The sequence below is a fragment of the Hyperolius riggenbachi genome, chromosome 1 (assembly GCF_040937935.1).
Source record: "Hyperolius riggenbachi isolate aHypRig1 chromosome 1, aHypRig1.pri, whole genome shotgun sequence".
NCBI classification, from domain to species: domain Eukaryota; kingdom Metazoa; phylum Chordata; class Amphibia; order Anura; family Hyperoliidae; genus Hyperolius; species Hyperolius riggenbachi.
The window spans coordinates 601,214,786-602,315,289 of NC_090646.1; the positions used below are offsets into that span (position 1 = coordinate 601,214,786).

The 1,100,504-nt window shown below is 43.9% G+C and overlaps 3 protein-coding genes across 5 annotated transcripts; 2 read left to right on the plus strand and 1 right to left on the minus strand.

Moving 5' to 3' along the window:
* Positions 1-52,754: 52,754 nt before the first annotated feature.
* Positions 52,755-590,490, plus strand: HCN1 (hyperpolarization activated cyclic nucleotide gated potassium channel 1). 2 transcript variants are annotated; one of them, XM_068249552.1, is made up of 8 exons: positions 52,755-53,232; positions 216,767-217,190; positions 362,298-362,459; positions 451,795-452,013; positions 526,848-526,994; positions 555,033-555,273; positions 561,084-561,248; positions 589,366-590,490. In XM_068249552.1, the coding sequence occupies exons 1-8, from the start codon at positions 52,889-52,891 to the stop codon at positions 590,262-590,264; spliced, it is 2,601 nt and encodes an 866-aa protein (XP_068105653.1). In that variant the 5' UTR covers positions 52,755-52,888; the 3' UTR covers positions 590,265-590,490. The 2 variants fall into 2 exon arrangements, with proteins under 2 accessions (XP_068105653.1, XP_068105661.1); XM_068249560.1 differs by lacking the exon at positions 52,755-53,232 and adding an exon at positions 189,500-189,745 and having other exon boundaries at positions 589,366-590,489.
* LOC137528276 (uncharacterized) lies at positions 184,059-190,345 on the minus strand. 2 transcript variants are annotated; one of them, XM_068249577.1, is made up of 2 exons: positions 188,875-190,345; positions 184,059-184,496 (listed from the first exon to the last, which is right to left on the minus strand). In XM_068249577.1, exons 1-2 carry the CDS (start codon positions 189,860-189,862, stop codon positions 184,444-184,446), a joined length of 1,041 nt encoding a protein of 346 aa, XP_068105678.1. In that variant the 5' UTR covers positions 189,863-190,345; the 3' UTR covers positions 184,059-184,443. The 2 variants fall into 2 exon arrangements, with proteins under 2 accessions (XP_068105678.1, XP_068105673.1); XM_068249572.1 differs by having other exon boundaries at positions 184,059-185,503.
* Positions 590,491-831,445: 240,955 nt separating the features above from the next.
* Positions 831,446-852,963, plus strand: MRPS30 (mitochondrial ribosomal protein S30). The gene is made up of 5 exons (XM_068249583.1): positions 831,446-832,097; positions 839,110-839,255; positions 843,550-843,655; positions 847,355-847,531; positions 852,594-852,963. The coding sequence occupies exons 1-5, from the start codon at positions 831,551-831,553 to the stop codon at positions 852,854-852,856; spliced, it is 1,239 nt and encodes a 412-aa protein (XP_068105684.1). The 5' UTR covers positions 831,446-831,550; the 3' UTR covers positions 852,857-852,963.
* Positions 852,964-1,100,504: the final 247,541 nt, after the last annotated feature.

A 1,100,504-nucleotide genomic window follows, 5' to 3' on the forward strand; every position in this document is an offset into this window, starting at 1 on the left:
ACAGCTGCGTCAGAAGGATTCTCCCCCCCCCCCCCCCCCCCAGGACTAGTCCTGGGCTGGGTATACCCCCTTCATCAGTTCCTCTGTGGCACAGCATGTGTAAGAGGCAGCTAATAAAGATGCAGCCAGTAGCAATCTGTGTTACAGTTACTGCCGGAGCTGTGAAGTCTTTTACTATTTGTCAATCAGCTGATGTTTCTGCAGAACATTAGAAGGGCTGATCTGACAACCCCCTTGATGCCCCAGCAGACACCGTCCCTCAGGATGCAGGCTGGTACCTGCCATTGCCTGATCTGCCCTTACAATCCATTTTCTGCTTCATCTATGTCACTTAGCCACATGTTAAAGAAACAAGAAACCTTCCTGCAAGCAATTCCTTATGTTGTAGGCTGCGTATTCCATCCGGTTAGTCACACGCCGCTGACCTTGCCGCCTAGACCTTTGCAACGCTATAGCTTGCCTTGTAATGCGAGGTAAATGAAGGCAATTGCTCTGTTAATTGAAGCTGGATAGAGTACAGACCGGTGCTGACTGGCTGCTGCTGCTTATGGATTCCTCTGTCATTGCAGCAGGGGGAGGAGGGGGACACAAGGCAACCTAAAATGACTCACAGATATCCCTCACATGTATCAGATGGAAAAGGCTGACACTGGCAGCATCTGCATTGCGCTGGCTGCAAGCTCTATACAACAGGCATTACAAAAGACTTGTGTTCACCTTTGCTTTATGGAGAACAAGGCACAAGCTCAATGCCGCAGGTGCTTATCCAAACAAAGGCAAAGCACCTAATGCACCCGGAATACAGGTGGAGCTCCGAAAATTAGAAGTTCATTAATTTCAGTAATTCAACTCAAAAGGTGAAACTGATATATGGAATAGACTCATCACATGCAAAGCGAGCTATTTCAAGCCTTTATTTGTTCTAATGTTGATGATTATGGCTCACAGCTTATGAAAACCCCAAAATCAAAATCTCAGATCGTTAGAATATTGTGAAAAGGTTCAATATTCCAGCCTCAAAGCAGGGCCGGATTTACCATAAGGCACTGTAGGCATGTGTCTACAGGCACCTGATGATGAAGGCACTGTAGGCGTGTGCCTACAGGCGCATGATGATGAAGGCACTGTAGGCGTGTGCCTACAGGCGCATGATGATGAAAAGGCGGCTCACTCCCCTCCTTGAGTGTCTCCTACCTTACCATCCCAAGTGGACCATAAATGAGTGGTTACTCATCTATCTCTCTGCATTCCACTAACAAGTTCTCCCTTTAGTCAGGAGCACCTCTAGCTACTTTTACCTAGGTAGCCAGAGGTACACTCAGTATTATGGGACACCTGTGGCTACATAACCCAGGCAAGGGAAGGGAGAAGTGACAGCTGGGCCAGCCAGCACACTTGCCGTGCAGTTCGGCGGGGTTTGTAGGTTCATGGAGGGCGAAGTCTAAGGTGCCAGGACAGCTGTGCCTATAGGCTCCTGTGATGCAAATCTGGGCCTGGCTCAAAGTGTTGAAATCAGAATCATTTTATTTAGCAAAGAACAACGCGAGTTGTACCTGGAATTATTTTTGGCACATACAGGGTTGGTGATTGTACAAAAAAATTACATGCAGAAAAATGTACATACAGCAGAGATAACCATACAGTAGCATGTGCATAGAATAGAATTATACACACCGCATAGAACATAGTGTAATATATAGTATACATACAGTGAAGAGCATAGTGGGAGAAGGACCAGAGGGGGCACTCTAATCAGCTAATTAATCTAAAACACCTGCAAAGGGTTCCCATTTCATTTATTAGTTTCACCTTTTAACCTGCTTGGCGGTATGGACAAGCTCAGCTCGACCATGACCGCTGGAGGGCGCCGCTCAGGTTTTCACAATTTTTTTTTAAAAACACGCAGCAAGCTCAAAAAAACGATCTTTTTATTTAATAAAAGTGTTTAACATAATAACCCTACCTAAACCACCACATCCCCGCCGCTCTAATCTAACTAAATACCCCTAAACTCCCCGGGGGGGGGCAATCCGTGTGAGGCAGAGCTATGAGCCGCAGCTCTGCTTCTCAGCGCGTCTATCAGCCCGGATTGCCGCCTCTACCCTTCCCATCTCAGTCTTCCTTCACTGAGAGGAGCGGGGGAGAGGCGGAGATCCGCCGCTGACAGACACGTGTGAGGCAGGACTGCAGCTCATAGCTCTGCCTCACACGGAAGCGCACAGGGCAGCAAAATCCATGACCAAGAAGTTGTGGATTTTGCAGGGGAGAGGGAGGGAGGAGTTAGGGAGGATTTAGATCGTTTAGAACGTCGGGAATGTGGCAGTTTAGCTCGGGCTATTATGTTAAACACTTTTAACAAAAAAGATGCTTTTTTTTTTTAAACTTCAGTGTCTCTTGAAGTTAATCTTAATCTGCTAAATACCTTTCCTTGCATGAATAAAACCTCTCAGTGTTTTTCCGCAGAGACATACAGTACATGATTTTTATCCAACTAATTTTGCATTTTAAGGGTCGGTGAACCTTTGGCAGCTACCCTGCTGAAAATGGTCCCAAATGAGGGGCAAATCAATAATGCAATAAGCAATTACAGCAGATTATTGGTTTTGCCTCCTTTCCTGTACATTGCAAATACATGGCAAGTCCTGAGTGCTGGCAGGCCTAGACCTTGTCCTTGTCCCTGCTTTCTGCTGCAGATCAGTGAAGCCTCCCTCATGACCTGCAGAAAATGTATTACTGTTACACGTGTTAGTTCATGGTAGTGTATGAAGGACACACCACTCAATACCATCTTGGAATGAAGAAGCAAGGAGAAGTGTGTTGGTATGATGAGGACATTTTCACAGTTGCTTCTTGACCTGCATTCAAGTTCCTCAGGAGACATGTTAGGTGATCCAGTACTCCCATCTCTTTAACCACTTCAGCCTACAGTGTTGTTCACCTTATGCATCCGAGCAACTTTCATCTCCCAGTCATTCACCAATAACTTTATCACTACTTATCACAATGAAATGATCTATATCTTGTTTTTTTTCTGCTACTAATTAGGCTTTCTTTGGGTGGTACATTTTGCTAAGAATTATTTTATTCTAAATCCATTTTAACAGGAAGATTAAGAAAGAAATTCACTATTTCTCAGTTTTTGGCCATTATAGTTTGAATACATGCTACCGTAATTAAAACCTATGTTTTTTATTTTCCCATTTGTCCCGGTTATTACACCATTTAAATTATGTCCCTATCACAATTTATGGCACCGATATTTTATTTGGAAATAAAGGTGCATTTTTTCAATTTGCGTCCATCACTATTTATAAGCTTATAATTTTCTTGACATGCATATTCAAAAAGTTCAGACCGATTTATTTATTTTTTATTGTAATTAAAAAAAAAATGTATTAAAAATTTTATTTGGGTAATTTTTGGCGTGGGAGGTAAACAGCTAATTTTAAATGTAATTTAATGTATTTATTTAATAAAAAATGTATGTAGGTGTAGTATTACTATTTGGCCACATGATGGCCAAAGTCAAAAAGTCCTGGAAGCAAACGATCTTGCTTCCAGGAAGCATTAGGAGGACGGGAAACTTTTTTTTCTGCAGAAAGACCGGGACCTCTGATAAAAGGCCGTCGGTTTTTCTGCGGAGGACTTAGATCAATGAATGAGAATTATATTCCCATGCATTGATCTCAGTGCTAACAGCAGGTGGCACGCGCACTGGCAGCAGTACAGTCTATCTGGACGGATATATTCGTCCAGATAGGCTTAAGTGGTTAAATGGAACCTTAACTGAGAGGGATAATTATTATTATTATTATTTAGTATTTATATAGCGCCAACATATTACGCAGCGCTGTACAGTGTATATATATATATATATATATCTTGTCACTAACTGTCCCTCAAAGGAGCTCACAATCTAATCCCTACCATTGCCATATGTCTATATTATGTAGTGAACGTACTGTAGTCTAGGGCCAATTTTAGGGGGAGCCAATTAACTTATCCGTATGTTTTTGGAATGTGGGAGGAAACCGGAGTGCCCGGAGGAAACCCACGCAGACATGGAGAGAACATACAAACTCTTTGCAGATAGTGCCCTGGCTGGGATTCGAACCAGGGACCCAGCGCTGCAAGGCGAGAGAGCAAACCACTACGCCACCGTGCTTGTTTTTAAGGATGTTTCCTTTAAAACAATACCGGTTGCTTGGTAGTCCTGCTGATCTCTTTGGCTGCAGTAGCTAATCCGGTCAGAGCACCTGATCTGCATGCTTGTTCAGGGGCTGTGACTGAAAGTATTAGAGACACCGGATCAGCAGGAGAGTCAGGCAACTGGTATTATTTTTAAATGAAAAATCCATATGCTTCTAAGTTTAGGTTCCCTTTAAGAACTTGCCATAGTTTATTGTGATCCACACACACATTGTCAGACAAGACAAGATACATAACATATCACACTTTTCTCCTCAAAGCACTTCAGGGCTGCAGCCACTTAAGGCGTGCTCCATGGGCAACCAGGATCATTAGGGAACCTTGCCCAAAGAATCCTTACTGTTTTAGGTACTGGCCCGAGCAAGGATTCAAACTCTGGTCAAAGCAACAGACTTAACCAGTACAATATTCAGCTGTCCAGTCAAAGGCTTTGGTATAGTCAATGAAGCAGAGGTAGATGTTTATCTGAAACTCCCTAGCTTTCTCATAATCCACCAAAGGTTGGCAATTCTCTGGTTCTCCTGCCTCTTCGAAAACCAGCAAGCTCACTGTTTTACAGTAATACAAATATACTAGCCAACCCGCGTCGTAGCATACGCCGCATCTATCTATCTAATAGAGTATGTGCCTCAACCTTGAAGCAAGAAGAAGTAGGCTTTCCATGAGAAAATGTATGCGTACTCAAACACCAAGTTTAACCCTAGCAAGTCTGGCTTTGCAAATCCGGCCTAATTGGCTATTCATGAGGCAATGCTCATGCAAATATGCATTTGCTTTCGCATGCCAAACTATGCAGGGTCAAAAAACCAATACTGCAAAGTGCTCTCTCGCTGCCTGGGAACCACAGCGGCACCCCGGAGTGGGAGGCTGGGTGGCGCAGCCGCTCCCCCCCCCCCCCCTCACAAACGTTGCCAGCGCTGGGGAGAGCCGTCCGCAACCACCTCCTAATATTAAAAACAGCCACTTACCTTAACGTCCATTGGGTTCTGCTACATGTGCATTAATTTTCTCATGGAAAGCATTTTGTGCAGTTTGTATCCTTTGGAGGCAGGTGGTGGATGGCTTGCTCCGGTGGTGTGAACCCTGGAGTGAGTGCGCCTGTCCTCCCCCCTCCCCCTCTGGAGTGCTGTATGTGAGCCAGCCCTGAGCTCTAAAGCTCGGGGTGACCCATGCTTCTCTCCTTTCTCATGTGGTGCCCCCAAATTAATGCGCATGTAGCAGAACGCAATGGACGTTAAGGTAAGTGCCTGTTTTTAATATTGGGAGGTGGGTGCAGACGGCTCTCCCCGGCGCTGGCCACACTTGGGGGGGGTCGTCCACGCCACCCAGCCTCCCCCTCCGGGGTGCCGCTGTGGTTTCCAGGCAGTGAGAGAGCCTGGGACCCTGCGGTCCCCCCAGTTGTATAAAAAGGGGGCATTGGGAATCCTCCCCGTGGCTAGTGTTGGGCGAACACCTGGATGTTCGGGTTCGGGAAAGTTCGCCGAACATGGCCGCGATGTTCGGCATGTTCGGGCCGAACCCCGAACTCCCCGAACATCCCGCTTTTGGGGGCCCTATGGGGTCGCAGGCATAAGGGGGGCGCATGCCCCGATCGCGGGGGGGGGGGGGTCGGAAATTCCCCCCACCCCCTCCGCTAGCGCTCCCCCCTCTGCCCGCTTCTCCATACAAAAGTTTAAGGAAGTAAAACAGTACCGGTGGTAGTGGGTGGCTGGCAGTGGGCGGCACTGTGAAGTGAGTGACTGAGGAGGAGGAGTCCGGAGAGTGACGCGTTGAGGGAGGCCGGGCAGCGGGCGGTTCAGCAGTAGTACCGTACTACTGCTGAACCGCCCGCTGCCCGGCCTCCCTCAACGCGTCACTCTCCGGACTCCTCCTCCTCAGTCACTCACTTCACAGTGCCACCCACTGCCAGCCACCCACTACCACCGGTACTGTTTTACTTCCTTAAACTTTTGTATGGGGAAGCGGGCAGAGGGGGGAGCGCTAGCGGAGGGGGTGGGGGGAATTTCCGACCCCCCCCCCGCGATCGGGGCATGCTCCCCCCTTATGCCTGCGACCCCATAGGGGGGCAGTATTCGGCCCTGTTCGGCTGGCCATTCAGCAGTTCGGGTGAACCCCGAACAGTTTGGCCGAACACCACCAGGTGTTCGGCCGAACTCGAACATCACCCGAACAGGGTGATGTTCTGCAGAACCCGAACAGTGGCGAACACTGTTCGCCCAACACTACCCGTGGCGCTCCTGGAGGCCTGGAGCACACCAAAAACTGCTAGCAGACCCGCAAAATGCTAGCAGATTTTGAAACGCTTTTTCTTATTTTTCTGTAGCATTTCACCTAGCATTTTGCGGTTTTGTAAAGCGTTTTTGGTGTAGTAGATTTCATATATTGTTACAGTAAAGCTGTTACTGAACAGCTTCTGTAACAAAAACGCCTGCAAAACCGCTCTGAACTGCCGTTTTTCAGAGCGGTTTGCGTTTTTCCTATACTTTACATTGGAGGCAGAAACGCTTCCGCAATCCAAAAAATGCCTCACCTCGGGAGTATGCGTTTCAGCAAAACGTCTCCCGCTCTGGTGTGCACCAGCCCATTGAAATACATTACCCAAGCGTATCCGCAGCCGCAAGTGGATCACAAAACGCTGCCGAACCGCTCTGGTGTGCACTAAGCCGGATAGTGCTAATGTAGCATGTAGCAGGGTGACTGCTTTGTGGTATTGGTTTGTGCATGCATTTGCATGAGCATTGCCTCATGAATAGCCAATTAGGCCAGATTTGCAATGTCAGACTTGCTAGGGTAAGGCCTCTTTTCCATGGACTGTGAATAGGCAGTGAAATGGCTCTCAAACTCTCACAACTGCTCACTGCTGCCTGGTAACTGCTCGCTGCTGCCTGGTAACTGCTTGCTGCTGCCTGGTAACTGCTTGCTGCTGCCTGGTAACTGCTTGCTGCTGCCTGGTAACTGCTTGCTGCTGCCTGGTAACTGCTTGCTGCTGCCTGGTAACTGCTTGCTGCTGCCTGGTAACTGCTTGTTGCTGCCTGGTAACTGCTTGTTGCTGCCTGGTAACTGCTTGTTGCTGCCTGGTATCTGCTTGCTGCTGCCTGATAACTGCTTGTTGCTGCCTGGTATCTGCTCACTGCTGCCTGGTAACTGCTTGCTGCTGCCTGGTAACTGCTCACTGCTGCCTGGTAACTGCTTGCTGCTGCCTGGTATCTGCTCACTGCTGCCTGGTATCTGCTCACTGCTGCCTGGTAACTGCTTGCTGCTGCCTGGTAACTGCTTGTTGCTGCCTGGTAACTGCTTGTTGCTGCCTGGTATCTGCTCACTGCTGACTGATAACTGCTTGCTGCTGCCTGGTAACTGCTTGTTGCTGCCTGGTATCTGCTCACTGCTGCCTGGTAACTGCTTGCTGAGCACACAGCTCAACAGTCCGTGGAAAAGAGGCCTTAAACTTGGTGTTTGAGCATGCATAAATTTTCTCATGCAAAGTACTTCTTCTTCTTGTTTGAAGGTTGAGGCACTTAGTCTATTATATATATAGATGGCTCAGTCAGCACAGCATCTTCAGTTTCCATATCTCTCTAAAGAGCAACTCTAGCTGATATCCACATATCCACTTCCCCATGATAAATCTTTACCTTTTCTTGAATAGATCATCATGGGGGTCTGTGTGGCTAACATTGTGGTGGAACCTCTTCCACAGTGTGGTGTCAGCACCTAGGTCCTGACATCACACTGTGGGAGATTTGTTGCATTGTGGGAAATACCAGCTGTTTCCAAGTGCCAAAAAGCAGCATCTCTTTCCACAGAGATTACCTGGTAAAGATGTCGCCATGTGATAAATATCAGAATGTAAATCAGGGAGAGGAAACATTTTCCAATAGGCAAACAATGACTAAATCATTTATATACTATTATTGTCAAAATTAAGCATTTTTTAAATTACGTTACTTTCACTACAGTTCCTCTTTAAAGGGTAACTCAATAGGCATGCCAGAAAAATAAACAATGTTGTCATCAGCAGTAAGCTACGTACACACCAGCAATTATTGTTGCCTGGCAAGGTTGGCAGTTTGATCTCTGGTTCTTCTGCCTCTTCGAAAACCAGCAAGCTCACTTCCTGTTTTACAGTAGTACAAATATATGGTTCAGCCAGCACGGCATCTTCAGTTTCCATATCTCTCTAAAGAGCAACTGTAGCTGATGTCCCCTTTCCCATGATAAATCTTTACCTTTTCTTGAATAGATCATACGATGGGTCTGTATGGCTAATATTGTGGTGGAACCTCTTCCACAGTGTGATGTCAGTACCTAGGTCCTGACAATGGCCTCAATTCACTAAGCTTATCTCCTGTCTTTAATAACGTTTCTAGAGTTATCACCATGGTGATGAGGCATGTAGTATTCAGGAAACATTTTACCTCAAGCAAACCTAAAGTTAACTCTTCTGTCTTCAAGTTAACTCTTCAATCCTTAAAATAACTCCAGAATTCTAACAGGCTGTTAATTAACTGCATGTGAAAATAACTACAGAGGAGGCAACTTAACTACAGAGGAGGTAATTTAACTACAGAGGAGGTAACTTAAAGAGAAACTCTGACCAAGAATTGAACTTTATCCCAATCAGTAGCTGATACCCCCTTTTACACGAGAAATATATTCCTTTTCACAAACAGACCATCAGGGGGCGCTATGTGGCTGATATTGTGGTGAAACGTACTCCTGGCAGTTTCCTGTCTGTGAACCTTGCTGCATTGTGGGAAATAGCTGCTTACAGCTGTTTCCAAATGCCAAAACAGCAAGCAGCAGCTACATCACTTGCCAGCAGTAAAAATGTCACCATGTAATAAATGTCAGAATGTAAATCAGGAATTTAAAAGATTTTACAATGGGCAAACTCTGACTAAATCATTTATACATAATTATTGTAAAAATGAAGCACTTTTTTTATTACATTATTTTCCCTGGAGTTCCTCTTTAAGGAATGAAGAGATAAGACAACTCTCTCACTGGCCCATATGCCATTAACTTTTTCTCCTGACTTTTCTTCTAGGTGATATTTTTACAACTTGTCATAAAACGCCTTTTAAGTCACCAACAAGCAAGAAAATAGTTATCGGAGATAACTCAGGTGAAAAAATGAATTGCATATAGGCTAGGGATGCTCATTCGGATTCCGCGGAAATGCAATTTCCGAAATTCTGCTCGGAAATTGCATTTCCGCATCAGAATGCGGAAATTGGTAATGCAAGTGCCGTAGTCGGATTTCCGCCGGAAATCGTGGAAATTGGTAGCGGAAAGCGGAATCGGTAATTGGTACATGACGGAATGCGGATTTACCGCGGAATCGGAAATTGGCATTCCGACCATCTGTGTGGAGGTAAGTTTTCTCTTGCCTTATTATCTCCAGCATGATCTTAGTGACTTGAGGCCATTAATATCCTGTCTGTGAACCTTGTTATAGTGTAATGCTGGGTACACACGATGAGATATCCCGTTCGATTCCCGGGATCGAACGGATCGATTCGATTATTTCAAACATGTTCGACTGGATTTCGATCGTTTTTTTCATGATAGGTATGCAAAATCGACGGAAAAAATGATCGAAATCCAATCGAACATGTTTGAAATAATCGAATCGATCCGCAAATCGAGCGGGAAATCTCATCGTGTGTACCCAGCATAAGAAATAACAGCTGTTTCCAACTGCCAAGCATGCAATATCTCCATATGTATATCTATAAAAAAAAAAAAAAAAACAACCGTTTAGCCTAGTGCATTGCTAGGGGGTGTGGTTATAAATAATGGCAGTTGGTGGTGTCTGTTTTTTCATGTCTGCCAGTAGTAAAGATGATTACATACATACTGATTGTGGATCAAACAACATGAACTAATAATATTGTCAATATCAATAATTTCTTGATTTCTCTTCTAGTTTTTAACTTCTCACTTTGCAATGTATTCATTTATTTTTTTCCACCTTTTTGCTAAAGTTCCTCTTAAGGACAGATGTCATTTTAAAAACTGATTGTCCTTTTAACTCATTCCAGGTTGGTAAGAAGTAGTCGGAGGGAGTAACCAGGATTAGCGGGATGGGCACTCTGGCAAGTGTAGGATGCCATTATCTGGAAAGCCACACAAGATGCTCTATAGGCAAAACAGACACAACAAATGCAAATCTAGCACATAAATAATAAACCCAGCACAAGTGTTACCATGTTTGATGCAAATGAAATGTGTTGCATTTTAATGCGGTCAGCACATTTTATCAAAGTGGAGCAAAGTGTCTGCAAACCTCCGCCTGGTCCTGAACGATCCTCATACATTGAATGATGGGAAATGCCTGACAGCCTTCACAAATCAGCTTGTGTTTACTGAACACAGAATGCTGGATTCACCCAGACTTCACTCTCGCCTCCCTTCCTGCTCATCAATAAAACGAAACAGTATTTATAAGGGCTGTTTGTCATCATCTGCCGCCATCTTCTGCTAATTAATCCTCCTGTTCTAAAAAGATCTGCCCAAATCTAAGCTTTGTATTCTTTCCATGTTAGATTGTTTGTGTACTTAATAAAACCTAAGATGTGGGCAGGAGAAAAAAATTACACATACCTGGGGCTTCCTCCAGCCCCCTCCAGGCTGACTGGTCCCTCACCATCCTCCTCCGCCTCCTGGATCTTCCAAAATTTACCCCGGTAAGTCCTCTGTGCTGGGGTTTACTACACATGCGCCCACATCGCGCTCCTGTCGCCGGCAGTGTACTGCGCCTGCAGACGGCGCATGCGCACACTGGGCACATCTTGGGGGTTGGAACACCACTCCGGTGGTCTTCCTGCTGAGCGGCTTGTGAAAGGTCGCCAGACCCGAAAAAGCAGGCTGTAGGTGCTACACAGCTTTTTATGAATCTTCAATAAAGGATAGTGTTTTATTTGGACGTGGTGCAGACCCTTATCCTTTTGCGCAGACTGGCCCCGAATGGAGGGCTTTCCGGGGCCAATTACGGAGAATCTAAACAGTGCTTGAGGACGGCGAGGGAGCGATCAGCTTTTTTTCTGCACCATCTCAGGTACACTTTAAGGTACCCACTAATGCAGGGGTGTCAAACTCTATCACATAAGGGGGCAACATCTAAAACACTGTCTAAGTCGCAGGCCAAATCGTTAAGATTTAACATTTATTGAACAATCTCAAACTAAGTGGTGTAATTCTATAGAGACCGTGGGGGGCTTGCTCCTCCCCCTTCTGCAGAGTAGTACAATGGAGCAGTTTAATATTTACCTTCTCCAGCGCTGCTTCGGATCTCCTCTGACCTTCCTGACAGCCACACACTCTATGCTGAATACCTCTGGCTCCTGTGGTATGTCACGTGATGTGATCGGGAGAAGGAGGTATGGGCGCAGTGTCGGACTGGGAGGTGGAAAAACTGAGGGAGTCCATCTGCTGGCCAAGCAGCAGACGCTGTGTTATCACTTCCAATAGAAATCTGCAGCAAGTCTTCACTGTGAGCTGCAACACATGATTACTGCTGCTTGGCCAGCAAGTGGATTTCCTCTACTTTCCAACAGCCCAGCCCGACATTGCCAACAAGCACAGAGCGTGCGACTGCCAGGAAGGACAGAAGAGACACAACGCATCGTTCGAGCAGGTAAATATTACACTGCTCAGCTGCACCACTCTGCTATGTGGGGGGGAGGTGGTGGGGAGAAGGTTTTCTCCTCTGGATGGGAAGGCATGTGCGGTCTTTGTTTTGCTGCTTACAATGGTAGACATTGAAAGCTCTCAAGGGCCACATAAAATGACCTTTTGTTTGGCACCTGTGCACTATTGGTACAATTTTCAGCAAAGGCTTTCCTGAATGATCAGATAAATGCGACCGTAATTAAAATGTCATAATAGATCGATTGTTTCACCATCAACAAATCAATCTGTACTCACATCCATCCCTCACAACAGTTTGTAAAGGTGCCCATTAATGGTACAATCTCTAAAATGTTTGAACATATGCTAAATCAGATCAGCTGCAGTTAGTGATGACAAGCGATTATTCAATCAATCATTTATTTGATTCGAATTTTGTCTTAGTTTTATAGGATTGCTTATCATTTTTCCCCTCTGTTGATGGGCCTGAACAATCGCTTCTGATCGATCGCAACGATCGGATTAGTCGGTCAATTATTTGGGAAATTGGGTGATTAACTTGTTGCCGAGCGCTCCACGCCAATTGGCAAGGACGCGGCAGTAGCCCCAGGACCGCTCAACAGCAATTGACGTGAAGTCCTGGGGCGGGGTTTTGTAGGAGAATTTTTTTTGACGGAGCTCCACTACATCATCAATCTCCCAGCGGCGATCACTGCTAGGAGACAGTTAGACGGCGAAACCGCTGTCTATTTACATTGTACAGCGCTGAAATCTACAGCAGCGCTGTACTGGGGACAGCCGTTTCACTTGGCTGTCCCCTGGGGAGACTCACAGAGCAATCCCTTCTCATAGGCTTATGCCTATGAGAGAGGATCGCTGGGATTGGCTAGCAGAGGGTGGGAGGAAGGGGTTGAAAAAGAAATAAAAAAAACAAAAAAACAAAATTTAATAAAACACACACACACAAATAAACAAACAAACAAACAAACATTGATCACCCATAGTCCTGAAACAGTTAAATGTCACCATAAAAAAAGTTTTTCCAGTCGACTAATTTATTTTGGAATGATCACTATTAGAATTGTTTACAGTGATTTGGGGCATCAGTGAGGTTTATTTTCTGGCATTTTGATTGCATTTATCTAATTGCTCGGGCAATTCTTGGGGACCCTCATAATTTATCTACATATATAATTTTGTGTGTGTGAGTGTGTGTGTGCGTGCGTGCGTGCGTGTGTGTGTGTGTGTAGATTTCACCCATTCACGCCAATGACATTTTTTTTAAAAGGCTGCCATTCTCACAATAATAAAGCCAGAGTCCCCAAACTTGAAGCAGTTGGTCACTTGGGGACCGAGGTTACAAATCCAGGAAAAATGGTCGGAGCATAAAACAGCCAATCAAATTTGAGGCATTCATATTAAATGGCAAAATATATACTGTAGCCATTCTCACATGTAACGATCGGTGTAACACAGAAAGGGTCATATTACCGGTGAACTGCAGTATCACCGAGAATACAGAATATACCCGATTATTGGTGATCCGCAGTATCACCGATAATCAGATATATATTCTAACCTCTGGACACCTGAGAAGTGTTTAGTGCAAACAGTAATATGCAGAGGGCTGGGCCTCAGAGTAATGAGGAGTCCTGCTCAATTCCTTCTCGACTTTCCCGGAAGGAGTCAGGCAGAGAGAGGGAACGAGAGTGACACTCAAGGGGGAGTGTCACTACCAGGACTGGGAACCGCCTCAACTGTAAGGTCGGTTCTCGAGGTCGGACAGGCCAGGTCGTACACACACGGACAGATAAAGTGCATATTCAGAAGGCAGAGGCGGAGTCTAAAGAATAGGCAGGGTGCGGCAACAGGGTATCAGAGTTATCGAGGTACAAAATCAGAAGGCAGATGCAGAGTCTAAAGACGAGCCAGGGTTCGGCAACAGAGTATCAGAATGACAAAGTACAGGATCAGAGTTCAGGAGAATGGTCAGGCAGGCAGAAGGTCATAACTGATAATCACAATCAAACTAGTACTTTAAACTATCAACAATAACTAGCTAAGTGTAGGATTACAGCTCCAGCTGGTCCCGGCACACTTTCGGATCTGACTCAGGTCTGCGTGCTACCACGTAGTGATCGCAACGCCAGACAACCAGCAACTGAACAGCCAGCAGTATATATACCAGAACACTCTCCAGGCCCCTCCCTAAGTGCTGGACCAATGAGAGTTGTTGAAAATGTCAGCTGACCAGCCTGGTCAGCTGACTCACTTCTGGCTGTCATATAAGCTCTGCCTCTGTGCGCGCGTGCGTGTCACTCTGCATCTTGGTGGACTATTAATAATAATATAATATATAATAATATAATAATAATAATAATATATATAATAAAATAATAATAATATAATAATAATAATCCGAACATTTGTATAGCGCTTTTCTCCTGTCGGACTCAAAGCGCTCAAGAGCTGCAGCCACAGGGACGCGCTCAAGAGGCCACCCTGCAGTGTTAGGGAGTCTTGCCTTGAACTCCTTACTGAATAGATACTTGACCTAGCCAGGATTCGAACCCTGGTCTCCCATGTCAAAGGCAGAGCCCTTAACCAGTACACTATCCAGCCACTCCCAGCCACACCAGTACTGTCTTGCAATGTATCCAGCGAACCGAGCGTGGGAGCCGCCGCACCGCTCACTACACCAGCGGCGGCTTCCCCACGCTCAGCCCCCTTGTCAGGGACACTGCCATGCGGCAAGTCCGCCGCCTCCAATGCGGATTCCGCCGCTCCCAATGCGGATTCCGCCGCTCCCAATGCGGATTCCGCCGCTCTGCCTATGTGGCATGCGGCGGTTTTTCCGCGTTGAGACGCCATGCTGGACGCGGAAACAGCCGCCTTACCCTGAGAAGCGGCGGCTTTTCCGCGTTTCTCCACAGTACAGAGGAGTGGACTCCGGACAACTCCTCCCAGGTTTCTCGGGATGTAAGGCATGAAACTCCTTCCTTAACTCGTCCGCATGCATTGCGAGTCCCCGGTACCCATTGTCTCTCCTTAAAGGGGAACTTCAGCCTAAACAAACATACTGTCATCAAGTTACATTAGTTATGTTAATTAGAATAGATAGGTCATATAATCTCTTACCCACCCTGTTTTAAAAGAACAGGCCAATGTTTGTGATTCATGGGGTCTGCCATCTTTGTCATGGGGGCAGCCATCTTTTTGGTTGAAAGGAGGTGACAGAGAGCATGAGACAAAGTTCCAACTGTCCTGTGTCCTGATTACCCCTCCCAGCTGCACACACTAGGCTTCAAATGTCAAATTCAAAATGTAAAAAAAAAAAAAAATTCCACCAAAACAGCAGAACGAGAACAACAACATCAGAAATCCCATCATGCTTTGCACAGCATCAGGGGTAAAAAGCCCGGGCAGTTTTCTTCTGTGCAGCTAAAAATGAGGCTTGTATAAGAGAAACAAAGTTCTGATGCTGTGAAACTGTTAAAGAAATACCAGGCCTTTTCAGTGCTGCTGAGTCGATTTTTAGTCCGGAGGTTCACTTTAATGCCATACCCTCTCCAATGCACCAGATATTGTACCGAGTTCTGGACAATGTGTGAATCTAATATTTTCTCTACCTTGTACTCAGGTTTATCATCCACCATCACAGGAGGAGGAGGAGTGGGACCCACATGGACTGCAGGTTTAAGCAGGGACACGTGGAAAGATCTTACGCCCCGCATGCTGGCCGGAAGATCTACAGCATAAGTGATGTTGTTGATCTTTCTGGCTACCGGAAAAGGACCGACAAACCTGGGACCCAGTTTGTCTGAGGGCTGTTTCAGGGTCAAGTGACGTGTGGATACCCAAACCAAGTCTCCTGGTTGGAATCTCCACTCCAAAGACCGTTTCTTGTCAGCTTGACCCTTCTGACTCAGAAACGCCTTTTCCAAACTGTCTCTCTTTGCCAGGCCTCCAGAGCTAGAAACGGAGTGGGGGCCACTGGCAATGGTGAGAATCTGGGCAATCTTCCAGACACTACCTGGAATGGAGAAAATCCGGTGGGCAGAAATTTGACCCAGTCATTCTGCGCCTCTGCAACGTAGCATCTCAAAAACTGCTCCAATGACTGGTTGACCCTCTCCGTCTGACCATTGGTCTGTGGGTGGTAGCCCGATGAAAACGACAGCTTCATGCCCATTTGGTGGCAGAATGCCCTCCAGAATCTAGACACGAATTGGACTCCCCGATCGGACGGACACTATGTTTTCCGGAATGCCGTGCAGCCGGAACACGTGTATGATAAACAAATCGGTCAATTCCTGGGCTGAGGGGAGTCCTTTCAAGGGCACAAAATGGGCCATCTTGCTGAAGCGGTCGACTACCACCCAAATGACCGACATGCCTTCAGACCTGGGCAGTTCCCCCACAAAATCCATGGACAGGTGGGTCCATGGCTCACTCGGGGTGGGCAAAGGCTGCAACCTTCCCACAGGTGCCAGCTGGGAGGGTTTACTTTTGGCACATACCGCACACTCTCTGGCACATACCGCACACTCTCTGACATATTCCCTGCAGTCTGTTGCCATAGAAGGCCACCAAGCACACCTGGCAACCAGATCCTGCGTTCTGGCAGCTCCAGGGTGACCAGCATTCTTATGGGCATGAAACATTTGTAGAACCTGTAGACGAAACGGTAATGGGATAAACATAACCCCCTCAGGTTTTCCCTCAGGGACATCCTGCTGAAAGGGACCCAAAACCTCTGTCCAATCCTCCCAGGTCTCTGTGGCTGCTAACACTAACCTCTGCGGGATGATGGACTCAGGAGCGGGGGGCTGTGCTGTCTCTGGTTCGAAACATCTGGACAGGGCATCTGCCTTGATGTTTTTGCTGCCTGGAGTGTACGTGATTATAAATCTGAACCTTGTAAAAAACAAAGACCAACGGGCCTGACGGGGACTCAGCCTCTTAGCCCTCTCGATGTATTCTAAATTATTGTGATCAGTGTAAACCGTGATCGTATGTTCTGCCCCTTCTAACCAATGGCGCCATTCTTCAAATGCCAATTTAATGGCCAGCAGTTCCCGATTGCCTATATCGTAGTTTTTCTCCGCCAGTAAAAACCAAAGGGAAAAATAAGCGCATGGATGTAATCTGCCCTGCAACCCTGACCGTTGAGACAGCACCGCCCCCACCCCAACCTCCGAGGCATCAACCTCCACAATAAAGGGGTAAGCCGTGTCTACATGTCTCAAAATGGGCGCTGAGCAAAACAATTTTTTCAGATGAGAAAAGGCTGCAACAGCCTCAGAGGACCAGTGGTTGGTATCTGCCCCCTTTTTTTGTGAGACTGGTAAGGGGGGCAATTATTGTGGAGTACCCCTTTATGAACCTCCTATAGTAGTTCGCAAAACCCAAAAATCTCTGCAAAGCCTTCAACCCCACTGGCTGTGGCCATTCCAAGACAGCTGTGACCTTGGCAGGATCCATCGACAGGCCTGAGGTGGAAATCACATACCCTAAAAACGTGACGGTGGTCACCTCAAAAATACACTTCTCCACCTTGGCATAAAGCATATTTTGTCTCAGCCTGTCTAACACAAATTTAACGTGTATCCTGTGCTCAGAGAGGTTGTTGGAATAGATCAATATATCGTCGAGGTATACCAGCACGAATTTACCCAGCACCTCCCTGAAAACCTAATTGATTAATTCTTGGAAGACGGCTGGCGCATTGCACAACCCGAAGGGCATCACTAAGTACTCGTAATGCCCGTCGGGTGTGTTGAAGGCCGTCTTCCATTCGTCGCCCTTTCTAATGCGGATCAGGTTGTATGCACCCCTCAGATCTAACTTTGAGAAGATCTTAGCGTTTGTGACCTGCGTGAACAAATCGTCTATCAATGGTAACGGATAACGATTCTTTACCGTGATTTTATTCAGGCCACGGTAATCGATGCAAGGTTGGAGACCTCCGTCTTTTTTCTTAACAAAAAAGAAGCCGGCCCCTGCAGGTGAATCGGGAAGGGCGAATGAACCCTTTGGCTAGATTGTCGCGGATGTACTCCTGCATAGCCACTTTCTCTGGTCCAGACAAGTTATACAGGTGACCCCGGGGGGGGGGGCATACAACCGGCACGGAGATCGATGGGGCAATCGAAAGGGCAATGAGGAGGTAACTTATCAGCCGCCTTGGGACAGAATACATCCGAAAATTATGAATATTGCTCGGGAACACCCTCCACATGAATCTTAGTCTGCCCTAATGTCACTTTCCCTAGACACTGCTGGGAACAGAAATCTGACCAACTGGTTAATTGTCCTGCAGCCCAACTGATCTGTGGCGAATGGAGCTGCATCCAGGGCATACCTAAGACAATCGTGGAGGTAGTCATTTGTAATACAAAAAAACTTAAACTTTCCTTATGCAGTACCCCAACAAGGACTTCCACCTCTGGTGTCTGAGACAGCGGACGGTCCCTTTGTAGCGGGGAGTCGTCCACGGCAGTAACCTGAATAGGTGGTTTTACTGGGGTGAGTGGAACGCCCAACTTCTCTGCAAACTCGGAACTCATAAAATTAGCCGCTGAGCCTGAATCAACAAAGGCCTCTGTGGCTTCAGATTTGTCCCCCCACGTAATCGTACATGGAAGGAGCAAACGTTTTTCTTTTAAGGGTATGAGTCGGGCGCCCCTAGGGTGCTACCCTCTACAACTCCTAGGCGGTAGCGTTTCCCGGCTTATTAGGACAGTTTTGTACCCTATGCCCTCCTTCAGCGCAGTACAGACAGAGTTGCTCAGTCATTCTCCGTCTTCGCTCCACCTGGGTCAATTTTGACCGACCGATTTGCATCGGCTCAGGAGGAGGCAAGACCGGAGAAGATGAGGCAGAGGAGGATGGCGTTACCAGGGGTGCAGCGGGAGGTGCTGCGTAAGATGTGTACCTGACACGATGACTACCCCTGGTCTGTCTCTGATGGCGCAGCCTGCGGTCGATACGAATGGCCGATGAGATGGCCTCATCGACCGTCTTAGGCTCGGGCTGGCTCAACATTAAGTCGGAAACTTCATCCGACAACCCGGACAAAAAACAGTCCAAGAGGGCATAGGTGTCCCACCTGGCAGTAACTGACCACCTTCTAAATTCAGCCGCATAGTCTTCGACTGGACCTTTGCCCTTCAGCAAAAGCTTGAGCTTCCGCTCAGAGGTTGCGGCAAGGTCTGGGTCGTCGTAGATGACTGCCATGGCTTTAAAGAATTCCTCTACAGAGGTAAGAGCTGTGTCTCCGGGAGGTAGGCTATACGCCCAGGTCTGGGAATCGCCGGACAATAAAGTTTTAATAAATGTGATTCTCTGGGTCTCAGTACCAGAGGATCGGGGTCTCAATTCAAAATAGGATAACACTCTACTCCTAAAATTGCGGAAGTCAGATCTGTGGCCTGAGAACCTCTCGAATACGGGCATCCGTATATCAACGCTAGGAGGGGATCGCACCTCATCCACTGAAGTCTGGAGGGTTCGTACAGAGCCTGACAAAGCCTCAATCAATGCTTGCAAGTCCGCCGCCTCCAATGTGGATTCCGCCGCTCCCAATGCGGATTCCGCCGCTCTGCCTATGCGGTATGCAGCGGTTTTTCCGCGTTGAGATGCCATGCTGGACGTGGAAACAGCCGCCTTACCCTGAGAAGCGGCGGCTTTTCCGCGTTTCTTCACACCACAGTAATAAAGCTAGAGTCCCCAAACTTGGCACAGTTGGTCATTGAGGTGGCTTAGGGAAAATTAGGGAAAGTGGGTGGAGCATAAAACAGTCAATCAAATTTCAGCAATTAATTTTCAATGGGAAAATGTAAACCACAGCCATTCTTAGACTGTTAAACACAGGGTTTTAAATAGGGATGGGACGAATCCACAATTTCTTCGAATCCGGATCCGAATCTAAAAAGGTTCTCGAATATCTCGAACCTTTCGAATCCCGAATCTAACGAATCCTGCACATAAGAATTGTGCGATCCGTGGTATAGTTGCCCGCAGTATAGGTACCCAGGCATAGGTAGCGAGGTAAAGGTGCCTTCAGTATAGCTAGCTAGGTATGAGTGCCTTCAATATTGGTAGCTTTCAGTATAGGTAGCAAGGTATAGGGGCCTGCAGTATAGGTAGCAAGGTATATGGGACTTCAGTATAGGTAGCAGGGTATATGGGCCTTCAGTATAGGTAGCAGGGTATATGGGCCTTCAGTATAGGTAGCGGGGTATATGGGCCTTTAGTATAGGTAGCAGGGTATATGGGCCTTTAGTATAGGTAGCAGGGTATATGGGCCTTCAGTATAGGTAGCAGGGTATATGGGCCTTCAGTATAGGTAGCAGGGTATATGGGCCTTCAGTATAGGTAGCAGGGTATATGGGCCTTCAGTATAGGTAACAGGGTATATGGGCCTTCAGTATAGGTGGGTAGCAGGGTATAGAGGCCTTCAGTATCGGTAGCAAGGTACATGTGCCTTCAGTATCGGTAGCAAGGTATAGGGGCCTTTAGTATAGGTAGCACAGTACATGTGCTTTCAGTATTGGTAGGTAACTAGGTATAGGGGCCTTCAGTATAGGTAGCAGGGTATATGTGCCCTCAGTATAGGTAGGTAGCTAGATATAGGGGCCTTCAGTATAGGTAATAAGGTACATGTGCCTTCAGTATAGGTAGCAGGGTATAGGGCCTTAAGTATAGGTAGGTGGTAGGTAGGTAGGTATAGGGGCCTTTAGGTAGGTAGGTAGGTAAAGGGACCTTCAGTATAGGTAGCAGGGTATAGGGCCTTAATTATAGGTAGGTATGTAGGTAGGTAGGTATAGGGGCCTTTAGGTAGGTAAAGGGGCCTTCAGTATAGGTAGCAGGGTATAGGGCCTTAAGTATAGGTAGGTATGTAGGTAGGTAGGTATAGGGGCCTTTAGGTAGGTAGGTAGGTAGGTAAAGGGACCTTCAGTATAGGTAGGAGGGTATAGGGCTTTAAGTATAGGTAGGTATGTAGGTAGGCAGGTATAGGTGCCTTTAGGTAGGTAGGTACGTATAGGGGTCCTGTAGGTAGGTGGGTAGGTAGGTAGGTATTGAGGCCTGTAGGTAGGTATAGTGGACTTTAGGTAGGTAGGTAGGTAGGTATAGGGGCCTTTAGGTAGGTAGGTAGGTATAGGGGCCTTTAGGTAGGTAGGTAGGTATAGGGGCCTTTAGGTAGGTACGTGGGGGGGGGGGGCTGTAGGTAGGTGGGTAGGTAGGTATTGAGGCCTGTAGGTAGGTATAGTGGCCTTTAGGTAGGTAGGTATAGGGGCCTTTAGGTAGGTAGGTATAGGGGGCCTGTAGGTAGGTAGGTAGGTAGGTATAGCGGCCTGTAGGTAGGTAGGTAAGTATAGTGGCTGGTAGGTAGGTAGGTATAGTGGCCTGTAGGTAGGTATAGGGGCCTTTAGGTAGGTAGGTATAGGGGGCCTGTAGGTAGGTAGGTAGGTATAGCGGCCTGTAGGTAGGTAGGTAAGGATAGTGGCCGGTAGGTAGGTAGGTATAGTGGCCTGTAGGTAGGTATAGTGGCCTGTAGGTAGGTAGGTATAGTGTCCGGTAGGTAGGTAGGTAGAACCCCCCCCCCCCCCCCCCGTGCCTCCTCTGCTCACCCCCAACCCCCCACGACCTCCACCGTCCCTCGTGCCTCCTCCGCTCACCCCTGCATAATTATTTACTCACCTTTCCCGTGGAGCGCAGAGCGGCAGACCTCTTCGTTACTTCCCTGTCCCCTCTAGTGGACCGGCTTTTACTGATGTATATTATTAAAAAGAAAAGTACCCCTCACTCATAGAGCCCAATTGCTCTATTGGTTCTTTGTAGCAATTGGGCTCTATGAGTGAGGGGTACTTTTCTTTTTAATAATATACATTTAGCTATACCCCTGAGTGGAGAACCTTTATTATATTGAGGTGAATGCTCGCTAAATAGATTAAGTTACGGCTTTTACTGATGACGTCATTGTAAAAGCCGTCACTAGAGGGAACCAGGAAATCAGCGAGAGGTCTGCCGCTCTGCGCTCCGCTATGGATAGGTGAGTTGATACAGTATGCGGGCGGGCGGAGGAGGCGCGGGGGGGTCGGAGGAGGACGAGTGCGAGCGGCGGATGTGCGGCAATGCAGCGTCGGGATTCGGCGGATTCGTATAGTGGAAAATGGCGTCGGGATTCAAATCCACGAATCTCGAATATTTCCCAATATTCGAGGGATTCGTGGATTCGCCGGATTCGTCGTCCCATCCCTAGTTTTAAAACTTGGCAAACCTGCCAACCTGCCCGCTTCCTCGGGTCAATACAAAGTACTTAAGTTATAGCAGTCGGGAATGAGGGCGCCTTTATTAAGGGCCACAGGTAATAGAGGCACCCACACTCTTGACTGCTACAACTTCGGCACTTTGTATTGACCTAAGGAAGCGGGCCAGCACCCGTGAAACGCATTGTCTTTTGTGCATCAATAAATATTGTATCTACCTCATGCGGTTTGTTTTTTGATGGAGGTAGGATCAAAATACTACTGTCAGAAATCCTGTGCTTACCAACTCAGTTGCGGCTGCCACCACTGGCAGCGCATCTGGGACTTCCGGTGCAGCTGCCCACAGTGGCCGCATGATACTCAGACTGTAAATGAGGGTGGACGCATGCGCTGGCAACGTCGCTCCTCTTACACGCAGGACTCCACCTCCTGCGGGGGTGTGTTCTCCTGCTTACTCGGGCTATTTAAGCTCTGTTCTGACACTTGCTCACTGCCTGCTCTAACAAATGCTACATATCGTGCGTTACAACTGTCGATTAATCTGCCACAAGACCAGCGCATTCAACTCGGCTGATTACTGTAACAATTTCCAGTATAAAAAATAGATAGGAAGTTCTTTAGAGGAAATAAAAACGTATACATTAACGTTTCTTTGGGGTGTTTCACAATGTTGGCGATTCCGCAGCGTTTTCCGGTGGCCAGTGATCAACAAATAGCTAGTGCAATGGCTCCCTATGGGAGAGGTCACACTGCAGTGTTCAGGATAACAAAAATGCTGCATATCAGTGCTTTGGGAGAGACTGATGCAATTTTAATAAGTCCTGCACATTGCATTTTTTTCTGCGTTGTCTCCTTGCGTTCCTGCCTCCCATTAAAAATCACGTCTGAATCGCATCTGAATCAGATTGCAATTTGCAGTGTAAAATAAGCCTTAGGCAGGGAACACACTTGACTTTCAGTTTTCCGCGCGTTTTTCTGCATACTTTTTCTGCACACTAAGGCCCCGTTCACAGCAGTTGATGTAATTGATAGAGAAAACTGCCAAAATGTGCTGAGTCATCATGCAGAATGTCAGTTTTTTTTCTGCGCGCGAACAACTCAGTAAGTGTGTACTAGCACATTGATTATCATGAGTTCTCAGTTCTTCTGTGCAGAAAATGCGCACGAAAACAGCCAAGTGTGTTCCCTGCCTTAATTATATTTGTAAGTAGCAGCCAAGCCTGGAGGCGGAGCTCCAGCAGCTGATGTCATTTGACCAAGGCTGCTGATGGGGCATTGTGATGTCATCGTGATGTCATAATGCTGCCATAGTGACAGCCAAGCCTAGAGCTCCAGCAGCTGATGTCACCTGACCAAGGTTGCTGGTGGGGTATTGTGATGTCACAATGCTGCTCACTGCTATAAATATCCTGCTGGATAATCAGCCCCTCAGACCCTGGTTTTCACTCAGAGAGTGAAGGCGATTTTTCTTGAGCTCTAGCTTGCTTTATTATATAAAACTCTCAGTTCTTCTACCACCACCTAAGAAGAACTCAACCCTCTGCCAGAAATGGTGGGGGGTCTTGACCCTCCCCCGAGGAGGCGTCTATATACCAAAATGGTTATCCCTCTACCGACCATCCGTGAGGGAACCATTCTCGTCCTTAACACCCAAGTGGGATATCTACCTTCCCTGAAGCGGCGTGTTTTGGACAAAGACTTAAAACCTCTAGAGACCATCATAGAGGAAGAGGAGATTGCACCAGCAAATCTCCAGTTGGACAAAATACCTCCCCCTGAAGAGGTAGTCCAACCATCAGACATCCAGGAGATCCCTGAGCCAGTTGTTCAACAGGCAGATGGCCACCTGCCGGACATCCAGGAGGATCCCCTGGAAGACAGACGGGAGCCAGAAGCTGCACCCCAGCCCAGCGGACAGTCCACTGAGAAGACACCTAAACCAGTGGGCAGATGTCGCCGGTTTCTGGGACGTGTTAGGAAGTTTCTGGCCAGACTGTGCTGTTGCACAACCCGTCGCAAAAGATCTAATGATTCAGTGGCTGCAGGTAAGAATTATGTATATTAAGGGATATAGGGTATCTGAATGAGAGTAATTGATTAAGTTTAGTTATGGATGATTTTGGGGATCTATTCTCTTTTTTAGGGTGTTTCACAACGTTGGCGATTCCGTTCCGTTTGCACGGCGATTGCTGGTTGCCAGTAATCAACAAATAGCTAGTGCAATGGCTCCCTATGGGAGAACGGTCACACTTTAGTGTTCAGGATAACAAAAATGCTGCATATCAGTGCTTTAGGAGCAATTGAGAAAAATCACAGAAAAATCGCAAAAAAAAAAAACAACAACAATTTTTCAATGATTTTAGGAGTGAAAAAGCTGTAAGTGCTCTTTTACACTATATGCGGTTTTGCTATTATCTGATTGTGACCTGACCTTGAGGTAATTTTAATAAGTCCTGCACATTGCATCATTTTTTGCGATGTCTACTTGCGTTCCTGCCTCCTGTTAAAAATCGCGTTTGAATCGCATCTGAATCACATTGCAATTTCGCAGTGTAAAAGAAGCCTTAATTATATTTGTAAGTAGCAGCCAAGCCTGGAGGCGGAGCTCCAGCAGCTGATGTCACCTGACCAAGGCTGCTGATGGGGCATTGTGATGTCATCATGATGTCATAATGCTGCTCACTGCTATAAACATCCTGCTGGATAATCAGCCCCTCAGACCCTGGTTTTCACTCGAAGAGTGAAGGCGATTTTTCTTGAGCTCTAGCTTGCTTTATTGTATAAAACTTTCAGTTCTTCTAACAACACCTAAGAAGAACTCAACCCTCTGCCAGAAATGGTGGGGGGTCTTGACCCTCCCCCGAGGAGGCGTCTATTTACCAAAATGGTTATTCCTCTACCGACCATCCGTGAGGGAACCATACTTGTCCTTAACACCCAAGTGGGATATCTACCTTCCCTGAAGCGGCGTGTTTTGGACAAAGACTTAAAACCTCTAGAGACCATCACAGAGGAAGAGGAGATTACACCCGCAAATCTCCAGTTGGACTATATGCCTCACCCTGAAGAGGCAGTCCAACCATCAGACATCCAGGAGATCCCTGAGCCACTTGTCCAACAGGCAGATGGCCACCTGCCGGACATCCAGGAGGATCCCCTGGAAGACAGACGGGAGCCGGAAGCTGCACCCCAGCCCAGCGGACAGTCCACTGAGAAGACACCTAAACCAGTGGGCAGATGTCGCCGGTTTCTGGGACATGTTAGAAAGTTTCTGGCCAGACTGTGCTGTTGCACAACCCGTCGCAAAAAATCTAATGATTCAGTGGCTGCAGGTAAGGATTATGTATATTAAGGTATATAGGGTATCTGAATGAGATTCACTGATAAAGTTTAGTTACACTAGCTTTTAGGGAACTATTCTCCTAATTCAGACATATCTCCCGATGTTAGCTGAAGTATAATTCTGGATGCAGGTAAATAGTGAGAATGTAGATGACAGGTGTATTGTTTACTATTCAGAAGTATGGGTCAGTAGGCTGGAGCTAGTGAGCTCATGCAAGTACATAAGTCCAGCAAGCGGAAGACCATGAAATCAAGTCAAGCCAATTAAATATGGTCTCATTGCACAATTTAAACCTTCTGCTACTTTTTGAAAGTTTACATTAATTAGTATACAAATATTTTTTTCTAATTTTGTTCACTTTTAAAATTATCCTTAAAAGGAACGAAAAACCAGGAAATGTTAAATTACTCCCCCCCCCCCAACGGTTGGTTCATAGTGAAATGTGCCATGAAGGGGAGGGGCGAGGGATGCAATGCTGCTCCTATGGACCCTGTACAATATGGGAATGCGTGATTTTCTCCACAGACAGACCGCATCTCCCAAATTTTGTAGCGCCTGAGTGTTGCATGAACCGCAATGCATGATGGGAGATGTATGATGTGGATGTAAGTACAGAGATTTTCTCTCATCCAAGGACTACATCTCCTGGTATACATTGCCGCGCTTGCGAGACACTGCCATGAACTGCAAAATTTGGCAGATGCGGTTTGCCATAGTATAACCTGTCAGAAGAATCATGTTATAGATACACACATAATGAAATGAAAGCAGAGGAATCTAATGCGTTATGTCTTTCTTTCTCCAGCAGAAATCCCTCAGCTATCCACCAGTGACACAGATAGTGTTGAAGACAGTGACCTGCCCCCTCTGACACTTCAGAGCTTCACCCTACACCGTTATCTTGGAGTAGGATCTTTCGGCAATGTGGTCCTGGTTTCACACCCGGCCAGTGACCAGAAAATGGCACTAAAGGTGGTGAGAAAAGCAAGGGAGCTGAAATGCAGCAACCCCACCGTGGAGCGCAACATCTTGAAAATGGTTGGGAACAACCGTTTCATGGCTCACGCCTTTGCTGCGTTCCAATCAGAGGTAAGTATCCTGACCCCATCAACTCAGCTTGTCGGAGAGTTAGGCGTAAAAAGCTCAACTACTGTTCAACGACACTTTAAGCTAAAAAAACAGATATTTACCTAAGAGGAGAAAGGCCTCCGCACGTCCTCCTCCAGACACTGCGACTGCCCGGGACCCTCCTGAAGATCATGATCATGCTCCTCTGCATGCACGGCCATGCTGCAACCACGCAACTACGGCCACACCTGCTTAGTAGCATGGAGCCACTCGTGTAGCGCAGGCGCAGTATGGCTACATTCCTGCATGAAAAGGAGCATGATCCTGATTAGAAGTCTGACAACCTCTTGTCAGATTTCTTTTGAAGGCTCCATGCACTGCAACAGTGGGGGCCAGGAGGACATATGAAGCCTCTGCAGGATTCAGAGGCTTCCTTCCTCTTAGGAAGTGTCTGTTTTTAACCTTAGCTTTGCCTAAGGTACACTTCAGTACAAGTGACACCATGCTCTCCTGCAACCTGTTGCTATGACAAGGGAATGCGGTTTGGAAGAAGATAATTGGCGGTAAGATTTGAAGCCTGTGATGACCATTTTATGGACTCACAGGAAGAAAAATGCCTGTACTGTAACTGGTATTGTTCTCTCTCCTCTACAGGACTACATATTCTATCTAATGGAGTACCTCAACGGTGGAAACCTGAAACGACTCATGCAGAGCCACTCTCTGCAAGGAGAGGCGGGCAAATTTGTGGCTGCAGAGATCCTCTGTGGCCTGCAGTTCCTGCACAGCAAGGGCATCGTGCACAGGTAACACATGGCTGTCTTATGGAATTATGGTTCTCTAGCTGCTAATAGCTCTTACTCACATCTCACTCTCTTTCTCTTCACAGGGATCTGAAACCAGAGAATGTACTTATGGACAATAATGGGCACATCAGAATTACCGATTTTGGCTGCTCTGTAACGGGTGTGTTCGGATCCCAGATGGCGAATGGATGCGCTGGGAGTTACTTCTACATGGCCCCTGAGGTAAGAAATGAACATTTCTATCTGCAGAATGGATTTCAAGTCAAGTGAAGAAAGGTTAGAATTTCTGTCAAGTCTTCATTTTTTATGTGTCTTGATTAAGGAGAGACCCGCTCACTTCTAGGACTCAAACAGAATTAAAAGCCTGACAGATGCTCTAACCATTTGACTGTCTATAGAAGGCTAAACAGATTGTCCTCGAGATGATCACTGTAAGTAGAGTTCAGCAGGAGCAGTGAGACTCTGTAAAGCGGGCATTGTAGAGTCTTGAACTCTTGCAGAATGATCTTTGTATTTTGGCTGTGTTTGCTGTTTGTGGGGATGGCCAGGCCTAGGAGAACTCAAGGAGAAGCATGTGATAGATTTGTAAGGCTCTGGTTTGCTGGTCATGATCATGCGTTAAACCAGGAAGTCATCACAGCAAATCAGAACGTTACAAATCTATAACCTGATCAAACTGATCACATGCTTCTCCATGAGTTCTGCTAGGCAGGGCCATCCCTAGCGTTGTCATCATAACTGTGCACAATGCACTGACCCTTCTTCCTATCTCCACAGGTCATGAAGAGAGACTCGCACAACGGCATGGCGGACCTTTTCTCTTATGGCATCTTAGTCTTTGAGATGTTTTTTGGACGCCACCCATTTCGGTTCAGAACCAAAGAAGAGCTGATCAAGGCCGTGTGCAGCTCCAAACCCAGCTTCCCAGCAGATGCCGATCCAGATCTAGTAGACTTACTAAAACGAGTAAGTAAATAGATTTGTTTTATTTAGATTATACAAGGAAAAGGTTGTGTTATATTTCTGACACTAATGCTCTATTTTTTTTCCTCCCCAGCTCCTATGCACAGACCCTGTCAAGCGTCAGGCGCGTGTGCGTGACCTCCGTGGCCACTCCTTCTTCAGGCAAATCAACTGGAAGGAGATGGAGGCAGGAGTCACCCCCTCTCCAGTTGTGGTGAAGCATGTAAGTACACGAATAGTACCCCAGCAGTAATACTGCTGTAATTATTATACACTTCTATAGAGCTGACATTTTCTGCAGCACTTTACTAAGAACATCAAACAATTCATGGAGTTAAAGCTGCCCATACATGAATCGACTTTCCATCTAGCTATTATGTGATTGACTTTATTGGGCGATCAACAATGTGTTTAATCAAAAGTTGATTAAATAGAGGCCCACACACATTGCAAGCAAGATCCTAAGGCCTCGTTCAGACTATACGCGCTGCCGTGCGCATTTTGGCAGCGCGTATAGTGTGCGACACGCAAGAACGGTAGAAGGGCATAGACAGCCCTTCTACCGTTCCCATCATATGCGCTGCGTGGCAGCGCGATTGCGCTATCGCGTACTGCACGCATTTTTGGGAATCGCAGCGCAGATCCCATTCATTGTAAGGCCTCGTTCACATCTGCTGCGCTGAAAAACGCGTGAAAGCGTGTGGTGAAAAACGCATGCGCTTGTGCGCGCTTTAGTGCGCGTTTCTGTGTGTTGCGCTGCGCTTCCTTAAAGCACGTTTTGCTTGTTGTACCAGCAGCAGTTGTCAATAAAACTTTGTTTTTGTATGTAAATGTATTTTTTTCTCCAATTAGGGGTAAAAAACACATGCGCTTCTATGCGCTTGTACGCGCTTCTATGCGCTAAAAAAGCGCACCCATTCACTTGCATTGATGTGCGCTTTCCAGCTCAACGCACAGAAATGCATGCAACCCTACGTTTCTGTAACGCTGCTCAGCGCAGCGCATAGATGTGAACCAGCTACATTTAGTTACATGGGAAAATAAATACCTTGCTGATCGCACAGGGCAGTGCGCTGTAAAAAGCGCACAGAAACAGCCCTGATGTGAACGAGGCCTAATGAATGGGATCTGCAGCGCAGCGCATAGGAGCGCAGATGGCGTGCGATTGGACGCGTTGCATTCCGATCGCACAGCCATCTGCGCTAATGATGTGAACGAGGCCTAAGTGATTCTCCTTCACAAATCAATCAGTAGGATGTCTGTGCCTCCAGCCTCTGAATCCAAAAATCGATTCTGTGCCAATCAAAATCATGAGAACTGTTGCCAATTCCTTTAGGATTAACCAATATTTTCCATCCTGCCCAATCGAGTAAATTGGTGGATTTGATTAAATATTGGCCAATCTTCTTTGCTCAAGCAGAATAAAAAATAATCAATTCTCCCCAGGTCAGATAAAATGTCAAATGGAATGGTCAATCAAGCAGAAGCATTGAGTAATATATGAGCGCCTTAAAGTGAATATATTACTTTCTACCGATCTTCTTCTGTATAATGTTATAATTATCTTTCATCTAAATCTCTCCTGGGGTGAAAATTCTGAGTAGGAAACCAATGAACTTATCAGTATGTTTTTGAGATGTGGGAGGAAACTGGAATGTCCAGAGGAAACCCACAAATACTCCATGTGGTGGGTAGGGATGTTCTTGCCTAGGAAGAAATCATGGAGAAGCATGTGATCAGTTTGATCAGCTGGCAGCTTTGTAAGGCTCTAATTTGCTGGTCATGATCATGTGTTAAACCAGGAAGTCATCACACCAAAGCAGAACCTTACAAATCTATCGGGTGATCAAACTGATCACATGCTTCTCCGTAAGTTCTCCTAGGCAGAAGCAGAGCCATCCCTAGTGGTGGGAAATTATAGTGAGCTAGAAAAGAATTTGCCAATGACCGTGTTAATGTGTTTTTCTCTTTGCAGCTCCCAGAGACGCCAAACAGCATCGATATAGATGAGCTTGTGCCGCCCACAGATGCCAGGAGATGCCTCTCAGAACAGCAGCAAAAGCTGTTCAGCGGCTTCAACTTTGTCAGCCGCAGATGGAGGGACATGCAGAAGCAATAAAAGTTTCCCAGATCCATCTACCACACAGAGAAGGACGTTATGTTATATTTAAGCAAAAATATACAAAAAATAAAAGGTTCCAGAAACCAAGTGTGTAGTGAGAAGTGTCATTGCTGCCATGTCATAGTAGTAGTGTTGTGTCATGTTATTCCATCAGGAGAAGCAGAAATAGGAGGAACGCTAAAAGGCGGCCCTTCTAAAGGGTCTCTCCACCCAGAACTTGATGTCTCCGGTGATCTCTTCCTGGTAGAAAAATTCCATATTCCAGATGTGGCCTTACTAGAGAGTTAAACAGGGGCAATATTATGCTAGCATCTCAAGTTTTTATTTCCCTTTTAATGCATCCCAAAATGTTGTTCGCTTTAGCTGCAGCGGCTTGGCATTGAGTGTGATTATTTAACTTGTTGTCGATGAGTACTCCTAAGTCCTTCTCCAAGTTTGATGTCCCCAACTGTATCCCATTTATTTTGTATGGTGCTAGACCATTGGTACGACCAAAATGCATGACTTTACATTTTTCAACATTGAATTTCATCTGCCATGTATGTGCCCATATAGCCATCCTATCCAGATCCTGTTGCAATATGAAACTATCTTCCAGAGAGTTGATGATTCTGCACAATTTTGTATCATCTGCAAAAATAGCAACATTGCTCACTACTGAATCTACTAGGTCATTAATAAATACATTGAAGAGCACTGGACCCAGTACAGACCCCTGTGGGACCCCACTGCTAACAGTCTCCCATTTTGTGTATGATCAATTGACCACAACTCTTTGTTTTCTGTCCATTAGCCAGTTTCCTATCCATGCACACAAACTCTTCCCCAGTCCTTGCATCCTCAACTTTTGCACCAGACTTTTGTGGGGAACAGTGTCGACTGCCTTTGCAAAGTCCAAGTATATCACATGTACAGCATTCCCAATATCCACATTAGCGTTCACTACCTCATAAAAGCTGAGCATGTTAGTCAAACAGGATCTGTCTTTAGTAAACCCATGTTGATGCTGAGAAATAAGATTATTTTCTACTATGTAGTCATGTATAGTATCTCTTAGTAACCCCTCAAATAGTTTGCATACAACTGATGTTAAGCTTACAGGTCTATAATTTCCTGGATCTGATTTTTTGCCCTTCTTAAAGTGAACCTTAAGTGTCCCAAAAAAAATGAGTTTTACTCACCTGGGGCTTACCTCAGCCCCCTGCAGCTGATCGGTGCCCACGACGAGTCGCTCTGATGCTCCGGGTCCCGCTGGCGGCCACTTCCGGTTTCGCCGTCAGGACCCGTCAGGCTGGGGAACGCGGCTGATACTACGCGTTCCCAGCCAAAATAGCACCCCTATGCGGCCATATGTCCGCATAGGCACCCGTATGCGGACATATGGCCGCATAGGGGTGCTATTTTGGCTGGGAACGCGTAGTATCAGCCGCGTTCCCCAGCCTGACGGGTCCTGACGGCGAAACCGGAAGTGGCCGCCAGCGGGACCCGGAGCATCAGAGCGACTCGTCGTGGGCACCGATCAGCTGCAGGGGGCTGAGGTAAGCCCCAGGTGAGTAAAACTCATTTTTTTTGGGACACTTAAGGTTCACTTTAAATAATGGGAAAACGTGGGCTGTACACCAATCCACTGAGACTCTGCCAGTTGCAAGAGAGTCACAAAAGATAAGATAAAGGGGTTTAGCTATAACTGAACTTAATTCCCTTAGAACCCGAGGATGCATGCCAACCGGGCCAGGTGCCTTGTCTATTTTTAATTTATTTAGTCCTGCCTATACTTCTTCCTGCGCTAAGTATTTAATATTACAGTTGGAAGATTGAGACTCTTCTGCCTCTGTAATTTGCAACAGAGATGTTTCCATTGTGAAGACAGAAGCAAAGAAAGCATTTAATAACTCCGCCTTACCCCCCCCCCCCCCCCCCCACCAATCCTTTAGGAGTCCAATACAGTCCACCTTTCTTTTTTTGGAGTTGATGTACTTGTAAAACTTTTTTGGGTTAGATTTGATATCCCTAGTGTTTCGATTTTCAGCTTCAATCTTTGCCAGCCTAATTTATTTTTTACAATTTCTATTGCGCTCCTTATAAATGTTTAACGCAACCTCGGTCCCTTCCTGTTTTAGGACCTCTCTAACCTTTTGTTTCATCCATAGAGGTCTTTTTGTATTCCCAGATATTTTGTTTCCATACGGGATATACATACTACAATATTGATTGAGAGTAAGTTTAAAAGCTTGCCATTTTCCTTCAGTGTCCTCCCCTTGTAGTACATTATCCCAGGTCACCAAATTTGCCTGTTTTTTTCTTTCTGTCCTAGATGAATTGTAAATGCTTCTGCAAGTGTCTGTCTGCATAGTGGTTTTCACGGCTTGGTTCGCACTGCCTCCCAATTATTACTGGTATCCAATCAATCTATAACCACTACAGCAAAATACAATCAGCTGGATCACAGCGCTGTGGAAACATCACCCTTTATTTGGAAGCCTGGTTCACACCAACTCTCTGCAGTGATTGCTGGTTATTCAGCATAGGGCTGTTAGAAATTTCATTAGGTGCATGTGCGGCCCTGGAGAAGCAGTTTGATTGGTTGCAACCTATATTAACATTCCAGTCTGGATATCCAGATTCCTAGACAAGTCGCGTGACCTTGTATTACATGATTAGGATTTAGTGGGCATTCTCTAAGCGGTTCTGGGGTTTTTTTGTGGGGGGTTGAGAGGCAGGACTGTGGATACAATTATATGTGCTACATAGTTTTTAGTGCTATTTTAAGTACTCAAGCCTCTCACTAGATTCATACATCGATATTTGGAACATTGTAAGTGCACTACCTTTTAAATTATTAATAAAACGGAATTACGCTATGTTGAGCCTTGTTTGAGTCTGGTCTGTGCTAGGTCAGCATATGGATCTGGTGAGAGGCTTGAGTACTTACTTGGTGAAGGCACACTGGGTGCTATAGCTACGACCTGGGGAGCACTGGTGGCGTTACATGTCAAATGATTATACAGTATTACACTATTGCTGTACACCTCTTTTTTTGCATATGTGGAACACTGAAGACTTTGGTAGGCCAAGTGCAGGACATGTGTTACCTGGCAAGGCCACAAACGTGTTTGCTGATCTTATCTGGTCAGCCATCTGATCTGGTGAGCGTATATCATTATTGTATGAAGGATTTATGAAGAGTATCCTACCTAAAGGAGCCTGAAGGGACTCTGAGAATACTGTATATTGGAGACTTTTATTTTGGTTCTATGTGGATTTTATAATTTTTATGGATGGAACTATCTCTCCCATAGTGTGAAACATGCCCTCAGATGTGATTGTAGTGTGAACCACTAAACCCCCCCCCCCTTTTTTTTCTATCTGGCTGTTGTTGAGCAACCTGCTTATTCTGTAAATCTATTAATTGTATAAATGAAGCACACACTTTAGTGGCACGTGGCAATCCAACCAGGATGGAGAACTACATAAGAACTGTATATTTATCTTTGCTTTAGAGTGTTTTGAGAAGCGCACGGTCCCCCCTTGGGTTTTATAAAGGATCAACATGATAGCCAGGCAACTGGTATTGCTTAAAAATAAATAAATATGGCCGCCTCCACATACCTCGCGCTACTGTTTTTCCTTTAAACAAGATGAGAGTTGTGCCCTTTTCAGCCACCCCAAGTCTGATGTATGAGGGGAACTTATGGCAGAATTTCCATCCTGATATTAACTGGATGAGATTCAGCTTATTAGAGTTACAGACAAATACGCAGCTGTGGTCCAGGTATGGCTCATGGGGTCTGTCACAGGTATATTATGAGCCACAACGGCCATGACCAGATCTCACACAAACCAGAGCGGGCAGAGTCTTGCAGAGTGCCAGTCAGAAGAAACTAACACCACTGCGGTGGGAAGAGCTGTATACCAGAGAGGGTACTAAGTGGATTAGAACCCTCGTGATGTAAGTGTAACCTTTGTGAATTTGGCTGTTTCCATTGGAATAAAGTGGATATGCTTATGATACCCACTGAGAGTACCCCTCTTTGATCTCTTTGCACTGTGAGTGCTCACACAGATTGTGACAGTGTTACGGAGGGACCTCTGATGAGGACTGTGCTTATGATCCTAAATACCAGCGCTGTGGCATATTATTACATAAGATCTCACACAAGGACCACAAGGATCCTGTGGCTTTTACTTCCCTGCCAATAACTGACAAGAAGTGCCACTGTGGGTGTGACAAGTACTGCAGAAATCAGCCAATCACAAATACAGCTGCCAGCTATGGCAAGCATACACAAAGTCCAAAAGTCCATGTAAATATACCATAGTCTCTATTCCTATACACATGTCCACAGAAAATGTGAACAAACCATACAGTGCATGTAACACTTCATTATTCACACTGAAAAGGGGGGCATGGAGGCATAGATGGGGGCAGGATGGAAACCGAACACGGAGACAGGGCAAAAGGGGACAAGGAGCCATAGAAGGGGCCAAGGAGGACAGGGACATGGGAAAAGGCTAAAGGGGGACAGGTTGGCATAGAAGGGGACAGAAGGACATGGGAAAGGGCAGAGGGGGACAAGAGGCATAGACTGAGACAGGAGGACACCGGGCAGAGCAAAGGGGGATAAGAAGGCATAGGCAGGGGGAAAGGAGGATGCAGGATGACAGAAGAGACACAGGGGCCAGAGGAGACAGAAGGATACAAGGGGACGGAGGAGAACACAAGCAAAGGAGGAGACACAGGAACAGAGGAGGACACAGGTGGGACAGAGACGGACACAAGAGGTACAAGGGGGAAATAATTTTGTAACCTTCCTGGCGGTAAGCCCGAGCTGAGCTCTGGCTATGCCGCCGGAAGGCACCGCTCAGGCCCCGCTGGGCCGATTTGCATAATTTTTTTTTGCTACACGCAGCTAGCACTTTGCTAGCTGCGTGTGCAATCCGATCGCCACCGCTACCCGCCGATCCGCCGCTATCCGTCGCGCCGCAGCCACCCCCCCCAGACCCCGTGCGCTGCCTGGCCAATCAGTGCCAGGCAGCGCTGTGGGGTGGATTGTAGTCCCCTTTGATGTCACGACGTCGATGACGTCATCCGGCCCGTCGCCATGGCTCCAGGAGATCCCGTTCTTTGAACGGGATCTCCTGATCTCCGATCGCCTCGGCTGCGGCTATCATGTAGCGAGACCTGGTCTCGCTACATGAAAAAAAAAACAAAAAAACACGGCTTTGCTGCCCCCTGGCGGATTTTGATAAACCGCCAGGAGGGTTAAAGTGAGAAGATCCACAAGACATCCCTGCACGATGGACCACAAGGTTGGTTTTTTTTTACCCTGGTTTTTGTCCTTTAAACCTAGGTGTGTCTTATGGTCTGGAGCGTCTTATGGTCCAATATATATGGTCATCTCTATTCCTATACACGTCTGCAGAAAATGTGTCCAAACTATACAGTTTATGTAACACTTCATTATTCAAACTTATTCCACACACATCAGCTGAAATGTGACATCAGGCTAAATAGAGCGCACTGACTGCTGTAACCATAGAAAAATCACAAAGCATGGCAGCTGACATATTATACAGTAGCTACAGATTCTCTCATCTGCAGCGCTGACAGGGTCATGTTCCATGCATTGCTAATGAGTGAGGCCACTGAGGACTCGGTCACACTTGGTGTCTGCCTGAGGGGGACACTACTCAGCATCACGCCTGAAATGCCGCACACAGGCCTTTACACTGGCTTTCATGCTACTTGTTCACACCAGTTCAGAGCAATCTGGTGGGGAAGGGAAACAATGTCACACACTATTACGTGAACAAACCATGAGTCATTTTGGTGTCGCTTTAATGTTTCTTAAAGCTTCACATACAAAGTTATTGGAGTCACTGGTGATTGACCCTATTCCAACCTTATGTCGGACTATGTCCAACACTGGCCTTTTCCAGTATTGGCCCAATGTCAGACAATAGTCCAATATAGGAAACATGGCTGCAGGTAGGTGGCTCTGTTGCCAGATAAAATCCGGTACAGCGTTAGTCTCTTAAGATCAGTTTTGGACTAAGCCTGACACTTTGATCACTGCCAGCTCCATCCAGAGCCGGGACAAGGTCCTCCAGCACCCAAGGCTGAGACACCAAAGTGCGCCCCTCCATCTCTGCCACCCCAGCCGTCACACACTGATTGCTATTAGACTAAGAGGGCCACAGGGCCCACAACACCTTAATATCTAGTTATCTGGCTTGCAGTCACTGCCATGTATCCCCTTTACTTATTTCTTTCTGCTTCAAACACAATTAGGAATGAAAGCTGAATGAATTCTGTGCCCCCTCCTACACGGCGCCCTGAGGCTGGAGCCTCTCCAGCCTATGCTTTGGCCCGGCCCTGCAGATCGTTACAACTACTAATCTTATACTTGTTTCTAAGATTCTAAGCATTTTTAGGGTGCCTCCTACAGTCTTTTCTAGTATAGTCCAAACCTTCGGGGTTAAGTATTGTACACTTCATGTTTCAATATCTCGAGGTGAGCGACCGACCATCACCTCCATAGCAGACCAGGGTTACCGAGCGGAGACTGTTGAACTTCCCGCAGGCTCTGACGGTGGTTGCAGGAGTGCAACCCACCCTTGTGAATATAATTCACTACTCTTTCCTATTCATTTATTCCTCTGATACTGCACCATTGTGGTCCTGGTCTCTTTCATTGCAGAATCCTGGTGGTTGGAGGTACTGTATAATCACCAAGAAGTTGTCCACACAGTCTTCAACTGCACTGTTAATGGCACAGGCATCAAACCTGGTACAGCTGGTAATTGGATGACTGGGGTTCAAATTCAGAAAAGGGGTCGGAGCCACAAACAGCCAATCAGATTTGTTAAATTTCAATAGAAAAATACAAATTATTGATGTCAAGAAACCCAAAGTTCATAAACTTTGTCATTGAGTGACTGTGTGTCAAGGTTAGGAAAAGTAGATGGAGCCAACAACAACCAACTACATACCCGGGCAATGCCGGGTCATCTGTAAACTGCAGATTTTCTTACACTATTAATCACCGGATTTTCAAACTTTGCTCAGATGGTCACTGGGTGACGGGAATTCATATTCAGGAAAGTTGGTGGAACCTACAACAGCCAATCAAAATTTACCTATTGATTTTCAATGGGAATTTTTAAATTGCTGCCATTCTTACACTGTTAATGGTGAAGGCCTCAAACCTGGTCCAGTCGGTCATTGGGTGACTGGCGTTCAAATTCACTAAAGGTAGCAGAGCGACAAACAGCCAATCACATTTCTTTGCTTGATAAACTGCTTTCGTTCTCACATTATTGATGCCAGGAAGACCAAAGCTCACAAACGTAGTCATTGAGTGGCTACTGCAGCCAAACAGATCAGCTGAGCTGCCAGGCAACTGGCATTGTTTAAAAGAAAATAAATAGGTCAGCCTCTTCTCACTTCAGTTGTTCTTTAACAGATTTTGCTTGTGTTCTAAAATACAAACCAGTCACTTCCATTCTTTGCATTGCACAAATGAGCCAGGAGAAGCCTCTACATGCATACTTAGTGATTGTGGATGGCACCATCACTTCAACAGAGAAATACTACTGATTTTAGTGAGTCAGTTTAACCCTGTGGAAACAGATTGGATAGCTTCAGTGCTTGTTCACACTGCAGGTGTTTTCAGCTTTTTTTCGCCTGCGTGCGGTTTTTAAAAAGGCTCCCCAGCCGCATGGACAATGAATGCCTATGAGAAGGTTCATATCAGCGCGGGTTGTATGCTGTCCGTTCAGTAAAGTGGTGCGTGTACCATTTTTGAGGCGATTCGGCCTCAATGGAAGGTTGTAACGAATGGGGAATTATCTCCGTGGTCAGCGCACAAGATATGTGCTGACACTGCGGAAATCCTCCACAAGCGTTTAAATAACAGAACCCAGCTTTGGTGCAATGCACCTGTAGAGAGGAATTCCCACCGGCAGATGGAGCTGTGGAGTGCAGAGGAATAAACCCTCTGCACTGCCACAGATGCCAGAGGGAAATTGTACGAGGTGAAGCAGTACAGGGCAAGATAGCCCCTAGAGAGAGAGAGTAAGCACAGAGACAGAATGTATGTATGTCCACCAATCTAGTCGCCACCTGGCGACGGTGAACACACAACAGCGAAGACCAAGTGGGAAAGCAATCGCAAGAATGGCGATTGCTAATAGTGACACAAGACTGAGTAAAGATAGGGCATAGGAAAAATAAAGACAGAACCGATAACAAACTGTAATCCAACACAAAGGAGCAGACAAGACTAACTACATGCGGTCACCAAACGTTAAGCGCAATAGTGACAAAGCGCGTGTACTGCACTGCACAAAAAGCACAACAGCGACAAAGCGTACCAACCCTGACTGACCAATGAAACATGAAACAAATAGACAACGCGAACGCTTGCTAGTCGGTTACCTCACCGAGACAACAGCAAGCGTTTGTTTCAGACAAGACAGATGGAAGGAGTAACCCATAGCAACCGCAGCTCTGGCTACTCTCCTAGACAGAGTACAGAAGGAACCACCGCCTCTACCGCTAGGGTGGCTGCGATCCAGACAGACATATGGATGGAGTAACCAGTAGCAACCGCTGCTCTGGCTACACTCCTAAGACAGAATACAGAGAGATCCACCGCCTCTAACGCTAGGGCGAATGCGATCCAAACAGACAGAGCGATTTCCTGTCAGCCGCCGCTGGCGACAGAACAATCGCAACAGATAAGACAGAACAAGGCAATACAGGTAATAAATGACCTGACTATGCTAGAAGGAATGCTAGAGCACTCCCCAGGATAACTACTCTAAGATAATATTAGCAAACAATTTGCAGAGGGCTGAGACTTAAGGTAAGTCTAGCAGGACCAAACCTTTTTGACCAGCAGGGAATTCTGGGTGGAAATGGTATTTATACTGCAAGCCTTCAAAGGAAGCAGCTAAGCAATTTGCATGACAAGTGGATGCAAATCCTTCACCAGAACAGCAACTCTGAAAGTTGCAGAGTGAAGACAGGTCTCCTTTCCAGGGACCTGCAGCATTCAGACCTGAAAAATGGTCAAGAAGCTACCTGCCTGTGCAGACAGCAGAGCAGATCATTACAAAGGTATAAAAGAAATGCAAAACGCTCAAAAAATCACTTTGTATAGCGATTGCGTCAGGGAGTGACTTACAAAACCGCTTGGAAAAAACGCTTAGAAAACCACTAAGCACAAAAACGAATCGCCCACCCAAGTGACGGGAATCGGGAAAAAAAGACGCCTCTAAAACAGCCCAAAGCAGACGGACATGCGAGTCGAACGCAGTGTGAATAAGGCCTAAAAGCAGATTATTTAAGTAAAAAGTATTACAAACTGCAACTTGTTTACTTTCAGTGTAAACACAGTTTAACAACTTGAACATTCAGGGGTTGGCATGAATGTATCTTTTAAATGGTGTAAAATAAATAATACATGCACATTGCATTGTTAATCAGAGCCTTATTTTAAGACATTTAAGCACACTTAAAGGACACCTGACCTGAACTATATACTTTTTAAATCAGGCACAGTGATATGCTCAGATGAAGGATACATACCTCTGTGCGCTCTTAGCTTCCCAGCCTACGCTTCCTGGACCCCATAATCTCTAGCAGAAACAGGAAGGCTTCTGTCTGCTCTGGACCACTCTTGTCCCTTTAACACCCCTCTCCGCCCCTCTAAGTGCACTCCCAAGTGTCCTGAGCTAGCACCTTGCCAATAACAAAGTGACAAGAAACTTCCGGGGTTGACGCCATTTTCAATATGGATGTGCCGGATTTCAGAATGGAGGGATTGAACGGGGCACCTGAGGGACCTCAGAGTAAGGGACAATGGATGTAGTTTTCAGGGCGGAGTATTACTGCATGTGCTGCATATGTTTATTTTACAGGTTGCTTTTCAGGTCAGTTGTCCTTTAAGTTTAGGTACAGTAAAAGTTAAATTGTATGTTTACTATAGCATTCTCCTCATAGTTAAAATAGAAAGGCTTGAAGGTTTATTTCAAAGACTTCTTTGGATTCTTTAATTACAGTGATTCCATAGGGAGACCTGCACTGGTTTCTTTTTCATGGCAGATTCATGTATATCCACCCAATAGGGTACCTGGACTGACATGTCATGATAGGATTAACATGTGTATGTATGTATGTACAGTGCCATTCCCTTCTATAGACTGTGTTTATTTTATTTTTATCACTGAAAGGGTTAAACATTTAGGTATGCAAATGACAGTTTCTCTCTAGTTGGGACCTAGATATAGTGTAACCCTCACTGATGATAACTAATTAAAGGCCATAAATCTATTCTCTGGCAGAGAACAACTCTTTTCTTGCAGTGGAAGCAACACTCACTGAACTTCAACCACCTGCAAATTAGGTCTTGTAAGAATTTTTAATGTCTGAAATATTGGCAAGAAGTCTTTAATACAAGTGCTAGCATATTTATAGTGTCTAATGTCTGTTTTGCATAAGCTGGCATCTTCCTCGTCTCAAATGTCCTCCCACAAGAAATGAGTGGCAATTTCCTTAGTTCTGCTTTGCACCAGAATGCCATCAGTAGCAGAATTATACACTATTATGATACATTTATAGACTTGTTCACCGGTTCCCACGGCTCCCCAGGAAAATGAGACACATTTGGGTGCATGTTTTTCCACATCAGTATGCATTTTTTAGTGCGCTTGTGGTTCAATGTTAATCTACTACACGGGGTTTCCATAGAAAAATGCAGACAGTGGTGTGTTTAAAAAAGGCGTAAATGTGAATGTTAAAGGGATACTGAACAGGTTTTAAAAACAAAATTTGCACTTACTTGGGGCTTCCTCCAGCCCACCGTAGGCCACGAGGTCTCCAGGCGTCCTCCTGGCTCCTTTCCTGGTCCCGCAGGCAGCTCCGTTAATCAGCGACTTCAGCCTGAAGTCACCAGTACGCGTCCCTGACTATGTGCATGCGCGGTTCAGAATTAGGGATAGCATCCTTTTAAACAGTTGCCGACTGCTCCACGCCAATTGGCGTGAGCAGTGTGGCAGCCCCAGGACCGCTCCACGCCGATTGGCGTGAACAGCCATCCATGGCGCTAGCAGATCGCGCGCACGCTGCGCGTGCATCTCCTACTTGGAAGGCAGAGCTCCGCTCCGCCTTCAGTCGCCCAGCTCGGTAGACTGTGACGCCATAACCGCTGTCTAATTACTTTGTACAGCGCTGCGATCTGCAGCAGCACTGTACTGGGGACAGCCGTGTGACACGGCTGTCCCCTCCAGAGTGTCAGCGGTGATCCGCTGTCATAGGCTGAAGCCTATGACAGCCGATCACAATGATTGGCTAGCAGGGGGAGGGAGGGAGGGTTTAGAGAAAACAAATCAAAAACAAAAAAAACAACCACATTTAAAATTAATAAAACTATTTGTGAAAAAAAAATATTATTGTGCGGGGATCAGACCCCACCAACAGGAAGCTCTGTTGGTGGGGGGAAAAGGGGGGTGGAATCACTTGTGTGCTGTGTTGTGCAGCCCTGCAGCTTGGCCTTAAAGCTGCAGTGGCCATTTTAACAAAAAATGTCCTGGTCACTAGGGGGGTCCTCAAGTGGTTAATATGTGTTTGCAGATGAAAGTACATACACTTGTGACCCACAAAGGGTCAACATTCACTGAAACTCATAAGAGCAAACTCTATTTGCCCCACCTGGAAAGAGGTAATGGGTCCCATAATTTATAGAATGTACCAGAGGTATGTTGAATAATAGGAGTTATTTATACAGATATAATAAATCTTTGAGATAATTTGAGGCCAGTTCAAAGTGTCTGAGAGCCAACTGGAGGAAGAATGAAGCGTAGCTGCTCTGTTTTCCCTGGAGGATAATGTTGGGATAGGAAGGTTCAAAAGGACATTAGAAGGTAGTGGATCAATATGAGTCTGACATAAGTTACTACCCAGGTCCTCCATATGTTTCTAGCTACTGGACATTTCCACCAAAGCGTGCCACACATCTCCTATTTCATCCCATCCTCTAAAGCATCTGGGGCTCCTGGAGAGGTAGGTTTTAGTTAATTTATCAGCCATTAGCAGGGCTGGTGCTACAATTAAGGCAAGTGGGGCAATTGCTCCCAAGCCCGAGTCCATATGGGGCCCCCCAAGCATCTCCCATTAAAGAGACTCTGTAAGAAAAAAAACATCCCCTGGGGGTACTCGCCTCGGGAGGGGGAAGCCTTAGGGTCCCAAATGAGGCTTCCCCAATCCCTGTAGCTGCAGGCAGTCCAGTGCTGGCTCCCGCGAAGCATCCCAGAATCCTCCTCCGACAAGCGCCGATTTATTTACCTTGCCGGGATCCAGTGCAGACGCAGTAGCAGCTCTTTCTTCGGGTAAGGCATAAATAGCCGAACCAGATCATATCCACTCTACTACGCAGGTGCAAAAGAACTCGCGCCTGCGCAGTAGAGCAGATCGTCTGGGTTTGGCTATTTCCGCCTTATCCCGAAGGGAGATCCGCCAGTACACCTGTGCTGGATCCCGGGAGGTAAATATTTATCGCCACACTTCGGGGGCTGCAGCTGGACAACGGAGGGACAGAGAAGAACGGGGGAAGCCTCGTTAGGATCCAGAGGCTTCCCCCTCACAAGGTAAATACCCCCCATGAGACTTTTTCTTCATTACAGGATTTCTTTAAAACATGCAATATGTCTGGCCAGTACCGCAGCTTGTGGTGGAGGTGAAACAGCAGTGGCTGGCAGGGCCTCCCTGAGTGCTGCCCCTTGCACACCCATATGCAGAGCAGTGTACATTCTTATTACTGCACCACCGGAGGAGTAAGGCTACCAAATGGGAAAGAGGGGGGGGGAGGGGTTAGGGCACAGCTTGCCATCTATACTGTGAGGGGGGCTACCTTATGCTGGGGGGGGGCATTATTGGCAATCTATACTAGAAGGGAACCTACCTAAGACTGTGGAGCACAGTTGCTCATTTATACTTGTGAGGGCGAGGCAACAAGTAGCACAAGTCAGAAGGTCAGAGGGAGAACGGGGGATGTATTCTGCAGCTGTCGGTGGGGGGGGGGGGGGGCTTGTTCAGTCAGGGGGTCCCCAAGTTACTATTGCACCATTGTGGTAGTTGGATGTAAAGGACTGCACCCTAAAAGGAAAAAACTCAGAGACAACAGGAGCCCAAATGGTGCAGTACGTCACGAAAATACAGAAGGGGATGGGTGGTGGTTGATACTCACAAAGGTGGGTTGCAGAAGGGCAACCGACCACAGCAGTCAGGTAGAGATGTATAACCCCGACTCCACTCGAGTATCCAGGTCAAATGGAAATGGTCACACTCTTGTAAAAAGTACACATACTCTGATGATCTATTTACAGTGTTCCCCAACCATGTCCTCAAGGCCCACCAACAGTGCATGTTTTGTGGAAATCCACGCAGGTAGTTAATCAGCTCTGCTGAGACACTAATTACCCCACCTGTGCATGTTTGTGGTTTTCTGCAAAACATATACTGTTGGTGGGCCTTGAGGACAGGGTTGAGGAACACTGATCTATAAGGTAGTGGCACCACTGAATGGGGTCAGATGTGGGTGGTACCCCTCCCAAAGGGTTTTTTGTTTTGGCACTAGGGGAAGAGGCGCCCAGTGGAAATAAAATATGTTAAAAACAAATGAAACTGAAAAGTGTCAGGTGGCTTACCTTAAGGAAGACCAATTCATATATAAAATGAATGGGAATTTATTATAAAACACAGGCAACGCATTTCATGGGATTCTGCCCACTTCCTCAGGCCAAATAAACGTGCCAGTAGATCCTGTTAGCCGCATAAAGAGTGCCTATCTATGTAGCTAACAGGATCTATATAATACATAATAAATAATAAATTATTATAAATTCCCATTCATGTTATATATGAATTGGTCTTCATTGAGGTAAGCCACCTCACACTTTTTAGTTTCATTTGTTTTTAACATATTTTATTTCCACTGGGCGCCTCTTCCCCTTTGTCTTGTACTATTGCACCGGGTCCCCATTGGAGCTAGAACTGGCCCTGGGCATTAGATGAGTACGATGTAAGAGTTTATTGAAGTTTTGATCAAGGGGACATTCATGAAACACTTAGAAGACCCGACCAAGATTATTTTCTCATGATTTGCTCACTAGGCTCAGTTGCATATCTATTTCCTATTTTTTCTGTGATGGAGTCTTTTCTTCAAAGTTTGTGAGAGTTTAACAGATCATAGATTACTGATATTGACTTTGTAAATAGGTTGGAAAATATAATTCATTTTCTGAGTTTAGTAATGTCATCTGAACTGGTTCTGAGTTTTAAAGTTTTAATGTAAATTGAAATCTGGAAAATTCTCTTAGCAAGATACTTTTTTGATCTCTCAAGGATTGCACTGAGATAAACCTCCAACCAGGAAGCAATGCTGAAATCTTATATTTTCCTTTAAAGTGAACCTAAAGTGAAATTAGGAAAAAAAGTTAGATAGTTAACTTAGTAGAAGAAAGTCTTTGGAAAGTCCTGAGGCTTCCTCCACCATCCTCGCTGCCACTGATCCAGGTTTGGCATCCTCTAAGCAACTCAGACTAGGGCTTGTTGGATTTGCTTCAGTAGCAACCTGGTTGTCTAGCAGCCATCCTGTTCCTCCTCGCGGCTTTCTGGCTTCCCCCGTGCAAGCAAGCTGGCGATGCCAAAACCCGCTAGAAGCCCAGCGAGAAGGTACAGGGAGGCTGCTAGATGTCGCTGGAGGCTCGGTAGGTATTTTACAGCCAGCACCCCAAAAAAAGCCCTCCCAAAAAGGTCCTTGTTACCCCTCATGCATGCCGGTTAGTTGAGACTTCCAGTTGCCTGAGTTCCGGATAATGGGAACTCTGCTGTACTAACTACAAGGTGTAAAACGCTCTCTAATATTGAGCCAAAGGTTCTTATACATGCAACTGGAAGAATTCTGCTATATAAAACACTGTATAACTATGGTAAATGGCACTGTTGCTTTTAATTCAAATGTGTCTGTAACCTTTAGATTGATGATTTACCTGTATATCTTTTGTATGTTTTTACCAGTTGGCACAGGCCAACTGCTGCCTGCTATGTGTGCTTGCCTTGCCAGTTGCTTGAGAAGTCAAGCAACCAGCATTAAAAATAACACTAACCTCCCCCCAATGGATTATTTGCACAGCGGTGTGCAGCAGAAACTACTGTAACCCGATTTAAACGTTAGCACCGGGCCCCGGCTGAGAGGAATCCATCGGACACTGACTCTGAAATTATCAAACATTTATTTGCGACCTAACAGTGGTCACTGGTAGCTTCAATCAACCCGTAACACTTCAACAACACAATACACCTTCCTTGCACATCACTGGTCAAAATACACAATCTCCTAGTCTTCACAGTCGATGCATCGGTAAATGCTGCGGAATAAAAAGGTTAAGTTACATACAAATTATATACAAAATTTGAGCTACAAAGGTCTTCTTGTACAATAATCAATCACCTTACAGTATGTTTACATCACAGTACCACTGTTGGGATGTGGGCTGGGGATGGTCTACTGAGCAATTTCAGTTCCTAAACAGTTCTCAGTCCCTTGCAACCAAGTCCAAGCTATATTGCTTAACAAAACCTTGGGGGGCCTCATGACAGTTCTTAAAGATGGTACTGTATAGTTGCAGTTTGTTGGTTGATCCCAAAAAGAATGCTCACCTTGCTTAAAGATCTTTTAGACTCTTTACCCTTGATAATCTACCACAAACCCACTTTACACTTAACTCTCCTGTCTGGATAGGGCCTCCCAAAATAACAAACAAAATAAAATATAAATCAAATAAACAAAAAGGTTAGGAAAATAAAAGTAAACAAAATAAAAGATAAAGTGACCAATGCATCCAGCTATGCCACCCGAATCACTCTCCCACAATAGAACTCTCTTTTAGTGCACTATTACTTTTAGGCTAAATAAGCTCTAATTTAGAGTTGTTGCAAAACTTGTACTCCAAGTAAGTTAACTCTGTATCTTGGAGAGTTGTCAGTTCACTTTTTACTATAGCACACTTTTAGTATCACAAGACACAATGCAACTCCTCCTCTTTCACTTATCTTCTTTAATACTGACAGGTTCTCTTCACTCTCACGGCCTTAGTAATTTCCGGTTTCTTTAGGACTGTGTACTTAAGTAATATGCATAAATCACACTTTGGTTCACTTCTTTTATCAAACTCTCAGTAACACTTCAAAACATAGCACAGAAGAGTACATGAACTTTAACTCTTGACTTGAAATGGACTTGACAGGAACAATGTCTCTATAACAGGACTTAATGCAAGCGGTAGGCTGTGTCAGCTTTGCGCAGTACTTATGGAGGCTGTTAATATCTCTTAGTGACAGCAAGGCCTTTACTCTCAATACACTTTATATAAGCGGCAAAAAATGTCTTCACTTTAGCTGGGCAGCTCTATCTTGCATCAACAACTGTATCATCAACACAAGGTCTCTGTATCTTTAAAGCTTTTGCACACAAACAGTCTCTAGTAACAGCACTTTGAACAGAACTGGCCTCTTCAGGTTCTGGGTTGCTATATTTCTATCTCAGCAAGCCTCCGCTGAACACTGGCTACTAACTGAACACACACTGTGACTTGAAGTTGGCTCTCAGGCCTAATACTCATCTGACTGCCGGGGTCCTCTCTGTCCAAACTAGCTCGGATGGACTCTGTGCACGATACCTCTGGTCTCCGGTCACTGTCTTGCCGGGTTGCCTCTGCCTTACTTGCTCCACTGTAGTCACTGCGTGGCCGCCGGGTCCCCTCTTAGTCTCCGGTGTGACTGCTGCGGCCTTCCTCCAATCGTGGCCTCCTTTCCCGCTCCTTACCGCTGCTCCTGTCTCCTATGTTCCGTTCAGCTCTCCTCGCTCTCTGGCGCATTCTGGCTAACTTCAGCCAGTTCCCTCCGGCTACACCCTTCTAGCTCTGCCCCTCCGTGCCTGCGCTGTAGCTTCCGACAGGCCGCACGGGGCTTCTGGATAGTTCCACTTCTCTGTGTGCTTTGGTCGCTTAGCAACAGTCTATGCGACCATTACAACGCCTCCTCTCCTCTCCCATGGGCCGTTTTGGTTCCACAGACAAGCATCTAAAACGAGACTTAGCCTTAGATAGTAAAGTTACCTCACACATAGAAATACATTAGCAAACCTTTTGGGACCCTTTTTTAGAGGGTTACACTACTTACGAATCCCCTGGCACCATCGTTTTCACTCCCAGCTGCTGTTCGGTGTTCTCCGTGCATGGCCCCAATATATCATGTGACCCAGTGTGGGAAAGGTGACATGCAGGGGAGCCATACAAGGACAGCAGGGAGCGTCAAGAAGTGAAAAGAACTATGCATAAGTAGTTACTGCTGCACACCGCTGCGCAAAGTTAATAAGGATCACCCCCATTGTGTCCCACCGGGCATGCCAGTTAGTTGACACTGCCGGATGCCTGAGTTCCAGTTACCAGGATTCTACTGTACATATAAAAAACGGACTTATGTGTGTGCGTGCCGCCATCACTCGAAAAAACGCCTTGACCGATTTTACGAAATTTGGTATACAGATCCCTTACTTCCTGGAAAGATATGTTTGTGGGTTTCATGCCCCCCCTCCCCATACACACACACACACAACTGGGTGGAAAGTGGAACCACAAATCAGCCAATCAGATTTCACCCATTGACATCAATGGGAAAATTTTAAAGTCCCCAACCCCGGTGACCAAGTTTAAAAATTCAGGGAAAGTGGGCAGAGCATAAAACAACAGCTTCAACTCCACCTTTCTGAATGAATTTTCAATTGTATTGTTGCATATTCTCAGCGGTTGGTTGTTTGCTATGTAAACGAATGTTAACATTTCTGCCATTCTTACACTGTTAATGGCAGACAGAGGCCTCAAATCTGGTACAGTCGGTCATTGGATGACTGGAGTTCAAATTCAGAAAAGGGGGAAATGCCATAAATAACCAATCAGATTTGTTTAATTTATTTCAATAGGAAAATTGAAACTGCTTCCATTCTTACATTATTGATGGTGATGACCCCAAAGCTCACACACTTGGTAACTGAGTGATTTTGTGTCAAGGTTAGAAAAAGTGGGCGGAAATAAAAAAAATAAAAAAAACATCATTTTTATTACAAAAAACCCACAAATAAATATTTACAAAAAACAAACAAACACCCCAGCAGCGATCAGAGCCCACCAACAGAAATCGCTGTTGGTGGGCAGAAAAGGGGGGGGGGGAAATCACTGCTATGCTGAGTTGTACGGCCCTGCAGCGAGCCCTTAAAGCTGCAGTGGCCTAGTTTGTAGAAAATAGCCTGGTCCTTGGGGGTTGTTTAAGCCTGTGGTCCTTAAGTGGTTAACCACTTAACGACCGCCTAATGCCGATAGGCTTCGGCAGGTCTTAATTGGTATTACACGGAAGGTGTCTCCGTGAACAGACTGCGAGCCGCTGATCGCAGCTCGCACGCGAAATGTAAACACGCGGGAAAGAAATCCCCGCTGTTTACATCATACGCCTCTGATTGGCCGGGCATCGCCGGCATCTGATAGGCTGAAGCCTATCCTAGGAGGCGCAGGACGGATATCCGTCCGGCGCATTACATAGCCTGCGAGAGAGGGAGGTATGGAGAGGGAGGGCGGAAATCGCTGCGGAGGGGGGCTTTGAGGAGCCCCCCCCCCCCGCAAAACGCAGATGGCCGGCGGCGATCAGACCCCCCCAGCAGGACATCCCCCTAGTGGGGAGAAAAGGGGGGAAGCCTGGTAGCCCTCACAATCTTATTTCACCATAGTCATAGTCTAATGTCCTAACCATATTATTATTATTACGCATTTATAGAGTACTGACACCTCCTGCAGCACATTACAGAGTACATAGTCATGTCACTGACTGTCCTTTAGAGGAGCTCACACTCTAATCCTACCATAGTCATAGTGTAATGTCCTACCATATTATTATTATGTATTTATATAGCACTGACATCTTCTGCAGCACATTACATAGTACATAGTCATGTGACTGACTGTCCTCACAGGAGTTCACAATCTAATATTACCATAGGCATGGTCTAAAGTCCTACCATAATATTATTTTTTGTATTTATATGGCATTTACATCTTCTGCAGCACTATACAGAGTACATAGTCATGCCACTAACTGTACTCAGAGGAGCTTATCAGTCTGTTTTAAAGATGCAGGGGGAAAATATAATTACAACAGTCCATCGTATCCTCAGCTTATGTCCACTTATGTCAGGCCTGGATTTAAATCACAGGAGCCTTTAGGCACAGATGTCCTGGCGCCTTAGATTTCACCTTCCACGAATCTACAAACCTCCACCAAATTGCTCCACAAGTGTGCTGGTTGTCCCAGCTGTCATTTCTCCATTACTTCCCTTGCCTATCATAGGTAGCTACAGGTGCGCCTTAGTATTAGGTAACCAGAAGTACCCTCAATATTAAGCAGCTAGAGCTGCCACCAAGTATTAGGTAGCTAGAGGAACCTCAGTATTAAGTTGCTAGAGGTGCCCCTTACTCAAGGGAGATCTCGTCAGTGGAATGCTGAGAGCTGGGTGCAGGATCCAGGATTTTCAAGGGGGGAATTCCTGAAAGGCCTCCCTCAGCCACGCACAATACAGTATAATAATATGGTAGGACATCATGCTGGGTACACATAATGCAAGTTTCTGTACAAATGACCGGATCTGACAATTATTTCCTAAATTAGTCTGCTCCCGATCGACAACGGGATCGATCAGGAGCAGTTTAGATACAGATAATAATGAAGACAGCCGACATTGCTAATGAAAAGGAGAGTGAAGCATTCGCACAACAGGGCACAGGGCTGTGTTCCTACCTGACTCTGTTAAGTTCCCCAGAGTTGCTTCATGCTCTGTACACACACTGCTACTCCATGCTCTGTACACACACTGCTGCTCCATGCTCTGTACACACTGCTGCTTCATGCTCTGTACACACGCTGCTGCTCCATGCTCTGTACAGACACTGCTGCTCCATGCTCTGTACACATGCTGCTGCTTTATGCTCTGTACACACGCTGCTGCTCCATGCTCTTTACACATGCTACTGGTCTATGCTCTGTACACACACTGCTACTCCATGCTCTGTACACACACTGCTGCTCCATGCTCTGCACACACACTGCTGCTTCATGCTCTGTACAAACACTGCTGCTCCATGCTCTGTACACACTGCTGCTGTTTCATGCCCTGTACACACACTGCTGCTCCATGCTCTGTACACACACACTGCTGCTCCATGCTCTGTACACACGCTGCTCCATGCTCTGTACACACGATGCTGCTCCATGCTCTGTACACACACTGATGCTCCATGCTCTGTACACATGCTGCTGCTCCATGCTCTGTACACACGCTGCTGCTTCATGCTCTGTACATACACTGCTGCTCCATGCTCTGTACACACACTGCTGCTCCATGCTCTGTACACACACTGCTGCTCCATGCTCTGTACACACACTGCTGCTCCATGCTCTGTACACACACTGCTGCTCCATGCTCTGTACACACACTGCTGCTCCATGCTCTGTACACACACTGCTGGACCATGCTCTGTACACACAATGCTGCTTCATGCTCTGTACACATGCTGCTGCTCCATGCTCTGTACACATGCTCCATGCTCTGTACACACACTGCTGCCCCATGCTCTATACACATACTGCTGCTCCATGCTCTGTACACACACTGCTGCCCCATGCTCTGTACACACACTGCTGCCCCATGCTCTGTACATAAACTGCTGCCCCATGCTCTGTACACATGCTGCTGAACCATGCTCTGTACACATGCTGCTGCTCCATGCTCTGTACACACACTGCTGGACCATGCTCTGTACACATGCTGCTGCTCCATGTTCTGTACACATGCTGCTGCTCCATGCTCTGTACACACGCTGCTGCTCCATGCTCTGTACACACACTGCTGGACCATGCTCTGTACACACGCTGCTGCTCCATGCTCTGTACACACACTGCTGCTCCATGCTCTGTACACACACTGCTGCTCCATGCTCTGTACACACACTGCTGCTCCATGCTCTGTACACACACTGCTGGACCATGCTCTGTACACATGCTGTTGCTCCATGCTCTGTACACACACTGCTGCTCCATGCTCTGTACCCACACTGCTGCTCCATGCTCTGTACACACACTGCTGGACCATGCTCTGTACACATGCTGTTGCTCCATGCTCTGTACACATGCTGTTGCTCCATGCTCTGTACACACACTGCTGCTCCATGCTCTGTACACATGCTGTTGCTCCATGCTCTGTACACACACTGCTGCTCCATGCTCTGTACACACACTGCTGCTCCATGCTCTGTACACATGCTGCTGCTCCATGCTCTGTACACACACTGCTGCTCCATGCTCTGTACACATGCTGTTGCTCCATGCTCTGTACACACACTGCTGCTCCATGCTCTGTACACACACTGCTGCTCCATGCTCTGTACACATGCTGTTGCTCCATGCTCTGTACACACACTGCTGGACCATCCAAAGACAACTGTAGTATGGAAAGAAAGGGGGTAGTGCTGTGAGCTGCAGGATATTCTGGTGTCTCACCTTGTGCCTGTCCCCAGACACTGCAGCAGCCCTGGTCTGAGGGGGATTCTGGGCAGCTGTAATCCCCCCCTGCATTGGCCTATGGGGTGAGTAACCTCTCATTAGGACTCTGCACAGGGAAGCAGGCGCTGGGGGAGGTTAGTGAGCCGCCTTTCCATCATCAGGCACCTGTAGACATGTGCTTACAGTGCCTTATGGTAAATCCGGCCCTGACTGATGTAATCAAACATATGCTGCCGCAGCCGTGGATACTCCATTTAGCGTTGTGATTTACATATATATCTATATATAGATGGGGGGGGGGGGGCAGTCCGCACAGGTTTGCTTGAGGCAGCAAAAAGTCTACAACCTGCCCTAGATGTAGACTACCTTCTAAATACATAAAACTGACAGTATACAGTACTGTGGATATTGCTGTGCTACTGCTAATTGTACAAATATGGGGGGGGGGGGGGGTAACAGAAAGCCACTACTTTCCCTATAGCGCTGCACAGGCACACGCTCACATTTTGGGATACCCGGGGAGAAGCAGCAGCTGTGCTTTTTCAAGGTCTGCTCTCAATGTCACCCAGGTAGAGTCACACGGCAGTGGGGAAGGACGCAGTGCCCCGCTTGCTCCATCAGATGGCGCCAGCGAGCAGCAGACGCAGCGCTCCCTCCGTGTCTCTGGGCTCCCTAGCACATCAGCTGCAGCAGAGGAGAGAGGCTGAGCTCCTGAAGGGCATCAGATGAGAGGAGCAGAGGTGTAGAGCGGCAGTCTGCTTCCCTCTCTACATCTTCCTCCGCGCCGAGGCTGCTCTCCTGAGCATGGAAAGCAAATTCAACTCGTCCACCAACAGCAGGGACGAAGGGAACAACGTCTTCCAGGGCAAAGCGGAGAAAAGTCTGACGGCCAGCAGCTCCAGCGTCAAGGAGCATGGCAACTCCGTGTGCTTCAAGGCGGAGGGCGAGGAGCCCGCGGTCGGCTTCGAGGATGCGGACGGGGCCGGCCGGCCATACGGCTTCATGCAGAGACAGTTCAGCTCGCTGCTGCAGCCCGGGGTCAATAAATTCTCCCTCCGCATGTTCGGCAGCCAGAAGGCGGTGGAGAAGGAGCAGGAACGGGTTAAGACTGCAGGCGTGTGGATCATACATCCCTATAGTGACTTCAGGTAAACGGCTAATCTGCGGATCCAGGGCCGGCTAATCCCTCCTATAAATGGGTGGCAGATGCCACAAGTTGCGTGCAATTACTTTGGAAGTGCATGACGGCCAGGCTGTCGCCTTGTGCAATGGGCTGGCGGCTGGGGTGGCCGCTACATTGTTTCCCTCCTCCTCCAGCACATCACACACACACACTCAAGTTTTACTTAAAGGACCATTATCACGAAAAAATTAGGCAGTCAAAAATCTGACAAAACTGACAGGTTTTGGGCCAGTCTATCTCCTCGTGGGGGATTCTCAGGGTTTTCTTTCATTTTAACAGCATTTCTTGAACAGCAGTTGCCAAGTTTAACTGACAAAATTGTGTGGAAGTGAGTAGGGAGGCTGGCTGGTATCTGAGGGCCCTTTTTCATTGGCGAAATTGATGCGATGCATCTACGCATCACTTTCGCCGGTGCCCACGTCACCTCCGCATCTCCCGATGCGGAAGTCAGTTGAAGAGATGGGACGCGGATGCTGCCGTGCCAGAATCTGCAGCATGCTGCAGATTCTCGGATCGCTCCGCACAACATGCACGCAGTGGAAACTATTCCATTGCCATGCATGTGTTTCAGCATACCCACGGTGCAATGCGGCTATGTAACCGCATCGCACCGCTTCTAGTGGAAAAGGCGCCCTTACTATTTTGGCATTTATACTGCTGTTCAGGAAATGCTGTTGAAATCAAAGAAAACACTGAGACTCCCCCATGAAAAGATGGACTTGCCCAAAACCTGTCGGTTCTGTCAGATTTTAACTGCCTACTTTTTTCGCGATAGTGGTCCTTTAATAGAACATCAGGATGTCACACAGAAGGGAATGGGAATGGCACGTAAACTAAAGGGCACCTGAAGGGATAGGGGTATGGAGGCTGCCATATTTATTTCCTTTTAAATAATACCAGTTGCCTGGCTTGTCCTGGTGAATACTTTAAACCAAACAAGTATATGCAGAAGAGATGCTTCTGACAAGATTAGCCCTATGCTTGTTTCAGGTGTATGATTCAGACACTACTGCAGCCAAAGATCAGTAGGATAGTCAGGCAACTGGTATTGTTTTAAAAGGAACAAATATGGCAGCCTCCATATCCCTTTCACGACAGGTTCCCTTTAATCAAAGCTGCAAAGCTTGTCTATAGGATGATAGGTTTCTTGGCGTTCTGTATTAGAATGTTTGCGGTTGCTCTGAGTTCTGTATGTTTGCGGTTTCTCAGTGTTCTAGTAGAATGTTTGCAGTTTCTCTGCGTTGTGTATTACAGTATTTGCATTTTCTCTGTGGCCTGTATTGGAATGGTTGTGGTTTCTCAGCGTGCTGTTTTGTGGTTTCTTGGTGTTCTGTATGCTTCCGGTTTCTCCTCATTTTGTTTTACAATGTTTTGCGGTTCCTCTGCGTTCTGTATTAGAATGTTTCTGGTTCCTCTGCGTTCTGTATTAGAATGTTTGTGGTTCCTTTGCGTTTGTGGTTCCTTTGCATTCTGTATTAGAATGTTTGTGTTTCCTCTGCATTCTGTATTAGAATGTTTGCAGTTTCTCAGCATTCTGTATTAGAATGTTTGCGGTTTCTCAGCATTCTGTATTAGAATGTTTGCGGTTTCACAGCATTCTGTATTAGAATGTTTGCGGTTTCTCAGCATTCTGTATTAGAATGTTGGCGGTTTCTCTGCGTTCTATTAGAATGTTTTTGATTTCTTAGCATTCTGTATTATGTTTGTTAGCACCCTGTATTAGAATATTTGTGGTTTCTTAGCGTTCTCTTATTAGGATGTTTGCGCTTTCTCAGCGTTCTGTGTTGGGATGTGGCGTTTGGAGGGATGCAGCCTGTTGTAGAGCGTGGCACGTTGTGTCTGATCCCTGCTGGGCCTGTACTGGGGATCTGCACAGAGATAAGCCAGGAGCGCACAACGTCTCATCACTTTTATGAACGACCCATATCTGCAGTTTGTGATTTATAGGCTTGACGTAGCAACAATGACCTTGAAACTAGACCATGCTGGCTGTAAGATTCATGCAAAAAGGCCGTGCGTATGATGGGGTGCTATATTATTCATAGTGGCAGTGGGAATGCTCGCAAACACCTGTGCAACTGTCTTGTCTGAAATACATAGCTTCTGACTAGCGCTGCAAAAGTCATTTATTTAATACAAGACATTCCTTGCAGTCTATATTAGTAATCCCATTTCTGTCTTATTTATTCATCTTTCGTTTTCACATTTTGCTATCGATTTATCATCTATTTCTTTGTGTATGTTTCTGTTTGTTTAATTTTCTCATAATTATGCCTCTACCTAGCTATCTATATTTCTTTCTCTTTGCACGCAGTTTCATATTGCTATATCATTTCTCTGTATTTTAAATGTATACATCTTTTATCAGACTGCAGCTTACAGAAGCTCGGGTGACCCAAAACCACTAGGAATTTATAGGGGTATAAAAGAGACTGAAAAGCCCTCCTACTAAAAGGCAATGCTCAGTGTAGTTTTCCTTCTTAAAACAGAAGGTGTTTGCAGCAATTCAGCTTTAAAGGACAACTGACGTGAGAGGGATATGGAGGCTGCCATATTTATTTCCTTTTAAACAATACCGGTTGCCTGGCAGCCCTGTTGATCTATTTGTCTGCAGTAGTGTCTGAATCACGCCAGAAACAAACATGCAGCTAATCCAGTCAGATCTGACTATAATGTCAGAAATACCTGATCTGCTGCAGGCTTGTTCAGGGTCTATGGCTAAAAGTATTAGAGGCAGAGGATCAGCAGGACTGCCAGGTAATGTGCGTTGTTTTAAAGGAAGTACATATGGCAGCCTCCATATCCTTCAGTTGCCCTTTAATTGAGTGATTGTGTTCTCCCACAATGCATTACTACTGAATATGCAAATTATCTCTTATCAGACTGCATGATCTCTCACTCTGTCTGCATTAAAATCTGTCTGTGCCCTATCTATCTATCTATCTATCTATCTATCTATCTATCTATCTATCTATCTATCTATCTATCTGTTGTCATTCTCTCTTATCTATCAGTCTGTGTCTTGCTATATAACTCTGGGCTGGAGGCTGGCCTAGTACATGTCAGAGTTGGAGCGGGTCCCACTGGCTCTGTACAGTTAATAGTGTTTGAGGAGGACATGGCAGTTGTAAGTTGTGGAGGGGAATAGACAGAGTGCTGGTTAGAATGCTGATCTCCAGTGGAGGGAAGGGATGTCGCTGTCCTTGGTGCTGAAAGCAGGATCTCAGCTGTACAGTCTCTGCAATGGGCTCTGTCAGTTCAGCCTCTGAATATAGGCTGGCTGCTGGTGTGACTGTTAGCTTGAAATGTAACAGTTGTGATGCCAGGAAAAAGCTGTTATATTGTGGAAGGCAGAATCCGTATCTCAGAGCCAAGACGGCTGAGGCAGGGATCACACTTGAGCGGGATTGCGTGCATTTTGCCGTGATGCGAAAACACACACAATGCTTTCCTGTAGATATTCATGGTCTAGTGTTACAATGTGCACTTTCCACATGCAGGTAAAGAAACACTGGCTATTGCCGACAGTTAGCTGCTGTCGGCTCGGCTGACATGTGCGGAAAATACAAAGAATTGTCTACAAAAAAAGTGACCATTTTCCCCGGCATGAAGTGTGACACCCCCCCCCCCCCCCACACCTACAGCTGAACCATGCAGGCTAGATGTATTTATGGATATTTTGGCTTTTGCAGACACTGAGGGTGTTTCTGAAACAAACTGTCTGTATCAAATGCTGCAACAAGAAGATGAGCATGGGCAGATATTCTATTATAAACTAATAAGAGATCATAGCATTCTGTTTCTTCTTCACAAACCACTTTGCATCCAGACCTTGTTTCCCCCGAATGGACCAGAGCAGATTTGACATTTTAGCTATGTCCTTATTTAATCAGCAATAACTTTATACCTACTTACGACACCTAAATGATATATCTATCTACCTATCTCTCTCATACACTCACGCACGCACGCACGCACGCACGCACGCACGCACACACACACACACACACACACACACACACACACACTAGCATTTTTACACAAGAACAATTTTGTTTTCTATGCATTTTAATAGGGAAAATAGAAAAAAAATAAAAATAAGTTATTTCTCAGTTTTTACAGTTCCAGTTTAAAAAGAAAAAGCGCTACTGTAGATAAAAAAAAACTAATTTCATTTGGCTGTTTCTTCCGTTTATCACAAAACTTTAATGATGTTCCTATTACGATTTATGATGATGATATTTGATTCTGAAATAAGTCAGTTTTTGCTACATCGTGTACATTTCACTTTGAAGTAAGAAAATAAAGTTATTGTAATAGTAAAAATTAGGGAGAAAATCTATCTGATTGGTGCAGGGGACATATATTCACTTTCACCATATAGTGCTGGGGGATGCACAGGAGTGGGCCACCATATAGTGCTGGGGACATGCACAGGAGCGGGTCACCATATAGTGCTGGGGACATGCACAGGACTGGACCACCATATAGTGCTGGGGACATGCACAGGAGCGGGTCACCATATAGTGCTGGGGACATGCACAGGAGCGGGTCACCATATAGTGCTGGGGGCATGCACAGGAGCGGGTCACCATATAGTGCTGGGGGATGCACAGGAGCGGGTCACCATATAGTGCTGGGGACATGCACAGGAGCGGGTCACCATATAGTGCTGGGGACATGCACAGGAGCGGGTCACCATATAGTGCTGGGGACATGCACAGGAGCGGGTCACCATATAGTGCTGGGGGCATGCACAGGAGCGGGTCACCATATAGTGCTGGGGACATGCACAGGAGCGGGTCACCATATAGTGCTGGGGACATGCACAGGAGCGGGTCACCATATAGTGCTGGGGACATGCACAGGAGCGGGTCACCATATAGTGCTGGGGGCATGCACAGGAGCGGGTCACCATATAGTGCTGGGGACATGCACAGGAGCGGGTCACCATATAGTGCTGGGGACATGCACAGGAGCGGGTCACCATATAGTGCTGGGGGCATGCACAGGAGCGGGTCACCATATAGTGCTGGGGACATGCACAGGAGCGGGTCACCATATAGTGCTGGGGACATGCACAGGAGCGGGTCACCATATAGTGCTGGGGGCATGCACAGGAGCGGGTCACCATATAGTGCTGGGGACATGCACAGGAGCGGGTCACCATATAGTGCTGGGGACATGCACAGGAGCAGGTCACCATATAGTGCTGGGGGCATGCACAGGAGCGGGTCACCATATAGTGCTGGGGACATGCACAGGAGCGGGTCACCATATAGTGCTGGGGACATGCACAGGAGCGGGTCACCATATAGTGCTGGGGGCATGCACAGGAGCGGGTCACCATATAGTGCTGGGGACATGCACAGGAGCGGGTCACCATATAGTGCTGGGGACATGCACAGGAGCGGGTCACCATATAGTGCTGGGGGCATGCACAGGAGCGGGTCACCATATAGTGCTGGGGACATGCACAGGAGCGGGTCACCATATAGTGCTGGGGACATGCACAGGAGCAGGTCACCATATAGTGCTGAGGGCATGCACAGGAGCGGGCCTGATCGTGCACAGCTGTGCATCGGCTACAAGATGTCTGTCTACATCCTGATGGCTTGCCTGTAGTCACAGAGGGCATAGATATACTGTAGCTGAGGCTAAAGCGGTTAATGCTGTTTTATCTGAATCCGCTTTTTATGCATAGCTCACAACTTTCTCTGTTTTGGAAGCAAATCCCCTGTTCCTCTATTTTTTTTTTTTTTTTCAGTGTTCCTCTTTTTGATCTAATGTACAGATCTGCATAAATAAGTGTATTTACCTACAAAAAAAGCAGTTATACTGTGCTAAATTTCTCTAAACACTCCTATAAAGGAAGAAACGATGTGAGTTGAGAAGTGAAAATGTGTCTTTGCCCATATATTCTTTATGGTATGTCTGATGGGAGGTTTGGTAAAAGTGTCACTGTAGGTGTGATGGGGGTGTGGCTGAAAGTGTGGCATGGGTGTGGCTTCTGCAAAGTACATTTGCACTAAAAAGTGTTCCTCTTTCTCCTTTACTTTAAAGTGGACCTGAACACTTGCAGAGAACAGAAGGAATACAGAGAAATGCATCCTGTATGTATTTAGAGAGTTTTGCCTGTCGAATCCTCCCTCATCTGTAATTTGATCCCTCATCTGTGTCAGCTGGCTGCCTTGACAGTGCAGCTGATTTGTAAACGCAGGATGTTAACCCTATGTCTGCTTTCATAAGAGCAGGAAGTACACTGCAGGTTTATTGCAGGATTTGTATTAGCTGTAACAAAGAATTTTTTTTTCTTTAAAATTTATTACGCTGTTGTTTATCTTTTAGAGCAGAGAGAAAGTTCTGAGTTCAGGTCCTCTTTAATGTTAGTTCACACTAGATTCGCAGCCAGAACATTTTGGGTAAGACTGGAGCAGCCTAATAAATATATAAAATGGACTCTGGCTTTATTATTGCCGCAAACACAAGCCCATTTTTCCCTTATACAAGTTTTACTGATACTGCAGCAGATATTCCGACCTGCACAATTGTTTACGGATAGCGGGTGCTTTACCATGTATCTGATCTATGGTACACTTCCTCTGTGCAGACACTGTGAGTACCTCAACGGACCACCAGAGTGGGCACAGCACATGGGATATGCTGCCCGCTCCAGCTGGCTCTGGCCCTATGGGAACTGATCCTTAGTGCACATTTAATAAAGCAATACAAAATGTTATTCTTGTGTATGAAGATCAGTAACGCATGGCAACCAGGCCCTCATGGCCTACAGTGATTGGCTCTGCAACTTGGTTGCTTTGACTGTGAATGATTCATCAAATAGTGACTTCTGGGGAAGTCTCTTGTATTGCTCCTTTTTTTTTTATTCAATTGTCTCGATAAATAAATTCTAAAGCGTCCTAATTTTCGACATTTGCTTACACGGCATACAAAATTGTGGAGTGTTCAGTGATTCTCATTATAAACTGACAATAGTAATAATAATCTCTGCTAGGGTGTGGAATAGTAAGGTAGTTTCATAACCAGGGCTGTGGAGGCGGTACAAAAATAATAATTCGACTCCTCAGCTTATGAAACCTCCGACTCCAGGGATCCAAAAAATGCTCAGATTCCTCGACTTTGACTCCACAACCATTGCAGGGCTATGAAGTGGGTTAAAAAAAATCATCCGACTCCAACTCCACAGTTTATGAAACCTTCAACTCCGATTCCGACTGCAGGTACCCCAAATTGCTCCGACTCCTTGACTCCACAGCCCAGTTCATATCTCTGGTATTTCATCATATTTGTTGGATAACAATTGCCAGGTGGGTAGAGACATATGTAGTGTGTGTTTTTTTGTCTGTTTCTTAGATGGAGTTCTGTAATCATATTCCTATCTGATTCCTTAGTCTTGCAGATAATGGACAAATCTGAGAAAACAATCTAATCGATACATGATTTATTCATTCCAAGCTTGGGTTGTGATTAACTGCATAAAGAACAACAAATAACATTTGTAAATCGCTTTTCTCCCGTGGGACTCAAGCGCATAAGCATGGCTCAGACCAGTATTTGCTTGATTGTTAAATTGTGGAACAGAGGAAGAATTCTATAAGTCTGCAAATGCCAGGCTAAACATGTGGCTTCTCAGTCTGGATTTGAATAACTCAAGGGATGGGGCTGTCTTTACTGGGTGTGGTAGGGAATTCCAAAGGGTAGGGGCAGCATTACAGAAAACTCTAGCACCAAAGGGTTGCACTCTGGGAGTGACTAAGTTTATGCATCCTGCTGATCTGTGGTTGTGAGAGGTGTGGTGCAATGTCAGCAAGTCCTTTATGTATCCAGGGTCCAAATGGTTTAAGGAATTGAATGTCCTATCTTGAAGATCATTCTCCATTTCACAGGTAGCCAGTAAAGAAATGTATTTAAAAAATGCAAGGTGTACTAACTTGGTATTGGGTCTTCTTACTCTGGTGACCTGACATTTGGGTGACTTTTAGCGGTCTGAACGCCATTTTCGCCCCTACGTGGCTTTATTGAATAGAGCGGGAAGTGGCAGAAGCAAGTTGCTTACATCACGCCACCCAGCACAGCTGAGTACTTGAAGCTGTCATATGTCTCAGGTTACATACAAATCAATGTGACACAAATGTTCTATTTTAAAATCGCTGTGATGTGACCAAAATCCCCAGTGTAGCTCAAGACGAAAAATCCACCTTAACGGAGCTTAGCAAATCCTCTTACAAACATGACAGTTATGGGAAATCTCAACTTTTTGGGGGTTAAATGATCCATCCCTGTGTCTCAACTGCCCTGGCTGCGCACATGCTCAGTACAAAAAAGCCAGGGACACACAACCATTCAGTTGATGACGCAGGGACACTTGCATTTTATTGTATAGGATACTTTCAATCAACAAGATTGTAATATGCAAATTAGAGGAGTCAGAGTCGGTGGAATCTTAACTTGAGGAGTCAGAGGATTTTTGTACCGACTCCACAGCCCTGCCCATGATACAGTGCAGTGTCTATGGTATCTGCACTCAGCTGCATAGGTTACACACTGGGGAATAATGAAAGAGAAACAAATCGCTGTAGAAAGAGCTCCCACCAGCTGCATGGCATTACTAGTACAAATTTGTTACATTGCTTAAAGAGACACTGTAACATCAAAAAGTTCCCCTGGGGGGTACTCACCTCGGGAGGGGGAAGCCCCACGGTACCAATGAGGCTTCCCACGCCGTCCTTTGTCACACAGGGGTCTCGCTGCAGCCCTCCGAACAGCGGCCTGACAGATCCGACAGCATGTTTATTATTTACCTTTGCAGGCTCCAACGGGGGAGCTGTTGCGGCTTTCAGCTCCGAAGTAGACGGAAATACCTGATCTCCGTCGGGTCCGCTCTACTGCGCAGGCGCCGGACACTTGCGCCTGCACAGTAGAGCAGACCCGACGACGATCGGGTATTTCCATCTATTTAGGAGCCGAGAGCCGCCACAGCGCCTGCGCAGGAGCCAGGAAGGTGAATAATGTTCGGAGGGCTGCAGCGAGACCCCCATGGGACGGAGGACGGCGTGGGACGCCTCATTGGGACCCTGAGGCTTCCCCCTCCCGAGGTGAGTACCCCCCCAGGGGAACTTTTTGATGTTACAGGTTTTCTTTAAAGTTATGTGGATAAGGACCTTACAAAGTAAACTTGGGGGGCCTACAGGGATGTACCAGAAACCCATATAAAGCATCAAACTTTGAGCTTAATGCAGTATTAAACTCTGACATAATATTCAATAAAAATGTGTTTTCCTTCTTTTTATATCTCCTACAGTTATCATATTTGCTTTTGTGTCTTAAAGGGAACCTAAACTGAGAAGGATATGGATTTTTCCTTTTAAAATAATACCAGTTGCCTGAATCGCCTGCTGATCCTGTGTCTCTAATACTTTTAGCCACAGCCCCTGAACAAGCATGCAGATCAGGTGCTCTGACTGAAGTCAGACTGGATTAGCTGCATGCTTGTTTCAGGGTGTGATTCAGCCACTATTGCAGCCACAGAGATTAGCTGGACTGCCAGGCAACTGGTATTGTTTAACAGGAAACATCCATATCACTCTCAGTTAAGGTTCCCTTTAAGTATTACTATTCATTCAGAAATTACAGGTTCCCAAAGTACAGTTTTATTTGCTCTGAAAGCTGCCATTGCATCTATTCATAACTGGTGTATTTATATTGTAATGTACCCAGCAATGATTTCTGAGCAGTGTATGCGTTCTGGACACATTAGAAGTAGTTTCTGCACTGCCAGGGAATGTTTACATTCCTCTCTGCTACAATTAAGTAAACACAAGATAATGTTATCACCAGTTTGGATGCGGATCTCACCGCAGGGAGCATTCTATTGAAAAAGTAAGTCCTGTGCTTTATTTTGAATGCTGCTCTGCTAAAAAAAATAGTGGTAGTATATTATATGCTGTAAATAATCTTTTAGAACAAAGAAGAAATGCTGGGTTGTATAACACTTTAATGGAAATAAGCCTGTTAAAGTTAGTACGTATTACCACAACGCCACATCAGTTAGACGCTGGAATTAGTCGCTAATTGTAATATATCGGAAATATACCTATCCTGCACCTATCTTAACCTCTTGAGGAACATGGGCTTTACCCCCCCCCCCCCCCCCCCCCAAAGACCAGGCTATTTTTGTTAAAAAAAGGCCACTGCAGCTTTAAGACCAAGCTGCACGACCGCACAACACAGCACACCAGTGATTCCTCCCCCCTTTTCTCCCCACCAACAGAGCTCTCTGTTGGTGGGGTCTGATCGCCCGCCTCCCCCCCCCAGTGTTTGTTTGTTTTGTTTAAATGTTGTCATTTTATTAATAAAACTACCTATTTTTTTCTTTTACGTTTTACCCTCCCTCCCACCCCACAGCCAGCCAATAACGGCGATCGGCTGTCATAGGCTTCTGCCTATGACAGCCGATTGCTCTCTAGTGTCCCATGGGGACAGCCGTGTCACATGGCTGTCCCCAATACAGCGCTGCTGCCGATCGCAGCGCTGTACAATGTAATTAGACGGTGATTCCGCCGTCTAGCAGTCTCCCGAGCGGCTCGGAGACTGCTCCGCCCACTAACAGGAGATGCGCGCGCAGCGTGCGATGTCCTTTACTGCTAGCCCCAAGGACTTTACGCCATTTGGCGTCAGCTGGTCCTGGGGCTGCCGCCGCGGCCACGCCCATTGGCATGACGCGGTCGGCAAGCGGTTAACCTTAACCCTCCAGATTAAGTGCCGAAACTTAATCCCCCCACCTAATGCCTAACCCTAAAACCCCCTAGAGGTGCTGAACCCTAACCCGCCCCCACCTTATGCCTAACCCTAACCACCCTGTAAATGCTTAACCTTAACCTTACCTACTTAAAACTGCCCAACACTAATGTGTAACTCGGAAAGCCCAAACTACCGATAGTTGTAACAGATGGTCTACAAGCATTAAAATTCTATGTAATAGCAGATTGTTTACTACTTGCGTCGGGAGCCCAAATCACCACCTGGGCGCCCAATTGCCAAAATGTATTACAGGCTTGTATGAGAAGCCTACCGGTTGCAGCGCCGAAGCGACCTGATCCAGCCTGGCACACTGCTTTGTAAAGTTGTTTTTTCCTGTTCTTTGCTTTTTATTTAGTATGTTTTCTTGCAGTACTGGGAAGCCAATTTCCTCCTAGTTTCCCCGTAACATCCTGGTCTCCTATAAACAAGCATCATTTATTGCTGTAATGACGAGGCATGCATTATAAACCATGTTGGTGTGACTTCTCCTGCCCTCTCTATCGCACATTGTACAGGTCGGCTCTGCTGCCTCCATAATCATCCCTTCCTAATAAACACAATCTCAGCTTTCTCTCTGCTGGGAGGAAGCGCTGTGTGCAGAGTGCTGTCACACTTCCTGGAGGTGACCGATCCTGCTCAATCAGCCCAGATGACCTTAATATACGCTATACCGCAGGAAGCAGCCGGACGTTTCTCGTGGCGGGGATTTAATGGCCGTACTGTCCTCTTCATTTGAACTTTGGCTTCTCATTGGTGTCGGTAGTAAAAAATAATGAGCATGAGCTAAAAAAGAAAAAAAAAGTCACTGTGTGACTGCGAGGAGGGGGCAGGAGCAGACACGGTGGGTTTCATGCCTGGGCTTCGTTGCTATTCATACAATATTCATACTCCAATCTAAAACCAACAATTCCTGATGGATTTGGTAATAGAGTTTAGTCTAAAGAGGAACTTTAGCGAAAAGGGGAAAAAATAAATCCATGCATTGCAAAGTGAGAAGTTAAAACATAGATCAAGAAATGATTGATATTCACCATGTAATTTGTTCATTTTGTTTGGTCCACAATCGGCCTGTGTGTCTTCATCTTTACTACTGGCAGACAACCAACAGCCGTTATCTATAACCACACCCCCTGACAATGCGATAGGCTAAAAGCTTTTTTTGTTTTAATAGATATTATATATAATAAAGATATTATATATATATATAATAGATAGTGATTAAAAAACAAAAATCTACTTACCGGGGGCTTCCTTCAGCCCCTGGCAGCCGTCCTGTGCCCTCGCCACAGCTCTGGTGGCTCTTGGTCTCCTCTGGTGCGCTTCAGTGTGCAGCTCATGAAGTCGCACTGACATCATCCGGACTGTACTGCGCAGGTGCAGAGCTAATGTGCTATGTGAAGTACAGTCCGGATGAAGTCAGCGTAACTCCTTGAACTGCCCGCTCAAGCGCAGTAAACATCTTTTACCGGATGGAACCCTGGGCAATTGGCGAAGAGTGGAGCCGCGGCAAAGGGTACAGGATGGTTGCAAGGGGCTGGTGGAAGCCCGAGGTAAGTAGATTTTTGTTTTTTATTCACCTCGGACCTTCCCTTTAAGGGTAAATTTTAAATAGCAGCCGTGACAATTCTGCCTTGCTGAACTGAAAAACAAACTGAAGTAATAATGACTCTTTGAACTTTCCAGCACTAAAACCTTATCAGAAGCCTCTTCACACTCAGAGAAAGCTATTTTGGCCTCTATTTACTTTTCAGGAAACTGACTGAATTCCACAAGCAGTTCAACAAATTTATTTGAATAAACAACACTTGCTGTACAGGAAAACAGAAAGGCCTGGGGCTCACCAGAGTGCTTTTAGCAGCAATGCATGCTTTCTAGGAATGGCCGGGGATTCCAAAAGTGTTTTGCTGCTGAAAGTGAATGGCCATGATTCTACTGGAGCCTTTGCCCTGTATGCAACAGTTTTAAACCTGTTTCATAATAAAAAGCAGGGCCCAAAATCACTTTCCATTAAATCATTTTACAGATCGCTCCGTTTTTTTTTAAAGCAAAACCACTGTCAAAAATGCTAGCGTTTTGCAATTGCTTGTGGATCCCAGGCCCAAAGGGACTTCAGACAATTTCTTAGAAGGGCTAGTACTGTTTGTATCTATCTCATCTTGTTGCATGTCACTTCAGGTGTGCCTTAAAACATGACTGTTCACAAGCTATATTTAGAGATCAAAATTGTTCTGCCATTACAAAGTTCTGATTTACTTTTTTTTTTTTTTTTTTTTAAGTTTTACTTTTTTTCTTTGTTGAGTTCTTTTGATGTTTCCAGAATCACCCAATTACTCTGGAATTAGGTGCAGCTCTATTTGCTATATGTAAATTCCTTCAGCTCTACGGGGTAACATTATATTTTATTTCTGTCTGCAGTGGAATTGAAACTCTTACTAAGCAATCAAGGAACGCAGGTCTCCTCAGTACCCCTGGGTTGTATAATATAATTTTGACACAACTGCATCATATAATTTAATCTCTGGATAATTGCATATTTCTAGGCTCGGCTGTAATTGAACCATTTCTTTCCAGAATAAATGCTATTTACCTTGTGAACAGCTTCACTGGGAGAGATGCAAATGGTTACCTTCCATTTCCTTCTGAACTGCAGCTTATAGTAGCTTTGTAAGGTTTTTTACTTCTTTTTAACAGTACTTTGTCTTTTTCTTAAAAAAACAAACAAACTCAACTTACTTTACTTTTCTCCAACTGTATAAGCAGACAGAGGCGCCAAAAGGATAAAATATTCTAAAAGGTTTAAAATGATAGGAGGCAGAGGTGAGCTTACCTCCTCCAAGCAGACACACACGAGTATTGTGTATATTCAAAACAACAAACATGTATTTATATACTCCAGAAAGTGCTTCGCGTTTCGCGGGCATCTCCCGCTTCATCAGGCAATAGCAACGGAGCATACAACTCAAATGGGTCTAGTGCAAAGCTCAGCGCTTTTTGAGTTTTATGCTCCGTTTCTATTGCCTCATGAAGCGGAAGATGCCTGCGAAACGAATTGCACTTGCACTTTCTGGAGTATATTGATACATTTTTATTGTTTTGAATATACATAACACTTGTGTGTGTCTGCTTGGAGGAGGTAGGTCCACCTCTGCCTCCTCATTTTAAACGTTTTACAATATTTTATCCTTTTGGCGCCTGTCTGCTTATACAGTTCCTGAATCCACCCTTGGTGGAGGGGTGTTGCTCCTTATTTCCTATCTACAGAGAGGGACTTCTTAATCCTGAGTGGGGACAGGTCTAATCTCCTCACCTACTGATATAGTAGCTGTACATTGCTATAGAATCACAACGCTGCTCACAAGGAGGCTGCCGCCTCAAAAATTGTTGAAAGCATGTATCCAGACTGGACAAAATCTGAAACGTGTATAGAGGATTCCCTCGCTGCAATCTTGCTTAGGGGTATCCCATGGATAGGTAAGGGCTGTCGTGGTGTCCTGACAGACCTACCCTTTCTTTCCCTGGAAGTATTAGATATGTGGGATAAATGTTTTTACAACTTACAGTTATCCTCATCCAATGGACCCTTATGCCCTCTATTTGGCAACCCTTCTTTCCCTTCTGGTTTGACGAATCAAAAAGTTCTGACTTGGTTTAGGAAAGCATGGCCTCAACTACTGCATATATGCCCAGCCCCAGCTTAGCACTGGCGGAAGGTTTTCACCCTCACACATAAACTATCCATCTCCTCCTGGTTGCAGGAGTGTAACTACAAAATCTTATCTAACTGGTATTTATGTCCAGTGGCTTTGGCACAGATCTACCCATCTGTTTCTGATGTTTGCTGGTGCTTTCTGATGGACAAGGGCTCCCAGAAGCATATATTATTGGGACTGTGGAAAAGTACAACCCTTTTGGCAATTGATTTCAATTTGCTACCAAAGGACTTTGCTTTCTCTTATCGACGAACCCTGGAAGCAGCTTTGTTGTCCATGTTCCCAGGTTCCATTCCAAGATCTAAACAATCCCTCCTGAGGCATTTGTGTCGGCCGCCAGAGCTACTATAGCACGACTATGGAAATCCACGAGGCTTCCTTCTTTAGCGTTGTGGTTGGTGGCAATGGATGAAATCTTTTATATGGAACAGTTTTTGTTTCCTCCGACAGTAATAAGATGGATAAGTTCACAGAATTGTGGTTCAGTTGGGTTGAGTTTAAGGAGTCTGATGATTTCATGGGACTTCTTGCTCAGCCCTAAATATGACTCGTAGACGAGGTGCTTTGCTTAATTGTTATTCCTCCTTTCCTTCCCTATTTGATGCTCTGTTGTGAGACCCTACAGGAATGACAGGGGCTCAGGGATCTGAGCAGTGAGAACATTATTACATGAGAGACTCTTACTACCATTTGGCCTCAGTGACTTGGTGTAACGCATGTTTGCTGGTATAATAGTTCACTAAGGTTTCAATTTTGGGATTCTGGTTATATTTGGTATGCATTTTTTCTGTTGCGTCTGGTAGGGCTGCTGTTGAGTTTACGTTGATTTACTGTATTCCACTTAATGGACTAAGTTTCATGTTTAATAATGCTCTACAATGTTGTGGATACCTGATATTTTTTCATAAATCTGGGTTTACGAGTGGTATGCTTGTATCTTGGGTTCATACTACAAGTTACTGTATGGTTTTCGCATTTACAAAGCTGTTTCACCTGTTTTCCTCTGTTTTCACCTTATCTATGGTACTTTTTTTAAGCTCCCAAATAGCAAATATATAATATTATTAAGGTAAGAAAAGTAATACTGCTAACACCTGGTCTTTCTGTAAGTATTTTAGATGTTCAGATGATTTTAATAAAGTCCTTAATGGTTCTTCATTAAATTGTGTGACACCTGGGCCTTGGGGTTGGGAGGATTTTTTGGTTGATGTGGTTTTCTAGTATTTAGCTCTACTATGAGCCTTTGATAAAGATGTATGGCTTGACCTAGGATACCACGTATAGGGGTACGGCGGGTGGGTTGAGGGCAGAGCCGGGACAAGGTCCTCTAGCACCCAAGGCTGAGACACCAGAGTGCGCCCCTCCATCCCTCCCACCCCAGCCGTCACACACTGATTGCTATTAGACTAAAAGGCGCCCGAGGGCCCCCAGCATCTTAATCTCTAGTTATCTGGCTTGTAGTCACTGCTATGTATTCCCTTTTCTTATTTCTCTCTGCTTCAAACACAATAGGGAAATGATAGCTGAGTGAGTTGTGCGCCTCTCCTCACCCTGTGCCCTGAGGTTGGAGCCTCTCTCGCCTCTGCCTCAGCCCGGCCCTGGTTGATGGAAGGGGGAGTTACTGTTAAAACATTTTTTTTGCCAACTTTTGCCTGTCAATTTATAGCACCGATGGATAACATTGTGTATTTGTGATGTATTCTTGATAGATGATTCTTTTTATTATCCTGTATACGCTTTTTTTCTAGCCTTGTGGCCGAACTGGCGTTATATGTACACTTCTCTTTACAGCAGATGTGAGAGTTGACACAATGTGGAAGTTCATTCAATCTATGTATGCTTTCTATGATTGTATCTACTGTCCTTTATAGATCCTTTACATGAATATGGTTATTCGCTGTATGGTGGTTACACTTTTTCGCAAATAAAGAGAATTTAAAAAAAAAATACTGAAATGAAGTTAATCAGGAACAACTTACTTTGAGTGATTATTGTGCTTGTAAATGTGCTGATAGGTTATTTTTATCAATTAGGTGATAAATAATTTATGAGTTTTGTGAATAGAGCACATTGTGGGATTTTTATTTTGCTGTTTCATTTTGTGCAGTGTTGTTTGTATTTGATACGTACTGATTGCTTGTATCATCTCATGGTTGTTTCAATACCGCTATATGGAAATGTCCACGTTGATATGTATCATTGATGTTTTTTCTTTTATTTTGTGTACGTTAATCTTTCTAATAAATAGATTTAAGGGAAATGCAACGCTGCCAAAATTATGATATTGCACGTTAGACAACTTGTTACAATGCATACAGTGAAGCTAACAGTACCACTGAAAGTATGCTTCACTGCTACTGTGAACGCACAGGTTACCCTGTAACAGAACTCAGCGCATCACTAACAATGTGCTAGCCCCATAGGAATATTATTGCATCGATTTGTGATGCGATGATATTGTCTGTTGCAACCAGGGCTGTGGAGTCGGGACAAAAATCATCCGACACCATCTCCTCAGTTTATGAAACCACCGACTCCAACTCTGACTCCAAGTACCCAAAATTGCTCCGACTCCTCGACTCGGACTCCAGCTCCACAGCTCTGGTTGCACCGCAAGGGGCACAGCGTGCAAGGAGTCTAAGGGCTAGTACACACTGCAGAGCTTTTCCGGCAGGCATACATGAAACAAAGTCGCCTTAGTTAAAATTACAGATAATCTACTACCGAATTATATATTTACCGATCTTTTCCCATGACTAAACCTAACCCTACTCTCACACAGAACCCTCCCTTTACCGATGCCTAACGCAGAACCCTCTCTCTACTGATCCCTAACACAGAACCGTCCCTCTACCTATGCCTAACCCCTGGTGTTGCCTAACCTTTAACCATCCCCCTGGTGGCGCCTAACCCGCCCCCTCCCCCCTGCCGCAAAAATGCAATATGTGACATTGAGAGTAAAGTTGGGTGCAGGGAGGCACCTGATAAAATAGCGGGCGTGGAGTTTTCCTGCTATGCAAATTGTGGCTATGATGGCGGAAAGACTTGTGCCCCCTATTTTATCTGCGCCCAATTTTCCTCTCTTTGCCACAAATCTTGGCTTTTATAACAGGAGCCCACGGCGTAGCCCCTTTTTTCCTAGGCAACTGTGGTGCCTTTTTTCCTGTTTTGCTTTTCAGTGCTTTACTGATCGTCTGCTACTGCAACAGAATTGGAAATATTTTTAATAACCTTAAATAACAAATATTTATAAATCCAGAACTGTTTCTCAGATAATTGTCATAATAAATAATAGCATATACTGTAATAGCAGCTCTTGGCTTGTATTCTCTCTGCAGTACACACTATCCAGAAAGTCTGTCTTCCTGCATGAGCTCTGGCTACTTATTTTCGACAGTGAGACTAATGCGATGACAGGGCAACAAACTTTGACAATCACATCTGACAATATCTATATTCTATATACACAGAATACAGATGGGCAACCTGAAACGTGGTTTACCATTAAGCTTTGCAGTGTATGGATGTAAATTGAAGGAATTGCTTCAGCCAATGTGGAGTTTGACTATTAAGAAAAGCTTAAGTTTCCCAGCAACAAATGAAAACTACTTTTAAAAAAATACAATTTACATATCATTGTAGCAAGCAAGAGGGCTGATTCGCTAAATGTTAACACGCTCATCGTTAAGTTAATTTTACCACCGTACGCTATGCGCGGTCCTGTCAGCTGTCACTAGCGCATCCACTACTAGGTTAATTAACGTATCAGACTACAAACACATCACGCGGCACTTCTAAGGATCACGCGTAACTTCAGAGCACACGCTATGCTCACAGGAAGGTGCGTAGTGTGCGCTTGTTAAAATGAACTGCTGCAAGGGAAATTGGGCATCATGGAGCAGAACTGGATCATTAACAAGGTAAACCATAGGTGCCCAGGGCCTGGTGAGTGTCTGTGGGGCCTGGCCAGCACCCCTTTTGACTCCATCTCTGCCCTTAGAGTGCACACATGGCAGATTAGAGAAAAAAACAAAACAGAAATTTACCTAAGAAAAGGGAGTCTTCTGGACCGAACACAATGACCAGGAGATAAAGAACAAGGCCAATTACGGGAGTATGGAGGCTGACGCCGGTGCACAGGGGGTGCGGTAAAAGTCTCTGTACAACTTTCCAAACACACAGCAGGCGTCTTTTTAAAGTATTTTAAGCGTTAAAGTATCCTTTAAAGCGGGATTGTCACCATAAAAATCAAATTTCAGCAGCAACTGGTCTGAGTGTATTATGTGATAAAGATGCTAATCCTGCATTCAAAACTTTTTCTGCTGTTATGGTTTGGAGTTATCACATACCTTAGAAGCACTGGACCTAAGCCATTGCCAAACAGTTGCATGCTGGGGGTTCTTTTTATCTATAATATATTCCTCCTCTTCGCTTTATTTCCCCGTTTAGCTGCCTAGCTGGAGCACGATCCTCTGCTCACTTGTGTTTACAATCAAGGCTAAGGAGACTGAGTGGATTGAAGGAGAAAATAAAAAAAGTTAAGGGAAGACATGACATCAGTATTTAGCCTCAAGCTGTAGGCAAAAGACATGGTTTCCATCAGGAACAGAATTCTCTTCCTTTACTATATAATTTAATATATAATTCACTGAAATCAAACTTGGACATTACACTACATGTTAGATAATGAAGAAAACCGAGAGCCCAATATGGTGCAGTATGTTAGGATGATTTGAGTAAATGGTTGTGAGAAAGTGAGAAAAGTTTATACTCACAAACATGGGTTACCATTCAGGCAACCACTATAAAGGCAGGTGAGGAGATTAGGCCTGTCCTCACTCAGGGCTAAGATGTCGCTCTCTGTAGTAATGAAACAAAGGGGTAGTACCCCCCTCCACCAGGAGTGGACACAGTGTATTTGATTGTTAAACATAGGCGCCAGCAGGATAAAAATTCATAAAATATTTAAAATTGCTTGGAGGAAGTGGTAGGCTTGCCTCCCAAAAGCAGACAAGACATCCTGTTTTTTTGTATATAAATTAACACAAGCCCGCTTCATCAGGCAATTTTTGCCTGATGAAGCGGGCTTGACCTGCGAAACGCATTGCATTTCTGTCTGGGGTACCGTATAATAAATGTTAATTTATATACAAAAAAACAGGATGTCTTGTCTGCTTTTGGGAGGCAACCCCACCACTTGCTCCAAACAATTTTAAATATTTTATGAATTTTTATCCTGCTGGTGCCTCTGTTCAACAATCAATTACACTACATGTGTTATGTAAGTAGATAAAGTTGGCTGATGGTGTAATGGTTAAGGGCTCTGCCTCTGACACCGGAGACCAGGGTTCGAATCTCGGCTCTGCCTGTTCAGTAAGCCAGCACTAACTCAGTAGGAGACCTTTGGCAAGTCTCCCTTACACTGCTACTGCCAATAGAGCGTGCCCTAGTGGCTGCTGCTCTACTCTGGCGCTTTGAGTCCGCAAGGAGAAAAGCGCAATATAAATGTTATTTGTCTGTCTTGTACTTATATGTGTGTTTTTCCCCCTGACATAGTATGGCTAATCCTTCTGCTTTAAGTATCTCTCTTCTGTGCTCCCGGCCGCCTCGAGTTCTCTTTTAGAAAAAGATGGGTGGTTAGCAGGTGGGGGGAGTACAAAGCTGCTATTTTGTGCATGGTCTCATTTCGCTTTATTCAGTCTCAGGCATAGATAAGCAGCTCAGTAAGCGGTTGGTTCCAATCCTAGGCAGGGTGGGAAAGGCCTTGTGGCAGCTCACTTTTACACTGCGATGTTTCTTGTTCCAGTGTAGAAAAAAAGAGCAAATGTATTCTACGCTGAGATGAAATCTGCTGCTGGAGCCTCTAGTTTTGTGGTGACATTTAGCAGCAAATGTCACGCTGCCCGCACGTTTGCTGTACTCGCCGGCACAAACACTAAGGCTCGGTCTGTCCAGGGTCCCTGTGGGTTGTACGCTCTCTATTGCATACACACAACAAACCCCAAGACAAACAATGACCTTGCAGAGCCTGCACAGTGCATCCAGCTATTTCTGTTACCGCTGCGGCAGGGCGGGAAAGCAAGAGGTTTGGGGTGGAAGAATTGGATAATCATGTTTTCAGTGCATAGCTGAGTATCGATTATATGACTGCATTATGTTTGCTTTCATAACACCACCGAGAAATGTAAGATGCTGGAGATATTCAGTGTCCTCTACAGCAGAATAACAGATGGGTGTAAATAAGAACGCTCGGATCAGACTACAGCTTCCGGCTGTCACCTTTTGCAGTCAGTGATTGAACAAACAGAAGTGGACAAAGTTGCTGTTAGCCTTCCACTAAGAAAGGATGAAGCCACAGTTGCCTCTGAAATAACTGACAAAAGTAATTAGTAGTGGTGATCATAACGAGTAGCTACGAGTCCTTAGCTACTCAGAATCAAAATTAAAATGAGATGGGGCTGCCCGCGGCTGAGGGGGATTTGCCCAATGCGTCTGCCTTAGATGATGCGCTCCATTCGAGTCCTACGTTCCACGTCACTCCCATGCTTCCGTCTTCAACCAGGTCACATTTGTGTTACTTTAGCTGGAAACAGTAAATTCGGGCGCCTGAGGCTAGTGGACAAATCGGGCGCCGCCATTCACTCCTATAATAAATATCGTTTAATGGGCGCCCGATAGGAAAAAAGGGCGCCGGAGAAAATTAACGTTTTAAAAGCGGCGCCCGGAGACTTAATGTTTTATTACTGTTTCTCATGATTACACATTATTTAATGATTTATACATTTTTAAATTTTATTTTTAAACGAAAAACAGTACAATATTTTTTTTCAAACATTATTTTTGAACGAAAAACAGTACATTTCTTTTTTTTATAACATTATTTTTAAACAAAAAAACCAACAGGGGGGTCTTAAGTTTAGGCACCAACAGGGGGGTCTTAGGTTTAGGCACCAACAGGGGGTCTTAGGTTTAGGCACCAAAAGGGGGGTCTTAGGTTTAGGCACCAACAGGGGGGTCTTAGGTTTAGGCACCAACAGGGGGTCTTAGGTTTAGGCACCAACAGGGGGGTCTTAGGTTTAGGCACCAACAGGGGGGTCTTAGGTTTAGGCACTAACAGGGGGGTCTTAGGTTTAGGCACCAACAGGGGGGTCTTAGGTTTAGGCACTAACAGGGGGGTCTAGGGGTTAGGGGTAGGTACAGGGAGGGTTACTTAGGCACCAACAGGGGGGGTCTTAGGTTTAGGCATCAACAGGGGGGTCTAGGGGTTAGGGGTAGGTACAGAGAGGGTTACTTAGTAATTTTTTTTTTTAAACGTTATTATACGGTTCACTATTTAAACGAAAGATTTACGTTTTTACAATTGCCGATTTAATGCACATTATTTAATGATTTATAACTTTAAAAACCATTAATTTTAAACGGAAAACAGTACAATATTTTTTTAAACGTTATCCATGCTTATCGTTAAAAACCTGGCGCCCTTTTTTCCCAGCGCCCCTTTTTAACGTACGCACTTTAGCTTGCCTTTAAAGTGGACCTGAACTCTTGCACTGGAGAGAAGGAAAACACAGAGAAATCCACCCTGTGTCCCTGTTGTGTGTTTATAATGAACAGCCTGTCTAAGGGCATGTACACACTGGCTGCATTGCGCTGCGTTTTTAAAATCGCAGTCACAGTGACTGCTGAGCTTTGCATTTTAGAAGGGTGGGAAAAATGCAATGCATGCGATTTTTCATTGCGTTATTTAGGTAAATAATCAGGAAACCAGGAAAATATAGCCTCAACAAAATCGCAATTTCATCGCAAACGCAAAAAATTGCAAGTAGAATTTTGATGTATTATTATTATTTATTAGATTTATATAGCGCCAACATATTACGCAGCGCTGTACAATAAATAAATTTCAAAACGCAGTTGCATCGCACTGTGTTTGCAATTGGCAATTTTCAGTGTGTACAGGCCCCAATTCTCCCTTCTCTGCAAGTAATGAGCCAGTGTAATTTGAGCTGTCAGCTGTCTGCTGAGTGGACCAAGTTGTGAGCTAATGTGTAAGCACAGGAGGTTAACCTTGTCTGTGCTCCCAGCAAACCAGTAGGTAACTCCACTGCGGCATCTATTAGGCTTAGTTCACATCTAAAATCGAAATAGCTGACGGCCGGGGTTTTTCGATTTTTTTTTTTTGCACGTTTTTTTTCTCCTCCCGTCACTTAGCTGCGCGCTGTGATTTTTTTAGGGAAGTGGAATTTTATTTTTTCAAATGCCTGGACTTATTTAAGTAGCTTTATAAGCTGTAACAAGGATATTTTTTTTATTTTAAAAGTTATTATGCTGTTGCTTATCTTTTATTTATTTAATATTCATGTCAAAGGAGTATATCAATATGATTTATTAAATTATGGGCTTCTAAATAGTGATGGACGCAAATTGAAAAAATGCACCTTTATTTCCAAATAAAATATTGTCGCCATACATTGTGATAGGGACATAATTTTAACGGTGTAATACCCGGGACATATGGGCAAATACAATACGTGAGTTTTAATTATGGAGGCATGTATTATTTTAAAACTAATGGCTGAAAACTGAGAAATAATGAATTTTTTCCGTTTTTTCTTATTCTTCCTGTTAAAATGCATTTACAGTAAAGTGGCTCTTAGCAAAATGTACCACCCAAAGAAAGCCTAATTGGTGGCGGAAAAAACAAGATCGTGTCACTTCATTGTGATGAGTAGTAGCGATAAAGTTATTTTAAAATGAATAGGAGGTGAAAGTTGCTCAGATGTAAAAAATTTTCAACCCTGTAGGCTGAAGTGGTTAATGCATGGTAATTGCTGATGTCCTTTAATATGGTAGTACACTTCAGTAATGCCAGCCAGTGTACTGCTGTAAATAAAGTAGTCTGGCACCTGCATGGCTGTTCTGGGTTAGTAAGCTTCACATGCTGTCTCTGCCAGGCTGTTGGACTGTAAGCTCCCCTTCAGCAGAAACTATTTGTCTCTGGAAAGTGCTGCAGCAAGTGATGGTCATGTATGAATAAATGTCATGAAAACGATCAGTGTTTCCATAGCAACATCCCACGTCTTAAATGCAGTTACAATGTGGCTACATTGTTTTGTTTCAATGCCATCGTCACCTCTGCTGGTTGCTTTTTATTGCTTATGTTAGAAAACAATCATCAACATAAAACACATTCTTATGAACAGTTAAAGGGTCAGACCACTGAAGACAGTTATTTCATGTTTGTACAGACGCTGGCAGGCTGAAACACTGAGCAGATTCATGGCAAAGACTCTGTTGTTATTATTGCATATTTATATAGTGCTGCTATCTTCTACAGCAACTCTACTAAGTGCATGTAGTCTAAGTGTCACTAACTCTTCTTCTGGTCATGTCACTAAGTGTCCCTCTAGTCATGTCATTGTGTCCCTCTAGTCATGTCACTGTGTCCCTCTAGTCATGTCACTGTGTCCCTCTAGTCATGTCACTGTGTCCCTCTAGTCATGTCACTGTGTCCCTCTAGTCATGTAACTAACTGTCCCTCTGGTCATGTCACTAAGTGTCCCTCTGGTCATGTCACTAAGTGTCCCTCTGGTCATGTCACTAAGTGTCCCTCTGGTCATGTCACTAAGTGTCCCTCTGGTCGTGTCACTAAGTGTCCCTCTGGTCGTGTCACTAAGTGTCCCTCTGGTCATGTCACTAACTGTCCCTCTGGTCATGTCACTAAGTGTCCCTCTGGTCATGTCACTAAGTGTCACTCTGGTCCTGTCACTAAGTGTCCCTCTGGTCGTGTCACTAAGTGTCCCTCTAGTCATGTCACTAACTGTCCCTCTGGTCATGTCACTAACTGTCCCTCTGGTCATGTCACTAAGTGTCCCTCTGGTCATGTCACTAAGTGTCCCTCTGGTCGTGTCACTAAGTGTCCCTCTAGTCATGTCACTAACTGTCCCTCTGGTCATGTCACTAACTGTCCCTCTGGTCATGTCACTAAGTGTCCCTCTGGTCATGTCACTAAGTGTCCCTCTGGTCATGTCACTAAGTGTCCCTCTGGTCGTGTCACTAAGTGTCCCTCTAGTCATGTGACTAACTGTCCCTCTGGTCATGTCACTAACTGTCCCTCTGGTCATGTCACTAAATGTCCCTCTAGTCATGTCACAAAGAGTCCCTCTGGTTATGTCACTAACTGTCCCTCTGGTCATGTCACTAAGTGTCCCTCTAGTCATGTCACTAAGTGTCCCTCTAGTCATGTCACTAAGTGTCCTTCTGGTTATGTCACTAACTCTCCTTCTGGTCATGTCACTAAGTGTACCTCTAGTCATGTCACTAAGTGTCCCTCTAGTCATGTCACAAAGTGTCCCTGTGGTCCTGTCACTAAGTGTCCCTGTGATCACGTCACTAAGTGTCCCTTGCCCGTGCTGTCCCCCGGTAGCTTTGGGATCAGTGAACGGAAACATTGTTTCCGATCTGTGTCCTCAGCTGAAAAACCGAAGCGCTCTTACTAGAGGCTTCAGTCTTTCTGCAAATAAAATTTTCCGCGTCCTCCTTGTGCTTCCGGTGATTGAGAAGCACAAGGAGAAAAAAATCAACTCAAGGTGGCCAAATAGTAAAACTACATCTACATATTTTTTACATTACAATTTACACATATAATAACATAAAAAATTAACTGTTTATTTCCCACACCAAAATATTACCCAAATAAAATGTTTAATGGAAAAAAATTCCAAACATTTTTACAAATAAATAACTGCAAAGTGGTGTGTGCATAATTATTCGGCCCCCTTTGATTTGAGTGCAGTCAGTTGCCTATAGACATTGCCTGATGAGTGCTAATGACTAAATAGAGTGCACCTGTGTGTAATCTAATGTCAGTACAAATACAGCTGCTCTGTGAGGGCCTCAGAGGTTGTCTAAGAGAATATTGGGAGCAACAACACCGTGAAGTCCAAAGAACACACAAGACAGGTCAATGATCAAGTTATTGAGAAATTTAAAGCAGGCTTAGGCTACAAAAAGATTTCCAAAGCCTTGAACATCCCACGGAGCACTGTTCAAGCGATCATTCAGAAATGGAAGGAGTATGGCACAACTGTAAACCTACCAAGACAAGGCCATCCACCTAAACTCACAGGCCGAATAAGGAGAGCGCTGATCAGAAATGCAGTCAAGAGGCCCCTGGTGACTCTGGACGAGCTGCAGAGTTCTACAGCTCAGGTGGGGGAATCTGTCTATAGGACAACTATTAGTCATGCACTGTACAAAGTTGGCCTTTATGGAAGAGTGGCAAGAAGAAAGGCAATGTTAACAGAAAGCATAAGAAGTCCCGTTTGCAGTTTGCCACAAGCCATGTGGGGGACACAGCAACCATGTGGAAGAAGGTGCTCTGGTCAAATGAGACCAAAATGGAACTTTTTGGCCAAAATGCAAAACGCTATGTGTGGCGGAAAACTAACACTGCACATCACTCTGAACACACCATCCCCACTGTCAAATATGGTGTTGGCAGCATCATGCTCGGGGGGGGGGGGGGGTGCATCTCTTCAGCAGGGACAGGGAAGCTGGTCAGAGTTGATGGGAAGATGGATGGAGCCAAATACAGGGCAAACTTGGAAGAAAACCTCTTGGAGACTGCAAAAGACTTGAGACTGGGGCGGAGGTTCACCTTCCAGCAGGACAATGACCCTAAACATAAAGCCAGGGCAACAATGGAATGGTTTAAAACAAAACATATCTATGTGTTAGAATGGCCCAGTCAAAGTCCAGATCTAAATCCAATCGAGAATCTGTGGCAAGATCTGAAAACTGCTGTTCACAAACGCTGTCCATCTAATCTGACTGAGCTGGAGCTGTTTTGCAAAGAAGAATGGGCAAGGATTTCAGTCTCTAGATGTGCAAAGCTGGTAGAGACGTACCCTAACAGACTGGCAGCTGTAATTGCAGCAAAAGGTGGTTCTATAAAGGATTGACTCAGGGGGCCGAATAATTACGCACACCCCACTTTGCAGTTATTTATTTGTAAAAAATGTTTGGAATCATGTATGATTTTCGATCCACTTCTCACATGTACACCACTTTGTATTGGTCTTTCACGTGGAATTCCAATAAAATTGATGCATGTTTGTGGCAGTAATGTGACAAAATGTGGAAAACTTCAAGGGGGCCGAATACTTTTGCAACCCACTGTAAATGATTTTGTCAGTTTTTTCCAATTGTAAAATCTTTCCTCTCCCTGATTTACATTCTGACATTTATCACATGGTGACATTTTTATTGCTGGAAGGTGATGTCACTGGAAGGAGATGCTGCTTGCTTTTTTTGCAGTTGTACACAGCTGTTATTTCCCACAATTTTCAAGGCTCCCACAGTGGGATGTCAGGACCTCAGATCTGTGAGGCGCTGACATCACACTGTGAGAGGAGTTTCACCACAATATCAGCCATGCAGAGCCCCCTGATGATCTGTTTGGGAAAAAGAGTAGATTTCTCATGGAAAGGGGGGTATCCTCTACTGATTGGGATGAAGTATTCTTGGTTACGGTTTCTCTTTAAAAAAAAAAAAAAAATACTTGCCCATTGTAAAATCTTTCCTCAACTTGATTGACATTCTTAAATTTATCACAGCTGGCGATATATTTACTGCTGGCATGGTGCATCACTGCAGAATGTTTGTGTGTAAGAAAGTGAGCAGAAACCACATCTGGTCTCCCAGAGTGCACTGGGAGGAGACTGCTTCGTGACATCATAGTCTAGGCTAAAGATCACTGGGAGTGTGGAGTTACATACTAGGCCTGAACGATTTTAGGAAAAGATTGAATTGCACGATTTCTCTCAAATAGCGATTTTGATTCGATTCACGATTTTCTTTAAATCAAGCTTTAGTACTAAATGTACAATGTACAGTAACATAGGATCCTGATGAATCCTAATGTGCTGGTTTCACTCTTAAGGCGGACCCAAACCAAACATTTTTTTAATTCCAAATATTTAGTTGCACCACTCTGACACATACAAAGATACATAAACACTCCTTCAAACCTATGAGCATTTCAGTGCATGCTTTTCACTCTTCTCTTTGCATAACTAGGGTTATAGAGGTGGCAGCCTTTAGCAATTTCGCCTTTGCCGGACACCATCTACTCCACCAGTCTGCCGGATTCTGTCCCGGCAATATGAAAGGAAGGGAGGGGTTCCTCCAATAAATGTAAAATATTTTACTGTATATTCATCATGCAGCTGAGAAAAAGCTGCTATTTATCATTATAATTTAGAAAATAGATTTTATTCCTGAAATCTTGTATTTTTAATTTGGGTCCACTTTACTGACTGACTGAAGCTTGACTGACAGGCTCAAATCCTAGTTGCCCAGCTGATGAAAGTTTGGTGTAATAACAGCTCGCCCTGCCTGGCCCCACCATGTATGTTAATACATGTGATTGTAATACTTCCAGGGTGATATAATTATTGCATGCACAGCCAGTGTATGGGGTCGGGGTCTGTGATATTGCTGCCGAGGGCTGAACACTATGGACTGGACTTTAGGAGGGCGGGTCTGCGTATTCTATGCGACTATTGCACAGAGCAATGCAATAATACATGTATCAAGGCAGCGTTGGCAGAGCCTTCTGTGATGTCGCTGGGGTTCTGCAATGTCGGCTGAGGCAGTGAACAAGGACAATAAAATGTGCAGCGGACTCGGAGCCTGTGGACAGTGTATGAGGGGGGCAGATACATAGCAGCACGCAGCGCACAGCTTCTGACGGCGGCATTAGGTGGAGCTGTAATGTACAGAACAGCCCAGCAGCCAGCTTCTTCCATCCATTGGATTTCCTCCCGTATGATGGCGAGGTGGTAGGCGGAGCCGCATGAACCAGCGCAGTGGGCGGCAGGCAGTGGGGAAAACCGCGGCTACTGACGATCACTACATCGTCTTAACAGGAACCGCGGTCTCGGTTTAACACCACCAGTTCATCCCTATTACAAACCAATATTATATACGGCAAGTTATAGATATAGGAAGTGTTTCTGATGCTGAAACCAAGATAGCTAATGTAAAATTAGGTATCCTGGATAATGTATTATACATTATCCTATATGTTGAGGCGGTGCCTTTTTAAGGGGGTGATCTTAGTTTTCAAACAGGTAAACGAGCGGTGAGCTGTAAGGAGATAAAAAAAATTTAGGAGCCTTTATTATAGGATCTGGTGGAACTGAGCTGGAGGGCTTTCCCTTGTCTCCTGTTATTGTCTTACAACCCTGTAATGCCTGATTGGGCTCTCGCTCAGCTCACTCCAATTGTCTGATGATTGGTAACTATAATAACGAGTGTGGCCGACCAGCCAGGCAGGCACATAATACAAGATTAGCTTGATGAAAATTATGGACCTTGTACAGGTAGGCTGTGTTTTATAAGCCAGTTTTTACAGCAAATGTTTCACGTCTGATTTGTAGATTTGTGGGTTTTGGTTGTGGATTTTAGCCATTTGTATTAGACTTCTACTTGCTTCTGTTTTCCCTACACTGGCATGTGTCTTTTCAGTGAGATCCTGACAGTAAGACTCAGTTCCCATTTGTGTAGAAAACGTACCCGTCTCCTCAATGCAAAAATGTTAAAAATAGGAACAGCTTCCACTAGCTAAAAAAATAGAGCCACTAGTTAAACAAAATGAAAAACAGCAGATGCATTGCTCCAACTCCTCAGTTTATGAAACCACCGACTCTGACTCCAGGTACCCAAAATTGCTCTGAATCTGACTCCTCGACTCCAACTCCTTAGTCAAATTTTTACAAAGGCTATGGATTTGGTTTAAAAATCATCTGACGCCTCAGTTTATTGAAACCACCGACTCTAACTCCAGATACCCAAAATTGCTCCAACCCCTTAGTCTAATACTTACCAGGGCTGTGGAGTTGGTACAAAAATCATCCAACTCTGACTCCTCAGTTTATAAAACTTCCGACCCCAGGTACCAAAATTACTCCGACTTCACAGCCAACATGTCTGCCCGTGAACGCGATATGATAGCAGAGCGTATCTGAACTGAACTGTGCCGTTCTGTGCCAAACGGATCCGTTGCAAATTGGAACCAAGCCTAAGTGGTAAGCCAGTCTGCAATCTCTATTCTGAGCATTAACCGCTGTATTTACCAACCATAAAAAAAAAAAACAAGAATTATTTGATTGTCACTACTGTGTTTTTATGTAATCACTGCTGTGAGAGATCATTGTCAATCCCACCCCATCTCTCATCCATGGTGGGATTGACACATGATATGGGGGTGCCTACCAGCACTTAGTACACCCCTTATATGTGTTGTTGGCAAGCTCAGTCGGCATGGATTTGCCATGTTGGATGACCTTTTAAACTATTTTTTGAGATGAGTGTATGAAGATTAAAATATTTTTCTAGTATGTGACTATTGAGTGGCGATTTTAATATTGGTGAAGGTTGGTCCACTTGGGATCCCTCTTGTTATAAACCTCCATCAATAGTGGACAATTGGATTTCTGGCCGGGAGTTGAAGTGAGAAATAGTTGCATTACAAATAAGAGCTGTGATCCATCATCCTGCAGCAGCACTAATGATAAGAGGTGGGATGCAGTGAGGACTGCAGAGCAGGTACAGCAGTCACAATGCCTGCTATACAGTATTCCACATGTCTTTACAATGAAAGCCACTGCAGGAGAGCACAGGTCCTCCATTACTTTCATGTTTGCCATGTAGCTAATTAATGATGTGAAGAGGTATTAGATCTCAGTTTAATTACAGCTGTAAAGGTGACACATAGTCAAGCGTAAAGAAAGAGGTAATCAGAATGGATTCTGAAGCGGTGAGAGAGAGAGAGACGGAGATAAAAAGGAAGCAAGCATGGGGGGGGGGGGGGGGGAGATCTATTACATTAAAGCGGGCCTGAACTCAGAACTGCCTCCATGCTCTAAAAGATAAGCAACAGCATAATGGCCTTTAAAGAAAAACATTTCTTTGTTACAGCTAAAAGAAATCCTGCAATAAATATACAGTGTGTCTGCGTCCTGCTTTCATGGAAGCAGATATAGGGTTAACATCCTGTGTTTACCAAGTAGCTGCTCTGCCGAGGCAGATGGGATTCCTGAGCTGAAACAGCTGAGAGATCAAATTACAGTTGACTCCGACTCCTTAGTGTATGGAGTTGGTACAAAAATCATCTGACTCGCGACTCCTCAGTTTATGAAACTCCGGCTCCAGGTACCCAAAAATTGTCCCGTCATCTTCACTCCGACTCCACAGCCTTGGTGATGAGGACATCCTCGGGACTGTGTATGGAGGACAGAGGAGGCTAAGAAGTTAGGTCTGCAGACGCCGCTCAGAAAACTTGGGTCAGCAGAAGCCATGACTCTGGCCAGCAGAATATCCTCTTCTTGTTTGCCTCCTCATTTCTTTTAGCAGATGGGACTTGGCATTACTTATTGCTGATAGAGTAGAGAAAAATACATTTTGTAGGCCGCACAGCCCAGATCTCTCTCTTAGGATACACCAGGTAGGAGGACAAGTTTATTCTTTTGATGCACTCTGTGGAGTGAGAAGATGATCGTACTTACCAAAACTGTATTTACTGTACATTCCTTTCCTATGACTGTTTTGAGTTTGATCATCTTTGGCATTCACACCATTCTGCTCAACAAGCTCTTCGACAAGTTGCTAATGATCTCCTAACAGATGCACCAAAAATGTCATTTCTATATACTAATTAGTTTTGATCTGCCCTCAGTATTTGGCACTTTAGACCTTTCTCTGCTCCTATGCCTAGTCTAATCTGTAGAATTTAGTGGCCTTAACGAGGAACTTTAACCCATCCCAATCAGTAGCCGAGACCCCCTTCCTTACAAGAAATCTTTACATTTCAAATAGATCTGTCTGTGTGGCTGATATTGTGGTGAAACCCCTCCCACAGTGTGATGTCAGGGCCTTTGCCCTGACAGTTTCCTGGGTGCGATTCTCGTTGCTAGAAATTTATGGGAAATAACAGCTTTTTCCAAGGCTAGCAGTACCTCCCTCTGTGTATGTATGAGATATATATATATATATATATATATATATATATATATATATATATATATATATATATATATATATATATATATATATATATGTATGTATACATATATATATATACATACATACATACATACATACATACATACATACATACATACATACATACATACATACATACAGTTCTGTTGGAGGTCAGCAGCTCCCACTAGCAAAACTCCAATGAGTAGAGTGTGCACGCAATTGGGGGTGCCCAATTCCCCTAAAGCATAAACAAAAGTCCAGAGGATTGCAGCACACAAGCTCTAGTCTATTGAGCAAAGAAAATAAAGCTTACAGCAGCTCACAGCAACGTTTCGGTTGGTCCACAACCTTTTTCAATGCTGATATATGCACATCACATGATTCTTTTTATACATGCCCACATAGGAAGTGACATCATACAATCACATAACCTTCCAACCAGGAAGTAAACATGAATGCAAATTAATGCAATAAATTAAGTTCATAATGCACTTATCTGAGTGCAGATTCATCAATACATAAGCAGTCATATCCAATCCCGTCAGGTACAGAATCCAAAGAAGTTTCGATACCTGTGAAAGTTACAAAAACAGATGTAGATCAAAATCTCGGTTGATTTTTGTACCAAATCCACAGCCCTGGTAAGAATTGGACTAAGGAGTCGGAGTCCAGGAGTCTGTGCAGTTTTGGGTACCTGGAGTCGGAGTCGGTGTTTTCATAAACTGAGGAGTTGGAGCCTCCATCTTAGACTATTTGTATTTTATAAGTGGCTGCTCCCTAAAAATAGGGTAAGTTGCGTGATGTGTAAGCTCCCCTTGGAAAAGGTTTAGAGCCCCCAGTTCATGCATCCAATGAGATATGAAGCATGGAATGCCTGCTTGCAGTGCTACCCGTGGAACTAGGATAGTGTAGGGACCAATCAGAGTGGAAGAGTCTTAAAGTCGTCTTGGGGCTGATGGGCTGAATCTAATTGCTTCCGTTTTTTGAGAACCTATACTTCTTACTTTAAACAATACTAGCAGTACTTTTTGTCTGTGCGCAAAATTATTTTGTGTATGATTTTGTTTGGTCAAAAGTTAATATGGCTATGCCATAGCAGAATGCAAAGACCAGGGATCTCCAACCATCTCTAGTGGGCAGGGCCAGATTTACCATAAGACAGTGTAGGCTCGTGCCTTCAGGTGCGTGATGATGGAAAGGCGGCTCATTCCCCACTTTGACTACGGGCTGGTGTTCTGGAGTGTTTTTAAAAATGCTAGCGGTTTGAAAAGTGCTTGGCTAATGTATTTCATTGGGCTGGTGCACACCAGAGCGGTTCGTTTTTTCCACAAACGCAAACTCGGGGGCTGCAGCATTTTTTAGATTTAGGAGGCGTTTCTGCCTCAATGTTAAAGTATAGGAAAGTGGAAAACCGCTTTGAAAAATGCTAGATCAGAGCGGTTTTCCAGGCGTTTTTGTTACAGAAGCTGTTCAGTAACAGCTTTACTGTAACAACATATGAAATTTGCTACACAAAAAATGCTCTAAAAAACGCTAGGCATGTTTAGAAAACCTCTCTAAACATGCCTAGAATCGCTCTGAAAATCTGTTTCACAAACCTCTAGCGTTTTGCAGATCTGCTAGAGGTTTTTGGTGTGCACTGGCCCTGCCTCAGTTTTAACTTTCCTGGCGGTACGCAGTTTCGGTGGATGCGTCCGCGCGAGTAATTTTTAGAATAAAACTTGTAAATCTTGTAGCTAGCACTAGGCTAGCTACCTGTGTCCCCTAAGTCCCCCCACACCTCTCTGATCCCCCGATCGCCAGCGCTTATATTTACCTCCCCAATCAGCTTCAGTCATCACTATGGCGACGATCGGACATGATGTCTGACGTCATTGACGTCATGCCCAGTCCCGATCCTCCCCATTGCAAAGCCTGGAGGTGATTGGAGAGGCTGCGCTATCTTGGGATCCGGGGGGCGGGGGGGGGGGGGGTGGTACGTATAACGGTGGCGATCGGGGGGATCGGAGCAGAGCAGAGGGACTTGGGGGACACAGGTAGCTAGCCTAGCTTACAAGGTTTACTGTGTTCATTGAACATTATCTGCTGTTAACAATGTTGATCATAGTCTAATAAATAAATACGTTTTATGCTAATTTTATGGAACTGTATGCAGCATGGAAATGAACCAATCAGTTGCAGCAGCTGATCATTTTGTCTGTCTCAACCCAAAAAAAAAAAATCTATATATTTAATAGAGTAAGTGCCTCAACCTTCAAACAAGAAGAAGAAGTAGCGCCCTGCCCCCAGGGCCGGTCCAAGCAAGAAGAAGGGGCTGGTCCAAGCAAGAAGAAGAAGTAGTGTCATAGCAAACCAAGGGCAAAGAGGGATAATTTGCATATTCAGTAGCAGTGCATTGTGGGTAATCACAAATGTTCACTTATAGCTGAATTATTGCAGATTTCCTTCTGTTTTAAAAAGGCAAACTACACCAATACAGTGTGTGGCATTGCAGGAAGTGACGACAGTGGAACGCACGATGGAACACGGAAGAGGTGAGTCATCCCCGCCCGCTGCCTCTTACTAATAGTGGCGGCTGCTACTGTGCTTAAGCAGGAGGGGGAGCGCACATGGGGGACCCAGGTGTGGGGGGGTTCCTGCTGAGCTTAAGCTGGAGGGGGAGTGCACATGGGGGACCCAGGTGAGGGGGGGTTTCCTGCTGAGCTTAAGCTGGAGGTAGAGCACACATGGGGGACCCAGGTGAAGGGGGGGGGGGGGGTGTTCCTGCTGAGCTTAAGCTGGAGGGCGAGCACACATGGGGGACCCAGGTGAGGGGGGGTTCCTGCTGAGCTTAAACTGGAGGTAGAGCACACATGGGGGACCCAGTTGAGGGGGGGGGTCCAACCCCCCTCCACACCGCTGTGCCCAATACCCCCTTCCTGCCCTCTACCCTCTTATGCGGCGTATGCTACGCCGCGGGTCGGCTAGTATATATATATTGCACCAACTTGAAATGAACCCTCTCTGGTGGCCACTAATGATCCAATCTTTTTGATCCAATCTTACCATTTCTATGTAATATAAGGGACTGCCTAAATTATCAATTTAATGTATTCACACAATTTACGCTTCTACTACATAGACTTGATAAAATTGGATTAAAAATATTGTATCATTAGTGGTCACCTTTATGATTCAATCTTTTTCATCCAATTTTACCAAATCTATGTAGTATAAGGGTAAATTAAGTAAATATATTGAATGAATAATTTAGGCAGTTCCCTTTATATTACATAGAAATGGTAAGATTGGATGGAAAAGATTGGATCGTTAGTGGCCACCATAGGATTTACCACTGTCATGTGGTTCATATCAGGTCAATGTCAGTATTGCTGAGCTATCCATCCCATCCTGCAGCCACCATGTCCCATCCATGAGCATGCAGTAACTGTGACTTCCCACCCATAATAAGTGTTGCCACAGCAACTTGTGCTTAGGAAACAGGGACCCTGTAATGGATAAAAAAAGTGGCCCTTTACTCCTTCACAACCAACAGTTACACCTCTGCAGATGGCCATTTTCTTAATATTAAAATGTATTGAATTTTGACCTATAGGTTTAGTTATCCTTTAACCCTTTAGCAGTCAAATAAAGTATCTCCCACTCTGCAGGGTATGCAGTGTGGTGGCAGCATGGAGCTGTTATAGTTACCTGTCTGGCCAGCTGGATCCTCCACCGCAGCGGCGCTAATATCCCGACATGTCTTCTCGCTTCTCATCACATGATATGACGTGAGCAGTATCCAGGAAACCATATCTGTGTTAAAACACCACCCAGTGGTGGAAGAGTCTTATCCATCACCCCTCTTCCACCAGCGGGCAGCGCTGTAACGCTGACACAGCCTCCTGGATCTCCTTCACGTCATATTGTGATTGGATGTGATGAGGACCCAGAAGACCTGTCAGAAGTTCAAAGCCGCCGGTGGAGGGAGAGAAGAGGCCATCGGGAGCAGGTAACTAGAACTGCTCCCTGCCGCCCGCTCGTTTGGACACACTGGGCAACCAAACAAGATATGCCAACATAGGTTTACGTTGCATCAACAACTTTCCAATAAATCATTTTGTTTGAAGATGTTAATAGGGATCCTGAGATGTTATTAGGGATCCTGAGATGTTAATAGGGATCCTGAGATGAGCAGGATATGGAGGCTGACATGTTTATTTCCTTTTAAATAATGCACATTACCTGGCTGTCCTGCTTATCCTCTGTCTCTAATACTTTGTCATAGACCCCAAACAAGCATGCAGATCAGATGTCTATGACAAATCAGACAAGATTAGCTGCATGCTTGTTTCAGGTGTGTGATTTAGGCCATTCTAAGCAGAAAGATTAGCAGGACAGCCAGGCAACTGGCATTGTTTAAAAAAAAAATATGGCAGCTTCCATAGGTCTCACACCTTAGGTTCTTTTTAAACATCATCCAGTCTTACTGTTGGATAACTGGCTGTTGTGATTCAATAAACAATTGATTTGTATGCAACTTCCACCAAGGAACTAATGAGTCATAATTTGGACATAGTTCTCTAAAGTTTATTGGGATCAGCCAACTTTTCTGTAGTTTGTAATAAAATCAAATCCCTTTCTCCACGTCTGATGCTAAAAGGGCTGCTAATATGCAAATCAACCTCCAAACAACAGATGCTGCCCTTCAGAACGAGAGTATTAATAATTATTTTGTAGCAGAGCCATATGTAGCGTATATTGTAGACAAGAGTTGTTCCATTTGCATCGGGATGATAGGAGAATAGTTACTGTAGATGCAGACAATGCAGATGATACCTTGGCTTCTGAGAGTGACACTTAACCACTTGACAACCCCAAACTGTTTTTGTTAAGCTGGGCTGTGCAGGCTCTTCAGCCTCCTGCAAAGCCCAGCTATGGAGCCCAGCGATCGGACTCACCTCCTTTTTTTGTCCCTAAGGGGACATGCCAGCGGAGGTGTCCAATCACTGTGGCCGTTTTTTTTTGTTTTTTTTTAAGCCTCTATGAGGCTGTTTCTCCCTCCCTCCTCCCCTCCGTGATCAGAGGCTGGAGATCGCCGATCTTGTACAGCGCTGCCAGGGACCGCATGCGCGCGGCAGTTCCCTGGGAAACTGCAGCCCCAGGACTTGACGCCGAACAGCAGCTGATATATATCATTTCTGACAAAATCTTGTCAGAAGTGGAAGGAATCCATGTAAAAAGAAAATGGTGAGCCTCTGAGAGGAACTGAGGGTCGAGGAGTGTGAAATATTCATTTGCAGGTGCACCATGTATTTATTTTAAATACATTTACTTGGTTCAGATTTACTTTAAAGTGGACCTGAACTCAGAACTTCCTTTCTTCTCTAAAAGGTAAGCAACCTTTAGGCTGGGTGCACACATAGCAGAAATGCTAGCGGTGCGGAAAACGCAGTGTTTTTACCGCTAATGGAAGTCTATGGGCAGCAGGAGAAAACGCATATAAAAAACGCATATTCGTTTTCTATGTGTTTTCAAACCTGCGTTTTTAAAAACGCTGGTTATGTTGCATAATATACATGAATGCATAAAAAACGCTCATAATGAAAGTCAATGGGTACGCGATGGTATGCGGTTTTTCATGTGTTTTCCGTGCGTTTCATGTGCGGTTTTACCCCAAAAGATTTTCTTTTTGCTGTATTTCCGCTTCCTGTTGTCTTCCAAGTGATTTTCATAAATGGAAATATAAAAATGCATGGAAAACGCATATGCATTTTGTATATGCAAACGCATTAAAATGCACGCAAATCGCATCACAAACGCACTAAAACGCACACAACATTAATACAAAACATGACATAAAATGCAGCCTTTTATGCTTTATGTAGGCTCCCAGCCTTAAAGAGACTCCGTAACAAAAATTGCATCCTGTTTTTTATCATCCTACAAGTTCCAAAAGCTATTCTAATGTGTTCTGGCTTACTGCAGCATGTTCTACTATCACCATCTCTGTAATAAATCAACTTATCTCTCTCTTGTCAGACTTGTCAGCCTGTGTCTGGAAGGCTGCCAAGTTCTTCAGTGTTGTGGTTCTGTGATGCATCTCCCCCTCCAGGCCCCTCTCTGCACACTGCCTGTGGGTTATTTAGATTTGGGCAGCTTCTCTCTTCTCTCTTATCTTTTACAAGCTGGATAAATCCTCCTCTGAGCTGGCTGGGCTTTCACATACTGAGGAATTACATACAGGCAGAGCTGTCTGCACTCTGCAGGAAGAAACAGCCTGACACTTCAGTGGAAGATAGCTGCAGGGGGAAACAAACACACAAATGATCTCTTGAGATTCAAAAGGAAGAGTGTATACAGCCTGCTTGTGTATTGAAGTATTTTCTATGTGTGGACATACTGTACATCAACCTACTTCCTGTTTTGGTGGCCATTTTGTTTGTTTATAAACAAACTTTTTAAAACTGTTTTTAACCACTTTTAATGCGGCGAGGAGCGGCGAAATTGTGACAGATGGTAATAGGAGATGTCCCCTAACGCACTGGTATGTTTACGTTTGTGCAATTTTAACAATACAGATTCTCTTTAAAGAAAATCATTTCTTTGTTACAGCTGATACAGATCCTGCAATAAATCTTTCTTGGAAGCAAACATATTGTTAACATCCTGTGTTTTCAAATGAGCTTATGGCCCAGTGCACACCACAACCGCTAGCAGATTGTCAAAACGCTAGCGGTTTTTGGAGCTGATTTCAGAGCGATTCTAGGCATGTTTAGAGAGGTTTTCTAAACATGCCTAGCGTTTTTGGGAGCGTTTTTGTGTAGCAGATTACAAATACTGTTACAGTAAAAGCTGTTACTGAACAGCTTCTGTAAGAAAAACGCCTGAAAAACTGCTCTGATGTAGTGTTTTCCACAGCGCTTTACGTTTTCCTATACTTTACATTGAGGACGAAACGCTTCTGAAAACTGCAAACGTGCAGCAGGAGGCACGTTTGCGGTTTGGAAAAAACCTCAAACCGCTGGTGTGCACCATCCCATTGAAATACATTAGCCAAGCGTTTTCACTGGCGGATGTGGCTGGCGGATCGATGCTAAAGCCGCTCAGTGTGCACTGGGCCTATCTGCCATGGCAGTCAGGTGACACAGGGAGAAATCAAATTACAGTTGTGATTAGTCACAGATGAGGTGGAATTAGACTGGCTAAACTCTCTAAATACATACAGGGTGCATTTCTCTCTGTTTTCCCTCTGTCCTGTGCAAGGGGGTCCACTTTAAGAAGACGTCAGGACGGAGAGAAGTGCATTATATAACTCGTGTTCTGTCTCTGGCAGCTGATGTCATTTTAATTTGAGATGTCATGTGTGACTGCAGTCAAGCTGAACCTCAGCATCTTGCAGGGAATTACTACTGTGATTCCAGGACAAGCACTGATGTCTGAGGTCAAGGTGAGGAGAGACTTATCTCCACCGCCTCTTGAAATATCCTCTGTCACTAACGACTTTGCAGATCAAAGATGGCTGCCACAGAGCATGTCTGCGCCTGACCATAATCACTGCAAGTCATTTCAGTAATTACTTTTTTTGAACCATTTCCAGTCTTGGGGCCTTTGAAAGACAAGCGAGTGTATGATCGCCTCCTAATTCAGCTAAAGCTGGACAGGATGGGAGCTGCTTGCATGTCTTACAGCTGCGGACAACCACCAGCCAGCTGGATTTGGGATTCATTTCATAGGCTGGGATGGATTTTTTTTTAAGGTGTTTGGTATTATTTCCTGGTAAATTAAAGCCAGCTTTGGTATTGGCTGCTTTTGTATGACAGCAGCACAAACATGTTTGCTTGGATGGTGTGAGCATGCTTGTTTACACCAGTCATTTTCTCAAATGATGTGCAGTGCTCTGACCTTCCAATGGACATTGAGGCTGGGTGCACACATGGCTGTGCGTGAAAGTGCGAGTTTTTTTGTCATGTGCGTTTTTTTGTGTGTGCGTTTTTGGTACGTTTGCGCTTTTTCCGCACATGCGTTTTTCAAGCGTTTTGCGTGCGTTTTTATGCATTTGCGGTTCGCATATACTAAACGCTTTGTATGCGTTTTCCATGCGTTTTTATAGTTCGTTTTATGCAAATCACTAGGAAGACAACAGAAAGCGGAAATAATCACAAAACAATAAAAAAAAATGCATATAAAAACGCATGAAAAACCATACAAAACGCAATACATTGCTTTCTTATTGGCTGTCATTATGTGGGTTTTTGAAAATTATGCAACCCAAAAAAAACCAGCATTTTTAAAAACGCATGTTTGAAAATGCATACAAAACGCATATGCCTTTTTTTATATGCTTTTTTTTATTTGGCCCATTGACCTACATTAGCGGCATTCAGCAAAGAGTGTTCCTAGCCTGAATGTTGACAGAAGGGGAAGGTTTAGAAGAGAGGTGTGGCCTATAGTCTTTGTGACTGAGTCACAGGTATAAGATGTTGGCCATTATATCAGATGTGCAGGGCTGTGGTGTTGGTACAAAAATCATCCGACTCCTCAGTTTATGAAACAGACTGACTCCAGGTACCCAAAATTCCTCCGACTCCTCGACTCCTTAAGCTGGCCATACACTAGGCCGATTCCTCGCCGATCGAAAGCAGATTCGATCACTGTGATCGAATCTGCTGTCACATCGTTCACGATACACGCTAAATTTCGATCTATTTCGTCCCGAAATAGATTGATCCCGTTGATTGCTCCGTGTAGGAAATTATTGCCGATCGCCCGCGGGTAGGGAGCCCGTCGCTAGCGGCGTTCGAGTGCCCGACAACCGATGCAATACAGCTGCAATACATTACCTGCTCCGCCGGCGCGACTCCCCAGGTCTCCGCTGTCTTCTCCGCTGTGGTCTGGTCTCCGGGTCCGGCATGCTTCACTGAACTTCCTGCCGGGACAGGAAGTTTAAACAGTAGAGGGCGCTCTACTGTTTAAACTTTCCCCAGACAGGAAGAAGTGAAGCATACCGGACTCGGAGACCAGAACAGAGCGGAGAAGAAGACAGCAGAGACCTGGGGAGTCGCGCCGGCGGAGCAGGTAATGTATGCGGGGGGGGGGGGGAGCGGCGGCAGCACCACCACCACCACAGATTGTGAACGGTTTCAGTCTGAAATCGATTCACAATCTGTTTGCAGTAAAGGCAGCCATACGATCCCTCTCTGATCAGATTCGATCAGAGAGGGATCTGTCTGTTGGTCGAATCTGATGGCGAATCGACCAGTGTATGGCTACCTTAACCACTTGAGGACCACAGTCTTTTCGCCCCTTAAAGGAATACTTAAGTCAAAAAAAAAAAATGACATTTACTCACCTGGGGCATCCCTCAGCACCCCGAAGCTGGATGGTGCCCTCGCAGCCCCGCTCCGATCGTCCTGTCCCCGCCGGCGGCTACTTCCGGTTCGGCGACAGCCGCCGACAGGCTGGGAACGCGGCTGATTTTCCGCGTTCCCAGCCGCTGCTATCACTCTCTATGCTGCTATAGCGTATATATATACGCTATAGCAGCATAGAGAGTGATAGCAGCGGCTGGGAACGCGGAAAATCAGCCGCGTTCCCAGCCTGTCGGCGGCTGTCGCCGAACCGGAAGTAGCCGCCGGCGGGGACAGGACGATCGGAGCGGGGCTGCGAGGGCACCATCCAGCTTCGGGGTGCTGAGGGATGCCCCAGGTGAGTAAATGTCATTTTTTTTTTTTTGACTTAAGTATTCCTTTAAGGGGCGAAAAGACTGTATATATATATATATATACGCTATAGCAGCATAGAGAGTGATAGCAGCGGCTGGGAACGCGGAAAATCAGCCGCGTTCCCAGCCTGTCGGCGGCTGTCGCCGAACCGGAAGTAGCCGCCGGCGGGGACAGGATGATCGGAGCGGGGCTGCGAGGGCACCATCCAGCTTCGGGGTGCTGAGGGATGCCCCAGGTGAGTAAATGTCATTTTTTTTTTTTGACTTAAGTATTCCTTTAAGGACCAGAGCCTTTTTTTCCATTCAGACCACTGCAGCTTTCATGGTTTATTGCTCGGTCATACAACCTACCACCTAAATGAATTTTACCTCCTTTTCTTGTCACTAATACAGCTTTCTTTTGGTGCTATTTGATTGCTGCTGCGATTTTTAGTTTTTATTATATTCATCAAAAAAGACATGAATTTTGTCAAAAAAATGATTTTTTTAACTTTCTGTGATGACATTTTTCAAATAAAGTAAAATTTCGTATACATTTGAGCGCAAAAGTTATTCTGCTACATGTCTTTGATAAAAAAAAAAACATTCAGTGTATATTTATTGGATTGGGTAAAAGTTATAGCGTTTACAAACTATGGTGCCAAAAGTGAATTTTCCCATTTTGAAGCATCTCTGCCCTTTCTAACCACCTGTCATGTTTCATGAGGTGCTAAAATTACAGGATAGTATAAATACCCCCCAAATGACCCCATTTTGGAAAGAAGACATCCCAAAGTATTCAGTGAGAGGCATGGTGAGTTCATAGAAGATTTTATTTCTTGTCACAAGTTAGCGGAAAATGACACTTTGTGACAAAAAAAAGGTTTCCATTTCTTCTAACTTGCGACAAAAAAAATGAAATCTGCCACTGACTCACTATGCTCCTCTCTGAATACCTTGTAGTGTCTACTTTCCAAAATGGGGTCATTTGTGGGGTGTGTTCACTGTCCTGACATTTTGGGGGGTGCCTAATTGTAAGCACCCCTGTAAAGCCTAAAGATGCTCATTGGACTTTGGGCCCCTCAGCGCAGTTAGGCTGCAAAAAAGTGCCACACATGTGGTATTGCCGTACTCAGGAGAAGTAGTATAATGTGTTTTGGGGTGTATTTTTACACATACCCATGCTGGGTGGGAGAAATATCTCCGTAAATGACAATTTTTTATTTGTTTTACACACAATTGTCATTTACAGAGATATTTCTCCAACTTAGCATTGGTATGTATAAAAATACACCCCAAAACACATTATACTACTTCCCCTGAGTACGACGATACCACATGTGTGGCACTTTTTTGCACCCTAACTGCGCTAAGGGGCCCAAAGTCCAATGAGTACCTTTAGGATTTCACAGGTCATTTTGCGGCATTTGGTTTCAAGACTACTCCTCACGGTTTAGGGCCCCTAAAATGCCAGGGCAGTATAGGAACCCCACAAATGACCCCATTTTAGAAAGAAGACACCCCAAGGTATTCCGTTAGGTGTATGGTGAGTTCATAGAAGATTTTTTTTTTGTCACAAGTTAGCGGAAATTGATTTTAATTGTGTTTTTTCACAAAGTGTCATTTTCCGCTAACTTGTGACAAAAAATAAAATCTTTTATGAACTCACCATACTCCTAACGGAATACCTTTGGGTGTCTTCTTTCTAAAATGGGGTCATTTGTGGGGTTCCTATACTGCCCTGGCATTTTAGGGGCCCTAAACCGTGAGGAGTAGTCTTGAAACCAAATGTCGCAAAATGACCTGTGAAATCCTAAAGGTACTCATTGGACTTTGGGCCCCTTAGCGCACTTAGGGTGCAAAAAAGTTCCACACATGTGGTACCGCCGTACTCAGGAGAAATAGTATAATGTGTTTTGTGGTGTATTTTTACACATACAGATACTGGGTGGGAGAAATATCTCTGTAAATGACAATTGTTTGATTTTTTTTTTACACACAATTGTCCATTTACAGAGAGATTTCTCCCACCCAGCATGGGTATGTATAAAAATACACCCCAAAACACATTATACTACTTCTCCTGAGTACGGCGATACCACATGTGTGACACTTTTTTGCAGCCTAGGTGCGCTAAGGGGCCTAACGTCCTATTCACAGGTCATTTTGAGGCATTTTGATTCTAGACTACTCCTCACGGTTTAGGGCCCCTAAAATGCCAGGGCAGTATAGGAACCCTACAAGTGACCCCATTTTTTAAAGAAGACACCCCAAGGTATTGTGTTAGGAGTATGGTGAGTTCATAGAAGATTTTTTTTTGTCACAACTTAGCGGAAAATGACACTTTGTGAATTTTTTTTTATACAAATCAATTTCCGCTAACTTGTGACAAAAAATAAAATCTTCTATGAACTCATCATACACCTAACAGAATACCTTGGGGTGTCTTCTTTCTAAAATGGGGTCACTTGTGGGGTTCCTATACTGCCCTGGCATTTTAGGGGCCCTAAACCGTGAAGAGTAGTCTGCAAACCAAATGCCGCAAAATGACCGTTGAAATCCTAAAGGTACTCATTGGACTTTGGGCCCCTTAGCGCAGTTAGGGTGCAAAAAAGTGTCACACATGTGGTATCGCCGTACTCAGGAGAAGTAGTATAATGTGTTTTGTGGTGTATTTTTACATATAACCATGCTGGGTGGGAGAAATATCTCTGTAAATGACACATTTTAGATTTTTTTTACACACAATTGTCATTTACAGGGAGAGTTCTCCCACCCAGCATGGGTATGTGTAAAAATACACCACAAAACACATTATACTACTTCTCCTGAGTACGGCGATACCACATGTGTGACACTTTTTTGCAGCCTAGGTGCGCTAAGGGGCCCAAAGTCCTATTCACAGGTCATTTTGAGGCATTTATTTTTCTAGACTACTCCTCACGGTTTAGGGCCCCTAAAATGCCAGGTCAGTATAGAAACCCCACAAATGACCCCATTTTAGAAAGAAGACACCCCAAGGTATTCCGTTAGGTGTATGGTGAGTTCATAGAAGATTTTATTTTTTGTCACAAGTTAGTGAAAAATGACACTTTGTGAAAAAATCAATAAAAATCAATTTCCGCTAACTGTTGACAAAAATTAAAATTTTCTATGAACTCTTCATACACCTAACAGAATACCTTGGTTTTTTTTTTTCTAAAATGGGGTCACTTGTAGGGTTCCTATACTGCCCTGGCATTTTACAGGCCCAAAACCGTGAGTAGTCTGGAAACCAAATTTCTCAAAATGACTGTTCAGGGGTATAAGCATCTGCAAATTTTGATGACAGGTGGTCTATGAGGGGGCAAATTCTGTGGAACCGGTCATAAGCAGGGTGACCTGTTAGATGACAGGTTGTATTGCGCCTGATCTGATGGATAGGAGTGCTAGGGGGGTGACAGGAGGTGATTGATGGGTGTCTCAGGGGGTGGTTAGAGGGGAAAATAGATGCAATCAATGCACTGGGGAGGTGATCGGAAGGGGGTCTGAGGGGGGTTTTAGGGTTTGGCCGAGTGATCAAGAGCCCACACGGGGCAAATTAGGGCCTGATCTGATGGGTAGGTGTGCTAGTTGGTGACAGGGGGTGATTGATGGGTGGCAGTGACAGGGGGTGATTGATGGGTGATTGATGGGTGATTGATGGGTGATTGATGGGCGATTGATGGGTGATTGATGGGCGATTGATGGGCGATTGATGGGTGATTGATGGGTGATTGATGGGTGATTGACAGGTGATCAGTGGGTTATTACAGGGAAGAACAGATGTAAATAATGCACTGGCGAATTGATAAGGGGGGGTCTGAGGGCAATCTGAGCGTGTGGGTGGGTGATTGGGTGCCCGCAAGGAGCAGATTAGGGTCTAATCTGATGGGTAACAGTGACAGGTGGTGATAGGGGGTGATTGATGGGTAATTAGTGGGTTATTACAGGGAAGAACAGTTGTAAATAATGCACTGACGAATTGATAAGTGGGGGTCTGAGGGCAATCTGAGCGTGTAGGCGGGTGATTGGGTGCCCGCAAGGGGCAGATTAGGGTCTGATCTGATGGGTAACAGTGACAGGTGGTGATAGGGGGTGATTGATGGGTAATTAGTGGATGTTTAGGGTAGAGAACAGATGTAAACACTGCACTTGGGAGGTGATCTGACGTCGGATCTGCGGGCGATCTATTGGTGTGGGTGGGTGATCAGATTGCCCGCAAGCGGCAGGTTAGGGGCTGATTGATGGGTGGTAGTGACAGGGGGTGATTGATGGGTGGCAGTGACAGGGGGTGATTGATGGGTGATTGACAGGTGATTGACAGGTGATCAGTGGGTTATTACAGGGAAGAACAGATGTAAATATTGCACTGGCGAATTGATAAGGGGGGGTCTGAGGGCAATCTGAGCGTGTGGGTGGGTGATTGGGTGCCCGCAAGGGGCAGATTAGGGTCTGATCTGATGGGTAACAGTGAAAGGTGGTGATAGGGGGTGATTGATGGGTGATTAATGGGTAATTAGTGGGTGTTTAGGGTAGAGAACAGATGTAAACACTGCACTTGGGAGGTGATCTGATGTCGGATCTGCGGGCGATCTATTGGTGTGGGTGGGTGGGTGATCAGATTGCCCGCAAGGGGCAGGTTAGGGGCTGATTGATCGGTGGCAGTGACAGGAGGTGATTGATGGGTGATTGACAGGTGATTGACAGGTGATTGGAGGGGTGATTGGCAGGTGATCAGGGGGGATAGATGCATACAGTACACAGGGGGGGTGGCCTGGGGAGAATCTGAGGGGTGGGGGGGTGATCAGGAGGGAGCAAAGGGCAGTTTAGAGATAAAAAAATAAATTGCGTTGACAGGGAGTGATTGATGGGTGATTAGGGGGGTGATTGGGTGCTAACAGTGGTCTGGGGGTGGGCAGGGGGGGAGGGTCTGAGGGGTGCTGTGGGCGATCAGGGGGCAGGGGGGGGGGAAATCAGTGTGCTTGGGTGCAGACTAGGGTGGCTGCAGCCTCCCCTGGTGGTCCCTCGGACACTGGGACCACCAGGGCAGGAGGCAGCCAGTTTAATAGGCTTTGTATACATTACAAAGCCTATTATACTTCTTCCATGCGGCGATCTGAACGGCCGGCGGGTTACAGCGCGAGGGGGGCGGAGCCAGTCGCCGGCTGCTGATCGCGTCACGAATGACGCGATCGCCGCATAACCACGCCTGCCGCCGCCTCCGCCGATGGGCGTATTGCGGTCGTTTAGGCCCAGTCTTTGCCGCCGCCCATCGGCTGGGGGCGGTCGGCAAGTGGTTAAGTCTAATATTTACCAGGACTTTGGAGTTGGTACAAAAATCAACTGACTCCGACTCCTCAATTTATAAAAACTCCATCTCCAGATACCCAAAATTACTCGGACTCCTCGAATGCAGGGATATCATTGAGTGTAAAGAAATTGATGATTTAAAAATCAGCTGAAGTGAGAGGGAAAATGAGTCTGCCATATTTTTTTCGTTTTTAAACAATGCACATTGTGTGGCTGCTCTGCTAATCCTCTAATACTTTTCGCCATAGACCATGAACAAGCATGCAGATCAGATGTTTGACTCACGTTTGGCTAGATTTGCCACATGCTTGTTTCAGGTGTGTGATTCAGACACTACTGCAGCCATCAGCAGGATCAGCAGGAATGCCAGGCAACTGGTATTATTTAAAAGGCATTAAACATGATAGCCTCCACATTCCTCTCAGTTGTTCTTTAAAGGACAAATATGAAAAATTTTAAAATTAAAACACATACTTATAAAATGTACATTTTTCCCAGAGTAAAATGAACTACAAATTACTTTTTTTTTATTTTGCTGTCACTTGCAGTAGGTAATAAAAAGCTGACAGATCTGATAGATTTTGGACTAGTTCATCTCCTCATAGGGGGCTCTCTGTATAACCTTTATTTTTTACACAAGCACCCCTAGAAAAGATCTATACAGAGAAGTCATCTAGCTTCCCTACTCATTGCACATCATTTTGTCAGTTGGACTAAGCAGCTGCAGGTCAGTAAGTGCTTTTGTAAATCCTACTAATATTATAAATGGGAAAGTTTGGATGTTTGTTACTCGATCGCGCAAAAAACGGCTGAACAGATTTGAATGAAATTTGGCACATATAGTACATAACCTGGAATAACATATAGGATATTTTTTGTTCCCATAACCAAAAAGTGGGTGGAGACAAACACACATTTTACTGACAAACTTAAACTGCAGCCATTCTTACACTTTTCATGGCAGGGTTCTCAAACTTTGCACAGTTGGTCACTGGGTGACTGAAATTAATATTCAGAAATGTGTGTGGAGCCTACAAAAGCCAAGCAAAATTCACCTATTGATTTTCAAGGGAAAAGGTCAATGCTGCCATTATTGCACTGTGTATGGCACAAGCCCCAAACCGGGTACAGTTAGTCATTGGGTGACTGGGGTTCAAATTCATAAAAGTGGGTGGAGCCACAGCCAATCAATTTGTTTCATTTCAATGCAAATACTTGATTCCAAAGACCGCAAAGCTTGCAAACTTGGTCATTGAGCAATTGTGTGTTAGGGTTAGAAAAAGCGGGCACTGCCAACACCAGCCAAATACATACCTGGGCATCTCCGGGCCTTTAGCTAGTACAGAAATAACTGAGAAAACCGTGTGAGGGGGTGGGCTAATCCAAAATGTGACGGATTTGTTTCACTATTCTCCATACTCCAGTTTAAAATGGCCGTTATCCCATTAAAACAGCTTCCTGGTCAGCACACTGTTAAACTGTAATATGTTCCACTTGATCCATATAGAAACATGGACATTACCTTGCTCATCCATTGTCCTTTCAGTTATAACTGCCAGCAGCTGATATACAGTATAACTTCCAGCAGCTGATATATTTCAGTTCTGACAAAATCTTGTCAGAAATGGAAGTAATCATTGTAATGTACATCATGTGTTTATTTTAAATTATTTTACTCTGTTTAGATTCACTTTTAGAAGAAATTAATTTTATTTCTTTTCAGAAGATAGGAATTCTATTATGTATTTTCTATATGTAAATGTAAAAAGACATAGAACCTCATTGCTCTGTCCTGTCCGCGTACTACATCTGCAGTGCCTTGTTTGTACCTTCCCTTAGGCCCCGTTCACACTTGCGTTTCTGTAAAGAACGGACCGGATGACAGGACCGGAACCGGACCGGATCCGGTCCGTTTGCATATGTATTGATACGGCTGCGATCCGGATCCGTTTGGTAAAAGAGATACAAACTATATAAATATTGTTGGGGTCTGGGAGGTCAGCAGAAGGTGCACCTGTAGAATCAGGTCCTCCGCTGTGTAGGGCCTCACCTCCACGTCCGACATATACTGCCAAACCGCTCCAGCACAAGTCACTGCTGCTCCACTCCAGAAATGCTGGGCCCATGTGTCCCCATCCAAAATGGCCGCTAGAATACGCATAGGAAGTGGGGTAGAACGTCAGGTTTTTATAGCCAGTGTGTTCTGTGCTTTCCGTTTCCCATTGGTTTCTATGCACGGATGGTGCAGTCAGGCTCCGGTCCGGGTGCGTCGGCCGGATGATCCGGACCCAAAAATAGAGCATGTTGGAAAAGTGTCCGGAGTTCGGATCCGATCCGGCTCCGCTCCGCTCCGTACGGAACGGACGCGTGTGAACGTCCGCATAGACTTTGCATTGCTATGCGGAACGTCCGTTCCGTTTGTACAGTATACGGTCCGGATCCGATCAGGCGAATCCGGACAGTGAACGCTAATGTGAACCGGGCCTTATAGTAAACCAATGCAAGGAAAAAGTGGGTTGGGAGCAATGATGGTTTTTTTCCTATGTTAAAATGGGAACAAATATTATTATAAAATTCAACTAGCAAGGATGTTTTATACATTTTTCCCTGATCCATATGGAAATGCTTTTGTGAGCGCATGGGCAGCACCTTCTTTCATAGTCTGTAATCAGTATTTTTTTTTTTCTCTTTTTTTTACTCAACTGTGGGACATTGATGCCTACAGCAGCATTGGCAAATTAGGCCCAGTATGTAGTAATGATCTGATCTGTGGCTAATATTGAAGTTTTGAATTAATAAGTGCACATCCTCCTGTTTAATTTAAAGTTTTCAATTACTGGAACAGCGGTGATCATTTTATACAATAACTTTCACTTGGAAGGCTTGGAATAATTTTTGCAGCACTAATGCTTAATAATTGTGGCATGTCAGTCAGTGCAGCTGTTATTGTTGTGGTTTATTGGCACGCTTAATGAGAGGCTTGCGTCAGGTGAAATAAAGGAGTTTAATGAACCTCTTCGCAACAATTACATGTTGACTTGCACGCTTTACTCGCTTGTAATCATATTCATTGATAAATATGTAAACATTTGAAGAATTAATTGGAATACATTTTTAAACCGGGTTTGATTTATTGTGGAGCGATAGATTCTACACATACTTAAAGCAAACCTGAACTAAAAATTAAAAAAGTCAAAATAAACATACAGCTGTCATACTTTGGGTAAATATTCATGGTGGAAATAAAAGTTGCCAATTGCTTATTGGGGTATGCTACAGACCACCTCATATTCATGAAGCTGCATAACTGCAATTACTATAGCAGATTGAAAAAGCTGCAAGTAAAAAATGAGGTCATAATTATGGGCGACTTCAACTTTCCAGACATTGACTGGAGTATTGAGGCTACCCATTCTGGTAAAAGCAGCAGATTTCTGGCAGCACTACAGGACAATTACTTGACTCAAATGGTAACGGAACCAACTAGGGGAATGCGTTACTGGATCTGATCATTTCTAATAGACCAGATAATGTATCAAATGTGCAGGTTCAAGAACATTTGGGAAATAGTGATCACAACATGATAACGTTTGATCTGGTGACTGATAGGCCACGGGGCAGCGGGACCACTAAAACTATGAATTTTAGAAAAGCAAAGTTCAATCAAATTAGGCAGGCACTAAGTTTGGTGAACTGGGATAATGTACTACAAGGGGAAGACACTGAAGGGAAATGGCAAGCTTTTAAACTTATTCTCAATCAATATTGTAGTATGTATATCCCATATGGAAACAAAATGTCTAGGAATAAAAAAAGGCCTCTATGGATGAATAGAAAGGTTAGGGATAAAATGAAGAGGAAAAGGAATGCCTATAAGGTCCTAAAACAGGAGGGGACCGAGGCTGCACTAAGCAAATATAAGGAGTGCAATAAAAATTGTAAAAAAGAAATTAGGCTGGCAAAGATCGAACCTGAAAATCAAATCGCTAGGGATATCAAATCTAACCCAAAAAAGTTTTACAAGTACATCAACTCTAAAAAAAAAAAGGTTAACTGTATAGGACTCCTAAAGGATGAGGGTGGGAACTCAATGGTGGATGACCAAGGTAAGGCAGAGTTATTAAATGCTTTCTTTGCTTCTGTTTTCACAAAGGAAACAGCACTGTTGCAAATTACAGAGGCAGAAGAGTCTCAATCTTCTAACTGTAATATTAAATACTTAACGCAGGAAGAAGTGAAGGCAAGACGAAATAAATTAAAAATAGACAAGGCACCTGGCCCGGATGGCATGCATCCTCGGGTCCTAAGGGAATTAAGTTCAGTTATAGCTAAACCCCTTTATCTTATCTTTTGTGACTCTTGCAACTGGCAGAGTCCCAGTGGATTGGCGTACAGCCCACGTTTTCCCATTATTTAAGAAGGGCAAAAAATCAGATCCAGGAAATTAAGTTGTATGCAAACTATTTGAGGGGTTACTAAGAGATACTATACATGACTTCATAGTAGAAAATAATCTTATTTCTCAGCATCAACATGGGTTTACTAAAGACAGGTCCTGTTTGACTAACATGCTCAGCTTTTATGAGGTAGTGAATGCTAATATGGATATTGGGAATGCTGTAGATGTGATATACTTGGACTTTGCAAAGGCCTTCGACACTGTTCCCCACAGAAGTCTGGTGCAAAAGTTGAGGATGCAAGGACTGGGGAAGAGTTTGTGTGCATGGATAGGGAACTGGCTAATGGACAGAAAACAAAGAGTTGTGGTCAATGGATCGTACTCAAAATAGGAGACTTAGCAGCGGGATCCCACAGGGGTCTGTACTGGGTCCAGTGCTCTTCAATTTATTTATTAATGACCTAGTAGATGCAGTAGTGAGCAATGTTGCTATTTTTGCAGATGATACAAAATTGTGCAGAATCATCAACTCTCAGGAAGATCGTGTCATATTGCAACAGGATCTGGATAGGATGGCTATATGGGCACATACATGGCAGTCAATGTTGACAAATGTAAAGTCATGCATTTTGGTCGTACCAATGGTCTAGCACCATACAAAATAAATGGGATACAGTTGGGGACATCAAACTTGGAGAAGGACTTAGGAGTACTCATCGACAACAAGTTAAATAATCGTACTCAATGCCAAGCCGCTGCAGCTAAAGCGAACAAAATTTTGGGATGCATTAAAAGGGAAATAAAAACTCGAGATGCTAGCATAATATTGCCCCTGTTTAACTCTCTAGTAAGGCCACATCTGGAATATGGAATTCAGTTCTGGGCACCACATTACAAAAAAGATATTGCAGTTTTAGAGCAGGTGCAGAGACGAGCTACAAAATTGATACGTGGGATGGAAGGTCTCGCTTACCAAGAAAGGTTAGATAAACTGGGCTTATTTAGTCTAGAGAAAAGACGCCTTAGAGGAGATCTAATTAACATGTATAAATACATCAGAGGGCAATATAATAGCTTGGCGGATGAGCTTTTTGTCCCTAGGCCTTCTCAAAGGACTAGAGACCAAGATCTGCACATGGAGGAAAAACGTTTTAGCCATTTATTTAGGAAAGGGTTCTTTACAGTAAGCGTGATTAAGATGTGGAATGCATTGCCACAGGAAGTCATTATGGCAAACTCTATACCTGCATTTAAAGGGGGCTTAGATGCTTTCCTTGGGTTGAAAGACATCCATGGCTACAATTACTAGGTAATGCCCAATGATGTTGATCCAGGGATTTTATCTGATTACCATCTGGAGTCAGGAAGGAATTTTTCCCTTTTGGGGCTAATTGGACCATGCCTTGTGGTTTTTTTTTTTGCCTTCCTCTGGATCAACAGGGATATGTGAGGGAGCAGGCTGGAGTTGTACTTTGTACTGGTTGAACTCGATGGACGTATGTCTTTTTTCAACCAATATAACTATGTAACTATGTAACTTGCCTCTCGCCGAGTCTACTCATCAATCTCTATCTCCTCTCCTGCTTCTGTTTGTCCACTGTGATCAATGGAATTCTCCGTCCTCCATTTTGAAAATGGCCATTACCCCATTACAGCTTCCAGGTCAGCACACTGCTAAACTGTAACATCACCCACTTGAACCATAGGGAAACATGGACATTACCTTGCTCATCAGTTGCCCTTTCAGTTATAATTTACTACTTGTTGACCGCTCTACGCCAGGCACGGCCGCAGCCCCAGGACCACTCCACGCCGATCGGCATAAATTGCTAGGGGCGGGGATTGCAGGGGATCTTACTTTTTACTATTTAGCCAAGTTAAATGTATGGTTTGATTAACTAGTAATAAAGGTGGCCACTCATGATGCAATTTTTTATATAATTTTTCAATGTAAGAAACTGACCAGTGTATTGTATACGTATGTTCACTCTGTCTCCAGTTTATTTTCCACCAGGGCTGATCAAAAAATATTGAAAAAAATCTGAGAATTCCATCACATTTCTTAATAAAAAAGAAGTAAAAATCGATACTTAATTCTTCTATAAAACAGATTGTTTTTAATGGAAAAAACAGAAGATCGAATATTTTGTTTGTCGTGTGTGGCCACCTTGATGCAAACCTGAGGACAAACTCAGGTGAAAAATTTAATTTTTACCTAAGGGGAATGCTGTCCACCTCATCCCTTTAAATACTATGTTATACAGGTTCTGGGGCTAACCACACATAATCTGTGACTAAACTGCATCTAACTAGCCACACGGTATGTATAATTCATATGTGCTGGTATTTAAAGGGATGAGGTGGCAACCCTGGCCATGCTGGACACAAGCTAGCAAGGCTACACCTCATAGTAGCATGGAGCCTTTTGTGCATGACTATGGCTTACTACGCAGGTGCAGCCGTACTCGCGTATGCGCAGTGCGGCTGTGCTCGCATCTAAAGAAGAGCGCAGCCCTGATCTACCTTTCAGACAAGCCCTTGTCGACAACAGGGGAAAGGAGGATGGCATGGGAAGCCTCTATAGGATCCAGAGGCTTTGACGAAAGTATTTACTTTTTTAAAGTGAACCTGCAAAACTAAAAATCTACTCAGCAGCACTAAAAAGGCTTGGTGGTTAACAGTTTCACAGCATCAGAACTTTTTTTTTCTTACCAAAGCCTAATTTTTAGCTGCACAGAAGCTAAGCTCCGCCCCATCAAAGAAAACTGCGCAGGCATTTTCCCCCTGATGCTGTGCAAAGCATGATGGAATTTCTGATGTGGATCTCGTTGCCTAGCAGCTGGGAGGAGTGTTCAGGACAGTTGGAACTGTGTCTCATTGTCCCTGTCACCTCCTTTCAACCAAAAAGATGGCTGCCCCGTGAAAAAGATGGCTGCCCCCATGAAATCACAAACATTTGCCTGTTCTTTTAAAACAGGGTTGGTAAGATTATATTACCTATCTATTTTAATTAACATAACTAATGTAACTTAATGACAGTATGTTTGTTTAGGCTGAAGTTCCTCGTTAATGTACTTCTTTGTGGCTTATAAATATGAAATGACATTGATGAATTGTTGCTATTTCCCGCTGTATCCAGTTGGTGGTATGCTGTCTGACTGTGTTAAAGGGGAACTGAAGAGAGAGGTATATGGAGGCTGTCATGTTTATTTCCTTTTAATCAATACCAGTTGCCTGGCAGCCCTGCTGGTCTATTTCTCTGCAGTAGTATCTGATTAAAACCAGAAACAAGCATGCAGCTAGTCTTGTCAGATCAGACTTATAAGTCTGAACCACTTAAACACCTGATCTGCTGCATGCTTGTTTAGGGGCTATGGCTAATAGTATTAGAGGCAGAGGATCAGCAGGGCTGCCAGGCAACTGGTATTGTCTAAAAGGAAATAAACATGACAGCCTCCATATACCTCTCTCTTCAGTTCCCCTTTAAAGAACAATCACTTTGTAGCATAAGCCAGTCCTCAGACTGGAATGGACAGAGTAGAGAGGGTGGGGTTAGCGAATCATTTCTTGTTGGTATCAGTAGAAGGCAATATGATCTCACTACAATTTAATTAGAGGATACGTCTAAGTAAAATTGCAGTGGAATTTCTGGCCTTTTCCAGCTCATGCCAGCACAGCTGCACTTGCGCAGTAGAAAAGCAGGGTCCGGCTTACTGCATAGGCATGGCCATACTTGCGTAGTACTCGGGCCTGAAGGGGAGCATGGTCCTAATATTCTTTCTGACAAGCCCTTGTCTGTATTCTTTGGGGATCCGTGCTGGGCAGTGGGGGGACCGGAGGATGAGAAGAAGCCACTAAGGTTCCAAAGGCTTCCCTCTTCTTAGGCAGGTATGTTTTTTTTTAATCCTGAGATTCACCTTGATTACACTTTAACCACTTCATGCCCCTCCATTAAGTTGTTAAAATGGGCATGCGGCACACATGCACGGGAGCGCACAAGCATTTCAGCAAAATGGAATTGTTCAGTTTGCAGGAAGTGTTTAAAGGACATCCGAGGTGACACGTGACTTAATGAGGTAGACGTTTGTATGTACAGTGCCAAGCACACAAATAACTATGCAGTGTTCTTTTTTTTATTTCCTCTGCTTGAAAGAGTTAAAAATCAGGTGTGCAAGTGACAGTTTCTGTCTGGGTCGGCACCAGGTCTCAATATAGAGTAACCCTCACTGATAAGAAATTGCAGCGATAAACCACTTTTCCTGGCTGTGAATGGCTTCTGAGAGCAGGAAAGAGATAAAAGGGTAAATAGTTTATAGAATAGTTTATAGTGTTTAGTTCTGGTACACTTCAATGCATGTGTCATTGAAAAGAGGCCATAAAACAGTAAAAACTTAAAAAGTAGATTTAAGTTTAAAATAAAACAATGGGTCAACTATAATTATCACTTTTTTGAAAAAGGAGGATAGATACAATTGTTTATTTCATTTGTTTATTTTCATTTCAGATGTCCTTTAAGAATACCAGAGCCGAAGACACTTGGAGAAACGGGGGGAGCAAGCATGTATGGGAAGTTGTGCTGATGCCCACCGTTCCCCCCCGTTCACCTCCGTCCCCCTCCTTTCCTTCCTAAATGCCCCCCGGCAGCCACTTGCTACATCGTCCTACATCGCGGGGCCGGGACGTCACAATTACATCATGTGCAGTGCACTCCCATTCCAGATCCGGCTAACCTGGAAGAGGCTGCCAGGTGCATTTAGGGAGGGAAGGACAGGGTGGGAGCAGAACGGGGGGAGCGATGGGCATCAGCACAGCTACCACTACATGCCTGCTCTACCCGTTTCTCCAAGTATCTTCAGCTCGGCTATCCTTTAAGTGATGGCTAACATGGTACAATATTCATTTTTCAGTGGAAATAGCTCTGTGTTCCTGATTAGGCTTTGATGTAATCAGAATATTTTAAGAGCGGGGATGTAGATTCTTAGAAATGTCCATTTGTGACGGGGTCTGTAATTATCACTAATGAAAAGCAAAGAAGCACTAAACTTCCCCATATTCCGTGGACACACACAATGAATAGCGTAGATGTAATGAGAGCCTGCATTAAGTCCTAAGCCCAGAGAGCTGCTTGGAAATGTCTTCATTTAGCATTCCACCTACTCATAGCTGTGTGATCAGGCTCTTCCTTGTCTGCCTGCTGTATGTGACATTATCACTCAGCAAGAAGGAGTAGCAGATGCTTCATCTTCTGGCATGGAGATAGCACAGGAGGACATCATGGTCGAGGATACCACCCCTCTTATGCTGAAGGCTGCAGGAATCCCCAACTGCCATTATCTATAAACACACCCAACAACAATCTAATATATACTGTGTATACGCGCAGAGGGAGACACTGCTTGCTTGGCAGTTGGAAACAGCCATTTTTTTCCATAATGCAATGAGGTTCACAAACAGGAATCTGTCAGAGCCATGGCACTGACATCACACTGTGGGAGGGGTTTCACCTCAATGGGCCTGATTCACAAAGCGGTGCAAACTTTTTCGTGGACTTTTGCGTGCGCAATTTGCTGCAAATTGCGCGCGCAAAAGTCTGTGAAAAAGTTTGCACCGCTTTGTGAATCAGGCCCAATATCAGCTTCCCCTATTCTCTGTTTGAGAAAAATTTGCAATTTCTTGTGGAGGATATCGGCAACTGGTTGGGATAAAGTTAATCTTGACTTAAAGTTCCTCTTTAAAGTGTTACTACAGACACAGAGAACGACTGATACAGCTTTCAGTGAGACTAAGCTTTTATCAAATATCCAGTTATTATTATTACATGTTTATATAGCACTCACATTTTCCTTTCACGCCACTGTAACCTTTTACACAGTGGACCTTTGTAGTACAAAGGATGTGAATGCATAAACACTGGTTCAAAAAATAAACAAACGACATGTTCACTTGATTAGTGAAGAAAAATCACCAGGATGTCACTTGCAGTGTGCGTGCTACTAGTTGATATACTATCGATCGACTGCACAGTTTTCAATTGCTCAATCTCTTGATAGAAAATCGAAAAATATATTTTCACCCTTTGCAAACCAGGAATCTACCCCCCCCCCCCCAAAAAAAAAGCTGCTCCGCAAAGCAGCTAATTTATAAACACAGGATGTTAACCCTATGTCTGCTTTCATGAAAGCAGGAAGTAGACTCACTACAGACTCATTGAGGGAGTTGTACCAGCTGTAACACAGAAATGTTTTTCTTTTAAGATTATTATGCTGTTGCTTATCTTTTACACCATAGGGGAAGTTCTAAGTTCAGGTCCGCTTTAAACAATTTCTGTTTAAATTTGTGTCCCTGTATAACCCCAATCATGGTGCTTTTTTTGTTTTTGTTTTTAAACTCCAAATGAAGTTCTATCACCTTCAGTAGTATTCCTTTTTGAATTGCACATCATTGACAGCATGGGATATGGAGCCACATTTTTTCAATAACTATGTACGCGATCGCTGTCCTGAATTTAGGTAGCAGCGCTATAAATATCCTGGGGGATGTTAACTGTCCAGTGCTTTTTCCATCCATGAGGTCATCAGTGCGAAACATTCTAGCGGGTTATTGTCTGTGGCAGAGAGTTCTTCCCCGCATTCTCTGCCAACTGTTATCTCTCTGGTAACGCGGACAACAACATAGCGACTGCTCATCCTCTGCTGGTACTTAATGGCGTGTCTTCCAAGAAAGATTACAGACTGGAATATGCTAAATGAAGGAATAATTGCTCCGTCTACTTTGCTATGATAATCTCTTGTATCGAGGCTTCCCAGATTTCAAAGTATGGTTTATCAGGAACAGTAATGGGATTTCATAGTCTGGACTTTCCCAGTATATGGAGGCGGATTAGGCCTTAAAGGATTTTCCAGGATCTGCTTCAAAGCATGAGATAACCAAAGTCTATCCAACTTGTAAGAACAATAAGGTGGGAAAGCCCTTACAAGGGAATGCGTAGTGCTTTTCAAATATTTTTGTTTTTTATATTGATTGGGGTCTATTTCTAACAATGGTAACCAGCCAACGAAAACCAGCACTTTTCTGTTAATCAGTTGATCTCCATACTTATAAAGGGGATGATCATTAGGGATGAGCGCACACAGTTTTACAAATAGTGAAACTGTACTTGCGTGAGTGGGGGGCCGGGACAGAGAGGCTTGCCTGTCTCACCAGCTCCAGCCACTACATTGCACACTGCTTTTCTTCTCCATCTGCCCGATACTTCTGCTTTAGCAGAGGAGGTTGCCACTGTGAAGATGGAAGTGTCAGGAGGATGGAGTGCAGAGCAGTGGCTGGAGTCGGTGAGACAGGTATGTTCTCATGAAACTGTGCTCCTTTGTTCCTAATGTGCAATTTATCGAATGAGTTAAGAAAAATACAATAGATTGGTAATCTATAAGTTATCTCATATCGGGAGAGGGTAGGGGTCAACGATCCAAACCATATATTGTACTCAAAAACAAGAAGAGGCTCCCCCTCATTTATTTCAGATCTATAATAAATATTCAATAATGCAGCTAATACCAATATGCCAAACTTAATAGCCAACAATTTAAAAACAAGTAAAACCAAGGCAAACACTGCCCAGGCCCTTGGATCCCATGAATGAAGTAAATAAAAAAAATGGCAAAGTCACTTGCAATGGCTGGTCTCCAAGCAGGCTGGATCAATGTAAAGTTCCACCACAACCACAGAGTACCGTATCTAATAAGATGAAAATGTGGTGTTGGGGTGTTGATTCAGCACCCAAACGGAATCAGAAATGCATATAATTAGTACATTAACTTCAGCAGCAATGGTGCTATTTCATAATACAAAAGAAAAAAGTGCATGATACAAAAATCAAATATATATATATATATATATATATATATATATATATATATATATCTCACTAGATACAAAATGGTGCTAGATATAGTCATATCTATAATAATTCATTTGCTTCGATACTTAGTCAGCTTAATCCAATATAAATAGTGACCGGAATATGAGAAATAAACCAGAAAGCAATTGGAAAAAACAAAAACATCTACATGCATCAAGTACAGAAGTGACTGTTGAGAAAAAGAAAACCAACAAAGGCCCATAAGAGTGACAGAGAATGTAGCTGAAACCGTGTACCAAAGAAAGACCAGTGATCCAAGACGCTGCGAGATAGAGAAGTAACCAAGTGCCTTACCAGAGATGAGAACTGGAGAGCGGGACCCGGGCGGTGTTGCCAGCACTGCTGGGCCCGTCCTACTAGTTACGCCGAAACTGCATCAGGGAGCCACCTTTGTCCCTAATGATCATTTTAGGTGATTTCATTTTTCTAATGCCTGGTACATACCCATTTGCCACTTCTGTTGTGGATTATTACTTTATAGGCCTATTTTTTCCCCACTGGTGAATGGTCTTTTCAACTTCAACATATAGGTAAGGACTGTAAAAACAAAACAAAAAAATAAATAAAAATAAATCTCCCCTTTTCAATATGTTTACATATGCAGTACCTAAAGTTTTGTTGAAAACTCATAACATTTATGAGTACATTTTATAATGCAATTTTGTTATTAAAAATTCCATTCACACTGCAGACAGTTATGCTTTTCCAGGCTTGGCAATAGGTTTATTTTTATTTTATTATTATTATTTTAAATAGAGTGCCAACATATTCCGTAGTGCTGTACAACGTGAAAATCATACAAAAATGGGGAGCATAGATGCAAGAGCAGTTCAACATACTGCACAATCAGGACAACAAGTGACACAAGTACCGATGCATACAATCCATGTGTAGTTTGAATAATATCACCAATACTGATAGGTCTTCTTTTGATAAATTTCACAGAAACAGGAAACAAATGGGGCAGGTCCCTGCCTTTGTCTACTGGGGAGTAGACAAAGGGGTTAGAAGATAAGGCAGTGAGCTTTAAATTCTAGCTACCGTATATTATAAGCTTGTCTGAAAAGGTATGTCTTGAGGGTACAATTGTCAATTTCTAGACATGGAGCATGGTGTATAGGTATTGATAAAGAGTTCAAAATGAGAGGTGACACTTGGGAGAAGTCCTAGATGTGAAAGGAGGTGACCAAGCTGGATAACAAGAGGGTCTCTTGGGATTGTTCCGGGATGGATGATATCTAGAGATTAATAAGGAAATGTATGGGGATTATAGCCTATATCGAGCTTTGTATGACAAGCAGCAGAATTCAGCAGGGACTGGAAAGGTGCCAGTCTGTGTTTTGGTAGGCAACATAGTAGGGTGATACAGTAATCAAGATGGGACATGATTAGAGCATATACAAGCATTTTAGCAGCCTTTTATGTAAGGAAGGGACATAATCTGGAGATATTTTGAGATGGAAGTAGCAAGAAGTTGTTAAGAAGTTGTGGTTGAAATGAGAGCTGAGTGCAGAGTTACTCTTAGACAACGAGCTTTAGGAGTTGATGGTATTGGGGTATTTTCTACGTTAAGGCCAGGTTTTACATTAGCGGTGAGTGGAACGTATACTGTACAAACAGGTCGGTATGCGAATGGATCCAATGTTAAACCAATGGATCCATTCGCATCCATCTGCTTGTACGGATCCGTTGTCCGTTCCGCTTAATGTACAAAAAAATGCAGCAGGACCTAATTTCCCGGACCGTTTTACCCAGCGGACCGGAAACGGAAAGTTTTGCGGCTACAGTTTTGCGGCTACCGTTTTCTGGACCGGAAACGGAAAGTTTTGCGGAACAAATAGAAAACGGACACTGGCTGTAAAAACTGACAGTTTTTACCTGATCCTGATGGCCGGATCCGTATGGCCAGTTCCGTGAAAAAACACAAATGTGAACTGGGCCTAACTGTAGCTATAGGTGGGGAGTAAAGAGAGATGGTGGAAATATCACAATCTCTGTTTTGTTCATGTTAAATTTGAGGAAACAGGATAACATGAATGCAGAAACCGCAGACAGACAGTAAAAGACTCAAGATAATATTGTAGAGAGGTCAGGAGCAGAGAGATAAATTTTTGTGTCATCGGCGTAGAGGTGATACTGGAAACGAAAAGAGGGTATTAATTGTCCCAGGCCATAAGTATAAATGGAGAAGAGAAGAGGTCCTAGAATGGACGTATGTCTTTTTTCAACCAAAATAACTATGTAGAACTATGTAGAACGTAGGCTTGTGGTACATCAACAGATAAAGAGCTTGGAGAGGAGTTAGTGTTGGAATAGGAGACAGTGAAAGAGTATCCAGGCAGGTAGGAGCTAATCCAAAAATGTACTAGGCCCTTGACACCCAGTGATGAGAGTGCTTGAAGAAGCAGAGAGTGATTGACAGTGTTAGGCAGAGGAAAGTTCGGCAAGTGTTAATGCAGTAAATTGGCCTTTGGACTTTGCAATTTTGCAACTGTGGTGAGGACTGTTTTAGGCCTCTTACACACTACATGTGATTCCGATTTTTTTTTTTTATTTGGTCCGATTTTTGATTCCGATTAAAAAAAGTACTGCATGCTGCTATGTTTTTTAATCGGCATCAAAAATCGTATCGTATAAAAAAATTGGAACCACATGTAGTGTGCCAGAGACCTCAGTGGAATGGTGAAATCAGAAGCCAGACTGGAGGGGGTCTAACAAGAAGTTAGTAGACAGGGCATCAGACAGTTCTGAATAGATGTGTCGTTCCAGCAGTTTAGAAGCAAAGGGAAGAAGTGAGACTGAACGGTAATTGGAGAGGGATGTAGAGTCCAAAGAAGTTTTTTTTTTTGATTACTGGTCTTATGATTGCTTGTTTAAGGCTGCTTTCACAGTGGGACGTTACAGCCGCACGTTAGAGCAGCCTGTAATGAAAAATCAATGGCCTGTTCACAGTGCCCACGTTGCGTTATTGGAAAGTGCAGCATGCTGTGCGTTCTAAGCGGCTTTAGCCGCGTTAGACTGTTTGCACATGCTCAGTAATTTGTTTTTTTTTTATATATTTTTGTGCAGGAGAGGAGGAGGGGAGAGTCCGCTATTGTCGGCAGCCACATGGCTTATTAATATTCACTGCACTGCAGTGTTTTCTTCATGGAGCGGCCGCTTATTGGCTGGCGGGACCACGTGATGCATAGTGTTCCGATCACGTGGCCTCCGCAGTCCATACTGCGCACCAAGAGCTGCATAACGCGGCTCACTCTGGCGTCCTCCTTCACCACCACCAGGCGTTGCGTTAGGGGCACGTTCGTAACATCCCTTAAAACTAAGTATTACTGTTTGCATCACACCACACGTATACTGTGCTTCTGTTACGATCCTTTATTATTATTTTTTTTACAGACTACGCACTGCAACATGTCACTGTGAACGCAGGGAGTCTGAAGCAAATCTTAAAAAAAAAAAAGATAGATACTCACTTAAGGCTCTGAGTCCTAATGAGCCTTCCCTTTCCTCTCCTGGTCCCCTCCTGCTGCTGCAGGCTCCTTTGTTCAAATCTTCTGCCGCGGGAGGCTTCAGAAGACTTCGGGAGACCGAGAGCTCCTGAAGCTTGCCGGCTCCGCACTGCGCATGCACGAGAGTGTGCTTGCGCATGCACAGTACGGAGAGGCCCGTCTTCAGGAGTACTTGAACTACCAAAGTCTTCTGAAACGTCCCACAGCCGAAGAGAGCAGTATCTGACCCATCGGTTGAAGTCTGCTGACGGGTAGCTAGCAGTGGAACGTGGGGACCAAGAGCAGAATGGGAAGACTCTGTAGGACCCTTCCCTCTTAGGTAACTACCTGTTTTTGGGGGTTTTTTAGATTTGCTTCAGACTGCCTTTGATGCTTCCCGTGAAGATGCTGTAGGTGCTTCTCACTGATTAAAATAGCAAACTGTGTCTGAGAATTGCAAACCTCTCTCCAACGATTATATTTGTAATTGTACGCTAATGACCCTTTAACAAACCATTTATTGTGAACAATTTCTCCTTTTCCAGACATGGTCAGTTTGATTTTTCCATTTTATCTGCAGGACTTCTTTGCTTTTGTGATGCAAACAGATAAAGATCACCCTCATCTGACGTGTAATGGAACAATGGTCAGAGCAATAGGGAGGCTTCCATTGGACAATTCTTTCAAAACGTACCACGAATGACATGATGAAAGTTAAAAATAACAGAAGTGCTGTCACGGCGATACCTTTAATGAGTTGCTGAAAATAAATACATTGAGAATGTTAGTGCACTGTGATCCCTTTAGTGGCAGCATTTGTCTTACTGGTTTACAATAACTTGTAGCTATTAAAAGAATAAATGCTATTCTGCCGGCCAGCGTGGTGCAGGTCTGTTAAACAAATAGATCAATAAATAATGAGAGACTATGAAAACAACTAAAAGCATGAGCACAGTAAATGACCTGAGAGCAAACGGAGTGCTAATAATTGTAATAAACAGTAACTGGCGGCAATGCTGTACTTTAGAATTGTTACTATGCGTGAGTTACTATGATGAGATAAACATAGGTAACCTATAGGACTAGTCCCACAAAGAAATTGGCCTCAATTCACTAAGATCATGCTGGAGATAATAAGGCAAGAGAAAACTTACCTCCACACAGTGAGAGAGTTATCTTATCTCTTCATTCCTTACGCTACCTCTCCTGTAGTTAATTTACCTCCTCTGTAGTTAAGTTACCTCCTCTGTAGTTATTTTCACATGCAGTTAATGAACAGCCTGTCTTTAACTCTGGAGTTATTTTAAGGATTGAAAAGTTAACTTAAAGACAGAAGAGTTAACATTAGGCTTGCCTGAGGTCAAATGGTTCCTGAATACTACATGCCTTATCACCATGGTAACAACTCTAGAAGAGTTATTAAAGACAGAAGATAAGCTTAGTGAATTGAGGCCATCGTCTGAAGTACGCTTTTTGTTTTCCTGTACAGCAAGAGTGAGGCCTGGAACCCACTAGCAATCTCTGCAGTGCTTCACAATCACCACAGTGCTGTGTGCAGCGATTCCTTGGGCATTTTTTAATAAAACTTAATTATACTCACTAGGCGGCCTTCTTCTGTCCATAGCCCCGTCCCCTAAAGGAAGAGGTCATAGGTGCTTCTCTATGACCAATCGGAGAATTGCCTGTGATCACTTCCTTAAAGAGAATCTGTACTGTCCGATTTGTACAATAAAAAAACATACCAATGGAGTCACTGTGATCTCCTGGATCCCTCTTTGCCGTTTCTGCCTCTCCCCGCCGCAATCGAGTTACAATATACTACTAGTTTTTATTACATAGTGAATTATCTGCACGCCAGTCTGGGATTCTCACAGTTTCTCAGCATGTGACAGGCAGCTCCTTCCCCCTTCAGCCTCACAAACTGCATCAGAGCAGAGAATGAGGAGTCAACAAAGCACACAGAGCCTGCAGGGGGCATGCATAACGTGTATTCATTACAACAGAGGCAACCCATTCCTCTCTGGGTCGACAAAGCTGGACAAAGAAAAGATTAGATATATTACAGAGAAAGTGCACCTAGAAAAGGCTGCAGTAATCCAGACCACATTAGAACAGGTATAGGAACTTATAGGATAGAAGAAATAAGGCTAAACATTTTGTTACAGAGTCTCTTTAACCTCCTTGCCGGTTATCCCGAACTCAGTTCGGGGTAACCTGCGCAGGAGGATTGCTCAGGCCCCGCTGGCCCAATTTGCATAATTTTTTTTTTTGTTACAAGCAGTTTCACTTTGCACTGACTTTTTTATTTTGAATCAACCAAATCAAGCCATCTATGGGGAGGTAAGTCTACCACTACCTCCCTTTTTAAAGGGATACTGTAGGGGGGTCGGGGGAAAATGAGCTGAACTTACCCGGGGCTTCTAATGGTCCCCCGCAGACATCCTGTGTTGGCGCAGCCACTCCCCAATGCTCCGGCCCCGCCTCCGGTTCACTTCTGGAATTTCTGACTTTAAAGTCAGAAAACCACTGCGCCTGCGTTGCCGTGTCCTCGCTCCCGCTGATGTCTCCAGGAGTGTACTGCGCAGGCACAGACCTTACTGGGCCTGCGCTGTGCGCTCTTGATGACATCAGCGGGATCGAGGACACGGCAATGCAGGCGCAGTGGTTTTCTGACTTTAAAGTCAGAAATTCCAGAAGTGAACTGGAGGCGGGGCCGGAGCATCGGTGAGCGGCTGCGCGGGCACAGGATGTCTGCGGGGGACCATTAGAAGCCCCGGGTAAGTTCAGCTCATTTTCCCCCGACTCCCCTACAGTATCCCTTTAAACTGCTTTTAGTGTATATTAATCTTCTTACTGTTTCTGTTGTACTACTATTCCATATCTGACTCCAGCTTTGCCATATTTCAGCTACACACAGTTATGCAGCCTGCACCGAGGCAGGGGGTCACACTTACCGGCTTTCGTACGCGCTTTCTGCACAGAAAAACTGACTTCAACTGAGAACTCATGTTACTCAATGAGCTAGGTCACACTTTAATGTAGATTTCGCATGCAGAAAAAAAACTGACATCTTGCGCAATTTGTCAGTTTTCTCTATAAATTACATTAGCTGTTGTAAGGTAGAGGTCACATTTGTCTTTCAGTTTTCTGAAAAGTGTAGAAACTGAAAGACAAGTGTGACCCCTGGCTGTGGAGGCATCAGTGTTTGGCTGTGGAGGCATCCTGCACCGGAGCAGTGCTTTTCAGTACTGATAGATTTGGGCGCAGCCAGCGCCGCCATAGACTGTAATAGGAATCACTCTATAGCGGCGCTCAGTGAGTAACATCTGCTCCGTCAGAAGACGAAGCTGAAGTTGCTTAAAAAAAAACAATAATTCGGCCTCCAGTAATCACTGGAAGCCGAATTATTTCATTCCCCCACTATCCATGGCGGCTTGAAGGGGGAATAGTAATTAATACGGGCCGGACTTGTGCAGAAGCAGGATCAGCCTTATACCGGCTGTATCCTGCGCCCAAGTCTACCGGCGCCGATTTCAAATGTACGCTCCTGCACCGCCTCAGTGTTTGGCTGTGGAGGCAGCCTGTAGTGCTTCAGTGTTTGGCTGTGGAGGCAACCTGCAGTGCCTCAGTGTTTGGCTGTGGAGGCAGCCTGTAGTGCTTCAGTGTTTGGCTGTGGAGGCAGCCTGCAGTGCCTCAGTGTTTGGCTGTGGAGGCAACCTGCAGTGCCTCAGTGTTTGGCTGTGGAGGCAGCCTGTAGTGCTTCAGTGTTTGGCTGTGGAGGCAGTCTGCAGTGCCTCAGTGTTTGGCTGTGGAGGCAGTCTGCAGTGCCTCAGTGTTTGGCTGTGGAGGCAGCCTGCAGTGCCTCAGTGTTTGGCTGGGGAGGCAGCCTGCAGTGCCTCAGTGTTTGGCTGTGGAGGCAGCCTGCAGTGCCTCAGTGTTTGGCTGTGGAGGCAGCCTGCAGTGCCTCAGTGTTTGGCTGTGGAGGCAGCCTGCAGTGCCTCAGTGTTTGGCTGTGAAAGCAGCCTGCAGTGCCTCAGTGTTTGGCTGTGAAAGCAGCCTGCAGTGCTCAGTGTTTGGCTGTGGAGGCAGCCTGCAGTGCCTCAGTGTTTGGCTGTGGAGGCAGCCTGCAGTGCCTCAGTGTTTGGCTGGGGAGGCAGCCTGCAGTGCCTCAGTGTTTGGCTGGGGAGGCAGCCTGCAGTGCCTCAGTGTTTGGCTGGGGAGGCAGCCTGCAGTGCTTCAGTGTTTGGCTGTGGAAGCAGCGTGCAGTGCTTCAGTGTTTGGCTGTGGAGGCAGCCTGCAGTGCCTCAGTGTTTGGCTGTGGAGGCAGCCTGCAGTGCCTCAGTGTTTGGCTGTGGAGGCAGCCTGCAGTGCCTCAGTGTTTGGCTGGGGAGGCAGCCTGCAGTGCCTCAGTGTTTGGCTGGGGAGGCAGCCTGCAGTGCCTCAGTGTTTGGCTGGGGAGGCAGCCTGCAGTGCCTCAGTGTTTGGCTGGGGAGGCAGCCTGCAGTGCTTCAGTGTTTGGCTGTGGAAGCAGCGTGCAGTGCTTCAGTGTTTGGCTGTGGAGGCAGCCTGCAGTGCCTCAGTGTTTGGCTGTGGAGGCAGCCTGCAGTGCCTCAGTGTTTGGCTGTGGAGGCAGCCTGCAGTGCCTCAGTGTTTGGCTGGGGAGGCAGCCTGCAGTGCCTCAGTGTTTGGCTGTGGAGGCAGCCTGCAGTGCCTCAGTGTTTGGCTGGGGAGGCAGCCTGCAGTGCCTCAGTGTTTGGCTGTGGAGGCAGCCTGCAGTGCCTCAGTGTTTGGCTGTGGAGGCAGCCTGCAGTGCCTCAGTGTTTGGCTGTGGAGGCAGCCTGCAGTGCCTCAGTGTTTGGCTGTGAAAGCAGCCTGCAGTGCTCAGTGTTTGGCTGTGGAGGCAGCCTGCAGTGCCTCAGTGTTTGGCTGTGGAGGCAGCCTGCAGTGCCTCAGTGTTTGGCTGGGGAGGCAGCCTGCAGTGCCTCAGTGTTTGGCTGGGGAGGCAGCCTGCAGTGCCTCAGTGTTTGGCTGGGGAGGCAGCCTGCAGTGCTTCAGTGTTTGGCTGTGGAAGCAGCGTGCAGTGCTTCAGTGTTTGGCTGTGGAGGCAGCCTGCAGTGCCTCAGTGTTTGGCTGTGGAGGCAGCCTGCAGTGCCTCAGTGTTTGGCTGTGGAGGCAGCCTGCAGTGCCTCAGTGTTTGGCTGGGGAGGCAGCCTGCAGTGCCTCAGTGTTTGGCTGGGGAGGCAGCCTGCAGTGCCTCAGTGTTTGGCTGGGGAGGCAGCCTGCAGTGCTTCAGTGTTTGGCTGTGGAAGCAGCGTGCAGTGCTTCAGTGTTTGGCTGTGGAGGCAGCCTGCAGTGCCTCAGTGTTTGGCTGTGGAGGCAGCCTGCAGTGCCTCAGTGTTTGGCTGTGGAGGCAGCCTGCAGTGCCTCAGTGTTTGGCTGGGGAGGCAGCCTGTAGTGCTTCAGTGTTTGGCTGTGGAGGCAGTCTGCAGTGCCTCAGTGTTTGGCTGTGGAGGCAGCCTGCAGTGCCTCAGTGTTTGGCTGTGGAAGCAGCGTGCAGTGCTTCAGTGTTTGGCTGTGGAGGCAGCCTGTAGTGCTTCAGTGTTTGGCTGTGGAGGCAGTCTGCAGTGCCTCAGTGTTTGGCTGTGGAGGCAGCCTGCAGTGCCTCAGTGTTTGGCTGTGGAGGCAGCCTGCAGTGCCTCAGTGTTTGGCTGTGAAAGCAGCCTGCAGTGCTCAGTGTTTGGCTGTGGAGGCAGCCTGCAGTGCCTCAGTGTTTGGATGTGGAAGCAGCCTGCAGTGCCTCAGTGTTTGGCTGTAGATGCCTCAGTGTTTGGCTGTGGAGGCAGCCTGCAGTGCCTCAGTGTTTGGCTGGGGAGGCAGCCTGCAGTGCCTCAGTGTTTGGCTGGGGAGGCAGCCTGCAGTGCCTCAGTGTTTGGCTGTGGAGGCAGCCTGCAGTGCCTCAGTGTTTGGCTGTGGAAGCAGCGTGCAGTGCTTCAGTGTTTGGCTGTGGAGGCAGTCTGCAGTGCCTCAGTGTTTGGCTGTGGAGGCAGCCTGCAGTGCCTCAGTGTTTGGCTGTGGAGGCAGCCTGCAGTGCTCAGTGTTTGGCTGTGGAGGCAGCCTGCAGTGCCTCAGTGTTTGGATGTGGAAGCAGCCTGCAGTGCCTCAGTGTTTGGCTGTAGATGCCTCAGTGTTTGGCTGTGGAGGCAGTCTGCAGTGCCTCAGTGTTTGGCTGTGGAGGCAGCCTGCAGTGCCTCAGTGTTTGGCTGTGGAGGCAGCCTGCAGTGCCTCAGTGTTTGGCTGTGAAAGCAGCCTGCAGTGCCTCAGTGTTTGGCTGTGGAGGCAGCCTGCAGTGCCTCAGTGTTTGGCTGTGGAGGCAGCCTGCAGTGCCTCAGTGTTTGGCTGGGGAGGCAGCCTGCAGTGCCTCAGTGTTTGGCTGGGGAGGCAGCCTGCAGTGCCTCAGTGTTTGGCTGTGGAGGCAGCCTGCAGTGCCTCAGTGTTTGGCTGTGGAGGCAGCCTGCAGTGCCTCAGTGTTTGGCTGGGGAGGCAGCCTGCAGTGCCTCAGTGTTTGGCTGGGGAGGCAGCCTGCAGTGCCTCAGTGTTTGGCTGGGGAGGCAGCCTGCAGTGCCTCAGTGTTTGGCTGTGGAAGCAGCGTGCAGTGCTTCAGTGTTTGGCTGTGGAGGCCTCAGTGCTTGGCTGTGGAGGCAGCCTGCAGTGCCTCAGTGTTTGGCTGTGGAGGCAGCCTGCAGTGCCTCAGTGTTTGGCTGTGGAGGCACCCTGCAGTGCTTCAGTGTTTGGCTGTGGAAGCAGCCTGCAGTGCTTAAGTGTTTGGCTGTGAAGGCAACCTGCAGTGCTTCAGTGGTTGGCTGTGGAGGCAGCCTGCAGTGCTTCAGTGTTTGGCTGTGGATGCAGTCTGCAGTGTCTCAGTGTTTGGCTGTAGATGCCTCAGTGCTTGGCTGTGGAGGCAGTCGGCACTGCCTCAGTGTTTGGCTGTGGAGGCAACCTGCAGTGCCTCAGTGTTTGGCTGTGGAGGCAACCTGCAGTGCCTCAGTGTTTAGCTGTGAAGGCAGCCTGCAGTGCTTCAGTGTTTGGCTGCGGAGGCAGCCTGCAGTGCCTCAGTGTTTGGCTGTGGAGGCAACCTGCAGTGCCTCAGTGTTTAGCTGTGAAGGCAGCCTGCAGTGCTTCAGTGTTTGGCTGTGGAGGCAGCCTGCAGTGCTTCAGTGTTTGGCTGTGGAGGCAGCCTGCAGTGCCTCAGTGTTTGGCTGTGGAGGCAGCCTGCAGTGCCTCAGTGTTTGGCTGTGGAAGCAGCCTGCAAAGCCTCAGTCTATGGCTGTGGAGGCAGCCTGCAGTGCCTCAGTGTTTGGCTGTGGAGGCAACCTGGTGTGAGGCTGGCACATGAGCACATTTTACACAGTAAGTTCGGGGCTTTACTCTGGTTGCAGCTGGTGCTGCGGCCATGTGGGAACGAGCAGGTTTGACACGGTTTCCAGATGGATTAATTATCTTCCAGGTCATCAGCAATGCTAGCGCATGTTACATGTGTGCGTAGTGAGTGCTTGTGTCTGCATTATACATAACACCACCATTTAACGCACCAGCTGTGAGCTATAAAAAGCAGATGTACATTCATTTATAGACCACACTCCAATCAACAAGTAGGATTTTCTTTAAAAAAATATCCAGAGATATTTACTAGAACATTAGTAGCAAAGAAAATATTCTCAAATTTTTATTTTCCGTTATATAGTGTTTTTTATAACATTGCATCATTCTCTAATATTTGCAGTTTACACACTACTCAGCATTCTAACTGATTTTACAGAGCAGACCAGTGAACTATTGACCTGTCCTCTACAGAGAAAAAGAAAATACAGTGGCTGACAGTTGAGATAACAAGCTTCAGAAGAAAGAGCTCTATGCAACTTTGAAAGCCTTGGAGCTGAATGGCTCTTTTACATAGATAACAACTGTAGTTTCTTAACTCTATAGATCTGGAAGAGCGTGCAAAGGACCGGCAGTACAAGAATCACAGTCCCAAAGTAGATGAGCAGCAGGGCAAAGAGATAGATAGGCAAATCACTGCCTCATGAAGTTAGAAACTGTGTGCTCATGATGAAAAATCAGATTGCTTTGCATGGATCATGAAGAAGAGATGACAGACGATCAGGCTCTGCAGTTACTTAATTTATTCCGTATCAAAAAATGGGTGCAAAAAGTTGTAACAGATTTGCAATATTAGTGGTAGATATGTGAATTGTGCATCAGTGGACCAGTCTCGGAAGAAGCACCGCCGTGCAATACGGCTGTAAGGCTGCCCGTTTTTGTTGCCCTGCACCCACCGCCTGCTGCCTCTGTCCTGGTAGGATCTTACAATGCTTATTTCTTAGCTGTACTACATATATAAATCATATCCTATTTTTTTTTCGCTTCAGTGTCTCTTTAAGAAGCCATCACGATTATTACAGATTACAGCAAAGACATTTGTCACTCTCACTTTTTAACATATCTTTTGTAAACCAGTCTGGGCTAAATAGCTTTTTGAATGAGTAATTCTCTCTTGGAGGTGACAATCTGTACCCATACAAGTTCCTTCTTGTTTCTCATTTTTTGCCGAAGTGAATCATTAGCACAGTGATGATCGGATGCTGGCGGCTCCTTACTGAGTGATACTTGATAAAATGATGAATATGATTGCGTGGAAGTGTGAATACGTTTCCCGCCGTCGCTCAGTTAATACAATGCTGAATACGGCGCATTCATCTCCATTTCCTACACGCCAGTTATGAAAGTTTATGAAGACTGCCAGACATTAAAATGATACGAAACAGAAATGAGCAGCATGGTTGCGAATCCCAGCCAGGGCACTATCTGCACGGAGTTTCTATGTTCTACCTGTGTCTGCATAGGTATCCTCCAGGCACTCCGTTTTTTTCCAACATCCCCAAAAATATACAGATAATTTAATCTGATTCAAATTGAAAGAGAAACTCCTACAAAAATTGAACTTTATCCCAATCAGTAGCTGATACCCCCTTTTACATGAGAAATCTATTCCTTTTCACAAACAGACCATCAGGGGCGCTGTATGACTGATATAGTGGTAAAACCTCTCCCACAAGTAACCCCTCCCACAAGAAAAGTTCAAACTTTTGGCAGTTTCCTGTCTGTGAACCTTGTTGCATTGTGGGAAATAGCTGTTTACAGATGTTTCCAACTGCCAAAAACCATACAGCAGCTACATCACCTGCCAGCAGTAAAATGTTCACTGGAGTTTCTCTTTAAAGAAAACCTGAACTGAAAATAAAAGTCAAAATAAGCATACACAAGTCATACTTACCTTCCATGTAGTCTACTCCTCAGTGTCTTTCTCTTGTCCCGCGTCCTATTTGTTCACTATGATCAAGGGAATTTTCCGTCCTCCATTTTGAAAATAGCCATTACCCCATAACAGCTTTCTGGTCAGCACAGAGTTAAACTGTAACATCGCCCACTTGAGCCATAGGGAAACATGAACATTACCTGGTACATCCGTTTTCCTCTCAGCTATAACTGACAGCAACTGATATTTTACTGACGGCAACTGATATATTTCAGATCTGACAAAATATTGTCAGAACTGGATGGGAGTATTGTCAGAAGAAAATGGTGAGCTTCTGAGAGGAACTGATGGTAAGGTAACTCTGTAATGTTCACTTGAAGTTACCTCATGTGTTTATTTTAAATATTTTTACTCAGTACAGGTTCTCTTTAAGACAGGGCTCATACTTGAGAAAATCCAATGTTTTGCCCTATACAAAAATGCACACGGAAGCACATGTCATGCTATGATGCTGTATTACGGTGGCGTATGCGATTCTGCATGGCTTTAAGAAAAAAAAAATACAACCTGCACTGCTTTCCTGCTTGATGCATTTTCTATTTCTCATTGCAATCAATGGCTACTGTACAAAACCGCATGCCTTAAAACACACCCTAACATACACATGTAAGGCAAGATTCTTGGGGAATTTTCTGTGATTCCTGCAGATGCAAGTGTGATCCCTACCTTAAAGAGACTCAGAGATGAAATAAGATAATAGATTTATACCTCCCTGGGGCGTCCTCCAGCTCCATCCGTATGGATCGCTCTCACGTCGCCATCCTCAGCCTTCAAAGTCCACAATGACATCGGCACCACTCACAGAAGTAGTAATTAAGCTCTTTTATTGCATCAAAATGGTGGCATGTACAATGACAGACGCTGTTTCCGGCCTAGCCCTTTCTCAAATTGCAGTAACCACACTAGGCCCGAAACAGCGTCTGTCATTGTACATGCCACCATTTTGATGCAAGAAAAAGAGCTTAACCTCCCTGGCGGTAAGCCCGAGCTAAGCTCGGGCTATGCCGCGCAGGGGGAGATCTCAGCCCCTGGTGGGGCGATTTGTGCGCTGTAAATTGCTGTGCGCGCAGCCAGCACTTTGCTAGCCGCGCGCACAGCTTGATCGCCGCCGCTCTGCGGCGATCGGCCGCACGCAGCGGCTGAAGAGGGCCCCCGCCAGAGCCCTGCGCTGCCCGGATCAATGAGTTCCGGGCAGCGCTATGGGCTGGATCGGGTGTGCCTGACGTCAGGACGTCGGCTGACGTCCATGACTTCATCCCGATCGTCGCCATGGCGACAGGAGAAGCCAAACAGGGGAACGCGTTATATACGCGTTCCCCTGTTTGCTATAGATGCCGGCGACGATCGGACTAGAGGGCCACATGCGCCCTCTAGTGGTGTTTCATGTAGCTACCACTCTGGTAGCTTTACATGAAACCAAAAAAAAAAAATTAAAAAAAAAAGGATTTTTTTAAATTAGGAAAAAAAAAATTAACCGCCAAGGAGGTTAATTACTACTTCTGTGAGTGGTGCCGATCTCATTGTGGACTTTGATGGCAGAGCGTCTCTATGGACACTGAGACGAAGATTGTGGTACACTAACTTCTACATCTTGTGGTGCTCCTCCTGAATACTTTTTTACTGCCATCCTCAGCCTTCTCTGTTGCTGATACCTTGTCCCGTAGCTTCAGGCAGTCAAGGCCAGTCGACGCAAGCGCCGTGCGCTCCCTCCGTACTGCGCATGCGTAAGGCAGGCGCCAGAGAGACGGAGGGAGTCACTGTGCATGTGTAAAACTGGCCGCGACTGGCCAAAGTTACGGGACCCAGAACCGGCGACAAAGATGCGTAAGGATGGCGGCGTGGGAACGATCCATGTGGATGGGGCTGGAGGAAGCCCCAGGTAAGTAAAAATCTATTAAGTTACTTCATCTTTGAGTCTCTTTAAGGCTAGGTTCACCGTGCGACATTGCGTTGTGATGTGACGTTAAAGTCACAACGCTGCATTACGATGCAATGCAAAAAAAAGTGGTCACGCACATTAACACCACGTTACCGTGGCATACAGTAGGTAATGAAAAGTATTCTTCTCTGTATCTGTTTAACATCTGCGTTTAGAGGTAACGCACTGCAGCAGTGCGTTACCATAACCCATCATTTACAACGCAACTTTAACGTCGCACTGTGAATGTCACATAGGGGTTAACATTGTAGTGCGATAACTTGCGTTATAATGACTTTATAACGCAGGACAATGACGTCCAGTGTTGGACTGGGAAGTGAAAAAACTGGGGAAATCCACTTGCTGGCCAGGCAGCAGTAATCAGGTGTTGCTGCTCACAGTGAAGACTTGCTGCAGGTTTCTATTGGGAGTGATAACACAGGGTTACTGCTGCTTGGCCAACAAGGGAATTTCCTCTCCTTTCCCACCTCCCAGTCCGACACTGATGACATCCCACTGTGATAGTAGCCTAAAGAACAACTAAAAGGAGAGGGATATGGAAGCTGCCATATTTATTTTCTTTTAAGCCAGTTGACTGCCTATCCTGCTGATCCTCTGCCTCTAAGGGCTCGTTCCCACTATCGCGAATCTGCATGCGTCCAACGCATGCAGATCCGCACATGTAATGCAAGTGGATGGGCCTGTTTCCACTGTAGCGTTGTTGAGGTGCGTTTTTTTCAGCGTGAAAAAAACGCACAAAAGAGCCAACGATTTCGCCTGCGTCGGGAATCCGTGCGAATCGCCGCTAATGTATTTAATAGTAAAAACGCATGCGTTTGTTACATGCGTTTTTACCCGCGATTTCGCGTGCGATTTCGCACCTTTTTCAATTTTATTTAGCCCTGGCAGTGTCATGGTTAATTTCGCATGGCACCCTGCCATGCGAAATCGCATGCGAAATCGCGGGTAAAAACGCATGCGGAAACTCATCCGCATGCGTTTTTACAAGCGTCGGAATGCGGCCGAAATCGCGTCGCAACAGTGGGAACGAGCCCTAATACTTACTTACAGCCATAGACCCTGAACAAGCCTGCAGCAGATCAGGTGTTTCTGACATTGTTAGATCTGACAAGCTTTGCCTCATGCTTGCTTCTGTTGCTGTTCAGACACTACTGCAGCCAAATAGATCAGCAGGGCTGCCAGGCAACTGGTATAGTTTAAGAGGAAATAAACACGTCAGCCTCCATATACCTCTCACTTCAACTGTCCTGTAAACAGAAGAAAACCACACCTGCCGTGAAACACAGAGGGGACTTGTTAATGTCTAAGTGGCTTGCTGTGTCAAGCATGGGGTATCTGGGGTCTGCAGGGAACAATACAATCTCAAGACTCTCAGGTAATTCTGGAGTGAAATATATTGCCCAATGTCAGAAAGCTCTGTCACTCATAGGCCATAAATTCTCCAGTAAGGCCTGGAACCCACTGAAAACCGCAAACGCAAAACGCAACCGCTAGCGTTTTGTCTGAGCGGTTTGCAAGCGGATTCATGCGCGTTTTTGGTCGTGTTTTGCAACATTGTATTTTTTTCCCCAGCGGGTGCCTAGCGTTTTGCGTTTTGCGTTTTTATCCTGATTGGTCCTGTGAATTATTTTTCATTTTGTTACAGTGTGCTGAACCGCAAAACGCTAGCAAAACCGCTCAGTTTAGGTTTTGCTGAGCGTTTCTGCTAGCGTTTCAATACTTTACATTGAAGCGCTAACGCTCCCAAAATGCTGCAGGTCCTGCGTTTGCGTTTCTGGGAAACGCAAACGCTCCTGTGGAAGTTGCCCCATCCATTAACATTAGCCCAGCGTTTTGGCAAACTGCTAGCGTATCGCAGTGCTGCCAAAACGCTGCCAAAAGCGCTCCTGTGGGTTCCAGCCCTAAGAGAATGTCCCAAAACACGCACCAAAAACCACCTAAGAATTTTGGACTGACGAGATGGTGGCTTGATTTCTGTACAACATCTATGGGAAGAACTGAAACATGTAGTGTAGATAATGAAATGCTTCCATTCTCAGATGACACAACTGGAGCGCTTTTTTTCAGGGAAAAATGGGCCAGACTACATACTGTATTTGACAGGTGCAGAGGTCTCACTGAGGGGTACAGGATAATTGGCTCCAAAGGTTGTGCAACATAATAAACATCTGTAAAGTAAAGATGTATAAAGGAAAATGGCATTTTTTTTTATTAGCTGGATCCATTATTCAGCATACCCATTTTTACCGTAGTTATCCTGGTTTCACCATCAGAAATGCTTCTTATAACTATATACTGGTAGTCCCCGGTTAACGAACGAGATAGGGGCTGTAGGTTCGTTCTTAACCTGAATCTGTTCTTAAGTCTGAACACTGCCATCTCTGTCCCCTGTACGTCCTCTCATCCCCCCCCCCCCCCCCGCTTATACAAGTTTTTAAAGGACAACTGTTGTAAGAAAAATATGGAGGCTGCCATATTTATTTCATTTTAAACAATACCAGTTGCCTGGCAGCCCTTCTGTTTTATTTGGCTGCAGTAGTGTTTAAGTAACGCTAGAAACTAGCATGCAGCTAATCTTGTCAGATCTGAGAATAATGTCAGAAACACTTGATCTGCATATGCTTGTTGATGGTCTATAGCTAGTAGTATTAGAGGCAGAGGGTCAGCAGGACAGCCAGGCAACTGGTATAGCTTAAAAGGAAATAAATATGGCAGCCTCCATATCCCTCTTGCTACAGTTGTCCTTTAAAAGCCATTTTTTCTTTGAATTTTTCAAAATCGATTTTCACAAAAGTCCAATTTGAATTATTTTTTTTCGGCTTGTTCCCATGGAAACACAGAATCCATGTCATTCGTATTGGCGGGTCGTTCGTAAGTCTGGGACTACCTGTATTGCTTTAGAACTCCTCCCACATGTTTAGCCTAGGCTATGATGTCATGCAGCCTTTAGCCCCAGAGCAGTCTGAAAGCTCAGCAGACGTTACTGCTCACTAAATACGTATGGCAAAAAATCCACCTTGCCAGCAGTAAAGGTGCCAGCACCACTAATAAAGAATGTGAATCAGGATGAAGGAAGATTTTAAATATATGAATATTGTAAAAAATAAGTGATTTTATTTATTACGTTATATTCAGCAAAGTGCCAACTTTTTTTGCTATAAAAAGAAAGTAATAAAATAAAACACCGGCAAATTTTAATTAGGTTTGGTATTATATGTACCCATACGTATCTCATCATCATCACACTTGCTGATCTCAAAACGCTAGCGATTTTGCTTGCGTTTTGCTCTTGCGTTTTTTGGCGATTAATGGCAAAAAAAATCACCATTCACACTTGCCGATTTTTTAGAGATCGCATTTTGCGCTTCTATAGCACTAAAACGCGATCGCCGGGAAATCACCTGAAAATGGTGCAGGCTACGCGTTTGCGCAAATCGCCCAAATGAGAACGGCCCATAGACTTTTATTACCCTAGCGCTTTGAAAAGAAATCACCGGCAAAACGCTCAAGTGTGAATGGGCCCTTAAGGAGGATTAGGTCACATTGGATGCAAATTTTGCTTTAAGTGCTTTTATAAGAAATGTACAGTGATTTTTGTTTTCTTTTAAAAAATGTAAGCATTCTACTTTGTTTTGTATCAGAAACGGGTACCGCAGACATTCAGTGTATTACTAAAAACAGTAGCATGTAGCGTCCAGGGCTTGCTGCCACCGGCTTGGATGCACATGCAGGGTTCGCCGCAAGCATCCTGCACATAAAAAAAACAAAAACAAAAAAAACAAAAAAAAAACTTTAGGCTAATTTCACACCAGGACGTTGCGTTAGAGGGGGCGTTAAGGTCGCATAACGTCCCCCTAACTCAACGCCTGGTGGTGCTGGATCTGGACGTCAGAGTGAGCCGCGTTGTGCAGCTCACTCTGGCGTCAGTGATGCCGTGATGCGCACTCTTGTGCGCATGCGACATCACGTGGTCCCGCCGGCCAATCGCCGCACAGAGCGGCTGCTCCAGGAAGTAAACACTGCACGTCATAACGTGCAGTGCATATTAATTAGCCATGTGCCTGGCCGCTCTCCGCTCCTCCCCAACATTACTGAGCATGTGCAAGCAGTCTAACGCGGCTCAGCCGCGTCCAAAGTACTGCATGCAGTACGTTGCCTTGTGACGCAGCGTTACAATGTAACGCAACGTCCGCACTGTGAACAGCCCCATTGATTTTTCATTACTGTGCGGTGGGCTGCGTTACAGGCTGCTCTAACGTGCGCCTGTAACGTCCCACTGTGAAACCAGCCTTAAAGTTACACTGAAGTGAAAAATAAGTATGATCTAATGAATTGTTTGTGTAGTACGGATAATTAATAGAACATTAGTAGCAAAAAAAAGACTCATATTTTTATTTTCAGTGATATAGCTGTTTTTTTTTAATAACATTGCATTATTCTCTAATATTTGCAGTTTACAAATTACACTCTGTATTTTAAATGATGAAACAGAGCAGAGCTAATGGCCCTTTGAACTTCCTGGCAGAAAAACCTTAAACAGTGAGAGACACGTTGAGATAAGTGCTTCAGGGCCCTTTCACATTGAGGCAGTAAATTCACCCCACCCCATCGCAGCCTAATGTAAGTCTATGGTGGAGTTCACATTCCCCATGTTGCGGTACACTGCGCCAGAAGTGCCCTATCTAACACGCTTCAATACCTATGTTACCGCGCCTGCTGCGTTACACTGGAACTCATATAGGTCTATGGTAACGTGCGTACAATTAAAAAATCTGCTGCAGTTTTCAGTGTCGTACACGCGTGGAAGCGTATTTTGATTGCCGAACAGGAAGTGAGCGTCACTTCCTGTTTTTCCGGATGCCAGACGGGATTTAAAGAGACACTGAAGCGAAAAAAAAAATATGATATAATGAATTGGTTGTGTACTATGAATAATTACTAGAAGATTAGCAGCAAAGAAAATATTCTCATACTTTTATTTTCAGGTATATAGTGTTTTTTCTAACATTGCATCATTCTATAATATGTGCAGATTACACAACACTCAGCATTCAAAATGAGTCTTTCAGAGAAGTCTGTGAAGTAATGAACTCTCCTCTAGCAGAGGAAAAGTAAACAGTTCAATTACAGTTGAGATAATAAAAGTCAGATAACAGCCCTCTCCAGGACTAACTTAGTCAGAGAGCTTAATAGATTTTTTGCATAGAGATAACAACTGGAGTTTCTCAACTCTTCCTGTACTGGAAACAATTAGACTGATGTATCTGATCTTAATGTTTTATTTCTTAGCTGTACTACACATACAAATCATAATATCATAATTTTTTTTCGCTTCAGTGTCTCTTAACATGTACTAATGCAGTAATCCCCGTAGGCCTGTTTTGTGCAGTCTGCAGTGTGAAGACGGCCTCAGAAAATAGCATTGCTCCCTGACTTAGGCCTCTTTTCCACGGACTGTTGAACTGTGTGCTCAGGAAGCAGTTACCAGACAGCAGTGAGAGTTCGAGAGGCATTTCGCTGCCTATCAGCAGTCAGTGGAAAAGAGGCCTAAATTTAGTTAGAGACCTCAGAGAAGATCATTTGCATAGATAACTGACGGGAAGATCCACGGAGTTGTTTAAAAAAAATAAAAATACGAATCCACTTACCTGGGGCTTCCTCCAGCCCGTGGCAGGCAGGACGTGCCCTCGACGCCGCTCCAGAGGCTCCCGGTCTTCTCCGGTGACTCACCCGACCTGGCCAGGCCGGCTTCCTGGTCGGGCTTCTCCTTGCGCTCCAACGTGCGTCTCACGCGGTCGCGCTGATGTCATCGGACGTCCTACGGACTGTACTGCTCAGGCACAGAACTACTGAGCCTGCGCAGAACAGCCCGGAGGATGTCCAATGACGTCAGCGCGACCGCGTGAGACGCACGTTGGAGTGCACAAGAGCCCGACCTGGAAGCCGGCCAGGTCGGGTGAGCCACTGGAGAAGACCGGGAGCGGCGTTGAGGGCACGTCCTGCCTGCCACGGGCTGGAGGAAGCTCCAGGTAAGTGGATTAGTATTTTTATTTCTCCGTGAACCTCCCTTTAACTCTTCCTGTACTGGGAACAATATGAGACTCATATCTGTGCTTCTAGTGTTCTATTTTTTTAGCTGTACTACACATACAAATTCTTATATCATAAGTTTATTTTCACTTCAGATTCCCTTTAAGGTTGCATATAGATGAAGGGCATTTTGAGCATACTGTTAGTTTTGTCAAACATTAGCTGGGTGCTGATAAAAAAAAAATGGAAAGATTATTTTAAAAACATTAAAATTGCAGAAATATTTGTGCTGCATCCATTTGGTTTTATTTTTTAAGAAATTCTTTTATTTATGAAAGTGAATTTCACCTTTAGGCTGGTTTCACAGTGGGACGTTAAAGTCCCACGTTACAGCAGCCAGTAATGCAACCTAACTCACAGCACTGTAAAATCAATGGGCTGTTTCACAGTGCACACGTTGCGCTACATAGTAACGCAGCACGTTTAAACAAAGTGCTGCATGCTGTACGTTATACTGGGCTAAGCCACGTTAGACTATTTGCACATTCTCAGTAATGTTGGAGGAGGAGGTCTCCCCTCCTCCTCTGTGGCCAGCCACATGGCTAATTAATATTCACTGCACTGAGGAGACTTGTGGTGGGACTGTAGTGTTGTCCGGATCATGAACGAATCGTTCATTTGATCCGGATCTTTTTTGTGAGTTGAATCATCCGGATCATCACAATGAAAGATTCGGTTCACAGTGGATGTCTGTCTGGAAGAAACAGGAACATACAGAATGTACAGTGCAGGGAAAGTCCTGTCCTGCTAGTCATTTCACCCAGTCTGCTTCGCTAGTAAAATGATTCAAATGATTCGGTTCAAAGATCCGGATATTTTCAATGATCCGATTCAAATGATCCGAATCCTTAAAAAGATCTGGACTTCCTATCACTAGGCTGCTTTGAGAGCTGCATAACGCAGCTCAATCTGACGTCCAACTTCAACACCTCCATGAGTTGCGTTAGGGGCACGTTATGCGACCATAACGTCCCCTAAAACGCAACGTCTTAGTGGTAAAGTAGCCTTAAAGTATACCTGAGACAAAATACAATGTTCTCCCCAGACTATTGTACCCGGGTTCTCTACCCGGTTAATTTTGGTGAGCACCCGGCTGTCATCGGCTCGCCTCCTCCTCATCCTCCTCCTATACTGTACGCAGAGAGGCTGCATTCCTCCATCATGCCCCACCTGGCTACCTTTTCATGCCACCCGGCTGGAAAAAATTCCGGGGAGAACACAGAAACAATTAAAAATATTCATACTTACCTAGGACTTCTTGCAGCCTCCTTTAGGCGGTGGGCTCCCTTGCCGTCCTCCCGGCCCTCCCGTCTCTTTGCTCAATCTCCCCAGTCATGTGCGTGGCCATGCCCATGGACACCCCCCCATTGTGCACCCCCCATTTCGCCCTTTGGCATGGCCACAAACACCCCCATTGCGCTCCCACTGCCATGAGCATTATGTGCAGTAGCAGAATGGTCCCGGCAATGGGAGCACGTCAGCGGCACTTGCGGCCAGCCCCACCCATGCACAGTGCGGCGCGACTGAGGCAATTGAGCAAAGAAGCCGGGCTGGCCAAGAGGAGCGGAGCATCCCAGGAGGACGGCGGGGGAGCTCACAGCCTAAAGCGGGCTGAAGAAAGCCACAGGTAAGTATGAATGCTTTTAGCTGTTTTGTTTCAGGTACACTTTAAAGCAGTTGGAACAGCTTAATAAGCCAAATAACAATTAAATCGAATGAAAAGCAACAAAGGGTAAACAAATGTACTTTTCGTTTAGGGGTCTGATTTCTTTTTGCGATTGTTGTGCTGAACTATTTATAGGAACTCTCTCTTCATGAGGAGATTTCTGTTCTTCCTTCAGGGCTTCAGTGAATGCATCCAGCAATGTTTCTTTGCTGTATATATGCCCTTTGGCTTTATTCTTGTTCATCAACTCTATCCTATATAATGAGTCACACATATAGCCATAAGGCTTTAAAATGGAGACCTTTTCACCCTGATCACTCCAGTAATGTCTGTAATAGGTTGTTATTGGAGACGTAGCGGTAACAGATAGCAGAAGAGGATATACTGTATATTATCTGCACTGGCAAGACAAAGATGTACCCAATATGGCTAAAACCATGTACTAAAATGTACCAGCAACGTGACTAAAAGCTATCTATACATATATACTTGTATATGCACGAGATGTCAACCCTATCCATAATTTAAGCATAACTATCACAAGTGTAATAAAATGCAGTTAACGGCTCATTTCATTTTTTTTATACATCTCTCCAGGCGTAATTCTAAAAATATCATCTAATAGCTTCAGTAATCAGTGTTCAGATGTTATCTTTCTGTGTGAAATGCAGGTAAAAACCTTGTCTTGAAATTTTAATTACGGTACATACTTAAAAGCATTAGGTATAAGTGAGTCATTTTTTTTAGGGTTTGTAGGTGTAGCTTCTGTTGATGCCTTCATTGCATCATCTCCACTGGTCAGATTTCAGGGGGGAAGGCACAGACTGATTCTGTCTGAGCAGACTGTAGGACAGGAAGGGGGGGGGGGGGGGGGGGCGTGTCTAGGGTACATGTAGAAAAGGTGTGGGGTAATTTGGGCGAGGGGTAAAGCGGAGTGTTGGTGCTCTCTGCACTAACTGTTCCCCTACCTAATTTTTAATATATCTCCCACTGTAAAGCCTATACCTTGTAACGCATACGCTCCCTGCTTTTCGTAATTCGGGTGCCAGCAAATTACACAGTGAGCACCGCTATAGCATAATTCATATTACAGCATATGGGAGCGAAAATCATCAGGCACAGCACCCAAATTACCTGTTTCGCAGTGTCTAGGCTCCTAACCAGGTACTTTACAAGTGTTTTATTTGACATTTGCTAATCAAAGAGCTTATAGAAACAAAAGTATAAAAAAAAAACAAAAAAAAAAAAAAAAACAGGCAGGCTACACAAAAAAAAATAAAAATGCATTAAATGAGAATCAGACTATTGATTAACTTGGTGTGCCAGATTGAATACTTTTTTGTGTGTGTGAAACAACACAATGGGCTCGATTCACAAAGCGGTGCTAACCCAGTTAGCATGCCTAAAAGACTTTAGGCATGATAACCATTGCACCATGCTGGTGAAAAGCCAGTTTAGGCGTGATAAGTTTAGGTGTGATAAGTTTAGGTGTGATAAGTTTAGGCATGCTAAGTTTAGATAAGTTTAGATAAGTTTAGATCGCTTGCAAAGTCCCGCACGCAAAGCAGCGCCATTAAACTTTATACGAAGTGCACCAGTCTTTGCTAGAGTAAAACTTTTGATCAGCTGTGCACTGCGGTGCTAACGCAGTTGGCGCTTAAACTTAGCATGCCTAAACTTATCACACCTAAACTTATCATGCCTAAACTTATCACACCTAAACTTATCACACCTAAACTTATCATGCCTAAACTGAGTTTAGGCATGATAAAGGGCTTTTCACCAGGGTGCTAACTGTTAGCACCGCTTTGTGAATCGAGCCCAATGGGCCTGATTCACAAAGCGGTGCTAACAGTTAGCACGCTGGTGAAAAGCCGTTTATCATGCCTAAACTCAGTTTAGGCATGATAAGTTTAGGTGTGATAAGTTTAGGTGTGATAAGTTTTGGCATGATAAGTTTAGGTGTGATAAGTTTAGGCGTGATAAGTTTAAGCACCAACTGCGTTAGCACTGCAGTGCACAGCTGATCAAAAGTTTTGTGCTAGCAAAGTCTGGTGCACTTCGCATAGAGTTTAATGGCGCTGCTTTGCGTGCGGGACTTTGCACGCTATCTACACTTATCTAAACTTAGCATGCCTAAACTTATCACACCTAAACTTATCATGCCTTAACTGGCTTTTCACCAGCGTGGTACAATGGTTATCATGCCTAAAGTCTCTAACTGGGTTAGCACCGCTTTGTGAATCAAGCCCAAAGAAATGATCTAGGGTGAAACTGAAGCCTAATGCTGGGCATACACGGATGCAATTATGCGCCGGATCGATTCCCTTTCGTCCCCGCCGGCGCTCCTTATCAGCCGCTCGATTCCCCGCTATTGTCCGCCGGCGGGGATCGAGCGGGGAATCTATCCGGTAGGTCATCGGACCTGTCGGATATTATCAATCGAGCCATCAGCTGCTCGATTGATAAGGAAAAGAAACTCCGTGTATGTCCAGCATAATGCTGGGCATACACGGATGCAATTATGCGCCGGATCCAGCCGCTGGCTCGATGCCGACGCATCCACGCGCGCGGATCGATTCCCGCTCGTCCCCGCCGGCGCTCCTTATCAGCCGCTCGATTCCCCGCTATTGTCAGTGTATGCCCAGCATAAGGCCTGGGACCCACTAGCAGTGTATGCCCAGCATAAGGCCTGGGACCCACTAGCAGCACTTTTCTAAGCGTTGCTAAGCGATATTTGAAAATCTCTTGCAAATGCAATTCTATGGAGGATTTTTTAAAAAACACATCCCTCAGCTGGGATCACCACACACATAGCATTGCATTAGCAAGAGCAAGAGCTTATCACATCACAAGTGCTTACAAAAGGCTTGGGAAATTGCTGTTAGTGGGATACAGGCCTATTGCTAGGTGCACGTGATACAATTTTCTGACAGATTTACTGTCTGATTATTTCCTACATGTCTGATCTGATTTCCAAATGATTTTTCATTCAGTTCTATGGAAAATGGTTTAAAAAATCAAATTATTGGAAATAATCCATATGGCAGTAAATCTGTCAGGAAATTGCATCGTGTGTACCTAGCATAACTGTTGATTGGAGAAGCATGCAATCTATTGTATAGGAAGGCGCCTTTGGTGCGTTCCCATATGAAAATGCAATGGTCCTCCCCACTTATTTTCATAAACTGCGAACTGCCAAAATGGTGTAAAAGACCGCGTCTATGTTAGGCATCGCGTTTGGCCATCCATACATTCAGGACGCAAGCGCACCCGATCTCACGCCATCCGTGTTGCTGTGTGTTGCGCTGCTGATCCCATTTATTACAATGAATGGGATCAGCAATGCACTTTGGCAAAAATGCGCACGGCAGCATTATAGTGTGAACGAGGCCTAAATGTGTATGGAAGCTGGATGGCATTTTAGTATAGATAGTTTCCTGGCAGTGCTTTTGTAAAGAATAAAGGAAATACTGAGAATCCCCCATAAGATGATGAACTACTGCAAAATCTTCAATATACAACGTTTTTGTCTCGCACACACTAAAAGATTCCATTTCAGTTCATACAGGGAGTGCTGAAGCTGAAAAAAGGGGATGACGCCACTTGTTACACATCTGCATATGAAGAAGCTAGCACATCCGAGAATTATCTTTATTGTTACCTTGCAAATAAGCCAACGTTTTGTAGCCACGCAGGGCCCCTTTATCAAGGCACATGTTGCTCTAGGCAACAATCTGTGCTGCTTCAGGGTAAACCCAATAGGTTAAGTGGGGGGACTCTGCTCCTCTTAAAGAACAAGGGACACCCATGCTAACCAAGAAATAAAAAATACATATATAAGTAGATAAATACTAGTTCTACTTACATAGCAGATGTATTGTGCTATCCATGTAATGATTCCTGTGAATTTTATAAAGGAAAAGCAGAAAATCCTATTCTAGGCAGTGGCCATCTTGCTAAGCTAACACTGACATCATATCCTCCCTGACTCTTGATTTTCCCCCTCCCTTCTCTTGCTCATTGTGTATTCATTAGCTGCCCTCCTCCCAGAGTCTTCAGACACTCCCACTGAGGTGTATACTAGGAACTGCAATGTCTTTTTTTTTTTTTCTCTTCTCCTCCAATCGCTGAGTCACCTCAGTTTTGCTTGTAAACACAAGTGAGCAGAGGATCACGTTTCCGATAGGCTAGGCAGGGAAATACATGGAAGAGGAGGAATATATTATAGATAAAAAGAACCCTCAGCATTCAGCTGTTTGGCACTGACTACTAAAGGGCCAGTGCTCATTAAGTATGTGATAACCACAAACCATAACAGTAGAAAAAGTTTTTTTCAAGTTTTGAATGCAGGATTAGCATCTTTATCACTTAATACACTGACCAATTGCTGTTGAAATTTGACTTTTATGGTGACAATACCACTTTAACACTCACTGATGTGATATGCATCCAACAAGAGGCTACAGCTGATTTTACTCCAAAATCTGTCAGATAAGTTGGATTTTTACTACCAACTGTAAAGCAGAGTACACACATCAGATAGAAAAAACTTTGCAAATGAAGCTGCCGCAGAGGTTTGTCAGGAAGGTTTGAAAGACTGATCTTTCTAAAGATGCTGTACACAGGGATTACACACAGGGATTAAGGGATACCCGAAGGTGACATGTGACATGATGAGATAGATGTGTATGTACAGTGCCAAGCACACAGATAACTAGGCTATGTTCCTTTTTTTTTTCTTTTCTCTGCCTGAAAGAGTTAAATGTCAGGTATATTAATGGCTGACTTAGTCAGGATGTGACTACAGTGTGAACCTCACTGATAAGAAATTCCAACTATGAAACACTTTCCTAGCAGAAAATGACTTCTGAGAGCAGGAAAGAGATAAAAGGGGTCAATAATTATCGTTTGTTTTCTTATCAGCGACTATTGTAATCAGTTCCTCAAGTTAGGCAACAGTTCTAAACTTACTACTGAAGAAGAAATGCTGTGTTTAACTGTTTTAGCTATGACTAGGACCATGTTGGTTCAAAACTTGTAAGCTGTTGGTGAGTGCTGATGCTTTTACTGGATATGTCCATAATAAAGTCTGTTGTTTGGACATTTTGGGTCAAGTCCTGATCCTTTTCTTTGTTGTACAGTCCTGGCCAAAAGTTTTGAGACTGTCAAAAATATGAGTTTTCACAAAGTTTGCTGCTAAACTGCTTTTAGATATTTGTTTCAGTTGTTTGTGATGTACTGAATATGATTATAAGCACGTCATACTTTTCAAAGGCTTTTTTTTGACAATTACATAAGATTTAGGCAAAGAGTCAGTATTTGCAGTACTGGCCCTTCTTTTTCAGGACCTCTGCAATTCGACTGGGCTTGCTCTCAATCAACTTCTGGGCCAAATCCTGACTGATAGCAACCCATTCTTTCATAATCACTTCTTTCAGTTTCTCAGAATTAGTTGGTTTTTGTTTGTGCACCCTCCTCTTGAGGAATGATCACAAGTTCTCAATGGGATTAAGATCTGGGGAGTTTCCAGGCAATGGACCCAAAATGTCATCGTTTTGGTCCCCAAGTCACTTAGTTATCACTTTGCCTTATGACACGGTGCTCCATCGTGCTGGAAAATGCATTGTTCTTCACCAAACTGTTGTTGGATTGTTGGAAGAAGTTGCTGTTGGAGGATGTTTTGGTACCATTTAGGGATGCTCATTCGGATTTCGCGAAATTGAAATTTCCGAATTTCCGATCGGAAATTGGAAAACTGAACTCGGAAATCGGATTTTAGGTAATTCGGTAATTTTAGGTCAATCACAGAATTCAAAATCAATGGACCAATCAGAGAATGCAGAAACAACTCAAAAGTATTTGGCCAATCAGAGAATGCAAAAAATGTCAAAAAATACCCTCACTGATCGGAAATCGGATTTCTGTAGAAATGCTGCATTACCACAACTCGGTAATTTTAGCCCAATCACAGAACTCGGAAGCATTGGACCAATCAGAGAATGCAGAGTCAACTCGGAAGTATTTGGCCAATCAGAGAATGTAAAAAATGACCAAAAAACCCACTACTCGGAAATCCGAACTCGGAAATCGGAAACCGATCGGAAATCCGTGTAATCAGCATTGGCGGAAATCGACATTTCCGACCATCCCTAGTATCATTCTTTATTCATGGCTGTGTTTTTTGGCAAAATTGTGAGTGAGCCTACTCCCTTGGATGAGAAGCAACCCCACATATGAATGGTCACAGGAAGATGTTTTTTCTGTTGGCATGACACAGGACCGATGGTAGCGCTCACCTTTACTTCTTCTCACTAGCCTTTTTCCAGATGCCCCAAACAATCGGAAAGGGGCTCCATCAGAGAATATGACTTTGCCCCAGTCCTCAGCAGTCAATTCACCATACTTTCTGCAGAAGATCAATCTGTCCCTGATATTTTTGGGGGAGAGAAGTGGCTTCTTTGCTGCCCTTCTTGACACCAGTCCATCTTCCAGAAGTCTTAACCTCACTGTGCGTGCAGATGTGCTCACACCTGCCTGCTGCCATTCCTGAGCAACCTCTCCACTGGATGCAATCCGATCCCGCAGCTGAATCCTCTTTAGGAGACGATCTTGGTGCTTGCTAGACTTTCCTGGACGCCCTGAAGCCTTCTTAACAAGAATTGAACCTCTTTCCTTGAAGTTCTTGATGATCCTATAAATTGTTGCTTTAGATGCAATCTTAGTAGCCACAATATCTTTGCCTGTGAAGCCATTTTTTTGCAACGCAATTATGGCTGCATGCGTTTCTTTGCTGGTCACAATGGTTAACAATGGAAGATCAATGATTTCAAGCATCACCCTCCTTTTAACATGTCAAGTCTGCCATTCTAACACAATCAGCCTGACATAATGATCTCCAGCCTTATGCTTGTCAATATTCTCACCTGAGTTAACAAGACGATTACTGAAATCATCTCAGCAGGTCCTTTAATGACCGTAATGAAAAGCAGTGGAAATGTTTCCGACTCCTCGACTCTGACTCCTTAGTCTAATACATACCAGGGTTGTGGATTTGGTAAAAAAAATCATCTGACTCCCGACTATGACTCCTCAGTTTATGAAACCACCGACTCCGACTCCAGGTACCCAAAATTGCTCCAACTCCACAGCCCTGCTCATCACTGCTCCTGATTGTGCAGAATGTTCAGCATCTCATGTATCTATGCTCCCCACTATTTCTTTTGTATTGTATGCAGCGCTACGGAATATGTTGGTGCTATATAAATACAAAATAATAATGCTACACCAGAGGCCAGTCAGGAGTATGTGGAATTTGGCGTAGTAAGCAGGAATGTGGATTCATGAAATTCACATGAGGGTTTACAGTAAACACTGTGATACCTGCAAACAATGTAGCCTCTTATTAAATGCCCATCTAGATGAGAGTCTTAATGAAGGCTGACACTCACTATCCTGGAGATGGCTGATTTGTAGAGTCAGGCGGGATAGAGCAGGTTGTGCTTGTGATGGCATTGGATGTGAGTGCCATCTCCTGTCTGCTGTGGCAGAGAACACAGCACAGCCTCCCTGGCAGTCGCTGCAGCTGCTCACCATTCTTTGAAGAATGAGGTCAGTGGCAGCTTCTTTAACACTTGTGTGGGCTGAGCTTCCCAGATTAATTAAATGACCTGTACTCTGATAGTGGCTGGTGTCTAATTAATCCTTTTACTGCTTCATGAAAACAGATGAGATGATAAAATATATCACATCTAACCATACAAAATGCACGACAGGCTAACCGCGGAAAGAAAAATGTATATGCAGATTTGTCGGCAAATGCTCTGGTTTTATTGGTTGATTGCTTTTCTTGCTATTGTGTTGATATGTGTAGTGTTGATTCACTTGTTGGATTCACAGTAGATTCAGGCAGTCTGGAGCAATAAGATGTTCAAGGCCGGATTTATAGTGTTTGTGCCCCTAGGCCAAGTATGTTGTGGCTCCCCTTTCTTGTACAGCAGCGCCTCTCCCATTCCATGTGCAGCCCCCACTTCCATCTGTGATATCCATGTGCTGTACAGTAGGGCTGAACAGTTTGGCGGTTTTAAACTGAGACCTGTTAAGACGATCTATTGATAGTCAGTAGCTGCGGTTTTCCCCACCGCCTGCCGCCAACTGTGCTGGTTCATGCAGCTCCGCCTACCACCTCGTCATCATACGGGAGAAAATGCAATGGACGGGAGAAGCTGGCTGCTGGGCTGTTCTGTACACTACAGCTCCACCTACTGGCGCCGTCAGAAGCTGTGCACTGCTTTCTGCTCTGTATCCGCCCCCCGCCGCCCTCATACACTGTCCACAGGCTCCGTGTCCGCTGCACATTTTATTGTCCTTGTTCACTGCCCCAGCCGACATTGCAGAACCCCAGCGACATCACAGAAGGCTCTGCCACCGCTGCCTTGATACATGTATTATTGCATTGCTCTGTGCAATAATCGCATAGAACACGCAGACTAGCTCCGCCCCCCGCCCTCATTAAGTCCAGTCCATAGTGTTCAGCCCTTGCCAGCAATATCACAGACCCCGACCCCATACACTGGCTGTGCATGCAATAATTATATCACCCTGAAAGTATTACAATCACATGTATTAAAATACATGGCGGGGCCAGGCAGGGCGAGCTGTTATTACACCAAACTTTCATCAGCTGGGCCACTAGGATTAGAGCCTGTCATCAAGCTTCAGCCAGTCATTAAGCCTGAAACCAGCACATTAGGATTCATCAGGATCCTATGTTACTGTACATTGTAAATTTAGTACTAAAGCTTGATTTAAAGAAAATCGTGAATCGAATCAATATCGCAATTTCTGACAGAAATCGTACAATTCAATCTTTTCCTAAAATCGTTCAGGCCTACTGTACAGCAGCCCTTATCTTTCATGAACAGCTCCCCTGAGCATTAGTTTCACTTTGTAATGTGTTGCTCCCCATTTTTAGCCTCCTCTTTCATATGTAATGACCCCTCTTTCATGCCCAGGTGCTCCCTTGGGCTGCAGCCGCCCAAGATCCAGATCTTTGTGGCCTTCCAAGAAATCCGGCCTTCAAGATGTTTAGAGAGTCCTAGTTCAGCAGCACCAAAAATGCCATAATTAACTACATAAGTAAACTGACAACGCTATTTAAACTGAATCAGTTTCAAACGTGACAAGTACCCAGTAAGTGAGCACGTCGATTAGAGCGCAGAAGACTTGGGTGCAGCCGGCGCCACCATAGACCATAATAGGAATTACGGATATAGCAGCGTATAGTGAGTAACTTCGACGTCGTCAGAAGATTGAGCTGAAGTTACTTGTCGCCAGCAACTGATGGAAGCAGAATTACATAATTTCCCACCATCTACTTGGACCTGGAGTGGGAATAGTAATTAACGCTGCCGGGACTTGTGCAGGAGCAGGATAAGCCATATACCGGCTGTGTCTTGCGTCCAAGTCTCCCTGAGGCTATTTCTCTCGTACACCCAAGTAAGGACTTATTCACATCATCCAATATTCAGGCTGGATTCACAGTGGTCAGTTGCAGAATGCATGCGTTGTGAGTGTGAACTGCAATGAAGATTGAAATAGACTTGAATACAAAGCCTGCATGCAGTGAGTTAGAATTACATGATCAGTTACGTGACCAGGCCTATAGAATTGTATGGGCAGTGAATGGACATGCTGAATTATTCTGCACCACAACTGAGGACTGTAAACTAGCTGTAATGAATGGTAGCGAGGCAGCTGCGGCGAACAGCGCTACCGCCGCAACTGCCTCTGCCTCTCGGCCTGTAAGTGTTCCCGCACCTCGGGCGGCTCGCGCACCGAGGACGGACAGCTCTGTGACACATAGGGTCGCATTAGCGCGTGCTCATAGACAGAACCTTTATGCGGGAAGGAGGCGAGTCAGCTGACCTGCAGGTCGGCTGACGTCAGAGGGCACGCTCGCCATTGCTGATTGGTTTATCTCGGGCGGCGTGCCTCGGGGATGCCTCAGCGTACTTAAGCACAGCAGGTTCATTCACAACTTGTCTGCTGTTGCGAATACTTCGTGTTAGCGCTCAGACCTTTGATAATTATAATTCATTGAATACTGTATTATTATCTGTGTATGACTCTGGCTCGTTCTGACTACTCCTTTGCTCAACGCTTCTGTACTTCTGCCCATCTGATCTAGTTGCCGACTCTGCCTGTTTATCTTTCTGCTTCTGCCTCCTGATTCTGTACTTTGTCTGCCTGTCTGTTGCCAACCCGATTTGTCTGACCACTCTACTCTCACCAGTGAGCCCTTGTCACTGGTGAGGAGCTCATTGTACTGTATTGCCCACCAGCTCCTCTGGTGAGGTGACTCTGACATCTATCAGTACTTCTACTCTCACCAGTGAGCCCTTGTCACTGGTGAGGAGCTCATTTTACTGTAGTGCCCACCAGCTCCTCTGGTGAGGTGACTCTGATATCTATCAGTATTATTGTTGCATCTCTACTCTCACCAGTGAGCCCTTGTCACTGGTGAGGAGCTCATTGTTCTGAAGTGCCCACCAGCTCCTCTGGTGAGGTAACTCTAAGATTTACCAGTACTACTGTTGCACCAAACACCTACCTGTACTTTAGCTATCACATAAGTTGTCTGATATACTTGTATTATAGGTGATACTGCAGATCACCAATAGTCAGAACTCTGTTACTTGCTGACACATATTGTTACACTAGCCCTCATTTTCAATCATTGAATGATCTGATAAATATGTTTGGTTCATCAGGAGTGAATTCTTCCATGGGAAAACTCCTAAGCGCACTTTGGCGCATGCAATCCCATGCAATCTCTGCTCCCAGGACTTCGCGCCAGTTGGCGTGGAGTGGTTGGTAAGAAGTTATAAAAAAAATTACAATCTGTTCGTTAAATAAAAAAATTGAAATAGTTTTTTTTTTTTTTTTTTATAGAATTCATTTAAAATTTGTTCAGTGTGTGTCTATTGTAAAATCTTTCCTCACCCTGATTTACATTCTGAAGTATATTGCAGGTAGGGTTGCTCAAATCGGGAACCGGGAGATACCCGGATAGTTGCTATCCAGATATCTCCCAGTAAACCTGTGCGGGGTGGGCGGGGTCAATCTTACCTGTCTGACGTCATCTTCGTCCGTCCCTTGGCACCTCCCACGATGCGCTCCACGCACGTCACGTGATTACAAACACTTCCTCCTTCAACCTGGAAGGAGGAAGTGTTTGTAATCACATGACCGCCGCTTGGACCGCATCGTTGGAGGCACCGAGGGACGGACCGAAGAAGATGTCAGACAGGTAAGATTGACCCCCCCGCCCACCCCGCACAGGGAACTGGGAGATATCCGGATAAAACTATCCGGATATCTCCTGAATCCAGATTTGAGCAGCCCTGATTGCAGGTGCCGACTTCTTTAGTCCTGTCAGGTGCAGCTCTCTGGAATTTCTGTTTCTCTGAATTCCAAAGCCAATAAAAATAATGCCTGATCTCCCAGAATGCTCTGGGATGAGAATTTCACATAGCTAAACAGCCTAGGCTAAGCATGACGAAATATACAGTAAAAGTGGGTGTCCTGAATAATTTACTGCATTCTACTATATGTCACTACAGTGCCTCTTTAAATTACATTGCATCTCTTCAAATGACATCTAAACATTCCAAAACAAAGTGCTGGATAGAAGATCAATTAGTGCAAACTGTAACAACTAAATATTCACAAGTTTTTGTGATTTTAAAAAAAATGGCTCACGGACTGCCTCGGAGAAACGTTTGTGAAAAAGAGCTTGCAGGAAAAACATGGTCATAAAATATAACGGCACACCGACATTACCCTCCTTAGTGGTAATCTTGAGTCAGGCTCGGGACGGAAATCCGAAGCTCAGAGCGGTAACCCCGAGCTGGATCCATGGAAGGTGAGTAATGTGCAGGGCTGCTGCAGATCTATCTAGCAGTATGATTTTTAGGGTCTAAAAGCTTGTGAAAAAATTGCACCGCCTTCAGAACCTAAAAAGGGTGTAACTGCAAAATATAGCCACAGGGCTCTCCAGTGAAATTCTGATAGGCCCCCTAATAATGTGGTGAGTCATATAACAGGTGCGGCCCCGGGACTCCCTCCACCCATAAATAGTGTGATCACAGTAACACCTGCAATGGGTGGGAGAGACCTGTATCAGAGGGAGCATGATAAGTTAGGACATCCCACAACCCTGGGTCACCATGTGACTACAAGGACTGCACACCCAGCCGTTATGCCTCCCTCCAAATATTGGGAGACCGGAAGTAGGGACTCCTTTCAGAGTAAACACATTTAGGTAAAATATTTGCCTTCAGTTTTGCAGACTACAAAGTCTTTATAAGGTATGTAGAGACAAATGTCCACTTGTAGATGTCCACAGTGACCACTATTACACAGAGAGAGATCCAGAAAAAGGGCCATAATTGTGAAGTTTATAAGCTTTGTAATTGGCTACACTGAAAGAGGAACTGTAACCCAGGACTGTACTTGATTCCAATCAGTAGTTGATACCCCCTTTCCCACAAATCTTTACCTTTTCTAGAGTAGGTCTGTTGACATGCAGAATTATTCTTCAACGCAACTGAGCACTGTGAACTAGTCATGAGATGCAACAATGGAAGGGTGTATGCAGAGGCATAACTACAGGGGGAGCTGTCCCTGTACCCGCAGGGGGGCCCAGAGCTGTGAGGGTGCCCCACTTACTAACCTTCCCTTCCTCCAATAAAAGGGGTCCTTCCTATGATCAGGGGGCTACTTGTTATGGATGTGAAGATTTCAATGTCCACACTTGTTTTGTTGCCCTCGCAAGATGGCTATAAGGGTCACCAAGGGGAAGCGAGGGAAGGGGTGTGGCCATTGAGGGGGGGCCCTTTTGCTGGGGGTCTCGGACCATGATTTGTAGTTACACCACTGGGTGTATGCTACCATTACTGGGAACTGTGCTTATCGGGGTTATCAGTTAGGATCTCCTCTTTTGGATAAGTAAAAACAGGTTTACACTTGTATGCGTGGAACCTGCACACATTTTTGCACATTTTCTTTCAGACACCACATGCGTCATTTGCAAAAATACATTTGCGTTTTTCCACAGCAGCGCAATCGGAAAATAGAGAGAAAGCAGTCATTGTTCCAAAAAGTGCTGCAGGCTGTTCGAAAAATTTCTGCACACGCAACTCGAGTAAAAAAATTGTATTTACTGTGAGCTGCCGTGAACCACCCATTGGTTAACATTGGGTGTGCGGCGGTTCATGTTTTTTGATACGGACCAATGTATGCAAAATTTACCGAGTGTGAACCCTGCCTAGTGCGCAAAACATCTGATAGAGAGTGCATTGAACTATAACTGTAGTAGGCATGCTTCATATGCACTAATCTACATAAGTGTCATTTGAAAAAGTAGGACTCTAAATATTGTTGGTAGTGTAATTTCCTGAACTGTGTGCAGCAGCGTCTGAAGCTGCTCCTTGTGTATCACATGTATTGATAAACCACAGAAGCAGGAGGAGGTCAATACTCTGCAGAGAGCCAACACATCACTGCAGTTTGAAAAATATTCTCAAGGACAGGGACAAAGGCAGTGACGACCGCTAGTGATTTTCCTTGTTTGCTGGCGTACATTGTTCATGGCTGAGCTGGAAGGAATCTCTCATGGGGACGTGACAACTCGGGTAAAGTAGCACAGATCTTTTCATTGCAATTATTTGGGTAAAGTTACCTTTTAGAACAGGGATGTCAAACCGGTCCTACGAGGGCCGAGATCCTCACACATTTTTGACACAGCTCAAATGAATTGATGGGTCTGAATCAGGAAAGGTGTGGTCCATCAGGTAGAACAGATTCCTTTCTTTCTCAGTCCATCCTAAACACTGGCATGGATCTGGCCCTCCAGGCCTGGAGTTCAACACGTGTTTTAGAACCTGATAGGAATTTGAGGTGCCGGTAAGTGTGAGAGAAAGTGGTAATGGAATTGGAGTGAATAGTTGGGAACCTATTTATACACAAAAATTGTTGAAGGGCCACTGGGTCATTTTAACGGTCCTTAAAGAAAACCTGAACTGAAAATTAAATGTCAAAATAAGCATACACAAGTCATACTTACCTTCCATGTAGTCTACTCCTCAGTGTCTTTCTCCTGTCCCGCGTCCTATTTGTTCACTGTGATCAAGGGAATTTTCCGTCCTCCATTTTGAAAATGGCCATTACCCATAACAGCTTTCTGGTCAGCACACAGTTAAACTGCAACATCGCCCACTTGAGCCATAGGGAAACATGGACATTACCTGGTACATCAGTTTTCCTCTCAGCTATAACTGACAGCAACTGATATTTTACTGACAGCAACTGATATATTTCAGATCTGACAAAATATTGTCAGAACTGGAAGGGATTATTGTCAGAAGAAAATGGTGAGCTTCTGAGAGGAACTGATGGCAAGGTAACTATGTAATGTTCATTTGAAGTTACCTCATGTGTTTATTTAAAATATTTTTACTCAGTACAGGTTCTCTTTAAAGCACACCTGAAGTGAGAGACATGGAGGCTGCCATTTTTATTACTTTTTATGCAATACCGGTTGCCTGGCAGTCCTGCTAATCCTCTGTCTCTAAGGGCTCGTTTCCACTATTGCGGTGCGGAATCGCCTGGATTCCACCGCTGATGAAATCGCATGCTGATGCGATTTTAACCATGTCACTGCCTGTGTGAATTTACATTGGTGCCTATGCGAATTCGCGGCAAAAAACGCATGGGGAAAACGCATGTGATTAAATACATTGCATGCGATTCGCATGCATTCCACTCGCAGGCGAATTCTGCGGCTCTTTTGTGTGTTTTTTCACCGCTGAAAAAAACGCACCTCAACAACGCTACAGTGGAAACGGGCCCATCCACTTGCATTACATGTGCGAATCCGCATGCGTTGGACGCATGCGGATTCGCGATAGTGGAAACGAGCCCTAATTTATTGAGCCATAGCCTCTGAACAAGCATATGCAGCAGATCAGGTGTCTCTGACATTTTTGACAGATCTGACAAGATGACAAGATTAAATGCATTCTTGCTTCTGGTTTTATTCAGACACTACTGCAGTCAAGTAGATCAGCAGGGCTGCCAGGCAACTGGTATTGTTTAAAAGGAAATAAATATGGTATTCTCCATATTCTTCTCCTTTAAAGTGGATCCGAGATAAACTTTTACTCATTGCATAATTGTGTTCCTTTCATATAGTTTATAGGGCATTCCTCAAGCCAAATACTTTTTTTTTTTTTTTCAATACTCTGATTCCCTATACACTAAAAAAGTCTCGCTCACAGCTTTTCACAGTGCCTTGGCACCGTAGAACGGGCTTATGGGAGCTCAGTCTGGGCAGGAGGAGGAGGAGGTTACTAGCCAGAGATTTCAGAGGCAGAGGGGAGGAGGGAGGAGGAGGAGAGGGGACTGAATTTGTCACATTACACTCAGGCAAGCTGATAGCATCTCCAGCCCTCAGCCTGTGATAATGTGACAAACAGACGATGGCTGCCCTCATTGTATCACAGGAATAAATAATCATAAACTTTTAAAGCTGTTTGCAGCTAGATATGCTGTATAAAGCAGGTATATATATATATAGACAAGTTACTTGTTATAGTTTGTTTTTCATCTTGGATCCACTTTAACGAGAACATGAGGTGGAATGATATCGCAAAATAAACATACCTACTGGAAACCGCATTCCTCACTGAGAAGATTGAGCCTCTTCTTGAAGTCCCACGTTGCTCTGTTCCGCCACCGGAAAGTAGTTTCACTTTATGGATATAAACAAAAATGGCCATGACCCCGGGATTCACAACACTGCACACACAGGTCTGTGCTCTCCTCCACGAGCACAGAGAGGAGGGAAAGGGGCTGCGTGAAAGGTGGGGGAGAGCCAATAGGATGGCCTGAGGGGAGGGGAGTTACGCAGGAGTGCCTCTTCTGCTAAGCACACTACTTCCCCTCGAGGATTGCCAACAAGGTCCTTGTTGCTAAGATCTAGGGGGGTCTGCGGGGTGCAGGGGGCGCAGAGAGTGGTGCGGAGGGGACACAGAGGCATGTCTTTTAGATGGGAACATGCCTCTGTGTTCCATATGTGCCCATTGTATCTGCCTTGGGTGCACGTTAAAGTGCCAAAGTCAGTAACCCTTCATCCACTCGCATGCAAATGTTCATACATTGCTGTGTTCAGCTGGTCAATAAGATGCAAGTAATTTTGGCTTGCATAGAAACATCCTGCAAATTGCTTGCAGCTTGGAACATGGCCAAGGAAATTTACTTCCTGCCCTTTTTATTTTGGCCCATATCCAAGCTGCATACAATTTTCATGAAGTTTGTACACAAGGGGCTCGATTCACAAAGCGGTGCTAACCCAGTTAGAGACTTTGGGCCTGATTCACAAAGCGGTGCTAACAGTTAGCACCCTGGTGAAAAGCCCTTTATCATGCCTAAACTCAGTTTAGGCATGATAAGTTTAGGTGTGATAAGTTTAGGTGTGATAAGTTTAGGCATGATAAGTTTAGGTGTGATAAGTTTAGGCATGATAAGTTTAAGCACCAACTGCGTTAGCACCGTAGTGCACAGCTGATCAAAAGTTTTGCGCTAGCAAAGTCTGGTGCACTTCGCATAGAGTTTAATGGCGCTGCTTTGCGTGCGGGACTTTGTACGCTATCTACACTTATCTAAACTTAGCATGCCTAAACTTATCACACCTAAACTTATCACACCTAAACTTATCACACCTAAACTGGCTTTTCACCAGTGTGGTGCAAAGGTTATCATGCCTAAAGTCTTTTAGGTGTGATAACTGGGTTAGCACCGCTTTGTGAATCGAGCCCTTTAGGCGTGATAACCATTGCACCACGCTGGTGAAAAGCCAGTTTAGGCGTGATAAGTTTAGGCGTGATAAGTTTAGGTGAAAAGCCCTTTATCATGCCTAAACTCAGTTTAGGCATGATAAGTTTAGGTGTGATAAGTTTAGGTGTGATAAGTTTAGCCGTGATAAGTTTAAGGTGTGATAAGTTTAGGCATGATAAGTTTAAGCACCAACTGCGTTAGCACCGCAGTGCACAGCTGATCAAAAGTTTTGCGCTAGCAAAGTCTGGTGCACTTCGCATAGAGTTTAATGTCGCTGCTTTGCGTGCGGGACTTTGCGCGCGATCTAAACTTATCTAAACTTAGCATGCCTAAACTTATCACACCTAAACTTATCACACCTAAACTTATCACGCCTAAACTGGCTTTTCACCAGCGTGGTGCAATGGTTATCACGCCTAAAGGGCCTGATTCACAAAGCGGTGCTAACAGTTATCACGCTGGTGAAAAGTCCTTTATCATGCCTAAACTCAGTTTAGGCATGATAAGTTTAGGTGTGATAAGTTTAGGTGTGATAAGTTTAGGCATGTTAAGTTTAGGTGTGATAAGTTTAGGCGTGATAAGTTTAAGCACCAACTGGGTTAGCACCGCAGTGCACAGCTCATCAAAAGTTTTGCGCTAGCAAAGTCTGGTGCATCTCGCATAGGGCTCGATTCACAAAGCGGTGCTAACCCAGTTAGCATGCCTAAAAGACTTTAGGCATGATAACCATTGCACCATGCTGGTGAAAAGCCAGTTCAGGCGTGATAAGTTTAGGCATGATAAGTTTAGGTGTGATAAGTTTAGGCATGCTAAGTTTAGATAAGTTTAGATCGCTTGCAAAGTCCCGCACGCAAAGCAGCGCCATTAAACTTTATACAAAGTGCACCAGTCTTTGCTAGCGTAAAACTTTTGATCAGCTGTGCACTGCGGTGCTAACGCAGTTGGCGCTTAAACTTATCACACCTAAACTTATCACACCTAAACTTATCATGCCTAAACTTATCACACCTAAACTTATCACACCTAAACTTATCATGCCTAAAGTGAGTTTAGGCATGATAAAGGGCTTTTCACCAGGGTGCTAACTGTTAGCACCGCTTTGTGAATCGAGCCCATAGAGTTTAATGGCGCTGCTTTGCGTGCGGGACTTTGCGTGCGATCTAAACTTATTTAAACTTAGCATGCCTAAACTTATCACACCTAAACTTATCACACCTAAACTTATCACGCCTAAACTGGCTTTTCACCAGCATGGTGCAATGGTTATCATGCCTAAAGTCTTTTAGGCATGCTAACTGGGTTAGCACCGCTTTGTGAATCGAGCCCCAAGTCTCTAACTGGGTTAGCACCGCTTTGTGAATCAAGCCCATCATGCCTAAACTTATCACACCTAAACTTATCATGCCTAAACTTATCACACCTAAACTTATCATGCCCAAACTTATCACACCTAAACTTATCATGCCTAAACTGAGTTTAGGCGTGATAAAGTGTTTTTCACCAGCGTGCTAACTGTTAGCACCGCTTTGTGAATCAGGCCCCAGCTGTGAATGGTGTAGTGCTGTGTATAGCTATGAACAACGGGCAGGGTGTGCATGGTAAATACTTTTATTCTTTTCCTGTAACAAAAAAATAAAAAGATAATCAATCCAGACAAGCCTTTCTCACGCACGCCCATAAGACTTTCCACGCAACTATATCGTTTCACACAGAGAACATCGTATGCTCAAAGAGAACAGAGTCTGAAAACGAGAGATAAGGGTAAACACTTCCCAGCATTCCTCCTGTGGGAACACTCCGAACAACGTATAGATCCAGCGAGGGTCTTGTGTGCCGACAGTTTAGCCCCACAACCACATCAGTAGCCTGAAATTGAATCCACATCACAGAGTGGCCACAAGGATGAGCTTGGATGACAGATGGAAGACGTGATGTTAGCACTACGGACTAGAGGTTCACCTTTATAGATTTCTGCAGGCTGATGGAGGGAATCCTGAACGGCAAAGAGTCCCACAGGGACCAGCCGTTATGTGAAAAGCATTGCCTGACAATTAGTATTTTGTATTTATTGCCGTAATGGTGACTTCTGGGAGAACTATGCAACTATGACTGCGGAATGACATATTTCTGGTCAATGACATCCAGGGGAGTCGTTATTTGTGATGGAACCCTCACCAGTGAACTCCCAAAAATCCATCTAGCTGTCTGGCACCTTTTTGAACCTGTGACAAATGCTTCAGTGCAATATACTACGGCAGCATTTACAATTATCCAAACTGGTGCTAGTCTACTTTAGGGGACCTTGCAGAAAACCTTATAGAGAACCTTCGCCCTCTTAGAGCTCAGAGTGTAGTAATTGGCCGAATACTGTGGGCGTAGTTTACTACGGCCTATCTGAAACCTAGCAGTTCGAGATGGTACTGTCCACCTAATCATGTTAGTGGAATTTCCGTATGAGGTTTCCTGCTGGGTCCCTTAAAGTAGACACACACTTTAAAATTAGCATGCGAAAATGCTTTAGTTTATATAATGGCCCTTATTCAACTTTTTCTCCTAGGAGATAATTTTTCATCTTCTGTTTAAAATAACTTTCCAGCACTCTAGTTACAAAAATAGGTAAAAAGTACTATCAAAATTTATTCTGAGTATTTTCTTGCTTGTTGGTGGCTTAATAGGCATTTTAATGATTAGATATGAAAACCTCACCTAGGTGAAAACTTTGTTGTGATAGACCTGCCTTGTTTTACACATTGTATAGCATATTATTTACTTTGCATATGTTGCAGTTATTTAATAAATGTTATCCTACCATGATGGTATTTTTTGGAATGATCTGCATGTGCTGGTTGCACTTGCACTTTATTTGGATAAACTTTCTCTGCTGGATAAACTTTGCACTCTGCATAAATGTTCAATTTGTTCAGTATAGATTTGCATTTGATTTTTATTTAATTTTTTTAAGTTACTAATCCATGAATTTTTGACCCCCATGAATTGTTATGCTATATTTAGCTTTTATGCCAGTGCTTAAAAAAACATGTAATCGCCCCTAATGTGAACAAGTCCCACCTGCTTTGAAAGTGGAGAACACTTTATTTTAGTGAAGTAGAGCAGAAAGCGCTTCATGTGTGTTTTTTTTATTATTTTTTTTTGTTTTGTTTACAGCAGATTGCTACTTAAAAAGTAATCTATGGCGGATATCACTGCAGGAATAAAAATCCACCAAAATGAACAAGGTTTCGTCTGACTACTAACGTCATTACGGGTTGCAATCAAGGCACTGATGGCCACCTATAACCAAAGGGCTGCATCGCACACCTGAAACAAGCATGCAGCTAATCTAGTTAGACTTCAAGAGACTCTGATGTCTCCTTAAAACGATCTTTCTATTTAAAGAATGTGCTTAACATCTTTGCCCTAACTAAACCACTGCATTCCCGCCACTGAAATCTATCTTAATCCCCCCCAAACTCGCCCTCCCTCTCCCCTGCAACATACACGACTTTCTTGGTCATGGATTTTGCTGCTGTTGAAGGCAGAGCTATGAGCTACAGCTCTGCCTCTATGCCCGTCTATCAGCGGCAGATCTCTGCCTCTCCCCCGCCCCTCTCAGTGAAGGAAGACTGAGAGGGGCGGGGGAGAGGCGGCGATCCGGGCTGACAGATGCGCTGAGAGGCAGAGCTGCGGCTCATAGCTCTGCCTCTCACGGAAGTGCTGCCTGGATTGCCCCTCCACCCCCCTCCGGGGAGTTAGGGGGGATTTAGTTAGTGTACAGCGGCGGGAATGCGGCGGTTTAGTTAGGGCAAAGATGTTAAACACATTTTTTAAATAAAAAGATTGGTTTCAGGAGACTTCAGAGTCTCTTTAAACCAGGCTATTAAGTTTCAGTTGTATTTTGTGTATTTCCTATTGAACAAAAATTAGTTCCCGGAACACACTGGCTGTTATAAATGGTGATACCTCAAATAATAAGGGAGCATAGGTCTGGGATGATCAAAAAAATCAACAAAAAAAGGGGAATCCAGGCCTTGCTTCAAGTCACTAAAATATTTAGTATTTAATAGAAAAATATTGCATATTACAAATAGCTGGGTTCGCACAAACACACATGCAGTCAGTCCATCATGCGTGATTGACTACATGTGTGTTTGTGTGAACCCAGCCGGCTGTTATTTACATCAAGTATGGAGAGTGATTTTTATGATCTTTATTGATGCGGTTTGTGATATGCAATATTTTTCTATTGAATAATAAAGATTTTGGTGACTTGAAGTAGGGCCTGGATTCCCCCTTTTGTTTATTGTATTTCCCAGGGACTGACTACGGTATGGTGATTACTGTCAGTTGCCCTAATTTTGAGAAAAAACGACTTTTACTTTTTATATTACAGATCCTATTTGATTATTGATTTTTAAGTTACAGTCTGGTCCTTGTACTATTGTTGTTTCTACTGTAGCACCGTTGGGTCTCTCCTGACTACCCTTGTAACTAGTTTTCCAGCTCCAGTTAAAATAAGGGCCCGTTACCACTATCGCGAATTCGCATGCGTTTGCCGCATGTAAATTCGCATAGCCAGTACAAGTGGATGGGGCGGTTTCCACTTGTCAGGATTCCTTTGCATTTTTCTGTGCAGAAAAAATCTGCACGGCAGAGCCATCAGAATTTGCATACCGCTATGCGAATCGCATACAATGTATTTCATAGGGAATTCGCATGCGGTATTGGTATGCAAATTTTCATGCGAATTCGCATATGATTTCGCATGGAATCAATGGAAAAGCACACAGGCACTGCCATGGTTACATTCGCATACATCTTCATCCATGTGAAATCATATGCATATTCGCATGAAAATTCGCATTTTATCACATGCGAAATTCGGGCCCTAATTGTTAATAATAATAAATATTTTTTGTATAGCAACTCTCTATTAAGCTTGGAACACACATCCAATCTTGATTGGCTGTCAATTTTAACACTTCCATGTAGTATGCGGTCCAGCAGATGTGTAATACTTTGAATAGATAGTGTAGGTAAGCTCTCAGCAATGGGGCCCCACAGCACAGGGGCCCAGCAGTCCCAGGCCACATAGTTTTTTCTATTGGCCATAATAGCAATGTTTGATTTTGACAGCCTGCTGAACAATTAGGCCATGTTCACAGTGGTAGGTTGTGGCATAACGGCGGCTTTGTAACGCGTTTTGTTGTTCGGCAATGCACCTCCAATAGCGATGTTCAGAGTGCAGCGGGTGAGTTGTGGTATAATTGCAGTGCTTTATCACAAACCATACGTATTAACAGCAAAGTACACTTTTCATTTACTGTATCCAACGCAACGTGGCCGTAACATGCGGTGCAACTTTTTAGTACCTTTACTTTCCTGTTATACATGGAACGCAACCCAACATCCCACTGTGAACGTGGCGTTAGGGGTCTTTAACACTTGTTGTTGTGTAAAAGGCATATGATTTTTCGCATGCAAGATTCTGCATTTGCAATTTTTTGCATAATTTTTTTGTAACAAACATTGAAACGCATTTTTTTTTTTACGCATTTGCATGTGAAAGTTTACAGAATATCAATTAAGCTATTTTACATGAAAATATATATTACTAACTGAAAAATTGCATATGAATTTTCACGCAAAACTGAGGCTAGGCTCACAGTGGGACGTTGCGGTGCTGCGTTATAAAGTACTCCTGGGTCACGGCTTGGCTTCGTATTGGAGGAAGCTAACAGAGGCAGAGCTCGGGGTGGGGGGGTTGTCCTGCCATGGCGGTGGTGAGGAGGAGACTGATTGACAGCCTCACATAAATAAAGCAGGCTAGCGACGAGCAGATTGACGTTAGCCTTACAACCTTTTAAGGGGGGACAGGAGAGCGCAGAGGGGGCTGGCAGCGGAGATAGAATGACAGAGGCATGTCATTATGCACACGACATGCCCCTGGGTCCTATTAGGATTACAATATGCCACCTCGGGTTCTCTTTAAAATGCATTCCTCTTTGTCTCCTTTAAGATGCATGATGTGTGTTTTACGTGCGCGTTTGTAAATTATGCTGCAAGTTATGCGTTTTCAGAAATGCATAATGTGCAATGCACATGTGTGTTTTTACATGTGACCCATAGATTTTCATTAACGCCAAAAAACAGTAGTGTTTTCTACAACGCTAGCATTTCTGGCTAGTGTGTTTCCTGCCTTAAGCTGTTTTTCCACATCATGCAAATCCGTACAGTTTTCCCCACCGGAAAAACAACGATGCGATTTTAAAAAGCAATCATAGTTCTGCATTTTCCTTCCTTGATTGAGGCCAACATATTGAAAATCGCAAAACGCGAAATGCAAAATGTTTTGCGATAGTGTAGAGAGAAAAGACGCCTTAGAGGAGATCTAATTAACATGTATAAATACATTAGAGGGCAATATAATAGCTTGGCGGATGAGCTTTTTGTCCCTAGGCCTTCTCAAAGGACTAGAGGACATGAGCTGCGCATGGAGGAAAAACGTTTTAGCCATTTATTTAGGAAAGGGTTCTTTACAGTAAGAGTGGTTAAGATGTGGAATGCATTGCCACAGGAAGTCGTTATGGCAAACTCTATACCTGCATTTAAAGGGGGCTTAGATGCTTTCCTTACGTTGAAAGACATCCATGGCTACAATTACTAGGTTATGCCTAATGATGTTGATCCAGGGATTTTATCTGATTGCCATCTGGAGTCAGGAAGGAATTTTTCCCATTTGGGGCTAATTGGACCATGCCTGGTGGGGTTTTTTTCGCCTTCCTCTGGATCAACAGGGGTATGTGGGGGACGGGCTGGAGTTGTACTTTGTACTGGTTGAACTCGATGGACGTATGTCTTTTTTCAGCCAAAATAACTATGTAACTATGTAACTATGTGTTTTGTGCTTTTTAGTGTGAAAAAGCCCACACACAGGCCACTGACAGGCGCTGAAGTCACCGCCTGTCAGCTGCTCTCCTGCCAGGCACATGTTGGCACTCCGTACTGGCGCTAGACAGGAGGGGGTATATTACTGTTATTCCAGAAAATAAGGGGCTTGTAATTATTGATAGGGTAGAAACAGATAAAATAAACCTTTATTTCCAACATAATATATTGTCGCCATATGTTGTACTAGGAACATAATTTAAATGTTGTGATTGCCGGGACAACTGGGCATGTGTGGGTCTTTTCTATAGTAGAATTGTTTATTTTAAAACCATCGTGGATGGAATTGGAGAAATTGTGTATTTTTTTCATTTTTCCTCTTGTATTTCCCTATAAAATGCATAGAAAATAAAGTAATTACTGAAAGCAATATCACCCCCAAAAAGCCTAATTTGTGGTGAAAAAAAACAAGATATAGATAGTTTAGGGGCTCGATTCACAAAGCGGTGCTAACCCAGTTAGAGACTTTAGGCATGATAACCATTGCACCACTCTGGTGAAAAGCCAGTTTAGGTGTGATAAGTTTAGGTGTGATAAGTTTAGGTGTGATAAGTTTAGGCATGCTAAGTTTAGATAAGTTTAGATCGCTTGCAAAGTCCCGCACGCAAAGCAGCGCCATTAAACTTTATACAAAGTGCACCAGTCTTTGCTAGCGTAAAACTTTTGATCAGCTGTGCACTGCGGTGCTAACGCAGTTGGCGCTTAAACTTAGCATGCCTAAACTTATCACACCTAAACTTATCACACCTAAACTTATCATGCCTAAACTGAGTTTAGGCATGATAAAGGGCTTTTCACCAGCGTGCTAACTGTTAGCACCGCTTTGTGAATCAAGCCCGAGGTGTGATAAGTAGTGATGATGTTATTGGCAAATGAATGGAAGGGGTGCTACAGGGGAAAATTGCTGGCGTCTTGAAGGTGAAGACAACCCACAGGCTGTTAAGTGGTTAAGGGCCCTTTTTGCTGATGGTTATTGGCAAAAGTGTCAATAGTGGGGAAACAGGCAGACTCATCTACATGTGGTGATCATTGATGCTTATCGTTACTGCTATCAATTCACATATAACAGAACTTTTGTGACAATCAGCCGATCGCTATCGCTACAAATCATGCCCTAATGTTACAGTATATATGCCCTTTAAAAATGTAAGACCCCTTCATCAATTATTAGCCACTTAACAAGCTGGTGTATTGACTTTCCTTTCCTGATTACAGGAGATTTCCCCTATCAACAGGAAGTGTTCTCCTGACCATATAGAATGTAACTGTTACTGGATATCTACATAGAGAGCAGCACGCCATTAACATACCATCTAACACCCCCCCAGGGGGACATCTATATTGGCATTTGTACATAGTCTGAATCCTTTATTGCACCATACATTATTCATAGCGCCTCATCCTTTACGTAGACATGTGGATTAATTTGCAGGGTACTTATGTAAATTTTCTGTCCATTAAAATTAATGCATAGTGGAAAAAAGGTTTTTGTTTTTTTTCTGGGTTAATTTAACAAATCTCATTCAGTCTAAATGAGTGGTTATATTAATATTTAATTATAAATATAAGAAGAAAAAAAACAACAACAACTTCACAGTTATTGCGTCTTTGGTCCGGCCTGTCAGTTTTCATGTTTGTAGACGTCATGGGATGATGGATTTGTTCTGTCTGCAATACTGATTACTGTGGCCTATAATGGCTGGTAAACACAACCAAGGCCTGGTGCACACCGAGCGGTTTTTGAAGCGATCCGCAAACCGCTTCCGCCTGTGAAAACGCTTGGCTAATGTGTTTCAATGGGATGGTGCACACCGGCGGTTTGCGATTTTTAGCAAAGCGCAAATGTGGGTCCTGCAGCACTTTTGCGGTTTGCAGAAGCGTTTCTGCCTCAATGTAAAGTATAGGAAAAGCTCAAACCGCTCTGAAAAAACTACATCAGAGCGGTTTTCCAGGCGTTTTTGTTACAGTAGCTGTTCAGTAACAGCTTTTACTGTAACAATATTTGTAATCTGCTACACAAAAACGCTCCCAAAAACGCTAGGCATGTTTAGAAATAGTCTCTAAACATGCCTAGAATCGCTCTGAAATGTGCTCCAAAAACCTCTAGCGTTTTGAGTATCTGCTAGTGGTTTTAGTGTGCACTGGGCCTAAAATAAATAAATACAAAAAGCTGTTGAGCCCAATTAACCTGAGCTGAGCTCGGGCTATCCCGCACAGGAGGATTGCTTAGGCCCTGCTGGGCCGATTTACATAATTTTTTTTTGTTGCACACAGATCACCGCTGATTCCTCGCCGCGTTAGAGGCTGCCCCCCCGAGACCCCTGTGCAGCCTGGCCAATCAGTGCCAGGCAGCGCTGAGGGGTGGATCGGGACTCCCTCTGACGTCGCGACGTCTGTGACGTCATCGCGCCCGTCGCCATGGCGACGGGAGAAGCCCTGATGGAAATCCCGTTCAGAACAGGATTTCCTGATGGGCTTGATCGCCGCAGGCGATCGGAAGGGGAGGGGGGGATGCCGCTGCGCAGCGGCTATCATGTAGCTAGCGCTAGGCTAGCTACATGATTTTAAAAAAAAATATTTTTTTTTTTAAAAACTGCTACGCTGCCTCCCTGGCAGTTTTAATTGACCGCCAGGGAGGTTAAACCCAACACTTGTTAAAGCAGTAGGATTAGCCATACTATGCCAGGGAAAAAACACATATATAAGTAGAAAAATACTTGATCTACTTACATAACACATGTATTGTACTGTCCACGTTTTGATTTCAGTGAATGTTATATAGTAGAAGAGAATATATAGTAGAAGAGAATATATAGAAGAAGAGAATTCTGTTCCTGATGGGGGCCATGTCTTTTGCCCACAGTTTAGGCTAACTCGTGATGTCATTTCTGCCCTTTAGTTTTTTTCTTTTGTCCTCCACCTCAGCCTTGCTTGTAAACACAAGTGAGCAGAGATGTGTTTCAGATAAGCAGCTGGCAGGGAAATAAAGGGAAGAGGAGGAATATATTATAGATAAAAAGAACCCCCAGCATGCAACTGTTTGGCACTGACTACTAAAGGGCCAGTGCTCCTTAAGTATGTGATAACTCCAAACCTTAACAGCAGAAACCGTTATGAAAGTTTTGAATGCAGGATTAGCATCTTTATCACTTAATACACTCAGACCAGTTGCTGTTGAAATTAGATTTTTATGGTGACACTCCCGCATTAAGGGCTGGGACCCACTAGGGCGATTTTTGGCAGTGTTTTTGGGTCGCCGACAATTGCCAGGGATTCCAACAAAATGATTTTCAGATGTATTTAATTCTAGGGGAACCCACTAGTGCAATTGCGATTAGGTAATGGTTAATGATTTGCATGTGTAGTACTGCTAAGAAATAAAACCTGATTAGCACAGTCAGAAATGAGTATCCTATTGTTTTCCAGTACAGGAAGAGTTAAGAAACTTCCGTTGTTATCTATGCAAAGGAGCTTCTGTGAATTCTGAGAATTTATAAAGTCTTTTGAAGCACTTATCTCAACTGTCTCTTATTGTTTCTTCTTTGTTTATGTTTTTTCTGCAGAGAAAAGTTCAAAGGGTCACTAGCCTGCTCTGTGAAATCATCTGAAATGCTGCGTGTATTGTGGAAACTGCAGTTATTAGAGAATGATGCAATGTTATAAAAAAGACGATATACCTGAAAATTAAAAATATGACACCATTTTTTTTGCTACTAATGTTCTATTAATTATCCATATTACACAACCAATTCATTATATCATAAGGTTTTTTTTTTCGCTTCAGTGTCACATTCAGCATTTTAAGCACATTTAAAGGGGAACTGAAGAGAGAGGTATATGGAGGCTGTCATGTTTATTTACTTTTAATCAAAACCAGTTGCCTGGCAGCCCTGCTGGTCTATTTCTCTGCAGTAGTATCTGATTAAAACCAGAAACAAGCATGCAGCTAGTCTTGTCAGATCAGACTTATAAGTCTGAACCACTGAAACACCTGATCTGCTGAATGCTTGTTCAGGGGCTATGGCTAATAGTATTAGAGGCAGAGGATCAGCAGGGCTGCCAGGCAACTGGTATTGTCTAAAAGGAAATAAACATGACAGCCTCCATATACCTCTCTCTTCAGTTCCCCTTTAAGCTCAGTGCTGTGTACAACTAGCGCTGCAAAATCACTTTGAAAAGCGATTTTGCAGTGAATGGGTGCCGAGCGTTTCAAATTTTAACTAGAGTCCCGGTCTCCGGCTTTCAGTCATTGCCACGCCGCCTAGCAAAAGAGGTCACAGGTGCTTCTCTGATTGGTTTAAGAAAAGCACCTATGACCTCTTCCATTCGGGGGCAGGGCTACAGACAGAATCCGGACATCGGGACACCTGGTATGTATAATAAAGTTTAATTTAACCTCCCTGGCGTTCTGATTTTAAGCGGCGCTCGGCCGCGGGAGGGGTTTTTCTTGTTATTTTTCTTTTTAGCATGTAGCTAGCCTAGCGCTAGCTACATGCTTCCCCCCTCCCTGCGGCGTCCGCCCAGCCCCTCCGATCACCGCCGGCGCATAATCCCAACAGGAAATCCCGTAGTACGTTCGGGGTTGCTGCTGTGTACTGTTTTATAATGTCTAGACAGGCCATGTTTGAGATAGCCGTTTGTGATGTTCCTCCTATGTTGTCCCCATCTGGTCCGAAGTTGTTGGGTGGTGTGGCCTATGTATTGTAGTCTGTAAGGGCGCGTTATTAGATAAATTATAAAGTTGCTTGAGCAGTCCATGTCCTGGTTGATTTTTTTCTACCTACCCTGACCCTGGCAATTCCCATAGGCTTCCATTGCACCCAACCTGCGCAATCGCGTTACCTTTGAGAAAAAAGGCAGGGGATCGGGACTTTGCATTTGCACTCTAGTCCATGCGCATTGTGATCCCGACTGACAGTGTACACGCATCTTACTAGTAACATAGGATTTCAACCTCCGATTTTTTGTTTTCTTGCATACTGGAATTTTCTGCAGTTTGAACAGAGCTTTAACCCTGGTACACACGTTCAATTATGATTGGCCAATCACTGACCAATTTTACCATCTTTATGTAGTATGAGGGCTAACGGATATTGAATGCTGTGAGCAAATTGTGTAGGCAAAATCTCATACTACATGGAGAGATTGGTTAGTGCCGGGGGGGATGGGATGTGGAGTTTCTGGCATTGATGAATTACAGGCGAGTGGGTAAGCTATTAACTCTGAGGCTTCATTCACACCTAAAAAGCAAGCGTATTGTGTTTTTGTGCGCTTTTTTCCCTTTCTCAGTGCTCCACTGCGCGCTGCGTTTCTGGTAAAATCGCTTTTCTAAGCGCTTTTCCAGAGCGGTTTTGTAATTCACTCCCTGGCGCAAGTCAGGAAGTGAACTCTATGACATGGAAAACAATAAAATGGTACAGGCAGCACTTTGCTGAGCGGATTGCAAACGAACCGCTCAGCTGTGACTCTGTCATAGGGAGTCATTGCACAAGCGTTTTTAGCACTGGCGTAACAATAGGGCCTGCAGCCCCTGCCCCCCTCCGGGCCCGCTTGGGGCTATTTTGGGGGGCTGGAGGGGATGCGGGCAGCGGCAGATACATACCTTCCGTGCGCTCCAGCGTGAATGTTCTTCTCTCTAGCCTCTGACGTGACTTCCTGTATAAACAGGAAGTCGTGTCAGACACTAGAGGAAGAAACGTCCATGCCGGAGCGCACGATGTATCTGCCGCTGCCCACCACCTGCATACACAAACTATGCGAGGGGAGAGGCCGAGGTGAGGGGGGGGCATCCCCCCTCGCCGCCGAAGTGCAGCATGGCTTACCCCTCATGCTGCATCCCCTCCAGCCCCCCAAAATGGCCCCAAGCGGGCCCCGAGGGGGGAGCACGCTTATTATTTCTGCAGGGGGGCCTGGTGGGACCTTGTTACGCCCCTGGTTTTTAGAGCGATTTTGAAAATCGCCTGCACTTGAAGAAAAAGGGCAAAGTGTGAACGAGTCCTGAGAGCCATCGATCCTGCAACATTAAGACGGGGCCTTATATTGCAGGTTCTGCCTTTTTCATTGGAAATGCTCTTTAAAGTGGACCCGAACTCAGAACTTTCTCTTTGCTCTAAAAATACGCAACAGCATAATAACTTTTAAAGGAAAACATTTATTTTTAACAGCTGATACAAATCCTGCAATACTTCTGCAGTGTGTCTACTTCCTGCTTTCATGGAAGCAGATATATCGTTAACATCCTATGTTATTAGCTCTCTGCCGTGGCAGTCAGCTGACACAGCTGACGGATCAAATTACACTTGTGCTTAGTCACAGATGAGGGGGGGATTAGACCGGCGAAACTCTCTAAATACATACAGGGTACATTTCCCTAGGTTTTCCTTCTGTCCTGTGCAAGAGTTCAGGTCCTCTTTAATCAGTATTATTCATATGGTACACATGTTTTTTCACCATTGGAGGATGAATTGGATGATCAGTACAACATAAGTTCACCATCTTTCTGAACCTCTTCATTCTATTGAAATGGGTTGACTTCAAATCAGCTTGATAAAACAATGTCTTACATACACTAACCGAAATAGGTACCAGGGAAAAGCATACAAAACACACTTGTCACTTGGACATGCCCTATGGGTACTGAATCAGGTATGATACACCTGATATATACTGGAAATAAATATTGGTAAAAAAGCACCAACGTGTACTGGTGCTTTATGCAGTAACACTATCTATATAGACGTAGTAGTACTGTGCTGTGGGGGTCCTGGCTGATCCCCCTCCACTGAAACAAAAATGTCAGTGGGGTGTAGCTATCCCACGCCAATACTACAGTGTATACTGCCTAGGGTGGTATGGACCTAAGTGTGGTCGCAGGTGTGATATTATGAATCACTTCAGCAATCACCTCAAGGTATAAGTCCTATGCACACCCTATAAGGGAGGCTAAATTACAAAAGTGCTATAAAACGTGCATAGTGCTGTACATAAAGAACCCTGAGGGGGATCAGCCAGGACCCCCACAGCACAGTACTACTACGTCTATATAGATAGTGTTACTGCATAAAGCACCAGTACACGTTGGTGCTTTTTTACCAATATTTATTTCCAGTATATATCAGGTGTATCATACCTGATTCAGTACCCATAGGGCATGTCCAAGTGACAAGTGTGTTTTAAAACAATGTCTTGACTGGAAGCTTAAGAAGTAAATGAATAAACAAGCAAGCGGTAGTTTAGGTGCTCCGTCCTCTGACATGAAGAACATTCTCCGACTGTGTTAGCCTTGTCTTATGCGGCTGTTAATGGGAATGCGTAGTCTTTTTATAGTCTCTATGAGATATGTACGTGCTGCAATTAGTTTAATGTGAATAATTCATCAATATGTATTAATGTTTAAATACATTTCTATTCATAGCTTTCAAAGAGATCATGCCAGGATAGAAATGTGGAGGCTGGCATTGCTGACCTGGTTTTAAAGAAGCAGGTTCCAGGGCTGTCGTCCTTCATTTCCTAAGCCTTGTATACATGCCTGACTTAAGTCGGCTGAGGCTGCCAATAATGACTGCCTCAGCTGACAATGTGACGTGTATATGGCAGCCGGCGACCCCCCTACCCCAAGCGATCCGCCGGGTGGATCTACTCAACCTCAGTGGCGCCGATACCATTGTGCGCGCTGCTCTCCCACCCGCCAAGTGATGTCACGCACGCGCCAATGATGTCACCCGAGGGGATCAGGTCCTGACAGGCAACATCAGTCAAAGGTGTGTAAGCACCACTACAGTTACTGAATTGGAAGGAGCATGTTGAGTGTCTCAACCATTCACTGGCTGTGTGATTGTTCCAAGTCAGTGACAAAGCGTACCTGAGGAAAAAGAGTGGAGTAAAAACAGTTACAGTACAGTTACATTACTTACCTATGTGGAGGGAAGCATCAGAATAGACCAGAGGCTTCCCATGTCCTCCTCACCCCCACCGTTGCCACGCTCGTCCCCCAGAACATATCTAACAGGAACTTGCTGATTATGCTCCGTGCAACACACACAAGCAATAGAACACAGCAGTACATGCATCTAGCTACATTTAAGTGGTCAGCCAATCAGGATGCACTGTCATACACCCTTTACCTGCCATACCACATCTAGCAGCCATTAGCATTCAGGTGGGAGGCTTCAGTTTGACGCCATCGCAAGATTGCGTCGCTAGCAGGACCGCCCCGTGCAGGCATCTCTCCCACAGGGATCCCTCCCTAACAGCTCACCTGTCCGCCATGTCCTAGAGCTGAAAGAAAACGTTTAAAAACACACGATTGGTTCGCACGATGGCCAGGGGCCCCGGACCTCTCTCACTGGCCGGGGCCCCAAGGCCAGCATGCGATACCTGGAGGGGAGTGCAGGTGGGCCTGGACCTCTTACACCCAGGCTCTGGACCTCTCACATCCAGAAAACCCACCAACACTGCCTTCATACTGAATGCTAAATTCAACACACACAAGCAATAGAACACAGCAATACATGCATCCAGCTACATTTAAGTGGTCAGCAGGTGCTCGTCAGCCAATCAGGACCAGAGCCTGGGTGTGAGAGGTCCAGGCCCACCTGCACTCCCCTCCAGGAATCGCATGCTGGCCTTGGGGCCCCGGCCAGTGAGAGAGGTCCGGGGCCCCTGGCCATCGTGTGAACCAATCGTGTGTTTTTAAACGTTTTCTTTCAGCTCTAGGACATGGCAGACAGGTGAGCGGTTAGGGAGGCCCCTGTAGGATGCTGTCAGCATAACCCCTGGCGTGAAGTTAGTTGGCCAGTGGCACTTGCAATCCTGCATGTCTCCGCAGAGAATTCCATCCCTATTGGTTAGCTGATTTAAGGTCAGAGGTCATGCCGGGCATCATGGGATATGGCATGGGTTTGAATTCACGGTCTGAAAGAGGGCTTAGCTGATCTTTTTATTTTGTCTGCGGTTTGCACTATGCAGATCTGGACTGAAAGTACTGATTAATTTTTTTTTACTCAACAAGGGTGGAATTACACTTTAAGTGTTGGATGGCTGCTCTTAGGTTATGTAGACAGTAAAGGGGGTCGAAGCCAATTTAATCATTCTATTGCACCAATATGTCCAGTCAGTATATTCTCAATCTATTTTGGGCAACTTATTGATTGAAAGTGTGATCGGATATGGTGGAAAACCTCTGTGTGAAAGGGCGAGGTAGGAGCGCCAGGGGACTGATGGCTTCATAGCATCATATTGCTTGAAGCTCAACCAATGCTCAACAGATTTACCCTGAAATCTGACGAGAATAAACGTGCAGTGTGTGGTGCAGGAATCGATCACTATCTGATCCATTTCTGATCAAAGAGAAATTGATTGGCATCTCTGGCCCATAATCGACCTGTATATACCTCGATTAAATCACGCCGGAAGTAAGAGGAATATGAAGCCTAAACATATTGATTACCTTTTAAACTATGCAGATTAGCTGGCTGTCCTGCTGATCCTCTGCCTCTAATACTTTTAGCCACAGGCCCTGAACAAGCATGCAGCAGATCAGGTGCATGTACATTTGATTAAGGCGCTAATTGAGAAGGGTGTAGGAAATTGCCATTAGTAGAATATACCGATAATCTACTACTTCATTTATATAGTGTTGGAAATTTTTACCAATATTTTGCTATTACATAACCTATCCCTACTCTAACACAGAACCCCCCTAGTGGTGCCTAACCTTAAAGTGTACCCAAGGCAACGTTCTTGAACTGCTAACCGGGGAGGCTGCGGGGGAACGCAGAGACCGGGAGGAGAACAGGAAGGCTCTATTGTACCCAGAGCCTTCCCTCTCATTAGGGCAGTATCGTTTTTTATATTTTTATTTTCCCTTCAGACTCCCTTTAAAGCAGATCTGAGATGAAAAACTAACTATAACAAGTAATTTGTCTATATATCTTATCTAAAGTTTAGATGTTTACACAGCAAATCTTGCTGCAAACAGCTTTAATAGAATATGATTATTTCTTCCTGTGATACAATGAGAGCGGCCATTTTGTTTGTAAACATTACACACAGGCAAGCTTATCTGCATCTAAAGCACTCAGCCTGTGAAAAAAAACCTAATCCCCCCTCCTCCTCCCTGCCTCTGAAATCTCCGACTAGTAATACCTCCCCCTCCTCCTGCCCAGACTGAGCTCCCATGAGCCTTTGCTACTGTCTGAAAATGCCAAGGCTCTCTGAAAAGATGTGGGCGAGGCTTGTTTAGTTTATCAGGCATTAGAGTATTAAAACAAAAACAAAAAATAATTTGGCTTGAGGAATGCCCTATAAACTATAGGAAAGAAACACACAGGGCCGGTTTAAGCAACAATGGGGCCCAGGGCAAAATAAACCTGGGGGGCTCCCCCAACGGATACCCGGGAACAAAAATCGGCATTAAGGGACCTTTTTTGCAGCTGGTATAGTCAGGGTGTGAAGCCCCAATCGTTTGGAGCTCCACATTCTGGCTACCCCAGCCTGCATGGGGGACAAGGGGTTAAAAAGTTTCAGGAGGGGGGACCCCACATAATTTTTTTTTTTTTTTTTTAATTCCCACACTCTAAACATAAAAAAAATTGGGAAAATAGGAAAAAATGCTAGGGATCTTCATGCAGCCATATTGCGGCTGTATAGCGATCCCTGGCCAAAGCGCTGCGGCTGCGTATGGACCCCCAGGAAACCTAATCAGGAAATGTATTGCTCTTTCTTTTGATGCATGTAAAATTACACTACCGTTAAGTTTGCTACTAAAAGTGACATTTACCACATTTAAAAGTATACTTTTTTCCTTCGAAACTTTAAAATCGATTTTCTCAAAAACTATAAGGTCGTTTTGAAAAATTGTTTTTTCCTCTTATTCCCAATGATCTCCTTAAAGAGAACCCGAGGTGGGATTTAATTATGCTAGTGGGGCACAGAGGCTGGTTGTGCAAACTAACACCAGCCTCTGTTGCCCCATGGTGTGCCTCCAGGACCCCCTGCGCGCCGCTATACCCCCCGCAGTGCTAGCGACACGCAGCCTGTCGCCAGCACAATGTTTACCTATGCCTGTCTGTTAGTGCCGCTCCCCCGCCTCCTCTGTATCAGCGATACCCGCCCGCGTCCCTTCCCTCCCGCTGATTGGAGGGAAGTGACGCGGGTGGGTAGCGCCGATACGGAGGAGGCGGGGGAGCGGCGCTAACAGACAGGCATAGGTAAACATTGTGCTGGCGACAGGCTGCGTGTCGCTAGCACTGCGGGGGGTATAGCGGCGCGCAGGGGGGTCCTGGAGGCACACCATGGGGCAACAGAGGCTGGTGTTAGTGTGCACAACCAGCCTCTGTGCCCCACTAGCATAATTAAATCCCACCTCGGGTTCTCTTTAAGGAGATCATTGGGAATAAGAGGAAAAAACTATTTTTCAAAAAGACCTTATAGTTTTTGAGAAAATCGATTTTAAAGTTTCGAAGGAAAAAAGTATACTTTTAAATGCGGTAACATAATTAAATCCCACCTCGGGTTCTCTTTAACATCTCCTGCAAATGTAGGGTTTATAGCATTTAAGGTGGATTTGCTTTTAACCATTAAAGTCGGCAGGTTTTTAAATGTATATTTCCTTTCCTTTGAAACTTTAAAATCGATTTTCTCAAAAACTATAAGGTCGCTTTGAATTTTTTTTCCCTCTTGTAGCCACTGGGGGCCCCTACAAGCTCTGGGGCCCTGGGGCAATTGCCCCCTTTGCCTCTATGGTAGCACCGGCCCTGGAAACACAATTATGCAATGAGTAAAAGTTCATCTCGGATCCACTTTAAAAGGAAATAAATATGGCGTCCTCCATGTCCCTCTCACTTCAGGTTCCCTTTTAGCACTGGCCATCTATGTGGACAGGGAAAGCAGCATTGGGAAATCTTCATGCATCTGCAGCCTTCCTTGTCCTGGATAGATGTGGCCTGTTCTAAATTCCTCCCACACCTCAGCAAAGCACATCTGAGTGTGCAGAAGAACGCAGCCTATCATTATGCAGGAGGCGGCTACGTCTGATCCAAGGCAATAATACACTACTTGGGCTCTTCTGCAGGATCCAGTGTTGTGTGCGCCGGGGGTGCATGTTCTGTGTCTATCACAGGCCGTAGTTATCAGTCATACGAATGCCGGATGTGACACTAGGCAGAGTTATTTACAGCGGTATGATGTGTCTGGTTAGATGCATGAAGGTCCCTGAGACATCTGCAGTCCTCCTCCCGCCCACTTGGCAGCATTCTGTTTATTACTAAGTAACAAGTGTGTGCGTTTTATGCGATTCTTATGTTTATGTGATTGGGGAGCGTAGCCAAGTGCTAAGTGCCTCTAGGAACACAGGCGGGAAGTGCGCGGACTGCAGAGAGAGAGAGAGAGGTTTCCAGATTATCGTGTCTTTGGGCAGATAGGCCCGTTACTCAGCAGATGATTTGACTTGGTGCCATGTCTGCAGGAGTTATCTTTAAAAACACATTTATGTTGCTATTTCTGAACAGTGCGTTTAAGCTGCAAACACTGCTGCAGTTTTTACACTCTAATAAACTGTCTTAATCTGAAGCTTCACAAACACAAGGAGCTTCTTACATTGCTGAACAAATCCTAACGTGCTAAAGATTAAAGAGGCACTGTAGTGACAGAGTAGAATACAGTCAATTCTTCAGGATACCTGTTTTTATGGTAATTTTCCTGGCTTTAGCATCAGAAGCACTTCCTTTATCTATATTTGCTGTATATTGAATGTAGCCCCGCCCTCCCAGTGATGTAACAGCCTAGGCTGATTAGTTGTATGGAAGGTGAGCACTGGTTAGAGCTATTGGTTGGGATTGGAGGTGGATTAGGAGGGTTGGGAGGATACGGCAGGTGGAAGTTATCTTTAGTTGTTATGGTTCAGTTGGTTAGGATTAGACCCCGTTTACACTTAGGCCCCTTTTACACTTAATCAGTTGGTATGCGTTAGTGTGCGTTAGTGCGCTTTTTTTCCATAGCAGTGCATTGGGAAGAAGATTTCAGTTAAAACGCGTTAAGTGTAAAAGAGGCCATAGGAAAACATGGGTATTACTTTGAAAATCTGTTTTCTTTCCGTTTTAACTGAGAGCAACTGATTAAGTGTAAAAGGGCCCTTAGGCTTAACATTTACTGTAGGTGTCAGTAGGGATGTTTGTTTGCTGCTGGCAAACCCATGCCATATCCCATGATGCCCGGCATGACCTCTGACCTTAAATCAGCTAACCAATAGGGATGGAATTCTCTGCGGAGACATGCAGGATTGCAAGTGCCACTGGCCAACTAACTTCAGGCCAGGGGTTATGCTGGCACAGAGGTTTTCCACCATATCCGATCAAACTTTCAATCAATAAGTTGCCCAAAATAGATTGAGAATATACTGACTAGACATATTGGTGCAATAGAATGATCAAATTGGCTTCGACCCCCTTTACTGTCTACATAACCTAAGAGCAGCCATCCAACACTTAAAGGGTAATTCCACCTTTGTTGAGTAAAAAAAAAATTAATCAGTACTTTCAGTCCAGATCTGCATAGTGCAAACCGCAGACAAAATAAAAAGATCAGTTAGACCCGGTTCACATTAGCGGTGGCCGTCCGGAATCGCCGTGCCGGAGCCGGACCGCTTGCAGAACGGACGGAACGGACGCACGGCATGGCAATGAAAGCCTATGCGTCCGTTCACATGCGTCCGTTCTGCCGGACCGGAGCCGGACCGGATCCGGGCCGGATCCGGACTCCGGCGTCCGTTCCAACATGCGCTATTTTTGGGTCCGGCTCCTCCGGCAGCCGTATCCGGGGCGGAGCCGGACTGCACCATCCGGCCAATACAAAGCAATGAGAACCGGAGAGCGCACAACACACTGGCTAAAAATCCGGATGTTCTACCCCACTTCCTATGCGGATTGTTGCGGCGATTTTGGATGGGGACACATGGGCAAGCATTTTGGAGTGGAGCAGCAGTGACTTTACACGAGCTGGAGATGTTGGCAGCATGTCGGAGGTGGAGGTGAGTGCTAAACAGCAGAGGGCCTGATTCCACAGGTCCCCCTTCTGCTGACCTCCCAGACCCCAACATTTTATTTGGTTTGTACTTAACTTTTGCCAAACGGATCCGGATCGCATCCTGATGAACACCTGATGCAACCTGTCCGGATCGGATCCGGATCAGAACCGTACGGTTCCGATCCGGTCCGGATCCGGTTAGGTCATCCGGTTCGTTTGGCAGACAACCGCAAGTGTGAATCGGGCCTTAGCCCTCTTTCAGACCGTGAATTCACCGCCTGTCAGCTGCTGTCCTGCACTGGCCGGGTGTTTGTTAGCGCTCAGTACCGGCACTGGACAGGAAGTCCCCAATAGTTACATCTGTGCATGGCCGCAGCTTGCTCAGATGCGACATGCTGCGATTCTCTGCCGCCAGGTAATGCCATTGCTTCTTAATGATTGACACATGTGGTGTTATAACTGCTGCCATTCGGCTGCATTTAAATTGCACTCGAATGGCTTTTGTGGGCTGCAGCCCTAGGGCTGAACTGCCAAACAAGCACGCAGTTCAGCCTCCCATCTGAAAGAGGCCTAAAAGGGTTTATCAGTTAGAAGCAATTCCGAGCAGTTCTGTTTTTAAACCTCTGAAAAAAAAATGCAAAAAAACAAAACCAAAAACAGACAATCAGAGGTACAACAATATGTTCATTTAACTTTATTCATACAGTTTTCGGGTTCACGGGTCATTTTCTTCTGCCACGGCCAATTTTAGACCAGTGTGTGTATATAACTTAAAGCAGCAGGGACAGCCCATATTATCCCAGGAAAAAAAACACATTAATAAGTTGATAAATACTTGTTCTACTTACATGACATATGTATTGTACTGTCCACGTTTTGATTTCACTAAATTTTATTTAGTAAATAAAGAGAAAACTGTTCCAGGCAGCTTCCATCTTTACTGCCTCTGACTGAAGCCAATTCTGATGTAATTTCCTCCCTTACTACTATTTTTTCTTCTCCTAGAAACTGCGCTGTCAAATCCAGCTTGCTTTGTAAACAAATGTGAGCACAGCATAGTTCGTATTTCAGCAGCTTCTGCAGAGGGGCGAGGTGTCTTTCCCTTCTCAGCCTCATGTCACACTGAACTGCCCTCAGCCAGTCAGTGAGGAGCAGGAATGTGGGAGGGGAGATAACAAGCTTCCCTCTCCCCGGCAATGTACCAGAAAGGAGCCAGGCTGATTGAGATAAGATTAATTACTGCAGAAACATTTTTTATTATAATGGAATGCTTGCAATGCAGGGTCGGGATGTAGACTACATAATTAACACAGAACAGTGGGTAAATGGAATTTGATGTTGTGGCTGACAATCCCACTTTAAGTCTGCTTCAGCAGTGAGATAAGTCAAACATCATGATAACCCTTTTAGTTTTAATTCCAGTCCGGATACTGAAAATGCCTCTATTACTTTGGTCATATATAGCTTATTGGTCAGTTGCGCTACAGCCTTAGTGGGTTAACAAAATGTTACATATGAAAGGCACTGTATGATCACCTAGGTTGATGTAATTAGCCAGTGCTGCACATAACGGGAGACCATTACTTACATTCCCAAGTCTAGAGAGATCATAGCAACACCATGACCTCCTGAGGAGGCAATCCATCAACCCCATCAATGAGAGGAACTGAGAGCAGAGATACTGTATGGAAATCACTCCGGGAAATCATTCACTTAATGAGATGAAGGCCTGTTTGTCTACAATGTCACCTTTTATTCCATCCGTCTGTATTTTATTGCAGTTCACCTCCATTTTTTCATTTTTACGACTAGCCCAATGTCATTTTTTTTTTTACATCACAACTGTGGAAACTGTTTTTTATACCATTTTTCTTATCTATGTAAATGTTTGTATGGGGACACAGAGGCATGTCATGAGGCAGAGAACATGCCTCTGTGTCTCATCTGCCCCCCCCCCCCCCCCCCCCAAGAACCACCTTAGGTTCTCTTTAAGCTTTGTAGAGACGCTAGAATGTCTGTGGCTGAGGCAGCCAGTCAAGGTCCGCTCTGCTGAGAATCTATGGCAATACATGTAGTCTATGCGCTGTGTACAGATGTACAGTTAGATGAACATATTAAGTTTACATCTGGTACATCATAGTGGATAGAAAAGACTCATTTATATCCATATGAGCACCTCCACCTTTCTTCTCATGCTGATGCCTTGTACACCCTCAGCATTGTGTCCTCCCCTCCAGCCTCCTCTCTGCCTGCCTGGATCAAATTACATCTCTTTTCACAGTGTGTAAGGAGAGGAGAGACAGGAGAACAGCTGCAGCCTGTCTTATCCTGTCTGCTATAATTGCTATAATATAGTATTTCTAAATGCTATAATTCTTATCTCGGATGTTTGCCTACCTGGATTATATTATATCTCTTTCCACAGTGGCTGTGGGCTGGAAGCACAACATGGGGGTGGAGTCATGACATCAATCCTCCAGCGCCCTTTGCACCCATGGCTTGGAAAGAAAACAAATTTCATACAGGGCGTGATTTCATGGCCATTATGTGTGATTTAATATATCTTGGCGATTTGTTAGGGATAAGCAAACTGTCATTTATACAGTACAGGTATAGGTACTCTTTAACAGCAAAAAATCCGATACTTACCTTGGGAAAGGGAAGCCTCTGGATCTGTCCTGTTTCCCTCTCCCTCGCCGCTCCAGTGCTGTGTCCTCCCAAAGCTTGAGCCTGCGCACCCGTACAAGAACAAGCACAATAGCTTCAGTGGAAAAAGCCAAGCCCAATTGGGTTTGATATGTTTCTTACTGCGGGTTTCCTTTTAAAAAAAAATGAAAAAATATGGATGTGCAAAAAAAATAAATAAAAAAAAAATGACCATGATGATGAGTGATCTGTTTTACCACCGGGGTTGGGCAGATATTGTAGCCCTCAGTATTGATCTTGTGCAGTGCCTCCCACATCTACATTTACTGAATGAGTCAACTAAAAAGAATGAAGAAAAATGGTTCAAGTGAGTTCTTTCTCCATTGGCCAGAAAAAAAGCAACAACATTGGCCCAGCACCATTGTGGTGAATGAATCATAAGAATTGCTATTCACACGAGTCAGGGCCCGTTTCCACTGTTGCAACACGATTTCGCCGGCATCCCGACGCTTGTAAAAACGCATGCGGATGCGTTTCCGCATGCGTTTTTACCCGCGATTTCGCATGGCAGGGTGCCATGCGAAATTAACCATGACACTACCAGGGCAAAATAACATTAAAAAAGGTGCGAAATCGCGGGTAAAAACGCATGTAACAAACGCATGCGTTTTTACTATTAACCACTTGAGGACCCACCCTTTACCCCCCCTTAAGGACCAGCGCTGTTTTAGGTGATCTGTGCTGGGTGGGCTCTGCAGCCCCCAGCACAGATCAGAGGGCACTCAGAGCGATCAGATCGCCCCCCTTTTTTCCCCACTAGGGGGATGATGTGCAGGGGGGGTCTGATCACTCCTCCTGGCTGGCATTTTGCGGGGGGGGCACCTCAAAGCCCCCCTCCGCTGCGAAATTCCCCCCCTCCCTCTCCTACCTGCCACCCCCGGGAGATCTGGGCTGCACAGGACGCTATCCGTCCTGTGCAGCCAGTGACAGGACGTCCCCTGTCACATGGCGGCAATCCCCGGCCGCTGATTGGCCGGGGATCGCCGATCTGCCTTACGGCGCTGCTGCGCAGCAGCGCCGTACAAATGTAAACAAAGCGGATTATTTCCGCTTGTGTTTACATTTAGCCTGCGAGCCGCCATCGGCGGCCCGCAGGCTATTCACGGAGCCCCCCGCCGTGAATTGACAGGAAGCAGCCGCTCGTACGAGCGGCTGCTTCCTGATTAATTAGGCTGCAGCTGCCACTTTGCCGACGCACGGTATAAGCGTGCGGTCGGCAAGTGGTTAAATACATTAGCGGCGATTCGCACGGATTCCCGACGCAGGCGAATTCTGTGGGTCCCGTCCTGCAGATTTGGCCCGCCGCCAAATCGCTCCCGCACGCCGCACATGTGGAAACAGCCCCGGCCACTTCAGTGTAACAAGCGAATCCGCATCTCGTCGCCGCATGCGGATTCGCTATGGTGGAAACGAGGCCTCAAACACCAGCCCTTAACTGACAACTGCTGTAATTGAATTGGGCCTAATTTATTTGTTAATGACTGTTAAATCTTAATAAAAGGCATGGGATGTTATCATTTGATTATTCCTATCGAGGCACACGCAGTCAGCTATTAAACCGCTGTGCGTTACATAAGGAGATTACTGTTCCTATTCTTAGCCGCAAGACTAATTATCACGCCGGTTATGTAAACAAGATTCACAGACTGAACGCTCCACCCACTGCTTTGAGATGTTCCTTCCCCTTTCTGACCTGCGTCTAGTGAAAGAAGGTGTGTGGGTGAAGAGATGTGTAATATTTGTTCATAGTGGAATTATTATCCATCTACTTGGATACCTGAATCACATGTCTAGTTATTGTACTGGCACGATGAAGACCTACAGATTTTCCATGCACTGGTCTAGCTCAGGCACTATAGGCCCAAGTGTGAGTTTTACATCAGGGCTGAGCTCTTGGTAACCGAATTTCGAGGTTGGCATCGGAATTTGGCAGTTCGAATACACACTCGAAAATTTGGCAGTTCCGAGTACCGAATTCGGTTTTCCATTGAAGTCAATAGTGCCAAATTCCATGGTTAATTGTAAAGCCCCTTTGGTGATGATAGAATGTACATGCTATCATCACCAAAGTTGCCTTGTATGTTAAGCAGATAAGTAGGAACATGGTAGGGTCCAAAGTCCTGATGTAGTCACATCCTTTGCATTCCCTGTTGTTGCACCACTACTACCATTTTCATTCACATTTTATTACAATTGCTCATCAATCCAGGTCCAGACCAAAGCTCCGTTATAAGGGTAACTGTGTCAAATGCATTAGTAAAGGAATGCTGCACCACAGTCAGTCTTTAGACTGATAGTTTAGTGTGCCACTTCCACCACACCCTTCAAGGATCGACTCACCCAGATTCCATTGGGCTGCCACGTCCTGCTTGTCTCAAAGGATATGCACTCCTGTAGCTTTAAGTTCCTGAATCATGGTACAGTTTAAACAAATACGCTGGCATGTCCTGATGGCGTGTCATGTGACGCCCTGTGACCATGGAGACCCGAGGCAGGAAGCAGCGGTAAGTGAGTGTTAACCCTCGATTTCCTTCTGCTCGTGACTCTGCAGGGAGGGAGGGATTAGAGGAATCTGGCCTCCCAGCGGCGGGCCTGATTTACAGCGCACCGGCCCGTGGGCCGTAGTTTGCCCAGTGCTGTACTAAATGCACTGATTACGGTTTCTTTTTTTCTTTATGACTGTTGTACATATACTCCTTTGAATAACATGCCAGGCTTTGTATGCTGCTGTTTTCCTTCTTATGATGAGTGCCTAAGAATGCTCTTCTTGATGCGAGCTTATGGCAATTGGCAAATACTGTACGCCTAATGCATGGCCTTCTGAAGTATGAACACTGTATCACATAGCTCCCAACTGTCCCTTTTTTTGGAGGGACAGCCCTTCTTTGGGAACCAGATCCCCCTGTCCCTCTTTCTCCCTCATTTGTCCCTCTTTCAGGACAGATATACTGGTCTTTGTAAATACAGTATATGTATTTGCTACTGAAAAATGTTTTTAATTGACTTCAAATGTTATACTTTTTCTTTAAATTGATATGTTTTTTACTTTCAAATGTTAATATGAAAGAAAACTAATGATGAGACAAATAGACCAGAGTGGTTTAACACTCCTGGCGGTAACCCCCGAGCTACACTCGGGGTAGCCGCCGCAGAGGATCACATGGCCTCGGGAGGATTTTTTAAAAATAAACTCTGCTGTATATGCTTAGGCTAGCACTTGGCAAGCTAACTATGTCCTCCAAGTTTCGCCGCTCTCCACCGATCCCTCCCGATCGCCGCCGTTATACGTATCCCCCAGGGATCCCGCAATGGCGCAGCCTCCCAATCAGCTCCAGGCTTCGTTATTGGGGGGATCGGGACTGCACATGACGTCAAAGATGTCCAATCGTCGCCATAGCGACGAGTGAAGCTGAATGGTGAAGCTGTGGCTCTCGCGGGATCGCGGAGGGGTAAATATTGCCGGCGGCGATCAGGGAGTTTAGTTAGGTGCGGCGGGGCTTGGGGGATATAGTTAGCTAGCGAAGTGCTAGCTAGAACATAAAAAGCACATTTTATTTAAAAAAATCCTCCCGCGGACGCAGCCTCTGAAACTGCGTACCGCCAGGGAGGTTAAATGATGAACAACATATTTTGCTTCTGAATTCCTTGTGGTATGCGTCACTAAGGGCGTGACTGGGCGTGATTATAGGTGTCAGAAATGGTCCAGGATATCTGCGCCAGGATGAATATTTGAATCCGCAGCAGTTCACAACAGTTGAGGGTAGCCCCTCCCTCAACTAATAGTATAACAAATGGGGAAAAATACCTGACCTGCGCTTGTGGGAATGTTACCCACTGAGGGTAGGAACACACTAGGCAGAATCGCATATGCGGTTTCCATAGCACATAGTGAAAAAACGCATATGCGATTCTCCCTAGTGTATTCCTACCCTGAAGGAAAATGCTAGAGCATAACAACCAATTATCTATTCCATAAACCTAATAATGACAATATACTGCATATTCAATAAAGGGTAGGATAGCAATGATTATAGGTGTGGCAGGGGCGTGTCTTAAAGTGTCCCTCTTTCTCTACTCACAAAGTTCGGAGGTTGTGTGTATCATATTGCATGCTGGTCTTCTCTTAGGCTGGGAAAACGCAGCAAAAACGCACATAATGCAAGTCAATGGGCCGCATGAAAACACGCATATACTTGCGTTCTGCAATGTGCATTTTTAAAAACACTGGTTTTGTTGCATATTTTTCAAAAATGTATCCAAAACGCGCTTAATGAAAGTCAATGGTGACGCAGAGGTGTTGCGTTTTAGTACGTTTTGTATGCGTTTTGCATGCATTTTTATTATATGCGGGTTTTCTTTTAAGTTTGATATATTTCTGCTTCATGTTGACTTCCTAGTGATTTACATAAGACTCATTTAAAAAACGTACTAAAAATGTACAAACGCACATGCAGTAAAAACGCGACCTTTTCCTCACTGCCATGTGTGCACCCAGCCTCATGCTTCAATAAGCTTTGCATGTTTTCAAACCCAACCCCCCCCCCAAAAAAAAAAATATTTGCTGTATGTCTGTTGTAAATTTTAATAATTAAAACTTACAGCCCACATGAACTCAAAAACATTAAAAAGAAGCAAAAACAGTCAATTCAGCCAGTTCTGGCAAGTTCAGTCCTCCGCTCAATACTCTACTTGTAAACTCTGTATTAAAGGGAACCTAAACTGAGAAGGAAATAGATTTTTCCTTTTAAAATAATACCAGTTGCCTGACTTTCCAGCTGATCCTGTGTCTCTAATACTTTTAGCCACAGCCCCTGAACAAGCATGCAGATCAGGTGCTCTGACTGAAGTCAGACTGGATTAGTTGCATGCTTGTTTCAGGTGTGTGATTCAACCACTACTAAAGCCAAACAGATCAGCAGGGCTGACAAGCAACTGGTATTGTTCAAAAGGAAACTTCCATATCCCTCTCAGTTAAGGTTTCCTTTAAAGTGGCATGAGACTCAGCATTTCCTCTTTGCTCTCAAAGATTATTTACAGCATAAAATCTACTACTACAAACAAATTGTAGCAGAACAGCATTCAAACAGTAAAACACAGCACTTCAGTGGAAAGCTCCTTGCTTCAGTAGACAGCTTCTGGCCGCATCCGAAGAGGTGATATTATTAACTTTTGTTTACATTCCTTTGTCAGATACATTTAGTAAACATTAGCAAACTGCCGAAACTGAGCTGAGAAGAAGATAGAGCTGAGAAGTGATCACTAGATAGATGTTTATATATAAATACAGCAGCTATGCAATAAAATGCAATGGCAGCTTTCAGGGCAGATAAACTGTACTTTGGGAACTTATTTGTGGACTGACAATATTACTTGTGTACCAAAGCAAATATGATAACTGTAAGGGTAATAAAAAGTAGGAAAACACATTTTTATGGAATGTTATGTCAGAGTTTTATCCCACTGTAAATATGGCATGGTTATATCTCTTTCTATATAAAATAAAAACAATGTGGCTGGAGGAATCTTTGCTTGTGTAAAATTGAGTTTTACGTTTTCTGTTCCTCTGACAAGTGACAATGAATTGGTCACACGGTCTATTCTCTCCACCTCTGCAGAGTGACACATGACGGGGGCCACACACAGCAGATTATTGCATAACTACCTCATCCTAGCGCCTGTATTCCAGTGTGGGTATTTCTGTCCTATGACAGCTTGACAGCGCAGTCCGACTTTATTATGCAGCAACTCTGTCATATTAATGCTAACCTTGAAGCTTGAAAATAAAGTCATTAAAAGACTTTATAAAGGAGCTTTTACACACAGGATGGAACTGCCAATCCCCCCTGAATGGCAATCATTAGGTGCTAAATATGTTTTTCATTACAAAACCTTATTAGTAATTACGTGTCTCATTGTAGATGGAAGCAGACATTTGCTTTGCTTATTGTGCTTTTCACATTGACTGTTACCTAATTGGCTGTTTATAAGGGACGGCACAATAGAAAAAAGTTTGTTGTTTGTCACATCGCGCTTATTCAAGTGCACCGTGCAAAAAGGAATAATGGCATGGAAAGCAAAAGGCCAACGCACTCAACAATGCCGCCAATACAAGGGCTGCTGCTCTATGTGATTTGCAGAGGCGCTTCTGTCCTCCTTTGACTTTAGCTTAGACTACTGTTGATTAAATGCTTGCACTATTGAATGTCACCGGAATGGGCATTGATTTGGAATACCAGTTGTCCTTTAAACATTTTTGGCTTTCAAAAGTTTTCAACTGTAAAAGTTTCTTTTTTTCCCAGGCAGATGTTTTAACTCATCCGTATAACAAGTCCGGAGCAGGGTCTTTTCTGGCAATTTTGGTGCCCCAAAAATACACTTTTCGTCTCCCCATCTTGTGAATAGTTAGATTGTTGCCTGCATTAAAGGATACCGGAGCCCAAAACTTTGGAGAAAGTGGGGGAGCAGGCATATACTACTACCTGTCCTTATGCCCACTGCTCCCCCCATTCTCCTATCTGCCCCCCCCCCCCCCCCCGTAGCTCAACTAAAAGCCCCTCGGGATCCTCTTCCGGTCGTCCGGAACTTACTGGGCAGGAATCGGCCCAGGCTTGGTGAGTCCTGCAGAGCATGACCATGGCCGAGAGCACATTGCGCATGCATATGACCTTATACGCATGTGCAGTGCACTCCCAGCCATGGTCACACGCCTTAGGACAGGCGGAGCCCGTCTGGTGCCTGCGCAGTAAGTCCCGATGCGGTCTACCGGAAGAGGATCCCGAGGGGCTTTTAGGTGAGCTGCGAGGGGCAGTTAGGAGAATGGGGGGAGCGGTGGGCATAAGGACAGGTAGTAGTATATGCTGACTCCCCCCATTTCTCCAAAGTTTTTTGGGGGCTCTGGTATCCTATACAGTAAACATGAAGCAAAAATAAATGTATGGGATAATGAATCTTATGTGTACAGCTAAGGAATAGAACATTAATAGCAAAGAAAAGAGTCTCATATTTTTTTCAGTACAGGAAGAATTAAAAAAAACCTTCAGTTATCTATTTAAGAGAGCTTCTCTGAGCTATTCCACCCACTGAAGCACTTAAACAGCCAAGAAACAATGAGAGACGGCTTGAGATAAGGTTTTACTGGAGGAAAGCTCAAAGGGTCATTATTTCTGCTTTGTTCTATATAGTGTGGTTTCAAAACTGCAACTGTGACGGTATGATAAGATGTTATAATAATAATAATTAAAAAAGCTATACAACTGTTGTTAGTTTATTTTGCCTCGGGTGTCCTTTAAGTGAACCCGAGCTGAAAATAAACTGTTGAGATAAACAATTGTATTTATCCTCCTACTCCTAAAAAATTACCTTTTTTAGATATCCAATGGTTTTATTTTATATTTAAACAATTACAAAGTAGATTGAATGTTTTGTTGTCTCTGCTCACTGGCAACCTATTAAAGTGTAGCTGAGATGGGCACACTAAAAGATTTTATACATACCCGGAGCTTTCCCCAGCCCCATGAGCATCAATGCATCCCTCACCGTAGTCCTGGTGCCTCCATTCTCCTGGTATGGGTCCTGGTAATTTGTCTCAGTTGTGCCAGTTGGCTTTTCTGTGCATACGTGGCCCTTCTGCCAAATTATAGACTGATTCGAGGCGAACGGAGGCACTCTGGAGGACGGTGAGGGATGCATCTGTGCTCATGGGGCTGGAGGAAGCCCCTGGTATGTATAAAATCTTTTAGTGTGTCCATCTCAGCAGTGGCGTAGCTTTGGAGCTGTGGGCCCCGATGCACGTTTTACATGGGCCCCCCCAAGCACTGTATACATAACAATTTATATCGCGCACCAAAACCTGCCAAGGACAACTACAGTGTCAGAGGTGCAAGAAGGGGATGGGGGACAGCTTGTTAATGATTACCACTATTCAAAGTGTCTATAGAAGTGATTATTACCAGCACAGGACCAATAGAGAGCTAATACTGCATTTGAGGGAGGGCCCCTTGGGGCCCCTCTGGCCCAAGGGCCCCGATGCGGTTGCTACCGCTGCAACCCCTATTGCTACGCCCCTGCATCTCAGGTTTCCTTTAAGTGTCCTTAAAGAGGACCTCCAGTCTGATGGCTAAAAACATGTAGCATTGCTGTAAGAAAATATATCCACACAGAGACAAGCGCTACACCTATAAACCTTCATATATTGGAGCTGCCCCTTCAATGTTTACAATGTACAATGTCTAAAAGAAGGTGGAGCCTACACAATATTCATAAAATAGTGTAAAATATGAGTCCCCAGTCTGTAAAGTTATATTCCTGCGGCTTGATTGTAAGAAAGTGGTATGATATTAATCCAACGATTTCCTCCAGATGACACACTATCCACCACCACACCACCAGGAAACAGACTCACCAGATCCTAAGACCTCAAAAGAGGTCTAACAGCGCGTAGGGACACTTAGGGCCGTCCCCCACCTCCTCTGGCTATCGTCTGCCTTTACCTCCGACCCGTTGTCTCATATAAACACGTACATCAGCATATATAATCCTCAGAAGGAAGAAAAAGCTGACATAGTATAACACTGTAAAACTTTTATTAAAAGATAAAAACAAATTGCACTCACAATCCGTAGACTCAATGAATGGGCTCAGAGTTTTTTGTCACGGGCTCTCCCCCGTTTAAGTTGGGCTCCGGCTGCCTTGGGACTTTAAGAGGCACATATACAAAATAAATACAAACTAAAGGAACACACACAACAACCATATGTGGATTAAAAATTGGCCGGAGGCGTTATTTATTGCGGTTTTAATAAATGTAAATATTTATATTATTCGTTTAAATAAACCAATATAACTTTAATGAAACTTTTAACAAGAATATCATCCAACAAATCATCAATCATAAATCATCATAAAACTTAAAGGTCAAAACTTAGCCCGCCCACCACCGTGGGCAACTTTTACCGCCAATAAAGACAGTAGCCTCCGACAGTTCAAAATCCGAAAAAAGAGGGCGGGTGGGAGGGAATCGCAGCTTGTCCTGACTGAAAGTGAGGAGAAATTGACAGCATCACTCAGGCTGTGAGAGACAGTCACTGCTCATTGGCTGCCGATTCCCCACTCCCTCTGACAGCTGCCAATCAGGACAGATTAACTGTCAAACTTCTGCCCAGAGATGACAGCCTCAGTAACATCCCAGGACCCTGAAAGAAAAGGAGGGAAAGCCAGTACCACAGAAACACAAACATAGATCAATACATGACTAGAATAAAGCTGAACTGAATATATATTTTGTATGGCCACAAAGTCCCAAGAGGCCCTCACTCAATGCTATCGTTCAGGCCTTACATGGGACTTTAAGAGGCACATATACAAAATAAATACAAACTAAAAGAACACACACAACAACCATATGTGGATTAAAAATTGGCCGGAGGCGTTATTTATTGCGGTTTTAATAAATGTAAATATTTATATTATTCGTTTAAATAAACCAATATAACTTTAATGAAACTTTTAACAAGAATATCATCCAACAAATCATCAATCATAAATCATCATAAAACTTAAAGGTCAAAACTTAGCCCGCCCACCACCGTGGGCAACTTTTACCGCCACACGACAGGCTAAAGCCTGTCACCCCAGCCCACGGCCTTCTCAACCATACCTTGGAGCTCCATGTTGAAAATGTCAAGGCCTATCGGGGACAGGTGGACTAGATCTCCTCGGTACAACCCACGGACTCCACCCTCCAACTCTGTGTGCCTAAAGGAAAAACCACCCACTCTGGTTAAAAATTTGCAAAGAGCCCAATTGACCCGCTTCCTAATTTTCTCCATAAAACGTTTTTTGGGGGAAAACCAGATCAAGCGAGGGACTATTTCTGAAAAAACCAAAATAGTATGCGGAAAAGACTCGTGCAGCTGGGTAAAATCCCTGCGCATCCTGGCCAAGAGAGTTAAAGTCTTAACCTTACCCAAATCGTTGCCACCTAAGTGAACGATTAAAATATCGGGAACTGGCCATTCCTCCAGAAGACAGGCTAATTTAGACATCAGAGCATCCCACCTCATACCCCTACATCCTTTCCAATAGATTTGAAAAATATCAAGGTTTAGGTCCAAATTGTCTTTATAAGGTCTCATCTTAGCCCTCCTCCGAGCCCAAAAGACGAAGGAGTGGCCGATGATCCACACCACTCGTTTCAAACCTAGGAAAGAGATACAGGTAATTAAATAACCAATGAAGGCCGAACATAAAGGAGATACCTATTGGAATCCCAGCGACCTATTTTCCTAATAACAGATTCAGATAAACCTAACCTAGCAGCCTCGGTCGCGGCTCCAATCCTAAAGGAATGGCTGGAAAAATTGAAACTCTGCAAACCCAAGGTGCTCATGCCTTTGCTGAGAACAGCTCTGAACTGAAACATCGAAAGAGCTGATCCATCAGCATGTGCTAAAAAAGAAGGAGACAACGAACGAACCGCGGAAAATGCGCTAACCGAGCGAACCGGGCATGAAAGTGAACCGTCTAAACGAAACAAGGAAATCCACGCCCCGCGACCCAACCGATCCGTTTTAGATTTTCTTATATAAATTTGGACCGACTTATCCGAACAAGATACGTCCTGAGATCGCAGACCCGAATGCTTTGATTTAGAAGTCGATACCATTTCCGATATTCGCAAAGCGCCGAAAAAGGCTAACGAAAATGCAGCACGAAAAAGACGGATTTCATACTCCGAAGCGCAAATTAAGGGAAGTATTTGCAACAAATCCCCTAATAATTCAAAGGAAATCGGTCTACGGCCATCCGAAACAGAAAGGCCTGTGCGGAAGCCTTTCATCATCTGCCTTACCAAGCCATAGTCCGTGCAAGGAGGCGAATGATGCAGCTTCCTAAAAAAGGAAATACCACATAGCTTCTTCTGCAAGCATGAGACAGAGACCCCTAAAGAAACTTTTGCACAAATAAAAGACACTATCAGTTCAACCTCATCAGCAAAGGGAGACCTGCGGAACAACTCTGCATGATTGCACCACTCCTGCCATGCAGCTGAGTAATCAGCCCATGTTTTAGCAGAGAGTGAGCTACGCACAGAAGCTGTCACCAAGTCCCAATTAATGTCCATAAGTGGGCCGGGCACTGAATCCCCTCTTCGTCTGCTGCTGGAGCCAAAACCTTGAAGACAGACAGGTTCTGCCGAGACAAAGCGTCAGCAATAAGGTTGGACTTACCCGGTAAATGCGTGGCCTTCAACCACACATTAAATTTGAGACATAGCAGGACTAACTGACGAAGAATCTGCAAAACCGGGAGAGACTTGGAAGAGAGGCAATTCACTGCATAGACAACACCCTTATTGTCCGATTGAAGCAGGATGCGTTTATTAGCGAATGCCTCTCCCCAAATAGAAAATGCCACTAATACAGGGAACAGTTCAAGCAGGACAATGTTCTTAACTAGCCCGTGCTCGAACCAAGATGGCGGCCATCTCTCCGCACTCCAGTGACCACTCCAATATGCACCATAGCCAATCGACCCGGCTGCATCCGTGAACAGTTCCATATGCTCATCCTTGACAAAGTCCTCTTGCCACATGGACTTGCCATTGTAGTTAAGCAAGAAACTATACCAGACCAGTAAGTCTTCTTTCACCTCCCTAGTCAGGCGCACATGCCACAGCGGATTCTTTAAACCAGATAATAAACGCGCTGTCCGCCGAGAAAAAACCCTCCCCATGGGCATAACCCGACTCGCAAAAGCCAAACGGCCAAGGAGCTCCTGTAACTCCTTGACCGTCGCTTTCGATTTGCTTAATAACCGATTAAGCAAAGATTTAAGCAGAGAAATTTTTTCTGGAGGTAAACGGAACTCCATTGACACAGTGTCAATGGTAATCCCCAGGAATACCAATTCGGTCGTCGGTAAGACTGATTTTTCTTCAGCCAGTGGAACACCAATTCTGTCAGCAATGCGACGAAAAGTGATAAACAGTTGATAGGCCTCGTCCGTACTAGGGGCTCCGACGAAAAGGAAATCATCCAAGTAGTGCAATGCCGAACCGAGATGACATTCTTGTTGCACTACCCACTCCAAAAATGAAGCAAAAATTTCAAAGTAACAGCACGAGAGGGCACAGCCCATGGGGAGACACATATCATAGTAAAAGAATCCATTGAACTGAAAACCAAGGGAGTTATAACCCCCTGGCCAGATCGGAAGCAAACGAAAGGCTGATTTAATATCAGCTTTCGCGAGCAAAGCACCTCTACCAAAACCTCTGATCACGGATACAGCCTGGTCGAAAGACAAATAAGAGACCGATCTTAGATGAGCATCAATTGAGTCATTTAGAGAGTCACCCTTGGGAAAAGATAAATGGTGAATTAGGCGCCATTCGCCTGGATCCTTTTTTGGTACAATTCCCAAGGGTGACAGTCTAAAGTCAGGAAATGGCGGTGCTACGAAAGGGCCTGCTACCCTGCCAGCTCCAATCTCCTTGTCAATCTTTTCTTGAACTATATGAGACAAAGTATTAATTGATTTCAGGTTGTTGACCCAGGAACAACCTGAGCCAGTAAAATGAGGGATATAAAAACCGGATGAAAAACCGTTAGCCAGAAATCGACTGATCTCCGGATTTGGAAAGCGTTCTAGCCACGGCATTAGCTCGGGAACCCTCACTGGAGTCCGAGCTTCTGAGAAAGGACTCCTTAGTGGAGCCCTGAACAGCCGCAGAGACTTTCTTGTAACAACGAGCCGCCGAATGCAGGCCGCCGCAGTTCACGCATTCATGTTTGTAGCGGCAATTAGCCGCAAATTTGCATTGTGACTCATTGAACGCATGACAAAAACCTTTTTTAAAGGTAACAGTACCCGAACTACTACTTGAAGGAGCCGGTTTAGAAGATTGTGAGCGCTGGGGTAGCATGAGGCTTAACCAGAGTGTGACATCCTTCGAGCCCCAACGCATGGAGGGATAGATTGACAGCTTCTGACGAAATGCATCATCATATTGAAACCAAGCTATCCCTCCAAATTGGCGTTGGGCCTCGAATATTGCATCCAAATGCTGAAACAACCCAGCAGCCAACTCAGGCTGCCTTTCAACAATAACACTAGACAAAATTAAAAAGGCTTGCAGCCAGTTATTAAACGATCTCGTAACAGGCCTGCGCCTGTCCTCCTCTTCCTTCTTATCTTTCAAAAGGTAATCCTTGCTGAAAGGCAATAATGATAAAAGATCTACATATTCTCCTCTCCAGATCTTCTCCTTCACAGTCTGGGGCAAATGATAACCCAAAGGTGACGGAACATAAGGAAAAGATTCTTTATATAAAAGTTCCGAAACCCCGGATCTAAGAACTGGAAGAGAAACATCAGCCACAGGCAATGAAGGAGCAGAGACAGGAGGAGAGACAACAGCATTAGAGCATTGAGTGCCTGGAGGAACCCAGACCGCAGCAGGTGAAGCAGCATAACCAGGAGCAGACAGTCTTTCAACCACCTGCTTCAAACAATCAACTAAAACATTGAACCTCTCATTCAAACCCCCGCTTTCACCCCTGCTCTCACCGTGTCTAGTAGTTTGGACTGGAGCATCGGCTTCCCCATCAGAGGAACTGGAATCCCCGTCACCAGCAACGGCATTCGCTGCGGAAGCAGGCTGACGTCCGTCCTGGTTGCCTGCAGCAGGAGTAGCTGCTGGCCCTTGGAACGATCCAGGATCCGGGCTGTATGTGGCAGTAGGGGCCCCTGATAAGCAGGCGGCCCGTGGAGGATCCCCAGAGGAAAGTCCCTGAAGCTGTTGCAGCAGAAGGTGGAAAGAGGATCCTGCATCCAGAGCCCTAGGTTCAGCAGCATTGGCAGCGCTTGAATGCTGCACAGGAGGAGAAGAGATGGGTGGTGGATTGAAGATGGGAGCCCCAGGAGGAGTGACCGCAGAGGTGGATGGGAGCGACGGGTCAGCGATGCAGGAAGAGAGGAGGGGGGAGCAGGTAGCAGGAGCAGAGGGACGCAAACAGTCCATAGATAGCTGCTGAGGAAGCAGATTCCGGGCAGTGCCAGCAGGGACAGATCCTGGAGCACAGGCAGGCCTTGGATCACTGGCAAGATGGCCCCTGACAGTCACGTGACCACGCCCACTTCCGCCCTTAGCAGAGCGGCTGCTTCCTGTGTGGGCAGTGTGCTTAGATTTCCTTCCCTGCACATCAGGGGAATAGGGCTTCCTAGGCTTCTTGCTCCTCTTAGCTGGCGGCGCTTCTAAACAGCCTGTCCCCACTCCGGCAGATGCAGAGAGCTGGTCCAGATGATGATCCTTCCTGGAGCGGCCAGCAGATGGAATGGGAGGCTGATCCAATGGAGAAGAGGCAGAAAGGACCACGGGTGTCACATCCACAGCACCAGGGGAGAGTTGATGGCTGGAAGTATCTGAAGTAGAAGGCAGGTCAGTGGAAACTGAAGGGGGTGATATTGGGAAAAAAGAATCCAGCATCTTGCGGAGCTGCTCCTCTCCCCCCTCAGATCTAGCCACAGCAGCCAGCCTTGTGAAGATTTGATCCATTGTAGAATCCAAAGGATTAGTCAGGAAAACCCGGTAAATTTAAAAATTAAATAAATAAATTTGCAAAGAAAAGAAATAAAATAAGAGAAACGAAATAAAATTAAATAATTAGTGAAAATTAGGGTTCTGTGAAACTGAGGCACAGAGAGAACTGTCAGCACATCTGAATCGCAGCTTGTCCTGACTGAAAGTGAGGAGAAATTGACAGCATCACTCAGGCTGTGAGAGACAGTCACTGCTCATTGGCTGCCGATTCCCCACTCCCTCTGACAGCTGCCAATCAGGACAGATTAACTGTCAAACTTCTGCCCAGAGATGACAGCCTCAGTAACATCCCAGGACCCTGAAAGAAAAGGAGGGAAAGCCAGTACCACAGAAACACAAACATAGATCAATACATGACTAGAATAAAGCTGAACTGAATATATATTTTGTATGGCCACAAAGTCCCAAGAGGCCCTCACTCAATGCTATCGTTCAGGCCTTACATTCTGTGTCCTCCCATGTTATATTGTGTATAACCTAAGGTTAGGGTTAGGTTATACACAATGGCCTCAATTCACAAAGCTTAACTCCTGTCTTTAATAACTCCTCTGAGCTGTTTTACAGTTATTACAATTACATCACCATGGTGATAACTGTAAAACAGCTCAGAAGAGTTATTAAAGACAGGAGTTAGGCCTCTTGCACACTGCAAGCAAATCAGATTCAGATTCAGATTTTTAATCTGTTTTTACATCCGATTCCGATTCAGATTTTTAATCTTAACTGCATGCTGCGTTTTTTGATCCGTTTTTCTGTTGAATGTATTCAAGGAAAATCGGAAACGGAATCGGAATCGGAAACGGAATCGGAATCGGAATCGGAAAACGGATTTGCAGTGTGCAGGGAGCCTTAAGCTTTGTGAATTGAGGCCAATAAGGGGATTGTTTCTTCCTCTGTGGGGTGTGGGGTATGTTTATTTATTATAACTCACAAAATTTTTTAGTTTGAATATAGTTTGACTATAAATTTTCAATCACAGATTTAGGGTTTATTTAGGACCCAGGAATACGCGGGTCCGAAGTGAAGGGTCACATAGGGGAGTAAGAGGGAGGGGGTTTAAATATGCACTTGAAATAGAAATATGAATATCCTTTATGGGAACTGATAGTAGGGAATGAATAAAAGGACACTGGGTGTGGGAAATATATGTTGTACAATTATATATGCAGTAATTGTTAAGTAATGTCCTCTTATCTGTAAACGAGAACTTCCCCTTTAAGTGGGCTGCGGGGATTTATCTGAAAATAATAGGAGTAAAGCCAAATTTTTCCCCATTAGGAATTAGAATGGTGCGGGAGATTGTGCCTCCTGTGATGGTCCTGAGGAGGTTTAATTAATTTTTATTGAGTAGTGTAATTCCTGTCCTTATAGATCGGCGAAGTACTCAGTGTATATAGAAACAGGAACAGCCAGGCTGGAACGCATTGCGTGACACACGCTGGAGCGTGGAGCGCATGATGGTCCCAATATGGCAGGTATGCATAGCGTGAGTTACGCTGAGATGTGAAGCGCACGATTGGCCGCTTGGGTGAGACGCATAGCGCGTATCACACCGAGGTATGGAACGCATGGGGTCACGAGGGCGGATAGATGCGCACAGCGCAGACAGGGGGAGGAGGAAGGTACATAAGCTCTCACGAATGCGCCAAGCCCCAGCTCCTGATGAGTCTTTATGACGAAACATGTCGGGCGGTGCTTAGGCGCGGAAGTGAGAGCCAAGGATTCAGTGTGGAGCGTCTGGTTGGCGTCCTGAACAGCGGTGGGGGAGGCTATTGTGCACACAGCACCATCCACGGCACGGGAGGACACAGAAAGGCAGCCGGAGCCCAACTTAAATGGGGGAGAGCCCGTGACAAAAAACTCTGAGCCCATTCATTGAGTCTACGGATTGTGAGTGCAATTTGTTTTTATCTTTTAATAAAAGTTTTACAGTGTTATACTATGTCAGCTTTTTCTTCCTTCTGAGGATTATATATGTTGATGTACGTGTTTATATGAGACAACGGGTCGGAGGTAAAGGCAGACGATAGCCAGAGGAGGTGGGGGACGGCCCTAAGTGTCCCTACGCGCTGTTAGACCTCTTTTGAGGTCTTAGGATCTGGTGAGTCTGTTTCCTGGTGGTGTGGTGGTGGATAGTGTGTCATCTGGAGGAAATCGTTGGATTAATATCATACCACTTTCTTACAATCAAGCCGCAGGAATATAACTTTACAGACTGGGGACTCATATTTTACACTATTTTATGAATATTGTGTAGGCTCCACCTTCTTTTAGACATTGTACATTGCTGTAAGAAAAAGTTATATTTAACTGCATCACTCCACTTCCAGGGCCTGGCCCCGCTCCCCACTCCACGAAGAAAAACGCCCAGCTATTTACTGCAGTAAGTAACCATGGAGAGGGGGAGGCGGAGCCAGGCGCTGGAAGTGGAGTGATGCAGGGTCTTCAGGAAGGCTTCGTGGGACATCACACCACAGGTAAATACAATTTGTCACTTGACAGGAAACTTGACAGGGAGCCTATTGGCTGGATAATGTAATGGTTAAGGGCTCTGCCTCTGACACAGGAGACCAGGGTTCAAATCTCAGCTCTGCCTGTTCAGTAAGCCAGCACCTATTCAGTAGGAGACCTTGGGCAAGTCTCCCTAACACTGCTACTGCCTATAGAGCGCGTCCTAGTGGCTACAGCTCTGGCGCTTTGAGTCCGCCAGGAGAAAAGCGCGATATAAATGTTCTGTGTTTGTTTGTTTTGTTTGTATAGGGCCAATTAAAGTGCGGGGATCATGTCCTTTAAAGTGATTGGACCCGCAGTGACTCAGGGCAGGTCGAGTGGAGTTCTCATGCCTGCCAATGAGCAGGCATGAGTTTGTAGCGCTTGCTATGCTACTCTGATAAGGCACACTAACTCTGATAGGGCATGCTATTGGTTATAATGAATCAACCTTCATGTCATATATTGCCTCGAGTATACTTTAAATCATCTCCCTGCATTGTATTATTGACGGCTGAAGATCTTTTTTAAAGCACAACGGAGTTGAGCCTTTATGATTTAATCTAGGAAAGCCCCCTCTCTTTAAGGTCTGACCTATGGGTTACCCTAGAAAGGCCCAGATGTTCAGTAATTGGGCGGTCGGGGAGCAGAGCAGTAACAGGTCAGAAAGACGCGATCAGCTGCGGAAAAAAAATATCGCCATGCAAAACACAATTCCCTAGTGGAGTAGAGGGTGACTAGCTGCCGAGGCGCAGAGCTGTAACTCAGAGGGGGAGAGCAAAGCTCATATAAAAGGGGTCAAAACACGCAGTGAACAGCTAAAGATCAAAAAACAGCAGCATAGTCACATAAAGTCCCAATCGGGTCAGAGAAGGGAAATATGGAGAATATGCCAAATCAAATCTCCTAAAGAATAGTTATGTACACGGATGTGGCTTGGAGAAACCCTCCACTTGTTCTAAAACAATCTCGGTTTTCCAAGATATAAGTTGAAACAGACACAATTATACTTAGTGCTGGTTGGGGCAGAGGTGGCACTTATGGGTACATTGAAAGCATGGGGGAACAGAGGTGGCACAAGAGGTCACAAAGTAGGCACAGGGGACAGAGATGGTGCAGTGTTTTGGACAGATTCAGGTCAAGAATGAAAGTACAGTCCCTATCTCATTCGTTACCCGGGGGACAACCTGTACACATACAGTGAATTATCTCATACGTTTATTTTCAGCTCAGGTTTGCTTTAAGAACAGAGAGTGTAATGCAGCGTGAATACAGAACAGAGACTATTGAAGAATATAGCCTTGGAATGTGAAGCACTTGTGTACATGACTTGCAGTGCCTGGCATAGCATTATCGTCTTGGCATCCTTGTCTCAGCATGGATTGTTGCCAGGTTTTGGGACTGGATGTGTTTTGCCAATGGTCAAATAAAGTTGATTAGCAGATGGTTTTTAAACCCTGTCACCCTGATTTCAGCAACACGGGATAATGAAAACATACAGTGTGTGTATGTATGTATATATATATATATATATATAGAGAGAGAGAGAGAGAGAGAGAGAGAGAGAGAGAGAGAGAGAGAGAGAGAGAGAGAGAGAGAGAGAGAGACCAAATTATGTGACCACATAGCAGCTGTTCCATGTCTAAGAACAAGACAGATCATCGTACATTCCTCTGCTTATGTATTTGCAAGGCTCAAGAAGCCCTAGTACCTATGATACTTAAAGAGAACCAGGGACGAAGCACCCTCATGTATTTTACTACATTTATCAGTGGAAACATGACAGTAAACACCTACCATGCTTTTAGTTTCATTCTTATCTGCTTAATTAGTTTGTTATCAGCTGTGATAAGAATCCCCAACTGGCTCAGTCTGGGTTTGACCTGGAATTATAGCTGAGTCAATCTTCTGTGGAGTCTTTTCAAGCCAAAGCCTGCCACCTCCTGGCTCAGATTTCCTGCTTTGCATACTGAGAGCTCTGATGACATGGGAGGGGCTGCATCTGCTGAGAGAGAATCTCTGAAACAGACAAGTGTGGCTGCAATATGATCTGTGTGCTCTGTGTGCACTCTGCATAGATAATGATGATGACTGCAGTTTCATTCCTATGAGAGACACTTCCTACAGGCAGCTGCACATCATACCAAAATGAAAGCACACAGATGAAAGGCTGCAGCAGCCTTTCTCATAAAGCCTAGACAGCACATCCAGAACAACGCATAACCCGGAAGCAGAAAGGATATGAGCTGGCGGACATATTGGGTTTTTCCTGGAGCAATAATGGATAAAAAACACTAAAAAAGGCACACCAGTGCAGCGAAATTATCAGGTAGAGCATTTATTCTTTACAAGCTATCGACTGATATGTTTATTTTGTGTGAAACGTTCATCTCTGGTTCCCTTTAAAGAGAGCCCGAGGTGGGCTCTCTTCATTTACTGCATATAAAATTCCCTGAAAGCAAAATGTGGACAGTACAATACATATGTTTTGTAAGTAGAACAGGTACTTATCTACTTACATACTGTAATATGACACTACGTTTGACAATTATCTGTGTCACTTTCAACCCTTATTTAATGCACTGTATGCAGACAGGATCATCTCATAAGCAAGATGGGGAGGGGGGTGTTACTGGCGACTGGGGATCCCCCTCAGACTGGGACTGTTGCAGTGTCTGGGGACACCAGAATGTCTGCAGGCATCCTGCAGCTCGATGCGCCGTGCTGCTTCCTGCACTATGTACTGCCACGCCCCCTGTCTTTACTGGATACAGTTGACTTTTGATGTAGCAGCAGTGTGTGTCAAGAGCATGGAACAGCTCTTTGGAACTTGACAGAGTACAGAGCCAGGTATGAGCACAGCCCCTGCTGTGTGCTAGTAAAGAAGGAAGTTGGGATCTTGTAGAAGGCTTCACTTCCCAGTTCATTACAGATGTTGGCTGTCCTCATTATTATCTGTATTCACTGAATATGCTGCAGAGGCCAGTGAATACAGATAATGTTTACAATTAGCCAACTTCTGTAGTGATAGGAGAAGAAGCACTGAGGGAGGGCTGGATGGATAATCCAGCCGAATACTTCCTGGTCTCTGGCTGCTCATGTGGTTGCCCTCATTATTTCAATTGCCTCTATTTCTCACTGAAGTGTGTGTCTCGCTCTCCGCCATGTCTTTTAACCCCGCTCTCCCTGGTATATCCTCTCTCCTCTTTACCCCTTGTCTCTCCTCTACAGTGTGATATGTCTGTGTGTTATCTCAGTATGACCCTGAACAATAGAATATCGCAATCCTGGTCAGGTATCTGTGTTGCCTTCTATTCCCTCTGTCCTGTGCCTCTATCCTCTCCTACTCTGTCCTGTGTCTCTATCTCTCCTACTCTGTCCTGTGTGTGACTCTCTCTGTCTCCTCCATTCTGGTCTCTCACTCTTCCCCTCTTCTCTCTATCTCCGCCACTCTCTTCTTCCCCACAGACACACTGACACTCACACATGTTTCCTACCGTTTACGGTCTTTCATTTTCCTCTCTCTACTTTTCCCCCCACTATCTTCTATCTCTTTCTCCCACTCTCCTGTCTCACCATCTCTCTCCCACCTCCTTCCCCCTAAAAAAAAAAATGAACATTCTAACTACTATTATGTAATTATATAGCACTGACAAGTTCTGAAGCTTTTTACATGTCACTCATGACTGTCCTCGGAGGGGTTCACAATCTAATACTACCATAGTCATAGCCTAATGTCCTACCATATTATTATGTATTTATATACAGTGGTGTGAAAAACTATTTGCCCCCATCCTGATTTCTTATTCTTTTGCATGTTTGTCACACTTAAATGTTTCTGCTCATCAAAAACCGTTAACTATTAGTCAAAGATAACATAATTGAACACAAAATGCAGTTTTAAATGATGGTTTTTATTATTTAGTGAGAAAAAAACCTCAAAACCTACATGGCCCTGTGTGAAAAAGTGATTGCCCCCCTTGTTAAAAAATAACTTAACTGTGGTTTATCACACCTGAGTTCAATTTCTGTAGTCAGCCCCAGGCCTGATTACTGCCACACCTGTTTCAATCAAGAAATCACTTAAATAGGAGATATCTGACACAGAGAAGTAGACCAAAAGCACCTCAAAAGCTAGACATCATGCCAAGATCCAAAGAAATCCAGGAACAAATGAGAACAAAAGTACTGTAATTGAGATCTATCAGTCTGGTAAAGGTTATAAAGCCATTTCTAAAGCTTTGGGACTCCAACGAACAACAGTGAGAGCCATTATCCACAAATGGCAAAAACATGGAACAGTGAAGAACCTTCCTAGGAGTGGCCGGCCGACCAAAATTACCCCAAGAGCGCAGAGAAAACTCATCCGAGAGGCCGCAAAAGACCCCAGGACAACATCTAAAGAGCTGCAGCCCCTCACTTGCCTCAATTAAGGTCAGTGTTCACGACTCCACCATAAGAAACGGCCTGCATGGCAGATATCAAGGCGCAAACCAGTTTTAAGCAAAAAAAAAACATTAAGACTTGTCTCAATTTTGCTAAGAAACATCTCAATGATTGCCAAGACTTTTTGGAAAATACCTTGTGCACCGATGAGACAAAAGTTGAACTTTTTGGAAGGTGCGTGTCCCATTACATCTGGCGTAGAAGTAACACAGCATTTCAGCAAAAGAACATCATACCAACAGTAAAATATGGTGGTGGTAGTGTGATGGTCTGGGGTTGTTTTGCTGCTTCAGGACCTGGAAGGCTTGGTGTGATAGATGGAACCATGAATTCTACTGTCTACCAAAAAATCCTGAAGGAGAATGTCCGGCCATCTGTTCATCAACTCAAGCTGAAGCGATCTTGGGTGCTGCAGCAGGACAATGACCCAAAACACACCAGCAAATCCACCTCTGAATGGCTGAAGAAAAACAAAATGAAGACTTTGGAGTGGCCTAGTCAAAGTCCTGACCTGAATCCTTTTGAGATGTTGTGGCATAACCTTAAAAAGGCGGTTCATGCTAGAAAACCCTCAAATAAAGCTGAATTACAACAATTCTGCAAAGATGAGTGGGCCAAAATTCCTCCAGAGCACTGTATAAGACTCGTTGCAAGTTATCGCAAACGCTTGATTGCAGTTATTGCTGCTAAAGGTGGCCCAACCAGTTATTAGGTTCAGGGGGCAATTTCTTTTTCACACAGGGCCATGTAGGTTTTGAGGTTTTTTTCTCACTAAATAATAAAAACCATCATTCAAAACTGCATTTTGTGTTCAATTATGTTATCTTTGACTAATAGTTAACGGTTTTTGATGAGCAGAAACATTTAAGTGTGACAAACATGCAAAAGAATAAGAAATCAGGAAGGGGGCAAATAGTTTTTCACACCACTGTAGTACTTCTGTGCAGCACTTTACATTTACATAGTCCTGTCACTGACTGTCCTCAGTGGAGCTCACAATCTAATAATAATGTTCTACCTTATTATTATTATGGTACATAGTCCTGTCACTGACCATCCTCAGTGGAGCTCACAATCTAATACTACCATAGTCATAGTCTAATGTTCTACCATATTATTATTATGGTACATAGTCCTGTCACTGACTGTCCTCAGTGGAGCTCACAATCTAATACTACCATAGTCATAGCCTAATGTCCTACCATATTATTATGTATTTATATAGTACTTCTGCAGCACTTCACATTTACATAGTCCTGTCACTGACTGTCTTCAATGGAGCTCACAATCTAATACTACCATGGTCATAGTCTAATGTTCTACCATATTGTTATTATGGTACAGACTGACCGTCCTCAGTGGAGTTCACAATCTAATACTACCATAGTCATACTTTAAAGTCCCACCATATAACTATATTGTGCGTGGCTGAAAAAGACCTTTCAGGAATCCCCCCACCCCCCTTGAAACTGGGTTTGCCCCTACATCTACCTGATTGTTTCTATGGCCTCAGTTATTGAGTAAATTCTGGTAAAGTTGCCGTACGCTAACTGCTAGTGTTGCTGCAGTAATGCAAAAGACCATAGCAACGCAACGGTTTTGACTGTAACAAAGATCCTATTTTACGAAGAAAATATCCAAAACTGGACAAATATTGCATCAGATAAATATTGTGAACAGAGCTGTTTAGAAGCTGCTTGCTGACTGCTGACTGCTGATCTTGCTGTAGCCCTGTGACTAATATCCTTGTTTATATAATGTCAGTACTGTGTGGCAGAGCTCAAACTTGCATACATTTTGCACATTTGTATTTTTCTTTTTTTTAGTGTTTAATGTGTGATTTATGTTGAATTCAGAAAAATCGCAGAAAATTTACGTTTTGAACAGAATTTTTTTTTCCATGTAAATTAACTTCATAGTGTGTCCTGGAAAATACAATACAACCTGTCTCATACAAACGCATATAAAAATCGCAAAAAAATGCACACAAACTTTTGTTCAAGAAAGAATAGAACAATTGCAAATGAAAAATCGCAAGCCATATGCAAACGCTCCCTGAAGGTGCCTTTAACAATCCAATTTCCCGAATGATCGCAAACTATCAATTATGCTCGCCAATGGAGGAGCAATTGATAAGCAATTCAAACAGACTAAAACAATTGTTCTGACATTTGGATCGATAAAACGATCATCCATCAAAAGGATTTATACTTACCTGGTGCTTCCTCCAGTCCCCTGGTCCTATAGTCTCCTTCATTGTCCATCTTGTTACATCTGTACCGCTGCTGTCACACTCTGTTAAGTCCCCAACTGAACCAGCCAGGGACTACTGTGCATGCGCGCCCTCAAGCCTCCTTAGTCATGCTCCTGAGCCTGTGCAGTAACTGGACAGGCATACGCAGAATGCTCCAAGCCATAGGAAGCGCGCAGCTAGGTCTGTGCATGCGCAGTAGTCAGCAACTACAGGAGAAAGGAGGGGACCGGTTGGACACAAAAGGAGCCAACGGACTACAGATTGCTGGCGGAAGGTTGCTATATTGTCCAGGGCTGTGGAGTCGGAGTCGTGGAGTCGGAGCAATTTTGGGTGCCTGGAGTCGGAGTCGGGAAAAAATGCACCGACTCCGTCTCCTAATGAATTTGTAACTGTAATTAAAATAGAAAATATGATAAAATTTTCTATTTCTCACATAATAGTCATTAAAAATAATGTATATATACAGTATATATACAGTAATAGCAGGCATGGGCTTCCGAATTCCGCGGAAGCTAAAATTCCGAAATTCCGCCGGAATTGGGGTTTCCGCATGGTTTAGCGGAATTCGGAAATTGCAATCCGGAATTCTGGCAAAATCGGAATCGGAATGAATTGACCAATCAGGAGATGCGGAATGAGTTGACCAATCATAATCAGCTGAAAGTTACCGCGCTAAAATAACGGTTTCAACATTTTTTTAATCCAAATTTACAAAATACAAATCAACTTTATTAACAATAGACTGTTATCAACAGTATTGATGATCATCTTAAATTTCAGATACAAAAACGATATTTCAAATGAGTGATTGAGTAATTCCTCCTAAATTTACGGAAATCCATTTAAAAATTACGGAAATCTGTTTAAAAATACGGAAAGTGCACATGGCGGAATACCGCGGAATTCCGCGGAATGTAGCGGAATTCCACCGGAATGTAGCGGAAGCAGAATTTTGTTATGGCGGTATGCGGAATTACCGCGGAATCGGAAATTGGCTCTTCCGACCATGCCTGAGTAATAGCTGTGCTCAGTCCACAAAAATGAAATAAACCAATCAAAATTAGTTACTTGTGCTGCTTCAATAAAGCAGTCCCCGTATATACATATCTGATTGTGACTGTATATATGATGTGTACACAGGAATGTCTTATATATACTAAATAACATCTATGCTTTAAGTATAAAGCCTGATGTGTAGCCGTGTCACTAATAGAGATGGTCAATGAGATGTAAATAATTCTGCGTTGATTCTGATTTATGCAAATGTTGGCACTGTCATTGCTCATGAAATCAAATAATTTGATATGTTATTAAAATTTGGTTTGGTGACTACAAATTAAAGGGTACCTGAGACAGATGAAAAGTAAAGTTTTATACATACCTGGGGCTTCCTCCAGCCCCCTTCAGGCCAATCAGTCCCTCTCTGTCCTCCGCCACCTGGATCTTCTGCTATGAGTCCTGGTAATTCAGCCAGTCAGCACAGTCCAGCCACGTGCCGCTCCTACAGCCAGGAGCGTTCTGCACCTGCGTAATAGTGCTGCGCAGGTGTAGTACGCTCCCGGCGGCGGATTGTGTGCATGCGCACTACACCAGACTGGCTCAAGTACCTGGACTCATAGCAGAAGATCCAGGTGGCGGAGGAGGACAGCGAGGGACTGATTAGCCTGAAGGGGGCTGGAGGAAGCCCCAAGTATGTACAAAACTTTAATTTCATCTATCTCAGGTTTACTTTGTTACACAGTAGTACTATACTCTACATATGCACTCCCCACAGAGCTTCAGGGAATCCACTGAGAATGTTGTGCACATTGAACACAGAGGAGTTGTCTATCACCCATAAACCTGGTTCAGATTGTACATGAATAATGTGTAATAGAGGAAGAATCTCCTCATTCTCCTGCAGAGTACCTGCACATCACTCTTACATGTACCCACAGTCAAGTTGCCTAGGGCCTGATCCATGTTCAGAATGTGCATGACGAATGTGTAATAGAGGAAGAATCTCCTCATTCCCCCGCAGAGTACCTGCACATCACTCTTACATGTACCCAGAGTTACATTGCCTAGGGCCTGATCCATGTTCAGATTGTGCATGAAGAATGTGTAATAGAGGAGAGGAAGAATCTCCTTATTCCCCTGCAGAGAACCTGCACATCATTCTTACATGTACCCACACTTACATTGCCTAGGGCCTAATAGATGTTCTTTGTTCCGGTTTGTACCTTTTACAAGTACTCTTACCAAGGACTAGTTTTAGTCTAAAGGGAATAAATATAGTAGTCTACATATCCTTCTCACTTCAGTTGTCTTGTAAAATTCCTAAGCGTTGGCAGTTAAGAGACGAATTTCACGTTACATACTTTTAAATCAACAAAATTGTAATATGCAAATTAGTGGAGTCGGAGTCGGTGGAATCCTAAACTGAGGAGTCGGATTCGGTGGATTTTTGGACCGACTCCACAGCCCTGATATTTTCTCAGGTTCACTTTAATGAGCACCTTAAAGAGACACTGAAGTCTAATTTTTTTTACCTTATTTTCTTATTCATTCTTCTTCAGCAGTAAACTCTAAGCTGAATTGCCGCATCCCCGGGCAGTATGAGTTATTTATAGCCATGAAATTGACCTGCAAAGTTCTACGACTTTGCAGGTCGTATATTTTGCTGCCTGGTAGAGGCAGAGTTTTGCACTGTAGCTATGCCTCCAGTCGGAGCAGTGCTTTTCAGCGCTGCTAGATTTGGGCGCAGCCGGCGCCTCCATAGACTACAATAGGAATCACTCCTATTGCAGCGCTCAGTGAGTAACATCGGGTCCGTCAGAAGACGGATCCGAGGTTGCCTAAAAAACACAATAATTCGGCCTCCAGCAATCGCTGGAAGCCAAATTATTTCATTCCCCCACTATCCATGTCGGCCTGAAGGGGGAAAAGTAATTAAAACGGCCCGGACTTGTGCAGAAGCAGGATCAGCCATATACCGCTAAATCCTGCGCCCAAGTCTACCGGCGCCGATTTCAAATGTACTCCCTCCAGTCCAGTCAATCTCCACCGACCTCCGCCTCTTCCGCCCCCTCAGTGAAAGAAGACTGAGAGGGGAGGGGAGAGGCGGAGAGTGACTGGAGTAGAGGCAGAGCTATGGCACAAAGCTCTGCCTCTACCAGGAAGCACAATGATGTGAGCCTTGGAAGATTGCAGGGCAATTTCAGGGCTAAAAATAACTCATTCTGCTACAGGGATGCAGTGATTCAGCTTAGAATTTAATACTGATGAAGGATGAATAAGAAAATAGGGTAAAAAAGGAGACTTCAGTGTCTCTTACCAATATTTGTAGACATGATGCTTGTTTCAGCCTGGATACTTTAGTTTTTTTCCCCCTTTATTGTTCCAAGACAGCAAAGCTGCACAGCAGTCTCAGGAAACAGGAATTTTAATCAGATATGAAACTGCCTGTCTTCCTCCTCTTCATCATTTTTGCCTGAAGATGTGGCAAGTTGTTATTTGAAAATTAACATCTCCCTGTCTGAAATTGTGCAGAGAAATTGCAGCCACTCCTTGCATAATGTATTGCATGTGGAGTGTGCATTCTGCAGAGTCCCAGGCACGCTAACCAGTCTTCTGAGATGCAATCAGATTTGTAAAATCACTTTACACCGGGTACACAGAAAACTTGCCTAGCAGTGATAATCACCACTCTGTACTCTGCTGAAAGCATTTTAATTACTGGCAATGTCACAGTTACCGTACTCAACTGGAAATAAAATTCCTGCAGAATGACCTCTTCAATCAGCAGTCCTCTGCATTTGTGTTCTTTTACAGACCAAGAAATGTTTCCATTGGTTTGTGGTCTTTTCTCAGTGTTCTGCAATTATTACTCTGGTGCTCAAATTAAACACAGTGATCTGCTGTCAAACAGAGAATTCTGTGAAATAAAAACATTAGACAGGTTATTATCTTTTACAGGCCTACTATCGCAAAACATTGTAAAATGTAAAATACTGTAAACATAAACAAAAAAGAAGTACATTTTTTCCAGAGTAAAATGAGCCATAAATGACTTTTCTCCTATGTTGCTGTCACTTCCAGTAGGTAGTAGAAATCTGACCAAACCGACAGGTTTTGAACTAGTCCATCTCTTCAAGGGGGAATCTCAGCAAGGCTTTTATTCTTTACAAAGACAATTCCTGAAAAGGCCTAATACAATAATGCTGGCCAGCCACCCTGCTCGCTGCTCACTATTCTGGCAGTTGGACGGAGCAACTGCCATTCACTAAGTGCTTTTGAAACTACAGAAAATCCTGAGAATCCCCCATTAGGAGATGGGCTAGTCCAAAACCTGTCATTTCTGTCAGATTTCTACTACCTACTGTAAGTGACAGCAACAAAGGAGAAAAGTCATTATGGCTCATTTTACTCTGAATTTACTTCTTATTTGTATGTGTTTACGTGAATTTTAAATTTTAGCGATAGTGGTCCTTTAACTGTTCTATATCTAACCGCATTGTTCTTTAGTTTGCTGTGAAATTGAATTATTTCTTGTGTGGATGGGCTGGGACTGAGTTTGAATTCGTGCCCGCCCCTTCCTGTTTTATTATGCTGCTCCCATTGGCCAGCTGTTGCCATCTTTGGTCATGGGATACTCCTGACAGGATTAGAAGGCTCTGTTCTTCAAATGTGATTTTCCTGTGAAATAGATTCCAGGGCCAAATGTGGCGGAAGTATTTATGCTTGTTACCGGTAGCCAACAATCATTTTTCTTGGTCCTCTTGCCAATGCAGTTTCTAGGTTAAATTTCTTCCAGGGCGAGTGTCAAAAAATGCGCCCCCCCCCCCCCTTACAGGTGGTGTTTACAATTCCAAATCTGGCTTAGAGGCCTGCCAGTGGCATTGAGTCCTGCACTCAGTGGGGCCCTCTAGCTGAGGGGTTGTTGTTGGAAGACCTGCAAGTGCCACTTGGGGGGGGGGGGGGGGTCTCTAGCTAAGGGAGGTTTGCCTGGCTGTCAGTGCCACTGTCTGTAACCACCACTGAGTGGGGGGGGGTCTCTGACTGAGGGGGTCTCGGGTCGTAGTTACAATATCACCACAGGCCCCCTCATCCAGACCCCCACTCAGTGCAGGGGCACTGACAGGCGAGCAAACCTCCCTTAACAAGAGAGCCCCCCCCCAGCCCCCCAAGTGGCACTTGCAGGTCCTCCAACACCCCCTCAGCCAGAGAGACCCCCACCCCCCCAAAAGTAATTGTGGCAGCCACCCTAGCACCCCAGGGCCCTGACGCTTGGCCTCAGCCAGATCAGGGAGTTGCACACAAATTCATTATTTATTTGAAATAATACTGCAGGGCAGAGAGCACCCCCCTCCTCCTCCCTGATACCGGACACTTCGAGCAGTCCTGCATCGGAGGACAGAGGCAGAGGGAAAAGTCAGGTGACAGTAGCAGCAGGTCACTTACTGTCTGTGACCACCTGCTGAAGAGGCGCCGATGATGATCCGGGCCCGGGGGAAAGCACGCCAGACGGGTCACCAGGCAGCACGCAGGGCGGGTCACCAGGCAGGGGAACACAGATGCATCACCGTGAAGACAGCCAGGACTCCTCCATCGGTGCTCTGCCTGGCCTGCAATACCGCTAGACGCCAAGTGTCACCATGCGGTGACGTCAGAGCGGAAGGAGAATGCCGCAGGGCGCCCAGAAGGAGTGTGGGAACTGGGAAGGATGGTGATGATCGCGCTGGCATACTTTCATTCGCCTGTACCGCGCATCACCTGTCCTGCTCACTCAGCGGCTCCCTAAGTCAGTGTCTTCTTGCCGGTGCCCCCCTTCCTGTCCTGCCAGTCTGCGCTCAGTGCGGTCGCCCGGCCCGCACGGTGGTAAAAACGGCCCTGCCTCTTGCCAGCAATGAAACGTGGCAGATAGAGGTAGGGTAAATGTTTTCAGGGGCACCAACAGTCATTCTTGCATTCATCAACTACTTTGCAATTGCTTTATTGTGCATGTGTGTGTGTGTGTATGTATATATATATATATATATATAGATAGATAGATAGATAGATAGATAGATAGATAGATAGATAGATAGATAGATAGATAGATACATACATACATACATACATACATACATAGATAGATACATAGATAGATAGATAGATAGATAGATAGATACATAGATAGATAGATAGATAGATAGATAGATAGATAGATAGATAGATAGATAGATAGATAGATAGATAGATACATAGATAGATAGATAGATACATAGATAGATAGATAGATAGATACATAGATAGATAGATACATAGATAGATAGATAGATACATAGATACATAGATCGATAGATACATAGATCGATAGATACATATATAGATATATGTATATATATATAGATAGATAGATAGATAGATAGATAGATAGATAGATAGATAGATAGATAGATAGATAGATAGATACCACCAAAAACGGCACCTCAGGATCAGGGGTGTATATATATATAAATATATATATATATATACGCATCTTTGTGTTTACCAGTGCTGTAAATAATTGCATGCGCCCTTTGCCGCCCATTAGTGCAATGATTGGTGAATGGGAATGTGTTCCGAAAGCTAATTAAAATGTCGGATGAATTAATTATGACTGTTTCAGCAAGCAGCAGTGATCATTCATCAAAATTGAAGGTAAAAACAAAAAAAACTCCCTTCCTGTGTACTGTTCTAAATGCAGGATAAGGTGTGGGGACATCTAGTGGATAAACAGTAAAAATTACATTTTAAATACATTAAAAAATACATTTCCAATAGTTACTTACCCCCTCTACCCTTTACCTCATAGTTAACAAATTAATACCTGTAAAAAAACAAAATCAAAGTGACCGCATTTAACAGCTTTAAGTTCCAGGTCGTAGATTCTACGTCCTAATTAGTCCCCTTGTATGTTCTAGGACGTAACCGTGCACATGACCGCGCGTGCATGTGACCGTGCATGCTCGTGCACAGTCACGTGAATGATCCTGTGAATGATTGTTGCTGTTAGCCAGCAACAATCATTCAATAAAGTTAGGGGGAAAAAAAAGTTGTAAAAGTAAAAAAAAATTTTTTTTTTACCTTTTCAGCCGCGCGGACGTGAGCTTCACGTCCGCAGCGGCAAGTGCTAGAGCCGCAGGGACGCGCTAGTCACGTCCCTGCAGTTTGGGTGGTCTGCAGGCGATCGTGCGGGCAGATGCCCGCGATCGCGCTGCTGGTGCTAGCAGAGGGGATTGGCTGCAGGGGACAAAAGTCCCCTGTGCCAATCCGAGGATGTCCGCCGAGAATAAACACTGTTTTTGTTAAAAAACAGTGTTTATTCTGTAAATGGAGCCGCCGCGCTATCTCCCGCCGCGATTTCCGCCGGTTTCCGCCGCCCGATCGTTAAATTTATGAATGGAAACAATGTTTCCATTCATAACTTCCCCGCCGCTGCTGTGATCGGAGGCTTCCGATGGAAGCCTACGTCACTTCCCTGGTTACAATGTAGTGATACATTGTATCCCCATTAGCGTACATTGTACGCTAATGGGATTTTTGCTCAGTAGGGACATCTTGTGGCCAAATAGTATAACACACCTACTAACCTTGGGGAATAAAAATAAATGGTTATTTATGTCAAGAGGACATAAAATGAATAAATATTGGGCTAAAAATTAGTGATGGATGTAAAACTGAAAAAGTGCACCTTTATTTTCAAATAAAATATTGTCACCATACATTAAACTAGGGGTATAATTTTAACATTTAAATAACGAAGACAAATGGCCAAATAAAATGTGTGGATTTTAGTTATGGTAGCATTAATTATTTTAAAACTGTAATGGCTGAAAACTGAAAAATAATGCATTTTTTTATTTTTTTTATTATTATTCCCATTATAATACAGTTAAATTAAAATAATTCTTAGCATAATTTACCACCCAAAGAAAGCCTAATTGCTGGCGGAAAAAACAAGGTATAGATCATTTTGCTGCGATAAGTACTGATAAAGCTATTGGGGAATGAAAGGGAGTAGCGCTGACAGGTGAAAATTCCTCTCGTCCATAAAGTGAAAAATCCCTGCGGGCTGAAATGGTTGGGCCCAATAACATAAGTATTTTTTTTAAAAATTCCCCATTAATTTTTAACTCAAACTTAGCCTACGAACCCATTATGAACCCATTATTAACCCCTGCAATACCTATGCCTTTTTATAAATGTTTAATGACTGCCTCCAGCTAGGGCGAAAGTTTCAGGCCCCAATGCTCTGCAGATGTAACGCTCTGCCGTTGCCTAGTGATGCATCTGTATATGCCCCCTGAACTGTCGCCCTATCGATCGCCACAGACGCACAGACTGGGGAGAACGGTCCACCACATGCTCAGCTAGAAGTAAAATATGGCATATGGGGTATCATTGTAATCGGGAAGGGCCAAATAATTTTGTTTGTAAATGTTTTATAACTATGGGACGTGAGATGTGAAACTTAGGTTGGGGGAAAAATGAAAAAAAAATGTTTTTCTGCATTTACGCCTAATTTTTCCCCATAAATGGAGTATAAAACAAAATAGTTTGGGGAGAAAAATATTACCCAAAGAAAGCCTAGATTGTACTGAAAAAAACAAGATATGTATTACTAACATGGCATAGATAATTAAAAAGTTACTGCTGTATCAAAACAACACAGCTAAAGTGTCAAAAACGCCAGGAACTTTAAGTTGGAAAAACCGTGGAATGTGAAAGGGTTAAAAAAAATAAAAAAAAATACATAAATAGTTACCTTAGGGACTTAGCTTTTCTTAATATGTATGTGATGAGAGTATATTACTGTTATTTTTGCAAATAAGGGCTTGTACCTATTGATATAGTATAAACCAGTGGATCTCAGACTAAGGCCCGCGGGCCGAATGCGGCCCGCCGTGGCTTTTTCACTGGCCCCCCAAACAGAAAATGTATAACTTATAGATGCTGCCCACTGCACCTTTAAATAGTGGCCGCCATATAGAATAGCAGTGCTGGCACCACCCATCCACATACAGTGTAGAAGCCAGCAAACAGTAATTCACTGGTTTCCAATCCAATTCTGCATCAGGTGACACAGCTGTCCAATTGGACGGCAGGTTGTCGCTTGAGTAACCTTCACTGTCTGGTGCACAAAGACAATCTTTGGGTGCCGCATGACTGAATGCCTGCTGCTGGGAGTTCTCCTCCAGGCGTGATTGGGGGAATCAATACCTAGATTCAATGTACTGTTTTCTACATCATTTTATGTATGTTCCGACCCCCCAGCAGTTTGAAGTATGTTGTTCCGGGCCTTGACTGAAAAAGTTTGGGGACTCCTGGTATAAACAAACATAGTGGAAAAATACATCTTTATTTCCAAATAAAATATTGTCCGCATACATTGTACTAGGGATATGATTTAAATGTTGGAATAACCAGGACAAATGGGCAAATAACATTTATGGGTTTTATCCACAGTAGAACATTTTTAAATTATTTTCTTCTTATTCTCTTTAAAATGCATACAAAATAAAATCGTTCTTGGCAAACACTACCACCCAAAGAAAGCATTGTTTGTCCCGCAAAAACAATATATAGATCATTTAGGTGTGATAAATAACTAAAAACTTATTGCTGAATGAATGGGAGGAGCCATTGTGAAAATTGCTCTGGTTTGTAATGGGAAATAACCAGCGGTGGGGAAGTGGTTAAAAGACCACTATCACGAAAAAATTGAAATAATTAAAATACATCTGTACACACACGAACTTTTAAGAAATACCTTTCTCCCAGATTAAACTCCCGAATAAATTACTTTTCTCCTGCTATCCTTTACAGTAGGCAGTAAAAATCTGACAAGTCTTGGACTGGTCATCTCCTCATGTATCTTTTTTAATTTATTCCTTACGAAAGCATTCCCTTGGAGGAATGTTTTCAAAGATGCTGGCCAGCCTTCCAACAAATTTGCACACTATTGTGGCAGTTCGACCAAGCAGCAGCCGTTCAGTATGTGTATTTGAAAACCCTGAGATTACCCCATGAGGAGATGGACTAGTCTAAACCTGTCAGATTTTTCTAGTTTGCCATTAGGAACAGAGGAAAAAGTGAGTGTGGAGGAAAATATGTCTGTACTACATACAGTAAACTGAAAACGTGTTGCCTGCCGCTGACCATGCAGTATTGGCCCGTTGTCATTTTTGGACGCCTCCCACTTATGTAGTAATAGTTTGCTGAATGTGGTGTTCTATTTTCTTTGATGCCGACCTTGACTTCCCTGCGTCTTTCTGTGACCTTGAATATTGACAGTAATTTTGTTAATTCTGTGCTAATTTCCACAGATAATTACTGCAGTACAGTGATTCATAATGCCAGATTCATGACTAATGGCTTTCTGGTGTTCTGTGACGTACTGTAAGCTGTAAGCTGTGCCTTGTCCTAGAGGCAGGGACACTGGGAGGCAACTCCCTGCAGATACTGGAGTGAAATCAATGGCACTAGAATCTAAAGCCTAACATTGCTAGGATGAACACAGATCTGTCCTTGGGAAATGGCACGGAGGTAAAGTAAAAGCAAAAATAAACTTGTGAGACAGTGAGTTGTATGTGTCGTACAGCTGAGAAATAAAATTAAAAAAAACCCTCTGTGCAGTAGTGCCCTGGCTGGGATTTGAACCAGTGTCCCAGCACTGCAAGGCAAGGAAGGTAACCACTACACCATGCTGCCCATTTGTAGAGTTACAGAGGTGATATCACATTAGTGTGCGATAGGTGATCTGACTGAGCGCCTGAGGGGAAATTGGAACTAGGTGTGTATTCAGATTAGAACTGCATAGTGTATTCACATCATAACTGTGAAAACAAAATGTTGGGACCAGTGTATTGTTTTCATGGTTTCTCTGAATCATTTCTCCACAGATTGACATATTTGAAAATTATAGCAGCCTACAGGCTGTAATGGTTGTTGTATCAGAATATTAGCATTCCTGTGTGTCAGTGATACATTATTATTTATTGGATACTCTTTAGCAGCAGGACTTGGGCTCCTCCCTCCAGGTGGCTTGTTGGTCCAAATGCTGTGTAACCCTGTCCAAAGACAATAGTTGTTATTAGTTACTAGCTGGTCACCCGGCGTTGCCCGAGTATGTAATTGGCTAGTGTTGGCTCTGTCCACTTTTTCTAATCCTAACACACGATTACTCATTGATGACCTAGTTTGTGAGCTTTGCGGTCTATGGCATCAATAATTGGCATTGAAATGAAATAAATCTAATTGGCTGTGGCTCCACTCCTTTGAAAATCAATAGGTGAATTTTGATTAGCTTTTGTAGGCTCCACCCACTTTTCTGAATATTAATCCCAGTCACCCAGTGACCAACTGTGTAAAGTTTAAGAACCCTGCCATTGACAGACAGTGTAAGAATGGCTGCAGTTTACATTCTGGCAGTTAAATTTGTATTTTTCTCCACCCACTGATGTCCTAATATTTCCTGGGTATGTATTTGGCTGCTGTTGGCTGTGGCCACTTTTTCTAACCCTAACACACAATTGTCAATAGTCAATGACCAAGTTTGTAAGATTTGTGTTTTTTGGCATGAATAATTTTCATTGAAATGAAACGCATCTGATTCGCTGTTTGTGGCCCCACCCCTTTTCTAAATATTTAACCCCTGTCACTCAATGATCAACTGTACCAGGTTTGATGCTTGTGCCACTAACAGTGCAAAAATGGCAGCCATTAAATATTTGCCTTGAAAATCAATAGGTGAATTGTGATTGGTTTTTGTAGGCTCCACCCACTTTTCTGAATATTAATCCCAGTCACCCAGTGACCAACTGTGCAAAGTTTTAGAACCCTACAATTAATAGTGTAAGAATGGCTGCAGTTTACATTTTCCCAGTGAAATTTGTGTTTGTCTCTGCCCATTGATGACTCGGCATTGCCCAGGTATGTATTTGGCTGGTGTTGGCTCCGCCCACTTTTTCTAACCCTAACACAAAATGACTTAACCTATTTTGGTTCCTGGACGTAGTTTCTACGTCCAGGAACCATGCGCGCTACCGCGCGCCCCCGCGGCCGATCGCGCGCGTGCACGCGCACTCCCGGCCGCGGATTCGGTAGCCAGGGAATCAATGTATCGGTCTATGGTGCCCGATCATTGATTCCTCTCCCCCGCTAAAAAAAGCGACAGCTTCTCTCGGAAGCTGCGCCTTTTCTGGCCGTTTCCTCTGCGATGAGTCACTCTAAGCGTGTGTTACGCTTAGTGACGTCATGTAAACAAACTCATGGCCGCCATCTTGTGGCCAAAAAGTAATACTACACCTGTAAAAAAAAAAAATTTAAAATTAACACACATTTACATTATCAATCTATTGTTTACCTCCCACCCTCCCAAAACTACCCAAATAAAATGTTTACAATAAAAAAAAAAACCATTACAATAAAAAAAAAACAAAACATGTAAATATTTACCTAAGGGTCTAAACTTTTTAAATATCAATGTAAAGATGAAATATTTCTATATTTTTTTTATTTTAAACTTGTAAATAGTGATAGATGCAAAACGGAAAAAATGCACCTTTATTTCCAAATAAAATATTGTCGCCATACATTGTGATAGGGACATAATTTTAATAGTGTTATAACCGGGACATATGGGCAAATACAATACGTGAGTTTTAATTATGGAGGCATGTATTATTTTATAACTATAATGGCTGAAAACTGAGAAATAATGAATTTTTTCCGTTTTTTCTTATTCTTCCTGTTAAAATGCATGTACAGTAAAGTGGCTCCTAGCAAAATGTACCCCCCAAAGAAAGCCTAATTGGTGGCGGAAAAAACAAGATATAGATCAGTGCATTGTGATAAGTAGTGATAAAGTTATAGGCTAATGAATGGGAGGTGAACATTTCTCACGTGAAAACGACGGAACCTGAATGGGTTAATGACCAAGTTTTTGAGCTTTGCAGTCTTTAGCATCAATAATTTGCATTGAAATAAAATAAATCTGATTGGCTGTGGCTCCACCCCTTTTATGAATTTGAATCCCAATCACCCAATGGCCAACTGTACCAGGTACAGGTGATTAACAGTGCAAGAATGGCATCAATTAAATATTCCCCTTAAAGATTAATAGGTGGATTTTGATTGGCTTTTGTAGGCTCCACCCACTTTTCTGAATATTAATCTGTCACACAGTGACCAACTGTGCAAAGTTTGAGAACCCTACCATTAATAGTGTAAGAATTACTGCAGTTTACATTTTCTCAGTGAAATTTGTATTTGTCTCCGCCTACTGATGACCCACCATTGCCCGATTATGTATTTGGCTGGTGTAGGGTGCGCCCACTTTTCCTAACCCTAACACACAATTACTCAATTACTCAATGACCAAGTTTGTGAGCTTTGCAGTCTTTGGCATCAATAACCTGCATTAAAATGAAACAAACCAGATTGGCTGTTTGGGGCTCCACCCCCTTATAAACATTTAAACCCTAGTCACGCAATGATCAACTGTACCAGGTTTGAGGCTTGTGCTATTAACAGGGCAAGAATGGCAGCAATGAAATATTCCCCTCAAAAATCAATAGGTCATTTTTGATTGTTTTTTGTAGGCTCCACCCACTTTTCTGAATATTAACCCCAGTCACCCAGTAACCAACTGTGCAAAGTTTGAGAACCCTACCATTAACAGTGTAAGAATGGCTGCTGTTTACATTTTCCCAGTAAAATTTGTATTTGTCTCCGCCCACTTATGACCCTGCGTTGCCCGCTTATGTATTTGGCTGGTGTTGGCTGTGCCCACTTTCCTAACCCTAACACACAATTAATCAATTACTCAATTACCAAGTTTGTGAGCTTTGCAGTGTTTGGCAACAATAATTTGCATTGGAATGAAACAAATCTGATTGGCTATTTGTGGCTCCACCCCCTTTCTGAAATTTAACCCCAGTCACTCAATGATCAACTATACCAGGTTTGAGGCTTGTGCCATTAACAGTGCAAGAATGGCAGAAATGTAAATATTCCCCTTGAAAATCAATAGGCGAATTTTAATTGGCTTTTATAGGCTCCAACCACTTTTCTGAATAATAATCCTAGTCACCCAACAACCAACTGTGCAAAGTTTGAGAACCCTACCATTAACAGTGTAAGAAAAACAAAAGTTTGCTTTCTTAAAACAGGAAGAATTTGCAATAATTCAGGTATGAGTGAGCTTGAGATGTCTCCCAGTGCATCACTGCTGAATATATGCAAATTAACCATTGTTACCCTTAGAAGCTAAACACTCCTCCAGAACCGCTGGAATGCAATGATGTGTCACCTTGTTAATTTGTACAGAGCCATAATAATTCAACATGCATACAGACTGTTTAGATTGTTTGATCCTCATCAGTGCATGACATAGATTAATTTGGCTCTATGCAGTAGGGCTTGTAACACCGAGAGGTACAGACTAACCAGCAAACTCATGGTGACCCAGAACTCATTTGAGTGTGTAAGGGACTACAATGGTCCTAAAAGCCCCCTTACCCTTACTAAGATGTTAAGAAAAACAAAAGTTTGCTTTCTTAAAACAGAAAGAATTTGCGATAATTCAGGTTGGAGTGAGCTTGAGATGTCTCCCAGTGCATCACTGCTGAATATATGCAAATTAACCATTGTACCCTTAGAAGCTAAACACACCTCCAGTGTAACAGTGTAAGAATGGCTGCAGTTTACATTTTCCAGTGAAATTTGTATTTGTCTCTTTTTGGTTATAGGAATAAAAAGTATCCTATACTTTATTCCAGGTAGTGTACTATGTGTGTGCCAAATTTCATTCAAATCCGTTTAGCCGTTTTTGCTTGATCGAGTAACAAACATCCAAACATCCGAACTTTCCCATTTATTATATTAGTAGGATTATTCACATATCGAGACCAATATGAATGATCAGTGCTTAAAGAGAAACTCCGACCAAGAAATGAACTTTATCCCAATCAGTAGCTGATACCCCCTTTTACATGAGAAATCTATTCCTTTTCACAAACAGACCATCAGGGGGCGCTATATAGCTGATATTGTGGTGAAACCCCTCCCACAAGAAACAAGAAAAGTACGTACTCTTGGCAGTTTCCTGTCTGTGAACCTTGCGGCATTGTGGGAAATAGCTGTTTACAGCTGTTTACAGCTGTTTCCAACTGCCAAAACAGCAAGCAGCAGCTACATCACTTGCCAGCAGTAAAAATGTCACCATGTAATAAATGTCAGAATGTAAATCAGGGATTTAAAAGATTTTACAATGGGCAAACACTGACTAAATCATCTATACATAATTATTGTAAAAATGAAGCACTTTTTTATTACATTATTTTCACTGGAGTTCCTCTTTAAAGCATAGCTCCTGAGTGGGCACATTAGCCCATATATGGTGGTGTTATCCTGTTTTCTGCTTTATTGGGCACTGTTATTGAGACAACCGTGTTCCCATATCCATTATGCTAGTGTACATAATGCTGGTTGCAATATATTGTGCAATGGGTGCTAGGTAAGTTAAAGTTAAAGAGCACCTCCGGACAAAAAAAAATGCTCTATGCTCATCACATCACATGGACATTGGGGTGGAGTTATCATATTAATCCCCCACCATCCTTTGCACTTATGGTTTGGAAAGAAAAAAAAATCACCATGGCCCAATTTCACACTGGGGGCGGCGATTTCAAGACCATATGTGGAGAACGAACCCTGGGGTTGAGAAAATTACTCTTTATTATGTGTCATTTTATATACCTTGGCAACGTATTGGGTTTAAAGGAAACTGTAATTTATAATTGAGGTACTCTTAAGTACCAGCGGTCTCTGCCCTCTTAAGGACCAGAGACCTCTGGTACAATAAACTGCGGAATAACTATGAATACCGACACACATACCCGCCGCAATCGCCATCCACGTCGCACGCTGGGAACTTCAGCCACCCACTCTGCCATCTCTATGATGGCAGAGTTCCTGTGAGCCAGTTAGGAGCCACTTTCATTGGCTCCTGACCCTGCCTATCAGTGTAAGCCAATGGGAGTGGCTTACGTTGATAGGGTCAGGAGCCAATAAAATTGGCTCCTGATATGCTCACAGGGCTCTGCCATTAGAGATGGCAGAGTGAGTGAGCTGCAGTGGGGAGACAGTGGCGTGATCATCGGGAGCGGCGAGAACTCGCAGCGATGGTGTATTGAAATCTACACCTGTGCAGCTAGATAGCCATCAAAACAGGGCATAGATTTCAATTAGCGCGGTCCTTAAAGAGAAACTCAGAGAAACTCCAACCAAGAATTGAACTTTATCCCAATCATTAGCTGTGCCCTTTTACATGAGAAATCTATTCCTTTTCACAAACAGACCATCAGGGGGCGCTGTATGGCTGATATTGTGGTGAAACCCCTCCCACAAGAAACTCTGAGTACGTACTCCTGGCAGTTTCCTGTCTGTAAACCTTGTTGCATTGTGGGAAATAGCTGTTTACAACTGTTTCCAACTGCCCAAAAAAACATGCAGCAGCTACATCACCTGCCAGCAGTAAAAATGTCACCTTGTAATGTCAGAATGTAAATCAGGGATTTATAAGATTTTACAATGGGCAAACACTGACTAAATCATTTATACATTATTATTGTAAAAATTAAGCACTTTTTTTTATTACATTATTTTCACTGGAGTTCCTCTTTAATTAGTTAAGTACTGGTACAACTGCCACACACTGCCTGCACACAGAAATCTTACTACAGTTTCAAGAGTATGGCCCAACGTATATTATCACTCATACTCCAGTTTCAGTAACAGTTGTGTTGTGAGGAAACCAGACAAATGTCAGTGTCGATCTCCCTCGTCTACATGCCGTTTGAAGCAGCTCTTTGGAACTCCACACATTAGTTAAAGCCGGGGTGTTTGTCAATTGCACAAGCGCCGCAGTCGTTTGAATTTTCGAAAACGCCGTGTGCAGCGTCTAGTGTCAGCGGCACTTGTGGTTTCGTACCCCCGCCAGGGGCTCAAAACATGATGCAGCAATGAAACCAATGCCATCTGTGAAACTAGATGCCGGCAACCAGCCCTGAAGGATTTTTGTTGATCCCAAATAGACTGATTTATTTCTCAACGCAACTGTTAATGAAACGCTACAACACCTTGTCATTTTCAACTGTAAGGCCGACAAAAGTGGTTGCCTTATGCGTGCTATGAAAACAGATCAATAAATTTGCCATTTACTGATCAATACTCCAAGGTATACCAGATAATTATTCTACTGCTTTCCATATAGGGTAGCACTAAGAAAGGCAATGGTCCCCCCGGCATATTTCTTGCATCAGGCGGTCCAAAGCTTCAAGCTGCTACTTCACAACAAACAACAAGAATAAGAGGGGGTAAAAAACCTACACGCGTTATTGTCAAAGTATTTTTTTGTACGGTTTAATGAGATACTGAGCTGAAACAACATCCAGTAATTTTCACTCTTCACAAAGACACTGTAAATGTTGAAGGATGAGCTGGGGGATTGTGATTGCTGGAGAAAATGATTCATTATAATGCATTCATGCAGAATACTGCGTTTGTTCTCCTTATTTTCATGCAAATTAAAAGAGGAAATACACAACGTGAGCTCTTCCTTTTAATTATTTGCTATTTTGATTTTTTTTTCTTTTTTGCAGGTTTTACTGGGACCTCATAATGCTGATTATGATGGTGGGGAACCTCGTCATTATACCTGTCGGAATAACCTTCTTCACGGAACAGACAACCACGCCGTGGATTATATTCAACGTGGCGTCCGACACTGTTTTTTTATTTGACTTGTTCATGAATTTTAGAACTGGGATTGTCATTGAAGACAACTCTGAGATCATCCTAGACCCAAAAGTCATCAAGATGAATTATTTAAAGAGCTGGTTTGTTGTTGACTTCATCTCCTCGATCCCAGTGGATTATATCTTTCTCATTGTCGAGAAAGGCATGGATTCCGAGGTGTACAAGACCGCCAGAGCTCTCCGCATTGTGAGATTTACAAAAATCCTCAGTTTATTGCGCTTGCTGCGACTTTCCAGATTAATTAGATACATTCATCAGTGGGAAGAGGTAAGTGAAGCAAAGTGAAGGCTCTATATTTAAAAAAAATTCTGTTTAGCTGTTATATTCAGTGACTTGCCTACGCTACGCAATTTGCCTAGCAACATTGACTGGCCTATGCGACGCAACTTGCCTAGCAACATTGACTTGCCTAGCAACATTGACTTGCCTGTGCTACGCAACATGCCTAACAACATTGACTTACCACACTATGCAACTTGCCTAGCAACATTGGCTTGCCTACGCTACGCAACATGCCTAGCAACATTGACTGGCCTACGCTATGCAACTTGCCTAGCAACATTGACTGGCCTATACGACGCAACTTGCCTAGCAACATTGACTTGCCTGTGCTACGCAACATGCCTAGCAACATTGACTTGCCTACGCTACGCAACATGCCTAGCAACATTGACTTGCCACACTATGCAACTTGCCTAGCAACATTGGCTTGCCTACGCTACGCAACTTGCCTAGCAACATTGACTTGCCTACGCTACGTAACTTGCCTAGCAACATTGACTTGCCTACGCTATGCAACTTGCCTAGCAACATTGACTGGCCTACGCTATGCAACTTGCCTAGCAACATTGATTGGCCTAGGTTATGCAGCTTGCCTAGAAACATTGACTTGCTTCCGCTACGCAAAGTGAACAAGGTTTTTTTTTTGTTTTTTTTTGTGTGTGCCAATGACTGAATGTTTAGCTGCAGAAACAACCACTGATCATGAACATATCTCTCACCGTACACCAGAAATTAATAAAAAAACTAAATAAATTGATGCTCCAAAGTGTGTTAAAGCAGCTGGACAGCCGTACTATCCCGGGCTGGGGGAACTCCTATGTAAGAATTGTATGTACAGTAAGTGGAAACGAAAACTGTTTCAGGCATTTTTACTGTATCTGACTGAAGCCAAACCTGATGTCATTTTCTCCCATACTCTGTTTTTTGCTTTGTAAACACATGCTTTGTAAACACTGGCTTGCTTTGTAATCACATGTTAGCACAGCATAGATCGTAGTTCAACAGCTTCACACTGTACTGGCCTCAGCCAATCAGTGAGGAGCAGCAATGTGGGAGGGGAGATGACAAGCTTCCAACTTCTCGGCAATGTACCCAATAGAGCCAGTCTGACTGAGATTAGATTCATTATGGCAGAAACATAAATGATTATATTGGAATGCTTGCAATGCAGAGCCAGGATGTAGACTGCATAATAAAAACAGAACAGTGGGTAAATGGAATTTGATTTTATTGCTGACAATCCCACTTTAATAGTTTGATATTATTTTTTGTCGGGAGACATGGGAAGATGAGCAGTACCCAGGCTATAGATAACAATGACAAATTGATTTCCAGTGTAGAATTAAATATCCTTAGACCTTAGTTTGCTTTAAGCATAACTCTAACAACCCCCTAAATCTTATTTTATAGAGTTAGGGTTAGAACCAATTTCTGTTTTTAGAGATGTCAAGGTTTCCCTTAAAGAGAACCCGAGGTGGGAATTACTAATACTATTGGGGCACAGAGGCTGGTTGTGCACACTAAGACCAGCCTCTGTTGCCCCATCGTATGCCTCCATGTCCCCCCCTGCTCGCCGCTATAGACCCCGCAGTGCTGGCGACACGCAGCGTGTCGCCAGCACAATGTTTACCTTAGCGCTGTCTATCAGCGCCGCTCCCCCACCTCCTCCGCATCGACGCACCCGCCCGTGTCCCTTCCCTCCCGCTGATAGGAGGGAAGTGACGCGGGCGGGTAGCGGCGATGCGGAGGAGGCGGGGGAGCGGCGCTGATAGACAGCGCTAAGGTAAACATTGTGTTGGCGACGCGCTGCGTGTCGCCAGCACTGCGGGGTCTATAGCAGCGAGCAGGGGGGACATGGAGGCATACGATGGGGCAACAGAGGCTGGTCTTAGTGTGCACAACCAGCCTCTGTGCCCCAATAGTATTAGTAATTCCCACCTCGGGTTCTCTTTGAAGTTTTGAGTTAAGCTGACCACACACTATTCAGTTACCATTTAGATTTTGTTTTTGAACGATATTATAATCTTTATTACGATTGATACAACATTTAATTATTTTATGACTCACTAAATACCAACATTGCGGATCAGTATTTAGACCGATTTTAGCCCTAAATATCAATCAATCTATCTATCACAAATGTATGTTTTGTCTAATCTTATATCTTATTGGGCCCCATAAAATGAAATTGTACACTGCAAGGCCAGCTTTAATGGGATTGATGCACAAAACTTTTGATGAATTATCTATTTTATCTCGTGATTTTTCTCTCCTCAGCCCTCTTTTCAAATCCGATCAATAAAATGACGGTGTAGTTGTAGGCTCAGTTTCCACTTTCCAGATCACATGCGGCCAGCGGGAGTGGACAGTGTAGTGTCAGCTCCAGAGGTCCGCTGTGGGCAGATGGACACAGAGACATGTTCTCTGCCTCACACTGCTCTGTGCCCACCCCATGCCGTGCTATAGCCCCTGAAATTAGTGACAATATTTGTTAAAACGCCCACTAGGGGCGTTCCTGCAGGCTTTCCAGAGCTGCCATAGGGCAGCTCTCTATCTCTGGCTGCGCCCCCTGCCGCTCCCCCTCCTCCCTGCATGCTGGGAGAGAATCAGTCTCTCCTTCCAGCGTCGTGACCCGAGAGGTCACAAAAGTGAATCCAGAGGAAAGCAGGGCAACAGAGGGGGGCGGAGAGCGGGGGGGGGGGGGGGGGGATGGCGGCTACCTGATCCGCCCAGCCCCCCTAAGAGATTGATTTTAGTTGAGGATTTTGAATTTACTGGATGTGCCAATGGCCTATTCTTTTTGTAAACATTTTGTACTAAATAGGTGTCTCTCTTTCTCACATCAAAACATTAGCAGATATGCCTGGTGTCCCCAGTACTCTGTACACTACATATGTCCCAGTTTCTTATATTCTACTAACGAATGAGAAAATGACAGAAAAATCTCAGGCCCACAGCCACAGGCCACTCCCCTAGCAGTTATGTCATTGTGCCGCAATGCTATTGCAACCTATATACAGTAGAGTCCCGGTTATCCGGAACTCAACCAACCAGCACAAATGGACATCAGTACTCACAGTGGTGCAGGCCAGCTTCTTAGCCTGTTTGTGGGCTCTGCTGTGCTTAAAGAACACCTGTAACAAAAAAAAGTTCCCCTGGGGGGTACTTACCTCGGGAGGGGGAAGCCTCAGGGTCCCAATGAGGCTTCCCCCTCCCCTGTAGCTGCAGGCAATCCAGCGCTGGCTCCCCCAAAGTGTCCCGGAATCCTCCCTCAACAAGCCTGACAAGCGCTGATGAGCACTGATTTATTTACTTTTTCTTGCTCCAGCGGGGCGCTGCTGCAGCTATCTGCACGGAGATAGGCGAAAATAGCCGATCTCTGTCGGGTCCGCTCTACTGCGCAGGCGACTTGCGCCTTCACAGTAGAGCGGCCCGACATCGATCGGCTATTTCTGCCTATCTCCGAGCGGAGAGCTGATACAGCGCCTGCGCTGAAGCCGGGAAGGTAAATATTTACATCCCCGCTGTTCAGGGAGCTTTATCGCCGCTGCCGTGGGACCAAGGAGGACGGGGGAATACTCAATAGGATCCGGAGGCTTCCCCCTCCCCAGGCGAGTACACCCCAGGGGAGGTTTTTCTCATTACAGATTTTCTTTAAGGAACACCTGTAACAAACAAAATCGCCCCTGGGGGGTACTTACCTTGGGAGGGGGAAGCCTCTGGATCCCAATGACGTTTTCCCTTGTCCTTCTCAGCACCCCTGAGCTAACGTTGGCAGCCCCAAAAATCCACCAACAAGCTGGTCAGCGGTGCATGCATGCATAGTAGTCATCAGGCTCCAGGACCATAACAATCTTGTGACAAGCCTTGCGGCTTTCGTTCGGGTTCCAGCCGAAATGGCCAAGCCTGATCGGATCTGCTCTACTGCGCAGGCGGTGTTCCCATCAGGATTGACTATTTCCGCCGGAGCCCATTGGAAAACTGATATTGTGCCTGCGCGAGGCTCATCACAGGCATGTTACGGTCCTGGACGGTTTGAGGGTCTCAGCGCAGGATCGAGAGGACAGAGGGCGGAGGAAGCCTTCTTAGGATCCAAAGGCTTCCCCATCCTGAGGTAAGAGCCCCTCCAGGGGCTCTTTCTTTTTTCATTACAGGTTTTCTTTAAAGACTCGGTTGCATTGCTCCCCCTAGGTTAATATACTTTCATTTACTGTATTTTAAAATTGAATACAGAGATCATGGACATGGTATGTATATAGAGTGATATATAGTACTGTGTTAGCTGGGCCTATAATACAGAGATCATGGTATGTATATAGAGTGGGATATAGTACTGTATTAGCCAGGCCTATAATTCAGAGATCATGGTATGTATATAGAGTGGGGTATAGTGCTGTATTAGCTGGGCCTATAATACAGAGATCATGGTATGTGTATAGAGTGGGGTATAGTACTGTATTAGCTGGGCCTATAATACAGAGATCATGGTATGTATATAGAGTGGTGTATAGTAATGTATTAGCTGGGCCTATAATACAGAGGTCATGGTATGTATATAGAGTGGGGTATAGTCAGGGCCGGCCCGCTCATGAGGCGGGGTGAAACATTTGCCTCAGGCGGCAAACTTCTAGGGGCGGCACCCGCCCGGGGGGGCTGGCCGCCAAGCTGGAGGGGTAGCGGGCAGGTCGGGGGTATTGGGCCTAGCGGTGGGGAGGGGGGTCGGACCCCTCCTCCCTCGCCTGGGTCCCCCGATCTGCGCTCCCCTCCAGCTGTAATTAGGAAGCAGCCGCTTGCAGATCGTAAGAGGCAACGGGCGGGGAGGACTCACCTTTTCCGCGTTCCAGCGAACGCTCCACTGACGTCATTTCCTGCATCGCCGCCCACTGTATTGTAAGTGGACGGTGATGCAGGAAGTGACGTCAGTGGAGCGCACGATGGAACGCGGATAAGGTGAGTCTTCCCCACCCATGCCTCTTACGATCTGCAAGCGGCTGCTTCCTAATTACAGCTGGAGGGGAGCGCAGATCGGGGGACCCAGGCGAGGGAGGGGGGGGGGTCCGACCCCCCTCCCCACCGCTAGGCCCAATACCCCCGACCTGCCAGCTACCCCTCCTGCTCGGCGCCCCCCCCCCCCCCCCCCGCACCCACGGACGGGGGGGGGGCAGCAGAAATTTTCTCCTAAATTTGCCTCAGGCGGCAAAAAGTCTAGGGCCAGCCCTGGGTATAGTGCTGTATTAGCTGGGCCTATAATACAAAGATCATGGTGTGTATATATAGTGGGGTATAGTACTGTATTAGCCAGGCCTATAATACAAAGATCATGGTGTGTATATATAGTGGGGTATAGTACTGTATTAGCTGGGCCTATAATACAGAGATCATGGTATGTATATAGAGTGGTGTATAGTACTGTATTAGCTGGGCGTATAATAGAGAGATCATGGTATGTATATAGAGTGGGGTATAGTACTGTATTAGCTGGGCCTATAATACAGAGTGCATGGTATGTATATAGAGTGGGGTACAGTGCTGTATTAGCTGGGCCTATAATACAGAGATCATCATGGTGTGTATATAGAGTGGGGCATAGTGCTGTATTAGCCGGGCCTATAATACAGAGATCATGGTATGTATATAGAGTGGGGTATAGTGCTGTATTAGCTAGGCCAGGGGTCAGGAACCTTTTTGTCTTAGAGAGCCATAAACGCCACATATTTTAAAATGTAATTCCGTGAGAGCCATACAATATGTTTCAAACTGAGACAGTAGGGCTCACATCCCTGTTGCTATGGTGATGTGTATACAGTTGATCCTCCGGGCAGCGGAAGTGCCAGACATGTCTTCAGCTTCTCTTGGGTTTCAGCAACATCAGCAATTTCCCCGAGAGCCAGACAGGAGAAATACCGACTAACAGCTTGTACAATTAGATAGCTGACTTGGGGGTTGATTCACTTTGTAGGACGAGATCCCTGCACTCTGGCCCAATAGGCTGCCTGTCAAAGGTCCAGAGTGGGACAATTGGAGCAGCTGTTAGTTTTGGTGGGAACGTGAGTAAGTTAGTAGAGCATGCTACAGCAGTAGTGTGCCTACTTTGAAAATGTTACTTGCGCTGCCACACTAAACTGCGCTGCTTGAGCGGTGTAACTTAGTTAATCACCCCCTACTGATTTGTATGTGAGCCAGATGTAGCCATCAAAAGAGCCACATCTGGCTCCCGAGCCATATGTTCCCTACCCCGGAGCTAGGCCTATAATACAGAGATCATGGCATATATATATATATATATATATATATATATATATATATATATATAGAGTGGGGTATAGTACTGTATTAGCTGGGCCTATAATACAGAGATAATGGTGTGTATATAGAGTGGGGTATAGTACTGTATTAGCTGGGCCTATAATACAGAGATCATGGTATGTACTGTATATAGAGTGGTGTATAGTACTGTATTAGCTGGGCCTATAATACAGAGGTCCTGGTATGTATATAGAGTGGTGTATATTGCTGTATTAGCCAGGCCTATAATACAGAGGTCCTGGTATGTATATAAAGTGGGGTATAGTACTGTATTAGCTGGTCCTATAATACAGAGGTCATGGTATGTATATAGAGTGGGGTATAGTACTGTATTAGGCGGGCCTATAATACAGAGATCATGGTATGCATATAGAGTGGGGTATAGTACTGTATTAGCTGGGCCTATAATACAGAGGTCATGGTATGCATATAGAGTGGGGTATAGTACTGTATTAGCTGGTCCTATAATACAGAGGTCATGGTATGCATATAGAGTGGGGTATAGTACTGTATTAGCTGGGCCTATAATACAGAGGTCATGGTATGTATATAGAGTGGGGTATAGTGCTGTATTAGCCGGGCCTATAATACAGAGGTCATGGTATGTATATAGAGTGGGCTATAGTACTGTATTATCTGGGCCTATAATACAGAGATCATGGTATGTATATAGATTGGGGTATAGTACTGTATTAGGCGGGCCTATAATACAGAGATCATGGTATGTATATAGAGTGGGCTATAGTACTGTATTAGCCGGGCCTATAATACAGAGTGCATGGTATGTATATAGAGTGGGCTATAGTACTGTATTATCTGGGCCTATAATACAGAGATCATGGTATGTATATAGATTGGGGTATAGTACTGTATTAGCTGGGCCTATAATACAGAGATCATGGTATGTATATAGAGTGGTGTATAGTACTGTATTAGCTGGGCCTATAATACAGAGATCATGGTATGTATATAGAGTGGGGTATAGTGCTGTATTAGCTGGGCCTATAATACAGAGATCATGGTATATATATATATATATAGAGTGGGGTATAGTACTGTATTAGCTGGGTCTATAATACAGAGGTCCTGGTATGTATATAGAGTGGGGTATAGTACTGTATTAGCTGGGCCTATAATACAGAGGTCATGGTATGTATATAGAGTGGGGTATAGTGCTGTATTAGCTAGGCCTATAATACAGAGATCATGGTGTATATATATATATATATAGAGTGGGGTATAGTACTGTATTAGGCGGGCCTATAATACAGAGGTCCTGGTATGTATATAGAGTGGTGTATAGTACTGTATTAGCTGGGCCTATAATACAGAGATCATGGTATGTATATAGAGTGGGGTATAGTACTGTATTAGCTGGGCCTATAATACAGAGATCATGGTATGTATATAGAGTGGGGTATAGTACTGTATTAGCTGGGCCTATAATACAGAGATCATGGTATGTATATAGAGTGGTGTATAGTACTGTATTAGCTGGGCCTATAATACAGAGATCATGGTATGCATATATAGAGTGGGGTATAGTACTGTATTAGCTGGGCCTATAATACAGAGATCATGGTATGTATATAGAGTGGGGTATAGTACTGTATTAGCTGGGCCTGTAATACAGAGATCATGGTATGTATATAGAGTGGGGTATAGCACTGTATTAGCTGGGCCTATAATACAGAGGTCATGGTATGTATATAGAGTGGGGTATAGTACTGTATTAGCTGGGCCTATAATACAGAGATCATGGTATGTATATAGAGTGGGGTATAGTACTGTATTAGCTGGGCCTACAATACAGAGATCATGGTATGTATATAGAGTGGGGTATAGTGCTGTATTAGCTGGGCCTGTAATACAGAGGTCATGGTATGTATATAGAGTGGGGTATAGTACTGTATTAGCTAGGCCTATAATACAGAGATCATGGTATATATATATATATATATAGAGTGGGGTATAGTACTGTATTAGCTGGGCCTATAATACAGAGATCATGGTATGTATATAGAGTTAGGTATAGTACTGTATTAGCTGGGTCTATAATACAGAGGTCCTGGTATGTATATAGAGTGGGGTATAGTACTGTATTAGCTGGGCCTATAATACAGAGATCATGGTGTGTATATAGAGTGGGGTATAGTGCTGTATTAGCTGTGCCTATAATACAGAGGTCATGGTATGTATATAGAGTGGGGTATAGTGCTGTATTAGCTAGGCCTATAATACAGAGATCATGGTATATATATATATATATAGAGTGGGGTATAGTACTGTATTAGCTGGGTCTATAATACAGAGGTCCTGGTATGTATATAGAGTGGGGTATAGTGCTGTATTAGCTGGGCCTATAATATAGACTTCATGGTATGTATATACTGTAGAGTTGGTTCTAGCAATTACCACCAACAGTACGTGTTTTGCAGAAAACCACAAACATTCAGGACTTGTTCACATTATAGGTGTTTCTATAAAATTATAAGCGCAGGCATTTTTCAAAATCATCCTGAAAGCGCTTGTGCAATGATTCTCTATGAGAGAGTTCATATCAGAGCGGTTCGTTTGCGATTTGCTTTGAAAAGCGGTGCTTGGACCATATTTGAGTCAATTTGCCACAATGGAAGGTATAGGAAAAACGCAAAACGCTCACAAAATTGATTTGGCAAGCGATTGCATGAGCGTTTAAAAAAAAAAAAAAATACATTGTATTTATTTTTTCCGGATTTTTTACCGGATCAAAAGATGGAAGTGCTCTGCAAAAGCGCTTTCAATAACGGCTATAAAAAATGAGCGAAAAAATGAGCGCAGAAAATCGCCAGAAAACGCACCACGGACGGACACGTGAGCCGATCGCAATCTGAACAAGGCCTCACAGGTGAGGTAATTAGTGTCGCAGCAGAGCTGATTACCTACCTTTTTGGATTTCCCAAAACATGCACTGTTGGTGGGCCTTGCGGACAGGGTTGGGGAACACTGGGATATAGTCCTGTATCAGACTAATTTTAACATTGAGTCTCATGCAACCAGAAAGCACACTTATTCAGCATCAGCTAATCTCTGTCAGCGGTGGATAACTGAGACTTTATTGTATTACTTGCTTGTGTGTTTTTTTTATTTTATTTTTACGTTAAATATGTTATTAATTAAAGACAAGGTTTTCCCATTTTAAATGATGAACATTTGTCCCGGGACCTGATGCACATAGTTTAGTACATCTGCAGCCCAGATTCCATATGGCTATATTGGTGTATTTTGTCACATAGAGCTCTCTTATGCTTCCTCTGACACAGCACCATCCATTACTGCAGTGACTCGGGGACTGTGCTAACAAGGATGTGTCTGCCATAATTAACACTGGGATCATCACCAAGCCTAAGCACAGCACACTAGATTGTTGTGCTGATTAATGTATCTCTTCATGGGTGAAGCATACTCTCAAAATCATACACTTCCTTCTTTCACACATGCAGCACATTTTATTGTATTGCTTAACCCCCTTGCCGTTCCAGTTATGTCGGCAAGGGGGCGGCGCAACCCTTTTTTTTTAACTTTTTTTTATTTTTTAAATCATGTAGCTAGCCTAGCGCTAGCTACATGATAGCCGCTTAGCAGCGGCATCCCCCCACCCACTCCGATCGCCTCTGGCGATCTGCGCAAACAGGAAATCCCATTCAGAACGGAATTTCCTGCTTGGCTTCCCCCGTCGCTGTGGCAACGATCGCGATTACGTCACCAACGTCATGGACGTCAGAGGGAGTCCCGATCCACCCCTCAGTGCTGCTAGGCACTGATTGGCCAGGCTGCGCAAGGGGTCTGGGGGCGGCGCGGTGGGTAGCGGCTATCGCGTACTACACGCAGCTAGAAAAGTGCTAGCTGCGTGTAGAAAAAAAATTTGCGAAAATTGGCCCAGCAGGGCCAGAGCAATCCTCCTGCGCAGGTTACCCCGAGCTCAGCTCGGGATAACCGGCAAGGAGGTTAAAGAGGAACTGTCGTGAAAATCTTAAAATTTGAAACGCATAATAATAAGAAGTACATTTCTCCCAGAGTAAAATGGGCCATAAATTACTCTTCTTCTATGTTGCTGTTACTTACAGTAGGTATTTGAAATCTGACATTACCGACAGGTCCATTTCTTCATGGGGGATTCTCAGCATGGCCTTTATTCTTTATAAATACATGCTCTAAAATGATTAATACAAAGATTATGGCCAGCCTCCCTGCTCACTGCACACTATTTTGGCAGTTGGATGGAGCAACTGCCAATCACTAAGTGTTTTTAAAAATAATGAAAACCCTGAGAACCCCCCTATGAGAAGATGGGTTAGTCCAAAATCTGTCGGTAATGTCAGATTTCTACTACCTACTGTAAGTGACAGCAACATAAGAGAAAAGTAATTTATGGCTCATTTTACTATGGAAGAAATGTACCGTATATTCCGGCGTATAAGACGACCCCCCAACTTTTCCAGTTAAAATATAGAGTTTGGGATATACTCGCCGTATAAGACAACCCCTCTTCCAATGCACACCAAATTAAAATAAAAATTAAAAAATCATGTACTGGTGCTGTGTATGAACAGATACTGGTGCTGTACTGTATGTATTACCCAGTATATAACAGTATATAGTCAATTGACTTGTTGCATTGGTCAACTCTCTTTAAGTAGACTGGTCAGCTCTCCTTGTCTACCTGTTTATCAGAGCGGTATGGAAGAATAGATTGCGCTCCCTCAGCAAGGAGATCTGAGAGGCGGTAACAGGATAGGGAGTATCACCCAGCATCAATGACACCCGGCGTATAAGACGACCCCCAACTTTTCAGAAGATTTTCAAGGGTTAAAAAGTAGTTTTATACGCAGGAATATACAGTACTTCTTGTTTGTATGTATTTTAAATTGTTGGATTTTTGTGACAGTTCCTCTTTAATGTATTGGGGGTGGAGCATACTCTCACACTGATGGACTTCTTTCCTTCACACATTCAGCACATTTTATTGTATCTCTACATGTATTGGGGGGTGGAGCATACTCTCACATTTATACACGTCTTGCCTTCACACATTCAGCTCATTTTATTGTATCTCTTCATGTATTGGGGGTGGAGCATACTCTCACATTCATACACTTCTTTCCTTCACACATTCAGCTCATTTTATTGTAACTCTTCATGTATTGGGGGTGGAGCATACTCTCACATTCATACACTTCTTTCCTTCACACATTCAGCTCATTTTATTGTAACTCTTCATGTATTGGGGGTGGAGCATACTCTCACATTTATACACGTCTTTCCCTCACACATTCAGCTCATTTTATTGTATCTCTTCATGTATTGGGGGTGGAGCATACTCTCACATTTATACACGTCTTTCCCTCACACATTCAGCTCATTTTATTGTATCTCTTCATGTATTGGGGGTGGAGCATACTCTCACATTTATACACGTCTTTCCCTCACACATTCAGCTCATTTTATTGTATCTCTTCATGTATTGGGGGTGGAGCATACTCTCACATTTATACACGTCTTTCCCTCACACATTCAGCTCATTTTATTGTATCTCTTCATGTATTGGGGGTGGAGCATACTCTCACATTGATACACGTCTTTCCCTCACACATTCAGCTCATTTTATTGTAACTCTTCATGTATTGGGGGTGGAGCATACTCTCACATTTATACACGTCTTTCCCTCACACATTCAGCTCATTTTATTGTATCTCTTCATGTATTGGGGGTGGAGCATACTCTCACATTCATACACTTCTTTCCTTCACACATTCAGCTCATTTTATTGTAACTCTTCATGTATTGGGGGTGGAGCATACTCTCACATTCATACACTTCTTTCCTTCACACATTCAGCTCATTTTATTGTAACTCTTCATGTATTGGGGGTGGAGCATACTCTCACATTTATACACGTCTTTCCCTCACACATTCAGCTCATTTTATTGTATCTCTTCATGTATTGGGGGTGGAGCATACTCTCACATTTATACACGTCTTTCCCTCACACATTCAGCTCATTTTATTGTATCTCTTCATGTATTGGGGGTGGAGCATACTCTCACATTTATACACGTCTTTCCCTCACACATTCAGCTCATTTTATTGTATCTCTTCATGTATTGGGGGTGGAGCATACTCTCACATTTATACACGTCTTTCCCTCACACATTCAGCTCATTTTATTGTATCTCTTCATGTATTGGGGGTGGAGCATACTCTCACATTGATACACGTCTTTCCCTCACACATTCAGCTCATTTTATTGTAACTCTTCATGTATTGGGGGTGGAGCATACTCTCACATTTATACACGTCTTTCCCTCACACATTCAGCTCATTTTATTGTATCTCTTCATGTATTGGGGGTGGAGCATACTCTCACATTTATACACGTCTTTCCCTCACACATTCAGCTCATTTTATTGTGTCTCTTCATGTATTGGGGGTGGAGCATACTCTCACATTTATACATGTCTTTCCCTCACACATTCAGCTCATTTTATTGTATTTCTTCATGTATTGGGGGTGGAGCATACTCTCACATTTATACACGTCTTTCCCTCACACATTTAGCTCATTTTTTTTGTATCTCTTCATGTATTGGGGGTGGAGCATACTCTCACATTGATACACGTCTTTCCCTCACACATTCAGCTCATTTTATTGTAACTCTTCATGTATTGGGGGTGGAGCATACTCTCACATTTATACACGTCTTTCCCTCACACATTCAGCTTATTTTATTGTATCTCTTCATGTATTGGGGGTGGAGCATACTCTCACATTTATACACGTCTTTCCCTCACACATTCACCTCATTTTATTGTATCTCTTCATGTATTGGGGGTGAAGCATACTCTCTCACTGATACACTTCTTTCCTTCACACATTCAGCACATTTTATTGTATCTCTTCATGTATTGGGGGTGGAGCATACTCTCACATTCATACACTTCTTTCCTTCACACATTCAGCTCATTTTATTGTAACTCTTCAATAATATTGGGGGTGGAGCATACTCTCACATTGATACACATCTTTCCCTCATACATCCAGCACATGTTATTGTATCTCTTCATGTATTGGGGGGTGGAGCATACTCTCACACTGATACACTTATTTTCTTCACACATTCAGCACATTTTACATCTGCAGCAAAATAACTGTTTAAAATTCAAGCGATATTACAACTAAAATAGTAATTCAAAATGTTATACTTCTATATAAATTAACTCCAGCCCTCAGAGCCATTAAATTTGGCCCTCACGTGGTTTCCCCACTTTGCATTATGTTTGGCCCACTCTAGACCACCAGGGAGGTTATGTTGGAGGTGAGGCCCTATAACACCAGGGAAGCCATATGGGTAATGTAGGGGGGAATCACTAAACACTAGGGAACTGTATAGGGAAGGATCACTAGACACCAGGGAACTGTATAAGGGAGGGGGGTGGCCAGTTGATATTGAAGTTGGCCCGCAACTTGGTCCCAGTGTACAATTTCAGCCCACTTTGTATTGGAGATTGATACCCCTGCTCCAAAAACCAAAAATCGAAAAGACTACCAATACAAATTTGATATTTGTTTGACGTTCCACCTGCCAGTTTTTTATTGTAAGTAAAAAACTCTGCTAGTGTAATAAAGATAAATCTGTAGTGAACAATATAATTTGAAGGGACACTCAGATGAAAAATTGTAAAACTTTATTTACTTATGTGCACATCCCTACTTTTGCCTTTTGCCCCAATGTAAAATGGACTGTAAACAACTGTTTTTTCCTATGTAGTTGTCAATTAAAGTTAGTTTTTTGTTTTTAAAGCGCTAGTGCCATAATACCCTATGGGCCCGTTCTCACTTGGGCGATTTGCGTTAATCGCCGGCGATTAACGCAAATCGCCAAATGCACATTTGTATCCTGCACCATTTTCAGGTGATTTCCCAGCGATCGCGTTTAGTGCTATAGAAGCGCTAATCGCAATCGCGAAGAATCGACAACTGTGAATGGCGATTTTTTCGGGTTAATCGCCATAAATCGCCAGAGCAAAACGCTAGCAAAAGCGCTAGTGTTTTTCAAGTGTGAATGGGGCCTTAATGGCAGTGTGGATGTACAGATGGAATGTCCCATGTCTCCTACCACTCTCCGTTTGGGGAGTGAATGGGGCAGGAATGAGTAGAGAATGGGAGGGCACAGGACATAAGCCTGCCTCTTGTCTGAAAACTTGACTTTAGAAAAAAGTCAAATTTTGCAAGCAGTGATTACAGGGACTGGGGGGAATGAGGAAAGGAATGGACAATGCACGGAGGTATGTGGATCCAACATGAACTGTGCGTATCTTAGTTAGGTTTTCCTTGGGTCAGGTATACTTTAAGGGGAATTTATCTATATAGCACTACTACCTTCCATGGATCTCTGCAAAGTACAATACAGACAATCATTTAATAAACACATTTGTTATCTGGTCAATAAGTGACTGTAATATTTAGCACTAAAGCACAAAGTTTTCTGCTTTCAAAATAAGTAGTGTAAAAAAAAGCCACATTTATATAAAATATATATATATATATATATATATATATATATATATATATATATATATATATATATATATATATATATATATATATATAAATTTGTCATATTAGTGCATCACAAACTTTAGCACTGAAGGATATCATTGCCATTGACGTCAAACGCTCAACACGGCAACGTTTGTTGTTTATTTGGTGCGTTAACAGGCCCGGAAGCTGCATTAACAATAAATAAATAAGTAAACCATCCAACTGAAAAATAAATAACACTGCAGCATGCTAAGCAGGAATGCAAAATTGTAAGCCTGGGTAATAAATAAAATATTAAAACATATTTAATATCCTTTTTTAATTTGCCAAGCTCAGCCAGCAATTCACATTTTTAATATGGCATACATGAGAAATCACCCGACTTGACCTTGATATATTTATTGCTGGAGGTAAAATGATGTCTATGGAGGATGCCATAAGGCCTGGGAATAGTTAATTATGTTTGTTGCAGAGTCTGGCTTTATTTTGCCCACAGAAACAATTTTTACGCTGTAAATTTCATTTAGTTTGACTGTTTTAACATAAATATGTAATGTGCTATTTTAGCTCCTGCGTGACGCATTTCTAGATGAAAAGAGACCTTCATATTGGAATGATGTTTTTGAGTTATTGCATTTTACGCGTGTCAGTGGTTTTTTTATTTTGCAGAGCAGTGTACGACCTATAGCTGGTAATGTTCTATTCTGTTGTGCTGTAGGAACGTATTGTGTAACACTTTGCTGTGTAAGATTTTATTTTACAAAGGGAAGCGATATTTTGTTGTTGAAAATTTAGCATTGCACCAACAGTTTTCAGATTGGCTTAGATTATGAATGTGGACTGAGGATGGAGGAGGGAGGTTTTTTAATACACATTTATGTACCAAAACACATTTTTTTGCAGTGCTTTAAAGTAGCGGGGTCAGCCATACTATGCCAGGAAAAAACACACGCATGTATAAGTAGATAACTGCTTGCTCTACTTACGTAACAGATGTATTGTATTGTTCACATTTGGATTTCAGTGAATTTTATATAGTAGATTAAAAAAATTCTGTTCCTAGCATTTACCATCTTGATTCTCTCAAACTGACATCTTGTGGCCAGATAGTAAAGTTACACCTACTGACTATAGGGAATACACGTTTTTTAATATGTATGTCAAGAGGGCATGTTATTATTAAATTATGGGTTAAAAATTAGTGATGGATGTAAAAATGAAAAAATGCACCTTTATTTCCACATAAAATATTATCACCATACATTATACTAGGGATATAATTTTAATGTTGCAATAACCGGGCCAAATGGCCAAATAAAATGTGTGGATTTTAATTATGGTAGCATGTATTATTTTAAAATTATAATGGCTGAAAACTGAGAAATAATGATTTTTTTTCTTAAAATTCCCATTATAATGCATTTAGAATAAAATAATTCTTAGAATAATTTACCACCCAAAGAAAGCCTAATTGGTGGCGGCAAAAAACAAGGCATAGATCATTTTGTTGTGATAAGTAATGATAAAGTTATTAGAGAATGAAAGGGAGGAGGGCTGAAATGTGAAAATTCTACTTGTCCATAAGGTGAAAAATACCCGCGGGCTGAAATGGTTAAAGAGTTTATCACATAATTCACATCGCTTAAAGAGACACTGAAGCGAAAAAAAAATGATATTATGATTTGTATGTGCAGTACAGCTAAGAAATAAAACATTAAGATCAGATACATCAGTCTAATTGTTTCCAGTACAGGAAGAGTTAAGAAACTCCAGTTGTTATCTCTATGCAAACAAGCCATTAACCACCCTGGCGTTCTATTAAGATCGCCAGGGCGGCTGCGGGAGGGTTTTTTTTAAATAAAAAAAAAAACTATTTCATGCAGCCAACTGAAAGTTGGCTGCATGAAAGCCCACTAGAGGGCGCTCCGGAGGCGTTCTTCTGATCGCCTCCGGCGCCCAGAATAAACAAGGAAGGCCGCAATGAGCGGCCTTCCTTGTTTTGCTTACATCGTCGCCATAGCGACGAGCGGAGTGACGTCATGGACGTCAGCCGACGTCCTGACGTCAGCCGCCTCCGATCCAGCCCTTAGCGCTGGCCGGAACTTTTTGTTCCGGCTACGCTGGGCTCAGGCGGCTGGGGGGACCCTCTTTCGCCGCTGCTCGCGGCGGATCGCCGCAGGGCGGCGGCGATCGGGCAGCACACGCGGCTGGCAAAGTGCCGGCTGCGTGTGCTGCTCTTTATTTGATGAAAATCGGCCCAGCAGGGCCTGAGCGGCAGCCTCCGGCGGTGATGGACGAGCCGAGCTCGTCCATACCGCCCGGCTGGTTAAGCTCTACAAAGTCGTGGAGAGGGCTGTTATCTGACTTTTATTATCTCAACTGTTATTGAACTATTTACTTTTTCTCTGCCAGAGGAGAGGTCATTAGTTCACAGACTGCTCTGAAACAATCATTTTGAATGCTGAGTGTTGTGTAATCTGCACATATTATAGAATGATGCAATGTTAGAAAAAACACTATATACCTGAAAATAAAAATATGAGAATATTTTCTTTGCCGCTAATCTTCTAGTAATTATTCATAGTACACAACCAATTCACTATATCATATTTTTTTTTTCGCTTCAGTGTCTCTTTAAGCCTCATACACAAACTATAAAGTACTTTATGAAGGCAGACACCTTATCCTGCTTGCAGGGAGTCACTGTATCCTGCACCACACCATTGTCTCTCCTCCTCTTTCCATTGAACAGTACACGCTGCACAGCTATAGCCAAGGCGCATGTCTGTATAGCGTGATTCTTAAGAGCTTCAGATACTGTGTTTGTATACACACCTTATCTCTCCATCTCTGGGCCCTAAAACCTAAAGTTCCTAACACAGTCCGGGGTTAATTTAGAGCATTATCCAGTTACCCTAAGTGGACCTGACAGATGCAGAGCCTCAAAATGCATAGTATAGCTTCACTTTCAGCTCATCCCCAGAACTACGATACTTGGATTTTGCGTACTGCACAAATCCAAGTCCCGGTGATTAACCACTTAACGACCGCCTAATGCCCATAGGCATCGGCGGGTCGTTAGTGGTATAGCATGGAAACGGCCGCTCGATCGAGCGGCCTTTCCATGCCAGTTCACGGAGACTGCCTCTCCTGGTCCTTAAGTGGTTAAATACATACACAACAGACAGAGTAAGCAATAAACGGTTACAAAAATGAATTCTCTTGTAAACGTGTGTGTCCAAAAAAGGTCATATGATCCAGCACCCGGGACAATTGTGTTTTTAAATTGTTTGCACATAGACAGAGCCATGCTGTCCCCCTTATTTTCCATCACCCACAAAACATAAAACCATGCATCCAACTGCCAAAATGGTATGGTATTGAGTAAGGAGACTGACCATCGTCTTTGTATAGATCCTTTCCTGGCAATTCTTTCATAGAAAATATAGGAAATAATGGGAATTCATCATGAGGAGATGGACTATTCCAAAATCTGTCAGATATACCTGCTTTTTATTACCTAATATAAGTGAAAGCAACATAGGAAAAATATAAAGAAAAAAGAAGATGGGCTGGGGCATTTGGTTCCAACAGAGGAGCAGCCTTTCTAAAAAAGGAAACATTGAGAGCTATGCTGTTAGCAGGAAGGTGTGGTTCCATGTGTCAGACCAATCACTTGTCCCTTACATGTCCATGTGACTAAAGGGGAGTGTTTCAGGCTGACTGGTTGCAAGCAGCCAATTGTCAGTCTCTGGGGATCTATGATTTGGTTCTGAAAGTTGTTTTTTTTTAATTATTTTTCAAAAACGACAGTGTTTTGTTTTTTAAATAAAACATTTTAGTGCGGAAAAAACATTTCCTTTTTATGGCTATAACAATGGTCCTGAATGGATGTTTTAAGTGATCACTGTGCAGTATAGCGCATAAAATCCAATTCCCAACTAACATCAACCAGCCGAATCAATACCTACACATAATGCATCTCTTACTGGTGTCTGCTGCCTGATATTGTTTCACTCTGGTGGTATTGACTTTACACCGCTATACGTTTGAAGTCAGGAATTAGGAGCTTGTTCTGTATTAAGCCCTTTAATGCCCCCGCAGCAGGCTGAGTTCTCTGTGCTTGTGTGAGATATTTAAATTGCAGAGCCATGAAACACAAGACCTGCGAGTGTAACTGGGCCAGCATTGATCCAGACTGTGTGCAGATACCTAGAAACACCACATCTACCTGCCTGATCATTAAAGAGGAACAATAGTGAAAATAATGTAAGACGTTTTTAATCAGGATGATACCATTTATTGGCATTTTTTAAACAATATTTATTTGTAAATGTTTAAGCCATTGTTTGCCCATTGTACAATCTTTTCCCACCCTGATGTACATTCTTAAATGTTTCACATCTTTAGTCCTGTCAGGTGCAGCGGAATGTTTGTTTCTAAAAATTCCCATGTCAGTGAAAATGTCTGGTCTCCCAGAATGCTCTAGGGGACAATTTCGCAAATCTTAACAGCCGAGGATAAACGTCACTGGGAGAGCAGGGCTACACACCAATTTACAGCAATATATACCGTATATGCTCGCATATAAGCTGACCCGCATATAAACCGAGGTATCCACTTTTTCCTCAGGAACCAGGAAAAAGTTAATGACTCACGTATAAGTCCCCTCCACAGTAGGCAGATGTGCCCCCAGTTAGGCCTGAAAGATAAATCGAATTTAAATCGAAATCGCGATCACCAAGATCACAATTTTAGAATCGTCAAAGCGGCGAATATCGCGATCACGTCATTTCCACAAGAGGAAGTTTGAAGAAGCGCCTTCAAACTTTCCCAAAGTCCCAGTGCCCGCAGCATTGGACATACCATCCATCCTCTATCGCCCTCTGCCGCCTCTTGTGCTTGGCAAAACTTCGGTTTCCTGTATGTCACATGATATACAGGAAGTATGCCGTGCATTAGAGCCTGCAGGAGGCAAAGTGGATAGACTGGCATCTCTGGACTCGTGCTTGAAACTATGTCCACAACTGATGCAACTTGGGGGACAGAGGAGGCACAGAGAGACAGCGTGGGCACAGAGAGAGGCACAGAGAGAAACAGAGTGGGCACAGAGACACAAAGGAGGCAAGAGAGAGACCCAGAGAAGGCATGAAGCGGCAAAGGGGGCACAATGAGAGACGGGGACAGAGGGGGAACAGACAGGCACAAAGGGGGGGAACAAAGCTTGATTTGAAGGAAATCGTGAATAAAATCGAAATCGTAATTCTGGACAGAAATCGCTCAATTCAATTTTTTCCTAAAATCGTTCAGGCCTACCCCCAGTACAAGTCAGCCCCCCTCCCCATAGCCAGATGTGCCCCAAGGATGATACAGCTGCGTCTCAAGACACCACTAGATGGATTCATAGACATGAGACACAGTGCTTGCCACACAGAAAGAACACCTGATCATTGCACGGATGACACATTGCTTGCACGCTCCGCTCCACAAGCCAGGAAACACATGTAGTCTTGAGCAGTACACACCACACACCATGTTATTATTATTATTTATTGTATTTATAAAGACATATTACGCAGCATGTTGCAGATGATGGGGGCACGGACACAGTCGGGCACAAGCTAGTAAGAGCAGGATCATTAGTGCACAATCCTTACGCTCCTCTGCCAGTAACAAAACCTGCTCCACCATCTGTTTTGCTCCACTGACTCACATATAAGCCGAGGGGGTAACTTTTCAGCACATTTTTGTGCTGAAATATTAGGCTTATACGCGAGTATATAAAGTAGATATAGAAAGTATTTGTGATGCTGAAACCAGGAAAATTACTTTAAAATTGGGTATCTTGAATAATTTACTACATTCTATGACACACGCGTATCTCACACACATAGTCTGTAACATCGCCCCGCACCCGCCAGCCGCTAGTGAAAATGAGCCCTAAACAAGCTAATGGTTACTCTGAGACCTTGCTTCAAACATAATGCTAAAATCACAGGGGAGTGGGTTTAAAATAATTAAAACAATTAAAAAGGAGGGCAACTAAACAGTACTTACTTACCTAAGGGCCGGAGCACACCTGTGCATTATAAAAAAAAATGCACAAAAACACATAATTGAAAGCGTGTGAGTTGGAGTGTATTGAATGCATTGGAGAGCATTTGTAAAATGCTTTCTATGCGCTATGTGATGTCCTTGCCTATCGTACACTGACATGTGTTACAGAATTCAGCAATGCAATGCACAAGTGTGCGCAACCTCTAATGGATATACCGATACACATAATATAGCTAAAAGGAGGAGGTGCCCCAAAAATATATTTTAAAAAAACTGAGAACAATTTAAAGTATGGCTTACATTAATGCAGGACAACGATGTATGAGAAATATGAATATAGTTTATTGAACCCTATAAGGATGACTTGTTTCGTAGGTACACCCTGCTTCTTCGGGTCAATAAAGTGTCTGTAGCTGAGCCCAAAACAGCTTGGAGCACCTATTGCTAACTTATGGTCTACACCAGGTATATCGGTAGGGTCTTGGATTATTGGAGGTACTCCAAGACATGGAAATTTGTGCACTGCACCAAACATTATAATTATCAGCATATCCCCTCCCCCTAAAAAAACATAATTAGGTGGCGTGTTGCCTCCAGTCTGTATTATTAGGCATAATTCCCTCCTTGAACATAGGGAAAGTGTCCCTCAAGCAAATAATTATATAGCATTTCCTCCTTCTAATTAAAAGGAGGACACCTCCTCCTTTTAATTATATTCTGTATATCTGTATATCCACTAGAGCTTGAGCACACTTGTGTAGTGCATTGCTGAATTCTGCAACACATGTCTTTTACCTAAGTCATAATTATGCCGAGCCCCTATTTAAATATTTTATAGGCAGGATGGCCCTTTTTGTGGGTGCCTGAGGGGATCTATTTATTGCCTCTGTAGGATTAGGACAACACTGCTAACATTCAGGTCACATGTCATGCATGTATAACGCTAGCCATACAATTAGTGAACACACCAACAAAAAATTGCCAGCAGTATTGTTTCTCGAATACGCATTGAATCTCCAGTTTGCACTCTAGGGTCGTAGACCATCAGCACTGTCTAAACTTTAAAAAAAACCAAAAAAATGCTACCATTGACTTGCATTAAAATTGCTGTAAAATCGCTGTGGATTGGTGCAATTTTACTGTGATTTTTTCCCATTGTGAGTCAATGGGAGCGTTTTTTTTTTTAAATGCTCAGAAAGCGCTGATGGTCAGAAAAGCACTCAAAGTGCTCAAAATGTGTCTGCAGCCTTATGACTGGTTCACACGGGTTTGTTGTGGTGGTAAACGCAACATTTTTGTCGGGGTGACGAAAGCAACGTTTAGTGATCAAACTGATTGACTGCTGTTCCAGCTTTTTGCGTTGTTTGTGTAAACACCGCAGTAGATTCTGTCGCTACAAGTAGCGGCCATGGAGGCTGCGCGGGAGCGGTTCTGTGCTCCACCAGGGGGCGCAAGACGTGATTAAACGGCAAAAACTGATGCTGAACGCTTTTCTGCTCAGTAAGAGGAAAGCATTTTCTTCGGCTAAATGAGTTGCCACAAGCCGTCCCGCCGGTCGCCCGTGTGAACTAAGCCTTATGAATAGGCCCCTTTAGCTCAGATTTATTAAATTGCATGCTAAAAGCAAAAAACAATGGGTCTCTTTGAAGTGGACCTGAACTCTTGCACAAGACAGAAGGAAAACATAGAGAAATGCACCCTGTATGTATTTAGAGAGTTTAGCCTGTCTAATTCCCATTTATCTGTGACTAATCACAAGTGTAAACACAAAGTTAATCCTACGTCTGCTTCCATGAAAGCAGGAAGTAGACATATTGCAGCTTTATTGCAGGATTTGTATCAGCTGTAACAAAGAAATGCTTTTCTTTAAAGGGAACCAGAGGCCCCCGAAAGAAGATTTTATACATACCTGGGGCTTCCTCCAGCCCCATACGCACGGATCGCTCCCACGCTGCTCTCCTCCGCTTCCTGTATCCGGCGATACCGGGTCCCTTATTTTCGGCCAGTCGGCGGCAGCACGCGGACAATTGTCCGCATCACAGGGGCTCCCGTCATACCCGTACGCGTGCAGCTGCATACTGCGCAGCCGCACGCGTAAGGGTATGGAGGGAGCCCCTGCTCATGCGGACATTTGGCCGCGTCCGCCGGAAGTGACGGGACCCGGTACCGGCGATCCAGGAAGCGGAGGATGGCGGCGTGGGAGCGATGCAGGCTTATGGGGCTGGAAGAAGCCCCAGGTATGTATAAAATCTTTTTTTTTTTTAGGATTCCGGCGTCTCTGGTTCCCTTTATAGATTATGCTGTTGCTTATCTTTAAGAGCAGAGAGGAAGTTCTGAGTTCAGGTCTGCTTTAGCTGAATCCTTTATTAACTTCTCAGAGATGTTAGCAGGAAACACCAGCAGAGATGAACCCAAATAAACATGCCGTCCTGCAGGGAGCCGAGATTACTGCTGGGTGAAGCCAGGTTCTTGTGTGGGAGGTAGTCTGCAGGGAGGATGCTGCCAGCTTGGTAGTTCTGGGGGTGGGGGGGGAGGTGGGGGAATATGCGGCACCTGTTGGATATCACCCAGGCTCAGCTTGGGGGCTGAGCAAACTTGATTTAATTCTTCTGTAATGACTTTTATTGCTTTTATCACCATGAAGTAAAAGTTTCCCACGATGTAACTTTGTTAGCGAGTTAATGCATTTAGCTCTTGTATTTGTAGTTCAGTGTTTGCTATACAGTGTGTTATACTGAGCGCAACACTATGGGCTGGTGCACACCAGAGCGGTTCTGAAGCGTTTTTTAAAGCGCTTGCAGGGGGAAAACCGCTTGGCTAATGAAAGTGAATGGGCTGGTGCACACCAGAGCCCCTCGTTTTTTCCAAAAATGTAAACTCGGGGGCTGCAGCATTTTTTAGATTTCTGAGGCGTTTTTGCCTCAATGTTAAAGTATAGGAAAGTGGAAAACCGCTGTGAAAAACGCTAGATCCAAGCGGTTTCCCAGGCATTTTTGTTACAGAAGCTGTTTGGTAACAGCTTTTACTGTAACAATATTTGTAATCTGCTACACAAAAAATGCTACAAAAAACACTAGGCATGTTTAGAAAACGTCTCTAAACATGCCTAGAATCGCTGTGATATCTGCTTCAAAGACCTCTAGCGTTTTTCAGATCTGCTAGAGCAGGGGTCTCAAACTCGTGGCCCGCGGGCCATTTGCGGCCCTCGATACGATATTTTGTGGCCCGCGCCGGCAAAAGCTTCCTTATAGTTCGCTTCAGTGCTCCCAAGTAATCTGCCACATTCCCGCCGCTAAACGAGGGCTGCAGAGCGGGGATACGGCGGATTACTTGTAATGGAACCACTGAAGCGAACTATAAGGTAAAATAGGCAAAATAGTTCGCTTCAGTTAGAATTTGATTTTGAAATAAAAAACAATGAAAGGGGGGGAGGGGGGTGGCTGCTGATTGATTGATTCCCTTATGCGGCCCAGCCTCATCCTGACTTTGCCTCCTGTGGCCCCCAGGTAAATTGAGTTTGAGACCCCTGTGCTAGAGGTTTTTGGTGTGCACTGGCCCAAAGTCAAACGTCGGAATACATCCACAACTGCAGTACAGCTAGAAAAAAAAGTTATTTGAGGCCCCTTTTACACTTACCTTGCAAGTGTGCATTGCTTTACCCTGTTTTAATGACAATGCGAGGCATTACACTTAACGCATTGCAGTGGAAGTTCCCCATCAGCCACTAAGCTACCGCAAAGTCAACAGCTACCGCAAAAACACCATTAACCCCCCCCCCCCTCCTTCCCAACACGCGTTGTTGACCTCCGTCTTTTTTGGGCAGTGTAATCTAAAATACTAACAATTTCATCAAGGTTGCTCAAAGTCAAAATCGACTATTGTGAGCATCACTAGTCAAAATCAAAATCCGTTTTATCTTGCTAAGCACGACTGGGCTGTGCCCGGAATTGGATTTGGCACAGTGGAAGTGATACATCGGAAGTAAAAAACAGTACAGATTAATAGTAGAAACATGAATATACAAAAGATAAGACAGAAGCAGTATTACAACCTACAGCAAAACAGCAACAGTGCAACCACATCCTTGGTCAGATAGCAGTCAGCAGACAGTTTCGGCCAGTTTGGGGGGGGGGGGGGCATGAATGGAGTTCAAGAGTCTAACGGCTGCAGCAAGTGAAGTGTGGTCCGATGTTAGTCGAGGAGCAGGAATGCAGACATCAAACCAACATACGTTGATTCCGGTGATACCTTTACATGTGCTAACTGTACATGGTTTGTTGAAAGCTTTCGAAACATTAAGTTACTTCTTCAGGCATCTGGATCAGAACCGTACAATCTTGAACGGTGCAATGATTGTATAGTTCTGATCCAGGTCTGTATAATGCCTGCAATAAACCATGTACAGTTAGTCTATAAAGGTATCACCGAAATCAACGCTTGTTGGTTTGATGTTTGCATAACGGCTGCAGAGAAAAAGTGTTCCTCCGCCTAGGGATTCTGGCAGGGATACCCCGGAACCTCCAACCCGATTTGAGCCGATTGAAGAAGCTATGGCCTGGGTGGGAGTGGTCACCAGCAATTTTTGTTGCTCTAGAGCGCAGCCTGGTGTGGTAGATGAGGTCTAACGGGGGAAGGCTTTTCCCGGTAAATCTCTCCACTGAGCTGCTGACCCTTTGAATTTATTATCTGTTGGTCGCGGAAGAGCCAGCATACCAGACCAGGATGGTTGCGCAAAGGACCGCCTGGATGGTGGCGGATTAGAAGGAACTCAGGAGATCCTGAGCCATACCAAACTTCTTAAAGAGGTATTCCAGTGAAAATAATGTAATTAAAAAAAGTGCTTCATTTTTACAATGATTGTGTATAAATGATTTAGTCAGTGTTTGCCCATTGTAAAAAAGCTTTCCTCTCCCTGATTAGCATTCTGACATTTATCACATGGTGACGTTTTTACTGCTGGCAGGTGATGTCACTAGAAGTAGCTGCTGCTCTCTTTTTTTGGCAGTTGGAAACAGCTGTAAGCAGCTATTTCCCACAATGCAACGAGGTTCACAGACAAGAAACTGCCAGGACCATGGTCCTCACAGTTTCCTGTGGGAGTGTTCTCACCACAATATCAGTCATACAGAGCCCCCTGATGATCCGTTTGTGAAAAGGAATAGATTTCTTATGTAAAAGGGGGTATCAGCTACTGATTGGGATGAAGTTCAATTCTTGATCACGGTTTCTCTTTAAGTTGGCGAAGGAAGAAGAGTCTTTGTTGCGCCTTCTTCTGAGTTGAGATGGTGTTGGCCCTCCAGGTCAGGTCATCAGAGATGGTTGTGCCCAAGAGGCGGACGCTGGGTACCCTTACGACTTTGGAGCCATCTATTTAAATTGGGGGTGGGTTAGTGGCATGTTTTTTGAAGTCTATAACCATCTCAATTTTTTTGGTTGTGTTTAGGACTAGCCTGTTCGCTCCATACCAGTTACAGACTCTATCTACCTCCAGGCAGTCACACTGCACGCGTTTGTGTCCGTTTTTAAGGTACGCGTTTTGTGTGCGTTTTGCGAGGGCCAGAAAAATCAATGCAAAGGTATGGCCCTCGTTCACATATACGCGTGGCAAACGTATGCGTGGCAGAAACGCATAGTTGGATGCATTTCTGTGCGTCGCGCACAGAAACGCATTATAATGAAAGTCAATGGGCGCGCACTAAAAACGCATGGCATGCGTTTTTGTATGCGTATTCGGAGGTGCGTTTCTCGTCGGAAGTGTAGCTGACTCTTCCAGGTATGATCAAAAACGCATAAGGAAAAACCGCATACAAACGCATTACAAAAACGCGTACAAACGCGTACAAACGCATGCGTTTTTCCAGTGCGTTTACTACATGCGTTCTGCACGTTTTCCACACGCACATAAGGGGTTTAAACCTGCTCATTGTTCTTACTGACAAGGCCAACAAGTGTGTTTTGACACAAGGCTTTGTGTGAGTAAAAGTTTGCTTTAAAGTGGTGAGACAGTCAGTCAGACATCAGGCCTTTCAGCTGGCCACACATCATCGCATTTTGACAGTTTTGAAGGTTAACGCATACTACTGAAGTCCCAGTGTCCTGCAGGCCATAGGCCTTGCAAAATTGACTGATGACTTGTTACTTTTACAAGCATGAGAAACACCAAGGGCTGTTTTGCTGGCATTTCACAGGTTTCTCTCAGGCCAGTGAGAGGAGGCAAGCAGACGGTGCTGAATGTGATATGATGTTTTCAAATGCACTGCAGACGGAAATTAGAAAGACAGTTCACATCAGTTCAGACCGCCCAGTGTTACATTTTCACTGCAGCTTACGCATTAGCAAAGCTTGATGTCTATATATTGCAAGAAGGAGCAGCTGAGATATCTGTTCCTCATTACCATCAGAGACCGTTATATCTGTACCACCGGGCAGTGGGTAAGTTTAGGCATGGACGTCCTTACATGTTGCAGTTACTGAGTAGTGCCAACTCCCTGATGGTCATAACAGTATAACCCCCAATATTTGAAACATAGCAATAGGGGTACACCATAAAGTTATATGGAAGTTGCAGAAATAATGGGTGTGATCAGTCTGGCTGCATTTAAGGGGTGTGTTTAAATCACATGACTGTGGTTTCTTCATAACTTTTCTTCTTAGCTGGACACACAGTACATGGAACTCTGTAAAGCTAAAATACATGACGGGAGGTCTGTGGAGCTGGGGCCGTCTGTGGTGGTCACTGTGAGGATGGCACACACAGGTAAGTTGGGGCATACTATAAGAGCCACCAGGAAGCTTGAACGCGCTAGGGGCCGTGGGGGCTTAGATGAGCCTATAGGGGAAGACTAAGAAACTCGGACACAGTATGGGGCGCACTGGAAAGCTGTCACATATCATGGGAACGCTAGGAAGCTGTAAAAACAGAGGGAGTCTAAAGGTGGCCCCACACGATACAATAAAATGATCCGATTTTATGGCAATTCGATAAAAACGATCGGATCTCCCAAAAAAATCGAAAGCTTTTTTTTCATTTGACTGAAAAATCCGATCAGATTTCCCGTTTTCTTCGATTTTAATTGATCCAGAATGCCAGATATTTTTCTTCAATCTTTCTAAAGATTGTATGGTGTGTGTTAGATTGTCAATTTATTAATATACACACCCTAGCAATTTTGTCTCAGTTTCCAATCATTTTTATCATAATTAGGGAAAAATTTAACATACGTGTGTGGTACATTGGTCTGATTTTTTTAAATGTTACAATCAGTCAGAAAAATTGATTGCAATTCTTAAATTGAACAGAAATTTAAAAAATGGTATGGTGTGTGGCCACCTTTAAGGGGCCCATACACTCAGCCGATTTTTTGGCCGATCGATCAAAATCGATCGATTGATCGATTGCAAATCGGTTGGCCAATCGACCGATCGATGGCTGATTTCAATGGATTTCCATCGAACTGGCAGGGTGGAAAATCCAGGTCGATCTGTTGAGATGGCTTATCATTTTGCATTGGCCCTAATGGAAATCTGATGGCAAAAAAAAATGCCATCAGATTGAATTTCAATAGATTTCAAGCTGAAATCTATTGGAATTCTATTCTAGTAAAAAAAATGTTCTAAAAACACATCAGATAGATAAGAAATCCATCTGATGATCTATCTGCTGCTAATCTGACGAGTGTATGGGCTCCTTTAGGCTGGGTTCACACTAATCCACAGCAATGCAAATACCATGTTAACCTTTGTGACTGTCCAATTGTTCTTATAAACAGAGGGAGTCTAAAGGTGGCCCCACACGATACAATAAAATGATCCGATTTTATGGCAATTCGATAAAAACGATCGGATCTCCCATAGCATACTATTTATGACAAGTCCATATCCCGCCCAGTGTCCACAAAAGTCACGCAGGGGTGGATTGTGTGTTCTTGTGTCCACAGTGAACACAGCGGACAAGTCAGAACATGTCTAAAAAGATCCTATAGTTAACAATTGCTCCCGTCAACATGTCCGTTTGTCTGGTGTGGTCGGATATAAAAAATGGTAAGATTTTCAGCCTGGTATTAACATAGCCTAAGAATATGGGACACAGTTTACAGGATGCAGGGAAGCCAGTACATACACTGAGAAGTAATAACACATTATGGCTTGGGTAACAAAAATGAAGGAACAGGAAAACAGACTAATGCTATATGACCACACAGCATCATGCACCTGCGACACACATTTTTGTGCATTTCCTGTGAGTTCGAATATCGCCTTATGTTGAGGGAAGGGATGTACCTTGACCTCTTCCCAACCGTTGAGCAGTGTATCTACGCCCCTATATACGTCACTTAACAACCAGGGGCGTAGATGCACATACCTTTCTATTTACTTGTGGCATGGGACCTCCTGCAGCAGAGTAGTGATTGGTAAATGGGAACATGTGTTCCCAAAGCCAACCAAAGTACCTGCAGTGATGATCACCCGCATTAGCAAGATGCCGTTAGTCTTTAACAAAATTAAAGTACAACAACACTCTTACATATTACTTCCTGTGTACTGTACAGTACATAGGAATAAAATGTGGCAACATCTGGTGGCAAAAACATAAAAACACAGTATATTACAATAAAAAAGAAATAAATCGCCAATTATTTATTAACCCATTATTCCCTCCTCCCCATAGTCACCATCATAAAAGACTGATAAAAGTGACAGCATTAAAAAAAAAAAACATAAATGGTTACCTTAGGGACTCAGCTTTTTTTAATATGTATTTCCTGAGGGTATATTGCTGTTATCTTTGCAAATAAGGGCTTGTTATAATTGAAATAGTATACAGAAACTCAAAGCAGAAAAAAATACACATTTATTTCCAAATAAAATATTGTTGCCAGACATTGTACTATGGAAACAATTTAAACATTGTGATAACAGGGAGAAATCGACAAAATGTGTGGGTTTAATCTATAGTAGCACATTTTATTTAAGACTTTAATAGCTGAAAACTAAGAATTAATGCATTTTTTCATTTTTTTTCTCCTTATTCCCTTCAAAATACAATGCATATAAAATAAAATCTTAGCAAAATGTACCACCGCAAAAAAGCCTAATCAGCGGCGAAAAAACAGTGAATAGGTGATTTCGGTGTGATAAGTAATAATAAATTGATTGGTAAATGAATGGGAGGAGCGTGAAATGTGAATAGTTAATACACAATGTTGCCAGTGCAGGCAGTCACCAGTACATTGGTTTTGGAGAGGGTGCCATGAAGGACAAGAAGGTCCCGGCAAACAAGGCTGTTGTTGGAAGGACATACCTGTCCTTGTTAATAAATGGAGGGAACCCCCTTTAACATAAATACTGTGAGACTAACACATGGAAGTACGCTGGCCGTGACTCATTGAGTTTACGTTTCCCCTCTGCATTTGCTCTGTCTGTCATCTGACGCTCAGGCGTGATTTGGGTTTCCGTTTATATTGACATGTTTACTCACCAAGCTGAAAAGTAAAAAATGACTTGACAGCTTTCATTCCTGAGCCGTAATCCTGGCATGCAGAGTGCCGAGTGCAATGTATAAGCAATGCACAACTTATTGTTCTTACATGAGCTAATTAACATGATTAACCTGAGTCCTAAAAAGCAGCTGAAACCTTAGACTTCTTCTGCATAAGTGTGACAGATGAAGTCATTCTTATTTCTTCACATTCTTCCAACTGCAGTAATTGGTATTTATTAGTCATTGCCTGTAAAGCTAGCTTCATATCCATGCCAGAAACACATCGGGTGCATGTGTGTAATATTAATGGTGTGCCTACACTGCATATTCTCCCTATATGTTTTCTGACATCCCTATTCCATAATGCCAATGACATCACATCTTGACTTATTTAACCCTGGTGTTCAATTTCCCCAGGATTTCTGTGCAAAAAGTGAGCCAATTAATTTTCATAACCTATTTTTCCTGTAACATGCCAAAATGTGTCCAGCAAGGGTCTAGTATACAGTGCAGGAGTATTGACGTGTTTGCACGCCAAGACTGTTCGCTGCATGTTTTGTATTGACGTGTATATCCATCAATACCGCTAGGGAGGTTAAAGTGGCAGTACAGGTTTTTGTTTTGTGTTTTTTAGAAAATTATAATATTTTCTGGCTTGTGTGCAAGGATAGGGAGCTAGCTAATGGACAAAAAGCAAAGAGTTGTGGTCAATGGATCATATTAAACAAAATCTGTAATTTAAAAAACCTCAAAAAACAGCCCCTGGGGGGTACTTACTCGGGAGAGGGAAGCCTCTGGATCCTAATGCCTGCGGGATCCAGCGCCGGCAGCCCCTGAACACCACGTGCCGCAAAATTTACAATCTGCGCAGCCACAGTATCCGCTTTCCGTTCGGGCTCAGGTGGAAACAGCCAAGCTCGATCAGATCCGCTCAACTGCGCAGGTGACTTGCACAACTTGTCAGGGGGTTTGCAGGGCTGTGGAGTGAAAAATCATCCGACTTCTCAGTTTATGAAACCTCCGACTCCAGGTACCCAAAATTGCTTCGACTCCGACTCCTTATGGTACCCATACATGGTTCAATTTTTCCGATTAGATAATTCAGTTCGATTATTCCACTAGATCGAATATAAAGATTTTTCAAACATGTCCAATCAGATTTTTATTGAAAAAAACGGGATATTCGTTCATTTTTCTTGATCGAAAAAAATTTTGGTCGAATAAATAGGAACATTTAATGTTTTTATTGTACCCTGTATGTCCCTATTAGTCTAATTTTTACAAAGGCCATGGATTTGGTTAAAAAAATCATCCGAATCCGACTCCTCGAAAATACAATGTATTTTTGCAAAAATGTTCTCGAAATTGAAAATGGCATTTTCGATAAATCAATTTGGCAATAATGTGCGAGCAACACTTGTTAGCACAATATTATTCAGTATGTACCAAAATGAATATAAAGCACAGCTGTATACTGTCCTGGAGAACTCACAATACAATAATATATAAGAAATAATAATTAACTAAATACAAAATAATTTACACCTGAAATTATAAAAATAGCAACAATTTAATAATAGGTACTTAAAACCTTTTTTGGATCTGGTGCATCGGCCAAAAGAAAGTGAAACATAACGTCACCTACAGAACTCATATGATTTTTCTTGTCTGGACTGACATGGCACATTGAGAAGTATTTTTAGAAGCGTTAGGTTGCAGTTGGATGCCTGAAAACTCACATAGGAACACAGGCTTTTCTGACCATGGTAAAGGCTCTGGAGCGGTCATCTTCTCATGACCTTTGGTGGGATTGCTTGATCCACTCTCCTGAAATTAGATTTGAAGTTCAGGCAGGTCATGGAACAAATCTGGGCTTAGTCCTGCCACAGATACTGTTTAAAGATCAGCCGTGGTGGGCAGCATTCTCACACTCTTATCAGCTCTGTGGCTGTACATTTACCTGTAGGCAATTTTTTTTGTAGCTTTCAATCGTTTACATGCTGTTATTTATTTTCAGATTCTTACTTGTAATGCTAGATACACACCATACAATTTTCTGGGAGATTTACCTGCCAGATCGATTATTTCCAACATGTCCGATCTGAATTTCGATCACTTTTCTGATAAATTTTCGATCAGAAAATTGTATGGTGTGTACCTAGCATTGGTGTTGAATGAAGTCGGATTTTGTACCGATTTAAGTGGTTAGTGTTGCCATCAAAATAGCTAGGTATGTTAGCGTGTACCTGAGATGGGCTTGATTCATCAATCTGCACTGTAGCTTAATGAGAGGAGCACTGGCTCAGCGCACGCTATGCTACAGTAACGCAGCGTGCCCTGGTAACGTACGCACGCTACTTGTACCTAATGACCGCTCCACTCATCCCGCCCTGAGCCCCTTCGGGTTCAGGGGCTTTCTAGGATGTGATCCCAGTGGCCAGTCGTGCTCTACTGCTACATGGGCGTCCTATAGTTCGCCCAAGAGCATTCTGGGCCTGTAAAGTACTACTGCACAGAGCGCTCACGGCTGTGGAGGCGTGATGCATGCGCAGAAGAACCCAACCGGCCAGGTTAGCAGAAGTCATAACGGGATAACAGACCGGCCTGGGAGGACCGGGAAGGAGCCCATGCACCACAAGGGTCTGGAGGAAACCCCAGGTAAGTATAAATACAGCACTATTCCCATGTAAAGGGAATAGTGGGAACAAGTAAAAAACAAAAATTCAAAAAGCCCTTGTAGTTTTTGAGAACATTGATTTTAAATATTCAAAGGAAAAATAATTTTTAAACTCTGTAAAATGACATTTTGCTGTGGTACACTTTAAAGGGAGCTTAAAGTGACACTAAGGTGGCCAGTTTGACTTCCCTGGGTCCTCTTCCAGCTCTCTGTAGTTGTCCTGGTCACTCTCCTTCATTCCGCTTTTCTCCCTTCAGCTGCTGCGTCCCTCCAAACTTTGACCGACTCATCCAGTCGCAGGCTACTGCCAGAGCCGGGACAAGGTCCTCCAGCACCCAAGGCTGAGACACCAAAGTGCGCCCCTCCATCCCTGCCACCCCAGCCATCACACACTGATTGCTATTAGACTAAGAGGCACACGAGGGCCCCCAACACCTTAATCTCTAGTTATATGGCTTGTAGTCACTTCCATGTATCTCCTTTTCTTATTTCTTTGTGCTTCAAACACAATTAGGAATGACAGCTGAATGAATTCTGCGCCCCCTCCTACACTGCGCCCTGAGGCTGGAGCCTCTCCAGCCTATGCCTCGGCCCGGCCCTGGCTACTGCACATGTGTGGCCTGGACTGCGCTCCCTTTCCCGGGAGCATTTGTGGCTATGCAGTTGCAATTCTTTTGCACTGTGCAGATGCACATTCCCGGCCACGGGGGTGGGGTGGGGGGGCACAAACAAGGTGCATGCAGCCTGGGGCCAGGAGAGGGAACAGGACGACTACAGATACCTGGAAGAAGCTCGCTGCAAACCAGAGCGCCGCAGCACTAACTTTGAGAAACACTGATCTAGGTAACAGCTGAGTGTTTGGAGTTAGGAATTTTAGCTATTCAAGACAGGAATCTTTTCATTGCATTGATCTATGTTCAGTGTATTATGTGCTATGAATAAAAAGCTGCTCCTCTTATATATCCTATCGCCGTGGAAGAGTTCTGTCTAAAATATTAACGTGAACCCGAGATGAGAGTGATATTGAGACTGCCATGTTTATTTGTCAGCCTCCATATCACTACACTTTAGGCCAACCCTGTTAAAGTGTACCTTAATTCTTCCCAGGACACAAGGAAAACTGAGAAATGCACCATGTGTGTTTGTAGAGAGAAGAGCCTGTCTAATTCCCCCTCATCTGTGACTAATCACAAATGTAATTTGATCTCGCAGCTGTGTCAGCACAGGAATGTGTCGGTCCTCAGCAGACACAGCTAATATTTTAACAGAGGATGTTAACTCTGTCTGCTTCCATGAAAGCAGAAAGTAGACACACAGCAGATTTATTGCAGGAGTTCTGTAAGCTGTAAATGTTTTTTTCTTTAAATGTTATTATGCTGTTGCTTATCTTTTAGAGAAGCAGATGTGTGCGCATCTCCTGCTTGGTAGGCGGTAGCTCCGTTCCTCCTTCAGTCTCCCAGCGGCAATCACCGCTCGGAGACTGTTAGACGGCAACGCCGTCCAATTACCATGTACAGCGCTGCGCTCTCAGACAGCGCTGTACTGGGAACAGCCATGTGACACGCTGTCCCCCTGGGGGACACAGAAGCGATCGGCGGTGATAGGCTGGCGAGGGGAGGGAGGGTGAGACTGGGAGAAAAAAATAAGAGGACATTTATTAGAAAAAAATAAAAATATTTGTAACAAAAAAAAAAAAAAATACTGGGGGAGCGATCAGACCCCACCAACAGAGAGACCTTAAAGCTGCAGTGGCCTATTAACAGAAAAATGGCCTGGTCTTTAGGGGGTTTAACACTGTGGTCCTCAAGAGGTTAAAGAAGTCTACCACCTGTTGGGAGTACATCCAATGTACAAACCATATCTATCTGGATATTTCGCAGTGACTGTAATTATAAATATAGGCATGCGTATGTGTTCTGTGGTCATTACATAGAGGAGATGCTGCTGACACCTGGCAGACATAATTACTAACATTTAGCAGCAATTATCAGTGTATACAGGGAAGACACAGTTGGGTTCCCCAGCAGTAATCCTGCCAGGCCTTTGTACAGCAGGGGGAGGAGACAGGGATTTCTGAATGCCACTGCTGTACTACAAGATCCTTATTGAATTGAACATGAAAGATAGAATTCTCAGCTTGATTATTTTAAGTAGCTTCATAGAGATTCTTCATGCAATTTTTACTGTGGCTTAAGAAATTTACATTCACATTTGCCAAAGGAAGCTTATGGAAACTGAGCTGCAGCGGGGATGACAGACTCTATTACAACAGCCGCTTCATCACCGGCTGCTCTGTGCAATACAGTCAATTCACTTATTCTATGGTTGGGAAAAAAGCCCAAAACAGTTATACAAGGTCTAACTGCTTAAAGCAAATCTGAACTGAAAATTAAAAGTCAGAATAAACATACAGACGTCATATTTACCTCCTACGTAATCTACTAATTAATCTCTTTCTCCTCTCCTGCATCCTGTTTGTCCGCTGTGATCAATGGAATTTTCCGTCCTCCATTTTGAAAATGGCCATTACCCCATAACAGCTTCCAGGTCAACACACTATTAAACTATAACATCCCCTACTTGAGCCATAAGGAAGCATGGACATTACCTTGCTCATCAGGTGTCCTTTCAGTTGTAACTGACAGCAACTGATATATAACTGGCAACAACTCATATAATTCAGTTCTGCCAAAAATCTTGTCAGAACTGGAAGGAATCGTTGTTAGAAGAAAATGGTGAGCTTTTTAGAGGAACTGACAGCGATGTATGTACATAATATTCATTTGTAGGTACATCATGTGTTTATTTTAAATCATTTTAATCGGTTCAGGCCCCTTTAAAATTATTTAAAATAAACACACAATGTACCTGCAAATGAATATGACATACTAGCTTCACTATTAGTTCCTCTTAGAAGCTCACCATTTTCTTCTATAAATGATTCCTTCCAGTTCTGACCAGATTTTGTAAAAACTGAAATTTATCAATTGCTGTCAGCTGTATATCAGTTGCTGTCAGTTATACAGTAACTGAAATGATAACTCGTGTGCAAGGTAATGTCCATGTTTCCCTATGGCTCAAATGAGAGTTTTTACAGTTAAACAGTTTGCTGGCCTGGAAGCTGTTAGGGGGTAATGGCCATTTTTAAAATGGAAGAGGGAGAATTCCATTGATCACAGTGGATGTGGGAGAGAGGACAGAGATTGATGAGTAGACTGTGGGAGGAAAGTATGACGTGTGTAGGTTTAGTTTGACTTTTAATTTTAAGTGCAGGTTTGCTTTAAAGTGTACTTGAAGCAAAACTGAAGCTGCACAAAAAATGTGTGATACACCTATGAAGAGGGATTGCTCTGGATCCCATAGAGGCTTCCCAGTCCACACTCCATCACCTCGTTTCTGCGCCGTCCTTCGGGAGGCCTCTTCAGTCTTCAGAAATACTCACTTCCCCGAGTACTTCTGAAGAAAGCGCATTCGTGCTGCACATGCACAACCCCAGACTCAAGTGTGTTCAGTACGGATGCACTTGTCTTCTGATGTACTGAAGGACACAGGTACTTCTGAAGACTGCCTGAGGAGGGGCGAGAATGTATTCCAACAAGCTGGAACACCACACCGGCACGGAACCAGGACCAGGAAGGCTCTTTGAGATCCAGAGCCTTCCCTCTCCATAGAAAGACTAAGTCTTTTGAAAAATCATGAAAATCGTGAAGACCTGTACACACTGCGATGCGATTTTTCTGTTTTTATGAACACTTTGCGATTTAAAAATTGCATGTGATTTTAAAAAAATGCAGCACAAGCGCAGCAGTGTGTACAGGCCCTTAGTGACAAGACAATATACTCTGTACAGCGCTGCGTAATTTGTTGGCGCTATATAAATACTTAAATAAAATAAATTAAAAAAAAGATGCATCATGGGAAAGGGAGTATTGGCTACTGATTGGGAGGAAGTTCATTCCTTGGTGACAGTTCCTCTTTAAGTACCAGCCGCTAGTCATCACTTTACCCTCCTGTTGCAGTTGTCTTTCATAATCACAGGGAGGGGTAATGCTCAGAATCCTTTGTTTTTAGTAATATAGGCAGAGTGCTCTGTAGTGCTCCACAACCTTGGTGAGGTGCTTTGCTGAGCAGGGATTGATATAGTGCGATATATGAACAGTATACTCCAGTTCAAATGTGCTATTAACCCCCAGATCCTGTTGCAGACCAGCTCTCCTTCATCTAGCTCCTAAAATTTGCTGTAAGATGCATGTTTCCCTTCACAGATGCATTTATTGTGTTCTACTTTCCCCAGAAACTCTGCTGTGTTGTATAAAAGGAGCACATGCTCTTTGGAGATATTCTGTTCGGCGTAACCTTTGGCAGGCACTTTCTATCTCATTTTTCCCTGCTGCAACAATATTTTCTTGTTTTGTACGAGTTGTCCAACACATCAGGAAAGCAAGCCAAGGGTGTATTTAGTTCAATAAAAGCAGCATGGAACTTGTGTGAGTGTTCGCCTCCTATTTTCTAAAGGCTATGTCAGAGGCATTATTCACAGGTCACCGAACACATTCCGTCTCCACAACATCTCCGCCAACAGTCAGAGCTGCTGTTCGGCATGCTGGGTAATTTAGTGAGACGAAGAGAACTCAGCCATCACTCGTGTACTTTTAAACTCTAAAAAAAAAAAAATGTTGAAACCTTTGAAGCGTTGAGCTTTCAAAAAATAGTTTTAATTTCGAGGGAAATTCATAGATTGTTTTTATTGTTTCAAGAAGGAGAAAACTGGGAGCATTTTAAAGAGACACTGAAGCGAAAAAAAAATTATGATATTATGATTTGTATGTGTAGTACAGATAAGAAATAAAACATTAAGATCAGATACATCAGTCTAATTGTTTCCAGTACAGGAAGTGTTAAGAAACTCCAGTTGTTATCTCTATGCAAAAAAGCCATTAAGCTCTACAACTTTGAAAGTCGCGGAGAGGGCTGTTTTCTGACTTTTATTATCTCAACTGTTCCTGAACTATTTACTTTTTCTCTGCCAGAGGAGAGGTCATTAGTTCACAGACTGCACTGAAAGAATCATTTTGAATGCTGAGTGTTGTGTAATCTGCACATATTATAGAATGATGCAATGTTAGAAAAACACTATATACCTGAAAATAAAAATATGAGAATATTTTCTTTGCTGCTAATCTTCTTGTAATTATTCATAATACACAACCAATTCATTATATCATATATATTTTTTTCGCTTCAGTGTCTCTTTAAAGTGTTATTGTGGTGGACAAACCCCCACAGCCATCAGGATAGGTGACTATTAACAGCTTATAAAACTAAAGTGGTGGGCAGAATACCTTCATGGGATTAATGTGCTTGGAACTGCAGAGCAGTTTTCACCATGCCCTGACTGGATTTAGCTGGTGGGATGGTCAATCAAAAGTCCCCATTTGGTGAGTCAAACCACTTACTATGCTACTTGGCAAGATATACTCTGTGCTGTGTCTTGCTCATAAGGGGCAGGACTATCCATCTCCGAGGAAGGATTGGTGCACCGTAAATAGTATTCAGTGCATAGGCACCAAATTCTTTACTGTAGTGATGTCACTGCTTGTACTTATGGTAGACTGTCACTCAAAAGGAATGCGTTACAGAAATTTGACTTCTGCTAAATCTAACATGTAGCTTAATTAACAGAAACCTGTAATGCGAGTAAATGGAGGATGCCACTGCTAATGTCTATGTAAAGAACTGCTGCTTCCTTGTATGTAGCACTGATTCTTAGCTGCTAATATTCTCTGGTTTGTATTCAATTGACTTTTTCTCTTATTTTCTCATAGATCATTTTTCATCTTCTGTTCAAAAATAACTTTTCAGCACTCCACAATTGAAACAGGATCAAAAACCTAATGAAAAAGTACTTTAAAAAGTATTCTGAGTATGTTCTTGCTTGCCGGCGGCTTAACCCATTCAGGTTCCGTCGTTTTCACTTGAGAAATGTTCACCTTCCATTCATTAGCTTATAACTTTATCACTACTTATCACAATGCAATGATCTATATCTTGTTTTTTCCGCCACCAAATAGGCTTTCTTTGGGGGGTACATTTTGCTAAGAGCCACTTTACTGTAAATGCATTTTAACAGGAAGAATAAGAAAAAAACGGAAAAAATCATTATTTCTCAGTTTTCAGCCATTATAGTTTTAAAATAATACATGCCTCCATAATTAAAACCCACGTATTGTATTTGCCCATTTGTCCCGGTTATTACACCATTAAAATTATGTCCCTATCACAATGTATGGCGACAATATTTCATTTGGAAATAAAGGTGCATTTTTTCCGTTTTGCATCTATCACTATTTACAAGTTTAAAATAAAAAAAATATAGAAATATTTCATCTTTACATTGATATTTAAAAAGTTTAGACCCTTAGGTAAATATTTACATGTTTTTTTTTTTATTGTAATGTTTTTTTTTTTATATTAAACATTTTATTTGGGTATTTTTGGGAGGGTGGGATGTAAAGTATAGTTTTATAATGTAATTGTATGTTATGTTTAATTTTTTTTAATTTTAGTTGTAGTTTTACTTTGTAGTTTGTTTACATGACGTCACTCTAAGCGTAACACACGCTTAGAGTGACTCATCTGGGGGGGGGGGGGGGGGGAATGGCCAGAAAAAGCACAGCTTCCGAGAGAAGCTGTCGCTTTTTCAGCGGGGGAGAGGAATCATCGATTGGGCACCATAACCCGATACACTGATTGCCTGGCTACCGAATCCGCGGCCGGGAGTGCACGCGCGCGATCGGCCGTGGGAGCGCGCGGTAGTGCGCATGGTTCCTGGACGTAGTTTCTACGTCCAGGAACCAAAATAGGTTAAAGAGAATCTGTACTCTAAAATTCTTACAATAAAAAGCATACCATTCTATTCATTATGTTCTCCTGGGCCCCTCTGTGCTGTTTCTGCCACTCCCTGCTGCAATCCTGGCTTGTAATTGCCGTTTTTATCCGGTGTTTACAAACAAAAGACAGAGCAAGTGATACGCTGAGAGTAAGCTCAGTGTGTGAGTCATACAGAGTGTGCAGGGGGCCTGGAGGGGGTGTGTATAGCTTCTGCCAATGACAAGCAATGCCAATCAATTGTACAATCCACATAGGACTCGACCCTCTAGGGATGATTCAACTAATTTTTATTGCATACATAAGCGGTGATATAGCACACAAAAAAAGCACAACGTTTCGGGCAGAGGCCCTTTCTCAAGTGCTTAAGTCATCTGGTAAAACCACTGTGAAATATATAGACTCAAATTAACACGCCACACCCAATGGATTGGGGGGCGGGCACAATCTTATACATACATTAACCCTTCCAGGGCCAGAGAGCAGCATAAACATTAGTGGAAAACATCTATAGAAAACATCTGAGACTGAAGTCTTCGTTAAGGCCAAAAGGTGACTGTGTCACCAGCTTCTCCATCCACCAAGCCACTCGTCTAAGTAAAATGGTTCTGTGGTCACTACCCTCATGGGCATTTTATACAATACACCACCCCAATCTTTCAAAGGAATTGACATGCCCTGACGGGGATGACTTATCGCTGAACCTCTGATGATACTTTTGCAATGCTGGCAATGTAAACAGGGGTAAGTACCCACCCTAGGGGGTCCCAAGAACCTTTGTGTGGGCCCTCTAGATCTACCAATGTCAGCCCAGATCAAATGATCTCTAATTGTACTTACCCCTTCTATAGACAAATCTAGGTGGCATCCTGCATACGGAGGTCAGCTGGGGATCAGCTTCAATCACCGGCCAGAACTTCAAAATCGTGTCTCGCAGGACAGAAGACTCTCTACAGAAAGTAGTCACAAAATTAACATCCAATGTACTGTCCTGCTTTTCCCTATTATATACTCGCAGTGTTTCTCGTGACATCCCTCCCACCTCGGCTGCAATTTCTTCACATCTTTTTTCATTGTAGCCACGTTTTATAAAATCTTGTGAGAGGAGTCTTTTCATTATGTCATTACTTGAGTTTAACCTTTCCCATACCTACTTTAGGTTTGGTGATGATTTTTTTCTGCAGCCCCTTGTATACCCATGGGGGCCCCGTATGCCCCTACAGTTGCTAATATTGTTATGTCTGATTTTGAGAAAACTCATTTTTTGGGTACTGGGGCCCCTGTGGGTATCCGAGGGTACTGTAGGTTCATTGATGACCTATTTTTCGGTTGGTCAGGCATGGAGGAGGAGTTGTCAGTTTTTTGATACAATTAATGACAAACATGCCACTTTTAAATTAAAGATGGACTACCATGCGTGCTTCATACATTTTTTAGATGTAGAGGTGAGGAAGAAAAATGCTCAGTTTGAGACCGATTTATACACAAAAGAAACTGATACAAATTCTTATCTTTTGGCTGGTAGCTGCCATCCCAAACCATTGATTAATGGGCTCCCTAAGAATACGTCAGAGCCCGGAGGATCACATCCTCCGATGAATTGTATTGGAAGCAGGCATGACTCCTCTCACAAGATTTTATAAAACGTGGCTACAATGAAAAAAGATGTGAGGAAATAGCAGCCGAGGTGGGAGAGATGTCACGAGAAACACTGCGAGTATATAATAGGGAAAAGCAGGACAGTACATTGGATGTTAATTTTGTGACTACTTTCTGTAGAGAGTCTTCTGTCCTGCGAGACACGATTTTGAAGTTCTGGCCGGTGATTGAAGCTGATCCCCAGCTGACCTCCGTATGCAGGATGCCACCTGGATTTGTCTATAGAAGGGGTAAGTCCATTAGAGATCATTTGATCCGGGCTGACAATGGTAGATCTAGAGGGCCCACACAAAGGTTCTTGGGACCCCCTAGGGTGGGTACTTACCCCTGTTTACATTGCCAGCATTGCAATAGTATCATCAGAGGTTCAGCGATAAGTCATCCCCGTCAGGGCATGTCAATTCCTTTGAAAGATTAAGCCACATGCGACACAAAAGGGGTGGTGTATTGTATAAAATGCCCATGTGGTTTGGCCTATGTAGGCCAGAACAAGAGAGATATCAAAACAAGGTTGAACGAACACAGGAGCAATATACAGAACCCCAGTAAATTCAAATCTAAGAGTGGGGAGGAAGACAGCAATCGTGAATCCCCCTTAGCTAGACACTTTAAAGAAATTAATCATAGTGTGACTCAGCTTAGGTGGCTCATCTTAGAGGTGGTGCGATTCCATGAGGGTAGTGACCACAGAACCATTTTACTTAGACAAGAGGCTGGGTGGATGGAGAAGCTGGGGACACAGTCTCCTTTTGGCCTTAACGAAGACTTCAGTCTCAGATGTTTTCTATAGATGTTTTCCACTAATGTTTATGCTGCTCTCTGGCCCTGGAAGGGTTAATGTATGTATAAGGTTGTGCCCGCCCCCCAATCCATTGGGTGTAGCGTGTTAATTTGAGTCTATATATTTCACAGTGGTTTGGGTGCTATATCACCGCTTATGTACGAAATAAAAATTAGTTGAATCATCCCTGGAGGGTCGAGTCCTATGTGGATTGTACGATTGATTGGAACTTTATTGAGGGGTTTGATGGACCTCTCACCGCACTGGACTCCCCATAAAAATTGAACCATTTCTGTGGCCGGCTGGTACCATTTTACATTGCAATGACAAGCAGTGCTGCACATTCCACACATTCCAGCCTCAGCCGACAGAGGAGAGAAGATTAGATCATATCACAGAGATAACACAGCCACTGTACAAACAGGAAAGGCTGCAGTTAGACAGAGCACATTAGAACAGGTATAGGAAGTTATAGGATAGCAGAAATAAGGATGAAAATTTGGTACAGAGTCTCTTTAAATTACATTTTATTTATAGGGTGTGAAAATATCTCCTAGCAAAAAACTTGCCCATGTGCAATTAACTTTTTCTCCTATGAGATAGGTTTTCTCTTTTGACTAAAGAAACAAAGAGGAAAGAAAACGTCCGGGCACCTTCCGTCTTTAAAATTTGCAATGTCCACATCCTTCAGAGTTACATACCATGAGTGATCAATATGGTGGCTGTGAGGTGGAGGTGGGGATGCCGGGCATCAGTAGGGGCTTGCGACGGCCGTTTCGCGTCTTGCTAGACGCTTGGTCTGTGGTCCCGTTACTGTGGCAATGCGCAGACATCCGGTATATGCGGCGGTAAACCCCGCCCCTTCCGGGTGTCGCGTATGCCAAAGCTGTGAAGACCAATGGGAGAGGTTGCTGAGCACGGGATGCACGTTATTGAACAACAAAGGACTACATTACCCATAAGCCCATGCATGGTGGAATACGAGAGAAGGGCGGTATGCCTCCGCCCAGTCTCTTTCCACCAATGGATGACAGAGCACTCAGCCTGACCTATCCAATACGCAATGGCTTAGGAAGCCTGCATATATTTTCGCGGGGCAAATAAGAAGAAACGTAGTGTAATGGGGATGTATTGCATATTCCACAACCATCCCCATTAATGTTCAACAAACATCCCGGATCAGCACACCTCATAGTGATGTGTGTTGGGTGGCAAAAAGTGACAATTGCTGTGACTTCATAGATAAATAAGCACAAACGTTTAAAAACACACAAGACCTGGGGAGATTCAGACTCAACTGCAGTCACAAAGCTGCTTAGGCTACAATACACCACTACTGAAATTACATCGGTACATTTCGTAAACGGATATGTAAACTATTATAACCATAATACTAATATGGGGGACGTGGGAATGAATTAGGGGAATACTGACAGGAGCCACATTAAGGGATCCCCAATTCCATCAAATCAGCCACATATTTCAGAAACACAATATGCCATACAAAAGGTCACCCACAAGAGACAGCGGTCTAAATATACATTGTAAATATAAATAGAAATGAATCCAAAACCTCAATTGATCTCAATCATGGATCTAGCATACATGCCAATTCTATTTTCTCATTCATGTGGTACCACACCGGTCGTCTGGGGAAGGCTGGGACAAGGTCCTCCGCCAATTTTCTTGGCAAGAGACCCCCCACAGCTCCCCCATTTAACAGTGCTTTGAGGCCTGACTGGTATTGGTTGGTTGGATCACAAGGAAGCGGACAATAGGTGTCTCTGTCCCCAAGTTGCCTTTCGGCTTCTGTCTTGTATTGTTGGACGGTCATTATTACCAAATTGCCACCCTTGTCCGCATTCCTGATGATCAACCTGTCATTCTTCCTCAACCAGTCCAGCGCCTGTTTCTCCCGTTTGCTCAAGTTGGGGATGGTCTGTTCGTGAATTTGGGCTTTCAGAGTGGTGTTCAGAAGAGCACCTACCTTGGGGAATTACCTGACCAGAAGTGAATTTGTGTCACCTAAACGGACAACTTGGTTAGATCGTTACTCCACCAGAGGGAATTTTAGATGTGGATTTTGCAAGTATTGTCCAAAAATGCTCACACAGAAAGTTGTTGATGTTGGAGGGGTTGAATTTCGAAATAAGGGGCTATATACCTGCCAGACTGATCATGTGGTTTATGTGTTGTTTTGCCCATGCAAAAGATATTACATAGGTCAAACAACTAGACCTGTAAAAAACGTATCGGTGAACACATTAGTGTCATTAAAGCTGGGAAGAGTTGTACCAGATTGGTTCTGCACATGAAGGAGGCACATGGAGGTGTATGTCATGGGTTGAGATTTGCGATCCTGGAAAAAGTTGAAGCCCCCAGGAGAGGGGGGGACAGGGAGAAACTACTCCTCAGAAGGGAAACATGTATAATATTACGTACGGAAGCCATGGGACCAGCAGGCCTGAATGAGAAAATAGAATTGGCATGTATGCTAGATCCATGATTGAGATCAATTGAGGTTTTGGATTCATTTCTATTTATATTTACAATGTATATTTAGACCGCTGTCTCTTGTGGGTGACCTTTTGTATGGCATATTGTGTTTCTGAAATATGTGGCTGATTTGATGGAATTGGGGATCCCTTAATGTGGCTCCTGTCAGTATTCCCCTAATTCATTCCCACGTCCCCCATATTAGTATTATGGTTATAATAGTTTACATATCCGTTTACGAAATGTACCGATGTAATTTCAGTAGTGGTGTATTATAGCCTAAGCAGCTTTGTGACTGCAGTTGAGTCTGAATCTCCCCAGGTCTTGTGTGTTTTTAAACGTTTGTGCTTATTTATCTATGAAGTCACAGCAATTGTCACTTTTTGCCACCCAACACACATCACTATGAGGTGTGCTGATCCGGGATGTTTGTTGAACATTAATGGGGATGGTTGTGGAATATGCAATACATCCCCATTACACTACGTTTCTTCTTATTTGCCCCGCGAAAATATATGCAGGCTTCCTAAGCCATTGCGTATTGGATAGGTCAGGCTGAGTGCTCTGTCATCCATTGGTGGAAAGAGACTGGGCGGAGGCATACCGCCCTTCTCTCGTATTCCACCATGCATGGGCTTATGGGTAATGTAGTCCTTTGTTGTTCAATAACGTGCATCCCGTGCTCAGCAACCTCTCCCATTGGTCTTCACAGCTTTGGCATACGCGACACCCGGAAGGGGCGGGGTTTACCGCCGCATATACCGGATGTCTGCGCATTGCCACAGTAACGGGAGCACAGCGTGACCAAGCGTCTAGCAAGACGCGAAACGGCCGTCGCAAGCCCCTACTGATGCCCGGCATCCCCACCTCCACCTCACAGCCACCATATTGATCACTCGTGGTATGTAACTCTGATGGATGTGGACATTGCACAATAAATTTTAAAGACGGAAGGTGCCCGGACGTTTTCTTTCCTCTTTGTTTCTTCAGTTCCAGTATTTGTTATTTCTACTTGTTCCGAAGTGCACACGCCTGAGCAAGTCATACATAAGGAGTTACTGGAAGGAAGGTGAGAAGAGTTTTTGTTTGCCTGTCATTTTCTGTCACTGACTACTGCTAAGCATATGGTAGGGAGTGCCACTCACAAAACGCTGTATCTACATGTTACATCAAGTGTGCTTCTTTTTCTCTTTTGACTAACCTTTTTACTCGATGGATGTATGTCTTTTTGCAACCCAATTAACTAAGTAACTTTTCAGCACTTTGCGATTAAAAATGTTGGTAAAAAGGTACTATCAAAATTATTGTTAGTACTTTCTGCTTGCTTGTGTTTTAACCACTTCCTTCCCCATGAAGTGAAAATAAGTCTCTACACTCTCCTCCCTACAAAATATCCAATAACACTGTTTATTTATCTCTGACCTGATAACATCACTACAGAGTTGAAAAGGAATTACAGCAACCCCTCTCCTCCTCCCAGGGAATTCAATGGCAGAGTTAATTAAAAGTAAAAAAGTGCAAAATACACATTCCAGGAGCACACAGTAGCAGAATGTATACAGTATATTACCTAATTGTTACATCTAATACGTTATCAAAACAAATTAACTGTTTAAATAAACAGGAGGGATAGACAAATAAAATATGTCTGTTTAATTTACAATAGAACTGTTTACATTTAAGCTGTAATGTATGAAAGTGGATATATTGTGTGTTTTTTCGCTTTTTTCCTTATTTTCCTTTTAAAATGCATGGAAATAAGGTAATTACTAAAAACAAACACAAAAAGCCTAATTTCTCCTGAAAACAAATATAGATCATTTGTTGTGATAATTATTGATAAAGTTATTGCCAAAGTAATCAGGGCTGAGCTGAACGGGGAAAATGACCAGGGTAGGGAAGTTATATAGGAGAGAACAGAGGCGCCAAAAGGGTAAAAAGGGTTTTAAATGAGCTTAAAAGCCAAAAATTTGGTAATTAGAGGAGGCAGTGGTGGACTTACCTCCTCCAAGCAGACACAACACGACTGTACATTCAGTCTATTTATTAATGAACTCCAGATAAAACAAAGCAACGCGTTTCACGGGTCAGTGCCCGCTTCCTCAGGCAATAGAAAAAGGAGTTACAGCATCTAGAAAAACAAACAACACTCGGCACCTCACAGAGACATAATTCTGCATCAACTTGGAATTATTTGCGTCTCATTGACCATCCAGTTGCCACCAGGGCATCTCTGTACACAATTGGAAAAGGTACCCAAAATGAACTCGAGCAATAAATTGCAAAGCCGGATGTCTGAATTCTCCATGGACAAGAGCACTGTGGGAATTTGAAAAACGAATTTCCAAAGATAATTGTATCAAATCACAGTAATTAACCACTTTTGGTTCTAGGGCGTAACTCTCATGTCCAAATTAGCTACACTACAGTTTCCTGGACACGTGACTTATGGCTAGCGCTAAAAGCCACCACCGCGCTTGTTCACATGTTGTCCCTACCCCCCCCCCCCATTCGCTTGTGCATGTGCTCGTGCACGGATCCCATTGTGAATCATTGCTGCTAGCAGCAGTCATTTACATAAAGTTATGGGGGGGATTTTTTAATTCAAGTGACAGTGTAACATTAAAAATGTGTGTGTGTTAAGTTTTAACCCCTATTAAACTAATTAACCCCTTGGGTCACCTATACCTGGCCTTAAGATTCGTGGACACCTGTAATGGCTGCCACCCATATTGTTTGGATGGAATCACTACGGCGACAGCTTGGGGACCCAACGTTGTATAGATACATAGAAATATAGCTGCCTATCAATGCATCTATACAGCACTGGAGTCCCCAATCTGTGCGCCCCAGCGATCGCATGCAATCACTACAGAGGTACAGGCTGGCAATAATGGTATGCTACATGCCCAACTAGTGATAAAATATGGCATGTATGGTATCGTTTTAACTCTGACAAGACAAATAATGTTTTTTGAAGTGTTTTTAAACTGTGGCACTTGTCCTGTAAAAAGCTAGGAAGGGGGAAACATGAAAAAATGTGTAATTTTTGTGTTTACACCTAATTTTCCTCGATAAATTGCCTGTGAAATTAAATCATATGAAAAAATAGTACCCAAAGAAAAGCTAGAATGTCCTGAAAAAAAAATGATATATGTATCAATTTGATGGCATTGGTAATAAAAAGTGATAGCTGTATCAAAAGCAACACAGCTGAAACACTGAGACCGTCATGAACCTTAAAGGACCTCTGTCATGAAAATCTTAAAATGTAAAATATTTGTAAACCTATACAATTCAGAAGTACGTTTCTTCTAGAGGAAAATGAGCCATAAATTACTTTTCTCCTATGTTGCTGTCACTTACGGCTGGTAGTAGAAATCTGACAGAACCGACAGGTTTTTGACTAGCCCATCACCTCACGGGGGGTTCACAGGGATTTCTTTTTTTTCAAAATGGACTTAGTGAATGGCAGTTGCTCCGTTCAACACCAAAAAAGTGTATGGTGAGCAGGGAGGCTGGTCAGCATCTTTGTATAAATCTTTTCCAGGGAGTGTCTTTATAAAATACAAAGGCTATGCTGAGAATCCCCTATGGACAGATAGACTAGACCAAAACCTGTCGGTAATGTCAGATTTCTACTGTAAATGCCAGCAACATAGGAGAGAAGTAATTTATGGCACATTTTACTCAGGAAGAAACATACTTATTTGTATGTGTTTTAAATTTTAAGATCGACAGTTGCTCTTTAAAGGAGTCATCAGGGAAAGCGACTTATGTAAAACACACATGCCTGCGTGTAACTAACCTTTTTGTCTGCTGGATCGCATTCTCCGTTTCCCTTTAGAAACGTATTCATTTGCCGTAGTATGCTCTGGTCAGGGACCCGACCTCGAGGTCGGGTTCCCCAACAACTTGGAACTCCTTTGGTAACGCAGGTGCAGTACTACTTTCCTAGCTAGTGCAGTGAGTTCCTAATGCGTGCATCCGTATGTTCACGTACGGCTGCGCACGCATACTGGAGCCGCCGGAGGAGGGATTGAGCTTGCTTCGTCACTTTCAAGCCAAACCTTTCGCTTCAGCCGCCGCCCAAAAACACTCCCACTGCCTTCAGCCTGCCTGCGCGTCTCATACACGGATGAACTGTGCTGGGAGCGTGCACGAGGCTAGACAGAGACTGAAGGGAGCGGGAGTGTTTTGTGGGCGGTGGCTGAAGCGGAAGGTTTGGCTTGCGAGTGACGAAGGCAAGCTCAAACCCTCCTCCGGTGCTTTAGTACGCAGACATACTTTAAAGTATGGAAGAACGCATTTCGGGCCAACTTCCTCCTGCTTTCCATATAAAGGAAAGGGGAAGTTTGGCTAATGAAAAGGCTTAATCACTTTTGGGGCAGACTTGAGCAAAAAAAAATATGCGATCCTGCTCGTTTATTACTGGGGCACAGCGGCAGGTAGTCCTTAGAAATCGCTATATGTTTGCCTGATAACTCCTTTAAGGGGTAAAAACCCAGGAACCTGAAATGGTTAACACGATTGCTTGTTTTTCAGTTCTGGGTTTTGTTGGTCAGCAAAACCATTATTCCTGCTTTATTGATTGATTGATTTATTTTTTTGCCTCCATCTTAGGACCCACCACATAGAGACTTCTGCCTTATCATTTCCTTGTGCTTTTAGAGCTTCCATTCCTCCCCAGACTGCAAAGATTACTACAAATTTATTTTAAGAGTGGAGCAGAGACTGCGGGACTCTCGCTCCTGACATGGGTAGTTGTTAGAACACTTTCTTATCTCCTGGGTTGATTATAGAGGCTGGGTGTCAAGCTTTGACTTGTGTGAAACTCTCAGTACTGCTAGAGAAGAAAGGTTATCTTCCCCAGAATTGTCCTGGTTTTCTGCCTTGCTTCAAATAATGATGTGCAGCAGTACTTTCACAGTGTTATTGAAGAATGTGTTTTTTTCCCTTTAGCTTTTGACTCTGAATCCCTTTGTTAAGGGAAAACGGAAGACTTTGAAAGGCGGATATTAAATATAAGTGTTAAGTGTGTTAAAATGTACACTTCAAACCACAATTTAAATAATGACTAATTCACTGTTGTGTCAGAAATGCAGACATGTCCTTTCAGTGGGAGTGAAATGATCAGAAGGTGAATGCTTTTTCTTTACCTTTTAGTGTAATTATTGTCATTATTACATGAGCAATAAAGCTTGGTAATTTTATATTTGCAGCACACAGAATTATGGTTCTGAAGCCAGCACTGTATGCTTGTATGACCCTTATAAAATTATAATGAAAGCATGCAGAAAGGTCCAATGCTGTCTTTCAGTAAATTATTTTTTTCAAATTTAATAATGGTACAGTACAGCAGGAGACTTGGCAGCGCTTCCAAACAGTCTCCTGCTGTACAAAACTCATGCAAGTATACTTATGGCTAGCTGCCTCCATGTGCATCAATTTGCATTCAAATTATAGATTAGGACTAGTACATGATTTGCATCTGATTTGCATTCAAGGCATGTATTTAGCCCTGTGGGGCTCTGCATGCCTCTGTTGGTCTACAATTCAGTTGCAGCCTATGAGCGCTGTCATTTGTTTGTTGTCTGTTTATAATGGTACAGACCAATAAGAAGACAAAGCAACTGTCTGTAGGAAAACAGATTGGTGAAAATAAGTACCGTATTTTTTGGACTATAAGACGCTCCTGACCATAAGACACACCTAGGTTTAGAGGACAAAAACCAGGTAAAAAAAAAAAAAATTACTAAACCTGGTGCATCCATGGTGCAGGGGCATTCTTGTGGATATTCTCCTCTCCACCCCCCCTATTATTATGCCCCCCTATCCACTCTGTGCCTTCTTTGAACTTTTTGTGTCATTCTCTGCTCCTCCTGGGTCCTCCTTTGCACGACATATGACCTCCTTTGTCCCCCTGTATCTCCTCTGTCTCCCTGATGACTGCCTCTGTCCCTGTGTCCTCCTTTGCTCCTTGTCCTACTTTGTCACTGTGTCCTTCTCTGTCTCTTAAGTCCCCTTTGTCCTTCTTTGCCACCATCTCATTCTCTGTGCCCGTGTCTCTGGTGTCCTCCTGTGTCTTATCTGCCTTCCTGTGACCTCCTGTGTCCCCTGTCTGGTTTACCCAGTGTGCCATCTGCTGCCCTGTGCCCTCCTGTGACCCCTCTGTGCCATCTGCCCTCCTGTGTGTTTCCCTTCTGTGCCATCAACCCCCTGTGCCCCCTCTGTCAGGTATCCCATGTGCCATCTGCTCCCATCTCCTCCTGTGTCCCCAGTGTCCTACTTTGACACATCACCTGCCCCTCCCCCCTTCTGGTAAATTTTATGTACCGTACTTGGCATGATAAAGGATGTCCCAGATGTAGACACCCGGGACCTCCATGCAGCCATCCCATCCCCCCTCACTGCCTCTCCAGCTGATCTGGAGTCTTGTCAGGCCAGACATGCTGGAATGGAAAGTACAGTACCAATTAGAGTCCTCATCACCGCAGCCACACAGCACCAGAATAATTACTGCTCCCTAAATAGGACATCCAGGGACTCCCTGTCATTGATGTGATGACGAGGACCTGGTTTGTCCTCCCCTAGCTCCAAGTCCAAGTAGAGGTCAGGTCACTCACCACACCACGATCGCAGCTGGGCTTAGGACTAGCATCTGGATAAACCGCAGGTTACTAAGAAGGAGCCCCGCAGCCAATCACGGGGGAGCTGATGTTCTCGGAGGCGGGACCATGGCTTCGCCAGTGGGCCAATCACTGCACTCGCTGCTACTGAGCAAGTGCAGTGATTGGCCCAATGATGGAGCCATGGTCCCGCCTCCGAGACAATCGGCTCCCCCGTGATTGGCTTGCAGCGCTCCACCCGATTGGCCGCATGGCAGGAACAGCTAGAGCCACGGCGATGGGGACTGGATGGCGCATGGAGGTCCCGGAGACCTCGTTAATTGGCTTGCAGCGCTGCCCGATTGGCTGCATGGACCCTGGAGGCCGCGTCACAGGGCAGGATCAGCTAGAGCCACGTCGATGGGGACTGGATGGCACATGGAGGTCCCGGAGACCCCGTTAATTGGCTTGCAGCGCTAACCGATTGGCCGCATGGATCCTGGAGGCCGCGTCACAGGGCAGGATCAGCTGGTGCTGCGGGGAAGGGGACTGCACATGGAGGTCCCGGAGACCTCAATTGGCTTGCAGCGCTGCCCGATTGGCCGCATGGATCCTGGAGGCCACGTCACAGGGCAGGATCAGCTGGTGCTGCGGGGAAGGGGACTGCACATGGAGGTCCCGGAGACCTCGTTAATTGGCTTGGAGCGCAGCCCGATTGGCCGCATGGACCCTGGAGGGCGCGTCACAGGGCAGGTTTAGCTGGTGTTGCGGGGAAGGGGACGGCACATGGAGGTCCTGGAGGCGTCATTGATCGCACAAAATACCGGTATGTACCATATCAGAAGGGGACAGGGGGGGGGGGGGGGGGGGCAGGCAGTGAGAAAAAGGTGGAGACTAGGGACACAGGAGGAAAGATGGCACACGGGGACACCAAGGGGGGACTCCAGTGACATGTAACCATAAAGTAGGACAGAGCTGGGGGGTACCTTCGGACTATAAGACGCACTGACTTTTCCCCCCTACATTTGGGGGAGAAAAAGTGCGTCTTATAGTCCGAAAATTACGGTATGTCGCTACTATACCATTGTTCTGCCAATCCTGCTAGAAAAGGAACATACAAATAGTTAGTTTTTAATAGAAAAACATACAAACAGGATGCAACCCAACCCACTTTATTAGGTCCACTTTGCTAGTACCAGATTGGACCCCCTTTTACCTTCAGAACTGCTTTAATTGTTTGGCTCACAGATTCAACAAGGAAGCATTTTTCAGAGATTTTGATCCATATTCATCCATAATGCAAATCTTCCCATTCTACCACATCAAAGTGCTCTATTGGATTAAGATCTGGTGCCCGGGGAGGCCATTGGAGTACAGTGAACTCATGGTCATGCTCAAGAAACAGTTTGAGATGATGTGAGCTCTATGACACGGTGTTGGAAGTAGCCATCAGAGGAATGGGGCACTGTGGTCATAAAGAGATAAACAGAATCATAAAGAGATAGACATAATCAGCAACCAGGCCCAGATTTACCTCACTGGAGCCTATAGGCACAGATATCCTGGCACCTTAGACTTCACCCTCCATGAACCTACAAACACCCGCCACTGCAAATGTGCTGCCTGGCCCAGCTGTCACTTCTCCCTTACTTCCCTTACCCGTCATAGGTAGCTAAAGGTGTCCCTTAGCATTAGGTAGCCAGAGGTACCCTCAGTATTGAGTAGCTGGTGGTGCTCCCGAGTGAAGGGAGATCTCCTCAGTGGAATGCTGAGAGCTGGGTGGGTAACCTCTCATTTACGCTCTGCTCAGGACTCTGCGGGGATGAAGGCACTAGGGTAGGGGAGTGAGCACGTGCCTACAGTGCCTTATGATAAATCCGGCCCTTTCAGCAACAATAGGCTTTGGGGTTTAAACTACATTTAAATTAACTTAAATGGGTTTGGTTGGCATTCTGCGATCATTGGGGGAGTAGCACTGAAATACAATGATCACTGTCACGCAGAGCCAGAACACTAGAGAACAGGGGTATCCTTCACCTAATCCACCAGCACAGTCCACACATACAAACAAACAGGAGTCAGACACGGTATTCTAAGCATGCTTGTAACCTTATAACTGTGCTGGTGGTGACCCCCCAAGAAAGACTAATATCATCACTGCTACTTACTAATTAAAGGGGAACATTGGCAACATGTGCAATTATTTCCTGTACTTTTAAAGAGGAACTTAGTGAAAAAGGGGGGGAAAAATGAATAGATTGCAAAGTGAGAAGTTAAAAAATAGAAGAGAGTTTGCGAAATAATTGATCTTCACCATGTAATTTGTTTACCGGTATAGTTTGATCCACAATGAGCCTGCATGTAATCATCTTTACTGCAAGCAGACATGAAAATAAAACAGCACTAACTGCCATTATCTAAAACCACACCCCCTAACAATGTGACTGGCTAAAAGGTTGTTTTTGTTATAGATCTGCATAGGCACAGAGGGAGTAACTGGTTGCCTGCTAGTTAGAAACCATTATTGTCCACAATGCAACAAGGCTCCCACAGTGTGATGTCAAGACTTGGGTCCTGACATCCCTCTGTAGGATGAAGCTCAATGCTTGGTTACAGTTCCTCATTAAGTGCAGAGAGAGTGACTTGGAGTTCTTCTTTAGTTGTATATAGTAGTGATCCCAACTGCCTTTCTCTGGGCATAGCTCCCAGTACAGGTTAGGTATAAAACACCATATGTTCTCTCAATACCTGAACTGTTACCAAGGCTTATAAAAAAATGCTTGATAGTGGTGCCTTGAGGTGTCTGCTTGTACCTGTCTTTCTTAATAATGATGCCTCTGCCTGCTGCCCTGGAGCCACAGAAGCTGGGCCTTTGCTGTGTGCATTTGTCAACATGGCCACAATCCAGCGGAAAATATAAATGTATCAGTTGTAGAGCTGGTGAGGAGCTTACTGTAATCGCTAGCTGCTGGAAAGTGACTTTTGTAGCTACAACCCCTTGTCAGAGAGCAGGGATGCTGCAACCTGCTGTACAAGGATGACTAAGTGTGGGAGATTACTAGCACCAACATACTGCAGGCCTGTGTGTTATGTAATAACTGCTAATCCAGCTCTGCAGTGTGCTTGTATTGTATATTAATTGGGGGGGCACTTGTTTACAATTAGAGATATCTTGACTTAACATCTCCCTCTTTAACCAGTTCACCCCCAAGGGTTTTTATCCTAACAGACCAGAGCAATTTTCAGTTGTCAGCGCTCCTCCCTCTTATTCCCTAATAACTTTATTACTACTTATCACAAGAAAATGATCTATACCTCGTTTTTTTCGCCACCAATTAGGCTTTCTGTGGATAGTACATTTTGCTAAGAATTTTTTTATTCTAAATGCATTTTAATGAGAAAAACAGAAAAAAAAGAAAAAAATCATTATTTCTCAGTGTTCAGCCTTTATAGTTTTAAAATTAAACATTCTCCTGTGGATAAAACAAACACGTTTTATTTGCCCAGTGGTCCCGATAATTAAACCGTTTAGATTATGTCCCTACCACAATGTATGGCGACAGTATATTATTTTGAAATATAAGTGGTTATTTTTCTGTTTGTTCTGGCCATAATTACAAGCCCCTATGTAATAAATTAAAATTAGTTTTCCCCCATAAAATATAGAATAAAAAAAGCTGAGTCCCTAAGGCAACTATTTATTTATTTTTTTTAAGCTGATTTTTTTTTTTTTACAAGTGTTTTTTTTGGGGGGAGGGTTGGAAGTGTAATTTTATTAATGATGTGTATATACTTGAAAATGTATGTATTTTGTAGGTGTAATATACTTTTTGGCCACAAGATGGCGCTAGTGAACACTCATAGGACGTGTTCACTTTTTTTTTTTTACACTTTATTAAACTGTTACATTTCCTATTTATGTGAATGGACGTAGCCGCTGTTCGCGGTCACGTCCATTCACTCCAGGCACTGCGATTGGGTAGAGGACTGTTCGGTCCTCTTCCCCAATCGCCCAGCACGGGATCCCGACGGTAATGGCGGCGGTAGCGGCGGACACACGGCGGTAGCAGCGGCGGGAATGCGCGACGTATTAAAACGTCATGTTGCTGTTAATAGCGGTAAGCATGACGTTTTAATACGTTAGGATGGCGGTAAATGGTTAAAATTTGAATTCCACAAGAATAAAGTTTAGGAAGGAAGAAATAATAACTATTTAATCAAGCTAAAGCTGGCCACTAACGGTCCAATTTCTAGCGAAAAATCGTTCGAGCAATCAGAAATTCTGATCGGATTGGTTGTAAATAATCTCCATTGGTGGACACAATCGATTATGAACGAGTGAAAAAAATGTCGCCCGAATGAATTTTCGTCGAACGAAAATTTGGATTTTCTTGGTGGTCGTGATAGATGGGAAGCAATGATTGGTTAGTTGATGGTGTAGTGAACGATTTTTCGTCCGATCAGAATTTCTGATCGCTTGAACGATTTTTCGCTAGAAATTGGACCTTTAGTGGCCAGCTTAAGCATTTAGTATGGAATGATGAAAGCAGACCTAAACGGACATTACTAAATAAAGTAATAGGAATGTAGATTGGAAAGTAGAATTGGAAACCAACCTACTGTAATTTTCGGACCATAAGATGCTCCTGACCATAAGAAGCACCTAGCTGTAGAGGAAGAAAAATCAGGGAAAGAAAATGTACAAAACCTGGTGCGTCCATGGTGCAGGGGCGTCCAATTATTATGTCCTCCTTGTACCTCTTGTGTCCCCCTTGTTTTTTATGTCTCTTTTGTGTCCCCTGTTAAGATGTAGTAATCCGCACCACCTTCAGTAGTAATTCTTCATTTATTGGTATAAAAAAACATACAAGTAAAATAAAGAACTGTAGGGCAACTGCCTGACTGTTCAGGGGTAAAGGCATCTGCAAATTTTGATGACAGGTGGTCTATGAGGGGGCGAATTTTGTGGAACCGGTCATAAGCAGGGTGGCCTTTTAGATGACAGGTTGTATTGGGCCTGATCTGATGGACTTGTGACAAAAAATAAAATCTTCTATGAACTCACCATACTCCTAACAGAATACCTTGGGGTGTCTTCTTTCTAAAATGGGGTCATTAGTGGGGTTCCTATACTGCCCTGGCATTTTAGGGGCCCTAAACCGTGAGGAGTAGTCTTGAAACAAAAATGACCTGTGAAATCCTAAAGGTACTCATTGGACTTTGGGCCCCTTAGCGCAGTTAGGGTGCAAAAAAGTGCCACACATGTGGTATCGCCGTACTCAGGAGAAGTAGTATAATGTGTTTTGGGGTGTATTTGTCATTTACAGAGATATTTCTCCCACCCAACATGGGTATGTGTAAAAACACACCCCAAAACACATTATACTACTTCTCCTGAGTAAGGCAATACCACATGTGTGGCACTTTTTTGCAGCCTAACTGCGCTAAGGGGCCCAAAGTCCAATGAGCACCTTTAGGCTTTACAAGGGTGCTTACAATTAGACACCCCCCAAAATGCAAGGACAGTAAACACACCCCAAAAATTACCCCATTTTGGAAAGTAGACACTTCAAGGTATTCAGATAGGAGCATAGTGAGTCCGTGGCAGATTTCATTTTTTTTGTCGCAAGTTAGCAGAAATGGAAACCTTTTTTTTTCTTTTTTGTCCCAAAGTGTCATTTTCCGCTAACTTGTGACAAAAAATAAAATCTTCTATGAACTCACCATGCCTCTCAGTGAATACTTTGGGATGTCTTCTTTCCAAAATGGGGTCATTTGGGGGGTATTTATACTATCCTGGAATTCTAGCCCCTCATGAAACATGACAGGTGGTCAGAAAAGTCATAGATGCTTCAAAATGGGAAAATTCACTTTTTGCAGCATAGTTTGTAAACGCTATAACTTTTACCCAAACCAATCAATATAGGCTGAATGTTTTTTGTTTTTATTAAAAACATGTTTGTCCACATTTTTCGTGCTGCATGTTTACAGAAATTTTACTTTATTTGAAAAATGTCAGCACAGAAATTAAAAAAAATCATGTTTTTGACAAAATTCATGTCTTTTTTGATGAATATAATAAAAAGTAAAAATCGCAGCAGCAACCAAATAGCACCAAAAGAAAGCTTTATTAGTGACAAGAAAAGGAGGTAAAATTCATTTAGGTGGTAGGTTATATGAGCGTGCAATAAACCGTGAAAGCTGAAGTGGTCTGAATGGAAAAAAAGGGTCTGGTCCTTAACCAGCTGAGCGGTCTGGACGAGCTCAGCTCGTCCAACACCGCCAGCGGCTGCCGCTCAGGCCCTGCTGGGCCGATTTTGATGAAATAAAAAGCAGCACACGCAGCCGGCACTTTGCCAGCCGCGTGTGCTGCCTGATCGCCGCCGCTCTGCGGCGATTCGCCGCGAGCAGCGGCGAAAGAGGGCCCCCCTAGCCGCCTGAGCCCAGCGTAGCCGGAACAAAAAGTTCCGGCCAGCGCTAAGGGCTGGATCGGAGGCGGCTGACGTCACGACGTCGGCTGACGTCGATGACGTCACTCCGCTCGTCGCTATGGCGACGATATAAGCAAAACAAGGAAGGCCGCTCATTGCGGCCTTCCTTGTTTATTCTGGGCGCCGGAGGCGATCGGAAGATCGCCTCCGGAGCGCCCTCTAGTGGGCTTTCATGCAGCCAACTTTCAGTTGGCTGCATGAAATAGTTTTTTTTTTATTTAAAAAAAACCCTCCCGCAGCCACCCTGGCGATTTAATCAGAACGCCAGGGTGGTTAAAGAGAACCAGAGACGAAGCACCCTCATGTATTTTATTACATTTATCAGTGGGAACATGACAGTAAACACCTACCCTGCTTTTAGTTTTATTCTTCTCAGTCTAATCTATCTGTTATCAACTGTGATAAGAATACACCGACTATTCAGTCGAGGTTTGACCTGGAATCATTATAGCTGAGTCACTCTTCTGTGGAGTCTTTTCAAGCCCAAGCCTGCCCCCTCCTGGCTCAGATATCCTTACTCAGAGCTGTTGACATGGGAGGGGCTGCTGCTGCCGAGAAAGAAGCTCTGAAACAGTGTATCTGTGTGCAGTGTGCAGCCTGTCATTATCTACTGTATGCAGTTTCATTTCTATGAGAGACACTTCCTACAGGCAGCCACACAGCATACCAGAATAATAGTTGAAAGCAGACAGATGAAAGGCTGCAGCAGCCCTGCTTGTCTATAGTCTCAGAGGCTAGACAGCACATCCAGAACAACTCATAACCCGGAAGCAGAACAGGTATGAGCCGGCGGCCATATTGGATATTTCCTGGAGCAATAATGGATAAAAAAACACTCAAAAAGGCACACCAGAGTGGTTAAATTATCAGGTAGAGCATTTATTCTTTACAAGCTATCAACTGATATGTTTATTTTGTGTGAATCGTTCATCTCTGGTTCCCTTTAACCACTTGAGGACCCACCCTTTACCCCCCCTTAAGGACCAGCGCTAGTTTGATTGATCTGTGCTGGGTGGGCTCTGCAGCCCCCAGCACAGATCAGGGTGCAGGCAGGGAGATCAGATTGCCCCCCTTTTTTCCCCCCTATGGGGATGATGTGCTGGGGGGGTCTGATCTCTGCTGCCTGCGAGTGGCTGGCGGGGGGGGCACCTCAAAGCCCCCCTCCGCGGCGAAATGCTCCCCCTCCCTCTCCTACCTGGCCCCCTTTGGTAAGCCGGGCTGCACAGGACGCTATCCGTCCTGTGCAGCCAGTGACAGGCTGTCTCCTGTCACATGGCGGCGATCCCCGGCCGCTGATTGGCCGGGGATCGCCGATCTGCCTTACGGCGCTGCTGCGCAGCAGCGCCGTACAAATGTAAACAAAGCGGATTATTTCCGCTTGTGTTTACATCTAGCCTGCGAGCCGCCATCGGTGGCCCGCAGGCTATTCACGGAGCCCCCCGCCGTGATTTGACAGGAAGCAGCCGCTCGTACGAGCGGCTGCTTCCTGATTAATTAGGCTGCAGCTGGCGACGCAGTACTGCGTCGCTGGTCCTGCAGCTGCCACTTTGCCGACGCACGTTATGAGTGTGCGGTCGGCAAGTGGTTAAGGGGGGTAAAGCCCACGGTCCTCAAGTGTTTAATCCATCTCTGGCCCTTAGTCGTGCAAGCTAATCAGTCTCCTTCTACTGTAGAAAGTCCACTTTCTTTGGAAAATGGCTACACACATGTCATTACTTGTAATGGTATCAAAATACTGCTGCCTTGCACCATCAATGTATCAGCCATCCATGCACCAGTACATAAGCACTTAGCAGAGATAGCAGGAAAGTTTTCAGTATCCTCAGTTGTGTAGAGGAACTCTATCCTAAGTGCATCTATTTAATTCCTTCTGGCAAAGTTTCAGCAGCCACTATTTTATATATGTGGATGAATCCCATCAGCGGGAGCAGCTGTACCGAGGCAAGCTCATATCCATTGGTTTCAATTAAAAGAATCTCTTGACACAAGTGCCACTTCCAGCCCCTTGTACTGCCTTTAGCTTCTGCTATTCCAGATCATTCAGTTTTAAGATATTATTTTAAAAGGACAACTGTAGTGAGAAGAATATGGAGTCTTCCATATTTATTTCCTTTTAAGAAATACCAGATGCCTCCTCTGCTAGTCTTCTGCCTCTAATACTTTTAGCCATAGACCCTGAACAAACATGCAGCAGATCAGGTGTTTCTAACATTATCAGATCTGACAAGATTAGATGCATGCTTGTTTCTGGTGTGATTCAGACAGCCAAATAGATCAGCAGGGCTGCCAAGGCAACTGGTATTACATAAAACATATGGCAGCCTCCAGATGCCTCTCCCTTCAGTTGTCCTTTAAGTTGGTTGTCAATCCCAAGACACCAATTTAGATGTGTGTAGAAGTATAAATCTGCTGGGAAAGGCAGTCACATTGATACAGAAATGCAAATCGTATGTATTTTTTTTTACATTATGAATCTTTAAATTAATTGTTTTTAAAATGACCCCATTGTTGTTATCGCTACAAACATACACCCTCCAGCAGAACTTTAGATGACGCCAACTCATATTCACAACTCCTTCCCCCATGGTGACTCCACCGGCCAGGAGGCCTATTTGCCGGAGGTCAAACAACAAATTTGGACATCATGACCTTTTTCCCTTACCACCAATCACCATGACTTGTCTCCCCACACACATAATAAGTGTGGTCAACTCAACAGCTGCTCTGGAGGTATGCCCTCTAGTGGAGGGAGGAAGTGAAAGAAGTTGAGCCCCTTTGTGGCTGTAGGAGCTGCTTCCACAGAAGTTTGTGCAGATCAATTTGTATGAGTTTTTATTTGATTTAATTTTGTTTTTGGTAGGAAGTGAGGAGACGTCCTTTTGATCTCGCTGCTATTCTTTCTTTTTGCCTGCGTCTTTGCTTTTTTTTTTTCTTCCAAATTAGCTGTCTATATACCTTTCCATTTCAATTATCATCCAATTATGAATTTCCAAAACTGGCAGAAGCTCAAATTAATTATTTGCGAGTCTGGAATTGATAATTTTTGGGGGGAGTACACAGCCTAAAAAAATGCTGCAGAAGTGATTAGCTACACAGAGAAGGCACTTGTGAATCATTTTCCATACCTGGACTAATCCACTGACAAAGACATTTGGACTCTCCTGTGCATTCTCCTGTGTACCGGGACCGTATCCAATAATTGTGGCTGGCATGTGCATGTTTTACAAATAAGTAGCCTACAATAAACTTTGCTATTAACCCCTGCATTGCACAAAGCTGAACTGAAGAAACTGCATTTTTCTTAGGAATAGTAGAGTTCCTCTAGGTTATATTTTTGTCCTACAGCTCATGTGACCATGGGGCTTGCCTCACGTAAATTGCCTCCCCTTAGGCCTGGGAACCACTTGCAGCGCTTTAGTAGCGTTTTCTAATCAGTGACGCCCAACATGCTATAAGAGGGGTTCCACTGCAGCGCTTGACTATCGGGTTGCAACATTTTTATCACAATGAAGAGTGCAGGGCCATTGCTCCAGGAATTGCGGTAAAGTCGCAAACTACTGCAAAGCACCACCAGTAGTGTTGGGCGAACACCTGGATGTTCGGGTTCGCGAACGTTCGCCGAACATGGCCGCGATGTTTGGGTGTTCGCGCCGAACTCCGAACATAATGGAAGTCAATGGGGAACCGAACTTTCGTGCTTTGTAAAGCCTCCTTACATGCTACATACCCCAAATGTACAGGGTATGTGCACCTTGGGAGTGGGTACAAGAGGAAAATTTTTTTTAGCAAAAAGAGCTTATAGTTTTTGAGAAAATCGATTTTAAAGTTTCAAAGGGAAAACTGTCTTTAACTACTTGCCGACCGCCTACTTCATATTGGCGGCGGCAAAGTGGCAGCCCCAGGACCACGTAACGCAGAATGGCGTCAGGTCCTGGGGCACTCTTTGGCCGGGGATCGCGCGCTGGGATGCGCGCGCATCCGCCGGCAATAGGCTCCGCCCACCCACGACGTCAACCCGCCGGCCAATCGGAAGCGCCGGCGGGTTGTTAACCCGACGATCGCCGGATAGGAAGCGTATAATACGCTTTGTAATGTTTACAAAGTGTATTATACAGGCTGCCTCCTGCCCTGGTGGTCCCAGTGTCCGAGGGACCACCAGGGCAGGCTGCAGCCACCCTAGTCTGCACCCAAACACACTGATCTGCCCCCCCCTGCCCCCTGATCGCCCACAGTACCCCTCAGACCCCCCCCCTGCCCACCCCCCAGACCACCGTTTGCGCACAATCACCCCCCTAATCACCCATCAATCACTCCCTGTCACTATCTGTCAACGCTATTTTTTTTTAGTCCCTAAACTGCCCCATGCTCCCTCCTGATCACCCCCCCACCCCTCAGATTCTCCCCAGACCCCCCCAGACCCTCCCCCCCCCCCTGTGTACTGTATGCATCTATCCCCCCTGATCACCTGTCAATCACCTGTCAATCACCTGTCAATCACCTGTCATTCACCCGTCAATCACCCCCTGTCACTGCCACCCATCAATCAGCCCCTAACCTGCCCCTTGCGGGCAATCTAATCACCCACCCACACCAATAGATCGCCCGCAGATCCGACATCAGATCACCTCCCAAATCCATCGTTTACATCTATTCTCTCCTCTAAACACCCACTAATTACCCATCAATCACCCATCAATCACCCCCTATCACCACCTGTCACTGTTACCCATCAGATTAGACCCTTGCGGGCACCCAATCACCTGCCCACACGCTCAGATTGCCCTCAAACCCCCCCTTATCGATTCGCCAGTGCATTATTTACATCCGTTCTTCCCTGTAATACCCACTGATCACCTGTCAATCACCCCCTGTCACTGCCACCCATCAATCACCCCCTGTCACTGCCACCCATCAATCAGCCCCTAACCTGCCCCTTGCGGGCAATCTGATCACCCACCCACACCAATAGATCGCCCGCAGATCCGACATCAGATCACCTCCCAAGTGCAGTGTTTACATCTCTTCTCTCCTCTAAACACCCACTAATTACCCATCAATCACCCCCTATCACTGTTACCCATCAGATTAGACCCTAATCTGCCCCTTGCGGGCACCCAATCACCCGCCCACACCTCAGAACGCCCTCAGACCCCAGCCCTGATCACCTCGCTAGTGCATTGCTTGCATCTATTTCCCCCCTCTAATCACACCTTGAGACACCCATAAATCACCTCCTGTCACCCCCTAGCACACCTACCCATCAGATCAGGCCCTAATTTGCCCCGTATGGGCTCCTGATCACTCGGCCAAACCCTCAGATCCCCCTCAGACCCCCTTCCGATCACCTCCCCAGTGCATTGATTGCATCTATTTTCCCCTCTAACCGCCCCCTGAGACACCCATCAATCACCTCCTGTCACCCCCCTAGCACTCCTATCCATCAGATCAGGCCCAATACATCCTGTCATCTAAGAGGCCACCCTGCTTATGACCGTTTCCACAAAATTTGCCCCCTCATAGACCACCTGTCATCAAAATTTGCAGATGCTTATACCCCTGAACAGTCATTTTTAGAAATTTGGTTTCCAGACTACTCACAGTTTTGGGCCCGTAAAATGCCAGGGCAGTATAGGAACCCCACAAGTGACCCCATTTTAGAAAGAAGACACCCCAAGGTATTCTGTTAGGTGTATGATGAGTTCATAGAAGATTTTATTTTTTGTCAAAAGTTAGCGGAAATTGGATTTTTATTGTTTTTTTCACAAAGTGTCATTTTTCACTAACTTGTGACAAAAAATAAAATCTTCTATGAACTCACCATACCCCTAACGGAATACCTTGGGGTGTCTTCTTTCTAAAATGGGGTCACTTGTGGGGTTCCTATACTGCCCTGGCATTTTAGGGGCCCTAAACCGTGGGGAGTAGTCTAGAAAACAAATGCCTCAAAATGACCTGTGAATAGGACGTTGGGCCCCTTAGCGCACCTAGGCTGCAAAAAAGTGTCACACATGTAGTATCGCCATACTCAGGAGAAGTAGTATAATGTGTTTTGTGGTGTATTTTTACACATACCCATGCTGGGTGGGAGAAATCTCTCTGTAAATGGACAATTGTGTGTAAAAAAAATCAAAAATGTGTCATTTACAGAGATATTCACTTTTGGCACCATAGTTTGTAAACGCTATAACTTTTACCCAATCCAATAAATATACACTGAATGTTTTTTTTTTTATCAAAGACATGTAGCAGAATAACTTTCGCGCTCAAATGTATAGTCAAATGTATAGGAAATTTTACTTTATTTGAAAAATGTCAGCACAGAAAGTTAAAAAAGTCATTTTTTTGACAAAATTCATGTCTATTTTGATGAATATAATAAAAAGTAAAACTCGCAGCAGCAATCAAATAGCACCGAAAGAAAGCTGTATTAGTGACAAGAAAAGGAGGTAAAATTCATTTAGGTGGTAGGTTGTATGACTGAGCAATAAACCGTGAAAGCTGCAGTGGTCCGAATGGAAAAAAAGGCTCTGGTCCTTAAGGGGTTTTATGACTGCAGTTCTTAAGTGGTTAAAATGCGGGAAATGTCTGTTTTCTTTGCACAGGTAGCATGCATTTTGCCGCCATGCAGTCATAAATGTAATAAAGATAAGAGGTTCCATAAACAGGGACCGGCAACGCTAACCCAGCAGCAGCACACGTGATGGAACAGGAGGAGGCGCAGGAGGAGAAGGCCACGCTTTGAGACATAACAACCCAGGCCTTGCATGAGGACAAGAAGCGTGCGGATAGCATGCTTTTTGCCGCCATGCAGTCATAAATGTAATAAAGATAAGAGGTTCCATAAACAGGCACCGGAAACGCTAACCCAGCAGCAGCACACGTGATGGAACAGGAGGAGGCGCAGGAGGAGAAGGCCACGCTTTGAGACACAACAACCCAGGCCTTGCATGAGGACAAGAAGCGTGCGGATAGCATGCTTTTTGCCGCCATGCAGTCATAAATGTAATAAAGATAAGAGGTTCCATAAACAGGGACCGGCAACGCTAACCCAGCAGCAGCACACATGATGGAACAGGAGGAGGCGCAGGAGGAGAAGGCCACGCTTTGAGACACAACAACCCAGGCCTTGCATGAGGACAAGAAGCGTGCGGATAGCATGCATTTTGCCGTCATGCAGTCATAAATGTAATAAAGATAAGAGGTTCCATAAACAGGGACCGGCAATGCTAACCCAGCAGCAGCACATGTGATGGAACAGGAGGAGGCGCAGGAGGAGAAGGCCACGCTTTGAGACACAACAACCCAGGCCTTGCATGAGGACAAGAAGCGTGCGGATAGCATGCTTTTTGCCGCCATGCAGTCATAGATGTAATAAGGATAAGAGGTTCCATAAACAGGGACCGGCAACGCTAACCCATCACAGATGGTCATTGTTCATGTTACTTGGTTGGGGTCCAGGAGTGTTGCATAGTCGTTTCCAATCCAGGATTGATTCATTTTAATTTGAGTCAGACAGTCTGCATTTTCTGTGGAGAGGCTGATACGCCGATCTGTGACGATGCCTCCGGCAGCACTGAAACAGCGTTCCGACATAACGCTGGCTGCCGGGCAAGCCAGCACCTCTATTGCGTACATTGCCAGTTCGTGCCAGGTGTCTAGCTTCGATACCCAATAGTTGAAGGGTGCAGATGGATTGTTCAACACAGCTACGCCATCTGACATGTAGTCCTTGACCATCTTCTCCAGGCGATCGGTGTTGGAGGTGGATCTGCACGCTTGCTGTTCTGTGGGCTGCTGCATGGGTGTCAGAAAATTTTCCCACTCCAAGGACACTGTCGATACCATTCCCTTTTGGGCACTAGCTGCGGCTTGTGTTGTTTGCTGCCCTCCTGGTCGTCCTGGGTTTGCGGAAGTCAGTCTGTCGGCGTACAACTGGCTAGAGGAGGGGGAGGATGTCAATCTCCTCTCTAAAGTCTCCACAAGGGCCTGCTGGTATTCTTCCATTTTGACCTGTCTGACTCTTTCTTCAAGCAGTTTTGGAACATTGTGTTTGTACCGTGGATCCAGAAGGGTATAAACCCAGTAATTGGTGTTGTCCAGAATGCGCACAATGCGTGGGTCGCGTTCAATGCAGTCTAGCATGAATTGAGCCATGTGTGCCAGAGTCCTGCCAGAATCCTCATCATCCTCTTGTGTGAGCGTTGTGATAGTTGTTGTGATGCATCATAGTCGTCACCTTCTTCCTGGTCTGCTTCTGCTGACCATTCGCGCTGAATTGTGGAAGTCCAACGTGCACCGCTCTGGCCCTCGTCAGTGGTGGCATGAAATTCCTGCTCCAACTCCAGCTGTTCCTCCTCCTCTTCTTCGTCATAGCTGCTGGGGCCAGCAGATGGCCTGATGTTGGTACCATCACGCCGATCGTTTTCTCCTTCAGATTCCCCCAGTTGCATCATGACAGCTGTTTCCTTGATTTTCAACATTGACTTTTTCAGTAAACACAGCAGTGGTATGGTAATGCTGACTGAAGAGTTGTCACTGCTCACAAGCAACGTGGATTGCTCAAAATTTTGGAGGACTTGGCAGAGGTCCAACATGTTGGCCCAATCGGATCCACAGAAGCTTGGCAGCTGTCCGGATGCGCCTCGGTACTGCGCCGTCATGTACTAGACCACTGCACTCTTCTGCTCGCAAAAGCGGGCTAGCATGTGCAGCGTAGAATTCCAGCGCGTAGGGACATCACACAGCAAGCGATGGTGGGGGAGATTGAAGCGCTCCTGCATCTTGGCGAGTGCCCCCGAAGCAGTACTGGAATTTCTACAATGTTTGGCCACTCGTCGCACCTTCAACAGAAGATCGGCCACGCCTGGGTATATCCTCAGGAACCGCTGAACTACTAGGTTCATCACGTGCGCCAGGCAAGCGCGAATGAGATTACTCTCATTATCACACACAACCATGCCCGGTTTCAGGTCCAGCGGTGCCAGCCACAAATCCGTCTGTTCCTTTATTCCCCTCCAAATTTCCTCCCCTGTGTGCTGCTTATCCCCAAGGCAGATCAGCTTCAGCAACGCTTGCTGACGCATGCCAACAGCTGTGCTGCACTGCTTCCACGATCCTACTGCTGCTGGGTTAGCGTTTCCGGATGAGGTACAGCTTTGAGATGCGTTGGAGGAGAAGGAGTCAGAGAGGTAGGTGCTGCTGTTGTTATCCAGTGGGAGGGACGGCGGTGCAGCTGTTTGCGGCGTGGGCAACACCCGCGCCGTAGCAGGTGAGGAATCGCTGCCAGGCTCCACAAGGTTCACCCAGTGCGCGGTAAGGGAGATGTATCGACCCTGGCCGAACGCACTCGTCCAGGTGTCAGTGGTGAGGTGAACCTTGCAGGCAACGGCATTCTTCAAGCTTCGGGTTATTTTGCTGACCCCGTGCTCATGCAATTCAGGCACTGCAGAGCGCGCAAAGTGGTAGCGGCTGGGAACCACGTAACGTGGGATGGCCACTGACATCATGCCCTTGAAGCTGTTTGTCTCCACCACTCGATATGGCAGCATTTCGCAGGCCAGAAGCTTGGCTATGCTGGCTGTTACTGCCACGGCCCGGGGGTCATTTGCTGGCAATTTCCTCTTGCGCTCAAGCATCTCCGAGACAGACAACTGAACCGTAGGGCTGCACACTGAACGGTTGTTGGTTGTTGTGTTTGATGACTGGGAGACCTCAAGAGCACTATTCCGGAAAGTGACAGTGTCAGCGTCGTCTGATGTTTGTGAATGTTGTTGTGAACCACGCAATGGCTGGGCTACTGCTGCTGCTGAGGAGGGTCTGGTGGTGAGTCTGGTGACCCCAAGGGAGGCAGTGTTGCTGCTGGTACCCTGTCCTGGCGGCCACAGAGTGGGATGTTTGGATACCATGTGGCGGGTCATGCTGGTGGTGGAGAGGTTGTTAATATGTTTCCCCCTGCTCAGGCGGGTCTTGCACACCTTGCAAATCACCATGGTACCATCCTCACTGCAGTCTTCAAAGAAAGGCCAGACTTTGGAGCACCTGCCTTGCTGGCGATTTCTGTTTGCGCCTCTTTTTTGTCTCACTTGAACTTCCACGCTTGTGGTGCCTGAAATTTCGCGCCGCCTACCTTGTGGCACAAGTCGAACTCGTGCAGCAGTGGGTTCTTCAACAGATTCATCTGTGCTGCTGCTACGACGGCGATGTTCTCCTTCACATACAAAATCTGGGTCTCTGTCAACATTGTCCATACCCTCCTCCTCCTCTTCCATCTCCTCAAACTCGTCATATGTGATTGTGGGCCGCCGCCGTGGAGTAGAGCTCCCCACAACAACCTCTGCGCAGCACACTCCAACGTCGTCTTCAAGATCTTCTCGGCCGACCTCCTGCAATTGAAACCCCTCCTGCCCAACTTGCTCTGGGATTTGGGTTTCCGAGTCCTACCTCGGACTCGCCTTGCATTTCAGTGCGCGGTGCATTTCCCACAGTCAATGGTTGTGAATCCGGGCACAACATTTCTGGCAGTTCCATTGACCTTTGAAAGGTGGAAGTTTGTTGGGCTGGGAATAGCTCCTGCGAATACCCCATTGTGTCCTCAGGAAATTCTTCGGACTGGTTATTTGGCAGTTGTGTGCGTGGTGTCGCTGCCGGTTGTGTCTGGTTTGTGCCCACTGGCTCCTTGTTGTAACTGGCTGAGGACTCAGACCTTGTGCGTGATGTGCTGGTGCTGCTTAACCCACTGCTGGACGCTTGAGTGGTCATCCAATTAATTATCTGGTCCTGTTATTTTGGATTTGTGAGGGTTGATTTCCTGGACAACATGGGCGGTATTGAGTGGGTTTTCTTCGGTGCTCCACTGTGGCCTGTACGTGAACCGTCAGGGGAAACACCTCTTCCCTTGCCCCTTCCTCTTTCACAGGATTTCTTCTTCATTTCACTTATCCGTAAAAGTACACGCTGACTGGCAGCAGTACAGTGGCAGTACAGAAATGCTATACAGTGGTGGGTGAGCGGTGTACTACTATTCCCAGCAGCGACACAGAGCACAATGCTATACAATGCTATACAGTGGTGGGTGAGCGGTGTACTACTATTCCCAGCAGCGACACAGAGCACAATGCTGTACAGTGGTGGGTGAGCGGTGTACTACTATTCCCAGCAGCGACACAGAGCACAATGCTATACAGTGGTGGGTGAGCGGTGTACTACTATTCCCAGCAGCGACACAGAGCACAATGCTATACAGTGGTGGGTGAGCGATGTACTACTGTTCCCAGCAGAGACACAGAGTGGCAGTAAACACAATGCTATACAGTGGTGGGTGAGCGGTGTACTACTGTTCCCAGCAGCGACACAGAGTGGCAGTAAACACAATGCTATATAGTGTGGGTGAGCGGTGTACTACTATTCCCAGCAGCGACACAGAGCACAATGCTATACAGGGTGAGCGGTGTACTACTGTTCCCAGCAGACACACAGAGTGGCAGTAAACACAATGCTATACAGTGGTGGGTGAGCGATGTACTACTGTTCCCAGCAGAGACACAGAGTGGCAGTAAACACAATGCTATACAGTGGTGGGTGAGCTGTGTACTACTGTTCCCAGCAGCGACACAGAGTGGCAGTAAACACAATGCTATATAGTGTGGGTGAGCGGTGTACTACTATTCCCAGCAGCGACACAGAGCACAATGCTATACAGGGTGAGCGGTGTACTACTGTTCCCAGCAGAGACACAGAGTGGCAGTAAACACAATGCTATACAGTGGTGGGTGAGCGGTGTACTACTATTCCCAGCAGCGACACAGAGCACAATGCTATACAGTGGTGGGTGAGCGGTGTACTACTGTTCCCAGCAGAGACACAGAGTGGCAGTAAACACAATGCTATACAGTGGTGGGTGAGCGATGTACTACTGTTCCCAGCAGCGACACAGAGTGGCAGTAAACACAATGCTATATAGTGTGGCTGAGCGGTGTACTACTATTCCCAGCAGCGACACAGAGCACAATGCTATACAGGGTGAGCGGTGTACTACTGTTCCCAGCAGAGACACAGAGTGGCAGTAAACACAATGCTATTCAGTGGTGGGTGAGCGGTGTACTACTGTTCCCAGCAGCGACACAGAGTGGCAGTAAACACAATGCTATATAGTGTGGGTGAGCGGTGTACTACTATTCCCAGCAGCGACACAGAGCACAATGCTATACAGGGTGAGCGGTGTACTACTGTTCCAAGCAGACACACAGAGTGGCAGTAAACACAATGCTATATAGTGTGGCTGGGCGGTGTACTACTATTCCCAGCAGCGACACAGAGCACAATGCTATACAGGGTGAGCGGTGTACTACTGTTCCCAGCAGAGACACAGAGTGGCAGTAAACACAATGCTATATAGTGTGGGTGAGCGGTGTACTACTATTCCCAGCAGCGACACAGAGCACAATGCTATACAGGGTGAGCGGTGTACTACTATTCCCAGCAGCGACACAGAGCACAATGCTATACAGGGTGAGCGGTGTACTACTGTTCCCAGCAGACACACAGAGTGGCAGTAAACACAATGCTATATAGTGTGGCTGAGCGGTGTACTACTGTTCCCAGCAGCGACACAGAGTGGCAGTAAACACAATGCTATATAGTGTGGGTGAGCGGTGTACTACTATTCCCAGCAGCGACACAGAGCACAATGCTATACAGGGTGAGTGGTGTACTACTGTTCCCAGCAGACACACAGAGTGGCAGTAAACACAATGCTATATAGTGTGGCTGAGCGGTGTACTACTATTCCCAGCAGCGACACAGAGCACAATGCTATACAGGGTGAGCGGTGTACTACTGTTCCCAGCAGACACACAGAGTGGCAGTAAACTTAATGCTATATAGTGTGGCTGAGCGGTGTACTACTGTTCCCAGCAGCGACACAGAGTGGCAGTAAACACAATGCTATATAGTGTGGCTGAGCGGTGTACTACTATTCCCAGCAGCGACACAGAGCACAATGCTATACAGGGTGAGTGGTGTACTACTGTTCCCAGCAGACACACAGAGTGGCAGTAAACACAATGCTATATAGTGTGGCTGAGCGGTGTACTACTATTCCCAGCAGCGACACAGAGCACAATGCTATACAGGGTGAGCGGTGTACTACTGTTCCCAGCAGACACACAGAGTGGCAGTAAACACAATGCTATATAGTGTGGGTGAGCAATGTACTACTATTCCCAGCAGCGACACAGAGCACAATGCTATACAGGGTGAGCGGTGTACTACTGTTCCCAGCAGACACACAGAGTGGCAGTAAACACAATGCTATATAGTGTGGCTGAGCGGTGTACTACTATTCCCAGCAGCGACACAGAGCACAATGCTATACAGGGTGAGCGGTGTACTACTGTTCCCAGCAGACACACAGAGTGGCAGTAAACACAATGCTATATAGTGTGGCTGAGCGGTGTACTACTATTCCCAGCAGCGACACAGAGCACAATGCTATACAGGGTGAGCGGTGTACTACTGTTCCCAGCAAACACACAGAGTGGCAGTAAACACAATGCTATATAGTGTGGCTGAGCGGTGTGCTACTATTCCCAGCAGCGACACAATGACCCTGGCTAGCCTGGCTGGAGAGAGAACTACCCTGCCTGCCTACCCAAAGCTAAACCCACAGACAAATGGCGGAGAAATGACGTGGATCGGCTATTTATTTACCCGAACCACGTGACCCGTTAGGCCAATCAGAGCGCGTTCGGGTCCGAACCACGTGACCCGTTCGGCCAATCACAGCGCTAGCCGAACGCTCGGGTAACGTTCGTCCATGCGCTCTTAGTTTGGCCATATGGCCGAACAGTTTGGCCGAACACCATCAGGTGTTCGGCCGAACTCGAACATCACCCGAACAGGGTGATGTTCTGCAGAACCCGAACAGTGGCGAACACTGTTCGCCCAACACTAACCACCAGTGGATCCCAGGACTTCTACACTTTAATGGAAAGTATTATAATGATATTTTGCATTTGCTTAACTCAAGACCAAGTGATAACTTTCAGATGATTTTCTAAGTTTCATTGAAAACAAGACTGGATTGGATCAATAGAATTTGCTTTAAATAAGTTGCATTGTACAGCCAATCAATCTCCATCTGCAAGATTTTATAGCAGGTGTCTCAAACTCAATTTACCTGGGGGCCGCAGGAGGCAAAGTCAGGATGAGGCTGGGCCCCCCACCCCCGTCCCTTGCATTGATTTTTATTTCAAAATCAAATTCACACTGAAGCGAACTATTTTGCCTATTTTACCTTATAGTTCGCTTCAGTGCTCCCATTACAAGTAATCCGCCGTGTCCCCTCCGCAAAATGAGGGCTGCAGAGCCCCCAAATCGCCCAAGGGGCAATCCGCCGGCAGTTCCTGGAAGGGGCAGAGCTTTCAGCTTCAGCTCTGCCCCTCCTGACGTCAATCGCGGCGCATCGCTGCCTCTGCCCGCCCCTCTCACTCTTTCTTCACAGAGAGGGGCGGGGAGAGGCGGCGATCCATGCAGCGATTGACGTCAGGAGGGGCAGAGCTGAAGCTGAAAGCTCTGCCCCTTCCAGGAAATGCCGGCGGATTGCCCCCCGGGCGATTTGGGGGCTCTGCAGCCCTCGTTTAGCGGCGGGGATGCAGCGGATTACTTGGGAGCACTGAAGCGACCTATAAGGAAGCTTTTGCTGGCGCGGGCCACAAAATATTGTATCGAGGGCCGCAAATGGCCCGCGGGCCGCGAATTTGAGACCCCTATCTTATAGGGAGAAAAGGGGAGGGCACGTTACAGACTGCTAATAAACGAACAGCACTAGAATGTATGTGATGTTCACAGTCTGGAGAAGTTAGCTATGTTACAATAATAATAATTTAGCTTAAAACTGGAATAGCTTTCAGATCCATTTGTGCACAGATCATGGCGCCACCCCAGCGAAATGTTGATGGGGCCCCCAATGTTGACACCCTTCCCTTGCCTATCTTTGGTGCCCTTCACAGCCTTGGAGCCCATCTTACAAGGGTCATAAAACAAGTGTGTCAATCATGATCTTCACACCCATAACAAGTGTGGCCATAAAAACACCTGCCCTGACCTATAGTCTCCTGTATCGGAGGAAGACAAAGTTAGTAGTTGTGGCTCCAAAAACAGCTCTGGGCCCCCTGCGATCACAGGGAATGCTTCCCTCTAGTTTGCCTCTCTTTGAGCAGCCTGTAATAAAAAATGATTTTTTTTAACTTTTTAATTTCTAGCGAAATTTTAATTTTAATTTCTAGTGAAAAATCGTTAGAGCGATCAGAAATTCTGATCAGAAGTGAAATATTGTAATACATTGTTCACCACACCATCAACGAACCAATCTTTGCTTCCTATCTATCACAACCAACAAGAAAATCCAAATTTTGGTTCGACGAAAATTCATTCGGGCGACATTTTTTTCACTCATTCATAATCGATTGTGTCCACCAATGGAGATTATTTACAACCTATCCGATCAGAATTTCTGATCGCTCGAATGATTTTTCGCAAGAAATTGGACCGTTAGTGGCCTCCTTTAGATAGGTTTGTGATTGTATACCCGACCTTCGAGTACACTTTCTGAAAGGTTTTATATAGATAACGTGAAGAACAGAGAAGGTGAGATAGCTCATAAGTTTTATAATCAAGCCCTTTATTTTGCATATTTGCATATGTAGATGTACACCGCTGGTGAGTTGGGCACAGGGTGAGCTGAATGAAGGCTCACCCTGCTGCTGCTTAAATTCAAGGCTACGTTAAAGAGAATCTGAAGCGAGTATAAAACACGCTTCTTCTCCTATATTCAGCAGGGGCATGTGTGCCCCTGCTAAACCGCCGCTATCCCACCGCACAACGGGGTTCCTTACCCCCCCAAATCCCCTCCGTTCTCCCAGGGGATCTCTTCCCGGTGAGGCAGGGCTAATGGCCGCAGCCCTGCCTCACGCGTCTGTCATCGCGTATCTCCACCTCTCGCCCGCCCCTCTCAGTCTTCCCTCACTGAGAGGGGCGGGGAGAGGCGGAGATCCGCTGCTGATAGACGCCGCTGAGAGGCAGGACTGCGTCTATTAGCCCTGCCTCTAGGAGCAGCAAAATCTACGACCAAGTTGGTCGTAGATTTTGCAGGTGGGGATTTGGGAGGTAAGGGACCCCCGTTCTGCCGCGGGATAGCAGCCCCTGCTAAATATAAGAGAAGAAGCGAGTTTTTTTACTCGCTTCAGTGTCTCTTTAAATAAATACTATTCCCCCTTTGAGTCATAGCAGCACAGTGGGAGAAGTCATTTGAGGTTCAGAGATTGCCGGAACCCGAATTACCCATGGGCGGGCCGGGGACTGTAGCATTGCTGCTGTAGTGACGCCCAGCTCAGGCGTCACATGGCCGGGGCACACCGCCAAATCCACCTGCATCGATTGTTTCTATTGTGATTAACCCTCATCCGCGGTGGCTTTCTTCAGATCACTCTTGTTCTTTTTTTTAACTTACGCTGCAGTTCCAGTAATCATGTTGTATCCGCTATTGGTCACATATATGTTACACCACAAAGATGTTCTTATGTAACAGCATGGCCTCTTAAAAGTGAGATTTTGCCGACAGCATCTTGCTGCAACCCCAACAGTTATGTTTGCAGTCCAAGTAAAGAGATTTGTTTAATCTGGCCTATTTTTAAAGCAGTATTGCCATGTGACGTGGGGAATTATTGTCGGAGAACTAGATAAACACATTACAGTAATTAACCCTCTTGGCAAAATACTGCTACTGGAATTCCCTAAAAAAGACTTCCTGCCATCTTAATCCCTTCAACTTAAAAGAAAACCGGATATTTTGAAAGTCTCTCCTTGCAGGTTTACACCTGTAGCACTGTGGCAAAACGTGGAATGTTGAAGGCTGCATAATATGCTGGCTTATTTAACTGACTGGGGAAGCTGGCAGAACCAGTGCGAGTTATTGATAAGGTTGGGTATTTGGTGTTTGGTTTGGACGTGATCTGTAGGCACCTGTTGAAGAAACAGGGCCGGTTCAAGTAACAATTGGGCCCTAGGGCAAAATTAGCCTGGGGGCCCCCCAACAAACAAACAAACAAACAAACACAGAACATTTATATTGCGCTTTTCTCCTGGCGGACTCGAAGCGCCAGAGCTGTAGCCACTAGGACGCGCTCTATAGGCGGTAGCAGTGTTAGGGAGACTTGCCCAAGTTCTCCTACTGAATAGGTGCTGGCTTACTGAACAGGCAGAGCCGAGATTCGAACCCTGGTCTCCTGTGTCAGAGGCAGAGCCCTTAACCATTACACTATCCAGCCACTACACACTATCCAGCCACAACAGACAACCCCCGACCAAAAAGCGCCATTAGAGGCCCTTTGTTGCAGCCAAATTTCCCTCCTGGGCCCCTGAGCTGGCTGCTGACCCTCCTCCAATCACCTCCCAAACTAACAGACTCTGCACAGTCCCTGGGGAGCAACAGTTAAGATGGGGGAGGGAAACCTTGGGGGCCCCTACAGGCTCTGGGGCTTTGGGGCAATTGCCCATTTTTTCCTATGGTAGCTCCGGCCCTGTGGAGAAACTGCTATCAGCTGTGGTCACTGGTTTTGCGGAAAGCGGAACCCTGGCTAGAGTAGGGAGGATTTGTCACTGGAAGCTAACGTTGATGGAAACAAATAAGGTGACTATCAGTTATGTCTATCTATTGTTTATGACAATGTTTCACTGTTTAATTATGTCTTTATGAATTTTTTTTTAACAAAGTGAATGACCTGGTTCATGACCTTTTTCACCCTATGGCCTATTATTGTTATTATTGATCTCCATTAAAAATCCTATTGAGCCCCTGAAATAACTATATAAGTATTACGGGATGTGGGGATAGTATTTAATTAATCTAACTACTAAGTGGAAGCTCCATCCCCCTCACCACGTACAATTGAAATACTAAGTTGCATGGAATTTTCTCAGGGTTCCTTTTGAGCTGCATGACTCAGATCAATCCATTGCTTAGGAATGTTAAGGGTAGGTTAGGGGGAGATTAGCTTAATATGGTCTATGTAGAAAAAGTTGAAAATTTGCAGCACTCACCGATCCAGCAGATCTTTAGTGGTTAGTCTTTACTCTCACCACCACTTTCACCACTTCTACTGTAAGATTAGGAAGGAAGTAAATTAATTCTTATGCCAAGATGAAAGACGTGCACCACTAAAGTGGACTCCACGTGATCAAACATACCTCATGCGAAATGGCCGTTGTGACCGTCTACTAGTGCCTCGCCCCAACCCTTGTTGTTCTCACTATGGTACACATCACGGTATACAGCATCTACCTGTAAGCCATTATCTAGATGGAATACTGCATTATATGTGACTGTGCGAATTACGAATAAACAAGCTCCTTTTGCAATTTACTCCAGTGGTGCTCGTCTTTCATCTTGGCAGAAGGAGATAAGCTAAGGGTTAGGCATCAAGAAGGTATCAGCAATGGAGGAGGAGGCAGGTATTCTAACTCTTCTTTACTCTGAGCCAATTTTATTAATGAGGACAGTACTACAAATTGAGGTGCCCACTTATGATCCAATTAGTGTATATAAAGCACAAGAATAAAAATACCCTAATTGGTCAGGGAGAGAAATAGGTACCCACCAGTAGTGGGATCAGGAGCTGTGGAAGAGGAATGGTGAGGGGCTCAACTCTAAGGAATAATGGCCAAGGTGATATTAAAGTATAACATAACTTTTTTTTTTTTACCACATTAACCACTTAAGCCTATCCGGATATACTGTATACGTCCAGTGTAGTTGTGAAGAGTGCACCCTCAGTTTGTTACTAAATGAGGCACATGTGGTATCATTATAAACGTGGAGTTGTAGAATTTTTTTTGTGTGTCTTAAAGCTTGGACACACGTCACATAAAAAATGGGTAGGGACAAACTCAATCCAACATAAAGTAATTTTCAAAATTATGATCAAACTTGGGAAAGTCTTAGCAAAACTAAGAGACATAGGTGGTAACATTTTAACCCTGATAAGTTGTAGAATGCAGTTTAGAAAGTTTTAGGGTTGAGGCCCATGTCTTGTCTATTGTTTTTAGTCACAAACTGAATCAAAAGCAATTTTGCATATTCTGTACCAAAATAAAAGACCTGTAAAATAAAAACAAAGTTACAGAATATAAGAGAAAAAAACATGTATTGTTACCTTAGGAACTTTGCTTTTTAAATATGTATACCATGAGGGTATACTACTGTTATTTTTGCAAATATGGTCTCGTAATCAGCAATGGTATACAATAAGACATCAAAAACACAAAATAGAAAAAGGCACCTTTATTTCCAGATACAATATTATCACCATACATTGCGCTAGGAGCATAATCTAAATGTAATAACTAGGATGGATAAGCAAATAACATTTGTGGGTTTAACTTATACTTAGCACTGTTTATTGTGAAGCTATAATGGATGTAAATGGAGAAATCGTGTTTTTTTTTTCTATTTTTTACCTTAATTTCCCTTTAAAATGCATAGAAAATAAGGTATTTACTAAACAAAATTTTCATACACTAAAAGCCTAATTTGTCCTGAAAAACAATATGTAGATCATTTACCTGTGATAAGGAGTAATGAAGTTATTGGCGTATGAATGGGAGCAGCGTTGATATGCGAAAATTGCTCTTGTTCTGAAGTGGTTAAAAACAATCCTAAAAACAATAAAACCAGCATGAGACTATTTGATTAGAGAAATACAAGGTCAATCCTCTCACTGGAGAATGGCCAAGCTAACACCTAACAAACCCATGAATCTATAACTAAGGTCTCTTTCATAAGAGCAGCTGGAAGGGTGAATTCACCACCTGTTGGCTACCCCTGTGCACCGTCTGAGTGCTTTTTAGTGCCCGGAACCAGTGGTAGAAAGGGGCCTCCTCCCCATGGAGTCACATGTGAGCGTGGCCACAGCTGTGCTCAGACCCTACATGTCGCATTTCTCTGCTGCCGGGTAACACCACCACGCCAAGCACTGACCAGCATGGTGTTACAAGCGCTACCATTCGCCAGCATTTTAATTGTTTGTTTAATTAAGTGTCGCACGGGTCAGCAGTCGAGAGGCTGAACTATCCGACAAGCGCCGAACAGTGCAGCAAAAGTACATAGAGTGTCTGCTTATCCCTGAATAAAATATAACAAAACAAATTGATTAATGTCACCGTAAAAATTGCCTAATGGAGTTCAGGAGAGTAGAAACCTTTTTTTTCCTTTCTTGTAACCCTTTCTTTACCTTGGTAACTTCCTTTGACTCTTTCTTGTTTTTCTTGTATGTTGTTAGCAGCAAAATACACAGACATTAGCCCATATGCAATTCATTTTTTCTCTTGAGATTTGTCCTATGTGATATTTTACTCAGAATAGTGTTTATGGTACATTTTCACCAACGTTTGGGTGCTTTTTCAGTTGTATTATATTGTAAAGTGCTGAAAAGTTATCTTAAGGAGAATACGAAAATTATCCCCCAGGAGAGAACTCAGGAGGAAAAGTTAATTGCATATGCGCCATTATCATTTCTGCGTTTGACAATGTAGATATACTATAGTAAAAATGATGCTGTTTGGATACAAAACTGTAAAATACTAACTCTAGACCCTTTCTTTATTACTAAGATCGCTACTGCTATTTCTGATGTTTTGAATTAATAAAAGTTTGAAACTAAAATTTGCCTAGAAAATCCTCTCCATAGCCAGGCTTACAGGTCAAGTTGTAGACCATCTAATTAGTCCCTTCACTTTACTAAGTAACATGAGGTTCCCCTCATCTTACATCCATGAATAGAGGGCCTGTTCCTGGAGATGGAAGCAGGTCAGCACTACATGCTTGATAGGTTTTGAAATGTTCAGCTAATCTAATTGTAGTGCTCTTCTCATTGTCCTCTGAGTCTTCTGACCCTAAACCCTGAGGCATCATATTATTTTAACATTTGAATGATCACAGCTGAGTGGTTGTGGAAGAGAATGCTATACAATAATGCAGGAATTCTGCTTCGATGTAACACGAGTCCATGGTTCAATGTCTTGGAAAGGTATATCACATTCTGTGCATCACAATAAGAGGTCGATATGGCAGGAATGGTTTTTCATCTTCACAATTACCTGTTATATAATGCTTTCCAGGTTCTCCAGATGGATGCAGCCTTGGGTTTCCTATCTCTATATGGGCCTGACCACAAGCAATCTGCTTTATTAACCTACCTTTGGTGGCTTTAGTAACAGTGGTGTCATGTATATCTTGAAAGGCCAACTCTCAAGCACAAGCTAAGCAACTTATTGCATGGAGCTTGGTATATGGGGGAGAGCAATTATTTATACATCAGGGAGAAAAGCATAGAAAGTCTAACATTCCAGTTCAGGACTTTATAGTCTACCGACACCTCAGGGAGGCAAGAAACACCTCACCTCCACCTCAGGAAGACAGAAGGACTTTTAAAGATGGTGAGACACATTTGGTACAGAAAAAAATTTGTTACAACGAAGAATGAGAGGAGCTTACAGTTTTTCCATCTGCAACAGTCATCATTAAACGGGGATGAGGTCTTCAGCTCTATTATTGACATAATGTTCTCTTTCAACATCTTTAATCAGACATTTTTAAGACAGTACATACCTTCAGCTAAAGAACTCAACCTATCCACATCTGTCTCTTGATTGTCCTCTAGGACAGTGTTTCTCAACATTTTATTAGTGTGTACCCCTTTTAAAACCCTGTACTCATCGAGTACCCCCTAGCATAGTAAACATGATCACAAGCACCCCTTGACAAATATATATTTAATCGTAGTACATGATAATTGGTTCTAAACAATGTGCAAGCATTTATTATTGCTTTTAATTAGCTAAAATACTAATTTGGTGTTGTTTAAATAAGAATTATAATTTTCTAAATCTCTAAATTTGTTATTCTTGGTTAAGTATATCAAGCCCGAGTACCCCCTGGAACCATCAGAAGTACCCCCTGGGGTACGCGTACCGCATGTTGAGAACCTATGCTCTAGGACACCAAAAGGTCCGCAGATCCTCAGTGTAACATTGAAGGTCCATGTATGGCTGCCTGCAGGCACATTTGTAATCATTTTTTTTTCTGTTTTCTTAGTATACTGAGAACTTCTTTAGGCTATTACAAGTTGTTTAGTAGTGATAAGAACATTGATAGAGCATTGATGGAGTAAGTTATAAAATCGGATCAAATTCCAATTATATAAGGACTGATCGGTTTGGCATTTTGGACCATAATCAACCCATGTATCGCTAGTTTTAGTGACATGACTGTGTACTCGGAAAAGTACTATGGAAGATTATTGTGCTACTGTATATAAACAAATTATAGTAACGATCTCATGACTGGCCAATTCAAAAAATACAGATTAGTCACCTAAAAAGTTTATTATGTGCTTCTTATCATGGTGGCGTAGTGTTTAGCTCTATCCCCTTGCAGCGCGGAGTCCCCGATTCGTATCCCAGCCAGGGCATTATCTGCTCAGACATTATATGTTCTCCCAATGTCTGCGTGGGTCTCCTCCAGGCAATCTGGTTTCCTCCCATATTCCCAAAACATACAGATAGGTTAATTGGCTTCCCCCTAAATTGGCCCTAGACTACAATTGACATATGGCTCTGAGGGACAATTAGTGACAAGACTATACACTCTGTACAGCGCTCTATCAATGCTAAATAATAATAATAAAGGTTTAATCTATAGCAATACTAGTGCCAGACAAAAATGTTTACTTTTCAAGCTGTCACACTAAACCGAAGGGCAAACCACTTATGATAAGTACTTCTGCCATTCATAATAACAGGAAATAACAGTAGGAGCACAAAGCCTGACATAATGTAAGTTTAATGGTGACTTTTCTCCGAAGTAGAGTTACCTTTCGCACTTGATATTTTAAAAGGTTGAGAACAGTTTATTTGTAGGACATAAAATACGAGTGCTTTAAGTTCTCACATTATACAGAAAGAAGCATTGCAATACATTACAAGGCATATAGGAATAATTAAGAATAGAACTGGAATACCATTCAGTAATACAGTCTCGTATTAGAGAATTATCTGTAAACGAACACCCAGTAAGGGAAACTGATCTCCCTGGAACATTATGTACACATCGTTCTGCCTCTTAACCTCCTCCTGCGAGAGTTTCCTTTAAAGTAAACAAGACACATGGGTACAAGATTTTGCACATGCTTTACCTGCCACAACACATTCTCTCCCACCAACCAACACTCTCCAGCCGTTAGTATATTTACCCTCCCTGGCGATAACCCTGAGTTAGGCTCGGGGTGGGAAAAAAAACCTGGGGCGGTAATCCAGAGCCTGAATCGGGTAGCCGCTGAGAGGTTTGAGCAGAGCCTAAAGCGCAGCGGGCATTTTTACCCACCTCCCCCAGGATCCAAATGCCAGCAGCCATTCTCCTTCCTGTCCTCTGAGGCTCTGGATCCCTCTGGTGGGATTGCTGTCTGTCCTCATGACGATGATCTCACTACAGGGTTACAATGCCACCTGGAGGACAGAGGGAGAACTGCAGCACTGGATCACAGGAAGGTGAGTAAGTGCTGGGCTGCCGCAAATCTCTCTGTGGTGTGATTTTTTTTTTCCTGGTTTTAGGGTCTAAAAGCATGCAAATCCTTTAGATTGTAAGCTCACCAAGGCCATGTGAACAGTAGCTAATTATTTTACGATTGACCGATATTTTCCATCCTTCTCAATTGAGTAAATTGGAAGATTCAGAATGGAACATATTAGATTCTCACCCGATCTGATAAACTTATGAATCAAATGGTCGATCAAGCAGGAAAATTAAAGAGAATCTGTACTCTAATATTCTTACAATAAAAAGCATACCATTCTATTCATTATTTTCTCCTGTGCCCCTCTGTGCTGTTTCTGCCACTCTCTGCTGCAATCCTGGCTTGTAATTAACAGTTTTAGGCAGTGTTTACAAACAAACTAACCAGCTTCTAATAGGCTCAGCTAAGCATAGTGTGTGAGTCATTCAGAGTGTGCAGGGGGCCTGCAGAGGGTGTGTATCGCTTCTACCAATCACAAGCAGCCCTGCACATTCCACACAATCAAGCCTTAGCCCGACAAACAGGACAGAGGAAAGATACATTGATTTATTACAGAGACAGTGCAGTTAGGAAAGACTGCAGTAAGCCAGAGCAGATTAGAACAGGCATAGGAACTTATAGGATAGAAGAACTAAGGCTGAAAAATTTGTTACAGAGTCTCTTTAAGTAACATACGTTAGGCAGGTCTCAGTTTGCTCATTACTATAAAACCAAAGGGTTTATTTATAAAACTGTAAACCGGAAACTCTACAAGGTTGTTAATTATAAATATTGCCATTTATTGTTCATCATATTTATAAAAGGCCCTGGGCAGGAGTATCGTAGTTTCTGCCTTTGTTCTCCACTTTTCAGTTTATTTCAGTTTATTTATTGAAAGATGACCACATTTGTTTTTGTGAAGAAGTGGAATTATCTTTTCACCACTTTGATGGTGTTAAAGGAAGTGGGCAGATTTCTCAAACATTCACGTTTGACATTCATCTTTACCATCTGGTGACACGTCCGTGAGATTTCTCTGTTCTACTTTCACATGGCTTGCCAGGGGCAGACATACACCTATATGAATGATTAGTGTAAGAATCTATACGTTGGTTGCTATTGGCAACAACACTACACCTTCGTTCGGCACCATATCACAGGAAGTGTGATAACTTGACTCTCATCACAGCATACAGCATAGGAGATAAGACTTCGTAGACGTCGTCAAAGTTCAAGAGTTTATTTGTAAAACAAATATACAGATATGTTCAGTAGCAATATCTAACCTCGGCAAAGCAAACAGTCCGTAGAATCTTATGCGTTCCTTGCAAACTTGATTTATCCCTAATAGCTAGATCAGGCCTCCTTACATCTATGCTAATTGCATTTAGGCATATGTACAGCATACAGATCATGTAGAATGAAAGTAGAAACAGGAGTGAAAGTCATCAGTCAGAAGTAGCCCCCTCAGGAGCCCACTTTGGCTCTTATACTGACATCTAAAGAGTTAAATGTTACAACATCTGAGCAGGGACGAATCAATAACTCATCGCCTGCTATTGGCTGATAAGAACCCTTGATATCATGACAAGCACAGTCTTTACTGCACATGCCCTGGAAAATTCCATGTTCCAGTAAACTGTCCCTTAATCTGAGAACAGTGGTTTACCTTTAGGAAATATAAAAACACTCGATGTTTACAGAAAAAGACTGCCTCTATGTCTGCACATCAGAGGACAGATACAATTCTCTGGCCTTGTATAAGCAGAAACACACTGTTCTGCAGTGATCCTAGAAATCCTCCTTAAAGGGAGATTCTGCACATCTAGTCTTTTAACTAAACTCAGTTCAAGTAACTGAGGCCTACGAATTCAAGCATATAATACTCAAAATCTAACAATTAGGATACATGGTTAAAATCCTTTTGTGAAGATGGCAACACTACACACACACACACACACACACACACACACACACACACACACACACACACACACACACACACACACACGGTCCTGACCAGCTCCTTGGCCGAGAACCATCTAGTGTACGCACAAGGCTTCACTTGCTGTAGATGACATGTAAATATTTACCTTTTGGCTCCAGTGGAGGCGCAGTATCCGCTCCTTCCCACAGAGATAGGCAAAAATAGCCGATCTCCGTTGGGCCTATCTCCGTCAGAAGAGCCGCAACAGCGCCCCCGCTGGAGCCTGGAAAGGTAAATATTGAACAGGCTGTCGGCCCGCTGTTCGGAGGGCTGCAGCGAGACCCCCGTGGGACAGATGAGGACGGTGGAAGCCTCATTAGGATCCGGAGGCTTCCCCCTCCCAAGGTGAATACCCCCAAGGGGATGTTTTTCTTCTTACAGTGTCTCTTTAAAACAAAAGTAATTTGCAATAATTCAGCTTTAAGTGAACATCTGTGGTTACCCACAATGTACCACTACTGAATATGCAAATAATCTCTTTATGCCCCTGAAACCAGGTTTACACCCAGAACCGCTGGTGTATAACAAGCCTATAGCTTTAAATTGTACAGAGCCACACCAACCCAACATGCAGACAGCATGAGGAGTGATAACTGCTTGGTGTCAAGCCATTTATGAGACATAAGTAATAGGTAGAAAATATATGCTGCATTAACACAGTGCCTATAGAATTCAACCTAAGTTTGCATACTTTTAGGCTATTTTGGATCCACCTATAATTATCCCGTCCCACTCGCATTGGGCCCCCTACATTTATTTTGCACAGGGACCCACTATTAGCTTTGTCTACCACTGGCTTGTTAACAGTTTTCCAGCAGGATTCTGTTCTAGTCGGCTCTGCAGGCCGTGTAGGTCTAAATTTAGAAGGCCAGCATAGAGGGCATTGCAATAGTCCAGCCGTGATGTGATGAAGGCATGAATTAGGGTTGAAAGATCCTCTGAAGGAATGAGGTGCTTAATTTTTGCAATACTCCTTAAGCCTCATCTACACGGTACAATTTTCCGTCAGATCGGATCTATTAGACAGATCTATTCGATAATTTCCAACCGGTCCAATCGGATTGCGTTAGATTTTGCAATGGATTTTGGGTACTTAATGCAAAATCTATTGCAAAATTGATCTGAAACAATTTGGACGTCTACAAACAATGCAATTTCTTATCAGATCATCGGTCGATCCGATGGAAAATTGTACCGTATAGATTATTATTATTATTATTTAGTATTTATATAACACCGACATATTACGCAGCGCTGTACAATGTATATATATATATATTGTCTTGTCACTAACTGTCCCTCAAAGGAGCTCACAATCTAATCCCTACCATTGCCATATGTCTATATTATGTAGTGTAAATACTGTAGTCTAGGGCCAATTTTTAGGGGGAGCCAATTAACTTATCTGTATGTTTTTGGAATGTGGGAGGAAACCGGAGTGCCCGGAGGAAACCCACGCAGACACGGAGAGAACATACAAACTCTTTGCAGATAGTGCCCTGGCTGGGATTTGAACCAGGGACCCAGCACTGAAAGGCGAGAGAGCTAACCACTACACCACCGTGCTGAGGCTTTAGGTGAAAAAAGGAATGTTTCACCACAGCTGAAATGTGATAATTGATTAAATGAGGAAAGTTGTGCTTATCTTAAATACCAGTAAATAACTAGTGAAGTACTGTATAATTACTTTGACTTGCTATTGTACATCCCTACTACAAAGACATAGGCGCTTCTGCTATAGTCAAACTGCTCTTTCTATGTGGATTAATGATATAAGAAAACCTATTAGCACCTTATAGTGGAGGACTAGCTAATGCTGACCCCTGTAGGTAGTGAGTGTTGATTGGCCATGGGAACACAGGGCCATTTCCATGTTTGAAATATCACAGGAAGTTAGGGGAATATAACAAATTAACAGCAGCGATGTTTGTGACGCACTTTCTCCTGCAGGGAAGTGACTGCTGTGACTGCTTACATTCTTCAGAAGCTCCAGTCTGAGAAATGAGGCACATGGTATTGTGTTTATTTGGGTCAAAACATCAATCAACCTGCTATAAAGATGTTATGGAGCCAATCATGGATTGGGATTCTCAGCTCCACCTACAGGCTTAAAAAGGTGTAGATTAAATAAGCATGCATAGCATTTCATAATTTTCTAACTACAAATAATTTTGAACATAAAATAAATGAGTTAAAAAGTACTTGACGTTTCTTTTAAAAGATGCATTTAGAAGAGCGTGTACCCCCTGCTGGCCATCCCCCCAGCTTGGTTCTGTAGCATGTCATTTATCAACATCAAAGTGCCGTACTTTGTCCCAGCCCTATTTATCATACACAGACAAAGCAATCAGAGCTGTTATCAGGGCTGTCAAGGCTGAGAGGGAGCATCCAAAGCAATCATTATTGTTAGGATGTGATAACTGTTTTAATTGTAATTGCGCTGCAAAAATAGCCTGGGGGCATCCTCAGCATCATTACTGTGCTCTTATTACTTAATTCAAAGTCTTCCCTGACTGCGGATAATTTATACATGCTGCCATAATTTATGCCTCCTGCTAGAACTGCGCTCGGAGGAAATACGGCCATTTTTTCTGATGCTTGCCAAAGCTTGGAGTATGTACCAGTTCTGTCTTATGTACCATACTAATGGCTTGAAATACCAAAATTTGCTCCAATCCAACACGCAATTGTTCCTTTACAATCTGCAACCTAAAAAAGGGTGCTAAGCACTCATAACAGTCATAAACAAAGTCTCCTGCGAGTTTATGCAATAAATTCACCAAAATCACGACAATGTTCGCCAGTCCTGTTTTTAAAATCTTATTCCTGGAGAATATATAGAGAGCCGTTCACAGGAGGATCTCGGTAACTCCTTAAAAACAGGTAATCAGATATGGTGTAGTATTGCTTTAAAGTGGACCTGCACAGGACAGAAGGAAAACATAGAGAAATGCACCTTGTATGTATTTAGAGTTTAGTCTGTATAATTCATCATCATGTGTGACTAATCACTACTGTAATTTGATCAATTTAGCTGTGTCAGCTGGTTGCCTCGGCAGAGCTGCTAATTTGTAAACAAAGGATGTTAACCATTTGTCTGCTTCTATGAAAGCAAGAAGTAGACACACTGAATTTATTGCAGGATTTATATCGACTATAACCAAGAAATGTTTTTCTTAAAAAGTTATTATATACATAGTTATTAGGGTTGAAAAAAGACATACATTCATCGCGTTCAACCAGAAAATAAAGTACAACTCCAGCCTGCTCCCTCACATATCCCTGTTGATGCAGAGGAAGGCGAAAAATCCTTACAAGGCATGGTCCAATTATGCTGCTGCTTATCTTTAAGAGCAGAGAGGAAGGTCTGAGTTCAGGTCCAGCACAGTTCCGGGGGAGACCAGGGGGGTCCGGTAGTGCATGGGGCTCCAGCAACGCTCAGGGGCCCTAGGGCATTTGCCCCCTTTATCGTAATGGTACCACCAGCCCTGCCCTACATACCCCCCACCCTCTTACCTAAACCATCCATATCAGTACACAACTGGCGCCTGAGCAGAGATGCCTTCATTCTGACTTTGATATAAAGGCCAAAGTGTATGAAATAGTGAGAGTCGCACTGCAGCAAGGACATTACATTGTGAGATCCTTTAGGGACAGGGGCTGATGGGAATGGTCTTGTGTACTCTGTAAAGTGATGCACACTATGATGTCATCGCTATATAAATAGAAAAATAAATAATGACCTCCGCTTTGCTTTGCTCTAGATTTTATAAGCAAGGCCCAGCAAATATCCTGCGCTATAAGCCATGTGGAATGATGGAATGCTTTACTCTGTGCCCCTTTCTTAAAAAAAAAATGGTTGCCTTTAGTAGCGCCCTTTTTCTATATAAGAGTAAATGCATCAGTGGTAAATAGGCAGTGGATGGAATATGTAGAGGGTTAGAGACTCTGCCATGCTGTCCAGCCTTCATAGCTGCACTTTTGAGATCTTGCCGAGCGTGACCTCTCTGTCCTCTTGTCAGATCAATTTGTATGCCAGCCTGGCCAGGAATCCCCATGCCACCTGCTCACACACTATATTTATATCCGTCTGCCCGCCCACACATTGATCAATTATACATTGCCTCCATTTTCCTGAGTCACTGGGATTGGCATCATCTCCGTTCGTCATTAAGGGCAAATGTGTCATGTCTCTTTTTTGCTGTGAAGTGTTTTGTCTTTATTTTCTCTGTCACGGTAGATCTGAAACGCTTCGAGACTGGAGAAAAGGGAGTTAATGCTTTCTAGGTATACAAACAAAATCTGTTGTATTTTTTATGCCTTAGCAATAAAAGGAACACACAAAACAAACACTGTCAGAAATATTCTTATTCAAATAGTAATCTGGTCATTTTTAAAGTAAACCCGAGGTGACAATAAACTGATGAGATCAACAATTGTATTTAACCTCCTACTCCTAAAAATGGCTTTTTTTACATCACACAGTTTTATTTTTATATTTAAGCATTTACAAAGTAGATTGATTGATTTATTGTCTCTGCTCAGTGGAAGTCGATTAAGAGTCCCAGAGTTAAAATACATGAACCATTTACCTTTTTCTATAGCCCTCTGTTCTCAGAAGTTGTATTCTGCCCGGAAAACTTTTATGGCTGTAATTAGCTTATCAGTGAGTTTACTATACTCCTGACAAGGTACTGACAAGACAGAAGCTGTCACTTCTATGCCTAAAAATTAACTCTTTCAGGCAGCAAAATAAAACAAGTAAAACAGCCTGGTTATTAATGTTTTGCACTGTACGTACACATGTTTATCTCATCATGTCACATGTCGCCTCGGGTACACTTTAAAGGAGGGGTCCATTACTTTTACGTTTTCTGGACATTGAAGAAGAATTACATTCTTAATTTATACCTTTAAAAAAAAATGTAGTGACATGTAGTAGAATGCAGTAAATTATTTAGGATACCCACTTTTATGGTTGTTTTCTTGGTTTCAGCATTAGAAACCGTTCCTATTTTCATATATTGCTGTAAATTGAATGTAGCTCTGCCCTTCTAGTATGTCATAGGTATGCAGAATTCTCCTCCCTGAGCATTCTGGGAGACTAGGTATGATTTCTACTGGTTTCAGAACACCGTGTAAACAAAGGGTACCTGAAGTGACCTGTGCCACAATGAGGACATGTTTGAACTTGCCTGAGTACTTTTTTAATTTTTAAATATTTATCTGCTGCAGTGTAGCTTTCCTGACAACTAAACAGAAAACTTCGGTGTGGCTGTGCAAACACTGCTGATAGCAGGATAATGAAGAAACATGTATAAATGGAGAGGGGGAAAGAAAGCCCTCATGACAAGCACCACTTGAAAAATACAAAAATATGTATATATATATATATATATATATATATATATATATATATATATATATATATATATATATATATATATATATATATATATGGATAATGAAGAAAGGTTCAAGGGGTTATCATTTGACTTTGTGGGAGCTGAAAGAACAGTAAGAATGTAACTGTGATGTTAAACATGAACCAAGAAATTCACTGAGATTTTTAGCCTAGGAAAGTCCTATTTATGATTAGTCTTACTGATACAATGACTTATTTAAAGTTACATGTACAGATTACATGGGGACTGGCCAACGTTACCACTTCCATGTAGTATGAGAGCTTACCTACACAATCTGTAGACAGTATTTAATAGCTAGGCCCTCATACTACACTACATGGAGGTGGTAACATTGGCCAGTGATCAGCCAATCACATTTTTTATTATTTAATATTTTATAGCAGGGGGCTCACAATGTAATCCCTGCCATAGTCATATGTCTATGTATGTATCTTTTAGTGTATGTATCGTAGTCTAGGGCCAATTTGGGGATGCCACTTAATTTATCTGTGTATTTCTTGAAAATGCAATGAAAATCGGAGGAAACCAGAGTGCTTGGAGGAAACCCACACAGACATGGGAAGAACATACAAACTCAGTGCAGAAAGTGTCCTGGCTGGGATTCGAACCAGGGACCCAGCGCTGCAAGGCAAGAGCGCTGACCACTATGCCACTGTGCTTCTCACTGATGTTTGCACCAGGCTTTACTGTCCCTAAATTGCCACCACCTTTTACTGAGGGGAGGTGGAGGAGTCTGTGCTCCCGTGTGAAAGCAATAGGCTGCTGTTTGATTTGCATGGGGGGGGGGGGAGGGCAGATGGTGCACTGCAAAGAATGGCCTCACACATGCGAATCCCTATAGCCGTGCGTTGATTAAGGGCCTGTACACACTGCTGCGCTTGCGTTGCGTTTTTAAAAACGCAAGGTCTTTTGAAAAAGAATGAAAATCGTGATGACTTGTACACACTGGTGCGATGCGTTTTTAAAAAAACGCAAACGCAGTGCCTGCTGCGCTTTTTTAAGCGCAGCGCATGAAAAACGCATTAAAAACGCATGCGCTTGCGTTTTTGCCTGCGTTTTTCAGTGTGTACAGGCCCTAAGGAAACATGTCAGCATGTCCGCTATCTGATGCTTGCCTATGGTTTTTTGGGACATGTCCATAAATAAAGGAAACATTCTACTGACATGTGCTTCTTGGGCCCGGTTCACATTAGCGTTTGCCAACGGAACCGGCCGTACGGTTCCGTGGCGTTCCGCTGAGCGGATGGAAAAATGCTGCAGGACCCATTTTTCCAGACCGTTTTGCTCAGCGGAACGGACGGTTTTGCAGCTACATAGTAACAAATAGAAAACTGATAGTTTACAGCACACTGGCTGTAAAACTGACAGTTTTTCCTGATCCTGATGGCCGGATCCTTACGGCCGGCTCCGCAGAAAAACGCTAATATGAACCGGGCCTTACTGTAACATTTACCCACAAAAATACATAATAAAAAACCAGTATTGTTTATTTTGTACATGAAGACAACTTCGTTTGTATCTCTAAAGCAGTGTCAAGGTGACCATACATCAGACGATGTATGAGCAGATTGACCAAGAAACAGATCTGTGGTGTATGGGCAGGCAACCGATCTCTATATGATCAGATTCAGAGCGGAGAGAGATCCGCCAGCTGCCCATACACTGTAGACTGATTCCTGATCAATTTCAGCATGAAATCTCTTGGGAATTGGCCTTGTGAACCCACATCCGACACTGCCTTCCCCCCCGGTGTCTGGTGCAGTATACTTTACATGTGTGCCGCTGGCACTGGGCTCCATCCGCAATCCGCATACATGCGCCGCACGTGGTTGTTGTCGTAACATGGGAGCGTGTGTGATGTCACACTTGTGCCCACATATGCAGGATGGAGCCCAGAGCCAGCGGCGGACACAGACGGGTAACATATACTGCATCGGGCAACAGGGGAGGGGGCACATTTTACATTAGAGGGGACAGCGCTGGAGGTTTCGGCACTTGTCATAATTGCCACACATCCGATCGAGCATTTCAGCCCTACATCTCGCAGCATGACCCATCGATAAATGCAACCAATTTCGGACTGAAATTGGTGGCATCGTTGATCAAGCATGCTCTTGGCGGTACCGATTTTCATCCGATATTTATCGAATTGAATGGTTGATCAGCCGCCAAGTTGCCTGATGTGTGGCCACCTCTACTTGAGTCGTTTGTAAGTAGGGGACTATCTGTACTTAAAGGACAACTGTAGTGGAAGTTATATGGAGGCTGCCATATTTATTTCCTTCTAAGCAAAACTGGTTGCCTGGCAGCCCTGCTGGTCTATCTGACTGCAGTAGTGTTTGAATCACACCAGAAACAAGCATGCAGCTAATCCTGTCAGATCTGACAATATTGTCAGAAACGCCTGATCTGCTGCATGCTTGTTCAGGGTCTATGGCTAAAAGTATTAGAGGCTGAGGATCAGCAGGATGCCAGGAAACTGGTATTGTTTACAATGAAATAAATGTGGCAGCCGCCATATTCCTCTCACTACAGTTGTCCTTTAAAGAAAATCTGTAACATCAAAACGTCCCCGGGGGGGGGGGGGGGGGGTACTCGGGTGGGGGAAGCCTCAGGATCCTAATGAGGCTTCCCACGCCGTCCTCCGTCCCTCGGGGGTCTCGCTGCAGCCCTCCGTACAGCGGCGACATCAATATTTACCTTCCTGGCTCCTGCGCAGGCGCTCTGGCGGCTCCGAAGTAAGTAAGTCTCCGGTGCCTGCGCAGTAGCGCAGTAGAGCAGACCCGACTGAGATTGGGTATTTCCGTCTACTTCGGAGCCGAAAGCGGCCACAGCGCCCCCGCTGGAGCCTGCAAAGGTAAATATTGAACCAACAGTCAGGTCTGTCGGCGGCTGTACGGAGGGTTGCAGCGAGACCCCCGTGGGACAGAGGAGGATGGGGAAGCCTCATTAGGATCTCTAATACAGAGGCTTCCCCCACCCGAGGTGAGTACCCCCCAGGGGATCTTTTTGATGTTACAGGTTCTCTTTAATACTTCCGCTCCCATCTGTGTGCATGGATACATCTAGAATTGTTTGGTTAATTCCTGGAAGGGTGTTTGTTGTTTGAACTTGCAGTGTCATAGCAATCCTCTAATGAAATGTTATTAGTTCCACTTTGAAATTCATTCACTAGAACAACGAGAACATACAATTAAGAGCATATTGTTTAAACACTTATCTCCCATTACAATCACATAGTGCACATATCCAATTACTTCTGCTTCCATTAAGTAGCGATGTGTCATGTGTATAGTTAGCAGGCATCAGTTTCCAGGGACATCTTATTAGCAAGCAGGTAAGCCGAGGCCCCACAGGAGAAATACTCACTATAGGGTCAGAAAGCAGGTGTGTCTTTATGTATAGGAGTGCAGCTGACTGGAGGGGTCTGCCAAGGTAGGATGATGGTGGCTGAGTGAGCATGGCCTAATCTCAATAAGCAAACACAAAAGGATTGCTCACTCCCAGAAAGCACTCTGCCACTTATATAGTCTGCAGACTGCCAGTCAGCCAATAAGAAGTGCGGATACATTACACCTAGTCTGCAGTATTTAATTGAGCAGAGGCTGAGCCATTCAGCCAATTGTTGGAGAGGGCTTCAGTCGCATATAAACAAGGGCTATATGACCAGCAGGGGGAACCAGCCTGCAGGAAACTCCCTCTCATCTGCCCCCCTCCTAACTAAACTGCATAAGGAGCTGCAAATGAAGTTTAAAATATACAAACACTAGTGCACATGACAGGAGGGGCCCCCGAGCACTGCAACTGCTTGGGACCCCCAAACTAACACAATAGGGGAGTGCAGGTGAGCCCCGGAGCTGACACCACCAGGAACTCGCCCCCACCACTCCTTCAACTTACCAAACACAAAAGGATTGCTCACTCCCAGACAACACTTTGCCACTTATATAGTCTCCAGTCTGCCAGTCAGCCAATAAGAAGTGCAGATACATTACACCTAGTCTGCAGTACTTAATTGAGCAGAGGCTGAGCTATTCAGCCAATCGTTGGAGAGGGTTCATCTCAATAAGTATGGTAGAATGAGAATAGTTTACTGCGTTGTAGCTTCTGGGTGAGCAGCCCCTGCAGTTCCTTGGGGCCCATGGCTGTGGGTGCCCATAACACTTACGCCCCTCCCTCCCTCTGACACATACCTCTTCCCTATAGAGCAGTTGCTGCTTTGGCCAAACTAGTTATGGGTGAGTCAGGGTATCTGCTCTGTTAAGGTCTGTACTCATCTTGCGATTTTTCCGACAACCAGCAATTTTTTGAGCGACCAGCTGTCGTTTTTGTGATCGCACAACATGATTACAGGCGTGCGATCACGCAAACGTTGTTTAGCATTGTATGGTGATAACGACTGTCACTGCGGATTTGATCTTTAAGATCTGCGACTACCGCACAAAGTACCACGATTGCTTGAAGTCTTGTTGGCAACTGTCGTGGGCCATTCTCATACTCGCCAGCTGGATGGATCGGGGAGCTCACGTTGTGCTGGGACGTCGCTGTGATCAATCTTCCTTAGTCATGAGGTGAGGTGAGGATTCCTTAGTCATGAGGTGAGGTGGTGTTTGGGGGGGGGGGGGGAGGGAAGCGGTAATACGGGGTATCATGGTGGCTGCACTGCTTTAGGTAGTCATATGGTGAGCCAAGGTGGCTGCACTGTTACATGTTGGGGTGTCATGGTGGCTGCACTGTTATGGGTTGGGGTGTCATGGTGGCTGCACTGTTACATGTTGGGGTGTCATGGTGGCTGCACTGTTACATGTTGGGGTGTCATGGTGGCTGCACTGTTATATGTTGGGGTGTCATGGTGGCTGCACTGTTATTGGTTGGGGTGTCATGGTGGCTGCACTGTTACATGTTAGGATGTCATGGTGGCTGCACTGTTATAGGTTGGGATGTCATGGTGGCTGCACTGTTACATGTTGGGGTGTCGTGGCTGCACTGTTATATGTTGGGATGTCATGGTGGCTGCACTGTTATAGGTTGGGATGTCATGGTGGCTGCACTGTTACATGTTGGGGTGTCATGGTGGCTGCACTGTTATATGTTGGGGTGTCATGGTGGCTGCACTGTTATAGGTTGGGGTGTCATGGTGGCTGCACTGTTATAGGTCGGGGTGTCATGGTGGCTGCACTGTTATATGTTGGGGTGTCATGGTGGCTCCACTGTTATAGGTTGGGGTGTCATGGTGGCTGCACTGTTATATGTTGGGATGTCATGGTGGCTGCACTGTTATAGGTTGGGGTGTCATGCTGGCTGCACTGTTACATGTTGGGGTGTCATGGTGGCTGCACTGTTATATGTTGGGATGTCATGGTGGCTGCACTGTTATATGTTGGGATGTCATGGTGGCTGCACTGTTATATGTTGGGATGTCATGATGGCTGCACTGTTATGGGTTGGGGTGTCATGGTGGCTGCACTGTTATAGGTTGGGGTGTCATGGTGGCTGCACTGTTATAGGTTGGGGTGTCATGGTGGCTGCACTGTTACATGTTGGGGTGTCATGGTGGCTGCACTGTTATATGTTGGGATGTCATGGTGGCTGCACTGTTATATGTTGGGATGTCATGGTGGCTGCACTGTTATATGTTGGGATGTCATGGTGGCTGCACTGTTATGGGTTGGGGTGTCATGCTGGCTGCACTGTTACATGTTGGGGTGTCATGGTGACTGCACTGTTATATGTTGGGATGTCATGGTGGCTGCACTGTTATATGTTGGGATGTCATGGTGGCTGCACTGTTATATGTTAGGATGTCATGGTGGCTGCACTGTTATATGTTGGGATGTTATGATGGCTGCACTGTTATGGGTTGGGGTGTCATGGTGGCTGCACTGTTATAGGTTGGAGTGTCATGGTGGCTGCACTGTTATAGGTTGGGGTGTCATGGTGGCTGCACTGTTATAGGTTGGGGTGTCATGGTGGCTGCACTGTTACATGTTGGGGTGTCATGGTGGCTGCACTGTTATATGTTGGGATGTCATGGTGGCTGCACTGTTATAGGTTGGGGTGTCATGGTGGCTGCACTGTTATAGGTTGGGGTGTCATGGTGGCTGCACTGTTACATGTTGGGGTGTCATGGTGGCTGCACTGTTATAGGTTGGGGTGTCATGGTGGCTGTACTGTTACATGTTGGGGTGTCATGGTGGCTGCACTGTTATATGTTGGGATGTCATGGTGGCTGCACTGTTATAGGTTGGGATATCATGGTGGCTGCACTGTTATATGTTGGGGTGTCATGGTGGCTGTACTGTTATATGTTGGGATGTCATGGTGGCTGCACTGTTATAGGTTGGGGTGTCATGGTGGCTGCACTGTTACATGTTGGGGTGTCATGGTGGCTGTACTGTTACATGTTGGGGTGTCATGGAAGCTGTACTGTTATAGGTTGGGGTGTCATGGAGGCTGTACTGTTATAGGTTGGGGTGTCATGGTGGCTGTACTGTTACATGTTGGGGTGTCATGGAGGTTGTACTGTTATAGGCTGGGGTGTCATGGTGGCTGCACTGTTATAGGTTGGGGTGTCATAGAGGCTGCACTGTTATAGGTTGGGGTGTCATGGTGGCTGCACTGTTACATGTTGGGGTGTCATGGTGGCTGCACTGTTATAGGTTGGGGTGTCATGGTGGCAGTACTGTTATAGGTTGGGGTGTCATGGTGGCTGCACTGTTATATGTTGGGATGTCATGGTGGCTGCACTGTTATAGGTTGGGGTGTCATGGTGGCTGTACTGTTACAGGTTGGGGTGTCATGGTGGCTGCACTGTTATAGGTTGGGGTGTCATGGTGGCTGTACTGTTATAGGTTGGGGTATCATGGTGATTGCACTGTTATAGGTTGGGGTGTCATGGTGGCTGCACTGTTATATGTTGGGATGTCATGGTGGCTGTACTGTTACATGTTGGGGTGTCATGGTGGCTGCACTGTTACATGTTGGGGTGTCATGGTGGCTGTACTGTTATAGGTTGGGGTGTTATGGTGGCTGCACTGGTATATGTTGGGATGTCATGGTGGCTGCACTGTTATAGGTTGGGGTGTCATGGTGGCTGCACTGTTATATGTTGGGGTGTTATGATGGCTGCACTGTTATGGGTTGGGGTGTCATGGTGGCTGCACTGTTATAGGTTGGGGTGTCATGGTGGCTGCACTGTTATAGGTTGGGGTGTCATGGTGGCTGCACTGTTATAGGTTGGGGTGTCATGGTGGCTGCACTGTTACATGTTGGGTTGTCATGGTGGCTGCACTGTTATATGTTGGGATGTCATGGTGGCTGCACTGTTATAGGTTGGGGTGTCATGGTGGCTGCACTGTTACATGTTGGGGTGTCATGGTGGCTGTACTGTTATAGGTTGGGGTGTTATGGTGGCTGCACTGTTATATGTTGGGATGTCATGGTGGCTGCACTGTTACATGTTGGGGTGTCATGGTGGCTGCACTGTTATAGGTCGGGATGTCATGGTGGCTGCACTGTTATAGGTTGGGGTGTCTTGGTGATTGCACTGTTATAGGTTGGGGTGTCATGGTGGCTGCACTGTTACATGTTGGGGTGTCATGGTGGCTGTACTGTTACATGTCGGGGTGTCATGGAGGCTGTACTGTTACATGTTGGGGTGTCATGGAGGTTGTACTGTTATAGGTTGGGGTGTCATGGTGGCTGCACTGTTATAGGTTGGGGTGTCATGGTGGCTGCACTGTTATATGTTGGGATGTCATGGTGGCTGCACTGTTACAGGTTGGGGTGTCATGGTGGCTGTACTGTTATAGGTTGGGGTGTCATGGTGGCTGCACTGTTATAGGTTGGGGTGTCATGGTGGCTGTACTGTTATAGGTTGGGGTATCATGGTGATTGCACTGTTATAGGTTGGGGTGTCATGGTGGCTGCACTGTTATATGTTGGGATGTCTTGGTGGCTGCACTGTTACATGTTGGGGTGTCATGGTGGCTGCACTGTTACATGTTGGGGTGTCATGGTGGCTGTACTGTTATAGGTTGGGGTGTTATGGTGGCTGCACTGTTATATGTTGGGATGTCATGGTGGCTGCACTGTTACATGTTGGGGTGTCATGGTGGCTGCACTGTTATAGGTCGGGATGTCATGGTGGCTGCACTGTTATATGTTGGGGTGTCATGGTGGCTGCACTGTTATAGGTTGGGGTGTCATGGTGGCTGCACTGTTATAGGTTGGGGTGTCATGGTGGCTGCACTGTTACATGTTGGGGTGTCTTGGTGGCTGTACTGTTATAGGTTGCGGTGTTATGGTGGCTGCACTGTTATATGTTGGGATGTCATGGTGGCTGCACTGTTATAGGTTGGGGTGTCATGGTGGCTGCACTGTTATAGGATGGGGTATCATGGTGGCTGCACTGTTATATGTTAGGATGTCATGGTGGCTGCACTGTTATAGGATGGGATATCATGGTGACTGCACTGTTACAGTTTGCTGTGTCATGGTGGCTGCACTGTTATAGGTTGGGGTGTCATGGTGGCTGTGCTGTTACAGTTTGCTGTGTCATGGTGGCTGCACTGTTATAGGTTGGGGTGTCATGGTGGCTGTTCTGAGGGACACTAAGGGCACAGGGGGGCATAGAAGGGGTACATGGGACAGAGGTGGCCAGAGTGTTTCAACTTATGGACAGATTCAGGTTAAGAACAATCCTACAGTCCCTCTCTCATTCGATAACTGGGGGCTACCTGTAGCTAGTCACACATTCTGTGATGAGATGATAATAGTAGTTCGTTATGGAGTGTCTTCTCATTTGTTGTCATTTCATGATTAGCAGAACTAAAATCTAACATTAACAATAAGTACTCAAGACTGTCATATTAGCAGCTAACAGCCGCTGCTAGGTATCATGGGAAATGTATTCCTGTGTCCAAAAGGCCATTACTACAAAAGGCAATACAGGCTGTTGCCTACAAACCGGTTACGTTCCAGGAGTTTGTTTGTAAGTTGACCCCTGTGTTAAACATGGCGAAATATGGATAAATCATTTGCTTTCTGACAACTCTAGATGTGGACATACTGTATAGTATAAACTAAAACCAAACCAAACTTTTTGGGTTGTTTTCAATGTGCTTTTAAAGCGTGTTCAGCAACTTATAACAGTTGATACAATACTGTAACATTTAATAACAAAAATAAGTATTAAAAAAAGAGTATGTTATATTTTGTAGATGAAGAAAACGTTGTATCTCTGAAACATTGTAACTTGTGTCATTTGTAAGTAGGGGGCTGTCTGCATTAGGCAGAGCAGGATTATCCAGCAGGCAACCTAGGCAGGTGCTTGTGGCATGGTTGGTGTCAAGGCCCACCTTCTCTGTCTGCTCTCTACTTCTATTTGGGGCCACTAGGGGGACCCAAATCTACTACCTTGACTAACCCCATTACATCCTATTACGTCTCTGGTATAAGGGCAATATCAATCTCTTCTAGCCCAACTATATTTCAGCATTAAAAGAAACCTGAAGTGAGAGGGATATAGAAGCTGCCATAATTATTTCCTTTAAGACAATACCAGTTGCCTGGCATCCCGACGATCTTACTGCCTTCAGTAGGCTCTGAACCTCACACCTGAAACAAGCATGTCTAATCTAGTCAGACTTCAGTCAGACACACCTGATCTGCATGCTTGTTCAGGGTCTATGGCTATAAGTTTTAGAGGCAATGGGTTAGCCAGACAGCCAGGCAATGAATCTGCACTCTTTAAAATTAAATAATCATGTCTGCCTCCTTATCCCTGTCACTGCAGGTTCCCTTTAAAGAGGAGCTGTCAGCCATACTATCTCAGAAAAAACACATATATAAGTAGATAAATACTTGTTCAACTTACATAACATATGTATTGCGCTGTCCACGTTTTGATTTTAGTGATTTTTCTATGGTTAAAAAAAGAGAAAATCCTTCTTAGGATTCTCCCTTTTAATTGTGTCTATCTTGAAGCCAATCCTGATGTTATATCTTCCCTTACTCTACTCTGCCTTATTGTGTATGCATTTCCTGCCCCCCTCCCAGTCTTCAGGCACTCCCACCAAGCACTGCAATAGAAGGTGCATTGTCTCAGCATGATAATTATTGGCCAATCAGGGAGGAACAGAGGTGTGGCAGGGCAAAACGGGGGATAGAGGCTCCAGCCAATCAGGCTGCGTTAGTTAAGTCTGAGAGGAAAGTAAAGAAGAAGAAAAAATAAAAGACTACCCAGCATGCCCTGTAATTTCATTTGTGCGGTAATGTACCAAATAAGAGTCAGGCAAACTGGGGAATGATCATTTATCTACAAGAAAAGTAATAGGGATTTTTAAGTTTTGGATTGCTCGGTTAGCATCATTATTACTTGTTTACCAGATAAAAATAAAGAATTGTTTTTTTATTTTATGCCCGACAGTTACACTTTGACAGGGTATTGGCAGAGCAGGCATATAAAGTACACACATGCATGAGAAGCATAATGCAGCTACACTGTGACGGCAGTGACGGCTAACCTTGGCACTCCAGTTGAGACAAAACTACAAATTCCATCATGCCTCTGCCTCCCTGAGTTATGCTTAGAGCTGTCAAAGTATTGCAATGCCTCATGGGACTTGTAGTTCCACCACAACTGGAGGCCCAAGGTTAGCCATCACTGCTGTGACAATATCACTGCACACAAGCAGTCATCTCTAGACTTCACTTTGAACTATGGATGTTGTAACTGTTCAGTAAGAACAAGAAGAAGACATCAGAGACTGAGCTGCAGTAATGCATATCATCAGCAGGTAACAAGAGCTCTGGAGATTTAGTGACTGCATTACTTGCACAGACGCTTGTTGTATCAGGTGCTGGAGTGAGGCTGTACCCGGGGCCTGGCAAGGTGCCCATCTCACAGGGAGATTTGCCAGCTTTACTGCTTTGCTGGTTTAAAGCTGTATGAAGGTTATATGAGCCTATGCTGTAAGTGAACTTGTAACCTCCAGTAATGGAAGCATGCTGGCATTTACCCTACACACAGCAGCACATGTGTACAGATTGCCTGGCACTCCTCCAGGTCTGCTCACCTCTTTCCTAGACACACTGGCCAGACTCCTTTCTGGATACAGTGGTCATATTTCTTCCTAGACATACCGATCTGCAGTGCTAGGTGACCGGGAGAGAGGAAACTGTGACGGATCAAACACATAGGGAGTTTCCTGTGTTTACCATGTCAGGTGTCTACATAGGCTCCTCCACCTTATGCCAAGACAGCTGCTTCCCAAGGGGGAGGCTGGACATTTGAGAGGGGGTTGATGCATAAGGAATACCTAACATAACCCTATTCTAGTAAAAGCCCTCCCTCCCTCTACCGATGCCTAACCCTAACCGATTCTTCTGCTGCAAAATGCCTAACACTAACTGACCCCCCTTCCAACCGATGCCTAACCCTAACTGCCCCCCCCCCCCCCCCCTGCAGCAAGCATTTGCCAGGCAGCAGCGAGCAGTTACCAGGCAGCAGCAAGCAGTTGTGAGAGTTTGAGAGACATTTCACTGCCTATCAACTGCCCGTGGAAAATTTGTGATCTACGGTACAGTTTAATCAGTTATTCTGCTTTTTTTTTAAGTTTTTAAACATAAAATAAAGCAGTTGGATATCTATCAGTTTTTTTGCATTTGTTAGCGAATTCAGTTTTAGTCAAAATATATTGCAATTAATTGTGCGGGACATGGAACAAAAAAGCAGAACGGTCATCTGATTTTTAAACACGGAAAAAATGCACTCAGTGCTGGAACCCACTAAAGCAATTTTTTTGAGCGTTTAGGGGTCGTGAGAAATCGCTAGCGATTTCCCTAAACGCTCTGCCAATGTGTAAATGGATGGTGCAAATTCCACAAAAGCGATTGCGATTAGCAAAATTGCAAACGCAGGACATACGGCATTTTGTTACCATTTACGCTTTAATGTAAAGTATATAATCGCTGGCGTAATCGCTCATCAAAAATTGCACGGAGCGATTTTGCTAGCGTTTTGAAGTTAATGTACACTGTAACAAAATTAAAATTAATAGAAAGAACCAATCAGACTTTTAAAACGCTAATCGCTAATCACTACACAACCGCTGGCAAATTGATACACTTTTTAAAATCGCTCCCTAAAACGCTCAAGGAATCGCTTACAAACTGCTCATACGAAACGCTAGCGATTGCGATTAGTGATTGCGTTTTGCAGTGGGTTACAGGCCTGACAGAATAGTGACAAACAAAACAATGACCAGAGCAAACACCTGCAAAATGAATAGGTGTGCTCCCTGCTTGAGTTGTGTGATGCACAGGCTTACATGAATTGATTCGACTTCTTCACCCACTCTCAGGCCTCTTTTCCACAGGCAGATGATAGGCAGTGAAATGCCTCTCAAACTCTCACAACTGCTTGCTGCTGCCAGGTAACTGCTCACTGCTCATATGCGAGTATATAAGGTAAGTACATCAGGAACCAAATGTGTTTACAAAATTTGTAGTGCAATCCTTTAAAGGGCTCCTTTCCACTGAAAAACGCACCTGTGTGGTGACATCATTGAGCGCAGCCACAAGAGTGCAGAACGAACATACTGTGCATGCGTGGCGCAGTATGTCCAGGTCATAGGTTATCTGGGTCGCCCTGTCAGAACAGTGCTTAAAGCTGGACAACGGTGAGGAACAGTAAGTATCTACTACTAACACCCCACACAGGACATATGGGCATTTGAGTCCTTCAGCTCTGGTATCCTCAGGTAGAGATGCATATGTTGCTTTTGATATCTGATTTAGGAGATCAGTTGGCAGCCTTCGAAGCTGATAAAACGGAGCTGAGACAATTGACTGGGTGTATTTATGTATAACGACAGCCACACAACACTGTGCCTCGTGTCCATGGGAAGGTTTTCAGATGTCGCTTTAGCGTCTCTAGCGTTAATCCGTTTTAGTGTTCAGTCACAATTCCGTCATCTGATGGACAGAACGGCTAAGCAGCAGCTCCACAGCCGACATATGCTCTGGGGATCTCTGACACATTGGCTTTATCGCAGTATCTTTGTGATTAGACACATTCTTAATGTCCGTAGCCCCCTCTCCCCCCTCCTCGCTTGCTTGGACTCTCGTTATTCTGTTAATTATTACTATGGAATGACTGTGTTGATCAAAATCAATGAATGAAAATTTGCAGCCCGTTTTTTTTCTGAGCTGAGCTGAGCATATTGTGACCTAGATTGATGAAGAGGTGTGAAAAGTCACACCACAAATAACCTCGGAGCCGTCGTCTTCCTGCTCGCTAATGCTCAGGCCGCATTAATGTACTCACAGTTGTAAGCCTTTCACCGCTGCACAAGCTAGAAAAGCAACGGTGATTTGTATACCGCCATCATCGTCCGTAACGCTGTACAAACATGGCTACAGAAAAACACAGACATTGGTACATAATGCAGAAGCAGCGGACACTATAATAGTAGTGGCCCATACTCACGGGCTACAAATGTCGCCGCAACACGCGGCACGCGCGTGTTGCAGCGACAGGTCGCCCGTAAGTATGCGGCGTTGCACGGGCGCGCACCCCGAACTGTTGCTCGTCGCTGATGTCGCCGGGCGATTGAACCGCTCAATCGCCTGGCGACAGTCGCCGCTGCAACTGTCGCTAGTCCGCGTGAGTACGCGGAACTAGCGACAGCAACAAGACAAGTAATGCATTGGGCTTCCGGCGGGGGGAGGCGCAACAGCGACAGCTTCCGCTGCATCAGTTGCCAGGTCCCTCCGCCGTGTGTATGCGGAGGGACCTGGCGACGAGCTGTCGCCGGCCTGTTGCGCACACGCTTACGTGTGCTGGCGACAGGCCAAAAAGTTGCCCGTGAATATGGGCCATAACCGCGTCAAATGTATAGTGACTAAATAAATGCACAGCTTCTTGTGAGCCCTTGTGAGCTTACAATGTAAAGAAATAGGCAAGCTAAGGTGGGGTAAGGTTTACACCCAGGGTTGTTGTTGTCAGTCAGTGAGCTAGATTCAGAAAGGAGCGCAGCTTGTCCAGAGGTTAAAAGTGGAATGTCCTAAGTTAAGCCTGGTACACACATGCAATTTTGATTGGCCAAGTGATTCGCTAATTTTACGACTTGCATTACCTACACAATCTGTTCATAGTATTCAAAGTCAAAGGGCCGGTGCTCGTTGTCAAATGGATGGGCAGCGATGGTACCGTCATTTACCACCGCTTACCATCGCTTGCACAAATGCCACGTTTCGGGCCCTTATTTGTCAGTATATTACAAAAATGCTATCTGTATCAGCCTGGGAGCACACATAACATAGCATGAAAGGCTGCGGTTTAGGTCATGTTTTATTGTTAATGTTGTGTGCGTTTTTTGGTTCATTTGTGATGCGTTTTTCAAGCGTTTTGCGTACACTTTAATGGGTTATCGGTTCGCATATACAAAATGCATATGTGTTTTTCATGCGTTTTTATATTGTGCACATCACTAGGAAGACAACAGGAAGCAAAAATACAGCAAAACAAATATATATATATATATTTGGGAAAAACGCATGAAAATCGCTTACCATTACGTTCCCATTGACTTTCATTATGTGCGTTTTTGATGCATCTATGAATATTATGCAACAAAACAGCGTTTTTAAAATGCATATGCGTTTTTTTCCTGCTGCCCATAGACTTCCATTAGCATCAAAAATGCAGCGTTTTACGCAACGCTAGCGTTTCTGCTATGTGTGCACCCGGCCTCAGGTCATTCATCCGTCTTTCATGAACTGCAATAATCCATCTAATACCAAATGAATTACGGCATGAGGTAAAAATCTTAGTGAATAGTCATGTCGTTTTTTAGTTAATTACAAAAACTATTACCACATGTGTAAAAATCTTAGTGTATTTGGGGGAAAAAAACATCTGTTTGTATTGAATGAGTGTGTTGGTGAATTTAGGCCATAATATAAAGTAAAAACCGATTTGGAACTTGTGTTTTATGGTTTCCGTCCTCTGTGCCATGTACTCTGGAAGACCTGGGTGGGTCCTCTCATCTTTCTCAGTGTTTCTTGTTTCTATTTGTTAATCACTGGATGTTTAGTTTGTGGTTTCTACAAATTGTAAAGTGCTGCAGAATATGTTGGCACTATATAATTAAAGAACCACAATAATTACAACACACTATGCTACATAAAAGCTGATGATTGGTCGCTGCTGGTTATTTGACGTCACAGATCTTTACGCTGTTATTTACAGGAAATTATAGCCTTGCTTTAATGTTGTTACATGTACGTATAAAATGTGGCGTCAACTTAACGTAAATATTACTAGTATCTGTGTGTGTAGTTTGTCAGTATATACCGTATATACTTGCATATAAGCTGAGGTACCCACTTTTCCATCAGAAACCAGGAATTGACTCCCACCCCTCCCCAGTATAACCACCCTGCACAGCAGTAGCCAGATGTGTCCCCCAGTAAAAGTCACCCCCCCTCACATAGCCAGATGGGCCCCAAAGATGATACAGCTGCACAAAGGAAGAATCCCCAAACATTGCACCGCTGACACATTGCTTGCACACTCCGTTCCACAAGCCAAGGGACACAGGTCCTCTTGAGCAGCATACTCTACACACCATGTTGCAGTGGATGAGGGGCATGGACACCGCAGGGAGTCAGCGGGCAATAGCAGGATAACTAGTGCAAGATCCGTACGCACTTCTGCCAGTAACAAATCCTGCTCCACCATCCGTTCTGCTCCACTAACTCGCATATAAGCCGAAGGGGTAACTTTTAAAGAGACACTGAAGCGAAAAAAAAGTTATGATATAATGATTTGTATGTGTAGTACAGCTCAGAAAGAAAACATTAGGAGCAGAGACTTTAGTATAATGTTTCCAGTACAGGAAGAGTTAAGACTTTCAAAGTCGCAGAGAGCTCTAAGTTCTGAAGGTTGTAATCTGAGCTTTCAGTCAAGGATTTTCTTTTTCTCTGCTAGAGGACAGGTCAATAGTTCACAGCCCGTTTTGTAAAAAAAACATTTTGAATGCTCAGTGTTGTGTAAAATGCACATATTAGAGAATGATGCAATGTTAGAGAAAAGACACTATATAACTGAAAATAAAAATATGAGAATATTTTCTTTGCTACTAATCTTCTAGTAATTATCCATACTACACAACCAATTAATTATATCATAATTTTTTTTTTTTTGCTTCAGTATCTCTTTAAGCACATTTTTATGTTTAGATATTAGGCTTATACGTGAGTATATAAGGTAAGCACATCAGGAACCAAATGTGTTCACAAAATTCGTAGCGCAATTCTTTAAAGGGCCCCTTTCCACTGAAAATTGTGTTTACGACGGCAAACACACTGGGTTGCAATCAAGATTTTCCTATTGTACATCAAACATTTTCTTCTGTGAAATTTTCATTTCATCCAGTAGTGTAACTATAAACCCTGCGCCCCCTGCGGTAGTAAGAGGGCTATGTGGTTATGGGTTGTAGATATTAGTACGTCGCCTGTGAGTTGGGCGTAGGGTGAGTCGAATGACTGCTCACCCTGCTGCATCATTAATTACTATTCCCCCTCCAAGTCATTGCAACTTAGAGAGAGAAGTAATTTGCCGGAACCCCGACTTACCCTTGAGCTGGGTGCGGACTATAGCATTAGTGCTAAAGCAGCACCCAGCTCAGGCTTTACAACCTGCTTCGGATGATGGGAGTCTGCTCTTTTGCGTTCTTTTGCAGAATAAGCACAGCGGATCAGTGTAATATTTACCTGCTGGGTCAGGTCTCTTCTTCTTCTCAGGAGCGGTACACTTTATGTTGTATACGCAGCTCCCAGTGCATGTCACAAGATCGGGAACTGGAGGATGGCAGCATAGAGTGTACAGCTGCCAGGAAAAAAGGAGACCAGACACAACACTGGAGCAGGTTCATATCACGTGCTTATTCTGGTGGGGAGCAGGTACGGGGATGATTCAAAGGTGTGTGACTCACCATGTGTAGTGAAGGAGGGATGGCAGGGGGCCCATGACAATTTTCAAAGGGGCTTAGTGAAGTTGATGTTACGCCCCTGGTGTGATCATCATTTTCATAGTGTAGAAAGGGAGGGTGAGTAGACGCGTACGAGAGGAATCAGCGCGGGAGACTTGAGCGCCGGATACAGCCGGTATATGGCTGATCCTGCTGCTGCACATGTCCCGGCTGTGTTAAATACTATTCCCCCTCCAGGCCGCCATGGATGGTGGGGAATTATTGTGTTTTAAAAGTAACTTCAGCTCTGTCTTCTGACGGTACCAAAGTTACTACCTGTGTGCCCACGTCTCCTGCGCTGGATTCACGGTGTTTGGAACCCTGTAAAGAGAAAACACGGACACAACGGGAGCCCCATTAGTGCAATACGTCACACAAGGGTCTAAATTAGCAATGTAAGGAAAAGTGTTACTCCCAAAGGGAGGTTACGAGAGTGGCAACCAACCACTAGAAACAGGTGTAGATGCATAACACGACTCTACTCAGGTATCTAGGAAAAACTGGTTGCAGTTGCACTCCTCATATAAAAACAACCATTGGGTCCTGATGATGGCTGAGCCCCAAAGGGCCAGGGGACACCCCTACAAAGGAGGGTGAACAAACACCAAAGGGAGGAGAAGAGGCACCCACGGGTATGATAAAATTAAGTTAAAATCAATTAAATGAGAAAAAGGTTTACGTGGCTTACCTCAATGAAGGCTAAATTCATAAAAACATGACATTTATTATGCAGTGGCAATGCATTTTGTGGGTTTGTGCCCACTTCCTCAGGCCAATTGAAGTGCCAAAGGGTGCTTTCAGCATAATTTCAGGGTGCTCCAAATTAGGCTGCCCTTCGACATTTCAATTTGCATCTTCATGGTGTGATTGCATTTGTGTTTTTCTGACTGTTCTTACAGAAAAAGCCCAAAGAGGCATCATCTACTGCATTTGTGTTTGTGGAAAATTCCAATGGCATTAGTGGAAAAGTGGCCCTATGATGACCATTTATAGTCACGGTGCCCTTGTGACCACAGAATCATCACTGCATGCGCTCTGAAGATTGTAGTGGAAAGCATGCAGTAGAAAAGGTCCTTTAGGAAGATTTTATCTCAGTCTTTAGTTCCTCTCAAGTCCTAATTTCTTCAGACTGCTGGTCCTTTCACACTCGTTACACCAGACTTCCAACAATATCCCAAACCAAGCAATGTATGCCACCAATGGAACAAAGAACATTAATTATTCTGAACTCCGTCACACGCGCATTAATAGGCTTTTGCGTACTCAACATAGAAATGCCACTTCACTGTTTCTCATTCGCTATTGTTCCAAGATTCCTCTTGTAATACAGATCAGTGTGACAAATGCAGTATTTTCAGCAATGAAAGCTGTGGCTAAATATATCGGGGTACCCTCCCCAGTGGGTTTTCCATTATGCATCACTCCTCCCCAATAATTGCCACATAAAATACAAGTTTTTCCCTTTGCTTCAATCAACGGAATGGAGTTTCAATTGATTCTGCTTTATATAATTGTCTGCAGACTCAGATGCTTAAGCAATATTTCAAATCTAAGTTATTGTAGTGTTAGGATGCCTCTCACATCGCTCTGTAGAAAGTCAGACCTCCGCTCTCACAGATGAATAATCTCTCTCAGAGGTGTAACTAGGTATCATGAAAATAGGGCGCATGCGGCTTCTGGACAAATCGGGCGCCGCCATGGACTTTGATTGAAAATATTGGCAAGCTGGCACCAAAAGGGAAATTCGGGCGCCAGGCAATGCCCAATAATTTTAATATACCGTAGCTTTAAAAGTCCTAAGCTTTGACACTGTGGAAATGCTGTTTGTTATATACTTTCAATTAACAAAATTGTTGTATGTAAATTAGAGGAGTCTGAGTCGGTAGTAACATAAACAGAGGACTTCAAGTTGGATGATTTTTATATCGAATCCACAGCCCGGTCTATAATCGCATTATTTAGAATTTAAATAGTGCCAAGATATTCAGCAGCACTATACAGAGTACATAGTCTTGTCACTTAACTGTTCCTTCAGAGGAGTTCACAATCTAATCCCTACCATAGTCATATGTCGTCGTATGTATCGTGTATTGTATGTAGTCTAGGGCCAATTTAGGGGAAGCCAATTTACTTCTATGTATGTTATTGGGATGTGTGAGGAAACCAGAGTGTCTGTAGGAAACCCACATAGACACAGGAGAACATACAAACTCCATGAAGATAGTGCCCTGAATGGGATCCCATCCAGGGACCCAGTGCTGCACGGTGAGAGTGCTAACCACTATGCCACCATGCTAGTTTAGGTGCATGGCTTTAGCTCAAAGACTTTTATGCTGCTAGAAGGTCAAAGGCATAGATAAGTGAGATGCAAATCATTCTTGCATTCAAATTGTATGCATCCTACAAATGGGCCAATAAAAACAGAAAATGCATGTGATTGGTCCAACTCAATGGAAATACAGGGGAATGTGAGGCACCCAGAAAGGTATAACATGATTAAAACGATAACATTAAGGTAAGATGCTGCTTCATAAAGTTGAGTGTCTAAGCCTGCAAGCTCAAAAAATTATTTTATTGCACAAGAAATACAACGCGTTTTGTGGGCTACTATCCCACTTCCTCAGTAACATGCCTGATTAGCAGTTCTATGGAGCTCGGAGCACCCAATTCAATGCAATACATACAATTTTCATAATGTTTTCACCAGAGTTGGAATTATTTGTATCTCATTGGCATGGCAGCTGTTATATAAAAGCTGCAGAGATGCACATTTAGATTCAGTATAGATTTCCCTACACATAGAAGTGTTCTTTGTATCTCCTGCCTGTGCGTCTATCTGTATTCTCTGCCTCCATCGCTCACTAATCCTCATAAATCTCATCCTCTCCATATTCCGCCTGTGTCAGACGGGCACAGCATTGCTAGGTTTGCTTAAAGAAGATTCTGTTCTTCCGGCGCAGATATTGGTGTAGTATTGCAAACCTTGTGTATTGTTGTTTTATATCCAGTATGAGTCACGTCTCTTCACAGTTCTGAATGGCTAGCGCTGCCTCATTGATGGGGCCTGCACTGTACAAGTAGCCTCTCCTCTACATTAGCTGGAATGGCTCACTAGTCCAGTGTTTCTCAACATTTTATTGATATGTACCCCTTTTAAAACCCTGTACACACCAAAGTACCCCCTGGCATAGTAAACATTATCACAAGTACCCCTTGACAAATATATATTTAATCGTGGTACATTATAATTGGTTCTAAACAATTTCCAAGCATTTACTATTGCTTTTAATTAGCTAAAATACTGATTTGGTGTTGTTTAAATAAGACTTATCATTTTCTAAAACTCTAAATTTGTTATTCTTGGTTAAGTATATCAAGCCCGAGTACCCCCTGGACCCATCAGAAGTACCCCCTGGGGTACGCGTACCGCATGTTGAGAACCTATGCACTAGTCTACCTGATTTCACAGGGAAGGGGGGGTTATGGTGACAGAATCTTTTCAAGAGGAACTTTAACCCAGGATTGAACTTCATCCAGTTAATCAGTAGCAAAAAAACCCCCCAAAAAACCCTTTCCTGTCAGAATGCTTTATCTTCTCCCGAATAGATCATCAGGGACGTCTGTCTGGCTGATATTGAGGTGAAACCCCTCCCACTGAGTGATGTCATTGTGAAGGCTATGATAGTTTCCTGTCTATTAACCTCGTTGCATTGTAGGAGATAATGGGCCCGATCCAATTAACATTTTCTCCTTAGTTTTCTCCTAGGTGAAATGTTCACATATTATCAATAAAATCCCTTTTAAGCCACCAGCAAGAAAGAATACATTCAAAACAATTTTGACAGTACTTTTTCACCAACTTTTTTGTACTTTTTCAGTTGCAGATGCTGAAAAGTTATGTTAAACAGAGGATCAAATATGATCTCCTATGAGAAAACTTAGAAGAAAAAGTGAATTGGATCAGGCCCAATGGCTGTTGCCAACTGTCAAGCAAGCAGCATCTCCTTCTGTTAATGTATATCAGGGGTAAACCCAGGATTGTCAAGGGGAGGGGGTGGAATCCCTGAAAGGCCTCCCTCAGTCACGCACAATACAGTATAATAATATGTTAGGACATCGTGCTGGGTACACACAATGCAATTTCCCATCCGACTGACAGGATCTGACATTTATTTCTGAGATGTCCGATCTGCTCCTGATTGACAACAGGATTGATCAGGAGCAGTTTGGATACAGATAGTAATGAGGACAGCCAACAGTGGTAATGAAGGGGAAAGTGAAGCATTCACACAGCAGGGCACAGGGCTGTGCTCATACCTGAATCTGTGCTCTGTTATTTCCCCAGAGCTGCTCCATGTTCTGTACACACGTTGCTGGTCCATCCAGGATTGCCACCTCATCCCTTTTAATACCAGCACTTATGACTTATACATGCCTTGTGGCTAAGCACTGAATATGTGTGAGTAGCCATAGAACCTGTATAAAGTAGATGTGTTGGTATTTAGAGGGATGAGGTGGCAGCCCTGGCTACATCCAAAGTCAACTGTAGCAGGGAAAGAAAGGGGGCAGTGCTGTGAGCTGCAGGATACCTGCAGATATTCTGGTGTCTCATCTTGTACCTGTCCCCACACACTGCACCGGCCTGGTCTGAGGGGGATGCCGGGCAGCTGTAATCTCCCCCTGCTTTGCTTATATACATTTATAAAAAAAAAACTACTTTTTTTTTAGTCTATCACATTTTAGCCTATCATAATAGAAAAATTGCTAATTGTTCATGTTTCAGCCTTCCTAATTTTCACATGACAAGTGCCACAGTTAAAAAAAAAAACTAAAAATACATGATTTGGCTTCTCCCGATTAAAATGATCTGATACATGCCATATTTCATCATTAGGCATTTAGCCTACTATTATCACTAGTCTGTGCATCTGTAGTGACTGGATGCGATTGCTATGGCACATGGTTAAGAAAGACAATGCTGTACAGACATTGCTAGGCAGCAGCATAGCGATGCATCTATACAGCATTTGGTCCCTAAACCGAATTGTATATGATTGCTACAGGGAGCAGCCATTACAAGTGTTCATGGATCTTAAAGGGGTTCAGTGGACTGTCTAAATAAACATAAAATGTCACTTACCTGGGGCTTCTATCGGCCCCCTGCAGCTGTAATATCCCGTGCTGTCCTCCTCCAATGCTCCGTTCCCCGTCCCGGTGTAATATTCGTCTAACAAGATGAATAATGCTCTCTCCCGTGCGTCATTGGGAGCTTACTGCGCAGGCGCAGCACAACATTTTCTTGCACTGCGCCTGCGCAGTAAGCTTCCGATGACATGCGCAGGAGCGTAGCCGCAGTCTAATCAGATGGCTGATTGGACCGGCAGTGGGGAATGGAGGCTTGTAGTAGGACGGCGTGGGACATGACAGCTGCAGGGGGCCGATAGAAGCCCCAGGTAAGTGTCGTTTTTTGTTTATTTAGACAGTCCAGAGACCTCCTTTAAGGCCAAGTTTAGGTGACACAAGTGGTAACTTAGGTAATGGGACACTTTCACTTTAAGTGTTTTAAACTTTTAGTTTTTTTAGCGTAGTGTTAAAGTGTACCAATTGCACACAACACAAAGCAATTGGATACTTATACTTCCAGGTTGATTAAATCACAACCAATATGATTGCTTGTGGGGAAAAAACATTCCCATTTGGATTTTAATCAGGTAGGTTTTCTCTCCTCCAAAAAGGGAACATTTTAAAATAAAATTTTGAATACCCACCTGAAAACAGAACACTACTAGCAGGAGGTGATCAAGTAAAGATAAAATAAAAAATGTTTAAAACAAAGTTACTTGTAGGCTTACCTTCACAGAACTGTTTTAATTTCACAGTTTATTTAGACAGCATAATGGACAATGCATTTCAAGGCACGCCAAGCTTTCTGCAGCTGTGACACAAGCATGGTCACTGACCTGCAGAAGTAGTGTGTACACCGCAAAATGTGTTGTCCAGTGTGCTATCTGAATAAACTGTGAAACTTGAACAGTTGTCTTTTGTGAAGGTAAGCCAAATGGTTTTTAGTTATTTTTTCATGTATTTGAGATGATTAGACATTTTAAAAATGATTCCACCTGTGTATGATTTAGAAATAATTTGTGGCTGGAGTTGGCATTTAAGGCTAACCTTACAGTGATTCAAAGTATGTGTTCACTGGAAATACACTGTAATTGTAAGTCTTAAACAGGCTTATGTAATGCGGCAAAACATAATGTGCATGGTGCAGTAACCCGTATCAGACAGTAAATTATAATCTTCCGATTTATGCTGTAAATTAATGAACAGTAAAATCCTCTTGCCTGTTATGGATTACTGCACATAGCAGATCATCATCGCCCTATAGCCTGCCCCATCAAGCAGGCCGCTTAGCCTTTGACAGTGGTGTCTTTGTGCATCGTACATCTCTTTGTTTAATACATCATACTAATTTAACCACTTAAACCCCCGCGGTACGAATTTCTCCGTCCCTTTTTTCCCCCCTAAAAAACCAGGGACGGAGAAATCCGTACCTTCCGCGCTCCCGCCGCTGTCCGCGCTCCCGCCGCTCGTGCGCGCGCACCCACCGCTCGTGCACGCCGCCGCCTGCTCGCACGGAGATCAATGAACGGGAAAATCTATTCCCGTTCGTTGATCTAAGCCCCCGCAATGATCACGCTGCTTCTATTAGAAACAGCGCGATCATAGTGATTCACCCAGCCTCCTACTGCTTCCTGTAAGCGTCCGGAAGGACGCTTACAGGTCGCATGTAAACAAACACACTGTGGCCATCTTGTGGCCAAATAGTAAACTACACCCTAAAAGCATTTTACATAAACAAACATTACATTTACACAACAAATTAACCAATTACCTCCCACACTCCCCAATTTTTTTATTTTTTTTTTGTAATTAAAAAAAAAAATACAATAAAAAAAATAAAAATAAATAGTTACCTTAGGGACTGAACTTTTTAAATATTTATGTCAAGAGGGTATAACACTGTTACTGCGGGCTTGTAATTAGGGATGGATGCAAAACTGAAAAAAATGTACCTTTATTTCCAAATAAAATATTGTCGCCAAACATTGTGATAGGGACATAATTTAAATGGTTTTATAACCAGGACAAATGGTTAAATACATTTCATGGGTTTTAATTACAGTAGCATGCTTTATTTAAAAACTATAATGGCCGAAAACTGAAAAGTAATAATTTTTTCCCACATTTTTTCCTATTTTCCCATTAAAACACATTTAGAATAAAATAATTCTTGGCATAATGTCCCACCTAAAGAAAGCCTAATTGGTGGCGAAAAAAACAAGATATAATTCATTTCATTGGGATAAGTAATAATAAAGTTATAGACGAATTAATGGAAGGAGCGCTGAAAGGTGAAAATTGCTCTGGTGTTCAAGGGGTAAAACCCCTCAGTGGTGAAGTGGTTAAACAACATACTTTAGTAACTGGTTGCTGTCGACTGCGGCATTCTCAAATCACACATTGCAATTGCCTCCTTCACCACTTTAAGGATGTGTCAATATTTCAGAAATGCTTTATAGCTCTTAAAGGACACTTGAAGTGAGAGGTGTAGGAAGGCTGCCATATTTACAGTATTTCCTTTTAAACAACACCAGTTGCCAGGCGTCTTGCTGATCTTTCTGGCATCAGTATTAAATCACACACCTGAGACAAGATTATGGCAAATGCAGTCAAACTTCAGATTTACATGCCTTTTCATGGTCTATGACTACAATTATTAAAGGCAGTGGATAAGAAGGGCAGCCAGGCACTCTGCATTATTTAAAAGGAAATAAATATGGCAGCCTCTACATCCCTCCCACTTCAGGTGTGCTTTAACAGTGAATTTATAGGAAGAAGAAGCAGCAAATCTTTTATACTGTTTGGGATACTATCGGTGAAATGTAAACAGTTGTCTTCTGTTAGGTGGACCCCATCAGAGCCCTATTGTAGCTATAACCAGCCAGCCCTGTTACCTATTCATGCTACTCTGTTGTAGATTTTCTGGTGTGCTTGGGATCATTGTCCTGTTGCTATACAGTAGAAAAAAGTCTGTGAGTGGCACTCCTTGTGTGATTATATGAGCTGGTGCGAGTGTGTAGAGGCTAAAAAATATCTCACCAATTTTGCTGCTGTCTGTTGTCGTCCTCATCCTTTAAACGTGTGCCATCAGATCAGTATGAAGAAGAAAGATCCATGGAAGCCTCATATTTGGTATGGTATACAGAGGAGTCCATGGCCAACCTAATGACTGCAAGGTGCCCAGGTCCTGAGGCTGCAAGACAAGCCTAAGGGATCTTTCACATTGGCGCTGTGGTATGTGGCATTTTGCCGCAGCCTAACGCTAGTGCAATAAAAGTCTATGGGGTAGTTCACATTGCCTGCGGTGTGTGTGCTGCGCTACCCTAACACGAGCACATACTTTTGTTACCGTACGACTCCTGCAGCGACATGCTGCGGACCGGAAGTTATGTAATTCTATGGCGACGGGCATGTTTTTAATCGACCGCTGCAAGTTTTACGCGTTGCGTATGCCCAGAAGCATATTTTGACAATACACTTCCGCACACGTCATGAATTCGGCCACAGGAAGTGAGTGCTAGAGAGCGTCACTTCCTGTAAGACCTGCTGCCAGACAGGGGTTACCGCATATCAACGTGGTAAGCGGCAACGGCTTGTTTTTGACTGTCAATGTGTATTGTGAAACTGGCCTCAATCTCCGCCCCACCCCCCTTAAATATGTGAATCAGGGATTCATTGTGACTAGCGATGGTCAATTAGATGATGCAGGAGTATGAAAATTTTGTATCCAAATTTATGCAGCTTGAAAATGGACCAATCGAGTTTTACCTCGGCAGGATTTAAAGTGGACCCAAATTAAAAATACAAGATTTCAGAAATAAAATCTATTTTCTGAATTATAATAATAAATAGCAGCCTTTTTTCAGCTGCATGATGACAAATATAAAATATTTTACATTTATTGGAGGAACCCCTCCCTTCCTTTCAAATTGCCGGGATTTTTCCGGCAAACTGGTGGAGTAGATGGTGTCTGGCAATGGAGGAATTGCTAATGGCTGCCCCCAGTATAACCCTAGTTATGAAAAGAGAAGGGTGAAAAGCATGCATTGAAATGATCATAGGTTTGAAGGAGTGTTTACTTATATTTGTATGTGTCAGAGTGGTGCAACTAAATATTTTTAATTAAAAAAATGTTTGGTTTGGGTCCGCTTTAATTGGTCCATTTTCAAGCTGAAATGATTTGCATCTCATAGACCATCCCTAATTGTGGCAATGCTGAAACCTGATATCTAATGTTGATGTGTAGCTCTCCTGGCCATCCAGTGGCAGCAGATGGAACAGTAAATACACACTGCAGGCATCTTGTTGTCATCTCTATACAGGAAGTGCATTCATATTGTTTTTTTCAGCAACGCCTGCTGGAAATGGCAGCAGTTACCTACAAGTAAATCGTACTACGTCTTTATTGAGCTTTACACCTATACAACTGCAGCATGTCTTTTTCACATTTTGCCTAGAGTACCTTCCCGCCATCTAGGCTGCTCTACCATTTCATTTTATTCCAAAGATGTTTCTGTTTTTTAACATATTCATTATTGCAGCTTTGTGGGAATCCCAGCCATGAGTGCAGCCTGCAGTCTTCTCTGAGCGGTGGGACACATTCATTTCAGATCTAGCAGCGCCTCGTTCAGCAGGCTGGCCTGTCAGTTACTGAAGACACTCTTTTGGCAGTCAGCTGTAAGCTTCCTTCAGAAGTCATGTTTGTATGGCTCTGGGAGGCAGACAGAGAACAAGAGGCTGTGATGAAAGCGAGCATGATAAAAGTATGGCGTGCAAAAGCTGTACAGCATCATTTTCTGCATAGTAGCTATAAAATGCATCTGTCATCGTGATGTAGATATTGTGTGATGGATTTAAAGAGGAACTTTAGCAAAAAGAGGGGGAAATATAAATCAATACATTGCAAAGTGAGAAGATAAAAACTAGGAGATCAATTAATTATTGATATCCACCATGTCATTTGTTCATGTTGTTTGATCCACAATCAGCCTGCATGTCATCTTTACTACTGGCAGACATGAAAATAAAACAGGGCACCAGCTGCCAATATCTATAACCACACCCACCAAAAATGTGATAGGCTAAAAGGTTGTTTTCTTTATAGATATACATATGCAAAGAGGTAGAAACTGGTTGCTTGGCAGTTGGAAACAGCCATTATTTCCCACAATGCAACAAGGCTCACAGACAGGAAACTGTCAAGACCTAGGTGCTGGCATCCCACTGTTGGAGGGGTTCCACCACAATATCAGCCATACAGACCCCCTGATGATCTATTCAAGAAAAGGTAAAGATTTCTCATGGGAAAGGGGGTACCAGCAACTGGTTACAGTTCCTCTTTCAACTGGCAATATAAAAGATAAAGCAGTGTGATCTATCAAACGTTGCTGCTGACATCTTTATACATGTTCACAGCCTACCTATACTGTAATCTATCCTAGCCTAGGAGAACAGACTTTAAAACAATAATTAGAGCATCTGAGGTTATTTTTTTAATCTGCCTCCAACAAAAGTTACTGATCTGGACAGAAACATAGACAGTGACCCTCTCTGCGGTTGCTGTCCACTGTTGGAGCAATGGGAAATTTGTATGCACTGTAAGATGTCAGCTGAAATAGACACCCTCTCTACTGCCACTGTCTGTTCCGGATGCCCTGAAAGTCACCTATGCTAATATGCCTTTGGGTCTGTGAGGACATTTCATAAGTAATGAAGACCGTTATCGATTGTTCTGTAGACCATCTAGCAACATTGTGAAATTTCCAAAGGTGACTACTAAGAAAGGCTTTACGCTTTAAAAGCCTGTCCTCTTTTTTTTTTCTGCATCCAGCCTTCCAATTTAACACGATGCAAAGTCCTGGACCAGGTGCGTAACTAGGAATTGCTCACTTGTAGCCCATCTTCCTCTACACCTCTTATCATACCCTTTCCTGTACAATGCCCTCCCCCCACACCTATTACTATGCCCTTTCCTGTACACTGCCCTCCCCCCATGCCCCTCTCATCATGCCCTTTCCTGTACACTGCCCTCCCCCACACCTCTTATCATACCCTTTCCTGTACACTGCCCTCCCCCACACCTCTTATCATGCCCTTTCCTGTACACTGCCCTCCCCCCGTGCCCCTCTCATCGTACCCTCCCTTTCCTGTACACTGCCCTCCCCCCATGCCCCTCTCATCATACCCTTTCCTGTACACTGCCCTCCCCCACACCTCTTATCATACCCTTTCCTGTACACTGCCCTCCCCCACACCTCTTATCATGCCCTTTCCTGTACACTGCCCTCCCCCCATGCCCCTCTCATCGTACCCTCCCTTTCCTGTACACTGCCCTCCCCCCATGCCCCTCTCATCAGGCCCTTTGCTGTACATTGCCTTCCCCCCATGCCCCTCTCATCATACCCTTTCCTGTACACTGCCCTCCCCCCATGCCCCTCTCATCGTACCCTTTCCTGTACACTGCCCTCCCCCCATGCCCCTCTCATCATACCCTTTCCTGTACATTGCCTTCCCCCACACCTCTCATCATGCCTTTTCCTGTACATTGCCTTCCCCCACACCTCTCATCATGCCTTTTCCTGTTCACTGCCCTCCCCCCATGCCCCTCTCATTATGCCCTTTCCTGTACACTGCCCTTCCCCCACACCGCTCATCATGTCCTCACTACACCGCACCCCCACCACACTCATCATGCCCTTTCCTGTACACTCTCCTCCCACCATGCACCTCTCATCATCGACTCATTAGTCTGCACCCTGACCACACTCATCATGCCCTTTCCTGTACACTCTCTTCACTCCGTGCACCACTCATCATACACTCACTTGTCTGCCCCCCACCACACTCATCATGCCCTTTCCTGTACACTGCCCCCCCCCCTATCACTCTCATCATACACTAATTAGTCTGCACCCCGGCCACACTCATCATGCCCTTTCCTGTACACTGCCCTCCCTCCGTTCACCTCTCATCATGCACTCACTTGTCGTCACCCCCACTACACTCATCATGCCCTTTCCTGTACACTACCCTCCCTCCCCTGCACCTCTCATCATACACTCATTAGTCTGCACCCCCACCACACTCATCATGCCCTTTCCTGTACACTGCCCCCCCCCCCCCGTCACTCTCATCATACAATAATTAGTCTGCACCCCAACCACAATCATCATGCCCTTTCCTGTACACTCTCCTCCCTCCCTGCACCACTCATTATACCCTCACTGCGCCACACCCCGACCACACTCATCATGTCTTTTCTTGTACACTGCACTCCCCCCTGCAACTCTCATCATGTCCTCACTGCGCCTCACCCCACCACACTTATCATGCCCACACTTGTAGTCCACCCCCCTCCACTGCAATTAATATGCCAACACCTGTACATGTCCTCCCCCCACCCATACACCTCTCATCATGCCCTCACCTGTACATGGTCTCCCCCCATACACCTTTCATCATGCGCTCATCTGTATACTGACACATACACACACAAACACACACACATACACACACAAACACACACACACACACAGCGCTCTGGCCCTCCTCTGTCACATCTGGGTAGGAGCGTGGCTTCTGGGAAGGGGCGTGCCTCTGATGGGGGGAGGGGCTTGCCTTTTAAAGCAACAGACTTTTTCTCTCACTCTGCTTTCAGCAGGGAGTTGGTTGTTTGCAATTTTACCACTGAAGTTGAGGACCTCTCTAGGTAAGATATAATATGATTTCACAAGTCCAAAACTTATAATACAAGTGCAATTTAAAGAGAGAGAAAATACTGATTACAAGTATGAGGAAGCAGAGAGAGAAAGAAAATCACTTAAAATTAATGTCTACCACTCAAAATCTATTCATGCCGGTATCATTTTATTATTTCATCAAGAAGCGTAGTAAAACAGCAATGAAGGCGCCTAATACAACCACTGAAAACACACATCAGTAATGGGAAATAGAAATCACAACTGAATTATATTTGTAATTCCTGCCACAGTAACTCAATAGCATCGGGAAATCTTGTACAATGACTAGGGTCAGGCAAAACAAATACTTTCAAGTAAATTAAGTCAAAATAAACTTATGAGATTTTTATTTATTTATTTAAGTACAGTATATTCTCTCGTAAGACTACTTTTTAACCCTTGAAAATTGTCTGAACAGTCAGGGGTCGTCTTATACGCCGGGTGTCATTGATGCCGGGTGATACACCCTATCCTGTTACCGACAGACGCACATGTGCGAGATCTGAGAGGCAGAGAAGGAGGTAAATAGGATACAAGGGTGGGCCAGAAGGGTGACAGAGGCGTGTTTTATGGGCACAGCGCAATCTATTCTTCCATACTGCTCTGATAGACAGGGAGAGCTGACCAATCCACTTAGGGAGAGGGAGAGTTGACCAATCCAACCAGTCAATTGACTATATACTGGGTAACGCATACAGTACAGCACCAGTATCTGTTCATACATAGCACCAGTATATGATGTTTTTTTAAATTTTTATTCGGTGTGCGTGGAAAGAGGGGGTAGTCGTATACGGCGAGTATATCCCAAACTCTATATTTTAACTGGAAAAGTTGGCGGGTCGTCTTATACGCCCAGTCGTCTTATACGCCAGAATATACGGTATTTATATAGCGCCGACATATGCAGCGCTGTACAGAGTATATGGTCTTGTCACTAACTGTCCCTCAGAGGGGCTCACAATCTAATCTCTACCATAGTCATATATATATGTAGGTATAGTGTAGTGCATGTATCGTAGTCTAGGGCAAAATTAGGGAGACGCCAATTAACTTATCTATATGCTTTTGGGATGTGGGAGGAAAGCAGAGTGCCCGGAGGAAACCCACACAGACACGAGGAGAACATACAAACTCCTTGCAGATGTTGACCTGGCTGGGATTCGAACCGGGGACCCAGCGATGCAAGGCGAGATCGCTAACCAAAATGCCACCGTGCTAAATATTTGTATCTGTAAGCCTAATCCTACATAGAACTTTCCTAAAGCTTCATATTCTTTTGGGGGTTTCAGGATTGAAAATATCAAAATTTGAAGCCTGAGCCATGTTTAAAGGGAACCTGAAGTGAGAGGTATATGGTGGCTGCCATATTTATTTCCTTTTACCCAATGCTAGTTGCCTGTGTCTGCAAAAGTATCTGAATCACACACCGGAAACAAGCATTTGGCTAATCTAGTCAGACATTAGTCAGAAACATCTGATTTGCATTCTTGTTCAGGGTCAATGGCTAAAAGTATTAGAGGCAGATGATTAACAGGACAGCTAAGCTATTTGCATAAAAGGAAATACATATGTCAGCTTCTATATTTCTCTCACTTTAGAAGTACTTTAACATCACACTTACATGCCTGCTGTGCATTCAGTTTTCTGAAAGAGAAATGATGACCTATTGAACTTTTTTCACTATCCTGCAGTCAAGAATGTTTGCACAGAACCCTATGCTAAAGTGAGGCGTGTTCCATTTTCTGTTGCATTCTTTTTAAAATAAATAAATGAATAAATAGTACTCCACAGGTCTCTCTAATAATCTTTATCCTGATCCTAGAACCCTTCATAAGAGTTATCAATGCAATTTGGCTAAAAGAGTCCAAAGAATATAAAATGGCCACTTTAGTGGATGGCATACTATTATCTGTCGCGTCCCCTCGAGTCTCTCTTCCTAACATATTAAAATAATTCTCTTAATATAGCATGGTCCCAGATTACAAAGTAAACATGTCTGAGTTACTAAATGTCTTTTTGTTCAAAAGAACCACTGTAATTCATAATCTCAATCATCACATGCCCTTTTCATGGAACCACACAGGCTTAACGTACCTGGGAATATCGTTACACTTCCTCCCACCCAGAGGCGTAGCTGTGGGTGGGCAAGGGGGGACATATGTCCCCGGGCGCAGCACTGTGAGGGCGCTCAGCACAGCTGCTGCATCTTCACGTGCGTAAGAGGTGGCTCGCTGGCTGCTTGAAGTCCCCCTGCTTGTCTCCCTACCTCTGCAAAGGAGTGATGAAACGTTACAGCAGCGTAAAAAGCAGGTAAATCTGTTTATACAAACAGGAGGAGGGGGAGCAAATCTTGCTATATAAACAGGAGGAAGTGGGGCACATTTGGCTATCTAAAGGGGGCACATCTGGTTATTTGGCTGGATGGTGTAATGGTTAAGGGCTCTGCCTCTGACACAGGAGACCAGGGTTCGAATCTCGGCTCTGCCTGTTCAGTAAGCCAGCATGTATTCAGTAGAAGACCTTAGGCAAGTCTCTTTAACAATGCTACTGCCTATAGAGTGCGTCCTAGTGGCTGCAGCTCTGGTGCTTTGAGTCCGCCAGGAGAAAAGCGCGATATAAATGTTGTTTGTCTTGTCTATTTAAAGGGGGCCACATCTGGCTATCTAAATGGGGGAGAGGGGCACATCTGTCTATGTGGCTATCTAAACAGCATTTGTCCATCTGTCTCCACCCATGACCACACCCACATTCTGATGTGTGTCCACACCCATTTGGTCCGGGGAGGGGAGCTACGCCTCTGCTCCCACCATTAGAAAAATGTACTTCAGAGTAGGAATATTGACATAGTCTGATTGTGTATGGTAGAGTCTGCTACTATGGTAGCTAGATTGTGCGCCCAGTGAATGGAGTAGTGGACAATCCCATCTGTGTGCAAAACGTGCATAAGTTCTACGTCAAAAACTTCTTGCATATTAAATTAAGATTTATTTTTCGAAAAAGTAATCAATAATGGAGGCTTGAACCAGTCAACACTAGAAATGTATAAAGTAGCAATAAGACAAGTGGTATTATTAGACCAGGCATGTATTGGGCCTTATCGAGAGATAGATAGATAGATAGATAGATAGATAGATAGATAGATAGATAGATAGATAGATAGATAGATAGATAGATAGATAGATAGAGTGATTGATGAGGTCATGCACTGATTCTCATGCAACATGTGGTCATGCTACAAACTCCATCAGGTTATGTAAAAGGGATGGGGGAGAGTGAACATTATACCTGCAATTAGGCTTTAAAAGCCACTGTCGGTGAAAAATGCACTGTAGAGTTCTACTTTAAGTACACAGCAGAAGAACTTTTAAACTTGGCACTGTTTCCTTGGAAGATTGTGGTTTGGACTGAGCAGTGAAGTCTTTTGTAGCACTTCAGTTATGGCTCCAGCAATGTCTTTCAAACTTTTCTTTGCATGTCATTGATTGATGCTGTTTTTAGTGCAGAGCTTATTGATTGCTGCGTTGCTCAAAAACACTGCTCAAAAACAATTACCAGGCTTTTCAGATATGCCGGCTAGTAAAAATAACAATACGTTCATGTCAAAATAAACTGCCAGGGCTGGAACTTTTCTTGTACACACTTAAAATTGAAACCAAGCTTCCCATTGTGACCTGAGAAGACCAGAGGCACCTCAAGCAGCACTATTCAAGAGAGCAACTATATTGTGGAAGCGCTTCTGGTCTTATAAGCCAAACTGCTGTAGTCAGTTTTGTTAAGAGACAATTTCTCATTGGCTGCTGTCTTCTAGTGTAAAGGTACCCATATATCATATGGTGAATGGGCAAATCAACCAAGAGACAGATCTCTCTCTGATCAAATGTGATTGTAGAGAGATCTGTAGACCATACCCCACAGGCCTATTCCTGATCAACTTCATGCTGGCTCGACGACTCCCCCCCCCCCCCCCCCCATGTAAGAGGTGCATCATAAATTATTTGTTCGTGTCCGCCGCTGGGCCCCAGGTGCCACCCTCCATCCGCATACACATGCCCCATGTGGTTGGTGGTATATACATGGGTGTGTGTGTGTGTGTGATGTAATTGTGTGGGATTGTGCTACCTTCCTCCAGGATAATTTAACCACTTTGTCCTCCTTGAAGTAGTTCTACGTCAAGGACATGTGCGCTCCCGTGGCTGTTCGCGTGGGTGCATGCGCGCTCCCGGTCCGCAGTTCGTTAGCCCAGGAATCAATGAAACGGATCATGGTGCCCGATCACTGAATCCTCTCCCCCGCAGAAAAAGCGAAAGCTTCTCTTGGAAGCTTCGCTTTTTCTGACTCCTATGTCCCTCTAAGCGTACATTGTACGCTTAGAGTAAACAAATGTCATGTAAACAAACTACATCTAAATGAAAAAAAAAAAAATGTACATATATTTACCCCAAACAAATACTATTTACAGCCCACCCTCCCAAAAATACCCACATAAAATGTTTCATAATTTAAAAAAAATTACAATAAAAAAAACACAAATATTTACCTAAGGGTCTAAACTTTTTAAATATCTATGTAAAGATGAAATATTTCTATTTTATATATATATATATATATATATATATATATATATATATATGTATGTATGTATATATATATATATGTATATATATGTATATATATATATATATATATATATATATATATATATATATATATATATATATATATATATATATATATATATTTATTTATATTTATAAGCTTGTAAATAGTGGTGGATGCAAAACGAAAAAAAATACTCTTATTTCTGTAGGCACTGTGTAAATGTAGCACACATTTCATACTTGTGTATAATTGGGCCACAAGCAAATAACACTGTTCCTCCTGGGTTCTGAGAGAAATACACAGAGGAGAGCCTACAGAATAATCATTATTATTATTATATATAGATTTGAGGGCTTGCTTGAATGTGTTGAAGGATGGAGCACGTCTAATAGGTGGTGGAAAGGTGTTCCGGAGGGTGGGGGCGGCTCTTGAGAAATCCTGCAGGCGCATGGGAGTGGGAAATGCATGGGGCGGTGAGGCAAAGGTCATTGGAGGACCGGAGGGGACGACCTGGTGTATACCAGTGAACAAGCTACGAGATGTAGGTAGGGCAGGTTTTGTGCACAGATTTATATGCTGGGCATAGAATCTTGAAACTTATTCTGAATCATGCCCTAACTGTGGTGCTATGCAACTGATTTGCACCTTGGGTTTGCTCACCATGGCCTAGGGCACACCAAAGCGTTTTTAGGAACGCTTGCGGCTGAGGAAACGCTTGGGTAATGTATCACAATGGGCTGGTGCACACCAGAGCGGGTCGGTTTTAGCTGAAACGCAAACTCCCGGGCTGCAGCATTTTTGGGATTTCGAGGCGTTTCTGCCTCCAATGTTAAGTATAGGAAAAAGCTTGATAAAACGCTAGATCAGAGCGGTTTTCCAGGTGTTTTTGTTACAGTAGCTGTTCAGTAACAGCTTTACTGTAACAATATCTGTAATCTGCTACACAAAAACGCTTCACTTTAAGTAAAAAATGCTACACAAAACCGCAAAACGCTACAAAACGCGTTATGATAAGGAAAAAAATGCTTCAAAAACCGCTAGCGGTTTGCGGATCTGCTAGTGGTTTTTGGTGTGCACTAGGCCTGAGACAGTGTTTGCATTGGTAGTTTTTTTATTCTCTTATTTTTCCCTAATGCTAACCACTACATTTCCTGAGCCTAACAGTTACCTCCCCCTTTTAAAATCATATGTAAGCCTAGCCAGTCTTCTTTTAGGATGCATAAGCCCAACCTCCCCTCTTTAAAACAAAAGCATATTATAACTGAACTGAATAACGTTTCAATGTAACTGAAAAAACAACTGTCACTCTGTCTTCCTCCAGCCTCTACCTTTCACCACCTTATCATCTGTGCCCTGTCCTCCACCACTCTGCCCCCTAATTAAATTAGATAGAACTCAAAGCAGTGAGGCATCAATATGGGAATGAGAGATACAGAGGGTGTGACCACAGCTGTACCTAAGGGCCCTTCTTCAACTGCCAAATCGGTGAGATTGTCCAACTCCTCAACCGCTGCATAAGTCAAAGACACCAGAGAATCAACCAGTCACCACCAGAGAAGGGGCAGGAGAACATACGTGAAATCAAAAAAAGACAAAGTCTTGATTTAAAGAGACACTTAAGCCAGAAAAAAAATGAGTTTAACTCACCTGGGGCTTTTACCAGCCCCCTGCAGCAGTCCTGTGCCCTCGCAGCCACTCACTAATCCTCTGGTCCCCCGCTGCCAGCTAGTTTCGTTTTTGCCGACAGGCCCGTCAGGACTGGCCACGCGTAGCTTTTTCCGCATTCCCGACTGTAATTAGCGCTATTGCGGGCCGCATTACGCATGCATAGATATGCGGCAACGCGTATGTTTGTACGCGTTGCAGCCCGCAATAGCGCTAATTACAGTCGGGAATGTGGAAAAAGCTACGCGTGGCCAGTCCTGACGGGCCTGTCGGCAAAAACGAAACTAGCTGGCAGCGTGGGACCAGAGGATTAGTGAGTGACTGTGAGGCCACAGGACTGCTGCAGGGGGCTGGTAGAAGCCCCAGGTGAGTAAAACTCATTTTTTACTGGCTTAAGGTTCACTTTAAAGGCTATAAAAACTCATTTTTTTTATTGTATCACAGTATAAATGCACAACATTTTGGCACGCAGGCAGGGCCGCCATCAGAAATTTTGGGGCCCCTCACACATCATCAGGCCTGGGCCCCCCCTCCCTCCCGAGCCCACCCACCAGCCCCTGTGCCCGTCCAATAGCCACCCCACCCTCATAGCGGCGAAAAATGTGCATGGCTCCGACACCAAAGAAAGCAGCGTGCACAGCATGACGCAGTGAAAAAGTGTCCCCCTCAGTGTCACCTTAGTTTGTGCAACAGTGAGGTTAGTGTTAGGTGTAGCGATGGGAAGGCTTGTGTTAGGTGTAGTGGCAGTGAAGCTAGTGTTAGGAATAGTAGCAGGGATGGGCTATTCCCTGCTCATCTCCCATTAACAATCACACAGATCAGAGCAGAAGTAGTACTGGGGCTTATGCCTTCCAGTGTTAGATCGCTGATATCCTCCCACTGCAGCCACTAGGCCTCAGTCTTGGTCTGAGTTTCATGTGATGTGCAGAGGCGCTTGGGATGAGAGAAAGGCTTACATCTAGTGGATGCAATGGAAGAGCATCCGTGACCCGACGCCACTGGAAGAGGCAAGGCCCAGCATTACTACTGCTGCGCTGATTTGTAGGTCTGTGGTAGGTAGTAGCCAAGGGAGCAAAAGATGGAGGCACTGGTGAAGGTGGAAAGGAACAAATCCAGGTGCCCAGGCCTGTTGGGGATCAGATGAGCATCCTTCACAGAAAAAAATAAAAAAAATAAAACAGACATCTGTCCAAGTTCCAGCAGGAGAAAAAATACATACATTAAATAAGAAAGGGACAGAGGCAGAGAGAGAGAGAGAAAGGGAGGTGGAGTGTGTGAGAGAGAGAGAGAGAAAGGGAGAGGGGGAGTGTGTGAGAGAGAGAGAGAGAGAGAGAGAAAGGGAGAGGGGGAGTGTGTGTGTGAGAGAGAGAGAGAAAGGGAGAGGGGGAGTGTGAGAGAGAGGGGGAGAGAGAGAGAGGGGGAGTGTGTGTGTGAGAGAGAGAGAGAAAGGGAGAGGGGGAGTGTGTGTGTGTGAGAGAGAGAGAGAGAAAGAGAAAGGGAGAGGGGGAGTGTGTGAGAGAGAGGAAGAGAGAGAGAGGGGGAGTGTGTGTGTGTGTGAGAGAGAGAGAAAGGGAGAGGGGGAGTGTGTGTGTGAGAGAGAGAGAGAAAGGGAGAGGGGGAGTGTGAGAGAGAGGGGGAGAGAGAGAGGGGGAGTGTGTGTGTGAGAGAGAGAGAGAAAGGGAGAGGGGGAGTGTGTGTGTGTGAGAGAGAGAGAAAGAGAAAGGGAGAGGGGGAGTGTGTGAGAGAGAGGGGGAGAGAGAGAGGGGGAGTGTGTGTGTGTGTGAGAGAGAGAGAAAGGGAGAGGGGGAGTGTGAGAGAGAGGGGGGGAGAGAGAAAGAGAGAGAGAGGGGGAGTGTGAGAGGGGGAGAGAGTACCTTACCACACAAAATGCTTCTCCCTTATACAAGTACAAGTAGTGGCTCAGCTCAGGCCCCTCTCTCCTGTTTGTACACCAGTGTAGCTCTTCTCTCCATCCATAGCTGGCTTCACTCGTTTTCTCCCCCTCCCTCCAGTGGCTGATAACGTCATCTGTCTGCCGGGCTGCATTCCTCTCTCGTCTGGCTATACACACCACAGCTGCAGGAGCACACTATCTGCATGTGCTGATGGCTGGTCTCCCCTCCTCCCTGCTGTCACTTCTGATCTGCTCGCTGGATGCTGGAGGATGAGGGGAGACTGTGGTGCAGGCTGCACTGCATAGAGCTCTCCTGTCCTGTGCAGTGCAGAGGTCGGCAGCTAGTGTGGTCTATGCAGCAATCAGCAGGCAGGCACACAGGACACTGTCACTAGTGGAATTGTCAGGCATGGCAGAGACTTCGGTGATACCTGGCTACACTGGGATTTCAGCAGCGCCTCTTTTTAAAATGTTGCTCCACCCCCCTCTGTGATTGGCTGGCATTATCACATGCTGCAGCAGCCGCCCGTAGCATCAGCATGAATAATCATCACACATGAGACGTGACAAGCTGGGAGCAGGGGGCGTGTAGTAGAGTTGCAGTAAATGAACAGGTGGCCCGCCCCTCCCCCCTGGGAGCTCCTGGCGGCAGGGCCCATCACTCTTGTATCGGCTGTACTCCCCTGATGGCGGGGCTGCACGCAGGCCTTTATCAAATGCTAAGCTCCTGACAAAGGCCTGCGTGCCGAAACGCTGTGCATTTATACTGTGATACAATAAAAATGTGAGCTTTTATAGCCTTTAAATCCAGGTCGAGACCCAACCCTTCTTCTGCCACAGTAGCTCTTCACTGTTGCTATAGTGCTGGTGAAGATCTCTTCTGTATATTGACTTTGTATAGTGTTATTCATTAAATTCTATGCACAGAGGGAAATATTGCTTGCTTGGCAGTTGGAAAAAGCGGTTATTTCCCACAATGCAATGAGGTTCACAGACAGCAAACTGTCAGGACCTCACACTGTGGGAGGGGCTTCCCCACAATATCAGCCACACAGACCCCCTTCCTGATGATCTATTTGAGAAAAGGTAAAGATTTCTCATGGGAATGGGGGTGTCCGCTACTGATTGGGATGAAGTTGAATCCTTGGTTACAGTTCTCTTTAGTACTGGTAAAATTTCCATGTGCCGACAGAGTACAAGAATTTTACCCCTGCTTTGTGGATCAGGCCCATTGTAACTAAAAGTTTAGCAGAGTTTTCCACAACACAGAGGGAACACTCTTTCACTTTTGCACATAATTAATTAAAAATAAAAAGTATGCGAAAGGCAAGTTGTAAAAGTATGTTTGAAGGTTGAAACAATTGAATAAATCTAATTAAGAAGCTTCCAGTGCTGCGCGCAGTGTAATGTACTGTATAACAGCCTAATGAAGCCTGGATTACATTACAGCAATTACTACTGTAAAATCCCCCGAATGTCTGCACTTAGTGCCTGCTGCTAGTGCAAGCTGCGAGCTGTCAGCCACCGCAACACAGCAATGAAAAGGAAACCTTTTATTTACTAAGAATTAGGTTATGCCACGCTCAGCCCACCTTGTACTCTGCACAGAATAATGTAAAATGCATGTTTTCTTTGCCCTGTGTACAAACACTTGATCTATACTTGTTTGGATTATAATCAATACTGTCTTTAGGTTTAAAGCAAACCTGGACATTAAAGGAATACTGTAGGGGGATCGGGGGAAAATGAGTTGAATTTACCCGGGGCTTCTAATGGTCCCCCGCAGACATCCTGTGCCCACGCAGCCACTATCCGATGCTCTGGCCCCGCCTCTGGTTCACTTCTGGAATTTCTGACTTTAAAGTCTGAAAACCACTGCGCCTGCGTTGCCGTGTCCTCAATCCCGCTAATGTCACCAGGAGCGTACTGCGCAGACACAGACCATACTGGGCCTGCGCAGTATGCTCCTGGTGACATTAGCGGGAGCGAGGACACGGCAACGCAGGCGCAGTGGTTTTCAGACTTTAAAGTCTGAAATTCCACAAGTGAACCGGAGGCGGGGCCGGAGCATCGGTGAGTGGCTGCGCGGGCACAGGATGTCTGCGGAGGACCATTACAAGCCCCGGGTAAGTTCAACTCTTTTTCCCTCGACCCCCCCCCCTACAGTATTCCCTTAAATTTAAAAACAGACTATGCTACCTGCTCTGCGGGCTGAGTTGATCAGTCGTTGAAAGCCGCTGCCGTTCACCGCTCCTGTGCCCTGCAGTCTTCCAGTTTCGGTTTTGTGGACGCTGGAAGAGCTGCTCTCAAAGAGCAGTGTGCGGGGAGGCAGGAGAACACCGGGGGGGGGGCGCAGGGAGAGAGAAAGGGAGAAAAAGAGAGCTGCCAGATGGAAGCTTTGGAAAGCCTGTAGGAATGACCCTAGTGGGCATTTTGAGCAGGGACTCCCTCTCCTCCCATTACCCTCTGGAATAGCGACAATCATTGTCGCTAATTTCGTAAGGGGGGGGGGGGGGCGTTGGCAGAGAGCAGCTTTTGTGTGTGTATGTGTGTGTGTGTGTGGGGGGGGGGGGAAATAAAGGTATGTCTTGCAGCAAGGAACATGCCTCAGTGTCCCATCTGCCCCCCACCGCATGCCTAGGGTACACTTTAAGTACAGTTTAGAAACATTTTTGAACATAATGGTTCAAAATGGGGCTCTGGTTAATACACTGATTTATTAGCACTGATTCACAGGGCGGGTTCTAGACTTTTTGCCGCCTGAAACAATACATTGTGAAGACTCCTCCCCCAGAGAGGAGAGACACATCAGGCTGTGCCACTATGCTAACCTCCCTCTGTTTCCTCCAAAACCGCATCTCCTCACTGCTGGCCCTCAGCATCTGATCCCCAGGATGCCGGGTATGTGCTGCACCGGTGATGCTCAGAAGATTAGCAATGGGATCACCAGCCACACGTGAAGTCCTGCTTCCTCTCTAACTACAGTGGTGCCTCATGTGACCCGGCAGCATGTAATATGTCACATGAGGCAATGCTGTAGCCATGGATACAGGACACTGGATGGACAGATCCCATCGTTGGAACGCTGAGAGCACGTGAGTGAAGTAGCGCCACGTATTTAGGGAAGGGAAGACAGGGAGTGTGAGTAGAGGGACATTTGGAGAGGGAAGCTGCTTCTTGCCACCCTCTTAAGTATTGCCCCCCTGAAGCACATGATTCACATTACTTCATAGAAGAACCATCCTTGCTGATTCATTTCAAAGCCCCATTTATTGTGGTCATAGGAGGGCTGATGTGCATTGGGGCAAGTGGGCATACTAGGTGGGCAAAGGCAACAGACTTGGGGGAGGTGTTTACATTCCCTTACAGTATTGCTTCCTGTGTGCAGTGCAGGGGTTACACTGGTGGCTTTATTATACTGGTGGATTCCAGCACAATGTGCAGTACTCTTTCTTTATAGGGTGATCTCTGGGTCCCTATGGACGCAAAGTGATTATTGATCGGAGGAAGTGTTTACCCACTACTGCTATCTTCTGGTAAAATTGCTCTTTAAGTTCCCTATAATTATAGTTCAAGAGTTGGCACTGCCAATTGGTAAGAATCTCTTTTACTGTATCAATACATCTGGTAAAGATACAGGCATTCAGGCCCCCCCCCCCCCCCGTTTGTCATGTACCTCACAGGAGCCTATAGGCACAGATGTCCTGGCACCTCAGACTTCACCCTCCATGAACCTACAAACACCTGCCGAACCGCACTGCAAGTGTGCTTGCTGTACCAGCTATCACTTCTCCTTTACTTTCCTTGCCCGTCATAGGTAGCTACAGGTGTCCCTTAGCATTAAGTAGCCAGAAGTGCCCTCCATATTATCTAGAAGTGCCTCCAAGTGTTAGGTAGCTAGATATTCCCCAGAACATTAATTGGGGACAGTGTAACAAATAGGGCAATGGGGGAGCATGATAGAGATATAGGTGCAGGCCTTTGTGGCCTTTCTAGGAATCCAGCCCTGGACATATAAGTAATGCTGTCACACCCACCTTTTCCGACAAGCATATTCTCTAGCTTAGGCCATGCACCCACTAAATAACCTAATTACGCACTGCCTGTACATACAGTATACTGTATAAACACAGAACATTTATATCGCGCTTTTCTCCTGGCGGACTCAAAGCGCCAGAGCTGCAGCCACTAGGACGCGCTCTATAGGCAGTAGCAGTGTTAGGGAGACTTGCCCAAGGTCTCCTACTGAATAGGTGCTGGCTTACGGAACAGGCAGAGCCGAGATTCGAACCCAGGTCTCCTGTGTCAGAGGCAGAGCACTTAACCATTACACTATCCAGCTGCTGTATACTTCCCCACCTCTTGTTTCCACCCCATTTAATTGCTTGCACTCTGTTAGACATTTATACATTTTAGTCATCATGTTAAATCAAATTTTAATCAGCAGTGCTGTATTTTGTATCAGTGTTCATATTTGATGTATATCATTGTCTGTATCATTATGTATCCCTTGTTTATTTTTTTACATTGTTCAGCGCCACGGAATATGTTGGCGGTTTATAAATAATATTAATAATAATGGGCATGGAGGTATGCAAGGAACAGTAAAAGGCATAGGGATGGCATACATATGAAATTGCCGCCAGGAGACTTAGGCACAGGATATAGCTGATATATGGCTTATCCTGCTCCTGCACAAGTCTTGGCGGCGTTAATTACTATTCCCCCTCCAGGTCCACATGGATAGTGGAGAGTGCTGTAATTCTGCTTCCAGCTATTGCTGGCGGCCGAATTAAAGGGTTTTAAAAGTAACTTCAGCTTTGTCTTCTAACTGCGCCGAAGTTACTCACCGTGCGCCAATATAGCCGTAATTCTTATTACTCTCTACGGTGGCGCTGCCTGCGCCCAAATCTCCTGCGCTGTTATTACAGCGCTCGATAGGGATGCCATTTCACTATCAGACATCACTACATCAGGGTTTCTCGTATACACTTATGGGCTTGATTTAGCATATTATGGCTGGTTTAGCATATTTATGTCATTACACTTATCCTCTCATCCAGCAGCGAGGTCCGCAGTTGCTGAAAGGCCACAGGGAGCCGATGTCCCTGCAGCTCTGCAAGCCTATTTTGCTGCTGCTAACCCTTGTGTTGTCTTTTATTATATAATGCTATGGAATATATCATACTGAGAAGCACCTTCCACAGACCTTATGATATTTCCATGTGATTGGAGCTGAATTTATGCTGCAGTCAGCTGGATCTGCTGAGAGGCCCGGATCATGTGCCCCGCTGAGAGGCCCAGATCACGTGCCCCATACACGGTCCTCCACCGACAAGGTGAATAAAGTATATGCTTTCTATAATTACATTTGTTTTCATTAGACGTAGTGAGGCGTCGAGCGCATGAAATAATAGCAACATCACATTTTGAGTGACTCACGGCTTATACTGAAGGAAGTGTGTTATTAGTAACCTCGCAGTCGGCGCGGTTTCTGTGTTCAGCTTCTCTCGCTATTTTCTAGTTTTCACATTTTATTTATTGTGAATGGCTCCCACCTACCCACTTCTCAGTGGGAGCTTCAGACTCGCTTAGGATGATGCAGCGGTAGATCAAGGCACCGACGCGGCGCTCCTACAAAGGCCGTATGCTGCTGTCAGGATGATGTCACAGGCGGATCCTAGATTCTCTCTGTTACTAGTGGAACATGGGTGCTTCCCCGAGGAGCCTAAAGATAAGTACACACTTGCAATTATTGTTGCCCATCTGGGATCCGAAAACCGTCTCTTGGTTGACAGATCGTGGAACGATGCTTTACTAAAACATTGCTAGTCTATAGGCTAGCGATGCGATCTGTTACTGAGGAGGAGGGCGGAAGGATGATGATCTGCACACTACTGAGCAGGCTAATAGCATAGTGAAGTCTAAGGCTCCCTGCACCATGCAAATCCGTTTTCAGATTCCGCTTCCGATTTTCAATTCCGATTTTCCCTGAATGCAATCAACAGAAAAACGGAGTCAAAAACGCAGCATGCAGTAACGATTAAAAGTTGGAATCGGATGTAAAAAACGATTAAAAATCGGAATTGGAAAAGCATGCAGTGTGCAGGGAGCCTAAGACTGCACTGTAATAACAATAATATTTCTATAGCGCTTTTCTCCCTGGGGACTCAAAGTGCTGTGACCCTGCATTATGCAGTCTCAAAGGCTCGGGAAAAGAGGTGAGTTTTTAGCCTTTTTTTAAAGCTTTCCAGAGAAGGAGCCTCTCGTACTGATTGTGGAAGTGAGTTCCATAGAGTAGGGGCTGCATAGGAAAAGGCCCGAGCACCAAATGTTAAAGGGAACCTGAACTGAGTAAAATTATTTAAAATAAACACATGAGGTAACTTCAAATGAACATTAAATAGTTACCTTGCCATCAGTTCCTCTCAGAAGCTCATAATTTTCTTCTGACAATGATCCTTTCCAGTTCTGACAACATTTTGTCAGAACTGAAATATAGCAGTTGCTTTCCGTTATATAGCAGTTGCTGTCAGTTATATACAAGCTGCTGTCAGTTATAGCTGAGAGGACAACTGATGTGCCATGTTTCCCTATGGCTCAAGTGGTTGATATTACAGTTTAACAGTGTGCTGACCAGAAAGCTGTTATGGGGTAATGGCCATTTTCAAAATGGAGGACAGAGAATTCCATTGATGACAGTGGACAAACAGGACACGGGAGAGGAGAAAGAGATTGATGAGTAGACTTCGCAGGAGGTAAGAGTCTGTATGTTTATTTTGACTTTTAATTTTCAGTTCAGGTTTTCTTTAAGTGTGTCCTGGGAATAACCAGCTTCATCTTGTTGGCAGAGCGGAGGGTGCGTGGAGGGGCATAAAGTTCCAATAGATCCGCTATGTATTTGGGTCCCATAAGATTTAGAGCCTTGAATGTCAGCAGGCAGATCTTAAAATGGATTCTCCATTTTACAGACAACCAGTGAAGAGTTTGAAGTACTGGGGTGATGTGTGATCTCTGGGGAGCATTGGCTAGGAGTCTGGCTGCAGCATTCTGTACTAGTTGAAAGGGGCGCAGAACCTTATCTGTAGATCTGATGAACAGGGCAATAGCAGTGTTGCTCTGGGAGACATCTCAAGCTCACTCCAACCTGAATTATCGCAAATTCTTTCTGTTTTAGGAAAGCGAACTTTTGTTTTTCAGTAGTAGTCTAGGCGGGAGGATACAAATGCATGAAGCAGGGCAGGTAGGTCTTCAGCTGGGATAAAAGCATAGTGAAGTCAAACACTACACTGTAATAGCATAGTGAAGTTGAACACTACACTGTTATAGCATAGTGAAGTCTAACACTACACTGTAATAGCATAGTGAAGTTGAACACTAGAACACTACACTGTAATAGCATAGTGAAGTCTAACACTACACTGTTATAGCATAGTGAAGTTGAACACTACACTGTAATAGCATAGTGAAGTTGAACACTACACTGTAATAGCATAGTGAAGTTGAACACTACACTGTAATAGCATAGTGAAGTTGAACACTACACTGTAATAGCATAGTGAAGTCGAACACTGCACTGTAACCCACAAGAATCTGCACAGATATGGACACTACTGCAGAGGACCGCAGTGGTCTGCCGGCAAAACCGCAACTAGCTGGCAGCGGAGGAATGGAGGATCTTGGAGGACCGGCGCGGGACAGGACGGCTGCAGGGGGCTGGCAGAAGCTCCAGGTAAGTGAAACTCTGTTTTTTATTATTTTCAGTTCCACTTTAAACAATCCCAAAGAGCCCAAGTACAAGTACCCCATGTGGTATTCAGGCTGGGCTGATCATTAGGAAATAATGATCAGATACAATATTTGGAAATGGTTCATACATGATTATGGAGTACTCCTAAAAATGGATGTGTGTCCAGGGGTGTATTAGATTACCCACAGAAAGAGGTACTTGGCAAACATGCATACCCTATGCCATGCACCTACCCTGCCTTGCCTCACTTATGTTGCCTACACTTTACCTCCAGTAGTGTCCGCTCAGATGGTACACTATGGTCCGTCTGGAGCCCGGGGCAGATGTGTTAACCCAGTAGGCTGCAATACTCCGCCCCCTTTACATTGCCCCCTCGCCTATTCTATGACCCTGTGGCAGAGTGCGCTGACAGGGTCATATGCATAGCACAGTCCACGGCACGCCCCTCTCCCAGTAACATACTGCCTGCTGGACAGGAAGTACATCACTGGGATTTACAGATTTACCCGTCGTATTCCCGCCATTCTGCACATGCTCGCCGCACCGCCTCCGCCAACATGTTTAAGATCCCTGCATCACCCATTCACTTACATGTCTTCCACTGCCACATTGCCATGGAAGTCTGACGGTAACACGTTGTTGACTTTGCGGCGGCTCAGCGTCAGAATGGGCATTTCCGGCGCAATGCAGGAAGTGTGCTAGGCCCCATTGCCTTGCATTCCAGGGCAACACAACGCAGATTTCCAAAGCAAGAGTAACGCAGCCTTAATGTTGTTCAAGTAATGCAGATTGCCGATCTTACAAGAGCCTGTTGCACAAACTGTTGCATATATTTGCCTAGTGGCCTATATATCCTTGTCGGGATCCATTTAGCCTCCTAATGCGTACGTCTCCTGCACAGTAAAATAAAGGGAAGTATTTTCATCCATTTTTAAGTATCATTACATAGAGCCACTTGATTAGTATGTACATAGATAATGTAATAAATGGGGGGGATTAATCTTACAGGCTAATAGCACAACGGAGTTGAACACTGCAATGTAACCCACAAGAATCTGAACAGATAGGAAAGGTTATTGCTATGCAGAGCGACCCTGACCCGGTCTTCATTCCTGCAGTACAGAAACCAGTTACCCAGAGGGGGATGTGTCATGTGAACGGTCATTAAATAATGGATCCATTTTCCACATGCTTATGTCCCTTGGGCGTTGGCAATTACAAACATGAGCCAATGTGTTGCTTTAGTTAGAAAAATACAAACCAGAAGTTTAAAAAAAAAAAAACTTGTGATAATTTATGTGTTGTAGGGATAATGAATAGAACATTAGTAGCAAAGGAAAGAGTCTCATGCGTACAGACAAGTAATTTTGATGTACCGCGTGCGCGCGCATGACATGCCCACCACTACACCTTCCGGTGCAACGGATTGGACGTGCACGCACGGTGCCCGCAAACACCCACCACCGGACCACTATCACTGGTAACCCGATGACGAGCCCTCAGACGCCCACGGACACCCATGCGTTCCAGCCACCGCACTTGCCCAGGTAACTGACCGTGACAGTGGGTCCCAGGGGGACAGCTGTGTCACACGGCTGTCCCCAGTACAGCGCTGCCGTACATCACAGCGCTGCCGTACATCACAGCGCTGTACAGTGTAAATAGACGGCAGTTTTGCCGTTTAACAGTCTCTTAGTAGCGATCGCCGCTGGGAGACAGATGATGGAGCGTCGTCATTCCTGCAAAACCATGCCCCAGGACTTCACGCTAATTGGCGTTGAGCGGTCCTGGGGCTGCTGCCGCGTCCACGCCAGTCGGCGTGAAGCGGTCGTTAAATAGTTGAGCAATCCTGAGGAGCCTAGGCAGAGTATAAGTACCCCAATGTGGTATTCATGCTGGGCTAGTCTCTAGAGAACAAATGATCAATCGGATGCAAACAATCTTATATTCCTAAGTGAATATTTAGAAATCGTCCATACGTGATTATGGAGTACTCCTAAAAATGAATGTGTGTCCAGGGGTGTTTGAGAATACCCACAGATGGGGTTATGGGTAAACACTGACATGCATACCCTATGCCATGCACCTACCCAGCCCTGCCTTGCCTAACTCATGTTGCCCACATTTTACCTCTAGTGAAGGGATTGCCTTGTCTCTGCGCCGATAAGGCCAGACAGCTGTCAGGGTGTGTAGTTTAGCCCATAGTCCTATCCTCTTCTGACTGTAAGGACTCACTGGTAGGGATAGTCAATGAGATGCAAATAATTGAACCAATCAGATCTTGCTGAGGTAAAATTCAATTGGCCCACTTTCCCACTGCAAACATTTTCATACAGAATTTGCATAATCCTACATCAACTCTAAATACTTCTCATTGAAGATCCCTACTCACTGGTCAATTTTTTTCTGACCTGGGAGTTAAACTCGTGACCTCATTCTTGGCAGTCAGAGGCAGTACCTCTGTATCTTCTCACCTGACTCTCACTGATCTTTTTTATGGCAGCAGCAGCCCTACTGAGTTAAAATGGGTGCATAGTAATAGGTAATTGATGAATGGAAGACGAAAACTGCAACATCTGGACCATGTTGTCACTTTTATTAATGTGGTGGACTAAAAAAAAAAAAAAAAAAAAAAAAAAAGCAAACCACTTTTCATAGCATTGCTAATAGTAGTAAAATATTGCAATCCTTGCCTGGATCATACTGGAATGTAGTGGAATTGCTGAAATGTAAGTACAGTAAATTAGCAGCTGTGTGACTAGTGGCTACAGTCATCTTCTACCGTGTGCATTTCTGCATTATTTGGTTTTGCGTATTTGTATGTGTTTGCGCTTTTCATGTGTTTGCTTTTTGCATTTTTAAATAATTGTTCTTTTTGTATGAGAAATATACAGGATCATATATTTTTTGTGAAAACCAAAGCGTTTATTTACTGCATGCAATTCACATACAGTTTGCTGGAATATCGAAGAAGTTGTGCGTTTTTAAAACAGTACATTGCAAATCATAGAAAGCTAAGATTTGTAATGCGGCCCCTGGTCTTGCATTGAGCTCTATTCACTAAGGCCAGGTCGGTAAAATCCTTTTGGTCGGTAAAATACCGAATTCTGTTAATTCTCTAAATCTTGTCCGAATGGGTAAATCTTTGTGAATTGCAATGTCTTGACATCTCCAGAGGCATTTACTGCACAAGTCGGTAATTTACCTCAATAGTCGGTTAATTTTCAGTGCGGTTATAGGTTTACTGAATTGTAATTTGGGAAGGTGATTGGTAAAATCTGCTGATTTCAGCATTACCGAATGCGGCAATGCTTTGTGAATAGAGCCCATTAAGTGCAATTTCTTGTGTGCTTTTCCACTATGTGTGAAAACAAGTGTGTTCCCAGCCTTAACCACATACCCTGAGCAAGCAAGCAGATCTGGTGCTCTGACTTAAAGTAAACCAGAGACGTTAAAGTCTAAAGATGTGATACTTACCCGGGGCTTCCTCCTGACCAATAAGCTTGTCTGAGTCCCATGCCGTCCTCCCACGGTCTGCCGTTCAGCCGCAAACAGGCCCGATAACAGGCTCAGTCGGGTCCAGTCTGGGTCTACTGCACATGCGCGGGAGGTCCTGACTGAGCCTGTTACTGAGGCTGATTGCAGCTGAACGGCAGACCATGGGGGGGGGGGGGGGGGCAGCATGGGACTCAGACGAGCTTATGGGGCTGGAGGAGGCCTCTAGTAAGTATCAAATGTTTAGACTTTAACATCTCTGGTTTACTTTAAAGCTGAATTCTCACCTGACGAGTCAATTCAATTCGACCAGGGCAATGGATCCCTTGACAACGAGCGCTTCCCAATCCATCTTCCTGCGGGCGGGTACAAGTGACGGAACATGACGGGTGCGAACAGAAAGTCAATCGATCACAGTACTTTACAAAGAGTCATCGGGGATCTTAAAGATGCGATCCCCCATGACAGTCGTTATAGCTGCACATTGCCAAATGTTGCTTGCGTAATCGCACACCTGTACCTACGTCGCAAGATCACGGAAAGAAAAATTGCCAGTCGTCAGAAAAATCGCATAGTGGGTACGGGCCTTTAATGAATTGTACAACTGAAGCGGCATGCTTGTTTCAGGTCAGTGAGTCAGAAACTTGTTAGAAAGATCAGCAGGGCTTCCATGCAACTGGGATTGTTTATAAGGAAATAAACATGGCAGCCTCCATCTCCCTCTCACTTCAAGTGTCCTTTAAAGAGTACCTTTTTCTTCACTCAGACAATGTACAACAAATCTAGATTTCTGCTAGGTTAATCTGGCATTTCATTATTTGTATAATGTATAATAATGTAGATACAGTATGTAATAACCTTGGACTAAAACTAGCAAGTTTGATCAGACTGGAGGATGACAATGGCTGAGTTTTACATGACCATAATTTGCATTCATGAATACTTGATGGTTCCAGAAGCGACCATAAAACTCTGGTCACTGGAAACAAAGCATTTAGCAACATCTGTGCATGGAGGAGTGCCTGTCTCTATAAAGGAATATGTGGGTATTTATCCACATTAGAAAACATTTCTGATGCTAGCTGCAGGTCAGGCTGTGCACCAGATGCCTCTGCAAGATTTCTGAGATATAACATTCTAAAAATAAGAAGCGACAAGTGATCAATTTGCCTGAAATGCAGCTCCCTACGGTCAGAGTTCTGTATATATAATCACAGTAGGCACAAGATGGAAATACAGCCAATGTAAGTCCCTGGTGCACACGCTGCGCTCCACAGACCACTGCTGTGCTGCGGGTCTGTGCCAGATGGTCTTCAGCAGTGACCTGTGACATGGACCTCTGGCCAAATTATTATTATTTATTTTTTTCAGTACACATTTATATGGCCATGACAGTTTCTTCACGCATTACAGAGAGCATTACATTCGTCGTATCACACTGTCCCTCATGGGGCTCAGAACCTAATGTCCCCTTCTAATTGTAGGACTGTGTCAGCCTACCAGAAATGCTTTAGGCTTTTAGGTTGTGGGATGAAACTAGAGTATTATTATTATTATTATTGATTTTAAATAGCATCAGCATCTTCCATGGCGCTGTACAACAGCCTACAGGGTATACCAATACATGATGAACAATACAACAGTTGATACAAGACAATGGTGGATTACCGTTGATGCAGTGAACAAATCAACTGCAGATTGTTGCACAGGGATGGGAGGTTTGGGCACACCTATTACACAGCATTGTGAGACAAAAGGGTAAGAGAGCCCTGGCCAAAAGACCGTATGTAAAGGGAAGCTGTGTATGAGATGGTAGAAATGGTGATCAGTGGCCGAAGCATAGCTCCCAACTGTCCTTCTTTTTGACCCACATCCCTCTGTTCCTCAATCCTCCTAATTTGTCCCGCTTTAAAGTGTACCAGAGACAAACTATATTCAAAGATTTACACATACCTGGGGCTTCCTCCAGCCCCATCCACACGGATCACTCCCACGCTGCAGTCCTCAGTTTTCTCTTTCTTCTGTACCGGGTCCCGTAACTTTAGCCAGTCGCGACCAGTCTGAGCAGCAGAGAATAGTACTGCGCCTGCGCAGAGACGGAGGGAGAGAACTGCACTTGCGCAGACTGGCCGCGGCTGGCTGAAGTTACGGGATCTGGTACAGAAGACAGAGAAGACTGAGGATGGCTGCGTGGGAGCGTTCCGTGCAGATGGGGCTGGAGGAAGCCCCAGGTATGTATAACATTTTGAATATAGATAGTCTCTGGTTTCCTTTAAAGACTGATACGCAGATCTGTGTTCATTTATGTATTTTTCTTTGACTGTGAACTTCATTCCTATTAATTAAATTAATAGTTTTTCTTCCTTCTAACATTTGAAAATAAACTTTTGATTCTCAACTCTTTGTGATATGCATGGTGAGGGGTGTGGTTAGAGGTGTGGCAGGGCGTGTCTTAAAGTGCCCCTCCTCCTTATCTCAAAAAATTGGGACGTATGCCAAAGTGTCCTAGGTAGGAGAGTATACTTGCCGGAAGAGGTGATTTTTTTTTAATTGCGCCTAAAAAGGGTAAGTGTGGGTGAGTGGTGGATGTGTTGAGGGAGAGTGTTCCAGAGGAAGGAAGAGGATCGAGAAAAGACTTGTAAGTGGGAGTAACAAGAGGTAACCAGAGAATATTGTTAGTAGAGCAGAGATTGTGTGTAGGATTTATATGAGGAGCTATGTTGTAAAGTGCTTTGTAGGCAAGCATCAGGATTTTGAATTGTATCCTTTGTGTAACTGGCAGCCAGTAAAGAGACTGACAGAGTGGGGTAGGGCTGGAGAAGTAGGAGGACAGGTGGATGAGCTGTGACTGGCAGCCAGTAAAGAGACTGACAGAGTGGGGTAGGGCTGGAGAAGCTGGAGGACAGGTGGATGAGCTGTGACTGGCAGCCAGTAAAGAGACTGACAGAGTGGGGTAGGGCTGGAGAAGCTGGAGGACAGGTGGATGAGCTGTGACTGGCAGCCAGTAAAGAGACTGACAGAGTGGGGTAGGGCTGGAGAAGTAGGAGGACAGGTGGATGAGCTGTGACTGGCAGCCAGTAAAGAGACTGACAGAGTGGGGTAGGGCTGGAGAAGTAGGAGGACAGGTGGATGAGCTGTGACTGGCAGCCAGTAAAGAGACTGACAGAGTGGGGTAGGGCTGGAGAAGTAGGAGGACAGGTGGATGAGCTGTAACTGGCAGCCAGTAAAGAGACTGACAGAGTGGGGTAGGGCTGGAGAAGTAGGAGGACAGGTGGATGAGCTGTAACTGGCAGCCAGTAAAGAGACTGACATAGTGGGGTAGGGCTGGAGAAGCTGGAGGACAGGTGGATGAGCTGTGACTGGCAGCCAGTAAAGAGACTGACAGAGTGGGGTAGGGCTGGAGAAGCTGGAGGACAGGTGGATGAGCTGTAACTGGCAGCCAGTAAAGAGACTGACAGAGTGGGGTAGGGCTGGAGAAGTAGGAGGACAGGTGGATGAGCTGTAACTGGCAGCCAGTAAAGAGACTGACATAGTGGGGTAGGGCTGGAGAAGTAGGAGGACAGGTGGATGAGCTGTGACTGGCAGCCAGTAAAGAGACTGACATAGTGGGGTAGGGCTGGAGAAGTAGGAGGACAGGTGGATGAGCTGTGACTGGCAGCCAGTAAAGAGACTGACAGAGTGGGGTAGGGCTGGAGAAGCTGGAGGACAGGTGGATGAGCTGTGACTGGCAGCCAGTAAAGAGACTGACAGAGTGGGGTAGGGCTGGAGAAGCTGGAGGACAGGTGGATGAGCTGTGACTGGCAGCCAGTAAAGAGACTGACATAGTGGGGTAGGGCTAGAGAAGCTGGAGGACAGGTGGATGAGCTGTGACTGGCAGCCAGTAAAGAGACTGACAGAGTGGGGTAGGGCTGGAGAAGTAGGAGGACAGGTGGATGAGCTGTGACTGGCAGCCAGTAAAGAGACTGACAGAGTGGGGTAGGGCTGGAGAAGCTGGAGGACAGGTGGATGAGCTGTGACTGGCAGCCAGTAAAGAGACTGACAGAGTGGGGTAGGGCTGGAGAAGCTGGAGGACAGGTGGATGAGCTGTGACTGGCAGCCAGTAAAGAGACTGACAGAGTGGGGTAGGGCTGGAGAAGTAGGAGGACAGGTGGATGAGCTGTGACTGGCAGCCAGTAAAGAGACTGACAGAGTGGGGTAGGGCTGGAGAAGTAGGAGGACAGGTGGATGAGCTGTGACTGGCAGCCAGTAAAGAGACTGACAGAGTGGGGTAGGGCTGGAGAAGTAGGAGGACAGGTGGATGAGCTGTAACTGGCAGCCAGTAAAGAGACTGACAGAGTGGGGTAGGGCTGGAGAAGCTGGAGGACAGGTGGATGAGCTGTAACTGGCAGCCAGTAAAGAGACTGACAGAGTGGGGTAGGGCTGGAGAAGTAGGAGGACAGGTGGATGAGCTGTGACTGGCAGCCAGTAAAGAGACTGACAGAGTGGGGTAGGGCTGGAGAAGTAGGAGGACAGGTGGATGAGCTGTGACTGGCAGCCAGTAAAGAGACTGACAGAGTGGGGTAGGGCTGGAGAAGTAGGAGGACAGGTGGATGAGCTGTGACTGGCAGCCAGTAAAGAGACTGACAGAGTGGGGTAGGGCTGGAGAAGTAGGAGGACAGGTGGATGAGCTGTAACTGGCAGCCAGTAAAGAGACTGACAGAGTGGGGTAGGGCTGGAGAAGTAGGAGGACAGGTGGATGAGCTGTGACTGGCAGCCAGTAAAGAGACTGACAGAGTGGGGTGGGGCTGGAGAAGTAGGAGGACAGGTGGATGAGTCGTGCATGATGTACAGTAGTGACCTAAACACTGGGAGGCCACAGAGCAGAGAGTTGCAATAGTCTAGTTGTGAAATAATTAGGGCATCAGAGTACACTGAGCAGTTTCATATCACGGGAAAGCATGCAAACATGAAAGTGCGGTGAAGAGGCAGGAAAGTTGCATTCGGGAAGGGTGACAGGACATCCTCCTACAGGAAGCCATGTCCTGTTTTTAATGATAGTTTCCTCCCTCTCCAGAAATTACAAACATTTGTTAACATCTACCCCAGGTGACATGGGATAAACGTGTGTGTACAGTGCCAAACATGAATAGCTAGGCTGTGTTTGTTTGTTCTTTCTTTTCCTGCCTGAAAGAGTTCTTCCTTCAGGCATGCAAGTGACAGTTTCTGTATTGTCGTGCCTTTGTCGGATTATAGCATAACCCTCACTGATATGAAATAACAGCCATAAAACTTCGAGAGCAGGTGATATACTGTATAAAAAAAGGTCAATAGTTCTTGTATTTTAGCTCTGGGACACTGAGGGCTCGTTCACACTAACAGCGTTTTTGCCCTTTTTTCAAGCACAGGCCATTTTCAAAATTGCCCTCAAAACGCTTGTGCAATGATTCCCTATGAGAGAGTTCACATCTGAGCGGTTCATTTCCGATCCGCTCAGCAAAGCGCTGCCTGTACCATTATTGAGGCAATTTTGGAAGGTATAGGAAAAATGCAAAACGCTCACAAAATTGCTTTGTGCGGCGATTGCGTTCGCGCTTTTAAGTATAAATACATTGTGTTTATTATTTTCCGGGTCAAAGAGTTCAATTCCTGACTTACGTCAGGGAGTGATAAAACGCAATTGCTCTGAAAAAGCGGTTATTAAAAGCGCTTTAGAAAAACCGCAGCGCCAACTCGAGTGCCGGGAGGATAAAAAAAAATGTGCCCACAAAATTGAAAATCACTGGGGTCAACGATTTCGATTTTAGATGTGAATGAGGCCTGAATAGACTGCAGTTGAGCAGAGACAATAAAACTTTAAATCTACTTTGTAAAACCATGAAACCTGTTATTAAATCGAGAGAGAATCAAGTTCGTTTAAGTATACCCGATCAATGAAATGTGGCGGATATTACGTTGAACTGACCAACTTAAGTTGTCCATACATCAGACAATGTATGGGGAGATCGTACAAGAGACAGATCTCTCTCTGATAGAATCTGATCAGAGAGAGATCTGTTGCCTGCCCATATACAGCAGGCCAGCTCACGATCAATTTCAGCTTAACATCTCTTGTGAATCGGTCTTGTGACGCCGAATCCGCCACCTTGCCATCCTGACGCTGTCCTCCCCAATATAAAATGTGCTCTCAGGTACCCTGTGCAGTATAATTTACCTGTCGGTGTCCGCCGCCGGCTTAGTGCTCCATCCTCCCTCCAGCCGACATATACTTGGGTGCATGGATAATAATAATAATTGGATGGTTGCTTGGCCGCCAAGTCACCTGATGTATGGCCATCTTTAGTCAATCGTGCAGGATGGAAGATATTGGTCGATCACACAGGAATCGGCTACGGCTTACATATCATTCAATCGACACTGAATCGATTTTTGCATTCAGAGTATGGAGGCACAACATCATTTAGATTGATAAGTGATAGTGAATCTCATAGGATATCACTTGTAATGTGTGGGCCACTAATCGCTCAACTTTCCATCAACCACTCTGAAGTTGATCGCCTAATAAAGTCGATCACTTCGTCAATTGAATCAAAATTGTTAGTTGTATTGCTACCTTTACTCTGACAAAAGCTCCATAACGAACCTTCCTCTTATACACAGCTCAGATACTGCACTTGCTGAAAAAAATACTAATTTGGTTGGTACATTTCTCAGATGAATGTCAATATTTTAATAATGGAAATTATTTTTTCACCCTTTTTTTTTTTGCAGATTTTCCACATGACCTATGACCTTGCCAGTGCCGTGGTGAGAATATTTAACCTCATCGGGATGATGCTGCTTCTTTGCCACTGGGATGGCTGCCTGCAGTTCCTGGTTCCGCTGCTCCAGGAGTTCCCGAGTGACTGCTGGGTGTCCTTAAATAATATGGTTGTAAGTACTTATTCCAAGAAAATGTAACACAGTGCTCATTGCCAGTCTGGATTTATATACCAGTGCTGAACCTTCTTTCCAATCAATACCTGCCTGCTAGACAGCCCTGGCCTACACAATCTGCTCATAGTATTCAATATCTGTTCACCCTCATACTACATGAAGGTGGTAAAATTGGTCAGTGATTGGCAAATCATAATTGAAAGTGTATTTATTAACACTTTTTTAAATAAATACCTTTAGTGGGTTCAGCCATTCAGATATTCCATTTGCAAAGTATGGTGGACAATCAGGTAAGAAAGCCCAGAACTGCATGTATGCTCGAAGGAACCCTCTGTGTGATTGATAAATGAAATGGAAGTCTGTCCGGTTTACTTTGCTGGGAGGAGGTGACCCTCCCATGTAACTAGTGTGAAGGTATATATCCAGCAGTGGCTGGATAGTGTAATGGTTAAGGGCTCTGCCTCTGACACAGGAGACCAGGGTTCAAATCTCAGCTCTGCCTGTTCAGTAAGCCAGCACCTATTCAGTAGGAGACCTTGGGCAAGACTCCCTAACGCTGCTACTGCCTATAGAGCGCGTCCTAGTGGCTGCAGCTCTGGCGCTTTGAGTCCGCCAGGAGAAAAGCGCGATATAAATGTTCTGTGTTTGTTGTTTGTATATGATGTCAGCACAGCTGGAGTATTTCCCTTATGGGAGCTTGGGAAACGGGGAATATCTTGTCACTAGCCTGGGACTTTGCTAGTGGTTACCTCCTTGGCGGTTATCACGTGTAAGGCTTGGGGTGGAAAAAAAAAGCCAGGAGTGGTAACCCCGAGCGTGACTCGTGGTAGCCACCGGCAAGACTGTGCAGAACATAGCGCGCAACAGGCGTTTTCACTCACCTCCCGGGGCATCCCACCATTGTTCTTCCTGTCCTCGGGGTCTCTGTATCCCTTGAATGAGATCACCATCTGTCGTCATGACGACAGACGGCGATCTTACTAAAGGGTTACAGCGCCAACTGGAGGACAGAGGGAGAACTGCAGAGCTGGATCTCAGGGAGGTGAGTAAGTCCTGGTGCTACTGCAGATCTCTCTGCGGTGTGATTTTTTTTCCCCTAGGTTTAAGGGTCTAAAAGCCTGCAAAAAAATTACACCCCTTTTAGATACTAAAATCCAAAAAAAGAATAAGACTGCCAGGGGGTTAAAGAGGGACTTTACTGAAAGATGATAGTTAGGGAAAAAAACGTGAATAATAGGCAGCAAAATGGAGAGATTGGCAGAGAAAGGCAGCATCAGAAGAGAAGGTGGAGAGATGGATGACACAGGTAGCAGAGTTCAGCAGGGACTGAAGATATGCCAGTTTGTTGTTTTAAGTAGGCTGTTTCAATAGTCAAGTTGAGAAAGAATGAGGGCTTGCACAAGCATTTTTGTAGCCTCCTGTGTGAGAAGGGGACAATTTTCAACACCTATTTTTGAGCTGGAAGTACAGTTATTGAGATATTATGCAGTCTAAATTGGTGTCATCAGCATAATGACTAGCATCATACTGTAACGATCGGTGTAACACAGAGAGGATCTGATTACCGGTGATCTGCAGTATCACCGAGAATACAGATATATACCCGATTATTGATGATCTGCAGTATCACCGATAATCAGATATATCTCTAACCTCTGGACACCAGGTAATATGAGTGTTATGTGCAACAGTAATACTTTGAGGAGAGCACCCGTATAGAGGGTGCAAGGCAGTAAAGGGTACTGCCCAGAGAACAGGCTCCTTCCAAAGGCCTGAGGCTCCCCAAGGGGCGGAGTCAAGCTGAGAGTGGGAAGGACCAGAGTGTGAGTGACACCAATGGAGGGATGTCACAAACAGACTGTGAACTATCTCTAACTGGGGAGATAGTTCTCGAGGCCAGGCAGGCCAGGTCGTCAACACACAGACAGATAAAGTACAGAGACAGGAGACAGATGCGGAATCCTAAGACTAGCAGAGTTTGGCAACATAGAATCAGATATAGCGAAGTACCTAATCAGAGATCAGAAGAGTGGTCAGGAAAGCAGAAGGTCATAACAAATAATCAACAATGCCTAGACTTGGGTGTGAGCTCCTAGATCATCAACACCCCGGAACTGGTCTAGATAATAACACAGATGGTAACAGGATTACTAGACTAAGGTGTGAGCTTCTTGGTCATCAACACCTTGGAAACTGGTCTAGATAATAACTCAGATAATAACACAGATAATAACAGGATTCCTAGACTAAGGTGTGAGCTCCTTGGTCATCAACACCTTGGAAACTGGTCTAGATAATAACACAGATACTGACAGAAGGTCTGAGTGCTACCACGTAGTGATCGCAACGCCAGACACCAGAGAAATGACCAGCACCCAGTATATATACCCCAGCGCTCTCCAGCGCCACCCCTAAGTGCTGGACCAATGAAAACTGCTGGAATTGTCAGCTGACAGGCTTGGTCAGCTGACATCCTTCTGACTGTCATAAAGGCTCTGTCCCTCCGCGTGCGCGCGTCCTCCTGAACCTGTGTGGACTATCAGTCCCAGCCACACCAGACATGTGTTGTAATGTTTCTGCTGTGTTGGATGCGGAACCAGCCGCACCGCTGTCCAAGCATGTGGCGGTTCCTCCGCGTTCAGCAGTACTGTCAGGAATATGCCTATGCGTGCAAACATCCGCGTCTGACGCGGAATCCGCCGCCTTGTTCATAAGGCATGCGGCAGTTTCATCGCGCTCCGTTATGCCAGTGGATGCAGACCCACGCGCTCAACCTGCCGCGTTGGGCGCGGTATCAGCCGCCTTGCTCTGAGTACCCGCGGCGGCTTTTCCGCGTTTTCTCACACATACCTTTACTTTATCTCTGTGAAGTCTCATTCCTCAGATTGGACCTTCTTGGATACCAAGTAAACATATGCAGTTAATCATGCTCAGAGTAAAATATTTATATAAAAATGTATATCTTTACTTCCTCCCTGTAGAATCTACAGGGAGGAAGTGGCAATATTCCAACAGTTTACTGTGTAGACTGTTCGAAAATTGACCTGCAGGACATGAGAATAACTGAGGAGTGTGGCCTCACAGAGACAAAGTAAAGGCATGTTAGGTAAACCTATTTCAGAGGAGAACATATAAGTACCTTTAACCTCCCTAGCAGTATGATTTTAGACCCTAAAAACAGGAGGAAAAAAATACCACAGAGAGATCTGCAGAAGCTCCTGCGTATAACTCACTCAGGCTCGGGATTACCGCTAAGGAAGTTAAGAAGAGGAAATCCAGTTGTTCAGCTACGCTGTAAGGTTCTACAGTACCAGGCAAACAAAGGAGAACATAAGTACTTGGCATACCACAAACAGGCAACACCGAGCAATCATTCATCGAACACTTGACAAATACCTGCTCTGGGGAGTTTGGGGATATTTGTTAGCAAACACCTGTGGATTACGCCACAATCACTGGCCCTCATCCCACACCCAATGCTCATTCATCATTAACTCACCATTCCAGTGCAGGTCTATTGCCATGCTCAGTGAAGAGTCGGAGTCCGTCAGACACAATATTGAATGTAGGCCAGACACAAAGGAGATCAGCGCTGACTGTTAATACCAGTATTTATGCCGCAATAGAAATCAATATATCATTTCTGTTGACAATAACTATTTCTGTGGCAAAGAGGCTCAAAAATGCTTGATTTTTTTCTACTAGTGTGAAACTTGCCTTTGCTTTACTTTAGCTGGACTTTTTTTCCCCAACCCTTTAGCAGCCAATTTATTTAGAGGCTTGCAAGTGCTCCAGGCCTATTTATTTTAGCACTTTTTATTTCTTATTTGTTATACACTCACCTAAAGGATTATTAGGAGCACCATACTAATACAGTGTTTGACCCCCTTTTGCCTTCAGAACTGCCTTAATTTTACGTGGCATTGATTCAACGAGGCGCTGAAAGCATTCTTTAGAAATGTTGGCCCATATTGATTGGATAGCATCTTGCAGTTGATGGAGATTTGTGGGATGCACATCCAGGGCACGAAACTCCCGTTCCATCACATCCCAAAGATGCTCTATTGGGTTGAGATCTGATGACTGTGGGGGCGATTTTAGTACAGGGAAACTCCTTGTCATGTTCAAGAAACCAATCTGAAATGATTCCAGCTTTGTGACATTGGTGCATTATCCTGCTGGAAGTAGCCATCAGAGGGTGGGTACCTGGTGGTCATGAAGGGATGTACATGGTCAGAAACAATGCTCAGGTAGCCCGTGGCATTTAAACAATGCCCAATTGGCACTAAGGGGCCTAAAGTGTGCCAAGAAAACATCCCCCACACCATTACACCACTAGCCTGCACAGTGGTAACAAGGCATGATGGATCCATGTTCTCATTCTGTTTACACCAAATTCTAATTATCGAGACTCATCAGACCAGGCAACATTTTTCCAGTCTTCAACTGTCCAATTTTGGTGAGCTTGTGCAAATTGTAGCCTCTTTTTCCTGTTTGTAGTGGAGATGAGTGGTACCCGGTGGGGTCTTCTGCTGTTGTAGCCCATCCGCCTCAAGGTTGTGCATGTTGTGGCTTCACAAATGCTTTGCTGCATACCTGGGGTGTAACGAGTGGTTATTTCAGTCAGTGTTGCTCTTCTATCAGCTTGAATCAGTCGGCCCATTCTCCTCTGCCCTCTAGCATCAACAAGGAATTTTTGCCCACAGGACTGCCACATACTGGATGTTTTTCCCTTTTCACACCATTCTTTGTAAACCCTAGAAATGGTTGTGCATGAAAATCCCAGTAACTGAGCAGATTGTGAAATACTCAGACCGGTCCGTTTGGCATCAACAACCATGCCACGCTAAATTGCTTAAATCACCTTTCTTTTCCATTCTGACATTCAGTTTGGAGTTCAGGAGATTGTCTTGACCAGCACCACACCCCTAAATGCATTGAAGCAACTGCCATGTGATTGTTGATTAGATAATTGCATTAATAAGAAATTGAACAGGTGTTCCTAATAATCCTTTAGGTGAGTGTATTTCCTTGCTACTAATTAGTACTGCTGCAATGTGTATTTATGGCCTCTTGTCACTAGGGGGCAGTGTGAGACAATAACAGAGGACCTTGGGTTTTTGTTTCTATATCCTTTGCTAGCAGAGAGACATCAAAGCAGTCCAAGAATTTACAGCATAATGAGTTCAGGTCAATAGCAGTGCACTTATCCTGAACGGGATAGTTCCTTTGAAGCTGCTAGGAGGTTAATGCAATATGGGATTTGCATTGATTTTTGATATTTTTGTAAAAAAAAAAAAAACTGATACTGTATTTGATACTGTATTTTTCCTCATGTTGAAAAGGGAGATGATTAAAAATGCAAACCCATACAAAAACGCTAATCCAAAAACGTAAGCACAGAGCAAAATGCAGGAATGCACATGCCTTAAAAGGTGTGCTTTTCTGCACAGACAAATGTGCTCGGGGCCAAACTGAGGCAGAGGCTCAAGAAGCACCAGCCTCTGGGCACAGAGCCGAGTGCCCCCCCCCCCCCCCCCCCCCCGGCCATTGCAGAGTATATGCTAAAGGAATGCAGCATACTCACCAATTCACTGCCAGCCCTGTCTCAGTGTCCTGTTTCTATGGCTCCACCTAGTGGTGTCTCTCATTACGGAGGGAGTCCTAGAGGGAGATGCTGCGACAGGCTGAAGAGGGATCCTGGTGGCGCAGATGTGAGTAACCGTTCCAGCACGCTCCACTTGCGAATACTCTGCATGGGGGGAGGGGGGAACTACCTAACGCTGGGGGCACATCTGACTATCTATATTGGGGAAGGGGGCAAATCCTGCTACCTATACTGGGGTGATAGTAATGCACATTACTATAGCAATGCTTGCGTTACTTAAGTACCGCGGGGCACGTTTCTAGCATAACTCGCGGAACACTGCTGGTGGTAGTAACGGTAATATTGCCATGCACCATCTGCAGAATATCGTGCGTAAAGTTCACCCTTGCAATTATCAGAGCAGAATTGAAAACCTCACCTGCAATGCATTACACTATACTTGTCGTACATAAGACTTTACACAAGTTTACTGCATACACCCCAATATCTCATTGCACAAAGTGTGGACTGTCAACTCGAATACGTTTCTGCAACATAAGTTGCATCTGATGTGGATAGAGCCATAAAAAAATAAAAATATACTTTTAAAAACATATTTTTAGTTCAAGGTTATTATGAAAATGAATCACTGTAGTTCCTTCTCTATTTTCTATTATTTCTTTGTGTTGAGAAACGTTTCATTCTACTCTCTACACAATAGAACAGGAAAGTTAACAAAGTCAAGTTAGATCAGAATGGGATAAATTACGGTCTTTAAAATGACTGCACAGATTTGTTTCTGAAACGATTGCTGTAAATTATAGAAATCTGCACAGCTTTCCGGGGAGAACGACTACATTTTTTTTTGTAAAACTTTGACGCCTTTTATACTTCAGCACAGATTTTTTTTTTTTTTTTATGAATGGAAACATGTTGGTATTATTGGATATGAGGGTTTTTGTTGTGTATGTCATCTTATTCTGTAGGTGTCTGAAAGGCAGGCCTTGTGTTGAGTTTGATTAGCGGGTGATAGAGATCAGGATCTGATGTACTGTAGGAGAGACTGCCGCTAGACCGGGATTATATCTGACAATATTCACTTTGTGGCTTTTATTTTTTGTAAGATTTCATTGTGCCGGGAAGATAAGTTTTGTTCATGGGCAGACTATTCACACACTGACGCTTGACAGTTAATTATGCGTTTTTCTGTAGCGTTTGTCACTTCCATTTGTTGCAATAACGTATTTCTCCCTTTTTTTCCTAACTTGTTCGTTTTAAGCTGAGTTTTCAGACCTCTCAGCAAAATTGAGAGAGCTGACAGAGTATGTAATTGGTGACATAAACTACAGCAGGAAGACTGCAGAAATATGGATGTTCTTAAGATCATGATATAAAATTGTTTTCCACAAATTAAAGATAACAGCATGATAAGGCTTATGCTAGGCAGACCTGATGGGTAGCTGTTGCCTGAAATGATTGCCTTTGGTGGCTGTTTATTCAGTTTTGTTATGCAAATATGCAATTTGGCTATCTGTTGAGCTGTGTGTTCTGCAGGGGTTGTGCTAGGGGAGGGAAGGGGTGGAGCTGGGCCATGCTGTGAAAACAGCCCCTGCAGAGCCCCTCTGTGAATTTGCCTACTGCAATACTGTCACTCACTAGATACCCAGACATGACTTACAGCTGTTGCAAGTCCTTGTTAGACAGATTCTGTTTATCCAGCCCTCCTGACTGCTTACTTCCTCCTCTTCTGCTTTTCTGTCCACCCACTGTTCTTTCTGCTCAAGGGAAAATCTCAGTGTTCTCCCCAGAATTTTTTTCCAGCCGGGTGGCATGAAAAAGTAGCCGGGTGGGGCGAGATGAGAGAATGCAGGGCAGGTGCTTCTCTGCACACCTATGCTTAAAGCAGAGGAGGAGGTGAGCTGATGACAGCCGGGTGCTCACCAAAACTAGCCGGGTGGAGCACCTGGCTAAAAGAGCCTGGGGAGAACACTGAAACTGATGTCACTGCTGCGCTTGTGTGTACATCAGCACAGCCCAGCAGGTCATCCAACCCAGCTGGATTTATATTTTCACCCCTAAGTCAACTTTCTCATAGCCTCTCCTTCCAATGCGCAGCAGCTAACCTCCAATTCTATGTGCAGCCTCCTCTTCAATGTGTAACATCCATATACAAAACCCCTTCTCTTTCAAACTCCATGGGGCAGCAGCTCCTCTCTTCCATGTGTTGCTATCAGTTTGCAACCTTTCTTATATATCCAGCAGCCACCAAAACCTGGGCCTTTCTGGCTTTTCCAAAAGTCCAGCACTGCCAGCAGCTCAAACCACCCATTATCTGCATATCACTTAAGATGCATGTACCATGTGGTGCACATTCCCTATCTCTGATAATGTGTACTTCCATGTCGTAATATTAGATCAGACCTGATATAATATCATAGTCACTGCCACAACAGCAATGTAGTTACTATTAGGGGAGATCTCTGCTGAGTTCTGATATAAAGTGGGTCAAGGTCGTAGGTGGTGTAAGGTATATAAATCAATTGTTTACAATCAGTAGCGTAGCAATGGAGCTATGGGCCCTGGTGCAAGTTTTCCATTGGGCCCCCCCAAGCACTCTGTATGTAACAATTGATACGGCACAACAAAATCTGCCATGGTCGTCTACTTTATTAGATGTGCAAGAACGGGATGGGGGACAGTTTGTTAATGATTACTACTATTCAAAGCATCTATAGAAGTGATTATTACCACCACAGGACAAATAAACAGCTTATACTGTGGTTTAGGAAGGGCCCCGATGCTGTGGCTACTTCTGCAACCCCTATTGCTACGCCACTGTTTACAATCAATCATGGTTAATGGCCAGAGCAGACCCTGAAGCTATTTTTCCTAATTAATCTTTTTATTATTTATTCTGGATGGCCTTTCCCTACCTGCCGGGCAGCCTGTTGTTTTATTGAGAGGTGAGCCATGTGACTCGGTTTTCCAGCACGCTTGCTCACGACAAGTCAATGGGTGTCGGGAGATTCCTGTCCATACTTTTAAATGGTGCCTGAGAGGATCTTGAAAGATTGTTTCAGGCGAGCTAAGCTGATAGTATGTACAAATCTTTATAAACACCCGATGTCAAGTGCTGACACATGTGGTGTTACAAACGCTGCCAGTCGGCTGCATTTAAACTGCACCCAAATAATGCTGGTGGTCGCTGGGGGATAGTGTTCTCTCTATGAGTCAGTCCTAGGACTGTAGTGCTCATAGGCAATAAACCTAACCGTTACACTCCCTCAGTATGTCTGTATGTCTTTATGTATATGCATATTTTATTCATTTCTGCCTGGATGTCTTCCCCCTTGCTTAGTAATGAAGAAGGTATTGGAGCAGAGATTCAGAGAGCAGCAGTGATAATGAGGATATATGATATATATGCGATACACACTCCTAGCGATGAGAAGATGCGGCTCAACACCTGCATCAGGACCCGCCCCGCTGTCATGTTACCGCTACCTACTACCAGCAGCCATATGAAGGTTTTCCTAATATCTCTTTTTTTTTAATTTGCCTGCTTCAGTCTGATTATATTAAGAGCATGCAAATGACTACCCCACAGGAAGGCCCCTTTATTCTCCCCCCGGTGTTAATAAGTCCCTGACGCTTTCATTCCACTAACAGGATTTTCCATCCGATCAAATGCGTAATCAAGAGAGCAGAATGAGAATAATGTGCAGAATGCTGACTCACTAATGAATGCAGGCTCTGGCAGGGGAGTAAGAGGGGATCCAGCGGAGAGAGAGAGGCTGTTTACCGAGAATGCGCTGAATTGATTAGAGCCTGTATGAATGGGGAATGCAGATGTGGCGAGCTGGCAGAGCTGTGGAGGCAGCCCGCGGATTGCTGATGGTATAATGTGCTGTTATGATCCTATAAATATGCTCGGTGATTGGGGGGAGTGCCAGGAATCATACAAAGGAGACACGTTAATCTTTCTATGAAACACTGTGTGGCAATTTGAGCAATATATTGAATATGTCAGTGTGCCGGTACGATAAGCGGGAAATGAGAAGGAGATGTAGTATCTGCTCTATCTCCTTTATTTCTTTTCTTCTACAGCTTTTTATTTGTCCAAGGGCACATGTGCCATCACAGCGAGCTGACTGTGGAGTTTCTATAGGGCCCCGCAGCAATACATCTCTGATCATCTGATCCTGTGAATGGAGGAGGGCATCGGTGTTTGTTCTTGTTACAGTCCTCACCTGCGGCTCCCAAGAGTCTGTTTTGAAGGATAGTCCTTTTATTAAACCAAACCTTCTTGACCCTTCCTCGTTCCTAAGTGTCCTTCTCCTATCTCTGATGTGTGCATCCATATAGTGGCTGATTAACTAAGCTACCTGCAGAGATGTTCAGGCTTCTCCAGTGAGAATATCCTAACTGTTCCAACAAATGTGGGCGGGATGAATTCATAGTCTTCTGTCCTTGGGCCTTGTTGTTCACACTTGTGGTCTTCCTTGTGGGGAAAGGCTGCCTTCTCTAACCCGCTGACGTGTGAAAACGACAGTCATGATTATATGCCAGTACATAGGAGTGGTTGGGGACAGTCAGAAAAATTATACTCTCAATGTCTGAGGGACAGCAAGATGGAGAATGCATGGTGAGGGGATTGGAGGCCACCACTGCTCATTTTTTTAGTGGTTGTGGTTAATTACTAAGCCAGAATTCAGAGCACGGGGGCGGGTAATCTTGCCTATTTATTTTTTTTAGAGGCCACCATATCATCCTCACCATACCTTTTTAGATAGAACCACTGTATGTGGTTTTAAGAGTTTGTAAATAAGATAAATTAACTATGCTTTGAAGGACTGTTGAACGCAAGTGTGTGTAGCATGGGTTCTTTATACTTACCTGTCCTGCTGCTTGGCCCCCCTCCGTTGTTGCACTATGTCCCCTGTTAGATGAAGGAGCAGTGCATGCTTTGTCCACTCCACACTCCCCCCGAGCATTCTGGGAATCAAGGTATATTTTCTATTGGATTGGAACTCCGAGTAACCAAATAGTCCTCAGAGATTACCTGCCAGGACTAAAGATGTTAGCCTCTGATAAATGTCAGAACATAAATTGGGTGAGTAAGGGTTTACAATGAGCAAACACTGACTAAATTATAATTATTTTTTTTTTAAATAAGCAATTTTATACATTGGTTTTTTTTCACTACAGTTCCTCGTTTTTTGGTTTTTTTTTTAAACATTTTCAATTAGATTTTACAAAGTAAAGACACCTTCTGCCTGAAGGTGGTCACACACCATACCATTTTTTAAATATCTGTTCAATTTAAGAATTGCAATCAATTTTTCGGACTGATTGTAACATTTCAAAAATCTGACCAATGTACCACACATATATGTTCAATTGTTCCCCAATTATGATAAAAATGATTGGAAACTCTGAGAAAATTGCTAGGGTGTGTATATTAATAAATTTACAATCTAACACACACCATAAAATCTTTAGTAGAAATTGAACAGAAATATCTGGCATTCCAGATCGATTTAAATCGAAAAAAACGGGAAATCCGATCGGATTTTTCAGTCGAATGAAAAAAAGCTTTCGATTTTTTCGAGAGATACGATCGTTTTTTATCGAATTGCTGTAAAATCGGATCATTTTATTGTATCGTGTGTGGCCACCTTAAGGAAGTCATAGATAACAATACATACAAAAAGGCATAATCTGCAGATATATTAATGGGCACACTAAATACTGAGCAAACCTCAAGTGTAGAATGTGGGTTCAGTATCTGCTATTCATACTTCAAAAGTGCAGGTAGAGATAAAGCAAGCTGTGATGATCCGCTCAGCTGGCTGCACAGGCAGACAGCTGTTTGTCCGTTCCTCTAGTCTGTGGGCTGCAGGTCTCTGGAACAGAGACCTGTCTTTCCATTGCAAGTTTCTGGTCTGTTCTCTTGCTGGGGAATTTGCACACATTCGTTATGCAAATCCCCTACCTGCCTTCTTTGATGACTGGCACTATAAGAGCTTTATGTTTCCCAGAAGGCTTTGCTGGTCATTTCCCTTCCATGGTCTGTTCCTGATGGACACTGCTGGAGTGTCAGCCATTGCTATCTAGTATAGTTAATTCCTGGGGGTTGCTTTAGGCTCCCCTTCTAGCCCAGTCAGGTTGTATTATCTGTATTGCCTGTTCTGTCTTGTCTTGCCTGTTGCCATTGTCCTGTCCCAATGGTGGTCGACAGGAAATGGTTCTGATCTCTGTTCTTGGAGTGTAGCTGGTGCAGCGGTTGCTACCAGCTATCTCTTCTGTTCTGTCTCCTGGGATCGCGCTAGCTACTTTTCGCTAGCGCTGGGGTTCCTTATGTTCTGTCTTCTGGGATCGCGCTAACTACTTTTCGCTAGCGCTGGGGATCCTTCTGTTCTGCTACTCTGTACCTGGATCGCGCTAGCCACTTTTCGCTAGTGCTGTGGATCCTATCTCTCGCTTGTCCCTGTTTTCGTGTGTCTGTCTCGTTTGCTATGCTTGCTGGAGGCTCGGTGAGGTAACCGTTAAGCAAGCGCTCGTGTCCTCTGTTTCATGTTTGTCTGTTAATGGTTAGTTAGGCGTGCTTGTCTCTATTGTGCTTATCACGTGGAGATCGCGCAAAACCGCGTGCACTGTTGCGAATGAGTGCGGTGTTCGCGGTTAGCTAGCGTTTGTTATTTTCCGTATCTCCTTATTGTATTATTTGCTGTGCCTTTGCTACCCTCGTATTCTATTCTGTTCTGCCTTGTGTCACGTCTGGCAATCGCACCTCTCACGATCGCGTTCCTATTTCGTATCTGCTGTTGTGTGTGCGCGGTCGCGGGGTGGCGACTGGATTGGCGCACACACATACAACCTGTCCCTTTGCTCAATCTCATTCGCAATCGCCTCTCTTGCGATTGCGTTCTGCGCTTCGTACAATTCCTGTCTGGCACTTGTGGAGGTACAGAGGATTGGTTCCTCTGCACTCCCCAGCGCCATCTGCCGACAGGAATTTCCCTCTACAGGTGCGTAGCACCTTTTGCTGGGTGCCTGCAAATATACGCTTGTGGAGGATTTCCGCCGTGTCAGCGCACGCGTTGTGCGCTGATCACGGAGAAAGTTCCACAATCGTTACACAAGCATCGTGCATAAGGACAGTGGCGTAGCAGTAGGGGATGCAGAGGTAACAACTGCATCGGGGCCCTCCCCCAACCACAGTATTAGCTCTTTATTGGTCCTGTGCTGATAATATTCACTTCCATATACGATTTGAATAGTAGTGATCATTAACACACTGTTCCCCAGCTCCTTTTTGCACCTCTGACACTGTGGTTGTCCTTGATTGGTTTTGGTATGCCATATAAGTTGTTATGTACAGAGCACTTGGGGGGGCTCCGTGTGGGCATCGGGGCCCACAGCTCTTTAACTATTAGAAAACCGTGAGATAAGAAAAAAGTGGGTATGACCCGATTGGACACAAATCACACACAAAATATAATTGCAGTATCAAAAAGAAGAATATTTTATTAATCCAAAAGTTATGGCATAAAAACACGCAATTAAAAATGTGCCCACCCCGCACCCTCCACAATCCCCCCGGAGAACCCAGACCCCCACAGCAGGTCCCACTCCTATACCTCCACTAATGGTATCAAAGAGGGAGCCAATCTGGCCCCTATAGACAATAAGTCCAGCTGTGTGATCAGATCATTGGTTAGAAGCTGAAGTTCAGCATATGCAACTTGTAGATCAGAAGATTATAATAAGTCCATAGGGTTATCCAAGTGGAGGCACTTTATACAGGTAGAGTTCCTGCAATCCTCAAGCCAGTCACAAAGGAAAGAAAGCATCCAAGCATGTAAACAGCACCGACATCACCAGTCTAGTGCTCTTTAACTATGCCACTGCATAAGGATAACATCATAAATACAAACATCAATTACAGTGAACACAAAAACTGACAAAATACAGTGGGTTGCAAAAGTATTCAGCCCCCTTGATGTATTCCATATTTTGTCACATTACTGCCACAAACATGAATCAATTTTATTGGAATTCCACATGAAAGACCAATACAAAATGGTGTATATGTGAAAAGTAGATCGAAAATCATACATGAGTCCAAACATTTTTTACAGATCAATAACTGCAAAGTGGGGTGTGCGTAATTATTCGGCCCCCTGAGTCAATACTTTGTAGAACCACCTTTAGCTGCAATTACAGCTGCCAGTCTTTTAGGGTATGTCTCTACCAGCTTTGCACATCTAGAGACTGAAATCCTTGCCCATTCTTCTTTGCAAAACAGCTCCAGCTCAGTCAGATTAGATGGACAGCGTTTGTGAACAGCAATTTTCAGATCTTGCCACAGATTATCGATTGAATTTAGATCTGGATTTTGACTGGGCCATTCGAACACATAAATATGTTTTGTTTTAAACCATTCCATTGTTGCCCTGGCTTTATGTTTAGGGTGGTTGTCCTGCTGGAAGGTGAACCTCCGCCCCAGTCTCAAGTCTTTTGCAGTCTCCAAGAGGTTTTCTTCCAAGTTTGTCTTGTATTTGGCTCCATCCATCTTCCCATCAACTCTGACCAGCTTTCCTGTCCATGCTGAAGAGATGCACCCCCCGAGCATGATTCTGCCACCACCATATTTGTCAGTGGGGATGGTGTGTTCTGAGTGATGTGCTGTGTTAGTTTTCTGCCCCACATAGCATTTTGCATTTTGGCTAAAAAGTTCCATTTTGGTCTCATCTGACCAGAACACCTTCTTCCACATGGTTGCTGTGTCCACCACATGGCTTGTGGCAAACTGCAAACAGGACTTCTTATGCTTTCTGTTAACAATGCCTTTCTTCTTGCCACTCTTCCATAAAGGCCAACTTTGTACAGTCCACGACTAATAGTTGTCCTATAGACAGATTCCCCCACCTGAGCTGTAGATCTCTGCAGCTCGTCCAGAGTAACCATGGGCCTCTTGACTGCATTTCTGATCAGCGCTCTCCTTGTTTGGCCTGTGCGTTTAGGTGGACGGCCTTGTCTTGGTAGGTTTACAGTTGTGCCATACGCCTTCCATTTCTGAATGATCGCTTGAACAGTGCTCCGTGGGATGTTCAAGGCTTTGGAAATCTTTTTGTAGCCTAAGCCTGCTTTAAATTTCTCAATAACTTGATCCCTGACCTGTCTTGTGTGTTCTTTGGACTTCACGGTGTTGTTGCTCCCAATATTCTCTTAGACAACCTCTGAGGCCCTCACAGAGCAGCTGTATTTGTACTGACATTAGATTACACACAGGTGCACTCTATTTAGTCATTAGCACTCATCAGGCAATGTCTATAGGCAACTGACTGCACTCATATCAAAGTGGACCGAATAATTATGCACACACCACTTTGCAGTTATTTATTTGTAAAAAATGTTTGGAATCATGTATGATTTCCGTTCCACTTCTCATGTGTACACCACTTTGTGTTGGTCTTTCACGTGGAATTCCAATAAAATTGATTCATGTTTGTGGCAGTAATGGGACAAAATGTGGAAAACTTCAAGGGGGCCGAATACTTTTGCAACCCACTGTAGAGCATATCAATACATATATGTGTGCAAAAGGAAGAGAAAAGCGCTGAGCACCAAAACTTATGCTTGTAATTTAATCCAGAATCACATACAAACAACAAAAGTGAGGGGGGTAACAAAAGGCCTAACAGCCGATTTGCGAGATAAAAGTTGCCCGCTTCCTCAGAACACGGATTATTATTGCTGGAAGCACATTACTGCTGAGCCTTTCCAGATCACCCTGCAATCAGCCACCATTGAGTGCCAGCCTTCTTTTCTACTCTACCCCCCCCCCCCCCCCCCTTGTCAATACATATATGTATAGTGAGAAGAAGAAAGTGCTTATTCAATAGTGCAAGATGCGATTATATGCTGCAGACACTTAGTGGCAATAGACGTCACCTGGCTAAAGGAACTGGATAAGGCCACAATGGTGAGGGCAAAAGGGAGCCCCTGTAAAGCTTCGTAAAACATCGTTACTCTCTACTAGTTTTCCCCAACTTGCTCATCTTCAAGACATTTTCCCAGCTTTTAAAATCGTTTGAGTAACATTTATGTGAGCTAAGGCCTTCTGTAATTCTGATAGTCTTCCTGATAGTAATTCCTGGTCTTCTGTCTGTTCACACCTAACTGACATCTCAAATATAGCAATACTGACACCTTTCTGAAACCTGGAGGCATGAAACTTTTTCAGACACTTTCCTTTGTTTCTGGACCTCTCTCTGCTTGTCTCTGGTGGGCTATTACTGAGGTTCAGTAAATAAGACTCAGTGATATATACTATTATAATGTATTCATGTAGTATGTAGTAATAATATTGCTGCCACATAGGGAACGGTATTACCACAATGGTTCCTGTTAAGTAAAACCGTTATGAAGGAATGTGTGGGAAGTATACTGTAGGACCCTCCCAGAATCCCATGGGTACATTTACCATGATGGACAGAATTTATGGTTTACTTTTGGTGCTTACCTTAAAAGAATGCTTACTAATATATCTGCTCCATTCTTAAAGAGTACCCAAACGTAGAACCACTTATAAGCAAAAGAAATGAGTTGCTTTCACAAATGCAATTCCATACATACTTTTTTTTGCACTTTTGTGTTTATATTTGTAAAGATAAGAGCCCATATGCAATTATCTTTTTGTCCTGATTTTTCTCCTTAATGTTATTTTAAAAACTTAAACTTGTCTATAAAATGCCTTTTAAATCCACAGCAAGCAAGACAATACTTAAAATAGTTTTGATATTACTTTTTCACCTACTTTTTGGTACTTCAATTCTGCTTATCTCCTAAGTTTTCTTCAAGTGCTATTTTCACACCTTATCAATAAAATGCCCTTTAAAGCGGTATAAAACCCTGACGTTCAATAAAAACATGTTTTCCTACTTTTTATATGCCATACGGTTATCATATTTGCTTTTGTGCATAAGTATTATTATTCATTTAGAAATTACAAGTTTCCAAAGTACACTTTTTTTTGCTCTGAGAGCTGCCTTTGCATTTTATTCATAACTGTTTTTTTTCATCTTGAAATATAAGCAGAAATGCTTTCTGACTGTCTGTCTGTGTTGAGGAGAGTCTGCAGTGTCAGAGAAGTGTTTGTTTACATTCCTCACTTGATATTAAATACAAGATAACATTATCTCCAGTTCAGATGCCTCCAACTTTTCCAGCTGGGAGTTTTGAATTCCTATGTTTAACCCATTGAATGCTGTTCTAGTAAAAAAAATATGGTCGTAGTATATAATATGCTGTAAATAATGTGTTAGAGCAAAGAAGAAATGCTGGGTTTCATTCCGCTTTAATCCACAAGCAAGCTAGAAAATCAAGCTAATTTAGAGAAAACTCTTTTACCTAGTTTTTGGTACTTTTTCAGTTGCAGAATGTTGAAAAGTTTTTCTCGTTTCTTTTTTAACAGAAGATGAAAAATTATCCCCTGAAAAACTTAAAAAGAAAATTGAATAAGGGCCAATGAATCACTGCTTTATGTGGACTCACTGCTTTATGTGGACTCACTTGCTTTATGTGGACTCACTGCTTTATGTGGACTCACTGCTTTATGTGGACTCACTGCTTTATGTGGACTCACTGCTTTATGTGGACTCACTGCTTTAAATGGCACAGCAAGGTCATAGTTCCAGGGGATCTTAGAGGTAGATGTAGCCATTTAGGGTCTAAAGCAAGTGTCAACTGATTTTAATTACTTAGACTTAGGCCTCTTTCACACCAAGACGTTGCGTTTTCGGGGATGTTAAAGGGAAGGTTCAGGGAGGGGATTCAAAAAATAAAAATAAATTTCCACTTACCTGGGGCTTCCTCCAGCCCGTGGCAGGCAGGAGGTGCCCTCGCCGCCGCTCCGCAGGCTCCCGGTGGTCTCCGGTGCCCGACCCGACCTGGCCAGGCCGGCTGCCAGGTCGGGCTGTTCTGCGCTCCATTTCCTGGGACTTCTGCGTCCCACGACGGCGCGCTGACGTCATCGGACGTCCGCCGGGCTGTACTGCGCATGCGCAGTAGTTCTGCGCATGCGCCGTACAGCCCGGCGGACGTCCGATGACGTCAGCGCGCCGGCGTGGGACGCAGAAGTCCCAGGAAATGGAGCGCAGAAGAGCCCGACCTGGCAGCCGGCCTGGCCAGGTCGGGTCGGGCACCGGAGACCACCGGGAGCCTGCGGAGCGGCGGCGAGGGCACCTCCTGCCTGCCACGGGCTGGAGGAAGCCCCAGGTAAGTGGAAATTTATTTTTATTTTTTGAATCCCCTCCCTGAACCTTCCCTTTAAGGTCGCATAACGTGCCCCTAACGCAGCGCATGGTGGTGTTTAAGTTGGACATCAGATTGAGCCGCATTATGCGGCTCTTGGTGCGCCGTTTTCTTTCTATACTGGGAAGTCCGGATCTTTTCAAAGATTCGGATGATTCGAATTGGATCATTGAACCGAATCTTTGAATCATTTTACTAAGAAAGCAGGAAGCAGGGGTGCAGCAGAGTGAGAGGTGCAGGAGAATGAGGGCACATTGAGGGTGCTAATGGGGAAGGGAGAGATGCAGCAGGAAGATTGTGCTTATGCACAGAAGCTGCAGTTCCTGTTTCTTCCAGACATCCACTGTGAACCGAATCGTTCATTGGGATGATTCGACTCACAAAAAAGATCCGGATCAAAGATCCGAATCGTTCATGATCTGGACAACACTACAGTGCAGTGAATATTTATTAGCCATGTGGCTAGACACAATAGCAGACCCTTCCCTCTTCTCCTGACATACTGTACACTACTGAGCATGCGCAAACAGTCTAACACAGCAATATACGAGTATAACGCACAGCATGCTGCACTTTCATTTAACGTGCAGCGTTATACTCTTATGCAAGGTGGGCACTGTGAACAGCCCATTGATTTTTAATTGCTGTGAGTTGGGCTGCATTACAGGCTGCTGTAACGTGGGATTTTAATGTCCAAAGGTGAAAGCAGTCTTAAAGAATAGAGATGGTTTATGATATACTATTGATTCTGGCTTACATACCGTACACGTTTGCTGCAGATTGTATGCAGCTTGGATTTGGGCCAATTAAATGCATACCTGGATCCACCATAGGTGCAAAGAAGTACTCAGTGAAGAAGAGTCGGAGCAATTTTGGGTACCTGGAGTCGGAGTGTTAGTTGGAGTCGGTGGTTTGATAAACTGAGGAGTCGGAGTTGTATGATTTTTGTACAAAATCCACAGCCCTGGTAAGTATTAGACTAAGCCAGTGATCTGCAAACTTGGCTCTCCAGCTGTTAAGGAACTACAAGTCCCACAATGCATTGCAGGAGTCTGACAGCCACAGTCATGATTCATAAAGGCAAATGCATTGTGGGACTTGTAGTTCCTTAACAATTGGAGAGCCAAGTTTGCACATCACTGGACTAAGGAGTTGGAGTCAGAGCCATTTTGGGTACCTGGAGTCAGAGTCTGAGTCAGAGCAAGTGATTTCATAAACTGAGGAGTCTGAGTCGAAGTTGATTTTTGTACCGACTCCACAGCCTTGCCTGGTATCAGCACAGCTACATCTCCAATTCTATATCTCCAATGTTATACTGTAGTCTGTAGCAAGGGACCGTTGATTCGGGTGCTGGTGAACGCTTCTGACTCAGAGGGGGAATAGTATTTAACGCCACTGGGAATTTCGTAGGCAGGAGGGTGAGCCGTCATTTGGCTCGCCCTGGGCCCAACTGCCTATCGGCGATTCCATATATATACGCCACAAAGAGGATTCTGACAGGCAGCGGAGGTGTCGTGGACATCAGGGAAGCCTCAGGAGCATCCAGAGGCTTCCCGCTATTGGGGAAATTTTATAACTTTTTTTATCTTTTAGGGCCCTTTCTCACTTGCAGGGTAAACCTTTGTTGTGTTGCCCTAATCTGCCGCATGGTGCCGCTAAAGCAATGAAAGGCAATGGAGCCTTTTACAGTTAATGTGGTACGATGCAGTGCGCCGGCAGCTGCCGAGGTGACTCAAGGGCAGCAGCGCATTACTGCAGGCACTGGGCATATGCACAGTAATGCAAGTCGATGCACATAGTGTAAATGACAGAGGGCGGTGCATCGCCGCGCGCAAGCGAGGACTGATGGGAATCCTAGTGACGTACTAGTTCGACACTGAGCAGGAGGCGGTGCCATACATATGACCATGTCGGCACACGCTGCCGCAGGGTCATATGTTTTCCATTTATTGTGTTGTGGTTGGATGCAGCAGGATCATTGCATCCCCACCACAAACAAAAAATAGATATAAAACCAGCCTTAATATTACAGGCGTACTTTAGGAGTGCCGACTATTGGTTTCTTTTGGTATATAAAGTGCCAGTGCATCTCCCTAGCATAGCCTGGGCTGGAGGACATCCCCAACCCTAGATGCTTATTCTTATTACTGTTAGCAGGACGTCATTTCACAAATAGTGAAAGCTTGCCAATTTTCCTTCACTCCGCGCTATTTATAATTGTCACGCTCTTCTGTTCGGGTAGGAGAGGAGAGAGGCCAGAAGAGGTTGGCATCCAAGTGCCTGTCTTATATAAGATGTAGTCATTAATATAGTCCGTGTGATGTAGTGCTGTAATTTTGGCCATAATGACTGAAAGGTTTCACATTCTCAGTCCCAGTGCACACCGAGCGGTTTTTAGAGCGATCCGCCGGCCGCATCCGCCTATTAAAACGCTTGTCTAATGTATTGCAATGGGATGGTGCACACCGGCGGTTTGCGGTTTTTGCCAAGCCGCAAACGCGCCTCCTGCTGCGCGTTTGCGGTTTTTCGGAAGCGTTTCATCCTCAATGTAAAGTATAGGAAAAACGCAAACCGCTCTGAAAAACGCTACTTCAGAGCGGTTTGCCAGGCATTTTTGTTACAGAAGCTGTTCAGTAACAGCTTTTACTGTAACAATATGTGTAATCTGCTACACAAAAACGCACCCAAAACCACTAGGTATGTTTAGAAAACCTCTCTAAACATACCTAGAATCGCTCTGAAATCAGCTCCCAAAACCGCTAGCGTTTTGCGGATCTGCTAGCGGTTTTGGTGTGCACTGGGCCTCATATCCACTCTGGACCTCTAACTAACTGACACGTAATGATGATCCGCTCACGAGAATGGAGTCCACTGCTTGGAGGGTGCCAAGCAATAAAGATCAGAAGCTGTTGATGATGTCTTAAAACTTCAGCGAAGTCACACAGATGGACCTAAATGTAGAGCCTAGAAATTCCACAGTGAATTTGCATATTGCGCTTAAATTACTAAGGCATCTCTAGAGATTTCCAGCAGCTATATTATATAATTTTAAATTGTCTGCTGTGAGGCCTGGAACCCACTAAAAAGCACAAAGCGCAATCGCTGGCTATTTGTGATAGCATTCTACAAGTGATTTTGGGACCGTTTTCCTTACTCACAATACATTAGAATGGAAAAGCTCCCAAAATGCTGCATGTCCTGCAATTGCGATTTCCTTAATCACAAACGCTCTAGTGGAATCTGTCCCATCCATTTATATTGGCAAAGCATTTAGGGAAATTGCTAGCGATTGAATGTGGGTTCCAGGCCTGAGGTAGTAAAGACTGCAGTCCTCACCTGGGTCATCATGAACACAGTGGGTGTTGCTGAAAGGCTAGCAAACTAGCACATTTGTGAATGCAGTCTCATGCAGACTTTTATATAGGGTTGAGGTGGCATAATCCACACTGCAGTGACATACAGTATAATGTAGTGCATTACAGTAATGTCCCTGGTTTCAGCATCAGAAACACTTCCTGTATCTATATATTGCTGTATATTTGGTATGTAAACCCTCCCTCCCAGTGATGCTTAGCCTAGGCTGTTTAGCTATGTAGAATTCTCCTCCCAGAGCATTGTGGGAAACCAGGTGTATTTTCACTGGCTTTGGGATGCTCAGAAATAAACATTCCACAGAGCTACACCTGCCAGGACTAAAGATGCCGCCATCTGTGATAAATTTCAGAATTTAAACCTGGAGAGGAGAGATTTTATAATGGAAAAACACTGACTAAATGATTTATGAATTGATATTGTAAAATAAATAAGCAATTTTTTAAATTGCGTTATTTTCATTACAGTTCCTTTTTAATAGCAGACAGTGTTTAATGAATGTAGCAAAATTTTGCTTATGATGTCACCACTGGGATGTCACCAAGCGGAATTGTCGGCCACAAAATCAAATTCCATTTACCTACTGCTCTGTGTTTATTATGCAGCCTGCAACCTAACCCTGCATTGCAAGCATTCCAATATAATCATAAATGTTTCTGCTGTAACAAATCTTATCTCAGTCAGCCTGGCTCTATTTGGTACATTGCAAGGGAGAGGGAAAATTGTCACCCCTCCCTCATTCCTGCTGCTCCTCACTGATTGGCTGAGAGCAGTTTAGTGTGACACAAGGCTGAGAATCGAGACACTGCTGAAATACGATCTATGCTGTGCTCCCGTGTTTACAAATCAAGCTAGATTTGACAGTGTAGTTTCTTGTAGAGAAAAAGAGTAAGGGAGGAAATGACATCAGGATTGGCTTCAGTCAGAAGAAGTAAAAAATGGAAAATGCCAGGATCAGTTTTCTCCTTATTTGCTATTTAAAATTCACTGAAATCAAAACATGGATAGTACAATACATATGCTATGTAAGAACAAGTATTTATCCTGTTATAAGTTTTTTTTTTTCCCTGGGATAGTATTGCTGTCCCTCCTACTTTAAGGTTGGACACGGGGGGAAGGGAAGGGGGCGTGTAAGGATTAGGCGTTAGGTGGGGAGGTTAGAGTTAGGCAGCTACAGTGAGGGTTATTGTTAGGCATTAAGTGGGGGTTAGGGTTAGTCATTCATAGCGGGGGGTGAAAATGTGTGGTGGGTACTACATAGTACAATATTGGTAATTTAAATGACTGATTTTTAACTATTAGCAGCACCATGCAGCGCCCAACTCTTGTGGGGGCAACACAAAACGTACTTACTGGGGATGTCCATTTGGACATTCAAATGTTCCCTGATTTGATTGTCAGTGATTTAGGTGGGTGACATTTGAATAAATACAGAATACGCTGTCTAGAGCAAAAACGAACTACAAAAAAGCAAAATGAAATTGGAAAGGAGAGAGACGGAGAGAAGCGAGCCATTCCAATAAATCTTTTTGGCAGAGCGAGTTGTAACTTTGAAACAGTAATTGCTCAGATATAAAAGTAGGTCACTGTCAGTATCACGCTGGCTTTTACGTCGCGATGCTGCTTCAATATCTGATCATTTCCTTTTCATTTTGTTCATATTGCGCTGCTTCTCGTTGTCAGTCCCATGCATTCACTTGTGGTAATTAAGGATGCGGTAATATAAAGCGTGAGAGTGCAGAAATGAGAAGTATATAAGGACAGTCCTGCATGTATACCGTAGGTGTGACAATGCTGCAACTACACAACTGAGATATCGCACGAGATCGTAGCTATCTGCAGATCTCACCACTGGTCCACTTTAACTTCCTGGAGTCTTTTTTTAGGGTCAGGGAAATCAGTTCCAGTTTACAAAAAAAATTAGCAGAGAGCAGAGCAAGTTTTGCAGAGTAGGGCATCTGTGGGAGTCATCAGCCGGGACTACTAGAAAAAAAGAAAAAAGTTGTTTTTCTGTTTTTTTTTTCCTCCCTTTATAAGATTCAGTTTTATTCTGACTTAAGGGGACCCAGACATGTGCACCTACCTCTGTTAAAGAGACTCCGTAACAAAAATTGCATCCTGTTTTTTATCATTCTACAAGTTCCAAAAGCTATTCTAATGTGTTCTGGCTTACTGCAGCACGTTCTACTATCACCATCTCTGTAATAAATCAATGTATCTTTCCCCTGTCAGACTTGTCGGCCTGTGTCTGGAAGGCTGCCAAGTTCTTCAGTGTTGTGGTTCTGTGATGCATCTCCCCCCCTCCAGGCCCCTCGCTGCACACTGCCTGTGTGTTATTTAAATTAGGGCAGCTTCTCTCTGCTCTATTATCTTTTACAAGCTGGATAAATCCTCCTCTGAGCTGGCTGGGCGTTCACATACTGAGGAATTACATACAGGCAGAGCTGTCTGCACTCTGCAGGAAGAAACTGCCTGAAACTTCAGTGCATGAGAACTGCAGGGGGAAAGAAACACACAAGTGATCTCTTGAGATTCAAAAGGAATGCTGTATACAGCCTGCTTGTGTATGGATGTATTTTCTATGTGTGGACATACTGTACATCAATCTACTTCCTGTTTTGGTGGCCATTTTGTTTGTTTATAAACAAACTTTTTAAAACTGTTTTTAACCACTTTTAATGCGGCGAGGAGCGGCGAAATTGTGACAGAGGGTAATAGGAGATGTCCCCTAACACACTGGTATGTTTACTTTTGTGCGATTTTAACAATACAGATTCTCTTTAAATGGAGGATGAGTGTTTAGAGAATTAGTCTCGTTTTGCAGTTTGCAATGCTTGGGTTCCCCGTTGTCACCAACCGATGAGTATACGGTAGTAAATGTAAACATTTATTTTTGTGTTATAGAAGTCGATTTCTATTTATATATATTTTTTATATTTGTTTTATGTTTAATATATATATTTTTACTTTTAAAAGGTTTTAATTGACCAAAAGTAATTTTACAAGCATCTTAAATCAAAAAAATACCCCAGTGGGGGAAATCATGAGATACAACTTACATAACTAAAACATGAGTAACAAGAACAGCGGCCACTGGTTGTGGACACAGAGATCCGAAAGTACAATTTCACTGCAAGCCAACAATTGGCAGAACCAAATGGAGGAACACAGTTGAAAGTAAAGGCTAATGGCATATATTGCAGCACAATACTTAAAGTGGACCTGAACTCTGGCACATGACAGAAGGAAAAAACAGAGAAATGCACCCTGTAGGTATTTAGAGAATTTAGCCTGTTTAACTCCCCCTTATTTGTATCAAATCACAAGTTGTAATTTGATCTCTCCCCTGTGTTGCATGACTGCCACGGCAGAGATGACAGATAAACTCATTTGAAAGCACAGGCTGTTACCAATATGTCTGCTTCCATGATTCAGGAAGTAGAAACTGTGCAGATTTATTTTAGGATTTGTATCAGCTGTAACGACTGACGCAATACAGCGGGTATACATTACCTGTTTCGGCCGGCGCGAGTCCCCAGGTCTCGGCTGTCTTCTCCGCTCTGGTCTAGTCTGGTCCCCGGCATGCTTCACTTCTTCCTGCCCGGCAGGAAGTTTAAACAGTAGAGGGCGCTCTACTGTTTAAACTTTCTGCTGGGCAGGAAGAAGTAAAGCATGCAGGATACCAGACCAGAGCGGAGAAAGACAGTGGAGATTTGGGGAGTCGCGCTGGCGGAGCAGGTTATGTATGCGGGGGGGGGGGGGGGAGCGGCGCCAGCACCACCACAGATTAACGGTTTCAGGCTGAAATCGTTTCACAATCTGTTTGCAGTAAAGGCAGCCATACGATCCCTCTCTGATCAGATTCGATCAGATAGGGATCTGTCTGTTGGTCGCATCTGATGGCAAATCTACCAGTGTGCCAACGCTGCCATGTCTTTTGAGAATACTCCCATAGTGTCATTAACCAGATCTTTTAACCTTTCGTGCATAAGCATATCAGTACTTAAATACACTATATATATATATATATATATATATATATATATGTTACGGCCAGAATCCGAAGAAGTCAGGCCACTTCGGGTTCTGGCCGGTCAAAACGCGAAGTGGCCGGCTGATTCGGCCAATATACAAAATGGGGATGAATTACGGACTTTGGCCGGCCAGAACGCGTTGTGACTTAACGTGGCCGGCCAAGTCCCGAAGTTTCGCTCACCGCTGCCAGCGGCTCTCCTCTCCCTGCTGGCGACCAAGTCACTCTCAGGCTCAGCTAAGTCCCGCTCAGCTAGTGCTCTCTCCGATGCCACTCAGCTCTCCCCGCTGCCAGGCAAGATCGAGAGCAGCCTGGACGGACTCGGGCTTCCTCTTCCTCTCATTCTGCCACTCTCCTGCCGCTGTCAGCTGATTCAGCTGCAAAGTCCCGCTCAGCTCTGCCTGCCGCCAGCTGATTCTGAGAGCGGCCTGAAAGGACCCAGGGTGCCTTTCATTCTGCTGCCGCTCTCCTGCAAGTACCCATGCTGCCAGCTGCAAAGTCCCCCACCTTCCACCTCCTCAGGACCCGAGGCAACCGAGGGAACAGAGGTAACACATGGGGTCAATGAAATCTAATAAAAAGGGGGGGCAGGGGAGGTTGGTAGCATTGACAGTGGAAGGGCAGAGGTGACACATGGGGTGGGGAGAAACAAAAAAAGAGGGGTGGACACGGAGAATGGGGGGGGGGGGGTATTTGATAGGTAAGAGGGAATGGCCTGCAGCTGCCCTGTACCCTCGCCTGTACTCTATGATCCTCTAGTCCCCCGCTGCGGCTCAGTTTTCTTCAGTTTCTTCAGTCGCTGGGCACTGCGCCTGTGTCGTCCTGGACACATGCGTCCTCGTTCACGCTCCCGTGCTTTACAGGTGCAGTAAAAATCCTGTGCAGGACTCTTCCGACGACGAGAGCGTGAACGAGGACGCACGTGGCTAGGCGGAGTGGCCGTCGACTTACAAGTTGGCAAAAGTGAAATTGAGCTGCAGCGGTGGACCGGAGGATCCCCAAGTACCGTCACAGGCACAGGGTGGCTGCAAGGGGGCTGGCAGAAAAGAAACAACCAAAAAAAAAAAAAGACATTACAGGTTTCCTTTAATGATCTGAAATTTGTGCATTTTCCATTTTGGACTTTGGCCGACTGACTTTGGCCATTTTGCAAACTGGCCGGCCAATGTCAGAAATTTCCAGCATTTTGGACTTTGGCCGAAGTTAAATCGGCCAGTTCTAGAAACGGCCGGCCAATTCTAGAATTGGCCGATTTCTGGTATTGGCCGTAATATATGTGTATATATATATATATATATATATATATATATATATATATATATACTTCCTTTGTTTTAAACATCCCTGTAGGCTGTGTTAGTAATCAGACTTTAATGCTTTTATTATAACCCACCGTTAGTGATTTCCTGCTTTTTTGTAATTCTTTGCAAATGCACTTGAGGATCAGCAGGACTGCCAGGCAACTAGTATTGTTTAAAATGAAATAAAATATGGCAGCCTCCAGAACCCTGTCAGTCCAGGTGTGCTTTACAGGTTTTTTTTGGTTTGTTTTTAATATTAGACCACTTTCATATCCTACAAGTTTGGGAGGGTGATCTGCTCAATACTTTTTTGTGATTCCTGGGTTTATGAGGTTTAATGTAAAAGAACATTGTAAAAGTCTGGCATCCCGCTCATGTATTCTGCTCCTTCGCTATGTGCACAGGCCAAGGCAGTAAGAGCCAGACAGGGACTGATGTCGCTGGAGGCTGCGACAGATGGGACAGGAAATTGCATTGAAAAGAGCTGAAATACACTTAATCTTTGCATTTACCATGAATTAGCATATTAGGAATCACAGCCTTATTTTGTTCAGCTGTCACCTTACTTAAAATTCTTGTTTGGTTTTATTCAATACGTTTATGCAAGCCTGATGGTTTTATGGTTGCTAAATATTTTTTTTACACTGGCGGGCTCATTCCCGCTATATGAGGTTATTCTGTTTGTTTCATGTTGGAAAAGGCATGTGTTTTGCAATTCACAACTGCATGCATTTTCGTATAGGTGCCCAGCACAGGGTTCCCTCTAAAGATGGGACAAATACCACTTTTTCTCAAATCCAAGTCCAAGACCAGGTTCCATTGCAACTAGGTCTTATTTTTGGGGAGGGCTTATATTTGAAGTATGCTTGAAATATAAGCTAGGGCTTATTTTTGGAGGATGTCTTATTTTAGGGGAAACCCGGTATTCAGAGTCTAACTACTACTTCTACATGCATCACACAATTCTTATGTACAGGATTCGAGAGATTCGATATTCACGAGATTCAAAATACTTGATAGTGTCAAAATATTCGAGAATCTTTTTGGATTTAAGAAAATTTGGGATTTGTCCCATCTAAAGCTCCCACTAAGGAATTGCTTTTTTTTTTCTTTTTTTTTTTTTTTAAATGCAACTCCCACTGCGTGCTGCATTTTGATGCATTTTGCACTCAATGTAGTCAATGGAAGGGCATACAGGAATGCAACTAAATACAAACGCCATACCTGAATGTTTTTTTCAGTATCAATAGAAATGCAAACAGAATCACATATGCATCCTTGTTTCAGGTGTGTGATTCAGACTCTACTGCAGCCAAAGAGATCAGCAGTTTTGCCAGGCAACTGGTATTGTTTAAAACAAAATTAATATGGCAGCCACCATATGCTTCTCACTTTGGGCGTCCTTAGCCCTTATATAACTGGTGTTGATGAGGGCTGTTTGATTTGCATTCTTCATAAGCTCAATGGACTGATGGTGTCTTCTGATTCCTAAATGGAATTCTATTGAGATAATATGGTCATCTTTAAAGGGTATTTTAATAAAATATCTGTATAATATAGGCATTGGTAATCACTATACAAGACATTATGTAGCTAATCCCCATTAAAGATGATGCTGCAGCCCTGGTCTGCAGCTTCTACAACTCTTTAGGAAACTTTCTGGAAACTATTTCAACAGGTGGCCACCCCCACCAGCTTGCTGTTGGCTTCCCTAATTGGCTGCCAAGGGGTGGCCCATAGCAGTGCAGGTGGTGGTGGCCACAGAGCTTCACAAGACTTTGGAGAAAAATGTCCACAGCTGTCTTGCAGATGGAGGTGGCAGAATTTCTGACATCTAATGAATTACTGACAAGTAGGTGAGTGATTGACCCTACCATTCACCGATCCTTGCGCCAGTAGTAAAGAACCTTACCTTGCAGGCTCTGGCATATGCTTACGTTTTCACCAATGGTCCTCTTAATTAATTCCCTGCAGCTGTGAGCCCAGTGGCATTTATGAATTACTTCCCTAAACAGTGGATGGGTACCATGGCTGCACAGAAGTATAATTTATCATGCCTCACACCATAACTGACTACGGTCTTTGACTGTACCCAACTTATCTTCAATCAATGGCTTGACTAACGTCTCTGACCTTTGGCTCCATCTGGGCTCAGTTTCCCCTTTTCTCCCTCCCTGACCTGAATTCATCTTTTCTTGTCAGGTCGTCTGGTGGTTTGCCCACCCACCAGGTCCAAATCTTCCTGAACAATTTCAGAAGAGACTCTTTTCAGTTGAACACTAGGTAGAAGGATATTGCCGAAGTCAAGGCAAGACATGATGAGGACTTGAATTTGTAGTTTGATGATATCCCAAAGGCACCTTTAGACAAGGCGTATATTATGTAATAAATAGTTTCAGAATACACTGGTGTAGCATGCCAGCAGCTAGCTGGAAACGCTGGTGGCCTTGCCTTGGTGTGAATGCTGCATGTATAATTCAGGAAGGATGAGTGTGTTCTGCGTGCTTCCCGAGAAATATCACATGGGCTAATCTGAGCTTGGCAGGGACGAAGATAGTGGGGCAACCGAGGACGTTTGTGATTTAAGTAGACGTGTCGTGATCAATGAAGAGGAAAGGGAAACGAGCACGGCTGTTTTAGAAGAGTCACACAATTTTAGGAGGTGCAGCGGAAAACCCTTTGTTGTTTTTATAACAACGTAAATCCTTGTGAGAGCGCAAAATACTTTCAGCCTAATCCTGTCATCTCGTAAAGCCCAGAAATGACGGGAGCCCTAATGAAATTTACAATGCAATTATTCTTGTGTACTTCATTTCTTGCTATGTGGCTGAAGTCACTGGAACGATATTCCGTGTTTAACAGATGAAGAGATGAGATTTGTTGCAGTCGTTTTTAGCAGAATGAAACAAAAGATTACACAATTCAAATACACACCAGAGCTCATTTATCAATGCGTCTGAGGGAAAAGTGGTTGGAATTTTACTAGGCTAGTCCCTGGCTGTGGCTAGCATGGAGGTTATTCCAGGCTTAAAGGGAGCGTGTAGTGAGTAATAGGACAGCTGGATAGCGTACTGGTAAGGCTGTTGCCTTTGATGTGGGAATTGAGCCTTTGACCAGGGTTCGAATCCCAGCTCAAGCAATTATGTAAAACAGTAAGGAGTCTTTGGACAAGGCTCCCTAATGATCCTGGTCGCCCGTGGAGCGTGCACTAAGTGGCTTCAGCCAGGAGAATAGCACAATATTAATGTTCTGTGTGTTATCTAAAAACTACTTATAATAGACACAATCCCACCTAGGGCACTAGGTCCTTCTTAGTTTAGTGCAGTATCCCCTGAAGCAAGCTGTACTACATATGTCTAACCAGCAGCTAGAGATGGGCCGAACGGTTCCAGGCGAACTTTGGTGGTTCGTGTTCGCCTGGACCAGGCGAACTTTTGCGGAAGTTCGATTCGCCCCATAATGCGCTATGAGGGTCAACTTTGACCTTCTGCATCACAGTCAGCAGGCACGTTGTAGCCATTTAGGCTACACTAAGCCCTGGAGCCCCACCCCCCCTTATATAAGGCAGGCTCGCTGGCCATGACACTCACTCGTGTGCCTGCTGCAAATAGACAGACTAGGGAGAGCTGCTGCAGATTTTTTTCTCCTAGGGAAAGATTAGTTAGGCTCTTGGCTTGCTCCTGGCTGATTGTTATTGCTAAAATAGCACCCCTCAACAGCTCTTTTGAGAGCTAATGTTTTCCTGATGTGTTTTTTTTTTTGTGTGTGTTGCTCACTGACACTGACATTATACAGCCCTATCTGTTGCAGCTGGACCTTGGTAATTGTTATTACTGTGCCAGCCAGGCCCTGCCTAACTATCTATACTGGGACACCTACCTATGCCTACCTAACTACTGGGGCACCTACTTACCTATACAGGGACACCTACCTACCTTCCTATTCTAGGGGACCTACCTATGCCTACCTACCTATGCCTACCTACCTATAGTGGGTCTCCTACCTATGCCTAGCTAACTACTGAGGCACCTACCTATGCCTACCTAACTATACTGGGTCTCCTACCTATGCCTAGATAACTACCGAGGCACCTACCTATGCCTACCTACCTATACTGGGACTCTTACCTATGCCTAGCTAACTACTGGGACACCTACCTATGCCTACCTACCTATACTGGGTCTCCTACCTATGCCTAGCTAACTACTGAGGCACCTACCTATGCCTACCTACCTATACTGGGACTCCTACCTATGCCTAGCTAACTACTGGGACACCTACCTATGCCTACCTACCTATACTGGGACTCCTACCTATGCCTACCTACATACAAGAAGATAATAAGGTTGTTGCTTCATTGTGGACAGACCAAATTTGATCAGCTGGACAGTCACTGTTGTTCTATCATTGAGCTACCACAGCCCGGCGACCATAAGGGCCGGAAAACTGCCATGGCCTGAACACTGGCCATGTTACGCATCAGTCCAGCACGGCTGTCACTACGCAAACAGCTGTTTGCGGTGCGTTACACAGTGAGTTTGGTGTGTCAGTGTGAAGCAGAACTCTAATTACACTCCCTGATTGATGTATACACATGCTAGATGTTTGAAAGCACGTTAGGCCTGCAATTTAGCATTCAATGTGATTTCTGCCCTTAAAACGCTGCATTGCGTCACATCCAGATTTTTCCCCCGGGACTTTGGCCATGTATCCCACTCCGCCATGCCCCCTCCAGGTGTTAGACCCCTTGAAACATCTTTTCCATCACTTTTGTGGCCAGCATAATTTTTTCTATTTTTCAAAGTTCGCATCCCCATTGAAGTCTATTGCGGTTCGCGAACTTTTCTGCGAACCGAACCTTCCGCGAAGGTTCACGAACCTAAAATCGGAGGTTCGGCCCATCTCTACCAGTAGCCTGGCCGCACAGAGCTTGAATGCAGCAGCAAGCTCTCCCTCCCTCCGCCTACACTGTGACATCACACCCCTCCCAACGTCCTGTCTTCAGTCTGTTGCTCCAGACAAAGCTAGAACTGGTTGTAGCAAATGTTTTGTGATACTGGACAATGTTCTTTTATTTTCTTTCGTTCTTTTTTTTGTAGGTTTTCCTAAGAACCTCTATTTAAAATGCCATATTTGAATGTTATCATGAGCCATACAGAAAATGTAGTTAAAAGTTGTTCACTTTAAAGAGCCACTGTCTTGACATACAGTAGAATGCAGTAAATTATTCAGGATACCCACTTTTACAGTAATTTTCCTTATTCCAGCATCATACATACTTCCTATATCTATATACAGCTGTACATTGGTATATAGCCCTGCCCTCCCAGTAAAATTTAGCCTAGGCTGATTATATATGTGGATCCCCCCCCCCCCCCCCCAAATTAGGTATAACCACTTCAAACTCCATCCCCCATAGTTACAAAAATATAAAACAATACATAAATAGTTACCATAGGGACACAGCTTTTTTAATACGTATTTATGTTATGAAGGTATATTGCTGTTATTTTTGCAAATAATGGGTAGTAACTATGGATATTGTGTAAAGAAACACAAAACTGAAAAAACTACACCTTTATTTTCAAGTAAAGTGTTGCCACCATACATTGTACTAGGGACATCATTTAAATGTTGTAATAATGGGGACAAATAGGCAAATAAAATGTGAGTTTTAGCTTCAGTAGCACATTGGGTTTTTTTGTTTTTTTTAAACTCCAATGGCATAAAACTGAGAAATAATGATTTTCTTCCTGTTTAGTAAGCCAGCACCTTTTCAGTAGGGAGACCTTGGGCATTACTCCCTAACACTGCTGCTGCCTATAGATCGCAGATCTGGCACTTTGAGTCAACCAGGAGAAAAGCACAACATACATGGTCTGTTTCTTGTCTAATCAAATCCGTTGACCTTCATACTACATGGAGTCAAACAAAATATACTGAACTACCGTATCTTCTGCATATAGTGAGACTAAATTTAGACCAATTCAAGTACAAGTCTCTACAAACAAATTCAAAATATGGAGGAACTATGTTGAAAAGACCTTTACTAGAGATCAGATTATTTGTCTATTGAAACCTTTGGAGGAGACGGAATGGTACCTAAAACGAAAACTTGGTGGATACTTAGGTCACCTGGAGCTCTGAGTGATGAAGGAGAGGAGGGGGGTTGGGGAGGTAACACAGGATTATAAAGGCATGCCGTAGATTTAGGTCAATTTTACTGTTTTGTCATAATTCACTCTGATACTTCACTATATAAGTTTTTTTCATTTGACTGCTGATTGATGTTTAAAACCGCTCTGAATAATGACTGGTACTCCTAGAGGAGACATTATGTCTGGCTGATATTGACATCTCCTTTGATTTCTTCTTTTCTTTACAATAAGTAATATTAACAAATATAGGATATCCATATACTTTCCTTCTTTGTTAAAGAAAGCTGTACACTTCTATTTGTTAATGAAAGTAGTATTACGATTTCTATGATTGCAAATTTTGTGATGTAATAACCTTGACAAGGCATCAGTAGAAAAAAAAAATTGGTCAAACAAAATTGGATGTGTGTACGTACCCTTACGAGGGAAAACATGCTGCCTCCTGCAGGTCTGAAGAGAATAACATGATCAGCAACACAGCTGCAGGAGGTAGAAGGGATAAGATAACAGCAGTAGCAACAGACTGCTGTTTCAGATGGTCATTCCATTTTCAAGCTGCAACTATTCGAAACAGCAGTCTGATTCTTAACTTTTCCAACTTTGTGACCCCTTTGGTACTGGGGTGCGCGTCTCAGCACTGTGACTTGAAGACAAAATCCTGCTGACCTGCAGCGTGCAGACAATCTGACAGACATGCCTACTGCAATAGTCTCCCAGGGGCACTTGTGCTGCCCCTCATGTGGGCATGCTCCTTGGCTCATGAGATGGTTGATTTCATTCAGTGGCCCCTATGCAATCGCATCCTACACATACAAGTGGGCATGTCCATAATTGGACACATATCTAATTGGGTAAAAGCCTTGGAATGGACTCACCTGATGGACCTGAGTTTGCCCACAAGTCCTATGGCCCCAAAGCTCACAGGATGCAGTTACTATAAACCTGGAGGGGGGACAACCAGCACAATCCCTTTGTGTTGCTGCCCTCACTGTGCCAAACATTGCAAAGAAATTGAAGTCCACATAATCAAGCTGATATCCTTTCCGATATATGTCCAATCATGGATATGGTCCTTATGCCTGGTACACACCATACAATTTCCTGTCAGATAGATGGGTCAAATCAATTAATTTTGACAGGTCCGATCTGATATCCAATATTTTTTCTGATCGATTTTTGCATAGAAGGGACAGAAAATCGACCAGAGTAATGAGGCATTATATTTGTAGGATGTAATTGCATCCACCTCTAGTGTAAATGAACCAGAGACTGGCCTTCTCACAGCTCAGGGGCATGCCCAATTTGATATTTCGAACCAGCAACCACTTAGAGGTCTACCGGGCCAATGTGCGAGGTGGACAGCTGATGTGGCCATTACATGAACACCAGTAACACTTTCAAACTTTGGTCAGCCAAAACACAAGTCCCAAAGAAAACGTGTTTGCTGGAGCTATACTCCCCCTGTCTCCATCCTAAACCTCTAGGTCTTCCACTCTCTCCGTGTCCTCCAGTGTTCCCCTCCAGTGTCTGCACTCAGAGGTCACCTCCGCTCCACATCCTTCACAATCACTTGTCCTCTCAACTTGTTATGTTTGCAATTGTCATCTGAATTTTATATTTTGATTGAATAAAGTGGAGTTTTATTCGGAGTGGTGCAGGATTCTGGTTGGTAGGTTGCTGGTTAAGTCCCAGTGGCGCACAGGTGAATTATCATCCAGTGCACACTGCTTGTACCCTAGCCATTTAAGTGATGCTCCTATCTATGCTTGCTCACTTTAAGAAAGCAATGTGATGGTGCTAACCTATTTGTTGGTACTAAAGAGGACGGTGTTCCTTAATCTAGTCTACTTTTTTGTTGCGTCTTTTGTCAAAACAATGAGTGGATGCTTGAAATGTTTTTTAGATGAAGACAACAGAAGTTATGTAATGTGGTCTTATAACTACGTGTTTAACCCTTTGAGGACTGGCTGCCTACCCCCCTTTAAGGATCGGGCCATTTTACATGCCGGGGGGGGGCACATTTGGGTGGGTCAGGCAGCCAGATCCCTAGAATGGCTAGCTGGGCATGGTGTCTTTAGTGTAACCAGGTGTCCCCCGCATAGACAGCAGCCTTTACTCACCTCCTAGGCTCCAGCGATGAGCAGCTCTAGCCCCCTCCGCTCTGGCCGGCATCCCCGCTCACACTGCCGCTAAGTTCCGGGTCGCAGCTTGATTACCTTATCAAGCCGGGACCCGACACTTGCGTCAGAGCGAGCGGAGATGCCGACCAGAGCAGAGGGGAGCGGCGATCACCGGGAGAACGTCAGGAAGGTGAGTCCCAGTCCTCTTCTTCCCCTCAGACCACCGCTGCCAAAAGTGATCACTACGATCGGTGGCGATCATAGTGATCACGTGACCAGGAGCCAATCACGATGGCTCCTAATCACTGAGGGGAGATGTCAGCTAACATATGACAGCTTAATCTCCCCTCTCGTGTGCGCATGATCGATTCGGGAGCGGAAATGGCAGGTGGCGTAAATCCTACGCCACATCAGGCTTAGGCAGCCACAAGTGCGGCGTAGGATTTACTATCCTCAGTCCCTAAAAGGTTAACTTTGTGTGCATTGTAAGCATGCAACTGCAATAGCTCTTACCCAGCTTTTCTCTGTCATTTTCCACACCTGGTAGGGTGAAAATCTCTACCCCTCTGGCTGGACTCCCAGTCTTGTGATCATGCCTGCTAGATCTGATAACAGACTGCTGCTTCTACAAAGGTCCCTGCGCAATGGTATCAGCTATCACTCTCCAACCTTTGATATCTTTAAACGCTCCCTCAAAACTCACTTTTTCCGACAAGCATATGCTCTACCTTGGGCCATTCCCCCTTTGTCCTAAGGCCAATTTTCGCTCCTACTAGATATCCTAAAGTAACAGATTGCCCAGCAAGCTCATGGTGAACCAGAACTTCCTAAAAACACACTTCCTCTAGGTGTGAATATTGTATACCATCCCACTTCTTCCTCCTTCCCCTATTCCTGTAAATTTGAAAGCGGTTTAAGACCCTGACATAATATTCAATAAAACATGTTTTCCTACTTTTTATATGGCATTCAGCTATCCTATTTGCATTTGTGCATAAGTATATTTATTTATTTAGAAATTACAAGTTCCCAAAAGTACACTTTTTTTCGTTGAGAGCTGACTTTACATTTTATTCATAACTGGTTTTATTCATTATGTATTGAAGGCTGAAATGCTTTGAGTTTCTGTCAGTGTCCAGGAGCTTCTGCACAGTCAGAGAATGTGTCACATTCCTCACTTGATACAATTACGCACAAGATAACATTATCTACACTTCGGATTCGTCCAGATTTCTCTGCACTGAACTTTCAAGTTCTGTGTGTAACCCTTTGAATGCTGTTCTAGTAAAAAAAAAATGCTTGTTGTATATAATATGCTGTAAATAATCTATTAGAGCAAAGAAGAAATGCAGGGTTATATTCCGCTTTAAGCTCCCAAGGGCACGGCTCTCTAACCCTTTCATGTTTTTTGATTTGTTGTACATTTTTTTTATCATGTTACTTTTGTCACTGTAATTACTAATTTTGCATTTTTTACCAATTCTGAATTTTGTATCAACTATGTACTTCGTGTATTGGTGTATACCATGGTCTATATTACTTTACACCCCATGTTTGTTTCTTACTTTGTAGAGCACCATGGAATATATTGGCACGTTATACATTAATAATAATAAATTATCAAATTAGACATTCTGTTCTAGAAAAACATCAAATCAAATAAAATCCATTAAAAACTTTGTTTTTAATTGGAAATTCAGTACATATTGATTGGGAATTTTCGATCATTCCCTGGATTGAGCATTCATCCCGTAGAGTTCACCTTGTTTAATAAAGGTATCAATTTTGTGCTGTACAAGAAAACAGAAAGTCTTGATGCATTTTATTTATGGGTTTTTGTCAGCTTAGAATGATGTTCTTTAAATGACGAAGAGAACAGAATAATGCAATTCCAGTCCATTAGCGCACTTTACAGTTCCACCAAAGTCTGGGCAACCTCTGAAAAGCATAAGTTGATGGAACATCCGTCTTAATGGGCCAAAGTTATACATTGCATTGACTTACTGATGAGCAGGGAAATAATGAACTTCTGTGCTGGAAAGTCAAGTCAGTTAATCAGGAGAGAAGATGTAGGTTAACGGGATTGGATTGGGGCTTTTGACAGTCTACTCCCAGGATATCCAAGCTGACAGTGCCTTAAATTGGAATTCTTAGGTGGATGAATGGATGAGACATTCCATGGAGCATAAATGATTACGTTTGTTAAACTGAGTACAATCACAGCAGGTCACATCAGTGGAAACAACGCCCAAAGCCAAGATCTTGCATCAGCAGCATTCTCTAGGTTGTGGAGCGCAGCAGTGTGAATGGAAAGACTATTTATTGTATTTAACAGAGTTGAAAAATGTTCTACACCACAATGGCAAAAGTCACTGTAAATCAGAAATTGTCATGTAAAGTACTGTTATCTACAGTGACGGAACAGTTGTAGAGTTATTTAAAGTTTTACCTGGGAAATGGCACAGTTTTGCAGGCATTGGCCATAAATGTATTGGATAACATACACACTGAAGAGGTTGTATGGTTATTATAGATTTATAAAGTACTTGTATATTCCCTGGCACTTTACTATCATGGCGTGTATAGACTAACTATACATGCAATCATGCATACAAATACAAGTAATATGAATGGTAGGCGGTGATACAGTTTACATGGTAGGAAATACATAGGAGAAAGGCAAGGCCAAGGCTGGATTTATACATTTTCCAACTTCCTTGTACTGCACCCTGCGCAGCCCCCTCTTCCATGTTTAATATTCATGTACAGCAGCCCCCTTCAGTTATATACAGATCTTTTGTGCAGCAGCTCCCCTCTTATCTTATTTCATATGCAGCAATCTCTCTTCCATGTCCAGCCGCCCCTTGGCCAACTGCCGCCGCAGGCCCGGGCCCTGGTGGCCTTCCCAGAAATCTGACCCTGTGAAAGGCAATGTACCAGCAGTTAATGTGACATATTGTAAGGGGTGGCCCTGCCTATAGGAGTTTATAGTCTAAGGCCTCTTTTACAGTGCGACGTTAAAGTCACACGTTAAAAAATGTTTTAACGTGGACTAATGCACAGCAATACTAAGTCTGTGCAACATTCACAGTGCACACGTTGTGTTGTGTGTAACGTGTAGCAATATTTGGAAAGTGCTGCATGCTGTGCGTTTAGCAATACATTTGCTGCGTTATGTGTGTTGCACATGCTCAGTAATGTGTTTTTTTTTAAATGTAACGCATGCGCCGTTTTCGTTCCATCAGTATGCAACGAAAACGGCGCACCAAGAGAGACACAACGCAGTGCAAAATAATGTCCAATTTCATAACCTACATGCGCTGCATTAGGGGCATGTTGTGCGACTTTAACGTTGCATCAAATGCAACATCCCACTGTGAAAGAGGCCTAAAGGAATCAAGGGGAGAAACATAAGCACTGCCACCAGTGTTTCATAGTATAATGGCCTCTTCTTGCATTGAAGCACAATATAATGGTCCCCTTATTCCAGGGCTGCTTATTTTAGATTTCCCTTATTCTATTTCAACGTGCATGCAAAAAGGGCGCCACGGTAATGTTATTGCTGGGAATAGTCTCTAGTAAAGTATAAGTAAAATTATTCTGCTATTGGACAGTTTTTTTCCAATAGTAAAATACCAGTAAATTTTACTGATATTTTGGTATCAAGACAAGACACAGAACATTTATATCGCGCTTTTCTCCTGGCGGACTCCAAGCACCAGAGCTGCAGCCACTAGGGCGCGCTCTATAGGCAGTAGCAGTGTTAGGGAGTCTACTCACTGAATAGGTGCTGGCTTACTGAACAAGGAGAGCCGAGATTCAAACCCTGGTCTCCTGTGTCAGAAACAGGGCCCTTAAAGTGAACCAGAGACGAAGCAGCCTCATGTATTTTACCATATATATCAGTGGGAACATTAGAGAATACACCTACCCTGCTCTCCATTTCATCCTCACTGCTAAAAGTGTCTGTTATCAGCTGTGATAAGAATCCCAGACTGAGCATTCAGTCTGGCTTTGCAGGCAATAATTATATCTGAGTCATTATAGCAGAGCCACAAGGGGGCAGGCTTGGGCTTGAAAAGACACCAGAGAAGACAGACTCAGCTATAACCATTCCGTAGCAAAGCTAGACTGAGTGCTCAGTCGGGGATTCTTATCAGAGATGGTAACAGTCAGATTAAACAGAGAACAATGAAACAAAGAGCAGATTAGGTGTTTACTGTCATGTTCCCACTGATTTATAAGGTAAAATACATGAGGGTGCTTCGTCTCTGGTCAGGGCCGCCTTCAGGGCATCACGGGGGGGGGACTGCTGAATGGGGCCCCAGTGAATCTGGGGCCCGGCAAGCAGTTCCACTCCTGTGATGAGAGGTGCTGGGAATTACCTATAGTCAGTGATTAAAGTAAACCTGAAATGAATGGGAGAAAAGGATTTTTACTTACCCGGGGCTCCTTCCAGCCCCCTGTAGTCCATCAGCTCTCTCAATACTCTTCTGTTGCACTCCATTGTGCTCCTGTGAAGACCACACAATCCAGCTGGGTGGCCGGGCACTGTGCTTGTACCGTCTGAGGCCTCCTCTATCGTGCTTCCATAGCTGCGGGCATTCTGTGCAAGCACACTTACAGTCTGGACTGTATGAATGAATGAATGAATGAACTGAGCATATGCAGAACAGAATAGGAGTGCATGAAAAGTGGACACACAGAGGTCAGTGTGTTTAGACCTTCAAAGAATGTGATTTGCCATGTGAGGGGCAGAGAGGATTGAGGGGGGGGCCCAGTAGGGGGCCCAAAAATTTCTGATGGCGGCCCTGTCTCTGGTTCTCTTTAATTAATACACTATCCAGCCAAATCTAACATTATTCTCACATGAGCCCTCCCTCTACTGCTGCCTAACCTTAAAGAAAACCTGAACTGAAAATTAAAAGTGAAAATAAACATGCACATGTCATACTTACCTCCTGTGTAGTCTACTCCTCAATCTCTTTCTCCTCTCCTGCATCCTGTTTGTCCACTGTGATCAAGGGAATTCTCTGTCCTCCATTTTGAAAATTGCAATTACCCCATAACATCTTTCTGGTCAGCACACTGTTAGGCCTCTTGCACACTGCAAGCGATTCCGATTCAGATTCCGCTTTTTAATCAGTTTTTACATCCGATTCCGATTTGCAGTTTGCTCCCTGCACACTGCAAATCGGAATCGGAATCGGATGTAAAAAGCGGAACCTGAATCGGAATCGCTTGCAGTGTGCAAGAGGCCTTAAACTGTAACATCGCCCACTTGAGCCATAGGGAAACATGGATATTACCTGGCACATCAGTTGTCCTCTCAGCTATAACTGACAGCAACTGATATATTTAAGTTCTGAAAAAAAATGTCAGAACTGGAAGGGATCATTGTCAGAAAAATGGTGAGCTTCTGAAAGGAACTGAAGGCAAGGTAACTATGAAATGTTCATTTGAAGTTACCTTATGTGTTTATTTTAAATAATTGCTTAACCCTTAACACCCAAACACCCCAAACTTTGTCCAACCGACCCTCCCCGTATCACCTTTTCTGCTAAAAATGTCTTCTCCTCCGCTATTTATCGACCGAAATCCGAGAATTTTAATTGGGTGCTCATGACACCCAAATTACCCCCTGGGCTCCGCAATAGCTGCAATCAACATTGCTGTCTATGCAGCGCCCAAATGACCTGTTTTGCCCATACCCTTCTTTCTTTTTCTCATTCATAGTCTTCTCTCTTCCAAGTTTCTTTTTGGGCCTTCAGCTCTTCCATAAGGTCATTATATACTTCCCAATAGCTTTTTCTCTTTTGTTGCATTTTATTCTATTGCACACTGCTGTTTTAGGTATAGGATTTATAATCCTGAAAGATTTATCTAATAAAGTCTTTTGCATGTAACATTACTATTCAATCGTATCCATGTGCTTGTGCCGTACAGTTAACATTCCACTGTTCATTTTTGAAATATTGCTTTTTTTTTTTTTTAAATCGTACATACAGCTTAACTGAAACACTGCGTTTTATTGCTTTTCACCTTTGGTTAAAACTTTTATAACAACTTTTTGAACAGAAGAAGGTCTGAAAAGTGCTGTGGTTACTTCAGAAATAACAGTAATTTTCTGGCAATCAGGCTTACCTGAACTTTATACTGTAGACTGCAATCTTCTCAGAGATTCCGTCTATTCCTCTCCCTTAAAGTGTACATGAATATTATAAAACAGAAATACGCCTTCTTAAAACTGGAGGTATGTGCGATTATTCAGGTTGGAGTGACCCTATGAGGTGCATTACTGCTGAACATGCAAATCCTCTTCATGAAATAACTCGGGCGCAGCTGTCAAAATGTTAGTGTGACAATGAAGCAAAAAAAATGATGATATAATGAATTGTATGTGTAGTACAGATAATTAATAGAACATTAGTAGCAAAGAAAAGTCTCATATTTTTATTCTCAGTTATATAGTTTTGTGTTTTTTTTATAACAATCTGTCATATTTGCTGTTTACAAACCACACTCTATTTTAAACTATTAAACAGAGCAGAGCTAATGACCCTTTGAAATTCCCTGCAGTAAAACCTTATCTTAAAGAACAAGCGACACCCATGCTAACCTAGAAATAAAAAACACATATATAAGTAGATAAATACTAGTTCTACTTACATAACAGATGTATTATGCTATCCACATAATGATTCCTGTGAATTTTATAAAAGAAAAGCAGAAAATCCTATTCTAGGCAGTGGCCATCTTGCCAAGCTAATACTGACATCATATCCTCCCTGACTCTTGTTTCCCCCCCTCCCTTCTCTTGCTCATTGTGAATTCATTAGCTGCCCTCCTCCCAGAGTCTTCAGACACTCCCACTGAGGTGTATACTTATTTACACAACCCATCACTGAGTCACCTCAGCCTTGCTTGTAAACACAAGTAAGCAGAGGGTGTTTCTGATAAGCAGCTGGCAGGGAAATAAATGGAAGAGGAGGAATATATTATAGATAAAAAGAACTCCCAGCATTCAACTCTTTGGCACTGTTTGGCACTAGGGCCAGTGCAACTAAAGTATGTGATAACTACAAACCATAACAGAAGAAAAAGTTTTGCAAGTTTTGAATGCAGGATTAGCATCTTTATCACTTAATACACTCAGACCAGTTGCTGTTGAAATTTGATTTTTATGGTGACAATACCGCTTTAAGCTGCCTCTCTTTCATTCTCTGATGTAGAAGTTCTTCAGAAAACTGGACTTGGGTCGAATAGCTCGGAGAAGCTCTTTTGCATAGATAACTGAAGTTTCTTAACTCTTCCTGTACTGGAAAACAATATAAGACTATTTTCGTTGTTACTAATGTTCTATTTCTGAGCTTGTACTGCACATACAATTTATTATATCATACTTTTTTTTCACTTCAGTGTCACTTTAAATGTTATGTTTGTGCATTTTGGGCTCACCACTAAGAGCACTTCTGCTGGATCTACTCTGACACTTTGATCTACATAGGGTGACACTGTGCCGGACAAAGTGGATATACCATATTTTGATTGTATACAATGACAATTCTTTACTTCACATGGCCACTGTAAAGGCAGCATCAATATCCATGCTGCCTGTGCGTTTTTTATGCACACAATAACCTGTTACTGTAAATGCCTTTGCTAAGGGCATTGTTATACAGGGGCAGGTGTACTTTACCCCGATATGCAAACAGTGTGCATAGAACAGCTGAGGCAAGCCTTTGAACTAGTCTCTTGATATTCAGTGATTGCTAATGAGCTAATTTATCCTCCAAAGGCCAGACTGTGGCAGGTTGTGTATAGTAAATGGTGCATGGTGTCATCTGCATGTTCCTGGAATGAAAGTGAAAGACGGGAGTAATTGACTACTTTGTCAGAAAACATTCCTCTTTATGAAACCGTCCCTCCAGCTATATATTTCACACCCAGTGATTCCATATTCTCTCCTGAGAGAAGAGACTGTAGTACTTCACAGGACCTTCCCCAGTAACCACACTCATTAATTGAACTTTTTAAAGTGGTTGCTGTTTGATTATCATTATCACAGGAGCGTGTGTACTGAACTTCTCCGCTTCTTCGCACAGGTACGGGTTTATTTTACCTCATGACTGGCAGCTTATTCCACAAAACTTGTCTTACAAACTATTTTTCCTTATCTGTATTTTATGCACCCTACAAGCAAAATAATACGGAAGTTAATTTGACCATAAACTACTTATTTTGAGTGTTGTTTTTTTCTCAGACAGTGCTGAAAATAATGTTATCATTGAGGTGAGTAAACCAAGTTAATTCATAACATAAGGGGCTTGATTCACAAAAGAGTGCTAACTGTTAGCACGGGCATTTTCGAGCGAATTTTCACATTGCGCGCGATTGCGAATTTTCACGCGAAACGATAACGTTTTCGTGCGCAAACGCAAATTTTACCACGAAATCGATATCGTCTTTGCGCGCAAATTCGTGTTTTTGTGCGAAAACGGTATTGTTTAGCGCGAAAAATTCGCGATTGCGCGCAATGCGAAAATTCGTGCGAAAACGGCCGTGCTAACAGTTAGCACTCTTTTGTGAATCTAGCCCAAGGTGTGTCCAGGGCCTAAGTGCCTGGACACACTAAGGGCCCTTTTACACTTAATCAGTTGCTCTCAGTTAAAACAGAAAGAAAACTGATTTTCAAAGTAATGCCCATGTTTTCCTATGGCCTCTTTTACACTTAACGCGTTTTAACTGAAATCTTCCTCCCAATGCACTGCTATGGAAAAAACACGTACCAACGCGTACTAACGTATACTAACTGATTAAGTGTAAAAGGGGCCTAACGCGCTTGGGTCCGCTTTTCAGCATTGCCCATACATGGTACAATTTTTGCTTCTTTTTTTTGCTATCAGAGGAATATGATCAATTATTCCATTTGGTGAAATAGTTTTTAAATTTCTTTTCGAGGTACCGTACGCAAGCATTTGATTTTTCCGAATTTCCGAGAAAAACAAGAGAAAAAGTTGGTTTATCTAATAGAATTTTTTTATACAACCTACCAAACACTGTACATTTTCAGAAACAATCACCCAGATTTTTCCAACAGATTTTTATTGAAAAAAATAATGAATAATCATTTGTTTTTTTCTTGATCGAAAAAAAAAGATTCTTTTCGATTTTCATTCTATTCATTCATTTTGGTTGAATAAACAGTAAAATCATTTTAATTGTACCATGTAAGGGCACCAAGGCTGTGTTCCCACTTAAGCAACAATTTTTGTCCGTTCTCCGCTTAGCGCTAAACTTGACAGTGAATGGATCATACTGTATTTTTTGGACTATAAGACTCACTTTTTCTCCCACAAAAGTGGGGGAAAAAAAGTCACTGCATCTTATAGTCCAAATGTAGGGAGTTCCTGACTTGTGAACGCTGCCAATACTAACCTCCAACCTGCCACAATGTCGGGTACTCCCTGTACTGTACTCATGCAGAGGAGCACACAGGAGACAAACGGAAGACACAGGGGGACACAAAGGGGCATAGACGAGGACACAAGGAGGATGGAGGCGGACACAAAGGGGCATAGAGGGGGACACAAAGGGGGATGGAGGAGGACACAAGGTGGACAGAGGCGGATACAGAGACACACAAGAGGTACAAGGGGGCATGAGGTACAAAGGGGCATAATCCACAAGATGACCCTTCACCAGGGATGCACCAGGTTTAACATATCATTTTTCCCCTGGTTTTTGTCCTCTAAATCTAGGTGTGCCTTATGGTCAGGAGCGTCTTATAGTCTGAAAAATATGGTATTTTATCAATAGGAGCCATCCACACTTATCGCTTTGCAATGGATGCATGGGATCCATTGCGATTAGCAGGCCACACTTCTGTGCAGATAATTCTGGCCAGGCCATATGGCCTATGGTGGTAACGCATGCAGACTATCGGAGCGAACACTTCACTGTCTGCTCACACTGACCGCACGTGATCCGCTTACAGATGGGAACACAGTCTAACATTGTGGTGTTGCTGAAAAGCGCAAAGAAGCATCTTCGTGTGCTCAGGCCCTAAGGAGCCGTTCATACTTATTTGAATTCTCCATGCGATATCACACATGCACCGATCTGCATTTGCAATTTTTCTGATATTTTCCACTTAATTTTTATGCACTTTTTAAAAAAATTTTCTGTGCATCTGTATGCAGATTTTTGGATTGAAATTTTGCCATGCATACCACTGAACGTAATTTACAAAAAAATGTATCTAACTTCACAATCGTATGCAATTTTTCTGTGATTTTTTTTTTTTCTGGTCGGCTATTGACTTGCATTAAACACGAAATCGCACACAAAAAAAAGCATATCTGTCGTGCAATTCTAAAACACAGAAAAGTTGCAAAATGCTGAAAAAAGTGAAAGAACGATAAAAGCAAAATGCACAAGAATTCAACTATGTGTGAACAGATCCTAAAGTTGGCAACTTGGTCTCCTAACCAATCTGATCAGATTGATGGGATTGAACCAAAAATTGGATCGAATTCAATAATCTAATTGAATTGGTTAGGAGATTTTCACCCGTTAGCGGTCCCAAATGATCATTTTCGATCGTTCATACAAAATTTTTTGCTAACGATCATTCTGTAAATTGTATAGTTAGTGGCCACCTTAAAGGGGAACTTCAGCCTAAACAAACATACTGTCATTAAGTTACATTAGTTATGTTAATTAGAATAGATTGGTAATATAATCTCTTACTCACCCTGTTTTAAAAAAACAGGCAAATGTTTGTGATTCATGGGGGCTGCCATCTTTGTCATGGGGGCAGCCATCTTTTTGGTTGAAAGGAGGTGACAGGGAGCAGGAGACACAGTTCCAACTGTCCTGTGTCCTGATCACCCCTCCCAGCAGTGTGCGCTAGGCTTCAAATCTCAAATTCAAAATGTGAGAAAGAAAAATGTGCACCAAAACAGCAGAACGAGAGCAACAACATCAGAATTACTATCATGCTTTGCACAGCATCAGGGGGAAAATGCCCGGGCAGTTTTCTTCTGTGCAGCTAAAAATGAGGCTTGTATAAGAGAAACAAAGTTCTGATGCTGTGAAACGGTTAAAGAAACACCAGGCCTTTTCAGTGCTGATGAGTCGATTTTTAGTCTGGAGGTTCACTTTAACTGATATGCAGCATTATTAGGAGATACTAAGTTTAGGTTTACCATCCCTGCCTCTTTTTCTGAATAACGAAAATGAATGGGCGAATACACTTAATGTCCCTGAACAGAATAACGTGGACATAAAAAACAGTTGTTCATCTCCAAGGTGACTTTATGCTGCAGGCAGATGAGCGAGTGCTGGACCACATGCCGAGGTAGAGTTTATAGATGTGGTCTGCGGAGCAGCGTGTGATGTAATTAACAAGTCCTTGTGTGCTGAATCAATATATTGAAAGATTTGAAAGCACAGCCAGTGCCCGTTATTCAGGTTATGTGGTTATTAATTAGATGCTCCTCTAGTCCAGTCCATAAAGAGTCTGAAATTCTCTGCTTTCTACCTAAAGGATATCAAAGTAGAAAAAACAAAAAAGATTAGATATAGGCCTATGGGCCCGTTCTCACTATGGCGATTAGCGGGCAATTCCCGCTAATCGCCAAAGTGTTAGTGCTTCTTAAAGCGCTAGTGCTATACTAACCCTATGGCAGTGATCTTGCTGCCGCACTTGGCGCCAATCGCGGGTAATTAGCACCAATTGCTTCAATATGCGCTTTATCATCGGGGGTGGTGTGTGTGTGTGTGTGTGTGTGTGTGTGTGTGTGTGTGTGTGTGTGTGTGTGTATAGAACACTGTGCTTCAAAGGGTTTACAGAAGTCACAGATGCTATCTGTGATACTGGATAAATAATGTGCAGCTAGAAGGGGAGGGGGGAACATGGCAGCTCCTATATTATGTGTTACTTTAGGAACACATTAAAGCAAACCTACTTCAAAAAAAAAAAAAAAACCTCATGATATAATGAATTGTATGTGTAGTACGGATAATGAATAGAGCATTAGTAGCAAAGAAAACTCTCATATTTTTATTTTCCGTGATATAGCTTTTTTTTTTTTTTTTTTTTTTTAAGAACATTGCATCATTCTGTCACAATTGCAGTTTTAAAACCACACTCTGTCTTTTAAGCTATAAAACAAAGCAGAAATAATGACCCTTTGATCTTTCCTGCAGTAAAACCTTATCTCTCAGCTGTCTCTCACTGTTTCTTGGCTGTTTATGTGCTTTAGAAAACAGGACTGTATTCAACCTAGTGAGTCGAGTAGCTCAGAGAAGCTCTTTTGCACAGATAACAACTGAAGTTTAACTCTTCCTGTACTGAAAAACAATATGAGACTTGGCTACTAATGTGATATTTTTTAGCTGTTCTTCACATACGATTCGTTATCTCATAAGTTTATTTTAGCTTTAGGTTTGCTTTAAACATAGGATGGACTAGGTGAGCGCTGATCAGTGACAAAACCTCTTAACTTTCAAACTGCTGTGCCAATAAGTGGGGTATTATATTCTATATATATATATATGGTATATTTTTTTTTTTGCGACAGAAAAAAATATGCTTTAACATTTGTTTTGGGACTTTTTACTTTTCGCAGTTTGTCATCTTACCTCACAATTAGCAAACTTTACTCAGTTCAGGGTTTTGTCGCTCCACATAACTTCAGACTGATCCCTGTAGAAATGATAATAGTTTTAATTTACTGGAATAAATCAAATTCCCATGTAAGAGATAGTTAGATGGGGATTTTTTTTTAGAAAAATCCTCTATATTTTTGTTATCTCATGATACAGCTTTATGCCTATAAAAACGATTTGTCTAATCCTGCAGATACATATTTGTCCAACAGCCACGGTAATCTGTAATTCCATTACAATATGAAAGAGATTTCTCTTCCTCCAGTGACATGAGTCATTTATGAAATTCCCACAGGTTGATCTTCATCAGCAAGTAGAAACATGCATTGTATCATTGATCCATTTTAATGTTCGCTAATTGGAGTTGGCATTTCATGTCTATGTGATGGAGTTTTGGTAAATTAAACTCTTGGTTGATTTTGATGTCTGCGAAAGTCTTCAAAGCCGAACTCTAAACTAATATGTTTTCCTAGTCCTACATAGACTCTTGGTGGCAAAGCTTGTTCTTAACCACTTCCCTACCAAAGGTTTTTTTCCCCTTAAAAAGCAGAGCAATTTTCACATCAGGCTCCTCCCATTCATTTGCCAATAACTTTATTGCTATTTATCACACCTAAATGATCTATTTACTGTTTATTTCACCACAGATTTGGCTTTCTTAGGTGGTACTTTTTAAAGAGTTTATTTGAATTTGAAAGAGAATCAGCAGTATAAATTGAAAAAAAAGTAATTATTTCTCAGTTTTCAGCCATTATAGTTTTAAAATAAAATTGCTATTGTAGATAAAACCCACACATTTTATTTGCTCATTTGCCCTGTTTTTTTTAAATAATAATGTTCTTAAATGACGACTTTGTTTTTTGTTTTTTTTGTTTTTTTATAGAAGTGTTGTATTTTGTAATGATCGGGTAGAGGTGAAAGGAGTTAAAGTGGACCCAAATTAAAAATACACGATTTCAGAAATAAAATCTATTTTCTAAATTATAATAATAAATAGCAGCCTTTCTTCAGCTGTATGATGACAAATATAAAATATTTTACATTTATTGGAGGAACCACTCCCTTCCTTTCAAATTGCCGGGATGTTTCCGGCAAACTGGTGGAGTAGATGGTGTCCAGCAATAGAGGAATTGCTAATGGCTGCCCCCAGTATAACCCTAGCTATGAAAAGAGGAGGGTGAAAAGCATGCACTTAAATGATAATAGGTTTGAAGGAGTGTTTATTTATCTTTGTATGTGTCAGAGTGGTGCAACTAAATATTTTTAATTAAAAAAATGTTTGGTTTGGGTCCGCTTTAATAACATATACTGTATATACTCGACTATAAGTCTAGAAATTTAGATCTGACTCATTAAATAAAAGTATAGAAGTTGACTTGTACTCAAATCAGACCTAGATTTTTGACTCCTAACCTTTGCAGAGCGAGCCGTAGGGGCCAACATGCTTCATAATGCCACTCCCACTGTCATTTTTTGCTTGGAAAAGCACTATATTGTATAGCTTGTATAGTATCCATTGCCTGTAAGACACTAGTACTTTTGCCAACCAATGGCTTCAAAACTGAGCACAGTGAGTAATGTGTGTACTATTAATGACATTCCCATTTGTACTAATTTACCCAGTAGTAAAAAGTGTTACTTACCTGGTAAGTGACATTTTCTTGATAAAAAGAGATGCCAAGAAAACAAGGAAAGGGTAGGGAGAAAGATACTGAGTTGCAGTGCTTACTAAGGAGGGGGAGTGCATAATGACTGCACTTAAGGGCCAGAAGGGGATAAGGGCTGTAATACATTATGCAGTGCAGTCATTAACCCCTCCGGGTTCCCAATTGCAGCTCTTAACTTTGCTGGGTAGACTTATACTTGAGTCACTAAAACAATTCCAGTTTAAGAGGGTGAAAAATTGGAGTCGACTTATGCACAGAGTCGACTTATATTCGAGGATATACATTTATATATATATATATATATATATATATATATATATATATATATATATATATATATATATATATATATATATATGTGTGTGTATATATATATATATTAGAGATGGATGTGGGATGTGTTTAGTGGTGTCATGTGTGAGGAAAGCCTAGACCTAGGATATGTTTGTAAGATGAACACAACACAGTGGGTAGTGAATATGAGATATTGTTCGAAATGTGGAAACAATTATTTCTCCTAAACAATATGCTCACAAAGTTGACGCTCATGATGTTTTCAATATACAGTATGTTGCCATTTCAGCTAGGCAAGTATATTGATATGGTGAGCAAATAATCCGTTCTTTCTTACTCATGCATATGCAAATATAGGTAGGGGTTTATGCCTATAAGCAATATAATCTTTACTTTATAAGCTTTTCAGTTATGATTATTTGTTCTGCAAGACTTATAGGCTGTATCACTAGATATGCTAAGCTGTTTATAAATATATACTGTAAACATTGTGTGGAATCTCTGCTTTGAGTCTGTAGGTAGGAGTGATTCAGTGCAGTGTGTTGCCTGTACTGTGTGTGTGTCAGTAGGTAGGAGTGATTCAGCGCAGTGTGTTGCCTGTACTGTGTGTGTGTGTGTTTCTGTAGGTAGGAGTGATTCAGTGTAGTGTGTTGCCTGTGATGTGTGTCTATAGGTAGGAGTGATTCAGTGCAGTGTGTTGCCTGTGATGTGTGTCTGTAGGTAGGAGTGATTCAGTGCAGTGTGTTGCCTGTACTGTGTGTCTGTAGGTAGGAGTGATTCAGTGCAGTGTGTTGCCTGTGATGTGTGTCTGTAGGTAGGAGTGATTCAGTGCAGTGTGTTGCCTGTACTGTGTGTCTGTAGGTAGGAGTGATTCAGTGCAATGTGTTGCCTGTACTGTGTGTCTGTAGGTAGGAGTGATTCAGTGCAGTGTGTTGCCTGTACTGTGTGTCTGTAGGTAGGAGTGATTCAGTGCAGTGTGTTGCCTGTGATGTGTGTCTATAGGTAGGAGTGATTCAGTGCAGTGTGTTGCCTGTACTGTGTGTGTGTGTCAGTAGGTAGGAGTGATTCAGCGCAGTGTGTTGCCTGTGCAGTGTGTGTGTATGTAGGTAGGAGTGATTCAGTGCAGTGTGTTTGCCTGTACTGTGTGTCTGTAGGTAGGAGTGATTCAGTGCAGTGTGTTGCCTGTACTGTGTGTCTCTAGGTAGGAGTGATTCAGTGCAGTGTGTTGCCTGTGATGTGTGTCTGTAGGTAGGAGTGATTCAGTGCAGTGTGTTTGCCTGTACTGTGTGTCTGTAGGTAGGAGTGATTCAGTGCAGTGTGTTGCCTCTGCTGTGTGTCTGTAGGTAGGAGTGATTCAGTGCAGTGTGTTGCCTGTGCTGTGTGTATGTAGGTAGGAGTGATTCAGTGCAGTGTGTTTGCCTGTACTGTGTGTCTGTAGGTAGGAGTGATTCAGTGCAGTGTGTTGCCTGTACTGTGTGTCTCTAGGTAGGAGTGATTCAGTGCAGTGTGTTGCCTGTGATGTGTGTCTGTAGGTAGGAGTGATTCAGTGCAGTGTGTTTGCCTGTACTGTGTGTCTGTAGGTAGGAGTGATTCAGTGCAGTGTGTTGCCTCTGCTGTGTGTCTGTAGGTAGGAGTGATTCAGTGCAGTGTGTTGCCTGTGCTGTGTGTATGTAGGTAGGAGTGATTCAGTGCAGTGTGTTTGCCTGTACTGTGTGTCCGTAGGTAGGAGTGATTCAGTGCAGTGTGTTGCCTGTACTGTGTGTCTCTAGGTAGGAGTGATTCAGTGCAGTGTGTTTGCCTGTACTGTGTGTCTGTAGGTAGGAGTGATTCAGTGCAGTGTGTTGCCTCTGCTGTGTGTCTGTAGGTAGGAGTGATTCAGTGCAGTGTGTTGCCTGTGCTGTGTGTCTGTAGGTAGGAGTGATTCAGTGCAGTGTGTTGCCTGTGTTGTGTGTCTGTAGGTAGGAGTGATTCAGTGCAGTGTGTTGCCTGTATGGTATTGTTTGCAGCAGATGGAAGGAAAGATAAATTGCTAGGTGACATCAGACTTGGGATGTATTCTATCTAGCCAGACTTCCCTTTATATGGCATTTGTATGTTGTCTTTGTGCAGATAGGCGATCATTTTTCATGTGCAGATGTGTAGTGCAGCTCTGCTGAGGTTAGCATTCTTCTTCATTATTTATGTTTTTTCTTTTGGTCTATAAAAACTACTGTACCACTATTATAATGTGTGCATTGTTTGTTTGCTGCTTTACGATTTCAGAAGAACAATCTTCTTTTGGATGTTTAACTAAATAAATGAAAGAAATAATCTTATTGGTTATTTTCAGTTTCTGAGAGTTTTTGAATTTTTAACACCCTTCCCCCTGTTTAAAGCGAACTCGAGGTGAATATAAACTGATAAGATAGAACATTGTATTTATCCTCCTACTCCTAAAATTTCTTTTTTTTAGATTTCCCATAGTTTATTTTATATTTAAACATTTATAAAGTACCGTATATACTCGCGTATAAACCGACCCCCAAACTTTTACCTAAAAAAAAACACGGGGAAAAATGATTGACTCACATATAAGCCGGGGGTAGGAAATGCAGCAGCTACTGGTGAGTCTCCATTGTCAGAATAAATGACAGAGGGATTACCAACGTGTGCCAGCCAGCTGCAGTGACTGCTGTGGTGAAGTTGTGCATGCAGATGAGGGGGCTGTGTGCTACTGTCCTACCCCCAGAGCAGAGTGGCATGTATGGCTGACTTCTAATACGCTACTGATGTGCAGATAAATAGCATGTACTGAGTGAGGCGAGACCTAGGCACGTTGCTCTCACCTGTTAACTGCTGCTGCCTGGGCCTGCTCCTTTATGTGGCTTTTCCCTTGGCACCTAACCTTACACACTATTCTGGCAGTTGACTGAGCAACTGCCATTCAGTAAGTTCTTTTGGAAAATAAGGAAACCTTGTCTACCCATCCCCCCCCCCTTCCCAAGTAGATGGACTAGTTCAAAACCTGTCAAATCTGTCAGATTTTCATTGTAAAAAAAAAGTTGAAAAGTAATTTACAATGCATGTTACTCTGGGAGAAATATACTTCATATAAGTATGCGTTCACATGTATTTTACATTTTAAATTTTTTTGTGACAGTGGTCCTTTAAATAATGGATTTTCCTGTTTATTTATACTTGTATAGATTCATCCATTCCATTCTTCTACAGTAGTCAATAGGAAGAGGTCATGGTGACTCTATCTGTATCTGTTTAGATAGGAGCTGATTTATGTATCTAAAACCTCCATTGAGCAGGGAAGAGCACAGTGTAGAAAATGCGTAGTTTGACGATAAGACAACACAATGGAAATGCTGCTGTCTTGAAGATGGAGCGCTCCAATTTGAAATGTGCACAGAGCATGGCCCAGTAATGCAGCGTGAAGATACAATGTGTTTATTTCCATTCTTGCCCTTGTTTTACTCCGAAATATTGAGGTGATCTCCACTGCATAAATACATAACAGAGTCGTACGTATGGAGATGGGCTTTCTCCTGTGTAGCCTTAATAGCTGGCACGTGATAAAGGAGTTACTGGCTAAACTGTGGGGTCCTGTATGTCTGCTACCTGCTTATATCTCCTATGCTTTCACTGCTCAGAAAGACAGGAATGGATGAGCTATGCGCTGTTCAGGCCTGCTTGGTCTTCTGACAATACATGACTGATGCATACCAGAAGTAGCAGATGCGTCCCATTATTTATAAGCTACAGGGAGACTGCTAAATGGTTTACCGATGCAGCCATATTACTCTATTCCTTCCAACTCATCTATTATGCCAGATTTCTACGGATTCTATCAACCCAGACAGAAAATGTATACAGCAGAAACCCTTCGTAGTAAACTCCACGGGACCAGGAAAAGTGGTTTCCTACATCAGAAGTTTACTATATCAGAAATTGTTTTTAATGGCCCGAGGAAACGGAGGCTAAACCTCTAAAAAACGCGTTGTCTGTGCCCCCTTTTGTATACCCAATAAACCTTCTCAGCCATCCAGAGTCCCCTGCTGTCTGCTTTGTTCAAACCGCGTGGCGTTGCTTGGCAACCGCACAATGCTTATTTCCCTGCGGTCAGCCGCTTAGGACACGTGAACGCCGCTTCCTGCTACCACACTTTACGGGTCGAGTCGACGTCCCCAATTTTAACCTTGAGTACTATTATCATGTGAAGTAGCCCGCACATGAGGGGGATTCTACTTCCAGGGGCGTAACAATAGACCCTGCAAGGGATGCAGCTGCAGGGGGGCCTAGAAGCCACGGGGGGCCCCATCCTGAGAGATTGAAAACTAAGGGCAAGGAGAGAGAAAAACTTTCTGCTCTCTGCACAATTGTTCTAATGACTGCCTCTGCTCAGCCACTAATAACGAATCATACAAAGTTTTGTAGACAAAGATGTATAGACAGTCCCTATTCAGTGTGCAGGGGGAGGGGGCCCCATTCAAAGTTTTGCAGGGGGGCCCAGTGATTTCTAGTTACGCCCCTGTCTACCTCTGTCTGTCTCCACAAGAGCCTGGTCCCTGGCTGGCATCAAAGGAATACACACCTTCTCTGGCTGCTTTCTAACAGCTACATTGGAACCAGATGACGAGACCTGGATAGGAAAGTATACAGTTGGATTTACATCTCATAGAGCACGCTCTTCTGTTTGTCTTTTATATGTCAGAAATTGTCATACTCAAGCACATAAAGTATACTAGAATACTGTATCTTAATAAAGTCAATAATTGGGAGTCCTTTTTTCTTTTTAATGCTTAAAGAGACTCTGTAACAAAATTCTCAGCCTTATTTCTTCTATCCTATAAGTTCCTATACCTGTTCTAATGTGGTCTGTCTTACTGCAGCCTTTCCTATTTGCACAGTGGCTGTATTATCTCTGTTATAATCTAATCGTCTTCCCTTTGTCTGCTCAGGCAGGAATGTGCTGCTCTGCTGTGATAGGTAGAAGTTATACAAACCCTCTCCATGCCCCCTGCAGGCTCTGTATGAGTCACAGACTGCGCTTCTCTGGTTAGCAGCCATGTTTTTTGTTTGTAAACACTGACTAAAACTGGCAATTACAAGCCAGGATTGCAGCAGGGAATGGCAGAAACAGCACAGAGGGGCCCAGGAGAACATAATGAATAGAATGGTATGCTTTTTATTGTAAGAATTTTAGAGTACAGATTCTCTTTAAGCAAGCGAGCACAGACAGCAGCTAAGCTAGATCACAATGGACAGTGCTCAATATGCAGGGATTGCACAAGAACCATAGGTCTGACCAGTTAATACAGGTTCAGTACTTTAGTGTGCTCTGTCCACAATGTTGTGCAATCTGGGTGATACTGTAGCATTGCAGCCATGCACAAGCAAGTCACAGATGACAGGCAATACACTCATTAATCACATAGCAGCTTATACAGGAAGCATAGGTCTCACCAGCTGGTGCTTTCAAGGTAATCCATGCAGGCCCAAAATAGTGTGCAGATAGCGAGCAGGCTACAAGTGGCTGCCAGCCAGCCCAATGACCACAGATTATGGGCCTCTGACTGACGTGTGAGGCACGTGCCCGCCCACTTTCCACTATAGCCGTAGACAGAATACTGCAGGGGCCAAAGAACAGGTTTACTACAACAGAAGTTCTGTTATCTCAGGGTTTACTATACCAGTTTTCCTTCCCATATACTCATAATGGCGCTTGGCTAGGACCTGGACATTTCATTTACTGTACCCAAATGTTTACTATATTAGCGCTTACTATAACAAGATTATACTGTAGCAAGTGATCCCTTTCTAATTTATGCATACATTAGGCTAAAATAAAAGTTTAAAGAGAACCCGAGGTGGGGTTCTGACAATGTTATCTGCACACAGAGGCTGGGTCTGCCTATACAGCCCAGCCTTTGTTGCTATCCCAATTCCCCCTAAGTTCCTCCTGCGCTCTGCTGGCCCACATAAATCACAGCCGCGCTGTCGGCACGCAGCGGGCTGTGTTTACCTCTTTACTGTCCAATCAGCAGGGAGGGAAGGGGCACGGGCGGGGACCGGAGCGATGCAGGAGGCGGGGGAGCGGCGAGAGTGACAGTAAAGAGGTAAACACAGCCCACTGCAACATGCTGCGTGTCGACAGCGCGGCTGTGATTTATGGGGGCATAGCAGAGTGCAGGGGGAACTTAGTGGGGATTGGGATAGCAACAGAGGCTGGGCTGTATAGGCAGACCCAGCCTCTGTGTGCAGATAGCATTGTCAGAACCCCACCTCAGGTTCTCTTTAAATTGCAAGTACATACTATTCCCAGAGATGTTTTCAATTTTTTATAGGAATTGACAGTGGCCAGTGATAAAGCTTAAATTCACTATTAGGCCAAAACTAAACTTCTTAAAGTGACACTGAAGCACAAAAGAGCTTATGATATGATGAATTGTATGTGTAGTACATGTAACTCATAGAACATTAGTAGCAAAGAAAAGTGTCTCATATGTTTATTTTCAGTTATATAGCCTTTTTTTTATAACCTTGCATCATTCTCTAATATCTGCAGTTTACAAACTATACTCTGTATTTTAAACTATGAAACAGAGCAGGGAAGTTCAAAGGGTCATTAGCTCTGCAGAAAAACCTTAAACAAACAAGAAACAGTGACAGGTTGAGATAGGTGCTTCAGAAAAGAGCATTGCTCTCTGACTAAATTAGTTAGAGAGCTCAGAGAAGCTATTTTGCATAGACAACAACTGAAGTTTCTTAACTCTTCCTGTACTGGAAACAATATGAGACTTTTCTTTGCTACTAATGTTTTATTTCTTAGCTATACTACACATACAATTTATTATATCATAAGTTTATGTTCACTTCAGATTCCCTTTTAAAGGGAACTGGAGGTGAGAGACATTAGTGAGAGAAACCCACTAGGAGAGATTAGAAATCGCTCCTAGTGGGTTTCTGGCCTGAAAGTGGGAGTACACTCCCAAAATTACAATTTCAATAACTAATCTTGGTTACATAAAAGAACATTTAGAAAGATTCCCTGTGTGTAAAATGTTTATTTTCGCTGCAGACAGTACAAAATAGCTGATCCCTGGTTCGTAGGAAAATGTAATAATTGCCGGCTTTAGCTTTTTACCTGTGTCTTCACTCTGCTCCTCACGCTGCTGAAGTGACTCGGCTGTTGCCAGGGGATGTGTGTATTCAGAGGGAGGGGGGCAGAGTGAAGACACAGGCAGAGAGCTTCAGCCGGCAATGATTACATTCGCTGATGAATCAGAAACAAACTAGCTCCCTACTGCAGTACTGCTCTCTACAGTGAAAGTAAACTTTTGTACACACAGGGAATGCTTTCAAATATTCTTTAACGTAACCAAGAGTATTTATGGAAATTTTAGTTTTAGGAGTATAACCCCACTTAAAGTAAACTGTACTATATATATATATATATATATATATATATATATATATATATATATATATATATATATATATATATATATATATATTCGGATGTGTATGTATGTATGTATGTATATGTATGTGTGTATGTAAGTGCCGCGATCACTTGAAAAAGCCCTTCACCGGTTTGAACGAAACTTGGTATGCAGATTCCTTTACACCTGGGATGATAGGTTCTGGGGGTCTCGCGGCCCCCCTGCACACCTAGGCGGAGCTACAAACCGCAAATCAGATTTCACCCATTCTTGTCAATGGAAGAAATGTAAAAGGCTGCCATTCTCACAGTAATCAAGCCAGAGTCCCCACACTTGGCAGAGTTGGTCACTTGGTGAACAAGGTTACAAATCCAGGAAAAGTGGGCGGAGCATAAAGCAGCCTATTAACCACCCTGGCGTTTTATTAACATCACCAGGGTGGCAGCGCAGCACTATTTTTTAAATCATGTAGCTAGCCTAGCTCAAGCTACATGATTCCCCCCTCCCTGCGGCGTCCCTCCCTACCCTTCGATCGCTGCCAGTGCATTAGCCCGTCTGGAAATCCCTTTCTGAACAGGATTTCCTTTAGGGCTTCCCCTGTCGCCTTGGCAACGATCGTGATGACGTCATCGACGTTGTGACGTCATCCGGAGTCCCGATCCACCCCGCAGCGCTGCCTGGCACTGATTGGCCAGCCAGGCTGCGCACGGGGTATGCGGGAGGGCTCCTTTCGCGTCGGGTAGCGGCGGATCGGCGGCGATCGAATCCCCCACGCAGCTAGCAAAGTGCTAGCTGCGTGATTAAAAAAAAATAGCAAAATCAGTCCAGTGGGGCCTGAGCGGCGCCCTCCGGCGGTAATGGACGAGCTGAGCTTGTTCATACCGCTAAGGAGGTTAAATTTCAGACATTCATTTTAAATGGGAAAATGTAGTCTGCAGCCATTCTTACACTGTTAATCGCAGGGTTTTCAAACTTGGCACACTTGGTCACTGGGTGAATGAGATTAAGATTCAGGAAAGTCGGTTGAGCCTACAACAGCCAATCAAAGTTCACCTATTGATTTTCAAGGGGAATATGTAAACTGCTGCGATTCTTACACTGTTAATGACAGAGGCTTCAAACTTGCTACAGTCGGTCCATGGGTGACTGAGGTCCAAATTCACTAAAGGGGCGGGGCCACAAACAGCCAATCAAAAAAAATGGATAAACTGCTTCCATTCACACATTTTTGATGCCAGGAACCTGAAAGCTCACAAACTTGGTCATTGAGTGACTGTTTGTCCAGGTTACAAAAAAGTGGGTGGAGCCAAAAACAAATTTCACTGGGAAAATATAAACTGCAGCCATTCTTAAGGTGCGTACACACATGCGACTATAGTCGTTTGAAACGATCGTTCCCCGATCGGTTCAAACGACGATCGTTTAAAAAAAAAGCAACCAACGACCATTAAGTCTAACGACGGAAACGAACGATCTAGCTTGGCGGATTTTTTCCAACGACGATCGTTTGCAAAAGTAGTACATCGTTGGAAACGGTCGTTCGTACTAGGCTTGACATGCGCATTTTGCTATTTCTCCATGGAACTTTTCATTTTTATGTGCAAGCGCAATAGTTGATTTACGTGATGTAACATTCGTTCTAACGATCAGATCGTTACACACCTTTAAAAGCTAACTTTACTTAGGTCGTTCTTTCGTCAATTAAAAGTTTGTTCGTCGTTCACAACAAACGATCGTTGTCGCATGTCTGTACGTAGCATTACACTGTTAATGGCAGGGTTTTTGAACTTTGCCCAGATGGCCACTGGGTGACTAAGATAAATATTCAGGGAAGTGGGTGGAGCCTATAATAGCTGATCAACATTCACCTGTTGATTTTCAAGGGGAATATTGAAACTGCTGCCTTTCTTACACTGTTATTGGCAGAGGTCTCAAACCTGCTACAGTCGGTCATTAACCACTTGCCGACCAGTGGCTTTCTGGCTGATCTGTGCTGCGTAGGCTCTCCAGCCCGCAGCACAGATCAGGTTTTAGCCAGGGCGATCAGACTTACCCCCTTTTTTCCCCAATAGGGGGATGTCCTGCTGGGGGGGTCTGATCGCCGCCGGCTCTCTGCGCTTTGCGGGGGGGGCTCTTCAAAGCCCCCCTCCGCAGCGTTTTCGGCGCTCCCTGGCTTCCCGTCCCTCCCTCTCCCTCCATGGCCTGCGCAGGACAGTTATCCGTCCTGCGCATTGAAGGATAGGCTTCAGCCTATCATATGCCGGCGATCCCCGGCCAATGAGAGGCCGGGGATCGCCGATCTGGCTTACGGCGCTGCTGCGCAGCAGCGCCGTATGATGTAAACAGCGGGGATTTCTTCCCCGCGTGTTTACATTTTGCCGGAGAGCCGCGATCGGCGGCTCTCCGGCTGTTCACGGAGACAGCCTCCGTGAATGGACATGGAAAGGCCGCTCGAACGGCCGTTTCCATGGAAACTTGCAGACGACCAGTTTACGCCAATCGGCGTTAGCTGGTCGTCAAGAGGTTAAGTGACTGATGTTCAAATTCACTAATGGGGCAGAGCCACAAACAGCAAATCAGATTTCTTTGCTGGATAAACTGCTTCCATTCACACAGTTTTGATGCCAGGAACCTTAAGGCTCAGAAACTTGGTCATGGAGTGACTGTGTGTCAAGGTTACAAAAAGTGGGGGGTGTCAAAAACAGATTTCCCTGGGAAAATGTAAACTGCAGATCTTCTTCACTGTTAATGGAATGGTTCTCAAATTTTACAGAGTTGGAGTTACAGTCCACTTACCTCGTTGGTTCCTGCCTATCTGATCTGGTTGTGTAAATTCAATGTTTCATAGTTGTCTGCTGGCATAGAGGGACATCAGACTGGGAGATTGGAGGGTGTGCATTAGTGCAAATCCCACAGGAGTGAAGACTCTCATTGCGCTCTATAGCCTCGATTCATAAAGGGCTGTAATTTACCAAAAATCATGGCTTCAATTAACAAAAAAACTGTTCGTTAACAGCAGCGTGGACTTTGTTTTGTTACATGCTGTTCTTCCACAAGGCATCCTCTGCATCCCTTTAGATGTACATGTTTGTTCTACTCCCTCTAATTCTGTCTATTAGTCTTTATTAACATTTTATTTAATGGCCAGAATTAAGATAAACTTCCAAGAAACCTAAGGGCCTGTTTCCACTGCACGCAGATTGAATGCAGAATGGATGCAGAAAAACTGACTCCAATCAATGTCTATGGGCCTGTTTCCACTAAACGTGATTTTTCTGATGCAGATTTTCCCATAGACATTCATTGGAGTCAGTTTTTCTGCATCCAATCTGCGTGTAGTGAAAACAGGCCCTAAGACAGGCTATGCTTAGAGGATTCCCCCACTAGCTCTTCTGCATCTTCAGACAGAAACCCAATGGGTTAAAATGTCTGAAGGGCTGCTGGGGAAATCTCTTTTGTGCCAGCTCTCTCCTCAGCGGTGGTGGGGGGGGGGGGGGAAGAGAAACTTGTCCTTCCTGAAATGGTGTGGTGGACTGACTTGCAGGAAACAGTGGCTGTTCCTATTGGCTCTCTGCTCCTATCAGTCATGGGTTATCCCTCTCTGCTTCAGTTAGTGATGGGCTACCGCACACTTTCTGACACATCAGAGCTGGAGGTAATCACTGCACATGTTTCTGGGCTTTACTGCATGGTCTAATCTTTATGAATGGACATTTACTGACATGTGTTGAGATATTTAACGCACAAGTCGGTAATTTACCTCACTGCTCAGTAATTTCTGCTTGCCATGTGGTAACAGCCTCTATGAATTGGCAGTTTTCTAAATGTGCGGTAAAGTCAGCTGTTTACTGCATTACCGCATGCGGTACAGCTTTATGAATCGAGGCCTTTGTGGAGAACACTGGAACATCCAGATACAAATAAACACCTTTCCTAGCTGTTATTCAAACAGTAAAGGTAAGTACACACATCAGATCATTTTTAAACGAACGATCGTTCTAAACGAGCAATCAAAGATAGACAACAATAAAGTAACGAACGGTCAATGACCAAGCAGAATACACACATAAACGATGTAAAGAACGATAAGGGAAGTTTTTAAGGGAAGTGAGATAATGTACATCGGAAATGACGTATGTATAAAGAAATAGACCGACCAATTAATGTACTGATATGAACGATCGTCAGTTAAGTGATCATGAGAAGTCCGCGGCTGTATACGCAACGCATGCATTCTGTGTCGAATGATCGTTCTATATCGGTAAATTAGCTGTACACACTTTGGTCGTTCATCATTGATCTTTACAAAAAATCCAACAGGACGGATCAAAAATGACTAACGATATTGGTCGTGTACACGCGTCGTTAGAAATCGTTCGTTATGTTTGTATGAACGATCGTCGGTTGAGCATGCAAAAATCGATCGTTCTCGTTCATGTACAAACCATTTTTATCTGATGTGTGTATGAACCTTTAGTCTGTATGTAAAACAAAAGAAAAAACAGGGCACCGAGAGCCCAATAGTGCAATATAGTTTTAAAGAGTAACTGTCAGGCTGCAGAAGCTAATTTAAACCTCTATTCTCCTGTGTTAAACAGTTTAGAAGGAAGCCAGAAAAGCATTAGTGAAGATAAAAATCTCTCTTACCTTTGATGTGTGCTTATCAGAAAAGCTAATTAGACCCAAGAGGACGCAAGCCGCATACTATACTGCAAAGCATTCTGGGGCCCTCCCCTCGGCTGCTAATGAGACGTTTCAGCAGCTTGTAATCAGTCCAGCGCGTAGCACTGATAAATTTACGGGCAGAGTACACTGCAGGAGTCAGCTATTGTTCCTAGCCACATGGCTCATTAATATTCACTGCACACTGTGTTATTCAGTACGAGCTTATCTGTGATCAGGAAGCAGGCAGGACATGACGACACATTTGACAGAAAAACATGGAGCCTGCCATGAGCTGTCAGGAGCATCAATCTCTGCATATACTATATACAAATTCTGTGAAATCCAAACGTGGACAGTGAAATGCATATGTAATGTAAGTACAGCCAATATTTAGCTACTGATATATGTGTTTATTTTCTCTGAGACCTTATACCTAACAGCTCCTCTTTAACAGAGAAAATCTGTCTAGATAGTTCGTGCAGAATTATACTCACAAAAAAGGGTCACCAGCAGGCAACCACTTGAAAGGCAGGTGGGAAGAATTGGTACCCGACCCCACTCGGGTATAAAAGTCGCTCTCTGTAGACAGGAGAAAAAAGGGGGCGTACCCCTCCACCAAGGGTGGATAAGTAATATGTATCAAACGCAGATAGAACAGAGGCGCCAAAAAGAGTAAAAACACTATTATTTAAAAACAGTAAAAAGAGGGAAGGTAAGGTGGACTTACCTCCCTCTAGCAGTGGACAACAAAACTCTGAGGTAGAGTAGAATGCATTTATTAAACAGTGTAACTCCTAAAGATGCAACGCGTTTTGCGGGCCACAGCACCGCTTCCTCAGGCTATACAGGAGTTCAAAAAAGCTGTATCCAATCCAAGTATTGGATCCAAGTAGCCTCTGAGAGGCGCTCATTCAATACTTGGATTGGATACAGCTTTTTTGAACTCCTGTATAGCCTGAGGAAGCGGTGCTGTGGCCCGCGAAACGCGTTGCATCTTTAGGAGTTACACTGTTTAATAAATAAATTCTACTCTACGGGCTGGTGCACACCAAAACCCGCTAGCAGATCCGCAAAATGCTAGCAGATTTTTAAACGCTTTTTTTTATTTTTATGAAGCGTTTTGCTAGCGTTTTGCGGATTGCTGCTGCGGTTTTCAGTATAGTAGATTTCATATATTGTTACAGTAAAGCTGTTACTGAACAGCTTCTGTAACAAAAACGCCTGCAAAACCGCTCTGAACAGGCGTTTTTCAGAGCGGTTTGCGTTTTTCCTATACTTAACATTGAGGCAGAAACGCCTGCCGCTCTGGTGTGCACCACCCCATTGAGATACATTGACCAAGCAGATCCGCAGCCGCAAGCGGATCTGAAAACGCCCAAAAAGCCGCTCGGTGTGCACCAGCCCTTACTCAGAGTTTTGTTGTCCACTGCTAGAGGGAGGTAAGTCCACCTTACCTTCCCTCTTTTTACTGTTTTTAAATAATAGTGTTTTTACTCTTTTTGGCGCCTCTGTTCTATCTGCGTTTGATACACTTTAGTCTGTATGGGTTGAACTGAGATGAGGTTTTTCCACTCATAAAACTGACACCTCCTTATATTGCCCTATTTCCTATCCTGTAGGACAGGACGTCTCTATTCTCTTTTTTTTGGACTTATATTTTGTGTCTTGTTGAACTGCCATTACATTTGTTTGTTCTTTTAACACCTGGGATCATTTATAATATGCTGCTTGGAATTCTCATGTAATTAAATGATTTGTAGCAGACCGTCCCTCCCTGCAGAATACTGCTTGCAGTACAGAGTCACTGTAAATAATGGGTTTGTAGCAGTGATTTATGTCTGCCGCTCTGCCAGGAATGTGACTAGGGCCAAACCTTTCCCGCAGGGCCCCCACAAAGTCTGGGTCCTCTTCAATGCAAATTTACATTTTGATTAAATCCTCTGATAATCATTAGTGGCTAGCGGAGAGCTGATAACATGTCAGTAATTGCAGTAATCAGAATCATGTACGTCTTACGCACGGTGAGTAGTGTGTAATGCATAGCGTGTGCTTTATTGCATTCTGCTCTATTCATTGGGCTCGATTCACTAAAGTGTGATAACTGCTATCACAGCAGTTATCATGCGAGCTGCTGCACGCAAAGGTTTGCGCGCGAACAGCGTTACTTCGCGTGATTGTGCGTGGGAGCTTGCGTGATAACTGCTGTGATAGCAGTTATCACACTTTAGTGAATCGAGCCCATTGTGTGGTAAGACTTTAAAAGGAACCCAAGGTGAGAGGTATATGGAGGCTGCCATATTTATTACCTTGTAAACAATGCCAATTGCCTTGCAATCCTGTTGATCTTCTAGCATACATAGTGTCTGAGTCAAAACCCTGGAACAAGCAAATGGCTAATCCAGTAAAACCTGAGTCAGCAGAGTCAGGGCTCGTTTCCACTATAGCGAATCCGCATGCAGGCTCCGCATGCGGATTCGCATAGTCAATACAAGTGGATGGGATTGTTTCCACTTGTGCGTCGTGCGGGTGCGTTCTGGCGTGCGGGGAAAATCTGCACGGCAGAGCCGTCAGATTTCGCGTGCAGCAGGAATGCGGGCGAATCGCCTGCAATGCTTTTAATAGGGAAATCGCATGCGGCTTTGTCATGCTGATTTCCCCGCGATTTTGCGTGCGATTTCGCATGTAAAGCTATGGAGCTTTACACAGGCAGTGACATGGTTAAATTCGCCTGGCTCCTTGCCATGCGAAATCGCGGGGAAATATGCATGCGGAAACCCATCCGCATGCGATTTCATCCGCAGTGGAATCCAGGCGATTCCGCACTGCAACAGTGGAAACGAGCCCTCAGTGTACCTGACCTGCCCCTTGCTTGTTCAGGGTGTATGGCCAAAACTATTAGGACTGGAACCCACAAGGGCGATTTTCAGAGCAATTTTTGGAGCGTTTGAAAACGCTAGCGTTTTGTAAAAACGCTCAGCTACTGTTAATGGATGGGGCAACTTCAACTGGAGCGATTGCGATTCAGAAAATCGCAAGAGCAGGACATGCAGCATTTTGGGAGCGTTAGCGCTTCAATGTAAAGTATATCATCGCTGGCGTAATCGCTCAGCAAAACTTGCACGGAGCGATTTTGCTAGCGTTTTCAAGTTACTGCACACTGTAACAAATTTAAAATTAATTGAAAGGACCAATCAGACTTTAAAACGCTAATCGCTACACAACCGCTGGCAAATTGATTCACTTTTTAAAATCGCTCCCTAAAACGCTCATTAAACCACTTACAAACTGCTAATACAAAATGCTAGCTCTTGCGATTAGCAATTGCGTTTTGCAGTGGGTTCCAGGCCTCAGACACATAGAATCAGCAGGACTGCCAAGCAACTGTTATTATCTAAAAGTAAATAAATATATCCACTTCTATTTACCTCTCACCTTCCCTCTAGAGCCTATTTACACTTACGCGATTAGCGGGCGCTAGTGCTATAAAGTGCTAGTGCTTTGTTATCCTATGGCAGTGTTCTCACTGCCACGATTGGCGCCAATTTTGAGATTAGCGGCAATCACAAACACGTTATTTGCAGCGATTCTGGGGCGATCGCAGTACAGTGCTATTAAAGAGCTGATCACGATCTGAATTTGCGGAAGAGTCCAGTGAGTTTTACCGCGATAATCGTGGTAAAATCACTTGTGCAATTTTGCGATATTAAGTGTGAATGGGCCCTTGAGTACCCTATTCTGATTAGGGCAGTTTAGTGAATATACCTCAATGCCTAATGAGAAAAGATGTTCTACAGTAGTAATTCTAGGAATACGCTGTCCATGGTCCTGAAATATTCAGCATTTACTTCTATCATTTTACACAGTACTTCTCATCCTTCTTTCTCTTTCTTTCTCTCCTTTTCTTTACAAATGATGGTAGGATAAATTGCCTAAGGGCCCTTTTCCACTAGCAATCGCTAGCGCTTGCACTAAACGTTAGCGATTGCGATTCAGCAAGTTGCTAAATTTTTTTGGCGATTGCGATTTTGCTATGCACTGCATAACAAAATCACGGTAAAAATCGCTCCGAGGCGTGATTTGGTAAAAATCGAATTGCGGCAGTGGAAAATAAGTACCACGATTCCTATGTTATTTAGCAAATCGCTAGCGATTTGCTTTTCAGCATCGCAATCACCGCTAGTGGAAAAGGGCCCTTAGGGCCTTTTTCCACTACACAGCTGAATCGCAAATCACTAGTGATTTTTAAATCGCTAGGGTTGTTACTTTATCATAAAAATCATGAGAAGTATTTTCCACTATAGTCATTCGATTTGTAAAATCGCAATCGCTTTCTGGAGCGATTGTATGAGGGATAATGCAATGCAAATGAAAAATCGCAATCGCATAACAAAATTAATGAAAAATGTGATTTCTGGGCGTGTTTTTTTCGCAATTCTGAGTTTTGCGATTTTTCAGTTCTGAATCTGTTTGCTTGCATTTTTTATGCAAATGTTCGGAATTAAAATTTTGAATGCATTTTAGGCAAAAGTAAATTTACATGAAAATGTGTCTAATGAACTTCAGATTCACATGCGGTTTTTATATTGCTAATGTGAAAATTCTCAGTTCGCATTGAAATGCATTGATATGCAAATCGCATATTGTGAAAAGGATACATGCTGGCTGAATTTTTTTCAGAAAATGTGCATGCCAAAAATCGCTACGCACGTCAAATGCGATGTATTGAACTGCATTAGATGTGTGCTCAACATTGATTTGCAAAGATGCTAAACTGCACACAAATTGTGTTATGCGTGAAAGGGGCCTCGGTCCTCTGACATCTGCATATAACATTTCTGTCTTAAAATACGATGGGGTTGATTCACTAAGGCTGCTTACACACTAAGACGTTACAGGCGCACGTTAGTGCGCCTGTAACGCTCCCCCAACGCACAGCAATGTAACACAAGTGGGCTGTTCACACAGCCCACGTTGCGTTACATGTAACGCTGCAAGTTGTTCGGAAAGTGCAGCATGCTACGGCGTTAGAGCGGCTATAGCCACGTTAGACTGTTTGCACATGCTCAGTGGGGGGCGGAGAGGAGGCGGGGAGATGCAGCTACAGTAGCCGCGCACATGGCTACTTAATATTCACTGCACTGGCGGCCGCTGATTGGCCGGCGAGACCACGTGATGCGGAGTGTCTCGCTCCGCATCACGTGGTCCCGCCGGCCAATCAGCGCCACTCTGGGAGACCTTATACGGATAGAGCCCCCTAACGCGGCTCACTCTACCGTCCTCTCCCGCACCACCATATGTTGCTTTAGGTGCACGTTATGCAACCTTAACGTAGCACCTAACGCAACGTCTTGGTGTGCAATTTGCCTAAAGTTAGCGCCGTATCAAAAGAAGACAAAACAATAGCAGCAGTATTAAGAAGAAATATTAAAATCAGCATTTCAATAGACAGTAGAACAACAGTACTACAACCAGCAGCTGTAGCTTAAGGGCGGGGGAAAGGGGGCACTGGAGGGGGCAGGGCATGGAGAAAGTTCAGGAGGTTGACAGCAGAGGGGGGGAAAAAATTCCTATGCCTGGAGGTCCTGGTGGAGATGGCCCCAAACCCCTGGCCTGAGGGGACCCGGCTAAAGAAGCAGTGGCCTTGGTGTTAAGGGTCGTTTGCAATCTTCAATGCTCTGGAGCACAGTCTGGACGGAGGGGTTTCCCAATGATTCTCTCTGCTGGTCTGATGACCCTTTGTAGCTTGTATTTGCCGCTAACGGAGGAGCCAGCATACCAAACCAGGATGGATGAGCAGGGGATAGATTGAATTCTGGAAGATTAGAGTTTTGTGTGTATTTGCATGAAGTGTGTGTGTGTGTGTGTGTTTTGTCTAAGTGTAAATGAAACTTTTATGTTGAGTGAATTAATTGCAGACTGAGTGACACGTTTTTTGCTCTCCTTCACCTATTTACCAACATAAATACATGCAGATATAAGCTTCATAATTAGGATAATTAGAAGTAACATGATGTTAATTTATGCTAATGAGACATGAATAGAAACAGATATTTATTTTAAATTAAGCTGCGCCAATGGAAATCACAGTTCAGATGTTGTAACTGACAAGCCGTTAGAGCGGCTAAGGAGACTTGTTCAGTATTTTGGTATATACTGTATATATTGCAGACATACCATGTAGTGCACACAGTATAATAGGAGGTGAGATTGTAATCTTTCTTACAAAAAGTGTAAACTACTGATTATCAAACCTCTATTTCAGTGTATCCCAACTTTATTCAGCTATATACTCTCTATAATGTCTTCTATTTCAGAAACCCCATTTTATCTTTAAGGGACCATTCAAACTAGAGCGTTTTGCTGGCGATTTCGGCAAAACGCGCAAGCGCTAGCGCTTTTTAAAGCGCTAGTGCTATAATACCCTATGGGCCCGTTCTTACTTGGGCAATTTGCGTTAATCGCCGGCAATTAACGCAAAAGCCAAACGCAAACGTGTAGCCTGCACCATTTTCAGGCGATTTCGCGGCGATCGCGTTTCAGTACTATAGAAGTGCTAAACGCGATCGCAGGAAAATCGCTGCAGTGTCCAGTGATTTTTCTGCGTTAAATCATGGAAAAATCACTCCCACAAGCCGCCAGCGTTTTGCGCTTTTAAGTGTGAATGTGGCCTAAAGGACAACTGTAGTGAGAAGAACATGAAGGCCATATTGATTTCCTTTAAACAATACCAGTTGTTTGGCAGCCCTGCTGGTCTATTTTGCTGCAGCAATGAGTGAATCACACCAGAAACAAGCATGCAGCCAATCTTGTCAGATCTGACAATAATGTCAGAAACACCTGATCTGCTGCATGCCAGAAAACTTGCCCCATATTAGAAACAGCTCCAATTTTGCATCAGGCCGGTTACACACTCAAAACGTGCAGGAGACCGGCTCCTGCAGGCGTTGCGGCGTGTCGTCGGGAATCTGCGGTGCGACGCTGAGTAGCGGCGGTAGTAGTTAATTTACCCGAAGGGGAAGCGCCGATTCCCGACGATAAAATGCGCCATGATGCGTCACACCGCAATGCATCGAAACGCAGCGTCGGGTGTGAAAGGTAAAATTAAAGTCTATTGGTTAACGCAAAGTATAGACTTTGCGTTAAAACGCCGAAAGAGGGCTCTAGTGTGAAAGAGCCCTCAGTCTATGTGAAAAAAAGGATGTTCTGCACATTTTTCATTCACCAGTTTTTGAAATTTCTAAATTTATCAAAGATTTTAAAACAGGAGGAGAATTTCTCTCTTTTCATCACTTCTGAGATTTATCTCGCCCTTTCCTTAAGCTCCTGTTCTCTATTTATAGTCTATTTGATCACCACATTTTTCCCCGTTGCTTTTCAATCTAGTCTCTTTTCGGTACTTTTCCGTTAGCTGGGCGCATCCGGCAGGTGGCGACAAAACTCCACCAGAGTTACAGCTTTCCCTACTATCCATGTCGGCCTGGAGGGGGAATAGTAATTAGCGCCACCTGCCGGATGCGCCCGGCTAACGGATAAGTACCCTCTTTTCTCTATTTCAGGATTTGTACTTTGTGAGGGCCCATTCACACTTGCTGATCGCAAAACGCTAGTGATTTTGCTAGCGTTTTGCTCTGCCGTTTTTTGGTGATTAACGCCCCCAAAAAAATCACCATTCACACCTGGCAATTTTTTAGCGATCGCGTTTTGCGCCTCTATAGCACTAAACCGCGATCGCCGGGAAATTGCCTGAAAATGGTGCAGGCTACGCGTTTGCGTTTAGCGGTTTTGGGGGATTTGTGGTGATTAGCACAAATCGCCCAAATGAGAACGGGCCCATAGACTTTTATTACCCTAGCACTTTAATAAGCGCTAGCATTTGAGCGTTTTGCCGAAATCGCCGGCAAAACGCTCAAGTGTGAATTGGCCCTTACTCTACTTTTTTTATCCTATTTCACAAACAAATAATGTGTAGTATATTTTTTTACATTGAAAAAGCAATAAATGAAATTGACCTTAAAAAATAGGCACTTGTATTTAAAAAGGATAGGTGATCTGATAACAGCTTACCACTTTATATGCCATCACGTCATCCTATTAAAATTCCAATAGTATTCAGAGGTTAATGTATTATGACCGTGATCAGTGATGATTGCTTACCACAATTAACCTAAAGTGCTGATCTGAAGCTCTGTTCAGTTGCATGTTTGCTTGAAAAAGAAAAGAAAGAAAACGAGCTCCACTATATGTAACTGCAGCTAATTTTTAGTGACTATTCCTGATGGTGATAATAGAAAAATTATTATTTTAAAAAATATAACAGCATAGATCTGTCATGTGGGCAGAGCCAGGACAAGGTCCTCCAGCACCCAAGCCTGAGACAGCAAGGTGCCCCCCTCCATCCCTCCCACCTCAGATGTCAGCAACTGATTGCTATTACACTAAGGCTGGTTTCACACCAGGACCTTGCGTTTTAGGGGACGTTATGGTCACACAACGTGCTCCTAACGCAACGCCTGGTGCTCGCTGGTGTGGACGTCGGAGTGAGCCGCGTTGTGCAGCTCACTCTGGCGTCCGTGATGCGCACTCTTGGACGCATGCAGCATCACGTGGTCCCGCCCGGCCAATCGCTGCACAGAGCGGCCGCACCAGGAACACAACGTGCAGTGAATATTAATTAGCCATGTGCCTGGCCGCTCTCCGTTCCTCCCCAACGTTACTGAGCATGTGCAAGCAGTCTAACGCGGCTCTGCCGCTTACAAAGTACTGCATGCAGTACGTTATATTATGGCGCAGCGTTACACTGTAACGCAACGTGGGCACTGTGAACAGCCCATTGATTTTTCATTGCTGTGCGGTGGGCTGCGTTACAGGCTGCTCTAACGTGCGCCTGTAACGTCCCACTGTGAAACCAGCGTAATGGTGGCGCTGTATAAATAAATAAATGTGGCAATGACATGTGACATCTGATTTGCCACAAAGCTGCCTTTGGAACTCCACAGCGACTTCATACAACATGAAAAATCTGTCCACCCAATAAGCTGCTTAGAGATAAGTTGTGCCATTGTCATCTTGTTACAGATAAGCCAGCGTCATTCCCTTCACCCACATGTAAACTGACCCCCATTTTTGAGGCAATTTTTAGATATAAAAATGTCAGCTTCTATATGATTATACATTGCATTTTGCAGTGACTGGATAGTGTAATGGTTAAGGGCTCTGTTTCTGACACAGCAGACCAGGGTTCAAATCTCATCTCTTCCTATTAATAAGCCAGCACCTGTTAATTAAGGAGTTCTTGGGCGAGACTCCCTAACTACCTACTGAGTGCGGTTCAGTGGCACTTCACAAGCAAATACTGAAATTATTATTGGATTTTATAAAAAGATAAAAAGTACAAAGTTGATTTGAAACAGAATAACTAAAACATGAAGCAGAATAACTGTGCGTTTCAAATCTATACACAAATATAATGCTGTGTTCCCCCCCCCCCCCCCCTCAGATAAATCAGTATTCTGAACTCCATTTTATACATAAAGAATAATGCATGCAATTTTTCATCCATGAGTTTCCTCAAGCATCTTACTCATCAATCTGAATCTCAGGACAACAGGGATGTACAGTTGCTAGTTTTAGGCTGCTTACACACTAAGACGTTACAGGCGCACGTGGTCTCGCTGGCCAATCAGCGCCACTCTGGGAGACATTATAGGAATCGAGCCGCCTAACGCGGCTCACTCTACCGTCCTCACTTGCAGCACCATACGTTGTGTTAGGTGCACGTTATGCGACCTTAACGTAGCACCTAACGCAACGTCTTGGTGTGCAAGTAGCCTTACTGCTGTAGAGAAAAAGCCTCTAACACTGAGAAATCAGGGTCTCCCAGTGACTAGTAAAGTGGAAGTCTAGTTCTGTTGGGAACCATGAAGATATATAAAATCAGCTGTACACATTGCTAGAATAAATGGCAAAAATATATAACAAATGATTGTAACAAATGTAATCTAATTAAAGTATAGAAAGATGATTTAGGCTGCTTCACAGTGGGACGTTAAAGTCTTACGTTAGAGCAGCCAGTAACGCAGCCCAACTCACAGTAATGAAAAATCAATGGGCTGTTCAGAGTGCCCACGTTGCGTTACATTGTAACGCTACACGTTAAATGAAAGTGCAGCATGCTGTGCGTTATACTGGGCTTTAGCTGCGTTAGACTGCTTGCACATGCTCAGTGACTAGCCACATGGCTAATTAATATTCACTGCACTATGGTAATGTAACCTGGACTCCTAGTGTTGTGCTGATCATGAATGAATCGTTCATTTGATCCGGATCATCACAATGAAAGATTCGGTTCACAGTGGATGTCTGTCTGGAAGAAACAGGAACATACAGAATGTACGGTGCAGGGAAAGTCCTGTCCTGCTAGTCATTTCACCCCCAGTCTGCTTCCCTAGTAAAATGATTCAAATTATTCAGTTCAAAGATCCGGATCTTTTCAATGATCCGATTCGAATCATCTGAATCCTTGAAAAATTTCCGGACTTCCCATCACTATCCTGTGTTGCGTTAGGGGCACGTTATGCTACTTTAACGTCCCCTAAAACGCAACGTCTTGGTGGGAAAGAGGCCTAAAGGACAACTAAAGCGATAGGGAGGCTGCCATATTTATTTCCTTTTAATACTAGTTGCCTGGCTATCCTTCTAATCCTCTGCCTCTAGTACTTTTAGCCATAGACCCTTAACAAGCATGTGGCAGACAGGCCCGGATTTACATCACAGGAGCCTGTAGGCACATATGTCTTGGCACCCTTGACTTCGCCTTCCCTGAGCCTGTAAACCCCGCCGAACCACACCGCAAGTGTGCCGGCTATCCCAACTGTCACTTCTCCCTTATTTACTTTGCATGTCACAGGTAGCTACAGGTGCCCCTTAGTATTAGGTAGCCAGAGGTACCCTCAGTATTAAGTTGCATAGGAAAGGAGGGGGGGAAGGCACTTGAGGAGCAGAGTGAGCTGCCTTTCTGTCATCAGGCGCATGTAGCCACGTGCCTACAATGCATTATGGTAAATGCAGCCCTGGCAGCAGGTCAGGTGTTTCTGACATAATTGTCAGAGCTGACAAGATTAGCTGCATGCCATTGCCCAATGGCCAGTGAAATCACTTTTAGGCCTGGAACCCACTGAAAACCGCAAACGCAAAACGCAACCGCTAGCGTTTTGTCTGAGCGGTTTGCAAGCGGATTCATGCACGTTTTTGGTCGTGTTTTGCAACATTGTATTTTTTTCCCCAGCGGGTGCCTAGCGTTTTGCGTTTTGCGTTTTTATCCTGATTGGTCCTGTGAATTATTTTTCATTTTGTTACAGTGTGCTGAACCGCAAAACGCTAGCAAAACCGCTCAGTTTAGGTTTTGCTGTGCGTTTCCGCTAGCGGTTCAATACTTTACATTGAAGCGCTAACGCTCCCAAAATGCTGCATGTCCTGCGTTTGCGTTTCTGAGAAACGCAAACGCTCCTGTGGAAGTTGGCCCATCCATTAACATTAGCCCAGCGTTTTGGCAAACTGCTAGCGTATCGCAGTGCTGCCAAAACGCTGCCAAAAGCGCTCCTGTGGGTTCCAGCCCTTATGCACTCTCAATCATGTGTGCCCTTCCACAGCATTTCAAAGGTGGCTACTGGGAAATGCTGGAAACAGATATTAAAAAACAGAAATCAAAGTTTATTGAACATAATGTGTAACATGGAAATGTAAAATGAAGTTTATTCAGTAATACATAATTTGTACACATAGGAAAGTGGGGTGTGAATAATAGGTACAATTATTAACTGGTTATGTATTTCATGGTTGAAGCCAAACCATACTGGTAGCCATTATTGAGTGTTATATTTGCATGTTTATCATTGTCTCCAATAATGGATTTTTTATCCAATATGTATCTTTTCTGTGAAATGGTTGTGTGTGTATGTGTGTGCCTGTGTTGTGTATGTGTTTGTATGTACTGAGTATATGTTATGGCAGTGTGTGTGTGTGTGTGTGTGTGTGTGTGTGTGTGTGTGTGTGTGTGTGTGTGTGTGTGTGTGTGTGTGTGTGTGTGTGTGTGTGTGTGTGTGTGTGTGTGTGTGTGTGTGTGTGTGTGTGTGTGTGTGTGTGTGTGTGTGTGTGTGTGTGTGTGTGTGTGTGTGTGTGTGTGTGTGTGTGTGTGTGTGTGTGTGTGCTTATTTGCATGGTGTATAACGTGTGTGTGATTGGCCTCAATTCACCAGAGGAGAGTTAGTAAGTAATAAAAGGTCAGTATTTTACCTCATGCAGTATTTTAACATTTTTTTTTTTTTTGCAATTTACCACTGTGTGAGGATAGTTATAGGAGTGTTCAGTAGCAGGCGATGATGGAGCCATATGGATGCGAAACCAAGCGAAAAGCGGTCGGTAGTTATGCGGTGGTATGATTTGCATGCGATACTTTGCGGCTCTGGATGCTAGAAGTAAAGGATTGTGGGTAGGAGGAGGAGGTTATTACCAGCACGTGACTGCAGAGGGTTTCCCTCCCTATTTTTTGACCCTCTCGTTCCATTACAAATCCCTCCCTCCGTTCTGCATATTAAGCAATATTAAGCATTTACGGAGGAGGTATTTGGATACATTTTCGCACTCGCTTCCGATGAAAAATGTATCCGAATTCCTCCTTCGTTTCAACCATTCACTTCATATTGTAAATGCTTAATATTGTAAATGGGCTGTTCTCTGGTGCCTGAAATATGTACAGTATAAGCTGTTACTGTGTGCTGCTAGTAAACTAGCTGCAGTGTGTGCTGCTCTCTGGTGCCTGAAATATATACAGTATAGGCTGTTACTGTGTGCTGCTAGTAAACTAGCTGCAGAGTGAGCTGCAGCAGCTGTGCGAAAAACCATATATCGCCAGGAACATTCAGGGGATAAATAGATCCAGCCTCGGACAGGCCCACCGAACCACCGATGGTCCCATCGGTGGGCCCCGGCCGTCCCGCCTCCTGGGGGCCCCAGTGCTAAAAAGGAGGGGGGCTAAGCGCAGGAAGGGGGGACATAGTGCACAGATCGGCGGGGAGGGGCGGAAGCCTCCCCCCCCCTCCCTCACCTAGGGGCCCCCCTTCCGCGCTCCCCCCCTCTCCAGAATTGTAGCCAGCGGCAGCAGCGGGGATGAATCACTTAACGGCATGACACGGAGATCCATAGCTCTGCGTGCCGCTGGCTGGTCTGGTCTCTCTCTGGCTCCTGAACTGACTGTCCAATCACGCTCTCGCAGGAAGTACTGCGAGAGCGTGATTGGACAGTCAGTTCAGGAAACAGAGAGAGGCCAGACCAGCCAGCGGCACGCAGAGCTATGGATCTCGTCATGCTGGTAAGTGATTCATCCCCGCTGCTGCCGCTGGCTACAATTCTGGAGGGGGGGCCCCTAGGTGAGGGAGGGGGGTTTCAGGTGACTGCTGCCCACATTACGATTTTCAGGTGTCTGCTGCCCACATTGCGATTTTCAGGTGTCTGCTGCCCACATTGCGATTTTCAGGTGTCTGCTGCCCACATTACGATTTTCTGATCACTGCTGCCCACATTGCGATTTTCTGATCACTGCTGCCCACATTGCGATTTTCTGATCACTGCTGCCCACATTGCGATTTTCTGGTGACTGCTGCCCACATTGCGATTTTCAGGTGTCTGCTGCCCACATTACGATTTTCTGGTCACTGCTGCCCACATTACGATTTTCAGGTGTCTGCTGCCCACATTGCGATTTTCAGGTGTCTGCTGCCCACATTACGATTTTCAGGTGTCTGCTGCCCACATTACGATTTTCTGGTCACTGCTGCCCACATTACGATTTTCTGATCACTGCTGCCCACATTGCGATTTTCTGATCACTGCTGCCCACATTGCGATTTTCTGGTGCCTGCTGCCCACATTACGATTTTCTTGGTCACTGCTGCCCACATTACGATTTTCTGATCACTGCTGCCCACATTACGATTTTCTGGTGCCTGCTGCCCACATTACGATTTTCTGATCACTGCTGCCCACATTGCGATTTTCAGGTGTCTGCTGCCCACATTGCGATTTTCTTGGTCACTGCTGCCCACATTACGATTTTCTGATCACTGCTGCCCACATTACGATTTTCTGGTCACTGCTGCCCACATTGCGATTTTCTGATCACTGCTGCCCACATTGCGATTTTCTGGTGCCTGCTGCCCACATTACGATTTTCTGATCACTGCTGCCCACATTACGATTTTCAGGTGTCTGCTGCCCACATTACGATTTTCAGGTGTCTGCTGCCCACATTGCGATTTTCAGGTGTCTGCTGCCCACATTACGATTTTCTGGTGACTGCTGCCCACATTGCGATTTTCTGGTGCCTGCTGCCCACATTGCGATTTTCTGGTGCCTGCTGCCCACATTGCGATTTTCTGGTAACTGCTGCCCACATTGCGATTTTCTGGTGTCTGCTGCCCACATTGTGATTTTCAGGTGTCTGCTGCACACATTGTGATTTTCAGGTCTCTGCTGCCCACATTACGATTTTCTGGTCACTGCTGCCACATTGCGATTTTCAGGTGTCTGCTGCCCACATTACGATTTTCTGGACACTGCTGCCCACTTTTGGGGGGGGGGTATCTGCCACCAACCTGATTGCATTTTGGGGGGGTATCTGCCGCCAATTTGATTGCATTTTGTGGGGGTATCTGCCGCCAACCTGATTGCATTTTGTGGGGGTATCTGCCGCCAACCTGATTGCATGTTGTGGGGGTATCTGCCGCCAACCTGATTGCATTTTGTCGGAAAATCTGCTGCGATTTGACTACTTGATGAATTATCATGAGGCATGTAACTACTTGAATATTTTATCTAAAATGTATCTGGTCGGACCTAATCTCTGTGAATAACACCGCTACTTATGTTGTGTTTTGTTTTTTTTTAAGTCTGCCCATGACTCATCGTGACCACGCCGATGTTCCAGTGCGTGGTGACACCCATTTACTTTCGCTGCGGCGCGCTGCGCGCGCCGCATGTGGACATATCCCTATTGGAGACTGTCCTCAGAAGTGCTCACAATCTTTTCCCTACCATAAACTCATGCAAAATTTCTAGAGTACATGTGTATGTGAGCCCAAAATGGGGGGGGGGGGGGGGGCGAGGAGGAGGGGATCGGGGGGGGGGGGGCCCGGGCTGAAACTTCCTTGGTGGGCCCTTAGTGTCCCAGTCCGACCCTGAATAGATCTAAAATAACGAATGGCCACACCCCTTTTTTCCCCCGGTGAATTGTGATTTTGAGAAAAAATAACGAATAACTACCGACTATCGCACATTTATCGCACAAATTTCGTACAAATTTCAACCTGTCTGTATTTCAGCCTATATTTCTGTAGAATTGCTATTTGGAGTTATCACATGAGGTAAATTACCAGCTATGTGATAAATAGTTCGGTAACCTCTGGTGAATTGACTGTGTGTGTGTGTGTGTGTGCGTGCGTGCGTGCGTGCGTGCGTGCGTGCGTGCGTGCGTGCGTGTGTGTGCTTGTTTGCATTGTGTATAACGTGAGTATGTTAGCATCTTACTGTCAAGCAAGCCTAAAAAAAAATAGAAAAGACTATAGGTTTCTATTAGAGTTCATTAAATAATAGCTGCATTTAATATAAAGGGATATGTCTTTGCATCAATGGATTTCAGCTGACATCCCCATTATCTCTTATGTGCATGAAGGTGTTTAGAAGTTGAACATCAATATGGATTTATAGTAAGGATAATTACACAGAGATTATTGAATGGTTAGGTTTTACTAAGTAGATAATATTTATTCCCATGTTTAAAGCTGCAATTACGGTAATTAATGAGTTTACTAGTTAACTTGCTAGATTTTTTTATTTTATCCAGAGCAAACTGGCTGAAAAACATGATAAAAATTAATATTTCTTCCAGACAATACTAAGCTAAATCGAGACTTTATTTCTGGAATTACTATGCATTACTATTATAGCTTTTTATAGCAGCAGCATCTTCTGTGGCGCTGTACAACAAAATACCAGGTATGATGATTCTGTATAAACATTAAGGGCTGGTGCACACCGAGCGGCTTTTTCAGCGTTTCTGCAGCCGCTTGCGGCTGCGGATCCGCTTGGTCAATGTATCTCAATGGGGTGGTGCACACCAGAGCGGGGGGCGTTTTGCAGAAACGAAAAATGCCGGGGTGAGGCATTTTTTGGATTTCGGATGCATTTCTGCCTCAATGTTAAGTATAGGAAAAACGCAAACCGCTCTAAAAAACGCCTGTTCAGAGCGGCTTTGCCGGCGTTTTTGTTACAGAAGCTGTTCAGTAACAGCTTTACTGTAACAATATATGAAATGTACTATACTGAAATCCGCTGAAGCAATCCGCAAAACGCTAGCAAAACGCCATAGAAAAATAAGAAAAAGCGTTTCAAAATTTGCTAGCATTTTGCGGATCTGCTAGCGGTTTTTGGTGTGCACCAGGCCTCAAACAACAACACAAGACAGTGTTACAGCTGATGCAGGGAACAAATCAACTACAGATTTTTACATAGGATTCGAAAATATGTACGTATTTTACACAGCATTGAGAGCCCCGACCAGTCTTACATTCTAATGCACAGGTGTCAAACACGAGGCCTGCAGGCCAGATCTGGCCCTCCTTGCCATGTTATTCACATGTGCATCATTGTAAGCAGTAAAAGAACCACAGCACACATGGCCTTTCCAGCCAGAGGAGCACACGAGTGACAGTGTTTCTGGTTGAAGTATTGTCGGTTTGAGGTGGGGTGCGGCAACAACCAATGGGACCCCTCAATGAAATTGGCATGGGACCCAAACCTCTTCATGCCCCTAGTAAAACACCGTCTCCCCTTGCCACTTCAGCTTACCAAAAATACTATGTGAACAGGGCTGTGGAGCCAGTACAAAAATAATCCGACTCCGACTCCTCAGTTTATGAAACCTCCGACTCTGACTTCAGATACCCAAAACTGCACCGACTCCAGGTATCCAAAACTGCACCGACTCCAGGTATCCAAAATTGCTCCGACTCCAGGTATCCAAAATTGCTCCGACTCCTCAACTCCGGCTGCTTAGTCTAATTTTTACAAAGGTTATGGATTTGGTTAAAAAATCATCCAACTCTGACTTCTCAGTTTATTGAAACCACCGACTCCAACTGCAGGTACTCAAAATTGCTCCAACTCCACAGCCCTGGAAGGGAAGGCTGGCATCTTGCCTTGGGCCACATCTCATCTTGATCCTTTTCTGCCGAAGCAGCACTGGGGCAGGTAAATATTAAAGGGGAACTTCAGCCTAAACAAACATGCTGTCATTAAGTTACGTTAGTTATGTTAATTAGAATAGATAGGTAATATAATCTCTTACCCACCCCGTTTTAAAAGAACAGGCAAATGTTTGTGATTCATGGGGGCTGCCATCTTTTTCATGGGGGCAGCCATCTTTTTGGTTGAAAGGAGATGACAGGGAGCACGAGACACAGTTCCAACTGTCCTGTGTCCTGATAACCCCTCCCAGCTGCATGTGCTAGGCTTCAAATGTCAAATTCAAAATGTAAAAAAAAAAATTGCATCAAAACAGCAGAACGAGAGCAACAACATCAGAAATCCCATCATGCTTTGCACAGCATTAGGGGAAAAATGCCCGGGCAGTTTTTTTCTGTGCAGCTAAAAATGAGGCTTGTATAAGAGAAAAAATGCTCTGATGCTGTGAAACAGTGAGGGCTCGTTTCCACTATTGCGGTGCGGAATCGCCTGGATTCCACCGCTGATGAAATCGCATGCAGATGCGATTCCGCATGCGTTTTTTGCCGCGAATTCGCATGCGAATTCGCATAGGTGAGGGTATATGCGATTTTAACCATGTCACTGCCTGTGTGAATTTACATTGGTACCTATGCGAATTCGCATGCGAATTCGCGGCAAAAAACGCATGGGGAAAACGCATGCGATTTCCCTATTAAATACATTGTGTGCGATTCGCCTGCATTCCACATGCAGGCGAATTCTGCAGGGTGTTCCGTGCAGATTTTCTCTGCACAATAAAACGCTCCCGCAGACGCATAAGTGGAAACAGGCCTATTCACTTATATTGTCTATGCGAATCCGCATACGCAAGACGCATGCGGATTCGCGATAGTGGAAACGAGGCCTTAAAGAAACACCAAGCCTTTCCAGTGCTGCTGAGTCAATTTTTAGTCTGCAGGTTCACTTTAAACTGCTCCACTGCGCTACTCTGCAGAAGGGGGAGGTGCTGCTCCTCCCCTCCCATGTTTGCTATAGTTGCGCCACTTCGTTTGAGGCTGTTCAATAAATCTAAAATTGTAATAAACAATTTGACCCACCACTTAGACAGTGTTTTCAATTTTGTCTCACATGATTGAGTTGGACACCCCTGGTCTAAAGGGTTAAGGGAAGGGACAATAGGTGAAGGGAAGCTGTGTATAGGTGGCCATACACTTATAGATTTGCAGCAGATTTGACCATCAGATAGATTCCTGTCAGATGCCTGTCAGGTCAAATCTGAAAGGAATGTATCTGATGTGTGCCACACACTAGGAAAAGATTTCCAGTAGATTTCAGAATGAACTCTATTGAAAATCGATCGAATTGCATTATTGCACCATTCGATCCTATGCAACTATACGGGCTATCGATCTGCTGCCAGCAGCCGATCGACCTAGATCTTCCATCCGGATCGCTTAAAATCAGCCGCAAATCGATCGATCGGCCGATAGATCATGCTTTTTGCTGCATCGATTTCTAGCCGTTTCGATTAGAGCGGTTGAATCGGCCGTCGATCGATGGCTGAAATCAACCAGTGTATGGGCCCCTTATGAGATGCTGGTCAGTGGCGTAAGTGTTCTAAAGGAGATAGCTTGCCTAAAGATGTGAGTTTTTAGGTTGCACCTAAAAAGGGTAAGTGTGGGAGAGTTGCATGTGTGTTGAGGGAGGAAGTTCCTGAGAAAGGAAGAGAAGGTTACATAGTTACATAGTTATTTGGGTTGAAAAAAGACATACGTCCATCGAGTTCAACCAGTACAAAGTACAACTCCAGCCTGCTCCCTCACATATCCCTGTTGATCCAGAGGAAGGCGAAAAAACCCTTACAGCTGTCTTGCACCACTTAGCCTTGCCCAAGTCTATTGTGATGGTGCTCCTGTCCTAATCTGCCTCTACCTTCCATGTGACCTCATACTCACTCTGGCTGGGAACACACTGGGCAGAAACGCTAGCGTTGCGTATAATGTTACTCAATGGGTCGCATAAAAAAAACGCATAGCGTTTTGCAATATACATTTTTTTAAATGCTGGTTATGTTGCATATTTTTCAAAAACGCAGATAATGAAAGTCAATGGTGACGCAGAGGTATTGCATTTTAGTGCGTTTTGCATGCATTTTTATATGTTTTTTTTTTAAATAAAAAAAACATGTTTTATGATGTATTTCCACTTCCTGTTGACTTCCTAGTGATTTGCATAAAATGTATTTAAACAAAACCTGCAAACGCACTTAAAACGCAAAAACACACATGACAGAAAACGTGACCTTTCACACACTGACAAATGTGCACCCAGCCTCTCTGCATTGGTGCAGAAGCAGGAGAGACTGATAGTATGGAAACCTGGGCTGGTCTTCTGGGTACCACACTTTCCAAGAAAAATAAATAAATGTATTCAATGTACAGTATATGTAGGATGACTGTGCAGCGAGGTGGAAGGCTAAATAGAATGTGACAGAGAACCGGGATGGGTTAACTATAGAAGAACAATGCAGCAGAGGAAAGAATAGATGTAAGGAGAGTGTTGCAGGAGAAGCAGGCATGTGGGAGGTAGTAAGAGGGTGCTTTTATAGTTATCACTGATAGCTCAGAATGTCACTCTAAATGCTTCTTCCACTAAAATTGATGCAGCTGAATTGGTAGGAGGCTGTCAATTAAGTTGCAGTAGGATTTCATACATTTGATGCTGACAAGGCAGCTGCATAGGTAATAGGATTTTATGTAGACATGCAATGTAATGATTTCATGAATTTTTTCACGGGCAGTGATTCTTTGATTACAATATGTGACCCTGACAGTGACAGACTGAACGGCGCACCGCTATACCATGCACTGTGGTAGATTATTTTTCCCCTCTAACACTTGGCATTGATCAGTGTATGTCTGTAACAGATACTTTGGTCATGTGAATGAGGAGAAGAACGCGCTGTGGTCTTGTACATAGTGTAGAGGGGACAGCACCATGTGACCTGTGTCATGTGACTGAGCTGCAGAACGTGCTGTGGTGGTCTTGTACATACAGTGTAGCGGGAACAGCATCATGTGACCAGTGTCATGTGACAGAGCTGCAGAATGTGCTGTGGTCCTGTACATACAGTTTAGAGGGACAGCACCATGTGACCTGTGTCATGTGACTGAGGAGCAGAACGTGCTGTGGTCCTGTACATACAGTGTAGAGGGGACACCACCATGTGACCTGTGTCATGTGACTGAGGAGCAGAATGCGCTGTGGTCCTGTATATACAGTGTAGAGGGGACAGCACCATGTGACCTGTGTCATGTGACTGAGGAGCAGAACGTGCTGTGGTCCTATACATACAGTGTGGAGGGGACACCACCATCTGACCTGTGTCATGTGACTGAGGAGCAGAATGCGCTGTGGTCCTGTATATACAGTGTAGAGGGGACAGCATCCTGTAAGCTGTGTCATGTGACTGAGCTGCAGAATGTGCTGTGGTCTTGTACATACAGTGTAGCTGGGACAGTATCATGTGACTGAGCTGCAGAATGTGCTGTGGTCCTGTACATACAGTGTAGAGGGGACAGCACCATGTGACCTGTGTCATGTGACTGAGCTGCAGAAGGGACAGCACCATGTGGCCTATGTCACACAAACATTTCATATAGAAGGGAGATGCCAGACTATACAGCTGCCGCTAAACACATTTTTACATAAGAAATTCTGTAATTGTTAACTGATTAAACAGCTGCAATCTACATCCCTTTATTGCAAATCCCCCTCGGAGGTCTGTAAATCAAAACCTTCTTCACACAGCGCTCAGCAGACCTGATTACCGAGTCACCTCAGCCCTCCCTCTCTGACTAACCCCTCACACTCCGCGCAGCAGGGTGGGGGGGGGGAGATTATTAGTGTTACTGTGCATTTATTCTGTACAGCACTGACATCTTCCAAAGTGCTTTACAGAAAAAACATGGAGATGTGAAGAAGTGTTTGTTTAAAGGGGCCCATTCATCACATGCCAATGATAGCATCTGAGGGAAATATTGTACCATTATTGGGCAAGATCTCAGTTGCGACTGTACGTCAGACTGCAGCTGGGGGCAGGTAATATTTTGAGGTTTCACACAAATGCAAATCTGCATCACAACCGCCACTCACACCTCATGCCAGCATTTAAATAGCATTTACCTGGCGGTCAGAAACACGTTGCATGTGCAGGACCTTGTACAACAGTCAGCACCAGAAAACCATCCACCAGATGCTGCACCCCTATACATATTGAGAAGGCTGAAAACAGCCCTTTTCACCGTATAGCACTGCACTGAACAAACGCCTCTACCAAACAAATGAGTGCCCTGTCTCCAACAGTCACATCCGATCCCATGGCACTCATACCTCAGTGTTAAACGGTGTATACTTAAAGGACCACTATCACGGAAAATTGTAAAATTTAAATTACACACATCTAAAATGTACAATTTTCCCAGAGTAAAAGGCTAGTCTGTTTCTGTCACTGACAGATTGTGGACTAGTCCATCTCCTCATGGGGAATTCTCAGTACTACTCTAAAGGTGGCCACACACAATACAATGTCAGGAGGTGGAAAGAATCTGCGACTGGCGTAGGGAGAACAAGATGGTCCTTAGAACTACCAAAACCATTGAGATGGTCATTGACTTCAGGAAGCGTAACACCAACCCACTCCTTATCTTTATCGATGGGTCTGAAGTTGAAAGAGTAACCAGCACCCGCCCCCTAGGCACAACCATCTCCGACAACCTGAACTGGAAGGCCAACACCATCTCAATTCTCAACCCAAAAGAAGGCCCAGCAGAGACTCTATTTCCTGCATCAACTGAAAAAAGTTCGGCATTGCCAAAGAACTCCTTAAGTCCTTCTACTCCACCATAATCGAGTCTGTCCTCTGCTCCTCCATCCTCGTCTGGTACACTGGCTCCTCTGCTAGCGACAGATACAAAAACCAGAGGGTTATCAGATCAGCTGAGCATATAATTGGGAAACCCCTTCCCCCACTGGAGCTCATTCATAACTCCAGAATGCATTCCAGAGCTACGAGGATCGCCCATGATCCATCACATCTAAGCCATCGATTCTTCAGTAGGCTCCCATTAGGCCAGAGGTTCCGGACTATCTACACCAAAACATCAAGGCACAGGAACACTTTCTTCCCCACAGCGGTGAGACTCTCTAACTCCCCCAAAGTGTCCTCCTATAGTTGCACCTTTAAGTCTGCTCCCCTTACTACCAGAAGTGGTTATACCTTATTCTTGTATCTTTTTCACTCACTGTATCTGCGAGTTGTGTTTTGTCTATCATTATGTTTGCACTGTCATTGTTTTCTTATTGTCATGCTGCTGCTGTAATTTATTTCTTTTCTTCTGTTTGTCAGTGTGTATTTTACAATTAGTGTTTTTCTTGCCATGGTGCCCTCTTGTTGCTTAAACCAATTTTGGGCATGACCCAGTCATGCTTGGTGAAATAAACGGATTCTGATTCTGAGAAAATACAGGTAGTCCCCGACTTACGAATGCCCGACTTACGAAAGATCCGCAAATACGAACGGCATGGATTCTCTGTTTCCATGGGAATAAGTAAAAAAAAATGTTTTTCAAATTGGACTTGTAGTTTTTGAGAAAATCGATTTTAAAAAAATCAAAGAAAAAATGGCTTTTAAACTTGTATCAACAGGTACATGTGGCAGAGGTGACACAGAGGGGGACACTGGAGGCACAGAGGAGGTACAGGGGACAGAGATGGCACAATGTTCCAACTTAAGAACAGATTCAGGTTAAGACCGAACCTACAGTCCCTATCTCGTTCGTTAACCGGGGACTACCTGTAATCCAATTTTACGGCAATTCAGAAAAAACAATCAGATGTACAGAAAAAAAAAAACAATTTCTTTTTATTCGTTTGAGAAATCGACTCTTTAAATTGAAAGTATCACTTTTTAAAATGATCCTCATTGCGCTCCAAAGGCTCACTCATACAGATACAGAGAATACTTTATTTTACCTGCTATTTTATCTGCTAATCTAGCTGTGGACCAGCTCTCACCACCAAACAGCTCATGAGATTGTTAGACATGGGTTAAGAAAATGGAAAAATAAATAAACTGTATGTCTGCAACCTGTATACACTATATGCATAAATATAGTAAGTATACAGTGTAGTGTTTGTGGGTGTTTGTAGACACATGTAAAAAGTGTAGCCATACTTAGAATAGTACTTTAAGATGTTACATGACTTTCTATAAATATCAGTGTTCTATGTATACACCTTTGTTTCAGGAAGTCTTCAGAACCTGTAGGAATAATGCATACTTATAGAAAGCTAGCGGTACGACTTTGATCCCTATTATGCAGCAACTTCAATGGAGGTGAACAACAGCACCATGAGAATCAGCTAAACAATCCACATGGCTGGCCAACAACCAGCAGCTTGTCCAGCTACTTATCATTTCAAGGAAGAATTATGCAGCAGATCAGTTTAAACAGAACCTGTTCTAAAGCTAGGCAATGGCCCTTGGAGCTGTAAATATGTGCACAACCCTAGTCCGTAGCTATAACACAAATTGGTGGGTCCTGATAGCATTTATAATGCCTGTCCTGATTCTCTCTCTCCCCCCCCCCCCCCCCCCCCACAATCACCTGTGTGCTAAGTATAGTCTAAGGATGGCTGCAAGTGAAGATTTCAGCATCCTAAGCATGCAAACAATAGTTTTCAGAGGTTATATAGGAATATATATACTGTATATATAATACACTGTACATTGAATGCCATTTAGCATAAAAACCTTTTTGTGTACATTTGCAGCTGGCTGTGAATTTCCAATTCAAAGCCCAAATTATGTAACTTTTGTAGGTTGAAATTTGTACTCTGTATTGCACTAGTTTTTAGTATAACTAGCCCAGGTACTTTACCCATCCTGCATGAGTTGAACCAAACAGCTTAAACGCTCCAAAAATGCTGCATGTTCGGCAAGTAGCCCTAATCTCAATCGGTCTAGTGGTTTCCCCATTATTGACATTCATTGGCAAAGCTTTTTTGGGGGGTAATTGCGGGCGATTGTTGGCAATCCAAAAACATGGTTAAAAGGGCTCTAGTGGGTCCCAGACCTCAGGCAAAAAAAGAAAAGCAGGGAATCCTATTCTAGACAGTTGCCATCTTGGTTACCTTTGATCTCCTGACATAATTTCCTCCCTCACTATTTTTTTCTTCTCTTGCTAATTGTGTATTCGTTACTCCTCCCAGAGTCTTCAGACACTCCCACTGAGGTCTATACTAGGAAGTGCACTGTCTTATGTCATTAGAAAGAGGGGGAAATAAAGGGAAGAGGAGGAATATATTATAGATTAAAAGACCCCCAGCGTGCAACTGTTTGGCAATGGCAATTAAAGGGCCAGTGCTCCTAAGGTATGTGATAACTCCAAACCATAACAGCAGAAAAAGTTTTGAATGCAGGATTAGCATGTTTATCACTTAATACACTCAGACCAGTTGCTGTTGAAATTACATTTTTATGGTGACTTTAACGCTCATTAACGCAGGCACCTACAAATTTTTTTTTTGCCGATGTGTTGCAATCATCCAATCACACTGCGATGTAAACACTGGTTGCCAATATGAAACCAGCCTTAAGGTGGCCATGCTCTCATCAATTTTCTCACTTGATTCCTCACATATTCAATTCATCTGGTGGGAATTGATTCCCCAAAATGTCAGATCGATCAGTTTTTGATTGATTTTGACTAAAAGTAGTATCGATCGGACAGGATGTAAATTTTAAACGGAGGCAGGGTAAGAGCATTGGCAGATCGATGGCTTATAGCTTTGCACTGCATCAAACAGTGCAACTCTGCAGTTAGATCGATTTTCAATACATTCCCTGCTGGAGTGCAGTGTATGGTAGGAATCAATTCCTTCTGAACTGAAACTTTTCAGAAAGGAATTGATCATTTTGGAACATTGGGTGGAAACCTATAAGTGTATAGCCATCTTTACAAAGCTTTGGCCGATTAGCCTTAACCACTTCAGCCCACGGGTGGTTTTCACCTTATGGACTAGAGAAAATTTTACATTTCAGCGATCCACCCATTCATTCCCCAATAACCTTTTCTCTACTTTTCACACCTAAATGATCTATATATTGTTTTATTTATTTATTTTTTCTTGTAATTATTTATTCTATATGCATTTTAAATAGGAAAAAAAGAGGAAATGAAAAAAAAATACGCTATTTCTCCATTTCCATCCACTATCATTTTAACCTCCTTGCCGGTCTAAAAAATCCGGCAAGGAGGCAGCGCCGCACTTTTTTTTTTTTAAATCATGTAGCGATCCCAGGGCTCGCTACATGATAGCCGCTGAGCGGCGGCATCCCCCCACCCACTCCGATCACCTTCGGCGATCAGAGTATACAGGAAATCCCGTTGAGAACGGGATTTCCTGCAGGGCTTCCCCGGTCGCCATGGCGACGGGGCGGGAAGACGGGTCGGGACGTCACAGGGAATCCCGATCCGCCCCTCAGCTCTGCCTGGCACTGATTGGCCAGGCTGCGCAGGGGTCTGCGGCGGGGGGGGGGGGGGGGGGGCGGCGCGGCGGGTAGCGGCGAATCGGCGGCGAGCGGCGGCAATCACGTACTACACGCAGCTAGCAAAGTGCTAGCTGCGTGTAGGGAAACAAAAATTATGCAAATCGGCCCAGCGGGGCCTGAGAAATACTCCTGCGCAGGTTACCCCGAGCTGAGCTCGGGATTACTCGGCAAGGAGGTTAAAATAAATCATGCGACCATAGATAAAATCCATACATTTATTTGCCCATTTATGCTGGTCATACCAACATTTAAATTACGTCCCTATTACAATGTATGGAGATAATATATTATTTGCAAAAATAATAATTTACCCTCATTGCATACATATGTAAAAAGCTGAGTCCCTACGGTAACAATGTATGCATTTTTTTTTTAATTATATAAATATATATATATTTGCTTTTGATTCAGTTTGTCACTAAAGAGAGTGCACAAGATATAGCCCTCAACACTAAGGCCCGATTCACACTTACAAAACGCCGGCGATTTTTGCCGGTGTTCTGCAGGAGTGATTTTTCCGTGGAAAAATCACTGAACACTGTGGCGATTTTACCGCGATCGCGTTTAGCGCTTCTATAGCACTGAAGCGCGATCGGCGGGAAATCGCCTGAAAATGGTGCAGGCGGCGCGTTTGCATCTCGCGTGTTTGGGTGATTAGCGCAAATCGTCCAAGTAAGAACGGGCCCATAGGGTTTCATTTAATCGCGGCAAAACGCTCTAGTGTGAATGGGGCCTAAAACACCCTAAAATCTATCCTTCAACTTATCATGGTTAAAATAATACCACATATCTCTCAGTTAATGGCTAGTTGGGCATCTAGCAGGCCATTAAGTTTGAAATAAGCAAATGGCTTTGTACAGGCCAATTTTTCCCAAAAAGTATTTTAGCACCATACATTGTTTGCGCACTATATTTACAGAAATGTATGTACTTCCTGTATGTATTTTTATAGAATGATCGCTGTTACTGGCTGCAACCGCAATCATTCTCACTACGCAGACACAGATTGGCTCAGGGGACATATGTCCCCTTCCACCAATACTTCACTGCTTTGGGGACCATCGGGTGCATGCAAGTGATCGCATGCTGCATCTGGCTCAGTGCGGAGCCGTGACTCTCATGGCTGCAGCTGCTATAGCCGCAAGGACGTGAGAGTCGTGTCCATGTGGGTTTAGCCGCAAGGACGTGAGAGTCGTGTCCATGTGGGTTAAGTGGTTAAAAGGGGAAAAATTCCTTCCCCACTCAAGATGGCAATCAGATAAAATTCCTGGATAAACACCACCAGGAATCACTTAGTAGCTATAGCTGTGGATATCCTTCCTTAGAATTTAAACCTACAAGGTCAACAATCTGAAATTAAGTGTGCTAATAATTCTAACAATACATAAAACTGAACTGAAAGGGTTCCTGGGATTTAACTTTAGGCACTCTGGACCTTTATTTGATATGTCATGCCTGCTGTGCACGTCCTTATCCCAGCACCAGCCCGTCATCAGTTATCTTTAGCTTTAAAGACAGACAGAAAGAATGAATGTGATTTCCCTTCAGCAAAATGCAATTGATGTACAAGCATGAGTAGATCCACGGGAGAGTTAGGAAAACTGTGTAATCATCTTAGTTTAGTGTGATAAGCAGCACTGGACAGGCTCTGCGAGGCATTGCCTGGCACTGCAGGTGGAAGGCTAACATTTGACATGCATGAAATGCTTGGCATAAAAGCTCCGTTCCAACTGCTGGGGTGGAAAACTATTCATTGGGAATAAAACACATACAGCCTATTTATATTTATTTTGTCCTCTCTCTTTTTTTTCATTACAGAATGATTCCTGGGGAAAACAATACTCGTACGCACTCTTCAAAGCTATGAGCCATATGCTGTGCATTGGTTATGGGGCGCGGGCTCCAGTTAGCATGTCGGACCTCTGGATAACTATGCTAAGTATGATTGTTGGTGCTACCTGCTATGCCATGTTTGTTGGTCATGCCACAGCCTTAATTCAGTCCTTAGACTCTTCACGACGACAGTATCAAGAAAAGGTAATGCTTTTATATGTCCTATATAACAGTCATTTATTTATTTTAGTATTTTTATAGCACTGACATGTTACGCAGCACTGTACAGAGTATATGGTCTAGACTCTTAACTGTCCCTCCGAGGGGCTCACAATCTAGTCCCTACCATAGTCATATGTTTATGTATGTATCGTGTAGTGTATGTATCCTAGTCTAGGGCCAATTGTAGGGAGAAGCCAATTAACTTATCTGTATGTTTTTGGCATGTGGGAGGAAATCGGAGTGCCCAGAGGAAACCCACACATCCACTGGGAGAACATACAAACTCTTTGCAGATAGTGTCCTGGCCGGGATTCGAACCAGGGACCCAGCGCTGTAAGGCGAGAGCGCTAACCGCTACGCCACTGTGGTGGGTGGGTGTGTGTGTGTGTGCGTGCGTGCGTGCGTGCGTGTGTTGTACATCATTTGTGTGTGTGGTTTTTTTTGAGCGATTAGCGGGGTTTTTTTACATTGCATTCGTGATCGCTCAAAAAAATGTGAAAAAGCACTGCATGCACCGCAGTTGTATTTACCGTGACTCATTGGCGATCACGGCCATATAGTTTACATTACACTAGTGCTTTTGTGATCGCCAGCAATTCAGCGATTATCTGTATACGGTTGCTAATCACTCCAGTGTAAATGGGCTCTTAGTGAGAAGAATATGGAGGCCGCTATTATGTTTTTAAAATGCCTATTGTCTGGTTATTGGGCAGATCTCTTGCCTTCAGTCTAGCATGAGTCATTTGCCTGCAACAAACATGCAACCATTGGATTATTGTTAAGGTACACACACACATCAGAGGAAAATTGCTTGAAATGAACACTGACCGGCGAAGGTTAACTATCTCAAATGACCAACCTGTATACACACATCAATGATCCAGGAAAGAAGGAACTTACAGAGAATGTGGAGGAGCAATTAACTGGATGCAATTAATGTGGAGGAGCAATTAACTGAAACGATTGCTATCTGTACAAACATGAGTGATTATGAACGATTGACTGTGGCATGTGCGCTTTACACAACAAGATCGTTATGTCGTCAAATTAACTGTGCACATGCCCCTTTGATGAACAATCGTTGGTTGGATGGATCACAACCGACTCACGATATCGGTAGTTTGCTGCCATTCTTGAGGGTCGGTAACATCTGCTCTAAAATGATCGGTCAAAACATCGTTAATCACTCGTTTTGCTAGGGTTCCGGGTGATTTTTATATCCTGCACACACTATCATACAGCCAGAATGTTAGTGGAGTGCCAGGATGAAATTGAGGTGGGTGATGCCACCTCTCCTCTGCAAGCAAGTAAATGCATTTGGCTCCTCATTATCGAAGCAGTGTTTCATATCTGAAGCTGAGGATCAGACCATTGGGCAGCCAAGAAGCAGTTGTGGGCAACTCCCATATTCGTCATACTTCACGTTTTCAGGCTTGTTTTTCATTCAGTTTTAGGTTAAAATCAGATTTCTGTTTTTCTGTTAAATATTTCATATTTTAGGTGGGCTGGTATGATAATTAAAAGTACACATACATTTATTTGTTCCAGAGTAAATGCCCTATAAGGCCTCGTTTACATTGCGTTCCGATCGCGGTTGCGTTTGCGTTGGGCTTTTTTGTGCGTTTTTTCCCTTCCCGGTGATTTTTGTGAGTTGGGCGGTTTTGGTAAGCGTTTTTGTAAATGCTTTTGCAGAGCGATTCCATTTTTTCACTTTGATCCGAAAAATAATAAATACAATGTATTTATTCTTAAAAACGTGAATGCAATTGCTGCACAAAGCGCTTTGGTGAGCGTTTTGCATTTTTCCTATACCTTCCATTGGAGCAAATTGCCTCAAAAATGGTCCATGCCTTGCTTCTCTGAGCGGATGGGAAGCAAACTGCTCAGATGTGATCTCTCTCATGGAGAATCGTTGCACAAGCGCTTTCAGGAAGATTTGGAAAAATCTACAGCGCTTAAAAAACTCCTCCAGTGTGAATAAGCCCTAAATGTTTTTCTTCTTCCTCTGTAGCTTTCACTTACAGTAGGCATTATAATGTAATCGCTGTGAACCTCTTACCAACACACTTGTCCATGTCCTCATGGGGGATCTTAAGGTTTATGTATGGTCAAAAGCACTCCTTGAATAGCAGTGGCACAGTCCAGCGGCCAGAATAGTGGCAAACAAGCAGAGATGCTGGCAGCCATCTTGGCATAGTTTCTTTTTCAGGGAGTGCTTTTGAAAAGCGTAAAGAAAACCTTGAGAATCAACCAGGAGAAGATGAACGAATCCAAAACCTGTCCATAAGAGCTTTAAAGCTGTCAGACTGATAATACCTACTTAGGAAGTTACATAGGAAAAATTAATTTACAGTGCAATTAACATTGAGACAAAAGTACATGAATGTGTACTCATGCATTTTAAATCTTACAGTTTTGGTGATCCTTCAACACTAGACAAGCTAATTCCATAGTGATCCTTCATACCAGTCTGCAGCATTATAATTAAGTTAAGCAAGTAACCAGGTCACGCTATATTCACACAATGTGTGGTACCCTGCTGGTGTTACCTGTGATATTGCTGTGTGCTGCTTGTGTACAGCAAAATGACCTGTGGTTCGGGCATTAGGCCCTTGGTTACTGTAACAACATGCCATTTCTTACTGTACAGATTTGTTTGCTTCAACACTAAAGCAAGATATTTTGCTTTGTAAAAAGATGACAGAAAAATCAGCAGATAGCAAAAATAAATGAATAGAAACCTGCTTTGGTAAGTATACTTGTGGGGAAAAAAGATGTGCATGAGCTGTGAGCTTCGGCCGTCATTTTGTGAAGGTCATAGTGGGAAGAATTATTTTAAAGTGGCCCTAAATAAGATTAATTCATCTGGCAGATTCAATCACGTTGATCCGATCTGGGACCTATTGACCTCAGTATGGCCTATCAATAGGTTATAAGTGCACCAAGCAGACAGCAGAGGATGCAGTGGATAGTTCAAGGCCTCATGGTTTATTTATGCTTTATCATAGGGACAGAGCTATCAGGGCTGATGCATCTTCCATCAGATTCCTTCCTAAAACTTGTAAAGGTCGAGTGATGCAAGGTTTACGTCAGTCAGGAAGGAGTTGAGTCCTTGCCGAATCAGGCAACTGTTGATTAACGTCTGGCAAGCATGATGAGGCAAGGGAGATCCAGTGGCCACATATGAGTACACACAATAGTTCTTGCCTAAGGCAATTCAGGGGTGCTTTTTTGACCCTTTCTGATTCTTTTTCCCAATAGCCCACGTCATCCACTTAATTTTTTTCTGGAGTGTTCAGGAGAGGTGGTTAATCTGGAGAAAATGGTTTGCATCATTGATCCAAAGGGTCTGTACCTCCTCATACTAAAGTGAGGAGGTGACCCAACATCAGGGGCGGAGCCAGCGCCTGCTCATGTTCTTTAGCTCTGTCCTCTTGTACACACGCAAGTGAAATTCCGTTATTAAGCAGCACTGTGTGCTGCTGTAGGGGTTAAAAGTCTGACACTTTGATCCACATAGAGGGACACCGGGCTGGAACAGATCTGGCAGCGGCGGCCCTACAGCAAGCCCAAATGTGCCCATGGTATATTGTTTATATTACCTGGTGCAGAGGCAGTGGATGTGGTTTGCTAACACTTTGATCTGAAAAGGATGATTTTATTGGCAACAGCGCCATCTAGCAGCAGTCACTTTTTCCTAACTAATTTAACAAACTGTGTCAACCACAGAGAGATGTATCAAAAAATTATTACTATCATAGTATTACACCCCTAATAGATTGGCTCTATCTTCTAATAACCAGATAGGTTGATGTTGGAGAAATTGCTCAGCTGTAGGAAGCATGTTCCTTAGTTGGTGGAGTTGCTCATATATCAAAAGAACTTGGCAAATATGTTTTGACTTTATCTACTCCTTGAAGGGGCTTAGACTCTGACCAACTCTAGGCCTAGCACTGTTCAATCTTGATAGCTAATATATTTTTAGCTACTAAAATAGCTATAGCAAGACAATGGAGGGATCCCAAAGCCCCTGAGCTAACAGAGATCTTGCAAAATGTTGACACTTACATTAAGTATGAACACATGATGGCACACCTAAATAGCTCTACAGATAGATTTCTGAAAAACATTGATTTCTTTGTCCTCTCAATTGTTTGGAATTTTGTACTGGGTGTTGTTTTTTTGTTGAAGGACTACTCCAGCGAAAAAAATAAGCAATTAAAATCTGCTAGGTTTTGGACTTGTCTATCTCCTCATGGGAGATTCTCAGGGTTTCTCAGGGTAATGGCAATTACTAAGTCTAACTGACAAATTGACAAATGAATGTGCAAGTGAGTAGGGAGGCTGGCTGGTATCTTACTATTTGCGCAGTTCAACTGCCGTTCAGGAAATGCTTTTGAAAACAAAGAAAACTTTAAAGGACCACTGTCGTGAAAAAAGTAGGCAGTTAAAATCTGACAGAACCGACAGGTTTTGGGCCAGTCCATCTCCTCATGGTGGATTCTTCGGCTTTTCTTGGTTTTCAACTGCTTTTTTTGAACAGCAGTTTAACTGCCAAAATAGTAACATACCAGCCAGCCTCCCTACTCAATTGCACACTATGTTGTCAGACTTAGCAACTGCCGTTGAGGAAATCCTTGTGAAAATAATGAAAACCCTGAGAATCGCCCATGAGTAGATGGACCTGTCCAAAACCTGTCAGTTCTGTCTGATTGTAACTGCTTCCTTTTTTCGCTGGAGTGGTCCTTTAATTGAGTATAAAGTCAGTTATCTACTAACTGCCCCTCATAGAAGCTTACAATCTAATCCACCCATAGCCATTTTCTTACTGTATGCCCCTATAGATCAGGGATGGGCAAACTTTTTGATTTGAGGGCCACATGGTATTCTCAACTTTGAGCGGGGTGCGGGACCAGAATAGGAGTTTGCCGTGAGCCATGGCAAAAAATGGGTGTGGCTGGGATGTGGACAGCGCTAACTAACAAAACAATGAAACACAAAGACAGTGGGTCTACGTTTTCTCCCAAAACACAGGTAAAGTGACCCGAAAGGTAATTAGACAACGTTCCCCCCAACCGCAAACGGCAGCAGTCAGACCCCCTCAGACAGCAAGAAACATATTGTGGTAACGTTTCAACAGAAAATATACATAGTGTGGCAGTGTTTCAGCAAAAAATATACATAATACGGCAGCATTTCAGCAGAAAATATATGCAATGCTGCAGCATTTCCCCAGAAAATACAGATAATGGCCCAGCTTTTCCCCAGAAAATATACATAATGCAGTAACGTTTCCCCAGAAAATACAGATAATGTGGCAGCATTTTACCAGAAAATACATATAATGGGCAAGCATTTTATAATGGCCCAGCATTTCCCCAGAAAATATACATAATGGTGCAGCATTTCACCAGAAAATACAGATAATGTGGCAGCATTTCACCAGAAAATACACATAATGGAGCCGAGTTTTACCAGGATATACAGATAATGCGGCAGCGTTTCAGCAGAAAATACTTACAATGGTGCAGCGTTTCCCCAGAAAATATAGATTATGTGGCAGCATTTCACCAGAAAATACACATAATGGTGCAGTGTTTCACAAGAAAATGCACTTATTACCTTGGGCGTCCGCAGGAAATTTTCCAGGGGGGGGACAAAAAGGTGGGGAAGAAGTGGTGCGGCGCACTGAGCGCACCGTGTCGAAGATTCCGGTGAAGTTGTGCGGCGCGGGCGGTGAAAAATATGAGGGTTACGTTATAATAATAATAATAATAATCCGAACATTTATATAGCGCTTTTCTCCAGTCGGACTCAAAGTGCTCAAGAGCTGCAGCCACTGGGACGCGCTCAGGAGGCCACCCTGCAGTGTTCGGGAGTCTTGCCTTGAACTCCTTACTGAATAGGTACTGACCCTAGCCAGGATTCGAACCCTGGTCTCCCATGTCAAAGGCAGAGCCCTTAACCAGTACTCTATTCAGCCACGCTGTGCGGTGCGCAATCATGATGCCCCAACAAGAAAAATTCAGCAATCATGAAGCCCCCAACAAATCATGAGGCCCCCAACAAGACACATTCAGCAATCTTGAGGCCCCTAAAAAGCATGATGCCCCCAACAAGACAAATTCAACAATCATGAGGCCCCCAACAAGACACATTCAGCAATCATACCTTATATGTAGTGTGCTCAGCACACTTTCCTGCTAGGTGAGTTCTGTTCAATGACAAGATATCTGATTTCCAAGATGAACAGGGGTGTTATTGGGCACATTGATTTCTTGTTTTCCTTGCTTTGATAGTCCCTTTTTAGTTGATCATAGGAACAGTGTTGTTTGAAATGATATGGCGCTGACATCTTCTGCAGTGCTTTACAGAATCTTTGGTAAAGTCACTAACTGTCCTTCTCATTCCATGCTAATCCCTGCCATACCATAATCTAAGACCAGTTTGAGGTGGAAGGGGGAGGGGCAGTTATAAGCTCAGGGGTTTTCTACTTCTACAAAACAAAAATTCATCTTGCGTGTATTATGCTGGTTAAGGTGGTTAGGCATAAGAACTGGGTTTATTTTGTTGGTCATAGCTGGAATTAAGGGTCCTTTTTCAATGTAAATTGTGACTGCAAACACACGGATATGCATATTTTCCTCTGTTTATACACAGACTGTACCTGGAGTGAAAATCTAATTCTGGCTACCTATATGGGGACCTCTGGGTCTACTTCTGTCTACCTATACTGGGGGTCATCTGCGGCTGCCTATAGTAAGGGCCTCCCTATACTTGTGGGGCACTACTTCAGGCTACCTTTACTGGGTGGGAAGGGAAGGTGGGCTCTAACTACCTATACTGGGGTCTACCTGGAGATATGTAATACTGGAGGATGCCTTCAGCTACCATTACTGTAGGGCTGCTTAATACTGGGTGGGTGCAAGATTGAAGAAGAAAAGTAGGTCCGGCACCAATCTGCTGCTTCAGTAAGAACTGGCCTCTGACGAAGTGGGGTGACCTGCGAAACGGCTGTCAGGCCGTCTTTTTGTATCTTCCAATGTTAACCATACTGTACCTGTTGGATTAAAATTCTTACTGAAGCAGCAGATTGGTTCCGGACCTACTTTTCTTCTTCAATCTTGGATATATGCCTGTTATAGTGTTGAGCACAATCTACTCGGTAACCCAATCCAACTGCGAATTCTAGCAAGTATTGAGTGCCAGTCAATCCTGTATCTTCTGATTTATACTGGGTGGGTGCCTACCTAGAGTTGGTGTGTGTGTGTGCGGGTGCCATATCATTTTTTTTGGGGGGGGGAGGGGGCACCTAAAACTTTTCTATGGGGCCTCATGATTCCTGGCTACACCTCTGGGGGGATTATTGTACTGACCATGCTTACTAAGCGGTTTGTGGTTAGGCTGGCCACACTTTTATTAGCAGGCTGTTGACGGCAATTGACCTCACTTGTGAGGGGTTAATGGGGGGTGTTTTAAGGTGGTTAACTTTGGGTGGAGAAGAAAACTTAAGTAGGGGGGGCCTCATGATATTTTCACAGAAGAGACCCTTGCTGAGTAATTATGCATAGCACCGTGTCTAGTGTGTAATTTTCTTGCACCTCCATCAAAGGGAACCCAAGGTGAGAGGGATATGGAGGCTGTTATAGTTATTTCCTTGTAAACAATGCCAGTTGCCTGGCAGCCCAGCTGCTCTTCTGACTTTAGTAGTGTCTGAGTCAAAACCTTGAAACAAGCATATGGCTAATCCAGTAAAATCTGAGTCAACTGAGTACCTGATCTGCTGCACGCTTGTTCAGAGTCTATGGCTAAAAGTATTAGAGACACAGGATCAGGAGGACTGCCGGGCAACTGGTATTGTTTAAAAGGAAATAAATATGGCAGCCTCCATATAACTCTCACCTTGGATTCCCTTTAACTAAAACACAGAAAAAATGCAACATGAAGTACAATTGAATAACATCAGTGGAAAATGGGCACCGCGATTTCCATGATCATCACCTTGTGATCGGAGACGTGTGCATGGTCTGAAAATCAGATCGAAACATCATCAGACTGTTCTGTCCACTGCCTTCCTGCAAGCCAGCTTTGTTGTGTGGCTGTCTCTGAGAGTTTCCTCTGACTCGGAATCTGTCGTTCTGCTGGAATGATTGGATTACACAAATTCAGAGCTGTACAAAGTAACACCTACAAGAGGATGCTTGGAACAATAAAAATCAATGCCGACCGATTGTGCAAATAAGTACGAAAGACTGAACAGACCGAGGCCTGGGCCTGAATCAAACGACGTTGATAGATGAAAATTACTCTTCTAGTTTGTGTTCTGACTTCCTTAAGACAAAAGAGAATCTCAATTTCATGTCCTTGAGCTGCACATATGCTGCGGGAGCACTTTGTTAGACTGTCATTCTAATTGGGTTATGGGGACCTAATGATGACAAAATTTTAAATATTGATTTATGGTTGAACATGGAGGTGGCTGCGTTTGCCGCAGAGCGGCTGAGATCAGCTGGCGTCTCCAGAGGAGAAATCAGATCTGAAATGTTTGCTTTTCACGCCGCTATCCTGCTGCTGTTTTGAAAACATAATGATAGATTTTTGCACCCCGTTTAACCTCCTTTTTTGTCTTTCCAGCTGGGAAAATTGTAGATCTCCCTTTGGGACCAGCTTTATATATTTCAAAACAAGAGATGTGCAGCCTGAGCATCTTGTCCTCGCTTGCTGCTCTCTGTGACATGACAGTAGACCCCATAAGACATAAGTAGATGTCACACATGTAAGCAAAACGTGTCATGCCACAAAAATCAAACCGGCAGAGAGGAACCACAATAGGCGTATTCTCTGCATTTCTGTTTTAGCAATATCAGAAGAGATGAAATGCAATGCCTCGCATTCAATGGAGGAAGCAAAGTTACTCCCTAATGTGGTCCCAGGCCCCCTCTGGGGTTACATAGTTGCCTCCTTCCCCCCCTTTTTACTGCGTACCTGGAGCCCAACATCCTTCTTTCAGTGAAGGCTGAAAACAAACCTAAATTAACAAAGCTGAACTTTTGGCTAAAGTCAAGTATTCAGACCGGAAGAGGCAGACTTCCAGTGATGTTCCCTCCTATCACCCCCCTTTCCATCTTCCCTGGCCCATAGGGGAGTGAATGGGGTGGGGAAGAGGAGGGAATGGGATGGTGATAGGAGGGAACATAGCAGCAAGCCTGCCTCCTCCGGTTTGAAAACTAGAGGAGCAGACACCTGCTTTGTGATGTCATCATGGAGGAGTGGCAGAGGATTCTTGTGGCAACCTTGAATCTCTAGTGAATTATTTGCCCAAGTGAGTTAAAGCAGTGCTGGGTAATAATGGTGGGCACACAAAATATTGACGCTTTTGGCAGAATTTTGACACTCTTCACTTAGGGATGTAGTCACTTTTGTTGCCAGCGGTTTAGACATTAACCACTTCACCACTGAGGGGTTTTACCCCCTGAGCACCAGAGCAATTTTCACCTTTCAGCGCTCCTTCCATTCATTCGTCTATAACTTTATCATTACTTATCGCAATGAAATGAACTATATCTTGTTTTTTCCGCCACCAATTAGGCTTTCTTTAGGTGGGACATTATGCCAAGAATTTTTTTTTTCTAAATGTGTTTTAATGGGAAAATAGGAAAAATGTGGGGGAAAAAATAATTATTTTTCAGTTTTCGGCCATTATAGTTTTTAAATAATGCATGCTACTGTAATTAAAACCCATGAAATGTATTTGCCCTTTTGTCCCGGTTATAAAACCATTTAAATTATGTCCCTATCACAATGTTTGGCGCCAATATTTTATTTGGAAATAAAGGTGCATTTTTTTCATTTTTGCGTCCATCCCTAATTACAAGCCCATAGTTTATAAAGTAACAGTGTTATACCCTCTTGACATAAATATTTAAAAAGTTCAGTCCCTAAGGTAACTATTTATGTATTTTTTTTAATTGTAAATTTTTTAATTTTTTTTTAATTACCAAAAAAAAAAAAAAAATGGGGAGTGTGGGAGGTAATGAGTTAATTTTATGTGTAAAAGTCATTTATTTGTATGTGAAAAATGTGTAGGGTGTAGTTTACTATTTGGCCACAAGATGGCCACAGTAACTTTTTGTTTTAATGCGACCTCCAAGCTTCCTTCCGGAAGCTTGGAGGAAGTATAAGGAGGCTGGACACGTGAGTTTTTTCTCACAATGATCGCGCTGCCCATAGGAGAGCAGCTGATCATTGCGGGCTTAGATCAACGAACGGGAATGGATTTTCCCGTTCATTGATCTCTGGGCGAGCGGGCGGCGGCGTGTTTACTAGCGGCGGGCGGCGTGTTTACGAGCGGGAGCGCGGACAGCGTCGGGAACGCGGAAAGTACGTATTTCTCCGTCCCTGGTTGTTAAAGGATGGAAAAAGGGGCGGAGAAATACGTACGCGCGGGGGTAAAGTGGTTAATGGCCGTGTATTGTTATTGTAATGGGATGCAGTGGATGAGGTGTCGGGACACCCTGGAAAGAAGAGACAAAACAAAAATCGGGAGCCCAAATGGTGTAGTATGTCCGTAACACTGAAAGCAATAGAATGATAAAAGGGCTACTCACAAAGGTGGGTTGCTGGGGGCAACCGACCACAGGAAGCAGGTGGAGCTAATGAACCCGTCTCCACTCGGGGTGTCCCAGACTGGGACTGGTGGTGATTGCTTTTTCTTTAAAAGACAATAACTGCTTCAAACATGGCCTGTTTGTTAACCCCACCCACAGCAGGTGTGTGTGTGTGTGGGGGGGGGGGGGGGGGGGGTGACTAAGCACAATGAGGGTAAAGAAGCACCCAGTGGTTTATAAAACTGAGTTAAAAACAACAGTAAAAATTATAAATAAGGGTCTAAGCCCGCTTCCTCAGGCCAACGAGAGTGCCAGAGTATGCAGAGCCCCAGTATGCATGAAGCGCTCCATGCATACTGGGTCTACATACTCTGGCACTCTTATTGGCCTGAGGAAGTGGGCTTAGACCCGTGAAACGCGTTGCCTCTGCAAAAATAAAATTCTCTTTTTTCCTATGAGAATGTCCTTATTGAGGTAAGCCACCTCATTTATCATTTTTACTGTTGTTTTTAACTCAGTTTTATAAACCCCTGGGTGCTTCTTTACCCTCATTGTGATTGTAATGAGATAGCAGATTTACAATGTTATGCCAATTGCATACTGACTACTTTATAGTCAATCATAGTGCCATATCTTCCGTGTTGTCCTAGGAAAAGATATAATAAAGCATTTAAACAAAATGCGAGAGGTGTACTCACTTTTGTGAGATACTGTGAGATACTGTAATAGCTGAGTTCTGCTCTGCGAGGACAAAACCCATTCTGGTAATGCAGGCTCAGCAGCAAGTACTGTTATGTGCTGTGGAAGGTCTAAAGAGGAACCATGACCAAGAATGGAACTTCATCCCAGTCAGTAGCTTCTTTCCCATTAGAAATCTATTATGGCTGAAATTGTGGTGAAACCCCTCCCACAATGCCTCACTACTCTGAGGTCACACTGTGGGAGCCTTGGTGCACTGTGTGAGAAATAACAGTTGTTTACAACTGCCAATAAAAAGCCCAATCAGCATCTCCTTCCAGTGACATCACCTGCCAGCAGTAAAAATGTCACCATGTGATAAATGTCTGAATGTTAATCAAGGAGAGGAAAGGTTTTACAATGGGGCAAACGCTAAATAACTAAATCATTTATACATAATTATTGTAAAAAGTAAGCACTGTTTTATTACATTATTTTCACTGGGATCCTTTTTTAAGGTGCCCATTACCGGTACAATTTTACCAAATGCGATTTGAACGATCATAAGTAATCTGAAGGCAATTATCGATTGTTCACATTTACTGAACGATTCTTTCTTCAAATTTGATCATAAATTCCAACTTTCGGATCAATTTGATCCTATTTTGCGATCGACCAAAGAATTGTTCATTATCGATTGCCTTCATAAACAGCGAATTTTCTATACAATGCAATCGTAAAAATTGCAACGAAAGATCGCATTTAGTGAAAAAATTGTACCATTAATGGGCACCTTTAGGCTGCGTGGAGGAATGAGCTGTTAGCACAGCCCAACTGAACAGAGGGGGAGACTATCACTTGCTTGTTATGGATGAAAAGGATCTGTACATGTGCTGTAAAACATCCTTACCGACCAAACTATTAAAAAAAAAAAAACTACCCATACCTCCCAACGTTTTGAGATAAGAAAGAGGGACACTTAAGCCACACCCCTGTTACACACCTAATCACACCTCTAATAACACCCATGCCACACCCCTAATCACACCTCCGACACACCCCTAGTCACGCATACCATAAAGATTTCATTAAAAAATGTTTTATAATTTAAACCACACTGGTCCTTTCTATCCTGGTTCATTTTCCTTCATATTAACAATTGAAAATAAGAAACATATCAATTTAAAGGATGAGACTACAGTAGAAAAATACATTTATTCACATAGATCTGTACATCAATCCCTGAAAGAGGGTTCAGGGTTCTCAAAGAGTGTCCCTCTTTGGGAGCTATGACACCACCTAATATGCATTGTTTCTCTGATTAGCAACATGCCACCGGGGTTATCCCAACAACCTAAATGTCACTTTAGTGCCCCTTTAATGAACACTGCTGATAGTAGATGGGCTCTGTTCTTTCCTGACAGTGTTTTCCAGGCGGTAATCCGAATCCTGCAGAGCAGCTCAGAGCAACTCACACTTTCTGCTGTTATCAACAACAAATGTACCTCTTTCGTCACTCATGCAAAATAAAATGAAAAACGAGCCTAGTCTAAACAACTGACAGTCTTTGAAGATGAAAGCATCATTTTCACAGTAGATGGGTTTCTCGTGTCCTCATTCTGACATCGCTGGGAAGGGAAGACTCCACATTCTCTTTCCTCTCCGTACTTTGTCAAAATTGTTTATTTTTTCCTGAAAGCGAATGGTGGTAGATGCAGAGCTGCTGTGACTGGAGCCGGTGGCATAGCTAAGGAGCTGTAGACTCCAGTGCCGATTTTACATTAAGCCTTCTCAAGCACTCATAGTTACATAGTTACATAGTTATTTTGGTTGAAAAAAGACATACGTCCATAGAGTTCAACCAGTACAAAGTACAACTCCAGCCCGTCCCCCACATACCCCTGTTGATCCAGGAACAATGGATATGGAGCACTAGAACCTGCCAAGGACAGCTGCAGTGTCAGGGAGGTGTAAGTAGGGGGAGGGGAACAGCTTGCTAGTGATTACCACTATTCAAAGCATATATAGAGGGAATCATAACCAGCACAGCACCAGTGACAAGCTAGTACAGTAGTTCAAGGGAGGCCCCCTTCCGTAGGACGGGGAGGTTGCAACCTCTGCTTCCACTATTGCTGTGCCACTAAATGGAGCTCAATCAGCCGTTTTGTCAATTATTATTTAGCTGACAATCATTCTGTGTGTACAATGACTGGCAACAGCGGTGGCTTCAAATTTTGGAGGGGGGTGGGGGGGTTAAAGGGGGCATGATGGCTGGCTGGTGGTGCCCATTTGGGTGATAAAAATCGATGTTTGTATGAGGAGCTTTCGATTTTTTATTTTTTTTTGCCTAACTCGTGATAAATACCTTTCAGTTTTAAGAAGTCACATTTATGTTTTTGCATTGGGTGAAGAGATTAAGGCTAGCTAGTTCAGTAATGATAGGAACCTAATGTAAACAAACAGAACACAGAGGCTTTTGAGCAGAGCAGATTGTCCAAATGATGGTGCTATTGTGGAAGAAAAGTTACCGACAGATGTATTTGGCCAGTTAGCTAGCATGCTTTAATCCTTACTTGCTAGTAAGCTGCTCCTGTGTGGACAGATCATTTTTATTATTTAGTATATATATATCGTGCCAACATCTTCCGCAGCGTTACTAAGCCTTCTTCAGACATTATTTCTGTTCACTGACAATGTTAGAACATACAATTAGACTGTAGAGAGATTTTTTGCAAATATAAGTGACCTCCAGTGAGGTACTCATGGCAAATAGATAAGACCCTTACATAGCAGTGGCGTAGCTAAGGAGCTGTGGGCCCCAATGCAAGTTTTACAATGGGGCCCCCAAGCACTCTATACATAGCAATTGATACGTCGCATCAAAACCTGCCAATGACAACTACAGTGTCAGAGGTGCAAGAAGGGGATGGGGAACAGTTTGTTAATTATTACCACTATTCAAAGTATCTATAGAAGTGATAATAATGAGCACAAGATCAATAGAGAGCTAATACTGCAGTTGAGGGAGGGCCTTTTGGGGTCCCTCTGGCCAAAGGGCCCCGTTGCGGTCGCAACCTCAGCACCCCCTATTGCTACACCCCTGCTACATAGACTCCGGCTGACATGGAGAGTTTTTACAGACAGTGTTGGACTTGGAGGTGATAAAACTGAGGAAATCCACCTGTTGGCCAAGCAGCAGTAACCCTGTGTTATCACTCCCAATAGAAACCTGCAGCAAGTCTTCACTGTGAGCAGCAACACCTAATTACTGCTGCCTGGCCAACAAGTGGATTTCCTTGGCTTTTCCAGCTCCCAGTCTGACAGTCAGACCCTCTCGTGTTCAGTGTATGCTCCTGGAGCCTGGAAACAGATAATTGTATGTTACTGAGGGGGGGCAGAGCGATTCACTCGATCCTGTTTGGGCATCAGGAGTCGTAATAAAGCACCCGTCCTGTCAGATCTTTAACGCCCCCACCGACGTCTTAGCAGGACCAATCACAATCCTATTTTTTTTTCACATACCGCATGGTTTTCCTATTCTGCCACAAAGCGAAAATATTGCGATAATTATGTTTTTATTGCTCTTTGGGAGCTCAAAAACAGGGCCGGTTCTGTCATGAAGCAAGGCGAAACATTTGCATCAGGCCAGAGATTACAGGGGCGGCATGTTTGAACTGTGCTTACACTAACAGCATGCAGTCAGAGTAGGAGGAGAAGCGAGAGCGAGCGAGGTGAAGAGGTCATCATTGGGGGGAAAAGCAGCTTGTTGTGCTCTGTAGGGAGTCTGACAGTGAGGGGGGAGTCAGGAGAGCAGCAGTGTTTCATTTGCCTTGCACAGCAGAAGGGAGGAGGTGGCACTTCTGTCCTGTCTTAGGAGGAATGGAGTGGCTGAGGGTTAGCCAGCCAGTGTGCTGTTGTGTTGAGCTGCAGCACATCATGTGAAAAGTAAAAACATTAAATGAAGCAGAGTAAATTGTCGGGTGCTGAGCAATCATTCCAGAGTGTGTGTGTGTGTGTGTGGGGGGGGGGTGCATCAGTGGTGTAGTAATAGGGGACGCACAGGTAACGACCGCATAGGGGCCCTTGGGCTAGAGGGGCACACCCCTCAAATACAGTACTAGCTCTTTATTGGTCCTGTGCTGATAATATTCTCTTCTATAGGTGATTTGAATAGTAGTGATCATTAACACAGTTTCCCAACCCCTTCTTGCACCTCTGTGGTTGTCCTCGATTGGTTTCGGTGTGTTGTATCAATTGTTATCTATAGCATCCTTGGGGGGCCCGAATGCTAAACTTGCACTGGGACCCACGGCTTCTTAGCTACGCCACTGGGGCGCATACTCACATGTTTGCCTCACTCAGGCAGCAAAAAGTCCAGAACCGGCCCTGCTTAAAAATGGGTGTTATTAAAATGATCTTTGTATGGCAGTTTGCATCCAGTTATGAATTCATAAACTCACACTAAATAAACTGCACTTCTTTGAAACCATAGCAACAGTACTCTGTTTCCAGGGCAGGCTGCCTCAAAAATCCCCATCTTCCTGCGTGAGTGATTAGCGCTTTAGCTCTTTTTGAGCACCTGTCTAATCTAGAGATTATAGTGCAACCTTCCTGTAAAGAACCCTATGGAATGGTGGCTTTATCTGTTAGTGCACATAAAGACAATGTAATCAAGCTAAAACAGTGCTTGCCATTTTACTTGCAGCGTATACAGCTGAAATGAGGGGATTCCTTTATTATTTGTTCCCACTACACAAGCAGTTTCTCTGTCAACCACTTGACAATGGACATTTATTCATCTGTCTGTGTGTGTATGTTTGGATTGCTGCAAGGAGAAAAGCTTTAAATAGAGAATTGAGTGAATATTCTGATTAAACACAGCTGTAGTATTCTGTGGACAAAATTATCATTTCCTGGACTGACTTTACTTTTTGATTGGATTTATACTTGAAAGCAATTTCAGGAAAATACTGCGCTGGCGGAGGGGTGTTAAGCTGACCATATACATCAGGCTGCAGTCATTGAGGCCTCCAGGATTATTGTGAAAATAAATCACCATAAATCACCATAACCATAGTCCTATCTCCAGCACACTCTGCAGAGCTGCTGAGGCCAATCTATCTTTTGTGCATGGGCATGATCACACATAGGTGTGGTGTTCATACTTCTGGTCTGTAGGTGGCACTGTGATATTACTGTGATACTACTGCAATGCTGCATGATTGTATGGGATCTATCTATGCTGTTCTACAGACTTGTTGAGTCCTGTCCTCCCTGTGTGCTGGATATAAAGGCTTGACTTACAGAACCACACTAACTTGTAAAACAATCTAGTTCCAGTTGGCAGGCAGGACTTAAAGAGAACCCGAGGTGGCTTTGTATAACGTTAGTGGGGCACAGAGGCTGGTTGGGCACACTAACACCAGCCTCTGTTGCCCCATCGTGTGTGTCAAAGACCCCCCTGCTCGCCGCTATACCCCCGCAATGCTGGCGACACGCAGCGTGTCGCCAGCACAATGTTTACCCTAGCGCTGTCTGTCAGCGCCGCTCCGCCGCCTCCTCCGCATCGCCGCTACCCGCCCTCGTCCCTTCCCTCACGCTGATTGGAGGGAAGGGACGAGGGCGGGTAGCGGCGATGCAGAGGAGGCGGGGGAGCGGCGCTGACAGACAGCGCTAGGGTAAACATTGTGCTGGCGACGCGCTGCGTGTCGCCAGCACTGCGGGGAGGATAGCGGCGAGCAGGGGGGTCTTTGACACACACAATGGGGCAACAGAGGCTGGTGTTAGTGTGCCCAACCAGCCTCTGTGCCCCACTAACGTTATACAAAGCCACCTCGGGTTCTCTTTAAAGGATACACAAGGTGACATGATGAAATAGACGTGTATGTACAGTGCCAAGCACACAAATTACTTTGCTGTGTTCCTTTTTTTCTTTCTATGCCTGAAAGAGTAAAAAATCAGAAATGTAATGATTGTCCAGGTCGGGGACCAGATCATACTATAGCATAACCCTCACCTATAAGGATTTATAGCAATAAAAACACTTCCCTGGTAGAAAATTGCTTCTGAGAGTAGCAAAGAGATAAAAAGGGTCAATAATTCATAGATTTTATTTCTGGCTTTCTTCTTTGCATGTGTCATTGAGCAGAGAAAATGAAACAGCAAAAACTTAAAAAAGTAGATTTAAAAATAAAAATATTAGTGGGCCATACTCAAAAAAAGTCATTTTCAGGAGAAGGAGGATACAGTTGTTTAAAACATCTCACCAGTTCGTGTTCACAGCATATTTCCTTTAAAGCTGAAGCGAAAAAAAATTATAATATAATGATTTGTATGTGTAGTACAGCTAAGAAATAAAAACATTAGCAGCAGAGACACAAGTCTAATATTGTTTCCAGTACAGGAAGAGTTAAGAAACTCCAGTTGTTATCTATGCAAAAAAGCCATTGAGCTCCATGACTTTCAAAGTTGCAGAGAGCTCTGTCTTCTTCTCAACTATCGGTCACTGTATTTTCTTTTTATCCCCAGAGGACAGATCAATAGTTCACAAGATTGCTCTGTAAAACATTTAGAATACTGAGTAGTGTGTAAACTGCAAATATTAGAGAATAATGCAAGGTTACAAAAACACTATATAACTGAAAATAAAAATATGAGAATATTTTCTTTGCCACTAATTTTCTAGTAATTATCCGTACTACACAACAATTCATTATATCTTTTTTTTTTTTTTCGCTTCAGTGCCTCTTTAACCACTTAAGTACCAACAGTCTCTGCCTCCTTAAGGACCAGAGACCGCTGGTACAGAAATAGCGAAATCCCGACAGATAACGAGGAATCGCCGCACATACCCGCCGCAATCGCCATCACCGCCGCACGTCGGGATCTCTATGACGGCAGAGTTCCTGTGAGCCGGTCAGGAGCCGCTTTCATTGGCTCCTGACCTTGTCTTTCAATGTAAGCCAATAGGAGTTGCTTACATTGATAGACAGGGCCAGGAGCCAATGAAATCAGTTCCTGACCCGCTCACAGGGCCCTGCCTTCATAGAGATGGCAGAGCGAGTGAGCTGCGGCGAGAGATGTTGGGTTTCAGCGGCGAGATCGGCGGTCAGTGACGGAAACGGTGGATGCACGCAGCGGCGGCTGATTGAAATCTACGCCCTGCCAGCCAGGTACACACCAAAACAGGGTGTGGATTTCAATCCACTTGGTCCTTAAGTAGTTAAATTACACCCGAGTCTGGGGAGACAAGAAGATTTTTACTTACCTGGAGCTTTTTTTCAGTCCCATGTAGTCCATCAATTCCATTGTACTGTTGTAGCTACAAAGTCCGTGACCCCGGGGCTGCTGTGCATGCGCTGTTCCAGGCTGCACACCTCCTCAATCACGCTTCTGTGGCCAGAAGTGTCCTGTGCATGCACGGTTGCAAGTCTGATTGAGTAGGTGGTGGCCAGGACAGCGTATATGTAGCAGCCCCACCACTCAGCCAGTTGTGGGAATTAAAGCAGCACAAGGGATTGGACAGGGAGGACACAGAGGGAGCTGGCAGACCACAGGGGACTGGAAGAAGCTCCAGGTAAGTAAAAATCTCAGTACCCCATGTGCACTTTAAAAAGTTGGTGAAGCGATAGGAGAAAGCGGGTGCCTCAACTCCCAAGTGTGGCTAAGGTGAGCAGAGTGGGGTGCCTTTTCTGAACAGTCACAGACCACTATGGCAGGGAAGAGGAGTTTAGAGGAGCACTTCCTAAAATGTCAACATTTATTGAAAAAGCTAAAACCTCAAAACCAAGGCCGTGGAGTTGAAGTCAGAGTCGAGGAGTCGGGGCAATTTTGGGCACCCGGAGTTGGAGTCGGAGTCGTTGATTTCATAAACTGAGGAGTCGGAGTCGAGAGTCTGATTATTTTTTTACAAAATCCACAGCCCTGTTAAGTATTAGGCTGAGGAGTCTGAGTCGAGGAGTCTGAGCCATTTTGGGTACGCGGAGTCGGAGTCGTGGTTTCATACACTGAGGCGTCAGTGTTGGAGTCGGAAGATTTTTGTACCGACTCCACAGCCCTGCTCAAAACAACATTGGCTCTGATACACTCACATATGGGTGATGGTGGGGTGTATTCAGTGTGGAGGTTGACCGTTGTTTCGCGTAGAGGTGCTTTGTCAGGAGAAATGTCACTCAGTAAAAGCCAACCTAATAGTTGCACCCACCTTAAAAAGACCCTTTACAGACATCTGTATATTTTAGCCTGCACTGCTCTACCTACTTCCAGTTGCACTTGTGTAGGGGAGGAAACTCTGACCTAACAAGGTGCCGACATTGTGGAGTATTTCAGAGAAGTGAGGTGGTCTAAAAAAAATCATGAAGCTTGCAAAAGCATTGAAATGCCTCTGTGTGTACAGTTTGTTTCTGGTTTTTTTTTGTTTGTTTGTTTGTTTTATTTCAAAATACATACTGCATACACTCATTTGCATTGTAAGACAACACAGGTGGATGTGTGTTTTAAGGCTCTTGAACACGTGCAACTTTTCCACCCAACTAATTTCCAAACTCAGTCTGTTGAACGATAGTTGGGCATGTGTATGCGGGAGTCCCAGGGCCGGGCCGAGGCATAGGCTGAAGAGGCTCCAGCCTCAGGGCGCTGTGTAGGAGGGGGTGCACAATTCATTCAGCTGTCATTCCTAATTTTGTATGAAGCAGAAAGAAATAAGAAAAGGGGATACATGGCAGTGACTACAAGCCAGATAACTAGATATTACGGTGTTGGGGAGGTTGGGGGCCCTGTGGCGCTTCTTAGTCTAATAGCAATCAGTGTGTGAAGGCTGGGGTGGGAGGGATGGAGGGGCGCACTTTGGTGTCTCAGCCTTGGATGCTGGAGGACCTTGTCCCTGCTCTGTGCGGGACTAACGACTAGTCAAGCAGCTGATAACAGGCAGTTTGCCCAAGCCAACTGTTTGGCTGATATGGTGCTGTTGACCGCATGTGTACAAGTCGTTTGAATGACTTGTACTTGTTTTGAATGTGGCCGTATCGTGCAGTCCGTTTTTCCGCTTGCATGCACAGTTTGCAAATAAGTTGGTAGCTCGGTTGGTGCGCAGAAAATAAAAGTTGTGCAGTCGCTTGGCTGCGTGGTCGGTCATGTTGTCGGGTTGCTCATGCGGAAAAGTTGTACCTGTGTACAAGCCTTTTTCGAAACCCTATTCAGCATTGTCTGAGCGGAATGCAGTGCATCCTATCAGACAGTGCTCTCTATGTATTGTCTGATGCCCGTATTGCACACTATGCAGTGTGGCCAGGGACTTATGCTCAATGGAATTGCATCAAAAACACACTAAAATGCGTAAACCGATCACCTTGTGTTTTCAGTATCCCCTCAATAGAACCGTCATTTATATAATGTGCATTATACTAGCAACATACTGTATGTGTTGTGTACATAGTTTGAGCTGTACTATGTGCATAATAGCCATGTGCTGAGCCACTCTGCTGAGTAGGTGTTCCAGTACTACAGATCACTCTGCTCTAAAGAACTGCAGACATGTTGGGGTTAAAGGCTCTGTTTCTGTAATACAAATGACACCTGGAGTTTCAAGGTAAATATTTCTTCATGCAGGTCCGATTTAACCTCCTTAGCAGTAACCCCGAGTTGGGCTCGGGCCGAGAATCCACAGCTCAGAGCGGTAACCCTGAGCCTAATTTGGGGTATGGATACACAGTGCAGCTTGGCAGTGTTTGTAACACACCTCCCCCAGGATCCAGATGCTGGCAGCCATTTTTCTTCCAGACCTCAGAAGCTCTCAGTCCCTCTGGTGAGATTGTCGTCTGTCGTGATTATGACAGACGGCAATCTTACTATAGGAGTAGAGTGCCACCCAGTGGACGGAGGCAGAATTGCAGTACACTACAGAGGAGGTGAGTACTGTGCAGGGCTGCCGCAGATCTATGTAGCGTTATGATTTTTGGTGAAAAAGTTGCAATGCTTTTACACCCTTAAATCCAAAAGTAATCATACTGCCAGGGAGGTTAAAGTTAACCGGAGACATTGACAACTTAACGATTTATACTTACCTGGGGTCTTCTCCAGCCTTCTGTAGTTCGTTACCTTCTCCATGTCTGTCCAGTCCCCTCCATTCAGTGATGTGAAGTGCGTAATCCAGCCAGTTTGATGGCCACTGCACATACACGGTCCCAGCCATGCGCACCCCCAATTGCGCTCTGGTTGCTTCAAGCATTCTGCGCAAGCGCAGTTGCATCTTTATGAACTGAGCATGCTCGAGGAGCACATTCAGGGAATGCACACAGCTGGGAACACGCATGCGCAGTAGTCCCTGGCTGGCTCCATCTGGGACTTTACCGAGGCTGGAAGTGGCGCAACTGAGGGACCTAGGAGAATGGCAAAAGAGCAGTAGGACTACGGGGGTGTGCTGGAAGAAGCCACTGGTGAGTATAAATCATTTTGTTTGCAATGTCTCAGACACACTTTAAATAAAAATAAATCATTTTTGTAAATGGCAATTGTTTGTAAGAAATATAACCCAGAAAGCCAGATTTACACCGGTACAACATAAAATCCCACCGGCAGGAGAAAAGTGCAATGTTTTTCAAAAAAATATCCCACAGTCAGCAAATTGCTGTTGCAGGTGTAAGCTCAAAATAGCTTCTGGAAGACGTACCTTTCCTGTCCAAACTCCGGCTGTTCTCCAGGAGCTGCGCAGACAGCCGCATTTAGGTCAGTGTGTTCTGATTCTGCGCTGCAGATGCACTGAGATGTCGTACTCCTCTTATGTATGACTGCATAGGACTGTCATGTGGAGAGGGGGGAGGTCAGCGAGGAAAAAACATGAATGGGAATGTGTGTCATAAGCAGAAGCTAGGAACTCATTCTTCTTTGTCTATAGCAGGCTGCAGAATATACAGGCAGCCCCCAGATGCTTATATACTCTGTAACCTGCTGTATTCTTCTTGAATATGAATGTACTGTGTGGGTTTACAATTAGATATCATATTACAACTATTTTTCTTTGATGAAAAACATTTTGATGCATTGAGGATTGTCTTGAATAAACTTGATCTACAGGCTCCAACATCGACATATTTGTTTTAAATGTACAGTAGTCTTAATTATCCGGCCCTGACGGGGATTGGCCGATGCTGGATAACTGTGCTTTCTGGTTGCTTGAGACTCAGTGTTAAAAATAATACAGCACTATACACCACTCTATATACATACCATGACCTCTGTATTATCGGCCCAGCTAATACAGCTCTGTACCCCACTCTATATACATACCATGATCTCTGTATTATACGCCCAGCTAATACAGTACTATACCCCACTCTATATACATACCATGATCTCTGTATTATACGCCCAGCTAATACAGTACTATACCCCACTCTATATACATACCATGACCTCTGTATTATCGGCCCAGCTAATACAGCACTATACCCCACTCTATATACATGCCATGACCTCTGTATTATAGGCCCAGCTAATACAGTACTATACCCCACTCTATATACATGCCATGACCTCTGTATTATAGGCCCAGCTAATACAGTACTATACCCCACTCTATATACATACCATGATCTCTGTATTATAGGCCCAGCTAATACAGCGCTATACCCCACTCTATATACATACCAAGACCTCTGTATTATAGGCCCAGCTAATACAGTACTATACTCCACTCTATATACATACCATGATCTCTGTATTATAGGCCTGGCTAATACAGCACTATACCCCACTCTATATACATACCATGATCTCTGTATTATACGCCCAGCTAATACAGCACTATACCCCACTCTATATACATACCATGATCTCTATATTATAGGCCCAGCTAATACAGTACTATACCCCACTCTATATACATACCATGATCTCTGTATTATAGGCCCAGCTAATACAGCACTATACCCCACTCTATATACATACCATGATCTCTGTATTATAGGCCCAGCTAATACAGCACTATACCCCACTATATATACATACCATGATCACTGTATTATAGGACCAGCTAATACAGTACTATACCCCACTCTATATACATACCATGATCTCTATATTATAGGCCCAGCTAATACAGTACTATACCCCACTCTATATACATACCATGATCTCTGTATTATAGGACCAGCTAATACAGTACTATACCCCACTCTATATACATACCATGCACTCTGTATTATAGGCCCAGCTAATACAGTACTATACCCCACTCTATATACATACCATGATCTCTGTATTATAGGCCTGGCTAATACAGTACTATACCCCACTCTATATACATACCATGATCTCTGTATTATAGGCCTGGCTAATACAGTACTATACCCCACTCTATATACATACCATGCACTCTGTATTATAGGCCCAGCTAATACAGTACTATACCCCACTCTATATACATACCATGATCTCTGTATTATAGGCCTGGCTAATACAGTACTATACCCCAATCTATATACATACCATGAACTCTCTATTATACGCCCAGCTAATACAGTACAATACCCCACTCTATATACATACCATTAACTCTGTTAAAATACAGCAACTGAAAGTATATTAGCCTTGTGGGAACCGTGGAAAGCAGTCTTTAACCCCCTTGCCGGTCCAATTCCTGCGGCAAGGGGGCAGCGCAGCACTTTTTTTTTTTATCATTTAGCGAGCCCTGGGCTCGCTACATGATAGCCGCTGCGCAACGGCATCCCCCCACCCACTCCGATGGCCTCCGGCGATCAGAGTAAGCAGGAAATCCTGTTCAGAACGGGATTTCCTGCTGGGCTTCCCCCGTCGCCATAGCAACGGGGCGGGATGACGTCACCGACGTCATGGACGTCAGAGGGTATCCCGATCCACCCCTCAGCGCTGCCTGGCACTGTTTGGCCAGGCTGCGCAAGGGGTCTGGAGGGGGGGCGGTGCGGCGGGTAGCGGCGAATCGGCGGCGAGCGGTGGCGATCGTAATATGCACGCAGCTAGCAAAGTGCTAGGTGCGTGCAATAAAAAAAATTATGCAAATCGGCCCAGCGCGGCCTGATAAATCCTCCTGCGCAGGTTACCCCGAGCTGAGCTCGGGATAATCGGCAAGGAGGTTAAAGGAGCCATTAGGCAAACAGGATTATATCCAATTTATGCCAACTAGTGAATGGCAAAGTCCCAATGGTCTGCACATTTGCCCGTTTGATGAGATTACTATTTCTTAGATACCCTAGAGCAGAGCCGGGACAAGGTCCTCCAGCACCCAAGGCTGAGACACCAAAGTGCGCCCCTCCATCCATCCATCCCACCCCAGCCCTCACACGCTGATTGCTATTGGACTAAGAGGTGCCCAAGGGCCCCCAACCCCCCAAACACCTTAATCTCTAGTTATCTGGCTTGCAGTCACTGCCATGTATCCTCTTTTCTTATCTCTCTCTTCTTAAAACACAATAGGGAAATGATAGCTGAGTGAGTTGTGCGCCCCCTCCTACACTGCGCCCTGAGGCTGGAGCCTCTCTTGCCTCTGCCTCGGACCAAATCTGGCCCTCAGAGCCATTAAATGTGTCCCTCAAGTGGTTTTCCAACGTTGCATTACGTTTGGCCCACTATAGACCACCAGTGAAACTATATTAAGCCTCATCTACACGCGTAGATGAGGCTGCGATCCGGTGGCTAACGCCTCTTCCGCGTACCCGCGCGTGCCTGCCGCGTCCCCGCTCGCCGTGCGTGCGCCGCATTCGATTCCCCGCTCGTCCCCGCCGGTGCCGTTTATCTTCCGCTCGATTCCATGCCATTGTCCCCTCGCGGGGAGCGAGCAGGGAATCGGCGGTGCGGAGATCCGTCCTGTTGGATCTGATCAATCGAGCCGCATCAGCGGCTCGAATTGATAAGGAGCATCGCGGCCGCATCTACGTGTGTAGATGCGGCTTTAGAGGTGAAGCTCTAGATCACCAGGGAAGCCATATGGGGGAGGTAGGTAGGAAAGCACTAAACACAAGGGAACTGTATAGGGGAGGGAGGGCACCACCTAGGAATTTTATAAGGGTGGATGGTGCCCAATAGACATCAAGATTGGCTCACAACTAGGTCACTGGTGTACAACTTTGGCCCACTTTGTACTTAAGCTCGACACCCCTGCCCTAGAGGAAACTGTTCCTGCCAGGGGGGTTACTAGGGTTCCAGAGGATTTGGGGCATCTTTGGCCACCATAGAAGGGGTAGATGTCTGTCATGCATTGCACACTGCTGTGAGATGTATACATAACAGATTGTGGGGCAGAAAATGGATATAACATAAAATTATAAAATGGCGAGTATATGGAGTATCCTTTTCAAAAGTGGCATGCTAACATTCAAATACCTACAAAACCGGATACTTGAAAGATTTGTTGCAACTTTGTCACACCTCCCATAACCTCAGATTTAAAGGATCCAATAACTTGACCACCTCCAGAGTTTAACTAAAACCTTTGGAGTTAGAACTTTCTGTCATGCTTCCATGATAACTATCTCGTCCGAAGCTGAGCGTTCCTTATATAAGCAACTCTGCATTGTTATGTAACTCTATCACTGTTAGACTGGTTTACTTTCAAATAAGTATGAGACTGAACAGAGGCGCCAAAAAGGTTAAAAGCAATAATTAAAATATTTAAAAATGCTTAGGAGGCAGTGGTGGACTTACCTCCTTCAAGCAGACACAAGAAACTGTGTATTTCAACAAAAATTTAATTTATTGGTACACTCCAAGGTATTGCTTACAACGCGTTTTGCAGGTCTATACCCGCTTCATCAGGCAGTAGAGGTAGGAGTACACAGCACAATGTCAGAGTCACACCTGGCGCCAGGTGTGATTCTGACATTTTGCTGTGTACTCCTACCTCTACTGCCTGATGAAGCGGGTATAGACCTGCAAAACGCGTTGTAAGCAATACCTTGGAGTGTACCAATAAATTTAATTTTTGTTGAAATACACAGTTTCTTGTGTCTGCTTGAAGGAGGTAAGTCCACCACTGCCTCCTAAGCATTTTTAAATATTTTAATTATTGCTTTTAACCTTTTTGGCGCCTCTGTTCAGTCTCATACTATATCATATATCCACCCCTGGTGGAGGTGGATACCCCCTTTTTTTTCTTCACGTCTACAGAGAGCGACTTCTTAATCCTGAGTGGGGACAGGCTAATCTCCTCACCTGCTTATACAGTGGTTGCCTGGAGGTAACCCTGGTTTGTGAGTATACTTTTTACTCCTTAATATACCATTTGCCTTGACTTACTACACTATATTGGGCTCTCGGTTCTCCCTTCTTATATATACTTTCAAATAAGGGGTGTCTCTAATTTTTGGGCCACTCGGGTATATTACAGATAATACTAATGTTACCAATGAAAGACAAATAATAACAACAATAGGCAGATATCATTGACATTCAGCTCTTACTAATGACAGTTACATAAGACCAGTAATAAGCAGATAGCAATGACAAGCAGAAAATACAAATACCAGGTAGAAAATATCCCAGGCATGTCCGGCCAATTTATACATTTATCAGCTGGCCATTACAAAAATGCCAACCACCCCTAAATTCTTCCTGTTGCTAATAAAAAACCAGCTTCCTCCACAGTTCTAAATATGCCATCTGACTGCTCCGTGAGCAGCATGACCAAATTATACCTTTCTTGTGTCAAGCAAGGCTTCTGTTCCTAAAATGCCTGTTTTAAAATTAAGGTGTGTGTGTGTGTGTGTGTGTGTGTGTGTGTGTGTGTGTGTGTGTGTGTGTGTGTGTGTGTGTGTGTGTGTGTGTGTGTGTGTGTGTGTGTGTGTGTGTGTGTGTGTGTGTGTGTGTGTGTGTGTGTGTGCGCGCGCGCTGGTGTGTGTGTGTGCTGGTGTGCGTGCATGCGCAGATTTGTTTGTGCATGTAGGTGCTATAATCCTTTATAATAAGTGCTCAGTCATTGTGTCCTCCTGTGTCCATGTGTTGTGCCTAACACACATGTGCAGGATGCAGATGGACTTCAGACAGCGAGGAGGGCGGGCGCAGGCGGACAAGGCGGCATGTGCACATCTGGGTCACGAACGTGCGCAGGAGCGCGGTTGCGGGGGGAGAGTCGTAGCAGAGTCCTGGCGTATGTTTTTCAATGGTTGGGCCTTTTAACTAGGTATTAAATAAAGAGCTGTATTTTGCATGTTGGTGCTGGCCTTTTGCAATTTTACTATATTGGAGAGCCTCGCAATGCTGGAGGACAAATGGCTGGGTACACCTGCCCTGACAGCATACCTAAGGGCCCTTTCACACTGGCGTGGTGCAGTGCAGAATATTGCCGCAGTGCTACCGCAGCCTAATGTATCCCTATGGGGAAGTTCACACTTACCACGTTGCGGTACGCTGCGCCCAAAGTGCCTAATCTAACGCTACCGCAAAAAGTACACACACTAAATAAAATTTGTCCGAAGTAACTGATAACGACCGATGTGGCCAACAGTCGTTCATTCACCTAGTATGTGAACAGTGGCCAGCTGACATGACGGATGTTTGACACCCTACACTCCAGCAGCACCAACTGCATTGTTCTCAACCCCCCCACCTGCGCGCGCACCCCTGAGAAACCGATCCATAGTGCACTGCTTGTTGTCCCTCTGCCCCATCCATAGCAACAGAATGCATTGCTAGCCTTCAGGCTAGTAATGCGTATGTAGAGCATCGTCACCTGAATTTTCGCCCGAAGGATTTTTTACCAATCCCTGCTGGGCGACAATTGTCGAATGTCTGTACTGAGTTAAAGGTGGAAAATTGACAGTAAAAAGGCTTTTTAAAATTGAGAGATTATTTGAAAGTGGATGTACTGTGGATCCCAGGTGAATTTGGGTGAATTCAGTATTTACTGCATGAGAGTTGGATAAGCTGTGGCCTGCACGGCCCAAGATTATGCACCCCTGGAGAACAGGGATTTCTTGGATCTTTGAGGCTCTGTTCCCACTATAGCAGGATCTCCAGCTGCCAGCGGGAGTAACCTGTGCAGTGTCCATTCTTACAGTCCATTGTGGTGCAGTTGGAGTCCAGAGTTTCTACCATAAGCTTCTATGGGAAATGTATCCACTGTATGGGAAAGATCTTGCAGGTTCCTATTTTGCATTCCGCTTACCACAATGCAGGCACACGCATGGGGGAAGCTCTGGGTGCTCAAACGCCACCCCTTTGTGTGACCCACTACCCTAGGCCCTATCACTGGGCTTCCTCCTTATTATAAGTGTGGAGTCTGTGTTGTAGAGTGGACTGGAGGTTTGCAGCAGACTTGCAGTAAGTAACTTATACTCACTGGTCGCCGACAGATGCAGGGAACACAGGTGCCAACAAGTAGGAAGCTCTTCAAAGCGTGGTGTCTCCATGGCAGCCGCATGTATCACATAGCGCTGTTATCATCCTGACACTAGAGACGCGGCTTCCATGGAGACAGAAAAGAGGAGGGGGAAACGTGCAACCACCGGTGACAGGTCCAACTGACTCCACACTATTGAATGCAGCCAGCGCCTCTGTTACTGAATGTGTGTTTTAAGGCAGAGGGGCTCAGGGGGATGGTTTGGGACACTGGGAAACCCGGATGGGGGGTCACATGTTAAGGGCGTATGTATGAAATCTCCACCGGGAGACTTGGGCGCAGGATAAAGCTGATAAACAGCTTACCCTGCTCCTGCAGAAGTCCCAGTGGCATTAATTACTATTCCCCCTCCAGGTTGATGTGGATGGAGGGGAATGATGTAATTACAGTGAATTACAGTGTTTTAAAACTAACTTCAGCCTTGTCTTTAGACGGCACCAAAGTTACTCACTGTGTGCCGCTATAGCCGTAATTCCCATGACTGTCTATGGTGGTGCCGGCTGTGTTGAAATGTCCTGCGCTGTATTCGACGTCACGGTAGGACAGGGGGTTGGAGGTCCCCCGCCATGGATCCACTGTGAACTGACAAGTGTGTGTAGATCCTATATATAATATAGGACTTTCCATTTTCCTATGCAGCAAAGCATACAGAAAAATGTGATATAGCGAAAGCAGTGCCACCCATCAAAAGATCTGACCGTACACAGCCTATTCTTCCAGCAAATGACAAATGCTCAGAAATGGGAATAGATATTTGCAGATTAAATTTTAATGGTCTTTTTTTGCACATTTAACCCATGAGAATGACCACTTAATGCATTTTAGTGGAAAAATACCTGACAATGGTTTCTCTTCCGCTCAGTAAATGGTATGTAGGAAAAAGGTCAGATCGGTCTCAGTCTGGTAAAAGCAATGCAGGTGCCTCTGAATTAATAAGGATAGACAGTGAATTATATTAATACCCATAGCAGCTTTTCCCATCTAGGACAAGTCTATTGACTCAATGGCTGCCGTGGGAAGAGCTGATTCATCACATCATTTGTTCCATTTCTATTAGGATTTCTCACCTGCCTCTGCCTGCTGAGGTGTTACACTGACAGTCCATACATTCCCTGGCATGTGTCACCTGCCTGCTGCTCTCAGTCTGGCTCTGTAAGCCTATGTGGATAGCATTTGCTCACCTGTGAATCCTGCAGCAGACTGGCTGCTATGGCATTGTCTTTGCTGGCAAACTCAAACTAAAGCAGAGGTGTCGAACTCAAATACAAAGTGGGCTGAAATTGAATACTGTTGTGGGCCGAACCTCAATGTCTAGTGGCAACCTCCTTCCCTTATACAGTTCCCTGGTGTCTAGTAGCCCCCTCACTCCCCTATACAGTTCCCTGGTGTCTATTGGCCACCTCTCTCCCTTATACAGTTTCCTGGTGTCTATTGGCCACCTCCTTTCCTTATACAGTGTCCTGGTGTCTATTGGCCACCTTCTTTCCTTATACAGTTCCCTGTTGTCTAGTGACCACACTCCCCCTTATACAGTTTCCTGGTGTCTATTGGCCACCTCCTTTCCTTATACAGTTTCCTGGTGTCTATTGGCCACCTTCTTTCCTTATACAGTTCCCTGGTGTCTAGTGGCCACCACTCTCCCTTATACAGTTTCCTGGTGTCTATTGGCCACCTCCTTTCCTTATACAGTGTCCTGGTGTCTATTGGCCACCTTCTTTCCTTATACAGTTCCCTGGTGTCTAGTGGCCACCACTCTCCCTTATACAGTTTCCTGGTGTCTATTGGCCACCTCCTTTCTTTATACAGTGTCATGGTGTCTATTGGCCACCTTCTTTCCTTATACAGTTCCCCGGTGTCTAGTGGCCACTTCCCTCCCTTATACAGGTCTCTGGTGTCTAGTGGCTACCTCCCTCCATTATACAGTTCTCTGTTGTTTAGTGGCCACCTCCCTCCCTTATTCAGCTCCAGGGTGTCTAATAGGCCACCGCCCTCCCTTATTCCGTTCCCTGGTGATTAGTGCACCCCTCACTCCCCTATACAGTTCCCTGGTGTCTAGTGCTCACCTTCCTCCCCATGTGGCTTCCCTTGTGGTCTAGAGTGGCACAAACATAATGCAAAGCTGGTAAACCACTTGAGGGCTCATTTTGATGGCTCCGAGGGTCAGTTTTGTTTGACATGTATGATGTAAAGGAGTGAGAAATGTAGGAGGTAATGCTCTGACCTTCTTCAGGACCAACATCAGAAATGTGTAGTACAAAGTAAAGTTCAGGGTTCCTCTTGAAGCCATAAAGCATAAACTTCAGGACTCAAAACCAGGGACACGTTCTGGGGTACTTCTTTGGTACCTGAGCTATGCAGAGGCATACAAAACTACAGCGCCACATGTTCCAAACTGTGCCTGCAAAGTAAGGGCTTGTCTGTGATTTTGAAAAAAAAATCACTGACGTTTTATTACTAGATTACCTTTTTTTCACTTGTTAACACTGGTTCAAGCATCCCAAACCAACTCCAATACTTACGGTGGATGCCCTTGGCAGGTTTTGGTGCACATTATCATTTGTTATGTATAGAGGGCTTGAGGGGCCCAATGTGAAACTCGCACCGAAAGCCCATGTGGCAGTCAAAAGTCTTTGTCTGGAAAAGTACAAGATGGCCGATGCCATGCGGCCAGAGGCCTTTGTGTGAAGGAGTCCAAGATGGTTGCTTGCCGGAGTCCATCTGGCTCTCGAATGATGGAAATCAACAAGAATTGATGAACAAGGACCAAGACCTGGGTACTTGGCTGTTTTTAAACCCCCTCTGTAGCTGGGAGTGGTGATGACACGCACAAGTCTAGCCTTGTGTAACTGGAACAGGGGGTAGTTCTTGCCCAGAGAGGAAAGATATTGGCACAATACTGGTTTTGCCTGGTATATCCATGTCCATAGGTCACATCAAGAAACATAAAGCATATCCATGCTCAGTGCACCGTTACAAATCCCTAGATATTAAAAATGAGGGGTGTGACAGGAGCAGACATTCAGTGGTATTTCAAACCCATATTGCTACGCGATCTCAGGTCCTATCATTCTGGAAGTTTCCCAGAATGAGATTAACTATCTCAGAAAAAAACGAAGCTGCTAGTATCATCAGATCATCCTAAAAAGCTTGAAAACTAAGAAATTATGAATTTGGAGGTGACTGTGAGGTCACTTACTTTTGGTAGAAACCAACTGTGTGATAAACATCTCTCGGGTTCCTTTGAAGCTCTTTAGAGGTGCCAAGGCTGGAGACCGCTTGGCTCTGCCAGAGCAGAAGCTAGATTTATGTCGTCGTCACACAGCACGGTTTTCGAACACCCATTAATTACTTCCTTTTGAAGCTTGCTCTGTCCTGGCTGCTTTAGACATGGCAATTGAATATGTGTGTGTGGCTTATGAGATATTCGATATGACATATGCGATATGGCATACCGAGGGTGTCACAAACATATTTAAAAGAAACAAAATCCTAGCACCCTAAAATGATCATCTACAAAAAGGCAAGCGCTCACTGGAAGTCAGATAAATCCCTTGCCCAGATTTCTGCAGAGTCTATTTAGAAATGGAAGTAGGACTTTTTATCTTGTTCTTTTTGGAAAACGTCAACCCACTTATAAAAACAATCTATTACATTTACTAAAACCACTTCCTGTGAAACAATATTTCACTTTCACAGCCCTACAGTACAATACAAAGGTGCTGGATGCAAGGTGTGCTTCACTGCCACCAAAATCACTAACTTGTTGTTACATGTTCGTACATCTTGCAATTTCCCGGACCTGTTGTACAAAATCCATGGTAAACTGAGATCTAGCATAATGCGGGAAAACCCCCAATTGTGCCGTTTACAAAAAAAAAATAAACTAAAAACAGAGTCTGCCTGCGGGCACTGTGTCACATGACTGATATTTCTATTTGTTTGACAACTGTTGCTATGGGCTGATAGGCCCGAGGCAGCAACAAATCACCAGCATACAGCAGGCAATACAGCTTCATAATCTTCTATTCTGTATAGAAAACATGCAGAAAGGCATTACCGCAGCCTCAAATACATTTTTAATGGTTTCGGTATAAACCACACTTTGGAAGTAGCTGGGCCACTTTCTAAAATGATGTCTGAATCAGACAAACAATATATTTCATAGAAAATATTACATATACAACATTACAAATGATGAAACTGAGATAGATTATTGCTTTAAAAAATACGGTAAAACCTCTTTTAGGGCTTGTTCACACCAAGGGTGCTTTTGGCTTTTTTTTTTTTTTTTCAAAATCGCCCTAAAAGCGCTTCTGCAATAATTCCCTATGAGAGTGTTCACATACAGTGGCTTGCAAAAGTTTTCCACATTTTGTCACATTACTGCCACAAACATGAATCAATTTTATTGGAATTCCACGTGAAAGACCAATACAAAGTGGTGTACTCGTGAGAAGTGGAAGGAAAATCATACATGATTCCAAACATTTTTTACAAATAAATAACTGCAAAGTGGGGTGTGTGTAGTTATTCAGCCCCCTGAGTCAATACTTTGTAGAATCACCTTTTGCTGCAATTACAGCTGCCAGTCTTTTAGGGTATGTCTCTACCAGCTTTGCACATCTAGAGACTGAAATCCTTGCCCATTCTTCTTTGCAAAACAGCTCCAGCTCAGTCAGATTAGATGGACAGCGTTTGTGAACAGCAGTTTTCAGAGCTTGCCACAGATTCTCGTTTAGATTTAGATCTGGACTTTGACTGGGCCATTCTAACACATGGATATGTTTTGTTTTAAACCATTCCATTGTTGCCCTGGCTTTGTTTAGGGTCGATGTCCTGCTGGGAGGTGAACCTCCACCCCAGTCTCAAGTCTTTTGCAGACTCCAAGAGGTTTTCTTCCAAGATTGCCCTTTATATGGCTCCATCCATCTTCCTATAAACTCTGACCAGCTTCCCTGTCCCTGCTGAAGAGAAACACCCCCAGAGCATGATGCTGCCACCACCATATTTGACAGTGGGGATGGTGTGTTCAGAGTGATGTGAACTATTAGTTTTCCGCCACACATAGCGTTTTGCATTTTGGCCAAAAAGTTCCATTTTGGTCTCATCTGACCAGGGCGCTTTCTTCCACATGTTTGCTGCGTCTCCCACATGGCTTGTGGCAAACTGCAAACGGGACTTCTTATGCTTTTCTGTTAACAATGGCTTTCTTCTTGCCACTCTTTCATAAAGGCCAACTTTTGTGCAGTGCACAACTAATAGTTGTCCTATGGACAGATTCCCCCACCTGAGCTGTAGATCTCTGCAGCTCGTCCAGAGTCACCATGGGCCTCTTGATTGCATTTCTGATCAGCACTCTCCTTGTTTGGCTTGTGAGTTTAGGTGGACGGCCTTGTCTTGGTAGGTGTACAGTTGCGGCATACTCCTTCCATTTCTGAATGATCACTTGAACAGTGCTCCGTGGGATGTTCAAGGCTTTGGAAACCTTTTTGTAGCCTAAGCCTGCTTTAAATTTCTCAATACCTTTATCCCTGACCTGTCTGGTGTGTTCTTTGTACTTCATGGTGTTGTTGCTCCCAATATTCTCTTAGACAACCTCAGAGGCCGTCACAGAGCAGCTGTATTTGTACTGACAGTAGATTACACACAGGTGCACTCTATTCAGTCATTAGCACTCATCAGGCAATGTCTATGGGCAACTGACTGCACTCAGACCAATGGGGGCTGAATAATTACGCACACCCCACTTTGCAGTTATTTATTTGTAAGAAATGTTTCGACTCATGTATGATTTTCATTCCACTTCTCACGTGTACATCACTTTGTGTTGGTCTTTTATGTGGAATTCCACTAAAATTGATTCATGTTTGTGGCAGTAATGTGACAAAATGTGGAAAACTTCAAGGGGGCCGAATACTTTTGCAAGCCACTGTATGAGTGGTTCGATTCCGATCCGCTCAGCAAAGCGCTGCCTGTACCATTTTTGGGGCAGTTTGCCTCAATGGAAGGTATAGGGAAATCGCAAAATGCTTGAGAAAGTGCTTTGTATAGCGATTTCCCCAGCACTTTTAAGTATAAATACATTGTATTTATTATTTTCCGGGTCAAAGAGTTCACTGTCTGACTTGCGTCAGGAGGTGAAATAACAAATCCCTCTGCAAAAGCACTTAGAAAAGTGTTTAACAAAAATTACAATGCACAGGGAGGCGCTAAAAATAATTGCGCCCAAAATCGCAAAACGCTGGCATCAGCGATTGCGATTTTAGATGTGAACAATCAAGAACTCAGTTAACCGGAAGTCTCAAACAGCCAGAAAAAAATGCTGGTGTTACAGGATACATAAATCTACTTTTACACGTCTTTATACACTAATAAACTTCTGTTACATTAAGTCTGTCCTTTGTCCCATTTTCTTTTTTTTTATTACTGTATTGCAACATTAATCCAGAGTTTATGGTTAGTATACAGTGAGGGATATAGTACAGTTTTTTGGCTAAGCCTATTTTTAACATGGACTCTCAAGCAACCAGAAAGCACACGTATCCTGCATCAGCCAGTCCTTGTTGGTGCCGGATAATGGGGGATTTACTGTATGAGATTATTTTGATTTTCATGCCAGGAACAGGTCTGAAAAAGCAGACAGTCCCCTACTTAAAAACAACTCAAGTTACAGTGTTTCATTTATACAAACAAGGTTGTCTTCATGTACAAAATGTTTTTTGTTTTTTTACTAGTTTTGTTCTTGCATATAATTGTATAAACTGTTGTAAGTACGTGAAAACTAATCATTATTTAGTATTTATATAGTGCTGACACAGCGCTGTACAAAATACATAGTCTTATCACTTGACAGAGGGGCTTACAATCTAATCCCTACCATAGTCCTATGTCTATGTATGTATCATGTAGTGCAGGGGTGCCCATTGAGTAGACTGCGATCTACCGGTAGACCGTGAAGGACTTTATGGTATATCCTGACCGCACTACATTTTCCATTCTGTATATACAGTTGTGCTCCTTGTACATTAGTAAATCATTTTGACGTACTAATTTTTAAAGTAGCTCACAATCTGAAAAAGTGTGGGCACCTCTGGTGTAGTGTATGTATTGTAGTCTAGGGCCAATTTAGAGCCAAGCCAATTAACTTATCTACACGTTAAAATCTCAAAAAAAAAATAGAATATTGCACAATAGTCCATTTATTTCAGTATTTCAACATAAAAGATGAAACTGATATATGAAATAGGAACCCTTGACAGGTGTTTCAAATGAATTAGCTGATTAGAGTCTGGAACGTTGAGCCTAGAATATTGCACCTTTTTACAATATTCTAATGTTCTGAGATTTTGGGGTTTTTATAAGCTGTAAACCATAATCCTCAAAATTATAACAAATAAAAGCTTGAAATATCTCGCTTTGCATGTAATGAGTCTATTTCATATATTAGTTTCACCTTTTAAGTTGAATTACTGAAATAAATGAACTTCTGCACTATATTCTAATTTTTCGAGTTTCGCCTGTATATGTTTGTGGGATATGGGAGGAAACCGCAGTGCCCGGAAAAAATCCAGACAGACACGGGGAGAACATACAAACTCTGTGCAGATAGCGCCTTGGCTGGGAACCAACTCTGCAAGGCTAGAGTTCTGACAACTACGGCCACAGTGCTGCCCTATTAAAAGTACATTGAATATGACCAAACAAGTTATTTATACTGTTGTGCAAAAGTATATCTTTTATTCACGTTTCACTCTGTATTCCAACTCATCTTAAATAAAAAAAAGCAAAAAAACATATACAAGGTGTTTTTTTTAGAGGGTTATAGTATTGAACAACAACAACAATGAATGAAAATTCAACATGTATTACAAATACATTTTGAAATGCATTTGCCCGCTGCTGGCACCAGATCTCGGCACATATGTTGCGCTCCTCAGAGTGATTTGCGTCCATCTGTCACTGCCTTGGATTGCCGAACCCTTTGTCTGCAGTGTTACCCTAAGTGACATACTGTTGCGATTTGTCTGGCAAGCAGCTCTTTATGATGTATGTTTGTTCCTGAGGAAGCTGAAGTTGTTACCTGCGAAACATGCTACAGACTCAAAACTGGGTTTTGAGCTTGCTTGCAGCTTTATATGGACTACATTTATTTAACCTGTTCAGCACCACTGGTATGCATATCTACACCCCTGTGGACATCACTTCAGCACCAGGGGCGTAGACACACGTATCCTGCATTTTACAGCGACATTTTCTTATGGGCCCATTCACACGGCTGTCCTCAATGTATGTTGTGTTTCTATTGTGCTGTCGCACTCTGGACACTTGTTGTGGTGTCTGCTGCACTCTGGACTGGATATGTAGAAGTCTATGTGATTAAAGGCAGCACATCCGATCCCAACAAACCTCCAGAGTGGTATTGCAGATTATCTGTACTTACTGACTCTCTGGAAAGGGTGAACTGAGCCTTAGCAAGCTGTTGGTAATCAGAGCAGCAGCAACCATAAGACAACCTAGGCAGGTGCCTTGGGCCTATTGTGTGTCAAGGGGACAAGCTGCCACCTCTTCTGATCCCTCTTCCACCTCAGCTTACCAAAAGACTATTGGGGAAGTCAAGTCAACTGCCCTGACTTGGATGCCATTTTGCCTTATACCTTCTCTTGTAACGTCTATTAACCATTTCCCCTCTCATGGGACGAATAACTACATCCCTGCAAAATACCATAACTATTTGCAGGGACGTAGCTACTATGTACCTCCCCGCCGCACATTCCCGCTCGCCCCCGCGCTCGTTACCGCTGCTCTTTACCTGCTAGGTCAATGAATGGCAACATAGTTCTTAGTCATTGATCTAAGTCCCCGTGTGAATGAACGCCGCCATTCATAAAGACCATCTACGCAGTTCATCTGGTTTGCGTACTAATTATAGCCCATTTATAGAAGCAATCTATTACATATACTAAAACCACTTCCTGTGAAACAATATTTCACTTTCACAGCCCTACAGTACAATACAAATGTGCTGGATGCAAGGTGTGCTTCTCTGCCACCAAAATCACTAACTTGTTGTTACATGTTCGTACATCTTGCAATTTCCCAGGCCTGATGTACAAAATCCATGGTAAACTGAGATCTAGCACAATGCGGGAAAACCCCCAATTGTGCCGTTTACAAAAAAACCCTAAAAACAGAGTCTGCCTGTGGGCACTGTGTCACATGACTGATATTTCTATTTGTTTGACAACTGTTGCTATGGGCTGATAGGCCCGAGGCAGCAACTCCAGTAATCACCAGCATACAGCAGGCAATACAGCTTCATAATCTTGTATTCTGTATAGAAAACATGCAGAAAAGCATCACAGCAGCCTCAAATACATTTTTAATGATTTCTGTATAAACCACACTTTGGAAGTAACTGGGCCACTTTCTAAAATGTAAAAAGGCAATGTGATGGTTTGCAAATCATACAAACAATATATTTCATAGAAAATATTACATTTGCAACATTACAAATGATGAAACTGAGATAGATTATTGCTTTTAAAAATACAGTAAAATCTCTTTTAGGGCTTGTTGACACCTAATGTGCAATGATTCCCTATAAGAGTGTTCACATATGAGTGGTTCGATTCCGATCCGCTCAGCAAAGAGCTGCCTGTACCATTTTTGGGACGATTTGCCTCAATGGTAGGTATAGGAAAATCGCAAAGCGCTTGAAAAAGCACTTTGTATAGTGATTTCCCCAGCGCTTTTAACCTCCCTAGCGTTCTGGACGAGCTGCGCTAGAGGGCACCGTTCAGTCCCCGCTGGGCCGATTTTAATATTTATTATTTTTTTTAAAAAATCACGCAGCAAGCACTTTGCTTGCTGCGTGTCCTACCCGATCGCCGCCAATCCGCCGTTACCCCACACGAAAGTGGGCCCCCCCACAGATTTCCTAATGGGCGTGATCGCCGGCGGCGATCAGAAGGGTGGGAGGGAAAGAGCTGGACGGGGAGAATCCTGTAGCTAGCGCTAGGCTAGCTACATGATATTAAAAAAAAAAATCGGGTGAAAAAAACCCTCCCATGGCCGCGGGAATCAGAACGCCCAGCAGGTTAAGAATAAATACATTATATTTATTATTTTCCGAATCAAAGACTTCCGTTACCGCCGATCTTTACCTGGTAGGTTAATGAATGGGAACACAGTTCTTATTCATTGATCTAAGTCCCCGTGTGAATGAACGCCGCCATTCATAAAGACCGTTCTCGCAGTTCATCCGGTTTGCGTACTAATAGTATGCATACTGAAGTCACCTACGAGGGCATCTTGTGGCCAAATTGTAAAATTACTTCTATATTTTGTTTTTTTTCAATAAAGGATCCCTTTTTACCTTACTTTTACATTTCAAATTAACCCCTGACCTCCCACACTCCCCAATAGTTACCAGTTGTTGTTGTTTTTTTAATAAAACATAAAAAATTTACAAATAAAAAAAATACATATATAGTTACCTTAGGGACTGAACTTTAATATGTATGTAAAGTGGGTATATTCCCATCACTTTATAAATGATGGGCTTGTAATTAGGGATGGGCACAAAACTGAAAAAATGCACCTTTATTTCCAAATAAAATATTGTCCCCATGCATTGTACTAGGGAAAAATTTTAAACATTGCAATAACCAGGACAAATAGGCAAATAAAATGTCTGTGTTTTAATTAAGTTAGCATGTATTATTTTAAAACTATAATGGGCAAAACTGAGAAATAAAGAATTGTTTCCATTTTTTTCTTTTTCCTGTTAAAACACTTAAAAAAAATTCTTTGCAAAAAAGTACCCTCCAAAGAAAGCCTAATTGGTGGCGAAAAAACAATATATAGATTGTCTTGTTGTGATAAGTAGTAATAAAGTTATAGGTGAATGAATAGAAGGAGCACTAACAGGTGAAAATTCCTCTGGTTGTTTAAGGCTACTTACACACCAGGACGTTGCATTTAGGGGACGTTACAGGGCACATAACGTGCCCCTAACACAACGCCTGGTGGTGTTGGAGCAGGACGCTACCAAGAGCCGCGTTACAAGCAGCTCTTGGTGCGCCTGCTCTGTCGGAGGCGCTGCGGAGACCACGTGAGCGGAGCTCTCCGCATCACGTGGTCCCGCCAGCCAATCAGCGGCCGCTCCAAGAACACTGCAAGTGCACTGAATGCCAAGTAGCCATGTGCCTGGCTACGTAGCGGCCTCTCTCCGCCCCTAAAATGAAAAAAACCACCCGTAGTGAGCATGTGCAAACAGTCCAACTCGGCTTAGCCGCGTATAAAGTACTGCATGCTGTACGTTGTCTTGACGTGAAGCGTTACTGTGTAACGCAACGTGGGCACTTTGAACAGCCCATTGATTTTTCATTGCTGTGCGGTGGGGGTGCGTTACAGGCTGCTCTAACGTGAGCCTGTAACGTCCCACTGTGAAAGCAGCCTTAGGGAAAAAAACCCTTCCAGGTGAAGTGGTTAAGGTAAGAAATGTTGTCAGCGTTAGTTCTTCTTTAACCAAAACAGTCGTTTTCAGAGCTGAATGATGTAAGGACTGCTGAAGGAGGACTGTAATATTGGCCGTGCAGAAGCTAATAAGTATTGCTAGTTTTATGACTTAACTGTTGTATGTTTTATGTTGTATTGTTATGTTGTACAGTGCTATGGAAAGATGCTGGTAAAATATAAAGGTGGCCACACACGATACAATAAAATGATTCGATTTTACGGCAATTCGATAAATATGATCAGATCTCCCCAAAAAATGTAAAGCTTTTTTTTTTTTTTTTTTTTTATTCGACTGAAGAATCCGATCGGATTTCCTGTTTTTTTTCTATTTTAATCGATCTGGAATGCTGGAAATTATTCTAAAATTTTTCTAAAGATTGTATGGTGTGTGTTAGTCAATTTATTAATATGCACACCCTAGCAATTTTGTCAGAGTTTCTAATCATTTTTATCATAATTGGGGAAGTATTGAACATAAGTGTGTGGTACATTGGTCATATTTTTGAAATGTTACCATCAGTCAGAAAAATTGATTGCAATTCTTGAATTGAACAGATATTAAAAAAAATGTATGCTGTGTGGCCACCTTAAGAGAGATATCAGTTCCACTTGTTACAACACATGTCAGCAGGGACACTGCTGTCTCATCTCCCCACTCTAACCAAAGTTTAACAATGACCCAATGATTTGGGAAAATGCATGCAAAAAGTGACTTGGGAGCTACTTACCAAAAAGGCAGCGCCCCGATTCTCTCACCACTTGGGGGCACTGCCTACAACTGCACCCCAATCATGAGGGTGTAGGTCGCTGCCATTTTTTTTCTCTTTTTTTGTGTTTCCTACATGTCATTTGCATTGCTGGTTTTAAGGTCCAGTAAGGTCAGGTTTGGGTAAGCTAGGCACTGGGTATTAGAGCTTGGTCATTTAGTCAACCTGCTCATCTCTGTTAGTGTATATGTGTTGATTCCACTTGTTTACCTTAGTTCCTCAATTCCATCAGCTGCTTACTCGTCTCTTTCAAGATATTAATTCAGAAAATAGACCACAGTCTGCCCCGTGGTTTGCCCTGCAGGTAATAGTATGCTGACACATCTATCCCCCTCCTACCCTCAGAAGTCTGTGGCAAGATCATCCCTTAGATTAGCATTACTTAAGATTAAAGGACCACTATTGTGGACATTTGTAAAATATAAAATACACGCATATTAGTTGTACGTTTGACCTGGAGTAAAATGTTCCTGTCACTTACAGTAGGCAGTGGAAATGTGACAGATCTGACAGATTTTGGCCTAATCCATCTCCTCACAGGGGATTCTCAGGAATGCCTTTATTTTCAAAAGCACTCGCTAAATGATATTCTCCAAATGCCAGAATAGTGTGTAAAGGAGGACATTGGCTTTCCAGCACCATTGTAAAGGTCCTTTCCATTAAGTACTTTTGAAAAGAATAAAGAAAATACTGTGAATTCCCTGCGAGGAGATAGTCTAGTCCAAAACAGATCTGTCAGATTTGTATTAATTACCGTAATTGACAGCTACATAGTGAAAAATACATTTATAGTGCATCTTACACTAGGACCAATATGATTACATTTTTACAAATTTTCTAAATGCCCAAGCAGCTCTGGGTGATCCAACACTACTAGGGAAGTATAGGGTAGCAAAAGAGACCAAAAAGCCCTCCAACTAAAAAGCAATGCTCAGTGTAGTGTTCCTTCTTAAACAGAAATTTTGTGATCATTTTGCTTTAAAGCGGACCTGAACTCAGAACTCCTCTCTGCTCTAAAAGATACACAACAGGATAATAACCTATAAACAAAACAAAAACATTTCTTTGTTACAGCTGATACAAATCCTAAAATAAATCTGCACTATTTCTACTTCCTGATTCATGGAAGCAGACATATGGTTAACCTCCTGTGCTTTCAAATGAGCTTATCTGCCATGGCAGTCAGGTGACACAGGGGAGAGATCAAATTGTAATCCGACACAAATGAGGGGGAATTAAACAGGCTAAACTCTCTAAATACATACAGGGTGCATTTCTCTTTGTTTTCCTTCTGTCCTGTGAGAGAGTTCAGGTCTGCTTTAAGTGAGTGACTGTGGTCTCCCACAATGCATCACTACTGAATATGCAAATTATCTCGTCATGCCCCTGAAGCCAGGCTTACATCCAGAACCATTGGAGTATAGCAAGCCTATAACTTATACAATTTACAGAGTCACATCAACCCCACATGCAGACAGCCTGTTTCACACTGTTGGTCCTCATCAGTACATGGCAGGGATTGATATGGCTCTATGGGATAGGGGCTTTGACCAGTACAATACCCAAGCAGCTCGCTGTGACCCAAAGCTACTAGGAAAGAATAGGGTACTAAAAGAGACCGAAAAGCCCCCTTACTAAAAAGCAATGCTCAGTGTAGTTTGCTTAGTTGTCCTTACCAGTTTAGAATGATATTGGATTTGAAAAACAAAACAAAATATGACTTTTTTTGTACAGAGTGCACTGATAGCCTTATCCTAAAACGTTTTCATTAACCCGCCTCTGTCTGTCGCTCCATGGTGTCATTTTGCAGCTTCTTATAAAGTTTTATTCCACAAATGCAGATAATTAAAAGCTAAAGAATAACTAGAAACCTATTAGCCGTCCTGAGAAGCGGATTCAGCACTCCGCGGTACATTGGTAATAAAGAGATTTGAAGAGTAATACCAATGTGAGCGGGAAATGTACAGATGGCCACACTGCTGCATTTAGACGGCTCCTGCCGAGTGTTTCATATTTCCAGCACACAATTTACTTGCTCCTGGTAGGGAACTAAAATATAATTTGTTTTGGGCACTTGGAAGAAGAAAAAAAGCTTTACATCCGTCTCTCTGAAATCCTGGCAAAATCTATGAGTTACACGTCTGAAAAGGGTTGACAGCAGCTATAAAACCTCTGAAAGCACAAAGCTGAAACAGTATAAAGAGATCAGGCTCTCATGCAGGGACAAAGCCACAGCCATAGCAATTGCTATGGGGTCCTGGTGATGAGGGGGGGCCAGGTGGTACTTGATGTGTTCACTATTAATTTTCCTTGTTCCTCTATCCTCTGACTTGTCTCAGTGCCCATGGACTGTATGCAGTTTTGATTGCATGGAAATGGAAATTGCCCAGTCATCTCATACCCATAGGGTAGGGGCAGGTGGGATTGCTCAAGAGTGCCTAGATCTAAAGGGCCCATAAAAGTTTTGCTATGGGGCCCCATTATCTCTAGCTACGTCACTGCTCTCCTGGAAGCAGGCTTCTCCTGAGTCAGCCCCTGCATGCTAATTCCAGGCATTCAGTGTGTCTTCTTAAAGAGCCTAAACAAACATACTGTCATTAAGTTACATTAGTTATATTCATTAAAATAGATAGGTAATATAATCTCTTACCCACCCTGTTTTACAAGAACAGGCAAATGTTTGATTTCATGAGGGCAGCCATCTTTTTGGTTGAAAGAAGGTGATTAGGAGCATGAGACACAGTTTCAACTGTCCTGTGTCCTGATCACCCCTCCTAGTTGCTAGGCAATGTGAATAACAACGTAGGAAATCCCATCGTGCTTTGCACAGCATCAGGGAAAAAAAGTTCGGGCAGTTTTCTTTGATGGGTGGAGCTTAGCTAAAAATGCAGCTAAAAATGATGCTTTGGTAAGAAAAACAAAGTTCTGATGATGTGAAACTGTTAAAGAAACACTAAGCCTTTTCAGTTCTGCTGAGTAGATTTTTAGACCGGAGGTTCACTTTAACTTTACATTGCACATCTATTTTTAGGCCTCATTTACAGTGGCATTGCGTGTGTGTGTTGCGTTACCCGGTTTTACTGCAGGTTGATGCAATGGCAATGCAAGTGAAAGGAGCCATTCACACTTACAGCTGGCAATGATTAGGTTTGCCTTTACCAATGAAAAGAGATAAGCAATCTTCTTCTGTTCTCTGCAGTGAAAATAAAGTTTTTTACACACAGAAAATGTGTGAGAATGCTTTCAAATGTTCTTTTATGTAACTAAGAGTAGTTACTGAAATTTTAGTTTGGGGAGTATAATTCCACTTTAACCCCTGAATGACAAGCTGATTTATAAAAATGTCCTGCTAGAGCCTCTTAATGGCTCCGGGACGTTTTTATAAGTCAAACAGTGCTGCTGCCACTGTGCACGTGCGTGCGCGCTCCCACGCGTGCACGTGCATTTCCGTGCAAGTGAAAATAGAAAGAAAAAATACACCTTTATTTCCAAATACTATATTGTCACCATACTTTGTACTAGGGACATAATTAAAATCTTGTGATAACCAGGGCAAATAGGCAGATAAAATGGCAGATAAAATGTGTGGGTTTTATGCACAGTATCAGTGTTTATATTAAAACTATAAGGGGATGAAATTGGAGAAATAGTGTGTATTTTCATTTTTTCTTTGTTTTTCCCTTTAAAATGCATAGAAAATAAAGTTATTACTGAAAACAAATATCAACCCCAAAAAGCCCAATTGGTGGTGAAAAAAACAAGGTATAGATCATTTCATTGTGATTAGTAGTGATTACGCTGTTGGCAAATGAAAGGGATGAGCACTGAAAGGTGAAAATTGCTCTTGTCTGTTAGGGTAAAAACGCCTTTGGGGTGAAGTGGTTAAAGTGTACCAGAGCCCCCCCCCCTCAAAAAAAAAAAATAATTATACGTAACGGGGACCCGGTACAGACATCAGAGGACCGCGGTGTGGAAGCGATCCAAGCTGATGGTGCTGGAGGAAGCCTCGGGTATGCACAAATCTTTTTTTTTTTTTTTCGGAAGCTCTGACTCCCTTCAAGTAAAGTTTTGTCTTAAAGGGAACCTGAACTGATAAAAATGATTTAAAATAAACACATGATGTAGCTGCAAGTGAATATTACATACTTATCTCACCGTCAGTTCCTCTCAGAAGCTCACCATTTTGACATCAGGGGAGTGAGGACATGGCAACGCAGGCGCAGTGGTTTTCAGACTTTAAAGTCTGAAATTCCAGAAGTGAACCGGAGGCGGGGCCGGAGCTTCGGTGAGTGGCTGCGCGGGCACAGGATGTCTGCGGGGGACCATTAGAAGCCCCGGGTAAGTTCAACTCCTTTTCCCCAAACCCCCGTACAGTATCCCTTTAAAGCACATATCTCAACATATAAAACTGATTTTCAAAGTAATTACCATGTTTTCCTATGGCACCTTTCACACTAAGGCTCCCTGCACACTGCAAATCCGTTTTGCGATTCCGATTCCATTTCTGATTCTGATTTGCAATTCCGATTTTCCCTGAATGCAATCAACAGAAAAACGGAGCGAAAAACGCAGCATGCAGTAACGATTAAAAATCGGAATCGCATGCAGCGTGCAGGGAGCCTCAATGCGTTTTTACTGAAATCTAAGGCTTAAGGGCCTGTACACACTGCTGCGCTTGCGCTGCGTTTTCAGAAACGTATGCGTTTTTAAAATCGCAAGGTCTTTTGAAAAATAATGAAAATTGTGATGACCTGTACACACTGGTGCGATGCATTTTTAGAAAAATGCAATCGCAGTGCCTGCTGCGCTTTTTTAAGCGCAGCGCTTGAAAAACGCATGAAAAAAACGCAATGCAATGTGATTCCATTGCGTTTTTCAGAAGTCAGTATCCCAGAAGACTCTGCAATTTCCTGATTCCTGTTGAAATGTAAACTAGAAAAAAACAAAGGATTCTTTATAGCCAATCAGCAATTACAAGAAAAATGCAAACGCATCAAAAACACAGGCAAAAGCGCATGCATTTTTAAAACTACATGCACTTGCGATTTTAAAAACTTTTGCGATTTTGCTTGCGTTTTTCAGTGTGTACAGGCCCTATGGCCCCGTTTACACTTAATCAGTTGGTACACGTTTTTTTTTCTTCTCCATAGCAGTGCATTGTGAAAAAAGATTTCAGTTAAAACGCGTTAAGTGTGAAAGGTGCCATAGGAAAACATGGGACTTACTTTAAAAATCAGTTGGCCTTTCAGTTATAACTGAGAGCAACTGATTAAGTGTAAGCTGGGCATTACAGTCACGAGACTTTGCATTAAGAAGCAGAGCCTGCGCTCCAGGATGGAGTGAGGAGTGTTGCTTTGGCACAGTGGATAGAGCATATGTGAACTAGTAAGAGATCTCATGGTAGAAAGTGTTGGGTTTCTGTGCTGGCAGATCAGAAATCTACAGCAAAGTGCATTTATTATTCTCGTCATTCTTGATTAAAACAAACCAATATATCCATCTCTGTTATGCTGGGTACACGGTGCGTTCCCACACTCGATGCCCTGCTCGATTCCCGGCCGCTCGATTATTTCCGAGCGCATTTCGATGATTGATAGGTCGATTCTCATGTAAAGTATGCCAAATCGACCTAACGATCCGTTGAAACGGGAATCGGACATGTCGGAAATAATCGAGCGGCCAGGAATCGACGGGAATCGAGTGCAGGAACGCACAGTGTGTATCCAGGATTAAGGCTGTCTGCAGTCAGCTGCTAATAAACCCGTGCTGCCATAAGTGAGCTTATGATTGAAGCATACATTAGAGATGAACCTTCAGTGAAAACTGCAAGTCAAAGTACTCTAGAGTTCTATAGAGGAATTATATGCAAATTGCAGCTTTTTCTGTATGAGCACGATATTAGATTCTTCTTTATATTCCTCCTCTTTTTCTTCATCCACTTCTTCATACTCATCTTCTTTCTTTTCTTTCTTTCTCTTCTTCTTTCTTTTCTTTTTTTTCTTTCTCTTCTTCTTTCTTCATTTTTTATTGATCAAGTAACAGCAATTTACATAGCAATGTACAGAGTTCTGTACAGTTCGTTAACTACTTCCGGACCTTGATGATTGAAATCTATGCCCTATTTTGATGGCTATCTGGCTGGCAGGGCATAGATTTCAATCAACCGCCGATGTGCGCATCCACAGTTTCCGTCGCTCACGTCAATCTCGCCGCTGAGTCCCCGCCCTCTCTCGCCGCAGCTCACTTGCTCTGCCTGTCTCTATGACGACAGAGCCCTGTGAGCGGGTCAGCATAGGCATCTCCTATTGGCTTATATTGAAAGACAGGGTCAGGAGCCAATGAAAGCGGCTCCTGACCGGCTCACAGGAACTCTGCCGTCATAGAGACGGCAGAGTGAATGGCCCAAGTTCCCGATGTGCGGCAGTGACGGCGATTGCAGCGGGTATGTGCGGCGATTTCTTCGTTATCCGTCAGTGTTCCGCCATTTCTGGTACCAGCGGCCTTAAAGAGACTCCGTAACAAAAATTGCATCCTGTTTTTTTTTTTTAAATTCGTTTTATTGAGAAAAGTACAAAACAGTCCAGCTTATACACTTATACATAAGCAATATACAACATTGTTTTTGCTGATATACTAAGCCGGAGTACATGTTTTCAAATATTATTTACAGTAGTTTAGTAGGTCAGAGTATTATCAGATCACATATAGTACTATAATAATATTTCTTCAATATGAAATATACAGAGTAATATTTCCTTCATGTAGGCCTATGCACTATTTATTTATACACTTCTCACAATAAATTTTACTATTATCCTATAATTAACAGTAGTGCAACAACGCGCTGCATTTTCCTAATAACAGGTGGTCTGGCCTCCAGTCCAGGGGCGGGCAACCCCAGCGCAAACAGCGGAACTTATCTTGAATTAATCAACTGTATCTATAGAATATATTCTTGCCAAATCATGCTATGTTTTTGTGGACATTTACGATGGGAATATAGGATTTTTTCAAAATGTATGATTTCAATAACCAGCTTTTTCCATTGGCTCACGGTTGGAGGTTCAGGAGCAAACCATTTAAGAATAATTACCTTTCTAGCTAGAAATAGAGTTTCATTTAGGAATATTCTATGATAATGTTGGCCGTCCTCGGTTGGCATAATACCAAATAGACAGAGTTTCGGTTCCAGGCCTATCGCAAATCCAGATACATTAGTTAGGACTGCGACCACCCTGGTCCAGAAGGCCTGTACTACCGGACATGACCAAATCAGATGCATGAAATCTGCATCTTGTTCATTGCATTTAGGGCAGTTTGCATCTTCTCTAAGGTGTTTTAAAAACATAGATCTAGGAGTCCAATAGGCCTGATGTATGATGTAAAGTTGTGTTAAACGATTGTGAGCAGCTGGGGAAGATTGTTTTACTGACAAGAAGAAATCCTCTTGTTCATCATCTGTTATTGTTACATTACATTTGTCCCATTTGGCAAAAATTGGCAGAGGTTGCTTGGTAACTTTCGTATTCAGCAGATGGGTATATAAATAGGATATAAGTCCCTGGGCACCCTGAGTCCTAAGTATTCCAATTAGTGGATATTGAGAGATGGGTAATTTGGAACATCCGAATTGGGTACGTAAAGCATGGCGCAGTTGTAGAACCCTCAGTCCGGCTGAGTCCGGGATCTGATACCTAAGGGCGAGGTCTGTTGTTGACAAGATTTTATGTTGATCACAAGTCACATCTATAAGGGTTTTTGCATCCTGTTTTTTATCATCCTACAAGTTCCAAAAGCTATTCTAATGTGTTCTGGCTTACTGCAGCACTTTCTACTATCACTGTCTCTGTAATAAATCAATGTATCTTTCCCCTGTCAGACTTGTCGGCCTGTGTCTGGAAGGCTGCCATGTTCTTCAGTGTTGTGGTACTGCTATGAACTCCCCCTTCCAGGCCCCTCTATGCACACTGCCTGTGTATTATTTAGATTAGTGCAGCTTCTCTCTTCTCTTTTACAAGCTGGATAAATCGTCCTCTGAGCTGGCTGGACTTTCACATACTGAGGAAATTCAGACAAGGGCAAAGCTGTTTGCAGGAAGAAAAGAGCAGCCTGAAACTTCAGTGCATGAGAGCAGAAGGGGGAAAGAAACACACAATGATTTCTTGAGATTCAAAAGGAAGGGTGTATACAGCCTGCTTGTGTATGGATGTATTTTCTATGTGTGGACATACTGTACATCAACCTACTTCCTGTTTTGGTGGCCATTTTGTTTGTTTATAAACAAACTTTTAAAAACTGTTTTTAACCACTTTTAATGCGGCAGGGAGCGGCGAAATTGTGACAGAGGGTAATAGGAGATGTCCCCTAACGCACTGGTATGTTTACTTTTGTGCGATTTTAACAATACAGATTCTCTTTAAGGGGGCAGAGACCGCTGGTACTTTAGTGGTTGATGAGAGTGTAGACAAATAACATATGGTAAGCAAATAATGCACAGACAACGGAAAAGGATCTTCTCCAGGGTACGTCTCATTTTGGCACCAGTGGAATTGCCATGTGCATCCAGTAATCTGACTAGAGATGGTCAATGACATGCAAGTAATTCCAGCTACAAGTTGCATAGAGATGTTATGCACTTTATTATGTGGCCATGTCATGCAGTCCGTCGTCTCACTTGCGTACGGTTAACACAGTATGTTAATGAGTTGGTTGTTCATTGCACAGAAAATACAAGTCATGTAAACAGTTTGTCATGATGTCAGTCATGTCTTGGTGTAGGTCGTGCACTATGCTGGGCATGTACACATACCTTTACCATTAGTTTCCTTGTTAACAATTTACTTTTTTATTTACGTAAAGACATGCACTTAAAGGGGCACTATGGCGAAAAATTGTAAAATTTAAAGTATGTGCAAACATAGACAAATAAGTAATTTTTTTCCAGAGTAAAATGAGCCATAAATGACTTTTCTCCTATGTTGCTGTCACTTACAGTAGGTAGTAGAAATCTGACAGAAGCAGCAGGTTTTGGACTAGTCCATCTCTTCATAGGGGATTCTCAGCAAGGCTTTTATTCTTTATAAAGATATTCCCTAAAAAAGGATTTAAACAATGATGCTGTCCAGCTTCCCTGCTTGCTACACAGTTTTTTGACAGTTGGACAGAGCAACTGCCATTCACTAAGTGCTTTTGAAAATAACTAAATCCCTGAGAGAGAATCCCCCCATGAAGAGATGGACTAGTCCAAAACCTGTCGCTTCTGTCAGATTTCTACTACCTACTGTAAGTGACAGCAACATAGGAGAAAAGTAATTTATGGCTCATTTTACTCTGGAAAAAAACGTACTTCTTATTTGTTTGTTTGCACATATTATACATTTTACAGTTTTTCGCCATAGTGCCCCTTTAAAGGGGAACTGTCATTAAAATATTTTAAGAATGTTGTGTACAAGTTGGCTTTGGCTTTGTTTGTCAACTAGTGCTTTTTTTATTCTATGATGTTTTTTTTAAATAAAAACAGAGTTATTTGTACCATGAAGAATGCACTGACAGTGTGGCTGAGGAGCAGGGGTACCATGTGAGTAGAGGATGCAGATGTAATCCCCACCCCCTTCTAAGGTCATACCATTTCCTCCTCTCTATCCTTTTTCACCAGTAGCTGCTGCACAGGATGAGGACATCTGCCACTGATTAACAAATGAACAGAACGTAATTTTTTTCTCTCTATCCGCTCTGACGCCTCACTATTGAGCACCGCTGAGGTGAGAGTAGATAAGGAATCACCTGTCACAGAGTGATATGCTCTTTCAGGCTGACAGAGGAAACAGCACAAGAATAGTGTGGTGCTGCTTCTGCTGCATTCTTGGGTTTTTCTTTGGTTGATCGACGTAATATAATCATAAGTTATCCCAGGAGTGCAGTAGACGCAGCACTCTATTTTCCTGCTGTTTCATAAGCCACGGGGATAGAACATATTGCTCTGTGTCAGCCCAGCTGATCATCTCCCCCTCAGCACCAGTCCTGACTCCTGACAGCGACAGAGCAGCAGAAGAGACAGATCATACTTGTAAGCAACTTCTAAATGCCGTATAAAACCCACATTAATTCTAGAAAAGGGCTAGCAAATGATATAGCTTAGAGGAGATCACAACTGCTACCCCCGTCCTTATGGTTTGCTCTGGTGCCAAGTTCTGTTGATAATGTTTGGTGAACACTACTAAAGTACTCTGAAGTTATGCCTAACTTGCCTAAGGACTCCTTACTGAACAGGAACAGCCAAGGTTCAAACCCTGGTCTCCTATGTCAGAGGTGGTGCCCTTAACCAGTACACTATCCATGTATGTTGGAGTAATGGAAATGCTTACCACACTATGGAAGCTTTGTACTAGACTTCAGCAAAGTCCCCATAGCAGAGACACCATGGGCTTGAATCACTAAAACTATAGAACTAGAAGCCGCCTATCGTTTTTCGCCCGCAATCACAAATTTTCGCACGCAAAAGCAAATTTTCCACATGAAAAATGTGCGTTTGCACGTGAAAAACGTTACGTGCCTTATAACGTGCGCAAAACGTTAGCGCGACCGTGATATAAATTATCACAGTTTAGTGAATCAAGCCCCATGTTTCCTGGAGTTGAGCGACATTTCAATAGTCCTCTCCATACCACTGGTAGGCACAGGGGCACTATGGGTAAAATCTGCAGTATGGCCCCTGTCTTTTTGATTGAAGTCTTCTCTTTATGTTGATTGAAGTTCTCGGCTAGCTTGAAGACCGTCTGAAGGAGATCCATCTTCTTCTAGCTCGTCTACCCAACCAATAGCTTTGCATCAGCTACTACTCTATTTATGAACTTGGTCAGTCCGTGTAGCAGGGAGACGCTGCGGGATTACTGTAATATACTTCTTTAAACATACTGTATGCATCTGTAAGGTTCCTCTTTGATCTTCTGTTTCATAAGTTCCTCCATAATTTCCTTTTTCTGTCATCATTTCTGTTGTTTTCTTTTTTTTAATATCTGGATAGTAGCTCGCTGAACAACATCTTTGCCTACTTGTACTCACCACAATAGAGGACAGGAGCCATCTCAACAGGCATTCAAATTCACATCCCCTCCTGGGGCTACTATTGGTCCATAGAATGGACCATAAACCCTGTGGCTCTAATACAACTTCTATAATGTATTTTCCTTGGATTCAGCGGGCAACTAAGGCTCCCATTATTATTAGAAGTTTCTCAGAGTTCACCATAAGCCTCAAGGGTCTACACACACATGCATGGTCGTTACCTCTACCTGCCTTAGCACAAGTGAGGATGAGGCCTTTCTTCGTAATGTTGGACAAAGTCAATTTGTCAATGATTTCCTCCTAATCTTATGCACCATGTGGTTTGGTACAGCACATTGACAGAGCCTCACATTAAATGACAACTGAAGTGAGAGGGATATGGAGGCTGCCATATTTATTTCCTTTTAAGCAATCCCATTTGCCTGGCAGCCCTGATCCTCTGCCTCTAATACTTTTAGCTATAAACCCTGAACAAGCATGCAGCAGATCAGGTGCTTCTGACATTATTGTCAGATCTGATAAGAACAGCTGTATGCTTGCTTCTGGTGTGATTTAGATGCTACTGCAGCCAAACATACCAGCAGGGCTGATGGGCAACTGGTATTGTTTAAAAGAAAATAAATATGGCTGCCTCCATGTTCTGGCTATGTGCACTTATTCATGGCACTGTAATATTGTGTGTGTGTGTGTGTGTGTGTGTGTGTGTGTGTGTGTGTGTGTGTGTGTGTGTGTGTGTGTGTGTGTGTGTGTGTGTGTGTGTGTGTGACTGTGTGTGTGTGACTGTGTGTGTGTGGTGTGTGTGTGTGGTGTGTGTGTGTGTGTGTGTGTGTGTGTGTGTGTGTGTGTGTGTGTACAGTGTGTGTGTGTGTGTGTGTGTGTGTGTGTGTGTGTGTGTGTGTGTGTGTGTGTGTGACTGTGACTGTGTGTGTGTGTGTGTGTGTGTGTGTGTGTGTGTGTGTGTGTGTGTGTGTGACTGTGTGTGTGTGTGTGTGACTGTGTGTGTGTGTGTGTGTGTGTGTGTGTGTGACTGTGTGTGTGTGTGTGTGTGTGTGTGTGTGTGTGTGTGTGTGTGTGTGTGTGTGTGTGTGTGTGTGTGTGACTGTGTGTGTGTGTGTGTGACTGTGTGTGTGTGTGTGACTGTGTGTGTGTGTGTGTGTGTGTGTGTGTGTGTGTGTGTGTGTGTGTGTGACTGTGTGTGTGTGTGTGTGACTGTGTGTGTGTGTGTGTGACTGTGTGTGTGTGTGTGTGTGTGTGTGTGTGTGTGTGACTGTGTGTGTGTGTGTGTGACTGTGTGTGTGTGTGTGTGACTGTGTGTGTGTGTGTGTGTGTGTGTGTGTGTGTGTGTGTGTGTGTGTGTGTGTGTGTGTGTGTGTGTGTGTGTGTGTGTGTGTGTGTGCGCGCGCGTGTGTACAGTTTTTGGCTGGTTTGTAAATGTCAAAGTGTCCTCGTCAGATGTCTTTGCTATGACACAGCACACTTTCAAGGTTGTTGAAGCTTGGTGGAAGTACACAATATTGTGGCAAACGTCCAAAGCGTCAGATAAGATGGATAACAAGACTGTTAGATGTGAAGCTGACGGGATGCTTAATTTTAGAAGCAGATGGTTTTATTATGAGCTGAAATAGCAAAAAAAAAATAGTTGAGGATGGTGTGCTGTATCATATTAAGCACTTCTGCAGGTGCTTGCTACACATTTGTTTTATAAGTGTGACCTTCTGTTTAACTTGTGCTATGCTGAAATCAGTAGTCTTTGTGATATAGTATTAAAGTCACAGACAGGCCTGAAATTGTGGAAAGGCCTCATATATGCCAAACATGGACCAGTGACGGGGAACTCAATCACAACCTCCAACATATTTTGAGTTGCCCGTGACTGATCTTGTACACTTGAAGGACCACTATCGCGAAAAAAATGTAAAATACATGTGAACGTATACAAATTAAAAATACCTTTCGTCCAGAGTAAAATGAGCCATACATTACTTTACTCCTATGTTCAGTAGGTAGTATCTGACAGAACCGACTAGCCGGTTTTGGGCTAGTCCATCTCTTCATGGGGGATTCTCAGCATGGCCTTTATTCTTTATAAAGATATTCCCTGAAAAAGAGTTATACACAGATGCTGGCCAGCCTACCTGCTCGCTGCACACTATTTTGGCAGTTGGATGGAGCAACTGCCATTCACTAAGTGCTTTTAAAAATAAAGAATCCCCAAGAATCCACCCATTTGAAGATGGGCTAGTCCAAAATCTGTCGCTAATGTCAGATTTCTACTACTTACTGTAAGTGACAGCAACATAGGAGAAAAGTCATTTATGGCTCATTTTGCTCTGGAAGAAATGTACTTCTTATTTGTATATGTTTACATGTATTTCAAATTTTACGATTTTCACGACAGAGGTCTTTTTTATGCCCCATCTACACCATACAATTTTTGTGTGATTGGATTTGATTCATCAATTCGATTCAATCCGACATATCCGGTCAGGATTCGATTCGATTTGCCATTGTTTTGCAATGGGAAATCGAATCCCGATCGGACATTTCGGATTGAATCGATTCAAATCGATGAATCGAATTGCACAAAAAGTTGTATGGTGTAGACGGGGCTTTAGACCAGTGACGAGGAACTCACTAGATATAGAGGAACTCAATCACAACCTCCAACATATTTTGAGTTGCCCATGACTGATCTTGTACACTTAAAGGACCACTATCGCAAAAAAAAAATGTAAAAGTGTAAAATACATGTGAACGCATACAAATTAAAAATACATTTCTTCCAGAGCAAAATGAGCCATAGATTACTTTTCTCCTATGTTGCTGTCACTTACAGTAAGTAGTAGAAATCTGACAGAACCGACAGGTTTTGGACTAGTCCATCTCTTCATGGGATTCTCAGCAAGGCTTTTATTCTTCATAAAGACAGTCTCTGCAAAGGATTTATAAAAAGCCAAGCTCCCTGCTCACTGCACACTTTTTTAACAGTTGGGCGGTGCAACTGCCATTCACAAAGTACTTTTGAAAATAAAGAAACTCCTGAGAATCCTGCATGAGGAGATGGGATAGTCCAAAACCTGTTGGTTCTGTCAGATTTCTATTACCTACTGTAAGTGGCAGAAACATAGGAGAAAAGTAATTTATGGCTCATTTTACTCAGGAAGAAAAGTACTTCGTATTTGTATGGGTTTACATGTATTTAAGATGTTATGATTTTTGCAATAGTGGTTCTTTAATCCATTTAGTTGCCATCTTAATAAGAAACTTAAAGCTGTTTAATTGGAACCTTGTGCTACTAAACTGAACAAGAACTCCACATACATTAAGAGAGTGGTTTACTCGAAGCAGGAAATTTGGGCGCCCGCTATTGGGCGATGCGGGGACCCACATTTCACAGTATAGCCGCTATTTATAATGAGGCCTATGGCTTCACCCTAACATTATTGTATGCAGTGGGGGTGAGGTTAGGCATGCGGCAGGGGGTAAGGTTAGGTTTGGGTGTTTTTACGGGTTAGGCTTGGGGAGGTGGAAGGGCAGTAAAAGTGTACCAGAGAGCGATAGCTAAAAAAAATGATACTTACCCGGGGGTTCCTCCAGCCCCATAAACTTGTGCGAGTCCCTCGCCGCCCTCCTGCGGTCTGCCGTTCAGCTGCAATCAGCCCCGGTAACTGGCTCATTGCATCAGTCGGGGTCTTATGCGCATGCGCAGACCTCCCGCGCATAAATACTTTGATAAATACTTTATTTTCAAAAAGAGCCCAACAATTTCAGAGGCTGGGCGTTCAAACTGATTTGTTCCGTCAATTTTAGCAAAAATTAAAACCAGTCTGTTTCGGGATTCCACTAACCCTTTTTCAAGCACAAACTATATCGTTTGTATAAGTGCAACGATCCATCCATAGTATAGATTTTCCCAGATGGAATAGGTCAGCTGTGCCCAACCTACGGCCTGCGGGCCATTTGTGGCCTGCGAGGCCAGTTTATATGGCCCGCGCGACGGTGTCCTGCAGAGGGAGAGGATCGGGTGGTATTGTTACAAACGGAGGCTGCCCGCGGAGGGAGAGGATCGGGTGGTATTGTTGCAGATACAGACCGTTATACTCGTATTGGCACACTGCAAGTAAGTAGTCCCGCGCATACACCCGCGTGTGCTGCGTATTCAGCCCCGGGTAGCGCTGGGATAGTTAGAAAGCCTCTCTCATTGGTTACTGCAGGAACCTTCCTCCAATAGGAATCAGCCAGGCTTTCTAACTATCCCAGCGCTACCCGGGGCTGAATACGCAGCACACGCGGGTGTATGCGCGGGACTACTTACTTGCAGTGTGCCAATACGAGTATAACGGTCTGTATCTGTAACAATACCACCCGATCCTCTCCCTCCGCGGGCAGCCTCCGTCCTCAGCCTATAATTCCTAGGATTACTATTACCACCCTATCCTCTCCTCCTCCGCAGGACACCGCGGGCAGCCCCCTCAGGCCCACACAGAGCCGACAGCCCCCTCAGGCCCACACAGAGCCGACAGCCCCCTCAGGCCCACACAGAGCCGTCAGGCCCATCAGCCCCACACAGAGCTGACAGCCTCCTCAGCCCCACACAGAGCTGACAGCCTCCTCAGCCCCACACAGAGCTGACAGCCTCCTCAGCCCCACACAGAGCTGACAGCCCCCTCAGCCCCACACAGAGCTGACAGCCTCCTCAGCCCCACACAGAGCTGACAGCCTCCTCAGCCCCACACAGAGCTGACAGCCTCCTCAGCCCCACACAGAGCTGACAGCCTCCTCAGCCCCACACAGAGCTGACAGCCTCCTCAGCCCCACACAGAGCTGACAGCCCCCTCAGCCCCACACAGAGCTGACAGCCCCCTCAGCCCCACACAGAGCTGACAGCCCCCTCAGCCCCACACAGAGCTGACAGCCCCCTCAGCCCCACACAGAGCTGACAGCCCCCTCAGCCCCACACAGAGCTGACAGCCCCCTCAGCCCCACACAGAGCCGACAGCCCCCTCAGCCCCACACTTTGGAGCAATTTGGAGCCAAATATCCAGAAATTGGTTTCTGAAAAACAGCCGCAAACTTCTCATTAAGAAAATGTGCATCAAATGGTGAGTACAACAATTCTTATATTGTCGTTTCTTTCCATTTCCAACACCATGTTAACTGTTACTAGAAAAACGTTAAAAGTTTTACATCGAAATTTTGTATGCATGTGTTCCGGCCCTCGAGATTTTTCTTGATTTGAAGTTCGGCCCTCGGGCCAAAAAAGGTTGAGCACCACTGGAATAGGTCATCAAAGATACTAAATAGATATCCTGCATGGTAATCCCAGCGCAGTTCCAAGCAGCATACAAATTGCATTCAGTTTGCATGCAAACCGGATTTATCTACGTCTCATCAACCATCTTTATTCGGCAGCCGTAATAAACCTTAATATTGAGAAAGGCACTCTACATGAATATAAATGAGAATTCTCAGCACAAAAAGCACGATTGGAAGAAATGATTGTCTTTAATGCTATTTAGCGGTGAGAAGCCATTGGCCCAGCTTTTTCTCTACCGATATCATTATTATAAAAGCTTATGATGGCATTGATAATACAGCAAGAGCTTAGCAGAGACGAGAACTAAGCAAATACAGAGAGCCTCAAATGATATATTAAAGAACAGTGAATGGGTTCCATAGCACCACTAATAAAGTAAGCCATCTTCCTAAAGTGGATTACAGGATTAAACTTTGATTAACTTTGGAGTGGGGGCTGTTGGACTATCTGTTAGGAAGGTATTGCTCTCTGAGTCACCATGGAGGAAATATTCCCACACTTCCTCGCAGGGGCGTAACTACAAATCATGTGCTTCCCCCCCCCCCAAGCAAAACTCACAGCCTGGGGTCCCAACTTGCTAGGTCATACAACAAGTGCAGCCATCATGGATGGACCCCTTTACCGGAGATAGTAAAATAGTAGTTGGGACTTCCATCACTACTCTGGCAGTTGCAGGCTCTGCTCCCCTGTAGTTACACATCTGCTTCCTGGACATGAATTGAAAAATATACAAAGAGGATCCACAAATGTCATAAGTCCTGGTTATTCTGAGCTCAACTGACCGGCAGTCTCAACCAGTGGTGCTCATAATGGGTCAATTACAATTAGGCAAAAAAGCTTTAATTTTTCACAATTATGTTACGTACAGCATACTACGTTTGTGAATTGTAGTTATGCCTGTAATTACGCAAATATGTTTTATTTGCGTTCAATGTGTAAAAATATTTGCATCTATTCGCTAGTGTACTGCACACACGTGGCTTTTATTTAAAGAGACACTGAAGCAAAACAAAAATATGATATAATGAATTAATAATTACTAGTAGATTAGCAGCAAAGAAAATATTCTCATATTTTTATTTTCAGGTATATAGTGTTTTTTCTAACATTGCATCATTCTATAATATGTGCAGATTACACAACATTCAGCATTCAAAATGATTCTTTCAGAGCAGTCTGTGAACTAATGACTAGAGATGTTGCGAACTGTTCACTCGGCGAACATCTCTGGGGATTTTACTACTTCCGGGTCGCTCTGACCCGGAGTAGTGCGCCTGCACTGCCCGGCAAAGCGCGTCCTAGATCGCGCTCCTGTTGCCGGGCACTCTCTGCGCATGTGCGTGACGTCGTTCATGACGTCACGCACATGCGCAGAGAGTGCCCGGCAACAGGAGCGCTATCTAGGACGCGCTTCGCCGGGCAGCGCAGGCGTACTACTCCGGGTCAGAGTGACCCGGAAGTAGTAAAAGCCCCATGTATTCAGAGATGTTCGCCGGCGAACGGTTCGGGAACCGTTCGCTACATCTCTACTAATGACCTCTCCTCTGGCAGAGAAAAAGAAAATTGTTCACTAACACTTGAGATAATAAAAGTCAGAAGACAGCCCTCTCCACGACTTTGAAAGTCGTAGAGCTTAATGGCTTTTTTGCATAGAGATAACAACTGGAGTTTCTTAACTCTTCCTGTACTGGAAACAATTAGACTGATGTATCTGATCTTAATGTTTTATTTCTTATCTGTACTACACATACAAATCATAATATCATAATTTTTTTCCGCTTCAGTGTCTCTTTAACTATTCAATGCGAAAATGCATTTGTATGCGAAAAAATATTCGAGTTCATCACCCATTATACTGCACAGGCATGGCTATTCTTTAAATATTTAATGCGAAAATCCGTTCATATGCGTAAAACCGCTTGCGTCCTAAACTACACTAACATGCGTCATTACGGTTAGTGATTACACTAGTGGTTACACTTAATCCACAAATTTCACATTACGATGCGTAATTGCGAATTAAGATGCATAATAACGCATAGTCGTCATTTCTGCCCACCACTAGTCTCAACTAACCATCACAAATCACAGGCAGGTTTCACAGAGGAGAAGGATGACGTGTGATGCAGTTGTTCAGTTCTCTTGGGCTCCACTGCTGGTTACCAAGGCTCCCCCAAGGTTCTTCCACCTCTCTTCACTGGCCAGGAAAGTGCTCCATTGTGCATGTTTACAAAGTTCCTAGTGCGACTCTGCGCAGAGCGTGCACCAACCACAGCTGATCACAACTAATTTAGGCTCCGCCCTCTGAATAGTGGCTAGGTTGTATCTCACAGAAGCGCTTCTCATCTTTTCACTGTGTACTCCATACTGCTCACATAGATAAGTTTCAATGATTTTTGGCAAAACATTTTTGAAGTTGCATTAGATGAGGCATGCTGTGCTATAGATTCCCTGCTGATTTCATCATAGTGATCGGATCTGCCATTAATGAGTCAGATAAAGATGCGTGCATGGCCTGCTTTAGTATTAGAAAGTACAGAAAATTCAAAAATGCTGTAAAATTCTCTCCTGTTTTCTGTATGGTGCTGAAATTACCGATAAGATAGCAGCTTCCCTGCCAGCGAAACACAGCATAACACAAGAACACCCCACGAACAAAAAAAATGTGGTTTTTTTCTTCCTTAACCGCGCCCACACCATTGAAAATCTAGTTGAAACAGTAGTAGTTGGAATCTACGTCCTGCTGGTGGCTACGCGGCTCGGACAGGATGTAGATTCCAACTATTTACCACCACGCACTGATGCCGTCATCACCACTCATAACACTGTTCCGTCGCTGCACCCGCTCGCTCTGCTGTCTCAGTGACAGCAGATATTCCACATCTCGGTCAGGAACTAATTTCATTGACTACTGACCCCGTGATTATTGTGAGCCAATCACAGGGCACAATAGGGAAAGGATGGACCTGGTCCTTAGGGGGTTAGAGGCGTTTGGTCCCAAAAGGTTTATACTCTCTCGTAAGACTTCTCTCCCCCCCCCCCCCCCACCACCACCACCACTTCACATGTATCCACCACACTCACCTAAGATGTCCCTCAAATTTGTAAGTACTGTCGACCACACTAGCTATGTTTTCTTTTAACCTCTTAAGCCTAACTGGACAAATATATTTGTCCAGTGTAGTTGTAGAGAGTGCACCACCAGTTTGTTACTAAATGAGGCATATGTGGTATCAAGCTTGGGCACGTCACATAAAAAATGGGTAGGGACAAACTCAATTCAACATAAAAAAGTAATTTTCAAAACTATGATCAAACTTGGGAAAGTCTTAGCAAAACTACAAGAGACATATATGGTAACATTTAAACCCTAATAATTTATAGAATGGAGTTTAGAGAGTTTTAGGGTTAAGGACCATGTCTTGTATATTCTTTTTAGTCACAAACTGAATCAAAAGTAATTACATTTTCGCATATTCTGTACAAAAATGAAATACTTTAAAAATGAAAATAAAGTGACAGAATGTCAGAGAAAAAACATGTATTGTTACCTTAGGAACTTGGCTTTTTAAATATCTATGCCATGAGGGTATATTACTAATATTTTAGCAAATACGGTTTCATAATCATCGATAGTGTACAATGAGAAAGCAAAAAAACACAAAACAGAAAAAAGACACCTTTCCAAATACAATATTGTCACCATACATTGTGCTAGGAGCATAATCTAAATGTTGTAATAACCAGGATGGTTAAGCAAATAAAATCTGTTTGTTTAACTTATACTTAGTACTGTTTATTGTAAAGATATGTTGGATCTAAATTGAGAAATAGTGTGGTTTTTCTATTTTTTACCTTAATTTCCCTTTAAAATGCATAGAATATAAGTTAATTACTAAAAAAAAAATTCACACACTAAAAGCCTAATTTGTTTTGAACAAAACAATATATAGATAATTTAGATGTGATTAGTAGTAATAAAGTTATTGACAAATTAATGGGAGCAGTGCTGACATGTGAAAATTGCTCTTGTCCTAAAGTGGTTAATAAGTTGGTGGAGGGGACTTGACTTGTGTTTCCCTTAAAGAGGAACCCCAATAAAAATAATGTAGTAAAAAAGTGCTTCATTTTTTACCATAATTATGTATAAATGATTTAGTCAGTGTTTGCTCATTGTAAAATCTTTCCTCTCCCCGATTTACATTCTGACATTTATTACATGGTGACATTTTTACTGTGGGCAAGTTATGTAGCTGCTCCCAGCTGTTTTGGCTGTTAGAGACAGCTGTAAACAGCTAATTCCTGTCTGTGAACATTGTTACATTGTGGCAGTTTGCCCAGAGTACCGTGGTACTCAGAGCTTCTTGTGGGAGGGGTTTCAGCACAAAATCAGTCATACAGCGCCCCCTGATGGTCTGTTTGTGAAAATCATTATATTTCTCATGTAAAAGGGGGTATCAGCTACTGATTGGGATAAAGTTCAATTCTAGGTTGGAGTTTCTCTTTAAAGATTATGGTGAGGTAAGGCAAAATTAATGTTCTGTATTAGTCATTAAGACAGAAAATAGTTTTGACACTGGATGACTGTTTGCTGGTTGTGACACATCTTTCTTCGCTTACAATTTTTCCATCCTTCTTGTGCTGTCGCTTGCCTTTACCTCCCTTTGTAATGTTACTTCTGTTTCCCAAACTTGACAACTAAAAGGAATGTCTGCCTGTTCATCCCACTGACAGTCAGTTGGCTGTGATTGTCATGTGTTTCATGTGACACTGCAGTGCTTGCACTTCGCTATACTAAACGTGTACTGCTTCGCTGCCAGATGAAATATGGAATGTCAGCTCTTGTTTTGTATCTGTACACTGACATGTGCTTCTTGTAGTACAGTGCAGAACCCGCCTCCCTTACTTCTTAGTCACCACCCTAAATGTGTCATATTTTATGTGAACACATAATCTGAAGAGTGCAAAGGGTTGGCCAAGTGGCAAACACTCCTCCCTAGCACCTCTGATATTCTGGATTTGATGTAACATTGTCTGCATCGAGGGATTTTTTTTTAAAGTTTCATTTTTGTTTCTGAGTGGCACCCTGTAGTTATTGGTTTTTTCAGATATTTTTTGTGTGTGCAGGGGGAACAGTTAAGCGTCATGGAGGGCGTTTGTACAAGGAGGTAGCAGTTAGGTGTTGGGGAGGGGGTTTGTGCAGGGGGGTGGTTAGGGTTAGGCACCAGCTAGGGGGTTTGTGCAAAGTAGTGGTTAGACACCACTGGGAGGGGGGGGGGGGGGCGGGGGGTGTATGGAAACTGATGATAGGAATGTCATGATGGGAAAACCCTTTGCCAGCCATTATACGTACAGACTAACCAGCAAGCTCATGGTGACCCAGAACTCATTGGAGTGTGTAAGTAGCTACGATGGTCCTAAAAGCCCCCTTACTAAAATGCATGGAAAACAAAAGTTTGCTTTCTTAAAACAGAAAGAATTTGTGATAATTCAGGTTGGAGTGAGAGGCTGCTCTGATTGGTTCTTGAGCCCATGGCAGCCAGATATCACTAAATGGGGAAACAGAACCTTTGTTGTGGGGCAGAACAAACTTATGTTTTTGCAAAGGGTAGACGGTACATTAGTGTAATTAAAAAAAAAAAGTCCAAAAACAAAAAATCTTTAAAAAGTTACAAAAATAAAATGGAGACTGATATGTTTCACCTCCTTCTATGTAATATAATAACCTGAAATCAACATGCAGTTTGAAAAAGCCAGTGAATATCAGAATCCTCTGCTTGACCATTCTAGGTCACTCAGGATACGACTCGCTGGCATAAGAAGGTTGTGATTGGCTGGACTTATCAGGCAGCAAGGGCAAAATGGTAGAACTGTACATAGATAAATCCTCCTCAGCAGAGATGTGTGAATTGTTAGAGAAATAGCTCTCCTAACAGTAGAACTGTGAGTCTCAAAGTGCACCGGTGAGTCAGCATCTCTCCATCTGCATGTCAGTGTGGGGCCTGGATCCTGCTGTGGCTGTAGCTGAGGTGGAACGTCCCACTGTGTAACCTATCATCAGTACACAAGAGAATTTGTTACTAATGGGTAATTACATGTGATTGATCTTCATGTCAACTGCATGATTTATGACATAGTTAAAGTAGCCCTGTAGTGATACAAAAAATGAACCTTGTAGTGATTAAAAAAAAAGGAAAAAGAAGATGTCTAGAGCCGTGCATATTTTCCCGTACTACCCATCTTGTAAGTCCTAGTAGGTCTTCAAAATATGGTTACACCAAGATCATGCAGGGCTGGATCCAGCATTTCTCACTCTAATGGTTTTGTGTCACCTTGCCCTCCTCCTCCTGTGATCCCCTCTCCCCCAGCCCCCCCCCCCCCCCCCCCGGTGAGAATTTGCACCACTTCCTGTCTAGGCAAGAGATTTTACACATGTAGCCTCTGTGTAACCGAGTAAGTGATTCTCATCCAATGGATCAAGAAGTATACATTTTAAATGTTCTACCCACCCCATATTTGTATAGGAATGTAAAAAAAAAAAAGGGGGGGGGGGTTAGGTTAGTTTATTTAGGGGAATACTGAATAATTAAACATTAGTGAAGGTCGTGAGTCCAGGTCATTTGTCCATAATTAAAAAGCTTAAACTTTATTCACATTAATCAATAATAGACAGGACATCATAAAATCAGTACAAATACATTGCTTTCCCTAGTAGCCTAGTGATCCACCTCACCCCCTTGCAGAAATCAGCAACAGAAAGCAATGCTTATGAGTATCTCTTGCCTCCACCTGTTCCTTCTGAGATATTGGTGCTCCCCTGGCTTGTACTGGTGGCGGCCTCCTATACCACCTGTCAGGTCCTGACTTCATTATTACCAGGTACATGCAAGTACAAGAGGCCGGCTGAGGTACAAGCCATGTGAGATTGCCTCAATAACCGCGGGAGGTGAGAGATACCAGTATTGCTTCCTGCTGCTACATCTGCTGGGAGGAGGTAGTATCAGACACCAGAGTGTAATACCCTAGTTAGTCCAACAAATGTTTCTTGGGGTGATGAGCACATGCTAGCGTACGCACTGTGCCCTTCTGGCCCTATAGACAGTCACGACCTTCTGCCAAAACTGGTGGCAGAGAGGATGTTAATATATTGTTGTGTTGGCAACAACTGGTTAAAGTGGATCCGAGATAAACTTTTACTCATTGCATAATTGTGTTCCTTTCATATAATTTATATGGCATTCCTCAAGCCAAATACTTTTTTTGTATTGTTTTAATACTGTAATTCCCTGTAAACTAAACAATCCTCGCCCACAGCTCCTTTTGTGCCTTGGCACTGAAGTAAGGGCTTATGGGAGGTTAGTCTGGGCAGGAGGAGGAGGAGAAGGTTACAAGCCATTAATTTCAGAGGCAGAAGAAGGGGAGGAGGGACAAGGAGAGGGGACTGAATTTACACCCAGGCAAGCTGATAGCATCTCCAGCCCTCAGCCTATGACAATGTGACAAACAGAACATGGCTGCCCTCATTGTATCACAGGAATAAATAATCATAAACTTTTGAAGCTGTTTGCAGATAGATTTGCTGTGTAAACTATCTAAACGTTAGATAAGATATATAGACAAGTTAATTGTTATAGTTAGTTTTTGATCTCGTATTCGCTTTAAAGAAAACCTGAGCACAAACTAAAAATATGATAATAAACATACCAATGTGTAGCTTTTAATCTCCTTTTTGAAATGGTCCTAAAATCGCCGTCCTCAATCTCCCTTAGTTTTATAAAAGAAACCTGTGGCTGCCATCATGAATCCTTTGCCGACCACTATACTGCTCAGGGTCGGCACTGTGCTAAGTGCCATGTACAGCAATATTACACGCAGGAGAGGATGACAGTAGAGGAGGTGGAGCGCATCAGAGCAGAGCGCATCCCCCGACTTCCTGCTTCCGGGTCAAAGCGGGACTTTGAGCAGAGTCGCCCGTGACAATGCAATTTATACTGGCCGAATCGGGAGGTGAAAATTTTTACCAATGGCGAGTGAGCAGGAGATATTCAAATACACTCAAATACACGTGGGTATGTTTAAATGCAATGTTTAAATGCATACCCAAAACTTCTGCTTAGGGTCCCTTAAAAGTTTATTTATCAGGTGATAAACCTGATGAATAAACTGATGAAATAAACAATTATATTTATCCTCCTACTTTGAAAAATGACTTTTAAGTATTCCATGATTTTCTTTTATACGTATTAAAACATTCACAAAGTAGGATGAATTTTTTACTGTCTCTAATCAATAGCAATCTATTACCGGTAAGTGTCCCAAAGTGAAAATACATGAACTATTGACCTAGTCCTACCTCTCCTTTGTCCTTGGAAGTTGCATTCAGCTAGGAAAACTTTATTATGGCTGTAATTTCCTTATCATTGATGTTTACTATATTTCCGACAAGGTACCGACAAGATAGAAGCTGTCACTTTCATGCCTAGAAATTAACTCTTTTAGGCAGCAAGCAAGTAAAACAGCCTGGTTATTAATGTTTTGTACTGTACATACATACACATGTTTATCTCATTAGGTCACATATTGCTTTGTGGACACTTAAACTAGGAGTTAAATCGGAACTGTAGATAGAAAATAAACACATTGTTTCACTTACCTGGGGCTTCCCCAAGCCCCTAGCAGCTGTCCTGTCCCGCGCCGGTCCTGCCCGAGCCTCCGTTCTCCCGCCACCGCTCCGTCCTGTACCTCGACTTGAAAGTCGAGGCCAGCACAGCCCTGCCAAGCGTATCCTTTCTTCGCATTCTCCTCTGCAATAGCCGGGAACGCAAAGAAAGGACAAGCGTGGCCAGAGCCACGTAGGCACAGAGGCCCGGCGGCGAAACTGAAAGTAGCTGGCGGCGGGAGAACGGAGGCTCTTCGAGAAGCGGTGCGGGACAGGACGGCTGCTGGGGGCTTGGGGAAGCCCCAGGTAAGTGAAACAATGTGTTTATTTTCTATCTACAGTTCCGCTTTCAGCTATTTGGAAGTAAAATCTCTCGAGGAAGTAGGGCGTACTACTACCTGCCCCTGATAGTGAACAGCCTGAATAAATGCCCTTTATTATTACTATGGCTGTTACTAACTAATTGCGTTATCTTGTCACTTCTTATATAGTAGCAATAAACGCCATTGGCTGCATTTACGTTATACCTGATGACACAGACAGCTTAGTGGATTATTTGCAGGGTCCTAGCAGAAGCTTCGTGCATCTCCGCTTCAGTCCCTCTTTTTGCCGATTCAGTGCAGAAATAAATATTTATTTGGAATCCTTTTAAATAATACATAACGCTGCTTTCAGGATACTCATAAAGACTTCCATATCTCTGATGACACTGCCAGGGGCCTTGTTGGCTTCCCAACCAGATTGAATTAATGTCTGGGCATCATCCAGTATTAGGAGCAGATTTTTAATAGGCTGCCAACAGAATGCCAAGTTTTGTAGCAGACAGCTACAACCAGTTAGTAGAAAATGGAACATAAATCTGACATTGCTGCTCTGCTTTCATTAGTGCTGGATCCATGTCTTGGATTGTTTGGGGGTGTCAGTCACTCTCCACGTCAGTACCTATTAGTATAATGTTCTGGATAACCTGCCCTACACACTCTAAAGTGAAACTTTATTTGTTTAGGTCAATTTGTATTTCAAGCTATATTAAAAGAAACAAAACACAAGTCTGTTGAGTGATTGCAGGTGGTATACTGACTGCTACAAATGGGAAGGGCTGTCTCTCAATGCTGTGTTTTATGTGCACATATCCTCCACCAACAAAAGAGTAGTGATCTGAATTGTAGTTTGGCACTCTGTATACATTTTATAAATTGGTCTTTCAGACCGCCAGTCTGGATCTCTTGTTGACACTCAGGGTAGATTTGGAGCCAGCACACACACACACACACCTACACACACACACACACACACACACACACACACACACACACACGTGCGTACGTACACACACACACACACGTGCGTACGTACACACACACACACACACACACACACACACACACACACACACACACACACACACACACACACATACACACACACACACACACACACATACACACATACACACACACACACACACACACACACACACACACACACATACACACACACACACACATACATACACAAACATCCACACACATACACATACACAAACATCCACACACATACACACACACACACACACACACACCTACACACACACGCACGCACACCTATATACACACACCTACACACACATACACACACACATACACATACACACACCTACACACGCACGCACACCTATATACACACACCTACACACACACATACACACACACATACACATACATACACACACTCACTAGATTGTTGCCAGAGGCGGTCTTGACCAGCCCCTTGACCGAGAACCATCTAGTGTACGCTCAAGGCTTCACTTGCTGTAAATGACAAGTAAGATAGGATATTAATGACAACAGCTCTTTATAACTAGGATGGTCTTGTGATAACACAAAGTTCTCCACACTCTCTCTTCCCTGTACATCTCCTCACTTGTTTCCAGATACCAGCCCGGCCGCAATCTCAAATCTGCACATGAGCTTCTGTTGTCCTCCACAATCACTTCCTCGCATTCAGTTATACAAGACTTCTAATGTACTTCACTCATCCACTGGATTGGCCTTCCACAACACACCCGTCATTCTCTAACCTTTGAAATCTTTAAACACTCCCGTAAAACTTAGGCCATTCCCCCTTCTACCTCTCATCAAGTTTTACTCCTTACTAGATAACCTAAACACTCACTGCCTCTATGTATACTGCATACGTCCCAGCCTCTTGTTTCCCCCCATTCCTTTACATTGTACGCTTGCAAGGGCAGGGCTTTCCCCCCTTTTGTGTCTTGGAATTTGTTATGCATTTCATAGCTTGCACTCTGTTATATACTATATTTAATTCATCATGTTTCATCTGTCATTGTAACCACCTGTTCTGTATTTTGTACCAGTGTCCATATTTGAGGTATATCATTGTCTGTATCATTATGTACCCCTTGTTTGTTTTCTTACATTGTACAGCGCCACGGAATATGTTGGTCCGTTATATATCAATAATAATAAATAACAATAGCTTTGTGTTGTATTTAAAGTAACATAAACTTGTATTAAGAATGAGAATGTACTATGGCAAGCCCTGTCATAAACTGCACTTAAAGCCAGTGTCCAGCCAAATTACCCTACCACCTAAGTATAACATTTCTTACGTACGCCTACCCAAACATCCTAAGCATAACCTATAAAAACGTACCCCCGCCCCCCCCCCCCCCCCCCCGCCCAACCTACTTTGTATTCCTATACCTTTTTGTCTATGCATAACTCTAACCTACTAATACTAAACAAGCTAGCCTTCCCTTATCATTTACCCTTATCCTTAAGCCTAAGCTTAAAGTGAACCTTAAGTAAAAATAAGCTGATGACTTTTTTAGATACCCCACAGTTGCATGTTATATTTGAAAACTTTAAAAAGTAGATTTATTGTTTTGTCTCTGCTCAATGGCAGTATTTCTGTTTTCCAAAAAGCTAAAATATATTAGCTATTGACCCTTTCTCTCTTCCCTGCTCTCAGAAGCCTTTTTTTCTGCCAGAATAAGAAGAAATGGAACACAGCATAGTTATTTGTGTGCTTGGAGCTGTACATACACGTCTATCTCATCATGTCACATGTTTCTTAACCACGTAATGTATAGTGTGCAGTATATCTATGCCCCCGTAGACTTCATCTTAGCTCCAGGGGTGTAGATATATGTACCTCCACTGCGACCGTTGCTGTGCGCGCTCCCGCTTGCTCCACCGCCCGCTTGCTTCACAGCCCACTACAATGTGACAATGATCACCAGCATCAATGAGATTCCTGCATCATTGTATCTTCTGTAATTAAGACATCCAGGCATTACTTCCTATTCACAAATTTATAGTACGCAAATAAGAAATAATGCACAAGGACATCTTGTGGCCAAATAGTAAAATGACACCAACAAACATTTATTTAATAAAAAAAACTTACACATACTTATAAAATTAACTCCTGACCTCCCACACTCTCCCATAATTACCCAAATAAATCTTTAAAAAAAAAGACAATTAAAATAATACATAAATAGTTACCTTAGAAACTGAACCTTCAGTGGTGAACTGGTTAAAGGACCACTATTGCAAAAAATGTTAACATTTAAAGGGAATCTGAAGTGAAAATAAACGTATGATATACGGTAATGATTTGTATGTGTAGTACAGCTAAGAAATAGAACATTAGTACCAAAGATATGAGTCTTATATTGTTTCCAGTACAGGAAGACTTCACTTGTTATCTATGCAAAAGAGCTTCTCTGAGCTCTCCGATTAATTTAGTTGGCTAGAGTGCTATTTTCTGAAGCACTTGTACCTTAAAGAAACAGTGAAAGACAACTTAAGATAATATTTTACTGCAAGGAAGTGCAAATAGTGATTAGCTCTGCTCTGTATCAAAGTCTTAAAATACAGAGTGTAGTTTGTAAACTGCAAATATTAGAGAATGATGCAATGTTGTAAAAACAACTATATAACTGAAAATAAAAATATGAGACTCTTTTCTTTGCTACTTATGTTCTACTAATTATCATAGTACACATACATTCATTATCTCATAAGCTTATTTTTGCTTCAGTGTTACTTTAAAATGTACAGTACATGTAGAAGTACATTTCTCCCAGAGTAAAAGGCACCATAAGTTACTTTTCTCTTATGTTGCTGTCGCTTAAAGGGATACTGTAGGGGGTCAGGCAAAAATGAGTTGAACTTACCCGGAGCTTCTAACGGTCCCCCACAGACATCCTGTGTTGGCACAGCCACTCACCGATGCTCCAGCCCCGCCTCCGGTTCACTTCTGGAATTTCAGACTTTTAAGTGTGAAAACCACTGCGCCTGCGTTGCCGTGTCCTCGATTCCGCTGATGTCATCAAGAACGCACAGCACAGGCCCAGTATGATCTGTGTCTGCGCAGTACACTCCTGGTGACATCAGCGGGAGCGAGGACACGGGCGTGCAGGCGCAGTGGTTTTCTGACTTTAAAGTCAGAAATTCCAGAAGTAAACTGGAGGCGGGGCCAGAGCATCAGTGAGTGGCTGCGCCAACACAGGATGTCTGCAGGGGACCATTAGAAGCCCCGGGTAAGTTCAGCTCATTTTCCCCCGACCCCCTACAGTATCCCTTTAAAGTAAGCAGTAAAAATCTCACAGATCTGAAAAGTTTTTGACTAGTCCATTTCCTCATGGAAGATTCTCAGTACTTCCCTTATTCTTTACAAAAGCACTCCCTGGAAAGGATCTGTACAAAGATTCTGGCCAGCCTCCCTACACACTTGCACAGTGTTGATAGTTGGACTGAGGAACTACTATATAGGAAGTGCTTTAGAAAATAAAGAAAACCCTTAAAGTGGACCAAAAAATAAAAAATATCAGATTTCAGAAATAAAATCTATTTTCTAAATTATAATAATAAATAGCAGCCTTTTTTCAGCTGTATGATGACAAATATAAAATATTTTACATTTATTGGAGGAACCCCTCCCTTCTTTTCATATTGCCGGGACAGAATCCGGCAGACTGGTGGAGGAGATAAAAAACAAAAACAAAACACAGGCTGCTATTGATGATGTCACAGGGGAGGTGATCTCAGCTTGTGTGAGATTTCACATAGATGACACCCCTGTGAGGGAGGGTAGCTGATGACACACACCCATGATCTAAAATCTCCTACTAAGCTCAGAAGTAATGGCTGCCACCTGTATAATATGAAAGTAGAAGGGTGAAAAGCATGCACTGAAATGCTCATAGGCTTGAAGGAGTGTTTATTTATCTTTGTATGTGTCAGAGTGGTGCAACTAAATATTTTGAATTAAAAAAATGTTTGGTTTGTGTCCGCTTTAATGAGGAGATGGACTAGTCCAAAACCTGTTAGTTCTTTCAGATTTTTGTAATCTATTGTAAGTGACCGGTAGAGATGAGGCGAACGGTTCCCGAACCGTTCGCCGGCGAACATCTCTTATTCCCTGGGCCTCTTACTACTTCCGGGTCGCAATGACCCGGAGTAGTACGCCTGCGCTGCCCGGCGGAGCGCGTCCTAGATCGCGCTCCTGTTGCTGGGCCCTTTTTGCGCATGTGCGTGACGTCATGAACGACGTCACGCTCATGCGCAGAGAGTGCCCGGCAACAGGAGCGCGATCTAGGACGCGCTCCGCTGGGCAGCGCAGGCGTACTACTCCGGATCATTGCGACCCGGAAGTAGTAAGAGGCCCAGAAGGGTTCGCCAGGCGAACAGTTCAGCCCATCACTAGTGACCGGAACATAGAAAAAAGAAATATATAGTCCCTTTTGCCCTGGAATGAATGTACATTTTATACATATGCATACACTTGCATTTAAGTTTTACAAATTTTAGAAATAGTGGTCCTTTAAGTTTCCCTTTAACTGAGAAAACGAATATCCTGCTAGCCTATTCCCTAACCCCTTATCAGTGTCTAATCTTTACCTAATAATACTAATTGGTAAAACTAAACACCGCCTATATTACAATCCTAACCTTCCTTTAAGCCTAATTCTGGAAATCCACTGCCACAACAGGAATGCCATCTCCCAACTGCGTTGCCTCCTCCAGACTAGACACATATCCTGTATATCAACTGTGCCTATCGCCATCAGATGGGAGAAGCTACAAAAACCCGCCCCCATTTCATAAACAGGATGCAGTCTTTAAACTGAGCCGTGCTGGGGTGACTGATAATCTGCAAGATTTTACTGAGAGGAGCCCAGTAACTGAAGTACTCGTTCTATGTGAGAGAAATGTAAGACTACAGTGCGCAGTGCAGCCTGGTATTTTCCAGCTCTGATTACAGTGTGGCGGGCAGCTATCCATGTGCGATAATAGAGGTGTTTCAATCAGTGCACAGCATGAGTGACAGCTCTTCAATATTTGGGGGTGACAGCAGGAATTTGATTTGCTGCATAGAGCTGATTCCTTCTTTCCTGCAGCAGTCTAGGTAAATTGCCTCATGTCAGATTTGATAAGGTATACTATTTATTTCATTCCCTTTTTTCCCCCTTGTTTCATTGCCTGATTTTTACAGAAAAATATTACATGTTAACATTACATCTATCATGGGATAAAACCCTTAAAGCAGAAACAGCGAGTTGATCGCGTGCGTAAAGCTGCGACTCGCTCTGCTACAGGCTGTTTGCTTTATGCAGATATATGAGCAGTAATTAAAACAGACTTTGAAGCAGAGAATACTTATTTAAAGGTAATTTACGGATCTGTGCGCAGGAAAATGAAAGGGAACCTGTCAGAACAATATTCATTTGAACAACAGTTACATAGTTACATAGTTATTTTTGTTGAAAAAAGACATACGTCCATCGAGTTCAGTGTCATGTAGTAAAGTTTCAACAGGCCTTACCATTCCGTCAGGTGCTATGTAATGTGTGTTCCTAGACTTTAAAGAGTTAATGACTGGCTAGTGAATGGCTGCATAGTGTAATGGTTAAGGGCTCAGCTTCTGACACAGGAGACCTGGGTTTGAATCTCTGCTCTGCCTGTTTAGTAAGCCAGCACTGCTATTGCCTATAGAGCGCGTCCTGGTGGCTGCAGCTCCGTCGCTTTGAGTCCCCCAGGTGAAAAGCATGATATAAATGTTCTGCGTTTGTTTGTTTAATATCACAGATGGGGAATCTGGAACTATCACACCTGCCCATCTCCATTGCTTCTGAGTTTGTGCATTGCAGATGGACGTTTTGTTAAATAACAGAACAAACAGTTACCCGTGGCTGGTAGAACTTCACTTCCAGATCAGTTTCACAGTGATGAGTCAAACAGAAGCAGATCTTGCCTCAAATTTTGCCTGAAAATTTACAGAGCTTAGAATTGGGCGCGTCCAAACTGCACGGGATGAGCCCAAATTCAAGCTTTATGAAATTTGAAGTATAAGACCAGGGGTTAGTCAGTCTCTCCTCTCCTTCTCTCGGTAAGAGCTTCCTTTTCAGCACATGGGAATGCATTCAACATTATTAAACATCAAAACATTAACTATTTATCACTTATTTAAATAAATGAGACACACACCACCATTGGCGTTTAACAGGCCACGGCCATTGTTTATTGGAGGGTAAAAAAGGGGGTGTAACAAACTACCAACTTTATTGTATAATTCAATAACCATGTAACTTTATTTCCATATGAACACAAACATAAATTGACCAACACAAAAGCAATCGATGGTCTGTGGACCCGACACGATCGCCACCACCAGTTATTTTCTTTTACCATACCCCCCAATAAGAAAAGCCTGCGACAAAAGCAAGGAAATGAGGGACGGGTGGGTGGGCAGGAGCTCAGGTCTGTCCTAGAGTTCTCCTCAAGTGACACTGACTGCTCTGACAGGGCTGGTTTTGTTTCACCTCAACCAACCCCTTGGTTGGCTAAGGGCTTTGGAGGGAATGAAGCTCCGACCAATCCGCTTCAAGCTGGACCTGACAAGCATACAGCTCAAAACTTTGCTTAACAACAGCATCTCTTAGGAGGTAAAATTACCTCACAGCAACTGAAACACAGAAAAGACCGCCAGTACCAAACCTTAACAATATACATCTATACATCTATATACATTTGTTCAATAGTTTCAGCATACCCATGTTCGCTGCCTTTCTATTTGTAATGCCGCTCATTCATACTTCAGCTAGCTCCACAGCTCACTGTACACACGGTGACCCAGCTGCCGTGTCACTATTCTGGTCCGGTCTTTCACTTCATGCTGCACATTTATGGTGGTTGTTTTTTTCATTTATCACATTTATTTGCTTCAGATGATTTGGTTTGTGAACCAATAAAGCAATTTTTTGATACTAAGTATAGTGGTGCGGTATTTATAGCATCTTCTGTGTTTTTGTGGATTGTGTCCTCTTAATTCTGATCCTTTCTGCACACACACCCTTGCTATATTCATCCTTGCTACCCTTGTGAGCTTCAGTGTTGAGATCTCGTGTATTAGTGATGCTTGTTCTACTTTTTTCCAATACTGTTGTCTTTTTTCAATCAAACGAACTATGTTACATAGTACTACAGTACTATGAAATTCCAGTTTTCGCTGTATTTCGTGAAAATTGGAAAGGCACTTACTGGAAAGGCGAAATCCATCGGAAATCTGTATTTCTGACCACCCTATGAATAATAACGGTTATACCTACCTTTGAATGTTTTCATTTTTTATGGACAGGTTCATTTTTCATGTCTATATATTGCCATGTACTGCAGCTCTGTAGCTATGCACCACTCTGAATAGACAGGATTGCTGTTACAGCCACTCGAGATGAGCTTCTTTCTCCTTTCCTATAAAGAATTCATTTCTGAGCAAATATTTCTTTTTTTCTCTCTCTCTTTCACAGTACAAACAAGTGGAGCAGTACATGTCATTCCACAAATTGCCTTCTGACATGCGACAGAAGATACATGATTATTATGAGCACAGATACCAAGGAAAGATCTTTGATGAGGACAATATTCTGAGTGAGCTCAATGACCCTCTAAGGGAGGTAAGACACATACAAATGTATCTCTCAGCGATGCTCTCCAGCGAAGAGTGTGGTTTGCAGACGGAGCCTGACTTGAATGCCCAGACTCTCCTTTATTATTGCACATTGTCATCTGCTGTACAGCTCAGTACATCGTTCCGCTGTGTGCGTGAGTATATGTCAGGGCTGGATTCAAGACCCTACTAAATGCAGGGCTGTATATCTGGGAAGGCCACAAAGGCCTGCGCCTTGGGGCGGCTGCAGCCCAATTAGGCACCTGAAAATGAAAGAGGGGTTGCTGCATATTAAAGAGGAGGCTGAAAATTGGGAGCAACACATAAGGGAAATTGATGCCTAAGGAAGCTGTTTGTAAAAGAGAGTAGCTGCTGAACATAGATGATATGCATGGAAGTGGGGGCTGCACATGGAATGGGAGGGGCGCTGCTGCACTTGAAAGGCAAGGCACAACATACTTGGCCTAGTAGCAGAAAAAGTATAAATCCACCTTGATCAAATGCAGATGGCCAATGACATGCTAATAGTTCCATGCAAATGCTCTACAAATTGTATGCAGCTTGGAATTCGCTCATAGACCATCTCTACTGATGAAGTGCAAGACATATTGGATCATATATTTTGTAAATCAAAGCTCATTTCCCAGCAGTAATCTAAATGTTCCTGATAGCTTAGTAAGTAAAGTACCTGTATGCAAAGCAGGGGCTTTTGGCACTGCCATGGAAACATATGGTAACAGACACGATCAGTGGTAGTAAGGGTGCCAGAGGTGCCCGATAAAATAGCAGGCACGCCCACTGTTTGTAGCTGCAGTATGTATAGCATGCAGCTCCAGTCCCCGAATTACTACTTAAAGCTGCTATTTGCAGCTGTTAACATAAGTTCCAATGGCGATGCCACCGCTGCCCGATATTTGTAGCCACAGTGGTTAGGCATCGATTGGGGGGATCAGTTAGGGCTAGGCATAGGTTGGGGGAGTGTTAGGGCTAGGCATTATTTTGGGGGTTGGTAAAGGTTAGGCGTTGAGGCGTTGGTTAGGGTTAGGCATAGGTTAGGGGTCATTTAGGGATAGGCATAGGTTGGGGGGTTGCTTAAGGTTAGGCATAGGTTGGGAGGTTGTTAGGGCTAGGCATCAGTTGGCAGAGCTGGTTAGGGTTAGGCATAGGTCGAGGGGGGGGTTGTTAGATTTAGGTATCAGTTTGGGGGTTGGTTAGGGTAAGGTTTTTCACAGTGCAATTGCCTCTGCATTTCTTCAATGATTGATTAGTTGTTTTTTTTAACCACTTGCCGACCGCACGCTTATACCGTGCGTCGGCAAAGTGGCAGCTGCAGGACCAGCGACGCAGTACTGCGTCGCCAGCTGCAGGCTGATTAATCAGGAAGCAGCCGCTCGTGCGAGCGGCTGCTTCCTGTCAATTCACGGCGGGGGGCTCCGTGAATAGCCTGCGGGCCGCCGATGGCGGCTCGCAGGCTAAATGTAAACAAAGGCGGAAATAATCCGCTTTGTTTACATTTGTACGGCGCTGCTGCGCAGCAGCGCCGTAAGGCAGATCGGCGATCCCCGGCCAATCAGCGGCCGGGGATCGCCGCCATGTGACAGGGGACGTCCTGTCACTGGCTGCACAGGACGGATAGCGTCCTGTGCAGCCCGGATCTCCCGGGGGAGCAGGTAGGAGAGGGAGGGGGGAGAATGTCGCCGCGGAGGGGGGCTTTGAGGTGCCCCCCCCGCAACATGCCTGCAGGTAGGAGCGATCAGACCCCCCCTGCACATCATCCCCATAGGGGGAAAAAAAGGGGGGCGATCTGATCGCTCTGTGTGGCCGCGGATCTGTGCTGGGGGCTGCAGAGCCCACCCAGCACAGATCCAAACAAACAGCGCTGGTCCTTAAGGGGGGGTAAAGGGTGGGTCCTCAAGTGGTTAAATAATAATTAAAGCGGGTAAATTGCAAGAAAGTCACATGGCACTGCACATAGTATGCAATTTTCTTACGTTCCCATTGACTTAATCCCAAACGCAGGAAAAATGCAACATGCATTAGATTTGCATTAGTGGGAAAGGGGCACCACAATTTTTTCCTGTAAAGAGCTTATCAACGGTGTCCAGGCCAGCTGCTGACCAATTATGCAATGAAATATTGTCAAGGATGAATGATAAGGCATTGATCTGTATAGAGAGTGGTAATTCCAGCTGTTCTGATCTGGATGCAGTGGTTAAAGCCCTCCATATTGTGAGAGTCTTTCTTATAACAATGTCAGATATAGTAGAGGAGATGTCTTTAATGAAAAGGGTCTCCAAATAAGGTTTATAATTTTTCTCTTGCTCACGTTTAACCCAAGGTTTAGTTGTTTCTCCATACTATATGGATCAAGCCGGTCCGTAATTGTTGCCTTTTAATACGCCTCTAAATCCGGTAGGCCAAAACCTAGCTTGGAGGCATGTAATATTAGAATTGCGTTAGACATTATAGGTTGTTTGTAGACCCATACATATCTATTAACCATAGTTTGGAGTTTGGAGAAGAAACTGTTAAGCCCAATCTACACTATACGATTCTTTGTGCAATTTGATTACGATTATATTTACGATCCGATTAAATCCGACATGTCCGATCAGTATTCGATTCAATTCGAATTGCCATTGCAAAACAATGGCAAATTGAATTTAATCCCAATCGGACATGTCGGATTTAATCGGATTGTAAATGGAATCGTAATCGAATCGTACAAAGAATCGTATCGTGTAGATGGGGCTTTAGGTATGGTTGTAAGTAGATTCCGAACACAAGAATTGTGGCAACAATATCAAGGGGCACCACAATTAACATACAAATGGTGCCCTCAGGATCTGTGATCTGAATGCAATCCAAAAATTGGATCGAAATGCAGTCAGTGGAAAAGGACTCTAGCTGAAAATCTCAGTCTGATGCCATGTTTAATTTCACACAGACCTGTCTACAGTTCATTTAGCTCCTACACATAGAAATTATGACCTGTTGAAACTTTTAACAGTATCCTACTGTCGGGGAATGTTTTCATAGCCACACAAACATTTTATGGCTTTAATTAGGAGAACTGTTGCTGTGGTCCCACTGCTACAACGGCATAGATAAGCCACATTGCAATTAAAAAAAAACAAAAAACTTTATGTAGAATTTGTGCTATATGTTGTTTTTATCTCTTTATGTGACATGTCACTTCAGGTACCCTTCTAGCCAACAAAATGGCTTCTATAAGGCTAACCACTGTCTAAACAACAAATGACAAGTAGAATAGATGTGTGTTCTGTTCCACCGATCTCACTTAGGCAGAAGGGCCTATACGATGAATAATGAGGGAATCGCTCAAGTCCATCCAACATTTACTTTAAGGACACTGCAGGGAGCCAATGAGAAGCATGATTTAAAGTTCACAGTATAGATTCTGAACGGCTCATTCCATTGCTGTCTGGGGCTTACAGCACTTTGTCTTTCATATTAAAGACGTTGTTAAACATTATGGCTGCAGCGCCACGTGAAATATGACCTCTCAGAAAGGATAATGGCCTTTCCAATTTAGCAAGCCCCAGAACTAATCAAGGTAGATGGGAGGAGGATTAACACAGGCTAGTTTCTGTGAGGTAAACGTGAAGGATTTCCAACCTTTAGTCACTGTGTGGGCTGCCCTCTACTCTAATTCAGCTCCTTAATAAGCTATTCTTCGCACTCTCTCCACAGCGTTCTGCAGCCGTGTTACATCTCTCCTGCGTTTTCCTAATAATGTTAGTAAGAGTTTAGCCGCTCTGCAATGACTGGAAAATGTGATTGGGTATTAGGTTCACGGCTCTGTGGAGTAGGCCCTGTCTGCTATTGTAAAGTTAACGGAGCTCTGAAATGAGAACCATAAGCCGCTTTTTTTATATACAGATCATATAATGCAATTTATAGATGAAGCCAAGGCTGGAGAAATCCCAAGAGCCAGGTAACCACCTAAAACTATATTGCTAGTGGCTGCTGCTTCTGCATAGATGTCAGTGAAAGGCCTTGTAGCTAGGCTAGCTAGGCATGCCTCCTGGCTTGTCATTTAGGGCTGACTATTTCCTGAATATGTTATTAATCTGTAATTTCAGATGTATAGTTGCTTCCTGATCTTACCAAAACACAGGAGAGTCTAATGGCTTTGCTACAGGCTAAGTGATAAAGCTAAATTGTAGCACTTGCCTAAAGCACTCAATCAGGTGTCTTCATTTATTGATGCAGACCGAACTCTTGCACAGCGCACAATGAAAAGTCTTACAGACATAGTTGCCGAAGAAATTACCTGCTCTGTGCTTTGTTTAGCCAATCAACATGCGGCTTCTGTCACATGACATGGCCTCATGCTGATTGGCTAGCTGAATGACACTTGCAAACTGAGTAGGAAGTGAAGAGGGACCTGTATTGATTCCCAGAACAGGTAATGTATAATGCTCTGCTTCCATTCAGGACTATGTGCAGGACTAGGCTCCGCACCCCCAGTGATGGAGGTTATTAGGGGAGGGGGGTATATGACAGAATTCTGTGGGGGGGAGTGGCTCAGTGTAGTCCCGCCCCTGCATAGAGATTGCAGGCTCCACATATCCATAGATAAGAGAGTAGCCGCAAACTGCAACAAGGCCGATGTCATTTATGGATCCTATGCTAGTGGTGGATGCAAACACAGTGACTGTGGCCCCAACTATATACATTGCTTCTACATGCAGTAAATAACGCCTAGACCTTTAATCAGTCCAGAGTGATTAATAAACTGTATGAAGCACATTTCTATCTGCAGAATATGAAATGACAGGCTGAGATCACTGTACAGTACAGTCTGCTACTGATGGGAACTGATTGACTAAGTTATTCAGCTCAGGATGGAGAGAGCCTTCATATGTTCAATTATCTGTCACACATCACATTTGGAGGAGAAACGGGGAAAGGATATGTTTTCTGGCAGGTCTCTACAGCGTGATTTGTGTTATCGGTCTCTTTCAAGCTGCCTTTGTAGATGCAATCACGTTACTCCCTGTAGTTCCATTGCTCTTATATGCAAATCCGCAGATCTGACAGCTGTGCAGAAGGTTGGGAGGTTGCTAGGCGGCGTCGGTGTGCTTGCAAAACAGCGCAAAGAATTGAGGGCGGGAGAGAGAGGATGGGAGGTCACGGAGGTCACCATCAGAGCTCAGAGGGAGAGGGAGCCTTATTGTGACCACCTCCTTAAAAAATCAAATCACAGAGTGTGTGCGGCTGGTGCTGTGCAGAGTCTTGGTCTGGAAACACTCAGGTTTTTTTATTATTATTATTATTTTACTATTTCTATAACGCCGACATCTTCCGCAACGCTCTACAGAGTATATTGTCTTGTTAATGAATGTCTCTCAGAGGGGCTCACAATCTAATCCCTACCATACTCATATGTCCATTGCAGTCTAGGGTTAATGTAGGGAGAAGCCAATTAACTTATCTGTATGTTTCTGGGATGTGTGAGGAAACTGGAGTGCCCGGAGGAAACCCACACAGACTTTGGGAGACCATACAATTTCCTTGCAGATAGTGCCCTGGATGACAAAACACTAGTGCACATGACAGGTGTGGGCCTTGTGGTCTGGCACCACCTGAGACCCCCATCCCACATACAACACCAAAAGGGGGGAGCACGGGTGGACCCCAATGCTCACACCACCAGGGGAATCACCCACTACTGCCACTTAATTAAAAGCCAAGCGCAAGAGAATTTAAATTGGTCTGCAGACAGCCTGTCAGCCAATGAAAGGTGCAAATACTTGCACCTGTGTCTGCACTACCAAATCTAGCAGGCGCTGCATATACACAGATATATACACGAGAGAGAGTTGAGTTGCACATAATCGTAGACTAAGTGACTAGCAGGGGACACCGTGTGCAGGTGTCCCTCTTAATGCTCTTCTCCCTGTCGCTCAAAATATACTGGTGCACATGACCGGTAAGGGATCTGGGCTCTGCCACCACCCATGACCCCCATCCTGCATGCGATAACAAAAGGGGGAGAGCATAAGTGGATCCTAGTGCTCACATCGCCTTTGGGATTACCCAAGACTGCCCCTCAATTAAAATCCAATCACAAGAGAGGCAAATGCTCACTCCCAGACAGCACTCTGCCATTTAACTTGGTCTGCAGACAGCCTAACAGCCAATATAGGGTGCTTGGCTTTCAATTGAGGGAAATGCATGGGTTATTTCCCTCGTGGTGGTGTATTATAAATATCAGAATTAGGTGGAGCAGATATCGGCGGAGGGGGAGTTTAGCAGGGCGAGGCGGTGCTGATATTGGCGGAGAATAGGCAGTATCAGTTAGGGTTAAGCATCGATAGAGGGACTGTTCAAGAAAGAATAGAATTAGGTATTAGCAATAGAGATGTCGCGAACGGTTCGCCGGCAAACGGTTCCAGGCGAACATCGGTGGTTCGCGTTCGCCTACCAAACGCGAACTTTCCTGGAAGTTCGATTCGCCCCATAATACTCTATGGAGCAAAACTTTGACCCTCTCCATCACAGTCAGCAGACACATTATTGCCAATCGGACTGCACTCACTGGTGGAGCCCCCCCCCCCCCCCCCCTTATACAAGGCAAGGTCCTTGAGCCATTTGATTCACTCATCTGCCTATACTAATTAGTTAAGGGACAGCTGCTACACACTCTGCTAGGGAGATTTTAATTAGGCTCTTGTGGGCTCCTCCCTCCGGTATCTGCCAGAGAATTATATTATTTCAAAATCCAGTTTACATACCATAGCTGAGAATTGAACCCAGGTCTCACTGTGTGGTGGGCAAGTACCTTAACCGCTGTACCACAACAGTACTAACTGAAGCTGGCCTAGCATTTACCATTTATGCTCAATCCAAGAGAAAAATTAGACAAGATAGCAGCGTTAGGAAGACTTGCCTAAGGTCTCCTACTGAATAGGTGCTGGCTTACTGAACAGACAAAGACGACATTCGAACTCTGGTCTCCTGTGTCAGAGCTAGAGCCCTTAACCATTACGCCATGCAGCCACTGCTTACAGATATGTAGCCAGACATGGCCTTGTATTTTGTGTTCAACAGTTGTCAAGAGAAAAATTAGACAAGATAGCAGTGTTAGGAAGACTTGCCTAAGGTCTCCTACTGAATAGGTGCTGGCTTAGTGAACAGACAGAGACGATATTTGAACTCTGTTCTCCTGTGTCAGAGGCAAAGCCCTTAACCATTACACCATCCAGCCACTGCTTACAGATATGAAGCCAGGCATGGCCTTGTCTTTTGTGTTCAACAGTTGTCCAAAGAGAACCCCAGATAGCCAGGTAGATTCATCTCTCTCTCTTTCTCTCTCTCTCTCCAGTAGGGATGGTCACCGCTTTCCGCGGAATTGTATTTTTGAGCATAAATGGATTGAGCATAAATGGTACATGCTAGGCTGGCTTCAGCATGTAGTGTTGGTGAGAGAGAGAGAGAGAGAGGTTTGAATCTCGTCTCTGTCTGTTCAGTAAGCCAGCACCTATTCAGTAGGAGACCTTAGGCAAGTCTTCCTAACACTGCTATCTTGTCTAATTTTTTTCTTGACAACTGTTGAACACAAAATACAAGGCCATGTCTGGCTACATATCTGTAAGCAGTGGCTGCGTGGTGTAATGGTTAAGGGCTCTGCCTCTGACACAGGAGACCAGAGTTCGAATCTCGTCTCTGTCTGTTCAGTAAGCCAGCACCTATTCAGTAGGAGACCTTAGGCAAGTCTTCCTAACACTGCTATCTTGTCTAATTTTTTTCTTGACAACTGTTGAACACAAAATACAAGGCCATGTCTGGCTACATATCTGTAAGCAGTGGCTGCGTGGTGTAATGGTTAAGGGCTCTGCCTCTGACACAGGAGACCAGAGTTCGAATCTCGTCTTTGTCTGTTCAGTAAGCCAGCACCTATTCAGTAGGAGACCTTAGGCAAGTCTTCCTAACACTGCTATCTTGTCTAATTTTTCTCTTGGATTGAGCATAAATGGTAAATGCTAGGCCAGCTTCAGTTAGTACTGTTGTGGTACAGCGGTTAAGGTACTTGCCCACCACACAGTAAGACCTAGGTTCAATTCTCAGCTATGGTATGTAAAGTGGCTTTTGAAATAATATAATTCTCTGGCAGATGAGACCCTCCTCCCTCCGGTAGGAGGGGAGGAGGGAGGAGGGAATAGGTAGAAGGGTGGAGGGCTTAAAATAGGGATTTGTGTGAAATCTAGATGTTAGCCTGGGACATTTGATGTGTATTTCATTCAATCATGTCTGCCTCCAGGTATTAGAGCCTTTGAAACATGTTTTGTATCGTTTTTCTAGGCGTTAGAATTTTTTCTATTTTTCAAAGTTCGCCTCCCCATTGAAGCCCAACCGATCCTTTTGTGGAGATAAAATCGGAGGTTCGCGACATCTCTAATTAGCAATAGTAAAATATTGGTAAAAATTACCAAAATTCCCAAAATAGTAGAATATAGGTCAATTTTACCAGTATATTAATAGCGGCTTTCTCTGTGCCCAAATTACCGGGGCACCCTTTTTAAATTACTTGGCAGGACAGGGTTCAAGACTTAGATGTCCTCTCTCAAGCTGGTCTGCCAACTATCTACACCTTCCTGAAGAGAGCCCAGGTCAGGTGGGCGGGCCACATTGTCTGTTTACCGGATACACTTCTCCCCAAGACAATGCACACGAGGTGGACAGAAAAAATGCATCAAGGACAAGCTCTAAGTCTCCATGAAAATCCTTGGCATTGACCTGGATTCCTGGGAGAATTTAGCCAAAGATCACCCCACCTGGCTGTATCAGCAAAGGTGCCACCGCCAACGAGCAGAGAAGGATTGCAGAGACATGGAAGAAGTGTATGGTGCACAAATTCAGAGCCAGTGCTCTGCTAACCATCCCAAGCAAACCATGTGTGCCTTACATATGGCAGAGCTTTCAGAACCCTCATTGGGCTGATCAGCCACAGCCGGACATTATATATATGGGTTCATGCAGCCAGCTGGGATGTGATTAGCCTTTCTTATTACACCAACATGTGAAGTGCTTCACTTTGGCTTTGCAGCGTTAAGATATTCTTTAAAGAGACTCTGTAACAAAATGTTCTGCCTTATTTCTTCTATTCTATAAGTTCCTATACATGTTCTAATGTGGTCTGTCTTACTGCAGCCTTTCCTAGTTGCACAGTGGCTGTATTCTCTCTGTTGTATAATCTAATCTTCTTTCCTCTGACGGCTTTGTCGGGCTCAGGCACTCAGGCAGGAATGTGCTGGTCTGCTTGTGATAGGATATAAGCTATACACACCCTCTCCTTGCCCCCTGCAGGCTCTGTACGAGTCCCAGACTGAGTTCCTCTCAGCCTATCACACTCTGGTTAGCAGCCATTTCTTTTGTGTGTAAACACTGCCTAAAACTGGCAATTACAAGCCAGGATTGCAGCAGGGCGTGTCAGAAACAGCACAGAGGGGCCCAGGAGAACATAATGAATAGAATGGTATGCTTTTTATTGTAAGAATTTTAGAGTACAGATTATTATTAAAGCCAGAGGCCCCTATTCAATTAACTTCTCTAAAGTTTTCTTCTAGATGATAAGACTTTACCAATAAATTACCTTTTAAGCCACCAGCAAGCAAGAAAATACTCAGAAATTACAATTTCCACAGTCCCTTTTACCTACTTGTGGTACTTTTTCAACTGCAGAATGTTGAAAAGATATTCTAAAGAGAAGATGAAAAATTATCTCCCAGGAGAATATTTAGGAGTAAAGTTAGTAGGATATGGCTCAAAAAAAATTGAATAAGGACCAATATGTATAATCCTTTGCTATCTACTATCAATGGGGACAGATTTCTAGAAAGGCCACAAAGGCCCAGGCCTACGGCATCTGTTGTCAAAGAGGGCATCTAGATATGGAATAGGAGTTGCCGCATATGGAAAAGAAGGGTGCAAATGGAAAATGGAGGCTGTAGATGGGGGGCAATACATGGAATAGGGCAGCTGTTTTCCAATAGAGCTGTGCATGGACTTCTGTACATAGATGTTACATGTGTACGAGGGGGCAGCACATGTAAAGGAAGGGTAGCTGCTACGCATAGAAGGAAGGCCATAAGACAGATGAGTACATCCAACCTTGACTACCAAAGCTTCTCCCTGTCAATTTGGAATGAATTTGGATGGTCAGTGAGATGCAAATAATTTCGAGTTGATGGAGTATCCAAATCTTGTATGCAGCTTGAAAATGGGCCAATCGAATTACCAAGGTGGGATTTGATTGGTCCATTTCCAAGTTGCTGTAACGATTGAGGAACTTTCTCCGTGATCAGCGCACAACGCGTGCGCTGACACGGCGGAAATCCTCCACAAGCGTATAATTGCAGGCACCCAGCAAAAGGTGCTACGCACCTGTAGAGGGAAATTCCTGTCGGCAGATGGCGCTGGGGAGTGCAGAGGAACCAATCCTCTGTACCTCCACAAATGCCAGACAGGAATTGTACGAAGCGCAGAACGCAATCGCAAGAGAGGCGATTGCGAATGAGAACGAGCAAAGGGACAGGTTGTATGTGTGCGCCCCAATCCAGTCGCCACCCCGCGACCGCGCACACACAACAGCAGATATGAAATAGGAACGCGATTGCGAGAGGTGCGATCGCCAGACGTGACACAAGGCAGATCAGAATAGAATACGAGGGTTGCAAAGGCACAGCAAATAATACGAGAAGATGCGGAAAACAACAAACGCTAGCTAACCGCGAACACCGCACTCATTCGCAACAGTGCACGCGGTTATGCGCGGTCTCCACGTGATAAACACAACAGAGACAAGCACGTCTAACTAACCATTGATAGACAAACATGAAACAGAGGACGCGAACGCTTGCTTAACGGTTACCTCACCGAGCCTCCAGCAAGCGGTCGTAGCAGACAAGACAGACACACGAAAACAGGGACAAGCGAGAGATAGGATCCACAGCACTAGCGAAAAGTGGCTAGCGCGATCCAGGTACAGAGTAGCAGAACAGAAGGATCCACAGCACTAGCGGAAAGTGGCTAGCGCGATCCCAGGAGACAGAACAGAAGGATCCACAGCGCTAGCAAAAAGTGGCTAGCGCGATCCCAGGAGACAGAACAGAAGGATCCACAGCGCTAGCAAAAAGTGGCTAGCGCGATCCAGAGAGGCAGAACAGAAGAGATAGCTGGTAGCAACCGCTGCACCAACTATGCTCCAAGAACAGAGATCAGAACGACTTCCTATCGACCACCGCTGGGACAGGACAATCGCAACAGACAAACAAAACAGATAAACAATCCTAACTGCACTAGGGAAATCTGCCTAGCACAGGTCCAGGAATTACTCTAAGCTGATCTTCAAACAGAGGGTAAGGCTGACACCCCACCAGGAGTGTTACATAGGACGAAATCCTTATGACCAGCGAAGCATTGTGGGAAAGACATAGTACTTATAGTACACGCCTCCAATGAATGTGGCCAGGCAATTTGCATGACAACGTATGCAAATTCCTCTGCAAGCACAAGCTGCAAAACTGACAGAAGCTCTTCTTTCCAGAGTCCTGCAGCATGCAAACCTACACAATGGTCAAAAGGCTGCCTGCCTGCACAGGCAGCTGAGCAAATCATCACAGTTGCATACATTTTCACAAAGATTTATATAATTCAGCACAAATTTGAAATTATTTGCATCTTACTGTTCATCCCTAGTGCTGAATATTAATGTAGATTTGAGACATACATCATCAATGATGTATTTAAAATACCTTAATTCTCTTAAGGGACAACTGTAATGAGAGGTATGTGAAGGTTGCCATATTTATTTCCTCTTAAACAATACCAGTTGCCTGGCTGTCCTGCTGATCTATTTGGCCGTAGTAGTGTCTGAACAACACCAGAAACAAGCATGCAGCTAATCTTGTCAGAAACGCCTGATCTGCTGCATGCTTGTTCAGGGTTTATGGCTAAAAGTATTAGAGGCAGAGGATCAACAGGATAGCCAGGTAACTGGTATTGCTCTAAATGAAATAAATATGGCAGCCTCCATATACCTCTCCCTACAGTTGTCCTTTACTTTTCCTGCTTCTTTTCCCCTATGTTCCTCTTTCTATCTCCTTACAAACACTTCTCTATAAATTAAAAAATGGGCATTAGTTATCCATTCACCAGCTGCATGGAGGAGGTATGACGTAACGAATGCTCACCTCTGTGGCCTGCAGTATTCCATATCTGCCATGCAGCCACACCACACAAATACCTTCTGTTGCAGGCAAACAGCTCTACTTTACCCATTAATGCCATAATTTCCTCCATCTAGGCCGGACTCCAATAGAATTTCACAATAGCGTACCAGTCGGTGTTGCTAATAACGCCAACTGTTCTGTGAGTTGGGGCTACTTTTACTGTTGGTAAATTTACATAAATACTAACATGATGTATTGAGACGCATATATATAAATATATCTCTTGGTGAGAGTGTCTTGCTGTGTCCCATTGTATGTTAGCTTGTCTGGGCAAGCAGTGTGAATATGACTAAAGTCCTGCTCTGAATAATAAGCACTTCTGAATTATAATGAATATTCTACATGATCTGAATGCTGACACTGAAGATTCTGTCTGTGAAAGTGAAGGCCTGGTACATACTCTAGGGTGCTCCTGGCATCAGGGTGGGGTAAGTGAGGAGTCCACTGCTCTCTGACATCTACCAGTAGGCTGGTAAAGGCCATGTCTGTCAATCTAGCTTGAGTACGGCCACCCTGATGTTTGACCGAAAGATCATTTTGGTTAAGCGCATTGTTCTCTCCCTACTTTGCCCGTCTGACACAGCTCATGAGAGAGTTCATTTAATGCCTTAGAAGCAGCAGGGATAGCTTCAGTGCACATTGTTTAAAGAGGCACTGTAGTGACATATAGTAGTAAATATTCAGGATGCCCACTTTTTCCTGGTTTCAGCATTCATACTTCCTATAACTTTAAATTGCTTATATTGGTATGTAACTCCACCCATCCAGTGTTGTCAAACATAGGCTGACTGGATAAGCTGCATGCCTGTTTCAGGTGTGTGATTCACACACTACTGCAGCCAAAGAGATCAGCGGGACAGCCAGGCAACTGGTATAGTTTGAAAGGAAATAAATATGGCAGCCTCCATATGTCTCCCACGTCGGGTTCCTTTTGAAGAGCTTTTTTGATTGCCAGTGGTTTCCAGTGTTTTTAAAAGTGCTTGTGCAATAAAATCGTATTGGCTGTTTCACACCAAATCGCTATAGAATCACTCCAAAATCAATCCAAATTGCTAGTGCTTTTTTGGTGGGACACGGCCAGTGTTTGTCACTAGTATTTTGTAATGGTAAGAGATATCTGATTATTTATATTCAAGGGGACTGACTAATAAAGTTATTTGAGATTACTACATTTACTGATGAAAATTGTTACGCGTGTTATAGCGTTATAGCGCATGCAAAACACTAGCGCGACAGTGATAAGAGTTATCACGGCTTTGTGAATCAAGCCCCATAACTTTGTTTTGTGCTTAGTTGCCTTTTATATTTACTTGGAATTTGGGTAAACGGTAGATGTTGCCAGCAGCGATGGGCTCAAATTCGGATTCGGGTGATCCGGATAGTTGCGGATTTCACCCAGTAATGCTGTGCGGGGTGGGCGGGGAGGTCAAGCTTACCTGTCTGACGTCTTCTTAGGTCCGTTCCTCGGCGCCTCCCACAATTATTATTATTATTTTTTTTTATTATTTATATAGCGCCAACATCTTCCGTAGCGCTGCACATAGTACAAACAAATAATGGGGAACAAATATACATAAGAAATACAAGACACTGTACCGTCATGACATTGAATAGAGTAAATACAGATACCTACATAGTTGATATGTGGTTGGTACATGTACATATGTTAAAATAACAGCAGTATGAGAAACACTAGGAGGAGGATCCTGCCCTTGCGGGCTTACAATCTAGAGGGTAGTGGGGAGGAAACAAAAGGGAAGGAAACACAAGGTTTAGTGGGTGAGCCAGTGTGCCTTCAGTCACAATGCGGTCCACGCACGTCACGTGATTACAAACATTTCCTCCTTCAACCCGGAAGGAGGAATTGTTTGTAATCACGTGACTGCCGCTTGGACCGCATTGTGGGAGGCGCCGAGGGACGAGCGAAGAAGACGTCAGACAGGTAAGCTTGACCCCCACCCCGCACAGAATGGTTGCCAGATTACCCTTGGATGCCACCAATTGCCCGGTAGATGTTGCCAATATCACCTAGAAGAAAACTCAGGAGAAAAAGTTGATGGCATATGGGCACAGGTCTCTCAAAGTGATCCTGAGGTGAAAATAAACTGATGAGATAAACAATTATATTTATGCTCCTACCCCTCAAAATGATGGTTTCACATTAGGCCCCCTGCTGTTGTGATTAACCGTAACTTTTAAGTGCAGGTAATGAGCAAATAGAAAAATACGCAAAAAAACTGATTTCCTAAGCCAAAGAGCAATGAGGAGACTGCAGCATCCTTTCTACATGTTTCTACCTGTTCTAATATTATCAAATGGATCCTCACAGATTATCACTACGCTATAATCATTACACCTTCAACGACTTTACTGCATAAAAGCATAAGTACGTCACAGCGTGGAAAGGAAGCCTCTATCACTCATCATCACTTCTCAGTATATTATACTGTCTACCCCTTTATTACGTTGTTTGCCAAGTACCCCTTATAGAGAGTAACATCATCTCAAGTACCCCTTGATGCATATATATTTAGTTAAATTGCCCCATAATTATATATAAATGCTTTCCACACAGTTATGCTTTTAAGTAACTAAAAATAGTTATTCAGATTTGTTTATATGCGTTCAATTATTTTGAACCTCATTGTTTACTATAATGGATTGCCTACGACAGGCTGAAGTACCCCTTGAGGCCTACAGAAGAGCCCCCTTAGTACGTTTACCATTGCTGAGAACCTTACCCTACCTCTTCCTTTGAATTTCTATGTCATATCTTTTTTCACCTGTTCTGTCTAATAAGTGTGGCTCTGGTCACAGAAATAGGTCGGTATTGCTTATCACGAGATTAAAGTTCAGTAGACCAAAATTCATTAGATCCTGAAATTGTGACCCCACAGTTTGGTGTATGAGGGTCCTCTCTCCCTGCCTGACACCACTTACTGCCCTTGTTCCTTTAGGAAAGAGAACAACAACAATACATTTGTATAGTGTTTATCTGCTGTAGGACCCAACGCGCATAATCTTGTCTCAGATCACTACATAATGATGTGTTGAAGAGCAAAAGGTTATGCAGTCATGAATGCCAGACTAAACAGGTGCCTTTTCATTTTTGTTAAAATGCCTCCAGGGTTGGAGCTTTCTTGATTGCTTGTGGCAAGGCATTCCAAAGGATAGGGGCAGCATGACAGAATGATCTGGCTCAAAAGGTTTCGAGTTGGACTCTGGGGTGGTCAAGTTACTAAACACAACGGGGGTTGTCCACAGACCTCAGGAATCACTCTGTTAATCTCGGGGAGTCACAGATCATCGTAGGAGGTCCATCAAGCCTCCAATCATAATCCAGTCCATACACAATCAATCGATTCCGGACTCAACCCTTGCACAAATAATCTTCAGAATGTATTGTAGTAATGTATGCGGTTGTACAGCAGACAAAAAAGCACAACGTTTCAGGCTATATGCCCTTTCTCAAGTGCTTAACCATCTGAACAAACTTAGACCTTCATATAAACACACATATTTATATTTATATAAGTTTATATGAAGGTCTAAGTTTGTTCAGATGGTTAAGCACTTGAGAAAGGGCATATAGCCCAAAACGTTGTGCTTTTTTGTCTGCTGTACAACCGCATACATTACTACAATAAATTCTGAAGATTATTCGTGCAAGGGTTGAGTCCGGAATCGATTGATTGTGTATGAGGTGGTCAAGTTACTCCCACACAGATGTTTTCTGAACACCACTGAGATTGCACACTAGTAGCTTTGGGGCACATTTTCTAACACTTAAATCTTTTCTTTTTTTTTCTTTTTTTTACTTTAATATATTCTGTTTGCCCTTTACAGTGTGGGTAGACAGCAGAGATAGGAAATATTTGGGAAACCGACGGTTACATTTTAATTGTATACAAAATCAATTGTTCTACAAGAATGTCTATTTTCGGTAGCGCTCCTTTGATGATCACTCTGGAAAAGTCTTCATTTAAGCCTTGTTGTTGCCAGCAAACATTAAGTGGTTTCAATTATTACAAAAGCTCTCCTGTTATTGACCGAGAAACACTCACTAGCTGTTACATTCCATGATTGCAAGAGGCCCGTCAATGCAATTTGTATTCTTTTGGTGACATTCCCCCAGTGTGTGAATCGCCAGACAAGCTCCTGATAGGTGATGAAGGCCCATAATGAAATAGATGGGATTCAATGCATCTCTGTTTTATTCTGCAATGCTTTGAGTTCTTGTTTGTTCGGGCTGTGGCATTTGACAGTACAGCAAAGCCATCTGGACTCCATGAGCAGCCTGAGACCTCACTGTCTGTGCATAATAAATTCCAGTCCTATAAAGAGGGTCAGTGAGATAATAGGCTGTTCATTTAGGCTCGCATGCAAATTTATGAAGATTGTAGCTTAGGATATGGCCAATCATATACAGTACAGCCTGACCGATTAATCAGGATACTTTAAAGAAACAGAGGCGCCAGTACTGTGTAAAATTAGTTAAAAACAGTTTAAAAATGGGGCGGTAGTGGTGGACTTGCCTCCCCACAGAAGACACCATAGTTAGGTATCAAATAAGAACAATCGTCCAGAAAAGTGCTGCAACGCATTTCACAGGTCTGAAGCCCGCTTCCTCAGGCAAATATAAAAAGGAGTAACTATTTATTTTATTTATTTATTGTATTTCTAAAGCGCCAACATATTAAGCAGCGCTGGACATTAGTTAAAGAAAACCTGAACTGAAAATTAAAAGTCAAAATAAGCATACACAAGTCATACTTACCTTCCATGTAGTCTACTCCTCAGTGTCTTTCTCCTGTCCCGCGTCCTATTTGTTCACTGTGATCAAGGGAATTTTCCGTCCTCCATTTTCAAAAATGGCCATTACCCATAACAGCTTTCTGGTCAGCACACAGTTAAACTGTAACATCGCCCACTTGAGCCATAGGGAAACGTGGACATTTACCTGGTAAATCAGTTTTCCTCTCAGCTATAACTGACAGCAACTGATATTTTACTGACAGCAACTGATATATTTCAGATCTGACAAAATATTGTCAAAACTGGAAGGGATTATTGTCAGAAGAAAATGGTGAGCTTCTGAGAGGAACTGATGGCAAGGTAACTATGCAATGCTCATTTGAAGTTACCTCATGTGTTTATTTTAAATATTTTTACTCAGTACAGGTTCTCTTTAAGGTCACAGACAATATTTAGGGGTGACATACAGTAAAAGGACAATACAGCAATACAAGAAAAACCAGATCACGCAGCACAGTATGAGTACAAGGTAATACTTAGTCACTGGATGGGAGCATGGAGATTAAGCAAGTTTAGGTCACTCAGATCCCTAGGATGGGTGATGGAGGTACATGAACAGGTTGGAGACACAAGGAGGAGGACCCTGCTGAAGGATTACAATCTAGAGGGAGAGGTAGGGACACGAAAGGTAGAGGACCAGAGTTCAGCGGCGGCTTTATAGCACCAGTGAGGGAGGGTAGGCCAGAATGAAGAGGTGCATTTTGAGAGCTCTTTTGAAGATGTTGAAGGAGGGTGCTGCCCTAACTATGACAGGGAAACATAAAAAAAAAAATTAGACTACAGAACTGTGAAATGCAGATAGAGCACTTTTTTTTTTTTTTTTTTTTAAATAAAAAGGGATTGTTCTTATTTGATACCAAACTATCGTGTCTTCTGTGGGGAGATAAGTCAACCACCATCCTTCCATTTTTAAACTGTTTGTAATACCTTATACACTGTACAAGCGCCTCTGTTTCTACAGAGTATGTTTATCTACCCTGGTGGATAGGAGTTCCCTCGCCCTTTTTCTACATCTGTGAAGAGCGACTTCTTAACCTGAGTGGGGACAGGATATTTTCCCCATCTGATCATACAGTGGTTGCATTGGAGGTAACCCATCCTTGTAAGTAGTTCACATGCTATTACACTAATTTCCTATACTAATCATATGACGCTATCTTAGGCTCTCAATTGTTTTCCCTTTTCATTAATCAAGATAGTCAGTCACTCATGCCCAGAGCTAACGGATATGATTCTGCTTATTTTCCAAAGTTTATTTCCGTACTTTCCATGGTCTGTTTTTGGGCAATGCTAACTGGCTAGTTTGTTACAGTAGTGGGGCAGGAGTCTTTCTACCTGCCATTATGGGGACACAGGTCACCACTTTAGTAGTAGCGGTATGTGGCCAATCCATTAAGGCTTTAGCACTGCTTCTTCTAGTGAGATGTAACAGTCGCTGTTAGCGGAAGCATTGCTAGAAACCACTGGGTCCCATAGTCAATTGTTAGTACCCGCCCTCATTCAAGCACCAGCCCAGGCTAATAGTGATCCCTGTGCCACGTTTCATGTGCCCATTTTTTTTTCCACTCACTGGTGGTCCCTTCATTTGTGGCCTACTAGTCTCACTATTTTATATTAATTACACTGTCAGTCTAGTGCAACAAACTTATCTGGTCTGGGCTCTGGAGGCTGCTCTGACAGTGTTGAGCAGCTGGAGAAAGCTTCCTCTTTGTTCAGACGCATCTCCGGCTCCCCTGTAGATGTGAGTCAGCGTGTTGTTTCTGGCAGTCTCTCTAGGAGGACACGCAGCTCAGAGCTGCCTTTGTAGGTTAAGGAGGCGTGTCTGAGGTGTGTCAGCTGGTTCCTGCGGTCAGCTGACACTTGGTGCAGGGATTTTGCTGATTAGTCCGATTTTCCTGGGGGATTGGTCTGTGATCTATTCCTGCTGATATATAAGCTCTGGGCATTCAGTTGCTCACTGTCCGTTATAGCTATCAGTTCACTGAGCGCTGGACCTTGCCTTACTACTGAGCCTAGTTTAGCTAGTCTTCAGAGCTATATATATATGCAGACACTACTGATATATATGTACTCTAGTTAGATCAGCCTTGTATATTGTAATTCTTCTGATTGGTTTTCTGTGTATGACCCGGCTAGCCTTTCACTCTGACTCTGTCTCCTCCTTGTCTGCACCTCAGCCATCTGATCTTATGTGTATGACTTAAGCCTGTTAAACGACTTAGTCCTTGTCTCAGCCTTCTGTACTTCAGTCATCTGATCACCAGTGTATGAACTCAGCCTGTTATTTGACCTAACCTTGCCTCAGTCTTTTTGTACCGCATACTTCTGATTTCACATGTATGACCATAGGTAACGATCTGACCACGATTTATCGTAAACTCAGTGTACACAAATATACCCAGCGTTACATCTAGTAGTTCCCCACCTCTCTTACCCTGGGCTCTCATTTAGCTTCCCCTGGTAGTCTAGTGGTGTCCTCCAATCTCCTCTCCCTCCTCTGGCCTCCTATTGCTCTCCGTTGGTCTAGTGATCGATCCCCCCTTCCTCTTGCCTTGTAGATTTTGCTTGCCTGGTGGCCTAGTTGTAGTGCGGTCACCCTTGCTTACCTACCAGCTGATAGGATACCACTCTTTGTTGGGCCTGCTGCTTTCACCCCAGAGCTCACAGTTGCATTGCTACTCCTCCTTCTCCATGGCCAGAACTAAAGACTAATTGTCAGGCTAGGGAGGGAGGTATTAATGCACAGGGATGGTGCACAAGAAAAAAAAATAGTTCCTTGAAAAGGAACTATGTTTCCACCTGCACACAGCAGCTGTGAATTATAGCTTCATACAATAGTCTTTATTATTATCTTTAGTTGGGGAGGGGGAGAAGTAGCCTGAGGTAGATATGATACAGTAGTGTGCTAGTGGTCTATTACTCCATTACCTGATCATCACTTTAGAGTAATTCAAGTAGATGCCACTGTAAATAATCTTGACAGGAAACTTGACAGGCAGCCTATTGGGACAATCAAAGTGCGGGGATAATGTCCTTTAAAGTGATTTGACCCTCAGGGGCTCAAGACAGGATGAGTGGAGCTCTCGTCATTGCCAATTAGCAGGCATATGTTTGTAGCGCTCGCTATGCTACTCTGATAAGGCATGTTAACTCTGATAAGGCATGTTAACTCTGAAAAGGTATACTATTTGTTATAGTGAATCAACTCCTAATAACGGTGTTAGTTTATTGCACACTTTTAGACCCCAAAACCAGGAAAAAATGTACCCCAGAAAGATCTGCGGCAGCCTCTGCATTTACTCACATACCTGGGATCCAGCAATGCAATTCTCCCTCCGTCCTCCGTGTGGCGCTGTAACCCTATAGTAAGATCACTGTTTATCGTCATCATGACAAACGGTGATCTCATCGGAGGGATCCAGAGCCTCCAAGGACAGGAAGTAGAATGGCTGCAGGCATTTGGATCCCGGAGGAGGAGAGTTGAAATGCCCTCTGCGCTTCAGGCTCTGATTAGACCTCCTGATGGCTACCCCAAATTAGGCTCGGGATTACCGCTTCTGAGTTTTTTTTCACCCCGAGCCTGACTCGGGGTTACCGCCTGGAAGGTTAAAGTGTAGGACTATAGTTAAAAATGTACATGTCAGCAGTCAATGTTTACTTCATGTTCACTTTAATAATGTTAATGCAAGCTGTTGTGCCAATTCTTCCACAAAGACCTAAAGCAGAACTGGGGCTACTGCAAGCCCCTTGCAACCTTCCTGTCCTACACCGGTCCTTCACGATCCTTCGTTCTCCCGCTGCCAGCTAGTTTCAGTACTGTCGTACCGTCGACTTGTAAGCCGACGTCTACTGCGCCTGCGCAGCCCGAGCCACACGTATCTTTCTTCACGTTCCCGCACACAATAGGATTCTATTGGGCCCGGGGCGCGCAGGTGCAGTTGGCACGTCGGCGGTAACAAAACTAGCTGGCGGCGGGGGAACGGAGGATCGTGGAGGACCGGCGCAGGACAGGAAGGCTGCAAGGGGCTGGCGGAAGCCCCAGGTAAGTGAAACACTTTGTTTTTTTTTTTACTATTCAGTTCCCCTTTAAGTATATTATGAATGAGTGTTTTCCATCCCACACTGAAAGTGAATAAGCAACCCCATCATCTTATTTGTGAAATGTTCATTTTATATGCGCAGCAGCAGGCCCAGGAGGCCTCCGTGTCTCCCGCACAACAACCAAAACATCTCATCCAGTCACTTCTCCCTCTGCCTCTTGAAAGGTTGTCTTTCATTTTATGTTAAATATATTTTCTTTTTTATAAAAGGCATCTCTCGACAGAGCTAAAAATAACAAAATTGAGCTGTTGCATTATTAAATACTGTATTTAGCTACGCTTAATGAGCAATAACTGGCTTGGGGGTGACATTCAAAGAACAGACTTTCCTCCCCAGTACTGGCAGCAGAGTGAAAGGAAGGGAAGCTTCTTACCATGTTTCATCATTTCTTCATATTCATTTCAGCCTCTGTATTTCCGGCCTGGTCTGAGTCACATGCAGGACCAAGGTGACCTTCAAGCATGCAAGAGTATAGGACAGCTCTTTTCTTTACTGAGCAGAAACTTTTTCCATTATTGGATAACGGTACATTGAATTATCTACCATCCTCTTAGTCGGCTGCCGGAGATGCTGCCACAATTTTTATTTGTATTATTATGCATTTACATAACACTGACACATTTATAGCAGGGCTTTGAACAATAGATTTCACTAAAGGCACGTCTTTAGAAAGCAGTTATAGATCTTCTCTTTACAGCTCACTTCCCATTGCAGCGATTAAAAAAAAAAGCAACCTCACCAGACTATGCTTTTTTGCAATGAAACAAAACAGCTACAGTGTACAGTAGGGCTGGGCCAAGGGAGATGTTCAAGAGGCACCAGCCTTTGGGCACAGAGTTTGCCCAGAGGTGCCCCCCACCGAGTGCCACCCCTAACGTAGCCATTGCAACAGCAGAGTTGGGGAGCAAAGCAGAAAAATCACCTCACCCCAGTGCCGCTCTCCATACCTGCAGCGTCTCACATGATGTGACTCGTCAGTACATGCTGCTGAGTCACATGAGGAGAGACACTAGATGCATCCATGAGCTCCAGACACTAGGCGGTGCTGAGGAAAAGAAGCCAAAAATGAAGGGAGCCTGGAGGGGAGTGAGGGGGTGGAACGACTCTGCCTACCTACACAAGGAGGGAATCTAGTCATATAAGGAGGGACTCTGGCTACCTATACAAGGCGGGAAGCTACCTATACCAATAGGGGGGACTCTGCCTATTTTGGGGAGGGCTAGCTACGTTGGGCTGGACATAAGGCTTCCTGTACTGGGGAAACATAAGGCTACCTATACTAGTGAAAATCTGGATGCCTATACTGGGGGGAGCTTGGTGTAATTGCCTTCTTAAAACAGAAGGAAATTTGCAATAAGTCCTTTTATCCCCCTATTCATTCCTAGTAGTTTGGGTCACCCTGAGCTGCTTGGTTACTCTGTTATACTGGGGGGAGGGGGACATAATGCTACCTATACTGTGGAGGGGAGGGGGTTGGGGGACCTGGCTACCTATACTGGGGAAGGCATAAGGCTAAGAGATTGTATAAACGATTCATCCAACACCAATCCACTCCCAACCATACAAACATACATAGAAAAGTCTGGACTCCATACATATTCAAAAAGGAGGTGATAACCTTACAGCTACTCAGCTGAGAGCGTTACAGGAATTGTCCCAAATGACCGAGATCACGGTGAAGCCCTCCGACAAGGGGGGCAACATCGTGGTCATGGATAACACACAGTATGAGGAAATGTGTTTACGGATTTTAAGAAATAAAGAATGGTACTCTAGGGCCTCTGCGTCCAGTGTGCTGAGGGACCAGGCGGCGCTGTTCTCCATCATCGACTGTGCAGCGTATCAAGGGACAATTTCGTCCCAAACAGCAGCCTTTCTCAAAGTGAAAGATCCAGTAATACCTACATTCTATGCACTGCCTAAGGTGCACAAGTCTCTTGTTCACCCCCCAGGCAGACCGATTATATCGGCCTGTGGCTCTCTGACCGAAAATATTAGTAAATATCTGGACTCTCATTTGCAGAAACACGTACAAACTCTGTCCTCTTATGTACAGGACACCTCACATATGCTGCGGGTCCTTGATGGGGTGTGTGCGCCGCCTGGGGCCCTCCTGGTTGCACTGGACGTTGAGGCCCTGTATTCTAGTATCCCACATGTTGGGGGACTTCGCACTGTGGCCAAATATCTGGACACTCTGCCCTGTACGGAAAGGGAACATTCCTTTTTCCTGCTCCAGCTTTTGGAGTTTTTGCTTACGCATAACCATTTTGTGTTCGGTACCTCCCACTACCTCCAGGTGCAGGGGACTGCGATGGGGACCACGTGTGCCCCGTCGTACGCTAACCTGTACCTGGGGGGCTGGGAGGCGGACATTTTTTCTAATGACGACATTGTCGAGTACCTGTGCCACATTGATGTGTGGCACAGGTACATTGACGACATATTTATGTTGTGGACAGGAGGCGAGGAATTACTGCTGGAGTTCGTGCAGATACTGAACTCCAACAGTCTGAATTTGAAATTAACATGTACCTATGATGCCTCATCATTGCCCTTCCTGGATCTTCTTATAGGAGTGGAGAATGATGGCACCATCACTACAAAACTCTACCGAAAGCCGACCGCATCCAATACAATATTGCATGCGGGAAGCTTTCATCCTGCGCATCTCATTAGCAGTATACCTGTAGGCCAGTACCTGAGAGCCAGGAGAAACTGCTCAAACTTGGAGGATTTCAAGTCGGAGGCATCAGAGTTAGGCTCAAGATTTGAAACTAGAGGTTATTCTAGATCCAGCATCAAAAGGGCATATAAGAGAGCGGTCAATTCGGACCGAGATACTCTTATAGCCCAGAAAAAATCGAAGAGGGGAAACAGTTTTCTTGATACTGTTCCTCTTATCACTAAATACAATAAACAACAAGATCAATTTTATAAAATCCTAAAGAGACACTGGCATGTCCTGACTGATGATGTGAGGATTCGCCAGTGTGTAACAGACAAACCAAAAGTGACCTATCGGAAAGCTCCTACTATCGCAAACAAATTGGTTAGAAGCCATTATCAGGGTAGTCAACGCGGGGATTCTTGCACTGATTGGGGAGTCTACAGGTGTGGTTCCTGCAACCAGTGTCCTTACATCAAAGTGGGCCGATCGAATTTTTTCCGACATGTCAACAGAACTGTTCAAATTAAACATTTCATCAATTGTGCCACAGAGGGCGTCGTATATGTACTTTGGTGCAGGTGCGACGCCTTCTATATAGGCAAGACAACCAGAAACTTACGTCGTCGCATTTATGAACATGTAAACGATGTGGAGAGCCATAATCTAGGCTCACCGGTCGCAAGACATGTCATAGCATGTGAACTTAATCCTACTAATCGCATATCCTTCAGTGCGGTGGACAGGATACATCCACCCCTGAGATGAGGCGATTTCGACAAAATCCTAACACAACGTGAGTGTCGTTGGATTTATAATCTGAAGGCCACTCAGGTTCCAGGACTTAATGACAATCTAAAATATGCCCCATTCTTATGAGGGCTATATTTCATTTGTACAGTGTGTGATTCAGTGGATATGTGATGTGAGGGGGGATATGGGGTGGTTGGATGGGACTATCTCTCCCCCCCTGCATGTCTTTTTTGGGGGGGCTTGGGGGCCACTGGCAGCTTCCTGGATGGGGTGACGGCGCTGTTCGTTTGTGCCGCCATTCCCCATTACTATTTATTATTTGTATTTTTTGGTAACTTTCAATTATTGCTTGAAATCAAGAGGTTTCTTTCTTTCTACTAAGAATAGGTTTCACTATGATATTTTGGTTATAGTTTCAGGTTAATTATAACTTTGAGGCTATTTAAATATATACGGTATAATGTAATTGTTTGTTTTGAAATTCCGTGGTTTTTTTAAACAGAGCTGTCCCCTTTAAGAGTCCGTTGCGCCGGACGTGGATGCAGCCTGGTGGCATGTCCTTATATGTCCCCCATTTCCCTTTGTTACAGTCTTCCCTTCTTTTTCCTACTTGCCCCATGGTGCGCTCAGGTCTGACGCTTAGCCTGGCAGGGAGACGGGCAGAGCTGGACAGATTATCCGGCTCTTTTGTCCTTCTCCCCCTTGTTGCCAGGCTACCGCCCGGAACGACGCGAAGCGCACTGGGCATGCGCACGAGCGTCAGTTCCGGGAGGACGGACCACGCTGAGACGCAGAAGCCGCATCTACGGAAGTGATGCGGGCTGGGCCTCGGCGTAGACGCCATTTAAGGCGCATGGAGACAGTCTCTGGCATACCTACCTGGCGGTCTGTGTCCTGATGAGCCGAACAATTCGGCGAAACCGGTAGACAAGGTCTGGGCAGCTGAGAGGATGTTCTACTACCTTCTAGAGTCATTCACCATCTTGCACCCTTTTGCACATATTTTCGGAGGACATTCATACTGAGGAGAGGAAACGTAAGCATATCATCTAATGCATATTGAGGCCTTGCTTTGCCTCACATTGGGACTGCATATATTTCTCACTCATATTGAGCCCTGCTGATTGCACTGATCCTATGGATGCTACTATGTCTTCATGATGCAAGGAGAATCCTCCATGGTATATACTGTGGTACACTATGCGGATACTGCCATGTTATTTCCTTGTTAGAGTAACCTACCATCACTACTACACTATTGCCTGCTTTTGGACAGGAATAAAGAGGTCAGCTTGCCACTGACGTTGTCAACTATACTCAGGCTTGTGCACACAAATATATCCTCTTTTTGACATCATCAGGCTTGAACTTTCCATCATACAGTGGTTGCCTGCTTTTGGACAGGAACTTAAAACGCTGATTATTTTGCTCTATCTGCTCATTTTGTTCAGCCTGTAAATAGGAATTTTGCAGGACAGTACCACATCAAGCTGCATCAGTGTTCTTCTTATATGCATCCCGCATATTTATGGTTGCCTGCTTGAAGACAGGAACTATAATTCAGCCGAGCATCATTTTCTGCATCTCTACACCTCTAAGTATTTGCAGTTGCCTGCTTATGGACAGGAACTACAAGCTAGCTGCATATCATTCTGCACTCTGGCATGACCATTAAGGACTCTCCCTTTTTTTCCATAGCCTCCATGAATCATGTTTGTTGAACTAATGGTGATTCACATGCTGCCAGCATGTGTAAAGAAGTTATATTGCTAGAATGTTATAACATCAATTGTTTTTCCCTCAGCTGTCCAGATACTCAGACCCTCATTTGTATGTTTTTTTATATACATGTTTTAATGCATATCAATAAATGAAATTATTTTTATATTTTTGACTCATTGAGTTTTGACCTGGGTGCAGATAGGTTCTGCTTTTTTTCCTTGAAGGCATAAGGCTGCCTATACTGGAAGGGAGAAATTTACTTAATACTGGATATGCACCTGCTACCTAAACTGGGGGAGAGCAATCATTTTTTGAGGGGGGGTGAACTTAGCATCTCTGCCTTGGGTGCTGGAGAACCTTGTCCAGACACTGGTGTACAGCATTTTTTCTCCTCTGGTTTCTGGCTTTTCACACTGGGTCACATTATACCCCCCTCATTTAAAGGAAATGCCATTGTTATAAGCAGGATGTGATCATGTGTCAATGGGAAGCTCCTTGGCAGCTCTATACCTGAATGGCATTCACCACTCTTCTGTTATTCTTGCTGTTATCCTTGGTGTAGGATTCAGACTATTTATAATGCTGTCAATTTTGAATGCTAAAAATGTCCCATAGTGGGTTTCACAGTCTAGTGTCTTTACCACGGACCAGGACAATTCTGGGCAAGACAAGCCAATGATCCTGCTAGTCTTTTTTTGGATGTGGTGAGAACTGCAGGATATGGAGTCTGCCAACAAAACAATAGGGGGCCCTTCTAACTTCACACCACTTTTCTCTCTATGGTGACTCACCTTTGCTGACCCCCTTTTCCAGCTAGTGGTCTTTCTGCTGGGCTTATATAATAGGAGTGACTACCCTGACCCCCCCAAAATTCAGTAGCTTCCATGACTCCCCCCAACCATAAGTGTTGCCTCAACAACACTTGCTCTGGAGGAAAGGCCACTATGTTGGAGGTAGGGTAAGATGTTGGTGTCCACATGGTCCTGTTCCTCCAGTGGCTCGGGAGCCTGCTCCCAAGGACTTATAACTCTGAACATAAGCATGAGGAAACCGTGTATGTACAAACTCCATGCAGACAGTGTCCAGACTAGGATTTTAAATGGATTGCCTCCATGCCCCCCCCCCCTCCCCCCCAGGCAATGCATTAAAAAACACACCAGATAGCTTTCCATCTTATCTATATAGAAGATTCGAGAGGTTACCATAAGGGATAGTAAATGAGTTGCGAAAAAATGTTGAGTTCATAGAAATGATATACAAATGTTTTCAACAAGGAAACAGACCATTCAAATTCATCAGCGGCTTTATTTTATTGGTCCCAACATTTGCGTAATATTAGTAAATTTGTATTAAATTGGAACTGTTAGCATCCCATTGGTGTTCCCTAGTAAGCAGCAATATGACCTTGTAAATAATAATTTTAAAAAAAAATAGTACATGCTCGCTATAAAGCCTATCCAAGTAAAATTATTGCAAAAAGTACAGCTGCAGAATGCACAAAACTTTATGCAGTGCTGATATATGCAAATTCACTACCATATTAATTAAAAAAAAAGACTGAATTATGGCTTTTATATCATGGCCCCATTATAGATGCTATTATTTTTCTGTGGACTTTGTGCTCTATGATTTGTCTTGAATATTTATTTTTCAAAATGCTAAAAATTGTCCATTTGCACGTTGTATTTATTCATGACTGGTCTTAATAATATTTTTTTATTTTTAGGAAATAGTGAACTTTAACTGTCGGAAACTGGTGGCGACTATGCCTCTGTTCGCCAACGCAGATCCAAACTTTGTCACGGCCATGCTGAGCAAGCTGAAGTTTGAGGTTTTTCAGCCAGGAGATTACATCATCCGTGAAGGAGCTGTTGGGAAGAAAATGTACTTTATTCAACACGGCGTAGCAGGCGTCATTACCAGATCCAGCCGGGAGATGAAATTAACCGATGGCTCATATTTTGGAGGTCAGTATAATACTGAGGGGGAAATGCTCTTTAAATATGGTAATCAATCTAATCAACAAGCCTAGTGACAACGACTGACGTTACCTGAAACTATGCTGGCAATTTAAAATGAAACAGTATCACTATCAGAACACAATTAAAATGTGTTTTGGGGTTTGTGTTTAAAAGATAGGAATGCTTCCACTGACCAGCTTCAGCAATAAAACAACTTGCCTAATATTGTGTAGCTCCTCCTTTTGCCCTTAAAACAGCTGAGACCTGCTGAAGCATGTACTTCCTAGGACCTCTGAAGGTGTTCTGTGGTATCTGCCACCAAGACATTAGCAGTATGCACTTTAAGACTTGTAAGTGGCGAAGTGGGGGCTTCCTTGATTCGGACTTTTTTTTTTCATCTCTCTTTACAAATATTCAATCGGATTAAGATCTAGGAAATATGTAGGCCAAATAAAGTGCGACTCATCAGACCAGGAGCCAAATAAAGGTCAAGGACATAAGAAACTCAAATAAACAAACAAAAAATAATCGCGCTGCTTCCAAAGCCAGATAACTGAATCACTGCTTTTGTAAAGGGTTCGCCACACCTACGGATATAGTTGTACCCACACAAAAATAAAATTCAATTTTTGTGTAGGCGCTCCCAAACAATTGTTAAGTTCCAAAGCCACTAAGAACTCAATGACTGCTCTTCATAAACCAATAAATGCTCGATCCATCAGTATCATGTGAAATAATCGCTCACAAGACCCTAGTGCTGACCCATAAACCAGCAATAAGCATTTTATGCATTCACATCAACAGTCGGAAAACTTCCTCATTCAATATTGTTATAATTTAAGTAGGCCTCGGTTATTTGTCCTGAGTTTTAGGTAAAAGGCTTGTTCACAGAGTATACCTTTTAAATAGAGCTTCTCGTGATGTAGGCAGAAGCATCTCAGTGTCTGCTTGAAGCAGATGATACAAGCAGATACTGAGAACATGTTCCTGAAGGAAGGCCACAGGCCTACACTGCCCCAGACAAATGAACTACGAGAACAATCAACATAGGCCATATTTACAAAATATCACATTCCTGCAACTGGGACAAGGGGGCTCATATAATATTAATCGAGTAGGTGTGTGTCCTGACATCACAAGGGATCTGAACCAATCATAGATGGCTCAGATGATGTCACATTTAACTCTTTCTGGTTCATATAAAACCCACAGCCGGAGTATGGGGTAGCACTCTTTTCTGTCTTGCTACCTGTCCCTGCTGGCTTAAACCTTTATATAATCCATTTCTGTTCTGATATGATGTATGCTGTACATAGGTAGTCTAGAAGATGTAACGTAGTCTAGAAAGAAGATAACTGACTAACATTCAGGAGGAATGTTAGTCAAGAGCTGTAACGCAACAGACTTAAACAGAAGAATTTGCTTTGCTAAGATATGACGAACTGTATCTGTATATCTGTGTAGTGAATAAACTCCTTGTATATTGAAGACGCCTGAGAACAGTCTATCTCCAATAATGCTTGCTGTGTTGAGAGTCAAGTTATCTCACAGTCTGTGAGGTGCAACTCGAAGTTGCTGGTGTCGAAGCAAGGAGGTGATTTATAACAACATGTGAAATAATCACCATGTCTGAACGCTGACCGATGACAGACCAACAACAAACGTTTTATGCATCAGGCCAGTTCCTTCATATCCACATGTTGATGTTTAGGATGTCCTCGGAAAACCAAACAATCACTTATGATTCAGTATTACTGGATAACCTTGCACCCTTTCCAACTACCACCGTGCAAATAAAAGAGATTTTTCACCAGTCACCAATAAGCAAAACAATATGCTCACCAGACTAATTAGCTGACTGCCCACAGACCAGCAGATAACTGTATCATTGAAGTTCAGATGTTCCAATCCATACTCCACAGACACTAGGCTTAAAGAGGAACTCCAGTGAAAATAATGTAATAAAAAGTGCTTCATGTTTACAATAATTATGTATAAATGATTTAGTCAGTGTTTGCCCATTGTAAAATCTTTAAATCCCTGATTTACATTCTGACATTTATTACATGGTGACATTTTTACTGTTGGCAGGTGATGTAGCTGGTGCTTGCTTTTTTGGCAGTTGCAAACAGCTGTAAACAATTATTTCCCACAATGCAACAAGGTTCACAGACAGGAAACTGCCAGGAGTACCACGGTCCTCAGAGTTTCTTGTGGGAGGGGTTTCACCACAATATCAGTCATACAGCGCCCCCTGATGGTCTGTTTGTGAAAAGGAAACGATTTCTCATGTAAAAGGGTGAATCTACTGATTGAGATAAAGTTTGGGATAAAGTTCAATTCTTGGTCGAAGTTTCTCTTTAAACATATCTCCTCCTAGCGTAATACCATTTATTTAACATATAAAAGTGCACTCACATGTAATAAAATCATATGTGCATGTAAAATCAGAGATGGCTGCTCAGCGTTCAGATCTGATGAGCGATTATTTCACATGATATTGGTGGAGCAAGTGGATGCATAAAATGCTTATTGCTGGTCTATGGGTCAGCATTAGGATCTGGTGAGCGATTATTTCAGATGATACTGATGGATCGAGCATTTATTGGTTTATGAAGAGGAGTCATGGAGTTTATGGTTACTTTGGGACTTAACAATTGTTTGGGAGCGCCTACACATTGAATTTAATAAGCTCAAACATGCAAGTTTCTTATCACCTGACATCGCTCAGAAATTACCAGTGAATTAAATTGCCAAGTTCACCTGAGTGATGTCCTAGTGAAAAGAGCATACTAGCTATTCATCTGAGTGATGTTCCTCTGACTCGTGTGATGGTAAGCGATGTGGAGCAAGGCATTTGTGCCATGGAGCTGTCCTTCAGCACCATGGCACTGCTGCCTTGCTCTCCCAGGAGATTTGCACATACCTGATGTCTGCCATGTGAGCCAGCAGGCTTCCAACTACTTACCTGATGCTCTCTGCAGCATGCCAGGCTCTGCTGTCATCATCACTCCCCCTTCCCTCCAATCATTGCTGGTCACTGCTGTGACCACCCCTGCTGGTCTCCTCTTCTTTGTCTAACAATGGAAGCCTAGTAAAAGCATCTTTGAATCTCCCACTGGGGCACTCCATTTATTCACTAGGTGGACTAATGAGAAGCATCCTGATTCCAACCTTTTCCCATGGTCAACATTAACCCCCTTGGCGGTATGAAAAAAACCGCCAGGGGCAGCGCAGCAGTTTTTTTTTTTATCTATTTTTTTTAAATCATGTAGCGAGCCCAGGGCTCGCTACATGATAGCCGCTGCTCAGCGGCATCCCCCCAGCCCCGCCGATCGCCTCCGGCGATAGGCGATCAGGAAATCCCGTTCAAAGAACGGGATTTCCTGGAGGGCTTCCCCCGTCGCCATGGCGACGGGGCGGGATGACGTCACCGACGTCAGCGACGTCGGGACGTCATTGGGAGACCCGATCCACCCCTTGGCGCTGCCTGGCACTGATTGGCCAGGCAGCGCAGGGGTCTGGGGGGGGGGGGCCGCGCGCCGCACCGGATAGCGGCGATCGGGCGCGCAGCGGCGGCGATCGGGGTGCTGGCGCAGCTAGCAAAGTGCTAGCTGCGTCCAGCAAAAAAAAAATTATGTAAATCGGCCCAGCAGGGCCTGAGCGGCACCCTCCGGCGGCTTACCCCGTGTCACACACGGGGTTACCGCTAAGGAGGTTAAGTTTTATAGCAATGTGGAATTGTACCAGATGGGCTAGACATTACTGAACATACATGTCAATGAAGTTTGAGTGACAATTACTCAGTCTCCAGTCCACCAGATCTCCTTCTTTGGATCACTTTTTGGTAGGTTTTAACTACTACATAAACAACCCAGCAGCCATCTTGGAGAGCTGTGACTCAACTGACAGCCCAACACAATTTGGGCCTTGTCATAACTGTCAAGATCATTTTTCCTACTTGAAACACATCAGACATCCCCTCCAAGAAATGACTGTTCACTTGCTGACAGGCACCAGTATAATTACATAGTACATGTTAATCACTATGCCTGTAAGGGGTTTTAATTTTATTGTGGCGGATTAATGTATAAACCAATATGCATATTATGTTCTTCTGCAGACCACTTTAAAACTCCCCCAAATTAAATATTTGTTTAGAAAAAGAACTGAACCGCTCCTCCAAATTAGAAGCTCCTCCCCATCCTCTCACCCCCCAAATGAATGGTCTGGAAAAATATGTGAAACCTAAGTGAAATAACTTAAAGAGGAACTCCAGTGAAAATAATGTAATAAAAAAATTGCTTCATTTTTACAATAATTATGTATAAATGATATAGTCAGTATTTGCTCATTGTAAAATCTTTCCTCTCCTTGATTTACATTTAGACATTTATCACATGGTGACATATTTACTGCTGGCAGGTGATGTCACTGCTTGCTTTTTTGGCAGTTGGAAACAGCTGTTATTTCCCACAATGCAACAAGGCTCCCACAGTGTGATGTCAGGACCTCAGAGCTGTGAGGCGCTGACATCACACTGTGGGAGGGGTTTCACCACAAAATCAACAATACAGAGCCTCCTGATGATCCATTTGAGAAAAGGGACAGATTTCTCATGGGAAAGGGGGTTATCAGCTACTGATTGGGAGGACGTTCAATTCTTGGTTACGGTTTCTCTTTAACTTATTTTTTTTCACAACAGCAACAATATCTTGTTGGGCATTAAACAAATTGCAGACCCTCTTGTGTAACGGGATGGACTATGTAACCTAAAACATATGAACAGTAAATTAAATAATTATTTTTTGTTTTGGCAATGGTAACTTGGTTGTGAGGCAGTAAGCAAATGACCGACTCCCTCTTGTATGACTGAATTATGTGTGTGAACATCCTTCCTTTCCCTACCCACCAGAAGCTGCTCAGTTATGCGTCATGCTGTCGTCCCTCCTTGACTGTCCATAAACTATAATCCACTCCTGTCAGACGTATAATCATATCTGTGCCCAAAATTGGAGGGAGTGGCACAGAAGTATAACCGTTAAAGAGAAACTCCGACCAACAATTGAACTTTATCCCAATCAGTAGCTGATACCCCCTTTCACATGATAAATCTATTCCTTTTCACAAACAGACCATCGGGGGGCGCTGTATGACTGATATTGTGGTGAAACCCCTCCCACAAGAAACTTTGAGGACCGTGGTACTCCTGGCAGTTTTCTGTCTGTGAACCTTGTTGCATTGTGGGAAATAGTTGTTTACAGCTGTTTCCAACTGCCAAAGAAAGCATGCAGCAGCTACATCACCTGCCAACAGTAACAATGTCACCATGTAATAAATGTCAGAATGTAAATCAGGGAGAGGAAAGATTTTACAATGAGCAAACACTGACTAAATCATTTATACTTCATTATTGTAAAAATGAAGCACTATTTTTTATTAAATTATTTTCACTGGAGCTCCTCTTTAACAGTAAGAGCTAAATGAGAGCACCCTGTACCTCATTTAGCTTTTTGTGTAAATATGGCTGAAGAGACTTTTTGCTTTTCTTGTATAGGAATTTAATTTTAATAAACCTGTATGTTTTGATATATGTTTGGAACCATGCAAATATAAAAAGGTGATGTCATCTGAACCTCGGACCTCGATGCTGTAAGTCATTCATGCTAATCATATCACTTCGCCACTCTACCTACGAATGATACTTTAATCAGTCTTTTAAAATGATCTAAGTGTATACAGTATATATTTGCATACTATACAGGATCTGCACATGATAATATGAAGTATAATTGAACTCTTCCTTTTCACTGCAGAAATATGCCTTTTGACGAAGGGGCGCCGGACAGCTAGTGTGCGAGCTGAGACCTATTGTCGCCTGTACTCCCTCTCTGTGGAGAATTTTAATGAAGTATTGGAAGAATATCCAATGATGAGAAGGGCATTTGAAACTGTTGCCATTGACAGATTAGACAGGATAGGTACTATTTTCCTATATTTAATGTTAAGGTTGAAAATGTATTATTATTATTATGCTTGTTTTAGTACTCTTAATTTTTACTCTTTTATTAACTTTTTAAACGTATGTATGCTTGATGGTGACTTGTTTAAAGGGACTCCGAGCTCTGAATAAAAATGAAATTGGTACTCACCTGGGGCTTTCTGCAGCCCACCGTAGGTCGGGAGGTCCCACAGCCGCTGGGCAGCCATTTCTGACCAGGCCCTGAGAGAAGAGCCGGATGGACGCCGTGAGACCTCCCGACCTATGGTGGACTGCAGAAAGCCCCAGGTGAGTACCAATTTCATTTTTATTCAGAGCTCGCAGTCCCTTTAAGTTTACTTTGTAGGCATATTCACAACTGAAATAATTGATAAACAATGTATCCAGAATAACTAATTGCACAAAAGCATTGAATAGAAGGAACAGCAGTTGTTTTCTTTTAACAATAAAGGAACAGCAGTTTTGGTACAAAATGTACATAGTATAGTTGGAGAGACTTTTTGGGCCCTGTGGGTGAATATGTTGTGATATATTTGGAGATGATACCTGACATGTTTCAGACCAGACATTAAACTATTATAGTAATCATATAAGAAATTCAAGCCAAGACTCTCTAAATATTCTATCTGATAGCCTAGTTATTGCATTGCCCAAATATTGCATTTTTATTTTAAAATGGTCTTCTGCAGGGCATGGAACCTAAAGCAGCTTAAAGAGAACCCGAGGTGGGTTTGAAGAATATTATCTGCATACAGAGGCTGGATCTGCCTATACAGCCCAGCCTCTGTTGCTATCCCAAACCCCACTAAGGTTCCCCTGCACTCTGCAATCCCTCATAAATCACAGCCATGCTGCTGACAAACAGCTTGTCAGAGCTGGCTGTGTTTATCTCTATAGTGTCAGTCTGCTGCTCTCCCCGCCTCCTGCAGAACTCTGGTCCCCGCCTGCCTCCCTTCCCTCCCTGCTGATTGGAGGGAAGGGACGGGGGCAGGGACCGGAGCTATGCAGGAGGCGGGGGAGCAGCTGAGACTGACACTACAGATGTAAACACAGCCTTACAGCATGGCTGTGATTTATGAGGGATTGCAGAGTGCAGGGGGACCTTAGTGGGGTTTGGGATAGCAACAGAGGCTGGGCTGTATAGGCAGATCCAGCCTCTGTATGCAGATAACATTCTTTAAACACACCTCGGGTTCTCTTTAAGCTTAAGATGGTAACAAAACCGTTGTGAAGTTGAGACTTCAATGGGTAGGGCACAAATAGAACAGCCTATAGTAGGAACCACTCATAATGCCTTTAATATAAATGACTAATTTGCATAATAATAATTATTACTATTGTAATCTGCAGATTTAGCAGCTGATAATTAGGTCCATTACTTCTCGTGAAAGCTATGTTATCTTCACTACAGTGCACTAAATCTAAGCCTTTCTTGTACTACCATAGCTTGCTAGTCAATAAATATATCACAATTTGTTTTGGGAGAATGAATCTTGTCATAATGAAAAATAATATATGGTATATATTTTTAAAAAATGCATTTTAGTACTAAACCCAAACATTTAAAACAAAAAAAGGTGGGGGCAGGGGACAGACCGGTGTCATCTTCCTAAAGTGAATGCATTTTTATGCTCCCAGAGGCAAACTTCTACTTCCAAGGAAAGGTGGAGGTTGTAGACCGCAACAGAGGTCTTAAAATTCCCCTGTAGAGATCCACTTTTTGCAAGATCTGAAATCATTGCAAAACAGGTTTGCCCCAATGTTTACTATGTACCTTTGCATGTGATCGTGTAAAGTTGTTTAATTACCATACAGATTCTAACTTTATTCAAACTACAGCATTTTTCTTTCTTCTTTTCTGTCTGTATTTCTCAGTATTTCACCCCCCCCCCCCAAAAAAAAAAAAAACAACAGACGTTTAAATATTTAAAAAAAACAAAAAACAAATGGACACATGCAAAACTTTAATCATTCAAAACACTGGTAAACATTAACCCCTGTCTCCCTATAATTTTATGTGATTTGCAAATTTAAAATAAGCAATATTGGATCAGTCCCCATATTTCTGAAATCTTTAATAAGTACTGAACAAAAACAGCATTCACCACGTTTTTCAACTTGGTAATGCAGAGGATGCACATATGCAATTCACTATTTCTCCTAAATTTTCTCCTAGGTGATAATTTGTCAGCTTATTTGTAAAATAACTCTTCAGCATTTTGCAATTGAAAAAGTGCCAAAAGTAGTAGAAAAAGTACTTTCAAAATTATTGTGTGTATTTTCTTGCTTGCTGGGGGTTTAAATGTCATTTTATTGCCAATGTGTGAAAATAACAACTAAGGAGAAAAAGTGAATTGCATGTGGGGCGATGTCTTGAAAAGGTTTTGTATCATCATTTTTATTTTAAGAAACGTGTGTGGATTTAACCTCTGTCTCACAAAAAAAAAACCTTGAGGATGAAGTTATGTTGTTTTTTTCTCCATGATAATTCAAGGTGTTTTTTGTAAGTCGTACCTTTTATTCTATCAAAGCCTAATGGCTTACTTATAGCTCAATGGAACACTCAAAACCCGTATTTCTTTATTCCAAAATCATATTTTATCTCTCTCTTTTTTTTCAAAACAAAATGATATCTCTAAATTTTTGAAATATACATTATATATACCGTATTACTTGTTTATTAAAAAAACTAAAATATGTGGTTGAAGGGTAACTTTTTTCATGTGATCTCTTAGAAAATGCTGGCTTAATAATTTTAGACATATTTTTTTTTTTATCTGTAGAAGTTACAGTTACACAGCTATTAACTTAAAAAAAAAATCTGCTGAAACAACAGCCTATTATCTCTCTTTTTTGAAAGTACTCAGAATAATTTTGCTAGTACTTTTGACATGATCTTTGGTAATTTTTCAGCTGCAGAGTGCTAAAAAGTTAATTTAAACAGAAGATGAAAATGTATCTCCTAAGAGAAACTTAGGAGAAAAAATGAATAGGATCAGGCCGAAAATCTATGATAAGTGGGTACATTTTTGTAAACCATACTCTTTTTGGTTTGAGAGTGACTGCATTTAACCTGATTTGACATTTCCTATTTTTGTTTAATGGGAAGCGCTCAACAGGTTTATTGCTCATAAGTAGAAAAGTTTAATCTGAAAATAAAATATACTATTTGTGGATTTACAGCCTATCACATTAAAACAATGCAGTAACATATACCCACGACTGGCCATCATAACAAAAATGAAAGCTTTTCTTCTTCAGTTTCTGTTAGTACACAGAGTTCCATTTTGCCTTAAGTATGTTATGGTGGTCACTGTTGATTTTTATATTTTATTATTCAAAATGAGAAGTATAAATACAGATATTTATTGGCTTGTAAGCAGTGGCTCACACTGGTGCAGGTGAGGTCTTTAGCTTTCAGCAAACTGTTACTCCATTGAGTAAGATTTTTCAACATGACGTTTACACCATAATGACTTACTAAATGTGTAAAAGAGTTCTAAATGAATGCGTATGTAATGTTGAATAATATATAATATCATAAACATTTTCACTGAGCAGATGTTATCAAGAAAAAAACATGTTGTTTTGAAATTATTCATAAGGGATTGTCTTCTACGTGTATAAGGTGTGAGGGTAACACTTAAGGTGCCCATACATCACTCAATATTGTGGCCCAATTGACCAATGACCTTCCTTTTCAATAATTTTATCAGAACGAAAGAGAAGCAGTGCTACAACAAAGCCGACTGATAAATCTTTTGATCAATTTCCAACTGAAATCAGTTGAAAGGATGGATCAGACATGCTGAAAAATCTTGGTCGCAAGTGCTAGATCAGGTGCGTGGCAGTAACTGCGTTCAGTATCTCCTTGAGGACCTAGAGACCCTCAGCCGGTGTCCCCCAATTATAAAAGTGTCCTCCCTCCATGGCCATGTGCAGTTTAAAAGTCTCCACAAGCACTTGTACTATGTGGCAATGGCACACTACATGCACCTGGTGCCATGTGGTACACGTGCACACAGTGATGGGGGACACCACAAAAGGCCAGGAGTCAGGCAGGCGGACAGGTGAGACTTTACTGAGCATGGGCACCTGGGGGACACTTTTAAACTTGTGGGGGGGGGGGAGGCAGGCAGCAAAGGCAGAAGTGCTGTGTGTACGACCAAGCAACAGATCCCTTTCTTATTAGATCGGAGGGGGATCTGTCTCATGGTCAGTCTGCCTTCACTGGAGAAACATCTGTTCACTTTTAGATAGTATAACTTGAGAAAACTGTAAAATACAATGTTCGTTATACTGTTGTGACATGTATTAACCCCTCAAAATTATTTCACTTTAAATAAAACTTCAACCAAAATATATCTTTTAATTTCAAATGGAGCTAAGAAGGGATAGATTCTGCAGCAGAATACTTTTATGTCCTGACATCATGTTAGGAAGATACTTCTGTAATCCCTGTCCCAGTGACAGATTTTATAGAAAACAGGATGTGAAATAATTCTTTACAGTGACTATCCAAGCAGAAATAAAAGCACAGGATTTTTCTTGGGGGGGGGGGGGGGGGGGTGAATATTTGGAAGGACTACATTTTATTGTAATTTGTATCTTTTTGAGAAGATTCAGTTTACTTTTTGTTTTAGTGACTGTTAGGAAAAGCATGTGTTGAGTAGGAATTTCATTATTTGGGATGGAAACAGCAATACAAATATTACATACTAGTGACCTTAGCCCGTTTAAAAATAGGCTAGGTCTGTCACAAATCTGCCATGCGCACGCGCGCGCCACACGCGCACACACGTCCACCCCTTCTGGCCCCGTCCTCCTCCGGCTCTCGGCAGTGTCTCTGCGTCTTGTCCCTGCACGTGCGCAGTGCAAAAAAGCACTGACACAGGGACAGACGCAGGGACACTTGCAAATTATATATAGAGATGTACTAACATTTTCCAACTCTTTCGAAGAATTTAGCAATTTTTTAAAAAGTTTTGGTTAGAATGAAGCAGGTAGTGAATACTTTTTAGGCTTAATTTATCTGAATCCTTGTTTGGGAGATTTCTCTTCACTTCCAATTGAAACAGGAAATAAGAAATCATTTTCTGCATAGAGTAGAAACCTCACATAGAACTTATGGAGTGTGGAGCTCTGTTGGAAATTCATCATAACCTCCTGTTCCAACTTTTGATAATCACAATAATCACAATGCTTAGAATTCCTCCTATTTTTTTTATTGCTGACAGTTTTGACATTGATAAGGAATGACAAAAAAATCTTCCAAGAGGTGACAAGAACAACACTGAAAGAGAGAAAGCAGCCCAGAATATAGCAAATGTTGTCCAAAGACTGTTGGTTAAGATGTCTGTCACTGTCATTGTCCCTACTCCTGGACCTTTCTCTGCCCTGGTTGACTAGCTTAAAGTGTATCCAAGCCAAAACTCGGATACAAAATCATGTACTTATCTAAGAAGAGGGAGCCTAATGAGGCTTCCCTCTCTGTCTTCTGGTCCCCCGTTGCAGAGCTCGGACCCAATGGCTTGTCCATAATCGATCAGTGCCACTCATCTCTTCAAGCACAACCACGGCCGTACTGTGCCTGCATAGTAAGATGGAGCCACTCGTGCATGGCTTCAGTACAGTCGCACTAGTGCCAGAAGAGCAGCATGGCTCTGATCAGCTTTAGGGTCTTAGGCAGCGGTGGAGGACAGCGACGAAAGCCTGATTATGATCTAGAGGCTTCCCTCTCCTTAGCCCCTTCTTGACCATCTAACGCCGATAGGCGTCAGGAAGGTGGCAGCCCCAGGACCACCTAATGGTGAAAGGCGTGAAGACCTGGGGCGGGGTTTTACAGGGTATCGCGTGCTATCAGCATTGCGATCTACTGCAGCGCTGTACTGGGGACAGCTGTGTCACTCGGCTGTCCCCTGGAGAGGCTCAGATTTCAATCCCCTCTCATAGGCCGATGCCTATGAGAGAGGATTTCCATGATTGACTGTCAGGGGGGGGGGGGGATTTAAAAAAAATAGACACTTTTATAAAAATAAATGTAATTCATAAAAAAAAGTTGCAGCAGCCATCAGAGCCCACCAACAGAAAGCTCTGTTGGTGGAAGGAAAAGGGGGGGATTCACTTGTGTGCTTTAGTGTTATGGTTGTGCAGCGAGCAGTTAAATCTGCAGAGCACTAAATCGTAAAAAATAGCCTGGTCACTAGGGGGGTGTAAGCCTATGGTCCTGAACTGGTTAACTAAGTATTCAGATGAGGTTCTCTTTAATAACTTTTTTACTGAGGTTCATAATAATAATAATTGATGCTGCCAGTTTTCCAACATCTTTGAGCAATTCATGTTTAAACTATGCCGTTTCCAATCTCCGTTCCAACCTTCTTAAATGCAAACATTTGCTGAATGTGTATTAGAGGCCTATGAAGTCTCCTGCTATTTGGGAGTAGTAGTTTATTTATTGTCTGTTAAAAAGTTTGTAAAGTTTACTTCAATTTTAAATCCCTAAAAGAGATCCTAATCTTTCATCACTCTACACAAGACTTTAAATAGTGTTGCCTTGACTTCCACTTTCATGTTGAATAACTGTATTCATTTGAAATGTTAGTGTTTAAAATAATCTTTATTAGGAACATAAAGAAATAGACATACATTTGACAGTAACAGTAAGAAGTTATGCCCATCTTTTCCAGGAAAGCAGGCAAGGAATCAGAGCGAGTACATTCAAAAGCAAGGTGCTTTCAAAAACATAAACCAGTAGGGGAATATATCACAGAAAAATCAAGGAATATATCCCAGAAAAACCATCAACAAAAACATAACATTAACAACAACATCCTGGTTCTGATGGATGGTAGGTATCTTATTAAAGGGACACTTAAGGCAACAAAAAGAGTTTTACTCACCTGGGGCTTCTACCAGCCCCCTGCAGCTGTCCCGTGCCCATGCAGTCTCGCTCAGATCCTCCAGTCCCCGCCGGCAGCTACTTCCGGTTTCCCTGACAGGCCTGGGAATGCGAGTGATTCTTTGCGTTCCTGGCCGCAATAGCAGTATAGAGGAAGCTACTGCGGCCAGGAACACTAAGAATAACTTGTGTTCCCAGGCCTGTTGGGCCTGTCGCTGAAACCGGAAGTAGCTGCCGTCGGGGACAGGAGGATCCGAGCAAGACTGCGTGGGCATGGGACAGCTGCAGGGAGCTGGTAGAAGCCACAAGTGAGTAAAACTCTTTTACTTTTATTTTTTTTGCCTTAAGTGACCCTTTAAGGTCTGGAGCCACAGTAGTAAGGTAACTATAGGAGAGAAAGAAGGGGCATGGGTTGTCATATCGCCACAATATATAAGGTTCAATCAGCAAGGACAGTAAACATGTCTGGGCCTCCTCTGCAGTCTATCCAAGGTTGCCATACTTTTTCAAGTCATTAATCCTGGCATTAATGCGTTCACAAATCATTTTTCTATAAACACAAGGCTTAATTCTGTCATAAGCCAAGTTTGGTTGCTTCCACTGGGATGCTATATAGACCTTGACAGATGCTAGAATATTTTGGGCTAAGTTGTGTGGGGCATGTTTCATTCCATAAGGTCTAATACCCAATAGGAACACTTTAATGTCTTTAGTAATCAGTTTGTTCAGGACACTAGAGAGGGGGCCTGGTACTCTAGTCCAAAGCAAATAGACTTTCTGGCAATCCCACCAGATGTGGAACATGGAACCAACATCGGAGCAACCTCTGAAACAACAGGGTGGAAGCTGAAGGAAACATTTGTGAAAGCCATAAGGGCACTAAGTACTTCACTACGGTAAAGGAGGTGTAAAGACACCTCCATGGTTGTGGTTTGGTAGCTTCCCTTGGATAGGGTTTCAAAAGATTTCCTCCAATCCTTTCAGACAATGGATTTTCCCACAGAGTTCCAGGCATTCTAATGAAATGTATTCCTAAAAAAGAAAAGTAGATATTTGAAGCTACCTCACAGATGACTTATGTTACTGCTGTAGGTTGCCATTTGTCCAGTCTCTGCCAGGGAAATATAATTTAGAAAAGTGTCACACAGTAAAACAAATTACAAGTAAACAAAGCATTTCTCATTGAAATTCTTATACCGTATATACTCGTGTATAAGCCGAGATTTTGGTACCAAAAAAGTGGTCCCAAAGTGGGGGTCTCGGCTTATACACGCGTCAATAACTTTGTACTGCCCCTCCAACATATGAAGAGAACCTGTGCCCGCTTCCCCCAAGTGGCCGCTCCTCCGGTTTGCAGCTTTCCGTTACTCTCCGCCAGCCAGACCAAAGCGGCATGCAAGTATCAGCTGTGACCCCCTCTTCCTGGGCATACGAGTGTGCGCTGCAGTATTTTCCCCGGCAGACTGGAGCGACATGCCGGTGTCAGATAAGTCCCTTCTCCCCGGTATATGCAGAATGTGCGTAGCGGAGCTTTCACTTACCGCTCCATGCCACCGGGACTGCTCGTTAGCTTGCTTGTTGCGTCTCTTTCCTATGACGCCCTCTAGTGACGCTTCTCATCACATGCGCTAGTGCAGGGCGTCATAGGAAAGAGACGCAACAGGCAAGCTAACGAGACATCCCGGTGGCATGGAGCGGTAAGTGAAAGCTCCGCTGCGCACACTCTGCATATACCGGGGAGAAGGGACATATCTGACAGCGGCATGTCGCTCCGGTCTGCCGGGGAAAATACTTCAGCGCACACTCGTATGCCCAGGAGGAGGGGGGTCACAGCTGACACTTGCATGCCGCTCTGGTCTGGCTGGCGGAGAGTAACGGAAAGCTGCAAACCGGAGGAGCGGCCACTCGGGGGAAGCGGGCACAGGTTCTCTTCATATGCCTGGAGGTAGTACAAGCTATCACTTGCATGCCGCTCTGGTCTGGTTGAAGGGGAGGGGGGCTGGTTGGCGTAGCTTAGATAAGAGCAGCTATATACCACTATGCACACTATGCATATGCACTCTGTGGAGCTCTTCCCCTGCCGCCTTCCAGGCTTACATTTCACTGCTACCAGCTCTGCTGCTCTAATAAATAATATGTTCACTGTGATATTGTGATTACATTACTCTGTGACAGACACCTGCTATCTGTGTGTGTAAGTGCAGGGTTCTGTTTAGAAAAGTGTGTGAGTTGCCACATAGTGTAGCATTATGTAGACACAGACCACATATGCTGCAAACACTTCATCAGTCACATCACGTCTCAGCTGTACACGGCGGGAGTAGGGAGAAAGGTCAAATCTGTAGCTTATTTTCTGTTCAGGTATGCCCAGTCCTATGTGCCTGGTGATTAATAATCAATGATTAAGACTAATGGTGTTGCCTTCTGCATCAGAAGTATGGGTAAAATTAGTAGAAACAGACAGAGAAGGGTCACCAATTACAACTTTCAGCCAACCAAGCAACCCCCAGGCTACCTTTTTCCTACCCCCGGCTTATACTCGGGTCAATCATTTTTTTCTGTTTTATTAGGAAAAAGTTGGGGGGTCGGCTTATACTCGGGCCGGCTTATACTCGAGTATATACGGTAGTTAAATGCAAATTCTCTTTGTATATTTATTAATAAAAGAAACTAATTCAACTGTTTTTGTTTCTATAATAACAAGTGAGATTTGAAATGAATCAAGACCATAATATATATATATTTGTTTAATTTATACTCTACTATAAATTACATAAAAACACAAATACTAAATACTCAGGTGAACTGAGTAGTGTCCTGCCAGCATATTAAATGTTATTTTATGTTTTTTTTTATTACTGCACTTTAAACATAAATTGATGTGACCCAGCACATTTGTTATCAGTACATTACATGGACTGAGAGGTTACAAAAAATGTCCTTTATATGTGAGTAATGTATATGTTACAGGCAAATTATGAATTCTGTGTTTTCTATAGAATGTCTGAATCATTCAGGCAAAGTATGAAATGAATGGTTTTCTTTTAAAATATGATGGCCCGTATGCCAATACCTTTTTCTCCTGAGTTATATCCTAGGAGATAATTTTCAACTTCTCTTTCAAATAACTTTTTAGCATTTTACAATCGAAAAAGTACCCAAAAGTAGGCGAAAAAGTGCTATCAAAAGTATTTTCTTGCTTGCTGGTAGTTTAAAATGCATTTTACGACAAGGGCCCATATGCAATTCAATTTTCAATTGTCATCTTCTATTTATAATAACTTTTCAGCACTTTGCAATTGAAAATGTACCAAAAGGTAGGTGAAAAAAAGTACTGTCAAAATTATTTTCTTGCATGCTGGTGGTTTGAAAAGTATTTCATTTACAAGTTGTGAAACTCAACTAGGTGAAAAAAAGTGAATTGCATGTGGACCTTTGTACTTTACCTAGGCATTCTATCAAGCAAGAGGAGCAGAATTGTAATTAAACTACTTTTTGTGAGTTAGGTAAAGATAGAATGTTGTTTTGCGTTGCGATTAGATTTGCTCGCTTATGGCATAATTATCAGCCACCCAGAAGCAGCAAGGCTGATGATTGGTTCAGTGCTGGTTTCTAACTATGTTTATCATTCAGGCAGACTCTTTCATACATCTTTATTAATTTTTGTTAGCCACATTGATTTCATAACCCTTTTGATTACAATACTTTAATAAGGGTGTGTTTTTGTTTTCTTTTTGATTGATCAAAGTTGCTTTGGTTTGGAATGGGCATTTTAAACCAATTAAGCTATTTGATCGTTGTGTGGATTCAATTGGTTTTTGTGGTGCCACGCAGAGAAATGGATGTTGTGAAGATCACAAGAAATTCAGAAATGGGTTGCCTTTTCTCATTAAACTTTGCCTTGTTTGCCTGTAGGCATTCTATGCCTTGGTGAAATATGATATACAAAAAATAGCATGAAATGATTCAGGCATTCTCTAGAATGTGTGGATTTCATGTTTTGCCTGTAACATATATATGTCATACCCTAACTATTTTTATGCTGTTTAGCTAGCTTAGGTGGTATTTAAGTACACATAAAGGATAGATTTACATTAATTTATGCATAAAAAAAGGTATTTTTTTTATTTTCACAAATATGAGAGTTTTGAGATATTCTGTCATTTTGAGTTATACATCAGGTGAGACATTGTGAACAATCTCTTTCTCTGAGGGCATTCAATGGTTAATCAGCTCTTATTTATAATGCGCAGGTGGCCCTCCAGAGGTAAATATACCTTAGTTGGCCAGCCTTGATGTAAACAAAGATGATGTTAGGCTAGAGCTTACTGATCAATCAAAATGTAGTCAGATTAGTTCCAGTTTATCAATACCTTTATTTACTTTGCAGCTTGAAAATTAGAAGTTTGTGTTCCACTGAAGTGTCATCTCTGGTTTATGTATAGTTGGATTACAGCATAATGATTTCTAGACAAAAGGGGAAGCAGTTCATTCATACTGTGGCAGAGCCATTAACAACGAGCATGTCAGTGACCCCATCAGTAGCTCTAAGCAGCCCTGAAAAAGATGCTAAACCTGGAAATATGGAAGGACCATGCAGATTACTTGCCTAGCAGTAACAGAAAGACTTCCTTTGAACACCCGCTTACTAATTTTTTTTTCGTGCCCCTCGAACAGGCTTTTTACACCCCATAGACATGTAATTAAAGTGGGATTGAACTTCCTAATATTCAAGTACCTACTCTTAGGTACGTAAAAGAATATTTGAAAGCATTCCCCATTTGTAAAAATGTTTATTTTCAATGCAGATAGCAGTAAAAATGTGTACTGCTCTGCTGATCTCTGTTAATTGGCAAATGTAATCATTGCTGGGTAGAAGCTCTCTGCCTGGTCTATTGACTCTGATGTCCCACCCCCCTCTCACCTGAAGTAACTCAGCTGTTGCAATGCCGATGTGTCTATTAAGCAGAGGAGGGAGGGGGAAAAGAGTGAAGAGACCAGACAGAGAGCTTATCCTGGCCGGCAATTGTTAAATTTGCCGATTAGCAGAGCTGTATAAACTTTTAATACACTTTACATTGAAAGTAAATATTTTTATACACAGAGAATGCTTTCAAAATGTATTTTATTTACCCAAGACTGGGTATTTAAATGTTAGAGTTAAATCCCACTTTAAGTTGAATGAATACTAAAATTTAATTTTGGCAAAATGTTATCATTGTTTCATGAAATCTGATTTGTAAACAAAATTGAATGTAGTCCATTACTATTATGGAAACAGAACTGGTGTTATCACATAGCAGAGTTTCCCCCAATGTGTTTCTGTGGGTTGCAGTTTTTAAATTACTTCCTGTATGCATTCACCTGCAATGGAGTATGTATTTCTTATGTACGCCTATTTAGCGCAAAATAGGGCATTTATAATGGATGGCATTAATTGGTTAAAATCACATTTTTGGTAAACTTCATGTTCGGTCATTGCAGTGATATATTTAGATTGGATCAGTGGGTGTATTGTATACCTTAGCAGCAGTTTTATCAATAAATTATTTATTTAAAAAAAATTAAGAATGTGATGACATTTTGGGGACCTGGAATAAGAAGGCATTTATAATTTATGCATTTTTTTTATTCAATGTTGCCAGCTGTCCAATTGAGTGTTTCTAAACATTCTTTATACTGGTATTTGCTGATTGTAAGATCAAGTATATATTTGTCCCCACAAATTGTCATGTCCTAAAATTTTAATACATGTTGTTAAGTTTTCATGTATTTAATAATTAGCCTCCAATCTACCATAATTAAATTGTATTTGTAATTTAGTTATTAACAATTATAACATTTGAAATTTAGCAAAAATAGATCACTCCCTTTATTAAACACACATAGAATTTTACCTCCAGCTCACTTTTTGGTGCATGAGTTTATTCCTGAATCTTATGCATATAAATTAACTGATAAGTCCAGAGACAATAGAGGCTAGACAAAACAGAATAGACAAGTTATGACTGGGTGAAAAAATGCTTTTCAAATTTGGTGAAGCTGAGTATGCAGCAGGAGAAGACAGTTAAGTGAAATGTTACACAGCGTTTATAACCGCATGCTTTTATTAATATCTCAAAGATAATTACAAACTTTTTAATAAATGAATTACTATTGCCAATACAAGTATTGGATTATTAAAGTGGTTCAAAAAGTTATTCTTGCATTGCAGTAATACCAGCAGTAAAATGCGATGTCCTAAGTGTACATTGTAATTTTAGTGGCTACAAATTGAGGGGTTAAAATGATTATCATTTTTTGTAATAGGGGATCAGCTGTAAAGGGATAAACAGAAAAAAGTAAAAGAAAAAAAATTGTGCAACATTAGCACAATGCTGACTTGGGTTTAAAATACACAAGTTTTTTACAGTCTGTCAATAAAATTCAAACAGTCAATAAAATTCTAAACAACCATTGACATTAGAATCATATAATATACAGATTAAGCAATCACCAGCTTCTCAATAATGAATACAAAATGGAATCTGTTTCAATAAGCTTATTGACCTTTATCTCATTGCTTGTTTGAATGTTATTGGCAATTTTCTACTGCTGTGAATGCTTTTTTCCCCGTTAGTTCCTGTTGCCATTAATAGGAAAAAGCAGGTAGTGAATATTTTAGAATATTTCATGTTTTGACCTGCATTTTTAAAGAATTATATTTCTGATTATGTTTCTTTGTGCTTTTTATTGTAACATAAGATGCATAGCTAATTGTGTTTTTGATGGAGGTCGTACCTCTATATTGTCCTTAAATCCATTGTTCTTAGACAAGTCACTATTTCAGGCCAGAATTCCTAAGAATTCTATTCTGTGGAAGTGCCATTAAGGTAATGGTGTGATCAATAAATGTGTCATCCTCCAACCTGCTACTTAACCCAAGTGGACATTAGAAAACTTATTTAATGAAAACATAATTTTGTAGGTCAAAGGAATCATTTTCACTTCAAACAACCAATCAAAAGCAGGGGAATCTTTTTAAAAAGTAAAGCTTTTAGCTTACAGCCTGGAAGTACTACGGGAAAATTTCTAAGTGTTAATAATGAAATCACTTTGACTTTGTAATTCTTAGATTAGTAAATTATGGAATTTTCATAAACTGCCTGGTAGCTATATCTTTCTTTATTAAATGTAATTAATTTAAAACCACTAATAGTTAACTAATATGTTTCTAGTGTAGTTCATTAAATGTGGAAAAATGTTTAAAATAAAAACATTCTGCAAGCTGGAAAATGGTGCTACTCTGCTGTTTAAAAAAAATAAGCTGAAGGCAATGAATATTGTGTCAATGACAACAAGTGCTTTCTCTTATATTATCAGATTAAAAAGCAAACAAACCTGAATTGAGATGAAAGGCGGTCTTCTTCATTACCTTATAAACAATGCCAGTTACCTGGCTGCCATGCTGAGCTTTTGGCTTTTTTTGGTTTTTGAGTCACACAACTGCAGCAATTGTGCAGCCATCTGGTCTACATGCTTATTTTGGGCCAGTGACAAAGTATTAGAGGCAGGGCATCACCATAGGCAACTGGCATTGTTGATCAGGGAATGTAGCCTTCGTATTGCTCCACTTCAGGTTCCCTTTAACATACTGCTGTCTACCGCTGATTAAGAAGGGGGTAAAAATATCACACACAAAACATGAACTGTTAAAAAAAAACAAGTGGAATTGTTAACCACTTCCCTACCCTGGCCATTTCCCTGTTCAGCTCTCCTCTGATTACTTTGGCAATAACTCTATCAATAATGGTCACAACTAAATGATCTATATATTATTTTGTTTTGTTTTTCAGGACAAATTAGGCTTTTTGTGGCTGATATTTGTTTTTAGAAATTACCTTATTTTCTATGCATTTTAAAGGGAAAAAAAGGAAAAAATACACAATTTATCCACTTTCATACATTACAGCTTAAATGTAAAAAGATCTATTGTACATTCATCCCACACATTTTATTTGTCTTTTTCCTTCTTGTTTATTTAAACAGTTCATTTGTTTTGATAATGTATTAGATGTAACAATTAAGTAATTTATACAATCTGCTACTGTCTGCTCCTGGAATGTGTATTTTAAACGTGTTTACTAATGAACTCTGCCATTGAATTCCCTGGGAGGAGGAGAGAGGTTTGCTGAAATTCCTTTTCAACTCTGTAGTGATATTATCAGGTCACAGATAAACAGTGTTATCTAAGATTTTGTAGGGAGGAAAATGCAGAGACTTATTTTCACACCATAGTAACAGGAAGTGGTTAAACCATGTAGAACATTCCAAAACTGTCCATTTTATTTGTTAATAAATATTAATAAGAAAATAAAACCTACATTTCACAAATAATTTTTTTATTAATATCAAAATGTATCTTTCAATTTGTGTGCAACACACTTTGAATTTTTAAAACTGCCATGAAGTTCAGATTTCATGTACTCTTTGTTGTAGATAAGGCCAAACGATTCCATCGTCTTTTATAAGTAATCAGATGTAAAGAGAATGAAGCCTTGTTTCTCTTGTTGTACTACCCAGAACTGATTGGGTGATTTCAGCAGGCTGATGTTCCCAATGTACTTTTTATGTTAGTACTCCTTTGCAAAGGCAGACATATTTGCGCTGAACAACAAGGCAAGAAGCTAAAACAATGTTTCGTAAAATCCTTACAATGTATATAGCTAATGTTTTCTAAACGTGTGATTTCACTTTAGAGTACTACTCTGGTTTTCCTTTTGTTACACATATGGTTAAAAAAAAAAAGTTTGTTTAATTACGTAAAAATGAAATTGATAAAACACACATCACTTTTTTGGTTGGAAATGGATGGACGGATGTCTTTTTTTCAACCCAACTAACTATGTAACTATTCACTAACAATTAAGTTATTTAATTAAAGTAATTTTTATTATACTTTAAAAATATAGTTTTCACTTTTAATTTGTGTTTGTTTATTGGTTACAAGTTAAAAACCCAACTGCTCTCTGAAGATATTAATTTTTAAGTTAATTATTTGCTTTGATATGAGACAATAAACAAACATGAATGTTATATATATTTACAATTGAAGCTATAAAGTGAACACAAACTATTGTTCAAATTATTTATAAACACTTTCTTTAATTATGTAAATTATATAAATAAAAAAAAAAACCTCTGGAGAAAAGAAATCACAGAGAAAAGAAACATAAAAACTGTTTAGTAACTTAAAAAGTTGTGAAAAACGCAATAAAGAAAATGGGTCACCGTATTAAACTACTAAACATAACATTCTAAGAATAGAATTTAGCAAATCTTTTGACAACAATAATAATCTAGAACGACCTCTATTTTACTATTATATCATGTGCTTCCTTTCTATTCCTTTTTATTGAAAGATGCACATAGTCACACAATTAGAAACTGAACAGTTTTTACTCCTGAAATAAAAAATAAACAGTAATAATATTTATAATGTTTTATTTTTATTGCAATTTATATTCAGGCTTCAGAGACGACCAGGAAAAGCATTTCAGGTTTGTTTTTGTCTTCCTCGGCAATAGCCCAAAGCATTAGTTTATTCTCTTATTGCTTTATTATATATAAATGCTCTCTTCAATCTCCTCTTAGTTGTATGCTTCTGTTATATGTAATTATCTCTTTAAAACAGAATTGCATATACTTGTGGATTCTCTAAAAGTCTGAATGTACAGTAGGTACAATGTAGGATGTATGTCATATACACAAAAAAAATGTGTGGCTGGATATTTTTTTCACTGCATTTTAGTGAAAGTTTGTATTTTCACCTAGTAAACCACTATTGCTTTTATCTATTTTTGTCTTGTGGTGCATCCCTTTTTCATTGCAGTTTCCACCTGTCCACCTTTCATGCTACAACTGTGTGTGCTCCCTCTGTTCATGCAATTACTGAACTATATGGCGATGAATGAATTATCTGCTAAGCCATTGTGGAAGCAATTATCTGTGCTACATTTTTCTGGACATTCCGAATGCAGCTGCATTTTTTTTCCTTGCATGAAGTTTGCTTGAAATGCATCAAAATGACTTTGCAGTTTCAAGTAAACCAATATCTTGTGGTGGCTTTTCTTACAACTTAATATATCATTATATGTGAAATTTTTGCATTTTTTTTTTTAAAAAGCTGAACGCCAGGCAGACAGCCAAACATACTCCTAAAATGCACACATTCGATAACCAAAAGTATGTGGACACGCTAATAGGTGTTATTTGAAAATTTAATTTCAAAAATGAAAAGAATGTAAAATGAAAAGAAAGAACCGGGACTTATGTGAATTTGCGCTTTGGTTCATCAGGAGTCTGGACCTTACTGGTTTGACTCCCTGGGGCATAGTAAAATGAAAACCCTCACAAAAGTGGGTTGCACAACCAGCAACCACAGTATCGAACAGGTGAGAAGATCCCGTCCTTACACGGGTCTTTTAGTCTTACGTAACCAATTAGGAGGTTGCTACTTTGGAATATATTGGTTAAGTTATCCAAGAGGACTCTATACTCAACTACCCCTCCAAGGGTACTTTTGGGAGTGGTGTCAAGTAAGAGGAAGATGATTTGAATACATGTTAATTTAGAAATAAAATGACTTACCTGAGTCAGTAAACCACTATTAGTGTGAATATCGATCATTTTAATTATTATCACTGAAAACTTGATATTAACTTGTTTGTATGTTTTTGGGATCTGGGAGAAGACCGGGGTGCCCAGAGGAAACCCACGTAGACACGGGGAGAACATGCAAACTCCCTGGCTGGGATTCAAACCGGGGACCAAGAGCTGCAAGGGGAGAGTCCTAACCACTACTCCACCATGCCATAGACACATGACTATGCACGTGCCACTCTAGAGGCTGAATAATTCCTCCTTTTCCCATTCTGAGATCTTCTGTCCAAGAAGCTAAATACAGTTAGTAAGGTATATTAATGTAATTGTGCTGGCTGAATTTACTTAAAGAGAACCTGAACTGAAAATAGAAAGTCAAAATAACCATACATAGGTCATACTTACTTCCTGTGTAGTCTACTTCTCAATTTCTCTCTTCTCTCCTGTGTCCCATTTGTCCACTTTGATCAATGGAATTCTCCATCTTCCATTTTAAAAATAGCCCTTACCCCACAACAGCTTCCTGGTCAGCACACTGTTAAACTTTAATATTACCCACTTGAGCCATAGGGAGACATGGACATTACCTTGCACATTCAGTTGTAACTGACAGCTGCTGCTATATATAACTGACAACAACTGGTATATTTCAGTTCTGACAAAATATTGTCAGAACTGGAAGGGATCACTGTAAGAAGAAAAGGGTGAGCTTCTGGGAGGAACTGACGTGAGGTAAGTATGTTATATTCATTTGCAGCTTCGTCATGAGTTTATTTTTAATAATTTTACTCGCTTCAGGTTCCCTTTAAGTCAATGTGATAGCATTAAATGAATACATAATAGAATTATATAGTGCTTTCTTACACTTGCCTGGAGTTCAGCTTTGACAAACACAGAAGGTGACATTAAAGGGAACCTTAGCTGAAAGATAAAGAAAAGGTTTCACTTACCTGGGGCTTCCAACATGACCGATATGAATTTCAATCGATTTTTCATGAAAATCGATTAAAAAAAAAATCAAAAAAAGATTTTTTAAAAATGAGAACATTGAAAAATCGATCGAAATTAAGATCAGACATGTTTGAAATAATCGATCTGGCAGGTAAATCTGCCAGAAATTTGTACGGTGTGTACCTAGCATTAGAGACCTGCCAAGATCTTACAATGACTTCCCTTCCCTGCTGCTGCTATTGCAATGACATTCTTTACGATTTAGGGGTAATGCTTTTTGGAATTTATAGACATTAAAAATCAGAGAGGAGTACTTGACTTTGGTCTGTCTCTTAAAGAGAATCTGTATTGTTAAAATCGCACAAAAGTAAACATACCAGTGCGTTAGGGGACAACTCCTATTCCCCTCTGTCACAATTTCGCCGCTCCTCGCTGCATTAAAAGTGGTTAAAAACAGTTTTAAAAAGTTTGTTTATAAACAAACAAAATGGCCACCAAAACAGGAAGTAGGTTGATGTACAGTATGTCCACACATAGAAAATACATCCATACACAAGCAGGCTGTATACACCCTTCCTTTTGAACCTCAAGAGATCATTTGTGTGTTTCTTTCCCCCTGCAGTTCTCATGCACTGAAGTTTCAGGCTGCTCGTTTCTTCCTGCAAACAGCTTTGCCAGCTTTGTCTGTAATTCCTCAGTATGTGAAAGCCCAGCCAGCTCAGAGGACGATTTATCCAGCTTGTAAAAGATAAGAGAGAAGAGATAAGCTGCCCTAATCAAAATAATACACAGGCAGTGTGCATAGAGGGGACTGGAAGGGGGAGTTCATAGCAGAACCACAACACTGAAGAACTTGGCAGCCTTCCAGACACAGGCCGACAAGTCTGACAGGGGAAAGATACATTGATTTATTACAGAGACTGTGATAGCAGAAAGTGCTGCAGTAAGCCAGAACACATTAGAATAGCTTTTGGAACTTGTAGGATGATAAAAAACAGGATGCAATTTTTGTTACGGAGTCTCTTTAAAGGAATACAGAGGTGACATTGGACATGATGAGATAGACATGTGTATGTACAGTGCAAAACACACAAATGACTGCTGTGATTCTTTTTTTCTCTGCCTGAAAGAGTTAAACATTATGAATGTAAGTGACAGTTTCTGTCCAGTCGGGACCTGGTCAGACTATAATTTAACCGCCACTGATGAGGAATTTCAGCCGTAAAACACTTTCCTGGCAGAAAATGGCTTTTGAAGGCAGGAAAGACATAAAAAGGGTCAATAGTTAATAGATTTTAGCTCTGGCATACTTAAATTAATATGTCATTGAGCAGTGACAATGAAACAGTAAAATAGTAGATTTAAATATAAAACATAACTGTGGGATATCTAGAAAATAGTCATTTTTAGGAGGATAGATACAGCTTTTTATTTTATCAGTTTATTTTCACCTCGGTATTCCTTTAAACATAATGGTAAAAAAGCAGCAGCTGGGAGACATACAGGGTAGACTGATTCTGGAGCTCTTTTGCTCTTCGCATACATTGGCTTAAAAACAAGAATTCAATGTATCTGGCTGCAAATGTTGGTATAAGGCAGTGGTCATCAAACTAAGGCTCACGGGACGAGTGTGGCCCCCTGAGGCTTTTTACCCCCCCCCCCCACACACACACACACACACACACAAAATGTATCACTTATAGATGCGGTCAGCTACATATTTAAATATTGGTGATCCACATATACAATAGCAGTGCTGGCACCACCCATCCACATGGAAGCCAGAAAGCAGTAATTCGCTGGTTTCCAATCAAATTCCACATCAGGTGACACTGCTGTCCAATTGGTCTTCAGGTTGTCACCTGGGTATGCTTCACTTTCTGGCCCGCAAAGACTTCTACATCATTTTATGTATATTCTGGCCCCCCAGCAGTCTGAAGTATGCTGACCAGGCCCTCAACCAAAAACGTTTGGGGACCCCTGGTATAAGGAGATAAAGGGTGTAGAAAGAGCATGGATATTTCAGGATCATATCTGTGACCTGTAAGTAAGCTGATTATTATTATAGTTTTAGTGATATCATATTTTGTGATGGTGTAAAAAATAAGATTAAATCACAAGTTAATGATACAGAGATGATTAAAAAACATAAATGCAGCAAGAACTAACACAGAGAGAGATTTCTATCAAATATACAACAATGACAGCAAACCGAGGAGTGAAAAGCCCTTACAAGCTCACAATGTAGAACAGTCCCTTTGAGCTTTTTTTCTTTTTTCATTTCCTGATCACTGTGATTGGCTTGTAAATAAACAAAACTGGGTCTCTACCTGGATTTTAAAGGCCAATTGTCCGGTTTAATGCAATACCACAGTGCAGATCACAACGTTTCGACCCTGAGGTCTTTTTCAAGTGCTTACAGAACAAAGTGCAGAAACCTCTTAAAAGGATATACAATTTACATAAAACACACCCAAATGTGGGTGGGCACAATGCTTAAAGAGACAGGTCACAATGTACAGCAAGTACTTGCTTATAAGAAACATCTCAAACTGAAAGATTTGTTCATTCCATTCAGGGTTAAAGTTCCCAATTCACTTATCCATTTGCTTTTCCCTGTGCAGCAGCGAGGTTTGGGGATCAACTCCTTCAGCACAGTGAACCTTTTCCAATACACACCATCTCAGATCTCCCACTGTATGCCTGCATTGATGGAAATGACTGCCTACGGGAGAATCGAATTGATCAATAGACTTCTTTGGTTTGTCAGCCTTATACGTTCTAATGTTACTCCTGTGTTCATTCAACTTCGCCCTGATGTCTCGAGAGGTCTGCCCGACATACCCCATTCCGCAAGGGCACTTTAACAGATAGACAACATTAGTTGTTTGGCACGAAAAATTGCTGCAAATTTTAAGTTTCGTTCCTTTCGTCATATGTCTGACAAAATCGCCTCTAATGATTGAGGATCAATTTTGCTGTGTACGTACTGTGTACAGAAAGGGGAAAAGTGTGCGCGATTACCTGGTTAGAGCTGATATCAAAGATTTTATGAACAGGAAAGATGCATTTATTCCCCATCGAAAAGGTACTTTTCCATGTCTCAATTGCCAAAATTACTCCTCAATCATTAGGTGCGATTTTGTCAGACAGACAACGAAAGGGACGAAACCTAAAATTTGCAGCAATTTTTCGTGCCAAACAACTAATGTTGTCTGTTAAAGTGCCCTTGCAGACCTCTCGAGACATCAGGACAAGGTTGAATGAACACAGAAGTAACATTAGAACGTATAAGGCTGACAAACCAAAGAAGTCTAATGATCAATTTGGTTGTCCCGTAGGCATGACGGCTCTCCCTGCTGCTCTGAGGGTGGAGTTAAATACTAACCCCCTTCCGAGTTGTCGCAACTCGGAGGGAGATGCAATTCGTGGTCTAGCAATCACCGGAGCCCCAAATTACCGTTACGCGGGGCGTGCAGCATAGCATTGCTGCTTTGATGGTGCCCAGCTGCAGCACTCGGAGCCATGCGCCGAGATTAATTGCTTAGAGATTCTGTAGGTAGCGGAGCTTGATCAATAGCTAACAGGAGAAGATTGTAAGCTTGCAGCAAAACAAGGAGTTTAAGGAGTGCACTTGAACGTTTAACAGGTTGAGGAGTGACAGATATGATTTGGAAATGTCCAGAGAAGGGGAATGGTTTGAGGCATGTCTTGTTTAGTTTAATGTAAGATAGGTATTGTAGTAGGGGACAGGAGAAGGTTGCGTGTGTATGGAGGTTGTGGTAGGAATGGTGTCTAGAAAATAAATTAGATGAAAAAAAGAAACAGACTATAGAGAGCTAACAAAACTTGGGCAACAGTACAGGTCTACAATACGAACTGCTCACTGATACATTTGTGACCATGAATATGAACAGAGATGAATAGATGATCATTTTCTGGTCTGATGGGTATTTCACGTTCTTGCATATCTTCAGGGGCCCTTGGAGAGGTGGTCACTGCAGAATATCTAAAGGTCTTTGAAAATTTACAAGATTGCCTAATCACCCCTTTTCTTATTCACGGTCACAGACATGCAAGTCAGTAAACACTTCACATTGCAAATCTATACTGATGCCTACCTCTTAACCTGTAGGAGTCTACATTGTCTTGTGATAATGGGCTTGTTGGCACATTGTTGGATCTAAGGACAGCAGATAATTAATACAGGATATTTTCATTATTGTAAATGTAAATCATACATGATTCCAAACATTTTTACAAACCAATAACTGCAAAGTGGGGTGTGCGTAATTATTCGGCCCCCTGAGTCAATACTTTGTAGAACCACCTTTTGCTGCAATTACAGCTGCCAGTCTTTTAGGGTATGTCTCTACCAGATTTGCGCATCTAGAGACTGAAATCCTTGCCCATTCTTCTTTGCAAAACAGCTCCAGCTCAGTCAGATTAGATGGACAGAGTTTGTGAACAGCAGTTTTCATATCTTGCCACAGATTCTCGATTGTATTTAGATCTGGACTTTGACTGGGCCATTCTAACACATGGATATGTTTTGTTTTAAACCATTCCATTGTTGCCCTGGCTTTATCTTTAAGGTCGTTGGCCTGCTGGAAGGTGAACCTCCACCCCAGTCTCAAGTCTTTTGCAGACTCCAAGAGGTTTTCTTCCAATATTGCCCTGTATTTGGCTCCATCCATCTTCCCATCAACTCTGACCAGCTTCCCTGTCCCTGCTGAAGAGAAGCACCCCAGAACATGATGCTGCCACCACCATATTTGACAGTGGGGATGGTGTGTTCAGAGTGATGTGCAGTGTTAGTTTTCTGCCACACATAGCGTTTTGCATTTTGGTCAAAAAGTTCCATTTTGGTATCATCTGACGAGAGCACCTTCTTCCACATGTTTGCTGTGTCCCCCACATGGCTTGTGGCAAACTGCAAACGGGACTTCTTATGCTTTTCTGTTAATAATGGCTTTCTTCTTGTCACTCTTCCATAAGAGCCAACTTTGTGCAGTGCACAACTAATAGTTGTCCTATGGACAGATTCCCCCACCTGAGCTGTAGATCTCTGCAGCTCGTCCAGAGTCACCATGGGCCTCTTGACTGCATTTCTGATCAGCGCTCTCCTTGTTCAGCCTGTGAGTTTAGGTACACGGCCTGGTCTTGGTAGGTTTACAGTTGTGCCATACTCCTTCCATTTCTAAATGATCGCTTGAACAGTGCTCCGTGGGATGTTCAAGGCTTTGTAAATCTTTTTGTAGCCTAAGCCTGCTTTAAATTTCTCAATAACTTTATCCCTGATCTGTCTGGTGTGTTCTTTGGACTTCATGGTGTTGTTGCTCCCAATATTCTCTTAGACAACCTCTGAGGCCCTCACAGAGCAGCTGTATTTGTACTGACATTAGATTACACACAAGTGCACTCTATTTAGTCATTAGCACTCATCAGGCAATGTATATGGGCAACTGACTGCACTCAGACCAAAGGGGGCTGAATAATTACTCACACCCCACTTTGCAGTTATTGATTTGTAAAAAATATTTTTAATCATGTATGATTTTTGTTCCACTTCTCACGTGTACACCACGTTGTATTGGTCCTTCACGTGGAATTCCAATAAAATTGATTCATGTTTGTGGCAGTAATGTGACAAAATGTGGAAAACTTCAAGAGGGCCGATTACTTCTGCAACTTACTGTGTGTGTGTGTGTGTGTGTGTGTGTGTGTGTGTGTGTGTGTGTGTGTGTGTGTGTGTGTGTGTGTGTGTGTGTCACTTTGGGTTTTGGGTATTGTTGTGGTTCAAATTCTGGTTTCCTTATACCGAAATCCAAGGCAGTTCAGTACCACCTCTGCTGGGTAGAGTCACAGAGATGTGTTTCACATTGCACTTCACGTAAGTCCGGAGATTCCTTCTTCCAAGCCGGAAGGGGTAAGCTTTGGAGTCGCATGAAGCACAATATGGAGCACAATTCTGTGACTCTATCCAGCAGAGATGGCGCTTAACTGCTGAGTATGGCATTATCCCAGACTCTGAATAAGGAAACGATTCAAACAACAACGCTAGTTTTGGGCATTTGCCAGCTTTTTTCTCAAAAATTGGCTGCCCTTTTGCTGTTGCTGTATTCTGATGGTAAGTAGGGAAGCTAAGGTATTTATCCAGTATCTCCTTTTCTTAGGCTCCTTTTTTTCAAGGCTGTCAGTGTCATGTTGTGCTGCAGCTCTAACTTCCACTGCAAACTGCTGGCAGTATAGTGAATTTTAACATTTTGCATGGAGATCTCAGTTTTACACTGGTAGACAGGGGTGGGGTGGGGTGGTGACTTGGTCAAGGATAGGAAAAAGAAGGAAGTAGTGAGAAAAGTATAATTTAACTAAACGTTAAATAAGTTGGGGATTTCAGTATAAATGAGCAGCAGTGAAATGATGTGCACTGAGGTGTAGGTGCGAGTTTCCTGGAGTCTAGATATCGCCCTTGCAAATAGACTTGGTCCACAGGCCTAACATGGTACATGAGCTAGGATAGCTTGGAGATACTGATTCCATTTGGTGCTCAGGCTTATCCCATGACTAAATATTAGAACTGATAGGGTGACTGAAGAATATTCCAAACTGAGTACAATTTTGAAATCACTACTGTATACTTATGGTTGATATAAAATGTATCATGCTGCTCTCAAGCATGAGCTATGAACACACAATATACTTTGATCACAGGAAAAAGTAATTTGTGATTGCTTTGAGTGTTAGTCTATCATGTATCCAAGTATCCCTGAAAACCGATAGACATCTTGTTAGCAGGTTTCCATCCAATTACTAGTATGTACCATGTACCCCCTTCTGCACATCCACCCCTCCCCCATTTCTTTTGCATAGAACAGGCTTCTAGAAAGGTCACACATATTTGAAGCTCCTGCAAATCAAGATTAGTATAGCATCAATCCAATCTACAGTTGGCTTACATAGATGTCCAAGCCTCACCTTCCTTGGTCAGTCATATGTGTTCAGGAGCTGCAAGAGAACTATCCTAACCATCTACATGGGCTCAATTTACAAATGTTTTCACATAAAAAAGCCTTAAAGTCATTGGGAGTTGTGCAATTTAAAAAAAAAAAGCCAGATACTTACCTATGGAGAGGGAAGGCTCTGGGTCCTAATGAGGCTTCCCTCTCCTCTCCCGGTACACTCAGTGCAGCGATGGCTCCCGTGTTTTTATCCCCCACTGTGGGGGACTATAGAAGTTTTCGGGAGCCAAGTCCTCCCAAAGACAGCCGGCTCCATACTGCGCACACTAGAATGCGCAAGAGAAGGTGCTCGCGCGTGCGCAGTATGGAACCCTATCCGCAGTCCCTATCCGAAGCCTCCTTCGGCAGCGAAGCGAGCAGTATTTGACTAAATTAGTCAAATATTGCTCCCGGGGACAGCACTGCACCGAGGGCACCAGGAGAGGAGAGGGAAAGTTCTATAGGACCCAGGGCCTTCCCTCTCCTTAGGTAAGTATTTGCCTTTTTTTTTTAAAAGATGGTTCCCATTCACTTTTACTATTTCATGAGATCCTTAACTAAATCGAACCATGCAAGTCACAAACAGTTGCTATTTGTTAAATATCAATTATTTTGTGTTTTATATGAGATGCACATTGAATGAGATAGGGAACAGTATGTTAAAGTCAGTTCAACAAGGAGAGAGATGAAATAGTTCTTTGTCACTTGGTTTAGTCACTACTGATTTTTTCACTGATAGTCAAAGGGTGCATGGAACTGTTTTTTTTTTGTTTTGTTTTGTTTTTGTATTTATTTATGAAGCCATTAAAGAACCTGTTGAGTGAATAGTCAAGAGGACAAAAAAAGTCCTTGTTTTACCTTCCCACTGATTTTCATCCCTACAGTCTGACAGGTGATAATTAAAAAAGAAGATAATTACTGTATGTGATACTGTTCTTATTTGCATTAACAGTAGTTTCTTGAAGTATTAGCCTTCAGGGGTGATACCCTTCAACATATCTTGAGCATACAAACTCCATTTCTAAATGTTTACATGCTACATAAACACTAACATAGCTACAATTATTTAACTACAAAATTACTAATATAATACAAATAAGGAAACATACTTGAAATAAATAAAGCTTTGTGAACTGAGCTCTATAGCTCCAATTTCCAACCATAAAGACACTGTATTTTAATTCAAATGTATGAAGATTTTAGTTGGACAGGATAATCACTTTAATTTCAGATAATAGAGCCAACGTCTGTGATAAATGTCTGACATAACAGTCGCTGTGGATTTAGTGATCATTCCATAGCTCATTGTCTTAAATCGGTTTTATCAGTTGTTTTAGTGAGTCCTTTTTTTCTAAATTTTCCATCCGTTTACTTCCATATGCATTTACTACCTACTCTCTACAAATATCTGGAGATGTCAAACTTCCACTATAAGATTTGGGGAGGCTAAAACATGTAGGACAGGGATGTCCAACTCCAGGCCTCAAGGGCCGAGGTCCTCACACATTTAATTAACTGATGGGACTGAATTAGGAAAGGTGTGACTTATCAAGCAGAACACATTTTTCCAGTTCTCTGTCCGTCCTAAACACTGGAGTAGATATAGCCCTCAAGAACTGGAGTTGGACAGCCCTGATGTAGGAGAAAATGAAAAGCAAGAGGGACACAATCACATGAGAGTTACCACCAAATGAATAGACTTATGATTAAAGCATGTGATTGTCACTTCCGCTTCCTGTTTTATTCTACAAAGAAAGGTAAAAGTGAGTTAAGATTAAGTGACCATGACCAGCCAATCAAAGATTAACAAATTGATCATATGTGACATCATCCATTTGTAACGGAAAGGGTAGGGGGTTTGCAGTGAGGAGATAATGAATGCCAACAGCACCTTTACTCATTGTAGTGATTGGGCATTGTTTCAATTCATCCCCATATTCAATATCCAGTCATCCACTTGTGCCTTAGACATTAGATTGTCACCGAATCCACACATGACTGGATTGAGTGAGTACCAGCTAATGTCTGCATGTACTTTAGCAATCTATCTCAATCTGTCTGTTTTTTTGCATATCTGCCAAATTTTCATACCTGTGTTTTTAACTGTCTATTCGTCCGTCCATCCATGTGTATTTTGTATGTCAAATACATAACACAAAATGTTTTGTCTTGCTTCTATGTAAAAGCTCTGTTCTAGTAGTTTGCCAACGTCTTCCTGTAGTAGCATAGACCCCTTCTCCCTGGATTCAGTGCAAACTTACAAAGCAATAGTATAATAGTGCATTCAACTGGTCTTAGACAATTCAGTGTATTCCTAGTGATTCCACATACCATGATTAACACGTTTTCCTAAACATTAGCAAATGTGGGAACATTATACATTTAACTAACTGAATAACTGAACGTTTACTAATGTGTTTCCATCTAGTGAACAGATTCACTAACTCTTACAGTGAACGTGTCCAAATTCAGTAATGATTCTATGAACATGTATAGATCATTATGGAATTGCACATTTCTCAAAATACGAGAAATGTTATTGAATTCTTAGGCTGAACTTTTTTTTGAAACAAACCATAGTAAATAAGACTCTTGTCTTCCAACAGGGAAGAAGAACTCTATTCTCCAGCAGCGGTTCCAAAAGGACCTCAACACGGGAGTGTTCAACAACCAGGAGAGCGAGATACTGAAGCAGATTGTGAAACAGGACAGGGAGATGATAGAAGGGGGTCCCTCAGTTAGCTATCAGCAATTACCAGCTCTGAATTCTAGCACCAACTCATCACTGAGAATGAGGACCCAGTCTCCACCTGTTTATACTGCAAACAGTTTATCTCATGGGAACCTACAATCTCCAACACCAAGTCCACAGACACCACAGCAAGCTGTTGTGTTTTCACCATCCCCTTTTAATACGGCTGCTTGTAGTCCTTCAGTTCAAAGTCCACTGGCAGGCCGAACATTTCAGTACAGTTCCCTCACCGCATCACAGCTTTCTTTACTACAACAGCAGCAGCAACAACAGCAGCAGCAGCAGCAACAACAACTGCAGCAGCAACAACAACTGCAGCAGCAGCAACAACTACAGCAGCAGCAAACAGCATCCAGTTCAACACCAACCAGTGAAGGTCAAAAAAGCAGCCAGGCTCCACCAAACACAACTCTGTCAAGAGAAGTGAGACCTCTTTCTGCTTCACAGCCTTCTTTGCCCCATGAAGTCTCTTATTTAGTGGCAAAGCCACATCCTACAGTAGGGGAATCATTAGCTTCCCTACCACAACCTGTATCAAATGTGCAATCTGCAGGTGCTCAGTCTGGAAGCCGGAGCAACGTCCCTCCTCGTGTTGTCCTTTTTCGACAGATGTCTTCTGGGGCTCTACCTCCTGCAAGACCTGGAGCCTCACCTCAACCAACCACATCATCTCCAGCTCCCAGCAAGGATTCCACTACAGTACCAACTACAGACACTGACACAGACAAACCACGCTACTCATCAAATTTATGATGCCTCTAACCCTTGTATAAAGACAGTTGAGTAATAAACTGAAATACCCCAAAACTGTTTTAAACCTATAGAAATCTATTAGCTAATATGAAGAAATAATTTAGGTGGCGAAACCATCTTAAAGAATGTAAAGAAAAAAAAAGAAAAAATATATACAAACTGATTAGCACTAAACCTCTATGGATATACAACCACATACATGTATGTGTCTTCCTTTATTTTGAAACATTAAAAGTACATATTTTTTGCTGGTTTTTTTTTTCGTTTTGTTTTTTTTTTGTTTTTTTTTACTAGACATTTATAAATCATCTCTTCTCACTTTACCAAACAATCATAAGGGATTATACGTAGATGCAAATAGCAATTACCGTCACTCAAAATTGATTGGTAATTGTTTCAGATTTTATTTTCTCATCTCTTACATTTCAGTGTCATGGGAAATGTAATGTTGTAAATTAGTGCTTGTCCATCCATTTAATCAGCGCATTTGTTACTTGTTGAATTAATTATCATTTCCTTATCAGTTGTATATTATTACCATATTGTAGAACATACTTGCCAGCATTTGAAAGTAGTGATGGTTTATCTATAAGTGCCCTAAAATTATGCACAGGTGATCTGACCCCTTTATTGGCTGACCAATCCCAAGTCAGAAACCAACTGACACTGAGTGGGGCAATCCTTTAGGAAATTAAAACTCTTGGCAAGTATATTCTTATATTGGTACAGTTTTCATAGCCTTTAGGGGTCAAAGGGCTAAATACATATCAGATGCACTTCAGCTTTTATCTAGATATATGTGGCATGGTTTAGCCCTTCCTGAATCTGGCATTTATGCATTAGGCTCACAGTTTTTTTTTTTCCAAAGGTGGAAAATGAGAGTTGGATGTAAGATCTAGGAAAGAAAGGGTATATATAGGTGTTTGCTGTTCTCAGGGAAGATACATATTGAACTGCATTGAGTTTAGACTGTGAGTGCCCAGAGATGCTATAAAGGACAATGGCACAGTTTGGTGTAAACAAGGACTACTGGTAAGACTCGGCTGCATTTTATTCAAGATGGGGGAGACCAATGTGGTAGAAAGATGCCAAAATGTATTTTTTAATATCTACTCTGAGAGATATTTCAAAATATGGTGCAGTTGGAAGCCTCTGACAGTGGATTATATTAATTGTCTCATTGGTATTATAAGGAGAGTTTATCCAGGCATTATATTGCAGATTTTATTGATAATAATAATAATAATTATTATTATTATTTTCAATAAAATATGCAGAATAACGCCTGGATAACAACAACAACAACAACAAATAACATTTGTAAAGCGCTTTTCTCCCGTGGGACTCAAAGCGCATAAGCATGGCTCCGGCCATCGTGGTACAGAGGAAGAATTTTATAAATCTGGAAATGCCAGGCTAAACAGGTGGCTTTTCAGTCTGGATTTGAATAGCTCCAGGGATGGTGCTGTCTTTACTGGATGTGGTAGGGAGTTCCAAAGAGTAGGGGCAGCATGACAGAAGGCTCTGTCTCCAGATTTTTTGAGGTGCACTCTGGGAGTGACCAAGTTTATAGAACTTGCTGATCTGAGGTTGTGAGAGGTGTGGTGCAGCTTCAGCAGGTCCTTCATGTATCCAGGGCCCAGATTGTGCAGGGATTTGAATGTCAGCAGTCCAATCTTGAAGAGTATTCTCCATTCTACTGGTAGCCAGTGCAGTGAGCGAAGGATCGGTGTAATGTGACAGTGGCGAGGCTGGTTTGTTAGCAATCTGGCAGCAGCATTCTGCACTAATTGCAGGCGACGCAGGTCCTTTTTGGGGAGGCCAGCATAAAGGGCATTGCAGTAGTCCAGCCGTGATGTGATGAAGGCGTGGACTAGGGTTTGAAGATCCTCTGGGGGATCAATTAATATGATCCAGTTATTATTATTATTATACATAATCTCCATTGGCACTGTACCGAAGATACAAACGGGTGGTAAACATAAGAATACATAGTAAGGGTGAATGGTAAATACAGATATATACCAAAACATAAATAAAATACAATAGAAAATATGGATCAGTATATGAATAGTATAAAGTACTTGAAATAGGAGTCAGTTTTAGGAATGACAAGGGTTGGAGCATGATGTATGTTGTCAGTGTTCACCCCAGAAATTGTTTCCAGCTGGATGGCAGAAGTAAAAGTGAAAGAAGTAAGTTGGGTGGTGCATGATGGGGTAATGCAGGATCGGCGCAGCTCTGCTTACAGCATAGGAGCAGGATGAGGAGGTGAGCTGAGGACAGGCGGGTGCTCACCAAAATTAGACGGGTGGAGCACTCGGTTAAAAGAGCTTAGGGCGAACATTGTGTAGTGCTGAATGGAATTCTAGGACTTTTGAGAAATCTTGGATGGAAAATTGTAGGGAAGACAGGAAAAAAATGATCTATCTAAGGAGAGATTGTAATTCAGATGATATCTGGAAAAAAGTAGAAGGGATACATTCTAGGGGACTTTTTAAGTTAGATTTAGAATTTGAACTAGAGTTACAGAGCAGTCAGCAGCAGCCTGTGAATGGATAAAGATGCAGTACAGACCCAGCATTTTCGAAGTGGCATGACAGCTGGAAAGTATAAGCCAATAAGGAGAGGTGTTGTACAGTGTCAGAAGTTTGTCTTTATCATAGCACTAACAATGACCCACGTGTTGTTTTGATTTTAATATAACAGCACCTTCCTGAGAAGTTAGAAGCTAGGTAAAGCATAGTTCACCTCTAGACAAAGTATTCACTTTAATATTTACAAACCAGTGACCCTCCAACAATCAGAGATTTTCCAAAAATAAAGGTACAACAATTTCTTCATGCTTGCAATTGACCCCTAATGCCTATATTTTTTTTAAGTTCCACATCAGCTTATTTCCTTCAAATTTGACACTTCCCATGTTGCAAAAGACTGCATGCCGTTTGTATATACAATGTTTCCACTGCAAAAATGTGATCCCAATTTGCTGACTGATGTCCACTAAATCTCACTGCTTATTATACTCACTCCTTTATTTATTTTTGTCATAGCTACTACTGATGTCTACTGCATGGTTTCTATTAAAGCAAAATCTTATTGGATCCACTATATGGATAACAAAGAAAAAAAATGTATTATCTCAAAATTTTGAGAATTTAATGAAACACTATTGTTTGCTTGAACAAAAACTCTAGAACACTGGTTGTATGTCTGCCATTTGTGGGTTTCTCGTAGTATACACTTGGATACATTCCTACGTCGTGTCTTCAGCTTTAGATGTTCCGTAACCATTTCAGAAACGATGGTTTCATTATGACATCGAGATTCGCACGGTTTGCGCTCTGTATATGATGTAACGGATCAGTATATCTTAAGGCATGTAGTGTAAAAGCTTAGCCAATAGTATGAAATTTTATTAGGTGTCTTTTTACAAAAAAAAATGGGGGTGGGCTGTAAGCAACGGAAATGAAAACAGTGGGATAAACTGTTTTTGTGAACGCCAAATTCAATGTTTAGACCTTAAAATAGTCTTGTGATTTTTAGATGACTTCTTCACGAAAGAAGTTCATTAGCTATCATTTGTGCCTAAAAATTGTCTAGTTATATATTTATTCAAAGGGTCACCACATCATTTGTACTAAACCATCTATAATAAGTGTATATATCTACATTCCTGCAATACAGATCTGTGTGATTAGATCACAATTACCATAGAACCTTACTTTAGGGCTGTATATATTATGCTTTATGTATAGAAACAAAAAAATCGAGCAATGAAGACAAAGCTTTATTGACGACCATGTGCAATGTTTTAAAAAAGAGATTCTGTTATTACACTCTTATGCCTTTTGTTGAGATGACACATTTATACGTATGCTAGACTGTAATATACTGTAGAAAATGGCAAAGCCAGTTTTAACACTAGAAAAAGTGTTGGTACATTGTATATAATGTTTTTAGTTGTAAAGTCCTAGGATTTGTTTTAATTGCGAATCTCCACTGGCACACGTATGTTTTGAACTCTAGAGTAGTCAGATCACGTTTTTGATCTAGCTCTTGAAATGATGAAAGACGAGGCACCTTTTTTAAAAAAATATAAAATGAAAATCTGATCAGATAGAATGTTTTGCCGTGGCTGAACTTCCTTTGATAAAGTTAGTTGTCTAACTACCGAGTTGCCCAACTGTCTCTGGCGTCAACTCCTTTTTGACCTGAACATGTGTACAACCCAAGAAGTCAAGAGTTAACTCAGAACATCTGATCTTCATACTAGTTCCAGGCTGCCAACTCAAAAAAACAAAACGGGGAAGCCATTGGATCAGCATTTTTATCAAAGAAACTAGCATTTTTGGGAGGAAAGGTTTTGATCATGTGAATCTCAATACGTGCAATGAGTGTATCCTTTAGTGTACTGTACATTCCATAAATTGAAGCTTCTAGAATTACTTGTGGAAGGAAGAGGACATGCCATTATTGACATGAGTGCAATAATTTCAGCCACAACTTTTGGCTTATTTTATTCTTGAATGACACTATACAGATGAGCTTTTTTTATATCTCTGTGGGTTTTACAGGAAAGATCTTTGCTTTTGTGCTCCAAATGCTATACACTTAACGTTACAGTTAAGAGGAAACCTATTAGAACTTTTAATTTGTTTTACCATACAAAGAAATGCAACAAAAGTTGCAAGAGCGTTGTAAGATAGGTGTGCAATGTCTAATGTCCATAATAGGTGGACACATTCAGAAACTGAAGGTCTTTGTGGCTGAAGTCCGAAATGTATCCAAAACCATAAGATGTCTTTGTCTACCAGACATCATCAAAAGGTGACTTTTGTGTATACTGGTCCTTTAAAGTTAATCTATAATCTAATATAATTCTTTTTTCCAACTTTCTAACTCAGATAAATAAGGGTTTTGGGGTGCTGGTTTACAGGAAAGTTAAAGAAATTTAATATCACTATCCTGGAATATGTGAAATTAGAATCAGATAGTGGTAACTTCCGACATAGGCGTATTACAGTGGTACCTTACTTTTGTGACAAACGCAAATATGCAAGAAATAAAGGTATCATTTTAATACTCCAAACACTGTAAGCAATTAAATCTTTCTTACTTAAGAGTTTTGAAAACTGCATTATTTGTAATAGTCTGTAAAACATTGATTGGTCCTAGTGTTTGGCCAGCCCAGGTTATTTTTTCTGACTAAGTCTCTTACATGGCCAGTCTAGCATTTTACCACTCTCTTCTTAAAGGGAACCTAAAGCAAGAGGTTTATGGAGGCTGCCATATTTATTTCCTTTTAAACAATACAATTTTTCTGGCAGTTTAGCTGATCTCTTTGGCTAAAGTGGTATCTAAATCACACACCCGGAACAAGCATGCAGCTAATCTTGTCGGACTTTTTTCAGAAACAGCTGACTAGCATGCATGTTCAGGTTTTATGGATAAAAGTATTAGAGGCTGAGGGTTAGTCAGCATTGACAGCCAGGCAACTGGTATTGTTTAGAAGGAAATACATATGTCAGCTTCCATATCCCTCCAACTTCCCTTTAAGTTGTGTTCTCACAATTCGGATCCTTTTGAAAATGGATCATCTTCAGCTTCATTATACATTATTGTCAAACTTTGGCAAGTCATCAAATTTAGCCTGCAAGCGGTTTCCTCACTTTGCATTATGTTTGGCCCATTCTAGACCAACAAGGAAGCTATAATGGGTAGTGAAGTCCTAGATCACCAGGAAACTGCATAGGGAAGGGAGGATCACCAAACAAGAGAGAACTGTATAGGGAAGAGAGGGATGACCACCAGGCACCAGGGAACTTTATAGGGGAGGGAGGACAACTGGTCACCAGGGAAATGTATAGGAGTGGGAGGACCACTAGACTCCAGGGAACTGTATAGGGGAGGGAGAAGGCATTAGATACCTGGGAATTGTATCGGGGAGGGGGTTATAACACTTTAGGGAACTTTTATAAGGGAGGGAGTTGGACACTAAACATTGAGGTTGGCCTCACCAGTAAACCCCTAGTGACCAGCAATGGACACATGAATCACCTTTGGACACAGAGATTCTTCCTGTACACAGGACCTGCTACTGAGCACAACTACTCAACACTGCCAGACTAAAAAACTGACCAGTGTTGGTCACAGAGAGCAGCCACTATTAGACATAGGCACAGAGCACACACTGGACACAATTGCCACTGCCAGCTACTACTATGTAGAGGGACCACTACTACACTATGGAACCATTTTTGGATGCAGGGACTATTGCAGGGACTATTCCACATTGGGAAGTAGAATTGACCACTACCAGAAACTTGGATCACCACTGGCCACTGTAGCTACCACTTAGTACCGGAACAGTCTAAAACAGTTAACATAGTCATGATATGCTTCATATGAAAGCGTGTCCACTGCACTGGACACAGAAACACACAAAAAAATGTGTGAGGCTGAACACAACTATAGGGTGTTCACTGCTTTAACTAGGGAGTATCTAAAAGTTATATAACCACCACATTAACCCAGGCCCAGCTTGGCAATGATATCACATCACACATATCACACATCTATCTAACATCTGCATCTGCTTACATACTGATTAGGAAGAAACCATCATGTTAACTGCACTGCAGACTGATAATCATTTTACCAAATCACTTCTATACATAATGAGTGTCTCTAAAAAGAATTTGGGTGCATGATCCACACCCATTTCAAGTCAACACCCATAAATTAGAATCACTGCCATTTAATTCTTAGATTTTATAAGTGCTTTATAGCTATTTTCATTGTCCTTATCTAAGAGCTAGCCTCAAACTTGCAAACACATTGGCTTGGCGCTGATTTTACGTGTATTGTTACGCTTAGGGAGGGATTTAAGGTTATAATACAAATAGATCCATTATTGGGCCCATATGCAATTAACTTTTTCTCTTAAGTTTTCTCCTAGGTGATATTTTCAGACCGTGCCATTAAAATGCCTTTTAGCCACTCGCAAGCAAGAAAATACTCAAAATAATTTTGAAAGTACCCTTTCACCTACTTTTTAGTACTTTTTTCAATTACAAAATACTTAAAATGTGTGAAATGTCGGCAACTCATTAGAACTTGTTCATTCTCTGTTACCATTCACACCCCTGCTGAATTCAATGTATTACTTTACATTGCCAGTTATTTCAGGCAGATAGGAGACCTGGGATAATATGCTTGATCTATCCCAGAAATGAATTGCTATACAGGAAGCCTGTGGTTTATCTGTTGTGTGTTGCAAAATATTGCTTCCCCATAAAAACACTGTATCTTAAATATTTTTAGATGAGCTCCAGATATTTTTATATATTTTTGTGTAAATCTTGTGAATAGCTACTTTATATAAGCCAGGATGATTATATGTTTGTAGATGCATTCACTTGAAAATGGTCTTCTATATTCTGATATGATGTTGTGCTTTGCCCATACATGTCTTCCAACAATTGAAATCTTAAAGCAAACCTGAAGTGAAAATAAATTGACGAGATAAACAATTGTGTCTGTAGTCCCAATCCTCCATTGAACATTCCTGAAATCCCATGGATCTGATTTACTATTTAAAGGTTAAAATCGCCATTCAAAGTTTTGCTTAACTCGGGTTCAAGAGTTAATACTATTTAGTTCAACTATTAAACTTTTTATATGGCCTGCGCCCAGATGTTTTTTGTTTTTTTTTCAGCTTCATAGAAGTTTTACAACCTCAATTACTTATTAGTCATGACCGCAGGTAAACTGTCACAGCCCTGGATTCTTAACCCTTACACTGAGAAAGTATATAAAAAAAGGAACACAGCCTAGTTCCAGGAAGGTCTTGGGCTGCACATACACATGTTTATCTCATCACATCACATCACATTACATTACATGCCACTTCAGGTAATCTTTCATTTGGGATTTCTGCATTTAAACTATAGTTTCCAGACCAATTTGAATAACATATATATTTCCCCTTGGCTCAGGCTACGAGTACAGATTTGTGCATACACTTTGAAAAATAGATACCAAAGCTGTTTTACTGCCTGTTTAACTAAAGAATGAGTCTTCGTTGTAATTGTGCTTTTGATTTGAGCTGGCAGTTCTTTTTCTTCCCTAAACGTACACCTGGCCTAAAAGAAAAAAACATGATGTGCGCAATGACAGTTGACTTAAGTTGCCAGTTGTTACTGTCACCTGTTTTTATTTCCCCCAGCAGTTTCAGTTTTGGCTTGTTGTGTCTGCGTGTGTGTTTTGTTGGTAGAGGGGGGTGGAAGAAATTCACATATGATATTTTCTTATAGTATCAACAGATAATCCTTTATTATTTATTTTTAACCTCTAAGAATCCTAGTATTTTGGCTGTGAACTAGTGTCATATGAAGGTATTTATCAAATCCCAATAAGAGTGTACATTAGCATATAAAGAGTCACAGCAATTGAGATCTGCAGTGGTTGCTGGGGTTGTTGTTTAGAATCCGTTCCCATTTTCTGCGTTACATAAAGGGTGGTTATTGGAGGAATGGAATTCAGATCTCCAGTATTTCAAGTAAGAGACCATCTCCTATTGGCAAACGTAGCCTCTAGTGGACAAAAAGAGCAAGCAAGTATGGACCCTGTTGATGAGCAGCTGTGGGTCACAAGGAAAAATGAATTTCTACATTGTTTTGAGAAAGATACTCAGTATTATAGTTTTTGTCCACCACTGACTCTTATTACTTTGACTGTGTGCTTAATATTTAACACATTTCTCCAAAGCATAATTTCATAAATTAAAGTAAATGTATTTGGTAAAAAAATAACCCTTTTTTAAAAGAAAAAAAATACAATAAACTGACTTAAAATGCATATTGTGTTTGAGATTAAGTTGCTTTTTTATTGCCCCAAATAATTATTTGCAATTGTCTCAGTATTCCATTGTATAGAGCCACGGAAGACGCTGGTGCTATATACAATAATAATAATAACACTACCGTTGTACATCCGGCTGCTGTCTATTACTGATGTGAGAAGTTTGGAAATCTACACCATGTACCACTTGAGACATTATCTACTTGCAGCTCACAGACTCTGGCCCCTAGGGTGTGTATATTCATAAATTGACAATCTAACACAGCCCATACTATTTTAGAAAAGTTGAAGAAAAATTTCCAGCTTTCCGGATCGATAAAAATGAAAAAAAAATGGGAAATCCGATTGGATTTTTCAGGCGAATGAAAAAAAAGCTTTTCGATTTTTTTTTGGTGGAGATCTAATCATACTTATCGAATTGCCATAAAATTGGAAATTTTATTCGATCATGTGTGGTCACCTTTAAGCAGCTATGAGAATGGTGTAGTTTTACATGCAGACGGTACTGCAACAGTTAGGGAAACCTTGATAAAATCAATATTTACAACTTTTCAACCCAAAAAGTCACCTGACTACACTGACAACATTGAATACATTATTCACATTTTTTGTTTCTGTTGGATTAGGACTTTAACCAGTAAAATTTCATATCAATCAGTACATTTTATAGTACTTATAATATTAAGAATGAAATTACTAGTATATTTTTAATCAGTAGTTATTCGTATGCTACAGAAGTCCAAAATAAACCAAAAAACAGTTATAAATAATTAATGTACATCTCCAGACACAATCTATCATCATCATAAACAGCACTATCATATTTTTGCCACTTATTCTTTATTTTCAACTGTTACACCATGTTACTGATATTAACGTTACACCATGTTACTGATATTAACTTTGAATGGCTCTTAACAGTTAAGTGGTAAACAAACTCCTCTTATTTTACATCTCAACAGCAACTACTTGCCGATGCATTTTTCTTGCTGTTGATCTCAACACCTACTGTACAAGTCCTTTTTTAAGAGTGCTGACTCAGAACATCTAATACAAAGAAGGAAGAATTAATAGGCCTATAATCATAGTGTCCTATTTCTGTCAACATTTCTGAATTTTAAGCATGCCCCTTCTGAAAACAATACATTATCTCAGCAATAACTGAGTGGAAGTAAAAGGCAAAGTAATTAGCCATTGTATGGAAATGTACAAAACTGGTAGGTGGTAATGTTGGTGCACACAATATCTAACACCCCCCTTCCCCCCCCCCCCCCCCCAAAAAAAATGTGGCTTATTGTATGAACACAATGCTGTATATTTTGTATTCATCACAGCTTTTTTTAGTATCTACACTTTTAAACTGGACTACAATAATTATAATTAAAATCACTGATCTATAACATTATTTTTTAAAATAAAGGGTGCAACTCCTTTAACTTTAACCTAAAATTATATATATTTTGATCTGTTGTAATCTAATAATAAACCTAAATATATTATATTGAATATCAATTCTAATTGAAACTCTCCTAGAATATCGTATTCTTATTTTAGTTTTAAGATTTAACCACTTAAGGACCACAGGCTTTACCTCCCCCCCCCCCCCCCCCCCCCCGTGACCAGGTTATTTTGTTATTTTTTACAAATTAGGGCTCTGCAGCTTTAATAGCTTGCTGCAGAGCCACACAACAACGCACACAAATTATTCCCTCCCCCTTTTCTGTCCACCAACAGAGCTTTCTGTTGGTGCCTCTGATCACTGCTGCAGGCACTGTTTTTTCTTATTAATTTATTTTTATATAAAGTGCTATTTTTTTATTTCCCAACTCCCCCTCTCCCCCCCCCCCCTGCCAGCCAATGACAGTATTCTGCTTTCATAGGCATCAGCAATCCCTCTTAAGCCTCCCCAGGGGACAGCCGAATGACATGGCTGTCCCCAGTACAGCGCTGCCGTAGATCGCAGCATTGTACAATGTAATTAGATGGTGGTTTCACCATCTAACAGTCTCCAAGTGGCGATCGCCGATGGGAGACTGATGATGGAGTGGAGCTCTGTCATTCAAGCGGAAAAGTGCGCAATCTCATGCAAAACCCACCCCAGGACTTGACGCCTTTTGGCGTTACACGGTCCTGGGGCTGACAACTTCCCAATGCCGTTAGGCGGTCGGGAAGCAATTAAGAATTCAAGATTGTAGACTACACGTTGTTACTTGTGTGCACTCTTTATTTGAATTCCTATACAATTACCTATTGAACTTGTCTCCTTACTAGTTAGTCCTTCTCAGTTTCAGATTTGATTCTCATAGTCATATAGACTATGGCCCATATGCAACTGACTTTTTCTCCCGAGTTTTCTCTGAGGTGATATTTTCACACCTTTCACACCAGCAAACAAGAAAATACTCAAAATAATTTTGATAGTACTTTTTTGCCAACTTTTGGGTACTTTTTTTTAAGTTGTAAAATGTTGAAAAGTTATATTAAAGGGAAGATGAAAATTATCTCAGAGGAGAAAACTCAGTAAAAAAAAAAAAAGTTAATTGGATATGGCCCAAGGCCTTTATCCAATTTACTATTTCTCCTCCGTTTTCACCCAAGAGATAATTTTTCATCTTTTATAAAAAAAAATAACTTTTCAGCACTCAGCATTTGAAAAAGTACTAACCAGAAGGTACAAAAAAGTAATTCTGAACGTATTTTCATGCTTGGTGGGAGCTTTTTATGGTGGGAGGTATTTAATAAGGTTTGAAAATAGGTCCTTAGAGAAAATTCAGGAGAAAAGTGATCCGGATATGGGCCACAGTATTTAAAGGAACCCTTAGAGGAGGATGATCAGAACTACAGCCAATTAAGTAATATTTCCAAGCATAAAGATGATTTTTAATCTCTGAAAATCCTAAATTTAATAAAGGTAAAGTTGCTTTTTTGTGCTACAGTGGCAGATTTTTGGGAGAGTTGTCTCATGACAGATGTCCCAGAATAAAAAAAAATCCTCTTCTATGGGCCCGTTTACACTGAATCCATTGTGTTGCAATAAGATCACATCCCATGTGTAATGTACAGTGTAGCTTTTCCCCTCTGTTGCATTGCAATCCTGTTTTTCCAGCACCCCAGTGTGTAAGTAGGGTTAGACTGCATGGGTACTTTGTAATTGCTTAGTCACATGATTTCAGTCTTATGCGATCATTACGATCATTACTTTATTTTGATCACATTGAAAGAAATGAGAGCTACCATATGAGCAGCTTTCAGCAGTGATAATGTCCCTCAATTGCACACTGCAACAATTAAGTCAGCAATGTTACTGCACGAATTACGACTTTTAGGCTCCATTGCGTTGTGATCTTATTGCAACACAATAGATTCAGTGTAAACAGGCCCTTAGAAGGGGATTTTTTTTTTATTCTGGGACATCTATCATGAGGCGACGCTCCCAAAAATTGTCATTAAATAATATATAAATAAATGTTTCTAATCATTTCTACAGTGTTAGTAGCATCTTTTTCTTTTTTCATCTCAGATCATATTGTTGTATGCCTAGAAATAGGTTTTAAACAAAAATCAGCGTCTAGCTCTAATTCAGTTAGGGTAATGTATTTTTTCTTTGTCTGAATATTTGCAATATCTATTTAGAGCAGTCATAAAAAGAACATTTTTTTTCTTTTTGCAAACAAGGCTTTTTTTTTTTCTGAAAATACATGACTAATGCATTTTCTATAGCTTCAGCTATTTGTCAAGCCAAATAGCAGGAACTGTTACAATACCAGATTTATCTTTATGAAATATATTTTGTGCAGTCCTTTTTTTCTTTTTGTTATACTTGCAAATGAAATTTTATTTAGAGACATAGAAGCTGATAGAGATTTAAAAAGCAAAACAAAAACAAACTTGCATCCAATTTTAATTTCTACCTTCCTGTTGTTAATCCTATTCATAAATACATGTATAAAGGAAATCTATTTTTTTATGAAACCCACACAGTATGGTGGCAGGGAATGGGTATGTTAGCAGTTTTTAATCAGAAAGAAAGAATAATCAATGTAATTTATTTTATTATGGTATAGTAGTTTTTCTTCATGCAGTTCTTCAATGACTGAACTGACGGAAATAATACAGAGCTATAAACATTACCAGCATATCATTAAATAAGCAATGTTCTTTAACGACTTCAGGACCACAGCTTTTTTGTTTTGCTGTGTTGCTTTTTTGTGACCACTGTGGTGCCTGGAAAAAAGGACATAATGCAAACACATTAGACCCCTAAATATTAAATATATGTACATTATAATCATTATAGTATTCCCTCAGGCAATATTGTAGAATTTGTCCAGGGGAATCATTAGCAAAAACTAAGCTGTCTCGTTACTTAGTTATAATAATTGAGCATTTCTGTAGAATTTCTATATTGGCCATGTAACATTAAAAATGAACCTTAAATATGTGAATGAGACTCACATATATAGCAAATTAGAAATCTGGAAACCTATTCAAGCAATATGTGTAGTCATTAAATATCAAAATATATAATCAAATAACTTTTCTCTTGGCTTTTTCATAAAATATGTTCTCACACTTTTATCAATAAAATACTTTTTGTAGTACTAGCATACAAAAATGTACTTAAAATAAGGGGTTTCAAATTAATGTAAAGTACCCCTGACCTGATGACTAAATTGTGGAAAAAACCTATGGTGGGCTAGATTACCTTATTCTTAATATGATCACACTGCTCGGGGGTCCTCCCCATTCCCCGGTCTGGTCCTCTAAACATGGCAGCCGTCCAGAAGTTACTCCAAGTGGTGCAGAGCAATTCTGAAGTTGGTTAAACTGCCAGATCCCGTTGAAGACTTAAGAGGACCCAGAAACGGGGGAACCCCCGATGACAATGAGCAGTGCAATCACATTGAGAATAAGGTAATCTAGCCCACCATGGGATTTTTTCCACAATTTAGCTGTCAAGTCAGTGGTACTTTAAACCTGATATTACATTTATTATCAACTTATTAGTACTTTATCACTTGCTAGGTGTTAAAAGTATTTTTTGTAGATAAGATGAAAAAAGAGAGAAGACTCAGGAGAAAAGGTATTTGAGTCAGGACCATAATGTATTAAAACAACCCGTTCTGCGTGGTGTTTGTTGTTACACTTAAGAATGTGTACAGTGGATTCCCTGCTCATACAAATGAATACAAGAAAGTGTTTTATTTTACAACAGACTGCACATTTATTTTGAAAATTAACATCTCAACCAGACACGTCAAGCTAGTCATACACTTAATAGATTGCCACCCAATATAGCAAACTGATCAATCCCTCTTGGATTTGAATTTGCTTAGAAAGGGATTAGTCCGACCACATAGTGTACATCAGTTTTCAATATATTGCAGCAGGAAATTTGATAACTGATCTAACAACGTAGATCTATTAATTACTGATCTAACTACAACATTTCAATGTTCAATGCAGTTCAAGGTTATGGGCTGTTTCACTTCAATCCCTCCCTCCCCCTTAATGAAAGAGATTTTCTGTTTTGTTTGATCAATAGTTTTGATCAATATTTGGTCACAATTGAAACCTCTTGAGGACCGTGTTCTTAAACCCCCTAATGACCAGCCCATTTTTTACAAAATAGGCCACTGCAGCTTTAAGGGCTCGCTGCAGGTCCGTACAACTCAGCACACAAGCGATTCACCCCCCCCCCCCTTTTCTCCCCACCAACAGAGCTTTCTGTTGATGGGCTATGATTGTTTCCCCAATGATTATTTATTTGTTTATTTTGTAATACATTTTGCTTTTTATTTATATTAACCCTCCCTCTGTCCCCCCGCCAGCCAATCACTGTGATCGGCTGTCATAGGCTTCAGCCTATGACAGTGGATCACTTTTCTGCCACCCAGGGGGACAGCCGTGTCACACAGCTGTCCTCAGTACAGTGCTGTCTTAGATCGCAGCGCTGTACAGTGTTATTAGACGGCGGCTTTGCCGCCTAACAGTCCCTAGCGGCGATTGCTGCTGGGAGGCTGATGATGAAGCGGAGCTCCGTTATTCAAGCGGGGATGTGCACGCATCGGCGTGCACGATCCCCTTCAATCTCCGCCCCTAGCACTTCACTCCAATTGACGTGGAATGGTCCTGGGGCTGTCGCGCTGCTCACGCCAATTGCCGTTGAGCAATCATTTAGGGGTTAAATTGGTCGCACATGTTGGAGTATAGATTTCCAGCAGATTTGATCAGAAAAAAAACATAAGTGTACCTTTCGTTCGCGCGCGAGTGTGTGTGTCTAAGAAATTAGAGAGACAATGTTTTGCTAATACATTTTTACTCTGTCAGCAAACAATACATTAGTCCCATGTTATTTACTTGTTATTTTAAATTCTCGTATACTAGGCCATTACCTTTGTGAAATGCTTTCCTGTTTATTCTAATATCCTTTTGACAATAAGAGATTATTTAGTTGCATACTTTTTGAAACCTATTTCACAAATTAAAATATCCTCCTACATATTAATTGTTACCGTTCCATGCTAGAACATGATACTTTAAATTCAATATTCCTGTTAAAAATTTGATTTACCCCCTTAAATAAATTATAAAAATATAAATATATTATTGCTAATATTACATAATGAAAAAATTCACAGTTTTATATTTTTTAAACTTTTCTGATGTGAGTAAAGAGTAAAAAATTCTATGACTCAATTTTATAATTAATATAGCACGGGTACTCTAAATTTGCTTTTCTAATCCTATTGAATATATCTTAAAATAAAATTTTAGTTTTAATTTAAACCAGATTATCATTGTGCAGATATCTATATGATTAAAATGCCCATATGTAAAAATAACAGTGTTTCAAAAGCTTATACTACATGATTGTTTTGAAGACCTAATTGTACATTTGGACGGGGTCTACTGTTCACTAAGGTAAGATAAAAAGACAGTAAAATTATGATTAGTAAAGTTTTAGGTTAATGTGTGCACAACATAGTGTGATTATATATTTCTTTTGCTTTTATCTGTTTCTGTTAATTTACAAGACATGTATAATGAGGTGGCATGGAAAATATACTATTCCTGCTGGTTAAATCTGCTGCTTTGAAAACTATGATTACTTGTGTTTTTTATTCATATTTTTATGTAGCCCTAGTTAATGTTATAAAATACATCAAATTATGAGAGTTTCTTTTCTTTTTTTTTCTTTTTTTAAAGAACTGCAGCTGTGTAAGTCCTGATGTGATAAAGCATTACTAAAACTATGTGTTATCAAGTTTTATATAAAAACAAAAACAGAAAAAATGACTGTACATTTTTAGAGTTTTATTATTACTGCTATGATATCATTTTCATTTTAAGAAAATGCTAACCCAAAATTGGAGCAGGAAGTCATTCAAATGTATTATATTGCAAAAGGAAAGTGTAAAACTTTATCTTTCAAACTAAATGAAAGTCTTGCAGGCTAGGCTATGTTTTGCTGTTTATATTTTTAATTATACATAAATATATATCATTTCTATATATATATGAATGTATATATGATTTAGATAAACGGTTAACATTTCATGTAATATAAAATTCTACCATTGCAGACAAGCTCACCTGTAATCTCTGTATGTATGTACATATATATGGAATTTCACATCTGTACAGGATGAAGTGTACTTTGTAAAGATTGGATAAAAATGCTGCTGGAAAATATGAAATTATAGATAAACTGATTCTTACAGACTGACTGTATGATCAGGGAGGAGTTTATTTTCTTTTGTCTTTGCTCAAAGCCATAAATACATCGAAAAGGTTAATAAAAAACAAACAAACAAACCCTCTTTGACTTGTATTATATCATTTTCATCTTGTCATTAGTTATATTATATGATCGCAATCCCATAGAGCCATATCAATCCCTGCCATGCACTGAGGAGGACCACAAGTCTGAAACAGGCTGTCTGCATGTGGGGTCGATGTGGCTCTGTAAAATTTAAACCTATAGGCTTGCTATACACTAGCGGTTATGGAGGCAAGCCTGGCTTAACGGTCAAAAAGACATAATTTTGGATATTCAGCAACGGTGCATTGTGGGTAGCCACAGATGTTCACGTAATCATCGCAAGTGCCTTCTGTTTTAACCCTCCTGGCGGTCTATTAAAAACCGCCAGGGGGCAGCGCAGCAGTGTTTTTTTATTTATTTTTTAAAATCATCGACGTTATGACGTCAAAGGGAGTCCCGATCCACCCCTCAGCGCTGCCTGGCACGGATTGGCCAGGCAGCGCACGGAGTCTGGGGGGGGGGGGCAGCACGGCGCGGCGAGCGACGGCTAATCGGCGTGGAGAGGCGGCGATCGGAGTGCACACGCAGCTAGCAAAGTGCTAGGGGTTACCGCCAGGAGGGTTAAGAAGGCAAATCACACTAATGATAGCAATGGAAGAAACCTAAAATAAGACAAAGGAAAGGAAACTATTGCTAACTCCTTTTTGAAAATTCTATTCACATGGCTGTCATGCTGACCTTCTGTTTGTATTATTTTCTGAGAAACAAGCATAGCTGCATGCTAGTTCCAGGGGTGTGATAGACACTATTGAAGCCTAACATCAGCATGACAACCAAAGATGTAGCATTTTATAAAGGAAATAAATATGTCATATTCCTTTCACTTCGAGTATGTTTTGAAGAAAATCTTAAGTTTTCTTGAAAAGTTGTTAGGCGTGCCCGTCTTCTGAAGACTGTGTAAAAGTGCCCATTAACTGGACAATTTTTATGAACACGGTTTTGTTTTTTTCCACTTGATTTAGTAAATTGGAAATAATGGATTAGAAATAATAATATTTATCCAACAATGGTACAATATTATTTTAGATAAGATCAAAGATGATCATTGGAAAACAAAAGTTTGCTTTCTTCAAACAGAAAGTATTTGTGATAATTCGGGTTGGAATGAGATGTCTCCCAGTGCATCACTGCTGAAATATGCAAATCAACCATTGTCATCCCTAGAAGCTAAACACACCTCCGGATCCACTGGAATGCAATGATGTGTCAGATTGTTAATTGTACAGAGTCACAATAATCCAGCATGCGTACAGACTGTTTCAGATTGCTTGATCCTCATCAGTGTATGGCATGGATTAACATGGCTCTGTGGAGTAGGACTTGAAACACACAGAGGCACAGACTAACCAGCAAGCTCATTGTGAACCAGAACTCATAAGGGGCTACAATGGTCCAAAAAGCCCCCTTACTAAAATTCTTTGGAAAACAAAAGTTTGCTTTTTTAAAACAGAAAGTATTTGCGATCATTAGAATCCTCTGGGCAGGTTGGTAAACCTTCTGATTACAATCAATAAATTATCCTTTATATATATATATATATTGTGAGCAAGTGCTAGACCTCTGCCCTCCTTGCCATCCCTGAATACTTCTGTCCCAGAGTACAAGATGAGTGGATCTGTGCTGTGTACGTGTGAGTCTGTGCTCAAGCATGCACATTACGGATAAACTCAGTCTTCAAGGAGTCCCAAAGGTGCCAAATTTGAATGGGGTAATGAGAGGACAGAGAGAGGACCGTTAAGGCTCTATGGGATGCAGAGCCTTCCATCTTCTTAGGTGAGAGTTTTAAGTTTTTTTTTTCAGCTTTTCAGCTAAACCAACAATTGAAAACAATTGTATCATACATCACTAAGGCTGCTTACACACCAAGACGTTACAGGCGCACGTAAGTGCGCCTGTAACGCTCCCCCAACGCACAGCAATGTAACACAAGTGGGCTGTTCACACAGCCCACGTTGCGTTACATGTAACGCTGCACGTTCTGTGCAAAGTGCAGCATGCTACGGCGTTGGAGCAGCTATAGCCGCGTTAGACTGTTTGCACATGCGCAGTGGGGGGCGGAGAGGAGGCGGGGAGAGCCAGCTACAGTAGCCGCGCACATGGCTACTTAATATTCACTGCACTGGCGGGCGCTGATTGGCCGGCGGGACCACGTGATGCGGAGTGTCTCGCTCCGCATCACGTGGTCCCGCTGGCCAATCAGCGCCACTCTGGGAGACATTATAGGACTCGAGCCGCCTAACGCGGCTCACTCTACCGTCGGCTCTTGCAGCACCATACGTTGTGGTAGGTGCACGTTATGCGACCTTAACGTGCCACCTAATGCAACGTCTTGGTGTGCAAGAAGCCTTACAGTATATAGGGCAAAAATTGTATTTGCACCATCAAAGAGAGAAAGGGCCCTCAAAAGTGAAAAATTACACCATACTGCAGATTGCAAGTATGCAAAAGGTAACAAGTTTATTTAGTCTAAACAATACAAGATACAAAAAAAAAATATTAAAAGATCCCCACAGTCTGATTATAATCAGGAAATCCTGTAGTCCACAAATGAAATCAATGTATAGAATCCAATATAATATGAAGCCCCATGGAAGCCAATAGGATGCTAAGTGTTGGATCACACTATGGCAAAAAAAAGTGCTATGCAATAATAACGCCTGTGCTATGTAATGAATAAACTGTGATTCACAGTATAACTTGCTGTATCACACTATTCAAAAAACTTTGTGCAATCAATAGCTGTGCAAAAAGTGCAATGTCCATAATTAACATGTATAAAAAAAACAATCATATAGAAAAAACGTGACTGAAATCACATTACCAATCAAACAATTGTGCAGGAGGGTGCAACTGTAAGAGACAGTAAGGCCCTGTTCACATCATCAAACACAGATGACCGCGTGATCATAACGCAACGCGTACGAATGTACACCATCTGCGTTTGCATGCATTGCATGGCTAATCCCAGTTAATGGGTCAGCCGCGTGTTTTGTAAAAAAATGCGTGCAGCATGCGTTCGCGGACCGCACTGGTCCGGAACGCATGCAGTGTGAACATCAGACAGTGCAGTCTATGCACTTTCTGATGTCATGCGTGTCGGGCTCCTGCACGCATTGCCGAAATCCGGATGGCAACGCATGCAGTGTGAACGGGGCCGAAAACAGCAAGATAATTGTGCCAAAATAAATGCTGGAGAGGCTTACCAAATGGTCTGTGGACAGGGGAGCGGGGATCTTTTTTTTTTTCAGGTCGCTTCAAGACAATGGCCTCAATTCACTAAGCTTATCTCCTGTCTTTAACCTCCTTGGCGGTTAATTTTTTCTGCAAAAATTGCAGAATTCCAATTTTTTTTTATTTTGTTTTTAATGTTTCATGTAAAGCTACCAGAGTGGTAGCTACATGAAACACCACTAGAGGGCGCATGTGGCCCTCTAGTCCGATCGTCGCCGGCATCTATAGCAAACAGGGGAACGCGTATATAACGCGTTCCCCTGTTTGGCTTCTCCTGTCGCCATGGCGACGATCGGGATGACGTCATGGACATCAGCCGACGTCCTGACGTCAGGGACACACGATCCAGCCCATAGCGCTGCCCGGAACTCATTGATCCGGGCAGCGCAGGGCTCTGGCGGGGGGGGGGGGCCTCTTCAGCCGCTGCGGAACTGGTCTAGATAATAATACAGATGGTAACAGGATTCCTAGACTAAGGTGTGAGCTCCTTGGTCATCAACACCTTGGAAACTGGTCTAACAAATAATTTAGATAGTAACACAGTTAATAACAGGATTCCTAGACTAAGGTGTGAGCTCCTTGGTCATCAACACCTTGGAAACTGGTCTAGCAAATAACACAGATACTGACAAAAGGTCTGAGTGCTACCACGTAGTGATCGCAACGGCAGACAACCAGCAAATGCCCAGCCACCAGTATATATAGTTCAGCGCTCTCCAGCACCTCCCCCAAGTGTTGGACCAATGGCAACCGTTTCTGGCGTCAGCTGACCAACCTGGTCAGCTGATCCCCCACTGACTGACATAAAGCTCTTCCTCCCAGCGCGCTCGTCCACCTAAACCTATGTGGACTACAGCTCCCAGCCATACCAGAACTTTGTTGTGAAATGCCCGCTGCGCTGCACGCGGAATCCGCCGCCATGCCACCAGCGAATGCGGCGGTTCCTCTGCGTTCAGGCAGACACAAAGACGAGTGAGCAGTTGCATCAGCTGCCGCGCTGGACGCGGAACCCGCCGGCCTGCTAGAGGTGCATGCGGCGGTGCTTCCGCGTTTTCTCACAGTACCATCACTGGTGGAGGAGGAGTGGAATCAGTGTGCACAGCCGGTTTGAGGAGGGACACATGGAATGATCTTACGCCACGCATGCTGGCAGGAAGATCAAGGGCATAAGTAACGTTGTTGATCTTCCTGATGACCGGAAAAGGACCCACATATCTCAGTCCCAACTTGGGCGAGAGTTGCTTCAGGGCCAAGTGATGTGTGGACACCCATACCAAGTCCCCTGGCTGGAATCTCCACTCAATGGAGCGTCTCTTATCAGCTTGCCCCTTCTGGTTATGAAAAGCCTTCTCTAAATTCCTTTTCACCATTCCCCATATGTCCCTAAAGGACTCCTGCCAGGCCTCCAGGGCCGGAAACGGAGTTGAAGCCACTGGCAAAAGAGAGAGCTTGGGCAATTTCCCTGTTACCACCTGGAATGGGGAAAACCCAGCGGAAGAGCTTTTCAGGTTATTGTGCGCAAATTCCACAAGGGCAAGAACTTGACCTAGTCAGTCTGAGCATCTGCCACATAGCACCTGAGAAACTGTTCCAGGGACTGATTGACTCTCTCAGTTTGCCCATTGGTCTGTGGGTGGTAGCCTGAGGAAAATGACAGCTTCATGCCCAAATGTTGACAAAATGCCCTCCAAAACTTGGAAACGAACTGGACTCCCCGATCAGACACTATATCTTCCAGAATGCCATGCAGCCGAAAGATGTGCCTGATAAAAAGCTCGGCCAACTCCTGAGCCGAGAGGAGTCCTTTCAGGGGCACGAAATGGGCCATCTTGCTAAATCTATCGACTACCACCCAAATGACCGACATGCCCTCAGATCTCGGGAGTTCCCCCACAAAATCCATGGACAAATGGGTCCATGGCTCACTCGGGGTGGGCAAAGGCTGCAACGTTCCCACAGGTGCCAGACGGGAGGGCTTACTCCTAGCACACACTGCACACTCTCTCACATACTCCTTACAGTCGGACGCCAAGGAAGGCCACCATGCACATCTAGCGACAAGATTCTGTGTTCTGGTGGCGCCGGGATGACCAGAATTCTTGTGAGAGTGGAACATCTTCAAAATCTGCAGACGATATGGCAGTGGCACAAACATGACCCCCTCAGGCTTTCCTTCAGGAACGTCCTGCTGAAAGGGGCTCAAGGTCTCTGTCCAGTCCCCCAAAGTCTCTGTGGCTGCCAAAACCACTCTTTGTGGGAGGATAGTATCTGGGTCTGAGGTCTGTGCTGTCTCTGGCTCAAAACATCGTGACAAGGCATCCGCCTTGATGTTTTTACTACCCGGGGTATACGTAATTACAAATCTAAATCTTGAAAAAAAAAGTGACCACCGAGCCTGTCGGGGACTCAATCTCTTAGCTCCCTCGATATACTCCAGGTTTTTGTGATCAGTGTAGACTGTAATAGTATGTTCTGCTCCTTCCAACCAATGACGCCGCTCCTCAAAGGCTAACTTGATGGCAAGGAGCTCTCTATTGCCTATATCATAGTTTTTTTCTGCGGGTGAAAACCTACGTGAAAAATAGGCACATGGGTGCAATCTGCCCTGTAACCCCGAGCGTTGAGACAGCACAGCCCCTACCCCAACCTCTGAGGCATCTACCTCCACCACAAAGGGATAGGTGATGTCCACGTGTCTCAAAATGGGTGCGGTACAAAATAACTTTTTCAGAGTGGAGAATGCAGTCTGTGCTTCTAGGGACCAGTGGTTAGTATCTGCCCCCTTCTTAGTGAGAGAGGTGAGGGGCGAGATGACCGTGGAGTACCCCTTTATGAACCTTCTATAGTAGTTCGCAAACCCTAAAAACCTCTGGAGAGCCTTCAACCCCACTGGCTGGGGCCACTCCAGAACAGCCGAGACCTTGGTAGGGTCCATAGAAAGTCCCGATGTAGAAATTATGTACCCCAGAAAAGCGACTGAAGTCACCTCGAAAATGCACTTCTCCAGTTTGGCATATAACATGTTTGTCTCAGTTTCTGTAAAACCAGCCGGACGTGAACTCTATGTTCCGAGAGAAAATTACTATATCGTCAAGATATACTAAGACAAACTTCCCCAAGATCTCTCTAAACACCTCGTTAATAAGTTCCTGAAAGACGGCCGGGGCGTTACACAACCCAAAGGGCATCACCAGGTACTCGTAATGCCCGTCGGGTGTGTTGAAGGCCGTCTTCCATTCATCGCCCTCTCTGATCCGTACCAGGTTCTATGCCCCTCGTAAATCCAATTTAGAAAAAATCTTAGCATTAGTGACCTGCGTAAATAAATCGTCAGTCTGAGGCAACGGATAACGATTTTTTACCGTAATTTTATTCAGGCCTCTATAATCAATGCACGGCCTAAGACCTCCATCTTTTTTCTAAACAAAAAAGAACCCTGCTCCAGCAGGTGACCGAGAGGGCCGAATGAACCCCTTGGCTAGGTTCTCACAAATGTACTCCTGCATGGCCAATTTTTCTGGCCCAGACAAGTTATAGAGGTGGCCTCTAGGGGGCATACAACCTGAATGGAGATCAATAGGACAATCAAAAGGGCGATGTGGGGAAGTTTGTCAGCTGACTTGGCACAAAATACATCCGCAAAATCCAAATACTGATCTGGCACACCCTCCACATGAACTTTAGTCTCTCCCAAAGTTACTTTCACTAGACAATTTTGAAAACAGTGGGGAGACCAGCTGGTTAGCTGACCGGTGGCCCAATTGATCTGAGGTGAGTGCACCTGTAACCAAGGCATACCGAGAATAATCGTGGAGGTGGCCATACGTGACACAAAAAATTGTAATCTTTCAAAATGTAACACCCCAATAGTAATTCCTACTTCTGGTGTCTGAGACAGCGGATTATTTTCCTGCAGAGGGGAGTCATCCACTGCCGTAACCTGAATGCGTGGGTTTATCGGTGTGACCTGAATACCCAATCTTTTAGCAAACTCAAAATCCATAAAATTAGCTGCTGAGCCTGAGTCAATGAAGGCCTCAGTAGTTTCAGACTTATCTTCCCAAGAAATAGTGCAAGGGAGGAGAAGTCGCTCGTCATTGGGGGGTACATACTGCGCGCCTAGGGTATGACCCCTGAGTACACCTAGGCAGTAGCGTTTCCCGACCTCTTGGGACAATTTTGCACCCTGTGACCCCCCTCTGCACAGTAAAGACACAGCTGTTCAGTCAACCTGCACCTCCGCTCCACCTGAGACAAACGAGACCGACCAATCTGCATTGGCTCAGGTGGAGGCGAAGCGGGTGGAGGAGGAATTACCGGAGGTGGAGTTACTGGAGGTGCAGCATGAGACACAATTCTTACACTACTTCTAGCACGGGTCTGCCTATGATAGCGCAGACGGCGATCTATTCGGATGGCAGATGCAATGGCTTCGTCAATGGACTTAGGTTCAGGTTGTCCCAACATGAGCTCCGAGACCTCATCCGAAAGCCCTGACAGAAAACAATCGAGTAATGCAAATGTATCCCACCTGGCAGAAACTGACCACCTCCTAAATTCGGCTGCAAAATCCTCCACCGGACCCTTGCCTTGACGCAATAATTTGAGCTTCCGCTCAGAAGTCGAGGCAATGTCTGGATCGTCGTAAACTATAGCCATAGCTTTAAAAAAAACTCTTCCACAGAGGTCATGGCCTTATGATCATCGGGGAGAGTATATGCCCAGGTCTGGGAATCGCCTGATAACAAGGTTTTAATAAACGTGATTCTATGAGTAATGGTTCCTGAAGTATTAGGTCTTAACTCAAAGTATGACAACAGTCTACTCCTAAAATTTCGGAAATCAGATCTGTGACCAGAAAATCTTTCAGGTACGGGCATGCGTATGTCCGTGCTAAGAGGAGATCGCACATCATTCACAGCCATCTGTACGGCCTGAACAGACCCAGAAAATGCGTTAAGTTGCGTCTGGTGACTGCCCAGCACTCGGCTGATATCTTCCACCGCAGTGGTGAGGGTGCCCAGATGGGCCGTGAGTGCGTCCATATGAGTTTGGGTCTGCCGTTCTGTAACGATCGGTGTAACACAGAGATGATCTGATTACCGGTGATCTGCAGTATCACCGAGAATGCAGATATATACCCGATTATTGGTGATCTGCAGTATCACCGATAATCAGATATATCTCTAACCTCTGGACACCTGAGTAATATGAGTGTTTGGTGCAACCATATACTTTGAAGAGAGCACCCGAGTAGAGGGTGCTAGGCAGTACGAGATACTGCTTAGGGAACAGGTTCCTTCCACTGGTCTGATGCTCCCCAAGGGGCGGAGCCAGGCTGTGAGTGGGAAGGATCAGAGAGTGAGTGACACCAAAGGTGAAGTGTCACTGACAGTATTGGGAACTATCTCCCAACAGGGAAGATAGTTCTCGAGGTCAGACAGGCCAGGTCGTCAACACACAGACAGATAAAGTACAGAGAAAGGAGACAGAAGCGGAATCCTAAGACTAGCAGAGTTTGGCAACAGAGTATCAGATGTAGCGAAGTACCTAATCAGAGATCAGAAGAGTGGTCAGGAAAGCAGAAGGTCATAACAAATAATCAACAATGCCTAGACTTGGGTGTGAGCTCCTAGATCATCAACACCCCGGAACTGGTCTAGATAATAATACAGATGGTAACAGGATTCCTAGACTAAGGTGTGAGCTCCTTGGTCATCAACACCTTGGAAACTGGTCTAACAAATAACTTAGATAGTAACACAGTTAATAACAGGATTCCTAGACTAAGGTGTGAGCTCCTTGGTCATCAACACCTTGGAAACTGGTCTAGCAAATAACACAGATACTGACAAAAGGTCTGAGTGCTACCACGTAGTGATCGCAACGGCAGACAACCAGCAATTGCCCAGCCACCAGTATATATAGTTCAGCGCTCTCCAGCGCCTCCCCCAAGTGTTGGACCAATGGCAACCGTTTCTGGCGTCAGCTGACCAACCTGGTCAGCTGATCCCCCACTGACTGACATAAAGCTCTTCCTCCCAGCGCGCGCGTCCACCTAAACCTATGTGGACTACAGCTCCCAGCCATACCAGAACTTTGTTGTGAAATGCCCGCTGCGCTGCACGTGGAATCCGCCGCCATGCCACCAGCGCATGCGGCGGTTCCTCCGCGTTCAGGCAGACACAAAGACGAGTGAGCAGTTGCATCAGCTGCCGCGCTGGATGCGGAACCCGCCGGCCTGCTAGAGGTGCATGCGGCGGTGCTTCCGCGTTTTCTCACACAGAGGAGGTAACTTAAGGACTGAAGTGATAATCATTTATATTTAATAAGGCAAGATCGATGTGTGGAGGTAAGTTTTCTCTTGCCTTATTATCTCCAGCATGATCTTAGTGAATTGAGGCCAATAGCATCAATTCACTAAGATTCTGCTGGAGATAATGATGATGATGATGATGATGATTACTGATTTATAAAAACTCTAAGAGGTGAATAGGCGTAAGTCAGTAAAAGACATGAGTAACATGTAAAGAAGATACAAAATATCTCTTTTGATAAACCAACTCTTTAACCACTTCCCGACCGCTGTATATACAATTGGCGGCCGGGAAGTGGACCCCGCAAGGACAAATGGCGGCGGTCCTTTTACGGGCATGGGCGGCGCGATCGCGTTATTCGTGACGCGATCGGCTGCCGGGGACTGGCTCCGCCCACCTCGCGCTGTAACCTGCCGGCCCTATGTCGCACCCAAGCACACTGATTTCCCCCCCCCCCTGCCCCCTGATCGCCCACACCAATAGATCGCCCGCAGATCCGACGTCAGATCACCTCCCAAGTGCATTGTTTACGTCTGTTCTCTACCCTAAACACCCACTAATTACTCATCAATCACCCCCTGTCACTGCTACCTATCAGATTAGACTGCCCCTAGGGCACTCAATCACCCGCCCACACCCTCAGAACGCCCTCAGACCCCAACCCTGATCACCTCGCCAGTGCACTGCTTGCATCTATTCCCCCCTCTAATCACACCTTGAGACACCCATCAATCCCCTCCTGTCACCCCCTAGCACACCTACCCATCAGATCAGGCCCTAATTTGGCCCGTGTGGGCTCCTGATCACTCGGCCAAACCCTCAGATCGCCCTCAGACCCCCTTCCGATCACCTCCCCAGTGCATTGATTGCATCTATTTTCCCCTCTAACCACCCCCTGAGACACCCATCAATCACCTCCTGTCACCCCCCTAGCACTCCTATCCATCAGATCAGGCCCAATACAACCTGTCATCTAAAAGGCCATCCTGATTATGACCGGTTCCACAAAATTGGCCCCCTCATAGACCACCTGTCATCAAAATTTGCAGATGCTTATACCCCTGAACAGTCATTTTGAGACATTTGGTTTCCAGACTACTCACGGTTTTGGGCCCGTAAAATGCCAGGGCGGTATAGGAACCCCACAAGTGACCCCATTTTAGAAAAAAGCCACCCCAAGGTATTCTGTTAGGTGTATGACGAGTGCATAGAAGATTTTATTTTTTGTCAAAAGTTAGCGGAAATTGATTTTTATTGTTTTTTTTTCAGAAAGTGTCATTTTTCACTAACTTGTGACAAAAAATAAAATCTTCTATGAACTCGCCATACACCTAACGGAATACCTTGGGGTGTCTTCTTTCTAAAATGGGGTCACTTGTGGGGTTCCTATACTGCCCTGGCATTTTAGGGGCCCTAAACCGTGAGGAGTAGTCTAGAAAACAAATGCCTCAAAATGACCTGTGAATAGGACGTTGGGCCCCTTAGCGCACCTAGGCTGCAAAAAAGTGTCACACATGTGGTACCGCAGAACTCAGGAAAAGTAGTATAATGTGTTTTGGGGTGTATTTTTACACATACCCATGCTGGGTGGGAGAAATCTCTCTGTAAATGGACAATTGTCATTTACAGAGATATTTCTCCCACCCAGCATGGGTATGTGTAAAAATACACCCCAAAACACATTATACTACTTCTCCTGAGTACGGCGGTACCACATGTGTGGCACTTTTTTACACCCTAGATACGCTAAGGGGCCCAAAGTCCAATGAGTACCTTTAGGATTTCACAGATTATTTTGCGACATTTGGTTTCAAGACTACTCCTCACGGTTTAGGGCCCCTAAAATGGCAGGGCAGTATAGGAACCCCACAAATGACCCCATTCTAGAAAGAAGACACCCAAAGGTATTCCGAGTATGGTGAGTTCATAGAAGATTTTATTTTTTGTCACAAGTTAGCGGAAAATGACACTTTGTGAAAAAAAAACAATTAAAATCAATTTCCTCTAACTTGTGACAAAAAAATAAAATCTTCTATGAACTCACCATACTCCTAACGGAATACCTTGGGGTGTCTTCTTTCTAAAATGGGGTCATTAGTGGGGTTCCTATACTGCCCTGGCATTTTAGGGGCCCTAAACCGTGAGGAGTAGTCTTGAAACAAAAATGACCTGTGAAATCCTAAAGGTACTCATTGGACTTTGGGCCCCTTAGTGCAGTTAGGGTGCAAAAAAGTGCCACACATGTGGTATCGCCGTACTCAGGAGAAGTAGTATAATGTGTTTTTGGGTGTATTTTTACACATACCCATGCTGAGTGGGAGAAAGATCTCTGTAAATGGACAATTGTGTGTAAAAAAAAATCAAACAATGGTCATTTACAGAGATATTTCTCCCACCCAGCATGGCTATGTGTAAAAATACACCCCAAAACACATTATACTACTTCTCCTGAGTACGGCAATACCACATGTGTGGCACTTTTTTGCAGCCTAACTGCGCTAAGGGGCCCAAAGTCCAATGAGCACCTTTAGGCTTTACAGGGGTGCTTACAATTTAGCACCCCCCAAAATGTCAGGACAGTGAACACACCCCACAAATTACCCCATTTTGTAGTAGACACTTCAAGGTATTCAGAGAGGGGCATGGTGAGTCCGTGGCAGATTTCATTTTTTTTTTGTCGCAAGTTAGAAGAAATGGAAACTTTTTTTTTTTTTGTCACAAAGTGTCATTTTCCGCTTACTTGTGACAAAAAATTATATCTTCTATGAACTCACTATGCCTCTCAGTGAATACTTTGGGATGTCTTCTTTCCAAAATGGGGTCATTTGGGGGGTATTTATACTATCCTGGAATTCTAGCCCCTCATGAAACATGTCAGGTGCTCAGAAAAGTCAGAGATGCTGGAAAATGGGAAAATTCACTTTTTGCACCATAGTTTGTAAACGCTATAACTTTTACCCAAACCAATAAATATAGGCTGAATGGGTTTTTTTTTTTTATCAAAAACATGTTTGCCCACATTTTTCGCGCTGCATGTATACAGAAATTTTACTTTATTTGCAAAATGTCAGCACAGAAAGTTAAAAGGAACCCGAGGTGTGTTTAAAGAATGTTCTCTGCAAACAGAGGCTGGATCTGCCTATACAGCCCAGCCTCTGTTGCTATCCCAAACCATACTAAGGTCCCCCTGCACTCTGCAATCCCTCATAAATCACAGCATTGCTGTGAGGCTGTGTTTACATCTGTAGTGTCAGTCTCAGCTGCTCCCCCCGCCTCCTGCATAGCTCCTGTCCCTGCCCCCGTCCTTTCCCTCCAATCAGCAGGGAGGGAAGGGATGCAGGCGGGGACTGGAGTTCTGCAGGAGGCGGGGAGAGCAGCAGACTGACACTATAGAGATAAACACAGCCAGCTCTGACAAGCTGTTTGTCAGCAGTGTGGCTGTGATTTATGAGGGATTGCAGAGTGCAGGAGGACCTTAGGGGGGTTTGGAATAGCAACAGAGGCTGGGCTGTATAGGCAGATCCAGCCTCTGTATGCAGATAATATTCTTCAAACCCACCTCGGGTTCTCTTTAAAAAAATTATTTTTTTGACAAAATTCATGTCTTTTTTGATGAATATAATAAAAAGTAAAAATCGCAGCAGCAGTCAAATAGCACCAAAAGAAAGCTTTATTAGTGACAAGAAAAGGAGCCAAAATTCATTTAGGTGGTAGGTTGCATGAGCGAGCAATAAACCGTGAAAGCTGCAGTGGTCTGAATGGAAAAAAGTGCCTGGTCCTTAAAGAGACACTGAAGCGAAAAAAAAATTATGATATTATGATTTGTATGTGTAGTACAGCTAAGAAATAAAACATTAAGATCAGATACATCAGTCTAATTGTTTCCAGTACAGGAAGAGTTAAGAAACTCCAGCTGTTATCTCTATGCAAACAAGCCATTAACTCTCCGACTAATGCTTCATACACACTTGAGATAACAGTCTTTGGAAAAGGCAAGATCACAGACCAATTTTACCCCATTCCATGTAGTATTAGAGCCATACTCTACACAGTTTATTCTATGGAGCTGAACTCCCCATCAGATAAAATCTTTGCAGGATGCTGCACACAAAGATGCCCGTACACACTCAAAAGATCATTATCTGCAAAAGATCTGTTCCTGCAAAATATCCATTCCTGCAAACTGCATGCATAGTCTATGAGATCTGCAGATCATCATACACACCTTGTTTAACAGACTTCATCTGCATATCTGGCAATCATCTGCAGATCTAAAAATCCACCCTGGTGAATCTGATCTGCAAATAATCTGCAGATGGTTGTCTGTTAAACCAAGTGTGTATGATGATCTGCAGATCTCATAGACTATGAATGCATTTTGCAGGAATGGATCTTTTGCAGGAACAGATCTTTTGCAGATAATGATCTTTTGAGTGTGTACAGCATCTTTGTGTGCAGCATTCTGCAAAGATTTTATTTGTTGGGGAGTGCAGCTCCATAGAATAGACTGTGTAGAGTATGGCTCTCATACTACATGGAATGGGGTAAAATTGGTGTGTGATCTTGCCTTTTCCAAAGACTTTTATCTCAAGTGTGTATGAAGCATTAGTCTAATGCTTCATACACACTTGAGATAAAAGTCTTTGGAAAATGCAAGATCACAGACCAATTTTACCCCCTTCCATGTAGTATGAGAGCCATACTCTACACAGTCTATTCTATGGAGCTGCACTCCCCATCAGATAGAAATCTTTGCAAGATGCTGCACACAAAGATGCTGTACACACTCAAAAGATCATTATCTGCAAAAGATCTGTTGCTGCAAAAAATCCATTCCTGCAAAATGCATTCATAGTCTATGAGATCTGCAGATCCTCATACACACCTGGTTTAACAGACAATCATCTGCAGATCATCTGCAGATCAGATCCACCAGGATGGATCTTCAGATCTGCAGATGATTGCCAGATATGCAGATGAAGTCTGTTAAACCAGGTGTGTATGAGGATCTGCAGATCTCATAGACTATGAATGCATTTTGCAGGAATGGATTTTTTGCAGCAACAGATCTTTTGCAGATAATGATCTTTTGAGTGTGTACAGCATCTTTGTGTGCAGCATCTTGCAAAGATTTCTATCTGATGGGGAGTGCAGCTCCATAGAATAGACTGTGTAGAGTATGGCTCTCATACTACATAGAAGGGGGTAAAATTGGTCTGTGATCTTGCATTTTCCAAAGACTTTTATCTCAAGTGTGTATGAAGCATATGTCGTGGAGAGTGCTGTTATCTGAGTTTTATTATCTCAACTGTAAGCGAACTGTTTACTTTTTCTCTGCTAGAGGAGAGGTCATTACTTCACAGACTGCTCTGAAAGACTCGTTTTGAATGCTGAGTGTTGTGTAATCTGCACATATTATAGAATGATGCAATGTTAGAAAAAACACTATATACTTGAAAATAAAAGTATGAGAATATTTTCTTTGCTGCTAATCTTCTAGTAATTATTCATAGTACACAACCAATTCACTATATCATATTTTTTTTTTCGCTTCAGTGTCTCTTTAAGGGGGGTAAAGCCCACGGTCCTCAAGTGGTTAATATGGAACTAGCCATGGCCACGTGTTCATTGGTGGTTAAAGGAAAACACCTGGAGAGTGTGACCAATGATGAGCGAAAATGACAATCTTCTTTTCACAAAAATAATGAAAAATTCTACTTTCGAGTGAAAATGCCTTTGAAAATTATTTTGTAATATGTTCAGGGTTTTTTTTGCGATTATTATTATTTTTTTACTATTATTATTTTGCTTTAAAAAGGTGTAGCTCGATGTGTTAACTAGTGAATGAAATTTAGTGGGTTTTTTTGCAAAAATTTGCTTTTCCTTTTCTACTTTCTTATATTTGTTTTCAGTGACCAAATCGGAAAAATGCACTAAATTTTCACAAATATATTTTCAAAGTTAAAAACGGCATTTTCAATATGATAATAAGCAACACTGAGTAGGAATAATTCTACGGTATTTATGCCATAAATAAGGGGACCGCCCACAAAAAAATACCCCTGAAGCCTTCCCAGTGGTTGTCTTAGTGGCAAGCTGGTGAGTACCAATCAAATAAAATAGCATTTTTCATCACCTAACAGTATCATACTGGGTGTGGCTTTCCTGTATTTTTTTTTACTATTTGTTTAAGATGATGATGATTATTGATTTATAAAGCACCAACATATTCTGTGGTGCTGTACAGAGTAAGAAACAAACATGGGGTACATACTAATGTAGACAATGGTATACACCCAATATAGACACTGGTACAAAATACAGAATGGGTAGACATAGTTATTACAGTGACAAGTGTAACAGGATGAATAAAGTGTATAACAAAGTCCAAGACCCAAAATAAATAAAAAATTCCAAAACACAAAAGGATGATGGCGCCCTGCCCTTGTGAGCTTACAATCTAAAGTAATAGGTGGGAACAAAAGGTGGGGTAATACACACTATATATCCCTAGAGGCAGTGTGATTTTAGGTTATCTAGTAAGGGGTTAATTCCGGTGATACCTTTAATGACTAACTGTACATGGTTTATTGCAAGCTTTTTTGAAACGTTAAGTTTCTTCTTCAGGCATTATACAGAACTGGATCAGAACTGTACAGTCAATGATTTTACGATTCTGATCCAGTTCTGTATCTGTATAATGCATGAAAAAAAAATTAACATTTCGAAAGCTTACAATAAACCAATAAGTCATTAAAGGTATCACCGGAATCAACGTTTATTGGCTTGACGTCTTCATTTCTGCTCCTCGACTAACACCAGACTACACTTTACTAGTAAGGGGAAGAACTTAGTCAAAGGTTGGAGGGGGAATGGCCTACGTTAAAGTCAATGCTTGTTGGAAAAAGTGAGTTTGGAGGCAGCTCTTAAAGGTAGGAGAGTAACGGATGTGTTTTGGTCTGGAATTCTAGAGGAGGGGTGAGGCACTTGAGAAATCTTTGTATGTGTATGCAAAGAGGTGATTCTAGAGGAGGACAAAAGGTGGTCATGTGCAGATCTGAGATTGCGGTTGGGTTAGTATCTGGAAATTATTAAGGAGATGTACAGGGGAAAGAGATAGTGGAGAGCTCTGTACGTTAGGGTTAAACTCTCTGAACTGGTTCTGTGGTTAGCAGCTAGTGAAGTGCTTGACAGAGAGGAGCAGCACAGGAAGAGCGAGAAGAAAGATGAATGAGTTGTACAGCAGAATCAGTACAAATTGGAGCGGTGCCAGCCGTTTGTTCATTTGTAGACCACAAACTAGTATTTTACAGTAGTCCAAACAATATATTAGGAGACAGAGTAATAACATTTTAGTAGTGTCCTGAGTGAGAAAGGGTCAGATGCGAGATATGTTTTAGAGTTGGAGATGACAGAAGTGAAAGTGAGGAATAAATGAGAGAGAGGAGTCAAATATTACCACTAAGCACCGTGCTTTGGGAACTGGAGTTATATAGTTGTTATTAATATTTATTTTTATATCAGACAGTGAGGTGGAAAGGTTTTCTTTATTTTGCATAATAATGGATGTTTACAGGGCTGGGATAACTATATCTTGATGAAATTATGGGAGATATTAGACATCGTGAATATAAAAAGCTCAAGCAACAGTGCTCCTTGTCAGAACTGGCATACAAACAATTGGATGTATAGTGGTAAGTAAAATGCACATGTTACATTACAAGTCTAGTGGTAATCCTGGACATATTAGAACCGATTTACAGAACTATTACATATGCTGGTTAACTTGATTCATTGTCATCCTAACAAAGATTAAAGCTGTACTTGAGGCAAAAATATCAGATTTTCTTTCCAAGTGGGTTGTTCATTTGCATTATGAAATGAATTACCGTCAGAATGACTGTAGTTTGCAGAATGGAGTACAGAGTGTCCAGTTGGAACTATTTTCAGCAATATTCCTCAAAGACAGACAAGTGTTAAAGTCTAACCGAGATGAATGCTATTCTACAAATGGACACAGAGGCAAGTTCCTTGCTCAGTGACATGCCTCTGTGTCCTCTCTGAACTGCTCTCTGTTCCCCCTTCCCTCTGCTGTGCCCCAATGAAATTGCCTACAAGCAGCTTGTCTAACAAAAGAAAAGAGAAAGACTATCCATATATAGATATATGAGATTGGTCTCTGACAGTAAATACTGCTGTAACCAAAATACAGTCAATTAATGATCTTTATTACATAGCAAGGAACATAAAATCAGCAAAAAACAAGGCATGACCACGGGGACCCCCTACAATGATCTAAACAAGAGGTGCCACAATGTCCAAGTAAAAAAGGTTCCTGATGTAGCTCTCAAGCAAAACTAGTTGGGCGACGTACTGCATACCGCATGGTACGGCAGACATTACTCTCCTGCATACTGGGTAAACGCCCCTTTTAATTAGCTTCTATTCACATTTCTCATCCGTATAGCAACACTCTTCTCATTCCTATATACTACATTGGCTATACTGTTGCATGTGTTTCACTTTTTCATACTATGGCAGCTCATGTTTGATTTTTCTTGCTGCTACGATGAGCACTTTATTGGCTTCTTCTTGGTGAAAGTAATTGTATTTTGGAGAACTATCTTCCGATCCTTTTATTACTACCTCATTGCACTACATCACTTTATTGCTTTTTGATTATAGGGTATATGGACTGAGTACACTTCCTCATCTATCAGTACTGTTTAGCATATTTTGTATTGTATATTTTGCACTTAGCACTTCATATCATTTATGGTGATCACTATATGTGCTTTTTAGCTTTAAGGTTGTATAGCTATTATTAACTATTAAGATAATGTTCTATACATTTTTGATGCTCTATACCACATATAATATTGTAACGTGATTGTACCACATACACTGTCCAAACAAAGGTTACACTTTTCTGATGTCTTGTGTTGACCAGGACGTCCACATTTTTACTTGGACCAGCATTGGAAGGGTTACACAGTGCTTTTAAGTTCCTGGAGATTTCGGCAGACGCATCTGAAGCTGACATAGATACATTTTGTTTACATAAATGTATCTAAGTGTTGAATGTGACTCATCTCTCTGACTGAGAAGGAGTTGGAGGACAGCCAAAGGGTGTGTAACATTTCGCAATAGATACATATAACTAAATAGAATGTAACAATCTGAACTTCTGCATATCTCTCCACGGAACTTTAAACCTCTGTGTTTAACCCTTCCAATGCTGGTCTAGTAAAAAAAAAATTCTTTTTGCATATAATATGCCGTAAATAATGTTTTAGAGCAAAGTTGAAATGCAGGGTTATATTCCGCTTTAATATTAGAATAGTGTGGTATCAGCCCATGCCCTATTCTTCTTCTCTTTAAAAATTATGTTACAAGCAGCTTGTCAGCATCCTAATAAGGGGATGGGGCGTCCTTTTCAAGAAAGGCACTCTGGCAGAATGCCCCTTCCCTGCCATTATCCGTCGCTTCTCCGCCCCTTCCCCACCCCTCTGTGTCACAGCACAGCTGTCTGCTTCTCTGTGAAAGCTGAGATGCTGCAGCATCATGACCTCCGGGATCGCAGCCATCTTGAAAAAGAAGAAAACTTCCCTATGGCCCAGCGGACAAACAGAGTGATGTAGGACAGCAAGGAGTGGATCACTGGACCTAGTTCAGGTAGGTTTTTTTTATTATTTACTTTCTGCCTCAGACTCTCTTTAACTACTTAAAGACCGCCCCACGCCAATGAGCGTGGTCGCGGCTGCAGCCCCAGGACCGCCTAACGCCAATTGACGTCAAGTCCTGGGGCTGCATTTTGCAGGAGATCGCGCACAGGCTGCACGCACATCTCCTGCTCGGGGGTGGAGCTCCACCCCCTCTTCAGTCTCTGAGCAGCTATTGGCGCTCGGGAGACTGTTAGACGGCGTGATCATCATCTATTTACACAGTACAGTGCTGTGATTGGCAGCAGCGCTGTACTGGGGACAGCCGTGTGACATGGCTGTCCCCCTGGGGGACAAGAGAGCGATCGGCTCTCATAGGCAGAAGCCTATGACAGCCGATCACCAACAGACCCCACCAACAGAGAGCTCTGTTGGTGGGGAGAAAAGGGGGGGGGGGGAATCACTCGTGTGCTGTGTTGTGCGGCCCTGCAGCTTGGCCTTAATGCTGCAGTGGCCAATTATGCAAAACACAGCCTGGTCTTTAGGGGGGTTTACCACTGTGGTCCAGTGGTTAAGGATGAGCAGGAAAAAAATAAATATAATGGCAAAATAGGGTTTTTATGCCACCACTAAATATTTTCATGAAAACATACTTTACATTTGATTGGAGTGTCTTTTAGGCAAAAATGCACGTTTAAGTACAACAATGTCTACCTACCATTAAAGAGAATCTGTACTCTAATATTCTTACACTAAAAAGCATACCATTCTATTCCTTATTTTCTCCTGTGCCCCTCTGTGCTGTTTCTGCCACGTTCTGCTGCAATCCTGGCTTGTAATTAACAGTTTTAGGCAGTGTTTACAAACAAACTAACCAGCTTGTGATAGGCTCACATAAACAGAGTGTGTGAGTCACACAGAGTGTGCAGGGGGCCTGCAGAGGGTGTGTATCGCTTCTATCAAATCACAAGCAGCCCTGCACATTCCACACATTCAAGCCTTAGCCCGACAGACACGACAGAGGAAAGGAGATGAGATTTATTACAGAGACAGTGCAATTAGAAAAGGCCGCAGTAAGCCAGAGCACATTAGAACAGGCATAGGAACTTATAGGATAGAAGAACTAAGGCTGAAAAATTTGTTACAGAGTCTCTTTAATATGAGCAAATTTTCCTTTTGAGATATCTTTGCAAAATCCTTTAACTACTCAAAGCCAGCACAGCAATCAATTAGTAATTAGCCACAACCTTCCCTTATAAGGCACTGCAATATTATTTGGCTCTCTTTGTGATCATTTGCACATGCATACAGTACATTTGTGAACTGATAAAGGGTTGCAAAGGACCAAAGCCATGTCTAAATCATGAAAGCAACCCACTGAGTAGTTGTGGATTTGAGACAAGCTATAGTTTGTGATGGGAAGCCAGGGAGTTTGGAGTTGTGTACAGGCAGAAGCAGGGATACCTATTATCCAACCCCAGGAGAGTATGACTAGGGTGTGCTTTTGTTTTCGTTTTTTTTTTTCCTTTTCTTAATTATTTCTGTATCCGGTTTTTCCTTTTTTGGGTGGGTGGAGGGGATGATCTTTATTTAAAATTTGTTTTATTTTCTTTTTCAAATTATATTTTGTACTTGTCATTTGCTCAAAGTATACCTGACCTAAGGCAGAGCTACATAAATCAATTAGTCTCCTCGTTCCCCAAGGTCCCCGTAATCGCCCCTTGTAAAATTTGACTTTCATCTAAAATCAAATTCTCAGACTGGAAGAGGAAGGCTTGTAGTGATGTTCACTCCTATCACCCTCCCATTCCCTCCTCTTCCCTTCTCTTCCCCGCCCCATTCACTCCCCTTAAGGCAGGGATGTCAAACCAGTCTTTCGAGGTCCAAGGTGGCTCTCACACATTTTTGACACAGTTTAAATTAATTGCGGGGTCTGAATCAGGAAAGTAGTGTTTTCTGTTTGTCGTTTCCCCCTCCGGTCTTGGAGCCCATCCCTTGACATTCCTCCGCTGGACACACCTATCATTGACAACATTGTGTTACTTCTTTGGCCTGCATATGACCAAGTCTGCTAGTTCCCACTGCAGCACTTAAAGTTTACCAACTCTGGCCACTCACAGTTCCCCAAAAAATAATGGGTGGCATACACCTGATTGTGTGTTGCCTAGCATTAGTGTATTGGAGCTTTTACTAGACAAATGTGAAAGTGGAGCCTTAGTCAGAGCTCTGAACTGTCACTCTGGTGCCTGGGAGTTTGAGGAGGCCACTGAACCACTGGACCATAGAAATGCAGGGAAATGCTGAACTACTGCTGTTACCACAATTGTAAGCCTTTACCTGGGCCTTAAATTCTAATTTCAGGAAAGGTTTTTTTGCATGTTATTGTTGGATAGTCTAGAAGTGCATAGGAACTTTTATTACTGTCTGTACCCTCACTGAAGAAATTCCCCTTGCTTCCTGTACTGAGGACCCTCATTAAGCTTTGTGGGTTTAATATGCAAAATAGTAGTCCTGAGAAAGGAAAAACAATTTAGGAATCGGGATGGGCTTTCAAGTCCAGACGAACTCGAATTCGGAATTCTAATGAAGTCTAATGATTTCAGGTGTGACCGCGGGATGGGGGGATAACTTACCCAGAAGTCATTGGGACTTCTGCGTTCCAAGACGTGTCATAAGCGTAATGAAAGCGTTCCACCACTCACTACCGCACTTCCTTCTTCCGGCTTAAAAGAGGAAGCACATCAGTGAGTAATGCAACGCGGCTTTCATTACGCCTATGACATGTAATGGATGCCGCGTCTCGAAGACTTCTGGGTAAGTTAACCCCCCTATCCCACGGTCACACCTGAAGTCATTAGACTGCATTAGAATTCCGAATTTGAGTCCGTCTAGACCAGGCATGGGTAAACTTGGCCCTACAGCTGTTAAGGAACTACAAGTCCCACAATGCACTGCAGGCGTCTGACAGCCACAGTCATGACTCATAAAGGCAAATGCATTGTGAGACTTGTAGTTCCGTAACAGCTGGAGGGCCGAGTTTGCCCATGCCTGGTCTAGACTCAAAAGCCCATGGCTGTTTAGGAATTCTGATTTTTCTATACTTTTTAAACAGGCAATGGTTTATTTCTATGTTGCTTTTACTTGAAGTGATAACTTGCAGTTTACCTTCTGCTTTAGGCAACATTGTGATTTATGTTTTCCTAGAATATGTTTTCAGAATAAATATATTTAAAATGGTGCTTTTCCATGAAGTCAGTCTCCAGCGAAAATTCCTAAACACGTTTTTCATAGGGATTTAGACATTGAAAAGAAAAGAAAATGCACAGAATCCCTCTGACTTTGGAGAATCGGCCTTTTCCGACATAGCCAATGCAGCACAAAATGTACAGATGGCTCTCCTCGGTATCGGATCATAAAGCACAACTGCTTGGTTATTGTACACCAGAGGCCCCGCTGCAGCTATTGTACAAACTTTTGAAGTGAGCTTCAAGCAAAATGGTCTACCCTTCAGAGGACTTTAAACAAGCACCGTGTGTGTTGTGTGCAATATGTACGTTTTTGCAGCTGAAGCATCATCACTATACCCCAATCTGTGACTAACCAACTCTTTGATGGAATTTTACAATTTGTCAGACCCATATTTTTGAAAAAGTATGTTATACACAGTAGTTTCATGATCAAAGCATCTTTCTATAGTGTGCAGGGCAACGGATTGTAACCTAAGTGGTTATCTCCATTTGATTCAATAGAGGAACAATTTAGAAAACCAAATAAACAATTTCCTAAAGATTGGAAAATTAGACATGGCTTTCTCTAAAACAAACATACAAAAACAAACAAACAAAACAAACAAACACAAATTGGTAAAGGGTTTTAACAGATGTTTTGGACAAAGAATTAGGTTACAGAGTTCATTGGGTAAAAAATAAAAAAAAGGCTCTTTCTGACCTATATATTTGATGTATGGTTATATGGTAATTGACATTACAGACTCCTATGTTTGCTTTCCAAGGCTGCCATCAGAAATTTTGGGGCCCCTCATTAGGTCGGGCCCACCCACTGGCTGCTGTGCACTGTGAGTGCCCCCAGTATAGGTAGCCAGGAATAGATGCCATTATAGTTGCCCCAATATATGTAAGCCAGATAGATGCCTCCAGTATAGGTAGCCAGTATAGTTGCCCCCAGTATAGGTTAGCCAGGTAGGTGCCTCCAGTATAAGGTAGCCAGTATAGTTGCCCCCAGTATAGGTTAGATAGGTAGGTGCCTCCAGTATAGGTAGCCAGTATAGTTGCCCCCAGTATAGGTTAGCCAGGTAGGTGCCTCCAGTATAAGGTAGCCAGTATAGTTGCCCCCAGTATAGGTTCGATAGGTAGGTGCCTCCAGTATAGGTAGCCAGTATAGTTGCTCCCCGTATAGGTTAGCCAGGTAGGTGCCTCCAGTATAGGTAGCCAGTATAGTTGCCCCTGTATAGGTTAGCCAGGTACGTGCCTCCAGTATAGGTAGCCGGTATAGTTGCCCCCAGTATAGGTTAGATAGGTGGGTGCCTCCAGTATAGTTAGCCAGTTTAATTGCCCCCAGTATAGGTTAGCCAGGTAGGTGCCTCCAGTATAGGTAGCTATTATATAGTTGCCCCCAGTATAGGTTAGATAGGTAGGTGCCTCCGGTATAGGTAGCCAGTATAGTTTCTCCCCATATAGGTTAGCCAGGTGGGTGCCTCCCGTATAGGTAGCCAGTATAGTTGCCCCCAGTATAGGTTAGCTAGGTAGGTGCCTCCAGTATAGGAAGTCAGTATAGTTGCCCCCAGTATAGGTTAGCTAGCTTTAGGTGCAATGGGGGGCGGGGGAAGCAGGCACAGCACAGTAACTCACCAGGGGGAGCTGTTACCAATGTGAGGGATGGCTGGGAGAGGAAGAAGAAAGAGGCTGTGGGGGATCCCGGAAGGTGAGTTACTGCGCTATGCCTGCTCTCCTCCACCACTGCACCCACTAAAGTCCCCCCCCCCCGGTGCACCAGGCGGTCACCCGGTCTGCCAGCAGAAATGACCTGAGTTAATGCCCTCGTGTTGGGGGGACGGCCCCTCACTCCAGTGTTATTTGTCCCCCCTGATGGGTGGCCCTGTTGCCTTCCATTCAATACAAGAAAGGATGTTTTATACGCATACATGTAAAAACATAACTTGGAAAATTTAGTGCATGGCAAAGCTGAAATTTTGTTTTGTGTGCCTAATGTAGTAGATTATTGGTAATGTTACCAATATTATACTGCCACCTATCCTATCCTAATTAAAGACTAGTTCATTTGAAAAGACAAAGCTCCATATGCAATAAACTTTTTCTCCTGTCTCCTTCTGCTGGCTAGGTCTCTTCTGTGAGGGCACGTCAACGCCGTGAAAGAGTCTAGCACTGAACAGTCTGCGTGCAAACTGGTTTTGGAAGCTAACGTCCTCCATTTGCTGTATTGTTTTGAATGCAAGTTGTGTAATCTGTCTGTGTTTTGGGCTCTATACATCTATGCAGCTGGTCAACTCGGGTGCAGCCTGCATTTGGAAGTGCTGCCAATATCTCTTGTTGAGATAGTGTGTAGAGCATTCAGCAATTAGAACCGATGGAAGGGTTGCCCGCTGAGGAGTTGGGACAGTACTAGCCAAAGCCAGATGCATGGCTTAGGTGTTTTAGAGGCATATTTTAATTTGTTTGTTCCGTTGTTGCCAATAGTTAGAATATTGGTTAAGTTAAACTATTACCCATATCCCATTAATGGCTTGCCTGTTGCCTAGCCCTAGCCACTTCCAAACCATCTTCTATCTATGTTCCTTAAACTAACCACGTCAGAACGTAAACATCTCTTTGTACATCTATCCTTTACAGTTTAGATGGGGAGGGGGGAATACTAAGAAAATGGGCAAACGAGTTTTAGTTTAATGTGATGAACAGTTTTACTGAACCACAGGGAAGTTCAGGAGTAAAAGTCAGTGCATACTGTACTTGGAATCATTGTTCCTCAAGCCCTACTATCAAAAGTTGAGACGTGATTTTTCAGGAACTTTATCATTATATTATTGGGCATCTGGGCTGTACTGCTCAGGGTTTCTTCAGTGTCAATTTAATTAAGTTCACTTATTTCTTGAAGCGGCAGGGTCAGCCATACTATGCCAGGAAAAAAAACACATTTATAAGTAGATGACTACTTGCTCTAATTACATAATAGATGTATTGTCCTGTCCATGTTTTGATTTCAGTGAATGTTATATAGTAAATAAAGAGAATTCTTTTTTTTTTTTTATATTTGAATTTTTATTAGCAGAATTGTTTTCATAACAACACATTGAGCCATCAACAACATCTGCAATATTAAGTGACAGGTTATAGCAGGAATAGAGAAACAAGAGAATAATTGTTCAACAAACAAACCATAATACAAACAAGTATTAATGATAAAACCAACAATATATCTTGCAAACTATAGCAACTATAGTAAAGAAAACCAGTATCATTAATATAGGCCCAATATGTTCTTATGTCGAGTTTTGTATTTCTAGAAGTGAATTGATAAAGCTACAGGTATTAATAGTTAGATTGGACTGTTACGGTTGCCAACTAATATAAATTTTATGGAAGCATCAGGTTGATATGTTTCTTAGTTTACGTTCCATGGAAATATTTAGTTTGTACAAGGAAAGGACTTGAGATAAAGAGGAAGGTTCAACCATTTTCCAAGAAGAAGCTATTTGATGTCTGGTGGCGCAAAAGGCCTTTAGATATTTCTAATCTGTAGTTTAATGGAATATTATCCAAACCTATATGAAGTAATGCTAGGTGGGGAGAGATATAGTAGGATGCCTTTTATTAGATGTGATATTGTTATTGTTTCATGCATTTCAGATGACCAGTAATCAGCATATTTTTGTAGTTGGTGTTCAGAACTTTTAATTAGCTCTCCATAGAATAGTGCTATTTCTTTCGGAAGGGGAAATTTGGTGTTGAAGTATTGTATTATTGGTGTCGGGAGATAGGGTAGATTATGTTTTATGTTTGCCCACCAGTGCTTAATTTGGAGGAAGGTGTGGAACTCCGAGTCCGGAACATCATACATTTTAGTGATATCTGGGAAAGACAGGAGATTTGTTTGCAGTAGTATGAGATTAATGTTTGTTATCCCAGCACAGAGCCATTTATGGATGTTAATATTATCAATTAGGTAGGATAATGTAGAGAGAGGTATATCCAGTAGTAACATATCAGGGTTAGATGTTTGGCTAATTAAATACCTCCATGCGAGAATGGTGGAATGTATAGTGGGTATAGGGGGTATTTTAAGTGATGTGTTAAAAAGACTCGCAAATAGAAAGCTTTTGATGTCTCCTTTAATAAGGTGTCTTTCTATTTGAGCCCATAATGGAGTATCTTTAGTTTGGTGCCACCAAGCTTTAGATATCTCGATGTTGCATGCATAGTAAATGGTTTTTAGACATGGTACTCCCACCTCTCCAAATCGTTTAGGAATAGTAAGGACTGATTGTTTGGTTCTATGTCGCTTTCCGTTCTAGATGAAATTAGATATGATTTTAGTAATTTCTTTGAAAAAACTAGGTTTCCGTGGGATGTGGACTGTTCTTAGTACATTAGTAATTTTTGGAAGAGTTTGCATTTTAAAAGCGGCAAGTCTGCTGGCCCAAGAGAGATTATTTTTGGAAACGCATTTAAGTTCATCTTTGCAACAAAGTCTGTGAACACCGCTATCGCCCACAGGAACCGAGGCTGTGCACGACCAGGTCAGCAGGCCCACAGGAATACAGGGAAAACGGAAGGTCCGCACCAGTCCAAGGTTCCAAACTTTATTAGGACATATACATCAGCAAGACATTAGGACAAGCATCAGAGAGCTGACATGTTTTGAGCCATTCAGGCCCTTAATCATAGCTGATGATGGCTATGATTAAGGGCCTGAATGGCTCGAAACATGTCAGCTCTCTGATGCTTGTCCTAATGTCTTGCTGATGTACATGTCCTAATAAAGTTTGGAACCTTGGACTGGTGCGGACCTTCCGTTTTTCCTAAGTTCATCTTTGACTGTTGACAATAAGGGGGTAAAATTGGTTTTATAGAAATCTTGGTAATTTTTAGAAAGGGTAATTCCCAGTACTTTAATGAGTTTGTGACCCATGGAAAAGGATACTGTTTTTGATGATCAGTTGAAATATTTTTGGGGATATGGACTCCCATTATCAATGATTTAGATCGATTGATTTTTTTTAGTAGGAGGCATTGGAAAAACGATTTAGAGTGGCTATAAGAGGAGGTATAGATTTAGTAGGGTTAGTAATGGCAAGGATGGTGTCATCGGCAAATAAACCGATCTTATGGTGGTGTGTACCGATTTGGATGCCAACAATTTCTGGGTTATTTCTGACTGCTATGGCTAGGGCAGAGGTCTTAAACTCAATTTACCTGGGGGCCGCAGGAGGCAAAGTCAGGATGAGGCTGGGCCGCATAAGGAATTTCACAATTGCGACGCATCGCCGCCTCTGCCCGCTCCTCTCACTCTTCCTTCACAGAGAGGGGCGGGGAGAGGCGGCGATCTGTGCGGCGATTGACGTCAGGAGGGGCAGAGCTGAAGCTGAAAGCTCTGCCTCTTCCAGGAAATGCCGGCGGGTTGCCCCCCAGGAGATTTGGGGGCTGCAGCCCTTGTTTAGTGGCGGGGATGCGGCGGATTACTTGGGAGCACTGAAGCGAATTATAAGCAAGCTTTTGCTGGCGAGGGCCACAAAATATTGTATCGAGGGCCGCAAATGGCCCGCGAGTTTGAGACCCCTGGGTTAGGGTTTCCATTATTAGGGTGAAAATGAGGGGTGAAAGGGGACACCCCTGGTGAGTTCCATTAGTTATGGTGAATTCTTTAGATATAAAACCATTTGAGGCAACCGTGGCAGTGGGACAGGAGTATAATGCCATGATACCTATATGGATATTGCCTATCAAGCCAAATTTTGTTAAGGTTGCTGAGAGGAATCCCCAGTGTACTCTGTCAAATGCCTTCTCTGCATCTAATGATAGATACAGAGAAGGCATCTTGTTGAGCTCTGTGTATCGGAGTAGGTTTATGAAGCGTCTAGTCCCATCACTGGCTTGGTGGCCTTTTGTAAAACCAACCTGGTCTAGGCCTATCACAGTAGGTAGTATTTTCAACAGTCGTGTGGCAATAATTTTTGCGTATAGCTTTGTATCTCTATTTAGGAGTGTTATGCGCCTATAGCTGGTGGTGTGGGATTCATCTTTGCCCTGCTTTGGAAGAATGGATATTTTGGCAGAGAGATATTCTTTAGGTACGGAGCCATTTTGAACAAAGGAATTGAAACATTTGCAGAGTCTTGGGGCTAGAATGGTCTGAAAGTTCTGGAAGTAATTGTTTGTAAAGCCATCAGGACCAGGAGCTGTGTTAGGTTTTAGACTATTAATGGCCCTGATGAATTCATCTATTGATATTTCTGGATTTAAAATATCTAGATGTTCCTTAGAGATACAGTGGTTTGCAAAAATATTCGGCCCCCTTGAAGTTTTCCACATTTTGTCATATTACTGCCACAGACATGAATCAATTTTATTGGAATTCCATGTGAAAGACCAATACAAAGTGGTGTACACGTGAGAAGTGGAACGAAAATAATACATGATTCCAAACATTTAAAAAAAAAAATGCAAAGTGGGGTATGCGTAATTATTCAGCCCCCTGAATCAATACTTTGTAGAACCACCTTTTGCTGCAATTACAGTTGCCAGTCTTTTAGGGTATGTCTCTGCCAGCTTTGCACATCTAGAGACTGAAATCCTTGCCCATTCTTCTTTGCAAAACAGCTCCAGCTCATTCAAATTAGATGGACAGCGTTTGTAAACAGCAGTTTTCAGATCTTGCCACAGATTCTCGATTGGATTTACATCTGGACTTTGACTGGGCCATTCTAACACATGGATGTGTTTTGTTTTAAACCATTCCATTGTTGCCCTGGCTTTATGTTTAGGGTCATTGTCCTGCTGGAAGGTGAACCTCCGCCCCAGTCTCAAGTCTTTTGCAGACTCCAAGAGGTTTTCTTCCAAGATTGCCCTGTATTTGGCTCCATCCATCTTCCCATCAACTCTGAAAATGACAAAATGTGGAAAACTTCAAGGGGGCCGAATACTTTTGCAAACCACTGTAGATGGTATTTTGAGTGAATCGAGAAAATTAGAGATAATATTTCCTGTGGGTTGGGAGGTGTTAGGGTCTAATTGCAAATTGTATAGCACACCGTAGTAGTCACTGAAAGCATCAACAATTTGTTTAGGATTATATAGCTTTAGGGTTGTTTGTAGATGGATTATGCTCTTCTTGTTTTAGCCTGTTTTTGTTTAATTATATTCGCTAACAGGGATGCTCGGATAGTACTTTTTAAAATCCAAATTGATCCGGATCCAGATATCCAGATCCGGTTCAGATATATGAATCCGACCTTTTAGATATCCGCATGAACGCGGATATCCGAACGCATTATCCGCGGATATTCGACCTATTCGGATATCCGGATAGACAAACCGGAAGTGCCTTTTAAAATGCTTTAAAAAAGTTTTTAACCTTTAACAAGGCCCTCCACCTGGGAATCTGGGAATAATAAGAATAATCCCGTTCCGAAGCATGGAGAACACACCAAGGATCATAAAGATTTTCTGCATGAAGAGTCTTACAGAGGGACGGAATCTTTGTTCTACTGGGCTTTGTTGAGTCAATTTTAGGATATATGCAAATATTAAAGTCTCCTCCTATGTAGAGTGGGCCTTGGGATATTTGTTTTGTTTTGGTTATTACCTTTTTAATAAAAGCTAATTGTCCTGTGTTAACAATCGTCATTGGGTCATTATCTATAATGCAATTAACAATTATATATCTGCTTTGGGGGTCTCTGATAATCTGTTTGATATCTACTGAAAGTCTACGGTGGAATGCAATTAAAAGACTTCTCTTCTTCTTATAGAATTTGGTAAAGATCGTTGTCGGATAGTCTTTTAGGTTGCAGTATTGTTGTGAAATGTCTGTTAAATGGGTCTCTTGTACCAACAGGACATCTGGCTTTAGTTGGAGAAGATCTTTGTTTAGTGCAAACCTTTTAAAGGGAGCGTTCATTAACATTTATTGAAGTAAACTTTAGTTCCATGTCAGTTCGTTAGGTTGCATTGGTAGTATAAGGTTGAGAGTATACGCACTAAAAGTTCCACAACTTATGATGTTGGAAAGGTAGCAACCGATGTGGATGACACTAAGACATACAAGTCTTCGGTGAGGGTGAGAATAAAGCCTGGCTGACTGAGATAACATTTATCACAGCAGAAACATTTCTGATTAGATCAGAGTGCTCGCAATGCAGGGTGAGGTTCCAGGGAAAGGAGGGGACCCAGAGACCACTACAGAGGACTGGAAGAAGTCCCCGGTAAGGTATAATCCCCAGTTTTACATCTGGTTCAGGTGTGCTTTAAGTACCCCTTTAAATAAAGAAGATGTGTCTTTTGGAGATAGTGCTGGACATATAATTTCAGGATTATATTGCCTGATAAAATAATAGGATGTTTTGTGTTGAAACAGCAAAGCAGAGATGGGATGAGTTATGGGAATTACTATTGCCTAATATAGCTGTTCTATTTTTGTCTTTTCTCTAACCAATGTTGCCGTCACATTGATTATGCATGAACTTCTCTATGCACCGAAGACTTCTCTGTGTTCCCTGCTGGATATTTAACATTTTTAAATATTATTTAAGCACTCCAGCTCAGGATGGTTTCAGAGATGGCTCTGACATTCAAGGATAATATAACGTTAGCTGTTAATTATTTATACACCACACATGCTAGAAACATAGGATTGTATTGCTAAAATGTTTTTAAAAAGAAACAATGCACATTTTTTTTAATATGATGGGAAGTAAAATTATATGGATGGTGCTAAACCAAAATTCAGTAGGACTCTATGAAACATCTCGTGCAGAAAAAACAAACTTTATTTATGTTTTGATTGTGACTATTGCACTTACACCGCTAGTAGTGCTCATCTACATTGTGGCTGAAAAACAAAATAATTATTTAATTTTATGACACACCAGTTCCATAATGTTTTTTTTACCATTTTGAGCTTGGATAGAAGTGTAGGGCTGGTAATATCAAAGGCGCAACCCAGGCAGGTGTCCAGTGCTCATTGGGGCTTCCTCAAGTCAGAGGTTGTGGAGGTCAGAAGTCAGCAGGCAGTATTAAAAATCTAGTATATTTTTTGGGTTTCATTAGCAGGTTCGCTCCAGTCTCTCATCACCCTCATCAATGCTGCCAGCCTGCCATGCGATGGGTGGACTGTATATACTAGGCAGTTGCATTGTTGCCAAGCACTGGGAATGTCAATAGACCCTAAAACATTCCCTTCCTTAATAGTACTATAGTACCTAAAATATAACTTTTAGTAGTCAATTTAAAACAATATAACGGGCCATACACATCACCACCACCGAAACAAGTGAGGGGCTGGCTATCTAATGGATGTATTCAAGAGGACTGTGTCACGTCTAGCCACAAAATAGTGCACTCTGGCGTTGTCGTGTATATTTTAATGAGGATGCCAGTGGTCACAGGCGGTCATCCAAATATCAGTAAACATATGATATACACACAGTCCTATTGAAAAAAAGTCTATAAAGAGAAGATCCCTGACACACTCAGGATGCACAATTCCAAGATAATGGAGCATTGCATGTGCAGCTACACATTAGTAAAGGGGCTCAGTCTCTATACATAGATAGTCACCCCAACAATAAACTTCACCCCCAACAATTCAACATGTTTCGACTATTAATGTGATTTGGTCTTCATCAGGAAAAATAAAAAAAGGTGCAATATTTCAAACGTGCCTAGTGACAGTGTTATAAAGTATAGCCCAAGTCAAGGCTCTGACTTGAGCTATACTTTCTAACACTGTCACTATGCACGTTTGAAATATTGCACTTTTTTGTGTTGACTCTGGCTCCCAAATTGCTGCCTATAGCCAGTAATTCACTAGTTTAATATGGGTGCCTATAGTGTCCAATTTCACTGCTTCGCCATAGGGAGCTATAGAGAATAGTAGCGTTTATTTTAGACATTCTGTTTGTCCCGTTGCTGCAGATTGCTACTTTAAAAAGTAGCAGTATACATCCACACTGAAGTGTAAATATAATCTGGGCACACAGTGGTTCGGTATTGATGTGGGCTGCAATGATGTGTGTTGGCAATCAGCTATGCAACATTCTTTAACCACTTACCGTAAGTACTAGCGGTCTCTGCCCCCTTAAGGACCAGAAACCGCTGGTACCAGCAAAGGAGGAAACCCGACGAATCTCCGCACTTACCGCCGCAATCACCATACACGTCGCACATCGGGAACCTGGGCCACCCACTCTGCTGTCTCTTTGACGGCACAGTTCCTGTGAGTCGGTCAGGAGCCGCTTTCATTGGCTCCTGACCCTGTCTTTCAATGAAAGCCAATAGGAGCGGCTTACATTGAAAGACAGGGCCAGGAGCCAATGAAATTGGCTCCTGACCCGCTCACAGGGCTCTGCCGTCTTAGAAACAGGAAGAGCCAGTGAGATGTGTCGAGAGGGGCAGGGTTTGAGCGGCGCGATTGGCAGGGAGCGACAGAACTTTAACTCCTTTCCAACAACTCTTGCCTCTTCCTCGAAAGTTAAACACCTTCTCATACCTAACCCTAAACTCCACCCTAATGCAAACCCCTTACTGATGCCTAACTGTAACTACCCACCCGAGCTGTAACCCAGGACTGTACTTTATCCCAATCAGCAGCTGATACCCCCTTTCCCATGAAAAATCTTTACCTTTTCTCAAGTAGATCATCAGTGCGGTATGTGTGACTGATATTGTGGTGAAACCACTCCCACAGTGTGATGTCAGGACCATAGTCATAACAGTTTTCCTTTCTGTGAACCTTGTTGCATTGTGGGAAATAACGGCTGTTTCCAACTGCCAAGCAACTAGTATCTCCCTCTGTTCATATGTATATCTAAAAAAAACAAAAACACCCTATTGCAGTGGGCATGGTTAGAGAGAATGGCAGTTGGTGCTGTCTAGTTATTTTCTTTAACACATATTTACCCTAAATGAGAAAATCACTACAATTTAACTTTTAATAAAAGCCATTAAAAAGGACCAAATTTGCCGACCATTTAGTAAAATATGATACAATGGGCTGGAGGTTTGTATCTTTGGTCTAGGACCATCCTCCACGCTCACATTGATAAATGTTATAGCTCTACACAAAACTCAACATGGGTGTATTGCTTGCTCTCCCTTGCTCTCCCACCCTAAAATAGTGCCAATTACCTATATGTGTCATGTGCCATATGTATAAATGATAATACAGGTTCTCTGTAATATGTAAGATGCCTCTTCTAAATTACATATACTGGGATAGTCATCTGTGGAGTATACCCTGGTAAACTGTTGCTATACATTGCAATATTCTGATCATTCTTTATCTTGTTGCTAATAAGAGTGACCTTCGCTCACAGGCAATATATTGTGCTTTGTAATGACAGACCCTAATGTATAAGTAGGTGACGTTCATTAATATGTGCACTAGACTATGAATTATTTTGTTAAGCCACCTGAGTAGGTACTTGCTCTGGGTAAAGAGACCAATCGGCAGCCAGATATGGCGTAATCCTCCCACTGACGACATACTATCTACCCTCCCAGTGTATGCGTCTCCTAGACAACCCTAGTGTGGCCGGAGCGTGTTAGCCAATGTGGATGAAGCAAGTAAATGTATTCACTGCTTTCTCCTCCCACTGACGACATACTATTTACTTTCCTAAGTATACGCGTCTCCTAAGCAACCTTATCTGGGCCGGAAAGCATTAGTCAATGTGGATGACGCAAGTTAATGTGTTCACTGCTTGGCCCGTTCAGCACACGCGTTCCCTAGGTAACTCCAGCTTAGCCGGGAACGCACAAGCCACTGGTAATGACTTATTTTAATTTATTTACTGCTTTAGACTGGGGCGTTTACTTGTGAATGTCCCACAGGGAGAAACGGCAGCCTATTGGCTGCAAGGACAAAGCGTCAGGCTCCCCCAGCGACGTTTAACCACACCCCCCAACGTACCCATCCACCAATCAGAAGAAGGATAATCCAAGCATATTGTTTTTTGGTCTTTCCATCCTGAAAATGATATTACCGATTCTAGGAATGGGTGCTATGATCACTGGTGGCCTCTGTCAGCGTAGATGGATAGAATACAGGTAATTTTTTTATCCGTTTTGAGACATCATTGATTACAATGTTCTCACTTCTGATTGGTCATATTTTATGACGGACCTGCACAGGGACCAATCAGGTGAGATTAATATACCTACTTTGGGGGCGTATTATGTACCCTCCCTACCCAACAACCCTTGGGTGTATCACAATACTATAAAAGGGAAGGCTTAATGGTCATAGTCCAGTTGGCTGCTGGTAGTGGCCGTTACTCTGTTATTTTGCTAACCTAATGTATTAGATATGTGATGTTTATAATGTATTTGTTATTTTGAGCACTGTGGCATTCTTACACTGGGCACTTATCACTCCTGACGAAGTTTTCAATTAAGGAAATAAAACATGTTGAGTTTTGTGTAGAGCTATAACATTTATCAATGTGAGCTTGGAGGATGGTCCTAGACCAAAGATACAAACCTCCAGCCCATTGTATCACATTTTTCTAAATGGTCGCCAAATTTGGTCCTTTTTAATGGCATTTATTAAAAATCTTACCCCTACTCTGTACCCCAACTGCCCTAAATGAAGCCAAACCCCAGTAATAGTTTGTCTATATGACCTGGGGCTAAAATATTAAGAGTTGGAATTTTGTCTTCTTATAACCATGCACTGGACCTAAATTCGATCCTGAGGTCAGACCACCAGCAATAGCTGCCAAATAGCCAAGTGCCCCAATGAATTTAAAAAAACGAATTCCATAATGCAGGTCAATGGGTTGGGCATCACTACATTCGCTGGTGATCAGTTATGATACTTCTTTAAGATGAACAGAGAGATTGGTCCTCACTTTAGGGTACTTGTTGTACCCTGTTTGCCGCCCTGATTGCCATGAAGGCAAAGTTGGAAGTCGCCACTGACTTCAAAAGTTGGACACCACCAACTCATAAGTTACCTCCAAAGTTCAGTTAGCAGTTGAACATGGAGGCATGAGCTGATAGCAAAATATATTCTTCCAACAAAGTAAAATATATTCTTCCCACAATCTTCATATTGCTATTACATGAACTCTTGCCTAACCATGAATAAACCAGGGAGGGGGGGAAATTAGACATCTTTCAATGCACAACTTATCTTTGTAAAAGCCCAGCTTAACTGAAATGTTTTTTTCTCTTAAGCAGGCTTGCCTGAGGTTAAAGGATACCCGAGGTGACATGTAACATGATGAGATAGACATGGGTAAAGTACAGTGCCTTGCCCACAAATACCGTAACTATGCTGTGCTCCTTTTTTCTTTCTCTGTCTGAAGGAGTTAAATATCAGGTATGTAAGTGGCTGACTCAGTCCTCACTCAGACAGGAAGTGACTACAGTGTGACCCTCACTGATAAAAAATTCCAACTATAAAACACTTTCCTAGCAGAAAATGGCTTCTGAGAGCTGGAATGAGATAAAAAGGGTCAATAATTCATAGATTTTAGCTCTGACATACTTCAATGAATGTGTCATTGAGCAAAAACAATAAAACAGTTAACACTTAAAAAGTAGATTTAAACATAAAATAATACTGGAATATTTAAAAAAGTCATTTTTAGTAGACGGAAGATAGAAACTGTAGAAATTGTTTATTTAATTAGTTTATTTTTGCCTCAGGTGTACTTTAATAGGGAATATAAACTGGACACAACTTGAGAATAGTGCAGAAGAAAGCAGTGATCATGTATGAAGCAGCATGAGCATAGTGCTAGAGATGTCATTCTATCCAGTGTTACCACCTCAGCAACTTTGATGTCACATAGATGTTCTGATCAGCTCTAGTGGGTCCCTGGAGTTTGTGGACAGGAACTCAGATATGGCTACTTCTTCCTTATGGATACCTTTATTAATGACATTCCCTGTTCCTACTCCGGACACTCCCCATCCTACACGTGGTTGCATCATAGACTGATCTGTGCACTAGTGTGCGTAGAAACCAGACAGCCTTCACATGTAGTGAAGTGATGGGCCAGGTAGGTGGGTCTTTAATTAGATTTTTATTGAATTTCCCAATCCCACTGTAGCCGAGCAGTTTCATAATTGACAATATCTGCTGAGGTAGCAAGTCTGGAAATAATTCCTGATCTCATTGTGAAATGGAGACCTGACCTTCTTTCTCCTGGAAGTTTAGAACATTATAGGGGAGAGCTGGAAGCATGAATTCCAGTGGGGTGAGGGTGGCAGTTCCCTCAGAACAGCTATGTTGTGTCACCTTGGTTTTTGAACCCTTGTGGGTCTCACCGTCATAATTTTTCACACCATTAAATCATGGATCTAAAGTAGCCCCCACCGTTGTCATTGGACATGTGCTTTACATCACCAGCCTCTGTATCTGCAGCAAGCTGGAAACCTGCACATGTTGTAACAAAGGACAAGACACATCTGGGACAGGGCGTTCCAAACGATCAATCTCAATGCAATAGCAAGGCCAGCAAAACTGAGGTACAGAAATAGTACTTAATCTCCAGAGAACAAACTAATCCAAAAATAGTTACAGACTCGGGAAACATAACATTTTTTTTCTGCTAAATGTGCAATTTGTAAGCCATTTTCCTTCTTTTCTATTACACAGTGAAGTGACGTTAAAGTGTCACAGGTAGGTCATTCTTAATTGTGTTTTTTGTCCGTCCGTTTTGTTCAGACTTCTTATGAAAATTACAGTTAAGCCTAATTGAGGCCATGAAAGGAAAACCCCTTTATGTGGTGGTGTTTAAAGACTGCAGAGGGCCCTTGTGGAAAGGGACAGCTTGAGCACCTTTGATACTCATCATAGGTTCTCTTTATAGTCATCTTCACCATCGTACCATTTGGTCAGACAGTGTCAGGAACTCGCATCATAATGTAGTTTGTGACGGTAATCTGTTTTGTATTGCCTCTGGACCTTGCTAAATCTAACTATAGTTAGAGATGGCGCGAACCGCCGATTTTCGGTTCGCGAACCGGGTTCGCGAACTTCCGCGGAAGTTTCGGTTCGCGGAAAAGTTTGCGAACCGCAATAGACTTCAATGGGGAGGCGAACTTTGAAAAATAGAAAAAATTATGCTGGCCACAAAAGTGATGGAAAAGATGTTTCAAGGGGTCTAACACCTGGAGGGGGGCATGGCGGAGTGGTATACATGCCAAAAGTCCCGGGAAAAAATCTGGATGTGACGCAAAGCAGCGTTTTAAGGGCAGAAATCACAATGAATGCTAAATTGCAGGCCTAACGTGCTTTCAAACATCTTGCATGTGTATACATCAATCAGGGAGTGTAATTAGAGTACTGCTTCACACTGACACACCAAACTCACTGTGTAACGCACCACAAATAGCTGTTTGTTGTGTGTTGTGACGGCCATGCTGGACTACTGCGCAACATGGCGAGATTGCTTTTCCTCACTCAGTGATGTCAGGTAATGTGTGACTTCCTTCTCAACTTTCCATGGCACTGTTAAAAAGCTTAGGTTTTTTTTTAAATTACATTTTCTACTTGCTGTGTACTTGTTCAGTACCGCTACAATGAGAATCCTGTGGAGGCGGGCAAGTCTGCCATTGTGACCCCGGGTAATGGCCGGGGAATGAGGGGTTTGAATCCGGTGTGGAGCCTGAGCAACGGCTACCACTACACATCCAAGGAGGGCAGCGGGCAGGCATGCACGCCCACCCGCCCCGAGGTAGTGAAAAATTGATTGCAACTTGTGAATTTAAAAGATATTTAAAAAAATGGTATGGTGTGTGTGGCCACCTTAAGAATCCTTGCAGTAGATTGATCTACATATGGCAGACCCAATAATCCCCCTAAGAAACCTTACCATAAGAAAGGATACTGGACAACAGATACCGACTCTAGTGGGGAAGATGAAGCTATCAAGGGGGACGAGAAAAACCCCAAAGAACCTCCACAAACACAGAAAAAAAACCCTTTAGGAAAAGGATACGAAGGGGCAGGAGCAAGACCAAGAGACAGGCAAATCAAACAAGTGAGCTGGAAAGGTCAAAAAGCGGAGAACGACCAGAGATCCAAAAAGAGGAAATACTACAGGGAGAGCAACAAATAGAAGTGATTAATCTAACAGATAGCCCCTTACCTCAAGAGTGTGAAAAATTACTGAGTAAAGGTCTTGGCTTCTCCTGTACCCAGGATTTTAATTTCTGTGACTTCAAAGTAGATCTGTATAAAGGTGTTAGGCGTATTAACATCAAACACTTTTTCATGAAAAAAGAACAGTATCAAACAGTGACTAACTCTGTTGAGGAGATAGGTTCATTGGGATTTATACCGGGAACTGAATGGACACAAACAGATATGGACACGTTAAAGAATCTGGAGGAACTCTGGCAGGAAAGCCATCAGGATGACAAATTAGATTTGAATGAGGCTGAGGTCAATCACCCCTTCCCCTTTAGACCTTGTAGATCAACTAAACCATTTCCTGTAACACAAGGTTCAGCAGTAGACATCTTTCAGCTGCAGGTAGAAGAGGAGCTTAAAGCATTACAATATAAAAAAGTGCAGCCCAACCTTAGTAAAGAAGAAGAAAAAGCAATGGCATGGTTTCAAGCAAGAACTGATCTTATTGTGAAGAAAGCGGATAAGGGAGGAGCTATTGTGGTGATGACATCAGCATATTATAATGAAGAAGCTTTGCGTCAATTGCAGGACCAGCAAACTTATAAAGTATTGAGTACTAATCCAACTATGAAATTCAAGCGGGCCATGCAATCCCTCCTAAGAAAAGGAGTAGAGTTAGGCTATCTTAAACAAAAAATGGCGGAAGATTTATTACCAGAATACCCCAGAAAACCAATATGGTATCATCTACCTAAAGTCCATAAGTCCCGCTCTAGACCACCGGGACGCCCGATAGTCTCCGGTATAGGTTCCCTTACCGAGAGACTGTCAAGGTTCCTGGACCATCTCCTGAGGCCACTGCTCGTGCACGTTCCGTCCCACCTCCAGGACACGCTGGACATACTTACCAGTGTTGAAGGCCTGTCCTGGAATGAGGGGGACTCCATTGTCACGATTGACGTGGTCAACCTTTACAACAGAATTCCCCATGAAGATGGGGTAGCTGCCGTAAGATTTTTCTTGGAGAAAAATAATCATGATACTGCGTATGTAGATTATATATGCGAATGCCTGAAATTTGTCCTTGAACACAATGCTTTTACCTTTGACGGGAGGTGGTACTGGCAGGTGTCGGGCACAGCCATGGGGACGTCGGTATCATGCACGTATGCCAATCTTTTTTTGGCGTGGTGGGAGAGCCAATACGTGTGTGGCCCCGCCGTTCCCCATGGCAACTGCCTCAGGAGATGGTCCAGATATGTGGACGATGTCCTGGTGTTCTGGAGCGGGACAAGGGACGCCTTCTTAGAGTTTTTTAACTACCTAAATAGTGGAAAGCATAATATGCAGTTCACATATGAATTTAGTAATAAACAGGTACCCTACCTAGATCTAATTTTAGACATACAGGAGGGAAAGTTAATCTCTAGGGGCTACAAGAAGCCAGTATCGGGCAATTCCCTCCTACATCGCCAAAGTTACCACCCGGAACATACATTCAGATCTTTACCATATGGCCAATTTTTAAGATTGAGAAGGAACAATATGAGAGATGAAGATTTTGAGCAACAAGCACAGGAATTGAAAATATACCTGGAAAAGAGAGGTTACGACGAGAAAGAACTTGAACAAGCTCTGAATAAAGCTAGACACATTGACAGGGCTAATCTTCTACAAAGGAAGAGAGGTAGAAAGGATGATAGGAGTAAAGATGAAAGAGCATCATTCACTTTTGAATACACTCCCATGCACAAAGAGGTTAGAAATAGCATCCTGAATAATTGGAAGATCATTAAAAGGGACCCCATCTTAGGAGCCATTTACAAACAGCCACCGTTGATTTCATTCAAGAGGGCCCCCACGATAGGAGACAAAATTACAAGAAATGAGTACAAAACGCCAAGAAGTAGAAATTGGTTAGAGGAAATGCAACCCAAGGGTAACTATAGGTGTGGGCGCTGCTCGGTCTGTCCTCTCATGAAGCAATGTCCCCGTATACAAATAGGTCCAATAGATAAGAAATTTAGCACCCTAATTACCTGTCAAACAAAATATGTAGTTTATGTTATCTGGTGCCCCTGTCACCGATTCTACATAGGCATGACTACTAGAAAGTTAAAAGAAAGGATTCAGGACCATGTGAGATCTATTGGTTCAGGTAAGGGCTCGCCCCGATTGATAGAACACGTAAGGGCAGACCATCAAAGCAACCCAAATTGTTTAAGATTCGTAGGGTTAGAGCAAATCAATTTACCTCCCAGAGGAGGCAACAGAGAACAACTGCTACTAAGAAAAGAATCTCGCTGGATTATCCAGACCGATGCGATGGGAGCATTGGGTCTGAATGACCATATCGATATGGCCTGTTTCTTGGATCCCTAGTTAGTGTACCCACGTGCTGGACTGCAGGCTTGAATAGTTAGGTGGTCCTTCCCTAATGTTTATGTGTTGCTTTTATAATATGTTGTACGCTATTGTCCTCGTTGATTGCCTGTTAAAAACCAGTGGTATGAGGGGTGAGTAGGGTTCTAATTTGGATTGGGAGGTTTTCACGCACCCGTTGGGGCTTTGGGGTTAGGGCCATTAATTCTTGTGCCCCTACCTAGTTATGATTATATAATCTATTCCCTCCCCTAGATCCTTTTGTTCCCTCCCCCTTTGGTGTCCATTTTTAGTATTTTTAATATATTCAATACTAATTGGGTAGTGCTTAGTATCTATGCACTACTTATGAGAGTATCACCAATTATCCTGGCCATTTTGAAGGACATTATTGCGTCGCAACATATGCCATGTAACATCTTTTATCTTTTTAGAGCTGGTAAGGCTGTGGTTTTCCGTGTTTGCCTGGCAAGCCACACGGGAACGCAGTTTAACTTTCTCCTACTCTTTGCTGCCATCTTGTGGCTGCAGCACTGTTAGACGCACAGAGTTATGTGCGCAGGTGCTACAGCCAGCGTGGAACGCCCGAGCTTCCGGGCGGAAGACGTCAGATGACGGCAACCTCCCGGAGGTGAGGACGTACGGCGGGGACCCGCACGCCTAGCACCATGGGTAGTTTCCCATAGAATATATACGGCGAGAGCCCACAACATGGCGTGCGCATTGCCTCTGAAGACGCTCAAGAGAGCGAAACGGTCGTAAGGCGGCCCCCACTGCTCCCACCTCACCCCACAGCCACATGGAGTAACGGGTAGGACAATTTTTATCAACTGTGTGTCATTATGCTAATCGCATGAAGCCGCAAGAATAAAGCTTTTTTACTGCTACGCATTTGCATGTGCCGACTTTCCCCTTGCATTCTGCTTACCATGATCTGCTGTTTTCAAGTCTGAGCACGCTATTTGTAGCATGACCCGTTACTAATCCTCTAAGAGGCACTCTACTTTAGTCCCAGTGCATGTTGATTGATAGTTGCAGTGCCGGTTCTGTGTGTCTACTTAAGTCTTGTTATCATTGATCTGATCAATGTCACAAACCTTAACAACTTTGGGGTTGTATAAGATGTAACGCTGGAAGTGCTGGTGGTGGAAATTAATTTATTGTACTATAGTTAGAGATGTAGCGAACGGTTCGCCGGCGAACGGTTCCAGGCGAACATTGGGGGTTCGCGTTCGCCTGTGCCAAGCGAACTTTTCCGGAAGTTTGATTCGCCCCATAATGCACTATGAGGGTCAACTTTGACCCTCTGCATCACAGTCAGCAGGCACATTGTAGCCATTCAGGCTACAGTAAGCCCTGGAGCCCCACCCCCCCCCTTATATAAGGCAGGGTCCGGCGGCCATTACACTCACCCGTGTGCCTGCTAGTGAGAGGAAAGGGACAGCTGCTGCAGACTTGTTCTTCTAGGGACAGATTAGTTAGGTTCTTGGCTGCTTAGTTTGCTCCTGGCTGATTGTTATTGCTTTTATAGCACCCTAGCTCTTGTCAGAGCTCATCCTGTACTTTTTTTTTTTACTGTGTGTCAAACTGACACTTTTGTTGCATGCACAGCCTTGCTAATTGATAGTGTGTGTGTGCCACTGCCAGCAGCCCAGCACATTCAGTGACTGACTGCCTGTGTGTGTGACAGGGAGCTGCACATTGTACTACCCAGTACTGCATATACCCAGTACCTGTTGTGTTTACTTAACCCACCTCTTCACTGCATATACCTAGCTTTGTGTTGAGTGAACCCAGCTCACTGCATATACCTACTACCTGTTGTGTTTACTTAACCCACCTCATCACTGCATATACCTAGCTTTGTGTTGAGTGAACCCAGCTCACTGCATCCTACTACTACCTGTTGTGTTTACTTAACCCACCTCATCACTGCACATAACTACCTGTAGTGTTGAGTGAACCCAGCTCACTGCATATACCTACTACCTGTTGTGTTGAGTGAACCCAGCTCACTGCATATACCTACTACCTGTAGTGTTGAGTGAACCCAGCTCACTGCATATACCTACTACCTGTTGTGTTGAGTGAACCCAGCTCACTGCATATACCTATTACCTGTTGTGTTTACTTAACCCACCTCATCACTGCATATACCTAGCTTTGTGTTGAGTGAACCCAGCTCACTGCATCCTACTACTACCTGTTGTGTTTACTTAACCCACCTCATCACTGCACATAACTACCTGTTGTGTTGAGTGAACCCAGCTCACTGCATACACCTACTACCTGTTGTGTTGAGTGAACGCAGCTCACTGCATATACCTACTACCTGTTGTGTTTACTTAACCCACCTCATCACTGCACATAACTACCTGTAGTGTTGAGTGAACCCAGCTCACTGCATATACCTACTACCTGTTGTGTTGAGTGAACCCAGCTCACTGCATATACCTACTACCTGTAGTGTTGAGTGAACCCAGCTCACTGCATATACCTACTATATGCTGCTGGGCTGCTGGCAGTGGCACACACACACTATCAATTAGCAAGGCTGTGCATGCAACAAAAGTGTCAGTTTGACACACAGTAAAAAAAAAAAAAGTACAGGATGAGCTCTGACAAGAGCTAGGGCGCTATAAAAGCAATAACAATCAGCCAGGAGCAAACTAAGCAGCCAAGAACCTAACTAATCTGTCCCTAGAAGAACAAGTCTGCAGCAGCTGTCCTTTTCCTCTCACTAGCAGGCACACGAGTGAGTGTAATGGCCGCCGGACCCTGCCTTATATAAGGGGGGGGGGGGGTGGGGCTCCAGGGCTTACTGTAGCCTGAATGGCTACAATGTGCCTGCTGACTGTGATGCAGAGGGTCAAAGTTGACCCTCATAGTGCATTATGGGGCGAATCAAACTTCCGGAAAAGTTCGCTTGGCGCAGGCGAACGCGAACCCCCAATGTTCGCCTGGAACCGTTCGCCGGCGAACCGTTCGCTACATCTCTAACTATAGTACAATAAATTAATTTCCACCACCAGCACTTCCAGCGTTACATCTTATACAACCCCAAAGTTGTTAAGGTTTGTGACATTGATCAGATCAATCTACTGCAAGGATTCTTAAGGTGGCCACACACACCATACTATTTTTTTTAAATATCTTTTAAATTCACAAGTTGCAATCAATTTTTCTAACTGTAATATTTCAAAAATCTGACCAATGTACCACACACATATGTTCAACTTTTCCCCAATCATGAATAAGATAATTGAAAACCTAGAAAAAAATTGATTGGATCTATACATCAAGTACTTGACAATCTACCACGCGCCATTCAATTTTGATAAAAATCCAACACTCCCAAACTTCTTTTAATAAATAAAAATGGGAAATTAGGGCCAGCTATAAATAAGGCTTGGAACGTAGGTAATAAATTGCCAAAGGATCTGAGAATTAACCATATCCTGGGTAATGAGAATCTTGCTATTCCTCCCTTATTAGATACACAACAGATTTACCCTTACCTACTCCAGATTAAGAGCTTCTGCAGAAGCTTGGAAAGAAGGGAAGGGGTGCTGAGAAATGAGCTTAATCATTTTAAAAAATGGTTCTTATTAAAGCAAAGGTCGTCAGGGCTATTTTCAAAGATTTATAAAATAATTGATGCCCCCTTCGACAGGGACCTCCCACAATGTTGTGCTAATTGGGAAAATGATGCAATTATGCTGGAGAGGGGGCTTTGGGTTATAATTTTTAAGAAGATTTGGAGTATTCCCATCTACGGCTCCCCCAATATAAACTAATTTCTAGATGGTATTTGTCACCTGTAGGGATGGCCAGATATAGTCTAACGACTAGAGATGTCGCGAACGGTTCGCCTGCGAACGGTTCCAGGCGAACTTTGGGGGTTCGCGTTCGCCTGCACCAGGCGAACTTTCGCGAAAGTTCGATTCGCCCCATAAAGCTCTATTGAGCAAAACTTTGACCCTCAACATCACAGTCAGCAGGCACATTATTGTCAAACACACTGCTCTCACTGCTTAAGGCCCGATTCTCCAAGCAAGGTCCTTATACCATTTGACTCACTTGTCTGCCTACACTAATTATTTAAGGGACAGCTGCTTCCCTCCTGCAGCTCTGGTGCTTTGAGTCCACCAGGAGAAAAGTGTGATATAAATGTTATTTTTCTTTTGGACTGAGCATAAATTGTACATGCTAGGCTAGCTTCAGCTAGAAGTGTTGGTGGTGGTCTGCAATAGGTATAGGAAGGCAGTCATGTTTAAATAACCAGATGGCAGGCTGCCATGCAGATTTATTGGCTGCAGTATTTTCTGGGTAACTTACTTGAAACAAGCATGCAGTCATTGAATTGACAAAGGAGTAAGAAAAGTTGATACATAAAATAAAAATAAATATAAAATATAAGAAGCAGGGAACAAGCAGGAAAGATGGGCAAGCAGCACTTTCAGGCAAGAATTGGCAACTGTATATTCTATATTCTCTGATTTCAGATTTATTTTAAGAGTTCCATCTCTGTAGAAAGACTCATGCAATCAGTGATGGGAGGGAAGCCCTTGGTTTATCATGTAGTGGTCATGGCATAGTTACAGACCTCTGAAACAAGAGGCATAACTATAGGGAGAACAGACCCTGCAACCACAGGGAGACCAGGGCTGTGAGGGGCCCTAACCTCTTACCCTCCCTTCCTCCAATACACAAGTCCATCCTACTGACCAGGTGGTGTTATGGCCACACTTGTAAAATGTCCCTTGCAGATAAGTCCTCAGGCTCCAGGAATCACCAAAGGGAGAGCAATAAAGGGGTTTGAAAATCAGGGGGAGGCTATTTAATTTTTGGGGGAGGGGGGTGGGCATGATTTCTAATTTGACATGTCCGATCCTTCAAAATACAGTGGCGCTTAGCATTAACTTAAAGTGAACCAAGGACACAAAATCAAAATCTTTCATCAGCAGGAGGGGTGACGAGATTGGACATTATGTTTCAAAGAGTTTACAGAAGCCACAGATGCCATCTTTACACCTTTCCCTGGATAAATAATGGGAAGCTAGAAGGGGAGGGAGGAACATGGCAGCTCCTATAGCTATTAGAAACCAGGACAAACTTCAGAGAAAAAAGTGGCTCTTGGTTCCCCTTAAATGATCCCCTTTAAAAGGATTTTGCCTATCACTCATGATCCTCAGTTTTGAAGAGAATTATCCTCAATAAGTGGCTTATTCATATAGCAGCAATTAGCTTATGACTGCTTTATAGATTGACAAATAGCATTCTCCATTTCAAAGGTTGAGTACAGTATTTAATTCAGTATGGTGGAATAGTGAACAGGGTGTTTCTTTCAAACAACATCCAGTTTCACCACCATCTACAGTACATGATCAAAGCACGGAATGCCACCATAGATAGTCATATTGTCCATTTAATGTATGGTGACCTTAGTGATCTGGTTATTTTTTAAGGCAAAGAATTTGTGATCTGTAATCAAATCAGACTCTCCATCTGCTCTCTACACTTTACTGTGATGTTCTTCACTATCAATGGGGGTGAACAAGAGTTGTGTTTTTTTGGTGAACAAATCTGTTGGCTTTTCATTATAAATACTGAGATATTCTCAATGAACAATGAACAAAAATACAGGCGGTTCCCTAGTTACAAACAGGCAATGGAAAGATTTGCTGCTTAATATAGAACCTGATGCCATCTTTACTCCTTTCCCTGGATAAATAATGGGAAGCTAGAAGGGAAGGGATGAACATGGCAGCTCCTATAGCTATTAGAAACCAGGACAAACTTCAGAGAAAAAAGTGGCTCTTGGTTCCCTTTAACCTCCCTAGCATTCTGGATGAGCTAGGCTCGTCCAGAGACGCCGGAGGTCATCGCTCAGGCCCCACTGGGCTGATTTGAATAATTTTTAATTTAAACACGCAGCAAGCACTTTGCTTGCTGCGTGCCTTACCCGATCGCCGCCGCTTGCCACCAATCCGCCGCTACCCACCACGATACAGGGCCCCCCCAGTTAAAACCCTGTGCGCTGCCTGGCCAATCAGTGCCAGGCAGTGCTGAGGGGTGGATCGGGTCTCCCTGTGACGTCACGAAGTTGCTGACGTCGATGACATCATGACGTTCGTCGCCATGGCGACGGGGGAAGCCCTCAAGGAAATCCCGTTCAGAACGGGATTTCTGGACGGACCATTGCGCCGGCGGCGATTGGAGGGCAGGGAGGGAGGCTGCAGGGAGGGGGGAATCATGTAGCTAGCGCTAGGCTAGCTACATGAAAAAAAATGTGCAAAAAACAAACGTTCCCGAGGCCCCAGAACGCCAGGCAGGTTAGATGATCTCCCTTTAAAAGGATTTTGCCTATCACTCATGATCCTCAGTTTTGAAGAGAATTATCCTCAATAAGAGACTTATTTATATAGCAGCAATTAGCTTATGACCGCTTTATAGATTCACAAATAGCATTCTCCATTTCAAAGGTTGAGTACAGTATTTAATTCAGTGTGGTGGAATAGTGAACAGGGTGTTTCCTTCAAACAAGATCCAGTTTCACCACCATCTATGGTACATGATCAAAGCACGGAATGCCACCATAGATAGTCATATTGTCCATTTAATGTATGGTGACCTTAGTGAGCTGATCTGGTTATTTTTTAAAGCAAACAAAGAATTTGTGATCTGTAATCAAATCAGACTCTCCATCTGCTCTCTATACTTTACTGTGATGTTCTTCACTATCAATGGGGGTGAAAAAGAGTTTTTTGGTGAACAAATCTGTTGGCTTTTCATTATAAATACTGAGATATTCTCAATGAACAATGAACAAAAATACAGGCGGTTCCCTACTTACAAACAGGTTACATTCCGGGAGTTTTTTTTGTAAGTTGAATTTGTTTCTAAGTTAAATCATGTGTCACTCTAACAACTATGGATTGAGACATACGAGTGTAGTATAAACAATGTTTTGTGGTTGTTTTCAATGTGCTTTTAATTTGCTTTAGGCCAGTTTTATACCTGGCCCCAGCATTGCGGTGCGATGCTCCGCCCCATCACATCGCACCATAACACCTAAAAGTACCTTCATATGACCATGTGGCAGAGTGCACCAACAGGGTCATATGCATAGCATGCACGCCCCTCGCCCACAGGAAGTACGTCACTGGGATTCCCAGCTTTCCTGTCGTAATGACGTAATTCCGCGCATGCAAGTCGGGCCACCAATGTATCTAAATTTTATGCGTTGCTCATTGACTTACATGCATCCCGCCGCCACTGTGTCCTCTTGGTAATGCACTGCTGACTTTGCTGTGAGTCGGCGGCCATTCGGGCGCTTCTGACGCAACGTGTGCTAGGCCCAATTGCCTTGCATTGTCATTGCGTTACTCTGTGGCAAAACAGGGTAACACAATGCACATTTGCAAGGCAAATGTAAAAGAAGCCTAAAACTACAAACAGTTTATACAAAACAAATACAAAACATGTAACAACGAAAACAAGTAATACAAAGACTATTGATGTATACTTTGTACATAGAGACAATTTTGTATGTAGGAAAAATGTGTATCTCAAGTCGTTTATAAGTAGGGGACAGCCTGGTAATTGATTGATTTAAATTCATATCCAGTTAATCGCTGTGGTTTCTTTTCTTGCAACACAAACATGGTAACAACATACAAACTTCATGCATACAGCGCCTGAGTGAGTCACACCCAAGACTCACAGTAATCATTGAGCCATCATGATGCTGGGACCATCAAAGAATTGAAAAGAACACTGAATAAGTTTCTATGGAAAACAGAAACAAGCACACAGGGGGAAAAAAGAATCTATATTTGATCATTTGTGATACGCGTTGGTAAGTATAGTGTCAAGGCGACATTCTTTGCAATGGAAAGATTTGCTGCTTAATATAGAACCTGCTGAGAGTAACGGAAAAATGATGACCAAAATAGCAAAACCCCACCGCAACCGGCTCAGAACGAAATTTTGAGTGAAGTCAAAATGCTGAGTCAGCCTTACGCCACGCGTTCCATAACCTTTCAGGTACTGCACTGTTTGCAATCGGTCTTTTTCTGCACATACTTTAGAAAACTGAGATAATGATATATTTTCTAGGGCACAGGGGGACAAAAATTATGAAATATTAATAGCATGTCTATAATTACAGTATTATTTGACATGGCTGTTTCCACGAAAATTGAGTTCAATCGACTTTGATGAAATGAAAAATAACAAAATTATGACTTATGTCAAACGCACATTATTAAACGTTTTGAAATAAAGCTTAAGCTTGTTATGATATATGTTCCAATAAAAGATAAACACTGTAATAGGATGACAACTGGTGATTGACAACCGACTTATGTAGACCTCTACTTTGACCTATTCAGTAAGGAGACCTTGGGCAAGACTCCCTAACACTGCTAATGAGCACACCCTAGTGGATGCAGCTCTGGCGCTTTGAGTCCAGCTGGATAAAAGCACAATATAAATGTTCTGGGTCTTCAACACTGGTGTCAGTTGTCGGGTATAAAATCAAACAACAGTCGCTTTAACGTACACTATAGCTTATGTATGTGGAGAATTTTTCATTGTTGTATTTTTTCCAATAAAATGTAATCGAAACCTAATATTAAAAAACATGGAACAAAGTTAGTTCAGCCTAGTTCAGCATTGCTCACTGCTTCCTGTAAGAATCTCTGGGCTACCCCAGAGATTCTTACAGGAAGCAGTGAGCAAAGCAGAACTAGGCGGAACTAACCTTGTTCCATGTTTTTTTGCAGGATAGATTCTTGCAGGATAGAACCCTGATCTACAATAATATACAATTGTTTTAGAAAGAAGACTTTCTATGCAGAGTTTCTCTTTAAGGAGAATTTCTCTTAGAGAGGAAAAGAGACATAGCAAGAGGCACAATGTTCACTAGAACATTTTGTGTGTCTTCCACAAGGCCGGCATCCAGGCGGCAGCGGGATAAACATCAAGTGTTTTCATATTTCCTCAAGGTAAACAATGGCCAGGGAACAGAAAACAATGTTCTCCTAAGAATTAGGGAACAGGTCACTGGAAAATGGGATTTTCCAGTGCATGTGCAGTAAAGATTGTGCTGGTCGGTTCATCACATGCTCCCATCAGCAAATGACAGGCCGAGGATGTGGTAGACAGCGGACTCCGCCCACTCGGGGTGAACCCCAGTGTTAACCCTTGACTGGCAGTTTACAAGGAATGGACAGTCTCGGGGAGATCACTTCTATTTAAACTTCTAGTTACTTCTACTTCTATTCACTTCCTAACTTCTTGTAACTTCCTGATATCTATCTGTATGCTGTACATAGGCCTAAGTGCTGTCTTAGTGCAACGTAGCATAGATGTTCGTAAGAGAAAGCCTGAGCTAATCATAAGGACTAGTTCAATTGCCGGAAATGCTTAAGATGACTTACTAAGAATTGATTGCTTCGCTGAGGTATGAACATGTAGCAAAGATAACTGATGCACACACCTGTATATCTATCTTGTCAAATAAACGCCTTAAAGTTTGAAGACGTCTATCAGTTATATCTCTATTGCTGCTGCTGTGATGAGTGTCAAGTTATGGCAGGTTCTGTGATATGGTGCCAAACAATGGTGTAGTGGTGTTGTCCATATCAACCAACAAATATTTATTACACTTCCCATTGATATCTTCCACAGATAACAGAATGTGCCTCCTTCTAGCTTCCAAAGAGTAATCGTAGCAGACAGACACATACACATGCACCATCTAGTTGTTCTTTACGGGAGCTAGGATTTCTAGGACTTGATATAGGCAACATAGTCCTAGCCCAAGGACAGTTTTTATTAGGCATGTACTGACCTGCTCTGCTGAAACGTATCAATGCAACATTGTCAGAGGGCAAAAAAAGGTTCCTTTCTTAATGGCTATAACAAGGATAGCAAGTAAAACTAGAAATAAAGCTCAAACATTTTTCATAGTAATCAAAAATTAGAACGTCAATCTCCCTTGGAGGTCACATCAAAATAATACTAAAAAAATAGATTTTTTTATAATATACAGTACAATAACATTTTAAAGCACTTTCCCTCATAGGACTGAAAGCACATAGATATGTCTCAGATCAGTACATAGTTGCAGGGAAGACTGTGTTATAGAGGAAATTGGTGTTCAGAAATGCCAGAATAAACAGGTAGCTTTTCATTTTGTATGATGGTGAGGTCTTGATTCGGTGTGGCAGGGAGTTCCAAAGTGTGGGGCAGCATGACAGAAGGCTCTGGCTCCAAAGGTTTTGAGATGGGTTCTGGGGGCTGGGAGTGACCAAATTATTAGATCTTTTTGATCTAAGATTGCTTGAGGTATCCAGGGCCCCGATTGTGCAAGGATTTGCTGGTCAATAAGCCAATCTTGAATATAATTCTCCATTTTATGTGTAGCCAGTGGAGTGAGCACATTTTTGGTGTTACGTGGCAATGACGAGGTTGGCTTGTTAACAGCCTTGCAGCCTTTTTAGCTCTTTGATTTGATTTTATTATTGGAGAGGGAAAGGGTGAACTGGAAGATGTTTAAACTGAATCTAAAGATACAGCTAGAAAATGATGATGATAATGAAGATATATTTGTCCACTTCTCCTAAAACATCAGAAAACACTAGCAAGAGGTCTTTGGAACTGACTGCTATAGCCCCCTAGACTGTTTTGAAAAATAGATTGGTGGAAGGACAGACATACATTGATGACTTACATCAGGGAAGACTACCTCCAAAGCACAATGAAACTGAAGAAATGACTGGAAGTCAAGAAAATGTTACATTATTTTGTCATCTTTTTTTTAAACAGATTCACATCTCTTGGTGAAAGAAACCGCCGCGTTCACATTACAAACGCGGACGGCCGCGCATGCGTAACGCAACGCGTACGAACGCACGCCATCCGTGTTTGTATGCGTTGCGTGGCTGATACCATCAATGAAAAGTGAATGGGACAGCCACGCGTTTTGGCAAAAAATGCGTGCAGCATGCGTTCCCGGACCGCACAGGTCCGGAACGCATGCAGTGTGAACATCAGACAGTGCACTCTATGCACTGTCTGATGCCGTGCGTGTCGGCCACCTGCACGCGTTTCCAAAACGCAGCTGGAAACGCGTGCAGTATGAACGGGGCCGACCATGGCCCATAGACAATTAACTTTTTCTCCTAAGTTTTCTCCTAGGATATACTTTCAACGTATTTTTAAAATAACCAGCACAACCATGTCAACACTGGCAGATGTGTATGTAGCCAAGAAGGTGATTCTCGAGACTGCCCAACAATTTCTGGTTCCAAAAGGTTCATATTAGCTTTGATAGGATATCATTCTAGGAATATTATCCTTTTTTCAAACACTTACTACTTCCCAGGGCAGGAACAAGGCTCTCCAGAACCAGAGGCGGAGAATGCAACTTCCCCCCCCCCAAAAAAAAAATGAAGCCCACCCCCCAGTATAGGTAGCAAATGTGCTCCCAATATAAGGAAGACCCCCTGCCAAGTTTAGATAGCCAGATGTGCCCCCAATATTAGGAAGCCCGCTATTCAGTATAGATGGCCAGATGTGCCCTCAGTAATATGTAAGTTCCCCCTCCAGTATAAGTGGCCAGATATACCCCAGTATTAGGCAGCCCCAATAGCCAGATGTACTTTCAGTATTAGGTAGCTCCCCTCCAGCTGGGACTGTGTGATAGGCCTAGATCCCAGCCTATCCCAGTTGTACCGGTACACTCTGCTCAGTATACTCCTTATATGGCCGGGTAAGAGTAGCTCTCGGGGAGGCACGGGCGCACCCTCAGAGCTCTGCGTCCAGAGGCTGGTGCAAATTAGTATTAACACGAATTTCACATTGCGCAAAAAATAAGCACACCTGCTGTCCACATTTTAAACCCAGAACATTTGCACATGCAAGGTGGGAAATACAATGTGATGCCATTGAGATTGCCACTGGCCCAGAATGAGCATTCAGATCAGGTGCTCTGACTCCACTGGCTGCATGTCTTTTACAGGTGTGAGACTCAAACATAACTAAAGCCTTAAAAGCTCAGCATGACAGCCAGGCAACTGGCATTGTTTATATGGGAATGAAGATGGCAGCCTCTGTATTCCTCTCACTTAAGGTTCTCTTGATCTGCCCTAAGTTATTTTAGGTTCCTGTTTACAATAAAGACCATTTTATCCACTGGAATTACTAGCTAGTGCAGCCAGAGCCTATTCGTCCTAATAGTCTCTCTTCACAATATAGTCACAAGACTTTGGAGGGACACTAAGGTTGGTGCACAATAAACTCTATTATAAATGAATAATTTAGCAATCACTGCGTACCGGAAATAATCAAACAGCTGCCTTGATAAACAGTTACAGTGGGATAAAACCCTGACTTTTATTACCCATAAAGTTACCATAACTGCTTTTGTGCAGAAGTAATATTGTCTGTTTACAAATCACAAGTTCCTAAAGTACAGTATATCTGCTCTGAAAGCTGCCATTGCATAGCTGCTGTATTTATATATTAAAATCTATCTAGTGATCTCTTCTCAGCTCTCTGCTTCTACAGCAGAGAAAGCGCACTTTCAGCACAGCTAGGAATGTAGGAAACAAAGGAATGTAAACAAAAGACAATGTTATCACCTCTTCAGATGCTGCCAGAAGCTGCCCACTGAAGCAAGAGGCTTTCCACTGAAGCAATGAACAAAGTGCTGTGTTTAACTGTTTAAATGCTACAAATGTATTTTTTGTGGTAAAAGATTTTATGCTGTAAATCATGTATTAGAGCTAATAAGAAATGCTGAGTTTCATACCACTTTAAATAGACAATTGGCTTTCCAGAGTGTTCCCATCTTTGCTCCCTTTGGGCAGTACTGTGCATGAGCTGAGTCCATCTAAGCTCCTAATTATCAGCGGAGCGCACAGAGTTCTTCTTTAATTGCTATTGAGAACAAATTACCACTTGGGCGGTTCATGCTAACGTTTAGCAGGAGGAGAACGCCGGAATAATGTGTCTGGGGCTGGGTGAAATAATGTGTCTAATGCTTATGTGTGGGTCTGACTTGAAACACCATCTGGGTTGAGAACATTGTGATCTCCAGCTCTGATCTGTGCTGACCTCTGTTAAACACTCAGCCTGTTCAGCTGAATGTAGTGAATGCAGACACGGCTCTACCAAGGATTTCTTCTGCAGAGAAAATGAATGCAGGAAACAAGTGTGTCAGTTAATTGCAAACGACGTACAGAAACTGCTGGTAATGGTGTGGGTCGATTGTACCAATATAACTAGATGTCATAATTAAAGAGGCTGTGACGGGCCGCATGCACCAATTTAAATGGCATGTGTTGTTTTTCTTCTCTGGGCAACACCGCATAAGCAGAGGCTTACCAAACATCATGTTAGGTACTAAAACACACTTCTTTCACCCCTCTGAACCACCCTTGTATACTATTTACCTCCTTCTCTGCCTCTCAGATCTCGCACATGTGCGCCTGCACCGCTTCACTACAGTCCTCAGCAGCGAGATCTGAGAGTCGGTAACAGGATAGGGTGTATCACCCGGCATCAATGACACCCGGCATATAAGACGACCCCTGACTTTTCAGATGATTTTCAAGGGTTAAAAAGTAGTTTTATACTCCAGAATATACTGTAGCTAGAAGGTAAGGCCAGTTTAGGGTTCAGATACGACTTGCCAGGATTACTAAGCCTCACACTAACATATGGGCATAACAATAGCCCCTGGAACCCCTACCGTTGCTGGGGGCGGGAGGGGGGGGGGCTGGTTTAAGGGGGCCTAGTCCTGTAGCAAGCAGAACAGAGCAGCAACATACATTACCTCCATCCAGCAGAGCGACTGCTCCTCACTCCTCTCTTTGCTGTAGCCACAGTAGCTCTCTGCGGCCCCCATCCCTGGATGTACATTCTATCTCCCTGTTACTCCTAATGTCACATGACATTCAGAGATGAGAGCCGCAGGGACATATAGTGTAGAGTGGCTACAGTGTGGGGAGAAGTGAGGATCTGTCACTCAGCTGGATGAAGATAAAATATGATGATATGATGATGCCCCCCTTCCCCACGTGCGGGGGGGCAGTAATGCACTTTTGGCTCTGGTAAAAACTGAAGCTGTACTGGGTAGGGAGGTGTGATCAAATACTCACCACGCCTCCCATTCCCCTCCATCCCCCACCGCTCTTCTTTGATCAGCCCCGTTCTCTTGGGCGACTCCAAACCCGTTCTGCTCCTCTGTAGCCAAGTAGAGATGTCACAGGAGAGGAGCACACTCGTTCCTGCATCCCAGCATAAACGCTGATTGGAGATGCGGGGGGAGTGAGCGAGTTCCTGTCCTGTGATGTCACTTGCCGCGGCCACTGTAAGAAACTTTACGTTTCACACCTTTTATTCCGGCACCAGCAACTCATTAATAAGAGCTGCAAACACGACTCTCATCACAGCTACAGCATCAGGTGTCTTCAGAGTTAGGAGTTTATTCAGTCAACAAATATACAGTACAGTTCGTTACATCTTGGCAAAGCAGATTATTCTGTAGTAAGTCTTTTGCGTTACAGCTTTTTCATTCCCTTGCCTGGAATCAGGTTTCTTCTTATGCCTATCCTACGTTACATCTAACTACTTAGCCCGGAGGCCTACTATGTACAGCATACAGTTAGGTAAATTGACAAGACATAAATAAATAAGTAAAGGGTTCAAGCCAGCAAAGAGAAAAAGTGCCTCTTCTTAGGCCCGTCAGTGGTTACCAACCACGAAAGAGTTAAATGTGACATCATCTGAGCCATCCCTCCAACCCTACAATTGGCTCAGACCCCTTGTGATGTCATGACACACACCTACTTAATTAATATTCTGGGTGATTTCTACCCCACTTACCAAGAATGTTATATTTGGTAAATATTGGCCTCTGTTTTTCCCTTTGCAGTCTGAAAGTCGGTACATTTGAACAGATAGTGTTCCTGTCCTTCGGACGAGGACAATCTGCTTCTGGTAAATGTCCTCATAATTTCTCTTTGAGATATTACGCTTATAGAGACACTGTGCAAATCAAGCCTTTCAACTAACTCAGTTCAAATAACTGAGGCCTACATATAATACTTAAATTATAACAGCCACGAGGGAGCAGAACAGACATACTGCGCATGCGCGGTATTGTCCGGGTTTGGAGTTGTCCAGAAAAAATAATTGCACATTCTCAACCACGTAGTGTAACCTGCAGTACTGTTTGTGTGTGACGTAACAAAGGAGGGATAACACATAAACAAAAAGTAGTGTCATCACTCCGCAGGTGTAGTGTCATCACTCCGCAAGTTTATATATATATATACAGATTAGATGGACAGTGTTTGTGAACAGCAGTTTTCAGATCTTGCCACAGATTCTCAATTGGATTTAGATCTGGACTTTAACTGGGCCATTTTAACACATTAATATGTTTTGTTTTAAACCATTCCATTGTTGCCCTGGCTTTATGTTTAGGGTCGTTGTCCTGCTGGAAGGTGAACCTCCGCCCCAGTCTCAAGTCTTTTGCAGACTCCAAGAGGTTTTCTTCCAAGAGTGCCCTGTATTTGGCTCCATCCATCTTCCCATCAACTCTGACCAGCTTCCCTGTCCCTGCTGAAGAGAAGCACCCCCTGAGCATGATGCTGCCACCACCATATTTGAAAGTGGGGATGGTGTGTTTTGAGTGATGTGCAGTGTTAGTTTTCCACCACACATAGTGTTTTGCATTTTGGCCAAAAAGTTCCATTTTGGTCTAATCTGAGCAGAGCACCTTCTTCCACATGTTTGCTGTGTCCCCCACATGGCTTGTGGCAAACTGCAAACGGGACTTCTTATGCTTTTCTGTTAACAATGGCTTTCTTCTTGCCACTCTTCCATAAAGGCCAACTTTGTGCAGTGCACGACTAATAGTTGTCCTATGGACAGATTCCCCCACCTGAGCTGTAGATCTCTGCACCTCGTCCAGGGTCACCATGGGCCTCTTGACTGCATTTCTGATCTGCGCTCTCCTTGTTCGGCCTGTGAGTTTAGGTGGACAGGCTTGTCTTGGTAGGTTTACAGTTGTGCCATACTCCTTCCATTTCTAAATGATCGCTTGAAGAGTGCTCCGTGGGACGTTCAAGGCTTTGGAAATCTTTTTGTAGCCTAAGCCTGCTTTAAATTTCTCAATAGCTTTATCCCTGACCTGTCTGGTGTGTTCTTTGGACTTCATGGTGTTGTTGCTCCCAATATTCTCTTAGACAACCTCTGAGGCTGTCACAGAGCAACTGTATTTGTACTGACATTAGATTACACACAGGTGCACTCTATTTAGTCATTAGCACTCATCAGGCAATGTCTCTGGGCAACTAACTGCACTCAGACCAAAGGGTGCTGAATACTTACGCACACCCTACTTTGCAGTTATTTATTTATAAAAAATGTTTGGAATCATGTATGATTTTCGTTCCACTTCTTATGTGTACACTACTTTGTATAGGTCTTTCACGTGGAATTCCAATAAAACTGATTCATGTTTGTGGCAGTAATGTGACAAAATGTGGAAAACTTCAAGGGGGCCGAATACTTTTGCAAGCCACTGTATATATATATATATATATATATATATATATATATATATATATATATATATATATATATATATATTATAAATGCAATCTTTATTCAGTACAAAATTCAGAAAGTGACCATACACAATTAAAATCAATTAAAATATGGTGCGCTCCATCAAAAGACCACACTCGCACCACATGCACCCTCCATGCACCCACACATCGGTACCGGTACCAGATATTCCAGCTTCCTGAAATGTGGGGGGAAGGATAGAAGGAGCTAGGAGGTGGTCAATTGGAGTCACTATATCCAAGCTATAGGGCGGATGGACCCGACATGCAAAGGAATAACAGTGTCAAAGCCTGGTATGGCTATCTTCACCTGCAGGTGCAGGACTTACCAAATCCACAGGTCTCGCCGCCCTCAATGACGCTGCTTTTGAAGTTGAATCTTCCCCGGGCCTCAATCCAAGGCAATGGAGAGGTGCCCCGGTTCCCAACACTGTCAGCGTGCATGCCAAATCATACAGGTCCTTTGCCAGCTAGAGAGACTCTGGAGCGCTCCAGGATTCAGAAAGGGTTGAGGCCCCGCCCATCTACGCATTGTGCCCGCCTCTTAGGAGCTTCAACTGGGTGTAACTGGCAGGGGCTGGCCACTTCCTTTTTATGTGTGCATTCCAGGCTGGTTCTTCCACTCCAGTCATGTCATTTTCAGTTCTGGCTGCAAAAACTCAGCAGCTCCCTCGGACACAGAATCAAAACATCGCAATGTTACTTCACTTTCATCTCATCAGACACACAGAAACTCCATGTTTCAGTTAGTTGGTACTGGATCGTCATCCTAGTGGGAATCCCACCTTTCTATTCATCACATATAAATTACATGTATCTCCATCTATAAAAACGGATTATAGTTCAGTTCATTGTTCAGACCTGCTGGTTCTAATGCATTTAATATGTATATCCACCGACTTTCTTTCTGGAGGAGAGCCTTCTCTCTATCCCTCCTCCTCCCCCCCCCTTCCTTTATCAGGTAGTTTATATAACCTCTACATTTCAGACTGGTTGGATCACCTCCATGCATCTCTCCAAAATGTTCAGCTACTGTGCTTCAGAATTCTCCATTTTTCTGCCGACCACATTGGATCTCGCTTAAGTGTTCTCCAATACGTTTGTTTAATAATCTAGTGGTCATACCTACATAGATTTTCCGACATGGACAGGTCAGTTGATACACAGTCCACTCTGAATTACAGTTTATAAAGCTCCGTATCTCCCACTCCTTGTCACCTGTTGAATTCAGAAAGGTTTTGGTCACATCCACAAATGGACATACCGAACATCCACCACTCTTGAACATACCATTAGGGGGTTTGCCACCCAACCACATATTCTTTACTATGGCCATACACTATTTAATTATCACTAGTTTGTTGTTTGATCGACAATATGAATGATATTACGATCAATTAGTAATAGTTTCTTTTACAACTAACTAAAGATCAAAATTAAAGATCACATTTTTTATCGATTTTAGCCATTAATATCGATCATCATAACGATCATAAATGTTAAAGTCCATTTCAACTTACGACAAACTATTAGACATTGTATCTGATTGTATGTCGTATTGGAAATAAAAAATCCTAGTGTATGGACAATGAGCATTGGATTCATCATGCTAATCAGTATTGTATTTGCCTATGCAAGAGGCCTTCTGTAACAAAGATTTTTTATTGGATTTTCAATAATTGGGAGCGTTTAACGCCGAGTCCCTAACGCCGGCAGTAAACGCGGGGCAGACGCCCCTGTGAACCAGCCCTGATGTTCACTTAAAGCGGACCCAAACCAAACATTTTTTTAAATTAAAAATATTTAGTTGCACCACTCTGACACATACAAAGATAAATAAACACTCCTTCAAGCCTATGAGCATTTCAGTGCATACTTTTCACCCTTCTCTTTTCATAACTAGGGTTATACAGGTGGCAGCCATTAGCAATTCCTCCATTGCCGGAAACCACTTACTCCAGCAGTTTGCCGGATTTTGTCCCGGCAATTTGAAAGGAAGGGAGGGGTTACTCCAATAAATGTAAAATATTTTATATTTGTCATCATGCAGCTGAAAAAAGGCTGCTATTTATTATTATAATTTAGAAAATAGATTTTATTTCTGAAATTTTGTATTTTTAATTTGGGTCCAGTTTAAGTTATACATAACATTCTGTTTAAACAGAGACACTTTGCAGTAGAGAAATTAACATAATATGACAGACATTTGCAATAATTATTCCACATGTGCCATGCCAGAATTAACTATCTATTCACCTCATATTCTTCTGATCAAAGGTCATAGGAGAAAATGTTGGCATTTATAATATTCATATACACTCACCAAAAGGATTATTAGGAACACCAGTACAATTTCTCATTAATACAATTATCTAATCAACCAATCACATGGCAGTTGCTTCATTGCATTTAGGGGTGTGGTCCTGGTCAAGACAATCTCCTGAACTCCAAACTGAATGTCAGCATGGGAAAGAAAGGTGATTTAAGCAATTTTGAGCGTGGCATGGTTGTTGGTGCCAGATGGGCCGTTCTGAGTATTTCACAATCTGCTCAGTTACTGGGATTTTCATGCACAACCATTTCTAGGGTTTACAAAGAATGGTGTGAAAAGGGAAAAACATCCAGTATGTGGCAGTCTTGTGGGCAAAAATGCCTAGTTGATGCTAGAGGTCAGAGGAGAATGGGCCGGCTGATTCAAGCTCACCAAAATTGGACAGTTGAAGACTGGAAAAATGTTGCCTGGTCTGATGAGTCCCGATAGAGTCAGAATTTGGCGTAAACAGAATAAGAACATGGATCCATCATACCTTGTTACCACTGTGCAGGCTGGTGGTGGTGGTGTAATGAGCATTGTTTCTAACCATGTCCATCCCTTCATGACCACCATGTACCCATCCTCTGATGGCTACTTCCAGCAGGATAATGCACCATGTCACAAAGCTCAAATCATTTCAAATTGGTTTCTTGAACATGAGAATGAGCTCACTGTACTAAAATGGCCCCCACAGTCACCAGATCTCAACCCAATAGAGCATATTTGGGATGTAATGGAACGGGAGCTTCGTGCCCTGGATGTGCATCCCACAAATCTCCATCAACTGCAAGATGCTATCCTATCAATATGGGTCAACATTTCTAAAGAATGCTTTCAGCAACTTGTTGAATCAATGCCACATAGAATTAAGACAGTTCTGAAGACAAAAGGGGGTCAAACACCGTATTATTATGATGTTCCTAATAATCCTTTAGGTGAGTGTTTAGGCAGCTGAGTTGTACAAGAAGCAATTAAGGTTGCAACAGAGGACAGTAGCTAAGTGTAATGATCTGCTCAGCTGTCTGCACAGGCAGACAGCTTTTTGACCATTTTTTAGGTCTAAGTGTTGCAGGTCCCTGGAAAAGAGACCTGTCTTCACTCTGCAAGTTTCAGAGCTGCTGTTCTGGTGAGGAATTTGCATCCACTTGTCATGCAAATTGCTTACCTGCTTCCTTTGATGGCTTGCAGTATAAATACCATTTCCTCCCAGAATTCCCTGCTGGTCATGATGGTTTGTTTCTGCTAACTTGCCTGGATCCTCAGCCCTCTGCTCATTGTTGGCTATTATTGCTATCTTAGAGTAGTTATCCTTGGGAGTGCACTAGCATTCCTTCTAGCTTAGTGAGGTTGTTATTATCTGTTTTGCCTTGTTCTGTCTTATCTGTTGCGATTGTTCTGTCGCCAGCGGCGGCTGACAGGAAATCGCTCTGTCTGTTTGGATTGCATTCGCCCTAGCATTAGAGGCGGTGGATCTCTCTGTATTCTGTCTAGGAGTGTAGCCAGAGCTATGATTGCTACTGGCTACTCCTTCTGTTTGTATTGTTGTGAGGATCGCACTCGCTCTTGCGGAAGAGCAGTGGATCCTTTCAGCTATTAACGTGTTTTGTCGCTGTTGCGCTTCTCGTGCGGCGACCGCGTTCAGCTAATGCGTTTGTTATTTTCCTTGGTGTTCTGATCATTGTTGTTTACTGTGTCTTTCTTACTACACCTATGCCCTGTCCTTACTCAGTCTTGTGTCGCTATTAGCAATCGCCATTCTTGCGATTGCTTCCCACTTGGTCTTCGCTGGCGTGTGTTCACCGTCGCCAGGTGGCGACTAGATTGGTGGACATACATACATTCTGTCTCTGTGCTCACTCTCTCTCACTAGGGGCTATCTTGCCTTGTATTGCTTCCCCTCGTACAATTCCTATCTGGCATCTGTGGCAGTGCAGAGGGTTTATTCCTCTGCACTCTACAGCTCCATTTGCCGGTGGAAATTCCCCTCTACAGGTGCATTGCACCAAAGCTGGGTTCTGTTATTCAGACGCTTGTGGAGGATTTCCGCAGAGTCGGCGCACATCTTGTGTGCTGACCACGGAGATAATTCCACAATCGTTACAGTATGACCAGCCAAACCGAAATTCCCAGTGTAAAGGGAATTTCCGATTTGTACGACTTTGTCGATTATGGTTCTTATACCTTTAAGAGGTTTAAAAAACTAGACTCTGAAACCAAAGAGGACTTCATGTCTGAATGTGTAAGATTCTTTCTGAATCCTAACTTTCAAATTACTGATCCGTCCACATGGGCTCTCCAATTGGCTTGTGTTCTATTGCAGGGGGATCTGTTTTCATGGGCTTATGAGGTTTCGAAAAATCATTCCAGGAATGATAATCCTTATCAGTTTCTTACATTGATTTTTTACCATTGGTTTAAAATGCCTTGTTTGCCATCTGTTCTTGATGAGTGTGTACCTGCTAATCAGTCTTTTTCATGCAAAACCATTCAGTGTGACAATCAGTTTAATGTCCCTGTATCTAAAGCAACTGAATGTGAATTCTCTGAGTGTGTGAACATTGACCTTGTGCAATCTGCGATTCCCTTGTCTAAGGATATTAGATTTTCTTTTCCCAGCAATTGTTTGAGGAGATCCATTTTTGATCGGGCTATGGGAAAAGTTCCTAGATAATGCAATCTGCGTAAGGTCTTTGATTGTCCACTGCCTTATGAACCTATAAATGTTCCTGTTACTGTTTTGGTTACTAAGCGTATGCAGGAGGAATGCATTGACAGCTCCTTTGCATTTAAACAGCACTTATTCAAAACTGCTAAAAAGGGAAAGTCTAAAAGACGCAAATATCTGAGTGAAACACTTCCTATGGAGGTTGACAATGGAATTGTTCAGCCTGTGTCTAGAAAAGCTTCCCAGCTGAAAAATCCGTTGCCCATAGCAACTACTAATAAGGAAATTATTTCTGTCTGAAATATGGAGCACACTTGAATGTGATAAATCCAGAGAGACTTCTCAGTCTCAGGTTTTGTTGCCCCAAGCAAAAGCATATGTGGATCCGGTGATAGGCGGAATTATTCAGTATATTAAAAGAGTAAGAAAATCTATGCATGTTCCTGATTCCAACCCGTATGAGTGTTACCTTCATACAGGGTTGTTTGAGCCTCCATTTGCTCCGTGGGAGATTGGGGCTTTGCTTGAGGAGTTCGAGATTGATTGGAAGGCGTTTTGTGATTTTTACATCGCAGAAAGCGAAGAGATTCTTAATGCTTGTGTTAATTCTGTGTATACTTTGATTGAATCTAATGAGTGTGACAAATGTTTTGTGGATCCGGTGATTTGTGTGTGGCAGACGATTTTGGATGAATTGCACACACACCAACCAATTGACTCCGATAAAGAGACACCGTTATCAGATGATTGTTCCTGCCTTTCTGGGGTAAAGCAAGTGAGTTTAGACACTGTACGATCTGAAATGAATGGGTGTACACCTGTGTGAATTCTGAAAGATTCTTTCCTGCTCGTGTGGAGTTTGAATCTGTGCGATCTAATGCCTGTTTTTCAGGCGTTCCTGCAGATTATGATCAACATTAATGTGTCAGTTTTGTCAAAGATATATGGGATCCCTTGTCATTTAAAACCAGATCTTTTTCTCCCAGTGATTCTGTAACGATTGGTGTAACACAGAGAGGGTCTGATTACCGGTGATCTGCAGTATCACCGAGAATGCAGAATATACCCGATTATTGATGATCTGCAGTATCACCGATAATCAGATATATCTTCTAACCTCTGGACACCTGAGAGATGAGAGTGTTTGGTGCAACAGTAATACTCTGAGGAAAGCACCCGTAAGATAGGTGCTAGACAGTAAGAGCTACTGCTATGGATCAGATTCCTTCCACAGGTCTGATGCTCCCCAAGGGGCTGAGACAGTGGGAAGGACAGAACTTGAGTACCACCTATGGGCAGTGTCACTAACAGATCTGTGAACTATCTCTTAACAGGAGAGATAGTTCTCGAGGTCGGACAGGCCAGGTCGTAAACACACGGACAGATACAGTACAGAGACAGGAGACAGATGCAGAATCCTGGGACTAGCAGAGTTTGGCAACAAGGTATCAGAAGGACAAAGGTACAGAATCAGAGATCAGAAGAATGGTCAGGAAGGCAGAAGGTCATAACAGATAAACAACAATGCCTAAGCTTGAGTGTGAGCTCCAAGATTCTCACACTCCAGAAACTAGACTAGATAATAACAATAATACAGATGGTACAGAATTCCTAGACTAAGGTGAGAGTTCCTTGGCCATCAACATCTTGGAAACTGGTCTAGATAATAATACAGATAATAACAGAATTCCTAGGCTAAGGTGTGAGCTCCGTGATCATCAACACCTACGAAACTGTCTAATAAACACAGATACTGACAAGGTCTGAGTGCTACCACGTAGTGATCGCAACGCCAGACACCAGATGAATGACCAGCACCCAGTATATATACACCAGCGCTCTCCAGCGCCTCCCCTAAGTGCTGGACCAATGAAAGTTGCTGAAATTGTCAGCTGACCGGCTTGGTCAGCTGACCCCCTTCTGACTGCCATAAAGGCCCTGCCTCTCTGCGCGCGCGCGCGCGCGTGCGTCCTCCTAAACTAGTGTGGACTATCAGTCCCAGCCACACCAGTCATGTGTTGTAATGTTTCTGCTGTGTTGAATGCAGAATCCGCCGCACCGCTGTCCATGCGTGTGGCGTTTACTCCGCATTCCGCATTACTGAGAGGAGCAGGCCTATGCGTGCAACTTGCCGCATTGAACGCGGAATCCGCTGCCCTGTTGCTTGAGCATGCGGCGGTTTCTCCGCGCTCCGACTGCGCGCCAGCTGCCATGTTGAACGCGGAGTCAGCCGCCTTACTCTGAGTATTAGCGGCGGCTTTTCCGCGTTTCCTCACAGATTCTTTAAGATCTTCCATCTATGATCCTGCTATGGGGAAAATTCCTAAACTATGCAACCTCAAGAGTAATGTTAATATGACTAATAAAATTCCTCATGTTGTTGTCGCAATTTCTTCTGCAAATAAACCTATGTCTCACTCTTTTCACACTGTTGAAAGCTTGTGGCCAGATGAAAATTGTTCCAATATTTCTGTCCTGAACACCTTACAGGTTGGTCCTCAGATTGCGGACGCTTGCGCTTTAGAAGCTTCAGCTTCACAACCAAAAACTATCTTAGATGCACAAATTTTGCGTTCTGACTCCTCGGATTCGACATTGTTAGCCGAGTCTAAGGGTGAGACAGCGCTTTGGTTGTGCAAATCTGATACTGAGGGATCTTTGCTTTGTCCAGAGGATATTTCTGTGAGCCTACCCTGTACCATGAATGAATCTATGATGTCCACTCGCATTGACATTTGTGAGTCCCTTTCTTGCTCTGAAGAAAGTACTGACTTCCCACCCTGTACTCTGGATGAGTCAATGTTACCTTGCATAAAATCTCCTGCAGGGAGCCCAGAGGCTCGTCTAGGTATTACAACTAGTCTCATCTGTTTTTCTGCCATTTCAGAATTGCAGTCTGGTTTGACTGCTATGAAGGATTCTGCCTGCAGTGAAACTAGACTCAGGGAGTCAGTGTTGGTTCCACTAGATATTCCTGTGCATCCTGTTCATGAAGATGGAATTCAGTCCCAGCGTATGGTAAAACCATCCCTGGGACATATGCCCTGTCAGCAGAATGTATTTGAAGTTCGGCCCTGTAACATGGATAGTTCAGAATACTTGATTACTTTGTCAGAAAACTTGGGAAATTATGCTTCTGAGGTTTTGTTTGATGTGCTGGAGGTCTCTGATTTCCTCCCAAAGGGTGCAGAACTTGTAGGAGATGCCTTCTGCCCCACAGGGCCGTCTGAGGTATTGCCCACTTCAGTAGGCATTGCTGTTATGCTGACTACTTTTGCAGCTCTTGTGGAGCTGCAGTCATGCGTAGTCAATGATGAGTTCTGGTTAGATACTATTACAGTCACAGAGACTACTAAGTCTGAGTCCAAGTCTTTTTTTGAAAGACCTGAACTTGTGACCACTACTCGTGATGTTTCTCTGCCCGGTTCTGGTTTTGGTCTTGTCGTGACTGACTCTGAGGTTTGCAGTTCCTCGACATGTCCTGAAGTTTCTCTTGTACTAGTGTACCCAGATGCGCTCTGTGACCCGGAAGGCCCAAGTGTGTCTCGGTTACCAGCATGCTCAGATGCTTCCTCTGTGGAGACATGTTCTGATATTGCCTGCCTGCCTGCATGCCCAGAAGTGGTCCCTGAAAGCCCTGATCTTGATGGTTGTCCTGGTAATCCTGAATCCGGAATTGTCATGGGTTCCATAGGGGTTCTTAATAGTTCTCCATGTGAACCTAGAGAGCGTTCTGGCCTCTTGGGATCTCTGCGGAGCTTCAAAGTGTTCTGGGAGATTCTGGGGTAAATTTTTCTTGGTACCCTGGATGGGATCAACAGTGGCTTCTCTGTTGATAGGGACAATTCAAATGGGTATTGTGGGAGATTTGGTATTTTTGGACGGTCCCTGGAAGGTGGTGGGTATTGCTCGGAGAGTTTTGATGGGTTCTTCTCTGGCACTCACAGTTCTGATGGGGTTACGCTGAGGCTTGTAGTACTGATGGGCATGTTTCGGTAGGTCCTGCTTCCGATGAGTTCGGTTTCGGGAGGCTTGACTCTGGAATTGGGCCTTGTCGGGCTGCCCCGACCTTTATGAGTATTCTGTCAGACTGTTTTGTTGGAAATATCAGTTTTGAGGGACGTCTGGAACCCGTCCCTAGAGGGGAGGGGGGGGTTCTGTAATGATCTGCTCAGCTGTCTGCACAGGCAGACAGCTTTTTGACCATTTTTTAGGTCTGAGTGTTGCAGGTCCCTGGAAAAGAGACCTGTCTTTACTCTGCAAGTTTCAGAGCTGCTGTTCTGGTGAGGAATTTGCATCCACTTGTCATGCAAATTGCTTACCTGCTTCCTCTGATGGCTTGCAGTATAAATACCATTTCCTCCCAGAATTCCCTGCTGGTCATGATGGTTTGTTCCTGCTAACTTGCCTGGAGTCTCAGCCCTCTGCTCATTGTTGGCTGTGCACTAGCATTCCTTCTATCTTAGTGAGGTCATTATTATCTGTTTCGCCTTGTTCTGTCTTTCTGTTGCGATTGTTCTGTCACCAGCGGCCGCTGACAGGAAATCGCTCTGTCTGTTTGGATTGCATTCGCCCTAGCGTTAGAGGAGGTGGATCTCTCTGTATTCTGTCTAGGAGTGTAGCCAGAGCTGCGGTTGCTACTGGCTACTCCTTCTGTTTGTCTTGTTGTGCGGATCGCACTCGCTCTTGCGGAAGAGCTGTGGATCCTTTCAGTTCTGTTCCTGTGTACGGATCGCACTCGCTCTTGCGGAAGAGTAGTGGATCCTATCTGACCTGTTCCTTTTGTCTGTTTATCTGTCGTTCTGGAGCAAACTCTTGCTGTTGCCTGACGTAAGGCAACCAATTCGCAAGCGTTTCTGTTATATGTTTGTTTGTGTTTTCTGTGTTTATTTGTTAGTCAGGGTTGGCGCGTTTTGTCTCTGTTGTGCTTCTCGTGCGGAGACCGCGCCATTAACGTGTTTTGACGCTGTTACGCTTTTCGTGCGGCGACCGCGTTCAGCTAGTGCGTGTGTTATTTTCCTTGGCGTTCTGATCATTGTTGTTTACTGTGTCTTTCTTACTACACCCTGTCTTTACTATGCCCTGTCTTTACTCAGTCTTGTGTCGCTATTAGCAATCGCCATTCTTGCAATTGCTTCCCACTTGGTCTTTGCTGGTGTGTGTTCACCGTCGGCCAGGTGACGACTAGATTGGTGGACATACATACATTCTGTCTCTGTGCTCACTCTCTCTCACTAGGGGCTATCTTGCCTTCCGATTGCTTCCCACTTGGTCTTCGCTGTTGTGTGTTTACCGTCGCCAGGTGGCGACTAGATTGGTGGACATACATACATTTTGTCTCTGTGCTCACTCTCTCTCACTAGGGGCTATCTTGCCTTGTATTGCTTCCCCTCGTACAATTCCTATCTGACATCTGTGGCAGGGCAGATGGTTTATTCCTCTGCACTCTACAGCTCCATCTGCCGGTGGGAATTCCCCTCTACAGGTGCATTGCACCAAAGCTGGGTTCTGTTATTCAGATGCTTGTGGAGGATTTCCGCAGTGTTGGTGCACATCTTGTGAGTTGACCACGGAGATAATTCCACAATCGTTACACTAAGACAATATAAACCAAGAAAACAATAAAACAATACAACCTAAAATGTAAATGCCTTATCTCCCACTTTTTTTCTAGACTGCACAGGGTGAAGGGAAAAGAAGGTCAAAAACGGGGTGGTTGAGTCTCACCTGTCCATAATGTAACATGCCTGAGGAGTGCCTAGAGGGAGCTTGCCTAATATTTAGAGTCAAGCCCTTGTTGATTGTAGGGGCTATCATCCTGCAAGGATCTACTCCTTGGACAGCGTTTGTGTAGGAGATTACAACTGATTATGGATAATAAGTGTGAAAGGGATATTTCATCAAAAGATTTCCAGGACACCATGATGAGATGGAAGGCTACGATTGTGGCAAACTGTAGGTTTAAGCTATTTAGAAATCTTATTCAGATCTAGTTGAAGTAAAGGTTGCCATACATCAGGCAACCATCTGCTTTGATGATTATAATTGAATCGGATGAAAATCGGTGCTGCCACGCGCATGCCTAATCGACAAGGCAACCGATTTCGGGCAGAAATTGGTCACATCAATTAATTAGAAAGAAGACAAGGGTCACCTTTAATGTCTTATTGGCTGTGGACCAGCTTACACGCGCAAGTTTTTATTAGGGATTCCCAGTTCCTGGACCCCGTATGTAAGTCTTTTTGTTTTTATCTTGTTTTTACGGTCTATACCAGTTGTTTTTACAGTAAATGGTTTACACTTAGAGTTGCCATTTTTTGTTGTGTTTATATATTGGCCTTCCTGGATACCATACCATATATTGGAATGAGGGAGTGGTGGAAGTTTGGATCCATATCTGCACGAGGTTCATTAGGATTACTATTGAATGCGAGATATACAACCTTATAATGTGGGGTGTTAGCAGATGGTAAGCCCCTCTTACTCTTTTCTGGTGATGGTTGGCAATATAACCACACGAGACAATAACGTTGGCACGAGACAATGTGAGGTTGGAATATAACCATGGTTACGTTTTATTGACTGTATTTATTCCCCTGGTGCCTAGAGTAGCAGAAGAGAGCAGTGAATGGCGAGATCTCTCCATCTACTCACCTTCCCCCATCTCTCTCCTCCCCCATTGATGACGAGCAGTATTGGAGTTCGGCAGGGGTGGAGTCACCTACTCCCAACTCCTTCCGATGGCCACTCCCTCTCTGCTGTGAGATTGCTCAGCAGCAGAGAAGGAGTGCCTATCAGAAGGGGGCGATGTAGGAGAGCGCTGAAGCATGCTCTTCACTAAGGACAGCGCTCCAGGCAATGGCCTGGAGTGTCTGTCTATTGAAACGTCCCTGTTTGCGGTATGCAAATGGTGATGATTCTATCTAGAGTGTATCTTGAAGGTTTAACTCCTGCTGGTCCCATGATGACTGAGGGCCCAGCTCTGACTGTGCTTTAATCAGCTGTGAAATCACATTACATTTTGTAATACATAAAACTGGTTTACTTTTTAACATCCCTCTTCCCTTCTGTTTATTTGCTGTTTGATTCCTGAAGGAGGCCATGTTCTCTGCAACAGCGGCACAATGTACCAAATTATCGTTTACTTCTCAGTCAGAAATTAACCAGGGAGCAGAGATCATCCTACCAGATTGCACAGCTCCGTTTTGAACAAAATTCAGTATAAGTCTGGGAATTGAGAGAACTTCTGGTCCAATTAGTTTTCTAAGCATTACAAAACTATAACATAGTCTTTCGTCCTTTCTCCACCCTGCATCGTATTCACAAATCGAACGTTTAATCAATTAAAAAAGTTAAAAAGTTGAATAGAGGAGGGGCACTTACAGTGCTTTCCAAAAGTATTCACCCTTCTTGACTTTGTGCCTATTCTGTTACAGTCTACAGTCATTTTTTTTGTTTCCTTATCTTATTTTATGTGATGGATCTGGGGGAGGTCAAAAAATCAACACTACAGAGAGTGAGGATATTGCAAAGTAAATCACAGACACAAAGTAAACATGTATAATTCTGACAAAGAGGGAGTTGAATAAAAATTTCTATGATTTTAGAAAGGAATGCAGAGTTTAGGTTTTCTTTAAAGATAACCCGTGAGGTTTGCTGCAGGATACATACCCGTGGAGGGGGAAGCCTGTGAATCCTAAAAGAGGCTTTACCTGTCCTTCTCAGCCAGGCCGATCCAGCATCAAGACCTCTGATGTGCGTTTGTGTTGCGCCTGCACTGCAGCATAACCCCGCTTGTGCTCAGGTGGAAAAAGCCGAGTTTAATTGGGTCCTTGCTACTGTGCAGGCGAAGACAGCTTCTGCATGCGCTTTAGCATGGATCTGATCGGACTAGAGCCCCGGTGGATCTGTGCTAATGCGCATGCGCAAGCTGTTGACATATGTTAACATGCTCTTTTCCAGCTCTTTTATCTTTTATTTATGCATAATGTGTGCCATAATGAATATATCTATAGTGTGTGTGTGTGTGTGTGTGTGTGTGTGTGTGTGTGTGTGTGTGTGTGTGTGTGTGTGTGTGTGTGTGTGTGTGTGTGTGTGTGTGTGTGTGTGTGTACACACACACACACACACAATGGGGGATATTCACAAAGCTTTCTCCTGTTTTTACTTTATTTATGTTACATTTTTAAGCTCTCCAAGACTAAAACAAAAATATTATTAAAGTAAGAAAAGTAATATTGAAATATAGTTAATCAGAAACAATGTATGGTATGCTTTTTTGATTTTCCCGCCCCAGCCATCGTTGACCCTCCCAGATGTGCATGTCACTGTTAATCACACTACCATACACCCTACCTCTCAAGACCGCTGTTTGGGTGTCACCCTGGACTTCGCACTCTCCTCCTTCATCCCCACATCCAAAACCTTTCCTGACCTCTGTCAGCACAAAACTCCTCATCCATGCCCTCATAATTTCCTGCCTTGACTACTGCAATCCCTTCTGTCTGGTGGTCTCCCAATGACCTGAATTACCCCACTGCAGTCCATCATGATTGCGGCAGCCAGAATCATCCACTTCTAATCGTTCCACCATGGTGGCTCCCCTCTGTGAATCCCTCTATTGGCTTCCTATCGAGTCAAGAATCAGATTCAAGATACTGTGTCTGACCTACAAAATCTGTCCACAAAACCTGTCCAACCTACATTTCCGATCTTACTCAGAGGTACACACCAAGCTGCTCACTCCGCTCTTCCAATGAACTTCGCCTGACCAAACCCTGCATCACCCAGTCCCATGGACGACTCCAGGACTTCTCAAGAGCTGGTTCAACACTATGGAACCCCCTTCCTCCCCCCATTAGGGTTGCACTGTCCTTCAACATCTTTAAGAAGGCCCTCAAAACACACCTTTTCACCCTGGCCTATTCCCCCTCACTGGTGCTCTAAACCCGCAGCTGAACAATTAACTCTGGTCCTCTACCTTTCATGTCCCTACCTCTCCCTCTAGATTGTAAGCCTTTGGCAGGATCCTCCTCCTTATGTCTCCTACCTGTTCACGCACCTACATTACTGTGCACCTATCCTATGGATCTGAGTGGACTCAACATGCCTCATCTTCATGCATCCATCCAGTGACTGAGCATTTCCTGTATTCATACTGTGCTGCGTGATCTGGTTTGCATGTATTCCTGTATTGTCTTATAATGTCACCCTTAAATATTGTCTGAAACCTTAACTAATGTCTAGCGCTGCGTAATACGTTGGTGCTTTATAAATGCAATGAATAAATAAGTAATAAATAAACATACTTTGATCTATTATTGTATTTGTAAATATGCTGAAAGGTTATTCTTATTAATTAGGTGAAAAATAAATCATATTTGAGAAGTTTTGTGAATTGAATTGAAATGTGTTTGAACTGTATGTATTGCTCTGTGAAGTTCTCTGGGAAAAATGGAAAGTCAGTTACAAGTGCAAGTAGCTGAGTATTTTTGGAGATCATATGGCCACAAGACTCCTGCTGACACAGCTCCAAGAAAGAGAAAAAAATACATTTCTGGCAGTTATAGGATCTGGCTTTCTAGAGACTGATATTATATGATAGTTTTAATAAAGTCAAATTGCAAAATGTCCTTTTGCACTAATATAGATGTCAATTATTATAATGAAAGTGGATTGCTCCTGTGATTGTAGGTGACAGATTTATTTCAGCCAGTACAGGGAACATGCAGAAGGTACTCTGTGTGACGGAGATATCCCATAAGGGACGTTAATAGCAGATAATAAAAATCACAGATAGTTCATCACTAGCTTGACTTATGGGTTAATGTGGAACATAACAAGGTATCATAGGCCCATCACAGGCAAATTTTGTATGGGTTATCCACTCATATAGATGAATATAGATGCCTGTATTGAAGCTTGGTCGTGCCAATAAAGCTATCTTTGATTTGATTTGTATAAATCAACAAAAGGACAGGAATAACCAGGGGTGTAACTTAACCTCATGAGGCTCCCTAACAAAAATGGGACCAAATTTCCCCCCTTACAGAAGTTATAACACTCCCCTTTTCCTGCAAGTTAAAACACTTCCCACCTCCCTTCACTTTCTCCCCTCCCACCTTGGCAACCCCCTACCCTCCCCAACTTGATGCAGTGTTGCTGTGCAGTGGCATTTTATATTAAATACTCCAATGCTGCACAGGGTCGCCTCAGTTCTTCTGGGCAGGCACATGCTCTCTGCTCGCATAGCTCAGGCTCCCGAGACATCACGTGATCAGGAGCTGGAGGTGTATAGCATACTGTGTGCAGTTGCCGGTAATAACAGAAGAGACCCAATGCAGCACTGGAGCAGGAAAATAATACACTACTCCACTGTGCAGCTGCACATTATCAAGTGGTGCAGCTCCAAATAACTGCCCCTCCATCGCAGGGGGTCACAGGGGCAATAGTAATGCGCCTGAAAACCCTTTTTACCATACAAACCTGTACAGGTCAAGGAGATTGAACATAGCTCACAACTGTCCCTCTTTTGGAGGGACAGTCCCTCTTTGGAAGCCCTGTCCCTATGTCCCTCTTTCAGGACTTTGTCCCTCTTTCTATGTAAATATATATATATTTCTCTACTAAAAAAAATGTGTTTGACTCTAAACTTTTTTTCCTCTCCTATAAATTGATATATTACAAATTTTAAGGAAATAGGCGTGTCCTTCAGCTCTGTTTTAACAGTTTGTTCTCAAATTTGATTTGTCCTGATTTTATGTTTAGATTGCAGCCCCTCTATATTGATCAGGTTACTGTTTAAAAAAACGAGACTCTAGATCAGGGGTCAGGAACCTTTTTGTCTAAGAGAGCCATAAAAGACACATATTTTAAAATGTAATTCCGTGAGAGCCATACCGTATATTTCAAAGTGGGACAGTAGGGCTCACACCCCTGTTGCCATGGTGATGTGTGTACAGTTGATCCACCAGGCAGCGAAAGTGTCAGACATGTCTTCAGCTTCTCTTGGGTTTCAGCAACATCAGCAATTTCCCTGAGAGCCAGACAGGAGAAATACTGACTAACAGCTTGTACAATTAGCTAGCTGACTTTGGAGTTGATTCCCTTTGTAGGACAAGATCCCCGCACTTTGATTGGCCCAATAGGCTGCCTGTTACTTGACAGGCAGCCTATTGGGCCAAAGTGCAGGGATCTCGTCCTACAAAGTCACTGGACCTGACAGGGTCCAGAGTGGAACAATTGGAGCACCTGTTCCTTTTGGGGTAGCGTGAGTAAGTTAGTAGTGCATGCTACAGCAGTTGCGTGCCTACTTTAAAATTGTATTTGCGCTGCAACACTAAGATGTGCTGCTTGAGCAGTGTAGCTTAGTGAATCAACCCCTACTGATTTGTATGTGAGCCAGATGTAGCCATCAAAAGAGCCACATGTGGCTTCTGAGCCATAGGTTCCCTACCCCCTGCTCTAGATATTAAAGAGGAGCAGCAGCTCTCAATTTTTTCAGACTGGGACAATTACCTGTCAATGTTGGTAATTATTCAGACCAAAAAAGGGTAATTTTTCCTTTATTGAAATTTACTTGTTCCTTGTCAACTTCTGTGCCTCAACTGCTAACTTATCAAGCATATCTATGTATAGAAGATACTGTCAAGATTGCAGATGAAGCAACATTGAAGAACAGACAAATAATGGATTACAGCGTGGGGCACAAATACATTTTATTCAAAGCAGCAGGGACAGCCATACTAGCCCAGGAAAAAAAAAAACATATATATAAGTAGATAAATATTTGTTCTACTTACGTAGCATACTGTATGTATTGCACTGCCCATATTTTTATTTCAGTTAATTGTATGTAGTAAATGAAGAGAAAACGGTTTCAGGCATTTTCCAACTTTACTGCCTCTGACTAAAGTCAATCCTGATGTCATTTTCTCCGTTACTCTTTTTTCCTCCTAGAAACTGCACGGTCATATCTAGCTTGCTTTGTAAACAAATGTGAGCACAACATAGGTTGTTTTTCAGCAGCTTCTGGAGAGGGGCGAGGTGTATTTCTCTTCTCAACCTTGTGTCACACTGAACTGCCCTCAGCCAATCAGTGAGGAGCAGAAATGTGGGAAAGGAGATAACAAGCTTCCCTCTACTCAGCAATATTACCATAATATAGCCAGGCTGACTGATATAAGATTTATTACAGCGGAAACATTTATGATTATATTGGAATGCTTGAAATGCATGGTCAGGTTGTAGTAGACTGCATAATAAACACAGAGCAGTGGGTAAATGGAATTTGATTTTATGGCTGACAATCCTAATTCAAAGGAAATGTCAGCCAAATAACCTACTCCCCCAATCAACTTACTCAGGGCTTCCTCCAGCCCCTTGCAGGCAATACGTCCCCAGCCGCAGCTCCGCTCCCAGACGCTGGCCTCTTTGGTAGGGGGAGGGCATGATTTTTAAAGTCAGCCACAAAATCAAATTCCATTTACCCACTGCTCTGTGTTTATTATGCAGTGTGCAACCTAAGCCTGCATTGCAAGCACCCCAATTTATTTAGAAATGTGCCTGCTGTAAAAAATCTTATCTCAGTCATTCTGGCTCTATTTGGTACATTGCCGACGAGAAGGAAGCTTGTCATTTCCCCTCCCACATTCCTGCTCCTCACTGATTGGCTGAGGGCAGTTCAGTGTGAAGCTGAAATACGATCTATGCTGTGGTCTCATGTGTTTACAAAGCAAGCTAATTATGACAGTGCAGGTTCTAGGAGGAAAAAAAGTAAGGGAGGAAATGACATCAGGATTGGCTTTAGTCAGAGGGAATCAAGATGGCAAATGCCAGGAACAGAATTCTCTTTATGTACTGTATAAAATGTACTGAAATAAAAATGTGGACAGTACAATACGTCTGTTATGTAAGTAGAGCAAGTATTTACCTATTTATATATGTGGCTTTAAAAATCATAGAAACTTTGTAAAACTTGAGAGCTTACAAAACAAATGTAATGCATTCATTTGTCCACAGTATACTGTATTATAATCCAGCACACTAATAACACAGAATCCCTATAACCCTCTGCTTCGGTATGTAAATCTAACACATGTATAGTGAAAAAAAAAGATCTTTTTTAAGATAATGAGTCTGAAACTAAAAAATAAAAAATAAAGTAATCAAAACACTGCAGCAATTATAGACCAAAAAAATGTGTTCATCAGTGGAAAATCACATTATATTCCCACTTGAGACTCCACTTCCATGGCAACCCCAGACTGTTGAAAAGCACTTATCTGGGAGCCATCATCATTGTAATCTCTGGAGACGTACTATTTCACTCTCGCACTCTTTTTTTATGTAATGATCATGACATTTCAGGTTTTATCAAGCTTAATGTAGCCTTGATCAACTCAGCCCATGATGATTAGTGTGGAGGCAAGCCATTTACACAGGATGGAACTTGCGTAGTGCAACTTAACAACTTTTTCTGAACAATAACGGCTGCAGGTTTTTGACGTCTTTTGCTACTGAGAGGCGTCCTTGTTATTGTTATTAATACACCATGCAGTGGAAACTTTTAGGCCTCGTTCACATTGGGTGTGTTGAGAAACGTGTAAAAGCACATGATAAAAAACGCTTGTAACGTTTGTGTGCGCTTTAGTGCGTGTTTCAGTGCCTTGCGGTGCACTTTTTTTAAAGGAATGATCCGTGCAAAAAAAAAAAAAAAATTAAAGTTCCACTTACCCGAGGCTTCCTCCACCCCGGGGCAGCCGTCCTCTGCCCCCGCCGCAGCTCCTACGTCTCCCGGTCCTCTTCGCTGGCGAGGTCGGCTCCGCCGGCTAAGAGGATTGGGAGATGTAGGAGCTGCGGCGGGGGCAGAGGACGGCTGCCCCGGGCTGGAGGAAGCCCCGGGTAAGTGGAACTTTTTTTTTTTTCGCGGATCATTCCTTTAAGCATGTTTTGCTTATTGTAGCAATAGCAGTTGTCTATAAAGATTTGTTTTCAAATGAAAACATGGCTTTTTTTTTCATTTAGTGGTAAAAAAAAGCATGCGTTTCTATGCGCTTGTATTTGCTAAAAACTCAACACACAGAAATGCATGCAACACTGTGTTTTTTTGTAATGCATCTCTGCGCAGCGCATAGATGTGAACCAAGCACATTCAATTACATGGGAAAATTAATACCTTGCAGAACGCACAGCGCAAAGCGCACAAAAACTTACCTAGTGTGAAAGAGGCTTTAGAGTGATTCTTACACGTAAGTTAAAGGACCACTATAAATTGTTCAATCTGCATGCGTTTTCTGCACGCAGATTCGCATTACCAATACAAGTTAATTAGCCTGTTTCCACTTGTCAGGAAAACAGAGCAAGCCAGTGTGTGATTCGCATACAATGTAATTAATAGGAAATTCGCATGCGTTTTCACTATGCGAATTTTCCATGCGAATTCGCGTACATTTTCTCATAAAAACAATGTAAAAGCACACAGGCACTGACATAGTTAAATTCGCATACTTACTAACATACGCAAATTCACATTAAATTCGTGTACAAATTCGCATCCACATCCGATTTTGTTTTTCGCAACGATTTCGCACCGCACAAGTGGAAACGGGCCCCTACAGTAGGCAGTAACAATCTGACAGATATAACTGATTTTGGACTAGTCAATCTTCTCATGGGGGATTTTCAGTATTTCATTTATTCTTTACAAAAGCACTCCATAGAAAGGATGTATATAAGGATGCAGGCTGTCCTCTCCACTCTTTTGCATGCTATTTTTCCACCTGTCTTGTGTCTCTAAAAAAAAGTTTAAAAAAACGTATGCAATATGTATGTATATGTATGCAATAGTGGCTCCTGTGGGCGCTGAAGCAGGGTGCTCGGGTCATCCTAACTTTTGTTTAACACTCCTTTAATTTCCTTCCACCCAGTGCGTTTGCATGTCCATGTGCTGTGCATTGCATATGAGTACATGTTGCAGTGTTCACCAATATCCATGTGGTTGGGGGAAGGTGTCATTGCTCAAATGTAAGGTGTCATTTCCCTAAAAAGTTTGCTACGGGATGCCACACATTCTAGTTATGGCATTGCTCGGCCCATGTGAAAAAAGGAAAAACTGGCAAGGAGAAGTGGGGTGTAGTTTGGGAGCAGGATGATGGCACAGACAGGGTTAACATTACATTGGGTACAATAATGGGATGTGGGTTAGGGAAAATGCAGTTATAGATTGTCCAGCTAGCTCATGGTTAATCAGAACCCCTAGGAGTGTGTAAGGGGCTAGAAAGACCCGCAATGCTCTCTCTTACTAAAATGTTATGTAAAAGAGAATTTTGCCTTCTTACAACAGAATGTATTTGCTATTATTCGTGTCCCACAATGCATCACTGCTGAGTATGCACATTGTCCATTTGTTGTCCCTGCAAGCTAACCACACCTCCAGAACCGCTGGAGTGCAATGACGTGTCAGCTTGTTAACATGCATACAGACTGTTTCAGACGGGTTGGTCCTCATCCAGGGCCCATATGCAATTCACTTTTTCTCCTGAGTTTTCTCCAAGGTGATATTTTCACAACATGTCATAAAATTCCCTTTAAAGAGAATCTGTACTCTGAAATTCTTACAATAAAAAGCATACCATTCTATTCATTATGTGCTCCTGGTCCCCTCTGTGCTGTTTCTGCCATTCTCTGCTGCAAACCTGGCTTGTAATTGCCAGTTTTAGGCAGTGTTTACAAACAAACTAACCAGCTTCTAATAGGCTCAGCTAAGCAGAGTGTGTTAGTCACACAGAGCCTGCAGGGGGTGTGTACAGCTTCTAGCTAATCACAAGCAGCCCTGCACATTCCAGTCTGACTGCCTCAGCCTGACTGTGCCGACTATAGAGAGAAGATTAGATCATATAACAGAGATAACACAGCTACTGTGCAATTAGGAAAAGCTGCAGTAAGCCAGACCACATTAGAAAAGGCATAGGAACTTATAGCATAGAAGAAATAAAGATAAACAATTTGTTACAGAGTCTCTTTAAGCCACCAGCAATGAAGAAAATACTCAAAATAAATTTGATAGTACTTTTTAAACAACTTTTGGGTACTTTTTCAATTGTAAAATGCAAAAAAAATGGTTTAAAAAGAGGATGAAAATGATCTCATAGGAGATAACTCAAGTGAAATAGTTAAGTGCTTATGGGCACCAGTCTGTATGCATGTTGGGTTAGTTTGGTTCTGAAATATTAACAAGCTGACGCATCGTTGCATTCCAGTGGTTCTAGAGGTCGGTTTAGCTATCGTAAACAACAAAGGGACAATTTGCATATTCAGGAACATGGAGTATTTCTTTTTTTTCCCCCAAAAATATTTTTTATTGCTTTAAACAATAGTTACAAAGCAACATTGAATTTCATCCACACATTGGGCTGGAATACACTAATACAGCAGATATGCAGTTAATTGGTGCTTTGAGTCCGCCAGGAGAAAAGCACGACATAAATGTTCTGTGTTTGTTTGTTTGTTTGACTCACTACTGGAGCAATCCAAAACAAGTTTTACTCAAACTCTTAGGCCTCGTTCACATCTAGCCAACGCAGATGGCTGTGCGATCGGAACGAAGCGCATCCGATCGCACACCATCTGCGCCGCTGCCCGCTGCGCTGCTGATCCTATCCATTGACAGTGATGGGATCAACTCTGCGGTGCGGGCAAAATGTAGGCAGCAGTACTCAAGCGCTTCCCAGCGCATCGTACTGCTGCACAGCGCAGTAGTTGTGAACGGTAGAAGGGCAGTCTATGCCCTTCTGCCGTTCCTGCGTTTCAGCACATCATACGCGCTTCCATATCCGCGCGGAAGTGCGTATGATGTGATCGAGGCCTTACAGCACAGTAAAGAAAATCACTATTCTTCTTACCCTTGCATCCCTTTCTGGTGATGCCTATCAGTTGACTGAGTTCACGGCCTCACGGAAAGGGAAATGCAATGCAGTTACATGTAACACATTAGAGCATTCATTTGTTATAGTGACACTGAAGCGGAAAAAATGATATAAAAAAAATGATATAATGAACTGTATGCCTAGTATGGATAATAAATAGAACATTAGTAGCAAATAAAATAGTCTCATATTTTTATTTTCAGTTAGTTTTTTTTTAACATTGCATTATTCTCAAATATTTGCAGTTTACACAGTACACTCTGCATTTTAAATGATTTCGAAGAGCTAATAACCTTCAAATTTCCTCTGAAGTAAAACCTTCAACAAACAAGATACAGTGAGAGACGGTTGAGATAAAAGCTTCGGAAGACAGAGCTCTCAGAGCTCAGAGAAGATCTTTTGCATAGGTAACAACTGAAGTTTTTTAAACTCTTCCTGTACTGGAAACAATACGAGATTAATATTTGTGCTGCTACTGTTTTATTTCTTAGCTGTACTACACATACAAATCATTATATCATTAACCATCTTAGCGGTATGGACGAGCTCAGCTCGTCCATCACCGCCGATGGCTGCCGCTCAGGCCCTGCTGGGCCGATTTTGATGAAATAAAAAGCAGCACACGCAGCCGGCACTTTGCCAGCCGCGTGTGCTGCCCGATCGCCGCCGCTCTGCGGCGATCCGCCGCTAGCAGCGGCGAAAGAGGGTCCCCCCAGCCGCCTGAGCCCTGCGCAGCCGGAACAAATAGTTCCGGCCAGCGCTGAGGGCTGGATCGGAGGCGGCTGACGTCAGGACGTCGGCTGACGTCCATGACGTCACTCCGCTCGTCGCCATGACAACGAAGTATGCAAAACACGGAAGGCCGCTCATTGCGGCCTTCTGTGTTACTTCTGGCCGCCGGAGGCGATCAGAAGAACGCCTCCGGAGCGCCCTCTAGTGGGCTTTCATGCAGCCAACTTTCAGTTGGCTGCATGAAATAGTTTTTTTTTTATTTAAAAAAAAACCTCCCGCAGCCGCCCTGGCGATCTTAATAGAACGCCAGGGTGGTTAAGGGGCCCATACACTGGTCGATTTCAGCCATCGATCGACGGCCGATTTGACTGCTCTGATCGAATCTGCTAGAAGTCGATGGAGCAGGAAGCACGATCGATTGGTCAATTGATCGATTTCCAGATGATTTCGATCGATTTGATCGATTGGCCTGGATGGAAAATTTAGGTTGATCTGCTGCTGGCCCATAGTGTTGCATTGAATCAAAAGGTGCAATAATGCATTTCGATCGATTATTGGAAATCTGTTCCTAGTGTGTGGCACACATAAGATACATTCTTGTCAGGCCTCTGACAGGAATCGATCTGATGGTCGAATCTGCTGCAAATCTATAAGTGTTTGGCCACCTTCGTTTATTTTCACTTCAGCAGAGATCTGCTTGCGTTTCTTAGATAGGTGAGTATTGGAGGATCACCTTAGGATGAGAAGTTAACAGGATCCAAGATCAAATGAGTGGCCATCACTAATGGCCTCCTCACATACATTAAATACAGTAGTCAATTTTTCCCCTAAAATGTTTTTTTTTCTCTCTTCCTCTCCTATTACCCTCTAAAATAATTAGCCTCTCGCCCTCAACTATCTACCATCGTGGTTCTCCTGGTTCCATACCTCCCAGGCCCATGTGCCATTCACTTTTGCTCCTAGGAGATAATGTTTTATCTCTAACTTTTTTTGCACTCTGCAATAAAAAAAAACTACTAAAACGTAGGTGAAAAAGTAATTTAAAAATTATTTTCAGTATTTTATTGCTCGCAGTTGGTTTAAAATGCAAATTATCGATAAGGTGTAAAAATATAACCTAGGAGAAAAGTAAGGGGGAAAAATGATTTGCAAATAATAACAATAATAATAATATGGCACCCTGGATCCTTTTGTGGCTTTGTTTGCATTTTTGATTTTTTTTATCTCGGATCCGCTTTAACTTGGGGATACTGCAATGAAACCAAATATTGTTAATAACTGAAAATGAGAAGAAGAACATTACATAACATAACCAACAACATAACCCTAGAAGAACGAAAATGCAGTATTTCTAATCCAGTAATGTTGCTTTAAATATTCTGTAAAAAGAAGAGCAATTTATCAAACAAAGAACTCTGTTTTTTTTCTGCAAATAATAATTGTGATGAAATACCTGACGCAAAGATCGCATGTGAAACGTTACACAAAGGGGTGGTGTCTTGTAGGAAAGGCCGTCATCATTCACAGAAGTCTAGCGCAGCACAATTTCTAAATATAGTCTAGATAGGAATATGTTCCTCGTTGTGCAACTGTCACGACACATTTCATAGCTGTGCGCTCCGAGTTTGAAAAATCTTACCAGCCAATATCATTTCGCATCCTGCATCAAGCCTTCTCCTTTACTCCTGCAGGGTTCTGTTCTGGGGAATACTTTGGCCCCAGGGTCAGCATACACGAAAAAGGCACCTGGAGAAAAGAGTACTGCCGCTAGTAGAGTATCCTACCTCCCCTGGTGGTGCTCAACCATAAACCCCCACCCGAGGGTGCCTATACCTAACACCCCGAGGTGGCACCTACCCCCCCTCCCGTGGCGCCTAACCCTAAATCCCCCTGGTGCAGTGCCGCGATATGTGGCAAGGCAGGTTAATTTTGGTGCCTGAACAGCGGCAATACAGTAAAATATCGACACACAGGGGCACCTGATAGAATCGCAGGCACAGGGGGCTTGCGGAAAAGCAAATTGCGGCATTGCATATATTGCATACATTGCCACTAATCGGACGCCTTATAGAACCTGCATTACCACAGTTCGCGACCATTATAAAAGCCATGATTTGCGGCAAAGAAGGGAAATTTTAGCGCCCACTCATAACGGCTGTTACCGCACGCCAAGGTTAAATTACCAACCAGTGAGGTAAATGATCAACTTGTGCAATAAATACCGAAACACGTCAGCAAATGTCAATTCATGAAGATTAGAATATGCGGTAAAGCCAAGCAAGATGATCTGTATTTAAGACCAGTTCTGATGTGCTGGAAACTAGCTATCAGCATGCTATAACAGTTGACAGACAGCTAATAGGAATAGCCTCTTTCTCCTGCTACTCTCTCTATTGGTTCCGATATGTTCTTGGGAGGGTCAAGTTTCTCTTCCCCCAGGCGGCAAAGAAAGAGACGGCACAAATGTGATTTCCCCTGCAGCCCTTTAGACAGTAACCCTTTAGATTACTGTTTGAAGATGCCGAGGAGCAACTAGTGAAATCATCTAAGCATGGTGTGTCTGATGTTTATTGAGAGTTCATCTAAACACAGGCTATTGAACAAAATGTTAAGAAAGACTAATAGTCAGATTCTGAGAAACTAGAAGGGGACATGTAGATCTAAAGGGATGACGGGATGCCTCTTACTATTGTAAAGCTGTCACAGCACATAAGTCGGAGAACATCACAGCAACAGTGCAGAGACCTTCTTTCTTTGTGAACAGAACCCATGTTTTTCGGTAAAATTACCGATCTTCTACTGCACCTGTGAGAATCATTATAAATTAGGAAACAAGAGTCTAAAAGACCGAATGCAGTATTTTAATGTCCTGATTTTTTTTATTGCACAGCCCTTTATGAATTGAAGCCTTTGTGCTCCTCGTTGTGTTTAATACTGCGCAACTATCACAACACGTTTCATAGCTGTGCGCTCTGAGTTTGAAAACCGAAGTCTGCAGAGACGGGAGAATCACATGGAGTGATGGGAGAAATCCTTGACTCTTTCCTTAGAGGGTGAGCAATGAGTGATTAAACTTCAGCACATGCACTGTAATAGAATTAACTACCTAATTTCATGTCAGGCTGGGGACAGAGCCGGAGCAGCTTTAGTAACTTGCTAATCCGATTTACGGGAGAAAAAAAGAGGCTCAAGGTCAGAGGCTTGGCACAACCTGTGACACAGTGCGGAGAGGATGTATCGGTAATGGTGTGCTTTGTGCCACTCAGCTGCTCAATAAATGTCACTGGCAACCAGCAGATCAATGATATCTCTCACACAAAGGGGATTTTATCTTTTTGGGGGTCGATACACAACAATAATGAGGCAGCAGACCTTTGTTTGGAAGTTAAACACTATGATCACGTTGATTATTATTAATAAGACTTAAAGGAGAACTCCAGATACCACACAGTGGCCCATATGCAATTAACTTTTTCTCCTGAGTTTTCTTTCCAGAGATAATTTTTCATATTCTTCTTAAAATAACTTTTCAGCACTCTGCATTTGAAAAAGGACCACAAAGTCAGTGAGAAAGTACTGTCAAAAATATAAAAAGTATATTCTTGTTGTGCTGGTGGTTTAACCCTTTGCCGCTCCACGCCAGTTGGTGTGAAGTCCTGGGGCGGGGTTGTGCAGGAGATCGCACGCATCTTCACTTGAATGACGGAGCTCTGCTCCGCCATCAGTCTCCCAGCGGCGATTGACGCTAGGAGACTGTTAGACGGCGAAAGCTGTCTATTTAATCTGTACAGCACTGCGATCTACCGCAGCAATGTACTGGGGCCCAGGGCGGCAGAGAAGCGATCCACTGTCATAGACTGAAGCCTAAAAATAATTAAAAAATTAGTGAAATTTATTTGTAAAAATGAACAAATATGTAAAAAAAAAGTAAATAAACATTGGGGGAGCGATCACAGCCCAACAAAAGAAAGCTCTGTTGGTAGTCAGAAAAGGGGGAAATCACTTGTGTGCTGAGTTGTATGGCCCTGCAGCGAACCCTTAAAGCTGCAGTGGCCTAATTTGTAAAAAATGGCCTGGTCACTAGGGGGGGGGGGGGGGGGGGGGGGGTTAAGCCCGTGGTCCTTAAGTTGTTAAATAGCATTTTATTGACAAGGTGTGAAAATATTAACAAGCAAAAAAACTCATAAATGCTGAAATGTTATTTTAAAGAGAAAAAGAAAAATGATCTTCTAGGAGAAAACCAAATTGCATTTAGTGTAAAAATTGTGCCCCCCTGCATGGGCTCGAGAACGTTATTTGCAATGCGGTATATAGTATAGGCATAGGTGCTTCAGTTAGCCAGGTATAGGTGCCCCCAGTATAGCTAACCAGGTATAAGTGTCCCTAGTGTACAGTAGATAACCAGGTATAGGTGCCCCAGTACAAGTTAGCTAGGTATAGCTGCCCCCAGTATAAGTAGCCAGGTATAGGTGCCCCAGTATCGGTTAGCCAGGTAAAGGTGCCACAGTATAGGTTAGCCAGGTATAGGTGTCCCAGTATAGGTGCCCCAGTATTGGTTAACCAGGTATAGGTGCACCAGTATAGGTTAGCCAGGTATAGGTGCCCCAATATAGGTAGCCAGGTATATGCGCCCCAAGTATAGGTGCCAGGTATAGGTGCCCCAGTATCGGTTAACCAAGTATAGGTGCTCCAGTATAGGTTAGCCAGGTATAGGTACCTCAGTATAGGTAGTCAGGTATAGGTGCCCCCCTTCCCCAGCTTTGGCAGGCTGGGGAATTACAGTGATGGAGGGGGGAGTAGCAGGCAATCAGGGATTCAGGCGCAGTGAGGGGGGCCTTCCTCTGTGCTCCGCCTTCATTGTAAAGGTTTATGGCATCGGCAGGAAGCGGTCGTAGTACAAACTCACCTTTCCGGGTCTAGGCGAGGATGACGTGCCGCCGGGCTGCTCTGTCTTCAGCGCTGCCCACCACTTCTTAATTAGCAGACCATTTTTTGCCGCTTCCATAAACCTTTGCAATGAAGAGGGCAGCATGGAGGGGGGGTCCAAGGGGAGGGAGCGAGAAGTCGGCCCCCCCTCACCATGGCTGAGTCCCTATGTGCCCACTGCTCCCTCCTCCATCACTGCGCCCCGGACGGACACCAACTTCGCCCACCCCTAGAAACATGGCAGCTAAAGAGCGACAATTATTGTATTTGTGTATTTAGCTTTAGACTGTGGCAGTCATATTAAATTGTGAGTTCTTCTGAATCGCAGTTAGTGTCATGAATTATTTAATATTATTATTTTTATCATTTTAGTATTTATATAGCGTCGACATATTACGCAGCGCTGTACAGTGTATATATATATTGTCTTGTCACTAACTGTCCCTCAAAGGAGCTCACAATCTAATCCCTACCATTGCCATATATCTATATTATGTAGTGTAAGTACTGTAGTCTAGGGCCAATTTTTAGTGGGAGCCAATTAACTTATCCGTATGTTTTTGGAATGTGGGAGGAAACCGGAGTGCCCGGAGGAAACCCACGCAGACACGGAGAGAACATACAAACTCTTTGCAGATAGTGACCTGGCTGGGATTCGAACCAGGGACCCAGCGCTGCAAGGCGAGAGAGCTAACCACTACGCCACCCAGAGCTGCCCTAATATACTGTTTAAAGCAATGCAGAAAATGTTGATGCATATAAATCACCCTATTCCATTCAACATTGGAGCTGCATAGTGGGAACATTGCAAATTCAGAAGCCTGATTTTATAAACAGCTGTAAACCTTTGGAGATATTTTCCTGTAAATGGCTGGCTGGGAAAATGACTTGATTTTATTGGCAAAAGCATGTGCTCCTCCACAATGTCACTTGTCACTAGGGATGGTCGGGAATACCCATTTCCGTTTCTGTAGAAAGTACCATTTCCACCAATGCCAATTTTCCGATTTTCGAGGGGTATTTTATTAGTCATTTTTTGCATCAGAGAATGCAAAAAAAAATAACAAAAAAAACGGAGAAACAGAAAATCGTTGATGCAATTTTTGTAGATAAATTCAGCATTCTCTGATTGGTCCAATGCTTCTGTGATTGGGCTAAAATTACAGAGTTGCGGTAAATCGGATTCCCACAAAATTCTGATTCTCAAATTCCGATTGGAAATGCCAATTTCCGAACGAAAATGCGTAAATTTCAATTCCGAGGCATCCAAATGAGCATCCCTACTTGTCAACATTCTCCAGACACCGGCAGGGAGCGGAGTTGTGGTGAGGGACATAACAGCGGCCAGGGGCTGGAGGAAGCCCCATGTAAGAAGATCTGTTTTTTCACTGCTGGCACCTTCCCTCTAACAACCAGAGACTTTTTTTCCTAAGAAATGAGGTGTGATCACTGTGATTGGATCATGGGGTCAGGAATCGATTCTGACTGAGATGTCAGCATGACAGCAGAGCAAGTGGGTTGCAGTATTGATAAGAACAGCTGGAGCGGCATATACGCACGAATGCTGAAATTGAAAACTACACGCTGGCAGGGATCAGCAGACATTAACAGTGTGAAGGAGAGGAGAGCTGAATAGTGACCTCATCTGTGAGCTGCTGTTCCACTGCTGAGTCACCTGCATCTGCATACTTGTATTAATGCTCAGTTTATATGATAGAAACAAGTGAAATTGTCTAGCTATGGTCAGTTTCATAGCACTGGGGCTTTTTTTCACATCATAAATTGCCAGCGCTATCACAAGCGCTGAGTGATTTATGAAGAGTTTTTTCCTCCTCTTCTCCCAGCGCTTTGCGTTTAGAAAAGCACTTTTCTAAGCACTTTTGCAGAGTGATCCATTTTTTCACTTCCTGACGTCAGTCAGGAAGTGATCTCTTTCACCCGGTAATGAATGAATACAATGCATTTATTCATGAATGCTCAGGCCCGGATTTACATTACAGGAGCCTATAGGCACAGAAGTTCTGGCACCCTAGACCTCACCCTTCATGTACCTACAAACCTCACCAAACTGCACCGCTAGTGTGCTGGCTGGCCCAGCTGGCTTCTCTCCCTTACTTCCCCTGCCCAGCATAGGTAGCCACAGGTGCCCCTTAGCATTAGGTAGCCAGAGGTGACCCCCAACTATTAGTTTAGTTGTTGGTTGAAGGGATACCTCGTCAGTAGAATACTGAGAGCAGAGTGAGTGACCTCTATTTACACACTGCTGGGGAGTCTGCATAGGGAGGCACTCTGGGAGGGGAGTAAGCCGCCTTTCCATCATCAGGCGCCTATAGGCACATGCCTACAGTGCCTTATGGTAAATCCGGCCCTGCGCTGGGGAAATCACTATACAAAGCGCTTTTTCAAGCGCTTTGCGATTTCCCTATACCAGGCTTTCACAACCAGGGTTCCTTGAGTACTCTGCAGGGGATCCTTGGCATTTTCCCCCATCGTGGGGTAAGTATGATAGAGCACACTAAAATAGGGGATACTGTAAAAAGAAGCACTACGTTGGGGGTCAGAATAATAATGAGCACATTACTAAAAAGCACTAGAATAAGGGGACAGTATAATGAGGTGCACTGTAATAGGAGATAGTGAAATAAAAGGCCAAAACTACTTTTGAAGTTCATGCCTTGCAGAATAAATGCAGGGGTTCCTTGAGATCCAAAAAATATTTGCAGGGTTCCTCCAGGGTAAAAAAGTTGAGAAAGGCTGCTCTACACTGTCCAGTGTCCATTAAGCAGAAACGCTCAGAAAATGGTACAGGCAGTGCTTTGCTGAGCGGATCGGAAACGAACCGCTCAGATGTGAACTCTCTCATAGGGAATGATTGCGAAAGCGCTTTTAGGGTGATTTTAAAAATCGCCGGCGCTTAAAAAAAACAAAAACTAAAACACCCGAGATGTGAAAAGCCCTTAATGCTCATTAATACATCCAACAAAAGCGCACAACCAACCCAATAACATGACTGTCGCTTGACTAAGCAATTGCACAACTTGAATTTCCACGCTCCAACCAGCTAAATGACCAACTTGTTTGCATACAGTGCAGAAAGCAGGATGATGGACTGCACAATATGGCCGCAATCAAAACAAGTACAGGTCGTTCAAACGACTTGTACACATGCAACCAACTGCAAGCTATCAGCTCAACAGGTGTGTGAGTTGATCTGCTGGATGGATCGGGAAAAATGCCTGTTATCAGTCGCTCAGCTAGTCGTTTGTCCCGCGTACACACGCCCAACTATCATCCAGTAGACCAGGTTTGGACGATAGTTGGATGGAACAGTTGCATGTGTGCACAAGCCATAAGATAGAACCATCACTTCTAAATGTTTATGCTATTTTATAACATTTTTCAGTATATTCTGGTTGCCAGGACAGCGGTGCTGCTCATCATTACAGGTTTCTGAAGGGTCCCGTATAGAAGACACGTACAAATATTCCCCTTGTAGAGGTCACAGACGCTGTAATAATCTATAACATCTATCTGGGATTTGATGAGTCTTCCAACTAATGTCATGATGAAAAAATAATGGTACTTTAAGAATTAATTCAGCGTATTAAACATTCAACCTCTCCTAATTTGAAACCATCTCAGGTAGTTATTAAGATTAATAGGCTCCTCTTTTTTTCTCCTATTCCTGGAAGCACAGTACAACCTCAGGTAAAGACACAAGGGAAGAGAAAATGTAAACCTGAGATGAATAGTAGTGCAGCATTTATACTTACCTGGTGTTTCCTCCAGCCCCATGCAGGTCGAGCACACCCTCGCCGTCCACCCTTCTCTCCTATTCTGTGGTCAAAGTATGAAATGTTGCCAGATGCAGTCTGCAAATGCCCCCCTTGTGCTCCTGTACCCGGGAGCTTTTGCAGGTGAATACTTGTGAAAAAGTATCCTGAAAAGAAGACTGTCTTAAGCTGAATACTTACCTTGCGACCCAGGAAGATGGATCCCAGCGACATCCCATGACGATGAGCGCTCCCCAATCCACCGTCCTGAGCGACGTCATGCGACAGGTGCAAACGAGAGTTCAAACGATCATGGTACTTTGTGCAGGAGTCATTGAGGATCTTAAAGATCCGATCCGCAGTGAGGGTTGTTATCGCCGCACGTTGCTAAGCATTGCTTGCGTAACCCTGCGCCTGTACCCATGTTGCAAGATCACAGAAACGATAATTTGTCGCTGAAACAGCCCTGCAATGGAGATGCCAAGAGTCATGAAAAAAACAGGGTCATTTAACTTACTGATTTTCAGCAATAGCCAGGAAAACTATTTTTGTAGAAAAGATCTATTAAATATGGTGGCTACCATTGGGCAATACCAGGGGCGTAACTAGGCCCCACCGGGCCCCCCTGCAGATTTTCAGAGTGGGCCCCTCCCCTCCCTGGGGCCCGCACATAGCTGTTTTTTGGGGGGCTGGAGGGGTGGCAGCATGAGGGGAAAGCCGTGGCCACAGTCGGCGGGGAGAGGGGAAGTTCCCCCCTCTCCCTCACCTCGGGGCTCTCCCCTCTGCGCTCCCCTCCAGCTTAAATGTATGTCCGTGGCAGCGGCAAACAGTGGCGGGCATGAAACAGATACAGTACATACCTTCCGTGCGCTCCAGCCAGTGCGTTCCTCTCGCTAGCCTCTGACGCGACTTCCTGTTATACAGGATGTCGCGTCAGAGGCTAGCGAGAGGAACGCACTGGCTGGAGCGCACGGAAGGTATGTATCTGTTTCCTGCCCGCCACTGCTCGCTGCTGCCCATGGACACACATTTAAGCTGGAGGGGAGCGCAGAGGGGAGAGCCCCGAGGTGAGGGAGAGGGGGGGAACTTCCCCTCTCCCCGCCGACTGTGGCCACGGCTTTCCCCTCATGCTGCCAACCCTCCAGCCCACACAAAACGGCCCGTGCGGGCGCAAGAGGGGGGGCCCGGGCCCCAAGGCCCTATTGTTACGCCAGTGGGCAATACAATACTTGATGCCACTTTTGGAACAATAATCGTAACATTTGTATAGAGGTTTTCTCCTCTTGGACTCAAAGTGCTGAAGAGCTGCAGCCACTAAGGGCGCACTCAAGAGGCCACCCTGCAGTATTAGGGAGTCTTGCCCAAGAACAGGAGTGCTTTGCAAGGGGAAATTTTTTTTTTTTCGTCCTTGAAACCCTACCTTGTGTTGCAGCAAGTCATGTGGATCGGTTATGGCTTGCTGGCCTTTCTTTTAGGCCTCTAAACCTGAATAGCCAGCCAGGGGGGCTGTTAACTAAGCCCAATAGGAACCCAATCTGTTTTTTTTCCCCTCTAAACCCATTTTTCAAACCTCTGCATGTTTCAGTAAAGCTGACAGTGGTCTGCAGTAGTACAATCTCAAATTCACTAACCTTTCAGCAACCCCACTATGGTGTGATATGACCCATGTGGGATTATTAAACTGTTCCGACCTAGTAGCACATGATCATATTTCTCTCTTCTAAAGGTTTTGTGTTTTATTTTTGTTTTTTCAATGGAAATTCAACCAAAAGGTTTGTTTTGATTCATTTGAGAAAGAGAAAAAAAATGTGGTGTTTTTTTTTGTATTTTATCTGTATCTTCCTCACTTCCGTCTTTGGTCATCCTCTTGTTAGGATAGAAAGCATGATTAGTATGTTATTTTACAATAGCTTTTGTTGGTTTTATCGATTCAACAGATGACAAATCTATGCCAGATGAGAGTACAGTGTGTGCTCCTCTGGCTGTTCTGCTCATACACTTGTTACATAACAGAATTCTACATAAGAGACATTTGCTGGTACAAATAGGAAAAAAAAACATCACTAGGTTAAATGTTTTCTATCATGTTTAGCAAACCATTTATCAAAATACAAACCATTTTTAAACAGTGGTTTGTTTGTTTATTACAATCTAGTGTCTTGAAGTATTAAAGGTTACCCGAGGTGACATGTGACATGATGAGATAGACATGTGTATGTACAGTGCCTAGCACACAAATAACTATGCTGTGTTCTTTTTTTTCTTTCTCTGCCTGAAAGGGTTAAATATCAGGTATGTAAGTGGCTGACTCAGTCCTGACTCAGACAGGAAGTGACTACAGTGTGACCCTCACTGATAAGAAATTCCAACTATAAAACACTTTTCTAGCAGAAAATGGCTTCTGAGAGCAGGAATGAGATAAAAAGTAGAAATAGTTCATAGATTTTAGCTCTGGTATACTTCAAAGAATGTGTCATTGAGCAAAAACAATAAAGCAGTTAAAACTTAGAGATTTAAGTAGATTTAAACATAAAAGTCATTTTTTTGAATAAGGTAGAGAGATACAATCGTTTATTTCATTAGTTTGTTTTCGCCTTGGGTGTCCTTTAAGGTGCGTACACATGCTCAACTGATGTCGACTGTCAGGTATCAGGAGCTAATCCCCTTGACGACATCGCGGGGCCGGGCTGCACACACACGTCTGTGTAGCTGATGATGCACCGTGTTGCTATGCAGGGACGACGGGGGAAGACAGAGGGACGGCGAGTGGTACATGCCTGACATCAAGTGGCAGGCAGGGAAGAGGTGCAAACAATGGGATTGGCACGGGGATCAGTTTTGATGGTGTTGGGTAGATCCGTCCGGTGGAACGCTTGCGTGTGGGTGTCTAGGGCCGTTGGGTGCCATACACACACCTGATTGTTGGCTGCGGTGGTAGTTATCAGCCGCCTCAGCAGACTTAAAGTGTACCTAAGTCGAGGGGAAACAAAGTTTTATACATACCTGGGTCTTCCTCCAGCCTCCTCCGCGCAGAGCGCTCCCACGCCGTGGTCCATAGCCTCATAGGTCCTCTCGTTGCAGCCCCTTTCCCCAGACAGTCGGGGTAAGTTGGCGCAATGCAGCCAATCATGCTTCCCTGTCTGGCTTCCGTGGCTGGGAGCGTTCTGTACCTGCACAGAAGTACTGCGCAGGCGCAGATCCCTCCCGGTGACGGGAATGCGGCAGGGCTGGTGCGCTCGGCCCGGGCTGCAGATGCCTAGTACGCCCGATTAGCCGCAGAGAAAAGGGCTGCTACTGGAGGATCTAGAAGGCTTTGGACCACGATGTTGGAGCTATCTTTGCACGGGGGGAGGGGGGGGGGGGGGCGATGCTGGTGGAAGCCCCAGGTATGTAGAAAACTTTATACATACCTTTTGTTTCCCCTCGTCTCAAGGTCACTTTAAGTCAGGCATGTGTGCAATGCTTTAGGAGGATATGTTTTTGTGTTGAATAGGTCTTAGGGAATGGGATTCAGGGAAAACGGGGTACAAGGAAGACCCCTTCCACACCTAACATGTCCATTGCAGTGCAGTTGCAGTTCTTCTGCAACCGCACCACAGTGGTCCCAAAAGGTCGCACTGTATGTTACCGCTGCGGTGTGACCATACAGTGAGGCATACCTTCCATACTCGAAAGTATGTCTCACTTCTAGATGAAATGCAGACGGCGCACTGCAGCTCTTGCGACGTCACAATGTCACCTGCCACACCGCAATGAATGTGATAGCCCCATAGGGCTATCAATGCTTCAGCGACAGGGTGGGTGGGGGGGGTTAAGTGACGCAACATGATGGACCGGGGTATGTGTGAAAGGCACTAAGGGGTTGATTCACAAAGGTTACTTATTTTTTACCTTAACTATAAGAAGTGCTAATGCATGAGATAAATAAGGAGAGCTAAACCATGAGTTATGTCAAATAAGGAGAGCTAAACCATGAGTTATGTCAAGTAAGGAGAACTAAACCATGAGTTATGTCAAATAAGGAGAGCTAAACCATGCGTTAAGATAGATAAGGAGAGGTAAATCATGAGTTGAGTCATTTAAGGAGAGATAAATTGTGAGTTAATAAATTAGGTATAGAGCTTTTCTCCCATACGACTCAAGTTGCTTAGGCTCTCTCAGATTCAGTAAATGGCAGTAGAATGCAGAATTAACACAACAAAATTATACTTCTGCAAATGCCAAACTGAACGGGTGGGTTTTCAGTCTGGATTTAAACATGTCCAAAGATGGAGCTGTCCTGATCTGCTGAGGTAAGGAGTTCCATCATGTAGGAGCGGCATGACAAAAGGCTCTGTGATCAAACGTTTTCAGGTGGATTTCGGGTATGACTAGCAGGGATGTCAAACTCAACCATGTAAGGGAGGCGCATGCGCGGCGCCCCCATGATGGCCGCCTGATTCCGGAGCTCCTGCCCGTCTCCGCTTATAACAAGCCGCACACCGCTCGCTCGCAGCTTCTATAACGCGGCTTACACCGGGACAGACTACCGATTCCCCCCTCCATCAGATGGCAGTGCGCGGCTCCATCAAAAGCCCCCATCAATCGGGCGCAATGGAGTGCTACCTCCGCCCTCCTGAAACCCAAGATGGTGCCGATCAACCAGGGAATGCTGACGCTCCTCCACAGACCTCCAAGATGCCAGATACGGTACCTGTAACAGCTTCTTTCCTGGAAACTGCACTAGAGAGACACTGCAGAGCCATGCAGGATTCCCTGCAGCAGGTCATATTAAATGCAGTAAAAGACTTAAAAACGGAGATAGCAGGGCTGGGGGACCGTACAAATACTTTAGAGGGAAAAGTAGACTCACTTTCACAGAAACAGGAGGACCTAGCAGAGGAACAGCAACTGATGTCCACAGACCTTAAATCCCTTCGTAACATGCAGGAAGACCAAGAAAACAGGGAAAGGAGACAAAACATAAGGATAAAGGGGCTCTCTATGGCAGTGAAACCTGACCAACTTAAGGCCCACCTTACTGACTTCTTTAAATCAATAGCACCAGACATCCCTGACGAGCTCTGGCGTATGGACAGGGCACACAGATCTCTAAGCGAACGACAGGTTACCTCCCAGAAACCTAAAGATGTTGTGATTAGAATGCACTACTATGAAGCAAAGGAAGCCCTTTTCAGGGCCCTTCGTAACTCTTCTTCAGTTTCTTTCAAAGGAGATGATCTGCATGTCTTCAATGACCTGTCACTCATAACTTTGGCCAAACGACGAGCACTAAAGCCAGTCACGCAGCTCCTCAGAGATGCTAAAATCCCTTATAAATGGGGGTTCCCTTTTCGCCTCATTGTAAACCGGCAGGGCTTTGTTAATACTCTGTCAGACTTTGATGATGTCCCCATGTTCCTGAAACAACTGGGTCTCAAACTACCCACTGCTAACTTAACTCAAAACCCCAAGTCTCCTACTACATCCTCACCCCCCAGGAACGTTCTTCATATATCACAGTGGAATACAATCCCTCCTCGAAGTCTTACCTACCCTACACCACCTGAACCCATGGAAGCTCAGCAAACCTGAACTATTTTTTCCATGACAGACTCTTTACCGCTATGGCTGACTATTTTTGCTCTTCCCATACCTTTTTCGTTAACCTGTCCTGCCATACGCTCCTGGTTTAATGGGCTAAAATCCTGGACCGCCCGCATGTACCTCAGGAGGCTCTTATCTGGATTTACCTATCTCCCTAGAGCTCTAGGTATCTCCAGATCATCCTCACCTGGACAACCCATTGATGTTGTCACTACTTGTAGCCATACTACCTACAATGGCGCACTATACCTATGTTACCTTCAAGAGGTTGATAAGTTTGAAATGTTATAGTTTCTTGATAAGTAATATATACAAGGTTAAATCCCCAAATGTAATAATTGTTACTTTCAAATATTTTATATACTCTTCTAAAGACATCACAATCTATCTCAGCACTCTGTAGCCTACGATATGAACATTTCAATGCTTAAATTTCATGATTACCAACCATCATCTAGGGACAATGAACATAGAAGATGATTATTCTCTATAAGCACCCCCACAAGCATGTGAACTGTTATCAGAAAATTGTGAAATGTTTTGTTTTAATATGTGATGACTTTATCTTTAATAATAATAAAAAAAAAAGTGTTACAAAAAAAACCTCAACCATGTAAGAGGCCCACATTTAAAACACTAAGTTGCAGGATACATTTTTATATTGAACTTTTACAGGGGAGATTGTACGGTGGTGGAACTATACGTGAGGTGGCCACTGTCACTGATGTGCTCCCCTGGATGGTAAGATAGCATGCTGTCATCAGTAATAAAAGAAAGGAGGAAATGGAGAGCACTAACCTGTGCTGTATGCATTATTCCATTAACGTGCTCACAGAACACTGAATGTTTGTATTTCAGGTTGCCCCAGGTGGGTGATAGGGGTGGTAGCTCCAAACAGCTAATAGCGTGTAACCAGAAAAAGAAAAAGGTATAGATAGGAAGGGCAACGACACTGTGTTTTTAACGGGTTCTGCACCACTGTATCGTGTATCTACGCCCCTGTAGACTTCACTTCATGCCCTCAACCTCCCCGCAGCAGAGTACTGATCGGTGAATGGGAACATATGTTCTCAAAGCCGATCAACGTGCCCCTGGTTACTGTGTACTGTTCAGTAAACAGGGTAGTGTGGGGACATCTAGTGGCCAAAAATTAAAAATACCCCTACATATATTAAAATAAATTTTAAAAAAATCTCCCATTAATGTTAACTCCTTATTTTCCCCTCCCCTATAGCTACCAAAATAAAACACTTGTTTAAAAAAAAAAAAAAGTGACAACTTTAAAAAATAAATTCCAAAAATAGTTACCTTAGGCCCTAAGGTAACTATTTTTGGAATTTGATTTTTAAAGTTGTCACTTTTTTTTTATTTTTTTTTAAAACAAGTGTTTTAACTGGACGTACTGTATATATTAAAAAAAAGCCCCTAAGGCTTAGGGGCTTTTTTTTAATATATACAGTATGTCCAGTTTTGGACTGGGGGTGGAGAAGCTGAGGAAATCCACCTGCTGGCCAAGCAGCAGAAATCCTGTGTTATCACTCCCAATAGAAAACTACAGCAAAGTCTTCACTGTGAGCAGCAACACCTGATTACTGCTGCTTGACCAGAAAGTGGATTTCCTCAGCTTTACCACTTCCCAGTATTTTTGCAAATTAGGGCTTGCAATTGAACACTGAACTCTTGCAGAGGACACCAGGAAAACAGAAAGAAATACACTCTGTGTGTTTTTAGATTTCAGCCAGGAATTGGTCAAATGTATCGATCGGAAATGCTGCAAGATGTTGGGCCAACATGCTTGATTGGGTGTGCGGCAGTAATGGTGTGCGATAATTGGGTCCCCCCAGTGTACATGTATTCCCCTGGGCCCCTGCATTAATAGTTTACCTCTCTGCCACCCACCACGGTGTCCGGACTCCTCTCCCGGGTTCACACCCCAGGTGGTTGCTGGCGCCCCAAGTGGTTGCGGTTGCAATGTGCCGGCAACCACGTTATGTGCTGCCAATATGCACCAGGAACCATGTGGGGCGCTGGCAACCATGTGGCCGCAAATCTGAAAGATGAGTCCGGACACTGCGGTGGAGAGGTAAACTGAGAGGTAAACTATTAATGCAGGGGTACATGTACACTAGGGGTGTTAGCTGCTGGGGGTGGCAAGGCGGCTGATGCGGCGTCACAATGCCGATTCTCGAGAGATTTTCTTCTGAAAACTTGTGGGCATCGATCTGCTGGTATATGGGCAGGCAACAGATCTCGCTTCGATCAGATTTGGTCAGAGAGAGATCTGTCTCATGGTCGATCTGTCTATACATCGTCTGATGCTTATAAGCCTTCTTCAGACTCAGTTCCTGAGAGCTGACGGCTTATCAACCGAACCTTACTCTTTTTCTTCTAAGTTACCCAATAATGGCGTCATCCTGATTCAAAACTTCTTGTGTTTACTGATGGCTAACACGGTACAATACTCTATTGGTTCATAAATGTAGTCATTCCGGAAAGTGACAGTTCCCACGTTTTAAAAAATGGCAATACTTCAGCTTGTCCATCAAGTTTTAAAATACAGAAAATTGTGAGTTGACAAAAACGTCAAAAAACAAAAAATGGGAAAAAACAAAAACTTCTACATGTCACTTTATAATTATGTCCCAATGTTGGCACACCTGCTCCCAGCATCCAGCATGCAGGAGAGAATATGACAGCCAAGAAAATGCTTTTCTTATGCCGGTATATCTGCTGCAGTCAGTCAAGCTGCTAGAACACTTTGTGCCGAGTGCAATAGGGTGAGTTCTTATTGTATCTTACAAATTTTTATAGATACTTTATTTACAAATATTGTTCTCAATAAAGAAACATAGAGACACATGAATTCAAACCGTGTTTCATAGTAACAGTACAATTGCAGATCGGTTTCCACCCGACGTGACAATCGTTGGCTAAGCGCTGCCCTGTTCCATTCCTGTTTTTGCCATAGTTTCAAGGAACCTGGAAGCACTAGCCCCTGAGGAAGCTTATCGTAAGTGAAACCGGTTGGGCGTGGCAGATGTATGGGTGTGGATGGCACCCTGTATTTTATATGAAGCGTTTCACAGCTGCTGGATCCCTGTAATAAAAACCCATATGTAAGTGTTTTATTCATCTGTTTTATGGATCATTGCATTAGAGTGCTAATAAATTATTAAGAGTAACTGTCGGGCATGAAATCAAAAATCAATTGTCTATTTTTATCTGGTAAACAAGTAATAAGGATGCTAACCAGGAAATCCAAAAGTTAAAATCACTATTACTTTTCTTGTTTACCTGACTCTTATTTGGTACACACAAAATTTGGTGCACAAAAAGTTGCAGGGCATGCTGGGTTGTCCATTTTTGCTTCTCTCGTTCCCCTCAGACTTAACTAATGCAACCTGATTGGCTGAAGCATTTTTCCCTCCTGTTTTCCCCTCCCACACCTCTGTTCCTCTCTGATTGGCCAATATTTCTCATGCTGAGACAATGGAGGGCAGGCATACACAATCAGGCAGAGGAGAGTAAGGGAGGAAATGACATCAGGATTGGCTTCAAAACAGCCACACTTAAAATCGGAAATGCTAAGAAGGATTTTCTCCTTTTTTTACTGTAGAAAAATCACTAAAATCAAAAGGTGGAGAGTGCAATACATATGTTATGTAAATAGAGCAAGTTGCAAGTATTTATCTACTTATATATGTGGCTTTTTTTCTGAGATAGCATGGCCGACAGCTTCTCTTTAAAAGGTTACACTTGGAGGTGTTTTCCTTCTTTACAATATTTACGGCATTATTTTGAACCAACCTTACGGAGACAAGCACACTGGTGATACCTTTCTCTTTTTTTTTACTGTAGAAGAATCACTAAAATCAAAAGGTGGACAGTGCAATACATACAATGTCCACAGAAGGCAGCGCTACACAACTTAACACAATATATACTCTAACAGTTCATATAGGCTGTTATATAGTCCACATCCACTTCTAAATGGTTAATCTTCTTGGTGATTTTAGTATCCTCCTAGTTCTTCCTACTACCTCCACCAACACCCCGTGAGCTGACACTCACCGGACAGAAAGACCTCCACTCAGGTCTAGTAAAGACTTGGGACACTTCAGGTCGTCCCTCACCACACCGATAACGATTTGCCACCACTTTATCCTTTTCACAGCATATGCATCTTCAAGCGTACAAACCTCAAAACAAATGCCTCACATAGTGTAAAACCATACTAGTTTATTAAAATATAAAAATTGATTGCACTCACAGACTTTTTTCTTTATATTGTAGCACAGAGTTTGGGTACGGGCTCTCCCCCGTATAGTTGGGCCCCGGCTGGCACCTGTAGTTCCTCGGCTGAAGATTTAAATGGTGTGCACCTCCACTTTTAGCGTGGATTACTTTTGAATATAGATTAAGTGTAAGGCCCCATTTACACTTAATCAGTTCAGGGGCAAATCCAGGATTTCCAAGGGGGGGATTCCAGAAAGCGGCACGTGGGCGTGGCCAAAACATGGTGTGGGTGGAGCCAAATACTAGCAGTTTCTAGGCTAAATTGCACCCAGGGTGGGGGCGTAAAATGCGCCCCCAACGTGGAGACAGGTATAGGTGCCCGCAGTATAGGTAGCCAGCTATAGGTTCCCCCCCTAGTATAGGTAGCCCATATAGTTGCCCCCAGTATAGGTTAGATAGGTATATGGCCGCAGTATAGATTAGATAGGTATATGCCCCCAGTATAGGTTAGATAGGTATATGCCTCCAGTATAGATTAGATAGGTATATGTCCCCCAGTATAGGTTAGATAGGTATATGTCCCCCAGTATGGGTTAGATAGGTATATGTCCCCCAGTATAGGTTAGATAGGTATATGTCCCCCAGTATAGGTTAGATAGGTATATGTCCCCCAGTATAGGTTAGATAGGTATATGTCCCCCAGTATAGCTCAGATAGGTATATGCCTCCAGTATAGATTAGATAGGTCTATGCCTCCAGTATAGATTAGATAGGTATATGCCTCCAGTATAGATTAGATAGGTAGGTGCCCCAGTATAGGTTAGATAGGTATATGTCTCAGTATAGGTTAGATAGGTATATGTCCCCCAGTATAGGTTAGATAGGTATATGCCCTCAGTATAGGTTAGATAGGTATATATATGTCCCCCAGTATAGGTTAGATAGGTATATGTCCCCAGTATAGATTAGATAGGTATATGTCCCCCAGTATAAGTTAGATAGGTATATGTCCCCCAGTATAAGTTAGATAGGTATATGTCCCCCAGTATAGATTAGATAGGTATATGTCCCCCAGTATAAGTTTGATAGGTATATGTCCCCCAATATAGGTTAGATAGGTATATGTCCCCCAGTATAAGTTAGATAGGTATATGTCCCCCAGTAAAGATTAGATAGGTATATGTCCCCCAGTATAAGTTAGATATGTATATGTCCCCCACTATAGATTAGATAGGTATATGTCCCCCAGTATAGATTAGATAGGTATATGTCCCCCAGTATAGATTAGATAGGTATATGTCCCCCAGTATAAGTTAGATAGGTATATGTCCCCCAGTATAGATTAGATAGGTATATGCCCCAGTATAAGTTAGTTAGGTGGGGGGGGGGGGGAGCGGGGAGAGCTGCGGGGAGAGAGGAGTTTCCACTTACCTGCCTTGATCCTGCACGCAGCTTCTATCTTCAGCCTCTCCCGGCGCGCGTCGCATTGGTAAGAGCTCCCCCTGTGATGACATGCGGTACGTCATCACAGGGGGCGCTGTTACCATAGCGACAGACGCCGGCCGGGACAGGAAGTACATAGAGGCTGCGCAGGATCCGGGCACTGTAAGTGGAAGTCGCCACCTGCCAGCAGCAAGCGAGGCCCCCCGCCAGCATAAGGCCCTGCTCATGAGACCCTCGCCGCACACACCCCACTTCCGGTTCCGTGCAGGGGTGGTGTTCCAGACACCCGAACACCCCCCTCCGTGCGCCAGTGAGTATAGATTAGATAGGTATATGTCCCCCAGTATAAGTTAGATAGGTATATGTCCCCCAGTATAGATTAGATAGGTATATGTCCCCCAGTATAAGTTAGATAGGTATATGTCCCCCAGTATAGGTTAGATAGGTATATGTCCCCCAGTATAGATTAGATAGGTATATGTCCCCCAGTATAAGTTAGATAGGTATATGTCCCCCAGTATAGATTAGATAGGTATATGCCCCAGTATAAGTTAGTTAGGCGGGGGGGGGAGCGGGGAGAGCTGCGGGGAGAGATGAGTTTCCACTTACCTGCCTTGATCCTGCACGCAGCTTCTATCTTCAGCCTCTCGGCGTCGCACAGGGGGCGCTGTTACCATAGCGACAGACGCCGGCCGGGACAGGAAGTACATAGAGGCTGCGCAGGATCCGGGCACTGTAAGTGGAAGTCTTCTCTCTCCCCGCAGCGTGAGGCCCGTACGCCCGCCGCCACCTGCCAGCAGCAAGCGAGGCCCCCCGCAGCATAAGGCCTGCTCATGAGACCCTCGCCGCACACACCCCACTTCCGGTCTCGTGCAGGGGTGGTGTTCCAGACACCCGGAACACCCCCCTCTGTGCGCCAGTGCAGTTAGTATGTATTTAAAAAAAACTGGGTTTATTTAGTCTAGAAAAAAGATGCCTGTGAGGGGATCTAATTAACATGTATAAATACATCAGAGGGCAATATAAAAGCTTGGTGGATGAGCTTTTTGTCCCTAGGCCTTCTCAAAGGACTAGAGGATATGGTCTGCGCATGGAGGAAAAACGTTTTAGCCATTTATTTAGGAAAGGGTTCTTTACAGTAAGTGTGATTAAGGTGTGGAATGCATTGCCACAGGAAGTAGTTATGGCAAACTCTATACCTGCATTTAAAGGGGGCTTAGATGCTTTCCTTGCGTTGAAAGACATCCATGGCTGTAATTACTAGGTAATGCCCAATGATGTTGATCCACGGATTTTATCTGATTGCCATCTGGAGTCGGGAAGGAATTTTTCCCCTTTTGGGGCTAATTGGACCATGCCTTGTAAGGGTTTTTACCTTCCTCTGGATCAACAGGGATATGTGAGAAGGAATTTTTCCCCTTTTGGGGCTAATTGGACCATGCCTTGTAAGGGTTTTTACCTTCCTCTGGATCAACAGGGATATGTGAGGGAGCAGGCTGGAGTTGTACTTTGTTCTCTGGTTGAAATCGATGGACATATGTCTTTTTTCAACCCAAATAACTATGTAACTATGTACTGTTCTCAATGCTTCAGCAGGAAGGGCTAGTTCACATGGCCGATTGTGTGTCATTTTTCGACGCTCATGATGCTCGTTGGTTATGTGCTAACCATTTAAAACTGACTGCCATGGGGGAGAGGCTAATTTAAAAGCACAGGATATTAACAATATGTCTGCCTCCATGAAAGCAGGAAGTAGACATACTGCAGATGTATTGCAGGATATGTATCAGCTGTAACAAATAAATGATTTTCTTTAAAAGTCATTATGCTGTTGCGTACCTTTTAGAGCAAAGAGGAAGTTCAGGTCCGCTTTCAGAAAATGACAGTACTTATTCTGTACTTTTACCGTCTTTTGCACAAACGCCGTGTTCCAATCCCGATTTTTCCCGTCGTTTTAGCTGACCCATGGGAGCAACATGCGGTTTCCAGGGGACGCTTACCACCGCCTCTCCATGTTCACCTGCGAGGGTGAAGTACGCTAAGCGCTGCAGAAAGCTGCCAAAAGCCGTCATATGCATTCGCCTGTCTGAACCAGCCCTACATAAACTCTCCATATCCGCCATCATCTCTCTCTCTCTCTCTCTCTCTTTTTTTTTTTAAACAATAAACGTTTATTGGTCACATCACAGGATTGACAACAACATTCGGTCCTCAGAGTCAGCTGTACAACTACAGAAGAGAAAGACATCATCATAAGGAAAATACTGACAACATAGGCGCCCGAAAAAAGGGGGGTCTCAGGACCACATACTGTATGTACATGATAATACAACTTGTTTAATAGTTGACAACAATTAAGTCACACATGTCTAAGGCTACTTACACACCAGGACGTTGCGTTTAGGGGACGTTATAGGGCACATAACGTGCCCCTAACGCAACGCCTGGTGCTCCCTGCTTTGGACGTCAGAGTGAGCCGCGTTGTGCAGCTCACTCTGGCGTCCGTGATGCCGTGATGCGTACTCTTGGACGCATGCGGCATCACGTGGTCCCGCCTGGCCAATCGCCGCACAGAGCGGCCGCTCCAGGAAGTAAACACTGCACGTCACATCGTGCAGTGAATATTAATTAGCCATGTGCCTGGCCGCTCTCCACTCCTCCCCAACACTACTGAGCATGTGCGCACAGTCTAACGCGGCTTAGCCGCGCATAACACACAGCATGCAGCACTCTCAACGGATGTGCTGCGTTACAATGTAACGCAACGTGGGCACTGTGAACAGCCCATTGATTTTTCATTACTGTGCGGTGGGGCTGCGTTACAGGCTGCACTAACGTGCGCCTGTAACGTCTTAATGTGAAAACAGCCTTAAAGTGCAGTATGCAGTAAAATGGAGTTTATAGGTAGAGAACTCAAGATCTATAGTAGAAGTTATAACCGATGTAATGTTAGAAACCAACTGTTTAATACACTTATAATATGTTATATCTTAGCAATGAAAAATGGCGTAAGTTAAAAAGGGGCGCTGGGAAAAAAGGGCGCGGGGTTTTAAACGATAAGCATGGATAACGTTTAAAAATGTATTGTACTGTATTTCGTTTAAAATTAATGTTTTATAAAGTTATAAATCATTAAATAATGTGCATTAAATCGGCAATTGTAAAAACGTTAATCTTTCGTTTAAATAGTGAAACGTATAATAACGTTTAAAAAAATTATTACTAAGTAACCCTCCCTGTACCTACCCCTAACCCCTAGACCCCCCTGTTGATGCCTAAACCTAAGACCCCCCCTGTTGGTGCCTAAGTAACCCTCCCTGTACCTACCCCTAACCCCTAGACCCCCCTGTTAGTGCCTAAACCTAAGACCCCCCTGTTGGTGCCTAAACCTAAGACCCCCCTGTTGGTGCCTAAACCTAAGACCCCCTGTTGGTGCCTAAACCTAAGACCCCCCTGTTGGTGCCTAAACCTAAGACCCCCTGTTGGTGCCTAAACCTAAGACCCCCCTGTTGGTGCCTAAACCTAAGACCCCCCTGTTGGTGCCTAAACCTAAGACCCCCCTGTTGGTGCCTAAACCTAAGACCCCCCTGTTGGTGCCTAAACCTAAGACCCCCCTGTTGGTGCCTAAACCTAAGACCCCCCTGTTGGTGCCTAAACCTAAGACCCCCTGGTGGTGCCTAAACCTAAGACCCCCCTGTTGGTGCCTAAACCTAAGACCCCCCTGTTGGTGCCTAAACCTAAGACCCCCCTGTTGGTGCCTAAACCTAAGACCCCCCTGTTGGTGCCTAAACCTAAGACCCCCCTGTGATAAGCATTAATAAAGTTTCAAAAACATATTGTACTGTTTTTCGTTTAAAAATAATGTTTGAAAAAAATATTGTACTGTTTTTCGTTTAAAAATAATATTAAAAAATGTATAAATCATTAAATAATGTGTAATCATGAGAAGCAGTAATAAAACATTAAGTCTCCGGGCGCCGCTTTTAAAACGTTATTTTTCTCCGGCGCCCTTTTTTCCTATCGGGCGCCCATTAAACGATATTTATTATGGGAGTGAATGGCGGCGCCCGATTTGTCCACTAGCCTCCTGCGCCCTTTTTTACTGTTACCGGAGAAATGTACTATCCTCTCTTTACATGATAATCTGCAAATGCTGAGTACAGAAGCATGGCTGGTGTCATAATGGATTTATGTATTACAAACAATGGCAGTGATAAGCTTATCTTTTAACGCAGAAGTAAAATCAGTCATGCGAGTGCATTGCAATATTGATCATAGCCTTATAAGAAGCTATTGTTATGGTGGCCATACACTTATAGATTTGCAGCAGATTCGACCATCAGATAGATTTCTGTGAGATGCCTCTCAAGTCGAATCTGACAGCAATCTATCTGATGTGTGCCACACACTAGGAACAGATTTCCAATAGATTTCAGAATGAAATTATTGGAAATTTATTGGAAATCGATCTAAATGCATTATTGGCAGGGCCGGAGCTACCATCGGAAAAAATGGGCAATTGCCCCAGGGCCCCAGAGCCTGTAGGGGCCCCCAAGGTGTCCCTCTCCCATCTTAACTGTTGCTCCCCAGGGACTCTGCAGAGTCTGTTAAGTTGGGAGGTGATTGGGGGAGGGTCAGCAGCCAGCTCAGGGGCCCAGGAGGGAAATTTGGCTGCAACAAAGGGCCTCTAATGGTGCTTTTTGGTTGGGGGGTGTCTGTTGGGGGGCCCCCAGGCTAATTTTGCCCTAGGGCCCAATTGTTACTTGAACCGGCCCTGATTATTGGACTTTATATCCAATGCAACTCTATGGGCCATCGATCTGCTGGCAGCAGCAGATCGACCTAGATTTTCCATCCTGTCAGATAGATAAAATTGATCGAAATCGGCCGCAAATCGCTCGATAGATTTAATAGAATCGATTTCTGATCAATGGCTGAAATCGACCAGTGTATGGGCCACTTAAGTATAAGGTCATTGACACTTTAACCCTACTCTACCCTAGTTTATGTAACAATAAAGAATATAGATAACAAACTGCAGATGAACAGTTACATACTTACACCCTGTTCAAATGGAGCTTACAATCTAAATATTGTATGGAATGCTTTGCCTAGCAGGGCAATGTTCCCTCCATCCATAAGGTCCCGTTTCCACTAGATGCCTTGCAATGCCGACACCGATCCATATCGCAACGCAAGTAAACTGCAACCAATTCACGTCAATAGAGTCGTTTCCATTGACGCAAATTGACGTACGCGATCCGGCTCGATGCAACGCAGGGAAAAGTATGGATAGCATGCTGCAGATTTTCCGCAGCACGCACCCGAGTCCCCATTAGAGATGGCCCGAACGGTTCACCGGCAAACTTGGTCGAGCGAACATCGCTGGTTCGCGTTCGCGATCAAACGCGAACTTTATGCGAGTTCGACTCGCCCCCTATACTACATAATTGGGCTAAATTTTGAACCTCTACACAACAGTCAGCAGACACATGGCAGCCAATCAGGCTGTACTCCCTCCTGGAGCCCCCCCCCCCTCCTTATAAAAGGCAGCAGCGTCGGCCATTTTCTCACTCTGCCTGCTGCTGTTATTAGTGAGAGAAGGGAGAGAGGTTGCTGCAGAGATAGGGTAAGCTTAGTGAGGCTCTTGTTAGCTTGCTCTTTTCTGAAATTTATTGCTAAAAAGCACCCGAAAACAGCTTTTTTGAGAGCGAATGTTCTTGTGATATGTTTTTTTTTTGTGTGGCCTACTGACACTGCATATACAGCCCTGTCTGTTGCAGCTGGCCCTTGCTAATTGCTATACTGTGGCAGGCCCAACACATTTGGTGCCTACCTTTTCACTGAACCTGTGTGTGTGACAGCTGCACATTGTATTGTAATACCAGTCACTGCATACCTGTTCACTGCACCTGTGTGACTGCACGCTGTTTTATATACCAGTCCGTGCATATCTGTTAACTGCACCTGTGTGATGGCTGCACATTATATTGTAATACCAGTCACTGTATACCAGTCACTGCACCTGTGTGACAGCACACAGTGTTATATACCAGTCACTGCATACCTGTTCACTGCACCTGTGTGATCGCACGCTGTTTTATATACCAGTCCGTGCATATCTGTTAACTGCACCTGTGTGACGGCTGCACATTGTATTGTAACACCAGTCACTGCATACCTTTCACTGCATCATTGTATTATACCAGCAGTCAGTGTATACCTTCCACTGCACCTGTGTGACCGCACGCTGTTTTATATACAGTCCATGCATACCTGTTAACTGCACCTGTGTGACAGCTGCACATTGTATTGTAATACCAGTCACTGTATACCTTTCACTGCACCTGTGTGACAGCACGCAGTGTTATATACCAGTCACTGCATACCTGTTCACTGCACCTGTGTGAACGCACGCTGTTTTATATACCAGTCACTGTATACCTTTCACTGCACCTGTGTGACAGCACGCAGTGTTATATACCAGTCCGTGCATACCTGTTCACTGCACCTGTGTGACAGCGGCAAATTGTATTGTAATACCAGTCACTGCATACCTTTCACTGCATCTGTGACTGCACATTGTATTATAACACGTGGTCGGGGCTGTGGGCCCGTGTACCATTGCCGCTGATCAAGCTGTGGAGGAGCGTGAACAGGAAGAGGCGGAAGAGTGGGAACAATCATCAGCAGAACCAGATGTTTCCTCAACACCTGCCGCAGCACAGAGGAGGGAGAGGAGCAGGAGGTGGAGTCGTCTGGGGAAGAGGAGTCAGATAAGGAAAGTGTTTTTTTTAAGGAGGAGGCGGAAGAACAACTGCAGCAGGCTTCGCAGGGGACTTGTGCTGCTCACCTTTCCCGTGGTATTGTTTGTGGCTGGGCGGAGGAGGAGAACTTACCTGACATCACTGAGGAAGAGCAAGACGAGAAGGCTAGTACGTCGGCATCTGACTTTGTGCAGATGTCGTCTTTCATGCTGTCCAGCTTGTTGAGGGACCCCTGTATAAAAAAACTCAAGGAGAATGACCTGTACTGGGTGGCAACGCTACTAGACCGTCGGTATAAGCACAAAGTGGCAGAGATGCTAACAAATAACCACAAGGCTGAAAGGATGCAGCACTTACAACACAATCTGGGAAGTATGCTTTACAGTGCGTTTAAGGGTGAAGTCACATCACAACGGAATAAAGGTGCCACTGCCAGTAATCTTCCTGCTCCTCCCATGTCCATGCAGGCAAGGACAAGACGCTCTAGCGATCTTATGGTGATGTCGGACATGCGGACATTCTTTACCCCAACGCCTCGCCTTAGCCCCTCCGGATCCACCCTCCACCAATGCCTTGACTGGCAGGTAGCCGACTACCTGGCCTTAAGTGCGGATGTAGACAATATGAGCAGCGATGAACCCCTGGACTACTTGGTGCGCAAGCTTGACCTGTGGCCAGAGCTGTCACAATTTGCCATCCAACTTCTGCCTTGCCCTGCCCCAAGCGTCCTGTCAGAAAGGGCCTTCAGCGCACCTGGAGGTATTGTCAGTGAGAAGAGAAGTCGCCTAGGTGAAAAAAAGTGTTCAGTACCTCACCTTTATCAAAATGAATGAGGCATGGATCCCAGAGGGCTACTGCCTGCCCGACTAAGTCAGTCCCCACACACAGCATATCTGCCTGCACGCCATGTGACTACCTGCCCGAAGATTAAGTCAGTCCCCACACAGCATCTCTTCCTGCAAGAATAATTTTTCTGGTGCGTGTAGATGCTTGCCTAATTTTTCTGGCTGCACTGCAGCTGCAACAACAAAACAAAAGGCATGTACATGTGTCAATTCCCCTTCATGATCGTTACCTTGCCACGGTGAAGGGGCTTGCGTATCACAATCAAGCAATGACCGGCTATATGAGTGTGTTGGGGGCACACCCAAGATAATAAGGTCGTTGCTTCATTGTGGACAGACCAAATTCGATCAGCTGGACAGTGACCGTATTCTGTCATTGGGCTACCTAATCCAAAAACTATAGGGAGCCTGAGTATACCAGAATATTACAAATGCTATTAATGCCTAATATATTATTAAATACATCAATGATTACAAAATTAAAACCAATTTAAAATCGCTTATCTATGGCTTCGAGCCTATAGTTTTTGGATTGTTTATTGAATTTGATAGGTGAGACAGAGTGATCTTTAAAGGTTGCTATTGTGCAATATTCTCGTTTTATTGAGCTACCTAAGCCCGACCATATGGGCTTGAAAACCGCCTCGCCATGGTGCGCACCAGGCCATCACTACACAAACAGCTGGTTGCGGTGCGTTACTCAGTGAGTTTGGTCTGTCAATGTAAAGCAGTACACTAATTACACTACCTGACTGATGTATACACGCGCAAGATGTTTTCAAGCACTTTAGGCCTCCAATTTAGCATTGCAATTTGATTTCTCACCCTTAAAACCCTGCTGTCTGTCAAATCTGTAATTTTCCCCGGGACTTTTGGTGTGTATCCCACCCCGCCATGCCCCCCTCCAAGTGTTAGATCCATTGAAACATCTTTTCCATCACTTTTGTGGCCAGAATTAGTGTTTGAAGTTTTGAAAGTTCACCTGCCCATTGAAGTCTATTGCGGTTCGCAAAGTTTGCAGGTTCTCGAACTTTTGCGGAAGTTCATGTTCGAGGTTCGCGAACCTAAAATCGCAGGTACGAGCCATCTCTAGTCTCCATAGCTGCCTACGGGAAGCTGCATGACGCCGCATCCGGTACCTTCAGAGGGATGCGGGGTGATGCTGCGATCGATTCGCATCCAAAGTGCCAGTGGAAATGGGCCCTAAAGCTGTGTTTGTCATTGTGTCCGAGTTGTATCTGTATTGCTTGTTAGTCACTTGTTTCAGGCTCTTGTCACCTGGATCTCTTTGTGCCATGCTTTTCAGTTTCCTCCATTATATAATTCTTATAGCATCTGTCAAGTGTCCTGACAGTACATCAGCTCAGTTTCTGAACTCATTTGCTGGGCAGAACATAAAGATGGACAAGGACAAGGTGAAGAGTCAGAGCCTGTGTGTATGACTGTGACTAACCCATTTTTCTGTAAATACCTTCAGTAGTAATTATTTGTTTCTTATTTGCAACTGTCAGGAAGTACTGGCATTGGTTGTGTTATTTCTTTATGGTATCTTCAGCAGACATTGGAGACACTACTGATTGCAGGCCAGTCATTAAAATTTGAATAAGTCATCATTTCTCTGTGTGGGATCTGAATGAATAGCAGGAATTAAAGGGACCCCGAATACTAGGAAAAAATACTGAACTTACCTGGGCCTGTCTCCAGCCGCAAGCCCCTCCCCTACCCTGTAGTCCGTGAGGTCCCTCAGCATCCTCTGGGCTCCCTCCATTCTTCCGCTTGTGGCTCCGGTAGCGCATGACTTGGCTGGGACTGGGAGTCATGTGCAACCACCCATTTTCATGAACGTTCTGCGCATGCATTCTTTCGATAACCGTGCATGCACAGAACGCTCACTGTGTTAGGAGGCTGGAGAAAAAACCAGGTAAGTTTAGTAGGGCATTTTATTTTCTTCTGTTCAGGGTCCTTTTAAAGTGTGATGGTAAAGGGTATCTGAAATGGGATGTGACATGATGAGATAAACGTGTAAGTGTACAGTGCCATTCCTGCATAGATATAGGGATAAGCCGAGTTCCAATTTTTGCATTCGAATTTTCATGTTTCGTGTTAAAACTTAGAACTCTGAATTCTCCAGATTATGTATGTGCCAAGTGAAGTCAATGGTAAAAAACTTTCACGGTTGATGCCAAAACCTTAATACTGGCTATCATCACCAAATTTGCTAGGCATCTTAGGACCATTGGTTGGAACATGTCATATTTAAAAAAAAAAAAGTTTTTCATAGTTAAAAAGAAAAATGTTTCTATTAAACTCGTTAAAATTATATTTTTTGTTTTACATATTATCTTTTTATTTCAACTTCAAAATTAAAATTATATTTTACACAAAAAAATACAGCACCATTGACGTCTGAATTTCAACATGGGAGAAAAGTAATTTATGGCTCAGTTTACTCTGGAAGCAACATACCGGTACTTCCTGTGTTTACATGTATTTTAAATTTTACAATTTTTGCGATAGTGGTCTTTTAACTGAAGTGATGCATTGTTAGGCAACCAGACATTCTCAATGAGGTTCGAACAACTCTTATCCTCTAGGGACATTTTCAGTTCTGAACATATTTGATGGCTGCCTTCTTTATTCCGATGGCAAGGGGACCTAAATTAAAATATTAGTGTTAGATGGTTGGTCCTGGAAAAGTCACATCATTATTACTGCGTATGAGATGCACATTTATGCAGTGACCCTGAAGCTGACATCCTTCCAGCACAACCGGCCCCGCTAGTTTAGACTCTCCCATGTCCTATATACTGTCTGTGACTTTTAGGCTGCTGTTCTGTAGATTATAATCGGGGTGGCTAGCAATGAATTGAACATCTGCTTTCCAGCAACAACAAAAAAAAAATGTTTAGAGAAACACCTGCCTGTGCTCTGATTTACGAAGCATTTCAGTCTGATTAATTTGCAGATCCATTTTTATGTTCTTTAGCTACAAAGTCATTAGCCAGGATTTTATTTGCACAAGGCCAGGAGAAGGCTGCGGCGAGAGCTCAAGCATGAAGAATGTGCTCCCGGAGCCTCCGCTCTAATGAAGGAAACACTTTCTAGAGATGACATTTTCAGCGGGTGAAACATTGTGTAACGTTAGCTCGTTCATGCTGCCATCTGTACGTAAATGACAACCCTGCTTCACCTTAATGGGAAGATAAAATCCCAATGTACATAAATCAAGTTCTGAGACTTTTGCTTACTGGAAGCATGCACACCCATACCAAGCAAGCCTAGAGTAAATCTGGCCATACGTCACTCGACTTGTTCCACCATCCGATTCGTTAATTATTAGAGAATAGGATAAAAATTGGTGCCGCCAAGAGCATACCATATCAACGATGCACCCAATTACAGCCTGATATTGGTCTTATGTATTGATTGGAGATGCTGCAAGATTTCGGGCCGCTGTAGTCGATTGGGTGCACAGCGGTAACAGCGCGCGATATCAGGATGCGTGATGAAGGCGACAAAACTCCCCGCGCTGTTCCCCCAGTGTATAAACTCCCGTGCCACAAGCTATATGCCGGTGGCATGTATACCACTAATGGAAGAGCGGGGGGTTCTGAAGATGGATGAGCACTGTATGGCGGGTGACACAGGACAGGTAATGTATAAATGAACACTCGTGGTGAACATTAATGTGCTAGGGGGGCATCGGCAAGGCAGAAGACGTAGTGGACTTGGCCAATTCCCAAGAGATTTCATGCTGAAATCGGTTGGGAATCAGCCTGCTGTGTATGGACAGCCGACAGACCTCTCTCTTATCAGATTCGATAAGAGAGAGATCTGTTTCTTGGTCGAATTTGCCCATCATTCTTGAGATGTATGGCTACCTTAAATCTAGTCATGCAGGAATTTTTTCACATCACTTTGATCAAATCACCTGGATAGCTATTGCCTCAACATATCCAATTTTCAAATTGATTCACTTTCGACTGATTTTGTAGAGTTAATATTTGAGCAAGAAACAGAAAAGCAGGTCATTTGGGCACCGGTGAGGTCAGAATCAGAATCAGAATCAGAATAGATTTTATTCGCCAAGTACAGGATAGTGCAAGGAATTGTTGTTGGCACTACAGAGCAGCAAAACCTTCATGGACAGGAACATAACTATGATTGACAGCATACATATAATTACACATAGACTACAGGATTTTAGGAGTACAAAAATACAGTACAAAATACACTGGGCGAATGCCCAAAACAAGCAGTTTTACAGCATCCACTATGCAATATGCGACGCAGCCCCGGTAGCAGTTAGCGTGTCACAGGGATGGCGAAGAGGGACGCTGAGTTGAGGGCGTGGACAGCTTGGGGGAAGAAAGAGTCCCTGTGTCTGGAGGTCTTGGTGGAGATAGATCTGAGGCGGCGCCCCAGTGGGAGAAGATTGAGGTAGCGATTGCCAGGGTGGGAGTGATCTTTTGCAATCCTGGTTGCTCTGGACAGCAGCCTGGAGTGGTGCAGGAGCTCTAGGGGTGGCAGGGAGGTGCCGATGATCCTCTCTGCAGATTTGATAACTCTCTGTAGTTTGTGTTTGTCCCTGGCGGAAGCCCCGGGGTACCAAACAATGATGGAGGAGCAGAGTACCGACTCGATGGTGGAGGAGTAGAAACGGGTCAGAAGGGCGCGGGACATGCCGAACTTTTTTAGCTGGCGCAGAAAGTACAGCCGTTGTTGGGCTTTTTTTTGCAGTCTGGAGGAGTTGCCGTCCCACCTTAGATCACTAGAGATGGTGGTGCCTAGGAGGCGAGCGCTGGGGACCCTGGAGACCTCAGAGCCCTCAATGAGCACCGGTGGGAGGACAGGTTTTTTCTTCCTAAAATCAATGGTTAGTTCAACAGTTTTAGCTGCATTGAGGACAAGCTTGTTGGCCTTGCACCAGTTGCAGATCCTTTCTATCTCCTGGTGGTAGGCTTGTTCGCCACTCTTGTCCATGAGGCCTATGATGGTGGTATCGTCAGCGAATTTAATCACTTTGACTGAGTCAGACTGTGATGTGCAGGAGTTTGTATATAGGGAGAACAAAATCGGGGAGAGGACACAGCCTTGGGGGGCACCTGTGTTTGTGGTTTGCTCACGTGAGAAAAGGGAGTCAAGCTTCACCACTTGGGTTCTGTTGGAGAGGAAGTCTTTCAGCCATGTGCAGATGGAGGGGTGCAGGTTGAGTTGGATCAGCTTGTCATAAAGGATGTTGGGGCTGATGGTATTGAAAGCGGAGCTGAAGTCGAGGAGGAGGATTCTGGCATAAGAGTCCGGTTTGTCCAGGTGGGACAGGATGTGCTCCAGGCTGATGTTGATAGCATCATCTACTGACCTGTTGGTTCTGTAGGCAAACTGGAGAGGGTCAGTTTGGACAGCTGTGGAGGCTTTCACGTGTGACAGGACCAGCCTTTCAAAGAGCTTCATGATGTTTGAGGTTAGGGCAATGGGTCTGAAGTCATTGAGGTCAGCAGCACCTGCTTTCTTCGGAACAGGGATTATGGTAGACTTCTTCAAGCATGAGGGGACTTTGCATTCTTTCAGGGATTGTGAGAGCAGGGTTGAGAGGATAGGGGCCAGCTGGGCAGCACAGGTTTTTAGGCACTGAGTTGTCACGCCGTCCGGGCCTGGAGCTTTTCTAGGGTTCAGTTTACTCAGAAGTTTCTGGACCACTCCCTCATCTACCGTTAGAGGGACGGAGGGGGCCCCATTAGCCAATAGTGGGACTGGGGGGGCAGAGGCAGTGTTGAGGGGTGGGGCCAGAGCACTGTGGGCTGAGGCGGAGTCTGTTTGTCTTTCCTCAAACCTGCAGTAGAACCTATTTAAGGCTTCAGCCAGCTCGAGGCTGGGGGTCACGCGTTGGGGAGGGGATTTGTAGTTGGTGGCCGCTTTGAGGCCTTTCCAGACCTCCCGCGAGTTGTTTGAGCAGAGGCTCAATCTCAGTTTGTCAGAATAGGACCTTTTGGCAGCTCTCACTTCCCTGTTTAGGGAGTTCCTGGCTTTCTTGAACTCCTCTGGGGTGCCAGACCTGTGGGCCTCTTCCTTGGCTCGCCGAAGCAGCCGCAGCTTGTTGTTAAACCAAGGTTTATTGTTTGGGTACACCTTGTAGGTTTTGGAGGGGATACACGTCTCCTCGCAGAAACTGATGTAAGAGGTGACGTTATCTGCCCATTCGTCCAGGTTGCCGTTTGGAGGGACGAGGACCGACCAGTCGGTGCAGTCGAAACAGCCATGCAGTTGTTGTTTGGCCTCACTTGTCCACTTTTTGGCTGACTTAATGGTTGGTTTGGAGGACTCAAGACGTCTCCTGTAAGTGGGAATCAGTTGAATAAGGCAGTGGTCGGAGTTGCCGAGGGCGGCCTGGGGGGCGGCTTTGTAGGCATCCTTGAGAGTGGTGTAGCAGTGATCCAGGGTGCTGCTGTTCCTGGTAGGGCATGAGATGTGCTGAAAGTAGCGTGGCATCTCCGAGCGGAGATTGGCTTTGTTGAAATCTCCCATGATGATGAAGAGGGAGTCTGGCAGGGCGGTTTCCCATTGTGAGATGGTGTCGCTTAGGCGGCGCAGGGCTTCCTTGACATTTGCATCGGGAGGGATGTAGACGCCTGCAAGCACGTAAGAGGAGAACTCTCTTGGAGAGTATGTGGGTCTGCAGTTGAGGAGAAGGAGTTCAACGTTAGGGGAGCAGCACTTGGTCAAGATGGTTGTGTCTGGACACCACATAGAGTTGATGTAGAAGCAGACACCACCTCCCCGTTTTTTTCCCGATGTGACGGGGTCTCTGTCGGCCCGGAAGAGGCTGAAATTGGGGAGATTTAAGGAGTTGTCAGGAATGTTATCGTTGAGCCACGTCTCGGTGAAGCAGAGGATGGGGGAGAGGTTGATCTGGGGCCTGGGGCTGAGGAGAAGGAGCTCGTCAAGCTTGTTGGGGAGGGATCGGACATTAGCAAGGAGGATGGATGGAGTCTAGGCAGCCTCATCGGCGCCCATGTTAATAGCCATGATTAGTGCCTATAACAGGAAATGTGGGTGCCGGAGCCTTCCACCTTCTATTTGTAGCAACAGTTGGGCACTATGTTATCGGGTGCCTCCGGTGCAAAAATGTCCCGTTTTAGTCGCTAATCACGGCTATTAACATTGGGCACCTATGGCAGCAGCTACACTTCCCCAGACAAAATAGCGATGAAGGTAGTGTAGATATTGGCAGGTATTACAAAAGGGGGACAGTTAGGGGTCAATTAGGGCTAGGCATTGGTTGGGGGGGGGGGGGTTATGGTTAGGCAGAGGAAGGGGTCATGTGAGAATAGGGTTAAGGGTTAAGTCTAACAATAGTAAAATATCGGTACAATTGAACTATATTTAATATTGGAACTACCACAGCCCAATAGTAGAATATTGATAATGTTATGCCTAGTACACTCAATGCAATTTTCCATCAGATTGATGGGTTGAATCAACTATTTCTGACAGGTCCGATCTGTCTTCCGATTGTTTTTCTGATCGATTTTTTTGATCACTTCTATACAAAATTAATCATAAAGCAGATCAGACCTATTGGAAACGGTTCTATGTCTTCAATGCATCCTACCTAATAATATACAAGTGTCCCTGTGTCAGTGCTTTTCCGCTACTGCGCATGTCCTGCAATGACAGCCGTTAGGCCAGGCGTGTGCACGCGGCGTTGACAGACCTAGAGCCCGTTTTTAAACCGGCTTAGGTCACTAGCTGTATATAAAGTATTTCATTCTGCTCTACTCATCGTGATGGTAAGACTTTACACACGTAATTTATTGCACACAGCCCTGTGTGTTTTACAATGCAGGAGCTTATCAGATTGCTGCTGCAGAAGTGAACAGTAGATTCTAGGAACAATATAATTGCTACGGGTTTGTTCAGATTTATCAACTGCAGAGATTGTTTCTGCAAAACACAGTACATGAATCTACTAAGTGGAGGTCAACACATCGGTATACTGCATTGTATATCAAAGCAATATTTTAAATAATTCAGTAAAAAATTGTAAAATAATCATATTTACTGTCTCCTGCGGTATGTTTGCATTTTCCAGCACAGTTATTAAACTGAGTATTCCTTATAAGTAGAGAGCACACGGATGCATCTCCACAGAGCCAGGCACGGCAGTCAACACAAATGTACGGTAAGACGACGTGAATGCCTTGTATAACATTTAACATGTTTGTCACAGTCTCCCCAGGTACTCTATCATGTCTTGTATGATTATGCTTTTCTTTCCGAGGGGATTTGTTCTGTTATAATGATTTATTTTGGAGTTGGAGTAACTCTCCACCATGTCAATATTTACATTAACGGTTACAGCAGAAAAGACACAAAATTGAAGTGTATCCCCAGCTACAGAAATAGGACAGTACTGTCTTCCCTGTAGCAAGGATGAAATATAAAACCCTATTGTTGTTTTTATTATTATCATTAGACATTGTTGTGATTATATCCTGAAATTGTGATGCACAATTTTTTGTTTAATTGTCCTCTCATCTCCAGACCTGACCTTGATTCTTGTTTTTCACAATTACTTTTCAGAGCATGTCTCAATATTACACGTAGCTCTTAAAGAGACACTGAAGCGAAAAAAAAAAATATGATATAGTGAATTGGTTGTGTACTATGATTAATTACTAGAAGATTAGCAGCAAAGAAAATATTCTCATACTTTTATTTTCAGGTATATAGTGTTTTTTCTAACATTGCATCATTCTATAATATGTGCAGATTACACAACACTCAGCATTCAAAATGAGTCTTTCAGAGCAGTCTGTGAACTAATGACCTCTCCTCTGGCAGAGGAAACGTAAATAGTCCAGGAACAGTTGAGATAATAAAAGTCAGATAACAGCCCTCTCCACGACTAACTTAGTCGGAGAGCTTAATGGCTTGTTTGCATAGAGATAACAACTGGAGTTTCTCAACTCTTCCTGTACTGGAAACAATTACACTGATGTATCTGATCTTAATGTTTTATTTCTTAGCTGTGCTACACATACAAATCATAATATCATCATTTTTTTTCGCTTCAGTGTCTCTTTAAGGTGCCTATACAGTGGCAATAAACTATTACTTTATTTAACCACTTTACCCCCACGCGTACGGATTTCTCCGTCCCTTTTTTCCCCCCTAAAAACCAGGGACGGAGAAATCCGTACCTTCCGCGCTACCGCCGCTGCCCGCGCTCCCGCCGCTCGTGCGCGCGCACCCGCCGCTCGTGCACGCCGCCGCCCGCTCGCCCGGAGATCAATGAACGGGAAAATCCATTCCCGTTCGTTGATCTAAGCCCCCGCAATGATCTGCTGCTTCTTTCAGAAACAGCGAGATCATTGTGAGTCTCCCAGCCTCCTACTGCTTCCTGTAAGCGTCCTTCCGGACGCTTACAGGTCGCATGTAAACAAACACTCTGTGGCCATCTTGTGGCCAAATAGTAAACTACACCCTAAAAGCATTTTACATATACAAACATTACATTTACACAATAAATTAACTCATTACCTCCCACACTCCCCAATTTTATTTTTTTTTTGTAATTAAAAAAAAAAAATACAATAAAAAAATACATAAATAGTTACCTTAGGGACTGAACTTTTTAAATATTTATGTCAAGAGGGTATAACACTGTTACTTTATAAACTGCGGGCTTGTAATTAGGGATGGATGCAAAACTGAAAAAAATGCACCTTATTTCCAAATAAAATATTGTCGCCAAACATTGTGATAGGGACATAATTTAAATGGTTTTATAACCGGGACAAATGGGTTAATACATTTCATGGTTTTAATTACAGTAGCATGCTTTATTTAAAAACTATAATGGCCGAAAACTGAAAAATAATAATTTTTTCCCACATTTTTTCCTATTTTCCCATTAAAACACATTTAGAATAAAATAATTCTTGGCATAATGTCCCACCTAAAGAAAGCCTAATTGGTGGCGAAAAAAACAAGATATAGTTCATTTCATTGGGATAAGTAATAATAAAGTTATAGACGAATGAATGGAAGGAGCGCTGAAAGGTGAAAATTGCTCTGGTGGTCAGGGGGTAAAACCCCTCAGTGGTGAAGTGGTTAAAGCCATGGTATTATTATTATATAGCAAAGAAATGAACAGCGCTACTTAAAAACAGATGAGTGTTTACCTGCAAAAAAGTGCACACCCCACTCATGGGATTCAAATACACAATGAGCACACACATGACCTGTCTACCACTTGGAGGATGTTAGTTTCACTAACAATTTGCAATTTGTTAGGTACTTGTCCCTCCCACTGTCAAAGAAGTCTTTCCTCCATGGGAGGGGACCTAACACTAACTAAAACCTACCTATGCATATGCATAGCCTGGGCGCGCTACCAGTAAATTTAAATTTAAGAATTGCGCAGAAAAAGTGGGATCAGCGCATCACCAGGCCGCCTCTGGATGGCCTCAGCTCAGAGATGCGCTGAGCCCCCCCAGGAACTACAAAACGCACCTTGAACCCAAACAGAGGCTCTGCATATACACCAAAGAAAAACTATCAAGTGGGAGCAGCTGACCAGAATTAAATCAAACATAGCAAAGAAATGAACAGCGCTACTTAAAAACAGATGAGTGTTTACCTGCAAAAAAGTGCACACCCCACTCATGGGATTCAAATACACAATGAGCACACACATGACCTGTCTACCACTTGGAGGATGTTAGTTTCACTAACAATTTGCAATTTGTTAGGTACTTGTCCCTCCCACTGTCGAAGAAGTCTTTCCTCCATGGGAGGGGACCTAACACTAACTAAAACCTACCTATGCATATGCATAGCCTGGGCGCGCTACCAGTAAATTTAAATTTAAGAATTGCGCAGAAAAAGTGGGATCAGCGCATCACCAGGCCGCCTCTGGATGGCCTCAGCTCAGAGATGCGCTGAGCCCCCCCAGGAACTACAAAACGCACCTTGAACCCAAACAGAGGCTCTGCATATACACCAAAGAAAAACTATCAAGTGGGAGCAGCTGACCAGAATTAAATCAAACATAGCAAAGAAATGAACAGCGCTACTTAAAAACAGATGAGTGTTTACCTGCAAAAAAGTGCACACCCCACTCATGGGATTCAAATACACAATGAGCACACACATGACCTGTCTACCACTTGGAGGATGTTAGTTTCACTAACAATTTGCAATTTGTTAGGTACTTGTCCCTCCCACTGTCGAAGAAGTCTTTCCTCCATGGGAGGGGACCTAACACTAACTAAAACCTACCTATGCATATGCATAGCCTGGGCGCGCTACCAGTAAATTTAAATTTAAGAATTGCGCAGAAAAAGTGGGATCAGCGCATCACCAGGCCGCCTCTGGATGGCCTCAGCTCAGAGATGCGCTGAGCCCCCCCAGGAACTACAAAACGCACCTTGAACCCAAACAGAGGCTCTGCATATGCACCAAAGAAAAACTATCAAGTGGGAGCAGCTGACCAGAATTAAATCAAACATAGCAAAGAAATGAACAGCGCTACTTAAAAACAGATGAGTGTTTACCTGCAAAAAAGTGCACACCCCACTCATGGGATTCAAATACACAATGAGCACACACATGACCTGTCTACCACTTGGAGGATGTTAGTTTCACTAACAATTTGCAATTTGTTAGGTACTTGTCCCTCCCACTGTCGAAGAAGTCTTTCCTCCATGGGAGGGGACCTAACACTAACTAAAACCTACCTATGCATATGCATAGCCTGGGCGCGCTACCAGTAAATTTAAATTTAAGAATTGCGCAGAAAAAGTGGGATCAGCGCATCACCAGGCCGCCTCTGGATGGCCTCAGCTCAGAGATGCGCTGATCCCCCCCAGGAACTACAAAACGCACCTTGAACCCAAACAGAGGCTCTGCATATACACCAAAGAAAAACTATCAAGTGGGAGCAGCTGACCAGAATTAAATCAAACATAGCAAAGAAATGAACAGCGCTACTTAAAAACAGATGAGTGTTTACCTGCAAAAAAGTGCACACCCCACTCATGGGATTCAAATACACAATGAGCACACACATGACCTGTCTACCACTTGGAGGATGTTAGTTTCACTAACAATTTGCAATTTGTTAGGTACTTGTCCCTCCCACTGTCGAAGAAGTCTTTCCTCCATGGGAGGGGACCTAACACTAACTAAAACCTACCTATGCATATGCATAGCCTGGGCGCGCTACCAGTAAATTTAAATTTAAGAATTGCGCAGAAAAAGTGGGATCAGCGCATCACCAGGCCGCCTCTGGATGGCCTCAGCTCAGAGATGCGCTGAGCCCCCCCAGGAACTACAAAACGCACCTTGAACCCAAACAGAGGCTCTGCATATACACCAAAGAAAAACTATCAAGTGGGAGCAGCTGACCAGAATTAAATCAAACATAGCAAAGAAATGAACAGCGCTACTTAAAAACAGATGAGTGTTTACCTGCAAAAAAGTGCACACCCCACTCATGGGATTCAAATACACAATGAGCACACACATGACCTGTCTACCACTTGGAGGATGTTAGTTTCACTAACAATTTGCAATTTGTTAGGTACTTGTCCCTCCCACTGTCGAAGAAGTCTTTCCTCCATGGGAGGGGACCTAACACTAACTAAAACCTACCTATGCATATGCATAGCCTGGGCGCGCTACCAGTAAATTTAAATTTAAGAATTGCGCAGAAAAAGTGGGATCAGCGCATCACCAGGCCGCCTCTGGATGGCCTCAGCTCAGAGATGCGCTGAGCCCCCCCAGGAACTACAAAACGCACCTTGAACCCAAACAGAGGCTCTGCATATACACCAAAGAAAAACTATCAAGTGGGAGCAGCTGACCAGAATTAAATCAAACATAGCAAAGAAATGAACAGCGCTACTTAAAAACAGATGAGTGTTTACCTGCAAAAAAGTGCACACCCCACTCATGGGATTCAAATACACAATGAGCACACACATGACCTGTCTACCACTTGGAGGATGTTAGTTTCACTAACAATTTGCAATTTGTTAGGTACTTGTCCCTCCCACTGTCGAAGAAGTCTTTCCTCCATGGGAGGGGACCTAACACTAACTAAAACCTACCTATGCATATGCATAGCCTGGGCGCGCTACCAGTAAATTTAAATTTAAGAATTGCGCAGAAAAAGTGGGATCAGCGCATCACCAGGCCGCCTCTGGATGGCCTCAGCTCAGAGATGCGCTGAGCCCCCCCAGGAACTACAAAACGCACCTTGAACCCAAACAGAGGCTCTGCATATACACCAAAGAAAAACTATCAAGTGGGAGCAGCTGACCAGAATTAAATCAAACATAGCAAAGAAATGAACAGCGCTACTTAAAAACAGATGAGTGTTTACCTGCAAAAAAGTGCACACCCCACTCATGGGATTCAAATACACAATGAGCACACACATGACCTGTCTACCACTTGGAGGATGTTAGTTTCACTAACAATTTGCAATTTGTTAGGTACTTGTCCCTCCCACTGTCGAAGAAGTCTTTCCTCCATGGGAGGGGACCTAACACTAACTAAAACCTACCTATGCATATGCATAGCCTGGGCGCGCTACCAGTAAATTTAAATTTAAGAATTGCGCAGAAAAAGTGGGATCAGCGCATCACCAGGCCGCCTCTGGATGGCCTCAGCTCAGAGATGCGCTGAGCCCCCCCAGGAACTACAAAACGCACCTTGAACCCAAACAGAGGCTCTGCATATGCACCAAAGAAAAACTATCAAGTGGGAGCAGCTGACCAGAATTAAATCAAACATAGCAAAGAAATGAACAGCGCTACTTAAAAACAGATGAGTGTTTACCTGCAAAAAAGTGCACACCCCACTCATGGGATTCAAATACACAATGAGCACACACATGACCTGTCTACCACTTGGAGGATGTTAGTTTCACTAACAATTTGCAATTTGTTAGGTACTTGTCCCTCCCACTGTCGAAGAAGTCTTTCCTCCATGGGAGGGGACCTAACACTAACTAAAACCTACCTATGCATATGCATAGCCTGGGCGCGCTACCAGTAAATTTAAATTTAAGAATTGCGCAGAAAAAGTGGGATCAGCGCATCACCAGGCCGCCTCTGGATGGCCTCAGCTCAGAGATGCGCTGAGCCCCCCCAGGAACTACAAAACGCACCTTGAACCCAAACAGAGGCTCTGCATATACACCAAAGAAAAACTATCAAGTGGGAGCAGCTGACCAGAATTAAATCAAACATAGCAAAGAAATGAACAGCGCTACTTAAAAACAGATGAGTGTTTACCTGCAAAAAAGTGCACACCCCACTCATGGGATTCAAATACACAATGAGCACACACATGACCTGTCTACCACTTGGAGGATGTTAGTTTCACTAACAATTTGCAATTTGTTAGGTACTTTTTTTTTTGTTTAATTGTCCTCTCATCTCCAGACCTGACCTTGATTCTTGTTTTTCACAATTAATTTTCAGAGCATGTCTCAATATTACACGTAGCTCTTAAAGAGACACTGAAGCGAAAAAAAAAAATATGATATAGTGAATTGGTTGTGTACTATGATTAATTACTAGAAGATTAGCAGCAAAGAAAATATTCTCATACTTTTATTTTCAGGTATATAGTGTTTTTTCTAACATTGCATCATTCTATAATATGTGCAGATTACACAACACTCAGCATTCAAAATGAGTCTTTCAGAGCAGTCTGTGAACTAATGACCTCTCCTCTGGCAGAGGAAACGTAAATAGTCCAGGAACAGTTGAGATAATAAAAGTCAGATAACAGCCCTCTCCACGACTAACTTAGTCGGAGAGCTTAATGGCTTGTTTGCATAGAGATAACAACTGGAGTTTCTCAACTCTTCCTGTACTGGAAACAATTACACTGATGTATCTGATCTTAATGTTTTATTTCTTAGCTGTGCTACACATACAAATCATAATATCATCATTTTTTTTCGCTTCAGTGTCTCTTTAAGGTGCCTATACAGTGGCAATAAACTATTACTTTATTTAACCACTTTACCCCCACGCGTACGGATTTCTCCGTCCCTTTTTTCCCCCCTAAAAACCAGGGACGGAGAAATCCGTACCTTCCGCGCTACCGCCGCTGCCCGCGCTCCCGCCGCTCGTGCGCGCGCACCCGCCGCTCGTGCACGCCGCCGCCCGCTCGCCCGGAGATCAATGAACGGGAAAATCCATTCCCGTTCGTTGATCTAAGCCCCCGCAATGATCTGCTGCTTCTTTCAGAAACAGCGAGATCATTGTGAGTCTCCCAGCCTCCTACTGCTTCCTGTAAGCGTCCTTCCGGACGCTTACAGGTCGCATGTAAACAAACACTCTGTGGCCATCTTGTGGCCAAATAGTAAACTACACCCTAAAAGCATTTTACATATACAAACATTACATTTACACAATAAATTAACTCATTACCTCCCACACTCCCCAATTTTATTTTATTTTTGTAATTAAAAAAAAAAAATACAATAAAAAAATACATAAATAGTTACCTTAGGGACTGAACTTTTTAAATATTTATGTCAAGAGGGTATAACACTGTTACTTTATAAACTGCGGGCTTGTAATTAGGGATGGATGCAAAACTGAAAAAAATGCACCTTATTTCCAAATAAAATATTGTCGCCAAACATTGTGATAGGGACATAATTTAAATGGTTTTATAACCGGGACAAATGGGTTAATACATTTCATGGTTTTAATTACAGTAGCATGCTTTATTTAAAAACTATAATGGCCGAAAACTGAAAAATAATAATTTTTTCCCACATTTTTTCCTATTTTCCCATTAAAACACATTTAGAATAAAATAATTCTTGGCATAATGTCCCACCTAAAGAAAGCCTAATTGGTGGCGAAAAAAACAAGATATAGTTCATTTCATTGGGATAAGTAATAATAAAGTTATAGACGAATGAATGGAAGGAGCGCTGAAAGGTGAAAATTGCTCTGGTGGTCAGGGGGTAAAACCCCTCAGTGGTGAAGTGGTTAAAGCCATGGTATTATTATTGATTTATAAAGTGCCAACATCTTCTATGGCGCTGTATTGGTTACAAAGCAATACAGACAATGGTGTGCACCAATATACAATGCATTCACGCCAGAATGCCTGGAGGAAACCCACACAGACACGGGGAGAACATACAAACTCTGTACAGATAATGCCCTGGCTGGGATTGAAATCGGGGACCCAGCGCTGCAAGGTGAGATTGCATAGAATACAAGACCCTCACTGATGCTGCCTAGCATTAACCACTCCTCCCCCAGCACCCAACCTTAACCACTCACCACTGCTTCCTAAACTTAACCAACCCCCCCCCCCCCCACCGATGCCTAACCTTAACTCCCCCCCCCTGCCTAATCTTTACTACCCTGGGCTTAGCCCTAACCTTATCCCCCTAAACTACCCCGTTGCCACCATAGGTGACAATAGTAAAAGCCGCTACTAGGTGCAATGAACGGTAATTATGGCGCCCAATAAATAGCGGGAGTTAAGTACCTGCTATTTATCGGGCACCATAATTACCGTTCATGTTCGCTAATCGTGGCTTTTAGTATTGTCACCTGTGTTGGCGCCGTTTTTGTTTCACTACTCCTGCACCATTGTTACCTGATCCTGCGTCGGTGTATGCGCAGGAGAGCCTATCTACGTGTACATACAGTAAATACAATAGATCCTTGCAATGCAGAGAGCTGAGACAGCTGTTTTTCTCTTTCTGTCTCTAGTAGTTTCACCCCATAGGTCATCTATTTCAGGAGTGCCTCAGGCAAATAGTTTCAGAGGGTGAGATAAGGAGGCCCCTATCCAAAGGAACGTTTCAGTTGCTTCATAAGGGCTAGAAATGAAAGCAATATATAATGTCTGTCTATTATGTATTTTTCATTTCCCAGACACTTGATGCTGATGATACGCAGCTGCACCCTCCCTGATCATGATATTTCAAGAACCCTCCACATGAACGGCTGTCAGGACGTCTCTCCAGAGTAATATGTTATTTCACATATATGCTCAAAATATCTTTTCTCATAAAATACTTAACAACAACGTCTAAGTTATTATTGTTATATTTGGCTGCTTTCATATGCAGCTAGGGGATGCTACAGCGAGAGCAAATAAAAGTACTGATTTGTGGGTCTTTCAGAGGCAGCATGTCTTATCAAAGTGATTGGATTTCTGGTTAGAGGAAGTATCAGAGTACAGAGTGCATTATGGGACCACAGCTCTTCAGCTGTGAAAACCATGCGGTTCCCGCCCACTCACAATCACAACACAAATGCAATGAGGCAGCACACACAGGGAGGGAGAGGGAGGAGAGGACCTAAGTGTGATTGAGTTCCTGGGGGGACGTTGTGGGGGATGTATGAGGTATGTATGTGGTGATGTAGGTGGTGAGTGTGATGGAAGTAATTAATCATATAATGAGAGTGATATGTTCTTGATTTTCGCCCATTTTATTTTCCTCGCTCTTTATTATATTGCTAATATAAAGATTACGTAACAAAAGCTAATGCAAACTATGATGCAACTATTTACCCAACAAGGGGAAGGTGCTGATGAAGCTAATTCTTTCATTGGGATATGGCGTATCATCGCTGCTGAGTGTTTGCAAAAAACAAAACAAAAAAAAACAAAAAAAAACAGGGTGAAACTAATGGTACCCATTAATGGTGCAATTTTTTGTGAACAATCTCGCTTTCGATAAGATCATTCAGAGTGAAAGATGAGGGTGAGTCTGATTGGTGGAGAAGCTTCTAGGGAAACAAAAAACAGGGAGAAAGGAAGCCCCCTACTCCTTTAGATTGTAAGCTTGCAAGGGCAGGGCTCTTTCACTCTTGTGTGTCTTGGATTTTGTTACACATGTATTCATATGAATTATGTCACTGTTATTATCAATTCTGTACTTTGTACGGATTCTGTATTTTGTACCAACTCTGCATTTTATATTGTTTGTATAATTTTGTGCCCCCTGTTTGTTTGTTACTTTGTACAGCGCCAGATAAATCAATAATAATAAATATTTAAAGGGTACCTGTGAGAAAAAAACAAGGTTAGATACTTACCTCAGTAGCCTCATCCTCCTCGACTGTGCCATGCTCATACACTTCCAGGAGTGTGGCCATGAGGAAAAAGAGGATCTCAGCGGGCAAATCTACCCCCCCCCCCCCTTACAGGGTTGCTGATTCCAGCAACCACATTAATAGCAGGTAAAGAATACATTATCATTAGGGATGTGAAAGCCTCAGGTCGCTCTCCGTGAAAATATTATAAGGGTGTAACTACACATTAAAAAAACACACCCCCAGGAAAGGATGCGGATAGTATTAATGTGGAGGAGGTGCCTCACAAAATATAAAATAATCCTCTATAGTAAAACCCCTTTGTCTCTGCGTCCCATCCCTGCACTTCCTGCTTGTGTGTCCCGTGTTTACTGGGCATGTGCAGGGAGGGGCGCAGAGACTGAGGAAGGCTGAGGGAGGACAGGGCCAGAAGGGGCAAGCGTGCGGTGGGCAGGCGTGTGCATGCGCAGTGACTGTGCGGCGGTCGCGGCAGGATGAGAGGGAAGGAAAGGGAGGAGAGGAGAGGGAGGTGGGGTTTAAACACAGACCTAGAGCCCGTTTTTAAACAGGCTTAGGTCTACTAGTGAAATAATAAAAAGCTACAGGTCCTTGTGGTTTTTGGTACTCATTGATGGTGGACATGAACCTTACCTTGCCTCCACACTCACCTCCCAACCCATCCCCCTACCTTCTCCATGTTCTTCCCCACCTTACCTTAAAGCACAGGTGTCAAACTCCAGGCCTGGAGGGCCAGATCCATGCCAGTATTTAGGATGGACTGAGAAAGAGAGGCATGTTATTATTATTATTTTTTATTTATATAGCGCCAACATCTTCCGTAGCGCTGTACATAGTACAAACAAATAATGGGGAACAAATATACATAAGAGATACAAGACACTGTACAGTCATGACATTGAATAGAATTAAAAATACAAATACATACATAGTTGATGTGTAGTTGGTACATGTACATATGTTACAATTACAGCAGTATGAGAAACACTAGGAGGAGGTCCCTGCCCTTGCGAGCTTACAATCTAGAGGGATGGCATGTGTTCTACCTGATGAGTTCTACCTCTAATACTTTTAGCCACAGCCCCTAAACAAGCATGCAGATTAGGTGCTCTGACTGAAGTCAGACTGGATTAGCTGCATGCTTGTTTCAGGTGTGTGATTCAGCCACTACTGAAGCCAAAGAGATCAGCAGGAATGCCAAGCAACTGGTATTTTTTAATAGGAAGCATCCATATCCCTCTCAGCTAAGGTTCCCTTTAAAGGGGAAATTCAGCCTAAACAAACATACTGTCATTAAGTTACAGTAGTTATGTTAATTAAAATAGATAGGTAATATAATCTCTTACCCACCGTGTTCTAAAAGAACAGTCAAATGTTTGTGATTTCATGGGGGCAGCCATCTTTTTGGTTGAAAGGAGGTGACAGGTTGCATGAGACACAGTTCCAACTATCCTGTGTCCTGATCACCCCTCCCAGCTGCTCACGCTAGGCTTCAAATTCAAAATTAAAAAAACATCAGAAACCCCATCAAGCTTTGCACAGCATCATGGGAAAAATGGCGGGCAGATTTCTTTGATGGAGCGGAGCTTACAAACAACAACGCAGAACATTTTTAGCTTCTGTGCAGCTTAGCTTATGCGCAGCTAATAATGAGGCTTGGATAAGAAAAACAAAGTTCTGATGCTGTGAAACCGTTAAAGAAACACCAAGAATTTTCAGTGCTGCTGAGTAGATTTTTAGTCTGGAGGTTCACTTTAATGGGAACCTGAAGCGAGGAAAATTATTTAAAATAAACACATGACGTAGCTGCAAATGAATATTACATACTAACCTCACCGTCAGTTCCTTTTCAGAAGCTCACCATTTTTTTCTTACAGTGATCCCTTCCAGTTCTGACAATATTTTGTCAAAACTGAAATATACCAGTTGCTGTCAGTTATATATCAGCAGCTGTCAGTTACAACTAAATGCACAAGGAAATGTCCATGTTTCCCTATGGCTCAAGTGGGTGATATTACAGTTTAACAGTGTGCGGACCATGAAGCTGTTAGGGAGTAATGGCCATTTTTAAAATGGAGGACAGAGAATTCCATTGATCACAGTGGACAAACAGGATGCAGGAGAGGAGAAAGAGATTGAGGAGTAGACTACACAGGAGGTAAGTATGACCAGTGTATGGTTCTTTTGACTTTTTATTTTCAGTTCAGGTTCTCTTTAAGGGATGCAACTTTCTCAATTGGTTAAAAAGTTAAGGATGATAAGTCTTGACATACTTACCTAACATTGTTTAAGTTATTTGACATATTTCTTTGTGCTTCTTTTATCTGTAAATTTTAGTTTTTAGCAGCTTTGTAAACTCTTAAAGAGAAACTTCGACCAAGAATTGAACTTTATCCCAATCAGTAGCTGATACCCCCTTTTACATGAGAAATCTATTCCTTTTCACAAACAGACCATCAGGGGCGCTGTATGGCTGATATTGTGGTGAAACCCCTCCCACAAAGAAATTCTGAGTACATACTCTTCGCAGTTTCCTGTCTGTGAACCCTGTTGCATTGTGGGAAATACTGTAGCTGTTTACAGCTGTTTTCAACTGCCAAAACAGCAAGCAGCAGCTACATCACTTGCCAGCAGTAACAATGTCACCATGTGATAAATGTCAGAATGTAAATCAGGGAGAGGAAAGATTTTACAATGGGCAAACACTGACTAAATCATTTATACATAATTATTGTAAAAATGAAGCACTTTTTTTATTACATTATTTTCACTGGAGTTCCTCTTTAAAGGGAACCCGAGGTGAGAGGTATATGGAGGCTGTCATATTTGTTTCCTTTTAAACAATACCAGTTGCCTGGCAGCCCTGCTGGTCTAGTTGTCTGCAGTAGTGGCTGAAGTACATCAGAAACAAGCATGCAGCTAACCCTGTCAGTTCTGACAATAATGTCAGAAACACCTGATCTGCTGCATGCTTGTTCAGGGTCTATGATTTAAAGTATTAGAGGCAGAGGATCAGCAGGACTGCCAGGCAACTGGTATTGCGTAAAAGGAAATAAATATGGCAGCCTCTATATAACTCTCACCTCGGGTTCACTTTAATCAAATCTGATTACTAAAAAAAAAAAGCTATAGGCGCTTCTAGACGTTAACATGATACTTTTGATACTCACCTGAAGAAGCAGGCTCAGACCCATGAAACGCGTCATTGACCACTAGTGCCAGAATACTTTTGACAGCAATTTTTCACCTACTTTTTGGTACTTTTTCAATTGCAGAGTGCTAAACAGCTATTTTGATCAGAAGATGAAAACTTTTCCTATAGGAGAAACCTTAGGAGAAAAGGTGAATTGAATAAGGGGCATATAGGCAATATCATCCAGCATGTTTTAGTTAATAAAAGCTTAATTTTTGTTAAAAAAAACAACATGGGCTATTCTATTTCAAGAGACACTGAAGTGTCTAAAAAAACATCTTTTTATTTAATAAATGTGCTTAACATAATAGCCCGAGCTAAACTGCCGTATTCCCGATGCTGTAAACTAGCTAAATCCCCCCAAACTCCCCCCTCCCTCTCCCCTGCAAAATCCATGACTTTCTTGGTCGTGGATTTTACAGCCCTAAGCGCTTCCGTGTGAGGCAGAGCTATGAGCTGCAGTCCTGCCTCACACGTGTCTGTCAGCGGCGGATCTCCGCCTCTCCCCCGTCCCTCTCAGTGAAGGAAGACTGAGAGGGGCGGGGGAGGGGCGGCGATCCGGGCTGACAGATGCGCTGAGAGGCAGAGCTGCGACTCATAGCCCTGCCTCACACAGAAGCGCTGCCCAGATTGCCCCCCGTGGAGTTTTGGGGGTATTTAGTTAGATTAGAGCGGCGGGGATGTGTCGGTTTAGTTAGGGCTATTAGGTTAAACACTTTTATTAAATAAAAAAGAAGCTTTTTTTGAGACTTCAGAGTCTCTTTCAGTCACATTTCTGGGACTGCACATTTACTTTAATGTGGACAAATTTTAATGTTCAATTGTAGGGATGATCCTGGAGATGAAAATATTTCCGAGTTCATGCAAGATTATGTAATTTTTGTATGTAACTTTAAGCAGCTTGAAAATTGACTAATTAATTTAAACCTGGGTGGGACTTGATTGGTCAATGTTTAAGTTTCATAAATTAAGTCCCACCCAGATTTAAATTAATTGGTCGATTTTCCAGCTGCATACATTTACATACACATTTACATAATCCTGCATGAACTCGGAAATATCTGCATCTCATTAATCATCCCCACTCACTTTATATTAATATTCTTTTAGGTCCATTTTTAGAAATACGACATCAGCTTGTAACTTTAGAAATAAAAAAATAGAAATAAATATATTAAACTCCAATCTAGTTTCCTTTCAGTAGAGAGGCTAATGACAATGACTTCAAGTGGAACTTTAGGTTCAGTGTGTGACACAAATAAATCTGTCGGTATAGACAGTTCTCTCTGTAAGTGTTCTATTATTTATTCAGCTATATGAGCTATTTTCAACAATAAAGCTTTTATTGATTCAACAAAAAAAGTACAAACAGCGTTTATATTTGCATTCAAGTATAAAATACATATTTTAGATTACGGTATCAGTCAGAACTAAGGTGCTTAGGCTTTTGTTTCTATAAGGCAATGAAAACAGTATCACATATCTTAATTTAGCTCAATAGGATATCATGTCCCTGTGGATCAATAACCAAAAGTCCAGTGATTCGTGACCTATGGGAGGTCTTAGAATGTCCTTAGGTGCTATGAGGAAGAAAAGGGATTAGATTTACAGGTACAGTAGACTAATTTGAGAAGATAACCATCTTACACCATCTTATCCTCCCAAGGTGACCATACTCTGTCGAACCGGTCCCCCTCATCGTATAGAGAAGCTGTTATTTTCTCCATCCAATAGTATTCGTTTAATTTATGTTTTAGAGCCGTTCTACTCAACGTAGGGGATTTCCATTCTTTAGCGATGATAGCTTTGGCTGCATTACAGAAATGGGTAAGTAGTTTGTTGCTATGAGTCGGGAGAAGAGGATCAGCACGACAGAACAGGGCCACCCACGGGTCCAGGGCAATTTCTGTTCCTATAACTGTAGATGCCATGTGGAAACATACATTCCAGAAATTTTGTACTATGGTACAGGACCACCAGCAATGTACATGGTCTGCTTGCTCTGCACAGCCTCTAAAACATAAACCTGAAGTGGAAAGGCCCCTTTTGAGTAAGAGTGAGGGTGATCTATACCAATCATACAGAATCTTGTATCCTCTTTCCCTCACAAGGCTATTCCTAGATGATTTGGCAAGGTTTAGAAAAAGATTTTCCCAGTCCTCCAGGGACCATACCTTCTGAAGTCTCTCTTGCCACTTTACCATGGCCGGGGAGATTTCTTCCAAATGTTGGTACCAACCCTCATGATAAAATAAAGATATCATACCTGGTGTGTGCTTATAGTTATGAAACTCTTTGCTGGTAGGATGGGGGGTGGCTTCAATACCTTCCACTGCACAGCTCTGGATAAAATGCCTAATTTGGAGGTATCTAAAAAAGTCTTTGGACTGCAGATTGTATTTAGTTTGTATTTCAGGCCAGGGAGCTATCACTCCATCTGGAGCTATATCTTTTAATCTGAGGGGGCCTAAGTGGAGCCAATTTGTCCAGGGTTGGATTTCTAGTCCTGGAGGAAAGTCTAAATTTAGGAGAATGGACTCTTCAAGGGAGTGTCTGTTAAGGAGCCCCAATCTATGGTATTGTCTCTTCCAAATAAATAGGGATTCCTGTATGACAGCTATAGGTCTTACTTTGTCTAGGACCGACCTCTTAGTCCAGAGCAATGATGATAGAGGGAAGGGATGTGATAAGGCTGCTTCGAGATCTACCCACCTAATTGTACCCCGAGGGGCTGACCATTGTGTCAGCTGAGCTATCCTGGAGGCGTAATAATAATTGAGTAACATAGGGGCGCCTAGTCCCCCTTGGTTTTTACCCCTAGCTAAAAATTTGTAGCTTATCCTGGGAGTTTTACCTGCCCAGATAAATTTTGTAAAATGTGACTGCAGTTTTTTAATATCTGGGAGGGAAATTCTAATAGGGAGGGCTCTGAAAAGGTAGAGGATTTTGGGTAAAGCTGTCATCTTAAGTGCATTTATGCGACCAGTGAGAGAGATGTTAAAATGGTTCCATTCGTTAAGTAGACTATGCAGTTTGTTTATGATGGGAGTGTAATTAGCTGCATAGAGTTGCGCAATGGAAGGTGTGAGGATTATACCTAAGTATTTCAGCCCCTTACTTTGTATTTTAAATTTAAAGGAGGTTGCCAGAGCTTCCTGTTGGGAGTATGTCATCCCAAATGCCAGGGCTTCTGATTTAGTACGGTTGACCTTAAAGCCAGAAACAGTGCAGAACTCATCTATAAGATGGAACAAGGCCGGCAATGAGGTGTGAGGGCTGGAGAGGGTGAACACCGTATCATCTGCAAACAATGCTATTTTGAATTCCTCCTCCCCAACCCTCACCCCCCTAACATCCGCCGAATTTCTTACCAGCAGGGCCAGGGGTTCTATGCACAGGGCAAACAGAAGGGGAGAGAGAGGGCACCCCTGCCTCGTACCATTTTTTATTGGGAAGGATTTAGATCGGAGACCCATATTACAGACCGCTGCCATTGGTTGTGTGTATAAGGCACGTACTCCATTTAGAAATTCCCCTGAGATCCCAAATTTTTGTAAGACCAGACGTAGGTACCTCCAGTCAACCCTATCGAAGGCCTTCTCTGCATCTAGTGACAGAAGCAGAGAAGGCCCTCTAGTATGATTCATGACTTCTATGGTATTGACCATTCTCCTAGTGTTGTCAGTTGTCTGTCGCCCCATTACAAACCCCGTTTGGTCCGGATGGATGACTTTTGGGAGTAAGGCATTCAACCTGTTAGCCAATATTTTGGAGAAGATTTTAATATCTGAGTTTATTAATGAGATTGGCCGATAATTCGAGATTTCGGCACAATCTCTCCCTGGTTTGGGGATGACTACCACAGAGGCCTGTAAGAATTCAGGTAATAAATCTTCCTCTCCTAGTAGTAGCTTATTAAAAAGCGAAGTCAATACCGGGGTGAGTTGTGACTTAAATTTTTTATAAAAAAGAGCCGTGTATCCGTCCGGCCCCGGAGCTTTACCGTTCTTCAAAGATGTTATAGTAAGCTCAACTTCCTTATGAGAAATGCGGGCATTTAATTTAGCTTTATCTTCTTGGGAGAAGGAGGGTATCTGAATGCTATCAAGGTATTGAAGAATAGATCTAGCTGGTGTCAGGGACTTGTCTGTGGTGGTGCCATTGTATAGATTTGTGTAGTACTGTGCAAACAAGTCCACTATGTGGGATGGGTCATAGGACTTATTTCCTTGCTGGTCTCTGACAGGGTGTATTCTATTCTGTGCTAGCCTCTGGGATAGTTTGCGTGCCAATAAGGTGTCAGGCTTATTAGCTTTATCATAATATTTTTGGTTTGTGAGTCTTAAGGATCGTTCTGCCTTCTTAAAAAGGATTGCACATAGTTCCTGTCGAGCCACTAATAGCTGGTCCAGGACATCCTTGCCCCCAGAGTCAATATGTAATGTCTCAAGTCTCCTGATCTGTTGTTGGAGTTTTTTAATTTTTGCCTCATCAGCTTTTTTCCTCTGGGACGATATTTTAATTAATGTGCCTCTAGTTGTGGCCTTCAGGGCTGCCCAATGTATGCTCCTTGATGTATCATTCGGGGAGTTATGTGCTAAATATTGTTTTATGGTTTCAGTTACCTCTGCTTGAACTTCGTGGTCCTTTAATAAAGACTCGTTTAGTCTCCACTGAAATTGTGTGATAGGACTTCTAGTGCTTATTGATGTACTGACTGAGGAGTGGTCAGACCATGAAATCTCTGACATTTCTGTCATCTTAGACTTTTCTAGGAGTGTCGCATCCATTAAGATAAAATCTATCCTGGAGTACGTGCCATGGGGATGGGAGTAGAATGAGTGCCCTCTCTCTCCCGGGTGTGCCGCTCTCCATGCATCCCAGACGTTCACTTCCTGCATAAAGGATATCAGGGCCTTGCTAGGGGATCTACGCTGAGACGGGCTAGCAGGGAGAGTGTCTAGAACGGTATTGAAGTCTCCTGCTATAAGAAGTTTGCCCTCCCTGTGCAATGCTATTTTAGACGCCAGAGAGTCCAGAAAAGGTTTTAACCCTTCCGAGGGGGCATAAACACATACAATAGTATAAGTGCATCTGGATGTCGTGGCAATGACAATCAAGTATCTGCCTCCTGGGTCCCTAATAACTTTAGAAATCTCTAGAGCAATATTCTTCTTTAAAAGCACGGCCACTCCACCTTTCTTTGAACCGGTTGATGCATAATATGTATGAGGGTATGCTTTATGCCAAAATTTGGGTTCGGTGCCTTTCTTAAAGTGTGTCTCCTGAAGGAGAAGTATATCTGCTTGCTGACTTTTGTAATAATTGCTCACCATTCTCCTCTTTTGGGGGACATTCAGCCCCTTCACATTGTGAGTTATAATTTTGAGGGTGGTGGGAGCTGTGTGACTAGATGCGTCCGGAGGGGGTTCGGTAGTTATGGTCTGGGCCATATGAAGTATGGAGTGGACGTGCTTCTACGATATAATGACACCATAGGGTTAAATACTAATATCACCATAGGGATAACAATAGTAGTGACTGAATACCAGTGAAATAACGCTTTGTGGTACTTATATAAACATATAACAGTGGTAACCTGTAACCAAGAAACCATAACATTGGTAAACCGAAATAAGAAATAAAACTTTGTTAACTTTGCCATATATGACTTGGTAAGGCAGGGAGTCCAGATTCAGACTTCCCTAATATGCTTATTGCCTGCTGCGTGAGTGGTGTGTGCAGCGTTCCAAGGGGGTCGGTATGCCTCAGGGGCCAAATCCGAGTGGTAGAGGTCTGAATTCGGACCAGGGCCCATAATCACCAGTTAATAAAGCAGGCAGGGTCTCCTCTCGACCTGTTGACAGTATGTGCTGCTGATAAGCAATCGGGGTCGAGGTTTGAGATAACAGACATAACAGTACTCAGTATTCCGTGTTGGCTGCATGTTCGCGTTGGCTCGTGTTTCGCGTGGCCTTTCTGGACCGCACTTTTGTCCATGTTACACGAGGGGAAATTACCCGACTTTGAGGAGAAGCTGTGGGTGCTGTTTGATTCGTAGGAGATTCAATGCCCAATTTGTCTAGTGTGTCCTGTATCATATGTGGACCATAGACCACTAGTTGGCGGCCATTATGTATCACAATGAGCTTGAATGGGAACCCCCACCTGTACTTGATCTTGTTACGTACTAGTAAAGAGGTGAGAGGCTTCATATCTTTTCTTCTTTTCAGCGTGATCTGAGACAAATCAGGAAAGAAGGTGATATGCTCATCTCCGAAAGTAAGGTCTGGCGAATTGCGTGTATAGGAGAGAAGGGCCTCACGAGTGCTGTAGTAGTGAAACCGCAGTATAATATCCCGCGGCGGCTCGTCATCTCGTGGTTTGGCTCTGAGCGCCCTATGTGCTCTGTCCATGCGTAGCTCTGCAGGAGGTATGTCGGGGAGTAGAGACGCAAAGAGGGATTCAAGATAAGGTGTAATTTCAGTGATCGATTCTGGGACCCCTCTCACTCTAAGGTTATTCCTCCTATCTCTATTTTCCTGATCTTCTTGCCCGTCTTTAAGGGCCTGTACATCGGTGCGGATCTCCGCTATGTCCTGCTCTGTCTGCGTGCAGAAAGCCTTAACCTCATCCACCTCCTCCTCTAGCTCGTGCAGTCTCTCGCCCAGCGCGGCTATCTCCCCTCTTATCTCCTTAACAACACTAGTATTAGATGTTTTTACCAGCTTCTCGATGTCCTGGTATAGTTGTTTAAGGTCTGCTTTGGTGGCGGTGCCTGCTGTGGGGGAGGCCGTGTTCTGGCTTTGAGCTGCTTCTCCGGCCGGGCGGGCGCCATCTTGAGAACTCCCCGTCTTGTTCTTGCGGGCGAACATTTCTGGGATCCCAGGGTCTGATTCCGCACCGGCTTTCTTGGGGCCCATCCTGGGGATGTTGGGCGCTGCCAGGGCTTCTTTCCGATAGAGAGGAGAAGGTTTCAGCGAGGTAAGGGAGCTGTGTTAGGCCGAGTTGGTCGGAGCTCTCTCTACATGCGTCCTCTCAGCGGCGCGTCCAGGCTCCGCCCCCTATATGAGCTATTTTCATTGCATTCCAGATTCCACTGTGATGTTTTTGTCATCTTCTTTATGTGTGGATACGTTACAGCTAGAGCCTGTAGGTGGACTAATGAAGCCCGAAGCATGGGCTCGATGTCACATCAGGAATCCTACCAGCTTGATCATGCTATGCTATCAGCACACACTACAATAGGACGCATCCAATGAACCTGGCACATGTTGGCTTCTTGATCCATTGTGGATTGTTAGGTCTTGACATTATGGTTTGTGTCTCCTGGCCTGTCTGGAGTGTCAAGAAGAGATATAATGCAGTCATTTCACTATAAGTTGGCTGGTGCAGAAGTGGTGGAAGAAATGCATTTTGTAAAGTTAGTCAAAGAAAAAAGGAGAAAACTCAGGAGAAAACGTGAATGGCATTTGGGCCTAGGTGTCCCTGGTTCAAATTCCAGTCAGGACCCTTTATGGATGGCATGTCTATGTTCTCCCTATGCTTGCATACATTTCCTTCAGGCACTCCCTTGTCCACCCACCTACACCTCAAACATACAGGAGAATTAATTGGTCCCCCACAGAAAATTATTCTTCGACCATGGCAGCCACATTAGACTGGGGGTTTAGATTGTGAGTTCCTCCGAGGAACAGTTAGTGTCTGGACTATTATGGATGAGTGAGAACACCTCTGACTGCAAAAATTTCCTCAAACTTTCCATCATTCTGTGAATTTTTACCAAAGCTATTTTGAGACTTGCATTAAAGGATACCAGGGGCCATATGCAATTCACTTTTTCACCTGAGTTTTCTCCTTTTTCACCAGCAAGCAAAAAAATACTCAAAATAATTTTGAGGTACTTTTTACCTGTATTTTAAACTTTTTTCCATTGCAAAGTGCTAAAAAGTTATTTTAAATCAAAGAGGAAAATTATTCTCCTAGGAGAAAACTCAGGTGAAAAAGTGAATTGCATATGGCCCCAGGTGTCATAGAAAACCTAAAATGAAGTGGGTAGAGAAGTTAGAGCTTATACTTATCGCTCCTTCCGTTCCGCTCAGTCAGCCACCGTTCTCCCGTAATCCTTCCCGGTCTCCTTGGCGAGTCACCACAAGTCAGATGACTCTCCTGACTTGTCTTCCAGGACATACCGTGCCGAGTATGTGCAGTATGTCCTTTGTGCTTCCCCGTGGCAACGCATAATGATGTAACAGGCTGCTACATCATTATGCACTGCCATGGGGGAGCAGAAAGGACAAACTGCGCATGTGCGGTGCAATATGTCCAGATTACAAGCCAGGAGAGTCGTCTGACTTGCGAGATGACCGGGAAGGATTACAGGAGAACAGCGGCTGATTGAGCGGAACGGAAGGAGCGGTAAGTACAAGCTCTTACACCCCTACCCACTTCATTTTAGTCAATGGACTTTAAACCACTTGAGGTAGCACATCTCAACGAGGTAGCACATAACTACAGAACAACAGCAATATACTTCTTTTGGTAGCTAGCACGGTTTTCCGGAAGTTCGAATCGCCCCCGTAGTGCATCATTAGGGTCAACTTTGACCCTCTACATCACAGTCAGCAGGCACATTGTAGCCAATCAGGCTACACTCCTTCCTGGAGCCTCATCCCCCTTATAAAAGGCAGGCAGCGTCAGGCTTTTCACTCACTTGTGTGCCTGCAGTAATTAGAGAATGGAGAGCTGCTGTGCAGAGAGAGCTATAGGGAAAGCTTAGTTAGGCTCTTGTAGGCTTCTTAGCTTGCTCCTTGCTGATTCTTATTGCTAAAAAAGCACCCCTCAACAGCTCTTTTGAGAGGTGTGGAGAGGGGTGTGTAGTGTGTGTGTAGTGTGTGTGTAGTGTGTGGTGTGTAGTGTGTAGTGTGTGGTGTGGTGTGTGGTGTGGTGTGTGGTGTGGTGTGGGGTGTGGTGTGGGGTGGGTGTGGTGTGGGTGTGGTGTGGGTGTGGTGTGGTGTGTGTGTCACAGACTAACCAGCAAGCTCATGGTGACCCAGAACTCATTGGAGTGTGTAAGGGACTACAATGGTCCTAAAAGCCCCTTTATTAAGATGTTACGAAAAACAAAAGTTTGCTTTCCTAAAACAGAAAGAATTTGTGATAATTTAGGTAGAAGTCAGCTTGAGATGTCTCCCAGAGCAACACTGCTGAATATATGCAAATTAACCATTGTACCCTTAGAAGCTAAACACACCTCCAGAACCGCTGGAATGCAATGATGTGTCAGCTTGTTAATTTGTACAGAGCAATAATAATCCACATGCATACAGACTGTTTCGGATTGTTTGATCCTCATCAGTGCATGGCATGGATTAATTTGGTTCTATGGAGTAGGGCTTGTGAATCCGAGAGGCACAGACTAACCAGCAAGCTCATGGTGACCCAGAACTCATTGGAGTGTGTAAGGGACTACAATGGTGTGTGTCACAGACACTTGTGTTGCATAGACAGCCTTGGTAATTCCTACTGTGTGTGCCACTGCCAGGCCCAGCACATTCAGTGACTACCTGTGTGTGTGACAGGTGCACAATTTAATACCCATCACTGCATATACCTACCTGTTGTTCATAGTGCACCCACCTACCTACGTGAGTGCACTCAGTGTCACTTTTCCTGTCCGGTACCTGTGTGTGTGTGACAGGTGCACATTTGTAATACCAGTCATTGCCTAATTGTTCACAGTACCTGTGTGACCGCACGCTGTAATATACCACTCCGAGCATGCCTGTTAACTGCACCTGTGTGATAGTTGCACATTGTATTGTAATACCAGTCAGTGCATACCTTTCACTGCATCTGTGACTGCACACTGCACATTGTATTATACCTGGCAGTCAGTGCATACCTTTCACTTGAATGGATGGCAGACTTGCCCTCCATAACAGATTCTCGTTAAAGGATTTAAAATTGGTTCGTCTCGTATACAGCAGGGACTCGAACGTCCTCCTGTATTGTTATTTTTTTGTCACTACCTCGGGACTTGCATGCCATGCCTGCTGCCTTCCTTGGATGTGTGGTGGTAGCAGTTTCTCAAGCTCCAACTCTGGACCGGAATCTAACCCTGACTCCCCGGCCGTACGCTTTCTTTAACAATGGTAGAGAAAGAACCATCGACAGTATGAGCAGCGATGGACTACTGAGTGCGCAGGCTTGACCTGTGGCCAGAGCTGTCACAATTTGCCATCCAAATCCTGTCTTGCCCTGCCTCAAGCGTCCTGTCAGAAAGGACCTTCAGCACAGCTGGAGGCATTGTCACTGAGAAGAGAAGTCACCTAAGACACAAAAGTGTTCTACCTCACCTTTATCAAAATGAATGAGGCATGGATTCCAGAGGCCTACTGCCCGCCCGAAGACTAAGTCAGTCCCCACACACAGCATCTGCCTGCACGCGGTGTGACTGCCTGCCCCAAGACTAAGTCGCTCCCCACACAGCACCTCTGCCCACAGGTTGCTTGACAGCCTTCTCCGTCACCACCAACAGGGTCCAGGACTCCAGGTGGATTCCTGAATTTTTAAGGCCGCTGCTAGCAGCGGCCGCTATACTACTTTTTCTGGTGCGTGCACATGTCTGCCTAATTTTTCTGGCTGAAGGGGCTTGCGTATCACAATGAAGCAATGACCGACAGCTATATGAGTGTGTCGGGGGGGCTTGTGGACAGACCAAACTCAATCAGTTGGACAGTCACTGTTGTTCTGTCATTGAGCTACCTCAGCCTGGCGACCATATGGGCTTGAAAACCGCTATCGCCTGCACTCTCGCCATGGTGCGCACCAGTCCAGCACGGCCGTCACAACACAAACAGCTGTTTGCGGTGCGTTACACAGTGAGTTTGGTGTGTCAGTGTGAAGCAGTACTCTAATTACACTCCCTGATTGATGTATACACATGCAAGATGTTTTAAAGCACTTTAGGCCTCCAATTTAGCATGCAATGTAATTTCTGCCCTTAAAACGCTGCTTTGTGTCAAATCCAGATTTTTCCCCGGGACTTTTGGTGTCTATCCCACTCATCCATGCAAAAACTCAGATGTTAGACCCCTTGAAACATCTTTTCCATCACTTTTGTGGCCAGCACAAGTTTTTCTAGTTTTCAAAGTTCGCCTTCCCATTGAGGTCTATTGCGGTTCACGAAAGTTCGCGTGAACCGAACTTTTGCAGAAGTTCGCGTTCACGGTTTGCGAACCGAAAATCTGAGGTTCAGGCCATCTCTAGCAACATGCCAGTTTTGGTACTTGATGTGTAGCCAGTTCTTCCTGGCTAGACTGAAAGTCACACATTTGTGCAGATGTTAAGATGAAGGAGTCTCTGGTGACTGGCAGACAGTTGCAGAGGAGTAAAGGGGATGTAAAAACACAGCACATGAATGAGTCACGAGGAGGTGAAAAGTCTCCACTTCTTCCTCAGACACAAGATGAACAATGTAGGTAGAGTGGCTGTATGTTCTCCCCACACAGACAGCTGTCAGCGGATAATAAACGGCACACCGGAGCAGTATCATCAGCATAATTATCCCTTTTTCAACCACCATTACGTCAGGTAAATGGCCCACAAATGGCCAGGCCATTGGTAATTGCACTGAAATTTAAGCAGGTTGCAGTTCAACAGGAAAGGAAAGAAACATAGCAAGCCTTCGACAGAGCATCACACTTAAATGGACACCTCTGTTTAACCCTTTTCAGGCCAAAGTAATTGGAATTGACACCCTGTTTTTGTCCTGTTACTAGGACATAGATTTCAAAGCTCTTGTCGCACAGTCCTACCAATTTTATTGTTCACAACATCTTGGCAATTTAAAGAAGGATTGGCTGTATAAAAATAATGATTTTTCTTACTTTAGGTTGCTTTAAAGTGGAAATGAACACAAGTTGCTTACACGGTATGTCCAAATCCAGATATTAGCACTTTCTCTGAAAGGGGCAGAGCAGTGTCTGGCTGGAAGGGGTAGAGCAAAGTCTGGATGAATGGAGCAGGGCAGTGTCTGGCTGGCTGGAAGGGGCAGTGCCTGGCTGGAAGAAGCAGGGCAGTGTCTGGCTGAAAGTGATAGAGCAGTGTCTCGCTGGAAGGGGCAGGGCTGTGTCTGGCTGGAAGATGCAGGGCAGTGTCTGGCTCGAAGGTGCAGGGCAGTGTCTGGCTGGAAGGTGCAGGGCAGTGTCTGGTTGGAAGTGTCAGGGGAGTGTCTGGTTGGAAGGGTCAGGGGAGTGTCTGGCTGGAAGGGGCAGGATAGTTTCTGGCTGGAAAGGGCAGCAGTGTCTGGCTGAAAGGGGCAGGAGAGTATCTGGCTGGAAGGAACAGGGGAGTGTCCAGGCCATTTTTTACTAATTGGGCCACTGCAGCTTTAAGGCCTCGCTGCAGGGCCGCACAACTCAGCACACAACACTCTGTTGGTGGGGTCTGATCGCTCCCCAGTTGTTTTTTTTTTTAATAAATATTTATTTGATTAATTCTTGAATACATTTACCTGCTTATTTATTTATTTTATATTCCCCCCCTCCCTCCCCCTGCCAGCCAATCAGCATGATAGCTCACTATCCTATTTGGCTTGGCACTGCTATAGGCCTGAGGAAGCGGGCTTAGACCCGCGAAACGCGTCGCCACCTGTGCTACCAATAAAATCTTTTGTTTATACAAAGATTTGTCATCATTGAGGTAAGCAACCTCAAACCTTTTTCCAGTTTTAAACTGCTTTTAAACGCTTTTATCTACAACCAGGGCGCCTCTTTCAACCATATAGTTTATTGTCCAATTAACATTTTGGGTAACAACTAGCGATAATTTCTGTTCTCTGCAAAAGACACTAAGTGACAAATAGGGGCATGTTTATTAAAAAAAATGTGATAAACATATACCACATGGCAGCACTTCCCAATAAAACATTGATCCATTAATAAGGAGTGTAAGCCTCCTTTGTGACACATACATCATTATAATGAGCCGGAGAGTGTCTGCAATAACAGCTGGCATTCCTCTACCAGCCGTCACTGATACCAGCTGGGCTGCGGATCCTATGTGTCGCCCCTGTCAGTATCACTGCAGGTGTGAGCACAAAGGTGATGGCACAAGTACGAGATAGGCAAAATAAAATCATGATCAAGGTTGGCAGCAGACAGAATCAGGACCGGTGAGATTACTTGAAAATTGGCAAATATGTGGTTATAGTGACTGGTAATTACAGAAACAACATTGGAGTCTGGCAACAGAGGACTTGGATGACCTCTTTGCTCAGGCAGTCAACAGATGTGCTTGTAAAAAGTCTGAAGTCAGCTGTTGACAGTGCAATTTGCAGTTCTAGCATTGTACTGCAGGTGGTGCACTACTGCACCTAAAGACTGTAGCTCTTGGCACATAAGAATTACAGCAGAAACAATGTTGAATGTGAAAAATGCTCAAGGTTTCTAGGAGAAAACTCAGGGAAAAAAATATTCAATTCATTTTTTCTCCTAAGTTTTATCCTAGGTCAGTGATTTGCAAACTTGGCTCTCCAGCTGTTAAGGAACTACAAGTTCCACAACGCATTGCAGGAGTCTGACAGCCACAGTCTTGATTCATGATTCATAAAGGCAAATGCATTGTGGGACTTGTAGTTCCTTAACAGCTGGAGAGCCAAGTTTGCAGATCACTGTCCTAGGTGATAATTTTTCATTTTCTGTTTTAAATTACTTCAGCGCTCTGAAATTGAGAAAGTAACAACAACAAAAAAATGGGAAAAAAGTACTGTCAAAATATTTTCTTGCTTGCTGAAGGCTGTACCTTTGCAGGAGGCAAAGGTTAGATACTTACCTGGATAGAGGGAAACATCTGGATCTGGATCCACCAGAGGCTTTCTATGTCCTCCTGCAGGCCACCGCTGTATGCCGGGACCCCCTGGAAGCTCATGACCGTGCTCCCATATGTGAACAAGTGCAGCCGCGCTGCGCAGGAGAGCTCCCGTCTGTGCAGTAGCTAGGAGCCACCATTCCGGCTCGGTAGAAAAAGCAGAGCCTGTTCTGCTCAATGCTACCGTGCAGGCGAGCTCCATCAACAAGCCTTTGTCTACCAGCTCATGGGGAGGGGCAACCATGAATGCTGCTCATTAGAAGTTCCTAGCTAGTTGCCAGATAATTGAACACACTTGCACACACTGGAGATTTTATCGAGGATTGCCAGAGTGGCCTTGTCCACCCTGGTCTGCAAAAAACAAGGTACTTTGTTTTATATCTACTTGGAATTCACCCTTATGCCTGGGACCCACTAACAGCGCTTTTCTAAATGTTTGTGATTTGAAAAGCTCTTGCTAATGGAACGCTATGTGTGATTTTTAAATAATCACATCCCTCAAGTAGGATCACACAAATACCATTACAATAGCAAGAGCTTTTCAAATTACAAGCACTTAGAAAACCGTGGCTAGTTTGTCCCAGACCTTAAAGTCCTTAAAGTGAAGTCCCAGGCCTTAAAGTGAAGCCGAGGTGAAAATAAACTAATGAGCTAAACAATTGTATTTATCCTCCTACTCCAAAAACTTACTTTTTTAGATATTCCATGGTTTTATTTTATATTTACACATGTACAAAGTAGATAGAATATTTTATTGTCTTTGCTCATTGGTAGTCTATTGTGCGTCCCAGAGTTAAATTACATGAACTATTGACCTTTTTCTATCCCTCCTCTGCCCTCAGAAGTAGTATTCTGCCAGGAAAACTTTTATGGGTGTAATTTGATTATCAGTGATGTTTACTACAGAGCTGTGGAGTTGGAGTTGGAGTCGAGGAGTCAGAGTCGGAGCAATTTTGGGTACCCGGAGTTGGAGTTGGTGGTTTCATAAACTGAGGAGTCGGAGTCGAGACTCTCGGGAGTTGGATGATTTTTGTACCAAATCCACAACCCTGGTAAGAATTAGACTATGGAGTTGGAGTCGAGGAGTCGGAGCCCTTTTGGGTACCTGGAGTCGGAGTTGGAGTCAGAGGTTTCATAAACTGAGGAGTCAGAGTTGGATGATTTGTGTACCGACTCCACAGCCCTGGTTTTAGTATATTCTCAACAAGGTACCGACAAGACACCAGCTGACACTTGCATGCCTGAAAATTAACTCTTTCAGGCAGCAAAAAAAAAAATCAAAGCAGCCTTGGTATTAATATGTTTTGCACTATACATACACATGTTTATCTCATCCAGTCACATGTCTCCTTGGGTACACTTTAAACACCTTTCTGTTGGGCTCACGTTCAGATGCAGACGTTGGCCTGAAATGTTCGTCAAAGAAGCACTAACTGATTTGCTGAAAATAAAGCTTTCTGTCAATATCGCAAATCATCCCGCAAATTGAACGGAAGGAGATTCCACAGCGGCTGTTCTTCGGAGAAAGGTCTTCAGCGCTTCTATTAACGCCTCCATTCTCCCGCTAACAATAGCACAGCGGCGGCAGCACTGATAGATGGTGGCAGAGAGGATCATTTTAGTCCAAAGGGACGAATCTTTTGTTTGCCATTAATGTTGTGCTAAGTTCTCTGTGCCTAATTATTTTCTTTTTTAGGCATTGCTGACTCCTCGTTCTTCCTGCAGGTGCAGAAGAGAGATGACTGGCGAGGAGTAATAATTAATCTCATCACACACAGCAAGTGCAATGGCTTTATGTGCAGGATTAATGGCACAGTGCATAGATTGATGTTACAGTGTGGAGATTTATGTTACACTGCATCCTGGGAACTTGTGCAACCTTTCCATTCAATCATTTGTAGATGTTATTTCCCAGAACCGCCAGGATTTTTTTTTGTAGGGTGCTTACAGGGCCTTCATTGCAAACAACGAGTACCGTAAACTCTGGAAATGGTTGTGAAAGGGTGCATACACACATGCAATGCTAATCATTTTCCAATTTTACCAGTTCCATATAATATGACATAATCTGTTCATATGGATTTATCCTTTCTGTGCACCTAGGCCAAGTATGTTGTGGCTCCCCTTTCATATGCAGCAGCTCCCCTCCCATTCAATGAGCAAGCTCCCTCTTATACGTGCATCATCCATGTACAGCAGCTCCCTCTTATACGTGCATCATACATGTACAGCAGCCCCCTCTTATACGTGCATCATCCATGTACAGCAGCCCTCTCTTATACATGCATCATCCATGTACAGCAGCCCCCTCTTATACGTGCATCATACATGTACAGCAGCCCCCTCTTATATGTGCATCATCCATGTACAGCAGCCCGCTCTTATACGTGCATCATCCATGTACAGCATCCCCCTCTTATACATGCATCATCCATGTACAGCAGCCCCCTCTTATACGTGCATCATCCATGTACAGCAGCTCCCTCTTATACGTGCATCATACATGTACAGCAGCCCCCTCTTATATGTGCATCATCCATGTACAGCAGCCCCCTCTTATACGTGCATCATCCATGTACAGCAGCCCCCTCTTATACATGCATCATCCATGTACAGCAGCCCCCTCTTATACGTGCATCATCCATGTACAGCAGCTCCCTCTTATACGTGCATCATACATGTACAGCAGCCCCCTCTTATATGTGCATCATCCATGTACAGCAGCCCCCTCTTATACGTGCATCATCCATGTACAGCAGCCCCCTCTTATACGTGCATCATCCATGTACAGCAGCCCCCTCTTATACGTGCATTATCCATGTACAGCAGCCCCCTCTCATACGTGCATCATCCATGTACAGCAGCCCCCTCTTATACATGCATCATCCATGTACAGCAGCCCCCTCTTATACGTGCATCATCCATGTACAGCAGCTCCCTCTTATACGTGCATCATACATGTACAGCAGCCCCCTCTTATATGTGCATCATCCATGTACAGCAGCCCCCTCTTATACGTGCATCATCCATGTACAGCAGCCCCCTCTTATACGTGCATCATCCATGTACAGCAGCCCCCTCTTATACGTGCATCATCCATGTACAGCAGCCCCCTCTCATACGTGCATCATCCATGTACAGCAGCCCCCTCTTATACGTGCATCATCCATGTACAGCAGCCCCCTCTTATACGTGCATCATCCATGTACAGCAGCCCTCTCTCATATGTGCATCATCCATGTACAGCAGCCCCCTCTTATACGTGCATCATCCATGTACAGCAGCCCCCTCTTATACGTGCATCATCCATGTACAGCAGCCCCCTCTTATACGTGCATCATCCATGTACAGCAGCCCCCTCTTATACATGCATCATCCATGTACAGCAGCCCCCTCTTATACGTGCATCATCCATGTACAGCAGCCCCCTCTTATACTGTATGTGCATCATCCATGTACAGCAGCCCCCTCTTATACATGCATCATCCATGTACAGCAGCCCCCTCTTATACATGCATCATCCATGTACAGCAGCCCCCTCTTATACGTGCATCATACATGTACAGCAGCCCCCTCTTATATGTGCATCATCCATGTACAGCAGCCCCCTCTTATACGTGCATCATCCATGTACAGCAGCCCCCTCTTATACGTGCATCATCCATGTACAGCAGCCCCCTCTTATACGTGCATCATCCATGTACAGCAGCCCCCTCTTATACGTGCATCATCCATGTACAGCAGCCCCCTCTTATACGTGCATCATCCATGTACAGCAGCCCCCTCTTATACGTGCATCATCCATGTACAGCAGCCCCCTCTTATATGTGCATCATCCATGTACAGCAGCCCCCTCTTATACGTGCATCATCCATGTACAGCAGTCCCCCTCTTATATGTGCATCATCCATGTACAGCAGCTCCCTCTTTTATGTGCATCATCCATGTACAGCAGCCCCCTCTTATACCGTATGTGCATCATCCATGTACAGCAGCCCCCTCTTTCATGGGCATCATCCATGTACAGCAAACCCCTCTTTCGTGTGCAGCATCCATGAACATCTCCCTTGAGCATCAGTTTCCCTTTTTTAATGTGTTGCTCTCTATTTTCAGCCTCCTCTTTCATATGTAGCAATCCCTCTTTTATGCCCAGGTGCCCCCATGGGCTACAGCTGCCCAAGGCTCAGGCCTTTGTGGCCTTTCCAGAAATCCAGCCCTGTCCCTCATGCTACATCATGGAGGTAGTAAAATTAGTCAGTGATTGGTTAATCAAAAATGGAAGTGTGTACCAGGCTGTAGACACATACAAGCCCTAATTTACAAAGTTACAGAATTTCATTTAACAAGCCTGCATCTTCTCTCATCTAGCGATCACTAGGCAGAAAGCCAGAGTGGTTGCAAAGATGACAGGAAGTGAGTTAAGGTTGAGAATTATTTTTGGAGTTGTGGGGTTGAACCTTAGGTCTGATAGGGGTAGACTACATTTATTGGCCAGTGTTTGGAGGTCAGGGCTAAACATCAGTATGAGCTTTATCTTAGGGGAGGTGCATAGGGTTAGGCATCAGGAAGAAAATATAAGTTTATGTTAGTGGGGTGGTTAGGGTTAGGCACCAAGCTGGGGCTTACATTTGGTGGTAAATTAGGAATTACAATGAGGCAAATATATTAAAGCCATGTGAGTAGTGTTGACCATAACTGACACACCTCCCCCGCCTCTTCATTTTTGACAGGGCCTCTTGGCATCTGATATGCCCTTCCTTGCTTTCCTATGCTGAAACCATGCCCACTTCCTTTGTTTGGTGTCTCCTCAAAGACATTTCTAGTTGTCCTGTCCTTCACCACAGTTACACAACGCTCCCCATCTGACAAAATGTGCATCACTTTCTTGGTGAGTTTACTAAGATTTCCAAACAAACTGTAGTCTTATTGCACACTTGATGCAATAGTCATTGTAGTTTTTGCTATTTTTAATACTGGCAGTCCCTGTAGCTAATAAGATGAATTAAAGAGACTCTGTAACAAACTTTTCATCCTCATTTCTTCTATACTGTAAGTTCCTATACCTGTTTTAATGTGGTCTGGCTTACTGCAGCCTTTTCTAGTAGCACTGTCTATGTAATATATCTAATCTTCTTTTCTTTGTCAAGCTTTGTTGACCCAGAGAGGGATGCACTGCCTCTGCTGTGATAGGGAGAAGTTATGCACGCCCCCTGCAGGCTCTGCGTGTGTGCTTTGTTTATCTCTCACAGACAGGTCTCTGCTCTCAATTTCATCTTGTCTGAGGGGGGAGGGAGCTGCCCATGCTGAGAAACTGTGAAAATCCTTGACTGGAGTGCAGATACTTCACTTTGTAATAAAAACTTGTAATATACTGTAACATTATATATATATATATATATATATATATATACACAAACATCACTTCCTGGTTAGTGGCCATGTTTTTTGTTTGTAAACACTGCCTAAAACTGTCGATTAAAAGCCAGGATCGTGGCGGGGAGTGGCGGAAACGGCAAAGAGGGACCCAGGAGATCACAGTAACTCGATTGGTATGTTTTTTATTGTACAAACCGGAGAGGGCAGGTTCTCTTTAAGGAGGGCCCCTAATGGGCACAAGGGGCCCGGTGCAGTCGCAACCTCTGCATCTCCTATTGCTACACCACTTCCCACCGGGAAAAATGAAGTGCTGGGGGACATGGGTGATCGTGACATTGCATTGGAAAAGGTTAATAAGTCTAATGTTCTATATGTTATAAAATCCCAGTGTTTCCGGGAGTCCCCAGACTGCCTTCAGAGAATGAAGAATAGAAGAAAATAGCTTTCAGTTTTCATGTTTCCCAATTTCACTCATCAATGCAGGAAAGATGTATGTGACCAGTTTATCCTTATTACCTGCGTATATTAACCATGTAAACCTCTCGCACATAGTTTATTCCTTTTGTTTTTTTACTATTATCATTTCTCTCTCAGCAACTACTCAATAGAGGAGAGTGCTGAAGTGACATAAGTACTGATGGTGCCTCCTCAATCTGTCCCCATGTTACTCAGCTAATGTGTGATCAGCACTGAGACAGCACACCAGTGTGTAACTATTTACTGCATAGAACCATTTATTACATGTTGGGAAAGAAGACCCCTGCAACATGCTGTCACTTCAAGATAAACCAGTTTAATTAAAGGACAGTGTAACTCGGCATATAACGTCTGCTACTCACTTGTTGACATAAAATGTTGGCTGGATGCACACATGATCCAATTTCCCTTGGCCTTTGTCTCAGCTAGATATTACATTATTATTATTATTATTGATATAGTGCTAACATCGTCCACAGTGCTGTACAGAGTAGTCTTGTCACTTTAGAGGGAAGCTAATTAATGTATCTGTATGTTTTTGGGATGCAGGAGGAAAATTGAGTGCCCGGAGGAAACCCATGCAGACACAGGGAGAACGTACAAACTCCTTGCAGATAGTGTCCTGGCTGGGATTTGAACCGGCGACCCAGCAATTTCAGAATTGCTTTAACCTCCAGAGCGTTACGTAGCTAAGGAGGTTTAGTTACTTTTTGCCCGATTTTTAAATAAATGTGCTAAATGGCTATAAATCCTCTAGCTAGCACTAGGCTAGCTAGAAGAAGTCTCCGGCACTCTCCGATTCCCGCCGCTCCCCCGTTTATACATTACCCAACCTGGATCCAGTGATCGGCGCAGCCTCCCCGGACAGCTCTGGTCTTCATTATGGGGAGGATCGCAGATGATGTCGCCGACGTCATGACGTCATGCGCAAACCCGATCCTCCCCATAGAGAGACCGGAGCTGTGCCAGGAGGCTGCGCGATCGCTGGATCCAGGCTGGGTAATGTATAAATGGGGGGATCATGGGGGATCCAGGGGTGCCGGACACAGAGGCATTTTCCCTTCTGAAGTACAGCCGATTCCTAATCCATGGTTTCCCTCTCATGTTGTGTATAAGTGATCACAGCAGCGCGCCCGGCGCTGCTGCTGTGACGATGCAGGGGGCAGGAAAGAGCGCACTCTGTAGCGGCAATGTGTATGAGAGGGAAACCATGGATTAGGAAGCGGCTGCCTAAGCAGGTAATAGCAGCGGGGCCGCGGGGGGAGCGAGCTATATACTGGGCACTATACTGGCTATGCTGGGCACTATACTAACTATACTGGGCACTTTACTAGTTATACTGGGCACTATACTAGCTAAACTGGGCACTATACTAGCTAAACTGGGCACTATACTAGGTATACTGAGGCACTACCTACCCATACTGGGCACTATACTAGCTATACTGGGACACACTGGGGGGAACCCCCGGCTTATATGGGGGTCAATCATTTTTCCCTGATTTTTTTAGGTAAAAGTTGGTGGGTCGGCTTATATGCGAGTATATATGGTATAAATTACCGGTAGTTGAGGTCCAAAATAACTCAGTAAGAGATAACTTTATTATTTAAAATAAAACATAAAATCACTCTGATCCACCAATACGGTTCGGACCACAACAAACTGAAACAAAACCAGTAGGACCCCAAGGAGTAGTTCCCTCCACGCCTTCATGCGTAACATTGACCAATAAAGATTTTGAACCCGACGACCTCTTTTTAGCAAATAGGGAGTGGCGGGAGGGGAGCTCGCCCAGCCGCTTCTGGAACCAAGGCAGCTTAACCTGCCAATGGACCTTCTTATATACACCTTAGATGCCTGCCATTGGTTGTTGCAACAATGTTTGACCCTAGCAACACCTGGCAGAATTCTCCTCACACCTGAGCCGACCAATCAGCACCTTTAATGTAACACCACCTTTATGCAGTGAAATGACAGCCAATCAAAATCCCTGCTACCTCAGAGAGGGAAAACCAACTATCTCACTAAAACTTATCACAGGTTGCCACATTTCCATGTAGGGCCTATATTATATATTGCGGCTCTTCTCATTCCTGCAAAATGCCCCTTCCCTGCCTATCAGATCCTTCTAACAGGCTCTCCTATGAAAGCTCTTTCAGCTGATAAGACAAGATTTCAACGATCCACTTGGTGGATCGTTGAAATCCAGTCTTCTCAGCTGAACGACCGTACACACGCTCGATTTGATGTCCAAACGACCGGGCGTTTAGAAAAATGTGATGAGTGTACGAGCCTTTACACCAGATAAAGCAAAAGATTTTCCGCATTGTTTACACAGGTCACTTCAGCTCAGGTCAATCTGATCATTTGAATGGTAGTAGAAATCTTATCAACTAGCTTCTGAGGGGGGACACGACAATTGACAAATGTACTTTTTATACACATGTATGTTAAATTTTACATTTTTTGTGTTAGTGGTCCTTTAAAGCCTGGTATACACATCCAATTTTGTTTGGTCAGTGATTGGCCAATTTTGCCACATCCATAAAGTATGAAGGTGACAGATTTTGAATACTAGAAGCAGATTGAGTAGATAATCTCTCAAACTACATGAAAGTGGTTAAATTGGCCATTCATTGGCTGATCAAAATTGGAAGGGGTATACCATCCAATTACGGGTGCGTACGCACATCCAACTTTGATTGGCAAATGATTGGCCTATTTTACCACTTCCATGCAGTAAGGGTCTGCCAAGTCTGTTAATAATTACCTGTCAGCCATTAAAGGATACCTGTGGTGACATGTGACATGATGAGATAGACATGAGTATGTACAGTGCCCAGGGACGGATCGAGGGGGAGGGGGGGGGGGGCAAGCGGGTATCTTGCCCCAGGCGCAGTTTGTTGAATTCCTAAAAAGGCGACAAAATGAATGGCAGTTAAGGCGCCAAAACCTGACTTTTAGGCGGCAAAACCTGACCTTACCCCAGGCGCAACTTGGTCTTGATCCTGTAACGATCGGTGTCAACACCCAGAGAGAATCTGATTGTTGGTGATCTGCAGTATCACCAGCAATACAGATATATACCCGATTATGGATGATCTGCAGAATCACCAATAATCCGAGTATGACTAACCTCTGGACACCTATATAGTGTGAGTGTTTGGTGCAACAGCAATGACTTTGAGTAGGACCACCCGAGGAGCAGGTGGTCCTTGGCCGTATGAGAAATACCTCCCTCTGGGTAGTGTGAAGACCTTCCAGCAGCCTGAAACTTCCAAAGGGGTGGAGCCCCAGGCTGAATAGCAGGAAGGCCCTGTGGCTAAGTGACACCTAGAAGGTGGGCGTCACAAGCAGCACTGAGAACTAATCCCTCAATAGAGAGTGATAGCTCGCAAGGTCAGGCAGGCTAGTTTGGCAACACACGAGCAGATAAGGTACACAGACAGAAGGCTGATTCGGTAACCAGGGACAGGCAGGGTTGGCAACAGGTAATCAGATATGCGTAGGTACCGAATCAGAAAGCAGAAGGAGAGTCAGGAAAGCAATAGGTCATAACAGATATCAAACAAGGCCTAGTCTTGGGTGTGAGGTCCGTGGTCTCAACACCCTGGAACTAGTCTGAAGTATAACACAATAGTAACACAGTATCCCTAGTCTTGGGTGTGAGGTCCGTGGTCTGTTAATGTCATAGCTGTATGTTAATCCAAGTTTCATAGATATGCACTTAATAGATATAAGGTGACACAAATGTTTAATAAGGCCAATGTAACACAGATGATTCAGATGAGTAGAGTTACCCTTTAACGTTAGACTCGGAATTTTCCATTGCTGACATGCTTTAGCCAAGATCTAGTACTGTGTGAGTTTATGTTTTTCTTCTTCTTAGGAATGTCTAAAAAGATAAGGAGTGCCTGGTACTGCAACTCCCATCTCAGATGAGTCGAGTCCCACAAGCCATGACCTTGATGTATCTATGTGAACAGGATGTTGAAGAGATTGTTTACTGGAATCGAGAGCAGGTGCAAGGCTGTGAGAATCCTCCACCCTCTTAGGGTGTAAGGAGAGAGACTCTCAGAAATGAACATTATTATTGGACGAGTAAAGCACATCATGACTACGTAATTTGTGGTATAAGAATCAATGCACAGCGGAAGTGAAGCCAGAAACCTTAACTGCCTGAATCCTTTCACTAGGCTTACTTGGTTTCCCGCATGTATACATGTGATATTTTTGAATAAAGCCATATCTTGTTTTTCTTTTCATCTCCTGACGTATTTTTGAAATCTTGGTGTATTGATAAGTAAGTGATTTCCACAGGTCTCAACACCCTGGAACTAGTCTGAAGTATAACACAATAGTAACATGGTATCCCTAGTCTTGGGTGTGAGGTCCATGGTCTCAACACCCTGGAACTAGTCTGAAGAATAACACAATAGTAAATAACACAGCAGTAATCTGGCTCAGTGTGAATCCCCAGGGGCACCTGGTTCTAACACACTGTGAGAGCTGACTATGGTCTGAGTGCTTTCACGTAAGTGTTCGCAACGGCAGACAACTTGAGACTGACCAGCAATAACTATATATAGAGCGGCGTACCCCGGCGCCACCCATCGCTGATCAACCAATAGCCGCCCGCTCTGAGATCAGCTGACCAACCTGGTCAGCTGATCCCTCTTCGTTTGTCATAAAGGCTCCGCCTCTCAGCGCGCGCGCGTATTCCTCAATCTGTGTGCACTAGATGGCCCATCCACATCAGACGCACGCCGCCGCGTGTAAACCACTGAGCTGAATGCGGAACAAGCCGCCTCGCTGCCAGTCCGCGCGGCGGCTTTTCCGCAATCTATTACAGTACCCCCCCCCCCCCCCCGAGGAGTGGACTCCGGACACTTCCCACCAGGTTTCCCAGGATGTGAGTCATGAAACTCCTTCTTTAATTCCTCTGCGTGCATGCGACAATCTGGCACCCAAGTTCTCTCCTCTATGCCATATCCCTTCCAGTGAACCAGATACTGCACTGAGTTCTGCACTAGCCGGGAGTCCAGAATCTTTCCTATCTCATACTCAGGTTGGTCATCAATCAACACAGGGGGGGGGGGGGGGGGGAGAGATTCCACGTGCACTGCCAGCTTAGGCAAAGACACATGGAATGATCTTACACCTCGCATGCTGGTAGGGAGATCATTAGCATAAGTGACATTATTAATTTTTCTGGTCACTGGAAAAGGACCTATGAGTCTAGGGCCCAGTTTGGGTGACAGTTGTTTCAGAGCCAAATGTTGTGTGGACACCCAGACCAAATCCCCTGGAGAGAATTCCCATTCTATGGATCGTCTCTTGTCAGCCTGTTTCTTCTGATTCTGAAAAGCCTTCCCCAAATTTCTCTTAACCATTCCCCCAAATTGTTTCAAGGCCCTCTGCCAATCCTCCGGGGCTGGAAATGGAGTAGACGCTACTGGCAATGGGGCAAACTTGGGTGACCTTCCCGACACCACCTGAAATGGGGAAAATCCTGAAGAGGAACTTTTCAGATTGTTGTGTGCAAATTCTGCAAACGGCAAAAACTTTACTCAGTCGGTTTGTGCATCTGCAACATAACATCTAAGAAACTGTTCCAGGGACTGGTTGACTCTTTCGGTCTGGCCATTGGTCTGTAGGTGGTAGCCTGATGAAAACGAAAGATCCATGTCTAACTGATGGCAGAATGCCCTCCAAAACTTAGATACGAATTGCACTCCCCGATCTGACACTACATTTTCCGGAATGCCATGCAGCCGGAAAATGTGCTTGATGAAGAGATCAGCCAATTCCTGGGCTGAGGGGAGTCCTTTCAGGGGGACAAAATGAGCCATCTTACTGAATCTATCAACTACCACCCAAATGACCGTCATGCCCTCAGACCTGGGGAGTTCTCCCTCAAAATCCATAGACAAATGGGTCCAAGGTTTACTCGGAACTGGTAAAGGCTGCAACATTCCAACAGGTGCCTGACGGGAGGGTCAGGCACACACTGCACACTCTCTCACAAACTCCTTACAGTCTGTTGCCAATGACGGCCACCAAGCACATCTAGCAAGCAGGTCCTGAGTTCTGGTGGCCCCAGGATGCCCAGCATTTTTGTGGGAAAGAAACAGCTGCAACAGTTGTAGGCGAAAAGGCAATGGCACAAACAGAACCCCCTCAGGCTTCCCCTCTGAAACATCCTGTTGGTATGGGCTCAGAGTGACAGTCCAGTCTTTCCAGGTCTCAGTGGCTGCCAAGACCACCTTCTGAGGTAAAATGGTCTCAGGGGCTGAGGGCTGTGCTGTCTCTGGCTCAAAACACCTGGATAGGGCATCGGCCTTGATGTTCTTGCTACCAGGGGTATACGTAATTACAAATCTGAATCTTGAAAAGAACAACGACCACTGGGCCTGTCGGGGGCTAAGTCTCTTGGCGCCCTCTATGTACTCTAAATGTTTGTGGTCCGTGTAAACTGTGATGGTATGTTCTGCCCCCTCTAGCCAATGTCGCCATTCCTTTATGGCCAACTTGATGGCTAGAAGTTCCCGGTTGCCGATATCGTAGTTTTTCTCTGCGGGTGAAAACCTACGAGAGAAATAGGCACATGGGTGGAGTTTTCCCTGCAAACCAGAACGCTGAGACAATACAGCCCCCACCCCCACCTCTGAGGCATCAACCTCTACGATAAAGGGGAAGGTGACATCTACATGTCTCAATATGGGTGCAGAACAAAACAGTTTTTTTAGAGTGGAAAAAGCAGCATGAGCTTCTGCGGACCAGTGGTGAGTATCCGCCCCTTTCTTGGTGAGACTGGTGAGAGGTGAGATCACCGTAGAGTACCCCTTTATGAACCTCCTGTAGTAGTTGGCGAACCCCAGAAATCTTTGGAGTGCCTTCAGTCCCACAGGCTAAGGCCACTCCAAGACAGCAGAAACCTTTCCAGGGTCCATAGAGAGGCCAGAGGTCGAGATAATGTACCCCAAAAAGGCGACAGAGGTCACATCGAAAATGCATTTTTCCAATTTGGCATACAGCAGATTCTGTCTCAATTTCCGTAACACAAACTTAACATGTTTCCTATGCTCAGAGAGGTTGGATGAAAAAATCAGTATATCGTCTAGATACACTAAGACGAACTTGCCCAACACCTCCCTGAACACCTCATTAATCAGCTCCTGGAAGACGGCCGGGGCATTACACAACCCGAAGGGCATCACCAGGTACTCGTAATGCCCGTCGGGTGTGTTAAAGACCGTCTTCCATTCATCACCGTCCCTGATACGTACAAGGTTGTATGCACCCCTCAAACCCAGTTTCGAGAAAATTTTTGCGTTGGTGACCTGAGTAAACAAATCATCAATTTAAGGCAAAGGATAGCGATTTTTTACTGTAATCTAATTTAAGCCCCGATAATCAATGCAGGGACGGAGGCCTCCATCCTTCTTTTTCACGAAAAAGAATCCTGCCCCTGCTGGTGACCGAGAGGCACGAATAAAACCTTTAGCCAAATTTTCTCTGATGTACTCTTGCATAGCCAATTTCTCTGGCCCAGACAAATTATAGAGATGACCTCTAGGGGGCATACAACCAGACCTGAGATCGATGGGACAATCAAAGGGACGGTGGGGAGGAAGTTTATCCGCTGATTTGGGACAAAACACGTCAGCAAATTCTGAGTACTAGCTTGGCAAACCTTCCACCTGAATCTTGGTGTTACCCATGGTAACCTTCGCTAAACAATGATGATGGCAATGGGTAGACCAGCTCGTTAGCTGACCTGAAGCCCAATCGATCTGAGAGGAGTGAAGTTGTAACCATGGCATGCCAAGACTGATCGTGGAAGTTGTCATCCGCAAAACCAGAAATTGTAGACTCTCTCTATGTAACACCCCCACCGTGACCCTTAACTCTGGGGTCTGAGACAGCGGGTATTTACTCTGCAGAGGAGAGTCATCTACTGCAGTGACTAGAATCTGTTGATTCAAAGGAAAAATAGAAATCCCCAATTTTTTCGCAAATTCGTAATCCATAAAGTTGGCTGCTGAGCCAGAGTCTAAGAAGGCTTCAGTAGCAACTGTTTGATCCTCCCATGAAATAGAACAAGGAAGGAGCAATCGTTTAGAGGTAAAGACTGCGCACCTAGGGTATTACCTCTGACTACACCTAGGCGGCAGCGTTTCCCGACTTTTTGGGACAATTCTGCACTCTGTGACCCTCCTCTGCACAGCATAAACAGAGCTGTTCTGTCTTTCTGCGATTCTGCTCCACCCGGGACAATTTTGACCGACCAATCTGCATTGGCTCGGGCGGAGGTGAAGCGGGTGGAGGAGAGGCGTAGGAGACATATCTCACATTGTTCCTACTCCGAGTCTGCTTCTGGTAGCGTAGACGACGATCAACCCTGACTGCTAATAAAATGGCCTCATCAATAGACTTCGGCTCAGGATGTCCCAACATTAGATCAGAGACCGCGTCTGACAACCCTGACAAGAAACAGTCCAGAAGTGCAAATGACCGCCATCTAGCTGATACTGCCCATTTCCTGAACTCAGCTGCATAAACTTCAACCGGATCCTTGCCTTGCCGCAAAGTCTTGAGCTTCCGCTCAGCGGTGGAGGCAATGTCCGGATCATCATAAATTATAGCCATCGCTTTAAAAAATTCCTCAACTGAAGTTAGGGCCTCATGCCCTGTCTGGAGATTATATGTCCAGGCCTGGGAATCCCCGGACAACAGAGTCTTAATAAAAGTAATTCTCTGTGTCTCGGTTCCTGATGAATTAGGCCTTAACTCAAAGTATGACAACACTCGATTTTTTAAATTCTGAAAGTCGGATCTGTGACCAGAAAACCTTTCGGGCACAGGCATATGTAAGTCTGTACCTGGAGGAGATCGCACTGTATTCACAGCTGTCTAAAGGACTTGTAGGGACCCAGACAAAGCGTTAATCTGGGTCTGATGACTGTCCAGCACTCGGATGTAATTTTCCACCGAGGTGGTGAGTGCATCAAGACGGCTGTTAAGTGCGTCCATTTTGTTTTTATGGTCTGCCGTTCTGTAACGATCGGTGTCAACACCCAGAGAGAATCTGATTATTGGTGATCTGCAGTATCACCAGCAATACAGATATATACCCGATTATGGATGATCTGCAGAATCACCAATAATCCGAGTATGACTAACCTCTGGACACCTATATGGTGTGAGTGTTTGGTGCAACAGCAATGACTTTGAGCAGGACCACCCGAGGAGCAGGTGGTCCTTGGCCGTATGAGAAATACCTCCCTCTGGGAAGTGTGAAGACCTTCCAGCAGCCTGAAACTTCCAAAGGGGTGGAGCCCCAGGCTGAATAGCAGGAAGGCCCTGTGGCTAAGTGACACCTAGAAGGTGGGCGTCACAAGCAGCACTGAGAACTAATCCCTCAATAGAGAGTGATAGCTCGCAAGGTCAGGCAGGCTAGGTCGGCAACACACGAGCAGATAAGGTACAGAGATAGAAGGCTGATTCGGTAACCAGGGACAGGCAGGGTTGGCAACAGGTAATCAGATATGCGTAGGTACCGAATCAGAAAGCAGAAGGAGAGTCAGGAAAGCAATAGGTCATAACAGATATCAAACAAGGCCTAGTCTTGGGTGTGAGGTCCGTGGTCTCAACACCCTGGAACTAGTCTGAAGTATAACACAATAGTAACACAGTATCCCTAGTCTTGGGTGTGAGGTCCGTGGTCTCAACACCCTGGAACTAGTCTGATGTATAACACAATAGTAACACGGTATCCCTAGTCTTGGGTGTGAGGTCCGTGGTCTCAACACCCTGGAACTAGTCTGAAGTATAACATAATAGTAACACAGTATCCCTAGTTTTGGGTTTGAGGTCCGTGGTCTCAACACCCTGGAACTAGTCTGAAGTATAACACAATAGTAAATAACACAGTAGTAATCTGGCTCAGTGTGAATCCCCAGGGGCACCTGGTTCTAACACCAGCCGCCTCGCTGCCAGTCCGCGCGGCGGCTTTTCCGCAATCTATTACAGTTCCGTCCCTGACAGTGCCAAGCACACAAATAACTAGGCGGTGTTTTTTCTTTCTCTGCCTGAAAGAGTTAAACATCAGGTATGTAAGTGGCAGTTCCTGTTTGAGTCAGAACTGGGTCAGACTACAGTGTGACCCTCACTGATAAGAAATTACAACTATAAAACACTTTCCTAGCAGAAAATGGCTTCTGAGAACAGGAAATAAATAACAAGGGACAATAGTCTTAGATTTTAGCTCTGGCATACTTCAATGGATGTGTCATTGAGCAAAAACAGTAAACCACTAAAAACATATACAGTAGATTATATTACAAAAAAAACCTGTGGAATATCTTAAAACAGTCATTTTTACTAAAAGGAGGATAGATACAATTGTTTATTTCATTAGTTTATTTTCACCTCGAGTGTCCTTTAAACTTTATGGTTTAACTGGCCAATCATTGGCCAATCAAAATTGGATGTATGTACCAGGCTTTAGACAGTTTCTTAATCAAGATTCAGAATATTACAAATGCCTGTTTGCTCTCTTTAATATGTAGAGCTACTTTAAAAGAATAAATAAGTATTTTCACATTTGACATCCGAGCTGCTCCGTGGGTATGAAATAAATATAGATGCTGGGAATGGATACAGAGCTTATTTTAACTACTCTGAGAGGTTGTTTTGTCAGAATAAACATTGCTCTCACATTTAGTGCAAATTGCGAAAAGTGCTTATGTAATGTTATTTCACATTTTATTACCAACTGCATCCTCATGTGTTACTGAGAGATTAGTTGTTGCCATGGCAACCAGCAACTGGGATTCCTGCCAACTACCGCTGGTTGTAACAAGTCTGATCAATTCTGCTGTGTGTACTAGCGGGAGCAGAGGAAGACATTTGCTGAGCCACTGCTGAAGCATTACAAATCGGCAACACCTAAAGGGTAAGTTCATCTATTTCTGTTGATTTTACTCCACAGCACAGTTAGATTGCTTTGCTTGGCCAGGTTCATACTCTATGAGATTTATTTTTTTCATATTTCGTCCTAATAAAGACGTGTTTATTAAAAATAAGTATATGAATTAAACTAAAGGCATGAAAAAAAAGTAAAAAAAAAAAATTGTTTAAAGTGAACCCGAGATGAAAATAAACTGATGAAATAAACAATTATATTTATCCTCCTACTCCTAAAATGATTTTTTTTTAACTATCCCATGGTTTTCTTTTATATTTAAACATTTACAAAGTAGGTTGAAAGTTTCACTTTCTCTAATCAGTCGCAGTCTATTAAGTGTCCCAGAGTTATAAAAAGGTCAATAGTTCATGTATTTTATCTATCCCTGCACTCAGAAGTTGTATTGTGCCAGGAAAACTTTTATGACTGTAATTTGCTTATATTGCTAGATTCCCAATAAGGTATCCACAAGACAGAAGCTGTCACTTCCACGCCTAAAAATTAACTCTTTCAGGCAGCAAAATAAAACAAGTAAATTGGCTGGTTATTAATATGTTTGGCACCCTACATACACATTTTTATCTCATCATGTCATGTCCCATATCGCCTAGAGTACACTTTAACAACTTCACTACTGAGTGGTTTTTCCCCTTCTCTACCACAGCAATTTTCTCCTTTCAGCTCTCCTTCCATTCATTCGCCTATAACTTTACTACTTATCACAATTAAACAATTTATATCATGTTTTTTTTCTGCCAGCAATAAGGCTTTCTTTGGGTGGTACATTTTGCTAAGAATTATTGTATTCTGAATGCATTTTAATGTGAAAAATAAGAAAGAAAAATGGAAAAAAGCATTATTTTTCAGTTTTTGGCTATTATAGTTTTAAAATAATACAAGCTACCGTAAATAAAACCCACACATTTTATTTGCCCATTTGTCCCGGATATTGCAGCATTTAAAATACTTCCCTAGTACAATGTATGGGGACAATATTTTAGTTTGGAAGTAAAAGTGCATTTTTTCAGTTTTGCATCCATCACTACTTACAAGTCCATATTTTCAAAATTAACAGTAATATACCCTCTTGACATACATATTTAAAAAAGTTCAGTCCCTAAGTTAACTATTTATATATAATTTTTTTTTATGCTAAATTTTTATTTGGGTAATTATGAGATAGTGTGGGAGGTAAGGGGTTAATTTTAAATGTAAGTGTGGGTCTTTTTAATAAAATAAAACTTTGCAGGTGTATGTTACTATAATTGTATCCTCCCTATACTTGACAGTACTGCACCATTGGGCTCCTGGTCTCTCCCTACTTCTCACCTAGGTATTCTTGGCCCTTACAAGAATCACCAAAGAAAAACCCCTATTACTTTCATCCCATAATCACCTTCATCAAACTTTTTTTTTTTGTTGATGTTGTAAAATCCACTTTTTTAATTCTTCACCAAACTTTTATCATTTTACTATATCTAGGAATAAAGTTTTATGTATTCTGGAATGTATGTGTAACAATAGTGTCATCAGGATAACAGATTTCTTATTATGTGGTGATCTGCAGTATCACCAATAATACAGATACTATATCTGATTATATGGTGATCTGCAGAATCACCAACAATACAGATATAGTAAGCAAATGGCGTGTAAGACGTGACAAAAGTTACTAGCTTTATTGCACAAAGTGTAGTGATTGGTGCAAACAGTAAGTTTTTGATAGATTCTCAGCGGTAACCTCACCAGTGGTGATGGAGGTTACAGATAGAACCACAGTGGTAACCTCACCAGTGGTGAGGGCCCACTGGTGAGAGAGAATAGTCAGACAGATCAGGTAGGCAACAGACGGGCAGATAAGGTACAGAATCGACAAGCAGAATCAGAGTGAAGTTCAAGCAACAGTCGGCAACAAGATCAGATGGGCAGAGGTACAGAATCACAAGGCAGAAAGAATAGTCAGAGTAGGCAAAGAGTCATACACAGATAAATACAATTGGTATGTTTTTCACTACTGATTACAGCTATCAAAGGTCTGAGTGCTAAGTATTCGTAACAACAGACAATGAGCAAATGACATCTCCCAGCTTAAATACAGAAAGCAAATTCAAGCTGCCCGCCCAGAGGGCTGAACCAATCAGCAACGTGTGATTGGCAGGATGGTGTCAGCTGACTGCAAGATCAGCTGACCCGTCTCCTCAGATTTTAAAGGTCCTGCCGCCCCGCACGCGAGTGTGCTGACCTAATCTGATGTGCAGAGGAGAGACCTGTCCTTCCAGGGGCTGTGCAAGATGTCTGAGAGGATGCGGCCGCCGCCGGGGTGAAGTCACCAGTGGCGGCCGCAGCACTCTCCGCTGGTGAGGTAATACTGCTATACCTGACAGTATGGAACAGTTGACATGCCAAAGGCACTATAGCTAAGCTGATCTTCTTTGGCAGAAAATTCTGCACTAGAAGGACAAATTAACACCCACACCCAAAAACTGCTGAGCTAGTCTCGTTTAGGGGAGCCAGTAGGAAGTCTTTTAGGGAACAGTTCTCCAATAAAAGGCACCCTCTACAGCACAAAATGTTGTGTCGGCGTAGTTTACTACAATGCGCTCAAGCTTGCTATATGCCCATAGAGCATGTCCAGCAAAGTTTGAAAAGACTTAGGGCCCCTAGTTGGATATCCATGAGTTTGATGATTTTGAGGGAGACTGGGGCTAGCTGGCTCCTATTTGGCATTTATATATATCTACATATCCTTAACCTCTTCAGGACCACTCCTCGCCAATTGGCGTGGATGCGGCGGCAGCCCCAGGACCGCCTAACGCCGATCAGCGTGCAGTCCTGGGGGCATGTTTTGCAGGAGATCGCGCGTGTCGATGCGCTTCGTCATTAGTCTCCGAGCGGCGTTCGGCGAACAGAAAGCTCTGTTGGTGGGCAGAAAAAGGGGGGGGGGGAGGGGAGGATCACTTTTGTGCTGAGGTATACGGCCCTGCAGCAAGCTGCAGTGGCTTAATTTGTGAAAAATAGCCTGGTCACTAGGGGTAAAGCCTGTAGTCCTTAAGTGGTTAATTAATTTTCTGCTAACCTCGCTCCATCTGTATTATGCTGTTTTCATAATTTTATGGAAATTACTTATCCTGTTGGTGACTGTAATCTGCTGTTGGTGTGCAAAGTTCCCAGTACATGTTGCCTTTTACTGGCTTTTTGTAATATATTTTCTACTTGTTTATGGTTGCTGATAGCAATCCAATCAATGCCTGCTTTACATACAAGTTCAATTGTACCTATCTGGCACTGTTGCCTTTTGTTTGTGTACTGTTGCATTGTTTTCAATAAAACATTTTCTCAAAAAAAACACTGCATACTTTAAAATCAGTTCTCCATGCGGAGAGCAAATTTTGCATTATTTCAATTCAAGGAGTCACATAAGAAATGCACTATTAAAAAAGTACCGGTGCTTCTTAGAAAATGACATAGAGGGGGATACATATACATCCTTCTGGAGAGCCCATAAGGTGGTGTGAAGAGGGGCGCTTACTAAAATTTGGTTCTCATAGAAAGAAGACACTTCAACAACGGTTGACTTTGCAAAATAAACTCACTTAACTCGCCCTGTCTGGAGAGCTAGAGAAAAATATTCAGTTTTTGGCTATTATAGTTTTAAAATAATACAAGCTACCGTAATTAAAACCCACACATTTTATTTGCCCATTTGTCCCGGATATTGCAGCATTTAAAATACTTCCCTAGTACAATGTATGTATGGGGACAATATTTTATTTTGGAAGTAAAAGTGCATTTTTTCAGTTTTGCATCCATCACTACTTACAAGTCCATATTTTCAAAATTAACAGTAATATACCCTCTTGACATACATATTTTAAAAAGTTCAGTCCCTAAGTTAACTATTTATATATAATATTTTTTTATGCTAAATTTTTATTTGGGTAATTATGAGATAGTGTGGGAGGTAAGGGGTTAATTTTAAATGTAAGTGTGGGTCTTTTTAATAAAATAAAACTTTGCAGGTGTATGTTACTATAATTTTATCCTCCCTATACTTGACAGTACTGCACCATTGGGCTCCTGGTCTCTCCCTACTTCTCACCTAGGTATTCTTGGCCCTTACAAGAATCACCAAAGAAAAACCCCTATTACTTTCATCCCATAATCACCTTCATCAAACTTTTTTTTTTTGTTGATGTTGTAAAATCCACTTTTTTAATTCTTCACCAAACTTTTATCATTTTACTATATCTAGGAATAAAGTTTTATGTATTCTGGAATGTATGTGTAACAATAGTGTCATCAGGATAACAGATTTCTTATTATGTGGTGATCTGCAGTATCACCAATAATACAGATACTATATCTGATTATATGGTGATCTGCAGAATCACCAACAATACAGATATAGTAAGCAAATGGCGTGTAAGACGTGACAAAAGTTACTAGCTTTATTGCACAAAGTGTAGTGATTGGTGCAAACAGTAAGTTTCTGATAGATTCTCAGCGGTAACATCACCAGTGGTGATGGAGGTTACAGATAGAACCACAGCGGTAACCTCACCAGTGGTGAGGGCCCACTGGTGAGAGAGAATAGTCAGACAGATCAGGTAGGCAACAGACGGGCAGATAAGGTACAGAATCGACAAGCAGAATCAGAGTGAAGTTCAAGCAACAGTCGGCAACAAGATCAGATGGGCAGAGGTACAGAATCACAAGGCAGAAAGAATAGTCAGAGCAGGCAAAGAGTCATACACAGATAAATACAATTGGTATGTTTTTCACTACTGATTACAGCTATCAAAGGTCTGAGTGCTAACACGAAGTATTCGTAACAACAGACAATGAGCAAATGACATCTCCCAGCTTAAATACAGAAAGCAAATTCAAGCTGCCCGCCCAGAGGGCTGAACCAATCAGCAACGTGTGATTGGCAGGATGGTGTCAGCTGACTGCAAGATCAGCTGACCCGTCTCCTCAGATTTTAAAGGTCCTGCCGCCCCGCACGCGAGTGTGCTGACCTAATCTGATGTGCAGAGGAGAGACCTGTCCTTCCAGGGGCTGTGCAAGATGTCTGAGAGGATGCGGCCGCCGCCGGGGTGAAGTCACCAGTGGCGGCCGCAGCACTCTCCGCTGGTGAGGTAATACTGCTATACCTGACAGTATGGAACAGTTGACATGCCAAAGGCACTATAGCTAAGCTGATCTTCTTTGGCAGAAAATTCTGCACTAGAAGGACAAATTAACACCCACACCCAAAAACTGCTGAGCTAGTCTCGTTTAGGGGAGCCAGTAGGAAGTCTTTTAGGGAACAGTTCTCCAATAAAAGGCACCCTCTACAGCACAAAATGTTGTGTCGGCGTAGTTTACTACAATGCGCTCAAGCTTGCTATATGCCCATAGAGCATGTCCAGCAAAGTTTGAAAAGACTTAGGGCCCCTAGTTGGATATCCATGAGTTTGATGATTTTGAGGGAGACTGGGGCTAGCTGGCTCCTATTTGGCATTTATATATATCTACATATCCTTAACCTCTTCAGGACCACTCCTCGCCAATTGGCGTGGATGCGGCGACAGCCCCAGGACCGCCTAACGCCGATTAGCGTGCAGTCCTGGGGGCATGTTTTGCAGGAGATCGCGCGTGTCAATGCGCTTCGTCATTAGTCTCCGAGCGGCATTCGGCGAACAGAAAGCTCTGTTGGTGGGCAGAAAAAGGGGGGGGGAAGGGGAGGATCACTTTTGTGCTGAGGTATACGGCCCTGCAGCAAGCTGCAGTGGCTTAATTTGTGAAAAATAGCCTGGTCACTAGGGGTAAAGCCTGTGGTCCTTAAGTGGTTAATTAATTTTCTGCTAACCTCGCTCCATCTGTATTATGCTGTTTTCATAATTTTATGGAAATTACTTATCCTGTTGGTGACTGTAATCTGCTGTTGGTGTGCAAAGTTCCCAGTACATGTTGCCTTTTACTGGCTTTTTGTAATATATTTTCTACTTGTTTATGGTTGCTGATAGCAATCCAATCAATGCCTGTTTTACATACAAGTTTAATTGTACCTATCTGATAGCAATCCAATCAATGCCTGTTTTACATACAAGTTCAATTGTACCTATCTGGCACTGTTGCCTTTTGTTTGTGTACTGTTGCATTGTTTTCAATAAAACATTTTCTCAAAAAAAAACACTACATACTTTAAAATCAGTTCTCCATGCGGAGAGCAAATTTTGCATTATTTCAATTCAAGGAGTCACATAAGAAATGCACTATTAAAAAAGTACCGGTGCTTCTTAGAAAATGACATAGAGGGGGATACATATACATCCTTCTGGAGAGCCCATAAGGTGGTGTGAAGAGGGGCGCTTACTAAAATTTGGTTCTCATAGAAAGAAGACACTTCAACAACGGTTGACTTTGCAAAATAAACTCACTTAACTCGCCCTGTCTGGAGAGCTAGAGAAAAATATTCAGTTTTTGGCTATTATAGTTTTAAAATAATACAAGCTACCGTAATTAAAACCCACACATTTTATTTGCCCATTTGTCCCGGATATTGCAGCATTTAAAATACTTCCCTAGTACAATGTATGTATGGGGACAATATTTTATTTTGGAAGTAAAAGTGCATTTTTTCAGTTTTGCATCCATCACTACTTACAAGTCCATATTTTCAAAATTAACAGTAATATACCCTCTTGACATACATATTTAAAAAAGTTCAGTCCCTAAGTTAACTATTTATATATAATTTTTTTTTTATGCTAAATTTTTATTTGGGTAATTATGAGATAGTGTGGGAGGTAAGGGGTTAATTTTAAATGTAAGTGTGGGTCTTTTTAATAAAATAAAACTTTGCAGGTGTATGTTACTATAATTTTATCCTCCCTATACTTGACAGTACTGCACCATTGGGCTCCTGGTCTCTCCCTACTTCTCACCTAGGTATTCTTGGCCCTTACAAGAATCACCAAAGAAAAACCCCTATTACTTTCATCCCATATTTACCTTCATCAAACTTTTTTTTTTGTTGATGTTGTAAAATCCACTTTTTTAATTCTTCACCAAACTTTTATCATTTTACTATATCTAGGAATAAAGTTTTATGTATTCTGGAATGTATGTGTAACAATAGTGTCATCAGGATAACAGATTTCTTATTATGTGGTGATCTGCAGTATCACCAATAATACAGATACTATATCTGATTATATGGTGATCTGCAGAATCACCAACAATACAGATATAGTAAGCAAATGGCGTGTAAGACGTGACAAAAGTTACTAGCTTTATTGCACAAAGTGTAGTGATTGGTGCAAACAGTAAGTTTCTGATAGATTCTCAGCGGTAACCTCACCAGTGGTGATGGAGGTTACAGATAGAACCACAGCGGTAACCTCACCAGTGGTGAGGGCCCACTGGTGAGAGAGAATAGTCAGACAGATCAGGTAGGCAACAGACGGGCAGATAAGGTGCAGATAAGGTACAGAATCGACAAGCAGAATCAGAGTGAAGTTCAAGCAACAGTCGGCAACAAGATCAGATGGGCAGAGGTACAGAATCACAAGGCAGAAAGAATAGTCAGAGCAGGCAAAGAGTCATACACAGATAAATACAATTGGTATGTTTTTCACTACTGATTACAGCTATCAAAGGTCTGAGTGCTAACACGAAGTATTCGTAACAACAGACAATGAGCAAATGACATCTCCCAGCTTAAATACAGAAAGCAAATTCAAGCTGCCCGCCCAGAGGGCTGAACCAATCAGCAACGTGTGATTGGCAGGATGGTGTCAGCTGACTGCAAGATCAGCTGACCCGTCTCCTCAGATTATAAAGGTCCTGCCTCCCCGCACGCGAGTGTGCTGACCTAATCTGATGTGCAGAGGAGAGACCTGTCCTTCCAGGGGCTGTGCAAGATGTCTGAGAGGATGCGGCCGCCGCCGGGGTGAAGTCACCAGTGGCGGCCGCAGCGCTCTCCGCTGGTGAGGTAATACTGCTATACCTAACAGTATGGAACAGTTGACATGCCAAAGGCACTATAGCTAAGCTGATCTTCTTTGGCAGAAAATTCGGCACTAGAAGGACAAATTAACACCCACACCCAAAAACTGCTGAGCTAGTCTCGTTTAGGGGAGCCAGCAGGAAGTCTTTTAGGGAACAGTTCTCCAATAAAAGGCACCCTCTACAGCACAAAATGTTGTGTCGGCGTAGTTTACTACAATGCGCTCAAGCTTGCTATATGCCCATAGAGCATGTCCAGCAAAGTTTGAAAAGACTTAGGGCCCCTAGTTGGATATCCATGAGTTTGATGATTTTGAGGGAGACTGGGGCTAGCTGGCTCCTATTTGGCATTTATATATATCTACATATCCTTAACCTCTTCAGGACCACTCCTCGCCAATTGGCGTGGATGCGGCGACAGCCCCAGGACCGCCTAACGCCGATCGGCGTGCAGTCCTGGGGGCATGTTTTGCAGGAGATCGCGCGTGTCGATGCGCTTCGTCATTAGTCTCCGAGCGGCGTTCGGCGAACAGAAAGCTCTGTTGGTGGGCAGAAAAGGGGGGGGGGAGGGGAGGATCACTTTTGTGCTGAGGTATACGGCCCTGCAGCAAGCTGCAGGGGCTTAATTTGTGAAAAATAGCCTGGTCACTAGGGGTAAAGCCTGTGGTCCTTAAGTGGTTAATTAATTTTCTGCTAACCTCGCTCCATCTGTCTTATGCTGTTTTCATAATTTTATGGAAATTACTTATCCTGTTGGTGACTGTAATCTGCTGTTGGTGTGCAAAGTTCCCAATACATGTTGCCTCTTACTGGCTTTTTGTAATATATTTTCTACTTGTTTATGGTTGCTGATAGCAATCCAATCAATGCCTGTTTTACATACAAGTTCAATTGTACCTATCTGGCACTGTTGCCTTTTGTTTGTGTACTGTTGCTTTGTTTTCAATAAAACATTTTCTCCAAAAAAAAAAACAAAAAAAATTACTGCATACTTTAAAATGGGTTCTCCATGCAGAAAGCAAATTTTGCATTATTTCAATTCCAGGAGTCACATAAGAAATGCACTATTAAAAAAGTACCGGTGCTTCTTAGAAAATGACATACATCCTTCTGGAGAGCCCATAAGGTGGTGTGAAGAGGGGCGCTTACTAAAATTTGGATCTCATAGACTCATAGACACTTCAACAACGGTTGACTTTGCAAAATAAACTCACTTAACTCACCCTGTCTGGAGAGCTAGAGAAAAATATTAAAAGTATTAAATTAGATTCCTTTTCAGTTGGCGGAAGCTATTTGTTCATTAGGATGGGCTGAGGATGCTTTTGCCTTTTATTCAAATGCCGCTAGCTTTATGTTTGCTAAAAATCTCTCTCCAGTACTCCAAAGCACAATAGTTCATCAGATGATGGGACCTCGAGACTTACCTGCAGCTAATCAAGATGATATAATACACATTCACAAATGACTTTTGATTGCAATTATACATTCCTTGAAGACCCCGTACTTGGTCTGCAATAGATGAATGGCCATCTCAGACCTCTTCACACACCAAGCAGCAAACAGCTCTGAATTTTCTATCACTGCAGAGGGAGTTGAAATACGCTATGAAAGAGTTGAAAGCCGAGAAATCTCCATGCCCAGATGGGTTTCTGGAAAGCATTATGAAAAGTTCTCAGATTGCTTGATTTCATATCTTATATGAACGTTTAGGATTTGTATATTCACTCAGTGAGCGAAAGAGATGCATCATGGGGGTTCATTCTTGCTCACATAAATCTAACCACCTTAAACATTAAACATTTATAAGACAGATCTTTCCTTTATGAGTTTTTGCAGGCTTATATCTTCGAAACTAAAACAAGGCTGAGACGCAATGTGACACCAAAATGTACATAAGATCTCTGTAGATGATCTATTGTCCTATGACCTCATGCAGACCTTTTTTTTTAAATTTTGGCTGCATGAATGGCTTCTTATACATAAAGATTTAGCAATGACACTTTATACAGTTATTTTTACAGAGAACCTTGAACAATTCACATCCAGCTCTTCCATCTCACAAGTAAAGCTCAATACTCACCTGACAATGCGTCGGGGAACCTCACAGCAACTCCTCCCATGTGACATCATGCGAGCGAGAGTTCAAACAATCTCGGGGATCTTAAAGGTCCGATCTGCCGTGACAGTCATTGTCGCCACACGTCGCAAAGCGTCGTTCCTCTAAACCTGCACTAGTACTCACCTCACGATTCGGAAATCAGAACTCAGTGTTAAAGTACACCTGGTGGTTTCTCCAGCCACAAGACATTAGCATCTCTGCAACAGGAGAACCATTTTTAGTGCAATTGGTGCACTCCAAGGTGTGAAAAGCCTTTAGTGCACTATTATCCGCGCTGTGCGCGCAGTGAGTGGAATTATTTCAACTGTGTGGGCGCAAACTACCTAACGCCGTGGTTTGCGCCCACTAACACTTAGGGCACACTAACCGCCTTAGCGCTGGTTAGTGAATCAAGCCCCTTATTTGCAAACAGTAATACACCCTCATGTAATACATATTTTAAAAAGCTAAGTCCCTAAGGTAAGAATCTCAGCGCAGCTTAAGTGAGGGAGCGCTCGTGAAAAAGGAAGAACAGCCGCTATGCACGCCTTACATAGAAGTGTTTGTTGCTATGTAAGGAGCGTGCCTTCCTTAGTTACGCGCATTGCTTACATCGCAATGCACGTAACTTCAAATGCGGGCGGTCCTGTGAAGTATCACCACCGCTACTATGTCCATTAATATGTTAATTGACATAGTAGCGGCTGCTAGTGAAGTATCATGGTTGCGATATTTCAAAGAACCGCCCACATTTAAAGTAATGCACGTTGCTATGTGAACAATGCACGTAAATAAGGAAGGCATGATCCTTACAGTGCAATGAGTGCTGCTATGTAAGACATGCATAGCGGCTGCTCCTTCATTTTAACATGCAATCCCTCACTTTATTTTAGCAGCGCAGCTTAAAGAGAACCCGAGGCGAGGTTCTAACAATTAAATCCCCATACAGAGGCTGGGTCTGCTTATAGAGCCCAGCCTCTGTTGCTATTTAGATTCCCCCTAACTTCCCCCTGCGCTCAGCGAGACCCCATAAATCACAGCCATGCTGCCGACACTGAGGGTGTCAGCAGCGGCTGAGTTTACCTTTGTTATGCCAGTCTCCGCTCTCTCCCGCCTCCTGCATCGCTCCAGTCCCCGCCCACGTCCCTTCCCTCCACGCTGATTGGAGGGAAGGGACGCGGGCGGGGACCGGAGCTCTGCAGGAGGCGGAGGAGAGCGGAGACTGACGTTACAAAAGTAATCACAGCCGCACAGCGCGGCTGTGAATTATGGGGTCTCGCTGAGCGCAGGGGGACATTAGGGGGAATCTAAATAGCAACAGAAGCTGGGCTTTATAAGCAGACCCAGCCTCTGTATGGGGATTGTATTGTTAGAACCTCGCCTTGGGTTCTCTTTAAAGGGACACTTAAAGAGACACTGAAGCGAAAAAAAATATATGATATAGTGAATTGGTTGTGTACTATGAATAATTACTAGAAGATTAGCAGCAAAGAAAATATTCTCATATTTTTATTTTCAGGTATATAGTGTTTTTTCTAACATTGCAACATTCTATAATATGTGCAGTTTACACAACACTCAGCATTCAAAATTATTCTTTCAGAACAGTCTGTGAACTAATGACCTCTCCTCTGGCAGAGAAAAAGTAAATCGTTCAGGAACAGTTGAGATAATAAAAGTCAGAAAAAAGCCCTCTCCACGACTTTGAAAGTCGTAGAGATTAATGGCTTTTTTGCATAGAGATAACAACTGGACTGTCTTAACTCTTCCTGTACTGGAAACAATTAGACTGATGTATCTGATCTTAATGTTTTATTTCTTAGCTGTACTACACATACAAATCATAATATCATAATTTTTTTTTCGCTTCAGTGTCTCTTTAAGTCAAACAAAAAAAATGAGTTTTACTCACCTAGGGCTTCCAATAGCCCCCTGCAGCTGTCCGGTGCCCTCGCCGTCTCCCTCCAATCCTCCTGGCCCCGCTGGCAGACACTTCCTGTTTCGGTGACAGGAGTGACAGGCTGGGGAGCGAGTGATTCTTCGCGTTCCTGGCCACAATAGCGCCATCTATGCTGCTATAGCATATATCATATAGCAGCATAGAGGGTGCTAATGTGTTTGGGAACGCGAAGAATCACTTGCGTCCCCAGCCTGTCAGCTCCTGTCCCTGAAACAGGAAGTGGCTGCCAGCGGGGCCAGAAGGATCGGAGGGAGACGGCGAGGGTACCGGACAGCTGCAGGGGGCTATTGGAAGCCCTAGGTGAGTAAAACTCATTTTTTTTTTTGTTTCACTTAAGTATCCCTTTAAAGAGGAACTTTAGCCTAAACAAACATACTGTCATTAAGTTACTTTAGTTATGTTAATTAAAATAGATAGGTAATATAATCTCTTACCCACTCTGTTTTAAAAGAACAGTCAAATGTTTGTGATTTCATGGGGGCAGCCATCCTTTTGGTTGAAAAGAGGTGAAATGGAGCATGAGACACAGTTCCAACTGTCCTGTGTCCTGATCACCCCTCCCAGCTGCGTGCGCTAGGCTTCAAATCTCAAATTCAAAATAAAAAAAAACCAAATGTGTGCCAAAACAGCAGGAGAACAACAACATCAGAAATCCCATCATGCTTTGCACATCATCAGGGGAAAAATGACTGGGCAGATTTATTTGACAGGGCAGAGCTTAGCTTCTGTGCAGCTAAAAATGAGGCTTGGGTAAGAAAAACAAAGTTATGATGCTGTGAAACTGTTAAAGAGAACATGAACTAAAAATAAAAAGTCAAAATAACCATACAAAGGTCATACCTACTTCCTGTGTAGTCTACTACTCAATCTCTTTAACAGCACACTGTTAAACTGTAATATCACCCACTTGAGCCATAGGGAAACATGGACATTACCTTGCACATTAAGTTGTAACTGACAGCTGCTAATATATAACTGACAGCAACTAATAGATTTCAGTTCTAACAAAATATTGTCAGAACTGGAAGGGATCATTGTAAGAAGAAAATGGTGAGTCTGAGAGGAACAGACGGTGAAGTTAGTATGTAATATTAATTTGCAGCTAACTCATGTGTTTATTTTAAATAATTGTATTCGCTTCAGGTTCCCTTTAAAGAAACACCATGCCTTTTCAGTGCTGCTGAGTAGATTTTTAATCTGGAGGTTCACTTTAATGAATAAAGGCCATAGTCCTTTAAATTTAGTAACTTTGGCAATTTGTTTTGTTTTTACAAGTATGTTATATGGGGACAGGGAGAGGGCATAAGGGGTAAATGGGCTTGTTATTTGTATAGGACATTTATATTGTTATTTGTTATTGTAATTTTTTTTTACCTCTAGATGTCCCCACACAGTCTCCAGTCTAGTTAGAACATAGCATCCCTGTCTTCCAGCCAGCAGGAAGTGACAGGTCATTTCCTTTACAATGGAATAATCACTGTTGCTCGGTGCAACAGTGATTATTTCTAATTAGACACTTAGATTGGCTTTGGGAACATATGTTCCCATTCACCAATCCGTGCACTACCATTGGCCTCCGTGGGCATGCCACTGCCCATGATCAGGAAAGACGAGTATCTACGCCCTTGAGAGCTCAAGTGCAGATTTCAGGGATGTAGCTACTCCTCCCGCGGGAGGGCAAGTGCTTAATGTTTTACTGAAAAATGTAAATATCTGAACTTACACAAGGAATTGTTGTGTACTAAAGAAACTCAAGAAACGAAAGAAATTGGAGACAGAAGTAGGAGATCTTCCATGAACTAATACTTGGAATAAATGTATTATCTTACAAATGAACTTCTAGGGATATGGAATTGAAGGAAAATATTTAAATTGCAGTCCAGATGGTATTTTAACCCCCTTCAGACTACATCATAGATTAGTCATTTATCATTCAGACCGTTTCCATGGATAAACCATGCAAGGATCATTTTATCACATATGGTGGAGCGGTCTGACGTCCCAAGATTTTGGTTAGGGTTATTATTAAGGCCTGTCTGTTAATGTCATGTTTACTGTATTAAAGAGAATCTGTATTGTTAAAATCGCACAAAAGTAAACATACCAGTGCGTTAGGGGACATCTCCTATTACCCTCTGTCACAATTTCGCCGCTCCTCGCCGCATTAAAAGTGGTTAAAAACAGTTTTAAAAAGTTTGTTTATAAACAAACAAAATGGCCACCAAAACAGGAAGTAGATTGATGTACAGTATGTCCACACATAGAAAATACATCCATACACAAGCAGGCTGTATACAGCCATCCTTTTGAATCTCAAGAGATCATTTGTGTGTTTCTTTCCCCCTGCAGCTATCTTCCACTGAAGTGTCAGGCTATTTCTTCCTGCAGAGTGCAGACAGCTGTGCCTGTATGTAATTCCTCAGTATGTGAAAGCCCAGCCAGCTCAGAGGAGGATTTATCCAGCTTGTAAAAGATAATAGAACAGAGAGAAGCTGCACTAATCTAAATATCACACAGGCAGTGTGCAGAGAGGGGCCTGGATGGGGGAGTTCATAGCAGAACCACAACACTGAAGAACTTGGCAGCCTTCCAGACACAGGCCTGACAAGTCTGACAAGAGAGAGATAATGAAAGAAAACAGAGGCGCCAGTAGGATAAAAAGATTGCCAATTAAAACCAAATAAAATGTGGGCGGCACTGGTGGATATGCCTCCCCTACAGGAATCAGTCAACCACTGTATATGGTCAAGATATACGTTTTTATTCAATTTCAAGCTCCCAAAAATTTCAAGCTTTTTTTTTGGGAGCTTGAAATTGAATAAAAACTTATATCTTGACCATATACAGTGGTTGACTGATTCCTGTAGGGGAGGCATATCCACCAGTGCCGCCCACATTTTATTTGGTTTTAATTGGCAATCTTTTTATCCTACTGGTGCCTCTGTTTTCTTTCATTACATGATCATCCACCTGGTGGATAGGTGTGGACACCTTTTTTTCTTCTATACAGAGAGCGACTTTTTAACCTGAGCGGGGACAGGTCTAATCTCCTCGTCTGTGCTATAAGTGGTTGCCTGAACGTGGCAACCCACACTTGTGAGTATAATTCTACTCTTTTACTTTGATGCCAACTGTCTCTACTATATTACACTATCGGGGGCTCTCGATTGTTCCTTTCTTCTCTCCCTACATACGCAAGAGAGAGATAAGTTGATTTATTACAGAGATGGTGATAGTAGAACGTGCTGCAGTAAGCCAGAACACATTAGAATAGCTTTTGGAACTTGTAGGATGATAAAAAACAGGATGCAATTTTTGTTACGGAGTCTCTTTAAGCAGCCACTTAGATTCCTGGTTTCCTCAGAAACAGAGAAATGTGTGCCACTTACCTTAGCTGCAGCAAAACAGTGCATTGCTAGGCAATGGATAAATGTGGAGTTAACAGTTAAAGGAAACCAGAGATGAACCCTTTGGCACAAAATAAACATACTCCCGATAGAGTTTACAAAATAAATACTATACCTGGTATTTTCGCGCACACTGGTGTGCTGTTTTTTGTGGTTTTATTTACTAAAACTCCATGCAAAACATGGTTCATCAGAAAACCATATTATTTGGTGGGCTGTGTGCAAAATGAAATCACCATTTTTAAAAACCTCTTAAGACTAACAAATCTAGATTAAAAAAAATTCCATATACTGTACCATAGCTTATTCCTCGGCAGCAGCAGCTCCTCCCATCTCATCACAGCTCTCTGTGATGCTGAAGTGTACAGAACAGGAATGTAGAGGCAGAAGGGGGCAGGCTTGGGCTTGAAAAGACATCAGAGAAGACAGACTCAGCTATAATGATTCCTGAGCAAAGCCAGAATGAATGCTCAGTCAGGGATTTTATCAGGGCTGATAACAAGCAGGCTGAGCAGTGAAGGATGAAACAGAGAGCAGGGTAGGTGTTTTTGCTAATGTTCCCACTGATATATATGGTAAATACATGAGGGTGCTTCGTCTCTGGTTCACTTTAAGATGGTTCTTGATAAAATGGCTGACAGAATAACTGGCACTCATAGGCTTACATTAGTAGATGTGGCAGTTAGCTGATATCTCTCTTATATTGTTTATTTACCATTTTGCCATATTTCCTCACCTGATAGTTGATCAGCTTTTAGCAGAGATATAATCTAAAGCCAATCATTTTTCTCATCGATTTGCATAGAAGTGATAAGAAAATCGATCAGAAAAACTTTCAAAAATTATCTATCGACCCATCTATCTGATGGGAAATTGCATGGTGTGTACCAGGCATCATACTACCGTACTTTCCCCACCAGCGTACATGAAAAAAGGGGGCCTGGAAAAAAAGCGCACGTGGTGTAGCCGAAATTTAATGATCTTGTCAATAACATTTTTTTATGGTTTCTGAAAATATCATTAATAACATTGAACACGATAATATTGGTATAATCGTTATAATTGTATAATAATGAGTATAACCTTCTTTTATTGTTTCTTCATGTAATAAAATCTGAAAATATTGTTTATAACAATGAAAAAAATATAGAAGTACATTCCTAATAACTATGGTAAAACATTAGTAAATATTACCAACATTTTACTAAAACTAAACCTAACCCTACTCTCACACAGAGCCCTCCCTCTACCTATCCCTAACCCTTAGACCCCCCTGGTGGTGCACAACTCTAAGATCCCCTGGTGGTGCCTAAACCTACCACCTAAGACCCCCCTGTTGGTGCCTAAATCTAAGATCCCCCTGGTGGTACCTAACCCTAAGACCCCCCTGGTGGTGCCTAAACCGTACAACTCCACTAGTAGTGCCTAACCCTAAAACTCCCATATTGTTTGACAAATAATTTTTTAAATCAATATATTTAGTTATTTGATGAGTATTTGTATTTTCCAGAGAATATTGCTTTAGTTATGAAACTTTGGCACTATGGTACGTATGTTTGTAAATGTTATTATTCAATGGGCGCCCATTGTAAACATTATTCACTTTATGCCCAAATTTCCCGTTGGGCACCCGTCAAACAATATTTAACATGAGAGTCAATGGCGGAACTCTTTTTCTCCACTTTACCTGCTTCCCCCCACCGCACCCACAAACTTTGCACTGTTTCAAGCGGTATTAAACTCAGCATTTTTTCTTTGCTCTAAAATATTCTTTACAGCATAAAACCTACTACCAGAAAATAAATTGGTAGCAGAACAGCATTTGGACAGTTAAACCCAACACTTTCTTCTTCAGTGAGATTAGTTGCAATGCTGAAGCTGAGGAAATGATTACATTATCTCGTTATGCAGAAAGTGTACACAGAAAATGAATTCTCACTGGATACATTAAAATAAATAAATAAATACAGCAGCTATGCAATAAATTGCAATGGCAGCTTTCAAAGCAGATAAACTGTACTTTGGGAACTTGTAATTTGTAAACAAACAATAATACTTGTGCACAAAAGCAACTATAATAAGTGAATGCTAATTAAAGTAGTTTAATGTTATTTTTAGCATAACGCACACAAAAAAACAAATTAAATGTTAATGAGTACAATTTAACCTGGAAAGTAAATAAGGGTAAACATGTCAAACAACCTATTAATTGCTAAACACAATGAACAAAGAGGAGTGTTACCTCTGTTAAACAGTAGTCCAATTATTCGTTGCACATTTTAAATCAAGTTTATTTAGTAATTAGAAACTGATGGCAAGTTGGTTAAAAGCAATTAAAATCAAAGTGGAACCAATGTGTATCCATACTAAGCTCAACTAATTTTCATATTGGAGTATAAAGATAAAGTAGTTCCTTTTGTAGGGTCACACAATCCTTTGGCCAGTAAATACTGTATATGTGCCCAGGTGTTATATGACACATTTAGTCACTGCTCACTTATTTCTACATATTCCTTATATAGTACTCTTAATAATATGTTTCTACAGCCTTGAGTAAGGAGGCTGGACTGAGTCTCTTATCTATTTGCCTTTGCACTACTATTTTGTGTGATAACAGGGGTATAAACTTTTTATAGTCTGGTTTTAAATATATGGTACAAACGGATCCTTTTATGATTTGCCTTAAAGGGCAACTGAAGTGAGAGGCTGCCATCTTTATTTCCTGTTAAAGGGAACCAGAGATGAAATAAATAAAAGCTTTTATACATACCTGGGGCTTCCTCCAGCCCCATACGCATGGATCGCTCCCACGCCGCCATCCACCGCTGCCTGCAACTACGAGAACCGGCTCCCGTCACTGACGTCATCGGAGCCAGGCTACGCAGGAGAAGTGCACCCTCTACGTATCTCTCCAGCGGCTGCTGGAAAGATACGCAAAGAGCGCACTTCTCCTACGCTAAACTGGCTCAGACTGACGGAAGAGCGGGGAGCCGATTCTCGTAGTGACGGCGGCGTGGGAGCGATCCGTGCGTATGGGGCTAGAGGAAGCCCAAGGTATGTATAAAAACTTTTCTTTATTTCATCTGTGGTTCTCTTTAAGCAATACCAGTTTCCTGGCAGCCTTGCTGATCCTCTGCCTAATATACTTTACCCACAGACCCTGAACAAGCATGCAACAGATCAGGTGACATTATTGTCAGATCTGACAAGATCAGCTGTATGCTTGTTTCTGGTGTTATTATACATGATATGCTACTGCAGCAAAAGAGATCAGCAGGGCTGCCAGGCAACTGGTATTGCTTAACAGGAAATACATATGGCAGCCTCCATATTCTTCTCACTTCAGGGTTATGGCTGTTACATCATGGACTCACCCTTCACGCTGAATGAAAAGCTCCCTATTTAAAGAGACTCTGAAGCGACTTTAAAAACAGCTTTTTAGCTTATATTCTACATGGGCATGTTTGCCCCAGCTAAAACGCCACTATCCTGCGGCTGAACGAGGGGTCTTTACAACCCAAATCCCCCCCTGCAAAATCCACGACCAACTTGGTAGTAGATTTTGCTTCCTAGAGGCAGAGCTAATGGCTGTAGCTCTGCCTCCATGCTCGTCTATCAGCGGCGGATCTCGCCTCTCCCCTACCCCTCTCAGTGAAGAAAGACTGAGAGGGGCGGAGAGAGGCGGCGATCAGCGCTGATAGACGCGCTGACTGGCTGCAGCCATTAGCCCTGCCTCAACAGGAAGCGATCCCCGCACACCACGAAGGGGATTTGAGGGGTAAAGACCCCTCGTTCAGCCACGGGAGAGCGGCATTTTAGCAGGGGAAACATGCCCATGTAGAATATAAGCTAAAAAGCTGTTTTTAAAGTCGCTTCAGACTCTCTTTAAGGAACCATCTTTGGAATACGTAAAGAGTTTGCATACAAGAAGATCCATTTCTTGGACATTGGACCCATTTGTGTTATCATAGGACACCAATTCTTCTTTATCTAGTTATAAGTGTTTATCAGAACCTTTTTATTTTCCTCAGTATACCTACTGCTCTAAATGCAGCCTTTTTGAAATAATTTAAGATGTTTAATGCTTAATCTAACGAAATGTCTTTGTGTTAAAATCAACTATAGACTTGCACTCTATCGGGAAACCACTAGGTGGCAGCAGTATACTATATAATTGCAATGCCAATTTGGCCTATTTTGTTTTGTTTTTTCTAATTACAGCATGCACTTTCCTTTGTGGACACTAGTTGACAGCTGTCTTTTACTCAGTGTTCTTCTCTTGCCTTTTGTTTCCTTCTTCCTACTGCACACATTGCTTGAGGTTCTTGAAGATTAGATAAGTGGGTTATTCGTATTATTTTTTATTTACATAGGGCCGTCTTCCATAGCGCTGTACATAGTGCAAAGTATACACAAATATATATGAGAAGTTCAAGGCACTGTACGATCATGACAATCCAGCAATTAAAGTACAAATACACACATAATTAATGTATGATGATATCACTAGAATTGATACAGTTATGATCAATTACAAAAAAATAAGAGGAGGTACCTGCCCTGGCGAGCTTACAATAATAGAGGGTAGTGGAGTGGAAACAATACAGGAGTTAGCAGATGAAGCCGTGAACATCCATTGCAACCTACAACAAAATATAGACTTGTCTGAAAAGGTGTGTTTTGAGAGGACGTCTGAAGGTTTTCATGTCCGAAGGATAACGAACAGGCTGTGGGAGAGAGTACCAGAGGAGAGGGGATGCTTGTGAGAAGTGCTAAATTCTGCGGTGAAAGGAGGTGACCAAGCTAGGAGCTAAGGTTCCAAGCCAGATGGTATATGAAGATTAAAGGAACACTATCAATTAACATGTTTTTTTCAGTTGAGATAAAGGAAATGTTTGGGAAGTGCTGATAAGTACTGGTGTATACATTTGAATTCTTATCTCGTTGTTTACTGTTATCTAATTCCTTTCACACTTTTCTGAGGGCAAATCTGAGGGCAGACTGAGCCATGAGGGGAGGGGGAATTCCCTCACACTTCAGCTATTAACCCTGTGTGAGAGAAAGCTCTGCCTGTCTCTGACTGAGCTCTCTGCAGAGAGCAGAGGAAAAACATCTTATGTGCAACATAAACATTTGTAATTGTGTGTGTGAAACCTGACACCTAACAGGCTTTTCATATAACTCTGCTTCAATATTGCACTGCTCTTAGCATGTCAGACTGCAGAGATTAATGCCTTTTCAAATTAAACATTCCAAACGTAGCTAAAATTTACACACAATGAATTAAAGCTTTTGCCTCTGACATTTAACATGAAAAGTAGGAAAATGTTTACACAGCTACTTAGATATTATTTGTACATTGTCATTTTCGAGCACTTGGTTTGATAGTGTTCCTTTAATGAAGAACTTTAACTGGATCTTTTGGGTAATTGGTAACCAATGGAGAGATTGGCAGAGAGGGGCACGATGCATACATACACATATGACTACGGTGGGGATTAGATTGTGAGCCCCTCTGAAGGACAGTTAAGTGATAAGACAATATACTCCGTACAGCGCTACGGAAGATGTTGGCACTATATAAACGCGAAATAATAATAGTTGTCCTTGGGGCTATAACTGTGATTTCAAAAACAGCTCTGGGCCACATGGCCATAATAATGTAACCTTCAAGAAGAGACGTTAAAGGGAAGGTTCAGGGATGCTGTGAAAAAAATAAAAATCCAAATCCACTTACCTGGGGCTTCCTCCAGCCCGTGGCAGGCAGGAGGTGCCCTCGTCGCGGCTCCGCAGGCTCCCAGTCTCCTCCGGTGGCGCGCCCGACCTGGCCAGGCCGGCTGCCAGGTCGGGCTCTTCTGCGCTCCAATGTGCGGCTCACTGGTGCGCGCTGACGTCATCGGACGTCCTTCGGGCTGTACTGCGCAGGCTCAGAACTACTGAGCCTGCGCAGAACAGCCCGGAGGACATCCGATGACGTCAGCGCGCACCAGTGAGCTGCACATTGGAGCGCAGAAGAGCCCGACCTGGCAGCCGGCCTGGCCAGGTCGGGCGCGCCACCGGAGGAGACCGGGAGCCTGCGGAGCCGCGACGAGGGCACCTCCTGCCTGCCACGGGCTGGAGGAAGCCCCAGGTAAGTGGATTTGGATTTTTGTTTTTTTCACAGCGTCCCTGAACCTTCCCTTTAAATAGATTAGGTGATAAATAAGGCTTTTCCCTCTCCCGTATCTAGTGTCATTCAGAGAAGTCTAGTTAAAAAAATAATGGCTGTATGTACAGTGTATTTTTAGCATTTACTCAAGAGCTAGAATGTGAATGGCTTACTTTGCAGCTGGGGACAGATTTCCCTACTTCACATTTAGAATAATTTGTGGCAATCCCTGTGCAAATGAGAAAGCCCTATCCAGACATTTAATGCATGCCATACCGCTCAAACCTTATATTACATTTTAATCCAAATTTCACTCCCGAGTACTATTATACAGCTTATAATTTTACATTCTTGTCCCGTAACTTGGTCGTGTCCAATAATTAAGTCCCGTGGGAACCTGTTTTTTACATTTATGTATGATAAAATGAGTCTTTATACTCGGTATATTTAATTAGTGCTTCCAAACAAGTTATTCCCAAACTATATCACAAGAACCATTATTCTGAACAGAACAAAAAAATATCACTGGAGCCTGACTTTCCTACAATTACCATCATTTCAATAAGAATGGCTTCAATAGATGAAAACCCCTGTAAGTTAAAGTAGGTCATGTGATTTAAAGAGAACCTAAGGTGAGAGGGATATGGAGGCTGACATATTTACTTTCTTTTAAACAATGAAGGTTGCTTGGCTGTCCTGATCCGTTGACTCTAATACTTTTAGCCATAGACCCCCAACAAGCATGCAGATCAGATGTTTCGGACTCAAATCTGACTGGATTAGCCACATGCTTGTTTTGGGTGCGTGATTCAGACACTAGAGATGCCAGAAAGATCAACAGGACAGCCAAGGAAGTGGCATTGTTTAAAAGGAAATACATATGGCAGCCTCAATATACCTCTCACCTGAGTTTCCCTTTAAGGCCAGCCCATTCGGAGGCTTTACAGCATCCCCCACCCTCCAAACTCTCTGCAGTACAGGTGTGAATTTAAAGTATACCTACACTCCTGACCAAGATGCTTTCATTGGAAGAGAGGGGAGCCAGTATCCATTCCAGGCAAAGAGTTGTCATATAAGACAACAGAACACATGTGCAACCAGCAGTACTTTTACACCAAAATAGGCTGGGTTGCTTCCTCTATCACAAACAGCAAGAAAGTCCAAAAAGAGATTGCGCTTCACAGCAAAGTCCCACTAATAGTACAGGTAGGTGTTTCTTTTATCAAGACCAGCTTCCCTCTCTATGCAATAATGCACGCAAGATTATCTTGGACAGGAAAGCCACCATCACATCCGTAGTGTGACACTCACCGTCCACTGAGATGTTCCCTCAAGTCTATTCACACCTTAGGGCCATTCAATAGTCGTCCCCCACCTCACTAGCAAATCCTGCGTCCCTCCAAAGGTAGGGTAGGCTCTTCCAACAATGTCAATACACAGCGTTCCTCAAATGAAAAAGCCTCTCATAATATAAAATGTAAAAGCATTTATTCAATATAAAAACCTATTGCACTCAAGACTGTCATACATAAGAAACCAGAAAAGAAATGCAAATGGCTAACAGAAGATACCATCAATTTTGTGGTGCAGAAAAGAGCAGCCAAAGTTGTGGGAAATCGGGTGGAGACTGCGAGGTTGAATGCAGGATTTCAATGGTCAGCGAGACAGGACAAATAATTATTTTGGAGCCCTCAATGCAAATTACTGGAAGAGGATTTTGTGAGGGGTGAAACCAGAAATGCTTTTGCACAAGTGAAAAGGTTTCAAACGCACTTCTCAGCAAGTAAAGGGACCATCAAAGTTAAGAAAGGCAAAGATCTGACTAATGCAGCTTCAAAAACTGGTGGCAGGAATATACAGAAGAACTGTATGCTCACAAGGGTGAAGTTCTAGAGATTCAGGAAAAAGAAACCATGACATTTGAATCAGAGCCAACCATCTTCTCAGAAGAAGTTGCATGGGCAATAAGCCAATTACCTAACAACAAGGCTCCTGGCATTGATAGAATCCCGTTTGAAATGATAAGAGCCATACCAATTGCAGCCATCACTGCATTATGCCAGAAGATCTGGGAAACCAACACATTGCCAAAGAAGGGAGAGTCTAAAGATTGCTCTAATTACCGCACAATTGTCCTCATTCCTCACATGAGCAAAGTGCTTCTTAAGATCATACATCAACTCCTCAATCCAGTCATTGACAGAGAGTTACCTGATGTTCAAGCCGGTTTTAAAAGAGGTTGTGGCACTCGCAATCATATTGCGAATCTTCAATGGATCTTGGAGAATTCCCACGAATATCAGAAGAATGTCTATATCTGCTTTATCGATTATAAAAAAAGCCTTTGATTGTGTTGAACACGATAAGCTGTGGAAAGCCTTAGGTGAACTGGGCATGCCAACTCATCTGGTTAAGCTGATAAGATCACTATATGACGGCCAAGAAGCCACAGTGCGAACACCCTATGGAGATACTGATTGGTAAATGTGTGAGGCAAGGTTGTATCCTATCCCCCTTCTTGTTCAATCTTTACGCCAAAGTGATCATGAGAAAATTAGATCTTGAGGAAACAGAAATTGTCGTGAAAATTGATGGACGGAACATCAATAACCTTCAATATGCTGATGACATGACTCTTTGTAATGAATAGCAACATGGTAGCGGCGGTGGATAGTGTTACCACCGCAGCTGCTTCTGATTCACTGCCTGCCAGTCTTCTCGCACCTCGGACGTCTAGCACGCCGAGGACATGTGTCTCTGCAGCTCACAGGGGTGCTGGGAGGAATAGTGCTATGGCAGCGGCGGTGGATGGCGTTTCAACCGCAGCTGCTTCTGATTCTCTGCCTGCCAGTCTTCCCGTACCTCGGACGTCTGGTACGCCGAGGTCGGGTGTCTCTGCTGCTCACAGGGTTGCATTAGCGCGTTCTCACCGTCAGGATCTTTATGCCAGGAGGAGGCGCGTCAGCTGACCGGCTGGTCGGCTGACGTTATCAGGTACGCTCGCCGCTACTGATTGGGGAAGTGCGGTGGGCATGCCTCAGGGGTCTCCTCCGCTTCTTAAGCACGGCGGATTCAGTGGCAACTTGTCTGCTGTTGCGAATACTTTGTGTTAGCGCTCAGACCTTAGATAGATCCGGTGTGCTTTGATCCGGGAGGAACCGGGGATTTCACACAGTATAGGATTGAATCGATAGCCATAATTATAATCATATATTGTATTATCTGTTATGACTCTTGCTCGTTCTGACTATTCTTACTCTCAGTGATTTTGTACTTCTACACATCTGATCTGGTTGCCGACTCTGCCTGTTATAACCTTCTTGTCTCTGCTTTCTGACTTTGTACCGTATCTGCCAGTCTGTTGCCAAACTCTGCTAGTCTGACTACTCTACTCTCACCAGAAGGGCCTATTCTCTGGTGAGGGGTTTGGTACCTTTAGTGCCCACCAGCTCCTCTGGTGAGGCATTGTCATACCTATCAGTACTATTGTTGCACCAAGCACTACACCTGTTACACCATCTGTATTTGTTGTCACGGCAGCTTCTGATATACCAGTATTATAGGTGATTCTGCAGATCACCTTATAATCAGGTATATATCTGCATTATAGGTGATACTGCAGATCACCTAATAATCAGAATTCTGTCTCTTGCTGTCACAAATCGTTACACTCTTCTCTCAGAAACTGTGGATGGCCTGCAGCATCTGATTAATCGAATCAAAGATGAAAGTGCAAATTTCAGCCTCCTCCTGAATATCAAAAAGACCAAGATCATGACAACAGTAGATGACGGCAAGTTCAAAATAGAAGTTGACAATGAAAAGATTGAGTGTGTGCAGAAATTCACCTTCCTCGGCTCTCAGATCGATCAAAATGGTGATTGTAGTCATGAAATAAAACGTCGGATAACGCTTGGCAGAAATACAATGGTAAGCATGAACCAAGTATGGAAAAGCAAAGACATTAGCATTACGACTAAATGTAGACTGTGCAAAAGTGGAGTCCGCACAATGTCGGTAGAATCTGTAAATCTTTATTCAGTCATTACACACAGCAGGCTAAAACCAGCACCTCATGCTGACATGTTTCGGGCGTTACACGCCCTTAATCATAGCATAGGCGCAAGCGAGAAAGGGTGACTCATATATGGAATGAGGTTACACCCGATATCACATGCTCAAATGACCCCACCCACAAAGAAAAGTGCATATAAAAAACAAGGACAAAAAGTCCCCCAATTAGTGTAGTCTGATACATAAAAACATAATACAAAGATAAAAATGTAAATGCATATGATTACACTCACTATGACATTACACAGCAATGGATATGATCATCTCGATGAATACAAAAGTTCGAAGTTAGATCATATAACTACATGATGACAACAGGCAGAAATGAACAGCCCAGTCACTTCATGTGACTGTATTGAGGTCCCATTTTGCATTGAGCCCTCCCGGCGAGCGTGTCCCTAACTGGAAGATCCAATATGCCTCCAGGGTAAGGAGACGTTTATAAACGTCTCCCCCTCTCGGAGGCCTCAGGACACGCTCGATACCCTGAAATGAAAAGGAGGACATATCACCTGAATGGACAAATCTAAAATGCTTCGCTACATTAGACACCTCCAAAGTTAACCAACCAGCTCCCCTGTAGTGTTCTGCTATACGTTGTCTGAGATGCCTGGGAGTACACCCTACGTATTGAATACGGCATAAAGAACACGAGATTAAATAAATCGTGTACTTCGTGTCACAATTTATATATTGTTTTATGGGGAAAGTTTTACCATTAAACAAAGAAATAACAGAACGAGTGGGCTTATGTACAGCACAATAATGGCAAGTTGAAAAGTTAAGTGTGACATTCAGGTGATATGTCCTCCTTTTTATTTCAGGGTATCGAGCGTGTCCTGAGGCCTCCGAGAGGGGGAGACGTTTATAAACGTCTCCTTACCCGGGAGGCATATTGGATCTTCCAGTTAGGGACACGCTCGCCGGGAGGGCTCAATGCAAAATGGGACCTCAATACAGTCACATGAAGTGACTGGGCTGTTCATTTCTGCCTGTTGTCATCATGTAGTTATATGATCTAACTTCGAACTTTTGTATTCATCGAGATGATCATATCCATTGCTGTGTAATGTCATAGTGAGTGTAATCATATGCATTTACATTTTTATCTTTGTATTATGTTTTTATGTATCAGACTACACTAATTGGGGGACTTTTTGTCCTTGTTTTTTATATGCATTTTTCTTTGTGGGTGGGGTCATTTGAGCATGTGATATCGGGTGTAACCTCATTCCATATATGAGTCACCCTTTCTCGCTTGCGCCTATGCTATGATTAAGGGCGTGTAACGCCCGAAACATGTCAGCATGTGGTGCTGGTTTTAGCCTGCTGTGTGTAATGACTGAATAAAGATTTACAGATTCTACCGACATTGTGCGGACTCCACTTTTGCAGTCTTGGATTTGAGGATTTGGCAGCCTGCATTCCTGCACTGTCGGCAGACGGAGGATGTGAGCGGAGCTCCACGTACACTAAATGTAGACTGGTTCATGCTATCGTTTTCCCCATAACCATGTATGGCTGCGAAAGTTGCACCCTAAGAAAAGTAGATAAAGGAAAAATTTACTCCTTCGAGTTGTGGTGCTGGCGACGGTTGCTTCGCATTCCATGTGTAGCGAGACAGACTGGATCACTAATGAATGTAACAGGGCCTCTTAGTGGATACCGCCTCCAGTGGCACCCTGCCTCCTAGAATCATGCAGACACCAGTATCAATGCAATATATTTATTCCCCACTGACCAACGTGATCTAATGGGGTGAAGTAAGCAATAGAAAATATAGCACTAATCAAACACTTGTTAACTCAGCAAGATCATAACAGTAACAGTAATACGCTTCACACATTCAAAGTGCATAGAAAGTGTATGTCCAAGGTAGCCACCTCCTGCGCCCCTCCAGTGTCACTCTAAACAAGTGTACACTAGACTGGCACAGAACGCACCGCAGCAAAGGGACAAGCTTAATAAACTGCAATCAACACACGGTAGTAACCTCTTGCGCCCCTCCAGTGTCACTTTAAAGGAGTGCACACTACACTGGCGAAAGACGCACAACCATAGCAAAGAAACAAACTTAAGACAATGCAATCAGTAGCACAATCTTATTTAACTCCCGACTGGCCAGTGGGCTATAGTGCAGTTGCACTCGGGGTACCCCTTTAAGGAACATTATGTGCACAGTTGGGCGCCTTGTGAAGAAGGTGCAGCAGCAAGAAGACTCCTGATGCACTCAGCAACAACAGCATAGATGCCAGTGATGTGAGAGGGGACAGGTTAACCAGGCTACAGTTCAGAATGGCAGGCTATGGCAAACAGTCCTGACATACACTGTCCACAGTTTGTTGTAAGAGGAGTGGTATGACTCCCAAACCTCTCAGCAAGGTTAATGCCCCTCTATCACTGCAAAGATGGTTCCTACCATGAGGTGCAGGGCCAGTCCCTGATAATGGTCACTCAGCAGGTGCAGAACTCACAGGCAGAAGTTTTGAGGAGATTGAGATTCACAAACTTTGTAATCCAGCTAAAATGGTTCCTTCTGAAGTCCACACGGCTTGTACAATCCAGACTCCACCAACCTCACAGGTTCACACAGTTCTGGTCCGGCAGCTGTATCCTTTCACCAAGATCCAGCAGCAAGATTCAGCTCAGGGTGCAGCAAATCTGTGTCACAGGATCCCTTCTTCACACTCAGCAATCAAATGGAAGCCAGTCCTATGGATTTAGGCCTGAAGATCCAGTCCCAGTCACTCCAGACCTCACTCCCAGGCTCTAGGCACACCAGCCACACCTCAGCTCCCAGCAGCCTCTGCTCACTCCAGCCTCTCTTCTAGTGTTGTCCGGATCATGAACGATTCGGATCTTTGATCCGAATCTATTTTGTGAGTCGAATCATCCGAATCATCAAAATTAGTGATTCGGATCGAAAAAAGGGGCGGGGCAAGGAGCGACACGCCCCCTCTCAGCGGGCAGCGGGGGTCCTGGAAGCAGAGCAGGGATGGATCGCTGAGTTGGATGGGAGGCAGCCTTGCAGGGAGACAGGTAGATGAGAGAGAGGGGACATGGGTGCCACTGCCAGATATGTGTAGAGCACACATACTGGCTATAACGTGCTGCTCATTATAGGCTGTCTGTTCCGTAGTGCTGCACAGTGATCACATTGGAAACTTTTGGCTCAGCACAGCTCAGTAACTTTGCAGGCAGTGTGATTGAAAGGCAATATAATCCTCCTGCACTGGGCACTAAACAGCTGCACCTATCTTCTGGGAATGCTTTGGGAGATGCTTTCTTTCACTGCGACGTTTGCATTCAGAGTACACAGATGAACATATAGGTGAAATACATGTATTATATGATTGCAGCATGTGGGTATTGTGTGCAAACATTTCTGCTCTCTGCTCGTCCCTCCTCCCTTCTCTGTCCACTCCCTGCCCTCTGTCCATCTTATCCCCTTCTCTGTGTGTCCACCCACCTCCCCTTCTCCTGTCCACAGCAGGGAAAGGACCTGTCCTGCTATTCATTTCACCGCTGAATGTGCCGGTAGTAAAATGATCCGAGATTCGGATCAAAGATCCGGATCTCTTCAATGATCCGATTCGAATCATCCGGATCATTGAAAAGATCCGAACTTCCCATCTCTACTCTCTTCCAGAATTATCTGCAGTCTTAAAGGAACTATGCCCTCTAAAGGCAGCAGTACATAACATAACAATAACAGCACATTATATGGTGTTACACATGGACAGCAAGGATGACGAACAAAGAAGTTTTGGAACGTATAAGACCAGACATATCACTGGAAGGCAAGACCACCAGACTCAGACTCACATATTTCGGCCACGTGATGCGATCAAATTCCTTAGAGAAAGACCTAATGCTAGGACTGATCAGTGGCAAAAGGCGACAAGGCCGCCAGAGAACGCGTTGGCTTGACAACATCAAAGCTGACACAGGATTGAGCTTAAGGCAACTGGCAGAAATGGTACAAGATTGGACAGCATGGAGAGAGCTAACCCATAGAAACACCAAGAGTCGGATACGACTGCATGGATAACATCATCATCATCATTGCACTCATATATACATTGAACCACTAACAGCTTTGAGTATTTCGGGCTCTCCCCCGATCTTAGACCACTGGTGGGCTATCATCCATGTATGGGCCCTTCTGCCGGTCTCTGCGCTCTGCTTCCTGCTGTCATGCTCACAGTCCGGGTAGCTAACTCTCCAAGGACGCTGACTGCTTCGTCCTTCTCACGTGCATCCAACCTCTATATACAACGCCGCTGACTGTTTTCCAGGGTTTATTGAATTGTGAGTTGGCATTGTTCAGCAGGTGAAGCCCCACACTAGATGGCTCCACTCTCCCTACATGAAGGACAGATGGGGTTCATGGCGTTTGGAGAATAGGATGGAGGGCGTGCAGTTTTTATTTTCAGCAACCATTGCACTGCCAAGATTTTATTTAAAAAGGAGGAACTGGCAGCACCAAATTATCATAATTATGCTTTTTATTAATAAAATATAAATGGAGTAGCCACCAGCGACAGATGCTGATTTGGAGGTTCACCTCTCAAAAAACAGCTTGAGAAAGGAGGTGAACCGCCGAAACAGCGTCTGTCGGTAGTGGCTACTCCTTTTATATTTTATCAATAAAGAGCATAACTACACTAACGTGTTGCTGCCAGTTCCTCCTTTTGCATATATTGACTCCGAAGGGTTACAGATTCTTTATGGTGAAGCACATGGTTGTCGCCATTGGGTCAGTGGCATAGCAATAGGGGATGCAGAGGCCCCTAGACTTCAGACACTACTGCAACCAAATAGGTCAGCTGAGCTGCCAGGCAACTTGTATTGTTTAAAAGGAAATAAACATGGCAGCCTCCATGTACCTTTCCCTTTAGTTGTCCTTTAATATGAAATGTGACTGTAGGTACAGAGCAGCTTCAAAAGAAAAGGCATACAGTTGTCTTAGCATATGAGAACAGATTGTTGATTTCAGAGCAGGGACAAGGTCCTCCAGCACCCAAGGCTGAGACACCAAAGTGCGCCCCTCCATCCCTCCCACCCCAGCCGTCACACACTGATTGCTATTAGACTAAGAGGGCCACAGGGCCCACAACCTCCCCAACACCTTAATATCTAGTTATCTGGCTTGCAGTCACTGCTATGTATCCCCTTTTTTATTTCTCTCTGCTTCATACACAATTAGGAATGACAGCTGAATTAATTGTGTGCCCCCTTCTACACTGCGCCCTGAGGCTGGAGCCTCTCCAGCCTATGCCTCGGCCCGGCCCTGGTTGATTTTCCCTCTAGATCATGGGTGTCTTATTGCTCCTCTCAGGCATCAGTCTGCTAACATATCATTTCTCTTCTGCATGTATGTGAATTATACTTGACAACCTAAGGCGCCCTCTGGGGGCAGACCTGCACTGCAGTTACATTGCAAAACCTTTTTTTATAACAGTGTGAGTGCTAATTATATAGGAAAGATGACAGAGTCAGACTTGCTAGGGTTAAAACTTGGTGTTAGAGCACACATACATTTTCCTCAGGTAAGCATTTTTTGTAGTTGTATCCTTTGGAGGCAGGTGGAAGATGGCTTGCTCTGGTGGTGTGAGCCCTGGAGTGAGTTGTTTGCACCTGTCCTCCCTCCCCCCCCCCCCTCTGGAGTGCTGTATGTGAGCCAACCCTGAGCTCTAAAGCTTGGGGTGACCCATGCTTCACTCCTTTCTCATGTGGTGCCCCCAAGTTAATGCGCATGTAGCAGAACGCAATGGACGTTAAGGTAAGTGCCTGTTTTTAATATTGGGAGGTTGTAGCGGACGGCTCCCCCCGGCACTGGCCACGCTTGGGGGGGGGGTCGCCTGCGCCACCCAGCCTCCCCCTCCGGGGTGCTACTTTGGTTCCCAGGCGGTGAGAGTGCCTGGGACCCCGCGGTCCCCCGGTTGTATGGGGGCATTGGGAAGCCTCCCCGTGGCGCTCCTGGATAGTGCTAATGTGGCATGAACTAATTCCCGCAGGGCGACCGCTTTGCGGTACTTGTTTTTTGACCCTGCATAGTTTGGCGTGCGAAAGCAAATGCATATTTGCATGAGCATTGCCTCATGAATAGCCAATTGAGCCAGATTTGCAGAGCAACACTTGCTAGGGTTAAAACTTGGTGTTAGAGCACGCATAAATTTTCCTCAGGTAAGCATTTTTTGCAGTTGTATCCTTTGGAGGCAGGTGGAAGATGGCTTGCTCTGGTGGTGTGAGCCCTGGAGTGAGTTGTCTGCGCCTGTCCTCCCCTCCCTCTGGAGTGTTGTGTGTGAGCCAGCCCTGAGCTCTAAAGCTTGGGGTGACCCATGCTTAACTCCTTTCTCATGTGGTGCCCCCAAGTTAAGCCAGACTTGCTAGGGTTAAAACTTGGTGTTAGAGCACGCATACATTTTTCTCAGGTAAGCAAAAGATGACAGATTCACTCGCTGTTTGACCAATTTGTTTCACATTCATTATTCTGATTTATAATGTACATTTTCTCTCATTATTTGGTAAAAACCGTTGTAACTTGCCAGAAATAATCACCAGATGCATTTGCTCCAGTTGCCATTGGTAATATTCAATATCATCAAATATGAATTATACATGCCTTGTGGCTAGTTAGATGCAGTTTAGGCACTGATTATCTGTGAGTAGCCCCAGAACCTGTATAATTCATATGTGCCAGTATTTAAAGGGATAAGGTGGCAACCCTGGCGGTCACGCTACTGGATTGCCATGGTGATTACACCACAGTTCTAAGTGCACGCTAGAAAGAAAAAAATCTATTCTTTCAATCAGAATGATTTTTAGAGAAAAATATAATTTTCTAACAACTGTATTGTTAATGGGCAACTTTAAGAAGTGGCCTAGCTAAGTTATGGGCCTCACTGCAAGTTTTACACTGCCCCCCCCCCCCCCCCCCCAGCACTCTATACATAACAATTGATATTACGCACCAAAACCTCCCAAGGACAACCACAGTGTCAGAGGTGCAAAAGGGGGATGGGAAACAGTGTGTTAATGATCACCACTATTTAAAGCATCTATGCTATGAAGTGATTATTACCAGCACAGGACCAACGGAGAGCTAATTATTTGGTTGAGGAAGGTCCCTAGTACAGTAGCAGCCTCTGCACCCCTATTACTACCACTGCCTTCATGCAATGTACACAGTGGGACGTTACAGTGCAATGCATCAGCTGCATTGTAACGCAGAATGTCACACTGCAATGCAAAACCTATGCAGCATTCACAGTGCGGCCAGGGCAGTGGGATCTAATGACGCGGAGCATCCCAGGGCACTGTAGTGCGTTACCGCAAACCATGTGTGCTAACAGTGAAGCATACTTTTCCTTGACCGTAAGCGTGGCAACGTGCATTAAACGCACTGTGCCACTTTTGCGTTCCTGCTTTTTCAGGTAATCCACTGTGAATGTAGCCTTTGGGCCCTTTTACACCTAATGTGCTTTAATGCATTCAGCTTTGATGCGTTTTTAACTTTTCATAGCAGTGCATTTTTTTGCAGATGCAAAAACGCAACGGATGAAAACGCATTAAGTGTAAATTCCATTACTGCTGCTAAAACACACTGTTTAGCTATGTTAATATGTAACCTATATACATACATCCCAATGTTTTGAGATAAGGAAGAGGGACACTTAAGTCACACCTCTAACCAAGCCCCCACCACACCCCTAATCAGGCATACCATAAAGATTTCATAAGAAAAAATATGTTGTTTTATTATTTAAACTACACTGGTCCTTTCTATCCTGGTTCATTTTCCTTCATATTAACTTGCGAAAATAAAAAAATGTACTAATTTCAAGCAGAGCAGGATCTTCCACCAGACAACCTAGGCAGGTGCTTGGGGCCTAGAGCGTATTAAGGAACCCACCAGCCTCCTTCTCTGATCTCTTTCCACTTCAGCTTACCAAAAAGACCACAAGTGAGCCTCAAATCTACCACTTTGCCTAGGGCCCCATTACTTCTTAAAGGGAAGGTCCAAGGAGGAAAAAATAAAAAATCCACTTACGTGGGGCTTCCTACAGCCCCCGACAGCTGTCCTGTGCCCTTGTCGCAGCTCCGGTGGCTCCCGGTCCCCTCCGGCGGAGAAGCCGAGTTCTGCGCCTGCGCAGTACAGTCCAGATGATGTTGGCCAGATCTCGAGACCCGCACAGTGGAACACAGAAGACGCCGACCCGGAACCTGACCTGGCGAGGTCGGGTTCTGCAGTGGAGAAGACCGGGAGCCTCCAGAGCTGCGGCGAGGGCACAGGACGGCTGCCACGGGCTGGAGGAAGCCCCAGGTAAGTTAATTTTTTTTTGTAAGCTTTACTTTAACCACTTCAGCTCAAAGGGTTGTTCATTTTTTGCATCTGAGCAACTTTCATCTCCCATTCATTTGACAATAACTTTATCACTACTCATCACAATGAATTGATCTATATCTTGTTTTTTTCGCCACCAATTAGGCTTTCTTTGGGTGGTACATTTTGCTAAGAATTATTTTAGTCTAAATCAATTTTAACAGGAATATTAAGAAAGAAATGGAAAACATTCATTATTTCTCAGTTTTTGGCCATTATAGTCTGAAATTAATACATGCTACCGTAATTAAAACCCATGTATTTTATTTGCCCATTTGTCCCGGTTATTACACCATTTAAATTATGTTTCTATCACAATGTATGGCACCGATATTTTATTTGGAAATAAAGGTGAATTTTTTAATTCGCGTCCATCACTATTTACAAGCCTATAATTTTAAAAATTATATTAATATACTCCTTTGACATTTGAAATGTAAAAAGTTCAGACCCTTAGGTAAACTATTTATGTTTTTTATTGTAACTTTTTTTTTTTTTTTTTTTTTATTAAAAATTTTATTTGGGTAATTTTTGGTGTGGGAGGTAAACAGCTAATTTTAAATGTAAAATAATGTATTTATTTAATAAAAAATGGATGTGGGTGTAGTTTTACTATTTGGCCACAAGATGGACACAGTCAAAAAGTCCTGGGAGCAATCGATCTCGCTCCCAGGAACAAGAATGAAGACAGGAAACTTCTTTGTACTTAGAAAAACCGCAACCTCTGATAAGAGGCTGTCGGTTTTTCTGCAGGGGACTTTGATCAATGAATGGGATCTATAATCCCATTCATTGATCGGTGCGGCCCGTGGGAGCGTGCACAGCCTATCTGGACGAGAATGTTTGTCCAGATAGTCTGAAGTGGTTAACCCATTCAGGTTCTGTCGTTTTCACGTGAGAAATGTTCACCTCCCATTCATTAGCCTATAACTTTATCACTACTTATCACAATGCACTTGTAACGATTGTGGAATCGTCTCCGTGGTCAGACTTGCGCTGACGTGGCGGATTTCCTCCACAAGCGTATTATTGCGGACACCCAGGCTAGGTGCTATGCACCCGCAGAGGGCAATTCCCACCGGCAGATGGCGCTGTGGAGTGCAGGCGAACACAGCCGCTGCACAGCCACAGATGCCAAATGGGAATTGTACAGATCCGGGACAAGGTACAATCAGGCAGGGCTGGATAGCCCACAGGGAACAGAGCAAAAGGACAGAACCAATGTGTGCCCACCAAATTAGTCGCCACCCAGCGACGGCTAACACCCAACGGTGGAAACGAAGTAGGAAACGCAATCGCAAGAATGGCGATTGCCAATAGCGACACAAGACTGAGCAGGACAGAGCACAAGGGTAGCAAAGGCACAGCAAATCATACAAAGAGAAAGAGAAAGAAAATAACAAACGCTAGCTGAACGCGAACACCGCACTCATTCGCAACAGTGCACGCGTTCGTGCGCGGTCTCCGCGTGTTACGCACAACAGAGACAAGCACGCCTAACTAACCAAAGACAGACAAACACGAAACAGAGAACGCAAGCGCTTGCTTAACGGTTACCTCACCGAGCCTACAGCAAGCGTTTCGAATCAGACAAGACAGACACACGAAAACAGGGACAAGCGAGAGATAGGATCCACAGCACTAGCGAAAAGTGGCTAGCGCGATCCATGTACAGAGTAGCAGAACAGAAGGATCCCCAGCGCTAGCGAAAAGTAGCTAGTGCGATCCCAGGAGACAGAACAGAAGGATCCCCAGCGCTAGCGAAAAGTAGCTAGCACGATCCCAGGAGACAGAACAGAAGGATCCCCAGCGCTAGCGAAAAGTAGCTAGCGCGATCCCAGGAGACAGAACAGAAGGATCCAAACACACGGCAGACAGAACAGATGAGGTAGGCAGAAACAACCTACACTCCAGACTCAATCAGAAGGATCCACAGCCGCTAACGCTAGGGCTTGTGCGATCCAAACACAAGACAGACGGAACAGGCAAAACAGATAATGCAATCCTAACTGCACTAGGGAACTGCCTAGTGCATCCCCACGAATTACACTAAGATAACTTCAACAAACGAGAATGGCTGACACTCCAGCAGTGTCCATCAGGAACAGACCATGGAAGGGAAATGGCCAGCCAAGCATTCTGGGAGCAGCATGCTTTTATAGTGCCAGTCATCAAAAGAAGGCAGGTAACGGATTTGCATGACTAATGCATGCAAATCCCTCAGCAACACAAGCTGCAAAACTGACAGAAGGTCTCTCTTAAAGAGACCTGCAGAATGCAGACGTGAACAGTGGTCAAAACGCTGCCTGTCTGCACAGGCAGCTGAGCAGATTCTCACAGTACCCCCCCCTTCTAGGGTCGAATTCCAGACGACCCTCAAAACTGATATCTCCAAACCATTCTAACAGAAGACTCATGAAGGTCGGGGCAGCCCGACAAGGTCCAATTCCAGAGTCAGTCCACCCGAAACCGACCTCATCGGAAACAGAAGCCACCGAAACATGCCCATCAGTACTACCAGTCTCATTATAACACCCATCAGGACTGTGAACGCCAGAGAAGAAGCCATCGACACCCTCCAGACAATACCCACCACCTTCCAAGGAGCGTCCGAAAATACCAAACCTGCCACAATACCTGTTCGAAGTGTCCCTTACAACACAAAAGCCACCGTTGATCTTATCCAGGGTACCAAGCAAAATCTCTCCCGGAATCTCCCAGAACCTTTTGAAGCTCCACAGAGATCCCAAGAGGGTAGAACAATCATCAGGCTCACATGGAGAATTACCAAGAACCCCCATGGAACCAATGACAATTCCGGATTCAGAATTACGAGGACACCCATCAAGATCAAGACTTTCAGGGACCACTTCTGGGCATGCAAGCAGGCAGGCCATATCAGAGCATGTCTCCACCGAGGAAGCATCTGAGTACGCTGGTAACCGAGGCACACTTGGGCTTTCTGGGTCACAGAGCACACTGGGGTACACCAGCACAGGAGAAACCTCAGGACATGTCGGGGAACTGCCAACCTCAGAGTCCGGCACGTCAAGACCAAAACTAGTACCGGGCAGAGAATCATCATGAGTGAAGGTCACAGGCACTGGACTTTCAAAAGAAGACTCGGATACAAATTCAGAAATTTCTGTGACAATAATATCATCATTGACTACACAGGCGTGAAGCTCTATCAGAGCTGAAAAGGTAGCCAGCAAGGCAGCAATGCCTACTGAAGTGGGCAACACCTCAGAAGGACTTGGGGGGCAGGAGACGTCTCCTACAAGTTCTGCACCCTTTGGGAGGAACTCGGAGATCTCCAGGAGGTCAGACAGGACCTTAGGAACATCCTTTTTCAAGTTTCCTAAGAAGGATTCTGAACTATCCATGTTACAGGGCAAGGCTTGAACTTTATTTTGTGAAGCGGGCAGATGTCCAAGGGAAGGTTCCACCATAAACTGAGACTGAATTTCATCATCAGGACAGGGATACACAGAAATATCTAGTGAAACTAACTCTGGCCTTCCGAGTTTCGTTTCACTGCAGGGAAATTCCTCCATAGCAGTCAAACCAGACTGCAATTCCAAAATAGCAGAGAAACAGGTAACAATGGTTGCAATACCTAGACGAGCCTCTAGGGACACTGCAGGAGATTTTAAACAAGGTAATATTGACTCATCCAGATTACTGGGTGGAGAGTCAGTACTTACTTCAGAATCAGACTCGCAAATGTCAATGCGAGTGGACATAATGTTTTTATTCATGATACAGGGCAGGCTCAGAGACATCTTCTCTGGACAGAGCAAAGGTGCTTCAGTATCAGGTTCACAAAACCAAAGTGCTGTCTCACTCTTAGACTCGGCTAACGATGTCGAATTCGAGGAGACAGAACGCAAAATTTGCGGATCCACAATCGCTTTAGGTTGCGAAACCGAACACTCCAAAGACAGAGATTCTGAGGTCTCCAGGCTGGATTGCTGGATCTCAGAAACGCCAGCTGACAATGTACCTTTACAAACGTCACCTGAATGACGTACACGTAATTCATTCAGAATCATTTTCCACATACAAATCAGCGGACTCACAAAGTCAAATTCACACCCCTTTTTTTCTCTTAAGGCGGATGCATAACTTATACATGCTCTCAAGACAGATTCACTTCTGGCAATGTAGTACTCACAAAATGACTCTGAATCGTTCTCCAATTCATACGACAACGCTTCGAGCTGTTTTTTCTGGAACGGGGGCTCCCATTGACACCTGACTAGGTCTGAGCATTCATACTGAACAATGTTAGGGGAAGTTGTGACAACAACATGAGGAATCCTATTAATTTTACTCTTGAAACTGCATAGTTTGGGAATTTTCCCCATAGCAAGATCATAGATGGAGGATCTTAAAGTAGTACTGAGAGAAGAAGATCTGTTTTTAGACGACAAGGGATCCCACAAATCATTGACAAAACTGACACACTCACGCCGATCACAATTGACAGGAACATCTGAGAAACAGGCATCAGATCGCACAGATTTAACCTCTAAACAAACGGGAGAAACTCCATCAGAATTCACGCAGGTGTCCACAGTCGAGGCACACCCATTCATTTCAGGTCGCACAGTGTCCAAACTCACTTGCTTTACCCCAGAAAGACCGGAATAATCATGTGACAATGGTGTCTCTTTATTGGAAATAATTGGTTGGTGTGTGTGCAATTCGTCCAAAATAGTCTGCCACACATAAATCACCAGATCCACATCACACTCATCACATTCATCAGAATCGATCAAAAGGTACATAGAGTCGAGACAATCATTCAGGTCATCCGCGCTCTTTGCGATATAAAAATCGCAAAAGGCTTTCCAATCGAAATCAAACTCTTCCAACAAGGCCCCAATCTCCCATGAGGCAAATGGCGGTTCAAACAACCCAGCATCTAGGTAATCTCCATATGGGTTGGGGTCAGGAACGAGGACAGACTTTTTAACTGCTTTAATGTAGTGTGCGATCCTACCTATAATAGGATCCACATATGCCTTTGCCTCAGGCAATGACATCTGAAACAAATCGAAGGTTCCCTCTGCCCTGGGAATTTTGGTTTGGCTGGCCATTCTGTAACGATTGTGGAATCGTCTCCGTGGTCAGACTTGCGCTGACGTGGCGGATTTCCTCCACAAGCGTATTATTGCGGACACCCAGGCTAGGTGCTATGCACCCGCAGAGGGCAATTCCCACCGGCAGATGGCGCTGTGGAGTGCAGGCGAACACAGCCGCTGCACAGCCACAGATGCCAAATGGGAATTGTACAGATCCGGGACAAGGTACAATCAGGCAGGGCTGGATAGCCCACAGGGAACAGAGCAAAAGGACAGAACCAATGTGTGCCCACCAAATTAGTCGCCACCCAGCGACGGCTAACACCCAACGGTGGAAACGAAGTAGGAAACGCAATCGCAAGAATGGCGATTGCCAATAGCGACACAAGACTGAGCAGGACAGAGCACAAGGGTAGCAAAGGCACAGCAAATCATACAAAGAGAAAGAGAAAGAAAATAACAAACGCTAGCTGAACGCGAACACCGCACTCATTCGCAACAGTGCACGCGTTCGTGCGCGGTCTCCGCGTGTTACGCACAACAGAGACAAGCACGCCTAACTAACCAAAGACAGACAAACACGAAACAGAGAACGCAAGCGCTTGCTTAACGGTTACCTCACCGAGCCTACAGCAAGCGTTTCGAATCAGACAAGACAGACACACGAAAACATGGACAAGCGAGAGATAGGATCCACAGCACTAGCGAAAAGTGGCTAGCGCGATCCATGTACAGAGTAGCAGAACAGAAGGATCCCCAGCGCTAGCGAAAAGTAGCTAGTGCGATCCCAGGAGACAGAACAGAAGGATCCCCAGCGCTAGCGAAAAGTAGCTAGCACGATCCCAGGAGACAGAACAGAAGGATCCCCAGCGCTAGCGAAAAGTAGCTAGCGCGATCCCAGGAGACAGAACAGAAGGATCCAAACACACGGCAGACAGAACAGATGAGGTAGGCAGAAACAACCTACACTCCAGACTCAATCAGAAGGATCCACAGCCGCTAACGCTAGGGCTTGTGCGATCCAAACACAAGACAGACGGAACAGGCAAAACAGATAATGCAATCCTAACTGCACTAGGGAACTGCCTAGTGCATCCCCACGAATTACACTAAGATAACTTCAACAAACGAGAATGGCTGACACTCCAGCAGTGTCCATCAGGAACAGACCATGGAAGGGAAATGGCCAGCCAAGCATTCTGGGAGCAGCATGCTTTTATAGTGCCAGTCATCAAAAGAAGGCAGGTAACGGATTTGCATGACTAATGCATGCAAATCCCTCAGCAACACAAGCTGCAAAACTGACAGAAGGTCTCTCTTAAAGAGACCTGCAGAATGCAGACGTGAACAGTGGTCAAAACGCTGCCTGTCTGCACAGGCAGCTGAGCAGATTCTCACAGCACTGATCTATATCTTGTTTTTTTCCGCCACCAACTTTCTTTGGGGGGTACATTTTGCTAAGAGCCACTTTACTGTAAATGCATTTTAACAGGAAGAATAAGAAAAAAATGGAAAAATTCATTATTTCTCAGTTTTCAGCCATTATAGTTTTAAAATAATACATGCCTCCATAATTAAAACTCGCGTATTGTATTTGTCCATATGTCCCGGATATTACACCGTTAAAATTATGTCCCTATCACAATGTATGGCGACAATATTTTATTTGGAAATAAAGGTGCATTTTTTCCATTTTGCATCTATCACTATTTACAAGTTTAAAATAAAAAAATATAGAAATATTTCATCTTTACATTGATATTTAAAAAGTTTAGACCCTTAGGTAAATATTTACATGTTTTTTTTTTTTTTTTTATTGTAATGGTTTTTTTTTTTTTTTTTTTATACTAAACATTTTATTTGGGTACTTTTGGGAGGGTGGGAGGTAAACAATAGATTTATAATGTAAATGTGTGTTAATTCTTTTTTTTTTTTTTTTTTCAGGTGTAGTATTACTTTTTGGCCACAAGATGGCGGCCATGAGTTTGTTTACATGACGTCACTCTAAGCGTAGCACGCGCTTAGAGTGACGCATCGGGAAGGAGACGGCCAGAAAAAGCTCAGCTTCCGAGAGAAGCTGTCGCTTTTTCAGCGGGGGAGAGGAATCAATGATCGGGCTCCATAGCCCGATACATTGATTCCTTGGCTACCGAATCCGTGGCCGGGAGTGCGCGTGCACGCGCGCATGGTTCCTGGACGTAGAAACGATGTCCAGGAACCAAAATAGGTTAAGGATGCAGCTCACTGAGTCGTGCTGACGTCAATCAGACTCCAATGTGCAGGTGCAGAGCTACTGCGCCTGTGCAGTACAGTCCAGATGACGTCAGCGCGACTACGTGAGACACGTGCTGGAACGCAAGCAGGCCTCTTGTACCGGAGAGGACTCCGGGCCACTGGCGTGTAGCAGAGCTGTGGCTAGGCCACAGGACGGCTGCCAGGGGCTGGAGGGAAGCCCCATGTAAGTGGATTTTTTTATTTTTATCCTCCTCGGATGTATCCTTTAATGATCCATCTCTGATTTCAAGGATGGGAATAAAGTTTAGAGTCAATTAAGCATATTTTCCAGTAGAAAAATACATATATTTACACAGATCTGGACATCAATCCTGAAAGAGGGACACATGAGGAAGAAAGAGGAACAGAGGGATTTGGTTCCCAAAAAGGGACCAACCCTCCAAAAGAGGGACAGTAGAGACCTATGCTATAGATAGATATTGTTAATGGATTAAAATCAATGGAGAAGCTTTTCCTTTTTTCTTGCAGTGCCATGTCTAGCACTAGGAGCTGTCTATAAATAAACCACCATATTCACTTGTCCCTACTTCATCCATCACCAGACCCTGACAACTAGCGATGGGTCGTTCGCGAACGAGCCGGCTCTAAGAGCCGGCTCTTTGCTGTGAACGACAAGAGCCGGCTCTCAGTTTTAAAAGAGCCGATGCCTTAGTCGCCCCACACTAGCTCTGCTTTGCTGTGTAATAAAGGGCGCTGAGGCATGCTGGGAGATGTAGTCCTGTAGTTGCAGCTTGTAGGAGTGTATGGGGCGAGCAGAGCAGTAGCAGGAGGGATTGCCCCAGTCAGCGAAGCAGTCTGGAGTTGTCATGGAAGTAGACGGTGGGGAGAGGCACACCTTACCGTAGTGCGGGTGCATAACCATGGATGTTAGCAGCATCCAGAAAACAGTCCAAAGGTAGTAAGGATTGGTTAGCACTCCAGCTTCTCAAATGAGCAAATATTTATTCTTCAATCATGTGTCAACACAAGGTTAACAATTGTTTCGGGGCCAGCAAGGGTCCCCTTCATCAGAACAGTGCAGACAAACCATGTTACAAATAATACACCTTCTTAAATATACTAACAAACAACAGTACCTCCCACATTGAGAGGGAGTCCCTCCCCTTCAATTATGGACATCAACAATCAGTTTCTCAAAATCAATGCACAATCCATAAGTACTGCATATTGCATCATGACTATACAAACTGTCAAAAGTCATGTGGATGCACTGCTCGCAGAGCAATGTATTTAGATTGCCAAAGAATTCCTACAAGAGTTCACACATACCCCTGTCACTCAGCTCACCTTTGAATTGATTGGAGCTCTAACTCGCGCCGTAGCAGCGGTAACACCCGCTCTAGCCGTTGCTCCGGTCTCCCGAGTATGGTCACCATGGCGACCACTCACCCAGAGGGCCAAGCGCGGACAGCCTCCAATCAGCGCTCGCCGGACTGGGACAGAGACCTCCTACGTCAGTGTGGGCGGGCAAGTCGCCCAGCAACCCAAGGACGCTAGATGCGGCCCGCCCACACGTCAAGCCGCACACCGCAGATCAGAGCGCCCTCCTCCGCCGTCACTGACGTCGACCAGAGCGTCCTGGTTGCCATAGGAGCCACCACGTTCGCTCTAGTACATCCGTCCAAACAGCCTAAATGGGAACTCTGCAGATAGGGAGCCTCTCCACATACGCAAACAGGTCTGCAGGGAAGCTCACGCATACATATATCTGCAGGGAAATTACCACCACGTACGCTCTAGTGCATCTGTCTCCATCCAGACAAATGCACCTAAGGGGGAACTCTGCAAAGAAGAAGTTTCTCCACACACACAACGGTCTGCGGGGAAACTTACCATGTCAGAAACACACGGATCCCTGTCAGGTCCCATGGACTCTCCCCAGGTGCATATTATGCATCCCGCAGTAAGATCCATATGTTTCACTGCAGTAGGCTCCATCCAATCCAGGTCATGCTGAAAAATAAGGTGACAAGGACAAAGTGAACTCAGCCTAGTAAAACCTACAAATACCATTGCAGATACGATATTGTCCATAACCATAGGAGGGAGGAAGGAGTAGTGGGATGGGGAAGGGTAGGGAAAGAAAGGAAAAGCAGTGGGAGGACATATTCAATAAAAACATGCAGTTGCAAAATTACGTGTACTGACAATGCTATGGCTAATTAATCTATGTTGCATGGTCATTATCTCTCCTCCAAATAACAAACAAAAGAGTTATATTGGTTCAATCCCCTGGGATTTACTGTGTCCAGAGTATATATCCAAAATGTTTCTTTCTGCAATAACAGTTTATCCCAATTGCCACCTCTTCTAGGTCTCTTGACCTGGTCTATAACAAGTCCTCTCAATTCACTAACTCGGTGACCCTGTTGTACATAATGTACTGCTACAGGCTTAGAAAGATCTGGTGGTTTACCCTCTTTTTGTGCTTCAATTGCTAGTTTCACATCACTCCTGTGTTTCTGAAATCTCACTTTGAATGGTCCCGTGGTCTTCCCCACGTAGCCAAGCCCACACGGGCACTTCAATAGGTACACACAGTGTTCTGTATTACAATTATAGTAATCTCGTAAGGGATACTTCCTACCAGTCCTTGGGTGAGTAAAATGAGTACCTGTAATCAGAGAATTGCAAACATTACAGTTGTGACACTTGTAACAGCCTTTCCTCTCAGAAAAAACAAACGGCTGCTTCGCATACTTCTGATAGGGGTCGGCCTGTACCAAGATATCTCTCAGATTCCTACTTGACCTATAAGCAAATAATGGTTTCTCCTTAAGCTGTGGGTTCAAATTTCTGTCTGATTGGAGTATGGACAAATTTTTCTCAACTGAGTCTTTAACCAGTTTAGACATGGAATTATGATCCTGCACAAATGGGATACTGTTTTTGCTTCGTCTTGTTACAGTGCCATTAAAGATAGATTGTGCCTTTAGGATAGCTTCCTGCAGTATGTTCTCAGGGTACCCTCTTTCCAGGAATCTATTGGTCATGATTGTAATTTCATTTTCTGCCTCCCTGGGATCAGTACAGATCCTCAATACTCTAAGATACTGTGATATTGGTAGTCCATTCACTAGGTGCGTTGGATGAGCACTGCTATATATTAACAGTGTATTTCGATCCGTGGGTTTTCTATATAGATTGGTGCACAATCCTCCCACTGTGTTTTTAACCATTACATCTAGAAACGGGACAGATACCTCTGAAATTTCTGCATTGAAGACTATACCCTCAAATAGTGTGTTCAAGAAATCAACAAAGTTCAACAGGACTTCTCTGCTTCCTCTCCAAATGACAAAGATATCGTCAATGAACCTAGTCCATAGCTTGACATGGCCAAGGAACAGTGATGATCTATATACAAATTTCTCCTCCAAGTACCCAACAAAAAGATTAGCATAGGCAGGGGCTGCCGAACTGCCCATTGCAGTCCCCCTGCATTGTCTATACCATACTTGTTCGAATCGAAAACAATTGCAAGTCAAAATAAGTTCCATGCCTGCCAATAAGAACTCAATGGGTAACATTTTGTCCTGTTGTTTCAGTAAAAAGTGTCTTACCGCATTCAGGCCCTCTTCATTGGGAATCGAGGTATAAAGCGATCCTATGTCCATCGTGCATAGGATTAATCCCTCAGTTGTATCTTCAAACTCATGTAGTCTGGTCAAGAAGTGCTGTGTGTCTTTCAAGTACGCCGGCAATGTTTGTACTATGGGTTGGAGAAAGAAATCAATGAATTGAGCCATTGGCTGAGTCACCGAGTCAGTGCCGGAAATAATAGGACGATATTTCAGTGGCGATGTTCCTTTATGTATCTTCGGGAGTCCGTAGATCACAGGCTTCTGTGGATGTTCTGGTAACAAAAAATCTTTTTCCCTTTCAGTAATCCAATTATTTGACAAAGCCAATAATAGAAGTTCTCTCAATTTTCCATAAATGGTGGGGGTCGGATCACATTGTATTTCACAATAACTTGTCTGATCATTCAGCATATCTTTGATCCCCTTACTGTAATCTTGGTAATTGAGGACGACTATTGCTCCGCCTTTATCAGCCGGTTTGATTATTATATCTTTATTCTCCTGTAACAATTTCATAGCAGCCCTCTCATTCCTGGTTAAGTTCTGTCTCACAGGGTATTTTTCTTTCTTTTGTAGGGTGTCAAATCGAACTGTCTTAATATAGCTCTCTATACTGGGAAAAGGACCAGGCGGGATGAACGTACTCTTGAGTTTGAACTTCGAGGTTTGCATTGTAGTCTCCATGGTTGGTTTATTGAAGAAAAATTGCTTCAATTTCAATGATCGTTCATATTTGAACAGGTCCACTTCAAACTTGAATGGATCAAATTTACAAGTCGGGCTAAATGAAAGTCCTTTGGATAACACTGTCATCTCGTGTTTATTTAGTGTATAGCTACTTAAATTTACAATTGGTGATGCTGATTCACACTCCGTGTTTGTGGTCGCTGGAGTTGAGTATGGGGTTGATGAGGTGTAGTTTTTCTTGGCACGGCTCCTCCTGAGTCGTCTCCTTTTGGACCCCCTTGAAACCCCGCTGCTCCTTGTGAATCACTTTCTGAGGAGGGATTTTCTGTGTGGATATCAGAGTCCGGGTTATCACCAGGCTTGGGTTTGGGTTTCGGTTTAGGTTTACCCCCTTTAGGTTTGGGCCACCGCCTGGGTGGACCCCGTCCTTGGCCTGCTCCGACTATCCACGGATATATTCTCCCTTCTTGATGGTCCTGGCAAATCTGTCTATATTTCTCTCGTTTTCTTTTCTGTATTTGACTTCTATACACTTCCACTTCTTTTTCGATATTGGTTACTTGTTCTGCTATCTTCTTGTCAGTGTTGATCAGTTCCTTTATTCCAGTTTGAATTGGTACAAGCTCTTTTTCAACCTGGAGCAAGAGTACTCTCACCTCTTCAATCACCATAAGCATATAGTTCAAAGAATGTTGTGTTGATAATGCACACCACCTTTCACAGAATTCTTTCTTAGTGCGGCTGATGGTAGGTTGTATTCCAAGACGGAACCCTTTTGGAATCTTTTTGTTTCTGTAATACTCCGAAAGTGTATGACCATGAAGTTCCAGATCCACTTGGCGTTTCTTTAATCGTTTCAGCTCCTGTAGAAGGTCTGTGGGTGAATCAGTTCCAAATCCTATTCGTCTCTCACCAACAAACAGGATACTCTGTATTTCACTGGTGGTGTAGCTAAACACAGGTTCTTCGCCATTATTGTCATCCATTGATGTGGCAGTTAAGAACAAAAAACCCCTTACCACTGACCGTGGAGGGATAAGTGCAAATGCTGCAGTCCTTTATGAACAAGTAGGTAGTCGTCAGACGTGATTGTAGATTTCAATCACAGGTTTTCACGGGGGTGCTCATCTCCTGTTGCTTAAACATTCGAAGTAGACGGTGGGGAGAGGCACACCTTACCGTAGTGCGGGTGCATAACCATGGATGTTAGCAGCATCCAGAAAACAGTCCAAAGGTAGTAAGGATTGGTTAGCACTCCAGCTTCTCAAATGAGCAAATATTTATTCTTCAATCATGTGTCAACACAAGGTTAACAATTGTTTCGGGGCCAGCAAGGGTCCCCTTCATCAGAACAGTGCAGACAAACCATGTTACAAATAATACACCTTCTTAAATATACTAACAAACAACAGTACCTCCCACATTGAGAGGGAGTCCCTCCCCTTCAATTATGGACATCAACAATCAGTTTCTCAAAATCAATGCACAATCCATAAGTACTGCATATTGCATCATGACTATACAAACTGTCAAAAGTCATGTGGATGCACTGCTCGCAGAGCAATGTATTTAGATTGCCAAAGAATTCCTACAAGAGTTCACACATACCCCTGTCACTCAGCTCACCTTTGAATTGATTGGAGCTCTAACTCGCGCCGTAGCAGCGGTAACACCCGCTCTAGCCGTTGCTCCGGTCTCCCAAGTATGGTCACCATGGCGACCACTCACCCAGAGGGCCAAGCGCGGACAGCCTCCAATCAGCGCTCGCCGGACTGGGACAGAGACCTCCTACGTCAGTGTGGGCGGGCAAGTCGCCCAGCAACCCAAGGACGCTAGATGCGGCCCGCCCACACGTCAAGCCGCACACCGCAGATCAGAGCGCCCTCCTCCGCCGTCACTGACGTCGACCAGAGCGTCCTGGTTGCCATAGGAGCCACCACGTTCGCTCTAGTACATCCGTCCAAACAGCCTAAATGGGAACTCTGCAGATAGGGAGCCTCTCCACATACGCAAACAGGTCTGCAGGGAAGCTCACGCATACATATATCTGCAGGGAAATTACCACCACGTACGCTCTAGTGCATCTGTCTCCATCCAGACAAATGCACCTAAGGGGGAACTCTGCAAAGAAGAAGTTTCTCCACACACACAACGGTCTGCGGGGAAACTTACCATGTCAGAAACACACGGATCCCTGTCAGGTCCCATGGACTCTCCCCAGGTGCATATTATGCATCCCGCAGTAAGATCCATATGTTTCACTGCAGTAGGCTCCATCCAATCCAGGTCATGCTGAAAAATAAGGTGACAAGGACAAAGTGAACTCAGCCTAGTAAAACCTACAAATACCATTGCAGATACGATATTGTCCATAACCATAGGAGGGAGGAAGGAGTAGTGGGATGGGGAAGGGTAGGGAAAGAAAGGAAAAGCAGTGGGAGGACATATTCAATAAAAACATGCAGTTGCAAAATTACGTGTACTGACAATGCTATGGCTAATTAATCTATGTTGCATGGTCATTATCTCTCCTCCAAATAACAAACAAAAGAGTTATATTGGTTCAATCCCCTGGGATTTACTGTGTCCAGAGTATATATCCAAAATGTTTCTTTCTGCAATAACAGTTTATCCCAATTGCCACCTCTTCTAGGTCTCTTGACCTGGTCTATAACAAGTCCTCTCAATTCACTAACTCGGTGACCCTGTTGTACATAATGTACTGCTACAGGCTTAGAAAGATCTGGTGGTTTACCCTCTTTTTGTGCTTCAATTGCTAGTTTCACATCACTCCTGTGTTTCTGAAATCTCACTTTGAATGGTCCCGTGGTCTTCCCCACGTAGCCAAGCCCACACGGGCACTTCAATAGGTACACACAGTGTTCTGTATTACAATTATAGTAATCTCGTAAGGGATACTTCCTACCAGTCCTTGGGTGAGTAAAATGAGTACCTGTAATCAGAGAATTGCAAACATTACAGTTGTGACACTTGTAACAGCCTTTCCTCTCAGAAAAAACAAACGGCTGCTTCGCATACTTCTGATAGGGGTCGGCCTGTACCAAGATATCTCTCAGATTCCTACTTGACCTATAAGCAAATAATGGTTTCTCCTTAAGCTGTGGGTTCAAATTTCTGTCTGATTGGAGTATGGACAAATTTTTCTCAACTGAGTCTTTAACCAGTTTAGACATGGAATTATGATCCTGCACAAATGGGATACTGTTTTTGCTTCGTCTTGTTACAGTGCCATTAAAGATAGATTGTGCCTTTAGGATAGCTTCCTGCAGTATGTTCTCAGGGTACCCTCTTTCCAGGAATCTATTGGTCATGATTGTAATTTCATTTTCTGCCTCCCTGGGATCAGTACAGATCCTCAATACTCTAAGATACTGTGATATTGGTAGTCCATTCACTAGGTGCGTTGGATGAGCACTGCTATATATTAACAGTGTATTTCGATCCGTGGGTTTTCTATATAGATTGGTGCACAATCCTCCCACTGTGTTTTTAACCATTACATCTAGAAACGGGACAGATACCTCTGAAATTTCTGCATTGAAGACTATACCCTCAAATAGTGTGTTCAAGAAATCAACAAAGTTCAACAGGACTTCTCTGCTTCCTCTCCAAATGACAAAGATATCGTCAATGAACCTAGTCCATAGCTTGACATGGCCAAGGAACAGTGATGATCTATATACAAATTTCTCCTCCAAGTACCCAACAAAAAGATTAGCATAGGCAGGGGCTGCCGAACTGCCCATTGCAGTCCCCCTGCATTGTCTATACCATACTTGTTCGAATCGAAAACAATTGCAAGTCAAAATAAGTTCCATGCCTGCCAATAAGAACTCAATGGGTAACATTTTGTCCTGTTGTTTCAGTAAAAAGTGTCTTACCGCATTCAGGCCCTCTTCATTGGGAATCGAGGTATAAAGCGATCCTATGTCCATCGTGCATAGGATTAATCCCTCAGTTGTATCTTCAAACTCATGTAGTCTGGTCAAGAAGTGCTGTGTGTCTTTCAAGTACGCCGGCAATGTTTGTACTATGGGTTGGAGAAAGAAATCAATGAATTGAGCCATTGGCTGAGTCACCGAGTCAGTGCCGGAAATAATAGGACGATATTTCAGTGGCGATGTTCCTTTATGTATCTTCGGGAGTCCGTAGATCACAGGCTTCTGTGGATGTTCTGGTAACAAAAAATCTTTTTCCCTTTCAGTAATCCAATTATTTGACAAAGCCAATAATAGAAGTTCTCTCAATTTTCCATAAATGGTGGGGGTCGGATCACATTGTATTTCACAATAACTTGTCTGATCATTCAGCATATCTTTGATCCCCTTACTGTAATCTTGGTAATTGAGGACGACTATTGCTCCGCCTTTATCAGCCGGTTTGATTATTATATCTTTATTCTCCTGTAACAATTTCATAGCAGCCCTCTCATTCCTGGTTAAGTTCTGTCTCACAGGGTATTTTTCTTTCTTTTGTAGGGTGTCAAATCGAACTGTCTTAATATAGCTCTCTATACTGGGAAAAGGACCAGGCGGGATGAACGTACTCTTGAGTTTGAACTTCGAGGTTTGCATTGTAGTCTCCATGGTTGGTTTATTGAAGAAAAATTGCTTCAATTTCAATGATCGTTCATATTTGAACAGGTCCACTTCAAACTTGAATGGATCAAATTTACAAGTCGGGCTAAATGAAAGTCCTTTGGATAACACTGTCATCTCGTGTTTATTTAGTGTATAGCTACTTAAATTTACAATTGGTGATGCTGATTCACACTCCGTGTTTGTGGTCGCTGGAGTTGAGTATGGGGTTGATGAGGTGTAGTTTTTCTTGGCACGGCTCCTCCTGAGTCGTCTCCTTTTGGACCCCCTTGAAACCCCGCTGCTCCTTGTGAATCACTTTCTGAGGAGGGATTTTCTGTGTGGATATCAGAGTCCGGGTTATCACCAGGCTTGGGTTTGGGTTTCGGTTTAGGTTTACCCCCTTTAGGTTTGGGCCACCGCCTGGGTGGACCCCGTCCTTGGCCTGCTCCGACTATCCACGGATATATTCTCCCTTCTTGATGGTCCTGGCAAATCTGTCTATATTTCTCTCGTTTTCTTTTCTGTATTTGACTTCTATACACTTCCACTTCTTTTTCGATATTGGTTACTTGTTCTGCTATCTTCTTGTCAGTGTTGATCAGTTCCTTTATTCCAGTTTGAATTGGTACAAGCTCTTTTTCAACCTGGAGCAAGAGTACTCTCACCTCTTCAATCACCATAAGCATATAGTTCAAAGAATGTTGTGTTGATAATGCACACCACCTTTCACAGAATTCTTTCTTAGTGCGGCTGATGGTAGGTTGTATTCCAAGACGGAACCCTTTTGGAATCTTTTTGTTTCTGTAATACTCCGAAAGTGTATGACCATGAAGTTCCAGATCCACTTGGCGTTTCTTTAATCGTTTCAGCTCCTGTAGAAGGTCTGTGGGTGAATCAGTTCCAAATCCTATTCGTCTCTCACCAACAAACAGGATACTCTGTATTTCACTGGTGGTGTAGCTAAACACAGGTTCTTCGCCATTATTGTCATCCATTGATGTGGCAGTTAAGAACAAAAAACCCCTTACCACTGACCGTGGAGGGATAAGTGCAAATGCTGCAGTCCTTTATGAACAAGTAGGTAGTCGTCAGACGTGATTGTAGATTTCAATCACAGGTTTTCACGGGGGTGCTCATCTCCTGTTGCTTAAACATTCGAAGTAGACGGTGGGGAGAGGCACACCTTACCGTAGTGCGGGTGCATAACCATGGATGTTAGCAGCATCCAGAAAACAGTCCAAAGGTAGTAAGGATTGGTTAGCACTCCAGCTTCTCAAATGAGCAAATATTTATTCTTCAATCATGTGTCAACACAAGGTTAACAATTGTTTCGGGGCCAGCAAGGGTCCCCTTCATCAGAACAGTGCAGACAAACCATGTTACAAATAATACACCTTCTTAAATATACTAACAAACAACAGTACCTCCCACATTGAGAGGGAGTCCCTCCCCTTCAATTATGGACATCAACAATCAGTTTCTCAAAATCAATGCACAATCCATAAGTACTGCATATTGCATCATGACTATACAAACTGTCAAAAGTCATGTGGATGCACTGCTCGCAGAGCAATGTATTTAGATTGCCAAAGAATTCCTACAAGAGTTCACACATACCCCTGTCACTCAGCTCACCTTTGAATTGATTGGAGCTCTAACTCGCGCCGTAGCAGCGGTAACACCCGCTCTAGCCGTTGCTCCGGTCTCCCAAGTATGGTCACCATGGCGACCACTCACCCAGAGGGCCAAGCGCGGACAGCCTCCAATCAGCGCTCGCCGGACTGGGACAGAGACCTCCTACGTCAGTGTGGGCGGGCAAGTCGCCCAGCAACCCAAGGACGCTAGATGCGGCCCGCCCACACGTCAAGCCGCACACCGCAGATCAGAGCGCCCTCCTCCGCCGTCACTGACGTCGACCAGAGCGTCCTGGTTGCCATAGGAGCCACCACGTTCGCTCTAGTACATCCGTCCAAACAGCCTAAATGGGAACTCTGCAGATAGGGAGCCTCTCCACATACGCAAACAGGTCTGCAGGGAAGCTCACGCATACATATATCTGCAGGGAAATTACCACCACGTACGCTCTAGTGCATCTGTCTCCATCCAGACAAATGCACCTAAGGGGGAACTCTGCAAAGAAGAAGTTTCTCCACACACACAACGGTCTGCGGGGAAACTTACCATGTCAGAAACACACGGATCCCTGTCAGGTCCCATGGACTCTCCCCAGGTGCATATTATGCATCCCGCAGTAAGATCCATATGTTTCACTGCAGTAGGCTCCATCCAATCCAGGTCATGCTGAAAAATAAGGTGACAAGGACAAAGTGAACTCAGCCTAGTAAAACCTACAAATACCATTGCAGATACGATATTGTCCATAACCATAGGAGGGAGGAAGGAGTAGTGGGATGGGGAAGGGTAGGGAAAGAAAGGAAAAGCAGTGGGAGGACATATTCAATAAAAACATGCAGTTGCAAAATTACGTGTACTGACAATGCTATGGCTAATTAATCTATGTTGCATGGTCATTATCTCTCCTCCAAATAACAAACAAAAGAGTTATATTGGTTCAGTCCCCTGGGATTTACTGTGTCCAGAGTATATATCCAAAATGTTTCTTTCTGCAATAACAGTTTATCCCAATTGCCACCTCTTCTAGGTCTCTTGACCTGGTCTATAACAAGTCCTCTCAATTCACTAACTCGGTGACCCTGTTGTACATAATGTACTGCTACAGGCTTAGAAAGATCTGGTGGTTTACCCTCTTTTTGTGCTTCAATTGCTAGTTTCACATCACTCCTGTGTTTCTGAAATCTCACTTTGAATGGTCCCGTGGTCTTCCCCACGTAGCCAAGCCCACACGGGCACTTCAATAGGTACACACAGTGTTCTGTATTACAATTATAGTAATCTCGTAAGGGATACTTCCTACCAGTCCTTGGGTGAGTAAAATGAGTACCTGTAATCAGAGAATTGCAAACATTACAGTTGTGACACTTGTAACAGCCTTTCCTCTCAGAAAAAACAAACGGCTGCTTCGCATACTTCTGATAGGGGTCGGCCTGTACCAAGATATCTCTCAGATTCCTACTTGACCTATAAGCAAATAATGGTTTCTCCTTAAGCTGTGGGTTCAAATTTCTGTCTGATTGGAGTATGGACAAATTTTTCTCAACTGAGTCTTTAACCAGTTTAGACATGGAATTATGATCCTGCACAAATGGGATACTGTTTTTGCTTCGTCTTGTTACAGTGCCATTAAAGATAGATTGTGCCTTTAGGATAGCTTCCTGCAGTATGTTCTCAGGGTACCCTCTTTCCAGGAATCTATTGGTCATGATTGTAATTTCATTTTCTGCCTCCCTGGGATCAGTACAGATCCTCAATACTCTAAGATACTGTGATATTGGTAGTCCATTCACTAGGTGCGTTGGATGAGCACTGCTATATATTAACAGTGTATTTCGATCCGTGGGTTTTCTATATAGATTGGTGCACAATCCTCCCACTGTGTTTTTAACCATTACATCTAGAAACGGGACAGATACCTCTGAAATTTCTGCATTGAAGACTATACCCTCAAATAGTGTGTTCAAGAAATCAACAAAGTTCAACAGGACTTCTCTGCTTCCTCTCCAAATGACAAAGATATCGTCAATGAACCTAGTCCATAGCTTGACATGGCCAAGGAACAGTGATGATCTATATACAAATTTCTCCTCCAAGTACCCAACAAAAAGATTAGCATAGGCAGGGGCTGCCGAACTGCCCATTGCAGTCCCCCTGCATTGTCTATACCATACTTGTTCGAATCGAAAACAATTGCAAGTCAAAATAAGTTCCATGCCTGCCAATAAGAACTCAATGGGTAACATTTTGTCCTGTTGTTTCAGTAAAAAGTGTCTTACCGCATTCAGGCCCTCTTCATTGGGAATCGAGGTATAAAGCGATCCTATGTCCATCGTGCATAGGATTAATCCCTCAGTTGTATCTTCAAACTCATGTAGTCTGGTCAAGAAGTGCTGTGTGTCTTTCAAGTACGCCGGCAATGTTTGTACTATGGGTTGGAGAAAGAAATCAATGAATTGAGCCATTGGCTGAGTCACCGAGTCAGTGCCGGAAATAATAGGACGATATTTCAGTGGCGATGTTCCTTTATGTATCTTCGGGAGTCCGTAGATCACAGGCTTCTGTGGATGTTCTGGTAACAAAAAATCTTTTTCCCTTTCAGTAATCCAATTATTTGACAAAGCCAATAATAGAAGTTCTCTCAATTTTCCATAAATGGTGGGGGTCGGATCACATTGTATTTCACAATAACTTGTCTGATCATTCAGCATATCTTTGATCCCCTTACTGTAATCTTGGTAATTGAGGACGACTATTGCTCCGCCTTTATCAGCCGGTTTGATTATTATATCTTTATTCTCCTGTAACAATTTCATAGCAGCCCTCTCATTCCTGGTTAAGTTCTGTCTCACAGGGTATTTTTCTTTCTTTTGTAGGGTGTCAAATCGAACTGTCTTAATATAGCTCTGACGACTACCTACTTGTTCATAAAGGACTGCAGCATTTGCACTTATCCCTCCACGGTCAGTGGTAAGGGGTTTTTTGTTCTTAACTGCCACATCAATGGATGACAATAATGGCGAAGAACCTGTGTTTAGCTACACCACCAGTGAAATACAGAGTATCCTGTTTGTTGGTGAGAGACGAATAGGATTTGGAACTGATTCACCCACAGACCTTCTACAGGAGCTGAAACGATTAAAGAAACGCCAAGTGGATCTGGAACTTCATGGTCATACACTTTCGGAGTATTACAGAAACAAAAAGATTCCAAAAGGGTTCCGTCTTGGAATACAACCTACCATCAGCCGCACTAAGAAAGAATTCTGTGAAAGGTGGTGTGCATTATCAACACAACATTCTTTGAACTATATGCTTATGGTGATTGAAGAGGTGAGAGTACTCTTGCTCCAGGTTGAAAAAGAGCTTGTACCAATTCAAACTGGAATAAAGGAACTGATCAACACTGACAAGAAGATAGCAGAACAAGTAACCAATATCGAAAAAGAAGTGGAAGTGTATAGAAGTCAAATACAGAAAAGAAAACGAGAGAAATATAGACAGATTTGCCAGGACCATCAAGAAGGGAGAATATATCCGTGGATAGTCGGAGCAGGCCAAGGACGGGGTCCACCCAGGCGGTGGCCCAAACCTAAAGGGGGTAAACCTAAACCGAAACCCAAACCCAAGCCTGGTGATAACCCGGACTCTGATATCCACACAGAAAATCCCTCCTCAGAAAGTGATTCACAAGGAGCAGCGGGGTTTCAAGGGGGTCCAAAAGGAGACGACTCAGGAGGAGCCGTGCCAAGAAAAACTACACCTCATCAACCCCATACTCAACTCCAGCGACCACAAACACGGAGTGTGAATCAGCATCACCAATTGTAAATTTAAGTAGCTATACACTAAATAAACACGAGATGACAGTGTTATCCAAAGGACTTTCATTTAGCCCGACTTGTAAATTTGATCCATTCAAGTTTGAAGTGGACCTGTTCAAATATGAACGATCATTGAAATTGAAGCAATTTTTCTTCAATAAACCAACCATGGAGACTACAATGCAAACCTCGAAGTTCAAACTCAAGAGTACGTTCATCCCGCCTGGTCCTTTTCCCAGTATAGAGAGCTATATTAAGACAGTTCGATTTGACACCCTACAAAAGAAAGAAAAATACCCTGTGAGACAGAACTTAACCAGGAATGAGAGGGCTGCTATGAAATTGTTACAGGAGAATAAAGATATAATAATCAAACCGGCTGATAAAGGCGGAGCAATAGTCGTCCTCAATTACCAAGATTACAGTAAGGGGATCAAAGATATGCTGAATGATCAGACAAGTTATTGTGAAATACAATGTGATCCGACCCCCACCATTTATGGAAAATTGAGAGAACTTCTATTATTGGCTTTGTCAAATAATTGGATTACTGAAAGGGAAAAAGATTTTTTGTTACCAGAACATCCACAGAAGCCTGTGATCTACGGACTCCCGAAGATACATAAAGGAACATCGCCACTGAAATATCGTCCTATTATTTCCGGCACTGACTCGGTGACTCAGCCAATGGCTCAATTCATTGATTTCTTTCTCCAACCCATAGTACAAACATTGCCGGCGTACTTGAAAGACACACAGCACTTCTTGACCAGACTACATGAGTTTGAAGATACAACTGAGGGATTAATCCTATGCACGATGGACATAGGATCGCTTTATACCTCGATTCCCAATGAAGAGGGCCTGAATGCGGTAAGACACTTTTTACTGAAACAACAGGACAAAATGTTACCCATTGAGTTCTTATTGGCAGGCATGGAACTTATTTTGACTTGCAATTGTTTTCGATTCGAACAAGTATGGTATAGACAATGCAGGGGGACTGCAATGGGCAGTTCGGCAGCCCCTGCCTATGCTAATCTTTTTGTTGGGTACTTGGAGGAGAAATTTGTATATAGATCATCACTGTTCCTTGGCCATGTCAAGCTATGGACTAGGTTAATTGACGATATCTTTGTCATTTGGAGAGGAAGCAGAGAAGTCCTGTTGAACTTTGTTGATTTCTTGAACACACTATTTGAGGGTATAGTCTTCAATGCAGAAATTTCAGAGGTATCTGTCCCGTTTCTAGATGTAATGGTTAAAAACACAGTGGGAGGATTGTGCACCAATCTATATAGAAAACCCACGGATCGAAATACACTGTTAATATATAGCAGTGCTCATCCAACGCACCTAGTGAATGGACTACCAATATCACAGTATCTTAGAGTATTGAGGATCTGTACTGATCCCAGGGAGGCAGAAAATGAAATTACAATCATGACCAATAGATTCCTGGAAAGAGGGTACCCTGAGAACATACTGCAGGAAGCTATCCTAAAGGCACAATCTATCTTTAATGGCACTGTAACAAGACGAAGCAAAAACAGTATCCCATTTGTGCAGGATCATAATTCCATGTCTAAACTGGTTAAAGACTCAGTTGAGAAAAATTTGTCCATACTCCAATCAGACAGAAATTTGAACCCACAGCTTAAGGAGAAACCATTATTTGCTTATAGGTCAAGTAGGAATCTGAGAGATATCTTGGTACAGGCCGACCCCTATCAGAAGTATGCGAAGCAGCCGTTTGTTTTTTCTGAGAGGAAAGGCTGTTACAAGTGTCACAACTGTAATGTTTGCAATTCTCTGATTACAGGTACTCATTTTACTCACCCAAGGACTGGTAGGAAGTATCCCTTACGAGATTACTATAATTGTAATACAGAACACTGTGTGTACCTATTGAAGTGCCCGTGTGGGCTTGGCTACGTGGGGAAGACCACGGGACCATTCAAAGTGAGATTTCAGAAACACAGGAGTGATGTGAAACTAGCAATTGAAGCACAAAAAGAGGGTAAACCACCAGATCTTTCTAAGCCTGTAGCAGTACATTATGTACAACAGGGTCACCGAGTTAGTGAATTGAGAGGACTTGTTATAGACCAGGTCAAGAGACCTAGAAGAGGTGGCAATTGGGATAAACTGTTATTGCAGAAAGAAACATTTTGGATATATACTCTGGACACAGTAAATCCCAGGGGATTGAACCAATATAACTCTTTTGTTTGTTATTTGGAGGAGAGATAATGACCATGCAACATAGATTAATTAGCCATAGCATTGTCAGTACACGTAATTTTGCAACTGCATGTTTTTATTGAATATGTCCTCCCACTGCTTTTCCTTTCTTTCCCTACCCTTCCCCATCCCACTACTCCTTCCTCCCTCCTATGGTTATGGACAATATCGTATCTGCAATGGTATTTGTAGGTTTTACTAGGCTGAGTTCACTTTGTCCTTGTCACCTTATTTTTCAGCATGACCTGGATTGGATGGAGCCTACTGCAGTGAAACATATGGATCTTACTGCGGGATGCATAATATGCACCTGGGGAGAGTCCATGGGACCTGACAGGGATCCGTGTGTTTCTGACATGGTAAGTTTCCCCGCAGACCGTTGTGTGTGTGGAGAAACTTCTTCTTTGCAGAGTTCCCCCTTAGGTGCATTTGTCTGGATGGAGACAGATGCACTAGAGCGTACGTGGTGGTAATTTCCCTGCAGATATATGTATGCGTGAGCTTCCCTGCAGACCTGTTTGCGTATGTGGAGAGGCTCCCTATCTGCAGAGTTCCCATTTAGGCTGTTTGGACGGATGTACTAGAGCGAACGTGGTGGCTCCTATGGCAACCAGGACGCTCTGGTCGACGTCAGTGACGGCGGAGGAGGGCGCTCTGATCTGCGGTGTGCGGCTTGACGTGTGGGCGGGCCGCATCTAGCGTCCTTGGGTTGCTGGGCGACTTGCCCGCCCACACTGACGTAGGAGGTCTCTGTCCCAGTCCGGCGAGCGCTGATTGGAGGCTGTCCGCGCTTGGCCCTCTGGGTGAGTGGTCGCCATGGTGACCATACTCGGGAGACCGGAGCAACGGCTAGAGCGGGTGTTACCGCTGCTACGGCGCGAGTTAGAGCTCCAATCAATTCAAAGGTGAGCTGAGTGACAGGGGTATGTGTGAACTCTTGTAGGAATTCTTTGGCAATCTAAATACATTGCTCTGCGAGCAGTGCATCCACATGACTTTTGACAGTTTGTATAGTCATGATGCAATATGCAGTACTTATGGATTGTGCATTGATTTTGAGAAACTGATTGTTGATGTCCATAATTGAAGGGGAGGGACTCCCTCTCAATGTGGGAGGTACTGTTGTTTGTTAGTATATTTAAGAAGGTGTATTATTTGTAACATGGTTTGTCTGCACTGTTCTGATGAAGGGGACCCTTGCTGGCCCCGAAACAATTGTTAACCTTGTGTTGACACATGATTGAAGAATAAATATTTGCTCATTTGAGAAGCTGGAGTGCTAACCAATCCTTACTACCTTTGGACTGTTTTCTGGATGCTGCTAACATCCATGGTTATGCACCCGCACTACGGTAAGGTGTGCCTCTCCCCACCGTCTACTTCGAATGTTTAAGCAACAGGAGATGAGCACCCCCGTGAAAACCTGTGATTGAAATCTACAATCACGTCTGACGACTACCTACTTGTTCATAAAGGACTGCAGCATTTGCACTTATCCCTCCACGGTCAGTGGTAAGGGGTTTTTTGTTCTTAACTGCCACATCAATGGATGACAATAATGGCGAAGAACCTGTGTTTAGCTACACCACCAGTGAAATACAGAGTATCCTGTTTGTTGGTGAGAGACGAATAGGATTTGGAACTGATTCACCCACAGACCTTCTACAGGAGCTGAAACGATTAAAGAAACGCCAAGTGGATCTGGAACTTCATGGTCATACACTTTCGGAGTATTACAGAAACAAAAAGATTCCAAAAGGGTTCCGTCTTGGAATACAACCTACCATCAGCCGCACTAAGAAAGAATTCTGTGAAAGGTGGTGTGCATTATCAACACAACATTCTTTGAACTATATGCTTATGGTGATTGAAGAGGTGAGAGTACTCTTGCTCCAGGTTGAAAAAGAGCTTGTACCAATTCAAACTGGAATAAAGGAACTGATCAACACTGACAAGAAGATAGCAGAACAAGTAACCAATATCGAAAAAGAAGTGGAAGTGTATAGAAGTCAAATACAGAAAAGAAAACGAGAGAAATATAGACAGATTTGCCAGGACCATCAAGAAGGGAGAATATATCCGTGGATAGTCGGAGCAGGCCAAGGACGGGGTCCACCCAGGCGGTGGCCCAAACCTAAAGGGGGTAAACCTAAACCGAAACCCAAACCCAAGCCTGGTGATAACCCGGACTCTGATATCCACACAGAAAATCCCTCCTCAGAAAGTGATTCACAAGGAGCAGCGGGGTTTCAAGGGGGTCCAAAAGGAGACGACTCAGGAGGAGCCGTGCCAAGAAAAACTACACCTCATCAACCCCATACTCAACTCCAGCGACCACAAACACGGAGTGTGAATCAGCATCACCAATTGTAAATTTAAGTAGCTATACACTAAATAAACACGAGATGACAGTGTTATCCAAAGGACTTTCATTTAGCCCGACTTGTAAATTTGATCCATTCAAGTTTGAAGTGGACCTGTTCAAATATGAACGATCATTGAAATTGAAGCAATTTTTCTTCAATAAACCAACCATGGAGACTACAATGCAAACCTCGAAGTTCAAACTCAAGAGTACGTTCATCCCGCCTGGTCCTTTTCCCAGTATAGAGAGCTATATTAAGACAGTTCGATTTGACACCCTACAAAAGAAAGAAAAATACCCTGTGAGACAGAACTTAACCAGGAATGAGAGGGCTGCTATGAAATTGTTACAGGAGAATAAAGATATAATAATCAAACCGGCTGATAAAGGCGGAGCAATAGTCGTCCTCAATTACCAAGATTACAGTAAGGGGATCAAAGATATGCTGAATGATCAGACAAGTTATTGTGAAATACAATGTGATCCGACCCCCACCATTTATGGAAAATTGAGAGAACTTCTATTATTGGCTTTGTCAAATAATTGGATTACTGAAAGGGAAAAAGATTTTTTGTTACCAGAACATCCACAGAAGCCTGTGATCTACGGACTCCCGAAGATACATAAAGGAACATCGCCACTGAAATATCGTCCTATTATTTCCGGCACTGACTCGGTGACTCAGCCAATGGCTCAATTCATTGATTTCTTTCTCCAACCCATAGTACAAACATTGCCGGCGTACTTGAAAGACACACAGCACTTCTTGACCAGACTACATGAGTTTGAAGATACAACTGAGGGATTAATCCTATGCACGATGGACATAGGATCGCTTTATACCTCGATTCCCAATGAAGAGGGCCTGAATGCGGTAAGACACTTTTTACTGAAACAACAGGACAAAATGTTACCCATTGAGTTCTTATTGGCAGGCATGGAACTTATTTTGACTTGCAATTGTTTTCGATTCGAACAAGTATGGTATAGACAATGCAGGGGGACTGCAATGGGCAGTTCGGCAGCCCCTGCCTATGCTAATCTTTTTGTTGGGTACTTGGAGGAGAAATTTGTATATAGATCATCACTGTTCCTTGGCCATGTCAAGCTATGGACTAGGTTCATTGACGATATCTTTGTCATTTGGAGAGGAAGCAGAGAAGTCCTGTTGAACTTTGTTGATTTCTTGAACACACTATTTGAGGGTATAGTCTTCAATGCAGAAATTTCAGAGGTATCTGTCCCGTTTCTAGATGTAATGGTTAAAAACACAGTGGGAGGATTGTGCACCAATCTATATAGAAAACCCACGGATCGAAATACACTGTTAATATATAGCAGTGCTCATCCAACGCACCTAGTGAATGGACTACCAATATCACAGTATCTTAGAGTATTGAGGATCTGTACTGATCCCAGGGAGGCAGAAAATGAAATTACAATCATGACCAATAGATTCCTGGAAAGAGGGTACCCTGAGAACATACTGCAGGAAGCTATCCTAAAGGCACAATCTATCTTTAATGGCACTGTAACAAGACGAAGCAAAAACAGCATCCCATTTGTGCAGGATCATAATTCCATGTCTAAACTGGTTAAAGACTCAGTTGAGAAAAATTTGTCCATACTCCAATCAGACAGAAATTTGAACCCACAGCTTAAGGAGAAACCATTATTTGCTTATAGGTCAAGTAGGAATCTGAGAGATATCTTGGTACAGGCCGACCCCTATCAGAAGTATGCGAAGCAGCCGTTTGTTTTTTCTGAGAGGAAAGGCTGTTACAAGTGTCACAACTGTAATGTTTGCAATTCTCTGATTACAGGTACTCATTTTACTCACCCAAGGACTGGTAGGAAGTATCCCTTACGAGATTACTATAATTGTAATACAGAACACTGTGTGTACCTATTGAAGTGCCCGTGTGGGCTTGGCTACGTGGGGAAGACCACGGGACCATTCAAAGTGAGATTTCAGAAACACAGGAGTGATGTGAAACTAGCAATTGAAGCACAAAAAGAGGGTAAACCACCAGATCTTTCTAAGCCTGTAGCAGTACATTATGTACAACAGGGTCACCGAGTTAGTGAATTGAGAGGACTTGTTATAGACCAGGTCAAGAGACCTAGAAGAGGTGGCAATTGGGATAAACTGTTATTGCAGAAAGAAACATTTTGGATATATACTCTGGACACAGTAAATCCCAGGGGATTGAACCAATATAACTCTTTTGTTTGTTATTTGGTGGAGAGATAATGACCATGCAACATAGATTAATTAGCCATAGCATTGTCAGTACACGTAATTTTGCAACTGCATGTTTTTATTGAATATGTCCTCCCACTGCTTTTCCTTTCTTTCCCTACCCTTCCCCATCCCACTACTCCTTCCTCCCTCCTATGGTTATGGACAATATCGTATCTGCAATGGTATTTGTAGGTTTTACTAGGCTGAGTTCACTTTGTCCTTGTCACCTTATTTTTCAGCATGACCTGGATTGGATGGAGCCTACTGCAGTGAAACATATGGATCTTACTGCGGGATGCATAATATGCACCTGGGGAGAGTCCATGGGACCTGACAGGGATCCGTGTGTTTCTGACATGGTAAGTTTCCCCGCAGACCGTTGTGTGTGTGGAGAAACTTCTTCTTTGCAGAGTTCCCCCTTAGGTGCATTTGTCTGGATGGAGACAGATGCACTAGAGCGTACGTGGTGGTAATTTCCCTGCAGATATATGTATGCGTGAGCTTCCCTGCAGACCTGTTTGCGTATGTGGAGAGGCTCCCTATCTGCAGAGTTCCCATTTAGGCTGTTTGGACGGATGTACTAGAGCGAACGTGGTGGCTCCTATGGCAACCAGGACGCTCTGGTCGACGTCAGTGACGGCGGAGGAGGGCGCTCTGATCTGCGGTGTGCGGCTTGACGTGTGGGCGGGCCGCATCTAGCGTCCTTGGGTTGCTGGGCGACTTGCCCGCCCACACTGACGTAGGAGGTCTCTGTCCCAGTCCGGCGAGCGCTGATTGGAGGCTGTCCGCGCTTGGCCCTCTGGGTGAGTGGTCGCCATGGTGACCATACTCGGGAGACCGGAGCAACGGCTAGAGCGGGTGTTACCGCTGCTACGGCGCGAGTTAGAGCTCCAATCAATTCAAAGGTGAGCTGAGTGACAGGGGTATGTGTGAACTCTTGTAGGAATTCTTTGGCAATCTAAATACATTGCTCTGCGAGCAGTGCATCCACATGACTTTTGACAGTTTGTATAGTCATGATGCAATATGCAGTACTTATGGATTGTGCATTGATTTTGAGAAACTGATTGTTGATGTCCATAATTGAAGGGGAGGGACTCCCTCTCAATGTGGGAGGTACTGTTGTTTGTTAGTATATTTAAGAAGGTGTATTATTTGTAACATGGTTTGTCTGCACTGTTCTGATGAAGGGGACCCTTGCTGGCCCCGAAACAATTGTTAACCTTGTGTTGACACATGATTGAAGAATAAATATTTGCTCATTTGAGAAGCTGGAGTGCTAACCAATCCTTACTACCTTTGGAGTTGTCATGGAGACGGGGGCGGGGATTTTACTCCGATTCTGAGTGGTGTCCAGTGATATTTAATGAAGAGCCGATTGAGAGCCGTAAGAGCCGGCTCTTTAATGGGAGCCGATTCAGAAGAGCCGATTCTCTGAGAAGAGCCGGTGTTGTGTCTGATTACGCTGCCTGTGGATTTGCGCTGCCCCGCAAGCGCAGTAGGAGACTGTGCGGCCACATTTCCTGTAGAATCATGCTGCTGGAGGTAAAATACTAAATATCTCCGCTCCCACACCTCTTACACTCCCCAAATTTTCAGGGTAGGGAGGGGACCCCCCGAACGACCTCTATGCCAAATTGCAGCCCCCGAGACCTGCTGGTTCCCGAGATAGATTTCTCTAATCTATCTCCTGAACCAGCGGGTCTCGGGGGCTGCAATTTGGCATAAAGGTCGTTCGGGGGGTCCCCTCCCTACCCTGAAAATTTGGGGAGTGTAAGAGGTGTGGGAGCGGAGATATTTTGTATTTTATCTCCAGCAGCATCATTAACTTCACACTGAGCATGCGTGCTACTCAGTGTGGAAGGGAGCTTCCGGGCAGCGCAATCAGACATTACACCGGAATTCCCATCACTACTGACAACACTAGAAACTACAGGCAGCACTGAAAATGACATAAGCCTCGCCCTCTGACGTCTCTTCCTACACGTGCTTGTCCGGAAGCTATACATGAAGGGGCGGCGGTTACTGCCCCTCTGCTATTGGGCATAGGCCTGTCAGCTGACCTTCCTCTGCTGTGACTGTCAGCTGAGCTGACCCTCCTCTCCTCTCCTCTAATCAGCTGCCTCGGTAGGAGGTCGCGTCCTTGGTTGCCGGGAACATGGCGGGGCGGATGATGTTCGGGAGGCTGAGGCACAAGGCAGACCTGCCGGCTGCCCTGGTGCGACCCCCGGAGCCCCAGCAGCCCTCCGGCTCCCTCTACCCGCCCGTGGTGGCTTCCATGACCGCGAAGAGCAAGGCGTCCCGGCAGCGGCGCATAGAGGGGCACTACAGCCGAGTGCACGCCGAGACCGACATAGCGAGCAAGCTGCAGCTCATCACTGGCCTGCGCCGCCGGAAGTACGTGCTGCTCGCACAGACCCCGGCCCTGAACGCGGACCGCTGGTACCAGCACTTCACCAAGACCGCCTATGTGGCCGGGCTGCCGGGGAACCGCGGGGTGGCCGGGCTGCCGGAAGCGGAGCTCAGCCGCATGAAGTCTGCCCTGTGCGAGGCGCTGCTGCAGGACTTCTTCTATGCCAAGAAGGGGCGCGCATTCCTCTTCCGGCGGCAAGAGGTGTCCGCTGTCCCCTTTCTCACCAATGCTGTGTCCATACTGCATGCCCAGTGTGCCGGGCACAACCCCTTGCTGGCCCAGGCCACTCTAGGTAAACACTGGGCTCATTTTGCTGTATATATTTTGGTACTTATGTATTATCCCATCTGGAAAGTTTGGCAGCTTTTTGTTAACCACTTCCCGACCGCCTAACGCACAGGGGCGGCCGGGAAGTGGAGCCCGCAAGGACCAGCTCACCCACAGAGGCGGCGGTCCTTGTAAGGGCATGGACGGAGCGATCGCGTCATCCGTGACGCGATCCTCCGCCGGCGCCTGTCTCCGCTCACCCGCCGCAACATCCCGCCGGCCATACGGAAGCGCCGGTGGGATGTTAACCATGCGATCGCCGCATACAAAGTGTATAATACACTTTGTAATGTTTACAAAGTGTATTATACAGGCTGCCTCCTGCCCTGGTGGTCCCAATGTCCGAGGGACCACCAGGGCAGGCTGCAGCCACCCTATGTCGCACCCAAGCACACTGAATTCTCCCCCTCCCTGCCCCAGATCGCCCACAGCACCCCTCAGACCCCCCCCTGCCCACCCCCCTAATCACCCATCAATCACTCCCTGTCACTATCTGTAAACGCTATTTTTTTTTTATCCCCCGCCTGCCCCCTCCTGATCACCCCCCACCCCTCAGATTCTTCCCAGACCCCCCCCATGTGTACTGTATGCATCTATCCCCCTGATCACCTGTCAATTACCCATCAATCACCCATCAATCACCCCCTGTCACTGCCACCCATCAATCACCCCCTGGCACTGCCACCCATCAATCTGCCCCTAACCTGCCCCTTGCGGGCAATCTGATCACCCACCCACACCAATAGATCGCCCGCAGATCCGACGTCAGATCACCTCCCAAGTGCAGTGTTTACATCTGTTATCTACCCTAAACGCCCTCTAATTACACATCAATCACCCCCTATCACCACCTGTCACTGTTACCCATCAGATCAGACCCTAATCTGCCCCTTGCGGGCACCCAATCACCCGCCTACACGCTCAGATTGCCCTCAGACCCCCCCCCCCCTTATCAATTCGCCGGTGCATTAGTTACATCTGTTCTTCCCTGTAATAACCCACTGATCACCTGTCAATCACCCCCTGTCACTGCCACCCATCAATCACCCCCTGTCACTGCCACTCATCAATAAGCCCCTAACCTGCCCCTTGTGGGCAATCTGATCACCCACACCAATAGTTCGCCCGCAGATCCGACGTCAGATCACCTCCCAAGTGCAGTGTTTATCTGTTCTCTACCCTAAACACCCACTAATTACCCATCAATCACCCCCTGTCACTGCTACCTATCAGATTAGACCCCTATCTGCCCCTAGGGCACTCAATCACCCGCCCACACCCTCAGAATGCCCTCAGGCCCCAGCCCTGATCACCTCGCCAGTGCATTGCTTGCATCTATTCCCCCCTCTAATCACACCTTGAGACACCCATCAATCACCTCCTGTCACCCCCTAGCACACCTACCCATCAGATCAGGCCCTAATTTGCCCCGTGTGGGCTCCTGATTACTCGGCCAAACCCTCAGATCCCCCTCAGACCCCCTTCCGATCACCTCCCCAGTGCATTGATTGCATCTATTTTCCCCTCTAACCACCCCCTGAGACACCCATCAATCACCTCCTGTCACCCCCCTAGCACTCCTATCCATCAGATCAGGCCCAATACAACCTGTCATCTAAAAGGCCACCCTGCATATGACCGGTTCCACAAAATTCGCCCCCTCATAGACCACCTTTCATCAAAATTTGCAGATGCTTATATCCCTGAACAGTCATTTTGAGACATTTGATTTCCAGACTACTCATGGTTTTGGGCCCGTAAAATGCCAGGGCAGTATAGGAACCCCACAAACTGACCCCATTTTAGAAAGACACCCCAATGTATTCTGTTAGGTGTATGACGAGTTCATAGAAGATTTTATTTTTTGTCAAAAGTTAGCGAAAATTGATTTTTGTTTTTTTTTCACAAAGTGTCATTTTTCACTAACTTGTGACAAAAAATAAAATCTTCTATGAACTCGCCATACACCTAACGGAATACCTTGGGGTGTCTTCTTTCTAAAATGGGGTCACTTGTGGGGTTCCTATACTGCCCTGGCATTTTAGGGGCCCTAAACCGTGAGGAGTAGTCTAGAAAACAAATGCCTCAAAATGACCTGTGATTAGGACGTTGGGCCCCTTAGCGCACCTAGGCTGCAAAAAAGTGTCACACATGTGGTGTCGCCGTGCTCAGGAGAAGTAGTATAATGTGTTTTGGGGTGTAATTTTACACATACCCGTGCTGGGTGGAAGAAATACCTCTGTAAATGACAATCTTTTGATTTATTTTTTTTTACACACAATTGTCCATTTACAGAGTTATTTCTCCCACCCAGCATGGGTATGTGTAAAAATACACCCCAAAACACATTGTACTACTTCTCCCGAGTACGGCGATACCACATGTGTGGCACTTTATTGCACCCTAACTGTGCTAAGGGGCCCAAAGTCCAATGAGTACCTTTAGGATTTCACAGGTCATTTTGCGACATTTGGTTTCAAGACTACTCCTCACGGTTTAGGGCCCCTAAAATGCCAGGACAGTATAGGAACCCCACAAATGACTCCATTTTAGAAAGAAGACACCCCAAGGTATTCTGTTAGTAGAACGGTGAGTTCATAGAAGATTTTATTTTTTGTCACAAGTTAGCGGAAATTGATTTTTATTGTTTTTTTTCACAAAGTGTCATTTTCCGCTAACTTGTGACAAAAAATAAAATCTTCTATGAACTCACCGTACTACTAACGGAATACCTTGGGGTGTCTTCTTTCTAAAATGGAGTCATTTGTGAGGTTCCTATACTGTCCTGGCATTTTAGTGGCCCTAAACCGTGAGTAGTCGTCTTGAAACGAAATTTCTCAATGACCTGTGAAATCCTAAAGGTACTCATTGGACTTTGGGCCTCTTAGCGCAGTTAGGGTGCAAAAAAGTGCCACACATGTGGTATCGCCGTACTCAGGAGAAGTAGTATAATGTGTTTTGGGGTGTATTTTTACACATACCCATGCTGAGTGGGAGAAAGCTCTCTGTAAATGGACAATTGTGTGTAAAAAAAAAAATTAAAAAATTGTCATTTACAGAGATATTTCTCCCACCCAGCATCGGTATGTGTAAAAATACACCCCAAAACACATTATACTACTTCTGAGCACGGCAATACCACATGTGTGGCACTTTTTTGCAGCCTAACTGCACTAAGGGGCCCAAAGTCCAATGAGCACCTTTAGGCTTTACAGGGGTGCTTACAAATTTGCACCCCCCGAAATGCGAGGACAGTAGACACACCCCACAAATGACCCCATTTTGGAAAGTAGACACTTCAAGGTATTCAGAGAGGGGCATGGTGAGTCCGTGGCAGATTTCATTTTTTTTTTGTCGCAAGTTAGAAGAAATGGAAACTTTTTTTTTTTTGTCACAAAGTGTCATTTTCCGCTTACTTGTGACAAAAATTAATATCTTCTATGAACTCACTATGCCTCTCAGTGAATACTTTGGGATGTCTTCTTTCCAAAATGGGGTCATTTGGGGGGTATTTATACTATCCTGGAATTCTAGCCCCTCATGAAACATGTCAGGTGGTCAGAAAAGTCATAGATGCTACAAAATGGGAAAATTCACTTTTTGCACCATAGTTTGTAAACGCTATAACTTTTACCCAAACCAATAAATATACACTGAATGGGTTTTTTTTTAATCAAAAACATTTGTCCACATTTTTCGTGCTGCATGTATACAGAAATTTTACTTTATTTGAAAAATGTCAGCACAGAAAGAAAAAAAAAATCCCTTTTTTGCCAAAATTCATGTCTTTTTTGATGAATATAATAAAAAGTAAAAATCGCAGGAGCAATCAAATAGCACCAAAAGAAAGCTTTATTAGTGACAAGAAAAGGAGCCAAAATTCATTTAGGTGGTAGGTTGTATGAGCGAGCAATAAACCGTGAAAGCTGCAGTGGTCTGAATGGAAAAAAAGTGGCCGGTCCTTAAGGGGGGTAAAGCCCACGGTCCTCAAGTGGTTAATGTTCTGACCATTTTTGGAAAGCTGAAAGTCCCGGCGTTCTGTTGCACCGGGTCCTGAGTCGATATGATGCTCAGTTCCCAAGTTATGAGGTGTTGGAGGGGTGTCCCCTGAACTTGGCTGCAGAAAGTGCAATTACAGAAGTATGGACGAACCCGACATAATAAGCAGCACACCTGGTAGGTCTTCTTCCTTTGCAGCATAAATCTGTGTCTTCAAAACTTATGTCAAGTGCCCTGGGTCGCTCATTACCGATGAAGGAGCAGCGCAGCTATGCACCCTCGTCTCCTCTCTCTTACTGGCATGGGCAGGAGACTCAATTCCACTGTGCTATTTGCTGCAAAGTGCAGGGGACGCCCGTCCCCCAAACCCCCCTAACTTGGGAATGGGGCATCGCATTGACTCAGGACCCAGTGCAAAGGAAAGCCGGGGCCTTCTTCTTTCCAAAAATGGTTAGATCTGGCTAGGGGGCCAAACAGAACCTTAACAAACAGCTGCCAAACTTTCCAAATGGGATAATACGTAAATATATATATATATATATATGTATATATGTTTAATTTTTTTTTTTTTTTCTACAAACATTTTGGACTTGGTATTATTTAGTGCTCATTCATACTACAGGACGCATGCACCAATGAGACTTTGTGCATGCATTCCCATTGTGCATAATGCTCATCGCTTGTGGTGTGGTAAAGCATAGACGTTGGCAGCCGAAACGCAATAGAACCGGTCTCAAAAACTGCTGCATCGTGCAATAAAAGGTTTCCAGACGCATTACATCGCAACGCATGGGAACGTACAGCTGTGCTGTTGATGGTAACATGAGTCTATGGACTTTCACGTTACCATGGGGAATGCACACTGTGCAGTGCTTCAAAACTGACAGCGCAGCCTGTAGTGTGAATGAGCCTCTACCCTTTAACTCAAAGATGCCTCTACTCAGCAACCGGTAACAGCTCCCATACATCTAGCGCTGATGTGCAGATTTAACTGAGAGACAGAGCTTTGATCATAGAAAAATCTGTTATCTGCCCATACACTGCAGGCTGAATTGCGATCGATTTCAACATGAAATTTCTTGGCAATCGGCTTTGTGACGCCACCTCGCCGCTGCCTCCTTAATGTAAACACAGAACACTTATATTGCGCTTTTCTCCTGGCGTACTCAAAGCGCCAGAGCTGCAGACACTAGGACGCACTCTATAGGCAGTAGCAGTGTTAGGGAGACTTGCCCAAGGTCTCCTACTGAATAGGTGCTGGCTTACTGAACAGGCAGAGCAGAGATTCAAACCCAGGTCTCCTGTGTCAGAGGCAGAGCCCTTTTACCTGTACACTATCCAGCCACCTGATGGCTACCAGCATAGAGCACTAGAGGTGCATGTGTGATGTCACACACGTGCTGTATGCTGGCAGCGAGTGAGGTGTGGAAGATGGATGGGGACAGCAGGCTATTAAGTATAAATGCATCAGCAGGGGGGCACGTTTCCATGCACTAGTCTACATTAGGGGACCCAGCAGGAAACCTCATAGGCAACAGTTCTCCAATCACAATACACTTATATAGCACACAGCATTGTGATAAACCAATAGTGTGGGTGTAGACTACAATCTACAACCTATTGGAAACCCAGTTTTTTAGGGTACTGCCCACCCAATCCCTTAAGCTTAATTTCCTTATGAGGTTTCCTGCTGGGCACACTATAGTAGACTAGCATCCATTTACATTTGGGGGACAGTAACGGGGGTACCGTTGTATTCGTAGCTCGTCCTGAAATTGCATACTGTAACTTCAGTGTCCCTGATTGGCCACGACGGTCCGAAATTTCCCAGCATGTCCGTTTGATACATTCAACCAATTTTGGCCCCAATTGTCGATCGGACATGCTTGCAGCGGCACAGATTTGCATCTGATTCAATAATGGTTATCGAATCGGATGGTCGATTGGCCACTAGATTGCCAGATGTATGAACTCCTTTACACAAACAGATACAATTCAGGAGATTCATTTTGAAAGCCTTGCATTGGATTAATCTCCTCAATGGACAACTGTAGTGAGAATATGGAGGCTGCCATATTTATTTCCTCTTAATACCAGTTGCCTGGCAGTCCTACTGATCTATTTGGCTGCAGAAGTGTCTGAAGTACACCAGAAATAAGCATGCAGCTAAGCTTGTCATGTGACTGTCAGAAATATCTGATCTGCTACATGCTTGTTCAGGGGCTGTGGTTAAAAGTATTAGAGGCAGAGAAGCACCAGGAGAGCCAGGCAACTGGTATTGCTTATAACGAAATATATATGGCAGCCTTCATATCCCTCTCCTTTCAGTTATGCTTTGATTATAGATTTGCTGTATTTTAGGGCAGGTTCAGATGTACCTCTGAACCAGTAAACCGTCAACTTGCTCAAATGATTTTCCGCTAGCGAGCAGAAAAGCATTTGCCAGCCTTCTGCGGCACTTCTTGTTTGGCAAATGTGTTGCGTTACGACCACTGCAGGGGGATACGGAAGTGCTGCGGTTAACCTATCCTGAGATGAAACAAAATAATGGGATTGAGCGCGATGGAAAAAACGTGCCAACTGCTGTCTGTTTACTGGACAATGATTAGAATAGCGCAGGGATCATTGTTTAACAAAGGTACTGCGCCTGTCAGAACCAGCCCTAACACTGCAATGCTGACTGAACTCCAGTATCTCAGCAAACCGGTACAGTTTTACAGGCATGCTATTAGAGCTTAAACAGAGTATTTTTTACGTCAGAGCCATTCAACAAGCTTCTAATGTTCAAACTTGATGCAAATTGAGCAAATGAAATGCAGTCGCTGTCAGTTGATTGGCCTTATTCCAAGCGGTGTGCACACTGCATACACAAGCTGGAAAATGGGGATCTGATTGATGATTTCTGCTCCCTTTATTTTGCCATTTGCAGTCAGATTTATTCTGTGTGCAGTTCCCTTGTAACTTTTGTGTCCACACAGATGTGAAACCCCAGGTCAACTTCTATTGGTTGCGAGGTGAGGTCCGGGTTGCCGGAGGTCACAGGAAAGGGCGCATTGATCCTGTCCGCTTCCAGATTGATGATAATCCGTTACTCCAGCTCAGGATCCCTAAATCACTTCCAGAGGTACGTCCAGCTCATTTACAAAGATTTCCTACAAATTTAGCTTATTTCTCTGCCGCTACTTCCTCCTCGACCGCTTGCGAAGTAGCGGCAGCGAAGGTTCATTTACCTGTTTGACTGCCTCTTGCGGCAGCGCTCCATCCTCCTTCCCAGCTGGACTTTCCTCTGTGAAGGAGGAAATCTCATGAGAATGGAGTGCTGCCGCAAGAGGGGTTATACAGGTAAGGGCCCGTTCACTCTAAGGTTTGCACTGGAGATCGCAAAATCACTAGCGTTTTGCAACAGGATTTTTTCAGTTTTTGCGTACTCTTCACTGGACAATTTCACAATTTTTGAGCGATTGTGATTCACATTTTTTCATGCTTTTTCTGTAAAGGAGGTATGCCTAGCCCATTTACAAACTTTTCCTGTACATTTAACACACTTTCAGAGTTTCAAATGCAAAATTCTGTATTATGCAATTCACAGATCAGTGCACATCTGTGGTGCTTAGTAGTAATTACAAACTTGTCAGTGAGATTGAAATAACTCTGACCTGTATACAGCTTGGAAGTGGGCTAATCAGATTGACTATTTTGGTTGGCCAAATTGAAAGCTGCATGTAATTTGCACAGGGAAGGGTAGTTATGCAAGACGTTGGGCTGAAGTGGTCAATCAGGTTTGCGCAGGTGACTGCGAGAAATTTGGGTAATGAGCAACGAAACCCCCGACGATGTCTCCTCACCCCGACTGGGGGGGGGGGCACATTTTACATTACATCAATCTAAGATCTCCATGGAGCGACAAACTATAACTAGGCATGCAAGAAGCAAAACTACGCGCTTGTGTTAGGAAGCAGAAAGGGTTAATTTCCCTTTATGACCGCCTCTTGGGACAGCGCTCTGTGCTGCACTACATCCTCCTTCCCAGCTGGAACTTCCTCTGTAAAGGATGTTGTATCACGAGGAGGGGGTCATACAGGTAAGAGCCCATTCACACTGGGGATTGCAAAAACGCAATGGGGATATTTTTCACATTTTTTGTGTACTTTTTACTGCACAATTTAACTTTTTTTTTTTTTTTTTTTTTTACATTTCAATCACAGTAGCTCTAAAATTGCAAAAAAATCGCTGCATCGCCGTGTTTTCGTCAATTGCGAATCCCCGGCGATCGCTGTAGTGAGATCACTTCCATATACTTTTAAGTTAGCACTTTTCAAAGCACTAGTTATTGCCGTCAATTACAATAGTAAAATGAAGTCCTGGCCTAATTTCATCACTGAACCCCACCTGACCTTTTATATTATAATACAAGGGGAAGGGCACCAGCGGGTTGTAAAAACTATGCATGAGAGGGGACTTAAAGTCTTGGAAAAATTGAATTGTGACAAAACACATAAGCCCATATGCAATTCACTTTTTCTCCTGAGTTTTCTCCTAGGTCAATTTTTTTTCATACCTTGTTATAAAATGCCTTTTGTTTCAATAATTTTGGGGTTTTAAAGAGGCTCTATCAAAAATGTCATCTTGTTTTCTACCATCCTACAAGTTCCTAAACCTATTCTAAAGTGCTCTGGCTTACTGCAGCACTTTCTACTATCAGTCTCTGTAATAAATCAATGTATCCTTCCCCTGTTGAATTTGTCACCCTGTGTCTGGAAGGCTGCCAACTCTTCCGTGCTGATCTGTTATGCACACCTGTCTCCAGGCCCCTCTATGCACACTACAGTGTGTGTGTGTGTGTGTGTGTGTGTGTTATTTACATAAGCCAGCAGCGTCTCTGCTCTTATCAGTGAAAGAGAGCTGGATAAAAATCCTCCTGTTAAGCTGTGAAAGGAGCTGGCTGACACATACTGAGGAATTACAGACAGGGCAGAGCTATCTGCAGGAAGAAACGATCAGCCTCACAGCCTGTCACTAGTATTCAGTGGATGAGAGCTGCAGTGGGGACAGAAGGTAAACACACAAGTGATCTCTTGAGGGCTCGTTTCCACTATCGCGAATCTGCATGCGTCCAACGCATGCAGATTCGCACATGTAATGCAAGTGGGTGGGCCTGTTTCCACTGTAGCGTTGTTGAGGTGCGTTTTTTTCAGTGTTTAAAAAACGCACAAAAGAGCCAACGAATTCGCCTGCGAGTGGAATGCATGCGAATCGCCGCTAACGTATTTAATAGGGAATTCGCATGCGGCTATGGTATGCGAATTTTCATGCGAATTTTCATGCGAATTCGCATAGGTTCCAATGTAACTTCAAACAGGCAGTGACATGGTTAAATTCGCATATACCCTCACCTATGCGAATTCGCGGCAAAAAACGCGAAAAAAATCGCATCCGCATGCTATTTCATCAACGGTGGAATCCAGGCGATTCTGCACCGCAATAGTGGAAACGAGCCCTGAGATTTAAAAGGAAGGCTGTATACAGCCTGCTTGTGTATGGATGTATTTTCTATGTGTGGACATACTGTACATCAACCTACTTCCTGTTTTGGTGGCCATTTTGTTTGTTTATAAACTAACTTTTTAAAACTGTTTTCGACTACTTTTAATGTGGCGGGGATCGGCGAAATTGTGACAGAGGGGAATAGGAGATGTCCCCTAACGCACTGGTATGTTTACTTTTGTGCGATTTTAACAATAGATTCTCTTTAAATTTAATACAAGCCTAAAATAAGCAAAAATAACTTTTTCATGTTTAAATTTTACATTAAATGTGCTAAAATATAAAGTAACCGCTATAGAGCAATACAGTTTTTTTACAAAATGATCACAACAGTAATAAAATGTTAATTCTTTACAGTATATCACGTTATATAAGATGTGATAGATGTCTTAAAGGGAAGGTTCAGGGAGGGTGGGTAAAAAATAAAAATCAATTTCCACTTACCTGGTGCTTCCTCCAGCCCGTGGCAGGCAGGAGGTGCCCTCGCCGCCGCTCCGCAGGCTCCCGGTGGCCGACCCGACCTGGCCAGGCCGGGCTCTTCTGCGCTCCAAGGCCCGGAATTTCTGCGTCCCACGCCGGCGCTCTGACGTCATCGCGCCGGCATGGGACGCAGAAGTTCCGGGCCTTGGAGCGCATAAGAGCCCGACCTGGCAGCCGGCCTGGCCAGGTCGGGTCGGCCACCGGAGACCACCGGGAGCCTGCGGAGCGGCGGCGAGGGCACCTCCTGCCTGCCACGGGCTGGAGGAAGCCCAGGTAAGTGGAAATTGATTTTTATTTTTTACCCACCCTCCCTGAACCTTCCCTTTAACATGGAACTCTATCAACATATTGTGGAGTTTTCCTGGAGCAGAACATCCTGGGTAACTGGGGGAATAAAACCACCCTACTAAGCTCCCAGGTGTCGCATCAGTCTTATCAAGGAGTCACATAGTTATGACAAATACAATAAGCATAGAAAATTAGGTTATACCTGTGGATAACCCCATAAAGGTGTGTGTTTGTATATATGTACATATGTATATGTATGCATGTATGTATATGTATATGTGTGTGTATGTATATGTATATGTATATGTATGTATATGTATATGTATATGTATGTAATTAGAATAGATTTTAGGGTGTTTTAGGATTAACAGCTATGTTTTGTGTATTCTTTTTAATAACTGAATCAAAATCAATAACATTTTTGTATATTCTGTACCAAGACTTGTAAAATGAAAACAAAGTGACAGAATATAAAAGAAAATAAATATATTGTTACCTTAGGAACTTGAATTTTTAAATATGTATGCCATGAGGGTATATTATGGTTATTTTTGCAAATAAGGTCTTGTTTTCATCAATAGTGAGAAAGAAGAAAAAGCACTAAACAGAAAAAGACACCTTCATTTCCAAATAAAATATTGGCACCATACACTGTGCTAGGAACATAACGTTAGAATAACCAGGATAGATAAGCAAATACAATGTGTTTTTAACTTATAGTTAGCACTGTTTATTGAAAAGCTATAATCGATAGTCTTCCCCCCCCCCCCCCCCCCCCCTTTAAAATGTATAGAAAATAAGGTAATTACAAAAAAAAATCACTCACTACTGTAAAAAAAATTTTTTATTTTTTTTATTTTTATTTTTTTTTTTGCTTGCTGGTGCTTTTAAAAAGGCATTTTATTGACAAGTTTGGACTTTTCACCTAGAAGAGAACGCTCAGGAGAAAAAGTTAATTGCATATGGGCCCTGGTATAGAAATCTACAAGCAAGAAAAGTGCCTGAGCTAGCTTACTAATTTCTAGAACCACAATGGCTTCTAGCTTCCTTGGTGAGTAGTACAAGTGATTTCTGCTGATTTTGTTTTCTTTATGTCCTCTCCTCAGTTTGTTCCTCTAGACCACGTCGTGTCAGAAGAGGTGCCATTCATTCCTTATGAAGCAGACAAATTACCGTCTTTTAAAAGACAGTATGAGAACAACATATTCATCGGTAAATCCTGTTTTTTTTGTTGTTGTTTTTTTTTGGGGGGGGGGGGGGGGGGGCTGCGGACAGAATTGCTCAACAGCTTTGATTCTTGCAGGTTTTGACTTTCACAGAGGTAATCAGTTTCTCTTGTAAAGGAAATCGATGGTCATAACACAGGAAGTGGAAACAATCATGTGATCAGAGATCTTTCAGATTTTATAAACCTATGTTAACCAATTTAAACGTGTCCCGCCCCCCCCCCCCCCCCACACACACACACACACACACACTTTCAGTTTTATCCAGGGCTGTGGAGTCTGAGGCAAGGAGTCAGAGCAATTTTGGGTACCTGGAGTCAGTGGTTTCATTTCGGAGTCAGATGATTTTTCTACGGACTCAACAGCCCTGGTTTTATACAACACGGCGTTGCCTAGAAATGAATTGCAGGTGACCCAAATTAATCTGCAAGTTAAAGAGTAACTGTCGGGCACAAAATCAAAAATAAATTCTTTATATTTATCTGGTAAACAAGTAATAAGGATACTAACCAGGCAATCCAAAAGTTAAAATCTCTAACTGTTCTTGTTGATAGATGATCATTCCCCAGTTTACCTGACTCTTATTTGGTACACAAAAAGGAAGTTGCAGAGCATGCTGGGTTGTCCTTTTTTGCTTCTGTACTTCCCCCCCCCCCCCCCCCCCCCTCAGACTTAAAGGATACCACAGCTGAAAAAAAGATTGCTGCAGTGTGTGGGGGGTTGAAAGTACATATCATTATCTCCTCCTACCCCCCCTCCGTCTGCCGTCGTTAGTGTAATATTGATCCCGGTGTCCGGCGACTTGATTGACCCCCCCCACCCGGACATACTGCACCCTGTGTGCGCAGTATGTCCTCCCCTCTTCACTTCTGGCCGGCGCATAGCGATCGGCTCAGAAGCACGCTGATCTCTCTGTCCCCTCTGGGCTGCGTGTGCGCTCCACTACACCAAGCTTCACATGCTAATCATGTGATGCTTGGTGTAGTGGAGCGCACACGCAGCCTAGAGTAGACTGAGGGGTCGGCGTACTTCTGAGCCGATCGCTATGCGCCGGCCAGAAGTGAAGAGGGGAGGACAGTATGTCCGGGTGGGGGGGGGGGGGTCAATCAAGTCGCCGGACACCGGGATCAATATTACACTAACGGCGGCAGATGGAGTGGGGCAGGAGGAGATAATGGTATGTACTTTTAACCCCCCACACACTGCAGCAATGTTTTTTTTTTTTTTTGTTTTTTTTTCCAGCTGTGGTAACCTTTAATGCAGCCAGATTGGTGGAAGCCTTTCTCTCCTGTTTTCCCCTCCCACACCTCTGTTCCATTCTGATTGGCCAATATTTCTCATGCAGTTACTTCCCGGTAGCGTATCTTCAGAAAGCTATGATTCGTTCTGGTTGGCTGAATAGTAGGGTGCAGCTGAGACAAAATGACTTAGAAGTCTTTTCATTATTAATGCAATATAAATCGTATATACAGAAAATAGTTAAAAGTAACAATTCGAGAGGAGAGTAACCCATTGTAAACTAAAAGGGAAAGAAAATAAACGGATACTTAAGTTTGGAAGAAATATGTCCCTTTGTGTGGAAATTCGAGCACATGGAAAGTTTTGTTTCAGGATCAGACTTCAGACAAAATGGCTGCTTGCTGCATGCAATCCTTACGATGGTAAAGTGGAGGACTGGGGTGGAGTCTCAGCCTGGTCTTTTTGAATGATCCAGTTTTTAGTGCGGGATCTCAGTCCGCCCCTGGGCTGGACTAGGCGTTATTATTTTTTGGGCAGGAAGCTTAAGCCCAACACAAGACATTTTCCATATTTCAGCTCACGCTTCTCACACACAAATGATAATCACAAATTCATAATCAAGATATAGACATCGAAATATTAAACATAGATACCATAGGATGTTCAGTGACTGAGAAGTTTAATAACTCGGTGGCTGGGTATGTCAGTGGCATAAATTTAATATTAAAATACTCAGCTGATCCTGACCAACAAAATATAATTTCCATACCTATCATATGTATGGCATCCTTTACAAGGCACAAAAATGATACAATACATTTAGTTTATATCCGCTTAGCTTGGCTCCAGTAAGCCTACCCCCTGCTGTGAAGAGCTGCTTCTGGCTTCCTCTAAAGGAGTTGTAAGGCAAAGTTAAATAAAATAAACGCTACTTACCGGGGGCTTCCTCCAGCCCCAAGTTCCCAGGACCTCCCTCGCTGCATCTCTGCGCGCAGCCGTTTGCCGGAGCTCCGACCCGGTCCCCGGCGATGAAGTTGCGTCTGCGCGATCGGCGCTGTCAATCACCGTACAGAGCGACCTCCAGGTCGCTCTGACGTCATCGCCGGGGACCGGGTCGGAGCTCCGGCAAACGGCTGCGCGCAGAGATGGGCAAGGGAGGTCCTGGGAGCTTGGGGCTGGAGGAAGCTCCCGGTAAGTAGCGTTTATTTTATTTAACTTTGCCTTACAACTCCTTTAAGGTGCGTACACACGCACTACGTAAGCCAACGACGGGTCCGTCAGACCCTCCCGCTGGGCGGACTTTCAACAGACAGTAGTGCGTGTGTACGCACTGTCGGCGGACTGATAAGGCTGTTCCTGAACGATCCACAGCGGATCGTTCAGGAACAGCCTAATCAGTCCGCCGACAGTGTGTACACACACACTACTATCTGCTGAAAGTCCGTCCAGCGGGAGGGTCTGACGGACCCGTCGTTGGCTTACGTAGTGCGTGTGTACGCACCTTGACTGAGAGGTAAACCATTTTGGTGCTGGCTGCTAATGGAGCTTTCACACCTAGTTGTTATCTGCCAATGAAGGAAACTCCTTTTGTTCTTGTTAATTAAACACAAACATTGCAATTCCCAGAAGAACACATTAATCCCATAAATGGGGTTTTGCTATCTGCTAATATAGACAGATCTCAAAGACACAGATTCCAGCCACAAGCAACCCGAAGTGATTTGCATTCAGCTATAACTACACATACAATTGGAATTGTACCTTAAAAGAGTCTTTGAAGTCTCTTGAAAAATCATTTTTTTCTATTACAAAATCCTGTTTAACATGTTAGCCCTACCTAAACCGCCGCATCCCCGTGGCTATAATCTATCTAAATCCCCCCTCCCTTTCCCCCACAAAATCCACGACTTTCTTGATCGTGGATTTTGCTGCTGTGTTGGTGGCAGAGCTATGAGCTGCAGCTCTGCCTCACACGTGTCTCTCAGCCGCGGATCTCCGCCTCTCCCCCGCCCCTCAGTGAAGGAAGACTGAGAGGGGTGGGGGAGAGGCGGCGATCCGGGCTGAGAGGCAGAGCTGCTCAAGAAAGTCGTGAATTTTGTGGGGGAAAGGGAGGGGGGATTTAGATAGATTATAGCCACGGGGATGCGGCGGTTTAGCTCTGCCTCTCACGGAAGTGCTGCCCGGATTGCCCCCGGGGAGTTAGGGGGGATTTAGTTAGAATACAGCGGCGGGAATGCGGCGATTTAGGTAGGGCTAACATGTTAAACAGGATTTTGTAATAAAACAAGGATTTTTAAGAGACTTCAGAGTCTCTTTAAATACAATCTGTGCAGAAAACCGTTTTTTGTCATCGGTGACAAATGCATTTGTGTGTTGTGTACTGGTGGGCTCAGAGATGCTTCACACAAGTGTATTTCCAACATAACCTCTGTTCTCAATTCCGCAGGTGCCAAACTGAAAGACCCGTGCAGCTTTGGCCACACCCAGTTTCACATAGTGGGGGACCGCTTCACGAGGGAAAGGATGCAGAAGATGAACATTTCTGACCAGATTGAACCGTTTCTGCGTGCAAACGCTATAGGAAGTCTATTTGCCTGGACTGGCGCGCAAGCCATGTATAAAGGTGATGCTTTAGCCATCTTATGTTTGGGTTTAAAGGACACCTGAACTGAGAGGGATATGGAAGCTGCCATATTTATTTCCTTGTAAACAATACCAGTTGCCTGGGATCCTGCTGATTGTTTTGGCATCAATAGGGTCTGAATCACACACCTGAAACGAGCATGCAATTAATCCAGTCAGACTTCAGTCCGAGACCTGATCTGCATGGCTAGAAGTATTAGTATTCTCAGAGAATCAGCAGGACAGCAAGGCAATCTGAATTGTTTCAAGGACCACTGAGTAAAATTAGCCATAAATTACTTTTCTACTATGTTGTTGTCACTTACAGTAAGTTAGTAGAAATCTGACCGAACCGACAGGTTTTAGACTTTACCATCTCCTAATGGGGATTATCAGGGGTTTCTTTATTTTCAAAAGCACTTAATGAGTGGCAATTCCTTCTAACTGCCAAAAAAAGTGTACGGTGATCAGGCAGACTGGCCGGCATCTTTAACTCCTTGTCCAGGAGGGTCTTTATAAAGAATAAAGGCCATGGTGAGAATCCCCCATGAAGAGATGGACTTGTCCAAAACCTGTCGGTTCTGTCAGATTTCTACTACTTACTGTAAGTGAAAGCAAGATAGGAGAGAAGTGATGTATAGCTTATTTTTTGTGTGAAAGAAATGTACTTCTTACTTGTATATGTTTACATGTATATTACATTTTTTCGCGATAGTGGTCATTTAAAAGGAAATGCATACGACATATCTTACTCACTTTAGGTGTTCTTTATACCATTTTCAAATGTCAGCACCTTGTTAACTGCTTAGGATTGCTTTCCAATAAATGACCATGAAAGTAAGGCTAGCTAGTTTTACGGCCGACCTTTAAGGAAACCTAGCATTGCAATAGGCGACCCTGTCTCCACCTTCCTGCCTGGGATCATATCACCTGGCTGCCGGTGCTCATACCATAAGGAAACCTAGCATTGCGAAAGGCGACCCTGTCTCCACCTTCCTGCCTGGGATCATATCACCTGGCTGCCGGTGCTCATACCATAAGGAAACCTAGCATTGCAATAAGCGACCCTGTCTCCACCTTCCTGCCTGGGATCATATCGCCTGGCTGCCGGTGCTCATACCATAAGAAAACCTAGCATTGCAAAAGGCGACCCTGTCTCCACCTTCCTGCCTGGGATCATATCACCTGGCTGCCGGTGCTCATACCATAAGGAAACCTAGCATTGCAATAGGCGACCCTGTCTCCACCTTCCTGCCTGGGATCATATCGCCTGGCTGCCGGTGCTCATACCATAAGGAAACCTAGCATTGCAAAAGGCGACCCTGTCTCCACCTTCCTGCCTGGGATCATATCGCCTGGCTGCCGGTGCTCATACCATAAGGAAACCTAGCATTGCAATAGGCGACCCTGTCTCCACCTTCCTGCCTGGGATCCTATCACCTGGCTGCCGGTGCTCATACCATAAGGAAACCTAGCATTGCAAAAGGCGACCCTGTCTCCACCTTCCTGCCTGGGATCCTATCACCTGGCTGCCGGTGCTCATACCATAAGGAAACCTAGCATTGCAATAGGCGACCCTGTCTCCACCTTCCTGCCTGGGATCCTATCACCTGGCTGCCGGTGCTCATACCATGTGATCCACCACTCCACAAGTTTGTGATGAAATCAAAGGAAATGAGGCAAGCACTCTTGCTTGGCAATATACCATATAGTGTACATTATATCACACAAACAATATTCGCTTTTCATCAGTTGTCACCTGAGGAAGAGCGAATAGCTTGAAAACATTTGCGTGTTATTATGTACAATATATGGTATATTGCCAAGCAAGAGCGCTTCCCTCGTTTCATTTGACTTAAAGAAAACCTGTAACTGAGAAAAGTTCCCCTGGGGGGGTACTCTCCTCGGGTGGGGGGAGGCTTCCGGATCCTATCAAGGCTTCCCAGTCCTCCATCCCACGGCGGTCTCGCTGTGCTTTCACGGCTCCGGCGCAGTATAGGTTCTCCGCTCGGAAATAGGCGGAAATAGCCGATCACTGTCGGTCCACTCTACTGTGCAGGCGCAAGTCTCCTGCACCTGCGTAGTGGAGCGGGCCCGACAGATTGTCTATTTCCGCCTATCTCCGTGCTTAGAGCCACAACAGCGCCCCTGCTGGAGCCAGGGAAGGTAAATATATCAAGCCTTGTCAGGCTTGTTGAGCCAGGATTCCGGGACACTTCGGGGGAGCCAGCACTGGATTGCCTGCAGCTACAGGGGAGGAGGAAGCCTCATTGGGACCCTGAGGCTTCCCCCTCCCAAGATAAGTACTTCACTGTACACCACCACTGCTGCCACATACTGGAATTGGACATGCATTGTGAATTAATATCTAGTTTTTTATTTAAAGGACCACTATTGTGAAAAAGTATACATTTTAAAATGCATGTAAACATACAAATAAGTCCATAAATTATTTTTTTCTTTATTGCTTTCTCTTACAGTAAGTACGGTAGTTAAAATCTGGCATAACTGACAGGTTTTATATTAGTCCATCTCTTCATGTGGGATTTTCAGTATTTTGTTTACTCCTTTACAAAAAGCACTTCCTGGAAAGGAACTATTTAACCTCCTTAGCGGTCTGGACGAGCTCAGCCCGTCCATTACCGCCAGAGGGTGCCGCACAGGCCCTGCTGGGCCGATTTTATACAAATAAAAAGGTGCACACGCAGCCGGCACTTTTCCAGCCGCGTGTGCTACCTGATCGCCGCCGCAGCGCGGCGATCCGTCGCGTGCAGCAGCGAAAGAGGGTCCCCCCAGACGCCCGAGCCCAGCGCAGCCGGAACAAATCGTTCCGGCCAGCGCTAAGGGCTGTATCTGAGGCGGCTGACATCCATGACGGCACTCCGCTCGTCGCCATGGCTTATTGCGGCCGTCCTTGTTACTTCTGTTCGCCGGAGGCGATCAGAAGTACGCGTCGGGAGCGCCCTCTAGTGGGCTTTCATGCACTTTCAGTTGGCTGCAAGTAATAGTTTTTTTTAATTAAAAAAAACCCTCCCGCAGCCGCCCTGGCGATCTTAATAGAATGCCAGGGAGGTTAAAGATGCAGGACAGGCCTCTACTCTCTTGCTATCTATTCTGTCCATTGGATGGAGCAACTGACATTTACTAAGTGCTTTTGAAAATCAAGCAAGCAAGAGGAGATGGATTAGTCCAAAACCTGTCAGTTTTACTATCTACTGTAAGTGATGGTAACAGTGAAGAAAAGTAATTTATAGCTCATTTACTCTGAAAGGAATATACTACTTGTATGTGTTAAAATGTATTTTAAATTGTACAATTTTTCACAATAGTGGTCCTTTTTAATGCGAACCCGAGCCGAAGCTTGGGCTCAAAATACGCTGTTACCCCTGATGAGAGGGACGCCTCAGGATCGTATTGAGGCTTCCCTCTGTGGTCTGCAGTCTCCCTGTTTCTGAGCGCTGCCCTCCTCCACATCGGGGGCACCCACGCATGGCTGTGCGTTAGAAGTTCAGGCTCCGTGCTACTGCACATGTGTGGGCAGGCTCAAGCGTCTACTGCGTGGCCATGAATGCAGAAGAGGAGCCACGTGACCCCGATAGGATTAGCGGCAATGCCTTGTCGCTAATCTTCAGGGGAGGGGGGGGGGGGGAAACGTGCTCAGCGACTGAGGACTGCAAACCACTGAGGGATGCCTCAATAGGATCCTGAGGCTTCCATCTCTCTAGGTAAGTATCTGATTTAGTACCTGAGCTTTGGCTCGGGTACACTTTAACCTGCTGAGCGGTCTGGACGAGCTCAGCTCGTCCAACACCGCCAGAGGCTGCCGCTCAGGCCCTGCTGGGCCGATTTTTGTCAAATAAAAAGCAGCACACGCAGCCGGCACTTTGCCAGCCGCGTGTGCTGCCTGATCGCCGCCGCTCTGCGGCGATCCGCCGCGAGCAGCGGCGAAAGAGGGTCCCCCCAGCCGCCTGAGCCCAGCGTAGCCGGAACAAAAAGTTCCGGCCAGCGCTAAGGGCTGGATCGGAGGCGGCTGACGTCAGGACGTCGGCTCACGTCGATGACGTCACTCCGCTCGTCGCTATGGCGACGATATAAGCAAAACAAGGAAGGCCGCTCATTGCGGCCTTGCTTGTTTATTCTGGGCGCCGGAGGCGATCGGAAGATCGCCTCCGGAGTGCCCTCTAGTGGGCTTTCATGCAGCCAACTTTCAGTTGGCTGCATGAAATAGTTTTTTTTTTATTTAAAAAAAACCCTCCCGCAGCCGCCCTGGCGATTTAATCAGAACGCCAGGGTGGTTAAAGAGGAACTCCAGCCTAAACAAACATACTGTCATTAAGTTACATTAGTTATTTTAATTAAAATAGATAGGTAATATAATCTCTTACCCACCCTTTTTTATAAAAACAGGCATATGTTTGATTTCATGAGGGCAGCCATCTTTTTGGTTGAAAGGAGGTGACAGGGAGCGTGAGACACAGTTCCAACTGTCCTGGGTGCTGATCACCCCTCCTAGTTGCTAGGCAACGTGAATAACATAGGAAATCTCATCATGCTCTGCACAGCATCAGGGAAAAACCGCCTGGGCAGGTCTCTGATGGGTGGAGCTTAGCTAAAAATGCAGCTAAAAATGATGCTTTGGTAAGAAAAACAAAGTTCTGATGCTGTGAAACTGTTAAAGAAACACCAAGCCTTTTCAGTTCTGCGGAGTATATTTTTTTTTTTTTTTTTTTTTTTTTTTAGTCCAGAGGTTCACTTTAAGTGTCTCTTTGGCTAATAAAAAAAACAAAAAAAAAAAAAACTTTAGGAGCTTTGTTTGTTTTTCTATTCATGCATTCCGGGGGCGTCATGCTACACTAGCAGTAACTTGTATCCTGGCTATCATCACAGTCTGTATCGGTACCTATAAATTCAGAAATGGTCGCTATAAAAGTTTGGAAAGCCAGAAGGCGTTATCCTATTGATTGAGCCCACCTTTGCATTATTATTTGCATATGATGAATGTTATGGACTGGAAATGCTGCTTTGCTCTGTAGTACGAGTAAATCTATGCTGTTTGTCGGCAGGTTTCTGGAGCCAGGCAGATGTGACGCACCCATTTGTCTCGCAGGCAGTGATTTCCGATGGGAAATATTTCTCATTCTTCTGCTACCAGCTGAATACATTAGCCCTTGCGGTTGACGCTGATAAAGATCCCAATCGGAAGAACATTTGTTGGGGAACAGAAAGCGCTCCCCTGTATGAAGCTGTGGAAGAAAATGACATTAAGGGGTTTAATGATGATGTCTTTAGACAGCTTGTTGACTTCTTCCTTAATGGATCTCAGTAACATTCTGCTGCTGGGAAAGGCTGGACTGCAGATTATATAATAATGTATATATCGTATTGCTGAATGTATGTGTGGATTGTGCAAATAAAGCAACATTCTGTTCTTAATGAGGCCTTTTATGCGTTTACACATGTTAATTATTGATTTTGATACTTCTGTGTACTAGGCTGCTGTCAGGATACCACCGGATTCGCCACAAAATGAACAGCTAATCTATTCCATGGATGGCTGATCAGAGCTCTAAAACTCTCAAATTGCAAGCCAGGAGCCTCACCTTTGGCCTTCAGTTGCTGGGCTTTGGGCAGAGCCCTTATTTTCAGGTAATGTCCAAGCTGTAAAAAAATACGTACTTAACCGGGGGTACCTCCAGCCCCTAGCAGCTGCTATGTCCCTTGCCGCAGCCTCGCTCTCAGCCGCTGGCTCCCGGTCCCTGATAGTGCAGAGGCTGACCTTGCCAGGCTGTCCTTTACTGAGCCAGCACCGCTGTCAATCACTCACACATGGTGTGGGAGTGTACTGTGCAGGATGACCTGGCGAGATCGGCCTCTGCACCATCGGGGACCGGGAGCCAGCGGGTGAGAGTGAAGCTGCAGCGAGGGACATAGGGGCTGGAGGAAGTTTTTCCCTTTTTTTATTTTTTTTTTATTTTTTTTTTTTACAGCTCGGATATTCCCTTTAACTACTGTGTAACTTTACTAAACCTATTTGTTTGGTGACTTGGGTAGTGCTAGTTCTGTGCTGGCATTAATTTGTAACTTCCGGCGCAGCGTACTGCAACTGCGGCAGCAGTGCGGCAATTTGCCACACCACGCTAGTGTGCTTATTTCTTTAATAAAATTGTTAAACTGATCTCCCCCCCCCCCCCCCCCCCTCTTATGCAGAATCTATTTTGTAAAGTTGGCATGAAAAAAGGGCCAGACTTGATAACCAAATGGCATCGAGTGTAAATGAAATTTTGGAAACGAAAATTATCCTTATCAACAGTTGCCTAAAAAAACTGTAAGATCTTATCACTTACTTAGTACACTTCATTAACCAGAAACCCAAATTCAAAAACATTATCGGCTACAAAAATTCCAACTATTAACGAAAAAATACACTTTAGCTAATAAAATTTGTAACAAACTCTACTTGACAACGAATATAGGATTTTTTAAAATGTAAAGTTATCGTCATATGTTATCGTTTACATTGTAGTTTTTTCGTTAAAAGGTCTTATAAACTATTATCGAATGTAGATATCATTATTGACGTTATAATGACTATATCTTTTGTTTCATTGCATATTAGTCTTTCATATATTGAAAAATGTTAAGGTTATAATTATGGGTAATGATATTTTATACAAAAACTATAATGCTTTTGTGTTTGGAACGATTTTTCCCGCGGTGCCCTTTTTCCTGTTTTTTTTTTTCTTTTTTTTTTTTGCCATATTAACAATAATTGCATGAAAGTCCTATGGCAGCGCCCTTTTTTTTTCCTGCTACCTTTGTAACATTTCTTGCAGCCATAGCAACAATGGACAGTTTCATGTATGCAAATGTTTTTATTCTATAATTGAGCCATTTGTCTGCAGAGAGCAAGTTTCTTCTCCAATCAGATCACCAGATCTCACTCAGCAGTTATCTCAATTTCAAAGATTAAAATTTTTCACACTGCCTTGGAGATATGTCTACTACAGTCTTCTTTCATTGGCTGAGGAATAGTCACCTTGACAAATCATAACATTGCTTCTAGAGTTCCCAGTATAGTATGTAAATAAATGCGTTAATACCCTATACAATGTGATATAAAAGAATATAGGTTCACATGTATGGCTATATCCAGTGTGTCTTGTTCCTAAACCTGTTGCTATCAATGATTGTGATGGGTGACCATGATCCAGAGTGTGTGTATGTACGGGGCTTTAAGGAGAAACACTTTTTTTTTTTTTTTTTTTTTTTTTTTATCATGTAGCGAGGGGTGAACAATCGGCGCAGAGCGGCGGCGATCAGAGTGCACACGCAGCTAGCAAAGTGCTAGCTATGTGTTGCAGAAAAAAAAAATTATGCAACTCAGCCCAGCAGGGCCCGCTTACCGCCAGGGAGGTTAACAGCGCAAGTTTTGTAGGGCCAAATAACTCAAATCAGAGTGAAATGTTATATAACCATGTTCCCATTATCTGGTCTATTTCTCCAACTGTACATTCTTCACCTGTCCTATCATCCAGACTGTATGGTCCCAACCTCTGTTCTAATGTTAGTAAATGGTTAAGCGCTCAAAAGTCCATTCCTATAAGAATTCAGCAACGCTTCATGCTTCCCAATTGCTCTCACAGAGATTATACAAAGTTGCAGTTCACCTCACAGAGGGTGGTACACCAGTGCCCCCCCCACACCACCAGGAAGAGACTCACCAAATGGAGCTGCCTAGCTGGGCCTGTCTGTGCGTTAGGGGTATCGGTAACCCCTTAGCCTCTCTGGCAATACTCCACAGCTGGGCTCCTCAGAAAACAGGCACGAAGATATCCTGCGCTCCACGTGACTGCTGTACACTCAAAGGATGGCTCTCCTTTCACATTCAGCACCCCGCAGCGCTCCGACAAGGGTGATTTGGCAAAAGTACTAGAAGAAGATGAAGCGCGCCATAGTGCATTAAATGTGTAGGAGTTTTTATTAACAATTAAAAGTTATACTCACAAACATGAGTGATAAAAATCGCATCTCAGCGGACTGCCAGCCGCTTGCCTCTGCAGTGGGGGATGGCGCGCTGTGGCCAGCAGCGCGGTTTCCGATGACTGGGAATCCTCTCACTGGTGGGTGGGCGTCGCTGGAGTGTCAATCGGCGTGTGACGTCATTACGCGTTTCGGCGCTCCGCGCCTTCGTCAGATGACGTCTCACGCCTGTAAGGGGGAACTTATAGCGTCGCTCTAAAGGTCGCCTTGGCGACCAGGAAGCTAAAATAAACTTTATTGTCCGGCGGACAAAAAGGGGGGGGGGGGGGAGTGATGGCGCAGTAGCGCTGTAGGTATATGTCAGGCTTAGGACAGAAGTAAGGGCACAATAGCGCTGCAGGCTTGTGACAGCGCGTCATCCTCCCCAGTTTAAAAACATTGCATTGGAGGAGCATATGTTACCTCAAATGGTCTGACGCAACCAATTACAGTTCAATAATTTACATAAGCAGATCGACATTTTGCATCAGCATCCTTAAGCCAAACTAATGTAACACATATAGCAAATTTTATAGCACACCAGTGTTACAAATAAGAGCAATTTCCGGTGACCAAATTGGCCTATTGGGAAGCTGCAGGAATACAATGTTATTGGATTCCAGATGGCTACATTCCAAACATCATATCTGTTATATACACCCCATAGAGCAGGATCGAAGGAACTCGTATTGATACCTGCTAGATTCTTAACATGTAGGGTCATAAATAACAAATCATTCAATAAAAAATTTTTCTATAAAACATTCTATAAAACCCCATATTTGGTTGGTATCTGAAAACAATCAACCGGAGAATTCCTTAATGACCTCTATTTTGGGGGGAGGAATTTTGTATGTATACGGACCGAGGAATTTCTGAGCCAGCTGGCTTGTGGGGCCAGGTGGTGTAGGGGAGGGGGGAAGGGAGGAAGCCGGGGGGGGGAAAAAAAGGGGGGGGGGGAAAAAAAAGGGGGGGGGCGGGGAAAGGGAATGGGGGAAAAAAAAAGGGGGGGGAGGGGAAAAAGGGTATGGGAGGGAGGGAAGGGATGGGGTGGAAAGGAGGGGGGAGGGAGGTATGGGTACCCATGGGACTATGTCTTGGGGACCAACTGGAAGAGAAACAGCTTGACCTCCAGGGAAGAAAAAAGACGCTTCACATAGCGTAAAAGGGAGATATCTCCACGTTTATTGTAACTTGAAAAGTGAATCATACAAAACAGCCCTAGTGCGGTAGGGGACTGGGGAATTAGGATGCAGCCAAATGCCTTGTATAGGCAGCTAATAGCGTATCACCCGAGATTCCCTGCAGGCAAAAAGTTAGAATCAAGCAAAGATGGCATACGTCGACCAATCACCGCGTCTGACGGCAGACGTTATGCTGCTCTGTAGCTCCGCCCACGTGTTTCATTGCTATAACGACTCATCAGGGACTATGGAGCCATTGGAGCAGCGTGATTATATAGTGTAAGCTGACATGCCTACTAGTTCACTTCCGCACCGCTTACAAAGTTTACAACATCTGTAGCACAAATAAAAGAACACTACATTGCACGAATACTTTGATAGAATAGCCAATCTAACGGCAGCAGTAGTATAAGGTAAAGTCTTTAATAAAATTCATGCCAGTCTACATGATGGTTTCACAAGCCTATGACCTACTAGTACAATGCATAAAATAAGATGCCCACAAGGGGACAGTCTCCCATAGGAAGCCTAAAATAATCACCCACCCATAGGTAAGCAATAGCAATTGGTCAATTAATCGTTAACTATATATTACATAAGGCAATAAAATGATAGGAAAATAAGTGACCCAAAACATTCCCAACAACCACATAATCACCCCCCATAAAAATCACAGTATGTAAGAAACTCAGTTGTTACTAATAACTTCAGATGAATGTCAATATTTAGGCCGCCATGTTCCAATACTCCTTTTATGAATCCACTGGGTCTCCATCTTGGATACCTCCCGGGTACGATTGCACCCCCTCCATTGCGTCTTAATCTTCTGAACCCCACACAACCTTAAACTACGTGAACAAGCACCGTGATGGGCAGAAAAATGCCTAGAGACACTGTTGTTGAAACCTCTTTCCGATCTTATAAATCTGTTCACCCCATCTTTTATGTAAAGCTTTCATGGTTCTCCCTATATATTGGAGCCCACACCCGCACCACAGTAAATATACTGCATAAGGTGTGTTGCAGGTTAAAAAGTCCCTAATCCTGAAGGTGAGACCATTGGTATGAGATCTCACTACATTGGTTTTAACAGTTAAACCCTCCCGACAGGCACGACAGTCCCTGCAAGGATAAAAACCAGCAGTTTGCCAGGGATTAATCCGGAATCGAGGGGGGTCTACACAACTAGTTGCTAGGTGGTCCTTAAGATTCGTAGCACGTCTATAGATAAATTTAGGACGGTCCGGTAGATGATTTTTAAGAATAGTGTCCTGCTGCAGGATTCCCCATTGTTTGCTAATGATGGCCTCAACATGTTTATATTGGCTTCTGTACCCTGTTAAAAATGAGAAATCCATACTCTGCTCACCTTGGGCTCTAAGAGCAAAGGTAAGAGCTCTATCGTTCTCACCAATAGCAAGTCTCTGCTGGTGTATAGTAACAGGATCATATCCCTTTTCAATGAATCTCTCGGCCAGCAGATCGGACTGTCTGGTGTAATCTTCCAGTCGGGTGCAGTTTTGACGAATACGTAGAAACTGCCCTCTTGGTACCCTCCCCCCCCCCCCCCCTTAGCCAACCAGGATGATGGCAACTCCCGGTTGGGATATAGCCATTGTGGTCAGTGCCCTTGAAGAGGGTTCTGGTCCATAAGATTTCCCCCATCTTAATAATTTCCAGATCTAGGAATACAGCAGACTCATAACTGCTAGTGGCTGTTAGCTCAATACCGAGCTCATTCCTATTCAAACTTCCAATATAGGCTATCATTCATAAACAGGCTGTCGGTAAACAGAATCAGTGCGGGAAAACACCGCTGGCGGATTTTTAGACTTCTGGGTGGGCATTCATGAAGATGTATCCATGTGCGGTAGCAGTGCGGAGATTCCCCGAACTAAGCTGGCGGTAGGCTTGCGAAGACACGGAAGCTGCCGAGTTGATACATTTCTCCGTGTTCTGCTCTGCTACAGCTGCCTGGGAGGTCTGTGTGTCTCCATTCACTTACATTGGTATCGCCACATCAGAGTGAGCGGTACTTCCCGACCTCACACCGCTTGCGGTGTTCTTTATGAATTAACATTTTGCTACATTTGTACCGATAATCACCGCACAAGGCGGTGATTTATCACTCTGCTTGGTAGTGTCATTTTTCCATTGCGGAAAGAGGCTTTATGAATGCTGACTTTGCCGAGTGGTCGGTAAAGTCAGCTGTTTTAAGCATTTCCGCATGCGGAAATGCTTTATGAATGATAGCCATTGTCTTCAAAACCAGTGCTGGATCCCTCCCACAGGTTGATCAGATCATCTATATAACGGGCCCACTTTAGGACACTATGGGACATGGGTCTACTAAGGACTTCCTCCTCCCACACGGCCATAAAGATGTTGGCAATAGTGGGAGCGTACCCAGTGCCCATCGCACGTAGTAAGCCCCAGTAGTGCCAAAGTAGTTGTGTGTTAAAACAAAGTTCAGAAGAGTTAACCCAAAGTCACACTGTTCAGCCCTCATATCAGTCCTTCCCAAGTACAAACCAGCAGCCCGCAGTCTGTGATCATGGGGAATGATGGTGTATAGGGGAGACACATCAGCCGTGCCAAATAGCGTCGCCCCAGTCACCCTCATGCAAGGCATGCTTAGTGTCATGTAATAAATAAGGAATGAGGGCCACAGCAGGTTGTAGCATATCATCAAGGTATTGCTCCAACCTGTGACTGATAGAGCCCATACCGCTGATGATAGGTTGACCCGGGGGCTCAGTCAGGCTTTTGTGAATCTTGGGTGTCTGATAAATGACAGGGACACGCGGTGCACTCGGCAGTAAGTATTCAAATTCCCTGTCACTCAGGCAACCCTCACGCAAGCCGACCTTTAATAGGTTTCTCAACTCTATCAGAGTAACCTTTGGTAGGATCACCAGGCAACTTCATATAGGTCAGTCTATCAGCCACCAATTTGTTAAGTTCACTGTTATATTGGTCCCTATTGAGGACAACAACCCCTCCCCCTTTATTAGCACTGCGGATAACTTTTTGTCCTCCAAGAGGATTTTAACCACGGTCTGTAAATTAGTGGAGTTACGTGGTACTGTAACCCTATCAAGGTCATGAAGCACCATTTGTTAAAAAGGTGTCCACGGTACTATTTGTACCAGCCTCTGTTCTGCTTCTCCAACCATGCATTCTTCATCTGTCCTACCATTCTGACTGTACGGTCCCAACCTCTATTCTTCATCTGTCCTACCATCCCGACTGTACGTCACATCATCTGTTCTACTCTCCAACTGTGCATTCACCTTCAGCTGTCTTATCATCCTGACTGTATGGTACCAACCCTTGTTCTGCTACTTCAACCATGCATTCTTCTTCATCTGTCCTACCATCCCGACTGTAAGGTCCCAACCTCTGTTCTACTCTCCAACTGTGCATTTACCTTCAGCTGTCCTATCATCCTGACTGTACGGTCCCAACCTCTGTTCTACTTTTACAACCGTGCATTCACCTTCAGCTGTCCTATCATCCTGACTGTACGGTCCCAACCTCTGTTCTACTTCTACAACCGTGCATTCATCTTCAGCTGTCCTATCATCCTGACTGTACTTTTCCAACCTCCATTCTACTTTTCCAACCGTGCATTCTTCTTCATCTTTCCTACTATTCTGACTATACGGTCCAAACCTCTGTTCTACTCTCCAACTGTGCATTCACCGTCAACTGTCCTACCATCCTGACTGTACAGTCCCAACCTCTATTCTTCTTCATCTGTCCTACCATCCCTACGGTATGGTCCCTACCTCTGTTGTACTTCACCAACTGTGCATTCTTCTTTGCCTGTCCTGTGAATCCTGACTGTATGTTCCAATCCTATGTTGCACTTGTCTAACTGTACATTCTTCTTCACCTGTCCTATTATCCTGACTGTACTTTTCCATCCTCTTCTACCTCACTAGCTGAGTATTTTTTTTCACCTGGTCTATCATCTCTACTGTGCTTTCCCACCCTCTTTTCTACTTCTACATCTGTGCATTCTTTTTCACCTGTCCTACCATCCAGACTGTCACCATTCTATATCCTCCCATTGATCTATCCTAACATCTACACTGGGTGTTCCTGTCTTTGTCCTGTTAACCCCATTCTAGTTTTAACAACTCTAGGTCTAGTTTGCTGAATTGTTCATCTTATATAGAGTGGGTTGCAAAAGTATTCGGCCCCCTTGAAGTTTTCCACATTTTGTCACATTACTGCCACAAACCTGCATCAATTTTATTGGAACTCCACGTGAAAGACCAATACAAAGTGGTGTACATGTGAGAAGTGGAACGAAAATCATACATGAGTCCAAACATTTTTTACAAATAAATAACTGCAATGTGAGGTGTGCGTAATTATTCGGCCCCCTGAGTAAATACTTTGTAAAACCACCTTTTGCTACAATTACAGCTGCCAGTCTTTTAGGGTATGTTTCTACCAGCTTTGCACATCTAGAGACTGAAATCCTTGCCCATTCTTCTTTGCAAAACAGCTCCAACTCAGCCAGATTAGATGGACAGTGTTTGTGAACAGCAGTTTTCAGATCTTGCCACAGATTTTTGATTGGATTTAGATCTGGATGTTGGCTGGGCCATTCTAACACATAGATCTGTTTTGTTTTAAACCATTCCATTGTTGCCCTGGCTGTATGTTTAGGGTCATTGTCCTGCTGGAAGGTGAACCTCCGCCCCAGTCTCAAGTCTTTTGCAGTCTCTAAGAGGTTTTCTTCCAAGTTTGCCCTGTATTTGGCTCCATCCATCTTCCCATCAACTCTGACCAGCTTCCCTGTCCCTGCTGAAGAGATGCACCCACCGAGCATGATGCTGCTACCACCATATTTAACACTGGAGATGGTGTGTTCAGAGTGATGTGCAATGTTAGTTTTCTGCCACACATAGCATTTTGCATTTTGGCCAAAACGTTCCATTTTGGTCTCATCTGACCAGAGCACCTTCTTCCACATGGTTTCTGTGTCCCCCACACGGCTTGTGGCAAACTGCCAACGGGACTTCTTATGCTTTCTGTTTTTTTTCTTGCCACTCTTCCATAAAGGCCAACTTTGTACAGTGCATGACTAATAGTTGTCCTATGGACAGAGTCTCTCACCTGAGCTGTAGATCTCTGCAGCTCGTCCAGAGTCACCATGGGCCTCTTGACTGCATTTCGGATCAGCGCTCTCCTTGTTCACCTGTGCGTTTAGGTGGATGGCCTTGTCTTGGTAGGTTTACAGTTGTGCCATACTCCTTCCATTTCTGAATGATCGCTTGAACAGTGCTCCGTGGGATGTTCAAGGCTTTGGAAATCATTTTGTAGCCTAAGCCTGCTTTAAATTTCTCAATAACTTGATCCCTGACCTGTCTGGTGTGTTCTTTGGACTTCACGGTGTTGTTGCTCCCAATATTCTCTTAGACAACCTCTGAGGCCCTTACAGAGCAGCTGTATTTGTACTGGAATTAGATTACACACAGGTGCACTCTATTTAGTCATTAGCACTCATCAGGCAATGTCTATAGGCAGCTGACTGCACTCAGATCAAAGGGGGCCGAATAATTATGCACACACCACTTTGCAGTTATTTATTTGTAAAAAATGTTTGGAATCACGTATGATTTTCGTTCCACTTCTCACATGTACACCACTTTGTGTTGGTCTTTCATGTGGAATTCCAATAAAATTGATTCATGTTTGTGGCAGTAATGTGACAAAATGTGGAAAACTTCAAGGGGGCCGAATACTTTTGCAACCCACTATATCTTAATCAGCCTGAATCCTATCAGGCCCATAATGCACTTCGTAATGTGAGATATGACAATGCGCAAAGGGGGCCCACAGCTAGAGGACCCATGGATGCTGCTAGTAGTAAACAGTAAGAAACACTACCATATAAAATGAGGAACACTAAGGTTTACTTTGTATTCTGTAATACAGCTTTACTCCTGGTTGTTGGATTGCTGTGATGATGGCTGTGATTGTAAATGTAACGGAGGTGCAAACACAGACATCTTGGAAGCCAGATCCTCATTAGCCAGTTATCTGTTTCTGTAGAGCAGTTAGTATAGGTCTGCTTGTGCAATGTATCATGAGAGCAGAGAGGAATCTGCTGCTGGCATTTTATAATAATTGGAGCAGACGTGTTTTCAGCATCGGGACTGTTCTGGGAATTGCTAGGCGCAATGTGCTATTAGCTGGAGTCTCGGTACAAGTTTCTTCTTACTACTTTTGCTTATTAGCCTTTTTTTCAAAAGCTCCTTTCCAGGCAGAGTGCTGAATATGCTATCTATGGTTTAGTAAGCTGATTGCCCAACTGAATATGCTATCTACGGTTTAGTAAACTGGTTGCACAACTGTTACCTATTGGGCATCTGACCAGAAGCAGTTCACCTGTGTTAGCACCAGGCTGCTGTTGCTTAGTTCAGTGCCTTTATTTGGTTGAGACATTATAGGGGCGGGCACAGACTAAGGAGTCCAAGAAGACTGCAACTTGCAGCTCAGGAAGTCTGTGCTGCTTTATTGACTGCTGAAAACACTTCCGACCAGGTGTTTTAAAAGTGTGATTTATTTGATGTCCGCTTTGAAGGAACCTTTAAAGGGGGCAAGTCATTTGGTTGGCTAGGATTGGCAGGCCTCTAATAGATTTGGTAATCGGGTGCCCAATGCAGGTAGTAGCCTAGGGTAGCCTAGGGAAAGAATATTGTATCCTATTTGCTATAAATGGTGGTTGTTTAAGTGCCCTGTTAGTGCTAGGTATTACAGCGGGGGGTGTTAGTGTGACAATGGGGGCCAAAATAGTCTATAGTAAAACGTCAGTAATATTAAATACTGATATTTTTACTTTCGGCATCACCCAGTGTTCAAAATACACTGTGGCACCACTCCCTGTACAGAGATAAAGCCAAACCCACACCTGCCACATGACATCAGGCACACGCCGATGCGTCCCTCTGCCTCCTCGCTTAGCAACACAGTACGTAGCCAGCTGCGCAGCTGACGCGTTTGTGCCCAGCCCAGCGATGTCGCCCAAGGGGATCAGGTCCCGATCCCCACAGGGACGACACACCTTAAAGGTAGCCATACATCTAGTGATTCTGATCCAATCGACAAAGCGATCGACTTTATTGGACAATCAAATTGTGTGGTTAATCGAAAGTCGATCGACTAGCAGCCCATACACTACAAGTGATATCCCATGCGATTCACTTTCACAAATCGATTGGAGCGATGTTGTGCCTCTATGCTCTGCATGCAAAAATTGATTCAGTCGATGGAATGACATGGGAACAGTAGACGATTTCTATGCTATCGCCCGATATCTTTCATCCTGCACGATTGACTAAGGTGGTCGATTCGAATTATCATCCACTTTTCATTGATAAGGCTTACTGGAATGCACTCAGTGGCGTAGTAATAGCCATAGCAACTGCTATGGGGCCCAGGAGAGGAGGGGGCCCAGGTGGTACTTGATGTGTTCACTTTGTTTCTTCACCCTCTGACTTTGTCTCAGTGCCCATGGACTATACACCGTGTATATTGCATGGAAATGGAAATGGCCCAATCAACTCATATCCATAGGGTAGGGGCCGGTGGCATTCCTCAACAGTGCCTACATCTGATGACCCCATAACAATTTTGCTATGGGGCCCCATAATCTCTAGGTACGCCACTGACACACTTGATTCTCTCTTGGTAAAACGATCGAATCAAAGCCAAATCGCTAGACGTATGGCATTGGCCACCTTAACCTCCTTAGCGGTATCCCCGGCACTGTGTCGGGCATACCGCTCTGTGGCCCCAGGAGTCCCCCATAATGAAATAAAAGTGCTAAATGTCTGTAAATCCTCTAGCTAGCACTAGGCTAGCTAGTAAGAGTGTCCGGCACCCCTGGATCCCCCGCGATTCCCCCGTTTATACATTACCCCCCCCCCCTGGATCCAGCGATCGCGCAGCCTCCCGGCACAGCTCCGGTCTCTCTATGGGGAGGATCGGGTTTGCGCATGACGTCGGCGACGTCATCTGCGATCCTCCCCATAGTGAAGACCGGAGCTGTCCGGGGAGGCTGCGCCGATCGCTGGAGTCAGGCTGGGTAATGTATAAACGGGGGAGCGGCGGCGATCGGGGGGTGCCGGAGACTTCTTCTAGCTAGCCTAGTGCTAGCTAGAGGGTGTATAGCCATTTAGCACTTTTATTACAAAATCGGGCAAAAAGTATATCAACCTCCTGAGCGGCGTAACGCTCAGGAGGTTAAGAGTGAACAGTCCAGACTCCAGGGCTATAAATCACAGTACCTCTGATATATGATGAAGTGCGACTGCAGTACAATTCTTGCTGCTAATAATACCCTGACAAACACCCCTGACTGCAAGGTATAGCTAATTAGGTCATCATTACCCTGATACATTCACTTTAAATAGAATGTATGTTTTGTTTTACAATACACATGGTTTATTTATTAGGTAAAATAATCCAAAATGTATCCAGTACAAAAATTGCTAAAAGAAAAGTTTTTATTAATGAACACATGAAATATTAGAAACGACTGTATTACTTATTTCATTTTCGTTCGTTTGCTGCTTGCCTGTCGAGCTGTCGTAAGAAGAGAAGCATTGTGCATTGCGAATATTTACTACAGCAGCAAACACAGTGGTCGGTAATCTACAGCAGTGGCTAATATAAGGGTGATTGTGCCTGACACTTCCTGTTATGTTTGTCCATAGCTGCTGAAATAAATGTTATTAAAATCTATTTATTTTTTTATTTTTTTTGTAAATGTATATACAGTATAGCGGTACTTTTTATTTTCAGTTAGATGCAGTGAAACAAATAATTTAGCCACTAGATGGCAGTGTTGCATAAGTAAATTCTGCAGAAAGAACAAAACTCTATCACTGCAGTTTCTAAGGGCTCATTCACACAAACGCAAAATTCTAGTGATAAGCGCTAGCGTTTTGTGGCGTCGATTTTTAATTTTTTTAAGCATTCATGATTCAATGCATAGTGATCACGATCGCTCAAGAAACGCTTAAAACATGCTGCATGTAGCACATATTGCAACTAGCACTAATTGTAAATCGCCAGCGATCACGGCAGTAAGATCATTGCCATATAGTTAACATTGCGCTAGCGCTTTAAAAAGTGCCAGTGATAGCCGGTGATTAGCAGTAAACGCCTGCTAATCGCCCGAGTGTAAATGGACCCTAAGTGACCCCCAACACATTGTATGTTATTTTGCAAAAATGAAACCACTGTAACCACATTTTATTTTTTCAGTTTTTAGCTTTATTGTTTCTGCTGGAAATCGGTCCGTATGTGTAACCTGAGATTTAAAAACAATTGTTTACTGACATTTCCATGGATTTGAGGAGTTGACATACTAAAGGATGGTGCAACTTGCTTATAAATCACTACTCGTTTCAGCACCTTACTGGATATTAGACGTTGAGTAACTTCTACTAATGTACGAGTGCTTAGAACCAGAAGTGAAAATTATATAAGGGCTTACACAGCCTGGAGGTGTGTTTGGGGTCATTGTCCTGTTGAAAGATAAATGATGGTCCAACTAAACGCAAACCGGATGGAATAGCATGCCACTACAAGATGCTGTGGTAGCCATGCTGGTTCAGTATGCTGTCAATTTTGAATAAATCCCCAACAGTGTCACCAGCAAAGCACCCCCACACCATCACACCTCCTCCTCCATGCTTCATGGTGGGAACCAGGCATTTAGAGGCCCTCCGTTCACCTTTTCTGCGTCACACAAAGACACAGTGGTTGGAACCAAAAATCTCAATTGTGGACTCATCAGACCAAAGCACAGATTTACACTGGTCTAATGTCCATTCCTTGTGTTCTTTAGCCCAAACAAGTCTCTTCTGCTTGTTGTCTGTCCTTAGCAGTGGTTTCCTAGCAGATATTCTACCATGAAGGCCTGATTCACACAGTCTCCTCTTAACAGTTGTTCTAGAGATGTGTCTGCTGCTAGAACTCTGTGTGGCATTGACCTGGTCTCTAATCTGAGCTGCTGCTAACCTGTGATTTCTGAGGCTGGTGACTCGGATGAACTTATCCTCCACAGCAGAGGTGACTCTTGGTCTTCCTTTCCTGGGGCGGTCCACATGTAAGCCAGTTTCTTTGTGGCGTTTGAAGGTTTATGAGAATGCACTTGGGGACACTTCCAAAATGTTCCTAATTTTTGACTGACTGACCTTCATTTATTAAAGTAATGATGGCCACTTGTTTTTCTTTACTTAGCTGCTTTTTTCTTGCCATAATTCAAATTCTGACAGTCTATTCAGTATGACTATCAGCTGTGTATCCACCTGACTTCTCCACAACGCAACTGATGGTCCCAGCCCCATTCATAAGGCAAGAAATCCCACTTATTAAACCTGACAGGGCACACCTGTGAAGTGAAAACCATTTCAGGTGACTACCTCTTGAAGCTCATCAAGAGAATGCCAAGAGTGTGCAAAGCAGTAATCAAAGCAAAAGGTGGCTACTTTGAAGAACCTAGAATATGACATATTTTCAGTGGTTTCACACTTTTTGGTTATGTACTATACTTCCACATGTGTTAATTCATAGTTTGGATGCCTTCAGTGTGAATCTGCAATGTTCATAGTCATGAAAATAAAGAAAACACTTTGAATGAGAATGTGTGTCCAAACTTACAGTACAGTATAATATATATATATTAATATATATATATATATATATATATATATATATATATATATATATATATATATATATATATATATATATATATATATATATATATATATTAGGGCATGCATCCAAGAATACTTAGTGAAGTTTCCTCCACATGGCATTTAAAATGGAGTCTGTGGATTATTAAATAACTCCATAGAGAATGGCCAAATATTGTGTAACATTCCAATCAGATTATAATAAATGGATATCTGGCACCCTCTAGTGGTTCAGTTGCACCAGACAGGTCACTATGCTCTAAATATCCTGGTTTGGTTCTTTTAAATGAAGTCCTTCTAATCTAAGCCCACATTTCTCTTGGATGAATTATAAAGTTCAGAGACATTTACAGTTTAATTACCAATCCCCAGAATGCACCGTTCACAATGTGAATGATTGCCAATATTCGGAAAGAAAACCCAGAATCTAATTTCCGCTTCTTTGTTCTGTTAGTGACTTTTCCAGTACAGATAGGACTCTAATATTCAATTATTAAAACAAAACAAAAACAGTTTGTTGTTAATGAGTCCCTCACTACGCTGCCTAAACCATCAGCACTGCAGAATGTCATTAATAATTAGAGTCTGTTGGTGCTTAGCAGATGCTGCGATCCCACTAATGATCCCGCTTGTAATTGGAAAATCTAACATTTCTCACTAATTAGGTTTGATAACATTAGATGGATACATAATGTCAGTGATGAGTAACGATCCAGAAAGAGCATTTACCAAATAATGTACTTTGACAAAAGGATAATGGCAGTCACTCATGAAAAATTCATCTATTCTAAGATATGGTGCATGTGGTAAACTTATGCAAAAAGGTTGAGTGACAATGGCCTCAATTCACTAAGCTTCTCTCCTGTCTTTAATAACCATGGTGATAAGGCATGTAGTATTCAGGAAACATTTTACCTCAGGCAAACCTAAAGTTAACTCTTCTGTATTTAAGTTAACTCTTCAATCCTTAAAATAACTCCAGAGTTAAAGACAGGTTGTTTATTAACTGCATGTGAAAATAACTACAAAGAAGGTAAAATAACTACAGAGGAGGTAACTTAAGGAATGAAGAGATAAGTTAACTCTCTCTTATGTGGAGGTAAGTTTTCTCTTGCCTTATTATCTCCAGCATGATCTTAGTGAATTGAGGCCAGACTTGTATTTATAGTACATACTGGCCTGATTTACTTAAAGATTGGATGAGCAGCCATCTGTGGCCGTGTAGAATATATCCTTTCTGATCCGATTTAAAGAAAAGGGGAGAGGAATGGACCAGGATAGAATCAGCATGAACATACCTCTGTGCTTACCTTAGGTATTATTATCATTTAGTATTTATAAAGCGCCAACATCTTACGCAGCGCTGTACAGAGTATATTGTCATGTCTCTTAACTGTCCCCCAGATGGGCTCACAATCTAATCCCTACCAAATTTATATGTCTATATTGTGTAGTGTATGTGTCGTGTAGTGTAGGTATCATAGTCTAGGGGCAATTTTGGAAAAATCAATAAACCTATATGTTTGTTTTGGGAGGAAACTGGAATGTCTGGAGGAAACCCATGCAGGCACGGGGAGACAAACTCCTTGCAGATAGTGCCCTGGCTAGGTTTCGAACCTGGCGCTGCAAGGCAAGAGTGCTAACCACTATGCAAATATGTTTTGTCTCGGTTTTGGTGGGCTTTTTATTATTATATTTAGGATCTGTATAGGAGGGGGGGGGGGTCACTAGACACCAGGGAACTGTATAGGGTGGAAGGCCACCAGACACCAGGGAACCATATGGAGGAGGTAGACAGGGAGGGAGGTATGACCAGTAAACACCAAGGAACTGTACAGGGGAAGGAGAAAAGCCACTAGACACCAGGGAACTGTATGGGGGAGGGGGCACTAGACACCAGGGAACTGTATAGGGTGGAAGGCCACTAGACACCAGGGAACCGTATGGAGGAGGTAGACAGGGAGGGAGGTATGACCAGTAAACACCAAGAAACTGTACAGGGGAAGGAGAAAAGCCACTAGACACCAGGGAACTGTATGGGGGAGGGGGCACTAGACACCAGGGAACTTTATAAAGGAGGAAGGTGGCCACTAGACATTGAGGTTGGCCCATGACTTAGTCCCAGTGTTTAATTGGCCCACTTGTTATCTAGTCACAGAAATAGACAGCATTGTTTTCTATGTGGACAGACTTTATTATTATTATTTTTTAGTATTTATATAGCACCAGCTTCTGTAGCGCTGTACAGAGTCTTGTCACTTAACTGTCCCTCAGAGGGGTGCACAATCTAATCTCTACAATAGTTATATGGTATGTCTATGTATGTATCGTAGTCTGGGGCAATTTAGGGGGAAGCTAATTAACTTATCTGTATGTTTTTGGGATGTGTGAGGAAACTGGAGTGCCCCGGGGAAACCCACACAGACACGGGGAGAACATACAAACTCTGTGCAGATAATGCCCTGGCTGGGATTCAAAACGGGGACCCAGCGTTGCAAGGCGAGAGCGCTAACCACTACGCCACCGTGCATTGTCTCAGGTTTGGTGGGCTTTAATATTAGATTTGGCCCATGAGACAGGTATTCTGTCCATCCCTTCTCTTCTATACAGTGTTTATAATAGCTTATGACCAACTACCGTCTGCAAAAATCGTGCAGGTCAGGACTCTACATTATGTTACATTGTGTTACTGCAACCGACTCTAGACAAGGCACATGTTTAAAAGGATCCTATGCTTACCATAGGATTTGTGGGCGTGTCCATTCATCTGTTGTGGCCTGTTCCATGAATCAGAACACTTTAGACTGTAGTATGAGCCTCAGCCCAGCCTTAACCAGACACCTGAACTGAAGTAAGCATGTAACTACAGGGTCAGAGTTTAGCCAGAGCACCTGATCTGCATACGCTTACTTCATAGCTTATCATTTTACAGTGACAGGTTAAACAGGACAATCATGGCAAATGCATGGAAACATACCTTCTATAATAAACTTATACTTTACATAAGTAAACAATATAACAGAAATGAAGGAGACCACACACATGAAGGCGGTTAAAGGCCGCGGCCCTTTAACTTTAAACTATAACGTCAGTTGAACCAAACTGAAAAACACCTTTTTATTTTTTCCGTATCACCAGAAATTATTGCCTGGTCAGTAGACCCTTTCAATATCACCGTTCTCCATAGCAACACACCAACTGCCCACCCCTATGAGTGGGAAGCACAATCTCCCCAATAAGTAGGTACCGCGACAATCCTTGACTTGAAAGAATAGGGAGGGAGGGTGGGAGAAGCTCTCCTGTTCCCAGCCAACTGATTCAGAAACTGGGTTACCTCACTATATTTATACTGCCCATATCTGACCAGCCATTGGGTCACTTGGGGACCCTAGCACCCAGACCAGAGCCAATCACCACCCTTGCCCTCAGTCCATCTCCTGATTGGGTGAGTGTCCAGCAGCATCCTCAGCAACAGATTATTCTAGAATGCTGAGATGTATCTCCTCACAGCCAGCTCCTGTAACAAAAGAGAAACACAGCCAGAAACACAGATACCTGTATACACTTTACACTTAGATATCTACAGATAGTTACCAGCATTTGCCATGAGTATGTTACCCTATGTTCCTCCCTATCCAGGAAACTGGAAATAAATAACAACTAGGAGGGAGAAGGTGCCCCAAAGCATAGGTGGTAGTGGATGAACGGTACAGTATATCTATATTATGTGACTAAAAATAACAAAAAATATAAATGATAAAAATGGCTTGCCTCAAAGGAAGGGGCAAAGCCAATTTCAAACAAATGGTTTATTATTCATCAGACACTATCAATGATAACGTGTTTCATGGAACACAGTCCGCTTCCTCAGATCAAATACAAAGACACTGCTTTGTAATTGATCTGAGGAAGCGGACTGTGTTATATGATACAAAGCAGTGTCTTTATACTGTAGACAGTAAGTTCGGAGTGCCTAAAAGCTTATAGCTTTAGCAGGAGTCAGGACTGCAGTTTGTGGACATTTATACATACTACTGTATTTCCTGTGAGCCACACTGAAATCAGAAATGTCCCATTACTATGACTGGAGTTTCACTTCAACTTCTTCCCACTTATCTTTACTAAAGATTTTCCATATAGAACACGTATCATTATCAGTTTCTGAAATGGCCTGTTCAGAACAATAGTTGGTATTTTAAGGTAAAATCATAAAACAAATGGTGTTGTGAAATGTTTGCTTTTGATCTCAGCTTTCTGTGGGTACCTCACATGGCATGATTAAGAAACACTCCCCCACTTCCCAGATATCCAGGTTCTCTGTCATCTATTAAGGGGGCGTTCCAAGACCAGCTGGGTCCATAATGTTCCCCTGTAGTCTGGTTTCAGACATTCTTGGCAAGGCTGGCAGTCTGCTATTTTCTGGTGGTCTGGCTTTGTGTATTCCCGGAGACCTGACTGTTGCAAGCTTATGTTTTTCTTATGACTTGGGTCATTTAAGGCCCGGCTGCCCCAGCCGTTACTAATATCTGTATAAGGTTACATGTGACATTCACATGTGAAGTATATCCCTGACTCGTCTAATAAGATGTCAAATAAGTTGTCAAACATTGGAAACCCTGCAAACCGCATGAGCCCACGCTCCAGATTGATTTGTCCCAAATGTGTTTTGTGTTGGCAAGCCTGGCTCTAGAGAGTTAAAAGGCCAATCTGTCCCAAAGAAATATTTTGGTTTGCAGTGTAAGATGAATTAAAGAACCTCTTTTGCGAAAAATGTAAAACCCTTAAATGCATATGTATAAAATGTACATTTTATCCTTAGTAAAATGAGCTATAAATTACGATTCTCCTATGTTGCTGTCACTTACGGTGGATAGTAAAAATATAATAAACCGGACAGGTTAGACCAGTACATCTCCTCATGGGGGATAGGTTTTTTTTATATATTTTCAAGAGCATTTAGGCCCGTTTACACTTGAAATCGCAAAACGCTAGCGATTACCGCTAGCGTTTCGGGGGAGTGATTTTTCTGCGATTATCTCTGAAAAAAATAACTGGACAAAGTAGCATTTTGGGAGCGATTAGCGGTTCTATACATGCTAATCGCGATCGCTCCAGAATCTCCACCAAAATGTTGCAGGTAACGTGTTTGCGATTATCGCTAATCACAAATCGCCCACGATTACGGCAGTGAGAACACTGTCGTAGGGTACAATAGGACTAGCGGTTTGCAGTTAGAGGGAATCGCGCGATTCCCGCTTAGGTGTGAACGAATCCTAACTGAGTAGCAGTTGCTCTGTCAAACTGCCAAAATAGTATGCAGGTGGGTAGGGAGGCCAGCTGACATCTTTGTATAGATCCTATCTCGTGAGTGCTTTTGTAAAGAATGAAGGCAGGAATCACAGAGCCCCCCTGCGAAAATCTGGATGGGGCCCCCCCCACTTAACTTTCTGCACAGATAAACTGAGAGCCAGCATTGAAACACTGCACACATTTTCTCTATCAATTACATTAGCTTCTGTGATAAATCTAGCATGTTTTCACACATACAGTCACACATGGTGTTCAGAAAACGAATACAGGAAACTGACAAACAAGTGTGCTCCCAGCCGCAGCTTATTACACTCACTCTGTCCGTCTCTGATAGAGCAGAACTGGCTCTGCAGATTAGAGATGTCGCGAACCTCCGATTTTCGGTTCGCGAACTTCCGCGGAAGGTTCCGCAATAGACTTCAATGGGGAGGCGAACTTTGAAAAATAGAAAAAATTATGCTGGCCACAAAAGTGATGGAAAAGATGTTTCAAGGGGTCTAACACCTGGAGGGGGGCATAGCGGAGTGGGATACATGCCCAAAGTCCCGGGGAAAAATCTGGATTTGACGCAAAGCAGCGTTTTAAGGGCAGAAATCACATTGAATGCTAAATTGCAGGCCTAAAGTGCTTTCAAACATCTTGCATACATCAATTAGGGAGTGTAATTATAGTTCTGCTTTACACTGACACACCAAACACACTGTGTAACGCACCGCAAACAGCTGTTTGCGTAGTGACGGCCGTGCTAGACTGGTGCGCACCGTGGCCAGAGTGTAGGCCGTGGCGGTTTTCAAGCCCATATGGTAGCCGGGCTGTGGTAGCTCAATGATAGAACAACAGTGACTGTCCAGCTGATCAAATTTGGTCTGACCACAATGAAGCAACGACCTTATTATCTTTTGTGTGCCACCCCCACCCGAGACACTCAAATAGCCGGCGGTCATTGCTTCATTGTGATGCGCAAGCCCCTTCACCGCGGCAAGGTAATGATCACGAATGGGGATGGGCACATGTACATGCCTTTTGTTTTTTTGTTGCAGCCGCCCGCAGTGCAGCCAGAAAAATTAGGCAGGCATGTACACGCACCAGAAAAATTTGTGTAGCGGCCGCTGCTAGCAGCGGCCTTAAAAATTCAGGAATCCGCCTAGAGTCCTGGACCCTGTTGGTGGTGGCGGAGAAGGCAGTCAAGCGCCTGCAGGCAGAGATGCTGTGTGTGGGGACTGACTTAGTCTTCGGTCGTGCAGTAGCCCTCCGTGACCCATTCCTCATTAATTTTGATAAAGGTCAGGTACTGAACACTGTCGTGACTTAGGCGACTTCTCTTCTCAGTAACTATGCCTCCAGCTGCACTGAAGGTCCTTTCTGACAGGACGCTTGCGGCAGGGCAAGAGAGAAGTTGTATGGCAAATTGGGACAGCTCTGGCCACAGGTCAAGCCTGCGCAACCAGTAGTCCAAGGGTTCATCGTTGCTTTTCACAGAGTCTACATCCACACTCAAGGCCAGGTAGTCGGCTACCTGCCGGTCCAGGGGTTGGTGGAGGGTGGATCTGGAAGGACTATGGCGAGGAGTTGGACTAAAGAACGTCCACATGTCCGACATCACCCTGAGATCGCTGGAGCATCCTGTCCTTGCCTGCGTGGACTTGGGACTTGGTTACTGCCAGTGGTACCTTGATTGCGTTGTGCAGCCACATCACCCTTAAACGCATTGTAAAGCATCATCGACAGCTTGTTCTGCAAGTGCTGCATCCTTTCCGCCTTGTGTTGACTTGGTAACAGGTCCGCCACTTTGTGCCTGTACCGAGGGTCTAGTAGCTTGGCCACCCAGTACAGGTCATTCGTCTTGAGTTTTTTGATACGGGGGTCCCTCAACAGGCTGGACAACATGAAAGAGGACATCTGCACAAAGCTGGATGCAGACGTACTCTTCATCTCCTCTTCCTCTTCCTCAGTGACGGGATGCAACTCCTCTTCCTCCCCCCAGCCACGAACAATACCACGGGGACGTGGAGCAGCAGAAGCCCCCTGTGACGGCTGCCGCTGTTGTTCTTCTTCCGCCGCCTCTTCCTCCTCCACAGAAACACCTTCCTCATCATCACCATCATCAGAGTCTGACTCCTCTCCTTCCCCACACGACTCCTCTTCTTCCTCCTCCTCCTCCCCCCTCTGTGCTGCCGCAGGTGTTGTGGGAACATCGGGTTTGGGTGTAAATGGCTCCCATGACTCCTGCTGCCGTAACTCTTCTCGTTCACGCTCCTCCACAGCTGTATCCACCACTCTACGCACGGCACGCTTCAGGAAGTAGGCGTAGGGGATCAAGTCGCTGATGGTGCCCTCATCGGGACTCACCAGTTTGGTCACCTCCTCAAAGGGCTCCATGACCCTGCATGCATTTCGCATCAGTGTCCAGTTGTTGGGCCACAACATCCCCATCCTCCCAGATTGTGTCCTTGTACTGTAATGATACAGGTACTGGGTGACGGCTTTCTCCTGGTCTAGCAGGCGAGAGAACATCAGCAGGGTGGAATTCCAGCGAGTCGGGTTATCGCAAATCAGGCGTCTCACCGGCAAGTTGTTTCTACGCTGAATTTCCGCAAAGCGTTACATGGCCTTGTAAGAGCGCCTAAAATGCCCACACAACTTCCTGGCCTGCTTCAGGACGTCCTCTAAGCCTGGGTACTTGGACACAAATCTTTGCACGACCAGATTCAGCACATGTGCCATGCAGGGTATGTGTGTCAGCTTTCCCAAATTCAACGCAGCAATGAGATTGCTGCCGTTGTCACACACCACGTTGCCGATCTCAAGCTTGTGCAGGGTCAGCTATTGCTCCATCTGTTTGTTAAGAGCAGCCAGGAGAGCTGCTCCAGTGTGACTTTTAGCTTTCAGGCAAGACATGTCTAACACTGCGTGACACCTGGCATGGAGCATAGGCCCTGGGGTGCTGGGGCTGTGTAGCTGGAGAGGAGATTGCGGCACCAGCCAAGGAGGAGGAGGAGGATGACGACAGCGAAGCGGTGGTAGCAGGTGGAGAGGAGGTGGCTGGAGGCCTGCCTGCAAGCCGTGGAGGTGTGACAAGTCGGTCCGCTGCACAGCCACGTACTCCCTGCTTGCTGCCATCGGTCACCAGGTTGACCCAATGGGCTGTGTATGTAATGTAGTAGCCCTGCCCGTGCTTGGCAGACCAGGCATCCGTGGTCAGGTGGACCCTTGACCCAACGCTGTGTGCCAGAGATTACACCACTTGCCTCTCAACTGCATGGTACAGTTTGGGTATGGCCTTTTGTGAAAAATAATTGCGGCCTGGTATCTTCCACTGCGGTGTACCAATGGCCACAAACTTACGGAAAGCCTCCGACTCCACCAGCTTGTATGGTAATAGCTGGCGAGCTAATAGTTCCGCCACGCCAGCTGTCAGATGCCGGGCAAGAGGGTGACTGGCAGACATTTGCTTCTTACGCTCAAATACTTCCTTCACGGACAGCTGGGTACTGCTGTGGGCAGAGGAGAAGGAACCGCTGAAGGGAAGAGGTGGTGTGGAGGAGGGTGGCTGTGAAGGTGCAAGGGAGAAAGTGGATGAAGACGATGCACCTGAAGGAGGAAGAGGAGAAGGAGGGTGGCTTGTCTTTTGAGGGGTGCTGCTTTTCCTCAGGTGTTCTTGCCATAGCTGTTTGTGCCTTCTCTCCAGGTGCCTTCGTAAGGCACTTGTCCCTACGTGAGAGTTGGCCTTTCCACGACTCAATTTTTTCTGGCAGAGACAACAGATGGCTTTGCTCCGATCTGAGACACACACGTGAAAAAATTTCCAAACCGCTGAACCCCCCTGGGGTGACGACGCTACGGTGGCATCAGCAGCTGACGTTGAAGGGCATGTTGGCTGGCTGGCCATAGCTGGTTAACCATGGCGCCGGACACTGCCCCCAGCTGTTTCTGAGGACGAGCTCCCTCTGCTTCTATCATGGAGTCGTCTCCTCCTACTCCTCTCTGACTCCTCCTCTGAACTGTCCCCCTGGTCATCTCCTCTACCGGGAACATTTGTGGTATCCGTATAATCGTCATCATAATCCTCCTGGCCAGCTGCGCTTTCCTCAGACACCTCCTCAAGTGCACCAACTTCAGGTGGTCCACCATCATCCCCATCCACACACGTTACGTCCATACTATCGCCAACTAACTCAGACGTATGAGGTGGTGTACCTGCGCCTTCTTGTTGTTGTTGCAGTAGTGGCTGGGAATCAGTGATTTCACCACCACCACCAAATAACTCCTGCAAAGTGTCAAATGCAGCGGATGTGGTGCTTGTTGTAGCGCTGATGGCTGCGGGAGATGAGGTGTTCTGTGTTAAATACTCAAGCACCTCCTCACGATTTTGGGAAGTGATGGCACGTGCCTTCTTCTGAGCACTGTATTTTGGGGCAGGTCCGCACGAAATCACAGCAACACCAACTCGCACAGCCACAGACCTGCCGGTGCCTGGTGGCCTTCCTCTGGGTCTGCCTCTACCTCTTCCTCTACCTGGTTTGTCCATTTTGTCCATCTCGGGGGTATGCTAGCTATATGCAGTGAGGTGGGTTCTCACTCAACACAACAGGTAGTTAGATGCATTGAGCTGGGTTCACTGAACACAGCAGGTAGTTAGATGCAGTGAGCTGGGTTCACTGAACTGTAAAGGTACTTAAGATGCAGTGAGGTGGGTTCTCACTCAACACAACAGGTAGTTAGATGCAGTGAGGTGGCCAGGTGGGTTCTCACTCAACACAACAGGTAGTTAGATGCAGTGAGCTGGGTTCACTGAACAGTAAAGGTACTTAAGATGCAGTGAGGTGGGTTCTCACTCAACACAACAGATAGTTAGATGCAGTGAGGTGGCCAGGTGGGTTCTCACTCAACGCAACAGGTAGTTAGATGCAGTGAGGTGGCCAGGTGGGTTCTCACTCAACACAACAGGTAGTTAGATGCAGTGAGGTGGCCAGGTGGGTTCTCACTCAACACAACAGGTAGTTAGATGCAGTGAGGTGGCCAGGTGGGTTCTCACTCAACACAACAGGTAGTTAGATGCAGTGAGCTGGGTTCACTGAACAGTAAAGGTACTTAAGATGCAGTGAGGTGGGTTCTCACTCAACACAACAGGTAGTTAGATGCAGTGAGGTGGCCAGGTGGGTTCTCACTCAACACAACAGGTAGTTAGATGCAGTGAGCTGGGTTCACTGAACAGTAAAGGTACTTAAGATGCAGTGAGGTGGGTTCTCACTCAACACAACAGGTAGTTAGATGCAGTGAGGTGGCCAGGTGGGTTCTCACTCAACACAACAGGTAGTTAGATGCAGTGAGCTGGGTTCACTGAACAGTAAAGGTACTTAAGATGCAGTGAGGTGGGTTCTCACTCAACACAACAGGTAGTTAGATGCAGTGAGGTGGCCAGGTGGGTTCTCACTCAACACAACAGGTAGTTAGATGCAGTGAGCTGGGTTCACTGAACAGTAAAGGTACTTAAGATGCAGTGAGGTGGGTTCTCACTCAACACAACAGGTAGTTAGATGCAGTGAGGTGGCCAGGTGGGTTCTCACTCAACACAACAGGTAGTTAGATGCAGTGAGCTGGGTTCACTCAACACAACGCTAGGTATATGCAGTGATGAGGTGGGTTAAGTAAACACAACAGGTACTGGGTAGTTAGATGCAGTGAGCTGGGTTCACTCAACACAAAGTTAGGTATATGCAGTGATGAGGTGGGTTAAGTAAACACAACAGGTACTGGGGTATATGCAGTACTGGGTAGTACAATGTGCAGCTCCCTGTCACACACACAGGTAGTCACTGAATGTGCTGGGCTGCTGGCAGTGGCACACACAATATCAATTAGCAAGGCTGTGCATGCAACAAAAGTGTCAGTTTGACACACAGAAAAAAAAATATGTACAGGATGAGCTCTGAAAAGAGCTGTTGCTGGGTGCTTTAAAAGCTATAATAATCAGTCAGGAGCAAGCAAAGCAGCCTAGAACCTAACTAATCTGTCCCTAGGAGAAAAAGTCTGCAGCAGCTGTCCCTTTCCTCTCCCTAGCAGGCACACGAGTGAGGCTAATGGCCGCCGGACCCTGCCTTATATAAGGGGGGGTGGGGCTCCAGGGCTTAGTGTAGCCTGAATGGCTACAATGTGCCTGCTGACTGTGATGCAGAGGGTCAAAGTTGACCCTCATAGTGCATTATGGGGCGAATCGAACTTCCGGCAAAAGTTCGCCTGGTGCAGGCGAACGCGAACCCCCTAAGTTCGCCTGGAACCGTTCGCCGGCGAACCGTTCGCTACATCTCTACTGCAGATTCCTCCAGCATCACTACAGTACACAGCACTTGGGGAAGGGTAGAGAAGTTGGGGGTTGAGCGCTGTACGCAAGACACTGCTTCTCACTTAATAGGGACTGTTTACAAATCTTTGTCTACAAAACTTTGTATCATTCTTTATCAGTGGCTGAGCAGATTCAGTCATTAGAGCAATTGTGCACAGAGCAGAAAGCTTTTTCTCTCCATGCCCTTAGTTGTCAATCTCTCAGGACAGGGAAAAGAAACTTCTCCCCCTGCGGGGCCCCCTGGGGTTTCAGGGTCCCCCTGCGGCTGCATTCCTTGCAGGGGCTATTGCTACACCCCTGAATGAAGGAAATACTGAGAATCCCCAAAAGCCTCTCAGTTCTGTCATACTTTTACTACCTTCTGTACATGATTGCAACATAGCAGAAAATTAATTCATAATTAATTTTACTCAAGGAGAAATGCACTTCTCATATGTATCTGTACAAGTGTATTTTACATTTTACATTTTTTTTCCATGACAGTGGTTCTTTCAAAATGTTTTGTCCTTCAAAAGTTATTAACTGCCAAGGTTTTATACACTCTCTCTAGCCAGCAGGTCTACTCACCAGATAACAGGAGATTACTAGAGATGGCCCAAACAGTTCCCGGCGAACTTGGGCTGCTCACCGTTCACATTAAGGCTCCCTGCACACTGCAAATCTGATTTGCGATTCCGATTCCGACTTTCCCTGAATGCTATCAACAGAAAAAACGCAGAAAAAAAATGCAGCATGCAGTAACGATTAAAAATTCAGAATCGCATGTGAAAAAGATTGAAAATCGGAATTGGAATAGCATGCAGTGTGCAGGGAGCCTTAATGCAATTTTTCTTTCAGAATTACACTAAACTTAATGGCTTCCGATTTCAGCAGTTAAAAGAAAATCACTTGTAAGTGCTAGAAGCACCACATTTGCAGGGTATGTGAAGAAGGTCAGCCTATGCATGGATCAGGTTGTGAGCCATTGGGAGGGACAGTTAAGTGACAAGGCTGTTCCTTGTACAAATGTTTATAGCCTTTTTTTTCTTTATTTTAGCCTGCCAGCTCCGATCGTGGCTGGCAGGCTGATTGCGCATTGCCTCTTTGTTTACAGCAGGATACACACGCTCAAGTGAGTGTTTGTTCCCTGCTAATCTCGCAAGGAGCAAGATGACGCCGTTTGGCATTAGGCGGTCCCCAGAGAGCCACGCTCCCATTGCTGATTGGCGTGAGGCAGTCGGGAGCAGGTTAAATTTGGCTCCAAAGATCCTCCTGTTCCCAGTAGGTCTGTTAATAGACCAAAGGGGAGCCGTGCAGCCAAAATTAAAGATGCTCTGGCTTTAGCTATAGTTAGTATAGCTAGAGCTGTGCGGGGTGGCGTGTGTGGCGGTGGGTGTGCGGAGATCTTCAACCAAGATCGTAACATTAGACGATATTTGCGTGGGACCATTTCCGAGGATATTGGCTTGGGAAGGTGAATATGCATGGTTAATTAAGAATATTGAAGGACTTTGCTCGTGGTTACTTTTTTAATTTCTTTAACCCTTTGTGGAAATGGGTATGGGGTACTTTGTACCCCTATACTCATCTCTTCTGGGGGGGGGGGGGGGGGGGGGGACTGGCATCTGGGTTTTCCCACTTTTCCCTTCTTAAAGGGAAATCCCAGGTGCTATCTCAGCCTGAATAAGGGACAAGGGGTTAAAGAGGCTCAGGAGGAGGGACCCACGCTCTGATCAAATAGAAAAATGTTAAAAAAAATAGGTGAAGTTTCCAGGGATCCCTATACAGCCATATTGCAGCTGTATAGCAATTCCTGGCCAAAGAGTTGCCATGTCCACGCTCTGCATACGGAACCCCTGGAAACCCCGCCATGAAATTCACTGCTCTTTCTTTTGATACATGTAAATAAACACAACCGTTAGGTTGATACATTTTTGGTAACTTACTGCATTTAAATGTATACTTTTTTCCTATCGTAACTTTAAAATCGATTTTCTCCAAAACTATAAGGTCTTCTTAAAATGTTTTTTTCTTCTTGTTCCCACTGTCCTCCTTCACATATCCTGCAAATTTGGTCTTTCTATGTACGGGGGCTTTGCTATTAACTGCTAAAATCGTCAGGCATTACTTTTTAAAAAAATAAACATTAAAAAAGCATTTGTGCAAAATACGTATTTTTTGGTGACGTTTTCGCAGTTGATCCTCTGCCATGCCACTGTCCGGGTTTTGGTAAACTTTTTTCACATTTTTTTAAAAATTGTGGCTGCAGAGATGCCCTGAAAGTTTTGACATTCTCCTACCCATTAAAATCTATGGCAGTTCTCCTGTTCGCAAATATTTGCTGAACATTTGATGTTCACTACATCACTAGAGGTTACTTGCATTATTTGTTATAAAGACAAAAGAAGGTATTAAATAAAAAAACAAAAAACAAAAGGATGCCTGGTTGGAAAGGCTTATCTGATCTAACACTTAGCACGTTAAGGCTGCTTTCACAGTGGGACGTTACAGGCGCACGTTAGAGCAGCCTGTAACGCAGCCCACCGCACAGTAATGAAAAATCAATGGGCTGTTCACAGTGCCCACGTTGCGTTGGAGTATAACGCAGCACGGTAAATGAAAGTGCAGCATGCTGTGTGTTATACTCGTATGTGGCTGAGTTCGGATGGTTGCACATGCTCAGTACTGTCTGTTGTTTTTTTTTTTTTTATTTGACGCATGCGCCGTTTTCGTTCGATAGTATGCGTCAAACAGTACGCATCACGGACGCATCAAGAGATGCATAACGCTGCTTTGTATAACGTCCAACGTCAATATTAACATGCGTTGCGTTAGGGGCACGTTATGCGACCTTAATGTCGCATCCAATGCAACGTCCAAGTCCGAAAGAGCCCTAAAAGTTACACTGTTCTGCTTTGATGCTTGAAATTAGGGCCCGATATGCCAAGCGGGACAGTATCTGTTTCCTATCTGGTTGAAAACCCATTGCATACTGATTGCTACCTACCTCACGTGGCAAACTCAATTTTGATACAGTCCAGCAAACAACTCTTAGGCATTGATCAAACCTCAAACGTAAAGGTAACCATACATTACCCGATTTGTGGCACCGATATCCAGGTTCGAACACAATGATCAAATCTGCCAAAGATTGATGCCACAACATTGCTACCTTATCATAATTTCAATCGATTTCCGGAATGAAACTGATCTTAATGATCGATCTGGCATGCTGGAAAGATCTTGCTTGAGAAGCCTCCTATGTGTGCGCAGTTGTAGCAGTGTTCAGTTTCCTGATGACCAATGGACCCCAAGCTGGTCTCCCCCATGTCTTATGCGTACCCCATGGTCATATAATGCATACCCCCCAGAATCTCCTATCAGCCAGCACGTCTTCTCCACTGTCCTGCGTCTTCTCTACATGACCACCCGGTGCCTGTGCCATGTGTATGGAGGTCACACACGTGCCACCAAGTCATGTGGTACAGTCACCCATGGAGGCAATAGAGAGATGATTTGGGACACTGGAAGAGGCGCGGCGGTGGATAGGTGAGCCTGGGGTCTACATGGCATTACTGGATGTTACACATTACATGGGGAGAGAACGAGGGGTCCAGCAGGCGGAGGGGACAGGGCTAGTATGGAAGATTTCCAATAGATTTCTTTCTGAAATCTATTCGAAAACTGTGTGCAGTGTGTGGGAAGGTAATAGATCCATCTAAGATCAGAGAGGGATCTATCTGATGGTCGATCTGGTGGCCCTGGATTAATGTACAGTATGTCCACCTTAACCTATTGGGCACCGCATGTAGTAAAACCTACGCCGCACTTGTGGCTGTTCTAGCCTGATGTGGCGTAAGATTTACGCCGCCCACCGTTTCTGCTCTCGATGCGATCATGCGCACCTGAGAGGGGAGATTAAGCTGTCATATGACAGCTGACATCTCCCCTCAGTGATCAGGAGCCAACGCGTATGGCTCCTGATCACGTGATCACTACAATCGCCGGCGGATCTTAGTGATCATGTTTACAACTGCGGCGGTTGGGGGGGGGGGGGGGGAGAAGAAGATGCCCACTCACCTTCCTTATGTTCCCCTGGCGATCGGTGCTTCCTTCCGCTGGCATCCCCGCTCGCTCTGATGTAAGTGCCGGGTCCTGGCTTGATGACATCATCAAGCCGCGACTCAGAACTTAGCGGCAGTACGAGTGGGGATGCCGGCTGGAGAGGAGGTTTCCACAGCTGCTCATCGCTGGAGCCTGGGAGGTGAGTAAAGGCTGCTGGCTACAGGGGGGACATCTGGCTACAGGGAGGACACCATGCCCAGCATGCCACACTGAGGATCCGGCTGCCTGACTCTCCACCACCCCACCCCCTGCATTTAAAATAGCCTAACTCTTAGGGGGTTAGGCAGCCGGTCCCGAAAGGGTTAACACTGCTTAGCGCAGTGCAATGCTATACGGCCATTGATCCTCCACTGATCCTTCCCCAAATGTAATAATATAACAGTAAGCTATAGTATTTAAATCTGTCCACATAGAAAATAATGCTGTCTATTTATGTGACTAGAGAAGGGGTTTCAATCTCAAATAGAATGTGGGTCAAAATTGAACACTCCTCTATAAGGTTCCCTGGTGCCTAGTGCCCGCCTCCCTCTCCTCTACAGTTCCCTGGTGTCTAGTAACCTCCTCCCTCCCGTATACAGTCCCTGGTGTCTAGTGGCTCTCCTCCCTCCCCTGTACAGTTCCCTGGTGTCTAGTGACCTCCTCCCTCCCGTATACAGTCCCTGGTGTCTAGTGGCTCTCCTCCCTCCCATGTACAGTTCCCTGGTTTCTAGTGACCTCCTCCCTCTCCTATACAGTTCCCTGGTAACTAGTGGCCCTCCTCCTTCCCCTGTACAGTTCCTTGGTGTTTAGTGGCCATCCCTACCTCCCCTATATGGTTCCCTGGTGTCTATTGCCCCCTCCCTCCCCTTAACAGTTCCCTGGTGTCTGTTTCAGTACATATTTTCATTAAGGTTCCCTTTAAATGTCCTGTATTGTACACACAGGTGCATGAGAAGAGTACATCCAGTTGAACTCATTTTACAGTTATTTTTATAACTATTATTTCAATAAATAAAAAATAAAAATGTGGTTTTATGTAAGATCTGGGGGGAGGGGGACACACCAGCTGTAATGGCAGACTGTAATGATTGCATGTAGCATTATTCCAACCACAAGTGTGTGTGTCTCTCTTTCTTTCTTTCTTTTTTGAAAGTGGAATTTTTATAGGGAATTTCCTCTGGGTTAATGGATCAGCATCAGTTTAGGCTTTCATCTGGCTAATTCCTCCCATTCTAATTGATTCACGACATAAAAGCCCTGTGAAATGCGTGCTGCGGTACAGTATCTAGGGTAAGACAGCAGAAAGGTACGGCTCCCGCAGCAATAATGTATAGCTTTTATTCTGTCCCAAGAAGAGTCCTATTTTTTTTTTTTTCCATGCATTTTCCAAAAATAGGCTGCCAAAAGTGCTTTTTAGAATTGTACCAGAGCCAGCCCTTTACTTCTGAGGTCCCCGGAGTGTCCTGCGGCCGACGTTATACATTCATATACATATATATAGTTAACAGGCGCTCCCTGGACTTCAGGCTTGACATTCTTGTGGGATTATTGTAGAACTTGAACCTGCAGAATGTCCCGGCAGCACCTGTAAGCATGCTGTGACAATAAAGAACCATGGCCTTCATATTTCTCCTGGAGATTATTATTGCCTGTATGTTTTATCAGATTAAAGAGCTGCTGATTGAAATTACGGTTTTAATAAGCTGCTTTCCATCTGGGATGTTTTAGAGGCAATGGATACTGATTCCCCCTTTCCTCCCCAATGCACAGAGATACGTGTGTGTCTTATTTCTCTGAAGGTTCTCATGTTTACAGGTCAGGCTGTACTTTAAAGAGGGACTTTAACCAAGGATTAAACTTCATTCCAATCAGTAGCCGGTACTCTCTTTCCCATGAGAAAGATTTACCTTTTCTCAAATAGATCATCAGGGGGGTCTGTATGGCTGATATTGTGGGGAAACGCTCTCACGGTGTGATGTCATGACCATAGTCCTGACAGTTTGCTGTCTGTGAACCTTGTTGCATTATGGGAAATAACAGCTTTGTCCAACTGCCAAGCAAGCAATATCTCCCTCCAGGGCAGGATTTACCATAAGGCACTGTAGGCACATGCCTACAAGTACCTGATAATGGAAAGGCGGCTCACTCCCCTCCAAATGCGCCTCCCAACCTCCTTCCCAATGCAGAGTCGAGATAAGATTGTAAATGAGAGGTTACTCACCCAGCTCTGTGCATTCTGATGAGATCTCCCTTCAGTCAGGGGCACCTCTAACCAGAGCCGGGCCGAGGCATAGGCTGGAGAGGCTCCAGCCTCAGGGCGCAGTGTAGGAGGGGGCGCAGAATTCATTCAGCTGTCATTCCTAATTGTGGATGAAGCAGAAGAAATAAGAAAAGGGGATACATAGCAGTGACTGCAAGCCAAATAACTAGATATTAAGGTGTTGGGGAGGTTGTGGGCCCTGTGGCCCTCTTAGTCTAATAGCAATCAGTGTGTGACGGCTGGGGAGGCAGGGATGGAGGGGCGCACTTTCCTGTCTCAGCCTTGGGTGCTGGAGGACCTTGTCCCGGCTCTGCCTCTAACTACTTCATACTGAGGTTCCTCTAACTACCTAATACTGAGGGGCACCTCTAACTACTTCATACTGAGGTTCCTCTAACTACCTAATACTGAGGGGCACCTCTAACTACTTTACACCTTGACGGTACCTCTAGCTATCTAATACTAAAGGGCACCTGTAGCTACGTAATACTGAGGGTACCTCTGGCTACATAATGCTAAGGGACACCTGTAGCTACCTATAGCGGGGAAGAGAAGTAAGGGAGAAGTGACAGCTGGGCCAGGCAGCACACTTGCAGTGCGGTTCAGTGGGGTTTGTAGGTTCATGGAGGGCGTAGTCTGAGGTGACGGGACATCTGTGCCTATAGGCTCTTTTGATGTAAATCCGGGCCTGTCTCCCTCTGTGCACAGAACACACCCAGTAAGCAAACATTCCATACAGATCACCTGGCAGAACTAAAGATGTTGCTACCTGTGATATATTTTAGAAATCAGAAAGGAAATCAGGAAGAGGATAGATTTTACAAAAATAAGCAATTTTATTTATTGTTATTTTCACTACAGTTCCTTCCTCTTTAAGAAATATAAGGTGGTTTTAACTGGACTCTCCTTCCTGTTCTCGTCGATGTTTCGTCACCATCACAGAGTGACTTCTTCAGCCATAATGACTGAAAAAGATTCCTGAGCACTCTGTCCACTTTCTGCAGCCAATGGCCCAGTTAATGGTTTTAGTGTCTGGTTGATGGTGTGTACTACTACTGTCTCCTAAATGTCTAGGTAAAAATAATCAAATAATGTAGTGTGTTGATGACAAATGGTATCAAAGGCCCTCTCCCTCCTCTTTAGGGATAGTTTGTATATTGGAGAGACCAAGTCTCTAAACTCTAAACTCAGCTAAACTCAGAACTTCTTCTCTGCTCTTAAAGAAAACCTGAACTGAAAATTAAAAGTCAAAATAACCATACACAGGTCATACTTAACTCCCGTGTAGTCTACTCCTCAATCCCATTCTCCTTTCCCACGTCCTGTTTGTCCACTGTGATCAAGGGAATTCTCTGTCCTCCATTTTGAAAATGGTCATTACCCCATAACAGCTTCCTGGTCAGCACACTGTTAAACTGTCATATCGCCCACTTGAGCCATAGGAAAACATAGACATTACTTGGCACATCAGTTGTCCTCTCAGCTATAACTGACAGCAACTGATAAATAACTGACAGAAACTGATATATTTCAATTCTGACAAAATGTTGTCAGAACTCAAAGTGATCACTGTCAGAAGAAAATGGTGCGCTTCTGAGAGTAACTAATAGCAAGGTAACTATGTAATGCTCATTTGAAGTTACCTCATGTGTTTATTTTAAATAATTTTACTCAGTACAGGTTCTCTTTAAAGATTATACACAACATGATAACCTTTGGGGAAAAAATGTTCATTAAAATGTACGGTATGTAAATCCTAAAAAACTCCCTGAAGCATTAGCCTTTTCCTGAACAGAAGACCAAAATGTATATAGAACAAACACATCATGCAGCATTTTACAAAGTAAAATGAAAGTTGGCTTGTCTGTACTCGTAAGTCCGTGCAGACTTTGGGCTAAACAAGAATCGAAATCAATCAATCAATCAATCAATCAATCAATCAATCAATCAATCAATCAATATGATATTTATCCTGCCTCCAAATACTGCCTTCTAATGGAGGAAAACAGTATTAATATTACCCTATACTCTGCCTACAACTTTTATGCTACAGTCCAAGTACTGTAGGCGGAGCCAGATAATTATTAAAATTCCACATTTGTGATATTGTAAACAGTTTTTCTCTTTTTTTTGTGTTGTATTTCTGATTGCGTTTCCTTGCCCATTTTTTTTTTTTTTTTTTTTTTTTTACACAATTCTGTTGTGTTAATCTGCACTAGAAAGTTGTCTGGTTGTGTTTCCCGCATGTCAAAAAAAAAAAAAAAATCACAAATTGGGAGTGGTCCGTCCATTGCATTTCATTATATGTGCAGCTGTTTTTTGGATTTCACACCATGCAAAGTGTGTGTAGTTTTAAAGTGTGTGCGCCCTACTTAGCAGCAACAAAATATGCATAACAGATTAAAGTATATTTTTTAAATTGGCCTGCAGCACTCGCAAGCCTCTAATGAAATTATTAGTTAAGGGGTTAACACGCTATTCAGGAGTTATGAGATATGGGGTTGATTCACTAAAAAGCGTTAATCTTAACGTGTGCAGATTGCGCACGTAAGATTACTAGCATTTACACAATTTATAGCGTGCATTGTAAGTGGTGTATGCATATAGCGTGTTACACAAATTAGGTAAATGCTGTTAATCCTAACATGCACTATCTGCACATGTTGCAAGATTAACTTTTTTAGTGAGCTGACCCCATGATGAGATATGAAACATTACTGACAAGGTTAAGGGTTCTATGCTATTATGCTTTGTCTATATTGTATTTTCCTGGTTGTTAAAGTGAATCTTAAAGAGAAACTCCAACCAAGAATTGAACTTTATCCCAATCAGTAGCTGATACCCCCTTTTACATGAGAAATAGAATGATTTTCACAAACAGACCATCAGGGGGCGCTGTGTGACTAATTTTGTGCTGAAACCCCTCCCACAAGAGGCTCTGAATACCGCGGTACTCTGGACAAACTGCCACAATGTAACAATGTTCAAAGACAGGAAATGGCTGTTTAAAGCTGTCTGTAACAGCCAGAGCAGCTAGAAACAGCTACATAACTTGCCCACAGTAACAATGTCACCATGTAATACATGTCAGAATGTGAATCTGGGAGAGGAAAGATTTTACAATGAGCAAACACTGACTAAATCATTTATACATAATTATTGTAAAAATGAAGCACTTTTTTTATTAAATTATTTTCACTGGAGTTCCTCTTTAAGTTAAAATAAAAAAATGAATTGAACTTACCTGGGGTTTCCTGCAGCCCCCTGGAGTCCTCCTGTGCCCACGACGCTGATCCAAGTCCGTCCGGCCAGCAGCTTCGACCCTTGCTAAGCTGACCGTCCACGTGCCTCCTCATCGTGCTCCTGCGGGCTGGGAGCGGTCTGCGCATGTGAATTTGAAAGTCGCAGAGCACACTTTTTTAATTTTAACTTAAGATTCACTTTAACAACTAGGAGAATAACGGCTCTTTTGCATAGATAATGACTGGAGTTTCTTAACTCCTTCTGTACTGGAAACAATATTAAACTCATATCTCTGCTGCTAATGTTTTATTTCTTAGCTGTACTACACATACAAATCATTATATCATAAGTTTATTTCACTTCAGATTCCCTTTAACAAACTGTTTCCTCACTCTGATTACACCTCTCTGACACTGCAGCTGTCCTTGGTAGGTTTTGGGGCTCCATATCAATATAGTGCTTGGGGCCCCATGCAAAACTCGCACTGGGGCCCCAAGCTCCTTAGTTACACCGCTGCTCATGGCCGTACCTGAAATGGGAGGAGCTCTTGTGCCAGGGACAAGTGCAGTAAATACCCAGCTGGTGATCAAACTCTACTGGGCTTCACCCAAATGTAATATTTTTTTGGGGTAGGCTACACTGCCCCTTTTAAACATAAAGAAGTAAAATGTCAAAGCTATACAGGCAGTGATTTAATTTAGCTCTAAAGTCATTAAGTGTTGGGCTTGTTGAGCTGTGTCAAGTTTCAGGCTTAAGATTCAGTGGAATGACAAAAATGTTCCGCCATCTAAGAATATGCCGTTTTTTCTTTCATATTTAATGAAATGTTCTATCAGATTTTTATGGGCTGAATGATACAGAGCAGAACTGGTTACTTAATATTCCAATCGGCTCCATGCCCCTTGATGGCACAATAGCCCCGCATATCAACGGCGTAACATTGTCAGGCAACGTTTAGAAACAAAAGCATTCCTAGATATACTGCACAGTAGGTTTTTACCAGAATGATTGTACTTCACCCTCTGTATGATATATTTCATGTATTTCCAATTCAAATCCTCCTGCCGAGCAGCATGAATGATGACCAGGAGCTCCCGAGTACATTTGGAAGACATTATATCTCTTGCTCTCCTGTTTATAGTTCTAATTTATAATCCTCAGTTAGTAGTTGAGTGCAGACCTCTTATTTCAATCATTTTATTAAAGTATTTTTTTTGTACTATTATTAATGATTTTCTATATTTATTGAGTATTGGAGGGCTTTACAGAAAGCACAGAAATTGTTGCATATAAACCATTTTCAACATTACATAAAACCCCATTATTCATTTCTTTTAATATTGTAAAAAATCCACAACTGTCTGCTTATAACACATATATACTTTTATAGCTTACTCAATGATTTCCCATAAGACTACAGCCGTATGACTACATGGCTTGAGCGCAGCTCGCTCCAGTGCGGGTAATGAGGGAGGGGCTGAAGTAACATCCTGAATACGTAGGCAGGGAAGTCACCGCATTGACTGCGTCACCACATGTATCCCCCACTCATCTGGCTTCGTCAGATGATCCCTTGCATTAAAGGTATAGCATAGTGCAGTTCAAAACTCCTTTGAGTATGGACTTTGTAACAGCGTGTGTGTGTGTAACATATATGACTGAGAGTGCAACATTGCTGGCTGTGGAAGGTTATTTAAAGGGGAACTTCAGCCTGTCATTAAGTTACATTAGTTATGTTAATTAAAATAGATACGCCATATAATCTCTTACCCAACGTGTTTTAAAAGAACAGGCAAATGTTTGTGATTTCACAAGCCATTTTTTTCATGGGGGCAGCCATCTTTTTGGTTGAAAGGAGGTGACAGGGAGAATGAGACACAGTTCTAACTGTCCTTGCTCATTGAGTAAGCAATAAAAGTATTTATGTGTAATAAGCAGGCAGTTGTGGATTTTTTACTATATCGAAATACAATGGTACCACAGGAGGGCTCCCCTTTAAAAGGTTAACACCATAATATAGAAGTACCAGAGCGCTTGATATTGTCATTTATAATCCATTTTTTTTAATATTTCTCTGGCTGGGCTTGCAAAACTGTTTTCCTGTTCTAAAGCTACCATTTATCACTGTGTATTGACCGAAATGTTGACACCTAAATAGTTGGGGTTGACTTATCTACAGGAGACACCTCTCTGGTGACTTGTTCAGGGCCCCCGTATGCAGAGTGTGCTGTGGAGCATGCTTTAGTATAGTTACCTGTCCTTACTGAAGATTGCATCCCCTAGTGTCCCGGCAGCTTTCCAAACTGGCCACTAGAGCTCGAGCTTCACTATGGTCACATGACAGTGAGCCTGGAGCTCTAGTGACCGATTCAGAAGCTGCACGGGGCACTAGAGGAAGCAAGCCTGGGTGAGGAGAGATAGATATACATGCGGAAACACGCTCTGCAGTGCACTCTACAGGGAGTGCAGAATTATTCGGCAAGTGGTATTTTTGAGGAATCATTTTATTATTGAACAACAAGCATGTTCTCAATGAACCCAAAAAACTCACTAATATCAAAACAGAATATTTTTGAAAGTAGTTTTTAGTTTGTTTTTAGTTTTAGCTATTTTAGGGGGATATCTGTGTGTGCAGGTGACTATTACTGTGCATAATTATTAGGCAACTTAACGAAAAACAAATATATACCCATTTCAATTATTTATTTTTACCAGTGAAACCAATATAACATCTCAACATTCACAAATATACATTTCTGACATTCAAAAAGAAAACAAAAACAAATCAGTGACCAATATAGCCACCTTTCTTTGCAAGGACACTCAAAAGCCTGCCATCCATGGATTCTGTCAGTGTTTTGATCTGTTCACCATCAACATTGCGTGCAGCAGCAACCACAGCCTCCCAGCCACTGTTCAGAGAGGTGTACTGTTTTCCCTCCTTGTAAATCTCACATTTTATGATGGACCACAGGTTCTCAATGGGGTTCAGATCAGTTGAACAAGGAGACCATGTCATTAGTTTTTCTTCTTTTATACCCTTTCTTGCCAGCCACGCTGTGGAGTACTTGGATGCGTGTGATGGAGCATTGTCCTGCATGAAAATCATGTTTTTCTTGAAGGATGCAGACTTCTTCTTGTACCACTGCTTGAAGAAGGTGTCTTCCAGAAACTGGCAGTAGGACTGGGAGTTGAGCTTGACTCCATCCTCAACCCGAAAAGGCCCCACAAGCTCATCTTTGATGATACCAGCCCAAACCAGTACTCCACCTCCACCTTGCTGGCGTCTGAGTCGGACTGGAGCTCTCTGCCCTTTACCAATCCAGCCACGGGCCCATCCATCTGGCCCATCAAGACTCAATCTCATTTCATCAGTCCATAAAACCTTAGAAAAATCAGTCTTGAGATATTTCTTGGCCCAGTCTTCACTTTTCAGCTTGTGTGTCTTGTTCAGTGGTGGTCGTCTTTCAGCCTTTCTTACCTTGGCCATGTCTCTGAGTATTGCACACCTTGTGCTTTTGGGCACTCCAGTGATGTTGCAGCTCTGAAATATGGCCAAACTGGTGGCAAGTGGCATCTTGGCAGCTGCACGATTGACTTTTCTCAGTTCATGGGCAGTTATTTTGCGGCTTGGTTTTTCCACACGCTTCTTGCGACCCTGTTGACTATTTTGAATGAAACGATTGATTGTTCGATGATCACGCTTCAGAAGCTTTGCAATTTTAAAGAGTAACTGTCAGGCTGCAGAAGCTAATTTAAACCTCTATTCTCCTGTGTTAAACAGTTTAGACGGAAGCCAAAAAGGCAATAGTGAAGATAAAAATCTCTCTTTCATTTGATGTGTGCTTATCAGCAAAGCTGTTAGACCCAAGCTCTTAAGAGGACGCAAGCCGCAAACCATACTGCAAAGCATTCTGGGGCCCTCCCCTCAGCTGCTAATGAGAAGTTACAGGGTCAAGTAACAATAGCATGTAACTCAGTCCAGCACACAGCACTGATAAATCTCCCGGCAGAGTACACTGCAGGAGTCCGCTATTGTTCCTAGCCACATGGCTAGTTAATATTCACTGCAAACTAGTGTTATTCAGTATGAGCTTTTCTGTGATCAGGAAGCAGGGAGGACATGACACATTTGGCTTCATAGAAGACAGACAAACATGGAGCCTGCCATGAGCTGTCAGGAGCATCATTCTCTGCATATACTATATAAAAATTCTGTGAAATCCAAACGTGGACAGTGAAATGCATATGTAATGTAAGTACAGCCAATCTTTAGCTACTGATATATGTGTTTATTTTCTCTGAGACCTTATACCTAACAGCTCCTCTTTAACAGTGCTGCATCCCTTTGCAAGATATCTCATTATTTTTGACTTTTCTGAGCCTGTCAGGTGCTTCTTTTGACCCATTTTGGTAGTAGGCTTTCGAGCCTATACAGCTTGGAGTAAGACAACATGCATAAAGAGGATGATGTGGTAAAAATACTCATTTGCCTAATAATACTGCACTCCCTGTATATCCTCTCTCACACTCCAATGTACGTTCTTCCTGGGGGGAAGGGGGGGGGGGGGTTGATGGCAGCACTTTCAGGAGTCAGAGAGCCCTCTAGTCATAGCTTTTAACCTATTATTTTAGGCCTTAACTGGGGGATCAGCTTAGGACTGGGGCCAGCTTATCCACAGGTATATATGGTAGATGGTGGCTCAATGAACATCAGTTAGGGCTCTTTCACATTGTCCTGTTACATCCGTCCACTAGTCTTGACATGCAACCACTGACATGGGTGTGGTTACAAACACTCCCATTCTGTTTCATTATAGTTCAACCAGAAGGTCCTTCCTGGCAATTGGTCGGTTAAATGGCTCACTGTTTTGCAGCATTCTGTAATAATTGCAGGTAGTACAGGTCCTGGTTTGAAAGGCCTGTATAGAGGGCATTACAGTAGTCCAGCTGTGATGAGGTGTAAACTAGGGTTAAAAGATCCTCTGAGGGAATGAGATGTTTAATTTTTTCAATGTTCCACAGATGAAAGTAGGAATATTTGACTACAGCCAAGATTTGGCTTCTGGAGCTCAATTCCCCATTGATTAGCACACCAAGGCTGTGCACAAGGTTTAAGCTGTTTATGTCTGAGTTCCCTATCCTGATTGGTGTTGATTTGGAATAGAGCTGTTTTGATGCCAGGCGCTGGCTTTGGACAACAAGGACCTCAGTTTTGTCAGCATTCAGTTTCAACCAGTTGTTGACTTCTGAAGCTCAGCTAAGCAAGAATTTATTTTTGGAGTAGTGTCTGTTCCACCGAGTTTGAAGGACAAGTATAGCTGTGTGTCATCAGCAATCAGCATAGTAGTGGTACATCAGACCATGTTGTTGGATAAGTTGTAGCATATAGACAGAGGCGTAGCTAGGGTTTTCAGCGCCCGGGGACAAAGACTATTAATGCGCCCCCCAAAGTCAAGCAAAAAGGGGCGTCGTCACATAATAAATGTGGGCGTGGTTATGGGTGGAGCCAAATGTATATGGAGGTTAGCAGGCTCACGCTCACCCACCCTCCCTCAGTATGTACCTTCCAGCATGTTCCAAGACAAATTCAGCAATCATGAGCCCCCCCCCCCATCAAGACAAATTCAGCAATCATGAGGCCCCCAACATAACCAACTCAGCAATCATGAGGCCCCCAACAAGACAAATTTAGCAATCATGAGGCCCCCAACGAGACAAATTCAGCAACCATGAGGCCCCCAACAAGACAAATTCAGCGATCTTGAGGCCCCCAACAAGACAAATTCAGCGATCTTGAGGCCCCCAACAAATCATGAGGCCCCCAACAAGACAAATTCAGTAACCATGAGGCCCCCAACAAGACAAATTCAGCAGTCATGAGTCACATAAATAGACAGCATTTCACATAAATAGGTAGAATGCCCCCTTAATATGGAGAAACCTCTCACCTGGCAGCAGTTCTCCAAAATACACTCAATCTGACGTGGTTCCCCAAAAATAGGTAGCCCCAGGTCTATAGTTGTCCCCAGAATAGGTGGCCAGCAGTATAGATGTCCCCAGAATAGGTGGCCAGCGGTATAGATGTCCCCAGAACAGGTAGCCAGGGGTAGAGATGTCCACAGAACAGGTAGCCAGGGGTATATGTGCCCAGTATATGTAGGCAGGGGTATGTGTGCCCAGTATATGTAGCCAGAGGTATATGTGCCCAGTATATGTAGCCAGTGGTATATATGCCCAGTATATGTAGCCAGGAGAATAATATGTGCCCAGTATATATAGTCAGGCATATATGTGCCCAGTATATGTAGCCAGGGGTATATATGCCCAGTATATGTAGCCAGGGGTATATATGCCCAGTATATGTAGCCAGGGGTATATATGCCCAGTATATGTAGTCAGGGGGTATATATGCCCAGTATATGTAGGCAGGGGGTATATATGCCCAGTATATGTAGGCAGGGGTATATATGCCCAGTATATGTAGGCAGGGGTATATGTAGTCAGGGGGTATATATGCCCAGTATATGTAGTCAGGGGTATATATGCCCAGTATATGTAGTCAGGGGGTATATATGCCCAGTATATGTAGCCAGGGGTATGTATGCCCAGTATATGTAGCCAGGGGTATATATGCCCAGAATATGTAGCCAGGGGTATATATGCCCAGTATATGTAGTCAGGGGTATATATGCCCAGTATATGTAGTCAGGGGGTATATATGCCCAGTATATATAGCCAGGGGTATATATGCCCAGTATATGTAGCCAGGAGAATAATATGTGCCCAGTATATGTAGCCAGGGGTATATATGCCCAGTATATGTAGCCAGGGGTATATATGCCCAGTATATGTAGCCAGGGGTATATATGCCCAGTGTATGTAGGGAGGCGGTATATGTGCCCAGTATATGTAGGCAGGGGTATATATGCCCAGTAAATGTAGGCAGGGGTATATGTAGTCAGGGGGTATATATGCCCAGTATATGTAGCCAGGGGTATATATGCCCAGTATATGTAGCCAGGGGTATATATGCCCAGAATATGTAGCCAGGGGTATATATGCCCAGTATATGTAGTCAGGGGTATATATGCCCAGTATATGTAGTCAGGGGGTATATATGCCCAGTATATATAGGCAGGGGTATATATGCCCAGTATATGGGCAGCACAGTGGCGTAGTGGTTAGCTCTCTCGCCTTGCAGCGCTGGGTCCCTGGTTCGAATCCCAGCCAGGGCACTATCTGCAAAGAGTTTGTATGTTCTCTCCGTGTCTGCGTGGGTTTCCTCCGGGCACTCCGGTTTCCTCCCACATTCCAAAAACATACAGATAAGTTAATTGGCTCCCTCTAAAATTGGCCCTAGACTACAGTACTTACACTACATAATATAGACATATGGCAATGGTAGGGATTAGATTGTGAGCTCCTTTGAGGGACAGTTAGTGACAAGATATATATATATACACTGTACAGCCCTGCGTAATATGTCGGCGCTATATAAATACTAAATAATAATAATAATAATATGTAGGCAGGGGTATATATGCCCAGTATATGTAGGCAGGGGTTATATATGCCCAGTATATGTAGGCAGGGGTATATATGCCCAGTATATGTAGGCAGGGGTATATGTAGTCAGGGGGTATATATGCCCAGTATATGTAGTCAGGGGTATATATGCCCAGTATATGTAGTCAGGGGGTATATATGCCCAGCATATGTAGCCAGGGGTATATATGCCCAGTATATGTAGCCAGGGGGTATATATGCCCAGTATATGTAGCCAGGGGGTATAAATGCCCAGTATATGTAGCCAGGGGGTATAAATGCCCAGTATATGTAGCCAGGGGTATATATGCCCAGTATATGTAGCCAGGGGTATATATGCCCAGTATATGTAGCCAGGGGTATATATGCCCAGTATATGTAGCCAGGGGTATATATGCCGAGTATATGTAGGCAGGGGGTATATATGCCCAGTATATGTAGGCAGGGGTATATATGCCCAGTATATGTAGGCAGGGGTAGATGTAGTCAGGGGGTATATATGCCCAGTATATGTAGCCAGAATATGTAGCCAGGGGTATATATGCCCAGTATATGTAGTCAGGGGTATATATGCCCAGTATATGTAGGCAGGGGTATATATGCCCAGTATATGTAGCCAGGGGGTATATATGCCCAGTATATGTAGCCAGGGGTATATATGCCCAGTATATGTAGTCAGGGGGTATATATGCCCAGTATATGTAGCCAGGGGTATATATGCCCAGTATATGTAGCCAGGGGTATATATGCCCAGTATATGTAGCCAGGGGGTATATATGCCCAGTCCATGTAGCCAGGGGGTATATATGCCCAGTATATGTAGCCAGGGGTATATATGCCCAGTATATGTAACCAGGGGTATATATGCCCAGTATATGTAGCCAGGGGTATATATGCCCAGTATATGTAGCCAGGGGTATATATGCCCAGTATATGTAGGCAGGGGTATATGTGCCCAGTATATATAGGCAGGGGTATATGTGCCCAGAGTAGGTAGCCAGGGGTATATATGCCCAGTATATGTAGCCAGGGGTATATATGCCCAGTATATGTAGGCAGGGGTATATATGCCCAGTATATGTAGGCAGGGGTATATGTGCCCAGAGTAGATAGCCAGGTGTCCCCCTCCCTGGCTCCCCAGCAGGAGGGGAGCAGCGCAGACAAGAGGGAGAGCTGCTCTCCCTCCCTCGCTGTCCCCTCCGTTATTGTCCAGGTGCTGGCAGCGGCGGGCGGAACTTACCTCCGTCTTGTCGCAGCACGGATGGATCTGCCGCTACTCTGGTATAGTCCAGACCAGAGCAGCGGCTGCGGGACCCGAACTTCCGGCCGGCGCTGGAGCGAGACGGAGGTAAGTCCCGCCCGCTGCGCCAGACACCCGGACAATAACGGAGGGGACAGCGAGGGAGGGAGGGAGAGCCCTAAGGTGAGAGAAGGGGGGGGAGATGGCCCCCTTCTCCACCGTCCGCATAGCTCTCCCTCTTCTCTTCTCTGCGCTACTCCCCTCCGCAGAGAAAAACAAACAAACAAAAAAATCAGCTCAGCTGGGCGCCCTTAGGGACCCGGCGCCCGGGGGCACTTGACCTACCCCGACCCCCCCTAGCTCCGCGCCTGCATATAGATTGCAAATAGCAAAGTGGATAGGATAGGATTGTTGAGCCTTGTGGCACTCCAAATTTTAGAGGTGCAGGGTTGGACATGACAGGTCCCAGGGATACTCTCTGATCTGTGAGTCAAGAAAGATCTGAACTACTGAAGGACTAAGCCACTGATGCCACAGTACTCCTGCAATTTGTTGAGCAAGATTTCATGGTCAACTGTATGAAATGCTGCTGGGAGATCTGATAGGATTAGGATGGAGCATTCTCCTCTGTTCCTTGCCATGAACATCATAGCTTTTAGTCCCCAATAACCTGAACTCCTAAAGCTGGCTGTCTGGAGGCAATTCTGGACTCTGAGCTCTAATTTAAAACTCATTTTTACACATGAACTATCTCCTGCTACTTCCATTTCAAAAATATCTCCAGAAATTGTCCATTCTTTACACAAAAGGCTATTAAAATGCTTTTACATGCTTTAATCATATCCCATCTTGACTACTGTAACACCCTTCTCTGTGGCCTACAAAAAGGCTGGCACCTTTCAATTCCCTACTGAAACTCTGCTGCTCATCTCATCCACCTTGCCTCTCACTCCTCTGATCCTGCCCCTCTATGCCAATCCCTCCATTAGCTGCCAATTACCCAAAGAACCAAGTTCAAACTCCTAACACTGTCATACAATGCTTAACATAAGCTGTCCCCTCCATAGTTTTCTTCATTCGTCTCCAGATACCATCCCTCCTGGAACCTTTGCTCCTCCTACCTGGTTCTCTTGTCATCCAGCTAAAAAAACATCTCCTTGACACTACCAAACTTCTTGTGCATGCCCTGATTATCTCATGTCTAGACTACTGCAACTCTTTGCTCTGTGGCCTCCCTGCTAACCGTCTGACTGCGCTACAGTCTATCATGAACACTGATGCATGACTAATCCACCTCTCCTCCCGCTTCTCCAGCCCTACTGCGCTCTGTCAGTCTCTTCACTGGCTGCCAGTCACAGCTCGTCCACCTGTCCTCCAGCTTCTCCAGCCCTATCCCCCTCTGTCAGTTCCTTCACTGGCTGCCAGTTACACAAAAGATACAATTCAAAATCCTGACACTCGCCTACAAAGCACTTTACAACCTAGCTCCTTCTTATCTAAATAAACTTATTTCCAGATACCATCCTACAGGCAATCTCTGCTTTTCTAACAATATTCTCCAGTCTTCTTCTCTGGTCACCTCTTCTACTAATTGATTTCTGCCATGGATCGATGGCCGATTCAACCGCTCTCATCGAATCATCTAGAAATCAATGCATCAGGAAGCACGATCGATCACCCGATCAATTTCCGCTCGATTTCAATCAATTTGCTTGATCGGTCCGGACAGAAAATCTAGGTTGATCGGCTGCTACAGCAGATTGATGGCCCATAGGGTTGCATTGGATCGAATAGCGCAACATTGCATTTTGATTGATTTTCAATAGATTCCATTCTGTTCCAGATTGGACCTGACAGGAATCTGTCTAATGGTGGAATCTGCTGCTAATCTATAAGTGTATGGATACCTTTATGCCTACAAGACTTCTCACCCCTCCTTTGGAACTCCCTCCCTCCCACATCCGCCGCTCACCCACACTTGCCTTTTTTATGCGCAACCTGAAAACTCAGACAAGCAAACTCTCTCATTTAGGACACCCTAGCAACTGATCACCATTTTGTCATCTTATACACGGCTTCCCTTCACCTTTTATCCTATCCCTAACCCTTTAGACTGTAAGGCCAACTTGCCAGGGCTCTTGTCCCCTTTTGTTTCACAATGCTGTGTAATGTGCTTGCATACAGTATCTTCCACCATTATGTCAAATCTGTATTTGATTTTTTCAATGCATAAGCTGTAACGCACTAATTGTCTTGTAATTATTATTATTATTTATTGTATTTATAAAGCGCCAACATATTACGCAGCGCTGAACATTAGTTTAGGTTACAGACAATATTTAGGGGTGACATACAGCAATATGACAATACAGGAATACAAGAAAACCAGATCACACAGCACAGTATTAGTACAAGGTAATGCTTAGTCAGTCACTGGATGGAGCATGGAGATTAGGCAAGTTAGGTTCACTCAGATGCATAGCATGGGTTCACAGTAATGGAGGTGCATGATCAGGTAGGACACAAAAGGAGGAAGACCCTGCCCAAAGGCTTACAATCTAGAGGGAGAGGTAAGGACACGGACGGTAGGGGACCAAAGTTCAACTGTGGGTTTAGAGCACTTGTGAGGGGTAGTAGGCCAGAGTGAAAAGGTGAGTTTTGAGGGCTTTCTTGAAGATGTTGAAGGAGAGGGCTGCCCTAATGGGTGGAGGTAGGAAGTTCCATAGTGTTGGAGCAGCTCTTGAGAAGTCCTGGAAGCGTGCATGGGACTGGGTGATGCGGGGGGCGGTTAGGCGAAGTTCATTGGAAGAGCGGATTGAGCGGCAAGGTGTAATGTTGTATTGTTTATATTGTATTGTTTAATTTTATTTTTTTATTGTTATATTTTATTCTGTTATACAGCACTACGGAAGATGCTGGTGCTATATAAATCAGTAATAACAATAACTCTCTGAGCTTTTTGTGTTGCGGTGTATGAGCTAAGTTCATTACTTATGTCATTTTAAATCACAGCATGCAATTTCATAAAACATCTGCTAGATGGCGCAATGGTGCAATACATGAAACAAGTTAGCACAAGTGTTTTATATGGGAACAGGAACTGCTAAGGTTGATTATTGGCTGGGTATTAATTCCTATTACTTATACCTTAGTGCTTGTGTTAATAAAAAGGCTATAATAGTCTACTTGTTTGTTTTTATTAGCCATGCAGCAATATTGTATTTGTTATTTTTATGAAGCACCAACATACAATGCAACATTGTACAATTATTATTAAACTAAACACAAGATAGGGGAGACATAACAGCATTAAACAATGTTACTCAGGGGCATTACAGCTTTAAACAATGGTACTCAAAATAGTGATGTAACAATAAACATTGGTGCTCAGATTGTAATGTAGGGATATATCTATATATATAATAGAGTAAGTGCCTCAACCTTCAAGCAAGAAGAAGAAGTAGCGCCCTGCCCCCAGGGCCGGTCCAAGCAAGAAGAAGGGGCTGGTCCAAGCAAGAAGAAGATGTAGTGCCATATCAAACAAAGGGCAAAGAGGGATAATTTGCATATTCAGTAGCAGTGCATTGTGGGTAACCACAAATGTTCACTTATAGCTGAATTATTGCAGATTTGCTTCTGTTTTAAGAAGGAAAATTACACCAAGCTTTGCTTTTTTTAGTAGGAGGGCTTTTTGGTCTCTTTTTTTATCCTCCTATACATTCTTAGTAGTTTGGGTCACCCTGAGCTGCTTGGTTAGTCTGTTGTACTGGTCCAAGCCCTATCTCTTACAGCCTTATCAATCCCTGCTATGTTTCTGATGAGGACCAAATGTCTAAAATAGGCTGGCACATGTGGGTTTGATATGACTGTGTAACACTTAAAGCTATAGGCATGCTTGACTTACCACGGGTGAAAAGGGATAATTTGCATATTTAGTAGTGGTGCATTGTGGTAACCACAAATGTTCACTTATGGCTGAATTATTGCCGATTTTCTTCTGTTTTAAGAAGGCAAATTACACCAAGCTTTGCTTTTTTTTAGTAGGTTTTTTTTTTGGTCCATTTTATCCCATTATACATTCCGAGTGGTTTGGGTCACCCTGAGCTGCTTGGTTACTCTGTTGTACTGGTCCAAGCCCTATCTCATACAGCCATATCAATCCTTGCCATGTACAGATGAGGACCAAAAGTCTGAAACAGGCTGTCTACATGTGGGTTTGTTATGACTGTGTAACATTTAAAGCTATATGCTTGCTATACACCAGCGGCTCTGGATGCTTGCTTGGCTTGCCAAGGGGGAAAAGGGGTAATTTGCATATTTAGTAGCAGTGCATTGTGGGTAACCACAAATATTCACTTAAAGCTGAATTATTGCAGATTTGCTTCTGTTTTAAAAAGGCAAATTACACCAATACAGTGTGTGGCATTGCAGGAAGTGACGACAGTGGAACGCACGATGGAACACGGAAGAGGTGAGTCATCCCCGCCCGCTGCCTCTTACTAATAGTGGCGGCTGCTACTGTGCTTAAGCAGGAGGGGGAGCGCACATGAGGGACCCAGGTGAGGGGGGGAGGAGGGGGTCCTGCTGAGCTTAAGCTGGAGGTAGAGCACACATGGGGGACACAGTTGAGGGGGGGTCCAACCCCCCTCCCCGCCGCTGTGCCCAATTCCCCCTTCCTGCCCTCTACCCTCTTATGCGGCGTATGCTACGCCGCGGGTCGGCTAGTAGCAGATAAATCACCATGTCCACATGGTGGCGAAAAAGAACACACGAAAAGAGGCCCTGACGAATAGGCTTGCAATCTAAGGCGTTGGGAAGAGGGAAACATAAAGGGGGGTGGTATGTATGTCCAAAGGGGGGGAGGGGTTTCGACCTATGAAGATAGCAGGTAAGCAATGGCAAACAGATGGGTCCTTAAGGCCTGCATGAATGAGGGGGTGGTGGTGAGCCTGATGGGGGAGGGAGTTCCATAGAGTAGGGGCTGCTCTGGAAAAGTCCTGGAGCTTGTGATATGAAGGATGGATATCTGTAGAGCACATGTGTCGAACTCCAGGCCTGGAGAGACAGATCCATGCCAGTGTTTAGGATGGACTGAGAAAGAAAGGAATCTGTTCTACCTGATGGACCACACCTTTCCTGATTCAGACCCATCAATTCATTTGAGCTGTATCAAAAATGTGTGAGAATCTTGGCCCTCGTAGGACCGGTTTGACATACCTGCTGTAGAGTGTTGGAGGAGCATGGAGGGTGGGTTGAGAAGTATCTCTGGATGAAATCTGAGATGTCTGAAGGGAAGTTATGGTGGTTGGATTTGTATGCCAGGCAGAGCAGTTTAATTTTAATTCTGAAAAGGAACAGGGAGCAAGTGAAGGAACTTGGGAGGAGGGGCAGCTGAAGAGGAGCAGTGGGGGGAGGGAATGAGCCTGGCAGCTGCAGACATAATGGGTTGCAGGGGTCTGAATCTTGTCTCAGGAAGTCCAGAAAGGATGGCATTACAATAATGTTGACAGAAGATGACCAGACCATGGACTAGGACCTTGGCGGCGTCGGGGGTTGGGTAGGGGCGAATTTTGGCAATGTTGCAGTGATCCAAGTGGCTATTAATGGAGATGTTCTGGATGTGTGTGTGTGTGTGTGTATGTGTGTATGCAGGGCCGGCCCGCTCATGAGGCGGGGTGAAACTTTTGCCTCAGGCGGCAAATTTCCAGGGGCGGCACCCGCCCGTCCGTGGGTGCGGGGAGCCGGGCCGCCGAGCTGGAGGGGTAGCTGGCAGGACGGGGGTATTGGGCCAGCGGCGGGGAGGGGGGTCGGACCCCCCCTCCCTCGCCTGGGTCCCCCGTCCTCCGCTCCCCTCCAGCCTAAATAGAAGCAGCCGTATGTGTAAGAGGCACGGGCGGGGAGACACTCACCTCCTCCTCGCTCCAGCGTGCGCTCCACTGACATCACTTCCTGCAGGACGCTGCAGGAAGTGACGTCAGTGGAGCGCACGCTGGAAAGAGGTGAGTGTCCTCCCCGCCCGTGCCTCTTACACACATACGGCTGCTTCTATTTAGGCTGGAGGGGAGCGGAGGACGGGGGACCCAGGCGAGGGAGGGGGGGGGGTCCGACCCCCCTCCCCGCCGCTGGCCCAATACCCCCGTCCTGCCAGCTATCCCTCCAGCTCGGCGGCCCCCCAGAGCGGCCCCCCCCCGAGGGGGGGGGGAGGGGCGGCGGTGACAATTTTTTAAAAATTTGCCTCAGGCGGCAAAAAGTCTAGGGCCGGCCCTGTGTGTATGTGTGTATGTGTGTGTGTGTGTGTGTGTGTGTGTGTGTGGGGGGGGGGGGTTGTGAAGGAGAATGCTAAGGGTGACAAGCAGGCAGCGGGTAGGAGGGACAGGGCAGATGGACGTGTTGTTTATGGCAATATAGATGTTGAGGAGAGGGCTCGATGAATGGGGTGGGAAAATAATTAGTTCACTCTTTTCCAGTTTCAAAAACCTGTTGGACATCAAGGTGGTGATGGCAGGAAGAAAAACCGGGAACCCAGCGCTGCAAGGCGAGTGTGCTAACCACTATGCCACCATGCCGGCTATGCCTGCTAGGCGCAATGACCACCAGTCAGGGAGATGATTAATGGAATCATAAAGAATAATGAAATCCACAACAAATGAGTGCTTTATTAAAGCTTCCTAATATTTTAAAAGCTCTCAGTAGTACACCATACACCAACGTTTCAACACTAAAGGTGCACATGTACATCTGGCCATGTATGGGCAGATCGACTAAGAGACAGATCACTCACTGATCAGAGAGAGATCTGTCAGATGCCCAGACACCACAGGCCAATTCCCTAAGGTTTTCAGCATGAAATCTCTTGGGAAATGGCCTCATGACACCGCATCCACCGCCTGGCTGCCTCTGCCGCCACAAATGTTAATGTGAAACGGTTATGATCGCCTAGCTCAGACATGTCTGTACACACCTTAAAACCTGGCACACACCTTCAATTTTGAATGGCCAATTTTACCACCTCCATGTAGTATGAAGGAAAACAGGTATTGAATACTATGAACAGATTGTGTAGGTACGCTCTCATAGTACAAGGAGGTGGTAAAATTGGTCAGTGATTGGCCAATCAAAGTTAAAGGTGTGTTCCAGTCTTAATGGTGCAAACACACATACAATTTTGATTGGCCAATAAATGTTCTGTTTTGCAACTTCCATGTAGTATGAGGATCAACAGACTGTGAATACTATGAACAGATTGTGTAGGTAAGTTCTCATACTACAAGCAAGTGGCAAAATCGGCCAATCGTTGTCCATTCAAAATTGAATGTGTGTTCCAGGGTTAAGTGTAAGTAACCTTTAGACTTCAGCTGTACTGATCTTCACTGATGATTGGTCATTAGATCAAGTTTTTTATGGATGACGTCAGAGGGCAATATTATAGCTTGGCTGTAATGATCGCTGCTGCAGCAGATATTGCTGGAAGTAGTAGTGCTGCAGCTCAGGCAGTTCTGATCTCTTTCCATGCAAGCTGCATAGCTTTGTCTGCCTTTCCCTGCTGTCAGCTTGTGACTGATTATTATTCACCTGTGTGGGAATCTGCATGTCTGCTCCCATTGGATGACCTCAGTATAAAGATCTGCTTCCTGCAGGACTCCTCGGGTTTTCATAGCTTCAGTTTAAGCCTGTCTTGCTGTCGCTTCAGCCCTCGATCGTGTTTCTTGTTCTAAAGATACTTTGCTGGTCTTTGCATCATATATTGGTTCATTGCCAATATATATGCATACCAGCACGTTTATTATTTTCCTTGTATTCGTGTTACGTTGATACATCAGTGTCGCTGATGTATACGTACACGAACTGTTTATATCCTGTGTGCAGTTAGTCAGCTTTCCAGCACGTTTTGGTAGGTTGCGCGTACCGTGACCACCCGTGCTGAGGTAGTTACCCTGCTCCTGGTTCTGTTTGTGGATTGCGTTCATCTCTGCGAAGAGATAACGAATCCTTCTGAATCCTGTTCTGTTACCGTTTGTGGATTGTGTTCATCTCTGCGAAGAGATAGCGAATCCTTCTGAGTCCTGTTCCCTGTATTACTCCAGTCCTAGTCAGCGTTCCTGCTTATGTCATATATCGGTTCATTGCCGATATATACATATGTTAGTCAGACGTTACGAATAGTTTCATTGATAGCTGTAATTGTAATACGCTAGGAATACATACTTATTGTATATTTGTCTGTGTTACGTTCATCTATCTTGATCCTGCTATTTCCTGACTATCCTGTCCTGTCTTTGTGAGGCACGCCATCGCCGCAACGCATTGGCTGCCTCATTCCAGTCTGTGTTATTGTGGATGCTTGCTGTCACTAAGTAGTGGCTAGTTAAGCAAGCGTTCATTCTGTTTACCTGTCCTGATCTCCTCAGTTCTGGTTTATGCGCTCAGCGCTACTTTGCGCTGAGACGTTATAACGAAAGCATTGTTTGTGGCTGTCAGATCTGCACCGGCTCTGTGCGCCACAATCTCCTATTGGAGTCAGTCCTCCCCTCCACTATACTAGGGATAGCCTGTTTCCTTGTGCTAGTGTGTGTACCTCCTCCATGTCAGCTCATGCGTGGCATGCTGACTGTGGAGAATACACCACCAAGCCTTACATTATGAAAACCCCCTTACCAATCCCCATTGTGGGGGGGATTCCCAGAAAGTATGACACTGTTAATTATGGTTCCTGTTCCTTTAAGAAATTTGAAGAACTTAACTCTGAAACAGAAAATGAGTTTTTCTCTGAATGTGCCAGGTTCCTGGCCAATCCCGATCTCCAAGCGACTCCTGTTTCAACCTGGGCACTCCAACTAAGTTATATTTTGTTTAAAGGGGAATTATTCCAGTGGGCATTTGATGTTCTCAATCATTCCGATTTGAAAGAGAGACCGCTGGAATTTCTAGCATTTGTGATCCATAACTGGTTGCGCATAGATCCTTTGCCTTTTCCTCTTAATGAACTCCTGGCAGCAGGCCAATCAGCTTCTCCTTCAATTGCTTGCAAAAATGTTCAGCAAGCAGAAAGTGTTACTGATAATTTTCCTGCAGCCTTGAATAAATCACCAAAAACAGCAGGGTCTAAGGCAAAACGCAAACGTTCTAAGAAACGTGTCCGATCTGCAGAGTCGTTATCCTTAGCGACTGAGACCTATAATGAGATTCTGCCATTAACAGATAATGAAATGCAATTGTCTTTCAGGGGAGTTAAATGGACTTATGAAACTACTAATGAGCTTTCCTCCCTGGCTAGGGAAAATAAAGATTTTTGTTTAAAAGAATTATCTGAGTATGATTATGAGGAGATATTACAGAGTATTGAACAAATCAACTTATTTGTGAAGCAAGGAAAGTTTGCATACACTACAGTTCAGCACTTGCTACAGGTATTGGAGATTCTTAGGAATAAGGAATCTGCCAATCACCTGCTAATTAACCCAATATATGTCCCTGCTACAATCATATCTGCAAACCATGATCTGCCTGTTAAGTATGCTTGGAATCCTCCATTTGAGAAAGGAGAGATGGAAGCTCTGGTCAATGAATGGAAGAATGATTCAAGTTCATTTTGTCAATTTTACAGTGCAAAAAGTGAATTAGTATTGAATGCATGCATTAAGTCTGCCTATAACCTAATAAAAACTGGTGTGTGTGGGTATGACTTTGTGGCTCCATTGATTGATGTGTGGGAACTGATTTTGGATGAGTTTTATGTGACTCCGAATTCGCAAATTTGGCGTTCTGACCCGCCTGCTTCAGCACCTTTGGCTGATTCAGCAGGTGATTCGGAGCTCTTTTTGTGTGAAATTGAAGTTCCTGCAATTCCACCCTGTACCATGGATAACTCAGTGTTACTTACCAGTAAAACAGAAGCCACTGATACATTCTTAACCTTGCCCTGCGCAAATTTCTCAGCAGAGAATCCAGAGGTCCTGCTGACTTCCGAGTCCAGCCTAGCCAGTACTCATGACTCTTTGTTCAGTGAAACAGACACCAGAAAAATCTTGCCTGCCTCTGCAAACACTTCTGCAGAAATTACCTGTGTTAATAAAGTTCAACTCCTGTCTGATCCAGCAGATGCCAATAGATGCACTACATCAGTTTCCGAGTCCCAGCAATCCTGTCTAGAAACCTCAGAACCCCAGCATCTGAATTTTCCAATTTTACAAATGAATGGTGATTCAGATGCGCAAACATTGTGTCTTGATCTTCCTGTTTCTACACCTCGCTCTAGTTTCGTGAATAGCTCAGAGCATCTGCTATGTGAACCTGAAATCGCAGAATTATTACCTTGTTCAGAAAATATTCCAGTAAATTTGCCCTGTACCATGAATTGTGCAGTAGATCTCTCCAATGAAACTCAGGTCACAGAATCATTATGCTGTCCAGCAGGTGCTTCCATGGTTTTGCCCTGCAATATGGACTGTTCAGTGATCCTGTCCAGTGAAGCTGTGGTCGCAGAGTCTTATGCTTCACCCAGTACTTTGGATACTTCAAACCCTCTAGCAGAGGAGTCTGAGGCACTGCTTACCTCAGTTGGTGTTGCAGTAATATTCACTTGTCTAGCAGCTGTTTTGGAATTACAGTCTGCTCTAATAAAACTTGATGAATTTTTGCCCAGCAAAGCAGAAGCCATTGAAATATTGTCCTCGTCAGCAAGTGTGTTAGATACCTTGCCCTGTACACAGTCTGATTTAACCAATGTTGTTGAGTCCCTCTCCAGTGTTGTAACAGCCGAGGAACTCCAGCCCTGTCCTCTGAATGTTTCAGAAGTCTTGCCCTGTAACATGGATAATTCTTATTCTCTGGTCAAAATAATAGAAATCTCAGAATTTCAGTCCGGTCTGATGAGTGTTCCTGAAACCCAGCCCTGTATCCTGAAAGATTCTGGTTCTCTGGCCGCTGTGGCAGAGGTTCCAGAGTCCCCTTCCTGTCCAGGGAATTCCTCAGTTTTGCCTAGTCCAGTGGGGGCTGCTGCAATACTGACCTGTTCTGCAGCGCCTCATGAGCTCCAATCCAGTGTATTAGATGAGTTTTTGTCCAGTCCAGAGGTAGTTGTGGAGTCCCTATCTGGTTCAGTGCATACATCAGAAGATTTGTCCTGTCTTGTTAGTGCCCCTGAATCTGATTTGTTACTGACTTTGCTGGAATTAGCGACATCTAAGTCTGATCCTGCATTCTCGTGTAAAAGTCCAGTAGTTGCGAAGTCTAGTCATGATGATTTTTTTTTTGGCCAGTCCTGGTTTTGGTCCTGTCTTGGCTGACCCTGAGGCTCACAGTTCCTTGACATGCCCAGAGGTTGCTCTTGTGCCAGTGTGCCCAGATGTTCTTTGTGTGCCAGAATGCCCAAGTGTGTCTAAGGTGTTAGCGTGCTCTGATGCTTCCTTAGTGGGAACATGTTCTGATGTTGCCAGTCTGCCTGCATGCCCAGAGATGGTTCTGGTCCCTGAAAGCCCTGACTCGGGAATTGCCCTAGGTTCCATAGGGGTTCTTGATAGTTCTCCATGTGAGCCTAAGGGGCGTTCTGACCTATGGGGATCTCTTTGGAGCTTCAAGGTGTTCTGGGAGGTCTCTGAGAAAACTTGTCCTGGTGCCTTGGACTGGTTCAACAGTGGGTTTTGTGTTGGTAAAGACAGTCCCGGTGGGCATTGCAAAGGCTTTGGCGTTTTTGAACGGTTCTTGGAAGGCGGTGGGTATCGCTCAGGGAGTTTCGGAGGGCTTTCTTCTGGAAATCATGGTTCTGATGGGTGTCACACTGGGGCTTGTAGTACTGATGGGCATGGTTCTGTAGGTTCTGGTTCTGATGGGTCCAGTCTTGTGGGGACTGATTCTGGAATTCGGTCTTGCCGGGCTGTCCCGGTCATCATGAATTATCAGTCAGACTGTTTTGTTGGGAATTTCAGTTTTGAAAAGCGTCTGGAATCCGCTTTTAAGGGCAGGGGTACTGTAATGATCGCTGCTGCAGCAGATATTGCTGGAAGTAGTAGTGCTGCAGCTCAGGCAGTTCTGATCTCTTTCCATGCAAGCTGCATAGCTTTGTCTGCCTTTCCCTGCTGTCAGCTTGTGACTGATTATTATTCACCTGTGTGGGAATCTGCATGTCTGCTCCCATTGGATGATCTCAGTATAAAGATCTGCTTCCTGCAGGACTCCTCGGGTTTTCATAGCTTCAGTTTAAGCCTGTCTTGCTGTCGCTTCAGCCCTCGATCGTGTTTCTTGTTCTAAAGATACTTTGCTGGTCTTTGCATCATATATTGGTTCATTGCCAATATATATGCATACCAGCACGTTTATTATTTTCCTTGTATTCGTGTTACGTTGATACATCAGTGTCGCTGATGTATACGTACACGAACTGTTTATATCCTGTGTGCAGTTAGTCAGCTTTCCAGCACGTTTTGGTAGGTTGCGCGTACCGTGACCACCCGTGCTGAGGTAGTTACCCTGCTCCTGGTTCTGTTTGTGGATTGCATTCATCTCTGCGAAGAGATAACGAATCCTTCTGAATCCTGTTCTGTTACTGTTTGTGGATTGCGTTCATCTCTGCGAAGAGATAACGAATCCTTCTGAATCCTGTTCTGTTACCGTTTGTGGATTGCGTTCATCTCTGCGAAGAGATAGCGAATCCTTCTGAGTCCTGTTCCCTGTATTACTCCAGTCCTAGTCAGCGTTCCTGCTTATGTCATATATCGGTTCATTGCCGATATATACATATGTTAGTCAGACGTTACAAATAGTTTCATTGATAGCTGTAATTGTAATACGCTAGGAATACATACTTATTGTATATTTGTCTGTGTTACGTTCATCTATCTTGATCCTGCTATTTCCTGACTATCCTGTCCTGTCTTTGTGAGGCACGCCATCGCCGCAACACATTGGCTGCCCAATTCCAGTCTGTGTTATTGTGGACGCTTGCTGTCACTAAGTAGTGGCTAGTTAAGCAAGCGTTCATTCTGTTTACCTGTCCTGATCTCCTCAGTTCTGGTTTATGCGCTCAGCGCTACTTTGCGCTGAGACGTTATAACGAAAGCATTGTTTGTGGCTGTCAGATCTGCACCGGCTCTGTGCGCCACAATCTCCTATTGGAGTCAGTCCTCCCCTCCACTATACTAGGGATAGCCTGTTTCCTTGTGCTAGTGTGTGTACCTCCTCCACGTCAGCTCATGCGTTGCATGCTGACTGTGGAGAATACACCACCAAGCCTTACATTGGCGAATGAGCTTTTTGTCCCTAGGCCTTCTCAAAGGACTAGAGGACATGATCTGCGCATGGAGGGAAAACGTTTTAGCCATTTATTTAGGAAAGGGTTCTTTACAGTAAGAGTGATTAAGATGTGGAATGCATTGCCACAGGAAGTAGTTATGGTAAACTCTATACCTGCATTTAAAGGGGGCTTAGATGCTTTCCTTGCATTGAAAGACATCCATGGCTACAATTACTAGGTAATGCCTAATGATGTTGATCCAAAGATTTTATCTGATTGTCATCTGGAGTCGGGTAGGATTTTTTCCCTTTTGGGGCCAATTGGGCCATGCCTTGTAAGGGTTTTTTCGCCTTCCTCTGGATCAACAGGGATATGTGAGGGAGTAGGCTGGTGTTGTACTTTGTTCTCTGGTTGAACTCGATGGACGTATGTCTTTTTTCAACCCAAGAAACTATGTAACTATGACAATCAATCAAATCATACCTCATACATACCTCCCAACTTTCTGCGATAAGAAAGAGGGACAAATTAAGACACGCCCCTTCCACACCTCTAGACATGCCTTTGCTCTAGCACCACTAGTCATGCATACCTCAAGAAAAAGGGACAGTTGGGAGCTATGCATGTACTTTGCTTTATACGCAGCAGAACCTTTAGCAGCATGAAGGCCATGTCATCTGTGTAGGAATTAATAGAAGCTACATATTTCTCATACATCTCTAACACAGCTACTGCTAATATCATTCCTGTGGAGCTGCTGCTACATATGTCACACCAGCAGCAGCAGCATAAAGCTATAGACTTGTATTGATACAGCAATTACCTGGCGCTCTTTAGCATAAGTTCTGTTACCGTAGCTGATTGGTGCTGCTACAATATGCATCTATTGAGCTTCTAATTGCTGCTGATGCAGTAATCCCAATTCCCACAGATAAAATAAGCTGAAGCTGTGCTAAAGGTTTAATAGAGATATGTTGCTGCTATGAGTCTCTGTACATGCGACAACCCAAAGGGCCAGGCCAGCCATCCACTAAGCATTAGTGGCCCAGGCCGGCAAATGACTGATTGCTACCTGACTAGAGATTAATCAAGTAATAGTGATGGTAACCCCATTGCACTGAGATCGATGAGGTTTCAGCATACCACCACTGCTATCTTTACATCACTTGATCAGTACAAGGTTATGTGGAAATCATCAGAATAGCGTATTACCGAGACTTTTAAGCCAATCAAAAGACTCAGAAGCATTGGAGCAACCGGAGAATGCAGAATCACACGAGTTTGGAGAGGTATAAATAAACTACAGGTTATCCCAAAAAAGTTCAGTCTACAAATATGTTCAATGAAAATACCTGCAAAATTTATTGAAACATAATTAGACTAACATATAAAAAGTTAAAAACATGAGGGAATGGCCATCCCACCACCCGTGCGCCCACATCATACAGCACATGCATACAGCCGGCTTCTTACTCTCAATAGTGGTCTGCTAGCTTACGTGTGATTGATATATTGCTAGCTGATTATCACTTGATGGGATTATAGCGTGAGCAGGCTTTGAGGTGAAAGAATAGTCTCTTCAGATGTTAGAACGTATGCTCTATATAGCCTCCATGCATAATGTCAGGTAGGCAAACACAGCGACAGCAGAAAGCAGGTCTGATTATCAAGCCAGTCTTAAAGCGTATAGCAGAAGCGCATGCAAAGGTATCTCACCCGTCTGGCGTGTTGGCATGCAGTGATATGCTGGCGTCAGATGAAGGCGAAGCCCCAGATATGCAGTCAATGTCCACTATTGCCTTAGCATCCCTCAAATGGGCCTGTCACAGGACCACGAGCATATCCCAGTTGCAAGGATTGTTCCAACAATCAATCAATAAGCCCGGATGCCATCCACTGTCAGGGCCTGTAATGAGAGCAGGTCTGTGCTGATGTGGCTGCAACCCGTGATGAACAGAGGGTCACCTAGATGGTCTTGCGGGGAGCCGGTGGACACAGCGTGGCGGAATGGCGTCCCTCAGAGCACACAGCCCTTACTAGTTTCGCCGGACATCCAGCATCATCAGAGGGCGTGTCCTCAGCTTTCCATCCACACACTCTAATACAAACAGGAACCAATCCAGCATCGGGGGCGGAGCGTGGCGCCGGAAAGCGACGCGTGCGCTCCAAGGGGAGGAAGTGCCAAGGCAGTCCTCCTCCCGACGCGTCACCGGCAGACGCCACGCCCCCGTCCTACGAGACTGTACGGTCCTAACACACATGCTGCGTACAAAGCAGCCAAAAATTCCGACCACACCACAAATCATGTATAGGTAACACATCTACATGTAAAGTATATAGAGGTAAGTGAGGCAACTCGATTAGGGCATAATGCGTCCAGAAGTATACGACAACCAATCAAATCATACCTCATACATACCTCCCAACTTTCTGCGATAAGAAAGAGGTACAAATGAAGGCACGCCCCTTCCAAACCTCTAGACACGCCTTTGCTCTAGCACCACTAGTCATGCATACCTCAAGAAAAAGGGACAGTTGGGAGCTATGCATGTACTTTGCTTTACACGCAGCAGAACCTTTAGCAGCATGAAGGCCATGTCATCTGTGTAGGAATTAATAGCAGCTACATATTTCAAATACATCTCTAACACAGCTACTGCTAATATCATCCTGTGGAGCTGCTGCTACATATGTCACACCAGCAGCAGCAGAATAAAGCTATAGACTTGTATTGATACAGCAATTACCTGCCGCTCTTTAGCATAAGTTCTGTTACCGTAGCTGATTGGTGCTGCTACAATATGCATCTATGGAGCTTGTAATTGCTGATGATGCAGTAATCCCAATTCCCACAGATAAAATAAGCTGAAGCTGTGCTAAAGGTTTACAAGAGATATGTTGCTGTTATGAGTCTCTGTACATGCGACAACCCAAAGGGCCAGGCCAGCCATCCACTAAGCATTAGTGGCCCAGGCCGGCAAATGACTGATTGCTACCTGACTAGAGATTAATCAAGTAATAGTGATGGTAACCCCATTGCACTGAGATCGATGAGGTTTCAGCATACCACCACTGCTATCTTTACATCACTTGATCAGTACAATGTTATGTGTAAATCATCAGAATAGCGTATTACCGAGAAATTTTAAGCCAATCAAAAGACTGAGAAGCATTGGAGCAACTGGAGAATGCAGAATTTTACCCTGCAAATCGGATTAACATGAAAATTATAGGCCAATCAGAGGACTCTCAAGTATTAGGCCAATTTGAAAATGCAGAAGTTTACTGCAGCTGCCGATTGGAAATGCAGATTCTGCATAATAGTGTTCATCCACGGAAATCGGAAAGACAGTTATCGGAAAGCGGAAATCCCTCAGAACCAGAAATCAGCATTTATCACCATCCTTAGCGGCTAGTAGCTGATCGTATAGGAATTGATGGTTGTAGCCAATGGTAGCCTGTAATAGGAGCTTTGTTTTAGGTAGTTGGGGTGGGGTGGTGGGGGTGGGTTAGATACTGGGGAAGGGGGGTTCTTTTTAGGCACTTAGAAGTGGGGTTAGGGTTAGATACTAGGCGGGGGGTTCATTTTAGGCACTTAGAGGGGGGAGTTAGGGTGGTTCAAGAGGGTGCCGTAGCCCATAGTAAAATATCAGTCATTTAACTTACCACCTGGCGCCCAACTCATGCGATGGTACCACAATACGTACTCCTGCTCCTTATTCCCCCTTTCTCGCTTATCTGTGAGTCTCTCTCGATCTTCATCTACCCAAGTCACATCCTGGGATTGTCAATGTTTTCTTACATCTTGTAAAAGTCTGGAAGTTGAATCCATATGCTTAGTATCTCACACTCCTGAAAGCTGATCCTTCAAGAAACCACTGTTGGTGCAAATAAAACCTACCACATACTTCACTAATTAGATAAACTGTTTCTGTGTTCCTTTGCCGCCACCCCCCTGACCTCCCCCACAACACAGACACATAAATGGGGGATTATGGAATTACACAAATTTTATTTTTGTTGCAGCTGTTCTAGAGAAATTTACTTTGGAAAAGCCAGTCACATGACCCAGAGATCTGTTCACAAAGTATAGAACTGCCAGCAGAGTGGGCGTTTCTTCCTCTGTACAAAGCTACTGCCCCGCAACACCCACCTCCTCCTTCCTTTGGTGTATCGGGGAGGGGGTGGGGAGGGCCAGCTATACATTCACACCAAAAGACTGGCTACCTCCCAATTCCTCCCTAACCAATTCATGCAGGTGATGGTAAGTTGGTGGGTGGGGAGTAAGACAGCTCAATGACTACTGTTTTGTACAGTCAAACAGTATCTGATAGTAGCACAGGAAGTCAGTTTTGCAAACACAATAAAAAATAAACCATGCAAACATGATTTCTGTGCAAAATTGTGTGCATTGCACATTATGATGTATTCCACACAAAGGGGTTGATTCACTATCAGGATAGCTCCCCTTACTGCATGCATAGCATGCCTTATCAGAGTTAACATGCCTTATCAGTTAGTATGCCTTATCAGAGTAGCATAGCGAGCGCTACGAACTTATGCCTGGTAATTGGCAATGACGAGAGCTCCACTCGTCCTGCCCTGAGCCCCTGCGCGCCCAATCACTTTAAAAGACATTGTCCCCACACTTTGATTGGCCCAATAGGCTGCCTGTCACTTGACAGGAAACTCGACAGGCAGCCTATTGGGCCAATCAAAGTGCGGGGATAATGTCCTTTAAAGTGATTGGACCCACAGGGGCTAAGGGCAGGACGAGTGGAGCTTTCGTCATTGCCAATTAGCAGGCATACGTTCGTAGCGCTCTCTATGCTACTCTGATAAGGCATGCTTATTCTGATAAGGCATGTTGATTCTGATAAGGCACGTTAACTCAAGATAAGGCATGCTAAGCGTACAGTAAGGGGAGCTATAGTGATAGTGAATCAACTCCAAAATGCATAAAAAATATGAACCTGAATTAGGGCTTTAAAGTTAAAGGAAAACTGAAGTGAGAGGGAGTTGAAGGCTGCCATATTTTTTTCCTTTTAAGCAATACCAGTTGCATAGCAGTCCTTCTGATCCCCTGTCTTTAATACTTTTAGACATAGTTTCTGAACAAGCATGCAGCAGATCTGATGTTACTGGCATTATTGTCAGATCTGGTGGTCTAAAATTTAGTCATGCCCCTAGACCTGGCCACAAACATGGAGGCGGGGTGGGGATCCTCCTCTCTGAACACTGTTCCTTTAAGCCATTCACACCACTGCCCGCGCTCTCACTCTCATCCTTTGAGGTGCATGCTGTCTGTCTCTATTCTCCATACCACATTGAGATTGCTGTTATCTACCGCCCGCCAGGTCCAGCCTCTACTTTTGTAGATCACTTTTCGGCATGGCTTCTCCAAATCCTCTCCACTGACATATCCTCTATCATTATTGGAGATTTCAATATACCCATCGACACTAATTGCCCTACTGTCACCAAACTGCTTTCTCTCACCTCCTCATTTGACCTCTGCCAATGGTCCTCCACTTCCACCCACAAAGATGGCCACACTCTTGACCTTGTCTTTTCCCGCCTCTGTTCTATTTCAAGCTTCCATAACACTCTGTTTCCCCTCTCAGACCACAACCTTCTTACCTTCTCAATCTATTCTTCTCTACTGTCAACTCCTCCAACACTACACCATACAGACCTGCGCAGGAACTACTGAAACATGGATCTGAATTCCCTGACTGAGGCCTTGCAACCTCTAAGTACTCTGTATTCCTACACTGACCCTGAGGCAGCATCCAGTTACTTATTTAGTGTAGTCTCCTCTGCCATGAATTCAGCTGCTCCACTCACCACAGCCCTGGCTCACTGAACTAATCAACCAGCTGAAAAGGCGTTCCAGGTGGCAGAAAGGTGCTGGAGAAAGAGCACTATAAACAAACTATGCAGGAGCTCAGGGATGCCCTCATCTTTGCTAAGCAGTCTTATTTCTCCTCGCTCATTTCCTCACAGTCCCACAACCCAAAACAATTGTTCAACACTCCCTACTTCGTCCCCCACCTCCTCCCCCTACCACATGTCTGTCAGCTGATGACTTTGCATCATATTTCGCAAGCAAGATTGATGCAATACGTAATAGCTTCAACACGCAACCGTTTTTACCAGCTCAACCATCACCTGTAAATTCCTTCTGTCTGCCTGCACCCTCACTCACTGCTAACTGCCTTCCCCCCGCTCCACAAGATCACTCTCCCACTCTAACATCTTTCACCACACTCACTGAAGAGTGTCTTTCCTCGCTTATCTCCAAAGCATATCTCACTACCTGTGCCCTGGACCCCATTCCCTATCATCTAATCCCCCAGCTTTCCTCCTCCTTTAATCCCGCTCTAACAACTCTATTCAACCTTTCTATCTTTACTGGCACTTTTCCTTCCTTATTCAAACAAGCTATCATCACACCACTTATCAAAAAACCCTCTCTTGATCCAACTTCTCTATCCAATTACCGTCCTGTCTCACTCCTCCCCTTTGCTTCTAAACTGCTGGAACGTCACATCCATTCAGAATTGTCTGCCTTTCTCTCTACCAACTCCTTACTTGACCCCTTTCAATCTGGATTCCGCACACACCATTCCACTGAAACTGTCCTTACGAAAGTTGCTAATGACCTACTGGTAGCTAGATCCAAAGGCCAGTTCTGCATTATAATACTCCTTGACCTTTCCTCTGCCTTTGACACGGTTGATCATGCTCTGCTTCTCCAGATGCTGTCATCTTTAGGAATCAAGTGCCTAGCACATTCCTGGATCTTCTCTTATCTCTCTGGATGCTCTTACACTGTCTCCTTCTCTAACACCAATTCCTCCTTACGCCCACTGTCTGTTGGTGTACCTCAAGGCTCGGTTCTTGGGCCACTTCTTTTCTCAGTCTACACTTGTGGCCTGGAACAATTAATAAACTCTTTTGATTTCCAGTATCACCTCTATGCGGATGACACCCAAATCTATCTCTCAGCTCCTGACCTGTCCTCACTACTATCCTGAGTCCCTGACTGTCTATGTGCCGTTTCTGCATTCATGTCCTCCCGCTTCCTCAAACTCAACATGAGTAAAATGGAAATTGTGAATTTTCCACCATCACAATCTATACCCCACCAATTGCAACCATAACTGTAGACAACACCCCAATAACCTCAACCTCTAAGGTCTGCTGCTTGGGGGTTATACTTGACTGAGAGCTCTCCTTTAAACCTCACATTGCCTCATTAACCACCACCTGCTATTTCCAGCTCAAAAATATATACCTTATCCGTCTCTTCCTCACACAAGGGGCTGCCAAAATGCTTGTACATGCCTTAATCATCTCCCCCCTAGACTACTGCAACACCCTGCTCTGTGGTCTACCAAAAACTGGCTAGCACCTCTCCAATCCCTTCTAAATTCAGCGACCCGCCTCATTCACCTTTCCACACGCTCTTCCGATGCAGCCCCACTGTGCCGTTCTCTCCACTGGCTACCCATTACCCAGAGGATCCAGTTCAAACTCCTGACTCTAACATACAAAGCTGTTCATGAGTTGTCCCCTCCATACATATCCTTACTAATCTCAAGATATTGTCTTTCCCGCAACCTTCGCTCCTCCCAAGAAATTCTCCTGGCCTCTAAGCTGATCACCACCTCTCATGCTCACGTCCAGGACTTTACACGAGCAACATCCCTCATCTAGAACTCTCTTCCACAGCCTGTAAGTCATGCTCCAAACCTGGACATCTTCAAACGCACTCTTAAAACACACCTTTTCAGACAAGCTTATAACATTTTATAGCCCCTGTTTACTTATCTGTTCACAATGTGATCAGAGGCAAAGGGTCACTGTCTCATCCATCCTCCACTCCCTTACCTAGTGTTTCCCCCACTACCCTTTAGATTGTAAGCTCACAAGGGCAGGGTCCTCCTCCTAATGTTTACTGTCTTTGTCACAATATTTGTGCTGCTTGAGACTCTGCTGTACATTTTTTGGTTGTATCCATGTTCCCCTTGTCGTCTTATTGGGCTTTGTAAAGCGCCATGGAATATGTTGGCTCTATATAAATAATAAAAAAAAAAAAATCTGACAGGATTACCTGCATGCTTGTTTCTGGTGTGATTCAGTCACTACTGCAGAAAAAATATATCAGCAGGGCTGCCAGGCAACGAGTATTCTTTAACCACTTATCGTTTTTGTGACAGTATATCTACACCCTTTGAGACTTCATCTTAGCCTCAGGGTAATAGATATATGTATCTTGCCAGGATCACCACTGTGAGTGCTCCCAAATGCATTCTCGTTGACACCTGTTAGTTCACAGACCAATCCAAGAGCCTGTGATCAGTGATCACCAGCATCAATGAGATACCAGTGGTCATTGACAAAAGTGAAAGTAAAGCACACATGCGTTGCTTCCTGTAACATGTGTATGCAGTACACAGTAAACGCTAGGGATAAAGTTGGGAAGGGAGACATCTAGTGGCCAAATAGTAAAACTATACCTACATACATCCCATTAAATAAAAATACATAAAATACCCCAATAATTACAACATTAATTAACCTCTTAACTCCCCTCCCATAGTTACCAAAATAAAAAACTTTTATAAAAAAAAGATGACTTTAAAAAAAAAAACAAAAAAACAAAACAAACAAACCATAAATACCGGTAGTTACCTTAGGGAGGTAATGCAGTTCCCATTCACTGATCTCCCCTCTAATGGGTGGCAGCTAGAACGCGCGATGGGAGTGAGCAGTGGCAATAGACAAATATCTATGTCACTGTGACTGGGAAGCCCTGAGGGATGTAGATATGCTACACCTGGTGCAGCAAGTAGTTTATTTATTTATTGTATTTATAAAGTGCCAGCATATTACGCAGCACTGGACATTAGTTTAGGTTACAGATAATATTTAGGGGTGACATACAGCAATATGACAATACAGAAATACAAGAAAAACCAGATCACGCAGTTCAATATGAGTACAAGGTAATGCTTAGTCAGTAACTGGATGAAGCATGGAGATTAGGCAAGGGTTCACTCAGATGCATAGCATGGGTTCACAGTAATGGAGGTGCATGATATGGTAGGACACAAAAGGAGGAGGACCCTGCCCGAAGGCTTACAATCTAGAGGGAGAGGTAGGGACACGAAAAGTAGGGGTCCAGAGTTCAGCTGTAGGTTTAGAGCACTTGTGAGGGGTAGTAGGCCAGAGTGAAAAGGTGAGTTTTGAGGGCCTTCTTGAAAATGTTGAGGGAGGGGGCTGCCCTAATGGGTGGAGATAGGGAGTTCCATAGTGTTGGAGCAGCTCTTGAGAAGTCCTGGAGGCGCGCATGGGACTAGGTGATGCGGGGGGCGGTCAGGCGAAGTTCATTGGAAGAGCGGAGTGAGCGGCTAGGTGTGTACCTCTGAGTAAGATCGGAAATGTAGGTTGGACAGGTTTTGTGGACGGATTTGTAGGTCAGACACAGTATCTTGAATCTGATTCTGGAATGGATAGGAAGCCAGTAGTTAAAAGGCATGTGCCAAATATCACTGCAGCAAGCTTATCTCTGCCTGCTGCTCTCTCAATCTGTGGCCACTTCATGTCCTTAGCAGGTGAGCGGAAATAGTAACTGGGAGCGTCTACTAAGATTCAACCCAGGGATGAGGTAAAAAAATAACTTTCAAAGATGCTATATGTATAGTGTGTATCCATGTGTATGGAAATTTACCTTATACCTTTATTTTATTTATGATTGTAGCAATTTTCAAAGTAGAAGTATGACGTTCATCAGGTATGTGTATTGACAGCTCCTTCGTTCTCAGTGTTCTGCTTTTCACACAGATTAGAGTTTGTTGGAAAAAATGATGTTGGATGTTTTATTTTTTCAGGCAGAATCTACATAATCATCAGCAGGAGATAAAAGTGAGCCATTGCCCTCGGTGAGTGAGGCTATCACCAGGAATGTCTGGAATTGAGCTCTGAGAAAAACAAAATGCTCTTTCCTTTGGATTCCAATCAAAAGAGAATCAGTCAAACTGGCTGAAGCGGAATAGATCAAGAATTTGCAGTGTTATGTGTCGGAGAGCTGTGCTCACAGCACATCTGTAATGTTACACAAACACGGCCAATGGCAGGTTCTAACAGAGGCAAAGGGGGCATTTGCCCCAGTGCCCTAGAACCAGTGGGGGACCCCTAAGATGTGTACTACTCCCTCTAACTTAACTGTGCTCCCCACTTGCCAACTTCATCCTCGTCGGGATGCCTCTCCAACCCGACCCAGGACAGGTGAGAGGCTACTGTGCCAAAAACATTGCAGGGGCCCCAGAGAGCACAGTTAAAGGACACATCCAAGCTGGGATAAAAAAATGAAATCTACTTACCCGGGGCTTTCTCCAGCCCCTAGCAGCTGATCTGTCCCACGCCGCATCTTCACTCTCTGCCGCTGACTCTCAGACCCGACGGCGCCTCGCTAGGCTGTCCGCTACTGAGCCTGCGCGATCGCCACTGTCAATCAAATCCACGTTGTCCGAAGTGTACTGCGCAGTACACTCCGGCCACGTGGACTTGATTAACAGAAGTGCTCGCGCAGGCGCAGTAGTGGACAACCTCACGAGGTAATCCTCAGCACCGGGAGACAACGGCTGAGAGTGAAGCTGCGGCGTGGGACAGATCAGCTTCTAGGGCCTGGAGGAATCCCCAGGTAAGTAGAGTTCATTTTTTTTAATAGCTCGGACCTTCCCTTTATGTTGTGGAGCATATTAACTGTAACATATTAAAACTGTAAGTCCAAAGTAACAAGATCTGACATTTTTTTTCAAAAATTCTAGTTGAGTACGTTAACACTGTGTCCACTACATTGCAAACAAGACCGGCCATAGGTTTCACAATGCCCTAAGCAAAACTAGACTTTGGTGCCAGCCCAGATTTCAATCACCCCTAATGACAAAGATAGCAACGCTGCAGTAAGGTAGGCGTTAGGTAGCCAGGTATACCCCTAGATATTAGTAATAGACAGTCAGATGTGCCCTCAATAGTATTAGGTAGCCAGATGTGCCCCCAGCATTAGGTAGTGCTCCCAATATAGATTGCCAGATGTAACTTTCATAATTATGTAACCCCATAATATTGGTAGCTAGATATGGCCCCAGTACCCCAGTAGCAGGCAGCCTCCTCAGTATCAGGGTTGCTCGTAAACTACGCCAGCGCGAATCTACGCGTCGTAGTACGCAACTACGCATCGTAGTTCGTAGACGTAGTTTAAGAACTACACGTACGCATTTCCGCGTAGTCGTAGTCCCGCTATGCGAAGCTTTGCCCGCTACGCGTAGTTGACCTATGTATTGCGAAGTCAACTACGCGTGCGGTAATTGCATCTATATTGATCATTGCGCATGCGCAGAAATATTATTGACCTTTTATACGCATACAATTCAGCATTGGAAGGTGGAATGTACGCTTATATTAGTTGATATTTGCAAATAGGTTGAAGATTATTGCAGAAATGTTTCCGCATAAGGGTATAAGCGGTCGCATCAACTACGCTACGCACTACGCGAAGATTGCGTATTTCAACACGTAGTCTACGACATGCAAACGTAGTGAAGTTTCTGATTACATAGCCGTAGATTGTGAAGCGTATTTGCGTAAAAATCAGCGTAGTTCCAGCGTAGCGAAGTTGACTGACTACGACCATCCCTGCTCGGTATAGAGAGAAGAAACGACCCCATTCGGTATAGGTAGCTAGATGTGCCCCAGTATATTAGGCAGACCCTCACCCAGTATAGGTAGCTAGATGTGACCCCCGTTATCGTAGGTAGCCCCCCGCAAATGAATTAATTCCTTCCCCAGGAGATGACCCCTCTCGCCTTCTCTCTAGTATAGAAAGCCGGATGTCCCCTCCCCCACTTCCCTCTAGTATAAATATCCTGATGACCCCCCCCAGTATAGGCAGCCAGATGACTCCCTTAACCCCTCCTCTCCCCCCCCCCCCCCTTTCAATATGAGTAGCCAGTTCACTTTCACACTGCAGCAGCCATCAGCTCATCTCCAGTGCAGAGGCTTCCTCTTTCTTTTCGTCTCCAACACTGCCCAAGTCCATAGACACCAGCCACAGGGCAAATGTGCACAGAGAGCAAGGTGGCAGCTAGCAGCAGAGTACCGCAGTCAGGCGCTCTCCTGATCTCCCTGCATTGCAGCATGTGCAAGCTTGTAAATGTTACACCAATTTAGACTGCTGCTTTGGTGCCCTTGCTCCTGTGGGGCCCTAGGCCATGGCCTAGGTGGCGTTGGCCTAAATTTAGCCCTGGCTCTAAGTGCATACTCACTGCCCATACAATGCTATGGGCCTGTTCACATCTCTGCATTGTAACAGATTGCATTGTTATAATTTGCTGCCTGCAGGCTTTGAATTAATATGTATGTTGTAACATGCAGTGTCCATTGCAGTTCACAACCATTATAATGTGACACATATGTTTTGCAATACACATAGGGCTTGATTCGCTAACTGGCGTGTTAGCGACGGAGTAAAAAAGAGTTTTCCGGCGCTAAGCCGGTTAGTGTGCCTTATCTGAGGTTAGTGTGCCTTATCTGAGTTAGTGTGCCTTATCTGAGGTGAGCGTGCCTTATCTGAGTTAGTGTGCCTTATCTGAGGTGAGTGTGCCTTATCTGAGGTGAGTGTGCCTTATCATAGGTGAGTGTGCCTTATCTGGGGTTAGTGTGCCTTATCTGAGGTTAGTGTGCCTTATCTGAGGTTAGTGTGCCTTATCTGAGGTGAGTGTGCCTTATCTGAGGTTAGTGTGCCTTATCTGAGGTTAGTGTGCCTTATCTGAGTTAGTGTGCCTTATCTGAACTTAGTGCCCCTTAAGTAGCTTTTGCACACTAAATAGCTTTGTGCACACTAAAAGATGCACAAAGCTACATCGCACACTGCAGATAAGGTACACTAACCTCAGATAAGGCACACTAACTCAGATAAGGCACACTAACCTCAGATAAGGTTAGCACTGTAGTTTGTGCCCACTAAGTGATAAGGCACACTAACCGGCTTAGCACCGGTTAGTGAATCAAGCCCATAGTGTGAATCCTGCCTAAGGGCTTGGTTCCAGTTCTGTCCAGTCCTGTCAGTTATGCATCAGTTTTGCATGCATTTTCTATCAGTTTTACCTGCCTGGAGCGGAAGGCTTGGTTTCCACTTGCGCTGGATCAGCGGGAGCAAACAGTGTAATGTCTGCTGCAATGGTCCGGCCGGAGCCCAGGCAGATGCGTTCCCCGCATAGGCTATATGGAGGAATGCATTTACCTGCCCGGGATTATCGCAGGCTGCATAGAAGTGCGTTCCGCTTCCTGCGGATCCATTGCAGAGTGACAAGTCCTTCACTGTCCGTTTAGCAAAAAAAAAAAAAAAAAGGTCAAAAAATGTCCATCTCCACTCAAGTGGGTACAGAGCAGAAATGTACAGATTTATGTGTGAACACGCCCATAGAAACACATGCAAAACTGATAAACACTGACAGGACAAGACTGGACCTCTTTTTATGTGTGAACCAAACCAAACCGTTCTGAACTGAACACATTGGTTTTACTTCCACAGAAGTTGAAATTGTCGTGAGAGAAATCAGGTCCCTGAAGATAGACCCTTGTCGATTCCCTGTAACTTCTGCGTAGCTAGATAAAGTTTTATAGAGAGGAGATTTATGTATCCATTATATGAGAGCTTTGTGCGATCACACAGTGAATCCCAGCTGAAGGCAGACCCACTAAGCAATTATTAATCCAGCATGTGTGAGCGGAGCAGATACTTGGCCAGGGTCATGTAAGGTATAGGCAATGCTGTTTTCTGAATCTCCGCCAGGCTTCCTGCTGGAGAGCTTGATTTACGCCAGGATAAAGGAATAACTTCTTGTATCAGGACGCAGCCCATAGGCAAATCAGTGCGATTGTTACATGCCTGAAATACAGATCCCACTTTTCTTTTTTGGAATAAGTTTAAAGAAATTTAATATAGGACAGAAGAATCCCAATGTGATATTCATCAAACGCACGCTGGAGGAGTCTGCGCCAGATTCAAGGTGACATTTTGGAGAGGGGCCTCTGAAAGCGTGTGAGAAATAAAAACAGATTTCAACACGGGCCGCCCTACCAGGCTGCGTGCCGACGCTGGAGAAAGGAAGCGTGGATAATGGATAGGAGCAGCGGGCAGCACTTAGGATACCTGCGCTGATTGGACATGCCCCACACACGCCTAAAGTTGTTACAGTTATGTAAAGAGAACCAGTCACATATATCCATTTGTCATATCTTTAAACAGAACCTGTAAGAAACAGAAAGTGCCCCTATGGGGTACTTACCTCTGCAGTAGCCCCGATCCAGCATTGGCTCCCCCAAAAAATCCGTCTATGGCTTGTTGGCAGATGTGCTTGTGGCACTGGGGTATATTTACCTTTGCAATCCAGCGCAAGCGCAGTACCATCTTACCCCTTGGGCTCCGGCTGAAATAGAGATCCCTGCGCAGTAGAGCAGACCAGATTGGGCTTGTTTTTTCCGCCAAAGCCCGAGGGGAAGATGGTAATGTGCCTGTGCTGGATCGCAAAGGTAAATACTGTATTATCATCCAGAGGTCCCAGCGCTGAATCCGTGCAGCACAGGAGGCAGGAGGAATCCTCATTAGGATCCAGAGGTTTCCCTCTCCCAAGACAAGTACCCTCTGTGGCTCTTTGTTTTGTTTGTTAGTTTTTTACAGATTCTCTTTAATTTACATTGTGAATCCAATTTGACCAGCCAGGAAGTTTTACCAGCCAGGAAGGTTTCTGGTAGTTGTGCATAAGGCTATCAACTAGCGGACGCTCTGTATTTTCCCCACTAAAAAGTCTACTGTCGGATAGGATAGCACTTGATTCAGCACAAAACAAACAGTGGATCCATTCCACGGACAGCAGCTCAGCGCTCTAAATAAACTGTAAAATTGCACACCAGGAACCTCGTCTTTGGACGCTGGGCTTTGGGCACAGTTCTTGCTTTGTCTATCTCCTCCACTCAAGCAACTTTACTAAACCTATTCGATTGGTAGCGTGGATAGAGTCTCCACACCCTCAGGCAGCACTGTGCTGCCATCCTTGGAATAGATCAGATCTGTTTTGTCCTCTAGCCTACTAAGAAAGAAAGAAAGAGGGGAGAAACCTAGCAAATGCCTTAAAGTGTACCTGAGATAGGGGTTGTAAGAAAAAAAATGCATACCTGTGGCTTCCTCCAGCCCTCTCCAGCCTGATCGCTCCCTTGTAGTCCTCAGTAGCCTCCTGGTTCGTCTGCAAATGGCCACGGTAAGTCGCTCAGTCAAGGCAAGTAAGCGCAGCCGCAGTCCAGCTGAGCGAGCTCCCCTGTCTCACTCCTGTTCTGGGAGCGTTCTGCACATGCACAGTAGCACTACACAGGTTCAGAACGCTCCTGTCAATGGGAGCGCACGTGGTCTGGTCACACATGCGCAGTTGACCCCGGATCGGAAGACTTTCCAGGGCCAATTGCAGAAGAACCATGGCCCGACTCCTCCCTCCCTTTCCTCGGGTCCCCCCTCTGTGCTCCCCTCCCCAGCAGCAAATGAGAACAGATCACCTGATCTTCATGATCACAGGGGCTATGGTTATGCCACTGGTACTGACCAAGAGGACCCTGTAGGCATATGGCACTGAGCAGAGAGGCGCCAGCACTCGAGAAGACTGAGAGAAGAGTCATTGCTACCTTGCCAGGCTTGCTTAAAAGGAAATAAATATGGCAGCCTCCATATCACTCTAACCTCAGGTTCCCTTGAAGTGTATAGCCTGTAGGTTAGCAATGCTTCCTGTTACTATGGAGAGGGGGGGGGCTGACAGCATCTGGCACGAGACTGCACCACGGAGTGGGCGGGGTGAGTGGGAAAACAATGCCCTTGGCCAAGATACCTGCCAGGCAAATTGCTCACCAACTCACTAAGGTGGATCAGGGGCTGCTGTACACACACTAGATTCTCAGCAGAGTCGGCCCCATACAGCCGCCTCAGCCAAGAATCCTTTAGTGCGTGTACAAGGCTTGACACAATGCCTATATTAATAGAAAACTAGCTGCAGTATAGACATGATCATGCTTCATCCTTGTGAATTGTATGCTTAAACTTCTAAGGCTAGGTTCACAATGGTCAGTTGCATAACGCATGCGTTCCTGTGTGTGTGTGACCTGCAATGGAGACTGGACACAGACTTTAATACAAAGCAAGTTAGAATAATGCGATCAACACAGTACTGTGAACAGCCCCATAGAATCAGAGCCGGTTCAAGTAACAATTGGGCCCTAGGGCAAAATTAGCCTGGGGGCCCCCCAACAGACACCCTCCGACCAAAAAGCGTCATTAGAGGCCCTTTGTTGCAGCCAAATTTCACTCATGGGCCCCTGAGCTGGCTGCTGAACCTCCCCCAATCACCTCCCAACCAGTGGCGTAACAATAGGCCCTACAGCCCCTGCGCCAGCTGGGGGGCCCGGCCCCACCCCCTGAGGCCTGCTCGGGGCCGTTTTGTGGGGGCTGGAGGGGTGGCAGCATGAGGGGAAAGCCTTGGCCACAGTCGGCGGGGAGAGGGGAAGTTCCCCCATCTCCCTCACCTCGAGGCTCTCTCCTCTGCGCTCTCCTCCAGCTAGTTACAGTGTGTGGGCAGCGGGCAGCGGCGGGCAGATACGTACCTTCTTCCATGCGTACCATCGCAGACTTCTCGCTCTAGCGGCTGACGTCACTTCCGGAAGTGACATCAGCCGCTAGAGCGAGAAGTCTGCGATGGAACGCACGGAAGAAGGTATGTATCTGCCCGCCGCTGCCCGCTGCCCACACACTGTAACTAGCTGGAGGGAAGCGCAGAGGGGAGAGTCCCGAGGTGAGGGAGAGGGGGGGAACTTCCCCTCTCCCCGCCGACTGTGGTCAACCCTTTCTCCTCATGCTGCCACCCCTTCAGCCCCCACAAAACGGCCACGAGCGGGCTCCAGGGGGCCCGGTGGGGCCTAGTTACGCCCATGCCCCCAACTTAACAGACTCTGCAGACTCCCTGGGGAGCAACAGTTAAGATGAGGGAGGGACACCTTGGGGGCCCCTACAGGCTCTGGGGCAATTGCCCATTTTTTCCTATGGTAGCTCCGGCCCTGCATAGAGTTGCGTGGTCAGTGAACCGGGCATGCAGAATTATTCTGCAATGCAACTTAGCACTGTGAACAGAGCCTTTTGGTCTTTGTGCAGCTCTGATCAGCACATCAGCAAACACCCAATAGGAGCAGGACCTGGTGTTAAAGTGAACCCGAGGTGAAAATAATTATCCTCCTACTCCTGAAAATGACTTTTTTAATTATCCCATGGTTTTCATTTATATTTAAACAATTACAAAGTAGGTTGAATGTTTCAGGCCTCGTTCACATCTAAAATCGTAATTGCAAACGCAAGCGTCTTGCGATTTTGTGCAGCTGTTTTTTTCCCACTGCGCGCTGTGTCTTTGGTAAAAAGCGCTTTTCTAAGCGCTTTTCCAGAGTGGTTTTGTAATTCACTCCCTGACACAAGTCAGGAAGTGAACTCTTTGACTCGGAAAAGAATAAATACAATGTATTTATTCTAAAAAAACGTGAATGCATTCGCCGCATAAAGTGGTTTTGTGAGCGTTTATCACTCTTTCTATACCTTCCGATACAGCAAAAACGCCCCAGAACTGGTACAGGCAACACTTTGTGGACCGCAAAGCGTACGTAACGTGCTGATATTAACCTTAGAGATTCATAGCACAAGCGTTTTGTGGGTGATTTTGAAAATCGCCTGCGCTGTAAAAAAGGTCAAAAACGCCCTTAGTGTGAACGAGCCCTTACTGTCTCTAACCAGTGGCAGCCTATTTAGTGCCCCGGAATTAAAATACACAAACTATTGATCTTTTTATCTCTCCCCCCTGAGCTCAGAAGTTGTATCCTGCCAGGAAAACTTTTATGACTGTAATTTGTTTATCAGTAATGTTTACTATATTCCCAAAAAGGTACCGACAAGACAGAAGCTGTCACTTTCATGCCTAAAAATTAACTCTTTCAGGCAGCAATTAAAACAAGTAAAACAGCCTATTAATATGTTTTGTACAGTACCTACACATGTTTATCTCATGTAACATATCGCCTCGGGTACACTTTAAGTATTATCGGCATCTCTGTGTTCACAAGGTGACTCACATGCCAGTAGGGGACTCACATGCCAGTAGGTGACTCACATGCCAGTAGGTGACTCACATGCCAGTAGGTGACTCACATGCCAGTAGGGGACTCACATGCCAGTACTTTACCAGTATCTTTCAACAGAGGTAAAATCAGTAATGCAAATGCCAAGAAATGATAAGTCATCTGCTGATGTTAGAAAAAATCAAATAGCTCGGATGGGAGATGTCCCTTTGATATCCTGTATCTGCAACAGGACATTACAGATGGAATTTACCCAGTTTGGCTGCACATAGAGCACAGTGTCACCTGAAATATGGGGACATTTTCCTTAAAGGATTCATCTGGAAAAGCTAGAAAGGAAAAAAAAAAAATTACATACCTGGTGCTTCCTCTAGCCCCTGGAAGCCTATGTGTCCCTCGCCACAGCTCCACTCCAAGCCGTTCTCTCGGGTCCCCTCCTTAGCCGCCACCAACCTGGTCAGGTCGGCGTCCTATGCACATGCGCGAGCACATGGCTACGCCGCTCGTGAACAGGACCATTCTGCACAGGCGCAGTTCGGGTTGCATGACATCTTTCAGGAATTGGCCTTGTGATGCTGCATCCGCCACTCTGTCCTCAAATTTTAATATGAACCCCCCGCCTGTGCCAGTGGATTAAAATATCTTACCTGTCCAGCTATCGCCAAGTGTCCAGCTGCTGGACACTCAGTGGCAGCTGCACAGGCAAGATATTTTAATGCACGGGCACCAGGGAGGCTCAGTAACATTTGGGGAGGACACAACCAGGGGTCCTGCCTGCGCAGTACTGTTCCCCGCCGGAGAGAGACGGAGTGAGTGCACTGCGCATGCTCAGACTGGCCGCGACTGGCCGAAGTTACAGGACCTGGTACCGGCGCTGGAGAAGGCTGAGGATGGCGGTGTGGGAGCAATCCGTGCGGATGGGGCAGGAGGAAGCCCCAGGTATGTATAAAACTTTAACTTTACTTGTCTCTGGCTTCCTTTAGGGCCGGTTAACACTTGTTTTAAAAACGTATCCGTGGCTCCGTTTTGGGGCCCGGATTAAAACCGGAGCAACGGATACAATGTTTAAAAATAGAGGCCGTCTTTACCCTGTTAAAAAACGGATCCGCGGGCAATCTGGACGATCCGTGCTAAAAAACTGAACGCAAGGTCCGTATTTGCAGGATTTTCATGGACTCTGATCGCTCCCGGATACACAGAGGGGTAGTGAAGGGCAGTGCAAAAAGGATTTCTCTCTACACAAAATGGAGGGAGATCCACATTGCCTACTGCTTGCTCCTCCCCTTCATGTCACCCCAATAGGTGTCCTCCAGGTAGCCTGAGGGGGGTAGCAGCCAGGACAGGGGGTAGCGGGAACAGCAGCTGAGAGAAGAGTTGTCCCTCCCCTCACCTGGGACCCCCCCATTCCCGCTCCCCCTCCAGCTATGTGCGGCAAAAGTATAGCGAGCGAGCAAGAGGGGACGTTTACCTTTCTTTCTCTGCTCGCCGCGTGACTTCCGGCAATGCCACCCACTAGAGGACGGCATTGCAGGAAGTCACGGCGAGCAGAGGAAGTAAGGTGCTATACTTTTGGCACACATAGCTGGAGGGGGAGCGGGGATGGGGGGGACCCAAATGAGGGAGGGGGGACGACCCCCTCCCCTTTGCTGTTCCCTCTACCCCCCCATCCTTGCTGCTACCCCTTCCGCCACAGCCATCCATTTTTGGGGGAGGGAATAAAAAAACACAAACAGATCAAAACGTTTGCTGCAAAAGGGCAGCATGAATGCGTGCCACTTTCTGAAAACGGGAGCCCTGACTGCGGATTGCGTTCTGCAACCGGGTCTAGTGTGGACCATGCCATGTAAAGATAGACCATGACAATTTATAGGGATAAAAGGCTTAATTTTTGCACCAGTATTTTGGTTATTATGTATTCAAAGTGCTGCACTCGGCTACTGGAGATGAGTAGCCGAATTATGCTGTTTCAGTTACACTATACAATAACATTTGTAAAGCACTTTTCTCAAATAGGAGTCAAAGTGCATTATTTATGATAGAGATGATCAATGAGATGCAAATCATTGTGGCTTGCATGCAAATTTAATGCAGTTTTTTTTTCTAAGGCCAGGGTCACACTTAGCAGAATAGCATAAGTTTTTGCAATGTGTTCTATGGGGAAAACTCATGCGATACTGCTAAGTGTGACTCTGGCCTAAACGCTTTGTGATTTTAAAAGCTCTTGCTAATCCTACTAATATAATAAATGGGAAAGTTCGGATGTTTGGATGTTTGGATGTTTGTTACTCGATCACGCAAAAACGGCTGAAGGGATTTGAATGAAATTTGGCACACACATAGTATATTACCTGGAATAAAGTATAGGATACTTTTTTTTCCCATAACCCAAAAGAGACAAATACAAATTTCACTGGAAAATGTAAACTGCAGCCATTCTTACACTGTTACACTGGAGGTGTGTTTAGCTTCTAAGGGTAACAATGGTTAATTTGCATATATTCAGCAGTGATGCACTGGGAGACATCTCAAGCTCACTCCAATCTGAATTATTGCAAATTCTTTCTGTTTTAACCTCCCTGCCGTTATAAAAAATTGCTGCGCACGGCAGGGAGGGTGTTTTTTGGCATTATTTTTTTTTTTTTTAGCATGTAGCTAGCCTAGCGCTAGCTACATGCTTCCCCCCTCCCTGCGGCGTCCCCCCGAATGCGCCGATCGCCGCCGGCGCATATACCCATCCGGAAATCCCGTTCTGAACGGGATTTCCAGGAGGGCTTCCCCCGTCGCCATGGCGACGGGCGCGATGACGTCATCGACGTCGTGACGTCAGAGGGAGTCCCGAACCACCCCTCGACGCTGCCTGGCACTGATTGGCCAGGCAGCGCACGGGGTCTCGGGGGGGGGGGCACCCTCTGATGCGGCGGGTTGCGGCGAATCGGCGCGGAGCGGCGGCGATCGTAAGTTACACTCAGCTAGAAAAGTGCTAGCTGCGTGTAACAAAAAAAGAAATTATGCAAATCGGCCCAGCAGGGCCTGAGGAATCCTCCGCGGCAGGTTATCCCGAGCTGAGCTCGGGATAACCGGCAGGGAGGTTAAGAAAGCAAACTTTTGTTTTTCTTAACATCTTAGTAAGGGGGCTTTTAGGACCATTGTAGTCCCTTACACACTCCAATGAGTTCTGGGTCACCATGAGCTTGCTAGTTAGTCTGTACCTCTCGGTGTTACAAGCAGTGACGGATCAAGACCAAGTTGCGCCTGGGGCAAGGTCAGGCTTTGGCGCCTAAAGGTCAGGTTTTGGCGCCTAAACTGCCATTCATTTTGCTGCCTTTTTAGATTTCAACAAACTGCGCCTGGGGCAAGATACCCGCTTGCCCCCCCCCCTAGATCCGTCCCTGGTTACAAGCCCTACTGCATAGAGCCAAATTAATCTATGCCATGCACTGATGAGGATCAAACAATCCAAAACAGTCTGTATGCATGTTGGATTATTATGGCTCTGTACAAATTAACAAGCTGACACATCATTGCATTCCAGCGGTTCTGGAGGTGTGTTTAGCTTCTAAGGGTAACAATGGTTAATTTGCATATATTCAGCAGTGATGCAAATTCTTTCTGTTTTAAGAAAGCAAACTTTTGTTTTTCTTACACTGTTAATGGTAGGGTTCTCAAACTTTGCACAGTTGGTTGTTGGGTGACTAGGATTATTATTCAGAAAAGTGGTTGGAGCCTATAAAAGCCAATCAAAATTCACCTATTGATTTTCAAGGGGAATATTTACATTTCTGCCATTCTTGCACTGTTAATGGCACAAGCCTCAAACCTGGTATAGTTGATCATTGGCTGACTGGGGCTCAATTTCAGAAAGGGGGTGGAGCCACAAATAGCCAATCAGATTTGTTTCATTCCAATGCAAATTATTGTTGCCAAACACCGCAAAGCTCACAAACTTGGTAATTGAGTAATTGATTAATTGTGTGTTAGGGTTAGGAAAGTGGGCACAGACAACACCAGCCAAATACATAAGCGGGCAACGCAGGGTCATAAGTGGGCGGAGACAAATACAAATTTCAATGGGAAAATGTAAACAGCAGCCATTCTTACACTGTTAATGGTAGGGTTCTCAAACTTTGCACAGTTGGTTACTGGGTGACTGGGGTTAATATTCAGAAAAGTGGGTAGAGCCTACAAAAAACAATCAAAAATTACCTATTGATTTTTCAGGGGAATATTTCATTGCTGCCATTCTTGCACTGTTAATGGCACAAGCCTCAAACCTGGTACAGTTGATCATTGCGTGACTGGGGTTTAAATTTATATAAGGGGGTGGAGCCCCAAACAGCCAATCTGATTTGTTTCATTTTAATACAGGTTATTGATGCCAAACACCGCAAAGCTCACAAACTTGGTCATTGAGTAATTGTGTGTTAGGGTTAGGAAAAGTGGGCGCAGCCAACACCAGCCAAATACATAATCGGGCAATGCTGGGTCATCAGTAGGCGGAGACAAATACAAATTTCACTGAGAAAATGTAAACTGCAGCAATACTAGGGTTCTCAAACTTTGCACAGTTGGTCACTGGGTGACTGAAATTAATATTCAGAAAAGTGGGTGGAGTCTACAAAAGCCAATCAAAATCCACCTATTAATCTTTAAGGGGAATATTTAATTGATGCCATTCTTGCACTGTTAATCACCTGTACCTGGTGTAGTTGGCCATTGGGTGATTGGGGTTCAAATTCAGAAAAAGGGTGGAGCCACAGCCAATCAGATTTATTTTATTTCAATGCAAATTATTGATGCCAAAGACCGCAAAGCTCACAAACTTGGTCATTAAGTCATTTTATGTTAGGGTTAGAAAAAGTGGGCGGAGCCAGCACCAGCAAAATACATACCTGGGCAATGCCTAATCTTCAGTGGGTGGAGACAAACACAAATTTCACTAGTAAAAATGTAAACTGCAGCCATTCTTACACTATTAATTGTAGGGTTCTAAAACTTTGCACAGTTGGTCACTGGGTGACTGGGATTCATATTCAGAAAAGTGGGTGGAGCCTACAAAAAACAATCACAATTCACCTATTGATTTTAAAGGCAAATATTTAATTGTTGCCATTTTTGCACTGTTAATGGCACAAGCCTCAAACCTGGTACAGTTGATCATTGGGTGACTGGGGTTAAATATTTAGAAAAGGGGTGGGGCCACAAGCAGCGAATCAGATGTGTTTAATTTCAATGAAAATTATTCATGCCAAAGACCACAAATCTCACAAACTTGGTCATGGACTATTGACAATTGTGTGTTAGGGTTAGAAAAAGTGGCCATAGCCAACAGCAGCCAAATACATACCCAGGAAATATTAGGACATCAGTGGGTGGAGAAAAATACAAATTTAACTGCCAGAATGTAAACTGCAGCCATTCTTACACTGTCTGTCAATGGCAGGGTTCTTAAACTTTACACAGTTGGTCACTGGGTGACTGGGATTAACATTCAGAAAAGTGGGTGGAGCCTACAAAAGCTAATCAAAATTCACCTATTGATTTTCAAAGGAGTGGAGCCACAGCCAATTAGATTTATTTCCTTTCAATGCCAATTATTGATGCCAAAGACCGCAAAGCTCACAAACTAGATCATTGAGTAATTGTGTGTTAGGATTAGAAAAAGTGGACAGAGCTAACACTAGCCAATTACATACCCGGGCAACGCCAGGCGACCAGCTAGTGTTACCCTATGAGTGTGTTCTCACTGGAGCGAAGTGATTTTGCAAAAAGTTCTTGTAGGGCTTTATTCATTAAGCTGCACTGTTAAGCAGGGCACCATAGTGTGAAGGAGCGGCCGCTAATGCATGCCTTACATAGTAGCGCTTGCTGCTGTGTAAGGAGCATGCCTTCCTTAGGAGTATGCCTTCCTTAGATAGGAGAATGCCTTCCTTAGATAGGAGCATGCCTTCCTAATGCTGGGCATACACGGGTTGATCCTGCGGCCGATTAGCCGCCGGATCGACCCCCGCCGCGTCCCCGACGCTTCCTCGCTCTTCCGCGCATGCGTGTGGATCGATTCCCGCTCGTCCCCGCCGGCGCTTCTTATCACCCGCTCGATTTGCCGCTATTGTCTGCCTGCGGGGATCGAGCGCGGAATCGATCCCCGCGGTGATCGGACACATCAGATATTATCAATCGAGCCATCAGGCTCGATTGATAATCCTCCCCTCGACGTTGTGTATGCCCAGCATTAGATAGGAGAATGCCTTTCTTAGATAGGAGCGTGCCTTCCTATACATACTGTAGTTACTATGTATAGGAAGGCACGCTCCTATCTAAGGAAGGCACACTCCTACTAAGTAAGGTATGCTCCTATCTAAAGGCTCATACACACGGGGCACAACTGTCACCACAAACACATGGCACGAGCATGTCTGGGCGACAGTTGCCCCGTGTGTGAGGCACGCACCCCGAACTGTCGCCGGAGACAGCAGGTGCCGTGCGATTAAAAGGTTCAATCGCCGGCAACTTCTGTCTCCGCAACTGTCGCTAGTCCACCACGTGTAATGCATGTGTATGTGTGGACTAGCAACAGCTATCCACAGCCAGAAGGGAGCTTCTGGCGGGGGGACAAAACTTTCAGCGACAGCTTCCGCCGCGTCTCTGCCTGTTGGGCAGAGACGTGTAAACAGCTGTCGCTCAGGCGGAGCTGACGCCGAGCTGTTGCGCACACGTCTCCTGTGTGCTAGCAAAAGCAACAACGGTGCCCCGTGTGTATGAGGCTTAAAGAGAATCTGTACTCTAATATTCTTACAATAAAAAGCATACCATTCTATTCATTATTTTCTCCTGTGCCCCTCTGTGCTGTTTCTGCCTCTCCCTGCTGCAATCCTGGCTTGTAATTAACAGTTTTAGGCAGTGTTTACAAACAAACTAACCAGCTTCTAATAGGCTCAGCTAAGCATAGTGTGTGAGTCATTCATAGTATGCAGGGGGCCTGCAGAGGGTGTGTATCGCTTCTACCAATCACAAGCAGCCCTGCACATTCCACACAATCAATCCTTAGCCCGACAAACAGGACAGAGGAAAGATACATTGATTTATTACAGAGACAGTGCAGTTAGGAAAGACTGCATTAAGCCAGAGCAGATTAGAACAGGCATAGGAACTTATAGGATAGAAGAACTAAGGCTGAAAAATTTGTTACAGAGTCTCTTTAAGGAAGGCACGTTTCTATCTAAGGAAGGCACACTCCTATCTAAGTAAGGCACGCTCCTATCTAAGGAAGGCACGCTCCTATCTAAGGAAGGCACACTTTTACTAAGTAAAGCACGCTCCTATCTAAGTAAGGCACGCTCCTATGTAAGGAAGGCATACTTCTAAGGAAAGAACGCTCCTTACATAGCAGCGAGCACTGCTATGTAAGGCATGCATTAGCGGCTGCTCCTTCACATTAAGGTGCGCTGCTTTAGCAGTGCAGCTTAATGAATCAAGCCCGTAGTGTGAATCAGCTCTAAAAGTAATTATAAATTGACGGTATACCTTGAAATGAATCAGAGCACTCAGTATTTGATTTTATATAAAAAAATGTATTTGCTTATGATTCAGCATATATACAAAATATGAACAGAGTAGTTTTTCCTTCTAACAGTATTCCATCTCATCAGGCCTTTATAGCCAAGCAGTGATGAATCTTCTAAGCAGGGCCCCCTTCAGGGCATCACAGGGAGGACTGCTGTATGGGGCCCAAGTGAACAGGCCTGGTCTGCCCATGATGCCAAGTGAGGCGACTTCCTCAGGCGTCAGAAGTCTGGGGGCAGCACCAGGCAGAAACAGGAAGTGAAGAGAGTGCCTGGCCAAACTATACTGGGACTCACTGTAACTGGCTAACCTATACTGGGGGCAACTGCACCTAGCTATTAACACTGGGGGCACCTATAACTGGCTACCTCCCTATACTGAGGGTCTTTTTGGGGGGCTCACCGCAGGTTATAATCTGCGGTGCAAATTGTCGGGTGCTGTGCCATTATTCCAGTTTAGGGGGGGGGGGGGGGGACATCCTCACAAGTTTGCCTCAGCAAAAAGTTTAGAACCGACCCTGCAAGTGATTATGGGGCCCGGGAACAGTGCCACACATGGGCCCCAGCTGCAGCCTGTGTCTGTCCGTGTCTGTCCTTCTGGCTGCCCAATAATGTGGTAAGAGGTGCCGGGAGGCTCATCCAGGAGTTACCGTAGTCTGTTAATGAATAAAGTAAACCTGCTGAGATGAATGGGAGACAAGGATTCTTACTTACCTGGGGCTCCTTCCAGCCCCCTTTAGTCTGTCAGCTCCCTTGATACCCTTCCGGCTCGATCGGTTGCGTTCCTGTGAAGTTCCCACAATCCAGCTGGGTTGGGGGCACTGGGCATGCATTGTTCTTGGTCGCACGCCTCCTCCATCATGCTCCCATAGCTGGGAATAATCTGCACAAGTGCAGTTACAGTCTAAAAAGTGGACACACAGACATTAGTGTGGTCAGGGCTTCAAAGAATGGGACTTGCCATGTGGGGGTTGAGGGGAGTGAGGGTGGCCCATTAGGTATGTCCAGTATGGAGCCCCAACATTTTCTGATGGTGGCCCTGCTGCTAAGTACATTCAAAAAATGAATTATAACATTTATGTTATGTAGAATAGGATCAAAAGTAGTCTCATCTGTGTTGGTAGCTATGTACAGTATATAGTAGTTGTGTAAAAACTTGTAGTAATCTTCTTGAAAAAATAAAAAATTGCTTCTAACAGAAATTCTTGCTAACATCTGAACAGAACGTAATGCTGAAAAATAAAAATGGATGATTTGCATATTCAGCAGTGATGCTCTGGGAGGCATCTCAGAACTCACTCCAACCTTAACCCCCTTGGCGGTATGAAAAATACTGCCAGGGGGCAGCGCAGCAGTTTTTTTTTAATTTCTTTTTTTTAAATCATGTAGCGAGCCCAGGGCTCGCTACATGATAGCCACTGCTCAGCGGCATCCCCCCAGCCCCGCCGATCGCCTCCGGCGATAGGCGATCAGGAAATCCCGTTCAAAGAACGGGATTTCCTGGAGGGCTTCCCCCGTCGCCATGGCGACGGGGCGGGATGACGTCACCGACGTCAGCGACGTCGGGACGTCATTGGGAGACCCGATCCACCCCTTGGCGCTGCCTGGCACTGATTGGCCAGGCAGCGCAGGGGTCTGGGGGGGGGGGGCGCCGCACCGGATAGCGGCGATCGGGCGCGCGGCGGCGGCGATCGGGGTGCTGGCGCAGCTAGCAAAGTGCTAGCTGCGTCCAGCAAAAAAAAATTATTTAACTCGGCCCCGCAGGGCCTGAGCGGCACCCTCCGGCGGCTTACCCCGTGTCACACACGGGGTTACCGCTAAGGAAGTTAATGGACACTCGAGGTGAAAATAAGCTAATGAAATAATCAATTGTATCTATCCTCCTCCTAAAAATTACTTTTTAAGATATTCCACAGTTTTATTTTATATTTAAATCTACTTTTTAAGTTTTTACTGTGTTATTGTTTTTGCTCAATGACACATTCATTGAAGTATGCCAGAGCTAAAATATATGAACTATTGACTCTTTTTTCTCTTTCCTGCTCTCAGAAGCCATTTTCTGCTAGGAAAGTGTTTTATAGTTGTAATTTCTTATCAGTGAGGGTCATACTGTAGTCTGACCTAGTCCTTACTCAGAAAGGAACTGCCACTTACATACCTGATGTTTGATGAAAAAAAGGAACACAGCCTAGTTATTTGGGTGCTAGGCACTGTAAATACACATGTCTATCTCATCATGTCACATGTCACCTCGGGTATCCTTTAATAATTGAAAATACGAAAATACTTTCTGCTTTAACCACTTCGCCATATCTGGACGGATATATCCGTCCAGATAGACACCGCTGCTGCAGCCGTGTGCTGCGCGCGCTCCCGCTGCCTCTCGCTGCCCCCCCCCGGTCAGTGAATGGGAATATAATTCCCATTCACCGATCTAAGTCCCCGGCAGAAATACCGACGCTTTCTCATCAGAGAGCGCGGTATTTCTGCCCGTACAGAGTCTCCCCAGCCTCTTTATACTTCCTGGATGCGCGATCGTTCGCATCCAGGAATTTTTTAAATGAGGCCATCTTGTGGCCAAATCGTAAACTGCACCCACATACCTTTATTAAATAAAAAAATACATTATATTACATCTAAAATTAGCTATTTACCTCACAAACTAAAATTACCCAAATACATTTTTGTATTAAAAAAAAATAAAAAAATTACAATTAAAAACAAAAAACTACATAAATAGTTACCTATGGGTCTGAACTTTTTAAATATACATGTCAAGAGAGTATCTTATTAATTTTTTTTAAATTATAAGCTTGTAAATAGTGATGGACGCAAATTGAAAAAATGCACCTTTATTTCTAAATAAAATATCGGTGCCATAAATTGTGATAGGGACGTAATTTAAACGGTGTAATAAGCGGGACAAATGGGCACATAAAATACATGGGTTTTAATTACTGTAGCATGTATTAATTTTAAACTATAATGGCCAAAAACGGAGAAATAATGATTTTTTTCCATTTCTATCTTAATTTTCCTGTTAAGATGGATTTAAAAAAAAAATAATTCTTAGCAAAATGTACTACCCAAAGAAAGCCTAATTAGTGGCGGAAAAAACAAGATATAGATCAATTAATTTTGATAAGTAGCGATAAAGTTATTAGCGAATGAATGGGAGGTGAACATTGCTCGGATGCATAAGATTTTCGAAGCTGTAGGCTGAAGTGGTTAAGAAGGCAAACTTTTGTTTTCCATAACATTTTAGTAAGAGGGATTTTTAGTCCATTGTAGCCCCGTAGACACTCCTAGGAGTTCTGGTTCACCATGAGCTTGCTGAGTACTCTATAACTTAAAAAAATGAAATTTGTTAAGAAAAAAAACAAAACAAACAAAAAAAGCCCAAAATACTCACCTAACAATGAAATACAGCAACCAAATTACTGACAGCATGATCCACCAATGCCAGCACCAAAACCACCCAGTGCTAAAATGAACAGAGCCAAGACAACACTAACTACTGCGTAATCTTGGTGACTGCAGCTTCAGTGAGGTGGGAGCTCCATCGATGTCGGCTGTCTTTGGCATTCCACACCAACGAATAAAACACCCATAGCCAAACTCAGATCTAGTGTCAAAATATACCCACTCTAAACTGCTGGGAACCGGGGTCTTCATTGGATGTGACGGACAGCTGTGTCACTCATATGCTTTAGGACGTGTCTGTCTTTTCCGTCAGTAGAGCCATTGCAGCAGTGACACATGTTTACTACATTAACACAGGCCTGCTAGTCTGCTTCCCATAACACAGCGGGTGTCAAAGGCTACTGTTTCCTATAAAAACAGTGACTTTCGGTTACCCCCGGTTGAGGTTACCTCTCAGGCCTTGCCACTCGGCACACGATGACAGACGTGATGTCACCTCGGTTTATTTAACCAAGTCTAGGTTTTTACAATCGGCAAAGGGCTATAAAATGTCCATGCCGTCTATTAACCAGCTCTGCGCTCTTGTAACTTTCACAGATTTCCTCTTTATACCCCTGCAGGAATGATCACGCTTCTGCTGTTGTTGTTCCAGATTTGTATTACTGTAAATGGGCCAACAGATGTCTCTTTCCCATCATGGAGGAAATCAGCACTTCCCATTCTTCCTCTTCCAAAAACACAGCAGAAATGTGAACGTTTCCTCCCGTATCTGTCAGAATGTCCTTCCAGCATGATCGGGTGTCCATGCTGCCATTCTGGCACAATGTATGGAGAGCCTCTAGCAGCCACTGCCAACCTGGATTTCCTTCTCGTGTTCATGGCTTTTATGATCTGCTCTGGATTTGTCAGGATTCCATACTGAGCCCACCCCGAAGCTTGCCAGATATACAGAAGATAAGGCATGCAAAATCAAGTCACTCTTAGCAATCTTTCTGTGTGTCCTGCATGCAACTAAAAGCACCCAAATGTGTGCAAGCAACCAAGGCCACCACCATATATCAGCCCATACCATGAAAACCCCCATCTTAACTCCCCAAACCATGATAAAGCAATCATAAATAAATAGGTAGCATGTCCTCAAAATACCCAAATGTCCACTACAGGTATGTTCATAAAAATTAACATAATTAGGCAACCATGTTCTTCAAATAACATTATTTTGTCTCCCAAATAACAGCTCGGCAGTGTGTTACGCAAATAACTCAATGAGTCAGCAATGTCCCCCAAATAACATAATTCAGCTGCATGGTTTCCAAATAAAATAATTAGGAAACCAGGCTATTGAATAGTGTACTGAGACACTGAAGCGAAAAAAAAATATGATATAGTGAATTGGTTGTGTACGATGAATAATTACTAGAAGATTAGCAGCAAAGAAAATATTCTCATATTTTTATTTTCATGTATATAGTGTTTTTTCTAACATTGCATCATTCTATAATATGTGCAGATTACACAACACTCGGCATTCTAAATGATTCTTTCAGAGCAATCTATGAACTAATGACCTCTCCTCTGGCAGAGAAAAAGTAAATAGTTCAGGAACAGTTGAGATAATAAAAGTCAGAAAACAGCCCTCTCCTTTGAAAGTCGTAGAGCTTAATGGCTTTTTTTGCATAGAGATAACAACTGGAGTTTCTTAACTCTTCCTGTACTGGAAACAATTAGACTGATGTATCTGATCTTAATGTTTTATTTCTTAGCTGTACTACACATACAAATCATAATATCATATTTTTTTTTCCGCTTCAGTGTCTCTTTAAAGACACCACCTTTGACACAGGAGACCAGTGTTTACTAAGGAGTCCCTAATTCACCAAGATCATGTTAGGGTTTCTTGCACAGGAATCTGTGATGATTTCTGGCAATAGTCAATGGCACTGCAACAATCTACTTAGATTGTTACAGTAGCGGTGCAGGGTACATGCACCAATCAAAAGTCAAAATCGGTGCATGCTTCTTATCAGGTCTAAGCATGCTTATGTTTGACAGGAAGCATTTGTACCTGGCAGCATGAAAAATGGAATAGGATATGGTATAAAGATCTCATTGAGTAAATAAAATAACCCAAGCAAGTTTTTAACACCCTCCCAGGTGCTAACTTTAATGGGATCTATTTTAGAATTTCTGGACCAATGTTCTGTAGTTAAATTGAACCTCCAGACTAAAAATCTACTCAGCAGCATTGAAAAGGCTTAGTGGTTCACAGCATCAGAACTTTGCCCAGGCATTTTTCCCCTGATGCTGTACAAAGCATGATGGGATTTCTGATGTTGTTGTTCTCGTTCTGCTGTTTTGGTGCAAATTTTTTCTTAAATGTTAAATTTGAGATTTGAAGCCTAGCGCGCAGCTGGGAGGGGTGATCAGGACACAGGACAGTTGGAGCTGTGTCTCATGCTCACTGTCATCTCCTTTCAACTAAAAAGATGGCTGCCCCCATGAAATCACAAACATGTGCCTGTTCTTTTAAAACAGAGTGGATTATATTACTTATCTATTGTAATTAACATAACTAATATAACTTAATGACAGTATGTTTGTTTACATTGAAGTTCTCCTTTAACCTCCTTGGCGGTAACCCCGAGCTGAGCTTGGGGTAAGCCGCCGCGGAGGATTTCTCAGGCCCTGCTGGGCCGATTTTCATATTTTTTTTTTTAGAACACGCAGCAAGCACTTTGCTTGCTGTGTGTTCGGGTCGATCGCCGCCGCTCACCGCCGATGCGCCGCTACCCGCCGCGATACAGGCTGCATACTCCTTGCGCAGCCTGGCCAATCGCCACCAGGCTGCGCTATAGGGTGGATTGGGACTCCCTGTGACGTCACAACGTCGATGACATCACTCCGTTCGTCTCCATGGCGACGGGGGAAGCCCTGAAGGAAATCCCGTTTAGAACGGGTTTTCCGGATGGGCTTGATCGCCGGCGGCGAGTGGAGGGGTGGGAGGGAGGCCGCAGGGAGGGGGGAATCATGTAGCTAGTGCTAGGCTAGCTACATGATAAAAAAAAATTAGGCTTAAAAAACCTCCCGCGGCCGCGCAGCTGCAGAACAATGGACCGCCAGCGAGGTTAATGGACATTAGGGTTTGAGCAATAAGATGTTACCAAGGCCAGCCTTACGATTAACAACATCATGAGCGAGAAAAGATTTTGGAGCCCCCTAATCCCCTTCCCCCCTCCACACACACACACACACACACACACACACACACACACACACACACACACACACACACACACACACACACACACACACACACACACACGTCCTCAAATAATGGCCACAGTTCACTAAGCTCATCTGCAGTCTTTCATAACGGTTCTGTGCTGTTTTTACTGTTATCACCTTGGTGATAAAGCATGTAGTATTTCTTAAGCAATTTACCTCAGGCAAACCTTAAAATAAGGATTCTGTCTTTAAGTTAAGGAGTGATTTTTAAAGTTGAGGTTTCAATCCTTTAAATTACAACAGAAGTCTAAAATGAAAGACAGGATGAGAGAAAATTAAAGCGGATCTGAGATGAAAAACTAACTATAACAAGTAACTTTTCTATATATCTTATCTAAAGTTTAGATAGTTTGCACAGTAAATCTAGCTGCAAACAGCTTCAACTGTATATGATTATTTATTCCTGTGATACAATGAGAGCGGCCATGTTCTGTTTGTCACATTACACAGGCAAGCTGCTGTGCATCTCCAGCCCTCAACCTGTGGAACCTTCACTCTCCTCTCCTCCTTCCTCCTTCCCTCTGCCTCTAAAATCTCTGGCTAGTAACCTCCTCCTCCCACTGCCCAGACTGAGCTCCCATAAGCCCTTGCTACATCTGTCTCAAAGTGCCAAGGCACTGGAGCTGAGGGCGAGGCTTGTTTAGTTTATAGGGAATTAGAGAATTAAAACAAAAAAAAAGTATTTGGCTTGAGGAATGCCCTATAAACTATATGAAAGGAACACAATTATGCAATGAGTAAAAGTTTATCTCAGATCCACTTTAAATACAGGAGAGGAATGCAAGTGTAAAGTGTGTGAGGCTGAGCTGCTGTCGTTAAGTGGAATGTTACTACAGACTCCAATGTGAAGTGAAGCATTCTTACAATGTGAAGAGAAGCATTCTGAGCTGTCTGCTTTATTTTTTAATAGTTTATGCAGAAGTGGGCTCTGTATAGAGATAAATCTACACAGCAGGCACATAAACACACACACACGCGCACACGCACACACACACACACACACACACACACACACACACGCACGCACGCACGCACGCACGCACGCACGTACGCACGCACGCACGCATGCACGCACGCACACACACACACACAAAAGCATACACAGACCCAGCCACACACACACAGTCACAGCCCCTCTCTTTCCTTCCCTTGCTGTCCTACACAGGCTAGCTGTAATTGTCCTTGCAGCAGGAGGGTTGGAACTACATCCTGCCTATGTGTGCTCCTCCTACCTACCTAATCTAACCTATACTGGGGGTAGCCACCTATCTATCCTATACTGGGGGGCACCTACCTAATCTAACCTGTACTGGGGGGCAGCTACCTATCTAACCTATACTGGGGGGCAGCTACCTATCTAACCTATACTGGGGGGCAGCTACCTGTCTAACCTATGCGGGGGGGGGGGCAGCTACCTGTCTAACCTATGCTGGGGGGCAGCTACCTATCTAATCTATGCTGGGGGGCAGCTACCTATCTAATCTATATTAGGGGCACCTACCTATCTAACCTATACTGGGGTGCAGCTACCTATCTAACCTATACTGGGGGCACCTACCTAATCTAACCTATACTGGGGGCACCTACCTACCTATCTAACCTATACTGGGGGGCACCTACCTAATCTAACCTATACTGGGGGGCAGCTACCTATTTAACCTATACTGGGGGCACTTACTTATCTAACCTGTATTGAGGGGCACCTACCTATCTAACCTATACTGGGGGGCAGCTACCTATCTAACCTATACTGGGGGGGCAGCTACCTATCTAACCTATACTGGGGGCACCTACCTAATCTAACCTATACTGAGGGGCAGCTACCTAATCTAATCTATACTGGGGGGCAGCTACTTATCTAACCTATACTGGGGGGCAGCTACCTACCTAACCTATACTGGGGGCACTTATCTAACCTGTATTGGGGGCACCTACCTAGCTAGCCTATACAGGTGGCAACTATACTGGCTACCTATACTGGGGGCACCTACCTAACTAACCTATACTGGGGTCACCTACCTATCTAACCTATGCTGGGGGCAACTATACTGGCTACCTATATTGGAGGCACCTACCTAGCTAACCTGTACTGGGGGCACCTACTTATCTAACTTATACCGGGGGGGGGGGGGGTGCCTGCCTATCTAACATATACTGGGGGCAACTATACTGGCTACCTGTACTGGAGGCAACTACCTGGCTAACCTATACTGGGGGCAACTTTACTGGCTCACCTATGCCTGGCCACCTATACTCGGGGGGGGGGGGAGGGGGGACATATAGCTGGCTACCTATACGGGGGGGGGGGGGGCGGCGCAATTTTTACACCCTCGCCCTGGGTGCATTTTAGCCTAGAAACCGCACTGCCTACTGCATTTAAGAATAACTACAGAGGTGATAACTTAATGACTGAAGTGATAAGACAACACTCTCACTATGAAAACTTATCACTACACCTTAATGAGGCAGGCTTCTTTAGTGAATTAACACTTAAAATACAGAGAAAGGAACATGCGCTACTAAAATACTAACTTCTTTTTAATCAACTATATTCAGCCACATAAAAATGATCAAATAGTAAAACTTAAAAGGCCATAGTTTAACCACAAGGAAACCCAATAGCGCCGCTTCCTACCATATTTGAATACTTAAAATACAGATCGATGTAACGGGATAAGTTTTCACTTGCCTTATTATCACCAGCATGATCTTTAGTGAATTGTGGCCAATATTAGGTAGTCAGATGTATCAGGCAACCAGATGCACCTTCCAATAGCAGTAAGTAGCCAGAAGAGGCTTTTATCACTTCAGACTTGCTTTAAAGGATACCACAACTGACATGTGGCATAATGAGATAGACATGGGTATGTACAGTGCCTAGCACACAAATAACTATGCTGTGTTCCTTTTTTTCTTTCTCTGCCTGAAAGAGGTAAATATCAGGTATGTAAGTGGCTGACTCAGTCCTGACTCAGACAGGAAGTGACTACAGTGTGACCCTCACTGATAAGAATTTCCCCCTTTTTTATCTCTTTCTTGCTCTCAGAAGCCATTTTCTTCTAGGAAAGTGTTTTATAGTTGGAATTTCTTATCAGTGAAGGTCACACTGTAGTCACTTCCTGTCTGAGTCAGGACTGAGTCAGCCACTTACATACCTGATATTTACCTCTTTCAGGCAGAGAAAGAAAAAAAGGAACACAGCATAGTTATTTGTGTGCTAGGCACTGTACATACCCATGTCTATCTCATTATGCCACATGTCAGTTGTGGTATCCTTTAAAGGCAATTTTATAGACATGTTGTGAAAATATCACCTGGGAGAAAACTAAGGAGAAAAAATGTAATGCATATGGGCCCATGTAGATGTGATATAATGATCTCCAGTGACGTCACTAAGGCCTTTGATCCAGGGCACAGCCCCTGAATCTGTTGCCATGGTGCCCCGGATCGATTGAGTGGCAGGAGGGGGCACTGGGCAGAGCGGCGGGGGGGAGCGGGCAGTTAAAAACTCACCTCCGATTGCAGCCTCCATCTTCTTCCGACTTCCTTCCCCAGTGTCCGTCGCCTTGGTTACAGCGCCCCCTGTGATGTCATCACAGGGGGCGTTGTTACCAATGCGAACTACGCCAGGGGAGGAAGTCAGAAGAAGCTGGAGGCTGCAATCGGTGGTGAGTTTTTAACTGCCCCACCCCCGGCCACTCCGCCCAGCACCCGCCTCCTTACTCCCGCCTCCTATGCTGGGGGAAGCTACCTATCTAATCTATGCTAGGGGAAGCTAACTATCTAACCTATGCAGGGGGAAGCTAACTATCTAACCTATGCAGGGGGAAGCTACCTATCTAACCTACACTGGGGGAAGCTACCTATCTAACCTATGCTAGGGGCAGCTACCTATCTAACCTACACTGGGGGAAGCTACCTATCTAACCTATACTGGGGAAAGCTACCTATCTAATCTATACTGGGGAAGCTACCCATATAACATATGCTGGGGGCAGCTATCTATCTAACCTACGCGGGGGGAAGCTACCTATCTAGCCTACGCTGGGGGAAGCTACCTATCTAGCCTACGCTGGGGGAAGCTACCTATCTAATCTATACTGGGGGAAGCTACCTATCTAATCTATACTGGGGGAAGCTACCTATTTAATCTATGCTGGGGAAGCTACCTATCTAACCTATGCTGGGGGAAGCTACCTATCTAATCAGGGCCGGCCGTAGACTTTTTGCCGCCTGAGGCAAATTTAGTAAAAATTGCCGCCGAGCTGGAGGGGTAGCGGGCAGGATGGGGGTATTGGGCCTAGCGGTGGGGAGGGGGGGTCGGACCCCCCACTCCCTCGCCTGGGTCCCCCGATCTGCGCTCCCCTCCAGCTGTAAATAGTTAGGAAGCTGCCGATAGTAAGAGGCACGGGTGGGGAGGACTCACCTCTTCAGTGTTCGAGCGTGCGCTCCACTGACTTCACTTCCTGCAACGCCGCCCACCGTATTGTAAGTGGACGGCGTTGCAGGAAGTGACGTCAGTGGAGCGCACGCTGGAACGTGGAAGAGGTGAGTCCTCCCAGCCTGTGCCTCTTACTATCGGCAGCTTCTAACTATTTACAGCTGGAGGGGAGCGCAGATCGGGGGACCCAGGTGAGGGAGGGGGGGTCCGACCCCCCTCCCCACCACTAGGCCCAAACCCCTGTCCTGCCCGCTACCCCTCCAGCTCGGCGGCCGCCCCCCCCCCCCCCCCCCGCACCGACGGACGGGCGGGTGCCGCCCCTAGAAGTTTGCTGCCTGAGGCAAAAGTTTCACCCTGCCTCATGAGCGGGCCGGCCCTGTATCTAATCTAAACTGGGGAAGCTAGCTATCTAATCTAAGCTGGGGGCAGCTACCTATCTAACCTACGCTGGGGAAGCTACCTATCTAACCTACGCTGGGGCAGCTACCAATCTAACCTACGCTGGAGGCACCTACCTATCTATAGCCAAGCAAAGCCCCAGGGCTCCAGCCCAGCAAAGCAGAGCACTCAGTAATGCAATCCCCCTAGCCTAGCAAAGCCTCCTGGTCCCAGCCCAGCAAAGCATACAGCCAATCAAAGCCTAGTAAAGCCCCCAGCCCAGCAAAGCCCCACAAAGTACACCCAGCAAATTGCCCAGCAAAGCCCCCAGCAAGTCAACTAGCAAAGCCAGGCCAGCTCAACATCACCGCCAGCCAAGCTGGCACAGCATCACCGTCAGCCAGGCCGGCACAGCATCACCCCCAGCCAGCACAGCAAAGCATAGCATAACCACCAGCCAGGCAGCACAGCATAACCGCCATCCGAGTACAGCACACAGGCCAGCCAGCTGAAGACAAGACAGAAGCCAAGTGAGGGGCTTATATATGTGAAATACTGCCTATTGAATATATTTAAGTTACGCCACTGCTATGTTTATTTATTTTATTTATTTTTTAGTATTTATATAGCGCCGACATATTACGCAGCGCTGTACAGTTTATATATATGTATCTTGTCACTAACTGTCCCTCAAAGGAGCTCACAATCTAATCCCTGCCATTGCCATATGTCTATATTATGTAGTGTAAGTACTGTAGTCTAGGGCCAATTTAAGGGGGAGCCAAATAACTTATGTGTATGTTTTTGGAATGTGGGAGGAAACCGGAGTGCCCGGAGGAAACCCACGCAGACACGGAGAGAACATACAAACTCTTTGCAGATAGTGCCCTGGCTGGGATTCGAACCAGGGACCCAGCGCTGCAAGGCGAGAGAGCTAACCACTACGCCACCGTGCTGCCCCCATGTTCATGTACATTTGGCCCCACCTATGACCACGCCCACTTTACAAGGCACAACCACGCCCATTTTTCACCGCGCCACAAACTCATTCCCTATTGGTGCCAAGGGGTGCCCCGGATCTCCCAAGAATCTAGAAACGCCCCTGAGGATCTCTTTAGAGAAGATTTGTACTCTTGAGCAAGTTTAATTGCTTATGATATGGTGGTTTCCTATTTGTCTATGGGCAGATAACAGTGGTGCAGGGTAAGCTAACTGAAGAAGCTCTGCAGTGAGATTCATTTTTATTTAATTCATGTTGTGCTGTTTGACATTGTTCTGCTATATAATAATCATTTCAATGAATGCTGATATTTCCTGGACGTTGTAGAGGATATCCTGCTACTAAAATGTTACACCAGCCAAGGAAATACGATGACTTTATGAGTTCCTCCTTTCTGCATCTGTGGAGATGTCAATACAAATTGGTGAGTCCTGGCTCTGTTGCATGTCTTGATTGTCCCCTATTTTCTTGCAGCATTTGCTGCCATTTGCAAAACGAGACAAATTCAAATTCAAATTAAAGCAAACCTGCAACTTCTCTTGTCTGTGACCCCTCCACTGCTGGCTGGGACTGTCTTCATCTTTGTGTCCTGTGCTCCCCAATGTGTAGGATCACAGCCACACTAAACAGGCAATAGTGGACTGAATAGCAAGGCAGCAGTGCTAAGGGGTTCTCTGGGGGGTTTGAAAAAAAATGTGACACTTACCTGGGGCTTCTATCAGCCCCCTGTAGCTGTCATATCCCGTGCCGTCCTCCTCCGATCACCCGTTCCCCACTGTCGGCACCGGGCAATTATTCGTCTAACATGATGACGTCATCCTGCGTCATCCCGCGTCATCAGGAGCTTACTGCGCAGTCGCAGTACAAAGTTTTCTTGTACTGCACCTGCGCAGTAAGCTTTCAATGACGTGCACGGGAGCCATGGCCGCACAGCTGCAGTTGGATGAGATGCTGCGTTAGAGCAGGGCTGGCAGATCGTTGGAGGACGGTGAGGAACATTACAGCTGCAGGGGGCCAGTAGAAGCCCCAGGTAAGTGTCTGTTTTTATTTTCAACACTATCAACCCCCCCCCCCCCCCGAGAACCCCTTTCATTAGGAATGGATTCGGGCTCACCTTATTTCCTAGACTTATTTCCAGGCACTGTACATACACATGTCTATTACATGTAGACATGTCTATCTCATCATGTCACATGCCACCTTGGGTATCCTTTAATATACTTATGATGAAGTAGGTGAACAACAAGGCTGAGCATGTAGCTTGATGCATAGCTACATAGTTACATAGTTATTTGGTTTGAAAAAAGACATACGCCCATAGAGTTCAACCAGAAAACAAAGTACAACACCAGCCCGCTCCCTCACATATCCCTGTTGATCCAGAGGAAGGCGAAAAACCCTTACAAAGCATAGTCCAATTAGCCCCAAAAGGGTAAAAATTCCTTCCCAACTCCAGATGGCAATCAGATAAAATCCCTGGATCAACATCACTGGACATTACCTAGTAATTATAGCCATGGTAGTCTTTCATCGCAAGGAAAGCATCTAAGCCTCCTTTAAATGCAGATATAGAATTTTCCATAACTACTTCCTGTGGCAATGCATTCCACATCTTAATCACTTTTACTGTAAAGAATCCTTTCCTAAATAAATGGCTAAAACGTTTTTCCTCCTTGCGCAGATCATGTCCTCTAATCCTGTGTGAAGGCCTAGGGACAAAAAGCTCATCTGCCAAGCTATTATATTGCCCTCTGATGTATTTATACATGTTAATTAGATCTCCTCTAAGGCGTCTTTTCTCTAGACTAAATAAACCCAGTTTATCTAACCTTTCTTGGTAAGTGAGACCTTCCATCCCACGTATCAATTTTGTTGCTCGTCTCTGCACCTGCTCTAAAACTGCAATATCTTACCTGTAATGTGGTGCCCAGAACTGAATTCCATATTCCAGATGTGGCCTTACTAGAGAGTTAAACAGAGCCAATATTATGCTAGCATCTCGAGTTTTTATTTTCCTTTTAATGCACCCCAAAAGTTTATTAGCTTTAACTGCAGTGGCTTGGCATTGAATACGATTATTTAACTTGTTGTCGATGAGTACTCCTAAGTCCTTCTCCAAGTTTGACGTCCCCATCTATATCCCGTTTATTTTGTATGGTGCCAGACCATTGGTATGACCAAAATGCATGACTTTAAATTTTTCCACATTGAATTTCATCTGCCATTTATGTGCCCATATAGTCATCCTATCCAGATCATGTTGCAATATGTCACTATCTTCCTGAGAGTTGTATCATCTGCAAAAATAGCAACATTGCTTTCTACTGAATCTAGTAGATCATTAATAAATAAATTGAAGAGCACTGGACCCAGTACAGACCCCTGTGGGATCCCACTGCTAACAGTCTCCCATTTTGAGTACGATCCATTGACCACAACTCTTTGTTTTCTGTCCATTAGCCAGTTCCCTATCCATGCACACAGACTCTTCCCCAGTCCTTGCATCCTCTACTTTTTCACCAGACTTTTGTGGGGAACAGTGTTGAAGGCCTTTGCAAAATTCAAGTATATCACATCTACAGCATTCCCAATATCCACATTAGCATTCGCTACCTCATAAAAGCTGAGCATGTTAGTCAAAAAAGACCTGTCTTTAGTAAACCCATGCTGATGCTGAGAAATGAGATTATTTTGTACTATGAAGTCTTGTATAGTATCTCTTAGTAACTGTAATGATCGCTGCTGCAGCAGGTGTTGCTGGAAATAGTAGTGCTGCAGCTCAGGCAGTTCTGATATCTTTCCATGCAAGCTGCATAGCTTTGTCTGTCTTTCCCTGCTGTCAGCTTGTGACTGATTATCATTCACCTGTGTGGGAATCTGCATGTCTGCTCCCATTGGATGACCTCAGTATAAAGATCTGCTTCCTGCAGGACTCCTCGGGTTTTCATAATGTAAGGCTTGGTGGTGTATTCTCCACAGTCAGCATGCAACACATGAGCTGACGTGAAGGAGGTACACACACTAGCACAAGGAAACAGGCTATCCCTAGTATAGTGGAGGGGAGGACTGACTCCAATAGGAGATTGTGGCGCACAGAGCCAGTGCAGATCCGACAGCCACAAACAATACTTTCGCTATAACGTCTCAGCGCACAGTAGCGCTGAGCACATAAACCAGAACTGAGGAAATCAGGACAGGTAGTCAGAATGAACGCTTGCTTAATTAGCCACTACTTAGTGACAGCAAGCGTCCACAATAAAACAGACTGGAATGAGGCAGCCAATGCGTTGCGGCGATGGCGTGCCTCACAAAGACAGGACAGGATAGTCAGGAAATAGCAGGATCAAGATAGATGAATGTAACACAGATAAATATACAATAAGTATGTTTTCCTAGCGTATTACAATTACAGCTATCAATGAAACTATTTGTAACGTCTGACTAACATATGTATATATCGGCAATGAACCGATATATGACATAAGCAGGAACGCTGACTAGGACTGGAGTAATACAGGGAACAGGACTCAGAAGGATTCGCTATCTCTTCGCAGAGATGAACGCAATCCACAAACGGTAACAGAACAGGATTCAGAAGGATTCATTATCTCTTCGCAAAGATGAACGCAATCCACAAACAGTAACAGAACAGGATTCAGAAGGATTCGTTATCTCCTCGCAGAGATGAACGCAATCCACGAACAGGACCAGGAGCAGGATACTAGCTCAGCAAGGGTGCTCACGATACGCGCAAACTACCAAAACATGCTGGAAAGCTGACTAACTGCACACAGGATATAAACAGTTCGTGTACGTATACATCAGCGACACTGATGTATCAACGTAACACGAATACAAGGAAAATAATAAACGTGCTGGTATGCATATATATGGGCAATGAACCAATATATGATGCAAAACCAGCAAAGTATCTTTTAGAACAAGAAACACGATCGGGGGCTGAAGCGACAGCAAGACAGACTTAAACTGAAGCTATGAAAACCCGAGGAGTCCTGCAGGAAGCAGATCTTTATACTGAGGTCATCCAATGGGAGCAGACATGCAGATTCCCACACAGGTGAATGATAATCAGTCACAAGCTGACAGCAGGGAAAGACAGACAAAGCTATGCAGCTTGCATGGAAAGATATCAGAACTGCCTGAGCTGCAGCACTACTATTTCCAGCAACACCTGCTGCAGCAGCGATCATTACAGTACCCCCGCCCTTAAAAGCGGATTCCAGACGCTTTTCAAAACTGAAATTCCCAACAAAACAGTCTGACTGATAATTCATGATGACCGGGACAGCCCGGCAAGACCAAATTCCAGAATCAGTCCCCACAAGACTGGACCCATCAGAACCAGAACCTACAGAACCATGCCCATCAGTACTACAAGGCCCAGTGTGACACCCATCAGAACCATGATTTCCAGAAGAAAGCCCTCCGAAACTCCCTGAGCTGTACCCACCGCCTTCCAGGAACCGTTCAAAAACGCCAAAGCCTTTGCAATGCCCACCGGGACTGTCTTTACCAACACAAAACCCACTGTTGAACCAGTCCAAGGCACCAGGACAAGTTTTCTCAGAGACCTCCCAGAACACCTTGAAGCTCCAAAGAGATCCCCATAGGTCAGAACGCCCCTTAGGCTCACATGGAGAACTATCAAGAACCCCTATGGAACCTAGGGCAATTCCCGAGTCAGGGCTACAAGGACAAACATCAAGATCAGGGCTTTCAGGGACCAGAACCATCTCTGGGCATGCAGGCAGACTGGCAACATCAGAACATGTTCCCACTAAGGAAGCATCAGAGCACACTAACACCTTAGACACACTTGGGCATTCTGGCACACAAAGAACATCTGGGCACACTGGCACAAGAGAAACCTCTGGGCATGTCAAGGAACTGTGAGCCTCAGGGTCAGCCAAGACAGGACCAAAACCAGGACTGGCCAAAAAAAAAATCATCATGACTAGACTTCGCAACTACTGGACTTTTACACGAGAATGCAGGATCAGACTTAGATGTCGCTGATTCCAGCAAAGTCAGTAACAAATCAGATTCAGGGGCACTAACAAGACAGGACAAATCTTCTGATGTATGCACTGAACCAGATAGGGACTCCACAACTACCTCTGGACTGGACAGAGACTCATCTAATACACTGGATTGGAGCTCATGAGGCGCTGCAGAACAAGTCAGTATTGCAGCAGCCCCCACTGGACTAGGCAAAACTGAGGAATTCCCTGGACAGGAAGGGGACTCTGGAACCTCTGCCACAGCGGCCAGAGAACCAGAATCTTTCAGGATACAGGGCTGGGTTTCAGGAACACTCATCAGACCGGACTGAAATTCTGAGATTTCTATTATTTTGACCAGAGAATCAGAATTATCCATGTTACAGGGCAAGACTTCTGAAACATTCAGAGGACAGGACTGGAGTTCCTCGGCTGTTACAACACTGGAGAGGGACTCAACAACATTGGTTAAATCAGACTGTGTACAGGGCAAGGTATCTAACACACTTGCTGACGAGGACAATATTTCAATGGCTTCTGCTTTGCTGGGCAGAAATTTATCAAGTTTTATTAGAGCAGACTGTAATTCCAAAACAGCTGCTAGACAAGTGAATATTACTGCAACACCAACTGAGGTCATTCCTCTGCTAGAGGGTTTGAAGTATCCAAAGTACTGGGTGAAGCATAAGACTCTGCGACCACAGCTTCACTGGACAGGATCACTGAACAGTCCATATTGCAGGGCAAAACCATGGAAGCACCTGCTGGACAGCATAATGATTCTGTGACCTGAGTTTCATTGGAGAGATCTACTGCACAATTCATGGTACAGGGCAAATTTACTGGAACATTTTCTGAACACGGTAATAATTCTGCGATTTCGGATTCACATAGCAGACGCTCTGAGTTATTCACGAAACTAGAGTGAGGTGTAGAAACAGGAAGATCAAAACACAATGTTTGCGCATCTGAATCACCATTCATTTGTAAAATTGGAAAATTCAGATGCTGGGGTTCTGAGGTTTCTAGACAGGATTGCTGGGACTCGGAAACTGATGTAGTGCATCTATTGGCATCTGCTGGATCAGACAGGAGTTGAACTTTATTAACACAGGTAATTTCTGCAGAAGTGTTTGCAGAGGCAGGCAAGATTTTTCTGGTGTCTGTTTCACTGAACAAAGACTCATGAGTACTGGCTAGACTGGACTCGGAAGTCAGCAGGACCTCTGGATTCTCTGCTGAGAAATTTGTGCAGGGCAAGGTTAAGAAAGTATCAGTGGCTTCTGTTTTACTAGGAAGTAACACTGAGTTATCCATGGTACAGGGTGGAGTTACAGGAACATTCACAAGACATGGCAGGGACTCAGTAACTGGAGAAGTGGGACAGTCTCCAATTGACAGTGTGTCTTCCCTGGTATCAACTGATTGAATCGCATAAAAATCGTCCAAAATCATTTTCCACACATCGATCAATGGAGCCACAAAGTCATACCCACACACACCAGTTTTTATTAGGTTATAGGCAGACATTCAATACTAATTCACTTTTTGCACTGTAAAATTGACAAAATGAACTTGAATCATTCTTCCATTCATTGACCAGAGCTTCCATCTCTCCTTTCTCAAATGGAGGATTCCAAGCATACTTAACAGGCAGATCATGGTTTGCAGATATGATTGTAGCAGGGACATATATTGGGTTAATTAGCAGGTGATTGGCAGATTCCTTATTCCTAAGAATCTCCAATACCTGTAGCAAGTGCTGAACTGTAGTGTATGCAAACTTTCCTTGCTTCACAAATAAATTGATTTGTTCAATACTCTGTAATATCTCCTCATAATCATACTCAGATAATTATTTTAAACAAAAATCTTTATTTTCCCTAGCCAGGGAGGAAAGTTCATTAGTAGTTTCATAAGTCCATTTAACTCCCCTGAAAGACAATTGCATTTCATTATCTGTTAATGGCAGAATCTCATTATAGGTCTCAGTCGCTAAGGATAACGACTCTGCAGATCGGACACGTTTCTTAGAACGTTTGCGTTTTGCCTTAGACCCTGCTGTTTTTGGTGATTTATTCAAGGCTGCAGGAAAATTATCAGTAACACTTTCTGCTTGCTGAACATTTTTGCAAGCAATTGAAGGAGAAGCTGATTGGCCTGCTGCCAGGAGTTCATTAAAAGGAAAAGGCAATGGATCTATGCGCAACCAGTTATGGATCACAAACGCTAGAAATTCCAGCGGTCTCTCTTTCAAATCAGAATGATTGAGAACATCAAATGCCCACTGGAATAATTCCCCTTTAAACAAAATATAACTTAGTTGGAGTGCCCAGGTTGAAACAGGAGTCGCTTGGAGATCGGGATTGGCCAGGAACCTGGCACATTCAGAGAAAAACTCATTTTCTGTTTCAGAGTTAAGTTCTTCAAATTTCCCGGGAGGGCGGAGACGCAGGGGCGGTAGAAGGTACCAACGTAGGAAACGCCAGAGGGCAAATGACTTTACGGCAGAGGAGAGATCCGAAAGTCCGACATTAGTCGTTAACATCTCAAGTCATTCTTTGACGGCGGTGGAAGAACGGGTCCTTAATTATGGACTATCTTTCAGCCCAACCAATTCACCCGATTTTTTTCTGATTGATCAGGAACTGTTTCGTTTTTTTAGGAACATCAAGCTTAAGCATTTTTTCGATTCTAATCCTTTTGTAGGTGTAAACTCAGGGACTACCGAAGATACTAACACACTTTCTCTTTCAGGGACTGGCTTACGAAATAAGAGTAGTTTCTTACCCCCGAGTCATCCTGTCATTGACACTTTTATTGACAGGGTTAAGGAAGAAGTGAATCTCATTGAATCACAATATGATTCTAGAACGGTTAATTTCAATTCAACTAAAGTTGAGCATCAGGCGTTGCTTCAACTAGGGCAACGCACAGAAATAACTATCCGCCCCGCTGATAAAGGCGGGGCAGTTGTTGTATTGGACACTGAGTATTACGAACAAGAGATACTTTCACAGTTATCCTAGCAGGATGTTTATATGCGAATTGATGAGGATCCATTGAGTCAGATACAGTCTCGTATTAAATGCATATTAGAAAAAGCTAAAACTAATGGTCTTATTGATGATGCTTTATATGCTTTTCTCCAACAGGACAGGCCAAAGACTCCTTCGTTTTACACCCTTCCTAATATACATAAGAACCCACGCCGGCCACCGGGGCGACCCATTGTGGCCGGTGTGGGTTCTGTGTTCGTGCCGTTAGCACAATATGTTGACCGTATCCTGCAGCCTGTTGTGGTTTCTGTGGATTCATATATCAGGGACACCGGCATGTTCCTCGACAGGCTTCACTCTATTGGTGAGCTTGGTGAGGGAGCATTGCTTGTCACCCTTGATGTAGAGAGCCTCTACACCTCCATCCCACATGATGGAGGTGTAGAGGCGGTTGAGTGGTACCTGATGCAACAGTCTGATTTATCCAGTGCACAACGTCATTTCATTATTGAACTATTGAATGTTATTTTGAGATTTAACTATTTTTCCTTTCAGGGTTCTTTCTATATACAACAACGGGGGACAGCCATGGGGTCGAATGTGGCCCCTTCCTATGCTGGTTTATTTATGGGTTTATACGAAGTAAGCTTTGTTTATACCCACCCACTTTTCCACCAGCATGCCAAGTGCTGATGGCGGTATATAGATGATATTTTTTGCTTGTGGGATAGGCCACATTCGACCCTAATTGAATTTATTGGTTCTCTTCATTCCAAATGTCCAACTATTAGATTTACTGAGCATAGCAGTAAGGAGGAGGCTGTGTTCCTTGACACCCGGATAACCTGTACATTGGGTAAGGTAGAGTCAACACTTTATGTAAAACCTACTGATAGAAACTCTCTTTTACATTTTAATAGCTTTCATCCGATTGGTATTAAGAATGCTATTCCTTCTGGCCAGATGACCCGTGTTTCGAGAATCGTTTCCGACCCTATCAAACGAGAGGAACAACAAGAGGTCCTTAGATCTGATGGCAGAGGAGGCAAAGCAAATGGATACCGGCACTGCTGTAAGCTATATTTAATAAATATGGTGAATACAGTACAAAAAGCATACGAAAATTCAGGTTGCTGTAGCTGTGTTACAAATTCATAGCATATCAGGTGGGATACCTTGTGGTGCGGTGGGTGCCGGGTGAGGTTAAGCCTCACCCGGCACCCACCGCACCACAAGGTATCCCACCTGATATGCTATGAATTTGTAACACAGCTACAGCAACCTGAATTTTCGTTTGCTTTTTGTACTGTATTCACCATATTTATTAAATATAGCTTACAGCAGTGCCGGTATCCATTTGCTTTGCCTCCTCTGCCACCTGGTACATTTCTATACACCAGAGCACGCTATGCTAGAAGTGGGATAGATTCAAGACCACCGCAGGACGCCAACTCTCACAGTAGTGCCAACCCGCTGCTTTTTCTACAAAAAATCGTCCTTAGATCTGAGTTTAGAGCAAGAGGATACCCCTCTGATACCCTTTCTAATCAACATAGACGGGGTAAGAGACAACCAAAACAACACCATATGCCATTTGTGTCTACCTTTAATACTTGTAGTGAAGCTATAGGTAAGGCCATTCGCAAACATTGGCACCTTTTACAAGGGGCATTTCCACGTATCCCCGAGTTCCGTTACCCCCCTCTCTTGTCTTTTAAGAGAGCCCCCACTGTCAGGGATAAGGTTTTTCACCACCGGGTGTCAGGGGACAGGCCTCCTGATAATGCCAGGAAAGGTACCTACCCCTGCCTTAGTTGTCATTTATGCAGTCATATCACTAAAGGTGGTACTTTCACTCATCCTTCTAAAGGTACAAGATTTGTTGTGAGGGGACGGTACTCTTGTGACTCGAGTTATGTAGTTTACTTGATTGTATGCCCATGTGGTCTTGGGTATGTTGGGATGAGGACTAAACCTCTTAAAGTTAGGATGTCGGGTCACAAGACTGCCATCCGTAATAAGGATTCTACCCAGACAGTATCCAGTCATTTTACAGAGGCACGGCATAACATTTCACAAATGAGAGTCCAAGTGATCGATAGTGTTCCCCTTGATTGGCGAGGTAAATTGAACCGTAAACAAGAATTAGCACGTAGAGAAGCTTGGTGGATTAGACGCCTGGGGGTTATGGGTAGAGGGGGATTGAATCGAGATTATGATTTGAGTTTTTGTGTTTAATTTTGTGCTAATTTTTGATGCTTCAGTGGTGTTGGTTTCGATCTTGTTGGCCCATGTTTCTGTCTTTGTAAACCATTGGCGATGCCGTCAGGGGTTGTTATTTTTACCTGGTGTTTTTATTCATTTTGGCTTTTTCATGATCCATGGTGAGGCCGGTTCCTTCTTCCCTTCCCCTCCCTCCCTGCCCCTCCCTTTCCCCTCCCCCTGTTCCCCTGTCCTCCCTCCCCTTCCCCCCCCCCCCCCCATCCTCTTGCTTTGGTGCTCTCCACAGTGTGTGCCAGCTGTTTCCTTTTAGATTTGGCCTTCTCTGGGCTTTTCATTATGATCAGTCTCATGCTTTCTTTGAGAGGCTTTAGGATATTTTTTAGCCGGCCACACTGAGGAGAGGCCTATGATACTATATTGGTAAATTTACGCATCCGGTGACGCATGCGTAAATTTTTACGCGTACGGCACGCGTTGACGTCATTTTTGCGTTCCGGAAGTTTTTATGCGTATTTTTATGCGTATTTTTGGCCGCATGCGTATTCCGGTCACGCGACCAGCGTTTCTATTGGTCTACCATGGATCACATGATTTAGAGCAGTTCCCCATCAGGTCCTCACCCCCTGTCAGGCATTCTCATTGGTTGTTGCGATTTCAAACTCATTGGTTGATTGTGTAACTGACCACTATTTAAAGGAGGTGTGTTTTATGTTTAGTGATAGCAGTATGGCTTGACAAAGGACGTCAAGTTCGAAACAGCGGGCTGTCGCCATTGCTACATTTTTTATTATTGACTGAATGTCATTTTAATGACGTTTGAATAAAGAGCTTTTTACTACATTCGGTGGTGCCAGCTTCGTGGAATTTTTGTTACTGGGTCACTAGGTACTGTGACCATGAGCTAAGGCACACAAAGGTCTTCTTGCATGGGTGCTTCTCCATTTTTGTGAATTGAGGAACAGGAACCATAATTAACAGTGTCATACTTTCTGGGAATCCCCCCCACAATGGGGATTGGTAATGGGGTTTTCATAATGTAAGGCTTGGTGGTGTATTATCCACAGTCAGCATGCAACGCATGAGCTGACGTGAAGGAGGTACACACACTAGCACAAGGAAACAGGCTATCCCTAGTATAGTGGAGGGGAGGACTGACTCCAATAGGAGATTGTAGCGCACAGAGCCAGTGCAGATCCGACAGCCACAAACAATACTTTCGCTATAACGTCTCAGCGCACAGTAGCGCTGAGCGCATAAACCAGAACTGAGGAAATCAGGACAGGTAGTCAGAATGAACGCTTGCTTAATTAGCCACTACTTAGTGACAGCAAGCGTCCACAATAAAACAGACTGGAATGAGGCAGCCAATGCGTTGCGGCGATGGCGTGCCTCACAAAGACAGGACAGGATAGTCAGGAAATAGCAGGATCAAGATAGATGAATGTAACACAGATAAATATACAATAAGTATGTTTTCCTAGCGTATTACAATTACAGCTATCAATGAAACTATTTGTAACGTCTGACTAACATATGTATATATCGGCAATGAACCGATATATGACATAAGCAGGAACGCTGACTAGGACTGGAGTAATACAGGGAACAGGACTCAGAAGGATTCGCTATCTCTTCGCAGAGATGAACGCAATCCACAAACGGTAACAGAACAGGATTCAGAAAGATTCGTTATCTCTTCGCAAAGATGAACGCAATCCACAAACAGTAACAGAACAGTATTCAGAAGGATTCGTTATCTCTTCGCAGAGATGAACGCAATCCACAAACGGTAACAGGACAGGATTCAGAAGGATTCGTTATCTCCTCGCAGAGATGAACGCAATCCACGAACAGGACCAGGAGCAGGATACTAGCTCAGCACGGGTGTTCACGATACGCGCAAACTACCAAAACGTGCTGGAAAGCTGACTAACTGCACACAGGATATAAACAGTTCGTGTACGTATACATCAGCGACACTGATGTATCAACGTAACACGAATACAAGGAAAATAATAAACGTGCTGGTATGCATATATATGGGCAATGAACCAATATATGATGCAAAACCAGCAAAGTATCTTTTAGAACAAGAAACACGATCGGGGGCTGAAGCGACAGCAAGACAGGCTTAAACTGAAGCTATGAAAACCCAAGGAGTCCTGCAGGAAGCAGATCTTTATACTGAGGTCATCCAATGGGAGCAGACATGCAGATTCCCACACAGGTGAATGATAATCAGTCACAAGCTGACAGCAGGGAAAGACAGACAAAGCTATGCAGCTTGCATGGAAAGATATCAGAACTGCCTGAGCTGCAGCACTACTATTTCCAGCAACACCTGCTGCAGCAGCGATCATTACAGTAACTCCTCAAATAGTTTGTATACAACTAATGTTGTTAAACGTACAGGTTTATAATTTCCTGGATTAAATTTTTGCTCTTCTTAAATAATGGGAAAATGTGGGTTGTAAGCCAATCTATTCGAACTCTGCCAGTTGAAAGAGAGTCACAAAAGATAAAATGAAGGGGTTTATCGATAACTGAACTTAAAGGGGAACTGAAGAGAGAGCTATATGAAGGCTGTCATGTTTGTTTCCTTTTAATCAATACCAGTTGCCTGGCAGCCCTGCTGGTCTATTTCTCTGCAGTAGTATCTGAATAAAACCAGAAACAAGCATGCAGCTAGTCTTGTCAGATCTGACTTTAAAGTCTGAACCACTGAAACACCTGATCTGCTGAATGCTTGTTCAGGGGCTATGGTTAATAGTATTAGAGGCAGAGGATCAGCAGGGCTGCCAGGCAACTGGTATTGCTTAAAAGGAAATAAACATGACAGCCTCCATATACCTCTCTCTTCAGTTCCCCTTTAATTCTCTTAGGACCCGAGGATGCATGTCATCCGGGCCAGGTGCCTGGTCTATTTTTTATTTATTTAGTCTTGCCTTCTTCCTGCATTAAGTATTTAATATTACAATTGGAAGATTGAGACTCTTCTGCATCTGTAATTTGCAACAGTGATGTTTCCCTTGTAAAGACAGAAGCAAAGAAGGCATTTAATAACTCCGCCTTACCTTAGTCATCCACCATTGAGTTTCCACCCTCATCCTTTAGGAGTCCAATACAGTCAACATTCCTTTTTTTAGAGTTGATGTACTTGTAAAACTTATTTGGGTTAGATTTGATATCCCTAGCGATTTGATTTTCAGCTTCAGTCTTTGCCAGCCTAATTTCTTTTTTACAACTTTTATAGGCTGGCATCTCCTTATAATTGCTTAGTGCAGCCTCAGCCCTCTCCCGGTTTAGGACCTTATAGGCATTGTTTTTCCATTTCATTTTATCTCTAACCTTTCCATTCATTCACAGAGGCCTTTTTTCATTCCTAGACGTTTTGTTTCCATATGGAATATATTTACTACAATATTGATTGAGAATAAGTTTAAAAGCTTGCCATTTCCCTTCAGTGTCCTCCCCTTGTAGTACATTATCCCAGTTCACCAAACTTAGTGCCTGCCTGAGTTTGATTGAACTTTGCTTTTCTAAAATTCATAGTCTTAGTTGTCCTGCTGCCCCGCAGCCTATCAGTCACCAGATCAAATGTTATCATGTTGTGATCACTATTTCCCAAATGTTCTTGACCCTGCACATTTGATCCATTATCTGGTCTATTTGAAATTATCAAATCCAGTAGCACATTCCCCCTAGTTGGTTCAGTTACCATTTGAGTCAGGTAACTGTCCTGTAGTGATGTCAGAAATCTGCTGCTTTTACCAGAATGGGTAGCCTCAATACTCCAGTCAATGGGCCTGATTCACAAAGCGGTGCTAATAGTTAGCACGCTGGTGAAAAGCCCTTTATCACGCCTAAACTCAGTTTAGGCATGATAAGTTTAGGTGTGATAAGTTTAGGCATGATAAGTTTAGGTGTGATAAGTTTAGGCATGATAAGTTTACACCAACTGCATTAGCACCGCAGTGCACAGCTGATCAAATGTTTTGCGCTAGCAAAGTCTGGTGCACTTCGCATAGAGATTAATGGCGCTGCTTTGCATGCAGGACTTTGCACGCTATCTACACTTATCTAAACTTAGCATGCCTAAACTTATCACATCTAAACTTAGCATGCCTAAACTTATTACACCTAAACTTATCACACCTAAACTTATCACGCCTAAACTGGCTTTTCACCAACGCGGCGCAATGGTTATCACGCCTAAAGTCTCTAACTGGGTTAGCACCGCTTTGTGAATCGAGCCCAATGTCTGGAAAGTTGAAGTCACCAATAACTATGACTTCATTTTTACTTGCACCTTTTTAATCTGCTGTAGTAATTGCAGTTCTGCAGCTTCATGAATATGTGGTGGTCTGTAGCATACCCCAATAAGCAATTGGCAACAGTTATTTCCACAATGAATATTTACCAAAACGGAATCCACATCTTCATAATCTTTATCCATCTCATTGTTCATGACAGCTGTTAAAGAGTTCTTAAAGGGACTCAGAGATGAAAAGTATAATACATTTATACATACCTGGGGCTTCCTCCAGCCCCATCAGCATGGATCGCTCCCACACCGCCATCCTCCGCCGCCTCTATCGTCGGTACCAGGTCCCGTCACTTCGGCCAGTCAGGGCCAGTCGATGCAAGCACAAGCGTGGGAGTGATCCATGCTGATGGGGCTGGAGGAAGCCCCTGGTATGTATACATTTATTATACTTTTTGTCTCTGAGTCTCTTTAACAATGAGATAAACCCCTCCACCTTTTTCCCCTGCTCTATCCTTCCCAAACACATTGTATCCCTCTAAATTCGCTATCCAGTCATGGCTTTCATACATCCATGTCTTCCACAATGTCATAGCCTTTGTCAAGGCTCCTAGCATTGGTTACCATGCACTTTATATTTTTACCACCACATTTTCCAATTTTGGTTACATGAAATGACCTACTTGAAGTTTTACCAACCGCCTTACTCTTTACACTGCCCCCACCCACCTTTCCAACACCAGTAATGTTAGGCTTCCATTGTCTTTTTCCCTTATCTTGTCTACATATTGAGACTTTACCCTCCCGCCTCCCCCCCAGATCCTAGTTTAAAATCTCCCCCAACCATTTAGCCATCTTCTCCCCCAATGCAGCTGCACCCTCCCCGTTTAGGTGCAGCCCATCCCTGTTGTAGAACCTGTGGCTGACTGAAAAGTCTGTCCAGTTCTCCAGGAACCCAAACCCCTCCTTCCTACACCAATTTCTCAGCCACTTATTTAACTCTCTAAGCTCCCTCTGTCTCTCAGATGTAGTGCGTGGCACTGGCAGTATTTCAGAAATGCGTTTCGTGAAGATAAGACTTCACTTCTTCAGGAGGTTTTCAGCTCTTCAATACATTATATAATACCTGTTGGGGTCCCTAAAATCAACTTGGGGCATCCCCCACATGTAGCTCCCGCCAACACTCAAACAGCAATGGAAACAATTAGTATTAGCTATATCCTTACACCAAACCTATTAGTTTGGAACAGAAAGTATGCCAAGGAGTCCCCCAAATGGGGCTCCATTCAGTTCAGAGTCAACTGTGATTCATCCAGCTAACATGTGAAATGGGGAGTCAAATATTCAGCTTGCGCGTTTCCATGGAGCAGCAGGGACCGCAATGTTCAAGGCATGGCGTAATAACAGAGAGCCTTACATTATAAGCTCTCTATTTTTTTGGTACTCTTTAAGTGTTTGATAAGTATGCACTAGTATTATCGACTACTAGTACTATCTGCTGTAAATATGAGGATCTATTTGTAGGGAACTTCCTGCATGGCTCCGCTTCACATCCAGTCTCAAGGGTTGCTTAGAACACCAGGCATGTGCCTGAGCAAAGAGGTCTTCACTAAGAACCTCTCCTAATAATGTTGCTTGCTATCTGCTGATCAAGCCACAGACTTTGTCCGGCTTCCGGATTCTGTGTTTGCCTGTTGCCCACACTGACCTTTACGTTAGCATTCTGAGCACATCTGCCTGCTCCTGCCTTGACCTTCACAATGAACTGGTCAATGTCTTGGTCTTTTGCGTCAGTTTTTCAGCTGCTATCAGCTGTTGTCAGTCGTGAGTGTCTGTGCACATAGCTGCCATCACCTTTGTCACTAGGTACTGAAATAGCACATGCAGTAGAGGTCATTTAGCAATGTTTACGCACTGCTGTAAGCATTTACCCCAATATATTTATAGACAATGACCTAAATTCACAAAGGGCAGTTTGGTAAAATCCTTTTGGTAGGTAAAATACTGCATTTTATTCAAATTCACTAAAGATTTTCTACATGAACATGAACAAACATGCTTCAATTCACTAAGCCCTGCTCGGTAAGTGTCACTTACCAGCCACGTAGCAGGGTGAGGCAATGAGCTGTGTGTAGAAGTCGTGGGTTTTCTGTGCAGTGCATCCTCGACATCCCTTTAGATGTGCTGCAGCCACCAGGGGGAGCTCCTCTGTATAACAGTATACAGATTTTCACATCTAATGTCCCTTTTTCCTGCTCTTCTACAGTGAAGATCAGCCTCCCACCATATCGGATCAAATCAGGATGAGAAGCAGGCGGTGTGGCTTTCCCTATTGGCTGTCTGACTCTCCCTATTGGCTGTCTGTCAATGCTCCCACACGGAGACGGTGAGTTATCAGTTGGTAAGAGCTGGAGAAAAATATGTAACACTTTTGCCCGATTTACCGAATGCGTAAAACTTTGTGAATTGCAATTTCTTGACATTTCTTGAGGCCTTTACTGCACACGTCTATAATTTACCACACTAGTCGGTAATTCTAATTTTCTGTGTGGTAATAGGTTTGGTAAATTGGAATTTGGGAAGGTGATGGTAAAATCAGCTGTATTCATCATTAGCAAATGCGGCAATGCTTAGTAAATTGAGGCCAATATCTACAAAACGGCATCATTTTAAAAGTTAGGACTTCTACGGTTACTTTGCATCTTTCTGATAGGCTGGACTGGCTGTATGGCGGCGATATGTCATTTACTTACATAACGAGTTAGGAAAAGGCTAAGCGATGTCACTGTAATTAGGTTACATTTTTCATACAAGAACCAAAAGAAGTCTAATCAATAATTCGATCAGGTAATTGCTTTTCAGTTAAGCAATGTTCTTTTCTCTCTCTCTGGTAATACAATACGATTTCATAACACAAATTGAATTAGAGAGCACAAGCCAAGCCTCAGTGCCAATAATATCCTCCAGCGTATGGCCCTTGTTTGATCTCATATGGATGTTGCATTCTTTTTTTTTTTTTATAAAGCACGACTATGGAGTCTTTCTTGTTTTTATATATGGTTTATGTCAAAAAGAGCTCAGTACATTGTTTGCTTGTATCCCTGCAGGATTTATGCAACAGTTAACTAGATTTATGCAGAACTACTTTTTAAACTTTTGAATTATTTTCTTTAAAGAGAAACTCCAACCAAGAATTGAACTTTATCCCAATCAGTAGCTGATACCCCCTTTTACATGAGAAATTGAATGATTTTCACAAACAGACCATCAGAGGGCGCTGTGTGACTAATTTTGTGCTGAAACCCCTCCCACAAGAGGCTCTGAATACGGCGGTACTCTGGGCAAACTGCCACAATGTAACAATGTTCACAGACAGGAAATGGCTGTTTAAAGCTGTCTGTAACAGCCAGAGCAGCTAGAAACAGCTACATAACTTGCCCACAGTAACAATGTCACCATGTAATACATGTCAGAATGTGAATCTGGGAGAGGAAAGATTTTACAATGAGCAAACACTGACTAAATCATTTATACATAATTACTGTAAAAATTAAGCACTTTTTTTAATTAAATTATTTTCACTGGAGTTCCTCTTTAAAGCAAACCTGTGAGGAGCGTCTTCCGGTTCCTAGAAGCGTCGGTGTCCCTCGCCTAAGCTGCAGTCTTCTTCAGCGTCCCGCAGAAGAACCATTGCACAACACTCCCAGTGCTGGGAGTGCGATCACGGGCGGTGTGTGCACCCCCGTGCAGAAGCCATCGACCCGAACCGCACCACAAGTGTACTGGCTGGCCCAATTGTCACTTTTCCCTTACTTCCCCTGTCCACCATAGGTAACTACAGGTGTCTCTTAGTATTAGGTAGCCAGAAGTACCCTCAGTATTAAGTAGCTAGAGGTGCCCCCAAATATTAGCTAGCTAGAGGAACCTCAGTATTAAGTAGCTACAAGTGCCCCTGACTGAAGGTAGATCTCATAAGTGGAATGCTGAGGGCAGGGTGAATAACCTCTCATTTACACTCTCATCAGGAGTCTAAACAGGGAAGTAGGTGCTCAAGGAGGGGAGTGAGCTGCCTTTCCATCATCAGGAGCCTGTAGGCACGTGCCTACAGTGCCTTATGGTAAATCCAGCCCTGGTGAAGGACACAGATGCTTGTAGGGGCGAGAAGAAGCCCCAAGTATGTAAAAAAGCATATGTGTAACGATTGGTGTGAGCACACAGAGATCTCTGATTATTGGTGATCTGCAGTATCACCAATAATACAGATGCTATACCTGATTATATGGTGATCTGCAGAATCACCAATAATACTAGTATAGCCTGACACTGGACAAACAATGGGAGATAGTGTTTGGTGTAACAGTAGTACGGATGAGAGAGTTCACCCGAGGAGCGGGTGACCCCGAGTGTGCTGCAGCCAGCGCTCACCTTATGGCCGGATGAGACAGACCGTGCTGCAGCCAAGGGGTATATATGTACCACAACAAAGAGAAGGAATACAATAGTGCTGTACAACTGATCACCTGTGGAGCAAGTGATTCAGACTGTACTGCAACCGGGTAGTGTTTGGTGCACAGTACAATGAGGGATAATCCCAGTAATGCTGGACTAAGGATCCCCTGAGGAACAGGTGGAACAGACTGTATTGCAGCCTAGGAGTAGTTGATACAGACAGTACTGTAGCCTAGGAGCAAGTGACACAGACAGTACTGCAGTCTAGGACCAAGTGACACAGACAGTACTGTAGTCTAGGAGCAAGTGACACAGATAGTACTGCAGCCTGTGGATACCTGAAGGGCGGGTATCACAGACTAAGCAGCAGTATTCTACACCTGAGTGGTTGGCGTAGAAAACTAGATTCCCTCACCAGTGGCAGAGCCCACTGATGCAGGTAGCGAGGTCAGACAGGCAGAGTTAGCAACGAGCAGGCAGATACAGTACAGGAGCGGAAGACTGATTCAACGTCAGGGAAAGGCAGGGTCGGCAACGTGAATCAGATAGGCTGAGGTACAGAATCGACAAACAGAAAAATAGTCAGAGCAAGCAAAAGGTCATAACAAATAAACAATGCACTAGTACTTTAAAGCTATCAACAGAATCTAGCTAAGTGTGCAGGGGCGTAACTAGGCCCCACCGGGCCCCCCTGCAGATTTTCTGAGCGGGCCCCCCCCCCCCCCCCCCGGGGCCCGCTCGCGGCCGTTTTGTGGGTGCTGGAGGGGTGGCAGCATGAGGGGAAAGCCTTGCCCACAGTCGGTGGGGAGAGGGGTAGTTCCCCCCTCTCCCTCACCTCGGGGCTCTCCCCTCTGCGCTCCCCTCCAGCTCGTAAGTGTCTGTGGGGCTGTGGTGGGCAGCGAGCGGCGGGCAGATACATACCTGCTTCCGTGCGTTCCATCGGAGACTTCTCCCTCTAGCGGCTGACGTCACTTCCGGAAGTGACGTCAGCCGCTAGAGGGAGAAGTCTCCGATGGAACGCACGGAAGCAGGTATGTATCTGCCCGCCGCTCGCTGCCCACCACAGCCCCACAGACACTTACGAGCTGGAGGGGAGCGCAGAGGGGAGAGCCCCGAGGTGAGGGAGAGGGGGGAACTACCCCTCTCCCCGCCGACTGTGGGCAAGGCTTTCCCCTCATGCTGCCACCCCTCCAGCACCCACAAAACGGCCCCGAGCGGGCCCCAGGGGGGGGGCGGGCCCCCCCGCGGGCGCAGGGGCTGCAGGGCCTATTCCTACGCCCCTGTAAGTGTGGATCCCCGGCTCCAGCCGGTTCTAGCACACTTTGGGATCTGACTGGGGTCTGAGCGCTAACACACTATAGCATTCGGAACAGCAGACGCGGAGCCACTGACAGACCTGCTCTATATATACTCAACATGCTCCACAGCGCCGCCCCAGTCACTCAGCCAATCCGGATGCTAGCTGGAGTCAGCTGACCGCATGATCAGCTGACTCCCCTCTTAGCTGCATAAAGGTCCTGACGCTCTGCTCGCGCGCGCGTAGCTCTTAGCCTGTGAGCAATGGAAGGACCAGGCATAACCTGAGCATGTAACCGCGCGGCAGAGGCCGCAGGCTGACACGCGGAGATAGCCGCCATGCCGCTTGACTCAGCGGCGGCATCTCCGCTATTCCTTACAATATGATTTGTTTACCTTGGAAGTCCTTAGAAAAATTAGATCCTTACCTCGGGAGAGGAAAGATCGTCCCATTTGCCCACCCTTCTCTACCAGGCCAGTACAGTGCTGGGACCCCCCAAGCTCACGGCTGCACCCCCCCTGTAAGTGAACGAGTATGACCGCACTGCACATGTGCAGTAGCATGGACCAGCTCAAACATCACCAAAAAAATCTGAGCCTGGCTGGGTCTGTGCTTTTGCGCAGTCACGAGCCATCGACAAGGGCTTGTCCACGTTGTCACAGAGGAGAGGACACAGCGCTGGAATGGCGGAGGAGGAAGATTATCTAGATTTACCAGAGGCTTCCCTCTATTGAGGTAAGTACCCATTTATTTGATTTACATTCTTACATTTATTAGGGATGCCAGCATCTTTACTGTTGGCAAGGTGAATCGCTGTGGGATTTTTTCCCCCTGTGTTGTAAGCAGGGACATCACCAGATCTTCCTGAGTGCTCGGGGTAGAAGGTTGCATGACATCAAAGCCTACGCTAAACATCATTGGGAGAGCAGAATTACATACCAATGTACATCAAAAGATAGGTATAATAAAGGTAAAAATGTGTGATCTGAATAATGTATTATGCTCTACTATATGCCATTAAGGTTCTTTAAATAAATTCCAACTAATGAACAATTATTTGATTGGTTCTTGGGCAATCGAGGTTCACTGCTTCATCCACTGACTCCTGTGTCTCCTTCCCTGCTGTTTCCAACCCACTACCCTCTGGATTGTGAGCTCGCTAGGACAGGAACCTCCTCCCAGAGTCGGGACAAGGTCAGAAGTGAGAGATATATGGAGGCTGCCATATTTATTTCCTTTTAAACAATAACTGTTGCCTTGCAGCCCTGCTGATCCTCTGTGTCTACAGGCTCATACACACGTCCGAACGATCTGAACAACTATCATCTAAACTTGGTCTGCTGGAAGACATTTAGGTGTCTGTACGGCTGGCAAACAACAAGACAAAAAACTGATAACAGGTGGTTTGCAATATCCATTTGGCGGATCAACCTGCACAACTATCTTGCAAGTTGGCCACATGTGTACTAGTCGTTTGAACAATTTTATTGTTTTTGAATGCGGACATGTTGTGCAGTTTGTCGTTTTGCTTGTGCGTGCGGTATTTAAGTGAGTTGGTTGTTTAGGTGGTTGGTGTGTGTGTACGTACTCGTCACATAAACAACTTGTCATGCAATTGGGACATGTTGTGTAATTGGTTGGACATTATGTTTGACATGTGTATGATCCTTAATACTTTTAGCCATAGACCATGCATGCAGATCAGATGTTTGTGACAAAAATCTGACAAGATTAGCTGCATGCTTGTTTCATGTGTGTGAATCAGACAATACTGATGCTTGAAAGATCAGCACAATAGCCAGGCAACTGGTATTCTTTAAAAATAAATAAATATGGCAGCCTCCATATCCCTCTCGCTTCAGTTGTCCTTTAACTTTGGTATTATTTTACTTGCTTTATTTGCTTGCTTGGTGCTGGAAACATTTTATTTAGATACAGTCAGGGGGGTAACTACAAATCTTTGGGGGGGGTAACTACAAAACTTTGATGAGGCCCCTTAAAGGGACACTGAGCTCAACTTAAAAATGAAAATAGTACTCACCCAGGGCTTTCTCCAGCCCACTGCTGGTCGGGAGGTCCCACATGCGCGCTTTAATCGCGCATGTGCAGTACTTTCATGCCGGCCGCCGCAATGACGCGAGGCGGCCAGCGTGGTGACATCAGCCACGTCATACGCGGAAGAAGGAGCCCGACACTCGGTTGAGTGTCGCCGGGCTACCGCCGGGCAGCCTTTCCAGAGCGGGGACTAGGAGAGGAGCCAGGACGCCGTCGTGGGACCTCCCGACCAGCACTGGGCTGGAGAAAGCCCTGGGTGAGTACTATTTTCATTTTTAAGTTGAGGTCGGAGTCCCTTTAATGTTCACAACCCTTCCCTTGCCTTCCCTTGGTAAACCTCACAACATGGGAGTCCATCACACAAGGGTCATAAAACAAGTGAGGACATCAAAATCTTCCAACCCATAACACGTGTAGCCGCAAAAACACCTGATGTGGAGTATCAGAGGGAGGTAAGGCTAGTGGTTGGGACACTCCCACACCTCTGGCCCCCCTGCTAGTGGTTGGGACCCTCCCACATCTCCCCCCCCCCCCCACATGCCCCTGCAGAGGCGTATCTCGGGGAAACCATGCCTATAGATAACACCAAGATCTGCCTCGGGGCACCATCTAAAAAAAAAATGTAAGGACTACTTTCAGTTGAATTGGTTGGCAATAGGTCAGCCTGTACATATCCCCAAATAAAGACTAGACAGCTTGTCCCCCCAAATAATGTAACCAGGCAACAGCATCCCCCAGATGAAAAGTAGAATCTATATGGAGTATGTCAAGGATTCTATGGAGGCGCCTGTACGAGGCGCCCATGGCACTTGCCATACCTGCACCCCTGTAGATACGCCTCTGAGCCCCTGGACACAGTGAAAAAAAGTCAAAGAAAGAATCATCCATGAGAAAATTTGTTTGCATGAGGCCAACATTCACTTATCCCCCTGCCTGTTGGACTGATGTGCTTGTTGATTTCCTCAAAACTCATTTGGGAGTCCAGAACCATTAGAATCATTGAAATGACCTTTTAAATTTATGACTTATAAATTTCCTGTTTGACACTCTTGCGCCTTTGTTCTTTTTTTTCCAGAGGATGATAAATAGAATAATTGCCCGCTCTTGTCCTCACGTTCATAACCGTTGTTTTCAGCCATCCATAAAATTGTAACCAAGTTAAGGTTTCGATGCTGTCAGCGTCCTAGAGGAGCCGATGCCAGGAAAAGACACAGAGGATGGAGAAATTTCTAGCCAACTGCCAATATGAGATAGTATGACTGAGCCACGGATGTAACAAGCTCCTTATCATTATTAGTATTGTTATTATTATTACTATGTATTTATATAGTGCTGACATTTCTGCAGAGATTAAAATTGTACACTCAAGTATTTATTTCACTGACTGTCCCTCAGAGAAGCTCAAAATCCAATGTCCCTGCCATAGTTTAAGGGTAATTTGAGAGGAAGCCAATTACCTTATATACTCTTTGCTTGAGAAAATTGATCAAAAATTGTTATCTACACGCTAGATCCCCTGCTAGCCCTGTTGCCAGTCAGAATCAGAATCAGCTTTATTTCGCCAAGTACAATAGGGGCTTTTACCCGGTCCTTTTCTTGGCTCATACAGGTACGGCGATGGAACAGTGTTACATACAGGTTAGGTTAGGTGCAGTTATGAATAAACATTGAGGTAGGAGTACAGTACAAATAATACAGAATTGAGTGCATGGAAGAATGAAGGCGGAGGTCGTGGTGCAACCCATTGCCCTGCACCCACCGCACTGTTCATCGCATCACACCTGGTGTGTGCACCTATCCTATTCATCATCCTGTATGCACAAGATGTACGCCTTTTTGATGTGACTGAGTCCTCATTAAAAGCCAATAGCAGCAGTGCCGACCTCCATCTTCATTCTTCTATGCACTTGATTATATTGTCTACAATGTTTCTCACCATTTTATTGGTATGTACCCCTTTTAAAACCATGTACTCACCAAGTACCCCCTAGCATAGTAAACATTATCACAAGTACCCCTTCATAAATATAGGTTTAATTGTAGTACATGATAATTGGTTCTAAACCATTTCCAAGCATTTACTGTTGCTTTTAATGAGCTAAAACACTAATTCGATGTTGTTTAAATAATATTTATCATTTTCTGAAACTTTAAATTTGTTATTTTTGGTTAAGTATATCAAGCCTGAGCACCCCCTGGAACCATCAGAAGTACTCCCTGGGGTACGCGTACCACACGTTGAGAGCCTAGGGCCTACATGGTCAGAGCTTGCACAGGTCAGGATCGCATACTGAACTTTTTGTGTGTATGAAGCCCAGCAAACCCATATCTTTCTTCAGGCACTGCAGTGCCAGCGCTGTTTTCTTACCATTGCATGTTATACAGAATTGAGTAGACAGTAGGGCTGAGGGTAATACAGCAGGGTCCCCAGTATCCGGCACTGGTGGAGATCGCCTGATGCCGAATACATGTATTTGTCGGTTGCTAGAACTGCACAACCGCACCGCTAAAAAGCACAAACTCCCCCTCCCCCGTGCTGCATTAAATACTGACACGTCGGGAGGTGTGCATGGGTAGGAGGCCGCTAGAAATTCCAGTATGATGCTGGAGGAACGGAGAGTATTTTAAGGCCTGAAACCCCCTTCCCCCCGAAAAATAGTCCCCGTTATCCCCTCAGGCATGTCGGTTAGTCGAGACGTCCAGTTGCATGACTTGCAGATATCGGAGACTTTGCTGTAATACACACAAGTAATACAGTAATAATAGCATAGGGGGACAACACAGGGTTGACTAGATGTGTGTGTGGGGCGGGAGAAACAGAATGGGACTAGGAAGAGGACGGAGACAGCGAGGGTTGGGTAAGACCAGAAGGGAAAAGACCAAGAGCCATGTGGTCATGGCAGCCATCTATGGTACCAGTATGGTCCCATTGTGGTTCCCGCTCACGACTGTGGTTCACTCTCCCCCTCTATGTACTCCCATAGCCACTGTTGTCCCCCTGTTGTACTACAGTGCAGAGTACTGAAGTGAAAAATACGGATAAAAGCTATTGCACAATTTGGGTACCACCATTGGGTTCAATTTTAATTGGCAGCAACCGGGGGCCAAGACAGAAACTACTACAGTAAGTGGTTGTAGCAGCTATTGCAATAAATATTGGATACAGTGCACCAACTATTGGGAAAGCTACAGATCTCCACATTATGTTGGCAATTGGACTGAGCAACCGCTGTACAATAAGTTTGCAAATAAAAAAAATACATAAGAAGCCCACATTAGGAAATGGACTAGTCCAAAATCTGTCAGATTTTTACTATCTACTGGAAGTGACAGAAAATGCATTTACAGTGCATTTTACAATGGGAGAAATGTACCTTTTATATGTATGTATTTTAGATTTTACAATTTTTCTCAATAATCATCCTTCCATTTATAACCACTTCTGGGCTGCGCTAATTGAAATCTACGTCCTGTTTGGGAGCTATTTTCCCTGCCAGGACGTAGATTTAAATTAGCCCACTGCACGCTAGCACTGCTACCGCCAATCACACCTCTCTCTCGCCGCTGCAGTCCACTCACCCTGCCATCGGTATGATGGCAGAGCTCTGTGAGCCGGTCACAGGGTCAGCGGCCAATGAAATCGTCTCCTGACCAGCTCACGGAGCTCTGTTGTCATAGCGAAAGCAGAGCAAGTGAGCGGCGCAATCAACGGTAGCAGCGAATCCGTGTGGTGTGACGTTGGGGGCCAGAGACCACTAGTACCGAAGCACAAGCACTACAAAGGTCAACAAAACCACTAAAGAAAATAAACTTCCCCAAAAAAATAAACTTTGAGTAGTCATACTGAAACAAAGCCAATATCCAAGTCGTAAAAAAAAAGTAAGCACATCAGTATAAACACAGGCGCAGAGACGGAGAGTCAAGCAGTAGCATCTCAATTCTAGACATAAAAGTCAAGCTGGTTTACACTGAAGATAAATTACAGCTTTTTGAAGTCTTCATAAATTTTTGTTGCCTAAATAAAGCTCAGAATACTCAGCATAATCTTCTTTGTAAACCACAGACTACTTTCTGATTTTAAGTGCAGTTTTAAGGAAAAGAAGATTCTTTACCAAGAAACGAGATTTGTGCTCGGAGTGCAACGTTCTGTTGACATTTTGCTGAAAATTATGTAACGCTGACCTTGCTGTCGCATTTCTGCTTTTCAACAAACTTTTCAAAAACTTTGCACAAGATCATGGGGATGATAAATGCATCAAAGGCAGAACAAGGATTAATATTTGAAAGTATTAGATGTCATGTTTATTGCTGTTCCGAATTAATTTGCTGAGTTCTGGAATTTGTATTGCCAAATGTATTTATAGTGAGATGAGGAATAATAGAAGGGGCCCTTGGTCATTACTGGAGAGAAATGAACTACATGTAAGAGAGGCAAGCTGATTTTTTTGTTTTGTCATGAATTGTGGAACAGTTTCTTTTCAGTTTGAGGCTATGTACAGACTATACATCATTGCTGATTGTTTTGGGAAGAGGCATAGATATGGGAGGCAAGGGGGTCCCTAGGTGCAGCACTGTGAGAGCGCTCAGCCTGGCCACGCACCTCCACGTGCAGCTGGCTAAGGAAAGAGGGGCACATCTGGCTATCTAAATGGGGGTAGTTGGCATATTTGGCTATCTAAACAGCATTTGTACATTTGGCTCCACCCATGACGACCACATTCATGATGCATGGCCACGTGCTGCAGGACTATTCAGAGGGGGGCGCTCTGTAACCGGGTGCTGAAAACCCGAGCTACACCTCTGGTTTGGGGGGCAGTTTTGAAATGTACAAGCTATCGGCTGTTGGCTAAGTAGCTTCTTCTGTTCTATGGAGAGGAGAGGAGAGGGGGAGAATGAGTGAGTGGTGTCCTACTGTGGAAACTTTAAAGGAAGTTCCCACAACTACAATACCAGTAATGCGAGAGTAATCTGATCCATGAGAACACTAGAAGGTACACCAGGAACATAAGAGGACAGCTGTACACATTCTAGACATTCACATGAAGTGATCACAAACAATTGTTCTGAGCAACAAAAATCTAAACTGTTGTTGTAGATTTAGGCTTATTGTGTTTGTGTGTTTCTTCATAAGAAAACACAAAAATGTTGTCTAACCCATTTAATGAAGACTTGCAACATGCAAGGTAACATTATCGGCCACCCACCTTGGAAAATGTCATGCCCCTCTCCCAGGTTCCATAGGTTACATCCACCCCCAACCCTGAACAAGTTTGACCAAAACAATGTGTACAGTATGGTGTTTGTCTAACATGCTCTACAGTAGCAGTGTGTTTATAACTGGCAGATATTGGGAGTCACCTAGTCCTAATGGCCAATATTTGGGACCACCTATGACTGCTGGTAAATACTGAGAGCCACCTATGGCTGCTGGCAGATATTTGCGGTCACCTACGCCTGCTGGCCATTATTGAGGGCCACCTATGGCTGCTGGCAGATATTGTGGGCCACCTATGGCTGCTGGCTAATATTGGGGGCCACCAGTGGCTGCTGGCAGATATTGTGGGCCACCTATGGCTGCTGGCTAATATTGGGGGTCACCAGTGGCTGCTGGCAGATATTGAGAGCTACCTATGACTGCTGGCAGATATTGTGGGCCACCTATGCCTGGTAGCCAATATTGGGGGCCACCAGTGGCTGCTGGCAGATATTGAGGGCCGGGCAGCATTAAATACTATCCTCCCTCTGAGTTGTAGCAACTCGAAGGGAGAAGTAATTTAGGGTCCGGCGATCACTGGAACCACAAATTACTCTTTCCCGGGATGCGGACAATAGCATTGCCGTCATCTGGCGCTACGCACCTCCGTGGGTATGCCCAGATGACCTGCTTCACTACACAGGGCTCTATGACCCCTTCTTCTCTTAGCACAACCCCATGGGAACATTTACTGTTATAATAATGTTTTATTTACATAGCGCCAACATCTTCTGTAGCACTGTAAATAGTACAAAAGCATACAAAAATGGGGAACATATGTAGATACATGAGCAGTTCACAATGAGGACATCTAGTGATTTAAAACATATTACAAAAACATAATTGATGTGTACTGTAGTTTGAAAACATCACCAATACTAATACATTTTAATTTGATACATTACAAATAAACAGGAAACACTAGGAGGAGGTCCCGGCCCTTGCAAGCAATCTAGAGGGTAGAGGGGTGGAGACATCAAGGGAGTAGGCTCTCTCTGAGGCAGGTAGGTGGGAACAATGTTATGTAAAGGACAATGATCAGGCAGGCGACATGGTCACATGGACAAGGGACCATTATGTCAGCCCAGCTTGGTCACTTTTAGTAGCATCGGTACTCAAAGCAAGAAATGTCCTGGAGGGGGAACCATTGAGGAAAATTGCTTTTATTAGGTATATACAGTACAATCTTTCCTTCCTTTATTATATGCTGTGTTTTTACCTATAGATATCCTGCTTATACGACACATACGACAACGATCGTTCCTTGTGAACGACTAACGATCTTTTAATTGACGAAAGAACGACCTAGCTTTTAAAGGTGTGTAACAATCTGATCGTTTGTTAACGAATGATCTGGAACAACATCACATACTGTTCCTGGAAGTTACATCATAGCAAGTTCCGCCTGCATGTAACGAACGGTTCAAAACGTAGGTTACACTGTAAAACTAACGTTACGCATATGACATAACTGAATTTCTATTTCATACTGTCGGTATGTAGTAGAGCATCTAGATAATATAGTGTTGACAAAGCATACAAAAATACACTTTGTCCTGTTAAAATAAAAATTATGGTATAATCATGTAGTATGCAACGCATCACTGGGCACAATCATAGAACGAACGTTACATCGCGAGGGGAAAATTTAATTGTACTATAAAACGAAGTGCGCACCTCTTGCCTGCTATGAACGACCGTTTCTTAACGATGTACTACTTTTGCTAACGATCGTCGTTTAAAAAAATCCGCCAGGACAGATCTTTTGTTTTTAACGATCTAGCTCGTCCATCGTTTGACTTAATGATCATTGGCTGTTTTTTTTTAAACGATTGTCATTTGAAATGATCGGGGAACGATCGTTTTAAACGACTATAGTCACTGTAGTCTGTACAGCAGGATGTGGCTATTGAAGGAGCTCCTGGCCAACTACTTCAAATATTTGCATACTCAAACTTTTATTGTGTTTCATCAGTTTTCATGAAACACTTTAAACAATTTTAGACACAGAATTTTAATTCTGAATAATATTTTTTGAAGGCGTATTCACCTGCCCGAAGAATTCATTTGAAAGGAAAACTGAAGCGATAGGGATATGGTGGCTGCCATATTTATTCCCTTTTAAGCAATACACATTGCCTGGTTGTCCTGTTGCTCCTCTGCCTCTATGCTTTTAGCCATAGATCCAGAAGATCAGGCGTTTCTGACTTTATTGTCAGATCTGACAAAATTCGCTGCATGCTTGTTTCTGGTGTACTTCAGACCCTACTGCAGCCAAAGAGCTCAGCAAGGCAGCCAGGAAACTAGTATTGTTTAAAAGGAAATACATATGGAAGCCTCCATATTCTTCTCACTTCAGTTGTCCTTTAATTTATGTTTGCTTGAAGATCCATTTTTCTAGATGCAGCCCATTCTGTTCCCTTGTGTTAGGTGAGTGACTGCAATGACTGGCTGGGTAGCTGAGACCAAATACTTTTCAAACGACAAGATTCACACGACTATTAATATGTACGTTTTTCAATAGACATAAGCTTATCTTGGAGTTCCTACAAGCTCTGCCACTGAGTGGCTGCAGAGGACCAGGAAAGTGTCTGCCTGGACTTCAGCTGCATACATGGAAAGAGGTCTTGAATACAAAGCTGAAAACAACAGGGTCCATATGCAATGAAAGTTCTCTCCTAAGTTTTCTCCCAGGTGATATTTTTACCAATTGTAAATAAAATGCCTTTTAGACCACCAGCAAGCAAACAAATACTCAAAATCATTTTAGTAGTACTTTTTCAACTACTTTTTGGTACTTTTTCCAATAGCAAAATACTGAAAAGTTATTTTAAAGAGAATATGAGAAATGACCACCTAGGAGAAAGCTCAGGATAAAAGTGAATTGCCTATGGGCCAATGTGCAATTTTTCATCTTCTGTTTAAAGTAACTGTCAGCACTCGAAAATTTGCAATTGAAAAAGTACTAAAAGTAGGTGAAAAAGTACTGTCAAAATTTTGTTCTTGATTGCTGGTGGCTTAAATGGTGCCCAATGTGCAAATAACTTTTTCTCCTGAGTTTTCTCCTAGGAGATGATTATTCATCTGTTTTTAAAGAGAACCAGAGAGAAAATACATAAAAGCTTTTATGCATACCTGGGGCTTCCTCCAGCCCCATAAGCCGGTATCGCTCCCACGCCGCCATCCTCCGCTTCCTCTATCGCCGCTACCGGGTCCCGTCACTTCCGGTGGATGCGGCCAATTATCCGCATCACAGGGGCTCCCTCCATACCCTTACGCGTGCGGCTCCATACTGCGCAGCCTCATGCATACGGGTATAGAGGGGAGCCCCTGTGCATGCGGATAATTGTCCGCGTACGCCGGAAGTGACGGGACCCGGTAGCGGCGATAGAGGAAGTGGAGGATGGCGGCGTGGGAGCGATCCAGGCTTATGGGGCTGGAGGAAGCCCCAGGTATGTATAAAAGCTTTTTTAATTTTTCCCTAACCTTCATCTCTGGTTCCCTTTAAATAATTTTTCAGCACTTTATTACTGAATTTAATTGAAAAAATACCAAACCATAGGTGAAAAGTAGTATCAAAATTATTTTGGGTATATTGTTGCTTGCTGGTGACTTAAAGAGACACTGAAGCGAAAATAAAATGATGATATTATGATTTGTATGTGTAGTACAGCTAAGAAATAAAACATTAAGATCAGATACATCAGTCTAATTGTTTCCAGTACAGGAAGAGTTAAGAAACTTGTTATCTCTATGCAAACAAGCCATTAACTCTCTGACTGTCTAGTCATGGAGAGGGCTGTTATCTGACTGTTATTATCTCAACTGTAAGTGAACTGTTTACTTTTTCTCTGCTAGAGGAGAGGTCATTAGTTCACAGACTGCTCTGAAAGAATCATTTTGAATGCTGAGTGTTGTGTAATCTGCACATATTATAGAATAATGCAATGTTAGAAAAAACACTATATACCTGAAAATAAAAGTATGAGAATATTTTCTTTGCTGCTAATCTTCTAGTAATTATTCATAGTACACAACCAATTCACTATATCATATTTTTTTTTCCGCTTCAGTGTCTCTTTAAAATGCATTTTATTGATAAGGTGTGACAATATCACCTGGGAGAAAACGTAGGAGAAAAAATGAATTGAATAAGGGCCAGGGTGTTGGATGTCTCCATGTGACCACACTCTTCTTGTCTGTGTGCATTTGCTCCATCCAACTGCTATGAGGGCCCATTCATACTTGAGCGTTTTGCCGCTATTTCAGCAAAACGCTCAAACACTAGTGCAATGAAACCCGTATGGGCCCGTTCTTACTTGGGCGATTTGCGCTAATCGCCGCAAATCGCCCAAAAAAGCAAACGTGTAGCCTGCACCATTTTCAGGCGATTTCCCGGCGATCGCGTTTCAGTGCCATAGAAGCGCTAAACGCGATCGCTAAAAAATCAACAAGTGTGAATGGCGATTTTTTTGCATTCAACGCAAAAAATCGGCAGAGCAAAATGCTAGCAAAAGCGCTAGCGTTTTTCGATTTGCAAGTGTGAATGGGCCCTATTAGTGTGCAGCGAGCAGTGAGTCTGGCCAGCATCTTTATATAGATCTTTTTCAAGGAGTGTCTCTATAAAGAATAAAGGCCATGCTGAGAATCCCCCATGAGGAGATGGACTAGTCCAAAACCTTTCGGTTCTGTCAGATTTCTACAACCGTAAGCGACAGCAAGATGGGAGAAAAGTAATTTATGGCTCATTTTAATCTGGAAGAAAAAACTTCTTATTTGTATGTGTTTACATGTATTTTAAATTTTACAATTTTTCAAAATAGTGGTCCTTTAACCACTTAAGTACCAGCGGTCTCTGCCCCCTTAAGGACCATAGACCGCTGGTACAATACCAAAGGAATCCCGGCGAATTGCCGCGCATACCCGCCGCGACCGCCATCACCGCCGCGAGCCGGGATCCTCCTGACATAAACTCTGCCGTCTCTATGACGGCAGAGTCATGTGAGCCGGTCAGGAGACGCTTTCATTGGCTCCTGACCTTCTCTATCAATGTAACCCAATGGGAGCGGCTTACATTGATAGACAGGGCCAGGAGCCAATCAAATCGGCTCCTGACCGGTTCCCATAGCTCTGCCATCATAGAGACAGGCAGAGCCTGTGAGCGGCGGCGAGAGACGTCGGGTTTGAGTGGCGCGATCGGCGGGGAGTGACAGAAACGTCGGATGCACGCTGCAGGCGGTGATTGAAATCTACGCCCTGCCAGCCAAGAGCCCACCAAAACAGGGCGTACATTTCAATCAACTTGGTCCTAAAGTAGTTAAACATATATAGAAAGCTGTCTACAGGTGAAATGTAAAAAAATACAATATCATGCAAAAGGCCATTTATTTCAGTAATTCAACTTAAAAGGGGAAACCACGGTAACATATGAAATAGAAACCCTTTGCAAGTGTTTTGGATGAATTAGCTGATTAAAGTGTGACACTGTGAGCCTAGCATAGTGAACATTTTCACAATATTCTAATGGTCTAAGATATTGATTTTGGGGTTCTCATAAGCTGTGAGCCATAATCATCAAAATTATAACAAAGGCTTGAGATATTTCACTTTGCATGTAATGAGTCTATTTCATACATTAGTTTCACCTTATAAGTTGAATTACTGGTAAAAGCAAATATGATTCAGCATCCAAATTGTACCCCCCAAGACACAAAGCTAATATTTGATAGGTAAACAGCCATTTCTTAAGGTGCCCATATACTTATCAATTTTCCTGTTCAATTCCCGGCAGATGGCTATCTATGAGTGTATGGCTAGCTTTCGTAATCAGGAGGACAGAGATCTGCCCATTATTTTCCAGTAAGCTAGTCAGTTTTTTTCTAATTTATTCTTAATATTTGAAAATATGTCTTTATACACCAATGAATTTTCCCAACACAATGTTCTCACGGCCACCATAATGGACTCTGAAGCAGCCATAGATGTTCTCAGAAGACCCCTTTATCTGCAACTGCAGATCTGCAGCCATCTGGAAGTGATCAGCTGGTGAGGTGACCCTTGTGACCCATACAAATCTGTCCCTGGCCTGAGCCAGAGTGGCCACTGTGACTCTCTGATGACAAAAGGCTGTTATCTCTGACAAGAAGGAGACATTTCCAGGAGGGCTTCACAAGGAAAACACTTCCAAAGAGGAGCGGAAACAGCAGAAGTGGAGGAAAACCCCAGGCAGATGCAGGGGTTCCCTCTGTATATTCATTAAAATAAATGATTTAGCATTTGCTAGTGTTTCAGTAGAAAAAAATAATAGTTTTGTTTTGAATTTTCAACCAATTATCATTCTTTTAAACTGTTCCACTGAGTTCCACTGCCACTTCTCTGCATTCATGGCAACAGGGCTCTGTGTGGAGTACAGATCTCTCTCACTTACGCTGAATACTCACCTCAGAAGGCAGCGAGATGGATCCCAGCGAACAAGAGTTCAAGCGCATTTGGTACTTTGTGTGGGAGTTGTCGGAAATCATAAAGATCTGTTCCACTGTGACGGTCATTGTTGCCGTGAGTCCCCAAACGTCGTTTGCGTAATTGCGCGTCTGTACCCATGTCGCAAGATCGTGGAAATAATCGATTGTCACTCAAAAAATTGCCAGTTGTCTGAAAAATTGTCAAAAAAATCATACAGTGAATATGAGCCCCATAGCCTTAAAAAGCTTTACTAACCAGGAACTAACAATTCCCACTGGTCAATCCCAAACACTTCCACTCATATCCATGCTATTAACCCCTTCCAATCCAATTTATGGATCACCCATGTCCCCCCCTGCACTTACTTTTTTCCGTGGTGTGGGGCAGCAGCTTGGAATCTAAGGTTCTTTACCTCCTCGCTCTAGAGTGAAGCAACCCAGCATCAGGGGGAGGGGGCAGGGCTGGCACTAGCTCCTCTGTTTTAGGTCCGCCCCCTTGCACACGCGCTGATGTCATTTTGGAGGCTATGTAGTGCAGAGTGGTACTAGAGGGGATCACACTTTGATCCACATAGGGTGACACTACTAGACCCGGCAACGGAGCCCCTAGTGAATAACCCAAGTGTTAAAAATTTGGATTATCCTAGGCTGCCCTCTGCATGCAAAACACACATATCACTCCGAGACACAGTGTTAAGGTCACAAATGGATAACAGTTCCTGTTCGAGTTCCACTCACCAGATGTTGAGGTCACTAAGGACCTATATGCGCCTTCAGGGGTGTAGTCCCTGTTGGAGTTCCACTCACCAGATGTTGAGGTCACTAAGGACCTATATGCGCCTTCAGGGACGCCCCCCCCCCCCCGTCGCCTCTCTGGCTAGTCCTTCAGCTTCACAAGCACCCTTCTGGCTGGACCAAGCAGTAACCACTCCTCTTCATGGCTCAGTGATATGTGAATAAGAAGAAAAAAGGAAGACCAGCTTCCAATCGTGTAAAACCGCTTTTATTTAAAATGTGTGGTGCAAAAGCTAAGATGTCGGTAACAGGCTTTTCTGGGCTGGCTTTAGCACCCTGGTGGCTGCGAGCACATGCAAAGTCCCACTCCCATCTGTGTTTACCGCTGCTAAAAATCCGCGTGGAACCTGACAGCATCCGCATTGTATGTCAGTGGGTCTACTACCTACTGTGCTGCATTCCGGGGTTCCTAAATTATTCTAGGCATTATTACTATTATTTAGTATTTATATACCGTAGTTTTGACATCTTCCGCAGCACTGTATATTGTCTTGTCACTCAACTGTACCTTAGAGGGACTCACAATCTAATTCCTACCATAGTCATATGTCTATGTATATATCGTAATCTAGGGCCAATTCAAGCGGAAGCCAATTAACTTCTCTGTATGTATTTGGGAAGTGAGAGGAAACCGGAGTGCCTGGAGGAAACCCACACAGACATGGGGAGAACATACAAACTCTATGCAAACTCTATGCAGATAGTGCCTCGGCTGGGATACAAACCGGGTCTCGGTGCTAGGGCAAGGAGAGCATGCTAACCACTACAATTCACTAAAATACAGTTAAATATTTACCTCACACATTTACAACACGTTATAACGTTTTTAACTGTTGTTGAATTAAAATTGAACTCTTTTACCGCTTTGTATTAACATATGGTGCTGGCTTTGGAGTTCAGTGGATTCCTTTCCATCTATATCCAGAGTGATCTGTTGTTGATCTGTTGACACCTGTAGCTTATCTGTGTTGACCTGTCATCATCCACTCCAGTGTTCTTTCATCCCAACACCTCACACTTCCTCTGTGTCTGTCTCCTTGCCTCTTGTCAGGGCTGCTTCACCAAGGTATTTTCCTCCTACAAATTCCAGAAGGGGAATTTGGTGCCCATGTAAAGCCTTCTTCAGTCTGACAGATTTGTGGCTGGCTTCAGGAAATACATGTGCAATGCATGCTTAAAGGACATCTGAGGTGAAAATAAACTAATGAGATAAACAATTGTATCTGTCCACCTCCTTCTAAAAATGACTTTTTTAGCTACCCCACAGTTTTATTTTATATTTACATCGACTTTTTATGTTTTCTAAAAATGCCCCCAGCAGCCGTCCTGTCCCGCGACGGTCCTCCACAATCCTCCTTTCTCCCGCCCCCAGCTAGTTTCGTTGCCATTGCTACCCAAAACTTTCTTCACATTCCAGCCCGCTATAGCGTCCTGCTATCTATGAACTATTGATCCTTTTTATCTTTTTCCTGCTCTCAGAAGCCATTTACTGACAGGAAAGTGTTTATGGTATAATCCGACCCCGTCCCGACCCGGACAGAAACTGTCACTTAGTTAAGGAAAGGTGGGGGAAAGGCTGCGCATCCCTAAACACATGTTGCAATTGAATGGTTAATCGCACAGGCATACACCGCCTCTGCCAGACTGAAAAATGCATGCCCTGCATCCAAGACAAGTGCTAACATTTATTAAACTAGGAGGAACTTTAGCTTCCAATATGATTTGCATGCAAAGTATATTATACTAGACACTTGCGCCACGGTGAGGCAAACATCCGGGCAAGTGACCTAACCTAAATTTAAAACCTTGGGAGCAGCTAAGCAAAAAAAATGTGTAACTTACATTTGGTTGAACAGCGAGGAGAATGCCAGCGCATACCACTAAGGCTGCATCTGAAATGAAATGAAATAATATACTTTGCATGCAAACCTATTGGAAGCTAAAGTTCCTCCTAGTTTAATAAATGTTAGCACTTGTCTTGGATGCAGGGCATGCATTTTTCAGTCTGGCAGAGGCGGTGTATGCCTGTGCGATTAACCATTCAATTGCAACATGTGTTTAGGGATGTGCAGCCTTTCCCCCACCTTTCCTTAACTTTGTAACTACGTAACTGCCAGATTAGCTGCTCCCACCCCCTCCTCCTGAGTTTCCTGTTTGCATGATAAGTAGTAGCAGATTTGCATATGATTTGCATCTGAATTGAATGCAAAGTGTGCAGAAAATCTATTTAGATGTTGCACACTGAGCTGGTGGTCATTTCAGATGCAGCCTTAGTGGTATGCGCTGGCGTTCTCCTCGCTGTTCAACCAAATGTAAGTTACACATTTTTTTTTGCTTAGCTGCTCCCAAGGTTTTAAATTTAGGTTAGATCACTTGCCCGGATGTTTGCCTCACCGTGGCGCAAGTGTCTAGTATATTATACTTTGCATGCAAACCATATTGGAAGCTAAAGTTCCTCCTAGTTTAATAAATGTTAGCACTTGTCTTGGATGCAGGGCATGTATTTTTCAGTCTGGCAGAGGCGGTGTATGCCTGTGCGATTAACCATTCAATTGCAACATGTGTTTAGGGATGTGCAGCCTTTCCCCCACCTTTCCTTAACTTTGTAACTACGTAACTGCCAGGTAAGCTGCTCCCACCCCCTCCTCCTGAGTTTCCTGTTTGCATGATATGTAGTAGCAGATTTGCATATGATTTGCATCTGAATTGAATGCAAAGTGTGCAAAAATATATTTAGATGTTGCACACTGAGCTGGTGGTCATTTCAGATGCAGCCTTAGTGGTATGTGCTGGCGTTCTCCTCGCTGTTCAACCAAATGTAAGAAACTGTCACTTGCATACCTAATGTTTAACTCTTTCAGGCAGAAAAAAAAGGAACACAGCATAGGCATTTGTGTGCTTGGCACTGTACATACACATGTCATCTCATCATGTCACATGTCACCTCGGTTGTCCTTTAAATAGTGTCCCCTAAGCTGCAAAAGCCAGCTTAGAAACACCTGATTTACTGCATGCTTGTTCAGGGTCTATGGCTAAACGTTTTAGAGACCGGAGGATCAGCAGAACCAGCCAACTGGTATTGCTAAAAGTGTAACTGTCGAGCATAAAATCAAAAATCAATTCTTTATTTTTATCTTGTAAACAAGTAATAAGGATGCTAATCAGGCAATCCAAAAGTTAAAATCTCTATTACTTTTCTTGTTTATACATGATCATTCCCCAGTTTACCTGACTCTTATTTGGTACGTTGCCACACAAAGGAAGTTGCAGGGCATGCAGGGCTGTCCTTTTTTGCTTCTGTACATTAGTTACGTCTGAGACGAAATAAAGAAGCAAAAAAAGACAACCCAGCATGCCCTGCAACTTCCTTTGTGCGGCAACGTACCAAATAAGAGTCAGGTAAACTGGGGAATGATCATTTATAAACAAGAAAAGTAATAGTGATATTTAACTTTTGGATTGCCTGGTTAGCATGCTTATTACTTGTTTACTAGATAAAAATAAAGAATTGATTTTTGATTTTATGTCTGACAGTTACACTTTAAAAGGAAATAAATATGGCAGCCCAAGTGCTTTTAATTGTGTTGAATAATTCATGTCATCTTTTTACATTTACCCTGTGGTTTGGGTTCTTACATGTGGAGTGGTAAAAACACCTCCCTCCCCCTTATTATTTTTTGTTTCAATACATTACCTATTTAGCCAGTACTATACATTACATCATGCTTTGGAGGGGTTCACCTTCCGAGTGTGGTGTTATCTATAACCAAGAAGGACCAACCAGGAATGTGACCATCCAGTTCCAGTAGGACCTGGAATACCGAGCGGGGACAGTTATTTCCCTGTTGGCGATATACGGAGGTTGCAGGGACTGCAACCCACCTTTGTGAGTATAAATACTCTTATACTACAATCTAACATCTAATACCCCACAACACTGCACTGTTTGGCTCCTCGTCTCTCCTTGTCACACAGGTGAAAGTGGTATCCCCACAGTGATCACCTTTTCTACTAATTATGTAATCATCAACAGCCGTATATAACAATTTCATAAAGAAATTTAAAAAAGAACAATGATATTTATGGTTCATTGATCCTCCTTCCAGTAGGTGGTGCCCTAGGAAGCTACTGAGACACCCAGGGCCGATTCTAGACTTTTTGCTGCCTGAGGCCAACTTATGAGGATGCGCCCTCCCCATCCACCCCCCACTCCTGTTCCCAATTTGGAATGATTGCGCAGCACCCGACCATTTACTCTGCTTCATTTAATGTTCTCAGTCAACAACTTGAGACATGACATGCTGCAGCTCAGCACATTAACACTGGCTGGCTGGCTGCTAGTCTGTGACAAACAAACTGCTCACCCTCAACCAGTAGGCCGTCCTCCATTCCTCCACAGTCAGGACAGCAGTGCCACCTCCTCCCTTCTGCTGTGCAAGTCAAATGAAACATGAGAGAACCAGCCCTGGAGATGCCTAAAAACAGCTGCCGTGGTGGTGAGACACAGAAAGCAGACTTACCACTTACCTTGTAATGCAGCATAAATTTCAGTAATGCATAGACTTACAGCATGGGGGTTGATTCACTGTAACAAATAGCGTGCCTTATCAGCGTTAACATGCCTTTTTAGAGGAAGCATACTTTATCAGTGTTACTATGCCTTATCAGAGTTAACGTGTCTTATCAGACCTAGCATGCCTTATCAGAGTAGCATAGCAAGCGCTACAAACTTATGCCTGCTAATTGGCATTGACGAGAGCTCCACCTGCCATGCCCTGAGCCCCTGCAGATCAAATCACTTTAAAGGACATTATCCCCGCACTCTGATTGGCCCAATAGGCTGCCTGTCACTTGACAGGAAAGTTGGCGTGATTGGACCCACAGGGGCTCAGGGCAGGACCAGTGGAGCTCTCGTCATTGCCAATTAGCAGGCATAAGTTCATAGCGCTCACCAGGGCCGGTGCTACCATTCAGGCAAGGGGGGCAGTTGCCCCAGAGCCAAGGCCCCCCCCCCCCCCCCCCAAGCCTGTCCCATCTTCAGATAGTTGAAGATTCAATTTATCCGGCCCAGCTGCCGGGTACTGCGGTCGTTGGGGGAAGCAGCGGCAGGCAGGGGAAGAATCCCCGAGTGCCCCCCTTGCCTGCCCATATGCAGTCAGTCAGTAACTCACGTGACAGCGCTACTGGTAACTTCTGCAAGCCTTCTTGTCTCACAGATCCATGTTTCCTCTCTGCTACCCCCTAGTGGCACCTTTCATTACTGTGCCACTAGAGGAGTCAGTGATGAGATACGGAACTGTGTGATGGGGAGAAGACTTGCTGAAGTTCCTGGCGGCGCTGACAGGTGTGTTTTAACTTGTTTCCTCTCGCATAGCTCTGCATATGGGGGGGCTACCTAAAATGCAAGACATCTGGCTTTCTATACTGCAGGGGACTACCTAATACTGGGGGGGGGGGGGGGGGTACAGCTGCCACATTAGATATTTGAGGGGGGGGGGGGGGAGACTACCAAATCCTGGGGGGCAATCCTGGCTATCTGTACTGGGGGGGAGGCTACCTAATCCTTGGAGGCACATCTGGCTATCTATACTGGGGGAGGGGCTATCTAATCATGGGGGACACATCTGTCTATCTATACTGTGGGTGGCTACCTAATCCTGGGGGACACATGTGGCTATCTATACTGTGGGTGGCTACCTAATCCTGGGGGACACATCTGTCTATCTATACTGGGGGCGGCTACCTAAACCTGGGGGACACATCTGTCTATCTATACTGGGGGGGCTACCTAATCCTGGGGGACACATGTGGCTATCTATACTGGGGGGGGGGACGCTTCCTAATCCTGGGGGACACATGTGGCTATCTATACTGGGGGGGCTACCTAATCCTGGGGGACACATGTGGCTATCTATACTGGGGGGGCTACCTAATCCTGGGGGACACATGTGGCTATCTATACTGGGGGGGCTACCTAATCCTGGGGGACACATCTGTCTATCTATACTGGGGGGGCTACCTAATCCTGGGGGACACATGTGGCTATCTATACTGTGGGGGAACTACCTATGACAGCGTAGTAATGGAAGTAGTGATGGAAGCGGTTGGGGGGGGGGGGGGTCAGGAGGGCCCCCAAGTTACCTTTGCCCAGGGCCCCATTCGAGCTAGAACCGGCCCTGGCGCTCGCTATGCTACTCTGATTAGGCATGTTAACTCTTATAAGGCATGTTAACCCTGATAAGGCATAATGAATCAACCCCATGGTGTCTTTTTTTTTTTTTTTTAATAACTAAATAAAACATTTGCTTGAACAAACACTATAATTCTGCATGTTATTGCTCAGCTCATAATTGCTCGCATCCACCTGTTTAATGGATCATGAAATAGAATTATAAACAGTCGGATAAAATCTTCATTTTCCATCCATGAGAATGTGATACTGTTGTGTTATTCTTTTTATTGCAGGAATAAAGGGAAATCTATGAATCACTGGTGTCCTGGAATGCGGTACACAGTAAATAGGAAACAGAGCAGTGGCAGTGTGGCCAAGTACATCTCTCTGCTGTGAGTAATATGCCCATCGTGCTGGAGAGGCAACTGCTCGAGATTTCACACGACAGCAACTGAGCAGGAGAGGCTGCCAGGGCCAATATTTTAAAAAGCCACAAGTTAAAAATGCTTGCAAATATTGCCATTAGTACAATATCAGTCATTTTACTGATGTTCTTCTATCACCTGTTATCCATAGTGTTACCAATAGTCTACTATCATCTCTCTTATCCTATTCTCACACTAACCCTTACTTCATCTGTGCCTAACACTAACCTCTCCCTACCTACGCCAAACACTAACCTACCCCTGCCTTCGCCTGACACGCATCTCCCCCTGCCTATGTCTAGCACTAACCTCCCCATACCTACCCTTAACACTTACTCCCCCCCCCCACCTATGCCTGACACTAACCTCACACTGTCTACCCCCAGCACTAGCCTCCTCCTACCTACACCTGACACTAACCGCACCCTGTCTACGCCTAGCACTAACCTCTTCCTACCTACACCTTACACTAACCTACCCCCTACCTACACCTGACTCTAACTAACCTCCTCCTGCCTATGCCTAGCACTAAACTCCTCCTACCTACGCCAAACACTACCCTCCCACCACCTGTGCCTAACACTAACCTCCCACTACCTACACCAAACACTAACCTCCCCCTGCCTACACCTGACACTAACCTCCCCCTGCCTATGCCTAGCACTAACCTCCCCATACCTACACTTAACACTAACCTCCCCCTACCTATGCCTGACACTAACCTCACGCTGTCTACCCCCAGCACTAGCCTCCTCCTACCTATACCTAACACTAACTTACCCCGTACCTACGCCTGACACTATTCTCACCCTGCCTATGCCTAGCACTAACCTCCTCCTACCTACACCTACACCTACAACGTAACATGAACCTACCCCCTACCTACACCTGACTCTAACCTCCTCCTGCCTATGCCTAGCACTAAACTCCCCCTACCTACGCCTGACACTAACCTCACCCTGCCTATGCCTAGCACTAACCTCCTCCTACCTACACCTACACCTAAGACCTAACATTAACCTACCCCCTACCTACACCTGACTCTAACCTCCTCCTGCCTATGCCTAGCACTAAACTCCCCCTACCTACGCCTAACACTAACCTCCCACTTTCTACGCCTAACACTAACCTCCCACTTTCTATGCCTAACACTAACCTCCCCCTACCTACGTCTAACACTAACCCCTTACCTTTACATAACACTGATAACGCCATTCATCAGTTTCCCTGTTGCTACTATCCTCATTATTCACACCTCTATGGAGTTTGGCTACAGGGGAAGCCAAACTCCAGTGCCCATGTCTTTGACGCTACATAACCACCCTGTCACTGTTACACCGGTCGCTACCAACACTGCAATTTTATTGTGTACTGTCGTTCCACAGCCACTATTGCATCAGGAGCCACCGGCACCCAAATTACACCATCCACTATTACTTTGGGTGTCACCACTACAGAATTCCGTTACATAGTAGCAGAACTCCACCACTACTATTTTATCATGCGTTGTAATCCCTGCAGCTGGTAACTTTGCAATTTAACATGAGTGCTTATGGTGGCGCACCTTTCTCCGGGCTGCAATCACGCCCAAATGAATGGCTCACATTCAAGTGTAAAGATGATGCAACCTAAACTTCTCTCCACTTGTGCCCATCTCTGCCATGTCCTTCATGGGTAGATGTTAGCAGAAGATTAAGAAAGAGGCTTAATGGGAGACCTCATTGGAAGAGCAGATTTTGGAGAGAGTGTGAACACCCAAAGCAGGAGAGCAATCCTGCACTAATAGCTAATCATCCCTCCCCCCACTCCCACATACAGAAACTTCACAGAAACAGTATCTTTTGGAGGATGTTGTCCCTAATAACAGCAGCCTGAGAGATTAAAGAGTAAAAGGACCAGACCTCATCAATAAATAGTTCAGATTCATAGCATTCCTGGTCTTTCAAGAGGGAAGGGAACCCTTGGCAGGTGCTGTATGCCAGGCACCCCGATAACTAGTCTCCTCATAAGGTAGAGCCTAGACAACTTGTTAGGTAATAACAATGCACTGATTGGTGGAACTTGTCTGTTGCATACACAGATTAGCTTGTGTGTAGTTTTGTTCTGTGGGTCATAGTCTTGAAGCAAGATGGTGCTCTTTTTCCCTGCATGAGAGGTTCTGCAAGCCCATCTGTAGTAGCGTAAACTTGTATGTCCTTCTAGTTACTCCACCAGGCAAAAAAAGGCCCAAAGCAGCTGCTTTGATCAGAGCGTTGTTTAGTGGATTTACAGCTCTGACCTGCTCTGTTCCCCACTGTTACAGAATGTCTTTTCCTAAGTCCTGTCCTCCATGATGTTCTCAGACATATTTCATGGTGAAATATATTGCTCTAAGTACCTTGTCATGCATAATTAGAGCATTACACCCCTCTATGTCCTGCTGGGTAGGCATGTTTTACATTTCACATCTCAAGTTAAGATGTGCCTTTTCTTATTCCACTTCTTTCATCGGTTGTTGAATTTTATCCATGGTTGTTTTATTTAATCCTCCTTTAACTATGTACCATCATGCAGTATTTTCATGAGTCTTAAAGATCTAGTGTGTCTGTTTGAGTTAGATGAGTGTTTTCCAAAATTTCATATTTTTCTACATAGTGTATCTCAACTAAAACCAAACTTGAACAAGGTAATAGTGATACAGAGGTGCAAGAAGAATCAAAATGTCTAAAAAGTTTAACATTTGTGGAGACAGTTGGGGACTTACCTCTTACAAACAGACACAAGATATGCCAACAAAGTTTAGCAGAACAAATGTTTTACATACTCCAGGGGAAAATGCAACATGTTTCGCAGGTATGATCATTAGGCAATTTTTAGACATTTTTATTTTTCTAGCGCCTTTGTATCCCTGCTACATTGTTCTAAGTCCACCCTTGGTGGAGGGGTGTCATCCCCTTTTTTCCTAATCTACGGAGAGCGATTTCTTAATCCTGAGTGGGGTCAGGTCTAATCTCCCCACCTGCCGTTACAGTGGTTGCCTTTGAGGTAATCAACCTGATAATTGAACATAAACAATGTATAGCTGCAGAATGTTGGGCAAAATACTCTTTTTCAGAAGTTAAATGTGCTCCCCACTGGCTAACAGCTTATTTTCACACCTTTGTAGGTTCAACTGGTGGGTGAGTCAATCAGATACGACTCCCAGAGTTGGAAGGACGTTAAATGGCACAAATTATTTGTCAGCAAATTATTTGTCATTTGTAGAAAACAAAGAGCTGTAGGTGGTAGCAAAAGGTGGTGACCTAAATGATGAGGGCGGTGCATAGAAATAGCATGCACATTTATTTCTTCAACTGCACCTCATCCATATTCACTTTTATGTAAAAGAGATAGCTGGGAGTTTGTGTCGCATTCGCTGGCACAGCCCGCTGTACACTAAAGAAACAGGAAGAGGGATTTCAAGGCCCCAATTTCTGAACAGGAAGTTGGCAAACTGCAAGGTGTGTGGCTGCATGCAAGCATAGCTGTAAAGCAGAATTTAAATTTGAGAAGTAATACTTATTATTTACACAAAACAACATATGTGCTTTCAGAATCTAACATATCCTTTTTTGAGATGAGATGGGCTTTAATATACCCCTGAACTGAGAGAGATATGGAGGCACGCAGGATATAATCCTCTAAATATATGGACACTGGACAGTACCAATTCACCTGTTTTCTGTTTATATGTTTCTAGTATGTGTTTTTAACTCTCCTAAGCAAAGACCAGCGCCATTCCTAGGCATAGTCCACCTAGCCAAGTGCTTAGGGTGCCACACGGTGCTGAGGTTTCTAACTCTGCTTCTCGATGGTACGAAGCCAAAAATTCATTAATGAAAGGGTGCATTGTGTGATCTCAACACCATGCAGCACCCTAAGAACTTGCCTAGGTGGACTATGCCTAGGAACGGTGCTGGTCTTTGCAAGGGCAAGGGAAGTGCTACTGCACAATGCCCATACCCACATAATGAGCAGCAGTAAGCCATCTGGATGGAAAGCTGCACTTCTCATGCAGCAGATACACCTTGTGGCATTGAGGGACATCCTAGAACTCAGAGGACAGGATGATCACCATTTTGGCACGTCAGTTGGAAGGCTTGTAATTTGTGATAATGGAAACAACAGCACATTTTGCTTTATTGCTCTCTTTTTTTAAACGAAGTCCAAAAGTAGCAGTTTTCTCAGATTTCGCGAGTTCCCACGCTTCTTCTCTGCTCTTCTTCAATTTGTGTCTATAAAGTTCAGCGCCGGCCCAAAGAATCTTATCCGATAAACAGCCGGCTAAGTCCATCAGAGGAATGTGTTTATTCTCTGGGCAAATAGTTTCTGATAATGATGGAATATTAAAAGGCTTTAACATGAAGTAGATTCTTATCATTCCTTGATCTGTAGTTGATGGGCATGCATTCCACCATGTCTTGGATGGATTTGGTATAAACAGAAAGAAGCTATAAATCTATTAGCTAATCATTTTTGCACAGGGCCTGGACTAGTGTTAAAGTGGAATTACAGTCTGGTATATTGTAAAATAAAAAAAAAATGTTTCCTACACTGCATTACCCATATAGTTACCTGACCTGCTTTTTTTCCCAAAGTATTTTATAATAATTTTATTTAAAAAAAGCCCTTCAGTGAGGAAATTTAGCTCACTTCTACTTACAATCAATGAAGCATACACACAGAAACTTTCTGCTGTCTCTTTCACCATCAACCACCGGCATGTTATCTAAGTGTGTATAAGCCTATGGGGAATGCCCCACCAGGGATGGAGATTCATGGATGGTGAAGGATGGAAGGTGAGAGCACTTATTTGGGTGCACATTTCAGCAAATTGGGGCCTGAGGGAACATCCTAATGCTATGTGTGTGTGTGTGTGTGTGGGGGGGGGGGGCTAGGAGTTGCAAAGGACACTTACTGGTGCTATCGAGGGGGGGGGGGGGGGGTCAAAGGCAAGCTAATGCTACTATCTTGGGGGGGGGGGGCACCAGCCACCTAATGCTGCTATCTTGAGAGGAGGGGCACCTGATACCACTATATTCTGTTGGTCAGGGAGGGTCCTGTGCTGACTTTTGTCAGGCCCCATTTTATCTAGAACTGAAGACATGCACCATGTTATAAATTCCTTATATCCAAACAAATTTCTGCATCTAAGCTGAATAATTTGAAAATGCAAGTTCCTACTTGTAACTGTATATATCAGATTAAATAAGATAGGAGTAATTAAAAGATGAAAAGGATTTTAAATCAATAACAGAATAACCAAATAACGGGAATGAAACAAAACAGAGGAAGGAGAGAAAGACCACATTATATGTATACTCTACTTCAGTGTTATTAATGAGATTGACTGTGTCAGGGACTCAGGGAACTGTACTGGATAGGAGCTGGAGTCCATTGGGTAAGAAGTCGAAGACCTCTTATTTTTATCTCTAGTCTGCTTCAAAATAAATTTGGTCAGATATTAGTATTGTCAGGTATTTGAATTTCTGTCACAGTAGTTTTCTTAGATCGTTTGTTCACAGATTGCCTTAAATATGTACATCCCGTGTCTCCTAAAGCTCCAATCCCACCAAACGATGTTGTTGCCTGGCAGGTATCTGGACTAGATTTCTCGGGTGACTGTGCATAGTCAACGTTGTACAGATGCATCTTCAGCCTCCAGGCTAGCAGTGTGTCTGTTGCTGTGGAAGGGGGCGGAGTGACAATAAGAGGCACACTATGGAGCAGCTTACAGTGGACGGGGTGCAGGGGAGAAGAATGTGCTCATTGCTCACTTGGGCATTGGGGTTTGCTAGCAGACCTTCTCTTCCTCCGATACAGGAGTCTATCCTTCAGATCAGATGCTTTTGTGGCTACATTTGTTATGGGTGTGAAGACCATGATGGTCACACATGTTTTATGACTCTTGTGAGATGGCCCCCAAGGTTGTGAAGGGCAACAAGGAGAGGCAAAGGAAGGGGTGTAAACATTGGCCGGGGGGGACATCAAAGTTTGGCTGTGGGGCCCATGAATTGTAGTTATGCCACTGCTTGTGATCTGTTGTGGTCACACTCTATTTGGAATCTGGATAATGGGTCTAGTGGACCCCAAAATCAGGGTTCTGTGACTTGGATCGGACAAGTATTGCAATAAAGCCCTTGCATGCACGTGATCTGTGGCTACGCACTCTGATACTCCAGTGCATCATTCTACCTTCCTAGCGCACTGCGCAGCTCAACCAGAGGAAGCAGTGCAGTCATTTCTGTAGAGGTGACATTCCCCTCCCACCCAGATGTCCTGCCACTCTCTCATCTGACGCCCATATGTATTTATATGATACATGATGAGCACCAAACAATGCCGCGTCTGAACTGCTGTACAACTGTACATTCCACTGCATAAACCACAATACTCCTGCATCAAAATGTAATACAGATGGGATATGTGTGCTTTCACTGCTAATTAATCATAGTTCTAGCGAAACAGAATATTGCAGTGTATTATGAAACACTGATTGCCTGATTGCCTCCAGTCATGTGACTTATGTGATGACATCAGTGAATTTCCCTGCTGTCTCCAAAAGCCAAGTTGGCAGCAATGTAGTGCAGAACAAATGTAGAGCCATCAATCACTTATACTGTGTTTTCTGCATATGTACCACATGTGAAATTTCACAACCACAATGCGATTCTGAAGCGTGCTGTATAACAGACTCTTGTGAGCGCCTTATCTGTGCCTCTGATCTGATATCTTTACAGTGTTACTGGGAATGCAGGAAAAATAAAGATTTGGAAAATGAGTGGTGTTAAACCAGTGCACAGTGTACAAGGGGAGCACGGAGGGGGGCTGAGGAGCGAGAGGGAAGAGTCGTGCCCCCCTTCCTGTGGAAGAGTCCCTGTGTGCCCACTGCTTCCTCTTCCCTCACTGCGCCCAGGGCGGACACCCACCTCGCCTGCCCCTAGAAACGGGGATGGTTGTAGACATCCGCGGGATATGCGAAAACCCAGAACACCTAAAGACGTTGGCAGCAGTTTAAGGGTTAAGTCACAAAATCTAGGACAAATGACATATTAATTTTAGATTTTGTAGAAAGATGTTGCTATGCTTTTCCTATTTGTGTCTTGCATATGCTGTTTACATTTTCCTTATTTCTCTGAGAGGGACAGCGCCACAAAATGTTGTCAATGAAAAATGCCAGTTAGTGCACAGGGCAACCCAGGTGTCATGGGTAACTAGGGACTGGTGGGTGTTTAGAAGCCTCAGAGACCCCTGTCCACCAAAAACATCTTGCGATGCAAGGAGGGGTTGCAAAAGGTGTTAACTTCCCTAAGACCCCACTTTGTATGATACTTCTTGAAACTAAAGACTAAAAGAACATTCTCGATGGGTCAGTACAGACCAGCTTCCTCTACTATAGACTATTACAATGTTAGTTCCTTCTAGCAGAGATCAACATTTGCAACCGGTCACCAGCAGGGAATTAACTGCAGCCCCAGCCCTTACATCCCAAAACCCACAGGCTATATGTGTGTGTGTGTATGTATATATATATATATATATATATATATATATATATATATATATATATATATATATATATATATAAATATATACAGGATCTTCTCAAAAAATTAGCATATTGTGATAAAGTTCATTATTTTCTGTAATGTACTGATAAACATTAGACTTTTATGTATTTTAGATTCAAATTCACACAACTGAAGTAGTTCAAGCGTTTTTTTCTTTTAATATTGATGATTTTGGCATACAGCTCATGAAAACTCAAATTTCCTATCTCAAAAAATTAGCATATTTCATCCGACCAATAAAAGAAAAGTGTTTTTAAAACAAAAAAAGTAAACCTTCAAATAATTATGTTCAGCTATGCACTCAATACTTGGTCGGGAATCCTTTTGCAGAAATGACTGCTTCAATGCGGCGTGGCATGGAGGCAATCGGCCTGTGGCACTGCTCAGGTGTTATGGAGGCCCAGGATGCTTCGATAGAGGCCTTAAGCTCATCCAGAGTGTTGGGTCTTGCGTCTCTCAACTTTCTCTTCACAATATCCTACAGATTCTCTATGGGGTTCAGGTCAGGAGAGTTGGCAGGCCAATTGAGCACAGTAATATCATGGTCAGTAAACCATTTACCAGTGGTTTTGGCACTGTGAGCAGGTGCCAGGTCGTGTTGAAAAATTAAATCTTCATCTCCATAAAGCTTTTCAGCAGATGGAAGCATGAAGTGCTCCAAAATCTCCTGATACCTAGTGTTGGGCGAACAGTGTTCGCCACTGTTCGGGTTCTGCAGAACATCACCCTGTTCGGGTGATGTTCGGGTTCGGCCGAACACCTGATGGTGTTCGGCCAAACTGTTCGGCCATATGGCCGAACTAAGAGTGCATGGCCGAACGTTACCCGAACGTTCGGCTAGCGCTGTGATTGGCCGAACGGGTCACGTGTAGTGTTGGGCGAACATCTAGATCAGTGGTTCCCAACCCATGTGCCACGACACATACATGTGTCGCGGCAGCTTCGGGTATGTGTCGCGGCTCTCTCGGAGGGGAGCAGTGCAGTGGAGGGAGAGCTGTGGGCAGTGGCGGAGAAGGGGGCCATCTCCCCCCCTTCTCTCACCTTAGGGTGCTCTGCCTCCCTCACTCTCCCCTCCGATACTAAGTGTGGCGGCACTTGGTAGCGGGCGGGACTTACCTTCCGTGTTGCTCCAAGCGCCCGGCCGGAAGTTCTGGTTCTGCAGCCGCTGCTCTGGTCTGGATCAGGCCAGAGTAGTGGCAAATCATCCCGCGCCGGCGACGAGACCAGACGGAGACATGGAAGGTAAGTTCCGCCCCTCTGCCAGCCACCGCACTTCGTTCCGGAGGAGAGAGCGAGGGAGGGAGAGCACCCTGAGGTGCCGCTCTCCTTCCCTCGCTCTCTCCTCCTGGGGGGGGCACCTGGCTACATATACTGGGCACATATATCCCTGGCTACATATACTGGGGACAACTGGCTGTTTGTCATTATGTGCATTTACTGGTGAAAAGCTGTCTCTTATGTGCATTCACTGGTGAAAAGCTGTCTCTTATGTGCATTTACTGGTGAAAAGCTGTCTCTTATTATGTGCATTTACTGGTGAAAAGCTGTCTCTCATTACGTGCATTCACTTGTGAAAAGCTGTCTCTTATGTGCATTTACTGGGGAAACGCTGTCTCTCATTACGTGCATTTACTGGGGAAACGCTGTCTCTCATTACGTGCATTTACTGGTGAAAGGCTGTCTCTCATTACGTGCATTTACTGGTGAAAGGCTGTCTCTTATGTGCAGTTAGTGGGGAAACGCTGTCTCTCATTACATGCATTTAGTCTACGTGTCACGGAGATCTGAACGTTTGGTTTGATGTGTCACGACTCCAAAAAGGTTGGGAACCACTGATCTAGATGTTCGGGTTCGGGCCGAACATGGCCGCGATGTTCGGGTGTTCGAGCCGAACTCCGAACATAATGGAAGTCAATGGGGACCCGAACTTTCGTGCTTTGTAAAGCCTCCTTATATGCTACATACCCCAAATTTACAGGGTATATGCATCTTGGGAGTGGGTACAAGAGGAAAAAAAATTAGCAAAAAGAGCTTATAGTTTTTGAGAAAATCGATTTTAAAGTTTCAAAGGGAAAACTGTCTTTTAAATGCGGGAAATGTCTGTTTTCTTTGCACAGGTAACATGCTTTTTGTCGGCATGCAGTCATAAATGTAATACATATAAGAGGTTCCAGGAAAAGGGACCGGTAACGCTAACCCAGCAGCAGCACACGTGATGGAACAGGAGGAGGGTGGCGCAGAAGGAGAAGGCCACGCTTTGAGACACAACGACCCAGGCCTTGCATGAGGACAAGAAGCGTGCGGATAGCAATTTGCGTTTTGTCGCCATGCAGTCATAAATGTAATACAGATGAGAGGTTCAATAAACAGGGACCGGAAACGCTAACCCATCACAGATGTTCATTGTTCATGTTACTTGGTTGGGGTCCGGGAGTGTTGCGTAGTCGTTTCCAATCCAGGATTGATTCATTTTAATTTGAGTCAGACGGTCTGCATTTTCTGTGGAGAGGCGGATACGCCGATCTGTGACAATGCCTCCGGCAGCACTGAAACAGCGTTCCGACATAACGCTGGCTGCCGGGCAAGCCAGCACCTCTATTGCGTACATTGCCAGTTTGTGCCAGGTGTCTAGCTTCGATACCCAATAGTTGAAGGGTGCAGATGGATTGTTCAACACAGCTATGCCATCTGACATGTAGTCCTTGACCATCTTCTCCAGGCGATCGGTGTTGGAGGTGGATCTGCACGCTTGCTGTTCTGTGTGCTGCTGCATGGGTGTCAGAAAATTTTCCCACTCCAAGGACACTGCCGATACCATTCCCTTTTGGGCACTAGCTGCGGCTTGTGTTGTTTGCTACCCTCCTGGTCGTCCTGGGTTTGCGGAAGTCAGTCTGTCGGCGAACAACTGGCTAGAGGAGGGGGAGGATGTCAATCTCCTCTTTAAAGTCTCCACAAGGGCCTGCTGGTATTCTTCCATTTTGACCTGTCGGACTCTTTCTTCAAGCAGTTTTGGAACATTGTGTTTGTACCGTGGATACAGAAGGGTATAAACCCAGTTGTCCAGAATGCGCACAATGCGTGGGTCGCGTTCAATGCAGTCCTAGGCCGAAGAGGTCATAGCCTAGGGTCACAAAAACCTGTTTATTTGGGCTATTTCAATGGTAGTGATGGTGACGTACATAAATCTCAGCCATGGCCGTTAGCAACGTCTGAATTTCACGAAATGTCTCATGCAGGTAGAAGACATATTGTTAGACTTGGATTCCAAAGATGGGGTCCCTACATCTCTGCAAACCAGAGTTACAGGGGTCCAAAATTGGTAAAATCCCCCATAGGCTTTCATTGGGCCTCCTATTTACAGTTCCAAAATCTCACATCTTTTCAAAGGGCAATTGATCAGCAGTGGCAAATTTTCTAGCATTGTAGGGACCCTTAAGGGGGAACATGACTGGTGAGTTTCGGGCCCCTAGGCCAAAGAGGTCATAGCCTAGGGTCACAAAAACCTGTTTATTTGGGCTATTTCAATGGTAGTGATGGTGACGTACATAAATCTCAGCCATGGCCGTTAGCAACGTCTGAATTTCAGGAAATGTCTCATGCAGGTAGAAGACATATTGTTAGACTTGGATTCCAAAGATGGGGTCCCTACATCTCTGCAAACCAGAGTTACAGGGGTCCAAAATTGGTAAAATCCCCCATAGACTTTCATTGCCTCCCTATTTCACTTTCCAAAATCTCACATCTTTTCAAAGGGCAATGGCTCAGCAGTACCAAATTTTCTAGCATTGTAGGGACCCTTAGGGGGATCATGACTGGTGAGTTTTGCCACTGCTGAGCCATTGCCCTTTGAAATGGTGTGAGATTTTGGAACGGTAAATAGTAGGCCCAATGAAAGCCTATGGGGGATTTTACCAATTTTAGACCCCTGTAACTCTGGTTTGCAGAGATGTAGGGACCCCATCTTTGGAATCCAAGTCTAACAATATGTCTTCTACCTGCATGAGACATTTCGTGAAATTCAGACGTTGCTAACGGCCATAGCTGAGATTTATGTACGTCACCATCACTACCATTGAAATAGCCCAAATAAACAGGTTTTTGTGACCCTAGGCTATGACCTCTTTGGCCTAGGGGCCCGAAACTCACCAGTCATGTTCCCCCTAAGGGTCCCTACAATGCTAGAAAATTTGGTACTGCTGAGCCATTGCCCTTTGAAAAGATGTGAGATTTTGGAAAGTGAAATAGGGAGGCAATGAAAGTCTATGGGGGATTTTACCAATTTTGGACCCCTGTAACTCTAGTTTGCAGAGATGTAGGGACCCCATCTTTGGAATCCAAGTCTAACAATATATCTTCTACCTGCATGAGACATTTCGTGAAATTCAGACGTTGCTAACGGCCATAGCTGAGATTTATGTACGTCACCATTACTACCATTGAAATAGCCCAAATAAACAGGTTTTTGTGACCCTAGGCTATGACCTCTTTGGCCTAGGGGCCCGAAACTCACCAGTCATGTTCCCCCTAAGGGTCCCTACAATGCTAGAAAATTTGGTACTGCTGAGCCATTGCAGTTGGAAAAGATGTGAGATTTTGGAAAGTGAAATAGGGAGGCAATGAAAGTCTATGGGGGATTTTACCAATTTTGGACCCCTGTAACTCTGGTTTGCAGAGATGTAGGGACCCCATCTTTGGAATCCAAGTCTAACAATATGTCTTCTACCTGCATGAGACATTTCGTGAAATTCAGACGTTGCTAACGGCCATGGCTGAGATTTATGTACGTCACCATCACTACCATTGAAATAGCCCAAATAAACAGGTTTTTGTGACCCTAGGCTATGACCTCTTCGGCCTAGGACTGCATTGAACGCGACCCAGGCATTGTGCGCATTCTGGACAACACCAATTACTGGGTTTATACCCTTCTGGATCCACGGTACAAACACAATGTTCCAAAACTGCTTGAAGAAAGAGTCCGACAGGTCAAAATGGAAGAATACCAGCAGGCCCTTGTGGAGACTTTAAAGAGGAGATTGACATCCTCCCCCTCCTCTAGCCAGTTGTTCGCCGACAGACTGACTTCCGCAAACCCAGGACGACCAGGAGGGCAGCAAACAACACAAGCCGCAGCTAGTGCCCAAAAGGGAATGGTATCGGCAGTGTCCTTGGAGTGGGAAAATTTTCTGACACCCATGCAGCAGCACACAGAACAGCAAGCGTGCAGATCCACCTCCAACACCGATCGCCTGGAGAAGATGGTCAAGGACTACATGTCAGATGGCATAGCTGTGTTGAACAATCCATCTGCACCCTTCAACTATTGGGTATCGAAGCTAGACACCTGGCACAAACTAGCAATGTACGCAATAGAGGTGCTGGCTTGCCCGGCAGCCAGCGTTATGTCGGAACGCTGTTTTAGTGCTGCCGGAGGCATCGTCACAGATCGGCGTATCCGCCTCTCCACAGAAAATGCAGACCGTCTGACTCAAATTAAAATGAATCAATCCTGGATTGGAAACGACTACGCAACACTCCCGGACCCCAACCAAGTAACATGAACAATGAACATCTGTGATGGGTTAGCGTTTCCGCTCCCTGTTTATTGAACCTCTCATCTGTATTAAATTTATGACTGCATGGCGACAAAACGCAAATTGCTATCCGCACGCTTCTTGTCCTCATGCAAGGCCTGGGTTGTTGTGTCTCAAAGCGTGCCCTTCTCCTCCTGCGCCACCCTCCTCCTGTTCCATCACGTGTGCTGCTGCTGGGTTAGCGTTACCGGTCCCTTTTCCTGGAACCTCTTATATGTATTACATTTATGACTGCATGCCGACAAAAAGCATGTTACCTGTGCAAAGAAAACAGACATTTCCCGCATTTAAAAGACAGTTTTCCCTTTGAAACTTTAAAATCGATTTTCTCAAAAACTATAAGCTCTTTTTGCTAAAAAATTTTTCCTCTTGTACCCACTCCCAAGGTGCACATACCCTGTAAATTTGGGGTATGTAGCATGTAAGGAGGCTTTACAAAGCACAAAAGTTCGGGTCCCCATTGACTTCCATTATTTTCGGAGTTCGGCTCGAACACCCGAACATCGCGGCCATGTTCGGCCTGTTCGGCCCGAACCCGAACATCTAGGTGTTCGCCTAACACTACTGATAGCTAGCTGCATTGACCCTGCTCTTGATAATACACAGTGGGCCAACACCAGCAGCTGACATGGCACCCCAGACCATCACTGACTGTTGGTACTTGACACTGGACTTCAGGAATTGTGGCATTTCCCTCTCCCCAGTCTTCCTCCAGACTCTGGCACCTTGATTTCCGAATGACATGTAAAAGTTGCTTTCATCCGAAAAAAGTACTTTGGTCCACTGATCAACAGTCCAGTGCTGCTTCTCTGTAGTACAGGTCAGGCGCTTCTGCCGCTGTTTCTGGTTCAAAAGTGGGTTCATGCTTCCATCTGCTGAAAAGCTTTATGGAGATGAAGATTTCATTTTTCAGCACAACCTGGCACCTGCTCACAGTGCCAAAACCACTGGTAAATGGTTTACTGACCATGGTATTACTGTGCTCAATTGGCCTGCCAACTCTCCTGACCTGAACCCCATAGAGAATCTGTGGGATATTGTGAAGAGAAAGTTGAGAGACGCAAGACCCAACACTCTGGATGAGCTTAAGGCCGCTATCAAAGCATCCTGGCCCTCCATAACACCTGAGCAGTGCCACAGGCCGATTGCCTCCCTGCCACACCGCATTGAAGCAGTCACTACTGCAAAAGGATTCCCGACCAAGTACTGAGTGCATAACTGAACATAATTATTTGAAGGTTGACTTTTTTCATTTTAAAAACACTTTTCTTTTATTAGTCGGATTAAATATGCTAATTTTTTGAGATAGGAATTTTGGGTTTTCATGAGCTGTATGCCAAAATAATCAATATTAAAACAATAAAAGGCTTGAACTACTTGAGTTGTGTGTATTTGAATCTAAAATATATGAAAGTCTAATGTTTATCAGTACATTACAGGAAATAATGAACTTTATCACAATATGCAAATTTTTTGAGAAGATCCTGTATATATATATATATATATATATATATATATATATATATATATATATATATAAATAAATCAAATAATGAGTTGTGACACACAGCTCTTCTATTTATTGAGCAAACAATAGGTTATACAGGCAGACAGTTTCGGCCATCCCCAGCCTTCCTCAATGCGTTGGCATTGGCATTGATGAAGGCATTGATGAAGGCTGGGGACGGCCGAAACTGTCTGCCTGTATAACCTATTGTTTGCTTAATAAATAGAAGAGCTGTGTGCTGCAACTCATCATTTGATTATTATATATATATATATGTTTGTATGCATACATATACTTGCTGATGGCCTGGCATTTCCCGGATATGTATTTGGCTGTTTTTGGCTCAGCCCAGTTTTTCTAACACTAACACACAATTACTCAATGACCTAGTTTGTGAGCTTTGCGATCTTTGGCATCACTAATTTACATTGAAATGAAACAAATTTGATTGGCTGTGGCTCCACCCCTTTTCTGAATTTGAACCCCAGTCACCCAATGACCAACTGTACCAGGTTTGAGGCTTGTGCCATTATCGGTGCAAGAATGGCAGCAATTGAATATTACCCTTGAAAATCAATAGGTGAATTTTGATTGGCTTTTGTAAGCTGCACCCACTTTTCTGAATATTAATCCCAGTCACCCAAAGACCAACTGTGACCAACTTAGTTATGACTGTCCACAAACCAACTGCAGAGAGCTGCTGTTTTTCACCTGTTGAACTGATTAAACAGCTGTTCCCAATTAATCAGGGTAATTAGAAAACTTTAGAACAGCTTGAACTATTTGGAATGGTATAGAACTTTGAATTTTCCCACAGACTGTGAAGTTTGTGAAGGGTATGAATAATTTTGGATTGGACACTTTTTGCTCAAATGTAAATAAAAGCTGAGAAATGTTTTTTTCCCACAATAATTTCTCTTGTACTCCGTCTTATTATCTTTTGGGAGACACCTATGTCATTTCCCGTCAAAGAATTACTTGCTGGTTGAATAAAAGTAACTTTAAGTCAACATTTGCCAGGGGGAGCTAGATGCACATCAGTAATATGAGTGTGAAGTGGAACATGGCTCAGACCTCAAACTGACATTTTAAGGTTATAATAAGAATATGTGACGGAAAATAAATACATTCAGGGCTCATTTCCACTATAGCGAATCCGCATGCAGGCACTGCATGCGGATTCGGATAGGCAATACAAGTGGATGGGATTGTTTCCACTTGTGCGTCGTGCGGGTGCGTTTCGGCGTGCGGGAAAAATCTGCACGACAGGGTCGTCAGATTTCGCGTGCGGCAGGAATGCGGGCGAATCGCCGCTAATGCATTCAATCGGGAAATCGCATGCGGCTTTGTCATGCGGATTTCCCCGCGATTTCGCATGTAAAGCAATGGAGCTTTACACAGGCAGTGACATGGTTAAATTCGCCTGGCTCCTTGCCATGCGAAATCGCATGCGAAATCGCGGGTAAATCCGCATGCGGAAACGCAGCCGCATGCGATTTCTCCTGCGGTGGAATCCAGGCGATTCCGCACCGCTACAGTGGAAACGAGCCCTCAGGATTACTCCTCCAGATACAATTTCTCATCTCTTAAATTTTTGTTCACTGCAGGTTTGCTTTAACCACTTCACCGCTAAGGGTTTTTCCCTTAAAATCCAGGGCCATTTTCACATTTCAGCACTGCTTCCATTCATTCAGGAATAACTCACACCTTAATGATCTATACATTGTTTGTTTCACCACAAATTAGGCTTTCTTTGGGTAGTACTTTTTGCAAATATTTATTTTATATGCATTTCAAAGGGAATAAGAAGAACAAATAAAATTTTCTACTGTAGATAAAACAACACATTTTATTCGCCTATTTGTCCCAGTTATTATAATATTTAAATTATGTCCCTAGTACAAGTATGGTGAAAATATTTATTTGGAAATAAAGATGTATTTTTTTTTATTTCCATTGTACTCTATCAATAATTACAAGCCTTTATTTGGAAAAATAACAGTAATACAACCTCACGATCTACATATTTAAAAAACGAAGTCCCTCGTGTATCAATTTATGTATTGTCTTTTAAATTCTGTCACTTTAGCTATTTTTTTTTTTATAAGGTTGTTATACAGGGTTGGGGGAGAGGGGGAGTGGGCAGAAGGGGTTAATGGGCATATTATAGTGATAGTTACTTTATTGTGTCATTTTTTTTTGTGTGTAATTTTTTGGGGGGGTACCACTAAATGTCCGCACACTATTCCTGTCTACTTAAAATGCTGCATCACAGCATTTTGAATTGCAGGAAGTGAAAGTGTCTTTAGTTTGCATTTAATGATAACTGTTCCTGACGGGAACATGTGATTGTTCATTCATGAGACACTGTGATTAGCTTTGGGAACACATGTTCCCATTCACCAATCTGTGCACTACCATACAGCACCACTGGCGCACTGCTCAGCAACACAGAGATACGAGTATCTACTTCCCTTGGAGCTCAAGTGCAGTTTTCAGGTACGTAGATACTTATCCTAAGTGTGAGCGGAAATGGTTATGCGTAGCCTGTGCATTTTCTGATTATGGCCTCGATTCACCAAGCGGTGATAACTCAGTTATCACGCCTAAAGGACTTTAGGCGTGATGACCTTTTCACCACTGAGTTATCACCGCTTTTTCCTGCTCTTCGCGCGAAGTTACCGCGCGAACGCGCGTTCGCGCGTACGCGCGTGAGAGCGCGCGCAAAGTCCCATAGGGTTTAATGGGAGCTTCGCGCGAAGCGTCGTGTGCTGCGCGCGCACTTGCGCGCGTACGCGCGTTCGCGCGTACGCGCGGTAACTTCGCGCGAAGCCCTTCTTATCATGCCTAAACTGAGTTTAGGCGTGATAAGGGCCTTTTCACCACGGTGCTAACACTTTGCACCGCTTTGTGAATCAAGCCCCATGAGTCTAAGGGAAGCATGGTGGCATAGTGGTTAGCACTCTCACCTTGCAGTGCTGGGTCTGCAGTTCGAATCACAGCCAGGACACAATCTGCAAAGAGATTTTATGTTCTCCCCTTGTCTGCATGAGTTTCCTCTGGGGACTCAGGTTTCCTCTCACATCCCAAAAACATTCAGATAAGTTAATTGGCTTCCCCCTAAATTGGCCCTAGACTATGATACATAAACTACACGATACATACATAGACATATGACTATGGTAGGGATTATATTGTGAGTCTCTCTGAGGGACAATTAAAGTGGACCTGAACTCTTGCACAGGACACAAGGAAAACATACTAGAAATGCACCCTGTATGTACAATGGCTTGCAAAAGTATTCAGGCCCCCTTGAAATTTTCCACATTTTGTCACATAACTGCCACAAACATGAATCAATTTGATTGGAATTCTACATGAAAGACCAATACAAAGTGGTGTACACGTGAGAAATGGAATGAAAATCATACATGATTCCAAACATTTTTTACAAATAAATAACTGCAAAGTGGGGTGTGCATAATTATTCGGCCCCCTTTGATCTGAGTGCAGTCAGTTGCCCATAGACATTGTCTGATGAGTGCTAATGACTAAATAGAGTGCACCTGTGTGTAATCTAATGTCAGTACCAATACAGCTGCTCTGTGACGGCCTCAGAGGTTGTCTAAGAGAATATTGGGAGCAATAACACCATGAAGTCCAAAGAACACACAAGACAGGTCAGGGATAAAGTTATTGAGAAATTTAAAGCAAGCTTATGCTACAAAAAGGTTTCCATAGCCTTGAACATCCCACGGAGCACTGTTAAGCGATCATTCAGAAATGGAACGGGGTATGGCACAACTGTAAACCTACCAAGACAAGGCCGTCCACCTAAACTCACAGGCCGAACAAGGAGAGCGCTGATCAGAAATGCAGTAAAGAGGCCCATGGTGACTCAGGACGAGCCACAGAGATCTACAGCTCAGGTGGGGGAATCTGTCCATCGGAGAACTATTAGTCGTGCACTGCACAAAGTTGGCCTTTATGGAAGAGTGGCAAGAAGAAAGGCATTGTTGACAGAAAAGCATAAGAAGTCCCATTTACAGTTTGCCACAAGCCATGTGGGGGACACAGCAAACATGTTGAAGAAGGTGCTCTGGTAAGATGAGACCAAAATGGAACGTTTTGGCGAAAATGCAAAACGCTATGTGTGACGGAAAACGAACACTGCACATCACTTAGAACACACCATTCCCACTGTTAAATATGGTGGTGGCAGCATCATGCTCTGGGGGTGCTTCTCTTCAGCAGGGACAGGGAAGCTGGTCAGAGTTGATGGGAAGATGAATGGAGCCAAATACAGGGCAATCTTGGAAGAAAACCTCTTGGAGACTGCAAAAGACTTGAGACTAGGGTGGAGGTTCACCTTCCAGCAAGACAACGACCCTAAACATAAAGCCAGGGCAACAATGAAATGGTTTAAAACAAAACATATCCATGTGTTAGAATGGCCCAGTCAAAGTCCAGATCTAAATCCAATTGAGAATCTGTGGCAAGATCTGAAAACTGCTGTTCACAAACGCTGTCCATCTAATCTGACTGAGCTGGAGCTGTTTTGCAGAGAAGAATGGGCAAGGATTTCAGTCTCTAGATGTGCAAAGCTGGTAGAGACATACCCTAAAAGACTGGCAGCTGTAATTGCAGCAAAAGGTGGTTCTACAAAGTATTGACTCAGGGGGCAGAATAATTACGCACACCCCACTTTGCAGCTATTTATTTGTAGAAAATGCTTGGAATCATGTATAATTTTTGTTCCACTTCTCATGTGTACACCACTTTGTATTGGTCTTTCACGTGGAATTCCAATAACATTGATTCATGTTTGTGGCAGTAATGTGATAAAATGCGGAAAACTTCAAGGGGGCCGAATACTTTTGCAAGCCACTGTATATAAAGAGTTTAGCCTGTGTAATTTCCCCTCATTTTTGTCTAATCGCTAGTTGTAATTAATCTCTCCCCTGTCACATGACTATCTATGGCAGATAAGCAGATACGCCCATTTGAAAGTACAGGCTGTAAACAATATGTCTGTTTCCATGAATCAGGAAGTAGAAACTGTGCAGATTTATTTTAGGATTTTTTGAAAGAAAAGTTTTTTGTTTAAAGGTTATTATGCTGTTGTTTATCTTCTAGAGGAGTTCTGAGTTCAGGTCCGCTTTAAGTGACAAGACAATGTACTCTGTACAGCGCTGCGGCTATATAAATACTAAATAATTATAATAATAGGGAATGCGGTTTGCTCCTCCCACAGTTGGGGCACCTTGCAAGGAATGTGGTGCACCTGACATTCTCTGAGGTGATCTCTCCTCAGGAGGACACAACTCGTGAAAGACATTTAGCTTTATTTGTTCAGAACTTTAAATTACAGTTTGTCTAAACCACATCAGAGACCCTGCAATTCTTTTCATTTCATCTTTCTATTGTGGCTGCGCATAGCTTTCATCTCAGTTATTTATTTATTTATGTTTTTTTCAAAGCCTGCTTAAACAGGTGAAGTTCCTGAATAGGCAAGGAACCTTTGCAACTTATTTTGGCTTAAAAAAATCCTCTAAACATATTGATGTCTGCAGATAAAGTGTTTGGAATGATGAATGGCTGCTACATAAAAGTGTTTCCGAAAATGACATTCTCGTGTTTGTGTTTTGTTATTTATCTTTCACTTGTAAGATGTAGCATCGTTCAATATTGTCACCACAATTTATTTGTGTTGTGCATTTTTTCCTGACTGTGACGGGCGTAACAATGGAGGTTACTGAAGGTCAAGTTTCCAGGACATCTGCAAGCGGTAAACGAGTAGATGCTCAAAATGATGTATTATGCATACAGCATTATTTTTATTACACGTTATAAAGGGCTAGCATAGTGCTGTACAAGAGATAGGGGCGACATTACAGAATGAAACAATGTTACACAGGGACATCACAACGCTCAGCAATGGTACACAAAATAGTGATGTAACAATGTAAGCATAAGTAAAGCAAATGAGTCACTTATAAGTCCATATGATGGTAGAGAAGAGTGTAGGGGAGGATGGCCAAACAGGCTTACGGTCTAAGGGGTGGGTCAAAGGGACACATGGGGGGGGGGTCAGGTGTAAGTGCAAGGAAGAGGGTTTAACTCGCTTGAACTATGAAGATGGCGGGTAAGCAATAGTGAACAAATGGGTCTTAAAGCGGATCCGAGATGAAAAACTAACTATAACAAGTAACTTGTCTATATATCTTATCTAATGTTTAGATAGTTTACACAGCAAATCTAGCTGCAAACAGCTTTAATAGAAAATTATTATTTCTTCCTGTGATACAATGACAGCAGCCATGTCGTTTGTAAACATTACACAGAGGCAGGCTTATCTGTATCTTGAGCACTCAGCCTGTGAAAAAAACCTAATCCCCCCCTCCTCCTCCCTCCTCCCCTCTGCCTCTGAAATCAATGGCTAATAACACCTCCTCCTCCTCCTGCCCAGACTAATCTCCCATGAGCCCTTGCTACTGCCAAGGCGCTCTGAAAACCTGTCGGCGTGGTTTATTTAGTTTATAGGGAATTAGAGTATTAAAACAAAAACAAAAAAGTATTTAGCTTGAGGAATGCCCTATAAATAATAGGAATAGGAAAGGAACACAATTATGCAATGAGTAAAAGTTCACCTCGGACCCACTTTAAAGGCCTGTTTGAATGAAGGTGGTGTGTGTGTATGGTGATGGGGGGAGGGGCAGCTCTGGAGAAGTCATGGAGCTTCACAAGTGAGCAAGTGATGGGAGGGGTGGACGTCTGTAGAGTGTAGGAGGAGCAGTGTGAGAGGGTTAGGGAGTATCACTGGATAAGAGTTGATGTGTACGAAGGGGAGGAGTGGTAGATGCATTTGTATGCCAGGCAGAGTAGTGTAAATGTAATTCTGAGGGGGACAGGGAGCCAGTGAAGAAGTGGGGCAGCTGAAGAGGAGCAGTGGGAGGAGTGATAGAGCCTGGCAGCTGCATTATCTCTGCATATAGCCAGCCATACACAGATAAATAACACTATTTTATCAGTAGTATTTTGGATTTAAACTGCACTGATATCTTCCATAGTCCTTTACATAGTTTAACTGCCTGCCGACCGCGTCACACCGATGGGCGCGGCCGCGGCTGCAGCCCCAGGACCGCCTAACGTCGATCGGCGTAAAGTCCTGGGGCAGCAGTTTGCAGGAGATCGCGCGCATCTCCTGTTTGGTGGGCGGAGCTGAATTCCGCCTTCAGTCTCCGAGCGGCGATTGCTGTTAGACGGCGAAATCGCCATCTAATTGCCGGTACAGCGCTGCGATCTATAGCAGCGCTGTACTGGGGACAGCCGTGTGACAGCCGTGTGACACTGCTGTCCTCTCCATTAGTACAGAGGTGATCTGCTGTCATAGGCTGAAGCCTATGACAGCCGATCACAGTGATTGGTGTGCAGTGGGTATTCCCTCCCTCCCCCTGCCAACCTAATTAAAAAAAGACATTTTCAATAAAAAAAAAAAAATGTACAAAAATATTTATTATAAATAAACAAACAAACTTGGGGGGGGGGGATCAAACACCAACAGAGAGCTCTGTTGGTGGGGAGAAAAGCAAGGGAATCACTAGTGTGCTGTACTGTGCGGCCCTGCAGCTTGGCCTTAAAGCTGCAGTGGCCTATTTTACAAAAAAAAGGCCTGGTCTTTAGGGGGGTTTAACACTGTGGTCCTCAAGTGGTTAAAGCCACTAAGGCCCCTTTTCCACTTGCGTCTCAAAACTATTTTTGTATTGTTCTCATTTTGCTGATGGCAGGGGTACCATGATTGACCTAGCAATTCAAAGACTAAGCGCTCTTTCACACTAGGAGCTGTTCCATCTGTAGATCTGTGTGGAGCATTAGATTTCTGAATTTTTATTTACCTTTTTCAACCTTCAGAAATTGTAACATTATATGGTTAAAGCAACGTCCAGCTTCCTTGATACAGTTACCAAACATATTAGGGTGCTTTTATAAGGGCAGCTAAAGGTTCTGAATTCACCTCCTGTTAGCTGCTCTCTTGCACGCTTGTTAGCGCAGGGTATCAGCATTGGATAGCACCCCCATGGAGTCGCATCTGAGAGTGGCCGCAGCCGTGCTCAGATACAACAAATTTACCTTATAGAGGAGCTGTCAGCCACACTATCTCAGGAAAAAAAACAAATTTATAAGTAGATAAATACTTGCTCTGCTTACATAACATATGTATTGCACTGTCCACATTATGATTCCTGTGAATTTTATAAAGGAAAAGTAGAGAATCCTATTCTAGACAGTTTCCATATTTACTGTGGCTATTTTGAAGCCAGTCGTGATGTAATATCCACCCTTAGTCTCCTCTGCCTGATTTGCCCGCCCTTCACTATAGAAAGTGCATTGTTTCAGCCTGAGAAAATTTTGGCCAATCAGAGAGGAACAGAGGTGTGGGAGGGGAAAACAGGAGGGAAAGAGGCTTCAGACAATCAGGCTGCGTTAAAGTGGAATATAACCCTGCATTTCCATTTTGCTCTAAAACATTATTTACAGCATATTATATGCAAAAAGCATTTTTTTTTTTACTAGACCAGCATTGGAAGGGTTAAACACAGAGGTTTTAAGTTCCGTGCAGACGTTCAGATAGTTACATTCTATTTAGTTAGATGTATCTATTGATAAACAGTTACACACTCTTTGGCTGTCCTCCAAGCTCCTTCTCAGTGAGAGAGATGAGTCACAATAAACACTTAAAAGATACATATTTGTAAACAAAAAGTATCTAACTGAAGTTTGGATGCGTCTGCAGAAATCTCTAGGGACTTTAAAGCCCTGTGTAACCCTTCCAATGCTGGTCTAGTAAAAAAAAAAAATGCTGGTTGCATATAATATACTGTAAATAATGTTTTAGAGCAAAGTTGAAATGCAGGGTTATATTCCGCTTTAAGTCTGAGGGGAAGTAGAGAAGCAAAAAAAGACAACCCAGCATGCCCTGCAACTTCTCTTTTGTGTACCAAATTTTCTGTGTACCAAATAAGAGTCAGGTAAAGTGGGGAATGATAATTTATCAAAAGTAATAAAGTAAAGAAAAGTAATAGTGATTTTAACTTTTGGATTGCCTGGTTAGCATCCTTATTACTTGTTTACAAGATAAAAATAAAGAATTGATTTTTTATTTTATGCCCGACAGTTACACTTTAAACTAAATTGAGAGGCAGCACGGTGGCATAGTGGTTAGCGCTCTTGCCTTGCAACGCTGGGTCCCCAGTTTCGAATCCCAGCCAGGTCAACATCTGCAAAGAGTTTGTATGTTCTCCCCATGTCTGTGTGGGTTTTCTCTGGGCAATCCGGTTTCCTCCCACACCCCAAAAACATACAGATAAGTTAATTGACTTCCCCTAAATTGGCCCTAGACTATGAAACATACACTACATGATATAGACATATGACTATGGTAGGGACTAGATTGTGAGCCCCTCTGAGGGACAGTTAGTGATAAGACAATAAACTCTGTACAGCGCTGCGTAATATGTCGGCGCTATATAAATACTTGAATAAGAGTGGGTGCACATGGGCTGTGAGCTGACATTTGACATAAATTTCCAGCAGGTACAAAAACACTGACCAGCTTGGCTCAAGCACTCTCTGTACATGGAGGTAAGGATGCAAAACTGAATATCTGGAGTGGATAAATCCACAATCTGTAAATTTCAATAATGGCTGTGAGGGATTATAATTCTGCATGACTAAAAAAATTATAGCTGGCCACAGATTGCACTGAAGAGGTGATTTTAATAACATTATTCTACAGTGTAAAATTCACACTTCATTATTTAATTAATAATAAGTGTAAATTAAACACATTCATATATATATATATATATATATATATATATATATATATATATATATATATATATATGCGCTGAGATGACTAATATACTTTCTTTCCTAGATAAGCTCTATTAGCAGTAGACAGCATTTTTGTTTAATATAGTCGTGATGTGAAATTGTACAGATGGTGCCTATCTGAAGCTTGATATTTGGATGGAAGATTATTAGAAAGATAAATATTTACATTGTTATTGGCGATGGTATGTTAAGGGTGTTAGGGTGGCCTAGCTGTGAAGACAAACGCTCTACAAAGCGTTACAAACCCATTAGAGACCTTGCACCATGTGACCTTGGGCAAATCCATTTATCTCGGTGTGTCTTGAACCATGAGGTCAAGAGGACACAACTTCATAAAGCAGATAGCGCACTCACTATGTGGCCTTGAATGGATCCTCAGAAGCATTTGGAATAACTTTGTTTGATTCTTATCAGCTTAAAGGGGAGAGTAGGTTCTTGGCTTTGCCGCACAGGGTGAATGGTGGATGGGAGTGAGGTAAAGTGATCTGTGAGATACCAGCTGCTGCCTTTAGACAAGAAAGAAAGAGACAAATCATGTCATGTGGTTTTAAGCCCATGGCAGTAAATTAATGTACAAGCAAGGACCACTGTCACTAAAATCTTAAAATGTAAAATACATGTAAACATATACAAATAAGAGGCATGTTTCTTCCAGAGAAAAATGAGCCATAGATTACTTTTCTACTATGTTACTGTCACTTCCAGTACGTAGTACAAATCTGACATTACCGACAGGTTTTGGGCTAGTCCATCTCTCCATAGGGGATTCTCAGCATGGCCTTTATTCTTTATAAAGACACGCCTTGAAAGAGATTTATAAAAAGATGCTGGTCGGCCTCCGTGCTCGCTGCACACTTTTTTGGCAGTTGGACAGAGCAAATGCCTTTCACTAAGTGCTTTTGAAAATAAAGAAAACCCTGAGAATCCCCCATGAGGAGATGGGCTAGTCCAGTGATCTGCAAACTTGGCTCTCCAGTGGTCAAGGAACTACAAGTACCATAAGGCATTGCGGGAGTCTGTCAGCCACAGTCATGATTCATAAAGGCAAATGCATTGTGGGACTTGTAGTTCCTTAATAGAGCCAAGTTTGCAGACCACTGGGATAGTCCAAAACCTGTTGGTTCACTCAGATTTCTACTACCTACTGTAAAGATGCGTACACATGCACTACAGCAGCCAACGACGGGTCCGTCGGCACCTCCCGCTGGGCGGGTTTTCAGCAGACTGTAGTGCGTGTGTACGCACTGTCGGCGGACTGACAAGGCTGTTGCTGAACGATCCGCCGGGCGGGTCATTCAGGAACAGCCTTATCAGTCCGCCGACAGTGCGTACACACACACACTACTGTCTGCTGAAAGTCCGCCCAGCGGGTGGTGCTGACAGACCCGTCGTTTGCTGCTGTAGCGCGTGTGTACGCACCTTAAATGACAGCAAAATAGGAGAAAAGTAATTTATGGCTCATTTTACTCTGGAAGAAACGTACTTCTTATCTGTATAAGTTTACATATATTTTAAATGTTAAGATTTTCATGACAGTTGTCCTTTAAAGGGGTTCTGTGGGGGTTGTGGAAGAGAAAAACTGACACTTACCTTAGGCTTCTATCAGCCCCGTGCAGCGGTAATGTCCCACGCCGTCCTCCTCCCATCTGCCGTTCTCCGCCGCCGGCCCCGGTCTAAGCGGCATGGGATCCAACTGCGGCTGCGCTAGAGTGGCCGCGCACCTGCTCGCTTCCGCCTGCGTCATCGGAAGCTTACTGCGCAAGCGCAGTACAAGGCTCCATTGTACTGCGCCTGCGCAGTAAGCCTCAGATGACGCGAACGGAGGCACGGCAACGCGCATTATTCGTCTGTATGTCAGACGAATAATAGCCCGGTGCCGGCTGCGGGGAACGGCAGATGGGAGGAGGACGGCGTGGGACATTACCGCTGCACGGGGCTGATAGAAGCCCAAGGTAAGTGGCAGTTTTTCTCTTCCACAACCCCCACAGAACCCCTTTAATGTACTTCTAAAGATGCCCACTAATGGTTCTTTTCTGCCAATCCTACCAAATGTATGTAGTAGAAGGGTAAACTGAGTAAATACTTTGATCAAACATTTTATTTAGCCCTTTTATTTTGCATTAGAAGGGGTGGAATTGGACAAAAAAGATTGTCACCTTAAAGGGAACTTGAATTGAGAAGGATGTGGAGGCTGACATACAGTATTTATTGGACTTTAAACCTTACAAATTGTCCTGGCTGTCCTGCTGATCCCCAGCCTCTAATGCCTGCCTGGTACACACCATGCAATTTCCCATTAGATCAAATCGATAACCTACAATAGGTCAGATTTGAACTCTGATTGTTTTTCTGATCAATTTTCCAATCACTTCTGTACAAAATCAATCAGGAAATCAGAACAGACTTGTCAAAAATTATAAATTTGACTCATCGATCTGACAGGAAATTGCATGGTGTGTAGGGTGGGAGAAATATCTCTGTAAATTAAATTTTTTTTATTTTTTTACATACAATTGTCTATTTACAGAGATCTTTCTCCCACTCAGCATGGGTATGTGTAAAAATGCACCCCAAAACACATTATACTACTTCTCCTGAGTACGGTGATACCACATGTGTCACACTTTTTTGCAGCCTAACTGCGCTAAGGGGCCCAAAGTCCTATGAGTACCTTTAGGATTTCACGGGTCATTTTGAGGCATTTGGTTTCCAGACTACTCCTCACGGTTTAGGACCCCTAAAATGCCAGGGCACAAGTGACTCCATTTTAGAAAGACCACACCCCAAGGTATTGTTAGGAGTAGAAGATTTTATTTTTTGTCACAAGTTAGCGGAAATTGATTTTTATTGTTTTTTGTCACAAACTGTCATTTTCCACTAACTTGTGACAAAAAATAAAATGTTCTATGAACTCATCATACACCTAATGGAATACCTTGGGGTGTCTTCTTTCTAAACAGGGATCACTTGTGGGGTTCCTATACTGCCCTGGCATTTTAGGGGCCTAAAACCGTGAGGAGTAGTCTGGAAACCAAATGGCTCAAAATGACTGTTCAGTTGTATAAGCATCTGCAAATTTTGATCACAGGTGGTCTATGAGGGGGCGAATTTTGTGGAACCGGTCATAAGCAGGGTGGCCTCTTAGATGACAGGTTGTATTGGCACTGAAGTGCAGGAAGCGCAGGATGTTCTCAAATCGTGACCTGGACATGGCAGCAGAGAACATGGGCATGTGATGTATTAGGTGTGTAGACCAATAAGACCGCAATACATTATTTTTGACTAGACCCATGTTAAGGAGAAGGCCCCAAAAAATGTTACGTTCGGAAACTTGGACTTGGAGTGGTGTCTAGTGAATTTACAGAGATATTTCTCCCACCCAGCATGGGTATGTGTAAAAATACACCCCAAAACACATTATACTACTTCTCCTGAGTACGGTGATACCACATGTGTGACACTTTTTTGCAGCCTAGGTGCGCTAAGGGGCCCAAAAGTCCTATGAGCACCTTTAGCCTTTACAGGGGTGCTTACAATTTAGCACCCCCCAAAACGCCAGGACAGTAAACACATTCCACAAATGACCCTATTTTGGAAAGTAGACACCCCAAAGTATTCCGAGAGGGGCATGGTGAGTCCGTGGCAGATTTCATTTTTCTTTTGTCACAAGTTAGCAGAAATGGAAACTTTAAAAAAAAAAATTGTCACAAAGTATCATTTTCCGCTAACTTGTGACAAAAAATAAAATCTTCTATGAACTCACCATGCCTCTCACTTAATACTTTGGGATGTCTTCTTTCCAAAATGGGATCATTTGGGAGGTATTTATACTATCCTGGAATTCTAGCACCTAATGAAACATGACAGGTGCTCAGAAAAGTCAGAGATGCTTCAAAATGGGAAAATTCACTTTTTGCACCATAGTTTGTAAACGCTAGGGGCTCGATTCACAAAGCGGTGCTAACCCAGTTAGCATGCCTAAAAGACTTTAGGCATGATAACCATTGCACCATGCTGGTGAAAAGCCAGTTTAGGCGTGATAAGTTTAGGTGTGATAAGTTTAGGTGTGATAAGTTTAGGCATGCTAAGTTTAGATAAGTTTAGATCGCTTGCAAAGTCCCGCACGCAAAGCAGCGCCATTAAACTTTATACAAAGTGCACCAGTCTTTGCTAGCGTAAAACTTTTGATCAGCTGTGCACTGCGGTGCTAACGCAGTTGGCGCTTAAACTTAGCATGCCTAAACTTATCACACCTAAACTTATCATGCCTAAACTTATCACACCTAAACTTATCACACCTAAACTTATCATGCCTAAACTGAGTTTAGGCATGATAAAGGGCTTTTCACCAGCGTGCTAACTGTTAGCACCGCTTTGTGAATCAAGCCCTATGACTTTTACCCAAACCAATAAATATATACTTATTGGATTTTTTTTTCTTATCAAAGACATGTAGCACAATAAATTTAGACAAAAATGTATATAGAATTTTTTCTTTATTTGAAAAATGTCAGCACAGAAAGTAAAAAACAAACAAACATTTTTTTGACAAAATTCATGTCTTTTTTGATGAATATAATAAAAACTTAGGGCCTGATTCACAAAGCAGTGCTAACAGTTAGCACGCTGGTGAAAAGCCCTTTATCATGCCTAAACTCAGTTTAGGCATGATAAGTTTAGGTGTGATAAGTTTAGGTGTGATAAGTTTAGGCATGATAAGTTTAGGTGTGATAAGTTTAGGCATGATAAGTTTAGGCACCAACTGCGTTAGCACCGCAGTGCACAGCTGATCAAAAGTTTTGCGCTAGCAAAGTCTGGTGCACATTGCACAGAGTTTAATGGCGCTGCTTTGCATGCGGGACTTTGCACGCTATCTACACTTATCTAAACTTAGCATGCCTAAACTTATCACACCTAAACTTATCACACCTAAACTTATCACGCCTAAACTGGCTTTTCACCAGCGTGGTGCAATGGTTATCACGCCTAAAGGGCTCGATTCACAAAGCGGTGCTAACCCAGGTAGAGACTTTAGGCATGATAACCATTGCACCACTCTGGTGAAAAGCCAGTTTAGGTGTGATAAGTTTAGGCATGATAAGTTTAGGTGTGATAAGTTTAGGCATGCTAAGTTTAGATAAGTTTAGATCGCTTGCAAAGTCCCGCACGCAAAGCAGCGCCATTAAACTTTATACGAAGTGCACCAGACTTTGCTTGCGTAAAACTTTTGATCAGCTGTGAACTGCGGTGCTAACGCAGTTGGCGCTTAAACTTATCATGCCTAAACTTATCACACCTAAACTTATCATGCCTAAACTTATCACACCTAAACTTATCATGCCTAAACTGAGTTTAGGCATGATAAAGGGCTTTTCACCAGGGTGCTAACTGTTAGCACCGCTTTGTGAATCAGGCCCAAGGGGCTTGATTCACAAAGCGGTGCTAACAGTTAGCACGCTGGTGAAAAGCCCTTTATCATGCCTAAACTCAGTTTAGGCATGATAAGTTTAGGTGTGATAAGTTTAGGTGTGATAAGTTTAGGCATGATAAGTTTAGGTGTGATAAGTTTAGGCATGCTAAGTTTAAGCGCCAACTGCGTTAGCACCGCAGTGCACAGCTGATCAAAAGTTTTACGCTAGCAAAGACTGGTGCACTTTGTATAAAGTTTAATGGCGCTGCTTTGCGTGCGGGACTTTGCAAGCGATCTAAACTTATCTAAACTTAGCATGCCTAAACTTATAACACCTAAACTTATCACACCTAAACTTATCACGCCTAAACTGGCTTTTCACCAGCATGGTGCAATGGTTATCATGCCTAAAGTCTTTTAGGCATGCTAACTGGGTTAGCACCGCTTTGTGAATCGAGCCCAAAGTCTCTAACTGGCTTAGCACCGCTTTGTGAATCGAGCCCTATAAATCACAGCATCAATCAAATAGCACCAAAAGAAAGCTGTATTATAGTGACAAGAAAAGAAGGTAAAATTCATTTAAGTGGTAGGTTGTATGACCAAGCAATAAACCGTTAAAGCTGCAGTGGTCTGAATGGATAAAAAGGGCTCGATTCACAAAGCGGTGCTAACCCAGTTAGAGACTTTAGGCATGATAACCATTGCACCACGCTGGTGAAAAGCCAGTTTAGGTGTGATAAGTTTAGGCATGATAAGTTTAGGTGTGATAAGTTTAGGCATGATAAGTTTAGATAAGTTTAGATCGCTTCCAAAGTCCCGCACGCAAAGCAGCGCCATTAAACTTTATACGAAGTGCACCAGACTTTGCTAGCGTAAAACTTTTGATCAGCTGTGCACTGCGGTGCTAACCCAGTTGACGCTTAAACTTATCATGCCTAAACTTATCACACCTAAATTTAACATGCCTAAACTTATCACACCTAAACTTATCACACCTAAACTTATCATGCCTAAACTGAGTTTAGGCATGATAAAGGGCTTTTCACCAGGGTGCTAACTGTTAGCACCGCTTTGTGAATCAAGCCCAAAGTGTCTGGTCTTTAAGGGGTTTTAACCGTCCTGGCGTTCTGATTCCCGCGGCCGCAGGAACTTTTTTTGTGCATATTTTTTTTTATCATGTAGCTAGCCTAGCGCTAGCTATATGATTCCCCCCTCCCTGCGGCGTCCCTCCCACCCCTCCGATCGCCGCTGGCACAAAGACCCGTCCGGAAATCCCGTTCAGAACGGGATTTCCTTCAGGGCTTCCCCTGTTGGCATGGCGAGGAACGGAGTGACGTCATCGACGTCGTGACGTCACAGGGAGTCCCGATCCACCCCTAAGCGCTGCCTGGCACTGATTGGCCAGGCAGCGCATGGAGTCTCGGGGGGGGGCCCTGTATCGCGGCAGCTAGCGGCGGATCGGCGGTAAGCGGCTGCGATCGGGCAGGACACACAGCAAGCAAAGTGCTTGCTTCATGTTTTAAAAAAAAATATTCAAATCGGCCCAGCGGGGCCTGAGCAGTGACCTCTGGCGTCTCTGGACGAGCTCAGCTCGTCCAGAATGCTAGGGGGGTTAAGACTGCAGTCCTTAAGTGGTTAAGCTGAATACACACCTGACGGCCCAGAAGGATGGATCACAGCGATGTCCCCCGACAACAAATGTTTCCCGATCGATGTTCCTGCCTGCTGGAACATGCATTGTCACGTGATGGCACACAATGTGCATGAACGAGAGTTCAAACGATCGCGGCACTTTGCGCGGGAGTCGTAAGGGATCTTAAAAATCCGAACCACCTTGACGGTCATTATCGCCGCTTGTTGCAAAGCATTGTCCACCTAATCACACACTCTTACCCATGAGCGCTCGTTGCTCAATACATTGCCGGTCATCGGAAGAATCACTGACAAAATCGAGAGGTGGGTACGGGCCTTTAGAGTCTCTAAAAATGATATCTTTCCCTCCAGTAAAATACACTGTTATCTCAACAGGAAATGAGGCGACAGGAACGAGTCAGCCAGGTATTTTAAATATATCTGTAACTGGCGTCCTTAAATGCGCAACAGGAACAACCAGTCATCAGTCTTCTTGCTGCCTACAGGTGGCCGAGAATAGCAGTATGACTGAAAGTTATCGAATAACTGCAAAAATGAATTGAAATTCATAACAATGTTTTATTCATTCCCCCCCACCCCCACACTCCCCACGGTTTCACTCTTCATGTTGCTATAATTTTTCCTGTAATAAGAAACCCTGCACTTTATTGTAAAGAGCTTTACTGAGGGTGCTGTTTTCACCTACATAGTGTCATTCATTCCTTATCATCAGATCACTCATATCGTACTTCTATAGAACGCTCAAGCAAAGTAGGCGATATTTTGAAATAAAAGAAAGCATTTCATACCTGAAATGACTGAGGCATACTATAGAATGTCTGGGTTTCATATAGTCCCTGTATCATATATATAACCTAGAATTCTTCTTGGAAATGGATATGAAGTTTAAAAAGGCACTGTAGAGTTGATATAAGCCTTATACCACCACACTATGACCTGGGTTAAAATTGGGGGATGTTTCTCTGTCCCTTTTGCATTGGAAAGGGGGGAGAGATAACTGGCTGAAACTAAATGCAGACAAAACTGAAGTCCTTCTGATTGGAGGGAAGAGCATGATAACAAAACAACTTAACTTGGACTCTTTACCACTGGGAATAGGAGGCACGGATCTACACAGCTCTGACCATGTGCGTAGCCTGGGAGTTCTAATCGATGGAGAGTTAAACTTCAGAACTCAAATCTCCGCTGTGGTGAAATCATCCTATTTTCACCTGAAGAACATTGCAAAAATCAAGCCCCTCATCCCCCCAGAAGATCTGCCAACCTTAGTCCACGCCTTCATCACATCCCGACTGGACTACTGTAATGCTTTCTACACTGGCCTTCCAAAAAAGGTCTTGCACCGCTTACAGCTGATACAGAATACTGCTGCCAGACTGCTAACCAACTAACCCCGTCACTGCCACATAACGCCAGTCCTGCACTCCCTTCACTGGCTACCTATAGAATGGAGGGTCCTATTCAAGATCGGCCTACTGACATTTAAATCTCTGAATAATCTAGGCCCTGGATACATGAAAGATAGGTTGCAGCTACGTAGCAATCCCCGCATTCTCAGATCCACAGGTTCTAATAATCTAGTCATACCCAGAGTCCACTTGGAATCTTTTGGTCCCAGAGCCTTCTGTCATGCTGCCCCTATGTTTTGGAACTCCTTACCTCAACAGATCAGGACAGCTCCATCCCTGGATGTGTTTAAATCCAGATTGAAAACCCACCTGTTCGGTTTGGCATTTGCAGAAATATAACTTTTGTTGTGTGAATACTTCATCCTACTACCAATTACTGAATCTGAGAGAGCCTAAGCGCTTTGAGTCCTATGGGAGAAAAACGCTATAGAAATGTTATTGTATTGTATTGTATAGATAAGGCTGTCCCCTAGCCCCCTCCCTATTCGTATTAGCGATAGAACCTTTAGCTGTACAACTTGGGGCAATCCACAAATAAAGGGCCTCAGAGTAGGGGAGGTTCACGAAAAGTTATTATTCTCCTGTTTATGGAGGACCATGGCCTCTAACACCAATGTCCCTTTGAGTGATAGACACTTTCGACCAATTTTCTAGCCTGAAAATAAATTAGGCAAGTCCTTGGTCCTGCCTTTGGACAACATTCAGTTCCCATCCTCCACTAATTCTTCATGTACTTCAATTCAGATGCCCAATGTATGAATTTAAGTACCTGTGAATGTGTTTCAGGATTCCACTGCTTAAAGGGAACCTAAACTGAGAGGGATGTGGATGTTTCCTTTTAAACAATACCAGTTACTTGTCAGTCCTGCTGATCTCTTTGGCTGCAGTAGTGGCTGAATCACACTCCTGAAACAAGCATGCAGCTAATCCAGTCTGACTACAGTCAGAGCACCTGATCTTCATGCTTGTTCAGGGGCTGTGGCTAAAAGTATTATGCTGGGCATACATTACATGGGTTGATCCGGCAGCCGATTAGCCGCCGGATCGATCCCCGCCACGTCCCCGCCACGTCCCCGCTCGTCTGCGCGGATTGATTCGCGCTCATCCCCGCCGGCGGTGCTTATCAGCCGCTCGATTCCCTGCCATTGTCCGCCGGCGGGAATCGAGCGTGCGCGGGTCGAGCGGCATGATCGGGCCAGCTGAATATTATCAGCTGGCCGGATCAGCTGGTCAATACATGGTACAGAAACGTACCGTGTATCCCCGGCATTAGAGACACAGGATCAGCAGGAGAGTCAGGCAACCGGTATTATTTTAAAAGGAAAAATCCATATCCTTCTCAGTTTAGGTCAAGTAGACAAATGTAGGGTGTGGCCAATAAAGTGAAGATGAATCACTTACCTGTTTGGGAATACCTCACCCCTCAACCAGATAAAACGAAGGAGATTGACTCCCTTATCTCTAGTTGCTTATGTAACTGGGGGTCCCCAAGGATAGCACTTCAAACACTTCAATTGCCAAAAAAAACAGGGGTATTGCCCTACCTGTCTTTAAATATTACTACTGGACTGGTGTCTTGGTGAGTTCCAGATGGTGGTTCTCTAGATTCCTCGACAACCTATCCACAAGGCTAGAGGTGGCAGTTATGGGTTTCACTGCACTGGCTAGTCTTTCCTTCAGAGGGAGTGGTTCCTATCTAAGGGTCATGGTCCCCATAAGGACTGTAGTGGTAGTGAGGGAAGCAGTTAGATGGTTTCAGAACCAAACTGGTGGTCATCTTGTTTTTATCTTTTCTTTCTTTCTTTATGGAATAATAATTTTCTTCCTCATTTTCTATCTATACCAGACACATCAATCTGGGCAGATAGAGGAATATTTTGTCTTAAAGGGAAGGTAAAACAGAAAGGACCGGCACCGCTGTCTTGTATCAAAGCTCTTTTAATAGCACCAAAGTGGCAGCAGCGACAGACTGCTGTTTCGGTTTACACCTTTATCAAACTGCTCAAAGCCAGTTTGATAAAGGCTTTGAGCAGTTTGATAAAGGTGTAAACCGAAACAGCAGTCTGTCGCTGCTGCCACTTTGGTGCTATTAAAAGAGCTTTGATACAAGACAGCGGTGCCGGTCCTTTCTGTTTTATCTGGACTGCACTTCCCAGGAGGCACTGGGGAGAGACCTTGGGCACGCTGCATACTCTTTTTTGGAAACGGTGCTCCCTCTCTTCTGTTTATGTCTTAAAGGGAAGGTTCAGGGAGGGTGCCTAAAAAATAAAAATCAATTTCCACTTACCTGGGGCTTCCTCCAGCCCGTGGCAGGCAGGAGGTGCCCTCGCCGCCGCTCCGCAGGCTCCCAGTGGTCTCCGGTGGCCGACCCGACCTGGCCAGGCCGGCTGCCAGGGCGGGCTCTTCTGCGCTCCAAGGCCCGGCACTTCTGCGTCCCACGCCGGCGCGCTGACGTCATCGGACGTCAGCCGCGCTGTACTGCGCAGGCGCAGAACTACTGCGCCTGCGCAGTACAGCCCGGCGGACGTCCGATGACGTCAGCGCGCCGGCGTGGGACGCAGAAGTGCCGGGCCTTGGAGCGCAGAAGAGCCCGACCTGGCAGCCGGCCTGGCCAGGTCGGGTCGGCCACCGGAGACCACCGGGAGCCTGCGGAGCGGCGGCGAGGGCACCTCCTGCCTGCCACGGGCTGGAGGAAGCCCCAGGTAAGTGGAAATTGATTTTTATTTTTTAGGCACCCTCCCTGAACCTGACCTTTAAAGATATTGTATGGGAGGTTCAACTCATGACTTTTAACCAGCTTAAATCTAAATTTCAATTATCTAACAGGTACTTTTTTTCATTAGCTGCATGCCTTTTACTACCAGTTTGTCTGTTTGGGGCACTCTCTGATGATCTACTAATTCTCGGTGGAAGCCATCATAGCCTGGGAAGTTCTCCATAAAGCTTTATCCTCACTTTACAAAACAATTTTCCACAAAGCTTAGCTAAACTTGAGGCTATATTCCATAACGGTAGTTAGATATCCCAGATTTAACATTTGAGGAATGTGATGGATCTTTACTCTATTCGGTTAGCGTGTGTATTTTGGCCAAGGACAGCTCATATCCCTTAAGATATTGCAGTTTTCTTACACCAGCCAAACTGAGTAAGTTTGGGGCTAATATGTCTGATGTCTGCGGTAGATATGGTCAGGTGGCAGCTGGTTTCTCCCATATGGTATGGCAGCTATCAAACTGCTAGTGGGGTGGGACAATGGATACAAAAAGCCCTAGGGCTGTGATGCAGCTACATCCAAAGCACATGTCATTGGAAGTAATTGATCATGCATTAAAGGGACCCTGAGCACTCATTAAAAATGAAATTGTGACTTACCCCAGGGTTCCTCCAGCCCACTGTAGGCAGCAAGGTCCCCGGGCGTCCTCCTGGCTCCTCTCCCGGTCCCGTTGATGGCTCAGTTATGGTACGACTTCGGCCTGAAGTCATGAGGACTGCTTCCCGCTTTGCTGATATGAATAATCACATCGGCCAGCGTGAGAGTCCTGCGCATGCGTGGTTCGCTAATATTGAACCGCCCATGCGCAGAACTCTCACGCCGGCTTGATTCTCTAACATCAAAAGTGTCTACGACAACCACAAGGCTAATAAGAAATTTGAGAAGGTTTTGTCTAGGTCAGGCTTTGTCAACCAAGATTCCCAGGAACCTCAGGGTTATTTGAGGACATTGCAGGGGTTCCCTGGCATTTCACCCTCCGGTGAGGCTGGCCTTAGTTGGCAGGGTGAAAAAGTACCTCCTTGACTCCTCTACAAATAAAAAAAAAAAACAGTATGATAGCTAGGCAGTATACTAAAGAGCCCTAGTATTGAGGAGCACTATACTTCTGGAAACACTAACACAGGCTACTAATAAACTATGCCGTATGCCATAAAAAAAAAGAGACAAACTATGCCTTGAAAAAAGAGACACTGTAGGGACGTATAGTAGAATGCAGTAAATTATTCAGGACTAGTGACCTAACCCCATTTAAAAACGGACTCTAGGTCTGTTGCCGCGCGTGCGCCCCCGACTGTCGTGCATGCGCACACACGCCCGCCCTCCTCCTGGTCCCTGCATCTTGTCCCAACGGCTGTGTCAGTGCAGGACATGCACAGTAGCGCAAAAGCACTGACACACGGACATGGGACGCAGGGAATGCCCCTCCCCCCGAGCATTCTGAGTGACCAGTGCTTAGAACTCTCAATAAACAAACATTTCGCAGAGATGCCCCTAACAAGACTAAAGATGTTGCCACCAGTGATAAATTCCAGAGTGTAAATCTGACTGAGGAAAGATTTTGGGCAAACACTGACTAAATAATTTATAAATTAAGATTTAAAAAATAATAAGAAATTTTATCCTACATATTATTTTTACAACAATTTCTTTTGAAATCCTATCCTTAAAACATAGGTAATTTTTATTTTTTTTAACTCCTTTCCTGTTAGAAGGTCCCACTAGTCATTGCCCAGGTTTATAGAGTAAATTATACAAATATTTATGTTGATTCAAGTGAGGAAAGAAAGGAGCACTATTTCAGTACCCGCCCCAGGCCTTACAATGACTAAGCCCACCCTGGTCAGGAGAAAACACCAGTCCAGAAGATGAAGGAGGATTACGAGGAAGACGGGAAGGGGAAGCTAATTATCTGGTGATGATGTAGGACAAAATGTTACAGCTGTAGGTGGACACTCATTAACTCTGTCCCCCGAACCAGGCTCCCATTCTTCGCAGCCTACTTAAATCATCAGCAACAACATGAACTCCCGATACTTCTGCAATTAATTACCTTCAGGTTTTGCTCAAGGGGAAAGGGGGACAGCAGTGTTACACATTGTAACACTTCCGCAGTTTTAAGTGGAAGATCAGAAAGAATGGTTTGTTTTAGGCAGCTACTCATAAAATTAATGAGAACCACCAGCACTTCTGAATGAGATCTCCGTGACCTGTAAAGGCATAGAACACTCTGCTTTCTCTGGTTAACTCCACTATTAATTGCCTAGTAAAAAAGAAATGTGTATGTAAGAAGCTTGCAGGCAGACATAATTTGCCTAATGTCCATGTACCCGGCAAGAGCAGAACCGCAACGTTCTACAAGTTGGAAAAAGGTGAAACCGTCAGTCAACAAAATGCAGTAAATATACACTATGGGTCTGATTTATGAAGATTGTTGTAATCTATAATCAGGGGAAAAATCCAAAACATGGATTAATTTAACAAAAAAGCCACTGGCAGGTAGGGATGGGCAAGAATAATTGTGTGAAAAGCAAAATTGTCCTGGAACGTGTGGGGTTATATCCTGTGTAAGTGGGGGTTAACTTTTCTAGGCTGCCAGACCACTTCGGATGCACTCCATGCCACATTCCATATTCTCAAGCTTCCACCTTCACAGCGGAAGCTCCGGTTTAGAAGGTGGAAGTGTCAGAAGACTGAAAGCAGCCTGGAACGCATTGGAAGGGAGGTGGCAGCCTAGGTGAGTTACCTCTGCTTACACATCCCCCACACATTCCAAAGCGATTTAGATTTCCCTGAAATCATTCTTGCTCATCCTTTTTTTTTTTTTTTTCTTTAAAGACCACTTTCGGAAAAAAAATTTTGAATCGAAAGTATATGTGTAGACTTATAAGAAGTGCAAATGTCTAGTGAAATCCAATACACAAAAGGGGGAGAGAGACCTGCCCTTAAAAGCTTACAATCTAAAAGAATAGGGAGGAAACAAGGGACGGGCGTTATAAAATATGTATAGCCTGAGGCAGTCTGTTTTAGTTTATATTTAGTAAGAAGCACGACAGGGGTTGAAGGGGAATAGTCTAAGTTAGAGTGAATGCTTGCCTGCAAAAGTGAGTTTTAAGGGAGTGGCTAAAGATGTAAAAGGTTGGAAAAGTATTTTATTGGTAATTATTAATATTTGTCTTATAGCATAAATACTAATAATAATAATATGTTTGAATCTGTTAAAGAAGAACACTGTTTCATTAGACAGGGTATCAAAAAAGAAAAACATTTGTAGTTGATTCCTTTGAAAACATTTTTGTTATTAGCTGCAACATTTTTCATTATTCTCCAGAGAGTACATTTCGCTGCTGTAGATCCTCCAAAGAGGAAATTAGATCTCTTCAGATGCTTGATTGGTGGCTTCATAAACAATTAAATCGGTGGGCTCATGCTTGGCTTAGGATTAGAAGAGGGGGACCTCACAATGGGCACATTCACCCTGAAAAAGAATAGCTTTTCTCTGCTGACAAAGCTGTGATCAGTAAAAAAAAATATAGCCCTGCTCCCAAGTTGACAGTATTTCAGGGGATTATGATTATTATTGTTATTGATTTTTTAAAAATTCTTTTTGGAAGGTAGGAGGGACAGTGCTTGATCTGCTAACACTTCTTCTCTGTTATTTAGGATCCCATTGTGGAACCCCAAATCCCAGATCTGTTCAACCCTGCAGGCTAGGCTAACCAATGAACTCGGAAAACCCACCATAAACTAAATATGGATAATGTGCTCCACATTATTATTACTATTGTGTATGATGTAATTATTATTATTATGTAATTGTTATTACTATGCAGGGCCGGAGCTACCATAGGAAAAAATAGGCAATTGCCCCAGGGCCCCAAAGCCTGTAGGGGCCCCAAGGTGTCCCTCCCCCATCTTAACTGTTGCTCCCTAGGGACTCTGCAGAGTCTGTTAAGTTGGGAGGTGATTGGGGGAGGGTCAGCAGCCAGCTCAGGGGCCCAGGAGGGAAATTTGGCTGCAACAAAGGGCCTCTAATGATGCTTTTTGGGGGTGTTTGTTGGGGGGGCCCCCAGGCTAATCTTGCCCGTAGGGCCCAATTGTTACTTGAACCGGCCCTGTTACTATGTTGCCAAGAGTTAGGCTGTATTCACAGTGCTTTTTTATACAACGTTAAATTCGCAACGTGTCTGCGTTAAGAGGTAACGCACTGTAAGCAGTGAGTTACCATAACGCAACAATTTTTAATGCGACTTCAACGTCACATTGTGAACGCCCCCTAGGGCTAGGATTAGCATTGCAGTGCAGTAAGCTGCGTTATAAGACTTTATAACGCGCGCCCATAACGTCCCACTGTGAATGCGACCTTACAGTAAATAATTTTAAAATGTAATTAAAACTTCAGTTATGAAACAAAGATAATCAAATCATGATTGTTTTGACTTTTAAAAATACTTGCGGGATCTGATTTACTATAGTAAAAAGTTACACTGATTTGTAATTATTTAAAGCATTAATTTGTTGTATTGTAATCTGATCCCTCAGCTGTGACAGCTGGCTGCCAGGGCAAAGCAGCTAACACAGGATGTTAACAATATGTCTGCTTACATGAAAGCAGGAAGTAGACACACTGCAGACTTATTGTAGGATTTGTGTCAGCTATAATAAGAAATGTTTTTCTTTGAAGGTCAATGTGTTGTTGCTTATCTTTTAGAGCAGAGAGGAAGTTTTGAGTTAAGGTCCACTTTAACCACCCTGGCGTTCTGATTAAATCGCCAGGGTGGCTGCGGGAGGGTTTTTTTTAAATAAAAAAAAAACTATTTCATGCAGCCAACTGAAAGTTGGCTGCATGAAAGCCCACTAGAGGGCGCTCCGGAGGCGATCTTCCGATCGCCTCCGGCGCCCAGAATAAACAAGGAAGGCCGCAATGAGCGGCCTTCCTTGTTTTGCTTATATCGTCGCCATAGCGACGAGCGGAGTGACGTCATCGACGTCAGCCGACGTCCTGACGTCAGCCGCCTCCGATCCAGCCCTTAGCGCTGGCCGGAACTTTTTGTTCCGGCTGCGCAGGGCTCAGGCGGCTAGGGGGGCCCTCTTTCGCCGCTGCTCGCGGCGAATCGCCGCAGAGCGGCGGCGATCAGGCAGCACACGCGGCTGGCAAAGTGCCGGCTGCGTGTGCTGCACTTTATTTGATAAAAATCGGCCCAGCAGGGCCTGAGCAGCAGCCTCCGGCGGTGATGGACGAGCTGAGCTCGTCCAGACCGCTCAGGAGGTTAAAGCAAATGTGTATTCCCCCCCCCCAAAAAAAAAAAAACCTTCCCCAAACATGGAGAGGGAAAGAAGGAGCTGGATCTCATAGCAGGGCCGGATTTACCAGTAGGCACTCTAGGTGAGTGCCTAAAGGTGGCCAATGTATGAAAGGCAGACTTTTGGCAACCCCAAAGTGTGTAATGTTAAAGAGAATCTGTACTCTAAAATTCTTACAATAAAAAGCATAACATTGTATTCATTATGTTCTCCTGGGCCCCTCTGTGCTGTTTCTGCCACTCCCTGCTGCAATCCTGGCTTGTAATTGCCAGTTTTAGGCAGTGTTTACAAACAAAAGACAAGGCTTCTAACTAGAATGTGCTAGGCTGAAAGGTACTCAGTCTCTGACTCATACAGAGCTTGGAGAGGGTGTGTATAGCTTCTGCCAATGACAAGCAGTACAGCACATTCCACACATTCCAGCCTCAGCCGACAGAGCCTACAGAAGAGAGAAGATTAGATCATATAACAGAGATAACACAGCCACTGTGCAACTAGAAAAGGCTGCAGTAACACATACCACATTAGAACTTGTATAGGAAGTTATAGGATAGAAGAAAAAAGGCTGAACATTTTGTTACAGAGTCTCTTTAAATAATAACCATAACAAAAACGGGAATTGTTTTTTAATTTAATTGCGGTATTACATTATCAGTAATATTACCAATAGTCTACAATCTGACTATAACCTAACCTCTCCCTTCTCTCACACAGAGCCCTCCCCTGGTGGTGCCTAACCATAAGACCCCCACTGGTGGTGCCTAATGCTAAGACCCCCCTGGTGGTGCTTATCCCTAAGAACCCCAGGTGGTGCCTATTCCTAAAACCCCAAGATAGTGCCTAACCCTAAGACCCCCTTGGTGGTGCCTAACCATGAAAACCCTGTGGTGTTGCATAAACCTTAGACCCCCCTGATCGTGCCTAACCCTAATACCCCCTTAGTGGTGCCTAACCCTAAGACCCCCCTGGCCGTGCCTAACCCTAAGTCCCCCCTGGCCGTGCCTAACCACGACCAGGGTGTCTAACCCTAAGACCCCCCCCCCCCCCGATACCTGCTAACAATAATATGATAAATAACAATTTAATTGCAGCTGCCCGCTAAATACTGTAACGGCTATCAATATTATGATAAATAACAATTGCACCCATTTTTGGCCGTTCCTTTATTAACTGCTCCTCTTCAGAAGAGAGGCAGCTGTGTAGTACTTCTAATGATCCATGAAGGGGATAGGAACCAGAGCCTTCCCACTACGTACTGTAGGTGAGTATCTGCCTAGTTTTTAAAGTTTGCTTCACATTTACTTTAAAAGCAGAAATTGCTATTTAGAAACCCTTTTCTTGGTCTGAATTGTACATGTTATAGCCTTTACCAAGTCAAAGTTTACTTTATAAAAAGTAGTTGAGTATTTTTAAAAGCAGTGTAGGCTTCTGATTGTCTTTAAAGCAGTAGGATCAGCCATACTATGCCAGGGAAAAAAAAACACATATATAAGTAGATAAATACTTGACCTACTTACATAACACATGTATTATACTGTCCACGTTTTGATTTCAGTGAATGTTATATAGTAAATTACGAGAATTCTGTTCCTGGTGGGGGCCATGTCTTTTGCCCACAGTTAAGGCTAACTCGTGATGTCATTTCTGCCCTTTACTTTTTTTCTTGTCTCCTCCAATGGCTGAGTCGCCTCAGCCTTGCTTGTAAACACAAGTGAGTAGGGGATTAGGTTTCAGATAAGAAGCTGGCAGGGAAATAAAGGGAAGAGGAGGAATAGATTATAGATAAAAAGTACCCCCAGCATGCAATTCCATGGCACGACTACTAAAGGGCCAGTGTTCCTTAAGTATGTGATAACTCCAAATCATAACAGCAGAAAAAGTTTTGAAAGTTTTGAATGCTGGATTAGCATCTTTATCACTTAATACACTCAGGCCAGTTGCTGTTGAAATTTGATTTTTATGGTGACGATACCGCTTTAAGGTTACAGTTATTCAAGCTTTGAGCATTGTCATTGAAAATCAATACAAGCATACGTATTGACTTCTTTACTATTCATAATTTTATATCTAAGTTTTGTTTCAAAAACTACATTGTCAAGAAAAACTTTAAAATCTTTTACCAAATAAATAATTTATTATGTATATAGTAAATATAGTATTTTAATAAGCTGTTTTTTACATTTTTGTTGTCTGACTTATAATCCTGTAAACAGAAATGGTAGGGTCCTTATAAGAGGTACAGCTGTTTCACACCCACACATGTGTAGTACACCGAAAATCTGGGGAAAAAAGAATAAAAGAAGTTACAACTTGTAGGCAAATGAGGTGGCAACTGCTTGATCATCAAGTGCCTCACATCCGTTTACAGGTCTTCTTTACTGAGTAGGTCCAATGCATGCATGACTAAAAGGCTGCTGTTAAAGCGGAATATAACCCTGCATTTCAACTTTGCTCTAAAACATTATTTACAGCATATTATATGCAAAAAGCATTTTTTTTTTACTAGACCAGCATTGGAAGGGTTAAACACAGAGGTTTTAAGTTCCGTGCAGACGTTCAGATAGTTACATTCTATTTAGTTATATGTATATATTTAGAAATGTTACACACTCTTTGGCTGTCCTCCAACTCCTTCTCAGTGAGAGAGATGAGTCACAATAAACACTTAGATACCTATTTGTAAACAAAAAGTATCTAACTCAACTTCGGATGCGTCTGCAGAAATCTCTAGGGACTTTAAAGCCCTGTGTAACCCTTCCAATGCTGGCCTAGTAAAAAAAAAAATGCTGGTTGCATATAATATACTATAAATAATGTTTTAGAGCAAAGTTGAAATGCAGGGTTATATTCCGCTTTAAAGTAACATTATGAACATGCATAAACAGTCATTAGATTCACTGCAGAGAATCATCCAACCACATCTGTAAGATAACCTTTTTTTCATGCATATTGACAAGCATAAAGACCCTAAGATAACTATTTATGTTTTATTTAATTGTAATTTTTTTTTCATTAAAAGTTTTATTTGTGTATTTTTGGGAGAGTGTATGAACTAAGAAGTTAATTTTAAATTATTTGTAGGTTTGTATTGTAATATAAATGTGCGTAAATGTAATTTTACTATTTGGGCACAAGATGTTCTCGCGTATTACTTTCTGTTGCGTACAATTAGTACACTAAACAGGAAGTAATGCGTGAATGTGTTACTTCTGCACCGCAATGATGTAGGCATTTCATTGATGCCGGCGTTCATTGACACGGGGACTTAGATCAATGAATGGGAACTGCTTTCCCATTTATGGATCTCTGGGCTAACGAGGGACGATGAGTACCCCCACGGGTGAACACCTGATTGGCCGTGGTGACGGGTTTTTTGGGGAGCTACATACTAAATGCTAAAGTGGTTAAAGTAAATGTAAACCTAAATAAATAAAATTAAACCCAGATTCTCACCTATGGAGAGGGAAGGCTCGGTGTCCTATAGAGCCTTCCCGCTCCTCTCACGGTTTCCTCGTTTCAGTGCTGTCACCCCCGGAAGCAGTATCTGACCGATCAGTTGAATACTGCTCTGTGCGCCGGGCGAAGGCTTCGGTAGCTTGAGTGTTCCTACGCAAGTGCGCTCTCAAGTGCGCTCACGCATGCCCAGTACGGAGCCGCCCATCTTCGGGAGCACTCAGGCAGATTGGAACAGGGGTGATAGCGCTGGAGCGAGGGCACTAGTAGAGGAGAGGGAAGGCTCTATAGGACCTAGAGCCTTCCCCCTCCTTACGTAAGTTTTTTTTTTCAATTTACATTGGCATTAAATTAAGTAATTAATAAATATGCTTCATGATTTGTACAATGCTGAGTCTCCCCACATATCACACAGTAGAGCAGAGTTGTACCTTACTGGAGGCTTCTCAGTGTCTTGACTAGTGAGGCCTGTAGAGAGGAGACCAGGATTGACAGGATACTCTTCTTTGAAGAGTGAAATTCAAATCCCGTTTTATTATGCTGTCAATGAACTGCCGAGATTCTCTTTTGCATGTTAACATGATAGCAGACAGAGGAGAAGAAGCAGAACGTGGTGGTCTGTGAAAGTCAAATCAAAGGCGGGAGTCTGAGAAGAGCTCTCATATTACACAGGTGAGCCTACAGATCCCCACTCAGTGACCTGGCCAGCGGGTAGATGTCGGTTCCGTTTGGCTGATCCAAACAGTTGGGCGTCCCAAGCAGGAACAAAAAGATGGCAGGTATATAATGGACCTTCAGTACAATAAACAAAAGAGAGATGTTTCTTACTGACTGCACAGCTAATTACACTCTTATAGTTACATTCAAGCCCGGGGCTAAAACACAGTGGCTAAGTGATTAGCACTCTTGCATTGCAAGGGTTCTACTCTCATCAGAGAATACTTCTGTGTGCATGGAGCTTGTATATATTCTTTCTATGCTTGCTACAGGTTTCTCTTGCATCGGGTCACGTAACACGCAGGGAGCCGCGCATGGACGCCGGGAAGCCATTAGGAGCTACAGGCAGGTGAGAAGATGGCGCTGGACGCTCTGTGAGTATTTTTTTGACCTAGCCATTGCAAAACATTAGCTTTCTTCTACTTTAATGTACAAGTTCACCGTCCTGGATCTTTCATGGCTGTTTTAGCAGTTGGAAAACTCTTACTTGCTCACATTTTTCTCTTCCATCCCTAAACGGAGAAGTGAAAGAGCTGCATTCCCCCAGCAGTTGGTATACCACACCTGATTTAAGGTATATTGCACCTGATTGAGCATTTAGGGAGGTACATAGGCAGGTCTTCCACCTCATGGTAGCTTTAGAGACCATAAGTAGCCAGACTAAAAGAAGGCCTTTGTTGTGCTGTTGAAGCCGTCCGGAGGTGATGCCTGAAATCAACAGCAACACAAGGACATGAAGCCTTTTTTAACATGCCCCAGCCTTGGTCTTCTCTCCCTCATGCCCTAACTCAAAGTTACAGATTACCCAGCAAGCTCATGGTGAACCTGAACTCCTAAGAGTGTGTAAGGGGCTACAAAGAACCAAAAAGCCCTCTTACTCAAATGTTATGCTAAACAGAAGTTTGCCTTCTTAAGACAGAAGGTGTGTGCGATTATTCAGATTGGAGCGAGCATATGATGTCTCCCACAATGCATCACTGCTGAATATACAAATCATCCTTTGCTGTCCATGTAAGCTAGCCACACCTCCAGAACCGCTGGAATGCAATGATGTGTCAGCTTGTTAATTGTACAGAGCCACAATAATCCAACATGCATACAGACTGTTTCGGATTAGTTGATCCTCATCAACGCAAGACATGGATTAATGTGGCTCTATAGGGTAGGACTTGAAGCTCCCAGAGTTGCAGAATACCCAACAAGCTCATGGTAAACCAGAAATCCTATGAGTGTGTAAGGGGCTACAAAGGAGCATCCTTTGTTGTCCCTGTAAGCTAACCACACCTCCACAACCACTGGAAGGCAATGATGTTTCAGCTTGTTAATTGTTTGTTTTGCATGTCCTAACTCAGAGATAGTAGCCACTGGCTGGAGAGGTGGCATACCCTGCAATCCTTCAACTTCCAGAGTTCTCACTCACACATATTGCTCAAACATTAATAGTCTCTGTCCATCCCTGGAGCCCAGTGACATGACTGGCCAAGTTATTAACTGAATAAGAAGGAAAAAACACTGTGATAGTAGCTGTTGGCTCCCACTGTCCAATGCAGTACAAGTTGAAAAATCAATTGCACACCACTGCCACCCATGCCATGCATTCTCTGTGGCACTGCTGCCCACGTAATCCCCAAAACAACCACCTTAACTGTCAATGTTTTATTAAAAAATGACTGAACGTGAGTTGACAGGGTCTTCATTTTTAGTAGATTTGTATGGGGTAACATTTTTTTAATTTAATCAAATGTCTAATCCTTATTGCAAAGTGTATGGGTATTGAAACTAGTGCAGATTGTGGCTATGATGACATCTTGTGTCCGAATAGCAGATTGCATTTCATACCCTATGCTACCCTTTTCTATGGAGACAGTAGGTGAGAGAGGACCTGCAGACTTGCAATGGTGACTTGTCTTAAGGTAAACTTACAGTAACTGAATAAAATTATCTTTCTGGTAACTATTACATAACTTTAAAGTGAACCTCCAGACTAAAAATCTACTCAGCAGCACTGAAAAGGCTTGGTGTTTCTTTAACTGTTTCACAGCATCAGAACTTTGTTTCTCTTATACAAGCCTCATTTTTAGCTGCACAGAAGAAAACTGCCCGGGCTTTTTTTCCCCTAATGCTGTGCAAAGCATGATGGGATTTCTGATGTTGTTGTTCTCATTCTGCTGTCTTGGTGCAATTTTTTTTTTTACATTTTGAATTTGACATTTAAAGGCTAGCGTATGCAGCTGGGAGGGGTTATCAGAACACAGGACAGTTGGAACTGTGTCTTATGCTCCCTGTCACGTCCTTTCAACCAAAAAGATGGCTGCCCCCATGACAAAGATGGCAGCCCCCATGAATCACAAACATTTGCCTGTTCCTTTAAAACAGGGTGGGTAAAAAAGTATATTACCTATCTATTCTAACTAACAGAACTAATGTAACTTAATGACAGTATGTTTGTTTAGGCTGAAGTTCCCCTTTAAAGAAGAACGGTAATGAAAATAACATAATGAATAAAATTGCTTATTTCTTTTTTTTTTTTTTTACAATAATCACATATAAATTACCTAGTCAGTGTATGCCCATGGTAAAATCTTTCCTCTCCCTGATTTACATTATTTGAAATTATTAAGTGAAATTTAACACTGGTGTTAATCTTTAGTTCTGTCAGGTGATCTGTATGGAATGTCCGTTACTGAGAGTTCATTGCACAGAGGAAGATATTGCTTGCTTGGCGGTTGGAAAAAGCCGTTATTTCCCACAATGCAATGAGGTTCACAGGCCGTAAACTGTCAGGACCACGGTCATGACATCACACTGTGGGAGTGGTTTACCACAATATTAGCCTCACAGACCCCCTGATGGTCTATTTGAGAAAAAGGTAAAGATTTCTCATGGGAAAGAGGTCTCTGGAATCTACTGTTTCTTTATGGTAGTAGCAAGAAGTAAAACTTCTTGCTCTTACTGATGGCTAACATGGTACAATACCCTACTGCTACTTTATGGTAGTAGTCTCTGTCTATCTTGAAGCCAATCCTGACATAATTTCCTTCCTTATTCTGTCTGTGTATGCAGCTCGCCCACCTTCCAATCTTCAGACACTCCCACCCAGCTTTGCAGTATTATTATTATTATTTAGTATTTATATAGCGCCGACATCCTACGCAGTGCTGTACAGAGTAAATTGTCACCTAACTATCCCTCAGAGGGGTTCACAATCTAATTCCTACCATTGTCTTATCTCTATGTATGTATCTTGTAGTGTATGTATCGTAGTCCAGGGCCAATTTAAGGGGAAGCCAATTAGATGAACTTTTATTTATTGCATAATTGTGTTCCTTACATATAGTTTAAAGGGTATTCCTCAAGCCAAATACCTTTTGTTTTTGTTTTAATACTCTAATTCTCTATAAACTCAGACCCATGTAGCAAGGGCTTATGGGAGCTCAGTCAGCGCAGGAGGAGGAGGAGGTTACTAGCCATAGATTTCAGAGGCAGAGGGGAGGGGGGAGCTAATTTTTCACAGGCTGAGGGGTGGAGATGCAGTTGCAGATTACCTGTGTAATGATGACAAACAGAACATGGCCGCTCTCATTGTATCACAGGAATCAATCATTATAAACTGTTGAAGCTGTATGCAGCTAGATTTGCTGTGTAAACTATCTAAACGTTAGATAAGATATGGACAAGTTACTTGTTATAGTTAGTTTTTCATTTTGGATCCGCTTTAACTTATCTGTAGGTTTTTGGGATGTGGGAGGAAACCAGAGTACCCGGAGAAACCTACGCAGACACAAGGAGAACATACAAACTTCTTGCAGATGTTGACCTGTCTGAGATTAGAACCGGGAACTCAGCGTTGCAAGGCGAGAGTGCTGACCACTACGCCACCGTGCAGTAGAAAGTGCATTGTCATTGTGTGCAGCTTCTCAGAGTGTGGGTGACTTTATCAGGAATCCTGCAACAGGTTCTGACATTTCCTCATTTGTCTGAAAAGCTAACACACAGGTGCCATTATCTACACATATTATCTATTAAAAAAAAATAAGTAGCAAAAAAATTAAAACACACAAAAAAGATGGAAATGAAGGAGTTCCTCTGCAGGAGTGGGGAAATGTCTTCACGAATCTAGAGTCAGAAAAACATGTCCAGCTTTGTACTCATTTTTATCACTATTAGTCATTGTGTCCTTATCTTATCTAAAATGGGAAGTTTCTTTTGCTTGCATTTTGCATTTTGAGATAGGCTTGTTACTGTAGCTGAAAAAAAGACTTCCCAGAATCCTGCTGGCACTACGCAGTTCAGCACAGTTCAGCAAAGGCACCCAGACACACACAAAACTGAAGGACCTATTTTAGAAAGGGGTTTACATATATATGTGGGGCACTAAGTATTTTTAGGCTTTTTTTATGTTACAGCCGCCTTTAAAGTGTACCTGAGATGGGGTAATTTTTAAATACAACTTTGAACCAATTTGTTCCATGACTTTTCACCCACCTAAAGGTGACCATTAACGATAAAATGCCGTGGACGATCAATAGTTTCCAGTAAATGAGTGGAAACGATCGGTCGTTCCAATTAATGGCCGAAAACCTAACCTATTCGATCAGATTAATGTAATTGATCCGATTGTCTATGGCAGTGATCTACAAATTTGGCTCTCTAGCTGTTAAGGGACCTACAACTCCCACAATGCATTTGCCTTTATAAATCATGACTGTGGCTGTCAAACTCCTGCAATGCATTGTAGGACTTGTAGTTCCTTAACAGCTGGAGAGACAAGTTTGTAGATCACTGGGCTACAGGATTGTATCGTTAATGGCCACCTTAAAATACCAACTTGGGCTGTGTTGGAAAATTACGAAAGTTACTAAAGAGTGCTTCTTTAACAGTTTCTCAATTTTCCCAGAATCCCAGAAATCGTCAGTTCTAAATCCATAAAATGCGTTGTAAAATAAATTTGCATGTCTTTTTCTTAGTTTCTTCTCTGTCTACTGTTAACACTTTATTATAGGCTTTTTGCACAATCTGTTTATTTTACGTATGTTTCGCAAATTTGCATTTCAAAGTGTCTGTCTGTTCGCTAATGTTTGTCACATCGGTACATTTCCTGCTAATTCTTGGAAATTAGCTGTTAATACCGTCCCGTCCCATAGGCATTGTGCTGCAACTGAATCAGAATGACTAAGGGGAATAGCATTACCAGCTGAATGGAGTACAATGAATATGCAGTTATTAAAATGTAGGTATAGGAATTAAGGCAACATTTGCAACATTAAAAAAAAAAATTGATAGCAATAGTTTTCTCATAACAGATAACTGACCTATTAGGCTAGTAACACACCAGGACGTTGCGTTTAGGGGACGTTATAGGGCACATAACGTGCCCCTAACGTAACGCCTGGTGCTCTCTGGTGTGGACGTCGGAGTGAGCCGCGTTGTGCAGCTCACTCTGGCGTCCGTGATGTCGTGATGCGTACTCTTGGATGCATGCGGCATCACGTGGTCCCGCCCGCCCAATCGCCGCACAGAGAGGCCGCTCCAGGAAGTAAACACTGCATGTCATTGAGTGCAGTGAATATTAATTAGCCATGTGCCTGGCCGCTCTCCCCTCCTCCCCAACATGACTGAGCATGTGCAAACAGTCTAACGCGGCTTAGCCGCGGAGAACGCACAGCATGCAGCACTTTGCTGCGTTACAATGTAACGCAACGTGGGCAGTGTGAACAGCCCACTTGTGTTACATTGCTGTGCGTTGAGGGAGCGTTACAGGCTGCACTAACATGCGCCTGTAACGTCCCTGTGTGCTAGAAGCCTTAACAGATATTCTGCCAAATCTCTCTGTGTCTGTAAGGGACTAGAGTTTGCTTTCTTGCTGGGAGGGAATCAGCTCCCGTATCAGCCCCTCCCAACAGGACAAGCCCTTTAAGAGATCTGGACTGACAGATCTGCGTTGTCTTTTTTCTATCATCCGTTGTCGGATTCCTTCTACCGACAGTCCAGCAGGACACTGGCCAAAACTTTGGATTATTCAGCACTTTACCGCTTATTGGACTCAGACAAACACAGTATTTTGAACTTTCTGACATTCTTCATCATTTTCTCTTCTCAGTATTTCTATCCAGCCAATCCTCTGTTCAACTGCTAGATATATTTGTTTGGCAGTTTTAATGTATATTTTTGTGTATATTCTATATAATAAAACTAACAATTTAATCGTTCCAGTTTTTGTCCTTGTTACCTCCTGATTATTTTGATCCATGCTAGAACTCTGACCTCAGAAGAGGCACACTACCTCATTGTTTATCTTTATAAATTGTCCAATGTGGCTAGTTATGTTGCAAATAACCTTTATCTTCCTTTCAGGAATAGCTAATTCAGAGGTCCCTCCACCTTGTCTCCCTCTGGAGGGTAGTGGTCGCAAATTACCTGATTTCCCGCATGAAATTGATAATTTTTATCGATTGTACATCATGATGGGGCACATCATCCATCCCTAAATGTTTACTTTGCTCACAGCGCAATTGCCTTCAGAAGCGACCTGAATGGTAACTATGGCATAGTAAGACGGGGTTGGCGGGGTGGTGTCGCACATACATAGAGCGAAGACAAAGACCAGCACTATGAAGTGCAGGGGCAAGAGGATAAGAAAGCCACATAGTAGTAACATCTTGAGAGAGAGATTACTGGGTGCTCTAAACGACAGACCTCTACCCTTTGAGCATTCTCTAACACCTCAATTTTTGACCAAACATCTCTCAGTAGCAATAAAACTGGAGCAAAAATATTGAATTGGGCACCATGTGAATGAGGAACCATATGAGGATTCATTGCACAGCTCAGTGGAGAGCCCACTTTGCCTAGAGGAGAGCTACTGACTCACCTTACTCCCTCTCTAGGTACTGCAACTGTATTTTCCCCCTCTATATCCTATGCCCCAATGGACAGGCATCTAGAAAGAGAGAAGATGCCTCCAGGTGCTTACCATGAGCGAGGGTCCAGTGAGCAAGAGGAAAAGGTGCTCTTGTATGACAAACAAGGTGAGTGACCCAACATAACCAGAAAAATGATTGGCATGAGAAGGATAAGAAGAAAGTTGCACTGCACTAGCCTTTGCTATGTGGGCATTCTTATATTCTTACTTGTAACAAAGCTATCATTGCCTGTCACATTGGTGTTAATCTCATGAACTGAGGAAGAAAATTAACAATATGACAAAAACATAAATATTTAACCATATGAAGAGCCACCACCAAGATCAGAGGAGGACCCATTTGACCTAGAGGTATGGGTAAGAGCACCTGACTCACTCTGCTTGTCATCCTACTGCATCCATAGCTGCATCTTCCTACTCTACCTCCCTTGCTGTACATGCCACTTAAGTAACCAAGGGTGTATGTACTGGGGTTAATGAAACAAAATAAAAAAATCTTAAACTTAAGAGCTGGAGCTCTCATTTGTAAAGAAGTCCACTCCAAGTGCCTTCTGTCTCATCTTTGAGACCTGGCTAATTATGATGGAAGACCAATCCAAGAAGCTTCTACTTCCGCTCTGAGGCCTGGCTATTTTTAGGATGACCTGACGTATCCAAAGGCCTTCTGCCTCTGCTCTGAGCTATGCTTGTTTGGGGTGCTGTTGATGTTGTGTACAAATTAAATTATTGATGGACACTTCAAAATGTGTGTCACTACTGAGCAGTATGGCCGCTGTTTAGTCATTCTGCTGTTGCTTACTGATTTTTGTAATAGTGGGCACATCATGAAGAGACCCTACAAATCTGGTAATTGGAGGCTAAGGGTCTTCCCCATGTTGTCCTTGAAGCCACATAAAATAGGTTCTCCTCATCACTTTACACAATCCCCCCCCCCCCCCCCTCTCTTTTTAATGTAATCCCTACATCTCAGACATTTGTTGGTTTTCTCAGAGGCCAAACCAAACCATCAACATAATTACCTATCAACTTCAACAGTGTTCAAATTCTGGACCTTACACACCAAAAACATTTTGACCTGTTTGGCCAAATTGATCTTGAACTTGACAGAGGCCCAATATTCAAGCAGCAGTATTTGCCTGTAGTAAGTTCTGATCTCCTACAAATGTACAATAAGCCTTTCACCACAGCAGAAAACACTTATTGCCCTCCCCACTTCAAAAACATCCCCAGCTCTTCAGCAGCACTGATCTAAGTAGTTAAACTCCTCCCTCCCCCACATCAAAATAAATGGCTGCTATATGTAAAATGGCTGGTAATAATACTAGTCAATCACAGGCATGCATTAGGATGGTTACCCCACAAACACAATTTTTATACGCCACAGCCAGCTCATGCCTACAAGAAAGGAGGGGCTATGCTCACCCTGCTAATGGACTATGGTTTAAAATGGAATAGCAGGTGCTAAGGGAAGTGATCAAATTTACATGTATACAATTGTTAACCCTCTGCACTCATGACACTCACATTAAGCTGGAATACTAGCAGCATTAAAAACAACTAGGTTGCAAAATTATGCAATTGAAGAAAGGGAACATTAGCTTCCAAAATAGATTGCGAGGAGAGGGCCAGCCCATATCACAAAGGCTGCACCTGAAATGACCAACAGCTCACATGTGCAGCACCTCTAATAAGCTAACTGCACACTTTACATTCAATTCAGATGCAAATCATATGCATAACTACTATTACTTACCATGCAAACGGGAAACTCAGGAATACGGGCTGGGAGCAGCTAAGCTAGTAGTTACATACTAGCAAAATTATGAAAAGGAGGGGGGGGGGGAGGTTGCGCATCCCTAAAAACATGCTGCAATTGACTGTTTAATCGCTCAGGCATGCACCACCTCTATTGGCTGAAAATGCATGCCCTGCGTCCAAAACAAATGCTACATTTATTATACTATGGAGGAACTTTGGCTTCCACTATAGTTTGCATGCAAAGTATAATATACTGGACACTTGCGCCATGGTGAGGCAGACCTCCGGGCAAGTGACCTAACCTAAATTAAAAACAACATAGGTATAACCTTGGGAGCAGCTAAGCAAAAATGTGTCACTTACATTTTAATGGACAGCGAGGAGAGGGCCAGCGCATACCACAAAGGCTGCATCTGAAATAAATTATACATATGTTGTTTTTAATTTAGGTTAGGCCACTTGCCTGGAGATTTGCCTCACCGTGGCACAAGTGTCCAGTATATTATACTTTGCATGCAAACTATAGTGGAAGCCAAGGATCCTCCATAGTATAATAAATGTAGCATTTGTTTTAGATGCAGGCATGCATTTTCAGCCTAATAGAGGCGGTGCATGCCTGAGCGATTAACCAGTCAATTGCAGAATGTTTTTGGGGATGTGCAACCCCCCCGCCCCCTTTTCATAATTTTTCCTAGTAAGTAACTACCAGGTTAGCTGCTCCCAGCCCGTATTCCTGAGTTTCCCGTTTGCATGGTAAGTAATAGTAGTTATGCATATGATTTGCATCTGAATTGAATGCGAAGTGTGCAGATAGCTTATTAGAGGTGCTACACATGTGAGCTGTTGGTCATTTCAGATGCAGCCTTTGTGGTATGCGATGGCCCTCTCCTCGCTATCCATTAAAATGTAAGTTACACATTTTTGCTTAGCTGCTCCCAAGTTTATACATATGTTGTTTTTAATTTAGGTTAGGCCACTTGCCCGGAGGTCTGCCTCATGATGGCGCAAGTGTCCAGTATATTATACTTTGTATTCAAACTATAGTGGAAGCCAAAGTTCCTCCATAGTATAATACATATAGCATTTGTTTTGGACACAGGCCATGCATTTTCAGCCTAATAGAGGTGGTGCATGCCTGAGCGATTAACCAGTCAATTGCAGCATGTTTTTAGGGATGCACAACCCCCCCCCCCCCATTTCATAATTCCAAAATAGATTGCATGCAAAAACATTGTTTACTAGACCCTTAAACAACAATGAGGTCTCCCCGTTATTGGTAAGCAGTGGCGTAGCTAAGGAGCTATGGGCCCTGGTGCAAGTTTTACATTGGGCCCCCCCCCCCAAGCGCTCTATACATTACAATTGATACGGCGCACCAAAGACCTGGCAAAGACAACCACAGTGTCGGAAGTGCAAGGAAGGGATGGGGAACAGCTTGTTAATGATTACTACTAATAAAATCACCAAGAGAAGTGATTATTACCAGCATAGGACCAATAGAGATCTAATACTGTAATTGAGGGTGGGCCCCTCTGGCCCAAGGGCCCCGATGCGGTTGCTACCTCTGCACCCCCTATTGCTATGCCACTGTTGGTAAGGGTCCCTACTCTACCTATACCAGTCAAGACGCAAGCAAACAGTTTATGCTCATAACCTAGGATTCCTGCTGAGGCCTGTCAGGTTCAACTATTCTAGGGAACACACGCATGCATATAAATCAGTCTAAGATTGAAGCAACAAACTGCAATACTTACACCATTCTAGGGAACACACGCATGCATATAAATCAGTCTAAGAAGCAAGCAACAAACTGCAATACTTACACCATTCTAGGGAACACACGCATGCATATTAATCAGTCTAAAGGCCCATACACACGTCGGATTTGCGCGAACGACGGGTCGTTTGAACGTTCCGTCGTTCGCACGTTTCCGCATGAAATCCGGCGTGTGTACAGACTATCGTTCGGGAGATAAGACTGGTTACCAACGATCCGCCGGGCGGATCGCTGGTAACCAGTCTTATCTCCCGAACGATAGTCTGTACACACGCCGGATTTCATGCGGAAACGTGCGAACGACGGAACGTTCAAACGACCCGTCGTTCGCGCAAATCCGACGTGTGTATGGGCCTTAAGATTGAAGCAACAAACTGCAATACTTAAGGTGCGTACACACGCACTACTAAAGAGAACGACGGGTCCGTCAGACCCTCCCGCTGGGCGGTCGTTCTCCCGACAGTAGTGCGTGTGTACAGTCTATCTGCAGACTGAAGCGGATCGTTCAGAAACAGCCTTATCAGTCTGCAGATAGACTGTACACACACACTACTGTCGGGAGAACGACCGCCCCGCAGGAGGGTCTGACGGACCTGTCGTTCTCTTTAGAAGTGCGTGTGTACGCACCTTTACACCATTCGCTCATGCCTGCCTGCTAATTGGTTTGTGTCATGGCCCAGGGCATTATGGGATAGCTAACAAATGTTCCCATGAACACCTCTGTTGTTTGGTTTGATTGTTTCCAAACTTAGTGATAGTCAGGGAAAAATTAACCTCAATTCAGACAGCAACACTATCGTTTAGCACAGAAAACTGTCGAATGTGAACTCTAGGACACCAGATAGTGTCTTTTCCAGCTCGCATTATTCTACCTGGAGGAAGCTGAATCTGTGAATATTTCAAGTTGGCAAAAGTTCCCAGAGTGACAAACATTCCTTTTTCCAGGGTATTGCTTTCCCCTCTTTATTTCAGATGGGTAGACTGGAGAGTAATTTGATGTGCTTTGAAACAGGCAACCAAACCACAACACAATCCCACAGCAATTGTCGTTTTGGAGAATATTTAATAACCCCCAGAGGGCCCTGAAATATTTTGTGATTTGTAGATAACAGTAAAACCAAGAAGGAAACCTGAACAGTTACTAATAGATGAACAGTCACAACAAATTAAATGTGATCTGTGCAAAGTCAGAGGAAATGCTTGATATGATTAGCTTGCATTTCTCAGTAATGTTTAAAGTGGACCTGAATTCTTGCACAGGACTTCATTTGTGGCTAATCTCAAACTGTAGTTTGATGTCTCCCTGTGTCACATGACTGCCAATGGCAGATACAGCAGATAAGTTCATTTGAAAGCACAGGGTGTTAACAATATGTCTGCTTCCATGAATCAGGAAGTAAAAACAGTGCAGGTGTATTTTAGGATTTGTATCAGTTGTAACAAAGAAATGTTTTTTTTTTGTTTAAAGGTTATTATGCTGTTACGTATCTTTAAGAGCAGAGAGGACATTCTGAGTTCAGGTCCACTTTTAAAGAGGAAGGCTACGCAAAATTTTAGATGCAAGTTGTGCAGGGAGAAGGCAGTGGGTTTTTTTGCGGTCTGTGACCCTATTGTGGGGATTTTATCTCAACCAGTCCTTGTGAACTCCTTATTGTTAGGCCAATCATCAGAACAGGAGTTAGGGGTATGTCGCTAATAAGCTATGTTGCGATTTTCCCGACAATTTTCCCGATAAATGACAATTTTTTTAGCGTTGAGTGGTAGTTTCTGCGATATCGCAACGTTGGTACAGTCACACGACTACGTGAACGTTGCTTAGCGCTGTGCCGCAATAACGACCATCACTGCAGATCGGATCGCTAAGATGGCCGGCAACTCCGGCACAAAGTACCACGATCGCTTGAAGTCTTGTTCACTCCCGAGTCCCGACATGTAGCGTTGCGTGACGTCATGCATACCCGCCGGCAGGAAGAGGCATCGCTAGACGGCCGTCGTCGAGGGGCGGTGAGTACTGAGCTATAGGGTTTATTGTTCTTGATATACAAAGAGACCCCCCCCCCCCCCCCCCCCAAAGCCTATTGGAAAAAAGGCTTGTTGATGGAGCTCAGGGGCATTTGTGCAGCTTAACAAGCTCAGCTTTTTCCACCAAGTCTGAGCTGCCCTGTGCCTCAGCAGTGTGGCCATACTCATTGTGGTATGGGAGCGCTGTCGTGAGCATCATTGGTCCCAGTGCTGGAATTAACTTTTAAAGGCCTGTACCCACTATGCAATTTCTGCAACGATTTTTCTGAAAACCGGCAATTTTTTAAGCGACGCGCAATTGTTTCCGCAATCTCGCCACGTATGTACAGGCACGTGATTACGCAAACGACGTTTGGTGATGAACGGCAATAACAACTGACAAGGCTGATTGGATCTTTAAGTTCCCCAATGACTCTATGCAAAGTACCACGATCGGTTGACTTCCCGTTCCCGCCCATTGTGTACTGTCATGTGTCATTGCATGCAGTGGTAGGAACGCCTGTCCTGCACTCTGAGAAGAAATAAACAACAGTGGAGTGAGTCAGTGTGTAGTGCCCATCTCTTAGAGGGAAAGTCTAGGGATATTGCTTTGTTGTTTTCCCATGTGCCAAGTGGTTGTCATGTGTCATGACTGCTTGTGAAGGATCCTTTGGTCCTGGAAATGCTGATAACCCCCTGCCTGTGAAGTCTGCTCTTGTGCCTGAGTTTTCACAGCCTAATCTCACTTGCATATCTCAAGATGTTTAGCAAATGTCAGATCTGCTTTCCTGGGGATGCCACAACGTGTCTCATGCCTCAGCAGGACCTTCAATGATCAGCAATTACATCCCACAGTTGCGCTTTGTCTTGTGACTTAATTGCTCCAGTAGGAAATAAGTGGTTGCTTGTTTATTGGAGGAAATAGATAAAACGTCTGTATGACTGGCTGGAGAAGCAGTGGGAAATGCTGAGCACACTATCCATGGCTTTCCCAGTGACTGATCCCCAAGGCTTGTTCAATGAATATGCCAATGTTATTGAGGGAAAAGTCTCTTGCTTTGTCCACAGGAGACTGTAAGATCACAAGGCGAGGCCCTCACCCTATTGCTTCTTGTGATTGCTGTATGCTTTCTCAGACATGATCTGAATTTGTCAAATGACTATGTACTTTGTGAAGCACTGTGCAAGATGTCAGTGCTGTATAAACATACAGTAGTAATAATAATGCATAACACATACCAGATCAGTAACAGAGTTAAGATGAATACTAACCTTCACAATGCAGGAAGACAGATCACAGCGACATCCCCTATCCACCTTCCTGCCCGCGGGAACATGCGACAGCACACGACGGACGCAAACAAGAGTTCAAACGATCTCGGAGCTTTGCCAGGGAGATATCGGGTATCTTAAAGAGGCTCAGAGACTAAATAAAGTTCAACTCTAATACTTACCCGGGGCTTCCTCCCAACCCATAAACACGTCTAAGCAGGGCCGGGCCGAGGCATAGGCTGGAGAGGCTCCAGCCTCAGGGCACAATGTAGGAGGGGGCGCACAATTCATTCAGCTGTCATTCCCAATTGTGTTTGAAGCACAAAGAAATAAGAAAAGGACATACATAGCAGTGACTGCAAGCCAGATAACTAGAGATTGGGGATAACTAGGTGTTGGGAGGTTGTGGGCCCTGTGGCGCCTCTTAGTCTAATAGCAATCAGTGTGTGACAGCTGGGGAGGCAGGGATGGAGGGGCGCACTTTGCTGTCTCAGCCTTGGCTGCTGGAGGACCTTGTCCCGGCTCTGCGTCTAAGTCCCTTGCAGTCCTCCCGGGTTCTCTGGGTCTACTGCAAATGCTTGGGAGACCTGCGCATGCACAGTAGACCCTGACTGGCATCGACTGAGCCTGGTAACGGATTTCACCGCGGCTGAACGGCTGACCGGGGGAGGACGGTGTGGGACTGAGATGTGTGGGGTGGAAGGAAGCTCCGGGTAAGTATCAGAGCTGTCCTTTCTTTCGTCTCTGAGTCTCTTTAAAGATCCGATCAGCTATGTCAGTCATTATTGCCGCACATCTCCAAGCATCGTCCGACTAATCGCACACTCGTACCCACCTTGCAGGATTGCAGAAACAATCGATTGTCTCTAAAAAAAAATGACCGGTCATCGAAGGAATCACAGACAAAATCAGGAGGTGTGTAAGAGTGAGCAGCATGTGGGGCTCTGTCATTTCTCAAGCCTTGCTGGAAATGTTTGACTTCACTCAAATGTTATTGATCCCTAGGAGAGTGTCAGGACCAGAGAGGAAGGCAAAATTATATGAAGAGTCACATTGCCAGTTTATGTTCAGTAAATGAAGAGAAGACCATCTACATGTCTTTATCTCTCTCCAAACCAAGAAGAATCCTGGCTTAATCAGATGTCTACTCCCTGTGGGTCAAATTTTATCATAGGAAACCTAAAGCCTCATCTACATGCGTAGATGAGGCTGCGATCCGGCGGCTCGATTAGCCGCCGGATCGCCTCTTCCGCGTCCCCGCGCATGCCCGCCGCGTCCCCGCTCGCCGCGCGTGCGCCGCATTCGATTCCCCGCTCGTCCCCGCCGGCACCGCTTATCTTCCACTCGATTCCCTGCCATTGTCCCCTCGCGGGGAGCGAGCAGGGAATCGGCAGAAGCAAGATCCGTCCTGTCGGATCTTATCAATCGAGCCGCATCAGCGGCTCGATTGATAAGGAGGATCGGAGCCGCATCTACGCGTGTAGATGCGGCTTAAAGTCTGCTTTTACATCTGACCATTGTGTTGGCAGTGCAATGCTCCACCCTCATGTAATGGCACTGCACAAAATAACATTCATATGACCCTATGGCAGAGTACACCACCAGGGTCATATGCATAGCACCGCCAATGCCAAAGTATTTATTTGGGTATTCATGGGAGAGTGTAGGAGGTATGGAGTTAATTTTAAATTACTGTATTGACATAATTGTATTGAAATAAATGTATGTAGATGTAATTTTACTATTTGGCCACAAGATGTCCTCACACATTTTCTTCCTGTTGCATACTAATAGTACACGAACAGGAAGTACTGTGTGGCTGCTACTTATTGATGCCGGCGATCATTGACACGGCAACTTGGATTAATGAATGTGTGTTCCCATTAATTGATCTCCCCTATAACGATCAGTGGTGAGAATGAGCAAGAGTGCGTGGCGGCAAGGGACGAGTATCTACATCCCTGAGAGCTGTAGAGGGATTTTGCAGGGACGTAGATACTCATCCCAGGGGAGGGGAAATGGTTAATTAAGCAGCAGCACACAAAAATTCACAACAGGCAAGCTCTGTGCTCCATGAGTCAGCAGAGCAAAGAGAAAGACAGGAAAAAGATCAAGTAAGTGTAGAGCTGATGCTGCCCCCTACTGTCTACTGCCCTGAATCACGTGATTCAGTCTGGTTCATAGTCGGTGCTGAAAAAGGAAAAAATGAGAGAGAAAGGAGGCAGAGGAATTCAGAGACAAAAGACACACCCGTCCCTTCTAAAAGGGGATAGTTGGTAGCTATGCATTTACAGCTGTGATGCTGCACATATTATTATTGTTTATATCGTGCTAGCATCTTCCACAAGACTTTTACAGAGCTGCAAGGCAAGAGTGCTATCCACTACACCAAAGTGCTGCCACATATCAATGTGGTTGATATGCCAAATAATTTGCGGCAGAAAACCCAATCCTCTGATATGTTTTTCAATCTACCATTGCATCAGCATGTAAACTGTCAAGGTGTCTGGGTTGAATTGAGGCCAACTGGCTTTGTTTTGGATCTTCCTCCTGTTTATTGGGAATACCTGCAGCCAATTTACCTCTCCTAATTAGTAAGGCTTTGTTTGTGGTGTTACTCCGCCCCTTATGCTAGGTACACACCATACAATTTTGTGTTAGATAGATGGTTCGATAGATCATTTCCAACATGTCCGATCTTATTTTTGATCGTTTTTCTGATCGATTTCACATAGAAGTGAATGGAAATAAATAAGAAAAGATAACAGAATTGAATCGGAAATCGATTGGACGGACAATCGACCACAAAAACACATTGTGTGTACCCAGCATTACTCCTTGCTCGGGATCTTGTATACAGACTGCATCCTCTGTACTCACTGCATAAAAAGAAAAATGCATTCTGGGTATTTCTGGCTACTGCATTATATTCAAATATCTGCACACTCTCCCTTCCCATGCTGCTTAGCAGTGTGCTTGCAACAGGTAAAACAGCTGTTGTGTTGGTCTTGGTGACAATCAATAAATAACTGCCAACTAGATGGTCGGTTATGTAAACAAAGATGTTATTCCGGGTGCATGGTCCTGCTTTTGAAAAGAAAAACACATTAAAAAAGGCCAAGAGGTCTTTTTTATCATTTTAAATGTATTGACACTTGAAGATCAAAGGCTTCTGAGGAAGCTGCCTGAAGAAGGAGTCTAGACCTGATGGATGTAAAGATCTCTCCCACATAATGGGGGTGAAGCCGCTATCTCACAAATTACACTCATTACAATGTACTGCACTTTGTATGCAAAGCTATACATCTCGCTGTTAAGGAATTCAACTTAAAGCTGTGTTCAAAAAAGTAATGGCATTTTTTATTGCTGAAGCTACAATGAAGTGGCCAGAGTGCCCGAGCCTTCCCATTGGTCAGTAAAACCATCCATTACATTAAAAGGAACCAAGCACCACCTTTTCTGCAATCTGATTGGTTTCTAATAAATATAGGAGCTGCCATGTTCCCCCTGCCCCTTCTTCCTGCCCACTATTTATGCAGGGGGAGGTGTGAAGATAGCATCTGTGGTTTCTCTAAACTTTTTTGAAGCATAGTGTCTACTCCCCCCCCCCCGCTGATGAAATCTTTTGTTTGGTCTCTGCTAATGTGTGCAATAAAAGGGGTGGCCATCAGGACAACTGCCTATACATGCCGACTCCGTCAACCCCCCCCCCCCCCCCCCCCCATTTCTCAGACTTTATTTGTCTCTGGTATCCTTTAAGCTATAAAACAAAAGCAGAAATAATGACTATTTGAAGTTGCCTGCAGTAAAACCTTAGCGCAAGCTGTTTCTTACTGTTTCTTGGCTGTTTAAGTGCTTTTAGAAAACAGGACTGTATTTGACCCAAGCTGGGTGGAATAGCTCAGAGAAGCTCATTTGCATAGATAACAACTGAAGTTTTTTTTTTAACTCTTCCTGTAGTAGAAAACAATATGATACTCTTAAAAGCACTATTCTCCGCGCAAAGGGTTTAAAAGAGTTCCATCAGCTGCCCAGAAGTAAAAGTCCTCAGAGAGACCCCAAACAAGCATATATTCCAAACTTCAGCGCTGCATAGTCTCTTAAATTATGAATCCGTCACCAACACCACTCACAGTGCAGGCTTACCAGCTTCTAATAAGACCCAGATTATAAGGTCTGCACGTTCAATATTCCCCACGATCAAAGTCTTCCTTGTAGTCACTTTTCAGATATCATTCCTCAAATGGTACTCCCAGCATGAGAAGATATAATATAACAAACAAGATCTAAGTGCTCTCTGTTTTGATTTAAAAGCCGGCACTTTTATTCATAAAATACAAGGTAAACAAATACTCACATAAGGGCCCTTATTACAGGGACCCTCAGTTGATAAAGCGTATAAGAATATTGTCAGCAGGATGCCACTCTCCCATCTGCCAACCGTTTCGCGGAACGGGCGAAACGGTTGGCAGATGGGAGAGTGGCATCCTGCTGACAATATTCTTATACGCTTTATCAACTGAGGGTCCCTGTAATAAGGGCCCTTATGTGAGTATTTGTTTACCTTGTATTTTATGAATAAAAGTGCCGGCTTTTAAATCAAAACAGAGAGCACTTAGATCTTGTTTGTTATATTATATCTTCTCATGCTGGGAGTACCATTTGAGGAATGATATCTGAAAAGTGACTACAAGGAAGACTTTGATCGTGGGGAATATTGAACGTGCAGACCTTATAATCTGGGTTTTATTAGAAGCTGGTAAGCCTGCACTGTGAGTGGTGTTGGTGACGGATTCATAATTTAAGAGACTATGCAGCGCTGAAGTTTGGAATATATAATATGATACTCTTATCTTTGCTACGAATGTTCTATTTCTTAGCTATACTACACACACAATTCATTATCTCATTTCAGTTTATTTTCACTATACGTTTGCTTCAAGAACAAGAACGTTCAATATGAACTGTAAACATCTACAAATATGTATACACATTTCACAATAAATCAGAATCAACAAGTGTTTTACCGTTTATATGATTGGCTGGATTATAATTGCTGGTGCATCAATCCAAAGGCAGCACTGCTTCCTAAGAAGATGCCTGAATGACAACTTCTAAGACGAAACAGCGTGTGATTTGAAAAGCGTAAAAAACATACTAGTGCATCTTAATCAATTAGAATATCAGCGAAACGTTAATTTATTTCACTGATTCAGTTTAAAAAGTGAAAATATAGATTCCTTCCACACAAAGTGATATATTTTAAGTATGTATTTCTTAACTGTGTACGCACTCAATATTTGTAGCACGTAGAAAAAAGAGCCTGATAACGCACCAATGGGCAAATATATACAAAATCTTGTTTTCATCAGTTCAATGTAAATATAAAAACAAGGAACATGGGAAGAAAAGGGGGGAGAGGGGGAGGCTGGAAATGATAAACATGGTGGCCAGAGCAGGAGGCAAGGGGCTATACATCTGTAAGATCTCAATGCAGGTATGAACAATACAATACAATAAATATTATTTATCATTGGTTGGGGCTCCTTTTGCAGGAATTGCTGTCTGTATGCGGGTGGCATGGAGGTGATCAGCCTATGGCACTGCTGAGGTGTTATGGAAGCCCAGGATGCTTTGCTAGCAGCCTTCTGCTTGCCTGCATCTGAGGTCTCTCACATTCCTCTTGACAATTCCTTGTAGATTCTGTTAGGTCAGGCGAGTTTGATGGCCAATCAAGCACAGTGATACCATTGGTGCTTATAGTACTGTGGACAGTTGTCAAGTGCTACTGGAAAATGAAATCAGCATCTCCATAAAGCTAGTCAGGGGAGGAAACCAGGAAGTGCTGTCAAACTTCCTGGTAGACGGCTGTGCTGACTTTGGACTTGATAAACATAGTTGACAAACACCAGCAGATGACGTGTCTCCCCCAAATCATCACTGACTGTGGAAACCTCACACTGGACCTCAAACAACTTATACAGTATTCTGTGCCTGTCCACTCTTCCTCCAGACTCTGGGACCTTGATTTGCAAATGAAATGCTACATTTCCTTTCATCTGAAAAGAGAACTTTTAGACCACTGATTATTATTATTATTATTTAGTATTTATATAGCGCCGACATATTACGCAGCGCTGTACAGTATATATATATCTTGTCACTAACTGTCCCTCAAAGGAGCTCACAATCTAATCCCTACCATTGCCATATGTCTATATTATGTAGTGTAAGTACTGTAGTCTAGGGCCAATTTTTTTAGAGGGAGCCAATTAACCTATCTGTATGTTTTTGGAATGTGGGAGGAAACCGAATTGCCCGGAGGAAACCCACGCATACACGGAGAGAACATACAAACTCTTTGCAGATAGTGCCCTGGCTGGGATTCGAACCAGGGACCCAGCGCTGCAAGGCGAGAGAGCTAACCACTACTCCACCGTGTTGCCCGATGATTCAAGAGTGGCTTGACACAAGGAATACGGCAGTTGTAGCTCATATCCTGGATACGTCTGTATCTGTTGCATTTGAAGGACTATTCCAACCTCGGTCTCCAATATTGAACATTTTTACAATATTCAAATTTTTTGAGATACTGAATGTTTAGTTTTTGACTATAAGTCATAGTCAGCAAAATGAAAAGAAATAAACGCTTGAAATCTATCACTCTGTATGCAATGAATCTATATTATAGATGAGTTTCCCTTTTTGAATTGAATTACTGAAATAAATTAACTTCTCATTGATATTCTAATTTGTTGATATGCCGGGCCGGATTTCTGGCAAGGTCACATAGGCCATGGCCTAGGGCACTAGAAATATAGGGGCGGCTCATTGAGGGGCAGTAAAGCTGTCCTATGCAGCCATCCCTATCTACAAGAACAGCTTTAACCTTTGAACTCTCTGTGCTGTACTTGTGTCATTCCAGCAAGACCTGTAAGCTCTATGCTGCAGGTACACATCAGCCTAACTGGGTCCATCATTAACGAAATGGCAAGCATAACATAAAAGTTATTAAGGAAATCATAACTTATAATCTATATGCATATTACTAAAATAGCTATTGTCTGTGAAACCAATGATGGAAAGTAAGGGAATTCTCATTGGGGCACACAGAGATAACAACCATACAGACAGTAAAGTCGGCCTAGGGCGGTAAAAAGTACAAATCCGGCCCTGTTGATATGCACTAGTATATTGTGCTTGTCACATAAGAGTATGCCCCTAAACAAATGAGGGTCAGCCATCCACATACAGCCGGAACATATTCTGCCAGACATCTGGCATGGGCCACGTACAGGGCCAGATTTCTGGAAAGCACACAAAGGCCAGGGCCTTGAGCGGCTGCAGCCCGAAAAAGGCACCTAGGTGTGAAATAAGGGTTGCTATATATAAAAGAGCAGGCTGCAAATTTGGAGCAACATGTGAAAAGCGAAGCTGATGCTCAAGGGAGCTGCACGTGAAAGAAAAGATCTGCCGTGCATGGATGTTACACATGGAAGAGGGGGCTACACGTAGAATGGGAGGGGCACTTTGGCTCCTTCATACTTGGCCTAGGAGCGAAAAAATATATGTGGCCCTGGCCATGTGTGACAGAGTATGCAGAGCTGGCAGCAATGAGAAAAACATCACTGCTCATCACAAAACAGCATCAGCTTTTTATATACGTGGACAGATGTTTTGTTGTGTATAGTGCTTAGGCCCCTCAGAGGTGAAGTTACAAGGGCTTTGCTATGACTTATATCATTCAGAAACTATGCCAGCAGGAATCACTCATGAAGTAATTTGTTCATTTCAAAATTTGAAGATATAATGAAACAAAAATATCAAATAAAAAAACGCCTATTTTAATTGAGTCAGGCCAATACTGTCCTGCTTCTCTGACTGGAGTTACATGTTAAAGTTTAGCAGACACGAGCCAAAAACGACCTAAAATAATGAGTGCTCCCTCATGGAAACGCTGATTGGGGATTAGTAAATTAGGCCACACACAACTCCCTTCAACTTCAGCCAAAATCTTATAAAAGCCAATAAAAGGACAATTGGATAGTTTTGTAGCGCCCCACTCAGAAAGACTCAACTCCCTATTCAATCAGTCTTGATTTCCTGAACAAAATCAACCGCGGAATCTAGCCATCTAAGTCAGGGGTGTCAAACTCAATCATGTAAGGGGAAAAGCCACGGGACAAATTATTTATTAAGATTTAACATTTACTAAACAGTCTCAAATTAAGTGGAAAAACCATTGCGAACATGCGGGGCCAGCTGCTCCCCCCTTCTGCAGTGGAGCAGTTTAATACTTACCAGCACCAGGGCTACTTTGGCAGAAAATGACCAAGATGCCAAGGTGACATGTGACATGATGAGATGTGTTCATTTTTTTCTTTCTCTGCTTGAAAGGTTTAAAAATCAGGTATGTAAGTGGCAGTTCCTGTCTGAGTCAGGACTGGGTCAGACTACAGTGTTACTCTCAGTGATAAGGAATTACAGTCATAAAACACTTTCCTAGGCAGCAGAAAATGGCTTTTCAGAGCAGGACAGAGATAAAAAGGATCAATGGTTCATAGATTTTAGCTCTGACATACTTCAATGAATGTGTCATTGAGCAGAAACAATTAAACAGTAAAAACTTAAAAAGTAGATTTAAATATAAAATACAACTGTGGGATATCTAAAAAAAGTTATTTCTAGGAGAAGAAGGATAGATGAAATTGTTTATATTATCAGTTTATTTTCACCTCGTGTGTTCTTTAAAGAGAACCTAAACTGAGAAGGATATGGATTTTTCCTTTTAAAATAACACCTGTTGCCTGAATTTCCTGCTGATCCTGTGCCTCTAATACTTTCAGCCACAGCCCATCAACAAGCATGCAGATTAGGTACTCTAACTGAAGTCAGACTGGATTAGCTGCATGCTTGTTTCTGGTGTGTGATTCAGCCACTACTGCAGCTAAAGAGATCAGCAGGACTGACAAGCAACTGGTATTGTTTAAAAGGAAACATCGACCACATCCCTCTCAGTTAAGGTTCCCTTTAAGGCAAGATGCCAGCCTTCTCTTCCCCATAGTCTTTTTGGTAAGCTAAGGTGTGTGTGTGTGTGTGTGTGTGTGTGTGTGTGTGTGTGTGTGTGTGTGTGTGTGTGTGTGTATTTGCATGGTGTGTGTGTGTGTATTTACATGGTGTGTGTGTGTGTGTATTTGCATGGTGTTTGTGTGTGTGTGTGTATTTGCATGGTGTGTGTGTGTGTATTTGCATGGTGTGTGTGTGTGTATTTGCATGGTGTTTGTGTGTGTGTGTGTGTGTGTATTTGCATGGTGTGTGTGTGTGTGTATTTGCATGGTGTGTGTGTGTATTTGCATGGTGTGTGTGTGTGTGTGTGTGTGTGTGTGTGTGTGTGTGTGTGTGTGTGTGTGTGTGTTTACATGGTGTGTGTGTGTGTGTGTGTGTGTGGTGTGGGCGTGTGTGTATTTGCATGGTGTGTGTGTGTGTATTTGCATGGTGTGTGTGTGTATTTGCATGGTGTGTGTGTGTGTTTGTGTGTGTGTGTGTGTGTGTGTGTTACTAGCCAAACAAGGGGGTTTGTTCCCAAGAGGGGACCACCGTGGTAATTTTGCTGAGTGGTCCCACAGGTTGTTGCTGCACCCTACCTGAAATGTACAATGTTTCAGCCAGAAACTCTGTCTCCGGTGTGCTCCTCTGGTTGGGAGGGAAGTGTGCTGTGGTTCTTTTACTGATGTACATTTGAAGATCTGGATGGCCACATAAAATGACAAGGAGGGCCCGTTCTGGTCCATGGGCCTTGTGTTTGACACCTGTGGGCTAAGTGATCATGTCCAAGGCAGTGAATCAATTTCAGAAAACAGATTGGATCAGAATGAGCTTGAAAACAAGGAATTTACTTTGGACCTAGTCAGATAAATGGAAGACAATTTACACATTACACACTGCATTATCACTGCAGATCTATAGGCAGGCACTTAATACATTAGAATTATGTTAATTGTGGATGCACTTTATGTAATCATATCGAGTACTCTGCCGGATTAAGTGTATAAGTGTCACTTTTATGTATACACATTTTTTTCCACGTAGTTGAATTATGAATATATTAAATTAACGTGTTTATTTACATACATGCTAGCTATGAATCATGCCAGTGATTGTTTTGGTCAATGTTTAATCCTATAAGTGATTTATGACTTCATATGTTATATGTGTGTTTACATCTCAATGGTAACAATTTATAGGCTCCTGAGTTGCAGCATTAGGTCATTACCATTATTAAGATACTTTAGTGTGGATGAATTAATTCTTTCTGTGTTCATAAAAAATATATGTCTTTTAATGGTGGAGTAATTACAGATGTTCCTAGGAAATAGGTTATACCATCCTGACAAATATGCATGGGCCTCAAAGATGTCCATATTAGGATGTCACTGGATAAAACAGTCCATTGCCACTGCCCTCTGGGTATCACACTGCAATCTTGCTTAGGCTGCAGTGCAAAATGATTAGTAAGGACCTATTTCCACTACACGTGGATTCTGGATGCGAATGCGGAAATTTGTGTTTCAGAATGCTGTAGGTAAATAAGATTGTGGAACTTCTGACATACATTCTCTCATTAGCAGCAAAAACCATCATGGTGAGGGACTGGAAATCCACAAATAAAGCATCAAAAAAAGAGTGGATGAAACTATCATCACACCTGCTGCTGTTGGAATCGGGGGAAGGAGGGAGAAACAGAAGTCGGACAATGTAAACATTTTTGGATGGTTAGAAAACTGGGGGAAGAGGCAATGAAAAAACCCCGATAGGAAGGAGGAGAGGATATAAAAATAAAGGACATTGGAGATGGATGAGTGAGGTTTTAGATAAGTTTAGTTAGATGAACAAATGGACAAGGTGGTACAAGAACCATTTTTGTTTTTAATGTTTTAGTTTTAGGAGACAGAATGTGTTGAAAGGAAGGTAATGGATTCAAGTGATGAATGGGTAGGGTTTAAGTATGAGAGACTGATTGAAATTAGGCGTACATAAATTGATAGGTATATTATGAACCTAGAGATTGGGGTCATCTTGATCCCTTTCTCTCTTTTTTTATTTCTTTCTTTTTGCCTTTTTTGTATTTTAATAATTAAAAATTAATAAATCAGAAAACGATGATGCAAAACAAACCGAACACAAGAGAGCTTCGATGAAGCACACCTGTTTAGTTGGGTACAGTACAAATATGTACGCTGAGTTTGAAAAAAAAAGGAATGCTGTAGGTATAAAAAAACAAAGTAAAAGTGATACCTTTTAATGGCTAACTGATAAAGTTAATTTATGCATGCTTTCTGGGATCTAGTCCCCTTCTTCAGGCATATTTCCAGGTGTAAAATATGCCATCATCATGTAACATCTTTAAATATGCCTGAAGAAGGGACTAGATCCCAGAAAGCTTGCATAATGTAAAAACTTTATCAGTTAGCCATTTGTTTTTTTCTACCTACATAAATCGTTTGGCTAACACGGTACATAAACATTTTTACTACTATCATGTTTCAGAACGCGAATTTAACCAGCATGCACAGCGTCAGTTCCTTTTGCTGGTCTTCCTGTTTCCTGCTTTACATGCGATGTTGCTAGGCAGCTTTCAAATTGCAATGTAAAAACGCACATAAAAACGGTAGTGGAAATAGGCCCTGAGGCCTTGTTCACATTGCGTTCGGCTCGCGTGTCCGTCTGCGTTGGGCTATTTTGGGGGCGTCTTTTTTGTTTTGATTCCTGGTGCTTGGGTGGGTGATTCGTTTTTGTGCTTTGCGGTTTTCTAAGCATTTTTTCGGAGCGGTTTTGTAATTCACTCCCTGATGCAAGTCGGGAAGGGAACTCTTTGACCCCAAAGAGAATACATACAATGTATTTATTCTTAAAAAGAACGCAATTGCTGCACAAAGCGAATTTGTGAGCATTTTGTGTTTCTCCTATACTTTCCATCGAGGCGGAATTGCTTGCTACACAGTGCAAAACCCGCGCTGATATGAACCCTATCATAGACATTCATTGTCCACGCGGTCGGGGGGGGGGAGGCGTTTTTAAAAACCGCACGCGGCGGAAAAAAAACACCTGTAGTGTGAACAAGCTCTAAGGGGGTGCACTGCTGAAACATTTGCACTAGAATACTATCTGTCAGGCTCACCTTCCCAGCGTCCGGCGTTTGTACCACGCCCATGCACGAGAGGCCATACTGCAATCCTAAGAGGATCAAGAGGCATGTCATGTGCACAATGACATGCCTCTGGTTCACTGTATCGCCGCTGCCAGACCCTTCTGCGCCGCAGCCCCTTAAAAGATTGCCAGGCTACTGACAATCTGCTTGTCGCTAGCCTGCTTCATTTATGTGAGGCTGTCAGTCAGCCTCGTAGCATCTCTCCCTCGATAACGCACTCCCTCCGCCGCATTCCGCCTCTGTTAGCTTCCTCCAATAGGAAGCCAAGCCGCGACTTTCTGGGCCGTGACAACTACATGACGGGCGCTAATGGAAAGTAAGCAATCGTGGTACTTTGCGCGGAGTTGTTGGGGATCTTAACGATCCTCCGTGTCCATTGTTTAATGATGCTTGATCGCCGCAGGGAGCAACATCGTTTAACATGCTTCTGTTAAAAGATGTTGCCCGACGTTGGGTAACATTGCCGCAAGTATCGCCGGGTGGGTACAAGGCTTTACTCAAGTTAAACTTTCATTTACCATTGGTTAGTGAATATGGCCCTATATCAGTGATGGCTAACCTTGGCACTCCAGCTGTGGTGGAACTACAAGTCCCCTGAGGCATTGCAATACTCTGACAGCTCTAAGCATAACTCGGGGAGGCAGAGGCATGATGGGATTTGTAGTTTTGTCACAGCTGGAGTGCCAAGGTTAGCCATCACTGCCCTATATGAACAGTCCAGTCCATTGCTGCTGCAGCCTCATTGTGTATCTCTGTTTTCAAAAGCGATTATGAATACATGAAAGCCTGACCCGAACTGTGCTCTGAGTTTATACAGTATTGTAAAATTGCATTCAAAATATAGCACCACCTAGTGGCATAAAAGTGTGACAATATGCTAGATATCTGAAAAAAAAAACCAACAGAATTTAAAGATAGGTGAAACTCCACACGATTTAACTACATTTAAGGATGCACAAACCTCCAGGTATTTTTTTCAGATGAAGAAAGGTTTCGGTGTCTTTAGTCATCAGCGGAGTACAATTAAACTGAAATAGTGTTTGAAACCAGTAGAATATATTACATCCATTACATACAAAGCACTCTCCCTAGTTTGCAGACATGCTGTTGGTTACATACAGTAATTCCTTAAAGCTTATGTAACCCCGTTTTTCTTTAAAAAAAAAAAGGCAGATACTCACCTAAGGAGAGGGAAGGCTCGGTCCTAATGAGCCATTCCTCTCCTCTCCTGGTGGCCTCGGTGCTGCGCTGGCTCCTCCGTTCTCATCCCACGCCGAGGGGACTTCAGAAGCACACGCGAGTGCATCATAGAGGGCGCGCGCGCAGTGTAAAGCGGCCCGTCTTCGGGAGCACTCGCATTTCCGAAGCCTCCCTTCGGCCGGGAGACAGCGGTATTTGACTGAAATGGCTGAATACCGCTACGGGGAGCCAGGACAGCAGCGGGCACCGAGAGAGGAGAGGAAATGCTCTATGGGACCCAGAGCCTCCCTCTTCTTAGGTGAGTATCTGACTTCTTTTTTTTTTTTTAAACGGTTCCCATTAGCTTTAATCAGAACATTCAGTCTGAGCTGCTTTTTCCTTTTCTCAGCAGCCCTGCATGCCCAAATGGATGTAGTATCCCACAATGCAGTGGGAGGTAATCAAGGAAACGCTCAGCTGATTTAAAGGAGTTTTGTAAACAGGCACTCAGACCACATGACTAGCATTTTGTAGTCTGCAAAAATATACTTATTTTGGTATTACAGTGGGATGCGAAAGTTTGGGCAACCTTGTTAATTGTCATGAATTTCCTGTATAAATCGTTGGTTGTTACGATAAAAAATGTCAGTTAAATATATCATATAGGAGACACACACAGTGAAATCTGAAAAGTGAAATTAAGTTTATTGGATTTACAGAAAGTGTGCAATTATTGTTTAAATAAAATTAGGCAGGTGCCTAAATTTGGGCACCACAAAAAAGAAATGAAATCAATATTTAAATCCTCCTTTTGCAAAAATTACAGCCTGTAAATGCTTCCTGTAGGTTCCAATGAGAGTCTGGATTCTGGCCACACAGCCCCACAGCATGATGGAACCACCACCATATTTTACTGTAGGTAGCAGGTGGTTTTCTTGCAATGCTGTGTGGTTTTTCCTCCATGCACAAGGCCCCTTGTAATGCCCAAATAACTCAATTTTAGTTTCAACAGTCTAAAGCACCTTATGCCAAAATGAAGCTGGCTTGTCCAAATGTGCCTTAGCATGCCTCAAGCGGCTCTGTTTGTGCTGTGGGCGGAGAAAGGGCTTCCTCTACATCACTCTTGCATACAGCATCTCATTGTGTAAAGTGCGCTGAATGGTTGAACAATGATGCACAGTGACTCCATCTGCAGCAAGATGATGTTGTAGGTCTTTGGTGCTGGTCTGTGGGTTGACTCTGACTGTTCTCACCATTTGTCACTTCTGTCTGTTTTTCTTGGTCTGCCACTTTGAGCCTTAACTTGAACTGAGCATGTGGTCTTCCATTTCCTCAATATGTTCCTAACTGTGGAAACAGACAGCTGAAATCTCTGAAACAGCATTCTGTATCCTTCCCCTAAACCATGATGGTGAAAAATCTTTGTCTTCGGGTCATTTGAGAGTTGTTTTGAGACCCCCATGTTGCTACTCTTCAGAGAAAATTAAAAGTGGAGGGAACCTAATAAATGACCCCCCTTAAATACCCTTTCTCATAATTGGATTTACCTGTTTATGTAGGTCAGGGGTCACTGAGCTTACCAATAGAATTTGAGTTCCAATAATTAGTTGCCCAAATGTATGCACCTGCCTAATTTAACTTAAACAATTCAGATTGGTCTGCACTTCATCAGTGCATGGCATGGATTAATTTGGCTCTATGGAGTAGGGCTTGAAACATCCAGAGGTACAGACTAACCAGCAAGCTCATGATGAACCAGAACTCATTGGAGTGTGTAAGGACCTACAATGGTCCTAAAATGCATGGAAAACAAAAGTTTGCTTTCTTTAAACAGAAAGAATTTGCGATAATTCAGGTTGGAGTGAGCTTTCGAGATGTCTCCCAGAGCAACACTGCTGAAAATATGCAAATTAACCATTGTTGCCCTTAGAAGCTAAACACACCTCAAGATCTGCTGGAATGCAATGATGTGTCAGCTTGTTAATTTGTACAGAGCCATAATAATCCAACATGCCTACAGACTGTTTCGAATTGGTTGATCTTTATCAGTGCATGGCATGGATTAATGTGGCTCTATGAAGTAGGGCTTGAAACTGATATATTTAACTGACTTTTTTATCGTAACAAGCAACGATTTATACAGGAAAATCATGACAATTAACAAAGTTGCCCAAAACTTTCGCACCCGACTGTATTTGTTTTTGCCAATGTGAGTTATCTCATGTGTGCGAGTGGTGAGAGGGTATGAAAGTATTTTTTTTTAAAGCTTTAATACCAAAATAAGATTATTTGATTCCAAAAAGGTCCTATTTAGGTTTAGGATCTTATCAGTTACATTTCACCTCAGGTTTGTTATGCAGGATGATGGTAACTTTTTTAAAGGACAACTGAACTGAGAGGGATATAGAGGCTGCCATATTTATTTTCTTTTAAACAATAACAGTTGCCTGGCTTTCCTGCTGATCTTCTACCTCTAATACTTTGAGCCATAGGTCCTTATTCAATTTACTTTTTCTCTTACGAGTTCTCCTAGATCATTTTTCATCTTCTGTTGAAAATAACTTTTGAGCACTCTACAATTGAACAAATGTCTAAAAATAGGTGGAAAGAGTAACGTCAAATTTATTATGACTATTTTCTTGCTAGCTGGTGGCTTAAAGGGGATTTTATTGATATGGTGTGATATGTCATATAAGAGAAAACTTACAAGGAAAAAAGTAAATTGAATACGGGCAATAGACCCTGAACAAGCATGCAGATCAGATGTTTCTGACTGAAGTCTGACTGGGTCAGCCGAATGCTTGTTTCAGGCGTGTCATCCAGATACTACTGCAGCCAATCAGATCAGCAGGATGCGAGGCAATTGTATTGTTTAAAAGGAAATATAGAAGGAAATAAATATAGAAGCCTCCAAACACCTCTCAGTTCATAAAGACAAAAATACTTTGGGTCAAAGGCAGGTATGATAACTATATAGTTAAAAAGGAGAGGGGAGACGGGTTGTCTAAGTCAGTGTTTCCCAACCAGTGTGCCGCGGCACACTAGTGTGCCGCGGCATGTTGCCCGGTGTGCCGTACAGGTCTGGCCTCTCGCCAGACCTGTACCTACTTTAGGGTGCAGGAGTGGGGAAGTAGCGCTAGAAGGAGGGGCAGTGGAGGCAGCGGTGGGGAGGGGGAAATATCCCCCCCTCCCTCACCTGAGACCCCTCCTTCTGCCTCTCTCCCCCTCCGTTTAGCGGTGGCAAGTGCGGCTCGGCGGCGGGGAGGCATACGGAGAATTACTCACCACTTCCGCGTTCCAAGCGCCGGCAGCGTCATGTCGTCACACATCTCCGCCTTCAATGCCGCCCACTGTTCTTCCTGATTAGCGGAAGCACAGTGGGCGGTATTGAAGGCGGAGATGTGTGACGACATGACGTTGCCGGCGCTTGGAACGCAGAAGTGGTGAGTAATTCTCCGTATGCCTCCCCGCCGCCGAGCCGCACTTGCCACCGCTAAACGGAGGGGGAGAGAGGCAGAAGGAGGGGTCTCAGGTGAGGGAGGGGGGGGGGATATTTCCCCCCTCCCCACCGCTGCCTCCACTGCCCCTCCTTCTAGCGCTGCTTCCCCCTCCTCCTGGGCATCTATACTGGGGGGAACTGTACTAGCTATACTGGGGGCAACTAAACTAGCTATACTGGGGGCAACAAAACTAGCTATACTGGGGGCAACGAAACTACCTACACTGGGGGCAACTAAACTAGCTATACTGGGGGCAACTATACTAGCTATACTGGGCACTATACTGGGGCACTACCTACCTATACTGGGCACTATGCTAGCTATACTGGGCACTATGCTAGCTATACTGGGCACTATACTAGCTATCTGGGTACTATACTAGCTATACTGGGCACTTTACTGGCTATACTGGGGCACTACCTATCCATACTGGGACTATACTAGCTATACTGGGGCACTATACTAGCTATACTGGGGCACTATACTGGGGTAACTATACTAACCATACTGGGGCAACTAAACTCCCTATACTGGGGCAACTATGCTAGCTATGCAGCCGCCCCCCCCCCCCCCCTAGCACGGCACTGTCCACTAGGTCGCGCAAACACCCGCGCCCCCCCCCCCCCCCCGCCGCCGTTCCCCGTAGAAAAATATGGTCAGAAAGTGTTCCCCGGCCCGGAAAAGGTTGGGAACCACTGGTCTAAGTGTTTTGAAAGAGTTATCTTGTTTTGGATAAGTGCACTGCTTTTGTCTGCAGAACTCATTGGCCCTTATCATGCAATTGAATTTTTCACCTGCCTCTTCTCCTAGGTGATATTTTTAAACCATTAGCAACCAAAGAAATGCTCAAAATAATTTTGATAGTACTTTTTACCTACTTTTTGATATTTTTTCCTTTGCAAAGTGTTAAAATGTTATTTTAAATGGAAGACGACATTCTTTCTCCTAGGAGAAAACTCAGGTAAAAAAGTGAACTGCATATGGCCCATTGTGCTGTAAATTCTTGGAATGCTTTGATGTCTCTCTGCTAGCAGAACATATAGAAATAATGGAAGAAGTCCTCTGTTTTTGTCTCACACTGCCCCCTAGTGACAAGTGGCCCTAAAGACACATTTACAGCAGTACTAATTCGTAGCAAGCAAATGTAACAAATACGAAATAAAAACATGTGCTAAAATAAATTAAAATTAAAACATTTTATAACCATTTCTAAGGGTGAACCCTTCAGTAACATCAACTATTCCAGTCTATTGGGGACAGTTGCAACTACAAGTCATGTGTTAGTCTATTTTTTCCCTCAGAAAATAAACAGAGCTTTCTGACATGTGTGAAAAGCTGTGTGGAGATGGAAAAGCCTGTGGAGAGGATGCCGGCTCTACCTTTACTGTGGGACCTGCACTGCTTCGTGTCTCTTCCAAACCTACCAGTGAAACAATTAATAAAGGAACCCATTAAAGTACTGATTATCGCTGCTAAAAAGGGAGGTTAAGTTTCAAGCCTTTGAAGTAACTGAGAATGATTCAGGCCTCATTACAGAGATATAATCTACATTCATACATTTATGTTAGTGATTCAAATCTGTTGGGACAGATTGAATTCCGTTAAATAGTGCATCTTTCCTAAGGAAGCTTTCTCAGGCTTTCTCAGGCTGAAGCGAATGGTCATCAAACAATGCAAAGTACTGGGGTATTTAGAGATCCGACTGTGCTGTAAAAGAAAAGCCTATACAGAAAAGAGAAAAAAAGAGAGATAGAATCTAAAAAGCTATGTCAGCATTTCATTTAGTCTCTGTTTTTGAAATGCCCTCCCTGTCATCACACAGTATGGAAGAGTAAAAAAAAAAACGTCTATGTATTTATGTACTGCACCTGTCACTCCCCAATCTTTCTTTAACCCTTTAAAAGCCAGCGGAGGTGTCCTGTCATGAGGTTAAAAAAGCTTTCTGTCGTGCCCAGGTGTGGCGGCCATTTTGTTAGAATCAGGTTCAAGTGATAAATGGATAGCAATTTGTGTTGCCAACCACCAAAATAAACAGGAAGGAAGGTAATCTGCAGTGAGAGGAATTTTGACGTTGTCATTTCTATTGCTTTTATTTTTTTTTCATACTGTTGCTTGGTTTCAGTATTATTTTTATTATTATAGTGTTTTTATATAGTGCTGACATCTTCCACAGCATTTTGACAACATATATATATATATAGTCAGTCACTAACTGTCCATCAAACGAAGCTCACAGTCTAATTATTATTATTTTGTATTTATATAGTGCCAACATCTCGCATCGCTTTACAGAGGTATATATAGTCTTGTCACTAACTGTCCCTCAGAGGAGCTGACAATCTAATCCCCACCATTTTTACATCAGTAACATCCACTGCGCGCTACCATATCTGCAAAACAATCTGACATAGCGTAACCTGCTTTCTTTGCATATAACTACACCCACATCAACCGTGTCAATGGTGAGATAGTGCCCGTGCAAAACTCCCTCCACCTCTAATAACAGAGCAGCTCACCAAATGATGACCACCAATCTACAGGTGGGATTCAAGCTCAGCATGTGGTACTCAGGGGCTCATCAGTATTTCACATCCATGATATCTTAAAAAAGGCCTTTATTCCTCAATAAAAAACATAAAAAACTTCATTGCGTAACATCCAACTGTCATATAAAACACACTGCGCCTCTCGCGCCCTCTATGAACTTACAAGCTCCAGAGGAAAAGTAGGCATATCACAACGGCAGGGCTGTCCGGCCTCCCCTGTTTCACTGCTGGGTCCGTTCGCGGCGTCCCGCTCGTTCCCCTACAGTCGGCGGCTTACCCGGATTTCCGTGCTATGCGTCAGGCGTACTGGCTCCGCCCTACGCGTTTCGTCACAAGACTCATCAGGGGCTAGCGTTGCCAGTACGCCAGCCGCATTTAAACCTCCCCGTACGTGACGTCAGTGTCAGCTTTAACTAGCATCCACCGGCGTGACGCTGCGTTCCAACTCCAAACCACGCACCGCGCAATCACACCCCTCAACGTATCACAAACCCCCGCCCACAGCACTGCCCATGTGATGCGCCTTTACAATACGTGGTTACATATATGCATCCTATCTATTCTAATACAGGACCCACTCCTAGACTGGCTGGTATATTTTACCGACACCACCCTGGTCCCCATAATGCACAGTGTCAGCGTACATATTACATACATAAAACCCCTCTCGAGACTAATACAGGACCCACTCCTAAGTTTATCACAGACCCCAATCCACCCCCCAAAAAACATTCAATAGAACATGCTCCATACACCATACTACCATCCACTGCATATAAACCCAATAACAGGCAATTACATTGCATGAATTTTAACATATGGGTAAAAAACACCCTAACCAATCCCCTTCAGTGATAATGTAATTTATCCCAGCAATACCAACCCCCCTATAATCCCCTTAGATTGTGATGAACTATAACTCACTACTGCCCCACCAGGGCCCCCCCTCTCAATCATTACTGATAAAGCAATTCAGGTCAAACTCGATGTTAAGGCCGGCAGGAGCAAAGGTGTTGAGATTATAAATCCACCTACCCTCCGCCCTTGACAAATCTTTAACTTTACTGGAACCCCTCCATTTAGGCATCCATTTTTCAATGGCCATAAATCTAAGCTTAGAGGGATCACTTCCATGGTATTTCTTGAAGTGACTAGAGACACTGTGTGTCTCGAGACCCTTCTTAATGTTATAAACATGTTCATTAATTCTCCTGAATACGGCCCTGGTGGTGCGGCCCACATACTCCAGGCCACACGGGCACCAGAGAACATAAACCGCACCCACAGTGCTGCAGGTGATACATTGTTTCAATGAATATCTGTACCCAGAGTTTCTTGCGAAAAAATGATCACCATTAACCGGTGTGGCTTCCCGGCACCCCTTACATCTCCTACACGGGAAGAAGCCTTTGCTGCCCAACAGGTCAGTTCCCACAGACACAGGTGGATCTATATGGCTAGTTACCAATCTCGATCTCAGATTGGGCGCCCTCCTGTAAATAAAAGTCGGCTTCTCTGGTACATACTTACCCAATGTTTCATCCATCTTCACAATGTTCCAATGCCTCCCGACAATCCTCTCTATCTGCCTGTATTGGTTACTATACCCTAACTGCACTGCATACTCATGATTGCTCGATGGGTTCCGTGTAGCATTACCAATTAACCCGGATCTCTCCATATCTCCCACCTCACCCGCCACCCTCTCAACTTCCCCCCTCTTATAACCCTTCTCCACGAATCTTTCAATAAGGAGTTTACTCTGGGCCTCGTAATCCTCCTGAAATGTACAGTTCCTTTTTATCCGGGTGAGCTGTCCTTTCGGTATATTAGATAGCCACCGATCATGATGGCAGCTAGACCTAGGGATGTACCCATTTCTATCGGTGGGTTTAAAGAAAGTTTTGGATACCAACCTCCCTTCCCCCTTCCAAAGAGTTAAGTCCAGAAACTGAACCTGATCTTGACTTACCGTGAAGGTCAAGTCGATCTCCTCCCACAGCTGATTAATTTGTGTGCAAAATTGATCCAATGCATCTCTAGGTCCCCTCCATACGAACATAAGGTAATCTATAAAGCGAGTCCACATCACGATATTTTGACTCCCTGGCCCATTGATGATAAGGTCTTCCCACTTTCCCATATATATATTTGCTACACTGGGGGCATACTTAGCCCCCATGGCACAGCCCTGCTTCTGGAGATAATAATCTCCATCATACCAGAAGTAGTTATGCTCAAGGGAAAATTTCAGCAGATCCATAATAAAGGTTATTTGTCTAGGATCCAACCCTGACCCACTTACCAGGGCTTCTTTCACCGTCTGCATCCCCTTGCCATGTGGAATAACTGTATATAGGGATGCCACATCCGCTGTGACGACCCAATCCTCTCTCTCAACCTCCAATATTTCCAATTTTTGCAATAAGTGCTTAGTATCTTTTAACAAGGCTGGTAATTTTTTGACCTCCTCCTGCAGGAAGAAGTCAATATATTCACCTATACGCTGCGTGAGGGAATCAACACCACTCACAATAGGGCGGCCGGGGGGCCTATTTACATCTTTGTGGACCTTGGGGTTATGGTAGATGACCGGGGTCCTAGGGACATTAGGGAGGAGATATTTGAATTCCCGTGTCTCAATAATGCCACTTCTTTCCCCATCGAGCAATATGTCCCTCAGTATCCCCTTATATCTCACCAGAGGGTTCCCGGGGAGTTTAACATATGTGTGTTTATCCCCCAAAATTCTTTCCATTTCTGTTTTATACTGGGTTTTATTCATCACTACCAACCCTCCGCCTTTGTCGGCTGGCTTTAATATCAACTCATTCTCCTCCACCAGCTGTTTGACCTGTTGGTCCAGAAATTTCCTCCCTTTTACCCTCTTGGTCTCCATCTTTTCTAAATCTAATAACACCGCTCTTTTAAAAGTATCAATCGTGCTGCCTTTCCCCCCATCCTGGGGGTTGAAAACTGATTTGTTCCTCATCTGTGTATGCTTGAACACCTTCGGTGACCCTCTCTCTATTACTCCACAACCTGGTCTGTTCAAAAAATATTTTTTCATATTCAATTTTCTAACATATTTGTTAATATCCACATAAGTGTCAAATTTATTCAAACCCGTGGGCGGGGCATAATTCAATCCCTTATCAAGCAACCTCAACTGATCTTTGGATAGATTAACCCCGCTAATATTGAATATTCCCTTCCCTATAATCCTTTTCTTCTCTTGTTCTCGGTGTCCCCCTCGGTTTCCTCTTCTATTCCTCTTTTTACCCCTCCTGCCCCCTCCCACCGCCCCCCCGGGCTCCATCCCCCCTGTCTCTGCAAGTCTAAAAAATGATCATCAGATAAATTGAATGGTTCATACCTGTTGTACAATGGTATCTGTCCACTGCCTCTAGGAGGTCCAGTGTTATACCGCGGTGGTGGGCCATTAAACCGTTGAGGCTGTGAACGGGGGTAGTTGTCATAGCCACCCCCCCTAGATGGATATCTATTAGTTTTATATGGCCTTGGATCCCTGGGGGCCCTGGGTACATTCTGCCACTCCTGTTGTGGTAGTGGTTGTCTCGGCCTAGTTCCATTCCATCCATATTGTTCCTGAATGTGGGCCTGCTCCCCTATCACCCCACTGGCGGGTTGGGGCACTTCTTTGGGCCCCTCCAGTACTATTGCCTCCCCATTACCTTCCCCATTGCTAGCTGGTTGTTTAGGTGGTGTTTCTTTTTTAATCTGCCATTTATATGCTTTCTTATTCTTATATTCTGCCCAATCATTATGAAATCTCTTTTGTCTAACCTCTACAATGTCCCTCTCATTCTTCACCATTAACTGCGTCAGATCCCCCATTTTGTTCTTATATACTTCTTGTTCTTTATATGGCTCCAAAGCTCCTTTCAATATCTCTATTTCACTTTCTAATTTATCAAGTCTATCTTTCTTTCTTCTCCCCAATATCTTAAGCAACTCCACCCCACATTTATTAAAGAACTCTCCAATTTCAGCATCATTGGCCTCGTTATTTTCACCATCATTGATAACAAGATCCCATCTGTACCGCTTAGGTACAATCCCATCCTCAATATACCTCTTAAGGCTGGCCAGATCCCACCAAGCTGTTTGCTCTTTGAGCATTAGATGGTGTAGGTTTTTAAAATGGCCCTCTATACTGTCTATCTGGGGTGTTTTTACAAGATCCTTAGAGAATATCCCTGATAAATCAAAACCCGATCTCTCCCTTAGGGAGAATACATCCTTCACTACATCCATGGTAGGCTGCTGCATAAAAATAGTGGACACTATTGGGTTAACAGTTACTGAAAAAAATGCTGCGCCACCACAATGGTGGTGGCGCAGCATTTTTTTCAGTAACTGTAATCCCCACCATTGTCCATCATAGTCTAGGGCCAATTTAGGGGGAAGCCAATGAACTCATCTGCATGTTTTGGGGATTTGGAAGGAAACCGAAGTGCCCAGAGGAAACCCACGCACACACAGAGAGAGCATACAAACTCTGGGCAGTTGGTACTATGGCTAGGATGCAAAACAGGAACCCAGCACTGCAAGTCGAGAGCGATATACACTACACCACCATCTAATGTCCCTATTTTGATTGGCCAATGACCGGCCAATTTGACCACTTTAATGTAACATGAGGGCCAATATATTTTTTTATACTATGAACAGATTGTGTAGATAAGTACTCATACTATTAAGAAAATGGGGTATCCTATGAAAAAGTTGACCTTTCCCGCTTTCTTAAAGAACCACTATAGCGGAAAAAAAAGTAAGCAGTTACAATCGGACACATTGGACAGGATTTGGACTAGTCCATTCCTCATGGGGGAGTGTTTCTCAGTATTTCTTCTATTCTTCTCGAAAGCATTCACTGAAGGGTAGTTGCTAAGTCTAACTGCCAAAATATTGTGCAAGCGAGTAGGGACTCTGGCATCTTACTATTTTGGCAGTTAGACTTAGCATCTGCCATTCGGGAAATGCTTTTGTAAAAATTAAAAACTAAAATCCCTGAGACTCTCCCATAGGGAGATGGACTAGTCCAAAACCAGTCAGTTCTGTCAGAATTTAAATGCTTACTTTTTTCACTACATTGGTTCTTACACAAAAACAGCGTACCACACACAGTGATGCCTATAGAGTAGAAGGGGGGGGGGGGGGAGAAGTGGATAGTGCTAGGCAGGGGAGGGTTGTTGTTTGGCATATATAAGGGAGGGTTCTAGTTAGGCATAGATAGGGGAGGGTTCTAGTTAGGCATAGATAGGCGAGGGTTCTTGTTTGGCATATATAGGGAAGGGTTCTTGCTAGGCATATATAGGGGAGGGTTCTTGTTTGGCATATATAGGGAAGGGTTCTTGCTAGGCATATATAGGGGAGGGTTCTTGTTAGGCATATATAGGGAAGGGTTCTAGTTAGGCATGTATAGGAGAGGATCCTTGTGAGGCAATGATAGGGGAGGGTTGTTGTTTGGCATAGATAGGAGAGGGTTCTTGTTAAGTATACAGTATATAGGGAAGGGTTCTAGTTAGGCATAAATAGGGGAGGGTTCTTGTTAGGCATAGATAAGGGAGGGTTCATGTGAGGCAATGATAGGGGAGGGTTCTTGTTTGGCATAGATAAGGAAGGTTCTTGTTAGGCATAGATAAGGGAGGGTTCTTGTTAGGTATAGATGGGGGGGTTCTTGCTAGGTATAGATGGGAGGGTTCTTGCTAGGTATAGATAGGGAAGGTTCTTGTTAGGCATAGATGCGGAGGGTTCTTGTTAGGTATAGATCAGAAGGGTTCTTGTTAGGCATAGATGGGGAGGATTCTTGTTAGGCATAGATGGGGAGGATTCTTGTTAGGCATAGATGGGGAGGGTTCTTGTTTGGCATGGGCAGGGGACATTTCTCGTTAGGCATAGATAGGGAAGGTTCTTGTTAGGCATAGATAGGGGAGGGTTCTTGTTACATATATATAGGGAGGGTTCTTGTTAGGTATAGATGGGGAGGGTTCTTGCTAGGCATAGATAGGGAGGGTTCTCGTTAGGCATAGATAGGGAGGGTTCTTGTTAGGTATAGATCAGAAGGGTTCTTGTTAGGCATAGATGGGAAGGGTTCTTGTTAGGTATAGATCAGAAGGGTTCTTGTTAGGCATAGATAGGGAGGGTTCTTGTTAGGCATAGATAGGGAGGGTTCTTGTTAGGCATAGATAGGGGAGGGTTCTTGTTAGGCATAGATGGGGAGGGTTCTTGTTAGGTATAGATCAGAAGTGTTCTTGTTAGGCATAGATAGGGAGGGTTCTTGTTAGACATATATAGGGGAGGGTTCTTGTTAGGCATAGATAAGGGAGCGTTCTTGTTAGGCATAGATAGGGAGGGTTCTTGTTAGGCATAGATAGGGAGGGTTCTTGTTAGGCATAGATGGGAAGGGTTCTTCTTAGGCATAGATAGGGAGGGTTCTTGTTAGGCATAGATAGGGAGGGTTCTCGTTAGGCATAGACAGGGAGGGTTCTTGTTAGGTATAGATCAGAAGGGTTCTTGTTAGGCATAGATGGGAAGGGTTCTTGTTAGGTATAGATCAGAAGGGTTCTTGTTAGGCATAGATAGGGAGGGTTCTTGTTAGGCATAGATAGGGAGGGTTCTTGTTAGGCATAGATAGGGGAGGGTTCTTGTTAGGCATAGATGGGGAGGGTTCTTGTTAGGTATAGATCAGAAGTGTTCTTGTTAGGCATAGATAGGGAGGGTTCTTGTTAGACATATATAGGGGAGGGTTCTTGTTAGGCATAGATAAGGGAGCGTTCTTGTTAGGCATAGATAGGGAGGGTTCTTGTTAGGCATAGATAGGGGAGGGTTCTTGTTAGGCATAGATAGGGAGGGTTCTTGTTAGACATATATAGGGGAGGGTTCTTGTTAGGCATAGATAAGGGAGCGTTCTTGTTAGGCATAGATAGGGAGGGTTCTTGTTAGGCATAGATAGGGAGGGTTCTTGTTAGGCATAGATGGGAAGGGTTCTTGTTAGGCATAGATAGGGAGGGTTCTTGTTAGGCATAGATAGGGAGGGTTCTTGTTAGGCATAGATAAGGGAGGGTTCTTGTTAGGCATAGATAGGGAGAGTTCTTGTTAGGCATAGATCAGAAGGGTTCTTGTTAGGCATAGATGGGAAGGGTTCTTGTTAGGCATAGATAGGGAGGGTTCTTGTTAGGCATAGATGGGGAGGGTTCTTGTTAGGCATAGATAGGGAGAGTTCTTGTTAGGTATAGATCAGAAGGGTTCTTGTTAGGCATAGATGGGAAGGGTTCTTGTTTGAGAGTTAGGGTACAGAGGGGCATCATTAACATTACCGATATTCTACTATAGTAGATAGTACAATTTCGGTAATATTACCAATATACTTCTATAGTGGATAATAGAAGATCTTGCCTTTTTTTTTTGCATAGACACCCTATAATGAACCTTCATCTGTGTATGCCTATTACTGTTACTAACTACTATTCCTCCTATTTGCCTCATTCTAATATTCAACAAGGCATGCCTTTCATTAACTATTACCTCTCTTACATGCCAAACCTAACCTTACATACCTAACCTAACCTTCACATGAGTCTGACATGCCTATGTCTTATATACTTTATACCTTACTTATTGCTAGCCTATCAGTGCTATCACTAATGATTATACTCTTAACCCAAACCATTACCCAGATTATCGCTCCTCCTATATGCAGGGCCGGTTTAAGCAACAATGGGGCCCCAGGGCAAAATAAACCTGGGGGGCCCCCCCAACATATACCCCGGAACAAAAATCGGCATTAGGGGACTTTTTTTGCAGCTGGTATAGTCAGGGTGTGAAGTCCCAATCGGTCAGAGCTCCACATTCTGGCTACCCCAGCCCGCATGGGGGACAAGGGTTAAAAAGTTTCAGGAGGGAGGACCCTACATAATTAAAAAAAAAAAAATTCCCACACTCTAAACATAAAAAAAAAAATTGGGAAAATAGGAAAAAATGCCAGGGATCTTTATACAGCCATATTGCGGCTGTATAGCGATGCCTGGCCAAAACGCTGTGGCTGTGTATGGACCCCCTGGGAACCCCGTCAGGAAATTTATTGCGCTTTCGTTTGATACATGTAAAATTACACTACCGTTAGGTTTGCTACTAAAAGTGACATTTACCGCATTTAAAAGTATACTTTTTTCCTTTGACACTTTAAAATCGATTTTCTCAAAAACTATAACGTCTTTTTGAAAAATAGTTTTTTCCTCTTATTCCTAATGATCTCCTTAACATATCCTCCAAATTTAGGGTTTCTAGCATTTAAGGTGGATTTGCTATTAACCATTAAAGTCGGCAGGTTTTTAAATGTGTATTTTTTTTCCTTTGAAGCTTTAAGATCGATTTTCTCAAAAACTATAAGGCCGATTTGAATTTTTTTTTCCTCTTGTAGCCACTGGGGGCCCCTACAAGCTCTGGGGCCCTGGGGCAGTTGCCTCCTTTGCCTCTATGGTAGCGCCGGCCCTGCCTATATGCCTAAAATTGCATAACGCACACGTTAAAATATATGTGAACTGCAATGGAGACTGGATGTTAATACAAAGCCTGCATGCAGAGTTAGAATAACATGATCGGTTACAATGCAGTACTGTGAACAGGTCCATAGAATTGTATAGGCAGTGAGATGACATGCAGAATAACTCTGCCATGCCACTGCTGCACTGTGAACTAGCCCTAACACTCACTATGAGTAATCTTAAGGCTAGGTTCACAGTGCTCAGTTGCGTTGCAGAAAAATTCTGTATGTCAACTTACTGCTCATACAATTCTATGGGCCTGTTCACAGTAATAGATTGTGTTATTCTAACTTGCTGCGTGCAGGTTATGTATTAAAGTCTATGTCCAGTCTCCATTGTTGTTCACAGTCATTTTAAGGTGCACGTTCTGCTACTGACCACTGTGAATCCAACCTAAAAGCCAGTTTCACCTTTCTATTTCCTCCCACATGGCCATATCAAGACATAGTTGGGGACTCAGGGCAAGACATTATGGAGGGGTTCCTCCATATACATGGAGATAACTGAGTATGGCTGTAGAGAGATAATATACAACACATGTAGGGCACCATGGAGAAAATAATTTATGAAAGTAATGCAGTGCACATAGCACTCCAGCAAAATGTGGGTCTAGTTACAAAAGACCATGGGCATCCCCACAAAAAAGGTACAACATAAATGTTTTTACAAAGTGACATGATATAGCTGCAATGTTAGTTACCTGCCCTGACTGCTTCTATATCTCCAGGCTTCTTCAGCTGCTATGCTGGCCTTCCTCCGTTTTCATCACTCAGCTGTTGCCTGTGTGATGGCAAATAACACAAGAACGTCTAGTGATGAGTATGGAAGAAGTCTGAGGATATGGAAGCAGGCAATTATATTTCAAACTTAGAAGAGGGAGGGTGAGAGCATTAGTAACACTGGGAGGGAGGCAATGGCAGATAACCGTTTCACTGTTGTGCTAGATATAGCCCTGTCTTCCACTGTCACTTCAAAAGTGAAAACCTTTTAATATTCCTCCTTTTATTGCACCAATAATTTTGGTCTAAAACTAGTTGTAATTTCATTAGCCTAAAGGCTGCAGAACCCCCAAAAATCAAAGCGAAAAGTTGTGTTCTTATTTCTAAACCCCAACAGAGGACACAGTAGTACGGTATAATCCCAAATCAGGAAGCTTATAAACAACTTCTAAAAATGTCAACATTCCTATTGGTTCAGAAACTGCTAGAGGTGACATTGCTGTAAAAGCTAATCAGAATCAATTTATTTTCGCCAAGTAAGTTTGCACCTACAAGGAATTTGTCTTGGCAGTTGCTTAACAAACACAAACAAAAACAATACAAGGACAGACAGTGTGTATATTACAAGTCTTGTTCATTTTCAGTTCTGTGCTGATTACTTTCAAGTCCTAGCAGCTCTAACGTGGTTCAGCCTTAAGTATGGCTACCGCTTGAGGAAAAAAGCTGTTCCTGTGTCTAGAGGTTTTGGTAGCGATTGACCGGAATCTTACTCCTGAAGGCATGCACTAGAACAGGGCTTTTCAATCTTTTCACTAATTGTACCACTTTTATCACCTGAAAATGTACAAGTACCACCCGTGAGTAGAGCACACCCAATCATGCTCGGCTGTTTCCACGAGAATTCAAGCGAAGAGCTGCTACTGCGTATGCCGGTATGCTGACAAGGAGATCTTTGGGTGTCCTATCACTGGATCCCCTCTACTGTGGAGGAATGGGGAAGACCCTTTAGTCCCTGAGGTCCTCACTGTGCTGCCCTGCAGAATAGTTCAGACCTCAGATCAGCAGTAACCCGACTGACACTATGCACCATTCACCTGGCTGTCTCTTCACCACTGATCTGAGGTCTGAAGTATGCCACAGGGCAGTACAGTGAGGAGCGAGCGTGGGGAAGCTACACTTTGTGGAGGCAAGATGGGACCAGGACAAGTGGCAGGCAAACCTGAGGTGTACCACCTGGCCAACAGCAAAGTACCACTGGTGGTACGCGTACCACAGGTTGAAAAGCCCTGCACTAGAAGATGGAGTGAGCTGGGTGAGAGGGGTCAGAGGCAATTTTGGTCACTCTCTTTCTGCACCTGCTAGCGTAAAGATCCTGCAGGGGAGGTAAGCTACAGCCAATTATCCTTTCCGCTGCCTCCCCTTTTCTACCATACAGTCATAGATGATGTTATGGTGGATTCGATGATTGCAGTGTAGAACTGCACCATTAGATTTTGAGGTAGGCCAAACTTTTTCAGCTGCCGTAGATGATACATGGTACATCCTCTGTTGCGCTTTCTTGACAATGCAGTGTTGTTGTCCCATTTTAGGTCGTTTGAGATCGTGGACCCAAGAAAATTGAATGACTCTACCTGGGTTATTGTGGATCCATTTATGGTTAAGGGGAGGTGCTTGGGGGGAGATCTCCTAAAGTCTATTATCAACTCCACTCTTAATTGTGATGACTGCAAATGAGCAAGAAATGTCTCCCAATAAGCAAATTAGCTGTGACCAGGAGCCAGAAAATAAGATTGGTAAATAGTTTACAAAGACTAATCCAGTTAACCAGCAGCTATGTTAAAAGCTTAGCGCTTTGATATCCTCACCTTCCCTGTTTCACGTTACCTGATTGGCTGTTTTATCACTATCAAATGTAGAGTGAAAAACTTACTTTCTAATGCCTGGTACACACCAGGCAATTTCCCATCAGATAGATGAGTCAATAGATAATTATCGACCAATCCTATCGGATTTCCTATCGTTTTTCTGATCACGTCTATGCAAATCGATCAGAAAAATGATTGGAAATCAGATTGGTCCTTATCTATTTAACCCATGTATCTGACATTAAATTGCATGGTGTATACCAGGCTTAAGGGCTCGTACACACGTCTAGCTGATTCTGCCCGTAGGGGATCAGGAGGCATCTGATCCCCTTGGGCGACATTGCTGGGCCAACCTGCACACACGCGTGTAGCTGACGATGCGCTGTCCATAGGCAAATGCAGGGGGAGATTATAGCTGCCCAGAATTCCCCCTCAGACCAGGGCCGGTGCAGTGTCTGGGGACAGGCACACATTGACACACCAGAATATCTGTAGGTATCCTGCAGCTCACAGCACCGCCCCCTTTCTTTCCCTGCTACAGTTGACTTTGGATTAGGGATGGTCGGAAATGCTAATTTCCGATTCCACGGTAAATCCGCATTCCATCATTGCCAAATACCGATTCCGCTTTCCGCTACCAATTTCCGCATTCCAATGCGAAATTTCCGCCGGAAATCGTGGAAATTCCGCCCGACTTTTATATCGATTTTCTCAAAAACTATAAGGTCTTTTTGAAAACTTTTTTTTTCATCTTGTTAAGGAGATTCTGTTTAATAAACCCTGAAAATTGGTGTTTCTAGGACTTACCCCCGTATTAACCGCTAAAGTCGGCGGATTTTTACTATTATGTAAATGCAGAAAATAGGCAGATGCAGATTTTCTGCATTTTACATTACAGTAAAAATCCGCTGACTTTAGCGGTTAATAGCAAAGCCCCCTTAAGTCCTAGAAACACCAAATTTTCAGGGTTTATTAAACTGAATCTTGTGAACAAGATGCAAAAAAAACGTTTTCAAAAAGACCTTATAGTTTTTGAGAAAATCGATGTAAAAGTCGGGCGGAATTTCCGCGAATTCCGGCGGAAATTTCCACGATTTCCGGCGGAAATCCGCCTAACGCACTTGCATTATCGATTTCCGCATTCCGATGCGGAAATGCAATTTCCGATCGTAATTTCGGAAATTGCATTTCCGCGGAATCCGAATGAGCAACCCTACTTTGGATGGAGCAGCAGCATGTGTACAGAGCATGGGGCAGCAGCGTGTGTACAGAGCATGGAGCAGCAGTGTGTGTACAGAGCATGGAGCAGCAGTGTGTGTACAGAGCATGGAGCAGCAGTGTGTGTACAGAGCATGGAGCAGCAGCGTGGGTACAGAGCATGGAGCAGCAGTGTGTGTACAGAGCATGGAGCAGCAGTGTGTGTACAGAGCATGGGGCAGCAGTGTGTGTACAGAGCATGGAGCAGCAGTTTATGTACAGAGCATGGAGCAGCAGCGTGTGTACAGAGCATAGGGCAGCAGTGTGTGTACAGAGCATGGAGCAGCAGCGTGGGTACAGAGCATGGAGCAGCAGTGTGTGTACAAAGCATGGAGCAGCAGCGTGTGTACAGAGCATGGGGCAGCAGTGTGTGTACAGAGCATGGAGCAGCAGTTTATGTACAGAGCATGGGGCAGCAGTGTGTGTACAGAGCATGGGGCAGCAGTGTGTGTACAGAGCATGGAGCAGCAGTATGTGTATAGAGCATGGGGCAGCAGTGTGTGTACAGAGCATGGAGCAGCAGTGTGTGTACAGAGCATGGGGCAGCAGTTTGTGTACAGAGCATGGGGCAGCAGCGTGTGTACAGAGCATGGAGCAGCAGTGTGTGTACAGAGCATGGAGCAGCAGTGTGTGTACAGAGCATGGAGCAGCAGTGTGTGTACAGAGCATGGAGCAGCAGCGTGGGTACAGAGCATGGAGCAGCAGTGTGTGTACAAAGCATGGAGCAGCAGCGTGTGTACAGAGCATGGGGCAGCAGTTTATGTACAGAGCATGGGGCAGCAGTGTGTGTACAGAGCATGGGGCAGCAGTGTGTGTACAGAGCATGGAGCAGCAGTATGTGTATAGAGCATGGGGCAGCAGTGTGTGTACAGAGCATGGAGCAGCAGTGTGTGTACAGAGCATGGGGCAGCAGTTTGTGTACAGAGCATGGGGCAGCAGCATGTGTACAGAGCATGGGGCAGCAGTGTGTGTACAGAACATGGAGCAGCAGCGTGTGTACAGAGCATGGGGCAGCAGTGTGTGTACAGAGCATGGGGCAGCAGCGTGTGTACAGAGCATGGAGCAGCAGTGTGTGTACAGAGCATGGAGCAGCAGTGTGTGTACAGAGCATGGAGCAGCAGTGTGTGTACAGAGCATGGAGCAGCAGCGTGGGTACAGAGCATGGAGCAGCAGTGTGTGTACAGAGCATGGAGCAGCAGTGTGTGTACAGAGCATGGGGCAGCAGTGTGTGTACAGAGCATGGAGCAGCAGTTTATGTACAGAGCATGGAGCAGCAGCGTGTGTACAGAGCATAGGGCAGCAGTGTGTGTACAAAGCATGGAGCAGCAGCGTGGGTACAGAGCATGGAGCAGCAGTGTGTGTACAAAGCATGGAGCAGCAGCGTATGTACAGAGCATGGGGCAGCAGTGTGTGTACAGAGCATGGAGCAGCAGTTTATGTACAGAGCATGGGGCAGCAGTGTGTGTACAGAGCATGGGGCAGCAGTGTGTGTACAGAGCATGGAGCAGCAGTATGTGTATAGAGCATGGGGCAGCAGTGTGTGTACAGAGCATGGAGCAGCAGTGTGTGTACAGAGCATGGGGCAGCAGTTTGTGTACAGAGCATGGGGCAGCAGCGTGTGTACAGAGCATGGAGCAGCAGTGTGTGTACAGAGCATGGAGCAGCAGTGTGTGTACAGAGCATGGAGCAGCAGTGTGTGTACAGAGCATGGAGCAGCAGCGTGGGTACAGAGCATGGAGCAGCAGCGTGTGTACAAAGCATGGAGCAGCAGCGTGTGTACAGAGCATGGGGCAGCAGTTTATGTACAGAGCATGGGGCAGCAGTGTGTGTATAGAGCATGGGGCAGCAGTGTGTGTACAGAGCATGGAGCAGCAGTGTGTGTACAGAGCATGGGGCAGCAGTTTGTGTACAGAGCATGGGGCAGCAGCGTGTGTACAGAGCATGGAGCAGCAGTGTGTGTACAGAGCATGGAGCAGCAGTGTGTGTACAGAGCATGGAGCAGCAGTGTGTGTACAGAGCATGGAGCAGCAGCGTGGGTACAGAGCATGGAGCAGCAGTGTGTGTACAAAGCATGGAGCAGCAGCGTGTGTACAGAGCATGGGGCAGCAGTTTATGTACAGAGCATGGGGCAGCAGTGTGTGTACAGAGCATGGGGCAGCAGTGTGTGTACAGAGCATGGAGCAGCAGTATGTGTATAGAGCATGGGGCAGCAGTGTGTGTACAGAGCATGGAGCAGCAGTGTGTGTACAGAGCATGGGGCAGCAGTTTGTGTACAGAGCATGGGGCAGCAGCATGTGTACAGAGCATGGGGCAGCAGCGTGTGTACAGAGCATGGGGCAGCAGTGTGTGTACAGAGCATGGAGCAGCAGTTTATGTACAGAGCATGGGGCAGCAGTTTATGTACAGAGCATGGAGCAGCAGTGTGTGTACAGAGCATGGAGCAGCAGTGTGTGTACAGAGCATGGAGCAGCAGCGTGGGTACAGAGCATGTAGCAGCAGTGTGTGTACAAAGCATGGAGCAGCAGTGTGTGTACAGAGCATGGAGCAGCAGCATGTGTACAGAGCATGGGGCAACAGTGTGTGTACAGAGCATGGAGCAGCAGTATGTGTATAGAGCATGGGGCAGCAGTGTGTGTACAGAGCATGGAGCAGCAGTGTGTGTACAGAGCATGGGGCAGCAGTTTGTGTACAGAGCATGGGGCAGCAGCATGTGTACAGAGCATGGGGCAGCAGTGTGTGTACAGAACATGGAGCAGCAGCGTGTGTACAGAGCATGGGGCAGCAGTGTGTGTACAGAGCATGGAGCAGCAGTTTATGTACAGAGCATGGGGCAGCAGTGTGTGTACAGAGCATGGAGCAGCAGTGTGTGTACAGAGCATGGAGCAGCAGCGTGGGTACAGAGCATGTAGCAGCAGTGTGTGTACAAAGCATGGAGCAGCAGTGTGTGTACAGAGCATGGAGCAGCAGCGTGTGTACAGAGCATGGGGCAGCAGTGTGTGTACAGAGCATGGAGCAGCAGTTTATGTACAGAGCATGGGGCAGCAGTGTGTGTACAGAGCATGGGGCAGTAGTGTGTGTACAGAGCATCGAGCAGCAGTATGTGTATAGAGCATGGGGCAGCAGTTTGTGTACAGAGCATGGGGCAGCAGCATGTGTACAGAGCATGGGGCAGCAGTGTGTGTACAGAGCATGGAGCAGCAGCATGTGTACAGAGCATGGGGCAGCAGTGTGTGTACAGAACGTAGAGCAGCAGTGTGTGTACAGAGCATGGAGCAGCAGTATGTTTACAGAGCATGGAGCAGCAGCATGTGTACAGAGCATGGAGCAGCAGCATGTGTACAGAGCATGGGGCAGCAGTGTGTGTACAGAGCATGGAGCAGCAGCGTGTGTACAGAGCATGGGGCAGCAGTGTGTGTACAGAACATAGAGCAGCAGTGTGTGTACAGAGCATGGAGCAGCAGCATGTGTACAGAGCATGGGGCAGCAGTGTGTGTACAGAGCATGGAGCAGCTCTGGGGAACTTCAGAGTCAGGTATGAGCACAGTCCTGTATCCTGCTGTGTGAATGCTTCACTTTCCTCTTCATTAGCAATGTTGTCTGTCCTCATTATTATCTGTATCCAAACATCTCCTGATCTATCCCATTGTCGATCGGGAGCAGATCGGACATCTCAGAAATAATTGTCAGATCCTGCCAGTCAGACAGGAAATTGCATTGTGTGTACCCAGCATGATGTCCTACCATATTTTTATACTGTATTGTGCGTGGCTGAGGAGACCTTTCAGGAATCCCCCCCTCCTTGAAAATCTTGAGTTTGCCCCTGCTGACCACCGACAAACCTGCGCAGTAGAGCGCATTCGATCGGGCTCGGCTACTTCCGCCGGAGCCCGAAGGGAGCTTGTACTGTGCCTGTGCTGAAGTGCGGATGGGTAAACATTACACGCTGTTCGGGGACTACCAGTGCTGGATCCTCGAGGCTACTCCTTATAGGATTTCTTCAGGGAACCCAGGTTGAGAAACTCTGCTTTAATCAATTGCAATTGGAACAGCGTACAAATATGACTGAAATTGCACTTTTCCTGGTAGAATTCGACTTCAAAATGATCATTATTAAGTCAATTTAAATCTAATCGTGCTTTTTTAATGACCAGTTGGAAAATATTTGGAAAAATAAAGGCCAGAAAAGCTTTCCATGAAAATAGCTGTTACATAACTCCGCAGCGGCGGCCCCACAGCACAGACTGGCCGGTCTCGGATGAGCTGCTCACTCATGAGCCATAGGAAATAGGAGGCAACTCTTTCATGCTTCAACGTTCAGCTAATTGTTTGCCCTATTGTTCCTAATGACCGTTAAATGGCCTAGCACATTAATAAGCCATAAAGAAATGTATTTCAGATCGTGCTTATTAAACCCCAGTGACCGGGAATGAAATTGTCCACGGACCTTAAAGTGAACCTAAACCCAATAAAAAAAATGAGTTTCACTTACCTGGGGCTGTTACCAGCCCCCTGCAGCCATCCTGTGCCCTCGACGTCACTCCTGGATCCTCTGGTCCCCCGCTGCCAGCTAGTTTCGTTTTTGCTGACTCGGAGTCAGCGGGCTGCCACGCGTATCATTGCACGCGTTACCGCGGATACAGGATGCTACAGCGGGTGTCAACACGTATCTTTGTACACGTTGACACACGGTATAGTGTCCTGTAACCGCAGTAACGCGTGCAATGATATGCGTGGCGGCCCGCTGACTCAGAGTCAGCAAAAAACGAAACTAGCTGGCGGTGGGGGGCCAGAGGATCCGGGAGTAACATCGAGGGCACAGGATGGCTGCAGGGGTCTGGTAAGAGCCCCAGGTAAGTGAAACTCATTTTTTTTATTGGGTTTAGGTTCACTTTAAGGCAATAGCACTGTTATGAGAATATCAGTGAGCAAAGGGAACCCAAGGTGAGAGGGATATGGAGGCTGCCATATTTATTTCCTTGTAAACAATTCCAGTTGCCTGGCAGCCCAGCTGCTCTTCTGACTTTAGTAGAGTCAAAACCTTGCAACAGGCATATGGCTAATACAGTAAAACCTGAGTCAGCTGAGCCAGAGTACCTGATCTGCATATGCTTGTTAAGGCTGCTTACACACAGGGACGTTACAGGTGCACGTTAGTGCGCCTGTAACGCTCCCCCAACGCACAGCAATGTAACTCAAGTGGGCTGTTCACACAGCCCACGTTGCGTTACATGTAACGCTGTACGTTGCCTGGAAAGTGCAGCATGCTACGGCGTTAGAGCGGCTATAGCCGCGTTAGACTGTTTACACATGCGCAGTAGGGGGCGGAGAGGAGGCGGGGAGAGCCAGCTACAGTAGCCGCGCACATGGCTACTTAATATTCACTGCACTGGCGGCCGCTGATTGGCCGGCGGGACCACGTGATGCGGAGTGTCTCGCTCCGCGTCACGTGGTCCCGCCGGCCAATCAGCGCCACTCTGGGAGACTTTATCGGAATAGAGCCGCCTAACGCGGCTCACTCTACCGTCGGCTCTTGCAGCACCATACGTTGTGTTAGGTGCACGTTATGCGACCTTAACGTGGCACCTAACGCAACGTCTTGGTGTGCAAGTAGCCTAAGGGTCTATGGCTAAAAGTATTGAAGACCAAGATCAGGAGAACAGGCCGGCAACTGGTATTGTTTAAAAGGAAATAGATATGGCAGCCTCCATATCCCTCTCGCCTCGGGTTCCCTTAAAAGTGTACTTGAACTCAGAACTTCCTTTCTGCTCTAAAACATAAGCAACAGCAAAATAACCTTTTTGTAGAAACTAGAATGCTGGTCATCCTGCCTGTGTGCCTGTGTTTCCAGAACTCATTCGAAGCAGCTCGCTGATGCTGGGTGATTTCTAGGCAGGTAAAGCCAGTTCAGGCTCATGGTATTGGTGTGACCTCAGGGCAGTGGGCCAGAGGCTAATTAAAACCCATTTTATTATTTAAGCCATCATAAACTACTTTCCATTCTCTTTAGATTAGATGGTGTGATCAAATCTAACCAAATTGCAATAGAAGTAAAAGCACCATAGATCATTACTCAATTGTTTTATTAAAGGCCATTTTCTATCTAGCTGAGCAGGCAGGAACACAGAGGAGATGGCAGATGGGAGCAGTATGTACCCATAGGCAGGGCCAGATTTAAGCTAAGGCCGCATAGGCCGTGGCCTAGGGCACCACAGGGTCAAGGGCGGTGGGCAGCAGACTATACTGGGGAGGGTCACCTGGCTACCTATACTAGAGGGGGGAGGTCATCAGGCTATCTATATGGAAAAGGGGGAAGGGCTTCTTATACTAGAGCAGCCTTTCTCAACCTTTTTACCCTGGAGGAACCCTGCAAATAACTTTTGGACCTCAAGGAACCCCTGCAAACAATTTTTTAATCTTGAGGAACCCCTGCATTTATTTTTCCGGAGGCATGGTCTTTAAAAGTAGGTGAGGCTGTTAATTTCACTAACTCCTATTACACTGCCACTCATTACACTGTGCTCATTATTATTCTGATCCCAAATTTAGTTTTTCTTTTTACAGTAAGCGCTATTATAATTTGCTTTATTATACTTCACCCACGATGGGGGGAGAATGCAAAGGAACCCCTGCAGAGTCCTCAAGGAACCCTGGTTGAGAAAGCCTGTACTAGAGGGAAAGGCGATGGGTCATTAGGCTACCTATACTGGAGGGAAGAGGGGGGGTGTCACCATGCTATCTAAACTGGAAGGGGGGAAGGGTTATCTAGCTACCTATACTGGGGTGGGGGGGAGGTCATCTGGCTGCCCATAGTAGAGGGAAGGGTCAACGAGCTACCTATACTGGAGGGAAGGAGAAAGGTTATCTGGTTATCTATAATGGGGTGGGGGAGGGGTGTCATCGAGCTACCAATACTGGAGGGAAGGAGAGAGGTTCTCTGGTTATCTATAATGGGGAAATGGGGGGAGGGGTGTCATCGAGCTACCTATACTGGAGGGAAGGAGAAAGGTTCTCTGGTTATCTATAATGGGGAGGGGTGTCATCGAGCTACCTATACTGGAGGGAAGGAGAGAGGTTCTCTGGTTATCTATAATGGGGGGGGAGGGGTGTCATCGAGCTACCTATACTGGAGGGAAGGAGAGAGGTTCTCTGGCTATCTATAATGGGGGGGGGGGGTCATCGAGCTACCTATACTGGAGGGAAGGAGAGAGAGGTTCTCTGGCTATCTATAATGGGGGGGGGGGGGGGTTATCGAGCTACCTATACTGGAGGGAAGGAGAAAGGTTCTCTGGCTATCTATAATGGGGGGGGGGGGGTCATCGAGCTACCTATACTGGAGGGAAGGAGAGAGGTTCTCTGGCTATCTATAATGGGGGGGGGGGGTCATCGAGCTACCTATACTGGAGGGAAGGAGAAAGGTTCTCTGGTTATCTATAATGGGGGGGGGGGAGGGGTGTCATCGAGCTACCTATACTGGAGGGAAGGAGAGAGGTTCTCTGGCTATCTATAATGGGGGGGGGGGGGTTATCGAGCTACCTATACTGGAGGGAAGGAGAAAGGTTCTCTGGCTATCTATAATGGGGGGGGGGGTTGTCGAGCTACCTATACTGGAGGGAAGGAGAGAGGTTCTCTGGTTATCTATAATGGGGGAATGGGGGGAGGGGTGTCATCGAGCTACCTATACTGGAGGGAAGGAGAATGGTTCTCTGGTTATCTATAATTGGGTGGGGGAGGGGTGTCATCGAGCTACCTATACTGGAGGGAAGGAGAGAGGTTCTCTGGTTATCTATAATGGGGAAATGGGGGGAGGGGTGTCATCGAGCTACCTATACTGGAGGGAAGGAGAAAGGTTCTCTGGTTATCTATAATGGGGGGGGGGGGTGTCGTCGAGCTACCTATACTGGAGGGAAGGAGAGAGGTTCTCTGGCTATCTATAATGGGGGAATGAGGGGGGGGATGTTATCGAGCTACCTATACTGGAGGGAAGGAGAAAGGTTCTCTGGTTATCTATAATGGGGGGGGGGGGTGTCATCGAGCTACCTATACTGGAGGGAAGGAGAGAGGTTCTCTGGCTATCTATAATGGGGGAATGAGGGGGGGGGATGTTATCGAGCTACCTATACTGGAGGGAAGGAGAAAGGTTCTCTGGTTATCTATAATGGGGGGGGGGGGGGAGGGGTGTCATCGAGCTACCTATACTGGAGGGAAGGAGAGAGGTTCTCTGGCTATCTATAATGGGGGGGGGGGTTTGTTATCGAGCTACCTATACTGGAGGGAAGGAGAGAGGTTCTCTGGTTATCTATAATGGGGGGGGGGAGGGGTGTCATCGAGCTACCTATACTGAAGGGGGGGGGGGGCGGCTGCTGGCAGAGTGGCATCGGGCGGTAAAGAATACAAGTCCGGCTCTGCCCGTAGGCTACTAGCTTCGTACTGCATCAAGCAGTGGGATAGATTTTTCCTGAAAACTGATCTAATATCGAGTGGTGCAAACAGATAAATGATCCATATCAGGCAGATATCAATCATGAGATTCAGAAAAATGAGATTCAGATAGCAATAATATTTTACCTGTGGCTGTTTTCAGTGTCATAGGGATTACCATAGTAGCCATGGGGTCCATAGCCAAGGGGGGCACAATGGCAATGGCCAACGGTGATAATGGTGTTCACAGAGGTGCAGAGTTATGCTAGCAGAGTAAAGGAGAGTAGTTATCTATGCGGCGGGGGCTAATTAATACTGGGGCCTCTCTGGATACCTATACTGGGTGCTATCTGTTACTGGAGGTCCCTCTAACTAACTATTCTTGGGGCTGCCTGATACTGGGGGTACCTCTGGCTACCAATACTGGGGGGGTTATATAATTCTGGTGGGTACCTCTGGCTAAAACGTTTGTGTGAGAAGGGGAGGGGCACAAAGATGTTTTATCATTTTTTTGTGTGGGACCACAGCCAAAATTTTGCTATAGAGCCCCATGGTTTCTAGCTACGCACCTAGCTGTTTTGTTTGTTTGTTTGTTTTTTATGAAAAAGCTCCAATTTTAAGCCCCTGTACTTTTTTGCATATCACAGTGGGGAGTGTAGTCCTTAAAGCACACCTCACCTAGAAAGTACAAGAAAGACAACATGCACTGAGTTATGTTCATATAATTGCCAAATCCCCGCAGTGACAGTTCATAGATACAAACAGCTGATACGTTAGAAGACAGTACCATTGGCCATTTTTTTTTCTGGTGCTTCACCAGAGGTATTTCTGGGATAAATTGCCATGAGATATATGAGGGCCACATAGGGGACCATGTTTTCCCCACATTATTATTATTATTATTTAGTATTTATATAGCGTTGACATCTTACGCAGCGCTGTACAGAGAATATAGTCTTGTCACTAACTTTCCCTCAGAGGAGCTCACAATCTAATCCACATAAACCCAAATGATTATCCAGAGACTTGGGACTATATTTATGTCAGAACCCAGTGTCGGACTTGGAGCTGGAAAAGCTGAGGAAATCCACCTGTTGGCCAAGCAGCAGAAACCCTGTGTTATCACTCCCAATAGAGACCTGCAGCAAGTCTTCACTGTGATCAGCAACACCTGATTACTGCTGCTTGGCCAGCAATGGATTTCCTAAGCTTTTTCACCTTTCCTAAGCTTTTCCAGTCCAACACTCTCAAAACTGGATGATGAAACCATAAAATCTTATTGCCTGCCTTAACCTGCCTTAGGGCTAGTTCACATAGACGGTTCTGCGATGCTTAACAACAGCTGTGGCACTTGTCACTTAAAGAGAACCTGTAATAAAAAAAATCCTTCTGGGGGATACTTACCTCGGGAGGGGGAAGCCTCTGGATCCTAATGAGGCTTCTCCCGTCCTCTATCCCTCCATTTAGCCTGCTGGGACCCCCGAAGTGCGGCAATGTAAATATTTACCTCTCCGGGATCCAGCGTAGGTGTACTAGCGGGTTTATATTCGGGTAAGGCGGAAATAGCCGAACCCGATTGATCCGCTCTACTGCGCAGGTGCGAGTCCTTCTGCGCCTGCGTAGTACAGCGCATACGATCAGGTTCGGCTATTTCTGCCTAGCATAACGAAGAGCTGCTACTATGCCTGCGCTGGATCCCGGAGAGGTAAATATAGCAAGCCTTGTCAGGCTTGTGGAGGGAGGATTGGGGGAGGATTAGGGGATGGGGGAAGCCTCATTGGGACCCTGAGGCTTCCCCCTCCCGAGGTTAGTACCCTGCCCCAGGGGACTTTTATTTATATACAGACTTTAACACTGTGCATTCAGATGAATGAACAGCCGTCGGTTCTATTACTTACTGTCATTTGTGCAACTGCCGCTTTTCAATCCCGATTTTTGCTGTCATCTGCTTAGAACTTAACCGATCCTGGAGGATAATTTACCGGCATGCTGGCATGTAGAAGCCTGTGCAGGTCTACTTTTTCAGACCCGCACCTGCTACCCACACCCGACCCCCTTTCTGACCTGCACCCGTGACCCGCAAGGCACTTTTTGCCCACCTAATGCAGTCATGAAGAGGTGGTGGCAGGGACCTAATATAGCTACCTGTCCAGACGCTGAATTTGCTCTCCTCTCCCTCCACTGAGCAGCCACTGTAACGCCGATATCCTCTTCTGTTTTCTGATCACATGATATGACATGTAATTGTGACCCACAGGATAGTGTCAGCATTGCAGCGCCACCCGTTGGTGGGAGAGGGGTGATGGAAGTGACTCTTGCATCACCCCTCTCTCACCACCAGGTGACGTTGCCACGCTGACATTATCCTCTAAGTCACGATCACATGGCATATCAGGTGATCCGAAGCCAGAAGAGGATGTGGGTGTTACAGCGGCCGCTCAGTGGAGGGAGAGAGGAGAGACGATCCAGCGTCCAGACCGGTAACAGCTTCCTACTACCTGATCTACCCACAACCCAAACCAAACCTGCAGTTTGCTACCCATATCCAACCCGCACCTGCCCACCAAAAAAAACCAGATACCTGAACCTGATCCGCATTTTGGGTAAGCCGCAATTATCTGCGGGTACCCGAACTGATGCAGGATGGAATGAGACCTCGGGCTGCTGGTTCAGATGTCCCTCTGAACCATTCCTTACTATTGTCACATTTTGGATGCTTCCCCATTCAAATATTTATTTTATTGGCAACTGGGTTTTGACTTTTTTTTTTTTTTTTTTTTTTTTTTTTATAATTTAACATATTATTGGCCTTCCATTGCATTTTATTGTATGGTTGCTATTGTTTAAATAAAGGTTGATAATTATATGTCACTTTACTTTTGTCATATCAACACTTTATTTTACTATTGGAACCTAGATGTCCTTATACACAAATGAATGATTCCCTGGGAAATGAATGTTTAGATCTATTAATTATACCATTGACATATTTTGGAGATGATTTACTACATTGTAAATGTCACGTTTTGCCTTAAAATGGTTTCTGTAATCTGTATTGTTTATAGTGAATAGCTAATAAATACATTGCTTATTTTTTGTTATTTGAGAGGTGTTATACTTGGGTCATATTGGTTTTCTCTTTTACACCCTATCTAGGAGGAGGTTGCTGGGGTTTCCGACTCACTTTAACCTATCTTGCAGCGGTAGACAAATGTATTTGCTGCAATGGATCTTACACAATTGGAAACCCTATGAGTCTGGGCTCCTCCTCCATGACATTACAACACGTTATAGTATAATAAGCACATTGCAAAGCCCTGACAGTCTGCATTACATCAAGAGGACTAAGCTGTTATTCTTCCTGAATCAGACCTACTGATCTATGACTTACTGAGGAGGTAAGTCATGGCCAAAATTGTTGGCACCCCAGAAATCTTTCCAGAAAATAAAGTATTTCTCACAGAAAAGTAACATGTTTTGCTATACACACATTTATTCCCTTTGTGTTTATTGGAACAAATAAAAAAAAAATGGAGGAAAAAAAGCATATTGAACGAACCAATGTGACACAATGGACATTTTACATCATTTTACTTGGTTCAGGTTCCTTATAAAGTGAACCTGAGCCCAATAAAATTATTTAAAATAAACATATGATGTACCTGCAAATGAATATTACATACTTACCTCGCTGTCAGTTCCTCTCAAAAGCTCAACATTTTCTTCTAATAATGACTTCTTAAAATTCTGACAAACTTTTGACATAACTAAAATATTTCAGTTACAACTGAAAGAACAACTGATGTGTAAGGTAATGTCCATGTGTCCCTATGGCTCAAGTGGGCGATATTACAGTTTAACAGTGTGCTGACTTAGAAGCTGTTACACCTCGCCGTCCCTGCCTTGGGACCCCCCCTACCTCCTTGAGAAGGGTTCGCGGACAAAGTTAGGCCACGCTGCACAGACACAAGACAGCTTGAGCCTGCACAGTAGCACCGAGCCACTTCGGCTCTGCTTTTTCCACTGAGGATGAGCAGCTCTGTGCTACTGCATATGAGCAAGCTGTCCTGTGCCTGCGTAGTGTGGCCATGCTTATATGCAGCCGAAAACTATAAGAGGGTCCTAATGAGAAGCGGTGGTCTGGAGGAAGAAGTGGGAACCCTCGGGAGGTTTCAAAGATTTCCCTCTACCGAAGTAAGTATCTGACTTTTCCCCCTTTTTAAGTCATAGGGATTGAATTAAAAGGAAATAGTTTTCTCCTAGGAGATAATTTTTCATCTTCAATTTAGAGTAACTTTTGAGCACTTTGCAATTGAAAAAGTAACAAAAGGTAAATGAAAAAGTACTCTCACAATTATTTTGAGTATTAATTTGCTTGCTGGTGGTGTATTTTATTTACAAGGTGTGAAAATATCACTTAGGAGAAAACTTAGGTGAAAAAGTGAATTGTATATGGCCCCTGGTGTGTAGATATACAGTACAGTATATACTCGCATATAAGCCGACCCACATATAAACCGAGGCACCCACTTTTCCCTCAGGAACCAGGAAAAAGTGATTGACTCACATATAAGCCCCCTCCCCAGTATAGCCCCCTCCACAGTAGCCAGATGTGCCCCAGTACAGGTCAGCCCCCCTCTTGATAGTCAGATGTGCCCCAAGGATGATACAGCTGTGCAAGATGGCATCATAGATATAAGACACAGCCATTACCACACAGGAAGAATCCCCGATCAATGCACCATAACATGTTGCTTGCAGACTCTGCTCCACAATTCGGGGACACATGTAGTCTTGACTCTTGAGCAGTGCACTCTGCACAAAATGTTGCAGGGGATGGGAGCACGGACACAGCAGGGAGTCAGCTGGCAAGAGCAGGAGCACTAGTGCATGATCCTTAAACTCCTCTGCCAGTAACGAAACCTGCTCCACCATCTGTTCTTCTCCACTGACTCGCCGAGGGTGTAACTTTTCAGTTAGGCTTATAAGCGAGTTTATAAGGTATGCATCCCCGCCACAACCGCCGTTGTCCGCACTCCCACTCGCTCGTTCCTGCGTGTGTGCTCGCCGCCACCCATTACTCCGGAGATCAATGAATGGGAACAATGAATATGTATGTCAAGAGGGTATATTACTGGGCTTGTAATTAGTGAGGGATGCAAAACTGAAAAAATGCACCATTATTTCCAAATAAAATACTGGTGCCATACATTGTACTAGGGAAAAATTTTAAACGTTGTAATAACCGAGACAAATGGGCAAATAAAATGTGTGGGTTTTAATTACGTTAGGATGTATTATTTTAAAACTATGGCCGAAAACTGAGAACTGATTAATTTTTTAAATTTTTTTCGTATTATTCCCATCAAAATGCATTAAGAATAAAATAATTCTTAACATTATGTACCACCCAAAGAAACCTTAATTGGTGGCAAAAATAACAAGATGTAGATCAATTTGTTGTGATGAGTAGTGATAAAGTTATTGGCGAATGAATGGAAGGAGCAATGAAAGGTGAAAATTGCTCTGGTGCTCAGGGGGAAAAAGCCCTCAGTGGTGAAGTGGTTAATCTGGGTTGAGCGGACGATTACTTAATTTGGTAACAGCTCCTAATATAAATAACAAAATACCAAAGTCTTCTGCAAAGCACCTGTACTGCAGCTCTCAGACTAATAAGGGAAAACAGGGGAAGGTACACTGATCATCTTAAGTATATCTTGCTCTTCATATTCTTACTAGCATAGCTTAACTTGCGTGCATTTATACGAGTGCAGAGAAGGCGCATTTGAGAAAAGCAAGCTCGAGGTCTTGGCTTAGCCGTTAGGAGACATCTGCATCACAGAGCTGGCTGGACAGTATTTCAGATCTTTTGGCAGGTAAGTCTTTATACACATGCTATATTTCAGCTGTTTCCTTGGAACTCAATCTTAAAGCGGATCTGAAATCTTGCACAGGACAGAAGGAAAACACAGATAAATGCACCCTATATGTGCTTAGAGAGTTTAGCCAGTCTAATCCCCCCTCATCTGTGACCAATCACCATCATAATGTGATCTCTCAGCTGTGTCATCTCAGTAAACCCTTTTGCCAAGTCAAAACAGCTAATTTGTAAACACAGGATGTTAACAATATGTCTGCTTCCGTGAAAGCAGGTGGCAGACACAATGCAGATTTTTTGCAGGATTTGTATCAGCTGTAACAAAGAAATGTTTTTTTCTTTAAAGAGAGCCCGAGGTGGGGACAGAACATTAAATAATAACTATGCTACCTGATCTGGGGGGCTGGGCGGATCAGGTAGCCGCCGTCTCCGCCGCTCCTGTGGCCTGCAGTCTGCCACTTTCCTGACCACTGGGGTCACGACACTGAAAGGAGAGTGAGAAGCTCTCCCAGCGTGCAGGGAGGCGGAGGAGCGGCAGGGGGCGTGGCCAGGGAGACAGCTGCTCAATGGCAGCTGTGGAAAGCCTACAAGAACGCCCCCTCCCATTACCCTCTGGAATAGCGACACATATTGTTGCCAATTTCAAGGGTGATAGCACGGTGGTGAGGGGCAGAGAGCTGTTTGGAGTGGACACAGAGGCATGTTCTGCAGCAGGGAATATGCCCCTATGTCCCGTCTGCCGCCCCGCCAGACCACCTCGGGTTCTCTTTAAAGGTTATTCTGCTGTTGCTTATCTTTTAGAGCACAGAGGAAGTTCTGAGTTCAGGTACGCTTTAAAGTATTTAGATTGCCAAGAATTTACTTTTCTTGCTTCCAGATTTAAAAATGGTGCCCCTATGCTAAGTTTCTGCATACTCTGCAATTTTGCATTTATTCAGATAATAATAATAATAATATTATATTCCTCATATTGGAATACCTTCTGCTCCTCTTGCCTTTTCTATCTCTATAGCACAGTACATACTGCCCAGCACCAGCAGAGTACAGAGCAATTAGAAAAGCCCATCTTGGGTGGCACAACAGCATTAGTGTCCCAGGTTGGGACACCATACTGGATGGACTATAAATTTGGCACTCTAAAAATGTCATTATAATGGAGGCAATATCATGAGGGTGCTATAAATAAAACAGGATAAGGACCCTTTTCCACTAGCAATCGCTAGCGTTCGCGCTGAACGCTAGCGATTGCGATTCAGCAAAAGGAAAAAAATTCTCGGCAATTTCCAGACGTTTGCGATCGCGATTTTGCTATGCTATGCACTGCATAGCAAAATCATTGCGGCAAAAATCGTTCCGCGGCGCGATCGCGATTAAGTAAAAACGGATTGCGGTAGTGGAAATTACCTACCGCGATTCCTATGTTAAAAAGCAAACCGTAGCGATTTTAAAATCAGTAGCGGTTTGCGATTAGGCAATCGCAAACGCTGTAGTGGAAAAGGGCCCTAATGGTTTCATCACAGTAGGTGCACTCCATCTAGGGGCAGTCTAACGGAAGGGAGCACTATAATGAAGATAGCACCATAATGCAGGTACTGACCATAAATGGACACTTATAAATTGGCACTGTAGTGACACATAGCAGAATGCATTACATTATTCAGGATACCCATATGGTAATTTTCCTGGTTTCAGCATCAGAAACACTTCCTATATCTGCATATTGCTGTATATTGGTATGTAGCCCCACCCTCCCAATGATGCTTATGCTACGTACACACATGCGACAACGATCGTTCGTTGAGAACGACAAACGAACTTTTAATTGATGAAAGAACGACCTAAGTAAAGTTAGTTTTAAAAGGTGTGTAACGATCTGATCGTTAGAACGAACGTTACATCACGTAAAGCATCTATTGCGCCTGCGCATAAAAATGAGAAGTTTCACAGAGAAATAGTGAAATGCGCATGTCAAGCCTAGTACTAACGACCGTTTCCAACGATGTACTACTTTTGCAAACGATCGTCGTTGGTTAAAATCCGCCGAGACAGAACTTTCTTCTGTAGCGATTAGGCTCGTTCGTCGTTTGCCTTAATAGTCGGTGGTTCGTTTTTTGTAACGATCGTCGTTGGTAAAGATCGGGGAACGATCGTTACAAACGACTATAGTCGCATGTGTGTACGCACCTTTAGTCTAAGCTGTTTAGCTATGCGGAATTCTCCTCCCAGTGCATTCTGGGAGACCAGGCATTCTTTTCACTGGCTTCGGAATTCTGAGAAACAAACATTCCGCAGAGCTTTACCTGCACCTAAAGATGTCGCCACCTGTTATAAACTTCGAAATAAAAATCAGGATGAGGAAAGATTTCACCATGGGCAAACACTGCCTAAATAATTTATAAATGAATATTGTAAAAAAAAAAAAAGCAATTTCACTCATTATGTTATTTTCACTACAGTTCCCCTTTAATGGGGGCGCTATAAAGTAGGCACAAAAATGTTATATTTCTGATATCAAATAAATATTAGATTGTAAACTTTGCAAAGGCAGGGCTCGCTTTCCGATTGTTCTGTCGGTGTTCTTGTTGGACAAATAGTGTCTGTATTAACCACTGTTATGTTTACGTTATACGCCACCTTTTTATAATGCTCATACATCTTAATATTATTTTCTGTAGTGCTGTGGAAGATGATGGCACTACATAAATAATTTACAATAGCATTAATAATAACAATAATAATAATAATAATAAGTGATCGTATTTTATAGTCAGGCTATATAGTATACAGCATTACTGCCTCTGTGAACTTGTTGATCTTACTAATGAGACCCTGTTGAGCCTCAGTGAGTGGTGCTAGTGCTTATCTAAAAGTGGTGCAAGTTTTTTGCATACTTTTAGACCCTAAAACCAGAAATAAATCACACTGCAGAGAGCCTGCAGCAGCCCTGCACTTACTCACCTCCTTGAGATCCAACGCTGCAATTCTCCCTTAGTCCTCCAAGTGCCGCTGTAACCCTACAGTGAGATTGCTGTCTGTCGTCATGATCACAAACAGCAATCTCGCCCGAGGGATCCGGATCCTTTGAGGACTGGAAGGAGAATGGCTGCTGGCGCCTGGAGTATGGGGGAGGTGAGATGAAATGCCTGCTGCGTGCAATGCTCTGCAAAGACCTCCCGGCGCCTACCCTGAGTCAGGCTCGGGATTACCACTCCCGGCTTTTTTTCCCACACCAAACCTGACTCGGAGTTACCGCCAGAGAGGAGATGATGATCATTATGTGTGTACAGCAGCCGTCGATCAATATGGCTCCCGTCGATTTCTTAACGACCCCCAATGCCCGAGCATGACCATTTGCAATGTTCTTTTACAAGCCCTGCAGACTGATTGAAGCCGCTCCTTTGTCCACCGATCATCATCCCTCCCTCCCCATCCATAGCAGCAGAACACATCGCTAGCCTCAAGGCTAGGAATGTGTTTGTACAGCATTGTTCCGCGAACTGTCACTCGAGGGATCGTTTCTTGATCATCAACGGACGACAATTCTCCCTTGTGTGTATTTAGCGCCGTTCCGCAAACTGTCACCCGAGGAATCGTTACTTGATCCTCGACGGGTGACAATTCTTCCATGCCCGTACTTAGCTTTACTTAAAGGGACCTTGAGCAGTCAATAAAAATGAAATTGGTACTTACCTGGGGCTTTCTCCAGCCCACTGTAGGCCGCGAGGTCCCCCGCTGTCCTCCTGGTTCCTTTCCTGATCCCGCAGGCGCCTCCGTTACCTGCGACTTTTGGGCTGAAGTTCGGCCGTACACTTGCTGGATGGGGACGCTCTGCGTCATCACACCGCCGCTACGCTGGCTGGCATGACAGTCCTGCGCATGAGCGGTTTTCTAACTCTTAACTGCGCGTACGCAGTACTGTCATGCTGGCTGGCGTGATGATGTGCAGTGGCCAGCGGGATGACACAGGACTGTCCCCATCCAGGATGTGTATGGCCGACATTCAGCCCGAAAGTCGCTGGTAAGTGGGACCGAGAGAAGAGCCAGGAGGACGCCAGGGGACTTCTCGGCCTACAGGTAAGTACTCATTTCATATTTATTGACAGTTCAGGGTCCCTTTAACCTAGAAATTGCCCTGGCAACATCATTCTCTGACCTCTGCACCAATACTGAACCCTGGCAGTAGTAATGTGACTCATTGTAATGAGGAACAGGGTCACCTTAATGACAAACTATGACTTGTTCATCTCCGTAATTTAGCCTGTGGTTGAAGGGTTGAAGGCCTGACTGCCTTAGCAGCCCATCCTTAGACCTGCATGTGACATGCCTGGCTGGCCTAGACTTTGTAAAGAATAAACTCTCAAACACTCTCCAACCTTTGATGTCTTTAAACGCTTCCTCGAAACTCACCTTTTCCGACAAACATACGCTCTACCTCAGGCCATTCCCCTTTGACCCCTGGCCGAGTTGTACCCCTACTAGATATGCTAAAACACACTGCCTCTAGTTATGAATATTGTATACTACCGCACCTATTGTTCCCTATTCCTGTAGATCAATGTCTTTGTACAGCGCCGCAGAATATGTTGGCGCTTTGTAAATCATTAATAATAATAATAATAATAGATCAATGAAGGGACTTGTTTAACATACCCTATACAATGCTATACAACGCTCTGCAAATAAAGAGATAATAATTATTGAAACAAATATTAGTAGTGACTTCACCACCTAAATAGAACAAAAGATAATAGCATTAAATCTCAGCTACAAAAGCAAATACACACATAACAGCCCCCCCCCCCCCCCCAATATAAATAAGATAAAATCAATATGATGTATTATGACACAGATAAAGCAATAACGGGAAAACAGCGAAGCTGCAATTCT

What these genes read in the sequence shown, in the direction of transcription:
- HCN1 (XM_068249552.1), top strand. Translation starts at nt 52,889, where the DNA reads ATGGAAAGCAAATTCAACTCGTCCACCAACAGCAGGGACGAAGGGAAC. An exon ending in ACATTCATCAGTGGGAAGAG is followed by an intron (nt 217,191 to 362,297) that starts GTAAGTGAAGCA and finishes TTTTTTTTGCAG; the next exon opens with ATTTTCCACATGACCTATGA. An exon ending in GACGACAGTATCAAGAAAAG is followed by an intron (nt 452,014 to 526,847) that starts GTAATGCTTTTA and finishes TCTCTTTCACAG; the next exon opens with TACAAACAAGTGGAGCAGTA.
- LOC137528276 (XM_068249572.1), bottom strand. Translation starts at nt 189,862, where the DNA reads ATGGATCAAATCTTCACAAGGCTGGCTGCTGTGGCTAGATCTGAGGGG. An exon ending in AGTCCAAACTACTAGACACG is followed by an intron (nt 185,504 to 188,874) that starts GTGAGAGCAGGG and finishes TCTCTTTCCTAG; the next exon opens with GTTTGAAACGAGTGGTGTGG.
- MRPS30 (XM_068249583.1), top strand. Translation starts at nt 831,551, where the DNA reads ATGGCGGGGCGGATGATGTTCGGGAGGCTGAGGCACAAGGCAGACCTG. An exon ending in TGAGAACAACATATTCATCG is followed by an intron (nt 843,656 to 847,354) that starts GTAAATCCTGTT and finishes TCAATTCCGCAG; the next exon opens with GTGCCAAACTGAAAGACCCG. An exon ending in CGCGCAAGCCATGTATAAAG is followed by an intron (nt 847,532 to 852,593) that starts GTGATGCTTTAG and finishes GTTTGTCGGCAG; the next exon opens with GTTTCTGGAGCCAGGCAGAT.